The sequence below is a fragment of the Dama dama genome, chromosome 15 (assembly GCF_033118175.1).
Source record: "Dama dama isolate Ldn47 chromosome 15, ASM3311817v1, whole genome shotgun sequence".
Lineage (NCBI taxonomy): Eukaryota > Metazoa > Chordata > Mammalia > Artiodactyla > Cervidae > Dama > Dama dama.
The window spans coordinates 81259330-82201292 of record NC_083695.1 but is presented as its reverse complement, the minus strand read 5'-3'; the positions used below and the strand labels follow the sequence as shown (position 1 = coordinate 82201292).

At 38.0% G+C, this 941963-nt stretch overlaps 2 protein-coding genes and 1 pseudogene across 2 annotated transcripts; 2 read left to right on the top strand and 1 right to left on the bottom strand.

The window, feature by feature from the left end:
* Positions 1-103278: 103278 nt before the first annotated feature.
* Positions 103279-870217, bottom strand: ATRNL1 (attractin like 1). Its single transcript, XM_061162736.1, has 29 exons — positions 869931-870217; positions 836655-836738; positions 835422-835535; positions 830505-830633; positions 828964-829172; positions 815696-815870; positions 812313-812400; positions 808427-808682; positions 769705-769888; positions 746670-746824; positions 722983-723067; positions 721308-721516; positions 719949-720067; positions 715603-715735; positions 711833-712014; positions 699585-699798; positions 697744-697932; positions 686872-687090; positions 662593-662730; positions 639146-639239; positions 619802-619854; positions 597231-597325; positions 591158-591236; positions 589111-589268; positions 555767-555828; positions 529771-529849; positions 366890-366997; positions 230850-230964; positions 103279-107709 (listed from the first exon to the last, which is right to left on the bottom strand). The coding sequence occupies exons 1-29, from the start codon at positions 870215-870217 to the stop codon at positions 107585-107587; spliced, it is 4137 nt and encodes a 1378-aa protein (XP_061018719.1). The 3' UTR covers positions 103279-107584.
* LOC133070768 (transcription factor BTF3 homolog 4-like) lies at positions 644940-645907 on the top strand. Its single transcript, XM_061163166.1, has one exon. It carries the CDS (start codon positions 645013-645015, stop codon positions 645487-645489), a length of 477 nt encoding a protein of 158 aa, XP_061019149.1. The 5' UTR covers positions 644940-645012; the 3' UTR covers positions 645490-645907.
* On the top strand, positions 804688-805123 carry LOC133070767 (enhancer of rudimentary homolog; annotated as a pseudogene).
* Positions 870218-941963: the final 71746 nt, after the last annotated feature.

Genomic DNA, 941963 nt, shown 5'->3' with positions numbered 1-941963 from the left:
TCAGTGAAGAATGCGTGGATGTGCAACACATAAATTAAATTGTAAACAGCCTCATCTTTCACCAACATAGATCGCATTTTTCTTCATAGATAGAAGCACATGAGAGTTACCAAATCGTCAGTCTGAAAATAAATTACTGACAAAATAAACAGGGGGAAGGATGTTCCACGACAACTCATTAGAGAGATTCTTATAAAATCATGCCAGGATTTTCCTGGTGGTCCAATAGTTAGGACTCTACATTTCCTTTGCATAGAGTGTGGGTTTGATCCCTGGTCAGGAAACTAAGATCCTACTTGCTTCTCGGTGCGACCAAAACAAGAAAAATCTTGCCAAGCAAGTGTTTATACCATTTGGGGTGATTTCAGTTTAACATGGTGACCTAGAAACACGATCATTTGCCCCAGTACTGGAACAGGCCAAACCTTTTATCTTCTCTGGCTTCCTCTGGCAGCACTAAAAGCAAAAAATGATTCACTACTTCCTGTCCTTTATTGCCCTGCATTGAAGGTGCCACCAAAATCCAAGAACTGTTTGCTGAGGTTTGGGCTTGTTGCAGAAAGCATCTCATAGTTGATTTTGGCAAAACATAAAATAGTAACTTAAGTGCATGGAGACCCATGGCCCCCAAATCAAGTCTAGCCATGCCCCACTCGTTTCAGAGAGGAAAAAAAAAGCAAGATTGCAAAACCAGTTAGAAGCACATACAGTCCACTTGAGAATGTTGAGTATCTTTGACCAAGAGGTGTTGGAGGTGTTGGAGCGTTTAAAATAGAGCACATGAAGGAAGAAGGGCACAATAAAGAGAGGAAATTTAGAATGCCACCCGAATATTTATTTTTCCATATTTGATTTTTTCCAAGGCTCTAGTAGAAAAAGTGTAAGTTGAGAATGACACAGATTATTTTTCATTAAGTATAGCAAACTGTATCCAAAGTGTGATAGGAATGTGGTTTCCATTTAGGAAAAAAATTTTTTTTTTTTTTTTTAATTCTTAATCCTGTAGTAAGAAATGTTTTAGAAGCTGTGTCTTCAAGCTCATCAAATATAGGCCACGGCTCCTCAAGAGCTGCTGTGGCGTTTGATCTGGTCTATATTAAGATTGTTCCTATCCTGCACATGCTCCAAGGATGGGTTGTCTCCAGCTGTATCCCCATCCCCCACCTGCCCCTTTGTAGTCTAAATCAGACACTCCCAAACACTCCATCTGCTGAGCTAGGGAAGTGGGGGAGCGGAAGCATTTCTGAATCAGTGTTAAGTGCTTGGGAAAAGAGATGTAAGAGCAGTGGGAGTTTATATAATTAGCAAATTCTTTTCTTAGAATCCAGCTAACATGTATTTCTGTTGTTATTATTTACAAAATAGTGGCCTCCAAGGAGCTGTCTTTTGGAAAATAAGTTTTCATTCATGTAGTCAGGCATGCACGACTTTTACTTAAGTCAATAAACTGTGGGGCCAGAAAATGCCTGTTTAAATGAAAGCACAGTTTCTCATTCTCTTTCAAACTGTTCTTGATCTCTTGGATTCATACACCCCTGATATTTATTGCTCCTGCTCTTTGATTAAACAAATGAGACCATGTCAGACCCACCATTTCAAGAACAACCCCAAGGCAATGACAACACACAAGAGTGAATTATCAACAGCCCAAACATGATGTTGGCCAAAGGGCCTGCCTGTCTGCCCTGAGCTTGGAGAGTTTGAAGAGATGGAGCCAAGATCAAGGTGCCACAAGAGACCACGCGCTATGGCTGAATGGTGCGTGCTATCTGATCCAAATAGGAAACTTGTCCCAACCAAACAGCCAGAGTTCCCTGAATTAGATACCAGTCCCTTTGCAGAAAGCAAGCCAGAGCTAATATCTCAAGGACAGAGGAAGAAATTCCTTTTTCGAAATTCTGAAACAGCTGGGAATTTCATTAGACACCCTTTCCAGCTATGTTTCTCTCTCTTCCCTAAGATAAGCATCTAGTGTGTTTATCTGATACTTCTTGACTTTGACACAGCTTTTATTCTCAAGTAACCATTTGTTTGAAGTCTGTTGTCTAGGATTTTCAAGACAACTATACCTCTGAACTTCATTCTCATTGCAGAGGCCTTCAATCTGTGGATTTGGCCACTGCCTCCATCCTGGGATGTATTCAGTGAGGCAGCTCATTGCCCAAGGGTCATTAAGATACCAGCTGATTCCCTTTTTTTGCATCCTGATTATTGATAACCCCAGTCCCCGCCCTTGTTACTTATTGCCCAAGTAATTAACAGAGTCCCTTCCCATCAGTTCTTCATTGTAATCATTCTAAATTTAGTCCTACCCAAATTAATTCCTGTTCAGTCAGATGCTGGTTTGACACGTAACCCTGGCTTTTTGAAGCCAGAGAAGTCTCTCTGAGGAGCCAGGCGATTTGAAGATGATGCTAATCCCTGAGTAGAAAGTTCATCCAGCCAGCCCTCTCCCGAGCTCCCTCTTCTGAACTCCTATTGTCTTGTCTGCTGCATCCCTTTGTTGCTCCCAGAGCTCTTTGTCGAGCTTCTCCTCCCTCCCGGAGATAGCCCGGGTGGTTCAGCGGGTTGCACCACCTGCACTTCTGATTGCTCTGAGACCCAGCCCGGAGGGGTGGGGAGAGCACGCAAGCCCTGTTTCAATAAACAGCCTGCAGAGAAGGCAGCCTGCTCACAGCCATGGCGCTCCCAGCCCCCTGAGGGCTCCGGGCTCATTTGACCAGCACAGCTGCGACTTCGGCGATCTGCTGCTGGCAGGTGCCTGCTTCAGCATCTTGTCCCACTGCCACCGGGAGTTTATTTTTGCTCAAGGGCAGCTGCCAAACCCAGCACCAGCATCAATAGAAGGTTTTCTCTGATTTTCTTCTCTTCATCCCAGGCCCGGCTTTCTTACCCATCCCCGTTTTTCATTTTGCAGAAAATGCCAAGGGATTGGCCAGAGACCATCACCTCCTTCTTTCTAACATTTTTTTCTGCTCACTGTAGCAGCTTCCCTAGCAGAAACTATGACCCATAGCAGGAAGTTAAACACTGCTGGGTAAATGAAAAACTTCAGGACGTCAAAGGGTTTCCTCTGTAATACAGTAGTCAGGACTGGCCCATTTAACGTCCTCTTGCAGCCATGAAGATGCTGCAAGGTATCCTTCTGAAGCTATTGAGGGTGACCTGGGAGAAAGGGTGAAAAAAAGCATTAAAATCAAAGTGACTTTCAATCTGTCTGCTTCATTTTCTGCTGAGAGATGAAAACCTAGCACTTGTCCCCAGGAGGAGCTGAGCGTGATGGGACAGCATCACCAGAAAGGACAGGACTCCACATGGGGTGGACTTCGTGGGAAATTAGCCAGTGAGTCTGCTGATGTTTTAACCTTGCCTCAAGTGCAGGATGCTGGCAAGAATGATGGACCATTCCACCAGTCTTGACCCACCCCAGGGATGGAGCCTCTACCAGCATCCTGAGAATTGAACTCAGGTGCTGAACAATTCAGCATGTGTGTGGAACATCTACTGTGCTTGAATGAACCATCATTTGGAGCCAAAGCTGAGTAAATTGAGGATACAAGGCCCTGTGACTGCAGCTTAAGGGAAAAACCATCATTTCCAGATTGGCATAATCTTTCACTCTGATATCTTTTGGAGACTCTAAATTGTCTTTGCAGATAGTCCATAAAGCTGTTTTTCAGACTCAGTCTGTAAGAGGTAAGTCCCTTTCCACATGCCTACAACCCGCCCAGCCCACCCATCATGAATAAGGCAGATATATCCACTCTCAGCCTGCACCCAAAAGGCCACATGGAAAATCCAATGGGGTCACCCCTCTGAGCCTCCAGGGGCTGTGAGCACGGCCAAGTCCACAGGCCAGTGGAAGTCCCAGCTGCCAGGCATCAACCATGGTGCTGGTGGGAAAGGGAGACCCCAGAACTGTCCGCCAAGCACGGATCTTAGAACTAGCCAAGAATAGAATGAGAAATCGGAACACCCAGTGGATGCCCCGGGTGTAAGGCTGTTAGAAGTCAGTAAGAGCCTACCACCTGTCACCAGGCTGGCAGGATGTCTGCATGGGTCCAGGTGAAGGTACTCTGGGCTCTCTGAGCCAGCAGCACTTAAAGCTCCATCTATAAAGCTCCCATTCTCTTTCTGTGTCACAAGGGCTGCAGGGCTGGATGATCCAGCTTTATCTTCTTGGTCTGGAATTTGTTTTTATATTTTTTAGCTTTAGCTGAAGGCATTTCTGAAATGCGGGCGGTGGGGGGGGGGAGGGTGCGGGAGAAAAAGAGAATGGAAACGGTAGAACCAAATCACAGATTGCCTGCCTGATTTGGCTGTGGTCTTCTGGTAATCAGACATTCCTGATGTGTTTTTCTGGATTCAGAAAGAGCTGATTGTCCTCAGAGGGTTGAAGCAGTGGTTTCAGAAACCTGAAATCCAGGGCCTTAGAGTTCTCCTAATTATCTGTCTTTTCTCTTTTTCTCCCTTCTCTCCCCCAAGGGAAGTGGGCAAACACTTTTTAAACCGGAGTTTGCTTTAAAGAGTTTTCTCATCCTCTGTGCATTTCCCCTTGATATTGAAATTATTTTCTCTTGTTTAATCCAGCTCCTGCTGAGAAGCCCTGTGAGCTGTAGGAAGTGGGGCTGTTTCACTGTGTCTTTTGGATGGTGTTGCATTTTTACTCTTAACCGGAGGGTACATCTCAGTTATGTTCATTCTGTTTCATGCAAGTTAACAATACAGGTGGAAGAGAGGAAGGATTCTGGGTTTTAGGATCGTTTTAGAATTCTGTCCTGGGAGAGGGGTTCAGATACCCAGCCTCATCAGAGCTGGGGTGAGGGGTGGAGTGAGCCCTGCAGAAGCCCCCAATTAGAACAGAGTATGGATGAGCAGCTTTTCTTCTGGTCTCCTTTTCACATTGTCTGTTTCCTGAGTTTTTCACGTGTAGAAGATAACATGTTTATTTCATCATCTCATGTATCTGCTTCCTGAGGAACCTGGATGTTCTCCTGGGGTCCTTCCCACGCAGCTTCCTCACACAGCTGTTTTGCACCTTGCTTTATCACCACCACCCACGCAAGACCATCTCCATGCAGAAGTACACCTTTTGTTCTTTGGACTTTTGGAAGTAGCTTTGTGATGTTTGAATTTTCTGTTAGCATATTGCTCAAGCATTACAGAATGTATGTACGGAGTCCCTTCAACCATCTCCCCTGCCCCAGAATATCCTAATAAACATTGTTTTCTTTTTTTTTTTTTTTAAGTGATTATCGTGATGCCTTTTTCTTTTATTGTAATTCATTGGAAAGTGATACTGAAATCTCCAAACACTAGAAGTTCCCAGTGTCATGACATGGAGGGGGTTTCTGGTCCTATGCATTGTAAGATGTTTAGCAGCATCCCTGGTCTCTACCCACAGATACCAGAGGCAGCCTCTCCCCTCCGCCAAAGACACTGTCAAGTCCCGGGGAGGGGGTGGCAGCAAATCTCCAACGTCACCACCTGTTGAAGCCACAGTTTTAGACCCAGCCCAATAGCTCCTTTGTGCTGCTTTCCATGAGGAACCTGGCTCTGGTGTGAGGCCACATCTGATATTTATCTTGTGTCTTCAACGTGCAGTTTTATATTAAGAGGATAAGGTTGGTGGGTTCTCTGATTACTATCATACATGTATTAAATTATTTGTATTCAGTTACAAATTGTAAGTATTTTGATAAAAACTAAAGACAGAATTTCAGCAAATTCCAGGAGACAGTGGAGGACAGAAGAGCCTGGAGTGCTACAGTCACAAAGAGTTGCACACGACTTGGCGCTCAGCAACAACTGAGGCAGAGTAGACAGTTTTTGGCCTGTGGGGTCTTCGTTCCCTGACCAGGGATCGAATCCACATCCCCTTCAGTGAAGGCACAGAGTCTTAACCACAGGCCCACCGGGGAAATTCCTGGGGGCTGTTTTCTTATTTCCAGCTTCTAACTCAGTGCTGGGGCAAGGAGGAATCACTTTATACCACATAAGTCTGGATTTTTATCATGTTCATGGTTGCTCAAAATACGACTTCCTCACTTCCCTGGGAAAGTTATCATTTCTGGTACCAAATCACCACCTGGTTTTTTTAAGGTAAATTGTTAAAACCCAAATCATAGCAATTAACATCACCATTGTTACTTGCTTCAGTCTAAAAACTGCAGCACACTCAACACCAAGAAGACCTTGCTGTTTGTTAGGACAGAAAAGGCTGCATTTTGCTTGAGATTCTGTAGAACATATTTTTATTCTTTGTGAATTTTCATCCAGTTGCGTTTTCCTACTCCCTTTCTGAACTGCTTTCAAATGATCAAGTTTAGGGTGATTTCTGCCAGACTCAATAGTTTGGATTCAAAGTTTGTGAGCCTTTGGAGCTGAGCCTGGTATTTTAAAGATACAACAAAACCCTAGGCCCCAACATCTCATCAGGCTTGGGGCAGCCTGATCAAAACTCCAAGCTCAGTCCCAGACCAGCAGCAGCAGGCTGGCCCCCCAGGAAGGACAGAACTCTGACATCCCCAGAATCACCAAACAGAAAGGGGGAGGGAAACCTCGAGCTTCCTCCAGCAGTTCTTGGTATTCTAATCATCTCCCAAATACAACCAAATCCCCAGCATGCAGGTGATAGAAATTTTAGGAGCTGGAACAAGCAATGACTAATAAAACCCTGAGAGAAATGCCAAGAAAGTGAATAAAAGCAGTGACAGAAACAAGATACAAGACTGCTTGTGTTTGGTGAAATAAAGCATAAACGAAAACACAATGATGTGAAAGATACGAAAGGGGTATCCATAAAAGTCACATAAACTGGCCGTGCTGCTGCCCTGATGGGTTTTATCCTCGAGAAGGTTTCTCCCTTCCCAGCTAGTAGACAAAGACTTCACCATGTTTCAAAGATAAAGTGAGCGCCTGGCCTGAGAAAACCTTGGGTGGGTATATAAAAAGGGGCAATCTTTTTCTAGAAAACCGTTTGCCGATTCATATCATAATTTAAAATCCACATTCTCTTTGAGCCAACAATTCCACTGCAGGGAGTTTACCCTGTATTCTTACACAGAGTGCCAAGATACATGCAAAAGGATTTTCATGGCAGAATAATTTGCAATAGCAAAACACTTGAAACAATTTGATGTCTATGAACAGTGAACTGGTAAAAGAACTCATGGTGCATTTGGATAAGGGGATATTAGGGCACCTGATGCAAAGAGCCAACTCATTGGAAAAGACTGATGCTGGGAAAGATTGAGGGCAGGAGGAGAAGGGGACGACAGAGGATGAGATGGTTGGATGGCATCACTAACTTGTGGACATGAGTTTGAACAAACTCCAAGAGATAGTGAGGGACAGGGAAGCCTGGTGTGCTGCTGCTGTTCATGGGGTTGCAAAGAGTCGGACATGACTGAGTGACGCAACAACAACAATGCAACTACTTTAAAAATTAGATGTACATCCACTGAAAAGGAAAGTGGTCTATGGTATATGTTAAATAAAAAAGGTACAGAACAATGAAAATACAGTCCTATTTGTATACATTTAAAGACATGATAGATGATATATAGATAGATGATAGATGATATATAGATAAGACAGATGGTAGATAGAAGATGTAAATGGGTGGATAGATAAATAGATGATGAATAGATGGATGGATGGATAGATAAAATTACCTAGAGTCAGCATTTTTACCATGTCTGGATATTATTTTTACCAATAGTGTTAAAGAAGAAAAGAATACAGTAAACTGAGATGTGCAGTGGCTGGAATCCAGCTCAGAGTTTGACCCTGGCCCTTCGGAAGAAAGAGGCAGGTGCAGCCTTGGCTCAGCCCACACTCAGGACTGGAGTTTTCCCCCTGTGTCCAGCAAAGCCCCACAGAGCCCAAGAGGCAGTGAGCATCCGCCCCGCAGAACCTCTTTAGAGATGAATTGCCACAGTTTGGGGAAGAAGTGCCTCAGAGGTGCTGTGTACACTGTGTGCATAGGAGGATTTTTTAAATAATTCCTCACTGACATGGGATGAAGTCCTCTCTTTGCAGGGCCCATCCAGCCAAGGGGAGGCTGGATCGGCTCTTCTGGTGACAAGAGTGTCAAGGGTTTGCCCACCCTGCACTGTGGATAGTGCCCTCAGAATGCTCAGGACAATCAATTCAGTTCAGTCGCTCAGTCGTGCCGACTCTTTGCGACCCCATGAATCGCAGCACGCCAGGCCTCCCTGTCCATCACAAACTCCCAGAGTCTACCCAAACCCATGCCCATTGAGTCGGTGATGCCATCCAGCCATCTCATCCTCTGTCGTCCCCTTCTCCTCCTGCCCCCAACCCCTCCCAGCATCAGGGTCTTTTCCAGTGAGTCAACTCTTCGCATGAGGTGGCCAAAGTACTGGAGTTTCAGCTTCAGCATCAGTCCTTCCAATGAACACCCAGGACTGATCTCCTTCAGGATGGACTGTTTGGATCTCCTTGCAGTCCAAGGGACTCTCAAGAGTCTTCTCCAACAATAATGGCCTGGTAATAACAGCTGGTGGAACTGGATGCTCACCACATGCCCCCCAGGCCAGGATGGATGGGCTCTGTGCATGGGATCTCATTCAGTCCTCACAATAACTCCCAGATAGAAGTAATCTCATGTTGCAGCAAAAGCCACTGAGGCTCAAAGAGGGTGAGTGACTGATGCAAAGTCACACAGCTGAGGGAAGCAAAGCTGGACAGGAATTCAGATTTTTGAGGGCTGTGCCCATTCAAACTCTTCTCTGCCCTCCAGCCTGTTGGGGAAAAGTCTCCTGACTTCTGAGTAGGAAAGCTCACAGACCCACCTGCATTCCCACTTCATTTCCCTCCACCCACACTTGAGGCCATGTTATGAGAGCAGCCCAAGCTGACATATTGCAGCATGCATTTGTCTTCAAAAGATAATTACATTACCTCCCTCGCCTTAAGGAAAAGAACAGCAGATTAAAAAAGAAATGTGACAAGCCATCTGAGTGCCAGGACCGTTCCCTTAAGAGTCCCACTTCCATCTCGGTCCCTCACTCTAGACATAAAACCAATTAAAGTTGCTGCAACATACACAGTTTACACCAAGTGACAAAAGCCTGCCTAACTGCTTTCAAGATCTCATTTACCCACGGACTGTGCCCAGAAAAACATGGCTGGCCTGTTACTGTGAAGTTTGGGTGTACTTGACCCAGTATCAACTTCGAGGGGAGCCCAGTCTTCATCCTCAGAACACCCCCCCAACTCCCCCAGCTGTCACTGTCAAGGTGGCTGGCTCAGGAAAACTGCTTCATCCCTCATACCCATCTTGCCCTAAATTTGACCTCTCCCACTTCTGCCCCATGACTGGAAGATGTGCGGGGAGAGAGAGGGCCTGTGGCTTTAGCAGCTGTTTTTATCTTATCTCAGCCCTGGGGTATCTACTTTCGAAGTGGACAGACCAAGAGTGGTGATGGAAAGTGGGTTTTATTCCTTGACTTGCCAGGATTCCATTCCAACTCCAGGAAAGGATCTTCAGAAAATGTTACCCAAATTGAGAAGAAAATGGATAATAGGCAGAAAGGAAAGTGATTTCTGCAATGCATGAGCCTCATCTAGGTTTGCTTCCCTTGCAGTCAATTGAGAATGAATCCCCAAGCCCCTCCCACTAACTGTGGGAACGTGTATTGAAATAGGCAAGAAGCGACTGCGCTCTGATGCGACACGCCTTGGTTTTCATGCTTCCAGAACATTTCTGTCCCTGGGGGACCCTTAGGGCATTCAGATATTATCTCTTTTCCCTGCAAGTGCTTTGCAGTTTGCCAAGCTCCTTTACACACGTTCTCCTCCCGTTCCCCGACTCCATGTTATGGATGCGAAATAGAAGCCCAGAAAAGTCTTCATCCTGCAAGCGGTAGAGAAGCCCTGCCCCCAAGTCCTCACTCAGCCCCGCCTCCGACCACATGACCTTCTCCTTAGCTTCCCTTCTCCTTTGCTGGCATCTTCCCACTCACTGGGGAATTGCAAACTGTTTTGACTATCAGCTTTTGCCGAGCACATCTAGAGGTTTTTTTAATTCCACTGAGTTTTTCAAGGCAATTTTTAGAGGGTATTAAGTGTTCTTCTGTAATCTGTGCTGTGTGCTTAGTCGCTTACTCATGTCTGACTCTTTGGGACCCCATGGACTGTACCCACCAGGCTCCTCTGTCCATGGAATTCCCCAGGCAATAATACTAGAGGGGGTTGCCAGGCCCTCCTCCAGGGGATCTTCCCAACCCAGGGATCGAACCCAGGTCTCTGCCATAGCAGATGGATTCTTTACTGTCTGAGCCACCAGGAAAGCCCAAGAACACTGGAGTGGGTGGCCTATCCTTTCTCCATGGGATCTACCCAACCCAGGAATCGAACCGGGATCTCCTGCATTGTAGGCGGGTTCTTTGCCAACTGAGTTACCAGGGAAGGCCTCTTCTGTAATCCAGAACCTTCGCGCCCATCTGCTAGGCGATCTGTGCTCTTCCCTTACTCTGAGGTTTCGGCGTAGGTGAACCAACAGATGAAGCAGAGGCAGGGGAGGGGTGGCCTCCGTTCCGGGGATGGTGGCAACCTCAATAAAATGTCTCAAGGTTGCACACCAAGAGCAAGGTGTGGGGGCGGGGTGACAAGGGCTGTGCCGATGCTGCCCGCTGGTGGACCAGCAGTGCTGGTGAGCTGGCCTTGCCTCCCCCGGCAGGGAGCCCCCACGTCCAGCGTGGCCGCATCCTCAGAACTCAGCGCTTGCACAAAACCAGCAAAGCCCAGGCACGAGCTGGAAACTCCAGATCTGTCCCTGGCCCCCACTCCCAGCGCCTCCCGTATGGAGCCCATTTCTAGTCTGGTCCCTGCTTGCTCCTTGCCTTTTCCTATCTTCAGTAGAAGACTTGTGTTTCCGTGTGCCCTTCATTCACTGAGCACTTACTCATCTAAGTAATACTGACCCTCTTTTTGGATCTTTCCAGCAGCCCTGAAACGAGAGCTGCTGTCCCAGTTTTGCCGATGAAATCGCCTCAGGGGTTAGGTAATTTGGCCAGGAGACCCCAGCATTCAAACCCCAGCAGCTCAACTCGAGGGTCTGCCTGATACCAACTGGGTGTTTATCCTGCAACTGCTCGACTCCTGAAGCGGCTTCCTGCAAAATCACATCTTTTGTCAAAGCCACAGAGGGATTAGGTCTTTAAGGAAACCTGAGCTTTTAAATTGGTAATTCTCTTGTGATGTAAAAAAACCAAGGTATGTGTTTGGATTTTTTTTTTTCTTAATTTGGGATTTACTGACAGTGAAACAGAACTGTCCTTTAAGCAATGAACAAGCCTGTCATACAGAGTGAAGTCAGGAAGAGAAAACCAAATATATGTTAATGCATGTATGTGGAATCTAGAAAAATGGTACAGATGAATCCATTTGCAGGGCAGGAATAGAACTGCAGATGTAGGGAATGAATGTATGGACACGGTGGGGGTTGGGCTGAATTGGTAGATTGTGGTTGACATATAAACATCTATACCATGTATAAGACAGATAGCTAGTAGGAACCTACTGTCCCGCACAGGAAGTTCAGTTAGGAGCGCTGTGCTGACCCAGAAGGTTGGAATGGAGGGTGAGGGGAAGGTCCAGGAGGGGATATATCTACACATATAGCTGATTCACTTCGCTGTACAGCAGAAACACAACATTGTAAACCAACAAGCAACTATACCCCATTTCTTTTTAAAGGCAATGAATGAAATGGTGGCACTTTCATGAGTTCTGACTCTAAACTTTGCCTGTGTATCTACACAAGCAACTCCCCTGCCCGCAAAGGCTCAGTCTCTGTTCCTCTGTTCTTTCTTGCTGCCCTGCCCTCTTTGGCAATTTCATTCTTTGCCCCGGCTTGGCTTCAGTTGCCACCTGGAGTGAGGACCCAGGACAACATTCCCTATGTCCTCCCACCCCCGCAGTTTCCAGTATTTCCTGCCTTCTTGGAAGAATGAACCCTCCTCGAACGAGCCTGCCCACAGGGGAGGTTCTCCTCCTTCCAACTCTCGCGGCCCACTGGCTTTTTTGACTTCTGTCAGCCCTAGTCATTACCAGGCATCCTTCCCACAGGGGATGGGTTGGAGGATCTTTTTTGTGTTTGCTCAGTCGTGTCTGACTCTTTGCAGGCCTGTGAACTGTATCCACCAGGCTCTTCTGTCCAGGAGATTCTCTAGGCAAGAATACTGGAGTGGGTTGCCATTTCCTCCTCAAAGGGATTTTACCGACCCAAGGATCGAACCCAAGTCTCTTACATCTCCTACATTGGCAGGCAGGTTCTTTACCACTAGTGCCGTCTGGGAAGCTCAGGTTGGAGGATAGGAGAGGACAAACCTTTCTTCCCATTGGCGCTTACACAGGCAAGGGAAGAGCATTTATGATGGTAAACAAATAAACTGTGAGCTGGCCAGTTCTCTGATCTCCTCATCTGAAAAATAAGGATGATAATGCTTAAGGGAGATGCTGAGGATTACGTGAGCTTATTCAGGCAAGGTGCTTACAATATGGGCACACAGTAAAGCACTAAATACATGGGAAGTGCTATTGAGTTTGTGTGCTCAGTCGCTTCAGTCATCACCAACTCTTTTTGACCCAATGGACAGCAGCCCGCCAGGCTCCTATGTCCATGGGATTCTCCAGGCAAGATTTCTGGAGTGGGTAGCTATGCCCTCCTCCAGGAGATCTTCCTGACCAAACCTGCATCTCTTATGTCTCCTCAATTGGCTGGTGAGTTCTTCACCACTAGCGCCACCTGGGAAGCCCATGCTCAGATGTAAGTGAAGTGAAAGTCGCTCAGTTGTGTCCGACTCTTTGCGACCCCACGGACTCTACAGTCCATGGAATTCTCCAGGCCAGGATACTGGAGTGGGTAGCCTTTCCCTCTTCCAGGGGATCTTCCCAACCCAGGGATTGAACCCAGGTCTCCCACATTACAGGTGGATTCTTAACCAGCTGAGCCACCAGGGAAACCCCCTCAGATGTAAAGTCCAAACATTAAGAAGGCACCAGAAGTGGGGAAGGAGTGCTCCAGGCAGGTGAACGACAGTGTCAAGGTCAAGAGGTGGGAATGAATGTGGTCAGTCCAGGGAGGCTGGAGGCTGGCATGGAGGGACCAAGGAGAGAGATGGGGAAGCTGGAGAGGGGTAGGGACCCTGTGCACTGGGAGAGGGCACAGTGCTGTAGGCAGGAGGTCTCCCCATATCCATGAGGCCAGCAAAGGGCCAGAGAGAACAGTCAGGGCCAGCAAAGGGCCCGTGCAAAGGAGGGTGGGGCAGGTTCTGAGGGCAAGAGGAGTGGATGAAATGAGGAGGTAGAAGTACCTTACTACCATATGTTAGGGGCTTTCCAGGTGGCACTGACGGTAAAGAACCTGCCTGCCCATGCTGGAGATGTAAGAGACACAGGTTCGATCCCTGGGTCGGGAAGATCCCCTGGAGGAGGGCATGCATGGCAGCCCACTCTAGTATTCTTGCCTAGAGAATCCCATGGACAGAGGAGCCTGGCGGTCTAAAGTCCACAGGGTCCCGAAGGGTCAGACCCGACCGAAGTGACCTAGCATGCATGCACCATATGTTGAATTCTACCAAGACAGGCTCCTACCCCAGCGACAGGTCTGCTCAGTTGCCCAGCCAGCTGGGTGGTGTTGCTCCAGGACTTGACAGAAAAGAGCCACCTTTGCTTCTACTCACCTTTTCTCACTTTATCATCATTACATAGGAGCTCATTGATAGTCCCTCAATCTATTATGAAGAGTTAAAAGGGTTTCAAATCTAGTCAAACTCAAAACTGGTTTATTTGCCTTTTATGATGATCAAAATGATGCAAACTGTAAAAAACCTTATGTTCAACCCTCAGCGATATTAATTTCACTTGACTTTATGACTTAAGGTCAAATATGTTCATCAAAGCCGCCATCATTAGCACAGTTTCCTTTTCTATTAAGCGATTATGATCACTTACTATTAATGAGTCGTGAAGTTTTAATAAATTTTTGCTGGTGTGAAATTGCAAAACAGTAATTATGACACATACGGTATGGATGGCTTGTTCCACGACGTAAATTTGGTCTAATGTTGGTAAAAATGCAAAAGAACATTAGGTAATTAATTAGTTGCCTCTATGGAACCAAAATAAGCTTTCACTATGAAGGTAAATGAATGAAAAAATGGAAAACCTTTTGCTGTTAATTGTGAACTGTTAAACAGTGAGACCAAGCCATTTAAAAAGACCCAATCCGTTCCACCCCCAGATAATATCTTGACTTAAGCCAGAGGAGAAATAGCTTTGCAAGAATTTCTTGTATTGAATCAATATTTCTGGCATGGGGCTGATTATATGACAGTATGGGGCAGGATAGGATGGTATGGGGAGGCTTCCCCGGTGGCTCAGCTGGTAAAGAACCTGCCTGCCAATGCAGGAGACTCAAGAGATGTGGGTTCAATCCGTGGGTCAGGAAGATTCCCTGGAGAAGGAAATGGCAACCCACTCCAGTATTCCTGGAGAATTCCATGGACAGAGGAGCCTGTTGGGCTATATCTTGCAAACAGTTGGACTTGACTGAGTGCACATGCATCGTCATGGGGCAGGAAGAGGATTTTGAAATAAAATTAAATGTTGACACAAATGGATTGATGGGAATGGGACCGAAGAATCACCGTCTCAAAGCTGAGAGAGGTCCTCTGAGCCTAGGATAGAACCAGAGGCAAGGATCCAAAATGCACATCGGTTTATAGGGCACGTAAGAATCTCTAGATGTGGGACTTCCCTGGTGGTCCAGTGGCAATACAGAGGATGCAGGCTTGATCCCTGGTCAGAGAACTAAGACCCACATGCCTCTGAGCAATTAAGCACATGTGCCACAACTAGAGAGCCCACACGCCGCAAGTAGAGAATCTGTTCACCGCAATGGAAGATCCCTCATGTCGCAACAAAGATCCCGCATGCCACAACAAAGATCCCGAATGCCACAACTAAGACCCGATGCAGCCTAATTAATTAATTTTAAAAAGAATCCCTACATAAATATGTTGAAATGCAAATTCCTGGGCCCCCAGGAAGTCTGAAATAAGGTCTCGGCATTTCCACACACTCCGGATGATTCTGATACAGGTCATATATGACCCACACTTTGAGATAATGATCTAGAAATCCAAAGCCACAATTGTGAAAAACTATATAGAAAGTTAAAATTCTCACTGAGCAAAAATGTATATGTCAGGCCCCCTATGAAGCACTAAATTATAAGTTTTCTGGGTTAAATTCATAATTGAATAAGAAAAGCATGAGATGTCTTTAAATAATGATTAAATTGTCATCTAAGATTTCCTGAACACTTATTCATATTGTGCCAGCCATAGACCTGAGAATTTTTTATGCACAGTTGGATCTGACTTCACCACAATCCCATTTTACAGATGTGGAACCTGAGATGCAGAGAGACTGAGTTATTTACCCTGTGTCAGCAATACCAAGCTGTATTAGCAGTAGACAGTTCAGGCAGGGAAGGAACACAGCCGGAAGTTACCAAAGATACCCCTTATGACAGCAGCATGCAACAGGGGTTGGGGGCCCTTTAGAAGGCAGTCACAGTTGTCCAGGGCAGTGGCTTTCAAACTGTTCCCCAGAGCTTTGGGGTGAGCCCCAGGGTCAGGGCTGAAGGGGAGGGTTATGTGCGGGTGTTCATTCTATTGCCCTCCACTCCACACTCCCCATTTTAACTTATATATTGGCTCTTGGGGAATGCTGTCATATTGAAAGTCCCTGGCTTGGGAAATAAGGGAAAGAGGTAGAGGATGCAAGGAAGGTTCAGTGATGCTTCCAGGGACAGGATCACGGGAGGTGGGGGTAGGGGGATCACGTTGGATGTCGGGGCCAAGATATTTAACATGCTGGCTGAGAGTTGGTGGAAAAGTCTACAGGGAAGTCAGGTGATTGAGTTGGCAGTTAGGAGATGAAAGACTTGGTGAAAAGTGAAAAGTGTCAGTTGCTCGGTGTTGTCCAGTTCTTTGCAACCCCATGGACTGTAGTCCACCAGGCTCCTCTGTCCATGGAATTCTCCAGGCAAGAATACTGGAGTGGATTGCCATTTCCTTCTCCAGGGGAGACTTGGTACTTGTTTTTGAATCAGCTGTGGCCAGTGATACCTCCGGAAAGCAGTGTAGTCAACCAATTCAACTCAGATTGAAGCTGAGAAGGACCCCAGTGGCAGGGACATTCAACCCCCATCTCCCACCCTGGGAGCTCCTCACTGTCACCCTGCCCACTTGATAAGAGAAGACTCACTGAGTGCATTGACCACCATCAGCAGCTCAGCTACCCTCATGCAGCACCCACCATGTGTCAGGCACTGGCAAAGCACTTTACATTTCACCTCATTGACTCCTCGAGGCAGCCCGTAAGGAAGACATGATGATTTCTCCCATTTTACAGATGATGATTATAAATGCATCTCTCTCCTGACCTAGCATGTTGGGAAGTGAGATCCCCAAGCTCATGTTCTTTCTCTCCACCCATGATGACATGGATAAGACTCAAGCCATCTTAAGAAATCAAAAAAAAACAGAGCAGCATCGCTTTCACAGTGTAAACTGGGTAGATGGGCCCTGCCTGTTATAATAATTTACAACAACATAAAGGTCATTCAGGCACTTCCCAAAGCTCACCCCATCTTGACATCACCCTACCCACAAGAAGAGATAGGCTGTCTAAACACAAGAATAAGTTAAGGGTGTCTAGAGAACAGAAGTCCTGGAACTGGGATACACAATCTCGCAGAAAATGGACGAGATGTTTCCTGTTACCACCAAAGACTTTCCCTGGATCACTTCCCTAGGAACTGATTCTTTCCCTTTAAACATCCCATATGTCATTATGAACCCATGAGTCCTATAAGAACTTTCTGTTGAGTTCTTCACTAATAGGTCTCAGACCTCAGAACCTAAGCATGGAATCCCTGGCCTTCAGATGACTGTCATCCAGGTTTGCCAAGAGCAGTGTGAGAACCAGACCCCAGCCGGCACATTCTGCTTCCCATGTTCCTCCCAAATAGGGCCCCCTCTCTTATTCTTGGCAAGACTGTGTCATCTGACCTTCACTTCATTAAGTTTTTCTCAATCTTTACCCACCCAGAAGGCAAAACCAATAAATGAAGACAAGACTGTGCCAACACAGAAATCAAAATAATGAGTGGATAATCTGCAATTCAGCAGCTTACTCTAAGGTACTTCAGAACAGAAGAGCTGTTTGTAGCATCCCTGTCAAATTTTGGGGTAAGTTTGAGATTGTTTTACACAATCTGGTGTATAGAATGAATGGGCTGCATATCCAGATTCTGAATTAGAAGAGGAAGACACTCCATCTCCACTTGGCTGTGATGAAAGATACCCCTGCAGACAGACCCAAGATTTTCCATAGCACACACCCCAAAATATCTGTTATAGACAAATAGGGATTTGTGCCTAACATTTTCATGTCATATAACTGTAATAATTTTATCTCAAGATGTCTTTGCAATAGGAAAACTAGATATCTACCTCATCCATAAAAATGCACCATTGAAACATCTACGGGGTGCAATGCTGAGAGTTTTGCCCACCTACCCGAGCAAGTTGCCAAAATTTAATGGCAAGGTACGTGAATGAGGTGAATGGCTGAGGTGGTTTATTAGCCACCCAGCAGCTCTTGATTGGTTTTGATTCTGGCAATTATTAAACAGCATGGCCAGTTGTTCTTGAGGTTAATTAGATGAGATCACCTGGATTAATAAGTCTGGGTAAGTCGCAAGAAAGGTGAATTGTACAAAGTAAACCCCCCAATGTCATCCTCTTGCTCGTTATTGTTACTGGCCACTCCCAGGTGGTAACAGCAAACTATCTCCCTGGCATATTTTTCTATTCTTTATTGCATGTAGGCACTCTCCAAGCTCATTCAAAAAAGTGGCCTCACTTGATAATATACATGTTTCAATGCTGTTCTCTCAGATTGGATGCATGAGACAAGTGCTCGGGGCTGGTACACTGGGATAACCCAGAGGGATGGGATGGGGAGGGAGGTGGGAGGGGGGATCAGGATGGGGAACACATGTAAATCCATGGCTGATTCATGTCAGTGTATGGCAAAAACCACTACAATATTGTAAAGCAGTTAGCCTCCAACTAATAAAAATAAATGAAAAAAAGAAAGTGGCCTCAATCACTAAGGAACAAGTTAAAAAGATGCGGATGCCAGAAATTGTTTCCTTGGTGCTGGAAATTATTAACTGATCAGTCTGGCAACCATTTGGGGCTGTGACAGTGATATGCTCAGTGGTATCCCAGTGCGTGGTCTGGACAAGCCTCAGTAACAAGACTTTGTTAGGTTCACACACATTGGCCTATAATTGGCTGTAGCCAGGGAATCAAGAAGGAGAGAAAGGTCTGTGAAAACAGCCATCTAATAGTACTCCTGACTTACTTTTCCATCTGCACCTCCTATAAAACACCGACCTAAGAAATTCAGGCTGGCTGTGCACTGTGGGTAAAACATGTATAGTTATAAGTGTCATGCCCAATAAACTAATTGGTCTGTAACTAGGGAAAGAAAAAAAACAGGGAACTTGATATTCATTTCCAGCAAAATAACGAGGTACCTTGACCAATTTTCCCATTGAAAATAGTTCGAAATATTAGCAAAAAAGAAAAATTGTAAACACCTTCTGAAGTGCATGATGAGCTAGCAAGAAAATAAGGAGCCTGAAGACAAAAAAAAAACAAAAAACAAAAAAACAAGCAAAGGTATAAACCCAAGAGGTAAACAGAAAACCCAGCAGCTTTCATTCACCCTAGGGGCATTTGCAGAACTAAATATAGTGAGCTTAGATTTTTCACAGCTTCACAGGGTACAGAGGACAAGAGTGCAGGGTCCGCCTGGGAAGGAGTTGAATAGGAGACACTAACTAATAAACCTAGGATCCCAGGAACTGCAAGTTCCATGTAAGGCTGAATTAGAAGTAACTCTACTACCTCCCTACTACCAATGGCATTCCTGGAAATGTTACCTTGAACTTTGGAACAAAGAATTCCTGAGAACTGATACCTACAAGCAAGTCCACGCTCAGGTCTGCAGTCAGAATTCTTATGACCTGGATTCTGAAAATCCTCAACCCCACAATTTAAGTGACCCTATCTAGGGTAACTAGGGTAGTGATTCCATCTGGGGTAGTGATTCCAGGCATACAGCTGAAGCCAAATTAAGCCCTCACCAAAGGAAGCCACCTTTATTCCACAGATAAAAAATCCCCACGTATAGAGTCCCAAGGAAAATGAACTTTGCTCAGCATACACAGAAACGAGGAAGGAAAAGTGATTGGCAAAAACAAAAATCCGTATCAACTTTGAATACTAAAATTATCAGAGACAGAACCTAAGAGAATTATGTTTATAGAAATAAAATATAATATTGAGTATAAGCAGAGATAAGGAAACTATGGGGCTTCCCAGGTGGTTCAGTGGATAAAGAATCCACCTGCAATGCAGGAGATGCAGGCAGATGTGGTTCGACCCCTGAGTCAGGAAGATTACCTGGAGGAGGGCATGGCAAGCCCATGACAACTCACTCCAGTGTTCCTGCCTGGAGAATCCCATGGACAGAGGAGGCTGGTGGGCTACAGTCCAAGGATCAAAAAAAAGAGTCGGACATGACTGAAGCGACTGAACGCTATAAAAAATGACAATATAGCTTAAGAAAGTGGTAGTGAATTACCAAATTACTGTCAAGAAATAACAAAGATTTAGAATATATGAACAAGACATTAAGAAATAGGAAAGATAAATTAAAATGTTTAATATTAATATATAAGTCAGCAATTCTCAAACAGGGGTAGTTTGGGCTTCCAGAAGAAATTCTTAGTGTGACAACTGACAAAGGGTAGAGGGTATGAGTTATTAGTATCTAGTAGCTAGAGGTCATGGGTGCGGGTCCGTTCAGTTCAGTTCGGTTGCTCAGTTGTGTTCAACTCTTTTCAACCCCATGGACTGAACAAGCCAGGATTCCGTCTATCACCAATCCCAGAGCTTGTTCAAACTCATGTCCATCGAGTGGGTGCTGCCATCCAACCATCTCATCCTCTGTCACCTGCTTCTTCTCCCGCCTTCAGTCTTTCCCAGCATCAGGGTCTTTTCCAACGAGTCAGTTTTTTGCATCAGGTGAACAAAGTATTGGAGCTTCAGCTTTAGCATCAGTCCTTCCAATGAATATTCAGGACTGATTTCTTTCAGGATTGACTGGTTTGATCTCCTTGCAGTCCCAGGGACTCTCAAGAGTCTTATCCAAAGTTCAAAAGCATCAATTCTTCAGTGCTCAGCTTTCTTTATGGTCCAACTCTCACATCCATACATAACTACTGGAAAAACCATAGCTTTGATTAGATGGACCTTTGTCGGCAAATGTCTCTCCTTTGAAATACGCTGTCTAGATTTGTCAAAGCTTTCCTTCCAAGGAGCAAGCAGATCTTAATTGCATGGCTGCAGTCTTAGATAGCCTAAATATTTTAGATAGCCATGCACAACAAAGAATTGTGGCAATAGTGCTGAAGTTGAGAAATCTGGATCTATGTTAAGTTCCGGAATTGTAGTTAAAAGGAATGGAGCAAAAGTAATATTTGAAGAGGTAAAAAAATAAATCACAGTGATCCCCACAAATATATAAAAAGAAACACACACATATGAAACTTTAATACACCAAAGATAGAGAGTAAATATTTAAAAAGCCAGAGTACATTAGGCTTCATTATACGATTCTGTGTTCTTTGAAATTTTCCACATGGAAGATCTGAGAATAAAGAAGAAATAGAGGAAAGAATATGCTTAAATTGAAACATTGATTGTTCAGAATAATGATGACAATAATACTGTTAATGGTAGTGTCCTAAGGTTTAAATTTTAACCAAGTCTCTACTGGAAGAAAGTTGAGTGACTTCTCTGGTTGTCCAGTGGTTAAAAATCCACCTGTCAATGCAGGGGACAGGGGTTGGATCCCTGGTCCGGGAAGGTCCCACAGGACTTGGGGCAACAAAGCCTGGGCTCCATAACTGCTGAACCGGTGCTGTAGAGCCCACGAGCTGCTGAAGCCCTCGTGCCGTAGAGCTGGAGCTCTGCAACAAGAGAAGCCACTGCATTGAGAAGCCCACACACCACAACAGAGTAGCCCCCACCTCCGGCAACTAGAGAAAAGGCCGCAGCCAGCAGCAAACGCTCAGCACAGCCAAAAAATAAAGAAAGAAGTTTTAAAAGAAAATTGATGCAGTTGTGTTAATAGCAGATCGAGCATTTTGGATTTTGAGAAAAAATCGTTAGTGGAGGTTAAGGTCTTGAAAATGATAAAAATAAAACACAAAGGAACCTATACAGATTGTTTTAAAGATATACATCACATCTTCAAAAAGTGATACAAATACTGACATACTACAAGGATGACTAGATATATTTATAATCATTTGGAATATTTTGACACATCTTCCAGAAACTGAGAGCTTAAACAAGCAAAAATTCAGTAAAAATAAAGGACGTTTGAAAATAATCAAGTCTGGTCTAATGGACATGCAAAGAAGACTGAACTAAACAAATATTCTTCTCAAACTCTCATGAAACATTTAAAAATGTCATCACATACTCTGCTGTAAATAGGATAACACATTCTGGTTTCTAGGACAGTACCAGTTTATATATCTTGTCTTCCCATCTATTCAGTTTGGCAGTTACTCCAGATAAAATTGTCCCTGTGTGTACATTGCATTATATGATCATTCTAGCTATAAGATGAGTCTCAAAAAGTTCCATATAACTGTTATCATGCAAAGCATGTTTTCTCTATAATATGATTAGGTTGGAAATCAATAACTAATGTAACTAAGAAGTAGTGGCTTTATGCTTTCACCCAGCCGGCTCTCAAAGGATGGAATCTCTACCTTGATCAAGACACCAGTAAGAATACTGAGTCCTGGCCATCATCAAAAAATCTACAAACAATAAATACTGGAGAGAATGTGGAGAAAAGGGAACCCTCTTGCACTGTTGGTGGGAATGTAAATTGATACACCCTCTATGGAGAACAGTGAGGAGGCTTCTTAAAAAACTAAAAATAGAACTACTATGTGACCCAGCAGTCTCACTACTGAGCATAGATCCTGAAGTGAAAGTGGCTCAGTCTTGTCTGATTCTTGGCAACCCCAAGGACTATACAGTCCATGGAATTCTCCAGGCCACACTGGAGTGGGTAGCCTTTCCTTTCTCCAGGATATCTTCCCAACCCAGGGATTGAACCCAGGTCTCCCGCATTGCAGGTGGACTCTTTCCCAGCTGAGCCACAAGAGAAGCCCATATATACACTGAGAAAACCATAATTCAAAGGGACACATGTACCCCAGTGTTCATTGGAAAACTACTTACAGTGGCCAGGACAGGGAGACAGCCTAGATGTCCATCGACAGATGAGTGAATGAAAAAAATGTGGTGCATATATACAGTGAAGTGTTTACTCAGCCACAAAAATGAACAAAACTGGGTCATTTATAGTGATGTGGATGGACCTAGAGTCTATCATACAGAGTGTAATAAGTCAGAAAAAGAAAAATAAATATTAAAGTCCATACATATGCTTTAATATATATCTTGTCTTTAATATGCATATATCTTTAATATGCATATTAAAGCATATGTATGGACTCCAGAAAGACTGTAGAAATGAGGCTGTTTGCAGGGCAGAAACAGAGATGCAAGACGTAGAGAACAAACGTGTGGGCACGGTGTGGGGAGAGGAAAGATAGTGCTAAGCTGTGTCTGACTCTTGTGATGCCATGAACTGTAGCCTGCCAGGCACCTCCATCCATGGGATTCTCCAGGCAAGAATAGCATACTGGAGCGGGTTGCCATTTCCTTCTCCGGGGGTGGTGGGGGGAGGGGAGGGTGGGACAAACTGGGAGAGTAGGATTGCTAAAAATACAAGTGTAAAACAGAGAGCTAGTGGGAAGCTGCTGTGTGTAGCGCAGGGAGCCCAGCTCGGTGCTCTGTGATGACCTAGAGGAGTGGCTGGGCGGGGAGGGGGGCTCACGAGGGAGGGGATATGTGTATACTTACAGCTCATTGAGTTCATTGTACAGCAGAAACTAATAACATTGTAAAGCAATTATGCTCCAATGTTAAAAAAAGAAAAAAAAAAAGAATACTGAGTCCTAGTCGCCCTTGTCCTGGCTCACAAGGCCGCGGTGGGTGGCTCCATGTCAGGAGCAGCAAGTTGAGAAGCTCTGAATCTATTGCCTTCCCACCACGGCTGCCCACCAAGTCCTTGGCTCCTAAAAGAGGGTTGTCACTCAGATAGATCACACCTTTGTTCTTCCGCCCAGCTCCACAACTGTAGAGCAGAGACTTTGCTTGGGGGAAGGAATGGAGAAATCCTAATCTCTCCCCAAAGTAACTGACTTCGTCAGCAATGGAGTGTGGAGAAGTCTAAGAGCACTGTCAAAAACCGTGGAATTTGTGGTAAAAGGCATTTGAGAGGAGACTGGTGGATTCCTTGGAGATACAGGCTAAATTGTGGGCCAGTAAGTTTGCTGGAGAGACCCAAGGAAGAGCCCTCCAGGGTCAGAACAAATCTAAAACACCAACTCTGGGAATTATCCCTTCAGAGGAGCTTGGATTTGATTGAGTTCATCAGTTTATGCCCTCAGGGGCAATGTTGAAAAAGTAGAATAATCAGATGGCAATTAGTGTAATTTAACAGCTGAGTACGGCCAGGGAGAGAGACAGTCAAAAACTACCCTGTCAAAACTACTGTCATCCCTGGGTGATCGTGGGCTTACTCTAAGCCATGCCCTCTGACAAGTAATGTTGGCAGCTTCACATTTTGGGGAGGGGAGATGAAGTGAAAGTGAAGTTGCTCAGTCACGTCTAACTCTTTGTGACCCCACGGATGGTAGCCTGCCAGGCTCCTTCGTCTATGGAATTTTCCAGGCAAGGATACTGAAGTGGGTTGTCATTTCCTTCTCCAGGGGATCTTACCGACCCAGGGGTTGAACCCAGTTCTTCTGCATTACAGACAGACTCTTTACTGTCAGAGTTACTAAAATAATCCAGCCAATCACTCAACAATTAAAGAAGCAAATAAAAGCAACAAGTCCCAGGGAGGGGCCAGTAACCAGAGTAGCTGTGACATATTAAATAAAATGTCTTCTTTCCAACAAAATGTATGAGAGGAAAGAATACATACATACATAGAGGAAAGAATGGCCTGTACAATGAGTAAAAAATAATTAGGTGACCGAAAATACCTATGAAAGTGACTAGATGTCATATATCTATAAAAGAGAAAAGACTTCAAAATAGCCATTGTGAATGTGTTCACAAAAATAAATGAAACCATGCTTAAGGAAGAAGGATGGCAGTATTATATCAAATAGAGAGTATCAATAATGAAATAACAATTTATAAAAAAAAAAAAGGACCAAATGGAAATTCTGGAGTTGAAAATTCAATAACCAAAATTAGAAATTCATTAGAAAGACTCAACAGTAGAATGGAACCAAAAGAAAGAATCAGAAAATGAGAGAGACAAGAAGGTGGGTCACCTGTGAGGTTGGTAAAGTTTAACTTAGAAAGGTACAGTTTTTGATGAGGTCTAGAGACGAGAAATCTTACCCGGGCATTTATAAAACTTCAGCTTTTTGGCCAGTTACACAACAAAAGGCGACACTGTGTGGCTTTCACTAGTTCCACAGCAATAACTGAACTCTGGTTTGTAAAGCTGTGACTAAGCCTTTGAGGTATCATTCAGGATCTGGGTCAATATAGCCCTTGCAATGTGGTCACATCAGCTAGCTAAGTGAAAGTTCTCTCAGGACCAGATCTGACTGCCAAACTTAGCCTTCCACTGGAGGTTCATTTCAACTAGCTTCTTTGAGAGAATGAGAAATACTAGCTAAGCTTTCAATTTTAATGAGATCCTAATAGCCCCTTCTGATTTTTATTTCATTTGTCATAGCAAAATCTTGGCATGTATTTTGTATTTCATTTGTTTGTGATTATTTACTACTCAGAAGTTCTTATGAAAGCCTATACACGTAGAGGCAATGAAGTTTTTCTGGGAAACATAACAGAGAATTGGTTTTAGCTCATCCACAAGCCATTGAGAAGCTATGATAGAACAAACTTCAATTGCCAGAGATAGTTAATAAAAGATCCTATACTGGAAACGGCAACCATCAAGCGTGAAGGTGCGTGGTCAAGTCCTGTAAGTCTCTTAACTTCCTGGTATGCTCTGGATAAGCTATAGCAAGGAATAAAATGAGAAGAAAAGAAGTATTTCCAATCCATCCTTTACATATAGGATGGTAGATAACAAAGCAAGGCTGGTTAACAGTAACATAGAATAGCTCTTCCCCCAACAATCACCCTACTATATTTCACAGAGGTTAATTTCATAGGAGGCAGTAGTGTTAGCTAACACTATGACCCATCTCCCCCTTGTGTTTCAGATATTCTGGGACTAGGTGAGCTAAACCATCCACCTTCCTCCTGTGGACCAGGAAGAATTTAGGTGATGGTTCTAGAAAAGCAGTTTTCTACTCATATGCAATCCCGCTGCATATAATAAAATCCCATACCTCCTGTACCTGTGCCCTTTGTAAAGTAACTCTGCATCTCCGCCCTCAAGACCTGGCATCTATTTCTCCACCTGTGAATCGGGACTGGCCTTGTGACCTGCTCTGCCCGGCAGAGGACAGTGGGAGTAACTTGCCAGAGAGGGCAGTTCTGAGCCCAGGTTCCAAGAGCCTTGAGACCTTCTCCTGTCCCAGAGCATGTCATCGCCCTGTGAACAAGCTCAGCTGGCTTGATGGTGGGTGGGAGACTGTGTGAGCAGGGCCCAGCAGTCCTAGCTGAGTCCCTCTTAGATCAGTGAGGCCCCAGCTGACCCAGCAGCTCACTGCATGCATGAGCCCAGCTAAGACCAGAAGAATCATACGCTTCCAACCAGCCTAAATGACCTGCCTATGAGTTGTGACCCATATCTAGATGGCCCCAGACTTAACCACAGTTCAACTTGAGATTTTTCATCTTTATAATGGTGTGAAAGCCATTATAAAAAACCCCAAACTTCAAATTTTGAATTTTAATCTTTTCCTGGGCTAGCAATATTCCATGTGATACTGCCTCATGGTGCTGGGCAGATGTCTCACAATCACGAGGGTGAACAAACAGCCTACACGCTGACAAAGCCAGTCTGTTCCCAGACAACCATGCTGTTTTCCACTTTCAATACAGTATTTAAAGGGAGGGGGGTGCTTCCCTGGCGGCTCAGACAGTACAGGATCTGCCTGCAACCCAGGAGACCTGGATTCAATCCCTGGATCGGGAACATCCTGTGAAGAAGGGAATGGCTACTCACTCCAGTATTCTTGCCTGGAGAATTCCATGAACAAAGAAATCTGGCGGGCTACAGTTCATGGGGTCTCAAAGAGTCAGACACAACTGAATGAATTACCACATACACATACATTCAAAAAATTACATGAGATATTCAACACTTCATTACAAAATAGTTCTGCGTTAGATGATTTTGCCCAACTGCAGGCTCATGTGCATATTTACAGTGGGTGAAGCTTAGCAATGCAGTTTTGGGTAGGTTAAGTGCATTCAAGGCACTTTTGACATGATAATTTCAGCTTAGGATGGGCTTATACCCATCATAAGTCAAAGAAGATATGTAAATAGTGGTTGCACTCAGCTACAACTGTGGAGCAGGTTGTAACACAGGAAGAGTGGGTTCATACCGTTAGTGGAGATCAAAGCTGGGAGGTGGGTAAGTGCATCCGCAGCCAGGAAGCACAGGCCATGCAGCGGGCATGGGGACCTAGCCTTGGGGCTGAGGGCTCTGGCCAGGTGCAGGGAAGGGCAGCATTGGGAGCACTTTCCTTCCAACCAGGTGGACTTGGAGGACCTGATGGCCTCTCCAAGGTGCACAAACCCAGCCCTTGTGTTGGTCTGTAATGCCTGGGAGATAAGAGTACTAGGCACAGGAAACGGGAGGATGTGGACTGGGGTCCCCAGAGGGGAGTGGGCAGGCTTTGCACATGTTCCAGAGGCAGCCAACTCACACTTGACCCCCTGGCCACAGATGCAGGTCGGGTCCAAACCCTGGGAAGAGTCTGGGGAATGTCTTCACTAAGCGAAAGCGGCAGGGATCCGGAGACACCACTGGCCGCTCACTCAGGGACACTTTTCCTGCAGTTAGTGAAATGGAAATGTGCTACTAACAATCAGCGGGATCAAAAGAGAGGTCTGCCCTTTGCAGGTGCTCTTCTGAAGTGCCATCTGTTGCCACTAGCCTCTCTTCTCAGGGGCCCAGTGTTCCAGCAAAAAAGACGCCAAAAAAGAATTGGAATGGAGTTGAACTTGCACTGTGTTTATGATTTAACGCGAGCAGCAGGCCGGGTCAGTCAGGAGTTACCGAAGAGGTGGAGAACGGGTATAGCCCTGACGAGCAGGTGGAAAGACCTCCCCCACTGCCACCAGGTCCCTCCCTTGTCCCTGGCCAGTAGCTGGTGGGGCTGGGTGCACGGAGGGTGTGGTTAGTCAATCTTCCCTGGGTCCCAGCCTCAGTTTCCCAGCTCTCCAAATCATCTGGTGGACAGCCAGCCCCAGAGGGCTGCTCTCCACCATAATGCGACCCCACATCCAGACACCAGTAACCCCAAATCAGCCCAAGGTACTGGATGCCCACCCACCCACTGGGCAGAGTCAGACACCCTGGATTTGAATCCTGGCCCTGCCAGGCGTTAGCTGAGTGACACTGGGCAAGATAGTCCTCTGTCTTCCTCATCTGTCCCATAGACATGAACATGGCGCTCCCTTCACTTGCCGGGGCTGAGGCGAGGCGTGAATGGGGCGACTGAGGACACATGCTCAGCACAGGGCCAGGCACAGAGGGGAGTGAGTGCAGATGGCATTTTCAGCTCCTGTTTACCAAGGATCCACCGAGGGCCAGAGTCAGGGACATAGCAGATGTGGTTCCTGCTCCTGAAGGACCCCCCTGAACGAATGAATGAAAGATTTACAGAGCAGCTGATTTACAAAGCGCCATCCCCGTCCTGCGAGTACCAAGGGAGCCATTCTGTAAATCTAAGCTGGTGTTCCACAGCAAGAGAAGCCGCTGCAACAAGAAGTTCTCAGATGGCAACTAGAGATAGGCCCGGCTCGGCTGCACGGCAACAAAGATCCAGCCAAAAATAAATAAATTAAATGAAAAAAGAAGCCCCAGAAAAGTCCAGGACTGCCACTCTGTGGACCATGATTCAAGTGGCAAGTGCTTCTCAAATTCAGGTCATAGGAGAATCACCCTGGGTAACCTTTTAAACAGGTTAAGATATAATTCACACACTATAGAACTTACCCATTTAAAGCATACACTTCAGTGGTTTTGTTGTATTCACAGTGTCATGCAACCAACACATGACTTTAGAACATTGTATCACAGAAAAAGAACCCCTGTATCCATTAACAATCCAGTAAACTAGAATCCTCATTTCTCCCCAGCCTCTCCCCAGCTTTAGGGAATCATTAATCTGCTTTCTGTCTCCATAGGTTTTCCTCTTCTGGGCATTTCACATAAACCGAATCATATGTATGTCCTTTGTGTCTGTTTTTTTATGCTTAGCATAATGTTTTCAAAGGTCAACTATGTTGTAGCATGTATCAGTACTTCATTTCCTTTTGTTACCAAATATAGTCTATTGTATGGATATACCACATTTTATTTATTCCTTCAAGGGGCTTCCCCAACAGCTCAGTGTTAAAGAATCTGCCCATAGTGTAGGAGACATGGGTTCAATCCCTAGGTTGGGAAGATCCCCTGGAGTTGGAAATGGCAACCCATTCCAGTATTATTGCCTAAAAATTCCCATGGATAGAGGAGCCTGGCAGGCTACAGTCAATAGGGTTGCAGAGAGTCAGACACAACTGACTGACTGAATACACATTTATCCCTTCATCAGTTGATGAACATTTGTGTTGTTTCTGCATTTGTCTATTGTGTACAGTGCTGTTATGAATACCCATGCACAAATTTTTAAGTGAATGTGTGTTTTCATCTCTTTGGAGTTTATACTTAGCAGGGGAACTGCTAGGTCATATGGTAATTCTACAGTTAACATTTTTGAAACATTCAGGCTGTTTTTCAAGCTGGCTGCACATTTCACATTCCTACCAGCAATGGATGAGGGTTTCAATTTTTCCACATCTTTAACAATACTTGCTGTCATCTGTCTTTTATATTATAGCCATCCTAGAATCTCATTGATTTTCATTTCTCTGATTGCTACCTGGGGAGCTTTAAAAAAAAAAAAAAAAAACACTGATTTCCTATCTATACCCTGAGGATCCTGGTGGGTTACAGTCCATGGGGTCACAAAGAGTCAGACGCGACAGCAATATACTTTCTATCTATACCCTGACCAATTAAATCAGAATATCTGATTATGGGGCCCAGGAAATTAGTATTTGTTTCAAAATCCCTAGGGTGTCTCATGAAATTCATGTTTAAAGATCTGTTAGGTCTTGTATTAGTTAAGGTTCCCCAGAAAAATACAACCAATAGGAGATATAGAGATAGAGACAGAGACAAGAGGTAGAGATAGATAATAGATCTATGTGTGTGCTAAGTCACTTCAGTCGTGTTCACCTCTTTGCTATCCAATGGACCATAGCCTGTTCGGTTCCTCTGTCCATGGGATTCTCTAGGCAAGAATACTGGAGTGGGTTGCCATGTTCTTCTCCAGGGGATCTTCTCAACCCAGGAACTAAATCCGTGTCTCTTACATCTCCTGCATTGACAGACGTGTTCTTTACCACTAGCACCACCTGGGAAGATAGATGCCTATTTGTCTATCTATTTATCTATCTGAGAGATTTATTTTAAAGGATTGACTCCCATGATTGCAGAGTCTTGCCAAATCCAACATCTACAGGGTAGACCAGCAGGCTGGAGGCCAAGAGAAGCATTGCAGTTCTAGCTCAAAGGCAGTTTGTTGAAAGAATTTCTTTTGTTTGTTTGGAGAGAACAGGCTTTTTCTATTAAAGGGCTTCAACTGATTAGATGAGGCATGCCAATATTATGGAGGATAATCTGCTTTACTCAAAGTCTCCCAGTATAACTATTAATCTCATCCAAAATAAATACCTTCACAGAAACATCTAAGAATAATGTGTAATCAAATGTCTAAATACTGTGGCCTGGCCCAGGTGACACATAAAATTAACCATCACAGGTTTGTTATTCATTATTCAGCAACACTGACTAACCACCTATTATGAACTGCCCTACACACTGGGGACATGGAAATGAAGACATGGTCTCTGCCCTCAGAAAGGTCACAGTGTAAAACAGGGACATTCACATGCCTTCCTCATAGGAAGAACAGGAAGCTTAAGTGGAAAAATGGTAAGCGTGGCAACCAGCATCAAGCCTGGCAGCAGTGGGGGCCCAGGACGGTGTCTAAACATTAGAACCCAAAGAGCAACAGTTCTAAATAGTATTTTTCCAGATGATAAGAATAGTCTTATTTTCAGAGCAATTTCATACACTAAGCCACTTCCAGAGCTGTCCCCTGATACAATATAAGAAGCCCTCACCCGAGAGAGATTTACTGCTATAAAAATATTGCCCTGTTGGCCAGGAAGCCACAGTGCCTGCTGTGCCCAACGGTGGCCCGCTGCCCACAGCCACACACACCAATCTAAGCAGGATTATTAAAGCATAAATCCCCATCTCTTGTCTCCCTCTCATTGGGCAGAAGTATCACCATGTTCATTAGCGGGAAATGTGAGGTTATATAATCTAATTTTTATAACTCTCCAAGGATAACATGGGTCATACATTAGGCTGAGATTTCAACCTTTAAAGATAAGGGGAATGTCATTTTTATTAAAAAGGACCACAAAGCATAAGAAGAATTATTACCCCCAAATACACAAAATAGCCTAGGATCCACAGAAAAGCGTGTTTCTAATTCTAATACTCAGTCTCTGAAGCAGGAGTGCAAATTATGCAGCTCAAGGGCATTGCCAGAACTGTTCAGATGCACCAGGGCCTGGCACACAGGCTGAAGAGGGTGTGGGGCCCGGACTCCTGATGCCTGGACAGCGGGAGTCTTGCCCAGGTTCCATCTGCATTCCCTGCTTGAGCGTGTGGGGCTTTGAAAGGAAGTGGAGCCTGGAAAGCACAGGTCCCATGGCTACCACGAGCATCCCCCATTCTGGAAAACGTGGGCGGGCGGGCACCAAGGAACATGCATTATAAGAAGCCTATGTGGTCCATGAGAAGAGGACAAACCAATATGTCCACTCCAGATCTACAAATGCCAGTGCTGGCCATTCCCTCCTGGCCCTGGTGGCCCCTCTCAGGCCTCTGCAAGCTGCCAGGGCAGGGGGCTGTGCTCCCAGGATGAAAATGCTCTGGAGTCAGAAGTGACCCCATAGACATGGTCTCAGAGGCATCAACAAAAGACACCAGCATTTAGTTCTGTCTGTTCATATGTTCAAGGATCTCATGATAGATTTAATTAACTGTGTACAGAAGTGCAAACCCATTGGTGGTCAGCACGTTCTCAAATTTACAGTTTCAAGAGATTCAAGAAAACAAGATTCAAAAGCTTTGACATCAAATAGAATACAAATCATTGATTTCCCTGGTAGTCCCATGGATCTGCCATGCTAGCTGCATGTCCCACCAGGCTCCGGAGGTAAGATCTCAAACCTGGACTGCTTCCCTGTTTGACTTTTCCTGTCCCCACCCCACAGCTCTGCAGGCATGGATGGGGAACCCATTGATTCAAGTTTTTCTGTTTCCCCACCATTCCATTGCCCCAGTCTCTCCTCGGTCCTCTGCCTATCCATCTTTGAAACTGTCCCACTCAGTGAGTGAAGTCATTTCCTAAATGGCCCTCACTGCCTGCCCTTTCCACCCTCTCATTTTCCTGAAGCTCTGCCTATGGATGAGACTGTTGGGTGCTTATGGCTGCCTTGTTGGCCAGTTGATAAGATGTTGAGTGCAGCCACCCAGCAACCAGAACGGTGCCCAAGGTCATCATGCTGGTCCCAGTCCTCCTGCACTGGTTGACTCCATCAGAATCCTTTACAACTGCATACATGGGAAGTGAGAAAACAAGCTAAATTCCTTAAAATTCACTTTCCCATATTTCCAATTATGCTGGAGACACATCCTGTCTACTCTGCAGCTCAAGGAGAAGTTCACATTCCAACAAGGAGATGTGATGGAAGTCTGAGGACAGTAAGGCCCGTATAAGAGTCCTTCACTCTCATAACCCAGGTTGGTCAGGCAGGAAGTCCTACCTCAGCTAATCTACATCTTTCTTGTTGCTGTTTAAGCCGATTTCCTGGGCAGCATGATGCACTTTTCAACAAGGACACATGGCTGGCAATTAACTTTGAGAGTGGTTATTACGGGCAGGCTTAGCAGATGACAGCCTTTTAAGTTTTCAGAAGTGTATGTGTCTTTATTCCATGCCATATGGACTTCCTGCTCTGTTGCTCTGCATATTTAAAACCCCGTCTTCTAGCTTATCTATTTGAAATACATTTAATCCATTGGAACGGTCAGGACATCAAGTAAAACCATACATGCAGCTTCTGATCAATATCCCACCAAGGTAAGTGCTTAAGCCAAGACGACTTACCCATCAACCCAACTGAGACTCTCTCAGAAATGTTCCAGAACTTCACTTCTCCCCCAAACCCAAAACTCTAGAGGTTTCTGATGAAACACAGAGACAGATATTTATAACCAGGTTATCCTAACTTCAAGGTATATTTCCTTAGAAGATCAAGTGCTATTTTGCAAGTGTTTATTATCAGGTTATAGTAACTTTGAAAGTATGCTTCCATAAAGCACCCTGTGCAATTTTAAATAATAAACTTTTATGTATAATTTTTAAAGTCATCCAAAGGGAACATTGTAGCTAGGATTTTGGTAGCTCCTTTCCCATAAAAAGATCTAGACCCTGAACCCAGACTCTGTGGAAATAAATATTAATGGAGATTCTGGTGCTGGGCTAAACTTCATGTTATCTTTTCAAACTTCCAGAGTGAAACCAAACATTGCAAAAAAAAAATTTCTCCATGCTTCAACAAAGAGCTGGTTGAAGACTGAAGCTTTACTTAGAAAAGTCTCCTTCACCCCTCATTTTGTACAGGCGGCATGTTTTCTGTCCTGGTAGTCGGCTTTGGAATGTTATTAATTTTTCATGATATGTGCTTATAGGAACTTTGTCTCTTCCTATCAGCCTCTGCTTCTCATTGGTGCTGGGCATGAGGAGAATACTCAAGTTTTGAAATAGTCCCTGAGTCGCTGTGTGCTCCATCGTACAGTCGTGTCCAACTCTTTGTGGCCCCATGAACTGCAGCCCACCAGGCTCCTCTGTCCATGGGATTTCCCAGGCAAGAATACTGGAGTGGAGTGTGAGTTCCTTCTCCACAGGATCTTCCTGACCCAGGGATCAAACCTGTGTTCCTTGCATTGGCAAGCAGATTCTTTACCACTAGCGTTTAATGCAGGAGGGACAGACAGCTCTTTGCTGAACTGTAACAAATCTGTGCTTATGATTTAAAACAAGGGAAGTACTCATTATTTCAAAACAAGTTTTGGGGGTTCACCAAGGCAGGTTTTTGATTTCTAGATGTCAGACTCACTAGACCCTCAGGACAAGGTTTTCTCCTACAAAGGCTGGAGCCCCTACAGGGAAGATGGCTTTATTGTGATCCAGAGTAAGGGAAGATTTTTTGTAGGGTCAGGGTAAAATGACAGGGTGTTCTGGTGATAGGGTGGGGTTGGGAATGGCTTTTGGACCTCAGTTCTGGGACTTGTGGGTCATGGAATGCCTCTGGAATGAAAAGCCAAAAACACAGCTTCAGCTTCCATGAGTGACTGACCTGTTCCTCCCAATGGTTTCTTGGAACAAAATGCCAATGGAAGAGTGGCAGAAGGAAAATCAGTTCTGGACAGGAAATCAGAGGGATTCTCAAAGGGGATGGGAGAAAGAACAGAAAGTATTGTTCATCTAGTTACAATTGCTAAAACAAACATCCTAAGTGTTATAAATAATCAAAAGAGTCATTAGTCTCTTTGGAGACACCATTGTCAAGTTTCAGATCTGAACAAATCAACTTGGTCTTTGTCAGTTCAATAGAAATGTGTTTAATTTTAGTGACAATTTTTTAAAAGATATGAGTATTATATGGATTTTTTTCTAGTCTTCAATACTTTTTCTCTGTCTCGGATGAACAGGAAATCAAAAGACATTGAAATAAAAAATTCACTTCCAAACCCCTCAAAAAACTAAGTGCACTTTTGTGAAAAAATTCTAATAGCTAAGTCTATCTGTTAATACAGATAGAAAAATATTAAAATCAAAATCACTTTATACTAAAATATCCCATTATACCCTCTCAGCCTCCACCCCCTTTCACTTTACTTTATTGTCTTTATTATAATAAGCACAAGAAGAAATAAGATGCAAAAGCAAGAAATCCTGGCTCCAGAGAGGCAATTGCATTTCCAAGCACAAGAATTGATCATCTAGTCTTCCTCTTCATGCTGTTCAAACTCATATTGGTCTTTCTAATTTTAACACCAAAAGTCAGCCTAGAAAGAATGATTTTGTGCATATTTTCACAATATGTTAACAATTCCAACTGCAAGGAGTCAACCAGTTACAACATACATCATAATCATCGAGACTGCAGTAAGAAGAGATAATTATGAATGGAAAAAATATATATTATTTGTGTCTAATAGTAGCTCCGGATGATGAGACAAAGGCCTTGCTCATGAGAACACATGTTTGGTAATTGAGATCTCATTCTGAAGATTAATTGTTCAGTGACAGCTGTCTGAGACATATTCCCTTGTCACTGACAGAAAATGGCTCCTCTGTGTCTGCCCTTCTGGAGTCCTCAGCTTTGGGCTGACAGTCGAGCAAAACCATTGAGGGCCCAGGGCCACGGTTTTGAAGAGGCCTTTGGTTAAGGATCTGCCTCAAATCAATATTCCTTCCCACCAGACTCTTAGGGCCAGAGCCCCCCAAAGGATGCCCTGTGTTCTAAAGTTGGTGGACAAGCTCATTTTAGGTGAGACAGATGTAGACTTCATTTTAATCTCTATGGAGTTACTTTCCTGGGTATTATTGAAAGTACAATTAGAGCACCCAAATGTTCCAATAATTTTAGAGGTAGGATTACTTAGAATGAGGCAAAATAATAAAAGTCAGTATGTTTGAAGTGAAAGTGTTAGTTTCTCAGTTGTGTCTGGTTCTTTATGACCTCATGGACTATTGTAGCCCACCAGGCTCCTCTGTCCATGGGGTTTTTCAGGCAAGAATACTGAAGTGTGTAGCCATTTCTTTCTCCAGGGGATCTTCCCAACCCAATGTGTGTTCAGTAGCTCAGTTGTGTCTGACTCTGCGACCCCATGGACTGCAGCCTGCCAGGCTCCTCTGTCCATGGAAATTTCCTGGCAAGAATACTGAAGTGACTGCTATCCCAACCCAGTATGTTTGTACAAGTTAGTTGCTCAGTCATGTCTGATTCTTTGTAATCCATTGGGCTATAGCTCGTCAGGCTCCTCTGTCCATAGGATTCTCCAGGCAAGAATACTGGAGTAGGTTGCCATGCCCTCCTCCAGGGGATCTTCCTGACCCAGGAATCGAACCCACATCTCCTGTGTCTCCTGCATTGCAGGTGGATTCTTTACCTGCTGAACCATCAGGAAAACCCTCAGTATGTTTAGGTAAATGTAAGTCAATCATAGGACTGGTATGCTTCCCTGGCGACTCAGTGGTAAAGAATCCACCTGCAATGCAGGAGATGTGGGTTTAATCCCTGGGTCAGGAAGATCCCCTGAAGGAGGAAATGGCAACCCACTCCAGTATTCTTGCCTGGGAAATCCCATGGACAAAGAAACCTGGCAGGTTACATTCCATGGGGTTACAAAAGAGTTGGACAAGACTGAGTGACTAAACAACAGCTACATTACTTAGACATGGCAGGAGACGTGAAGACAGTTGGAGAATGACTGAGGTTTGGAAACCACTGCTGTGAAACTTTGTCTCTCCCCAGACAGATAAGACAGAAGTTCTGACTCCTCTTCCTGGGAAAGAAGGCTGGGATGTTGGGAGGGTATTTAGACTGCATGTGTCCAACACTCACACTGAATTCAGATATATCAGTGCTCTCTAGTGGGCTTAAAAACACCACCAATTAGCGTTCCCAGGACTGTCAACACATTGTCCTCAAAATTACAATCCAGACTTCGATTTTGGCATCAAAATGGGAACAGCAGAAGCAAAACAATGTGTGCCTCTTTGGGTTCTATGCCTTTAAGTCTCCCAAGCCCTGCTTCCAGGAATCTTACCCACCCAGAGCCAGAGACTCAACCAGTTATAGAAACGCTGAGACCTGCAGCAGCAGCAGCAATGCCTGAGCTGTGCAGGGGCGGCCCTGCTCTAGATCCTTAACCGGAAGTACCTCATCCCAGCCTCCGGCACTCCTGGGGCAGGATCATTAGTCCCGTTCTATGATTTTCATTATTCATTTGGCTGCATTGGGTCTTAGTTGTGGCATGTGGGATCTTTTGTTGTTGTGGGCAGGCCTCTCTGTAGCTGTGGCCTGCTGGCTCAGTAGTTATGGGGTCAGGGCTTAGTTGCTCCATGACATAAAGGATCTTAGTTCCCCAACTAGGGATACACATGTCCCCTGCATTGGAAGGCAGATTCTTAGCCAGTGGACCACAAGGGAAGCCCCAGTCCCATTTTAAAGATGCAGAAGCTGAGGCATAGAAAGTTTACCCCTTGTACATGGAAGAACCTAGATGTGAACCCAGATCCAGAACCTTTGCTGATAACCATCACAAGTGTTATAAACACCTCAAACTTCCGGTCACTCCATGCTTCCCCCTCATAAAGTGGTCTGAAATGTGAAATTCATAGTGAGGCCCAAGTCCAAACCTCCTGAGCCAGGCAAGAATGTGGAGGTTGTTGAAGCATCATGTATTTAAACAATTATCTGTCCCATTTTCTGAAGGCTATGTCCTTGACTGATCAGCCATTTTCAAGAAAAGAATGGAGGTGCTATCAGTAAAGGGTGATGCTTACAAGAAAGTGATAGGTAATTGTTTTCTTTCTTTTTATTTAAATTTCTGGTAAGTAAGAAATTTAATATTGTGGTAGCATGATAGAAAAATGTCTGACCACTGTCTCAACTTTATCAGGAAAATGAAACTAACTCCTTTAGTCATCCTTTTCTTTCTTTTATTTAAAAAAAAAAACAAAAAAAAACCTTGATCTTCTCTCCCAGACTCCATCACTTCAGGATCGGATATGCCTTTTGAGAAAACATGATTGAAGAGCATCTGCACCTCATTTCTCAGCTTTCCTTGGCTTTTCCCAAAGAGAGTGCCTGTTAGGAGGCACAGAGGTGATTTTTCAACTGTGCTGTCAAATTGCCTATGAAAACGACTCTTCTTCTCAAGGTCAAATTAGTCTTTGAAGAATATTTGGGATCACTGAAGGAAAATTATTCTTAGGCATCCTAATGATAGGTAATAAAAAGAGAACTCCAGTCCCCTTTTAGAGTTATGAGAATGAATCAAATGCTAAAATTAGGTAATAAGAAAAATATGCACTGTGTGGAGAGACACACAGTATTTGAAGTGGGTAGGGAGCAGGCTAGGAGTTAGTTCTACTGTGGCACTGATGCTGGTCAATGCCAAGTTTATGACATGTACCTGGGAAGCTGCTAGACCAAAGCCCTGGGTGTATTTGCAAGTTACAATAAACTTGTTACCTTAGGTTGCAAGAAACCAATTGTGCTTACCAGGGGAACAAGACAAAAAGCCATCTAGAAGCTCTTATCTCCTTCCCCCTGTGTGAACAAAGGCATGAAAGGAAAACTTAAAAAAAAAAAAGTCGAACTGTTTGTGTAGTTAAAACAAACAGCCTAGGAGAGAACTCCCTGAAGCCAATCAGTCAAGATTCACCTAGGTTTTGACATTGGAATTCTCTCCCATTTTCTTCTTTCTTTTCTTCCATTATCTCTATGTCAGATCAGCACCAGCCAATGGCAAAACCAGACCTACCACCCTCACTTGGAGCCTGGGTTTTGTGGGGCAATCAGATGACTGGGTTTCAGTGAGGGGCACAACCAAGTTCATGGCCCCCAATGCTTCTTATCAGGGCAGCTGACTGACACCCTATAGACCATTGAAAGCCCATTCCCAGGAGAAGGAAATGGCAACCCACTCCAGTATTCTTGTCTGGAAAATCCCATGGACAGAGAAGTCTGGCGGGCTACAGTCCCTGGGGTCACAAAGAGTCACACAGGACTTAGCAACTAAATAGCAACAACAACAAATTGAGTCTTATGATGCTTTGTGGCAGAATGATTGTCACTAATACATCTCTTTATGAATAATTGTAGAGAAAATCATAGGAAGAAGGGAGAAAATGTGGCAGAATTCTGTACATTAAGATGCTTTTTAAAATCCAAAGTTAGAGATTTCTTTTTATACCGAATTCCTGAAAATGTGACCCCCACCCTGTGAGCCCAATCTGACAAAGAAATAAAAGTATGGGAAGAAAAAAAAAAAAAGAAAAGTCCATTCCCCAAATTCCCTGACATCTGAATGGTTAGGACTCCGCACTTCCACTGCTGAGGATCCAGGTTCAATCCCTGGTTAGGGAACTAAGATCCCTACACCCACTGATATTTGCATTCTCAAGAATTCATGAATTAAAGACATTCGTGGAGTCCACACAAGCCCATTGTCTACACTGCCTTTCTCATGGCCAGCACCAAAAAGTCGACCAAAGCCATCCATCCAGTTCAGTAATAACTGACATTACCCAAGCTTTTACTGTGTGCCTGACACTGTGCTGCCAACTTTACTGAATTATGATTTTTCTTCTTTACAACAAGAAAAACTCTCATTTTGTAGGTAAAGAAACCAAGGAAGAGAGAAGTTGCCTTGCTATGAGGAATATGACTGGACCTGGCCTGAGACTCTGGCAGGGTAATAAAGCCCAGAGCACACACTGTCAATCGTGGTTAGTTCAAATCCCCCTGAAGGTGGGCTCCTGAGCATGATACTAATGCCCACTGCTGTGCTGTAGAAATCCTTCAGGAGGGACCCACCACAACGGCAGAGTTGCCTTGCAAAACACATTTTTCTATTCACGAACTCCATGCAGATATGAGTGCCTCCCATGATCCAGACCCTGCTCTGGATACTCATGATACAGCTTGGTTAAAAAAAAAAAAAAGGTCCATCAAGCCAAGAAGCTTCTGTTCTAGTGAAGGGTGAGAGACAGACCAATGAGCAAAGAAGACAGCCAGCGGTTAGTGATAAAGAAGAATGAAGGCCAGTAGGGAGTGGTGGTGTTTCATATCAAGTGGTCAGGAAGGTCCTCGTCGATGAGGAGACAGTGAGTAAAGACCTGAAGGAAGTGAGGGAGGAAGTTACACAGATAACTGAGACTGGAGTGTTCCAAAGAGCGGGAACAGTGAGCGTCAAGCCTCTGAGCAGCAGTGTGCTTGGAGGAGCCTCACGGAAGGACAGAACGGCTGGGGTTAGAGAAGGCGGGACAGTGGGACCCTGTGACCACTCACTCACTGAAACACATACTGAGCACCTCCTGTGAGCTATGAGGCCAAGGGAGGAACAAGGAGCAATCCAGCCTTGAAGCAGGAAATACACCCACTCGTGACTCAGGACACAGAATCCTGGAAGAATTACTGGGGGGAACAAGAGAGAATAGTGCAAAATGAGCTGAAGGAGAACACAAAGGAGTCAGCAGACATTCCTGTGGCCTGCGAGCAGTTGAAAAGGTATAGGAGGGAGTGGAAATGTTCTTTGACCTTGAAAGGTGGTAGGATTCCTATAGGCTGAGAATAAAAGGGGACCAGGTTTATTTAACACAAGCACAGTGCCTGACACATAGAAGATACTCCATGAACTGAATAAATTAATCAACAAACAGGGAAGCGATGGGAGATAAAATTGGAAGGCTAATTGGGGTCATCCTTTCAAGAGAGCTGAAAGCCACCCTACCACATTCCATAGAGAATTAGGGCCTTTCTGTTCATTTCAGCCTTAAGAACAATTATTAATGTACTTTTAAGATTGCCATCTTATTTTTCTTTCCACAGGCAAACATCTTGAATATATTGTCTAGGCTGCTAAAAAGGTATCAGCACATGAGTTTAAAGTTTTTCTTTCAGTGGCTTTGGTCCAACTGTCATTAACAAGACCAGTCTATAAAAACTTGTGATGAAGTTGTATGTTTCATAAAGAGATGGAAGGCCAGGCAGTGCCCAGATCTTGTGAAGGAGAAACTCAAAAATTCACAGATAATTGCTTCAGTAACTCCAGATTCTTGTTAATGTTAGAGTTGCATGCCACTGTAGATTTAAAGTGCCGATGGGCCTGTTTCTTGGGAAAAGGCAGCAGTATTTTACTGCGATCCCTTATTGCAGCAAAGCATTTGAAGGAGACTAGTAAATTACATCACACTGGTTGGGGGAAAACCTTTGTTTTATTGTGGACAAAATCTCAAGCTAGGTAGCTGTTCTATTTTCCCCTCCAGAATTAGGGCAGCATGTAAACTTCAGAAATGGATCATCCGCATCCAATTGTCAGGAGAATTGGTTTTGATGTGAAATTGCAATTTGGACTGAAGACCAATATCTTATATGCCATATTAAATAAAACATCACATAAAGCTTAGAAGCAGTAGGGGAGAGAGAGGGAAAAAAAGGTTTGAAAAAATTTAGCAGAGTCATAGATGCCAGTTAAACTTGAGACAGAAGCTGTCTTCCCAAGACACTGTACAATGGCCTATTGCTTCTAGGACAATGCAAAAATAACACAAGCAATTGAGCCACCATAGAGCTCAGAACCGTTATAGGAAAAAAGCGATTTGTTTATATGATCAGCAGAACTCTCCAAAAGCAGCAGCTGCGCTACCAGAGGTAATTCACAATCAACCATCACTTGGCACTGTTGTTGAATTTATTAAAAATTAAAATAAAAATCAACTCCTCCTTCTGTCAACTTCTGAGCAAACAAGGCCAAGGTTCAGCATTTCAAGTTGAAATGAGGGATGATGATGTTTCCTCAGAGAGGGGAAAGTAGACGGTACAGAACACCAACTCTCAACTTTATTCTTTCATTCCCCACTAGCTCCCTGCCCCTCCTGCTCTTCCTGGCAGTGTAAATGCACACCATACCAAAGGCTTTGGCGTGGGGTTGGATGCAAGTGAGGTGAGAAGGTTTTCTAGCCTCTAATTTCTACACACTCTTTCATCCTAGCAGCCAATAAAGGAGAAGGTACTTCTTTCACTGCATTCTGCTCTCACTTACCGGGCTTCCTTGGTGGCTCAGTAGTAAAGAATCTGCCTGCCAATGCAGGAGACTCAGGTTTGGGTTGGGAAGATCCCCTGGAGAAGGAAATGACAACCCACTCCAGCACTCCTGCCTGAAAAATCCCATGGACAGAGAAGCCAGGCAGGCTGTATTCCATGGGGTGACAAAAGAGTCGGCTATGATTTGCTGACTAAACAACAAGAAGCTCCTATTTCCACCATTGGCAAGAGGGCACTTAGAAGAAAAGATCTCAAACCCAAAAGAAAGTTCAGCCTGCCTGGGAAAGATGAAGTGGCTCCTGTTTCTTTTTTAAAAAACACACAAAGGCCAATAAATGAGCACCTTCCTGTACCTCCTCGGAGCAATGACTCAAGCCCCAAACCCAAGAGAGACAAGTTTGATGAATTTTCAGGAGATTAGGGCAGGGACTGCTGTGATCCATTCCCCAGAACCGCGCATCTTTAAGATGGAAAATAGGCGTGTTTCCTGTGCTCTGATGAGGACTTCATCTTCTCAAGTCCGGGAAGAGGAAGAAAAGCCTGACTGATCTTTCTGATGACGGCGTTATTAAAACTTCCTGTCTCTCATCATTCCATTCCTTTCTCATTGTCTAGTGACCTTTTTTATTGGATGGTGAAGACAGAGCCTTGTTGCCTGAAACTTATGATCCATTGCCTCGATTTAGTATTCTATTTACTCAAAAACATATCTATTGCTCAGAACCTCTGGCAATATGTTGGAAATACAGATGGGAAAAATATGACTCTTATCAGCTCAAGCGCTTGGCTTAAAAAATAGCCCAAAGTATTATCTAGCAGAAAATATCAGACAATGCATATAATATGTTGCATCCCAAGCAAAAAGGTCAAAAAAGTGGGAAGGTGGCCAGGTATGAGGCTGCTGGGCTTTTCAAGGACATTGGTAAGGTCCAAATCATTGGGTACCAAATTGAAGTTTCAAATCTGCTAAAAAAATATGGGTAAATCTTTATGTCCTAATTCTTCCCTCCTCAATGTAATTGTCCCATTTTTACATTTGCTTTGATGAATTACAGTAATGGTTCTGAATGGTACAAGAGTGCTTGCAACATATATTTATAGAAGGCTAATTTATTCATCAGATAATCTCCAGGGAAGAGGGTTTGACTGATGGTATAGGAACCTGTGTATGGGAGAAAACAGCTTTACAGCTTTTCTCCTTTCTTGTCATGGAAATAAACATGCATTTCCATTGCTGACATAGGGAGTTAGAAGTCCCAGATAGAGAAATGTAACTTAACAAGTCCAGCTCTTCATGACTGTCTGCCATAGAATCTAAAACTTGGAAATGTGTGGTTTTCTAGTTAGTTCAGTTGAACTTCTGGTGACCTCAGAGAGAAAGGCAGTGGGTCGAGATCATCACAACATCTGGGTCTGAGGAGACTGTGCTCTTCAGGGGCGGCCAATGAGGAAATGAAACCAAAGACTAAAACTCCTGGAGGTCGTCAAGCCTCTGTTTAACATCAGCTCTGACAAGCATGTCTCAAGTTCTCAAATGCCAGTGGTAGGAGGTACTACAGAAACAGAAATTCATGGCTTTTATTCCTGCCCTCCTGGTGATTATAGTGTTAGGGAAAAAAATCTACTCAGGTTTTCATTGAGGTTTTATTTTCCCCTGAATGAAAATTTGGCAATGAAGGAGGGAAGGTCTTTTCCCAAAACTCTTCCAACTCTACAAAACCTATATGCACCACATTTAAAAAATTTTGGTCAACTGTCCAAATCATGTTAGGATTTGAGAAGCAAATACCAGTTGAGAAAAAAAGAATAAAAAAGTCATTTTGGCAAAAATAAAAACTATTCCAGATCCAAGATCCAAAGTTCAAGAGCCAAATGAAATTTCTAGGAAGAAAGAAAGAAACTAGTTCTAACTATTACAAATTTAAAAAATAGTGGCAGGGAAAAAAATGGTGGCATGAAAAGTAATCAATCCAGGGTCTGCAGCAAATAGGCACTCCATTTAGAGACCAGGTGAGATCAGGACTGCCATGCTGACCTGGAACTCTGCATCTAGATCTGAAGCTATCCCTGAGGACACTCTGCCAGCAGGTAAGGACCCCAAATGAGAAATACCTGAGACCAGAGACCCTCCTCATCTTCCCACTGAGGCTGTAGCTAAATCTAAACCTGACAAGTCCTTCAGAGAAAAAGAGCATGTGAGCCCAGGACTTCTTCATGGAGTAGGTGCATTTAAACTGTTACATCAGAAGGTGAAGTTCAATTTCTCTGCCAGCATTGGGGCTGGTCCTGTGGCTTCTTTACCAGTGGAAGGCTCTGAAAGTGATGATGAGCAGTTTCTGAACCTAGGCTTTCAGGGGACTGGCAGCCTCAGATTCGTTCCTCTTGGTACATATGTGTCTCAGAGAGACTGAGCCCCCAAATCACAAAGTCTGGTTACCTTACTGGAACAAACATAGCAAGAGACTGTGCGCAGAAAGAGGTCTTGAGGCCAGGCGGAGAGAGAGAGGCCCAGTCATTCTAGCATCCCATCAGCCTTCATACAACTCCAGCCCCATTCTATTGCAGCCACCTGCGAGGCTCAAAACCAGCAAAAGAACTTCCAGTTTGAACCCACTCAACCTACAGAACTGTGAGATGTAATAAAATGGTTGTCATTTTAAACAACTAGGTTTAGGGGTTATTTGTTACACAACAAAGGAAAACTGAAACACAAGGACATCTAAGTGTCATTTTTTTTTCATTCATTCTTATATTTGTCTATCTGACAAATACTTGCTGAGTACCTGAAGCATACGAGGCACTCTTTTAGTTGCTGGGGAATCAGCGTATGTGAAAGTCGCTCAGTCGTATCCAACTCTTTGCAACCCCATGGACTGTAGTCCATGGAATTCTCCAGGCTAGAATACTGGAGTGGGTAGCCTTTCCATTTTCCAGGGGATCTTCCAACCCAGGGATCAAACCCAGGTCTCCCACACTGTGGGCAGATTCTTTACCAGCTGAACCACAAGGGATGCCCAAAAATACTGGAGTGGGTAGCCTATGCCTTCTCCAGCAGATCTTCCTGACCCAGAAATCAAACCGGGGTCTCCTGCATTGCAGGTGGATTCTTTACCAATTGATCTATCAGGGAAATCAGCAGGAACACAATATACCTGATTTCTGCTCCCTTGGAGCCCCCCAGCTCAGCATTGGAGCCCCCAGTTCAGCATCAGAGATAGCCATGGCCATCAACAAATAATTATTAATATAACCATGATGGGTGCCATAGAGCATAAAGACTAGGATTCTGTGGAAGGAGCACAAAATATCCAGTACCAAAAAAATGTAAAATTCATAATATTTGGCATCTAATAAAAATTATCAGGTGTGTAAAGAACCAGGAAGAAACAACCTATAAAGAGGAGGAAAATCAATAATAGAAATGGACCAAGAAATGACATAGATGCTAGAATTAGTAGGCAAGTACGTTAAAGCATTTATAACTATATTCCATGACAAGGAAAGACATGGTAGATATTTTAAAAACTCAAGTCACACTTCTAGGGGTGAAAATTACACGGAGATGGAAAACACACTGGATAGTATTAACAGCATCTAAGTAAAGAAAACTGAACCTATATGCAGAACAGAGAAAGAGACACAGAAATACAGAACAGACTTTTGAACTTTGTGGGAGAATGTGAGGGTGGGATATTTCAAAAGAACAGCATGTATACTATCTATGGTGAAACAGATCACCAGCCCAGGTGGGATGCACGAGACAAGTGCTCCGGCCTGGTGCACTGGGAAGACCCAGAGGAATCGGGTGGAGAGGGAGGTGGGAGGGGGGATTGGGATTGGGAATACATGTAAATCCATGGCTGATTCATATCAATGTATGACAAAACCCACTGGAAAAAAAAATAAAAATAATAAAAAAAAAAAAAAGAAAAAGAAAGAAAACTGAACTTGAAGACAAAGCAACTAAAAATGCCCAAAATAAAGCACAGAGAAGGAAAAGAAGACTAAAAAGCAAAGCAAACTACAAAGCAGTGATCTGTGAGGCAACATCAATTCCTCTGGATAAGGAGGAGGGGACAGATAAAATATTTTTAAAGTAATAGTTTTAAAAATATTTTCATCAGTTTTTTCCCCAAATTTGATGAAAACAATAAATTCACAGACCAAACACCCTCAAAGAACCTCAAGTACAAGAAACACATACATAAACTATACGAAGACATCTCATAATCAGGCTGTTTAAAACAAGTGGGCTTCCCTGGTGGCCTGAACAATAAAAAATCTGCCTGTAATGAGGGAGACCCGGGTTTGATCCCTGGGTTGGGAAGATCCCCTGGAGAAGGGAATGGCTACCCACTCCAGTATTCTTGCCTGGAGAATCCCATGGACAGAGAAGCGTGGCTGGCTACAGTCCATGGGGTTGCAAAGAGCTGAACATGACTGAGCACCTAACATTTAAAACAAGTGACAAAGACAAACTCTTACAATCAGGCAGAGGAAAAATAGTGCATTGTTTACAGAGTAATAAAGGTAAGAATAACAGAAAATACCTTCTCAGAAGTAATGCAAGTCCAAAGGTAGTGGTTAGATATTGTTAAAAGGCTTTTTGTCCGTTTGGTTTGGGGCTTCTTTTGTAGGGGAGGGTTTGGGCTCTCAACCTAGAATTCTACAGCCAGCAAATGTAGCTTCCAAAAATGAAGATGAGGAGTTAAGTCAGCTTGTCATCTCACATTTTCTGGTATCACAACTGTTTTCTACTTTTGAAGTTGAGGAAATAAGCTTGGAAAGGCAACTCTCAGTTCTCTTCAGGTTGATCTATAGGTTTGACACAACGTATTCCCAATAAAAATCTCAGCATTTATTTATTATTTTTTGGTCACGAATTGACCAGCTATTTCTAAAATTTATATGGAAGAGGAAAGAACCTAGAAAAGCCAAAGCAAATATGAGCAAAAGAACACATTTGGAGAGCTTGCACTAAATGGTTTCATGACCTTGTAAAGTTGCAGTTATTACAACAGAATGGCATTGGTCTGAGGTAAATATATAGATCATCATAACAGGTTAGCACCCACAAATAGGCCTCCTTTGGTCTTTTTGATTTTACAAAAGGTGTGAAAACAGTTCAATGAAAATTGTACAATATTTTTAAGCCAGTGGTGCTGGAATAGCTGATTAGCCAATAAATAATTAAATAAAGCCAAAAAGAGCAATTGGATTGAAAGAAGAAAAAGTCCCTCAACTCTTACCTCATATAATACACAAAAATTAACTCAATGGATCATACACCTAAATGTAAATGTTTAAACTATAAAATTTTTAGAGGAAAATATAGGGGAAAAATTCTAAGCAATCTTGTACTTCCCAAAGATTTTATTAAGCAGGACATATAAAGCATAAACTACAAAGGAAACAAACTCAATTAATTGGGATCACATCTAAGTTGTATTTAAAAGGCACTATTATGAATACAAAAATGCAAACCACAGCATGGGAAATAATATTTGTAAAACATATACCTTATAAAGGACTTATCATTAGATTACATAAAAAAAAAAAACTCTTACAACACAATAGTAAGAATACTAGCAAGTTACTTCATCAGTTACTTATACAGGTGGCAAATAAGATCATGAAGAAAGGCTCAACACTATTAGTTATTAGGAAACATAAATTAAAATCACACTGATATACCATTATACATTAACTGGAATAAATAAAATTACAAAACCTGACAAAAGCAAGTGCTGGCCAGGATGGGAAGCAACTGGGACTCTCGTATGCTGCTTTGGGAAATGTAAAATGGTACAACCACTTTGGGGAATAGTTTGACAGTTTCTTTAAAATTTATTCGTGCAGCTACCATGCGGCCCAGTCACTCCACACCTAGGTATTTATCCAAGAGAAATATAAGCATGTGTTTACATATGGACCTGTTTGAAATCAATGTTTATTGGAGCTTTATTTTAATAGCTCTAAACTGGAACTAAATCAAATGTCCATCAAACAGTGATATAGCTCTACTAATGAATACAATCATTAATAAAAACAAATAAACTATCGATGCACACAGGATAGATGAGTCTCAAAATAGTTATGCTGAGCAAAAAGAGACAGAAAATCAAGAGTGCATACTGTATGATTCTACTCATACTGAATTCTTGAGAATCCCCATATACCACTCTACATTCAGTCCATACCACCTCTTTGCACAACAACTTGCAATATGTAAAAAACATTCAAATGCACCTACCCCTTAATCTGGCAACTCTACAAATATGAATTTAACTTATAAACAGCCTCACTTAAAAATGAGAAAAGGTCTTGAATAGCTACTTATCCAAAAAGGCTATACAGACAGCCAATTTACAAACTAAAACAGACACAGAAAATAACAAGCGTTGGCAAGGATATGGAGAAATTAGAACCTTTGTTCATTGCTGATGAGAATGTAAAATGGAACAGTCACTGGAAAATAGTATGGCAGGTCCTCAGGAAACTAAACATAGAGTTACTGTATCATTCAGTAATTTCATTTCCGGGTAGATGCCTAAAAGAAAGAAAAGCAAGGACTCAAACAAGTATTTGCGTACTAATGTTCATGGCATCATTATTCACAATAGCCAAAAGGTAGGAACATTTATTGATAGATGAATGGATAAACAAATGTGGTATATACCTAATATGGAACACTGTTGTTGTTCAGTTGCCAAGTTGTGTCCGACTCTTCACAAAGCCATGGACTGCAGGACGCCAGGCTTCCCTGTCCCTCACCATCTCCCAGAGTCTGGAATATTATTCAGCCTTAAAAAGGAAGAGAATTCTGATGCATGTTATGATATAGATGAGCCTTGAGGACATTATGTTAAGTGACATGAGCCTGTCACAAAAAGGACAAATACTGTCAGATTCCACTTACATGAGGTATCGAGAGTAGCTAAATTCCTAGAGACAGAAAGTAGAATGGTGGCTGCCAGAGGATAGGAGAAGGTAGGGGGTGTGGGGTGGCAGGCCTGGGCCAGTGAATAAGAAATTATTGTTTAATGGGTGTAGAATTTTCATTTTACAAGATAAAAAGTTCTGGAGATGGATGGTGATGATATTTGCACAACAATGTGAATGTACTTAATACCACTGAATTGTACAAGATAACCAAGACAAGATTCCTGCCCGCAAGCAAAACCCAAGTCTATGGCAAGTGTTTGTCAGATACCCGCTTTGTGCCAGGCACTGCGCTGGCCAGGAGCAATACAAAAATAAATAAAATGTGCTCTCTAACATAAAAGAAAAAAAAATTTTATTTAATGCATATTTTATCACAATAAAAAAGAAAATATGTTAACATGAGATATTCCCTGCAATGCTGTGTGTAATAGCAAAATACCAGAAGCAACCTAAGTGTTGGTGAATTGGAAGCTGGTCCAAAAACAAAACAGCACATTTAAGAAAATGTAGCCATTAAAAATAATTAGCTAGCTCTCTATGTATCAATAGAAAATGATTTCCAAACCTTCCTTGTAAAAGGGAAAAAAGCAAGAAAATAGTATCTGCTCCCACCCAATTACATAAATTTAAAGGGGGGTACTTGGATTTTACACACAAATTCAGGCACATACCTAGTTGCATGTGGATACATTATCTAGAAGGATGCATAAGGAATTGGTGCCAGTTACATCTGGGAAGAGTGAGAGAGATGCTTTATCATTTTCTGAATTTTTACCATGAGCATGTGTAGTTTTTTCATTTAAAGAGAATTAATTAAAGAAATTGTCACCTGTGCACTAGATTTCATCCTCTCACAGCTCCTGAGAAATTTCCCTCCCACTCTTAGCACCTCCTTCTAGTAAATGCCCCAGCTTGCTCCCCACCAGCTTCTTGCCATCTGCCCTCAGAATAACATCATCCCTACAAAAAGCCTCTACTCAGACCTGCTGCCTCTTCTAGAGATGGGTTTTCTATCTTCCTCTCACTGATAAGCCTCCTGAAGTGGTGGTGACGGCAGCTGTCTCCACTTCCTTGCCTGCCAATCACTCCTCAGTCTTCTGCAATCTCCCTTCTGCTCTCTTGATCTCCCTTGGATTGCTGTCTCTTCTCAGTTCAGTTCAGTTCAGTTGCTCAGTTGTGTCCGACTCTTTTCGACTCCATGGACTGCAGCACGCCAGGCTTCCCTGTCCATCACCAACTCCCAGCGCTTGCTCAAACTCATGTCCATCGAGTCAGTGATGCCATCCAACCATCTCATCCTCTGTCATCCCCTTCTCCTCCTGCCTTCAATCTTTCCCAGCACCACGGTCTTTTCCAGAGAGTCAGCTTTACACATCAGATGGCCAAAGTATTGGAGCTTCAGCTTCAGCATCAGTCCTTCCAATGAATATTCAGGACTTATTTCCTTTAGGATTGACTGGTCTGATCTTCTTGAAGTCCAAGGGGCTCTCAAGAGTCTTCTCCAACACCACAGTTCAAAAGCATCAATTCTGCAGCTGTCCTTCCTAGCCTCTGGCAACAGCTGCCTTCTTGTCAAACCCAAAAGCTCTACTTGCTGCTCCCTTTCCTCATTGACTTCTTCGCAGCAATTGGCAAAGACCACTTCCCTGTTTCCAAATCTATCTTCTCTCGTTAAATCATACGTCCCATGAGTCTTGGAGCTGCTTGGGTTTTGAGCAGCATCGTCACCATTATGTCCCTAGGATCAGCAAGATACTTTGCACAATGTATCAGTGAATATCTGCTAAGTGAACCAAGCCCTCCTTCCCCGTCCTACTTAACCACCTGTTCCTTTTCTTCTGCAGAACGTCTCTCACTGTGGCTTTGCCCTTCTGCCCTTGTCTATGTCGAGACATCTGCACACCTTTCGCCTGATGCAACCAATGAAGTGCCAGGCCCACACGTTGGTCCCTCTACAACTCTACCTCCAATACTTTGAAGCCATTCCTTGGATGGATCTTCATCCATTTACAGGAAGAGCAGGTCTGAATTTATCTGTTCCTCCAGGCCAATAACTTCTCCACTTTTCATGAACTTTGCATTGCTAATTATCATCCATTTATCCAGCCAGCAATCTGACCAGCTCTGCCTGTAAATGTTGCTGCATTTCCTTACCCACTCACCTCATTTCTGCTTCCCTGGTACAAGCCTCAGAGGCTCCTGAGACCCAGAGCCCTGCCCAGACCTCCAACTGGCCTCCCTGTCTCCTATCTGTTTCCCTACCAGGACATCCTTCATACAGCCACCAGATTAATATTTTAAAAGTTTTTTTTTCCCCAACCACAATTAGATGTTAAGGTACTTACTTTAAAATGGTTCATTTTATGCTATTAATATGTGAATTTCATTTCAATTTTTAAAAATTCAATTACTGAAGCTGTTGTACCACTTTACTAGCTCCTTCATTAATTACTGAGTTAAATAAAATTTTCAACAAGTGTTTATTTTTTAAAAAATTCAGTGACTATGCCCTCAAGAATCTGCCTGCAATGTGGGAGACATAGGTTCGATCCCTGGGTGGGGAAGATCTCCTGGAGAAGGGAATGGCTACCCACTCCAGTATTCTTGCCTGGAGAATTCCATGGACAGAGCAGCCTGGCAGGCTAGGATCCATAGGGTTGCAAACAGTTAGACAGCACTGAGCAACTAGCACTTTTACTTTACTTCACCCTCATGTAACCTACTTAAATACCATAAATGATCCCTTGATGAAAAATCCATATTCTTCAGCATGGTGTTCGGTATCCTAGGATGTCCATTAGAACTTTCTGCAGTGATGGAAATGGATGTTCTATAATTGCACTGTCCAATACAGTAGCTACTAGACCTTTGTGACTATTGAGCACTTGCAATGTGACTAGTGTAAATATGGGACTTAATTTTTAATGTATTTCATTTAAATTAATTTAGACTTGAAAATAAATAGCCACACGTGGCTACTGACAAGCACAAGGGACAACACATTCCTAGACCATCTGTTGGACACTGGTTTTTCCATCCTACCATTTCTTCTGCATGTCCCCAGCATGAACCTTTTTTAACCAACTAGGCTGGTCTCTTTTGAATGGGTTATGTCACTGAAGATTTTCATCCTTTGCTCTGATTGCCCTTCCTATGCTCCTGTACTTATCAAGGCCAACCCATCAATCCAGCTCCATCCTCTGTCATTGCACTTTCTCCTAGAAGTTTTATTATTGGTCCAGTCAGCAGTGCTCTCCCCCTTGCTAAGTTCTCAGAAGATCAGCTGGAGTGCTCACTCTGGTGTTCAGTGAAACTCAGCTCTTGAAGAAGTGGTGTCCTCTGGGTTCATCTAGATTCCCTCTTCCCTTCTAGATTGTGAATTCCTGATTAAAACACTTTGTCCCACTGCCTTTTCCCCACCTCCAGTGCTTCCAATGCCTGACTCATAATCCACAATCAGAGTATGGTTTAGGGGACAGCTGTGCAGTGAACAGATGACCACAGTGAGAACATATGCTCACACTTTCATTCACACCAACCACGACGATGTGCAAATGAGTGTGAAATGTTAAGATGAGAAGACTCCCCTGAGCTTCTATATCTAGGAGGAAAAATGGTGAGTAGTGTCCCATATGGTCTTCATGGTTCTGTCTAACGGGAGATTTCCTTTTCAGTTTAACCCCCAAATATTGCTTAACATATCCCACCAATCATGGCCTTGAACCGCATGTAAAGAAAACTGTGACCCAAGAGGACTAAGATTTGTGCATTAAGCCAAGAAAGTGAGAAGCTGGACTTAGGCTACTGAGAAAAGCAGGCAGCAGCATTTGGGTGGATGTTTGGAAGGAAACACTGTCTCTTGTGCAATGGAATTGATAGGTCTGTGCTTAAATGTGAGCAAGTTCAAAGGTGCAGACTGAGAGACAGATCTTCCTCTGAGAGAGGAAGAAAAATCTGAGTGATAAGTAGGGAAACATAAGGAGAGGGTGACACAGAAAGAGAAAATCTGATAATTTGGACAATGCCTGAAAAGTCATATCAGTGTTTGACCATGAAGTCTCTCTTCTTTTTACCCACTTTTACTGAAAGATTCACTAGTTCTTTAGTTAAAAAAAAAAAAAAGAGAGAGAGAAAAGAACTGAATCAGAACCTCACTAAATAATAGCTACTACTATTACTACTCCTAGAATGGAGGAAGAGGAGAAACATTAAGAAGTAAATAGCCTATTTGACTGTGATAAAATGTATGCAGTTTTCCCTGCACACTGGGTTTTCAGCTGTTCTCAACTAATTTGTTGGCTGTCTTTATAAAGTTCCTGAGTGAAAGAACATTTTGACATGCCCTTACAGATAAGCATCTTAACTGAGCAGACCCTGCCTGACTTTGCAGTCAAAATTATAGTGCCCAGAGCAGATAAAAGCATGGAAGCAGTCAATTCCCGTGCAGAACTGTGTCTTAACAAAGCTTATTTCTCTCGGGGTCAGTGTAACTCAAAGGCTTAGAAGAGAGTGGCTCTGGAGGATAATGAGTTGGTCTTGTGTCTGAGATGTGGGTAAATGGCTGAGCTGTGGCCACTTTACACAACTGTTTCGAGGATTAGAGAAAATGCGTGTAACTACTTGGAGCGTAATAAAAGCTTAATAAATCGTGGAGATGACAATGACAATTCCTGGGACTCGGCAATGGAATGGAAAGGGTCTTTTTGGCCTACAGCTCTAGAGAAGTGGGCCCTGTCTTTGAGGGGTTTGCCAAGCCAGCCTCACGGACACTGGGCCATGGTCTTGGGGGTAGAGACCAAGCCATGGAGAGGAAATGCAGAGGAGACGGATCCTCTTCCCACCCAGGGACTGGGAGTAGGTGATGTTGCAGTTGGAGACATGAGGCCAGATGAGACTTGCAATGCAGTCACAGACCACACAAACAATGGAGAAGTTAATTCAAAGAAATACAGAAGAAATACAGGTATTGTGAAAAATATCATGACCCCTCAGGGTGGGCTCTTGTTTTAGAGACATAAACACACACGCACACGCTCACACACAAGCATGCACATGTACACTGATCATACCAGAATGATCATTCCCAACACCCCTTTCCACTTCCAAAAGATGGAATACATTTGCTCTTGTTGGGCTATCGATTTTGGAGGAGGACAGTGTGACAGGGACTTCCTGATTAGAACTTAAGAGATCCAAAATGTGGTATAAAATATTCAAGTTTGAAAGGAAGAATGTCAAGTCTCAGCTCAATGTACCAGGTTGGGAACTTGTAGATGCAAACAATCAGCGGGGAAGAACGGAGCCACCTGGAACCTAGCGGCCTCCTTCCCTTGGACCATTCGAGTCCTGAAAGCCCACGACCTGTGAGCTGACCCACATGGTACCTGCTGATGCTGTCTGTAACAAAAACCCACACTTGATCCTTTTTACCATACTGAAAAACACAGAAGAGCTACCATCGGGGTTACCAGCCTCTGAGCCAAGGACTCCATTTAATCCTGTCAATTACCCTATGAAGTAGGTGCTGCCATTGTCCTCATCTTCCACATGAGGGAAACGATCTCAGCCAGGATAAGCCATTTGCTCAAAGCCCACAGCTGCTAAATGGTAAAGCCAGGATGTCTGGCATGGAAGCGCCTCCTTGTCCCGCCATGCTGTGCTGTGTTCTGAATGTCTCTGAGAAATGTTGCCATATGACCTAGGTCCTCTGCATCACCCCAAATGGAAAGGCTGCCCCCTGACACTGACATGTCCCTGAGCTGCTGGGAAGTTGACTCAGGGAAGGGGGTTTGGGAGAGGGAAGGGAAATGTCCTGCCTCAGTTTCCCTGCCTCTGGAGATGTGGATGCTCCCAGCCCAGCTTACAGGTTCCTCTGTCCTTGACATTATGGCATCTGCTCTGTCCTGTCTCCTCTGGGAACCTTTCTTGGAAATTCCAGTCCCCATCCCCCATTCATTTCTTCCCAGCAATTCAGTACAGGGTCATAATGCCCACTTCCTAGGCTGACTTGGCACACTTCTCCTTAAACCATCACGTGGCCGTTCCCAGACAGCTGGAAGGCATGAGAGAGTGAGCACAGCTTGTTAACTTAGACCTGAGCTGCCCGTTACGGTACCACCAGCCACACACGGATATTGAACTTGAGATGCGGCCAGGCTGGAACTGAGATGTCAGGTACACAAGATTTCCCAGCCTTAGCACTGAAAACAATTCTTTTAATACTTTGTTTATATTTATTCCATGTTGAAATAACGTTTTGAATATCTTGAATTAAATAAAACATACTAAAATAATTTCACCTATTTCTCTTTTACTTGTTTCATGTAGCTATTAAAAAAATGTAGTATTTCATATGTAGCTCATGTTATTTTTCAGCTGGACAGCTCTGACTTAGGCCACCTCTTCTTTTGGGAGTTCAAGGGCACAGACTGCCAGATGACAGGTCCCTAGAACCAGGAAGATGTCCAAAAGTGCCCTCCAAGGACAGCCTCCAGGTACACTTGACTTAGCTATTTCCCAGTCAGCACACAGGAGCAGAGGGGAGCCACGGGCAGGGCAGCATTGAGTTAAAATCCAGAAAAATTCACAGGAGAGTCTCAAGATCTTTGCCTCTAAAGGAATTTTAAATAATGAACAGGGGAAATAAAAACTCAATTTGCAAAAATAAAAAAGAGAGAGAGAGAGAAAGACAAATTAAACTAAATTGGAAAAAATAACTTCACAGGGCCGTCAAACACCAGAAGAGAATTTGTGAAAACATATTATTTTAGTTTCAGCGGTTTACCAGATAGATTGATTTGGTGATCAGGGGCTCCGAAAGCTATTTTCTCAGCTTCAGCAGAAGTTAACCACCTCAGAATGCCTCAGTATTTAGCTCTGCAGCTGACAGCAAACATGTCGGGGAAAAAGCAAGATAAATGAATGAACACACTGGATCAGAGCCCCTAGCAATCTGTACCGCTTCATCCCCCATGGCCCTGATTAACACCGAGGCCAGTTTCGAAATCTCACATTGTTTTTCTGGGAGCAGGACGGCAGCCAAAGTTCAGTGTGGTGGAACCTGCTGTCAGCAGCCCCACAAACCAACAGGAAAGTTTTAATTGGGTTTTTAGCCAGGCAGACAAAAGGGGAAAGGGAGAGCTTCTTTTGCCTTTTTTTTTTTTTCTTCTCCTTAAGCTACTTCCAACCCCTAGGTTCCAACCCCCAAAACACACACGCTCACAACATTCCCTTGCTTTTGCTCTGGGCAGAAAGCATAGCAAAATTGTGTATTTGTGTTCCTCACCGTGAGACTCAGCAAATGACACAGTTATAAACATTTGTTCTTGCAGGGAAAAGGCGAAACCTAATTTCTTTTGTGACACTTGTACAACCCCACTGCGTTTGGATACTTTTTGAGATGAGAAATAAAAGCTCTGTCTTTAAAGAATGCTTTGTTCTTGCCTTTTCTTAAAATAAAGGTGTTCTTGAAAAACACATCTAGAAAACACTCACAGATTCCAGGTCCTGCTCTGGTTCTCCCACCCCTCCCCCCACCCAGCCTCTCTGGGTAAATTCTAATTTCCCGTCAGATCCCAAACCACAGATATATAATATTGCTCTTCTAGCCGTCAGGGAGAAGGAACTGCCTTTTATTAAAGGCTGATCAAGCAGAGTGACAGGTTGGAAGTTCTGGATGGGATTCACAAGTCGGAGAGTGTCTCGGGTTTTGCTGTTCTGTCCGCCCAGGACAGTTGTCGTTCTGACCTCTGTCTGACCTTAAGATTATATCCAATCAAAATTGTCTCCGCTTATTCCTCCATCAGTCAACAGACTCACATAGAGTGAGGACTGTATGCTATGCTCCTAAAAGACACTGAACAAGCCAGCCAAGTTCCTGAGGTCTGCCGGGGTATGAAGAGCATGCAGTGGTTGAACTTGAACTCCAAGGACTTCTAGCTTAGCACGGTGCAAAGAATGATGAGACTTTAATCATATGTGATGCTGGTGTGCAAAACACGTAAACGTTCCCTCTTCCATTAGCCCATGGGTGGGCTTTAAGCTCTTGTTGAGAATCAAAATACACTTAGGGAGTCATAAATTTGAGAGACAGGAAAATGAAATGGCCATGTATACAGTGTTTAGAACCAGACAGACCTGGGGTCAAATCCCAGCTCCTTCAATTACAGCCCATGTGACCCTGAGTCATTTATTAACCTTTCTGAGCCCTACTGTCCTTCCTATAAAATGAAAATAATAGCCCCTCTGACTGTGACTCTGAGGTAGTGATGTCCAGCAGAAATATACTGAGAGTCACAGACATAAGCCAATGACATAATTCAAAATTTTCTAGTAGCTACTTAAAAATAAATAAAAAGAAAACAGGTGGAATTAATTTTAACTAAAGAGTCAGACACGACTGAGCGACTGAACTGAACTGAACTGATATTTTATTTAGCCTAGTAGATCTGAAATAGTAGCTTTTCAACATATAATCAGTATGAAATAATGATGCGTTACTCTTTTTTTTTTTTGGCTGCTCTGAGTCTTAGTTGCATCATGGGGGATCCAGTTCCCTGAGCAGGGATTGAACCCAGGTCCCCTGTATGGGGAGCTCAGAGCCTTAAGCACTGGACTACCAGGGAAGTCCCAATATAAAATATTATTGATGTCATTAATGAGATGTTTTATAATCTTCTTGTCACACTATGTCTATTAAATTCAGTGTGCATTTTATACTTACAGCTCATTCAGCTCAGGCTGGTTATGGTTACTTTTCAAGAGCTCAGTAGTTATACATGCAGGACAGTGGGGCTCTGGGAATTAAATGAGACAAGTCAACCCAAGTCCAGACTTGTAGAGAGAAGTCAATAAATGCTGGTCCCTATGACTGGGCTTCCCAGGTGGCTCAGTGATAAAGAATCTGCCTGCCAATGGAGGAGATATTAGAAACGTGGGTTCAATCCCTGGGTCAGGAAGATCTCCTAGAGTAGGAAATAGCAACCCACTCCAATATTCTTACCTGGAAAATTCCAAAGACAGAGGAGGATAGCTGGAAGGCTATGGTCTATGGGGTCACAAAGAGTTGGAAGGACTGAGCACACATGAAAATGAATGTCATTAACATAACTACTCAGGGAAATGTGATCAGAGGAGTCAGAACTGTCTTCCTTTGTGATTCTGGCTGCACTGGGACAAGATGAAGCCCACCCACCCTCATGTCAACTCACAAGACTTACAAGGCTCCCCTAATGACTATAAAGAAAGCTGAGCAGCCAAGAATTGATGCTTTTGAACTGTGGTGTTGGAGAAGACTCTTGAGAGTCCCTTGGACTTCAAGAAGATCCAACAAGTCCATGTTAAAGGAGATCAGCCCTGGGTGTTCATTGGAAGGACTGATGTTGAAGCTGAAACTCCAATACTTTGGCCACCTGATGTGAAGAGTTGACTCATTTGAAACGACCCTGATGCTGGGAAAGATTGAGGGCAGGAAGAGAAGGGGACGACAGAGGATGAGATGGTTGGATGGCATCACCGATTCAATGGACATGAGTTTGGGTAAACTCCGGGAGTTGGTGATGGACAGGGAGGCCTGGCGTGCTGAGGTTCATGGGGTCGCAAAGAGTCGGACACGACTGAGCTACTAAACTGAATGTGCTTAGCCCCCAGCTGGGTCTTAGAGGGCAAAGCATATCCAGGCCAGGAAAATTTGCCATCCGTGCCTGAAAGAAACTTTCAGATTAATGGATGATAGAGTTAAAGAATCACGGAAATTTCTATTAAAGAAGAAAAAATAAAGCTGGACAAGGGAAGGGGCTTTTTTAAGAGAGGAAAGAGAGCTTAAGGCCAACAATCTTGACACGTAAAACAATCAACCTCTAATTAAGCACTTGGCTAAAAGCAGAGGGATGTGGCTTCCCATGTGGTCCAGGGGTTAAGACTCCATGCTACCAACGCAGGGGGACTGGGTTCAATCCCAGCTTAGGGAATTAAATTCCACTTGACACAACTAAAGATCCCGCATGCTACAACTAAGACTCAGTGCTTTCAAATAAATAAATATTTGGGGAAAAAAAAACAACAGAGGGCCATAGCCAGTAGAGGGTGGGTTCCGCTAAGACTGCAGGACTCCAGGCATGTTTAGCTCAGAGGCTTATGGGGAGAGGCTGGGAAAGGCTAGTAGTGTTGGGGGCCCCTGTCCATCCTCTCTTCTCACCACGACTCACCCATGGTAGGTTGTGTCCTTGACAGTGTCGTAAGAAGGACCATTGACTTCAGTAGCTACCCCAGATAAAAGAAAATATATTTCCCTTAGCAGGGTAAGCCCTCTAGACAAATGTGACAGCCCATTTGTTAACCCCAAAGCTCACCATGTCAACAGGAGTTCTGGCTTCAGCACAGATCTGTGGGCGAAATGTTTGGGGTCAGCGAGACCTTCCAATCCTGCTGCATGGTATGCTACCCTGAGCAGCCCTGGTAGGGCATTAGGCAGGGCATTCATCCGGCTCCATATCTGGCAGCTTAAGCTTCGCTTTCCTTCTTTTAGGGGGTGGGCAGTTTCTTGAATTTATTCAAGTTCTGAATGAACAGAGTGCCTCACCAGCAATCAGCTTCAAAGACCAGGAGAAGGTGAAGGAGCCAAATGCTCAAATCAAGCAAAGCAACCAAGTTAAACTCATTAAACAATGTGCATGGATGCCACGTGGTATCAAAGGACCACCTGCCCAGCCAGCAGCCCTGACAACCAGTCATCTCATCTGAGGGTGGGTGAATTGTTAAAGGCTGACTCTCTAGTCCATTCCCAGAGGCTCAGGGGGACCCAGATGCTTGGGGAGGGCTCTTCCAAAGGCCATTAGAGCCACCTGCCGCTTCAGAGCGGATGTCCAGCCTGCCCTGTTCAGCCGTCCTTGCCCCTTTGCCTTCCTGGTGGCTCAGTGGTAAAGAATCTGCCTGCCAAGCAGGAGACGTGGGTTCTATCCCTGGGTTGGGAAGATCCCCTGGAGAAGGAAATGGCAGCCCAGCCCAGTATTCTTACCTGGGAAATCGCAAGGACAGAGGAGCCTGGTGGGCTATCGTCCATAGGTTTGAAAAGAGTCGGACACGACTTACTGACTAAACTTCCTTCTCATTCTGTGGATTAAAGAGAAAAGACTAAGTCAGGAACAGGGTACTCAGAGCAGCAAGGTTTCCCTTTGACCAGGCCAACAGCCTAAGAGAAGCTGGCTTAAAAAAGCCTGATGAGCCCTGAGCAGAAGTCCTGTCTGGTCACTCTCCCATCTCCTCTCTGAGGGTGCAAGAAAAAGTTCATTGACTTCATTCTGGATGATAACACATGGCTCCAGAGAGCTCCCTGCTTGGAGTCCAATCACTTTTCTAGGCGATTTTGTGCTCTGAGCAAAAGTGGGCTTCAAGTGACTGGAGGTACCCCCACCCTGGCCTGGGGTGGGAGACTTGAGTTGCCTGGAATGTCTCCTCATGTCCTGGGGTGCTGCAGCTGTTAAATGACATTGCATAATGCCAACAGATAGATTCCCTAAAATACTTCTGTTTTGCCACCCAAGCTTCTTTCTAATAGCAGAATTCCCTTTATAAACATTTTCCTGTTGAATCCCAGCCTATGATGGAATTGGGCCCTGAAGCATCAGCTTTGTGTTTGTTGCTCAGAAGCTCCTCCTCAAGGGCTGACCCTCACTCCCCTTTAAGCCACAGGGGCTCAACTCCTGTGGGAGTGGTAGGTAATTCGCAGATTACCCACGACACATTCCGTCTTCTCCAGGAGCAGCCCTGGCCTGCTGTACAGTTTTCCAGAGCTGCCATAACAAGTACCACAAAGTGAGTGGCTTACATAATAGAAACGCATTCTCTCACAGCTCTGGAGGCAGTAAGTCTGAGGTCAAGGTCCTGCAAGGCCATGGTCCTTCTGCAGGCTCTTCGAGAATGCTCTGTTCCAGCCCTCTTTCCTAGTTTCCAGTAGTCCTCTGGCTTGTGGTGATGTAACAATCTTCATATGGCATTCTTCCTGTGTGGGTGCTTGTCTCTGTGACCATCATTTCTCTTTTTTATAAGGACATCAGTACGGTTATGAAACTTGGTCCATAAAGGAGGCTGAGGGCCAAAGAATTGATACTTTTGAACTGCTGTGCTGGAGAAGACTCTTGGGAGTCCCTTGGACAGCAAGAGATTAAATCAATCCTAAAGGAATGGCAACCCACTCCAGTGTTCTTGCCTAGAGAATCCTAGGGACGGGGGAGCCTGGTGGGCTGCTGTCTTTGGGGTCGCACAGAGTTGGACCACGACTGAAGCGACTTAGCAGCAGCAGCAGCAAAGGAAATCAACCCTGACTATTCGTTGAAAGGACTGATACTGAAGCCAAAGCTCCTTTGGCCACCTGATGTGAAGAGCCGACTCACTGGAAAAAGACCATGATGCTGGAAAAGAATGAAGGCGAAAGAGGAAGGGGGCGGCAGAGGATGAGATGGTTAGATAGCATCATGGACTCAATGGACATGAATTTGAGCAAACTCAGGGAGATAATGAAGGATAGGGAAGCCTGATGTGCTGCAGTCCATGGGGTCACAAAGAGTCAGACATGACTTAGTGACTAGACAACAACAGCAACAACCTCATCTGAACTTGATTTCCTCTGCCAAGACCCTATTTCCAAATTTAGGTCACATTCTGAATTACTGTAGGTTAAGAATCCAACGTGTGGCTTCCCTGGTAGCTCAGCTGGTAAAGAATCCACCTGCAAAGCAGGAGACCCTGTTTCAATTTCTGGGTCAAGATGATCCCCTGGAGAAAGGAGAGGCTACCCACTCCAGCGTTCTTGGGCTTCCCTGTTGGCTCAGATGGGAAAGAAGCCATTTGCAATGCAGGAGACCTGGGCTTGATTCCTGGGTTGGGAAGATTCCCTGGAGGGGGGCATAGCAATCCACTCCAGTACTCTTGCCTGGAGAATCCCCAAGGGCAGAGGAGCCTGGCGGGCTATAGCCCATGGGGTTGCAAAGGGTCGGACATGACTGAGCAACCAAGCACAGCTAAGAAGCACAAGAATCCAACATACCTTTCTGGCTGACACAATTCAACCCATCGCCTTTGCTTCTGTCCCTTAGCTAACTTCCTTCCCCATTCCCTTAGCAGCTTTTAGCTTCTTCAAGCAATGCCTTGCATCTCAAATATCTCTATTTCAGAGAAAAAGTTTTGTCTTTACATTTCCATAAAGACCCCAGTTGGATGTTTTTCTGAAAACAAAGAAACCTTTTGCCCCAAAGGAATTTTGACATTCCCACTTCTCACAAGATGATCAGTTTTGGTTTGTTAAAAGGCAGGTTGGATTTTCTTAGTTGCTTTTTTTAGCTCTGCTCAGTAAGATTTCAAAAAATCTTAGGGTCTACTTTTCTGCTTAGGTACTCTGCAACATTAATATAAATTTATTTCATAAGTCCAAATGATTAAACATTTGTGAATACAATGATGACAGTCGATGAGAATAATGAAGCTATTTTGAGGAACATAAAAATTTGAAATCTGTGTTTATGGAAGAAAATGGTAATCTTATATCAGCCTCAGCATGTAATTTATTTCTGTATGAGATTTAAGTTGCATAAAATGGAGAAAATCTTGATTCACGTCAGTAAAACTGACACCCTTTACAGCTTAATAGCACGTGTGGCAATCTCAGAATAGTCTTCAATTAAACAGTGATGCCCAGAGTTGTATTCAGAGAATTGATCAGGTAGTGTAAGTTAATTGACTGGAGGTCAACAACGTGTTAAAATTTAGTGTAAACCAAATTTGCATGTGCCGATGTAATCATATTACTGTTTAAAGTGTGTAATTTGGAAAATTAAATTTAAATTATTTTCAGAGCTCCAGGAGCACCTCTGCTGTGCCTTGGGGCTTCTCAAGAGAACATAATTAGAAAATCTTTGACCTGCTCAGGCAGGCCCAAGCTCTCGTGCATTTCACTTTCCCCTTTCGACCTCACGCCCTTCGCTCCCACAAAGGGCACCTCCATCCTGGGAGTGGGAAGTATGTGTGGGGGCGAGGGGGGCGTCACTTTCTCAGGGCCCCTGGTTAAGTCTTTCTCAGCATTGTGTGTGGATCAACCAACAATCCCCAGATTTTGAGCGCCACCCATTCTTCAGGTTCAAGTCCATCCACTCACCCCCACCCACCATTGCTTGCTGGGTATCAGAGATCCACTGGACACTGCCATGTACAGCCTGGCTATAAAGACAGCAGACCACTGTTGTGTCCCACGGGGCGCCCAAGGGCGGGGACAGGGGTCAGGTGTGAGTGGCCATTCGAATGCAGTAAGGTCCTACATAAGGAGGCAGGCACAGGGACCTGCAGAATCCCAAGGGAGCTAAGGATGTTATTCAGAAGCTGCTGGCATGTCCTCATTTCTGTAGTCTCTGAATTTCAGTTTGCTGCTGGCTTTTCACTTCGTTATTCATGAATGTGCTCACAGGTTCTGCCTCTCTTTTCACAGCCCCTCTTCCATCTTCATTTCTTTAGAGGCAGAGCCTCAAACACCTTTTCATGCCCCTCAGTGCCAGACACAGGAATAGGCTCATTAAGTGTTCAGGAAATGCATGTTGGTTGGTGTTACGCACCAGCAGGATAGACAAGAAGACAAACGTGGGTGGAGTCAGAGGAGAGGACCATTGTAGGCAGAAGGGTGTGGGGAAGGGATGCCCATAAATCTCTACAGTGTACCCCAGAGGGTCACATTGACCCTCCCAGGGTGGCATCCTGTAGGGACACATCTGGTTCTCATTCTGGCAAGTGTTCCTTCTTTCACATTCCCTTGAATGCAATAGTAAGATTCTGGACTTTCAGAGCAGATATGACTGGCCATCCCAGAGTCAGTGGGCTCCCTCTATGTTTAATTTCCAGCCAGCGATATGCTTTCTGAACAGGGGTTGGGAAGAGATGTGTACCATCGCCCAGGGCGAGCTGACCAGAGCACAGAACTGGTTGGAGTCAATGTTTCCTGCAGGGCATCACATTCAAGGAAGGCTTCTATAATCAAACAGGACGTCCTGTCTTTGATTAATTTCAATTGTAGTAAAAAAGATAGCATATAAAAGAGCTTATTCACAGTAAAGGACAGAGACAGCCTAATGCCTCCCTTCCTTCTCACTGTCTGTTTTGACAAGTAAATAATGACTGACTGGCTTATGGATGAGACAGATCAAAACCAAGAACAAGATGCTCTGCTTGCAGGACTCGGTGATGGTCCCTGCTCCCGAGTGATTCGTTACATTTGAATTCCAGAAGCCAAACGTGCTTTTCAAGATCCTAACACAATGCAGACCACCCCATGGCGCTTAGAACCACCCTCACATTCCAATCCAGTAGGGTGGCAGTAAGGTCCATGAAATGAGCACTGAGGTTTAAGACCCAGCCCTCCATGGAAAGATTTTTGGGGAGAGAAGAAAGAATGTTCATCAAACAACATACTATGGGCCATTCTCTGCTCTGGGTGCCAGGGACACAGCGATACACAAACCAGATGCAGAATTTAAGATTTACTGAAAGGTATTTTAAAGCCTAGCTGGTTTCCCCTTTCCAACTCACCCTCCTCCCACCCCCACCCCCAATGACTATCCCTCAGCCCATCTAGTCTTACTGTAGGATCTTCCTTCCCAGAAAAGGGCTGGATCTGCCTTCCTAGGGGCCAGAGGGCTGGACTTGGCTCAAATGGCCCATAGGAGCTACGCCCCTGACCCGGGCAGGGCAGGGGATGCACTCAGCCCTTTGGTCCCTCCATCATCTTGCTGTGGGACTCTGAGAGAAGAGGAACCTCTGACTCCACAATCCCAGTATTTTTAGAGGCAGATGCCTTGGAAAGGAGTAGGGCTTTGTCAACACACACCCATCTGTCAGGAAGGAAACTTCTCTCAGAAAGACACAGCCCTGCCACTGTCCCAACGCCCCACCATTGGTAAGTTCACTGCACATCTTTCACTGCATCATTTTCCCCATTCAAGGTCACCAGTTCCCACTCACTGAGAGTCGCTTAATGGGCTGAAGAGAATTCAAAGGGATTGGGGTCTCTTGGCTACACTTTCATATCAAATGTATGAAAGCTGCGTTGTCAGTAACAGTTGCTGCTTTGACTGATGAGCCAGCCTCCAAGAGCAATGATTAAAAGTGATTTCCTTGAGATAGTTATTCAAACTTCTCTTTCAGTCCCTGAGCCGTCATCTGCCTGTCCGCACTGGTTTTGAAATGCAGATGGTGGCCATTATTGTTCTGTATCCGGATACCCTCCTTAGAAAGCTTTGGCTTCCATGAAGGAAGAAACAATCCTCTGAAGTGCATGCATGTAAAGCCCATCTGTTCGAGTCCTCCTCTGACAGGCACCTCGGGTGTAGGCACACCTAATTTGTCTCTGTCTTGACTGCTGCACGGTCCCAAATTCCTGAATGGGAGTCTTTGCTCGCCTCCTGTAATTAATCTCTGTCTCATTGGGAGAAAACCCAGCTAGCAACGATGCAGCTTGTCTATCTGCAGGCAGCAGGCACCACACCTATTAGAAGTGCATGCACCAAGTTCATTTTCCCATCATGAGCTCCCTCAGGTTTCTAAACCGAGACAGCTGGGTGAGCAAACAAACGAGCCTATGTAACGGGGCCACCAGGGTCAGCAAGCAACGGACAAGGACCTTCAGGCCCGAGGACTTGATGCTTAATGCCCGCCCCAAGGAGCACATTCCTCCTCGGCACGTGTCTGTAGCTGAGTGGAGCAGGACGGACCAGAAGCAGCTTTCATTTAGTCAAGAGACCATGGGTCCCTTCTGCTGTGTAATGCCCACCACCCCTGAGCTGGCAATTAATGTAGATGCTGTTGTTCAGTTGCTCAGTTATGTCCAACTCTTTGTGACCCCATGGGCTGCAGCACGCCAGGCTTCCCTGTCCTTTACTATCTCCTGGAGTGTGTTCAAACTCATGTCCATTGAGGCAGTGATGCCATCCAACCATCTCATCCTGTGTTGCCACTTCTCCTGCCCTCAATCTTTCCCAGCATCAGGGTCTTTTTCAGTGAGTCAACTCTTCACATCAGGTGGCCAAAGTATTGGAGCTTCAGCTTCAGCGTCAGTCCTTCCAATGAGTATTCAAGGTTGGTTTCCTTGAGGATTGACTGGTTTGATCTCCTTGCAATCCAGGGACTCTCAGGAGTCTTCTCCAGCACCACAGTTCAAAAACATCAATTCTTTGGCACTCAGCCTTCTTAATGATCCAACTCTCACATCTGTACGTGACTACTGGAAAAACCATAGTTTGACTATATGGACCTTTGTCGACAAAACGTTATCCATGCTTTAGAATACACTGTCTAGGTTTGCCATAGTTTTTTTCCCAAGGAGCAAGTGTCTTTCAATTTCACAGCTGCAGTCACTGTCCATAGTGATTTTGGATGCTGTAGTGGCTTCTAAGAGGTGCCATTTTCCTTCAGTGGGCTCCATCTGTGAACTTGCTGAACTCTGGCTGCCTCTGAGTGTGGGGTGTGAGGAGTGATAGTGTGGCCTTGGCCATTAACTTCTCTGTTGGAAATTTTTATTTTCTCCTTTTCTGCAGAAGAATGATATGTGTGATGGGGTATGTGTGCACGTGCACACACACACACACACACACACACACACACACACACGCATACACAGATACACACCAAATCCTGCTTCAGGATACAGTCATCAGTCACTGGGACATTTGCTGCTCTGGGCCATGTGAGCTCCTCTCCCTTTTGACTATGCACTGAGTGGAATCTCCTGGCTTGTGGAATCTGTTAAAGTAGGACAGATAGGGCATAGGTGGGATGTTGGAGGTGAGAAGGGAAAGAGGGCTGATTAAAATATGGATGTTTATTACCTGAGGCCAACCAGGCTTCCCTCATAGCTTAGTTGGTAAAGAATCTGCCTGCAATGCAAGAGACCCTGGTTCTATTCCTGGGTCAGGAAGATCTGCTGGAGAAGGGATAGGCTACCTACTGCAGTATTCTTGGGCTTCCCTTGTGGCTCAGCTGGTAAAGAATCCGCCCACAATGCAGGAGACCCTAGTTGGATTCCTGGGTTGGGAAGATCCCCTGGAGAAGGGAACGACTACCCACTCCAGCATTCTGGCCTGGAAAATTTCATGGACTATATAGTCCATGGAGTCGCAAACAGTCAGACACAACTGAGTGACTTTCACTTTAAACACATGCAAACTGCCTTTTGAATGAAGGTTAAAATAGAGTCTTTAGAGAAAATGTTTACCATTCTAGAAAGTCCTCTGGACCTGATGTGTCTGATATCTTGGGTGCTTGTTTTCCTCCTATCTGTCTGGCTATTCCTGCTCAGTCTTTAGGTGGAGAATCTTCTATGAGTGCTCCATAGGACAACTTTCCTCAAACTGGCCGTACAAAAATAGTTCCATGTTTAAATCAGAGTGGGGAAGTCTGTGCCTTCTCAAGATCTACCAGCCCCTTTAGTGCTTACATGCTCTCTATGGATTGATTGACTTCCAGACAATTATTTCAGCCCCCCTCCCCATTCCCAATGATTGGTGCAAGACAGCTGGTCCAGTCCTCTTTCTGTTGACTGATACAGGCATAGGCTTGCAGTCCAATCCAAGCCAACACAATTTGAGGGAAAGAGAAACCTTAGGAAGAAGCACTTTCCTTCCCCTCTTCAGGAGATGTATCCAAGTCCTCACCCTGCTGAACCAAGACATGCCTGTTCCAGAATAGAATCCTGCATCTCCATTTTTCAGTCTCCACGTCTCTCTTAAGTGTCCCATCCCCCTTTCCGGCTGCTCATAAGAGTCCCGGCTTGTTGGTGCCCTGGGAAAAACTGTGGGCTGACATTCGGGAGAACTGTTGACTCCTAACCCTTCCAAAACTGTTCATCTATTGGGTTTGATCCACACGACTCATGTTAGATTCCATTTCTACAATAAAATTTGACTCCCACCTTCTGAGCCCCCGGCCCTGAGAGCAACTAGCTGATCCTCTGTCTTCTCTGTTGCTAATATCATCACTCTTTGTCCTGTCAGGGTTCTATAACTCCTTCTGTAAAGGTTTCCTTCCTTCCAGTTTGGAAACCGTGCATTCCCCTGAAAGTCTTCTTTCTTTTATTCTTTATTTTTCTTTTCCACACCCAACCAGTACCCTTCCTCATAATTCAGTCATGCTCCTGCCCCTCTTGTAGTTTTTCCCTTTAAAAATGAGGAGAAAAGTCATAATAGTCCCAGATTTAGGACACTTTACATCATCTCTTCCTTCTGAAATTATCTACTATGTGGATACTACACAGATTCTAAAGGCGGTGATCTGACCACCCTCTGTCTCCTGTTCAGAAATAGAAAAAGGCAATCCATTGCCTTTAGAATAATCTCAAACCTTTCTTTATCAATCTGCAATCTTCATCAATTTCAGTTTTTATCACTTGCTACTCTACCATTTCTTAATGTAGCCTTTACAGAATCTGAAAGCGAAAGTTGCTCAGTCATGTCCGACTCTTTGCGACCGCATGGACTATACAGTCCATGGAATTCTTTAGGCCAGATTACTGGAGTGGGTAGCCGTTCCCTTCTCCAGGGGATCTTTTCAACCCAGGGATCAAACCCAGGTGTCCCGCGTTGCAGGCAGATTCTTTACCAGCTGAGCCACCAGGGACTTGATGTATCCTTTACAGAGCCTGGGACCCCAACATTCACTTCTTCCCAGAACCTCAGATGTTATTTGGAAACAGAATTTCTGTAGATGTAGTTCTTTGAGATGAAGGCATACCTTATCCGATGACTGTGTTCTCATAAAAAAAGCCATGCGGAGACACAGATACATACAGAGGAACACCAGCCATGTGAAGGTGAAGGGAGAAATTGGGAACTGTGCTGCCACAAGCCAGGGAACACCAAAGATTGCTGGCAAGCACCGGCAGCTAGAATGGGCATGGAAGGACCCTCCCCTAGAGACTTCCGAGGGAGTATGACCCTGATGACACCTCCATTCCAGATTTCTGGTCTCCAGAACTGTGAGGGGCTAGTGTTCTGGGCCAAGAGTCTGTTTGTGGCCCCAGGAAAGCAACACAGACCCTCTCCCTGAGTGCTCCAGGTGGCCCCACCTGCAAGCTTTGGTCCCTATCTTTGAAAAGATGTTCCCTCACCTCTCATCATTCGACATCTGTACATTTCTCAAGATCCAACTGATATATGACTACAAACAGTCTTACCCTATTTCTCATGTGTGCCCCATAGGCTGATTTTCTGATTGTTTCCCCCTCAACAGGGAGCCAGACGCCCCTAACGGGATGCTCTTTTTCTCTGAGTGCCAGCACCTGATGCCATGGATGTGTGGTCTGTGGCAGGACCTCACACGTAAGAGAATGAATGAGTGAATAATTTACTCCTTGATAAAAGGCTGTGCCAGTCTTCTTTTTGTGGGAAAAAGAATGACAAGTATACAAGGCATAACAAGATAAAAAGAGATGTGCCTGTTTGTTTACTCCTGAAGGTGAACTTTAAGATAATTTTTCAAACACTTAAAAAAATACATGCAGACTTCATAAGAATCTACATCTTTACATTATGTACGCAATTCTTTGTATTAAATTTTCTAAACATCTTTTATTGAGATATATTTGTCATATAATAAAAGTGTCCGTGTTGAAAGTACACAATCTGATACTTTGACATTTGTATACACCCATGAAACCATCATCATAATCAAGATAAAGAACATACCTATGACTTCCATAAGTTTTTTTGTCTTTTAAAAAAATATGACAAAATACAGTAATATAAAATTTATCATTTTAAGCATATAGTTTAGGGGTTTTAAGAACATTCACATTGCTGTGCTAATGTTATCACGATCCACCTCCAGAAATTTTTTATCTTATAAAACTGAACTGTACCCATTACATACTGCGTCCCATTTCCCCACTTCTCCTGGCCCCTGGCAGCCACCATTCCACTTTCTGTTGCAAATTGCACTATTCTAGATACTTCATGTAAGTGGAATCACACAGTATTTGTCTTTTAGTGACTCACTTATTTCACTTAGCATAATGTCCATTGTATGTGTATATTGCATTGCATTGAATGTATATTCAATCTGGGGAGAACTGATATATTAATAATAATATCCAGTTTCCTGATCTTTTAACAAAGTATACCTCTCTGTTTACCTAGGATTTCTTTAATTTCTCTTAGCAATGACAGGAATTTTAGTTGTACATCTTTTTGTTAGATCAGTCCCTAGTTTCATTTTTTGATGATATTGTAAGTGATATCTTGTTTAAATTTTCATTTGTTTGTTTCTGATAATTAAAAATATAGTTGATTTTCTTGTTTTGATCTTGCCTCCTGAATAGTTAACTTATTAGTTCTTATAGATTTTTAGTTTTGTTTTTATTTTGGTAGATTTCTTATGCAGTCACGCTAACTGTGAATAAAGAGAGTTTCCTGTTTTATTTCCAATCTGGATGTCTTTTAAGCTTTTTTCTTGCATTGTTGCACTGGCTAGAATCTCCCAGTGAGTAGAAGGGATGAGAACAGATATCTTTGCCTTGCTCAGATGTTAGGTGCAAAGCAATCAGTCTGTCCTTGTTTTATATGATGTTAACTTGTGATATTGTGATGTATGAAAGTGAAAGTGTTAGTCACTCAGTTGTGCCTCACTCTTTGAGACCCCATGGACTGTAGCCTGCCAGGCTCCTCTGTCCATGGAGTTCTTCAAGCAAGAATAACTGGAGTGGGTAGCCATTCCCTTCTCCAGGGCATCTTCCCACTGCAAGGATTGAACCCTGGTGATGTATAATGATAACATATATTTGGTCTTCCTCCTCTTTTCTGATAGAGACTTACTAAAACACTTGGAATTTCTTTGATGAAGAGAGCAATAGAGGTGTCTTTTGTATGTTAATGAGGGAACTTTTGGAAAGCCAGGTTTAAGCAAAGGAAGAGGGCTGATTGTCAGAGGAGTCAATCATGTGATTAGAGGGTCAAAACTTCCAGCCCAACCCCAGACCTCTGGGGAAGGGGGAGGGGCTGGAGATTGAGTTCTATCACCAATGGCCAATGATTTAATCAATTGCGCCTGTGTAATGAGGCCTTGGGCTTCCCCAGCGGCTCAGCGGTAAAGAATCTGCCTGCAATGCAGGAGCCACAGGAGACTCCTGGGTTGGGAAGTTCCCCTGGAGCAGGGCAAGGCAACCCACTCCAGTATTCTTGCCTGGAGAATCCCATGGACAGATGAGCCTGGTGGGCTTTTGTCCATAGGGTTGCAAACAGTCGGGCACAACTGAAGCGACTTAGCACACATGCACGCACAATGAGGCTTCCATAAAGACCCCAAAGGAGAGGGTTCGAAGGACTTCCAGGTTGGTGATCACATGGAGATACTGGGAAAAGGATGCACCTGGAAAGGCACAGGTGCTCCAAGCCCCTCCCACATGCCTTTCCTGTGCAAATCTGCCATCAGGCTGCTCCTGAGTTATAGCCTTTTATAAGAAACTGGTGATCTAGTAAGTACGATATTTCTCTGAGTCTGAGCCTCTCTCACAAGGTAATCAGACCTGAGGAGGAGGTCATGGAAATCTCGGATTTATAGCCAGCTGGTCAGAAGCACAGATAACAGCCTGGGCTTTCTACTGGCATCTGAAGTGGGTGGGGTCTTGGAGGCAGCAGTCTTGTTGGACTTTATTCTTAACCTGTGGAATCTAATGTTGCTCCTGGTAGAGAGTGTCAGAATTTAGTTGAATTCTAGGATGCCCTACTAGTGTTTGAAAATTGTTTGTATGTTTAGGGAACCACCGCCCCCTCTCCCATCCCAAAGTTGAAACTGAGTCTCAGAACACCAAGAACTGTGTTTTTTATAGATGCCTTTCTCCACCTGGCTTGCCAACATCTACTAGGAATACATACTGGATTTTGTAAAATACTTTTTTCTTCCTTCCTTCCTTTTTCTTTTTTTTCTTTTTGCATCTATTAGAGGATTACCCTTTATCCTGTTAACATGAAATAAATTGATTGTTTTTTTTTTTTTAATGTTAAACAGTCTTCTTGTTCAGGTGCCCAGTCATGTCTGACTTTCTGTGACCCCATGGACTGCAGCATGCCAGGCTTCCTAGTCCCTCACCATCTCCCAAAGTTTGCCCAAGTTCATGTCCATTGCATCGGTGATGCCATCTAGCCATCTCATCCTCTGATGCCCTCTTCTCCTTCTGCCCTCAAACTTTCCCAGCAGTCTTGTATCCCTACTATAAATCTCACTTGTTATGGTGTACTTTTATTTAGATATACTGTTTAACTGTTGGATACTGTTGGATGGCATCACTGACTCAATGGACATGGATTTGAACTAACTCTGGGAGATCGTGAAGGACAGGGAAGCCTGGCATGCTACAGTCCATGGGCAAAGAGTTAGACACAACTTAGGGACTGAACAACAACGACAAATGCTGTTTAACTCTATTTGCTAAACTTTTGTTGAGAATGTTTACACATATATTCATGAGGGATATTGCCTGTAGTTTCCTTGTGATGTCTGTCTAGTTTTGGTATTAGAGTAATGTTGGTCTCACAGAAAGGTTTGGGAGATAATCCATTTCTATTATTTGGAAGAATTTTTATAGAATTGATATCATTTTTTTCCTTAAAATATTCAGTTGTAATTCACCAGTGAAGTCATCTGAGTCTGGAGTTTTATTCCATGGGAATATTTTGAATTTACTTAAAATGTAAAATAATTCAGTTTATTTAAAGCTATAGGGTTATGCAGGTTACCAATTTTTTCTTGAATGAACTTTTGTAGTTTGTCTTTCAAGATATTTGTCCATTTATCCAAGATTTTACATTTATTGGCATATTTGCTTGTATTATGCCCTGATTATTCTTTTGATATCTGTAGAATCTGTGGTAAAATTATCTCTCTCATTCCTGATATTAGCAATTTGTGTCTTTTCTCTCTCTCTTCCTCTTTTCCTGATTAATCTGGCTAGAAGCTTATTAATTTTACTGATGGTCTCAAAGAACTAGATTTTGGCTTCATTCCTGTCTATTTTGTTTTTTCCCTACATCATTGCTTTTTACTTTGGTCTTTATTTCATTTCTTTTGCTTATTTTTGGCTTAATTTGCCTTTACTTTTCTATTTTCTTAAGATGGAAACTAAGGTCACTTATTTTAGGTTTTTCTTCTTGTGTATAGGTGTTTCATACTATAAATGGCCTTTTAAATGCCACTTTAGCTGGCTTCCACAGATTTTTAAACAGTGTGTTTTCATTTTCATTCAATTCAAAATATTTTGTAATTTCCCTTTTGATTTCTTTGGTCATAGATGTGTATTATTTAGCTTTCAAGTATTTGGGAATTTTACAGATATCATTCTGTAATTGATTTCTAATTTAATTTTACTGTGGTCAGAGAAATATTTTGTGTGACTTGAATCCTTTTGCATTTGTTGGGGCTTGTTTTGTAACTCAGAATGTAGTCTGTCTTGGTAAATGCTCTGTGCACACTTGGAAAAAAAATGTGTATTTTCCTATTTGAAAGTAGAATGTTTCATAAAAGTCAACTAGGTCAAGTTGGGTGATATTGTTGTGCAGTCCTTTCTATCCTTATTGATTTTCTGTTTTTCCTTCTTCCTTCAGTTATGGAGAGATGACTGATGAAATCTCTGCCTGTAACTGGATGTGTCTATTTCTCTCTGTAGCTCTTTGGGGGAGGGGAATGTGGAGGTCAGAAAGTTGAGCACCATCCCCATTAGAAGCTGAGAATATTAATAAAACCCTATCGACGAATGACGGGGAAGAAGAGGAGGACAGGGTGCTAGGAGCGACCCCACCGCAGTGGCAAAGATGAAGGTCATGTCTCTTCTAGAAGGAAAGATGCTCCGTTGGGCTAAATTCTGGATTAAACGATTTACACTTCCTCTAGCATGGTGGTTTTCCGACTAGGATGTGGATCAGGTGACTTGGGAACTAGTTAAAATGGACTTCCGGGCCCGCCCCACTCGCAGAGTTTCTGATTCTGTAGGCCTGCAGTAGGGCCCAAGACTTTGCATTTCTAACAAATTCCCAGGTGATGCTAGTCCTGGACTGCTGCTCAAAGGCAGTCCCCCCTTCCACTTTGGGCCTTACCCCTGCTGTCCCTCTGCCCCCGCAGCCCTCCCACCCTCTGCCTCCCAGCTCTCCCACCTGGTTAATTTCAGTAGCTTCCCTGAGGCTCCGCGTCCAGATGAATTGCCTCCCTAGAAGTTCCTTGATCCCCCTAAGTCTCCATGTCACATTATGCAGTGACTGCCCGTTACCTGTCATCCTGTCCTCCCCCTGGACTGTCAGACCTTGAGAACAAAGGCCCTGTCTGTCTTGTTCACTGTCGTAGTCCCGGAGCAGAACGCACGCTCAGACATTCACTGCACAAATGATGCCTAATTCCTCAAAGTGTGAATGGCCACAAAAGCCTCACCTGAGTTTTCCATAACTTCTGTGAACTGAATATTAATCACAGTGACAATAAGACACCTGGAAATGGGACCAGAGTCTCCCAAGACCATCCTTTCCTTTTGGGGGCAAAAAACTCATGAAACAGGATTGGGGTTTTGGGGAGCAATAATTTCAAGCACACCCCCTCTCTTTGGAATTTCTTCCCCCAAAGCACACATCACAAGTCATGGGGTACTGTGGCTCCCTCTCAGATGAGCTGTTCCTGTCACTTCTTAGCTCTTCAGGGCAGCATCTGCTATGTGTCGACAGCAGCTGCCAGGTGTAAAGATGAATGACCCAGGTTCCGCCTTGATGGATAACTGCCCCCAACAAATTGGCACATGATCTACAGAGATCTTCTGTAGGAAATGTGACACAGAGTGACAGATGAGGAAGGAAAGCTGTACTACCGCTACCAGACACACCAGACCTGGAGACAATTTTCTGTGGCAATTGAAAAACAGTACACCCCACAGATCCCAAGGGACAAATCCCCAGTCATTCAAGTAGTGGAAATGAACACCACCATGCATTTGGATAATTTTGTACGTCTCACAGATTGCTTTCTCTCAGTTATTAAAAAGCAGAGACATCACTTTGCCGACAAAGGTCCCTACAGTCAAAGCTATGGTTTTTCCAGTAATCATGTATGGATGTGAGAGTTGGACCATAGAGAAGGCTAAAAGCCAAAGAATTGATGCTTTTGAACTGTGGTGTCGGAGAAGACTCTTGAGAGTCCCTTGGACTGCAAGGAGATCCAACCAGTCAATCCTAAAGGAAATCAACCTTGAATATTCATTGGAAGAACTGACGCTGAAGTTCTAATGCTTCAATCACCTGATGTGAAGAGCTGACTCATTGGAAAAGACTCTGATGCTGGGAAATACTGAAGCCAGGAGAAGAGGGCGACAGAGGATGAGTGGTTGGATGGCATCATCGACTCAATGGACATGAATTTGAGCAAAGTCCAGGAGATACGGAAGGACAGGGAAGTCTGGCATGCTGCTGTTCATGGGGTTGCAGTCTGACACGACTGAATGACTGAACAACAATTATTAAATTATCAGTGAGATAGACAGGATAGGTATCACTATTTCCATTTTCCCTATGGGTAAACTGAGGCTAGAAGAGGTTAAATGTCAACTCCAAGGTCCCAAGTACACTGGGGCAGAGCCAGGGCCATAGCCTGTCATCTGGTTCCCCACCCAGTGCTCCTTATACCCACTTTCTGGACAGCAGGGTGGGGAAAACACTGTCACTTGTTTTCCTACAAAGTAGTCAAGAAAGGGCTGACTGGTAAGAAATGTTTGTGTACACATGCTTTATTCTTTTTTTTTTTTTTTGGTCACTTTATTTATTTATTTTTATTTTTTTATTTTTTAAATTTTATTTATTTATTTATTTATTATTATTATTATTTTTTTTTTTATTAGTTGGAGGACATGCTTTATTCTTGAGGCTGATTTATGGGAGAAAAACATCATGGGAAAGCATTTGGTTGGAGCTCAGAATTAAAAAGAAAAGTGCTCTTCATCACCACAGGCGCACTGCATGCCACATTACTTAGCAAGCCGCAGGTGAGAGGGGCCAAAGCAGGCGGCAGAGACCATGTGGCAACAATGACCCAAGGCTTTATTCCTCTTGTACAAGGCCTTGGGGAAGCAGCTCATCCCCTCTTGACTACAGTGCCCTGTGCATTGCTTTAGGGGACAAAGCTGGGGTCCATGTACCAACCTTGGGCCAATTAAGCCTAAAACAAGTGCTTAGGCTGCCAACACACACTGATGACACTTGCAGTGCCAGGGGTCTCAACCCAGAGCAGAAAGCCTGCTGGACCCGCCCCAGTAATTGGGCTGATGCACCAGCTCAGCGTCCACGGCTTCCCTAATGACCAGCGCTACCGGCTGTTGGTTTAGGAGCATTTAAAATGGGAAAGCACTAGAAAACACAGGTGCAGTGAGCCCACAAGTCAGGCCCCTCTGGAGGCCACTTGCTAGACGCACGCTATAGATTTTTCTACTGCATCTAGGGGCATATGTAGGAAAACTGAGATGAAAGGTCAAAAGACCCAGAGTTATTTAAAAAAAAAAAAGGGTTGAGAAGTCTCCAAGTGTGAGAAGAACCTCAGATCAGGTGGGAAAAAAAACCCCATAGATTTTTTCATTGAGAGAACAAGCTTAATTTGGAAGAGGAAACAATTATTCATAAAACCCACACATTGTAAATGCATGACCTCTTGTCCCACTGGAGAGAGATTCCAAATGGCTAAGAACTTCAGGGTGATTAACTTGGGTTATATTAACTTTGTGTTATAAATGGATCAAATCCACACAGTTTAGGGGTTACACAATTGTCCATTCCCACTAATGTATTTTCATAAGCAGCAGAAATAAGAAAATGAGACATAAGAATATAACTCCATCTACTTGATTCCAGAAATGTTTCCTGATTGCCTACTATGTTTTGATGGGAAGGGTGTCATCCTCTGGGGAGAAAGAAACAGTCTCCTAGGAGTTTGCAGTCTCTGGCAGAAGGGGTTCACTGACTCAGCATCTGGATGGGAAGGGATCCTGACAGTCATCACTTTCACCAACTGGTCTCAGCCAAGGTGCATGCATGTCTGCTAAGCGCTTCAGTTGTGTACAACTCTTTGTGACCCTATGGACCGTACCCCGCCAAACTCCTTTGTCCATGGGATTCTCCAGGCACACATCCTGGAGTGTAAAGCCATGCCCTTCTCCGGCAGAATCTTCCCAACCCAGGGATCAAAACTTCGTCTCTTACATCTCCTCCATTGGCAGGCAAGTTCTTTACCACTAGTGCCACCTGGGAAGCCCCTCAACCAAGGAATGCACAACAAAATACACAAGCTGCCCCTTCTTCAGAGACCATCAAATAGGCCCAGACCGGGCAGGTGAAGTATTGGAAAGCTCTCCAGGTCATTCCACCTGACGATGATCTAGTCTAATTCTTTCACTGTCCGGAGGTGCAAACTGAGGCAGTACAAGGTCTTTACTCCTTCTTGCAACTTCTTTTCACTGTCACATTTTTCACTGCATCATTGACAGTCACCTCCAATGCTAGAGGGTTAAGACAGGGAGGGAAGGAAGAAAGTGAGTTCAGCTATTTGATGTGATGTAGCCGGCAATACAGGAGACTTAGGAAACATGGGTTCATTCCCTGGGCTGGGAAGATCCCCAGAAGGACGGCAGGCAACCCACTCCAGCATTGTTGCCTGGGAAATCCCATGGACGGAGGAGCCTGGTGAGCTACAGCCCAAGGGGTCGAAAAGTCAGGCACGACTGGGCACACACACCAGGCTCATGGTGAACTATGAGTAGTAGTAATAATAGCAGATGGGGAAGGACTGGGTTGACGGGACCACCAATTTCTGCGAACATCATCCTCCCCGCATTCGTGACATAGCATCAGAGAGTGGTCCCTGCTGTGGTGGCTCCCAGGACAGAACCGGAGACCACAGGCATATCAGGTGGCCTGCTGCCCGTCCAGCTCTTGACTAAGACATCAGGTGCCATTGATTTATTGCTCAGAATATTAGAATGCCTTTTACATCTTCATGCAGGCCTAGGTCATTTCTTCTTTCTTTTTCCCCTTTTCCTTTGATAGTTTAAATTGCTTTGGACACACCAGGAGCAAAAACCAGAAGGGGGCTAATGTAAGTCTTCCCCAGGACCTGAAACTGTTAGTCACGGTGCAGGCTCCTGGCTCTTGAGATCAGAGTGAACCTGGGAGTAGAGTCAGCTTTAAAAAAAAAAAAAAAAACCCAACTCAAGAAAAACCCCGAGTCAATAAAAAACTGCATTTGTTAGGAGAATTCATGGGGAAGGAAAAAAGCCTTCACAGGAATAAACACGATTTTTTATTAAAACTCAAAACTTGCCAAGTGTGCGCAGCTTGCTGTCTGATTATGGTCCACAGGGAATTTGAAAATCCGGGGGAAAATAATGCACCGAGGAAAAAGTGCTGGATCAGGGAAATAGCAGAGAAGCAGTGGAGGGCCCAGGAGGCCAGTCATTACCGATGCAGGAGATGTAGGGTGTCAGGGAGCAGAATATCATTTAAAGGTCCAGGGGGAAAAACTCAGATCAGGGAAAGATGGTGTGGGATCACTTCCTCTGCACGCACCTGTCCCCCTCTCCCCGGTTATACCCAGCTGTGCAAGGCTCCTTCTCCAGGATCAGGACAAGGGGAGGATGTGCATCACTGAGGCTCAGGATGAAGTCACTAGTTCTACCCAAATCCAGGCACTCACGACCCCAAGAGCTCTTTCAGCTGGGATCAGACTTCATCTTTGCCTCTCAGTAATCCTGAGTAGGCTTCCCTGGTGGCTCAGAAGGTAAAAAATCTGGCTGCAGTGCAGGAAACATGGGTTCGATCCCAGGTGGGGAAGATCCCCTGGAGGAGGGCAAGGCAACCCACTCCAGTATTCTTGGCTGGAGAATTCAATGGGCAGAGGAGCCTGGTGGACTACAGTCCATGGGGTCACAAAGAGTCAGACGTGACTGAGAGACTAAGACAATCCTGAGTAAGCCTGCATCCTGGTCTGTTAAGATATTTCACAAGAAGTCTTTGCTGGGCAGATGAAAAGAAAAGAGAAAATGTAAAATTCCTTGGCCCAACATCCGTGCCTTCCAGAAACTCATATTTTGTTGTTCAATCACCAAGTCAAGCCCGACTCTTTGCAATCCCATGGATAGGCCTCCCTGACCCTCAACATCTCCCAGAATTTGGCCAAGTTCTGTCCATTGAAATAGTGATGCCATCCAACCATCTCATCCTCTGTCAGCCTGTTCTCTTTCTGCCTTCAATCTTTTCCAGCATCAGTGTGTTTTCCATTGAGTGGGCTGTTCACATCAGGTGGCTAAATATTGGAGCTTCAACAACTCAGTGCCCATCAGTTCATCCATCCATTCATTCATTGTCAATAATTTGATGGTTCTGATTTCTCCCCTGGAAATGAACCTGAAGTGTGTCCTACACAGAATTGCCAGATTTAAAAAAAATTCATTAAATAGCAAAGTGATCCACGAGAAACAAAACAAACTCTCCCTCCTAGAACACAACCAAGAGTCTTAGGCAATAGGTGTACATACTTCAAACATCACAGTTCTGCCCAGTGCTCTCCTAACTTCAATCTGTTTTTGTGTATCTGAACTATCTGGGTTGGTATGTGTAGTAATAAAGGCTCCTGTTTGTCAAGTGTTGCTTGAGCTATGGAGCCCAAACCTCAAGAGTCATCCTGTGGTTGCCGACCAGACAAATGTGAAGATTTGCTGTCTCATCCACAGCTAGGGAGCCCAGAGCCCAAATTCACAGCCCTTCCACAGGTGTCCTGCACAAGTTTAGGTCTCCTCGCGCTGAGGCATCTTATGGGAACAAGGCTCAGGGTGAGGATGGAGGCCCCTGTCTCCCTGCATCACCCATTAACTCATTCTTAACAATTTCACCAAGTGGTTGGTTTTCCAACAAATAGCAGGTAAAATGGATCACATTACAGAAAAATCGGAGCCCTGTTGAGTAGCTTCAAGTCTTCCTTTGGAGATCATTAAATAATCTGAGATGAAACCTAAGTGTTTTAAACAACTGCTGATTAAGGAACAGTTAGACATATTTAAGAAAATAAATTCGACTGGTGGCTCAGATGGTGAAGATGGTAACAAATCTGCCTGTAATGTGGGAGACCCAGGTTCACTTCCTGGGTTGAGAAGATCCCCTGCATAAGGGAATGGCTAACCACTCTAGTATTCTCACCTGGAGAATTCCATGGACAGAGGAGCTTGGTGGGTTACAGTACATGGGGTCCCAAAAAAGAGTTGGACATGATTGGGTGACTAACATAGTGACAAAAAATATTAAAAATCCTCACATATGGAGATATAGTCTTGAAAGTTTTATTCTGCTGTTTGTTTTTATTGTTTGATTTAGTGGGTGCCTTCAGGGCTCTGAGATCCCCTATAGCACTGATGCCATCTCCTCATCAGCCTCAGGAGAGATGGGACCCATGGAGACCAGGGCTGAGCCCCATCCCACCCGGGGCTGGAGCATCTGTTTTTCTGCTGCTGCAAGTCCAATTTCCAAAGTTGACTTCCAGAAGGGACTCTAGAAAGTCCTTGAGCTGAGATGCACACAGAGCTGCTTCAAACTCAGGGTTTATAATTCCCTTTCCCCAGAGAGAGACATAGTCTGGAGAGCATTTCCAAAATTGTTGCAGTTTGGGACCACAAGATGTTTAGTCTAACAGGCCTCCCTTCCCACAAGGCAGTTTCCAAAAGTAGAGAAGATTCTGGCTGCCTTCGAAAGAGCCTCCTGTGGGCTTGCTTTCTTGGGGCTTTGCATTCTTCCACACCAGACAAGATGTTTAGAAAGAACTAGAAGGTCTTCTCCCCATATGCCCTGAGCTGGCCCAAACTGTCTGAGCCTCTCCTCAGGGATCAGAGGGAAGCTGCTCAGATGGGGCAGGAAAGCTACCAGTCAGGAGATGGGGTGGGACTGGAGAAGCAGCAGAGCTGGGCACACCTCCCGCCCCCATCCCAACCCCTGGGGGGTAGAGGACAGGGGATCTGCCAGAGCCTCAGGTGCTACTGCTCAGGGAAATTCCTGGGCTACAGTTTCTGCCTCCACTCAAAGGAAATGAGCCAAGGGCTCAAACTGAGTCCTAGAGATTCCTGAAGTCTGTCAACAGAATTTTTGGAGCATCTATTAGCATCTCTAGCCACTGTTCCTGGCAGTGAGGATCCAGAGGGACACGGAGACCCTCTCCTGATGGAAGAAAACAGTAAATACGCAGACTTGGGAAATAAATGAAGACCACTCAAAGGAGAACCAGGGATCGAAGATTCCTGATCCAAGGATTGAACCCAGGTCTCCTGCATTATAGGCAGATCTTTTACAGTCTGAGCCACCAGGGAAGCCCGAAGGAGAATAAGCAGAGGCTATTTATTGGGTGCTTCCTAGAGTGGGGAACCAGCTACCCTCACTCAAGTTAGGCAGAGTCAAAGGCAGGTAGGATGTGGGACAACTTTAGATGTAAATGGATGTAAAAGGAAGGCTTCAGGTGTGCCCTGACTGCAGGCTGGTGACCTCGGGAAGCTGGAGAGGGGTTAACAGAAGAAGAGCATCCTATGTGCTTGGTTAAGGGAGCATATTTGACTCTCTTGAGTAGGTCCCGAGTTGGAAGTGCATGGGGTGCAGACATTAGAGGGAGCTGGTACTCTCTGACTCAGGCTGGACCAGTGTGTGCTGGCTGCTACAGAGGTGGTGGGTTAGAGTTCTACTGTCATATGTGGTCTAGCCATTGTCCATTTGTATATTTACACTCTCACTAATCAACAGGTAATGACAGCGCCATGATGGGATACCACTGTATATATGGTTAGAATGGCAAAACAAAAAACAAAAACAAACCAAAAAACCCATAACACAAAGTGCTGGTGTGGATGCAGAGCAACTGCAGCTGTCATCTCTTGCTGGTGGAAATGTAAGATGGTACCACCACTCTAGAAAAGGGTTGCAGATTCTTGTAAAGTTAAACATGCAGTTACCATAGGGCCCAGCAATTCTTATTCCCACTTATTTCCCCAAGAAAAATGAGACCTCATGTATTTGCAATAACTTCATCACAAGTTGCTGTAGCAACTGTAATCATATTCACGCAAAACTAAAAACAACTCAAATATCCTCAGTAGGGAATAAACATTGTGCAGTCATCCACACAATGGAATACTACACAGCTACAAAAAAAGGAATGAACTACTGGATCCAACATCATGAATGAACACCAAACACATTACACTAAGAAAGGAAGACAGACACAAAGACACCACATATAATATGACTCCAACATTTATATGACGTTCTGGAAAAGGCAAAACTATAAGAACAGAAAACAGACTGCTGAGGACCAGGTGTGGAAGGATTGACTCCAAGGGGGCTTGAGTGAATTTGGGGAGTGATGGAGCTGTTTTAGATCTTGACTGTGGTGATGATTAAAGGACTGAAGTTTCTCTCAATGCTCAGAAAACTGTGCATGAAAAGGAGTGAATTTTACTGTATGTAGATTCTATCAGGAGAATGAAAAAATATAATGGGAAGTTATAACGAGTATGAAGAAAAACAAAGCAGGCTAAGGGGAGAGAAAGAGAGAGCTAAGGGGTTGCGTTTTAGATGGGTGGTCGGGGAGGCAGGGGAGTGACATTGGGGCAGAGAGCGAGTGGGTCTAGTGGGGCATGTGACTCTCTACGGGAGAATGTTCCAGACCACGGGACACAGTGCAGGGGCCCGAGGCTGGTGCTCCAGAGAGGGTTTCAGGAATAGTTGACTCGAGAGTGAGAGGGGGCACCAGAGCCACAGCCCTAAGCCCCAGCAAGAACTTTAGGTTGAAGCTGGCTGGTGGCCATCGAGTCAGAGAGTGACACGCTGTGACTCACACCTTAAAAGGCCCGCCCTGGGTCTGATGTGGAGGATGGAGCAGGGGGCACTGGTGAGGTGGTGATGGGTGGTGATGGCTCAGACCAGACAGGTGATGGTGGGGACGTGAGGGGTGGTCCTCTGATTTGGCTTTGGAACCCCTGCAGAGGTTGAGACAGGATTTGCTGATTGCTTCTCTGTGGGTGGTGAGAAAATAAGAGAGAAGAGAAGGGTCTGGCTTGAGATAGTAGTAAGCCAGCTAGGGTGGGCTGGGCCTTGGGCACAGCCAGAGCAAAGGCCAGGGAGGCCAGGGAGGAGGGGTGTAGGGTGCTGGGTGCAAGGTGGAGTGATCCATTTCCTGCAGGGATCTTGCTCTGGATCCCAGGCTCTGCCTTCACCGGTCGCAATCCTTGGAAAGCCCTGAAGGAAATCTCTGCTCCCACATCTTGCCACTGCTCTCTCGAGACACAGCCAGCAGCACCCAGCCCATGGCTCATGGACCACCCCTGCCTGCTGTCTGTTTCTGATTCTTGGGCTCCCCTTGTTCCCTCATTCTCCCTGACAGTGTTTCTCAGGCCTTGGCCTCTCCTCTCTCATTTCAGGTATCCCTTCCATTTCAACTCCGAATCTCCTTTGGCTACTCCTGAATCTACTTTCTAAATCTCACTCCTTTCCCATAGGTGGCCCCACCTTTCCTTCTGCCTGTAGGAAGCTCCTCGGCAACTCAAGTTCAAGATTTCGAAAAGCAGGTCTTTACTCTGTGCCCTCCGAGTGTGCCGGGGCGTCTCTAGCCGCCCACACTAGACCTGTCATCCGTCCGCGGTCTTCAATGACAAGTTCCAGAGTCGTGTCAATTAGCCTCTGGTCAAGAGGCTGTTCCCTTCCTGTCACTGTCACAGCCGCTGCCTGGGCTCAGGGCCACATTCTGGACCCCGGTCATGACCTCCTGAGGGGTCCCTCATTTTTCTCCAACCCCTCCCCCTTGCTATCAGGAAAACTTTTCCAAAACTTCCGTCTGCTTCCTTAGCAAGAATCTCCTCCTGGCTTCTCCGTCTGGCCCAAGGTAATGATGCACTTTACCATCCAGACCAGGACGTGAGTGCATGCTAAGTCACCTCAGTCATGTCCAACTCTTGGTGACCCCATGGACTATCGACCACCAGGCTCCTCTGTCCATGGGCTTCTCCAGGCAAGAATACTGGAGTGGGTTTCCATGCCCTCCTCCAGGGGATCTTCCCAACTCTGGGATTGAACCCAGGTCTCCTGCTTGCCAGGCAGATTCTTTACCACTAGTGCCACATGGGAAGCCCCCCACCTAGGACACTTCTGAACCAAGAAGGAGCTGTTAGAGGTCAGGCTGGGATGACAGCATTCACCAGAACACAAGGGCGTCTCATTCTGGCCTCATCTGCTAGCCTGTCTCCCACCCCTACCCCAGTCATGATCCCAATGGGGTTACAGGCATCAGATCAGCCTTATGTCTGTGGCCATGCTATTTTTTGATATTTGAAATGACTCTCCTCCTCCACAGCTAAATTTAACCCTACTTCTCCTTCAGACCTGGCTTTCCTCCGATATGTCTGCCAAAGTCAGCTAGAAAGTTGTCGGGGTGTCCTCAAAAATCCCCCGTGCTTCCTCCGGCTCTGTATCCATGATAGTTTTGGCCCTGGACTGCTGCAGACAAGGCTGCAACCTTGAACAATTCCTTAAAAGTAGACACCTCAGTCTCCACATCTCTAAAATGGGTGTAATAGCAAGTGCCTTCCAGGCCCTTGTGGGCACTGAATGCTGACGTAATGTTTGTGAATCACTCAGAGTGGTGGAGAGGAAGGGTACTCACATGTTTGCTCTGATTACTGTCTCACAGCACCTATCATACTGTGTCGCAGACAGGGATTCACCCCATAAAATCAAAAAGCTTAAAGCCAGTTTTCTTCTCTCTCCAACCCTGGGTACAGTCCTAACTTCCTGGTAGGTGCCAACACACACCTGAAAAATGGAAGACTCCAGGAGTGGGGGAGGCGACAGAAAAGGCTGGTGGTCTGGCTCACTGACTGTGGGCTCTTGAGGGTCAAGTAGAAGCATTAGCTGCTCCTTTGCAAGGGGTCCCAGGAGGAAGCCGAGTCCTAGGAAGGTCCGGAGAGAAGGGATGGTTTATCAGATGCAGACTTGAATAAAAAGTCCACCTGCAGGATAAAACCCCTGGGCTCCTCTTTGCATGGTTCCACTGGGTGTGCTGTGAGCTCATTAGTTCTAAGCCCATGTCACTGGTCTTGAATAACTGAATATTTCCCCATCTTTTGGCACATCTTATATGTGTGTTTAAATCCCATCAATGCTGCACTTCACTGCTGTTCAACAGCCTTTTGCCTTATTTCTGTTCTCAGCACAAGCTATGTGTGTTCCTACCACCTTGCAGCACCCCCAACCTGCCCTGGCCCACTGTGTTCTAACAGGTTCAAGGGGACCAGTGGAGGAGTCAGTTCAGAGGCCTTTCTTGAGGAATCCTGCATCACCACAGACTGTGTGACCCCTGATCCAAGGAGGGGAGAGAGAGAGCACACAGGACTTGAAACAGAGGCAATGACTATTCACTATTTTGCTAAAGGACAGGGGAGCCTGGCAGGCTGCAGTCTGTGGGGTTGCAAAGAGTCAGACACAACTTAAAGACTGAACAACAACAAAAGCTGGAACAAGGGGGATTCTTTCATGGAAGATAAAAGGCTAAAAATCAATGACAGGGTTGTCTGTAGGCTCAAGTTTCATCTTATCTCAAGAAAGAAAACACACACACACATGTAGGAATCAGTTACTCCAGCCTTCCTCTATTAGATTTAGTTCAAAGATGTCACTTGCATTGGCAGTCAAGTGGTATGGGCTATTTATTTGAAGGATACTTGATAATCCATTTGTTTATTGATCAAGCTAAGCAGGTGTCTGTAACCCTGTTTACTTGGAAGGAAAAGACAGTTTCTATTACATGAAAGAGAAATTCTTCTATGGGTTAAAAAAGAGTTCTGTTCACGTAGAAAAACAAATTTATTGGGGTAGAAAAATAAAATCAAGTGCTGTCTAAGCTCTGAATATGTTCAGAAGAACCCAGAAAGTTATGTGAAATTGAAGATCTGCAAAGAGGGGGGATATTTTCTCATTAAATCATAGTTGGAGAGAAATGAACCAGAGCCCAGGGAGTGGGTGGAGGGGTGGGGAGCTCCAGAAAGATTGTTCCCCAGTTTTGGAGCGTTAGATGCCCGCAGACACCATTTCTTGGGAGGAACATGAAGAGGGAGTTGGACATTCAACCGTAAAGATGGCAAAGTGAAGTGTTAGGCTATGTGAAAGAGGAAGTGTGCCAGAGGAAAATCAGAGGGTCAGGCGTTTTAGATAACGGTGAATTTTTGATTGCTTAAAAAATGTCCAAGCTATGCATGGACAGAGATGGAAGTTTGTTCTTTGTTCCTTTGCGGTAGGAACAAAGAATCTTATAAACAGATTTTTGTAACTTTGAATGGCAATCACATCACCAGGAGCAGTGGGCTCTCTGAGAGGAAAACCATTTCATGCACACTCTGGACAGATTGCAGTTACTTGAGGCTGAAGACAGGATTTTCTCCATCAGGTGCTCTTGTGTGCATACTTGTGCCCTCCCTGCCCACCCCCCCTCCACCCCCCACCATTCATATGTTGAAATCCCAACCCCAAAGGTGATGGTGGTAGTAGGTGTAGCCTCTGGGAGGTGATTAGGTATTAAGGGTTGAGCCTTCATGATAAGATTAGTGACCTAATAATAGACTCCAGAGAGCTGGCTAGTCCATTCTGCCCAGTGAAGACACAATGAAAAGATCACTGTCTGGGAAGCACTGAGTCTACTGAAACTGTGATCTTGGACTTTTCAGCCTCCAGCACCATGAGAAACAAATTTCAGCTGTGTATAAACCGCTCAATTGATGGGATTCTGTTATAGCAACCTGAATGGATGAAGACATTGGAGCTAAACCCACTTTACTATAATGAGAGAATCACAGTGTGGTGGAACTGGGAGTGGCCTCCATTATCCCCAACACTCTCATCATGCAGAGGAGAGTATAAGAGAAGAGGTAACTGATCCCTCATCACACAGCTACTTGCTCAGCAGAGGTAACTGATCCATGAGCACTGAGTTAGCTGCTGGCATCCTGAGGATGATGCCTGGGCTAGGTCTTGTGTGTAAACGCTGGCCACCAGGGGGAGGGAATGGTCATTTGAGGAGATGATGCCAGGCATTCTGGCACCTAAATACTCCTTTAAACTCCGAGCCCTCTTTGCTTCATTACTGAATAAGTTCTTCATTACTGAGTAGGTACATTGAAGCGACTCAATGTTGCTTCTCCTAGGAGAAGTGACATTTAGTGACACTTGGGCCATGCCTGGCTCTTTCCTTAACAGGTTTCTAGGTTCTGTGTTGGACGTCATGTTATTCTGCTATGCATGTTATTCCTTGACTGTCTGTGGGTTTATGATTTTTCCCTGTGACATCCATTTAATCAGATCCTTTGGTGTCCTGCAACTTGTTGCTTACCGATTAGGCCTCATCTCAAATTATTTCCTCAACTACCATCTATTGGACTGAACTCCAGCCTCTGGAGAGGCAGTCCCCCGGGTTGAGGCATCTCTAGTCCCCTAGAGGATCTGATTTCTTCAACGTTGGTATTTTCTACCTTCTACCTCTTAGGTCTCCTGTAGGTCTTATATTCAGTGTACTTCTGAATTTCCTCGGCAAGGCAGTACAGTGCGAATCATGCATTGTTGGGTAGACTGAGAATCTGCTTTTTCCTCTGCAGGTGGAGAGTTACAGCAACCACATCACAGGTCACTGGAGGGGACTGAATGGAGCAAGATATTTTCTGAGAACAATGGTGTCACAACAAGTATTAGTGTTAGTCCCCTTTGGATGGCTCTTTCTCTATATCATGGGTACTTTTAGTTCACATGTGAACCATGTTCAATGAGTTCACAGGGTGAATGAGACCATCCAGAGGACTCCACCATCTGTTCACATCAGCCCTGCTGGGAAGGCTAGAAAAGGCAGTTAAAGTAGATGAAACGTCCAACCAGACTCTCTCCAAACAGTGAGCTGAAATGGAGAGCTTAAAGGAAATTTTTTTTTCATGATGTGCTGTGTGTGTGTTAAGTCGCTTCAGGCATGTCGGACTCTTTGTGACCCTATGGACTGTAGCCCACCAGGCTTCTCTGTCTGTGGGATTCTCCAGGCAAGAATACTGGAGTGGGTTGCCGTGCCCTCCTCCAGGGGATCTTCCTGACCCAGGGATTGAACCTGTGTCTCTTATGTTTCCTGCATTGGCAGGCATGTTCTTTAGCACTAGCACCACCTGGGAAGCCCCATGGTAGTGAAATAAAATGGGCATATTGGCTATACTACTTCATAAGCCACTTAACTCAGGCATGTAAATAGTTTAACTATTCCCCACTACTCAAACCATTTATTTCCCCAAGCTTCCATTCCAACTGTGGCAGAATTTAAGGCAAGTTGAGGAAACTCAGCTACTTGAAGGTCTCTCCTAAGGTTTCCAGTTGTACCTCTCCTTTATGGCACATCTACCCTCTTGTGGGCAGAGTGATGGGAAGCAGGGGGTGTGCCCATGTCAATGCGGAAGATGGTCTTTGTCTCCTGCCACCTTCTATTCATGAAGACATCTCTGTGAAAGATTGTTGCTGAACCATGAAAGACGCTGGGATTCTTGGCCTCCGGAGAAGAATTCAATCCAGGGCCAGAGACGAGGCTTGACCGCTCAGAGCTTTTGTGTAATAAAGTTGTATTAAAGTATAAAAGAGATAGAGAAAGCTTCTGACATAGACATCAGAAGGGGGCAGAAAGACTGCCCCCTCACTAGTGTTAGCAATGGAGTTATATATTTTTAATTAGTTATTACAGTGAATCAAAAGAATGTCTGGAGGTTGTAAAGACCTTACTAGACCCACTCCCATAATTTACATTTTAAGATAACAGGATTAGCCAGAAGGTTTTTTCCAGAAACTGTCCTCAAGCAGAATACATTATTGTTATATAATCCTAAGGAATGTAGAGGGAAAAAAGTGTCCTTTTCTCCTCCTTGAGAATTCCAGACCCCTTTCTCCTTGGGGTGCCCCGGACTTCTTATCAACCTGCCTAGGAGTTGATTCATCTGGGGATGGCTATCACCCTGTTTTGCTCTGCCCAATTACATCCCCATTGGTATCTGCCGAGGTAGCTGGCTCTTCACTAATCTTGGACTTGCATGATCCACAGGCTGCTGTCAACAGCCATGACCTTATGGCCCTGACAGGCAAAGATGTGCACATGCACACTCCTTGACCTTTGGTCTTAGAGCAAAGGTGGGACAAGGCCTTCAGCTCTGTGTCCAGCTTTCTGGTCTTCTCTAGATTCTCCCTGTCATCAGTATAGGCATCTCTCATGGCCCCTTTCAATGGCCGAACATGGCTCAGGGCAGAGGCCCATTGGCTAAAAATTCTGTCAAACCTATCGTTCCTACTAAGCCTTGGACATTTGGAATCTTAAAACTCAGAACTGAATGTTAATGTATTTTCTTTCTATTTTGCTTGGTCCTTCTTTCTCTGGGAACAAGAAACCAGGTCTGCTCTGCTTGACTATCTGTTTTATTGGGGTGAGGTATACCACAAAGATGATGTAAACAAACAAACAAACAAAAAAGGGCAAAGTCCAAGAAACAAACATGAAACCAGAAACTCATCCAATAAACGTCACATGGCAAAGATGCTTGCTCCTTGGAAGAAAAGCTATGACAAACCTAGACAGAGTATTAAAAAGCAGAGACATCATTTTGCAGACAAAGGTCTGTATAGGCAAAGCTGTGGTTTTTCCAGTAGTCATTTACAGACGGATGTGCGAGTTGGACCATCGAGAAGGCTGAGCGCTGAAGAATTGATGCTTTCAAACTGCAGTGTTGGAGAAGACTCTTGAGAGTCCTTTGGTCAGGGAGGAGATCAAACCAGTCAATCCTAAAGGAAATCAGCCCTGAATATTCAATGGAAGGACTGATGCTGAAGCTGAAGCTCCGAATTGACTCATTGGAAAAGAACCTGATGCTGGGCAAGATTGAGGGGAGGAGGAGAAGGGGGCGATAGAGGATGAGAAGGTGGGATGGTATCACTGACTCAGTGGACATGAATTTGAGCAAACTCCAGGAGCTAGTGAAGGACAGGGAATCCTGGTGTGCTTCAGTGCAGGGGTCGCAAAGAGTTGGACTCAGCCACTGAACAACAGGCCCTCTCCACGGGCAGAGCACAGCAGTGGTGGAGAGAGCGCTGAGCGGTGAAAGGTAAGCTGGCTCTTCCCAAGCGAAGGAATCAGCACCAGGGGCGAGGCTCTGTGCTCCGCAGAACTGGAGGTGAGAAGCTGGCTCCCAAGCGCCTTGGCTCCCCGGCAGGCAGGGGGATGAGCAGTCACAGCATCGTTTAGCAGCACAGGGTGTTTAGGAGCAGACATCAAGGCTGAGAGCTCACTTCTGAGAAGAAGCTGTGCTTGCAAGATTGTGACAGCTCCTTCCCCCTCCTTCCCAGCAGTGCAAACAATGATTCTTCACATTAGTCTGCCTCCCTCCAGACCCTCATCCATCTCCATCCGAATGGTCTGAGATGAACACTGTCCAAAGAGTTCCTTTAAAAGCCTCCCTCAGCACAAACGTGCCGATGCCAGCCATGGCTCCTTCTCCCTGCTGGAGGTCAGGTCCCCCCACCCCGTCTGTAGAATTACCGCCTCCCCTGAGACCACTGGCGCTGTGACCTCTGCCCACCCAGCGGCAGACCCTGCTTTGCATGAGACCCTAGTGCCCCCACTAAGTCTTTTCCGGACCCATCTTATGTCTCTCCATGGCTGCTAATGACCACCCTTTATTCATTTCAGTGGCCTGTTGGGTCTCCTCAGAGCTTATGCTTTTGACCTTTCTCAGTCCTTATTGTCCCGTCAAATGGTTTTGGTGGAGAAAAGTGCAATTGACTCAACTCACTGTAAAATGGCAGCTGGCAGGCATAGGTGAAGCTGGTTTTCTAATTGTCCTTCTTCTCTGCGAGCTGCTAAAGTCAAGCTCAGCTTCTCCCTCTCTACCACCCGCCCCCTCCACTCCCAAATGTCCTTCCTCTTTCTGGGAGGGAAAAGATGGTAGTGGTGACCAGGGACAGTGGCCATCATGCACAGGTGACTGCCTCACTAGGCTCCCTAGGTCTAGTTTCTTATCCCAACCCAAAGAGGACCTTCTTTTGACCGTGTTTGAAGGTCTTGTAGAAATGAAACTATTATAATTCCATCTGCAAACTGTATTAAAATCATGAGAAGGTAACATTGCTGGATTACAAATTGCGCCATGGGGGACTGTGGGGACTGTAAAGCTGGTGTGTTAGCTCCCTATGGCTGCTGTAACAAATTGCCACAGACCTACTGGCTTAAAACAAGAGAAATGTATTTATTTCTTTATTTTTTTTACAGCTCTGGCGGCCAGTGGTCTGAAATGAGTCTTTGGGGACTAAAGGCAAGTGCTGCTTCTCTCTGAGGCTCGAAGGGAGAATCCCTCCCTTGCCCCTTCTGGCTTCTGGTGGCCAATGGCATTCCCCAGTGTGTCGCTCATCACTCCAACCTCAACTTCTGGTGTCACACTGTCTTCTCTTCATCTGAAATCAATCCTCGCTCTGCTTTATTCTTACAAGGACATTTAAGGCCTAACTGGATAATCCAGGATAATCTTTCCATCTCAAAATCCTTTGCTGTTGTTGTTTAATGGCTAAGTCTGTCAACACCTCAAGCAGGGCACAATGCCACCATCCATCTCTTGTAAAGGGACCAAACAGCCAACTGACTTGAGATTAAGCATTGCATGTGGCATTCTGGATCATTCATTCTGCCCCAGGCAATGAAACATTACCACCATTTAACCTTCTCAATCTAGCAGCTAGGAAATCCTGGTGATGGTGGTTTAGTCAAGTCTGGCTCTTGCAGTACCATGGACTGTGGCCCACCAGGCTCCTCTGTCCATGGGATTTCCCACACAAGAATACTGGAGAGGGTTGCCATTTCCTTCTCCAGGGGATCTTCCCAACTCAGAGATCGAACCTGCATCTCCTGTATTGGCAGGCAGATTTTTTACCTCTCCACCACCAGCGAAGCACCTCAAAATCCTTACTTCCATCATATTTGTAAAGTATCTTTTGCAGTAACTTGTACAGGTTTCAAGGATTGGGATATGGATATGTTTGGGAGTCATTATTCTGTCTACCAAAACAGGAAGACCATTTTCAGTTTGGGCCCTATGCAGGAAGGGATTCCTCTTGCCAAGGGGAGTGGGTGACACCCAGCACTCAGGAAGATCACTGGCACGATCCAAGTGCCAGCAGATGAGGGAGACTGCTGCAGGGTCACTCAAGTGGACCAAAAGTATTCCGAGGGTTAGCACATAACATAAGCAGATGACATTTTGCAGAGTTGTATGGAGAGAAAATCATAGTCACCAAAACAGGTGATGATTCCATGTGATTTGAGACTAGAAGATTGTGGCAGATACTGATGGCTGCCTACCCCCAATGCACTTCCCATCTTTACTGCTAGCATAATCCTGACTTTCCCTTGAACATGCCCAGCCCCAGAGGATGAATCATCATTGGTCTAAAGCTGGGATCATGATGCAGACTCAATAGGTCTGGGGTGGGTCTAAGACCCTGCAATTCTAACAGGCTCCCTGGTGAAGTTAATTATGCTTCTCCTTGGACCACACCTTGAGTAGACAGGGTCAGAGCCAATCACAGCAATCACATTACCCCTTGCTGGGGACTGGTCCAGGGTGAGCATGTGACTCAGTCTTGGCTAATGAAAGCTAAAAGAAGATGAGCTGAAGGTCAGGATGGACTTCCAAGAGAGATTTTATTCCTGATGAAAGACCAGAGAATTCTAAGGAGAAAACAAGATTGCCCTTTGTGTAATGTCACAGGAAGACTTGAAGCCTTGAATAATGGCAGCTATCTTGTGACCAAGAGAGACACACTTGAGAAAAGTCAATCCACTGAGGAGGAAAATGAGGGGAACATCTCTGAGCCATCAAAATCTCCAGACTCTTACTGCCAGACTTCTTTGTTAAGTAAAATATAAATTCCTTATGGTTTAATCCCTGTTTGCTCAGGTTGCTATTGTTTGTAGCTGCATATACCTGACCTCAGAAGAAACCTAATGAACAAGGAAAGGCATGGAGAATTGGAGTCCAGATACGACCACCAAAAGGAGACTAAAGGACTAAAGACTAAAAACCCACCAGTTCTTCACAGTGAGGAGCGGCATTAAATTCCTGTGTGAACATCCAATCACTCCTATGAGGCTTTACGCACTTACTATATGGTAAGTGTGCCTTTGGTTCTCATTCCAGAGTGTATAATAGAGTCTCAAGAATCCTTTAGTTATCTCTGTAAGTCACAGTTGGGAATATCCTACCTGTAATAATTAGGAATCTAATGTTGACACTGAGCTGCTAAACCCTTTAAGTCACTTCCCCTTTTATCTAAAATATCTAAACCCCCTCCATGTAAGATATTTCTTGCATGTCCCTTTCAGTATGTTTATTTCAGTCTGGGCACCACATCTCATGCAAACACTTCCCAAACCCTCCGAATGCTCCCTCAGCTCCACACATCACAGCAATCAGTCACAAGATTAATTAATCCTCAGTGTAACTTGAGCTACTTTAAAGAAAATCCCAGGCAAATAGACATAAATACCTATTTTTCTGGTAGAATTGTTTGTTCGAATTCCCTCACTGAGATCAGACTTAATTATGCAATATCATAGAAATATACAAACATCTGTGATTTTATTTCTAAGCACATTTGAATGACAAAGACTTCAATATCCTGTGTGGTTTCTGTAACATGATGGCCCTTCTTGAGGCTGGGGGTAGGGAGAGAAGGGAGTTAAAGAAAGAAGGAAAAAAATGACTTCCTTTATTCAGAGGCTATGGAATTCAAAAATATATCAAACAATCAAAAGAGAGAGACACGGGGCGTTTCATAGCACAGATTCTAGGTTCTATGCCAATTTTTTTTTTAAGAAGTAAATCTTAAGGATGTCACCATTGCCTCTGGGATGGCTATAGCATGCCTATAGCACTGATTAGCTACATAACTTCTAATCGAGAAGGTTACTAATTTGTCGACAACTCCCCTCCCATCCAGCACTGTCCTTCTGTTTTCTGAGTCAGCACACTTACTCAGACTGGAGCCTGCATCTTGCAGAGCTGTCACTTCTATCAAACACAATGCCCTCAGGTTTTATGCTCATCATTAAAGGGGGAAAAAAACTTGTTAGAGTATTAGCCGAGCCCAGTGCAGCACTGTTAAATTAATTTTTAGAGATGTATCTAGGTCAGACATCTGCATGTTGCATATAAACACACCAGCTAGTTACCTAGCATTGGCATGCTTCTAAAATGTTAGAGCCGTGCTTGTTGGAGACTCGCTGTTTATTCTGGCCCTGAATGGAGAAATGACTATTTCTCCCCGATATAATCTTAATGTAATTGGGATGTCTCTTCTGAAAGTTGGCTGCCACAAAGATATTTGCAAACATCTCTTTTGGAGACTAAAGGACATTAACATTCCTGTTCCTGTTAACTAGCAGTTCTTCATATACAATCTTTTAATGTCCAAATGATTGATTAATTCTCCTCATCTCATTTTATCTTCTGAGTAGAAAGAATGTCCCTTTAGAGGCGATGAAGGTTCGAAACACAGCTGAAACAATGAAGGCACAATATGTTTTCCTTTGGGTAGAAATTAAGCTTCACTGAGAAATGAAACAAGGATTGAGTATTCTGGTGGTGGTGAATAAAAGATATTTGAAGTATGTGTACCTCAAAGGCTCTCTTGTAAAATAAAATAAAGAAAATGTGTGAGAAGGCTATGATACCCATTTCTTTCAATGTGATATCATGCCAATCTGAAGTATAACCAAAGTGGGACAAAATCAGAATAAAAATTGTGACCTCGAAAATGCCACCCCTGTGAAGATTTCTGTGCTGTTTTAAGGACATGTATTTCTTGTGAAGGGCTTCCCAGATGTCTCTGTCAGTGGTAAAGCATCTGCCTGTCAATGGAAGAGCCTCAAGAATCTCAAGTTCAATCCCTGGGTCGGAAGATCCCCTGGAGAAGGAAGTGGCAACCCACTCCAGTATTCTTGCCTGGAGAATTCCATGGACAGAAGAGCCTTGTCAGCTATAGTCCATGGGGTTATACACTCACAAAGAGTGCCCACAACTGGGGGGGCTGAGCATGCACACGCGCATGCACTAACCTGATGGGTTCTAACGCAGCCTTCTTGGAGCTAATGCCATAAAAATCTAAGGCACAGTAATCCAGGCCAGCACAATAGCATTGTCACCTGGTAAGAAAGCAGAGAGAACCAGCCAGCATGCCCTGTCATGGGCCTTTATGAGATAGATGAGAAAACTAAGATTGAGGAAAAGTGAAGTAGCCAGACTAGTTCCACGAACACACTTTCATTGAAAAGCGTTGTGTGTCAATTCCGATTATTGTAGAACCTGTGTAAGGAAAGGAAGAAAAGGGACGGTTAGTCCCTCAGTCGTGTCCAACTCTGTGCAACCCCATGGGTTGTAGTCTGTCAGGCTCCTCTGTCCATGGGGATTCTCCAGCTAAGAACACTGGAGTGGGTTGCTATTTCCTCCTCCAGGGGATCTTCCTGACCCAGGGATCAAACCTGGGTCTCCTGCATTGCAGGCAGATTCCTTACCATCTGAGCCACCAACAAAGCCCAGATCTGTGTAAAGAAGTCTTCTGAACAGCTGGTATTTATGAGAATAATACAAGAGTTCTAGGAAAGAACTGGAATGCCTCTTATTGCAACTTGTAATGCAATTTGAACTGATACAAATACAGAGCACCCATTATAACCTGTGATTTATTCTCTGAGAGCTCTGAACCCTGCGAAGAGTTGGGTAAGCAACAGTGCAAGATGGAATCCAGCAAAGAGAGGTTTGTTCAGTATAGGGTGTGGAGAGAGTAAAAGAGGGCAGTGTGATAAATGCTATCCAAATGGAGTAGTAATGACGGACAAGTGAGTCTCTGTGAGGGCCCTGACCACCTTTCTGATGACCTTTTGCTCTGGACTTCGATGAACCGCCCAACCACAGAGATTTGTAAATCCCAACCAAGTGGAATGCTGACAATATGATCACATCAAGATGTAACTTGTAATTGCAAAGTCACATTCAATTAGATCACTGGCATTTTTTGTGACCCAATGATATGACATGATTAGGTCTGAAGCCAGCCCAGGAACATGCACGATGATTGTGTGATTAACTTAGTTGGTTCATGGGCATGGTGAGTCATGGGCATTTGAAAGCCTGAGACTGCCTAGAGCTGGGGAGACTTCCAGCTCATTTTTGTGATGGCTTGGAAAGCTCAGATTGCTCATTAGAAAGGGCAAAATATCCCTTCGATTAAAACTGTTTCAATCATTAGATATTAAAGTAAGGGTATGATGGCTGGAGTTTTTGACATCACTTTTCTTGCTGTTGTCTGAAAGCTGTGTGTTAATTAATCACCAGCAGGTTTCGGGGCACACTCTGGTAGATCTTTTCCCATATCTGCCACTTGAACTTGGGAAGGTTAATTTTCTCCTCTGTAAAATAGGGGATTCTAATCATCCTTTCTTATTGGTTGTAAGAGGATTAAATAACATGCATACTGCCTGGCACATAGTAGGAACTATTCACTATTTGAACTTTTAGGAGATATCTGTCAAAACAGAATCATCTTCGGGAAGCTTATTCCATACCTATTGACTGATTTTACGGGCAAATGTAAACAATGAAATGACCATTCTTGCCTCTACAGGAGAACCTAGTCTCCCCAACACCCAAACTGCCTTATGATACAAGAGGCAGCAGAATTGATGGAAGCAGAGCAAATCACAATTGAACTTATTACACAATGTGGCCTAATTATACAACTGAGAGATATACCAGGCCAATTCATGACCCACAAAAGTATGCCACATGTCAGGGAAAACTAAGCAAATGAGGTCAGTCTGCGCAGTGGGCAGGCACCTGGCCCAGATGGAGGATTTATGAATGGGCTTCCCTCTGAAGCTCTATATCAACAATTTCAGCACCACGATGAAAAACAAAAAAACTCTACTTAAGTCTAGATCTTCAAACTTGTCTTTGAGCTAACTGGAGCCCTTATTAAAAGCACAGATATCTGACAGAGCCCCAGATCATTCTTATCTACAGGACTGGAAAACATCACCCTGGTCTAGCTTTTACAAGCCAGTCTGGCTTCTGGCAAGGCCCACCAGTACAGGTGTGCTAGATTGTTATTTTTATTCAGAAGTTTGTTTTCAAATGTTTGCAACTCCAGTAAAGCCCTCAAGGGAGCTTCCATGAATTAAAATATAGGCACTAATGTCATCTCTCTGCCCAAGTTCACCACTTAGCCCCTACCCAACTGATCCAGAAATTCCCCAGAGTTCACCCCAGATACACAAGGTCCAGCTGCTTTCTGACAGAGAATCTGTGAAAAACACACTGGAATACATGAAGGACCTGGAATTTTTGTTGAGTGCTGCATTCAAACCATGGTCATCTCCTTCTGATTGATTTGTTTACAACAGGAGTTCTGAAAGTGGGGTCACCAGCTCCCACCTCAGCATCACTCGAGAACTTATTAGAAATAAAATTCTTGAGCTGCATCCCAGAAACTCTAGTATTGGGCACCAGAAATCTATTTTAATAAGCCCTCCAGGTGATCTTGATGTACTCTAAAAGTTTGAGAACCACTGGTTAAAAAATTTTTTTTTTCTTTCACACTTATTTAAATACAGGGAACCAGTAAGTATTTAACTAGTTAGGCCTCTCAAACATTTCTTTACATTTGTCTATATTTAGTTGGTTAGAAAAAGGAAAAAAGAAACCCACCTCATTTCACATGATTGACATTCCTGCAAAGTAGCCTTGACTTGACGATATCAAAATGAGATGATCAGAACCTTTTTATTAGAGAAAGCAGTATTTTAATTTAGTTACTTTGAATATTTATGTTCATAAACCAGTAGTCTCCTGCTGAAGTCATTTTTTATACAAACTACGATCTAGTCATAGTGTAATGCCCCTTCAAGGTGCAACTTCTTCATAGATTATGAGTATTTCCATGTACATAATGCAATGTGACTCAGCAGCTCAAGCTGTGAAGCCATTCAGGCCAGTTGTCCAAGGAGTGAAAAGAAAATTTTAAACCTAATGGTCCCTTATGACTCAACTTCTTTGATTCTTTTGCTACCTATATGTAAATTACTCTTACATAAGCATGTTCTATAAGTGTATATAATAAATAAGGGTGTGAGATGTATGTAGAAACACAACTATACAGAGAAATGAAGTTTGTAAATAAATAGGACTTAAATGGGAGAAGAGGTCCATGAAACACACACACATAAATGCATAAGGAAAAGCATATTATGTAACACAATATACTCTATTTAATAATTCTCACCCCACACACATAAATGCATAAGGAAAAGCATATTATGTAACACAATATACTCTATTTAATAATTCTCACCTTGGTGTCTAAAACTCAAAAGAGCAGACTTAAATGAACGGGAATTGAAAGTGCATGATAAATGTGTCCCTCATAGCATTTAAATCTCTTCCACTTGATTAAAAATTCCTAGTTCCTCTTCACTGAATTGTTTAGAGTTTTTGAGCAGCCTCTGCCCTGATTAAAACAAATTAGCATCAAAGATCCCCTGTTGAATGAGAAATCATTAATTGAGAAACATGCAATGCTCCTTAATTACCTTTAGAGCAGTGAGAGAACAAATAATCTCAGGTTCCAGAGGGGCCTCCTGCTCTGCACTGTGGACTCATTTCGTGTAGCTGCTGGAATAAAACTCTAGTTGCAAACACTATTGGGGAATATCAATGCAAGCTTCAGTAAACACACCGCTGATTGTTTATCTAAAAGAAAAATATCTAGATAAGGACTCAGAAGGAAAGAGGGGGAAATGTCTGAGTTTATTATCTTGTTGAGAGTTTTCAAAGTGTTTTACATGTGCCAATATTGGTTGAGAAATAATATAAGCTGTTCTTTCTGGTACAGATTTTAATGCTTTGTGTAAAATACTTCATTTATGTAATTACCTGCTAACACTTCAGATGCTTATATACAGATGAGTAACTTTATCATTTAACAGTAGGATAGAAAGCAGCAATGTTAAATTTCACAAAGTCCAGCTACAAATGGAAATTCAAATTTTGATGTTGCACCTGAGTCATTTATTTCTCTATCTATCGATACAATAGATTCAGGAGCTTCTGTGGGTCGGTGAGACATGACGTACCCTTCTGCCTTCTCAATCTAGAAAACACTGAATACTACCCAACAGGGGTAGCATTAGGAAATCAAATTATTGCAGGTGCTGTGACAATGTAAAGAATATCACCAAAGGCTCACACACACACACTGCCCTCTGGACAGCTTTCTGGTAACAACAGTCATATGGGACTGAACCTAAGTACCCAGGAAGGAGGAGGCATGGTAAGACTTGTTATTTAGCTGAGGATAGTAGCTTGGTTTTATTCTAGTTTTCTCCATTTTATCCACTAGCTCACGGGTCAACAGCCTTTGAAAAAAATGACAGAATTGATTCAGTCACCTCTGCTTCTTTGGATGTTTTTGGTTCATGTACAGTTTAAACTGGTTCATGTAATATAAAGCACAAATGACCCAAACAATGCTGCCATTTCAAAATTGCTATTAATGTGGTTAAGACCCAATTCTGGGAGTTTGCATTTAATTTTAGTAACATGAAGTGACTTGTTTTGCATGTGGAATCAAACTTTATGCCAATAGTCACAGTAGATTTCAAACTTTATAAAGATTTCTGATTATTATTCTTTATCTTCTATTCCACCAAGATAATAAATTTGACATTGTTATAATCTTTGAAACTATTGCAAATAAACCCTTGAAGACTACATTGCAGGGGCAATTACAAAGACTACCTTGAGACTATCTACACAAAGTAATTTGCATGAGTTGGGGGTGAGAGGGACAGAGAAAGGAGACTGTCATTAACTGAATCAATGTATTATGAGAGGATATAAGAATCTTATGATATATTGAAACAGTAGAAAAACTTATTTTTTCTCAAGGATTCCCATTAAGGTATATTCTTTATTTGGCCATTCTACTTTAGGACAAAATAAATCAATTCACTAATGTGCAAAAGGCTAGGTGGTTCATACATGCTACCAAAGTAAGAATTACTAATGAAAAGTCTATCCCATAACCGTCTTCTAAGTATGGTTTAGGAAAGGAAAATCTTGTCACTAAAACAGTGCCTATTATGTACAAAAACACAAAGCATCCTTATATATCTTTACAAACCACTAGTTTGTAAAGCTTCTGAGAGACATAGCCCCTTGAGAAACAAAATGATGCTATTTGGTATTTTTCCCTTACAGAAAGGTTGTTTCTTTTAACAGTCTACACATTGCATTTTTGCAGTGTTGAAGGTCAAATTGGAGTTGTCACTTCAGAAATCAGCAAGGGGTGGATGCTGTGTACTCAGAGTTTGTTTCCTCTTCCAACTAGTTCATCTGCACATAAATGTTCAGAAGACCGTATTCTTTATCCTCACAGGGCAATGAGCTTCAGATGAACCTGGAGTTCTAACTCTCCTCAGGGAATAGTCCTGATAAGTAGGATATCCCATTTGCCATTATCTATTTGTGCTGCAAGGTAATTCATTTTAGGCTGAAATCAAATTGTTTTAAGCTGAGCTGGGATTTTTATTGGTGTCCTTCCAGCTGGCCTTCCTTTTAAGTACCATCGTATTTCAAACAAGCTGATCTAAAGGAAAAGATTACCACTGCCAATGTGTATTGTCACAAGGGAACAAAGATGTTCAAGACCTATTTTATGTTATTTTTTTAAGCATTGATAGAGATATGAGAGTGCTAGTCTGCTACAGGGGGAAACAAGCTGACTTGTTGATGAAGGGTAAGAAAGATGTGTGATGATGGGAAAGAAAAACAATCTGTTGGTATTTGCTGTAAAATTACCCTCTAAAGCTGAGAAAATATTTGCAAAATGTAATAAACACTTAAAAAAATCCTGAAAAGCACAACTCTGAATTACCAGGTAATATATACCATTGGTTTCTATTGTAATTTGGTTATTTGGGAACTTTGGCACATATATGCCCTTTAGTGTTACCCATGGAGAAGGCAATGGCACCCCACTCCAGTACTCTTGCCTGGAAAATCCCATGGATGGAGGAGCCTGGTGGGCTGCAGTCCATGGGGTTGCTGAGTTGGACACGACTGAGTGACTTCACTTTCATTTTTCACTTTCATGCATTGGAGAAGGAAATGGCAACCCACTCCAGTGTTCTTGCCTGGAGAATCCCAGGGATGGGGGAGCCTGGTGGGCTGCCGTCTATGGGGTCGCACAGAGTCGGACACGACAGAAGAGACTTAGCAGCAGCAGCAGCAGCAGTATTACCCAAAATAATGAAAAGAATTGTTGCACATGATTCTCTGAATTTAACTTTGAATCTTCTCATAGTACAAGGATAAAACATCAAACTCTGATCTACTTCCTATTTCAACAACAACATAAACCCATCACAACACCTAGGTAAGATAGATGAGCACTTTTTATCCCCGGTTACTTAGGAATAGTTTAGACAATTGGTCCAAGCCACTAAAAGAGTTGGCATTTGAGCTCACACTAAAACTCAAATGTGTCCCACACAAGACCTATTCTAACACAACCTACACATCACTGAAAAGGCACAAGGTATCGGTCAGCAACAGGGGCTACAGAGGCACAAAGAATTGGTTCAAGAATTTGCTCAGTAATGCCATCTCCCAAGGTGGATTTTCTAGAGTGAGATCTCCTATCTGACCATGCTCATAGCTGGTTTAAAGAGGATGGTGCTTAAACAGCCGTCTTGCCTGAGTGAAAATTTCACTTCTGCCAAAAACAAAACTGGTCAAACCTGTGGATGGATGAGTAGAAAACAGCATATCTGGAGGGGTCTCCGAGGGGTTCAGTTTCTTGTTCACTCAGGGCTGCTGCAAAACCAGTCAAGCAGGGCAGAATTACTTCCTCATCAAAGGGTGGGATCCCTGGAAGGCAGACAGGTCAGAGTGGAGGCGGGGAGTGCGGGGGGGCGGGGTGCAGTTTCTAGAAGCTCATCCAAAATACAACGTAGTTTCATATTTAGGAAGCAAAATAATAATACTTGCTGTTTTCATTTGAGCACCTGGAGAAAGTAAAGGCCGACAATATTTCGGGGTGGTTGTAGCTGTGCCAGGCACCCTGATGCTAAACAAGGAGAAGAATCCATTAGAATTTGGAGACGGGGTTGCCTGTTCATCAGAAAGCACTGTGAGTTTGAGCTGAAGGAATGCCGGCCCCTCACTCCAGCCACTTACAGGTGACTTCTCAGAGGAAATCTCTTCAGGGCAGAGAAAAGTAAGTGTTGAATTGAAACCCCCAAATCCTCCGATAAGCACTGATCCACCATCAACCAGCTGAAGAGGAGGAGGCTCCAGGCTCAGACGTTCAGAGAAGTTGCTGCTTTTTATTGTAAGAGAAAGGGGCTCCAGGGTTCAACCCTGGTGCCATGTGCTTCAGACACATCTTCCTCTGAGGCCCGCCCCCAAACTCTCACCTTTCTGGGACATGTTAGCAGGCTGGGCATGTTTCTCAGGGCAGAGAGGTCCCCTTCCCTGACCTGACCTGTGGGAGATGTGCAGTTGGGTTTCCCCGGGAGAAAGGGTCTGCCATGTTATCCCCCAGAGCACTAGCAGGGCCCCGTCAGGGTTAGGCCTTATGTCAGGAGACAGACAGCCTGCCTGAGCCCCCGAGTGCAAGAACGGTCAGGGATACTTGGTCCTCCCGTGGGGTTGGAGAGAAGAGAGGCATTTGGATCTGTCTTGGCTACTCCCTTCTTAATAACGCCAGACTGAGGCCCACAAGAGAGGTGATGCAGACATGGGCCAGGACACAGAGGGCAATGTGGGGACGAAACCCAAAACTCACCAAGGAACAAGCAGACTTTTCTTAGAAAACTCCTCAGCTATGCCACGACTACACCAGAGTCAGAAAGAGGACTTTCACTGCCTCCTTGGTGGCTCAGTGATAAAGAACTCACCCGCCAATGCAGGAGACACAGGTTTCATCCCTGAGTCAGGGAAGATCCCCTGGAGAAGGAAACGGCCACCCGGGTGCGCCAGTATTCTTGCCTGGGAAATCCCATGGACAGAGGAGCCTGGCAAGCTACAGTCCATGGGGTCGCAAAAGAGTCAGGCACCAATAAGTGACTAAACAACAACAAGAACAACTTATGTAAACACAGAACACGTGGTTGGGACAGAGATCCTCAGTTTTGGCTGGAATCTTGGCCACTTAGGCGTCCATTCTCAGGAACAATCGAAGTGTTCAGCTTGCAATTCAAAGAGAACATGTAGGGAAACTTCCCTGGTGGTCCAGTGGATAAGACTTCACCTTCAAATGCAGGGTGTGCTGGTTTGACCCCTGGTCAGGGAGCTGAGATCCCATATGCCCCATGGCCAAAAAACCAAAATGTAAAACAGAGGTAGTATTGTAACAAATTCAGTAAAGACTTTAAAATGATCCACATCCAAAAACTCTTTTAAAAAACAAACCCAAAGAGAACATGTAGAAAAGGCCAACAAAAATCAGGTGAAGGAGAGAGAAATATATTTTGAATGTGGAATTCAATAATCGAATTTTATAACCAAGTCATAGATGGCAGATAAACTTATCCTTTGGTTAAGTGCTTTTTCCTAGATGATCTTGGGGAGGTAAAAAATATATATAACAAAACTGCATTGGCAATGGAGGTTGGAAGATCCAATGTTTTTATTTCAGCAATTAAATTTCTGATGAATAGCATACTATATCATAAAATGTTGGCTTTTTAAAGCAGGTTTGAACTTTTACACAATCTGTTTTAATACTGGCATGCATACCTGTATACATATATACTGAGATGGTTCTAGTTCTTAATTTAAAAAATTTGATACAACTAAAATGTTAAATGTACACTATAATGAAAACACTGCTGTAACACCAACCAGATGGCTTGTATTCCTTGAAAAATTATTTAAAGCATTTTGACTTAGAATGATGACTTCATTATTTAAAGAAATTCTAACTGTAAATAAAGGCAGCTCTTTGGCCTAGTGCAATGTATCCTTAATTTGCCTAATCCTAAGAACCACTGAGGTGCTTGCTTATTAAGCATATGAATCTCCAGGGTCCAATCCAGTCCTTCTGTATCTTAATCTCTACAGGCAAAGATAGGAATGTGCACTGACCCAGGCAGTTCACATGATCAAGTTCCAAACTCATCTAAGTAAACTCACACCTATTTTAGCAAAGAGGCTTTGGAAAGTTGATTTTTTTTTTTAAAGTATATGTGGGTAGAATTTGTTCATTTGATTAGTTTTAATTTTTTAAAACTTTTATATGAAACACTCTTCAAATCATAGTTTTATGTTCAATGCCACAAAGATGTATTGTGTATGACAACCAAATGTAAGGATCGATCCCTTCTTGCCAAATTTGAACATGAAAAGGACAATCGATGTTCCTGTCTAAATGTCACCAAGCAATCATTTAAAAAATGCTTTACTAAAACTATATATTTTGAAAGAGTCAAAGCTGCTATGGACCCAAATATCCAAGTGGATTTTTTTAGAAATCTGTATAGTCTAGAAATATAGGAACTGACTCAAGGTTTTCAAGAAATCTTCATTTGCAAAAACCTACATGGCTCTTACAGATGGTAAAAATATGAATGAAAAATTAATAGATGAATTGATAAAATGATTGGTAGAAAAAGAGTGGCCCGGTGGCCCCACAATTGTTAAAAACCAGCTACATATGCACTGAGGGCCCATCATGAAAGCTTTGTGTTTATGATGTCCACTATCTTCTAGGTTCACAACAGCTCTGCAAGGTGAGTACAGTAGCTTCCCCACACAGATGGTAAATCGGAGGCTTCGAAAGGGTAAAACTTGCCAGCACCACACAGCTCAAAGCTGGTTGCAACATCTGTCCTTGGGCCCAACCACCAGTCTGCACTCTAAGTGACCCTGCAGCAGGCACAAAGCCATGTAGTCACTGCTGTCTTCCTGTAACCCAAAGAAAATGAGATATTGGGAAGCACAGTAAGGATCGATTACAGGTTGAAATATATTCTATTTGCAGTTTTCCTACTGAACATAACACCATAGTATATGGCATACATTTTCCTTCTATGTGTCTCACTAAATAAATTTTCATTTAAAAGCAATTATGAAAACCTCAGTCCTCTTCAAATGTATTAAATTGATCTGTGAGCATGTGCATCCTCTTCAACAAGAAATCTCTAACTGTCCACTATTAAAATGATTAAAATTGTTTTTTTTTAACCAAAACTTTTCATTCTATTTAACCAAAGCTTTTCATCTTGGGTGGAGTAAGACATCCTAAAAGTTAAAGAATTTTTCAAAGTCATTCTAAACTGAAATGTACAGAGTTCCATTAAGGTAAGTTTTAAAGAGAATCAGTCATTTAATGCCTAACTTCTTGAACAGTATCTGTGTATACTTGTGGTTTCTTTTTTTTTTTAAAGGAAGCTTCCAGATTAAAAGTGTTTGGGATGTGGGGGAAAAAGAAAATCATACAGATTCAAAGCAATTATCCCCAAGGTCTTTTCAATCTACTTCACATAGGGTGAAGTATTTTCTTGCCAGTAAAAAGCTTTGGAAAATTGAGAAGATATTGCATAATTTAGTCACAGAGTTAGCCATATTTAGCCCAGAAACACAGAGTATATGACTTTAACTTAACATTGCATTATGTCCCATAATTGTCTAAAATTCAAATTTACAAATTTTAAGAACTCTATGAGATTTGATATGAATGAGGCTTGACAATTCTTTCACAGTAATTCCATTTGTTTAGCCTCTCTAAAAATACAGCTGAAATAGATTTTACATTCAACTCTGTATATTTCTGTCTTTTTGTTATACGTGCTTTCATGATAACTGTTACAGAGTATTAAGCAAACTGGGCAATCATTTTATTTTTACATGATTCTACTTTTGTATTCATCGGTTTTGTCAATCTATTTTTCCAGGAGAGAAAAATCAACATTTAAAGGGCTCCCCAAAAAGCTAATAAAATTGCTTGATTGTTTTCAGGAGACATTTACAAACGTTGCTAAATTTCTTTCTTTTTTTTTTTTGAAAGAAAATTTCATAGGGAGGTTAAAACAAACAGTTCCACTTCCTATCCCCACCAGAACCCCATAGGCTACAGATTAAATTGATCTAAGAATTAGTCTGACTTTTAACGCATGGAAAATAGCAAAATTATCATGCCAACATAATGAATGTATACTATAATTCATAAATGCCTAATCATCAAAACAATGACATAGTCATGGTTAGATGCAACCTAGCAATCTTATATATGATGCAACTACATATTTACGATCATTCCTGTTATACATCACATTCGATCCTCATCAAATTAAGCTGGCTATGTAAAAGTGGCATTGCGAAATAAACATTTAATATCACAATAGGGTCATATTCCACTACTGCACAACCATAGCATGCAAGTAACTATGCATTAGCTGTAAACAGTAAAGTGTCATTATCTTCCAGAAATCCAAAGAATGTGATAAGTACATAGAGAGTACTAAACATCAATTATATTTAAATGACTTTCATACTGAACAAAACTATACTGCACAAAGCAGCTTTGGATGTGTCTCTTGTCACTGCTCTCTTCATATATTCTGTAGTCACCTTGAAGTTAAGAAACTGCTGTTCCAAACAAGCTCTGTTCATCTACTGAGTTCTAGTGGACGGTTGTCAAAAATTAGGACACACATGATTCTACATTCCAATGTGAAAGCTGTCTTAAACCATCTTCCCTTTCTGCCATCATTCAGATGTTTGAATCATTAAGAATATGCTGAATGTGGGCAGTGACAAACTTACTTTATTTCTCAAATTGGAGACTTTCATGACACCAATGTGCTTGTGTTAGAAATAGAAATACTGTGTATGCTTGCCGGCAAATGCTCTTCTCTACTTGTATTCTAAGTGAAACAGTTGGCAGGAAGAAACCTGGGTCATATTATGACTTGGAGGGGGTTTTGACTCTAAAATGCTTTTCACAGCGTTTGTAAAAGGTAGATAAAATCTAGCAGCTAGGAGAGGAGGGCCAAAAGAACATGATCTGTTCTTATAAAAAATGCAGATGGATCATTGAGGTCTGATCCAATGATTCCGAGGCAATTAAAAAAATTACCATATTAGAGCAGAAGCTTGCATACTGTAAAATAACTATTTCAGCTCTCTTCAGGTTTGTGGCACTGGAGGCTGGTTTGGGAAGGAGGGGAAAAATTGATTGCTGGACAGGCTTTTCCATGCTCTATCAGCTCTGATAATGAGTTAGGCAGTTGGCATGGACGACAGCAATGTCCTCGTCACTCAGAATTCTAATAAACCTCCCGTGAAGTTGCACAATACCATCTAGCCAAATGGATTCATCTTGGTCTGCATTCCAGTTAGGTGGAAAAGAATCACATTTGAAAACTGAGTTTGGACATGATACGGTCCTGTGAAATATTTAAATACATTTACCTACATCCTACTAAATCAAAATCTTGCTTTTACATTTACAAGGAGATAAAATAGTATTTAAAGCCACTGCAGTTTGTTCATTTCCTGTTCATATACAAGTGACATAAGTTTGCTTAGGAGGCAAAAACTGTACATTTCTCATCACTCAGGCATTATAAAATGTCTTTCTTTAAAGCCCTGGGATATAAACAGTTTGGTTTATATGAATTACATATTTTTCATCTGCATTAAGAAACAATATACATCTTTTTTTTTCCAGAGTACTTTAATGTTATCTACGATAAGCCTAAGATAGCTGTAAAAACTAACTTTATCAACTGTGACCATCAATACTATTAATTTTATAAAACTCAGGAACATTCTTTGGCCACTCGGGTCATTCCCCTTTCAGAGGGAATTGTGTTTGGGCCCTGGGACCATACAGAGATTTGTCTCCGTGAAAACTGAGGCCTTGGACCAGCCTTTAATGGAAGCCATTTACAGAGTCAAATATGACAGAACCTACAAGAGCAGTTTCTATTTCTCAGACACAAGTTCCTTGACGTGTTGAGAGGTGGTGTTTTCGATTTCGGACTCCTGAAGTTTTGTCTTTACTGTCTGAAGGCTTCTGCTGTGAAATATCTATTAGGGCACTGGCAATTGCAATACCTGGAAGAAGAGGAAAGAGGCAGGTTAGACATTTTCGGGATGGCAACAGTGGTGGCCTCGTATTTTTTATACTCAGCAATCAAACATGTAGCTGTTTACTGGAAGTTGTCAAGTGGTTTACCCTTTACTTATAATATATCTTGTTTTACTTTTTTTCAAGTGAAACATAGTTGACTTACAAGACTGTAATAATTACTGCTATATAGCAGAGTGATTCAGTTATATGCATAAATACATTCTTTTTTACATTTTAAAATATTTCTAACCTTGGACATATGAACTGTATACATGAAGAAGAGCTAGGATCTAACAAAATCAACTGACTCTGACTTTGGACAATCAAATTGCTGTGTGACAAAACACCACAATCAGTGTGGATATGACTGCATACCTTTGTTTCTATGTCCAAACACAAGTGTGTTCTAAAAGTATAAGGAACGTGCAGTGTTACTATTGGTTGTGTGTGTGTGTGTAACAAAAGTCAGCATATTGTTTTTTTTTTTTAAATTAGAGTAGTTTTAGGTTTACAGAAATGTTGAACCAATATTGACACATGATTATTAGCTAAAGTCTATAGTTTACATTAGGGATCACACTTTGGGCTGTACACAAAGTTCTATCGGTTTTGATAAATGCATACTGTCATATACTCACTGTGAAAGCATCATCCAAAATAGTTTCATTGCCCTAAAAAGCTCCTGGGCTTTACCAGTTTATCCTTCCCCTTCCCCTGAGCTTATGGTAACCACTGATCTTTTTTCAAATATCTCTATAGCTTTGCATTTTCCAGAATGTCATACAGTTGGAATCACACAGTATGTAGCCTTTTCAGATTGTCTTGTTTCACTTAGCAATATTCCTTTAAGTTCCACCATATCTCTTTTTGGCTTGATGACCCATTTCTTTTTATTGCAAAATAATATTCCATTGTATTGATGTACTACAGTTTGTCCATAGGGTCACAAGAGTTGGAGACAACTTGGTGGCTAAACAGAAGCAGCAGCAATAACATATGATGTTGAGCATCTTTTCCTATACTAATTTGTCATATGTACATATTTCTTTAGTGAGGTATCCATTCAGAGCTTGTCTATTTTTAATTTTCTTGTTTGTGTTCTTATTGTTGAATTTTAAGAGATTTCTTTTACATTTTTGGATACCAGTTCTTTTTCAGATACAGGTTTAGCCAATATTGTCTACCAGACTGTTCTCTGTCTTTTCATTCTCTTACATTGCTCTTAAGAGGTAAGAAAGTAACCTAGGGATAGAGCTATGAAATGCACATAGAAGAAAGACAACTTGTAGAAATTTAGTGAATAAATGTCTTAAATATAAGAAAAAGATCATTATTATTATCAGTAGAATATCTACATGAAAGTAGATCTCTAGCTATCAAAGGTAATGAAGAATATTGTTTTGTCCTCTGATTGACAGGAACATGTGTTAATACGTACAGGAATAGTAAAGCCTTTCCTACATTTATACAAGCAATGGCTGAATCCAATACCCTGGTTTCAATTAAGTTCAGTTCAGTTCAGTCGCTCAGTCGTGTCTGACTCTTTGGGACCCCATGGACTGCATGGACCAGACTTCCCTGTCCATCACCAACTCCCGGAGCTTGCTCAAACTCATGTCTATCGAGTTGGTGATGCCATCCAACCATCTCATCCTCTGCCATTCCCTTCTCCTTCTACCTTCAAACTTTCCCAGCATCAGGGTCTTTTTCAATGAGTCAGTTCTTCACATCTGGTGGCCAAAGTATTGGAGTTTCAGCTTCAGCATCAGTTCATCAATGAATATTCAGGACTGATTTCCTTTAGGATGGACTGGTTGGATCTCCTTGCAGTCCAAGGGACTCTCAAGAGTCTTCTCCAACACCACAGTTCAAAGGCATCAATTCTTCAGTGCTCAGCTTTTTTTATAGTCCAACTCTCACATCCATACATGACCACTGGAAAAACCATAGCTTTGACTAGATGGACCTTTGTTGGCAAAATAATGCCTCTGCTTTCTAATATGTTGTCTAGGTTGGTCATAGTTTTTCTTCCAAGGAGCAAGCATCTTTTAATTTCATGGCTGCAGTCACCATCTGCAGTGATTTTGGAGCCCAAGAAAATAAAGTCTCTCACTGTTTCCATTGTATCCCCATCTACTTGACATAAAGTGATGGGACCAGATGCCAAGATCTTAGTTTTCTGAATGCTGAGTTTTAAGCCAACTTTTTCACTCTCCTCTTTCACTTTCATCAAGAGGCTCCTTAGTTCCTCTTCACTTTCTGCCATAAAGCATGGTATCATCTGCGTATCTGAGATTACTGATATTTCTCCCAGCAGTCTTGATTCCAGCTTGTGCTTCATCCAGCCTGGCATTTCTCATGATGTACTCTGCATATAAGTTAAATAAGCAGGGTGACAATATACAGCCTTGACGTACTCCTTTCCCAATTTGGAACCAGTCCATTGTTCCATGTCCAGTTCTAACTGTTGCTTCTTGACCTGCATACAGATTTCTCAGGAGGCAGGTAAGGTGGTCTAGTATTCCCATGTCTTGAAGATCATTTTCCACAGTTTGCTATGATCTACACAAAGGCTTTGGCATAATCAATAAAGCAGATGTTTTTCTGAAACTCTCTTGCCTTTTTGATGATCTAACGGATGTTGGCGATTTGACCTCTGGTTCCTCTACCTTTTCTAAATCCAGCTTGAACATCTGGAAGTTCACGGTTCACGTACTGTTGAAGCCTGACTTGAAGAATTTTGAGCATTACTTTGCTAGCATGTGAAATGATTGCAACTGTGCGGTAAAAAAACTGACCTTTTCCAGTCCTGTGGCCACTGCTGAGTTTTCCAAATTTGCTGGCATGTTGAGTGCAGCACTTCCACAGCATCATCTTTAGGATTTGAAGTAGCTCAACTGGAATTCCATCACCTCTACTAGCTTTGTTTAAAGTGACGCTTCCTAAGGTCCACTTGACTTTGCATTCCAGGATGTCTGGCTCTAGGTGAGCGATCACACCATCATGTTTATCTGGTTCATGAAGATCTTTCTTGTACAGTTCTTCTGTGTATTCTTGCTACCTCTTCTTAATACCTTCTACTTCTTTTAGGTCCATACCATTTCTGTCCTTTATTGTGCCCATCTTTACATGAAATGTTCCCTTGGTATGTCTAGTTTTCTTGAACAGATCTCTAGTCTTTCCCATTCTATTGTTTTCTCTGTTTCCTTGCACTGATCACTGAGGAAGGCTTTCTTATCTCTCCTTGCTAATCTTTGGAATTTGGGTTCAAATAGGGATATCTTTCCTTTCCTCCTTTGCCTTTCACTTCTCTTCTTTTCACAGCTATTTGTAAGGTCTCCTCAGACAACCATTTTGCCCTTTTGCATTTCTTTTTCTTGTGGATATCTTGATCACTACCTCCTGTACAATGTCAGGAACCTCCATCCATAGTTCTTCAGGCACTCTATCAGATCTAATCCCTTGAATCTATTTGTCACTTCCATTGTATCATTGTAAAGGATTTGATTTAGGTCATACCTGAATGGTCCAGTGGTTTTCCCTACTTTCTTCAATTTAAGTCTGAATTTTGCAGTAAGGAATTCATGATCTGAGCCATAGTCAGCTCCCAGTCTTATTTTTGCTGACTGTGTAGAGCTTCTCCATCTTTGGCTGCAAAGAATATAATCAATCTGATTTTGGTATTGACCATGTGGTGATGTCCATGTGTAGCGTCTTCTCTTGTGTTTCTGGAAGAGGGTGTTTGCTATGACCAGAGCATTCTCTTGGCAAAACTCTATTAGTTTTGCCCTGCTTCATTTTGTACTCTAAGGCCAAATTTGCCTGTTACTCCAGGTATCTCTTGACTTCCTATTTTTGCATTTCAGTTCCCTATAATGAAAAGGACATCTTTTTTGGGTATTTGTTCTACAAGGTCTTATAGGTCTTCATGGAACTGTTCAACTTCAGCTTCTTCAGCATTACTGGTTAGGGCACAGACTTGGATTACTGTGTTATTGAATGGTTTGCCTTGGAAATGAACAGAGATCATTCTGTCATTTTTGAGATTGCATCCAAGTACTGCATTTCAGACTCCTTTGTTGACAATGATGGCTACTCCATTTCTTCTAAGGGATTCTTGCCCACAGTAGTAGATGTAATGGTCATCTGATTTAAATTAGATCATTCCAGTCCATTTTAGTTCACTGATTCCTAAAACATCAACGTTCACTCTTGCCATCTCCTGTTTGACCACTTCTAATTTACTTGATTCATGGACCTAACATTCCAGGTTCCTACGCAATACTGCTCTTTACAGCATTGGACTTTACTTCCATCACCAGTCACATCCACAACTGGGCACTGTTTTTGCTTTCGCTCCGTCTCTTCATTCTTTCTGGAGTTATTTCTCCACTCTTCTCCAGTAGCATATTGGGCACCTACTGACCTGGGGAGTTCATATTTCAGTGTCATATCTTTTTGCTTTTTCATACTGTTCACGGGGTTCTCAACGCAAGAATACTGAAGTGGTTTGCCATTCCCTTCTCCAGTGGACCATGTTTTGTCAGAACTCTCTACCATCATCCATCTGTCTTGGGTCACCCTCATACCCTGGTTTATCACAGCAGTATAGGAACCATTTTAGTTTCTGTCGACTTCCAAAGAATTTTTGAATAACGTGAGATGTGCCAAATCCCCATACTAATCCATGAGACGAGACTGCTTGCTTCAAGAAGTCACCAATTTCCCTTTTGCAAGGTCTTGGAGACTTGACTCTGAATTGATTTGAACCAGTCCCTGAGCTCTCACAGACATCTTCTCAGTGTGCTGCTCTTACAGGAAGGCCTCACATTGGAATCTCATGCTATGCAAGGTGTTGTTGAATTATTTTATTCCTTTGGGTCAACGTATACTAGATAAGTCTCAAATATGATCTGACAAGAACAGAACTCCAGAGATTTATGACCAGAAAGGAATGCCAGTGAGGGGAAATGGGCAGTATAAGAAGGCCAGCTAGTGTCCTGCACAGTACTGTGCTGTAGAAATCAAGGGAAAGGGGGGTTCACGTCACCTGCATAAAGTACACAAGGGGCCAGCAGGTGAGGCTTGCCACAGAGGCCTTTGGATCCGCTCAAGGAAGATTCTGGTGATCCTGGAGTCACTTCCGTACTTAGCCAGACAATTCAGCAGGTAATGAGGTGAGAGGGAGTGTGGCCCACATATATTAGCTCTATGTTGACGACATTTGTCAATGGAAAGAGGTAAGTAAGCTGGTACACAGAGGAAGCAGCAGGGTCAGATGAGATCTAGGTGAATGCATGTGATGATCTGAGTACATATATTTTTTAAAGGAAAACAGGGTTTCAGGTACATTTGAAAACAGAAGAGAAGGTATTTATGCAGAAGGAGAAATTAATGGTGTTATGGAGGGAAGGGATTAAAAAATTAATCACTGGCTAGGCTGATAATCTTCCATATTTCCCTTTTAAGAGTTGCTGCTAAATAAACTACTCTTTCAGGATATTAAATAACTATCCTGAGTTTCTCAGAGATAACACAAGCTCACAGGTTCAAAATTTAAATAAAAACTGCTTTTGTGACCTATGAAGAGTCCACATGAACTTCTGAAGTGTAAAAAATGGACGTTTTAACCACTTACTCTGCTGTAAGAAAGAATTATTTTGTTATTTCTTTAAGGGAGGGAGTTGAAGCACTTTAAAAAAAAAAAAAAAACCACAGACCATGGTTTTGCTAAGTGACAGTTCTGTTCAGACAGGCATTACGTTTCCAAGGATCTCCTGGCACACTTACGTCAAAATTTACAACCTTCTGTTATTCTATCCTTGGCACCATCTTATCCAGAGACAGCCAAATATGAAAAATAATACATGTCTCTTTTAATGTGGACAGAGACCACTTACACTAATTCCGATGATCACAGCATCCAAATATGAAATCATGTTATTCATTAAACTACTGCATGACCTCGTCCAAAGAGCCCTGAGAAATAACACTTTCCCACTTACATGTGGCTGCAAACATTGTTTTCCATACAGAAGATACATGGCCAAGAGAGAAGTAAATAGCTTAAGTGGCCAAAACAGGAAATTTTATGCTAATCCTAAACTGTGACTGTATCTGTGTATTTTTGAGTATGAAGTCTGGGTTTACTAATGATTTGTAAGCTTAGAAACATTCAGTTGAAACTAATCAGTCACAAGACATATTTCAGTCCTTAATTTAAAACTAAAATTACAAATCATGCTTGTTTCTAATTTGACAGCTTTTTATCCTTTCTTATGAAAACTGAACAACCAATTGCATTTTCAGATTCTACATTAACAGCAATTTGTATTCAAGAAACTGTGCTTTCCTCCAGGCAGTGATGTTTGAGTGACCACCACATATACTCAGAGGGCCATTTGCCCAGGTCTTATCTTCTTAATGGGCTACATGACGCTTTTATTCAAATTTAAGCTTGAGTCCTTTCACTGGACCACACAACTGGTGGCACACCATGAGTTCTTCTGCATTTAAATCCTGTAACTTAATTACAAACAGCACAATCATCATAATAACTGCATGTATGTGTGTGTGCCTTGTGTTAAATTAAGTGTAAGTTTTTATTACTATGTTTGCATTTCTTCATATTTTCATATATGTGTGTATGTGTGCTAAGTTGCTTCAGTCCTGTTCGACTCTTTGCAACCCTTTGGACTGGAGCCTGCCAGGCTCCTCTGCCTGGAATTCTCTAGGGAAGAATACTGGAGTGGGTTGCCATGCTTCTTCCAAGGGATCTTCCCAACTCGGATTGAACTCAGGTCTCCTATGGTTCCTGCACTGCAGACCGGTTCATCACCACTCAGCCACTGGGAAGCCCACTCATATATGAAGAACTTTTAAAAACTGCAACAATAACCCGGAAACTGATAGGTCCTCCTTCAACCTGTAAGAGGCCCTGGACACAAAAGTAAGCTGGAGAGACAAAAATCCTATCTTCTTAAATTGTCTTAAATTTAATGAGTGTGTGAAGGACTCATCAAAAGAGAGAGAGAGAGAAATTAAAGTAATTTCTATCATTACCTTTCAGCATATTTATTGTAAGGAACTGACTTTTCTTAATTGAGAAAAGGACGTCAAATCAGTAGCTCTTTAAAGAAAGAAAATATTGCCTCCCTTCTCCCAGAAAATGTAACAGTTATATGCTGGTAAGAGACTGAAGATACAGATAATGGCCAGATGATATATGAAAACAGAACTCTGGCCCATAGGCTGTAGCAACCTGCACAGGAAACCAACCTCTTATCTACAATCACCAGCCCAAGAACCCCATCTGCTAGGGCAGGCTTACAGGAGTCAGACTGCTATCTTTAGTAACAATTCAGGATGTCAAACAATTACCCTTGTAACAAGGAGCCCTGAAAAGTCAGGACTTGGTTAATGACTGACAGCTTCCCTAATTTTTGTCCCTGTTTTCAACTTAGGACCTACTGGAGAAAGGTAAACATATATCCCTAACCAACCATATGGGCTTCCCTGGTTGCTCATATGGTGAAGAATCTGGCTGCAATGAAGAAAACCCGAGTTCCATCCCTGGTCGTGAAGATCCCCTGGAGAAGAGAATGGCAACCCACTCCAGTATCCTTGCTTGGGGAATTCCATGGACAGAGGAACCTGCAGTCCATGGGGTTGCAAAGAGTTGGACATGACTGAGTGGCTAAGCACACAACCAATCATATAGGATGTCCTGCTTCAGGTTAGCCTGCCTCTAGCCTTCCAGCTCTCTAGCGCCAGCAGTCTCCAAGAAGCACATACTTGAAGGCCTCTCTTTTTTTCCATTATAGAATGTTTCCACACATTTGCCTGTCTCTTAAGTCTTTGCCGGGCTTCCCCAGTAGCTCAGTGGTAAAGAATCTGCCTGCACTGCAGGAGATGCAGATTCGATCCCTGGGTCGGGAAGATTCCCTGGAGAAGGAAATGGCAACCCGTTCCAGTATTCTTGCCTGTGAAATCCAATGGACAGTGGAAGCCTGACACGCTACAGTCCATGGGGTCGCCAAAGAGTCAGACGTGATTTAACAACTGAACAACACGTCTCTGCCACAGTGCAAGCAAGCAATGATGGATGACTCCCTCACTGTGCAGCAAGTTCTGAATGAGCTGTCTTTGCTTCTAATTTGGTTGGTCTTGGCTTATTGTCACACTGGCAACGAGGAAATAAAGGCAGCTTGAGATCTTTGCCGGATTGTTAAGAAAATGTACATCAAGAAAATCAAAGCAACTTAGAAATGAGGTCTCCGTATTGGTCTTTGAAGCAAATGCTTTCTCCTGGTTTAGATTTCGCTAGGAACTTTTTCCCAGTGAGAGATTTTTCTGGTGATGATTCCGCACTCCGAGGGCCGCTGGAGAAAGTACTTCCTCCTGGCAGAAGGCTGCGCAGTGGCGCACGCCCCGTGTTCCATTAAAATCGGGTCACTCCTGAAGATCATTTTTCAAAAAGTCACACAAATCATCTGATGAAATCCACTTATTGTGTTCTCTAGGCCTAGCACAGTTTCTTGTTATCAAAGCAATACAATTAACCAGAGGAACAATTCATTATTTTAGACTGGTGGTCTAAAGGAATTTCATTTACCATGTCAAGATGATGCACAGACGCTGCAGGCTAGCAAAATTTACATCAAAATATGCCGGGAGATTCAATACATATGCTGGGGTTTAGGTATTTATTATAAGCTTTACCTTTTAGGACTTTTAGTTCTTCTATACCAGCTACTATAATATTTAGATTATTTAAAATATGAATTATCAACCTCATAAGGGAGAAGGTGCCATCTTCTATCTCCTGTTCCATTTTCCATGGCCTCTTGGCATTCTGAACTGGCGCTTGCTAATGGGGAGCGGCAGCAAGGCTGCCCTGGTTCATCCAGGGTGGAGCAAACTGGGAGAAAAGCAGGCTTCTTTGGGGCCATGCACATTTCTTTCAGAACACTGGCACCGTTTAGTAGTCACTGGTTCAGATGCCAAGAGCTACCAGAGATATTTAGAACATGTAGAAGATGCACCCAAATCAGGCCTTTACTCGGGACCTCAGATTAAAAAACGCTTTCCTCTTAAATTTAAGAACTTCATTTCTCAGTAAATATGTACAGACACATCTGAAAGAGAAAGCAATGCAAATGAGTACTAAATAATTTAAATGGTAAATATATCTTTCTAAGACCACTAAGTTTGAGATAAAAACCACCAAGGAGAAACATTAGGAATTTAGTTATCTTGAGTAAAACTTTAGCTTTTTCTAATGGAAGTGAAATGGTATTAGTAGGTGCCAGCAGTAACAATCTAATCATAAAATTACTGATGTGTGTTTGTTTTTTTTAACAATTATGCAGAACAATTAATAAGTACAGTAATAAAATACTGCACATCAAATGAAACTGCCTTGGAAAGAACACTCTCGCTTTATGTACAAACATTGCACTTCCATTTTACATTTGAACAGAGCCTCAGAAAAGTCATTCATTTCGAAATGTTCTCCTCCCAAGTCTGTGTAAGAGCAGGCACCACTATATATTTTAATTTTCCAAGAAAACAGCTTCATTAGGCGTGAAAGGTTAATTGCAGGTTTAAGTGGAGCTCAGGGAATGGTTCTGGGTCTGTAGTGAATTGCACAGCCTGCTTCAGGAAGACTTGAATGAGTGCTGTAAACTGTTTGCCCCGCTGGAATGTTTTACTATCTCATTTACTATCTGTCTTCTTTTACGGCTTGTATTTGTAGTTCTTCTAAACCTTTAATGGCTACAGTTTTATTTCACTGTAATCAGATTTAAATGGAAATACCATGCTGGGATGTTTAAATGCTTTCCCTCTGATTGTATACAGCTACATACTACTGATCGGAGTCTTGGCTATCCTTCACACGATTAAGAAAGTGACTTTGGGAAACTTCGGTGTGACATAGACTCGTGCTATTGTGCAGACTGAATTTAATATTCAGTGTGGCCACCCTTGCCAACAGGCAACTAAGGCTGGATGCATAATTAGAAAATATGCATTTCCATTTTAATTTATCTGTTGGAAGGCCAGCACCACTGAAGTCATTATTAGGCAAAACTCCAAAGGTTACATTGTTGAACAAAAATTGAAATACTTCAAGTGCTGAAGACACTGGAATGACAAATGGACTAGTCATATTTGTCTGAAACTTAAAGAGAGCTTTCCCTTCACCTACTAAAAACCAGTGATAACTACAGATGCCAGTGTTTAAATACAAATGATAATTGTCTTCTGGTTTATAAAATTTTGTTTGGCCTTTAACACATTATAATATTTTAAATTTTCATTTAATTACACACTATAAAATTCTACAAAATGTAATCTTGCTTGAGCACCACAGTGCTGAGCACTTCCTGAATTTTATATGAAATATTTCCTCATTGGTTAGAATGAGCTGAAAAGATCATGGACAGTACTGTCTCAAGTCATTGTTTAAGGCAAAATCCTCATGGTTTTTCACAAGCAAAGTTTCTCTTAGATCTTTTCAGTTCTGATTTTAATTACATACTAGGAAATTTTATTCAGTCATTTGAAATACTTTGTGACTCTTTTTTTAGAGCCAGGAACATTGTTAAGAACCAGCTTTGCAGCTGCCTCTTCATGCTTTTAAGCAAATTTGTAATTGAGAATTCCCTGTTTCTAAGCCAACAGGGAAAATATATCCTAGTATTTTCTTAATTCAATTAAAAAAAACTGTTATATGATAATCCCTTATTTTAAGCCCTAATTATCTTTAATTTAAGAGCATACTGTTTATTGAAGAAACTGAACTAGAGCAGTTTTATAAAAATTGCAATATTTATTTTCCATTATGTAGAGACACTGTATTTTAGCATTTCTAGTAGTATCATGTCATTGTTTGCTTTAGATTAAATGTGATTATATGTAAAAGTATTTTATAGAGTGTTATATAAAGTGAGCTAATTATTTCAATAATAGAATAATAAAGTTTTTTTTCTGTGTGTGTGAGTGTGTGCTCAGTCATAACCCACTAACCCTGTGGACTGCAGTCCGGCAGGCTCCTCTGTCCATGGAATTTTCTAGGCAAGAATACTAGAGTAAGTTGCTAATTCCTACTCCAGGATCTTCCTGACCCAGGACTGAACCTGTGTCTCCTACACTGATAGGTGGATTCTTTAGCCCTGAGCCATCTGGGACGCTCAGAATAATAAGATACTACCACCAATAATAAGAAATCACAATCAAATCATAAATGTTCAGAAAACTCTGAATTCCTAAGGATCAAAAAGTTATTTCAACAGCAGATCACTTCATTCAACTATTATTTCTTGAGTGCCTACTATATGCCAGGTCCATTATGGTTAAGCTCATAAGACAGATAAGACATAAAAGATTCTGTAGCTCCTGATGTTTACATTATAGTGAATCAAGCTCATGTATTCTTTTGACTAAGTTACTGTGAGGATTGAATGTGAAGGGCTTAGAGAAGTCCCCGGCATATAAAAGCTCAAACGTGTCCGTCACCATCATCATTATCAACAGTGGGAAATTTGAAGTCAAATAGGAAATCGGTAAAACATTGGGTGTTCAAGATTTTGTCTCTATCCTTTAGGATCATCCATTCAATAATTCACTCAAAAACCAGTATAGCTATCATGTGGAATGAGAAAAGAAGGGGAAAAATTGATAGAAAGACATCACAGATGGTATCACTTGAGAACAATACTGTCTGTGAGGTGATACTTTATTCAGAACTCAAGTCAATTATTTTAATACTCTGGATAATAAACATGAGAACTTGCTCATGAACATATGAATGACTTGGGTGTGTTGCCTGCTTATTAAGGAATGTAAAAATAATTGAAAGTGATAATGGCAAAATAGATGAATGACAATACTCAATAAAGAAAACATTTAATTAATACTGCTTGCACTATTAAAGATACCACTAATAATTAACTTGCATCCATTTTTTAGAATTAAAAATGCTTTTACATTAATTATCTAGGTTGTTCCTCAAGACTGTTCTGTTGAAGTAGGCCGGGAAGCTATTTTTATCCTTGCTTCACAGATGGCCAGAATGAGGCACAGACTGATTGAATGACTAGTTCAGGCTCACACAGCTGGTAGTCATGGCAGGACCTGAACCCAGGATTCTAGATCCTTTGACTCCCACTTTGCTCGCCTTATTCCCATTAGCAGGAAACTTCTGTGTTAGTACAAATGGCTAACACATGATTTTGAACCAAAAGAAAAGGAAAATAAACTGGTAGGGATTTAAAATCAGTTATGGTAAAAGGCATTAATTATTGCTAATAGTAATAAAGCATCATCAACTCAACAGACATGATGAATTGAAGTGAACTCTGGAAGACAGTGAAGGACACAGAAGCCTGGAGAGCTGCACTCCACTGGGTCACAGAGAATTGGACATGACTTAGTGACTGAACAACAACATAGTTATAAAAACAACAATAATAATATAAACAATAACTATTCTGTCAATACTATTGCCAGGCATTATATGCCAGGCATTGCCCGCTGCACTTTATATGCATTATTTTATCCATTTATGCAGATAGGAGTGGATGACAATACAGGTTAAACCCATCAACATGCATTGAGGGCATATTGCAGGCAGTGTGGTTGAGGTTGGTTGGTGTCAAAGTGTGAACAAGTGAAAGTGAAAATCGCTCAGTTATGTCTGACTCTTTGTGACCCCATGGACTGTAGCCTGCCAGGCTCCTCTGTCCATGGCACTCTCTAAGTCAGAGTACCGGAGTGGGTAGCCATTCCCTTCTCCAGGGGATCTTCCCAACCCAGGAATTGAACCGGGGTCTCCTGCATTGCGGGTGGATTCTTTGCCAGCTGAGCTAAAGAGTCACTACCAAATAGCATCAAGCGAGGACAATGATATTGTACAAAAGCTCCTAGATTTGCTAACAGTGGCACAGAGACAAATTCTATAAAGTAGGCATGAGGCAAGAGAGGAAGAAAGATACAGGTGAGAGCCGAGGGTGGGTATGGAGGTCGAAGATTCCCAGGGAAGATGATCTCTGAGCTGAGGTTGAATGAGGAGGAGAGTAGTCAGATGAAGACTATTGGCATGAGGAATGTGGTATGTTCTGGGTGAAGTGAAGTGAAGTGAAATCACTCAGTCGTGTCCGACTCTTTGCGACCCCATGGACTGTAGCCTGCCAGGCTTCTCCGTCCATGGAATTTCCTAGACAAGAATACTGGAGTGGGTTGCCATTTCCTTCTCCAGGAGATCTTCCTGACCCAGGATTTGAACCCGGGTCTCCTGCATTGTAAGCAGACGCTTTACCGTCTGAGCCACCAGGCCAGTCAGTCATGTTCTGGGTGGAGGGAACTAAAATGTGCACAGCATGGAGACAAAGGATGTCTGGGAAACCTCTGGACATTTGCTATGGGGGGAACATAGGTGTGAATGGAGAATGATGAGAGAGAAGAAAGATAGTTAAGCAGAAGTGGGTCCACAAACTGGCCTTAGGTGCCAAGGTAGGAAATAGACTTTTAACCTATAAGCCAGAAAGAGACATGGAATGGTTTTTAGGAGGGGAGAGGCATAATCAGACTTTTCAAAGACTCACCTTTGAAAAGCATTTCAAAGAGATACCTCTACTGGTAGCACTGACAGACTGGAGTGGTGGGTGAGTTTACAATTATCAAAACCAGATAAGAGAGAGACAGTAAGGAGACAGAAAATCGGGGGAGAATGGAGACATATACATGCATGACCGTGCACCTGAAACTATCACAACACTGTTAATTGGTTATCTTCCAATATAAAATTAATAGCGAACTGCCATATGACCTAGCAATCCCACTCCTGGGCATACACACTGAGGAAACCAGATCTGAAAGAGACACGTGCACCCCAATGTTCATCGCAGCACTGTTTATAATAGCCAGGACATGGAAGCAACCTAGATGCCCATCAGCAGACGAATGGATAAGGAAGCTGTGGTACATATACACCATGGAATATTACTCAGCCATTAAAAATAATTCATTTGAATCAGTTCAAATGAGATGGATGAAACTGAAGCCCAGCCAGAAGTGAAGTAAGCCAGAAAGATAAAGACCAATACAGTATACTAACACATATATATAGAATTTAGAAAGATGGTAATGATAATCCTATATGCAAAACAGAAAAAGAGACACAGATGTACAGAACAGACTTTTGGACTCTGTGGGAGAAGGTGAGGGTGGGATGTTTCAAGAGAACAGCATCAAAACATGTATATTATCTAGGGTGAAACAGATCACCAGCCCAGGCTGGATGCATGAGACAAGTGCTCGGGCCTGGTGCACTGGGAAGACCCAGAGGGAGCGGGTAGAGAGGGAGGTGGGAGCGGGGATGGGGATGGGGAATACATGTAAATCCATGGCTGATTCATGTCAATGTATGACAAAAACCACTACAATATTGTAATTAGCCTCCAACTGATAAAAATAAATGAAAATAAAAATAAGGGGGAAAAGGGATGAACAGGACAGATATTTAAGAAAGATTAATATGGGAGATTAAAAATAGGGAGGAGCCTTGTACGACTTCCAGCTTTCCAGTTTGGGTGGCTGAATGCATACAGATGCTATCTGCTACTATATGAAGGAGGACCAGGAACAATCAAGGTGTGCGGAAGCGGGTGGATCACTTGCTCAGTTCTAGACATCCTGAATTTGATGACCTGTGGAACATCAAGTGGAGATGTCTAGATGGAGATGCAGATGTGAAGCCTGGGAATAAGTCGAGCCCCGTGAGGCTGTTTGCATATATTGAATATGAAGACTTTGTAAACGTGTGGATGAGTAATGCTAGTTACAATAGCTAAATCCTGCAATCTCAATGGCTTAACAAATAGAGATTTATTTTTCACTATATAAAGACTGAGGTGGGAGCCCTGATTGGTGTCAGGATGTGTGAGGGGATGAAGAAAGCATCTATTCTATGTAGTTCCTCAGGGAGCCAGCCTGATGATGCATCACTCTGGGGTTTCCAGAGTGCCTTGAGCACTGAGATACTGGGGTGTAGTTTTTTTTTTTAAGATTTATTTATTTACTTTTGGCTTCACTGGGCTTCGTTCCTGCATGTGGGCTTTCTCTAGTTGCAGTGCACAGACTTCTCACTGCAGTGGCTTCTCTTGTTTTGGAGCATGGGCTCTAGGTGTGTGGGCTCAGCAGTTGCGGCTCACAGGCTTAGCTGCTTCATAACATGTGGGATCTTCCCGGACTAGGGACCGAGCCTGTGTCCTCATTGCAAGATGGATTCTTAACCTTTAGACTACCAGGGAAACCCCCTAACTTTTTGGCTAATTTTAAAAACAGTTTTATTTAAGACATTACATTTTTCACTTACAACACAGTGCTGGTAAATGCAATGTTACTTTCTCTCCCTGTGCACACATTCCACGTTCAATTATCAAGAATGCCCAGTTATTTACTACAGCAGTTCAACTTTAAAACTGCCATGAAATGGGGCCTTCAATGTTTTGTGTGGTGGCAGGTGGGAGAAGAGAAGGTGAAGAAGGTTCAACTCCTTCTAAACCACCTTGGACCAGAAAAGCTCAAGACTCTGTTTCAATGCCATCAGCTTCCCAGAAATAATTCTCCACCAGGGGAGGGAAGGAGAAATCTTGGCTGAAGGGCCAGCAGCCTCGCCACTGGAGTGGATAAAGCCTGGTAGAAAGAGAGTAAGAGGGAGAGAAGGACCAAGCAGAGGGCTGGTAATGGAGAAGGGGAGCCCATGAGAAGATCTGAACATACAAAAACATAGGAGAAAGACAGAACTGAGACAGTCCACAGACTCTTTAAGACTAGGCAGTGGCTAGTTACAACCTGTGGCTCCTGTTTCTGTTTGCAATAAATAGCCCCCAAATTCCATGACAACTGTAAGCCAGCTGAGTTTCTGGCTTCCAAGTTTTTCTTGGTTTGGAATTCAGAGTGTCCCCAGAGATTTCTCTTGGAAGGAAGTTGGAGAAGGTGGCTGCTAAGGTCACTTCTGGCTCCATGAATTTATGACTGCAGCTGCCTTTCTCCAGCAGGCCAGCAGCGGGGACCCAGCATCTCTGCTGACCTCCTCTCTCACATCATGTTCTCACGTGACTGCCACAGGTACCACTGTGAAGTCAGGGGACTAGCTGGGTTCAAGATATTCCTTGCTAGAAATCTGCACTTATTTTTGGTAGTTAAGGACTCGGGAAGGAATGGATATACTTCTACCTGAGTGAGAATCACAGTGGTAATATCAGGTATGTGTTGTTACTTATTCTTTGTCAGGTATGGTTTCTACTAATATGATGCCATTAAAGAAACTGGCTCTAAGTCTCACATCAGAGAAGTAAAGAGACTGGGCAGTGTCAAAGACCAGGCTGGGACTTGATCTTACACCTAGCAATCTATGCACAAGCTAATAGACATTTTTTTTTTTCAGTTTAAGTTTCTAATTCCTCACATTAAATTACAACTCTGTCTTTATAACTCTGCCTACCACTCATGACTGGGAGCACCTTGAAAGCAGGGGTTATGTTTTCATTACCTTTATATTCCAATGCTTCGTTTAAGATGGGTGGTCGATAAATATTACTTGCATGAGAAGTAAATGGTGTATCACAATTCTCGGTCATGTCCGACTCTTTGTGACACCATGGACTGTAGCCCGCCAGGCTCCTCTGTCCAAGGAATTCTCCAGGCAAGAATACTGGTGTGGGTAGCCATTCCCTTCTCCAGGGGATTTTCCCAACCCACGGGTTGAACCTAGGTCTCCTGCATTGGCAGGCAGATTCTTTAGCATCTGAGTCACCAGGGAAGTCCACTATTTTACCTTAAAGGTATTTGAAAATACAGGTTGGCCTCCTTCTTATGTTTCTCTGAAAGCAAAAATCGCTAAGCCGTGTCCAACTCTTTGCGATCCCATGGATCATACAGTCCATGGAATTCTCCAGGCCAGAGTGCAGAAGCCTACTGGAATGGGTAGCCTTTCCCTTCTCCAGGGGATCTTCCCAACCCAGGGATTGAATCCAGGTCTCCTGCATTGCAAGCAGATTCTTTACCAGCTGAGCCACCAGGAAAAGTCAAGAATACTGGAGTGGGTAGCCTATCCCTTCTCCAGCGGATCTTCCTGACCCAGGAATTGAACCAGGGTCTCTTGCATTGCAGGCGAATTCTTTACCAGCTAAGCTACCAGGGAAGCCCTATGTTTCTCTAATCTTTGTATTTAGTTGCAGAGAAGTTACTGAGAGGAAGGTGGGAATCAGGCCTGGCAGGGGAGGGACACCCCAGCACCAGCATGGCTACCATTAACCTATTGTCCAAGAAGGTGACCCAGGGGAAAGTTTCCTGCATGAAGCCTCTGTGCTGCAAAGTGTCCACACCCCTTCCTGAAGTCTGGGTGTGCTCATGCCACGAGAGTGAGAGCTACATTCGTGAGCATCGGGCTCACGGTATCTTGGTCAACATTGTCCCTAAATGGGTTTTAGTATGTGTGGCTGTGTGTACAATATTGAAACGCCTGCAACATTTGCTTGGCATCAAAGCATTAGCCATTTAATTCTCCCTGAATGTCTCTGCAAAGACTTTTAATATTTTAAATCAACTTTGGCAGTACAACCATAAGCTTCCTTTGGTTCCTGGATGGACCACTTCCCCAAAGGAAAAAAATCAGTTCACCTTTCATGTACTGAGGTCTTCCTGGAAATTGTGCAAACATAGCGCCAACACAAAAATACAAATGATTCTTTTTAAAGAAACTAGATTACAATTTTAAATCAAGGTTAAACAGTGCTGACTGGTGATGTGAATCACTGTTGCCCATAACACTTACAGGAGTGTATGGGAGATGGTTACAAGTAGGGGCTTCCCTGGTAGCTCAGACAGTAAAGCGTCTGCCTGCAATGCGGTGACCTGGGTTTAATCCCCAGGTAGGGACGATCCCTTGGAGAAGGAAATAGCAATCTACTCCATTACTCTTGCCTGGAAAATTCCATGGATGGAGGAGCCTGGTAGGCTACAGTTCATGGGATTGCAAAGAGTCGGACACGACTGAGCAACTTCACTGACACTTATATTCTCTACACAGATATTCACTGTTGTTTGGCCGTTAAGTCATATCTGATTCTTTGCAACCTCATGGAGTGCAGCATGCCAGGCTTTCCTGTCCTGCATTATCTCCCAGAGTTTGCTCAAGCTCACGTCCATTGAGTCAGTGATGCCACCCAACCATCTCATCCTCTGTCACCCCTTTCTCCCCCTGCCCTCAGTCTTTCCAGTATCAGGGTCTTTTCCAATGAGTCGGCTCTTTGCAACAGGTGGCCAAAGTACTGGAGCTTCAGCTTCAGCATCCGTCCTTCCAATGAATATTCAGGGTTGATTTTCTTTAGGACTGACCAGTTTGATCTCCTTGCTGTCTAAGGGACTCTCAAGAGTTTTCTCCAGCACCACAATTTGAAAGCATCAATTTTTTCAGTGCTCAGCCTTCTTTATGGTCCAACTCTCACATCCATACATGACTACTGGAAAAACCATAGCTTTGACTACATAGATAAACCTATGTTAAATATTAAAGGACAAGTTACCAACCAAAAATAAAAAAATTAAGTATTGTCCAAGGTGATATTTCTGCTCCTTTAAGTTCCTAACAGTCAATATTTTAAAAGAAATTTCAACATTAAAAGAAGTTGAAAACATGGAACTATATTTGCAAAGTCAAAATACTATTTTAACAAACTTCAATGACAAATGTATGCCTTCTATATAAAACTCAGATCCTGGCAAAAATGGAAGGGGCCAAAAAAAAAAAAAAACCAGATAAAATTATGCAAATCCTCACTTCTAGCCATTTAGATAAAATGGATGAGAAAAATGCTATACAGAATTATGATTTTTTCCATTAACACTATTACAAATTGGTTAGACCTTACCAAAAGTTATTAAGGATAACTTAATGGCCAAAGGCATTTTAACAAAAACAGATGTGTCTGTAGCCAAATTGATCCTTGATAAATCTCTTTCACTGAAGGAAAGGCAATATAGTTGGACAGTGTATTTCTCAAAACAGACTTTGAACCATTTCTCTGATATTTGCTAAGTGATCCAGGACCCCAGATAGTACACTTTCTCTCCAGTAATTCAAAGCAGGGACTTGGGGGAAGTAGTTTGTTAAAATGACCTCCTTTAATCTCACAGAGGATAGTATAAAAGAAACCTTCATTCTCTGATGCAATTTTGAGAATCTGACTGAGCACGTCCCATAAACGCTGACCCTTCTGAGTGAAAAAGGTATCAGTTTGCCCTACTTTGCCTTTGGGAGCAATGAAAGTGGCCTCTGAGCCACTATAAATTGAGAAGTGTCACAAAGAGTCAGCGCTAGTGGAAACCTTTCGAACTCTACAGGCAGGTGAATCACAGAGGGAGCAGCCTTCAGAGTCATCTGGAACTTTCTGATGTTATATCCAGGGGGATAAACATGGCCTTGCATTCACTCCAAGCTATCTCCAGACACAAAGAGAATTCTTACACGCTGTTCCACAAACCCTAACTACGGTTTCCGAAGTGATCTGCTAAGTGTATTTGTAGAAGGGACGTCTTGCTAACCATAGGTTCCCCAGAGGTGGCGGGAAATGGGTCAAGAGATGGGTGGAGATAGAAATTCTTAATAGCACGTCATTACAGAAGGTCCACTGGAGAATCAGAAGGTTATCTGGGAGAAATGGAAGACTCTGCCCTCTTTATCAGGCATATTCACTTTGGATATTATCTACCTACTTTCAGTAAGGTCCTCAGCTACCAGGAAGATGAAAAAACAGGCTTTCAGGTCAATAAAGGCAATCTCTTATGATCAATGGTTGATTAGAGCAGGATCTTCTAAGCAGGAGGCTCTGGGCTGCATTCTGTAAAGAGTTTGCAAATTAGTCTTACTCTGAGATCTGGGCAAAAGGCCAGTTCACCACCCAGCTGCCGATGACTTTCAACCCAATGGTCGATGAGTTCCCATAGTTAGAAGAAAAAAAGAATTCTTTTTAAATAATGAAAAGAAACTTACATTTTAAAGGCATTAAATTTAAGTAAAGTATAGAGAAGTACAGCAGAAGTATGGTACTATCAGGTTTTAGAAAGTACATATATTATATCAGATTTGTTTCATATTCCTTATGCTAAGCCCTCACATTAAACTTGGAGAAATGCTGATTGTAATTATTTGCAAAGGTATTTATGACTTGCCCAAAACAATGTAAAAGAGGATTTTGAAAGGACAAACTATAAATGGCTTATTTATAATTGACTAAATTGAGTCTTCCTTGTGTGTATAAAATTACCTTTTTAAAAGTATTTTGACAAACTGGAATCATAATAATCAAAACAAAAGCAAGTCCTTGATGAATAACTGCAGATTTTAATTAATTATATATCATTCTCATTTCACTTTCTAGAGCTGCAAATAGACAATCAGTTGTATTTCTTTGGTCAAGAGAGAATTGAGAGAAGAAAATAGAGAAGTAAAAATATTGATCTTGAGTTAATGAGCCATAATGGCAAAGGGCCACCCATTATTTCTACAGAGTTAGAATAATTTGCAAAGGATGGAAAGTCAACATTACAAAAATGCAGATCCTAATGCTCCTGACTTAGATGTCTACTGTCTATCAGCATGACTCTCAGTTGCATGTTTAGAACACTCTTTAAAGGGGATTATAAACAACATTATTCGTAAAAAGCGTTGGGTGACCTGCCTGAGACAGAGGACTGTCTTTGTTAAAAATGAACCTACTTGTTTGGCCAGAACTGACACTCAGCTGAATCAATAGCAAAACCAATTCTATTCAGAATTTAATTTTAATCTAAATAAAAGCAATTGAAGTGGAGGTGACTGAATTGCTTGGCTGTTTGAACTGCTCATATCAGTATCCACTTATGGTCCACTTCGTGTATTACTAGACCACTTTCTGAAGTTTATGATCCAACATGATGAGTTGTTACACTCCAATTCTGAGCATGGCCTTTATTTAGATGTGTAATTAAACATGGCAGAAGCAACATTGGAGCAAATGTCTAATAAATCTCTACTATTCCTGTGGGATGAAATAGATTATTTAGTAATTTTAAATGACTAAATTTTAATTTGGGGAAAAGCCTGTTTAGAAGAAGGAAACAGGCCACAGGAGGCCATGGGGAGATAATTTTAAAGTATGGAGCACTGGCATTAAAATGTGAATTCAACATAGTATATCAAATATAGTCACACCCCTTTAGGTCAGGTACATGAGGAATTTTTCCTAAGTGCCCCAAAATGTCCAATATTTTAATATGCAAGAATGCATAGCACAACCTATGAAAAAATTTTAGCAACTCTACCACCAAACTTCAAGAGGTGCTTCTATCACAGGTTATTTAACCTTTCTCAAACATTTATATTGGAATGATATTTGAAAAGAAAGGTGAACTGAAAAGAGAAAAAATATATTTTATATACATAAGCAATCTGTTCAACTTTCAGCCTTTAGTATACTGACATGTGTTTTGTTCTAGTATTGCTCAAAATTAGCTTTGGGATAAAAGTTCATGTTAATTATCCCATAATGTAATTTAATCACTGCTGACATTTTGAAAGAAGACATTAGGCAGCCAAGACAAACTAAAAAGTGGGTGAAAAATATTACACATGTTCATCATGGGAAGCCAATGGTACTCCTCCATGACTTCATTTTTTTCTTAAACTAAAACCCTGGAGGCAAGATAAACTGGACCCTGTGACATTCTCAAGCATGAGTTCCTTCATATTTGGCACTTCTCTCGTTCTTAAATGATGAGACAAAAAGATTTTTGGATGCATTTCAGCTTTAATTTCATCGTTTTATCGATTTTTTTTACTTTAAGTATGACATAAAACTAAGATAGGATGTGTCAACAATTTCCCTTTCTCAATTTAAATGATTAGCCCTAGAATTAAGTGAAGATTAAATCTAAGCTGGCACTACCTTTTGAATTTAGTGAATACTGCAAACTTTAATATAAAACAGTTACTTTTATTATTACACAAAAATTCCTAAATCCCAGTATGAAGTATGTGCAACCAAACTTAGCATCTGCAAATTTTTTTCTTTTAAAAAACATAAGCGTAAATGAGTTCCTCTAGTTTATATTTATTTAGTCAATACAAAAAAATTGAAATTTCTTCTCATTGAAATGAGTGAAAAAAAAAACAAGCATAAATGCAGTTATAATACAAATGCAAAAGAAAATACTAACTTAAAGAGTGTCTCATGTTCTTCAGGATAAGTACTTAGAAAATGAGGTTTGTGGGACTATGTGAGTTTGGAAATGCCTTTACTTATTACAATCCTATTGAAATGAATTTAACAATTTTAAAAGGATGAAAGAATTAAGTTCACAGGACAGGTTTCTAAAATCATCCTTAAAATTTTATCCTACTAATAAAGATGCTTTCCACACATATAAACACAGACATATATGCATGAAGTATTAGATTAAGTCCTAAGAACCAACAACTTGCAAAATATTCTATTAAATATATACTGGTTCTCTTTGTACTATCAATATGAACAGAAGCAAAATACTCTCTATGTAAAAAAAAGAAAAAGAAAAAACCTTTTATTTCTGATTTTGATAAAAAATATTCAAACAAGGAAAAACGTAAAACAGTGATCATTAAAAACTAAATCTGGGACCCTTGGTTTGAGATAATTAACTAATCAATAGACAATTCTTCAGGGACACACAGGACCAGACATTTATTAAGGAAATTCTCAGAGTTTCATACAAGGTAATTAATATAAGCTTCACTATAGAAAATTACATTTTAATGAATTTCTGTGCAAGTTACATGAATTTTATGTAAGGAAAAGCTTATAAAGTTTAAGATTTTCTTTCCACCCAAGTTATTAAAATTTATATTTGAATATAGTTCCTTTCATTACCATTAAATCAGTTAGCTCTAATTTATGAAAAAGGACTGCTAAATTTTACCACAATAGTTTGCATGGCTTTGATTTGCATTTGTGAAAAAAAAACACAATAAATTAATTTGCTGCTTGGAAAGAATTTGACAAATGCATTAGTCATGAAGAAACTGAATTCAGTTTTCTTTACTCTTTCTCATGAAGATAGATGTAAGATAAGAGACTACTGATTTAACACTCTTGAAGCAAAATGAGGTGTAATGATAATAGACATATTCATAGAACTAGGGAATTTTGGAGCTGGAAGGAATCTTAGAAATTCTCTGGTTTAACAAATGGGGAAAGAACAATTTCTTCTCCAAAACTGTTCATGGAGCAGGGTAGTGAAGAGGCTGTATTCTCATTTTCTCCACTGGAAACCGGCATAGAAGTTAGAATTATTCAAATGCTGACTAATTTGGCTTTTAAATGACTTCAGTTCCTCCTGAACCATGCTACTTCCCATCCCTAAGGTTTAAGAGTATAGTCTGAGCTGAGAGATCATGCTGAATCATAACTTGAAATATCTACTGCAGAATTTAGATTTTTAAAAACTAGCATGAAAACAGCACTAAAACTGTTCCTGGCATCTACATTGTGCACTGATTCCTTTGACAAGTTAATGAAATATTGTCAAATACATTTACAAGCTTGTATCACTGTGAAATGGTTTGGATGAAGAAACATTCAACAGCAGTCTTTACTTTTTGTAATGGTACTGCAAATATTTCTATAATTTTGCCATTTGTCTTTTAACATTGTTTTATTTATTTTCTCTTTTAGCATCAGACTTTTATTTTCAGATGTAGTTTCAAGTTACAAATCATCTTTCGAACTCCTATGCTTATGTGCTGTTTGAAAAAGTCTCTCCTACTTAGACTATCACAAGGTATTCCTATGTTGTTTTCTATTGCTTTTTTAAATTTAAATTTTGGTATTTTTTTTTTAAATACAAAGATTACTAAAAGCAACAGTAATCACAATATTCTAAGTAAATGTTCAAAATTTTTAAATGACTTTTAAATGAAATGTAATTATGCTTTTGATCCCCTACATATGTATTATATATGTGTATATATGTATATATACATGCATGCGTGCTAAGTCGTTTTAGTTGTGTCCGACTCTTTGCGACCTATGAACTGTAGCCCTCCAGGCTCCTCTGTCCATAGGATTCTCCAGGCAAGAATACTGGAGTGGGTTGCGATGCCCTCCTCCAGGGGATCTTCCTCATGGAGGGCTCAAACCCATGTCTCTTACGCCTTTGGAATTGGCAGGCAGGTTTTTTTACCGCTAGCACCAGCTGGGGAAGCCCATACATATACCTTAATTACTGAGTTGCATAAAGATGTTGTTATAAAGTTAAATCATGGAACCAATTCATCACAGTCACTTCATCACCATTAGAAACCTTTCAATCCTTAAGTAAAGACTTTGGACAAGAAAATACTGTAAGCGCCTACAGAATAATCTTAACAAAGAATTGAAAAGCTTTTTAAGATTCACACATTATGTTGAATTATGGAAATAATTTATATCCTCCTTTTACTGTGAGGGAAAGAAACACTACTATCTTAAGGAGAAAAGAAAAGAATCCATGTGCCCACTTATCACACATGAGTTGTGTTTTCCTTGTGCTAAATTATTTTTACTCCATCGGTTCTTTGTTTACACAGAAATAAATTTAATTTCTTCTTCTCTATGCCTACAATTATTTTGTCTATATGTTATTCTTCATATAAAAGAGCTTGCCTTACTTCTCATTAGTTTAAAAAAACTTTAATCTCTTCTTATACTACCACAGATGTCAATATGGAAAAAGAGTATTTTTTGCTAGAGATAATTGTACTGACTTTTCAGAAAGAATACTATCCTAGTTATTTATTTATGTACGTAGAAGGGTTGCTGCTGTTTAATCACTAAGTTATGTCCGACTTTTTGCAACCCTCTGGACCATAGCCTGCCAGGTTCCTCTGTCCATGGGATTTCCCAGGCCAGAATACTGGAGTGAGTTGCCATCTCCTCCTCCAGCGGATCTTCGGGCTCAGGGATTGAACCCAGGCCTCCCGCATTGCAGGTGGATTCTATACTATCTGAGCCACCAGGGAAGTCACTTTAGAAGGGTCACATTATCTTAAATTATAGTTAATTTTGATGGGCTATTTATCCTCTGAAATTTTTAATGACATCAATTCTAACTACATGATTACTGACAAACCACTCTTCATTCCATTTTCTTTAGTAAAATGTACAAATCCCAGTGGACAAAATGTACTGTTTTTCTAAAAGATAAGAATTAAAGTAAAAATATTCTCCCAAGCTCAGGCAATGCCAAACTGCCTACATACATCCACAAAATTTTTCACTTCAGGTAAACTTGGAGCCCAAAATGTCTAGTGGGGATGTGAGACTGGGTTCAGAGAAGTTTCAGGCCCAATCCAGCACTATGTCACCTACAGCCCTGGGTACTAAGGCTGACTAGCAGCCTCATTCAGCCAAGCAAAGCTTAGCCCTGATACTCCAGGTGGGTCCAAACCACTGAGACAGGGAGCGGACGAGTGTTTAAGAAATATTGGGTTGGCCAGAAAGTTCATCCAGATTTTCTCCCTGTAACATCTTACAGGAGAAAAAAAAAAAACCCTGAATGAACTTTTTTGCCAACCCAATACTTTCACTCATAGGTTTGAAAATAGAAAGTTTTGGTTAACCCTGAATTACCCACAATGTTCAGTTGATCTCTTTTTGACAATATTTGAAAATGCACTTATAAAGAGGTTATTAAGTTTAAGATAATTTCACTTTAATATGAGGGGATTCACTAATGTTTTATACTGACGTGCTTCTTAGAAGATCAACTTCTGCTTGAAGTGAGGCTTTGTTCACGTTATATTTCTTCTGGTATTGATGCTAGGCGTACATGCGCGTGGCACCTGCTGCTTGCTGTTTTCAACACCTGAGCAATCCCCTTAAGATTCAAGCCCTAACTATGAAGAGCAGCTGCAGCCAGAAGGTAAATGAGGACTGTATTCTTCAAACTGCAGCACAGAACAAGCTAGAACCGTGGAGGCAGAAGGTATACAAGAATGAAAGAACCTTAACGTTAAAAGATGTTGTAACTTGAGCCTCTTATTCATCTTTAAAAAAAAATGGTGCTAATTACTACAAATTTCTTTTTATCCTTTAATACATACTAGTTAGTATGTTGATATACTTTTGAGAATAATACTGCTTAGCTACACCCATAACTTTGAGACTGTATGCAATTATGTTTACTCTTCCTTTTGTCATTTATTCTCCTTTTAAAAACACTCTTTTCTGTTCCTGGTTTCCTTTACTTTAAAGAGCAGGTGGTTTAATGGCTGGTATTTGACATTCTTGATTAAATAATTGCATTATCTAAACCATCTTCTAGTTTTCAGGAACCTCCTTTTGTAAAACTACAATAATACCTATTAAAATTTCTCTAATACTCTCTTAGTCTGTGACCAATACTGTGAAACTTGGAGGAAATTTCAAATGGTTTCAATCATCATTTCTGTTCTTGTGCTATTCTGATCTCATTTTGGTTAACAGGTGATTTATATGTCAGTATCTTCCACATATACATCAGTTATAGAAAAAAGTAGTGATGTTTTGATTATTCTTAACATCTTCATTTTTCTCTTAAATTCTGGTGTTTTTTTTTTTTTTGCAATTTCAGTAGTAATATCTATAAAACATTGAGTTTATATGACTTTGTTTTATGTATACTGATTAGAAAAGCTCGCTCTTTTATAAATGCTTCCATCTAGGGTTACAAAGGTGATTTTTTTCAAAAAGCACAGTGGAAATTAATCCAGATTTTGGTTAACAGTGGACGGTGACTTTAAGGGACAGTTTAAAGCCACACCGTGCACTTTGGGGCTGGTCTGTCCCTTGTAAGTGCTCCTCCTGAGCATCTCTAGCACATGAGTTTCATGCCAGATCTGACTACCTGGGCTCTTGTGCCCTCCTCAGCCTCTGAGTTCTAATGCAGATAAACAATCAGAGTCTTCCCCAGCAGGGATGTGTGAGTCTCAGAATGACCGTCTTACTATCACCCCTTCCTGCCCATAATCTGGCTTTTGCCATTTCTTCGGAGGGGCTTGTGATAACTTTAGGTTTTGCTGGTCTTGAGTTACATCGGTAGTGGCAACGGTGACCTGGATGAGGACAAAATACATTTTAGCACAACTCCTCAGGTATGCTAGTGTCAGAATGAGGTTCTGTTCACCAATGAGCCCAGAGGAGAGATCAGAGAACAGCTTATGTCAGAACACAACTCTGAATACCGATCTCCAGATCATCGCGTCCTCGTGAGAGGAGAGATGTGGCTGGTGGGGGTCTATGGTGACTATGGGAGAAGCACAGATCTCAAATTCACTGTGCTTTGTTGTAGCTTTGGTGCAACATTTTGTATGGCATGAAAGTGAAAGCGAAATCGCTCAGTCGTGTCTGACTCTTTGCGATCCCATGGACTGTAGCCTGTGAGGCTCCTCCATCCGTGGGATTTTCCAGGGAAAAGTACTAGAGTGGGTTTCCACTTCCTTCTCCAGGGGATCTTCCCAACCCAGGGATTGTACTGAGGTCTTCTGCATGGCAGGCAGACTCTTTACCATCTGAGACACAAAGGAAGCTCATCATTTTCACTTTGTACGGCATGGGTGACAGCTATTCTCTGCATCAGAAATATAACTGAAAATGTTACTGCATATTAAAAAAAAACAGAGATCCCTTAGCTTGCTAATAATTTTAGTGCATTACTTTCAAGCACTCCATTGACTTAAAGCTTTGTCTCTTTACTCTCCAGTTGAATGATACCTTATATTTCATTGGGTTTTTCAATTGCTATTTTTAGGAAAAACTATTTTTAGTTTTCAGAATCAAGCTGGCATCCTAGCTAGCATACCTGGGAGGAATGAGCACTGATTTGCCCATTATTGAATGGGTCAAAATATGTACTATTATGTACCAAGATATGTATCACTCTTACAAACTGACAGTGGCCCAGGCACCACCCTGAACACTTGAAAACATTAACTCTAACCCTCCCAAAACTCTGCAAGGTAGTTGTTATTAATATTATTTTACAAACAATATTTCTTAATAAACAATTCCTATTTCACAAACAAGAAACCTTAATCCTGAAAGAGGTAAAAGTTACTAACTCACAGTAAATGGCAGAACCAGGACTTGAATCTGGGTCTGACTGTCCCTCTACCTTGCCTCTCAACACATCTGCAATGATTGAGACAAATGGTTCTCAATATGCAATGCCTGATTACAGCTATGAGTAGTCATATAATTTCACTTATTAAAGACTCCCCAAGAATTTCAGGTACAAATGCAGATTGCTATCAGTGTCTTTTTGATGAGGTTTTGAACAACTGTGGAAAGATGATAAGCCAATAAAAGTATAATCTGCTATCAACTTACCTACTGGTTCTATTTCTGGAAAAATTCAGTATAGAGTAAAAACCATTTAAAATTGAATTTAATATAAAACAGAAGTTCTAAGTTCAGACAATTTAAAACAGTTTTTGTTTTTACCTTCATGAATGTCTAGCAGGGCCCTCTAAACTGGTGAGGGAGTTAGGATGATTCTTTGCTGTGTGGCACTGTCCATGTTCTACAGGGCATCTAGGCCCTCTGTATCCTGCTGCTATCTGCCTTTCTAGTGGTCTCAATCATTATGAAAATCCATTGTGCTACAGATGTCTGGAAAAATCCTAGGGGGCAGTATTGCCCACACTGAGAATCATTGTTGTCAATGTGTTCCTTTGGTCCAGATGTGAAAAATAATAGTGGTGGACCAAGGCTTAGTCTCTCTTTTTAAGGCCTAACAAAATAAATGACAAATTCTCATCTAACTCCTTAAATGTTTGTTTGTTTGTTTTCTAACTTCAGGATAACACTTTACACCCGACCAGTAATGCTGAAGAAGCTGAAGTTGAACGGTTCCATGAAGACCTACAAGATCTTCTAGAACTAACACCCAAAAACGATGTCCTTTTCATTATAGGGGACTGGAATGGAAAAGTAGGAAGTCAAAAAATACTGGGAGTAACAGGCAAATTTCGCCTTGGAGTACAGAATTAACCAGGGCAAAAGCTAGTAGAGTTTTGCCAAGAGAATGAACTGGTCATAGCAAACACCCTCTTCCAGCAACACAAAAGAAGACTCTACACATGGATATCACCAGATGGTCAGTCAGACTGATTATATTATTTGCTGCCAAAGATGGAGAAGCTCAATACAGTCAGCAAAAACAAGACTGAGAGCTGACTGTGGCTCAGATCATGAACTCCTTACTGCCAAATTCAGACTTAAATTGAAGAAAGTAGGGAAAACCACTAGACCATTCAGGTATGACCTAAATCAAATCCTTTACAATTATACAGTGGAAGTGACAAATAGATTCAAGGGATTAGATCTGATAGACAGAGTACCTGAAGAATTATGAATGGAGCTTCATGACATTGTACAGGAGGCAGTGATAAAAAGAAATGCAAAAAGGCAAAATGGTTGCCTGAGGAGGCCTTACAAATAGCTGTGAAAAGAAGAGAAGTGAAAGGCAAAAGAGAAAAGAAAAGATTTACCCATTTGAATGCAGAGTTCCAAAGAATAGCAAGGAGAGATAAGAAAGCCTTCCCCAGTGATCAGTGCAAGGAAACAGAAAACAGTAGAATGGGAAAGACTAGAGATCTCTTAAAAAAAAAATTAGAGATACCAAGAGAACAATTCATGCAAAGATGGGCAGAATAAAGGACAGAAACGGCATGGACATAAAAGAAGTAGAGGTATTAAGATGAGGTGGCAAGAATACACAGAACTGTACAAGAAAGATCTTCATGAACCAGATAAGTATGATGGTGTGATCACTCACCTAGAGTCAGACATCCTGGAATGCGAAGTCAAGTGGGCCTTAGAAAGCATCACTTTAAACAAAGATAGGGAAGGTGATGGAATTCCAGTTGAGCTACTTCAAATCCTAAAAGATGATGCTGTGGAAGTGCTGCACTCAATATGCCAGCAAATTTGGAAAACTCAGCAGTGGCCACAGGACTGGAAAACGTCAGTTTTCATTCCAATCCTAAAGAAAGGCAATGCCAAAGAATGCTCAAACTACTGTACAATTGCACCCATCTCACACATTTGCAAAGTAATGCTCAAAATTTTCCAAACCAGGCTTCAGAAGTATGTCAACTGTGAACTTCCAGATGTTCAAGCTGGATTTAGAAAAGGTAGAGGAACCAGAGATCAAATTGCCAACATGTGTTTGATCATTGGAAAAGCAAGAGAGTTTCAGAAAAACATCTACTTCTGCTTTACTGATTAGGCCAAAGCCTTGGACTGTGTGGATCACAACAAACTGTGGAAACTTCTTCAAGAGATGGGAATAAGAGACCACCTAACCTGCCTCCTGAGAAATCTGTATGCAGGTCAGAAAGCAACAGTTAGAACTGAACATGTAACAATAGCTGGTTCCAAATAGGCAAAGGAGTACATCAAGGCTGTATATTGTCACCCTACTTATTTAACTTATATGCACAGTACATCATGAGAAATGCCGGCCTGGATGAACCACAAGCTGGAATCAAGATTTCCAGGAGAAATATCAATAACCTCAGATAGGTAGATGACATCACACTTATGGCAGAAAGCAAAGAAGAACTAAAGAGCCTCTTGATGAAAGTGAGAGAGTGAAAAAGTTGACTTAAAACTCAACATTCAGAAAACTTAGGTCATGGCAACTGGTCCCATCACTTCATGGCAAATAGATGGGGAAACAGTGACAGACTTTACTTTCTTGAGCTCCAAAATCCCTGCAGATGGTGACTGCAGCCATGAAATTAAAAGATACTTGCTCCTTGGAAGAAAAGCTATGACCAACCTAGACAGCATATTAAAAAGCAGGGACATTACTTTGCCAACAAAGATCCATCTAGTGAAAGCTATGGTTTTACCATTAGTCATGTATGGATGTGAGAGTTGGACCATAAAGAAAGCTGAGCACTGAAGAATTAGTGCTTTTGAACTGTGGTGTTGGAGAAGACTCTTGAGAGTCCCTTGGATGGCAAGGAGATCCAACCAGTCCACACTAAAGGAAATCAGTCCTGAATATTCACTGGAAGGACTGATGTTGAAGCTGAAACTCCAATACTTTGGCCACCAGATGTGAAGAAGTGACTCATTGGAAAAGACCCTGATGTTGGGAAAGATTGAAGGCAGGAGGAGAAGGGGACGACAGAAGATGAGATGGTCGGATGGTATCACTGACTGGATGGAGTTTGAGTAAACTCCCAGTGTTGGTGATGAACTGGCATGCTGCAGTCCTTGGGGTTGCAAAGAGTTGGACACGACTGAGTGACTGAACTGAACTGACTGAACACATTATATTAAGTAACTGTATGCAGTATCAATAATATATATAAAGTATAAGAAAATGAAGTGAATGGGTTAGTCACTCATTCGTGTCTGACTCTTTGTGACCCCATGGACTATAGCCCGCCAGGCTCCTCTGTGCATGGAATTCTCCAGGTAACAACACTGGAGTGTGTGGCCATTTCCTTCTCCAGGGGATCTACTATCTGAGCCATCAGAGAAATCCTAATAATAATATAACAAATACCCTCAAAAGTAGATGTTTAGAATAATAAGCATTTATTAATCTCAATGTTTCTGTGAGTCAAAATTTGGGCAGGCTAAGTGAACAGTTCTGGTTCAAGGCTTCTCATGAGGTTGTATTAAGATGCTGGCCATGGCTACAGTCATCTGAATGAAGGCTTGATCAGGATCCGAGGATCCACTTGGAAGCTCACTTGCATGGCTGTCAGCAGAAGGCCTCAATTCCCTCCTGGCTGCTGAACAAAGACCTCAGTTCCTCACCATAGGGACTTCTCGGTAGTTTGTGTCCTCAAGACCCGGCAGCTGATGTTTCTCAGAACAAGTGATCCAGGAGAGAGAATGAGGGGGAAGCTGAAATGCCTTTTATAACTCAGCATCAAAAGTTGCACACTGTCACCTTTATCTTGTTCTTTTTGATAGAAGGGAATCACTGAGTCTAGCCTACATCCAGGAGGAGGGGAATTAGGCCCCATCTTTTGAAGGAGGCAGTATCAAAGAATTTGTGGACATATTTAAAAACCACCACAGCCATCAAAGCTTGGAACAAGATGCCCCTGTGTGGAACATGAAAGACCTAGAGAATTAATAGGATTCCCACAAATGTAACACAACTTGGGCATGGAGTCTTGGGAAAGACTGGGAAAAGAATGGCTGTCTGTGGCTCCAGGTTCTGAGATGAGTGAGGAAGGATGGGATTTTGTAGAGAGACGAGAAGAGGGTACAAGGAAGCCACATGGGCAGGTGAGCAGACTCTTAAGGCAACTATGAGTGTTAATTTATGTATCACCCGTATGTCTATCTGTGGGCTTCCATGCTGGCTCAGCGGTAAAGAATCCATCTGCCAATGCAGGGGACTCAGGTTCCATCCTTGGGTGGGAAAGATCCCTTGAAGAAGGAAATGGCAAGTCACTCCAGTGTTCTTGACTAGGATATACCACAGACAGAGAAGCCTGGTGGGCTACAGCAGTCCACGGGGTCACAAAGAGTCAGACACGACAGAACAACTAAACAACAACAACATATATATATATCTGGAACTAAATACTTACACTTGTATATTTATATATATCATCTATAGCACAGAATTCTAAAACTTTCATCATTTTATCTGAAGGTAAAATTCACTGTGATTCTTAAATGTCTGCACTTTTGGATGACAGACTTAGCAGGAAATAATTAGACATGTGGAGAGCTCCCCGTGTGCCTTCTGTGCCTATCACTGGGGAACTCTGAGCTGGGATCGTAATGAGCAGAGCTGTGTTAGAAAACAGTCTCCATTCTGCTGCACTTCCTCCAGGCTGAGAGAACCCATCATTTCTTATCAAGTATGTTCCATTTAGCATTTCAGCCAGCTTTCCAATTTAGCTAACTTTCAAGTTCTCTTGTTTCCTATTTGCTTGTGCTCCCAAGTAGAATTCGAATATCTCATTTGCATAAACACAATCTGTTGACCCCTTATCCTTTGAAGATCTGCCTGGAAAAACTCAGGGCAATACTGCATGCCAACTGGAAAGGTGGGGCTCAGTGGGAGTATTCCCTCTTCCCAAGGGGTCAGCTCTCCGAAGTTTTACTGCTGAGTTAAAGGCCAGTCACTTTAGCCATTCATAGTCAAGTTCTTATGTTTGCTAATTATCTAGAAATGTTTTATACTCTTATAAGGTGAAAGAGTTCACAGATTCCCATTGCAGACCAGAGGTGCAAAACACTTAAGGAGTATTTCATCTGCCTATCCAAATTCTGTTCCTCTGTTTCTCAGGATCCAGCCTAAGACCTGACTTCTCCACAAGCTTTTCTGATTACCAAAGACTGCACTAAAATTTCTCTCCTGAGCTTATTAGCACCTGAAACCTGGATTACATAACTCGACTCCTGGTGGTTTTTATTGTTTAATGTTCTATCTGTAAGACTGAAGAGGATCCTCAAATCCCTAACCCCACTACACCCCTACTATAGAAACACTCACTTGTAATATTTTTTTAAAAAAGCTAATTATTTCCTAAAATTTACTAAACTAGTAGCCCTACATTTTTTAAAACTTTTCCTGAGAGTTTCTTAATCCTATATTCTACGAGTCATGTAAGCTATTACTACTTATTCATCTATAACTACTCAGAAGGCAAAAAGAAGATACTGGAAAATAAACTGCTGTAAGCTAGAACACATATCACTCAAATTTCAGATGCTTTATTTATAGCAAGGCACGAAACACCTTTAAAAAGATTTTAAAATGATAGTAATCATTATTTCTGGGACCTATTATTTACTATTTTAACAATTATTAGAAATAGGATTTCATATAAGGAAAGCCAACCTATCAAAGAATACCTGTGTGTCATAATTATAATAGCAGGGGTTTCTGTTGCTCCTGCTTATTTTGTGGTTGCTTGTTTACAGGGAGAATACCAGGTAAGTAAGCACTGAGCTGACCTCATGTACTAATATTCAACCCCTGCAGGAAGTTTTCATTCAAGCACTATTATGAACAGAATATAGTTATCATAACTATTTGGTGAGCTTATTTCACAGGGTCTCTGTTTTCCTTTTATGAAATAGCACTTGAGAAAAATAAACAAGCATTTTTTAAAAAATATTAACCACATAAGGATTTTTTACACCATAGAAAGTCTATAATATTTAAGTAACCCTTCTCATTCAAAACAAAACCAATCAAACAGAAAACCACTACCTATTGAGCAGGCTTTTGGCATACTTATCACGTGTAGTTCACACAATCACTCCAGAAGGTGAATATTATGGCCTCATGGCCTCCTCTTATAGAGGTCATAGATGGATTGCCCACGATCTCACAGCTACTAAACTTGAAGGCAGAATGAGAATCCATCCCCAAACCACTACAACATTCCCTCTACTGTGCTGCAAGATGATGGCATTTGCACTGTTGCCGTACATGGGGTGGGCTGGGCAACCTACATGGCTGTATATGGCTTATCCTCTTCATTTGCATCACAAAAGGAAAAGCTCTGGACTCAATTTTTGTGCCCTACTTAGAGAGGACTTCTGATGAAGACCAATCCTAAGCCTGGTCCTACTGAACATTTTAAATACTGGGAAAAAAGAAAAGAAGGAGTGTTGGTACACGAAGTCAAGCGAGGTATCTTAAAGTAGAAGAAATAATTTTCTAAGGGTCAGAGAAAGAGTGCCCAGCAAAGAGAGAGTCTGAGCTCCCAGGATGGCAGTTGGTCCCAGCGTGGAGAGGTGCCTCACAGACACTGGATAGCTGGGAGCTGGGGTGTCTGGCAGTTAACCTCATCTGGATCTCTCCCCATTGACATTTTCAAAGAAGACTTCTGTGAATTCTAATGCGTGTGGAATTACAGAATGGAAGTCAGTAGAAAATTAGGATTTGCTTTACAGATATTAACTGAACAGCCACATGCTGTAACACATAGACCATAAGGTGAGGGAGAGCCGAAATCACCAGGCTGTGCAAGTTCATGTGGCTCTAAATGTTATATTTACAGCCCTTTTCCCTCTTTGCAGTTTATTGCCGTGGGACTGATGGACGGAGACTATTTTAAACAAAAAATGTCTCTGAGGGTCAAGACTAGGTCGACTTAATGTGCCCTGTGGAATAGCGGTCTGAGCTCGACAGGCATTTTAGGAATTTGTAATGTTATTTGGGGTTGGTAATTATGATTAGGCTAAAGCTTCAATCTGAAACAATTCAGCAGTAAAATGGAGACTAAAATGTAAAGTCATTGCCTCCCAGCAGTCACAATCAGATTACTGATGCGTGAGTATGACACGAGATGTTGGGGAAGGAAGCTGCCCTTTAAAACGCTCCATTCAAGCTGGAAAGCCTTCTGGACAAACGAGTGAGGAGTGACTTACTAATGTGCCTGAAAACACTTTAAAACTGTGCTTTAAATGATGCTTTGCTTTGAACAGATAATTGGCCCAATTCTTCCCTTTCTCTGAGTCTGTAACTCCCATTGAAATCAATGAGAATTGCATATTCAAAAGGATAAGAGAACAAAGTTGCAGGTTGAATTAATGGGATAAAGGACTGCAGATCTCTTAAAGCTTGTGCAATTAAATTGTGGCCTCACACAATTCTCTAGGGTCACCGGCAATTTGCTGGCCTAGGAAAGCTAGCTGACTTCGTTTTCAGAGGTGTCACAATTTATAGAATGCACGCTTTTAGACATAAACACGTGAGCCTTCTCAGCTCAAAATCTACCTCCTCACTCTAATCTCTTTAGGATCTGCTACCTTGGAGTCTGGGATTTTATTCACGTGTTCTTATCACCAGCTAAGATCATCAATCAATCAGCAAAATCTCCATTTAAAAGTCATGCAAACTAAGCACGTGTGAATATCTTATTTTTTCTATGAAAAGCTTTCTTTTATGCATCATTTGTATACATATTAATTATCTGCTGTCTTTCCCAACAGCTTTCTAGGAAGCTCCAACTGGCAAAAACTTTGTCTTACTTATTGTTATATCCTTAGCACTTGACCTGTTTGTAATTGTCAAATATTTTTAATCTTCAAAACACTTACTAGCATGTTTGATTAGATATTCCCAAAGCCACAAGAACAATGCTGATTTTTAACACCGCAAATGCATAAAATGCAATCTTTGCATTAAACATTTCTCTACTGAAGAGAAAGAAGGGATTCACTGGTTAATATATGCTTGCTTCTCTACAAGTATTTATTTTTTACCGAATTCTCGCAAGAGTGGGGTGGGATATAGTATTTTTATACTTATGTTACAAATAGGAAATGGAGGCTTCGAGAAATTAAATAGCTTTCCCAAGGGCTCTAAGGAAGTAGCAAAGCTGAGGTTTTAATCTTCGGTCTCTAAAGCTTGTATTTCAGTGCAGTTCAGTTCAGTCGCTCAGTCCTGTCCAGCTCTTTGCAACCCCATGGATGGCAGCACGCCAGGCTTCCCTATCCATCACCAACTCCCAGAGCTTGCTCAGACTCATGTCCATCGAGTCGGTGATGCCATCCAGCCGTCTCATCCTCTCTTGTCCCCTTCCCCTTCTCCTCCTGCCCCCAATCCCTCCCAGCATCAGGGTCTTTTCCAATGAGTCAACTCTTCGCATCAGGTGGCCAAAGTATTGGAGTTTCAGCTTCAGCATCAGTCCTTGCAATGAACACCCAGGACTGATCTCCTTTAGGATGGACTGGTTGGATCTCCCTGCAGTCCAAGGGACTCTCAAGAGTCTTCTCCAACACCACAGTTCAAAAGCATCAATTTTTCGGCGCTCAGCTTTCTTCACAGTCCAACTCTCACATCCATACATGACCATGGGAAAAACTATAGCCTTGACTAGACGGACTTTTGTTGGCAAAGTAATGTCTCTGCTTTTTAATATGCTGTTTAGGTTGGTCATAACTTTCCTTCCAAGGAGTAAGCTCTCTTTTAATTTCATGGCTGCAATCACCATCTGCAGTGATTTTGGAGCCCCCAAAAATAAAGTCTGACACTGTTTCCACTGTTTTCCCATCTATTTCCCATGAAGTGATGGGACCAGATGCCATGATCCTAGTTTTCTGAATGTGAGCTTTAAGCCAACTTTTTCACTATCCTCTTTCACTTTTTATCTTTGCATTGATCACTGAGGAAGGCTTTCTTATCTCTCCTTGCTATTCTTTGGAACTCTGCATTCAGATGGATATATCTTTATTATAAAGCCCATATTTATCTCCCATTATTTCACTGCTTAACATTTGAAAAATAAGGAAACACGTTCATAAATTGGAGAGGAGTTCAACGTGTGCCTCATTTTCCATCTACTTTGACTCATTTGTGACTTATTTCTCACCCCCAAATGCCTGCTTTCTGGTTACAGGACCTTAGGATTCCATCACTTCCACATGCTTTATAGATCACACCACATTTCTTCTTCTCAATGCATATCCTTTCCCAGCGTTCAGTTTCCCCCACACACGATCCCTCCCAATTTCTCCATGAAGTGTTTTCAAATGTTAACCATTCCCAGTTTCCACTTATACTCAAAACCTACATGAAAGTAGGGATCCACAGCTTGGAGTCCACAGTCTGGGGATCCACAAGCAGTCTGGATGTCCACTGGGATTTCTACCAAGTTCTGTACCATCACCTATGTTTCCTGACTCTTTAACTAGACCCTGTTATAAGCACTGCTCTGTAACTGGAAACTGAAAGTCATGCAGGAGTTTGGGGCAGTAGTAATGATAATAACAAATCCCATATCATTTATTGTTGACTCTGTGCCAGGTGTTGCACTAGCCAAGCCCTTACCTGGACCATTTCATTTAATCTTCCCATGGTCCCAATGGGGTTGAGGTTCTTATCTCCAACATCCCCACAGTAGAAGGAACTGTGGACTTAAAGCGGTGTAAGTACGCTGACTTAGGTTTTACAACAGGTACTGTGACTGGGGTTTGAACCGGGTGTTCTGACCCTAGAGCTGGTCTTCTTAACCACAATTCTACTCTGCAAGGCTCCATGTGAGGCCAGAACCATCTCTGGGAGCTGGGGTAGCTGGGTGTGATCAAAGGACTCAGAACTCTTTGCGTGAAAGGGGCTTCCCTGGTGACTCAGATGGTAAAAAATCTGCCTGCAATGCAGGAGACCTGGGTTCGGTTCCTGGGTTGGGAAGATCTCCTGGAGAAGGGAATGGCTACGCACTCCAGTATTCTTGCCTGCAGAGTTCCAATTCCACAGACAGAGGAGCCTGGTGGGCTACAGTCCGTGGGGTCACAAAGAGTTAGACACAACTGAACATCTAACACTTTCACTTTCTTTTTTTTAAGATGCTGATGACAGCTGGGAAGATGCATGCTCTCTATGTGGAAAAAAATGAAAATTAGGAGTGAATTAAAATATTAAACGTAAACTGAAAATTAGTTTATAAAGTGCTTTTACAGCTTACTATCCCTCCTACTAATAATTCTCCCTCTTGAGCACCTGTACTCTATACTAAGAGCAGCCAGCTTCACCACCACAAGGCAGCTTTCATATACATCATCTCACAGTTCTCACTCTGAGGCAGAAGCAGAGGGCACTGGGAGGAACTGGGAGATCTGGGTAGTCTAGAGACTTTGCCAAGGCCACCTGGATAGTTAGTGGTGGCAGCCAGGGCATCTGGTCCTCAGCCCAGTGTCCCCTTACTGCCTCACGTGCCCTCTTAGATATGGAGAAGGTCTCTTCTTACTTTACCATTCCCACCATGTGAAGAGCCATGACATTCTTCCAGGATTTAGGTGAATGAATTTTGACACTTAACGAATTGACATTTCCCCTTGTCATTAAATATTCTTTGCATGATTATTATATAACACATGGCTACATGATAATTTGGGTACATTTTCCCTGCTATTATGTATCTAAGCTTTTGACTTTATACTATTAAAAATAACGCTGGGTTGACTATCTCTGCTTTTGATTATTTGACCAGACTTCTGATTGTTTCCTTCAAGTAGATTCCTAAAAATGAAATTACTATGTGCAAGAATGAAAAGTGAAAAATGAAATGACTAAGGGCTTCCCTGATGGCTCAGCTGGTAAAGAATCCACCTGCAATGTGGGAGACCTCGGTTCGATCCCTGGGTTGGGAAGATCCCCCGGAGGAGGGCATGGCAACCCACTCCAGAATTCTTGCCTGGAGAACCCCCATGGACAAAATCTGGCACGCTACAGTCCGTGGGGTTGCAAAGAGTTGGACGCAACTGAGCAACTAAGCATAGCACAAGTGCAAGAATATGAACCATGCTGAAGCTCTTGATACATGGTCCCAATTTTATTTTGCAGAGACTTATACCTCTACCCATGATGTTTAAAGTATGCCTATTTCATTGTATAGACATATAATATGTATTTAATTTTTCTTTAATTTGACACTGTTTTAATATCTATTTTATTGACTACTAGTCAGATTATAAGCTTTTAATATTTTTTATTGGTCATCAGTCTATTTATCAATTGCTTCTTTGTGTACTTTGTCTCTTTCTGTATTGATGTGTTAGGTCTCCCTTATTTGGATGAGCATTCCCTATAATAAAACAGTCAACACTTTATTGTATTTGTTGGTAATAGTTCCCTAGATTGCCCCTCCCCTTGCTGTGGTTGTCATTTCATACCTTCATTACCAATTAAAAAACCTTCAGGACTGGGATGCCACTGCCTCCTGCAGTTCTTCCAACCAAGTTCTTCCTGTCACCCCAATGGATGGGAAGCTGTTTAAGTCAGAAGATGACTATTAAATCATTTAATAGTCTGATGTTAGCACATGGTGTGGTGGCAAGAAAAACTGCATAAAGGAAGCACATCATACGGAGCTCTTTTAAGGTATGCAGACATAGGAAATGAATCACAAGTTACGACCTTCCAGATTTCAAACTTTCCAACTGAGCATGGAACAAGTTACTCAAATAATAGGTGGCTCAAATAAGCAGTAAGGGGGAGAAACACAGGATGGGGCATGGGCCCCTTGAGGGGCGAAAGCAGAGCTTGTGTTTTCTTGTGCTGTTATTAGTGCCCAGGACATGCCAGCTATTGCCGTCTGCCATGGACAGAGAAACCTGGTGGGCTACAGTATATAGAGTTGCAAGAGTAGGACACAATTGAATGATAAACCACCATCACCTCTTTGGGGCTTCCCTGGTGGCTCAGACGGTAAAGAATCTCCTGCAGTGCAGGAGACCCGGGTTTGAGCCTTGTATCAGGAAGATCCTTAGAGAAGGGAATGGCTACTCACTCCAGTATTCTTGCCTGGAGAATTCCATGGACAGAAGAGCTGAGCGAGCTATAGTCCTTGGGGTTGTAAAGAGCCAGACACCACTGAGCAACTAACACATTTCACTTTTCACTTTCAAAGGATTGTTGGAGAACGTTAGATGGATGACCACACCCTCCTGCCCCAACTGTCATCCAATGACTGTTACTTTAAATGGTTGCTCTGCTGGGCCTTGATTTCTCCATCTGTAAAATGCACTGAACAGGGTTGTTGTCAAGATCCAGTGAGATAACGAATATGAAAACAACCTGTGAGCTGTAAGGCAAAAGGAAAATATATCATACATTCCCATGGAAGTTTTGCTGTTGTTATTTAGTGTCTTAAAGGAAAAGTTCGTTGTCAAGTAGGGTAAGAAGGTTAGGGGTTTTCTCAGATGATTAATCTGGTTTCTTTTTATTCCCTCTCCCTCTTGCCTCTGCCTCATGATATACATCTAAATGTCCCTGAAACACAGACATCATAGCCATTTAACTTTACTTCTGCGGTGGTCAGTTTAGCCTGCTGGACAAAATGTTTTATGAAAATTCTGCAGGGAAATTCTGTTATATACATATACGTTCTGTATAACACATTAAAGGTTAGCATACAATATTAATTAATGACCTTTCCTGACTGTGTCTGATGGGTTGCACCGGTCATTAGGAAGAGCTTCACAGATCTGATGCTGGGTATAGACAATGAGCAGGAATGGCCTGGTGTGCTGGTGCAGGTGGGTAAAAGGCTGATTCGGCTGCTGGAACAGCATTTACAAAAGTCTCGGGGTATGAAAGGGCGCGACGTGCGTCCTGGGTGGCTTCTCTGGGAGGTGGAGATGGGTGTTGGGGAAAACAATCTATCAAAAATTCATCCACCAGAACAATCGGATTGAGCACGCTTAACACAGCTCTTAAAAAGTAAATGAGGTCTGCATAAAGGGCAGAAGGATGAAGAATGAAGCTGAGAACGAATGCACGATGCCCCTTTCCTCTGTTACCACAGCCCTGATCCCTTAGCACAACATTCTCGTGGTTTAGGCATCCTTCCTCATAGGAAAGTGACCTGAGGAGAATGTGATGCTAATGACCCTTGAATTGTTGCTTTTCACCAGGTAACTGGTGTTAAGACATCAGGTGACTCAAAAGGGGGACCTTTAGAGATGAGAGGGACCCTTCCTGGTCTCCATGCTCAACCCTCCCCAAATCAGGCTGTGACATCCCAAGAAGAAGCTAATTTTCCACTATTTGCTTACTCTTAATGTCCACTGAGTGAAGTAGGAACTCAGTTATTCTTGGCTTGTCCATCTGCTTTGTTTAGGGAAGATAAGGCTTGATGGAGCATGTGTGCATGCTCAGTCATGTCCAACCATAGTCCACCAGGCTCCTGTGTCCATGAAATTCTTCAGGCAAGAACACTGGAGTGGGTTGCCATTTCCTACCCAAGGGGAATCCTCCTGATCCAGGGATTCAACCTACGTCTCTTGCGTCTCCTGCCTTGGCAGGTGAATTCTTTACCACTAGTGCCACCTAGGAAGCTCAAGATAAGGCTTAATAATGCTTAAAACTTCCTTCTGGCCAGGTATCACTCGCCACTACAATGTTATGTCTGATGAGCTCTATATTCTAAACTGAAGCATACATTTTTATCTGAATTTAAACACACTCTATTTCCTCTCCTTTTCCAAGGCAAGATAATCATTCTAATATTTTAGAAAATCTCGCAAATAACAGGTGATACTTGCTCTTCCCCAGCCCCAGGTTTTCCTATTCATCAAAGAAGGAAAAAACCCACATGGAGGAAACTTTATCATCTCCTCTCTTCAGCATGTTTGGGGCCAGGCAAGAAGGGTTTTGCTGGAGGGCTGTGTGCAGTGGAAGCAATGAAAGATGAAGCTGGAAAGTTCGGGTAGGATCAGACTTTGAAGAGCCTCTGTGCTGAGGAGTTTGTCCTCTATCCTGCAGGCAGTCTTGAGGGCTGTTCTGGAAATCAAATGGGTTTCAATAAAAGACAAAACTGAAACACTGGTTCCTTAGCACAGTATGAAGCAGAAAATTGACTGCCATTTCCTTTTCTGTATGAGAAAACTGAGGCACGGAGAGAATCAGAAATTCCCTGAGGACTCACAGCTACATGGCAGATCTGACTCTGATAGCTTTACTCCCCTGCTGCCTCTGATTCCTTTAAATGATGGGGGACAAGGAAGAAGAGATGTGGGGAGCAAGGGAACAGGGTCATTATTAGCCACATCCATTAGTAACTCACACGGCATCTTGAAAGGATTCTTTGCATGTGGCAATTTTCTTAAAAAAATTTTTCCAACTAAAAAGTAGAGAAAACAGAGATAAATACGGGATGGAAAAATGTCAGTATGGATATGCAGACATCTCACACACGTATCTGCAAACACAGCTCCCGTTCCCATCAAGGGTCTCTCATAGGGTATTATTATCAAGGGAATAAAAGGAAGATAGTGAATCATACAACTTCCCTATCATTAGGTTTAAGGGTAAAGTAATGAGTAGGAAGAGATGCAGCAGCAACTTGAGAGGAAGAACGTAAGGTGCATTAGGGGAGCCATACAAGAAACACAGCAAGATGAGCTGAACACGCTTTGGAAATTACTCAGAGCCCTGAGGAGTCTACTTACGTAGAGTCTGCCAAGTGCCTCTATGGTGGGCAGAATAACACCACCCATAAAGATGCCCACGTCAAGTCCTAATTCCAGGAATCTATTGTACGTGGCAAAAGGGACTTTACAGATGTGATCAAACTAAAGATTTTGAGATGGGAAAGACAATCCTAGATTGTTGGGGATCTGGGAGGGCCCAATACAATCGAGGTGGCATGAGTGGTAAAGAACACACCTGCCAATGCAGGAGACCCGGGTTGGATCCCTGGGTCAGGAAGATCCCCTGGAGAAGGGCATGGCAATCCGCTCCAGTATTCTTGCCTGGGGAATCCCATGGACAATGGAGCCTAGTGCGCTACAGTCCAGAGGGTCGCAAAGAGTCGGACACGACTGAAGTGACTTAGCAGGCATGTCATACAATCACAGGGTGGAAGTGGTGGGCAGGGTCAGTCAGAGTGATGCAATTGAGAATGACTCTACCAGATAGTTGCTGGCTTTGAAGATGGATGGAAGCAGGGGATGGGGAGGTGGGGTGGAGGGCAGGGAGGGTTGGGAACTGCCAATATCCTCTAGAAGCTAGAAGAGGTGAGGAAACACGTTCTCCCCTTAGAACCTCCAGAAGAAATGCAGCTCTTCAGGCCGGTTTTAGATTTCTGATTTCCAGAACCGAAAGATGATAAATTTGCCTTGCAAGCCACCAGGCTTGTGGTGGTTTGTTACAATAGCATTATGAAACTAAAAAGCCTCCAAACTGCTGAGGACTGCACTGGGTGCTGAGAGGGAGTCATGGGATATTCAAAATAATGCAAATGGGCTAAGGGCCCTGGTTTTATGTATTCACAGAATCTGAGTTTTTTTGGTCGCAGGTGTGTCATCAGCCTCAGGAGTTTATGATGTGGGTGGTCAGCTGGTTCACCTGTGACTCCCAGCCCTTCCCTCTCAAGCTTCCCTCCCCCTGCCTTCCTGATACTGCTGTTTACTGCTGCTTCTTCCAGGGGGCATTTCTTAGAATTACAAAATCAGAAGACAGGGGAGGCATAATTCAAACATTTGCATGGTAGTATTCAAGAAAAATACCTATTAGCTTTTACAAATTGATTACATATGAAGCTTATAAATAAGACAATGTACACTTTCTTCTTGACTTCATTCAGCCTAGCTGCTGTGTACAAGTAGAGAAGCGGGCCACGTGCTATGGAGTTTGTGAAGGACTGAAGTGAAACAAGTCATTACAAGGTTACTTGAAGACCTTCATAGATCCCTCTACACATTATACTAAACACAGTCAAATATACTGACATGAAATATTTTTTATACAGGATTTGAAAAGTTTTTACAATTTTTATTTAAAAATATTTACTATAATATCTCATGGAACACATGATTGATTATGATTATTCAGTGATGATCCTGCTTACTCAGGGATTCTAATGAAGTAAGCAAACCTAGACTGTTTGCAAGTGTACTGAAATGTTTATGAGTGCAAAACTGAATAATTAATAGAGTTGGCATTCTACTACATTTTCTAGATATTCCTTAATTTAAGTTTTGTAGTTCTCTTATTTTACAGTAGAATTTTTGTTTCCATTCTTAAACACTTTCATATGCCTGAGGCACTGTGCTCACAGTACTGATAGATAAGATGGTTCCATATATCAAGACCACACCCACAACACACAGAGCTCAACTAGACAAATGCTTCTTTTATAACACACATATCCAATTTTCTTGGGCTCCAAAATCACTGTGGACAGTGACTGCAGCCACAAAATTAAAAGACGCTTGCTCCTTGGAAGAAAAGCTATGACAAACCTAGACAGTGTATTAAAAAGCAGAGACATCACTTTGCTAACAAAGGTCCATGTAGTCAAAGCTATGGTTTTTCCAGTAGTCATGGATGTGAGAGGTGGACCATAAAGAAGGCTAAGTGCTGAAGAACTGATGCTTTCAAACTTTGGTGTTGGAGAAGACTCTTGGGAGTCCCTTGGACAGCAAGGGGATTAAACCAGTCAATCCTAAAGGACATCAACTCTGAATGTTCATTAGAAGGACTGATACTGAAGCTCCAATACTTTGGCTACCTGATGTGAAGAGGCGACTGATTGGAAAAGACCCTGATGCTGGGAAAGACTGAAGGCAGGAGGAGAAGGGAGTGACAGAGGATGACATGGTTGGATGGCATCTTCGACTCAATGGACATGAGTTTGAACACACTCCAGGAGATAATGAACGACAGGGAAGCCTGGCATGCTGTCGTCCATGAGGTCATAAAGAGCTGGACAGGACTCAGCAACTGAACAACTACATCCCAAGAGCGAAGAGTTAAGATTACTATGAAAACCACAATTCAAGTCTAGTACTGAATGATTGATAATTCAATCAGCTTGCTATTGCAACTCCCTTTTGGGTGATATGATCTTCACTTTCATCAAGAGGAGGCAGCACTGTGTAAGGATTAAGAGAATAGACTTTGAAGCCAGGCAACATTGAGCTCCATCTGACTCTACCACTTACTCAACCCTATGATTCTGGTTACGTCACTTAAGCTGTCTGTGCCTGAGTCCCCATCTATAACCTGGGCAAGATGAGAGTAGCTATCTCAGAGGATCATGCCGATGAAGTGAGTTAATATTTACAAAGCACTCATAGCAGAGACAGATACATATAAGGGTTATTCATGTGTTTCCTGAATTAAAAAACAGCATTCAGAAGTTTACTGAGTATGATTATATGGCCCCGATTCTGACAGTGAAGACTAGGACACAATCCTTAACCTTAAGGCACTGAAAGTCTAGTGCGAGGTATGTGCTGGAGCAGAGGTATAAAAAATGAAAAATAGAGAACTTTGGAAAGTGGTTAATTTTAATGATGAAAATTGTTTTACCCAGTTATAGTTAAAATTATTTAAAATAAGTAAAATATCTCCAAATACTGAAAATAAAATTAAAATAAGTGTCTATTTTGTTTTCCATCCTGTATTGTCCATTGTATAAAGGCACATAGAGAGCTGCTCTGTGTCAGGGGCTTTGAAGCCTTTACTTAGCTCTCTCAATTTTTGCAACAAACTTTGAGTTATAATCACTTCCACTTTACAAAAGAGTTACCTGACTCTCAAATATGTTGTGACAGAGAATTTGAGTCCAGATAAAACTCTCTGGCTCAAAGCCAACTTTACTGTTGCTAAATCAGTGATTTTCAAACTTCATTAGCAGAAAACTAGCTTTAAAAAGATCACATTTTGTTAAATGATTTTTTTACTTGTATAAATATGCTTTGTTTATAACCATTTAAACAGTTATAACAGTAAACATTTGTCATAAAATGAATCAATGAAAATGGCTATAGTGATGAATTTTAAATCAGAGGTTATAGATGACAGTCAGAGTAATATTGGTCTCAGAGCCTGACTTATTTCTACTTTTCCTTTTTTGCATAGTGTTTAGAAATTCCTACATCACATAGTTGTAAATTATAATAGATATTTTAACGGGTCACCTTGTAAACTAGGCTATTTTTCAAGTAAGGTCATATAGAAGCTTGAATGACATGAGTGGGAATTATATTCTATTACATTCTATTTTATTACAACAATTTTTTATCAAGCCCATTCTTTATGTTAGGCATAGTTCTGGGTGCCAGAAATTCCATGGTGCACATGACAGACATAGTTCTTGGCCTCAAGATAAGTGTTTGAAAGGAGAAGTCCTGGGTCAAGAACATTCACTGGAGTGGAACATTTAAACAGATGGATTTTTTGCCCCATAGATATAAATGTATAAGGCCTAATTAACCTCTTATGGAAAGATTTTTCCCAGTTGAATTTATTCTCACAGGTCATGGATTCTGGGCATTAGGCATAAACGGCCTGGAATTCTTGGGAGACTAGAACCAAGATTTTCTCCATCTACCCTTCACTAATTTACCACTGAATCTCTGCTGCGGTTTGGGGGATAATTACATTAGGGGCTGGGGACCAGCTCAATGTCTAGTATGGATAAGTAAGAGGTCAGGGTTGAAATAATCTCAAGGTTTGTATGAACTTCATGGACTCTTTCAAAATTATCCAGCAATTTATGAAGCACTGAAGTAACTACATCTATCCTAATTCTGGACAGTCCACGACGAAGCTGTTAAAGAAACTCTAACTCCCGTAGGTATCAAGAACCCCAGTAGTTGGCCCTGAACAACATAAAATATTGGAGAGAGTGAACTCTTTATTTTTTTTTTTGGATTTTTTTTTTTTTATAGTAGGGCAAGAGAACCTGATTGCAGACTTCATTTACTTTGAATTTCAATTTGTAAAGTTATTAAATATTTGGATTTAAATGTCTCTGCAGGAATTTGAAAAATGGGAGTGGGTTTCTATTCAAACTTAGGGCGTCTTCATATTGGCAGTCTTATTAAAGAGTCTTAATGGTGTTTGATCTCTACAACCTGTTATGTGCTCTATTAGAAACATGGCTATACATAATTTGAAATGGGGAACAGGAAATGGATTTTCAGCCTTGACTACAGCATTGCCTTGGAGCTAATTTAATTGATGTATGGTTTTCATCAATTTCCGAGCTTTCGGTGGGGGAAAGATCTGCACTGCCCATCAGGGATCCCATGATGATTCTCAAAAGAACAATGGCTGGTACTGGGAGATTGGCCAGAAGGAACTGACTGCTCGGATTGTTTGCTGGTATCTTACCCTAAGGGCAGCAACTACACTGCAAGTGGGAAAACAAACAGCGGGGTGTGGTGGCCTAAAAAGGTGCTGGTTTGATCTCCTATACAGTTGCCTGCCAGCCCCAACTGCTACCTCTTGGGTCCATCACCATGTTCAGGACGCCAGGGTCCTCCCAGGTTGCCCCCTGCCACTGCTGAGATGGTGAGGGTACTAGTGCAGCTCCATTCCAGCCTGATGAGGGACTTCTCCAGCAGGTGACTGGCTTGAGGACTTCCCCATTGGCCTTCCAAAGCTTTCTGAGAATGGTGCCGGGCCTACCCAATCATCCTTTCCTCCCCCGTCACAGGAGTCACGTACATCCAGGTCTCAGTGTCTCCTTACTCAGCCACACTTCCTCTACGCACCTTTACAGGCACTTCCCCCAGCGAAGCTCTTGTACATCCATTCTCATACTGGTGTCAGTCTTAGGAGACCCGAACTAACACAATGGGAAACACTGTTGTTGTTTTAGTCTCTAAATTCTGTCCGACTCTTTTTGGAATCCCATGGACTGGAGCCTGCCAGGCTCTGCTGTCCATGGGATTTTCCAGGCAAGAAAACTGGAGTGGGTTGCCATTTCCTTCTCCAGGGGATCTTACTGACCCAGGGATCAAACCCAAGTCTCCTGCATTGGCAGGTAGATTCTTTACCACTGATCCACCAGGGAAGCCCTACTGGGGGACATTGCTGCTGCTGCTGCTAAGTCACTTCAGTCGTGTCCGACCCTGTGCTACCCCGTAGACGGCAGCCCACCAGGCTGGGCTCCCCCATCCCTGGGATTCTCCAGGCAAGAACACTGGAGTGGGTTGCCACTTCCTTCTCCAATGCATGAAAGGGAAAAGTGAAAGTGAAGTCGCTCAGTCCTGTAGCCAACTCTTAGCAACCCCACTGACTGTAGCCTACCAGGCTCCTCCGTCCATGGGATTTTCCAGGCAAAAGTACTGGAGTGGGTTGCCACTGCCTTCTACTGGGGGACATTAGGGGGAAATAAAAGTACTTTAAAAACATTAAGTTAAAATAAAATGCCTATGGGGCCTCCTTACTGTCCTCCCTACTTCCTCCAACATTAGTTTTCCTTGGATACATTTCTCAAACCACTTCACAATACTGAGGATGAAAAAAACAGGGCTTTGTTATGAGTGGGGGATAAACAGGATGATTCTTTAGGGAATTCTGACAACAGTAGATCAAGGTTGAATTGGATCGCAAGACAAGGGAGAGGATATTAAAAGTGATTAATAAAGGCCTGGGATATGGTCACATCTTAAACTAAAAAAAGAACGCTGGCTACAGGAGCTGAATCTCTTCTGGCTCCAAAGAAAGCGGAAGGTAATGCGCAGAAGCACGGAATCTGTTACAGTGGAGAAAGGAAGCAATCAAAGCAGGAAATACCTCAGAAGCATTTTCCAGGTCAGTATGAATAGTAACAAGAAAGGAGGCAGAAAATGATACTACGGAGCCTGGATTTTGTAGTCAAAGTCCAGGCTAAGGAGAAGGAGGACAAGACCGAAAGATACCAAGGAGAGGGCTGTTACTCAGAAGGGCTGCTTTCATCTTTGAAGGTTAAAATCTAATGTAAACTCAACATCTGCCAGATGCAAAATGAATGTCTCAATATTTTTAAAGAAAAGATGATGGTATGGGGACCTAGTCACACTTTAAATAATTTGCCTCCCAGGCAATTAACTTGAAAATAAAATGATGAAAGAGAAGCTTGCCCAATTTGTGTCAGGTTATATAAGTCTAACATTTAAAGGTTTCATAAGGCACACAAGAGGACCAAGAGGATCACTGATTCAGAGGCTACACTGAGAAGTCAGAAGCAGTTTCCAGATTTTGATAGGTTTCAGGTAAGATGTGTCAAAGGAGAAGCCTGACATGGACAGCCTGGCTCCCCTGAAAATTCAGCTTCTGTGTACAGAGTTCTTCAGGTAACCAATTTCTACTTTCACCTCTGCCTCCCAAAGCAGGTCTCACAGGACTCTGCTTCAGCAACAACCTGTCAAGTCCCCCAACTGCTTTTCATTGCCGAATTCCTCCTGTAAGTTGTGTCATTTGTGCTAAAATAACAAATTCACATCCAATTGATTTGTGGAGGATGGAACTGCCTTGAAATTATTCACTGATTTTCTTTAATATACAACAAGCAGAAAGCGTAGGGGGAAAACACATTTGTGAACTGAGCTGTTTGCTTTTTGTGCAGCTTCTCTAGAGAAAAACATGGAGACGTTCATGCCAGACTCTGCTTTTTTTTTCACTTTCTAATATGATGGCTCCACTCATCTCCATGCAAGTGTTTCCCTTCCATTAATGTTAATGGAAGTCACTCTTGTGTATCAAGGGGAGAATAGACCCCTTTGTCTTTTTAATTGGCCCTATAAAACAATAAATGAATGCACTACGTGAGTTCTATCTAGAAATAATTTCTGGCCATCCCTACTACCGTACTAGGCTGCTTTAAAAAAAAAGACAAAAACAACATTTTTTTTTTCAAAAGAAGATAATATGTAGCTTCCTGGTTGGACACTAGCTAGAAACCAAATACATAAAAAAGTACATCAAAATTAAAGGGATAATAGGTAATTTCGTTCTTTAGGAAGATGATGTTAGTAAGTGTGTCTGCAGAGCATGGGGCAGAATACAAAGCACAAATCGCCTGTTAAGTTGAAGCAATTGCAACCGCAATTTAATGGAGGACAAGAAAGCAATTAACAGTGTAAAGTCATTGATGCGAAGGATAGACCTCGAGATTAGAATCTTATTAAAACAAAGGCTGGTACAACTTGATTATAATGAGCAAAGTTGAAAGATCTCCAAAACAATCTCAGCGTGCAGATGTGGAAAAGAAAACATAATCTACCCTATTATTATACTTTGGGCCCCATGAGCTGCTGAGAGCATCCAGATGCTTCACAGATCAATATCTCAAACAAACTGGACAGGGACCGCCTCTCAGACTTAATTCTTACAGGACTGGACTAAAGGATGGAGGGGAGGCTTTTGTTTCTGTTTTTAATCACTATGACCATGATAGTTTAAACATGATGATTTTTAGCACTGATGTTAGGGACCTTTCTAGAACAAGAAGCCTCTTTTTTTTCTTAAAATCTTTCTTCTCTGGTCTTCTTATAGTAACATCACTGAGACTGTTTTGCAGGCCAGTGGTAAAGATACACGTTGGTTTGAGATGAACTGAGCTGTAATCTTCTGACACTCTCTTACTGATTCAATATTTTAAGATAAATATAATACAAGGAACAGTGAGAAATGATGCAAAGGGCACCAGATTAAATGATTAATAAAACAGAGCCTAAAACCCTGCAATCAATTAACAGTTATTATTTTGGTTTGTCAACCCCTCCAAATCAGTACAAAAATCCTTCTTAAATAGACTCAAGAAAAATATACTCCTAAGTATTTTATTCTTTTTGTTGCAATGGTGAATGGTATTGTTTCCTTAATTTCTCTTTCTGTTTTTCATTGTTAGTATATAGGAATGCAAGGGATTTCTGTGTGTTAATTTTATATCCTGCAACTTTACTATATTCATTGATTAGCTCTAGTAATTTTCTGGTAGAGTCTTTAGGGTTTTCTATGTAGAGGATCATGTCATCTGCAAACAGTGAGAGTTTCACTTAAGTTAAATACCTTTTTCACTCAAATATGTTCCCTCTATTTAACGAAAATAGACTTGAATGAGGCTCAATTTTTCCATCAAGTTTTAAAGACTAATTTTATATTTTACAAGCCATTTAATAAAGTTTATAAGCATATTTTATAAATTGAAACATATCTGCTTCCATTTTTAATGGGACTATTTCATGTGTCCATGTTAGATAAAGAAAAATGTGGCCTAAAGAGAGCTAGGATTTTTTTTTTTAAACAAAGTCTTTAGATAGTACAACCAAAATACCAATTAATTAACTCTTATAAGGATGACTTTAATATATTGATATTATATAATATTATATATTATATAATATATAATATATATAATATATATTAATATATTGATCAATTTACTGTCCCTGATGTTACAATATTTGGCAAACTTTCTGACCCTGGCCAATCAGGTGAATGTGCAATTACAGCTCTTTGTAGCTCTAATTTACATTTCATTGATGGCTAATGAAATTGAGCATTAGTCACATGACTACTGACCACTGATATTTCCTATTCAGTGATGTGAATGTTAAATCTTTTGCCCATTTTTTATTGTAGTTAGTCTTTTTGTTATTGATTGGTAGGTGGTCTTTATATACTTTGGATCATCATGCTTTATTTACTGTAGCTGAGGAAGCATAACACAGTGTTCAAGTGGCTAAAAGAACAAACTTTGCAGCAAGTCTGCCTAGGTTCACATCCCAAATTACCACCTACAGTGTGGACTTGAGCAAGTTTCCTAATCTCTCTGTGCTTCAGTGATATCCATAAAGCAGGGATGACAATGTGACTTGTCTCACAGGGTACTGTGAAAATGAAGTTCATTAATATAGGCAAAATTCTGAGTACAGTATCTATCACACAGTAAGCACTCAAAGATTACTAAATAAAAATATTTGCCAGTTGCAGATTTTTAATAGCTCCTATGTTTTAAATTAACTTTTAATTTTTTAGTGAAGTCTTTTCATGAACAGAAGTTGTATAATGTAGTTGAATTAATCATTTTTTCATGGCTTGAGCTTTATATGAAATAAATCCCTCCCTTCTTCCAAAGTCATTAAAGTCTTTTGTAGACTGTCTTCTAAGAAATGTTTTATATTACCTTTCCTATTAAAGCTTTAAAGCCTTGTGACATTAATTTTGAGTTACTATGTGAAGCAGGGGTCCAGTTTCATTTTTAAAATTTGGATAGCCAATTTTCCAACACCACTTGTTGGAACACCCATTTCTTTCACACTTGCTAGCTTTGTATCATGAATCAAGTTTCTGGATATGTATACATGTTGAACATTTCATTATTGGTTCATATACCTGTATTGTGCCAGTACCACACTGTCTTAAAGTTATTAGAGCTTTATAATAATTATTAAAATCCTGATAAGCAAAGCTCTGCATTTTGATTATTTTAGGGGGACTGCCCTGGCTAGTTTTGGCTCTACAATCAAGTTTCTAGGAGAAGACAGATATTTACTTTTTTTGAGGGGGAGAAATCTTCTAATGGGATGATTTTATTATCTTCTACGTGGCTCCTGAACTTCTTTCAACCATCAATCTTGTAAGGATAGTAATTATTTTCTTTCTGCAAAGATGATTTGTTATAGACAATAAAAAAATACAGAAAAATACAAAAACAAAAGTAAAAACTGTCCTAAGTGCCACATCTCAAGAAAATCACCATCAACAATTTTTATATATCCTCCAGAATTTTCTTTAATACATATACCTGTGGTTGTTTAGTTGCTAAGTCTTGACTCTTTGCAACCCTATGGACCACCAGGCCCCTCTGTTAATAGTAGTCTCCAGGCAAGAACATCAGTGGGTTGCCATGCCCTCCTCCAGGGGATCTTCTTGAGCCAGGGATTGAATCCGTATCTCTGGCTTCTCCTGCCTTGCAGGAGGATTCTTTACCACTGAGCCACCTGGGAAGCTCTAGAGGGTGGGGTACATAAACTCATTTTATGGAAGAGAAAGCCAATGGGGGCCAGTACACCCGTCTGCCACAATGATGGCTATACAGTATTTCATCGTATAAATTAGGTGGCACAAACTGGTGTTTTGTAAGTCAAATTTGATGTATATGTGTAAATAAAACCCACACAGTGTTTTCTTTTATCATTAAGCTTCAGAATCCAATTTCCAGCTTCTTTTATGGAAAACTGGAAAACCTGGCAGCCCAGCTCAGTTCTGCAATTTCACAGCAACAAGCAGCTGGAGCTGAGAGGCGGTCCTCTTGAGAAAGGAACTGCCTTCCTGTTCTCTAGAGTCCCCACATCTCCCTACAGTCTCACGTCTGACCCACTTCCCTCAGTTCACTCTCAGCGCAAGAGATTTCTGTATCTCCTGAGAGAAACTGTATTTCCTTCCAATAAACATTTAGGGCATTTCCTAATTTTTCATGGTACAAAATGCTGAAGTCAACAGTGTTGAGTCTACCCTTAAATACTGGTTTGGGTATTGTTAATTTCTAGATCACTTCATGGCAAATAGACGGGAAAACAATGGAAACAGTGAGAGACTTTTTTGGGGGGGGGCTCCAAAATCACCGCAGATGGTGACTGCAGCCATGAAATTAAAAGACACTTGCTCCTTAGAAGAAAACCTATGACCAGTATAGACAGCATTCTAAAAAGCAGAGACATTACGTTGCCAGAAAAGGTCCATCTAGACAAAGCTATGATTTTTCTAGTAGTCATACACAGATGTGAGAGATGGACTATAAAGAATTATGAACCGAGGTTGGTGACATTGTACAGGAGGCAGTGATCAAATAATTTCCAAGAAAAAGAAATGCAAAAAGGCAAAATGGCTGTCTGAGGAGGCTTTACAAATAGCTGAGAAAAGAAGAGATGCACAAGGCAAAGGAGAAAAGGAAAGATATACCAATTTGAATGCAGAGTTTTAAAGAATAGCAAGGAGAGATAAGAAAGCCTTCCTCAGTGATCAGTGCAAGGAAATAGAGAAAACAATAGAATGGGAAAGGCTAGAGATCTCTTCATGAAAATCAGAGATACCAAGGGAACATTTCATGCAAAGATGGGTACAATAAAGGACAGAAATTGTATGGACCTTAAAGAAGTAGAAGGTATTAAGAAGAGGTGGCAAGAATACACAGAAGAATTGTACAAGAAGGATCTTCATGAACCAGATAACCATGATGGTGTGATCACTCACCTAGAGCCAGATATCCTGGAATGTGAAGTCAAGTGGGCCTTAGGAAGTGTCACTTTAAACAAAGCTAGCGGAGGTGATGGAAATTCAGTTGAGCTATTTCAAATCCTAAAAGATGATGCTGTGGAAGTGCTGCACTCAATATGCCAGCAAATTTGGAAAACTCAACAGTGGCTACAGGACTGGAAAAGGTCAGTTTTCACTCCAATCCTAAAGAAAGGCAATGCCAAAGAATGCTCAAACTGCTGCACAACTGCCCTAATCTCACATGCTAGCAAGGTAATGCTCAAAATTTTCCAAGCCAGGCTTCAACAGTACATGAAATGTGAACTTCCAGATGTTCAAGCTGAATTTAGAAAAGGCAGAGGAACCAGAGATCAAATTGCCAACATCCGTTGGATCATCGAAAAAGCAAGAGAGTTCCAGAAAAACACCTATTTCTGCTTTATTGACTACGCCAAAGCCTTTGACCGTGTGTGGATCACAACAAACTGTGGAAAATTCTTCAAGAGATGGGAATAGCAGACCACCAGATCTGCCTCCTGAGAAATCTGTAGGTAGGTCAAGAAGCAACAGTTAGAACCAGACGTGGAACAACAGACTGGTTCCAAATAGGGAAAGGAGTACATCAAGGCTGTATTTTGTCACCCTGCTTATTTAATTTATATGCAGAGTACATCATGAGAAATGCTGGGCTGGATGAAGCACAAGCTGGAATCAAGATTGCTAGGAGAAATATCAATAACCTCAGATATGCAGATGACACCACCTTTATGGCAGAAAGCAAAGCAAAACTGAAGAGCCTCTTGATGAAAGAGTAGAGTGAGAAAGTTGGCTTAAAACTCAACATTCAGAAAACTAAGATCATGGCATCTTGTCCCATCACTTCATGGCAAATAGATAGGGAAACAATGGAAATAGTGACAGACTTTATTTTCTTGGGCTCCAAAATCACTGCAGATGGTGACTGCAGCCATGAAATTAAAAGATGCTTGCTTCTTGGGAGAAAAGTTATGACCAACCTAGACAACATATTAAAAAGCAGAGACACTGCTTTGCCAACAAAGGTCCATCTAGTCAAAGTTATGGTTTTTCCAGTAGTCATGTATGGATGTGAGAGTTGGCCTATAAAGAAAGCTGAGCACCGAAGAATTTATGCTTTTGAACTTTGGTGTTGGAGAAGACTCTTGAGAGTCCCTTGGACAGCAAGGAGATCCAACCGGTGCATCCTAAAGGAAATCAGTCCTGAATACTCATTGGAAGGACTGACGCTGAAGCTGAAACTCCAATACTTTGGCCACCTGATGCAAAGAACTGACACCTTAGAAAAGACCCTAGTGCTGGGAAAGATCGAAGGCTGGAAGATAAGGGGATGACAAAGGATGAGATGGTTGGATGGCATCACTGACTCGATGGACAGGAAGCTCCAGGAGTTGGTGATGGACAGGGAAGCCTTGTGTGCTGCAGTCCATGGAGTCATAAAGAGGCGGACTGAGTGACTGAACTGAACTGAAGAGAGGCTGATAGAGTGCACTCCACATTTGATAAATGTTGCCTCCAAAACTGTGTCCCTTCAACAATTTATGAGCATGGCCCTCTCTTCAAACACTGTTAACAGTGGATAGTACAGAACTGTTTCACCTTTGCTTCTCTTTGTTGATGCTTATTTGCTAAGTTTTGTCCAACTCTTTGAGACCCCACATACACAGCACAGCAGGCTCTGCTGTCCTTCACCATCTTCTGGAGTTTGCTCAGATTCATGTCCATTGAGTTGGTGATGCTATCTCACCATCTCTTCCTCTGCTGACCCCTTTTCCTTTTCCTTTCAATCTTTCCCAGCATCTGGGTCTTTTCCAATGAGCCGGCTCTTAGCATGAGGTGGCCAAAGTATTGGAGCTTGAGCTTCAGCATCAGGTCTTCTCTAACGGATCATAAAAAATTATTTACTATAGTCACAACTTTGCATTTCCTTCAGTTCAGCTGCTCAGTCGTGTACGATTCTTTGTGACCTCATGACCTGCGGCACACCAGGCTTCCCTGTCCATCACCAACTCCTGGAGCTTGCTCAAACTCATGTCCATCGAGTCAGTGATGCCATCCATTCCTTAAGTATTAGCAAAGTTTAATACCTTTTGTATTATTATAGGCCATTTCTCTTTCTTTCTTTGGTAAGCAGGTTTGTCAGTTCCTGTTTACTTCCTTTGCCTGTTTCCTATTGGCACATCTGTTTTCAAACATTAATTAATCAGGACACTTTCATCAGGAATATTGAATCCATTATAAATGCTGTAACTAGTTTGTCAGTTGGGTTTTAATCTTTCACTGTGGCTTTGGTTATAGAATTTATGTGTCAGTACAGCAATCATGGCCATTAGTCTTTCTCTTTGTGAGTCTTTCCAATTAAAAGTTATAAAACTGTTTACTCACATTTTGACTTAATATATTTAACGTGTGTCTTTTTATAGTATGTTATTTTATCCATCTAGACCTTACTTGAAAGTAAGGATAAATGAATTCATATTTTTAATAATATGAGGTGACTGTCCCAATACTATTACTGAAAAGTTATCCTTCTTCTACATATTTGATGTTCTTTATTATCGCACTGAATTACCACATATATTAGTGCATATTTCTGTACTCTTTATTTTTTATTTTATTGATTTGTGATTTAGTCCAAGCCCTGCAGTGCTTTAATTTCTATAGCTTTATGTTTTAGTATCTAGAATAATTATTCTTTTCTCATTATTATTTTTCCAGGCTTTTACTAGATATTTTTATACCTTTATTGTTTTAAATAAATTATATAACCATTTTGTCAAGATATCTTTTTACTGTGATTTCTTTGTCAGGTTTTGGACTATAGTTATACTTGTTTCAGAAAAAGTTGACTTAGATCTCTATGCTCTGAAATAGTTTAATTAGCATTTGAATTATTTATTCTGAAAGGTTTAAAACAATTTGCCTATAAAATCATGTGGATCTAGCACTTTTTAGAGCATACGTTTAAAATACCTTTCTAATATTAACTATTTTGTGATTATTGGCCAATTTAAGCTTTCTGATGTGTGGGTCATGAGTTTCTTTATAACTTAATAGTACAGCACAGGAAGAAAAATAATCCAAGAGAACATATGACACATGAGGAAGACAACATTTCACTGAATCCACTCAGGTTGGGCAATGTGGCTTTTTTTATCAACCTGCTGACTATATTAGGGGAATGGATATGGGAAATATAGTTTGAGGAGGACATGATGACAGTAACAATGACAATAACATAGAGGAATCTAACCGGGGTTCCAGCATGCATCCCATTTTCTCGTTTTATGGTCTCTTTATTGGTTGATGGCATCCTTATCCACGTGGTCAATCAAGATAGCAAATATAGAACCACCCTTTCCGCCTTCATTAAAGCTCTCTCCTCTATCTGGTAACATCTCTGTTCTCTACATGGTCAACCTGACAAATTCCTCACAACTTTCTAGACCCAGTTCAAGCACCAGCTCCAGTGAGAAGACTTCTAGGAATCCTCTTTTGCACATTCCCTTTGGATGATACCCACAGAACAAAATGCCATGAACAAAAAGGAGGGGGAACACCCACTGCTCTAAAATCTATTTCCTTCATAGGATATTAACATCTTAGAGTACCAGGCTGGTTTTTATTTACTTTGTCTGGTGTTTAGTGTTATCTTGTATAGTGTATATGCTCACTAGGTATTTGCACAAAGCAGGGGTGCTGGCTCTCCTGAGTAGGGGAGACAGAAGATGTTTCACTCTCAGATACAAGATTCACAGGCAAGACTGGGGAGGAAGTGACCATAAGCCCCTGCTGGAGTGTCCCAGAGCCGGAAGTAACACATTCACATTAGAATAACATGATGTACCGAGACTATGGAAAAACATAGCACTGGAGGGATAACTTTTTGGCAGCTGGGAATGTACTGTTGCGTGTGTGTGTACTGAGTAGCTTCAGTCATGTCTGAAGGGTCTTTGTGACCCTATGGACTGCAGTCCGCCAGGCTCCTTTGTCCATGGGATTCTCCAGGCATGAATTATTGGAGTGGGTTGCCATGCCCTTCTTCAGGGGATCTTCCCAATCCAGCATCTCTTAACTTCTACCTGCACTGGTAGGAGGGTTCTTTACCCCTAGTGCTGCCTGGGAAGCCCTTGTACTGGATGAAAGACTGAATTACAACAAATACCTCTGATAGATTCAGCTGTGTCCCCCAAGGGCCAGAGTGGATTTGTTCCTTCAATACACACAACCACCACGGACTTATACCTCTGGTGTCATTTCAGATCACGCAAATCTTTGAATACTTGTGCTAAAGTTATGAAAGTAAATTCCTCCTTTTATTTTATTGTGTTTTTAGAAATGATCTTTGGAGAAACCAAGAGGACATTAACAGTATAACAGCGATTTAAAATAAGAAGCTTTTGATGAAATTGCTTTAATTATATAGCCCACTTTGGCCTACTTCAGTTTTCATCATTATTCTGGATCTCAAGCACACGGTAATTTGAGTTTTACTTAAGAAAACAAGTAAACTAGAATTACCACACACAGCTTGTGAGTGAAACCACAGTTACAGCTGAGTGATTAGGAGCCATTTAATTGACCTAGAGGTATAGTAATTAACTACCAGGGGATAAACTAAAAGCTCATTCTGTAGACTCCAAGTGTTTCTACACAGGCCCCCATGTTATTTCAGTCTGCCAGAAGCAAAAGCCATTATGATTGCCTTTGTATAAACAGAAGGAGGTAGATATTTGTGGTAGTTTTGGAAGGAATTTCATTGCCACTCACTGTCCAGCAGTATCAGGTGGTAGCATCCCAGACACAACATGACTTTGCTGTTGTCGTAAACAAGTATTAATAGGATAAAGATTTCTTTTATAAGAACATAGTCTTGACCATGGTAACAATTCAACAGTGGTTAAAATCTTGGTAGTTACTTCAAAAACTAGCTTTCCTTGGTAGTTTTTGGAGATTACCAGAACATTTATATTGCAACTCTAGTATTTTGCAGAGGCCTGGTAAATGCCCTTGCAATTATAGACAAGGAATAAAATTCCCTTACATACATTGCACCTGTCTATAGCCAATTTCAAAGCTCTTAGATTTTTGAGGAAGTGAGTCTAAAGTATTGTCTACTGGATGAATAGTGACAAGGCCAGCAAGTTCCTGAACAAAGCTCAATGTGACTTCCTAAAGGACAGCAAAATTAAGGAAAAGCAACACGATGCCAAAGTTCTGTTCTAGTCATTAATTTCATGGCCTATAAAGCAGAGAAATATAACCATCATCTCAGGCCCATTCCTCCAACCACTTGGTGGATAGTGGGCCATCAACAATCCCCTCTGGTGCATCTTCAGTCAAGTTATGCTAATTAGCATCACTGATTCAATATTAATTATGTTTAAGACACTAGGCTTTATATGCAGCCTAGGAGTTAGTGCAGGGCTTCCTTGTCCCGCAAAGTCTCATTGAAATTCCCCTTTATTCCTCCTACCTCTTTCTTCATCCTGTGGAAGCATGAAGTACTTCCAAAGATTTCTGTTCCTTCTTGAAGGTGAGGTTATGGTGATCTTTTAAGTTTCCTTGAATTTTGGCTTCCTCGGGAAACTTTCCTCTGTCATGTTGACTCAGGTATGTAATAAAGATCCCTGTCTGCTTCACATCATTAGAATATCCGTACTCAGCATTTGTGAGTGCAGTAGGCATTAGAAAAATTATTTTTGGAGGGAGTTCCTCAGAGTCACATTTCATGCCCTGTCAGCTGTCTTCCCCCCTTGTTGGCCTTCCACTCCCACTGCCATCTCTGCTGCCAGCCCCTGGCCCCCAGGTCCCCTCTGGGGGCAATCAGATCTCTGTGTTCTGAATGTAGAGCAACTCAGCCGCCCTCAGGCTTGCTTCCAAAGTGCAACTGGCTAGTCCAGCAGCATGCTCAGCAGAACCCAACGTCTTCCAGTTGGACAGGATGCACCCTTCTTATAAGAAAGGTGAGATATAAAGAAGAGAAACATTCTGTTAGATATATGACAACGAGCTCAATTTTGTTTATTTTTAGATTCCAGACATAAGCAAGATTACATACACAGTGTTTTTTGGTATGACTTATCTCACTTAAGCATAATTCCCTCGGGATCCTTCCAGTTTGTCACAAATGGCAAGATTTCCTTTTTTTTAATGGCTGAATAATATATATATATATGTGTGTGTGTATATATATATGTGTGTGTGTGTATATATATATATATATATATATACCTCACATCATTTTATCTATTCATCTGTTGATGGAACACTTAGGATGTTTACATATCTTGGCTATTATAAATAATACTGCAAAGAAAATTGAAGTGTATATATTTTTTCAAATGAACATTTTTTGTTTCTTTAGATAAATATCCAGAAATAAAACTGCTGAAACATATGGTAACTATTTTTAATTTTTTTTGATGACCTTCCATACTGTTTTCCATAATGTCTGTACCAGTTTACATTTCCTCTAAAAATGTACAAGGGTTTTCTCTTCTCCACATCCTTGCCAACATTTGTTATCTCTTGTCTTTTTGAAAGAAGTCATTCTAACAGGTGTGAGGTGATATCTCATTGTAGTTTTGATTTACATTTCCTTGATGATAAGTGATGTTGAGCATCTTTCTATGAACATATTGGCTATGCCTTCTTTGGGAAAATGTCTACATATAATATTTTATAATTGATCATGCAGTATGCTCCTTTTAATGTATTGCTGAATTCAGTTTGCTAATGAATGATTGAAGATTTTTGCATCCATGTTCATCAGAGATATTGGCCTATAATTTTCTTGTGGTGTCTGTGGTTTTGATATCAGAATAATGCTGGCCTTTTAAGATGAGTTTGGCAGTTTTCTCTTCTTTTTTAGTTTTTGGAAGTTTGAGAAGAATTGATTTTACTTCTTTGAATATTTGATAGAATCCACCAATGTAGCTCCCTGTTGGGAGGCTGCTGATTATTGATTCAATCGCCTTTATAGTAATTAGTGTGTTCAGATTTTCTGTTTCTTCATGATTTAGTCTTGATAGGTTGCACATTTCTAGAAATTTATCCATTTCCTCTAGGTTTTCCAAACTATTACTGTGTAATTGTTTATAGTAGTCTTTTATGATCATTTCTATTTCTTTGGTGTTAGTTGTAATGTCCCCTCTTTTACTTCTGATTTTATTTATTAATATTTGAGTCCTTGTTCTTTTTTTTTTTTTTCTCGTCCATACCCTTGAGGTGACTCTTATAGGGAGCATATAGCTGGTATTTTTTTAAAAACCCATTCAACCACTCCATGCCTTTTGATTGGAGAATTTAGTCCATTTATATTTAAAGTAATTATTGATAGGTAGGTACTTTGTGGCATTTTGTTAATTGCTTCGGGGCTGTTTTGCAATTCCTCTGCTATTTTTCTCTTCTCTTGCTCTCTTCCTTTGTTGTTTGATGACTTTCTTTAGTGGTATGCTTAGATTCCTTTCTCATTAACTTTTTTGTGTATACTATAGGTTTCTACTTTGTGGGGTATGAGGGGTACACATAACAATTTATATTTATAAAAGTTTATTTTAAGTTGTTAACATCTGAACTTTTAACAACACATTCCAAAGCTCTACATTTTTACTCTCCCCACCACAAAGTTTTATGTTTCTGATGTTACATTTACCCAACAATCTTTTGGTTTAGGTATTATTATTTCAACTTTATAGAAGCAATGGATAGATGCTCAAGAAGTTAAATACATTGCCAAAAGTATACAGTTTGCAAATCTGAAGCCTTGTTCTTTTGCTCTGTATCATACCCTTTAATAATTAAAAAGTCCTTCCCAGATACAGACTGTCATTCTTTTCTATAGCTTCTTTCTCATCACTTCACCTGGCTGATGAATGATACACACAGTCAAGGTCTCCATATCCTACACCCATCTCCCTCCACCTCGTGCTTAGTATCTTGGATTCAGCTTTTTCTCTCACACATGTAATGAAACTTCAACCTGGACAGTCAGCAGTGGCTTCTGAGTTGACAACCCATGGTGTGTTCATATTCTTTATTCTCCTCCTATTCTTGAGGCATTTGACACAAGAATTTCCCTCGTTCTTGAAACCCTTTCCCCTCTAGGTTTCCATGACATGCATGTCCACATATGTCAACAGCAATTTTTTTTTTAAAAGCAACTTGTCTTGATTAAGCATTTCTAAAGCATTAATTCTAATTGAAACAATTTTTTGAGCTATCATTTTACTGGTTTACAGAATATATAATTAGATCACTTAATTGTAATACAGTACAAATATAACTAAAGTTAAAATTACAAACACAGGGGCATAAACAGGCTTGTGAAAGAACTCAGTCGCTCTTCTTCACCCAGTTGCCTGAATATCCTGTTTCTAAATACTCTCTGACCATGAAAGATTTCTATCAGAATTCAAATCCATTCTGCAGTATACAGTGTTATGACATTTAATATGAGTGACTTAAGGGGGCTTTTGGTCTTCTGTAATCTCAATTTGCATCTTCCCCAAATAAACATGCAGTATGTTATAAATTATATACTTGCTATGTCTGCTTTCAAAGAGTTCATAGTCTTACAAAATACATTTCAGCATGAAACACTGCTGCCCTAGAATCCACTATTTTTATTAAAATACAATAAGAAAATTTGCATCACTTTGAATGATGCTGTGTCATATACAAGTTTTTAAGATTTACTGTACATACTGAAATTACTGATGGCTAAATAGGGCAGAAAATGCATTACCAGAAATATAAACTACAAAGAAAAAACTGGATAGTTTTTACTTTATACTTTTGGAAACTGTAAATTCACCTTTATTGAGTAAATGGTCTCTTACACAAAACTTTACTGTACTCCTTGAACAGGGATTAGTAACTGGTTGTGTTTGTAAATTTGGAAAGTTTCTGAAACTAAAGCCATCAAATTTTGCTTTAATGAAAACTGCCTTTGTAATGTCATGAGATTTCAGAAATATCCTTGTGGGGTCGGGGGGGGGGCACCCAAAACTATTTGATAGGGTTTCAGCAGACTTAGTAGACTCTTATCCCTATTCAAATTCTGAATCTTAGTTCACAAATTTTACTCTCACCCATATAAGGATGAAGTTTTTTTTTTTTTTTAAGAAGGTTATCACTATTTATTAGGAACAGGTATCTTAGTTAATGGAGTTCATGCTTTTATAAGTAAATCCAATAAAGTAAATCTAAGTAAATTCTTGGGAAAATCCAAGAACTGCGGGTTCATAAAATTTTCTCCTTAAAATATACTGAGTCAGTTTTCACAGAGCTCAAAATGCCTCATTCTGATCTTCACCCTGAATTCCTTTCAGGGTGTATTGTAGGTTAGTGACTGTGTAGTTACTGACTTGCTTCTTCCAGTATTAGAAAATAGGCAACACATTTTATTTTACAATTCTCTCCCTTTTGATTTTAATTTCAAAGAAAGTTTGGAAGGCATTTCATGACCAATTTGTCCCACAGTGTTAGGAATGCTCATCCCTAGGTTAGACAAGGATTTCATTGATAAACCACTGAATGTACTATTACTGGACCAGGTCCTGTTACGTTGTTGTTGTTCAGTCACTAAGTTGGGTCTGACTCTTTGTGACCCCATAGACTGCAGCACACCAGGCTTCTCTGTCTTCGTAGATGCAGTGATTGTCTACAGTGATTTTGGAGCCCAAGAAAATAGTCTGTCACTGCTTCCACTTTTTCCCCTTCTATTTGCCATAAAGTAATGGGACTGAATGCTATAATCTTCATCTTTTGAATGCTGAGTACCAGCCTTTTCACTCTCCTCTTTGACTCTCACCAAGAGGTGGTGCTGGTGATAAAGAATCTGCCTGCCAATGCGAGAGACAGGAGACACAGGTTGGATCCTTGGGTTGGGAAGATCCCATGGAGGAGGAAATATCAACCTAATTCTAGTATTCTTCCCTGGGAAATCACATGGACAAAGGAGCCTGGTGGGCTACAGTCCATGGGATCACAAAGAGTCAGACATGACTAAGTATGCACACCTTAAAGAGAGTTTTAGTTCCTCTTCACTTTCTGCCATTAGAGTGATATCATATGCATATCTGAGGTTGTTGATATTTCCCCCAACAATCTTGACTCCAGCTTGTGATTCATCCAGACTGGCATTTGCTTGATGTACTCTGCATAGATATTAAATAAGCAGGGTGAACACTATACAGTTTTCTCATGCTCCTTTCCTAATTTTGAACCAGTCTGTTGTTCCATCTCCAGTTACAACAGCTGCTTCTTGACTCATGTACAGGTTTCTCAGGAGATAGATAAGATAGTCTGGTATTCTCATCTCTTTAAGAATTTTCCACAGTTTGTTGTGATCCACATAGTCAAAGGCTTTATGGAGTCAATGAAGCAGAAGTAGATGTATTTTTGGAATTTCCTTGCTTTCTCTATGATCCAACAAATGGTTTGGTGGTTTGATCTCTTGCTCCTCTGCCTTTTTTAAACCTACCTTATACATCTGGAAGTTCTTGGTTCATGCACTGCTAAAACCTAGCTTGAAAGATTTTGAGCATTATCTTGCTAGCATGTAAAATGAGCACAATTGTATAGTAGTTTGAACATTCTTTGGTATTGCCCTTCTTTGGGATTGGAATAAAAACTGACCTTTTCCAGTCCTGTGGCCACTACAGAGTTTTCCAAATTTGTTGATATATTGAGTACAACATTTTAACAGCATCATCTTACAGGATTTGAAATCGCTCTCCTGGGATTCCATCATGTCCACTAGCTTTGTTCATAGTAATGCTTCCTAAAGCATTACTAGACTTCGCATTTCAGGATGCCTAGCTCTAGGTGAGTAACCACACCATTATGGTTGCTGCTGCTGTTGCTAAGTCACTTCAGTCGTGTCCGACTCTGTGTGACCCCATAGACGTCAGCCCACCAGGCTCCCCCGTCTCTGGGATTCTCCAGGCAAGAGCACTGGAGTGGGTTGCCATTTCCTTCTCCAGTGAGTGAAAGTGAAAGTGAAGTTGCTTAGTCGTGTCCAACTCTTAGCGACCCCATGGACTGCAGCCTACCAGGCTCTGCCATCCACGGGATTTTCCAGGCAAGAGTACTGGAGTGGGGTGCCATTGCCTTCTCCAGGATGAAGTTTTTTCTTACGCTGCATCCTATCACTCCGTAAGTAAATGAGTAAGCATTTGCACCACACATTTCTAATGAACTGAACTGATGAGTTGAATTAGTAATGTCCTATTTAAAGTGTAGGATATTTCACTTATGTAAAATTATCTGATCAGTGTAACAAAACAATGTAAGTTTTATTAATAAAAGAAAAACAAGCTTTTATTAGTTTACCAGACTAAGTTAAATGAATCTCAGCCAGATAACCTAATTGCCAAAACAAACAAATAAAAACTAAAGCTATCATTTCTTGTGACATTTGAAAGTTCTTCTCCATTTTGAGGAGACAAATTCTTTACAGTGAAGAACTAAATGATCTTATAATACAGTATTTGGAGACAATCCATTTGGAAACAGAAGAAATTAAGGAATATATTTCCAATGAATGGATCCAAGGATAGGGAAATAACTGATAGGAAGTCTATGATAATTTACCCTGAAACTAAGTCATTGCTCCAAATGTGTCATATTCTATATACAATTTAATTTTATATGTTGTCCTTATGACCTTTTCGTATGAAAACAGTTAAGTATTCCCTCATTTATCAATATGTGGCAAACTGCATTTCAAAAGAGAAAGGCAAAGGCAACAAATTCACTCCCAAGTGTGTTTCTGGATCAGGTTTACAGGCTTAGGCAGTTTAGGGCTAAAATTTGGCTTTCCCTCTTCCTCAAGACTTCCAGGATTCTATATCTTACATTTGCTGCTTCCTGATCTGAATTTCTCCTTCCATAAATGCCCTCACTGTCCATTTTCTTCTTTGGCTACTCATGCTTTTAATATAACAATTGATTCTATTTTATATATTGCAGGCTTTCATTTACCATTTAAAGAATATGTCTAACGCCAAGATGAATGTATGATTTTAATAATAATGTATCCAGGGAAGATAGAACACATTTTTAAAAAGTTCCCATTAATGCTGGAGGTGCCCTTTCATGCCCCACACTTGGACTTGCTCCTTTAAAATCAACCATAAGTTTCTTTGGCATTTCACAATTCCCTAGTCTGCATCAGCAGTAAAAGGTACCATTTGAGATAAACCAGAGTGACCATGTCCAACTTGATGACCATAACTCTAACATTCAAATTGAATATTCTTCTTATCAGAAACCTCCCTCAACACTAATTTGGCACAGAGGCAAACAGGTCATTGAGCAAACCTGTAAACCAAAGGTGTCAGATACTAAAAGATACCATTAAATTGATAAAATACTTTTGCATATGAGTAGGCATCATTACGGGGCTGTATTTCTTAGTACCTATAGTTTATTGGCTCCTTCTTCAAACCTGACAGCGTCCTTCATGAACTATCAAACATATCATAACACACGCTATCAAAGGAAATAGAAAGTATACATTTCTCTAAGTAATCTTTTCCTGTAGCAGGTAAACCTAGTGCAGTTGGAAAGAAAGAATGTGAAATAACAAGAAATGACAATTTTCACAAGATGAGCGGAGAAAAAAAATCTTATTTTATAGGCACAGTGAGCCTTTTATAAGTACCATTATTACAAATCTTAACAAAGATACAATGAAAACAGGTGATGAATGAGAGTGGTAGAGAAAGATTCATAGTGCCAAGTGCTCAATCAAAGGTCTTTACGTTAAATAAATAGCTTTAAAAATTAACCTTATTAGAGCTTGTGAGAAAAATGGGCTCCTTCAGCCTCTCAGCCTGTGCTAATAGATTCCACATTCTTCACACCACAAAGGCTCCCACTCTTCCCAGTGAGTGGGTTTATCTCTTACCCACCGCCACTGCCCCTAGCAGGGTGTGTGCAGAGACAATGAAGAAAGGGCTTACAAGGGCTTCTTTGGCTTTCTTGTGATAAACAGTTTCACAATTTAGTGTTTTGACTGCACATAAAGCTAAACATAAAGCTAAAGCTGGTCTGACTTATGCAAGTGTAGATGAGTATATATATCAAAGGAAAAAGGAACAAGGCACTTTGTGGCTATTTTATCAGTTGGAAATCTCCCTCCCCTAAGAGAAACACATCCAAAACAACAGTAACCAATCGTGGGGATACCACCTTGGCTTTAGAGTTATTATTTAGTTGCTAAATCGTGTCTGACTCTTTGTGATCCCCTCGACTGTGGCCCTTCAGGTTCCTCTGTCCATGGGATTTCCCAGGCAAGAATACTGGAGTGGGTTATCATTTCCTTCTCCAGGAGGTCTTCCTGACCTAGGAATCAAACACATATCTCTTGCACTGACAGGTAGATTCTTTACCACTGAGCCATCAGGGAAACTCTGGCTTTAGAATACAAAACTCAGCTAAACACAGATACTTAGATTCTTTGAAACTTGCCTACAGTCTTGGCAAAATTCTAAAAGTGATCCCTAGGGGTCTGTTACCCAAGTTAGGTCATGAGGATTATGATGGGCAGATTAATTACACTACCTGCATACACTTGTTCTTAAGGTAGATAAATATTCAGATGTTTAACAAACTCTTCAGGGTGGTATCATGGCTAAATACATAGGTTTTAGAGTCAGGCAGATCTGAGCCCACCTCCTGACGTAGCTAATTGTGAGCTGTGTGGTCTAAAACAAGACACATAAGCTCTGAGATAAGAATGACTATATCGGAGAAGTACTGAAAAAATGACTGCATGGCAGAACATATAGACTGCCTGGTATGCTATCCAGCATATAAACATTACATGCATATCTTGTTCTTGTTTTATTGTGCTTCAGTTTATTGTACTTTGCAGGCACTGCATTTTTTTTGTTTGTTTGTTTTTACAATTAAAAATTTGTGGCAACCCTGTGCTGTTATGATGGCCAGCATTCTTAGCAATTCAGTATTTTTCAACTGAAGCATGCACATTGTGTTTGGGGGCATAATGCTATACTATTTCACACTTAACAGATTACAGTATAGCAGAAAATAACTTTTACATGCACTGGGAAATAAAAAAAAATCCATGTGACTTGCTTTACTGAGATATTCACTGTATTGAGTGGTCTGGACTCAACTTGCAGTATCTCTGAGATATGTCTGTATTGTGAAAATTTTCATTAGTATCATCACAGAATAGGAAGCCATAATATTGCAACAAAACCTGACTTTTTTGAAGGGAGGGAGGCTCAGGCTGGTGACCAGGTTAATCTGCATTACTGAAACCTGTGTGAGTACACGAAACAGCAGTAGGTTTTAAAAGAAATATCTGCCAATCTTGTTCTGTACCTGCCTTTCTCTCTGGTTTTGTCTCCTCTCAGTTTTTATCAAACCTGAATATTCATTGGAAGGACTGATGTTGAAGCTGAAGCTCCAATACTTCGGCCATATGATGTGAAGAACCGACTCATTGGAAGAGATCCAGACGCTGGGAAAGATTGAAAAGAGAGGGGGGTGGCAGAGGATGAGATGCTTGGATGGCATCACCGACTTAATGGACATGAATTTGAGCAAACTCCTGGGAGACAGTGGAGGACAGAGGAGCCTGGTGAGTCCATAGGTCACAAAAAGTTGGACATGACTTAGCCACTGAACAGCAAGAACACGACAACAGATTTTATCTTCTGAAAACTTAGGTAATTCATTGAATTATTCTATATTAATTACCAAACAGGTAAAAGATCAAATAGTTCAGTGTTCTTGTAATGATGACTCAGACTTTGACCTTGTCTTCTTTCAGAGTTTATGGTTCATAGATAACTGGTTCTCATTTGTATTTGGTTCTATGCACATTCTGAGGCATATGGAAAGATTATACTCCACTGTCTCATCCGTTTAGGATGGATCAGATTATTAGTGCAGTAGAAATAACGTGTCTCTTCTGGGCTAGGTCATTTAAGAGACTATGAGGCATCTCCATGCCCTGTGATACCCTTGAGAGCCACATGCTAGGAAAACAGCAGGCTGAGATGAAGGGAACATAACCTCTGAGTCACTGGATGGAGGACCTGCTTCACTCAGCCCACTGGACTGACTGTCATGAAAATTAAACTTCTGTTTAACTTTTTAGCAACTAGGGGCTATTTATGCCAATTAACACAGAGAGAGAAAAAGTTATAAAGAAATTATTGTGGAAGGTAATAAGTACCATATAAAAGGTTTTGAAGAGCAATTTAGCTGGGAAGACCACAGGCAGGAGCTCAATCTTTAAAGACAGGTATCATTTGCTATCTGACAGTGGGGAGAAAAGAATCTCTCACGGAATTCACAAACAAAGGTAAGAACCTGCAGGACTTTGCTTATCATCCTTCAGGCCCTGAGCTAGGTTACAATAGTGGGAAAAATCATGCATGGTGCCTTAACAGACCTTGCAGTCTCATGGGAATGTTAAGTCTTAACCAAAGGTTCATCAAAGATATTAACCAAAAAAAAAAAAAAAAAAAAAAGAATGTTGAGTCACAACTGACAAGAATGTAGGAGAATAAACGAAATGGGTGAGATCACAAAATAAGAGGAAGAGATGTAATTACAGAAGCCAAAGAAGATTCTCTATGGAAGGAATGATTGAGCTAAAGTCTAGGGAAGAATGGGAATCTACCAGCTAAATTGTCTGGTGGTAAGAGAGTAAGGTGTGAGATGACTGAAATCTTAAAGGACATGGTGAGTTTGGAGAGGCAGGTAGGAGGTAGATCTCCCAGGACAGATTTTCATCTTTATCATAAGAGCACTGGAAGGTCACTGGAATGTTCTAAGCAGTGTGGAAAATGAAAATAAGTTGGAGTGGGTAAGGATCGAAGCAGGGAACCATTTGGGAAGATACTGCAAAATGTCCAGGTAACAGACAATGATAGCTCAGACAAGGATGGTGACAGTGAAGAGGGTGACAGACAGCACAGAGCGGAAGTGAGAGATCGTGAACCTGGTGATAAATTATATACGGAAGATAAAAGAGCAAGGTTTCCATGTGCGTGACTGAGTGGATGACTACTCCACTCACTGAGATGAGGTAACCTAGAAAAAGAACTAGATATGGTGGAAAAAATATATAAGTTCTACTCTGAACATGCTGATTTTGAGATTCCTTTGAGACTGCCAAGAAGAAATGCTAGGGAAGCAGTTCTACCTTTGGGTCTGGTTCTTAGAACAGTGCACCTTAAACTTGAATATGACCAGAAATAGACCACACTGGGTGATCTTGTTAAAATGCAGATTCTGATTCAATAGACCTGGGGTGGGTCCATGGTTCACAGGTGATGCCAGTGATGCTGGCCTATGGACCTAAGCAGCAAAGGTTTGGAGGACAAGTTTGATTGGAGCCAAAATTGATGAGAAACCATAATGAAAGCCTTGGGTGTGTGTGGGAGTGCTTTAGAGGGAGTGCAGAGTGGTAAGATGATGGTCTAGAAGTAGTACTAGCTTTTGTTGTGGCTGGATAGAGGCATGGAAGACTGCAAGACAGCAGAAAAGAGACAGACAGAAAGATAGGAGGAAAACCAGAAGACTATTGTGCAAGTCAGGTCAAGGCAGGGGAGTATTTTAAGAAAGAAAAAGCAAGGTGGTTTGGGTACATGAGAAGGCCAGAATGTAGGCTGGAGTGGAAATGAGAAGATGGAGGCTGTGCACTTCACTTCAAATCAGTGCGATGTGAAGATTAGAGAGATGAAGTAGTAAATGTGGGGTTCTGGACTTCTTCTTTTATCGATATGTTCTTAAGCAAATTCCCTAATCTTTGAGTTTCAGTTTAATCATCACTTAGCTTAGCTATGAACCCCTCTCCTGAATTCCACTGAGACTGAGGCTCTCTTTCTCTTATGCGGCCACGGTACACAGTGCATCCATCCATCATATAGTAATCACACTTCATAGCAGTGGTCCTCCAAATGTGGTCTCCAGACCCTTACGGGTCCTTGAGGCCCTTTAGGAGAGTCATTAAGTCAAACCATTTTCATAGTACAAAGACATCATCTACGAACATAATGCTGTTAGTTACTAAATTGTGTCCAACTCTTTTTTGCGATCCCATGGATCGTAGCCTGCCGGGCTCTTCTGTCCAAGGGATTTCTGAGACAAGAATACAGAAGTGAGTTGCCATTCTCTTCTCCAGGGGATCTTCTCAGCCCAGGGATTGAACCCATGTCTCCTGCATTGGGAGGTGGATGCTTTACTACCGAGCCACCAGGGAAGCCCTATCAACACTAAGATATTACTGCCCTTTTCGCTGGGTAGACATTTACACTGACAGTGCAAGTGACACGGTGGGTAAAATTGCTAGAGCTGTATCGTGTGAATCAGGACAGGGGCACCACGCTGAGGTGTTACTCATCCTCTACACACTCGTGGGAAAAAAACAACAGCAATTATGCACAAAGCACTTCTGCTGCATACCAAAGTAAGATGGCTGTCTCAAGGAAAGCACTTACGTGATGGCTTGAATTGCCACATGAACTAGCTGTATTCTTTCTTCTTTTACAGGACACCATTTCTTTCTTAAATGGATGGCTGACAAATTGTGGTTACTCAGACTTGAGTATATGGAAAAATCTTTCTCAAAAATGAACAAAGTAAGCCTGTCATTTCAGGGAAAATGAGTAACAGTACATCTGGCCAACGATAAAACATAAGCTTTAAAGTGAAAATAAGAATCATGGCATTTAAAAAATTTATCCATTTTCTAATAGAATACCTATCAATTGACATAACTCATCTCCCAAAAAGCTATTTGGAGTCCACAATCATTTCTAAATGTGAAAACAATTGTTTAAGAATCACTGTCTTATCCCATCACCTCCCTGTGAGTTGGGGGGCTCTGGGGCACAGACTGAGTTCTTCTGTCTTTGAAGGCCCAGTGAGAAGCATGATGTGTATGCATGATAAACTCTCAATAAATATTTGCAAATTGAAGTAAGTGAATTACTGAGGAAAACATTAAAATGAAGACAAAACTAAAGGAAGAAAAAGTAACTTGAAGACTCTGAACTCAAATTTGAGTTCAAAACATCAAAAACCATAGAATGTTTACAACATTTGACAGTAATTTTATGTCTAAGAAATTTCCCCAAGGAAACAATTTATTCTAAGAATATGCATAAGAATGTAGCTGCGAGAACAGTGCAACCCAAATTGAGAAAATGTATAGATCCATTTTAAAAGAAAACTTCTTACAGCTCCCTCAGTGTTAGACTAAATTATTTTCACTGTGTTACTTAAATGTGTAAAAATATGAAATTACATAGTAACTATTTATGACTACAGTTCTTATACAACCCAAACATTTTAAAAACAAATCTATAAATTAAATAAAATATTTAAAAACAAATACCATTCAAATCAACAGCGTTAATTTAGAGTGACTGATATTTATTTGAACCTTGATTACTATCTGCTATGTGAATATGGTATCAAGTTCTTTGGATTTTATATCTGTGCTACTGCTATGTGATGGCAAAATCCTACAACCACTTTTATTTATTCTAACTTCCATTTGTCATACACCCTATGAAGTTTTTGGTTTTGTTTGGTGGTATCAAGTATACAAATAATTGCCTAAGTCAACCTCCACCCTTTCTCATTAGTCCATGACAATGAAAGTGAATCACCAGGGCTTCAGTACAGTGTGAATACAGATGTAAACTCTTAAATTGTCACAAGGTAACTATTTAAAATGGAGAACCTAGAATATGCTTTCATGAAAACATAATACTTAAAATTTCTCTTAGGGAATTCTCACACAGTGAAGAGCAAAATTGATAATTAAATGGTAGCATGCATATGTGCTTAGTCACGCCCAACTCTTTGTGCTCCCATGGACTGTGGCCTCCCAGGCCCCACTGTCCATGGAATTCTCCAGGCAAAAATATTGGAGTGGGTTGTATATTACATGAAATGACAGACTAGATGAATCACAAGCTGGAATCAAGACTGCAGGGAGAAATATCAACAACCTCAGATATGCAAATGATACTACTCTAGTGGCAGAAAGAAAAGAGGAACTAAAGAGCCTCTTCATGAGGGTGAAAGAGGAGAGTGAAAAAGCTGGCTTAAAACTCAATGTTCAAAAAACTAACATCATGGTATCTGGTCCCACCACTTCATGGCAAATAGATGGAGAAAAAGCAGAAACAGCAGTGACAGATTTAATCTTCTTGGGCTCCAAAATAACTGTGGATGGGGGCTGTAGCCACAAAATCAAAAGAGCTCCCTGGAAGGAAAGCTATGACAAACCTAGACAGCATAATCAAAAGGATAGATATCACTTTGCTGACAAAGGTCTATATGGTTTTTCCAGTAGTCATGTATGGATGTGAGAGTTGGACCATAAAGAAGGCTGAGTGCTGAAGAATTGATACTTTGAAACTGTAGCACTGGGGAGGACTCATGAGAGACCCTTGGACTGAAAGGAGATCAAACCAGTCAATCCTAAAGGAAATCAGTCCTGAATATTCATTCAAGGACTGATGCTCAAGGTGAACTGTCAATATTTTGGCCACCTTATGTGAAGAGCCAGTTCAGTTCAGTTCAGTTCAGTTCAGTTCAGTTTCTCAGTCGTGTCCGATTCTTTGCAACCCCAAGGACCACAGCACACCAGGCTTTCCTGTCTATCACCAACTGCCGAAGTCCACCCAAACCCTTGTCCATTGAGTTGGTGATGCCATCCAACCATCTGATCCTCTGTTGTCCCCTTCTTCTCCTGCCCCCAATCCCTCCCAGCATCAGGGTCTTTCCCAATAAGTCAGCTCTTCGCATCAGGTGGCCAAAGTATTGGAGTTTCAGTTTCAACATCAGTCCTTCCAATGAACACCTAGGACTGATCTCCTTTAAGATGGACTGGTTGGACTTCCTTGCAGCCCAAGGGACTCTCAAGAGTCGTCTCCAACATCACAGTTCAAAAGCATCAATTCTTCAGGGCTCAGCTTTCTTTATAGTCCAACTCTCACATCCATACATGACTACTGGAAAAACCATAGTCTTGACTAGACAGACCTTTGTTGGCAAAGTAATGTCTTTGCTTTTTAATATGCTGTCTAGATTGGTCATAACTTTCCTTCCAAGGAGTATACATCTTTTAATTTCATGGCTGCAGTCACCATCTGCAGTGATTTTGGAGCCTCCCAAAATAAAGTCAGCCACTGTTTCCCCATCTATTTGTCATGAAGTGATGGGACCGGATACCATGATCTTAGTTTTCTGAATGTTGAACTTTAAGCCAACTTTTTCACTCTCCTGTGAAGAGAGTGAAGAGCCAACTCACTGGAAAAGACTCTGATGCTGGGAAAGATTGAGGACAGGAGGAAAAGGAGGCAACAGAGGATGAGATGGTTGTATTGCATCACTGACTCAATGAACATGAGTTTGAGCAAACTGTGGGAGACAGTGAAGGATGGTAAGCCTGACGAACTGCAGGGTCACAAAGAGTCGGACACAACTTGGTGACTTAACCACAAAATTGTGAAAAACTGGAAATAAATGTCCATTGAAAATAATTTAGGAATTATCAGTATTACATAATATTATGGGATCATGGGAAATATGATGACAAATAATACTTCATTAGAGGGTTCAGAATATACTGCTTTAAAAAGCAGGTTGCAATGTTTTATGTATATGTATACATATACTTATATATGTGTACACATATACACATACACAGAGAGAGACTGATTCATTTGGAAAAGAGACTCAAATTCTCCAGCAAGTCGCATTGGGAAAACTGGACACCCATATGGAAATCAATGACGCTGAAGTGAATAAATCCTCACACCATACACAAAAATAAACTCAAAATGGCTTAAATACTGAAATATAAGACATGACACCATAAAACTCTTAGGAGAGTAGTACATAGGCAAAAGATTCTGTGACACAAATCATACCAAATTGTCTTTAGGTTAGTCTCCCAAAGCAATAGAAAAAAAAGCAAAGTAAAAAAAAAAAACAACCCAAAAACCACAAACAAATGGGCCCCCATTAAACATACAAGCTTTCGTACAGCAAAGGAAACCATAAACAAAATGAAAAGACAACCTATGGATTGGGGGAAAATATTTGCAAATGATGCATCTGACAAGGGTTTAATTTCCCAAGTATACAAACAGCTCATACAATTTAATAACAAACAAACAAACAACCCAATCAAAAAATGTACAGAAGACCTAAACAGGACTTTCTCAAAAAACGACATACAGATGGCCAAAAGATAAATGAAAAGATGCTCAATATTGTTAATTATTAGAGAGCTTCAAATCAAAACTACAATGAGGTGCCACTTCACACTAGTCAGAAAGGCCATCATTAAAAAGTCTACAAATAAAAAGTTCTGGAGAGGGTGTGGGGAAAAGGAAACCCTCCTACACTGTTGGTGGGAGTGTAAAATGGTGCAGCCACTATGGAAAAAAGTATGGAGATTCCTCAAAACAGTAAAATAGAGTTGCTATATGATCGAGAAATCCCTTTCCTGGGCATATATCCAGATAAAAACATATTTCAAAAAGACACATCACCCCTATGTTCACAGCAACACTATTAACAATAGTGAAGATGTGGAAACAACCTAAATCAACCTAAATGTCCATTAACAGATTAATGAATAAAGAAGATGTGAGAAATATACATATATATAGTGGAATACTACTCATTCATAAAAAGGAATAAAATAATAGCATTTGTGGCAACATGGATGGACCTAGAGGTTGCTATAGTAAGTCAAGTCAGAAAGAGAAAAACAAATACTATATGATATCACTTATATGTGGAATCTAAAACATGACACAAAAAATTTATCTACAAAACACAAACAGACTCACAGACATACAGAACAGACTTGTGGTTGCCAAGGAGGAGGCAGGGGTGGAGGAGGGAAGAATTAGGAGCTTAGGATTAGCAGATGCAAACTATTATATATAGAATAGACAAAAAACAAGGTCCTACTGTGTAGCATAGGGAACTATATTTACTGTCCTATGGTAAAGCATAATGGAAAAGAACATGAGAAATTATATACATATAGTTAAATATATATACAACTGAACTGCTCTGCTATACAAAAGAAATGAACACAATATCCTAAGTCAACTACATTTCCTTAAAATAATTTTTTTAGAAAAGAGACGAAGCATATAAAACAAAAAGTTAACACAATACAGTATTATAATTTCTATTTTCTTCTGTGTTTTTCAACATTTTATGAATTTTCTACAATGAATATGTATTAGCATTATAATAAGATAAAAATGTTATTTTTGAAAAGAATTATTATAAAAAGCACCCAACAGAAAACTATAGGGCTTAATAGCTTAGACACAGGCCACATTCACTATGACAACTTCTAAGCATTTGTGTTTTGACGTACACCCAGAGAAAACAGTGAGAACTGCTGGATGGAACTCATCCCTCGTGGTGAGATGAACTACGATGGACATCTTCTTGTCTGTGGGGCAGTACTATCATCTTTCCACCTCCAAGGAATAACAGTATTATTATTAATTCTTGACATGCTATCCAATCTCCCTGAGAACAATGGCATTTACAATGAGATGTGATTCTTTGAAATTGTTTATTTTTTATTTTTTGTATAAGACACACATTTTACATAAGTACTCTCTACTTATATAGTCACTGTTCATCATTTAATTATATAGTTAACGCTGTGGATTACAATAGCAAGTGCACAAAGATGTAATTATGGGATAAGTACCTAGTAATTTCTATTCTCTAAAGTGAAGATTGAATGTTAATTAGCTTTAAGCATATTACAGTAGGTGCAATTATCAGGTAATCTTTGGGAATGTGTACTTTTTGGATCAGCCTTTATTAAGGTGATCCCATGTAGTTACTGAGGAATGTCATAAAAATCTGCAGACCTTTGTGTATTGATAAAAAGGAAGAATAATTACAGAAGCTAATTCCACTGTCACCTTATTGGTATAACTATATTCCCACTGCTTCCTTGTAATTCTGTCCCTCTAAATGCTCAATCATTCAATATTTCCAGCTACCTGGGAAGCTTGGAAAAGCTGTACATGTGATGCATATCTACAAAATGCTAAAGAAGCCAAGTCCATCGAGTAGAATCGCTCTTCGGCAGTTTTTGCATTTCAATATGAAATCGTAATGAACTGTCCAGGTGGCAAAATTTTTTGCTCCAGCAGCTGCAGCACCAACTCAGGAATTCAAAAGCAGAAGCCCAACAGATTAACGATTCCCCATAATATTATCTCTGTAACATGCAATTTGTTCTCAATGATAATTAGATATTTAGAGAAAGACATAATTAGGAAGAAGAGGCTTAATGCTTTTTGTTGTTGTTGTTTACTGAGAATCTCCTAACAGCCAAGGGATCTACTCTGGGAGTAATATGATTCTGGTATCAGAGTGTGCAATAGCTGGCTATGTTGAGAAACGACTGAAACATTCTGCACGATGAAATAAAACCATTCCAAATCCAAACCTTTCTACAGTTAATTGGTGTGTCATCGCTCCCATCCTTGAAAATAGGCCAGAATTCTGTTTATAGGTGCTTTGTAAGCGTGGATTACCAAAAGAAATATTGGACCAGATAGAAAGAGTAATGAGATAAGATACAATTTCAAATCCATTTTGGAATGATGATGGCTAAAATAGCCATGGAAAGGTAAGGTCCAGATGGAAATTGCTATTTTCTTTTGCCTTTTTATGACAGCCGGTTTCCCTTTCTCCTCAGCTTTAGTGCTGCTGCTACCAGACCCTGTATCTAAATGCACACTGTTTTCCCTGGAATTTTGTCTACAGTGTCAACCATCAGATTTCTTTCTATAAGCAGAGTGGATATCAAGCTACTGAAAAATGTCACTCCCCTGCATCGACCGCAAATGCCCCACCATAGGCTGAAAGTAAAGAGTACAAAAAGACTGCATCTGCATTCAGATCCAGGAGACTTCTGAATGAGTCTATATGCCAGTACAAGATCCAGACTTAACCAGAACATTTACTCCTCAAAGTCAGTTCTCTCTATACCAAAATCCTAGAAGACTCCTTCTGCTCTCTCTTCTTCAAGGGTAGTTACTAAACTGACTCCTATTATCATGGATAATTGTCATTAAAAAAACTTAATTAATACAACATTGTATATCAACTATACCTTAAATAAATTAAAAAAAAAAACCACTATATAAAAGGGATCATACCATAGGTACCATAGGCTTGCCAGGTGGCATTAGTGGTAAAGAATCCACCCACCAATTCAGGAGACAAAGGAGACATGGGTTCGATCCCTGGGTCTGGAATATCTCCTGGAGTAGGAAATGGCAACCCACTCCAGTATTCTTGCCTGGAAAATTCCACAGACAGAGTAGCCTGGCAGGTTATATAGTCCATGGGGTTACAGAGTTGGACACGACTGAGTATGCACACATGTAGGGTAGGTACACTTTTGTGGCTGGTTTCTTTTGCTTAACCTTACGTGCATCTGCATTGCTGCCTGCAGCCATAGTTTATTATTCCATTGTTATATACTATTCCTGTATATAAATATACCTACACTTTACTTGTCCATTCTACTGCTGATGGCTGTTTGGCTTGTTTCCAAACTTTAGCTATTCAGTAATACTGCCATGAACATTCCTGTTCAGGCCATTTTGTATATATTTCTACCCATTTCTGTTGGGCTTGTAACTAAGGATACAATTGCCCTGGTGACTCCTAACAGCTGGTAACTCATTAGCTAATCTGTAACAGAGAGTTTTGATGAAGAATGGGTCTGAGATGGAGGGAGACATATGGAAAGAAACGGCATCTATTTTCCCACTGGGTCTTGTCAACTGGATGGGAGTTCCCTGTGAAGGAGGCGTAGTAAGGTGCCTACAGGTTGGGATGGGTATGAGGAGAGGTATGCAGGTGCCAGATGATTCACTCCCACTGTCCTGTCTGGGATTATAACGAGGACACAACCTTGGACTGCTACTTGCGTCTGTTCCCCTGATAGGTGAAGGAAGAGTGGAGGCATCTAAGGGCTTTGTGGGCAGGGGACATGGACAAGAGACAGCTGGAGCCAGAGGGTTCAAGCAGAGTTGAAGGCTCATGGCAACTGTGGCTCATCCTTTTGGAGACTTCCAGAAATAACTAGTAGCCTACTGAGAAGCAGAGAGCACTGAAGGCTCTGCTGTTTGGCCAGGGTTGAGGTATTTGCAGTTATCCAGCTAATTATAAAAATGGCCAATATACACAGTGGTTGATGCTACAGCAGTAAGATAAGCAAACTCTCACTTACCCAAGAGTCAGAAAGGAAAGAAGAGATGCCATTCTCTTCCCTCCTGTCTTCTCACTCTTCAACTCAGTCCCCTTCCTCCTCAAACTTTCTGTCTATTCCTCTGTCACAAAATCACAGAGAACAGCTTTTAACACTGCCCTGGAAAGAGTCTGGGAGGCTTCAAAAGGAGACAATGACGTGTGACCCCAGGAAGTGACCAAATTTTTCCAGGTGACAAACTGCCTTTATAGGCTGAAGGGATATCATGGGGTAAGGGAATGGATGTACAAACATATAAGGCACTTTCAGGAAACTATGAATGGTTCAGTATGATTAGAAAGAAGGATGTGGGCATCAGAGCCCGAGTGGTGCTTTTAAGGCCACTTATTTAAGGTAGTTCAATAAAAATTGCCCCAACAATGCTAGATGACGTGAAGCTGGCTGCTAGTTTTCGCCCCACAAAATCCAGTCATCACACATCCAGTCATCTGGGCACTCTGCGGGCATCCCAGTGTCTGTGACTCCTTGCGCATATCTCAGTTTTTATTTAAGACCTTCTGTGTCTCAGCTTCCCCACCCCCCAATCCCTCCCCCAGAGACAACGCCTGTGTGTGAAGGCTCATGGTTGAGTGTATAGCATCTCCCAGTTACCATTCATGCTCAGCAGCTTGGCTGTGCTGGTCTCAATCTAGCAGTGTTGGAAATGAGACCTGAGTGTTAGAAAATCCGCTTGGAATAGAAATGTGCGCTGCCACGTTGAAGTGGTTGAACTTTCCTTTGCAGAATCAGCTGGCCCTGCGCAACCTTTAGGAGCATAGGCTGAATGTGCCTGAGGTCCTTACCTCTAGGCCCCAGGAGGGTGGGGAGGTGAGAGTGAAGTAGGGAAGCCATTGAGAGGCCCTGGAGCAACTGACAAGCACCGGGCAATGTGCTCATCAAAAACACACAGGACTTGGAGTCACGCAGGTTCATTTGGGATCAAAACACTTAAATTGTCTAATCAGAAGTTTCTGCATTTATAAAATGGACATAATGCATGAGAAAGATAACCTATTGTGAGTAAAAAAGATTCACAGTTCCTAGCTTTTTGAACTATAGAAATAATATTTCAGAACTCAGAACTGGGATCAGACTAGTGTTCCATTGCATGTGGAGGCTGAGTAAGGAGTCAAAAATTTTCATATTTTAGTTAGGCAAGCAAGTGAGAACCAGAGAAATAAGGAGTTGTGGGAGAAAGCTGCTGGATTCAGTCATGGCTCCAGTGCATCTGAGTTGCCTGTACACATCACCATCAAGGCAGAAATGGAAGCAATCCTCAGGGTGCTCTGTGTGGCTGTGTGAGCTCACCACTGAGCAGGAACCCTAGGGAAGGGGCGAGTGTGGGCTGACATGCAGCTCACACTCTGGGTGCCAATCCATGATGGGTGGAACTGCATTTGCTCAAAAGCAATACGTGAGCTAGCAGTGGCCCTGGCAATTCAAGACCCCCATCTATAACTGATAAGTGAGCAGGGTCGGTAGCCTGGCCCCTAGAGGAGTACTCAGAGATGGGAAAGTGTCCGCTCACACCACCCAGTCACTGGCCCAAGCACAAAACTGAGGAAGCCCTTGGTAGAGGGGGCCCCTGCCCTTGAAAGGACAGTTCAGGCTCCGAGGTCACAGGTACAAGTGCAGCTCCACAAACAGATGCATGCCCCCTGTTGCTGTTCAGTTGCTAAGTCATGTCTGACTCTTTGTGACCCCATGCACCGCAGCACTCCAGGCCTCCCTGTCCTTCACTATCTCCCGGAATATACTCAAACTCAAGTCCATTGAGTCAGTGATGCCATCCAACCATCATATCCTCTGTTGCACCCTTCTCCTCCTGCCTTCAATCTTTCCCAGCATCAGAGTTCTTTCCAATGAGTTGGCTCTTCCCATCACATGGCCAAAGTATTGGAGCTTCAGCTTCAGCATCAGTCCTTCCAATGAGTAGTCAGGGTTGATTCCCCTGGGTAATTTCCACTTGATGGGCATCACGTGATTCAGACTTAAGATACGTCCAAGTAAGAAGGGGGTCTCCTAACTACCCACCCAAAGCGTGTTTATTTTGGTTTCTCAAGGGAACAAATCCTTTATCTTGCGATCCACTGCCTCCCCCTGTCTCTTCTAAGGCAGTCCCTTCGCCCTTATTTGCATTGTAAACACTTAAGAGTACAAATGCCTTAATTACACTGAAGTGTACAAGAGAGTCAGGATAAAAATTCAATACCAATTAGTCAAATGATGGGGACACGGATGGTCCAGGTGTTTCACAGCATTAATTACATTCTTCCAGGCCCTTTCAGTTTCACTCATTTCCAATGATCACAGGTCTTCTTCTCTAGCCAGAATCCAGGATTCTCTTGCTTTTCTCCTAAATCCACCCTCTACCACGGCCAGGTTCAGGTTGAACTCCCTGTCTCAGATCCAGGGATCCTTCAGAAAGTGAGCTTTTCCATCTGAGCTACAGATCTACCTCCTGGGCTGGCAGTACCTGCCAGTCTTGGTAAAGCACTCTACTTGAAGGCTGGAGCAAGATGACTTTATCCTGAAATAATTCCTGTCCAGCATATAAGATACTTCATGTCTGAGGCAATCTTTGCCTCATTTCCGGATACTTTTTGGCATCAACTTTGCTGTGTCGGCTTTTACCATCTGGTGAATTTTGATTTCTAGCTTCCAAAAATTGTCCTGGCTCTTAAATTCAGCTTTTACTGCTCCACTGTGACTCTAGGCTTCTTCATACTGTTATTTCATCTAGCTCCCATCCATCATCCATAGCTTCATTTTGGCTTTGATTTACTGGTGCTGAGTGCAACCCCAGTTTCAGGTTGAAAATGCTTTCCTTGCAGACATAATTTGAATTTCCTTGCAGCTACTTGAACACAATTGGACCAGAACCTCTCATCATTTCTTCTAAAAAAAAAACTTATGGTGAGGATTATTTATAATTTATCCACTATTTCCTAAAAAGAATTTAAAGTAGCTAAGTGACTATTAATTTAATTTGCAAGTTTAATCATCATAGTCAGGGTCTTCCCCGTCAACCTTTGTCTTGATTCCTTTCAAAGGTCCTAATTTATAGGGTAAACAATTTTGTTTGCCCAATTAAACAGCCTCATTGAGTTCACACCCTCCTTTTACTTTAAAAAGAAATCTTTGCCTTCTACCTTCACGTCCAGCAGAGGGCTCTCCCAAGCACCGTGGCTGCATAGCACAGAGCTGAAAGCACTGACTAGACAGCTGGACTGTCTGGGTTCAAATCCTGACACTTGTTAGCTGTGTAATCCTGGGCAAGATGTTTTACCTTGGCTTCCAGATCAATGAAATTTCAAAAGTGAGTATGTCGATCTATGGGGCTTTTGTAACGATTGTAAGAATGCATGCACATATACTATTTTAAGAGGATCTGGCATAGAATATGCAACATATATGCAATAGCCATTATAATTTTTCTGTTATACTATTAGTATATGTAAAAATCCCACATTTCACTTTTTCTCATCCTTTCCACCGGAATCATCCAATCCTTCAATCAAACAATATTTGAGGGCTTAGGAGATAAATTCTTCTACATGTACAGGCTGTGTCACTGCTGGCCCAAGAAGCTACTTGCACTGCCCTGTACGCAGAGTATCAGGGGCACTGGCATTAAACCCTAAGGGTAGGAACAGAACATGCACCTTATACAGCAAAGAGCACAGAACCTTGAAACTATAAGGTCATAATATGGTGTCAAGTTGAATCTTCTTATTCTGATTATAATTGAAGCCCATTTCCAGATCCCTCTTGGGGCTTCCGCGGGTGGCTCAGTGGTAAGGAACCTGCCTGCAATGCAGGAGCCACAGGAGACGTGGCTTCAATCCCTGGGTCGGGAGGATACCCTGGACGAGGGCATGGCAACCCACTCCGGTATTCTTGCCTGAAGAATCCCATGGACAGAGAAGCCTGGTGAGCTACAGTCCATGGGGTCTCAGAGAGTTGGACACAACTAAAGGGACTGAGTACACACATACACACACTTGAATAGGAAAAGAAAACATATCCTGGAGGATATATGGCTCCTGCCCCAGATTAATCTACCAAGACTAGAGACACAGATATCTACTTATATGATACTCCTCAAGTTTACACACCTGTGGGGCAGGTTCAAAGCATTTGGCTGACATGCATGTGTGTGTGTGTGTGTGTGTGTGTGTGTGTGTGTGTGTGTGTTCAGGTATACTGAAGCTCCTTTCAACTTTTCCATACCTATTCTGTCTCACAGCTATCCATTTCCTTGGAGGAGAGTCTTCCTAGTGGTATTCTCTCCTGCTTAAACCATTTGCTCTTCTCAACCCCTCACTGAGAAGAGCAAATTGTAAAGCTTCAGCATGGTTAAAAGACACTTGCTCCTTGGAAGAAAAGCTGTGACAAACCTGGACAGTGTATTAAAATGCAGAGACATTACTTTGCCAACAAAGGTCCATCTAGTCAAAGCTATGGTTTTTCCAGTAGTCATGTATGGGTGTGAGAGTTGGATAATAAAGAAGGCTAGCACCAAAGAATTGATGTTTTTGAACTGTGGTGCTGGAAAAGACTCTTGAGAATCCCTTGGACTGCAAGGAGATCAAACCAGCCAATTCTAAAGGAAATAAACCCTGAATATTCATTGGAGGGACTGATGCTGAAGCTCCAATACTTTGGCCAGCTATTGCAAATAGCCAGCTTACTGGGAAAGACCTTGATGCCGAAAAGACTGAAGGCAGGAGGATAAGATGGGTGGATGACATCATTGACTCAATGGATATGAGTTTCAGCATGTTTGAAGGACAGGGAAACCTGGTGTGCTGCCATCCTTGGGGTCGGAAAGAGTCAGACACAACTGAGTGACTGAACAAGGATGGTTGGAATGAAGTTCTGTGTCCTTGGTGTGTGACCAGGGTGGTAGCCTGGTGCTCAAGATCTGAAATCGATTTAGCCAGGACGGTGTCCTGCAGAGCAGAAAGAAGCACCCATCTGCATGTCAGATCACATGTAAAGTGGTTTCAAACTGGGTCCTCAGAGCCCTACAGAGGTTTGCCCAGAGGGCAGTGAGGGCAAGAAGAATGGCAGGTTTCATTGCCATTTCATTCATTCGTTCCATTTCAACAGGAATGCCCTGTTCCATTTCTGGCAGAGCTGCTCCATTTTTATCTCCTGGGATTCCTCCAAAGTTGTCATTTGCAGAAAGGATCCCATGGTATCACTTGATTCCTGTCTATCTCTTGCATAGACCATAAGGGTTCAGAAGGGCAAGAGTCAGTTCACCATACACCGACTTCTTAGGATTTTGCCTGTACTCAGTAAATATTTGTGAAAACATGAGTAAATATAAGTCAAATCTACATGTTAAGGAAAATGTACTGCCAAGTCCCTAATGAGTTTAAGCCAACATATTTATGGAGATGTATGGTTAGCTGAAATATTTAAGTCTGTATTGTTTGTTGTTTGTATTTATTAGGATTTTCATATTCTCAAGTCATGCTTTTGTCCCCAAAACCCAAATAAAATAATCTCATCCAGGTATTATCACAGGAGAAATATTTGAATGTGAGTGTACCTTACTGGGCTTCTCAGGTGGCGCTAGTGGTAAAGAATCCGTCTGCCAACACAGAAGAGGTAAGGGACGGGTTGGATTCCTGGGTTGAGAAGATCCCCTGGAGGAGGAAATGGCAACTCACTCCAAAATTCTTGCCTGGAGAATCCCATGGACAGAGGAACCTGGTAGGCTATAGTCCACAGGGTTGCAAAGAGTCGGACATGACTGAGCGACTTAGCACACACACATGTATCTTACTGACTTGTCACTAACCTATATCTGATCCAACTGTTAATACTAATAGGGCCTACCTACACCCCGATATTCTGGAGGAAGAGTTAAGGGGAGATTTCAGTCTAAACTCCCAACAGACATTCTTCATTTGAGTAAATTTGGAACAGTTTTCGCAATGTGATTGCTGCAACTATCTCAGGTCTGACTGAACTCGGGGACTTTTGGTCTACACAGGCAGCTTCATTTCTAACCATGTGTACTGGCTACAGATCTTTTTTGCAGACTGCATTCTGAAAAGGAGTGATCTCTCTATTCACATTAATAGCAAATAAAATGACTGCCATTCTGCCTAAAGTGAAGTACAATGCAAGTAGCTTCCTAGCATCAATCAGATAGATGCCTTCTTCTCAATTTTGTTCTCATGCTTCTAAGAAAGCCGGAAAAGTATTCTATGGTAATAGCAGCTCAAAGCAGCTCTATTACAATATACAGGCTACTCATTTTAGTTTGCAATTGCTTATAAAGCATAAAAGTTATATGGTTCTTGGCTGGGATCCATAAAGCAGAAAATTTACTGTACTATACTTCTAATTGTCTACTACAAAGGGAAAAATCATCGTAGATAAATCGTTTAGCTGAAATGCTAGAAATGTTTTAACAGAAAAAAATGTTTTCTTTCCTGGAACTGACAGAACAGTTCTCTAATTAAGACATGGTAGGCTTATAACTAAGAGAATATTCAGAGAGCAAGAGGTTAGAATCCAGTTTACCAATCACTTAAAAACACAAAATACATAAAGATGCTTTGAAACCATTCTTTAATATACACTATCTTAGCAATTAATTAGCTATGCTTATCACTGTCAAATCTCTATACTTATGCAGTAATCATTCATTCATCAAATCTTTAATTGAGCACACACTGAATCCTATGTCTCAGTTTGAGTAAATTTACATGCTAATCCCTTCATCTTCCCTGGATCTGGAGATTTCATTTCAGAGAGCCTCAAAAGTAGGAAACACAATTACAATTTGAGAAAAAGGTGGAAAGGACTCAGAGAAGCTTCTGAGAAACAAAGAAAATGTCAGTTATAAAGTTCATGCATTTTACTGTGTGTGTAGATAGCTTCACATTATTACCCAAACAAACATGAACCAAATAGAACAGCAAAAGTATTGGTGACATGAAGAAACAGCGTATCTGTTAGACTGAATTGAGCACATTACAGGCATCATCTCTTTTGAGCCTTATGCTACTCTTTAGAGAAAGGTAGTATTTTCCCTGTTTAATAGAAGAAAATCTAAAGATAAGAAAGACTAGAGACATGTGCACCCCAGTGTTCATCACAGCACTGTTTATAATAGCCAGGACATGGAAGCAACCTAGATGCCCATCAGCAGACGAATGGATAAGGAAGCTATGGTACATATACACCATGGAATATTACTCAGCCATTAAAAATAATTCATTTGAATCAGTTCTAATGAGATGGATGAAACTGGAGCCCATTATACAGAGTGAAGTAAGCCAGAAAGATAAAGACCAATATAGTATACTAATGCATATATATGGAATTTAAAAAGATGGTAATGATAACCCTATATGCAAAACAGAAAAAGAGACACAGAAATACAGAACAGACTTTGGGACGCTGTGGGAGAAGGCGAGGGTGGGATGTTCTGAGAGAACAGCACTGAACAAGTGTACTATCAAGGGTGAAACAGATCACCAGCCCAGGTTGGATGCATGAGACAAGTGCTCAGGGCTGGTGCACTGGGATGACCCAGAGGGATGGGGTGGGGAGGGAGGTGGGAGGGGGTTCAGGATGGGGAACACATGTAAATCCATGGCTGATTCATGTCAATGTATGGCAAAAACCACTACAATACTGTAAAGTAATTAGCCTCCAACTAATTAAAATAAATGAAAAACAAACAAACAAACAAAAAGAACAGTTTATTTCCAAAATGAAACACTAATAGTATTCCACATGTTATATACACTTTAGATTTTATGATTATAAAACTATAGTAATAGGGATAAAAAATGAATGTGATTTGAAAAATAAGACATAATTGTTGACTCAATTTATCTGATTTAAATTAAAATTTAATACACCCATTATCGCAATGTTATGCATCCAATAAAATGCTTAGTTGGTATTCTTAAAATAAATAAATAAATAAATAAAAGTCCTGAGGATTCAAAAAAATGAAAGACCACATGTCTTCCCAGAAAAAAACACCTAGGAAGTGGTCCACATGTGTCTGACTGCAAATCTGACATTCTGACCATTAAGCCACACCGCTTTTTCCATCTAGCTTGTGCCTATAGGTTCTGGGCATGATAACATGGGGATCTACACCAGGTAGCAGTTCACCTACTTATACTCAAATGTGTCCCACTGTCACTTTGTCTTCAAAGTTCTCAGTATTTGGTTTCCTAATTTGTCTTTCAAAGTCCCTATGACTGAATGTTGCCTTAAACTCAGTTCTGGTATTTGTTGGTTTGCCTCAGGGATTAAGTTCCCTGCACATGAACTCAAATCTCCTGATGACTAGATCTCTGCCCTGCTGCCACACCTTTGGCATGCCAGGAGCCAGCCCTCTGGCTCCCTGCGAATCACTGGCTTCACTCGTGCCCCCCAAATCTCTTTCTCCTAGTCTTTGCCTGACTAATTCCTGGTTATCCTTCAAAGCTTCCACTGCACTGTCATTCATTCAGGCTTCCCAGATAGCTCAGGGATAGAGAACCCGCCTGCCAATACAGGAGATGCAGGAGACATGGCTTCAGTTTCTGGGTTGGGAAGAACCCCTGGAAAAGGAAATGGCAAGCCATTCCAGTATTTTTGCCTGGGAAATCCCATGAACAGAGTCATTTGCTCAGGGAGATCATTTCTGCCTGGCAAATTCAAATGAGGAAACCTTGCTAGACTCTCATAACTCTCCGTATTTTCCTTCCTGCAATGACCACAGCTCACAATTAGATATGTATTCGTGTGATGCCTGTTTGATGCCTGTATCCCACACCAGAAAGTCAACTCCGTTTAAGAGCAGGGGTCATTTTGACTTTGTTCACCCTGAGCTTACATCTACTAGGTGTCAACGCACATAAATGAAAGAGTCTACGCAAAGCTCTGAGCACATAATAGATGCTCAACAGGCATTAGGATTATTATTTCAATTTTTAACATTGGGTTATCCCTGGTGGCTCAGTAGGCTTTCCTTGTGGCTCAGCTGGTAAAGAATCTGCCTGTAATGTGGAAGAGCTGGGTTCGATCCCTGGGTTGGGAAGATCCCCCCGAGAAGGAAAAGGCTACCCACTCTAGTATTCTGGCCTAGAGAATTCCATGAACCGTATAGTCCATGGGGTTGCAAAGAGTCAGACATGACTGAGTAACTTTCATTTCGCTTCACTTGGTGGCTCAGTTGGTAAAGAATCTGCCTGTGATGCAGGAGACCCAGGTTCAATTCTTGGGTCAGGAAGATCCCCTGGAGAAGGAAATGGCAACCCACTCTACTAAGCTTGCTTGGGAAACCTCATGGACAGAGGAGCCTGGCAGGCTACAGTCCATGGGATTGCAAGAGTCGGACACGACTGAGCAACTAAACCACCACCAATAGTTGCTTTATAATGTTGCGTGTGTGTTTTAAAATATTTACTTATTTGGCTGCACTGAGTCTTTTGCAGCATGTGGGATCCAATTTCCCAACCAGGGATCAAACCTAGGTCCCCTCTGTTGGGAACATGGAGTCTTAGCCACTGGACCACCAGATAAGTCCCTACAGTGTTGTTGTTAGTTTCTGCTGTACAGTGAATGAGAAACTGCCATATAGCACAGGGAACTGTACTTAATGCTCTGCAATGATCTAAATGGAAGGAAATCCAAGAAAGGGGATATATGTACATGTGGGCTTTCCAGGTGGCTCAGTGGTGAAGAATCTGCCTGCCAATGCAGGAGATTCAAAAGACTTGGGTTCAATCCCTGGGTCAGGAAGATCCCCTGGAGGAGGAAATGGCAACCCGAGCCAGTATTCTTGCCTGGAAAATCCCATGGACAAAGGAGCCTGGCAGGCCCAAGTCCACGAGGCCTCAACGAGTCAGACATGACTGAATGACTGAGCATGCACACATATGTATATAATAGCTGACTCACTTCACTGTACAGGAATATTATTTCATGAACAAATAAGCTCTAGTTAGATCCTTGCATCTTTAATCTCATTCCATGTTCCATTTTGTTTCAGGGACTGATACCCTGGTTTAGAGGGATTTGTTTTGGGGTCCTTTTCCTGGCTATTCTTAGGGAAATCAACCCTGAGCTTTTTCTTTCATTTGTACATCAGGATATCTAACCTCAAAGTACCTTCTGACTGGCTAGCTACTGTCCCCTCAAAACTGGGTAATGACATTAAGTTTTAATTAGCTCAATGTTTTATTTATATAGATTACCTGATTTTTAATGACGTCTTGCTTACTAAGATCTTTAGGGTAATTCCAATACTGTAACAACTTCATTCAACTGAAAAAGAGCTTTCAAACCAACTTATATTAAAACTTTGATGTTAACATGAAATTATCTTTAACATATAAAGGCAAGATGCACAAAAGAATAAATGATATATTAGTGAATTTAATTCAATTTTGTTCCTGGCAGGCTCAGTCATTCCAGTCATGTCTGACTCTCTGGACCCTATGGACCATAGCCCACCAGGCTCCTCTGTCCATGGGATTCTCTAGGCAAGAACATTGGAGTAGGTTGCCATGCCTTCCTCCAGGGGATCTTCCCAACCCAGGGTTCGAACTTGCATCTCCCACAGCTTCTGCATTGCAGGTGGGCTCTTAACCGCTGAGCCACCAGAGACACCAAATTCTATCAATTCCTACTTTGCAATAATTTTCAAATCCATCAGATACTCTCCTTTCCTATCATCATCTGGACTCCAACCTGTCTGGATTACTGTAATTTTTTCCCTAAGTAGTCTTCTACTTCTGCCTAATCTTGTACAACTGAGTTTGTGTACTGCAGCACAGCTAATTTTCTTAAACCCCGTGTTTTTAGGTCATTCTCTGTTCAACAACCCATCATGGTTTCCTAATTCCCACCAGATCAAATTCAAATGCATCTTGGGAGTAAAGGCCTTCCTGCCATCTTCCATCTGCCTTAGCAACTCCCCACTTACAAGTCACTATGATTTCTGACTCTTCTTTGCTCCTGAGTCCCTTGGTTTGGATTGACCTTTTCCTTCTATACTGTCTGCCTGCATCCTGCCCATCACTTGAAAATCTCAAGTTCTACTGACTCCATTTAACTTTTAATGCATTAGTCTGCCAGGGCTGCCATGAAAAAATATCACGAGTGGCTTGAACAACAGAATGCAGCTGTGAAGACTGGAATCCAAGATGGAGGTGCTCGAAGGCTTAGCTTCTCCTGAGGCTTGCAGAGGATTGCCTTCTCTCTGCATCTTCACAAGGCCTTTTCTCTATGTGCACACACGCCTGGCGACTCTCCCTCTTCTTATAGGGACCCCAGTCCAATAGAATTCAGGCCCCACACTGTGACATCGTTTACCCTTTTTAAGGTCCTATCTCCAAATATAGCCACATTGTGGGTTAGCACAGCAATGTATGAATTCAGACAAATATGGTTCAGTTCATAATGTGTAGAAAGTGTTTTTTTTCCTTCTCATTTTAATCTTTTGTAGAAATGTTGTGTTTCACATATTTATTGTCTGTCTGAAATTACAGTCTCCTTCAGAAAAGTAATTATCCAAATTTTCTTTTCTGTTCCTGAAGTTTGTGCATAATTAACATGATTTTCTTTCTTTAATAATGCCCAGTACTTGAGACACAGACTCTCAAGAAACACCTCTAAAAGGAAACAACATCTTATCCCAAGCTAGAAGTGGAGGGCAGCCTACAAAAAGGCATGGACCTGATTCCAGCAGGTAATGCCATCTGCTTCAGTTTGTACTGGTCACTGCGAGAATGGAAACTTCAGTTGAGAGGTAGAGCAACGAGAGAGGTGATCTTCAAGTGGGAGGAGCTCAACCCAGGAAATACAAGGCACCTCTGGCCTCAGACTCTGTGTCCTAAGGAAGCCATAGGGTGGAGCCAAGATGAGGAGGCAGATGTCAGCAATAGGCAGAAAAGGCAAAAGATCTTCTCCAGCAGGCCATCAGAGAGAGATCTCTGCCCCCAAGCTGAGAAGCATGGAGAGCTGTGCAGGAAATAAGGGAATGGGCAAGACGAAAGAGAGGAGAGTGGTGGTCCTACTGCTGGGCAGTACTGTGCTGTCTCATTTCGGTTCTACCAGATCTATTATCCCTAGCAATTCCTACTACATCTTCAGAACCTTACCTTTAACCATTCCAGCAGTTATCCGTATCTGGGTTAATATCCTTACCTGACCAATCAATAGAATTACTTAAAAGCTTTTTAAAGAATATATACTGCCTCAAAAAAAAAAAAAAACCAAAAAATAAAACTATTCTGTGTGTGTGTGTGTGTGTTTGTGCGTGCGCACTCAGTCATGTCTGACTCTTTTGCGACCCCATGGACTGTAGACTGCCAGGCTCTACTGTCCATGGGATTTTCCCTGCAAGATTATGGGAGTGGGTTTCCATTTCCTCCTCCAGGGGATCTTCCTGGCCCAGGGATCCAATCTTTATCTCCAGCATCTCCTGCATTGGCAGGAGTATTCCTTAACCACTGAGTCACCTGGGAAGCCCATATAATCCAGCAATTCCACTCCTGGGTATATAGCCAAAAAAAAATGAAAGCACTAATTCAAAAAGATGCATGCCCCCAATGTTCACAGCAGCATATTTATAATACCATAGCCATATGGAAGCAACCTAAGTATAGCTCAACAGATGAATGGATAAAGAAGATGCATGTGTGCGTGTGTTTGTAATGGAATACTACTCAGTCATAAAAAGAATGACATTTTACCATCTGCAGCAACATAGATGGACCTGTAGGGTATTATGCTTAGTGAAACAAGTTAGACAAAGACAAATACTGTATGTTATCACTTATACGTAGAATCTAAAGAATAAAAAAATTTCAAAAGAACAGCATGTATACTATCTATGGTGAAACAGATCACCAGCCCAGGTGGGATGCATGAGACAAGTGCTCCGGCCTGGTGCACTGGGAAGTGACTGTAACAAAAAGAGACTCACAGATACAGAGACCAAACTAGTGGTTACCAGTGGGGAGGGGGAAAAGGGGATGAGGCAGATAGAGCTAGGGAGCTAAGAGTCACAGACTAATACGTATAAAATAAAGAAGCTACAAGAATATATTATACAGCACAGGGAATATTACCAACATTTTATACTAGCTTTTAATGTATGTAATCTGTAAAAATTTTGAATTACTATGTTGTACACCTGAAAGTAATATAATATTGTAAATCAACTATACCTCAATTTAAAACAGATGGAAAAAAAGAATTCTCAATATGATTTTTCTTACTTGCACACTAAAATTAATTAAGTTACTAATTAAAATGTGAAATAGTACATAGGTATTCTGAAATTAGTCTTTGAATTTCTAATGAATTCATGAATATTGAATAATGAATGAAAAGTTGCCAGTTTATTTTTCTTTGTCATTTTGATTGAAAGTAAAAATGTTTACCCAACAGACAATCAAACAGAGTAGATCCCAGAAAAAACTTCGGGTGCAACAAAGTGCTTTCTCCTTCTGGCTCAAAAGGCACTCACTCCTCCCTTTCCAGGCAAATATTTCTTTAAGGCACAGAATTTCAGACCTGAGCAAGTTAGGGAGAAGTATTTTATGGATGGACTGGAGTGTTCAAGAGAGAAAGGCCACAGTTCTTAAAATCATAAAGTATACAACTTCTCACTCTGAACAAGGGCTTTTTCAATCCTTACTCAGATTCACCTTTTGGATGAATTTTAGTAGGAAGTGAAATATACACAGAAGGCTGACTTCATATTTGCACCTCTGGTTTTCTACGTCCTAGCTTCTGGTCATCTTTACTGTGACATCTTTACAGTTGCTCTCTCTCTCATTGTAGCATCTCTACTGACTCACAAAAACAGCTTCTCTGCTGACAGCACAGACAGAACTGGATGAAGGTCACAGACAAGCAAACAGGTAGACAGACAAAGGTACAGTTTTCTGAGGCCAGCCATATCCGGCATGAGGGTCTCAATTGATTACGCTCGGCTGTTATATAGCTATTGTCTCTCATTTCAGGGTACTTATCTCACAAAGAGGAAAACAATGAAAGAACACGGTGAAATATTATCAGAAGGATCTCCTTAAATGGCCAATAAATAGTGTGTATGGCTTGATTTTAAGGAATGGCAGCTATGCTGTAATCTTTGAAGATTCCCAGAAAATCTAGGCTTCCCAGAATTCTGGCTTGATTTACATAAACAAATCAAGAAAATGTTTTACTCGTGGATTCTTCATTATTTCTCTGACAAACGCTAGAAAAAACTGGCAAACTGAAGCATCTGCCTGATTTACAGTTGCTCTTTCTCTGGCTCTCCTGCAGTTAGGATGTAACAGTATCTCCAAGAAACTGCAAATATTCACTTTATTTCAATTAGTTTTCTCCAGCCAGTCCGCTGCCTCTTCAGCCAGCTCAGAAAACTCGCCTTTTAGTTTTGCTTAAGCTGCTTGACTTGTGAGATAAGCACTGAACTCCTACCTCGTCATTCCCTAGGAAGATTGGGTCCTTTGTGTCTTATCAGTTTACCTGCTGGTATTTATTTAACATCATTTATGATGAGTTCTCACCTTCTCTTTGCCTATTTGAATTCTGGCTTGATATTAATTTATCTTTATCTTCTGATTAACACAGTTCTACTTTTGTGACCTAGAGTCAAATTTTTCTTTGAATAGGCTCGTCTAAATACAAACCGCAGAGTAGAACAGTACCCGCTTCTGAATAAGAGTTTTAAGCTGGCACAGTCCCTATTAGGCTTTTGAACTTTTAACAAGGGAAAGCACTGACATCTCTCTGTCAACATTTTCCTGAACTACAAATTGCTCATGCATTAGAAATTCTCTAGAAATGACATAAAAAAGGCTATGAAGCAAATGTATTCTTGTAGTGCAGGTCTGCAAGTCAGGGTAATTTCAGAATATACCACATAAGCTGAAAAGATGGCAGATGCAAGAATTGGATTTAACCATAGATGATAACCCAATTTTCTCCGTAGCACTGTAACTCAATAAGTCTTTAATGGCTTCTTAGATAAACAGATGGATGTCATCAAAAGGCACAGGATGATAAATCTGATTGGTGTCTGAATAATTTGCACTGCTTTATCCCCAAAACAAGTAGCAAGAGCAAAATGGGAGAACCCACCATGAAGCCCCAGCACAGGAGTTTAGATTATTCGATTAGAAATAGCTGTATTTTCCCAGGGGCATGATACTGAAAACAACCAGAATGGCCAAGTTCAGGAAGTATAATATATCTTTTTAATTAAGGCTATTCTTTTGAAGATTTATGCTGTTCAGTATAGCCATGTTTATTTTTATTTGGTTGACTCCCATTTATTTTCATACAGACTTCCAAATATTCAAATAAAACCCTTTGGGAGATTATGACTTTCAATGATCTGTGACGGCCCAGAGTTTACAGGCTCTCAAGTCCATGGCCTAGTTTCTGCTGGTCAAGCAGTTCCTGATTTTTTGAACAGTTCCTTTACTGGGATGCTTTCTCATTTAGCTCACTTGTTCACCAGAATCATTCAGTGGAACTAAATTTCAAACAGTTTATTGATGGAAGTCCAATATATACACACGAAAAATCTGACCAAGCCTTTCTAGAGATGGAACTGTCAAACTTTAAACACATGCTAATACCCTTAGATTGATCCACGTGAAGCCAAGTAAAAGGAAATGGCTAAAACAGTTCTGAAAGGAAATAGGTTGTTTCTACTCACTGCCATTGTTATGTGTGGGTTGTTGTGAGATTGTGGGACAGTTTCACGGTTTTTAAGTGTTAATTTAGTAAATTCCTTGCTTTCAACAAGATAGAGGGCTAGATGTTTTGAAAGATGTCTAATGATAAAGTATATATGTTTTTATATTAGAGGGAAAAGTATCAAATGGGATGGGAATGCTATTGGTTTATGTTTCTCATAAAAGATGGTTTTCAAATATTTCTGAGAGATGCAAAAATTAACTAAGTATCGGTTCAGTTCAGTTCAGTTGCTCAATCGTGTCTGACTCTTTGTGACCCCATGAATCGCAGCACACCAGGCCTCCCTGTCCATCACCAACTGCCAGAGTTTACTCAAACTCACGTCCATAGAGTCAGTGATGCCATCCAGCCATCTCATCCTATGTTTTCCCCTTCTCCTTCTGCCCCCAATCCCTCCCAGCATCAGGGTCTTTTCCAATGAGTCAACTCTTCGCATCAGGTGGCCAAAGTATTGGAGTTTCAGCTTCAACATCAGTCCTTCCAATGAACACCCAGGACTGGTCTCCTTTAGGATGGACTGGTCGGATCTCCTTGCAGTTCAAGGGACTCTCAAGAGTCGTCTCCACCACAGTTCAAAATCATCAATTCTTCGGCGCTCAGCTTTCTTCACAGTTCAACTCTCACATTCATACATGACCACTGGAAAAACTATAGTCTTGATTAGACGGAACTTGGTTGGCAAAGTAACGTCTCTGCTTTTTAATATGCTCTCTAGGTTGGTCATAACTTTCCTTCCAAGGAGTAAGTGTCTTTCAATTTCATGGCTGCAATCACCATCTCCAGTGATTTTGGAGCCCCCAAAAATAAAGTCTGACACTGTTTCCACTGTTTCCCCATCTATTTCCTATGAAGTGATGGGACCAGATGCCATGATCTTAGTTTCCTGAATGTTGAGCTTTAAGCCAACTTTTCTACTCTCCTCTTTCACTTTCATCAAGAGGCTTTTTAGTTCCTCTTCACTTTCTGCCAAAAGGGTGGTGTCATCTGCATATCTGAGGTTATTGCTATTTCTCCTGGCAATCTTGATTCCAGCTTGTGCTTCTTCCAGCCCAGCGTTTCTCATGATGTACTCTGTGTAGAAGTTAAATAAGCAGGGTGACAATATACAGCCTTGATGTACTCCTATTTGGAACCAGTCTGTTGTTCCATGTCCAGTTCTAACTGTTGCTTCCTGACCTACATACAAGTTTCTCAAGAGGCAGGTCAGGTGGTCTGGTATTCCCATCTCTTTCAGAATTTTCCACAGTTTATTGTGATCCACATAGTCAAAGGCTTTGGCATAGTCAATAAAGCAGAAATAGATGTTATTTTTGGAACTCTTGCTTTTTTGATGATCCAGCGAATGTTGGCAATTTGATGTCTGGTTCCTCTGCCTTTTCTAAAACCAGCTTGAACATCTGGAAGTTCATGGTTCACATACTGCTGAAGCCTTGCTTGGAGAATTTTGAGCATTACTTTACTAGCATGTGAGATGAGTGCAATTGTGCGGTAGTTTGAGCAGTCTTTGGCATTGCCTTTCTTTGGGGCTGGAATGAAAACTGACCTTTTCCAGTCCTGTGGCCACTGCTGAGTTTTCCAAATTTGCTGGCATATTGAGTGCAGCACTTTCACAGCATCATCTTTCAGGATTTGAAATAGCACAGCTGGAATTCCATCACTGTCACTAGCTTTGTTCATGAAACTAAGTATAGCTGCAATTAAAACCTAGCTTGCTTCCTTCCTTTCTTTCTCTCTTTTTCTTTCTTCCTATCTTTATCTCTCTCTCTCTCTCTCCCTACTTACCTATATATCCTTTTCAAGGACAGAACCAGAATATTCTGGGAATCTACTTGAAAAATAGGCTTTGTTTTATTCACAGAATCCAAACAATTGCTTTAAAATATTTTTATTATCTAATATTGTCTGTGGAAGTTAATTCTTAGGAATTTGAAATAATAGAAGATTCATCTATAGTGTTACTATGGGCGTGAGTATTAGTATTTTAGGTATATTAAGCCATTTATCCTTCATGGCAATTCTAAAGGAAAGAAGTACTATTATCCTCAATTTATAGATGAGAAAACTAAGGCACAGATATATTGAATAACAGGCCAAGATCACACAACTATTAAATGGGAGGGCTAGGAATTAAATCTCAGGCAGTCTGGCTCCAGAGTCTATGCCCTTAACCATTTACATATTTTACTGTCTCTTGATTGATGTATGAAGATATTCATGATATTATCAGTAATAAAGTAGAGATGGATTGGTTAGGTCCCACTGAATATAGGGATAATAATATCTGCTTTGGAATCTGGTTACTCAGTTATCCGGTGGGGAGCTCAGAGAACACTGCAGGAGAAAGTCTCAGATGACCAGAGCTCACCTCAAATGTCTTTAGGTGGCGTATATGGACTGCAGCCTGCCAGGCTCCTCTGCCCATGGAATTCTCCAGGCAAGAATACTGGAGTGGGTTGCCATTTCCTTCTCCAGGGGATCTTCCCAACCCAGGCACTGAATCTGGGTTTCTTGCACTGCAGGAGGATTCTTTACCATCTTAGCCACCAGGGAAGCCCAAATGATAAAGTACATCCTGGTGGCTCGGACATTAAAGAGTCTACCTGCAGTGCAGGAGACCTGGGTTTGATCCCTGGGTTGGGAAGATCCCCTGGACAAGGAAATCGCAACCCACTCCAGTATTCTTGCCTGGAGAATTCCATGGACAGAGGAGCCTGGCGGGCTACTGTCCATGGGGGTCGCATAGAGTTGGACTTGATCAAGCAATTATGCATGTACACACACAGAGCATATGTATAGATATATATATTGATAAACTTTTCTTCCAGCTTCTTCATATGCTAATGAGTGACCTTGTCTTAATTTCAGACGACTTCTACTGTACTCCTCCTCTACTGGCCTCTGCAGAGACTATGGTTTACTGAATGCAGGGGTCTGTCACTAGTCTATTGCAACTAACCTTTAGATTGTGGAATCTGACTGTCTCCCTATCTCCCATGCCACGCTAAGTTGCTTCAGTCGTGTCTGACTCTATGCAACCCTATGGACTGTAGCCCACCAGGCTCCTCTGTCCATGGGAATCTTTAGGCAAGAATACTGGAATGGGTTGCCCGTGCCCTCTTCCAGGAGATCTTCCTGACCCAGGGATCATATCCACATCTCTTATGTCTTCTGCATTGGCAGGTGAATTCTTTATCAGTAGCGCCACTTGGGCACTTTCATTAGGGAAGGGATGTGGTCATAATTCAAAACAATGTTTTTCACGACATTCAAAATGCCTCAATTTGCTCGTAAAGCTTTTCTGAAAAGCAACTTAACAATATTTGTTGGAAACTTTAAAAAAGGTTCATACCTACCAGTTTCAGAACTAGTACTGTATCCTTAGGAAGTAATCAGAGATTTGGAAAAAAATTTTACATAAGAATCTTTATCATGGCATTATTTACAATACTCTACCCTCCCCCAACCCCTGCCAAAGAGCAGAAGCAGCTGCCTGGGGACAACATAAATAGCCAAGAAGAGGAGAATAATTAAGATGTTTATGATACATCCATAAAATCCCATATTATACAGTCATTAAAATTGTTTTTGAAGAATTTTTAATGACACAGAGAAATACTCATTATATAACATTCAGTAAAAAGGCAGAATATGGGACTTCATGAGAAATGATACCACTTATGTAAAATGAAAAGAAATCTAAATATGTCTCAAGTCCTCAGAGGAAATATATCTTTTGTTGGTTGTCTCTGAGTTGTAAAATCTTGGTTTCTCTTTTCCAAATTTTCTAAAATGAAAAGATATTAATTTTATAATCAGAAAACCAACCAATAAAACGTAAGTACCCATGAGCTACAGGGCGAACTGGTGAGATGCTGCTGGTGGTGGTGGTGGTGGTAATGGTGGTGGTGGTGATTGTGGTGGTGATTGTGGTGGTGGTGGTGGTGATGGTGGTGGTGGTGGTGATGGTGGTGGTGGTGGTGGTGGTGGTGATGGTGATGGTGGTGATGGTGGTGGTGGTGGTGGTGGTGGTGGTTGTGGTGGTGGTGGTGATGGTGATGGTGGTGATGGTGGTGGTGGTGGTGGTGGTGGTGGTGGTGATGGTGGTGGTGGTGATTGTGGTGGTGATGGTGGTGGTGGTGATGGTGGTGGTGGTGATTGTGGTGATGATGGTGGTGGTGGTGATGGTGGTGGGGTGGTGGTGGTGATGGTGGTGGTGGTGATGGTGGTGGTGGTGGTGATGGTGGTGGTGGTGGTGGTGATGGTGGTTGTGGTGGTGGTGGTGATGGTGGTGGTGGTTGTGGTGGTGGTGGTGGTGGTGATGGTGGTTGTGGTGGTGGTGGTGATGGTGGTGGTGGTGATTGTGGTGGTGGTGGTGGTGGTGATGGTGGTGGTGGTGGTGGTGGTAGTGGTGATGGTGGTGGTGATGGTGATTGTGGTGGTGGTGGTGGTGGTGATTGTGGTGGTGGTGATTGTGGTGATGGTGGTCGTGGTGATTGTGGTGGTGATGGTGCTGGTGATGGTGGTGGTGGTGATTGTGGTGGTGGTGGTGGTGGTGGTGATGGTGGTGGTGATGGTGGTGGTGGTGGTGGTGATGGTGGTGGTGGTGGTGGTGGTTGTGGTGGTGGTGGTGATTGTGGTGATGGTGGTCGTGGTGATTGTGGTGGTGATGGTGCTGGTGATGGTGGTGGTGGTGATTGTGGTGGTGGTGATGGTGGTGGTGATGGTGGTGGTGATGGTGGTTGTGGTGGTGGTTGTGGTGGTGGTGGTGATGGTGGTGATGGTGGTGGTGGTGGTGATGGTGGTTGTGGTGGTGGTGATGGTGGTTGTGGTGGTGGTGGTGGTGATGGTGGTTGTGGTGGTGGTGGTGGTGGTGATGGTGGTGGTGGTGGTGATGGTGGTTGTGGTGGTGGTGGTGGTGATGGTGGTTGTGGTGGTGGTGATGGTGGTTGTGGTGGTGGTGGTGGTGATGGTGGTGGTGGTGGTGGGCAGCAGTGGAGGTGAGCTGCAAAAGAGAAATGAGGCCTCCTTTTTTTTTTTTGAGGCCTCCTTTTTCAGAAGAAACATCACAGTGCCCCTTCGCCCACTTCCACTTGCTCAGTCCTTAGCAGCTGTGTGTGTGGTCATGTGTTCATATGTATACACACATGTACAGACATCTGATCACCAATCTTGTGTAGCTTTTTCCTAAAATGGTACAAGAGACATGAAAACTCTAGCTCAATCAGTGCTCCTCATTTCCTTCCCCCCTCTGTCTTTACAAGTTAAATCCTTGTTTTGGAAAGAAAATGAACCAAGATGAGTAGGATTTGGGCACTGGAGGAGTGAGAAAGGAAAGACATTCCTGGAAGAAGGAACATCATAAGTGCAGGCTGAGAGTTGGGGCCACCAGGCTCTGCATGAGAAACTGAGGATTCTGTTTCTGCAGAGTGAGGGATCTGCAGGTGGGAGTGGTGGAGAAAGGTGATCACAGAGACTTCTGGTAACCTTAGGATGATTCCAAATATAAAACCCACCAATCAAGAGAATATAAAGACTCAAGAGACTATACCACAGGCTTTAAAAGCACTTCAAAAGAGGAAGCCAAAACTTATTTTGAGCATTGGCAGTATGGTATGAATACAATGGGCTTGGGGGTTAGAAGACGTAGGGTCATAATGCTATTTCTGCCAATAAAAAGCTGTACTGCCTTGGGCAACCTGTGGGCCTTCTTTAGGGCTTCTGTCTTTGTATGTAAAATTAGAGGGACAGAATTTATGAATGCATTCATTAATTCTTTCAATCAGCTAAAGTGTTGAGGGCCTGTGGTGTCAGGTGCTGTGCTGGACATCCAGGACACGATGATACAGGTAGATGGTCTTTGCTTGCACGGAGCTCAGTCTGGGTAAGACAGCTTTCAGCATAATGAGTGGGTCACAGAAAGCGCTAGTTCACCAAACTGTCCCCATTAAGAGAGATGGGGGTCACTGGTGACCTCAGTAGGACAGATTTAATCAACCACTACTTGCTGAACAGTGGGCTGGGGAGTGGATGAAGATGTGATAATAGAGACCAAGTGTGAAGCTCGGCTGAGAAGATGAAGAAGGGAGGGCAAGAGCCTGAGTGAGCCTCAGTCTCACAGTGGTGGTGGTGGTAGTGGTAGTAATAGTAGTTGTAGTGAAAGCTGCTCAGTCACGTCCGACTCTGTGACCCCATGGACTGTGTAGTCCATGGAATTCTCCAGGTCAGAATCCTGGAGTGGGTAGCCTTTTCCTTCTCCAGGGGATCTTCCCAACTCAGGGATTCGAACCCAGGTCTCCCGCATTGCAGGTGGATTCTTTACCAGCTGAGCCACCAGGGAAGCCCTTCAGTCTTATAGTCCTCTCCATTTCTAAAATACCAAGATTCATATCACTCAAGTAGGTATATTTAACCTTCCAAGGTAACAGCCTTGAAGGGAGCAGCAACCAATTCAATGCATCAGCTCTAGTATGTTTGTAGGAAAATCAATCATGCAGTGGCTACGTTCCAAATACTAAAAGGAAATTAAGATCTGGAAATTATTGCAGTGAAAACCTGGATAGTCTCAATGGGTGGATATATTTAAAAATATGAGACGGGCTCTGCACAAGAAAGAGGGCTGAACAAAATGAACTCAAGTTGTCTGATCCTGTTATGCTAATGATACTGAGCCAGGAAGGGAGGAAAGAGGGCCAGTTCAGGGAGGAACAAGCATATCAGGAGCCCTAAGCTGCCTGCCAGCCTCCTGTTTCCAGTAAGCAGGCTTTGACCTTGTCTCTACCATTCTTTTGCTACTAATGATGGTGCAAATAAATGGAAGTTTCCTCTGATTATATGACATTAGAGAGATGTTACTGCTTATGCAGTTGGTTGCTTAAAATTCCTGGATGTATAATCAAGATGACATTAAAGCCAACAAGTGACAACATGGAATTCTATTGTTCTAAGAAAATGCAACAGTGGAACTGAATTTTCTAAAACAGTTAACATTTGCCATGAGAATTTCTGGTAATCCTTACATTACCAGTTTAATGTTAATAATTTTTTAAAACACAAATGTCTTTATTTTTTAAGGGAATTTTTTTTTCTGTATGAAAATATAGGGATTTCATTAAGGCAATTACATTAATCTTTGTGGTCAGAATTCAGAGGTACTACGGTAAAGGTTTGGGTGTACTTTTTCATTAGCATTTTATCGATAGCACCAATTAGTCTGAGCAGGCCTGAAACTCCCAGGATTTCCTGAAACTGACATCTGTGCCTTTCTTAAGCTGGTGGTGACACACATGATGTAAATTTACCAATTACAAGACAGAGATGGGTGTGCACCAGCAGAGGTGGAAGCTTGGGTTTGAATCTTAAGCACTCTGGGACAAAAGATAAAGTAATGTTTGATCTCTGAAACCCTCTTTAAAATTTCTCCTTTCTTTCGGCTCTTTTTTTTTTTTCTTAAAAAGTGATAAACTAGAGCAAATTAAATGTAAGCTTAATATATATCATGTAAGTGCCTTTTTCCTGTCTTAGTTCTCTAGACTGTTATTTAATATTTCCCTGTCAGGGACGCATTAGAGTATAGGGATTAAAGGTATAAACCTTAGAGTCAGAAAAAAATTAGCTTGAAATCTTGATTCTGTCAGTTATTAGCTCTATAGACAATGGGCAAGAATGGGAACCTCAATTTTCCTAACTTAAAAATACACACACACACACACACACACACACACACACACAGCATCTAAGTAATCAGACTGTTACAAGATTAAATGAGAAAATATAAAACAATAATTATTACAGCAACTACACACACACAGGGGCTTCGCTGGTGGCTCAGACAGTAAAGAATCTGCCTGCAATGTGGGAAACCTGGGTGAGACCTGTGGGTTGGGAAGATCCCCCGGAGGAGGGCATGGCAGCCCACTCCAATATTCTTGCCTGGAGAATCCCCGGGGACAGAGGAGCTTGGTGGGCTACAGTCCACAGGGTTGCAGAGTCAGACACGACTCAGAGACAAGGTACAGCCCAGCACAGACACATAGTAAGTACCCAATAAATGATAGATTTTCTCACTTTTGTGTTTGTGTGTCTGCTCACTTCATACAGCCTACCGAAAATATTTTTAAATTGAGAAGAATCAATAATAGTAACGACATTTGCATTAGAAGCTTCACCCTCTATAATTGTTGATTACAACATGTCTGTGTCAACATAATTTAAGAATGTTTTTAATAGAAAGAGTTTCTTAGTCTCAACATGGTCTTGAGCTGTTTAATTATTTCAAACATTTTCAAAATTTTCACCAAAGATACGATAATGTGTGTTAAGTACAAATAATTCAGTAAATGAATACCATCTTGCTCTAAGCTTTCATTAACTTTGCTCCTCCTGTTGCAGAAGCAGTTCTACACTTTCTAACTTACCCATTAAATGATTTGAAGATGGAAGGCAGAATTAGAGAAAAACAATCCATGAGTTACTTAAAAGCTAGTATTTTAAGAGTAAGGCATTCTGATGGACAAAATAAAAGATGAACGTGCATGAAGTTTTCAATGTGTCCAATATGTGAGCAAGTGGACGGGCGGATGGGACCTCAGAGACTGCAACAGTGCGGCAACTCCCATACAGGTCACACAGATCCGGCTCTAAAATCAGCTCTACGACTTGCTTGCTCTAAAATCTCTGGCAAATAAAACATTTCTGGCAAGTATAAAGCCTTTCTGAAGCCTGGCTTCTTTAGCTGTAACATAGGCAAGATTCCCCTATGGGTTGTAGTAAGAAAATGAAATACACAAACATACCCCTGAGATAGTGACTGTACATGGCAGGTACTCAGTAAATTTAATCCTGTTATTTATGTACCATAAATTGAGTTTTCAGTTATATGTTAACATATCATGCAATGGCTAGATATACTTTCACTAAATTTGGAGGTATGTTTGGGATGGCCTGACTTAAGATACACTGTGGAATCTATACAAGATTCACTTTGGAAACTGAGGAGATGCTTCAAAGACTGTGATACCCATTTTCTTGAAAGGCTGAAACTGAGGCACACAAAGTTTGTGTGGCTGTTGACTGGGAGAGGTCATGTGCACACACAGAACTGCTTTCAAAATCTGAGCCCCAAACTAGAAGTCACAGATACTCCCAACTGAGTTGCGAGAGGAGATTTGTGATTGTGTGAGTGGATCTTCAGTCACTCAGTTGCCTCTGACCCTCTGTGACTCCATGGACTGTAGCCTGCCAGGCTCCTCTGTCCATGGGATTTCCCAGGCAAGAACACTGGGGTGGGTTGCAATACCCTCCTCCAGGGGATCTTCCCGACCCAGGGGTTGAACGTGCATCTCCTGTACTGCAGGCAGATTCTTAACCCATTGAGCCACATGGGAAGCTCCAGGTTTGTGATTAAGCTGTTCCTTATCTGGGCAACTCTGTGTAGCATTCTCTAGGATGAGAAGCAGCAATGCTCCTGATGATGATCAATCATTTTTTCAAGGAGCGGCCATGAAAACGATCACGGTGACCATTTCTTCTCTCCTGCCAGAGCTTCTTGGCATGCTAGCACGTTGGCCAAAAAGTTTGTTCAGGTTTTTCTGTATGATCTTTTGCAAAATTTACTAGCTACCTGGCTATTTGCTTAAATTTCTTTATTTCTTACATTAAGGACAGCATACTCTAGGTATTCTCTTGCAGTTTACATTTTTCACTTAATAATATATCCTGGAAACAATCTCACATCAGTTTATAGCGATCTTCCTCATTCTTTTTTTACTTATGCATTATACTCCATTTGTGGATGTATCATAATTTATTTTACTACTTCCCTAATATGGTCATTTAACTTGAATGAACTTTTTTGGCCAACCCAATATTTTTTTTCCCTTCTGCCACCAGTCCCTACTTTGCTAGATTCTGTGCAGGACCATTTTCAGAATTTATAATTAGAGAAATCTGAGTCCCCAGTGTTCATGAGTGTGTGTGTGAGTATGTGTGTGTGCGTATGTATGTGCATGTACATCTGTGTGTGTGCATGTGTGTGTATGTGTGAACTCACATGCATAAGGACCATCAATATGTATTATCTATTCTTAATCCACTGTTTCTCTGGTTAAAACTCCAAGAAACACAGTCAGAGTAAACAGTTTACATTCCATAACACATTGAGGATAGTTTATAAGTAAATGGAGACACACATACATTTTAGGTTAAATAAGCTATTGGGTGCTAACCCAGAAACCATATAGCCAGGTAAATATAATTTCTATGAGAAAATATAGCCTGTCATCTATAGGTTAACTTTTGGAAGGGGGCTATGCTCACCACTATACCACCAACACGGACTATGGATTAATTTTTGGAATGTGACCCATTTTAAGAAGAGGCCTGAAAATTGCTTTTTACTAACATTTCACTTTGAAATAATTTTAAACTTACAGAAAAGTTCCAAAGAATTAGAGTTCTCATTTGCCCTTCATTTAGCTTCTCTAATGATAACATTTTACATAATTACAGTATAATTGTCAGAACCAGAAAATGAACATTGACATAATACTGTTGAGCAATCTGCAGACCTTATTCAAATTTTACCAGTTTTCCTGCTAACATTTTATTTCTGTCTCAGGATTTAGTTCAAGATCTCACTGCATGTAATGTCATTAGTCTCTAATCAGTGTTAATTCCTCAGTCTTTCTTTGTCTTTCATGATCTTGACACTTTTGAAGAGTTCCGGTCAGTTTGTTTTATAGGCTGTTCCTCAATTTGAATTTGTCTGATCTTTTCTCATGATTACACTGGTGTTACACATTTAACAAGAACACTTTGGAAGTGACGTTTTGCTCTTTTCAGTGCAACATATCAGGAGTTATATGATTTCTATGCTTTATTACCGGTGATCTTAACCTTGATCATTTGGATAAGATCATGTCTTCTACAGTTCTCTACTATAAATGTATTATTTTCCCATTTGTAATTAATAAATGCCTTGTGGGACTATGTAATATCGATACTTTGAGGCTATGTAAGTGTACAGTTTATATTATATATTCTCCCACTAATTTTAATTCCATCAGTGGTTCTTGCCTGCAATAATTACTATTCTAGTATTTATCTAATGATCATTTTCATATTTTCCTTATTTTCTATATACTCATTAACTGAAATTCCACTGTAAGGAAAAGCTCCCCTTCTCTCTCATTTATTTATTCAATTATGAATAAATAACTATTCAATAGTCTACACAACTATGTTAATGTAGACTTACAGATATTTAATTTATTCTTTGAGTTATAATCCAATAGTATACTTAGTTATTTTTTTGTTCAAGTTGTTCTAGCTTTGGCAATAGGGTGCTCCTGCATGTGGGCTTCTGTATCTTTTCAACATGTCGTTATAATTTTTTGAACACTTACTTTCTGGGATCAGATGTTCTATTTCAACCTGCATTTTCCCTCCCTAGCCTTTGAGTCAATCATTTCTTCAAAAAGCCCCAGTTCCTTTTATTGAAAAATGGTGTTAAGAAACCAAGATATGGGTGCTAGGAGTGTTTGCTGCTACTGAAATATCACTGCTTCCAGGCCCTCTCAGCAGACACAATTAGGAAACATACATATGTATACTAACCACACATCTCTGTTTCTATTTTAATCTACCTGTATGTGAATGAGTCTATACAGATCCCTCAAATACCAATACCATAGGATTCATTCTACCCTTCTTACTTTCCTCCTAAGTATCTGTTTTTCTCTGACATTGAGAAAATTAGCTCTCATTATCCACACCATATTTTCTTCTTTGTTCAATCCTTGCACAGACATAAAGTCATGTCAGAATTGCTAACTCAGGTCCCTGTTTCCAGAAGAAACAGATGTACTAATCATAGTACAATGTGTATTTTTCTCTTTGCATTTAGCCTCACTCTATACAGTCAAAATATTATTTTCCAAAATCACTTAGGTTGTTCTTTTCTTCCCTATCCCCTCAGTGTAGTTATGTTATTCATTTGGAAGGCATTTAAGTTCATTTTCCACCATTGTATACCATTTTGGGCTCTCCACCTCCCAATTTGATTTATTTATTAGATATGTGAAACATTAGAGTGTTTCCAAGAGTCAGAGATTTGTAAAAAGGTTCCCTCAAAGAAATATCTCTTTGTCCTCATCCCTGTTCCTCTGTCTCTCACTCCCCCACTTCATACCCGATTCTCACTTTACTTTCTGTAGGTAACCAGTCTCATTAGTATCCTTCTTGTAATCTTTTGCAAAATTCGGATTTTTATATATGTGATCAAATGTATGCATTTCTATAAAGGATAGCATACTCTAGGTATCATTTTGCAGTTTACATTTTCCACTTAATAATATACCCTGGAAATAATCTCATATTAGTTCATAGAAAACTTCCTTATTCTTCTTCACTGATGCATTATACTCCATTTGTGGATGTATCATAATTTATTTTACTACTTCCCTACACATGGTCATTTAGGCTGTTCTTAATATTATGTGACTGCAAACAATGCTGAAATAATCAATGGGTATGCATTTTCACGTTGCTGGAGGTTTATTTTAGGGTACATTCTTAGACATGGGTCTGCTGGATCAAAAGAGTACAAGGGTAGCTTTCTTAGGTATCGTCAAATTTTCCCTCAATAGGGTTATACCAGTTTGCATTCTCATCAGCAATGTATTGTCATACTTATAAATTTTCACCAGCATGATAGGTGAGAAATGATATCTCAGGATAGTTTTAATTTGAATTTCTTAGAAATATTTTTAATGCAGATGGACAAAGGACATTAAGGGGAAGCTCAGATGGACAGACAAGACCTTCACAAAGAGATAAAATGGAACTTAGGAATGTCCTAACAAGGGATATATGTGTACCTATGGCTGATTCATGTTGAGGTTTGACAGAAAACAGCAAACTTCTGTAAAGCAATTATCCTTCAATAAAAAATAAATAAATAAAAAGTTAAACAAACAAAAGACTAAAAGTCACTTATGGAGCCTAGGAAAAGATGATGTTTCTGAAGCATTGGAGAAAGTAAAGAAAAGTTGTTTCTGAAGTGTTAAAGAAAGTGAAAAGCACTAATGCAAAGATTGAAGTGACCCAATGGAGATATAAAGGGAAACAGAACATTATCTGTAGTGCATAAGATAGGTTTAAAAAGACTGACTTATTTCTACATGAAAGATAAAAGGCTAAAAAATTATGCTCTGAGACTTCCTTGGTGTCCATTGGTTAAGACTCTGCTTTTCCAGTTCAGGGGGGTGGATTCAATCCTTGGTCAGGGAAACAACATCCCATAGGCTGTGGGGTACAGCCAAAAAAAAAAAAAAAAATGTAATACATATTAAAATTAAAAAAAAAAAAAAAACTATGCTTAAAGCAGACTTGAAGTCTTAGAAAAATCTCAGTTTTAACAATAACCGTGATCTAAAAACCAGCAACAAGGGATGTAAAAGCCATGTAGCTCAGCAAGATTAGAAGAGACTGACTATGGATGGTTGGGACAGCAAAAGCAGAGTCTGGTGACCCACCTAGGCCATGAAGTCCCTGGCAGGGTCTCTGATCTACTTACAGCACCAAGAATGAAGAAGAGCTTATGAAACATTCATTTTTAAGAATAGGGAAAAAGGATGGCTTTAGAAATGATCAAACAATGATTATATGAATGATCAAACCATCTAAGTGAGATTTTTATATGTGTGAAAAAAATAACAAAACACCCAAAGAAATCTGTCAAATGTAGAAGAAATCATATTGCAAAATGAGTAACATAATCTATGACAAACAGGCCTCCAGAATGAGGCTAAAATGATAGTCCTGGTCAGCAGTGAGGAATCAGTCATATTAATTTCAGTAAATTTTTCAACTCTATTTTATTAGCTAAAATTTAGACCAGAGACTAAGGAGGTTTTTTGTTTTTTTTTTTTTTACCTAAGACGTCTTTAGAATTAATTTATATTAAGGTATAAATAACAAGTACCTGCAATCAGAAGTATGAATTCATAGGTAGCTTAAGAGCTGGACTCTGGGAAGTTAGCACCGATAAGGATGAGTAAGTAGGAGAAAGAAGGAAAATAATTAGGCAAATATTAATATATTGTGTTTCTTTTATGCTCTAAGCATCACTTAGCCCCTGGAGATATAACGGTAAATAAAGGGGAAATCCCTGCCTTTAAGCTAAAGGACACTGTCTGGGAAGAACAGTGACAGTGTAATGAAATTTTTATAGTAGTACATTAAAAAAAAACAATAAAGTAGTGGACTGTAAATGGGCAGAGATGGGGACAAGTCTCACAGAGGAGGTGACCACTGAAAAAGAAAGTCTGCTGGTGGAAAGGGTAGGTGTGTGTCTTAGAGGACAGTTCAGGCAGAAGGACCAGTACTTGCAAAGGGACAGAGGTATGGTGGATCCATAACAAGTGGTATTTTAAAAGTCATGTTGGACTCCAGTGAGGCACTTAACATCTCCCTAAAATCATATTTGCAAATAACACAAATGGGGGCCGCGTATGAGAATGGTGTTTGAAATGATATGATGAAGCTTCCAAAATAACCCTGAAACCTCAGAGAAATGAACTGAAACTCACTGCTCCCTTTTCTTGTGCAAGAAAAGTAGCAGGCATAAACACAAAATGCAGAATGGCAGACAAGGTTAGGAGCAGGCAGAGAAGTTCCACTGAACTGTAAAGTGGGGAAGTAACCAGTGAACAGGGCAGTTCATTTCACAAGAGAGGTCAGGCCCTGAAAAACAAACAAGAGTCAAGCCAGAGAAGCTTTCTGGATTCTAGTATTGGTTTGCTGTGTAATAAAATACTGGATTCCAAGGAAGTCTGTTCAGGTAAACCTCAGTATCCTCATCTGTCAAAGGGAAAGAATTACCTCTGTGTGTGTACTCAGTCATGTCTGACTCTTTGTGATCCCATGGACTGTAGCCCACCAGGCTCCTCTGTCCATGAGATTTTTCAGGCAAGAATACTTGAGTGGGTTGCCATTTCCTCCTCCAGGGGATCTTCCTGAACCAGTCACCAAACCCATGTCTCCTGTGTCTCCTGCACTGCAGATGGATTCTTTACCTGCTGAGCCATTGGGGTGGTTCTTAAGCCAGTGATATTTGGGAAGGTTGAAGAGCATTCTAAGAGTCATGAGGTGACTAAGCTGGAAGTCCTAAGGCAGGGTGTCCTATATTGAACCTGAACTGAAGGCTGCGAGGTGATCTCCAAACTGCTTTCTACCACCCACGTGATAGATGATTATAAGGAAAACAATCAGCTGTTCTCTATTTCTGGGAAAATGAGAGCAAGAAGAAAAAGAACAAAAGAAAATGGGATCAAATTGCAGTGTGAAGACTGTTAAATAACAGAATGAATTTGTCCCGGAAGTTATGGGTATGCCTTTTGGGAAAGTCTTTAGAAAAAAATCTGTCTGTCCAAGATGGTTCTGGGCAGGGTCACCAGCTGTGGCTGCAAGTAGTTGGATGAGCCAGATGTCATTTCAGCGCCCTTCCTATCTCTGGTTTCTGCAGTTCTATAATCGTGTGCATCAATGGAGTAATACCTAATTACCCCATTTATACACTTTATGTGTCTATTAATATGGACAACAGTTTCCTTTCTATTTTACTAGTAAAGTTTTGAATACAAATGTGACTCGGCCTCTCCCCATTACAGCTCTGCATTCAGAGCTAATTGCCTCACAGAACACTTAAGGAGTCATTTTTCATTATGATGGTGAGCAAGGGAAGGCAGATGGCAGAGTCATGTTATTGATTAGATGATCCTTCCCTGGCTCTTTGAATAAATGGAACTGAATGTGTGGTCATTGTATCCAGACTTTTAGGGCCTTCAAGGTTCAGTTCAAATTATGTCAGACAGAAGGTTCATGGGGCAAAAATCCATTTATTCCTCCAAGGCTTCTAAATGATGATCCCAGGGACCACGTAGACCCCAAACCACCTCCTGGGAGCCTGGTGGACCAGTTTAGCCTCTCAGGTCTTAAGGAAAAGGATGAGCTCTCTCTTAAGTTTTGTCGGTGCTTTAGCTGAACTTGCTGCCCATCAGTTAGGGATGTTGGCCCAATTCAGATGGGTTCTGCTGATTTGCAAATAAGGTGGGCATGGGATGAACTGGGAGACTGAGATATACACACTGCTACATATAAAACAGATAACACTAATGAGAACCTACTTTATAGTTCAGGGAACTCAGTGTTTTGTGGTGACCTAAATGGGAAGGAAATCCAAAATAGAGGGGATATTCCCTCTGATGTACAGTAGAAACTAACATAATCTTGTAAAGTAACTCTATTCCAATAAAAAATAATTTAAAAAACTAAAGTGAATGAAAGGCGGTAAATCATTTACTTTTCAGAAGGCTACTCTTTCCCCGAGAGCACTTAGAGAAAGATGCTCTGGTGCTTTAAGGTATTAATTAATTATAATCAGCATTTACCTTTTTTAGAATCACATTACTACTGCTGCTGCCTGTTCTTCCACCGTTCATTAAAAACTAAGGCATAGCAAACTCACAAATACCTTTGGTCGATAGTAAAAGGTAGGATCTGGGACTAAATCAGCTAACAATATAACATAGAATTTTGATGAAAATGTGAGTGTACTCCCACTGGATTTATTACGGGACCACTGGTCCTCTGAAGTGGTCCTAAGAAAAACATTTACATGAGAAGACAGAATTCCCAGGACCCTTGAGCCACGTTTTCTTAGCACGTTGTCAGTTTGCTGGTAAGGAGACATATTTCCTCAAGTTACTTAATTCTCCTTTTTGGATCTAGGGAGTTCCTTTCTGTCTGCCTTCTGGTAAGTGGATTGTTATTATTATTTTTTTTCAGGTTATATTTTTCAACCTGACTTAATGAACACAAGGAAGAGGCAAAGTCCCTTCCTGCATGACGGATACAGAGACTCTGGTTGTAGTTCCTGTTCAATGTTAACCTGAAACAAGTCTTGCCCCAAATCTGGCTCTCCAAGTTTCCTCTGCAAAATGTGGGATAAAACTAAGTGATTTCTAAGGCCATTTCCAAAGTTCCAAAAATTCTAAAATTCTCCGATACTCAGGCCACCCATCTACCCTTGTTAAATGCAGGAAGCAGCCTTCTGCTAAATTCCCCTAAACCTATGTAATGCAGGACTATTTAATTAATAATCAGCTAAAAGTAAAATGTCTTATTATTGGCAGTTTTTTATATACATCATGGTGTTAGCTATCAAAAGAAATACCTATGAGGTTAGGGGTACTGGTTTAGCTTTTGCAACTTATTCATGCCCACAAAATTCTTATTTTGTTGTTTTTTTTGCTTCAAAGGCAGCTTGCTTATTCCAAACAAATCTTGATTTTCCCCTTTGACTTTGTAAGTTGATTTGCTGAGTTGATATTTTTTCCTATTTTTCTCTTTGACCACAGTAATTATTTACCAGTCATTTCTGGAAATACCTGAAAGGGTGGGGAGAAAAAAAAAAAAAGGAAAATGTGTTGACCATGCTTTCAGAGCTGATGGTCTCATTTTTCATGTCCATAAATTCTGACTTTTTATGTGAGTTTGTTTCTAATTACTCTATCTTGAAAGTATTTGAATCAGTTAATGTTTAGGGTGTTTTACTCACTTCTGCAGTATGTTTAATTAGCCATGTTCACTATTCTTCAAGTTTGTTGTCTTTATTTTCTTCTCTCTTTCATTTATACGTTATCAATTTATCTCAACTGACAATAGTACAAAAATAAACTCTAACATCTCAAATGGGAGAATGAAGGCGATGTCATTTCACAGGGATCCTGGTCAGTAAAAGAAAAAGCTTGCCAGCTTGTACTATCCTAAAAAAGCACACGGCTAACCCCCAAATCCCCCCATCCCCCTGCACCAATCCCGCAAAAAAAAAAAAAAGATTTGGAAAGAGCACAATGGTGTGAAGTTTTCTGGTTTTAAATTCTGGCTCCATCACTTAATTACCATGTAGGTAAGTAACAGGGTTTTCCTGATGGCTCAGCAGGTAAAGAATTCTCCTGCAATGCAGGAGGCACAGGAGACACAGATTCAATTCCTGGGTCAGGAAGATCCCCTGGAGGAGGGCACAGCAACCCACTCCAGTATTCTTGCCTGGAGAATCCCATGGACTAAGGAACCCAGCAGACTACAGTCCAAAGGGTCTCAAAGAGTCAGACACGGCTGAGAGACAAAGCATGTGTGCACATGCAGAAGCAAAAAAGCCCCATGAATTAATTTTCCTCATCTGTGAAATAAAAGTGATAATATATATACTATAGGGCGATGCCAATTCAACAAACATAAAGAACACAGAGTAGATTGTGCTAATGGTGTGGGTTAATGGTAAAAACTACACCAGACACTGATACTTTTTATTTGCTAGATATATTCTCTGAGGTTATTCGTCCTGTGTATAAGTAATATGTGGACATTTATTTCACAAGGTTCAGTATATTTTTTTGGTCATAAATGGTGGAACTGAGTTGTGCTCTTTCAAACTTAAATAAAATGGTTTTGCAAAAAGTTATTATCCAAGAAAGAAATCACAGTCTAGAATTACAAAAATAAAACAACTTTATGATAGGTTTAGTACATGTTACATTGAAAATATAATTTGTTTTATTATTTTGTGTCATCTTTCACTAATATTCTGATTTTTCTTGAACCTTAAATTTAAGCAAGTAAGTTTTATAGATATTTTTAAATCAAAGGTACAGTGTTGGGCTTGATTTTAGTCCCTAAGAATACAGCTTGACTCCTACATGAATCATAAAAACATAAGGTCCATTCTATCAAAGATTATGGGCTTGCAATTATACTCTAATTAAAAATAAATAAAAATTAAAAAATGATTATAGGCCTGAAGTGAAATTTTACCTAGTAAAGTTTACAATTGTATAGTATATATCTAATTATTTTCTATATATGTTTTGGTGAAGAAGTTCTACCATTTAAGGATAACTAATTTTATTCATTCACTGATACTTATCAAGCAACTCCTAAGTACAAAGAATTTGTTAGCTACAAGGGATTCAAAGATAAACTGAGATATAACCACTGTCCTCAGAGAGCTTACTACCTGGAAGGAAAGTTTAAAAAAGTATACAGTGACTTTGATACAAGTCACAAAGCAGTAAAGAAGTGACCCAGCAAATTGTATACGATTTCATAAGCACAGGGTCACGTTTGTATGGAGGAAACTGAAAAGGCTCCATGGAAGAAGTGGTATCTGAACTGGGCTTTGAACACGGGCAGCTGAGAGGGAGAGGGCATTTCAGAAACAAGGGACAATAGTGAGCATGACAGATGACATATACACACTCATGGAATCACAGGAAGAAATACACAGGTGGAATTTCAATCATAAAGACATTCTACCCAGTCATCGTTCTTATCTCCTAGATGAGGAAACAGGGCTCAGGTGGTTAAAATCATTGCACACGGGTCCCAAACTAGCCAGAGGTGCTGTGCTGGTGGGTACTGGCAAGGATTCCATGCCTGCTAACCCTGAAAGACGGCTGGACAGAGGTCAAGGAGGACCTTACATCCCAGAGTGAATGTCTGGACTCACTTCAACAGGCAATGAAAAGTTAGCAAAGGTCTACGAGAAAGGGAGTGATAGAACTGTGCCTTCCTTTGGCAGATGTCCAGGTGGGAGGCAAACAGGGCCTGAGCAAAACAAAACTGGAGGGAGTGAAAACGGCAGAAGGAAGTCTGCTCTATCTGCCTCAGGGGTAAAACCTAAAGAGCTTTGTGGCTACAGGGATGTTGAAGGGGAGAAAGAGAAGGGAGGAAGCTAACTCCAAAGTTTCAAACTTGAGCCACTCGGAAACGGACTTTACAAAAACAGTAAACTCAGGGGACTCCCCTGCTGGTCTGTTGGCTGAGACTCCATGCTCCCAATGCAGGAAACCCGGGTTTGATCCTAGGTCAGGGAACTAGATTTCACAGAGCACAACAAAAGATTCTGTATATCCCTGGCACAACCAAATAAATAAATTTAATTTAAAAAAAAAAACAGTAAATTCAGAGGAGAAGAGCTCTTCTGGGGAGCAGGGAGCAGTAACTGGGGAGAGGGGGAAGGAAGAGTGACTTTACACCAAAACTGGAGAAAATCCAGTGATGGCTGAAAATCCATGGGGTTGAGAGTAAGCATCTGAAAAGTTCCTGCAATGTGCAAAGAGAGCATCATCCTAAAGGGAGAGGGTGGAGAAGGATGAGAAATTGGCTCAGGACCAATCCTTAGGGAATGCCCACCTGTACTTAGAGGGCAGATGAAGTAGGCAATGAACACACGGGAGGTGCTCTACATCCATTATCTCCAAGTAAATTCTCAGTAGGCACCTGTGATAGATCAAGGCAAAGAACACCAGAGACAGTTTCCAGAAGTTGGAGAGGCGAGATGGGGCATAGTCAACAGTCAAACACCACAGAGACACAATGACAAGTGAGAACTGAGGAAAGGGTATTTTAATGACTATGTTTACTGTTTTGCTACTACTGCTGAAAGATATTCAAGCTTAGCAATTGTACATAAGTTTTATTTCACCTCTTTCTCATAACATTGTCTACTCTTTATTCACAAAACTTAACCTGTTTCACAATTGTGGGTTTATTTGCATGGTTATTTGTTTCTGTGCATCTCCACACAGGAACTAACATCTATGGGGGCAGGGACTCTGTTTTGTTCACTACCATATAATACACTGCTTGACCTGTAGCAGGGATTTTTACATATTTTTGAATAAATAAATGTAACAAATGAAGATGCATAATAACTATATTTTGGAAAGAAGATAAAATCAGTTTCTCCTGTAGATTTTGCTTATGTTGAATATCAGAGTTTTTTTGACACAAAGTCATATTATTCACAATAGTCCGAGACATTTGTTCTTATCTCTATTGTACCCTGGGCTCTCTTTCCTCATTTTGAAGTTTATTTTGCCACGAGTGCCCACTGTTTCTCTCTTCTTTATGAAGACACATATGCTGGATGTGACACTAGTGGTCAAGAATCCTCCTGCCAATGCAGGACATGCCAGAGATGTGGGTTTGATCCCTGGGTTAGGAAGACCCCCTGAGCAGGAAATGGCAACTCACTCCAGTATTCTTGCCTGGAAGATTCAATGGACAGAGGACCCCGGAGGGCTACAAGCCTGGTGGGGTGACAAAGAGTCAGACACATGACTGATCACACACGCACATTGCATATGCTGGAAGTAAACAATGTCTGAATTTAAGGTTAAAAGGTAACCTATGTGACAGATTGTTCTAATAAGTTGTGATACAATTCAGCGGTTTTATTTCTTCTTCCAGCTACCTCGAACAAAAAGAGTGCTAAGATCAGATCAACAGGTGTGTTTCTGTAATTTGAAGATACTGTGGCAGAGTTATGGAAGGAAAACAGAGAGTCCTAAGGGACAGGAAACTAGAAGTTTCTGGAAAATGTAAATTAGTTAAAAAAAAAAAAAAAAAAGGCTTCAGAGGCCTGAGTGCTGCACTGAGAGTCAGCAGACCTGGAGTCTGTTTCCAGTCCACCTCAGAGACCCTCACTGTCTGACTGGTGCTATGAGAGTCCTTTACTCACTGAAGTAGGGCAACATGAATGATCCACATTATCCAAACATGCTGGGAAGACTGGGAACTAGCCTTTTTAAAGTAAAATTATTTAAGAACTTTTAAAACTTTTTAATTGGAGGCTACTTTACAATATTGTGTTGGTTTCTGCCATACATCCGCATAGATCAGTCATAGGTAAACGTATGTCTCCTCCCTCTTGAACCTCCCTCCCACCTTATCCCACTCCTCTAGGTTGTCACAGAGCACCAGGCTTGAGCTCCATGCATCACACAGCAAATTCCCACTGGCTAGTTGACCTCTCTAGTGGCTCAGCTGGTAAAGAATCCACCTGCAATGCAGGAGACCTGGGTTCGATCTCTGGGTTGAAAAGATCCCCTGGAGAAATGAAAGGCTACCCACACCAGTATTCTGGCCTGGAGAATTCCATGGACTGTATAGTCCATAGGGTCACAAAGAGTTGGACACGACTGAGCGACCTTCACTAGTAATCTTGCCTGGAGAATCCCACGGACAGAGGAGCCTGGTGGGCTACGTCCATGGGGCTGCAAAGAGCCAAAGATGACTGAAGTGACTAACAATTTTACTTCACAATATATATGTCATATTTTTAGTTCAACAGTTGGTACGAGTTACTTTTATTCCTTAATATGCAATATATGGAATACAGTTTCTTAACTGGTCTTGAGCATCTGAAAAGGCAAGTTAAGCTACTCCTCAGAAACAATTTATTGCTCTTCCTACCCCAAACTGGCATGACTTAGCATAATGGATAGTAGAACTGTACAAGAGTGGAGTGAAACCCATCCTAGGAAACAAGTCCAATCCAGTCATTTCATACACGTAAAAATACGACCCAGAGATGAAAAGACGTGGCCACCCAGTTAGCTGGTGGCAGAGCTGGATCTGGACCTTGGGTGGGACTTGTGGCTCCAAGTCCATTAACTCACACATATGAGCCAAAGTTGTGGTCCTAATACTGCAGGTCCCATGTCGTTACTACAGAATGGAGTCATATTTTCATTAGCAGATTATGTTGTAGCATGTACATATTTGCATTTTATCAAATTCCTATAGTTAAAAACACCAGGAAGGAGGAATCTACCTTTCTTGGCCTTAAACCTAATGCTTAGTAGAACCCTCTAGGTCCTTCCTCCTTCATCTGGATATAAAGCTTTTTCCAGAAGAGGAGCGATTGAGAATCCCACTGTATCTTTATCCAGAGAAGCACAGGGATAAGGGAGAGTCTTGCCTGCTGAAGATCTAGGTGGCCTGAATTTGACTTCGGGTTTACTCACTCACTGGCAGTATTGGCCCTTGGATGAATCACTGAATCTCTCTTGAGTTTAAGGATTTTTTTTTTTTTAATTTGTAAAAGTGGGATAATAATAGCTTCTTTTTAGGTTCATTAAGAGGATTAAATGAATTAGTGTATATAAAGAACCTGCTTCAGTGCTCTCTTCCCTCTTGTTCTGCGTTTTGTTATCCTTTCTTTTCATTTGGTCAAACCAAAGGTCTCTTCTTGTCATTATTACCCATGTACTGTTGGCAGACTGTCATTTTAAATATCATACAATATTTCTAGATTTTTCAAAATAATCTGGTCAGCCTGCCAAAACTTCAAAGCCCAAAGAAAAAAGAATTTCAAAACCTTAGAACTTCCAGTAGCCTTCATTTTGTTTGTTTTGCCAAACACGAAGCCAGATCAGGGCAAAATTCTACATTTAAGTTAAGCACCTAACTCCTTTCAGGCAGTGGATATTTGGGCCACCAGATTTTTAATCCAGTGATAAAAGTTAATCTGCTTCATATTAGTAAGAATCCACAAACTATGAAATCCATCATCTCCATCACAAAGTGACAGAAATCATAATCATTTTCAATTTATGCTTCTGAAGAGCTCTATTTACTTTGTCCACATTTCATCTTACTGTGACTCTAAAATGCTTGGGGGCCTTGCTCTCCAAGGTGACGGGTGATATGCTTGGTTGTTCAGTGCTAGGCAGCAGGGTACTTGATACGCCCTGCTTCCATGGGGATGTCAGCCTTTTAGCCACTCTGAGGTCAAGAGAAAGTGGCTATGTACATATGTCCACAGCAGAAATCCTACTTTAGCCCAAGCGAGTCTGGCATGGTTGGCAGTGGTTGTTCATAGGAGATACAAGGATGAAGCAGCAGGATTACAGAGCCAGGGAGCAGGGAACCTAATTAGCCCAGCACCAGGAGTGCCAAAGAGCCTATTTAGTAATTTTTGTTTTTCTTCTTCTAAGCTACCTAGAGGGAGAACTGCTCATAAACATCTAAATTCATTATATGGGGAAAAAAAAAGACTACTGAATGGAGTAATATAAAGGATGAATCTGCAGTTTCTCTTCTGACCTCTGTTAAGAAGAGAGTCATAGAAGAGACTCCATGCATTTTAGACAGATGTTAAAAGGGCCATGTCTAATTATTACTTGCTAAATATTACTGGAATATTTGCTGGTAGGAAGAGAATAAAGTCCAAAGACAAGGACATGTTTTGAATTAAAAAAAAACAAAAAAACAAAACACTAGTTGCTACTTAAAAGAGATGGCCAGAACCAACCCTTGCTTTTTTTCTGAATCATTTATTTGTTAGTGCTGACATGCAGGCTCTGAGAGAAAGCCACCATGCTCACAGGATGCTTCCGCCTTCTCCATATCCTCAAACTCATCCTTCTCTTAAATGCTTTTATTCATGGTAATGAAGAGTGCATTATGAAAAGCATCATTTGACATTTAGGAAGCTATGTTTCAGAAAAGGGCCTGATTAAAAAATTAAAAATTGTACAAAGAACTGCAAGAGGACTTTTAATCTAATAATTAATGTTTATTCATCATTGAATAGATATGTTCACATTAGGAGACATAAACAGCCTAAGAGCCAAGAGAAGACTCTGGGCACCCTGTCTTTTACACAGTGGGAATGGGGTTTGTCCACGAGGCTCCTCCTCCGCTTTCTTCATAACTCCCTCTGACCTCTAACCCTGCACCAATGCTGGAGAAGGCTCTTCAGAACATAAGACTCCTGGTGGTACAATTAGAGAACCAATGAATGGATTCTAGTCCAACTGCTCATTTTATTATTGCTCACTGAGTCTCATAGATAGAAGCGGGTGCTCAAGGTCACGTTTCCCAGGTCTCCTATCATTATCATCAAAAATATTTATGAACTGCTTTCTATACACTGTGATAAGCAGAGGCACACATCTTTATCTTCCTGTCAAGATATGAGATGAACCAAACATTAGCAATGAGATAACCAATGTCAACATTTCCCTCTGAAGAGCCAATATGGTGCCCAAACTATCAATGGAATGCATTTCCTCTCAAATACTGGATGATACTATGATAAGTTTTCATTGACAAGGTACACACCAAATTATCTTGATGAAAAGGGAAAACATAAGTCATTTAGTTTGCATACTGGTGTCAACATTTGCCTTGATTAGAGAAAACACATATGTGAACATTACAAAATTTCTATTGGCACTGTCTTTCTTACCCCTGGAAAGTCAAGGGTTTTTCTTAAAAAACATATTGTTTTCCACATATTACCATAAAAAATTTCAAACACACAGAACAGTGGAAAGAATTTTACAGTGGACTTCAGGAGTCACATCACCTAGATTCTACAATTAACATTTCTTTACTTGCTTTACATCTGTCCATCTGCTCATCCTACTATCCATCCATCAGTAATATTATGTCTTTTATGCATTTCAAAATAGACTGCAGACAGAAGATAACATTTTATTTTGAAGGAGTAGAATCAATGAGTTTTCCTACTCCTGTAGAGTTAGCTAAAAAAATTATTAGTTTTTTTTTTAAAGGAAGAACAAACTTATCCTCAATTGTGCACACAGATATTCAACATAGTTCAATGTATAGTCACTGTAAACAGTGTGGTAAATTAACTCAAGGTTTTGTCTACTTTTATTAACCCTGTAGACATTTTCAGTACTCCTCCAAATGTTTGGCTTTGTGAGGACATGGGCTGTAGATTACAGAAAAGTAAGCTCTCTGCTATAGATCACAGGAGAAAATTACCTGGAAATTTAGTAGTAAGTATTTTTGTTGCTGTTTTGCTCTGTACTCTAATACTTCCAATTATTCCTTTAAGTATAGGAATACAGAGACTTATATACATAAATTCTTTTCATTTATAAAGTGAGTTTTATGATACCTATGGCTCACGCTTGTCATAAGGATCAACTGTGAAAAGTAGGAAAATACTTTGTAAAGAGTACAACACTACACGCATCTAATATAGCATTACCATTAGTAACTGTAATGCATCTGTAATATAACACAGCTGAGTTAATGGTCCCCACTGCTGTTTGACTTTTTCAAATCAGTCAAAAAGATTTCAAAGGTTAAAGGGACAGAGTATTGGCAGTTGCCTTCACTTTGCCCGTCAGTACGTCATCTTGTCAAGGATCTAGAAGAACCCTGGTGTATATGGCATAGACTTGTTTTCATTAGTGAAGTGTTTGTTTTGGACATCATCCCATCCTTGAAACAATACTTCCATTAGCTGGGCACACTACCTATAATTATCCATCTTATCTGACCAATGCCAAGCTATTCTATTTACTGCATCCCATTTACCTTGGTGGTTCTGAAAGGAGAAAGGGGAGGCACTCAACTCAACACATGAGAAGGTTTATTTCATTGAATAAAACAACTACAAATGAACTGTGGGTAGAAATTCCTACAAGATATCATCAGGTACCATAACCGACAAGTTTGGAGGTGATGGCGATCCTCTGTTGCCATACAAAAAAAATTCTAATACATGAATATCTTAAAATGTATAAGCTATAAAGTACGTAGCTTTCATTTTTGTATCTTGTTGGGTACAAACTGAGAAAGTAAGGAGCAAGGTCAGAGCTAACTAGGGAGTTAAGGAAAGAAAAATAAGCAGGGAGATGAGTTCATCATCAATTTCCATTACTGAGAACCTGCCCACATCTCTTGCACTTTATTTTACCCTTAAGGGAAATTGAAGAGAAATATAGATTTGAAATCACCCTTACCCTCAAAAAGCATCCATTTCACTAAGAGTTGTTTAGAGAAAACAATTGGGAGAAAGAACAATTAGAAACTGTGATCAGAAAGAAGAGGATATGTACAAAGAGAGAAACAGACACACTTTATGATCTAGTAACAAGTTATACTCAACATTGGGCATGTTTACAATATAGACAATGGTCAAAACAATGAGAAGATCTCTAAGAGGATACATGGAGTTACTTCAAATTTAAAATATGCTTTTTATGCAGGAAAATGAATATCAGAGGAAAAGAATGGCTGTGCTCAACTAAAGGAGAGGTCTATGAACCACCTGGCTGGTGCTGACAGCAAGAACATATCTTACATGTTCCAGGAGGGATGCATCAAGCTCTTATCCTCTGATGCCACAAAACATTCCAAATGTGCAAGTGAGTTCCTTAATTAGATTCCATATTTATGAAGCAAGCTTCTAATCATATTTATAATTTGGCAATCTATATGATACACATACTGGGAGAAAAGTAGCTACCCAAAATGGTCAAGAACTTGCTTGTCCTGCTAGCGAAAGTACTCATTGTAATTACAATGACTAACTGAAGTGTGTGTGCACATACATACGTACATGTGTATATTATATACAAATATATTAAACATGCATTTCTAAGGGAAAAACTGGCAAATCTGAATTTATAGCAAGGCAGATAGCTAGATATTTGGATAGAAGTTGTATTCTAATAAAATTTAACCATACTCTGAATTAGAACCTTGCAAATATCTTTATTGTGCTATCTGGTAGTAATGTTTATTTCTTCTGTTCCATCTACATGTTCAGCTTAACTGCTGATGGTGCCTCTTTCATCTTACCTGACTGCCCAGGCGGAGGGGCACCTGATGGCCCTCGTGGTAGACAGAGAAACACGGTCAGAACTGCAGCTCTGTTCCCAGCACAGGGTTCAATGGCTATTGGTTTGGGTGCTCCCTGAAAAAGAAAACCCATTCTAAATTTGCATTGTTTACATGATACTGTTACTCTACTTTTCTCTTACGCTTCAGGCAGCTAAAATGTACATTCCTAGTAGTTGAAGAGACACCACCTTTCAATTTTTAATAGTTTAATTGAGTATTTTATTGCAGTACTATTTTTTTTTTGGTAGTAGTGGTCATTTACATTTAGAAAACATTTTTCTTGGGACATGTTAGCATGTGTTTTTGTAATTTTTGAAAAGGACCCATTGTTTTGCTCTATTTTCATCTTTTTTTCTCTAACAGGGTTTATTTTTTAGTGAAGTAAGGTTTACAGAAAATTAAGAGGAAGCTATATTTCCATAAACCCACTGCCCCCATGCACAGCCTCCCTGATTATTAACAACCCCACTAGAGTAGCACATTTGTAAAAACTGATGAACCTAGAATGACACATCTCTAGCAACCAGAGTCCACAGTTGATGTTAGAGTTCACTCTCGGTGTTGTGTATTCCATGGGCTTGGACAGACATATGATGACATGTAATCATCACTACAGTATCATGTAGAATAGTTTTGTGTGCTCAGTCACTTCAGTCTTGTCTGGCTCTTTGAGATCCCATGGACTGTAGCCCATTAGGCTCCTCTGTCCATGGAATGCATCAGGTAAGAATACTTGCTTGAGTGGGGTGCCATGCCCTCCTCCAGGGGATCTTCCCAACTCAGGGATCAAACCTGTGTCTCCTGTGACTCCTGCATTGCAGGCAGATTCTTTACTGCTAAGCCACCAGGGACGCCCAAAGAGTAGTTTAACTGCCTTTAAAATCCTTCGTGCTCTGCCTGCAGCTCCAGGAAATTACTGATCTTTTTATTGTCTCCATAGGTTTGCATTTTCCAAAATGTCATATCATATAGTTGAAATCATACAGTATTTAGTTCTTTCACATTGACTTATTTCACTTAAAAATACACATTTAATGTTTGTGTCTTTTCAATGTTTAGTGCTCCATAATATTCCATTGTCTTGATGTATTATACTTTATTTATCTATTCAATTCCTGAAGGACATCGTGATTGCTTCCAAACTTTGGCAATGCTGAATAAAGCTGCCAAAAACATCCGTGAACAAGCTTTTGTGTGGACATAAATTCTCAACTCCTGTGGGTAAATATTAAGAAGCATGATTGCTGGATCACACAGGACCTTGTGTCATTTAACACTAAATCCTGGCACACTGTAGATGTCAACAGGCTTACATCTGAATAAATAAATGTATTTCAATATATTTGATATTTGATATGTAATCTGTGAGCCACAAAGTTGTATAACTTCTGTTGCTTTTTCACAATTGCTTCTTCTCACCAATGATAAAATAGTTTATCTAATCAAATCCAAAATATTATATCTTTAAAAATGTTTTCCCAGTTTTATTCAGACATAATTGACATAGAGCAAGACACATCTTTAATATCATTTCAGTGAAATACATATGTAATAATCACCCATCAATAGATTTTTTAATTAATTAATTAACTGTAATTTGGGCTACCCTGGGTCTTCATTGCTGCTCATGGGCTTCCTCTAATTGTGGCAAGTGGGGGCTACTCTAGTTGTAGAGTGAGGGCTTCTCATTGTGGTGGCTTCTCATTGCAGAGCACCAGCTCTAGGGCACTGGCTCAGTGTTGGCCCATGGTAAGTGGAATCTTCCTGGACCAGGGATGGAATTCATGTTCCCTGCAGGTGGACTGTAAACCACTAGACCACCAGGGAGGTCCCCACCAATGCATTTCTATTAAATAATACAACTTTCAGTTCAGTTCAGTCACTCAGTCTTTGCAACCCCAGGGACTGCAGCATGCCAGGCCTCCCTGTCCATCACCAACTCCTGGAATTTACTCAAACTCATGTCCATTGAGTCAGTGATGCCATCCAACCATCTCATCCTCTGTTGTCCCCTTCTCCTCCCGCCTTCAATCTTTCCCAGCATCAGGGTCTTTTAAAATGAGTCAGTTCTTTGCATCAGGTGGCCGAAGCATTGGAGTTTCAGCTTCAGCGTCAGTCCTTCCAATGAGTATTCAGGACTGATTTCCTTTAGGATGGACTGGTTGGATCTCCCTGCAGTCCAAGGGACTCTCAAGAGTCTTCTCCAACACCAAAGTTCAAAAGCATCAATTCTTTGGCGCTCAGCTTTCTTTACAGTCCAACTCTTATGTCCATAAATGACTATTAGAAAAACCATAGCTTTGACTAGATGGACCTTTGTTGGCGAAGTAATGTCTCTGCTTTTTAATATGCTATAACTTTAGAAATAAATGAACACAGGAAAATGATTACATGTGATGCTAGTACTTTATTAAGTACTTACTATGGATTAGGTGTTCGAAGTGCTCTATATATATTAATTTATTTAAATCTTACAACTGGATAAGATGAGAACACTGAAGCAAGAAATTAAAAAAACTTGCTCAAATTTACACAGCCAGAAAGTAGCAGGGGTGAGATTTAAACTCAGGTAGGTTGCCTCCTGAGTCAATGTTCTTAGCAACATAATGCAGTTTATCATATTGTGAATGTAGGAAAATTCATGCACCCACATACATACACACAAACACATGTGTAAGTGCACATGTGTGAACACATACAATCCATGCACACAGGTGTGAACAAAAGCACACACAGAATTTAAGTTTAAATACGATGTACTTCTGAAACAACAGAAATGTCATTTTACCTGAGGAATGCTGATTTTGGCTATTTCCCTCAAAAAGTGCAGGTGGGACATGCTTGACTTATCAAAGAAACATCTACTTATAAAGGCAAAATTAAATAGAAGATCAATGTATGGCAAAAACCACTACAATATTGTACCGTAATTAGCCTCCAACTAATTAAAAGAAAAAAAGAAAAAATACCACTACTTTAATTTTTAGAATAAATGATTTGTTTAGTCTTGGCTATTTCACTTTAAAAGTGCAGGTAAGACATGGTTGACTTATCAAAGTAACATCTATACATGAAGGCAAAATTAAATAGAAGAAAAAATACCACTGCTTTAGTTTTTAGAACAAATACCTCGTTTAGTCTTTTATTTTAAGCTGATATTTGAATTGCTCAGAAGAAATACAGACATATGTATTCATCCACCTAGAATATTTTAGAATACTGTCAGTTCCAGAAAGTTTAACGAGGCATTAAAGATAAAATATGTCCCTTTTCATGTAAAACTTAGACTGAAATTTCTGGTGACAACGGTTTTATGTGGTTATAAAGGATTTCTCCTTTATAGTGATATAAATCTCATGTTTTAAAATTATCCTCATATAGACACATTTTGGGAATTTTCGATATAAAGGTGAAAGTGGCCATGGTAATAGAAGAAAAGGGCATAAAAATCTTCCAAGAAAATGCTGTAAGCCATGTTGCAATACCTATATCAAGTTACATGGTCTATGGTTTTCCCCTTTAAAGCTTACATTTAATTTAACAGACTTATTTTTGAAAATGTTAAGCCAAAATCAGCATAAGTACATAGATATTCTTCGATGATGCAAATATTTATAGAATAGGCTTGTCATATTCCAAGAATAACAGAAAAATACTATGAATGTTTCGAACCGTGTTTCTAGGCTCCTGAAATTTATCCTAATTTAATAAATGCAAGGTATATGTAAAGGTCAATTGGTTAAAATAAACTAAGAGAAGATAGAATGAATTCATGTTTAAATGACGGTGATAAATTAGAAATACTCAAGTCCCTTTTAATACGCCTAAGAAATAATTCATCATTTCTTCCATCAGGCAAGGTTTTCTTTGCTATTTTGTTCTTAGGCACTCAATGAAAGTGAAAAAGTGAAAGTGTTAGTCAGTAAGTCGTGTCCAACTCTTTGCAACCTCATGGACTGTAGCCTGCCAGGCTCTCTCCAGGGAATTCCACAAGTAAGAATACTGGAGTGGGTTGCCATTCCCTCCTCCAGGGGATCTTCCTGATCCAGGGATCGAATTCGGGTCTCCCACACTGCAGGTGGATTCTTTACCATCTGAGCCACCAGGGAAGCCCTAAGCACTCAATAGCACTACTACTCAAAATATGCAAAGCCACGCTAAAACACTTGATTATAAAACTAAGAACGATTTCACAATTATAACACACACACACAAAACAACCACCAGTTGAGAAACAGTGCTTCTTGGTTTACAAGATTTATCAAAACAAGAAACAATTTGAGAGTACATCAGCTGATAAATAGCCCACATTTATTAAGTGCTTACAATATGCCTTGTGCATATTATGTGTTGTCAGGCTACATTTCTGCTGCTTTAAGCACTAGAAGAAAAGGTTTTAAACATCAGACGCCAAGGCCAAAAGCACCAACTGAGAGAAAAATTAGTTAAAAAAAAACAACAACGATAAATTTCAAATAGAAAATGGCTTAAATATTTAATACTTTAACACTTCAGAGTCGGCAACAGATAAAAGACAGTGTAATAAAATATCTTGACCATGGGAAAGAAATTATTTGCATAGAGGCCACTTTTGTGGAATCTTCCTTAAAATAATTCTCTCACTCTTAATTTTACTGCTATTGCACAGAAAACATTCAGAAATTTCATTATATTGATAGGCTATATGAAAGGAGATTATAATCCTATTTTAAAATCAAATTGGCTTACAACTTTATTTTTAGCTATAAAATTTTCATAAAAGGATATTAGCAAAAATATGAATTATTCATTATGTTTAAAATATTAGTGACTAGCACAGCTCCTTGACACGTCTGGCAGGAATTCGTATAATTAAAAAAATTATTTCCAAAGACTCTGTGGCAAATAATACTTTCATAAAGTATTTTAAGCAAAAAAGAAAAACACGTTATAGCACTTGAGTTTTGCAACAGAAAATAGCAAAACCCCCTGAATGATATTTCTGATACCTTGAGGTTTGTCAGTTGTTTAGCAATAAATACATAGCCATGAATCAAAATCACTTCACAATGACTAACATGTTCACTGAACTGTGCAATTTATCATACATTTTCCATGGCTGCCTTTGAAAGAGATAAGGCATGAGTTTGTTTGCCCACAGCACCCAGCAACTGTGATTTACTTCTAGGCATTTTCATATTTGTTGTACCGGAAGAACCAGGCATTAGACCGTGCCAGAAAACATCACTGACAGTTATGTAATTAGCAGTCCTTGTTTATTAAGCACGCGGAGCTTTTACAAAAGACTTGTTTTGTTCACAGCAGTTATTTCTGAAACTATTGTACTCATATCTTCAAGTTCTTGCTTTTTTTTGGAGCAATTCTAAAACTCTTTCCGTTTTTGAGCTATCAAAGACCAGCAAGTTACCAGGGAAGCTTCTGAAATCATAAGAATTTTCAAGATTACAGTCCTTAAAACTTCCAGTAACATATTCTGAAACAGAAACCACCTTGGGAACCCGGGGTCTGTCCTGGAAAACTGCTGCTACAAGAACCCCTGGGCGTTTAAGAAGACTTGAGTGGGCAAAGAGTGAGTGAAGGGGGACGTGGTGACTTATAGAAATCACACTGAAGCCCATCACTGGAAACTAACCCCAGAAGCTGAGATTTTGAGAGAATTATATGTAACTGATGGAATAGGAAGTGGCTACCCACTCCAGTATTCTTGCCTGGAAAATCCCATGGACAGAGGAACCTGGCGGACTACAGTCCATGGAGTTGCAAAGAGTCAGACGTGATTGAGCATGCACGCATACATAACTCAATCACTTTCCTATACACCTGAAGCACTGTAAATCAACTATGCTTCATTAAAAAAATAAAATAGAAAACAAAAACAAAACTTTCAATACTGCCAAAGCAGGGCTTGCCAACTCAAATTACTTCAAGGAACAGCTCACATTTATTAAGTGCTTATAATATGCCTTAAGCTATGCCAAATGTTTACATGGGTTTAATCCTACCCCAAGAGGTAGGGGCTATTCCCATTTGATAAATTGTGACACTGAAGCTGAAAGAGTTTACATAACATAACTAAGGTTGCAGACCTAACAGTGAACAAGCCAGGATTTGGAAAAATGTAGTCTATCTTCCGACCTTGTATGCCTAACCATTATGCACACTGCCTGTAATAGGTAAGAAGACTGTCTTAACGTGTAGAGTAAGACAGTTAAAAGTGATGGGCACTGCAGTGAACTGGAAAGTACAAGATTTATTTAAAACATTCACCCTCAAAAACTTTGCTGCCAAAAAAAATAGTCTATGTGTTAAAATGGGCTGAGAGCCACCACTTTGTAAAATGGAATTCAAGATGTCACTTCAGAGTTGCCAAGCTCTTGTGTCTACCCACTCACCAAATTTCATCTTTTATTCTGCACAAGCACCGTGTTTTCGTCAATGTAAGTGCTTACTCTTTAATATTCACACCCAGCGTTTCCAGAATCTGTTCCTTCTTCATTCATAATATTCCTACTGTCCAGGAGATCCTTCCTATAGATCTCTAACTTTCCTAAAATTATACATCCCTCAGAGACAACTCATGCATGAAGTTTCCTCTGGTCTGAGGTATGTAGTCTCTCCCTCCTTAGTTCTTTAATTGTTATGGCCCTTTTCATTTTTCGAATGACACTTAGGCAAGTGTATTGTCTTCCCACTGGAACAAGCTCCTTGAGGGCAGGTCCAATTTCTTATTCATGTCTATTGACCTTGTACTCACTTCCTCTCTTTGAAAAGCATAAGCACAGTGCCTGTGTTACCTTTTGGGGATAGTTGCTTACCAATATTATAGTAAAAGATTGATCCCAATCTTAGAAGATTTATAAGATAAATAAGATTTATAATCTTATAATAATCATAACATTTTTTCCCAATCTTTTAGTAAAAGTATAGGTATTGATGTACATGTTGCATATCTCTATTAGGTTCCTGCTCTTCCAAGGCAGATATCAAGTTAGACTCTTTTCTTTGCCTTACCTAAAATATCCAATGGGGTGGTGGTGGTGGAGTGGGGGTGGGGGGAGGTTTCCCCATGGCACAGTTGTAAAGAATCCACCTGCCAATGCAGGAGATGTAGGTTAGACCCCTGGGTCAGGAAGATTCCTTGGAGTAGGAAGTGGCCACCCATTCCAGTATTCTTGCCTGGGAAATCATATGGACAGAGGAGCCTGGCGGGCTACAGTCCATGGGCTCACAAAGAATTGGACATTACCGAGTGACTCGGCACACACACAGCATCTAATGGAATGCATTTTTACAAATGGTAAGTGAGTCAATAAATGAAAGAATACATGGAATCTTCACACGGTGAGATAACTGGTGGGCGTGACTCAGTTTCTATCCAAATTATGAAATATTAAAGGGATAAAATAAAACACTGAAAAAGAATATTAGCTAACATTTACTGAGTACTTACTAGGAGCCAAGAGCTGTGCTAAGCACTATGTTTGATTATTGTCTTATTTCCTACTTTATACAGATGAATGAATTGAAATTCAGAGAAGTCAGATAATATTCTCAGGGTGACATAGCTAGAGAGTGGCAGGTTCAGGATTGGAACCCAGGTCTCTTTAATTATAGTATCTTGACTCTTCACCTCTGTATGATACTGTTAAAAAATATAGCTCAGGAAGTCAAGAAGTTTCTCATTCTCTCAGCTTGACTATTAATAGGAGGAATCAACTTAAGATATCATATATAAAAATTATATGTGTATATCTGCCCCATTTCTGAGCAGGGCTCAGAACACTTGAGTTCTAGAACCAGTTCTGCCAGTATCTAGTTGTGTGATCCTGGGCTTATTACTGAGTCCAATTTTCCCAAGTGGAAAATGAACAAGTAGGCTGGATGATTTTAGGATCTCTTTAACATTCTGTGACTATGATTTATGGACAACCTTCAGAATGTGTGACATAACAATATCTAACACTTACTCTAAGTACAGTGAAATTTGAAATTTCCAATCTTTAGTAATATTTTTTCCTGTTCAGGTACTTTAAATGACACATCTAATTTTTAAAGCACATTATTATACATATGATGAATACATCATATATTACTAAATGGCCACCATCACATGCCAGAAAAGCAATTAGAAAATTGAATCAAGGAATTAAGGATTAATGTGGATATGTTATACCTGTCAGCAGTAATAAGTGTTTTGACAAGGGCAGAATAAAGTCTGACAGTATGCACAAATACTAATCTGATATATGAGTGAAATATTAAAAATGCAAACAACTGCACATTAATCACTCTAACATTTCCCTATTAGAACACTTTTAATGCTATTCTTATCCAAATCTATTTATAAATAAAAATGAGCCTTTCTCAACAGCTTGCACAAGTTGGTATTTGCAGTTTAATGAGTATTTATATTGATATAAAATTTAGTTTTTAGTCACATTAGTAGAATTAATTTAATGAACATACAATTAAGTCAGCCTGATGGTCTGGCTCACAGCTGATCAACTGTGTTGATTCTATAGGATTAACAAATGCCAAGATTCCAGATCTCAGAAACAGATTCTCTGATTTTGTTGTTTAGACTTGAGAGAAAACCAAAAGTAAAAATCATATTCTCTCCTTATTTACCATTTGCATGAAATGATAAAGGAAAAAAACACATTAGCTAGCTTTACTTGCTAGGAGAATAATTCACATTAATAAAAGAAATTAAGCTAATGGACACTCTCAAAACCAGGCTTAAACTGCATTAGAAGAAAATTCAAAGAGAATAAGGTATTACATGTGGGAATAGGTGAAGGAATAAAATATAATTCACAGAATCAGTATGCTGCTCATGCAGTTCCAAAGATATTCCTATCATAAGCTTAATTTTCATATCATACCAAATATTTTGTCCTTTGTTAAAATGTCTCTATGTTCAATCTCTGTTCATAATCTCACTACACACACATATGCACACACACACTTATACACACATTTTAAGGTTTATATCTAACGTAAAATATAGAGTTTAACTGAGGTTTACTGTTATTTTAATTGTGTGGCACTGATTTGGGGAGCAAATAGGCTAGATTATGATAGCGGTTATTTTGTTACTTGTTTTTTCACAGGTATTTAGGTCCCCCAAAGTCAAGATATTATCTCTTTTTGAAATATGATAAAGTCATGCTTTGCCCCTGAGTTGGTCAATACACAGGCATGTAAATAGGGGGTGATTTTGAACAGATTATCTTTAAAAGTTGATTCCTGGTAGTAGTTTTTAAAAATTTTAAATATATTATCTATTAAATAATTGCCATAATTAGATTTTTTACAGCCTGTACTTTTCTTCATAGCTCTGTGCATAAAGTAACCTAACCATTATACTTCATGTATTAATTTCAAAACTGGGACCATCCTTTCTGACCTCAGAAAGTACTGCTAAGTATGAGACAAATGTGTCTGCCAAATCAACTGGCCTCCCAACTTGTTTCAGCCCACCCTGTGCTCCTGTTTAGGCTATTTCATCCACCCAGACTGCTTGCCAACATCCATTATTTGCACATGATTCAGCTCAAAACTCTCAATCTCCAAGAAGCCATCCCGGGTCATTTCAGGCCATTCTGGCACCTTCTCACTCTACTCTATCTCAATAATTAGAAGTTATTTTTCCTATTGTAACCACAGACAGCAAGTGAAATGTAGTGGTTAAGAGAACAACTGTTAGCAACCACTGCCTGGGTTCAAGTCACTGAACCTCTGTGCCTCAAGTTTCTCAGCTATAAAATGGAGCTAACTATCCTTCCGCATGGGGCTTCCCAGGTGGCTCAGTGGTAAAGAACTTGCCTGCCAATGCAGGAGACATAACAGACGTGGGTTTGATCCCTGGGTTGGGAAGATACCCTAGAGGAGGCAATGGCAACCCACTCCAGTATTCTTGTCTGGAGAATTCCATGGACAGAGGAGCCTGGGGGGTTACAGTCCATGGGGCTGCAAAGAGTCAGACATGACTGAGCGCACACACATACCTTCCTCATAGTGTTGTTATGAGGATTAAAGGTTATATATTATATACATATAGAATGTATATTATATACAGATAAGATATATGAATTTTGTGTGTATACACACACACACACACACACACACACACACACATACACTGGAGAAGGGAATGGCAACCCACTCCAGTACTCTTGCTTGGAGAATTCCATGGATGGAGGAGGCTGGTGGGCTGTAGTCCACGGGGTTGCAAAGAGTCAGAATGACTGAGTGACACACACACACACACACACACACACGTATCTCACAGTACTTGATAAAAGTCAGCTATTATTATTATGATGCCATTCTGCCCACTTCCCATTTTGCTTTATTATTATTTTCTGTCCCATTAAAGAATATGCTCAACTCAAAAGTAAACTCTCTAGAGGCAGATACCATATTTTTAAAAGCTCTGTTAATGGCTTGAAATTAATTAATTAAGACATTAAGTCTCCAAGACAATTCTATTGTGGACTTCTAGGGTGGGAAAAATCTGATCTCAGTGCCCAATTTCCCACCTGTGTCATATCAACACTGTTTCTGTATACCTGCCCATTTTTTTCATTTTAGTTCTCTGCTTTTATTGCGGACTCCGATCTGACTGTGAGCATTATGTGCTACATAGAGTAAACTTGTCCTTGGCATCTAAGACTGTGTGTTCAATAAATATTTCATGGATAAATGAGTATTTGATTTTTCTTTTCCAAATTGAGTACAAGCTAAATCTCTAAAAGTTGTGACAAAAAAGTTATAAAGAGAAGCTTAGTCTACAGCAAATAGATATAAAATCAGGAGGAACTTAGAAAATCAAGATTTTGGTATTACCCTCTGTGTGTTTTGATCCTTTCCAAAACACATTATATCATAAATGCAAGATGTGACCTCGGTCATGCAGCAGATAGATCAATTTAATTTAAAAGGTAAGTGTGTGGGACTTCTCTAGTGGTCCAGTGGTTAAGACTCTGCACTCCCAATGCAGGGGCCGGGGTTCAATCCCTGGTCAGGGAGCTAGGAGCCCACATGCTTCACCGTGAGCAAAACAAAAGAAAACCAAAGGTAAATGTGTTACGATCCCTACTGGCACATGGGGGTATAGCAAGGCACAGGCAGGGTGCCTGCCCTGGCAAAGTTTTCTTCCGGACAGTGGGACTGGGGGCATCTAAGACTATGTCAGAGCTAAATGCATTCACAGAGTTATGGGGGTAGGAGTGGAGGGAGAAGGAGGATTTGAGTAATTCTCTGGGGAAGGACCTGACCTTGCAGAGGATGACTTTGAAGGATGGAGCATTCTGATAGAAGGAAAAGCATGAATGCAGAGGCATAAAGGCACATAACTTGTTTGGGAAACTACTAGAAATTCATGGTGGGTTCAGCCTCGGAAGTGCTGAGTAGATCAGGACAAGAGGAGATCAGAGAGGAAAGCAGGGTCCTCAGTGAAACAGGATTCTCATCAGCCCCTTCACATCCTTCCTGGTCAAGACTGAGATTATCAACAGCTGCTTACAAAGTTATACCTAGATGCTCAGATTGAAAGTGACGAGTGCAGAACACAGTGGGCCTCTGTGCAGCCTTCACCAAGACCTGCTGCAAATCGTCCCCAGTGGACACCCACAAACTTCTCTTTCTCAGGAACTCACAATGCTTTTTTTATTAAACTATTGTTCACATCTGTGATATCAATTAATTAAACTATTGTTCACATCTGTGATACCATGTGAACATGAAAACATTTATTTCTGAAACTTCAATCATAAGACTAAATCAAGAAGCTCTGCAAAAACTAGCCGTCAGCAGAAAAAATAAAAGTGCAGACATGGCAATATTCTTAGTGAGGAATCAAATGTTAATAGATCCAGCATAATAAATGAATTTCTAGTATGATGATTATTATACCAATCACAGCCTATTATAAGTAAGGAAAGCATGGACAAAAGTCTGAATGAAAGATCTTACCTCACTGGTTATGAAAACATGTATGTAATTAAAATACAGCAAAACCTACCTAAATCTGTAAGGGAATGAGTCATTCTGGATGACAGATTTTTTTCCAAAAAGTTGAACATTAGCCCTATAAAGACTTTGTTATTTTAGGGTTTTTTTTTTTAAGTAAGGGTGAAGTCTCTTAAAATAAATATCCATTTCTCTGCTTCTCAATCAGACTATAATATACTATAGGGAATTTAACACTATCTCCATGTCCCATGGTCACTATTATGAGTATAAATTTCCATAATACACCGAGGATACATGGAGTTGCAAATATATGTACGAATATGTACGTTTAATGAATTGAGGCCCGAAACCACAAATCTCCTGAAAGAGAATAGGTAGAACATTCTTTCACATAAATCATAGCAGTATTTTTTGGAATCTGTCTCCTAAAGCAAAAGTAAACAAATGAAACCTAATTAAACTTAAAAGCTAGGAAACCACTGACAAAAATGAAAAGACAGTCTACTGAATGGGAGAAAATATTTGCAAATGATGACCAATGATGCTGAAGCTCCAACAGTTTGGCCAAAGGATACGAAGAGCCGACTCACTGGAAAATACCCTGATGCTGGGAAAGACAGAATAGGAAGAGAAGGGGATGACAGAGGATGAGATGGTTGAATGGCATTACTGGCTCAGTGAACATGAGTTTGAGCAAACTCCAGGGGATAGTAAAGGACAGGGAAGCCTGGTGTGCTGTATTCCATGGGGTCACAAACAGCTGGACAGGACTTAGCACCTAAATAATAAACAAATTGGGGTTAATTGTCCAAAATATGTAAATATCTCATACAATTCAATATAAAAAACCATCTGATTAAAAAATGAACAGACCTGAATAGAAATTTTTTCAAAGAAGTTATACAGATGGCCAGTAGGCATTTAAAAAAAAATGCTCAGTGCTAAACATCAGAGAAATGCAAATCAAAGCCACGATGAGATATCACTTCACACCTGTCAAAATAACTATCATCAGAAAGTCTACAAATAACAAATGTTGGCAATAATGTGGCGAAAGGGAACCATAATACACTGTTAGTACAACTGTAAATTGGTGCAGCCACCATGGAAAACAGTATGAAGATTACTTAAAAAGCTAAAAATAAAACTACTATGCTGCTGCTGCTGCTGCTAAGTCACCTCAGTCGTGTCCAACTCTGTGCAACCCCATAGACGGCAGCCCACCAGGCTCCCCCATCCCTGGGATTCTCCAGGCAAGAACACTGGAGTGGGTTGCCATTTCCTTCTCCAATGTATGAAAGTAAAAAGTGAAAGTGAGGTCACTCAGTCGTGTCCGACTCTTAGCGACCCCATGGACTGCAGGCTACTAGGCTCCTCCATCCACGGGATTTTCCAGGCAAGAGTACTGGAGTGGGGTGCCATTGCCTTCTCCAAAAACTACTATATGATCCAGCAATTCTTTATCAGCTGAGCTACCAGGGAAGCCCCCAGCAATTTCAATGTTGGGTATATATGAAGAAGGCAAACACTACACTGAAAAGATACATTCACCCAATGTTCATTGCAGTATAATTTATAATAGCCAACATATGGAAGCAACCTAAGTATCCACCAACAGATGAAGAGATAAAGAAGATGTGATATTTATATAATATGTACATATATACATACACATAGACAACAATGGAATATTACTTAGCCATAAAAAAGAGTAAATTCCGCCATTTGCAACAACATAGATAGATGTAGAAGATATTAGGCTTAGTGAAATAAGTCAGACAAGGACATACTGTACAGCACAGGGAAATACAGCCACTATTTTTTTAATAACTTTAAATGGAATATAATTTATAAAAATATTAAATCAATGTGCATTTGAAACTAAAATTGTTTCAATATGTACATTATAGGGCTTCCCAAGTGACACTTGTGGTAAAGAACATGCCTGCCAATACAGGAGACATAAGAGACGTGGGTTCAATCCCTGGGTCGGGAAGATCCCCTGGAGGAGGGCATGGCAAGCCACTCCTGTATTATTGGCTGGAGAATCTTATGGACAGAGGAGCCTGGCAGGCTACAGTCCATAGGGTCGTAAAGAGTAGGACATGACTGAAGTGACTTAGCACACACACACACATGCACATTACAACTATAGTCCTAGGAATTTCTTTTCTTTCTAAGAAGCTACTAATGCAGAGCTTGCTGTTTATTTCGGAGAAGGCAATGGCAACCCACTCCAGTACTCTTGCCTGGAAAATCCCAGGGATGGAGGAGCCTGGTGGGCTGCAGTTCATGGGGTCGCTAAGAGTCGGACACGACTGAGCGACTTCACTTTCACTTTTCACTTTCATGCATTGGAGAAGGAGATGGCAACCCACTCCAGTGTTCTTGCCTGGAGAATCCCAGGGACGGCGGAGCCTGGCGGCGGAGCCTGGTGGGCTGCCGTCTATGCGGTTGCACAGAGTCGGACACGACTGAAGCGACTTAGCAGCAGCAGCAGCTGTTTATTTGTCCCCTTATATTAACATAAAGGCAACCTAAAGACCACACAGCTACCAGTGAGTAACATGGCCACTTTTCTATAAAACCTATCAATAATGTGAACATTAAAGTGATCTTCTTCTCAAGGGGTTTTCTCATCCTCCCCAACATCTTTCTACCTGCTGCTATCCATGTGCTGGGACCTGTCAGCACCTTTCAAAGCACTGCCTACATCACCGATCCCAAGATCACAGACATCTTGACAGTTCGTAAAAATCCTTGTATGTCACTTGAAGTTTGCGGGCACAGTAGTCTTTCTAATTTTGAGAATTCTGACAATAGTGTTTGGGAATAATCTTATCATAGAGTCTTGAAGGATTTCTTCAGGCCCAAATGACTACCAAATAAGAAACAGGCTTGAATCCAAATCTTATGGGACCTTGGGCAAGTTATTTAACTTTGCCTCAGCTTTGTCAACAGAAATTAGAATTTATAAACATCAATCCTGTAAGGTTACTTTGAGGATTATAAAAGATAATATATGAATAAGGGCTTTTAACACAGTGCCCGACAAAACACTAGATGTTTAAATTTTTATATTAAGTCACATCACTTGAGATGTAACTTTTGTTCATCAAAACCAATTGAATATCTGCCATTTTTATCTGGTCCCACCTTAATCCTTCCCTTCCCCTTCATTTCCGTGATACATGGTAGGGCAGTGTGTGCATGCATGTTAGGCTGCTTCAGTTGTGTCTGACTCTTTGCCACCCTGTGGACCACAGCCTGCCAGGCTCCTCTGTCCATGGGATTCTCCAGGCAAGAGTAATGGATTGGGTTGTCATTTCCTCCTCCAGGGGATCTTCCTGACTCAGGATCAAACCCGCATCTCTTGTATCTCCTGCATTGGCAGCTAGATTCTTTACCACTGGAGCATCTGGGAAGCCCCAGTAGGGCAATAAGGGAGGTTTATTATCCAGATTTTTTTTTTAATCTTTTCCTCCTGAGACTTTCATTTGCTCAAACTTGGTTCCAAGTATGGGGCCAGTGTTATAGGTATCTGTGCATTAAAGGTGGAACCAAGCTCCAAGTTTTTTTTAGAGAAGATGATAATTCATTGAGGCAAGTGGTGAAAAGTTCAGAGGGAAAAAGCACACACAAAAGATAAAGATTCCCTGAAAACTTTCTTAAACAGCAAAAAGAAAACTATCTTATAATGGACATATGTAGAAATGATTCCTAAGTGTGCTTTTATATGTCTGTGTAGCCTGAGAAGCTTCTTCACCCATCATTATTTACTGGATTAAAACTTCTTTAATTTTATAATCAAGAGGGCTGAGAAGAAAAATGAGAGGAAAGTGGGTGCTTTTAGGCAGAAGATGCTTTTAGCAGGACCATGGGGCCCTCAAGCAGACATCCTGGTCATTCCCAGGCTCTCTGGAACTCACAGGATAGGCCTGCAGCTCCATCTGTGACCTGAGATATATGGACTCCTTGTGGGACCATACTAAATATATCTGCATTCTTTTTGGCTTTTTCCTCTAATGATTTGATTGTGTGAACTCAACAACCTCATCAGAGCTTGCTTTGGAAAATGAAGTATGTAAAAGTGAATAAAATCTCTCTCCAAATCTATTCCGCCCCCCAAAGCTCCTTTCTCAGTACAACTAAAAGTTAATGGTCAGAATCTGTGTAATGATCCTTCCTCTAGTTTTACTTACGCTGCTCTACCAATTCCCTCTTGGTCTTTCTAATTATCTAATTGATTAAGCCTTTGAGAAGCCTTCTGTCACTGGGTGTGGCCCACTGCACACAACTGTCTCACTGTATTTTCTTCAAAATGAAGAGCAGGCTAATTAAAACACTCACAGCACAAATAAAGGTACCAACAAAGAGGCAAACCTTGTCTCCGTCCTCACTTGGTCTTTGTAGTGGCCTGAAGAGTATCCTCTCTCATAGTCCATGCCTGCCTGGAACCTCAGGGTATGTGTGTGTGTGTGCGTGCTCAGTCGTGTCTGACTCTTTGTGACCCCATGGAATGTGGCCCACCAGGCTCCTCTGTTCATGGGATTTTCCAGGCAAGAATACTGCAGTGGGTGGTCATTTCCTACTGCAGGAGATCTTCCCAACCCAGGGATTGAACTTGTGCCTCTTGTGTACCCTGCGTTATCAGGTGGGTTCTTTACCACTGAGCCACCTGGGGAGTCACAGAATGTGACTTTATTTGGAAATAGGGCCTTTGTACATGTAGTGAGTTAAGATGAAGTCAAGCTGGATTAGGATGGACCTGGTGTCCTTATAAAAAAAAGAAGAGGCCATACGGAGGCTACATAGAGAAGAAAACTCCATGTGGATCCAGTGGCAGAGACTGGGGTGATGTATCTACAAGCCAAGAAATGACAAGGCTTGTCAGTAACTACCAAAAAGACTAGGAGAAAGGCAGGGAACAAACCCTCCCTCAGGGCCTCCTTAAGGAATCAACCCTGTCAAAAGCTTAATTTTAGACTTCTGGCCTCCACAGCCATGAGAGGAAATATTCCTGTTGTCTGAAGTCACCATGTCTCTGGTAATTTCTTATGGTAGCTCCAGGAAACAAACATAATTTCTGCAGTCACAATCTGAACCCTGACTGGATGGTCAGAGACTAGTCATGGGTTGCTACCTTTTCCCTTTGTTTTGGAAGTGATTATGGGGTATAACACTGGAACTCTGACAAATACTGATCCCTCAGGGCATTTCCGCTATTTAGAGGTCGTTCAAGCTACTTTCATTTGAGGAAGAAGGTACATATCACACGGTGTGGCAAATGTCAATGGGAAAATTCATTAGGTTATGGGAGTTTGGTGATCATCATAAAATTGATGACATTCATAAAATTGGAAACAGTCATAATAATTGTTCCTCAGAATGTAGACAGAGTATATGTTGTATGTCAAGGTTTCCTAGGAAACAGATTCTGAAACTCCAAGAGTTGTGCGCATGAAGTTTCCTGGAAAGAACCCTCGGGAACAACATCTGTGTGGGATGATGGAGGCAGAAATGGGCAGAAGGAAAGGTTCATCTGTGATGTATTTGCAACAGAGGCCTCTCTGCAACAGAGGGGTGGTCCTTTAAAGCTGTATCAAATTGAGGCAAGAGGCCAAGCCTCTGAACCTCCCAATGGATACAGGTTGTCCCCAGGGAGGTGGCATAACATTGGGCAAGGCAGCCTGTTTCAGCAGAGGGTGACTCAGCTGTGAGTTGTGAAAACAGGAGGCTCAGTCCTGAAGTGTGTCCCAGCCCCAACACTGTATTCATACTTCAAATAAAAAATGGCCTTGTTAGCTCAGAAAGTGACTTTGGCCAGACCCATCCATGATACATTATGGCACAGATAAGATTATTGGATGTGCACACTTTTGCTTCTTCTGGGGTGGAGCTGCTTTATTATTGCCATCACTAATCTTCCTATAAGGATGCTCATTCCTCAGAGCCATGATTTCCCTCTTTAATTTTCCTACCTTGGCCAGCAACTCTGATAGTTATTTTTCTCTTCAAGAAAAAGGGCAAAAATTATGATCTCAGCGCTAAGTCTATGGCTAGGTCAATAGTCTAAAGAACTGAGTAAGCATGGCTTACAGCGCTAAGTCTATGGCTAGGTCAATAGTCTAAAGAACTGAGTAAGCATGGCTTACCCTTCACATTTATTCTGCAAATGACTCAACGCATCTTAGATTTTGTGAAGTCATGAAGCTTCCAGAGAAAGAGGTCATCTTTATTTTGCATGCAGGCACAGTGGAAGATGAGATAATTAATCAATAAAACTGAAATTTTATAAGTCATCAAAAGGAATGGCAGAGAAGATACCAATTTCTTCTTTTTGCACTGCTAAGTCATATTCTCTTCTGGTAAACTGCAAATTTATATGGCTTTTCTCTAATAACAATAATGGCAACTATTATTCACTGAGTCCTTATTATTTATTGAGCACTCCCTAAGGCAGAGGGAGTAAGTGGGAATAAAAAGCAATTACTGGACACTCTGCTAAATACTAATATACACAGTAGCAAGATTTACAAACTTTTTGAACCCAGAGTATATGCAAGTGATACTTGGTTGTTAAAAAAATATTTCTATAAACAAACTAAATCCTTTGGGGAGAATGCTTCTATCAGTATCTTTAAGATAAAGATTAGCTCCTATCATAGTAAGGCAAGATGATACACACCAAGGTAGACAACATAAACTTGAGGATGAACAGAAGGTACTAGGGTGAGGTATCAGGTCACAAAACTGTAGGACTACAATGCAGACATCCAACTAGAGAAATAACAAGGATGATGCTTGCTTAATACCCATTTCAAACCTAACACTAGCTCCATATCTCCTGGCAGTCTCTTTCTGTTCAATGCTTCATTCTGTTCAATGCAAGCAGAAACTGATCATATGACCTAATTTAACTGATGACAGTTTCATTTCTCAGGCTAAGAATAAAGAAGCTGATATTCTGGTCTGGTTCTGAACAACAGAGACTTAAACAGGAATGACAAGAACTTTCAAAAGCATGATAGCACTCTTTGAGATGTAAATATTGAGCAAAAGCAATTCATTCATCTTACAGGTACTTTTTAAACACACACTTGAAGTAGGACTGTTCCAGGTATGAGGCATAGAACACTGAACAAGACAGGTAGGATATTCCCCTTCATAGAAGAATCTAAAATATGGCTCAAGGGATAGGAAGGTTTAAAATCTGTCATTTAAAATACAACAAATGACAGTGTAAATACAATTTAAAATACAATAAATGAAAGGATTAAAAAAGGACTTTTGTGTTTCTCATGGATGACGATAAGATACGCAATAGCACATATCCACAGACTCAACAGACCTCCTGGGGGAGCAAGCAAAGATGTAGGAATGGAGGGACGTGACAAGAGAGCTGGCTCCTGGGAATCTGAAAGGGAAAGTGAAAGCCCGTCAGTTGCGTCCTACTCTTTGTGACCTGCAAGGCTCCTCTGTCCATGGAATTCTCCAGGCAAGAACGTTGGAGTGGGTAGCCTATCCCTTCTCCAGGGGAATCTTCCTGACCCAGTAATCAAACTGGGGTCTCCTGCACTGCAGGCTGATTCTTTACCAGCTGAGCTACCAGGGAAGCCCGAGAGCAAATGTTTTAACTCTAGGTAGAAAAACGGTTAGTTACAGGCAAGTCCATTTCAGTGTAAGAATGAAGAGCCCCGGAGATTGGGCAGGGCACAGCTGCGGGGAATCACTCCATGAGATATAGTTGCTCCCCAGCATGCCTCACTCAGAACCAGACAGTGCAAGTACAAGTGGCTCAGTCGTGTCGGACTCTTTGTGATCACATGGGCTATACAGTCTATGGAATTCTCCAGGCCAGGCCAGAATACTAGAGTGGGTAACCTTTCCCTTCTCTAGGGGATCTTCCCAGCCCAGGGATCGAACCCAGGTCTTCCATATTGCAGGAGGATTCTTTACCAGCTGAGCCACAAGGGAAGCCCAAGAATACTGGAGTGGGCAGCCTATCCCTTTTCCAGCGGATCTTCCCGACCCAGGAACTGAACCAGGGTCTCTTGCATTGCAGGCAATTTCTTTATCAACTGCTGAAGGGCAGGTTATTGCTGCTTATTAGGGAGACCTTGCCACTACAGTTTTCAAAGAAAATACATTTTTTAAAAGAAATTCAAAGGAATGAAATTAAAGAAGCAAAATTAAGTATGCAGTTGATACAGGACGGAGGTTACAAATATAGTTTCTGATACAATGCTACCTGGATTCAATTCTTAACTCTACCACTTACTATGTGAACCTGGAGACATTTCTTAATTCTCTGGGCTCGGGTTCCTCATCTGTAAAACAGCAGTAATTACAATACTACTTCATATGATTGTTGTGAGGATAAAATAAGTTGACACTTTCAAAGCCCACTCAGGATACTGCCTGGCATAAGCCAAGTGGTCAATAAATGTTAGCTATTGTTATTTTGTTTTGCTATTCTTAAATGGTCGGTTAAACACACCTTGCATTTTTACTATAAGAACAACTTGTAGCTTAGCTTAAATTTTCTAATTTATGATGAACCATCCTAGGAGCTTATATGTGGCTCAGGTATGACAACAGACTGTGAGGAGCCTCTTATAGGCAGGTCCTACACGCCTATATACTATGAAAAGCAAAACTGAGTTTGAATCCTGGCTCTACCACTTACATAGCATGTAACTTTACGCAGCGAGACTGTTATTTCTAGGCCCACGTCTCCTCAGCTGCAAAAAGGGGAAAAAGTCCTTTCAGAAAGGGCTTTGTGATGAATAAATCAGATCAAGTATGTAAAGTACTTGATACATTGTGTAACATTCAATAAAGGGCTATATAATTATTTAGCCCTTTTTTTTCTCCTTAATTTGAGATATCTTTAACATGCCTGCTTATTATAATTAAACACTATAATTTTTTAGTTTGCTATCTCAATTTCTTTTTTTCCCCTTTCTTACATGTCCTGAAAAAATTAAAAAAAGGAAAACTCACTAAAATGAAATATTGTGCCATTAAAATACTTGTGATGGTCATTTTCCATTTAGAAGGGAATTACCTTGCTACTTTAGAAGGGAATTACCTTGCTACCCTGCATCTCTTAACCATGGATCTTTGTACATTGAAACTATAATTCATGTTATTGTCAGAGCTGGGCAGGGCCAGCCAGGGGTCAGTGGCCAGAAGAGAGACAGAGATGAAGTATCAAGAAGGGGTACATCTGAAGCAAGCAAGGGCAGCAAAAGAGAAAGAATGGATAAAACCAGGTGTGGGTTTACAAGTAATATGCATAATAATAATAACAGACATTTCCCTTGCCTGTGCAAGGTTAGTGCAAGAGTCAGGAATTGAACCCCAGCTTGACTCTTTCCCTCTCTTGAGACTAGCATCTGGAAGGTATGAGATGTTACAGGAGACAGGCAGACACAAGGCCATTCATGCATGGTTCATGGCTCAGAGACTTCCCTGGTGGTCCAGTGGTTAAGATTTTGCCTTCCAATGCAAGGGATGTGGGTTTGATTCCTGGTTGGGGAGATAAGATCCCACATGTCTCTCCACCAAAACACCAAAAGATAAAACAGAAGCAATATTGTGATGAATTCAATAAAGTCTTTAAAAATGGTCCACATCAAAAAAAGTCTCTAGAGTTCTCCAAAGAAGACATACAGATGGCCAATTCACACATGAAAAGATGCTCAACATCCCTAATCATTAGAGAAATGCAAATCAAAACTATAACGAGGTATCACTTCACACCAGCCAGAATGGCCATCATCAAAAAAATCTATAAACAATAAATGCTGGAGTGGATGTGGAGAAAATGGAACCCTCTTGAACTATTGGTGGAAATGTAAGTGGATACAGCCACTATGGAGACTAGTATTCGTCGTTGTTCATTCGCTCAGTCGTGTCTGACTCTTTGCAACCCCATGGACTGCAGCAAGTCAGGCTTCCCTGTCCTTCACCATCTCCCTGTGTTTGCTCAAACTCATGTTCATTGAGTCAATGATGCCACCCAACCATGTCATCCTCTGTCATCCTCTCATCTTCCTGCCTTCAATCCTTCCTAGCATCAGGGCCTTTTCTAACAAGTCAGGTCTTCGCATCAGGTGGGCAAACTATTGGAGCTTCAGCTTCTGCATCAGTTCTTCCAGTGAATGTTCAGGATTGATTTCCTTTAGGATTGACTGGATTGATTTCTGCAGTCCAAGGGGCTCTCAGTATAGAGATTCCTTAAAAAAAACTAGGCATAAAACTACCATGTTTAACGTTATGTTAGTTGCTCAGTCATGTCCGACTCTGCGAGCCCACCAGGCTCCTCTGTCCATGGGGATTCTCCAGGCAAGAATACTCGAGTGGGTTGCAATGCCCTCCTCCAAGGGATCTTGGCAACCCAGGGATTGAACCCAAGTCTCTTGCACTGTAGGTGTACTCCTTACTGTCTGAGCCACCAGGGAAGTCCCTGAGTCACTATACGACCCACCAATCCCACTACTGAGCATAAACCTTGAGAAAGCCGCACTTCTAAAAGACACACGTACCCCAAAGTTCACTGTAGCACTATTTACAATAGCTAGGAGATGGAAGCAACCCAGATGTCCATCTACAGATGAATGGATAAAGACGTGGTACATAATATACAATGGATATTACTCAGCCATAAAAAAGAATGAATTTGAGTCAGCTCTAGTGAGGTGGATGAATCTAGAGCCTGTTATACAGAGTGAAGTAAGTCAGAAAGAGAAAAACAAATATAATATATTGGTGCATATATACAGAATCTATAAAAATGGTATAGATAAACCTATTTCCAGGGAAAGAATGGTGACGCAGATGTAGAGAACGGACTTGTGGACACAGTGGGGGGAGAAGAGAGAGGGATGAATGGAGAAAGTAGTATCAACATGTATACACCTCCATGTGTAAAACACATAGCTGGTAACAAGTTGCTATATAATGCAGGGAGCCAAGCTTGGCGCTCTGTGTTGACTTAGAGGGGTGAGATGGGGGAGGAAGAGGAGGCTCAAGAGGGAGGTGATATAAATATGAGTGATTTGCATTGTTGTATGGCAGACACCTAAACAACATCGTAAAGCATTTTTCCTCCAATTAAAAAATAAACTTAAAAGAATCTTTAAAATGAGAGAGGGGAAATTTTATTTTCTTTAAAATGTAATTTTCTTTTAACACCAAAAACATTTTGTATTGGGGTATAGCCGATTAACAATGTTGTGGCAGTTTCAGGTTAAGAGCAAAGGGATTCAGCTATACATATACATGTATCCATTCACCCCAAAACCCCAAGTGAGGAAAAAAATTAAAAAAACAAAAACAAGAAAGAAAGTTCAAGGCTCAGAACTAGGAGATTCTGTGAGATTTGAAGGAATGAGACAAGAGCAAAAAAAATATTGAGTTGCAAGTAAATGCAGATGGACCCTCCAAACTTCTATCCCTCCCTAAGCACTGTCCTCTGGTTCTTGATGAAAGGAACCAATATCCCAATGGGGTTGGTGGAAGCAAGAGATGACCAGAAGCTCCTGACCAAGACAAGGCTCACAGGAAAGATGCCAGCAGAACCAGACCATTGTGAGGAAATCCTATATTCTTCCCTATTTTACTCTGGCTCCCAGACAACTATCTGACCTAGGCAATAGTTTTATTTTTCAAAGGATCACGCCCCCTACTCGGGTTTCCCCGGTGGTTCAGTGGTAAACAATCTGTCTGCCAATACAGGAGATACAAGAGACACAGGTTTGATCCCTGGGTTGGGAATATCCCCTGGAGAAGAAAATGACCACCCACTCCAGTATTCTTGCCTGGAAAATTCCATGGACAGAGGAGCCTGGCGGGCTACAGTCTATGAAGTTGCAAAGAGTCAAGACACAACTGAGCACGCACGCATGACTCCTATTCACAGAACCCAGGCATTTTAAAAATAGGAATACAAACTATTTTCCCCAATTCTAGCAAACACGAGGCCTCAAATTTTTCATGACCTTAGGTTTTTTCCTTTATTTACCTCATAAAAAGGAAGTTAGGACATATTAATCTCTGTAAATGGCTGTATATTTTCTGAGATCTCCTCAGAAGAAGACTATTTGAAAAAGATGAAATTACTATTTGTCAGAGAATTTAATATTGTTTTTCTTCTTGGTTGTAAAAGTTACTTATTGCTGTTGGCTAATAGCAGCTATAGTAGTTTCAAAGTCTCTTTCAATGACAGCAATCTCTACCAACTTTTTTTTGGGAGGGGGCACTAAAGAGTTGACAAAATTCTTCAAAACATCACTTGGAAAAAAATTCTCCCGTGACTATCACAGCTACTATGAGTGGGTGGTTAAAGTAGTAATTACTATCTAAACTTTACAGTCAAAGCTGGGGCTCTGGGTGTTGAGTCTTGAAAACATGAAATTGCTGTATTATGTTGCAAGAGGTGCAAGAGGATTGACTCTGGGGCTCTTCATAGTACAGATTTACAGCTTCTGGTTTGCTTTCCACACTCTACTCCACCCTTACCCCAATACCTTTGCCACTGGAGAACTTTCTTAAGAGATTCCACGGGCTCTAGGCTTTATCAAGCCCATCCATTTGTACTCAAGACTCTTGAGTGTCCCTTGGACAGCAAGGAGATTAAACCAGTCAATCCTAAAGGAGATCAACCCTAAATATTCCTTGCAAGGACTGATGCTGAAGCTGAAGCCCAATACTCTGGCCACACGATGGGAAGAGCCAACTCACTGGAAAAGCCCGATGCTGGGGAAGATTGAGGGAAGGAGGAGAAGGGGATAATAGATGAGATGGTTGGATGGCATCATTGACTCAATGGACATGAATGTGAGCAAACTCTGGGAGCAGTGAAGGACAGGGAAGCCTGGCATGCTGCAGTCCATGGGGTCACAAAAGTTGGATATGACTGAGTGACTGGACAACAACAATGAGACAACAAATAAGATGTTTATTCCTATTTATTCAGGAAATGTAATTTGTCACACACACAAAAAATCTTCTAGATTTCCAGTTCTCTCTCCTCTGACAATTCCATACATTATTGCAAACATCAAGACTAAGACTAAAAGGCTGAAGGGAGACACACAAAAAGGAGGAGGACAAGAAGTGCCAGGAAAGGAGAGGACCACAGACCAGCACCCTTTGGTCTTTTGTCTCCACTCTCGTCTCTCTCAGCTGCAAACAGTCGGTAATGGCAGCTAGGGATACTTCTCCTGGGGCTACCGAACCGCAAAGAAAAGGAAAACAAGCAAATGTCAACAACCACAACAAAAAAAACACAAAGCCTGGTGTGCTTTTTGGTGAATAAGGGGGGAGGTGAGGTTATTATTCAAGAAAATAGCTTTTCTTAATATTTTTCACAAAAAAATGCGGGCAGGACATTTGTGAAGGAATATGAAGAGAAGGAAGCAATAGCCAGAAAGGTGTATGTGGGGTTAGCCCACAGAGAGGCAACAAGCTTGAATCCTGAACTATGTTTCAGTTTTTCCCACTGCATAGTTTCATATGAATTAGAGAGAAGTCACTCAGGCAGTCACCGTGAGGACGGATGCACAGAATTTAGCTGACACTGGAAGGGCTATCAAGAAGCCATCTTAGCACCACTGACCAAAGGCATCTCATTTTCCATGAAAAATGACCAGGCAGCTTTGGCCGGGTTTCCCCAGAGAGCAAAATTCAATTGTAAAGCTTCTTCAATACGTTTCCTAGTGCTTCTGCTCCCATCTATGGCCATCAGTGTAAAACAGTCCCACCTCTGTGCCTTTTATTTGAAAAGCAATAGATTTCCAGATACTGCAATATTTTCTGACAGAGGATCTGCATCTATCTCACTCGAATTTTAGGAATTTGTGAACACAAACCCAATTGGAACGATCATCATCGCAACTCATCCCACTCAAGCAGATGGTCAGACTAAAACCTCTAAAGCTTATTGCTGCAAAGTCTTGGTAACAAGACAGTCATTCAATAAATGTTTATTGAGCATAGCCTATGTGCAAGATACTGTAGCCATGCCAGATTTCTTATTACTCAGGGCACTGCTTCACATAATGAGACGGCTCGTCTTGCTGAATTCCAAATGAGAGATACCGTGAATCTTACCTCAACCACTTCCAACAGCATAAGGATACAAGAATTTATTCTGCTTGTAACTCTGTGTCTACATAGTCTTAGTTCAATTGGCCAGATTCATTTCTTTTTACTAAAAAAAAAACCCCAAAAAACCCTTTAGTTTGTTCATTTGTACATCCACACATCAAGTATTTATTGAGAACCTACAATGCACCAGGCACCGCCCACACGCAGCTAGAGTTGTAGGCTTTTGGAAGTTGTGTGCAGAATTTTCCAGCAATAAAGGATGCTCCTTGCAGGTCTAGGGATTAAGTCAGACTAGCTAACTCGTAGAACACACTTCTGTAGAACAGGGTGAGCCGTTATGTGAATATTTCACACAGCATAGACCAAGATGAGTTCCTATCACATAACTAGCCTGGCTTTCCTGGCTTCCCAGGTGGTTCAGTGGTAAAGAATCTGCCTGCCACTGCAGGAGACGCAGGTTTGATCTCTGGGTCAGGAAGATTCCCTGGAGAAGGAAATGGCAACCCTCTCTAGTATTCTTGCTTGGAAAATCCCGTGGACAGAGGAGCCTGGCAGGCTGTAGTCCATGTGGTCACAAGAGAGTCAGACATGACTTAGCAAATAACCACCACCAACAACATTAAAACCTCCAGCTGGCTGTCTTCTCTCCACACTCTGCTCCTCTTCCTGACATGGCTGATGCCCTCAACTCTGGTCTGCCAACGTGTTTCCTTTTTATCCTACAGTAGGAAACATCTGTAGGGATGAAGGACCATCCTGCTATAGGTCTGGTCATTCTTCGCATTTTTTCCCTCAAATGCTATGTGGGACATCAACCTCATATTCAAAATAATTCATAAACTATTACCTATTTGCTTCTGGTTCTCCAGTGATATTTATGGAGGGAAATTCTACAGAACTGAAGATTAGGGCAGGGGCGGGGGAAAGGGATGATGTAAAATAATGCCCATCCATAGAAGTTAGAACTGTTTATCTTTAATCCAAGCCCTCACCCCTCAAAATGCTGCCAACATACATAGATCTTGGGGTTTCTAATAATATTAGGAATTTGGAGAGGGCTAATAAAGTGTCATTGCATTTTTTAAAATAGGAATTTAGTAACACTCTTTCAAATTTATTTGAAAACTCTTAAATGTGTCCTACAGAGGCTGATAAATGCATACATATTTCACTATTTGCACAGCCTAGACTGAAGAGAAACTTGGCCACGATTTAATAGACTACTGTGAAGGTTAGATTAGCAAATAACTCCCCCACCAACGGACTGGTGAAATAGTAATAAAATTTAGGGAGGTAACTATAATGACTATCATTTGAGCTTGTCTAAAGAATACAAAAATGTAAAACATTAGTAAAACCCGGAGAAATCAGACACCACCACCAGCAAGATAAACAGGTAGACAGCTGCCACCACGTGACATGTCTCAGGGAGAAGTGAACTCTGAAACTGCAGCTATCTGACTATCCCAACCTTCCCCTGCAATTGAAACGTCCTGTAGGGTGAAATAATTGACAAGCCATGAAGAATCTGTGCTTTATTTCCTTGATTTTCATTTTCCACACAGCCTTAACAGCTGCACACAGTCTGCTGTCCCGAGCCTGGTGCCAGACGTGGTGTTTCCCGAGGCATTCGTGCCAGTCCGCGTGTGTGCGGGCCCTTGTTGAGCCTCTGTCCCCCGTCCCCATCTGGGCTGCCGCAGTTCTCTGAGGTCCACCTCCCTCGGGTGCTGAATGAGGATCAGCTCTACTGGCAGCGCCCTCAGAGGCAGCTCCCCTGGGAACATTCTTTAGCCATGACTTCATTGTGACCGCAGCTTGAGGGCAGTCTGGGTTTTGCATCTGACCACCTGCACGCTCACTGAGTCCAGGGTTCGTTCCCTTGTGTCATATTTGACAACTGTCTTTGCTCTTATGTCATCTCTTACCTATGCCAACATGTGGCACATGGAAGCCATCCTGTTGACAAGGGAGCTCTCATTCCTCCTCTGGTTTAAAATCTCTCCTAGGCAGCGGGTTGTACAGCTGTTAGGATGTTGTCAGAATTCTGTCCATAAGAAAAGTGAGCCCCACACCACATTTCGCAATAGGTTCACGATGTGGTCATTCCCCTGGAGAATCATCAACATGTTGTTGTTGTTATTGACTTGCTAAGTCGTGTCTGACTCTGCGACCCCATGGACTGTAGCCTGCCAGGTTCCTCTGTCCATGGGATTTTCCAGGCAAGAATACTGGAGTGGGTTGCCATTTCCTTCTCCAGGGGATCTTTCCAATCCAGGGATTGAACCCACGTCTCCTGCATTGGCAGGAGGATTCTTTATCACTGAGCCACCAGAGAAGCCCATAATCATCAACAGGAATGTCAGCTAATACCCAGCTTCTGACTTCAGAGGGCTTCAGACTGATGCAACAAAACATGGGAAATACAACCTCTGAGACAGCTTGAAGCCTGCCAGCATTCTGTGCTCAAATGGCATATGAATGCTTAGATAGCACATTAATTGCAGGCATGAATCAAGCATATTTTAAATTGTGAAATCCCAGAGCATGGGCCAATGTTATGATTTTTCTATCCTGAAACAGTTTGCAGGAATGTAAGCCTATAAAATTTGCAGGCTGAGTTGCAATGCTTTGGCTCTTCCCTCGTGGGTTTAGTTGTTTACACCTTTAATAAGGCAGTGACTTGGAGTCACGATGCTATTAGATTTCAGACTTTGGGGGACCCTCTCAGGCAGGGACATTATCTCCTGGAGCTCTGACTTTGGGCATATTAATATTCTATCACACATCATAAGAGCAGGGCAGCAAGGATGCTCACCCCCACCCAGTTTCACAAATGAATCTCTCTGTGGGGTTGTCCACTTCAATAAATGCAGTTCCTTGATGTGTGATACCTGAACAAAAGATGCCAGCAACTCTAAAGAAATTGAGGCAAACCGATCTAAAGAAATGGGATAGTATTTCAGTTGATTTATTTCTGAAAGCACAGTCAGGCTATGATCATTGCTAGCATGACCATCTATGGTTTTTCCCAGGAGATAGCTCTCCAAGACACTAGCTTTTATTACATGTGTATATTTCATGTGAGTTCAGCCTTACAAAAGGTTTCAAGATGTTTAACAAAAAATATTTTTAGTCACTAAGTTGTGTCTGACTCTTTTGTGACCCTCTGGACTGTAGCCTACCAGGTTCCTTGGTCCATGGGATTTCCCAGGCAAGAATACTGGAGAGGGTTGCCATTTCCTTCTCCAAGGGATCTTCCTGACCCAGGGATCAAACCTGTGTCTCCTGCATTGCAGGTGGATTCTTTATCACTGAGCCACCAGGGAAGCCCAACAATAAAAGACCAAAAGCTAAATCAATAGAAGTTAAAATCTCATGTGCATATATACTAATTTCTGTTGACAGCAGTTATTCAGCAAATATACTGAGCACCATTTCTGTGCTAGGCACTGACACTACATTCAACCAGGTGGAGAACGTATAGTGGGAAAGACACCTAAGGAAGCAAAAAGTTGTGACACTGCAAACATGGGCTGTGCAAGCTTATACAACTTGACTGCCTGTTTAAGGACCAACGACTGGGCCAGAGACCTTCTTGGAGAAGCCAGTGTTTGGTTAGAGAGCTAGTCTTAAAGGAGTGGTGTTTATTAGCATGTGTGTGAGGTCCTGAGAGAGCTTGGTATGCAGTTTGACATGATTAAGAACAGGGGTTACAAATAGGAAAGTGACAAAGAACCCATCTGTCAGTGCAGGAGACGTAAGAGACACGGGTTTGATCCCTGGGTCAGGAAGGTCCCCTGGAGGAGGGCATGGCAACCCACTCCAGCATTCTTGCCTGGAGAATCCCATGGACAGAGAAGCCTGGTGGGCTCCAGTCCATAGGGTCATAAAGAGTCAGACACGAGTGAAGCGACTTAGCACACACACATAAATAGAGGAAAGGCTAGAGAGAAGGCTAGAAGGACAGACAAGTCTTAAAGGACATCTGTGCCATTTGTAGGCCAAGGTTTTAAAACTTCCGAAATCTGCTTGGTAATAGGAAGTCATAGGGCTTCTCTGATGGCTCAGCAGGTAAAGAATCTGCCTGCAACTGAAGGAGACACAAGAGATAGGGGTTCAATCCCTGGGTGGGGAAGATCCCCTGGAAGGGGGAATGGCAACCCACTTCAGTATATTTGCCTGGAAAATCCCATGGCCAAGAGGAGGCTGGTAAGCTATAGTCTAATGGGTCACAAAGAGTCGGACATGGCTGAGTGACTCAGCACAGAAGAGGGAGCCACAGCTGGGGCGGTGGAAGGGGCAGAAAGGTTTTAAGGGTGTAACATATTAATAATGCCAAACATATATAGGAAGTTTACTACATGCTAGATATTCTTCTCAGTACGTCACATACATAAACATATTTAATCTTTATATTTACCTACAAGGTAGGTGCTTTTATCATTTCTTCAGAAAAGGAAGAAATTAGGGCAGAGAGTGGGTGAGACAGAGGGGATAGAGCTAATATATAATGCTGTTAGAACAGTTAACTGCAGAATGCACACTCTTGACAGCTCGGACCTGCCTCTAGGAGGTCTGGGGACTGTGAAGAGTGGGCTGGATACAGAAAACACAGGAGTCAGAACCCTTTGACTCTGACTGTAGTAACTTGGTGTGATATAGCTCAGGCCCATCTATCTCCAATAGGAAAAAAAGTTTCAGAGGTCAGTTGTTAATTCATGAAAATCCAAGGCCTTGACATGTATTGCACAAAGCAGTTAGTGATTTTTTTCCCCCCAAATGGCTCTATCTCCTTTTTGGATCCTGATGAAGGAAGCACTACAGTTCTGTGGCACTTTAGCCAGACGTTAAGATTTCTTAAAAAGTGTATTTCCTGGAAATGGAATTCTACCTTGCAAATGAAAGAAGAAGGAGAGAGGGATTTTCCTAGTGGTCCAGTGGCTAAGAATCTGCGCTCCCAATACAGCAGGCCGGGGTTCAACTCCTAGTCAGGGAACTAGATCCCACACGTGGCAACTAAGAGTTTGCATGCTGCAACTGAAGATCTTGTATGCCACAATGATTCCATGTGCTGAAAGTAAGACCCGGCACAGCCAATAAATATTTTAAAATTAAAAAAAAGGAGGAGAAAGAGAACTGCTTATGAGATAAAGCAATGGTCAGTGTTTAACTTGGTGTTCAGTGGCAAGGGCCAGTGACTTGGGGTAAAGCACATAACAGACTGCATAACTCAAGCAATTGCATCTGCACTAGGTATTTTATCAAATAAAATTTAATGGGAGTGTGGGGTTCCATTGAGAGACATCGTGATAGAGACAGAGATACAGAGACAAAAAGAGCGTCTCTGTAAAATTATAAAAGAATTTAAACTAGATAGAATATTGTAATGATAATGACAAGGGGATGAATTCCAGAGTAATATGTATTTTAATATTTAATATGGAGTAATATGGTAATATGATTTTCAGGACTAAAGAACCACTTGAACCAATCTTACTAATGATGTAGGAGACATAAGATTGAAGAAAACTTCTAATTTACTCAACACATACTTTCAGTGCCTTGATTTATTAAGAACTAGAGATGGAGACCTGGTCAGGGCAGTCTTCTGTGTTCATAGAAAACTGTAGTGAAAATATTCTAGGTAGACAGTGATACCATTAGCTAAGAAAAAAGAGTATAAGTGGAAGGGGGAAATAAAAGTCTGAAGAATAGATATTAAAACTAATGAGTTCAACTTTGAACATGCTGAGTTTGAAGAGTCAAAGGGACCCTCAGGTGGAAATGTCTAGCAAGCTCCTGGCTAATGGGTTTTCAGATCAAGAGAATTGTCATCACAGGCACGTCAAAGGTGGATGAGTCACCTACAGGGAACAGGTAGAGCAGAAAGAGGGCCTAGATAGGAAGCCCGAGGAACAGCAATATTTAACACAAAGAGCATCCAGCAAAAGATATTGTGATGGAAATGACTCAGAAAGAAAATAAACTCTTGCTTGAACAAAGTCACAAAATGAAAGGGGACAGAGTTTTGTTTTCTGTAATTGTCTGTTTTCTTTTGAATTCTTCACTGGGCAATAATCTCTGTTTGGGAAGTGACCGTGGTTACCTTGTTCACTTTGTCTTCCCAATGACTAGAATGGTATTTAAGATGTACTTTTGAAAGACTTAAGAGAGGATTAACCAATAGCAAAACACGCTTCAGTCAAGTCCAGTAGGACAAGGACTGGAAAGCATCTCCCAGGTTCACCAAACAGGGAATTAGGCCATGTGAGGGAAATGCCATTTAAGTACTGGATGGAAAGACACTTAATACATATCACTGGCTTTTAAACTATTAGACGTATAAAGAACTATTAGGGAGAGAAGCATAAACACACAGTTCCTAGACAATAAGCCTTTGAGAACAGTTTCTTTTAACTAAAATGGGGTTTTATTATATTAAACTCCATTATTATTATTATATTAAACACTTGCTGATTGCTAGCCTGATATGAAAATATAATGCAGAATATGATAGTTATAATGACAGTATTAAAATTTTTTTAAATGGCCTTATTCCATCAATATAATGCTGAATTCTTTCAAAATCTTGAATTGTCATTTGAAAATTCTGAAGCAAAAAATAATGCTGCCCAAGCAGAAACAGTTTAGGAAAAGTTTGACCAGCTTATGATGTGACTTCATGAACCAAATAGACTCCAACTCCTTAAAGCTTCAGCAGTTCCATGTTCTGGTTCTTATTGACAGAAACTGAAATTACTGAGCAAAGGACTGGCTGATTGTCAAACAATTACATCAAATAGATCCTGGACTTCAGCTTGGACTTAAGAACACTTGTTTCTAAACAAGCACTTAGAAGCCCTGGAAAGCAATAAAGTGAAATGCAATTTGCATCAACTAATGGAGCAGCTAAAAGAAAGGGAGTGGAGAATGGGTACTAGTAAGAGGGAAAGCTTTGTTTGGGAATTTTGTTGTAAAATAGTCTTTCCCTGATGATGAAACACTGGCTAATGGCATCTAGAATTTTCAGTTAAAGCCATAATAGCTTCAAGTTTGGGTGGCTGCACATTAAAACGAAAAACAACACAACATAAAGTCAAAGCCATATACTAAAATTTTGTATTTGGGGAAGTAGCCTATTTTATAGGGCTAAGTATCTCTCAATTAAAAAGCAAAACAAAACCAAAAATCCCCACTTTTATGGTGTAGCTTAGACATTTAATGCTAAGTGCTAATTCAGCTCATGAAACAGCTTGACAGTTGTTTCCTTCTTGTATAGGAGGTGCTTTTATTTTCCTAAACACAAAAGGTATAAGAAAGAAAACTAATATATTAATAAGGTCTACTTCAACACATTCACTTGTAAGAATTTATGATTAGGTGTACACATGTGGCTCACTCTTTTTTTATATTCTTCGATCTTACATGTACATGTCTGTCTTTATTAGATCATATATAACTTTAAGGTCAAAAGCCGTGTCTCACTGGATTTTTGCCTGAGCATTATATTTTATACTTAATGCTCAATAAACGCTGCTTAAACAAACAAATGATGATGTTTCAGGTGCTTCAGGCCCTCAGATAATTAAGTCTCATGAAATCCACACTAAGAATCTAAATCACATTTATTATTGCCTCATAAATAATTTCATAATTTTTTCTGAGATTTTAAAAATAATAGTAGTCCAGCATAATCAAATTTACTCTCAAATTTGAAGGTCAAGGAAAAAAACCTTATGTTCTTTGTTATTTAAAGTAGACCAGGAGGTAGAGCTTGAATTCTTGGCTTTAAATAAAGATGTCCTTAGAGGCCTTCTGTGCTCCATTGACTCTGGGGCCAAATTTGTAGAAGTAAACATGCAGATGCCTGTTTCTGATTCTGAAGGGGAAGTGGGATGATACATAATACCTAAAAATGGACTCCGAGCTCTTTATTTCCAATCTGGCCTGGGATTTGTGTTTAGAGAAGCAATTTCCTTGCAAATTAACCAGCAGCGCAGTAAGAAAACGAAAAGTTACGTAAAGGAAAACAGTTTCTCTTTGAAAAAACAGACAAATATGATTTGGAGAATACCTACTATAACCCACGGGCAAATCTAGACATGATTTTATTCCAATTGCTGAGAGAGACTTGAGAGGTATGTTATGGATCAGAGTTACAAATTTTCTTCCCCCATGGTGAGGGTATATTACACAGATGAAAGGGAACAGGCATTATAGGCATTACACCAGAAATATCTGGACTTGAAATATTCATTTATTTGCTTGTTTATTTTAAATAAAACTGTATATATTTAAGGTGTACAGCATGATGTTTTGATGAACTTTAACACAATGAAATGATTACTAGTGGTGCTGGTGGTTTAGTCGCTAAGTCATGCCCGACTCTTGGGACCCCATGGACATAGCCTGCGACGCTCTTCTGTCCATGGGATTCTCCAGGCAAGAATACAGGAGTGGGTTGCCATTGCCTTCTCCAGGGGATCTTCCTGAACCAGGGACAGAACCCGGGTCTCCTACATTGCAGGTTGTCTCCTGCATTTCAGGATTCTTTACTGACTGAGCCATTAGGGAAGTGAAATGATTACTGGGGTCAAGTTAATCATCTCCACACAGTTATTTTTTGTGTGTGGTAAGAGCACCTGAAATCTGGTCTCTTAGCAAACTTCCAGTTTTCAATACAATGTTATTAACTGTATTCATCAGGTTGTATATTAGGTCTCTAGGCTTATCGATGCTACGTAACTGCAACTTTGTACCTCTGACCACCATCCCCACCCCTAATTGTCCCTATCTCACCATTCCTGATAACCAGCATCCAACTCTCTGCTTCTATGTACTTTACCTTTTTAGATTTCAAGTAAAAATTCTTACAGTGTGTGCCTAAGTGTCTGGTACACAGTAGCTGTTCACTAAGTATGTGTTGAATGAATGAATGAATTATAATACATCTCACTCTTTTTTTGTTGTTGTTTACCACTACATGTTTATTATGAGAGATTCAAAACAAATATTAACCATGCAGTCTGCTGGCAAAGATGTGAAGCAAACTGAACTCTCCTACATGGCTGGTGACTGTATAAAATGGCACAGCCACTATGGAAGATACTTGGTCAACTTTTTAAAAAGTTTAACATATGCTTAACTTGTGTGTGTGTGCACACCCACGTGCGCTCAGTTGCTCAGCCGTGTCCAACTCTGCAACCTCATGGACTGTAGTCTGCCAGGTTGCCATCTCCTGCTCCAGGGTATTTTCCCAACCCTTGTGGTGCAATAGGAAAGAATCCGCCTGCCAATGTCAGACACACAAGAGACACGGGTTCGACCCCTGGGTTGGGAAGATCCCCTGGAGGAGGAAATGGCAACACACTCCAGTATTCTTGCCTGAAGAATCCCATGGATAGACAGGGTTGCAAAAAGTCAGACACGACTGAGCAACTGAACATACACACACATACTTAATTTAGGATTCAGCAATTCCTCTGTTGGGATTTATCCTCGAGAATGAAAACTTATATTCACACAAACTGGTATATAAATTTTCAAAGTATCTGTTGTAACATCCCCAAACTGGATGCATCCCAAGTGAATAGATGAACAAATCTATAGTATATTCATACAGGGGAACTGCACTCAGGAATGAAAAGACATGGAACATTGTAAGTAGGTACATCTCATCCTTAACCTTTCACCGTGGTCAACTGGGCTTCCCATTGTTCAGTGTCACTCATGCTGGGCAAGAGCCCAAAGAGCTTGGTGATGCACAGTAGCCAGGGGTCCCTTAAAGAACAGACTGGCAGATTGTGAGAAGCTGCAGTTGGCAGATCATACCCTGTGACAGCAGACACAAAGAATTCCAGCAATTTGGCAGGTAGACAGAGCTAGATGTGAAGTGATTAAAGTTTTGTGCTCAGTGGAGTTTAGTGATAATGTGAATGTTTCTTATTTTCTACTGTCACATTGAAGAGGGATTTCGTTTTGCTTAAAATTATCTTGTTTAGCCCCAAGACTGTAATTCACTGAACCCATTTCTAGAGTGTTCCCGGAGAACATAATTAGCCACACACTGCATGCTTACGTGGAACAGTACTGAAGGTTCATGGAATCAGCTTGGCTTCCTATTTTTTCTCCCTCTTACCCAGCAATTTGAGATTGAAAAATAATTTTTTAAAAGAATTACAAGGCAGGAAATCACTGAGAAGATAAAATGTACATCTATTCAGAGTCCCTCCACGTTCTCATTTTCTAGCCTTTACAGATTTGACTCTAGAGGCTCCTCTTGCTACTTCCACTGATTCTGTGCACACATTTGTACTTATTTCTATTGTTTTGTTTTGTTAAATCCTGCTTGATAAGGAGACGAAGGGAAAAAATCTCCATTCTTAAATCAACCTCCACTTAAAGACAGGCCACTAACACTGATCTAAAGATGGGAGGCTAATTTACAATGAAGTTAGTCTTTTTGGATATTGGTGAAGCTTCACTTAATCTGTGATTTAAGAGAAGCACTGAAGAAAACATAATTTAAAAAAACAACTGGACGTGTGGTGGTGAAACTCAATAGCAACTTCATTTTCAGGTACTTGAAATAAAATTCAAATTCATGAACAGACTAATTTTATTACTTTCAAATAATAAAACTGTATTTTTCTACAGTGCAGGGTTCTCACAATTTAGAGCACATTCTCAGCAACCATTCTCAGCTTATGAGTCTTTATTATATTATACTCAAGTTAGAGTGTGAATAAGATAAGTCTGAGAGAAGTCTTGAAATGGACTGGATTTCAGGAACTACAACAGGAATGAGCTAGGGTCTGAATTTTTAATGTTTGTGTGCTCATCTGCTGAATGGCTACCACCTATTCATACATGCATTATGGAGGCATGCATGTGCCTCTGCAGATGTGCCTCTCAGATTTCCTTCTACCCTGATTGTGTGTGTGAGCAGTAACTGATATATGTATCATGCTTTGCTATGTGAGAAAGATTTTTCCCATGTACCTACAGACAGAATTTAGATAATACAATAATTCTGTGAGATCGATATTACTATCATTTTTAATAGATGAAGAAACTGAGGTCCACAGAGGCTGTCTATGGACAACGTGTCTCAGATTTTATATCTAATAGGCATATAGAGGTTCCAAGGCTACACTCAGGTCTCATGGTTACTTCCTATGTCCTTTATCAAGAGCTAGACCATAAGAGAGGGACTGTGAAAATTGAGTGCTTTCTCCCATAATCATACCAGAGCTGCCTCAATCTCTTCTTTCTTCTGCCTGACTCTCTTGGCTAAGGCCCTTTCCGAGCCCTGAGGGTTAATGTCCGGTAGCAATTCAAAGGCACATCACAGAACACGACATAATCACAATGAAGGAAGACAACATTCAGACTGCCGAGTCCAGCTGGGCACTTCTTCTTTTTAACACTTCTCTCTCTCTCTCTCTACATGGCCGATAGCTCACTGTTACCTATGTCTTTGTACCTGGAATGCTTCCTGCAAATTAGGAATTTATTTTGATTACACTCCATTTTTTTATTTTAACAAGATCTACTGGGTAGACTGAGCTTCCCAGATGTCTCACTGGGTAAAGAATCTGCCTGCAATGCAGGAGATGCAGAAGTTGTGCGTTCTATCCCTGGGTCAGGAAGATTCCCTGGAGGAGGGCATGGCGACCCACTCTAATATTCTTGCCTGGAAAATCTCATGGACAGAAGAGTCTGGTGGGCTATGGTCCACACAGTTACAGAGTCGGACATGACTGAAGCAAGTAAGCACTCATGCACTGGGAAGATTCAGTTCAGTTCAGTCGCTCAGTCGTGTCCGACTCTTTGCAACCCCATGAACCGCAGTACGCCAGGCCTCCCTGCCCATCACCAACTCCCGGAGTCCACCCAAACCCATGTCCATTGTGTCGGTGATGCCATCCAACCATCTCATCCTCTGTCGTCCCCTTCTCCTCCTGCCCTCAATCTGGGAAGATTAAAACAATCAAAATGATTAAAATAAGCATATCATATTTTTCATTAAAAAAGGAACCGCTATAATATTCTGATCTTCAGTCAATGATAAGCTCTGAGAAATCTCTTTAGAAGTAATTTTTAAATTCAAAATATATATTTGGAAGAAGATAAGCTACCACTGCTGACCAAATCAACATCAAGATATTTTCTCAATGTGACTGATGACTCAAATAGGATCTTTGAAAATATTAACTGATTTAATAGTTATACTTTCATATTTGCTCCCTCAATTAAGGCACAGGAATATTTAGAAGGCTGAATTAGTTCACCCACTTACCTGATCTTACCTTTATGTGATATTCAGAGACTGAACTGGGTTTTGACCTATCTTATTAAGGTTTATTTTTTTAAAAATCAGGTATCATTTTCTCATCTTTCCAAAAAACAATACATACTGTAGTTTCCTACTACTAGGATAACGAAAATGATATTCACCACTATGGTTCAAATGAAAAAGAACTCTAATAAGATTCTCCTTTTCAGACTGTAGTTGGTTGTCAAAGAACATATTTTGTAGGTACAAGATGTTCTAAGAATGTCTGAGTAAAGTTAATTAAGGGAGTAAGAAAAAATATACTTGAAAATGTCTGCTATAATTATGTTTTCTATAAATAGATAAACCACATTTCTCATCAAGACCTATTACTGTAATTTGTCTTATAAGGATTTTAAGAAACTAGATATTGTTACTTAGACATCTATTTATTATTTAGTACCATTTACAGTTGCTGATATTTGGATATCCTAATGATGATGATGAATTTTGTTGTGGAAACTTTAAAAAGCAATTTATAAAAGGTTATTTAAAATTTTTGTGATAATCTCATGCAGAAAGAATCCTGTTCCATAAGGGTACCAAGCACAATCAGCAGCCATCCTATTGCAATAGCATAAAATCAGATTTTGATACTCTGCCAGTGATACAATTCATATTACTATTACTGAAAAACAATAGCACTGAATTTTCAACAACTCCGCTTTACTTTTTTAAACATAAACATGTGATATTTTTAGTTTGATAAAAATAGAAATTATCTGAGAGAGAACTTCTTTTGGGTCTCACTCTCTGAAAAATCACAAGACAAAAATGCCAAACTATATTGTGGTTAAACAGACTATGTTAAAGAGCTAGCCGCTCAGTCTGTAGTCTGCCAGGCTCCTCTATCCATGGAGTTCTCCAGGTAAGAATACTACAATGGGTAGCCATTCCCTTCTCCAAGGGCATCTTTCTGACCCAGCGATCGAACTCAGCTGACCTATGTTGCAGGCAGATTTTTACATTCTGAGCCACCAGGAAATATGTAGGGAAAACATGTCCCTGCAGAGATGTCAGGGGTCTCTCATTATTTTTACTGAGATGATCTCAGGGAGGATGGGTAAAAGAATGTGTAGTGGCACTTCAAAAAGAGATTCCAGGAGTGACACAGTATCATGGCAATTGTCTGAAGGGTTCTCCTTTTGAAGAGAAAGACATCTTTATTGATCCTCTAGTCTATTCCTTCTACACAGAGCTTTAATTAAACAATTAGTGCTATTCATGTCTGTTGTGAAGGTAAAATATAGCATTTAATATGTGTTGCAGTTGGATGAGCCATTTTTGATGGTTTAGACTGCTGTTGCTATTGGTGTGGATGGCAAAATCTAAAGACCTAGCTAGCACTGTTATAAATTTAGGCAACTAGGCAGCTAGTCAGTGTAGGCTAAGGTTTTTCACCACTATGGTTGCAATTTTTAAATAGATAGTCTGAGATAAACAAAGATGCGGCCATCTTCACTTGTAGGATAAATAATTCTAGGAAGAGTGAACAGAAAAAGTTCTGAAATGACTATAGTTATCAAAACTGTAGTTAGATAAGGGACAAACTTACATGAATACAGAAGTCATGGAAGTTTATGTAAAAGGAATCTTAAGAAAAGTTTTATGCATGGTCAGGATTGAATAAGATTAGATTGAAGTTAGTAAAATAAATGAATTTTATTATCAAAAGTAAACTAAAAAAAAAAAAAAACTGTAGTTAGTATTTCTCAGGATTGCTAATGAGAGTCAATGGGCTGTTTTTGATGACTAAAAGCGGTTTCTCTTTTGTCTAGAGTGATTTATTGTTGTTTGGTCGCTAAGTCTTCTGATTCTGCGACCCCATGAACTGCAGCACGCCAGTTTTCCCTGCTCATCACTATCTAATGGAGTTGCTCAGATTCATATCGATTGAGTCAGTGATGCCATTCAACTAACTCATCCTCTGCTGCCCCCTTCTCTTTCCTTCAATCTTTCCCAGCACCATGGTCTTTTCTAATGAGTTGGCTTTTCACATCAGGTGGCCAAAGGATTGGAGTTTCAGCTTCAGCACGAATCCTTCCAATGAATATTCAGAGTTGATTATCTTTAGGATTGACTGGTTAGATCTCCTTGCAGTCCAAGGGACTCTCAAGGGTTTTTTTCATCACACCACAATTCAAAAGCATCAATTCTTTGGCACTCAGCCTTCTTTATGGTCCAATTCTCAAATCCATACATGACTACTGAAAACACCACAGCTTTAACTATATGGATCTTCGTTGGCAAAGTGATGTCTCTGCTTTTAAGTATGCTGTCTAAGTTTGTCATAGCTTTCCTTTCAAGGAGCAAGAGTCTTTTAATTTCATGGCTGCAATCACCATCTACAGTGATTCTGGAGCTCAAGAAAAGAGTGATATGGGAAGGAATTAAAGGAGGATGTTAAAAAGGGCTGAAATAATGCCTTAAGGTACTGTATGAAGAATAAGCTATCAGAGCACAACTGTATGGTCAGGAAGACCATATGGTAGGACACAGTCTCAATTCAGATGACAGAAAATGTCAGTTTCTTGGAATATGGTGGCAGCAATGGAGTGTATAAGAGAGTTATAGTTTTAAATATATTTTGAAGATAAAAATGACAGGATTTGCTGGTGGATTAAATACTGAGATATGGTCTAGGTGTATGAAGGTTGACATCCTCACAGTGGCCTCCAGTAGTGGGAAAAGCTCTCTACTCTCTAAGCCCTGATCCCTAGGGCAAAGCTGAGAATGTCTTGAGAAAGAGAAATGTCTTGAGAAATTTTTCCTAATTTTCTCAGAGGCCTCATTGCCTGCCAAACCCTCAGACTGAGTTTTATAAGTATTAAACAATTTGCCTAAGGTTATAGTATTTAAGTCAGAGCAGCATATTAAAAAGCAGAGACATTACTTTGCCAACAAAGGTCCGTCTAGTCAAGGCTATAGTTTTTCCAGTGGTCATGTATGGATGTGAGAGTTGGACTATGAATAAAGCTGAGTGCCGAAAAATTGATGCTTTTGAACTATGGTGTTGGAGAAGACTCTTGAGAGTCCCCTGGACTGCAAGGAGATCCAACCAGTCCATCCTAAAGGAGATCAGTCCTGGGTGTTCATTGGAAGGACTGATGCAGGAGCTGAAACTCCAATACTTTGGCCACCTCATGCGAAGAGTTGACTCATTGGAAAAGACCCTGATGCTGGGAGGGATTGAGGGCAGGAGGAGAAGGGGACGACAGAGGATGAGATGGCTGGATGGCATCACTGACTTGATGGACATGAGTTTGAGTAAACTCTGGGAGCTGGTGATGGACAGGGAGGCCTGGTGTGCTGTGATTCATGGGGTCGCAAAGAGTTGGACACGACTGAGCGACTGAACTGAACTGAACTGAGAAAGTGAACTCTAGGCTGTTCTGAATTAGCATCCTCATGGTTATGAAAAACCTGCTAGTAAACTTCTGTCTCTTTACTATTAGAGCTTCCCTGTTAGTTGACACATTAGATTTGCCTTCCACCTTGAAACAATGTCCATTCCATCACCATATAAATAGGAAATAGAAATAAAATATTCTAAAACTGCTTAAAAAAAAAAAAAAAAACAATCAGTGCTAATAAGACAAAATAGTGTAGGTGAAACAAAGGTAAGGCAAGGAACCTGATCTGTAAGAAAAGCTCCTTAGTGGAATATAATCATTACTGTGGCATCAAGGATGAGCAAGAATTAGTCAGGTGAGACTGAGAAACAGAGGAAGGCAGAGCAGAGAGAATAAGGCAGAGAGAGGAGTTTGTGAAAACATCAGGAGGCTGTGAAAAGGTGCCCCATTGAAGGAATTAGAATAGGCTTATAATGTCCACATGTAGAGGAGAAGAAATGTTATGAAACAAGTATGATACTACTAAGGTAGTTCAGCTCAGTTCAGTGGCTTAGTTGTGTCCAACCCTCTGCGACCCCATGAACCGCAGCACTCCAGGCCTCCCTGTCCATCACCAACTCCCGGAGTCCACCCAAACCCATGTCCACTGAGTCAGTGATGCCATCCACCCATCTCATCCTCTGTCGTCCCCTTCTCCTCCTGCCCTCAATCTTTCCCAGCATCAGGGTCTTTTCAAATGAGTTAGCTCTTTGCATTAGGTGGCCAAAGTATGTTGGAGTTTCAGCTTCAACATCAGTCCTTCCATGAACAACCAGGACTGATCTCCTTCTGGATGGACTGGTTGGATCTCCTTGCAGTCCAGGGGACTCTCAGGACTTCTCCAACACCACAGTTCAAAAGCATCAATTCTTCGGTGCTCAGCTTTCTTTATAGTCCAACTCTCACATCCATACATGACCACTGGAAAAACCATAGCCTTGACTAGACAGACCTTTGTTGACAAAGTAATGTTTCTGCTTTTTAATATGCTGTCTAGGTTGGTCATAAGTTTCCTTCCAAGGAATAAGCGTCTTTTAATTTCATGGCTGTAATCACCATCTGCAGTGATTTTGGAGCCCAGAAAAATAAAGTCAGCCACTGTTTCCACTGTTTCCCCATCTATTTGCCTCAAAAGTAGGGTAAGGCCCATAAAAGGACCTTGTAAACAAACAATATAATAAGATTTTAATCCAACCATATTGATTATTACATCAAACGTAAGTGGTCTAAATATACAAATTAAAAGATAGAATTGTCATATTCCAAACACCAGTTAAAAGGAAGCTGGAGTGGATATATAGATAGCAGAAAAAGTAAATATCAAATAAAAAAAATTACCAGGAAAAAGGAAGGACATTATAAAATGATAAATAAGTCAATTCATCAGCACAACAAAATAATCCTAAATGTGTACACAAGTAACAAAACAGTTTTAAAATACATGAAGTATAAACTGATAGAACTTAAAAAAGGATTCCACAAGACCACAATTATAGCTGAATATATAAACACTTCTCTTTCAATAAGATTGTAAAACTAAGGCCAGATCAGTAAGAATACAGAACTAAGGATGTAGAAGACTTGAATAATATTATCAATAAAACTGACTTCACTGGCAATTCTAGAACTCTACAAAAGAAAAGAATATACATTCTATTTAAGTGTACATGAATCATTCACCAAAACAGATAAAAATATCTGAGCCTTAAAAGATACCCAAAAAAATTTTAAAGGATGGAAAACATATAAAAATATTATCTGGATATAACAGTGTTAAACTAGAAATAAATCACAGAAAATTATCTGGAAAATTCTCAAATATTTAGAAATTCAACAGCATGCTTTTAAATAACCCAAGAATCAAAGAGGAATTCAACAATGAAAACCGGAAAATGTTTTGAACTGAATGAAAATACAACATATCAAAATTTGTGCAGTGTAGCTAAAGGAATATAAGGGGAACTTTATACTTTTATACCCTTATACTAAGAAAAGAGAAAAGTTCAATAATCCAAGCTCCCCTTTTAAGACACTAGGAAATAAACAGTAAATTAACTCAAAGAAATAACAAAGATATGAGTATCAATTACATAAAAATAAAAAAGATGTGTAAAACCAAAAGCTGTTTCTTCAAAAATATCAATAAATTCGATAAATCTCTAGCCAGACTGATTGAGAAAAAGACATAGATCATAAATGAAAGAGAAAACATCACTGAAGATACTACAAACATTAAAAAATAATAAGGGAATATTGAAAAGATAATAAAAGCATCCCAACTGATTTGACAACTTAGATAAAATGACTAATTCCTCAGAAAACACAAATACTAAAATGTACTCAAAAGGAACTGTCTTTAAAGAAATATAATCTACTAAAGTGTGTTAGTGCTCAGCTGTGTCCGACTTTTTGCGATCCCTTGGACTATAGCCTGCCAGGCTCTTCTGTCCATGGAATTCTCCAGGCAAGAATACTGGAGTGGGTTACCATTTCCTTCTCCAATAATCTGCTAAATGATTTCTTAAACATTCTCCCCTACCTTACCTGCGCCCTCCCACAAACCCAGAGACTAGACAGCTTTACTTCTTTACTTAGTAACTTCTATTAATAGCAAACATTGAGCATTATATTATACCAATTCTATATTAACTCTTCAAGAAAACAGATGTGAAGGGAACATGTTCCCACCTATTTTATGAAGGCAGCATTACTTAGTTATCAAAGTTGCACGACTGGCAAATAATCAAAATTACAAACCAGTGTAACCTAATGAACATAGAGGTAAAATAAAAACCTTTAAAACCAGCAAGTTGAATTCAGCTATATGTGAAAAAAGGATAAAAATGACATTATCAAGTGAAATTAATTTGCAAAAGACAATTATCAGTTTGACACTGGAAAATCAATCAACTTAATTTACCATATCAACAAACTAAAAAGGTAAAACCATGAGATGACCTTTGAAAGTGTAGAAAAACATTGTCAAAAGTCAGCATCCAGTCCTGACAAAAACTCTTAGCGACCTTAGAAGGAAATTTCTTATATCCAATAAAGAACATTTTAGAAAAACCTAAATTTAACATTATTTTTAATGATAAAAGACCAAATTTTTCTTCTTAATATAGCAATAAAGCAATAATGCTAGTTGACAACATTTTAATACAATAGTGTATTAGAAGTCCTAGCCAGTGTAACAATGTAAGTAAAAGAATTAACAGACATACAAATGGGAAAAGAAGAATTAAAATCGTTCATTTGAAGATGACAAGATTTTCTACACAGAAAATCTTAAAGAATCCACAAAAATTCTATTCAAATAAATAACTTGAGTTTAGAGAGATCACTTATAGGCAAAAATTGACTATATTTAAGTATTCAATGGCCAGAAACAATTGGAAATTAAAATGAAAAAGTACCATTCACAATAGCATAAAAAGTGAAAAATACAAATTTAACAAACTATTTCACTACAAAGCATTGCTGAGAGGAGTTAAAGAGAACCTAAATAGAGAGATCCTATTATATATATAGATTAGAAGAAACAAGACTGTTAAGATAGCAGTTTTTCCCATATCGATCCATAGATTCAACCCAACTCCAATCAATACTTAGCTAGGGTTTTTTGTTTATTTTTTCTTTCTTTTTTTTTTTTTTTTTTTATTAGTTGGAGGCTAATTACTTCACAACATTTCAGTGGGTTTTGTCATACATTGATATGAATCAGCCAAAATGAAAAGTTGATTCTAAAATTTACATGGAATTTCAAAAAAACCAAAAATAGCCAAAACATATTTAAAAAGAAGATTCACCATTGTAAGATTCACACTATTTTAAGTCTTGCTATAAAACCACGATTGTGGGATTGGTATAAGGATAGACATATACATCAATAGAACTGAATAGAGCCCAACATCACTCATTATTAGAGAAATGCAAATCAAAACCACAATGAGGTACCATTACATGCCAGTCAGGATGGCTGCTATCCAAAAGTCTACAAGCAATAAATGCTGGAGAGGGTGTGGAGAAAAGGGAACCCTCTTACACTGTTGGTGGGAATGCAAACTAGTACAGCCACTATGGAAAACAGTGTGGAGATTTCTTAAAAAACTGGAAATAGAACTGCCATATGACCCAGCAATACCACTCTTGGGCATACACACTGAGGAAACCAGATCTGAAAGAGACACGTGCACCCCAATGTTCATCGCAGCACTGTTTATAATAGCCAGGACATGGAAGCAACCTAGATGCCCATCAGCAGATGAATGGATAAGGAAGCTGTGGTACATATACACCATGGAATATTACTCAGCTGTTAAAAAGAATTCATTTGAATCAGTTCTGATGAGATGGATGAAACTGGAGCCCATTATACAGAGTGAAGCAAGCCAGAAAGTTAAAGTTAAAGAACATTACAGCATACTAACACATATATATGGAATTTAGAAAGATGGTAATGATAACCCTATATGCAAAACAGAAAAAGAGACACAGAAGTACAGAACAGACTTTTGAACTCTGTGGGAGAAGGTGAGGGTGGGATGTTTCGAAAGAACAGCATGTATATTATCTATGGTGAAACAGATCACCAGCCCAGGTGGGATGCATGAGACAAGTGCTCGGGCCTGGTGCACTGGGAAGACCCAGAGGAATCGGGTGGAGAGGGAGGTGGGAGGGGGGATCGGGATGGGGAATACGTGTAACTCTATGGCTGATTCATATCAATGTATGACAAAACCCACTGAAATGTTGTGAAGTAATTAGCCTCCAACTAATAAAAAAAAAAATAAGATAAAAAAAAAAAAAAAAAGAACCGAATAGAGCCAATAAATAGAAACACACATATATGGTCAATTGATTTGCAACAAAACAGCTGAGGTAATACAAATAGGGCAAGGAAAGTGCTAGAGCAAATTAGAGATCCATATTAATATAAAGAACTTAAGCCCACACCTCACAGTATATCAGGCAAAAAAAAAGAAGAAAAACTAACAAAACAAAACCTCAAAGTGTAGTATAGAGTTGAATGTAAGAGCTAAAGCATAAAACTTTTGCATGAAAACTTTTGTGATGTTGACTTATGCAGACATTTCTTAAATTTGAAACCAAAAGCATAATCCATAAAAGAAAATAATTAAATAAATTGAGCATTATCTAAAGGACATTTGTTTTTCAAAAGACACCTTTAAGAAAAGCAAAGGGCAAGCTGGGAGGAAATATTGGCAGAACACATACAGGACAAAATACTTGTGTCCAAAATGTATTTTTAATCTTACAATTCTTGCAACTTAATAGCAAGAAAACAACCCAATTAAAATTGGGCAAAAAAACTGGAGCAGACACTTCACCACAGAAGTTATATAAATGGTCAATAAACAAATGAAAAGGTGCTCAACATCAGGGAACTACAAAATGAACCTATGATAAGATAACCAATAGAATTTCTAAAATTAAAAATGTTACTATACCCAGTGTTGGATGTGGAGCAACTGTAACTTACAAAAACTTCTGATGAGAATGTGTAGCAGTGTAGCCTCTTCGAAGACAGTTTGACAATTCTTCACAAAGACATCTATTTATCACACAATCTACTCCTAGGCATTTACCAAGAGAAATAAAAATACGTGTCCACAAAAAATATCTTTACATAAGTGTTCATAGGAGCTTTACTCATGATAGCTTTGAACTGGAAACAAGACAAAAGTTCATAAACTGATGAATAGATAAATTATTAAATGCTATACTAAAGAATTCTATTTACTTACCATGATAAAAGTTTCTTCCTAGCACTGGTTTAAATGTGCTACACTGAAAAAGATACCATTTTGAAAATGTTGCAAATGTCATCTTAAGCATGAAAAACAACAAATTAGCAACATTTTCCATACAATAACCTTCTCCAGTGTAGTCCACTTAAACTAGTGCTAGGGGAAAAAAAAACACAAGGATGAAAGTATTAGCATATATATTTTAGCCATTTTATTAACATTCGCTTGTCACTCATTATTATTAGTTAATAAAATGTAATAGTCATATAGCAAAGATATAGTAAGTCATATAGCAAAGATAAATTATAAAAGGTACTATTCCTTCAACTTTCCTCCATCCTAGGAAAAAACCTCTCAAAACTAGGGAGCCCTTAATTAACTTGAGAAATGAAAAGCAACTCGAAGAGGCAATCCCAGTAACCAGACACACCCAGCTGAGCACATAAGCACATGCCAAAGAAGAACAAGAAGCTATCTCGGGTATGTCATTGCCTACGCATTTCCACACAGTACAAACAAGTGAAGTGAAAGTGGCTCAGTCGTGTCCAACTCTTTGCGACCCCATGGACTAGACAGTCCACAGAATTCTCCAGGCCAGAATACTGGAGTGGGTAGCCTGTCCCTTCTCCAGGGGATCTTCCCAACCCAGGGATCGAACCCAGGTCTCCTGTATTGCAGGTGGATTCTTTACCAGCTGAGCCACAAGGGAAGCCCGCAGTACAAACAAAGCCACAACTAAAATTTGTTAGTGCTATTAACTAGAAAAACAATACAGTCAAAGCAGCATACGTCTTAATTCTACATTTTACAATGTCTTTATTTAAATTGCAAGACATGTTGATTGTAGGATGAGGATAGCCACAAGTATGAAAAGGCAACCACACTCTGAAAAGCCTGCTGCCCTTATCAGGGTGGTTGAGTTGCAGATCTATGAGTTCAATCAGTTGTACCCTGCCAGGCCCCTCTGTCCGTGGGAGTCTCCAGGCAAGAATACTGGAGTGGGTTGCCATGCCCTGCTCTAGGGGATCTTCTAGATCCAGGGATTGAATTCGGGTGTCTTGAGTCTTCTGCTTTGTAGGCAGATTCTCTACCGCTCAGCCACCAGGGAAGCCCGAGTTGCAAGATCTAAACGTTGGTAATTAAAGGTCCCAGCCGCTGTGTTTTGTTGGGTATCCTGATCAACTGTTTGTATTCTTCTAAATGTTTTTTCAAAAATTTTCTGGACTCTTAGCAAGAGGGATCTTTTTACTCCCCCAAATTATGAGACACTTGGATTTAGTACTCATTGCACTGACTTAAAAGTATGTAAAAAAAAAGTACAACCAGGGGTTCCAATTGGATTCCCAGGCAAACTGCTTAAAAACTAAGCTAATTAATGTGAAAGACTCAAAAACTAAATAAAATTTGGGAGTTTATTTTATAAACTTAAATTTCTCTTCCAAAGATTTGGCTTCAATGGTTATGGGAAGAGATAGCTTAATGAAAAGATATTCAACAAAATAATATTGAAGAAAACACAAGTGCAGTCTAATGTGGCACTTCCTGTGTACCAGGTACTATACATATTAACTCTTTTAATTTTCATATCAACCATATGAGATAGGTTTTATCCGGGTCCTGATTTTAAAAAGAGATATAAAAGATTAAGTAAATTGCCTAAATTCCCACTGCTAATAAATAGCAGATGGAGAATTCAAACTCAGACAGTGTATTTCTAGAATCTATTTTCTTAAACAATGAGCCACACTGCTTAGCAAATTTCTGTATCTTAACCAATTAATTAAATAATCTATTTTATATTAAATTTGACTACTTTCAGATTTTTGCCACTTTTGTTTCTTTGTCAAATTTGCTTAAGAATTAGGAAACTTCAGAGAATTTAAAAAAAAACAACTGTGCACCTTAATTTATTCTGATGAATTTTAGTGACTTGCAACTGTAGCATGTATTTACTCTTGCTGGCCACCTCCCTCTTTCACTTTATTAATTTCCTACAGGAAATTGCAAGTTAATAGAAAAAGCAGTACTGGAACTGCCTCACATCCTATAGTTATTAATTAAAGCAAAGTCTGGTTCAGTAACTTTGGATACTAAAAATATAGAGTTAAACAAAGCTGACTGCCTCTTGAAATGAAATTTCAACTTCAATAGTCTGTCTAAAAAATTTATGCATTAAAATCCACATCTTCCCTTAAAGAAAGTCTCCAGAAAATTTTTAGTGAATAAAGCAACTCAATATCTGACTGCTGCTCTCTAAGACTTCAGAATTGAAAAGAATATGAGAGACATTGAAAAAAAAAATGACTCAAGTTTAAATACGTTTCTTTTAAACGCAGTTAGTCACATCATTCTACTATATTCCCTTCTACAGGTTATTACTCACAATCAATAAAGCAAGGAACTGTATAAACTATCTTATTAATTTTATATAATGGTTAGTAAACTTTAAAATACTGTACTATAAAACTTTTAAATGTTTCTGATGGTTTTAGATCACACTGGATAATTTATCGTTTTATGTGGCATAAAGTGTTAGGTAAGTGGATATCATGCTGGGAAAATGCACATAATTTCTGAATGTAAAAATCCATTCCATTGTAGATTTTTCTTACATAATATAAGGTTATTATTGGGATGATTTTTAGAATCTAGGTCTGTAAAAGTCACTAACGGACAAACATGCTGGCTATGTCTTCAAGCCACAGGCTATCTGTGTGTCCAAGTACCCTCCCCATCCTGCGGCTGGAGAAAACAGGATCCTGTCAAGTTAAAGTTGTTTTTTGGTTCTGTTCTAGTACATAGAACTCAACTCCCTGGCAGTCTCTCAACACCTCTAGCAAAGCAGAGGCAAGTAGGTGGCGTAGCAGTGGAGTGAAATAGCTGGAAAGAAATCGTGAATGGTAAATGTTTGGTGTAGAAGAGCTAAAACATGAGTTGTAGGAATTTCTGAGTGATCTAACCATTGTTTCATGTATTCATGAAAATGATTTTACAGAATCATAAGTGGTGAAAAGAGACAAAATGGACCTGTGGAAGTAGACAGTTGCAAGATGTAAATGGAAGAGAGAATCATGACACTGTTAAAAAAAAACAAGGCGGCACCTTGAAACCAACACAATTTGCTTTCACGGGAGAGTGAGACATTCAAGAACAACCTTATAACGTCCTCTTCTGGGATGGGCAGGATTTCCGATAGTTGGGAACAGGACAGACTAAGGAATGTAAAAGAGGCCATGTTGGACTTTTAGGCTACTAAACAAAGGAGCACTCTCTTTTACTGTTCTTGGGGAGATGGGGAATATTTGGGCACTGGGTGTGCAGCCTTTTGAAAAATACCTCCACATTTTCACATATTCTCCTAGTGGGCATACTGCTTTGAACTCCATCTTTGCCCATCTAACATACACATATATAACAAATACACAATTTGCAAATTATTCTTTTGATTTAATCTATGCTTTATTAGACAAGCCTATAAACTACACTACAGTTGCACTAATCTTAAAATAAACAAATATATGTTTATTATATATATATATCTATATATATCTCTCTCTCCAAGGAGTCTTAAAGAAGACTGAGTGCCAAAAAATTGATTCTCTTGAATACTGGTGCTGGAGAAGACTCCTGAGGGTCCCTTAGACAGCAAGGAAATCAAACAAATCATACCTAAAGGAAATCAACCCTGAATATTCATTGAAAGGACTGATTAGATGCTGAAGCTCTAATCCTTTGGCCACCTGATGCGAAGAGCTGACTCATTGGAAAAGACCTTGATGGTGGGAAAGATTGAAGGGAAGGAGGAGAAGAGGGCAGCAGAGGACGAGATGGTTGGATGACATCATTAACTCAATGGACATGAGTTTGAACAAACTTTGAGGGATAATGAAGGACAGGGAAGCCTGGCATGCTGCGGTTCATGGAGTCTCAAAGAGTCGGACACAACTTAGTGACTGAACAATAACAACAAAGGAGTCTCAGAAAATACTTTGCCTATTTAATAATATTTTCAAGTTGACTGTCCTATAATCTAATGCATTCCCACTTGGGTGACGTATAGGAGGGAGGAAAACCACCTCTGCTTCATGGTGTCACAACAAGAAGTCATGGCTCTCATTTTAAGGTTCTGTGCCTTTGGTGTTTGTGGTCTGCACGGATTCAGGCACTGTGTGTGTCCTGGGAAGATGCTAGTCAAATGATCAATCAAGACAAGTAAGTTTGAAAGATAGTGCATGAAAGTAATTAAGAATTCTATCTAAGAAGTGTAGACAAATGCATATTCAAATCTTGGGCAACTTTTAGTTACTGTGCATTTTGGATGAGCTCTTTAACCTCTACAATCTGAGTTTTGTTCCTTTCTAAAGTAATGCTACCCTAGTTCCTGTAAGAATTTTAGAAGACAATTAAGTGATGTACCACCTTAGTTATTTCAGGTTGCTATCACAGAATACCATAGACAGGATGGCTGAAACAACAGACACTGGTTTCTCTCCATTCTGGAGGCTGGAAGTCTGAGATCAGGATCCAGCATGCTCAGGTTCTTGGTGAGGACCCTCTTTCTGGTGCAGAGAGTCAGTTTCTTCCTGGGGTTCATGGGGCGGAGAGAGAGGTCTCTTTCTTATCTCTTCTTTTAAGGACACTAATCCCATTCACTCCACCCACACAACTGAATTAGCTTCCAAAGTTTCCACTTTCAAATACCATCACACAGGGGATTTGGGTTTCAACATCTCACTTCAGAACCTGGCACATGGTAAAAATGAATTAAATGCAGCTATATGAACCTGATCGCTGTTTAGTCACCAAGTCGTGTCCAACTCTTTGCAACTCCATGGACGGTAGCCCTCCAGGCTACTCTGTTCATGGGATTTCCCAGGCAAGAATACTGGAGTGGGTTGCCATTTCCTTCTCCAGGGGATTGTCCCATGCATTCATTTAAAAGGTATATCAATTATTAGTTATCAAAAATATATTTCATAGTTCATACATATCTCAAGATATTTATACTTATTGGCAAGGCCATGAGCCTAAGGACCAAGGAGATGTTCATAACTGGAGAAAAACACATGATATAAAACTGGAATAAGTGAATGTTTATATAAGAAAGTACACCTGTTCCAATTTTGCTCTTGGAACAGTCTATTTATATATTAGTAATTATGGTTACCAGCTACAAAAAAGGGAAACGAATATATAAAAATGCTCTGTACTGAGAATCTCATTAGTATTCATCCTGTAATAAAGATTGTGCTTAATAAGAAAAGTACACAGAAAGCCCATTCATTTAAAATGTAAAAAAAAAAAACCCACTGTAACAAAAAATTATGCCAGAGTAAAGCCTGTTCCATATTTCTAGGGGAAAGTATCCATGAGGGGAAACTAGAAATAAAATGTGATTCTATTTGTTCTCATTAACAGTTTACATAGTGATGTTTTATCTGCAAGGTCATATAAAATCAAAAATATAGTCTATGTAAAATGTAGTCCTTGCTCCTATTTCAGCAATGGGTTAATTTACTTCTTTCTTTAATGACTGCTGGTAGATTCGTGTCAGTGCAATATATTATATCCTTCAAGAAAAGAATGATGCACCATTTAAAGATATTAACATCTAAATTTCATTGTAAAAGGATTAGGACCAAAGTAATCCTGCCAAATTAATTTAGGTAAGTATACTAGGTAAATAAATCAGCATCCTTTTACTTCCAGAAAGCACTCCAAGCAATTTCAAGTCATTAAAAATACTCTTAGCCACAAGATTTTGCCTTTTAGTGCAGTCTTAATGGTTATATGACAGCGTTTCGACTGCTGGCTGTGTGACTTCTACGTCCTGGTTGCAGTAGCATTTTAGAAAACTCCAAAGAAAGCTAAAATCAGGAGTAATCTTTGAACAAGTCTTCCAAAATTGTTAAATCAAAAATGACACAAATGCTGTAAGCTCTTGTAAACTCTAATTGCATGCATTCCTTTTGCCAAGCATTCAGTGGGAGAGGAACCCTTCCTAAAAGGACGTATCAAAAACAGGTAACGAATTGCAGAGGAATAAGGAGTCCCTAGAGAGTGTTCTGGAAAAGTTTTATCAATTTCCTGATTGGCTGACTTATGAACTAGTCTTACAGGTTTGTAACTTAATTTCTCTTATGTCTACAAATGTCTCATATAGATGAATGTCATTAGGTTTCATATCTATTTAGATTAAAAGCCAAGTCCCACACAGCAATAGACAGTCAATTATTTTCATTTTATACTGTTATTATGAAATACTACCATTTTACAAATGTACTTCTGGAGAATGAGAATTGTTCACCAACATATTTTAAAGTGAATTTCAGGTGTCTGAACGCCAGGGAGAAAATAAATCTCAAAATATAACTTCCAATGAATTGTTTTTATAGCGGTTTTGTATTTTTTTCCACTTAGTTTCCTCTGACAAAAATGATTAATTTTTTTTCCATTTCTATGCTTACTATACTAAGCTTTTGACAGTGGGAATACTTTTTCCTCAAGGAAAAATATGATGAGCTTACAGATTCTACAGGATAAAGATGAGCAGCTTCTCTTTTCTGGGCAGAATTAGATCTTTAATTTCCTAAGCCTGACAGGAAATGGTTTCAATCACCTTCATGTTCTGTGTTGGCTCCCTCAAAATACCAACAAAATAAAACTTTTTCAAGCCCATTGCTTGAGTTCATTGCTTACAGTCATGAGGGAGGCAGTTTCCTTGTACAGTTTTAGAGATCTTTCAGAAGCAGGAGGGCAAAGTGGGATTATTTAAGGAATTCAGTGGTAAAGAATCTGCCTGTACTCTAGGAGACTTGCAGGAGAATTAACTTTGATCCCTGGGTTGGGAAGATTCCCTGGAGAAGGAAATGGCAACCCGCTCCAGTATTCTTGCCTGGAAAATCTCCATGGACAAAGGAGTCTGGCTGGCTACAGTCCACGGGGTTGCAAAGAGTTGGACACTACTGAGCATAACAACAACGACAACAAAAGAATTTTCAATTTTTGTCTTCCTGAAGAAGACTTTCTTAGAATGGTAAAAATCATGTTGATGAGGCTGGTGGAACAGTAAAGTCAGATTAATGAAGATGACTGAAAAGTCAAGTCACACTAATGTAGACATTAAACTGTGTGGGTGCAGATCATTTGGGTGTAGTCCATAAACAATATCTTCTCTCCACAAGTTAAATGATCAAAGGGTTTAGAAAGTGAACAATGGTTAACCGCATAATTTGAATTTCAAAGATAATATTCCAACACCCTTATTGCAAATACAGGGGGAAATGATTTATTAAACACAACTGGAAGCATAACAATTCACTGAAATTTCAGAACCTTCTGCTTCAAAGTCTTATTTCTCTTTTTCTCGTAATGATCTTTGCTCTTTCTCTTTTCTTTGTTTCCTCCACAGTAATGTACCCTATCCTACTTTAAGGTATTCCAAGTGGCCATAAAGATTATAGTTCCTAGAAGACTCATTTCCTCAAAGTCAAAAGAGGCCATCATTTAAAATCAGACAAGACAGAGAGTTAACTAGCCATCATACCAGAGGTTTGAGTCCCCAGATACAGGGCATTAAATCAAGAGAGGAAGGGATAAACACCAGAGATAAAGACCAAACTAGGTCTAGATGGCTGGGGAAACCGTGGGTTCAAGTGCAAAAAATGACGAGAAAGACAGAAAGTCTGACATCTCCATCAAGAGCTGGAAAATGGGGATGTGAACCTACCTCTGAGATGGGTCTGGCTGACGGAAGGCCTTTCACTTGAATATTTAAAGAAAATGAAAAGTCATTGTTTCAGTAAGCTCAGCTGCTACAACAAAGTACCAAGTATGAAGTGGCTTTAACAGGCATTTACTTCTCCCAGTTATGGAGGCTGGGCAGTCTGAGATCAGAGAGACATTATGGTTGGGTTCTGATGAGGACCCTCTTCTGGGCTTACAGGAATCCTCACATGGGTTGTGAGCTGGGTACTGTGGATGGTGACTGCAGCCATAAAATTAAAAGATGTTTGCTCCTTGGAAGGAAAGCTGTGACAAATCTAGACAGGGTATTAAAGAGCAGAGACATCACTTTGCCAACAAAGGTTCCTATAGTCAAAGCTATGGCTTTTTGCAGTAGTCATGCATGGATGTGAGAATTGGAATGTGAAGAGCTCTCAGCTCTCTTCTAGTAAGAGCATTAATACCATCCTGAGGACCTCAACTTCATGACCTCATCTAAACCAAATTACCTCCCAAAGACCATACCTACCACCCCATTAGGAGTTACAGCTTCAAGGCCCTCAGGAAACATGAAAATTCATAAGAGTCTTGGTGGGAGTCTATGGTGTGGGAGATAAGTAGGAAAGGAATAAAAACAATGGATAATGTTAAAAGCTTCTTTTTTCCTGGGCAGAACTGACCTCTGGGGCTAAGAAAACAGAGATGCTAACATATTTCATTTACTTTTCTCCTGTTTCAAAAATTCCTTTCTCCACCTTTCTGTCTCTTTCTCAACAGTTTTTCCCCCTCTTATTTCCCTTCCTTTATGAGTGAGTATAATTATGGAGAGTATGACATGAGAGTCAGGCTTGAATCCAATTCTAACTTTGGACCCCCAGTTATTTAGCTGTACAATTTTAGGCCAGGGATTTTCCTTCTCTCAGCATCAGATTTTTTGAATCAACAGAATAAACATATCACTACCTATCACCTTGTAGGCTACTATAAAGATTAGAGATAAAGCATGTAAACTGGCTGGCATAGTATTGGTATATAGTAAGATCTTAGAAAATGGTATAAAAGTAGAATCTTGCCTAATGCAAATAGTGATGTCTGTTACAGACTGAATAGATGCTTGTATCCCCCTGCAATTCATACGCTGAAATCTTAACTCCCAGTGTGATGGTACTAGGTGTCAGAAGGCAGGAGCTTTGGTTGGCGGTTAGGACAAGAGGGTGGATCCCTCATGAATGGGATTTGTACCCTTATACAAGAGGCCCCAGTGAGCTGGCGACTCTCAATGAACCTGGAAGCAGGTCCTCACCATACACTGAACCTACCCACACCTTGTTCTTGGACTCTGTAGTCACCGGAACTGTAAGATATAAGTTTATGATATTTATAAATTACTCAATCTATGACATTCTGTTAGATCAGTTGGACTAAGACTGTGTTCAAAAACTTCAGCTGTGTGAAATGTGAAGTTGTGATATTACAAAATTTACAAAGTGATCAAGCAGAGCCTGTGCAGCAGGCCACTTGGGAGTGTTAAGGTCCATCTGACCCAAACTCCACCTACTCTGGTCTGAAGTTTGGCACAACCTAGATTCTAATCCCAAAGAAGGGCGATGTCAAAGAATGTTCAAACTACCACACAATTGCACACATTTAACATGCTAGCAAGGTTATGCTAAAAATCCTTCATGGTAGGCTTCAGCAGTACATGAACCCAGAATTTCCAGATATATCAGCTAGGTTACAAAGAGGCAGAGGAACCAGAAATCAAATTGCCAACATCCATTGGATCACGGGAGAAAGAAAGGGAATTCCAGAAAAACATCTACTTATGCTTCATTGACTATGCTAAGGCCTCTGACTGTGTGGATCACAACAAACTGTGGAAAAATCCTTAAAAAGAGGAAGTACCAGACCACCTTATGTGTCTCCTGAGAAACCTCTATGCAGGTCAAGAAGCAACAGTTAGAACCAGACATGGAACAGCTGACTTGATCAAAATTGGGAAAGGATTACGTTTAGGCTGTATATTGTCACCCTGCTTTTTTTAACTTATATGCAGAATACATCACGAGAAATACTGAGCTGGATGAATTCCAAACTGGAATCAAGATTGCCAGGAGAAATATCAACAACCTCAGATACACAGATGATACCACTTTAATGACATAAAGCAAAGAGGAACTAAAGAGCCTTCTGATGAAAGTGAAAGAGGAGAGTTTTCTTGACATTCAAAAAACGAAGATCATGGCATCCAGTTCCCATCACTTCACAGCAAACAGAAGTGGAAAAAGTGCAAGCAGTGATAGACTTTATTTTCCTGGGCTCCAAAATCACACTGGATGGTGACTGCAGCCATGACATTAAAAGATACTTGCTCCTTGAAAGGAAAGCTGCTACAAAACTAGACAGTGCATTAAAAAGCAGAGACATCACTTTGCTGACAAAGTTCTATATAGTCGAAACTATGGTTTTTCCAGTAGTCATGTACAGATGTGAGAGTTGGACCATAAAGAAGGCTGAATGCCAAAGAATAAGTACTTTCAAATTGTGGTGCGGGAGAAGACTCATGAGAGTTCCATGGGAGATCGAACCAATCAATTTTAAAGGAAATCAATCCCTGAATATTCTTTAGAAGGACTGATGCTGAAGCTCCAACGCTTTGGTCAATTGATGTGAAGAGCCGATTCACTGGAAAAGACTCTGATTCTGGGAAAGACTGAAGGCAAAAGGAGAAGGGAGTGGTAGAGGATGAGATGCTTAGATACCATTACCGATACAATGGACATGAGTTTGAGCAAACTCTGGGAGATAGTGAAGGACAGAAGAGCCTGGAATGCTGCAGTCCATTGGGGCTGCAAACAGCTGGACATGACTTAGAGACTGAACAACATGAAGTAATGATCACTCTAGCTTAAAATTGATGGGGACAATTCTGGGACATCTTGCAGCTGTGATTCTAGGAATCTCCTGGTTAGTTGACAGACATTTTATTGGCCTGATACAGAAAGACTGAGTTGGGTGATTACTGGGGATCTACTTTTCACCTCACTGCTTCCTGAGATAAGACTGCTTAAATTTTCTCTGCCCCGTACTACCCTAGCCTCCAATGTTTCCCTCTTTTTTTTCCTGAGGAACTTTAAGAGATCAGGTAGAGGACAGGAGTCACTTGCCAGCTGTATTCTATGTAAATAATAAATTGAAATTTGATGGAGGATGTGAAATTTCTGTAGTTCCAACATAGCTTCCAGACAATATTGGGTTGGCCAAAAAGTTTGTCTGGGTTTTTTTTTGTGTGTGTGATGTTATGGAAAAACCTGAATGCACTTCTTGTCAACGCAATAGTTATTAATTATGAAAAGAAGAAGAGTAACATTATATCGGAGAAGCCCCACAGATACCACTTTAATCAAATGATTGAAGTGAACATCATCAGTAATAAGACAGACTGAAATTGCGCACATCTTAGTAGGATGCAATGAGAGGAACATAGGATCACTTCTGTAAAACTGCTGCTGAAGATTATATTATCTGAATGTAATCATGAAGAAACATGGGAAAACACAAACCGAGGAACATTCTAAATCCATTATGAAATAATTCTTCTAAAGTGTCAAGCTCATAAAAGTCAAGGAAAAACTGAGAAACTATTCTAGACAAAAAAAGACTAAATTCAATGCCTGGGTCTCAACTGGATTGTTTTGCTGTAATCTGGCTATAAATGACTGAGCCAACTGATGAAACTTGAACGAGGCTTGAGGATTATATGGCAGTATATATTGTAGTTATGGAGAAGAATGTTTTTATTTTTAGGAAACATATAAAGTATTGGGAGATAAGGGGGTTTCAGGCAGCAATTTACTCTGGAATGATAAAGGAAAAAAAGTTGACACAAATTATCTATAAATTTGTGGTTGTTTAAAAAAAAAAAAGCATAATGTATTGCAAGGCCTGAGTCTCCTTGTACATGTGAAGTAGAACAACCACTAATCCTAAACTCAAGTGGTCTACCTTCTTCAGAACTGCCTAATAAATTGCTTGATGCACACTTGCCTAGTTGATCAACACTGGCTTGAAGCCAATATTATAATCTCATTATGATGTTTTTGTCTTCCACCAATAAAGCTTTGTTTCTAAATAGCTTTATTGAAATCTAATTCACATTCCATAACATCCACCCATTTAAACCTCATATTTGGACTTCCCTGGTGGTCCAGTGGTTAAGAGTTTGCCTTCCAGTGCAAGAGGACATGGATTCCATTCCTGGCCAGGGAACTAAAATCCCATAACCCTCCAGCTGCAACAAAGAGCTTGTACTCTGCAACTAAGACCCAACGCAGCCAAAAACAAAAATATTTTTAAAAGTAAACTGCATTGAATAGTTCAGTTTTTAATCATATTCAAAGGTGTGCAACCAATATTGCAATCTAATTTGAGCACATTTTTATCACCTCAGCCCCAAATCTCACACCCGTTAGCAGTCATTCTTCATTTCTATCCTTATTAATTGTATTTTTAAAACATTTAATTTTCTACTGTTTCAGGATGTGGTGGCAAACAGAAAGTAGTCAATAAATATTTGATGAATGAGTGAATTAATTGCCAACTGACTGATACTACAGCTATTTATGACTGGCATCTTTATGGGTAATTCCTATCTGCTAGTTTCTATATTTTTGTTTTTAAAAAATGTGGTCTTTTGAACTTTGTGGGAGAATGTGAGGGTGGGATATTTCAAAAGAACAGCATGTATACTATCTATGGTGAAACAGATCACCAGCCCAGGTGGGATGCACGAGACAAGTGCTCCGGCCTGGTGCACTGGGAAGACCCAGAGGAATCGGGTGGAGAGGGAGGTGGGAGGGGGGATCGGGATTGGGAATACATGTAAATCCATGGCTGATTCATATCAATGTATGACAAAACCCACTGAGAAAAAAAAAAAAAAATTAAAAAAAAAAAAAATGTGGTCGATCCTCAAGTATCTTGTATTAAATGAAATTTTCAGTCTCTTGAAAGTTATTTTATAAAATCCATGGTGGTAGTATTATCTTTATTGTGGTCTAATAAAATGTGGATGATGAGCTACTATTATACCAATATGTTTTGGAAAGTGTTGAGGTCACTTCAACACAGATGATAATAATCAGTATATTTGAACTTATAACCTTTGCCACATTGGCAACCTAGCATCAATTTTCATGACAGACTAAACAAAATTCTTCAAATGCAGGATAACTTTATTATATTATTGAGCTGGAGACATATAAAAGAAAATATTTCTTCCAATATGACCTTATGCTAAAAAGTGGAATGAGCACAGACTATGCATAACCACAAATTACCTTTTTTATAAACCATATTTTATTTTTATTTAAGATTGTCAGCAAGATCTTCTTTTCAATAGCAATTCAACGCACAACCCTCAAAAGTGATCAAATTATTATTTGTGGTAATGGTGAAAAAATGTTTAAGCCTCCACTTTAAAATATATCCTTAAAATTTTAGTTCTTATATGGATACAATCACTTATATAATTGCATTCTTCCAGATACCAGTTATTTTTAAATGTTTGGAATAATAAATCTCTCAAAGAACTGGTTTAATTTGCCACAGAAAATAGGTACTATCTCTAGAAAGAATGACTGTTATAAAATAAATTTCTCAAGCTGAAAATAGATACTTCAATTATATTTTTTGAGGTACAGTCTTTTTGTGTGTGTTTTAGTCTATTTAAGCTTCAGTTTATTAAACAGAGGATATAATCATCTCAACCATCACTTGAAAATCTATTCTTTGAATGAAGAAAGAAATGCAAAAACACTAACACTATTGAAGAAAAGAATTAAGCCAAAAAATTAATTTTTTTCCTTACAGAACTTTCAATATTTCTCCTTTACCAAAGGAATTCCTAGACTATGTATGGATAATCTATTGCTCCACAACTTTTGTTTCTGGTAAAATGCAGCCAATGCAGAGAAAAGGTAAAACACTGATAAATGCTACAAGGAAAGTTAATTGAGATTTTTTTGTTGTTCTTTAGTTGGTAAGTCATGTCCAATTCTTTTGCTATCCCATGAACTGTAGCCGCCAGGCTCCTCTGTCCATGGGATTCCCAGGCAAGACTACTTGGACTGGGTTGCCATTTCCTTCTCCAGGGGATCTTCCTGACCCAGGGATCGAACCCAGGTCTCCTGCACTGGCAGGCAGATTCTTTACCACTGAGCCCCTTAAGAAGCACAATTTAGATATATACTACTACTCTTACTGCATAATGCTATGGATAGTTAAAATGGCAATATTCTAAACAGAAGATTTAGATGCTACACCTAACATATGTTGACAGTGCAGTGATTGCTGAATCTAAAAATTCATTTCAGAGGACAGTGACACAGTGATTACAGCTATTGTAGAACTCAGATTGTGGATGAATGATACATTTAATTCTAACAACATAAAAAGAAAATGAGCAGTTCTCTGGACTCCACTGTGTACAAAAGAAAGGTGGACACTGTTCAAATGAAACTCTGTGGAAGAGAATAAGAGCTAACTTCAACTAGATGAGGATGAAGGACACTTGCAAATAGGCAGAGGTCCCAATGATGAAAAGTTTCATTTGCATAACCTCTGCTTACAGATTTTGATTGTATATGAAATGATTGGGCACACTATCAAAACAAAATGAGATCATCTGTGAAGCAGTATGCTTGTTAGGATCTTTGGAATAAATCGAAATGAAAATGGTGATCTGTGCATGAGATAACCCTCAGCAAAGAAAAGTCACTCTGAGGACTGGACCAGAGAACAGAGAATTTGGCTGTCAACACAAGACTGAGCTTCCTTTCCTGCTACTAGAATGGGTAACAAATATCAGAAACTCTACAACCACTGAAGTTTGTTTCAGGAATGAAAGAAATACCTGCCATTTGCCCACTAGGTACTTTGGATTCTGAAGGGTGAATAATTTTCAGTAAAATTAAATTACTTTGGTCAGTTGATTCTGACCTAAGTCAAAAGAGAAGACTGTCCATTAAGAGAACTGGGAAAGAACCTGAAAATCCAGAAAGGGTAAATATCAGAAACTGAATAAATGCCAAGCAAGGGGAAAAACTTGTGGGGTGAGGTGAGAGATTGGTATAGAATAGATGTAGCTGAGATAGCTGATTAAGGAAGAGGCAAGTTGGATTACAAATGGGTTTTGGGGTGCTAAGAGGAGGTGGCAAGAATACACAGAAGAACTATACAAAAAAGATCTTCATGACCCAGATAATCACCATGGTGTGATCACTCATCTAGAGCCAGATATCCTGGAATGTGAAGTCAAGTGGGCCTTAGGAAGCATCACTATGAACAAAGCTAGTGGAGGTGATGGAATTCCAGTTGAGCTATTTCAAATCCTGAAAGATGATGCTGTGAAAGTGCTGCACTCAGTATGCCAGCAAATTTGGAACACTCAGCAGTGGCCACAGGTGTGCAAAAGGTAAGTTTTCATTCCAATCCCAAAGAAAGGCGATCCCAAAGAATGCTCAAACTACTGCACAATTGAACTCATTTCACATGCTAGTAAAGTAATGCTCAAAATTCTCCAAGCCAGGCTTCAGCAATACATGAACCGTGAACTTCCAGATGTCCAAGCTGGTTTTAGAAAAGGCAGAGGAACCAGAAATCGAATTGCTAACATCCGCTGGATCATCGAAAAAGCAAGAGAGTTCCAGAAAAACATCTATTTCTGCTTTATTGACTATGCCAAAGCCTTTGACTGTGTGGATCACAATAAACTGTGGAAAATTCTGAAAGAGATGGGAATACCAGACCACCTGACCTGCCTCTTGAGAAACCTGTATGCAGGTCAGGAAGCAAGTTAGAACTGGACATGGAACAACAAACTGGTTCCAAATAGGAAAAGGAGTGCATCAAGGCTGTATATTGTCACCCTGCTTATTCAACTTATATGCAGAGTACATCATGAGAAACGCTGGGCTCGATAAAGCACAAGCTGGAATCAAGCTTGCTGGGAGAAATATCAATAACCTCAGATATGCAGATGACACCATCCTTATGGCAGAACGTGAAGAACCAAAGAGCCTCTTGATGAAAGTGAAAGATGAGAGTGAAAACGTTGGCTTAAAGCTCAACATTCAGAAAACTAAGATCATGGCATCTGGTCCCATCACTTCATGGGAAATAGCTGGGGAAACAGAGGAAACAGTGACAGACTTTATTTTTCTGGGCTCCAAAATCACAGGAGATGGTGATTGCAGCCATGAAATTAAAAGAGAGCTTACTCCTTGGAAGGAAAGTTATGACTAACCTAGATAGCATATTAAAAAGCAGAGACATTACTTTGCCAACAAAGGTCTGTCTAGTCAAGGCTATTGTTTTTCCAGTGTCATGTATGGATGTGAGAGTTGGACTATAAAGAAAGCTGAGCACTGAAGAATTGATTATTTTGAACTGTGGTGCTGGAGAGGACTCTTTAGAGTCCCTTGGACTGCAAGGAGATCCAATCAGTCCATCCTGAAGGAGATCAGTCCTGGGTGTTCATTGGAAGGATTGATGTTGAAGCTGAAACTCCAATACTTTGGTCACCTGATGCAAAGAGTTGACTCATTTGAAAAGACCCTGATGCTGGGCAAGATTGAGGGCAGGAGGAGAAGGGGACGACAGAGGATGAGATGGTTGGATGGCATCACTGACCCAGTGGACATGGGTTTGGGTTGACCGCGGGAATTGGTGATAGACAGGGAGGCCTGGTGTGCTGCGGTTCATGGGCTCGCAAAGAGTCGGACACGAGTGAGCAACTGAACTGAACTGAGAGTAGGTCTAGAAATTCATTTGCACAATGAATGCCAGTTACCTTGATCTATTATTCTGACTATACTAAATAAGGAAACTATGTACTATTATAAATATATGCTATACTCAGATGATAAAACAAGAAAGAAATGTAAAGGAATGGTTATCAAAAATGTTAAGATAGTGGTTACCTATGGGAAGAACACAGGGGAAGATTTGTATTTCTTATCCTGGAGTGTGGCTACACAAGTATTTGCTCTCAACTGTACACACGTTTTTTGTACTGCCCTGTATGAATGATAGCTGTTACATATAAAATGAGGAAAAGCACATGTAAGATGCTGATGGTGTTATGGAGAAATTAACGCAGGTAAGAGAGGTGACCCAGGGTGTATGGACATGTGGACAGGGAAATACAATTTTAAGTAGGTAGACTTGGCAGGGCCTCACTGATAGGGTGACATCTGAGCCAAGACTGGGATGAGGTGAGGGATTAAGTTATGTTGATCTCCAAGGAGAACAGGTTCACAGGAAGAAGTAAAAGGAAGTTAAGAGGCCTTGAGACAGGAAAATGTCATAATATATTTTTCTTAAAATTACCATGGTTACTAGTAGTTGCCTGAAAGATTCTCAGCTTCCATCCATGTCTCTAAGTCATTTGGGTTGCTTCACATAAAACACATAGAAACTTCGTTCAGTTGGGAGATGGCAGAATCAGAGAAAATGTGCTCACTCAAAACTTCCTGACATCTTTAATACTAATGACATTTCTACACAAATCATGAAACGTGAGGTGAGAAACTCAGAGTAAAGAAAATAGGTGGTTTTTAATTTTCTTCTAGTTTTAGCTTATTAAAATAGAGTAGCCAAAGACAGAGAATATAGTTAGAACAGTAAATGAAATTTTACCTTTAAGCATGGCGGTGGTGGTTTTAGCCACTATGTCGTGTCCCACTCCTGCAATCCCATGGACAGTAGCCTGCCAGGTTCCTCTGTCCACGGGATTCTCCAGGCAAGAATACTGGAGTGGGTTGCCATTTCCCTCTCCAGGAGATTTTCCTGATCCAGGAATTGAACCCAAGTCCCCTGCATTGCAGGCAGATTCTTTACTGACTGAGCTATGATGGAAGCCCCAAAAGCATGGACATTCTAAAAACATATCCAGGCTAGGTCTCTCTGAAACCACCATATTCAACTGCATTTTTTTTTTTTAAATCAAGTTACAAGTTTTTACAGCTAAATGAATTAGAGTACTGAATGTCCCCTCTCTCTTTCTACCCTCACCTCAATTTGACTAGTGTACCTCTGGTTGAATATAGGTTTAATTTAGCTATTGTTTTGACACTCTTTAACAGAACAGACAGCTAAAGATAAAATAGGAAGAGGAAGGCCTGCAGAGGGACCGGGGATCAGGAAGAAAGATTTAGCACATGCGCCTTTTGATATCTGAAAGGCTGTCATTTTATTAGGGCCAGATCCTTTTTGTGGCAGCTTTGGGGACCAGAAATAGGACAGCACTAGTGGGTAGAAGTTACAATGAGGGAGTCAATTCAAATAAGGAAACTCCCTCAAACAATAAGAGAATATATATATAGAGAGAGAGACTAACAAGGCTCTTTGGGAGTCCCCGGGTTCATCATTAGGTAGAGGCTGGGTAACTACTGTCAGATTATCCTGCTCTTTAGTATTTGACATCTCAGACCACATATTCTATGGTCCCAAAATTGACTTAGAAAACATGCAATTACATGCAAACACACAAAATGTGTTTTGGGAAAACTGAAAGCAAAAAAAAAAAAAAAAACAAAAACAAAAGAACACCAATGGTTAAAGGCATTAAAATGTCTTTATTCTCTGGCTAATAATACTGTTTGAAATTACATTTTAAGCAAAATCTACGTATTCTTTATTTGTCATGTAATTAATGTTTTTAACCCTGCTTCTGTAGTATATCCTTCAATCATTGGTAATTAAAAAAAAAATAACCTCTTGATTGTGCATTTATTTTAAATATATTTTCCAGATTTTGATCCTCAATTGTGCTGCAGCATTTAAACTGCTCAGCCTGTAACAGCAGATTTGCATTTGTTTTGACTTTCGCTTCCAGGTAAAACTTTTCCACAGTCTAGACACTTTGCCCTGGTTTGCAAGGAAGGAAGTCCTGATGGAGGTAACTGACTCAGAGGGGATGAGAAGCATGATGGGAAAACAGAACACAGGCGAAAGAAATTTAAAAATAGGGAGAAAAAAAAAATAGGGAGAAAAATGACAAAGGCATTTTTCCCAGTTAAATCATTAATTCTTCTGGCATACTTGTTCTATTTCTGGAGACTCTGACCTTATCCTCCTTAGCTCTTGGGCAACTCTCTGCCCAACCCACACACCTGGACCCTTTTAGCACTGACAACTGGGTGTTGTTGCAGAGCTGTCTGGTGCCAGCACCACCAACACCACCAGGCACATTGTAATTTGTGTTGTGTGCCCACCCTACTGAAGTGTGCCAGGAGAGGGAGTGATTCAGGCTTTTGCATTTCTCTTGACAGTAGATGCAATGTTTTCGGGTATTTCGAGTACCAAATATTTCAACGAGTTTTATTTTCTTGTTACTTGAGAGAGAAACTGTTTGACTTGCTGTCAGATGAAAACACGTTTCCCTATTTCTAACCCTTCTCATTTACATGACTAGTTTATGATTGAGTAACAAAGAACAAAAAGCACAATTGGAAGCTTAATCGGGCTGAAAACCTGCCAGGATTTCAACAACAAAATCTGCTAACCACAGGAAGCTTTCTGCTCAAGGTGAAACATTTGACTGAAATTCTGTTAGTTGGAAGAGCTCGTCTGGTACCATTGAAAACCAACCCAAACCAAAATGATGTTCCTCGCAGGACACTTTCTTTCACAACATGTGAAAAATGGATGCTGATAACAAACCACCACCCAAAATCACTACAGAAGAATGGATTTCACGATCTATTAGTCCCAGAATGAAAGAATTTTGAAGACTGTAGTGATCCTGACATGGATCTAGGTTTAGGTGCAAGTTTTCTGGTAGGTTATTATCATCAGTAGAGAAACTGCCCCAACTGCAGTCTTTTGCCAGAGGTAGCGAGACTCTGACAGCCCCTTCAGAGGTTACATATAGATGCAGGTAGGTCTAGTTTGTGGTTTGTTTTACAGCATCTCATTATGATATTGCCAGATGCATTAAGTCTCCTATCACTTTCCAGAGACTGGTTTTTCCTGCCCAGGAGACACTGGTACCATTTTGGTGGGTACAGTTTTCATTCTTGTAATTAGGTATGGGCACTACTAATTGCTTTTCTAATTACCTGCTTGAGAATGCCAATTATCTCCTTGCTTCAACATAAGCATATGCAATTGGCTAATTAGACCTTCAAGTAGGCAACTAGAAATATAATTAGCCATTTGAGAGAACAATTTGTTGTACCATCAATTTTGCACCCATAAAGAAAGGAAGCTTTGGTTTAATTTGTAATTTATAAAGTGGAATGAAAACTGAATTGAACTTGAGCCTTTATAAAGGAATATAAGTGTTAACAAGAGGAGGAAATCTGAAATACACTACTCAAGTGGAGATGTACCTATTTTTTAAATGACATCACTGAAATAGTTTCCAAGTTCTGTAGGAAAGTTCAGAGTTAATTCTGATTACCAGATTAGGTACTACTCCTAACATCAAAGGGCAGATAGGTTACTCAAAACTCAGGAGATGCTTACTCCAAAGAACTACTAAGAAACAAAGTTATTATATATAAATCTAGATGCATGGGAAACAACAAGAGAATGTTATGCCAGTAGAAATGCTGCCAGCTTGGACCAAGAGGGACAGAGATGGGAGGAAATGAAGGAAGAAAGACTCTGAGGGCAGAGCCCCAGATGCAGAGGCCAGAGAGGACAACTGTGGGTCCAGAAGAGGGAGCATTGGTGGGGTATTGTTTTGGGTAGGATATGGTATATCTCACATCTTCTAAGAGAAAATGTTAGCTGCTGTAACAACCCACATTTGATGACTTAAAGCAACAGAAATTTACTCTCTCATAGGTCTGGAGGCCAGAATTTCAAAATCAGTTTCACTGGACCAAAATCAAGGTGTTGGAAGGGCTGTGTCCCCCTCAGAGGCTTTGGCAGGGGGGCATTTGTGCCTTGATTCTTCCATTTCTGGCCTTTCTTGGCTTGTGTCTGTATTACTCCAGTCTCTGCCTCTGTGGTCACATTACCTTTTCTGTGGTCAAATCTTCTTCCTCTGTCTTATAAGAAAACTGGTGACTATATTTAGGGCTGACTTGGATAACCCAGAATAATCTCTGGACCTGGATAATCCAGAATAACCTAGATCCTTAACCTAATCACGTGAAAGGCCCCTTTCCCAAATAAGGTATCATTTATGAGTTTCAGGGGAAAAAGTATTGTTTTTTTTTGTGGGTTTTTCTTTTATTTTTTTTGGAGTGGAGGAGGGTTTTAGCTTACAATAATATCTACATGAGCATGTTCTCCTCAAGAACTTCAACAAATAACACCCCAGCTTATAACTAGTATGATGTATAATTTCTAAATATAATATCCCTACTACAAGGATTGAGCTTCCTAGGTGGCTAGTGGTAAAGAATCCACATCCTAAGCAGGAGATGCGAGTTCCATCCCTGGGTTGGGAAGATCCCTGGAGGAGGAAATGGCAACCCACTCCAGTATTCTTGCTTGGGAAAGCCCATGGACAGAGGAGCCTGGCAGACTACAGTTTATGGGGTTGCAAAGGGGCGGATATAACTTAGTGACTAAAGAGCAGCACCAGTACAAGGATTGCTCTGAAGATAACACAAGTAAAACCTAGTCAGTGTATTGGTGAGAAAAGGGGCTTCCCTAAAACAGAAAAGCATATTGTTTCATAGGTTTCAAATGATAACATAGATATTCATTTTCTAAGAGCTAATCAAGTAAAGTATAATATTATTGGAATTATCTGCATCATGTGAAAAGAACTGAAGTTGTGAGCATCAGCCTGATGAGCTGGAGTAGAAGTTCAACCACACATTGATGTTGCAAATCTCTATTCTCAAGAGCTTAGAAAGTGCAGTGAATTCATGGTCTTGGCTATCATTCTTTTCTTAAAGAACGACCTTCAATTACAAACAAGCTAAAAGACTATTGAATACAAAGATGCTTTCAAAATCACTAGCAACTTACACATTGACTTTGCCATTGATTGATATGTTAAAATAACAAATCTCAGGCTGGGTAGACAGGGCAGACCATGTATTACATGTCAATTCAGGGATTCATTTAAAGAACCCTTGATATTTTCAGCTTGAGCAAGTAATTAACTATGAACAAAAACAAAGATTATTATTTAACCACAGTCAGCAGCAGGCAGACATATTAATCCAATGAACTAAAAATAATGTTTTACTGTTTCTGACCTCACCTTGGCAAAATTCCCATCTCCAAAGAAACATCATGTTCAGATTTCTCAAGGCATTGCCATCAATCAGTCCATCTGTCAGTTTAAAGGTTTAAATATTTAAGAAACACAGTTTGAAAAGAAACAGGGGATTAGAATGCAGACAGTAGGTCAAATGAGTAAACTGTCATCACAGCAACTTCATATTAGTATTTTCAATCAAAACAGAGGATGTTGGATAATCAGGGATCTATAAGAAACCATACTGAGTTGAACTGTCGTTGTTTAGTCGCTAAGTTGTGTCTGACTTTTTGTGACCCCATGGACTGTAGCCTTCCAGGCTCCTCTGTTCATAGGATTTCCCAGGCAGGAATACTGGAGTGGGTTGCCATTTCCTTCTCCAGGGGATCTTCTCAACCTAGGGATTGAAGTCATGTCTCCTGTATCTCCTGCACTAGTAGGTGAGTTCTTTACTACTGAGCCACCAGGAAAGCCCACAAAGTTGAATAGTGTCCATTTAAAACTCACATTCACCTGGAACCTCTGAACGCTATCCTTTTTGGGAAGAGGATCTTTGCAGATGTAGTTAGTTAAGATGAGGTCACATTGGATTAGGGTGGTCCTTCTAAGAAGGCCTTATAAAGACATACAGGGAAGAAGTTCATTTGATGACAAAGGCAGAAATGAGATTGACAAATAATGCTGACGACTGCCAGAAGCCACCAGAGCTAGAAGAGGGGAAAGATTCCTCCCCAGATTCTTCAGAGGAAGCATGGCGCTGTTGACATCTTGATTTCAGACTTCTGGCCTCCAGGACTCTAGAGAATAAATTCCTTTTGTTTCAAGCCATCCAGTCTAGGATAATTTGTTATGTCAGCCCTAGGAAACTGATATAGATTTGGGCACCAGCAAGTGAGGTGCTGCTGTAACATACGCCTAAAGGCCTGCAAGTGACTCTGGTATTGGGTAATGGGTATAGGCTGGAATTATTTTTAGTCACATGATAGAAAAAAGTCTATATTTCCTTGAAAAGTCTATTGGTATAAATATGAATGTTAAAGGTGATTCTGGTAAGAGCTCAGAAAAAAGTTAGGAAAGCTGTAGAGAAAGAATGTATTGTCTTAGAGAATAACATATACTGTCATTAACAGCGTTGATAGAAATGTGAACAATTAAAGCTGCTTCTATAGTGAGCATGTTAATGGAAACTGGAAGAAAGGCAGTGTCTTCATGACAGTTCTGACTCCAAATCACTTTGTACCTCTTCCTCACCACTATCCAAGCTAAGGAGTTCCAGCCTACACCTGTAAGTAATTCACTTATAAGAATTATGTAAAGAGTTACAACTCTATGAGCCTATACAAAATTGTGTTTAATTGTTAAAGCTCACGGATAACCCAGAGGTTATTTTAATAATATCTACATTTGCAGATACTTTGCAATTTATGCATATTTTAACATTAATTATCATATCCAATAGTCAGAACAAACTTGGGAATTATTGACCTCTTTTTCAAAATGAGTCTGCTTGGGTGAATGGAGGTTAAATAACATTTCTATGGTTATTTAGCTAGTGAGTCTACAGAAGTGACACCTGTACTCTCTCTAAATATGAACTCTTTATGAGATCATGATTGATGTTTATATCCCTATGGACATTTATCAGTCCAATTTAGAAATTTAAAAACATTTGTTTTTTTATATGCCTTCCACACACATTAGTGTGTGTGTCTGCACACATGTGTCTACTTAACATCCTACAGGCAATGGGAATTCACAACCTCCAACAGTTCATCATCACCTCTATGGAGCCATCAGACTGAAGATATGCACAATGAATTATATTCATTGTTCATTTTTAGGAGAAGTGTGAACTCATGCTGAATAACACCAACCAGATCACCAAGTACTTTGATGTCCTCAAATGCTGTATCTAAGATTTGGAGACTCTTTTTTTGTAAGAGGACAAGTCTTGTGTACTGATTAATAAAACTGCCTCCAACAAATGCATTGGATCAATTAACATGCCAACACTCTCGAGAACTTACCAACACTATCCTGTTTATTTTTAAAAATAATGTCACAAAAAGATCTGCTCCAATTGTAACATCCTGGAAACCCTTTTATAGAGTTACAATCTTTTATTTTTATGACTGCTGTTATGTTTAAAGTCACCACTCAAGACATTTCATTCCCAAGGGTTATTATTAGCTTATAGATTGAAAATAGGAGGGTCAGAGAGGTAAAATGATTTTCCTAAAAGGTCTAATAGGATAACCAGTGGAATCAAGAATACGACAGACTTCCAACTTCAACTTCACAGCCCTTTGCAATCTTTCCCAAGCACTGAAGAGTCATTCTGTAGGATAAGCACAAACATTTTACAGTTGGTATTCTACAAGGTAAATAGATTTAGGTACTTAATGTACAGGCGAGTGGAGTCAGATGCTGTGACAAGGTGACTTCCATAATTAACAAAATGATAAATTGTGATTATATCAACATTTCTTCTTTTCACCATTATTCTCTAAACTGGAACAACAGCAAATGCCAGGGTTAAAATAATGTTAATTGGACCTTGTGTGTGTGTGCATGCATGCTTGGTCATGAACTCTCTAGGACCCTTTGGACTGTAGCCCACCAGGCTCCTTTGTCCATGGGATTTTCTAGGCAAGAATACTGGAGTGGGTTGCAATTTCCTCCTCCAGGGGATCTTCCTGACCGAGGGACTGAACGCATGTCTCCTGCATCTTCTGCATTGCAAGGCAGATTCTTTACCACTGTTGCCTCCTGGGAAGCCTTAAGGAGTGATAATTTTCCTGTTCAATCCCTTGATCCAAAGTTTAATATGGGTACATTAAAAACATTTTTTGATGTACTTACTATAATTTTCTACAGAGCTTGGTTAAATAAACCATGAAGTTGAGATGTATATCCAGGTTCTGTAGTACATGGCTTACTTATATACCATGCTATGTGTGTTAAATTAGTATGAAGGCATGTAAACCCACTTACAGACCTTCCATTTTTAAAAGCAAAGGTATATTGACTCTTATACTGAGCCCTTTCTTGGGTTCATGGATCATCGTTTGGCATAAAACCCTAAATTATCTAAATATATCTAAGGATCTACAGGAATTGTCATTTAGGGCAGAAAAGCAACAGGAAAAAAAATGTGGATGAAAAGAGTTGTTAATAACTGACGATACTAGCTCAACATAGATTTGAACCAATGATGAAAAACTATTACTTTTTTTTGAGGGAGAGAAACTATTATTGAAATGTAACATACATATACAAAACTACAAAAATCTGAAACTGGCAGCTTTTCATGAAGTGAACAGACAGACCCATGTAACAGTCTCCCATATTAAGAAAAAAAAAAAACACACACACACACTCCAACCATCTCAGGATTTTGCCTTAATTTCTTTCTACTCTCAAAATGGGTAACCACTACGTTGACTTACATTACCATAGATTAGTTTTGCCTGTTACTAAACTTTATATAAGTAGGATACACTCTTTTAGTCTGACTTCTTTGCTCAACATATGTTTGTGAGACTTATCCATATGGTTACATCTAGTTGTAACTTGTTCACTCTGGAATCCCATTATGTGAATATACTACAATTTATCTATTTTTATCTCTTTTTTGGATGAGAATATTTAAATTCTACTCTCTTAGCATATTTCAATTATACAGTACAGTGTTATCAAGTATAACCACCATGTTTAACATTAGATTCTCAGAACTTATTTTATAGCTGAAAAGTTAGTATCCTTTTACCAGCCTCTATTTCCTTTACCCCTCAGTCCCTTGCAATCACTCTTTTTATGAGTTTGCCTTTTTGATTTCACATATAAATGATACCACATAGTATTTGTCTTTCTCTGTCCTAATAATATACCATTGTGTGTGTATAGATATCTATATAAACAGATATATGTATCTCATGTATTCTTTTTAAACATTCATCCACTGAAGCACACTTTGGTTGTTTCTTGGTTACTGAGAATAATACTTCAATAAATATGCAGTTGTACATACATTTTTTCTTAAACATTTATTTGCTTATTTATTTGGCTGCACTGGGTCTTAGGTGTGGCATGTGGGATCCAGTTCCCTGACCAGGGGTTGAACCCAGGCCCCTGCACTGGGGTGCAGAGTCCCAGCTGCTGGACTACAAGCGAAATCCCTATACATCTCTTTCTGAGTTGGTATCTCATTTCCTTTTGATAAATATCCAGAAGTGAAATTACTGGAACATATGGTAGTTCTATTTCTAATTTTGTGAGGAGTTTTCATACTGTGTTTGAAAGTGGTTGCCTCAAACACATTCCTACCATCAGTGTACAAGAATTCCCCCTTTTCCACATCCTCATCAACCCTAGTTCTTGTCTTTTTGAGGACAGCCATTCCAAGAGGTGCCAGCTGATGTCTCACTGTAGTTGTGATTTGTGTTTCCCTGATGATTAGTGAAGAGAAGCAAAAAGCAAAGGAGAAAAGGAAAGATATTCCCATTTGAATGCAGAGTTCCAAAGAATAGCAAGGAAAGATAAGAAAGCCTTCCTCAGTGATCAGTGCAAAGAAATAGAGGAAAACAACAGAAGGGGAAAGACTAGAGATATCTTCAAGAAAATTAGAGATACCAAGGGAACATTTCATGCAAAAATGGGCTCAATAAAGGACAGAAATGGTAGGGACCTAACAGAAGCAGAAGATATTAAGAAGAGGTGGCAAGAATACACAGAAGAACTGTGCAAAAAAGATCTTCACGACCCAGATAATCACAATGGTGTGATAACTCACCTAGAGTCAGACATCCTGGAATGTGAAGTCAAGTGGGTCTTAGAAAGCATCACTACAAACAAAGGTAGTGGATGTGATGGAATTCCAGTTGATCTATTTCAAATCCTGAAAGATGATGCTGTGAAAGTGCTGCACTCAATATGCCAGCAAGTTTGGAAAACTCAGCAGTGGCCAGAGGACTGCAAAAGGTCCGTTTTCATTCCAATCCCTAAGAAAGGCAATCCCGAAGAATGCTCAAACTACCGCACAATTGCACTCATCTCACACGTTAGTAAAGTAATGCTCAAAATTCTCCAAGCCAGGATTCAGCAATACGTGAACCGTGAACTTCCAGATGTCCAACCTGGTTTTAGAAAAGGCAGAGGAACCAGAAATCGAATTGCCAATATCCGCTGGATCATCAAAAAAGCAAGAGAGTTCCAGAAAAACATCTATTTCTGCTTTATTGACTACGCCAAAGCCTTCAACTGTGTGGATCACAATAAACTGTGGAAAATTCTGAAAGAGATGGGAATACCAGATCACCTGACCTGCCTCTTGAGAAACCTGTATGCAGGTCAGGAAGCAACAGTTAGAACTGGACATGGAACAACAGACTGGTTCCAAATAGGAAAAGGAGTGCATCAAGGCTGTATACTGTCACCCTGCTTATTCAACTTATATGCAGAGTACATCATGAGAAACGCTGGGCTGGAAGAAGCACAAGCTGGAATCAATATTGCCGGGAGGAATATCAATAACCTCAGATATGCAGATGACACCACCCTTATGACAGAAAGTGGAGAACTAAAAAGCCTCTTGATGAAAGTGAAAGAGGAGAGTGAAAACGTTGGCTTAAAGCTCAACATTCAGAAAACTAAGATCATGGCATCTGGTCCCATCACCTCATGGGAAATAGATGGGGAGACAGTGGAAACAGTGTCAAGACTTTATTTTTATTTTTTTGGGCTCCAAAATCACTGCAGATGGTGACTGCAGCCATAAAATAAAAAGACACTTACTCCTTGGAAGGAAAGTCATGACCAACCTAGATAGCATATTAAAAAGCAGAGACATTACTTTGCCAACAAAGGTCTGTCTTGTCAAAGCTATGTTTTTTCCAGTGGTCATGTATGGATGTGAGAGTTGGACTGTGAAGAAAGCTGAGCACTGAAAAATTGATGCTTTTGAACTATGGTGTTGGAGAAGACTCTTGAGAGTCCCTTGGACTGCAAGGAGATCCAACCAGTCCACCTTAAAGGAGATCAGTCCTGGGTGTTCATTGGAAGGACTGATGCTGAAGTTGAAACTCCAATACTTTAGCCACCTCATGCTAAGAGTTGACTCATTGGAAAAGACCCTGATGCTTGGAGTGGTTGGGGGCAGGAGGAGAAGGGGACGACAGAGGATGAGATGGCTGGATGGCATCACCGACTCGATGGGCATGAGTTTGAGTAAACTCTGGGAGTTGGTGATGGACAGGGAGGCCTAGAGTGCTGCAATTCATGGGGCTGCAAACAGTCGGACATGACTGAGCGATTGAACTGAACTGAACTGATGATTAGTGACGTTGAGTACCTGTTGGCTATTTTTAATGAGATTCTTGTGAGGGGAGGTCATTTTGCTGTGTGAGTACTTTACATAATTTGGATGTATGCTTAGTCACTCAGTTGTGTCTGACTCTTTGCAATCCAATGGACTATAGACTATAGCCCACCAGGCTCCTCTGTCCATGGGGATTCTCCAGGCAAGAATACTGGAGTGGGGTGGCCATGCTCCCCTCCAGGGGATCTTCCCAACTCAAGGATCGAACCCAGGTCTCCCACATTGTAGGCAGATTTTTTATCATCTGAACCACCATGGAAGCCCATAAACACTGGAGTGGGTAGCCTATCCTTTCTCCAGGGGATCTTCCAACCCAGGAATCTAACTGGGGTCTCCTGCATTGTAGGCAGATACTTTACCAGCTAAGCTACCAGGGAGGCCCATATAATTTGGATTATTAACCTCTTATTAGATATATGACTTGCAAATATTTTCTCCCATTTGATAGGCTGCCTTTTCATTTTATGGTTTCCCTTGCTATTCAGAGCATTTTAGCTTAATGTTTGTTTATTTTTCCTTTGTTGTCTTTGGTTTTGGTGTCAAATCCAAAAAATTCATTGCCAAAACTGAAAGAGGACATTATCCTCTATGTTTTCTTCTAGTTTCATGATTTTAGATCTTACATTTAAGTCTTCAATCCATTTTTAGTTGATTTTTGTGTATGGTATAAGATAGGGATCCAATTTCATTCTTTTTCATGGGGCTGTCCACTTGTCTCAATATCATGTATTGAAGAGACTGTACTTTAACAACTTGTTTACAATTACACAAAAACAGGAAAAAAAAAAATACCAGTGAATAAATTTAACCAAAGAGGGGAACTGTACACTGAAAACTATGACACTGATGACAGAAACTGAAGAAGACACAGATAAATGGAAAGATACTCTGTGCTCATTGATTGGAAGATTTAATATTGTTACAGTGTCCATAACACCCAAAGCAATCTATGGATGCAACACAATCCTTATCAAAATTTCAGTGGTATTTTGAACAGAAATAGAAAAAAATTTCTAAAATTTGTATGGAACCACAAAAGACCCTGAAGAGCCAAAGCAATCTTGAGAAAGAACAAAGTTTGAGGCATCACATTTCCTGGTTTCAAACCTATCACAAACCTATAATAATCAAAATAGTATGATACTGGCATAAAAACTAACATGTACACGTATTCCCCATCCCGATCCCCCCTCCCACCTCCCTCTCCACCCGATTCCTCTGGGTCTTCCCAGTGCACCAGGCCCGAGCACTTGTCTCACGTGTAAATCTATGGCTGATTCATATCAATGTATGACAAAACCCACTGCAATGTTGTGAAGTAATTAGCCTCCAACTAATAAATAAAATTAAAAAAATAAATAAATAAAAAAAATAAATAAATAAAATAAAATAGATAACCAACAATGAAAAAAAAAAAACTAACATGTAGATCAACAAAACGGAATAGTGAGCACAGAAACAAACTCATGTGTGTATATGGTCAATTAATTTACAAAAAGGAGCCCTGCTTACCATTCTAATATTGACTGACATATGGCTATAATGAATAATACTTGCTCAAGTGCTTTGTTCTTTTTCTCTATTGCTTAGATTACATGTTTTCTTATAATTTGAAGGAGTTCTTTATATATAATGAGACAAGAGTCTTTTGTTATCCTTTTAAGTAGCAAACACATTGTCCCATTCTGCAAGCTACATATTCACTCTGTTAATGGTATCTTTTGCTAAAAAAGGGCCTCAGTATAGTTTAATATATCACATTATTCATTATGGCTACCACTTTTGCATCATGCTTAAGAAATCATTAAATATTGCCATAAAATACTGTTTTCCTTTTAAAAACTTTCTCTATTTTTTCACACTTTATGTCTGTGATCTATTTGAATTTTGTATACAGTGAAAAATGGGAATCCCCAATTTTTTTTTCCTATATCTATATCCAATTAACCAATCATGATTTATTGAAAAGGTGATTCTTTCTCTACTACAAGGCAATTTCACCTCTGTCATATTCATACTACACTATCCATTGGTCGACCTGGCTATCCTTAAATCAACTCCAAATAGTCGTAATTTAATAGAGCTTTATCATAGGTCTTGATATCTAGTAGCATATAGTTTGAAGAAGGCAATGGCATCCTACTCCACTACTCTTGCCTGGAAAATCCCATGGACGAAGGAGCCTGGTAGGCTCTGGTCCCTGGGGTCTCTAAGAGTTGGACACAACTGAGCGACTTCACTTTCACTTTCACTTTCATGCATTGGAGAAGGAAGTGGCAACCCACTCCAGTGTTCTTGTCTGGAGAATCCCAGGGACGGGGGATCCTGATGGGCTGCCGTCTATGGGGTCACACAGAGTCAGACATGACTGAAGTGACTTAGCAGCAGCAGCAGCATATAGTTTATTCCACCCCCACTTCCCACCCCGGATATTCTTTGCCATTCAATTTCCATAAATATTTTACAATCAGTTTGTCAATTAAAAAAAAAAAAAAAAAGTCTAGGATTTTGATTGGGATAACACTGAGTCTATTTTCAGTTTGGGGAGAATTGACATCATTATATTATTGAGGCTTCTGATTCTTGAACATGATGTATCCCTCCATTTACTATGTTTTCAGTTTTTAGTATAGAGGCTTTACACATTTCTTGTGTTATATTTACTCCCAAGTATTTAATAATTTTGATATTTCCTGCCTGTACTGCTGCTGCTAAGTCGCTTCAGTCATGTCCAACTCTGTGCGACCCCATAGACGGCAGCCCACCAGGCTCCCCCATCCTTGGGATTCTCCAGGCAAGAACATTAGAGTCGGTTGCCATTTCATTCTCTAATGCATGAAAGTGAAAAATGAAAGTGAGGTCGCTCAGTCATGTCTGACTCTTCGTGACCCCATGGACTGCAGCCTACCAGGCTCCTCTGTCCATCGGATTTTCCATGCAAGAGTACTGGAGTGGGGTGCCATTGCCTTCTCTGGATGCTATCCTAAGTAGTACAAATTTTAAATTTTGTACTGTGTTGGTTGTCTGCTATCTCAATTTCATTCTAAAATCAGAAGATTAACCTTAAAATGTCCCTTACAGACCCAGAAACAATAGCCAGCAAATAACAGAAACATACTTTGGATATACAGTCTAGAGCCTTGATGAATGGATAAAATACATGCAATGGAAGTTAGTGAGATCTTTGTTCAGTCTCCATGAGAAAAAGTCACTGGCTCTCTGAGCCTTAACCTTCTCCCCTATAACATGGGAACACTCTGGCTGTGTTAGTTGCTCAGTTGGGTCCAACTCGTTGAAACTCCAAGGACTATAGCCCACCAGGCTCCTCTGTTCATGGAATTCTCCAGGCAATAATACTGGAGTGGATTGCCATTCCCTTCTCCAATACTGTGGTTATGAGATATAATAATGTAAACTACCTAACACCATATATGCATAAAAATGGCAGTTGTTATTCTTATTTGAAATACAGAGACAGTCCTTTTTCCCCCAATATACTGTGCTATTCTTTCTGGTTCTTCCTTTTTGGCTACCTCCTTAGCCAAACATTTAAAAAAAATACCATTCAGCATCACACGTTCAACTATTTATTATTATTATGCATAATTTATAACCTGACTTATTCTCTAAAATATTTGAAATAGCTAACAATGAAATTCACATGTATACCAGGGCAACTAAGAATAAAGTCTAAAGAGAAGTCCATACCCATATAGATTAACTAGGGAGATTGTTCTGCTAGCTGTTGAAGATAAAATGGCTAATGCACTCTATCATTAAATATAGTTCTAAAATTCCTAACAACCAAGATCAAAAGGGATCTTTACTGCCAGACAAAAGGACGCATGACAATCTTTGGGAAAAGAGAATCATTTTCCAGGAACTAAATTATAAAAGGGACAAGTCTAGAGTGTGTAACAGACAATGTGCTTAATGCTAGCTTTGCAGACTACTTTGACATTTTCTTTATGTTTTTCACCAACCCTGGAGGAATGCCAAGGCAGACTATTACCCTGTAAATCACTGAGAGTATTTCTTTAGGCTGTTTAGTTCTAATGCAGTCACTGTAAACTAAATTCTATAAATTTTTAAATTTATTTAGGTATAAATAATTAGCTAATTAGTTAAGCTGCAGTGACAGATCTTAGGGGAAAAAAGGAATCCACTTAAAATCCTTCATATACTTAGCCTTCAAGTATCAATGATTTCAACTGTAGTACTGGCTGGAACTGAAAGGAAGGCAATTCAAGATGGAGCTTGCTGGCAAGTGGCCCAGATTGTACATATCTTGGGTATTATTTGGCTTATGATCCATATGCTTTAGAGACCAGATACGTGAGTAAATTATAAACATCTAAGCCCTCAAAGCTGGAGACATCCTACCTGCCTTAGTTGCACCACCTCTGAATAGATGACTCCCAAACCACAATCTCTGCTCTAACTTCTCAGCTGAGACACACCCATTCTCACATTTCCAGTGAAGGGTATTATCACTTGGTCATCCCATCAGCAACTCATATTGAACACGCACAAAACTGAACTCACTTTCATATCTGTTGTTTTATCTTTTTTTTTTCCTTTTTCTATTAAGAGCGCCCTCAAACCCCCAGGTGTTAAACTTAAATCTGAGAGACTTCTTTAATTGCTTCTACTCCCATGCATACAAAGGTGGGAGGCAGTGGCGACAATCTTCCCTGGGTGCAGGCAATAAAGCAAGCTCTGTCCCTAGAGAATGCAAAAATAATAAAAGTGACTAAAAACTGGCTATATTTTATCATCACTATGTACTGGCAATTCTAAACAATGTCAATCTCCCACCCTATTTACTTTGGTCCGCTCTGTTGCCTCCCTTGCCCTGGATGTTGAACTAGGTTATGTCCTTTTCCTCTGAAATAGCTCCTTCTGTGTCCCTGGTTCAGGCTCTCATTGCCTTATGGTCATTTCGCAGATTTTTCTTCTTTTAATTCATCCAACAAACCTACCAGATTAGAAACAGATAGCAAAAAAGTTCTAAATATTTCATTCTTCAGTTCAAGAGAATAAATTTCAAAGTATTTAGCTTGGTATTCAAAGCCCTGGTGGCCTGGCTTAATCTCCTTTGCAACAATTCTTCTCTCCCTATTGTCTCCAGAAAGAACCATGTACTCGATTTCATATGTATGTTTTGCTTCTATGTCTTGGTTCATTTTTATCCTTTACCTTATGTATCTCTGCCCACATTGTACTCATTTCTCTTCAAAGACCAACTCGGTGTTATCTCCTGCCTGAGTATCTCCCGTATATGTTAACTGTAAGAAAACTCTCTTCTTTAAATTCACCTAGCATTTTATCGAATCTTTTTTTTATGGCACTTGCTCTTTTATACTCTGTATATTACAGAATTTTTTTTCCTTGGCTCTTCTAATAGACTGTAAACTTCGACAAGCCTGCCATATACTTGGCATTTAATAGATAGTGCTGTTTAATGTCACTCATAAACTCCTTGAAGCCAGGGACAAATCTCACTCATGTTAGCCCTCGGCACCCATCCCAATTCTTTACATGAAGCAGACAGTAAATAAACGCCTCTTGAAATGAAGGGAGGATATAACATTCAGCTACTAATCTTGTGATTGTTGTTACATATTCTGTTCTCATTCTTCCCTTCTGTTCATAATTCTCAAGGAAAGGCCTGCCCAGAATATTACTATCTCTTCAATTGTGTTCTGTGTTCCACCAAAACCACATCTTCTCAATAAGTTTCTTTCATATTTCAAAGGGCTGAAATTGGCATGGAAGCCCCAAAACTTCCACTTCAAGGCCATAATGATTTTTTCCTCTACTGAACCCTCAGCACATATTATCTATATTATTCATTTGGTTCTTAATCATATACTTCTTTGTTACTTGTCTTATATTTTTAACTCATGCATTGTTCTTTTCTCCCAGGGGCTGGATAATTCCTCCTAACCACACTGAGAGTCTTTTGTGGATGAAGGTCTTGTATCAAGGCTCCATTTTCTCTCCCCAGTTTCAAACACTGGGCTCTTTTTTGTTGAATGAGTTGTTTTGCTGAAAACAATGCATTGGTTAGAATTTTATACTAAGTATCTCCTTTCTTGTTAGTAAACTAGAGTTAAATTTAAATTTGGTAAAACTAATCTTAAAATACATCACATATCATGGAATTTATGTCAGTTAATTTTCCTTAGTACTATAAATTATTGCTCAATTTTGATATTATAGGAAATATATTAATTCCTTAGCAAGAACTTTACATTTCTTGACATAACAAAGTCGCAATTCCAGTAATGAAATTAATCTTCTAAATCTAGAAACTTTTTAAAGGAAATTAAGATGTATACATACTTTTATTTTATTCAGTTTCTAGTAGACAAAAAATAGTAAAATCTGTAAAAACAGTAACTTCTTTTTAAATGTTACTCGCATATATTTAATTCTTACATCTACACTATACGGCAGGTATTATTACACTCTTTTTATAGATGATAAAATAAGAGGTTAGTGATTAAATTTACTTGGCCAGGGTCACACAGACACTATGTGGAAGAATAAGGATTTTCATCTTGGTCTATCTGACTATAAATTTTGTGTTCAAATGTGTAGGTAGGTTGTCTGCCTTCCCAACCAGAAAAATGATTGCTCCCCTTCTCTACTGATAAATGCATTTCCCAACAACATGTCATTATGAAAATGTTCAAGCATGCAGAAAAGTTAGAAGAATTGTATAGTAACTACCATATACCTGTCACCCAAATCTATAAATCTTAACATTTTGCTATATTTGCCTTCATCACAGCTTTATCACAGATCTGTCCATTTGTCCATTTCATCAATCCATCTTTTTTGAGACGTTTCAAAATAAGTTGCAGACATCACTATATTTCATTGCTAAAGCTTTCAGTATATATTCCTAATCAATGTTCAAGCTTATTTGTTCTAGGGAGAATTTTAATTTGGGTAGCACTTTATCTGGTGCAGAGACTTTCAAAGATTCTTTACAAATATTTTTCTATATGTGGCAATGCAAATCTTCAAACTTTCTCTACCATATCTTTCAAAGTATATACCTGTGTCATATGGAATGTGATATGAAAGTGCTGGTTCTTGTATTTCTATAAATTGGGGGAGCATTCTACTCTCAATGTCAATGTCAAGCTGGTAGCCCAAGTCTGAAAACAGCAGCCCCTTTATGTTGTCTTTGTCTAGTTTCTAGATACACATACATAGAAGAGAAAAGCCAATGATATCATGATATGTTCTGTGACACTTATAATCTAAGAGCCCCAATAATAAACAATTCATATGCTCTAAAGATTTCCTATCTCTCTGACAATTATGCACACAGGTACCTTACCCCTTGTACCCACTCCACGTTACTGTGATAACTTGTTTGCTGCATGATAACTGCCAGGGAATCATATCAAAGCTGCTACTGGTCTTCTAAGGCCTTCTGAGAGGTGTCTTCGAGTTTTGTGAAGGTGCTGAGATAACAAAAGTGATCCACCCATTCATACAGTTCCTCCTCAGTGCAAATTCCTACCAGGATCTGGGTTTTGGTAATGGACTCACTGGGAAAGACCCTGATGCCGGTAATGATTGCAGGCAAAGATGGGGGCAGCAGAGGATGAGATGGTTAGATAACATCACCGACTCAGTGGATATGAATTTGAGCCAAACTCTGGGAGACAGGGAAGGACAGGGAGCCTGGAGTGCTGACAGTCCATGGGATTGCAAAGAGTCAGACATGACTTAGCAACTGAACAACAATCAGATCATGAAAATAATTGTGAAAGTAGTTGGCAGAGACTGGTATTTTTCTAAAATGCTGCCGTTGGTTTTACTCATCAGAATTCCCTGGGAATTGACCTGTTTTAGAGTTCCTGCTCCAACCCTTATGCCTGCTTGGATGGGGCATTTTCCAGTAGTTATGCTCACCAATTGGTTACAGTGGGCAAGTCCTTAATTAAGTCTTCCACAAGATATGGTCGACAGAGGACAATCTCATCAGTAGTAGCTAAGTAGCTCAGGTTAGAACATCCTGAGGCTCATCCATTTTCCATCCTCAATCTCCCTCTTTTATACTCTTGCCATTTTAGCAGAAGATACAGAAAACAAAAAGCATCATTTAGAGTATTAGCTCTCAGTGACTAGAGACTCTATCACATTAGACACTCACAAGACTCTACAGCGATGCTTACAAAATGAAGAATTCAGGACCCTACTGAGATCACCTAAGTGAGAATGTCAGAGGGGATGGGCCTGAGAATCTTCATTTTAACAGCATTTCCCTGGTGATTCTGATGCACACCAAAATTTGAGAACCACTATTTAGAATAGTTCAGCAGTTAAAGAATATGCCGGCCAATGCAGAAGACACAGGAGATGCTGGTTTGATCCTTAGGTTGGGCAGATTCTCTGGAGGAGGAAATGGCAACCCACTCCAGTATTCTTGTCTGAAAAATCACATGGACAGAGGAGCCTGGAAGGCTATAGTCCAAAGGGTCGCAAAGAGTCAGGCACACGACTGAGTGACCAAATACACCCATCTGGAGGAAAAAGAGACTTAAATTCCCATTAAGATATAATAAAAATACAACCAACCTAATGACTTGCAGGTCAAATCTCGTTTAATAAAATTCAGAGGATAGCCAAACTGTTTGGAAGAGTTTAAACTTCGTTCTTAACAAAATTTTCAACTTTACAGAAAATGACCTTAACACTACAGAGTAAATTTTTTTACATAATCTGAACGTGCTCTGTACTCAACAGGAGAAACATGACACACTTTCAAAGCCATTTAATTTCTATAAAATGCTTAGATATTTGCTTGAGTTGTATAGTCATATTGTCTTTTGCTTTTTGTTTATCTGATAAATGCCAGAGGAGCTTCATTGAACATTTCTGGCAAAAGTGCCCATGAGGTGAAAAGAACTAGAGTCCTATAAACAGTAATTTCTGTTTGATGGTAAAAGAAAAGGAGTAATGTAATCTTTTTACTATCTGTAATGTAAACAGCATCTACTCCGGTGCTTTCATTAAGAGTGAATAGTCAATCAACGGACAAATTCAACGGCACTGCTAGACTCCATGAAGGCTTCTAGAGAAATATAGATTTGTTACCAGCCTTTCAGAATATTATGGTCTATTGAGAGAAGTGAGACATGGATAGGAAGAACTATAAAATAAAGAAGTCCATATATTCTACAAGTGGTAGTCAGAAGTATAGGAAAGGAGATGGTAATACCAGGCACCATCATGAAAAATTGTTTCACAAAAATATGAACTCAGTCTTTAGTGATAAGTTGGATCTTTAGGAGATTAAGCAAAAATTCAAGGCTGAGAGGTGAGCAAGGGTGTGGCACAGAGGCATACACACAGATATTTTAAGAACAGAGGTTTGGCCTGGAATCATGGAGGGAGAAGAGGTCAGAAAATGTGATTGGTATTTGATCTCAGAGGCACTTTAATGCCAGGCTGAGGAACCTTACTAGTAGGTGGTAGAGTGGCACTTCTCTACCACCTTTGGATTAACAGAATGATTGAATGACTGAACAGCATGACAAAAACTAGTGTTTTATATCTTTAGAAAGTTGTAACTGGGAAAAATAAATCTCTATTCAGAGAAGCTATTCTACTTAAAACTTCACAAAAGTATCCTTAATTTAATAAAAGTAAACTTCATTAAGTATCCTTACTTAACCAGTCCATTGGTTCAATCCAATAATTATAGGTTCAGCATGGTTCTTGATGTGGGGCAAGGCCTGTTTTGAATACATAGTGCACATGCACAAGCTTACCACCATCAACCATTCTAAGGGCCAACAATGTCACATTCATCCTGCCTTGTGAAAAGGGATATTATCCTGTTTCCCAACAGAAAGAAATATTGGAGGAAATGTCTAAAGAAAAGATACAAGAAGATACAAGCCAAGGATATACTTTGTCTTTTCAAATCCTCTATTCTTTGATATTTGATTCCTTACCTCCCATGTAATCTTATAAAGCTAACTACTGCTGCAAATAATTCTAACAGTAGAATTCCCTAATGCATCTGAATCTGTAATTTGGGCAGGACTTGGAAGGGGTAGCTTATCTCTTGAGGATCTCTTCCAGGGTGACTCACATGCCTAGAAAAGTGGTTCTGGCATTCAGTTGTCAACTCAGCAAGGATAATCAATGAGGCCTTAGTTCCTTCCCATATGGCTGACAGCATACATTGGAATGTATGTGCTACCATACAGCATGACAGCTTGTTTTCAAGAGTGAATATTCCAAGATACAGGATGTAGAAGCTTCCAGCCTCTAAAAAGTATGAATCCCCAAACTGGAAAGCTTCATTTCTACTATATCTATTGGTCCAATAGTCACAGGACACACCCAGATTCAAGAGGAGGAAACCTAGGTCTAGATCCCACCTTTTGATAAAATGAGTGTCAGAGAATCTGAAGCCATTGTTAATCTACTTAAAATACAAGATTGTTTAGCAACTGCTCATTATTATCAAATGGTCAACTCCGATCAAGGGCAGGATTTATCATTATATTCTAAGTGTAACATTAAAAATTAACAGTTGACTGTTCAAAAACTCAATGCTATTCATTTCTTAGCTAATGTCTTATGACTATTCATCAGCATTATAAAAAAAAATGCCATTATTTCATTTAACTTTTCTTGATGTCTGGGGGATAGAGCTGGGAGAAAGAAAAGATAGCCTCAAATCAAAAGAATGACCTTATTCACTCTGAACAGAACTGTATGAAAGATCAGAAGGTCAGATGTGTTATCAGCCTTTTTTTTTTTTTTTCTTTTTAAGGGAGTTCCCTGGCAGTCCAGTGGTTACCAGTCTGTACTTCCACCTCAGGGGGCACGGGTTTGATCCTTGGTCAGGGCTAAGATCCTGCATTCTGTGCCCAGATGCTCCCCTCCCCACCACCTAATCTTTAAAAATAAGAAAGTCCCAGGGCATTCTGTCAGTTGTGGGATTAATATAGTATTAATTATAGTGACATATAAATCAAAGATGAATTGAGAATTTAATAGAGGAATCAAAAAGCATGCTACCGTCAGACTAAACTAAAGTAGGCTAGAAAGGAAATGGGTATCGGCTTACACAGCAGTTAACTCAATTTTAAACAGGAATGTGAAACCTATTCTACCCAGAGGTGCTTTTTATAGCTCAGGTGACCAAGACTCTTGTAGGCTTAATTTTCCTATTTACTGGGATCTCAGAGAGCCTCACCCTAGGAACTCCTAGCTCTTGTTAATTTAATTCAAGGATTTGGCATGGCTACGTATGATCCACATACATGCTAACCTCAAACCTGGGGCTGGGAAAATGGCTGATTATTCTAGGATGAGTCTCAGCTTAAGGAGGCTAGAGGGAGCAATTCTTAGCTTTTTGCACCTGACTGGCTTAAGAGTTAGGAATGACAAATGGGGACAGGGATTTTGAGCGTCAGGTTTAACGATGACAAGAGGTCCAAACCTGCAATACTAAGATAGGAACTCATGAATCCTGTGTATTCCCACAGGTCATGCAGATAAGGAAAGATGGATAGGCTGATAAGATAGATCATTTGGATGGAAAAATATTAGATTTAGTGATTTCTAAAGTCCCACATTAACCTATAAAGACTTTGGGTTTGAATTTTTGGTGTCAGTGTTGAGAATTCACAAGTCAAAATGTTTCGATATCTTTAATGAAATACTTCAATCAACCCAGGAAGTGTGTCTCCCACTTAAATGACTAAAATGAAGGCTGACTTCATGGGCGTGGGACCTGTGTAGCCGCACAAAACCCTGTGCTTAGAAGGGCCCCAAGCTTGCATAAGTGCTCTGCTGAAATTCTTAAAATTCTCCACCTTGAAATTTTTAATAATTTTTGAACAAAATGATTATTTGTATTTTGCATTGTAGATTATATATTAGGTTGGCCAAAAAGTTCACTCGGGCTTTTCCATAACATCTTAGGGACCAACAACAGGTGGTCCAGAATGTGATCCACTATGACTAGGTTATGTACTAATTGTGAGAGAAAATAAAGCAAATAATTAAGAAAAAAAGGAGGCCCTGGGTAAGACTGTCATCTAGTAATCTTCCTAAAACACCCCACTCTTCTGAAACCTAATCCTCCCAAAGCAATTTTCTTGTGTTCTCCTTGAACAAGCCCTACTTGATGCAGGAAGAAATTAACCTCTTCTGGGAATATGAGTTTTCAAAGGAACTGACGAACAAACCTGATGAGGAAATCTAAAAGAAATGAATTGCTAATGATGGGCATGTAGGGTAAATGTTCTGGTGATGGCTTTTTCTCCACCTTTCCTTTTGTAGAAAATACACACTTGATTTACTTTCAATGCCTGAGCTGAAAACTTTTTAAATAGAGCTATTGACCCTGCTCTTGCTCCCCTACTTTGATGTCACTTTTCACAGACAAGGAGGGTCCCTCTTTCCCTGCTTCTAGGCAATAGTTTTCTTTACTAAATCTTCCCAAATGTTCTTTGCTGGTTCTTTGTATAAAGGGGATGGCAGGAAAATGCTGTGTCCCCAATCAAATACCAGTTTAAACTGTCTATTGGCTGTGGTTAATTTTTATCTAGTTACAATTTCCAAAACAATTTCCCTTTATGCTCATTTACACCACCTCCAAATCTCTCCCCTCCTGGCATAATGAATCTCGATGCAGCTGAATCATGCAGGTCTGATTTAGCCTGCAAAAATGTCAGTCAAAGCAAGCAAGATGTACTCTTTGGCCTTGAGTGCTCTAAGCTGCTATGAATCACAGGTTTAGTTTTTGCCAAATGAAAAGCAATTTCACTTGCAAAAAAATATCTGTGGGGTTACTTATGGCTTTTAGCTCATAGGAAAAATGTATGAAAACTGTCCAGGGAAAAGGACATTGTGCATGTGTATATCAATCTTTCATGAAACCAGGAAAAAAAAAAGCCCGAATATACTGTATTTCGCTTTCAATTAAAACCTTTTCGTTTCTCAGCTTCATCTAACAGGTATTAACCATTAGACTAATAAATTGCTTCTTCAAATGGACCATGTCAAGGAGTTAAAATACTTTAAAATGTTCAGATTTTTGTAGGGGAGCAATTTAGTTAGACTTGGTTAGGGAGACTTTTGTAATTAGTTGGCAAAATGTTGAACAATATGATATTTCTTTAATTCCTACTTATAAGCACCAGGTATACAGTAAAACTGTCTCTACAAATATTGCATTCAGTAATTTTGTAATTTCTGTTCTTAGGAAAGAAGAATTTTTACAAAAAAAAATTCTAACCTTCTTTTTCACCTTGAAATCCAATTTCATAAATTACAAGCTCTGTTCTGTTTGTATGGCACTTCATCTCTAGCCACAGAACACCTATAATGGTCAAAGGAGCTTTCATTTCTTATGAGGACTGTCTATCCTGACTCTTAAGGTGCAACTTAAGACATTGTTCAATATGTTCAGTCTATACTAGCCTTCAGCTAATCCAAGACTCCTCTAAACAATGGTTATCTAGTACAGTGGCAGCCCCATTAAGCTGTCTGAAACATTTCATCTAATTTTTTTTTTCTCCAAGATTGTTCTTGTTATGAACAATTTTTGTAGTGTAGAAAAGAATTGTGAAGGAGTAAGCATTTCAGATAACATTTCAGATTAGGCTATTATAGTAAAATTGAGCATCCCAATCAAGTCATCGAGCTTCTAAACTGATTTACTACATCTATGATCTTTTATATTTTTAACGATTTGGATGAGATGGAAAACTATAACTGAGTTCTTTCTTGAAACTGTTCTCAAGGAAGGAAAGCATAGAAAAGAGGAAAACTGGTATATTAGATTCACAATCTGCTGAAAACATAATAAAAAAGGGCATTTTCTAAAAATGCTGAGAGATGATGTGAACTAACAAGATTAAGAAACAGACTGGAAGCAAGAATCTGAAGAATGCTTGTTCTGGTTGCAACAATAACCTTGGGGAAATTATTTAATCCTGGTTCTTTTTACAGTTCTTTCTTTTTAAAATGGGAACAACTTCTCATATCACAATGTTAGGATAACATATTTGATAGATAATAATAATCTTTTCTGTTACTAAATGTGCTTCAATTTCTGTAAGATCTGGCTTCCTAAAAATTACTATCACCTATTCATTAAGATTAAAATTTTGTATTTTTTAGGTCAAACATTTTTAATATATTTTATTTACCTTGAAGTAGTTATGCTCTTTTTAATTTTGGTGGTAAACATTTTTTAAAAACCTGACTTATAAATCAAGAGTATTTTTCTGAACTGCTTTACATTGTATTTTTCATATGTTATACCTATTAAACATGTAGGTATATTAAGAAAGTCTATCAATAAATTCTTTTAAAGACCAAGATTAACAATATATATCATAAGGCATTTACAGTAATTTTATTAAGACTTTATTCAAACTGATATCACCAGAAAAACTTCAAAGCAATATTTTCCCCAGTTTTGAAGCTAACTATCTAAAAAAAGAATATACTTTCTGTGGACTGCAGCTTATTTTTGTAATACCAGAGTTTGTTTCATTGATTTCAAATATATGATTTTCTCAGCTTCAATTACTGCATGTGTGAGTAACAGACATTTAATTTATAATCTGTTGGAAGATCTGTGCCTCAGTATGCTTTTGATACATTCTAAGTTGAAGAGAGATGGTTTTGAATAAGTTTAATCAGTTAACTTCCTCATTGATCTATTAAAACTATTTTCCTTTCTTTAAGGAAAAACAGCTTAGGAAACATCAAGTATAGAAAATTAGACAGGGACTTCCCTTTTGGGAAGTGGATAGGAATCCGCCTTCCAAGGCAGGGGACGTGGGTTTGAATCCTGGTCCAGGAAGATCCCATATGCTGTGGAGCGACTAAGCCTGTGTACCAGAACTACTGAGCCCTCATTCTAGATTCTGTGAGCTGCAACTACAGAGCCCTCAACTACTGAGTCTAGAGCCTGTGCTCTGCAACAAGAGAAGCTACTGCAATGAGAAGCCCAAACACTGTAGCGAAGAGTACCCCTACTCACTGCAACTAGAGAAAGCCCACACAAAGTAACAAAGACCTGGAAGAGCAAAAAGATAAAACAAAAACTTTAAAAGGGCACGTGTTTTGCACGTGTGTCTAAAAACACACATAGCACAGATTAAAAAAAAAAAACACAAAACCAAAAACAAGACTATTCCATACCACAGATGACATTTCTTTTGAGTTTTACTGCCAACTCAAGTTACCTCTAATTTCCACTGCTTACCATGTCATTTTTACTTGCAGCATCATTTTGAAGTTGAATGTACAACACAAAATTTACGGTATTTGGGTTTAAAATAGGAACTTAATATCAATCAAGGTGTTCATTAGATGGGATCAACTTTTGGACTTCCTTAGAAAGAATTTCCTTCAAATGTTTCAGTTACAAAGCAAGAACAACAAAAAAACCTTCAGGGTAGCAAAACCGAGATCCAGGTTTCACTGGAGCCTTGGCATTTAGGAGGCATTCTTTAAGAAAAAGAATATAAAATTGAGAAGACAGCAGTAAGCATGAATCTCTGGAAGAGGCCTGTGCAAAAAAAGGAGCCTTTAGGCTTAATGTTCATCAGTGTCAAAGTAAATCCACTCTGGGCAATAGGTGTTTGACTTTTTCATATTGTTTAAAGACATGCAGACACTGTATTTAGTAGCAAGAATATGAGTAGTAAGAACTACTACTTATTGGATCTAATAATTTGTACCAGGCACTAGAAAGCCCTTTATGTGGCTAGTCTCATTAAATCCTCAGGACCACCCTATGAGACTACTATTTATTTTTATTTTATTAACAAGGAAACTGAGTTCAGAGAAGTTTAAGTAATTTGGCCCCAGTTGGCCAGTTATCAGGTGATAGAGCTGGAATATAAAACCGGATGTGGCCAACTTTGAAGTCGGCAATATACAAGACTGATCTAGCCAAGGAACTCTTTTTTCCCCCCTTGAATCTCACTCGAAGCCCACAATAACACACAAGTAGAATAATAAAACCTCTTGAGAATGACTGCAGTCAGGGCCACTCCTCTCACCACTGCATCTTCTCAAAATAGCACATTCCATTACTATAGTGACCTAACTATGTGGCCGGTCTCATGCTAATTCAATCCTTCCAGCAATTTGATGACATGAGTACCAATGTATTCATATAACAGAGGAGATGAGAATCAAACATACATTTGATGTATAAATCTACTGTAAGAAGGGTCACTCACAAAACTTTTCAAGCACTTTCATTTTAATTCTGAGCCCTCAGTCTTGCCGACATCTGTGTAAATTTCAGCTACAAATATTTTGGGAACTGAAAATGTGCAATATTTAGTCGTGCTGTTTCTTTAGGTTTTACTATTTCTGTGAATAGCCCAGCATGATTAACAGGCATTCCAAAGTCACCTGTACAGTTTCTAGCTCTAGTGTGGAAGCAGATGGCCTCCATATATTACTTCTAAAACTTTGAACCTGAAAAACCAGTGTAAATATCCATGGCTGAAGAAATGATATCCTTCATTTAGTTGCTCTGAACAGTTTTTCCTATCTTATGGTTGACAGTGTGCTACTTTGGTTAATTCTTTTGTTACTATTTTCATCTAATTTATCAGAGAAAAGTCACTAACTAATATCACTTTGCCTTATGTCTACACTTTGTATTTAAAAATAAGATTTTCATTTTTTCATTAGTAAGCAAAGAAAAATATGAAAAAACTCATTTAAGGTAGAACTTAATTAGCAAATGTAATTTAAGTAGCAACTTTTTTTCCCCTGTGGGAAACAAAGTGCTTTATATTTTCTTGCAACTCTCACAAGAATAAAATAAATACTATGAGTCTAAATTTAATAGAATAAATTATTATTCTCTTAATTTAAAAATTAAATGGAATACCTATAAACTATAAAATAAAAGTGAGCTAAATTAACAAATAAAAGTCTTCTTTTGAAGTGCAGTTAGAAGGAAGAAACGGCCACTGGACAGTGTTAGGAGAAGAGACTAGGAGGCGTCAGTTTACAGTATTCAGGGCTCAGAATTGCTGCTGGCAAGAAAAGTCTATAATGTTGCATATTTTCTTATAGCAAGGCAATAGTCAATGAACGGATGGTCAGAAATGGGACACACATGTGCTTCTTAAAGTAAGAAAATGTAATTAGATTTAAGAGATATAAAAATTGCAGTGATATGATAGGGCCTTGATCTTCAGTCTTTTTCAGTTCAGTCAGTTCAGTCACTCTATCACGTCCAACCCTTTGCGACCCCATGAACCGCAGCACGCCAGGCCTCCCTGTCCATCACCAACTCTCGGAGTCCACCCAAACCCATGTCCATCGAGTTGGTGATGCCATCCAACCATCTCATCCTGTCGTTCCCTTCTCCTCCTGCCCTCAATCCTTCCCAGCATCAGGCTCTTTTCAAGTGAGTCAGCTCTTCACATCAGGTGGTCAAAGTATTGGAGTTTCAGCTCCAACATCAGTCCTTCCAATGAACACCCAGGACTGATCTCCTTTAGGATGGACTGGTTGGATCTCCTTGCAGTCCAAGGGACTCTCGAGTCTTCTCCAACACCACAGTTCAAAAGGATCAATTCTTTGGCTCTCAGCCCTCTTTACAGTCCAACTCTCACATCCATATGTGACCACTGGAAAAACCATAGCCTTGACTAGACGGACCTTTGTTGGCAAAGTAATGTCGCTGCTTTTTAATATGCTGTCTAGGTTGGTCATAACTTTCCTTCCAAGGAGTAAGCATCTTTTAATTTCATTGCTACAATTACCATCTGCAGTTTTCTTAATTCCAAGCAAATCTACTATGTCAGAAACTAATGACTCCTAAAGCAAGAAGGAAAAGGGGATCCCAGCATCTCCAGAAGAGCAGAGAGGATATACAATATTAATAGAAGCATTTACTATTTATCAACTGTTTAGCTGTGATAGATGATTTATATATCTTAGTTCTACCTCTTATCACATTTATAAATACAGATGTTATCATTCTTATTATACCTATGGAGATATATGAGGCTAACAGACAATAGGTAATTTCAAAAAGTCATGGAGCCAGAAATTGGGAGAGGTAGGATGCAAAAAAAAATAAAAGGCTTTGCAGAAAATAAATATGAAATGAGAAAGAAAATAAATAAGAAACTAAAAACTGAATAAGAAAAAAGAATATTCAAACTATCAGTCAAATGATCAATTATTGACCATAAGAAGTTATCGTTTTCAACACCAAGGTTGGTGTTCCTAACTTAGTTAGGAAAGAAAAATGAAATGCTTAATATATCCATGAGAATGTTCAAACCACTGTGTCAAAACTATAATCACTAAGCTCCACCCAGAACTAGACTCTTTTACAAGAGTGGTCCTGCGGATGGATTAGGTATCACAATAACAAACAGAACCTTCCTGAGGTGATTCTGATGTGTAGCCAGGACTCAAATCCTTTATGATACATTAAGGGAAACTGGTCAAGAAGAAGGAGTTCAGAGATAAAGAGATTAGATAAGCAGAACTGTAGAGAAAAGAACACAGAGCAGTGGGAATGACATAGGTCTTGAAAGATGGTGCTGGTTGATAGGTGAAAGAACAGAGAAAATTCTAGGGCAGAGAATATTGTGAACAAAACCCCACAGATGCAGGAGTGAGCTTGGCACAAAGAAAGGAAAAGTAGTTAGAATACTGAATTGGTGAGGGTAATGACTAGTGTTAGTAGAAATAGTTTGGATTTAAGGTGGCAGCCAACAGGAATTTACAGTTAGAGGGAGGTAACTCAAAAAGGTGGCTTTCTGTTTTTGTTGTTTTTAGTCACTATGTCTCGTCCAACTCTTTTTGTGACCCCATGGACCATACCCTCTAGGCTCCTATGTCCATGGGATTTCGCAGGCATACTGGAGTAGGTTGCTATTTCCTTCTCCAAGGGATCTTCCCAACCCAGGGATCAAATTCACATGTCCTGCATTTGCAGGAGGAATCTTTACCACTAAGACACCAGGAAAGCCTGAAAAATGTGGTACTCTATCTAAGTCTGGTCAAGGCACACAGGATCTACAGGAGAGGGAGGGCAAGCAAGTCGATGACTGCAAAGTTCCTACTCTCAAGCCTAGATTAACAAGGGCATAAATAAAAATGGAGCTGTTGGAAAGGAAAGCCAGTTTAGGGAAAGATAATTGTGTTTAGTGTATCAAAACATTAAATGAATGAATGAATGAGTCTATAAGATATTTGCTCAGTTAGGAGGAAAACTGAATTGCAATGATTTAAAGATTACAGAGTTAGAGCAAAGGAATGGTAAGGGTACAAAACCTCAATGTTGAATAAATAAATGAGAACAGTTTGAAGGGATTACTAAAGTACTGAGAAGAGATAAACTCTTGGGACACTATGAGTCATAAGATTAAGCAGGGGTCATAAAACCTTCATATAATTATCCTAAGCTCTTGCAATTGTGAAAGGCTTCACACTTTGAAAAATGAATTCTTACAATAACTCAGTGATGTAAAGAGAGCAAATGTTATTATCCACCAATTTTATATGACTAAATTGGATTTCAGAGTTTATGTGACTTCCCGAAGACAGCACAACAAGCAATTAGGAAGATCTGCATTCAAATCTTAGTCTTTTGAATTTAAAATTTGCTCATTAATTAAGACCTACTCTCAAATGAATCAAATGAATTAACGAGTCTATCAGAGACTTGCTCAGTTAGGACAAGTGTACTGCAAACCTCTATCATTCTAGAGAAGATTCAGTCCATGAAGTCGTAACAGTATGCAGGTAAGAAAGGATTTGTAAAACCTAGATGTTTAACAAAGGCACATAGCATTTTTTTCCAGATGATTCCAGATTTCACACAGTCACTTTATCCTTTTACCTCTACAATGGAAAAACAACCTTAGTTTCATCACTGCAGAGTACAATGCCAGGGATCATTATACCAAAGTTTTATTAAAATGCTTTTAATAAAATTTATATATGACTTCATATGTAAATTAAAACCATGAGATAATAGTTTTCATCATTAGATTTCCAAGAGCTAAATGTCTGCTAAAACTTGATACAGTATTGACAAGGCTGTGGCAAACAGGAATTGTCACGATTTGGGGTGGGAATCTAAGATAGCATAACATCTATAGAAGTACTTCTTAACAGGGGAACACTTGTGAAGTTTGGAGACATTACAATTCATTACCACATGGGAATATTAGTAGCATCTAGTGGTTAGAGGACAGCGATGTTGATAAATAGTGTACAACACACAGTACTCCAGAGTAAAGAATTATCAGGTTGAAAATGACTATAGCACCAAGGTTAAGATATCTTGCTCTATAAAGGTCAGTTTGGCAATATTTGTCAAATTACAAATGCATGGTCCTCTTGAACTAGTAATTCTACTTCTACCATATCTTCCTAGACACACTCATACATGTACAAAATTCATTTCTGCAACAAATATTAAATTGAGCTAGGAAAACAGCAAAGAGATCAAACCAGTCAACCCTAAAGGAAATCAACCCTGAATGTTCATTGAAAGGACTGATGCTGAAGCTGAAGCTTCAGTACTCTGACCACCTGATGTGAAGAGCCAAGACCCTGATGCTGGGAAAGACTGATGGCAAAAGAAGGAGGCAGCAGAGGACGAAATGATTAGATAGCATCACCATCTCAACAGACATGAATTTGAGCAAACTATGGGATATAGTGGAGGAGGACAGAGGAGCCTGATGTGCTACAGTTTATGGGGTCGCAAACAGTCAGACAGAACTTAGCAACTGAACAGAAACAACAGGAGCAAGCACAAGAGAGAAAAAAATCAAAGAAACACCTCTGCCTTTCGGAGCTAACATGCTACTGTGGGGTTGGAGTAGGGACTGACAGTAAAACAAGGGAATGAAAGAATTGGATGATGCTTTAGGATCCAGGCTGGGGTAAGTGAGGGAAAGTTAATAAGAAGAGATGGACAAGAATATTCACTGTAAGACTGCTGGAAAGAGCTAAAGGTTAAAAAAAGTCTAACTGTACATTAGAGGTTGAATAGTTAAATTATAGTCAAAGTGGAAGAGTGGTTTAAATTTCATTTTCACTGTACCTTCTTTAGTACCTTTTGAATTTTGAATGAAAAGTGATGATGTTAGTTGCTCAGCCATGTCCACCTCTTTGAGACCCCATGGAGCCTTCCAGGCTCCTCTGTCCATGGAATTCTCCAGGCAAGAATACTGGAGTGGGTAGCCATTCCCTACTGCAGGGGATTTTCCTGACCCAGGAATTGAACCCAGGTCTCCTGCATTGAAGGCAGATTCTTTACCATCTGACCCACTAGGGAAGCCCTGAATTTTGAGTATGAATGTTATAGAACAGGCATTTAATACCTGTTAAAACAATATTTAATGCAATATTTTCTAAAAGTATCTTCATGCTATACAAGATTTTTAAAATATACATACTTACGTATACATGTATATATACATATATGGATGTGTATATATGCATGCATATATTATCTACATATACATATAACACATACACCAAACATGCACACACTTGCTAAATTTATTAAACCCACAACACAAAACAAAGGTCTACCTAGAAATCATCCTTGTCCTGGATGAGCAACTCAGTTGGGAAAGGATGTCTGAAACTTTTCCTGCATAGGAATTTCGTGGGTTTTTTTCAATGCTGAATCACTATTGCCTAAAACAGTACCTGATATACAGTGGGAAATCAGATATTTGTTAAATAAATGAATGAATTGAATAGCCCTATTTTACTCTTGGCTTCCCAAGTGGTGCTAGTGGTAAAGAGTCTGCCTGCCAATGCAAGAGAGACATAAGAGGCACTGGTTTGATCTCTGGGTTGGGAAGATACCCTGGAAGAGGAAATGACAACCCACTCTAGTATTCTTTTTTTTTTTTTTCAATTATTTTTATTAGTTGGAGGCTAATTACTTCACAACATTGCAGTGTGTTTTGTCACACACTGACATGAATCAGCCATGGAGTTACACATATTCCCCATCCCAATCCCCCCTCCCACCTCCCCCCGACCCGATTCCCCTGGGTCCTCCCAGTGCACCTGGCCCGAGCACCTGTCTCATGCATCCCACCTGGGCTGGTGGTCTGTTTCACCATAGATAATATACATGCTGTTCTCTCGAAACATCCCACCCTCGCCTTCTCCCACAGAGTCCAAAATTCTGTTCTGTACATCTGTGTCTCTTTTTCTGTTTTGCATATAGGGTTATCATTACCATCTTTCTAAATTCCATATATATGTGTTAGTATGCTGTAATGATCTTTATCTTTCTGGCTTACTTCACTCTGTATAATGGGCTCCAGTTTCATCCATCTCATTAGAACTGATTCAAATGAATTCTTTTTAATGGCTGAGTAATATTCCATGGTGTATATGTACCACAGCTTCCTTATCCGTTCGTCTGCTGATGGGCATCTAGGTTGCTTCCATGTCCTGGCTATTATAAATAGTGCTGCGATGAACACTGGGGTGCACATGTCTCTTTCAGATCTGGTTTCCTCAGTGTGTATGCCCAAGAGTGGTATTGCTGGGTCATATGGCAGTTCTATTTCCAGTTTTTTAAGAAATCTCCACACTGTTTTCCATAGCGGCTGTACTAGTTTGCATTCCCACCAACAGTGTAAGAGGGTTCCCTTTTCTCCACACCCTCTCCAGCATTTATTGCTTGTAGACTTTTGGATAGCAGCCATCCTGACTGGTGTGTAATGGTACCTCATTGTAGTTTTGATTTGCATTTCTCTAATAATGAGTGATGTTGAGCATCTTTTCATGTGTTTGTTAGCCATCTGTATGTCTTCTTTGGAGAAATGTCTGTTTAGTTCTTTGGCCCATTTTTTTGATTGGGTCATTTATTTTTCTGGAATTGAGCTGCAGGAGTTGCTTGTATATTTTTGAGATTAATCCTTTGTCTGTTGCTTCATTTGCTATTATTTTCTCCCAATCTGAGGGCTGTCTTTTCACCTTGCTTATAGTTTCCTTTGTAGTGCAAAAGCTTTTAAGTTTCATTAGGTCCCATTTGTTTAGTTTTGCTTTTATTTCCAATATTCTGGGAGGTGGGTCATAGAGGATCCTGCTGTGATTCATGTCGGAGAGTGTTTTGCCTATGTTCTCCTCTAGGAGTTTTATAGTTTCTGGTCTTACATTTAGATCTTTAATTCATTTTGAGTTTATTTTTGTGTATGGTGTTAGAAAGTGTTCTAGTTTCATTCTTTTACAAGTGGTTGACCAGTTTTCCCAACACCACTTGTTGAAGAGGTTGTCTTTTTTCCATTGTATATCCTTGCCTCCTTTGTCAAAGATAAGGTGTCCATAGGTTCGTGGATTTATCTCTGGGCTTTCTATTCTGTTCCATTGGTCTATATTTCTGTCTTTGTGCCAGTACCATACTGTCTTGATGACTGTGGCTTTGTAGTATAGTCTGAAGTCAGGGAGGTTGATTCCTCCAGTTCCATTCTTCTTTCTCAAGATTACTTTGGCTACTTGAGGCTTTTTGTATTTCCATACAAATTGTGAAATTATTTGTTCTAGTTCTGTGAAAAATACCGTTGGTAGCTTGATAGGGATTGCATTGAATCTATAGATTGCTTTGGGTAGAATAGCCATTTTGACAATATTGATTCTTCCAATCCATGAACACGGTATGTTTCTCCATCTGTTTGTGTCCTCTTTGATTTCTTTCATCAGTGTTTTATAGTTTTCTATGTATAGGTCTTTTGTTTCTTTAGGTAGATATACTCCTAAGTATTTTATTCTTTTTGTTGCAATGGTGAATGGTAGTTTCCTTAATTTCTCTTTCTGTTTTCTCACTGTTAGTGTATAGGAATGCAAGGGATCTCTGTGTGTTAATTTTATATCCTGCAACTTTACTATATTCACTGATTAGCTCTAGTAATTTTCTGGTAGAGTCTTTAGGGTTTTCTATGTAGAGGATCATGTCATCTGCAAACAGTGAGAGTTTCACTTCTTCTTTTCCTATCTGGATTCCTTTTACTTCTTTTTCTGCTCTGATTGCTGTGGCCCAAACTTCCAACACTATATTGAATAGAAGTGGTGAGAGTGGGCACCCTTGTCTTGTTCCTGATTTCAGGGGAAATGCTTTCAATTTTTCACCATTGAGGGTAATGCTTGCTGTGGGTTTGTCATATATAGCTTTTATTATGTTGAGGTATGTTCCTTCTATTCCTGCTTTCTGGAGAGTTTTAATCATAAATGCCACTCCAGTATTCTTGCCTGGAGAATCCCATGGACAGAGGAGCCTGGTGGGTTACAGTCCATGGGGTCGCAAACAGTTGGACACAACTGAAGTGACTTAGCATGCACACATTCCTATTTCTTTTCTGACTTAGTAGCTGCCTAATATCTTTCTCTGTCTTCCATCTTTTTCTTCTAATTTATTTCCCATAAACCACCAGGAGGATTTATCCAGAATACCGATGGACTGTGCTTTAAAATCTTCTCCAGTTCTCCGGGACCTACAGAATTCAGACCCTGACCATCCACTGCTCTCCTCTTTTGGCTCTCACACATTTCTCTTGGACCACGTTGCTGCTTGGCCAACCATACTGTGCTCCCTCTTGACCAGGTTTTGGTAAGGCCCTCTCTTCTTTAGGGGAACACTTACTTGACCCCTCTCCCCTGCCACCAAGATCCTGCTCAAATATTGCCCCTTTATTGAAATAATTACTCTACTTCCTCTCTGATCATATCTGTTCCTCCTTTCTCTCTCTTCCTAGAGAATATGTACATTTTATTGTTATTTCACAAGTCAAGCTTCTTGTTTCTCCCTCAACACTCTGAGTGTCTCCGGGCCAAGGCCCAAGTTTCACTAATCTTTTCGTATACAGCCTTAGCAAAATGCCACACCTATGATAGTTCCTCAATAACTATTCTTGAGTGATAAATAAATGCATTAGTAAATAAATTAATAACTCCTAGACTTTGATACAAATTATATACAGTAATAGGATTAAAATGTATATGTGAAACATAAGAAAACCTCATTGATAAGAATTTCACATATATACTCAACTATATGCAAAATAGATAGCTAGTGGGAACCTGCAGGGAGCTCAGTTCAGTGTTCTGAGGTGACCTTGATGGGTGGGATGGGGGGATGGGTGAAAGGAGGTCCAAGAGGAAGGGATATACATATAGTCAATTCACTTCTTTGTGTAGTAGAAACTAACACAACATTGTAGAGCAACTATACCCTAATTAAAAATAAAGAATCAGTACATTATTTTTATTGCATTATAATTTTTATGATAACCTGTATGGATTATTCACTGAAACTTACACAGTTTGAGATCTTATTCATACTATACCTATACTATGAAAAGAAGCAAAGAGTATATTTTAATATTTTCATATTTTAAGTATTAATGTTTCTACAGACCTAATTTTTAAGTTGAAAAGGGATATTTCAATAATTTAAACAAAAGTAGGTAAAGATATTTAAGCACAATTTAAAAATTATAATCTGTCATTTTCTAAGCCATTGAAGAAATTAAAAAGGAAGCCTGTTAGAGAATATTTTAACCTTTAACTATTTGTAGTTAATTCTTTTCCATAGTTAGAATTTGTCAATATAAAGTATTATTGTTTTTATTTAAGTATGGAGCAAATTTTAATTATTGCATTTTTATAAGAGTATTTATATAGTATTTTTTGAGAGGCTTTAGCTTCAGATGGGATGTAAAGTACCCTTTCTCTCCAACTCATGGTATAATCAAGAGAAATTACATACAGGAATCAATTCCCTAAGTCTTGACTTTTTTTTTTTCCAGTTATCAAGTTCTATACCAGTGCATTGTTTCTTCTCATATTAAGTGCCCATCTTATCAATGAAACCTTAATATTGAACTTTTCATTATTACTTAGGAACTACCAGATTTTATGCATTCAATAAATCTGTCTCCTCTATACATTTCCAACCACGGTGGATGAGGTAATACAAATCCTGGTTAATCTGCCAAATTGAACAGGTCATATCACTGCAGTGTGAGTCAGGAGGAATATAGCTCCCAGGCTTAATGACACATCTACTAAGAGTTTTCAAGACAGGAAGCAAGAAGGAAATTGAGGTTTCTTTTCATTTCTTTTTCCAAGGAGCATGAAGGTCCTTCCTGTTAGGACTGGGGCATTTCCACAGCTCCACGTGCTGTCCTCAACGGTTCTTACTCAGGTGTGTTATATGGAGTAGATGTTCAAAAAAAAAAGTCTGATGAGTAACTGAATGCTGCCAATGGACAATTTCTTCCATGTGTAACTTGGATACTCTTTCATTATTGTGATCTTGGATTCTTAAAAAATAATAAAAGTAATACTTTGAGCCTATAATAGAAGAGTATCTGAAAAGGACTATATATATATAAATGTATATATATATCTCTGAATTACTCTGCTGTGTACCTGAAACTAACACAACATTGTATACGTCAATTAAAAAAAATGCTTTGATAAAAGAGGAAGAAAAAAGTGTTTCTGGGCAAGCTTCCTTGAAACTTCTATTCTTAGGGAAGGGAAAAGTTGAGGGAAAGACATGTTCATTAGTGAGCCCCATTTTGATCCAGGCATTATACTATATATTTTACTTGTCTTAGTTCCTTTAATATTTGCAACAATCCTGCTGTGGCTCTGTTGGTAAGTTGTGTCCGACTCTTTGCGACCCCGTGGACTGCATGCAGCACACCATGCTTTCCTATCCTTCACTATCTCCCAGAGTTGCTGAAAAAAAAAAAATCCTAATGCTGTCAACAGGGACATTGCTCTTCAATATCATTTGCCCAAATGGGGACTTTAATTGTAAGCAATATATAATGGGGGAAAATTATTTATGGCTTCTGTGTCTTATTAGCACAGATATGGATCATGAGATGCTGCAAACTTGTTTTGAAATCAGGTCACAAACTATTAACAAATAAGGGATTTTGCTCATCTCACCCAAGTATGTGTGCCTTTCCCACCTCTCAAACTGTTCTACTAGGAAACAACAAAGCATATCTACAAAGAGACACACTTACAAAGGTAATTATTGTCTTCTTTAATACATGTTAATATTATTTGAGGCCAATTTCAAGCACTTCAAATAATGTGTTATTATAATAGAAGAAAAGTTTTTCTAATAAAAACAGCTTTTTACGATCATTTCCAGTTTTCTTTTGATAATGCGCATTGATTTTTGTAAAAAGAGCTCCAACCGCACAGTCTTTGAAAAGCTACCTCAAATAGGTCAGAGTCTTACTTACTTCCCTGGTTGTGCCGTTCAGCATGAAAGGCTGCCTGCGTTTTCTCATGACTTTACTCCTCTGGGGACTTCCCGTGGATCATTTCTCTTAGTAAAAAAGAATTCATTGACTGAGCCTATCCTAAAGCTAACAAACTGAGCTTTCCACTGGGAAACAACGGCAAATTGAGTACAGTTATTGACCAATCTTCTGTAGTTAAAAATACAACAAACTCCACTGTGTCCGATCTATTCTTGAATTATTGGTCATTTTCATGTACTGCTGGCATTACTTACTACTTGATAACCTTTCAGACAAGTAGAACAAAAATTTGGCCACTATTTTCTTTCTGTTTTTCTAATCTGTGCCTGCATGCTAAGTTGCTTCAGTTGTGTCCGACTCTGTGCGACTCTATGGACTGTAGTCTGCCAGGCTCCTCTGTCCATGGGATTCTCTAGGCAAGAATACTGGAATGAGTTGCCATGCCCTTCTCCAGGGGATCTTCCAGACCCAGGGATCGAACCCAGGTCTCCTGCATTGCAGTTGGATTCTCTACTGTTTGACCCACCAGGGAAGCCCTTTCTTTACTCATAGCTAATCCCAAAGAAAGGCAATGCCAAAGAAATGTTCAAACTAATGGACAATTTTGCTCATTTCACATGTTAGCACAGTAATGCTCAAAATCCTTCAAGCTGCCTTCAACAGTATGCAAACCAAGTACTTCCAGATATACAAGCTGGATTTAGAAAAGGCAGAGGAGCCAGAGATCAAATTGCCAACATTCATCAGATCACAGAGAAAGCAAGAGAATTCTAACAAAACATCTATTTCTGCTTCATTGACCATGCTAAAGCCTTTGACTGTGTGGATCACAACAAACTGTGGAAAAGTCTTAAAGAGATGGGAATACCAGAATACCTTAACTGTCTCCTGACAGTATGCAGGTCAAGAAGCAACAGTTAGAACCACACATGGAACAACAGACTGGTTCAAAACTGGGAAAGGATTATATCGAGGCTGTATATTGTCACCCTGCTTATTTAACTCCTATGCAGAGAACATCATGCAAAATGCCAGGCTGGATGAAGCACAGGATGGAATCAAGATTGCCAGGAGAAACATCAACAATCTCAGATATGCAGACGATACCACTCTAATGGCAGAAAGTGAAGAGGAACTGAAGAGCCTCTTGAAGGTGAAAGAGGGAAGTGAAAACGCTGGCTTAAAACTCAACATTCCAAAAACTAAGGTCATGGTATCTGGTCCCATCACTTAATGGCAAATCGATGGGGAAAAAGTAGAAACAGTGACAGATTTTACCTTTCTTCTTCGACTCCAAAATCACTGTGAGTGGTAACTGCAGCCATGAAATTAAAAGATGTTTGCTCCTTGGAAGAAGAGCTATGACAAACCCAGACAGTGTATTAAAAACAGAGACGTCATTTTGCCAACAAAGGTCCATATAGTCAAAGCTATGGTTTTTTCAGTAATCATGAAAGGATGTGAGAGATGGACCGTAAAGAAGACTGAGTGCCAAAAGAACTGATGCTTTTAAACTGTGGTGTTGGAGAAGACTCTTCAGAGTCCCTTGGACAGCAAGGAGACCAAACCAGTCAATCCTAAAGAAAATCAACCCTGAATATTCCTTGGAAGAGCTGATGCTGAAGCTAAAGCTCCAGTCCTTTGGCCACCTGATACAAAGATCCGACTCACTGAAAAAGACCTTCATGCTGGGAAAGATTGAGAGCAGGAGGAGAAGGAGATGATAGATGATGAGATGGCTGGATGGCATCACTGATTCTAGGAACATGAGTTTGAGTAAACTCGGAAATACTGAAAGACAGAGAAGCCTGGTATGCTGCAGTCCATGGGGTCACAAAGAGCAGGACTTGACTTAGCGACTGAACAACAACAATAAAAAATTGTCATGCTACATATATTATACACACGTTTTGTTTCAAAGTAATGGTACTTAAAACCCAATGCCTTAATTATACTAATGATAATCCAACATTTATATTTTTCTTTATTTTACTCAAGGATAATAGGATAGTAAGAAATGATATACCCTGATAAGTAATCTAATTACACTACAAATTGTTTTATTCAACATTTTTTAAAGACTTCTAGACATATTATTTAGGAGTGTTTAAAATTATTTATGAATAATTTTAATTACAAATTCAATAACAGTTTAATATATTAAAATATATTTTTCATTTTATACTTTTTTGTTTTTTATATTCAATATCTTTATTTATTTTTAAAATTTATTTATTTTAATTGGAGGCTAATTACTTTACAATATTGTAGTGGTTTTTGCCATACATTGATATGAATCAGCCTTGGGTGTACATGTGTTCCCCATCCTAAACTGCCCCCCACCTCTCTCCCCATCCCATCCCTCTGGGTCATCCCAGTGCAGCAGCCCTGAGCGCCGTCTCATGCATCGAACCTGGACTGGGGATCTGTTTCACATATGATAATATACATGTTTCAATGCTATTCTCTCAGATCATTCCACCCTCGCCTTCTCCCACAGAGTCCAAAAGACTGTTCTATACATCTGTGTCTCTTTTGCTGTCTCACATATAGGGTTATCGTTACCATCTTTCTAAATTCCATACATATGCGTTAGTATACTGTATTGGTGTTTTTCTTTCTGTATTACTTCACTCTGTAATAATAGGCTACTTGCACTTATAGAAAAAAATCTTTGTGACGATATGGCATGTACTAGAGCAAAAATGAATAAACAAACTTCTTCCCTCTTTAAATTTAATTCGTATTTGTAAAGTCAAATACAAAATCAATGAAAACCAACAACACAAATATATTTAGTACAAATTTAGCAATTTTTTGGTAAGAAGCATAGGGTAATGAGCTATGTTTTGTGGGAAGTATTAACTGAGTAAATCGTATATAATGAGGTATATAGAAAGAAATATATATATATATTCATAAATATGTATACACACATGTCATTTCCCTTTGACTAAAATTCATTTTTATTTATGTAAATTTTTGTCAGAATAATTTCATAGGTTCACAATTATAAAGTTTTATTTACTTAAATATTTAGTGATTATCTTATAAAATACCTTAAAAACCATTACCTTTACTTTCTACTAAAAGCAAAATGCATTAGTCAGAACTCGGCTAATTAAACTTTCTGTGCTGATGCTGCAGCAGTAATTCTCTGTTTCTCATCTGCTCTCACTTCTCTGTTCTCACAAATGTTCCCAGGTTCCCTCCAAGGGGACATGTGACAATGCTGGGGGATGCTTTTGGTGGCCATGCCTTCAACAGGGGTGCTACTGGCACCGAGAGGGTAGAATGGTGCACGTGTGCATGCTAAGTCACTTCAGTCATGTCCAACTCTATGTGACCCTATGGATTGTAGGCAACCCAGCTTCTCTGCACTGGAGTGGACTGCCATGCCTTTCTCCAGGAGATCTTTCCAACCCAGGGATCGAACCCATGTCTCATGTCTCCTGCATTGGCAGGCAGGTTCTTTACCACTAGAGCCACCTGGAAGCCCCAGGTGGATGCTGCTAAACATCCTACCATGCTCAAAAAAAAAAAAAAAAAAGAATCACCAGTCCAATATGTTGAGAGCACCAAGTCGAGAAATCCTGGTTTAAAGATAAAGGTTAAGTCAGAACAACAACAAAAAATTATTTAAAATATCTATCTCCCTAAGACAGGACACATTTCAGTTTAACTACTCAAAACTTTAGCACTTGCATAAACAGTACAGAATAATGAGGGCTAACGTCCAAAATGGTGTGCCTGAGCTCATTTTTTAAATTTCTGAGATGGGAAGAGTAGAAATGTTAACTCAGCGGGCTGCTGTGAAGACTGCATAAAAGCATTTTTAAACTGTAATGCAAATAGTTTATTTATATTGATACAACAAAAAAGATTCTCATAAAGTAATTGATTCTGTTACATGTATTCTACTTAAAAAGGTAGGGAAACAATTTATTTTATAGTATATTTATATTTAACCTATGAGAATTGAAATATAAAAGGGTTGATAATCAAGCTAACTTCAAATTTTTTATTACTGATTATAATATGCCACTGAATATATCAAGAAGCACCATCAGTCTATCTCATTTCACACTCACAACATCATGAAGGCAGGCATTAGTATCCCCATTTTCTAGATGAAGAAATGGAGCCATTGGTAAGCTAACTCACCTAGGATCACACTACATTAAGAGGAAGGAGGGAGTTGCCTAGATTTGTCTCTAGTCCTTGACCAAACTTATATATAACAGTTCTCTCTCTGAACCTTTCAGTTTAGCAAGGTTCTGGAAATACTTTGCTTCTGTGGGATTTCTTTAGTAAAGGAAATGTAATGAAAAAAATAATCACCATACATTTTGTGATTTTGTAGTAAGGAGCTCATGATCTGAGCCACAGTCAGCTCCAGGTAGAGCTTCTCCACCTTCAGCTAGAAAGAACATAATCAATCTGATTTCGGTATTGACCATCTGGTGATGTCCAAGTGTAGAGCTGTCTCTTGGGCTGTTGGAAAAGGGTGTTTGCTATGACCAGCGTGTTCTCTTGACAAAACTCTGTTAGCCTTTCCCCTGCTTCATTTTGCACTCCAAAGCCAAACTTGCCTAATGTGCCAGGTATCTCTTGGCTTTCTGCTTTTGCATTACAGTACCCTATGATAAAAAGGACATCTTTTTTTTTTTTTTTTTAATGTTAGTTCTAAAAGGTATTGCAGTTCTCCATAGAACTGGTCAGCTTCAGCTTCTTCAATATCAGTGATTGGGGCATAGATTTGGATTACTGAGATGTTGAATGGTTTGCCTTGAAAATGAACCAAGATTATTCTGTTGTTTTTTTTTTTTGAAGTTTCATTCAAGTACTGCATTTCAGATTCTTTTGTTGACTATGAGAGCTACTCCATTTCTTCTAAGGGATTCTTACCCACAGTAGTAGATATAATGGTCATCTAAATTAAATTTGCCCATTCTGGTCCGTTTTAGTTCACTGATTCCTAAGTTGTCAGTCTTCAATCTTCTCATCTACTGCTTGACCACATTCAATTTACCTTGATTCATGAAGCTAATATTCCAGGTTCCTATGCAATATTGTTCTTTACAGCATCAGACACATCCACAGACACCAGACACATCCACAACTGAGTGTCATTTCTGCTTTGGCCCAGCCGCGTCATTCTTTCCAGAGCTATCAGTAATTACCCTCTGCTCTTCCCCAGTAGCATACTGGACACCTACCAACCTGTGGAGCTCATCTTCTGGTATCAAATCTTTTTGTCTTTTCATACTGTTCTTGGGGTTCTCCAGGCAAGAATACTGGAGTGGTTTGCCATTTCCTTCTGCAGTGGACCACATTTTATCAGAACTCTTCATTATGACCCGTCTGTCTTGAGTGGACTTGCATGGCACAGCCCATAGCTTCATTGAGTTAGGCAAGCCCCTTCACCACAACAAGGCTGTGATCCATGAAGGGGAAATGAATAACATATCTTGCTTATACATGTATTATTGCTTTTCAAATGTATGTACTTATAGTGGGACAAGTAAAAAGCAAATTAACTTCTAGAAATATTGCTAATATTATTCTAGTTTTTAATAATTCTTAGTTCAATATCTTAATTTTTTCCTTTTATTATCATTAATAAAGTAATGCTACTATGTAGTTAAAAAAAAATCTCCAGAGGAGAAAAACAAATTGAATTTTTTTCTTTTTACAGTAAAATCTTGAGCTATAAATCTGAATGGTACATGTGGCAGAATACTTATTCACACATATCACTTACATAATTAAATGTTATTGATATACTTAAAATTTATGATTAAAGTTATTTTTAAGGTTATAAAATCTATGATTGAAATGATTTTAAGGTTATAAAATGTAGATGTGCTCTTTGATAGCTAGATAAGTTGTAATTTATGCATCTTTTCAGAAAAATGCTTCCTTATCTAATGATATGTCAAATAGTATTTAAGTTTGTCTGTCTTCAGTAAGCTCTACCTACTTAGGGTAATCATCCTAGATATAAATATTTCAGAAGTTGGGTAGTATGATTGAGTACAAAATAACTGCAACATTAATATTAATATACTTTTTGTCTGTTTACAGATAAAGGAAACATTCATTTAGTACTATCTATTAAGTGCCTACTATAATGCAAGCTCTATGAAGGCTTCTTAAAAAGTAGGTAGGATATATCACACTACATAGCACTTGGTTATGAAATTTCTCTTTCCATCTATGCAGACCATGAGTGTCTTGGTGATAGGAATGTGTTTGCTCTTGTCACGGTCAACAATGCTAAATTTAATGATTAATTTTCAGTTTTTATCTTTTACTTATTGTCTGCCATTTTTATCTCCACTAGAATGTAAGTTGTGTGAGGGCAAGAGTTTTGAATGTTTTAATAACTGCTGAATCACCATGAGTACAATAAGGTTTAGCACATAGTAGGTGCTCAGTAAGTGTCTATTGAATATATAACCAACTAAATGAACACAAAGTTTTACTAGTCTCCTGGTGGGATGGGGTGGGAGATGGGAGAGGGATTCAGGAGGGAGGGGACATATGTATACCTGTGGCTGATTCGTGTTGATGTGTGGCAGAGGCAACACAATATTGTAGAGTAACTGTCCTCCGATAATTGTATTTTGTTCTATACTTCTAATGTTATACAATTACAATCTTTGATAATTAAAAAATCTTGATACCTAACAATATTGATTCTTGCTTTTATACTATAATACAATTTAACATAAAATTACATATTATATCTAATAATATAATTAATAAAAGTAGATTTATTTGTAGTTTCAATGTCAGTCAAGTCAATGAAGTTGCTCAGTCTTCCCTGGTGAGCCCAAGGGAGGACTGAGTGACTTTCACTTTCAATGTCCACTTTACCACTTTCACTTAACAATATTACCTGAAATCATTCCATAGCAAAATATAGAAATTTAATAAAATAACTACATGATACAACATTTGACCACTCTTCATTCAACCAATCTACTATTGATAGATATCTGAGTTGTTGTCATTCATTTTACTATTAAAAGTAGTACTGCAATAGCCTTCTGCATATCTTTTCATATTTTTCACCATGGTAGAGATGGTCTGCAGGATCCAAGAGTAAGCATATATGTAAAGAAAGTGAAAGTGTGATTCATGTCCAACTCTTTGCGACCCCAGGGACTGTAGGCCACCAGGTTCTTCTGTCCATGAGATTTTCCAGGCAAAAATACTGAAGTGGGCTGTCATTTTCTTCTCCAGTGGATCTTCCCAACTCAGGGATTGAACTTGGGTCTTCAGCATTCAGTCATTCTTTACCATCTGAGCCACCAGGGAAGCCCCAAGTGTATATGTAAACATAGTTAAATTTTTCTTCATAACAGTTATACAATTTGCATTCACAACAAGATATGAGAGTGCCTGCTTTCCAAAACCTTTCTCTTAGAGGACAACTATTTGACTACTGCTATGGTGACAAATTACTGCAAATTTAGTAGATTAAAGCAATACAAATTCATTACTTTATAGTTCTAGAAATCAAAAGTCAAAAAATCATTCTCCCTGGGCTAAGAACGTGTCAGCAAGTGTTTTCCTTCCAGAGGCTCTAGAGGAGAAATGTGTTTCCTCTTACTAGAGGCAACCCACATTCCTTTGTTTGTGGCCCCCTCCTGTTTTCAAAGCCAAGGATCACAGAACTCTGACCTCTGCCCTGATTATTACATCTTCTCCTGGGACTGACTCTCCTGCCTCCTCTTCATTGGTAAAGACCTTAGTAATTACACTAAGTCTAACAGGATAATCCAGGATACTCTCCAGGTCTCACAATACTTAATTTAATCACATCTGCAAAGTACCTTTTCCCATGCAAAGTTCTGGGGATTAGGATGTAGACATCTTTGAGGGCTAATATTCTGCCTACTACAAATATGTTGCTAACCTTTTGGATTTTTGGCAGTCTTATTGATAATGAAAGTATTCTCAATGAATTTTAATTAACTTTAATAATTATGAGTGAATTTGAACATAGTTTTCTATATCCTATGTTCTTTGCATTTCTTTTCCTATGATCTGTTTATATCTCTTGCCCATTTTTACAGTTGGTCTCTTTGTTTCCATTTAAAAATTTTTTGGGTCTTTGTTGAATTTAATTCTATTAAATTTGGAACAGATTCTGTTTTCCCTTCTTCTATAAAGCTCTTCAGTTATCCCAGGGCCACTTACTGAGAAGCCTATCTTTTCCCTGCTGATGCATTTGCCACTTTTTTCATATACTAAATTTCCACATATAATTTTATCTATATCTAGTTTTAAAATTCTGTTTCATTTTAGATCTTTTCTTTTAAACTTTCATAATATATCTTATTAATATAAAGATTACTTGTTCTTAGGAAACATTCAGCAATCAACAGTAAAGCCAATGTCTGAAATGCAAGTATTATATTTATTATGCATTCTGATGTTTTTCCCACTAGAATTTGAAGTGGTTGGGTATTATATTATCTACTTTTATTTCTCTGGTCTCTAGCAGTGTTCCTTGTACATTAAGGATAATCAATAAATCATTATTAAAAATGTATAAATGAAAATGTTGGACAGTAAATCTCTGCTAGAATACTTTATGTTTAGCTAGCAATGTTGTGTTTGCTATCTAAATGTAGCAGACCTTATTTAATCCAATGAGGACTCTGAGTTCTAGGCAGCAAGGTATTTCTTACCTCTGGCTTTATAAATGAGGAATGTGAAGCTGAGAAATGCTTAAACTACTATCTCAAGGTCACTAATCAGATGGCTCTGGAATTAAGTCTTCTGACTTCAAATTTAATGCTCTTTGTATTGGAGACTACATTCTTGCCCTTGAGTTCATTTCTCTTTATTTCTCTTACAATTCTAAAACAATATTCATCCACAAGATGTACACATTACTAAGGTCTAAACCTGATCACAATGAAATGAACAAACTATTCTTCATCAAAAGGAGTGCATGAGAGCCAAAATAACATTTTCAAACGATCAGTTGTAAACATTATTTTGAGTGTGGTAATATTAATTATTATACCAAAGCCTTTGACTACACCAAAACCTTTGACTGTGGAACAACAAACTGTGGAAGATTCTTAAAAGAGATGGGAATACCAGACCACCTGACCTGCCTCCTGAGAAATCCATATGCAGGTCAAGAAGCAACAGTTGGAATTGGACATGGAACAACAGACTGGTTTCAAATTGGGAAAGGAGTACGTCAAGGCTGCATATTGCCACCCTGCTTATTTAACTTATAAACAAAGTACATCATGAGACATGCTGGGCTGGATGAAGCACAAGTTGGAATCAAGATTGCCGGGAGAAATATCAATAACCTCAGATATGCAGATGACACCACCTTTATGGCAGAAAGTGAAGAAGAACTAAACAGCCTTTTGATGAAAATGAAAGAGAAGAGTGGAAAAGTTGGCTTAAAGCTCAACATTCAGAAAATTAAGATCATGGCATCTGGTCCCATCACTTCATGGCAAATACATGGGGAAACAATGGAAACAGTGACAATTTTTATGGGCTCCAAAATCACTGCAGATGGTGACTGCAGCCATGAAATTAAAAGACACTTGCTCCTTGGAGGAAAAGGTATTACCAACCTAGATAGCAAATTAAAAAGCAGAGCCATTACTTTACCAACAAAGGTCTGTCTAGTCAAAGCTATAGCTTTTCCAGTAGTCATGTATGGATGTGAGAGTTGGACTATAAAGAAAGCTGAGCACTGAAGTATTAATGCTTTTGAACTGTGGTGTTGGAGGAGACTCTTGAGACTCCCTTGGACTGCAAGGAGATCCAACCAGTCCATCCTAAAGGAAATCAGTCCTGAATATTTCATTGGAAGTACTGATGCTGAAGCTGAAATTTCAACACTTTGGCCACCTGATGCAAAGAACCAACTTGTTGGAAAAGTCCCTGATGCTGGGGAAGATTGAAGGCGGGTGAAGAAGGGGATGACAGAGGATGAGATGGTTGGATGGTATCACCAACACAATGGACATGAGTTTGAGTAGGCTCTGGGAGTTGGTGATTCACAGAGAAGTCTGGTCTGCTGCGGGTCCATGGGGTCTCAAAGAGTCAGACATGACTGAGTGACTGAACTGACTGAATATTAATTACATGTTTAAAGGTGATATTAAATAATAAAGTAGTTTTGCTCAACATTTTTAATGTTTATAAGTCTTTTACTGCTTTTATACTTTTTTACCAAAAGATTAAGAAGACTAATTTTTATTAATTTTTAAAATTTATATATAAATCTATATGTTCAGACACCACCACAAGGCTGCACACAAAAGAAGCTGAGGAAATGACAATGGTGTATTTCTAGGCACAACTAACAGGATAGAAAGGAAATGAATGAGAAGAAAAATAAGAAGTTTTCCTTATTTTGAGATGCTTGGTTCATTGTTTCCAGTGATAAATGAGGAAAGAAACTAAAACAGAGTAAAAAAAACCCAGATACTAAGTTATTATAATAATGTCGCTGAAATCCACTATGTTCTCATATGTTAAAAGTATAAGATGTGTTCAGCAAAGTTGCTTCAATAATATGGTATTATATTTTAGATTTTTAGACAATATATTAACTAATTGATTAAGAACATCAGTTCTGCATCTGAACTCTGGTTCTTCATGAATGATTTACTGTAATATCTGTAGTTTAAATCAGTTTCATTGTGATTATATTTAAAATCACCATAGACACTAATAAATTGCCATATACATTTTACTGTTACTCTATAGATCTATCTTTTAAATATGCATTATGCAAGCTAAAATATATTTACATTTAATAAATGAACATTCCAAATCTAGATGGAATGCCTATTTCCAGAATTAAGGCTCCTAAGGGAGAAAACAAAATTTCTGCTTGTGGAAGCTAAACATAATGTTGTGTAATCGATTGGTTCACTTAAAGGCATCAGCCATGCTCCCTTTGAAGATAGATTAAGTAAATATGAGAGTAGACAGCACAAACATTATGGGTATTATACAGCATATTGTAGTAAAGACTATCAAAATTGGTCATGCTCTAGAGCAAGCAATATGGATGAAAGTGCTTTATGATAAATGTATTTATAAAGAAACAGAGAGAAATGATTATATTAATTATATAAGTGGTGAATAAATAGTGACACACAGGGTAAATGAAAACCAAAATAGTCTTTAGGCTTTTCCAGAGCAGAAAAGAGCTCCAGACTTAAAAACAGCCAAAAACATCAAGCATCATATAGGTTTATTCATTATATAAAGAAAAATCTCCATTTACACATGCTAGGAAAAATCCAAAGTAACAAGAAGAAACTACAAGCCTAACAGTTTGCAACTGAGAGATAAAAATGATATAGCTGGTCACTAACACTAAGCAAATGATTTCTAGATTAGATGAGCAGGACAGACTTTTGAGCAGGATGGGCTTTTAGCCTTCCTTAATTGTATAAAACAGCACTGAAACTTAAGGATCCACAGAAGTGTGCTTCCACATTGCCAGCTGCCTTAGGGGTAGATTTCTGTGCTAAACCACACCAGGAGAATAATGACCGAACACATTCACCAGCTTGACTCACAAAGCTAGTAGGGAAAGCCACTGCAGAAGTGGCTGGCTACAAACAATAGATTGCTAACAATAGTGGACCTTTTCTCCTCTGATCTTACTTAACCTCACCAGTTATCTTCACTATTCCTTCTCTCCCTATCGCTGTAAAGTAAAAAAACAAGGACATGTCTAACACCACACACAAAAAAACTGTACTTCGGTCATATTCATTACACATGCCTTGGTTAAAATCAGTATCCCCTTAATAAGTACTTGGTGATCATCATCCTGGGGCCAGTCTGCAAGAATGAACAGACCTGAATTTGAACCCAAAGCTCATTTCAACAGCAGGTGACATGACACAATATGAAAGGCTTGAAGGTTGTATTTTTTTTCCTTTCTATCTATGATAAGCATGTTCCTTATCAAAGTGAATACCAACTTCTATTGCTCATTAAGGCTGTCATGTTTTCCACAGTCTCATCTGCCTTATAATTGAAATTCTTATTTTAACAGCATTATCTTAATGTTATTGCTAGCTACAGAACATCTTGCGAAGACTGCAACATTAAAGTTAATTTGGCCCTACATCTTTGGGTAATGGACTGTCTGGAATATAACAAACTATGGATACTCATACTTGGACTGAAATATGTCAAGGTTACTTCCCCCATTATTGCAGTTTGTCATAGGTGGCTCTTAAAATGGTTGGTTATAATTTCTCCCATCTGACTAATCTCATGCTGCTTATGGTCTTTTTCGTTAGAGTGGCAAAAATCAGAATTCCTAATAATGCAAAGTTTCTTTTTCTTTCATTCTTAATTAAAACTGGTTATGCACTTCAGCTGAGATTCCCGGTGAGAAGAATTAGATCAGTATTATAAAAAGAATTAAGAAAGTACTCCTAGGATTATAGTCAATGTGTAATTTAAAAATTATAATACTGAAAATAAAAATATGGATCAAATGACCTATATTGTTAACTTAAGTAGCACCTTCCATTAAGCAAAGCTGCAATTATTATAATTTAATGTCTATACAGTACTACCAAAGAAACAATATACACGATATGCTAATAAAGTAAAACAATCTCACTTAATGAGTTTTTATTTCCCATTCAGGTATGATGATTTCCCACAGCTTACTGAATAACACTTGGAATAACATAACTAGCAAATACTTTACACTTTACATATAAATAGGTCTAACCAGAAGACTGATAAAACCTTAGAGATAAATACTAGAAATTAATTTTTAAAATTTAAACATTTAAAAATAGTTATGTTCAATACTAATAAGATAAATCAAGAGCTCTGAGATTCAATTAAAATTTAATCTTTGATGCCTGGGATTTGCTTCAAAATAACCACCTGTGGAGCTGGGGAAAAACAGGGCAGAGATGAAATATGATTGGCCATGAGCCACCAACTGCTAAAGCTGGGGAATATAACTGATCTATTTCTATCTAGCTTAAATTTTTTTATTATAAAATTTAAAAATTAATCTGTGATATTAATATTTCATTTCTTATTTAATGATGTTATTTCACTAAAGAGGGCCTCATAGGAAGCTGGAAAAATACAGCTGTATCATGAAGATATTTTTCCAAAGTTACATGAAGATATTTTTACGAAGTTACATTTCTGAATTCTTATTTTATTGGAATATATTAGATATCCCCTGTTCCCAGTCTTTATTTTAGAATATTTCTTAGTTGATGTCTATGCATATTATGTTTGTGGAAAAAATTAATATTTGAAGATATGGATAGCTATAAATGGATAGGCAGGGGCTCCATCTACCTTGAAAAGATGTTTAGGTCTCCTCAAAATCAAATACGACAATGATATACCATCATACACATATCAGAGAAACAAAAGAAAACCCAAAGTCAACAATAACTTTTATACGTTGCCAATGGGAATACAAAATGGTACAGCCACCTTGTTGTCCAGTCACTAAGTCCTGTCCAACTCTTTGTGACCCCATGGAGTGCAGCATTTCAGGCTCTCCTGTCCTCCATTTCCCGGAGTTTGTATAAATTCATGTCTATTGAGCTGATGATGCTATCTAACCATCTCATCTTTCGCCATCCCCTTTTCCTTTTGCCTTCAATCTTTCCCAGCATCAGTCTTTTCCAATGAATCATCTCTTCACAACAGGTGGCCAAAGTACTGGAGCTTCAGCCACTTTGGGAAATAGCTAAATATAATTTTACCATATGACCCAACAATCTCACTGATAGATATTTCCTCAAGAGAAATGAAAACATATTTCCATATAAAGACCTATGAGTGAGTGAGTGAAAGTCACACAGTCGTGTCTGACTCTTTGCAACCCTAGGACTGTAGATCACCAGTCTCCTCTGTCCATGGAATTGTCCAGGCAACAGAGGCCTCCAGGCATGGAGCGGGTTGCCATGCCTTTTCCAGGGGATCTTCCCTACCCAGGGATTGAACCCAGGTCTCCTGCATTGCAGGCAGAATTTTCACTGTCTGAGTCGCCAGGGAAGACTTATATGAAACTGTTAATGCCAGTTTTATTTCCAATAGTTCCAGACTGGAAATAATCCAAATGCCCATCACCTGGTGACTGGATAAATAAATTGTGTGCATCCATACAATGGAATGCTCTTCAGTAACAGAATAAACTACTGACACCTATAATGACATGGATGGATCCTGAAAACATTATGCCAAGTGAAAGACGTCAGACGTCAAAGGCTACATACTATGTGCTTCCATTTATTGTCCTCCCAGTAAAGGCAAAATTATAAGGAAATAATCAGATCAGTTGTTGCCAGGGGTTTAGGGCAGAGAGATGGAACTGACCCAGAAGGGAATGAGGGCACTGATTGAGTATGGATGAGGCGCCTTATGTTTATAATATACTTTTCTGTATTTTCCAAAGTTTCTACAATTAGAATGTTTTAATTTTCTAATCAGTGGGATAAACTAACATAAAATTAATAACTGATGTTATGGCATCTATATTACCTTGATAATTCATGAATACATGGAAAAACAGTCCAGTAACATGTCATTAATAAGTCAACCATATATTCTCTCAGTATGTGACAAAAACTGTGCATATGCATTTATACAGGCATTTATGTACTTACACATTTACACTTCATTCACAGTGGGAGACTGGAGGTATTTAGTTAATTAAATGTTATGATGGAAAGAGTGATCTTATGTTAATCTCACTATAATAAAATATTACTAATTATACCAAAATTAAACTTTCTTTAATGAACCAAAAGTATTCTGGGATCTCATGGTGCTTCAGGTTTATTATCACGTGCGTGAGTTACTATAACGTCTGAGTGTGAGGAGCAACAGGACAAATCTGGGAAGAAAGGAAGGAGCAACAGAGGCAGAGGAGAAGGAGATACTGATGTCATTCTCCACAGACAATAGACGGTCTGAAGCACTGACAATACCACAGACACCTGTGTGCTGTCTGGAGCACCTAGTGCATGGCACATTTTCTTGCTACTTTTTCCTCAAATAAATGGAAGCATCAAAAGCTGATGTACTTTTAATAAAATGTTCTCTGGGACTTCTTGAAATGTAATTTATATAAGGTTAAATTATTCTATTTTGAGAATGTACTGCTTAAAATTTCCCCAAAACATACACACAGAGGTCATAATGCATCATTTCAAAGAGAGATTCAAGGGTCACATATACCATATATACTTCAAAAATTCATACAGTTTTGAAAGTGAATGTTCTAACAAGAAGTCATAAGCAAAAAACTCATGTAAGGTATGTGTGAGGGCAGTGGATAGGCATATGAGAAATCTCTGTACTTGCTTCTTAATAAAGCTGCTCTAAAAAAGTAAAATATGTTCAAAAAGTACATAGGTTTAATAAGACTCAGTAATTACTCATTTGGAGTACATAACTCATTTATACTTGCTTTCCCCCTGTATGAAGATACATGTGTGCATGCGGACAACATGGTGTTTATATAACATTTTCCAATTTGTTTACCAAAAGACTTTGTTCACTCAAAATCACCATCTTCTCTAAAGAAAGCTTTTTTTCTGCTTTTATTTTGTTTGTTTTTTAAATTCTGGGACATTGTGTGTTTGTGTGTTAGAGTATATTAAAGTGAGGTATGGAAGTTGTAATATTTGATGACTAGAACACATATCGGGCTTCCCCAGCGGCTCAACAGTGAAGAATCTACCCCCAGTGCACAAAAGGCAGGAGACCTGGGTTCAATCCTTGGGTTGGGAAGACCCCTTCAAGAAGGAAATGGCAACCTATTCCAGTATTCGTGCCTGGGAAATTCTATGGACAGAGGAGCCTGGTGGGCTGCAGTCTATAGGGTCGCAAAAGAGTTGGACACAACTGAGAGACTGAACAATAATAACTCTATCTCTTGAGCATCCATATTGTCAGCCACAGACGTTTGCATTCCCTACTACACTCCTTGTCCACTCCCCTCAGCAATTTTAAAAGAGGCTCTCATACCAGCATCTCCCATTAACTTGATTATCTGTATTCAGCTCTCCAGTATCTAACCCTGAGTCAACCCTACAAGGTGTTATCCTCACTTCTGATTCCACCGTTAAGACAAAGTCATTGTTGATGCTAAAACTCTTGCTAAGTTCCTTTGGGTTTTCTTTGCTGCTTAGCAATCCTTTTGTCACCTTAAGATAATGCTTTTTATTCACTTCTTCTTTTATTCAAACACTCTATTTTTTTTTTTTTTCTTTTCAGAGTAGAAGAATTAGTTGAATTCTACTACCAGATAGGCAAATTCTTCTAGGACAAGTGAACAGCAGAGACAAAGATAGAGGCAAGGGATACTGAGCAGGGATCTGGTCATTGGCGTAAGAAGACATAGTAAGAATAAACAACGGACTGCAGGATACAGTACATTATGCAGAGGAATTTGAATTTTCACTGTAGGAGATGAGAATCCAATGGGGAATTTTGAGAAGGGTGATATGAATATTTGCACCCTACGAAGAAGACTTTCGTAGCAATGTGACAAAAAGTCTGGAAGAGGGAAGTAGGTTGAGGGAGGGAGACCAGGAAGGAGGGTAACAGAATGGGATAAGGAGAAAGATCTTGAGGCTTGAAACTTGAAAATCGGTAGTGGGGATGAAATGATGAATTTAAGATATGTTTACACTGAAGAACTGACAGAGCTCAATGACTGATAGAAAATAGAGACCAGATTAGGAGGAGGAATATTGGATAACTCCTGTTTTTGCTCTTAACCAATTATCATAGCCTTTCAAACAAGTGTTATTCTTAAGGCTCAACCTTACACCCCCAGCTCACTCTAAGCAGGGGACCTTACTTCTAAAAGTACGATTAAAAAATATGGTCATAAAAGGTAAACTATCAGATGGAACTGCTCAAAGTTAATTAATTCATCTTTACTCATCATTTGCTTATCCTGCCTTATCTTTACAAAATTAATCCTTACACCCGTCTGCTTGATTCTCTTTCTGCTTTCCCTTCTCCTCGACCCTAACAAGTATTATGTCTACTTCAAATTTTTTCTCCCAGAGTAACTTTCTCTTGAAACCACCAATTTCTTAACTAACTGTCTCATTTCCTTCCTTCCTTACAACATTATAGATGTCAAAACTGTAGTCTATCTTGCTGTATCCACGTTCTCATCTTCAATCCAGTTCTGACCATCTGTTTCTGCCCTTCAATAGAAACTACTTTCACAAAATTCATTACACAGAAACTTACATTACCATAGGTAAAATAGATAGCCAACAGGAACTTGCTATATGACTCAGGGGCTCTGTGTCAACTTAGAAGGGTGGGATGGGGAGGGAGATGGGAGGGAGGTTCATAAGGGACGGGACATATGTATACCTATCACTGATTCAGGTTGAGGTTTCACAGAAAACAACAAAATTCTGTAAAGCAATTATCCTTCAATTAAAAAAATAAATTTATAAAAAAAGGAAAAGGTGAAAAAAAAAAAGTCATCAAGGACTACACAGTTACCAAATTCCATCTCTCTGTAGTTCTCAGCTTCACTGACTGATTATGAAATGGAGGCATTTTTTATCACTTAATCCTTTTTGGCATGGCTTCTTTTTCTTAACTATAATGGTCCAAAACTTTTCAATTTGATTCCTTCCCAGTCTGTCATTTAAGACTTTCTTTCCTTCTGTATGCCTCTAATATTTTAATTGTAACAATTTCCCGATATTCTGTCTTTGATTCTCTTTTCTCAAGTCCATGACTTCCAGTATGTATGAGGAACTCCCAGGATTCTGTCCTTCCATCTCTTTGCCCTAGACATGCTCAAATTACTGCACAATTGCATTCAGCTCACATGCTAGTAAAGTAATGCTCAAAATTCTCCAAGTCAGGCTTCAACAATACATGAACCATGAACTTCCAGATATTCAAGCTGGTTTTAGAAAAGGCAGAGGAACCAGAGATGAAATTGCCAACATCCGCTGGATCGTCGAAAAAGCAAGAGAGTTCCAGGAAAACATCTACTTCTGCTTTATTGACTATGCCAAAGCCTTTGACTATGTGGATCACAATAAACTCTGGAAAATTCTGAAAGAGATGGGAATACCAGACCACCTGACCTGCCTCTTGAGAAACCTGTATGCAGGTCAGGAAGCAACAGTTAGAACTGGACATGAACAACAGAATGGTTCCAAATCGGGAAAGGACTACATCAAGGCTGTATATTGTCACCCTGCTTATTTAATTAATATGCTGAGTACTAAACACTGGGCTGGATGAAGCACAAGCTGGAATCAAGATTGCTGGGAGAAATATCAATAACCTCAGATATGCAGGTGACACCACCCTTATGGCAGAAAGCAAAGAACTAAAGAGCCTCTTGATGAAAGTGAAAGAGGAGAGTGAAAAAGTTAGCTTAAAACTCAACATTCAGAAAACTAAGATCATGGCATCTGGTCCCATCACTTCATGGGAAATAGATGGGGAAACGGTGGAAACAGTGGCTGACTTTATTTTTAGGAGCTCCAAAATCACTGCAGATGGTGATTGCAGCCATGAAATTAAAAGACGCTTACTCCTTGGAAGGAAACTTCTGACCAACCTAGACAGCATATTAAAAGGCAGAGACATTACTTTGTCAACAAAGGTCCACCTAGTCAAGACTATGATTTCTCCAGTGGTCATGTATGGATGTGAGAGTTGGACTATAAAGAAAGCTGAGCGCTGAAGAATTGATGCTTTTGAACTGTGGTGCTGGAGAAGGCTCTTGAGAGTCCCTTGGACTGCAAGGAGATCCAACCAGTCCATCCTGAAGGAGATCAGTCCTGGGTGTTCATTGGAAGGGCTGCTGTTGAAGCTGAAACTCCAATACTTTGGCCACCTGTTGCGAGGAGCTGACTCATTTGAAAAGACCCTGATGCTGGGAAAGGTTGAGGGCAGGAGCAGAAGAGGACGACAGAGGATGAGATGGTTGGATGGCATCACCAACTCAATGGACATGAGACTGGGTAAACTCTGGGAGTTGGTGATGGACAGGGAGGCCTGGCGTGTTGCGGTTCATGGGGTCGCAAAAGTCAGACACAGCTGAGTGACTGAACTAAAATATTTCTATATTTAATCAGCTATTCAGTTCTGTAAATTCTACCTCTTCATAGCTTTCAATATGTTTGCTCCTTTACATTTTGATAGACACTAGTTAAGGGCTTAACTTGTCAACTTGTTTCTCCATCTCAACTACTCTTCAAAACAATTAATGCTATAGAATGCTGCCAAGGATAAACTTTCTAAAATCAATCACAAAATTCTGCTTTGAAAAACTTCTGTGTGATCTTTAGCATCTTGTTAAAACTGACTTCTATAATATGTTCCAAGATCTTCTATCTTGAACCCTACAGTTTTTTCCTCATTCAGCTAATTCTACAACACTCTTTTCTGTCTCTTGTCTTTTACTCATATTGTTCTCTCAGCTTCACAGGTCTCTTTACTCTTCTATCATCTTAGTTCTACTCCTTCCTCTACCTACTGACATCTCATGTATCTTTAAAAGCCAAGAACAACTACTATAATTTTTCATGAAACATTCAACAATACCCTGAGTTTTAATTTTTTTCCTCTTCTTTGTGTTTTTTGTCCTTTTAGCATTAATCACTTTGCATATACATATATATACATATGATATACATTTATGGTATTTTTATGTCTTATACACTGATGGGAAATCTTTCCCATCAATGTATAAATTCCTAGAAGGTTGAGAAAGTATCTTTTCTATATTCATCTGTATTGATTTGCATATAGCAAGTTTAGTAAATATTTGCTGAATCAATTTATTATACTATAGAATTTCGACGATTGACTTTCCATTATGAGATATGGAAAAATAAATTTAGGTATTGCTTTTGTTTCCTAAAATCTGCTGGAGAAAGTCCTAAGTAATAATGACCCCTTCTCCATGAAAAATTGCATATAAACTACTTATTTGATAGTCTTCTCTATTTTTATATTTCATCAATGGTTAATCCAGTGCCTTTTTCTGTGAACCAAAAATTAAAAGAGGCCTAAAATAAATATGAACAAAATTATAAAGTATAAATATGAATCAAAGTCTCTGCTATGAAAGGGTAAAACTGTAATCCTTGATTAAAACGGAAATGTATATTAAGATTTAAGGTAAATTTTCAGATTTCATACCCTAAATTTTGACCTGGGTGCTATTTTATTTTCTAAGAAAGAAAAGTATGAGAACATATGAAAATGTTTGCTTAGCTAAAGTATAACATTATTGGTTTCTTAGATTTCTACATATAAAATATCTAGCACTACATTTCCAATATCTGGGATTATACTTTATAAGATTTCTATTTGATTTACCAGCATTTTACAGAATTTTTTCAGTCAGTTATTCCACTGAGGATATGAACTTGATCAGATTATCTACTAATGCATGTAATGGAAAGAAGGAAGAAATACAGGTTAAATTAGTAAGTGATTTTACATGAAAGATAAGCAAAAAGTTTATTAAACAAAGGTATAAATTTAGTGTAATAACATCTGCTATAGGGAACTATAGCCTAATAAAATATTTAAGCAGGTAATCTGTTTAATAAAAATCAGAAAACAAATGCTGCACACTATCAGATATATAACAAATGCTTCAAGACAATCTAAAATGTTAGAAAAACAAGATAAAAAGATACCTAGCTTTGTTACTATTACTGAGTAATATGTATTAATTGACATTAATATTGGTTTTATGTTAATATATTAAATATCATTATTTTAGCATATATACAAGGAGTGAGTGTTGGAAACATTTGACATTATCCAAAGATACCCATGAATACTGTGTGTTCTTGGTTGCAGCAAATTTAATCTGGCCATAATTTTTTTTGGATGGATCCAATATACTGTCTGTTTTATCTGAGAGTAGGTGAAAGATAAGGATGTTGGAAATTTAATCTTTTTTGTCAGAGCTGGAACACTGTCCTCAAGTATTGCTAAACTGTATTTATGATTTCCCAATAAATGATACTGTAGCCTACTTTACATAGCCACTTTTTATTTGCAAAACTGCAACCATGATATGACAGTATCCTTAAGTAATGTATTATTCTGCTGAATGACAGCCAATATGGATATAGGCAGTCAGGGTTATAAGCCTTTTGTATTTGTAAATGTTTCTGTTTATCATATCAAACACTGTGAGGTGAAACTGGGCTTGTCTTTTTGTTGTTATCCTCATCTTTATATTCTTCTCTATCATAGTTTATATTCATTTTAAGTGATTTAAGGCAAGATAATCTCAATATTTTAATAGCACAATGAAAACTTCCATTTATAAAATTTTAATTTTGAAAGTGCATAAAAATATAAATATATATTCTTAGCTTTGAACTCCGTGAATTCTGGATGATGCTAGCAGTATTTTACTTACAAGTACAGTTAATCGTTAATCTAAAGCATTTATAAAGCTATGTATTAAAAATATAAACAGATGACTTTTCTCAGGCCTAAACATATTATGACTTCTGATTATATTAATTTAGGGGCAAGCAGATTTCAGTAATTTAAGTATTGTATTATATTCATCCCATGTTAATGGGTTCTATCCTTATCATGTTAATTCTGAAGACTCAGTCATCTTTAATTCTTATCTCATGCTTCGTTCAATCATGAAATCCATTATAATTCTGTTATAATTCCAAATCTTACAAATTCTAAAATTTTTTTGGAAAATATTTTCTGCTAAATGATCGTGGTGAAGCATGACAATTTTAAAAGAAAGACAACGAAAAAACTAAATGCAACTAGGGAAACCTGTTACTTCAAGTACTGTTTGTAATGCTTTGTACTGTTTTATATTAATCCTTTTTCTATAGTGTTGGCAATTGATGCCCATGGGATATCAAGTTAATAAAATATTTAGTATACTTTGCTTTACCTGAGTATATATTCAAAGATCTTTATTTTGAAAAATGAGAGCTGTAACTGAGGAATACCTAAATGGACATGGGCAATAGTAGGAAATAAAAAAAAAAAAAGTACAGGAAAGTACAAAAGCATTACTACCAGTTACTTCCTTACTTCAAGATCAAAGATGTGCATATAAAAATCTATTTTTTCTAAATAATTTTCTTAAAATGAGAAAGTCTTCTAAAGCATTTGTTATGAAGAATGTGAGAAGATGTGACCTTAGCAGTTTCTTTCTCTCTACTACTAATTAAAAATCATCTTCTTTGAGGCAAACAGCCCCTGTAGCCTATGAGTATTTGTATGCAAATAGGGCTTGGGTCCTGTGACAATTCTAATTGAGGGAACTCCTGTTGAATAGCTACCCTCTTTGAACTGGGAAAGTGTATAGAAACCAGCATCAAGACCCAGGGCAGGGATATTACAGAGACTTGGTCTAGAGAGCTCTGTAAACACCAAGAAGGTCAATATAATCCCTGACAGAGCATCCTAGGACTCTCTGGGCCCCAAGAGGCTAAGAAAAAGCGTAATATGTGTTCTGAGTCTTTCTTGTTCTTATTAGGGAGTTAAAAAAGATCAGTAGGAAGTTGGTGGCTTGACTGTTTCTATACCACTAATCCATTTACAAGTAGGGAGACCCTCCCTACCCTATTGCCTGTTATCCCCTCAGAGGTAGTCAATACTGGTATCTCAGTAGTGAAAATGAATATAATTAAGCTAATGCCAAGAGAACAGCAATCCAAAGAGAAGCGAACCTGCACCCAGGGAAACTGAGCTCCTACTGAAGACAAAGCTATTAATAATATTTAAGCTATTAATAATATTTAAGGCTATTAATAATATTTGGTTACAAAATAACCGAATTCTAAGCATTGTAGTTAGGGAATGCTCCAAGCTGCTGCTGATGGTAAGTCGCTTCAGTTGTGTCCAACTCTTCACGACCCCATGGACTGCAGCCTATCAGGCTCCTCCATCCATGGGATTTTCCAGGCAAGAGTACTGGAGTGGGTTGCCATTGCCTTCTCCGGAGTGCTCCAAGACAAATGGCTAAAACTGGAAAGGGGAGCAGGGAGCGGCAAGCAAACATAAAAGCAGAGCTTCCCTGAGGATAGAAGCTGATATAAGTAATTTACAAGATAAGAAAGCTGAGTTTGAGATCCCTGTGCCATGAGAGAGACCCTGGAAAAAATGGCTGGAGGAAAGCATTCTTTACTTAGGCCTCCAGGAAACCACAGATTAAGATCAAACAAGAGTTTACAAGGATCATCGAACTCACAAGGAAATAAGCTACAGTAAATGAGAGCCCATAGAAAGAAACTGATAGATTTAGATTTCCAAGGATTTCAGATATTAAAATGATCTTTTTAAATATCTACTTAATAAATGATCTATTTAATAAAATGATTTCAGATATTTAAATATTTTTATTATGTTTGGAATGAAATGTGAGGCAATAAAAACTAGCAAGCAAGAAGAGACTTTTGAAAAGTGCTAAGTGGATTTGAAGAAAAACCAAATTGAACTTTTAAAAATGAAAAAAAAAAAAAAAGTCTGTTTAAAGATATCCAGTGGCTAGGGTAGAGAGCAGTTTATATACTACTGAACAAGAATTAGTGAGCTGTAACAAGGCTCTGAAGAAACAAGCCAGAAGAAATACAGAGAGAGGAGATGGAAAACACTAGTCTGAGAGATTAAGAGATTCTGAAGGTAGAATGAGATGATCTGATATCCAACTCATCAGTATCTCAGGAGAATAGAGAAAATGAAGGAGAGAAAAACTCAAAGGGATAACTGAGAAATTTTAGAAGAAAACAGAAATAAATTTTAAAAGGTCTGAATCCTTAGATCTAGAAAGCACAAAATAAGCCAAAGAGGATAAATACAAATAAATTTATGCTTAGGAAAATCACCATAAAACTGCAGAACACCAAAGACAAAGGGATTTTAAAAACGATCGGTAAAAAAAAAAAGCTAGATTAGCTCTAAAAGGATGACAACTATACTATCAGAAGATTTCTCAGTTGCAATAATAGAAGCCAAAAGCCAGAAAAATTTTCATGTAAGCAAAGTGTTTGAGTAAGGCACTCCTATTGCAAAGTAACTAGATGCTTGATAATGTGTATTTCCAAAACATTTTTTAGATTGTAAGCAATGGTGATGCTCTAAGGCCTTACCTGAAACTAAAAAGGGGGGCAATGGGCAGCAAGCTAAGAGTTTATCATCAGAATTCATATGCTAAAGGAATTTTAAAGAAAAATAATAGGCAGATGGAAACATTTCAGAGGGAAGCTCTGAATGCAAAGAAGAGTGAGCAAAGAAAATAGTGACTATATAGGGAAATTTGAATAAATATTGATCACGTAAAACAGCAACAATGATAACAATGTTTAATTTCAGGGGTGACAAAACTCACAAAACCACAAATAAGATAATTACGATACATAAGATGAAAACAAGGTTTAAATTGTTCGAGGACGTTTCATTTATATTAGGGAAGAGCTCATTATATTCAGACTGAAACTACGCCTGCTAAAATTTTAAGAGTAATGGCCAAAAGAGGAGAAAGAGTGTGTAATGTGCATATTAGGGGAGGAGAAAAGGAAATAATTATTTGAAAAAATCTTCAATTCAAGAGAAGGCCATCAAAGAAGCAAAGATCATTTAAAAAGTTAGGATAAATATAAAGCAAGAGTAATATCTGAAAATATTACTAAACCAGTTTGATTAGTAGAAAAAAATAGAGAAAATATAATATTTTAATAGCAATATCCAGAAGGGAAATATTTGTAACAAAAAATTACAAACATTTAATAAGAGACTTAAGCAAAAAAGTTCCAACAGAAGGATGAAGAAAGATAATAAGTTAAGAAACATTTTCAAATTTTCTGTAATAAAAAATTTCTTAAGTAAACCAATTACTATCAGTAGATGATATTAAACGGAAGAGGACATGGGAATAACAGTTAATAAAATGAGCTAGGAGAAATACAAGTGGTTAAAAACAGTATGAAAACATTTGATTTTACTATTAATACTAATAAGAAGTCTGATGGAGAATATAACATTTCATGTATCAAATTACCAAAATTGTTTTAAAATTGCTTTTAAAATAATTTTTGACAAAAATGTAGGAAAACAGGAATTCTCATTCTTGTTAAAGGTAGTTTGAAAAAGGACATTTCTGGAAAGTAAGTAAGCAATATATCAAGATGTAGAAAAGGTCACAATTTTTAACCTAGCAGTTTAAATCTTTTTGCAGATTAGGATCAAGAGTTATGTACAAACATTAACTATAAGCCCTATTTATAATAGTGTGAAATTAGAATCAAGCTATTTAAAAATAAAAGAGTCATATAAATTATGTTATACTATAGAACAACTGACAGGACATTTTAAAATCAAACTCAGAAGTACAAATTTTTCTTATTATAATGAGAAAAACAGGATGCAAAATCACATATAGACTATACTTTGAATTTTGTAAACATACATATATGCAAAAGGAAAATGCTGGAAAGATACAAAAGTTTCAGCAATGGATACTTATGGGTGAAATATTTTAATTTTGATTATTTCTGCATTTTTTTCTACAAAGAGTATTTATTATTTTTATAATCAGAACACTAAGAATAAGTTTTAATAAAATAATTAAAATATGAAGTACTGCAAGACAGCTGTACAATCTGAAAAAAATCAGAGACCCAGGAAATGCTCAGGTCAGCCATTGGAACTACTGCCCATGAAGATGCCAGACCAGGAATGAAATGCTCGAGAGGCCACTGGCTGCGCCCATCAGCAGAGAACTGGGTTCACGCTGCTCTGGGAGCAAAGCCAGCAATGCTCTTAACATGAGAGACGCTCACTGTGTCTGGCCTTGATTTAAACAATGTGTCTGTCACCTTTTTTCTTATGTAGTGTAATAGGTTGAACTGTCTCCATTACTCATAAGCACCAGGAATCAAAGAATATTACAAAATACTAGGTAACTCTGCTCATAAACAGCCTTACAACAAAAAGTACTCCAAAGACATGTTGGGGCCTAAAATGTATTCTCAATTTGAACTAAAATCAGCATATTTGAGAATGCTGTGAAAGAGAAATTCCAGGGCCAATCTGAGATTCAAACTCTGTTCCTGCTCTGTTGTTGTGGTTTAGTTGCTAAGTTGTATCTGGCTTTTTTGCCATCCCATTCTCTACTGGTGACTAAATTGTGATCTTGACCAAAGATCTTAAGCTCAGAGAGTCTCCGTTTCTTCAATAAGAAACAGAACAAACAAAATCTGCTTTGTATTTTGTAAGATTGACATAAGGCTCAAATGAGATTGAGATAGTGTATGTAAATAAGTTTTGAAAAACAGTATCTTAAACTCAATTTAAACATTTTACTTGTTCTCATGACCTAGGAAGCTCAGGTTTAAGTTCCTTACTTTGACTTATAATCTTTACCTGTATTGTTTGGAAAGCACTCTCTAGTGTAATGCTTGGTGAACACCTAAGTACTAACCTTGTAGAATAAAACCCAATGGTCACCTACATTTTCAAAAATTAAAATGTGGATGAATTAATCATGATGGGTAGAAACGTTAACAGGGCAGCCCAGAATATGTATAATATGTATAAGAGTTTCTGTTCCCTAATACAGAAATGATAATTGAAAATGTTTATTTTGAATAACTGGCAAAATTTCAAGCTCCAATATGCAGTCAATACAAGGGTCTAAAACTTAAGGGAAAAACTTAATATTTTACATTTTTGCTTTGTTGTTGCTTTTAATTTTTCTTTGTTAAAAAGAGCCATGCATACTGTAATAGAAAGGATAACACAGACATGCAACAAGAATAACCCATATATGCCACCCACCTATACAACATTTATTATTAAGAATTTATTAGACCAGACTTTTTTCAATGTTTATCAAAAATTAGATCACAATTTATACACCATTTTGTAAAATATAATAAACTAACTAACAAATGCTTTACTTTTGGCCATTAAAATGGTTTCTAGTTTTTCAGTATTAGAGGTAGGAAGCAAAAAATAACTGGATAAAATAATTCAAAATAAAAATAGAAACAAAGAATAATATCCCAGCAAAAACTGTCAGTGACATTGGAGGACTCATCTAAGTTTATAAAACTTCCAACTCCTGCCCTCCTTCCTTCCTAACACTACTTTCCCCACAAAAAACCATGAACAAGGAAAGTAAATTTTTAACATCAAACTAAAGGACTATCAATTAACTTGTTTGTGATCAAACTGTATACTTTTCATGTGACACCAGATCTAGGAAGCCTAGTCAACCTAAGTCACTTAATGGCCTCCGGTTCTTTTACCTCAGTTTCTCGTGGTTTCTGTCATTATCGAGGAAAAGCATGAATTTTGTTGTTTGAGAGGGTATACCGAGAGACTGTGACTATTCCTCTTAATAAGTACAACAGCATCAGAAGGTCTAGATCTATTGCAGTACCAGTTAAGGAGAGAAAATCCTGTCTTCTTTTCATTTTGGATCTTACACACACAAAGTCTCTAGAAAGACTTTCAAAGTGAGAACACATCATGACTTAAAAACAAAGTCCAGAATCAGACACTTCACTGCTAACATCCTGGTTTCGCCACCATTACCTCTTGCCTGGATTCCCACAGAAGCTTTGTGACAAGCTTCTCTCCCTCTATACTTGCCCCTCATAGGAGAAACTTCGGGGGTTGATTTCCAGCCTCTAAGTTACCATGTCAGTTTTCTGCTAATTTCCAAAGCCAAAGCCTTCATTTCTTTGCCTGAAGGCTTTCTCTGACTTCCTGCGAAACGGCCCTCAACCAGTGATTGGAGGGAGTTGAGGAATAAACATTCAGCTCAGTTGCCCTGCTGTCTGTAGGGTGACATGCATTTTACCCTGACTCTCAGAGTGTCTCCATGGAAATCAAGCCCTAGTTTACCATAGTGGTATTAGCTTCTCTCCTTTCCCACTCTCATGGCTCCATTTCCCTACCAGCATATTCTTCAAATGAACCGTCTTGATGTCTGCTTGTCAGGAAACCATCTGATGATATCACATGTCAAACTATTCTCAACCCCAAAGGCAGAATGATCTTTTAGAAACAGATTATGTCAGTCAGTCCTGCAACTGACTCTCCTCTTCGCTTAGGATTGAACATCAAAGTTTTCACAAAAGGTCCACAAGACCCTATATCTTCTGCCTCGTCCTGTACCTGCCCCTGCCCCAAGCCTGCTATTTCATGCACTTGCCCGGCACGCCCACCTTAGCCCTCTGCTTTAGCCAGTCTCTTTGCTGGGAACACTCTCCCTTGAGAATCTGCCCCCTGGTTAAGTCCTTTACCTCTTTCAAGCCTTGTTCAACTTTCACCGTCTCAATGAGGTCACCCTGACCACCACCCGATTCAATATGCACGCTCTCCCCCACCTCCACAAAGCTCTCTCCAAACCTTATCCTGTTTTATTTTTTCCCTGTTCCATGGCACTTACCACCTCCTAACATATTAAATAACCTATTTTCCCTGTTAGAATATGAACTCCACGAAGACAGGGCTCTTTGTTGTGTTCCCTGATGCTTCTAAAGTGATAAGAAGAGTGCTTGACGTACATGCGGCATGCCATAAACATCTGTTAAGCAATTACTATAAATTATCATGCTATTCCTTAGTGGAAGAAAATTGATAAATATACACTATATGGGTCACAAGGTCATCAAAAAAATAACCCTATTTTTTTTACAATAAATTTAAAACCAACTGACAAATTGAGTTTATAAATTTATATATATATACAAATTTATATTCTAAGTGTATTTATTAAATTTTTATAAGTTCTTAATTTTTCACTATAATTTAGAAAAACATAATGATTCAAACTTGCTTACAGATAATTTAAGGGGTGATTATTCACACCATAATCTTTTTTTCACTCACAAAGAGTTTTTACACTTAGGGTTTACTACACACATTTCCTATGAAGACTGAATATTCTTCATCCATTAAAAAACATAACCAACTCACACAAACTTTTAGGAACACGTCTACTTCATAGAATAGGACATTTTGGTGTACAGAACCATTACTACAGACGCATCAAGTATAAGCAATTCTATATTATACCTATGTTCTCCCCCTGACAATATAGATGTGGAACTCAGAGTGGCACATGAGAATCCAATTTAAATTGAAAGAAATCTATTTCTTAAATTACCACATTATGAAGACTCAATGAATATTTACAAAATAGTAATAGCCAGCTAACCTATGGCTTTGGGTTGAATTTAATCTCTGAATTTTAAGAAAAACCCAGCAAAGGAATTTTAAAATTACTTTTATTTTCTAGGTTTAAATAAAGTCCTTAATGTTATTTCAGAATAGGCCTAAGCTTCATATTTTGCTGTGTAAGCAAATCAAGGCCACATCATACTAGGTTATGTATATAAAAAGAGATTTGGAGTGGATCTAGAGTACTGTGACAATGCAAAGTAAATCTCACATACAACACACAAATGTATATGTATACACATATATGTGTATATACAGCAGATAGATAACTTCCACTTAGTAGTAATTACAAAATGCAAAGGAAAAAACAAAATATGATTTTAAACCTTATGCTTCCACTTCTATTATTTTCCAAAGAATATTAAATAAATTAGCAGTTAGAAGCCATTATTTATTTCTGATATTAAATTCATATAAGAAAACAATTTAAGCTCTAAAAATTACTGAAGGACAATATTTTCAACTTAAAAAAATTAAGTTGTCAATTTACTTGAGATCAGAAATATATGGATATAGGGAATTTTAAATATCAGAAATCATACTTGTTTATCAAGATGAAGAAAATCTGATATTGAATTTAGAATCTTAAATTTATTTGAAGCATGGATAAAGGTACTCAATTAACAAAGCTACCACCTTAATAAGGTGCATGTTAAGATACTGTAAATTCTCCCAAATTGATTTACAGATTTTATACAATCCCTACTAAAGTACTAGTGAGCTTCTTTGCAGAAATTGACAAACTAATCCTAAAATTCCTGTCAAAATTCAAAGAACCCAGAAAAGCCAAACAATGTTCAAAATGAATAAAGCTGGAGGACTCATATTTTCTAATCCTAAAACTTACTACAAAACTATAGTAATCAAAATAGAGTTGTACTGTCATATGATAGATCTATAGATTAATGGAATGGTATTGAGATGATAAAAATAAATTCTCACACTTATGGTCAATTGATTTGAAACAGGAGTCCCAAGATCATTCAGTGGAGATAGAAAGTCTTTTCGACAAGTAGTAAAAAATTACCATATTACCCAGAAATTCAACTCTTATTTACATATTCCAATGAAAGGGAAACAAAATTTGTAGACAAATATTCACAGTAGCATTTTTCAAAATATTCAAAAAGCAGAAACAGCACAGATGTTCATCAACTCACGAGTGCAAAAACAAACTGTGCTGTATCAATAATGTGTGTGTGCGTGCTCAGTTGCTTAGTCGTGTCCAACTCTTTGTGACCCCATGGACTGTAGCAAGCCAGGATCTTCTGTCCCTGGAATGTTCCAGGCAAGAATACTGGAGTGGGTTGCCATTTCCCACTCCAGGGCATCTTCCTGACCCAGGGGTTGAACCCATATCTCTTCATTGGCAGGCATATTCTTTATCATTGACCCACCTGAGACACCCCTCTTATGTCAATAATATCAAATATTACTTGGCAATAGAAAGAAATTAAATATTCATCCACAATGTGGAATGAAACTTGAAAACATTAAGGCTAAGTAAAAGAAGCTAGTCATGAAAGACCACATACTGTATGACTCCATTTATATGAAATGGAATGAAAATATACTAGAGGAAACTCATATAAGGACAAAAAGTAGATTAGGGCTTGTCTACAGTTGAGAATGAGGCTTGGGGAAAAAGAGAGGGAGTGAGAATGGAGTTTCTTTAGGGGAAGATGAAAACGTTCTATAATTGATTTTTGGTGATGGTTACACGATTCTGGATATACTAAAAACCCTAAATTTCACAGTTTAAATGGGTAAATTTTATGGCATATGAACTACAATTTAATAAAGCCATTTACAAAAAGCCAACAAAACTACACATTGGTAAGTAGAACCAGATCTCCAGAAAACTTTCTAAATGGGAGTAGGTAGGTAGGTTTTATTCTTCTGTGACACTCTGAATTTAAATTTTAGAAAACAAGTGATACAAAAGAAATAGAGACATACCAGTTATTCATATAACTAGTAATAACAAAAGGATACAGAGAAGTCAGAAATAAATGAATAAACGGACTACCAAGTAAATAAGAGCAAAAAGAAAGTAGCGGTAGAAGTTTTTAAACTCTACAAAATAAATTATTTATTATGTATATTTATTACATTTGTTCCTTAAGTTTCTGAGTGTTTTATCTCAACTTACATCTGTATCATTTACATTTGTTTTTCTCTTGTGAGTTGAGTTTTAACAGCATTCAAGAATGCTTTAAATAGATGAGGAGAAAAAGGAAGTTAGATTCAGATAGTTATAGAGTTTTCAATTTGTTAAAAGTTCTGTACTAAAGTTATTTGAAATTAAAGGTCATAATGAAATTAGAGCACTTACTGCAAAGTTAGAAATTAGAGCACTTCTCCCTAAGCAATAGAAGATATACCCACACATTATCTAATGTTCTAAGCTTCTGTGACAGCCTTTGATCTAGAGTAGTAAAAAATCAAGGACATAAATGCTAAAAAAAAAAAAAATTTACTTAGAGAAATGTCTCTAAACACTGGTCCTTTGTATAGCATCATAAGGTCTGATTTAGTTCTTTTTTTTTTTTTTCAGAATAACCAAAAATTTTATGGACAAAATCAATTATATTTGTGCCTAGGTATTTGGAGGAGCCTATTTTTATATCCCTTGCTTTCCTCAAAGAAAAGCAAAGTCTAAATATAGCAACATGAAGTCAGTCACATAAGATCACTTTTTAAAAGGTGAATAAAAATGGTATTTTTAAATCTTCCTGTTTAAACATCTTGCCATGTATAACACAAAAAACTTGGAAATTAAGCCTAGAATAAAATTACCATGCCTCAGAATGCTGTCATGAGTTGTTAATTACAATCTGTGGATTTTTGCTCTTTGGGAACCCCCATTATTTTCAGAAACCATGTCATGCACTATTTCAAGATCCGAATACCACATTTACTTGCACATAATCATTTCTCTTTCACGATACTCCATTTCCCCATTTGCAATATAATCCTGTACTAATACAGCCATAAAATAAAAATATTCACTATATTCTACAAACTTGAACATTCAAAAAGTGAAACTATGCAATTAAAATGCAACTCATCTCCACCCACCTTTTACAGTCAACTTTGTTAATAGAGATAGATGTGACCTGTTAACTGAGGGGTGTCGGGCACTCCCAGGACTAAATACAGATGCTTTGTTTCTACCATCGTACCTGTATCTTAAATTCCTTCCGTTCCTATCTGTCAGGGAAAGGGTGCCAGGTGAGCAGTCGGTCACTGTTGCCTAGACTAACAGACTCTCCAGCGGCGTTTGTTACAGCTCATGTCATACTATTAAAACCATGTGCCTTGAAAATGGCATAACATATGTAGCTGAATCTTGTCAACTCTAGATAATCAGACTCTGTTTGGCTTCACAAGGAGATGCAGATTAGAGAAGTAATATAAATATGCAAATCACAGCGGTCCCCTTTGCCCACCACTGTTCCTACCTCTAATGCCCCTCGCAGAAAGTCTGTGTGTTCAGCTCCCACTTCCAGCGCTACATCAACAGACGCAAAGGGTCGGCTGGCCATCTGCTGTCGTTCCCGAAGCAGTTGCTGGGGGGTTAAAAAGCACTCATTTTAAGACAGGTTTTAGGACACGTTAAATTCAACAATATCTAGTCCTGTTTGGAAAAACTGGCATCTAAAATTTAGAGGTTGTAATACACATATTCATATCTAGATCATTAAAAAGGAAAATTCTTTTCTCCTCATGGCCTGGGTTATATTTCCTTATAGGCTTTAAATGTTTGATGCCTCCTGACTGCCATCTCATAGGCCTAGTGAAAAGCACTTTGAAAACTTCAGGTGAGGGGTAGTACTTAAGTAAAAACTGCTATTATGATGACAGGTATGCCAAGTCTTTCCACTCAAAATAACTCATGCCTTTGTCTTAGCTGAAAGCAAACAGCAGTACAAATGATTGAGAAAAGAGAATGAAAAGTTGTCAAAATGCATTAATAGCCAAGACCCAGTCTTGTAAGTCATCAAGATCCCCCCTGTCAATTGCTATAGCACCAGCAGGAATTTTTATTGTCAATGTTTTTAACTTTATTCAAAGCCATGGTGTTTATTATTTAAATGAAAATGATTAGTAGGTTACAAAAACGTGTGCCAGGACTTCTAAAACACTCTCAGATATTTGTTTCTTCTCTTTGCATCTCTTCTTGGCTTTGCCCAGACAAAAACGAATAAACCAGCAACTCCCAACCAAGTACCCAGCTAATTTATATTTCTGTCTCCTCTTGTAATTATAATATTCATTAAGTCATGATAAGAAAAAATTGATGACCAGTACTAGATATTGCAAATCTTGCCCTCCTCATTTGACACTGCTAATAAAATTATTATTAAATATTAAAAGTAGATGAGCAATGCAATTAAACACTCTTTCAAATGAGAAGAAAATCGTATCACTGAAGAAAGACAAAATCCTTGAACACAATGAATGGCTTCATTGTTCACAGAGATTTCTTAAGATTCACTGGCAGTAACTTAAAACATTAACAACTGGTCTTTGAATGTAAATGTACAGAGCACTGTGATGCATCACTCATAAAGTTCCCTTTCTCATGATGAAGGAACAAAAACCAACAACTGATGGAACTTGATTATTTAATATTTTTATTTTAACACTTGTGACACTGCAGTGACAGTGTTCATGTAATGAGCATCTCAAACATAATTTAAGGCCTTGCTTTTATTATTGAAGAGAGAACATTCACTTGCAAATATGAGACAGAAATAATGCAACTATTACCTAGCTAGAGTTCAAGGTCTTAAATTGTATGTATTTTTAGAAGAAGATACATAATGAAGACATATTAATAACATATTCAGAGTAAAAAGCAAATGTGATCTAAATCACCCAAATTATTCACTTTAATATAAACTCAGACTTGCACTATTAAAAATACAGCTGCTGGCCAAGAGAATCTTATTTGTGTCTCTTTTGATAGGAGTGGCCAATTGATTTGAATACTGTGTGTATGCAAAATGCAAACATAATGTTACTTCAAATACCTATGGCTGCTAAGTGTAGAAGACAACACACTCTTTTTATACGGTCAAACATAAATGCACACACAGATATACACACAGGAATACACAAACTGCCTCTGTTACAGTTAATATAATAATTCTCATGAGAAATCTATAAATTCTAGTTTGGATTAATGCAATTTTCTAACATCTGTATTAAAGTTTCTTCAGTTTTACTAGTTTCCCTTAGCTTATAAATGGCATCTCTTATAACTGATTCTTTAAAAAAATAAACAATTTCTGTGTCTTCACCTTGCCTTTTTGCTACATCTAAAAGTAAAAGCTCTACAAAATATATTTAATGAGAACTCAATCCCACAGATTGTAATGTAAATCTATGATTACTCTAAATTCACTATCTTTAACAAAGAATAGATTTCTCTGAAAAATAATGTATTATTGTGACCACCTCCTACACTCATAATAAAGAAAAACTAGTGATTGATAGTTTTATTCATTTAAAAACGTGGACTAGTAGGACAAAAAGGTATTTTAAAAGATTCCAGTTTGTCTTCTAAGCATTGAGTTTTCATGTTTTTAAGAATTGAATGTTATTACAGTACTCTTTGCAAAGAGGAAAGACTGTTCTTGCCCAGGACCATAACACTGAAGTTTGTAAAACAAGATACGGTGAAATGAAAATAATTAGAGCACAAGACAGTGTAGAGTAAAGGTTACAAACAGGGAATTAGCCAAATTAATTCACCCTGGGCCACATAACAGAGACGAGTTCGAGGACTTTGACTAGGGCACCAAGTTTCTGACTTTGGGAAACCTAATCCAATGGTTCTGACCAGGGAAACAGAGGGAGTAAAAAATTTTATCCTAAAACACTCTGGCTTTGATAGCATGGTCCTAAAATAATAATATGGAACAATGTGGGATTCGTCACGCTACTAAATTCCTGGCTCTCAGCCGTGTCCTTAACAATTGTCCTTTCTTTCGCCAGTTAACATCTATAGGCATTACTTCTTGAATTTTGCCCCTTCTGTGTCAGAATAAAAGAGACATAAACAATTCAAACTTTATTCTTACAACTCAAATTTCCTGGAAATTTAATGATGATATTGACAGGCAATTTAGTTAGACTCTCGAGTTAGAAGAATCTGTGTTTGAATACCTGGTTTTTTACTTAGTAGCTGTGTAAGGTACTATTTAGACCTCTCTGAATTATTTAGACCTCTGTAAACCTCACACTTTCTCATAGCAAAATTGGGCTATCAATAGTGTCTACATCTACAACTAGCCCTGAGAGAACTTGTTTTGATTCCCAGTTTCTCCACCCATTACCTATTGCACCATCATATTACATAGACCTTTCTAAGGCTTATTCTCTCTATTAAATAGGAAGAGGAATACTATTAGAAGTTTTGCTAATACTTAATGCATTTGCACTGCTCAACATAGAATCTGGCACATTGTGAGAACTCAGTAACAGTTCATTGGTACAATTATTATGTTAAAATTTCAAGCCCTAATTTTGTCTTTAAAGATGGCATTCTAATTACCACAAGCCCGTTTCTTCGGCACTAGTGACACATTTTGCTCTATTAGTCTCCCTTTTAACAAATGTTGCAAATTTATGAGACAGTTGGAAAATGTCATGATTGTGGTAAAAATGAATTTAATTTGGAACCGCTTCCTGCCATTTGTGACTAAGAATGATAAAAACTCAACCTAAAAATTGCGAGGAAATAGAGTACTTCCATAAGAACTTTCAAAAATTATTTGGTGGTTGTGATTTTTATATAAAATGAAGTTTGACATTTTGTATATAGATAAGAAGCCATATAACAGATGATCTATTTTATAACAAATCTGCAGTTGCCAATTATTCAGCAGAAAGAAAAGGCCAAAAGAACTGATCATAATGCAATAGATTATTATCATGTTGCCGTAAACACTATGGTGAAGGACATTTTAAAATTATGGATCATGCTCATAACACGATGTTTGTTATGTATAATAGTTGCTTTATTATTCAAAATCTCTTACAAAACAAACCATGAAATTAAAAATAATATGAAAATCCATGCTTAAAGATGGCAACTGAGAACAGTCATTGGTTCTATCAAATGTATATATGAAATGCTTCCACATAGAAATACTACTACAAATATCATATCAATCCCCAAAGCTCATGTTAATGACTTTTCCAATCACCCCTAAAGCTAAAACTCTAATGGATTTAGGATAATAATCTTTAAAAACACACACACTAAAAAAAAAAACAAAACAGTAACCAACTCGTTTCCAGTTGTCTTCCTATTGCCTGCCTCCTGTATTCAGGTTCCATGTAGCCTCCCCCCATACCTCCAAATGCCCTTCCACTCCATCCCAGGTGTGAAGTAATCATCTTCCCTATAAGTTATTTATGATATTAGTGTGGCACTATCTCCTCAAACCTTCATGCTTTCCTGAAATCTTTAAGGCAAAAATTTATTTCTGTTTTTTATTTCACTCAGCACTTAGTTTGTAGTCAACAGTATTTGATGAATGGACAATGAATGAGTGACTTACACTATAAAAATCTGTATCATCTGAATGTGACTGAAGGCAAGTTTTGATTAAACTCATTTTAATCATTTGAAAAGACTCTGATGCTGGGAAAGATTGAGGGCAGGAGGAGAAGGGGACGACAGAGGATGAGACAGCTGGATGACATCACCAACTCAATGGACATGAGTTTGGGTAAACTCCGGGAGTTGGGGACGGACAAGGAGGCCTGGCGTGCTATGGTTCATGGGGTCGCAAAAAGTCGAACATGACTGAGCGACTGAACTGAATTGAACTGAACTGAATTATGAAGAAGCTTTTAAAAGTATATGTCCTCTGATATTCTGCTTTCCTGGTGGCTCAGTCAGTCAAGAATCTGTCTGCAATGCGGGAAGACTTGGGTTTGATTTCTGGTTGAGAAGATCCCCTGGAGAAGGGAATGGCAATCCACTCCAGTATTCTTGCCTGGAAAATTCCACGGACAGAGGAGCTTGGTGGGCTACAGTCCATGGGATCATAAAGAGTCAGACACGACTGAGCAACTAACACAATCACACTGAATTCTGATATTCTACAATGTATGCCTTATGCTCAAAAGTAAGTGGATATTCATTTTTGTAGAATGGGTCAATTCTGTGGACCCAACAAATCACCACTAGGTTTCTTATCTTTCTTCATTCACTTTGTTACCATACTGTAAATATTATAAGGAAAACTGCCATAAAGTCATCATGATGCATTCATGTTTTAATAGAAATTATTTCAGACATTTGGAAAGATATAAAAGGAGCAATCAAAATTCTTTAGTCATTATTTTTGAGCTTACATACTAAAATGAACAATGAGCTTGAATTAGACATAAAGCAACATTTCATGAAAAAGAATTTCTATTATTAACACAAACACAACATAAAGTATAATAAGCAAAAGATCATTTTTTTTAGTGGAAGGATAGTACATCAATGAATTAGGAAAGCATGATAATTCTATCATTTTTATATCTAAATCTGCAAGCTACAAGTTTACCCAGTTTTTCTTCATTATTTTAAAGTAAAATGTCCTCAACTGTCAAATGGTCATAGCAGACATTCAAGGTAGGTTGTTCAGGTATGCAGGTTTGTTTTTTGAGCAGTAATGTGCCAGAAACAAAACCGACCTTTACTGTCATCAAGCCTACTACCAGAGAGAGGAAGAGAGGAGAAATGGAAAATTCTTCTAAATCTTCCAAAATATAAAGTTCAATATTTCCTCTAAAATGCCAAGAGATTATATCAGTATAAAACATACTCATGTCAATATATGTGTGAAAGTGTATGTGTGACTATTCCTAAAATTATATATATAATTCAAAGTAACTGAAACTCAAATTAAAACTAAAACTCTTATATAAAATGTCTAAGTGTTAGTTGCTCAGTTGTGTCCAACTCTTTGCAACTACATGGTCTGTCCATGGAATTCTCCAGGCAAGAATACTGGAGTGAGTTGCCATTCCCTTCTCCAGGGGATCTTCCTGACCCAGGGATCGAACCTGGGTCTTCTGCATGGCAGGCAGATTCTTTACTGAGTTAACAGGGAAGCCCTTAAAATAAAATAAAATGTCAAGATAAAGATTAAATAATGCCCTCAAATGAAGGTCTTTGTTGTCATCTGAATAATATTGAGCATTTCACTGATATGAATAAAAGATACCCATCACAGAGTTTAGACTTAAAAGGGACCTATAAATCCTCTGGTCCAGAGATTTTTTTAACCTACAGACTATATAGACCTATAATGGGTAAATAGATGAGCACTAGAAAAATCTATGAATCTAAGAATCTTGCACTAAAAGTGACACTTTTATTAATTATTTTCCAATTTCACCAGATTCAATAATTTAACTTACTACTGTCTTTAGAAACTAATTGGCCCTCTATTAGAATCAAAACGTAACTCCACTGTTTTCTTAAATTCTTTTAACAAACAAATCTATCAATATATATTCATGCTTAAAAATCAAACAGGATGGAGTAAATTATAAAAGCAAGCAAGACAACTTTAAAATTCCCTATACATCCCTATTTGCTAAATAAGAACTTCTTCAGTGCAGAATGGGTTTGAAGTTCAAACATATGTTTCTAAAGTTTCCTTTTATTTCTTCCCTTCGTCTAGCTCAGTGTTTTCAACCTTTGGGGTTTATGCAGTTGCATATGCAATGTCACCTATACTCTGTAGTGAATCATCTTGACTCTAAAGGTATCATCTATTCATACTGATTTTATGATATCATAACTTCCATGTGAAATAAATCTCACAGAACTCTAAAAATTTTCAATATTATCAAGGAGAGGCACAAACTATGTGGTTGGTAGCATTACCATTATTTGCATACAATAAGGTCTTAAAGGGCTTCCCTGGTCGTTCAGATGGTAAAGAATCCACCTGCAATGCAGGAGACCTAGGTTCAATCCCTGGGTTGGGAAGATCCCCTGGGGAAGGGAACAGCTGGCTACCCACTACAGTATTCTTGCCTGGAGAATTCCAGGGACAGAGGAGCCTGGCAGGCTATAGTTCATGGGGTTGCAAAGAGTCAGCTTTCTACTGACAGGAATTACAGATATTCAAAAAAAGATACTCAACTTTTGTGAGTATGGGCATTTTAAGTCTGAGATGGCTTTGTTTAGGTTAATTTAGGCAATGTCAAAGGAAAGAGAGTATGACAGATTTTCCTTATCCTCATGTACTCATGGTTATACATTATTAATTAAACATCATGGAAACCAAAACCATATTTCTTAGATGGCACAATTCTTCCCAACTGAAGTTTGAAGCCAAGAAAGTGGAAAGAACATCCGACAACCATCTGCACACGTCAATCACTTCAGGTCCTCATGGAAAGTAGGTTTAATATTAAAAGAATGGAACGTTTCTTAATATAAAAGCTGTATCTTCCAGCACCCTACAAAGTTGCTTATCAAATAAGTTAAGCTTCATATCATTGGATAGATTTTGGTCAAACCCTTTGTTTAGAGAGGTCAAGCTGGTTTGTGATGTATAGCAAACAGAGAAAAGTAAAACTCACTAGCCCCACCATCCCTACCAAACTACCACACCCACTCCAGAAACTGCTAGCATTTGCCAACAATTCTCTTAATATTTTTAAGTAAATTAGGAAAGAATGAGTAGGTTCATCATTTCTCTATAGTCTAAATGAAATACTTACACATGTTCCAGCATTGTCAATCGCTGGTTTTCATCAACTGTGTGTCTGTTGACTACACTAATGGAGAAGTCCATCTTGTGAACACTTTTTCAGAAGAAAATCATCTGTAACTTAGTATATAGCTGATATTCCATGCAAAATTTTGATTATGCAGATGATATACTTGTGTATACTTGCTTTTATCTTACACATGGCAACATGTCTTATATAATTCACTGATGAGAAAACAAGCATGGCTGTTACATCATGCGGCACATCTCTTCATGCAGTAGCAATAAGAGAACAATTCTCAGGGACTTCCGTGGTGGTCCAGTGGTAAAGAATCTGCCTTCCAATGCAAGGGATGCAGATTCCATCCCTGATTGGGGAACTAAGATCCCCCATGCCATGGGCAACTAAGCTCACCCACCACAACTGAGCCTGTACCCTCTGGAGCCCATGAACCACAACTAAGACCTGACACAGCCAAAAAATAAAACAAATAAATATCTCTTTAAAAAGAAAACAATTGTCAGTCAACTGTTACTGTCGTGTCAAGGAATTTCTTAAGGAACAGAAGCAGATGCTGAAATTCTTCTTTACTTGGTGTTCCAAAGGCTGAATCTTGAAGAGTTTAGAGTTAGATTTTAGGCAGATTTTTCATTCCTTCCCTCCCGTCTCTCCATCTAAATAAATAAATGCCTAGTCTTAGAACAATTTGATAGGAAGTTCTTGATTTACTCGGTGACTACATTTGGCTGTGATCTTCATTCAGTGAAAAAACTTTTACTGAGCTCCTACTGTGTTCCAGACACTTATCTAGGAACAGATAGGTGAGTCTTTTGTTTCTATGTAGCAAGTCTTTCCATGCTACTAAAAAAACATCAGTTTCCCTGGTAGCTCAGATGGTAAGGAATCCACCTGCAATGCAGGAGACTCTGATTCAACCCCTGGGTTGGCAAGATCCCCCCAGAAGGGAATGGCTACCCACTCCAGTATTCTTGCCCAGGAAATCTCATGGACAGAGGAACCTGGTGGGCTACAGTCCATGGGGTCACAAAGAGTTGGACACAACCGAGCAAATAAATATAATGCAAAATATAATGCAAAAAAATATCAGGGATCCCTCTAGATCATCTACTGGGAGAATGGAAGGTGACAACTAGGGGAACCTTGTGATCTGGAGGAATTATTCAAGTAGCCTGGATTTGAAAGCAACAGATAATTATCTGTTTCTTAGTGGGTTAAAGCCTGAAGGTATGTAAAGCTACTGAAAAAATTTTTGAAGGTTACTTTGGAGGAGTTTAAAATTAAAATATGGATACTTAATCCTACATTGACAGAGATGGCATCACTGATTTTGACTTTGCCAAAGATGATCTCATGTCCAGATGAAAGAAATCATGCAGAATGGATTCATCTAGAAGAGCCAACTACTCAGGTACTGCTTGATACAAGACCATCTTTTCTAATGAGCAACAGAAAATTTAACAGTTTTGTAAGGCAGTATTTTGTTCTGTCTGTACTTTTTGATAATTAAAACAAGAAGTCAAAAACTTACATGCTTATTGACAATTTTGAAGATTACTCTGGACACTTAAAAGCATAGTTAACAGCAAATAACAGTCTTATTTGTTCAACATATATATATATATATAAACAAATAATGAAAATATTAAAGAAAAAAATCACTACAGAAAATATACAAGGGTTGGGAGAAAGACAGAGGAGAGAGAAGGTGCTTCAGACCAGGAGGATTACAGAAGGTCTCTACAGAAACCACATTTGACCTGAAACCTTGAATACTCAGTCAGAATAGGTGTGCATTCTCAAAACTTAGTTTAACACCAAAAGTGTATTTCTGGCTCACATAAACTTTCTATAGCTCCAGGTAAATTCACATCTGGTAACTTAGCAATACAGATGCTCCAGTGCTAAGACTCTACCATTTCAACCCAGGGATTCCTTAAGTGTAAAGGCAGAAAAGAGACCAGTGAATCCTGCATGGACTTTTCAATGTCTCAGACCAGACATAAAATGTTTCCATAGCCATAGAGCTCACCTTAACTAAACAGAGACCACAAAATGCAGGGGAACAAGTGTAATATTACATGAGTGGAACAAGAACAAATAAAGCCAAAAAGAACATTTCAGGCAGAGGTAAGAGCAAACGCAAAGTTCCAGAGTTCCTCAGGCTTTAAGTGTGAGCTTAAAGTGTTCAACAAAAAGAAAGAAGTCTGAGTTTTATTAAGCAAGCTGGCAAGGAGCAGATGGCCAAAGGATAATTTTGGTTTTATCAAGGTTAAGAGAAATTGAAATAACATATACATATCATCAGGCATCACAGGATTCAAAAAAATTGGATTATTTTTTTTAAACATAATTCCTTTTTGTATTGCACAGACAGCCCATTCTTCTGGTGTCAGAAGTAGTTTGGAACAAACAGGCAAAAGAAATAGGCTTTACCTCCTCAAATAAAGTTATTCAAGACATAACCAGAAAACAGCAACAGCAGTTAATCTCAAATACAATGAACCTAGCTCTCCCAGTAAGAATCGAAAGGTCAATTTTGTATGTAACCTTCTTTAATACAAAAGGCCAGGTGGTTGTAATTTATCTGAGCAAATCAAAATGAACAAAGGATGAGTACTGAAAAGGTCATTTAAAAGCTAGATCACTAGAATGGATGTTTAATACATATTACTCCTCAAAGAGCAAAAATGAGAAGCTAAATAATTTCAAATTGTGAAACCTGCACTTGAAAAAATTTTTTTACCCACATAGAATACCCCTATAGTCACACTGTAGAATATATTACTTCCCCAAGTTAGAGGCCTCAGTTGCAAGAGAAGAAATAGTGGTGCTGCTCTCAAGAAGAGCAAATGAATGACTTTCACATCCAAGCGGCACTCAGTATGATCTAGTCAACCTTGACGCCTGGAAATATAAAGGCAGCTGATTACAATAGAAATGACACATCGACTCCTGCTTGTGTGCCAGTCATTCATGACTAGAGGCTCTTGTTACAATAAAACTCAGATCAATCCTTCAGTAGCTTTTTTCCCCCCTTAAGAATTAATTTACTAAAGAAAGATTTTTTTTTCTCCCTGATTCTGGGAATCAATACAAAGCTCAAGTTTCAATTCTGAACCACAACAAGCTCGCTTCTAGGTTAAGAAATTCTAAATGCTACATAATCTGGTTAGCTTTTTCATTTAGTGTATGAGGAGTTCATGTTGAACATTTAAGTAGCTTGTGACAATAATTTTGAAGTTTTTCAAGAGGTACTTAAATCTTCCTGGAGATATAAATGATTCAAACATTGGCATTTTCCCCTTAAACAATGTTTTAAAAATATTTTTTCCTTTAAGGAAAATGTTATTATTTTGCTATTAGCTAATGGAGTCATTTTCAGTTCATTAATGAGAAACTCTAAAAATTGTTCTTTTGTAAAATATTTTTTGTAAAATAAGACATCTACTTACTATAATGTATTTAATTCTCCATTGGAAGGTACTTATGATGCTCAGACTAATCACTGTGACAGATTAATATGCAGTATTATTTGTTTTCAATCTTTTCTGAACGTAGGTATGATAGAAATATTTTAAAAAGCTAATTTCAATCACTTGGATTTTTAAAATGTAAAGGGCAGTTTGATGCAGCATAGATGACTCATGACTGGTATAAACTGGCTTTCCTACGCCCTTGGAATGGTGTGTTAAACCACAAAAATCAGAATGTGGGAAAATCAATGATCATAGCAGATTCATTGAAATAACTCTTTATCAGAGCTGAAAGGAATCCTAAATGTTACCTGGTCCAAATTTCCCTTTAAAGTGGGATCAAAAGTACTATTACTTTTCTGACAGATGGTTATCTAGTATCCTTGAATATATCTAGCAGAAGAACCACTTTTTTTTAAGATGGTGTTTTCCCCCAAAGGTTAATAACATTGTTAGACAGTTCATTATTCTTGGGACATTTGTAGACCATTAAAATTAAATATGATACTTCTAATATCACTAAAACTGCTTTAAATTTATGTGTTTGAAACTTTTCTAATATATTCAAATAAAGAATTCTAATATTCAAATTTTTCATTCATTATTTTGCACCAGACATTTATGGAATATACCAATGTTCTGGGAAGAGGGTCAGGTTCTCGAGTTTAAGAGATACGAAACACAATCCTATCCTCAAGGAGCTTACTCAGTCTCCTAAGGAGGGCAAAACTTTCTCATGTAACATGGTTTTCAGCCTTTGGTTTTTCAATGCCCTTCATAAAATGTAAAGTGAACACAATATTCTAGATGTGATCTGATTACTGTGGAATATGGTAGAAATTTCCCTCTTAAGTCTTCTAAATTAACATCCCTTTTTTCTCTTTCTTTAAAAATAGCTTCTTGTTCCAACTAATAAAAAAAAAATAAGATAATAAAAAAAAAAAAAAAAAAGAAACATGCTATTGTTAGAACCAATCCGCTCAAAGCAAGTGTTCCCTACCTAACACTTCTATACGTAAATTTTTTAATCTAAATTCAAAACTTCATAGTACATTTAAGTTTTCATATTTTATTGTTACTGTTGTTTTAACATATTTTTCCATGAGTGCAGAATTCTCTTTGATCCTTTCAACTTCCAACTAACACGACGAATAGTTATCTTTCCCAAAACTGTCATTTGTGTCAAGCCCCTATTCTATTCCCTTGACCAGGTCAACAGCATTTGATGGCAAAGAGAACAGTGAGACAGTGAGTAGCCTTGTCGGTGAGTGCGAAGTTGCTTCAGTCATGTCCAACTTTGCGCCACTCTATGGACTGTAGACATGCAGATGACATCACCCTCACGGCAGAAAGTGAAGAAGAACTATAGAGCCTCTTGATGAAAGTAAAAGAGGAGAACGAAAAAGTTGGCTTAAAGCTCAACATTCAGAAAACTAAGATCATGGCATCCGGTCCCATCACTTCATGGCAAATAGATAGGGAACAGTGGCTGACTTTATTTTTCTGGGCTCCAAAATCACTGCAGATGGTGACTGCAGCCATGAAATTAAAAGACACTTACTCCTTGGAAGGAAAGTTATGACCAACCTAGACAGCATATTAAAAAGCAGAGACATTACTTTGCCAACAAAGGTCCATCTAGTCAAGGCTATGGTTTTTCCAGCAGTCATGTATGGATGTGAGAGTTGGACTATAAGAAAGCTGAGCGCAGAAATGCTTTTGAACTGTGGTGTTGGAGAATGCTCTTGAGAGTCACTTGGACTTCAAGGAGATCCAACCAGCCTCCATCCTAAAGGAGATCAGTCCTGGGTGTTCATTGGTAGGACTGATGTTGAAGCTGAACTCCAATACTTTGGCCACCTGATGCGAAGAGCTGACTCATTTGAAAAGACCCTGATGCTGGGAAAGATTGAGGGCAGGAGGAGAAGGGGATAACAGAGGATGAGATGGTTAGATGGCATCACTGACTCAATGGACATGGGTTTGGGTGGACTCTGGGAGTTGGTGAGGGACAGGGAAGCCTGGCATGCTGCAGTTCATGGGGTCACAAAGAGTTGGACATGACTGAGCGACTGAACTGAACTGAACTGATGGACTGTAGCCTGCCAGGCTCCTCTGGTGGATGGAGTCCATTGGATTCTTCAGGCAAGAATATTGGAGTGGGTTGCCATGCCCCCCTGCAGGGGATCTTCCTGACCCGGGGATCAAACCTATGTCTCCTATGTCTCCTGCAATGGCAGGTGGGTTCTTTACCTTAGCTCCCCCTGGGAAGCCTAGTGAGTTGCCTTAATTGCTATTAATTCTAGGTAAATCAAGAGAATGACCAAGAGAATCAATCATGAGAATGACTTTTGCTTTTTATACTCGAGTTTCCACCATAAAATGATGTATAAAGACACAACAGATGAAAAATCTTTGGTTTATTTTTACAGGCTGTATCCACATATCCAGACTGGGAGAAAATAGATCAAGAATACCTAAGAAATTCCTAGGTAGCAGACTAGGAACAATCTCTTTTATTTTCAAAGGGTGTGAAATCACCCTTTGTCTGCTCTAAGTCTTTCCAAAACATATCCTCCCCAGACCTTCTCCTGAAGTATAGCTTTTTGGATCATATGCAGTTAAACTGCGATTTCTATACTTTGTATCAATACTGTATGAGGAGTAGGTCCCAAACTTGGGGCAACTCAGACAGATCCTGGCACACTTCAGTCTTAGCCAGTGCCCCACCAATGATGACTAAGCAGCTTTCCTTGCTCACTCATTATGCTGATCCAAGAATGCTCCTAAGAACTTTATATTTCTTCCTATGTATCTTATCTGCTACATCTACGGACTGGAACATGTTCTCTTGAATTTATTGGCTTATAGTATATTCATATTAACAAAATATATCTAACTATATAATTATTTCCCTATACCAAATATATTTTAAGTAAATAGAATATTTTAAGCATATAGAATATATGCTGCTGCTGCTAAGTTGCGTCAGTCGTGTCCGACTGTGCGACCCCATAGACGGCAGCCCACCAGGCTCCCCCATCCCTGGGATTTTCAGGCAAGAACACTGGAGTGGGTTGCCATTTCCTTCTCCAATTATTCTATATACTTAGCATTTAAAAATTTAATGTATAAATTCCATTTAGTCTAACACAACATATGTCCCTTCTACCAGTTTGCCCATAAATATCAAAATTTCATAATCAAGCCATTTATTTCCTGGTTGATAAAAATTTTAAATGGACTAAGGAAAAAAATGAACCCTTTATTACCTTCTTAGAGTCCTTTCTCTAGAAATGGACGCTTATGTAGCAATCAACAATAAATCTTTTTGAATTGCTGGGGTCTCTTAGGTTTCTAGTAAGCCCTTTCTTATCTACTTGGGATTCTGAACAACATGGGAAATAAAAGGTGAAGATAAAGGATATAATATTCTCTTTATTAATGATGCTGTATATGTCAAATAAATTTACAAATTAACTAAGTCCCTCCACTTCCTTAAGGCTAAAACAATCAATGGGGCAACCCAACAAACAAGGTTGCAGATGACTGTGCTTCAGTTAGGGTCAAGGACTTAAGATGCAACTTACAATGCAGATGCAACTTTTCTTAAGCAGGTCAGCTGAGGCAGTGAGTTAATTCTACCAAAAAGAAAAAATCTTTATATATTGTGGGGCAGAATATTACTATCTCTTATTAAACAACAAGTAAAGTTTAACTTTACTTTACTTGTATGTATACATACATATATGTATGTATATATATATAAAATAGACCTCGAGTAAGCCTTAAATAGTTAGTGTTAGCCCTAGGTAGCCAGTGCTAGCTGCTGCTGCTACTGCTGAGTCACTTCAGTTGTGTCCGACCCTGTGTGACTCTATGAACTGCAGCTCGCCAGGCTCTGCTGTCCATGGGATGTCTAGGCAAAAATACTGGAGTGGGTTGCCATGCCCTCCTCCAGGCGAATCTTCCCAACCCAGCAATCGAACCCAGGTCTCCTGCATTGCAGGCAGAGTCTTTACTGCTAAGCCACCAGGGAAGCCCAGTGCTAGCTATTTTGCCTAAAATCCCATCATGCACTTCTTTCCTAACCATCTCAATGAAACGTCAATCAATATCTCACCTCTGCACAGACACACACCAGCACACACTGCCACTACCCCTCTTCTCTGTGTTATTTTTTCCACAGTATTCTTAACCATTTGTCATGCTATACATTTTGTTTATTGTTTGTTTATAGTCTTTCTCTCCATTGAGAATACAACATATTTTTATCTGTGTTAAAATCTCAGCATTTAGAAAGTGTCTAGTACATGACAGATGATCAATAAATGTTTGTGGAATTAAAGAATTAATTTAGGAGTGAGAAGGGACCCATGGATGAATTTAGCATCGTGAGGTTTGAATGCAGGCTCAAGGTCATTCTCCACTATGTGGTTTCAGGTTCTTTCTGAATCGGCTATAAACACAGGAGAGACAAATTTTTCCTAAGAAGCTATGCCATAAAGCTACGTGGTGACAACAACTGCAGCAGAATAAGATGGAAAGGCCTGCTCATGTCCGTTAGGCATGTGGGGTACTTGCTGAATACAGTTGCTCTGAATTTAGTACTTAGGTGAGTGGAAACAAAGAGGCTATGAGTATAGATAAGGCCAGGGAATGACAGAAAGTGAAGAAGAACTAAAGAGCCTCTCGATGAGAACTGATGCCTTTGAACTGATGCCTGTGGTGCTGGAGAAGACTCCTGAGAGCCCCTTGGACAGCAAGATCAATCCAGTCAATCTTAAGGGAGATCAACCCTGAATATTCACTGGAAGGGTGAAGGAGGAGAATGAAAGAGGCAGATTAAGACTAAATATTCTGGAAATAGAACTGCCATATGACCCAGCAATCCCACTTCTGGGCATACACACTGAGGAAACCAGATCTGAAAGAGACACGTGCACCCCAATGTTCATCGCAGCACTGTTTATAATAGCCAGGACATGGAAGCAACCTAGATGCCCATCAGCAGATGAATGGATAAGGAAGCTATGGTACATATACACCATGGAATATTACTCAGCCATTAAAAAGAATTCATTTGAACCAGTCCTAATGAGATGGATGAAGCTGGAGCCCATTATACAGAGTGAAGTAAGCCAGAAAGATAAAGAACATTACAGCATACTGACACATGTATATGGAATTTAGAAAGGTGATAACGATAACCCTATATGCAGAACAGAAAAAGAGACACAGAAATACAGAACAGACTTTTGAACTTTGTGGGAGAATGTGAGGGTGGGATATTTCAAAAGAACAGCATGTATGCTATCTATGGTGAAACAGATCACCAGCCCAGGTGGGATGCACGAGACAAGTGCTCCGGCCTGGTGCACTGGGAAGACCCAGAGGAATCGGGTGGAGAGGGAGGTGGGAGGGGGGATCGGGATTGGGAATACATGTAAATCCATGGCTGATTCATATCAATGTATGACAAAACCCACTGGAAAAAAAAAAAAAAGACTAAATATTAAAAAAACTAAGATCACGGCATCTGGCCCCATTCTTGTATGGGGAAAGAAGGGGAAAAGATGGACGCAGAGACAGATTTCTTCTTCTTGTGCTGCAGACGGTGACTGCAGCCATGAAATCAGAAGACGACTGCTTCTTGGAAGGAAAGCAGTGACAAACTTAGACAGCGTGTTGAAAAGTAGAGACATTATTCTGCTGACAAAGGTCCGTATAGTCAAGGCTATGGTCTTCACAGCAGTCATGTAGAGCTGTGAGAGGTGGACCATAAACAAGGCCGAACACCAAAGAACTGATGCCTTTGAACTGATGCCTGTGGTGCTGGAGAAGACTCCTGAGAGCCCCTTGGACAGCAAGATCAATCCAGTCAATCTTAAGGGAGATCAACCCTGAATATTCACTGGAAGGATTGATGCTAAAGCTGAAGCTCCACTATTTGGTCATCTGATGTGAACAGACAACTCACTGAAAAGGTCCCTGATGCTGGGAAAGATTGAAGGCAGAAGGAGAAGAGGGTGTCAGAAGATGAGATGGCTGGACGGCATCACCGATGTAATGAACATGAACTTGGGCAAACTCCAAGAGGTGATGAGGGACAGGCCGGCCTGGTGTGCTGCAGTCCATGGGGTTGCAAAAAGTCAGACACGACTGGGCAACTGATCAACAACAACAACAACAAGGTCAGGGGAGAAAAAGGCATCTGAGTAAGAAAGGCATCTCAGTAAACTGTGCTTCTGGCTGATACCATTTCTAAAATTTGCAAGGGCAACACTGTCTCTCTTAGAGATAAGTTATGCATAATACCAAAATTAATTATTTACTTAGAGATTTCTAGCACTTGGACTTCAACTCCTAGGTCATGGATTTTGGACAATGTGTATAGACTGATTTACTTCAGATACCACTGAGACTCTGCTATTAATATAATGACCTAGGTTTAGGGAACATTATTTTGTTGGAGATAACTGTTATAGAAGCTTAGGATTGGACTATTTTCTAAACTTGGTGATTGTAGGGACAGTGTTGTAAAAATGTTCTGTGCATTGATAATGATTTGCACTCTTTAAAAATAATACCTATGAAAGGCTTGACGCTGAACTACTGTGTTGATCCTAAAGGAATGTTCATGCAGGTGAGAAACAGACAATCCCAACTCTATCTGTGAATGGAGAATGCTTCTGGTTGAAACGAAATAGAATACGAAATATGAAAGGGTGTTTTCCAGAAATTATTTGAAGAACTGTTAACTCACAAAGGCAAAATAATTCTATTTTGCACTTAATGATTTTCAGTTGAAAACAAATATAATATTTTAAACTTGAATATTTTTTCCTGGAAATTGACAGAGTGAGGATACAGTTTAGGGCATTTCTACATTGTTGAAGTTTTATTATTGATATGTACTGATGAGTTTTCATATTTAATCCAGTTTAGTTTGGTGTTTAATATGGGTTTCCCTGTTAGCTCAGATGGTAAAGGATTCACCTGCAATGCAGGAGATCCAGGTTCAATCCCTGGGTTGAGAACTTATTATTTAATTAATAATTTAATGTGGTCATGTAAATAGACATAACTGGAGACTGCCGGGAGAAATATCAATAACCTCAGATATGCAGATGACACCACCTTTATGGCAGAAATTGAAAAAGAACTAGAGACTCTTGATGAAAGTAAAAGAGGAGAGTGAAAAAGTTGGCTTAAAGCTCAACATTCAGAAAACTAAGATCATGGCATCCGGTCCCATTACTTCATGGCAAATAGATGGGGAAACAGTGGAAACAGTGGCTGACTTTGTTTTTTTGGACTCCAAAATCACTGGAGATGGTGATTGCGGCCATGGAATTAAAAGACACTTGTTCCTTGGAAGAAAAGCTATGACCAACATAGACATAATATTAAAAAGCAGAGACATTATTTTGCCAAAAAAGTTCCATCTAGTCAACAGTATGGTTTTTCCAGTAGTCATGTATGGATGTGAGAGTTGGACTGTGAAGAAAGCTGAGTGCTGAAGAATTGATGCTTTTGAACTGTGGTGTTGGAGAAGACTATTGAGAGTCCCTTGGACTGCAAGGAGATCCAACCAGGCCATCCTAAAGGAGATCAGTCCTGAGTGTTCATTGGAAGGGCTGATGTTAAAGCTGAAACTCCAATATTTTGGCCACCTGATGTGAAGAGCTGACTCATTTGAAAAGACCCTGATACTGGGCAAGATTGAGGGCAGGAGGAGCAGGGGATGACAGAGATGGTTGGATGGCATCACCGACTCAATGGACATGAGTTTGGGTGAACTCCAGGAGTTGGTGATGGACAGGGAGGCCTGCCATGCTGCGGTTCATGGGGTCACAAAGGGTCAGACATGACTGAGCGACTGAACTGAACTGAACGGGAGATAGGGGATAGATTGCGGATAAAGTCCCAGCTTTAGGTACGGAGTGTCATTGAAGTTGATTTGATATATGTACTGTTCTAACCCATTTCAGGGCTCTCTGAATATAAAATAAAAACTGACTGCTACAGGTGCCAGGGCTTCCCTGGTGACTCAGATGGTAAAGAATCTGCCTGCAATGCAGAAAATCCAGGTTGGATCCCTAGGTTGGGAAGATCCCCTTGAGAAGGAAATAGCTAACCATTCCAGTATTCTTGCCTGGAGAATTCCATGGACAGAGGAGCTCAGTGGGCTACAGTCCATGGGGTCACAGAGTCGGACATGAATGAGTAACTAACACACACACACACACACACACACACACACACACACACACACACACACAGCGACCAAGAGAATATCCAGAGAAGCAGTGATTGGTCTTGGCGCCCTCTGTCCTGAAGCTGAGAATTATCTCGAAAAATTGTTGATCTATTTCCTCAGGGTATATAATCAATGCCATAGTTGATAATGGGAGGAGGAGTGATTTACTCTATTGATGAATTGGGATTGTTCAACTCAGGTCTGCCTCTCTTATTTTTATGAAAAACCTGTCAGTTCTACTCTGATCATTCATCTCAAAATTTCTTATCTGGAATGATCCCTACATGCAAATTATGCTCTATTCTAGCATTATCTACCGCAGGTAACTAGGCTTAATTCTGGAGTTCATTATGTTTAGATACAACCATTTAATTGTTTAGTTCACGTTTACTTAGAAGATAAGTGGAGAAGAGACTGCTAGTTATTGCCCCCTCCTCAGAAACCATCAACAATAACTATAGTATTACCACTTCTCTGTTTTGATTTCAAGAGAATATCAGATATTGTTAAATACCTTGCTGAAGTCAAGACGCATTGATACAGTGTATCTGTAGCATATCATAGATGTATCAGTCAAGTTAACCTAACAAAAAAGCAAGAAGTGCAGTTCAGTTCAGTCACTCAATCATGTCCGACTTTGCGACTCCATGAATCGCAGCATGCCAGGCCTCCCTGTCCATCACCAACTCCCGGAGTCTACCCAAACCCATGTCCATTGAGTCAGTGATGCCATCCAGCCATCTCATCCTCTGTCCTCCTCTATATGCTTGGCACATGTATTCATTTTCCTCACTTTTATATACTCTAAAATGATATAATCGGTTTCCCCTCTCTCTCAGGACTTATACTCTCTCAGCCTGGACCTCCACTATTCCCTCAGCCTTCTGAGAGTTGAAGTTGTCAGCAAACCAAGTCAAGAACTGATCCTATATTCCGCTTTCAGCAGAACGTGCCTTCGTGCAGATATCCAGACGGGTTTCTGTTCCCCAACAATTACTCTCTCTTGACTCAGTGCCAGTTTTGTAATCTGTCTCGGGGCAAAGACAATTTATCATAAGTCCTGCAATTATGACTGCACACACTTTCAGCTCAAGGGATACACTTTGGAATTAATTCCAGTTCAGTACTCATTAGAACCACCATCTCTAAAATGTAAATAATCTGATTCATGTACCCCTTTTCCATTTATCACACCCTTTATATTGATACTATCTTGACTCACAAGCACCTGTCCTCCATCTCAGGATTATCATATGACCAAAATAAAGAACTTACTCATGAACTACATGTTTCAAAGCTTCTAAATTTCACCCAAGTCTGCAGGCTCTTTCAATGCTATTTTAGCTTTTAATATAGGATGAGTTAGTTTATTTGGTGAACAGTGGTATAATATTACACTCAATAAATCACTAGATAATTGAGAATCTTCCATAATGCAAGATGCGTGGCTAAGGCTGTAGAGTTTAACAAGAATTAGGGCAGAGTGCTTATCTTCCAGATTTATATTCTACTTAGAAAATTGAGATTTAAGGTATGAACTGCTAACTGACAATAGAATACTTTAATGGCAAAACAAGTCAGAAATGCAAATGTGTGAAGAGTTGTCAAGTGAGTGACATAAACAGTTGTTAAGATATCAGAAAAAGATCATATTTCCATAGGCTGGACTGGTACTAAAGGCCTTAAGAAGACACTTAAAGTATGTGTAGAATTCAAATGAGCCACATCATGACAATTAAATAATTTGGATCAGAATGATTATTTTATCTCACAATTCTGCTTTTTTGAGAATAGAGTCCTTTATCCTTCTTCTACATACTACAAAATCCCGTATATTATTCCTTTCCTTTCATGCCTTTTTTCTCTCAGAATCTTTCAAACTATCTCATTTCTGAATCCCACAAATCTTTTTTCACCCTGCCTTTTCTATTTCTTTTTTAGTTAGAGTAATCACAGGAAATAAGATTTTACTTTTCAGAGACATTGGAATTAGTTTGTGATCCAGGATTTGAAAAACATAACTACATTTGTATCAATCAGTCCTTTGACACAAGCTTTAATTACCAAACACTGCAATATGTAGGAGGTGGACATGCATGGTATTAGAATGGGTGACATGCCAACAAATAGCAAATGAATTCTGCCACGGTATTGGATGTTTTAAGCTTTGTTAACTAAGAGACCATCATATATCCATCAGCAACTGGAAAGCCAAGTAGATAAAATTTCAAAAAAATCCTACAGACTATAGGAAAATGAAAGAGTAAACACTATTAAAGTAGGCATGAAAATTTAATTGCCTCTGCTACTTTTCATACAGTTCTTCTCTACATCAGTAATAAAAGACTATAGCATAAATTATTACTCAATCCACTGAATGCCATAGTTTTCAACAAAACACATGCATGTTTCCTTTCTAAGACTCCTAAGTAAACAATTATAATTTATTTTCCCAAATTATTGCTTACGTGATACAAAAAGTGAAATGACTAAGCAAAGGATCCTCTAGTTTAAATGTTGTATTGACCACAAAATTAAAAAAAGAGAAAGAGACCAAAGTCATATTTTAATTCAAGTTAGAAGCTATTGTAAGCTCATCAGTCTAAGGGATATATATCACAGACATTAGCAAATACACAAAGCAAATAAATGAGTTAAATGCTACCCTATAGCAATTCTGCTGCTAACATTCCAGTTTGAACTTAAAATAACATTTATGATAATTCACTATATTCTGCTGACTTAAAACACTTAACTGGAAATGATGCAAAACATACCTTTCAGAGAAAAATGTATCAAATCTGGCTAGATTTTTGTTAGTGCAAACAAAAGGGCAGAAAGACAGGGCATGATGTTGGAAACAGTACTCCCTTCTTATGAAAAGATCTCTTAACCCTTTCAAATAAACAATATTAAAAAGAGATCAAGAGTTTGTGAATTTTCAAATGTCATTTTAAGTATTATCTACTGATACACCTTTTTCATTGATACAATGAGTCCTTTAGGAATACCACACTTTGAAAGTGATTATATCTTCACAATAACTTTGTGAGGTCAGGCTCCAAGTTTCTCAAGGAACAGTAACTCACAAAGTATATATGGGAGTAGCTAAAGTCTAGTCCCATATACACTAGTCTAGTCCCCAAATAAGACGCTAGAAAACACTAGGCTAACTAGGTAAAGAGCATTTATTCTCTGTTCCAGCATCTAATTCTTGTCATCTTTAGAAATTATACTTGTCCTCCAACATTAGTACAGTAGGTTGGATAATGATGATTTTTATATCAACTTTATTATGTATGCAATATCAATAATTTAAAAGGAAAGAGACTCATAAGATAAATTTGTAACAAAAAAAATCAAAGAGTATTTTAATTTAATTAGGAAAAATTAATGAGGAGCTTCAGTAATTGTATTAAGAGAATCCACATGGTTTGGCCTTTCTGGAAAGCTATTTGCTAATAGATATCAAGAACATCATTAGTGCATATATCCTTTGACTCAGTAATTCCACTTTATGACTCTATATTAATGAAGCAATCAGAGACACAAGCAAGACTTATAAATTTCTGCCAAAGCATAGCTTATGCTAGTGAAAAGGTGAGGACAATTCGGCCATACAAATTGGAGTACCAAAAAGATTAATTATTTGTGACCATTAAAATTATGTTTTCAAAAAAATTTTAATAACATTGAAATATGTCAAGGATAGAACTTTACATGAAAAGTAAGGGTAATATACAAAAAAAATAAATCACAAAAAATTATATATATATATGTATGTATATGTGTATATATATAAAACATGAAACTCCAATACTTTGGCCACCTCTTGCGAAGAGTTGACTCATTGGAAAAGACCCTGATGCTGGGAGGGATTGGGGACGGGAGGAGAAGGGGATGACAGAGGATGAGATGGCTGGATGGCATCACCGACTCGATGGACATGAGTTTGAGTAAACTCCAGGAGTTGGTGATGGACAGGGAAGCCTGGTATACTGAGATTCATGGGGTCGCAAAGAATCAGACATGACTGAGCGACTGAACTGAACTGAGCAACTAACACACACACAGATTGTATAACTAATATAATATTTTGCATGAAGTATAAAATAAAAAAGATCACTGTAAAGAATTATTCCAATTATATATCTATATTTATATCATTTATGGGCTTCCCTTGTGGCTCAGCTGGTAAAGAATTTGCCTGCAATGTGGGAGACCCCGGTTCAATTCCTGGGTCAGGAAGATCCCCTGGAGAAGGGAATGCTACCCACTCCAGTATTCTGGCCTGGAGAATTCCATGGACTGTGTAGTCCATGGGGTTGCAGACTTGGACACGACTGAGTGACTTTCACTTATAGCATCTATATCTAGACTATACCTATATCTTTATGCCTGGGAGGAAAGGGAAGAAAGTTTTATTTTAGAACATGAGTTTTAAATCATTTAAGTTTATATTTTCCCCAACTTTTATACAGAAGTTTCTGTAACAGTGACAGAAGGGGAGTATTTGTCATTATTTCTATGCCTCTGAATTTCTGAAGTGTTATCATGAGAATGTATGACCTGGAAAACAAAAACACTAGAGAAATAATATAATAACTTTTCATATGATAAACAGTTGGCATGTTTTGCATATTATTTATATATTATGTGATATTACAGGATAAAAGTGGCAAGGATTAGTACTTGCCTGAGATAAAAGTATTAATAAAACAAAGTTTAGAAGAAATCCTGTACATAAATAATTACAATTAAAATAAATAATAATCAGTTATGATTAAATAAATATTAGTCAATAGTCAATTATTTATCTTAACTCTAATTATTTATATATAGTCAATAAAATTTAGGAAATGTACAAGTAGTTTTTGGAAAAATAAGTGAATACCATACTGGGAGAATCTTTTTTTGATGTTAGATGTTACCTGAAGAACCTCTTACTGATGTTAGAACCAGATTAAGTAATCTGTTTCAGAGGCATTAAGGTGGCTCAGAGGACAATGTAAAAAAAAAAACTGATTGTGTAGTTAATCTCATCAGAAATGATCTAGTATGATAAAAATTCAGTTGATCCCAAACTGGGTGGCTTTTAACTGACTTTAAATTGGCATATTTAGACTGTGGAACTACTTTAAGAATAGGATTAAGAAAAAAAAAAAAGAATAGGATTAAGAATACAGTGATTCTGTATAAGAATATAGTGATTATGCCATCTGGTGGTCAGTGTGATACAAATCAGATGTCTTCACGTATTATGTTTTTATGTCCGAATTTTGAATTGGGCCTAAAATTGTGAAGCAATGTTGATACTAAATAAATCCATGGATAAAATGAAATTTATGGCAAAGAAAAGTATATTGTGTGATTTGGTCAGATAACAGCTGTGGGGGGCTGAATAATGGCCCCCAACAACAAACAACCACAACCAGAAAAGCATTCAGGTTCTCATCCATGGAGCCTGTGAAAATTATTTTATTTGGCAAGAGAGATTTTGCATGTGAGATTAAATTAAGGATTTTGAGATAGGGAGATTATCCTGGATTAGCCAGAAGGACCCTAAATGTAATCATGGTGTCTTTATAATGGTAGGCAGAGGAAGTCCTGACTACAAAAGAAGAAGGCCAGGGCAATGTGACTGCTATAGTAAGGTGTGATATTACAGGCTTTGAAAGTGGAGAAAGGGGCCAGGAGCCAAGGAATGCAAGTAAATGCAAGGAATGTAACTTCAGAAACTGGAAAAGGCAAGAAAATGGATTCTAGAATTTCTGGAGGGGATGTGCCCTAACACCTTGATGAGAGCTCAGTAAAACTGACTTCAGGCTTCTGACCTCTAGACTGTAAGAGGGTAAGCAGATGTGGTTTTAAGTGTACTTTTCTTAAAAAAGTATTACTTCCCAGGTGACTCAGTGGTCAAGAATTCGCCTGCCAATGCAGGAGATGTGGATTGGATTCCTGCTGCTGGAAGATCCCCTGGAGGAGGAAATGGCAACCCACTCCAGTCTTTTTGCCTGGGAAATCCCATGGACAGAGGAGCCTGGTGGGCTGACAGCCATATCTGTCAGTAAGTAATGTATGCCACCTAATTTTTTCGAGGCTGAAAAAGTCATCAAATTCTTCAGAAAGCAACCAAACGGAAAGCACAAGCAAACTCTTTTCTGTCATAATCCCTGTGATCTGAGGAGGTAATTTAGAGAAATAGAATAGTGAATACATTTCACTCAACTATTTAGGGGCTCTTCCTAAAAGCATAGCAGACATCTTAAAAGTATATTCATACGTCACTCACCAATGTACTGTGAATGTTAAATATTAACCAAAGTAGAGAGCTAGTCTGTGGTGGAGCACAGATTTAGAGTAAAATGAGGCTTGAGATAAAATTCAATAAGTTCAACAAAATGAAAAGATATCACCGGTGTGACAAGTATTGTGCAGCATATTCCTTCCCTGTATTATCTTTACCAATACCTCTGTGATTTTAACCAATCCTATTTAAAACTCTGGGAAATGAAGAAGAACATTTTTCCACACGTAATGCTAAAAATTTGTATTAGTATTTGAATCACTGTAATGTGTACTTACACTTGAAAAACAGAAACGGAGTTTTTAGTTTTCAGAATTCAGAGGGAAATTGGTAGTCTGATGATCAAGGTCAGGGTCAGCTACATAGGAAACATAAACATAAACTGATTTATGCAGTTATTTAAGATCCATGTCTTAGTGAAACAAACCTTTACTGAGTACAGATCAGATTGTGGCCCTGTACTAAACACTGAGAACAGAAAGACGTGACACATTTAAATATTCCACGAAAGAGAAACCCACACCAGCTGCAGGGACAAAAAGGAAGGGTCATTAATACAAACTGGGTGGGCTAGGCGAACTAAAATGACTGGAATGGGTGAATTTAACTCAGATGACCGTTACATCTGCTACTGTGGGCAAGAATACCTTAGAAGAAATGGAGTAGGCATCATAGTCAACAAAAGAGTCTGAAATGCAGTACTTGGATGCAATCTCAAAAATGGCATGCTTTCAGATGAATGTGTAGAGAAGGAAAAAAGTAATGTGAAGAGACAGAGACATAAGGAGATTTCCATCTGAAAATGATCGGGATGATGTATCTAGAAACCAAGGAATGCTGAAGGTTGACAGCAAACAACCAGAAGCTAGGAGTGATGTGTGGAACAGACTCTCCTTTATGGCCTTAGAAGGAACCAGCCTTGTCAACATATTCATCTTGGACTTACAGACTCTAGAGCTAGGAGAAAATAAATTTTTATTTCAAACCACCTAATCTGTGGTACTTTATTGTAGCAGTCCACTTACTCACAGATGCTTAAGGAAAGGAGAGATCAGTATCTTTTAAGCTCCTCTGTTCCTTTCTCATTGTGTCTCTCTCCATCCAGAGACCTATATCCTGAATATTGTGTTAACTGGTCTCTTTATTTTAAATAGTTTTCATATATGTTTGGCCTCAGGTCAAATAACAGGGAGGGTACACAGCTGCACTCATCAATGGAAAATTGGATTAAAGATTTACTGAGCATGGCCCCATACATCAGAACAAGACCCAGTTTCCCCTTCAGCCAGTCTCTCCCACCAGGAAGCTTCCATAAGCCTCTTATCCTTCTCCATCAGAGGGAAGACAGAATAAAAACCACAATCACAGAAACCTAACCAATCTGATCACATGGACCACAGCCATGTCTAACTCAATGAAACTGAGCCATGCTCTGTAAGGCCACCCAAGACAGAAAGGTCATGGTGAAGAGTTCTGACAAAACATGGTCCACTGGAGAAGGGAATGGCAAACCACTTCAGTATGCTTGCCTTGAGAACCCCAACAGTATGAAAAGGCAAAAATAGGACACTGAAAGATGAACTCCCCAGGTCGGTAGGTGCCCAATACGCTACTGTAAGATCAGTGGAGAAATAACTCCAGAAAGAATGAAGAGACGGAGCCAAAGCAAAAACAACACCCAGTTGTGGATGTGACTGGTGATGGAAGTAAAGTCCAGTGCTATAAAGAGCAAGACTGAACAGGAACCTGGAATGTTAGGTCCATGCTGCTGCTGCTGCTAAGTCGCTGAATCGAGGTAAATTGGAAGTGGTCAAACAGGACACAGAACACTGACATTTTAGGAATCAGCAAACTAAAATGACTCGAATGGGTGAATCTAACTTAGATGACCATTACATATACTACTGTGGGCAAGAATACCTTAGAAGAAATGGAGTAGCCATCATAGTCAACAAAAGAGTCTGAAATGCAGTACTTGGATGCAATCTCAAAAACGACAGAATGATCTCTTTTCCAAGGCAAACCATTCAATATCACAGTAATCCAAGTCTATGCCCGGACCAGTAATGCTGAAAAAGCTGAAATTGAACAGTAATGCTCAAAACTCTCCAAGCCAGGCTTCAACAATATGTGAATTGTGAATTTCCAGATGTTCAAGCCGGATTTAGAAAAGGCAGAGGAACCAGAGATCAAATTGCCAACATCAGTTGGATCATCCAAAAAGCAAGAGAATTCCCGAAAAATATCTATTTCTGCTTTATTGACTATGCCAAAGCCTTTGACTGTGTGGATCACCACAAACTGTGGACAATTCTTCAAGAGATGGGGATACCAGACGACCTGACCTGCCTCCTGAGAAATCTGTATGCAGTTTAGGAAGCAACAGTTAGAACTGGACATGCAACAACAGACTGGTTCCAAATAGGAAAAAGAGTACGTCAAGGCTGTACATTGTCACCCTGTTTAATTAACTTATATTCAGAGTACATCATTAGAAATGCTGGCTGGATGAAGCACAAGTTGGAATTAAGATTGCCAGGAGAAATATCAATAACCTCAGATATGTGGACACACCATGCTGACAGCAGAAAGTAAAGAAGAACTAAAGAGCCTCTTGATGTAAGTGAAAGAGGAGAGTGAAAACGTTGGCTTAAAGCTCAACATTCAGAAAACTAAGATCATGGCATCTGGTCCCATCACTTCATGGTAAGTTGATGAGGAAACAATGGAAACAGTGACAGACTTTATTTTTGGGCTCCAAAATCACTGCAGATGGTGACTGAAGCCATGAAATTAAAAGACGCTTGCTCCTTAGAAGAAGAGTTATGACCAACCTAGACAGCATATTAAAAAGCAAAAACATTACTTTGCCAACAAAGGTCCGTCTAGTCAAAGCTATGGTTTTTCCAGAAGTCATGTATGGATGTGAGAGTTGGACTATAAAAAAGCTGAGAGCCAAAGAATTGATGCTTTTGAACTGTGGTGTTGGAGAAGACTATTGAGAGTCCCTTGGACTGCAAGGAGATCCAACCAGTCAATCCTAAAGGAGATCAGTCCTGAATATTCATTGGAAGGACTGAGGCTGAAGCTGAAACTCCCAATACTTTGGTCACCTGATGCGAAGTACTGACTCATTTGAAAAGACTCTGATGCTGGGAATAATTGAAGGTGGGAGGAGAAGAGGTTGACAGAGGATGAGATGGTTGGATTGCATCACTGACTCGATGGATGTGAGTTTGAGTAAGCTCCGGGAGTTGGTGATGGACAGGGAGGCCTGGCGTGCTGCAGTCCATGGGGTCGAAAAGAGCTGCACATGACTGAGCGACTGAACTGAACTGACGCACTGCTAAGCAATATGGCTCAGATAGGCACCCTTCATTCATTACATGCTGTATATTTCCTGCAATTTGCTCTTCCTATACATTAGTTTCATGATTTTAAGATTTACTCATGTTGATGCCTATGTAGGTAATTCTTTTCTTCCTCTCATAATGTTTCACTAGATGAACACAGCACAATTTATTTATGAATGGACATCTGTTTTAGCTTCAGTTTTTGCTGTCACAAATGTACTGCCTAGAAAATTTTGTACATGTCTCCTGGCACACATATGCAAGCTTCTTTTTGCTATTTACCCAGAAATTCATGTGTATCTTAATCTTACTAAGATCCTGTCCTGTAATTTGTTTTTCAGTTGAAAACTTTAACTTTTGTTTTAAATGAAATTTATTACTTTTAATCTGAGTTCATTTTTTGTGCAAGTTGAGAGCCTATTTCATTTCTCAATTTTTTTTTCAGTTTTTCAATATGGAAAATCAAATATCCCACCATGGTTTATTAAATAGCTTATCCTTTCCCCACTAATATGCAAATAAAGTCATAGATCAAATTCCCACAGGTTTTTATATATTCATGTGGTGTCTATATCTGGACTTTTCTTTTTAAAGACTTATTTATTTGGCTGTGTGGTCTTGGTTGCAGCACACAGGATCTCAGTTGTGTCATGCGGTATCTCATTGTGGCATGTGGGCTTAGTTGCTTCACAACCTGGGATCTAGCTCCCTGACCAGGGATTGAACCCACCTCCCCTGCAATGCAAGGCAGATTCTTAAGCACTGGATCATCAGGGAAGTCCATATTTCTGGACGTTTTATTCAATTCCAAGAGTGATCTATCGTTATGCAAGCACTACATTAAATTTTGATATCAGAAAAGGCAAAAATCTTTTCATCTATGTCTAAAGTATCCTGGTTTTCTTTCTTCTATTTATTTAATATCAGTCTACTTCAAAATATTTAGACATACACAAAGGGTATATTTTAATGTATATAAATATACATGAATTTATGCATATGTTGCATGTATTCAATTAAAAGCATAATAAAATGAACATCAGAATCATCACCCTACTAAAGAATTAGAATGTGACTAAAATTTCCACCCACCTATGTGCTCCTTTCCTATTTCATTCCCCCACTTTCCCACTCCAAAGGTAACCACTATTGTCAATAGTTCTGCTGCTTTCTGATGTTTATACAAATGTTCTCTAGCTGTGAACAAGCCTTTACAACTTGCTCTTTTCATTTAAGCTTATGTTTCTAACAATTATCCATGTTGTTGTATGAGGTTATAACATTTATTTTATCCCCAACAATTATCACTGATGTATATCAAGTTTCCAAACATATGTGGGATTTTGCTGGCCTCTGTATTCTCTTCTCTTAATCTCTCTACCCCTGTGCAAAATATGCACTTTCTCCATTACTCTAGCTACATATTAAACCTGGATATCGTGAAAGGCAAGTCATTTACTCTTATTCTTCTTTGTCAGGAATGTCCTGGATATTCTCAGTACTTTGCTTTTCTATGTAAATCTTAAAATTATCTTTTATATTCTATACAACCCTGTTGCAATGGCAATTTCATTAATTTTACAAATCAATTTGAGTAGAATTCTTATCTTAACTACAGTAAATCTTCCCAGCCATGAAGCTATCTTTCTCTATTTAGTTGGATCTTTATTAATATTTCTCAATAAAGCTTTATAAAACTTTATAACTTATACATAAAAATGTTGCACATCTGTTAGAAATATTCCTAAGCAGCTTATATTTTTGTTGTTACTATAATTTTTAAAAATTATTCTTTTTGCTTGTGTATATAAATACAAAATTTTCTTTTGTATATTTAGCTTATTTGGGGTTACTTTCTAACTTTTTAAATATTTCTAAAAATTTTTTCATAGATTCATTCAAATTTTCTTTGTAGATGATTACATAATCTGTAATCAATGAAAAATTCATTTATTTGTTATCCTGCATACTTTTAATTTCTTCTTGACTTACTGAACTGTCTACATGCACCAGTACATTTTACACAGAAATAGGATAGATGGTATCTTTCCACTGTTTGCAATTTTAAAAGATGTCCTTTGTACATTTCTCCACTGAGTTCCATGTCTGCTGTATGTTGGACTTCTACAGATACTTTTTATCAATTAAGGGAAATTTCTTTGTATTCATAGTTTTCTAAGTTTTTAAAATCATGAGTAATGCTGAATTTTTTGTTTTAATATCTACTGAGATGACCATATGATTTTTTCTATAAATACGATAAACACCAGTATTCAGAAATTAGAAATTAGACAAATAATGAGAAGGAATAATCATAGACGTCCTTAAATAACTAAACCTGCATAAAGTTACAGATGCTAAAGGAAGACAGAGAGTCAGACAATAAGAGTGTTCTAAGGTAGCAGACATACCCTACTTCTGATTTTTGCCTCTGACCTCTAACAGCCTGTGTGGCTCAATCAGTGCTTCTTAATTCCTCTTGATAGTGTTCTGACCTGGTATTAGCAACACTGAAAAAAAAATTCATCTGCTTTATTGAGCTCATGCACCAGTGTTTTTGAACTTAATTTGGCAACAGGTTTCTGTTTCTAAAGGATTTACTTTCCTCCATAATTCAGTTTAATTTTATTGGTTATTTCATTTTCTTGGCCCTAAACTGTTCTTATGCTTCTCATCACTTGGAAGTTTAATAGGAAGTCCTTGGCTCTCTTCTCCTGATAATAATTTTTAACAGACACAAAACTAAAATTTCAGTAGGTCGTAGCTGGCCACTGATTACAAGATGTACTTTGCAGCCTATCAACAGTCCTAGATGGTCTTTACTCTAAAGGACTCCCCTTGTTGCCCATTAGACTTAGTACTATTGTAACTCCTCAAAACAAATCAAAACAAGCAAACCACAACACCCCTCTCCCCCACCAAAAAATCAATCACTGCATGGATGAGACTGCGGTTTGGATTTGCAGTTCTGTTCACATTGGGCAGCTGGGTCAAGTTTTTGTTTTCAATGAAAAAATTTTAACTTGGCACTTTCTGAGTGTGGTTCGGTCTATTTGTATTATAAGAATGTCAAAAATTAATCCTAAGAGTAAAGAAGAGCTCCAACAGCTCAATTCAGTAGCTAGAAGTACCAAATTTACATGACTAGCAACTTTACTGTGGGGAAGGCAACGGCACCCCACCCCAGTGCTCTTGCCTGGAAAATCCCATGAACGGAGGAGCCTGGTAGGCTGCAGTCCATGGGGTCCCGAAGAGTCGGACACGACTGAGCGCCTTCACTTTCACTTTTCACTTTCATGCACTGGAGAAGGAAATGGCAACCCACTCCAGTGTTCTTGCCTGGAGAATCCCAGGGACGGGGGAGCCTGGTGGGCTGCCGTCTATGGGGTCGCGCAGAGTCGGACACGACTGAAGTGACTTAGCAGCAGCAGCAACTTTACTGTACAGCCCCTAACACTTCTGCCAAATAGTAAAAGGTGTGAGAATATTATTCAAAAAAGTCTTGATTTTCTTTTTGTTCCTTCATGTTAGCTATTCTGTGTGAGCAGAAAGCACAACTGTTCATGTGCATGTACTGTGGATGGTGTTTTTGACATAACCTAATGGAAAAAGCACTGAACAGAATAGTGCTAGTAATGGTAATTTCTGGATAGCTGCTTTCTTACATTGCTTCTGGATACTAGTAACAACTATAGCATCTTTTGAATTCTACTGAACTTTAACAGTGTACCATATGCAAGGCAGTTCCATCATGCAGGGATGCCTATTGTATCTCTCCTCTTGTAAATTCAGGTTCAAGGGCATTCAGATTCATCAAAATTCACCAAAATCATGGTGACACATGTCACCATGTTTGTTTGTTGGTTTTTTTTTTACTTGATTTCCCCCCCTCTTTTAGAATAGTGTGCCTCTCAGCATTTAACTAATTGCACTAACTTGGTAATCTCTGTATGACCCTGTCCCCTTTCTCAGATAGCATTCCTTTTTTAAAAAATGGTTACTCTGGTAGTATATTTAAGCTGGGCCCATTTCTCTGACTGTTTTACTGTCAAATAAACAGAAACTATGTAAGTATTTATAAATAGTTAATTCCTGTTTCTCTGTCTACAATGAGTTGCTCAATATCCACATGACAAAAAGCATAAATCAAAACACTCTGTCTGGAATTTTAAGCTCTATTCAGTGTGTTTCAAAAAGGAAAAGTGGGACAATTTAGAGTTCATCAATTACTTCACATTAAATTAGCCTCCATCATTGGCTTGGCTCAACAGCCTTCATCTATTTTAATTTACAACAAAAAGGACAGCCAAGTACAGGATAGTAGCAATGACAGGGTCAAGGGAGACTCTGCCTTTTTAGTTATAAAAAGTGCTTTACTTGGGTACCAGTAAGATGTCATTAAAGTAAAGATCTCGAACTCAAAGGAAGTTTCAAAATAGCATAAAATATGATATAGCCCACAATATTAGCATTCATAAAAGTTGATTATAATGGTATTCTAGGACACACTAAATTTTCTCATTAAGTAAAACAAACAGATAATATGCTTGTATTGTAAGTTATAAATTTCAACTGTATTAATTTGTTAGAATAGAACCAATTCTTTACACTATTTACCATTCTGTTCCTTCAGATGTACATATTTCTCATATAATTAAAACAATATTTTACAAACATTACTGGGTGAAGTATCAGCCTACCCATGACACCAAGCAAGAAGAGTAAAACATCTTTAATTCAGTTAACTGAAATCAAAACAAATGTAAACAGCCAAGGAAAGTTATGTGATGTGTAATGGAGTTCTAGGCTTTGAAGTTGAATAATACAGGCAGATTAACGGGGAGGACTTGATCGTGTTAACTGATAATTCCAAGACAGAAAGAAACAGAATACAGATATAGAAAGACAAACCTTTATACTTCACTTAGTAGAAAACAAGAACATTCATGGCAAAGAAAGACTGTAAGATAAGCCTTTGCATATTTAAAAATAATATACTGATTTAATAAACATTAATTGATGTAATAACACTTGCTTATTTTTGCTTTTTGCTATCTATGCTTTTGGTATTAACTCCCAAAAAAAAAAAAAGAAATCATTGCTGAGGCCAATGTCAAGGAGCTCTGCTGGTTTTAGAATGACATTATGCTAGATTCAAACTTTTGAGAGCCTGGATTGTATGCTGATAGATTCAAATACTCACTTTTCAACAATTTAATCTTCCATACTTTTAAAGAGATGATATTTAAATACCATATGTATTTATAAATATTTCACACTTTTTAAAATTAAACTGTCACAGAAATAAACTATATTTTCACAGTACTGAAATTCAGGTGCAGATTAACATCTTGTTTTTTATTTTTTGCACATTTTATTTTGTATTACGATATAGCCGATTAACAATGTTGTGATAATTTCAGGTGAACCGCGAACGGATCCAGCCAACCATATACATGGACCCATTCTCCTCCAGTAACTTCTCACTTGTGATAATGGTCCCTTGAGATTAAACCTAACAATTATAGAAAATTCTACTTCAGAATAGCAATGCTAAAGTCAAATTTGGAAGATGTCAACCTGCTGACACCTGTCCTTTCTAGACTAAGAGAGTGTTTGGGATTTTTCTTTTTAAATTTTTTTTTAAAGTTCTCTTTGTCAGTTATTTGATCTTTCCCAAAGCTTACTTTTGAAAGCATCACATTTATTTAATCAAAATCAGTATGCTTTTGCTACCTAGGACATATTAGCTAAATCTAAACCATGTTTCACAAGCTCATTTTTCTCCCCAGACTCTTAAAAATAAATAGATGGAGATCTTTAGTGTTTGTGTGTGTGTGCATGTGTGTATGGTATTTTATAACATTTGTAGATGACTGGAAAAACAGAATTCAGTCCCTTGAAACTGCATTTCTACTATCCTCTGCTCTCCCAAATAAAGCAAGGAAAAGTCAATCTAATATTTAGTCTAATCATAACATACGCTTTATTCCCATCTTGGGAAATTCTTTTCCAAATGTTGCCTCTTTTACGGTATTTTTGTGTTCCACTCACAACTTTGTTGTGCTGAAAAGTCATGTTTAAATAAATTTTACTACTCCCTCAAATATTATTTATTTACTATCAAGAGCCTAAAAAGAACATCAGAAATGGTGTTAAGTGCATAGAAAATATATATAACAGTATCACTTTTTTTGGAAATGCATTTTATAGGTAAATTTGAGTCATGCTTCTTCATATAACACTGTTACCTGCATTCTACTTTAAGCAAGATATTTGTCTAATATTTCCTTTATAAGAACTTATCCAAATTAGTTCTGTAAGTTTAGAACACATGAAGTCATATATATGCACATATTTTCAGTAGTGAATGATATGTACATAGTCATATACAAAATACTTTTATTACTATAAATATATACATATTTATGAACATAACCAATCATAAGACAAGTCTGATTTAATATCTTTATACAGAATAAAGAGCGCTTGACAACTGTCAGAAGACAGGATTCAAGTTTACTGTTGTCTAGATATGACACATCACTAACCCTTTCAGCCTTGGTTTCATTAGCTATAAATGGGGACAGAATAGCTGCATCACCCACCCAAAAGTTTTTTATGAAGAACAAGTGAGCTAGTGCAGCTTATCAAGTTTAAATAATTTCAGAACTGCCTTAGTAAATTTGTCATTTTCCCCTGCACTGTTAGTTATATAACCTTTTGATTTAAATCCACTCACCTTTTATAATTTATTTCAAAATAAAACTAGTGACATTCTGTTTGGGATTTCAAAAGATAAAAAGACAATTTACAAATGAACATATATTTCGATGCTTCTTAATTCCAAATGTTTACCTATCACCCAAAGCTGCCTTACACATTCCACATCACCCAAAGCTGCCTTATACATTCCACATTCCATCAGTAGACTGGTCCTCTGCATAAGTTAGTATGCAGCTAACTTACTTCAAGAAATGAGATTATAAGCACTACAAAAACCTAAGGCAGTATCACTATTAATATACAAATCTAAAATATTATCATAATTAGGTAGTCATCCAAATGTATGATATTCATGAAAGTATTTAATGAGTCCTACTACTGGGTAAAACTTAAGTCTTTGTATTCTGCAACTGAATATAATGATTGGGGTGTTAAATATGATGAGGGAGGGGAGACTAACTCATTTTGTATTACTAATATTAACATATTAGCTACATGTGTAAAGGGTGTATGTCAATTACCAGGGCTTTGAGAGAATGAATTCGAGCCTAGAATAGATTTGTTTTGGTAGAAAGCAAACAACTGAGTGGTGCTGGAGAAGACTCTTGAGAGTTTCTTGGATGCAAGGAGATCAAACCAGTCAATCCTAAAGGAAATCAACCCTGAATATCTACTGAAAGGACTGATGCTGAAGCTGAAGTTCCAATACTTTGGCCATCTGATGTGAAGAACCAACTCACTGGAAAAGACCCTGATGCTGCAAAAGATTGAGGGCAAAAGAAGAGGGAGGCAGAGGATGAGATGGTTAGAGAGCATCACCAACTAAATGGACATGAATTTGAGCAAACTCCAGGAGATAGTGAAGGACAGGGAGGTCTGGCGTGCTGCAGTCCATTGGGTTTTAAAGCATTGGACACAAAGTGCTGACTGAACAGTACCAACATCAAACAACTAAGAAAGTTGAATGAATAGGTGCTCCCCAGGAGAGTGGTAATGGCTAGGTTCTGTTAGTGAAGGATTACCGAGAGAGGAAAGATTAGTGAATGAATGAGCAATTTCTTTACCATCTACTTCAAAATTTTGCTTCTGATCTGATCTCTAGCCACCATAGTGGTGGTAGTTGTGGCTGAGTCATGGCTAAGCCATGCCCAAATCTTGCAATCTCATAGACTGAGTCCACCTGGCTCCTCCATCCATGAGATTTCATAGGCAAGAATACTGAAGTGGGTAACCATTTCCTTCTCTAGGGGATCTTCCTGACCGAGGGATTGAACCTGTGTCTTCTGCATTGCATGTACATTATTTACCAACTGAGTCACCAGGGAAGCTCTTTAGCTACCATAGGGTATACTTAAGAAGCTGACAGTGATCAAGAGTGGGCTCCGTGTGTATGTATGTGTCTGTGTGTGTGTTTCTTTGTAGACTGTGGGAGAGGGGGCGGACACAGGGGTGGAAGTGAGAAATAGGAAAGTGGTGTCTGGAATAACAAAACTGGCAAATACAATATAGAGGTTATATCAGAAAACAGTGTGATGGTTGATGTAGGAGTCGTAATTAGTTTATCAGAAATACTGACAGTCATTTAATTTACATGTTATTTGATTTTCCACTCAAATATACTTTTTTGAAATGTACTTTAGTGGGCTTCCCAGGTGATGCTGGTGGTAAAGAACTCGCTTGACAACACAGCAAAGGTAAGAGGCACAGATTTGATCCCTGGGTCAGGAAGATCCCCTGGAGAAGGGCATGGCAATTCACTCTAGCATTCTTGCCTGGTGAATCCCACGGTCAGAGGAGCCTGGCGGGCTACATGGGGTTGCAAAGAGTTGGACATGACTGAAACAACTTAGCATAGGGGAACATAACACTAGTGGTAGAGATATGGGGCTGGGGACATAGGAGGATAAAAGCTGGCAAGGCTCTGGCCCCTCCTGTCTTCTACCACTGTCAAAAAAGCTTGTATTTATTTTACATTTAGCATCATGAGCAATTTGATTCAGATAAAGGGTACTGAAGTTAACCAAAAATGTGGAGACCAATGTTCTGTTGAAAAACTATAAACCAGTCATTGGATAAATAGATTTTTCTGGTCCAGTAGATTCGCTAAACCTCAGCCCATGTTTGCTCACATGAAATAGTGATGCATTTATAGCTATTAGAGTAATGGTAATAACCTGAACTTAAGTATAGTTTCATTTCTGCCCACAATAGGATATTAAAAAAGAAACGAGTGCAAAAACATTTTGAAATAAGTTCTGCTATATAAGTACAGCAATACCAAAGTACTGCTATATATATAAAAAAAAAAGGTTGTGATATACCCTTATTTGAATAAAATCACCCCTTTTTATTCTATTACATATTAAAAAAATTCAACTAATTTAAGAAAGAACTTTCTACAGAAATTGCTCCTCAGCACATAAATGTATCAAATTTCAATGGTTTTGCTAAGTGCCTTTTTAAGAATGTGGTAACTCGGAAGCAATCACACCTATATATAAAGAGGTATATTGCATTTAAAAGAGACTATGGAAAAACAAAGATCCTGCCTGACTCGTAGATTATATCTATAGTCAAATAATAATGGCTAAAGGCATACACTTTACAATGAGGCAACGTATTTTCTAAAATGTCAACATTTCCTACAACTAGTATTTGGTTTTACAATTATTTTCTAAATATTATTTATGTTGGATCTCAGCAGGTTAAAACATGCATTCTATAAACTTCTTATAAGGCTATTTTTAAAAAATACTTTAACAAGCTAACATCTGTTGTCTAGTAAAGCCTTCCAGGACCCATTGGCTCATAAATGTAACAGAGAGGCCTTCACCTGTACCATATCTAGTACATGAGCTTAGGGTTCAGGGTTCTTGACTGCAACTTTGCACACTGGCAGTGCCATATGGCAATTTATTCTACAAGTCCCTGCACTGTTTTGCTTACTGACAATCATACCTGAACTCTCGCCTCAAGTATAGTAATGGAAAAACAATTCTGGCTGCAATGACGTCCTTTAAAGTAATGAGGTTCCATCAGATACCTATCAGCTTCATACATTATTGACTAGAGTTCGGTTATCTGTTAATAGCCAAAACTTTAATTTACTGTAGTTGAGGGGAATACCACTTTCTTTCATTGTTCAGGAGTCAGGAATTTAGATTATTTTATTCCACTCTAGAGAAGAATCTCAGAACATTACTGATTAAAAGTGCTTCATTGGTGAAGTTCATAATATCTCACTCATCACTCACTCCTTTTTTTTGAGTTTTTTTCCATTTATTTTTATTAGTTGGAGGCTAATTACTTTACAATACTGTAGTGGTTTTTGTCATATATTGACATGAATTAGCCATGGATTTACATGTATTTCCCATCCCGATCCCCTCTCCCACCTCCCTCTCTACCCGATCCCTCTGGGTCTTCCCAGTGCACCAGGCCCGAGCACTTGTCTCATGCATCCCACCTGGGCTGGTGGTCTGTTTCACCCTAGATGATATACATGTTTCGATGCTGTTCTCTTGAAACGTCCCACCCTCGCCTTCTCCCACAGAGTCCAAAAGTCTGTTCCATACATCTGTGTCTCTTTTTCTGTTCTGCATATAGGGTTCTCATTACCATCTTTCTAAATTCCATATATATGTGTTAGTATACTGTAATGGTCTTTATCTTTCTGGCTTACTTCACTCTGTATAATGGGCTCCAGCTTCATCCATCTCATTAGGACTGATTCAAATGAATTCTTTTTATTGGCTGAGTAATATTCCATGGTGTATATGTACCACAGCTTCCTTATCCATTCGTCTGTTGATGGGCATCTAGGTTGCTTCCATGTCCTGGCTGTTATAAACAGTGCTGCGATGAACATTGGGGTGCATGTGTCTCTTTCAGATCTGGTTTCCTCGGTGTGTATGTCCAGAAGTGGTATTGCTGGGTCATATGGCAGTTCTATTTCCAGTTTTTTAAGAAATCTCCACACTGTTTTCCATAGCGACTGTACTAGTTTGCATTCCCACCAACAGTGTAAGAGGGTTCCCTTTTCTCCACACCCTCTCCAGCATTTATTGCTTGTAGACTTTTGGATAGCAGCCATCCTGACTGGTGTGTAATGGTACCTCACTGTGGTTTTGATTTGCATTTCTCTGATAATGAGTGATGTTGAGCATCTTTTCATGCATCACTCACTTCTTATACACATTACTCAATGCAGTACTTAGCCAACATGTGTTCCAAATGTAGTCATGGTTTCTATCACTTCTTAACAAACAAGTCCAGAGAAAACTGGAAGATAATAATTTGGATGGCAAGCCAGGAATGCAAAACTTGAATTAAATGACTTATTTAAAAGTGACTTTAAAAATTTAATCATAAAAAAAAATTTTTTTAATAAAAATTTAATCATACATCTGACAAGTGCAGGTCGACTGGCTTGAAATCTATTCATTTTCTAAATGCCCACTGAATCCCAGCCAAAGTGCCAAAAGTGTCACACTACATACTAGAGACAAAAAGTAAGACAGTACCCCTGTCACTCCACCTTACTTTCCAGGAACAGAATTTTGTTGTGCCCCCAAAACATAGATGAGTGAGGGTGTAGGGCAGCTTCTACCAAACCTTCCCATTCTCTTGTCTTCAGGACAAAGGGCAACATTACATATTTAGGAAAAACATGACTGAAGCTTCTAAATGAACATGTTTCAAGGAAGAGTCAGACTAGAATGCTCTAAAAAAAGTCTGCAAGGGAGCAATGCCTTTTGTTATAAAGGAAGTATTTTCAATACTGCATTATTTTCTCCCTTAAAAGGTGATGCTTGAAAGGAAAGACAATGGAAAAAAAAAAAAAAGGTGATGCTTTCTCTTTAACCACTGAAATATGTGGTTGTAGGTTTTTTCCCCCATGGTGTGGCATGCCATTAATAATTCAAAATTAACACAATAGCACTTCCTCCTGAGAAAAACAGAACAAATGCTATTCAAATTAATGGAAATGCTAAGCTTTGTATTAGAAAGTTATCTAATAATTGTTTTTTCACCTTGTGATGCCTTACAAGAAGAGAAGAAAGAATAAATTACAAACACCACTCTAATTTTCCTAATTTCAAGAAATAAACTATACAAGAAACTCAAAGAAAAAAATTAAAAATTAGATCACATATTTGGCAATTATTTATTTTTATTTATAATAAAACAATGCAGGCCTCCATCACTGTGCAGTTGGTATGTAGAAGAAGACTTGCTTCAAGAAATTAATGAGAAAAAAGGAAGAGAGGAAAATTTTAATAATTAATTTAGATGTAAAATACATAATGTAGTCATAAATTCTTTTCTTGGGCTTAACAAAAGCATCAAAGCATAATCTAATAAAAAAAAACAAAGACAGGGCTTTAAAAATCACCAAATAATGTATGAACGATGTTCAATGACAATATTCAATTTATTACAGAAAATAGGGATACTTTGTAAAATGCTTTCATTTTTAAAATTTTTTTATACTCAATCACAAAGTCAACAAAGACAAATTTCTGACTTTAAGGTATTATGTTACCTGCAAATATAAGATTCCCTTACTTTAGAGGTAATTTTGGCATAAGAGGAATTAATAAATGCATGACTGTCAGCATTTTAGATTCATAGACAAGTGATGATGACAATAAATTTAGCAATTCATGGAACCCTTCTTATGTTTCAGAATTCTCCTAAGAATTTTGATGTATTATCTAATTTTATTTTAACACAATTAGTTGTGGGCTTCCCTGCTGGCTCAGCAGTAAAGAATCCATCTGCAAGGGAGGAAATGCAGGTTGGATTCCTGAGTCCAGAAGGTCCCCTGGAGAAGGAAATGGCAACCCACTCCACTATTCTTGCCTGGGAAATCTCATGGACAGAGAAGCCTGGCAGACTACTGTCCATGGGGTCGCAAGAGCTGAGCATGACTTAGTGACTAAACCACAACAGTTAGTTACTTTTGGTATTTCCATTCTACAGATGAGAAAATAATGCAAGGAGAAGCTAAATAATTTTTGCCTTAGGTCACACAGTAAGTGGCAAAGCTGATATTTAAAATAAATTTTAAAAGAAATTTGAGTCCCAACTTCTTTCTTTTGCTATGAAAAGATATTTTAAGACCCTAAACTTTACTATTTTTACTTTAGTATCATTGAAGATACTTGAATTACAACACAATTAGGAATAATATTTCAATGAAATTAATTTAGCTTAATGAAAAATTTATTATCCTGATTTTTTTTAGTTGTACACTGAACATGTGGTCATAGATAGCCCCCATCCACTGACTCATGATTGGAAATCGCTGATGTACTTTAAGTAATTAGTTTTGCTGATAACTATAGATAACTATTGCGTTTCATTTTTCGCATTTTAAAGTTACCGTAAAAGAAACATTGATGTAGAATGCTCAGTATTCTACAGTAATAGCCACAAACCAATTAAATTACTAGGAAAAGATGTGGAAGAAGACCAACATTTTTTAAGCAACGCTACGTACTAGCCTCTTATACATCCAGTTTCTTCTTTAGGTTACCCGCAACTCTGTAACGAACATATTGTTATTTCAGTTTATAGAGGAGGAAACTGAGATTCAGAGAGGTTAGATAACTAATCCAAGATCACTGATATAGTACACAGTGGAATTTTTCTCAGGGAAGTTTTACTCAGAAACCATTATTTTATTTTAATTTAAACTATACTTTACAATGAACAACATTCAACTTCTTTTTTGAATGAAGGCTTCCCAGGTAGCTCAAAGGTAAAGAATCTGCCTGCAATGCTGGAGACCTGGGTTTGATCCCTGGGTCAGGAAGCTCCCCTGGAGAAGGGCATGTCAACCCACTCTAGTATTCTTGAGTGGAGAACTCCATGGACAGAGGAGCCTGGCAGGCTATAGTTCGTGGACTCGCCAAGAGTCAGACACAACTGACTAACACTAGTAATGTTATTTTTTCATACACACGTCTTATTCCCAAAGAATTTTAAAAACCTAGAGTAAATCAACTATACTCCAATAAAATTTTTAAAAATTACAGACAAAAGACCTTAAAGATATAAAACCATTTAGGGGGACATCGAAACATAAGATGTATAGCTTTTAAAATGTTTGCTTGCAGTAACATTATACATACACAAAGACAACACAAAATCTTCACAGTGAGTCATTAGAAAATCAGAAAAATGTTCCCCATCATGCTTCATATTAAAGTTTTAATACATCTTTCAAATGCACTGAATTCGGAGGGCTCACGAAAAATTATTTTATTAGAAATATCTTATTAAGTACATAAATATCATGTAAAAGAGACACAACTGAACGACTAAGCACATACTTAGCAAATAATACATTGCCAAGTAGCAGCAAGTTTAATTCACTGGAAGGACTGATGCTGAAGCTGAAACTCCAATACTTTGGCCACCTGATGCAAAGAGCTGACTCATTTAAAAAGACCCTGATGCTGGGAAAGATTGAAGGCAGGAGGAGAAAGGGAAGATAGAAAATAAGATGGTTGGGTGGCATCGCCGACTTGATGGATATGTGTTTGAGCAAGCTCCAGGAGTTGGTGATGGACAAGGAAGCCTGGCATGCTGTAGTCCATGGGGTCACAAAGAGTCAGACATGACTGAGCAACTGAAGTGGCTGAGCAAGTTTAAATTAAAAACCTTCAGATAATAGAAATACATTTTAAAGACATTACTAGGTTTCTTAAAAACTCTCCTTTCTATTAAACAACTATTTAATCATTAATATAGGCTAACAATAATAAAGGAATATGGAGACAGTTATCACGAACTGTCTACTGATACTGGAACTCATGACACATTATTAGACAAAATTGTATACATCAAAAGTCTAGATTACTAGCCTAGAATTTAACTAGGCTAAAACACTTAGAGTCAATGAAAATCTTCTTGGGAGGATTATTTATCTATGTTTGTAGGCTTTATCAATGGTTACGAAACATAGTAAACTTTTAACAAATATTGATATTTCTACAAATTTCAACCCAGAAATTTGGTGACAAAGTTCTACCACTTCTGGGCCAAAGCAGAGATGCAAATTCTCCATGAACTCTCTGTGGCTGCGTTGGTTGACCAATAAGAATTGTGCGTGTTAAGTCACTTCAATTGTGTTCAACTCTTTGCGACCCTTTGGACTGTAACCCACCAGGCTCCTCTGTCCATGGAATTCTCTAGGCAAGAATACTGGAGTGGGTTGCCATGCCTTTCTCCAGGGGATCTTCCTGACCCAGGGATTGAACCTGTGTCTCTTATGTCTCCTGCATTGCCAGGCAGTGTCTTTACCACTAGCTCCACCTGGGAAGCCCGTAGTAAGAACTGACAGTAAGAATTTAGATGTTGCTTTTATGTTACTCTAAGTCCTTGAGTGCTATGTAGAAGAGAAGTCCCTGACTGATCTTCTTTAGACATGTTCCTGGAGTAAGAAATCAGCCACTGTTGTATAAAGCTTGCGATTTCAATGTTAATTCATTGTCACAGCATTACAAAGCATATCTTGACTAATCCACGATTGAAAGTTGGCATAAGGCACTGCTGTAACAAAAACCTAAGCCATGTGGCATTGATTTAGTAGCTAGGTTATGAGAAAATTCATACTGGTAGTTGACTAGATAGCAATCCATGTTATCCAGTGGAAAGATATCTGGTTAAATGCTGCCTCTGATAACTTGGGAAACAAGCCATGTACCAAGTACATTCAAATTTGGGGGTGGGGTGGGGCGGGGAAGATTTTGGAAAACAGAGCATTAGTGGAGTATGTTAGGTTGCATTTGTCAAGGTATTAAGGAAAGGTCTTTGATCATGAGAGAATTAGTTTCCAAAGAGACACGAAGGAGATGAGAGAGTCCAAAAATTCGAGGTCTTGCAATATTGAGAAATCTAACTGCTATAGACCCTAAACAGTCAAAAATACAGCTGAGAAAGACTGAGTGACAAAGGCTCATTAAAATTCAACACTGTGTCAAAGATCAAATTAAAGTTATAGCCTTCTGCCCAGTTTGAAAATTGCTGAGCTGATTATGATGCCACAGGGCAAATATGACACAGTGATGATGCACCCTAAAAATATTTCAATTGGATAAAATAACTTAGAACAAAGATCAGATTAAAAGCTCAGCCTCTGCACAGAAGTCAGATAGCTCAATGCAGCCCCCACTATGTCTAAAGAGTGAGATAAGGGAAGAGAAAGTAAAGAAAGCAGCAGATCTGAGAATCATGTCTCTAAAAGAACCGTTGACAGAGTTACTGGTACATGGAACTTACTGCAATCAAATAGAGAAGAAGCCCTATGAGTTTCTGAGAGAAACCACAAATCTGCAATAAAGAAAATAATGGCATCATTGAAGACATACAATTTCCCTTAAGCTACCAACTTTCTTTAAGCAAAAAGTGCGAAGAGAAAGCTTCACAGCCCCCATGTAAGGTATATTCTACAACACCTACTTCAGATGTGGCCAAGGAGGATAATAGAAGGGAAGTTCCTTCCTGAGAGTACACCCAGGGACTATAAGACACAACAGATGGTTGAGATTCCTCACCCTCACAATCACCACACAGTGAGTTTTCAAAGTGCTTGGAGACCAAGTGCTTGCTGCCTATCTTCCATTCCTCATATATCTGAATACAAGTGTTTGCTGTGTTTATCCGGTTCCTTGTCTACCACTGTCCACTGAGTATAGAGTGAACAGAGACATTATCCTTGCAGTTCATGAGTCTCAGGACTAAGAAAGCCAGGTCCAGATGCAATGATTGGATAGGACTTTTGGGTTGTCTCCCTCGCTGGCATTTATGACTCACAACATCTTTAGTGATGTCTGTGAAAAACATGCATACTAAGCATTTGACTTAAGATACAAGTTCCTCTCAGTAGGAGATGTGCTGTGCTAAGATGCTTTAGTCATGTCTGACTCTGTGTGACTCTTTGGACTCCGATAGATGATACAATAAAAGGTTAACTCAAATAATATATTACAGGTATTCAAATGACATTAAACAGTTACAAACAAACAAAAAAACAATTACAAACAATCTCTCTCTTAAAAGAGAAGCTAGAGTAAGATTTCCTAATACATAGTGGAACAGTAATAAAAGTACAATTATGATTCATTTTTCTTCAGGGGTTTAATTCATTCTCCCATAATGAATTCTCCATATAATATTCCTTTTTTTTATATTAATAAAAGTGAAAGTTTATTTCATAATCAATTTTCATAAAAACATTCATAGCTTATTTCTTAATCTATGGAGATTGGTATTTATTGTTCAGTTGTGGTTTCAATGAAACTCAAATCATAGAAATGATCATTAATTTGAGTATGTGTACACTGGTATAAATTTGTTCCTTACCATGATCTAATCTTTCAGCTTGATGTGCTTGAAAAAATTAAGTATATGAAATAATGCTGGGTAAAAGCCAATAAAATCACTTCTTCTCTTTCTTGAACTATTATCTTTTATATCCTGTTTACTTACTGTTATACAAATGAGCCAAACATCATGTCTGTACATTGGCACTTAGGTTGTTTATTTATTCACAGAAGGATGAGACCCATTAGCTCAACAGCCTATTAGCACCAGACTCAAATTTTTACACAACCTATGGCCCAGACAGTAAAGAATCTGCCTGCAGTGCAATACGTGGGTTTGATCCCTGGGTTGGAAGATCCCCTGGAGAAGGGAATGACTTACCCATTCCAGTATTCTTGCCTGAGAAGTCCTATGGATGGAGAAGCCTGACAGGCTACAGTCCATGGGGTTGCAGAGTTGGACATGACTAATGACTAACTATAACTCTGTTGTCTAAAACATAGCCCAGACAAGCAGATTTTTAGTCAGCTAGAGCATTCCAATCTCCAAAGAAGGCAATGCCAAAGAAGGTTCAAACTACTGTACAATTGTATTCATTTCACTTGCTAGCAAGGTAAGGCTCAAAATCCTTCAAGTGCATGAACTGAGACCTTCCAGATGTACAAGCTGGATTTAGAAAAGGCAGGGGAACCAGAGATCAAGTTCCCAACATCTGCTAGATCACAAAATAAAAAGAAACGACTTCTACCTCACTGACTACACTAAAGCCTTTGACTGTGTGGATCACAACAAAGTGTGGAGAAATCTTACAGAGATGGAAATACCAAACCACCTTATCTGCCTCCTGAGAAACCTGTATGCAGGTCAAGAAGCAACAGTTAGAATCCAACATGGAACAATGGACTGGTTCAAAGTTGGGAAAGGAGTACGTCAAGGCTATATATTGTCACCCCGCTTATTTAACTTATATGCAGAGTACATCATACAAAATGCTGGGCTGGATGAATCACAAGCTGAAATCAAGATTGCCAGGAGAAATGTCAACAGGCTCACTTATGCAGATGATACCAGTCTAATGGCAGAAAGTGAAGAGGAACTAAAGAGCCTCTTGATGACAGTGAAAGAGGAGAGTGAAAAATCTGGCTTGAAACTTCACATTCAGAAAACTAAGATTATGGCATCCAGTCCCATCACATCATGGCAAACAGATGGGGAAAAAGTGGAAATAATGGCAGGTTTTATTTTCTTGGGCTACAAAAGCACTGTGGACGTTGAACACAGCCACAAAATTAAGATGCTTGCTCCTTGAAAGAAAAGTCACAATCAACCATACTGAATATTAAAAAGCAGATACATTACTTTGCCAACAAAGGTTCATACAGTCAAATATATGTTTTTTTTTTTTAATTTAAACTTTATTTTTCTAGAGAACAATTTTTTGGTTCTTAAGCTTTTTAAGGTTCACAATAAAGTTCAGGGAAAGACACAGAGATTTCCCATACACTTCCTGTCTCAACATATGCATAGCTTTCCTCATCGTCAACACTCCCTACAGTGTGGTACATTTGTTAAAACTAATGAACCTGCATGGAAAACTGGGTTTTCCAGTAGTCATATAATGATGTGAGAATTGGACCATAAAGAAGGCTGAGTGTAGCAGTGCTGGAGAAGCAAGGATATCAAACTAGTCAATCCTAAAAGAAATCAACCCTGAATATTCACTGAAAGGACTGATGTTGAAGCTGAAGCTCCAATACTTTGGCCACCTGATGCAAAGAGCCGACTCACTGGAAAAGCCTCTGATGCTAGGAAAGATTGAAGGCAGGTGGGTAAGGGTGTGACAGAGAATGAGATGGTTGGATGGCATCACTGACTCAATGGACATGAGTCTGAGCAAGTTCTGGGAGATAGTGAAGGACAGGGAAGCCTGGTGTGCTACAGTTCATGGGGTAGCAAAGAGTTGAATGTGACTTAGCGACTGAACAACAAGAGCCTGTCTGCTTTGTACACCCCAGATAACTGCCCTGCATCTGCTAGCCCCAGGCTACAGAGAAAAAAAAGTGAAGTCGCTCAGTTGTGTCTGACTGTTTGCAACCCCACTGACTGTAGCCTACCAGGCTCCTCCATCCATGGAATTTTCCAGGCAAGAGCACTGTAGTGGATTGCCATTTCGTTCTCCAGAGAATCTTACCGACCAGGGATGGAACCTGGGTCTCCTGCACCGCAGGCAGACTCTCTACCATCTGAGCCACCAGGAAAGCCCTAAAGGCAGATAATAATAAGTACTGGTGAGGATGTGAAGAGACTGGAAACCTCACACACTGCTCGTGGGATCACACAACAGTGCAGCTGCTTTACACAGCAATCTGGCAGTCCTTCAGAGAGTTAAATATAGAATTAACACATGTTCCAGCAATTCCACTCCCTGGTACACACCCAAGAGAGATGAGCACATACAACCACACACACAAAAACTGGCAGACAAATGTTCACAGCAGCATATTCATAACAGCCAAAGATGGAAACAGCCCCCAAACCCATCACCCTAGGCAGAGGTAAACCAAACGTAGTCTATCCATGCCATGGAATATCATACCACCATAAAAAGGAATGAAGAACCACGCACTATGACATGGAAGAAATGTTATACCACACAAAAGAAGCCAGACACAAAGGTGTATGAATCCATTAATATGAAATGTCCTCACAGGCGAATCCATAGAGACCTAAAGTAGATCAGTGTTTGCCAGGGGCTGGGGAAATGCCCTGGGCTCTCCTGGGGAAGACTAGGCTGTACTGGGGAAGACTGCCTCAATGTATATAAATTTGAGCAAACTCTGGGAGATAATGAAGGACAGGGAAGCCTGGCGTGTCACAGTTCATGGGGTCGCAGAGTCAGATGTGATTTAGCAACTGAATAGCAACAAAAACATAAAGACTCAAATGCCCTTTGGAGCTCTCCAACCTGACCAGACGCTCCAAGTGCAGCTGAACCACATCATCTAAACAAGTAAGCACCCCCTCTTTACCACTTCTCCCCTGGAAGCTTCCTTTTCATCTTCCCCTTTTGAGTGGTGGCCCTTCATGGTAGATTCTAGATAGTTTCCTGCTGTAAAGGAGTTGTCAGAGTGTCACCCAAATAAAATGTGTGTGCTGTGGCCACCTGTGGTCATACATTTTTCATTAAAGAGCCACCAAATCACTCAAAGATTCCCCTATGCTTACTTTGATAGCATTTATGCCAGGAGAGTAATTATGCATATCCACGACCCTTTATCAGCTTACTTTCTTCTGTCCATTCACGCACACATGCATTTATCAAATAGATATTAACCAAATGCTTACCACATGTAAGACACTATGCTAGGCGCTGAGAAAATGAAGATAAATAGAGCTAAATAGAGCATAATCAATTTTCATGGAGGCTTATATATGCTAACAAGCAACCAGAATACAAAAGAAGCAATTATAGAAGAGAAATAAGTACTGTAGAAAAGATATGTAACAGGAACTGTAATGATTCAGCTATCTTTTGTTTCTACTTTAACTGAAATGTAGTCAGGATTTTCATAGAAAAATCAGGAACCCAGCTGACTCAATGAACACGAGTTTAAGCAAACTCCAGGAGATACTGATGGACAGGGAAGCCTGGCACGCTGCAGTCCTTGGGGTCACAAAGTGCTGGGCACAACTTACAGACTAAACAACAACAAACATTTCTGTACCACATTTTCTTCATCTTTAAGATGGGACTAGTAATAAACCACATTATAAAGTTGTTAAGAGAATTAGATTGAATAATATATGTAAAGCATTCATAAGACGAGCTGGCACTTCGTGAGCCCTCAATAAAGTTAGCTATGACAGTGCTATTAATGACATCAGCCAGGTGTACAACCACAGTAGGTACACTGTCCTTTGATCTTATGTACTTTCTTATTTTTATTTGCTGTAATAAAAATAGCTATGATGAACAAAATGAACAGTGAACCTTGGAATTTAATATGTCTAGAGGAACATCTGTTAAAGGACCTTCATTACTATGTACTTCCAGGGGAACGGGAACATAAGGCAAGACAGAAGCTCCTAAAGAGTCTGTTTGGCTTAAGCAAATAAATAATGTGGCCTAGGACAGAAAATGAGATTTTCAGTCTGAAACTAATGAATGTTACATTGTCTTTGGTTCACTCCAAATGTTAATATACTTTAATTTCTGAGTTTTATTGGATTTTGAAGTCAGAATTGATCATTCATGTAGTTTAGGGCATCTTCCTCTTTACTCTTAAAAATCTATACCTAGAGGTGAAATTTGTTGATTTAAAAGCATTCATTACTATCAAATAATTTAAAAATGATCAACTTTATACAGCAAATTTAGATTCATGGGTGTTATATGTTATAAGACTGTTGTATTCATATTTCAGCTGTTTATTCTCTTTCTCAACAGTTTTGACACACTAATCTTCATTTTGTAATAATAATGTCAAGGGATAGTAACTGGAACCCCATTTCCATATATTCACACTATTCAAATTTTGTCTTATACTTTTAAAATCCACGATGCATTCTTGAACAAATGATGCAGCTGCAGTTCAAGGTACTGTGTTCAACTCAGTTCAACTCAGTAAATATTTGTTGAATGCTTCCTGTGTGGAATATTTCAATCTAGGTGGTACATAGGATATAGATAAAAATAAGTAGCCTTTGTTTGCAAGGAACTTACAGTCTAGTGGGAAGGAAATATAAAGAGATGGCACAAATTATTATTGAGGTTTCAGTAGAAAAATGTATCATATTTGGAAAGGTAGTCAGGAAATAGTTCATGGAGAAGTAGTATTTAAATTGGGTTATAAAGAGTGAGTTGAATTTTGAATAACAGAGATAATTTAGGTCATTTTGCAGCCATGAAATTAAAAGACGCTTACTCCTTGGAAGAAAAACTATGACCAACCTAGACAGCATATTAAAAAGCAGAGGCATTACTTTGGCGACCAAGGTTCGACTAGTCAAAGCTATGGTTTTCCCAGTAGTCATGTATGGATGTGAGAGTTGGACTATAAAGAAAGCTGAGCACCGAAGAACTGATGCTTTTGAATTGTGGTGTTGGAGAAAACTCTTGAGAGCAAACCAGTCAATCCTAAAGGAAATCAGTCCTGAATATTCATTGCAAGGACTGATGCTGAAGCTGAAACTCTAACACTTCCCCATGTGATGCAAAGAACTGACTCCTTGGAAAAGACCTGATGCTGGGAAAGATTGAAGGAAGGAGGAGAAGGGGATGACAGAGGAAGAGATGGTTGGATGGCATCACCAACTCTATGGACATGAGTTTGAGCAAGTTCCAGGAATTGGTGATGGACAGGGAAGCCTGGCATGCTGCAGTCCATGGGGTCACAAAGAGTTGGACGGGACTTAACAACTGAACTGAACTGAACTGAGAAATATAGACCAATTTTTTTTTTTAAGGGAAACCAGATTTCTGGTTGGAATGTGCTACAGAAAATAATAAACGTATGAGAAGTTAAGGTCATATTTGAAAGGCATTGCATTCTAGCCTAAACCATTTAGACTTTCAAAGATCTCTTTTGGACAAAGTCTGTAAGGGGAAAGTAAACAATTAAGTACTTAGAAAAGTTTACCCTAAGACTCTGACTCCTTGAGATCTAAGATTATGTCTTGTGTGTATGTGTTTAGTCACGTCCATCTCTTTGCAACCCCATGGACTATAGCCAATCAGGCTCCTCTGTCCACGGGATTCTCCAGGCAAGAATACTGGAGTGGATTGTCATTTCCTTCCCAGGAGATTTTTCCAACCCAGGGATCAAATCTCCTGCAATGCAGGTGGATTCTATACCATTGAGCCACCAGGGAAGCCCTCTTTCCCTGATACCTCCCACCAAATATCTCTTTGCTTTCCTCTTCGCACATACAGAACTTCACTCACAGGTCTGAGACCTGGGTTGAGTGACTTGGAGGCTTGACCTAGCTGGGTGTGTCAACTGAATGCCTGCATGTGTCTTCCTCATGTGGCCTGGACTTTTAACATCATGGTAGCTCCCTAGAGGAAGCACGCTGAAAGGAAGCATCCAGATAGCAAGTGTTCCAAGACACCAGAACAGCAAGAAGCCTTGCAGCTTCTTCCATCCCCAATTAGAAGGAATACACTTCACCTCTGTTGTAAGTGAGTTGCTTCCAGTCCACAATTTAAGGGAGAAGAGTAAGATTTTACCTAATGATAAGGGAGTAACAATAGTATTCTAGTTCTCACTATTCATTCCATAAGAAGATAAATGTCATATGCATTTCAATTTGAATCTTGGCATATATTTTTCCAGTAGTTATTGTACTGGAAACCAGAAGTTCTTCTATAGTAGCCCTATAAAAAAATTGTAGTGCTAATGACTCCATGTAATCATTAGCACTATAATTTTTACTTAATATACATTATTTAAAGATGTTCTTACAAACATAATTCTATTTATAAGTATCTTACAAAAATTAAGTTAATGAACACTTGGCATCTTCCGTATACTTCTATCATCCACTAGAATATAACTTCTATGAGAACAAGAAATCTTTCTACTCTTCATTACTATAGTACTAGGACCTAGCTCAAAGCTTGGTATACACTAGTTCTCAACAGGTACTTTTAGAGAAAATAAATTAATTATTGCACTTATTATATGCAATGTTCTGCATCTGCAGTGGGTTTTCAATGATTTGAGGGAAACTTTCAATCTCTTAATTTTCTTTATGCCTAAGAACAGTGGTGTCTTCTGTTTTATTTTTTATTAATTAAAATTATAAAGTATCTCATATGAGAACACACAGTTATAAATTTACATGAAGAAAGAACAAAAATTAATCCCTAGGTTACTGTAAGAGAAATTTAAGTCAACGGCATCAGTGGAGAGGTGAAAGTGGAGATGGAAATAAGGGATAAGGCATCTGACAGTTCAAAAAGAGCTCATTCTGCAAATGTATTAAGCTCTCTCACAAAAAGGTTTCTATCCAAAAAAAAAAAAAATTTTCTATCCATAGAACCAAAAGCTGAAATCTAAGTTGGGTGGGGAGAAAGAGAAAAGCATGAGATATATGATGTTTTCTACTAAGGGTTTTGCATCCCTTAATTTTAAGTGCCTGATGCTGAATGCTTAATTTACTTGGGCTTCCCTGGTGGCTCAGAGGTTAAAGTGTCTGACTATAATGCAGGAGACCTGGGTTCAATCCCTTGGTTGGGAAGACCCCCTGGAGAAAGAAATGGCAACCCACTCCAGTATTCTTGCCTGGTTAATTTACTTAGGCTTATGTAAATTAGGGATTCTCTGGTGGCTCAGAAGGTAAAGACTCTGCCTGCAATGTGGGAGACTGGGGTTTGATCCCTGGGTCAGGAAGATTCACTGGAGAAGGAAATGGCAACCCACTCCAGTATTCTTGCCTGGAAAATCCCATGGATGAAAGAACCCAGCAGGCCAGTCGAAAAGAGTCAGGACATGACTGAGCGACTTCACTTTCTTTCTTTCATTCTTTATGTAATTTAAGCTTCCGTGATGGCTCAGGAGGTAAAGAATTTGCATGCAATGCAGGAGACACAGGAGATGCCAGTTTGAAACCTGGGTTGGGAAGATCCCCTAGAGGAGAAAAATGGCAACCCACTCCAGTATTCTTGCTTGGGAATTCCATGGACAGAGGAACCTGGTGGGCTATAATCCAAAGGGTTGTGAAGAGTTGGACACGACTGAGTGACTAAGCACACACACACGTATGCAAGTTAGAAAGGAAACTGAAAACATCACTATTGTTAATTTTCATCAGTGAATTGGCTCTACCCTGGGCTCTATCGTAAAGTACTCCAATTGTTGACTCATTCGTCTTTCTAAGAGATCTAAGCCTTTTTAGTACAGAAATTGCATTTAATTATGTTTTTCCAAACATCATCCAATGCCTGGCATGCAATCAGACCTCCAAAAGCATTGGTGGAATGATAATAACCATGCAAACATACAGATATATTCTTAGACACACAGCCTTATAAAATAACACATGAGGTTATTTATTCAACAAATACTTATGTGAAAGATACTAATCTACACAAATGTATATAAAAATAGAATGAGGTTACAAGACATCCATAATTGCATAATTGTTAAAATAGAGAGCTTAGGATTCACTTATAATTGCATTTAGTCATAAAACTCATATTTGAATAATACTTAATTATATGAGTAAATACTCCTGATATAATGAAAGTAAAAATAGCACAATACTAAATCATACAGATAGCATAATTGTAATATTCTTTATTTAAAAAGCCTGGTATATAGGAACATCACCAAAAGCACTGGTTGAATGGATAAAAACAATACATATACAAACACATACATATTCTTACACATTTACCCTTTAAAATAACTATGCATTAATTCATTTCTGTGATGATTAGTATAACGGAATGGAGAGATATACTCTGAAATTTCAGTAGTGGCTATCTCTGGAGCTATGGGTGATTAAAATTTCCTCTTTAAAAAGTTCTATTTTCTAAATTCTCAAAAATGAATATGTATTATTTTTATAATCAGCAATAAGTAACTATGTGCAAAATATACCATTCAAAGCTTATGGTGTGCAGAGATAAATAAGATATGGTTCTTGTTCCCAGTAACACTGCTGTATGATGTATAGGAAAGGTTGTTGTTAACAGAGTAGATTCTGTACATTCTCAACACAGGAAGAAATATTTTTATTGTATTTATATGAGATGATAAAGTTAAATCTATTGTGGCAATCACTTCATAATATATCTAAATCAAACCATCATACTGAACCATTTAAACACATACAGTACGTATGTCAAATATTTCTCAAAAAACTGGAAAAGAAAAGAAAACATTATTCTTTTCCTCTCCCTCTTAAAGTAACATCTTTTTAGTCAAAAGAATGTCTTAATCTTTAATCAAGGTGAGAAACCAAAAACTACCAACCATTAACTGTTTAAAGAGTAACATGTATACGTTACTCCCAAAATAAGATGATTTTAAAGAGACTACTTATTTAGTAGGTAATATAATAATTTGTTTTCCCTAGTTAGAATGGTGCTAGTGTCTCTGGGAATGGAGACAACCCATATATTATTAAATTCTCAATATCTAATATCTTGTGAAATATATATGTAAATTCTCAATATCTAATAATATGTGCTATATCATACATAAATATTAAATACAACACTTAAAATATCAAATAATGATGAAGGAATGCACTGCCTTCTTTCTCACTGTTGTTGGTTAGTTGCTAAGTCATGTCCAACACTTTTGTCCAACCCCATGGACTACAGCCTGCCAGGCTCCTCTGTCCATGGGACTTCCCAGGTAGGCACACTGGAGTAGGTTGCCATTTCCTCCTTCAGAGGATCTTCCCCACGCAGGGACAAATCAGCATCTCCTGCACTGCAGGTAGATTCTTTTTGGGTTTTTTTTCATTTATTTTTATTAGTTGGAGGCTAATTACTTTACAATATTGTAGTGGGTTTTGTCATACATTGACATGAATCAGCCATGGATTTACATGTATTCCCCATCCCGATCCCCCCTCCCACCTCCCTCTCTACCTGATCCCTCTGGGTCTTCCCAGTGCACCAGGCCTGAGCACTTGTCTGATGCATCCAACCTGGGCTGGATGCATCACCCTAGATGATATACATGTTTCGATGCTGTTCTCTTGAAACATCCCACCCTCGCCTTCTCCCACAGAGTCCAAAAGTCTGTTCCATACATCTGTGTCTCTTTTTCTGTTCTGCATATAGGGTTCTCATTACCATCTTTCTAAATTCCATATATATGTGTTAGTATGCTATATTGGTCTTTATCTTTCTGGCTTACTTCACTCTGTATAATGGGCTCCAGCTTCATCCATCTCATTAGAACTGATTCAAATGAATTCTTTTTATTGGCTGAGTAATATTCCATGGTGTATATGTACCACAGCTTCCTTATCCATTCATCTGCTGATGGACATCTAGGTTGCTTCCATGTCCTGGCTGTTATAAACAGTGCTGCGATGAACATTGGGGTGCATGTGTCTCTTTCAGATCTGGTTTCCTTGGTGTGTATGCCCAAAAGTGGGATTGCTGGGTCATATGGCAGTTCTATTTCCAGTTTTTTAAGAAATCTCCACACTGTTTTCCATAGCGGCTGTACTAGTTTGCATTCCCACCAACAGTGTAAAAGGGTTCCCTTTTCTCCACACCCTCTCCAGCATTTATTGCTTGTAGACTTTTGGATAGCAGCCATCCTGACTGGCATGTAATGGCACCTCATTGTGGTTTTGATTTTCATTTCTCTGATAATGAGTGATGTTGAGCATCTTTTCATGTGTTTGTTAGCCATCTGTATGTCTTCTTTGGAGAAATGTTTGTTTAGTTCTTTGGCCCATTTTTTTGATTGGGTCATTTATTTTTCTGGAATTGAGCTGCAGAAGTTGCTTGTATATTTTTGAGATTAATTCTTTGTCTGTTGCTTCATTTGCTATTATTTTCTCCCAATCTGAGGGCTGTCTTTTCACCTTGCTTATAGTTTCCTTTGTTGTGCAAAAGCTTTTAACATTTGTTTATTTTTGCTTTTATTTCCAATATTCTGGGAGGTGGGTCATAGAGGATCCTGCTGTGATTTATGTCAGAGAGTGTTTTAATACCATTCACCATTGCAAGAAAAAGAATAAAATACTTAGGAGTATATCTACCTAAAGAAACAAAAGACCTATACATAGAAAACTATAAAACACTGATGAAAGAAATCAAAGAGGACACAAACAGATGGAGAAACATACCGCATTCATGGATTGGAAGAATCAATATTGTCAAAATGACTATTCTACCCAAAGCAATCTATAAATTCAATGCAATCCCTATCAAGCTACCAACAGCATTTTTCACAGAACTAGAACAAATAATTTCACAATTTGTATGGAAATAGAAAAAACCTCGAATAGCCAAAGTAATCTTGAGAAAGAAGAATGGAACTGGAGGAATCAACCTCCCTGACTTCAGACTCTACTACAAAGCCACAGTCATCAAGACAGTATGGTACTGGCACAAAGACAGAAATATGGATCAATGGAACAGAATAGAAAGCCCAGAGATAAATCTACGAATCTATGGACACCTTATCTTCGACAAAGGAGGCAAGAATATACAATGGAAAAAAGACAACCTCTTTAACAAGTGGTGCTGGGAAAACTGGCCAACCACTTGTAAAAGAATGAAACTAGAACACTTACTAACACCATACACAAAAATAAACTCAAAATGGATTAAAGATCTAAATGTAAGACCAGAAACTATAAAACTCCTACAGGTAGATTCTTTATCACTGAGCACCTGAGAAGCCCTTCTTCACTGTAGGACACTTGAAATAAAATAAATTAACAGCAATGATTGGAACTAAATATGTTCAATATTTGGAGCAAAGGTATTTTCATTTTCCTTCAAAAGAAATAATGATAGCAAACAGAGAATGTCCTATATGATGCTCACAATATTAGAAACTTAAAGTGTTAGTTGCTCACTCATGTCTGACTCTTTGTGACCCCTGGATTGTAGCCTGCCAGGATCCTCTGTCCATGGAATTCTCCAGGCAAGAATACTGGAGTGGGTTGCTCAGAGCTATTGCTCCCATTTAGATGAATACTATTTGCAGTTTTGAAGAAGAGGCTGAAGTATTAAGAAAGTATTGTGCACGAAGTTAAAAACAAGTGAAGAGGCAGAGCTGATATTAAAAACTCAAAATGTCTGGCTTTAGAATAGAGCTCTTAACCACTATGCTAGTATGTGCTAAGTCACTTCAGTCATGTCAGACTCTGTGACACCACAGACTATAGCCCGGCAGTCTCTTCTGTCCATAGGATTCTCCAGGCAAGAATACTGGAGTGGCTTGCCAACTGCTTCTCCAGGAGATCTTCCTGACCCAGGAATCAAACCTGTGTCTCTTACGTCTCCTGCATTGGCAGGCAGGTTCCTTATCACTAGTTCCGCTGCTAGAAAATCCCTCACAAATTATTCTTATTTTTTTTTTTTTGAATGTATATCCAATATGAAACCTTGCAGGAGTGTAACATATTTCTAAATCAAAGTAGAAGGAAACAACAAGTTATGAAATGGAAGAACTGTTTAAAAAACACCTCTAAGTAATAACACCTCTTCTTGTTCTCAGTTTTTCTATTCAGCTGGGAATTCAGTTGAAAAATATAACAATGTACATATGAAGTTCAGCAACATAATTATACACAATAATTAAATACCTTAAATTTTACCAAAACTGCATAAGAAATTGCATTTGATTGAAATCTCCCTACTAGAATGTCAATTTTACCTGGCATATCACTGAAATATTTTTGTGCTCCAGTGAATATATTGATGACTTATTGCTTGGCAGAGTGTTTCTGGCCTATTGTTACAAAGTGATGCTTTGCTGGAAAGCTTTTGCACTTGTATTATGTCAATAAAAAAGTCACTGTAGTTCACAAGGAAGAGATTCTCTCATGAAAGGAAATGATGGGAATATGTCAGAAACACAATGAACCTGAACATAGAATGTCAGCTACAAAAGTGATACATGTTGCAAAGTTAGCATTTACCTTCTGAAATACCACCTTGCGGTGAACTCAATAAGGAAAGCCAGCGCTTCTACATCTAGACACACTCCAATTCTTGTGTGTATCTGCTACATCCCCATTTATAGACATTTTATATTCTTCAGAAAACTATTACATTCTGCTGGCAGTATGAACAAGAAACAAACAAAATTCAGGCTTTCGGTGATATAGAATGAATGTACTTTAACATAATAAGGGTGGCATATAACAGACCCACAGCTACCATCCTACTTAGCAGTGAAAAGATGAAAGCTTTTCCTTCGAGACCAGGACCGAGATATGGGTACCCATTTTTGCCACTTCTATTCAATAAAGTACTGGAACAGCCAGAACTATTAGGTTAGAAAAATAAATAAAAGGCATACATATGGATAGGAAGAAATAAATCGTTTGCAGTTGGCATACGCTTACATAGAGAAAACCCTAAAGACTCTACCAAAATACTGTTAAAAGTCAACGATAACTTTTTTTTTACAGTGACTCTTAATTTAGACGTCCACTGACGGGTAAATGAAAAAGAAAATGTAATGTGCATATACAAAATTTAATAGCATTCATTCATAAAAAGGAAGGAAATCCTGCCGTTAGCTACATGGATGTACCTAGATGGCTTTACGCTAAGTTAAATAAACCAGACAGAGAAAAAACAAATACTATATGACCTCTCTTATATGCAGAATCTAAAAGAAAATAAGTTGAACTCACAAAAGCGAAGAGTAGAATGGTCATTGCCAGGGGCTGGGAGGGTGAGGGAAACAGGAAAGTGTTGGTCAACGGGTATAAACATGTAGTTTAAGATGAATCAGTTCTGAGGATCCAGTATACACCATGGTGAATGTAGTTATAGTAGTGTACTGTATACTTAGAATTTGCTAAGACAGTAGATCTCAAGTGTTCTTACCACACACACACATACAAAACAAGGTAACTACGCAATATGATACATTTGCAACTAACGATTATGGTAATAATTTCACTACATATGAAGTCATCACGTTATGCACTTTAAATATATACAATTTTATTTGCTATCATACCTCAATAAAATTGGTGGGGGAGGAGAAACTACTCAGACACAATAAATCAAGGAGAGGAACTACCTTAAAAAAAGCTCTTTTGGGTTGGAATTATTAAGACCAACTCTCTCTACTGATACAGCTCAATTTTCAACTTGACTGATTCAATGAAAGTCAAAGCATTGTTTAAACATCAAAATGTGTGAAGACTAATGAAAAATAAAAATAAAACTTTATAATATATATATGTGTTTATATATGATGTGTCCAAACAATTATACTCTCAGGTATTTACTGAGTGATTTAAAAGCATGCATTCATACTAAAGCCTATACACAAATGTTTATAGCAGCTTTATCCATAATAAATAAAAACTGGAAGTTTCCAAATGTGGTTAAATAAGGGAGTGAATAAGAAACTGTGGTATATCCATACAGTAGAATATTATTCAGTGATAAAAGAACAAGATTTTGTTTTGCACAACACCGTGAATAAAACTTAAGTGCATTTAAAGAAACTGGACCCAAAAGTTATGCAACATATGATTCTATTAAGATAACATTCTTGGAAAGATAAAAATGTAGAAATGGAAATCAGACTAAAGGTTGTTAGAGGCTGAGGGGCTGAACAGTGACTACTAAGGAGCCACAGAAGGAATTCTGAGGAAGGAACCGTTTTCTGCATTATGTGGGTGGTATATATATGAAACTATGCACTGGTCAAAACTCAGAGAACTGGACATCAGGAAGAACTTTTATGTATGCAGTATCACAGGTAAGAAGGGGCTGAGGAGACATGACAACCATGTGGTGCCTTGGACTGGATCTTGGAATACAAAGAGAAGATTAGTGGAAAAACTGGGGAAACCCAAATGCAGCTGGGAATTCAGTTAACGGTAACGCGCCAATGTCAGTTTCTTACTTTTGACAAAGGTAACATGGCCACAGACAATATTAACAATAAACGAATGGTCTGGCGTGTATATGTGAACTCTGCACTATCTTTGTAGCTTTTTATAAATATAAAATTATTCTAAAGCTAAAAGCTTATTAAAATTAATATTATTACTTTTTCTGTGATGTCAAGTTGACATGCTCACTATTTTAGCTTTCATTTTCCACTTTTAAGATGAAGGGAGGTGTTATTATTTTGTTAGTCTAAAAACTCTTAAGGTTGCTAAAAAGAGATGGGTTACTGTGACAGTCAGCGTTATCTTAACTCAATATCTATCAAGCACTGGAATGCTTTTAGAATGCCATGCACTGTGTTATGCATTTCCTGATTCCTATCTCACTATTGTTCCATCAAGGAGTTAATACACCTAGTGCTTGGTTTCTCAACCTTAATGCTATTGACATCACAGGCCTGATGTTGCTTCCTCTCTGTGGGAGCCATCTCAGTCTGTTCAGGCTGTTAGCACTAAATACCATTAACTGGGTGACTTATAAACAACGAACATTTGTACTTCACAGTCCTGGAGGTTGGGAATTTCAAGAACAAGGCATCTGGCAGATTTGGAGTACTGTGAAGGCTTGCTTCCTAGATAAATGTCTGCTTCTTAGATGAATGTCTTTTCCCTGTAACCTCACATGGGAAAGGGGCAAGGAAGCTCTCTGGGGCCTCTTTGTAAGAGTTCCACCTTCATGGCCTAAGTACTTCCCCTATCTCCTAACACATCACATTAGGTATTAAGTTTCAACATACAAATTTTAGGGGGCACAGACATTTGGTCTCTAGGGAGGGCAGGGCGATGGTCTTGTTCCTTGTAGGATATTTAGCATAATTTCCAGCCTCTATTCAATAGGTGCCCACAGCATATGTTATGACAACAAAACCAGTAGCCAGATGTTACCAAACATCCTCGAGAAATGTCAAAATCACAGCCCATTCATGAGAATAATTTCTATAAGGTAAGATATTATATATAATGACATTGCTGGTTCACAAAATATTGCTGATTTCCAATCAGTAAGGTATCAGGAGGTAATTACTGCTATAGAGGACAACAGTTTTATGAGTTGCTCAAAAAGTATCTAACATTCAGAGAACAGCCAAACAGTACAATAGAATTGACTCAGTATCCTTCCATTCCTGGGATAAAGCCCACTTGGTCATGGTGTATGATTTTTTTAATATGTTGTTGGATTCTGTTTGCTAGAATTTTGTTAAGGATTTTTGCATCTATGTTCATCAGTGATATTGGCCTGTAGTTTTCTTTTTTTGTGGCATCTTTGTCTGGTTTTGGAATTAGGGTGATGGTGGCCTCATTTCTTTAATATCCGCAAATCAATCAATGTAATACACCACATTAACAAATTGAAAGATAAAAACCATATGATTATCTCAATAGATGCAGAGAAAGCCTTTGACAAAATTCAACACTCATTTATGATTAAAACTCTCCAAAAAGCAGGAATAGAAGGAACATACCTCAACATAATAAAAGCTATATATGACAAACCCACAGCAAGCATCACCCTCAATGGTGAAAAATTGAAGGCATTTCCCCTGAAATCAGGAACAAGACAAGGGTGCCCACTCTCACCACTACTATTCAACATAGTGTTGGAAGTTCTGGCCACAGCAATCAGAGCAGAAAAAGAAGTAAAAGGAATCCAGATAGGAAAAGAAGAAGTAAAACTCTCACTGTTTGCAGATGACATGATCCTCTACATAGAAAACCCTAAAGACTCTACCAGAAAATTACTAGAGCTAATCAATGAATATAGTAAAGTTGCAGGATATAAAATTAACACACAGAAATCCCTTGCATTCCTATATACTAACAATGAAAAACAGACAGAGAAATTAAGGAAACAATACCATTCACCATTGCAACAAAAAGAATAAAATACTTAGGAGTATATCTACCTAAAGAAACAAAGGACCTATACATAGAAAACTATAAAACACTGATGAAAGAAATCAAAGAGGACACAAACAGATGGAGAAACATACCGTGTTCATGGATTGGAAGAATCAATATTGTCAAAATGGCTATTCTACCCAAAGCAATCTATAGATTCAATGCAATCCCTATCAAGCTACCAACGGTATTTTTCACAGAACTAGACCAAAGAATTTCACAATTTGTATGGAAATACAAAAAACCTCGAATAGCCAAAGTAATCTTGAGAAAGAAGAATGGAACTGGAGGAATCAACCTCCCTGACTTCAGACTATACTACAAAGCCACAGTCATCAAGACAGTATGGTACTGGCACAAAGACAGAAATATAGATCAATGGAACAGAATAGAAAGCCCAGAGATAAATCCACGAACCTATGGACACCTTATCTTTGACAAAGGAGGCAAGGATATACAATGGAAAAAAGACAACCTCTTTAACAAGTGGTGCTGGGAAAACTGGTCAACCACTTGTAAAAGAATGAAACTAGAACACTTTCTAACACCATACACAAAAATAAACTCAAAATGGATTAAAGATCTAAATGTAAGACCAGAAACTATAAAACTCCTAGAGGAGAACATAGGCAAAACACTCTCCAACATAAATCAAAGCAAGATCCTCTATGACCCACCTCCCAGAATATTGGAAATAAAAGCAAAACTAAACAAATGGGACCTAATGAAACTTAAAAGCTTTTGCACTACAAAGAAAACTATAAGTAAGGTGAAAAGACAGCCCTCAGATTGGGAGAAAATAATAGCAAATGAAGAAACAGACAAAGGATTAATCTCAAAAATATACAAGCAACTCCTGCAGCTCAATTCCAGAAAAATAAATGACCCAATCAAAAAATGGGCCAAAGAACTAAACAGACATTTCTCCAAAGAAGACATACAGATGGCTAACAAACACATGAAAAGATGCTCAACATCACTCATTATTAGAGAAATGCAAATCAAAACCACAATGAGGTACCATTACACGCCAGTCAGGATGGCTGCTATCCAAAAGTCTACAAGCAATAAATGCTGGAGAGGGTGTGGAGAAAAGGGAACCCTCTTAACACTGTTGGTGGGAATGCAAACTAGTACAGCCGCTATGGAAAACAGTGTGGAGATTTCTTAAAAAACTGGAAATAGAACTGCCATATGACCCAGCAATACCACTTCTGGGCATACACACTGAGGAAACCAGATCTGAAAGAGACACGTGCACCCCAATGTTCATCGCAGCACTGTTTATAATAGCCAGGACATGGAAGCAACCTAGATGCCCATCAGCAGATGAATGGATAAGGAAGCTGTGGTACATATACACCATGGAATATTACTCAGCCATTAAAAAGAATTCATTTGAACCAGTCCTAATGAGATGGATGAAGCTGGAGCCCATTATACAGAGTGAAGTAAGCCAGAAAGATAAAGAACATTACAGCATACTGACACATGTATATGGAATTTAGAAAGGTGATAACGATAACCCTATATGCAGAACAGAAAAAGAGACACAGAAATACAGAACAGACTTTTGAACTTTGTGGGAGAATGTGAGGGTGGGATATTTCAAAAGAACTGCATGTATACTATCTATGGTGAAACAGATCACCAGCCCAGGTGGGATGCACGAGACAAGTGCTCTGGCCTGGTGCACTGGGAAGACCCAGAGGAATCGGGTGGAGAGGGAGGTGGGAGGGGGGATCGGGATTGGGAATACATGTAAATCCATGGCTGATTCATATCAATGTATGACAAAACCCACTGGAAAAAAATAATAATAATAATAAAAAAAAAGAATTGATTCAGTATTCCCAACTCAAATCTTAATGTGAGAAATGAAAATGGTGAATCTAAATATCCTAGTTATATATGCTGAGGTTTTATTTATTCATTTGAAATTATAAATTTGGCCAACATATAAAATGAACTCATCTTTTTTCACCAAAGGTAACAATATTAAGAGTTTCTTGTACATTTCCTGCCAAATGTTGGTGCCTATAACACAACAGTGTGTTTAAATTTCTTTTTTAAAGGACACAAGAGTACTGGCTGAGATTAATAAGATGGAGTTCCAGTCTTGGTTAATATTAAATGCCTGGGTGCACTTGGGTAGGTCACTTATTTCCTCTGTGCCTTAGTTTCCTCCGGGAAAATGAGAAATTTTTACTAGAAGATTTTTAAGGAATTTCCATTTTAATAATCCACGGCTCTGCAATATAGTTATAATAAAAAATAATGCCTCAGTCCCTCTCTTCAACTCCTGTCTCCCACTCCACAACAGTCTTTAGTGTCTTAATAATTTTTATTTTAATGTTGACTTCCACAACGAATATATTGTTTCTTACACAGCTGCATTTTCTATATAAATGGGAAATCATTAGATGTTTCCCCTTGTGGCTTTCACTTTCAGTAGCCAAAGGACCAAGTACACTTAAAAACATTTCCAGGATAATGTTCCTAAGCCAAACCAATTTAGCTGTGGCTTTAAAATTAAATCAACAAAAATAGAGAATTTACTGTCTAATAACACATTTTAAAATACAGAAACAGTGAAGAACTGGAGTAGCTTGACACAGAGCAAGGTGACCTTGATCCTGTGCAGTTCACTACTGGATACAGTCATAGTGAGGTAGGTTAAGAAGTACACAGTAAGAGAAAATATCTATGAGTGGTTTGGATTCTGATTATAGGAGTGGATGGAAGTAGGGGGGGAAGCTGATTTTTTTTCTATGTCTAAAAATAAGCCTTGAAATGTGAAGAGGACAAATTTTATATCAAATTATTCATAATGTAATTTTCATGTATTGGAAAGTGACTGTAAACCTTGAAGATAAAAATAGATTAACATGAAAAATGCACAACTATTTTATGTCTGAATCTGTTTTTACTGCAAAACATTAAATTGTTTCAAAGCTGTATGCTTATTCATACATAATGGCAGGACATAAAAAGTTAATAAGCAAAATAATGACTCACTATCTTGAACAAAACTATTTTCTTTCTATATATGCCCTCTCATAGAAAATTAGAAATAGAAATGATCAAAAACCTACATATTATCCTCATAAATCATCATTGTTCATATCTAAAAGCACAGCAAGGAAAACGACATTTGGGATTTAAAATGGTGTGATGATTCACTGATTCTCTTTGTCATGCCTTTGTCATGGTGAAGCTGTTCTCTGCTACTAAAACCAAGTTCAGGACATTTGACTCCGCCATGGAGACCACAGCATGTGATTAACTGCGAGGCTTGTTATACATTAGTACAGGGAGTCAGCAAGTTGCTGAGACCATTAGCCACAGAAGCTGGCAAATATTTATACTTAGCCATCCCTTTAGCGGGGAGCTTTGATTAAGGGATCAGGAAGGAAAGCTCAATGAGACCAGAAACCAGGGAAAGAAGCTACATTAAGAAGGTTGCCTTTAAGTAAGAATAAGGTGGAGCACATCCTCCAGAATGAAACTTAGGCATTATGATGAAAACAGTATGGACCAAGCAGAGACATGTCTCAATCAGCCAAGTGGGGTGCCAGAATTCCAAGTAAAACACCTTGGCTACATCACAGTAATATAGCTGCTGTACTGTAAGTAGCTTCAGAACAAGAAAATGAATGGGACTGTTCAGTTTTATAGGAACCTTAATTCTAAAGTGGATGGATCTCAGCAAGTCCATTCTCTGTGTCTAAATCAATTCAAGTGTCTTATATCCATTAGTGATTGCTCTCATCTCTTCCAAAAAACTCTTCTAAATGACACATGCCCCCCAAAATGGGATATGTCATCAAATTCTCTTTTAAAACTCCTATAGAATTTTATTTTAAAACTTCTATATAGTTTACAAACATTTTTGCATATTATACAGTTGTATGGTACTATAAAGCATACAATTTGGCCTATACACTAATTATTTTATTTGTATATGTTATCCTTTTTAGCTTGATTGAATATTCCTTGAGAGTAGACAGCTTATTATGCATTTTGAAACCCAAAAAGCCTAGTGCTATCCTATGCATAATAATAGGTACTACATAAATATTCCTTAAATATATTTAAATACATAAACAATAATAGCCAATTACATTATGACTGTATAAGTATAATAAAGTATAAATCAAATTTTACAGGTTGCCAAGATTATAATATATATATGTAGACAGTACACCACAGAGATCAAAAGTATTGGTTTCCAATTCAGACTAACTCAGATTTGACTCCTTTTGCCTACTTACGAGCTTATAGTCATATCAAGTCAATCTAAACTCTTTGAACCTCAGTTTATTCATTGGTAAATGGCAATAATAATAATAGCTCATAGAACTGTTAAGTAGATTAAATAAGATAATATAAAATAATATTTCTACTTTATTTATATTATATTTATTACTAAATAAGATAATTATATTTATAATACCTATTATTATATTGTTTACAATAATAAAGCACTTGGTACAAACCCTGATACATACTAACAAAGCAACACAGAGGCAGCCAGTTTAAAAAACTGCACTAAATTTTAATTTGTATGGTAAGAAAAATTTGAGTCACTTTTCAGAAGAGACAACAGTATATATTTTTCACTTAATAGTTTCCATGTTTTATTATTTACTTTATATATTAACACAAATTAATTTTCATCAGCTAATGTTAAGAATATGTCAACTAATTTCTTTCACCCTTAAACTAATAAGATTTTCAGTAAAATTATTTTTGTCTTACGTGGAACACTATTTTTTGTGGCATAAGGAAATCAAGTTACCATCAAGCTAATAATTCTGCTTTTGAGATGGCCAGTTGTTGGGATTTAGCTTCTCCTATCATTTAAAAAACAACTATTTTTTTGGGTTTTGAAATTGTATTATGAGGGATAGCATAAAAATCCACAAAGTCCTCCAAATATAAGTGTATTTTTAAGAATACGTGATTATTCGATATGCTTCAGAAAGAATGACAATGGGATGCAGGGAACACACATCACACTCCCACCAAAATAACATTCTACTACCACTAGGATAACCAGATGAAATTTCATTTTAATTGAGTTGTAACCAAGATCCATGAACTACGTTGTGATTTATTATTACTGAATCCAGATAACTCCTGATCATTTATTAAATTTTAAAGTTTAGCATGACAGAGAACCATGTGGCTGGTATGCAGTCTTAATCTAATGTAAACAGACTGGAGTCTCTTGAAACTGAATCAATCAATAAAAAAGAACAGGTGAGATGTGGGACCGAGAAAACAAAAGCTGTCTACCCATAATCATCTTACACATACTGCTGGAACCTATATATTGGGTAAGGTTTGTCAGATATCTCGCTGATATTACTGTGGAAAAAATGTCGGTTCTTCAATCTGTATTTTATTAAATTTAACCATATTGGTTTTACTTGTTTCTCACATTTATCACTTTTTTTTCATTTAGTGCATATTAGAAAGGCCCTGAAATTATACACTTAATACCAATTCAAAATTATTAAAACTGTTATCTAATGTCTGAGGTGGATAATTTTAAAATGTTTCTGTAGATAAAATACATAAAAAATGCATGTTTGACAATTTTTAAAGATGGGATATAATGAAAGTATTGGCCCAGGATTTCGGGAGAGTTTTGAGGGAAATTATTTTAGCAGGCTGTTGTTCCCACTTTCCTTCAACTAAATTACAGAAGATCCTACTACTATTCCCTAGTTAACATTTTACGTGCTGAGGAAACAAAGAAACTTAAATATTCTGCCTTTTCAGTGCCCAAGCTATCAGGAAAGAACAATGTAAACTGATAATAACAATATGGTTCCTTTCCTATCTTCTCATGAATGCAAATTTGTCAATTATTATTCTACTGAACCTTTAATCTACTACCTATTGCCTGTTTTTATTAGCATCTAAACATCCTTAATCAGTTCAGTTCAGTCACTCAGTCGTGTCCGACTCTTTGCGACCCCATGGACTGCAGCACGCCAGGCTTCCCTGTCCATTACCAACTCCCGGAGCTTGCTCAAACTCATGTCGATCGAGTCAGTGATGCCATCCAACTCTCTCATCCTCTGTTGTCCCCTTCTCCTCCTGCCTTCAATCTTTCCCAGCATCAGGGTCTTTTCCAATGAGTCAGTTCTTCGCATCAGGTGGCCAAAGTACTGGAGCTTCAGCTTCAGCATCATTCCTTCCTTAATACACCTCCATTAATGTACATGAATGAATGTACATTTCTACATGTCCTTACATTTGTACATACATGTATCCCATCCATGCCTCTGAGTCACCACCATTTCCACCAAAACTGCAGCCCTATCTTATCCCCTTGGAGAAATAAAAGACAATCCACTCCAGTATTCTTGCCTAGGATATCCCACAGACAGGAGAGTTTGGCCAGACTTCAGTCCATGGGGTTGTCAAAGAGTCAGGCATGACTTAGTAACCAAACAACAATAAAACAATCTTCTCCCTTGCAGAGAAAAAAATCTCTGAAAGGGTTGTCTATGCTCATTCTCTTTGCTCTCTCACTTCTCTAATCTGGTTCAAGATTAGATCCATACTCACCTCTCCATCAAAACTGGAGGAAGGCGTGGCAACCCACTCCAGTATTCTTGTCTGGAAAATCCCATGGACAAGGGAGCCTTGTGTGCTACAGTCCATGGGACTGCAAAGAGCTGAACACAACTGAGCCCAAATACACCTCATCATTTTCGGTTGTAAACATCAATATATGGAAAGACCTCAAGCAGATTCACATTACTAGTAACTTGTAGTAGTTTATTACCCTTATCTTGCTGCCATCTAAGTGGGTTGGACTTGCCAAAAAAGTGCAAAATTAAGCCTCAAAACATGCAAGTCAGAGAAAAGTATTTACAAAATTCAGAAGAGACAGTTATTACAGGATGAGATTTTACTCTATCCCCTAAAATTTACTCTTTTAAACCCTGCAAACTTTTTTCATGACAGTATTTAAATAATGAAGGCATAAATTGAGTAATTTATTAATAAATATACAAAATTATGATAACATGAGACAGCTGCCAAGGATGATGAAGATACAACTCATAATCCACTATTTTTTAAGCTGTATAATGAAGACATTTTCAATGTCTCTTAACAGCTTTCAAATAAAATATAATAATTGCTTTGAAAAATAATGTATTTTTGTACTTATTATTCATGAAGCAGAGACTAAACTATGGCAAGCTTCCATGTATTGCCTTTGTTCTGATTATGTATTGTGGTTTAACAAACCATACAAATGCCTAATTCACAGTTCTGTGAGTAAGGAATTCTGGAAGAACATGGGATACTTGGTTCATCTCTGACTCATATTGTATGAGGGTACTGGGAATGAAAAATCCACTTCTGAGATGGCTTTGTCAGTCATATATCTGGTATCTAGATGCTTCTTTGTATCTCTCTTGCTCCCTCTATCCGAATTTCATTCCACTCCCTTCTACCCACAACATTGTGGTCTCAAAGAAGACAGACTTTCCCACATGACAGCTGGCTTACCCTGAGTAAATATTCTAAGATCAAGTATTCTAAAAGAAGAGAAGTAGAAGGCTCCAATCTTATAAGGTCTGGGCCTGTAAACTAGCACAGTGACATTTCCACAGTGTACAACAGGACAGAGCCATCACAGAGATCACCTCGATTCAACGGGAGGTGACAGAATATCACCTATGTATTAGTGGAATGCCACAGGATTTGTGGTTGTCTTAAATCCAACACATCTTATTTGAAGCAATAATGAAAATTATTCATTTTCCTGTCTAATTCTCACACTTAGCTAAGTGAAAGTGACAGTTGTTCAGTCGTGTCCCACTCTTTGAGACCCCGTGGACTGTACAGTCCATGGAATTCTCCAGGCCAGAATACTGGAGTGGGTAGCTGTTCCCTTCTCCAGGGGATCTTCCCAACCCAGGGATGGAACCCAGGTCTCCCACACTGCAGGTGGATTCTTTACCAGTTGAGCCACCAGGGAAGCCCAAGAACAGCCTTTGTACCTTTCCTGAACCAGGAATCGAACCTGGGTCTCCTGCATTGCAGGACGATTCTTTACCAGCTGAGCTAGGAAGCTGTGCTATCTAAACATGAACACCAAGTACATATAAAACATCATGCTAAGTGCTATACAAAACAGTGTCTTACTATGAGGAATTAAACTTTTCACTCGAAAAATGAAAATGCAACTATAAACAGTTAACAATATTTAAAACTACTCAAGGAGAAAATGAGTAAGAGTGAGAAACGAATTTATTAGAAATCCTCAGATTTCCATTTTTCTACAATAACAATGCCAACCTCTTTCATGAGGAAAAGACTAAAAACCACCCCTATTTTAATAAAATGTCAATGATGAATAGAATGATTCAGATTGCATATACTGCATTCAGTTCTTAGGATAAACACATATCAGAGACAAGTATGGAGAGCTATTTTGCTGTCTCACAAGAGAAACCAAAGATAATCATATTTATTAGCAGCATTCAAGATGCATTATCTAAATTTAGAAACGATGCATAAAAAGATGTGAACATGGGCACATTTAATATTGCATGTGTAGGTGGGCCTCATGAATAATTTTGTTTTATAAACATTAATGAAACAAACATTAATTTAGTACTAGCTCTGTGCCAGGGTGTTGTGCTATGTTGTTTTGGAGATATAAAATGAAAAAAGACACCATTTTTGCAAACGAGGAACTCAGAAAGTTGGGGAGAGAAATGAGTAAACAGGGAATTCTAAAACAACATGATAAGTCCCACAATATGGGACGTGCAGTCTGGGGTAGGAGGACTTAAAGGAAATGTCAGCTGAAGGTCCATTACAAGGATATTGTCATTGTTTGGCAATGGAGACCAGTTTGGAGTAATGGAGGCATTTGTAAACATTCTAAACAGAGGCACCAAGGCTATGAACAGATTTGGAAAAAGAGAAATCATGGCGGATTCAGAACAAGCCAGTGTAGCCTGACGAGATCTGAGGCAGAAAGACATCTTGAAACACATCCCTGGAGGAGATAACTACAGTCTTATTGCTTAGTGCCTTTTATTTGATGCAGCTGAGTACGATTTTCACACTGAAAGCCACGAGGAGGCACTAATAGACAAAGTAAATGAACACGATCATTTCAGATGAATACTTACATATGCACAGCCACATATATAAAAGCATACTAGCAATCAACCAGTATAACATTTTTGAAAAGTCACATATCAGAGTTCAAAAATAAAAGCACATGAAAGGTTTTAAATTTAAAGTCATAAATCTGAAGGGTTTTATTTATGAGCTAAATGTGTTTTTTTGGTTGCTGGCATTTATTAGAGTACCTATTGATTTAGTGTTTATAGTTTTACTGTAATAATTATTTTATGCAGTGACAAGTATAAACTATTATTTAAAAAGTGACTATTAAAAAAACTTCAGTTCTATATTTTTAACTAGAAACTATATAAGTATAATATTTAAATTGGCAGTAATAGACTTTCCATTTCACTACATTGAAGGGAGATCTATATTCACTATAAACTTCTTATAATAATTCATCTATACTAAATAACCAATAATGATTTATAAAATTCAGAAAAAAGTCCATTTTGTCAAAATAAAATTCAAGATAAATAGCAAACATTTTGTATCTAATATTTTGGCTTAATAAAATGTAGTGAACTAGTCAGTTACAATACAACAATGTAACCATTAAAAACAATATTTAATCTTTATATGAATTATTTTCTAGGAATTGAATGATGAATGACTTTCTTATCTCAAATATACAATAAGAAAAACATGAAAGAGAAAAATCTCTAACTCTCTTTAGACTTAATGTTAATCTAAACGTAACACAAAAACAATGATTTTTGGAAAATATTTTTGAAAAGAGAAATGGTATCCTTAAATATGAATGAAAATATGAAAAATATATATAAAAGGCTAAGCAAAGAATAATTCTCTAACAATTTTTAAGATTCTACTGTATAGCATGAAGTTATTAAAATTTATAATAAATGGGTTCACACAATGGTCACTGAGTATACAGAAATAACAAATTCCTATAACCTGACTTTACAGAAAGTTTTAATCAAGAAAACTACAGTGGTCTTTATGATCACAATGGTAGGTAACTAAAGAGTTCATCCTAGTGTATAATTTGGTTGCCTAATTTTACGTTTCATATACAATATTTAGACACTGTTGCTATAGAGAAGAGAGATCAACTCAGCACTGAACAACCACTGAGAAACGACAAACAGCTATAAAAGTCAGCTTCAAAGTAAGTAAAAGAAGTGAGTTGAAGGTAACATCTTTCATCTTCTTATGAATCCCCGTTGTTGTTTAGTCACTAAGTCATGTCCAACTCTTTGTGACCCCACAGACTGTAGCCCACCAGGCTTCTCCGTCCATGGAATTTCTCAGGCAAAAATACTGTGTCAGGGTGCTATCTCCTCCTCCAGGAGATCCTCCCCACCCAGGGATCGAACCATGTCTCCCACACTGCAGGTGCATTCTTTACTGCTGAGCCATCTGGGGAGCCTTATGAATCCCAACAGAAATACATTTATTTATACAAATAATTCCTAGCAAGATGCTAATTTCTTCTTTCTCTCTAATTTTTCATAATCTGTATGACTGTCATGAAAAGTTTGGTTACCTTTTCAAAGATAACTCTTCTTTTAATTCATGTCGACTTAGGAACATTGATCTTACCCCTTATAAACTAAGAAAGTGAAAGTATTAGTCATTCAGTCAAGTCCAACTCTTTGTGACCCCATCAGTTGTAACAGCCCACTAGGCTCCTCTGTCCATGTGATTTTCCAGGCAAGCATGCTGAAGTTGGTTGCCATTTCCTTCTCCAGGGAATCTTCCTGACCCAGGGATCAAACCTAGGTCTCCTGCATTGCAGGCAGATTCTTTACCATCTGAGTTACCAGAGAAGCCATGTAATCTAGGTGGTGGCCAAAAGGTGAAATAAGGGCTGTGGTTAAGTATTTCTCAATGGCAAGCCAAGAGCACACTCAAACTGGCTCCTGTTCTGCCTATAACAAAGTACATTTAAGCAGCATATGTGGATATTTCTTAGAACATGTCCCACATGGTCAAATCTAAACATGTTCAGTGTTAAATAAATTAGGAGACTTCAGTCACTGGTACCAAAAGAGTACTGCAGAGAGAAATTATCCAGGTTGGGATAATCAACTAACTGAATGAAAGAAATGGGAACATATTAATAATAATAAACACACTATTAAACTTTTCCTCTTATAAAGCAGCATTTAGTACTTTTAAGATGGCTGACTTTAAGTATGCCATTTAACTTTTATTGACATAAAAGAGCGAAATGATAGACGAAATTACAACAGAAGGCAAAGCAGTAACACAATCCTCTTATAGTTTATTTTCCACTTTGGTTTCTTGAAAAATCTTTTTAAATCCACATGGTCAGTTTTCCTATTCAAGTGAATCTATGTGTGTGTGCATGTAGATATATTCTATTGAGAGTAATTTGTTTTGCTTCACCTATATCATGAAATATCAAATTATCTCCCTGATTTGATACCTCTTTAATAATTAACAACAAATATCTATTAATTTTATTATATTCAAGCTTCCCAGGTGGTGGTAATGGTAAAGAACCTGCCTGCCAATGAAGGAGACAGAAGAGACAGGGGTTCGATCCCTGGGTTGGGAAGATCTCCTGGAGGAGGCAATGGCAACCCACTCCAGTATTCTTGCCTTGAGAATTCCATGGACAGGGGAGCCTGGTGGGCTACATTCCATGGGGTCGCAAAGAGTCGGATACGACTTAGCGACTAGCACACACACATTCAAGCAATAACTTGATTTAAAGCAAATAGTTTTCTGACCAATACAATTTTATTTCTATATGAATCATGATAAGCAAAGTCACAGACAAGCAGAGCTTCTATGATATGAACAAACAGCATACAGACTGAATTACCAGCATGTTGGAAAATAATGCTAATTACAATTACAACCACTGTGCATACACTAAGGCCTCAAAGTCTTTGAACACATTGGGATGAAGGTCACTGAACTGATTTATTCTGCATGGCACAGCTTAAGTACTGTAATAATGAAATCACGTTCTCTTGGAAGAAAATTGTCCAGTGTTAAGTTGCCAATGGCCATGTTAATAAGGCTTCCTACCTAACTTGGCTGATAGAAGCTTCCAGCTCAAATGCTATTAATTTATTTAGTAATTCTAAAACTCACAAGTGAAAGAAGGAGAGGAGATATTTTCTAAAGAAACACAGATAATTCAGGAGGTCTATTGTTGTTCTTTATAACAATGGAGCTTTTAGCTCTATTCTCTAATTTACTGTCACTTTATCACTTTTATCTTCCATTTTAAGTCTGTTTCTTTTATTGGACTATCTATTCAGCTGATAATTCATTTAGACTTTTGAAGTTCTATGCCATAAAAATTCCATTTAACTGCTTCCTAAATGGTGGTTAATCTGCACAAATTTTGAATTTGACCTTAATGGAACAGCTTATTCCTGAAGTTACTAGGACATTGGAAAACAGATCATGTCCTTAAAAGTGCACTTATTAGAAAGGTTTTTTTTTTTTTCATCATCCACAAAATGAATTTTTCACAGAGAGATGTTTGCAAAGTGTATCCTTTTTACAATAAATGCAGAGTCATTTTCCCATCTGAATTCCTTCTGCACAGTTCAGAATCCCACTCAAGCATCAGATGAGGTGTCAAAGTGCTTTGTTAACAAACTTATTTCCCAGATGTGGCTAAAACAGGGACAGAAGGCGTGAATGCTCGAACATACCTAACAATTCAATTACAGTTATCTTATGGTGCCATCACATATTTTTCTTCAACAATCAAACAACCTCAGCTGGAAACCTCTAGCAATAACATAAATAAAGGACCATCTGGCTAGAATAATTAAGGAAGGCTGGAAATAAAACATTAATTAGTGCAGTATTTCAAACGACCTTCAGAGGCCTTATTATGAAATTATATCCAAACAGGTAATCATTTATTTCATGTTGCTGTTAAATTTAACTAAGCATGAATAAATACAAATATCAAAACTTTACTCTTTCAGTAGGACTACTGACTTAAAATGACCATGACATTATATCAAAGTGACAAGTGAAAAAAATCACACTACAAACTTTAAAAAAAAACTGCATAACTTAAATGTCATAGAATTTAAACACTGAAAGGACTTTTGGAGATCACAACAGCCCCTCAATTTATGGATGAGGAAACACAGGCTCAGGGAGATTAAATGATTTTCCCAAGGTCGCACCCTTAGAGAGAGGAGAGATGAGCAGCAAACAGAGACCTGATTCTCACGCTGGAAATATTCTTTGCAGTGACTATGAGAACTTGCGTGTAAATGTTCTGTACAAAGTGTGGTGCTTGCTATTTTGCTGCTCCATTGAATTAAAACAAAATTTTGCAAAACAGGGCCACATAATGAGACAATAACTAAAGTAATAAATACCTTAAAGAGTCTGTGCCAGAGATGACTAGCTATCCATCAATGGATAAAACTACTCTTCTTAGGTAGCCTATGACTATTTCACAACAATGCAATGCAGCAGATCTGGATTTGTATCATTTCAAGGTTCTGGTTTTTAAGAAGCAGGTGTGCCTTCTGCACTAAATATTCACTGTTCTGCTCACTGGAAGAATTTTCCCTAGGGAATGAGGGAGCCACAGATGGAAGGGAAAGGGCTCCTTGACATACTATATGAAGGAAAACAGACTACTGGCAGGAACAGCTATATTAAACTGGTCCACGAGAGAGAAATAAATTCCTTTGGCTACTGAAATGAGCATTTCTATATTATCTAATTAATAAAGGGTTCAAAGCAGATCTGATGTAGACTAATTTTCATGCTACAGCAGTCAATATTATAAGGTATCAATATATAGTTTTAAAGGAGTATTATAGTATTTTTCCCTACTACTTTAAATCAATAACCTTGAAGACCCTTTCAAAGAAAATCATCTCTTTTATATGTCCTCCATAACTTCTGCTGTTCCCTTGGCTTAAGTGTGTGTATCACACAGATTAAAAGTTAAAACATACAAAAGAGAATACATGGGCTGGAGCACAGTACCACAAAAGAACATGTGATCAGAAGGCAGAAGCCTGGTTTCTAGCATCAGTTTTGCCTTGAGATGTCAAAGACTAAGACGCGTCTGTGTTCATCTTCACCATCTTCACTCTTCAGATTCTACTTCAAACACAATAGTGTGGGGGTGGTGTGAAATGAATGGGACTTCAAGGTCAGTTCAATAACAACTTCAGGCTAACTCTAAACTGGATCACTGCCAGAAACAAACAAGAAATCACACCACGAGATAAACATTCAAAGTATGTTTCTAATGTCTACTTTGTCAAGTCTCTCAGCAGGCACTCTACAGATCCACATGGTCTGGCACAGATCTTTTCTTCTGAATGTTTGTGGTAAGAACCCAGTTTGGTGACAAGCTAAAATTCTTAGCAAACCCTGTGGTGCTTGTATATGCATAAAAAGGAAAAATATTGCTGAAAAATATATATGGAACTCAGTGGAAACCACTAAGAGTGGGTTGGGAACTGTGCAGGATGAGGAATGAAAGATGAAGAAAATGTTTCACTGTATTACTTTTTTGATAATTTTTCCCTAAGAGGGACAGTGTATTTAAGCCGAAAACACATTTATCTTTCTCATGAGTAAGTTAGAGGTTTAAATAGAAAAGTTATATAGTTTCTCATCTATGTTATAAAGTCTCATGTAAGTATGCACTGACAAGCTAGATATACACCCTCCTACCACTGAACATGGAAAACACAAGCAGTGCAAATCTTATTAAGTGTTTTACCTGGTGGCTCAGAGGTTGAAGCGCCTGCCTGCAATGCGGGAGACCCGAGTTCAGTCCCTGGGTTGAGAAGATCCCCTGGAGAAGGAAATGGCAACCCACTCCAGTATTCTAGCCTGGAGAATCCCATGGAGGGAGGAGCCTGGTAGGCTACAGTCCATGGGGTCGCAAAGAGTTGGACACGACTGAGCTACTTTACTTCACTTCACTTTGGAAGAATATTCAGCCTTACATTAGGCTTGAGTGATGAGGTAAAATCTTGGTATCTTAGATTAACGTCCTTCACCCTATATTCTTTAAACTCAACTGAGAAATAACATGAAGTGAAAATGTCTGATTTTGTCTTACAAATAAGTAGTTTAGAGCTGAGTGTTTCACTAGAAATTTTAGATAAAATGTTGGGCACTTAAAAGGATTTTAAGAGTGAGCCTGCTGGAACAAAGGTTTCCTCAAATACTCATGCACAACAAAGGCAGGAATGATAACTGGTACCACTTATTGTTTGCTAACAACATGCCAGAAACATTGCCTCTAAGCACCTTCCAGGTAGTTTTCTAATTACCATGAAATCTCCATTACTCCAAAATGGGGAAAGGCAGTGAGGCATAATAATAGTTATAATGTATTTAGTATTTACCTGAGACTAAATTTTATATCCATTCATTTTTAAAAAATTCAAACAGCACTGCAAAATAGGTACTATTCAAGTTTCATTTAATAGCCATCAACTCTTAAGTGCAGTAAATGCTTAAACAAGGATATGAACGCAGGTCTGTCTGTCTCCAAGCCTGCATACTATGTGATGAAGTTATACTGGTTTTGAAATAAAGCCTGAATAAGAAAATGTTTGGCTGTATGACTTTGATCAAAGATAATTCCTCTTTTTGAGACTTGGTTTCTTCATGTGTAAAATGTGTTCAAAATGCCTACATGCATTATTGTTTTCAGAAGGAAACCTGAGAATGTAGCAGTGTTTGGGATAAACAGCAGGGTTTGGTGGTTCATGGTTGTTACATTAGTTAAGGTAAGGTTGGCTGTTATAAGGAAGAAATCCATCAACAGACTGACTGAAGAGCAAGGAATTTACTTCTGTACCAAAAAAGACCTTAATGTAACTGGTTCACAGTGGTTAGCAGCTCTGCTCCTGTGGTCACTCTGGACACCTGTTTCCTTCCAAATTGGTCTTTTGCTTTCTCAAGCAACAGTTCTCAAAGTTTTTTGTCTAAGGACCACTTTATCCTCTTAAAATATACTAAAGATCCCTGCAAACTTTTGTTTTTGAAATTACTGCTATTGGGGCAGGAGGAGAAGGGGACGACAGAGGATGAGATGGCTGGATGGCATCACCGACTCGATGGGCATGAGTTTGAGTAAACTCCGGGAGTTGGTGATGGACAGGGAGGCCTGGCATGCTGTGATTCACGGGGTCGCAAAGAGTCAGACACGACTGAGCGACTGAACTGAACTGAACTTTACCATTAGAAATAAAAATATTTGAAAACAATAATATTGATTGATTCATAACACCAAAATAATTCATTTTTTTGAAAATTAAACTAAAAATTTATAAATAGAATGGCATTTTTCATATGTTTGCCAATCTCTTTAATGTCTAGCTTAATAGAAGATGAGTAAATTATCATGTATACTTCTGTTTTCAATGTGTTAGGAATCTTGTTTTGACTGAAATATATGAATAAAACCCAGATGTACAGATCGGTAGTTGAAAAGAAGGGCAGGTATATTAATTATTTATGTATTTATATTTTATTTTTATGAAACAGAAAACTTTAGGCTTTATTTGCTGTCATATCTTAAAATTTTGAGGTCAGATTTTTTGAGGTATGACTTACATATTGTAAAGGTCACCCTTTAAATTACAGTTTTATGAGTTTTTTTTTTTTCAGTTTTATGAGTTTTAACAAGTGCATACAACTGTGCAACAACCACCATAATCAAAAAATCTTAACAGTTTTATCCCATCAAATCTTCTCTTTGCCCTTTTTCATACTTAATCCCTCCCCATATGATGAGACAATCACCTATTTTTTGCCCTATAATTTTGTGTTTTCCAGATTTTATACAAATACAAATGGGATCTTTTCAGTTTATTGACTTTTACTTCTTTCACTTACCATAATGCATTTGATATTCATCCATGCCATTGTATCACTAGTTTTGTTTTCTCTCAGTACTTAGTTATCATTCAATTATATGGCTATACCACTTTGGTTACCACGTGAACAAAACATATGGATTCCTTCCAAGGCTTGGCATTTTAAAGTTACCATAAATGTTCATGTATAGTTTTCCTGTACACTTAGGTTTTTCTTCCATGGGGTAAATATGAAGGAATAGGATTTGTTAAGACACATGGCATATACATGTTTACGTATATTAAAAACTTTTTCTAAAAATAAACATGATAATGCATTCCTAAAAGCAGTCTTTGGGAGTTCTAGTTCCTCTACATTATTCTCTGGTACTGTAAGGTTTTTGTTTACATTTTTGTTTTGTGCATGTAGAAGTAATACTACTAGCAGTAATAATGATATAGTGACAGTAATATACTAATATAATAGTAAAATAGTAATATAGTAAAGCGCTAGAAGTAGAAGTAGTAATATATTATTGTCAATTTATATTAAGCAAAACTAATGATATTGAGTATATTTTCATATGCTAATTGGACACGTATTTTTCGTTTAACTGTATGCTCAAGTCTTCCATTTATCTTAAACACTGCACTGTTTGTTTTCTTGCTTTTTGAGAATTCTTTGCACACATCAGATATAAATTGACAGATACGAGATTTGCAAATTTTTTTGTCAGTCTATGGTTTGTTTTTCTATTTACTTAGTAAGTCTAATTTACCATGATTTTGATTTTGATATGAAGCACATACTGAAATCAAGATTGCCGGGAGAAATATCAGTAACCTCAGATACGCATGTGACACCACCGTTATGGCAGAAAGTGAAGAGAAACTAAACAGCCTCTTGATGAAAGTGAAAGAGGAGAGTGAGAAAGTTGGCTTAAAACTCAACATTCAGAAAACTAAGATGATGGTTCCGGTTCCATCACTTCATGGCGAATAGATGGGGAAACAATGGAAACAGTGATAGAATTTATTTTCTTAGGCTCCAAAATCACTGCAGATGGTGACTGCTGCCACGAAATTAAAAGACGCTTGCTGCTTGGAAGAAAAGCTATGATCAACCTAGACAACAACAAAGGTCTGTGTAGTCAAAGCTATGGTTTTTCCAGTAGTCATGTATGGATGTGAAAGTTGGACTATAAAGAAAGCTGAGGATCGAAGAATTGATGCTTTTGAACCGTGGTGTTGGAAAAGACTCTTGAGAGTCCCGTGGACTGCAGGGAGATCAAACCAGTCAATCCTAAAGGAAATCAGTCCTGAATATTCACTGGAAGGACTGATGTTGAAGCTGAAACTCCAATATTTGGCCACCTGATATTGAAGAAGAACCGAATCCTTGGAAAAGACCCTGATGCTGGGAAAGACTGAAGGCAGAAGGAGAAGCAGACGACAGAGGATGAGATGGTTGGATGGCATCACCGACTCAATGGACATGAGTTTGAGTAAGCTCTGGGAGTTGGTGATGGACAGGGAAGCCTGGCATGCTGCAGTCCATGGGGTCTCAAAGAGTCAGACACGACTGAGTGACTGAACTGATATATCTTAAATTGGAAGACTGGGATTGACATATACACACTACTATATAAAATAGAACTATTGGGCACCTAACAGAAGGGTTTCACTGATGGTAAAGAAACTGACTGCAGTGCAGGAGACCTGGGTTTGATCCCTGGGTCAAAAAGTCGCCTGGTGAAGGGAATGGCAATGCACTCCAGTATACTTGCCTGGAGAATTCTATAGACAGAGGAGACTGGCAAGCTACAGTATATGGGGTTGCAAAGAGTTGAACACAACTTCCAGATGTTCAAGTTACATTTAAAAAAGGAAGAGGAACCAGATCAAATTTCCAACATCCATTGGATCATCAAAAAAGCAAGACAATTCCAGAAAAACATCTACTTCTGCTTTATTGATTACACCAAAGCCTTTGTGTGAATCACAACAAACTGGAAAATTCTTAAAGAGATGGGAATACCAGACCACCTTACCTGCTTCCTGGACTTCCCTGGTTGCTCAGATGGTAAAGCGTCTTCCTACAATGCAGGAGACCCATGTTCAATCTCTGGGTCGGGAAGATCTCCTAGAGAAGGAAATGGCAACCCACTCCAGTATTCTTGCCTGGAAAATCCCATGGACGAGGAGCCTGGAAGGCCACAATATATGCTGTCGCAAAGAGTTGGATGCGACTGAGTGACTTCACTTTCTTTACCTGCTTCCTGAAAAGTCTGTATGCAGGTCAAGAAACAACAGATAGAACCAGACATGAAAGAAGAGACTGATTTCAAATTGGGAAAGGAGTACATCAAGGCTGTATATTGTCACCCTACTTATTTAACTTCTATGCAGAGTACATCATGTGAAATGCCAGGCTGGATGAAGCACAAGCTGGAATCAAGTTTGCCGGGAGAAATATCAATAACCTCAGATATGCAGACACCATCCTTATGGGAGAAAGTGAAGAGGAACTAAAGAGCCTTTTGATGAGAGTAAAAGAGGAGAGTGAAAAAGCTGGCTTAAAACTCAACATTCAAAAAACTAAGATCATGGAATGCAGTCCCATCACTTTATGGCAAATAGATTGGGAAACAATGGAAACAGTGCCAGACTTTCTTTTCATGGGTTCCAAAATCACTGCAGATGATGACTGCAGCCATGAAATTAAAAGAGGCTTGCTCCTTGGAAGAAAAGCTATGACAACCCTAGACAACATGTTAAAAAGCAGAAACATTAATTACTTTGCCATCAAAGGTTTGTCTTGTCATATCTATGCTGTTTTCTGTAGTCAGGTATCGATGTGAGAGACATATCGAAATGAAGCTGAGTGCTGAAGAATTGATGCTTTTGAACTATGGTGTTAGAGAAGTCTTTTGAGAGCCCCTTGGACTGCAAGAAGTTCAAACCAGTCCATCCTAAAGGAAATTATTCCTGAATATTCATTGGAAGGACTGATGCTGAAGCTGAAGCTCCAATACTATGGCCATCTGACGTGAAGAGTTGACTCATTAGAAAAGACCCTGATGCTGGGAAAGATTGAAAGCAGGAGGAGAAGGGGATGAGAAGATGAGATGGTTGGATGGCATCACCGACTCGATGGACATGAGTTTGGGCAAGCTCCGAAAGCTGGTGATAGACAGGTAAGCCTGGAGTGCTGCAGTTTATGAGGTCGCAAAGAGTTGGACGTGACTGAGCAACTAAACTGAACTGAACTGAATTCTTTGCTTGGAACTTTTATAAAGAGTCATTGTAAATGTTTAACATTATCTCTAGCCTTTACCAGTAGCAAGCTCCCAAATATGAGAACCAAAATGTTCTTGGGCATTGCCAAATGTTTCCTCTCCCTGGGAGTGCAACACAGTGCCTTGTTGAGAATAATTACTTTAGAATATTTTGAAATTAAGTGTTGTGAATCCTCCAGTTTGGCACTTTCTCAAAATTGTTTTGGCTACTCTAATTCCTTCATATTCTCATATGCATTTTAGAGTAATCTTACTGATTTGTATTAAAATATATACTGGAATACTGATCTGGGTTATACGAAATCTATAGATCAATTAGTGAACTACTGAAATGTTAACAATAGTGATTCTTCTGATTAATGAGAAAAGTAGATTTCTCCACCGAGGGCTTTGATATTTTTTTCATCAGTCTTTTGTAATTTCAGCATGTAATTCCTTAAATATTACCTAAATATTTCATGTTTCTCAGAGATATTCTAAGTATCACCTTTTAAATTTATTTCAACTTCTCATTGTTCACTGAGTATGTATAAAAATCCCTCAATTTTATGTATTGGCCTTGTAAACTCTGACCATGCTAAACTCACTGATTTTTGAAACACTTTGATATTATACATAATGCACTTGTTTTAGTTTTATTGAGTTATAATTGATAAGAAACGAACTGGACACAGTTAATGTCTGTATTTTGATGAGTTCGAACATATATCCAAGATACCATCATCACAACCAAGGTACTAAACACATCCGTCATTTCTAAAATCTTCCTTGTGTTTGTGCGTGTGTGTGTTTGTGTGTGTTTTGGTAAGGAGAATTAAGTTAGGATCTTTCCTCCTAATAATTTTTAAGTATAAAATATTGCATTTTAAAATATAGATACTATGTTGTACAGTACATCTCTGGAAATTATTTTATCTTACAAAAAAGAAACTATATACTCTTTGAAAGGGCTTCTCTGGTAGTTCAGCTGGTAAAGAATTCTCCTGCAATGCAGGAGACCCCGGTTTGATTCCTAGGTCAGGAAGTTCCCCTTGAGAAGGGATAGGCTAACCACTACAGTATTCTTGGGCTTCCGTGCTGGCTCAGATGGTAAAGAATCTTTCTGCAATGTGGGAGACCTGGGTTGGGAAAATCCCCTGGAGAAGGAAATGGCAACCCACTCCAGTGTTCTTGCCTGGAGAATCCCCATGGACAGAGGAGCCAGGAAGGCTGCAGTCCAGGGGGTTGCAAAGTTGTGAGCAACTAAGCAAAGCACACAGTACTCTTTGAAAAACAACTTTCCATTTCTTCCTCCCCATAGGCTCCAGCAAACACCAGTCTCTGCTTCTAAGCAGCACTGTATTAGGTTGGTGCAAAAGTAATTGCAGTTTTGCACTGTTGAGCTTTGCTGGTTGATACTGAAATACACTCTTAAATGCAGTTATTATACATAATCTTGATGCACATTTCCTGCTTTTTATGTTTTTGCCAATGAATTATTACTTGCTGCTTATTGTATATTTATTTTAGACTATGGAAACGATGTTAGACAATAGGCAAAGTCAAGTGATTTTCTTCTTCAAGTACAAAATGGGTCATAAAGCAGCAGAGACAAACTTGTCACATCAACAATGCATTTGGCCCCGCAACTGCTAATGAATGTACAGCACAGTGGTGGTTCAAGAAGTTTTAAAAAGGAGACAAACACCTTGAAGATCAGGAGCACAGTGTCCGTCCATCAGAAGTTGACAATGAGCAAGTGAGAAGATCACTGAAGCTGATCCTCTTACACCTGCAGGAAAAGTTGCCCAAGAACGTCAACCATTCTATGCTTGTTTGGCATTTGAAGCAAATTGGAGAGGTGAGAAAGCTTGATAAGTACTTGTGTCACAAACTGACCGAAAATTAAAAAAAAAACAAACAAACAAAAACCTGTCATTTTGAAGAGTTATCTTCTTATTCTATGCAATGACAACAAACCATTTCTCGACTGGATTGTGGTGTGTGACAAAATGTGGATTTTATACAACAACCAGTGATGACCAGCTCAGTAATTAGACCAAGAAGCTCCAAAGCACTTCCCAAAGCCAAACTTGCAGTAATAAAAGGGTCATGGCCACTGTTTTGTCTGCTGTCTGTCTGATCCACTGAAGCTTTCTGAATCCTGGTGAAACCATTACATCCGAGAATTACGATCAGCAAATCGATGAAATGCACCAAAAACTGCAATGTCTTCAGCGAGCATTAGTCAACAGAAAGGGCCCAATTTTTCTCCATGACAATGTCCGACTGCATGTTGCATAACCAATGCTTCAAAAGTGGAACAAATTGGGCTGTGAAGTTTTGCCTCATCAGCCATATTCACCTGACTTCTCGCCAACTGACTACCATTTCTTCAAGGATCTCAACAACTTTTTGCAGGGAAAATGCTTCCACAACCAGCAAGAGGCAGAAAATGCTTTCTAAGAGTTCGTCAAATACTGAAGCATGGATTTTTATGCAACAGGAATAAAATAACATTTATAATCAGCAAAAATGTGTTCATTGTAATGGTTACTATTTTCGTTAATAAAGAAATGCTTGAACCTAGGTATAATGATTTAAAATTCAGGGTCTGTCTGAAGCCATAATTATTTTTGCACCAACCTAGTAAGTGGAATCATATAGTATTTGTCCTTCTGTGACTATTTTATTTCACTTAGGATAATGCCTTCCTGTTGACGTAAATAGCAATTTCTTCTTCCTTTTTAAGAATAAATTGATATTTCATTGATATTTCAGTGTATATACCATATTCTCTTTACCCATTCATTCATCAGTGCACATTGGATTGCTTTCATATCATGGATATTGTGAATAATGTTGCAATATACATGGAGGTGCACATGTCTCTTTGATAAGTTGATTTCATTTCCTTCAGATAGATAGATAGATAGATAGATAGATAGATAGATAGATAGATATATGCCCAGAAGTGGGATTACTAGATCATATAGTAGCTCTATTTTTATTTTTTGAGGAACTTCCATGTATATGTGCTTAGTCACTCAGTCGCACCCGATTCTCTGTGGCCCCATGGACTATACAGCCTGCCAGGATCCTCTGTTTGTGGAATTCTCCAGGCAAGAATACTGGAATAGGTTGCCATTTCCTCCTCCAGGGGATATTCCAGACCCAGGGACTGAATTCACATTCCCAGCATTGGCAGGCGGTTCTTTACCACTGAGCCACCTGGGAAGCCCATGCCCCTCTATTCCTCAATTGTTGATTCTTTTGTTTTTAATAATCATGGATCTGTGTTGAATTTTGTGAAATGCTTTGTCTGCATCAATTTATATGACTATTTATGATCCAAGTTTCATTTGCTACACATCATGGACAAATTCAGCATTGTCTTGTCTTTTCATTTGTCTGTCATTTGATAGATGTGTAATCTTCTCATTGTAGTTTTATTTTGCATTTTTGTAATGGTTAATGAAACTAACATCTTTTACATAAGTTTATTGGGTATTTGGATATTCTCTTTTGTGAAATGCCTGTTCAATTATTTTCAAATTTATTTTTATTATTTATATATTTATTTTTAATTTTGGCTGTGCCGGGTTTGTTACTGAGCGCAGGTTTTTCTCTAGTTGAGACGAGTGGGGCCTATTCTTTAGGTATGCAGGCTTCTCATTGCAGTGAGTCTCTTGTTTCAGAGCACACGCTCTAAGGCATGCGGGCTTCAGCAGACGCAGTACATGGGCACAGCAGTTGCAGCCTGCAGGCTCCAGAGTGCAGGTTCAGTAGTTGTGGCACATGGGCTTAGTTCTCCCGCAACATGTGGGATCTTCCCAGATCAGGGATGGAACCCCTACATTGCAAGTCAGATTCTTAACCACTGGACCACCAGGGAAGACCTGTCTGTTCAAATGTTTATCCCCTTTTCTGTTGGGTTATCCATCCCTTTTTATTTGTAAAAAGTTCTTTATATATTCTAAATATGCTTCATTTGCCAGATTTAAGCATTGAAAATACTTATTCCCACTCTGTAGCTTATTTTCACTATCTTAATCATGTACTTTAATGAAGATAAATTATTAATCTTAATATAATCTAATTCATTAATTTTTCTCTTATGGTTAAGATTTTTATGTCCTATTTAAGAAATCTTTGCCTACTGTAAGGTTATTAAAATATGTTTTAATAAGTAACACATATTTTGTTTCCACAAATTTTGTAATGTGTATTTAAAAATACATCTAAAATATTTAGAAGTATAATCTATCTAGAATTGATCAATTGCATCTACTTTTTAAATTCCTGAGCATAATGCTTACTACTAGGTGGTAAAAAAATTAAATAGCTTAAAATCTTTCAGATTAAGCATTTTCCTAAATTTCATTCAAATAGTAAAGAATAGTGATGATTTTCCAAAATACAGTTTTACTCAAATCCATTGGCTTATATAGGATATGGCTATACCAGGCTTAGTGGACTACTAAATTACATGAATTTTTGACATCTTATTTGCTTACTGTCTGGTGGTAAATTAAACTCACTGTTCCAGTATGAATTTTATCAGCCATAAAATATGTTACCTTTTACCCGAATCTAAGACTCTCAAAATCCAAATATACATATTACTATTCTTCAAACTATTCTGGCAATAGGTCAGTGTTTAATATGGTTGACTGAATTCAAGTGCCATTATAGACACTAATGAATTGCTACTGTGTAGCATGAAATAAAAAAATCGGTTTCACTGCAGTGACTTAGAAAATAGCAAGAATAATTTAGCAAGATAATAAAATTACATAGTAATAATGGCACCCTATGTATATAAAAACTTGAAGTGATCTAAGTTGTTTTATTGGATAAGATTAGTGTGGTTGATTTTTTTCATTGATACTAATTTTAATTTTCAGATCTTGGTATCATTAGTATTATATTATTAAGATATATAAAACACTTGGTTCCCCTTCCCCTTTTCTCTATTATAGTAGAGATTTTGAGGATAATAAAAAGTAAGTATAAAAAAGGTAATTTTCTCTTATAATAAGAAAAACTTTACCCACAGCCAATGCCAAATACAGGCCTTCTCTCATTTCTACCATGGGAAACAGGAAAAGGCTCACTTTCTAAGACATCCTTGATGTCCAAGTATTTCAGGATTTCCGTATTTGATTACTTCTAAAGAATCTGTTGCCAGAAATATTAATGTGAAGAAACACATTTGTTCATGCTTACAGTATTTGCAACTTATAAAATCCCTATGTCACATACACAGCATTAATAGTAAGCTGCCACACATTCTATTTATGGTGGAAACAATTAGAAACAAATGCAAGTAATCATTTATTAGCATTACTGACTGGGGTTTATTTTTAAATCAGAGTGCATGGCTATATGTCTGCTACCAAAACATTTCAACTCATGCTTTTGAAATGACTCTAAACATTATAGGAGAAAAGAATGTTTGTTTCCTTACAGTGTACACCTATAGACTAAACTCAACACATTGAAAGAAACTGTCCAAGACGAGTCCCAAAACAACCCAACCTGCAAACTTAATAGTGATAAAAATACTTACATTAGCATAAACAGAACTAAGACTCAAAGATCTTCTGTACTTCATGATAGAAGTGGTTTCCCCATTAGAGATACATGCATTTTTGCAATGAATAATGGACAAGAATACTGTCTCTTGAAATTTTAGCTTTAGGGCCTAGAGTTTGTATTTACAATACTGACTCAGGATTTTAAAACTTAGTTTTATATTATTCATGTACTGTGGTTTACCAAAAAACTGTATGTGTAGGTGATAATCTCAGTATACCTACTAGGATTTCCTAGTGTGATAAAAAAACAAATAAATAATGGAGCATATTCTATCACTAGATGCATATTCCTTTTATTATTTATGGTTTTTGAGAACTCTAAAGAAATATCCAAAAGATCACAACATGTAAAATTAGGTAGCTTGCTAAGATAAATAAAATCAGCTAACATTTGAGTGAAATGAGAAACAACAGACAGTTAACGTCTATTAACTGTCAAATAAATTCTACGTCAAATAAATTCTTAAAGAAGTATAAAATGCTCATTTAAGAAACATTCTACTTCTCATCTCTATCTTTACTTTGAATACAAAAGATAAGGAGTTCTTCTTTACAGTCAACTTGCTTATTCACTGAAGACCATAGAAAAATAATCAAGCATTGAGTTTTTCCTTTCTTTCTTTATCCCAGCCATAAAGACACAGTGCTCCATTCCCAGTATCACTGATTGGATTTATACATTTCCAACCTCATAAGCATGTAATAAGCAATTCCTTCACATCCAGATAACTGGACTACCTGCTTATATAATCTCCTTGCCTTTGCCGAGTCACTAGAAGTCACTTATCCCACCCTTTGGATTTATGTAACACTATTCTCCAGAGTTAATTCTTCCCCTCTTCCTTTTAGTACCAAAACACCCTGCAGGAATAGAGCTACAGAGCCCACATTTTCCACAGTGCTTCGAAACTAGTATAGGAATTTTGAGCACTGAAATGTGAACCAAGTGATGCATATCAATACTGAAGAATACTCTTTAAAAATTATTTAGAAAAAGTTCTGATTTCTCATGGTCACACGGGCTGGAATGTAGGGACGTGGTACTTGAGAGTGAGCTGCAGCATGTAAATGAGGAAACATCTGGAGCACAGAAGAAAAAAAGAGAATGGACCTCGGGTCCTGGATGAGCATGTGGAACACAGCTGCCTGCCTGCCCTGAACCATTCTCCAGCCCTGGAATACCAGAGCAGACAAACACATTTCTATCATATTGCTTTCTGAAGGGTCTCCATTACAGTATTCAGTCTGTCTGCTAAATAATATGAATAAGAGAAACTAAATGTATACATGCTATGAGAGATTAAGATGTGTTTACTATATTTTTGTTGCTTCTCAGATGGTTCAGTAGTAAAGAATCCTCCTGTCAATGCAGAAGATGTGGGTTGGATCCCTGGGTTGGGAAGACCCCTGGAGAAGCAAACAGAAACCCAATCCAGTATTCTTGCTTGAGAAATCCTAAGGACAGAGGAGCCTGAAGGGCTACAGTCCAGGGGGTGTAAAGAGTTGAACACGACTTAACGAGTAAGCAGGCAGTGTAGTTCTGTTACACAATTATACAATACACGATGCTTACGTCTATGAGTGGAATTAAAAACTTTTTCTTGAGGAGACTAATGCACCATTACCTAAATGCTATGTTTTCCCAAAGATCTTCCCACATAATCTTTTAGCAGAATGTACTCTAGAATGAAAAGCATCTACACAGCAAGGGGTATGAGATTTCAAGGAAAGGCCCTGCTTTAACCAGTAGAACCTCTTTGTAGAACATCAAACTGTACATGCTTATATGAATCCTGCTAATCTGAGAACAAGAGAAGCAGAAGAGGACTAGAAAATCTTATATTTTCACTATACAATGAAACAACTACAGGATTATTGAGTCAGATGACCAGAGGTCAGGCCCCAAGCCCAATGGTCACTTGCTCTGCAACAATGGGAAGATCACTTTCCCTCTAGGAGTCTATTTCCTGATCAGCTGGCTATCTCACTTACTCTACTGTGGCATGAAATGGTACCACGTTTACAATGGATGGAAGGTGACAAATGGAGTCCAGGGATACTGGCTAGTCGATCAAGTATATCTTTTAGCATGGATATTTCAACTGGCCTAAGAGAGAACAACTTCTGGTTTTTGGCCTCATCAACCCAGAAATTTGATTTTATCAATGTTTTAGAAGTAGACTAACTGTATAGCAATAAAATACCTATTAGAATAACATTTTTTGACTACAAACTTTATGCCAAGTACTGTTCTAGACAACTCAACGTGGACAACATTTAATTCTCACAACTAAGTAAGAAAGGTTCTATAATTATTACCTTTCATTCTTTCTTAGAGGCAAAGAACTTAAGTGGCTGTTGGTTACATAGCTAGTATGTGACCAAGCTAGTATCCAAACCCAAACAGGAAGGCTGGTTCTAGAGTGAGCAGTCTTAACCAATACACTATACAGCTTTATCAGAATCATGACTCAGAAAACACTGAAAATTAAAATAACACACAAATTCATTAATTTATATTGGGGAAAAAAATGTCAGGAATAATCAGCAGTTTGCCAGTCTGAAAACAGCATTCTTTTGTTAAATCCAGGCAATCTGGGAAATTAAATCACAATGAAAACATAGTGTGGTAAGCATTATTAGTCCATGGAGTTTTCCAGGCCAGAATACTGGAGTGGGTAGCCATTTCCTTCTCTGGGGGATTCTTCCAACCCAGGGATCAAACCCAGGTCTCCCACATTGGAGGCAGATTCTTCACCAGCTAAGCCACCAGGGAAGCCCAATTTGGGAAATTAAATCACAATGAAAATAATAGTGTAGTAAGTATTATCATCTGAAGAAGCAGAGTTTCTGACACAACTGGAGGCACTCCACCCTGCTGCCAGCAGACTAGATGATCTTCTGTCAGTATATTAATAACCAATACTCAGTTCTAGAAACTCAATAGAAATGGTCTCATGATGTTTCTCCTCCTTTCACAATATGATCTTTTTTTTTTTTTTTCTTTTTTTTTTTTATTATTATTTTTTTTTTCCAGTGGGTTTTGTCATACATTGATATGAATCAGCCATGGATTTACATGTATTCCCAATCCCGATCCCCCCTCCCACCTCCCTCTCCACCCGATTCCTCTGGGTCTTCCCAGTGCACCAGGCCGGAGCACTTGTCTCGTGCATCCCACCTGGGCTGGTGATCTGTTTCACCATAGATAGTATACATGCTGTTCTTTTGAAATATCCCACCCTCACATTCTCCCACAAAGTTCTTCTCTAGACAGGAAATGCAGAAAGGTTGTATAAACGTGAACCCAAAACAACAAAGTAAATGGCAACGGGACCACACCTATCAATAATTACCCTAAATGTAAATGGGTTGAATGCCCCAACCAAAAGACAAAGATTGGCTGAATGGATACAAAAACAAGACCCCTATATATGCTGTCTACAAGAGACCCACCTCAAAACAAGAGACACATACAGACTAAAAGTGAAGGGCTGGAAAAAAATATTTCATGCAAACGGAGACCAAAAGAAAGCAGGAGTCACAATACTCATATCAGATAAAATAGACTTTCAAATAAAGGAAGTGAAAAGAGACAAAGAAGGACACTACATAATAATCAAAGGATCAATCAAAAAAGAAGATATAACAATTATAAATATATATGCACCCAACATAGGAGCACCACAATATGTACGGCAAACGCTAACGAGTATGAAAGAGGAAATTAATAGTAACACAATAATAGTGGGAGACTTTAATACCCCACTCACAACTATGGATAGATCAACTAAACAGAAAATTAACAAGGAAACACAAACCTTAAATGACACAATGGACCAGCTAGACCTAATTGATATCTATAGGACATTTCACCCCAAAACAATCAACTTCACCTTTTTCTCAAGTGCACACGGAACATTCTCCAGAATAGATCACATCCTGGGCCATAAATCTGGTCTTGGAAAATTCAAAAAAATTGAAATCATTCCAGTCATCTTTTCTGACCACAGTGCAGTAAGATTAGATCTCAATTACAGGGAAAAAATTGTTAAAACTTCAAACATATGGAGGCTAAATAACACGCTTCTGAATAACCAACAAATCATAGAAGAAATCAAAAAAGAAATCAAAATATGTATAGAAATGAATGAAAATGAAAACACAACAACCCAAAACCTATGGGACACTGTAAAAGCAGTGCTAAGGGGAAGGTTCATAGCATTACAGGCTTACATCAAGAAACAGGAAAAAAACCAATTAAATAACCTAACTCTACACCTAAGGCAATTAGAGAAGGAAGAAATGAAGAACCCCAGAGTTAGCAGAAGGAAAGAAATCTTAAAAATCAGGGCAGAAATAAATGCAAAAGAAACTAAAGAGACCATAGCAAAAATCAACAAAGCTAAAAGCTGGTTTTTTGAAAAAATAAACAAAATTGACAAACCATTAGCAAGACTCATTAAGAAACAAAGAGAGAAAAACCAAATTGACAAAATTAGAAATGAAAATGGAGAGATCACAACAGACAACACTGAAATACAAAGGATCATAAGAGACTACAACCAGCAGCTCTATGCCAATAAAATGGACAACTTGGATGAAATGGACAAATTCTTAGAAAAGTATAACTTTCCAAAACTGAACCAGGAAGAAATAGAAGATCTTAACAGACCCATCACAAGCAAGGAAATCGAAACTGTCATCAAAAATCTTCCAGCAAACAAAAGCCCAGGACCAGATGGCTTCACAGCTGAATTCTACCAAAAATTTAGAGAAGAGCTAACACCTATCTTACTCAAACTCTTCCAGAAAATTGCAGAAGAAGGTAAGCTTCCAAACTCATTCTATGAGGCCACCATCACCCTAATTCCAAAACCAGACAAAGATGCCACAAAAAAAGAAAACTACAGGCCAATATCACTGATGAACATAGATGCAAAAATCCTTAACAAAATTCTAGCAAACAGAATCCAACAACATATTAAAAAAATCATACACCATGACCAAGTGGGCTTTATCCCAGGAATGCAAGGATTCTTTAATATCCGCAAATCAATCAATGTAATACACCACATTAACAAATTGAAAGATAAAAACCATATGATTCTCTCAATAGATGCAGAGAAAGCCTTTGACAAAATTCAACACTCATTTATGATTAAAACTCTCCAAAAAGCAGGAATAGAAGGAACATACCTCAACATAATAAAAGCTATATATGACAAACCCACAGCAAGCATCACCCTCAATGGTGAAAAATTGAAGGCATTTCCCCTGAAATCAGGAACAAGACAAGGGTGCCCACTCTCACCACTACTATTCAACATAGTGTTGGAAGTTCTGGCCACAGCAATCAGAGCAGAAAAAGAAGTAAAAGGAATCCAGATAGGAAAAGAAGAAGTAAAACTCTCACTGTTTGCAGATGACATGATCCTCTACACAATATGATCTTGATCATATCAAGGTGTCACCACCTTACTTTTGGTAACAAGACTCTTAGGAGTCCTTTGGACAGCAAGGAGATCAAACCAGTCAATCCTAAAAGAAATCAACTCTGAATAATCATTGGAAGGACTGATGCTGAAACTGAAGCTCCAATACTTTTTGACCACCTGATGTGAAAAGCCTGTGATGCTGGGAAAGACTGAGGGCAGGAGGAGAATGGGGCGGCAGAGGATGAGATGGTTGGATGGCATCACCAACTCAATGGTCATGAGTTTAAGCAAACTCTTGGAGATAGTGAAGGACAGGGAAGCCTGGCGTGCTGCAGTCCATGGGGTCGCAAAGAGTTGGATGTAACTTAGCAACTGAGCAACAACAAGTGTACGCCACAGATTTAATATACTATTAACAGACATTAACTAGAACACACCAGGATCTTTTGATTATGACTTTGATGTTCTGAAAGTTCCTCAAATGAGTTATCACTTCAGTGTGGTACCAGCACCTCTGGCTTCAACAATTATTTGTTTATTTAAGTATGTCACTGTTAACTCTGGAATTTCTCAATGTCTCTCCTACTTATTCCCTTACACTCACTAATATCCCTAAGTGGGTTGACCTGAAAAGTAAGAAGCACAATACATGTGAGAATACACATTGTCTTTGTATATCTATATTCCATTATCCTAAGTTTACTATAAAAAAATCTTTGTTAGCAGAGCTTGTGTTTTATTCTTTGTAATCACCAGTTCGTGTTCCTTCTTGCAATACCACTTTCCTTCTTCTTTGCTTAGGTAAGTGCTATCTGTTCTTTAACATTCAAGTCAAACATCTTTATTTCTGGGAAGCTGTATCTGATCTTTAGTCATACTTAGACGTACCTCTGGCACTATGCCCCCCTCATAATAAGAATGTTTCAAGTTCAAGAAACATAATTCCATGTTCAGGCTGCCACAAATAGTAAAGAAATTTATGAGCTCACATAAAGGTAGTTCAGTCCTCAGGGCTGGTTGAGCCAACAGTTCAATGATGCCATTAAGGACTCAGCTCAGTTTGGACTCTCTGCTCTGCAGTCTCCACTGCAGCTTCGCGGAAGACCGTTGATACCATTCGGGGAACACATTTCCTAATTCATTTCCATTGGAAAGAGATCAACTTTCTATGGCTTTCTCTTCAGAGTAATAAAACTCCATTTCCGGAACCCTTTAGAAACCTCTCCTGAGATTTCTCCTAGCCTAAAGTGACTTAGGCATACACGGTCTTGAAAAAAAAATTCCTGGCAAAGGACATAAGGTCCCATGGTTGATTTAGACTAAGCATCTGCAGTTGGCACAGCATCCTGAGCCCACCTCAATATTAACATTTATCAGACTGAACTGAAGTTGCTGATTTACTTATGGTGACCCCACGCTAAACATGAAGCTTTTCCTGGGGAGGAGGGACAGTGTCACATTCGACTTTACATTCCGTTCTGCCTAGCACAGTGCTACAACACGGTATCTACATCAATGTGACAATGAAAATTATAGATGAGTAAATTTAAAAGTGTAGATAACAAAATTTCTATGAAATTTAGCCTATGTAAGGATAAACATATAAGCCAATTGAATATAATTGAGAGTCTAGATAAACACATACATCTATGGCAAATTGATTTGGGGGACCAAGACAAGGTGGCCAAAATCATTCAGTGGGGGAAAATAGTGTCTTTAAGAAATGGTCCCGAGACAACTGGAAAACTGCTGAATGAGTCAAGGAACTCAAACTGGGGCTCTCTAATGACCTAGAGGGATAGGAAAGGGTATGAGGTCGGGGGGAAGGTGCAAGAGGGAAGAAACATATGTATACCTATGGCTAATTCACTTTGATGTATGGCAGAAACAAAATCAATATTATTAAGCAATTATCCCTCAATTAAAAATATAAAAAGAAATAGTACTAGGACAACTGGATATCCATATGCAAAAATAAATAAATAAGACAAAGAAAAACATGTCAAATTCCTTTCTCACATGAAATACAAAAACTAACTTAAAGTGGATCAATGACCTGAATATAAGAGGTAAGACTCAGAAAAACTCATAAAAAAGAACTCAGAAAAAAACATAGGGGTTAATCTTCATGACCTTAGATTTGTCAGTGAGTTCTTAGCTAGGATATCAAAAGCACAAATAACAAAAGAGTAAACATATAAATTAGACTTCAACAAAATTTAAAACATTAGTGCATCAAGCAAGATTTGCAAGAAAGTGAATAAAAAAATAACCTACAGAATGGTACTGTTTGCAAATAATATATCTTATAAGGGCTGAGTATCCAGAATATATTACAACAACTGAAAGACAAACAATTCACTTAAAAAATGGGCAAAGGACTTAAACATTTCTCCCAAAAAGATTCACAAATGGCTGAAAAGATGCTCAGAATAGTCATTTGGGATGCAAACCCAAACCACGAGATACCACTTCACACCCACTAGGATAGCTATAATATTTAAAACGGAAAATAACAAAAAGTTGGCAAAAATGTGGAGAAATTGGAACCTTTGTACATGGCTGAAGCGGATTAAAAGGGTTCAGTCTGTATTGTGGAAAACATTTTGGTGAGTCCTCAAAGGTTAAAGATAGAACAAACATATTGACCATAAATTCCACTCCTAGGAATATACCCTCAAAGTGGAAACTGGTACTCAAATACAAGTACAGTCATGCTCCTAACAGCAGTATTCATAGCAGCCAAAAGTTGGAAACAATATGTATGTCCATCAATGGAAAAAAGAAAAAATCATAGTATACACATACAATGAAGGACTGATACGTGTTGCAACATGAACTTTGAAAACACTGCTAAGTGAAGGAAGCCAGACACAAAAGGCCCTGTGTGTGACTCCATTTATATGAATTATTCATGATAGGTAAATCCATAGAGCTGACTCAGGTTGGTGGAGGTCAGGGATCTGACCCGTGCAGGGTTGGGGGGACAAGGTGCCCACTTAATGGGCACAGGGTTTTATTTTGTGCTGATGAGAAAGTTTTGAAACTAGATGGAGGGGGTGGCTGCATATCATTGTGAATGTTTGAAAACACACTGAATTGTTTACTTTAAAATGGCTAATTTTAAGTTTTGTGAATTAATTTTTTAATTGACTCATTTATCTGCCTAATTATACTTCGATCATCAAAGCATGAAATATGGAGATTTTAAGGAGGCAAGAAACATGTTAAACATAAGAACTGAGAAATACATATGTGCCAAGGATTTTCAAGAGTGCCTAATCAAGAGCATGCCACATTTACTGATTATTTCTACATGTGGGAATGACTCTTAAATGGGTGCTAGAAGATAGATTCCCTCTTACATGTAAGCTCAAAATAATTTCATAACTTGAGTTAGGAAAAACATACTTTTATTTTTTTTCTATCAACCAGTGATAAAAATCTTCCTTTGTGACATTTTCACTTATTTTGTTTCAAATTAGCCCCCATTTAGTTTGTGTACTCTGAGAAGCTGATTTGCAAGTTAATCACTAATATAAAATACAAATAAGATGAAAAGCAGATTTATTAAGAACTTAAAATAATTTAATTTACTGCCTGTGTAAGGGAACTTGGTAAATATTTTCCAAGGGCTATCAGAAAGTCTATGGCTTTATCTAATTATTATAACAGAACAAAATATGCCAAACACGAACCAGAACATATTGAAACATTACAAAAACTAATTCATGGACAGATGCTTAAGCAATATAGAGACCAAAAATAAATTGTTTGAGCCAAATCACTGTTAACTCCAAGTATAATTACCAGGACAGCTGATGCTTCAAATAAACCTCTGCTGCTTTGTCTACTGGATAATTTGTAAAATATAATTATTTCTAATCCTTCCCCAAAACAATTGCTATAGGAAAACAAACTATTTATCCCACGATTTATAGGTTATGTATTGAAAGAAAAGTGAAAGTGTTAGTAACACAGTTATGTCCAACTCTTTGCGACCCATGGACTTTAGCCTGCCAAGTTACTCTGTCCATGGGATTCTCCAGGCAAGAATACTGGAGTGGGTAGCCAATCCCTTCTATAGGAGATCTTCCTGACCCAGGGATCGAACCTGGGTAGCCTGCATTTCAGGCAGATTCTTCACCACTGAGTCACTGTTATGTATGGGTTGACCAAAAAGTTCGTTTGGGTTTTCCATAATACATAAACCCAAACAAATTTTTGACCAACCCAACATGTCATCTTGTTTATTTCTTTTACTAAAATCAATGTATTCTTTGTTCAAACATTACACTTTTTATTTTGTATTGGGGGTATAGTCAAATAACAATATTGTGCTGGTTTCATGTGAACAACAAAGGGACTCAGCCATACATATACATGTATCCATTCTCCCCCAAGTCCCTCTCCCATCCAGGTTGGTACATAACATTGGGCAGAGTTGCAGGTCTTTGCTGGTTATCCATTTTAAATATATATATATTCTTAGCAAAAGTAGTATATGTGTGGATGTGTGTGTGTGTGTAAATGATGATTGATATATTAATATAGCCAATCTACTTAAGAAGGACTTATTACTGTTGAGTATCTTGTTTCAGGTCAGTACCAGTCTCAAGTGGCACAAAGATACACCACACACTAGGAATTATTATTAACAAGATATTTTCCCTGCAGGGCAGGGAAAATTTAGGAGGTGAGAGAGAACGTGTGCAATCAGTAAAGTAAGGGTGCTTAGTCAAGGATATACTAACAGAGGGCAAGTTGGGATACCAGAGGGATTTTGATTTAGGGGCATTGAAGTGTACTCTGGAGAGAGAAGTTGTTCATTGAAAGAAAATCTGTAAGAATGCAGGGTCATCCCTCATCCTCAGCATTCAAATCCTGGGTTCTCCCTGATCAAACTGCTCTAAGAAGCAAGAACAATATTCAGCAAACTCAGGGACAGCAAGTATCTTCTAGCATCAATTGTGGTAACACAGATTGGAAAGTGCCACAAACAGTAGGATGAATGATGATTGTTGGAACGTCAGCTCAATAGGGAAAACTTCTGTCAAACACTAAATGCATATACAGTGATATTAGTTAAAGACACATCACACAGATGACTGCTTAAAGTAGTACCCAATTTAAATACTAGATTGTGTGACATTCCTTTCAATAAAGTCATATCTTTGTGCTGAACTTTCAGTACTTGCTATGATAAAAGGCAAGAAACACATGAAAATCAATATAGAATAGGATATTTACATAGCACAAATGGATTCTAAGGCTTTGGAAGCCATGCAGTGTCCAGCAGACATACATATACCATTAGTAATTGACGGGGGTAAATCAGAATGAAATAAAATATTAATTTTTTTTAATTTGTAGGCATTTTAAAAATAGTTGTTAAGTCTTTAGACTATAAAAACTTGTTAAGCTGTCTGTATGTACCTATTTACTAAACAAAACAGGTACTTCTTTTGGCTTCAGAGCACGGAGACAAGTGACAGAGACGTTAAAGGTACTAGAACAGAAAATGTTTTGGAAACGTCTTTGGAAAATATATCTCACATAACACGAAAGTTCCTTAACACAAATATAAAAAATAAGAAACAACTGACAGTGAATCTCAGTCAACTAAGATATAAACCAAAATAAATGAGTTAGCTATGGTAAAAGGACTGGTGTGCTCAGTTGCTCACTCATGACTGACTCTTTGTGACCCTCCGAACTGTAGCCCACCAGGCTCCTCTGTCCAAGGGATTTTCCAGGCAAGAATACTGGACTGGGTAACCATTCCCTTCTCCAGTAAAAGGGCTAGTAACATATATCAAACCATCATAAAACATCACCAATACTACCCAACCACAGGAATTCATAGACTAGGAGGCGACCTTACAAGTCAGCACAATATAGAGAATACACAAATAACAAAATTGGGAGGATGGTCAGGGGAGATGTGAAGTTCTGATGAAAACACTTTTCTTCTCTTTTATCAAAGCAGCTGACCAAATGATATAAGAATACACAGAAGAACTATACAAAAAAAGATCTTCATGACCCAAATAGACATGATGGTATGATCGCTCACCTAGAACCAGATATCCTGGAATGAGAAGTCAAGTGGGCCTTAGGAAGCATCATTATGAACAAAGCTAGTGGAGGTGATGGAATTCCAGTTGAGCTACTTCAAATCCTAAAAGACGATGTTGTCAAAGTGCTACACTCAGTACACCAGCAAATTTGGAAAACTCAGCAGTGGCCACAGGACTGGAAAAGGTCAGTTTTCATTCCAACCCCAAAGAAAGCCAATGCCAAAGAATGCTGAAACTACCGCACAATTGCACTCATCTTACACGCTAGTAAAGTAATGCTCAAAATTCTCCAAGTCAGGCTTCAACAGTATGTGAACCATGAACTTTCAGATGTTCAAGCTGGATTTAGAAAAGGCAGAGATACCAGAGATCAAATTGCAAACATCTGCTGGATCATCAAAAAAGCAAGAGAGTTCCAGAAAAATATCTACTTCGGCTTTATCTATGTCAAAGCATTTGATTGTGTGTACCACAACAAACTCTGGAAAATTCTGAAAGAGATGGGAATACCAGATCACGTGATCTGCCTCCTAAGAAATCTGGAAGCAGGTCAGGAAGCAACAGTTAGAACTGGACATGGAACAAAAGACTGGTTCCAAATAGGGAAAAGAGTATGTCAAGGCTATATATTGTCACCCTGCTTATTTAAGTTATACGCAGAGTACATCATTAGAAACCCTGGACTGGATGAAGCACAACCTGGAATCAAGATTGCTGGGAGAAATATCAATAACCTCAGATATGCAGATGACACGACTCTTATGGCAGAAAGCTAGGAAGAACCAAAGAGCCTCTTGATGAAAGTGAGAGAGGAGAGTGAAAAAGTTGGCTTAAACTCAACATTCAGAAAACTAAGATCATGGCATCTGGTCCCATCACTTCATGGCAAATAGATGGGGAAACAGTGGAAACAGTGACAGCCTTTCTTTTTGTGGGCTCCAAAATCACTGCAGACGATGACTGCAGCCATGAAATTAAAAGACACTTACTCCTTGGGAGAAAAGTTATGACCAACCTAGACAGCACATTAAAAAGCAGAGACATTACTTTACTAACAAAGGTCCATCTACTCAAAGCTATGGTTTTTCCAGTAGTCATGTATGGATGTGAGAACTGGAGTGTAAAGAAAGCTGAGGGCTGAAGAATTGATGCTTTTGAACTGTGGTGTTGGAGAAGACTCTTGAGAGTCCCTTGGACTGCAAGGAGATCCAAGCAGTCCACCTTAAAGGAGATCAGTCCTGGGTGTTCACTGGAAGGACTGATGCTGAAGCTGAAACTCCATTACTTTGGCCACCTCTTGCAAAGTACTGTCTCATTTAAAAAGACCCTGATGCTGGGGAAGATTAAAGGCAGGATGAGAAGGGGATGACAGAGGATGAGATGGTTGGATGGCATCAGTGACTCAATGGACTTGAGTCTGAGGAAACTCCACGAGTTGGTGATGGACAGGGAGGCCTGGCGTGCTGCAGTTCATGGAGTTGCAAAGAGTCGGACATGACTGATTGAACTGAAGTGAATCAAAAGATTCTCTAACAGAAAGTTAAGAAATTAGATTCTGTAATCTTAAAATTTTTCATACTTTCTTATTGCAACCTTAGAGGAATATTTTAGAAATTACTATCTTTTATGTAATAAAATTTTTGAGTTTCAAGAATTATTTTACTTTCAGTTATGTTTCCCTTTCTTCTGTTGAATTAAAGTAAAATGAAATATAATTATTTTCATGAAAGTAACACCCATGTTTACCATGAATCTTTCTGTCTGTTTGTCTTCATTGCTTTCATCCCTCATTCTTCTACATTTATGGATGGAAAAATGGCAGGGAAGATATTCAGGATGTTATGTGTGATAATTACTAGACAGAGATATTTTGATTCTTTCTTTTGTTAATGTAAACATATAAGCCTATATCTTTCTCTCTCAGTACTGCTTTTGCTGGCTTCCCAGGCTCCTTAGTGGTAAAGAATCCCCTGCCACTGCAGGAAACTCAGGAGACCCACGTTGGATCCCTGGGTCAGAAAGGTTCATCCCTGGAGAAGGAAATGGCCACCCACTCCAATATTCTTGCCTGGAAAGTCCCATGGACAGAGAAGCCAGCAGGATAAAGTTCACGGGGTGACAAAAGAGTCAGACATGACTGAGGATGCATGAACTGCTATTGCTGTGTCTTACAAGTTTTCATAAGTAACATCTTCAGCATCATTCAACTTCACATATTTTCTGATTTTTACATCAATTCATCCTTGGTCCCATTAGCATTTGCTTTTTAAAATTTTTCTAATTACTGGAATTTTCATGTTAAATTTTTAATATTAATTTCCTTTTAAATTAAATGAATTTAATATTAATTAACTTTTCTGCATTAGAGAAACACAATGTGATTTGTATGAAGCTGATTATTTAAAACATTCTTGACATTTTATCAAATTTCCCTTTATGAACAAATGCCAACAGGGCAAAACTTTCTTGGTGTTTTTTTCTAAATTCTTCTTTGCCCTAGTGTTTTGCCTCATAACTACCATCTTGTCAACTTAACTCATTTATGTTTTTGAGAAAATTTTAAAAAATTATTTAGTACTTTAAAATCCAGTGGAAAGACTGATCTGATTAATTCTGTAAATATGAGTCTCTAAATTACTGGCACTTATTTTTTCTGTATAACATTATTCCAAGCCACAAAGTATGATTCAAATAATATTAATCAAACTAATATTCAACAAAAGCTCTTTATGTCTGTGCACATTACATGAGAACTGATGCATTTAATTAAATATATCACACCATTTTGGGCTTCCCTGTGGCTCAGATGGTAAAGAATCTGCCTGTAATATGGGAGACCTGGGTTTGATCCCTGGGTCAGGGAGATCTCATGGAGACAGGGAATGGCGACCCACTCCAGTGTTCTATCACACCATTAAGCTACTTAAAAATTATTCTTTTCAAAATCAATAAAAAGTATGCTATAAATACAATAATTCTTCTATCATTACATAAAAGTTTCCATTAGAACATAAACACATAAAAGACAGTAGACTGAGATGCTTCATGAATATACTAAATCCATAAACTAAATTAATTAAACATAAACCAAATCCATTGAATTATATAATCCTAAAGTACCCATACTATTAATTTATATTTTCTAATGTGTCTACCTCTGTTTAACTTTAAATGTTTCATTTTGATAGTATCCAACAAATGCTATATGAAATAAAATCTAAGCAACTTGATATAAATGAAATTTGTCTCCATATGAAATGTACCCCTTTTATAAGTTCAAAATGCAATCTATAATTAATAATTGTACATTAGAAATAAATTTATGTTTCCAACATTCTTATTATTTTCTTTCTTTATGTTACTTACATTAATCTCCTTATTTAACAACACTATCACATGGACAATTAAACAATACCCACAGAGGTATACAAACATCCAATCCAATCAGTTCCACCTTGTTAAGTTGTTCTCTCACGATTTCATTGGATTATGCAGTATATAGTAAAAAGGAAAAGAAGCAAAATCCTTTGAAACAGACTGTTGGTTGGGGAGGATTTGTATTTTGAAACTCTACATTTGTGTATTACATCATCTATATATTCAGCTGAAGCTGAAACTCCAATACTTTGGACACCTGACGTGAAGAACTGACTCATTAGAAAAGACCCTGATGCTGGGAAAGATTGAAGGTGGGAGGAGAAGGGGACAACAGAGGATGAGATGGTTGGATGGCATCACCAACTCAGTGGACACGAGTTTGAGTAAACTCTGGGAGTTGGTGATGGACAGGGAGGCCTGACATGCTGCAGTCCATGAGGTCAAAAAGAATCAGAAATGACTGAGTGACTCAACTGAACTGAACTGAAAAATTCAAAATTTTAAAACAAAGGTATGTGATTACGTTTGTTATTTTATTTTAATGATACTTTTTATTAACTCAAAATGTTACAATAAAAACGGTCTTTTTTCTGCCATTTTGAATGCTGCTTAAGTATATCATCCAAAAAATGAAAAACTCTTGATGAGGTTTTGGCTCATTATTGCTACAGAAATAAAGCTACCAAGAGAATATGAAAGTCTTTTGTAGACAGATTTTTCTAGTTCTAAATCATTTTCATAGAATTCAATTGCTTTCCTTAATTTATTAAATTTATTCTATTAGCTAATCAAATCTGGTTTTACAGCAAGTTTGGAAAGATGATACAGTGTACCATAAAGAGCAGTTAAGAGCATAGTTTCTGGAATAATGATGCCCAGGTTCGCATTCTGGTTTCTGCCTTACTATTTGCGTTATGTTGGGTAGTGACATGGGCTTTAAAAGCTTGGTTTATCAAACAGGGATAATAACATTATCTACTTCACAAAAGTAAAGGAAAACAGTGAAATACATTTTGAAGGAGGCACTTAGCGTGTTTAACATAATTTTATAACTTTTGTAAATTATCTTAAGTCTTCCCGATTAGACTCAATATCTCTTGATATCAGCATACTTATGTCCTATCGCCCCACCCTGTGGATGCAACTTCTTGCAGGTTAGAGAAGAGTTCCTTTCCTTGGATTTCACTGCAGTCTGACCCAGTGTTCTCACGAAACATATCCTGGCTACTCCTTTGTCAGACACTCAGGGTACTCTGTATCATATCAACAGAGAGCAGTGAAACTGAAGTAGTGATGCTTGTGGAGAAAGCTGTATAATTTTGGCAGAGTGAAGCCTAATAGCCCTACCAAAGTTATATACCTTTTTAAAAAATTTCATTATTTCCACCAAACATTATTCATAGTAATTAGTGTTATTCCATTCTAATAACATTAAAATAAACACTTCAACTTAATTTTTATTTTTGAATGTATCTGTTAGTTATAAAGTATTTATATTAATAGTATAAGTATTTATATATCTGTAATTCATGTCATCCAATTAGAAATTTAAAAACAATCTCCAGTAAATATTACCATTTATATGCAGCAAATCAGGCAAAAGTTTAAAGAAATTTTTTCAATTATGTCTCCTGAAATTTTAAACTATTAAGGAATTCATTACTTCCAATCAAAACTTTAAACCATACATTTTTAAAAATAAAGCTAAGAAAACTAAAGTGTGCAGCTTTATTTAAACTGTGGGCACTCCAATCCTTTTAAGAACTTATGTTTCCATAAAAAAACAAAAAAACACTTCAAATTTCCAACAATGGAAATTCTTCTATTTAGTAACAGTAAAATATATTATTGGTATGAAAGTGAAAGTTGCTCAGTCATGTCCAACTATTTGCAACCCCATGGACTATAGAGTCCATGGAATTCTCCAGGCCAGAATACCAGAGAAGGTAGCCTTTTCCTTCTCCAGGGGATCTTCCCAATGCACTTTTACCTTATGGATCTTTAATTAAGAAAAAATCTAGTTATTGTCTATATAACACAATTTAAATAGCTGAAAGTATGAATACATATTTTTAGTAATAATTTTGAATTAACTATCAGATATATGAGCTATTATGATACATGATTATAAAATTTTGTTTAAAAGTATCTGCATGCAATGCAATGCTCATGATCCCTGATTTTTGACCTATGGGGAATTTTTCAAACAAAACTTCTGACACAGAACTCAACAGTTCAGATATAGATATATACCTCTTGGTATAAATTTATTGATCTTGAGGATTTTTGAAATCCAGAGTTCAGGTTTTCAAATTATACATTTTTCTCTTTTAGACGCTTCATTGTAGAAGAGTGGTTATAATGAATTAATTTATGCATATAACGTTGCTAATAATACAGAGTTTAAAAATTTACAGAGCCTACTTTGAATAAAACTGTTGGACAGCATAACTTTGAGTGAAAATTGTGTCCCTAAAAAGTCTAAAGTGCTATGGGGAAATTAAAGACCAAATATCACAGACAGGTAGATTGTAACTGGAAAGACAGCTGCCATTATCCAATAGCATATATTCCTGCATGCTAAGCCACTTAAGTCATGTCCAACCCTTTGCGACCCTATGGCCCATAGCTCGCCAGGCTCCTCTGCCCATGGAGTTCTTCAGGCAAGAACACTGGAGAGGGTTGCCAAGCCCTCCTCCAGGGGATCTTCCCAACCCAGGGACTGAACTTGCATCTCTTATATCTCCTGCACTGGCAGGTGGGTTCTTTACCACTAGCACCATCTAGGAAGCCCGAATAGAGTATGTTGGTTCTTATTAAATCAATAAAATGAAATTATCCCATGCCAACACTTGTAATCAATAGGTACTCGGTGAAATAAAATCAACTATAGTGAATGAAAATCTGCACAATGGTATTTCTTATCTGTGTAAATATTTCTCATGGAAAATGACTATATGATACACAGAGGAAAAATAGGGTAGGTAAGGAGCCACTGAAGGTTCATGAGCAATGAGGTGACATCATTTAGAGTGATAATTTAGAAAAATTAATACAGAAGCAATGAATAATTAATTCAGGTATAGATAAGACTCTATACATGGACATTACCAGATGGTCAATAGCGAAATCTAACTGATTATATTCTTTGCAGCCAAAGATGGAGAAGCTCTATACAGTCAGCAAAAACAAGACCGGGAGCTGACTGTGGCTCAGATCATGAACTCCTTATTGCAAAATTCAGACTGAAATTGAAGAAAGTTCGGAAAACCACTAGACCATTCAGGTATGACCTAAATCAAATCCTTTACGATTATACAGTGGATGTGAGAAACAGATTCAAGGAATTAGACCTGATAGACAGAGTGCCTGAAGAACTATGGATGGAGATTCATGATATTGTACAGGAGGCAGGGATCAAGACCATCCCCAAGAAAAAGAAATGTAAAAAGGCAAAATGGTTGTCTGACGAGGCCTTACAAACAGCTGAGAGAAGAAGAGAAGCTAAAGGCAAAGGAGAAAAGGAAAGATATATCCATTTGAATGCAGAGTTCCAAAGAATAGCAAGGAGAGATAAAAAGCCTTCCTCACTGATCAGTGCAAAGAAATAGAGGAAAACAATAGAATGGGAAAGACGAGAGATCTCTTCAAGAAAATTAGAGATACCAAGGGAACATTTCATGCAAAGATGGGCTCAATAAAGGACAGAAGTGGTATGGACCTAACAGAAGCAGAAGATATTGAAAAGAGGTGGCAAGAATACACAGAAGAACTATACAAAAAAGATCTTCATGACCCAGATAACCACAATGGTGTGATCGCTCACCTAGAACCAGACATCCTGGAATGTGAAGTCAAGTGGGCGTTAGAGAGCATCACTGTGAACAAAATTACTGGAGGTGATGGAATTCCAATTGAGCTATTTCAAATCCTAAAAGATGATGCTGTGAAAGTGCTGCACTCAATTTGCCAGCAAATTTGGGAAACACAGCAGTGGCCACAGGACTGGAAATGATCAGTTTTCATTCCAATCCCAAAGCTAGCAAAGGAATGCTCAAAATTCTCTAAGCCAGGGTTCAACAGTACGTGAACAGTGAACTTTCAGATGGGCAAGTTGGATTTAAAAAAGGCACTGGAACTAGAGATCAGATTCCCAACACCTGTTAGATCATTGATAAAGCAAGAGAGTTCCAGAAAAACATCTACTTTTGCTTAGTAGTAACAGCAGTATAACTTAGTAGTAGAAAAACATATACTTGTGCAAAGTCTTTGACTGTGTTAACCACAACAAACTGTGGAAAATTCTTAAAGAAATGGAAATACCAGACCACCTGACCTGCCTCCTGAGAAATCTGTATACAGGTCATGTAGCAACAGTTAGAACTGGACATGGAACAACAGACTGGTTCCAAATTGGGAAAGGAGTACATCAAGGCTATATATTGTCACTCTGCTTATTTAACTTATATGCAGACTACATCATGAGAAGTGCTGGGCTGGATGAAGCACAAGCTGGAATAAAGACTGCCAGGAGAAATGTCAATAACCTCAGATATGCAGATGACACCACCCTTATGGCAGAAAGTGAAGAAGAACTAAAGAGCCTCTTGATGAAAGAGGAGAGTGAAAAAGTTGGCTTAAAACTCAATATTCAGAAAACTAAGATCATGGCATCTGGTCCCATCACTTCATGGCAAATAGATGGGGAAACAGTGGAAACAGTGACAGACTTTATTTTTTTGGGCTCCAAAATCACTGCAGATGGTGACTGCAGCCATGAAATTAAAAGAAGCTTGCTCCTTGGAAGAAAAGTTATGACCAACCCAGACAGCACATTAAAAAGCAGGACATTACCAACAAAGGCCCATCTAGTCAAAGCTATGGTTTTTCCAGTAGTCATGTATGGATGTGAAAATTGGAGTATAAAGAAAGCTGAGGGCTGAAGAATTGATGCTTTTGAACCGTGGTGTTGGAGAAGACTCTTGAGAGTCCCTTGGACTGTAAGGAGATCCAACCAGTCCATCCTAAAGGAAATCAGTCCTGAATATTCATTGGAAGAACTGATACTGAAGCTGAAACTCCATACTTTGGCCACCTGATGTGAACAACAGACTCACTGGAAAAGACCCTGATTCTGGGAAAGAATGAATTGCCAGTGCTATGCAATCTTCAAATTCTCAATAAATATAAACAAATACAAATGGAATAGAAGGAAAGGTATTGGATTTGAGGCCAAAAAGCCTAGCTTTAAGTACACACTGTTTGAGATTAGGACCATCCCTGGGTTCACTGTCCTCACCTGTAAAATGGGGGTAACATTTTCTGAAATACCTACCAAAGAATTGCGATCAGAATGAAAATAAATATTGCGTGTGAAAGCAAGTTATAAACTTCAAAGTACTATATGAGTAAGAAATGATTACTGAACAAGTAGAATTAATGACTGGCTATCATATAATAGTAACTGTTTTACAAAACACTTTTCCTATTAACTGAAGTCACAAACAGGAAGAAAATGTAAATGGATTAGAGAAATCTACAATCCTTCCTCTGTTATATTTCATAAGAAACAACAAAAAGAAAATCAAAATGTGGTTTTATATATTTAAAAAAATAGAGAAATCATAGTTGATTATTTAAAATAAAGTTAAAGGTTAAAAATGACAGGTTCTTTAAATTGCCATATATATTTGCCTTAAAATTTAGCAAGGACCTAACAAACTTAAGGAAACAGATTAAGATAAAAAATATGTTGATTAATAAACAAAGTGCTGAAAAAATACAGATGAATCTCATTATTTTGACCTTGAGTAAGAAGACTTTGGGAAATATCCTGCATTAATACATTTAGCAGTGCAGGAAGACAATGTCCCTCACACTTTATCATGCATCACTGAACTGAAACAAATGCTGACAGTTAGAGAGCATATCTCTAAACATTATGACACCATCTTAGTGACAGCTAAAGAAGAAAGCTGAGTACAATCACTGTTTCACATTTACTGCCACAGGCCTAGCTTGAAAATATAAAAATAAATTGATTTAAAGCATTTGGATAAACATCTTTAATTCTGACATTCTAGGGGGGGGGAATGGGTTCATTTGTTTAGTCTTTTACCAGCATCAGTTTATCTTCAGGTCTTATATATAATACTATCACAGATACATTTATTTTAAAAAGAGTATTCAATAACCTTGCTCTATTACAAAGTAATTCATGACAAAGGTCTTTTGCAATAGCAATAATATTTGCATAATAACTTCAAGCACAGGAAAAAAAAATTGAAATGCTACAATCATATTCCAGGAGTTTTCTTCTTCATAAATTAAATTTTCACAAAAAGCACTTTCAAAAGTCAATATTTTATTTCTGAAATTTGTTACTTAAACATTAATTTTTAATGGAATATAACATTCTTTTGTTGTGTCTTGAAAATGAAATGTAGACAAGAACACTTCTTATTGAATTTTTTTGATTGAAAATATTGAGCAGGAAGTGATATATTTTCCATGTAGAACTAAATTAAGCATGCAGTTCTCATTAACAGTTTTGGCAGCTGTGCATTTAATTCTATGAGTGCCATGCTGAATATGTACATTCCAAAATCAAATATGCAAAGCCTAATCTGTATAACTGCTATCTGAACTTTTGCCTCTCAATTAAATGGTCTGTGTGAAAAATATTTTTGAAAAACACAACATTGTACATTTGCAAAATGACAATCCAAGTCATGTCTAATACATCTTAATTTATTTCAGAACAAGCAATGTCAGGGAATGGATCTTGGACTTTTAACACATGATTATATGATATACTCATCAAAATACTCTAGTTTATTTTTTCCCTAGCATTTTTTTCAAATCATTATGTATGTTATTACTTGATAGCATGATAAGGACCATGACCCTCAAATTCTTATTTAGAAAAAATAAGTTTTCTACAACTCAATCTGTAGAAATTAAGATAAAATAATTCAGAAACAGCAAAATGTAAAGGAATTAAATACTTTGATGAATGAGGTCCATTGATATTTTGCCCATGGATTTTTGTATAACATACTGAAAGACACTGCTCTACCGTAAAAGATGTTTGAAATGTAAAGATGAGAGTAAATGTATTTAATCTACGAAAAGCATAAAGGTGTTTGATTAAAATATTCTCTCTCTTCATATATACATATACATACAGACACACTTAAATATATATGAATGCTAAGTGTAGCTACTGGACATTCTCTTATTAGCAATTATGTTTGCACATTCCTCTAGAGGTAAGTTTAATCCATCATCAGGATCTAGCATATTATTTGCAAGTAAGCAAGGCAAATTACTGCCTTCAAATGAAGGAAACTAACAATCCTGTTGTACTTCCAACAATCAGAGTTATTTTTCCTGGTGAACACAATAAAAGCAACATCGAATGTAGAAACTCTGCAATCCAAGGCATTATAAGGAAATAATTGTCATAAATGAACTAATACCAAAAAAGTAAACATTCGAGTCTTTCTGCACAGAGCTCACAATTTAAGAGAAAAATCTTTGATAATATGTATTTTAGATACCAATTTTAGAAACCTAGTTGGAAATACATGTTTTTAATTAAAAAGCAAATTAAGATGCCCACATCTGGCTATAGGATTGAGTTACAGAGATTAGACTTATCCTCCTGTCAGAAACAATTAAAGAGTGGAAAGAGTGTATGAAAGAATTGCTTCCAGATATTGGACAACAGGCAGAATAGCACTGCAATTCCTGAGAGAAGAGAAACAAATGAAGTGAGCCAACAATAGCCCTGGTTTTCTGGTGGGATATCACAGCCTGGAGAGCAGGAAGTACATCCAAAAGGGGTGGTGACTTGAGTTAAAAAACCTAAGCTCAGGGAGGCTGAGGTACAGGCCAGCTATAGGGCTCCATCCTGGAGAGGAGGGGTACCTGCAGAAAAAGAACTTCAAATATATTTAAATTTCCACTGTCTCCTCCAAGGAATAAGGCCAGGCAAAGAATGGCCAAAGAATGGTGAGTTTCATAGTTTTCTGAGCTCAGAAATGGCTGGAAGACACTTCAGCGCCAATCAGCCAGGGTGTTGAGTCTTTGTTATTCATTATGAGTACTCAGTAGGGTACCCAGAAAGCCTGTATCTTGGTGGTTTGAATCTTAGAGAAAAGGATAGTCTGAATTGCTCAAATAAAGCTCAAAATAAGCCTCAAAAGAATTATGTTCAAGTATAAATTACTTATACTGCCTGCCAAAATAAAATTCATTTAGTTAACATTTATTTTTTAAATGTTTATTTAAAAAACCCAGATAGTCAAAAATGTAAAATATATTGTTTTGAACCCAATACAAACTTACTAGACATGCCAAGAAGCAGGAAAATGAGCACAATGAGAGACAAATAAATCAGTGAATAAAAACAGACCCAATATAAACACCCCCCAAAAAAATGACATATTATGCCCAGATGAACAAAGACTAAAGTAGACTTAATCTTCCTCACCAGAGGCTGTGCAATTTCAGCCCTTTAAAAACATCTTTCCTTTTTCCTCCTTGCATAGTCAAACCATATTCCAAAATTAGCCTGAACTGATCACAGTCAAACATAAAACCTAAAACCATAAACTAGAAAAAACCCACAGAAGATATATTTTTGTGACTTTTAAATAAACATGATATTCTTAAATAGTTCACACAAAAAGCAGAAGTAATAAAAGAAAAAAATTGTGAAATTCATCAAAATTAAAAAACTCCACATATTTGAAAGACACTAAGAAAATTAAAAAGCAAGCTTTTAGGTTTGAAAGAAATGACATGCGTTGCATAAACCTAATACAGACTTGCCCAGGATATATTAAGAACTCTTCCATCTCAGTAAGATTAAAAAATAATTTAATGAGAAGATTAAAGACATACTTAGCCAAAAAGATACACAACTGGTAAACAGACACATGAGAAGATCTTCAATATAATTAGCAACAAAAATGAAAATTTATTTATTTTTTTTTATAGAAACACAAAGACTTGCAAAGTGATTTTTAACAGGAAACATCAACTATGAATTACATATATGAGATGCAAACTACATACGTGAGTTATATATATGAGATGAAATAATCACATATATGACTTGAAAAAGCTGAGATGTAGAACAGTTAATTGACAATATTCCAGAGGATATAATAGGATTTTTTTCATTTATTTTACCTATCATTCATTTGTTCAAATATACTTAAAATTTTGTACTAGAATTAAAGGCTGAGCAGACACAAATAATGGACAGTTCCTGGAAACAACTTATAACACTGTGGTTAGTGTTCATGTTGTTTTACCCTTTTCCAGAACTCTGCATCTCTTTGCATAGATCCAGATTACTATCCAATGTCAGTTTCATGTTCTTTCTATCTGAAGAAGTTCCTTTACCATTTCTTATAGTTAAAGTCTGAAAAAGTTTGGAAATGTCTTTCTTTCTCTTTCATTTTTGTTTTTTGTTTTTTTTGTTTTTTTTTTTTCCCAGTGGGTTTTGTCATACATTGATATGAATCAGCCATGGATTTACATGTATTCCCAATCCCGATCCCCCCTCCCACCTCCCTCTCCACCCGATTCCTCTGGGTCTTCCCAGTGCACCAGGCCTGAGCACTTGTCTCGTGCATCCCACCTGGGCTGGTGATCTGTTTCACCATAGATAGTATACATGCTGTTCTTTTGAAATATCCCACCCTCACATTCTCCCACAAAGTTCAAAATCTGTTCTGTATTTCTGTGTCTCTTTTTCTGTTCTGCATATAGGGTTATCGTTATCACCTTTCTAAATTCCATATACATGTGTCAGTATGCTGTAATGTTCTTTATCTTTCTGGCTTACTTCACTCTGTATAATGGGCTCCAGCTTCATCCATCTCATTAGGACTGGTTCAAATGAATTCTTTTTAATGGCTGAGTAATATTCCATGGTGTATATGTACCACAGCTTCCTTATCCATTCATCTGCTGATGGGCATCTAGGTTGCTTCCATGTCCTGGCTATTATAAACAGTGCTGCGATGAACATTGGGGTGCACGTGTCTCTTTCAGATCTGGTTTCCTCAGTGTGTATGCCCAGAAGTGGGATTGCTGGGTCATATGGCAGTTCTATTTCCAGTTTTTTAAGAAATCTCCACACTGTTTTCCATAGCGGCTGTACTAGTTTGCATTCCCACCAACAGTGTAAGAGGGTTCCCTTTTCTCCACACCCTCTCCAGCATTTATTGCTTGTAGACTTTTGGATAGCAGCCATCCTGACTGGCGTGTAATGGTACCTCATTGTGGTTTTGATTTGCATTTCTCTAATAATGAGTGATGTTGAGCATCTTTTCATGTGTTTGTTAGCCATCTGTATGTCTTCTTTGGAGAAATGTCTGTTTAGTTCTTTGGCCCATTTTTTGATTGGGTCATTTTATTTTTCTGGAATTGAGCTGCAGGAGTTGCTTGTATATTTTTGAGATTAATCCTTTGTCTGTTTCTTCATTTGCTATTATTTTCTCCCAATCTGAGGGCTGTCTTTTCACCTTACTTATAGTTTCCTTTGTAGTGCAAAAGCTTTTAAGTTTCATTAGGTCCCATTTGTTTAGTTTTGCTTTTATTTCCAATATTCTGGGAGGTGGGTCATAGAGGATCTTGCTTTGATTTATGTTGGAGAGTGTTTTGCCTATGTTCTCCTCTAGGAGTTTTATAGTTTCTGGTCTTACATTTAGATCTTTAATCCATTTTGAGTTTATTTTGGTGTATGGTGTTAGAAAGTGTTCTAGTTTCATTCTTTTACAAGTGGTTGACCAGTTTTCCCAGCACCACTTGTTAAAGAGGTTGTCTTTTTTCCATTGTATATCCTTGCCTCCTTTGTCAAAGATAAGGTGTCCATAGGTTCGTGGATTTATCTCTGGGCTCTACTACAAAGCCACAGTCATCAAGACAGTATGGTACTGGCACAAAGACAGAAATATAGATCAATGGAACAGAATAGAAAATTTAAACCACTATAAAATCACTAGAATGACTAAAACAACTGGAATTCTCATATATTGTTGGTGGAACATAAAATTGTTCAACCATTTTGGAAGAGAGTTTGACATTTTCTGATAAAGTTAAAACAGACTTTCAGAGTAATATCCAAATATTTTACTCCTCAGCATTTACACAAGAGAAGTAAAAGCAAATGGATACTAAAAAAATGTAAACAAATATTTGCAACAGCCTTGATAAACAACTGAGCAGTAGAAATTATTGAACCGGTTGTTGTTCCAGTTGCTAAGCTGTGTCCAACTCTTTGCCACCCCATGGGCTGCAGCAAGCCAGGGTTCCCTATCCTTCACCATCTTCCAGAGTTTGTTCAAACTCACGTCCATCGAGTCAGTGATGCCATCCAACCATTTCATCCTCTGTCTACCCCTTCTCCTTTTGCCTTCAATCCTTCCTATCATCAGGGTCTTTTCCAATGAGTTGGCTCTTCACATCAGGTGGCCAAAGGACTGGAGCTTCAGCTTCAGCATCAGTCCTTCCAATGAATATTCAGGGTTGATTTCCTTTAGGACTGACTGGTTTGATCTCCTTGTTGTCCAAAGGACTCATGAGTCTTTTCCAGCACCACAGTTCAAAAGCATCAGTTCTTCGGTGTTCAGTCTTCCTAATGGTCCAACACTCACATCATAAAGAAGGCTAATTGCCAAAGAACTGAACTGGTGTCAGACACAAAAATACTTACATATTTCAAGATTGTTATGCTGGGTGAAAGAAGCCCTACATACAGTATATGTATTTATTGAAACTGGAGGAAAGAGAAATAAAATCTATAGTGATAGAAAGCACTTCATGGGCTTCCCTGGTGACTCAGTGGTAAAGAATCCACTTGCCAAAACAGGAGACATGGGTTCGATCCCTGGTTCGGGAAGATCCCACATGCTGCAGGGCAACTAAGCCATTGTGGCACAACTAATAGCTTCTGCTCCATAGCCCGGAAACTGTGACTGCTGAGCCCACGTGCCACAGCTACTGAAGGCTGAGCATGCTGGAGTCTGTGCTCCACAACAAGAGAAGCCACCACAATGAGCAGCCCAAGTGCTGCAACGAGAGAGGAGCCCTATCTTGCTGCAACTAAAGAAAAACCCAGACAGCAACAAACACCCAGTACAGCCAAAAATAAATAAATTAATTAATTTAAAGAAATAAAGAAAGCACATCAATGGTGCTTTAAAGTGGACATGGAAATGGGGAATGACTATGAAGAGGCACAAGGGAATCTTTGGAGGTTATGAAAATATTATTTATCTTCACTGTAGTGGTAGATAAATGACTGCATACTTCTCTCAAAATTCATTAAAGTATACAGTTAAAATGGTGTTCTTTATTGAATATAAATTTCATTTTAATTAAACTTATTTTTTAAAATTAGCAAATTGATATACTGATGCTGAGAAAGATTGAGGGCAGGAGGAGAAGGGGATGACAGAGGATGAAATGGTTGGATGGCATCACTGACTCATTGGACATGGGCTTGCGTGGACTGCAGGAGTTGTGATGGACAGAGAGGCCTGGCGTGCTGTGGTTCATGGAGTCACAAAGAGTCAGACATGACTGAGCAACTGAACTGAACTGAACTGACTAGTAGTGTGAATTATAGATTCTGGGAAGCTCTACAGGATGCATCTGGGTGTCTATTCACATTTTAACATGAACTCTAGGATGTCATTTGCCTTTCACACTTTGTGGACATTTACACAGACGGTGCAAGAGCAAAACTGCTGGGACTTCAGTGCAAATCACAGTGGCTCCAATCTCCCAGTCATCATGGAATTTCACTGCCAAGCTCTTATAGAAAAATGACAAAAACAAACAAAAAACAAATTCACTTAACCTTTTCCTTGATAAATCAGTAGAAATTATTGGTTTTTAAAAATTGCAACTCTTGAGTGCATAAAATGGGAAGGATACACACAGCATTTCTGCTGCATAATGAAAGGTGTCTCAGAAATGCATTTGTGTGATTGAGTTGCCACTGATCCAGCTGCCTTTTTTGTGGAGCACTATTTATCTCACACGCTAGTAAAGTAATGCGCAAAATTCTCCAAACCAGGCTTCAGCAATACGTGAACCGTGAACTTCCAGATGTTCAAGCTGGTTTTAGAAAAGGGAGAGGAACTAGGGATCAAATTGCCAACATCCGCTGCATCATCGAAAAAGCAAGAGAGTTCCAGAAAAACATCTATTTCTGTTTTATTGACTATGACAAAGCCTTTGACTATGTGGATCACAATAAACTGTGGAAAATTCTGAAAGAGCTGGGAATACCAGAACACCTGACCCACCTCTTGAGAAACCTGAATGCAGGTCAGGAAGCAACAGTTAGAACTGGACATGGACCAACAGACTGGTTCCAAATCAAGAAAGGAGTACGTCAAGGCTGTATACTGTCACCCTGCTTATTTAACTTATATGCAGAGTACATCATGAGAAATGCTGGGCTGGAAGAAGCACAAGCTGGAATCAAGATGGCTGGGAGAAATATCAATAACCTTAGATATGCAGGTGACACCACCCTTATGGCAGAAAGTGAAGAGGAACTAAAAAGTCTCTTGAAGAAGGTCAAAGAGGAGAGTGAAAAAGTTGGCTGAAAGCTCAACATTCAGAAAACTAAGATCATGGCATCCGGTTCCAGCACTTCATGGCAGATAGATGGGGAAACAGTTGAAACAGTGTCAGACTTTATTTTTCTGGGCTCCAAAATCACTCAAGTGGTGATTGCAGCCATGAAATTAAAAGATGCTTGCTCCTTGGAAGGAAAGTTATGACCAACCTAGATAGCATATTAAAAAGCAGAGACATCACTTTGCCAACAAAAGTCCGTCTAGTCAAGGCTATGGTTTTTCCAGTGGTCATGTACGGATGTGAGAGTTGGACTGTGAAGAAAGCTGAGCGCCGAAGAATTGATGCTTTTGAACTGTGGTATTGGAGAAGACTCTTGAGAGTCCCTTGGACTGCAAGGAGATCCAACCAGTTGATCCTCAAGGAGATCAGTCCTGGGTGTTCATTGGAAGGACTGATGCTGAAGCTGAAACTCCAGTAGTACTTTGGCCACCTCATGTGGAGAGTTGACTCATTGGAAAAGATCCTGATGCTGGGAGGGATTGGGGGCAGGAGGAGAAGGGGACGACAGAGGATGAGATGGCTGGATGGCATCACCGACTCGAAGGACATGAGTTTGATTAAACTCTGGGAGTTGGTGATGGACAGGGAAGCCTGGCGTGCTGCGATTCATGGGGTCACAAAGAGTTGGACACGACTGAGCAACTGAACTGAACTGATTTATCCTTGAGGGGCTTCCCAGGTGGCCCAAGTGGTAAAGAACCTGTCTGCCAATGCAGGAGACACAAGAGATGCAAATTTGATCCTTGAGGTGGGAAGATTCCCTGGAGGATGGCATGAAAACCCACTTCAAAATATTCTTGGCTGGAGAATTCCTATGGACAGAGGAGCCTGGCAGGCAACAGTCCAGGGGATCTCAAGAGTCCAACACAACTGAAGTGACTTATCATGCATTTCTCCTTGAAGAACGACTTACAGACAAAGGTATTAAGACTGGGTATTTTGCAGACATTTTCTCAAACATTAACAAAGGAAAATAACTGATGGTCTTGTCGGCAATGATAAAATAGGAGACTTAAGAAAAGTGTATAATTTGGGGAAAATTATATTATACAGTGATTTTGACAGCTTCCCAACACTTAAAGACTATTTTTATTCTTTGATGGTTATATACTTTCATACTATAATATGAAATAGGGCAATATTTAGAAGACCTGAATTATTCAATGAATCAGTATTCTCCAAGTGACCAGGGCATGATGCTATACAATCATGCATGGGTACAAAAATTATACTATTTTCAGATTACATATTGAAACTAACTTTAAGAAATTATCACTTGTCAGGTTTTGATGAAGTATCAAAACAAATATCCTCATAATCTGAAAAGACTTTAAAAACACTCATTTTTTTTTTCCAACTAGCTGTCTGTGTGGTCAGACTGTCTTCCTGTACTTGCCAATAAACATATCTCAACACAATAAATGTGAGAAACAGGTTTGAGAATTCAGTTATCTTCTACTGAGCAAGATATTAAAGAGATTTATAAAAAGTGAAACAATGCTACTCTTCTCACTGATTTCTTAAAAAATACTTTTCTTAAAGAATATGTTATTTATTATAGCAGATATGAGTTTTAGGTTGTTTCTTCAGTAAATTTTGTTACATTTAAAATTTTGTCAATTTTAATTTGCAAAATGATAAACATATATAGCTAGATCCCAGAGAAATAAAACCTCTCTGGAGGCTTCAATAATTTTTAAGCATATAAAATGGTCTTGAGACCAAAACGTCTGAGAGCTGCTTTATTGAATGGAATTATATTGTTGCAGTCAATGCGACAATATTCCTGATTGCCTGAAATTGTTCTCAGCCTGTTTCCTCCCCATTTCTTTTCTCCTCATGGCCCCTGCAACAGTTAAGAAACGTTATATTGACCCTTGCGTCCCAGGTAGCTCAGTGGTAAAGAATCCACCTGCCAAGCGAAAGATATAGGTTAAATCCCTGGGTTGGGAAGGTCCCCTGCAAGAGGAAATGGCAACCCACTCTAGTATTTTGACTGGGAAATCACATGGACAGAGGAGTGTGGTGGGCTACAGCCCATGCGGTGGCAAAGAATCGGACACAACTTAATGACTAAACCATAGCAAATTCTAAGCCTCATTGCTCCCTGACACACACATCCAGTAGGAAAATGTTTTCGCCACATGAATACTTCAACCTCAACCCTTAACAAAGCAGGGCATTCCCTGTTGTAAAGAGGTAGAACAAAAATGAAAGACATTGTTATTTTACTTTAAAAGTGAGAAAACAGGGAAACACAGCTAGCAAATATCAATGCTAAGAGTGATCAACATCAGAAGTGGCTATAAGCAGGTAACACCATTGAGTGATGCAAACTCAAAGTCGGAAAGCAACAGAAAGTGGTGAGACCTGGAGTGAACTAGAATACCGTGCAGCCTGTTTAAGTGGAGTAGGCACTATTCACTCCTAGATAATTTGTCATTTTGAATTAAGTCTATTGCTCCTATGTCTTGCAATTTTTTAACAGAAGCTGAAAATCTGAAGTTTTATGTGAAATATCTTAACTTTTAAAATCCTGTTTAGACCAAAAGAAATGTTGGTAGGCTTAATGAAATGTATCTACCTCTAGGCAACATGTTCAGTTATTTGACTATAATTCTCGCTACTATTGAAACTGAACAATAATGTTGAGGATATCTTGGTTTAAAGAGTCTGCATCAATGAAGTGTTCAGCATATGTTTTCAAATATTATTAAATAATGTTATCAAATAATATTCAAAATATTATCCAATACTTGTAATAAAAATTTTAACATAATTAGAACATATTTGTATATAATTACTATTTTAATTCACATAATAGGCAAGTATTTAGTAAAACTAAAATATATTTTTCTAAAATTTTATCATAAAATAGACAGTGAATAAATAGAAAGATATGATTCTACTTTTTTTTTTTTTTTTTTTTTCCAGTGGGTTTTGTCATACATTGATATGAATCAGCCATGGATTTACATGCATTCATGTCACCTTATTTTTCAACCACTCCAAGAGAAAGCTAGAGTAGCAATGGTTTTATCACACAAAATAGACTAGAATTTTCAATAATTATAACTAGATTACTATTTTAACTAGTTTTGAAATTTATTTTTGAAAATATTTATCTTTTAGAACTTGGTATGATTCACTAGCTGAAATGATGAGCCTCAAATCATTTTGGTAAAACAATGAAAATAAAAAATTAATTTCATCTTTTCTATTGAGAAAAAAATCTTCCCGCAAACACAGGGAAAATACTGTCTTACTGCTAAAATAATTTACTTATCTATCTTTTGCGGTAAATACAATCAAAATACTAGACTGTTTAAGATAAATTTATTTAGCGCTGAAATATGAGATGTGAGTAATAATACCAAAAGAAATTACCATTACAGTGAAAGGTATTTTTTTCAAGCTTGTTGTTCATGTTTATTGTTAACTAACCAGATAAATAAGAAATAAATGTAATGCAAGTTAGTTACGGTATGCAACTTGTAAGTTTAACCTGATTTCAGTATAACAATATCTGGTTTTTATGACAAAGAAATGTTGATCTCAGATGTATTTTTAACATTACATATTAGAACCCATCACTCAGTCGTATCCGACTCTTTGCAACCCCATGGACTGTAGCCTACCAGGCTCCTCCGTCCATGGGATTTTCCAGGCAAGCATAGAGAGTGGGTTGCCATTTCCTTCTCCAATTACATATTAAGAATAATGATATTTAAAGTAACATTGTAAAAATAAATGGATTAATCATTTCAAACTAATTTAAAGCTTGACAAAGTGAATTTTTGCATAAATATTACTTCCTATTGCCTATCATGTAAACATCAATACATATGAAATAACAGGCATGCAGTATTATCCTAGCACTTTTCCCCAATTCACATAAATCTGTACACTCACTGAACATGACTGTTCCTTCTACTCCTTTATATTAGCCCATTTTCTCTACTATAAAATGTTAGAAAAAAGCATAAAGACCTTTGATCTGTTACTCCTTTTGTTTATTTATGAATGTCTTTGTGTTTACCATGAGTTGAAAATGGTATTTGAACATATATTTAAATGATAACCTATGCCTATTAACTCAAATGAGAAGAACAGGTAAATTTGTGTGACTCATTTCCAAGTACAAGCACAACATATACTGTTAACACCGAATAGTACTTTTCTAATTATAAGATCACAGAGAGAAGAAAAACTGAAAGACAACTGAAAGACAGTGCTGTCTGCAGAATCCTGCTGGAGTATTCATGATCACTAATGGACAGATGAAACAGACAGACTAGTGAAATTCTCACCTCATTCAAGTAGCTCCACAGTAAATATACTGACATTTTGATTTCAACTTCTAATTATCAATCCTTAATGCTTCATTATAATTAAATCTAACCTTGAGAGCAAATTGTAACATTTTGAGTTAATAATAAAACAATTCATAAAATGCTGAGTCATAAATATAAAAGTCAACAGCCATATTGCTATTTTTAAGGTAGAAATTGCTAGGCAATCAGTGTAAGACTCTGAGACCTAGATCTTGTTTTCAATACACATCCATTGGCCTGATAAATTATCACACTCAGATCCAGGGAAGGGCAGTAATTAACTTATGTTCCACATGCCTGAGGGAAGAACAACTGATGATCATTAATCTTTAGCCCAAACATCTGGTTCACTATAAACTGGCCAGGGAGGATGAGAAACGGTGGTGACTTAACCCAGATCAAGAGAAGCCATAAAGATGTTAAGCATCTTGATCTTTAAAATGATTAAAAATGATGCATTTTAAGGACAGGAGCCAACCAAAAATGTAGATATTCAGGCTATTAAAACTGCTGTCCCACCTTTGGGGGAATGTTTAACCTCTTTCAGAGTCTATGCTGAGAGTTTTGTACTTTCCTTCTCTTTAATAAATTCTATTTGCTTGCGACCGTGACTGCCTGTGTGTTTGTGAAATTCATTCTTCAGCTCTGCAAACAAGAACTCAGATTCGCATTTCATTTCATGTCTAAAAACATTCAAACGCATCATATGTTGTGATAGTTGAAACTGGAGAAAAATAAAAAATTAACTCTGCCCACTAAATAAAATAAGTGGGAATAGAATATATGTGTTCAAAGAAATGAAAAAAAATATATTTTTACATGATAATAGAGCTCTTAAAAAATAGAGCTTTTCACTCTTTTTTAATAATTTTCTTAACATGTTAACCAAACAATAAGTTAAATCTAAAAATGAATAAAGTACCAAGTAAAAGGTGTTACTGCAGCTTTTAATAGCTATTTTTACTAGATAAAATATAACATTACAAATCTCATGGTGGTCTCTATTTAAACAAAGTAAAAACATTTCATTCATGCTTGAGATTTTCCATTTGGAAATGGACGACATCACATAGATTTTATGGGTGTCTTGTATTAGACCCCACGTAAATTAAAAAAAAAAAAAAAAAAAGAGTGAAGGAAGGAAGGAAGGGAACTTTTTTTACAAATGCCCAAAGTGGCCAGAGATGATTGTAATTAAGATATTGGAACAGTATTATTTTAAAAAGGGCTGTGCTTGGGCAGGGGCTAAGTAGACCTTCTGTAGTGCAATTCTTTATATAAACATATGTGCATGATGGTTACACAGGAGTTCTCATTCTGTGAAGATGCTAAGGTAAATACATTTATCTTGATGCATTTCTGAGTTACTTACTGATTCATATGCAGCATACAGATTAAACCTCAACAGGTACAGTACTACACATAATAATTAATGAAAAGATTTTTTTTTTTTTTATCAAAGAAAGAATTGCTAAGCATCCATTACTAGAGACTTGAAAAGGGAAGATGACGCAAGAAGGATGACAAGCAAATTCTGAGAAATCTACTTTGATTTGGAGCCATCAATCACCTGGTGACTTCTTTGGAGAAATAGAGTATTTCAGGAAAATAAGATTACGGGAGAATTACTTTCTTACCCTTGAGTCCCTGGTGAGGAAATGAAAATGGAGACACATCCAAGTTCACACTAGGTAAGACTCTTCGTTTAAGTCAAATTTTCAGTGTCTTCAAGCAAAGTTTATGGAAGCAAAATGAAATTCCCCCAGGAAAAAACAAGAAAAGAGCCTAAAAATCAGCTTACACTTCAGTTCAGTTCAGTTGCTCAGTCGTGTCTGACTCTTTGAGACCCCATGAACCGCAGCACGCCTGGCCTCCCTGTTCATCACCAAATCCCGGAGTCCACCCAGACCCATGTCCATTGAGTCGGTGATGCCATCCAACCATCTCATCCTCTGTCGTCCCCTTCTCCTCCTGCCCTCAATCTTTCCCAGCATTAGGGTCCTTGCCAATGACAGCTCTTCGCATGAGGTGGCCAAAGTACTGGAGTTTCAGCTTCAACATCAGCCATTCCAATGAACACCCAGGACTGATTTCCTTTAGGATGGACAGGTTGGATCTCCTTGCAGTCCAAGGGACTCTCAAGAGTCTTCTCCAACACCATAGTCCAAAAGCATCAACTATTCAGCCCTCAGCTTTCTTTACAGTCCAACTCTCACATCCACACATGACCACTGGAAAAACCATAGCTTTGACTAGACGGACTTTTGTTGGCAAAGTAATGTCTCTGCTTTTTTAATATGCTGTCTAGGTTGGTCATAACTTTCCTTCCGGGGGCAAGCGTCTTTTAATTTCATGGCTGCAATCACCACTTGAGTGATTTTAGAGCCCAGAAAAATAAAGTCTGACACTGTTTCAACTGTTTCCCCATCTATCTGCCACGAAGTGATGGAACCGGATGCCATGATCTTAGTTTTCTGAATGTTCAGCTTTAAGCCAACTTTTCCACTCTCCTCTTTCACTTTCATCAAGAGGCTTTTTAGTTCCTCTTCACTTTCTGCCATAAGGGTGGTGTCATCTGCATATCTGAGGTTACTGATATTTCTCCCAGCCATCTTGATTCCAGCTTGTGCTTCTTCCAGCCCAGCATTTCTCATGATGTACTCTGCATATAAGTTAAATAAGCAGGGTAACAGTATACAGCCCTGACGTACTCCTTTCTTGATTTGGAACCAGTCTGTTGGTCCATGTCCAGTTCTAACTGTTGCTTCCTGACCTGCATACAGGTTTCTGGAAAGGCAGGTCAGGTGGTCTGATATGACCATCTCTTCCAGAATTTTCCACAGTTTATTGTGATCCACACAGTCAAAGGTTTGGCATAGTCAATAAAGCAGAAATAGATGTTTTTCTGGAACTCTCTATCTTTTTCGATGATCCATCAAATGTTGGCAATTTGATCTCTGGCTCCTCTACCTTTTCTAAAACCAGCTTGGACATCTGGACATCACGGTTCACGTATTGCTGAAGCCTGACTTGGAGAATTTTAAGCATTACTTTACTAGCATGTGAGATGAGTGCAATTGTGCGGTAGGTTGAGCCTTCTTTGGCATTGGCTTTCTTTGGGATTGGAATGAAAACTGACCTTTTCCAGTCCTGTGGCCACTGCTGAGTTTTCCAAATTTACTGGCATATTGAGTGCAGCACTTTCATAGCATCATCTTTTAGGATTTGAAATAGCTCAACTGGAATTCCATCACCTCCACTAGCTTTGTTCATAGTGATGCTTCCTAAGGCCCACTTGACCTCACATTCCAGGATGTCTGGCTCTAGGTGAGTGATCACACCATCGTGATTATATGGGTCATGAAGATCGTTTTTGTACAGTTCTTCTGTGTATTCTTACTACCTCTTCTCAATATCTTCTGCTTCTGTTAGGTCCCTACCATTTCTGTCCGTTATTGAGCCCATCTTTGCATGAAATGTTCCCTTGGTATCTCTAATTTTCTTGAAGATATCTCTAGACTTTCCCATTCTATTGTTTTCCTCTATTTCTTTGCACTGATCACTGGGGAAGGCTTTCTTATCTCTCCTTGCTATTCTTTGGAACTCTGCATTCAAATGGGTATATCTTTCCTTTTCTCCTTTGCTTTTTGCTTCCCTTGTTTTCACAGCTATTTGTAAGGCTTCCTCAGACAGCCATTTTGCTTTTTTGCATTCTTTTTCTTGGGGATGGTCTTGATTCCTGTCTCCTGTACAATGTGATGAACCTCCATCTATTGTTCATCAGGCACTCTGTCTATCAGATCTAGTCCCTTAAATCTATTTGTCACTTCCACTGTATAATCATAAGATATTTGATTTAGGTCATACCTGAATGGTCTAGTGGTCTTCTCCACTTTCTTCAATTTCAGTCTGAATTTGGCAATCAGGAGTTCATGATGAGCCACAGTCAGCTGCCGGTCTTGTTTTTGCTGACTGTATAGAGCTTCTCCATCTTTGGCTGCAAAGAATATAATCAATCTGATTTTGGTATCGACCATCTGGTGATGTCCATGTGTAGAGTCTTCTCTTGTGTTGTTGGAAGAGGGTGTTTGCTATGACCAGTGCGTTCTCTTGGTAGAATGCTATTAGCCTTTCCCCTGCTTCATTCTGTACTCGAAGGCCAAATTTGCCTGTTACTCCAGGTGTTTCTTGACTTTCTACGTTTGCATTCTAGTCCCCTATAATCAAAAGGACATCTTTTTTGGGTGTTAGTTCTAGGTCTTGTAGGTCTTCATAGAACTGTTCAGCTTCAGCTTCTTCAGGATTACTGGTTAGGGCATGGACTTGAATTACCATGATATTGAATGGTTTGCCTTGGAAACGAACAGAGACCATTCTGTCATTTTTGAGACTGCATCCAAGTACTGCATTTTGGACTCTTTTGTTGACTATGATGGCTACTCCATTTTTTCTAAGGCATTTCTGCCCACAGTAGTAGATATAATGGTCATCTGAGTTAAATTCACCCATTCCAGTCCGTCTTAGTTCACTGATTCCTAGAATGTCGATGTCCACTATTGTCATCTCCTGTTTGACCATTTCCAATTTGCCTTGATTCATGGACCTAACATTCCAGGTTCCTGTGCAATATTGCTCTTTACAGCAGCAAATCTTGCTTCTATCACCAGTCCTATTCACAACTGGGTACTGTTTTTGCTTTGGCTCCATCCCTTCATTCTTTCTGAACTTAGCATATATTTATAATAAAAGCAAATCAGTTATATGTGATGTTTAAGGGGGATATGAAATAGGCAACATTTTATTTATGATCTATAATTCATGTATGACTACATATATAGATAGATAGCATTTCAAACCTTGAGGAATTTATTGCATTCAGATATGAAAGATGGGCTAAATGCTCCTTCCTCTTCTAGGAAGAATCATTAAATTATAGTCATAAGAAAGTATAGTTATATTCTTTCTAAACCAATAAAAGTAAATATGAATTGTGTTACAGCTGATTTGCTGTTGTTGTCAATTTGCTAAGTCATGTGACTCTTTGTGACCCCATGGACTGCAGCCCGCCAGGCTCCTCTGTCCATGAAATTTCCCAGGCAAGCATACTAGAGTGGGTTGCCATTTCCTTCTCCAGCAGATCTTCCTGACCCAGAGATCAAACCATGTCTCCTGCATTGCAGGTGGATTCTTTACTACTGAGCAACCTGAGCTTCCCACATTTGATATAAATAGATAAAAAACAAAGATATCTGAAATCTTACAGACCAAATTATACATTTCAGAGTTTATTTCATAGTGCAATATGAAAATCAATTTCTCATAGGTTATTTAAATGGAATAACACACACACACACACACACACACACACACACACATATATATACAAGTATATATTGAACAAAATAATCATACACTACCTGGGGGAAACGATAAGACAAGTAAATCTTTGTTGTAGAACAAGATAATGAGAATACGTATGAGCAAAATATCTATCTTTTTAAAAGATTTTTTGATGTGGACCATTTTTAAAGTCTTTACGCAGTTTGTTACAATATTGCTTCAGCTTTATGTTTTGTTTCCTTGGTCCTGAGACATGTGGGATTCTGTCTCCCGGACCAAGAGAACTACACATTCTCTGCATTGGAAGGTAAAGCCTTAACCACTGGACCTCCTGAGAATCCCAAAAATATCTATATTAAAAGAAAAACTACCCATTTAACTATCATCTCAGAATGATTACAAAGAAGAGCTGATACTAATTTTCTTACAATGTAAATTTTAGAGATAATTGTTAAAACTCTGTCATTAAAGCAGAGATGTGTCGGAAATCTTTATGATATGATGTTCATTAAAAATAATATAAATTTCCATATATACATGATCATAAGAACATATTATGTGCAAATGTAAATAGACATTTGTAGGAAAGTGATGCGATAATTATGATTTGTTTCTGTTCTTTTCAAATATCACTTTAATGACATATTAGTTTTCAATAAAAATGAAAACAGAAGAACTATACAAAAAATGATCTTAATGACCCAAATAATCATGGCAGTGTGAAAACTCACCTACGGTCAGACATCCTATAGTGCAAAGTCAAGTGCACCTTAGGAAGCATCACTTTAAACAAAGTGAGTGGAGGTGATGGAAGTCCAGTTGAGCTATTTCAAATCCTAAAAGATGATGCTGTGAAAGTGCTGAGCTGAATATTGAGCAAATTTGGAAAACTCAGTAGTGACCACAGGACTGGAAAAGGTCAGTTTTCATTCTCATCCCAAAGAAAGGCAACGCCAAAGAATGTTCAAATTACTGCACTATTGCACTCATCTCACAGGCTAGCAAAATCATGCTCAAAATTCTGCAAGTTAGGCTTCAACAGTACATGAACCGAGAACTTCCAGAGCTTCAAACTGGATTTAGAAAAGTTAGAGGAACCAGAGATTAAACTGTTAACATATGCTGGATCATAGAAAAAGCAAAATCATTCCAGAAAAACACATACTTCTGCTTCATTGAATATGCTAAAGCCTTTGACTGTGTGGATCATAACAAACTGTGGAAAAATCCTTTACTAGATAAGAGTACCAGGCCACCTTACTTGCCTCTTGAGAAATCTGCATGCAAGTCAAGAAGCAACAGTTAGCATCAGACATAGAACAACGGACTGGTTCTTAATTGGGATAGGAATACGTCAGGGCTGTATATTGTCACCTTGTTTATTTAACGTCTATGCAGATAACATCATGTGAAATGTCGGGCTGGATGAAGGACAAGCTGGAATCAAGATTGCCGGGAGAAATATCAGTCACCTCAGACATGCAGATGACACCACCCTTATGGCAGAAAGCAAAGAACTAAAGAGCCTCTCGATGAAAGTGAAAGACAAGAGTCAAAACGTTGGCTTAAAGCTCAATATTCAAAAACTAAGATCACGGCATCCGATCCCATCACTTCATGGCAAATAGATGGAGAAACAATGGAAATAGTGACAGAATTTATTTTCTTGGGCTCCCAGAATCACTGCAAATGGTGACTCTAGCCATGAAATTAAAAGATGCTTGTTCCTTGGAAAAAAAGCTATGACAAACCTAAACAACATGTTGAAAAGCAGAGACATCACTTTGCCAAAAAAGGCCCACATAGTCAAAGCTATAGTTTTCCCACTAGTCATGTACAGATGTGAGAAATGGACCATAAAGAAGGCTGAGCACTTAAGAATTGATGCTTTTGAACTGTGGTGTTGAAGAAGACTCTTGAGGGCCCCTTGGACTGCAAGGAGATCAAACCAGTCACTCCAATAGGAAATCAGTCTTAAATGTTCATTGGAAGGACTGATGCTGAAGCTGAAGCACCAACACTTTGGCCACCTGATACGAAGAACTGACTCACTGGAAAAGACTCTGATGCTGGGAAAGACTGAAGGCAGGAGAAGAAGGGGACAACAGTGGATGAGATGACTGGATGGCATCACCGACTCCATGGACATGAATTTGCGCAAGCTCTGGGAGTTGGTGATGGACAGGGTAGCCTTGTATGCTGCAGTCCATGGGGTCACAAAGGGTCAGACATGACTGAGTAATTGAACCAAACTGAACTGAACTGATGAAATAAAACTTAAAAAATTAGAACACTGATACAGTTAGAGATGTATTACTAACTGTATTGCCAGTTAGAGATGTATTACTAAAATAAACCTGCTAGTAATCTGTCATTTGATTTGCTGATAAACTGTGGAATAAAAATGGAATTCAAATAAATTGTGTCCCCAAACCAAACTCTTTGACCAATGAAATGTACAGACTGGCACATATTCAAGCATTTGAAATATTCTAAAATGGCAAATTAGTTAATGTTTTTTAATAGAACTCAGACAAACTATGAAAGAGAATCATTCTGTGTTTGATTTCAAAAATCCTGTTTTTCCAGACTCTCACAATCAATTTTCAGTGTTGCATCATCAAAATATAAGCTCATATTTGAAATAAAACTTTATTTCCATGATAGAAATGGAATTATTTTTCTTGTAAGATTCTCAAATACAACAAAAAACCACACAGAATATTCTGAAACAGTGAACAAACTATTTAGATGCTAATCACTTCATTCATTTTCTTACAAACTGAGATCTGCTCACTGATACAAAGGAAAAAGTCACATATTTCCTTTGTTTCACAGAAGCTATCACAAATACTCCTCTTGCCACCCATTTTTCCTCATGTGTCCTGCAAGGATTCTTCACAACCTATTGATTTTGGACTTGATCGTGTTCCTTGCTTTGGTCAATGAAATGTGTGGAGACATGATATATGCCATGTTCTAAAAGAGCTTTAAATGCAATTACACCATTTGGCTTGACAGCTCTGTTACTCCTGGTCTCTGTCATAAGAACAGCATGTCTTCTCAGATGGGTGTTGCTCATGCAATTAAAGTCTTAGGATAAGAAGAACATGGAACAGACTCACAGTCAATCTGCTGCTTGGAGGAGAGCCACCGTGAAGTGTCCCCACCATCATACGGTAGGAGTAATTTCATTACCTACTACGATTTAGGGGTTACTACAAAAAATGCTGATTATCAAAAACAAAAACACACAAAACAAATGAACCTAAAAGTTTGGTTGTTACAGTAAACTAAAATACACAGCATTGGCTTCAAAACCAGGAGATAGACAGGAAGACATTATATGTGGAGGCTGGATAGAGGTAACCCATGTTATATAGTGACAAAATAGTTGGGAAATCTATAACACTTTAAGGTATAACAAATCATTTTGTATATAATCAACATATGATTGTAGACAATAAGTTCTCAAAGAACAATGATTACAATGTGAATTAGCTATTACTGCTAAAAATAATGAGCTACATTAAATACATTAAAGAAACACCCTCAGAAACGAACTGTCACATGTTCAGGAAGAGATGAACCTGAAAACAGACAGGTCAGAAATTCCATGACATGTATGCCTTTTGTTGAAGTCTGTGGTTAGATTAAGTCGATCCCTAGTAGATCTATTAAGTTGAACAAAATGTCTCAGGGAACATAAGTAAAAAATATATATACCAAAATGCCTGATAAGCTCAAAGTACCTATAATTAGTTAAAGGGAAGAGAGTGATCAGTCAAATGCCAGCATTTCCTGTAAAGAACTGTGAGTAGGCACATGTTGCTGACTGCAATCAAATGGAGAGTAACAACAACAAAAACAACTGCGTTTTCCAGGGCTTCATTCGGTCAAAAATGCCGCCATCCTAGATGAAAAGAGACAATGACTGCTGGCAAAATAAAACATTATATTTAATATTTTTCAACAATAAACAGGAATGAAGTACATGATACATCATGGATGAACGTCAAAAATACAATGCTAAGTGAAAGACAACAGAACTGATTTGGTACAATATGATTTCATTTACAGAACTGTCCAGAATAAGTAAATCCACAGGGACAGAAAATACAGATGACTGCCAAGGGCTTGGTGGGAGAAGGAGATGGGAGAAAATGGGAGAGTGACTTTCAATGGATGGGTTTCTTATTAGAGTGATAAAAATATTCCAGAATTGTGGCGACAGTTATTCAATTTTGTGAATACATAAAAACCACTGAAGGGTACACTTTCAACAGTGAACTGCATGTGTACGAATTATGTTTAAAGAAAGTAGTTATTTTAAAAAGGGCCATCTTTAAACACTCAAACTTCCAGGTAGAAAATGTCTGAATGCAATGGGTATTTTCCAAGCACATTCAAGACTTTATGGGGACTCCCCTGGTGGTCCAGTGGCTAAGACTCTGTGCTCCCAACGCAGGAGTCTGGCGTTCAATCCCTGGTTAGGGAACTAGATCCCACATGCTGCAACTAAAAGATCTGGCATGCTGTAACAAAGACTGGAGATCTCGTGTGCTGTAACTAAGATCCAGCGCAGCCAAATTAAACAAACAAAAAAAGACTTTATGAAAAAAGTATTACTGGCAAATTTCATTAAAGTATAATTAAAGAGCAAACAAATCTTGGAAGGTAAAAATGAGGACTTCCCAGAAGATTGAGGAGCATCTCCCCCAGAAATATCTGTTCACATTCCAGAGCAAAGGTCCCTCTCTCCATATCCAGATCTGGAAGGACAAGGCACAACTACCAGCTGCCTTATAGAAACTCCAAGATTCATAATTTCTCCTGTGGTACAAACCTCCCTGCATGTGCAGAATAAATCTGGTTCTCACGGGGTCAACCTGCAGGAAAACGAGGCACAGTGCAGTGAAACAAGCTACAGTGTGGCCAAACAGTGTGTCTCTGAACCAGAGTTTTCAAACTCTGTTAATATAATGTGTGTGTATGTGTGTATGTGTGCAAGGCCTGTGTATACACATGCATGTATATACATACATATGTATGTGTGCATGCATATATGCATATTGTAAATAACTATATATGTTTGTATATATGTGTATCTGTACCAAACCCTTCATGGTTTCAGACTCAACACTCAAACTCCAAAGAAGATAGATTCTGCAAAGCCCTCTTCATACATGACCAAGCAAGATCATGGTAACAGAAGGATTTCCCAGAGGGCAGAATCAAGACCCGTGAGCAACAGACTAAGGAGTTGCTACCAGAAAGCCTAAGCAAAGACTTCTGACTCATAGTGAAGAAGATGATAACATATATGACTAGCAGGAGTGCAAAATGCTGTGTGCTATTATTTCTTCCATTCTTCCCTTTCCAATGGAAGTGTCTACTATGGTTATCCTGTCTCATTTCACCACTGAGTGTTGAATCTGGAGGGAGATGGGGCTGGACACCTTATACTTTTACCTCAAGGTTTGTAAACAATTAGATGAGACTTCTGAGCTTCCTGCTGGATAAGGGAGCTGGGCAATGAGTGTACATTTGATATAAATGGAAGGGAAGGTCTTATGTGTGAGAAAATGGACCGGAGCAGATTTCACTATTGTTTACAAATATCCCTCCTCTCCTTTCCCCATGACACGGAAAGAGTGTATTTTCCTTTTATATTTACTTACTTACTGGGCAAGCAATGGATTTATCACAAATAATGTACAACACAAATGAAAAATATTAAATATCTACCCAAAAACAATAATTAGGAAATTAAAGGTTAATATATACATTTTATCAAATGCATATACTTCCAGCAAAGTGCTAAGGCAAATAACATAACTTAAGATCATAACGAAAATAAGATGCCACTGAAGTAGTTACAAGCCTCTTTCCTCATGATGAACAAAGTATAATTTAAAGGCCAGAATAAGCCTAGTAATCTTGTTAGAACATGAATTCATGTAAAATTAGTTTCCGCGTTTCTGTCTAAAAGAAGCACTTAGACCTTTTTAAGTTTTGTGGCCTATGACAGTAAACGACTCCAGTCATTGAACAATCAGACTCTTTACAATTCAGATTTATTTATTCTTAAGGCTACTACAGTCCATACTTCTGATTTAAGTAACACAACAATGAACTCATTTATTTTGCTACAATATATTCTACACTGTGAATTTCACATTGCTAGAGTAAGCTGCTATATTAGAGGTTATTTTTTTTTTAACAGAGAATCAACACAAAGCTATGTCAGCTATAATTTAGTTTCACACAGAAAACGATAAACAGCAGCAAAGGAGATGGCCTATTGCCAAATGGAGTTGTCTGATAAGACTATTACTGGCCATGGACACCTAACCTTTCTATTGGAAGGTTAACAGCCTCATCGCTCATCAATAAACATTCTGACATTTTGGATTCAAAAGACTTTGGGAAAAAATGATGTGTTACATAAACAAATTTAATTCTAAAGAATGTCATTCAAAGTTAAAACCAAAATTGATGACAGATGTTAAATCTCTGTCAAAACTTATTGCCAAAAAGATAGCCACAAGTGGGTATAGATGGTCTAGGCCCATCTTTATACAGTGAGAATTTCAGAGTATCTGTGTGAGGTCCGGAGCTCTTACACAATTACTGTCAAAGGGCCAGATAGTAAAATACAGTCCCTATGACAATACAATGTGTTTTGGTCATTAAGTAAATGACAATCCAGTGACAAAGCCATAATAAAATTATAAAAGTCTGTGAGTAAATATGATAATCCCCATACTGATCTAGGTGGCTCTTTTGAAAGATAACTTTCTGCCCAAGAGAGGTGCTCAAAGGGTACTTGAGTTTTAAATAGATCATTTAAATATTCCTCAAGCTTCACATAACTAATAACAATGGCAAGCATTTCCTTGACATTATTGACAAAATTTACCTTATGCTCTATAGATCGTAAGTATGTTTTTCATCTTTAAAGTCATTTTAATGTATTATGTTATAGTCATGGCATAGTTTTATCCTAAAAAATATTCATTTTTCCCAGTATCCGCCATCACAATTCATAGATATATGTACCTCCCTTATATTTCGTATTTTGCTTGCTATTTCTCTACTGTTCAATTTATTGTCAGGTGGAAGGATCAGGTTGTAACTTCTTTAGTACTCGATATTAATGGTGTAATCATCTGTAAAAATGCTCAACATGGAAAGAAATGCTACACATGTAAAGAAATCACCTGTAGTTATTTTAAGTGTGCCTGAATTCTACATCTAGGATGTTTGCAAAAAATAGATGTGGAAAGTAGATGCCATTAACATGCAGAAAGGAAAAAGGTCTCTCTAACACTTGGAAAACATCAGCGGGAATGGAAATGGCTATGTGATCAACAATAAAAAGAGAGTAAAAACACATTATAAAAATGTTGAAAAACACTCCAGATGTCAACAACATTAAACCTTCAGACATTCAGAGAAAAATAAATGCAATAATGTTCACAGAGTTTGCTTCTCATCTTGATCCTAGTTAGGGCAAAATTCTGACACCATTCTCTGCTTCACTGCAGATGAACATGAGCATTCTTTAATGCACTGCATTTCTGTTTTAAAGGTTTTACTACACACATAATTGCTCAGATCTCAGTTCTAGCTTAGCAAACAAAATGACTTGAAAGTGGATGGCCCATTAACAACATACAATTTCTAAGCTCAACATTAAGTAGAAAAAGATGAATATGTATTATATGCTCTACCTAAATCACTTTCTGAAATCTGATGCTCTGAAATAGTGCAGCTTATAAATTCTGGAGATAAAGAGTATTTAAAGACTTTCCATTAAAACAATGAGTTTAACAGGTTCAAGGAAAAGCTAGCAATGTTTATTACAATTCTATTTTTATTTATTTATTTTTAAATGATTCAAAGATGAATATTTTTAATGATAAAAGGTACAATTCACAAAGAGGATAGGCATCATAAACCATTAGATACCTAACAACAAAGAAACAAAGATACATAAAGCAAAAATCAGAAGAAATAGAGGGGAAAAGAAAAAATATATAATCATAGTGAGACATGTTAACATTTCTCTGAGAATATTTTATCAAGTGCAGAAAAAATATGGATAGGAGCATCTTGAATGGTGTCATTAATAGTGTAAATATAATACTTATATTTGTATTAATTTATATTAATCTTATACCCAACACAAATTTAACTTTGTAACTCATACATTGTTATTAGATATCTATAGGACACTCAGAAAAGCTGGTAAAAAGATAAACATTACTAAATTACAAAAAGTAGAATTTTTCTTTTGATTCAGGTATACACATACACATGTATTATTTTTGAAATTATTTTCCATTATAAGTTATTATAAGATATTGACTATAGCTTCCTGTGCTATACAGTAAACTTCTGTTGCTTTTGCATATCTATTTTTTTTAATTAGAAATCTAGCATATTCATACTAATTCAAACAAGTGGGATCAAAATATCATAAAATTTTTAGTCAGGCAAAAATTGAGTGTTATCTGTATGTTACACTGAATTATGTTCTTTTTTAATTAAGAGCCAAACCTAAAGTACTGTATACTGTTTTGAAATACTATGCCAGTAATCTTCCACAATTTATAGCCATTTCAAAATAGTTTATAACCGCTTTTTTTAAGCAATTTTGTTTAATTAAGAGATATATCTAAGTGTACACAAAGAGGCAGGCTATGTTTGAAGTGAATCTGCATGGAAAGAAATGGGGAAGTTTTGTCTTAGCATCCTGTTATGAAGTAGAAATAGCAATAGTCAAGAACAGAATTGAGCCAGCTCTAACTGGCTTTCATGCTAGCAATGACTAGGGGACTTCTGGGAATACTGGAAATCTACATATGGAAATCAACTAAGAAACCTCTGGCATCTGAGGAACAGAGAGTTTAAATGTGATCAGGATAAAAGAAAATGGTAGACTTCATTTAGGAAGGAGTTTCGACCAGATGCTCCATATAGGTTGCAGAAAAATTATAAAAAATATAAAAGGTGGGTTTGTCATTAAAGAACTCTAGATAGTTAATGACATACCAGTTATGATCTTTTGATTTAAGTACATAAAAACAGGAAAAATAAATTTAAAGAATGTGTTTCAATGGAATAACATTAAAAACTACAGGCATCTTTTTTGAAAATGAAAACATGCATGCTAATGGTTCATATATCCATAGTATATATGGATATTTTGCTCTAGTTCACTTGATTCTTATACAAAGTAGGAGAAATGACATGATTTCATAAGGAATAACTGAGATAACCATTTTTCCAAAGACTATACTGCTTTAAATGATTTATTCAATTCTGTTTCCATTTTTTTCCTGCTTTTTGTAACTTCTATAGTCAGACACAGAAGTATCTTTTCACTTCATCTTTCAACTCACACATCCACACTGGATGGATCAATGTTTTTAAAACAAAGTGTATATCCATTTCACACCTATGAGGCACCTATAACTTAACAAATCCAAATAACATTTTGATTGCTGCCTAACTACCCTCCCTGCATTTTTTCTATCCTAGTTCTTATCATTTCAGGTTATGGTAAAACCCAATATTTAGTCATTGAAGATGAACTGTTAATGGTATAGTGAGATTCAGACTTTCTCTCTCCCTCACCCATTACATTCAATCTCTCAGCAAGAACTATACACTCCTCCTCTAAAACAAATCCTTAATTTACCTGTCTCTCCATCACTACTACCACCTACATAGTCCAAACCACTAACATCTCTCATATGGAATATCAGCTAGTCTTACAAGGAATATAAATTAGTCTCCCTACTTTTGCTTTTATTATCCTATAATCAATTCTCCACTTGGTACCTAGAGCTTTCTGATTTTCTTTTTACAATTTTACTGTAATATAATATATATACCATAAAATTCACCATAATGTATAATCCAATGAATTTTAATATATTTAGGGAGTTGTGAAAACCATCTCCACAATATTTAATTAAAAGAACATTTCCATCACCCAAAAAGAAACCTCTTCCCCATTTCTAGTCATTCTTCATTCTCACACTTAGCTCTAGGTAGTCTCTACATATCTGCCTTTTCTGCACATTTCATGTAAACATAAGCATACAATATTTATTTTGTGTCTGAAGCATACAATATATATTTCATGTAGGAGGCTTCATTTTTATTTTGTTTCCTCTTTAACTAATAGATAATTAAATTTGTTTTGACTTTCCTGGCTGTTATGAAAATTGACATACACATCTTGGTGTGGATCATTTTTTTTTTCATTTCCCTAGATAACTAGGAGTAGAACTAATGAGTCACACAGTAATTCTAGGTTTACCATTCTGAGAAACTTACAACTGCTTTCCAAAATAGTTGTACCACCTTAAATTCCCATCAACAATGTATGAAGGCTCCAATTTCTCCTCCTTTGCCAAAATGTCACATTTACACAGATCTTAAAGACACTGGATACTGTTGACTAAGAAAATTAGCCACAACGTGAAAGTACAGAGTTATTTTATTTGGTGGGAATGTTAGGACTCTGAGCCTGTGAGACAGCATTTCACATTTCACGTAGCCCTGAGAGACTGTTCCTAGGAGGCAAAAGGAACCAGACTATGTACAAGTTTGCAACGAAGAGGGCAGGGCAGGCAGTCTGAACCGAAGATTATTGCTAAGTAAGGAAAACCAGATATCAAGTTAAGGAATTTAGTGCTTTTCAATTTATGGGAAGATGCAGGAGTCTTGGATTATTGAAGTCATTTCTTTCATATGCATCTCAGATATCTGTGGCCAGCATCCTGTCCTTCTGATTTCTCACAACCCCCCTGCCCCCAGCTCATCAGCAATTACCTCGGGGGGTGGGGGCATCTGCTGGGTCACAGGCAATGGGTGCCCTTTTGGGGAGCCCTCATTCACCTCTGGAGGCCTGAAATCCCTGAGGGCTGTTAGATCCTTGTTTATTGATATGGCAGGAGCTATTTCACGTCACAATACAAATTCAACACAAATTCTTAAGAAAAATACTCAATAAAATAGAATTATAATTTCATATAATTTCATGGATAGATAGATTAATCAATCAGCCCTAAACTCCAAAACATCTTAATGCAAAATCATTGGAGAGGTTTCCACCAAAGTCAGGAACAAGACAAGGACATCCACCATCCCCACCATCACTAAGAACACTGTACTGTAGACATCAGCCAGAATAATGAGACAAAAGAAATAAATCTAAGGTATAAACGTTAAAAAAGGAAAAATAAACCTGTTTTCAGCTGATGTGATGGGAACCCATAAGCATGGACCAAAAAACTATTACCGATGTTCAGAAAATTCAATACATCATAAAGATGTTAAATTAAAAATATGAATTTAGAGTATTTATATTTGCACACATCTCTGTGTGTCTGTGTTTATAAACTTAAAATATGCAAAATCTACTTGAAGAAAGCTTTAAAACATTCCTTAAGGACACAAAAGTAGAACGGGAAGACAAAAAACAAAACCCTAAATTTATAATTTTAATTCAATCTCAATAAGCATACCAATAGTCTTTTTTCTCCATAATGTGACAAACTGACTCTAAAATGTATTTATAAAACCAATTATGTAAGAATGCACAATAAAATTATGAAAGCAAAAGAATGAGAGGCAACTAGCCTTCCAGAGAGAAACTGTAGTATAAGGCCTCAGTGTGGTGGTGGTGGATGAACAGACAAGCCAATGGAAGCAAACAACACAGAAATCATTGGAATTTATAATGTGGTAATAAAAGCATCTCAAAATATTTAGAGAAAGGAATTTACCCATACACAGTTATGGAATAATCTAAGAGCCATCTAGTAAAAGATAAAATTGGATCAACTATTTAAATACGTGGTGTATTAAAAATAGTCAAATAATTTTCAACACTTCTTCCATGAAGAAGACAATCTACTTCTCCATACCTGGAATCTGAGCTAGTCCTGTAACTCCTACTGCCTGCATAGTATAGTGGAGGTGACATTGTGAAAATTATAGGCCAAGCCTATAATTGCAGCTGCCACTCTCTCTCAAAACTAAGCTACCATGCTATCAGAAAAACTAGCAGTCACATGGACAGACTCACCTGCAGGAAAAGTGAGCCCTTGGCCAACAACCCCACTGAGCTCTTAGCCAATGGCCAGCTTGTCACTGGCAGAGATTCTCCAGTCCCAGTGGAGCTGCCAAAGCTGAGGCCATGTCGTGAAGAGACATGCCACTTCTGCTGAGTCCTGCCTAAATGCTTAGCAAACAAATGGTTTTTCTTATTTTGAGCACTGAGTTTGGAGGTGGTATGTAACAACTGAGTGGCTTAAAGCAACAACGAATTATTTCTCACAATTCAGTGGGTTATCCAGAATGTTCTGCCCCACTTGAAGTTGGCTGTGTGCTGGGATGGCTGCAATCAGCCAGAGGCTCAAGTGAGAGTTAGCCTGGGTTAGACGGTCTAGCACATCTGAATATTCCGCCTCATCTGGAGATGACCGGAAACTCAGTTGAAGCCACTGTCTGGTGGTGCTGGTCCTCCCTGATACGGGCTCTCAGCTGGGGCTGCCTTAATATATGGTGGCTGGGTTCCAAGGAGTGTTTCATCAGTAAGCTTCCAAGATGGAAGAACAACTGTCAGCTTAATGAAGGACTGGGCCTCAAGCTAGCAAAGCATCACACCTATTGTGTTTGATAAGACAAAATACTCAGAGCCCCACTGAAGAGTCAGTATAGAAAGGGTGTACTATATATAGGGTGTAAATATCTGGATATATGGGCCATTGGGGGTCAGCAAAGTAAAAGTCTACACAAAATGTAAAAACTGAAGCTCTAACATTTCCAGATAAAAACATGGGAAATTTCCTTATAATCTTAGAGAGGGAAATCTTTCTAACTCTGGCTCAAATTCCAGAAACCAGAAAAGAGAATTTTGAGAGATTTGACTGCATTAAACATAAACAACAACTCCATGTTAAAAGAAAAATAGGTGAAGAATCAATAGCAAGCTGAGAGACATACTTACAACTCACACCAGAAAAAAAAAGGTTAGCCTCCTTAAGTATAAAGAGTGCCAGAAATAAAGATGAAAAAATCAACAACCTCATAGAAGAGTGGACAAAGAACATGAAGAATGCAGGAAAAGAAAAACAAATGACCCTTAAACATTGTCAACTACTCTTGACTTTACTCTTATTCAAGAAATACAGATTAGAACCACTTTGAAATACCATTCCTTGATTGGCAAAAATACAAAGCTTGACAACATACTCTTCATAAAGCTGGTGGAGAAACAGTGGTAAAACTATACTTCCATTATAAGCTATAAAAATTACAATGTCATTACTATTAAGCCAGTAACCCCATTTAGAATTTATACTGTAGTTATATCTGTAACACATAAAAAATAATCTATATACAAAGTTTCAAAAACTAAAAACTAGCAAGCGTCATTTATAGGGTCTAAGCAAACTAAAGTGACAGTGACTCAGTTGTGTCCGACTCTTTGTGACCTCATTGACTATACAGTCCATGGAATTCTCCAGGTCAGAAAACTGGAGTGGGTAGCCTTTCCCTTCTCCAGGGGATCTTCCCAACCCATGGATCAAACCCAGGTCTCCCACATTGCAGGTGGATTCTTTACCAGCTGAGACACAAGGGAAGCCCAATATAGCTAAGGCACAGTCATTCTATAAAATACAATGTACCTGTAAAAAAAGGAATGAAGAAGGTCTGCAATGCAAAGATATTCAGGTTATATTATTAAATGACAGAAGTTATGTGTAGCAGAGGATACATACCATCTTCATTCTAAGATGTGACTTTTTCACATTTTAATATTTCTGACATTGCAATGTACTTTATAATCAATGCCACGTCACAGTCTAATTGCCAGCATTTTTCTTTTTTGGTGATACATGGAAATGTTGTGCATTATATTGTATGCTGTCAGGTTTGAAGAAATAAGAAAATATATTACTTTGTATAAGAAATGAGTCCAAAATGTTATATATTTGCCTTTGTTGATATTTGTATCAATAAACCTGGAAGGACATGTAAGAAATAGTACTCTATGTAAAGGAGTAGACAAGGTTACATCAAGATGTGAAACTTCTCAATGTATAAAGGTTTATTTTCTTATAATTTTAAACTATGTAAATATATTACTTATCTAAAATTATACTTTATTAAAATAAAAACATATACACTGAAATATCAATTTTAAAATAATGTTCAAAAGAATCTACCTTTGCTTTTTACTCACTGCATGATTTTCTTGCTAAGATAACATCTGAGTTTTTGCCAAACATTAAGAACCTGCTAAGAACTTTTCATTAAGAATATAAATTCTTGTAAAACAATAAAATTGGAGGTAACATCCAGTCCCTGTAGACATTATCATTATGGACAATACTAACTGAAACTAAAGGTATAGAAGTATTATTGCTGTAATTTAAAAGCTTTAATACAACAAAAAGCTAAAACATAATTTTAGAAATTGATATACTATCTTCAATGAATATGCTTTATTCTGATTAATGCTCCTGTACTCAGGTTATTACGATCACTTTCAATATTAAATTTTTGGCATAAAAAAGATGAAGTCAATTAGAATTTGTTTCATTTCTTGTGAACTTCAATATTGACAAAGGACTTACCATAATATCCTTTTTCCTCTAGCTGAAATAACACATATCACCAAGATTTAATAGCCTGCACAGAGTGTGCTGGCCACTTACTATGTATGACAATAACCTCTGCCAGACGTGATTCTATGCACCCACACTCATAAAAAGTTATTCTACTGTTATCATTAACTGCCAGCTTTCAGCGTCAAAGTCACCTTCATTTGAAGTCCAACAAACATTTATCTTAAGAAAAATAAAAAGTAATTCTAAGAACAATAATGAGGCATATTAAGTAGAGTAACAACTAGATAAAGAATGATAGTACTCAAGCTGCCACCAAATATTTCACTCATCAAGAAGCAAGACTGTAAAGGTTTTATAAAGGTTAAACAAAAAGGAAACACAGACAGTGTGATTACTTATTATGCATTATTCTCCTTGCAAGTGCTTTCTAGAGAATTTATTTGGTTTTCACCATCCTAATTAAACTTACTGTTATTAAAATGCCTCCTAGTTGTTCACTAATGAGCAGATAATTTGCTAATTATGAGATATAAAAAATGAGTAAGTCTTAACAAAATAAGGAAAAAATATGTCCTTGCATTAATCTAAAATTACACCTTAACAAAGACTTAAGAGTAAGTACATGATTTTACTTTTCAATTAAAAATAGAATAAAACTATCAACAGAGACATCCAAGTGGAATGAATCTTTACAATTCTTGATTTTAGTAGGTTGTTGGCTGTACAGTATCCCTGACCAATTCTTCTGACATGTACTATTAATTAATATATATTTTTCATGATAAAATAGATCCATCAAAATTATATGAAAAACAAATTTAATTAGGCAAATCCTAATTTTTAATTAACTTCTGGAACAAAATGAGATGTTTCTGTGGGAAAAAAACTTAATCACATACATTTCAAAAAATTATTAAATACAGTAGTCCATTTTACCACAAAACCATAGAAAACAAAAGAACAGCAATCTAAAAGAGCACTAACTCTATCTTGGTAAAAATTTAAGATTACTAAGCTATTACCTAAGACATTAAAATTCTGAGAACTAATTATCTAGCGACATAAGTTTCCACTCAGAGCAAGATCCTACTCTCAATCCACTCTCTTTAAAAGCCTAATAATTTTACAGACTTTTAAAATGAAAAGCAACCATTGTACCCAATATTGAGGAGATGCTAAACAATATATATTAAGCAAATAAATTCTTGACAAACACTTTTTGCATGACCTAGGAGACAGACAGGTACATTACTTACTTTGTTTTCTCCAAAACTGGATTTCAGCTGCCAGTAATTGATGTCTGGTTCACCAACCAGTGTGCAAGTACTTGGCTATTAATGTGTTGATATGAGAGTTGGACCATAAAGAATGCTGGGCACCAGAGAATTGATGCTTTTGAATTGTGGTGCTGGAGGACACTTAAAAGAGTCCCTTGGACTAGAAGAGAGCAAATCAGTCAATCCTACAAGAAATCAACCCTGAATATTCACTGGAAGGACTGATGCTGATGCTGAAGCTTCAATACTTTGGCCACATAAGGCAAAGAAACAACTCATTGGAAAAGATCCTGATGCTGGGAAAGGCTGAAGGCAAAAGGAGAAGGCGGCAGCAGAGGATGAGATGGTTAGATAGCATCACTGACTTAATGGACATGAATAAGAACAAACTCTGGGAGATAGTGAAGAACAGGGAAGGCTGGCATGCTGCAGTCCATGAGGTTGCAGAGAATCGAACAGGACTTGGCGAACAACAACGTGCTGATGTTCTCACATTAGGGCAGCCTCCAGGGGTCTGTGTCACAGCTCGTGGGCAGGACACCTGCGTTCACAGTGTCTTCCCTCTTACCTGGTGTATCTTACAAACATATCCTTTAAATGAGTACCTGACTTGAAATATGGAGAAGGCAATGGCACCCTACTCCAGTACTCTTGCCTGAAAAATCCCATGGACGGAGGAGCCTGGTACGCTGCAGTCCGTGGGGTCGCTATGAGTTGGACACGACTGAGCGACTTCACTTTCACTTTTCACTTTCATGCATTGGAGAAGGAAATGGCAACCCACTCCAGTGTTCTTGCCTGGAGAATCCCAGGGACGGCGGAGCCTGGTGGGCTGCTGGCTATGGGGTCGCACAGAGTCGGACATGACTGAAGCGACTTAGCAGCAGCAGCAGACTTGAAATAGGCTGCTGTGCTGATGCGCTCAGTCGTGGCCGACTCTTTGCAACCCCATGGACTATAGCCTGCCAGGTTCCTCTGTCTATGGAATTTTCCAGGCAAGAATACTGGAGTGGGTTGCCCTTTCCTTCTCCATGAAATAGGCTAGACAGCATAATATGGAAACAATAACACAATTTCTAGTGCTATTTTTGTAGTAGACAAAGAAACTGCAACACTTGAAACACTCTGACAGTTTCACTTGTTTGAACTGATGGAGAAAAAACCTACAGTAGTACATAGAGATTACAATTTAGCTTGCATACACACTTGGTTCATACTCCTCAAATATTCAATAGTCTCTATAGAATCATGTAGCAACACAATTGTCCTAAAATAATAGTGCATTTTAATTAGATTTTGCATTTCAAAGCATTTTCCATATAGAAAATAATTTTATGCAACTTATATCAATATCCCAAGATAAAAGAATAGCCAAAGGTTATATGTAAATTACTAATTATCTAAAGGAAGTAAAACTGATTTACAGCTTAATTCATGTTAGCTCATCTGTTAGGCAAATAACTATTCTGAAAGTAACAATAAATCGTCCACAGCTATTTGAGATAAATGTTTTATATTCAATGATATAATATAAAACCAGCCTAAGAAAATCGTGCATTTCTCTCCTTTTGATTAGTAACTACATGCTTTATGTAGAATTGTTTAAACAGTTATGAATGGTTTTTGAAAGTCAAATATAATGTTTCAATTATAAACCTCACTGGAGTCCACAATGTCAGTACTTCAGGAAGTAGTAAATTAATGCTTTGTAGTGAAGCAATGTAAAAGGAATAGACTAAACAGGATTGTGTCAACTTGTATTTCACAGAAATAATTTGGACTTTTTTAAGAAAAATACACTTTTATGCTAGTAGAAATATTTGATAGAGAGCAATATATAAAGGTAGACCATTAAAGATGAAGGCAGAGTAATTTCTCTCCAAGAAAACATAGTCAAAAGGGAAATTTATGCTAACCATATGTAGATTTTAAATTTGGGTGTTACTATAGTTCAAATTACTAGAAGTTGGAGAGACTATACTTGGGAAGCCCATTTCAAAATCACTGTAAGTCAATTTTCAAAGCAAAACATTAGGGCCAAGGTAAATAAATACGAACTGCTCTAAATGAAATAGGTGGAAGATCAGTAGTTGAGTGCTGATTTATGAATCTGTACAACCCTTAAAAACAATGCTATCATACAAACTTATAACTACATGACATAATGACTATATAATTACATAGCCTTACCATACAATTTCATAGCCTTCCTATACCAACACAAAACTATTTACACATAAATATTTTTTAAATTTAAATGAAGCAAAAACAGCATAAGCCAAATGTTATTATTTTCCATTTAGTCACATTTCAGAGTTTGCAATATAATATAAAGCAGTTTTACAATATTTTAATTCTCAAAGATTATAATTTAGTTTGTTGTGCCTTAAATTTCTTACTGAAATCCTTAGGAATTTACTTATATGATTATTATAAACATTATTATAAATATTGTTACTTACTTATTATTATAAGAGCAATGAATTTTTGAGAGGTACTCCACTAGGAGTGTGGTTTTAAGAATGATTTCTCAGTAACAGAAAGGGAATGTAAACAAACAATCCCTTGTAAGGTTAAATCAAAAAATAAGAAAATCTGAGGAACAAACTTCACCAAGGAGGTGAAAGATTTACAGAACACTAATAAAGGAAACTGAAGGTGACTCAAAGAAATGGAAAGATAGCCAATATTCTTGGATTGGAAGAATTAATATTGTTAACATGGTAATACAAGCCAAAGCAATCTAAAGAATTAATGTGATCCCTATCAAGTACCAATGACATTTTCCAGAGAACTAGAACAAATAATCCTAAAATTTATATGGAACCATAAAGTTCACATAATTGTGACAGCAATCCTGAGGAAAAAGAACAAAGCAGGAAGCATAATCCCCCCCATGCATCAAATTGATATTACAAGGTAGGAGTAATCAAAATAGTATAGTATTTGCACAAAATCAAAAATATGGATCAATGGAAGAGAACAAGAGCCCAGGAATAATCCCACACACTTATGGACAAAGGAAAGAATATACAATGGAGAAAAGATATATCTTCAGCAAATGGTAATGGGAAATTGGAAACCACATGTAAATCAATGAAATTAGAACACACTCTCACATCATGCACAAAAATAAATTTAAAAATGGCTTCAAGATTTAAATATCAGACGAGACACTATAAAACTCCTAAAAGAGAACCTAAACAAAACATTCTCTGACATAAATGGTACCAACATTTCCTTAGGTCACTCTCCCAAGACAAGAGAAGCAAAAGCAAAAATAAACAAATGAGATCTAATCAAGTTTATAAGTTTCCACAAAGCAAACAGAACCATAAATAAAATGAAAAGACAACCTCACAAACTGGGGGAAAATATTTGTAAATGATGCAACCAATGAGGGCTTAATTTGACAAATACACAAATACCTCATACAGTTCAATAATAAAAAAAAAAAAGAAAAACCCAATTTAAAAGTGAGGAGAAAATTGAAAAAGATATTTCTCCAAAGAAGACATCGAGATGACCAATAACCACATGAAAAGATGCTCATCATTGCTAATTATTAGATAAATGCAAATCAAAACTACAACGAGGTACCCTCTCATACCAGTCAGACTGACCATCACTAAAAACTACAAATGATAAATGCTGGAGAAGGTGTGCAGAAAAGGGCATGATTCTACACATGGGCTACAGTCCACGGGGTTGCAAAGTGTTGGACACTAGTAAGCTACTAACACTTTTACTTTCCTACACTGTTAGTGGTAATGTAAACCGGTGCAGCTGCTATGGAAAACAGTATGGAGGTTCCTCGAAGTACTAAAAACAGAGTTGCCATATGATCCTGCTTCCCTGGTGGCTCAGATGGTAAAGAGTCTACCTGCAATGCAGGAGACCTGGGTTCCATCCCTGGGTCGGGAAGATCCCCTGGAGAAGGAAATGGCAACCCACTCCAATATTTTTGCCTAGAGAATTCCACCGACAGAGGAGCCTGGTGGGCTATAGTCCATGGGGTTGCAAAGAGTCGGACATGACTGAGCAACTAACACACACATATGATCCAGCAATCTCACTCCTGGGCATATATCCAGACAAAACCATAAATTCAAAAAGATAGATGCACAGTTATGGTCATGGCAGCACCATTCACAATAGCCAAAAAATAAAAACAACCTAAATGTTTAATGACTGGGGAAAAAGTATACACAGTGGAATATTACTCAACCATTTAAAAGAATGAAGTTATACCATTTGCAGCAACATGAGATTATCATATTAAGTGAAGTCAGGAGAAAGACAAATATCATATGATATTGCTTGTATATGGGATCTAAAACATGACACAGATGAACATATCTATGGAACAGAAACAGACTCACAGACATACAGAACAGACTTGTGGCTGCCAAGGGGGAATGAGGGTGGGTAAGGGAAGTAATGAGAGTTTGGGAATAGCAGATGTGAACCAGTCCATATAAGATGCATAAATAAGGTCCTACTGTATAGCACAGTGAACTACATTTGATATTTGTGATAAACAATAATGGAAAAGAATATCAAATATATATGTGTATAACTGCGTCACCCTGCTGCATAGCAGAAATTAACACAACACTGTAATACCTTAATAAAAAGTTTTAGAAAAGAATTATTTTTCAGAATTAATAGTTAAGCTGGTATCCTGGAATTCTTACAAAAGTCTCTTTGAAAGAATAGTCTAAGTTCATGACTTCACTGCAGAAATAAATAGTAAAGAGGGAAAAAATTTTAAATGGTCAAAATGTGATATATCATGAAAATATCAGTTTACACACTTTTGACTCCTCACTATTAGGTATGAGATATTATTTTAAATAATAACTAAGAATTACAAGAATTTATCAGAATTTTAAAGTTAAATGCTAAAATCTTCCAAACAGGGTGTATGTATTATCTATCATTAGAGTAAACATAAGGGGGCGATGTATGTGCACAGTTACTTGTATATGCATTGAATAATTTCAAAAGAATAAAAAACAAAAATGCCCTGGTAACATGGATTGGCTCTAGGAAGGAGAGAATTGAGTGATTAGGGAATAAGGGTGCAAATGCTGAATTTGAAACAGATACATCACTTATTAAAAATAGATATTAAAAAACAAGTAAAGGTAACAAAAACAATGTTTCATATGATAACAATGTGCCCATGTTTACTTGCAATAGAGAGGAGAGTGACTGTTAATATTCTCTTCCACTATTAGAATATAATTTTATATAATATATATTACCAAAGAATTAATATAAATTAATACAAATTACCAAAGAAATGAAAAACATGTGTCTAGGAAAAAAAAAGGGAGGGGAAAAATTCATGCTTGTCCTTAGCTAATCAAAGGATTTTGAGATTGCATGTGCTAGGGAATAAAGAATCTAGCTGTGATTGTCTGCCCTTGATTAAGGTACTGGTTATACTGTAACAGTGATTTCAGACTCAAATTAATTAATATACTAAAATAGCTAACTACTTCAATATTAGATTCATTCAAGTTCTACAAATACCATGTTCATTAAATATACTATTCTAATAGTGTTTTACCTAAATATCACAATTAAAGTATATGAATATTTCAGTGAATGGCAAGCCAAATTAGACCATAATTACAGATATTAAAATAATTTTAAAATAAATAAATGTAATATACTACATAGCAAGAATATCAGATAATTTCTTGATAAAGACAGTATATGTCATTAAATGCCAATTTAGCATTATTTCCAGTACAACTCTGACTCTTGGGGATGAGAAAGAACTGCCTCTCTAAAGGGGACATCAAAATCAACCAAGGTAGACATTTTCAAATCACACTATTTTGAAATGTCCTCTTTGATTGAGAATCCCTAATACAGTAAACTTTATATATGCACATGATACTACTCTAATGGCACAAAGAGAAGAGGAACAAAAGAGCCTCTTGATGAGGGTGAAAGAGCACAGTGAAAAAGCTGGCTTGAAACTTAACATTCTAAAAAACTAAGATCATATTACCTGGTCATGGCAAAAAGATGGGGAAAAGGTGGAAGCAGTGATAGATTTTATCTTATTTTCCTGCAGATGGTCATTACAGCAATTATATTTCCTTACAGCTTACTCCTTGGAAGGAAAGCTATGACAAACCTAGACAGTGTATTCAAAAGCAGAGACATCACTTTGCAAATAAAGATCCATATAGTCAAAGCTATGGTTTTCCCAGGAGCCAAGTACAGATGTGAGAGTTGGTCCAAAAGGAAGGCTGAGTGCCGAAGAATTGATGCTTTTGAATTGTGGTGCTGAAGAAGACTCTTAAAAGAGTCCTTTGGACAGCAAGATCAAATCGGTCAATTCAAAAGGAAATCAGCCCTGAATATTCACTGGAAGGGCTGATGCTGAAGCTGAAGCTCCAATATTTTGGCAACCAGATGAGAAGAGCCCACTCATTGGAAAAGACCCTAATGATGGGAAAGACTGAAGGCAAAAGGGGAAGGGAGCAGCAGAAGATGAGACAGATAGCATCAGTGACTCAAGACATGAGTTTGAGCAAACTCTGGGAGATGGCGAAGGACAGGAAGCCTAGCATGCTACAATATATGGGGGTGCAAAGAGTTAAATACAACTTAGTGACTGAATAGCAACAACAATTTACAGTAAACCATTACTGTAAATGGAGGATGTGAAATATCAATTGTTTCAATTTATTGTTTTCATGTTCCTTTTAACATAGTTGAATTATTAGAAAAAAACAATTCTTCAGGGTGCTGATATTATTAATAAAAGCACTTTCATTTTGAAATAAAAATACTAAACACATGACAGAGATAACTATATGCTGTTAGGTAACTAAACTAATTTTGGACAAGCTATAAGTAATGCATTACAGTAACTATGTATACAATGCATTACAGTAACTATATTCAGTCAGAACATAAATGTTTTGCTGAAAGCAGATTCTAATTAGAATCAGTAAAATATATTTTTAAAGTTCACAAAGAGAAGAAATTTTAGCTCATAAAATTATACAAACTGCTTAATTATGTATTAGGCTTAAATGTATATATAAATGCCCAAGTATTAATAGTAAACAGCTATCAAAAAGGTGTACAGTGGCAAGGGGGAGGGTGTAGCAAAGAAGTAGGAGGTGGGTATGCATGCAGGGTAAGTCACTTCAGTCACATTTGACTCTTTGCGACCCTATAGACTGAAGTCCACCAGGCTCCTCTGTCCATGGTATTCTCCATGCAAGAATACTGGAGTGGGCTGCTGTGCCCTCCTCCAGGGGACCTTCCTGACCCAGGGATCAACCCGCCTCCTGCATTGGCAGGAGGGTTCTTTACCACTAGTGCCTCCTGAGAAGCCCCAGGAGCCAGGCAGAGGGATTCTCAAACACAGACATGAAAATTATGGAATACTCTTATATGGAACAATTCCTTATTTTAAGGAATCTTAAAAATATGAATGATGATAATATGGAAAGATGGCAACATTATCTCCTACACACTCAACTTTTAATACAATGCAGAAAAAGTCTATGTCCATCATTCCACAATAATTTATGGAAAACAAAGGATCATAAACTGCTGCTTTGCAAAATATATTATTTTAGCAAGGGCAATGCAAATTCTAATAAAAGAAAAATTCTTCTAGTAACCAGGTATTTTTATGTAAGAGGGAACATACGAGTCCCTAGTCACCTTTCCCTTCTCCAGGGGATCTTCCCAAACCAGGGATCAAACTCAGGTCTCCCGCATTGCAGGCAGATTCTTTACCAGCTGAGCCACAAGGGAACCCCAAGTATACTGGAGTGGCTAGCCTATCCCTTCTCCAGGAAATCTTCCCAACCTAGGAATTGAACTAGGGTCTCCTGCATTGCAGGCCAATTCTTTACTAACTGAGCTATCAGGGAAGCCCATCCTAGTCACCTGAAAGTGCAAGTGCAAGTCACTCAGTTGTGTCTGACTCTTTGTGACCCCATGGACTTTACAGTCCATGGAATTCAGTCATGGAACACAGTCCATGGAATTCTCCAGGCCAGAATATTGGAGTGGGTAGCCTTTCCCTTCTCCAGGTGATTTTCCCAACCCAGGGATCAAACCCAGGTCTCCAACACTGCAGGTAGATTCTTTACCAGCTGAGCCACAAGGGAAGCCTAAGAATACTGGAACAAATCTTCCTGACCCAGGAATCGAACCAGGGTCTCCTGCATTGCAGACGGATTCTTTGCCAACTGAGCTATTAGGGAATCCTAGTCACCTAGTAGGTGTAAATACAAAACAAAAGTGGATTTCTATTTTAGTTTGTTCCCTCTAATACTGACCCAAGTATATGATAGTAAATAAGAAGCATCCATCTTGGATTTCAAATATAAAATGTAATTTACTTACTTTGCTCTACTTATTATATTAATAAAGACTCCATTTACATTGTTGTTGTGTTCATTGTTAAATCCTGTCAGACTCTGTGTAACTCCATGCTATGCAGCAGGCAGCAAATCATTTATGTTATACAATACCAAAATTAAACAACCAGTTTAAATATGTGGCTTTTTTTTATAAGTTCAATTAAGTTCAATCAACTATATGGTTACCTTATCTGTGTGATTTAATGACGATCATAGAGTGTACAAGTAGAAAGATTAGCTTTAGCCTGATGCACTGAACGTAAATTCCCCCAGAATAAAAATCACGAGTGTAAAATATATACACTTTACAGGCACAAAAGTCCAACTGAAGCCAAAGCCCTCTTCATGTACACACTGCTATATTTAAAATGAATAACCAACAAAGACCTACTGTATATCACAATGAACTCTGCTCAATATTATATGGCACCCTGGATGGGAGTGGGGTTGGGGGAGAATGGATACATGTATATGTGTGGCTGAGTCTATTAACCTGAAACTATCACAACATTGTAAATCGGCTATCAGTTCAGTTCAGTTCAGCCACTCAGTCGTGTCCAACTCTTTGCAACCCCATGAATCGCAGCACGCCAGGCCTCCCTGTCCATCACCAACTCCTGGAGTTTACCCAAACTCATGTCCATCGAGTTGGTGATGCCATCCAGCCATTTCATCCTCTGTCGTCCCCTTCTCCTCCTGCCCCCAATCCCTCCCAGCATCAGGGTCTTTTCCAATGAGTCAAGTCTTTGCATGAGGTGGCCAAAATATTGGAGTTTCAGCTTCAGCATCAGTCCTTGCAATGAACACCCAGGACTGATCTCCTTTAGGATGGATTGCTTGGATCTCCTTGCAGTCCAAGTGACTCTCAAGAGTCTTCTCCAACACCACAGTTCAAAAGCATCAATTCTTCAGCGCTCAGCTTTCTTCACAGTCCAACTCTCACATCCATACATGACCACTGGAAAAACCATAGCCTTGACACGACAGACCTTTGTTGGCAAAGTAATGTCTCTGCTTTTTAATATGCTATCTAGGTTGGTCATAACTTTCCTTCCAAGGAGTAAGCGTCTTTTAATTTCATGGCTGCAATCACTATCTGCAGTGATTTTGGGTACTCCAATACAAAATAAACAGTTTTTTAAAAAATAATTAGCTACACTTTGTATTTTAAGTTCTCGCTTCCTTCTCCTATCACACCTCCTCCTTTGCTAACAGCTATTTTGAGATATTCATATACAATACAATTAACCCATTTAAAGTATAAATTAAATGGTACTTAGTATAGCCACAGAGCTGTGCAACAACCAACATCAATCTAATTTTAAATATTTCCAATGACACAAAAAGAAACTCTATACCTATTAGTAATCACTTGCTATTCAGCTGCCACTCCTGCTCCTCAAAAACCAGTGACCTCACAGCCCAAGGCAACCATGAAATTATTTTCTGTCTCTACAGATTTGCCTAATGCTATCAAGGTTCATCTACTGCTGTAGCATCTATCACTACTTCATTTTTTTCTAATATAGGGTTTGGCTTTTTTGACCCTCTACTGAAATTCTCATGTGATCAATGTCCTTAATTTTCTTTACTTGGTGTATTATATTGACTGATTTTCAGATGCCGAACCAGTCTTGCATCCATGCGATAAGTCCCCCGTAGCCATAGAATATAATTCTTTGTGTTGTTGGTATCGGTTTGTTAGCATGATCTTGAGGATCACAATGGATATTAGTCTGTGCTTGTCCTGTGATGCTGTAGTCTGCATCCGTGTATTAGGATAATATTGGTCTCACAAACTGAGTTAGGAAGTGTTCCTTCCCATTCTGGTTTTTGGAAGAGTTTGTAAAGGATCGGTACTAGTTCTTTAAATGTTTTATAGGATTCACCAGGTAAGCCATCTGAACCTAGATTTTTGTGAAATTTGTGAAAATTTTTAAAAAATAAACTTCATTTTGTAATAGTTTTAGATTTATAGAAAAATTGCAACGATTTTTTTCCAGAGAGTTTCAGTATGTCCCATACCCAGTTTCTCTCATTAGCATCAGTTTGCATTAGTATGGTATATTTGTGACAATTAATGAACCAATATTTATTTAGTTAATAATTACTAGCTAAAGTCCATTAAGTAAATATTTAGTTAATAATTATTATTAGTCATTATTATTTAGTTAATACTTAGTTATTTAGTTAATAATTATTAGCTAAAGTCCATTAAATAAAGAGACCATTCAGGTCTCTTCCTTTCTATACCAGTATCTCTTTTGATGTTTCAAGATCCTTTCTAGGAGATCACATTACATTTAATAGTTGTGTCTCCTAAGGGTTTGATGAGTACTAATTAAGTTATTTTTTTAGAATCAAGTATTGTTCCTCAACTAGGACTGACCTAATGTTTGACTCATGACCAGATTAGAGATATAGGTTAAAGAACCTTTCTTGCCATATCATATCAGAGTTACATACTGACAGGAGGGCTACAGTCCAGAGGGTCGCAAAGAGTCAGACACAACCAAAGTGACTTAGCACGTAGCACACATCACCATGACAAATCTTTGCTGATGTTGACCTTGACCACCTGGTTAGGGAGTGTCTGCCAGAATTCTCTGCTGTAATGTGATTCAGTTCTACCTTTTTTACCCTATTCTTTAATGTGTTCTTTGCAAGGAGTCACTATGTTTATCTCACACTTAAGGAGTATGCAGTTAAGCTCCACTTAGGGGCAAAGTACCTACATAAAATTATTTTTCATTCTTCTTAAAGGGACAACATCAGTTCTGCCCCATTTATTAATTTATTTAATAACTTTTTATCAGTGTGGACTCATTAATATTTATTTTATATACCTGGTTATAATGAAACATTACTGTTCAAATTGTTCTTGTATGATCATGGGAATTGTTGCTGGTGGCTCTACTGTCCCTTTGTCCCTTTGACTCACATCATTGTATTGTTTCTGTGGGTGTGTGTTTGTGTGTTTGAACAATTCCTAACATTTTGGCACTACAAAAAACTCCAAACTCAATTTTTATATTCCCTGTCCCAGTCCTACAATTGCCCAATTCTCGAAAACACCCGGGTTTCTTTCATCTGAAAATTGTGTTAGAAAGAAAGGCCTGGGCACTATATGTGCTGGTTGCAGACAGGACATTGATCTATCTAGTGGGAAATTTTTAATTTACTATTGCAATCCTTCTGTTTGTTACATGATTCAGATTTTATACGTCTTCAATGAATTAGTTTTGACAGTTTTTCCATGTCTAGGAGTTTTCCATTTCAGCAAAATTATCCAGTTTGTTGGCATACAGACGTTCACAATGGACCTTTGGATGCCTTTTTATTTCTAGGAGGTCAGTAATAATATTGCCTCTTTCATGTCCAATTTTAGTGACTTGAATCTTCTTTTATTCTTGGTTAGTGAGCTTTATTGTCAATTTTGCTGATCCTCCAAAGAACCAATTTTTGTTTTCACTGATTTTCTATTTCTTTTTTTGTTCTCGATTTCATTAACTTTTCCTCTAGTTTTTATTACTTCCTTTTCTGCTACTTATATATTTAGTTTGTTCTTCTTTTCTAAGTACTTTAACGTGGAATGTTAGGCTACTGATTCAATTTTTTCTCTTTTTAACATTTGCATGTGCAGCTATATATTTTCCACTGAGCACTGCTTCAGCTTTGTCCCATAAGTTTCAGAATATCATGTTTTCATTTTCATTCCTCTCAAGATGTTTTGCTTGTTTTGCTTCATATTCTTTTCTATTATGGCTTATTGCAGGATACTGAATATACTTCCCTGTGCTATACAGTAAGACCTTATTGTTTATCTATTTTATATTAATATGTAGTAGTTTGTATCTATGAATCTCAAATTCCTAATTTATCCCTCCCCCAAACCCTCTGGTAACTACAAGTTTGTTTTCTATGTCTGTGAGTCTGTTTCTGTTTCATAAATAAGCTCACTTGTGTCATATTTTGGATTCCACATATAATTGACTTACCTCACTGAGTATGAAAATCTGTAGGTCCATCTATGTTGCTGCAAAGGGCATTATTTCATTCCTTTTTATGCTGAGTAATATTACACTGTGTATGTATACCATATTGTCTATAACCACTCATCTGTCGATGGATATTAAGGTTGTCTGACTATTGTAAAAATTGCTGCTATGAACACAGGGACACGTGTATATTTTTGAATTATAGTTTTCTTCAGATACATGCATAGGAGTGGGACTGCTGGATCATATGGTAGCTCTATTTTTAGATTTTTAAGGAACCTCCATACTGTTCTCCATAATGGTTGCACCAATTTACATTCCAATCCACAGTGTAGGAGGGTTCCCTTTTACCTACAGTCTCTCCAGCATTTGCTATTTATATATTTTTTAAATAATGGCCATTCTGACTGGTGTGAGGTAGTACCTCATTGTAGTTTTGATTTTCATTTCCTTAATAATTAGTGATGTTGAACATGTTTTCATGTGTCTTTTGGTCATCTATATGTCTTCTTTGGAGAAATGTCTGTTTAAGTCTTTTGCTCACTTTTTGATTGGGCTGTTTTATTTGTTATTGTTATTGAGCTGCATGGACTACTTATATATTTTGGAAATTAAGCCTTTGTGGTTCATATTATTTGCATATATTTCCCCCTAATCTGTAGAACAGTTTTTTTGTTTGTTTTGTTTATGGTTTTCTTTTCAGAGCAAAAGCTTATAATTTTGCACAGGTCCAATCAGTATTTTTCAATTCTGATTTTCCATTAGGTTCTCTTTATTTTTATAACTATGTCTTGTTATTGGTATTCTCTATTCAGTGAGGTATTTTCATCCTCCTTTCCTATCCTTCTTTAATCACCATTTCCCTGGTTCTGTGGACATATTTACATTGGCTGCTCTGAAGTCTTTGTCAGTGAAATTTACATTTAGCTGCAGAGTTCTCTCACAAGCAGGTTCTGTTGCCTGCTATTTGTCCTGTGTATGCACTGCAGAGCCATCTTTCTTTGCACGGCTGATAATTTTTTGTTGAAAAACACTGACATTTTAGGTAATAGATTGCAGCAACTCTGGACAGTGAATCTCTTCCCACCCACCCCCCCCACCACCCAACATACCCAACACTTGATGTTTTTACATGCTTGTTTGTGCAGTAACAATGTTGGGCTATTTCAATGAAGTCTGTTTTCTCTGCAGTGCAACCTGTGACCTTGCTCCAAAGAGACTGGAGCTTTGGGCCTGTGCACAGTCACCTGAGATGACAGTGGTTTGATCAGGGCTCTCTTTGACTGCTTCTTTCTAGATCTTTCTGTTTAGCTACCTACTGTGTCTTTGATATTACACTCAGCTGTGAGCCTCATGAATTAATGCCGGATTATTGCTTCTGATAATGCTCTAGGGCTTAAATTGCTTTGTAATCTCATCCACTTAATTTGGGGCCCACTGTAGGGAAAACGGGTTCCCTGGTGGCTCAGTGGGTAAAGAATCAGCCTGCAGTACAGGAGCCATGGGTTCTATCCCTGGGTTGGGAAGACCCCTGGAGGAGGGCATGGAAACCCACTCTAGTATTCTTGCCTGGAGAAGCCCATGGACAGAGGAGCCTGGTGGGCTACAGTTCATAGGGCTGAAAAGAGTCGAACATGACTGAAGTGACTGAGCATGCATGCAGGGATAATATTTGAGACCAGTGCTTTGATGTTTTTTACAACCCGAGGAGGGATATTTGTCATGTTATATAGCCCTGGATCTTTCTAGTAAACTTCTAGCTGATTTATGATTTAGCTTGTTGGTCTCATGGAGAAACTAGTCTCCTCTATTGATTACCACCACAATCTCCATTGTTTTCAAGAGAAGCTTTAGGGTTGAATTTACCTATAATTTGTTCCAAATAAATTCAGTTCACTTAAAGGGACACTTTTAAGGTCTCCGTTCTTACAACCACTTCTCATCCTAGGCAAAATTTCTATGCTACTGCTCCAGAGCTGCTGGTAGGAAGAGTGGCTCATATCTCTCTTGATTAACTCATCTATTTCGTGAAGAGGGTGCTAGAAAGGTATAACAGACTTTTTGTACTAGCAGGAAGATAGTGCTCTTGTGTCTCTTTCTTTTTCATAAGGGCACTAATCCCATCACAACTGTACCACCCTCATCTTCCAAAGACCTACCCTCCAAATACCATCATGTTGGGGTTCAGGGCCTCATATATGAATCTGTGAGTGAACACAGTCAGTTTATAACAATATATTTGTATGACTCAGGGCTTAAACTCCCCTCTCTCGGTGATATCATCCAGTCTCATGGTTTTAAATGTTCTCTGTATCTATATTCTGAGATTCCCAAATTTATCTCTCCTGTCCAGATCTACTTCCTCATCCAGAATCAACTTCTGCTTCCTTGACTTGTCTAATTATATATCCAATGTAACATGTAAAACTGAACTGTCAAACTTAACACGAAAAAATAAACTCATATCATCAAACCAATTTTACTTGCAATCAACTCCATCTCAGTTGATGGCAACTTTATCTTTACAGTTGCTCATACAAAAACCTTGAAGTCACACTTGTTTTTATAATCTTTTGAAGTCATGGTTGGTTTATTTCATTCTCACACCACCCCATTCATCTAATCCAGTTATTACCTTCAAGAAGTACTCATAATCCAATCACTTCTTGTCACATACTCTGCCACCTCTTGATCTGAGCCATCATCATCTCTCACAAGGTATGGTAATAACCTACTTACCAGTCTCCCTGTGTCTGAAGGGTCTGTCTATAATTTAGTCTCAACACAGCAGTGGTACTATCAGTTTAAAAGCACATCCTGTTAACTCAAATCACTTAACTCCTCTGTGGAAAACCCTTCAATGTTTTTCTCTCTCTCTAAGAGGAGAAGTCAAAGCAGTTTCAGTGCTAATGGTGCATATTATAATCAATTATGGGCTTAACAATGGATACATCAAGCTGAGACTCAAAGAAATTTTGATTTATGAATCAGGTGGCGGTGGAGTACTGGAGTGACACTCAGGGATACATAAATATATTTTTTAAGATCTACAGGTGATTCCAAAGTACCTGCTAGATTGAGAACCCCTGTGTCAAAGTGGATATGGAAGAGGAAAATAATCCTAGATATACAGGAGCTGCTGTTACTAATACAAATGCATAACATAACACTAGTCATTATTTATTTTACATATCAACAACCATAGCTAACTTTTGCTGTAGTCTGGTAAGTAACAGGCAGTGAGGTATTCAGCACATATTAACTTGTTTAGTACTGTAAACCTTATAAAGTAGGCCCTACCATATTCTATTGACTCTAAGACATTGTTTTCACATTTTAATATCTCTCAACTCTGATGTGTCTTACAATCAATGAAACTGAACAACCAATACTGGCCAGATGGCAGTTATGATACAGTTGTCATTGCTTGTGCAGACACAAACTTGATTATTCTAGTCAATTATATTATGTGAAATAAACAAAATGTTTTTCCTTAAGTTAAAAAGTGATTTATGAAAAACTGAACTATGAATGTGAACAAGTTTTGGTAATAGCTTAACCACTTTATTTTGCTTCTATTTTCCGTTCAATGTATATATGTGATGATATATAATGAAATCTATATCTAAGTAATTATTTAAGAGTCCTTTGAATAAAGTATAAAACAAATACTCTTAGTGGCAAGAGAACCATAATTAGTTGGCAATGGTCTTTCTTTCTCTTACCTCAAATAATGATTGAATTGTATCATAGTGTTAGAGTAAATGTTAAGCAAATATAAGGTAATACTAAGGCCATTAACTGCAGGGATAGACATTACATGAGCTCATAATCATAATAATGATTTTAAAACTTCTTGCTTTTTTGACAAAGGAACATGTTTCACGGAAAGCTTTATCTAGATACTGGAATCTTTGACTATTAAAAGTAAAATGCAAATTCTTAAAATACCAAGAAATTCTATAAGAAGCTTTGTATAGTACCTAACTAATTAATTTTAAATTTCTCACCCAAAATAATATTTTCTCACTACTTTCTTCACTCTACGTCCACTCTCCTCTCTCTAAATAAATTCGGTGTATTTCCAAAGAGGTAGAGCAACTTACTTTGTAAACATTGATTCATTGCATTAGTAATATTGAGATGAGAACACATTTACTGCAAATTTACCCTCTCAGAGATGATTTTATCATAAATTATTTACTCATGACATGTCTTTAGTAAAGTAACAATGATATTAATTCTTCTCTGGGTAATGTGCTTGCCTCAAGAAAAGTAGTTTGTTACTCAGAGCTACTAGATTCTATTTATGAGTTTTAGTTTATTATTTCTAACTCAAATTTCAGATAGATTATGTTAAATTCTAATTTAGGCTCTATGCTGTGCAATTGTGAAATGTGTAGGAAAATAGAGCAACATGAACACAAGATTAGTTACTCAGTGGACACTGTCTTATCCCCAATATTGTTCTTATTGATTTTCAAGCATTAGAGATGCATTACCATGCTATAAAAGATAAGAAAATAATGTGATAATGATCTATAATAATATGTTTTTATTCTTTAAAGAACAGTAAAGATAATTGAAGAAATAAAAGTTCCTGGTATAAGAAATGCAATCATTCAAACACACAAACCCACTAGAAATATGAAGTTGATTAAACATAACCTTACCTTTGCTTATGGGATCTATTATTCCATAGATATTTCAGTTAGCTTTTAATGGAGGCATAATACAGTTAAACCACCCAAAATAAATGGGAATAAATGTGTCAACTGAAAAAATTAACTTCTTCTAACTATTAAGATATGCACGATAGTTTCACTTATGTTAGTCAAATATAAGAGTAGATTTCTTTATTGCAAGGAGTAATCATAACATTTTAATGAGTATGTGCCTTTTGATGCCTACTCAAATCTCAAATTTCAGTTGAAGCATGAAAATTATTAAGTATGGCAATGCTATTTTAAAAGTCTCCTTTTAACATATACTTGGTCCTAACAAATGTTTTTGTAATGTAATGACTATCTAAAATTAAATATGCCGCTGAAAATGAAGATTTCAAAACCTATGTAACAAGCATAAGCCATAAAAATGAACTAATTCTTCTCATATAATAGTAGTTCCACTGATCAATATCCACTTACTGTATCCATTCATTAGCATAGCACCCCCACATACACATACACACAAAAGTTTCATGTTTTTAATGGAGTTGTCACAGAAATTAGTTTTGAGCTCTTATATGAACAGGTAACATTAAAATTAAAGTCCTTTATAGTTCCATTTCTGTGTTTTTAAGAGCCCCTGAATTCCAAGAGGTATTATTTGAAGGCAGGAAATTATCAATGGGCTTCTGATATTAAAATTATAACACAAAATTCTATGTGTGTGTTTATGAGACCCAAAGTTTCAAAGAGCTAAAAATAAACCAGGAGTATGTCTGGTTTAATGAACACAATATATTTCTAAAATATTCAAAGATAATGCTCATTTTAAAACAGTCCTTATATTCAGACAATCAAATAACACAATTTCTGTAACAAAATTATAGAAATACTAAAAAGGAAGAATCTTTTAAATGACCTTCATTTACTGTTACAGATAAATTGTCATTCTACTGTTCACAGGGATCTTTGCCATTTATAATAATGTCTTAATGCTTTAGAGAAAGCAACATCTCCATGTAAAGAAAAAATATTGAGGTCTTTTCCTTTTGGGAATGTTAGTGTTAATCTATTAGGTATGACTGAATAGACAGATAAAAATACATTTTAACCTCCATTTACAGAAAGTCTATAAATGGAATTATCACATTTGTTACCACTATGTAGTTAAAAGTCTTTGGGTCTCCAAAATCAAAATGACAATCTTTTAATAATTAAAAAATTACTAATTAAATAGATGTCTGGTAGTCATCAAAATAATGTCATCTTAACTTTGGACATCAGCATATGAGTGGTTTCTAAGACATTTGGGATTTTATATTTAAAAGACTTAATAAAATTATAAATGATAAAATTCCTCATAATATTTCATAACATATGATATTGTAACATAACATGACCCTTCAATAGGACAGATTTTTAAATTTTCGTAGAGGTAGCAAGTTAAATGCAAATATTATTATACTCTAAAAAGACTCATCACCTAGAAGATTTGGAAAGAAGGACATTAAATTGCGGATTATCAAGAGGACACAATAACATTTAAAACCACAGATCAGAACAGGTCCAGAGGTCCCTAACCTAGTTCATCCTTCCTAGTTTTCCTTCATTCTCAAATGTGCAACACATACTTTCAAAGATTCTGACTGCCAGTCAAAAATTAAATATATTCATATTTTTTATTTAAAATTTAAAAAATCTTTATATATCTGTATTTTAAAAATTACAGCAATTTCAGTTTGCTGGAGCATCCGATAATATGCAGTAAACATTACTATACTGAGGTCATAGCTTAACCAAAAATAATTTGTCGTTTTGAAAAGTGTGAAAGTTTCATAATTAAATGAACAATTCCCATCATTTTTCTCAAATATTTAATAGCTTATAAACTTTAGTCATTAAATATAAACATTCCTACAGTTCTAGGAACCTCTAACTGAGATTAAGCTATCTAGTGCAATACAACCTCTTGAGAGGAAAGCAAATTCAATTAGACCACTTACACAGCTAGTTATTGGCAGAGTTGTACACTGATCTTTCCACAATGCTATATTTATATAGTTATATTTTATAAACTGTAGAAATCAGATATTTAAACTAACCATAATGAAGTATGAACCCAGTTTCCCTGATTGCTCCTGACCTCTTTTTTAATGAATAGAGGCGTAAAATGACACTTGTTCTCTTCCATTATGGAAAGTCTTCAAACTGCTTCACTTTTCATTTGTTTTACCCTTCCTGAACCTCTATACTTTTACCTTAACAAACTGCCTAGCATGTATAGATTTCTGATTTCTACACAGAACTCTTTTTGCAAAATATTTATATATTTACATTTTAAAAACGCCTTTCAAATTGGATTACTTTTTATCATAGCATCATACCAAGTAAATTCTCACTGACACTGCACTGACCATATGCAGAAAATCAGAAAGGTGGAGGGAATTAGGATCAGAAATTTATATGCAGGGAAGTGGTTTCAAGTTTGCAAACACAGGTAGGCACTGGATATTTGAAAACAGAATAATTAAGAAGAACTCATATTATTTACTAATTCTATAATTTGGAATATTCTGGATTGTTTTTAAACATAATCTTTCAATATGTGAAAATAAGTAGGTAAGCAATTATATCTTTGCTATATACATCACTGCACAAAATTAAACATATAAAAATATACTGGGCAATGCAACAGCAAATAGAAAGCTAATAATACTAATATTAATAGTAATAGACTAAAATAATATTAATAAAAACAGTAACTTGTTTTTCCATTATATAAAGCATAGAACAATAAATCTACTGTACACATAGGGTCCTCATATTATTACATTTCTTTGCTCTTTCAATTAACTAATATATACAAAGTTAAGAAACTATATTTGTATAATATATTTATATCATCAGCTATTGTTCCATAGGACTATTACATTTTTTATCAATTTTAAGATTATAACAGATACACATGATTAATTCTGCTATAGTAATGTATCATGTTAAGGGGCAAGACAGACATACTTGGATTATCAGATACCCATGAAATGGAAAAAATTTGATTATCAAAAAGTTCTATGAGATACAAACCAAAAAATTAATATTTATTGCCCAGAATATTCCTTTAAATTGTAAGAGTTATAAAAATAATTTACGTTTTTATAATGTGATTACCTAAATTATAGTGATTGAAGGTTATTTAATCAACAAAACTAATATTTGTGTTCTCTATAAATTCTAACACTATTTAAAAAAAACTGCTTTCAACTAAACAATGCTTCTACAGATATGGATTTAAAATGACAGTGGCAAATTTTGCTCTAAAGCTTAAAAAATGCTACATTGACTTGTTCAATCTTAATAAATGAAATTGATTTGAAAAATTCTATTTGAAAGGAGCATGTCAATTAAGCACTAGAGATCCGTATGTTTGTCTGAATCTTTAAATAAAACATTAAGTAATATTACTATTACCTCTCTCCGCCGAGAAGCCCAACATGTTTGCTTGATCTTCCATACCACAGCAGCCACCAATAATAAAGATAAAAAACAACTAGAAAATAAAACACAAATAAATTTAGCTTTAAACACTTGCAATATATCATGAAATAATAAAAGAATATACAGAATATTTTAAAATATATTTAAGTAATCACTTTGCCTTGGTATAAATTCAAGAAAAAAGGGGCAAATTAGAAATTTTTAAAACATTCTCAAGTAAAATCAAAGTATATGGGTGGAAAAAATTATTTATACTCCTTCAGATACAGTATGGTCTATCTCTCAGATTTTCTCTGTCAGAAGGAATGTAACTTTACAATTCTGTTGGTTTTACATAGCAATAAATCTATCTAGAACTGCTACTGAGTTATAAATTTTGAAAATTTTATAAATTTAAAGATCACACATTTATTCATTTTAAATTACCAGCAACTATCTTATATCTGAGAATATTCCTATAGTTCTGAACTGAAGGCGATCTAGCTCTTTCCCCTCTGCACCTGCCCCGGACCTGGGACATTTAAAAACATCTAGATACGTATTGCTTTTGAACTGCAGTTTTGGAGAAGACTCTGACAGCAAGATCAAACCAGTCAATCCGAAAGGAAATCCGTCCTGAATATTCATTGAAAGGGCTGATGCTGAAGCTGAAGCTCCAATTTTGTGGTCACCTGATGTGAAGAACTGACTCACTGGAAAAGATCCTGCTACTGGAAAAGACTGCGGGCAGGATGATAAGGGGATGGCAGAAGATGAGATGGTTGGATGGCATCACTGACTCAATGGACACGAGTTTGAGCAAACTCCAGGAGATGGTGAAGGACAGGGAAGCCTCGTGTGCTATAGTCCATGGGATTGCAAAGAGTTGGACATGACTTAGAAGCTGAACAACAAGATATATGTCTGATTATCACACTGGGAAAGAAGTACAATCATACTCTAGTGAGTACAGCCAGGGATGCTACTAAGTATCCTGAAATGCACAGGACTGCCCCCAGTGACAAAGAATTATTCAATCCAAAACATCAGTTGTACTGAAGTTGAGAATCCCTATATATGCCAATGTGTAAATTAAGAAATAATTCAATTACAATGTATATACATGGGGTCAATATGTATGAAGTACAATATGCCATAGACTATGATAATGGAGAATATACATTTTTAGCACTAATTTCAGACTGATAAATCTCAAAATAACAGATTTATGTGAACACCATTAATCAACCCCAGCCATACATTACTGCTTTTTTTCTCTTCCTTTGCTCTGTGGTCAAAGATTATGCTATGAAAAGACCCAGAAGTGAGTGGAACAGGGCCACCACAAATTCAGTGGCCACTGGTCATTACAAAAAAAACCTGGTCTTCACTCCTAAATGATAATCGTTGTATTCATCAATTGATTCACTCATGAGCAGTGTAAATGTTGACACTTGCTTCTCTTGTCAAATCCTTAAATATATTTTTTTCTCCTTGCCTCACTTAGAAATCTTAGAATATCTTTGAATGATGATGACAAAGACAACTCTAACACCGACAGACTGAATAGGAACACATTCCAGATAAGTGCTAGGTATGTCACACTACTCTAAGTACATTTCTAGATAGAATATACTATTCTCATTTTAGAAAAGAACAATCCAATGCTCAGAGGAGTTCAAAGTAAGTTGCTTACAGTCATACAGAGAGTTTAAGTGATAGAGTAAAAATGCAAAATGAGCCATGGAAGCCTCAAACTCTTTCCTCCCCACCTGTTGGGAACTCTGAGCTTGCACACTATCTCACAACCAGTTGTTTTACATATTCCCCAGGATCAACCACCAAGGTGCCTTTCTGGTTTTTACATAATTGTCTTTCTCCCAGATATTTATAAACTCATTTTCTTCATCTAAATTCAATTTTTCAGAAGTGCTCAAGCCCCACATCTCCTAAAAAATAAAAAGCAATAATCCTATTTTATTAATCCTGAAGCTTTCTCTAGTTGACTGAGCAAGTGGTCCACATAGCCACTACCATGTCAATCTTCTCATAACCTACTCTGATTCAGCATCTTATAATTTGGTATCTAATTTTTATACTAATAAAACTGTTAGTATTGATAATTAATGTTTACATAGCATGCAACATTTTAGTGACTACTTTCCTCACTTTTTAAAAATTAAATAAACTAGTCTTTTCTTTAACAACTGACTTTTACTTCTCAATTGACAATACCAACCATCCATTATTTTCCTTCTGAACACTTTATTTTCTCGGCTTTCTTTCATCCTTCTTGACACACTGTGGGGTTAACAAAGGTAGACTGCACTCCAGATTCCTTGCTTTAAACTATGGACATCCCTAAAATTTCATTCACAAAACCATGTTGCTATCTATTCTTGCTCTCAGAGAAAGAGGTCAGTTACTCTCATGGCTTCAACCGAGACCTCAATCGGAGTCATTTCCAAATAAAAGTCATTAAACCTGCCAAAATGAGAGCATCTTATCATTAGAAGAGACCTATGAGATTATTTAGTTCAGACTCCCTCCCAGGAAAGAAACTCCCAGCAGAACACTGAGAGTGAGCCAGAGCCTAATTAAATATTCATGGTAGCTAAGAAGATGCTGACTCATGTTAGTACATTTTATTTTCAAGAGATTAGCTCAAACTATGAAATTTTCTATTAACCTGTCTTTCTAACATTAATTAATTAATCAGTGCTGCTTCTGTCTCTGGGTTACACTGAATCAGTCATTTCCTTCTTCTTCTATATGCTATTACTTCTTTATATAGTTGAAGACACACATGATTCCTCTAGCCCAGTGGTTATCAATCAGGAGAGTATTGCCTTCCAGGGCACATGTGGCAGTGGCTGGAGACCTTTTTGGTTATCAACACTTGGTGGAAACAAGTGGATGCTGGTAAATAAGCTACAATAGAGAGGCCAGTCCACCTCCCAATCACAAAGATTTTCCCCAGCCCAACTTGCCAATAGTGTTGAAACCCTGTTCTAGTCTGAATTGCTGGCACAGAAGTTATACTTCCCATGTTATTTCCAGGTTAACTGAAACTGCTGAAATATGGTACTGAGAATTGATCATTTACATATAATCTAAGGATCCATTTAATCTGAATTTAAGTCCTACCATATAAGAATTTTAACATAAGAGATAAATCTGCCATATACAAACTGAACTCAAGAATAACATTCATAGTAAAAGGAACTAACATCTACTGAGTAATATGTACGAAGCACTGCATGCCGTGTTTCACATGCATTAATTCTTTCATTACCACAATCACACATGATATATATTCATTCTAAAGATGAGAAAGTTGAGGTCATGAAGTGTTTACGTAAATTGCCAAAGTTACCAAAGTCTTAAATTGCAAGTCCTCCCCTTTATGTTGCCTTGTCTATTATTTTCCAGCTAAAATGTCAAAATACATTCAATTTTATCATCCCTTATATTCAATTGGACATCACATCTTGCCAACTATTTCTCTCACAATGTCTGCAGTAGTAGGCAACAATATAAGCACCAAAATCCATTCACATTTAATGATTAAACACAACCTAAATACCAATAAAAAGTATTCATATTTGATAATCAGTAACTTCTGCTTTATTGACTATGCCAAAGCCTTTGACTGTGTGTATCACAATAAACTGTGGAAAATTCTGAAAGAGATGGGAATACCAGACCACCTGACCTGCCACTTGAGAAACCTATAGGCAGATCAGAAAGCAACAGTTAGAACTTGACATGGAACAACAGACTGGTTCCAAATAGGAAAAGGAGTACATCAAGGATGTATATTGTCACCCAGCTTATTTAACTTAAATGCAGAGTACATCATGAGAAACGCTGGGCTGGAAGAAGCACAAGCTGGAATCAAGATTGCTGGGAGATATCAATAACCTCAGCTATGCAGATGACACCACCCTTATCACAGAAAGTGAAGAGTAACTAAAAAGCCTCTTGATGAAAGTGAAAGAAGACAGCGAAAAAGTTGGCTTAAAGCTCAACATTCAGAAAACTAAGATCACGGCATCTGGTCTCATCACTTCATGGGAAAAAGATGGGGAGACAGTGGAAACAGTGTCAGAATATTTTTGAGGGCTCCAAAATCACTGCAGATGGTGATTGCAGCCATGAAATTAAAAGACGCTTACTCCTTGGAAAGAAAGTTTTCACCTACCTAGACAGCATATTAAAAAGCAGAGACATTACTTTGCCAACTAAGGTCCATCTAGTCAAGGCTATGGTTTTTCCAGTGGTCATGTGTGGATGTGAGAGTTGGACTGTGAAGAAAGCTGAGCGCCGAAAAATTGGTGCTTCTGAACTGTGGTGTTGGAGAAGACTCCTGAGAGTCCCTTGGACTGCAAGGAGATCCAACCAGTCCATCCTAAAGGAGATCAGTCCAGGGTGTTCCCTGGAAGGACTGATGCTGAAGCTGAAACTCCAATACTTTGGCCACCTCATGCGAGGAGTTGACTCATTGGAAAAGACCCTGATGCCGGGAGGGATTGGAGGCAGGAGGAGAAGGGGACGACAGAGGATGAGACGGCTGGATGGTGTCACTGACTCAATGGACATGAGTTTGAGTAAACTCCAGGCGTTGGTGATGGACAGGGAGGCCTGGCGTGCTGCGATTCATGGGGTCGCGAAGAGTTGGACAGGACTGAGCGACTAAACTGAACTGAACTGAATTCACAATATCCTCCCCTCCAAAAGAGTTACATGATCAAGGTTCAGTTTAGGACAGTAAAGACTTATTTCTCCATTTGGAACTTAATCTTTCTGATGTAAATTTCATGACACAGGTAAAAAGTGTCACTTTTATAATGACACAGAAAGCCAGTATAAAATTTTTCAGTTTTAATGATTTTTCCTCCTTGAGAACAGAGATATACACTTTAGGATTCTGTATGTTTTCTATGTTAATTTATTCTAGGTTGATAATAAAATGTAAACAGAGATTATGCTGATGAGAAATTGGTAAAATCAATAAATAGTTTAAGCAAATTTTCTAATATGCTAATAACCTCCAGTATATATTAAAAATTCAATAAAAATATATCTCAATTCCTGGCATATAGTAGTTGTCATTAAACCTTTATTAACTGAATAAAATTGGTTAATTGATTTGAATATCTTATCATTTTTTCTCAAACTGAATGCCTTTTTTGGCATTATTATCCTTATGGCAAAGTAAATATTTTATAAAGCTTTTTTATTTCTACTAAACTATACAGCAAATAAAACTTATAGTTCTTATTAAAAATCTACATAAAATAAAATCCAATTAATTAAGGACTTTCACTTTATTAAAAGGCAAACAAATAAATGAAGACACTTAACTTATACAGCAATATTGAACTGTTACACTCATCTTTTTGCGACTGTACCTACTGACAATCCTGGAAGTGTGAAGAATGACATTTTCGTTAGTCTAATTTCACTGGTGACACAGCGCCCTATGTACCCCTCTGCCCCTTCCACCTGTTCCCTTTTGCACGCTGAACTTTTTAAGTGAGTGATAAATGAACTCTGAACTATTATTACCTAAAGTGACCAAGATTCTGGGTCTATCTGCTCCAATTAGCTTTTCCCTAGTATATTTTCTTAGGTCAAAGGTCCTAATGGGCAACATCAAACATCCTTAAATCTGATATTGCAGCAAGTTTGTCAGGGAAACATTAGTTTGGTTGCTGTCTTTCATATCTCTTTTTCTACTGCATTTTACAATAGCTTGGATTATTCCTTGGTATAGGTATCGCGGAGGGTGTTGGGGGTATAGGAGGTAACTGAGCTGCCTTTTTTTTTTTTTAAGTCTGCTATATAATAGTCTAGAAGATGGGAACTATTAAATACCCTTCAAAAAATCCTCCCAATGGAAACAGGAAAAACAGAAAAGAAAAGAAACTCTTTAAAGCAAATATATAAGCTACAGGGGTTTAAAAAAAAAAAAAAAAAGGAAACATAGGAACTCAGGGAGAGATATTTCAATAATTTGATTTGAACCTTCATAAAATGGTCATTATGGAAAACATTCTTAATGTGAAAAAATAAGGAAGTCATTAGGTACTCTCATTTAGGGAAAATTAAAAATAACTGAAGAAAAGTAACACAGTGTGGTGTAAGGTTATATTGTAAAGCAGGGTTTTAGTGACAAAGAAATACTCTCTAGTGGTAATCTAGTCAACCAAATGCAAAAAGAGATAATATTGTCAAGATTTTATAGAAATTTAGGTTAAGTGATCATAAAATTTGTTTTAAATACATTTTTTAAAAGATGCTTTTATTTCTCCAAAAAAATGTACAAACTAGGGAATTGTTTTGAAATACAGAAACATAATATTATAAAAACTAATTTACTTCTTAATTACTACTATTGCAGAAAATATATTTTAAAGCTTTTAAAAACACCTTCCTAACACTTGAAGGATATTTTTTGTCTTAACCAACTAAAATGTTCACAAAGTAAATTATCAACTTAGAATACAATAATCTGAATATTAAGAAAAAATTACTTGTTTCCATCATCATATTCGCAAAGATGAAAACCCAGCAAAGCCTAGGGGGTGGAACTGGAGAACCAATATGTTCACCGCATAAATTGCTACAAACTTTTTTGAGGGTTGATAAGCTAGAGTTAACTACACCTTAGAAGGCACTGTCAGTTAAGATGATTTCAAATACAAGTAACACAAACTAACACAAAATGGGATAAACGGTCTTGGAATTAAACAGATTTTACACTGCCTCCTATGAACTGAACTGTGTTCTCCCAAAATTCACATTTTTGAAGCCCTAACACCCAAAGTGATTATATCTGGAGACAGGGGACTCAGGAGCTAATTAAGTTAAATAGTCATAAGCGAGGGAACCAGATGCAACAGGATTAGTGTTCCTATAAGAAGAGACTCTAGAGAGTGTTTTCACTCCCATACTTTCTCTCTCCCTTGACTGCCCCCTGCCCATCTCTCCCTCTTCCCATGGGTAGACGCTGAGCAAAGGCTAGGGGAGCATACAGGGAGAAAGTGGCCATCTGAAAGCCAATAAGTGGCCCACATCAGAATCCAACCATGCCGGCAACCTGATCTGGGACTTGCCGGCTTCCAGAACTCTGAGACATCAGACTTCTGTTGTTTGTGTTCAGTTTCATGTTTGTTACAGCAGCATGAGCTAAGACAGATTTTGGGATCAAATATCCACAAATACAGAAACAGCTTTGGAAGTGGGTAATGGGTAGAAGCTGGGGGGATTTTTGAGGTGTATTCTGGAAAAAGCTTTGTTTGCTATGAAAGAACTATTGATAGAAACAGACATTAAAGCCAAGTATGATGTGAGCTCAAAAAAAACCCAAACAAACAAATAGGAAAGCTACAAAAAAGCTTCCATTTCTTAGAGAATACATAACTAATCAAGACCAGAATGCTGATATTCATCAGGACACTGAAGGCCATTCTGGTAAAGTTTCAGATGCAAACAAGCAATAGGTTATTGGAAAATGGAGAAAAGGCCATCTTTGTTATAAAACGGCAAAGAATTTGGCTGAACTTTGTTCTAGTGTTCTGTGGAAGGTAGAACTTGAAAGCATTAAAATTGAGTATTTAGCATAGGAGGTTCCAAAGTATTGAAGATGTAGCTTTGGTCCTCCTTATTGCTCATAGATAAACTCAAGAGGAGAGAGATGAATTGAAGTAGGAATTAATAAGCAAAAGAGAACCAGAATTTGGAGATTTTGAAAATTCTCAGTCTATCCATATTGCAAAAAAAGGGATGAAAGCTTGTTCTGAAAAGAACACTAAGAGTGTGGCTGAAGAACCATTTTATAAAAACATCATGGGTGTTACTCATGGAATTAATGAGTCATTTCAGCGTAAACCAGGAAAAGAGAAGTGATAATACCAAGGGAGATACTGTGAGTTCAAAGGAAACAGAGAAAACAAGATGGAATGAAAGAAGGTGGTAAGGTTTCTTTGATTCTGTAGGATGGGAACATAAGGCTATTCAGCTGGGAACATGCTTTATCCTTTAAGAAAAGGGAAGAATGGCTCCAAAGGTGAATCAGAGATCTTTAGGGCTCCTAGTCACACCACAGGCCCAGGGGACTAGAATGGTTGCTCCTCAGTTTCAGAGTGTGGAGTCTGGTTTTGCAGGCCCAGGATGCCACCACCAAGGGCCTGGGCCAAGGCTGCAGGCACTGCTGCAGCATCAGGGTCACCTCGTCAGGCTAGAGCAGCAGGGCCACTCCACAGAGCTATGGGGGTGACACTGCCACCTCAGAGGACCTGGAGGTGGAACACTGAACCAAAGAGGATTATTCGCAAATCTTTAAGGTCTGATGGAGCTAGTCTTGCTAGGTTTTAGACTCACTTGGGACCCATCATGCCTTTCTTCCTTTACTTCTCTCCCTGTTGAAATGGGATTATCTATTCCGTGCCTATCCCATCATAGTATTTTGGAATAACATAACTGGCCTGGTATCACACGCTCATGACTAGAGAGGAATTTTGCCCGAGGTTAAATGACACCCCCCAATCTCACCCACGTTTTATTTAGATGATATTTCAATGAGACTTTAGACTTCAGTGTTGATTCTGGAATGAGTGAAGCATTTGCGGGTTGTTGGGATTGAATAAGTGTACTTTGCATGCAAAAAGAACATGATCTAGGGGGCTAGAGGCAGAATGCTACAAATGCTCCTCCCAAATCTGTATGTTGAAGCCCTAAACCCCAATGTGATTATATTTAGAAGGGAGAACTTTTGGATGTAACTAAGGCTATGCATGCACACTAAGTCTCTTCAGTCATGTGCGACTCTTTGTGACCCTGTGGGCTGTAGCTCGTCAGGCTCCTTTGTCCATGGGATTCTCCAGGCAAGAATACGGGAGTGGGTTGCCATGCCCTGCTCCAGGGAATCTTCCCGACCCAGGGACTGAACCGGCTTCTCTTATGCCTCCTGCATTGGCAGGTCGGTACTTTCACCATGAGGGCCACCTGGGAAGCCCCAAGTAACTAAGGTTAAATGCAGTCATAATGGTGGAGCCCTGAGACACCAGAATTAGTGCCCTTATAGAAAAAGACACCAGAGAGCTTGTGCTCTCTCTCCAAGTACTCGTACCAAGAAAAACGCCAGAAAAACACACAACCAAGAAGGCAGTCATCTGCAGGCCAAGAAGAAAGCTCTCACCAGAAGTCAGCTATGCTGGCACTCAGATCTCAGACTTCCCAGTCTCCAAAACTGTGAGATTATAAAATTTCTGTTGTTAAAGTCACTCAGTCTGTGTTAGTTGCTTACGGGAGCCTGAACAGACCCTCTTTGAAGTAAAAAAAAAGAAGAATAACTTGCAGGTTTGTTCTGGTCAAGGCTTTGGCTACATTTCTCTCTGTTTTCTGAACTATAACACTTTGTTGTGCATCAGCTTTATTCTCAGGCTTGTTTTCCTTTTTCCTCTTAGATACAAAAATGAATGTAGCAGTTCCAGGTTTACATCACACACAACCATGCACACCCACTGTTCCCCAATCATTTGGTGAATTGAAAGCTATGAACTTATTGGAGTTGGTGGGAGATCAATTCCTCCCAAACTGAATCATCACTACATAGCCATGTGGAAGGAATTAAATGAAGGTGGGAAAGAATCCATAATATCTATTAGAGATATCATTTATGGAAAAATTTGTAGAAAAATATCAAAATGAACCCCCCAAAATTGCTAACAGACTTAAAAATCTACAGAGCACATTTGTCAACTATACATTCCTTTCTTGAAATGTTTTACAGAAAATAGAGTGCTCTAAAACCTCACTGGCAAACTATTAAAAAGGCAAGCAATGTATCGTAAGGGAGACCTTTCTGGTTAACTCCTCCTATTACAAATCATGTATGTGGATAACACCTTAATCTTACAAACTTACACAAAAATTATAAAGGTCAATGTATAAAGGTCAAGTATTCTTTTCTACACTCAACTTTTATTTAAAGCACACCTTTTGAAACCACGTAGATAGGATAAAAAGTTTCAAATACAAAATGTTCTAAATACTTTAAAAGAAGTAAACACTGTTTTTAAAACAGTTTTCCTAAAACATTAATGCACAGCACACATAGAGAAATGATCAATCTATGGCTCAATGAATTATCCCAAAGAAAATATACCCATGTAACCACCACCTGAGGCTTCCCAAGTGGCGCTAGTGGTAAAAAGAACCCACCTGTCAATGCAGAGGACATAAGAGACATGGGTTCTATCTCTGGGCAGGGAAGTTCCCCTGGAGGATGGCAAGGCAACTCACTCTAGTACTCTTGCCTGGAGAATCCCAAGGACAGAGGAACCTGGCAGGCTACAGTCCACAGCCTTGCAAAGAGTCGGACACGACTGAAGTGACTTAGCACATATGCAAGCAACCAGCCCAATAAATAAACAGTACTTTACCCATCCCCTCTTCCTCATAGGTCACTATCATAAAAATTTTTAACACCACAGTTTGTTTCTGCCTATTTCTGAACTTTATACAAATGTAACCTTAAAACAGTATTTTATTTCTAGCTTCTTTTGTTCAATACTTTGTTGATGAATGCCATCCATATTGTTCTTTGAGGACTAATCTGTTCTTTTTCATTATTCCATATTCTATTAGTTTTAGATATTTGGGTATTTGAGTTATGCAAGGTTTTAGCTATTTGAAATGCCCTACTATAAATCTGTTTAACGTGACCTTTGATGGAATGGAATAGCTGGATCAACAGAGGATGTTAAACTCAACTTTACAATATAGTTAAATTATTTTCAAAGTTGCTGCACCAACTTCTAGACTACCAGAAGTGTTTACAGTTCCACGACCACTCCAACACTTGATCTATATAGTCAACAAAGGTCCATATAGTCAAAGTCATGGTTTTTCCAGTAGTCATGTATGGATATGACAGCTGGCCCATAAAAAAAGGCTGAGCGCTGAAGAATTGATGCCTTTGAACTGTGGTGCTGGAGAAGAAACTTAAAAGTCCCTTAACAGCAAGGAGATCAAACCAGTCAATCCTAAAGGAAATCAACACTGAATATTCATTGGAAGGACTGATGCTGAAGCTGAAGCTTCAATACTTTGGCCACCTGATAAAAAGAGCAGACTCTTTGGAAAAGACCCTGATGTCGGGAAAGACTGAGGACAGGAGGAGAAGCGGGCGATACAGATGAGATGGTTGGATGACATCATCAACTCGACGGACATGAGTGTGAGCAAACTCCGGGAGATGATGAAGGACAGGGAAGTCTGGTGTGCTGCAATCCATGGGGTCGCAAAAATTTGGACACGACTGAGTGGCTAACAGCAAAATTTTTTTCTTTTCAGCCACTATGACAGGTGTACAGTAAACAGTATAACATTGTGGCTTTAATTTGCATTCCCTGATAAAAACTAAATGGAGTGCATTTTTATAGTTTGTTAGCAACTTTTATATCCTTTTTCGTGAGGTGCTTGTTCAAGTCTATTGCCATTTTGGAGGGCAGGTAATGAGATTTAAGACTGTTTTTTATTGATTTATATGTTACACATTGTGACTATAAGGCCTTTGTCCTTTATATAGGATGTGAGTATTTTATACTATGGATGTCCTGATTTTGCATGATGCTAAAGACATCTTCTGATGACAAAAATTGTTAGTTTTACTGTAATTTTATTGAAGTGCTTTGTGTGTTCTGTTTATTTCTAAGGATGTGAAGAATTCGCATATTGCTCTCTAGATACCTCATTGTTCTCCCTTTCTTCCTGGAATTCATTTTTATTATTAGTATGAGATAGAAGTCAAATGTTACTTTTCTCAATATGGATAGTTAACAGATCTAATACATAATAAAGTTTTTTTGAAGATATGAATAAATATTGACAAACACTCCCTGACTTGCTAACCAAACTGAAGAAAGGCCCACTTCCATCACAGCTCTCTCTGATGTATCAAATTTACAGTGGGACGGAGGTCTTATTTTATCCTATAGAGATGTTGGTATTATTATAGAGGTATTTTATTTTAGATATCTGTAGACTGTGCTTACAATGTACCCAAAGCTTTTTCAGTTCCATTTGAGTCTTTCCTGTGGGTTCTGTCTAAGGCCTGGGCAGAGTTTTAACCATTAGCCTCTTCTTAAAATTTTTGGTATGCTAATTAGGAAAAGAGCCTCACATGGAAGATTGTAAAAGTTCAACCTTCAGTTCAGTTCAGTGCAGTCACTCTGTCGTGTCCAACTCTTTCCAACAGACCCCAAGGGCTGCATGCAGCATGCCAGGCTTCCCTGTCCATCACCAACTCCTAGACCTTGCTCAAACTTATGTTATGGAGTCAGTGATGCCATCCAACCATCTCATCCTCTGCTGTCCCCTTCTCCTCCTGCCCTCAATCCTTCCCATCATCAGAGTCTTTTCTAATGAATCAATTTTTCGCATCAGGTAGCCAAAATATTGGAGCTTCAGCTTCAGCATCAGTCCTACCAATGAATACTCAGAACTGATTTCCTTTAGGATTGACTGGTTTGATCTTTTTGCTGTTCAAGAGATTCTCAGGAGTCTTCACCCACATCACCGTTCAAGAGCATCAATTCTTTCAGTTCAGTTCAGTTCAGTCGCTCAGTCATGTCCAACTCTTTGTGACCCCATGGACTGCAGCACGCCAGGCCTTCCTGCCCATCACCAACTTCTGGAGTCCACCCAAACCCATGTCCATTGGGTCAGTGATGCCATCCACCTATCTCATCCTCTGTCGTCCCCAATCTCGCCTTCAATCTTTCCCAGCATCAGTGTCTTTTAAAATGAGTCAGTTCTTCGCATCAGGTGGCCAAAGTATTGGAGTTTCAGCTTCTGGGTGCTCAGCATTTTTTATGGTCCAACTTTCACATCCATACATGACTACCAGAAAAACCATAACTTTGACTATAGAGACCATTGTCATATAAAGTTCAACTGCAGATGGTTTTTCTCTCTCTGATATTTCCTAAACTTTTTCTGGACTTCACTTTTCCTTTCTCTGGCATATAACTACCCACATCTGTGACTGGGCCACATTCTGTGTTGGGAGGAAGAGAAGAGGGAAAAGCAATGGACTTGTATAGACTCTTATGATCACAGTTCCACCTTATCTAAATGACTCACAACCCTTGGAGATCTTGCACTAGCACCTTTCCACTCCCAGGCATTCTGGCTGCAGCTAATGTCACTGCCTCAAGGCTGCTTGGACTTGAGGATGAGTAAATTTTTAAAAGAGAGGAAAATTGGGGGGTGGATCTCCCCTACTCTCTTTGTAGCTTTAAGAATTTCCTTTTCCACAGCATAAGTCAGAAATAGAGGATTTGGGGACTTCTGCAGCAGTCCAGTGGTTAAGACTCTGCCTTCCATTGCAGGTGGGTGCAGGTTTGATCCCTGGTCAGGGAAACGGGTGGTTTCCAGTTTTCATATCCCACAAGATGTGGACAAAAATTTAAAAAAGGAAAGAAAAAAGAACTGGAAGATATTTCCAGGATGTTTTCTGTCTAGACCACAATAGTCACTTTAAGTTTTCAGACCACACTGAGGCTCAAGTCAGGGGAGACTGGAGGGAAAAATTCTGAATTTTGGTGTTCTTCCCTGATCTGTCCAGTGAAACTACCCAAGCACATCATCCAGGTTTTATAGTTGAGACCAGTGGGACATAAAGAGATATGTATGGTTACGGAGTGTTTCCTGGAACTGGAAACTAGATGATGAATTGATTTTTGACAGAGTTGCAAAGGCATTTCAAAAGGAAAGACCAGTCTTTTAAAGATATTCAATGTCCGCCATTAGAGAAACGCAGATTAAAATGATAAGATACTACCACAGGCTTCCCTGGTGGTTCAAGTGGTAAACAATGTGCCTGCAATGCAGGAGACCAGAGTTCAATCCCTGGGTCAGGAAGATCCCCTGGAGAAGGGCATGGCAACCCACTCCAGTATTCTTGCCTGGGAAATCCCATAAACAGAGGAACCTGGTGGGCTACAGTCCATGGGGTCACAATAAGTCGGAAAAAGACTGAGCAACTAACAAGATACTACCACATCTGAATGGCTAAAATAAAAAATCCTGACAGTACTAAGTATTGAGGATTTGAAACAGCCAAAACCCTCATACTTTGTTGATGGCAAGGCAAAATGATACAGTCACTCTGACAATAGCTGCAGTTATTATAAAGATAAATATACATTTACCAAATGATTTAGCAATCTCACTTCCAGCTATTTATCCTAAAGAAACAAAAATTTATGTGTGCACAATCCCTATACAAGTTATGTGTCTTGTCCATGGCAGCATTGTTCATAGTTGCCAAAAAGAGTAACAAGTCATATTTATCCAAGGGTGGATGAATAAACAAAACTGGAGTCTATTCATTCAATGGAATACCACTTAACAACACATGTAAATCCATGGCTGATTCATGTCAATGTATGGCAAAAATCACTACAATATTGTAAAGTAATTAGCCTCCAACTAATAAAAATAAATGAAAAAAAAAATGAAATGAACTACTGATGTGAAAAAAAATCAACTTGGATAAATCTTGAAGTATGCCAATGGAAAGTAATCAGTCTCAGGAGATAACATACTGTATGTTTCCATGAACATGACATTCTGGAAAAGGCAAAACTCTAGAGACAGGGTACCAGCCAATAGGTGCCAGGACTTATGGATGAAGAAAAAGCATTAGTGTAAAGGAAGCCCTATGAAGGATTCTTTGACATTCTGGAACTGGTCTATGGTAGAGCTGATGATTACAAGAAACTATACATATTTTAGAATTCATATGGCTGTATCCCACCAAGTGGAATTTTACTGCACATAAATTTTAAAAGACTTTATAAAGGAATGAAAAACAAAACAGACAAGAAATAAACCAGATACCTCCAAAGAAAAACAGACTGTAATATAGCAAATTTGTGGAGAATATGAGAGGAGGCATATAATTAGGCCTGGTTTCAGAGGAACTTGTAAGTCTAGTTTGAACTATAAATGTGAAGGGAAGCTTTTAAACAACAGATTCTCGTAATTCATGTTAAAAATCATTTTTGTTGTTTTGAATACAACAGATTGATAGAATGAAGGAAGAATCAGGTTTTATTAATGGGATTAAGAGAAATGTATTGACATTGGGGAAGTAGCAGTACCCGTAACTGAGCTAGAAAATACTATTAATAGAAAAAAGAGCTGTTTGCCAAGACAGAAAGTTTAGGACATGTTGATTTTGAATTGTTAGTCAACATTCTGGTGAGAATGTGATGTTACTGACATCACTCTTATAGAAGTATGTTTCAGTCTATAGTGTTCTAAATCTCAGCACTGAAAATGAGACATGGAGCACTGGTTTAGCTAAGTTGCAATAAACTTGGCACATTTTTACTCAAGCCATATTTGATATTTTGGTTTAAAAGAACAGTTGGGACCTATATGTCTGTTTTCTTCTATAGCAAAGCCAGAGAAAGAATTCCTGAAGAAACCTCCAATATAATAAGATGTAATTTATGGTTTCTACTTGGAGAAATCTGTATCTTCAGGCCTCATTTCCATTAACATATCCATTATCATAATTTTACTTTGGAAGAGGAGGACTTCTATTTTTCATTCTACCAGCGTTCTTTGTTCTTATAGCATAAAAAAAAAAAAAAGGAATCTTTACACCACATAGCCCTGGGGGCTGTGCCTTTTTGATACTAATGGCTTAGGTTTACCTCTCTCTCTGTTACATCCCTCCTTTTTGTCTTTTGAAATATCTTCGTAGACAACATGACTGCTTCATTTTCCTAAATCTTGATCACTGTATTAATTTTAAATTGGTCTTCCCACTCACATTCTTACTTCTATAAGGTCATCTTTCATTATTCTTGTTTTTAATTGCTTAACTCCTACTTTTTCTTTCTTTTTCTATTCTTTAGATTCCTAAACCTTTCCTTTCTGAATCCTCCAAAATAGTATCACCATTTCTTTTGGCACTTTATACCCACTAAGATGGCTATAACCAAAAAAAGAGAGATAAAAAAAAGAAGTGTTACTGAGAATATGGTGAAACTGGAACTGTCACACATTCCTGGTGAGAATGTAAAATGGTGCAATTCATTTGGAAAATAGTTTGCCAGTTTCTCACAATGCTAAATCCAGAGTTACCATATCATTGCCCCTCCCAGATACATACTCGGGAGAAACAAAACATATCACCACACAAAAACTTGAACACAAATGTTCACAGTGGCATAATTCACAAGAACCAAAAAGAGGTAAAAATTCAAATGCCCATCAACCAAAAAAGGATAAATGAAATGTGTCTTATCCATACAACGGAATATTACTTAGCAATAAAAAGCAATGATGCACTGACACACACAACATCATGGACAAATCTTGTAAACACTGTCGTAAGTGATGGCAGTCGGTCACAAAAGAACACATACTGTATGATTCCATTTATATGACAATTTCAGAACAGGATAATCTATAGACAGGAACTAGATTAGTGACTGTTTACAACTTAGGATGTCTGAGAGGGATGGGAAATGACTACAAACGTGTATACAGTTTATTTGGGGGGTGATGAAAATGTTCTAAAATTACTATGAAGATGGCTGCAGAGCCATTGAATTGTACAATTTAAATGGATGAGTTACACTTTAAATATCTCAATATGGCTATTTTAAAACATAAATTAGAAATCAGAAAATGAATTGAAAATTAGACAGTTGTACGTAAAATTGGAAGTTTCAAATTTTCTAGCATTCCTATATGATTTAGGAGTAGGAAAAAAGACACCAACTAACATTAATGCTGGTTAGAAAAAATATCTATGCTAAAATTTAGGGGAAGTCATTAAAGAAAAAATACAAAATGTATAATTCCTAAACTGACAAAAGGAAAAAAATTAAGGATATTAAAAGGACATTCAATTTCTTAGAAAGCAGGGGAGAAGAAAGAAAAATGACTTGAGAAAGAATTTTAAAAAGTGAAAAGACAAAGAAAAAACTAAAATACATCAATAATCACAATAAATAGAAATTCATTAAACCTGTCACTTTAAAAGTCAGAGATTTTTCAGATTATTAAAACAGAATAAACAATGTCCAGATATTTGTGGTGTACAAGAAACATTTAAAATCTAATAAGATAAAAAATGCTGAAAGTAATGAAAATAGATTTACGAGGGAAATTCTAACAAAATGATACTAAGTTTACATAAAACAAGATATAAATTAAGACAGAAATTTCACTAGAGACAAAGTGAATTCAAAATTGTTAAAAGAACAATTCAAACTCCTGTTTATATAAGGGATAGGAACATCAGGTAAACAGAAGAAAGGGAACAGAATTAGAACAACACAATAAACCAACTAGTTAACAGACATATATAAAACACATTCCCAACAACAGGATACACATTCTTTTCAATGCACATGAGATATTGTCCAGGCTATACCATATTTTAGGTCACATATTGTCTCAATAAATTAAAAATAATAGCTATCATGAAAAGTATCTCCTTCAACCACAGCAAAATAAAGCTAGAAATAAATTAACAGAAAAAAACCTGGAAAATTCACAAATTTGGGGAAATGAAACACCAGACTCTTGAACAACCAACAGCTCATAGAAGAAATCACAAGGGAAATCAGAAACTACTTAGAGACAAATGAAAATGAAAACAGAACATATTAAAACTGATGGGATTCAGTGCAAGCAGTGCTAAGGAAGAAATGTTTAACTATAAATGTTCCCATGGAAAAACAAGAAAGCTCTCAAATCAACAACCTAACTTTAAACTTAAGGAATGAGAAAAAGAACTAAACCCAAAGTTAGCAAAAGGAAGGAGACAATAAAGATTAAAACAGAGATAAATGACATACAAATAATAGAGAAAAATCAACATAACCAGCAATTGGTTCTTCAAAGAGAAAAACGAAACTGACAAACTTTTGGCCAGATTTACTAAGGCAAATAAAAAGGCAAGAAGATTCGACTTACTAAAAATAAATTAAAAATAAATATAGTATAGATAATACTATTCATCCTATAATGATAAAAAGGATTTATTAGAGTGTACTATGAACAAATGCACACCAACAAATTGTATAACCTAGATGAAATGGACAATTTAGGAATTTGTGATTTTAGGAAAACACAAAAGTTACCAAGTTTGAATCATGAAAAAATTGACTGATTGTCTAGAACTATGACTAGTAAAGAGACTGAATCAGTAATCAAAAATCTCCTGTCGAAGAAAAGCCTGGGGCCTGATGGCCTCACTGATGAATTCCACCAAACATTTCAAAAAGAACTAATACCAATCCTCAAATTGTTCCAGACATTAAAGAAAAGGAAATAATTCCTAACTCATTCTACGTGACCAGCATTATCCTGATACCAAAGTCAGACAAAGACACAAGAAAACTACTAATGTTCTTTATGAACAATGACGCAGAAAAAGGGAAATTATTATTATTGAAAGAATTATAAAGGTGATCAAGAAGGATTTATTCCTGAAATACGAGGATGGTCTAACATATAAAAAGCATCAATATTAGCAAATAAATATTAGCAAAAGCACCATATTAGCAAAAAGGGGAAAAGCTCACATAATTATCTAGATACCCATATCCGTTGAATTTTGGGACCCAAGTAGCCCAAGCAAATCTTGAAAAAGAACAAAGATGGAGGATCCACACTTCCAGATTTCAAAATTTACTACAAACCTACAGTAATCAAGACAGTGATACTGGCATGCTGCTGCTGCTGCTAAGTCGACTCAGTCGTGTCCGACTCTGTGCGACCCCATAGACGGCAGCCCACCAGGCTCCCCCGTCCCTGGGATTCTCCAGGCAAGACCACTGGAGTGAGTTGCCATTTCCTTCTCCAGATACTGGCATAAAAAATGGGCAAAAGAATAGACCAAAAAAAGACATATGAATGGCAAATAAGCACATGAAAAAGTTCTTATCAGCACTAATCATTAAAGAAATGCAAATCCAAACCACAAACAGATACCAAGTTGCACCCACTGGGATGGCTACTATCAAAAAGAAGGAAGGAAGGAAGGGAAAGAATGAAAATTGCATGTGTTTGGTGAGAACAGGGAAAAATTGGAACCCATGGGCACTGCTGGCAAGAATGTGGATGGTACAATTAAACAGTATAGAGGCTCTTCAAAAAATTAAAAATAGAATTACCATATGACCCAGCAATTTCACTTCTAGGAATATACCCAAAAGAACTGAATCAGATCTTGAATACATACTTCTATATTCATGTTCACAGAAGTATTATTCACTACAGCTAACACAGAGAAGCAACTCAAGGGTCCATCAGCAGAAGAATGGATAATCAAAATGTGGTATATATAATACATAAAATGGAATATAATTCAGCCTTAAAAGAAGGGAAATTCTTACATATATCACAACATGAACGAGCCTTGAGAACATTATGCTAAGTGAAACAAGCCAGTTACAGAAGGACAAATATTATATGGTATTACTTACATCAAATAACTCGATTAGTAAAGATTATAGAGACAGAAAGTAATCACAGAGGCCACACTTTCTGAGCATGGCGGTAACAGCAAGAAAGGCCTGATCCTGAGAGATGAGTAACTCGTCTGTACATGCATTTTGACTTGAGGACTCACCATTAACCTGGTCAGACTTTCAAACTGCAATGTAATCTAAATCACACTGCACTGTAATTAGGCTCTTTCATTCAACTTTCCTTTCTTCCTGCTCTGCTTCACGAATGTCAGATTGGCACTGTGGTCTAAAAGATTTCCCACTTTCTCTGCTGATCTTTCCGTCACAAGAGTTCCCCCCAATACATTTACTGCATGGCTAATGCCATTCTGGTCTCCACTTCTCTGAAGACTCATGGTCTAAGACATCAGGAGGTAAAATGGAGATTTGTAATTGGGTCACTCACTACTTGGCAGGCTAGACGAAACCATCCATGTTGCTTGATTCATCCCTGGAAGAAGACTTCAACTGCTAAAGATTTCACCACTGATAATTTGAGAAAAATGTTTTCAAAAGATAGTAGAGTTTGACAATTACTGAATGTTTCCATTAACCCTGCGAAGGGCTAATGAGAGACTGTAGGCCATTAACAAATATTACAGGCTAAATATAAGAGCCAGAGGGTCTGTTTTATATCTTTAATTCAGACCCTCATCCCTGACAGTGGAAGAGCCAATATGAATGAGCAACAGACAAATGATCCAAGGGTGAGAGTTGCAGAGTTCCAGAGATGATAGACTGCTCAGCTAGAGCAGCCCTCTTATGTAAAGGCAATGGCCATGGTTGGGAAAACTGGTGCTCCTGAAATATGGGATAGGAATATCTAAAAGGAAATATCTAGACGGATGTTTTTGAGGAAGTCCGTTCTACAACTATAGGAACAATAGGGTCGTTCCCTCAACAAGCTGTCAATGTCTCCTCTCTTGGTTGCTAGACTGATAACTAGGGTTTAATGACAGCATAATGCATCTTGGCGGGATAAGAAAGGAAGATTATATACTTGGAAGAGTTGCAAGAATTGGCTAGCAGGTAATGGCAACAGCCAGGGGAGTATAACAGGAATTAGAAATCAGTGGTATCTGATCATGGGGGATGGAATGTAAGTAGGCCTGGATCAGCAAGAATTCATGAATCTTGGTGCACAGTCTCAGGACCAGGAAATGCAATACCCCATGAAAGACTCCAGGGGATGATGCAAAGTTGATGAAGAAGTGACTCTGAGAAGTCTGGATAAAGCAATGGCCAATGCAAAGTGAAATGAAAATGCCTGAGTTTCCTGAGAAGATAGAAGAGAAAGAGAATAAAGAAGCTGACAGGAAGAAATGTGCCAGAAAGAATGCATTCTGTAAGGTCAGAAGAACTACTAGAAGATTGCTTTCCATGGGATGCATCATTCACCGAGGCCATGAGGAATCTGCTGATGAAAGGGTACTAAGAAGTTCAGTGGTGGCTTTCTTCTGAAGATCAAAGCTGACAACAGGAGAGGCAGTGACAGAGCGAGGTGTTAAGTGATGGGGTCCCAAAGTGAAAAAGACCAAGGGTCACTGTTTAACAGTCAGAATCCAGGAGTCACAATTGGGATAATGACCAACAAGCCTGGAGAAGCAGGCAAGGGTGCTGCCCAACAAAGAACTGTGGGGTGACTAATAACGGATGGTATTTATACAAGGGGCAAAGTAGGTGGGCAGCTAGCAAGGGTGCTACTTAACATTACTTGAAGTAGGAATGGAGGAGTAAAGGTGGAGGGTTGTTGACCCAAGAGATGACTGTGATCCTCTGCTCAGCTCCAAGATGAGTTCATCTACAAATCCAGAATCTACTGACTGAACAGGTAGCTGAGTTAACAGAAGAAAGGTTGTCTTGAAACATCTTAGAAAGTGTATAAAATGATTCCCAAAGGAACATGTGTATGACTACTTTATAAAGAGATTTATGTTCACTTGGGTATATACACAAGTATATTTATGGGTATATACTCAGTGCAAGACAAATTAATAGATATTTTCATCACTATAAGACACAGGGTTAGCGATGACACAGATAGTCAATGACTAGAACACCACCACGGCCCCTTATTAGAGTTGGGGTGTCTCCAGGGTCCAGATAACAAATTCTGGCTAAATCCTGGCTCATACTGGGCAAACTGTGTCTATACATCCACCCTGTGATAATGGCATCTGGTCCTATTCTATCATGGCAACCAGATGGGGAAAATGTAGAAACAGAGTCAGACTTCATTTCCTTGGGCTCCAAAATCAATGTGGATGATAACTGCAGCCATGAAATTAAAAGATGCTTGCTCCTTGGAAGAATAGCTATGACAAACCTAAACAGTGTATTAAAAAGCAGATATATCACTTGCTGACACATGTCCATGTAGTCAAAGCTATGGCTTTTCCAGTAGTCATGTATGGATGTGAGAGTTGAACCATGAAGAAGGCTGAATGCTGAAGAATTGATGCTTTTGAACTGTGGTGCTGGAGAAGACTCTTGAGAGTCCCTTGGACTGCAAGGAGATCAAACCAGTCAGTCCTAAAGGAAGTCAACCCTGAACATTCATTGGAAGGACTGATGCTGATGTTGAAGATCTAACAATTTGGCCATCTGACGTGAAGAACTGACTGACTCACTGGAAAAGACCCTGATGCTGGGAAAAATTGAGGGCAAGAGGAGGGGGCAACAGAGGAAGAGATGGTTGGATGGCATCACTGACTCAATGGATACAAGTTTGAGCAAACTCAGGGAGACAGTAATGGACAGAGAAGCCTGGCTGCAGTTCATGGGGTCACAAAGAGTCAGACACAACTTAGTGACTGAACAACAACAACAACAACAAGTGATAATTTCCTTACTTTTCAAGTGTATAATTAGAGTTTATGTACAAAGTGGTTAGAGTAAAGCCCTACATTGTGTCTCTGGCCTGTGAGGTAAGATCAATCACAGTAGGAAAAACCAGGTGGCAACCTCTGAAAACACCCTCCATTTGGTCAAGATGGTAAATCAAAAACATTATGTAATCCTTATAGGACAGTGAAAATTAGAACCACCATTAAAAATCTAAATGGTACAGGGTCCTTGCTATATCTCCATTTAATTTACCAGGCTGAACTTCTTTAAAAATTCAGACTTTTCAGATTCACACAGACTTGCTTTTCCATTTTACATACCAGAAAAGTCTTTATTTCTTAAATGATTTCTTTCAATTTTTTAATTACTCATTATTCTCCAGGATTCTTGCCTGGAGAATGCTATGGATGGAGGAGCCTGGTAGGCTACAGTCCACAGGGTCACAAAGAGTCAGACATGACTGAGCGACTTCACTTTCACTTTCATATATTACTGTACACTATAGACTCAACAACACCTTTTAATTCTATTATGATAAAGGACATATGTATGTGTATATGTTTATATATGTCTGAATACCTTTGCTGCTCACCTGAAACTATCACAACATTGTTAATTGGCTATACTCCAATATAAAATAAAAACCTAAAAGGACTGAGATTTAGAGGTACTAGGTAATCTGTTTAGATGGCGCAGAAAGCTAAGATCAGAGACAGGCTATGACTATAAATGATCTAACCAGTACTGACTGAATTATGTTTACCACCAGAACTATTCCCAATATAAAAGTAAAAAACTGACACTGGCCTCCTTTAAACCTTGGCTAAATGAAAGGCTGACACTTCATCTATACTGCTTCAGTTATACAGAGAAGCAACTGCAGTAATAGTGGCCTGACTGAAGGATGTCCATAAATGCTGAACTGTCTAAAACTCTCTTTTAAAATTTAACAGTAAGTCTACTTAATATAAAAATAAACTTAAAAGTATTCTGTCCATGACTTTCCTTAACAATGAGACAATTTTAAAATCATCTAATTTACATTTCACTACTGAAAAAATTTAAATGATAAAAAACCTATCAAATACATTTTATCTCACACAATAACTAGAGTATATTACTTTGTCTATGATGCCGACATAATAAATAGGATCATCTCTAAGACATGGTACACATTAACACTTGCTTTATTTTACTTAATAAAAGAGCTATTGAACTTAAACATGCATACAAATTCAAAAGCTTAAAATAAAACCCTTAACATTTAAATAATTTATAAATTCAGCTTTGTGAATTTTTATACAAAATAAAGTTTTCAGTATATTAACATCTACATTATCCTGTCAAAAACTTTTATTTTTATGCATTAAATAAAGCTCATTTGATTATAACTTCTAACACTTTTCAAAAACATTGTAACGTCATTAAGTTTTAATATCCCTTAATATTCACAAGTATAAAATCAGAAAATGTTTAAATATATTTAAGACGTTTCCTCAAATTTCATCTTTAAGGGAAAAATTTAAATATGAATGACCTTTGCAGTGTTAGTAAGAAATATGTTTTCAGCATTAAATTTTGGAAATTAATGTTTTCAAGGGACAGAAAAACCTGATTGTTTTCAGAGCAAAGTGACTAACATGGCAAGGATTCTGACAAGAAGCAAATAACTGAACAGATAATGTGTGAATTGGAGAAAAGAGTTTAGAAAACTGGAAGGCCATAATGGAGATGAGGGAATTAGACTTGCTATGTATGGGCCCATATGGGTAAATTAGAAAAGCTATCACAGGGAGGCAGATTTCATCTCAATTATAAAGAACAACTAATTATCTGAAGACAGAAAATGCTATCACAAGAGATGTTCTGTTTCCTGCTATTAAAGGCATTCAGGCATAAGTTAGATCAGTGGTTGGGCAAATTGTGTCCACAGGCAGAATTCAGCCTGTGTGCACGCTAAGTCACTTTAGTAATGTCCACCAGCATCCTCTGTCCATGGGATCTCCAGGCAAGAATACTGGAGTGGGTAGCCATGACCTCCTCCAGGGGATCTCCCCCACCCATGGATGGAACCCAGGTCTCTCACATCTCCTGCATTGGCAGGAAGGTTGTTTACTACTAGCACCAACTGGGAAGCCCAGAATCCAGGCTACCAGCTATTTACACTCTAGTAAAGGTTTATTGGAACATAGTCACTCCCATTTGTTTCTAAACTGACTCAGGCTGCTTTAGCACCACAGACACCTTATAGCCCACAAATCTTGAAATTATTTACTAATCAACCCTTTATAGAAAAACATTTGCTCACTCCTGTGGATAAGGGATTAGGAATTCAAGTACTGTATGGTATCTTGATAAGATAACCAGTACTTAGCAGTTACTTAGGTGCAGAGGAAGTAAGGGGCATACCACGTGTGTCAAGGACTGGGTTTAACAGGTTTTTTACTGTACAAAGCAGCCCAGACAACTAGATGAGTGAAGGTCAAAATCATCTGCATCTTTGTGGTGTCATGTGGGGCTATGTCTACCAGAAGGAGGAGACACAATTGTCTAATTCACACAAAGGCACCCTGTGGACCAGTATAAGCTGTACACATCATAATCATGTTAATAAAGATAATATTCTTTCTTTTTTTAAGTACTGTATTGACCAACTAGGTCTTTTTATTTTATTGGAGTATAACTGCTTTATAATGTTATGTTAGTCCCTGCTGTACAATGCAGTGAATCATCTGCATGTATACACATGTCCCCTCCCTCGATAATTTCTCTCCCCACCCACCCCATCCCACCCAACTAGATGCCATGTCTCAGATATTCTATCACTGAAACTCAGCTTCTCCTCACCCATTGTTGATTTGCATCCCATGGAAATGAATATAAAAGTTCTATGAAAAGAACTTTTAGGTTTTGAGAAATGCTACAAACTCTATCGTCTCTTTTAGAACAATACACTGCATATTAACACATTAAAAACTGTGAGAAAAAAAAATCTGAGGAAGTCAGTTAAAAACAAACCAAAAGAGACCTATTTAACTTTAGTATACATAGTACTTTCCAAACATATTTAATTATGGAATCCTTTTTAGTGAACCTACTGTTAACATCTCAAATAACTAAAGTTCTCGGAAATTATGGTATATTCTAGGTCACATTTAGTACTTCCAGATTACATGCTCTTTGAGGGCAAAAAAATACATCCTTTTTCTTATCCCCTATTGATTTTATCACATTGCTAAATACATACAATAATAACCTAAGAAATCCAAGAAATTGATTTTAATGCTAGGAAACGTACCTAATCAATATGATGAAAATGCTTTAATCACTTATGTGACAGTAGAATACAGGGTTCTCATCTTCTTTCCACCAAATTAACTAGCTATTAAATAGTAGTACAGCAAAATAATCCTGCAATAGTACACGTAAAATATGTTTCTTTGGTTCTGTGGTATATATTAAAGTACATAAAACTATACAAGACACACTGTATCATATTCAAGGTTAAAGAACTGATATTACCTAACAGATTGACAGGACATCAGAATACAGGTTTAACACATTCAAAGTCAATAAAAGCAAATTACCTGAAAAAGGTGACAAAAAACTGCACAAGATCCATGATTGTGTTATGTTGTGAGAATGCAATCTGAAAAACCAAAATAAAAGGAAGTTTGAAACTTACTGAATCTATGTTCTTCTTCAAAGTAGTGACATTTCATGGCATTTGTAAATACAATATTTTTAAATCATCAAGAGATTTGGATTACCATATTATAAATCATATGTGCTAGAACCAATTTTCCATTGACAACACCTCATATATCCAACAACTGAAGACAACCTTTACACTGGCTATAACACTAAATGTTTTAAGAAAACTATTATAAAATTACTTCAGTAATATATGCTAAGACTGTCACTTGAAATCCTATGAAATATGCCTAACTAAAACATGCAAATGCACATCTAATAATGATCATATTTTTCTATCAACACAATTGACAATTGCTTATGAGATAAAAAACTTAATTTCAACTCTACGAAGGAAATAGAGGGAACTGGTTTTTCTTGTGTATTATTGTCTAATGAAGCTGCAATTATTTTGTTATAAACCCCTGAAAGAATAAAATATATCAAAAGTTTATATTTTCATGTTAATGATTTCAGAAGAGAAGTCAATAATCTAAAGTTGTTCTCCACTTTTGTTAACATTATAGAGATCATATTGTAAAACATTTCTTGAAGAAGAATTATTATACATTGTACTAGTCAATAATGCAGCATCTGAATAGAGAATACTTGATATGAAAATCCAATTTTTCACTTATTAGGTGTAAATATTCTGGAAATCTATTTAACCTATTTTTGTCCCATGTGTGAACAGTAATAATAAAAGCATCTACTTCACTGTGTTAGAGGAAAGACTAACTCAATTAATAGAAATAAAATTATTACCATAATAACTGGTATATAGTAGGCATAATATAATAAATATCATGCTTTTATATCATGTATAAAGGAGCTGGTCAACATTAGTGAATTTTTCCAGGTAGCTGGAGGTGAACAATTAAGTTCTTGAAATCTCCTTCTCCTTTAATAATCTTTTATGAAAATCTTTCAAAAATATGTAATACAATTTCCACTTCCAGTGAAAACAGACTAACAAAGATGAGATTTCTCTCATCTTAAAAAACTAAAAACTATACAAAATATACAGAGAAACCATTTTCAGACATTAAACAAAAGGCAGACGGAGATATAATCCACGAGTGAAGGAAAACAAAGGAAATGAATTTCACAATTGTACCAGTTTTCAGGGCAAGGAATTGAAATGGCATTCTAAAATAAGAAATATTGTTTCTTGTATAAAACAAAGAATTATAGCCAGTCGAGAAGATAGTTAAATTTTTGTATATACATGAAAGCTTAAATATAATAGCATTCATTTCCAAAATGCTTCTAAGCATTTGAAGAATTACAAAGCATTTACACAGAGACTGAGGAAAGATAATTGCTGTAGGAGATTGGTTCTAGGTGAAAACATTTTAAAAAGTTTAAGAACAAACATCTTTTAAAATGGAAATGATACAGATGAATCATCTCCCCAGGTACTGTCCATGAGAGTATCTTACAACAGAGCTTATCAAATAATACTGTCAACAATAACTTAAAACCATAGAAGATGATTCAGAATACAGCAATCGAGAACTAACTGGATACTCTTCTAAAGGATAATTATTTTGAAATCCTAATAAATGAAATTGGTTTAAAGTAAATTGGATGAGGAAGGTAAAATTAGACAGTATTGAGAAATATCTAAATAATAAAGAAAAAGCTTGAATAAAGACTTGAATAAATTAGCAAATATAGAGAAAGAAGAAACAAAATAAATAATACATAAGTTCAAAAATAAAATAAAAAGATGAAGTATAGAAGCAGTTGCATTAAACGTGAACAGACTGAATCCTCATCAAAAGAAAGAGATTTCCATAGCATGTTAAAAGGCATAATTTACTTTATGTTTTCTATAGACAGCACATCCACAACAGGGACACATCTTTAGCCAAAATATAAAGGACTGTGATTAAAAAAAAAAAAAAATTGGCTCTTAAAAACAACAACAACAAAGCCACGAAGGATAATATAAATAGCAAAGTGAAATTCAAAATCAAAACCTGGTCTAATAAAACATACAAGGCACAAATAATTCATAAAAATAATAAACCTATATGCACCAAAATACAGGCCAAATAAGTGAAAACAGAAGGTTGGACTTCAAGGAGAATTAAGTAACATAATTAAATAGTAAAATTTTAATATGTGTATCTTTTTCATAACTGATCTGAACAAGCAGACAAAAAACTAATTTATTCAGTTGTTCAAATCATGAAGAAACGTTCAAAGAAATACTGCTTAAACAAGCTCTGTTCTAGGAGCTGGTGACAATCTGTAAATAAGACAAAGTCCCTTGTCTCTTGGAATTTGCATCCCAATAGCACGAGACAGAAAATAACCAGGTAGACTCAGAAGTGGATATCATAATCTTTGATAATGGCAAATGTTCTGAAGAAAAATAAGGTGATATGATGAAGTAGAAGGCTACATAGCTAGTTTAGATCAGGCAGTTACGGCCAGCCTTACTGAAGCCATATGTAAGCTGACATACAAAAATAAGAAGGGTAAAGCCACACAAAGATCTGTTAGAAGAGATTTCGAGGCTTAGAGAACAGCATGCTTAGGCTCGAGATGTTTAAAAAACTGAAGTCACAACAGCTGCAGTATTGTGAGCTACAGAAAGAATACTTAAAAATGAGTACAGTGTGACAAGTTGGGGTTAATTCACCTAGGTCCTTGGCATGATAAAGAGTTTGGAATGTTTTATAAGAGCTGAGTCATATAATAACATGATCTTACTCTCAAGAAAAATATTCTGGCTGCTGGGTGAGGAAGAGATGATTAAGAAAAGCAGGGACATTAACAAGAAGGACATTGGATTTTTCTAGCTATGACAGTAGCTTGTACAAGGGTAACAGCCTTGCAGACAAAACCAAGTTGATGGGCACATAATTTGGAGTGAAAGGTGAGAGGGCCTGGAAAAGATTGGATACGAGTCTTTTAAAACTAAAAGGAAGTTTAGGGCCACCCCATTACCAGAACTAACCAAAAACTGAACAATTAAGTAGGAGGAAACCAGGAGAGCATTGTGTCAAGGATGTCAAGGAAAAGGAATGCTGCAAGAAGAAGGTCCTGGTTGGTTTTGTTGGTTGAGTAAGATGAAGATGGGAATATGACTATTAATATTAAATTTGACATCAACCTCGCACATGGGTAACAAACAAATGCACTTTCAATGAAGGGGTGGGAATGTTCATTTAAACAGAGAACGCAAGGCGAACATGTAATGTGAGGAAGTAGAGACAGCACGAACTTTCAAAAAAATCTGTTAGGAAACAGCAGACAGAATCAGGAGCATATAAAATAGGAAAACAAATCTTTTCCTAAATCCATAGCGCATTTAGAAAAGCAGACAGTGTACATTATGCAGAGAAACTACTTAAAAATTCCAAATGGTAGGGGTTTTATGTACTATATTACCAGATTAAAACAAAATTAAAACTATAAGTTTAAACATAAACAAAAAAAGCTTAACTACTCAGAAATTGAGAAATATAATCGGTGAGGTCAAGTTCCAGGTGGAGAGTGACAGAGGTAGCACAGTTTTTTTTTTAATATCCCTTAGTTTCTACATTAAAAGAAAAAACTCAGTATCTATCTATCTGCCCATTACCTATCTATATCAAGTAAATTACAAAATAAAGAAAATAATTTCAACACAGTTAAATGAAAAATTCTCATCCTCTTGATTGCTGAAACATGAACAGGTACTGATAAGTCACACACAAGGCACATATGGTACCAGAGGCCACGTGGGAGGAAGAAGAGAATCAACAGAATAATCCAAAAGACATTCACTGGAACCAGGCAGGCCAATTTGAATACAGGAGGTAAAAACTGAAGCGGTTTTGCCTCATCCAAGAGCATATGAGTGCAAAGGGTCTTTGAGAAGTTCCAAAAGAGGCTAGAACAGCTTGGGACACATGAATTTTCAGAAGCAACCACTCAAATCTCTATTCCAAGACAGACCCCATATTGAGGAAAAACTGTTAGAAGTGAAATCAAAATTGAGCAGAGCAGGGAAAATGGAAACAAAGGGGAAAAGGTCCAACTCTGGGAGAGGAACAGAGCCTGGAAATCTTTAAAAATCAAGTGACACATATTGGGGGGAGGGAAAAAAGACACACACCCCCCCCTACACACACACACACACACACACACACACACACACACACGGGCTTCCCTCATCGCTCAGAAGGTAAGGAATCTGCCTGCAATGCGGTAAGGAATCCACCTGCAACACAGGAGGCCTGGGTTCGATCCCTGGGTTGGAAAGATCCTCTGGAGAAGGGAATGTCTACCCACTTCAGTATTCTTGCCTGGAGAATTCCATGGACAGAGGAGCCTGGTGGCCTACAGAAAATAGGCCTATAGAGTGGCAAAGAGTTGGACATGACTGAACAACTAACACACACTACATATTTACATATGTAGTGTTAGCTATCATCACTCTGACTCTTTAATCTACAAAGGGTTTTGTATTTCTTCCAGATAAGTAATGCATAAACACTGGTTATAGCCAACAGTGTTAAAATAAATTTAGGATGGTAAAGCACGTGACTCGGGCTGGTACTGCAGAATTTTATTTTATTATTGCTTTTTGCCCTTTCTAGGTCCATGTAGCTAAGTAACTTGGAAAAAAAAGAAAGTCATGTTTTGAGGCAAGTAAGCAAAACACAGACACACATGACAATACCTTCCTGAATTTTCCCAAAGAATATTTGCTAAAAGAAAACAGACAAGGGAAGCATCTACAAGCTACAATAATGAACTAAACCACTAAAACATTCGGAAACTTGTATTATCTATCTGTAACTAATCTGTTAACATAATTGTGCTGAAGAAAAAGTGTGGATGGCACAAGAAGTCTCTATACTTAGCATGCCATCTGGGTTCTAGGGACTCAAGCTGAACAGCGTTTGATATTGGTTGTTCAAACAGAAAGTCAGTATTACAATGGGTGTTGCAAATCTCGTTCATTGTTCCTCCACCTGGGATTTTCTAAGAAGTTCCACAGGAGATAGCCTTTGAAAGATACTGTGTCAGCGAGTTCAGCATCAGGCACAGGTATAAAAATGGAAGGCAGATACAAGGAGATTTGGTTGCACTGGTGAAAAAGGCCAAGCAACTACTAACTCAGATTCCCTCTCAAGATTCCCTCTCCGGAGAGTTAATGTATTCATCTGTCAAATATTTCACTGAAAATCTATTATAATCTGGGCACCATGTCAGATTCTTGGATATATCAGTGAAAAAAAAGATTCTTAGTGGTTGTAGCAGAGGTAGACAAAAACAGTAATAACAATTGTAAATAATATACTGTGTTAGAATTTAGTGATTCTAATGGTGTAAAAAAAACTAAACGTATCCTATTTTCTATATAAATGTACATGGTTATCTAAAAATAGGCAGGAATACTGAGAACAGATAGGAGAAAAAGGCAGGAGTAGCAGAAAGAAATGACACGAGCTTAGTTGCAAATGTATCTGACTATTCTCCGTATTTCTATATCTAGGAAGAGTATCCAGCAACTCCAGGTCCCTTCCAATGAAATCGGAAGACCTACAGAAAAAGAACTAAGTAGAGATAAAAGAAGAACCATTCTAAGTGACACTGGCAACTGGTCTTCAGGTGGCTAGATCCTTATCATCGAAATTTCCCCTCAAACACACTGCCCTAAGACACTTAGATAAAGGAGCTGCCCTCTCCCTTATTCTATACTGTTATGTGAACCTACTTCTTTTATAAATATTTCATTCTGAAATTATCTGATTTATTGGTTGATGGTTGATTATTAGTTAAACTATCTTTCCCCACTAAAATGTAAACTCCTTGAGAACACTAGCCTTGCTTGTATTATCTGTAGCACTGTTCTACTATCTAGAACACTATTTGGTACACAGTACATAGTAAGCGTTTAATTTTAAAAAATCTGCTAAATAAATAAATAACAACATCAAAATTTAGCACATCATATATCCTTATTAACAACCATGAAAGGAAGGAAGAACAGATGTTATTCTGCAAAACATTAAAGAGTTATTTATTTGATCTTCCTTTATAAATCAATAAGCAATAGACTATAAGTACCTTCTAATTTCAGATCATAAAATACTATTCAACCTTAAAAGTCTACAAGCAATAAATGCTGGAGAGGGTGTGGAGAAAAGGGAACCCTCTTACTCTGTTGGTGGGAATGCAAACTAGTACAGCCGCTATGGAAAACAGTGTGGAGATTTCTTAAAAAACTGGACATAGAACTGCCATATGACCCAGCAATCCCACTTCTGGGCATACACACTGAGGAAACCAGATCTGAAAGAGACACGTGCACCCCAATGTTCATCGCAGCACTGTTTATAATAGCCAGGACATGGAAGCAACCTAGATGCCCATCAGCAGATGAATGGATAAGGAAGCTGTGGTACATATACACCATGGAATATTATTCAGCCATTAAAAAGAATTCATTTGAACCAGTCCTAATGAGATGGATGAAGCTGGAGCCCCTTATACAGAGTGAAGTAAGCCAGAAAGATAAAGAACATTACAGCATACTGACACATGTATATGGAATTTAGAAAGGTGATAACGATAACCCTATATGCAGAACAGAAAAAGAGACACAGAAATACAGAACAGACTTTTGAACTTTGTGGGAGAATGTGAGGGTGGGATATTTCAAAAGAACAGCATGTATACTATCTATGGTGAAACAGATCACCAGCCCAGGTGGGATGCACGAGACAAGTGCTCCGGCCTGGTGCACTGGGAAGACCCAGAGGAATCGGGTGGAGAGGGAGGTGGGAGGGGGGATCGGGATTGGGAATACATGTAAATCCATGGCTGATTCATATCAATGTATGACAAAACCCACTGGAAAAAAAAAAAAAAAAGAATCCACAAGAAAAAAAAAAAAAAAAACAATAAAGTGATAGCACCATCATCAAAAAAAAAAAAAAAAAAAAAAATACTATTCAACCTTAGAAAATTTATACATATATAGTAGAGTTCAGATGTTCTAAAAAATTTGCATCTGAATAAAATGTTTGTATTTATAATCAAAGAAAAAAATCCATATCTACCATTTATAATTTTGCCTACATATAAATAAAATATTCTGAAACCAAGATATCAGCAATAGTTTCTTAATATGCATTTTACCTCAATCCTTAATTTCAACAATAAACATTTTCAACTAGACCTGTCTTCCAAGAATTTCTTTCAGAAAGTGACTTAGTTCAGACTACAGTCTTCTCATCTAAACCATATGGTACTGCCTGAAACATTACTTTTTAACCAATGAAAAAAATGACACTGTTTTCAAGTGATCTTTCAGAGTGATCTTTAACTAATTTTATTCAGACAACAGTAAGACAAATTAATAACAAAAGCAACGGTGTATTCATAGTTTCCCTGAAAGTGTATCTCTAGAGGATATGGGACACATCTGACTCTAAACTCTCTGTCTAATAAGAAAGACTTGGCTATAACATGGCTCTTTATAGATAATCAATATGTTCCAATTTGGCTTTGTGGTCATTACTATGAAAAATATGAAAAGTTTACTTAAGTTGAATCTAAACCAAAATTTTAAAACTTTGACCAACAGAATGTACCTCTATCTCTAAAATTCTCTTTTCTTTAATGATTTTATTCAAGTTATCTAATAATTATTCAAAGAAATTTTTTAAAATCAGGAAACCAATCAAAGTTTCACAATATTCTCATTTTCTTCATGCTTTTAAAGTACCCCAAGTGACTGATAAACTGGAATGCTAAATATCAGAGTTAGCTGAAACTACAGCAACAAAGATAATACATTTTGTCCATTTCATCTTAAATGCAAATTCATATTGAAAACATGTCCAAAATCTAATACCTGATTTAAAATATGCTGTATTTTTTATTAATAACAATAATGAACAACATTTTGAATATATGATTTGATGAAAAAGTTGCATTAAGTGTGCTTAGGATAGAGAAGTAGATTAATAGTTTGATATTTACCACAAAATGTCAGATTTTGTAACACAGAAAAACTGTTCTTATTATGAAGGACAAATTGGTGTGTTTGTGTGAAATGTCAGCTTGCCATAAATTCTGATATAATATTGAGATATTTAAAAAAATGAAAATGTGAAGAGATGTGTTAAAATGATTGAATTCATCTAACGAACTAAAAGTAAAAGAGAGGTTCTTCAAACCACTGTTGGATTATAGTCCTTCAAAATGATGACATAAAAGCAGAGTTAAGTAATCCAAGTTAGTCATAGAGTCATATCTCAAAGAAAACTGGGCTTGTTCCAGGCAAGCAATTCAAAATTGTATTAGGTCTATCTCTGCATTTTTAAAAATAAAGCAGACTGGTGCTTAAATTAACTATTACTGGATAAGCTCAACTAAGATAATCTATTCAAGATATTAATAAGCATACATTTCCTAAAGATAACGAATATACTGCTAATTGATAATATAAATTTATATCATTCCTGATAAAGTAATATTTTTTTAAAAATGCAGTTAAATAAAAAATGGATGATTTTTAAAAGAGAATAAAATGTATGATGAACAAACATACTGGCCAATTCTGTATAAATACTATACAAATTACTCTGATTACAAAACCCTGAATGTTGTCTATAAAAATTTAATGAGGTTAATTCTTCTTAGAGAAAATACGTGGCTTAGTGAAGGCACTCATAACTTTCCTCCTGGTTTAATGTAAAAACCTAACTATCTTCAACCTCATAAGTTTCTGGTCATTCTTTACCCAGCCTACAAAATGTTCTTTATTTGAAACTGAAGGATTTTCCCATAACTCTACTCCTCAGAATCCTTCACTCCCCCCACTTAAATATCCTCACTGTTTTTCCACCACTTTTAGCTTGAACCCCAACTTCCCTGACATAGAAGCCATGATCCTCCAATTCTGGCCCTTGCTTCTCTCTCCGCAGAGCACTGACAGGTCAGTGATCACACTGCATACATCACCAACCTCTGTGCTTTGTTTGCCATGAAATGTTTCCTCCTGCCCTGACACCGTCTTCTCTTGAGTAACTCCTATCCAAATGGTCCACTTCCTGGCACATCCAGATCTTGTATAGCGGCCCTCAATTGTACACCTGTTGTCCCTATCATACACCTTTACTGCAGTACTGCTAAAATACTAACATTTGTTAACGTGCTTACCATTGCCCAGGCACTATGCAGAGTGTTTTTTACACACTAATTTATTTAATCCTCAGAATAAGCCAATAAAGTAGGTAATGTTATTAAATTCATCTTATAGATAAGGAAATAAAGGTTTATAGATTACTCAGGCAACAAGCAGTGGAGGTAAAACGGAAACCAATGCACTGTGAAGCTAGTTCTTAAGTTCCATACTTTCCTACCACAAATTAATCAGAGTGTGCGGCAATAATTAGCATAGCTGTCTTCTCTTTCCATTCAACTTCAAGATATTTGAAGTCAGGTATTACAATGTTGAGCTAAACACTTCTAGTAACCAGCAAAGAGCCTAGTGTTTTTACTTTTATGCCTTTGTGTACTTAGTCACTTAGTCATGTCTGACTCTTTGCAATCCCATGAACTGTAGGCCACCAGGCTCCTCTGTCCATGGGATTCTGCAGGCAAGAATGCTGGAGTGGGCTGCCATTTCCTTCTCCAGGGCATCTTAGCAACCCAGGGATGGAACTCAGGTTTCCTGTGTTGCAGGTGGATTCTTTACCATCTGATGCACCAGGGGGTGAATGAATTGCAGTAACTTCTAGAGATTTGCAACTTAATGCTCTAAATAGAAAGTTTCAAAACAGTTTCATTTTACTAAAGGTCAAGCTGTTCAGGAAAATGATTAATTTTAAATCAAGAGTAGTCAGTAAAAACACAAAGAGGTTTAAATCTACATATTCAGACAGTAAATTTTCTGTAAGTTAAAGGATATTATCGTTTCAAAAACAGTATTGTTTTAAGTGTTAAAAAATGAAACCAAACCATTACAATGAAAAGATAAAGCCTTGTATTTGTAATGCTACCTGTTCCTGATTATCGCATTAGCATATTTATGAGGTATTCTTCAAGTATCAGGTTTTAATTCAAAGATATAAAACTGCAAGAGTAATGGCTAATATAGAAGTCTATATGCAGTTTATGCTTGTAACACTACCTTCTATAAATTATCTTTTTTTTTTCCCACAACCTAGCTTCTCCCCTATAATTTAAGTGGTGAAAAGGGACCTTCCTTTTATAGAGTGATGTTCACTAACCCTTCATCATTCAGTTCTACCTCTTCAAAAACAGGTTTACATCTAAACCCCAAAGAAGCAAATGTAGCCAGTCTTACTAAAGCATGCGGTACTTGCCAAATGTCGTTTTTTCCATACATATATACTCCTACTAAATAAGTGATTGAACCATCTGCATTCAAAAAGGCATTAATAGTTGCTAAAGAAACAATGAAAATTATAAAATTTGAAAGAAAAAATATTTTCTATACACACCTAATTTTGAAACTTTGAAGGTTAATTCTTATTCTCTTCTCTCCATTAAATCTAGACTAATGGACAAGAATGCAGTGAATAAGGTGCTTTCCATAAGAAAGTGTTTTTAAAACCAATTTAGTAGGTCCCCACAACTGTTCTATTCTGTTGCATTGTTCATTTAAGAATGTCTTATCATTCCTTGCTAGTCTCTGGAACTCTACATTCAGTTGATTATATCCTTCCCTTTCTCCCTTGCCTTTTCCTTCTCTTCCTCTTAGATTAACAATACAAAGAAAGAGAGGAAAACAACAGGATGGAAACAGACCAGAGATTTATTCAAGAAAATCAGAGATATCAATGGAACATTTCATGCAAAGATGCATATGATAAAGGACAGAAACAGTAAGGACCTAATAAAAGCAGAAGAGATTAAGAAGAGGTGCCAAGAATACACAGAACTAAAGGTCTTAATAACTCAGATAATCATGATGATATGGTCACTCACCTAGAGCCAGACATACTGGAACATGAAGTCAAGTGGGAAAGCATTGAAAGTGAAAAGTGAAAGTGAAGTTGCTCAGTTGTGTCTGACTCTTTGCAACCGTATGGACTATAGCCTACCAGGCTCCTCTGTCCATGGGATTTTCCAGCCAAGCATACTGGAGTGGGGATCTTCCTTCTCCAGGGATCTTCCCAACCCAGGGATCGAACCTGGATGTCCCACATTGTGGGCAGATGCTTTACCATCTAAGCTACCAGGGAAAGCATTACTATGAAGAAAACTAGTGGAGGTGACAGAATTCCAGCTGAGCTATTTAAAATCCTACAAGATGATGCTCTTCAAGTGCTGCACTCAATATGCCAGCAAATACGAAAAACTCAGCAGTGGTCATATGACTAGAAATGGTCAGTTTTCATCCCAGCTCCAAAGAAGGGCAATGCCAAAGAATGTACAAACTACTGTACAATTGCACTCATTTCGCATGCTAGCAAGGTAATGCTCAAAATAGTTCAAGCTAGGCTTCAGCAGTAGATGAACCAAGCACTTCCAGATGTACAAGCTGGGTTTAAAAAAGGCAGAGGCACCAAAGATCAAATGACCAACATTGGATCATAGAGAAAGCAAAGAAATTTCAGAAAAAACAACTACTTCTGCTTCACTGACTACACTAAAACCTTTGACTGTGTGGATTACAATTCTTAAAGACATGAAATTACCAGACCACCTTAACCTGTCTCCTGAGAAACCTCTATTGAGGTCAAGAAGCAATAGTTAGGACTGCACATGAAACAACTGTCTGGTTCAAAATTGGGAAAGGAGTACATCAAGGTTGTATATCCTCACCCGATACACATGATGTACCCTGTTTATTTAACTAACACACAGAGTACATCATGTGAAATGCCAGGGTAAAAGACAAAGAAGGGTGAATGCAGAAGAATTGATGTTTTTGAACTGCAGTGCTGCAAAAGACTCTTGAGAGTCCCTTGGACTGCAGGGAGATCAAACCAGTCAATCACAAAGGAAATCAATCCTGAATATTCATTGGAAGGACTGATGCTAAAGTTAAAGCTCCAGTATTTTGGCCACCTGATGTGAAGAGTCAACCCACTGGAAAAAGACCCTGATGCTGGGAAAGATTGAGGCAGGAGAAGAAGGGGTGCCAAAGGATGATATGCTTGGATGACATCACCGACTCAATGCACAGGAGCTTGAGCAGGCTCTGGGAGATAGTAAAAGACAGGAAGCCTGGCGTGCTACAGTGCATGGGGTCATAAAGGGTCAGAGACGACTCAGTGACTGAACTACAACAATAACTTTTTTAAAATTTCAGCTATGTACAATGAAAGATGTATGATAGAATAAAAATTATTTTAGTTTTAAAATTCATAATGGAGATTACATAGAAACAAAATTTTTCTGTTTTATATAAAAATGTTGCAGTCTATAAGATCAAATTATGACTGCAAGTATCTAAAAATATTTATTAGGTTATGTGAATATTTAGCTTATATGCAGAGTACATCATGTGAAACGCCAGGCTGGATGAAGCACAAGCTGGAATCAAGATTGCCGAGAAAAATATCAATAACCTCAGATATGCTGATAACACCACCCTTACGGCAGAAAGAGAGGAGGAATTAAACTAAACTTTAATATCTTCATGAAGGTGAAAGAGGAGAGTGAAAAAGTTGGTGTAAAACTCAACATTCAAAAAACAAAAATCACGGCATCTGGTCCCATCACTTCATGACAAATAGATGGGGCAGCAATGGAAACAGTAACAGGCCTTATTTTGGGGGGCTCCAAAATCACTGCAGATGGGGAGTATAGACATGAAATTAAAAGTCACTTGCTCCTTGGAAGAAAAGCTATAAGAAACCTAGACAGCAGAGAGACTGCTTTGCCTAAAAGGGCCCGTATAGTTAAAGCTATGGCTTTTCCAGTAGTCATGTATGTAGGTGAATGTTGGACCATAAAGAAGGCTGAACACCAAAGAATTGATGCTTTTGAACCGTGGTTTTGGAGAAGACTCTTGAGAGTCCCTTGGACTGAAAAGAGATCAAATCAGTCAATCCTAAAGGAAATCAATCTTGAACATTCACCAGAAGGACTGATGCTCAAGTTGAAGTTCCAATAATTTGGCCACCTGATGCAAAGAACTGACTCATTGGAAAAGACCCTCATGCTGGGAAAGATTGAAGGCAGGTGGAGAAGGGGATTACAGAGGGCGAAATGGTTGGGTGGCACCACTGACTCGATGGACATGAGTTTGAGCATGCTCCGGGAGATGGGGAAGGACAGGTAAGGCTGGCATGCTGCAGTCCATGGGGTCTCATAGGGTCAGACATGACTGAGCAACTGAACAACAATGAATATTTAAACAGAATGCATTAAAAATCTTAAGAGATTAATTAGACATCAAAGGAAAATTAATGACTTTTAAAAATACTACTGTAAAGAAGCTGGACCATTTCTTAGAAATATTTTACAAATGAAAAGATTGAAAATGTTCTTTATAAGCCATATTCTTAGAAAAATATTTTACACTTATGCTATCTTATCTAATTCAAACTATTTTGTTGGTTATAAACAACAGCATTGGTAGTAATATTTCATATAAAGTCTCACCAAACTTCTGCAAAGAACAACATATTACATATTTTGTGATTTCTGAGCAATATGGTCTCATTTTTACTACTCTGACATTATAGCATAAACTTGATATATCTTCCTTCTCTGAATCTCTAGAGCATTTGTACCTATCATAACCAATCTTATTTTGTCACTGTCATAAAAACTTTCCATTCCCCTCCATAAGAATATATTCCTTAAATATTATTATAGTCCTCCCATAGACATTTTCTGATTATCAGAACTGATAAATAAGTTAAGTAACTGATAAAATTAACAATTTCTAATGCTATTTCTTGAACCTGTGCTAACAGTTTTAATGAAAAAAGAATCTTAAAAGAAAAGGTGCATTTGAAAATATATATAACAAATTCCTCAATCCTTTAACCATTTGGAAGACAATAATAACAACATCAGATAATCGTGATAATAATGCTATTATTATAATATGTCCTTTGAATTAATTTGGGAAAAAATTATACAGGGACATCTTTATTATTTGAGTTTCCCTAGTAGCTCAGCTAGTAAAGAATCCACCTGCAATGGCAGGAGACCCCAGTTTAATGCCTGGGTCAGAAGATCCCCTGGACAAGGGATAGGCTAACCACTCCAGTATTCTTGGGATTCCCCGGTGGCTTACCCGGTAAAGAATCTGTTTACAATTCAGGAGACCTGGGTTCGATCCCTGGGTTGGGAAGATCCCCTGGAGGAGGACATGAAAACCCACTCTAGGATTCTTGCCTGGAGAATCCCCAAGGACAGAGGTGGCTGTCCATGGGGTCACAAAGAGTTAGATACGACTGAACAACTAAGCACGTCTTTATTAATACACATCTGTTATAACTTTTACTTTCAAACCCTATACACAAGATAAAACATCCGGTAAACTCCAATCCCTGTTTGTCAAGTAGCTTAGCATCTTTCTGTGCTCAAATGACTCATGTCTATGTTCAAAATACTAACACACTTGTGATAAAAATTTACAAACATCAACACTAGGATTCTGTTATTTCTCTCTTTGGTTCTATATAACTTAACCATTATTAGTAAGAGGATATCACCTAGTGTACTATGGAAATTAGATTTGCAAATTGAAGAATGATTCCTAGCATCATTCTCATTAAAAAAATCAAATCTAAATTATGACATCAGTTTGCAGATTGACTTAATAGTGAATTGCCAAATTCCATTTACTCAGAAACAGGTAATTTAGATTAAATCTAGTTTAATTTAATTTAAACAGTGATGTGTAAGTGTTGATGAGCAGCATTATTGCAGGAGAATACAAAGTACTTAAGTTCAATGCACTCTTTCTGTTTTTAAGGTATTAGCATTGCAGTTATAGTAGTAATTTTTTTCTCTTTTTATTGTCAAGATTCAATTTCATGGCATTACAAGTCATAAACAATAAGGGTTACAAAATAAAATCTCCCCCAAGAAGCTGATGCAAATCAACTGAACAGCATGATTCCTAACATTACCAAAGAAAAAATTTTCCTGTTTAATTACTACATCATTGGTATATTTATCACATAACACTGCTAGGCATGTTACAGTCACAATTAGGAGTTTTAAAGATGTCTGAATGCTAGTGCTTGGCAATCTAAAACATAAAATACTCTATTGAAGACAATAAAGAAAATTGTTTAAAAATTAGAATGATTTGCTTTAAATGGAAATGGCTTTCTTAAATATATAAATTGATCAAATAATATGTTAAATGGCAGAGATTCCCCCTACAATGGCCACATTACAGTCTGATTAATGTGTACAAGTGGCTACCTACTTAAAAATGTCTTACTCTGGTAGACACATTACGTATCTGGCAAAACAAAACAATCATCGTGATTTCCAAAATTCTATCAGTAAGAATATTATTTATGATACAATTAGACTTAAACCTTTACAATCCATATAACTCAGTAACAAGACAAAAAAAATGGTATAGCACAAAAAAATAACCTTAGTAAAGATATTTATTTCTCAAACATGTTCATGAATATTAAAAAAATCATGGAGCCAGTGGATTTTGGTGGAAATAATACTTTTACAATGAGAAGCCATAATTTACCTTTTAACAAATATTATATTATTTACCCATATGTAGTCTTTACAAGAATTGTAGGTCATATAATTCATATTAAAAGGTTCTATTGAATAATAAATGAATAAAAAATTTTAAATTTAATGGGATTATTGAGTAAAGGGACAAGCCATAGGCAAAAACAAAAACATATTTGATATACAGCTTATAATAAAATATACATTATTATCAAAGGAAACTAGATATTTCAATTAAAATATAATACAAAAACTAATATTATTTCAGTCAAGATTTTATAAAAACATCCAGTTTAAAAAACTTTCCATTTAATTTTACTTTTACCTCAGGTCTAAACAGATGATAGACAGATATGTACAGATTTATAATGTATTTTATATGATATATATAATATCTCACATTCACTAATTTATGTATATTCATAAAAGTTCACTAGTTAACAAAAAACTTTAAAAGAGTTTGTATTTACCTACTCAAATTGCATTTAAATCTGTATTTCATCAGCTCTGACTTTTCCAGAAAATCTTCTGCCTATCTAAAATATACAAGTGACAGTAACCTTAAAGCGTCTAGTGAGAAACTTTTCATTAATCTAAAAAATACCAATTACCAGAAGCATTCTAATAATTAAGTGGTATAAACATTTTCTCATCTGTTTAAAATATAAAATCTTACAGTGTGATTAAAATGATAGAATCATGAAACACTATAGCTAGAAAGCCACTTATATTTTCCCTACAATATTTATGACTGTAATAAACCTCTACTTAATTTTGTTAAGTGGAGTGCTCACTATAAAGGCTGGAAGACCATTCTTTTGGACAATTCTATTCATCAGAAATTTTGTTTTAACTTGCACTATCTTTCTCTATCCTGGAGAAGGAAATGGCCACCAACTCCGGTATCCTCACGTGGACAATCCCACGGACAGGGGAGCCTGGCAGGCTACAGTCCATGGGGTCGCAAAGAGTCAGACACGACTTAGCAATTACACACCACAGATCTCTCTCTATAATATCAACTGACTGATTTTAATTCACCTGTTTAGTGTTCCAGGTGTATGTGTGCTTAGTCATTCAGTCGTGTCTGACTCTTTGCGACCCCCTAGACTGTAATCTGCCAGGGTCCTCTGTCCATGGGATTTTTTAGGCAAGAATACTTGAGTGGGTTGCCATTTCTTACTCCAGGGGATCTTCCTGACCCAAGGATCCAAGCTGCATCTCTTGAGTGTCCTGCATTGGCAAGCAGATTCTTTACCACTGCACCAACTGGGAAGCCCACACACATACATATGTATTTCTCTATAATATCTATCAACTGATTTTAATTCCACTCTCTAATGTTCTACAGAAATAATTAAGTCCACATAGAAGTTTCAAATTATTAAACCCTTATTCATATAATTCCCACATACAGTTTACTTCTGTATGTATCCCAGTTTGTCAATGATCCTGTTAATAGGCAGCAACTGTTACTGGATATCCTCTTCAGTTCAACTCAGTTCAGTCGGTCAGTCGTCTCTGACTCTTTGTGACCCCATGGACAGCAGCACTCCAGGCTTCCCTGTCCATCACCAACTCACAGAGCTTACTCAAACTCAGGTCCATCGAGTTGGTGGCCATCCAACCATCTCAAGCCTTGTCGTCCTCTTCTCTTCATGTCTTCCATCTTTCCCAGCATCAGGGTCTTTTCAAATGAGTCAGTTTTTTGCATCAGGTAGCCAAAGTATTGCAGTTTCAGCTTCAGCATCAGTCCTTCCAATGAATATTCAGGACTGATTTAACTTAGGATTGACTGATTTGACCTCCTTACAGTCCAAGGGACTCTCAAGAGTCTTCTCCAACACCATCTTTCAAAAGCATCAATTCTTCAGCATTCAGCTTTCTCACATCCATACTTGACTACTGGAAAAACCATAGCTTTGACTAGATGGACCTTTGTTGGCAAAGTAATGTCTCTGCTTTTTAATATGCTGTCTAGGTTGGTCATAGCTTTTCTTCCAAGGAGCAAGCATCTTTTAATTTCATGGCTGCAGTCACCATCTGCAGTGATTTTTAAACCCAAAAACATAAAATCTCTCACCATTTCCCCATCTATTTGCCATGAAGTGATGGGACCAGATGCCATGATCTTAGTTTTCTGAATATTGAGTTTTAAGCCAACTTTTTCATTTTCTTCTTTCACTTTCATCAAGAGGTTCTTTAGTTCTTCCTAGCTTTCTGCCATAAGAGTGGTGTCAAAAAAAAAAAAAAAGAGTGGTGTCATGTGCATATCTGAGGTTATTGATACTTCTCCCAGCAATGTTGATTCCAGCATGTGCTTCTTCCAGCCCAACGTTTCTCATGACATACTCTGCGTATAAGTTAAATAAGCAAGGTGACAATATACAGCCTTGACATACTCCTTTCCTGATTTGGAACCAGTCTGTTGTTCCATGTCCAGTTCTAACTGTTGCTTCCTGACCTGCATACAGATTTCTAAGGAAGCAGGTCAGTTGGTCTGGTATTCCCATCTCTTGCAGAATTTTCCAGTTTATGGTGATCCACACAGTCAAAGGCTTTGGTATAGTCAATAAAGCAGAAGTAGATGTTTTTCTGGAATTCTCTTGCTTTTTCAATGATCCAACGTATGTTGGCAATTTGATCTCTGGTTTCTCTGCATTTTCTAAATCCAGCTTGAACATCTGGATGTTTACAGTTCACATACTGTCGAAGCCTGGCTTGGAGAATTTTGAGCATTCCTTTGCTAGTATGTGAGATGAGTGCAATTGTGTGGTAGTTTGAACATTCTTTGGCATTGCCTTTCTTTAGGGTTGGAAATAAAACTTACCTTTTCCAGTCCTGTGGCCTGGATATCCTTTATATATTTATAATACAAAGGAATAAAGTTGGATTTTTTTTTGAGAAAAGAGTACAGACAATATATTTGGACATGTTAGTCTGAAATGGCTTTTATACATCAAGTGGACATATCAAGAAGGTAGCTGGATATACAAGTCTAGTGTTGATAAAATAAGACTGGGTTGAGGTATCAGTTCATTTCAGTCTCTCAGTCATGTCCCACTCTTTGCAACCCATGGCCTGCAGCACACCAGGCTTCAGGGTTGAGTAATAAATTTCTAAATAACAAATTAATGTGCCCTGGAGATTTTCAACATCCCTTCTACCACTTATAGTTATTAGGTCTGACACAGACTGGGGTCTACCACACCTTCCCATATGCAGTACTTTTCAGAGCAGTCAACTTCCCTAGGCCCCCAAATTTCAGATTATCCCCATAAGCATATTAAAACTTAAGGGAAAATATGAACACTTTGTAAAAGGAGAATCAGGAAACATTTAAAAAAATAAAATAAGTGAAAAAAAGCAGAATGGATATATGAAAACAATAAAATATTATGCTAGAAGAATAGATTGAGAAGCAAGAAGAAGGAGAGGAAAAAGGAAAATTTGAAATAAAAGCTAAATGGTTTGGAAGATAGAAACACAAATGTGATAGGACAAATAACGAGAACCTGAAAATAGGAAAGAATAATGAACTTAAAGAAGTATTTGAAGATAAGGTAGATATAATTCCTTGAATTAAAAAAACAAGATGATAAAAATCCTTCACCTGTACACATTAGAGTAAAATTAAATAAAATCAAGTATAAAGCAAAATTCTTAAGAGAAAATATGAAGTTTTAGAGAGAGTATATCACATAAATAACAAGAATTAGAACGATGTGGCATTAATTTTTATAATTTAAATCTAAGTTGATATTTTATCAATAAAAGATATATCTAGTTTATAAACCAGCTGAGCATTACTTTACAAAATCTGAAGGTCATTTTAGTTTCACATGACAACTTTTAGTGACAATCAAGAATTTTGCATTTAAATAATATTAATTACAGCTAACACTGATTAAGTCCTAACTAGAGATTTTGACATGTATTTTTTTTTAACCCGCAAAACTACCCTAAAACACAGTGGTAGACAAAATTCTAATATGGCCTCCAAGATTCCAGTCCTTGGTGTACACACCCTATATATCCTTTCTCATGAATGTATGAAAATGATAGTAGCCACACCATTAATCAGGTTACATTTTATGGCAAAGGTGATGGAACAGTCACTCTCATGATTGTTACATTACATCAGACTCCACTTTAATAGACTAAAGAGAAAGATTTTAAAGAAAAGAGATTATTCAGCTGATACTGAAGAGGCACCACCCATGATTCTTAGAGGGTCAGAAGGCAGGGAATGGCAGTCAGCTTCTAGGGGTTGAGAACATACAATGACTGAAAGCAGCAAAAAAGTGGGACCTCAGTCCTACAACTCCAAGCAATCGAATTCTGGCAAAACATTTGGGCACACATAAGAGCCTGATAGACACCGTGACTGCAGCCTGGGGAAACATGGAGCAGAGGAACGAGCCTGGCCCGCTAACACTGATGTTCTACATGGGTGTCGTTTCCAGCTGATAAACTTGTGGGTAAATGCTATTTAGCCAGAAAGCTAATAAAGGCAGAGCCTATTAACATTTCCAGTTTTGAAAATGAAGAAACTGAAGTAATGACACTTAAAAAAGACTCCTTCCCAATCATTCAGCTCAAAAATGGAAAATATAAAGCTGTAGTCTGATTTAGGATCTGTGTTCTCAGTACCTACTCTTTAGTGCCATGAAGAAAGTAAGCAGCTGTCACCTGGAGAGGTAGATAAAAATATTCACAGAAGACTGGCAGTGATTAAAAATATATATATATATAATTTACTTTGCACCAGGTTAATTAACTGTGTATTTTAAAAATACAGGAAGTCTCCCTTCTCACTTCAATAACAACTGTATGATTTCCTCAGTGAAATCTGTAATATTTTCCTAGTATAGGCAAATATCAATTTCAGAAAGATACTTTTATTCCCTAGATAATTATATATTTTGGACAAGGTCACCTATGATAGTATATATTTGCTGATTTCTGGTCACTAGAAAAAACCTCCTGCCCCAACAAGGATTTTTTTATTCAAACATTTGTTTTCTTATTGAGGTAGTGCATGCTAGTCTCATATATTCCAGTATGGAAGCTAAAAAAGCTCGTTTTGGGAGATATTTCTTCTTCCACCCTCCAGTACAACAATGGAATAGACAGGTGACCTAAATTTGCCAGGCTCATTCACCTATGATTCTCAGATCTTGACTGAGTAATATGGAAGAATTGAAAAATCCATGAGATTTCACTCACTACAGTAGCCATGATTAGGCAAGAATGTAAAGCACTTTACAGAACTGAAAACTTCTGGGACTAAGAGCTTTCTGTCTACTGTAAACTGGATTACTTATGCCCTGCTTCACACTGAAAGTAGCATGTTATACTAATAATATATTTTCCATCTGCTTGTTATCAGAGACAGTTCCTACTCCTTACAAAAATTTTTATCTAATAAAACTGCTATACAATTTCATTTTTGGAGAAAAAAAAAAAGGTTTGGTTTTGTTTTATAAGAACCACATGTGCTCACTTCATTCCCAGCTTTTTAAGGAATCGCCATGCTATTCTCCATGGTGGTAGTATCAGTTTGCATTCCCACCAACAGTGTAAGAGGATTCCATCTTCTCCAAACCCTCTCTATGTAGACTTGCTGTGATTTCTCCCTCGGGAGAAATAGATTACTCATCTCTTAATTTAAAAACCATTCATTGAATTACTTCACCTAAGCAATGAGGACAGTTTCTATTGTAACAGAGTTCTGATGCTAATGGGGATAAATAAGTGAAACAATAATTACAACAAAATGTGATATGCTAAAGAATCTGCCAGTTTAAGAGAAGAGTCGTGTATAAGAGTCGTTATATTTGCACTGGGACAAAGGCTAAGCAATAGTTAGCAAGTTAAGACAAGAAAAGTCATCAACAGAAACAAACAAACAAAAAAAGAGAGTAGACAGATGTTAGGGGAACTGCAGGTTAATTTGGTACGGCAAGAATTAGAGATAATAAAATAAAAGAGATGTTACAAAAATAAATGGGTCAATACAGCAGGAATATTAGCCAAAGTAAATATCTGTAGAAAAGAGTGCAATTGCAAAGAATAAAATCGGAGAGTATTGAAACAAGGAACTGAAAAAATCACCAAATATAGTTGGCAATTCCAGAAACATTCTCAATAATTGACAGAAAAGGGTGAAAGAAAATAAGGGTACAGAATACTGAACAATACTATCCACCAAATACTCAACTAACATTTAAAGAATAACAAAAAATTGCAAAATGCACTTGTTTCTCTAAATAGATATGGATTTTCAGCAAAAGCAACCATATTCTGGGTAAAAGGTAAACAAGCAAAACTCCAAGCCAATAAATATAAAATATTAAAATCATACATAGTTCCCCACCTCATACATAGGTCCCAAATTTGGACTGGTAGTCAGCAAGCGCCTAGCCTCACTAGGAATTGAAAATTCGGAAGTTAGATGGAGCTCTAGCTACAAGAGCATCTCTGAGGTTAAAGGATTACTCAGATTGGAACTACAATGAATTTTGTTTTCTTCCTTTGGTAACGCTGGCTCTTAGTGGACCAGAGGAGACTCTTATTCTGGTGTGGTGATGCTTGGAAGAAACATCTCAGTTTCATGTTCCTATCGGTCTTATTGTGGTCAGGAATATACTCAGGGTCCTGCACAGGCACTCAGGTGAGGAATGCTTCCCCCAGCGGTTTAGCCTGGGAGGCATTCCGGAAGGTTACTCTGATTGCACCCCAGGTGGCATCAGAGGCAAGCAAGGTTTTAATGGTGAGGAGCTGGACGCCATTCAGGGATGCCATCAGGTCTACCTCTGGTGCATCTCCACCCCATCTCGGTGGAAGAAAAGGGAGGGACGAGTAGGTCGCCTGCGTCGGTAAGCGACAGACTAAGTCCAACCAGGGAAGGAAAGCTTTGGTGTAAAGTCTGTCTACACCCCCATCTAGAGCAGGGAGGGACGCCTCCGGTAGAAAAATGGCGCTGGTTGCTTTTTTTCTCTCTTACAGATGGGAGCTAACAATTCCAGCCTCACTCCTTTGAACTGTATCCTGAAAAACTGGGATAGATTTGATCCCCAGGGACACACCTGATCTTCCTATGTGATACTGCATGGCCGCAGTACCCACTGGAGGATGGCGAACGGTGGCCAGTTGGAGGGTCCTGTCCTCCTACTTTGCTAGATGAGATGGAGGACAGGAGACAAAGAGATAAAGAAAAGCAGGTTTCTCCAATCTATCCCTGGGATCATATGCGCAGAGCAGCCAGAGAGACTGAGGAACAGCCCCACAAGCTGTTGCCTCTTCATGAAGCACCCACCGGGAGAAATAATCAGTCTATCAGAGTTAATAAGCCTTTTTCTTATCGAGAAATGCAAAGAATCAAGGAGGATCTGGGAGACTACTTAGAGGACCCAGGGAAATATATTAGAGCTTTTAAAGGTATTACTCTGCTTTATGACCTTACTTGGAAGGATGTGATGTATATCTTGGGACAAACGCTGACTCCCGACTCAAAAAGTAGAGTTTTGGGAAAAGTGGTTGCTTCTGGACGTGAATGGTTTGGTAATGAATCAGTAGCGAAGAGGGAAGACGAGATAACCGCCCTCCCCACTGGGAATCAGGTGGTCCCAATTACTGAACCAGACTGGGACTACAACACAGCTAAAGGAAGATGGGATCAGAGTCATTTTGTCAGATGTATTCTTGAAGGACTCAGGCAGGCACAGGACTCAGGCAGGCACTTGCTAAGCCTTTAAACTATGGGAAATTAGCAAACATAGAACAGGAGGAGAAGGAAGCTCCTGGTAAATTCCTAGATAGACTGAGAGAAGCCCTTCTCAGATTCACTGAGATTGATCCCGAAAGTGAAGAGGGAAAAGTGATCTTAAAGGACAGATTCCTCACTCAGTAGGCTCCAGATATCTGCTGTAAGCTACTGAAACAGGCATATGGACCAAACCAGTCTCTAGATAATCTGTTACAACTGGCTCAGACAGTCTATTAAGGTAGGGAATATGAGAAAAAGAAAGAAAGGCAGAAAAAGACAAAGGAACAGGCGGAAGCCCTCGCAATGGCTATGAAAACCTTCTTAAACAGCCTGAGAAAAATGCCCAGAGGGACCCAGGTGAAAAGGGATGGGCTTGCTATTACTGTGGAAAGGAGGGGCATCTCCAGTGGGATTGCCCTCAGGCATCTAAGCCGCCCCCAGCTCCAAGTCCGGTCTGGAAAGGACCACACTGGAGGAGAGACTGCCCCCAGAGGCGTAGGTTTCAGGGGTCAGACTCTTAAGACAATCAGGACTGAAGGTGCCCAGGGGTCCCCACACAAGCTCCCATCCTATTACACCCAAGAAACCCCGGGTATTAATAACCGTGGGGGTTATTACCAATCCATCAATTTCCTTTTAGATACTGGGGCAACTTACTCCACGCTGAAGCCCTTGGCCCACTTTTTTCCCGATCCGGAGACGAGCCAAAAGGTATTACTTCAGTGTTTCTGTAAGTTGTGACTGCGATTTGGTGCTATTTTCACACAAGTTTCTCATTGTGCCAGTCTCCCTCACCCCTTTTGGGGAGGGATATACTTAGCAAGGTCCATGCCTCTGTTTTCATGAATATGGAGCTTTCCCTTTTTTTCCCTTTAATTGAACAAAATGTAAATCCTAGAGTATGGGCTGATGGAAAATCCATTGGGCAAGCACAAAATGCTATTCCTGTAGTTGTCAAGCTCAAAGACCCGCACTTATTTCCACATAAGAAGCAGTATCCACTGAAACCTGAGGTTAAGGAAGGGTTAAAACCCATCATCAAGAATTTAAAGGAGCATAGATGATTAATTCCTTGTAACAGTCCCTGCAACACTCCTATTTTGGGTATAAAGAAATCAAACGGTAAATGGAGACTAGTTCAAATTTACAAATAATAAATGAGTCTGTATTTCCTTTACATCCGTGCTGCCTAATCCTTACAGTTTATTGTCTGAAATTCCTGAAAGAGCCAAATATTTCTCAGAAATTGACTTGAAAGATGCCTTCTATTCAGTGCCTTTGGCGGAGGAAAGTCAATTTCTATTTGCCTTAGAAGACCCTCCACAGCCAGCTTCTCAGTTAACCTGGACAGTTTTGCCCCAGGGATTTCGTGACAGTCCTCACTTTGTCATTTAGACAAAGTTTGTCACGGGATCTACAAAACTTTAATAGCTCCGAATTAGTGGTGTTACAATATGTAGATGATATTTTGCTCTGTGCTGAGACAGAGGAAGCTTGTTCACGAGCCTCAGAAGATTTCTTAAACTTTCTGGCAGGCTACGGTTACAGGGCATCAAGAGAAAAGGCTCAGCTTTGTCAACAATCTGTTAGACATCTGGGCCTAATCATATCAGAAGGGACTAGGGTCATAGGCCCTATACTAAATCATCCCCTACCTATGACTTTAAGACAATTGAGAGGATTTTTGGGAATCACAGGCTACTGTCCAATTTGGATTCCGGGTTATGGGGAACTTGCCCGACCTTTATATAAACTTATAGCTGAAACTCAGCAGGCCTGAACAGACAAGCCGGTTTGGTCTCCAGATACTCAGAAGGCTTTTAAGTTTCTTCAGACTGCCCTCCTGCAAGCTCCCGCTCTGAGCTTGCCCACAGGGTCAGAATTTAATTTGTTTGTCACTGAAAGAAAAGGTATGGCCTTGGGAGTTTTGACACAACCCTGAGGGCCTCACCAGCAACCTATTGCTTATCTAAGCAGAGAATTAGATGTAATTTCACGTGGGTGGCCCCACTGCCGAAGAGTAATTGGGGCAGCGGCTTTATTAGCACCTGATCACGATTGTTCCCAACTCCTAACTTTAAACTATGCAGCCCGGGAAGATCTAATGGCTACCGCATTAGACAATCCTGACATGGAAATATTTACTTCTGCTGACTCCAGAAACCCTGAGTCTGCCATTAGAGCCTCAAGACAATGCCTTCCTGTCCTGGGCTCACTCCTACTCTGCATTCCACAATCAGTCTAACTGCTGGGCCTGTGGAGTGCTCCCCTAGCCATCAGTGAAAGGCTTCCCGTGGTGAACATCTCCACTTCAAGGAAAAGACTTTCTCCACGTCTGCAAATACCTTCAACAACAATTGCATGTGATGCTTCTTCTTAAACTGATGACATCTAACAACCTTAAGATGGACTGATGTAACTATGGACATAATGTGACTTTTCATTTTGATTTTAACTTGGTTTAATGACTATTTTGCCTAACGTCTATCACTGTATAATGGGGTTTTCTAACCGTCTGAAAACTTTTAACTTACAAATGGTTGTCCAAGCTCCTACGAGTGCCACAGCCTCCTCCAACTATTACTTGGGGCCCTTGGATCAGAGACCCTCAATATGAGGGTTAGGAGAATATGTTGCCTCAACAAATTAGAGACCACACCCCTAAACAGCAGGAAGTAGTTATGGAATGAAAATGACACCCCTTTCCCTTGGCAACATAATTCTCCTAAAAGAAAAGGGGGGGAATGAGAGAGTCATTTCCTAGGAAGGTTGATAAGAAGTCTAGGGGTCCCCAAGGAGAGAGGGTTCTGGAATTCTCAAGGAGGAAGAAAGGACAAACTTTTTTTTTCCTCTACATTCCTTAGGATTATATAACAATAATGTATCCTGCCTGAGGACAGTCTCTGGATTAAACCTTCTGGCTAATCCTGTTACCTTAAAATGTAAATTATGGGAGTAGGTCTGGTGAGGTCTTTACAACCTCCAGATATTCTTTGGATTCATTAGAGAGTATAACTCCATTGCTAACACTAGCAAGGGGGTACTCTTTCTGCCTCCTTCTGATGTCTATGTCAGAAGCTTTCTCTATCTCCTTTATACTTTAATAAAACTTTATTACACACACACACACAAAGAATAAAAAAAAATTGCAAAATGCACTTGTTTCTCTAAATAGATATGGATTTTCAGCAAAAGCAACCATATTCTGGGCAAAAGGTAAACAAGCAAAACTCAAAGCCAATAAATATAAAATATTAAAATCATACATAGTTTTCTCTGGCCACAGAGAAAATTAAATTAGGAAATAATAAGAGGAACACACCTGGAAAAAACAGAAGTATTTGAGAATTAAGACAACTTTAAATGACTCAGGAGTCAAAGAGTATATCATAAGGGAAATTAAGAAATATTTGGGGGTGAATGAAAATGAAGATAAAACTTTTCAAAATTTGTGGAATGTGCCTAAAGCAATGCATTGAGATTAATTTATAGCATCAGAGGCATATAAAAGAAGAAAATTCAAAAATCAGTGATCTAAACTCTAACCTTAAGAAGCTAAAAAAAAGTGAATTAAACTAAATTATTTAAAATAAACGATTTCATTTTCAACTGTTATATAAGCAGGCATAATTGTTGTACTACTTTTTGTTGTAAGATATCAACCTACTATAGACAAGTAAAATAAATACCATTTATCTTAAATGGTATGAGAAATTGTAGAAGAATTTAAATAGGTGAGATATATGATAAGAAGATTAAAAACACTCTTACATACCAATGATGATGGTGGTGCTGAGGAGGGAGAAAATGATGACCACCTATCTACTGCTTACTGCAATTATTTACTATAGTACAGGTAGGGTTCTATTTTACAAAATTATGTCATTTAATTATCATGATAACCTTATGATGTAGGCACTACTGTCTTTATTGTATAGATGAGGTAACTGAAGTTGAGGCAAAGGAATAACTTAACTGAGATCACAAATGGGGGATGGACAGATTTAACAGAAATCAGAGAAAAAAGTAGTTCAGAATGAAAAAAAAGAAATCAGTGAGAAACGCCACAGAGACCTGAATAGCATAAGGACTAAGCAGGATCCACTGGCATGGTAACTAGGACATTATTACTGACAAACTGACTGGTATGGCTTAAAGCTGTTTGCTACATACTAGCTGTCTGATTTTCAAAATACATGACATAATACACATAAATCGTAGCAGCTTATCATTACAGCGATCGAGAAAGGTGACAATTTTCTGGAATTTTAGAATTGATTTCTAATCGCACTTATAGTCTGTTTTCTGCTCTTTTTAACTATAAATATGTATATCTAAAGGAATTTGTGCTCCAGTAAGTGGCAAAGATGTCATCAATTTCTGCTTAAAATTATCCTTTAAAAGAGAATATTAAAAATAATACTACAATATTCCAATCCAAACAACCACTTTAAAATTTTCTCATCAGTTCATAAAGAATCCTCCTGCCAATGCAGGAGACGCGGGTTCAACTCCTGAGTCGGGAAGATCCCCTGGAAGAGGAAATGGCGACCCGCTCCAGTATTCTTTTTTTTTTTTTTTTTAATGGATTCATCTGTTTAATACAGGGATATGACATTTGTCAGTACTAGGCACCATAAAATGTAAACACAATCACTGTCATAAACCTGGATACACCTTCAAGGACTGAGTGGCTTGTTTAGTTACCCTGTTTGCATCTAGCGTGGAGGAAGGTCTCTTGCTAGCACTATGTATACATAGGAAAAGATCCCAATTCCAAGGAAGGCAGGTAAAATCTGACTTCTTCAAACACGTATTCAACTAAGTTGTGTCGTAACATCCAGGTTTATCTTCCTTTCACTAACCACGTTCCCTGTTAAGCACATCATAACAACAGCACAGTGAGGTGAATGTGACATAAAAGAGTCTGGGTACACTAGAAAACAGTGCTCGGAGATACATGGACATTCTATTTATATGATTAAACATTTGATCATACAGTACCTTCCTACAGGATTACTGGCTAATCTGGGGGTGGGGCTCATACTGTTAGAGGTATTACTAACATGATAACTACTTCCCTTACATGCAAACATGAGAGCTATAATTTCATCGAGAGGGAAACTGATTATGCACGTTGACTGAGCAGCTTCCCAGAGACTGTGTCTGCGAAATCCTGGGAACTGTGAGCAAAGCTGCCCTCGACAGGGACGGTTTCTCAACCTGCTTTTCACCACAGCACATTCAGTCAGCACAGACCAACACGGTCAATCAGATCTTCATATGAACCAAGGGGGGAAAAGAAAAAACAGGTATGTACATGAACGGACAGGGGAGGCAGGTGCGTCTGAGCGGGAAGGCTGGTGGGGGCTCACTTCCACAGCTGCGTGCTGAGCGTCTGCCCTGATGAGCTCCCGGACCACCCCGCGGCCCCCGCCGAAGTGCTGGGCGGTGGCCCGAAGCCCGCTGCCGACGCCACGCCACCCAGGCTCAGGCCAGCCATCTGCTGGTTCACCTGCGGGAGGTTCCATGGGCTCTGCAGAGCTGGCTGCAGGCCAAATTTCCCCTGGGCTGCGCCCATGTGCGGGACCATCCCTGGGGGCCCGACCACGCCCTGCGCGAGCGGCATCACAGCAGTCTGCGCGCTGCCCATGAATCCGTTGGGCACCGGCACGCCCACCATCATGCCCGCGCTCGGCCCCAGCACCGCTCCAGTGTTCTTGCCTGAAAAATTCCATGGACAGAGGAGCCTGGCCAGCTACAATCCATGCGGTCGCAAAGAGTGAAACATGACATAGAGACTAAACAACAACAATTAAGTACTACTTCACTGGACTGTTAAATAGCAATCTGTTTTCATTAATTTCATACATTCTGAAGCTACATTTTAGGCACATACAGATTCAGGATTGTGCCATCTTTCCAGTGGGTCTGTTACCTCTTCATCTTGGTGAAACATACCCTAGCAATGAATCTTTGCTTTAAAGTGTACTTTGTATGATTCAGTTTTCTTTTAGTCTACCATAATTTTGGTATAATTTTACTTCCAATCATTTTGAATCATTATATCTAAAGTGTGTCTCCTTTAAAAATCGTCAGTATTTTTTCAACCCTGTATGACACATTTAGGCTTCTACCTGGTGTATTTAGTCTACTGACGTTTAATATAGTTACTGATATAGCTAGGCTTGTATTTATCATTTTACTATTTAATTTTTATTTGGACCCTTTGTTATGTACCTTTTTTCTCTTTTCACACATTCCTGTGAGCTCATAAAACATTTCTATTCATCAACTCTTCTCAATCAACTTGTCATTTCATTCTTTCCTTTATTCTTCTTTAGATTTACCCTAGAAGTCATAACAATAAGAGGCTTAAGATTTGTTACATTTGCTATGTCATTGATATGCTGACACCTTAGACTACTTTAGGGTTATTTACTCCCTCACTCTTCACATTACTTTCACCATCTATTTGTTTTTCTACACATATTTTAAACTCCATGAGCTATTTTTTAATCCAATTTTCATTTAAGTTTACCTTTTCTGTTACTTTTCTTTGCTCTCAGGTTTCATTGCTTATACCTGAGATCGCTTTAACTCCTGCTTTATGTTCTCCCTGTTGTATTTCTTTTGACTCCAAACTAATATCAGTAAAATCCTTCAGATTTTGTTGGAAAATGTACCTCTTTGACCAGACCAATCATCCTATGTCAACACTTTTCTATCCTACAAGCTGTTTTTCGGTAACAAAAAAAAAAAAAAGTTATTTGCTCTTCAATGAAAATTCTTTAGTTAAACTTTGAAAATCTATCTTTCTTGCCTAGAATTCCTTGCCATGCATCAGGTCCTGAATTCCTATTTTTCCTTAAGTATTTTGCTTCAATATAACTCTCTTCAAGAAGATTTCCTGCTTCAAAACCACCTCTGTAACAATAACAAAGGTAGGATATACAATTTAGACACCTCAACTCACAAATAACATTCACACTGATGTTAACCAAAGTGGATAGCTCAGAAAATATTTCATAACATAAACAAAACTAAAATAATGTCCCTGAAACTTCATATCAATATAGGAGAAAGTCTTTCCCCGTTTCTGTCTGAGATAGCTAAATCAGAATTCTATAAATCCAACTAGAATAGAATTCAGTCTATATACTTTGTAAAATAGAACCTAGAGACTGAAAGGGAATAAACCAATTCAATAATTAGTTATATAACATGGTATAAAGAATGTCAAGGGAAGCATCTTTAATTTAAGATGGTCATAGAAGGAGACACTGAGTTCTTGAGTTTCCCAAAGACAACTCCATTGGATGCCTTGCTTTTTAAGTCTATAACATCTTGTGTTACTTCAAAGCTAATTTAAAGTTGAATTTCTTTACCTATAACTGAGACAATGATGATTAAGATTTTTCAAGCTACTTGACAGTGGAGAATACTTTCAGTACTATTTCATTCCCTAGCAAAATATCCTGTTTGTGACTGAAACTTAAGAAACATTTGCTGGATAGTATAGCCAAAAACTTATATAAGTGTACAATCTGCCATTACCATAGGAAGCACTACTTTTTATTAGCCTTTGACTGATTAAATACAGAAGATACTGAAGAAATAACAATCATTATCAATTCTCTTTATTTTCTTAATTTTTCAGAAATATACGAAATTCTATCATCACGCTACTAAGATTCTTCTCATTAATAGCAAAATTAGATCCAAATTGGATCAAACCAGATGAAGTACTTTTCTACTTTCTTACATATCAATTAAAATGTCTCCTTATTCATGTAATACTTTTAAAATTGTGATCTGTTAAATCTGTTTAAATACACATAGAAACATTATAACTGAAAGTACTCAAAAGAACTGTGATATAAAAAAGAACACGTCCCAATTTATTTTGTAAGGCCAGTAGTACCATCCTACAAAGTTAGTAAGACTGCATGAATAGAAACCCACAGACTGATTTGCCCCAAAAACATAGGCATAAAAATTTGTAAAATTTCAATAAGTTGAATCCAGCAATATATTAAAGTTGTAATACAAAATGACTAAGTGGAGTTTACCCTTCATTACCAAGACTGGCTGGTCATTCAAAAATAAATCAATGTACTCAATTCTATTAGCAAACAGATCTCAATTAAAATAATTTTACTATTTTACACTTAAAAACAGAAAGCTTATTATAGTTGTATAAACAAACACACATACTCGTAAGCCTTAATAGTAACATAACATATTCCACAGGATTGATATAATGATTTTACTCAAAGAGCAGGAATTAGGATGTACCTATCTTGACCATCATAGTTATTTTCAACATTTTATTACTTTGGGAAAGTGGGATATTTTAATTTCATTATAGAAATTCTAGATTGGCTTCTAGAACACACTACTAGTATGATCTCAAAGGAAAATCCAATTTCAAAAGTTAATATCTAATCATTAAATATTCATGAACATTCTAAAGTGTGTAATTTGCTTAAAAATAAAATATAATTAGATAGCCATGAAATAAAGGGCAGGAAACAATCAGAAATATAGCAATTCTTTCAATTTTAATTACTATTTAATAAGCTCATGGATGAGACTTTTGTCACCTTCAGTCATAATCTGAATAAAACAAATGAAATCTGATTAATATTTCTATATAAATCATAAAAAATAAAAAGATGCCTCTAGCATCCTAAAGGTCAAAATTCTAAAAACCTATAAGAAAACACTTCTGACATATTTTTACTATATTAACATCTAATTCAATCACAATAAAGAAGTAAATTTATCAAATTAATTATCATTACTACTTACTGAGTAGTAATTTATACTAATATTTCTTGAACAAGTAAGTAATTTCCTTAATTTAGACATGAAATCAACCTTACAAATCAAAATTTTTCAAGCAAATATACAATTTTTAAAAGTCACTGTCTTCCCACAAATCACACATAAACTGATAAAGCATGCAAAATTTTCTAGTCACAAATCAAAAATGGTCATTTATTAATAAAAAAGAATAAATTATCGGTAATTTTTTTAAAGATCACAAAACATAACGGCTCAACATAGGGTTTGGCACACATGAGCTATTTAATAAACTAATGTGAACTCAATCTAATCAAATAATCATAAAAGAATGAATAAATAAACCTAAACATTTTAACACATAGATATTTCCTTCATAAAAGAATAAGTTAAGAATACACACCTGGACTATTTTAAGATAGTAAGAATATCCTAAATGTCCCTAGCAATAAATCAGAAGCCTTTAGCAGTCTATCACTAAACACAATAGAAATAAAATATACAACATATACAGAGCATACAAAGAAATCAGTAGTGAGAAGTAGTGAGCCTTAAAGAATTAACTGTAAGGTACTGCTAGTTCTAAATTTTTCACGATGATTTGAATTATGTTCAATTATATAATAAAGATTGCTAAAAAAAGTCAATGATTTCAAAAGGAATTGTAAGAAAATAATATCTATTTAACCCTCAAAGAATGAAATCAGTCGGAAATATAAATGTCATAGTTATTTCAAGTTCTGATACATTTTTTAATAATATAATCACACTGAAAAATTAGTACATACTTATTAGTACATATTCAGTATTATTTGTTCAAACATTTTTTACGAAGACATTAATCATCACAGGCACCCACTGTATCCTTTCTATGAAGGATCAATACATGCGTCACATTGTGCAAAATATAGAAACCTTTATCACCTCTTTGAACAAAAACAGCATTCTTTTTCATATGAAAATATTCAGTGGTCATTAAATACTATTAACACTTACCTGTATTTTAATAGGCCATGAAAAGTTGCTGACGTATACATAGAATGTAATGTTTGGATTGCTTCTAAAGTTAAATTTTTCGTAGGAAAAACTATCTCTGTATTCTTTTATATTAGTCTTGGAAACTATAGGAGTCTCCTCTCCAGATATTGTTCCAGCTAAAATGTAAATAATAACAAATTTAAATAATTCATATTAAGGAAGCATATCTTTATTAAAGTAACATTTACATATATATGATATTTACTTAATTTTTCTAACTGTACTTATAAGGACATAACTATGCAAATAAACTCATGTTTATAATGTAGAATGACAAGGAAGAAATAAGATTTGTCATAAATATAATGGAAACAGATTTAGTATAAAAACTATTTTTTAAAATAATACCAATTATTTTAAGTGCTACATACTAGGCACTGACTTAGAGACTTTATATCCTATTCTAATAAAAACTTTATCCCATAGGTATTCCATCTCTGTTTTTCAAATTGGAAGCTGAGCCTCAGAAAGATTAAGACATTTGCCTCAAGTTTATAGCTACTGAACAGTAAAGTCCTCTTTGGAACTCAAGTAATACATAGCTTCAGGAACTGATGTTTTGCTACTTATTTCTCCACAGAGCCTTTCAAAACAAAATATTTCTCAATCCAATTAAAAAACAGAAAAGAAATCAATTTTTTTTTGTTTACCACGTATTGAACCATCACTATTTTGAGTAAAGTGGGAGGAAGATATAATTTAAAACATGAGCTAAAAATTCAATTAGTTAAACACATATTGGTTACTCAATAAATATTTAGTGAAATAAACCAAATGGAAGAAAGCCCTTTGCCTTAAAGATAAGAACAGTTAGGATACTGAGCAACTGAATTATTTTCTAACCGATCATCTGTTCCAAAATTACCATGAATGCTTTTTTAAAATGCAGGTTTCCTGGTGACATCTTCCAAACTAATAAATCAAAATATTGAAGATTTGGTTTTGAGAATCTGAAAATTACAAGTAATCTCTTGCATATTGAAGGCACTGTTCTAAAGTGATTACTGAGGTTTTATATATTTTTGTTGCCAAATTTTAAAACTCTTGTAGGGTCAATTTGTTATGCAGAATTTCACATTAACAGTACAAGTTATCATGAACTCGTAGTTAATGAAACTTACAATGTCAAGATTTCAGTATATGTTTACACTATTGTAACAAAATATGTACATATGTATCTAAAGTTTTTAATTCTTATATATGTAAAATAAAAACTGGAATTGCAAAGACCCCTTCTCATCTGAATTATGTTTCTATAATTCTATTCATACTTATTAAAATAGCACATGATTTAATTTTAAGAAATCAAATATGGATTTCTAAGGATTCCTATATTTTCTTTAAAAGTTTCCAGTACTTTTATGCAACAGTATATCCTTTCTTTAAAACAGCAAGCATACTTTTTCATAATCCAACATACAGATTTGTACTTTTTGTATTTCTTAAAAGTGAGCAATTTCAATTTATAAACCTTATTATGGAAGAGATACTAAGTGTAGGGTTTTTTAACCCTCTCTCAGAACCAAATCCAACAATGATAGGGGGTACAAATCCAAGCTTAAAGGTAATAGGTAAGTTGGTAATTTACCAGCATACACAGAAATAATTTGTTGTTGTTTTTTTTAATTTGTTGTTTTATATCAATATTAAAGTTATTAAATTTATAGCTTCAATGATGAGTCAAATAATTGAAATCTCAGTCTCTTTAGTCATTAACAAAGTAATCTGTCTTAATTAAAATCACAGGAATTCATAACACTGCCATATGAAAAAATAAGTAGTGTAAAATATCTGTTATCTAATATTAACTGAATTAGGGAGAAAGTTAACAGAATAATGACACTTTATTAATAATGCTACTTAATATTTTTACCTAAAACAGCACAAATATTCTGGCATAGAATATTTTTATTTCAATTATTTAAATTAACAGTAGAAAGGTCTTATCAGAAACCTTACACATAAGAACAGAAGTAAAAGACACATGACCACAAAGTTCTCTTACCTGTTGAACCAACCGACCATGTAATGTTGAGATTAAAGTTGTTTGATGCATTAATTGAAATATCCAAATTTTTGTTTGACTACCAAGAAAGAAAATATGAAGATTAAAAAACCAGAATAATACTAGATGTTATCTTTAATGTTTCAATTATGCCAATGCTGTTTCTCTAACTGTGAACATTAAGTCATTAGTTAAGTGAGAAACTGTAGACACCAATTACACGTTTTTAATGAAAAAAAAAAAGCTAATAAATTCAAAGGTATATTTAAAGTTCCCATTTATCTTTCCTACTATAACTTGGTCTTCTACATGTAGCCAGAGGCTGCTATAATTCAATACTTGTATTTTGATTTTCTTGGCTTACCTGTAGTTAATATTTAAATGATATGGGTTTGGTTAGTCCAAAGTTATTTCACAGCAATGGATGATTGTTTTGTTGAAAGATTTCTTGTTAGCTGCATATGGTATTAGTATATACACATTTTTCGGTTAAAAAATTACTTGAAACGTAAAACTTAGAGGTAAAAGTTATAAACCTACTTGGGGAAAAAGAAGGATCAAGTCATATAAACATGTGTAGAGAGGAACACTGAAGAATTTGATATTGATCAACCTGCATCTTTTCATTAATTTAATTGCACAGAGGCAAATGCCCAAGAGATTTCTTTAAATGTTATTTGCTATTATCCTACTCCAAGAGATGAGGAACAAAAATTACGTATGATTATAACTATCAACACTTGCAGAAAGGCATAGAAAGATAGTCATACTGAATAGCTTTAGCTGCAGATATTGAGTGTGCTTTGCTGTGTTTTAAATATACAAAGACTCTTAGAAAAAGCTGTGTTGCTAAGTAATACCTGGCTACTAAAATAATTAAAATTAATTCCTTGATATTACAACTTTTTCTAAATAAGACAGAATAAGAAAGCCAATAGAAAACGTATTGCCAATTTTCTGAGTGGCTCTTAGAGAAAGTAAGTCTATAAGCAATTAAGTTTCCCATCTGATAGAAATAGTGTTAGGAAGAAACGGACAGAAGAACATGGTTCTTCCCTGCTATGGGAGAAAAAAGAAGCAGAATGATAAAAGGCAAAGGCTGCTGGGTGATGTGTGACAGTCATTTCATGTAAATGATACACTAAGACCCAACTATTTAACTTCAAATAAAAACTACTCTAAATGATTGCCATAGAGACGGGGACAGATGGGCCTCTATTAAGAACTACTAACAATGCTCCATAATCATTGAAAGATACTCTTTTCAAAGTTTCCAGGAAGCAAATATAAACTCAACAAGAATGGTCATCTTGAAAGAGTATACAAAATAAAATGTGTGGTAGTAAAGCTGAACAATTTTGCCACATAGATTTTTCAGGGTAGTGCTCATTACTACTAAAGAGATAACATAGGAGAATTTGAAGTGATCAAAGAAAAACAAGGCTTGGAGTTTAAAAATATACAGTATTTCAGAAGGGCACTATATTATCCACCAGAGTCATATTTGTTACTGGCCACAAATGTAAGAAGGAAGTTAACTTACTGAGTTCTATTGGTAAGCTATTAAAATATTCTCTCATATGTACCACAAAACTTTCAACCTTCTTAAGACCCTTCCACTTTTTAAAGATACGAAAACAGATGACGCTGATTCAAAAATAATGCCAATATTAATGACTCAAGTAATAAATGCAAAAAGCTTTTGTCAGCATGCAAACAGTCTGTCCAACAGACTGCATTACTCAGGTGTGGTAGTAACATCTATTTCATCATACTATAATGCTGCATTAAGGAGAACACAGATGTGAAAAGAAGAAATTTCTCTGGTAACAAATACTGATTTACTCCATCAATAATGAACTAACCAGACCCGAAAACCAATCACTGCTTCATATTAATTAAATCATGTTCATGAGGCAATGAAGTGAATCTGCAGAGTATTCATTGTTGAATCGGATGATCTTGGGTTCAAATCTTAGACCTTTAATGTACATGTGTATTGATTTAGAGAGAGCTACCCTTATACTTTCTGAAAATCAGCTTTCTTATCTCTAAAATGGGCTTCTCTGGTAGCTCAGCGGTAAAGAATCTGACTGCCAATGCAGGGGATGGAGGTTCGATCCCTGGGTCGAGAAGATCCCCTGGAGAAGAAAATGGCAATCCCCTTCAGTATTCCTGCCTGGGAAATCCCATAAACAGAGGAGTCTGGCAGGCCCCAGTGCATGGGGTCACAAAAATATTGGACACAACTTGGCAACTAAACAACAACAATCTCTAAAATGGGCATATCATGACTTCCCTAAAGACATTTTTGGGAAAATTGAACAAGATAATTTCTCAAAAAACTTTCATGGTTTCAGGCCATCATGCTGATAATGGTCGTGTTGTTGATATTATTAGGTCTGGGGACACAGGATTTCTTCTTTTCCTTCTCCTTTTTCATCTTCCCTTTTACTAAAGGACTCAGAAAGAAGGCATGACTGTTGACCTCTGAGAAAGGTTGACTTTCTTTATTATTAATGCAATAGTTAAAAAAAAAAAAGAGTTGTTTTCTATGAAAACAAAACATGGTAGAAACAGTGCACCCCTAAGAAAGCTTAAATCATTATTTTTATCATGACGTTGCATTTTAATAATTGTGTGTGCCTTATTTTGCATCAGGGAAATTTGAGAATAACTGCTATTACTACTAAAAAAGGTCATACACAATTTCCAACTGATACAGAAAACTATAAAACTTTCCTTGAAATTTTACTTCATCCTCTCAAGTTCAGGCATTAATGAAATATATGGCACTATAACTAAAGTCTTATAAAATATATTTAAGGTCAAGGAAAATATGCTGGACTCCAAGAAGTAATACTGTGACTACCACAGTAACTGACAAAATTAGTCATTTAGAACATTATTGTTAGACATGGTTAAGTTCAGCAAGATCATATTATACAAGAAACTACTCCAGAAATTGTTAACATAAAAGCACTGGTTGAGATGATGTATAGTAGGTTAGAATTAAATTTGTTTTCAAAATGTAATAAATGCATAAAAATGAAAGTACTTCTTCTTTGTAGAAGAGGCCCAGACTAACAATACATGTTAATTTCAGAAATTGTTGTAAGTTGCATTTTTCTTTAATTATAAATTGTATGTATAGATATATATGTAGTTATGAATTACTTATAATGATGTTACAAGCATTCTTAGTGGTACTAAGATATGATAGTTTAGTGTCCATCAGTTTCCCAAAACATGTGTCTGGGCTCTTGGTTTCAACTGAACAAAACAGCAAAAATTAAAACTGAAAGCTGTGATAATGTAAGAACTTAAGGATTTCTGGGAATTGAAAGAGGAGAGGATAGTCAAGAGAGAAACAAACTAGAATTATGGCTAATCTGAGCTTATTTGTATGACACCATGGATAATATTGGAGAGAAGTACTGTTCACACCTACATTGTGAGCCAGACATCCCACTTATATTAAATTTCTTATGTCCTCAATGAACTCCACAAGTTTGGAATTACTATTTATGAATAAAATTCTGATTCATGTGACAACATGGATGAACATTCGAAACACTGAAACATTAAGCTAAGTGAAATAAATCAGAAATAGATGTAAAAATGTTACATGATTACACACATGAGGTACCTGGAATACAGAGACAGAAAGTAGAATAAAGGCTTCCCAATGATGGAAGTAGAGGAGGAATAGAGAGTTATTGCTTAATAGAAACAGAGATCCTACTTGGACTGATGAAACATCTTGATAATGGACTGTGGTGATGGTTGTATAGCATTGTAAATTTACTTAAATGCCATGAAACCATACACTTAAAAATGGTTAATATATAAATATTACTTCATGTATGCTTTACTACAACATTGTAAACAGTGTTTACAATGCATTTATTAAAACACTCTTATACTAAAACTGTAGTTTCTGACATATTATTAATGTCTTCATAAAAATACACACCATCAGTGAAGAGAGCATTATCATGTAAAGAAAATATCTTCTAAAATCTTTATTTAAAAATCAAAACTTTCTACAAAGTTTTTTTTTAATAATAAAATATTTTGTTTTTAAAAATACATAGTGTGAAAAAATAACTATAAAATGCAACTTGATGTTATACTGGACTGTGTTGCCATTTCCTTCTCCAGGAAAAGTCAAAACATTAAATATAATCCCCAAAATGTAGGCATTCCTTAAAACCTAAGGACTAAGGAGTAACATAAAATGAACTTCTCTATTTTGGGGAAAGAGAGATCTAATTTACTGAAAAATGAAAATTTAAGAAATTACACTATTAGCTGGCAAGTTCAGTAAAACAATTTAGAGGAAAGAAGTTTGCAAATGTCAGAATACATTTTGAGGTTTTCACCTATTTGAAAAACTATTAAAAAAACATGACATGGGCTTAATAAGCTGAATTAATGTATAGTTAGAATGAAGCACTACAGAAAGAGGGACATCAGCAAAACAGTGTAATAGGAAGTCCTAGCCCTTATCCCTGACAAAAACACCAATTTAACAATGATCTATGGACCAAATTACTGCTTTGAGCAGACCAAAATCCAGTTAAGAAGTTGCAGTACAAAAATTAAATGCAAAACTGAGACTAGCTACAATATAATGCATAAAAAGAACAATTTCACTCTACCAAGGTCAGCAGCTCACCCAAGACAGCACAGCTCAATATCAGAAAGACCAACGTGGCCAATGACTGCTTCCTTAAGGGAAAGAAAGTATAACATGCATCCAATGTACTTGATCTTTATTTAATGTTACTGCCCAAATGACCTGTTCCTGTCTTGACTAGACAGAAAGCACTAAAAAATCAAGCATAGTGTGGACATCTGACATCAGTTAAACAAACAAAAAGTGTGTGGCTGACTACAGCCAACATGACTCAGAGAGACTGGTAGAAGGGGCACAACTCTTGAGACTTCTCCCCCAGAAGAAAGTGTTAAGAGATACAAGCTTGCAAACAGTGTATGCTGAGTTGCTTCAGTTGTGTCTGACTCTGCAATGCTATGGACTGGAGCCCACCAGGCTCCTCTGTCCTAGGGATTTTCCAGGCAAGAATACTGGAGTGGATCGCCATTTCCTTCTCCAGGGGATCTTCCTGACCAAGAGATCCAACCTGCTTCTCTTTATGTCTCCTGCATTGACAGGCGGGTTCTTGACAACTAGCGCCACCTGGTAAGACCTAAAGATCTAATGCTCTACATAGTGATTATGTTGTTGCTGTCGTTGTTCAGTCGCTAAGTTGTCACCTACTCTTTGGAACCCCACGGACTGCAGCATGCCAGGTTTGTCTATCCTCCACTAACTCACGGAGTTTGTTCAAGTTCATGTCCATGAGGACATGAGGATGAGCTGGTTGTATAGCATCACTGACTCAATGAACATGTATAACAATACTGTATCATAAATTTCAAAGTTCTAAGGGACTTTAATTATCATTAACTCCCAAAAATTACAATTAGGTGACATGATTGCAGTGGTAGATCATGCTATGGTTGTAATCATATTGCAATATATACATATATTAAATTAGCATATTATACACTTTTAACTTATACTGTAAGATGTCAATTATATCTCAGTAAAAATGTTTTTTAAAACCTAGCATTCACATAACTCATAAACCAAAGGGTTTATAAAAAAAAAGACAATGAAAACCTACTATTATGTAACAGTATATTAAAAAAAGAAAATATATATAATATGGCTTGTGTTATGAACTAATAGGTTTTATTTTCAAAGACGACTACTACCAGTGTGAAAACATAATTAAAAACAGAAACACTGCTGTAAGCCTGAAAAAAATAACAGAAATAATGTATACACTGTAGGACTATTTGCAAAATCTGAAATATCAAGGTAAAAAATTCTCTGACTACAAAGATGCTTAGGTTTTATGAAAAGAAAAACCTAATAGGATTTGTTTTTCTACAAAAGTCCTACAGTGTGATAATTCTGAGAAGAGACACAATTACAATGAAACATAGAAAACATTGCATCCATTGATAAAACTACACTATAAAAGTTAAATGATCTTCTCACCTGTTCTGGGTTTGCTATGAAGTTTATGGCAGTATGGTGGCGATCATCTTCCTGTAATAAGCTGAATGTAAACTGATAATCAATCAAAAGGCTGTCTGTAGGGGAACAAAATACAATCCCGATAGGTACTTTTAAAACTTGCTTGAAAAACAAGTTAGGTGAAAACATTGAATATCTGCATTGAAAATTATTGTCATTAAATCACTAGTGGTGTATTCAAGACTGGCAAAATATAAATCATTGTTATCAAGCAACAAAAAGCAAAATGCACATATAAAAGCATTTAACACTTCAAAATTCTATTTATTACTTCCGTTACCATTATAAAATTTCTACAAACTACAGTTTTTTCTGGAAAACTACAAAAGAGAATAAAATAAAGTCATCCAAAATCTTACAATCAGACAAAATTAGAGGTAATATTTTGGTGCATTACATTCAAGTTAAAATTGTATAAATAGAAAAATAACAGGGAGACACTTTGATGTTCTAGTTTTATAAATTCAAAATGCTTTGAAAACATGAATTTTAATAGCTAAGTAATTCTGGTTTAGGAAAGGCAGAGGAACCAGAAATCAAATTGCCAACATTCACTGGAACATTGAAAAAGCAAGACAGTTCCAGAAAAACATCTATTTTTGCTTTATTGACTATGCCAAAGCCTTTGACTGTGTGGATCACAATAAACTGTGGAAAATTCTGAAAGAGATGGGAATACCAGACCACCTGACCTGCCTCTTGAGAAACCTGTATGCAGGTCAGGAAGCAACAGTGGACATGGAACAACAGACTGGTTCCAAACAGGAAAAGGAATACGTCAAGGCTGTATATTGTTACCCTACTTATTTAACTTAAATGCAGAGTACATCATGAGAAACGCTGGGCTGGAAGAAGCACAAGCTGGAATCAAGGTTGCTGGGAGAAATATCAGTAACCTCAGATACGCAGATGACACCACCCTTATGGCAGAAAGTGAAGAGGAATTACAAAGGCTCTTGATGAAGGTGAAAGAGGAGAGTGGAAAAATTGGCTTAAAGCTCAACATTCAGAAAACTAAGATCATGGCATCTGGTCCCATCACTTCATGGCAAATAGAATGGGAAACAGTGGAAACAGTGGCTGACTTTCTTTTGGGGGGCTCCAAAATCACTGCAGATGGTGATTGCAGCCATGAAATCAAAATATGCTAGACAGCATATTAAAAAACAGAGACACTACCTTGTCAACAAAGGTCCATCTAGTCAAGGCTATGGTTTTTCCAGTAGTCATGTATGGATGTGAGAGTTGGAATAGAAAGAAAGCTGACCGCCAAAGAATTGATGCTTTGGAACTGTGGTGTTGGAGAAGACTCTTGAGAGTCCCTTGGACTGCAAGGAGATCCAACCAGTCCATCCTAAAGGAGATCAGTCCTGGGTGTTCATTGGAAGGACTGATGCTGAAGCTGAAACTCCAATACTTTGGCCACCTCATGTGAAGAGTTGACTCATTGGAAAAGACCCTGATGCTGGGAGGGATTGGGGGCAGGAGGAGAAGGGGACGACAGAGGATGAGATGAGTGGATGGCATCACCGACTCAGTGGACATAAGTTGGGTGAACTCCAGGAGTTGGTGATGGACAGGGCAGCCTGGCGTGCTGCGGTTCATGGGGTTACAGAGTTGGACATGTCTGAGTGACCGAACTGACAGTGAATATTTCATCACAAGCCATAAAGCATTTACTTGTCCCTATTATTATGGTAATTTTTACTTTGTGAAATCTTTTAAATATTTCAAATTATTTAAATAGGAAAGAATTCTATTTTTTGGAAACATAACTTTCATGTTATGCCCTCAACCGTTAAGTATGATTACAGTTAAAAGTAAAGATAGGAACAATATCACTGGATTTATTGTCAGAGCATCATTCTTCATGTTGCTTCCTTTATACCTTGTAAGATCCACTCTATATATTTCTTATGTAATTTAATGCAAGGCAATACTTTGTTTTTCCAAGATTTTATTACAGGCACCATTATCCATGATAATGAGGATTATATAATAGGTCATATTTCTGCTTTTCATATGACTGCCAGAAAATGCAGGGAAAATTCAATGGCCCAGTGTTGTTCCAGACACTGGAAATATAAAATAATAAAAAGTAGAGATTTCTGTCCCATGCAACTTATATCAAATGGACTTTGAAAATTAATAAGTAATTTAAGCATATGGTATAATAATAAGTGTAACAGTCATAATCCAGTGAAAAGGAGAGAAATTTCTGTCCAGGTAGGAGTGCTTGCAATTTTGAAAAGGAAAATTTAAAGATAATGAGGCTGAAGCTGAAGCTCTAGTATTTTGGCCACGTAATGCAAAGAGCTGACTCATTGGAAATGATCCTGATGCTGGGAAAGACTGAAGGTAGAAGAAGGGAGTGACAGAGGATGAAATGGTTAAATACCATCACTGACTCAATGGACATGAATCTGAGCAAACTCCAGGAGATAGTGAAGGACAGAGAAGCCTGGTGTTGCAAAGAGTTGGACACGACTTAGCGACTGAACAACAACCACCGTTTAAAGATCAAAGGTAGTTAAGAGAAAAAGTCATGGAGGTTACAACAGAAAGTGTAATCCAGGCAGAGGAAATAAGCACAAAAACCTCAACAAAAGAACAAGTCTTAACTGTGATTCCTATAAAGAGACTGTGGCAGGAATGCTACAAAAAGTGATGGTAGAGATAGGAATAGCAAGGAAGGTAACGGGAAGGGGTCACACACAGTGAATGAATTTGGAAGGTGTACCAAAAAGAATTAACTAAATAAACATGCAGCATTTTAAAGAAAGAAAAGTAACAGGTTTTACTTTTTGGCCCAAGACCAGGTAAAATGTCAGCATTAACTGAGATGGGTGAGAACCGGTTTTATTTGTTGCCAGTGTGGAATAATTGGAAGCTTAGTTTTGAAGATGTTAAGTTTGTTACTTATTGAGTATCTACATGATACGCTGAGCTCAGGAGCCTAGTGGATAACAATCTGGAAATCATCTGCATTGTAATGGCCTCTAAAGCTGTGAAGCCAAGAAATCACCAGTCATAAATAGAGTAGAGAGGCCAGGGATGAGCCCTGAGGTAAAACAATGTTAAATAATCAGATCCTCTGAGGAAGCCCACGAAGGAGACTGACAGGACAGCCCATGAGATAGAGGCACAATCAGAATTCAGTGTCTAGGGAGTCAAGTGAATGAAGTGCTTAGAAAAGAGAACAGTGATCACCTTGGTCAACTGCCGCTGAGGAGGTTTTAGAAGTATAGACAGCTACAATACTGAGGAAAGATACCATCAACTCAGAATAAAGAGAAAATACTAAACTCAACAGACAGGAGTCTGAGCAAACTCTGGGAGATACTGAAGGACGGGGAAGCCTGGCGTGCTGCAGTTCATGGGGTCGCAAAGAGTTGGTCACAACTGAGTGACAGAACCACCATCACCACTGAGGAAAAATAAACATTTCAAATCTATTTTCAAGTGCTTATCTGAATAATTATCTTCCTGTTTTTCTAGCTTGAAACTTAGCATTAAAGAAGTCAGGAACAGATGGCTTTGAGGAGGAAGGGGCTGGGAGACTTGGGACACTTGAGCAGCTCTGGGTAGACGCTCCAGTGCCCCGGGACTATGAACATGCTTCTGCTCCAGGGACTCCAGTCCTCAGCCACTGTCACCAAACTCCTGCCCAGACATTCAAGTTTGATTTCTCTATTGCTATTTATTCTAGTTGGAAGCACAAGATCAGTACAATGTATATTAAGCATAGTAATGATCGATCCTAACATCATCTGGGCTAGAAAGTAAATCTGAATCCTGGAGCAAAATTAGTAGGAGCATTACTGAACTCAAGTGACTAATCAAGTACTACTCAGTGAATGTGAATTTTTATAAATTGAAGAAAGTTCAGAATTCTACACAAAATGGGTCCTTTTAAGGTTGCTTAAAGTATTCCAGAAACCAATGGTACAATTCTCCACTTAACCAGAAGTTCTTTTTCACTCCCTAATTTCAAATACTATCATGCTGGTATATTTTAAAGGGGTTGCAAATGAAAAAATTACCTGGCACAAAACATATACCTTAATGCTGTAATTTACTCTGAACTTCTTAGCTAAGTAGGGTACAGAACATAAAACATTAAAATCCTCAAGTTTATGCAAATGTGCATAATTTGAAAATAAGTTTTTATACTGCTTTAATGAAGCAATTTATTATGGTATAAAAAAGGAAATCATGTTTGACTATAAATCTATTTAAATAACATTGAATTACTGACGAATACAAAGAAATGACAGAATTGAAGGAGTAAGTGTGAACAGTGAGCTGAGAGAGCTTCTTTTTTAAACTGGGAGAAAGAGCAGGTTTTCTTAATAATCGGCATAAATAAAATTTAGTGGAATAGAAAAAGTTGATGATAAAGGAGAGAGAGAAGAAATTTTAGAACAATGCCCTGGGGGTAGGTAAAAGGCAGTGACCTCCTAACTCAAAAGATGACCCAGATGTGAGTCCCCTGGGTTTGTGGAGGTTTTGTTTATTTCGTTGGTTTTTCTTTCCTCTATATCTATCCCCACTTGTGTGCTAAAGTAGCTGTAATCTAGAAATACCAACAAATTCACAACAAAGGGAAAAAAGAAAGCCTTAAGAAAATCCTGCTGCTGAGATTGTAGGCTGAAGCCCTGTCCGCATCCCATCCTGTACTAAGGTGAGCAGAGGTGGAGCCCGTGCCACTGCAGGAAACAGGGCAAAGTGTGAAGTTTTGTTAAACTCAGTGATAGGTCCACAATTTTAAAATCATGTTATTGTTCAGTCACTCAGCCACGTCCAACTCTTTGTGACCCCACAGACTGCAGCACACCAGGCTTCCCTGTCCTTCTACCATCTACTGGAGTTTGCTCAAACTCATGTCCATTGAGTCGGTGATGGCATCCAGCCATCTCATCCTCTGTTGTCCCCTTCTCCTCCTGCCTTCAATCTTTCCCATTATCAGGGTCTTTGCTAATGCGTCAGTTCTTCGCATCAGATGGCCAAAGTATTAGTTTCAGCTTCAGTATCAGTCCTTCCAATGAATATTCAGGATTGATTTCCTCTGTGATCGACTGGTTTGATCTCCTTGCAGTCCAAGGGACTCTCAAGAGTCTTCTCCAACACTACAGCTCAAAAGCATAATTTCTTCAGTGCTCAACTTTATGGTCCAACATTCTTTATTGTCCAACATTCACATCCATACATGATTACTAAAAAACAATAGCTTTGAATAGAGGGACCTTTGTCAGCATAGTAATGCCTCTGCTTTTTAATATGCTGTATAGGTTGGTCATAGCTTTTCTTCCAAGGAGCAAGGGTCTTTTCATTTGACGGCTGCAGTCACCATCTGCAGTGGTTCTGAAGCCAAAGAAAATAAAGTCTGCTACTTGATCATACAGGAGGTCCTTTAAAATCATATGTACAACAAAACTATATGTACTATACATATGAAAATAATATACTATACTTTTCAGCATATTTTAATCTTTCAAAATTAAAAAGGAAAACCTGCATTCTGTAGGTCTAAATGTAGTACTGGAGCAACAAAGGATGAGATGGTTGGATGGCATCACTGACTCAACAGACATGAGTTTGAGCAAACTCAGAGACATAGTGAAGGACAGGGAAGCCTGGTGTGCTGCAGTTCATGGAGTCACAAAGAGTCGGACACGACTTAGTGACTGAACAACAACAAATATAGTACTAACTAGAGACAACTATTTGAAAACTTTGTGAATAGGAAAAATACCAAAGATACATTTTAAAGCTTGAAGAAAACTATAAACACTACATAAATCAATCTTCTGATTTTGTAGGCTGAGCCTGAAGGTTAGAACAGCTATACTAAATATTCCAGCTAACAATTAGCAAACTATTTTTGATAATTCCAGGAAATCTAGATGCTGGTCATTAATTTCCTAATTAGATCTAAAAGTGACATGGGTAAGTGGGATGTACAAACATGGTAGATCTTAAGCTGGCATGAGGTTGCTCATATGTCTAGCCTCAAATTTTGGTATAAATGAAAAAAATTATGAAAATAAAGAGAAAAGAAAAGTTGACATCTTTTGTATTATTAATCTGACTTGCATAGTAAGGACAGAAAAGAGAAAAATAACAGTTTGTCAACAACAGAGTAAGTATACATAATTGTTTGATATGAGTATGGTGTTAGGTCATTTAAAATATCTATGCAGTATGCATGAAAGGAAAAAGAAAATCTAAAAAATCCCCCACAATTAAGATAAAAGACAAGATATTAACACTGAAAACTACAGTAAAAGAGAGTTAGTTAAAGTTAAAACTGTAAGAAACAAAACAGAAACAATATGCAATTATATAATGGCAAAATGAAAAATAATAGATCAGAAAATAAAGGAATTAAAACATAATTCTGCATCAGTGCTATGTAGGTCAAATCTGAAAAAGCCTCCGAGAATAGAACAGAGATGAAAATCACTCAAGAGGAAAATTAGACACAGAAATTTTCAATATATGCATGGAAAATATTGTTAAAGCTGACATCAAAACAAATTGAAAAGAAACATTTCTATGTTAAATATATGATAAAAATCTGTTGAAGATTCAAACCTAAATATTAAAAGGAAATAACCTGCATAAAAGATTAAAAAAATCCAGCGTTATTCATAGTAGCCCCAAAGTAAAAACAACTCAAATGTCCATCAGCTGATGAATGGAAAACAAATATGATATGTCCATACATTTGAATATTGTTTGGCCATAAAGAGGAATGAAATACTGATACCTGCTATCACCTTGGATGATATGGATGATATGATATGGATGAACCTTGAAAACATCATGATAAATAAAAGAAGCCATCACAAAAGACCACATATTCCAAAATGTCACTTATACAATATTTCAAGTGGACAAATCCATAAAGATAGGAAAAAAGGTGTCAAAAGCTAGGGGAAAGGAGAAGGAGTGAGTGATAATGTCTTCAGGATTTCTCTTAGAAGAAAAATGTTGTAAAATTAGATAATGATGATGTTTTCACAACCTTGTGAATATACTGAAAATCACTGAATTCTACACTTTAAAAGGGTGATATTTTAGGTATTAGATTATATCTTAATTAAGTTGTTATTGAAAAAATACTATTGATATCCAGTCATGTGCATATGAGCATGTGCACACATGCACACGCACACATTCACACAAAGGAAATATTTAGAAAGTAAGATTAGGCAAGATGTTAGGTGGTCTTGTGTAACAATATAAGTCAAAAGACAAGAAACTGGAGCAATGTTTTATGAAATATATGTACTCAACCATCCCCAATAGAAAAATAACATCATCATATTTCAGGTAAGCAAAATGCCATAAAATATAAGATCTACATAGTCATACTGAAAAAATTATTTATACACATGCTACAACCAAGAGAAAATACAGGTATGAAAATAACTTAGTAAAAAGATCTGGCAGTGAATAGATGACAGAATTCAAGTTAGAGAAGAAAACACAGTTCTCTTTTCTATCTAAAATCAGATTGTTTAGAAAGAAATATAAAATGATTAAAAAGCTACTAAAATAATAAAAATTTCAGCATGCGGTTATAAAACATAAACACCTACAGTTCTTATTTAGGGACTATTTTAATTTGTTGGAGATTATGCCTATCTCTACACCAAAAAAGTCACACCATCTTAATTACTATAACTGTATCGTTAACCCTAATATCTAAGATCTCCAGGCCCCTTTCAATGCATATCCTCTGCTTATAATAAAGCTACCCTGGGAGTACAGAGTGTTCAAGTCCTACAGGCCTTCACGAAAACTAAACACAATATACTTAAAGCATATTTAAAACACATGTGGAAACGAATCAAGAATAATATCAAGAGACGTAACAGGCAGGGGACAAAGTTTTAAATAGATAAAAGATTAATTGGAGCGGACAGGATTTCAGAGCAAGACACCAACAAAGAGAGGCAAAGTATTGCTTCAAAGGAGACAAAAATTTTGAATGAGTAAAGAAAAACAGTTATTTGTCAAACTCAAAGGAAGCAAGGCCAATACTATTTCTATGTCTAGATTCTAAGGTATGGACATCAGGAAAGGAATAAAAAAAAAAAAGTTAACACTTTCCTTAGAGAACAGTCAGGTTTCCAGATACAAGTTTCTGTTAAATCAAAATAGCAGAGTTTCAAAACCAGAGTAACAACATATTTGGTGATTTAATTTCAAAAATAACATTTTTAAAGTAAAGAAAGACTAATATCCCAGAACCAATGGGCGTATGTAGCTTTCACATTCTTGTTTCTAAATACCATTATCTAATATAAGGAACCGAGGTTTCTTGGAAAATGGCTGATTATAGTGCTAGGGAGAGAAAGAACAAAGTGACTTTAAAATACCTTGTAGTCTAAAAAATAAGAAGTACTTAGAAAATGATACAGTATTGTCAAAAGGACAGAGGAGACAATTTGAGGGAGTTCCCAACTCTAGAGCAATTTCAACTATAAAATAAAGAATAATAGCTATTATAAGCCACAAATGTGTGTATGTGTGTGTGTATCTCCATGGGTCCATACTGATAAGTACAAGTAAGTGAATAAATAAATGAAGGAGAAGGGACTGCTCATCCTTAAAGTAATAAATGGAGAAAAAAACAGAAGCAATAATGGAATAGAAAGTTACCATCTGGCAAACACATCAATGTCTGGTGAAATATTAGGTGAAAGTACAGTGAGAAATGGGACATTTACATACTTTAAAAGAACTTCCCTGTAATACAGTCATTAAACATAATAAAACGAAATAACTTCAGAGTGGAGAAACTGGCGGACATTGAGCAGTAACAATGATCTAAGACAATACCACCAATAATGGAACAAATTGACATCATATGCTTCCCGATAGGATGCACTGAGAAAAACACCACTTCTGCAGTATCCTTACTAAATATGCATGATCTGATGATCTGAACTTAATCACAAAAAAAAAACACTGGATAAATCCAGATTGAGGGATGGTCTATAAAATAATTGTCTGATATTTTACAAGGGTCAAAGTCATTTAAGAAATTTGCACTTTTTTTTGCAATTCTGAAATTATTTCACATGGAAAATTTTAAAAGAACTTTCTGTAAAGTTGCCTAGATGTCCTCAAGTTTCATTCAAGTCTTACATTACAGGACTTCCATTTATCTGTCAATGAATACTTAAGCTATTTCTACATTTTGGCTGTATTAAATAGCACTGCAATAACACTGGAATGCTATTATCTCTTTGAGATCCTGACTTCAACTCTCTTGGATAAACACCTAGAATGATACTGCAGAAGCTAAGTGAAATAAAACAGTTACAAAAGCACAAATACTGCATGATTCTACTTATACGAGGAATCTAAATCAGTCACGCCCATCAAATTAGAGAGGAGCAAGAGGGTTACCATGGGCCAACAAGAGGGGGAAAATAGGAGTTGACAGTCAGCAGACATAAAGTCTCAATTAGCAAGGTGAATAAAAATTTGTTGAGCATAGATTTCATGTTAAAGATGAAATATAATTTTCAATTTAATTCAATTTAAAAACTGATAAAATGCAAAAACAATGAATAAACATAATTTAAAGCTATGATATGCTGATAGAAACAAGAGAACAGATGACATACCTAAAGGTATTAAGAACAAATTAAAGAATAATAACTTTGTGAAATACTTCATTTGTAATGCTATGCTTGGAAAAGAAATGAATACACAAAAAGTGCATATATTTTTTTACTGCTGCTGTTACAAATAACAAGAAACTTAGTGGCTGAAAACAACACAAATTTATTCACTTATAGTTCTGGAAGTCTGAAGTTCAAATGATTCTTACAAGGTAAAACCAGAGTGTGATGGTGGTTCCTTCTGGGGGTGCTCAAAAAAATCCATTTCCTGACTCTTTCAGCTTCTGAACACCTCTCACTCTTTAGCTAATGAACCCTACCTCTGTCTTTCCAATCTTTTGCTTATGTGATTACAGTTCCCATCACTGTAGTCAAACCTTCCCCTACCCTCTTTCAGAAGAACACACGTAACTACACTGGGTCCACCAGAAATGCTTAACTGAATTCTATCTACAAATGCCATTTTAGCATTTGTGGTAATATATTCACAAGTCAAGGGTTAGAATGCGGGCTTCTATGGAGAGTGAGGCATTTATTCAGCATAAAACAGTGTTCAGTTCAGTTCAGTCGCTCAGTCGTGTCCAACTCTTTGCGACCCCATGAATCGCAGCATGCCAGGCCTCCATCACCAACTCCCAGAGTTTACTCAAACTCATGTCCATTGAGTCGGTGATGCCATCCATCCATTTCATCTTCTGTTGTCCCCTTCTCCTCCCGCCCCCAATCCCTCCCAGCATCAGGGTCTTTTCCAATGAGTCAACTCTTCACACATAAACAAAAGACTGGGAAAGTATCTGATACAATGTTACCAACAATTTTCTCTGGATACAATTATCACTGCTTTGTAATTTGTCTTTTTTGTCTATCTCTTTTCTAGAATGAAACATACATAACTTTCATAACTGGGCCAAAAGGGGGACATTTTTTTTTTAAGTGTGCAGAGAAATTTTTTCTTTTGATCCTTGATCTTTAATGTGCTTTCCACATGACTTACACTTCCATGTTAAGAAATTAGATATATATGGCTGCATATCTTTCCAAAAATGGCATATCTAATTCCAAATTCACTTACTTCTTAGGTACAGATGATTGAAAACATGTAAAATAATCAGACTGTCTTCTGTAGCTAGAAAAAACCAAGGGTGAAGTTCCAACATGCAACAAATTTTTTTAGGTAGTTCAGTCAATACAGGACTAGTAGTTTTCGAGCAAAAAAAAAAAGTGGCTGCTATTTACTACAAAGAATTAATAACAAGTTACATATAAAAATCAAGCTCATGAGTAAAACTCAAACAGTATGCTAAAAGGAGTTTAAGCAAATAATATATCAAGAGAACAGATTTAAAAGATATTCCACCAAACTAAAGACTAATTGTAAACAGATGACTAAAAATTTACACATAGAAAAATACATGTTCAAAGAGAACTTGAACTGTGAGGGAAGTTTTTGAGTACATGCTATATTGCAGGTGATGAAGAGCAAAAGGTGAATATTTGTTTTACTCTTTTAGCAAAAGCTATATAAAATAATGTATTTTTAAGAAAATAGTAACCAGTGATAAAAACCAGCAAAGATACTGGAAATATCTGATCTGGAAATATCTATATATCTGAGGTCTAAAGGAAAACATGTCAGGATCACAAATGAAATCAACTAATTTGCATATGATATATCAATGCACTGTTCATACAAATTTCAGAAATTCTTAATTTGAATATTTTGAGAAAGGAACTAAGGTTTAATGATTTTCTTTTTTACCAGTGAATACTGCATTTTACTTTTAACTTAGCATTATGCACAGTATTTAAGAAGATCTTAATTGTAATCTCCCATTTACCAACTGTGTCATAGTATGATGGTTAATTTTCTCAGTGAGATTCAGTGGTACAATGAAGATAATACCACCTACTTCATAAGACTGCTCTGTGGGTTAAACATAATTATGTTAGTATGTATTAGTGCCACTGCCTCATAAAATCAAGGCATTCAATAAGTATTATTTAACTTTCAATATTCATTGTACTGCGGCTGAATGAATTCTACAAGATTTCAAAAATCAATTTCAGTTCAGTTCAGTCGTTCAGTCATGTCCGACTCTTTACAACCCCATGAACCACAGCATGCCAGGCCTCCCTGTCCATCACCAACTCCCGGAGTCCACCCAAAACCATGTCCATTGAGTCGATGATACCATCCAACCATCTCATCCTCTGTCGTCCCCTTCTCCTCCTGCTCTCAATCTTACCCAGCATCACGGTCTTTTCCAATGACTCAGCTCTTCGCATCAGGTGGCCAAAGTATTGGAGTTTCAGCTTCAGCATCAGTCCTTCCAATGAACACCCAGGACTGATCTCCTTTAGGATGGACTGGTTGGATCTCCTTGCAGTCCAAGGGACTCTCAAGAGTCTTCTCCAACACCACAGTTCAAAAGCATCAATTCTTCAGCCCTCAGCTTTCTTTCTATTCCAACTCTCACATCCATACATGACCACTGGAAAAACCATAGCCTTGACCAGACGGACCTTTGTTGGCAAAGTAATGTCTCTGCTTTTTAATATGCTGTCTAGGTTGGTCATAACTTTCCTTCCAAGGAGTAAGCGTCTTTTAATTTCATGGCTGCAATCACCATCTGCAGTGATTTTGGAGCCCAAAAAAATAAATGGAGTCACTGTCGCCACTGTTTCCCCATCTATCTGGCATGAAGTGATGGGACCGGATGCCATGATCAGAGTTGTTCAATCGTGTCTGACTCTTTGCAACCTCATGTACTATAGCCCGCCAGACTCCTCCGTCCATGGGATTCTCCAGGCAAGAATACTGAAGTGACTAGCCACTCCCTCTCTAGGTGATCTTCCCTACCCAGAGATGGAACCTGGGTCTCCTGCACTGCAGGCAATTTCTTTACCATTTGAGAAACAAGGGTAGCTGATATATTTATATATTTGTTTTTAAACATATGAATTCATGTTATGTATTTAGCCATCCTGATGAGTGTGAAGAGGATACATATAGACTTTGACAACAACAACATTGAGAATCCTAGTATTTTTTTTTTCTCACTTTATTTTTTTTTATTTTTTCAGTGGGTTTTGTCATACATTCCTAGTATGTTTTAAACAATGGCATATGTATAAGTACATATCACTGATGTGTAAACACATACATAAGTACATGTATATGTACAAAATCACTGCAGATGGTGACTGCAGCCATGAAATTAAAAGACACTTGCTCCTTGGAAGAAAAGCTATGGCCAACCTAGACAGCATATTAAAAAGCAGAGACATTACTTTGCCAACAAAGGTCCGTCTAGTCAAAGCTATGGCTTTTCCAATAGTTGTGTATGGATGTGAGAAAGGGACTATAAAGAAAGCTGAGTGCTGAAGAATTGATGCTTTTGAACTGTGGTGTTGGAGAAGACTCTTGAGAATCCCTTGGACTGCAAGGAGATCCAACCAGTCAATCCTAAAGGAAATCAGTCCTGAATATTCATTGGAAGGACTGATGCTAAAGCAGAAACTCCAATACTTTGGCCACCTGATGCGAAGAGCTGAGTCATTGGAAAAGACCGTGATGCTGGGAAAGATTGAAGGCAGGAGAAGGAGACGACAGAGCATGAGATGGTTGGACAGCATCACCCACTTGATCGATGTGAGTTTGAATAAGCTCTGGGAGTTGGTGATGGACAGGGAAGCCTGGCGAGTTGCAGTCCATGGGGTTGCAAAGAGTCAGACACAACTGAGTGACTGAACTGAACTACGTATAAGTACATGTTCCAACTTAGACAACTGTTTAGTAAATGATAAAACTCAAGTAAATGTAAGGTCAGGTATACTTATAGTCTAAATGTATCACAGCCATAATTTAAAAGTAACTATGGGAATAATGCCTCAGAAAATGAACTAAAATTATGTCTCATGCTCTATCGCCCTCACCAAGCTATTTGACACACTGCAAGCAGCCTGATTATATTAAAATTAAAATTTAACATTTTACTCTCCTCTTAATATCCTTCAATGGCTTCTCATTTTTCCTAAGATAAAGACTAAACGCTCTATAAAGCTTGCATGATCTATAAAGCACTGCATGATTTGATCCTGTATATCTCACATACCTCATCCCCTGATTCCTTCTCCTCCTTCTCTGTGTTAACGTGGTAGCATCTCATGTGCCACGACCTTTCCAAGCCACTGACCTTTGCGGATGCTGCCGCCACTGATTCTACTTCTTCCCATCCTCACACCATCACCACTCCACTACCAAGTCATCGTTCACATCACAGCTTCCTCATTCTCTTGCTTCACCTACTTCTACTCCCTGGTCCACAAATTAGGTCAGGTTCTCTTGTAATCTATTCCCAAAGCATCCATAATTATTATTCAGAGGTCTTATGATCATCATATCTAGGTAATTGTATGACAAGTTTAATATATATCTTTCCTACTGCTTTATCAGCTTCAATGGAGCAGAACACGAGTAGTTAGTCAATCCCCAGAGTAGTTAGTCAATAAATATATGTTGAATGAATAAAGAAAAGTGAGTTAATTCCAATAACTGACAGTCTCTCCAAGCTCTATTAGTGTAGCTCTTGAGTAAGTAAAAATTAAGGAGAAAAAAGATGTCATCCTTGTGCATATTAAATGAAATAATAATAAATTGTCTTCCGTGTAATAAATACTCAATAAATACTAACATTTCCTTGCATGCTGAACAGTACTATCCATGCTTTTATTAATTATTGCAATTATTAATTGCAATTATTAATTAAGAATTTCTACTAAGCTTGAAAGATTTAGAATAACTGCAAAGGCAAAATCTGTTGTTTAGGGACTTTACAAGCTGAACACTTGCTAGGTACAGTATCAGAAATAAGTACAGAACCCTTGCTATTACCCACACACTGACTCATTGTGAGGCCTAAGATACATACTTCAACCCACTGAGTCTTACTTTTTTCTCAATGAATAACAGATGAACCATGATCACCAATGTCTACATGTCAATGATTCTAATTTACACGTTTTCATATAATATACCATGATCTCTTCAGGAGCCACCTCCCTTTGCTTCATACTATCTCCAAGTAGCTAAGCTTTCTGCAATGATACTTGGAAAACTGCTCAAACTTCACTGGCTGCAAATGTTCCATAGGCTAAATAGAAAAACAAAGATTGAAACTCATTTTTATTTAAATGAATGGCTGGTGCTTAAAGCTTTTCAATGATGAACTGTACTCCTTTACATAAATTAATTTAAAAATTAATGTAAAGCAACTTTTACTTGATAATCTATAACATGATTTCCAAAAATTTTGGTCAAACACCCCACCAGTTAAAATACTTGTCCACACAGCAACAATATATGTGTATTCATTTATTTATTAATAGCGTACATGTGTACTTCTAGTATATTTACTGAAAGCTGGCCTAGGAGCCACAGGCGTTTCTATTATAAGAATGGTTCCAACAAGAGAAAGTCCTGGGCTCACAGATTTTCTTTCTAGTGAGTAAAGAAAACCCATATTCAAGTAAATAAATAAGTGAGATATAACTTCATTTTAGTGTAAGTGTTAGGATGGAAAAAAAAAGTCATAATCCCTAAGCAAGTCTATTTTAGGTAAGAGTAGAGTAATAGAGATGGAGTATTTGAGGCAGAAAAGTAGTAAATCCAAAAGCAATGATCTAAGGTAAAGTGTGGGACATTTTAGAACAAGCAGATTAAGTCATTAAGAACTTCTATAAAAATAAATTGACTGCCACAGAAATTTCCAAATGTTCAGAAATCTAATCCTGAACTCTGTCTTATTAATTTGATTCCTATACCAAATAGGAACCAGTACAATTAGAGTTACCATATGTCTGGATATCTACCAGGTGGGAATTTCTCACTATTTTTCATTTTTATAATTTTACTAAATATTCTAAAAGTGTGTCATTTAAAATAAATTTTATGATAATTTACTCCAATGCATACATTTCAAAAAATTAAACTGGATGAATTCTAATTAAAACTATATAAAATTTATATATCATTTTGGGTAAGCATATTTTCATATGAAGACATCATTAGAGACAACAGTTTAAACTTTTTAAATTATTTAGGTCCTGTTTTCATTGTCTTTAACATGACATTTTTATTTTATTTATATATATACAAATATATTTATATAAAAACAACTCAGGTTAAATATATTGTGAATTTTAGTAGAAAGAGTTTTACCACCTGTAGTTGAGAGGGGGTGGTATAGACCCAGAAGTGGCTATAGACCCAGGCTGCCTGGATTAAAACTAGATTTGACATTTCCTCGCCCTGTGATATTATACAAATGAATCAACCTTTCTCTGCCTATGTTTCTACAAATGGAAAAAAAAAAAAAAAAAGGGTGATAATAAGCATACCATTCTCATTTGAGGATTTAATAAGCTAATAAATGGAAAAAGCTTAGAATAACCTGGAACAATAAGTGCTCAATAAAGTTTAACTAGTATTATCATTATTTTACAATCAGATGGTTTTCCAGTTTTATTTAATAAATGATCCAAAATAATGAGTTATATATCTGTGAAAAATAGTTGTTCACAATAGGAATATGAGATATGCTATTACCTCTTTTATGTGAAATCATTCTCAGGACATAATCTATTTAGAAAGGCATGCATTCAGCATCAGAAAAGCACATTCAGCATCTTCATACAAATAAGGAGCTATCAAGCATTGCTGAAGACTTATAAACCCCGCACCACATTTCATGGCTTAGCAAGAAAAGTCAGTCCAGGCAATCAGCCGTTGCGCTCCCTCGCAGCCGGGCGCCTTGACAGGGGACACACACAGCACAGATCCACTCGGGAGCCCTGGTGGGAGGTTTTCAGACATCTCTGCTTCCCTCCTTAAACTTTTTTTTTTTTAACTATTTTTACGATGTTATTTACATATCCAGAATAACAAAACACATCCTTGTAAATATACAATCACATAAATTTTCATCTCTTTTCTAAGTTAATAGCAACTTTTTTCTCTCAGCTATTTTTCACTTTCTCATAATTGTGCTGTGTCGTCCTTCATTTTGAAATACGCTAAGATATTCAATAATTCTAAAATACATATTTAAAAACACTAGCGTATAAGCTTCAGGAAATTTAATAAAAACACATGAATCAAAGAATAAGATTAAAATGTCAACCATGTGGCTCATTTATGTTTTCCCAGACAATCTTCAATCCATCATTCTTCAATTTGTGAAATATAAAAATTTAGATTCTTTGTGTCGATCAAGGTCACTTCTGCTCTATTTGCAAATGTACCGGGCAGATCATTTTAAAAGTCACATAAACCATTAAAGTACAATATATTTCATTTAAAAGAGGAGAAATTTTTTATTCTATTTTAAAACAAAACACAGAATAGATACACTAAATGTAAGGTTAATTCAAGTTTTAATTGTTTCACTATTTTACACGATATAAAATTTTAAGTAATTAAATTGAGGCTGATATTTGTTAATTTATAGCTATAACAACACACACTAGAAACATTATCTCACATTTATGAAACAAAAGAAAAAATCAAATCCAATAAAACAAAAATAATTTATAAGTATAAATGTCTTTCAGTCAAGACATAAACATCTATTAAATAAATCAATAATAATGAGGGGTTTTACAGGGAGATAAATGGATAAATATTTTAATTTTTAGTAATATGAACAAAGGCAAGATGTGATCAGTGGCAGAGGTGAGAACGGAATATAAAAATACTAACTAAAATTCTTACTCTTAGAAGAGGGAAGTGTATTATTTTCATAACAAAACTGTACACTGAACTCTAAAAAGCAATAGGAGAAAATCAAAGCAAAACAGCTATTTTTTCAGAGAAAAAGGTGACAAAAGTATATTAGATTACTTGGAGATATACTGAAATTCAATCAGCAGTTTGAACATTACATATAGTAGAAGCATAAAGTAGATGATTTCAGTAAGCGGCTTTTCGTACTCTGATTCTACTCATAGAAACATACCCTCTATAACATTTTCATAGTCCAGTCTTTCATCTTGTGTTTATGGTTTTCTTCACCATAATTGCTACTATAGTTTTTCAAAATGCATTTAGGAAAAAAAGAAATTATACTACTTTGTAGCTATTCCTTTTCATATTTGCCAAGAATAATTAAGTCCTTCAATGTTTACAGGGGTCAATCAAGTTTGATATCATTGATAGAAACTTTTTTCCCATGTAATACATGATACCTATCAAAGACATTTGATTTGGGAGTTTAAACTGACTTCTAAATAACTACTAAGACTGTCTATAGGATACAAGTGCTGTAGTATTAGTTTCAATTAAATTAACACCAAATCACACTCAATTGCTTCAAGTTACAGTGTGGACCTGCATTTTAAATTTCACTCTTTAAAATCAGGATAGTTTCCGTTAACACTATTACAAGAACCACTGACCTTTTTTCTATTTTTTAAAAAACACCATTTCTTTTAAATATTATTACTCTTTTAAGGTCTCATAACAAGTGACAAGACTGCCATCTAGTGCTTTATGACTATTCCTATAACGTTTTAAAGAGACAGTGAGAGTCCTATGTAATAGATGAGCTTCCAATATGGTAGTCACTAGTCATATGTGTCTTGAGTAATTAAAATGTGACTGATTTGAATTGAGATTGCCATTAGTATAGTATACAAGCTGTATTCAAACACTTGGAAAAAATAAAAAATAAAAATAGGCCATTGATGATTTTTTATACTATGAAAGGTTTTAGATATTTTGAATTAAATAGAATATATTATCAAAATTAACTTCACCTGTTTAATATTTGAGATTATAGCTAGTAGAAAAATTTTAATTCCACATATGGCTTACACTAGTTTAATTTGGATAGCACTGATGTAAAGAATAATCATCTTAGCCTTAAATATAAAAGGCTAAAATATTAGTGCATTCATTATTTCTAAAAATGGAATGTAATTTATTTGTGTCCATAATTGTAACTATATTACTCTTTGGGGATATAATAAACACTAAAAATTTAAGAAGAATCGAACAGGAATGTCTAATTTTAAAAAGTCAGACAAAAATATGTACTCATTAAATCCAGGATGTTTGAGAAAAGTAAATAAAATTTATGTGGAAAATATAGAGAATGAGGATATATTGAAACAAATAGAAAATAGACAACGTGAACCATCATTAAGGACAATAATCGCAAGTGGACTGAAACATATGAAATATGCATGTGTCCATAAGTTTATGAAACAAATAGCAAACCGAGTTGTAACCTTACTAAGCAAAGTATTCTTTATTTTGGAAACTGATATATTTTTTTAAAAATATATTAAAAATTTACCATGCCTTTCCTATGTGCCTGTAGCAATGATTAAGGAAATGCCTCACTCAAGGAAATTTGTTTCCACAAAAGTTTTCCAATCAAGAAATAAAGGAGTAAGAATACCACAGTTTATAACCCCCAAATCAGTTGCAATCTAACACTGAGCATCAGTGTCTGCTAAGAACAAAAAAGAGACGTGCTGGCATTATGTGCTTCAGTTACATGAAGAACACAAAACCACCTGTCAAAGTATTTCCTCCAAAATCATATCTGAATTTGATTAAACCTCTAAATCAGGGTTTCTCAACCCTCGTGGTGTTGAAATTTGAGTCAGATGATTCTTGGTTCTAAGAAGCTCTCATGTGTATGTAAGACATGTATCAATAGCAACCTCTACCCATTAGAAGTCCACAGGATCCACCCCCCATGCCTACTTGTGATACATAAAAAGCTCTACGAACACTGTCAAATGTCCCATAGACTACAAAAATATCTTACTAAGTTTGGGGAGTTTTATGCTACATTCTCAATAAAATTATAAAAAATAATTATAACATACGTTTTAGTAAGACTTACTTAATTGAAATTAAGAAAATTCTTAAAAAATTCAAAAAGAAGTTAAAATTGAACCACAAACTATATAGAAAATAATATTAAAAAAAGCAAACAAATCAAATGGAGGCAAAAACAACAATTACAAACTATAAAAGAGAAGGACATCACTAAGGACAAAACCTAAAGCAGAAGAACTAGAAAACAAAATCAGTGGAAACAATGAATAAACTCAAAAGCCCACATTTATATATGGAGGAAAAGAAGATGAACAACAACAAAGAATCTACCAATTAAAAAATGCCAGATCCAGAAATCTCAGTTAAATTCAGTTAATCTTTGAAGTTCACTTCATATTGTTTAACTATTCTTGTTTTAAAACACAATCTTTGTCAAAGATAAGGTGTCCATAGGTTCGTGGATTTATCTCTGGGCTTTCTATTCTGTTCCATTGATCTATATTTCTGTCTTTGTGCCAGTACCATACTGTCTTGATGACTGTGGCTTTGGAGTAGAGTCTGAAGTCAGGCAGGTTGATTCCTCCAGTTCCATTCTTCTTTCTCAAGATTACTTTGGCTATTCGAGGTTTTTTGTATTTCCATACAAATTGTGAAATTCTTTGGTCTAGTTCTGTGAAAAATACTGTTGGTAGCTTGATAGGGATTGCGTTGAATCTATAGATTGCTTTGGGTAGAATAGCCATTTTGACAATATTGATTCTTCCAATCCATGAACACGGTATGTTTCTCCATCTGTTTGTGTCCTCTTTGATTTCTTTCATCAGTATTTTATAGTTTTCTATGTATAGGTCTTTTGTTTCTTTAGGTAGATATACTCCTAAGTATTTTATTCTTTTTGTTGCAATGGTGAATGGTATTGTTTCCTTAATTTCTCTTTCTGTTTTTTCATTGTTAGTATATAGGAATGCAAGGGATTTCTGTGTGTTAATTTTATATCCTGCAAATTTACTATATTCATTGATTAGCTCTAGTAATTTTCTGGTAGACTCTTTAGGGTTTTCTATGTAGAGGATCATGTCATTTGCAAACAGTGAGAGTTTCACTTCTTCTTTTCCTATCTGGATTCCTTTTACTTCTTTTTCTGCTCTGATTGCTTATCTTTGACAAAGGAGGCAAGGATATACAATGGAAAAAAGACAACCTCTTTAACAAGTGGTGCTGGGAAAACTGGTCAACCACTTGTAAAAGAATGAAACTAGAACACTTTCTAACACCATACACAAAAATAAACTCAAAATGGATTAAAGATCTAAATGTAAGACCAGAAACTATAAAACTCCTAGAGGAGAACATAGGCAAAACACTCTCCGACATGAATCACAGCAAGATCCTCTATGACCCACCTCCCAGAATATTGGAAATAAAAGCAAAACTAAACAAATGGGACCTAATGAAACTTAAAAGCTTTTGCACTACAAAGGAAACTATAAGTAAGGTGAAAGGACAGCCCTCAGATTGGGAGAAAATAATAGCAAATGAAGAAACGGACAAAGGATTAATCTCAAAAATATACAAGCAACTCCTGAAGCTCAATTCCAGAAAAATAAATGACCCAATCAAAAAGTGGGCCAAAGAACTAAACAGACATTTCTCCAAAGAAGACATACAGATGGCTAATAAACACATGAAAAGATGCTCAACATCACTCATTATTAGAGAAATGCAAATCAAAACCACAATGAGGTACCATTACACGCCAGTCAGGATGGCTGCTATCCAAAAGTCTACAAGCAATGAATGCTGGAGAGGGTGTGGAGAAAAGGGAACCCTCTTACACTGTTGGTGGGAATGCAAACTAGTACAGCCGCTATGGAAAACAGTGTGGAGATTTCTTAAAAAACTGGAAATAGAACTGCCATATGACCCAGCAATCCCACTTCTGGGCATACACACTGAGGAAACCAGATCTGAAAGAGACACGTGCACCCCAATGTTCATCGCAGCACTGTTTATAATAGCCAGGACATGGAAGCAACCTAGATGCCCATCAGCAGATGAATGGATAAGGAAGCTGTGGTACATATACACCATGGAATATTACTCAGCTGTTAAAAAGAATTCATTTGAACCAGTCCTAATGAGATGGATGAAACTGGAGCCCCTTATACAGAGTGAAGTAAGCCAGAAAGATAAAGAACATTACAGCATACTAACACATATATATGGAATTTAGAAAGATGGTAACGATAACCCTATATGCAAAACAGAAAAAAAAAACACAGAAATACAGAACAGACTTTTGAACTCTGTGGGAGAATGTGAGGGTGGGATATTTCAAAAGAATAGCATGTATAAAAAAATAAATAAATAAAATAAAATAAAACACAATCTTGTCAAATTCATTTTTGAAAGTTATTACCATAGTTACACAAAGTGAAGTTAGAAAAGAAAAAACACACTTAGAATGGCTAAAATGTAAAAGACTATATGAAGTACTGAGAGATTTTGAAGAACTGAAATTCTCATACACTCCTGGTGGAAATGGAAAATAGTGCAACCATTTGAGAAATGGTTTGATTGTTTCTTGAAAGTTAAACATATTATTTGTCATATGATCACTACCCAATAACAGGATCTTTCAGTACAAAATCAGTACTGTTTTTTAGTAAAACCAAAATTGCCTCCCAGAAAAATCTATCACAAAATTCTATTTGTTCAAAATTTAATCATAATGAAAAAGATTACATTAGAATCCAGCTGAGTTACTCAAGTTCTGTTTTTTGTTGCATGTTCAAAATAAGATCTACTGCTGTTTTACTCCTCAGAGTGGAAAAAAATGTACCAAATATTAATATAATTAGAGAATATAGCAAAGAGACACTGACTTCCCTAGCAAAATATATGGAGCTGTAAGATTCAAAAATAGAAAAAATAAACTATTAATGACATTAGTTATTCAAAATGAATTTCATTACCTAAAATCACCTGAAACTAATAAAACAAACCAATTATCTAAAATAAAAAACACAAATACTTACAATAACATGTTCCTCTAAGTGGATTACCAACATAGCGATTTTCAGAGTCACATCTGTAGAAACACGAAGAACTCATTTACTATTAAATAACAAAATTCAAAAGCTTCATGTTTTTCCTTCAAGCAAACAAGTAATTAAACTCTACACTAAAACATATTTTAAAAGCTATACTATTAATTAAAGTTTTAAAAGCAAATATTCAAAAGAATTAATGTAGAAAGCCTATATGCAGACATGAGTGAGACAATAAGTGGAAAAAAAACACACAATAGGAATATAAAGGATGGGATAAAATTATGAATTTAGGGGATAATATTCTTCCTTAACAACATGAGGAAGAATTTCCAAGTCTGGATAAAGATTAAAAGACATTTTTTTAGGTATGGGAAATGCAGGAATTCATAAATCATATCATTTTCTTACTTCTGGTAATTGAAATTAATATATTTTCCCCAGTTTCTAAACCAATTAATCTGTATTTTTAAAAGACATCCTCAATTGTATCATGGAGAAAAGCTTTCTTTAAATCATTCAAGATTAAATTCAGGAGTTCAAACTTTGAAGTCTTGTAAGCAGATTATTACGAAATGGAAGAGCACGTGAGCATTCAGGCTCAAGAATTCTAAGTTAAATTCTTCAAAAATATGGTTAACTATATAGAGAAGTAGGAGAAAATTGTAAGTATTCTGAAAATTTCTGAAGTTTGTAGTTTTCCAATCCCTGTTCCCAGAATTCAGTTAAAATGACAATTAATGCCTAAAAGAGATATAGCTTGGTTTTGCATAATGCTACTTCTTGGAATGTCCTCCAAATTTAATTATTACAAAATATATACACACATGGGTAACTGAATAAAGTGCCTCAATATTAAATTATAAGTAGAATTTTAAAAAGCAAGAAGGTTCTTCCAAAAACATCTTTAGCTTTAGTAGAGTCAATTAGAACCGAGGAATACATATGTATTTTAATTAATGAAGGTCCAAACAGTTCAGAATAATAAAGTAAATAATCAGTTACATTCTGAATGCATTTTTCAGTCATGTGCTTGCTAATATTTTGTATCCATGAAAAAAAAAAAGAGGTGAAAACTAAATATTTTTCTACATTAACTACAAAATCATTATAGAATAGCCCTTTATACCACTAACTTTATCCTCTGGAAAAAAGAAACTTTGGGGTACAGGTTTTCTTCAGGATATAGGTACCTCCAAAAGGTACTTTTAAAATCTGTGATATATAGTAGTTTTCTAGCTTTAGAAAAGGATGAAAGCCATTACTGCTGGGTTAAGCACTTCAGAATCCATACTATTCCTATATTATTGTTCCTTCCTTTAGACTTAGCTCCTTAAATCCTACCACTTTATACCAAATATATACATATGCTAAAGGACTGATTTACAATACTGCTATAATTCCTTTTCTCTCACAAAAAGTAAACTTGACTTGTTGCAAATGGATAACTCAATATTGTGCTTCCCTGGTGGCTCAGATGGTAAAGAATTTGCCTGCAATGCTCGAGGACCAGGGTTTGATCCCTGAGTTGGGAAGATCCCCTGGAGAAGGGAATGGCAACCCACTCCAGTATTCTTGCCGGGAAAATTCCATGGACAGAGGAGCTTGGCGGGCTACAGTTCATAGGGTCGCATTTTCAGAATAGGAAAACATTCAACATAATAATCCCTGCATTTTTATGCATGATATTCTTGGCATATCTTATTGCCTAAATATTGAGTAGAGGACTTTCAAGTTCCCATAGCAATTTAACCTGACAAACTTTGACAAACAACAAGAGATTTCAAATACTTTTTCATTTATCAATGAGTTAACTTTAAAAGCTCCAACCCAAATCTATTTTCCAATATGGAAGTTATTAAGTTTTCATTCTTGTTATTAATAATTCATTTTTTCAAATAATCAATATAATTATAACATGTATACCTTCAACATAATTTTTACAAGGAATACTTAAAATTGTATTTTCTTTAAACCACAAGTTTTCTCAGAAGGATGAAAAATATGCTTCTGTTTAGGAAATAACTTCTGTTGGCTTTCATTACTCAAACTTAAAATTTTAAGAGAAATAAGAAATTAACACGTCCTTGATAAGAATAAAACTCAAAGGCTTTACAGAGTTCTTGAAGGTATCCAACATAAAAATGACATTTCTCTTTTACATTTTCAAACTCAAAAAAATAAATTAGAAACATTGTCTAAATTATTTTATATTAATCATTATTGAAAAATGTTGAACGTATTAAAAGTACTTTCAAAATATGAGCTGAGTTTAAACACCAGTTTTTGGCATTTTAATTTCAGATCTCATTTAAAGAAACACCAGTGTTTACAAACATTTGAGGAAATAAATAGTTGCAAAGGAAACATAATGAAATTTCAGACATAAAATTCACCTGGAAAAACACGAAAGTAGATACAAATAAACTGAAAGACGTTTCTTGTTTTTCATTAGGCTATCTCAAGATCATCAAGTTGGCAGTTAATTTCAAAGATAGTGGTTAATTTGACCTAAGAAAAATTCTAATGAGCTTTAAAGGAGCTAGAAAAGTTGATCTTAAGGTTCACATGCAGGAATAAACATACAAGAATAGCTAGAAGCAACAATGAAAGGAAGGGCTTTGAGGGGACCTAGACTGAAAAGACATTAAAACATACTCAACATGTATATAATTAAAATTAAAACAACATGGTAGTTGTATATCAATAAAAAGATAAATGGTACTGAACAGAAGTTCCAGAAATAGGTACAGCTACTATTTACTAAAATTCTAGTGTATGATAAAAGCAGTGTTTTAAATGACTGGGGTAAAAAGATAGTCATCCTCTTACATAGTACTTGAGACAACTGGATAACCATTTGGAAAAATGTAAGATTAGATACAATCATCACACCACACACACACACAAAACACTAAACATAATTATAGAAGTGCTATCCATTATCTTTGCTAAATTTTCTGGTTTGGAAGTAAGTCACATGCCCTGCCCATACTCAAGGAAAGGGGATTATACAATAGTGTGTGAAGACCAGGAGGCAGAAATTATCAGTAATTACCTAATGATCTGTCCACAATAATATTTTTGTTATACATAAAGTTTTTATTATAAGATATTTTGATACAATTATTTGAGATATGAGTATGTATAATTTAATTCACATAATAAATAATTCGAGAAGCTAAAAGTATTTGACTGAGGTCAAACTCAGATTATAAGGGGTAAAGAGGATACGAATGGAAAAGTATACATAAAAATAATTCTTCGAACCAATTAGTATGGTACTATATAGATTACATTAATAATAATTCTGTTATGTAAGCTAAGCAATGTTTTTAAAATTCAGAATCTTTCCGTATAAAGATTAGAAACAAACATTAAAGCCTTCAGAAGTCTTCTGCATGGCTTAATTAAAAACATAACTTCAAAGTATTTCTGTGTCTAAGCAAAGAGATAATCATCCTCTATTCCCACTAAGCAAACAGCCAGACCTTTTTATAAAACAGACTTAGGCTGAAATATTCATTAGGGACTTTGAAAGGGTAAATATTATCATTACTTGGCACCTAAATAATGGTTACCATTTATTTATGTGATCATATTAAATCATAAATATCATTTTGAAAAAACAAAATATAAAATAATCCCCTATTTCTAAGTGTTAAAATATCACCTTTCATTTTGTTCCTACTGATGTAAATACTTATATATATTTATATATATATATATCTTACTGTAAAATATAATTTTTCTACTCAGAAGCTAAAGAAGGGTTAAATCTAATTGCTATAATTTGAAATATCATAACATGATATTTAAAACAACTGAGAATCTGATAAATTTGTGTTTTTATAAAAATTATAAAACTTATACAAAGTAAGACACGCTTGCTTTTGTTTTGCTTTTCCTCTAAAGGGACTCATAAAAATCATATATAAACAAAAAGATCATATTAAGTAATATCACAGTATCAATATTGATATCATACTTCTAAGACAATGTATCATAAAAATACAGACATGAATGTATGGTAAATCCTGAAATAGTAGAAGAGGTACACATTCTAAAACTGTAATGCTATTTACGGACTTGAGTCCAGTCATAATAAATAGAACTAGCGAGGTAATTAAAAACTACTAAAAAGAGTAGGGGATTTTTTTTTTAATACTTAAAAATATTGGAGAGCAAAGGGGTGAAAAATTACCAGGCCAAGATGCAGAGAAGGATAGAATCCGAGGATGCTGAACCATTTCAGGGGTCCCTTTATCTCCAATTATGAATGGGAACAGCATATCACAAAAAAGGATTGGAGTCCAGGCACACCAAAGACTGGTAAGCTTAGTCTCAAAGTGTAATCTTAGGATTAAAGGCATTAAAAGGCCTTCCAGAGACTGCAAATCTACTTTGCATACTAAATCGCTTCAGTGGTTTCCAACTCTTTGTGACCCTATGGACTGGAGTCTGCCAGGCTCCTTTGTCCATGGGATTCTCCAGGCAAGAATACTGGAGAGGGTTGCCATTACCTCCTCCAGGGGATGTTCCCAACACAAGGTTCAAACTCACGTCTATTATGTCTCCTGTATTGACAGTATTCTTTACCACTAGTACCACCTATGAAGCCCAAATCTACTTTGAACCATCCTTATCCCAGAAAATCATGAAGATATTACTATTCTCAGGCAAATAGCAGAATTAAATTCTCTTATGATTTAAGCAATGGTCTCAAATTTTCTACAAACATATTTTGTCAATATGGCATCAATAAAAAATAACCAGGCACAGACAGAAATAGACAAGAAAACAAGAACAAGAACCAGCAGAAACCAAGGATAATGGAAACAGAGCCATGGGAATTTAGATATTACCTAGAAAAAGCCACTGGCTTTAAAATAACTATTAAATTGGAGAAGACAACAGGCAAGAATAAAAATCTGTCTAAATTTTGGAAACTAAAAAAGGCAACTAGAAACTATAATAGATGAAGAATAAGAATTCAGTCTGAAAAATTAGAAAATAAAAACAAGAAAATGAAAATACGATAACCAAAATTAAGAACTGGATGGATGAGATTAACAGCAAACTATACACAGTGGGGAAAAAACAGTAAACTGATAAGAGGTCAGGAGAGAGTGGAAAAATATGAAAAAGAAATAAAAGCTATGGTGTTACTGGCTCCAAAAGCAGAAGGCAGAGAGAATGGAGAAGAAGCCACATTTGAAGAGTATTGGAAATTTCTGAAAGGCCCAACATAATAAATGAAAAATAATAACTCCAGCAATCACTGTAAAATTGGTAAAATAAAGAAAAAACTTAAAGTCAGAGAGTAAAAGAGACCTAGGAAGAAACTAAAAATCTGAATAGCTTATTACTCTTAAATAAATTCAATAGTTTATATCTCATTTTAAAGACATAATTAAAACCTTTCAACAAAGAAAAATCTAAAACTATCCAGTCACCTTTTTGATATTACCTAATACAGGGAAAGATAAGGAAATTGCAAACAGAAGCCCCCAAAAGCACTAACCATATGGAAAAGATTGATATATTGGATTACATTAAAATTAAGAACTTCTCTTCATTAATGACATACAAAACAATGCAAAAACCTAAACCACACAGTGGCATTTATGACACATATCATCAATAGAAGATACGCGTCTAGAATATATAAAACATTACTACAAAAAGTTGAAAAAAAGAGAACAGAATAGGAAAAAAAAAATCACAAGAAATTTGAAAGAGTACTATTTCAGAAAAGAGAACTTCAATTGATGATTAAACATATAAAATTTTTTAAATATTAAGCATACTAAATCTTAGAGAACTAAAGAAGCACTTCAGTTCTTAAGAAAATGTAAATTCAAAAGGCAACCTATCAATTATACATTCATCAGAATCCTTAAATTTAAAATGTCTTATAACACCAAGTATTGTCAAGAGAGTAGAATATTAAGTAAATTCATACAGCCCTGGAAAGCATATAATTCCAGATAACAATTTTATAAGAGCTATCCTCTAAAATTGAAAAAATGGGTGCCCAACACAGACTATCAAAAATGTCTGCACTTGTGAATCAGGAGACACATATGAGAATCCTCTAAGCCCACCAATTTTAATGGTTAAAAACAAAACAAAACTAGAATTATCAATAGAAAAATAGAAGAATGATTAAATGAAGTGTGGTATAATCATATCAATATATTCAAATACTCTATGGCATTGAAAACATCAAATTATAGTTACATGGATGCAGTTATTTATTCTTTCAGGCTCTACAGTTTTCACAGTTCTGTCTATAATACAATGGCATCTTCCAAGGTAAAATCCTTCCAGACTTTCAGGATGTTCGCCTTATCAGAGTTCCCTTCCATAGCACTGACAATCCTTTTTATTGAGTCCTGTGTGTAATGAGCCTTAAAGGTTCTTATGAGGCCCTGATTTAGAGGCTGATTTAGGGATATTGTGGGAGGGGGTGAGTAGAGCATTTGGATCTGGGTGGCCAGGGGGCACTGCCCAATATCGAAAAGAACTTTAAAAGGCAGTTCCTTATGGGCAAGGTACTTCCTGACTTTAGGAGCAAAGCATCAATGAGACCAATTAAAAAAAAAAAAGTTCTTGTCCAGGCCTTCTTGTACAACCAAAGACAATCTTTTCCTTTCTAGGTTCCTTGATTAGCAGCTACATAGATAATGGCAGTCCTGATCACAAACCTGATTTCATTTACACAAAAGAGTAGAGTTAGCCCATCCCTTCCTGATTTAATCCTGGTGTGTGCTTCTCTTCCTTGCTCACAGAAGTCCTTCATGGCTTTTTTTTATTTTTTTTTTTTAAAGAATAGAGCATTTTTATCTGCATTAAAAATCTGCTCAAGCAGATATCCTTTCTCATCAATGAATTTCTTAATGGCATCTGGGAAGTCATTTGCTCTCTCGCAGTCAGCAGAAGCTGCTTCTCCTGTCATCTTGACATCTTTAAGCCAAACCTCTTTTTAAAATTGTCAAACCATTCTTTGCTGGCATTAAATTCTCCAGCTGTAGACCTTCCGTTTGCATTAAGTTGACATGTAATGACTTCACTTATCCTTGAATAAGAGGTGGCTATAGGTGTACATTTCTTAAAGAAATTGTAAAAAAAAAAAAAAAACCTAAATAAACTGCATTTTCAATATTAGATTAAAGCTATTATGCAATGAGTACAAGGGCTGAGCACCTTCTGGGATAGCAGAAGTGACAGGTTCACAAATTTCCTATTCTTTTTTTACAGTGGTCCTTATGCTGGATTCATTTATCTTAAAATGGCAGGTAACCACAGCTACAGACCTTAATCTATAGGACATATCAAGCAATTAGACTTTTTCCTATAGTATCATGACTTTGCTTCTCAGGAGCACTTCCACTATCACAGGTGGCAGTTCATATGGGTCCCCTGGTTTCAAGATTTACAACACTGCACTAAACACGATGAAAAATACACAAGAACCATGAAAGATCACTTTTTACTGTGATGTATAATTTACTGGAGAGAAGAACTGCTCATGAAGATATGATTAGAGTCACAAGGCATTTTAAGCGGATACTCAGGGCACTTGAGCTCACCGCAATAGCAACACAAGTGGCTATAAGATTATTACAGTAGTAAACTATGTACTATTGCCAATTTCATGCAGTTATAATTTAGTACTGCATCTTTACATTTATTTACATTAACTCCAACTGCAAATGGGACCTTGTAAGGTCTTGTAAGTGCATGCATAACTTTTCACTAATTTTACCTGTTTATAATAAATTTTTAAAGGCTTCCCAGGTGGCATTAGTGGTAAAGAAGCCGCCTGCCAATTCAGGAGACATAAGAGAGGCCAGCTCAATCCTCCAGATCCCCTAGAGAAGGGCAAGTCAAACCACTCTAGTATTCTTGCCTGGAAAATCCCATGGACAGAGGAGCCTGGCAGGCTACAGTCCATTGGGTCACAAAGAGTCAGACACGACTGAAGCAACTTAGCATGTAATAAATTTTAAAAATAAACTTTTGTTTATTTTATGGTAGTAAATGATAAATTAGTATCAACATATATTTTATACATTCATGACATTTTTCTTAATTTTTTCAATGCTTCTAGATTATAGGGTTTGTCTGTGATTTTTTTCCAAATTGTCCCAAATACTCAAACATTTTTCCAATATATAATTGAAAAAATTTCATGTTTAAGAGGACCCATCCAGTTGAAACACATGTCATTCACAGGCTACTTGTAGCTAATTTCTAGTCTCATACCACTGTAGTTGGAAAAGATGTTTGATACAATTTCAAATTTCTTTTAATCCATTGCCTCCATATTTAATGTTTTTAATGTCATATTATCTTTTTGTTCTGTATATCTCTTAACTACTTATTGTGAATATGGAAGATTTTACTATGTTTGTCTTTTAACCTGGCTACTAGCTTCAAAAGTAGCTGGTCTATTATGTTTTATTTTATGTTTGACTTTACCAATGAGATTTTCCTTTTGATAGTTTTCACATTTCTATGTGGCCTCTTCTTTTCCGCTTAGAGAAGTCCTGTTAACACTTCTGGCCTTTAAGACCAGTTTTGCAGTGCTGACTCTTTCAGCTTTTGCTTGTCTGTGAGTTCTTCATCTACCCCTTAAAATCTGACTAACTTTACCTGGTAAAATATTCTTGGTTATAGGTATTTTCTTCTTCTCACTCTGAATGTACTGTGCCTTTCCTTTCTAGTTTGCAAAGTTTCTACTGAAAAGTTAGTTTATAGTCTTGGATTCCCATGTATGTAATCAGTTGCTTTTCTCTTGATGTTTATGAAATTCTCTTTTACTTTAATTTTTGCCATTTTAAATATAATGTGTTTTGATGTGGACCTCTTTGGATTCATCTTCTTTTGGACTCTGTGTTTCCTGGGCCTGGATGTCCGTCTGTTTCCTTCCCCAGGTTGGTAAAGTTTTCAGGTATTATTTCTTCAAATAAATTCTCTGCCCTTTTCTCTCCCTTCTCCATTTGCAATCCGTATAGTGAAAATGTCAGTGCATTTTATGCTATCTCAGAGGTCTCTTAAACTATCCTTATTTCTTTTCTTTTTTTCATTTTTCTGTTCAGCTTGGGTTTTTTCACATACTCTGTCTTCCAGATGGCTGGTCCTGTCCCCCTATCTCATTTAAGCTACTGTTGATTCCTTTCAGTGTTTTTTTTTTTGTTTTTTTTTTTTTCATTTCAGTTATGGTACTGTTCAGATTCTCACTGTGTTCATCCATTCTTCTCCAAAGTTTAGTGAGCATCTTTATGATCATTACTTTGAATTTTTTACTGGGGAAATTGCTTATCTCCAATTCGTTTAGTTCTATTTCAGAGGTTGTGTCACATTCCCTTATTTGGACATATTCCTCCCTCTTCTTATTTTGCTTAATTCTCTTGAGTTTATTTCTATTTCTTAGGTAGGTGGATTGTTTCCCAACCTTCAAGAAGTGACCTTCTGTAGGAGATTGTCCTATGGGGCCCAGAAGTATGCTCACCTCTGGTAACTGGAACTATATGGTGAAGGGGTACCCCCTATATGAACGGTGTGTACACTTCTCTATGACACAATATACTCCTATGGGTATGCTGGAAGGCAGACCTGGCCTCTGGGCTGGTGAGCTATGAGACCATGCTTTACATAATAGCTGCAGGCCCACTAGAATGTGGGGTAGGCTTCCCGTATAGTTGGCTGAATAGCCCAGGGAAAGCGGATGGCAGGCTCAAGGCTGCTACCAGCTCACTGATGGTCAGGGCCAGGACCTCACAAGACTGTCTGCATTCCCCTGCAGGGCTTGGGGCTTGTGCCAGCTCACTGATGGGTGGGTGAGCCCCTAGTGGAAAGAGGCTAAAGGGAGAATTCCAAAATGACACTTGCCAGTGCCAGTGTTATCACTATCACAGTAGAACAAGATCTCAAAAATGTATGCCACCAGTATCTCCATCCCAGGCAGAGATCCAGCTGCTTCCTGCCGCACTGGGAAGCTCTCCAAAATGAGCACATGGGTCTCACCTAGGCTCCTTTCAAACTACTGCCTCAGCACTGGAAGTCAAAGGGTTCGAGATTCTGTGCACATCCTTTAAGAGGGGAGTCTTGGTTTCCAATAGCTCTCTGGCTCTCATGAATGTAAGCCCTGCGGCTTTTCAAAGCCAGACATTCTGAGAGCTTGTCTTTCTGGTACAGGATCTATGGGCTGAGAAGCCCAAAGTGAGGCTCAGACCCACTACTCCTTCATGACTGTAATATTCCTACCATTTGTTAATCACCAGCCAAGTGGTGTGGGTCCTGAATATACTGTGTCGCCACCTCGCTTACTCATCTCATTGTGGTTCCTTCATGTCTTTATTTGCAAAATGTCCTTTCTGCTAGTCTTCAGGTCAATGTCATAGATAGTTTTTCTATAATTAGTTGTAATTTTGATGTGTGCATGGGAGGAAATCAGTTTAGGTTCTTCCTACTCTGTCCTTTTGGTCACTATATTTTACACTCATTTTATTCTAACAATCCAAACAATTCTGTATGTATTGAGACCTACTCTGACATTCTAGAGTTAAAATCATTTAACTTTGCACATGAATTTGAGCTAACTCAGGAAGACAGTGAAGGACAGGGAAGTCTGGTGTGCTGCAGTCCATGGGGGTCACAAAGAATCGGACACAACTTAGCGACTGAAGAATAACATCTTTGTATGTCTGATGTCAATGTAATAATAAAACTGGAGATCAAGGACAATGCAAAGTCTCCTGAGAGACAGCCTCCAATGACAATAGCTCTGAGAAAAGAAATGGAGAAGTCTGCAAAGGTTCTAAGAGATGAATGGGGATCAAAGGACAATTTGACTCTAAATCTCAGACATTTCACTAATCTAAACCTAGAAGTCACTAACCAAAACCTAGAAGTCACACTTAAAAAATAGGTCATTTAAGGTTATTCAAATGAAAGTGCAATAGTTAAGGATGTCAAGCAAGGTGCCAAGTGAACAGTAACTACTTGTGGAAGGGTGTGTGACTCCTGCAACAATCTTAAAACCTAGTCTTTTACAATAAAGGTTTGTAGCTTAAGGCACAATCCAGTGTAGAGGGGTGGAATGGAGGAAGAGTTATTCCATGCAATTTTCCAGGACTTGGGCTGTTCCTAAGTCCTGCAATCTTCTAGGTCCTCATCTCTATCTCCACTGAAGCACTGTATAGGGAAAGAGAGCTTATATAACACAAGAGCTTTTAAGGGGCCGGGTGTGAAGTGGTGGACATAATCCAATTGCATAACCTCCAACCTAACTCTGATAGAAAATGGGAAACAATGTCCAACTGTGTTCAGTAAGTTTTCATAATTGACAACTAAATGAAATTCAATCTACTAGAGTTCTGGAGAATGATGTGTTGGCTTAGAAACACTGATGGCAGAACTAACATTTAAATTTGAAAGTTCCTAATAATCCAAGAGTTTTAAACTCAAAAAGACATACTCAACAATTCAAATATTTACCTGACATGAGAGGTGTTATATTAATATTCAAGTTGATCTTCCTACCAGGATAAGTACTGTTTTTCCCCCTTCCCAAAAAGAAATTCAGCAAGGTGGGGAGCAGGGTGTGGAAATAATTGGGGAAAACGAAATCCTAAAATACACTAATTTACATTTGTTTTATAAAACCCTTGTGGGCTGTGCTGTGCTTAGTCGTTTCAGTCGTGTCCGACTCTTTGCGACTCCAGGGACTGTAGCCCACCAGGCTCCTCTGTCTGTGAGGATTCTCCAGGCAAGAACACTGGAGTGGGTTGCCATGCCCTCCTCCAGGGGATCTTCCCAACCCAGGGATCAAAGCCAGGTCTCCCACATTGCAGGTGGATTCTTTACCATCTGAGACACCAGGGAAGCCTAAAAACCCTTCCTATGTCCCAAAAACTAGTCTAAAGAGGAAGGCACAAATTTGATCGTCCAAAAATGGAAAAGGCACTGACATCACCCTCCGCCTCCCAACATCAAAACAACATAGATTAAAATGGGTAATAATCTTAAATACGGCTGGTCTAAAGGTAAACTAGAGAGGAAAAATTGTTCAGGAAGAAGATTCTCTTATGGCAATATTTCTTGAAGTGTGGTGAGAACTGTTAATGTTGCAATGCTTATAATAAAGCAAAATTTTGATCCCATCATAGAGTTTAAGTCACCATTTTCCAGGAGATTCTTCTTCACCCTACTTTTGAGAGCCAGAGTCTTAATCCTACCATAAGTAGCTGCAAGAAGTTATGACCACTAAAGAGGAAAGATGTAAGGAAGAGAAAGGGGGGACTCAGTTATGAATTAAACTACTAAACTTAAAATATCCTGCTTACTAATAGTGCCATATATCTCAGGTAATTATATTTATAATTCCAAATGCCTTTGAGAAATTTTATCTTCAATTTACTACTGATAAAAAGTAAAGCATGATTCTGGGTCAACCCACAAATTTTTATTAAATTACCAACATATCTAATAACATCATGAATGTATATACTTGTCTTCAGAAGGAAATAAATTACTCTAAGATCTTATATACAATAAATAAAACAACAAAAGAAACCACTAATTAACTAAATCAGTGGTTCTCAATGGGGATAAATGTGGGGTTAACAATTATCTTCATAATTATGGAGTTCTAATGGATCATATTAAAATAACTAAAAAAGAGGCAGAGTATGAGAGAAAACCTGAATGCCCAAGGCAACTCCACATGATAAGAAAAGTCAATCCAAATCCCACACTTTTGGAAAACAGAAAATAAGTTTTGTCCATAATTATTTGACAGTAGAACCTAACCATTTTATCTATAAATAAAAATTAGTTTTGCATGTTTATAATATATAGTGAATTTTCTAGGAATGCAATTACCACATACATTGAAAATAGACCATATATAATTTTATTCAGACTTTAACATTAAAGATGTATTCAACATTTCAGAAAACCTCATCAACAAATACTTATGCTATTCAAGGTATATACAGCACACAGTTTGGAATATGCCATGTGTCTAGAGAAAGTTTGAGACTTCTTTTAAGAAAATAAGAACAAATTATGTTATTTTAATCCTATACCATATATTTTGAAAAAACTGTATTCCTATGATATAAAATCTATGTGGTAAAAATTACATATTAAAACTATTTATTTAACTATTGCCAATTGTTTTTCAGCTGGGAACTCTGACAACATTCCCAGAAGCCCAAAACACAACTCTACTGGCTCCGTATTACTGTGTGTTTTTCCAAATTATCCTCTATTTCCTATTGTCTAAGAAATGATATAGTTTCCAAGGTCTTTTTAAGTTCCAGAAATAGAATGTGTGCCTCAACATGTGGTAGGACAGAATGAATGTTTTCTGTGACATTTTACCTAAATCTTACCCATATTTTAATCTAGGGAATTATTTTGGCAAGGAGTCACACATGACTGAGCGACTGAACTGAACATTCACAAGTAAGTTCCAGCTAATATTTGAGAATGTAATACTTCCTTACTTTCACATTTCAACAGCCTGTTACTTATCTTGGTATAAGATCTCTAATTTCTAATTTAACCATCTTCACTGGGCAGAGTGGATGGAAGGAGTCTCAGCGACTCCTTCCACTTGACCCTTTCTACCTAGTGGCTCTTTTCCCAAAGTCAGAAGACCAACATAAGGTGTCTGCCAGCTGCTACATATATCCATTTCAATCAGGCACATAGGGACAGCAAAACGACCACAGAGTGAGTTTATAGACCAACGTAGAGGGCTTCCCTGGTGGCTCAGACTGTAAAGAATCTGCCTGCAATTCAGGAGACTTGGGTTTGATCCCTGAATCTGGAAGATCCTCTGGAGAAGGGAATGGCTACCCACTCCAGTATTCTTGCCTGGAGAAATCCATGGACAGAGGAGCTGGCAGGCTACAGACTATAGGTGGCAAAGAATTGGATGCAACCGAGGGACTATTGCTATCACACTTAATTAAACAGATTTGGACCAAAATTCCATTTATAACCTCGTCCCTATAAGTTCCCATGCTAACAAAGGGCCTATGATTTACCTCTAAAGGCCAGCAGCACTATCAAATTTCTCAAATAATTGATTATGAAAGTTCATAAAGTTCTAGAGGTGCTATTCCATCATCACTGAGAACCACCAACCTAATAAACTGATGTTTCCTTTGTCCAATCAAAATATTTTGAGCTTCATACTTACTGGGTACAGTATATAACATATTATTGACTTACACTTGCTGTTTGTACCTGAGTAGAAATGAGTAGCTTTGCAACTAAAAAAGAAACACAGATCTTCATTCTTTATGCAAAATATTGAAAAGTACAGGAAACTAACTACCGCAGTCATGGTGAAACCATAAAAGCCATGGGAGTTGGCCAGACGATATCATAAGTATCTACCATAATATTTTATCAAAACTTCTTCCACCTATTTTCATCTGAAATCTTTTATTTCCCAACAAGAAACATCAGTATCTATCAGAAATGCTGTCAGAAGGTTAAAATAGAAAAAAATGAACCACTACTGACATTCTTCAAACATACACTGAAAATGACAGACACTGTATTTTACATGATGCAAACAAGCATCACTTTCACGTGGTTAATTGAGAAATTTTACAGAAACAACATGTGTGTTTTCCTTAAAGTCTGCATGTTGATCTTCAAAACAAAAAAATTTTTCAGAGAAACAATTTTCACTCATTTTATACTAGCTTATATTCTCATTAAATTCATTTTTTTTTAACTTACCAATTTTGAGTTCCAACTGTGTTCAAACCAGTGCCAGAATGAGAACTTTACCATGGCAAGATTAATAATTTGGTGTTCCTTTAAATGAATATTTTGACCCCATATTGAAGGCCTGCCCACTGTGTCTGCTATTATCCTCCCCAAGCTAACACCACAGGAAATGCATTGTTAAAAGTTTCTCCAATTTTTTTCCATGGGGCTCACAGAAAAAGACTAAAAAGGGTAGGGACCCACAACTCCACATTCCCAGGACCCTCACACTACTGACAGTGAGCACTTGAGCACTAATTTATCAGCTGGACACTTAGGCTTCCTGCTGGCTTCACGCCATCTTAGTCAGTATTTCTTTATCATCTCTCCCTGAAAGCTCTTGCTTCTCTTTAGCGTTCTGGCCATTTGGTCATGCTATAATCTCAGGACTCCAACGCTTTCAAGAAAACTCATGAATCTTTATTTGCCCAGCTTTATTTCTTTCATTGTAAAGGTGGGAACAATGCTTTTTCCAGCTCTCCACATCCTTGAGCAAAAACTAGAAATGTGATGATCATGTTCATTTTTACTCCTTTGCTTTATTAATGCTGTTTCCCCTTCTGTTTGGGTGCTTCCCTGGTGGCTCAGACGGTAAAGCATCTGCCTGCAATGCAGGAGACCTGGGTTCAATCCCTGGGTCAGGAAGATCCCCTGGAGAAGGAAATGGCAACCCACTCCAGTACTCTTGCCTGGAAAATTCCATGGATGGAGGAGCCTGGTAGGCTACAGTTCATGCGGTCTCAAAGAGTCAGACACAACTGAACGACTTCACTTTCACTTTCCCCTTCTGTTTACTATATTCTGTTCTCAGAAAACTTGAACTCTCTTCAACTTTCATCTTAAATATGCCCTGTTCTAATTATCCTTATTCTTCCATGATAAATCAATCATTCCTTTGTCCTCATTCAATATTTTCTACATTCTATTCCATTAAATAAAGTTATTGAACATTTACACTGTGGTATTTATGCAATGGTCCCCAAAGAGGGGGACCATTCACTTAATAAAGGATATAAGCAAGTACACAGATAACACATTGGAAAAATCCATAAATAGGAAGAGACTCAATTTCAGTTTGGAGAGGTTATGAAAAATCTACCAGAAGGCGTGATGTCTAACCACATGTGCATGCTGTGCCAAGTCGCTTCAGTCATGTCCGACTCTCTGCAACCCTATGGACTGTAGCCCGCCAGGCTCCTCTGTCCATGGAATTCTACAGGCAAGATATTGGAGTGGGTTGTCATGCCCTTCTCCGGGGGATCTTCCTGACCCAGGGATCGAACCTGTTTTTACATCTCCAGCATTGGCAGGCAGGTTCTTTACCACTAGTGCCACCTGGAAAGCCCCCTTCTAACTACATTTGTTGTTGTTCTGTTGCTCAGTGGTGTCTGAGTGTTTGCAACTCCTTACTTAAAACCAAACAGAAATTATCCTGGGAAAAAGGAAGGGCTCATTCATAAGCATCTCAACGCACTAATATAAGAAAGTAGTGTAGTAGATTTTGCCTAGTGTCTCCACTGCAAGCCTGATACTTTAAGTAAAAGCCATGTGTTATTCATCTTCATTAATAGTACGAAGTACTCATTTAATGATTGTCTACCGACATGAGTGATTAGCTTTGCTTCCTAACAAGAGCATTTTTTCCAGTATAAGCACATGGCAGGAAATTATTGCTTTAAGTTATTGCTTTAAGAATGAGGATCCTGGACTTCCCTGGCAGTCCAGTGGTTAAGAATCCACCTGCCAATGCAGGTGACATGGGTTCAATCCCTGGTCTGGGACGATTCCACATACCGCATGGCAACTAAGCCCTGGTGCCACAACTACTGAGTTCACACGTGGCAACTAATGAGCCCAAGCAACCCTAGAGTCCGAGGTCTGCACCAAGAGATGCACCAATGAGAAGAGCATGCATCGCAATGAAGAGTAGCCCTCACTCACCGCAACTAGAGAAGACCCAGTGCAACCAAAGGAAAAAAACATTAATTACCAAAAAATTTGTGAGGACACTAATGTCACCACTGCCCCACACTAAAATAAATGAATTAAATAAATAAAACAAATATTCATACAGAAATAAATATATATATTTAATACAAATAGGTAATATAAAAATTTCTATTTTATAAATATATTGTATATATTATGTAAATAATTACAAATATAAATAAATAAAACAAGTAAAATGAAAAAACAATGAGAGTAATTCTATCTATAAAAACTTAGACAGAGTGAAGTAAATCAAAAAGAAAAACACCAATACAGTATATTAGTGCATATATATGGAATTTAGAAAGATGGTAACAATGACCCTATATGCGAGACAGCAAAAGAGACACAGATGTAAAGAACAGACTTTTGGACTCTGTGGAAGAAGGCAAGGGTGGGCTGATTTGAGAGAATAGCATTGAAACATGTATATCACCATATGTGAAACAGATCGCCAGTCCAGGTTTGATGCATGAGACATGGCGCTCAGGGCTGGTGCACTGGGATGACCCTGAGGGATGGGATTGCGGGGGGAGGTGGGAGGGGGGTCCAGGATGGGGAACACATGTACACCCATGGCTGATTCATGTCAATGTATGGCAAAAACCACTACAATATTGCAAAGTAATTAGCCTCCAATTAAAATAAATTAATTAATTTTTTAAAAAAGAAAACAAAAAAAACTATCTACAAAATATGCCCACAAGTTAGTATTCCAATTTCCCCCATACTTGTAAAAAATTTCCCCTAATTATAGTAACTAGCAGTAAAATGTACTTTCATCATTCAGAACTACATAAATTATTTTTCTAATATTTCATGCATGTGTCAAATCTTCTAGCTCTGTATATCTAAGCTTACAAACCCATGAGTTCAGTGAATTAAAATACTGTCTCTTTCACCTGGAATCAAAAGTGTGTTACTAAAGTACTACATCACATAAGAGATAATTATTATGGATGGCTATGCCATTTATGAAAAAATAAAGTACAAATTTAAACTGTCAGTGTTTAAAATGATATTAGAAGCTCAACAAAAATATTCATTGCTTAAGACCAAGATCTACTACATAAATCACTAGGAAAAGGGGAAGCAAGGAACAGGGGAAAATGAAAATGAAGGGCTCTTGTTAAGAATCTATTAAAATTTTAATATGGCAACAGCAGAACATTCAATCAGTCAAGAAGCTCTTCTGAGCATGAGGCCCTATGTAAATGCACATGTCACATGACCACAAAGTTGGCCCTGCTTATAACAACCAGTATATGGCACTGCAAAATACTGGTGGCATCTCTGACTTAAAGCATAGGACTCAGCTTAATTGAATTGGTACTGAGAACAAAATAGCCTTCTTAACAGGAATTTCCCTATGAGCTTATGCTTTGACTTTAAAGTTTAGAGACTATGGAGAAGGAATAAAAACTTAGGGAATACATGTAAGTCCATGGCTGATTCATGTCAATGTATGACAAAACCCACTACAATACTATAAAGTAATTAGCCTCCAACTAATAAAAATAAATGAAAAAAAAAAAAAAAAACAACAACAACAAACTTGCTCTGCTCACCTTCTCTTGAAAACCTATGACACTTCAGAGACTAGCCAAAGACATGTTTATCTAACATGAGAAGTGCAGGATAATTCTACAGCAAATAATGTATTTGTTCTAAGTAAAAACAAGCAGAAAGATCATTTTCCAAGGCTAGCAGATTTCTTTAGATATAAACTTTTATTTATATATAGATAGATACAGTTTTGGAGAATGCTTTATTAATTTTTAAAATAATTATGTAATTATTATAGCTGGAATTTATGGTTTATGTCAAATGCAGTGTATTATATCTAATACAAAGATAAGTGCATGCAGATAAATAATTCAAAACTAGCAAAATGATTTTAACATATAAAGAATATAAGTAAGATAAAGCATTTAAATAACCTGAAAAAACTACTTTCTAAAGTTACTTCTTTTAGAGGTAGGTGAGAATCAATCTTCAGATTAACAACTAAATTATAAAAAGACAAAAACCACTCATAGAACTACTAAAAGCAGAGTAACAAGAGTAGGTTCATGTCTAATGAAATAACACAGAAAAAAAAGAAAATGAGTATAGAAACCAACTGAAAGGCTTAATGAGATTTTGATGGTCAGGATTAACAATAAAAGATTTAAAACAAAGAAATGCATAGAAACATTGAATTTCAGTTCTTTAACAAGATGTAGAGGAAAATTATAAAGAGAGCCACCCAGATTTGAGATTGGATATATAAGATGTTCTAGAAAAAATAAAAATATTTCTTTTTATCAGAAAGGTAAAAAAGACAAATATTCTATGGGCTCTGTTTTAAAGCTTCCATAAAACTGTCATTTAAAGGCTTAACTTCTCTGAAGATTGATAAAATGCAAATCAGCATAGTTGATAATAATATTGGTTACTTAACTAATACAACACTAAACTTCAAAGGGAAACCTGTAGCAATTAGTTCAACAGCACAAATTTAACCCACAAAAGTTCTATAAAGTAATTTTTACTTACAATTGGCATTGATCACCTTTTATTCCTTTAGTTGTGCAGAAACATTTTCCTGTGTGCATATGACAAATATTTGCATGGCCACTGCATGTACAAGCTGTAAGTCAAAACCAAAATGATATTGAATATTCCCCATCACAAACATGTACATCACATTTCAGGGAAGATTTTATTTTCTTATTTTTAAAATCATCGATTATCCTCTTGCCATCCAAAAACTAGGGTTATGACATGGGTTATTTCTAATTAAAGGGAAATTAATTTACTCATTTAAAATTTTTTGTGAAATGCTTCAAAGTCTTTGGAGTATCCTTAAGTCTAGTGTGGATCCGAGTATTTATCTCACCCTTCTATGGACGTTTTTCCATTTCTATTAAGTACATATACTTAATAAAATGAGTTTCAAAGAGCACAAGATCTTTAGAGTCAAACAGCTTAGCTACAAAATGCACATCTATTATCACTAGTATGTTGACTTTGAGAAATTTATATAACCTCTCTAGTTTTTGTTCTCTGTCTTCAAAAGCAGGGAGACACTCTTGGGACTTTTGCGAGAATTAAATGAGATAATGTATTTTAAATTCTGAACATATATCAAGCACTTAATAAATTTAACTATTACCTCCACTACTGTTACCACTGCCAACAATAAAATAATATAGTTTTCATGTATTGTATAAAAAGTCTATTTGCCCAAATATCATTCTTTTACATTTCTGAAGTCATTCTCAGTTGTAGTATTCCAGAATACTACCTGAAACATGACAGAGTATAATAGTTATACCCAGTGAATTTGGTTCATATGAACTCATTTCATTTTCTTACTCCACATTCCTTTGTTAAAGATCAGTGTTCCAAATATTTAGGACACAAACCTCATACTTCATTGTGCCCAATGTCTAATCAGCCAGTAGGTTCTAGATTCTACAAGGAAGCATCTTTCTTGTATCTGACCTTTCCTTTCCACTGTGATAGCCATCATTCGAAGTCTTGTCACTCACACTCTCTGACTGATACCAATACAATTCAGTAACTGATCATTCCACCTTCGGTTCAGCTACAATTTCATTCCTCAACCTTCAGACATGTTTGAAGAAGATAGGGCTGATCATGCCATTAGGGCTTTCAAAAACTTTGAATGAGAACTATTGTGTTTCTGCACACAATCAGCTAGTTAAACAATCGACTGATAAAAATGAAATTATTTGGCTTTTTCCTGATTTTCATACACGTTTAAAAATGAGATAATGAGTCACTACTTTGATCAAAATATAAAACACTGTCATGTGGAGTTTGCTTGTGCATTCAGGATACCTATCATCTTCTGCCTCTTTTTTAATTATTTTAATAGGATCCATTAGAACTTTATAATTATGAAGATAATTGTCATCCCCACATTTATCCCCACTGAGAACCACTGATCTAATTAATTTGTATTCCTAGGATATTAAATCTATGTGGCAAAATATTGCAGAAACTAAGCTTCTCATTGCTTATGATTACATGCTTTGAAAAAACACATAATGTACAGTAAAAACATACAATCCTGCATACACACACACAAAAATTTTGGTAGTAGGTAGATTTTTATGAACCTCGGTTTGCTTTCTTTAAGAGATGCGATTTTCTTTCAAGATTTTCTTTCTTCAAGAGATAGGAATACCAGACCACCTTACCTGCCTCCTAAGAAATCTGTATGCAGGTCAAAAAGCAACAGTTAGAACTGGACATGGAACAACAGACTGGTTCCAAATTGGGAAAGGAGTACGTCAAGGCTGTATATTGTCACCCTTCTTATTTAACTTATATGCAGAGTACATCATGGGAAATGCCGGACTGGATGAAGAACAAGCTGGAATCAAGATTGCCAGGAGAAATATCAATAACCTCAGATGACACCACCCTTATGGCAGAAAGCTAAGAAGAACTAAATAGCCTTTTAATGAAAGTGAAAGAGGAGAGCGAAAAAGTTGGCTTAAAACTCAACATTCAGAAAACTAAGACCATGGTATCTGGTCCTATCATTTCATGGCAAATAGACGGGGAAACAATGGAAATAGAGACTTTATTTTGGGGGGCTCCAAAATCACTGCAGATGGTGACTGCAACCATGAAATTAAAAGATACTTGCTCCTTGGAAGAAAAGCTATAACCAACCTAGGCAGCATATTAAAAGGCAGAGACATTACTTTGCCAACAAATGTCCATCTAGTCAAAGCTATGGTTTTTCCAGTAGTCATGTATGGACATGAGAGTTGGATTAGAAAGAAAGCTGAGCGCCGAAGAATTGATGCTTCTGAACTGTGGTGTTGGAGAAGACTCTTGAGAGTCCCTTGGCCTGCAAGGAGATCCAACCAGTCCATCCTAAAGGAAATCAATCGTGAATATTCCCTGGCAGGACTGATGCTGAAGCTGAAATTCCAATACTTTGGCCACCTCATGCAAAGAACTGACTCATTTGAAAAGACCCTGATGCTGGGAAAGATTGAAAGCGGGAGGAGAAGGGGATGACAGAGGATGAGAAGGCTAGATGACATCACTGACTTGATGGACATGAGTTTGAGTAAGCTCTGGGAGTTGGTGAAGGACAGGGAAGCCTGGCGTGCTGCAGTCCATGGGGTCACAAAGAGTCGGACACAACTGAGCTACTGAAGTGAACTGAGGTTTTATTAGAAAAGATTTCTACATAACAGTGTTTTTCCTTCATAAAGAATATGTAAATAGATCAGATTTACATCTGTGAATAAACTCTGGAAACACAATATGTGAGAATTACAGAAATGAATGACAAGGTACAGAAATGCAAGGAAAAGGAAATTATCCTGAGCAAAAAAGGAACTCAGATGTACTGATGACAGGTAACATCATAAATAGTAAATGAATATAACATGATATCTTTTAATATTAACTTTAGTTTCATAGTAATGCTATTTGTATTCAGAGCTACACTAAAAAACAAATGATATACATTAATATTTTAAAACTTGGGTAAACATTTTATTTATCCTTATGGCAGAGCTAAATAATGTCATATTTGCAGTGTTTCTTTAAAGAATTATCATTGAATAGTAACTTTAATAATTTCTGAGACAGAAAAAAATTGTGTTAAAACACTTTTCAATGTAAACTCATTTTGAGAGAATTCCCTTGAGGTGCTATACTTTGGGCTAAAATGGCACAAATGTATTTTAAATTCAATTGTTTAAAATGTATATTTTATGACATGACAATGTTGAAATTATTCTGTTGTTGTCAGCATTTGAGGTTATTTTTTTATGCTGAATAAGCACCTATAAAATCATCATACTGTGGCCTTTTGTTTGGTAAATTTTATATGATGATAATTTTACAGCTTAGATATACACTAGAGGAACATTATGTGGTCACATGGTATTTCTGTTTCCCTATAATATAAATTTTCAATATCAACTTATAACCAAAACTAAAAAATAAGGATAGGAAAACAAACGCTATAAAAGTTATTCAAACAAATTGTATATAAAGAACATACTTTAGAAAACAAATCAAACAGTAGTCATTGGCAGTATTTGTTTCAAAGTCAGTTTACGTGCTTAGAGCTTTAATTTCTATGTCATTGCTATTTCTCACAAACACATATAACTTCTGGGAGTTGGGAAATCATGCCCATTTAATTTCCTTTCTATGTTTCTAGCATAATTATACTTGATATTTAGTAGATATACATCAGGTTTCACATATAGTAAGAATTCTGGCAAAGACAAATGTTCAAACAGCCACATGACTTAAAATTATATTTTTCTTCTTATATTTTTATTTACAGTTCTAAGTCCAAATATTCACCATCTGTGGCTTATGCAAATGAGAAAAAAACATAGATGCTTCTCTCTGATATAAATCAATATGAAATGTTGATATCAATATCTTAGCAATCTGATTTTTCTCACTAAAAATTCAAAAATTACAACTATTATCACATATTAACCTGTTGCTCAGAGTATGACTTTGTTTTCTTCTGGAAAGTTAAGTGTCATAATTTAAAATATGTCATTTCATTTATGAGATTACTTTGTTTACTTGGGATATTGGGCACCTGTATTTGCCTAAATACAGAGTAAATGGGAATTGAAGAAATGATTCTTTCCCCAACAAGTAAAGTACAGTGAAACTCAGTTATTCTGTCCTTGTTCCAGTTGTTGGATGCTACTGGGTGAAAGGCAGTACTCTAGAGCTACTCTGAGAATATGATGGTGAACAATAATCTACAACTTAAGGACTGGAACTGCCAAGTAAACGGCACTGTTTTGAGGATTTAAATTACAGACTGAAAAGCCTTAAAGTGCGAAGAGGGCTATAAGTTTCATATTTTACATTTCAAAGCCATCTAACATATTGAAAAATGAAAAGATACTCTTAGCCATCTGTTTAAGAATTAGTAAACTATATCTGTGAGGCCAAGTCCTCATTTCCTATTTTTAAATGGCCCATAACTTGAGAACCATTTCTACATGTTGAAACAACTGTGAAGGAGGAGGAGGAGTTGAAGCTGGAGGGAAAGAGGAAGAAGAGGAGGCAGCAGTAAAGCAACAATAACACCTGGGTCAAAAAAATAATTATTTGCTCTCTGATCCTTTAGAGAAAAAAAAAAATTGCCAACTCCAGAAATATAATCAGAAAGCCTGGAGTCACATAACTTGTCAGTTTTACATTCTGAATGAATGCTAAAAACTAAGATCTCATTTAAAACCATCAAGGGGGCTTCCCTGGTGGCTCAGTGGTAAAGAATTCATATACCAAGGTAGGAGACTCAGGTTCAATCCCTGATCTGGGAAGATCCCAGATAGTGGCAATTAAGCTCAAGTGCCACGACCACTGAACCTAAGCTCCAGAGCATGGAAGCCACAACGACTAAGACCACACACCACAACCAATGAAGCCGGTGTGTCCCAGAGCCCATGTTCTGCAACAAGAGAAGCCACTGCAAAGAGAAGCCTGCGCGCCACAACTAGAGAAAGGCCCACACAGCAACAAAGATCCAACACAGCTGTAAATAAACAAATGAAATTTATTAAAAAAACAAAACAAGGTTTTCGTTTTCCTTTTTGACAGAAGAGGGTTAGGCATAAACATTGAAAAATTTTGACCAAAATTAATTTCAACCCAACCATTCTGGAATTGTACTTTTAATATCTTGTATTTAGCTTGGATAAATGAGTAACTTTAGTCATATTTCATTTTCTAACACTAGCAAGATAAATTTATTGAACACCCCTAATCACCACCATTAGTTTTAGATCTCTTCAACTTTGACTTCTTATATTTTATTTCTTTAATCTGTAGCTTTCATTCAGCTAAAAAAGTAGGGCAAAATGTTAATACCCTGGGCTAGAGAAGAGGCAAGAATGCCACATACTATTAGAATCTATTCACAAACCAAACGTCAATAATAAGTGAAATACCACGCGTTTTTTCCCATATTCAGCTCTACCACCAAAAATTACTGCTTGGCTCAAGTTCAAATTCTAAATTCCAAATTATTGAATTTTTATCATGCCTCTTTTCAAAGCTGCATTGCTTTCAATGGGATTATTTTTTAAAGTTGCACTGAATTGCAAAAACAGATACACAGATAAATACATAGATGCACAGATATATACACAGATAAAATTCACAGACAGACAAAATAGAGAAGAGAAAGCTTTTCATTGTAGAAAAAAATCTAACTGATATTGTAGAAAGGATGACAGAATTAGAAAATCTCCATTTGGAAAAAAAAAATCATAAAAATAGTGGATAAAAGTTTGAAAAGTAGGTCTCGACTGAGGCAGCCATCTTGCTCTTGCAGCGTGCTGGTGTTGGAGGACCCTCCTTGCTTCAGATTTACCAACAGCATGAATCAAGAAAAGTTAGCCAAACTTCAGGCTCAGGTCCGGATAGGGGGCAAGGGTACAGCCCGCAGAAAGAAGAAGGTGGTACATAGAACAGCTACAGCTGATGACAAAAAACTTCAGAGTTCTCTAAAAAAACTGGCTGTGAATAATATAGCTGGTACTGAAGAGGTGAACATGATTAAAGATGATGGGACAGTTATTCATTTCAACAATCCCAAAGTCCAAGCTTTCCTTTCTGCCAACACCTTTGCAATTACCGGCCATGCAGAAGCCAAACCAATCACAGAAATGCCTCCTGGAATATTAAGTCAGCTTGGTGCTGACAGCTTAACAAGTCTTAGGAAGTTAGCTGAACAGTTCCCTCGGCAAGTGCTGGATAGCAAAACCCCAAAACCAGAAGACATTGATGAGGAGGAGGATGATGTTCCAGATCTCGTAGAAAATTTTGATGAGGCATCAAAGAATGAAGCTAACTAAGATCTTTTCTGATTTTTGGAAGCTGGCATGGACTAGATTTAACAAATCAGCTATGTGGTTCCAAAGTTTTACAGACACGGAGAACATCAACTGTTACTAGTTCAGTAATATAAATATTTTGTATATTAATAATGCTGTTTATTCAGCAATTTTTGGTCATTTAATTTTGCATTTTGCACTTCCTCCCAGGATCTATTCTTTTGGTCAAAATATGAAGTGTTGGTGCAGTTTGAGGGTCTTTTGGTTTTTGATTCATGGTTTTTTGTTTTTTGTTGGGGTATTTTAGGTGTGTGTATGTGTGTATGTGTGTGTGTGGATATGTGTGTATACAGTGGAGAGCAAATTGGAAAACAGTTTTATTTATCCTCTTCCTTACCCCAGTAGAAATAAAACAAATCTTTACATTAAAAAAAAAAAAGTTTGAAAAGTAATATCATATTCACATGGTCTCAAAGTATCTCCTACAAGACATTTTTCCATTAAAGGAGAAAACAGTAACTTCATAGTGAAGAAATCTGGCAGCCACCACTTTAACCAAATGTTCACAGTGAACACTACCACTTAACTGAATGACGACAGCATGTAACTCCTGATATGGTGAGAAGAATTTAGCATAACTACACGGGGATTTCTGCCAAAAGTGTGTAATCAAATGTTATGATGAAGAAATGTCACACAAAGCCAAACTGTAGTATATTCCATGTTGCTGTTGTTCAGTTACTGGTAAACTGTAGTATATTCAATGTTGTTGTTCAGTTACTAAGTCATGTCCAATTCTTTGTGATCTCACAGACTGTAGAGACATACAAAAATAGGCCATACAGGTTTCCTGCTGCTGCTAAGTCGCTTCAGTCGTGTCCGACTCTGTGCGACCCCATAGATGGCAGCCCACCAGGCTCCCCCGTCCCTGGGATTCTCCAGGCAAGAACACTGGAGTGGGTTGCCATTTCCTTCTCCAGTGCATGATTCCTAGGACACCCTAAAGCAGAGAATTGTATGAAACCTTTTCTAAATTGAAATGGTATAAAACAAAGGGGATATTAGCATAGGACACATCTTGCTAAGAGTGTACAAAATAAATCAAGACAAAGCACAGATGCTCACAGAAACAATTCTAAGCTACAGCAGCTTGATGCTGAGATGATGAGTGTAATTCCCAGGGAAGGAGTTTGGTGGTGCCACTCATAGCTTGGGGGGTTTGCTGTTTCTGTAATTGTTCAGTCAGTCAGTCATGTCTGACTCTTTGCGACCCATGGACTGCAGCACACCAGGCAACTGTGTCCTTCACCATCTCCCACAGCCTACTACTCAAACTCATGTCCGTTGAGTTGGTAACGCCATCAACCATCTCGTCCCATGTTGCCCCCTTCTTCTCCTGGCTTCACTCTTTCCCAGCATCAGGGTCTTTTCTAATAAATCAGCTCTACACATCAGGTGGCCAAAGTATTGGGAGCTTCAGCTTCAGCAGCAGCTCTTCCAGTGAATATTTAATGTTGATTTTCTTTAGGGTTGCCTGGTTTGATCTCCTTGCAGTCTAAGCGACTCTCAAGAGTCTTCTCCAGCATCACAGTTCAAAAGAATCAACTATTCAGTGCCCAACGTTCTTTATGGTCCAACTCTCACTTCCATACACGACTACTGGAAAAACTACAGTTTTGACTATACGGACCTTTGTCCACAAAGTAATGTCTCTGCTTTATGACAGCTGTCTAGGTTGGTCATAGCTTTTCTTTCAAGGAGCAAATGTCTTTTAAGTTCATGGCTGCAGTCATTGTCTGCAGTGATTTTGGAGCACAAGAAAATAAAGTCTGTCACAGTTTCCATTGCTTCCCCATCTATTTGCCATGAAGTGATGGGACCGGAAGCCATGATCTTCATTTTTTGAATGCTGAGTTTGAAGTCAGCTTTTCACTCTCCTCTTTCAACCTTCATTAAAAGGCTCTTTAGTTCCTCTTCACTTTCTTCCATAAGGGTGGTGTCAGCTGTGTATGTGGTTATTGATAGTTCTCCCTGCAAATTTGATTCCAGCTTGTGCTTCTTCCATTCCAGCATTTCTCATGATGTACTCTGCATGTAAGTTAAATAAACAGAGTGACAATATACAGCCTTGACGTACTCCTTTCCCAATTTGGAACCAGTCTATTGTTCCACGTCTGGTTCTAACTGTTGTTTCTTGACCTGCATACAGGTTTCAGGAGAGAGGTAAGGTGGTTTTGTGTTCCCATCTCTTTAAGAATTTTCCATAGTTTGTTGTGATCTACACATTCAAAAGCTTAATATAGTCAGTGAAGCAGAAGTAGATGTTTTTTTTTTTTTGGAGTTCCCTTGCTTTTCCTATGATCCAACAGTTGTTGGAAATTTGATCTCTGGTTCCTCTGCCTTTTCTAAATCCAGCTTATACATCTGAAGTTCTCAGTTTACCTACTGTTGAAACCTAGCTTGAAGGATTTTAAGCATTACATTGCCAGCATGTGAAATGAGCAAAATTGTCCAACATTCTCTGGCATTGCCTTTCTTTGGAATTAGAATTAAAACTGACCTTTCCCAGTCCTGTAGCCAGGGCTGGGTTTTCCAAATGTGTTGACATACTGTGTGCAGTATTTTTATAGCATTATCGTTTAGGTTTTTAAACAGCTCAGCTGGAATTCCATCACCTCAACTAGCTCTGTTCATAGTGATGCTTCCTAAGGCCTACTTCACTTACACATCAGGATGTCTGGCTCTAAGTGAGTGACCAGACCGCCATGGTTATCTGGATCATTAAGACCTTTTTGTACAGTTCTTCTGTGTATTCTTGCCACCGCTTCTTAATCTCTTCTGCTTCTGTTAGGTACTTGCCATTTCTGTCCTTTACTGTGCCCATCTTTGCATGAAATGTTCCCTTGTTATCTCCAATTTTCTTGAAGAAATCTCTAGTCTTTCCCATTATATTGTTTCCCTCTATTTCTTTGCATTGTTCGCTTAAGGCTTTCTTATCTCTCCTTGCTATTCTCTGGAATTCTGCATTCAGTTGGGTATATCATTTCCTTTCTCCTTTGCCTTTTGCTTCTCTTATCAGTTATTTGTAAAGTCTTCTAAGATAAAAACTTTGCTCTCTTGCATTTCTTTTTCTTGGGGATGGTTATGATCACCATGTCCTGTACAATGTTACAAAATTCCATTCATAGTTCTTCAGACACTCTATCTACCAAATCTAGTCCCTTGAATCTATTTGTCACCTCCACTGTATAATCATAAGGGGTTTGTTTTAGGTCATACCTGAATGGTCTAGTGGTTTTCCCTCTTGTTGTTCAGTTGCTCAGTGGTGTCTGACTTTGTGACCCCCATGGACCACAGCACGCCAGCCTTCCCTGTCTTTCATTATCTCCCAGAGTTTGTTCAAACTCATGTCCATTGAGTCAATGATGCCATCCAACCATCTCATCCTCCGTCACCTCCTTCTCTGCCTAACCTCAATCTTTACCAGTGTTGGGGTCTTTTCCAACGAACTGGCTCTTTGCTTCAGGTGGTCAAAGTAAAGGAGTTTCAGCTTCAGCATCAGTCCTTCCAGTGAACATTCAGGGTTGATTTTCTTTAGGATTGATAAGCTTGATCTCCTGTCCAAGGGACTCTCAAGACTCTCAAGAGTCCCTTTCTTCAATTTAAGCCTGAATTTTGCAATAAGGAGCTCGTGATCTGAGCCACAGTCAGCACCAGGTCTTGTTCTTGCTGATGTATAGAGCTTCTGCATCTTTGGCTGCAAAAAATATAATCAATCTGATTTTGGTGTTGACCATCTGGTGATACTCACTGTAGAGTTGTATCTTGTATGTGGTAAGTTCTATGTTTGATAACAATAAGCATCAATGTTACTGGCCTGATTCCTATAACTATAATGTTATAACTATAAGAGAATTCCCAGCTTTTAAAAAATAAATCCAAAAATGTTTAAGGAGAAGAGGGACATCAAGCCTATGATATTTAATTGAGAGATAAGAAGAGAAAAAACAAACTTGAAAGAATATCCTAAACAACTTTTCTGTGTAAAATTATGCTCCCCAAAATTAATAGACCTTTTTGACTTTGAAAAGATTAAATATATCTACACTTAAAAACAGATAATAAAATACACTTTTATGCATTCTACTTGTAAGTCAGTAAAAACATGCTAACTGTATGTGAAGAGTTCCTTGTTTTTCTTGTATGTTACTAATGGTTTGCTTTTATACTTTTGATTGAAGGGATGTGGTTAACAATATATAAAATAAAAAATGATTTTATTTCTCAAGAAAAGATTAGTCCCTATTTTTAAAAAAAAGTCACCCCATGTGAAGAAATATCCAAATGCCTTCTATTAGCAACAATAAAATTCATAATCACAATATAGCTTTGAACTTGAAAGAGTTAAGTGCTGGCAGATAGAAGAATAAACAAAATATACTCTTAAAATCATTAAATATATAAATCATATAGTATAGGGAAATAAATGTTTTTGATCTCAGCTGAAAACATTTATAGGATGATACATTCATTAAAATGACCCCCAAATTAATAGGTTAGTGAAATGAAATGTAGATGGTAAGCTTAGGGAAGTCAGACACCAAGATTCTATTCTATTATCTGAAAAACTAGAAACTGAAAAGAATTATATAAATTCCATTTTCTTCCTTATCCAAACTTTATATAACTCCTTTTATCATTACTTAATGAAAAATTTATATACAAAATATCAGATTATTACTCAATAAGTTATTAGTACAGACTGAAACACCATTTATAATTATTAAAACTAATCCTCATTTAGAGAAAAACAATATATATACTTTGAGTCAATATTGCTCCTTGCCTCTATTACTGAAAAATAAAAGAAAACTGAAAAATTAACATGCCAAAAATCATAACCTGCTTTTTACCTCTGGCTCTAAAGTGAAACAATTGGTTGAAATGTGAAAGCTATCTAGCCAGAAAGTCTGAATTCCACTTTCTCTTGCATTATACGAAAATGAGTAAAATGTATCACACAAACATTATATTTTCTTAGCAACTAATTCAGCAATGGACTAACTGTATACTAAGCACAGTACTACTACCTATGTAATAGGGACACAGAGACAATATAAAATGATTTTTAAAAAAGTAAGGCAAAACTTTTCTCATCAAGAAGTTCACATTCTACTTAGAAAGACAAGAGAACAATAACTTACAAAAACACTGACGGCTATCACCCTGAAGGTACACATCACTGCCTGAAGTCAGGATGGAAAGTACAAGTTTTCAAGCTGAAATGTCCCCTCAGCTGAGATTTGAAAAATGCGTGATGGAGTCCAGAGGCATAGTAATATCCAGGAAAGTAAAGATCAGAAAAATGGGTGAAGAGTTGGGGTAATATAAAGAAGCGATTGAAAATGAGGTGAAAAGAAACACAATATTGTGAATATCATAGAGAAGAACAAATGATCAAGTAAAAAAAAAAGAGAGAGAGAAGATGATCTATTTAGGAATTATTACAATGGGTTAAGCTAAAGTAAAGATAAACACAACCAGACAATGGCAGTTCAATTATGGCTTTGAAATGCGTAAGAGTTGACCACTGTTTATATCTGGGATTCAACAGAAGTAAGTACATACTTGTTTTGAAGCACAAGAATCTGGGAGTCCACATTTGAATTCTGGTCCCATCACTTACTGGCTTAACCTCTTACATGACTCTTTGGACCTATGTCTTTGGTTTACTCCTCTGTAAAATGGATGCAATAGTACATACTTGAAAGAATGCTTAGGTGAGGATGAAAAACATTAGGGAAATTTCTTAGCAATATTCCCGATATAAATAAACTATTGAACATTAGTTATATATATTTTTTAATATAATGCTTGGAGCTTGGCTGACTAGGAAAATGTCAGAATCTTAAATGTGGTCACAGAGAAAAAGAGAAGTAAAGATGTGGGAGAATATGAGAACCATGGTAGGATATTAAACCAGAAATATCACTCAGGGTCAGAGCATAAAAGGCCTTGAATGTCTTGTCAAGGAGTTTTTATTTCACAGATACTTTGGAAGCAATGAAAAATTTTGGAAATGGTCATAAAAATCACTGATTTTTGAGGGAAGAAAATGTGTCCTTGTCTTCCAATAAAGGAGGTATAAAGGTGGATTACAAATGGAGAGACTGCATATAAAGAGGGTAATCGTTCACTAACTCAACAAATATTTAGTAAGAATCCATTCCATTTTAGGGCTTCACAGGTGGCTCACGGGTGAAGAATCTGCTTGCCAATGTAGGAGAAATTAGCTTGATTCTTAGGTCAGGAAAATCTCCTAAAGAAGGAAATGGCAAGACCTCAGTTTTCTTGCTGGGGAAATCCTATGGACAGAGGAGCCTGGTAGGTTACAGTCCATGGAATCTCAAAAGAGATACAACTTAGCAACTAAAAGACAAAGAAAAGACCATGATGACCTAAACTAATAACGGCAATGGAATATAGAGAAGGGTACAGATACCAGACACAATGTGGAGTCTGTTTGGAACAGGAAGAAATCAAAGGTACCATAGAAATCAAGCCTAAAGATGCAAGTGAAGGGAGAACATTCTTTTAAATAATAGTTACTGAATGTAGTTTATGAACATTAATTTAAATAATAGTGGCCTTCTACAGAAATGTTTAATAAGTCAAAAATAAGTTAAAATTGCTTAATAAAGTAGGCTGTTAAACATACAATTTATGCTAAACATACAACTGTATGCTAAATATACAATTAAATGTTTATATAGTTGCTTTAAAGCTTAAAAGCATAGACCATGGTTATTGTAAAATTAGTAAATTTTATTTACTAAAATTTGAAAGAAAAGCAATATAAAAGGTATAGATAAAATTATATGTGATTAATAAAAAAGCAAACACTTACATTCAGATCTTATGATATATAAAAATGGACCTTTGAAGAAAAGGCATTTCTTCCTAAATAATATGTTAAGACAGATTTTAATATGTTTATGAACTATTTACAGAGAGTATTTATGCTGGTGCTTTCTTGCACCTGCTCTAGGCATTTCTAATATATAATTAACTTTGCCACCATCACTAAGTAGTTTTTGAGAAATGAAAAAGTGTGTATGTAAATTGGTATTTAGCTTGATTTTGCTTTCAAAAAAATCTGTATCAGAAAAAGCTAAATACATACTGAGAGTTTCTTAGTTAACCTCTAATTTTCTGTAGCATACCAAATAAATGTTTTATGTGTTTTAGAATATGACTAGTACCCCCAATTTAAATTCACCTCTTCATTTTCATCCTACGCCTGTCATTCAAAGCTAATAGGAGTTCCTCAACATTTGTAGGTTTAGGGTTAGAGTCTTTTTTGTCTTTAAATTATAATACCTTATCTTACTTTTTAAAAAACAAATTGTGCCAGATCCTTGCAACATAAAACCTAAAGTAAAACATGATGAGGAAGTTAAGCACTACATCAAGCAAAACTAAAGGGAAACCTTGAACACTTAGATGGTTTCCATCTTGCCCCCAGTAGGTTAAGTATTGTTATCTGGTCCCATCATTTCATGGCAAATAGATTGGGGAAACAGTGGAAACAGTGGCTGACTTTATTTTTCTGGGCTCAAAAATCACTGCAGATGGTGATTGCAGCCATAAAATTAAAAGACACTTACTTCTTGGAAGGAAAGTTATGACAATCCTAGATAGCATATTAAAAAGCAGAGACATTACTTTGTCAACAAAGGTCCGTCTACTCAAGGCTATGGTTTTTCCAGTGGTCATGTATGGATGTGAGATTTGGACTGTGAAGAAGGCTGAGCACCAAAGAATTGATGCTTTTGAACTGTGGTGTTGGAGAAGACTCTTGAGAGTCCCTTGGACTGCAAGGAGATCCAACCAGTCCATCCTAAAGGAGATCAGTCCTGGGTGTTCATTGGAAGGACTGATGCTGAAGCTGAAACTCCAATATTTGGCCAACTTGATGCGAAGAGCTGACTCACTAGAAAAGACCCTGATGCTGGGAAAGATTGAAGGCAGGAGGAGAAGGGGACGACAGAAGATGAGATGGTTGGATGGCATCACCGACTCAATGGATATGAGTTTGGGTAAACTCCAGGAGTTGGTGATGGAAAGAGAGGCCTGGCGTGCTGTGGTCCATGGAGTCACAAAGAGTCGGACACGACTGAGCAACTGAACTAAACTGAAAACCATCGAATAGGTTTTCTTTCTTTTTTTAATTCCATGAGAGAGATATAGTGAACTTGCTAATGAAGAGAAAGCATTCATGTGACACACTTCTTGGTCAAAAACTTACAAATCAGGGGTGGAGATATTCTACATTATGTCTAGGAGCCTAAAAACCATTAACCAAAGGCAAAAAATCCAAGAAAAAATTTTAGTTGGTAAACTCTGCAATAAAAAGTAAAAAGGGAGATCATAAGGAAGGTGCCAAAGTAAGCCATGCATGGAAAAGTTCCCAGCTCTTAAAAATTCACTGACTAATACCTCTAGCGGTTTCATGAGACAGCCCACAGACAGTTCTTGCAAAAGCAATCTGAGAGAAAAGAGGAGTAAACTGCATCTTCTAATAATCCACAAAGATCATTCTAAAATACCTGACGATGTCAGGGCCAAACAGTTTTCATAAACTCTTCTTGTCCTTAAAATTCCTTTTATGAGGACAAAAAGGATGAAAAGAGCTTGAAAGATGGAGTAGAAAAAGAAAACAGGGCTACTGAGCATTTGATGTAAAGGAACACCTTTACAAGATAAACAAAGGATATCAAAAAATTCGTATACGGACTTCCCTGGTGCCCAGTAGTTAGGACTCCATGCTCCCAATGCAGAGGCCGGGGTTCAATCCCTGGTCAGGGGACCAGATCCCACAGGCCACAACGAAGACTGAAGATCCCACATGCTGCACCTAAGACCCAACCCAGTCAAATTTTTTTTTTAATATTTAGTATAAAAAGAAGAGAAACTAGCTAAAAATACTACAGAAACTGTGCACTGACCGTCTTTTTAATCAGGCAGTTGAAATGAGCAGCTCTATATTATTTTAAAAGGCTCTCTCATTTTCTTAAATTTATATAAAAATGTCATTCAAGAGAATCTTAGGTCAAAGTATAACTTCATGACTAGACCCTATGCTAAATATCACCACATAGTTATGCAATTATTCATTTAGTGTCCTCGCTTTGAAATATTTAAAATCTCATATTGGTATTTCTTGGCCACACAGGATGATAATGTATACTCAGAAAATAAACATGCTTAACTTTGTTATGTCAAAATAATCAACAGAAACAAGATTTCCATATCCAGTGATTTTTGTTATCTGCATTTTTAGAGTATTCAGGCCAATGCTCCCATTTTGAGAGAATTAAACTCTTACATTTAAGAAATGCTCAAGTTCATTTGGCTATAAATTTTCAACTTCTATCTGCAATATGTAAGAAAGGTTTAAAATGAAAAAAAATCTCTTATTCCAGCAGAGAGAAGGAAGAGTTCATTCATCTTCTTTATTATCCTCAAGTCTCAGAGAATAGCCCACTGTGTTTATTAAAGTTTTAACTGTTTCTGTAAAAGCCTGCTATGGACAGATATTAATAGCATGCCAAAAAGAAAAACATAAGTTTTGCTAATAAGAAACAGAGGTAAAAATAGAACTGTCACTATGTTGAAAGAACTCTTTATATCCCATAATGAAAAATAATTTTCTTTAACACTATTAAAAGTAAAAATATACAGAAAGAAAATCATATACGTATACTATTTAAGAACCTAGAAAAAGAATAATAAAATGAACTAAAAGACATAAGCAAATACAAAATCAGATTTACTAAAACAAGTTATGAATGCAATGTTAGAGGAAAAGAATTTATTCATAACATCAACAAAACCGTTTAGACATCTTGCAGTAAACTAAAAAAAAGTAAGACCTAGATGAAGCAAATTATTCATACAAGATTGCATTTTATAAGCTTTTCTTAATGTGGATCATTTTTAAAGCCTTTACTGAATCTGTTACAATATTAATTCTGCTTTATGATCTGTTTTTCTGGCCACAAGGCATGTGGGATCTTAGTTCCCTGACTAGGGATCGAACCCACACCCCTTGACTGGCAGGTGAAGTCTTAACCACTGGACCACCAGGGAGGTCCCAAGACTGCATTTTTTAAAATGTCTGTATATTTCAGTATGGAGAGCTTTTTTCCTATAGCACATTTTATGAATAATGAAACCAAAAAATACATGTAAATATATTAAAATATTTTTAAGATTAATAACATTATAGCTCAGTTTCTTATATTCAGAGACAGTTGTGAAAACATGCAACTAATGACAATCACATAAAATTGAAGCTTGTAAACTACCCTCAATTTCAAGGGCCTACCCAGATACTCTCATTAAAATGAATCTCTTAGTCCCTGATTCTGTCATTCAGCTTCTACATAACACTATTAAAGCACCTACACAATGTTCAGTTGATCCTAGAACAACAAGGGTTTTGCTGATGCCAACCTTCTGTGCAACAGAAAAATCCTACATAATTTGTAGCCGGGCACTCCATATATGCAGTTCCTCCAGATACCAGGTTCCTCCTACACACGGCTGTATATCCTCTATACACAAGACTCAACAAACTGCAGACAATGTAGTACTACAGTATTTACTGTTTTAAAAATTCGTGTGTAAGTGGACCTGTGCAGCTCAAATCTCTGTTAAGTTAACTGCATATAAATTTAAGTCCTAACACACTACTTTGCATATAGGAAGTGGTCAATAATTGGGGAATTGAAGAATAATCCTTCATCACAAAGTAATATAGTATATTGAGTGTTGAATTGTTGTAGCACATTGAGCTGTTACTCTTACTCAATGAAATTTTCACTTATTTTCCTACTAAAACATATCAGTCATATTGGAGATAATATAGCAAAAGTAATACTGTCCCACAAATATGATTCATACACTTATATTAAAATACTTAACCCTAATGATGTTATAAATAATAATAATAATAACATGCCACAACAGCTTGCATTATAAAGCTAACATTTCCTAGAAACACGTATTATTTCCTGTTTATTCAAGGCTCACAATAAATTAAATTCAGCTGCACTCACCCAAGGAGACAGTGACAGTGCCAGTATATGAGCCCAATCAATGTGATTTCGAAGCCCAAACACTTAACAATGTTATGTTCTTTTATAAGCTACAAATACAGATAGACATATAGACAGACAGACAGACAGATGTGTGTGTGCATGCTCAGTCATGTCCAACTCTTTGCGACCCCATGGACTGTAGCCCATCAGACTTCTCTGTCCATGGAATTTGCTGGGCTAGAATACTAGAGTGGGTTGCCATTCCCTTCTCCAGGGGTCTTCCTGACCCAGGGACTGAATCTATATCTCTTGTGTCTCCTGCACTGGCAGGTGGATTCTTTACAACTAGCGTCACCTGGGAAGATAAATAATTACCAACACCAGTATAAGTATGCTATCAAGGACTCTGACTGAACATTAATAAGAAATAAAATAGCTTAATAATAAAGCACTTTCAAAGTTAATTGCACTAATAGAATAGCCATAAATATACCATAGTTTAAAAACAATTAATAAAAGTATGTAAGTACATTTATGTATTTACAACAATGTTAAAGGGCTTTAGTAGGCTGAATTTTTAAAAGAATATCTAAAGCTACAGTACATTTAAGCCTTACCATTTAAATATAAGTCTATTTCCTCACTTCCCTTAATATCACTATGGACTTTGAATTTTAATAAATGCAAATACTAAGGGAAAAATGAACTTTTCTCAATGAGGTGAATGAAAAAATGAAGAAATAAACTTTGCCTCTCATTTTTTTATAAATTGATTTTAGCCTTTACCACATTAAATATAATTCACTGCATGTGGCATATTTTTTATTTAGTTAGATAACTAATGTGGCTATAAGAAATAAAAATGAATTTCATATATCACATCACCATAGAAAAGTCACAGACAGCAAAATATTATTTTGCCAAATTTGGGAAACAAGGAAACTATAAGGAATTATTTAAAGCTTCATAAACTACCAGAGAATGTGCAACAGTAAAAAAAGAAAGGTATTTATCTTTCATTCTCTTTAATTTTCTATTGCATTGTACCTCAGCTCTACAGATGATAATGTCAGCAACAAAAATAATATGAAATAACTGAATTAATCTTAAACCTAGCAGAGAAGTATGACTCCCAAAGGGAAACATATTTCTAAAAGCACTCTGCCTGTCGGAATAATAATAACTTATTTTAATTGAAAACAGCTTTTAGCTAATAGAGTTATTTGAAGGTTCCTTTTGCCTATGTCAGCAAAAAAATTAAAATAATACTTTGCATAATCTGCATGACATTATATTCTTGGATTATTAGATATGCACCAAAGCATAAGCAATAACAGAAAAAAAGAGATAAACTGGACTTCATCAAAACTGAAAATTTTTGTGCCTTTAAGAACACTGTCTAGACAGTGAAAAGATAGCCTATACAACGGGAGAGAATATTTGCAAATCATATGTCTGATAAGGGCCTCCTAACTAGAATAAGGGCTTCCCTGGTAGCTCAGTGGTAAAGAATATGCCTGCCAATGCAGGAGACGCAGGTTCGATCCCTGGGTTGGAAAGATCCCCTGGAGAAGGAAATGGCAACCTGCTCCAGTATTCTTGCTTGGGAAATTGCATGGACAAAGAAGCCTGATGGGCTACAGTCCAGAGGTCACAAAAGAGTTAGACAGGACTTAGCAATTAATAACAATGACTAGAATATATGAAGAACTCAGAATTCAACAACAAAACCAAATAATCCAAATAAAAAGTGAACAAAAGTCTTGAATAGACATTTATCCAAAGACATACAAGTGTGAAATAGGCACATGAAGAGACCAAAAAAAAAAAAATTGAACAAATATTTGTACACCCATATCATTCATCGCAATATTACTTACAATAGTGAAAAGATGTAAGCAACTCAAGTATTCATCAACAGATGAACAGATCAAGAAAATGTAGTATACATATATAACAGAATATTATTCAGCAATAAAAAGGAAGGATATTCTGACACATGCTAAACCATGAGAGAACCATAAAGACATCATGATAACTGAAAAAAGCCAATCACTCAAGGACAAATTATGAAAATTCCACTTATCTAAGGTATCTAGAGTAATCATATTCAAAATGACACAAAGTATAAGAGTGGCTTCCAGGGGCTGGTGTTGAGGAATGAAGATTTATTATTTAATGGTTATATAGTTTTAGCTTTGAAAGATGAAAAAACTTTCAAGATGAATGGTAATGATGAATGCACAATGTGAATGCACTTAATGCAACTAAACTACATACTCTTTTAAGGAAAATTTTATGTTACGTACATACCACAATTTTTTAAATTCTTTTTTAAATGGTCAAGAACTTGAATAGACATTTCTCCAAAGACTATATTCAATGGCCAACAACTTCATCACTAGTCATGAGGAAAATACAAATCAAAATGACAATGAGAAATATTTCTACACCTATCACCACAGCTAGAAGCTTTTAAAAAATGTAAAATAATAAGTGTTGGCAAGAACATAGAGAAATTGGAATCATCCACAGTACTGATGGGAATGTGAAATCATGCAGCCCCCATGGAAAACAATTTGAACAACTTGGCAGCTCCCCAAAAGGTTAAACATAAAATTACCAAATGGCCCAGCAGTTCCTCTTCTAGTTGATACATAAAACAGCCAAAAACTTGAAATCCCTCCGAGAAAACATGTGCAATAATGTTCACAGTAGCAGTATTCACAACAGCCAAAAGTTGGAAAAAAAGCAATGTGTATCAATAAATAAATGGGTAAAACTATTGTGATATATGTGTACAATGGAATAATATTCATCAGTAAAAAGGAATGAAGTATTGATAGATACTAAAAGAAAGAATATTAAAAATATTATAGCTAAGTAAAAGAAGCCAGTCACAAAGTCACACATTTTATAATATCATTTATATGAAATATTCAGAATAAGTAAATACATAAAGAAAGCAGATTAGTGATTGCCAAGAACTTGGGATAACTGCTTAATAAGTATGATATTTTCTTTTGGAGTGATGAAAATTTTTTGGAACTTGATGGAGTTGATGGTCTCACAATATTGTGAGGGTACTAAACGCCACTGAACTGTGTACCTAAAATGGTTAATGTTATGCTTTGTGAATTTGACCCCAATTTAAGAAAAACCCTCTAAAAATGGGGTTATGGATGGAAGCAACATATAAATAACAGAAAAATATTAAGCAAATTACTTCACAAAATCCCCATGCACTATTATACAGACATTAAAATTATTTGGAGAGCATAAATAAAATAACTTTTATAAAAGTAAATTAAAACAATTCTATATAAATATTTGAAAGGTTGTAAACACATATAAATTGCAATGTAAAAAAAAAAACAAAAAAAAGCAGAAATTTTTTTTTCCCTTAAAGTCACGGAAACAAAGCATTTATGTGTGCGTGTGCGTGTGTGTATGTGTCTGCGCTCAGTAGCTCAGTCATGTCTGACTCTTTGCTATCCACAGAGTTTTCCAGGCAAGAATACTAGAGTGGGTTTCCCTTTCTTACTCCTGGGATCTTCCCAAACAAGGGATCAAACCTGTGTTTCTGGCATTGGCAGGCAGAATCTTTATAACCTGTACCACCTGGGAAGCCCTATTTTTAATCATAAATAATCATCTATCTAATCTATCTGAAATACATTTTATTTCCAATGAAATTCTTGACTAAAGAAAATTCAGTAGTAAAAAGCTTTGAAAACAGGATGGTTCTTTTTACTCAACAAACATAAAATAACAAAATATAATACTATGATTATAATAGACAAGCTCTGAATTTTTTGGATTCCATTGTACAGATATCTCCTGCAGCTTCTTTACACATTGAACACACCACTAAGCTGTGGCTTTTGGCGAAGGGTTCCTGGATCCTCCCTGTTCACATTAACACTACTTCTGCATTGATAGTCAAGAGTTAGGTCTAAGAATCAGATATTTCTTGCCTGTTAGTAGTAGTATAATCTTGAGCATTTTACTTAACTTCTTTGTATGTTGGCTGTACCTAAAATGGAAGCAATTGTGATTCCTCCCTTACAGTTGTCTTGAAATGAGACAATGAATATAAGCTATGAGTACAGTACCTCAAACACAGAAAATGCAAGTGTCAACCAATTCATGTGTTAGAGCCTCAATCAGGGCAGAGCAAAATTTCCACTCACCAGCAATGAATGGAAACCTGCTATCGCCAGAGCAATTTCGTTGACTCTAAGGCATAAGCTCATCATCCTGTCTTCTCGACTCTGAGTGTAAATTTGAGTCATCTGGGAAGACTTAAAGAACCAAGAATCACCCTAGGACCTAAACTAAGAGACTGATTTAATTATTTTAGGGAGTGGCCTAGACATCCATATTTTTTATTTTTTTTATTTCTCAGAAATAATGTTTAAAACCTCTGTGAGGCTCACTTTAAGGAGCAGATTTTCTTTCTTTTTTTTTTTTTTCATTAGTTGGAGGCTAATTACTTCACAACATTTCAGTGGGTTTTGTCATACATTGATGTGAATCAGCCATAGATTTACACGTATTCCCCATCCCGATCCCCCCTCCCACCTCCCTCTCCACCCGATTCCTCTGGGTCTTCCCAGTGCACCAGGCCCGAGCACTTGTCTCATGCATCCCACCTGGGCTGGTGATCTGTTTCACCATAGATAATATACATGCTGTTCTTTCGAAACATCCCACCCTCACCTTCTCCCACAGAGTTCAAAAGTCTGTTCTGTACTTCTGTGTCTCTTTTTCTGTTTTGCATATAGGGTTATCATTACCATCTTTCTAAATTCCATATATATGTGTTAGTATGCTGTAATGTTCTTTAACTTTAACTTTCTGGCTTACTTCACTCTGTATAATGGGCTCCAGTTTCATCCATCTCATCAGAACTGATTCAAATGAATTCTTTTTAATGGCTGAGTAATATTCCATGGTGTATATGTACCACAGCTTCCTTATCCATTATTATATCCTTATCCATATTTTTTAAAAAGCTCTCCAGGTGGTTTTAAAATGCAGGTAGTGTTAAAATTTTTGTCTAGATCGGCCCTAGGCCCAACTCTCTCTAAAGATTCCTCATCTTACCAACCACAGCTTTTCTGTGAGTGCTATTCAGACACTCTCCATTTAGAAAAAGTAGATTGAAGATTTAAGGAACAAGGACCAACATAGAAATGAAGAAGGATTATTGAAAAATTACAATTTGAAAGAAATTTTTTTAAAGAAAGACCAAAATTTCTTTTTAAAAAAATAGGAAGAAAAAAGTGGCAAGACAGAGAAAGAAAATAAATAAAAGGATTTCAGGATCAAAAAAATGAGATGGTAATAGTTAGCACTTACAATGCTCTTTTAATGTGCTTTAATTCCTATTACACATGCCTCCACTACACATGATCTCATTTGATCTTTACAACAATCCAATGAAGCATTATCATTTCACTTTTACATAAGAGAAAAACGAAGCACTCTCTAAGGTTAAGTGAATTAACCAAAGCCATACATTTAAACAGTGGCAGAATTGGAATTTCAGCCAACGACTGATTCCAAACCCATTCTCTTAAACCTTATGCTATATCAAAAACAAACAAACAAAACAAAAACTTACCGGATATAAGGCATACACAAAATCTTTGTTTTTTATTTCTAAATTAAAATGTAAGTGATCACTATTATTAAAAATAAGCTATAAGCAATGATTTTTTTCAGAATACTGAAATTACACATAATTTCTAAATTTAATTTGTCTGCATTTGCTAAGTTTCCTACAGTAAATCTGTATTCATTTTTAAATAAGAAAAAGTATGGGTTTCTTAAAGCAAGTATATCACAGAATTTTTATAGTTCATAGTCCTCAATAAATACAAATTATCTTCCAAAAATACTCAGACAATGGAAAAAAACTTCCTTAATAAAATATATTTCCACAAGAGGTACATTTTTCTTAATTTTCTTTCCTATAGTAAAAATACACTGAAGTGAAAGAAAAAATAATTACCTGTACACTGTCCTCCATTGGTTGGATCTCCATAATAACCTGGCATGCAGTCTTGACACTGCTTTCCTGTGGTAAGATTTTTACACTGTTCGCACACATTATTATTGATGCAAGTGCTATGTCCATTACACTGGCAAGCTAAAGAAAATAGTAAAAAAAAAAAAAAAAAGAGGTTGATAATATCTACATATCAATATCAAGTATAACTGCCATAAAGACAAAGAATTTATTTTACAAATCTGAATGACAGCAAAGTACAAATGGCATTTCCCAAGTGTTTTTTCTTTTTTTTTTTAACATGTCTCAAAATATTAACATGGGACAAATTTTGCCTATGATTTATAAAACATAATGCTAAAAATTAAAGTGAAACATAAATGTTATAGCTAAGGATAGAATGAAAGGTCAAAGCATCAGTCCCTCAGTCATTCGACTCTTTTCAACCCCAGGGACTGTAGCCCACCAGGCTCCTCTGTCCATGGAATTCTCTAGGCAAGAATAATGGAGTGGGTAGCCATTCCCTTCTCCAGGAGATCTTCCCAAACAGGGATCAAACCTGGGTCTCCCAAACTGCAGGCTCATTCTTTACCATCTGAGGCACCAGAGAAGCCCAAGGAAGGAATACATTTTAACATATTCCTTAAAGATGCATGTGACTATTATGTCTATTAAGTTAACACAAGAATAAATAACACAGCTCTGATAAAGATGCCAAAATGTATCAATTATCTTTTGGTATAATAAAAAAGGATCAATAAATACAGAAAACTGTGTGATGCTAAGGCCTTACTTCAAGAAAATACATTAGTGTAAAATTTAACATAATTTATGTTAACATAAAAGTTAACATAATTTAACTTTTAAATTAATTTGTATAAATGTTTATCTCTTTGGGCAAGAAAAGCTTCAAGGCTTACTAGAAATTTTACTTGAAATGTGAACTAAAACAAAGAAATTTGAAGCATGAGATATTTTATATCTTCATATGAGATCTAATATATTTTTATATTAATATTACAATAGAATTTTAAAATTTTAGGTGAGAAGTAAAGTTTATATATGAAAGCTCCTGTTTATTGTCTATTGGGGGCATAATATTAACTTATTTTGGTAACTTCTTGTCGAAACATCATCATCATTTTCATCATTATTACAACTATGCATTTAATTAGCGCCCTCACCTCAAACCAGGAAAGCCACTGTTAAATCGATTGCAATAGTCTGTGCTGTTATCTATTCTGCTTTGTCAGTTCACATACTGCATCAGGTTTCTTAAATATTGTAACTACTACCCCACTGCAAGATAGAGTACCAAGTGGTATACATGAATTACATAATTTAATCCTCACAACAATTTTGTATGGAAGGTACTATTCTCAGGGTTGTTTCCAAGATCAGGAAGCTGGGATTAAGTAACACATCTCATCAATAGCACCAATAAATGAACAATCAGGATGTATAAAAGATCAGATATTAAACTTCATACATACTCTATGTAGAAAATTTGAAAGTAAGAGGGAAATCCCAAGAGACTAGCTCATCAACATGAGTTAACATCAAAGGGTAAAGAAAAAGAGTAAAGAAATAAATACCTATATCTTACAGAAATTTTCAGAGGCATAATTCTACTGTAACATAGTATAAAAATGACATGCAGCCATCAGGGGAAAATGTACAATAATCTTACTCCTAATAACACTGAGAGAATTGAAATATAGTTTTCAAACTTTATATTATAAAACAGCTAGGAGAAAATTTAATAACAGAAAAACATTCATAATAAATTAAGTAAAATAAGAACTCAAATATTATATCTAAGTGAAGTGAAGTGAAAGTTGCTCAGTTATGTCTGACTCTTTGTGACCCCATGGACTATACAGTCCATTGAATTTTCCAGGCAAGAATACTGGAGTGGGTAGCCTTTCCCTTCTCCAGGGGATCTTCCCAACCCAGGGACCAAACCCAGGTTTCCCGCATTGGAGGCGGATTCTGTACCAGCTGAGCCACAAGGGAAGCCCAAGAATACTGGATTCAGTGGCCAACCCTTCTTCAGGGAATCTTTCCGACCCATATCTAGAATGACCACAAATTATGTTTTGAAATGTATAAATATGCCCATGGAAAATGGTAGTTATCTTTGTAAGATTTTTCTACATTATCAATTTTCTTTATGGAGAACTTTAGTAAAGATTTTTCTACATCATCAGTTTTCTACTATCAACTTGTATTACTATTATAATAAGAAAAAATAATGCTAAGAATTTTAATTTTCTTAAATTGTGCTTTAAACTTTAAGTCATTTTTTTATAGAAAATTTTATGTAAGGCCACTAGGGTTGGTTCACTCGGCTTAAGTACTTAAAAAAGTGTTATCTGAAAAAGTCAGAATAAGAGATAGGTTACTAGAAGTATTTTTATGAAACCCCTGGCTACATTTTTTTCATCAGAAACATAAATGTCTTAACTTCTGAAAAATTATGAAATTTAGTAATCTCATCTAATATCCTCCTCAAAGATTACCAATGAAATAATAAGAAAGTTTGCCAGCAACAACAGGAATTGGAGTGTGATGTTATTGCTGTAGTTATTCAGTCTCTCAGTCACACCCTACTCTATGTGGCACCACGGACTGTAGCACGCCAGGCTTCCCTGTTCTTCATCATCTCCGGGAGCTTGCTCAAACTCATGCCCATTGACTTGGTGATACCATCCAACCATCTCGTCTTCTGTCATCCCCTTCTTCTCCTGCCTTCAGTCTTTCCCAGCATCAGGGTCTTTTCTAATGAGTTGGCTCTTTATATCAGGTGGCCAAAGTATTGGAGCTTCCGCTTCAGTATCAGTCCTTCCAATGAATATTCAGGACTGATTTCCTTCAGGATTAACTGATTGGATCTCCTTGTAGTCCAAGGGACTTTCAAGAGTCTTCTCCAACACCACAGTTCAAAAGCATCAGTTCTTCAGCTCTCAGCTTTCTTCGTGGTCCATACATGACTACTGGAAAAACCATCCATACATGACTACTGGAAAAACCATAGGTTTGACTAGATGGACCTTTATTGGCAAAGTGATGTCTCTCCTTTTTAATTCATTGTCTGGGTTTGTCATAGCTTTTCTCACAAAGAGTAAGCATCTTTTAATTTCATAGCTATAGTCACCATCTTCAGTGATTTTGGAGCCCAAGAAAATAAAAGTTTGTCACTGTTTTCACTGTTTATTCATCTATTTGCCATGAAGTAATGAGACCAAATGCCATGATCTTAGTTTTTTGAATGTTGAATTTTAAGCCAGTTATTTCACTCTCCTCTTTCACTTTCTTCAAGAGGTTCTTTTGTTCCTCTTGGCTTTCTGCTATAAGGGTGCTGACATCTACATATTACCTGAGGTTATTAAAATTACTCCCAGCAATCTTGATTTCAGCTTGTGCTTCATCCAGTATGGCATTTCACAATAACAAGTTAAATAAGCAGGGTGACAATATACAGCCTTGATGTAATCCTTTCCCAGTTTGGAACCAGTTCATTGTTCTATGTCCAGTTCTAACTGTTCCTTCTTGACTGGCATACGTGGTTCTAGGAGGCAGGTAAGGTGGTCTGATATTCCCATCGCTTTAAGAATTTTCCACAGTTTGTTGTGATACACACAGTCAAAGGCTTTAGTGTAGTCAATGAAGCAGAAGTAGATGTTTCCCTGGAATACTCTTGCTTTTTCTATGATCCAACAGATGTTGGGATGACAACTACATAAATATAACTAGAAAGTGGCAACCTACTATGTCTCTGGGAATCAAAGGAGGACTTCTAGCATAATGCTACTCAACTGTAACCTTCCTAAAAGTGAGAAGTTCTGAAGGCAGCTCTCGGTTATCGTGCAATCAAGAAGCATATCACTGGTATGCCTCCATACTGCTGATAGAATGTGATATAGGAAAGTCTAAGGTTCCAAGTAATGAATATACCATACAGAAGGCTGATATAATTTAGACCTAACTGCTGGAAAATTTTCCAGAAAAAAAAAATATATGGTCATCCTTGCAGTTTGTAACTAGTATGGCAGCAATGGCAAAGGAGAAGGCATGTTATAGACAGCAGGGCCCAGGAGTAATGACTGTATCAAACATACAGGAAAAGGATACACCATGAAGCCGAGGACGATGCTCTATTCTCCACTACCATCAGCTTGTTGGGTCAAAAGGTAATGTAAGCTTGTACCTAACAGTTCTTCCAGGATTCACTGTTACTTGAAAGGTTCTAATAACAATTTGGTTCTGTAACATGAGTAAAACTAAAGAAAAGTCATCCATACCATTTTGTTTAAATTTTAAAACTAGTCCAGATGGCTCTTCATTTATATACATACAAAGAGAAAAAAACTGAAAACAGAACATAATGAAAAATACAGCATTTGATATGCAAATAAAATACATAGTTTTGAAAAATATGTGTGCTCTAAAACAGATGTAAGACATTAAAAAATATATGCTTGGCATTCTCAATAAAATTCAAAAAAAACCACATAGAAAGTTAAGACTAAAATTTACTCAAAACTTTTTTTTCAAAACATAGCCCTTTAAAAGAAAAGGGAATTATCATTGCTAAAAATAAAACTGGGATTCAAAAGAAGAATGTTAAAGAGAAGCTTGAGGTAGTGACAAAAGTTTACTATACATGGGAATAGACAAGCAAGAGCTAGTGGGTTTGGGTTTCAAAACCCAGAGGACCAGGAGACATAATCTCTGGCATACTTAAGAGATAACTTGAACCATATTTATAATGCTTAAAGCCCTCAAGTGTAGCCTCTTTCTGTGTAAAAGGTACTAAAATACATCTAAGCCCAAAGAAGCAGAAAAGAACATTAAGTCCACTGGCATATTGTATGGAAGACAAAAGTCACTTATGAGAGCCTGTGCCAATCAGATGGGTTGGGTTGAAATTCACATTGTCTATATGGTAGAGAAACCCCAATATTAAACAACAGTATTAAAACCTGCTCTGTAAATAAGAAAAGCCTCATGCATCTTGCAAAAGCAGATTTAAATGGCCTCCTGAAATATTTCTTCAACTCAGGTCACACAAGTATGTCAGGCTCTGCAGACCATAGAATCTCTTCACAACTATCATCGCTGCCTTTGTAGTGCAAAAGTAACCATATACAACATACAGACAATTGATAATAGCTATAATCCAGTAAAACTGTATTCATAAAAATAGGCAATCAACAGGTTTGGCCATCAGACCTTGGTTTCGAAACCTTTGATACAGAAAAAAAACCAACACTTACTGAATTAAACCTCAAAATGAAAAATTATAAGCCACATAAAGGAGAGTCAGGAAAAAGAGAGGGAGATAATCAAAATGAGAACTGACACCCTAAGAATTTGAGTAAAAGGACAGCTACAAGACAATAAAAATATTCAAAGCAAAAGCAAAAAAATGGAGAAAACCATGTTTAAGGAAGTAAAGGTAGATATTACTAGATTACAGTCTCATCAAAAAGAAAATATCAAAAAAATATAAAAATTGTAAAAAAGAACAAAAGGAAATGATAAAAATAGAACAATAGCTGAAATGAAGGACTTCCAGATGGTCCAGTGGTTAAGACCCCATACTTCCACTGCAGGGGGCACAGGTTCAGTCCCTGGTTGGGGAACTAAGATTCTGCATGCCATGCAGTGTGGCTAAAAAAAAACAAAAAGTAAACAGAATTCTACAAATACTGGGGGCGGGGGGGGAAAGCACTACAAAAACTGAAATGAAAATATACTACAGAGAGAGATTCAACAGTAAATCTGAACTGTCAGAAGAATTAGAAAATGTGAAGAGAGATCAACAGAAACCATGTCAACTGAAGGACAGAGAAAACAAAATGAAGAAAAATGAACAAAGCTTCAGTTAAATGACAAGCGCCATATCTATATGTAATGGGAATCTATATGTATATGGGAATCTATATGTAATGGGAATGTTGGGGGGATAGGAAACAGACAAAGAAGGCTAAAATTTACTTGAAGAAATAATTCCTTAAAAGTCCCCAAATTTGATAAAAATATTAATCTACACACCCAAGAAGACTGATTATTCATTGGAAGGACTGATGCTGAAGCTGAAACTCCAATACTTTGGCCACATGATGTGAAGAACTGACTCATTTGAAAAGACCCTGATTCTGAGAAAGACTGAAGGCAGGAGGAGGAGAGGATGATATGGTTGGGTGGTATTACCAACTCAATGGACAAGAGTTTGAGTAAACGCTGGGAGTTGGTGGTGGACAGGGAAGCCTGGTGTGCTGCAGTCTATGGGGTCACAGAGAGTTGTACACAACAAAGCAAAAGAACTGAACCAAGAAGCCTAATGAACTTTAACTACAATACATATGAACAGATTGAAAATACATGATAATAAAAGTGATGAAAGCCAAAGAGAAGCAGAAAATCTTGAAAGCAGCAGGAGAAAATATTACTTATCACTTACAAAAATCCCAATAAGATTAACAACTAACTTTTAATCAAGAAAAATGGACATCAGTAGGCATTGGAATAATATATCCAAAGTTCTCAAAAAAAAAAAACATGGTCAATCAAAAATTTTCTTTTTCTTTTTTTTATTTTTATTTTTTTTATTATTATTATTTTTTTTTTTTGTCATACATTGATATGAATCAGCCATAGATTTACACGTATTCCCCATCCCGATCCCCCCTCCCACCTCCCTCTCCACCCGATTCCTCTGGGTCTTCCCAGTGCACCAGGTCCGAGCACTTGTCTCATGCATCCCACCTGGGCTGGTGATCTGTTTCACCATAGATAGTATACATGCTGTTCTTTTGAAATATCCCACCCTCACATTCTCCCACAGAGTTCAAAAGTCTGTTCTGTATTTCTGTGCCTCTTTTTCTGTTTTGCATATAGGGTTATCGTTACCATCTTTCTAAATTCCATATACATGTATTAGTATGCTGTAATGTTCTTTATCTTTCTGGCTTACTTCACTCTGTATAAGGGGCTCCAGTTTCATCCATCTCATCAGAACTGATTCAAATGAATTCTTTTTAATGGCTGAGTAATATTCCATGGTGTATATGTACCACAGCTTCCTTATCCATTCGTCTGCTATGGGCATCTAGGTTGCTTCCATGTCCTGGCTATTATAAACAGTGCTGCGATGAACATTGGGGTGCACGTGTCTCTTTCAGATCTGGTTTCCTCAGTGTGTATGCCCAGAAGTGGGATTGCTGGGTCATATGGCAGTTCTATTTCCAGTTTTTTAAGAAATCTCCACACTGTTTTCCATAGTGGCTGTACTAGTTTGCATTCCCACCAACAGTGTAAGAGGGTTCCCTTTTCTCCACACCCTCTCCAGCATTTATTGCTTGTAGACTTTTGGATAGCAGCCATCCTGACTGGCGTGTAATGGTACCTCATTGTGGTTTTGATTTGCATTTCTCTAATAATGAGTGATGTTGAGCATCTTTTCATGTGTTTGTTAGCCATCTGTATGTCTTCTTTGGAGAAATGTCTGTTTAGTTCTTTGGCCCACTTTTTGATTGGGTCATTTATTTTTCTGGAATTGAGCTGAAGGAGTTGCTTGTATATTTTTGAGATTAATCCTTTGTCTGTTTCTTCCTTTGCTATTATTTTCTCCCAATCTGAGGGCTGTCTTTTCACCTTACTTATAGTTTCCTTTGTAGTGCAAAAGCTTTTAAGTTTCATTAGGTCCCATTTGTTTATTTTTGCTTTTATTTCCAGTATTCTGTGAGGTGGGTCATAGAGGATCTTGCTGTGATTTATGTCGGAGAGTGTTTTGCCTATGTTCTCCTCTAGGAGTTTCTGGTCTTACATTTAGATCTTTAATCCATTTTGAGTTTATTTTTGTGTATGGTGTTAGAAAGTGTTCTAGTTTCATTCTTTTACAAGTGGTTGACCAGTTATCCCAGCACCACTTGTTAAAGAGGTTGTCTTTTTTCCATTGTATATCCTTGCCTCCTTTGTCAAAGATAAGGTGTCCATAAGTTCGTGGATTTATCTCTGGGCTTTCTATTCTGTTCCATTGATCTATATTTCTGTCTTTGTGCCAGTACCATACTGTCTTGATGACTGTGGCTTTGGAGTAGAGTCTGAAGTCAGGCAGGTTGATTCCTCCAGTTCCATTCTTCTTTCTCAATATTACTTTGGCTATTCGAGGTTTTTTGTATTTCCATACAAATTGTGAAATTCTTTGGTCTAGTTCTGTGAAAAATACCGTTGGTAACTTGATAGGGATTGCGTTGAATCTATAGATTGCTTTGGGTAGAATAGCCATTTTGACAATATTGATTCTTCCAATCCATGAACACGGTATGTTTCTCCATCTGTTTGTGTCCTCTTTGATTTCTTTCATCAGTGTTTTATAGTTTTCTATGTATAGGTCTTTTGTTTCTTTAGGTAGATATACTCCTAAGTATTTTATTCTTTTTGTTGCAATGGTGAATGGTATTGTTTTTTTTTTTTTTTTTTTTTCCCATTTTATTTTATTTTTTTTTTAATTTTTATTATTATTATTATTTTTTTTTCCAGTGGGTTTTGTCATACATTGATATGAATCAGCCATGGATTTACATGTATTCCCAATCCCGATCCCCCCTCCCACCTCCCTCTCCACCCGATTCCTCTGGGTCTTCCCAGTACACCAGGCCGGAGCACTTGTCTCGTGCATCCCACCTGGGCTGGTGATCTGTTTCACCATAGATAGTATACATGCTGTTCTTTTGAAATATCCCACCCTCACATTCTCCCACAAAGTTCAAAAGTCTGTTCTGTATTTCTGTGTCTCTTTTTCTGTTCTGCATATAGGGTTATCGTTATCACCTTTCTAAATTCCATATACATGTGTCAGTATGCTGTAATGTTCTTTATCTTTCTGGCTTACTTCACTCTGTATAATGGGCTCCAGCTTCATCCATCTCATTAGGACTGGTTCGAATGAATTCTTTTTAATGGCTGAGTAATATTCCATGGTGTATATGTACCACAGCTTCCTTATCCATTCATCTGCTGATGGGCATCTAGGTTGCTTCCATGTCCTGGCTATTATAAACAGTGCTGCGATGAACATTGGGGTGCATGTGTCTCTTTCAGATCTGGTTTCCTCAGTGTGTATGCCCAGAAGTGGGATTGCTGGGTCATATGGCAGTTCTATTTCCAGTTTTTTAAGAAATCTCCACACTGTTTTCCATAGCGGCTGTACTAGTTTGCATTCCCACCAACAGTGTAAGAGGGTTCCCTTTTCTCCACACCCTCTCCAGCATTTATTGCTTGTAGACTTTTGGATAGCGGCCATCCTGACTGGCGTGTAATGGTACCTCATTGTGGTTTTGATTTGCATTTCTCTAATAATGAGTGATGTTGAGCATCTTTTCATGTGTTTGTTAGCCATCTGTATGTCTTCTTTGGAGAAATGTCTGTTTAGTTCTTTGGCCCATTTTTTGATTGGGTCATTTATTTTTCTGGAATTGAGCTGCAGGAGTTGCTTGTATATTTTTGAGATTAATCCTTTGTCTGTTTCTTCATTTGCTATTATTTTCTCCCAATCTGAGGGCTGTCTTTTCACCTTACTTATAGTTTCCTTTGTAGTGCAAAAGCTTTTAAGTTTCATTAGGTCCCATTTGTTTATTTTTGCTTTTATTTCCAGTATTCTGTGAGGTGGGTCATAGAGGATCTTGCTGTGATTTATGTCGGAGAGTGTTTTGCCTATGTTCTCCTCTAGGAGTTTCTGGTCTTACATTTAGATCTTTAATCCATTTTGAGTTTATTTTTGTGTATGGTGTTAGAAAGTGTTCTAGTTTCATTCTTTTACAAGTGGTTGACCAGTTATCCCAGCACCACTTGTTAAAGAGGTTGTCTTTTTTCCATTGTATATCCTTGCCTCCTTTGTCAAAGATAAGGTGTCCATAAGTTCGTGGATTTATCTCTGGGCTTTCTATTCTGTTCCATTGATCTATATTTCTGTCTTTGTGCCAGTACCATACTGTCTTGATGACTGTGGCTTTGGAGTAGAGTCTGAAGTCAGGCAGGTTGATTCCTCCAGTTCCATTCTTCTTTCTCAATATTACTTTGGCTATTCGAGGTTTTTTGTATTTCCATACAAATTGTGAAATTCTTTGGTCTAGTTCTGTGAAAAATACCGTTGGTAACTTGATAGGGATTGCGTTGAATCTATAGATTGCTTTGGGTAGAATAGCCATTTTGACAATATTGATTCTTCCAATCCATGAACACGGTATGTTTCTCCATCTGTTTGTGTCCTCTTTGATTTCTTTCATCAGTGTTTTATAGTTTTCTATGTATAGGTCTTTTGTTTCTTTAGGTAGATATACTCCTAAGTATTTTATTCTTTTTGTTGCAATGGTGAATGGTATTGTTTCTTTAATTTCTCTTTCTGTTTTTTCATTGTTAGTATATAGGAATGCAAGGGATTTCTGTGTGTTAATTTTATATCCTGCAACTTTACTATATTCATTGATCAGCTCTAGTAATTTTCTGGTAGAGTCTTTAGGGTTTTCTATGTAGAGGATCATGTCATCTGCAAACAGTGAGAGTTTCACTTCTTCTTTTCCTATCTGGATTCCTTTTACTTCTTTTTCTGCTCTGATTGCTGTGGCCAGAACTTCCAACACTATGTTGAATAGCAGTGGTGAGAGTGGGCACCCTTGTCTTGTTCCTGATTTCAGGGCAAATGCTTTCAATTTTTCACCATTGAGGGTGATGCTTGCTGTGGGTTTGTCATATATAGCTTTTATTATGTTGAGGTATGTTCCTTCTATTCCTGCTTTTTGGAGAGTTTTAATCATAAATGAGTGTTGAATTTTGTCAAAGGCTTTCTCTGCATCTATTGAGATAATCATATGGTTTTTATCTTTCAATTTGTTAATGTGGTGTATTACATTGATTGATTTGCGGATATTAAAGAATCCTTGCATTCCTGGGATAAAGCCCACTTGGTCATGGTGTATGATTTTTTTAATATGTTGTTGGATTCTGTTTGCTAGAATTTTGTTAAGGATTTTTGCATCTATGTTCATCAGTGATATTGGCCTGTAGTTTTCTTTTTTTGTGACATCTTTGTCTGGTTTTGGAATTAGGGTGATGGTGGCCTCATAGAATGAGTTTGGAAGCTTACCTTCCTCTGCAATTTTCTGGAAGAGTTTGAGTAAGATAGGCGTTAGCTCTTGTCTAAATTTTTGGTAGAATTCAGCTGTGAAGCCATCTGGTCCTGGGCTTTTGTTTGCTGGAAGATTTTTTATTACAGTTTTGATTTCCTTGCCTGTGATGGGTCTGTTAAGATCTTCTATTTCTTCCTGGTTCAGTTTTGGAAAGTTATACTTTTCTAAGAATTTGTCCATTTCTTCCAAGTTGTCCATTTTATTGGCATAGAGCTGCTGGTAGTAGTCTCTTATGATCCTTTGTATTTCAGTGTTGTCTGTTGTGATCTCTCCATTTTCATTTCTAATTTTGTCAATTTGGTTCTTCTCTCTTTGTTTCTTAATGAGTCTTGCTAATGGCTTGTCAATTTTGTTTATTTTTTCAAAAAACCAGCTTTTAGCTTTGTTGATTTTTGCTATGGTCTCTTTAGTTTCTTTTGCATTTATTTCTGCCCTGATTTTTAAGATTTCTTTCCTTCTGCTAACCCTGGGGTTCTTCATTTCTTCCTTCTCTAGTTGCTTTAGGTGTAGAGTTAGGTTATTTATTTGGTTTTTTTCTTGTTTCTTGATGTAAGCCTGTAATGCTATGAACCTTCCCCTTAGCACTGCTTTTACAGTGTCCCATAGGTTTTGGGTTGTTGTGTTTTCATTTTCATTCATTTCTATACATATTTTGATTTCTTTTTTGATTTCTTCTATGATTTGTTGGTTATTCAGAAGCGTGTTATTTATCCTCCATATGTTTGAATTTTTAACAATTTTTTTCCTGTAATTGAGATCTAATCTTACTGCACTGTGGTCAGAAAAGATGACTGGAATGATTTCAATTTTTTTGAATTTTCCAAGACCAGATTTATGGCCCAGCATGTGATCTATTCTGGAGAAGGTTCCGTGTGCACTTGAGAAAAAGGTGAAGTTGATTGTTTTGGGGTGAAATGTCCTATAGATATCAATTAGGTCTAGCTGGTCCACTGTGTCATTTAAGGTTTGTGTTTTCTTATTAATTTTCTGTTTAGTTGATCTATCCATAGTTGTGAGTGGGGTATTAAAGTCTCCCACTATTATTGTGTTACTATTAATTTCCTCTTTCATACTTGTTAGTGTTTGCCGCACATATTGCGGTGCTCCTATGTTGGGTGCATATATGTTTATAATTGTTATATCTTCTTCTTGGATTGATCCTTTGATCATTATATAGTGTCCTTCTTTGTCTCTTTTCACATCCTTTATTTGAAAGTCTATTTTATCTGATATGAGTATTGCAACTCCTGCTTTCTTTTGGTCTCCGTTTGCATGAAATGAGGACAACCTCAGGGACCTCTGGGACAATGTGAAACGCCCCAACATTCGAATCATAGGAATTCCAGAAGAAGAAGACAAAAAGAAAGGCCATGAGAAAATACTCGAGGAGATAATAGCTGAAAACTTCCCTAAAATGGGGAAGGAAATAGCCACCCAAGTCCAAGAAGCCCAGAGAGTCCCAAACAGGATAAACCCAAGGCGAAACACCCCAAGACACATATTAATCAAATTAACAAAGATCAAACACAAAGAACAAATATTAAAAGCAACAAGGGAGAAACAACAAATAACACACAAAGGGGTCCCCATAAGGATAACAGCTGATCTATCAATAGAAACCCTCCAGGCCAGAAGGGAATGGCAGGACGTACTGAAAGCAATGAAAGAGAATAACCTACAACCTAGATTACTGTATCCAGCAAGGATCTCATTCAGATATGAAGGAGAATTCAAAAGCTTTACAGATAAGCAAAAGCTGAGAGAATTCAGCACCACCAAACCAGCTCTTCAACAAATGCTAAAGGATCTTCTCTAGACAGGAAATGCAGAAAGGTTGTATAAACGTGAACCCAAAACAACAAAGTAAATGGCAACAGGACCACACCTATCAATAATTACCCTAAATGTAAATGGGTTGAATGCCCCAACCAAAAGACAAAGATTGGCTGAATGGATACAAAAACAAGACCCCTATATATGCTGTCTACAAGAGACCCACCTCAAAGCAAGAGACACATACAGACTAAAAGTGAAGGGCTGGAAAAAATTTTCTATCCAACAAAACCACTTTTCAAAAATTAAAGTGGAACATTCACAGATAAACAAAAATTGAGGGAATTCACTGCCAGGAGATATACCTTACAAGAAATACTAAATCAAGCTCTTTAAGGATAAAGCATGTGACACCAGACAGTAATTTAACTCCACAATATAAAACAAAGAGCACCAATAACATAACTGTCATTTATAAAAGACAGTAAAAGTATCTATTTTGTCTCCTTTCTTCTTTTTCCTGATTTTTACAGGTTGCATTTTAAATGATATAAGGGTATTGTTGGGCCTATAAAACGTAAAATGTAAAGTACTTCCCAATAACAGCATAGAGGAAGTGCATGGGAAAAAAGCTATATTGATCTAAGGATATAAAGTGGTATTACTAGATGGTAACACAGATTCACAGGAACAAATGAAGAAAACTAGAAACGGTAAATACAAAGATTAATGAAAACTAAAAGCATATACTCATCCTCCTTTTTTTCCCTCAGATTCTTTAAAAGACATGAAATTATATAAAGTGATAACTGTAAAATGTACTTCTTTGGTTTGTAATATATATCGATGTAATATATATGAAGATACCACAAAAAAAGAAGAAAGAAATTAGACCTATAAAAGTAACATCATTTTATCTCATTGGAACTAAGTTAGCATAAATGAAACATATTTTAATAAGTTAAGACATATAAAGTAAACCCTAGAGTAACCACTAAGAATATACCTCATAAAATGTAATGAAAAAGTTATTAAAAATTAAAATGTTATTATTATAAAATATTTACTTACTGCAAAATAAATAAATAAATGAAAAGTGGAAGAACCAAATTCATCATATACAGGGGGAAAATAACATAAATCCAATTACATCAAAAATAACATTAAATGTGAATAGATCAAATGATTCAATCAAAAGGCAGAAAAGACAGACTAGATGAAAGACAAAGAGCTAACTATGTATCATTTATAGGAGACACATGTAAATCTTCATGACTTTGGATTAGGTGACAGTTTCTTAGATATGACATCAAAAGCTTAAGTAACTAACAGAAAAAGATATACCAGACACCATCAAAATAAAAAATTTTTTAAAAACTGTCTCAAATGACATCATCAAGAAAGTGAAGACACAACCCACAGAATAGGGGAAAATATCTGAGAATCATATGTCTTATAAGGATATCATACTCAGAACATATAAATAACTCTTAGAATTCTACAATTTAAAAAACAACTTAGCCAGGACATGGAAGCAACCTAGATGCCCATCAGCAGATGAATGGATAAGGAAGCTGTGGTACATATACACCATGGAATATTACTCAGCCATGAAAAAGAATTCATTTGAACCAGTCCTAATGAGATGGATGAAGCTGGAGCCCATTATACAGAGTGAAGTAAGCCAGAAAGATAAAGAACATTACAGCATACTGACACATGTATATGGAATTTAGAAAGGTGATAACGATAACCCTATATGCAGAACAGAAAAAGAGACACAGAAATACAGAACAGACTTTTGAACTTTGTGGGAGAATGTGAGGGTGGGATATTTCAAAAGAACAGCATGTATACTATCTATGGTGAAACAGATCACCAGCCCAGGTGGGATGCACGAGACAAGTGCTCCGGCCTGGTGCACTGGGAAGACCCAGAGGGATCGGGTGGAGAGGGAGGTGGGAGGGGGGATCGGGATTGGGAATACATGTAAATCCATGGCTGATTCATATCAATGTATGACAAAACCCACTGGGAAAAAAAAAAATAATAATAAAAAAATAAATAAATAAATAAAAAACAACTTAATTTTTTAAGCAGGCAAATGATTTAAACAGATAGTTCCCATAGAAAGAACATGAGTAGCCATTAAGCAAATGAAAAGAACATCATAAGTCATAAGGGAAATGTGAAACAAAACCACAATGAGCTACCACTTCATATCAAGTAGGAGGATAATAAAGAAAATGACAAATAACCAGTATAGGTGAAGAGAGTTATTAAATCCAATATACATTGTTAGCAGTAATATAAAATGATGCAGTAGCTCTGGAAAAAGTCTGGCAATTCCTTAAAAGGTTAAACATACATGTACCATTTACCAAAAACATCAACTTGTAGATAAATACCAAAGAGAAAACATGTTCACACAAAAACTTACATACAAACGTTCATAGCAGCAATATTCATAACAGCAGAAGAGTGGAAATAAGCTGAAGATCCATAAACCGATGAGATATAAATATGTGGTATGCAATTTACTATTGAAAGTGAAGTGAAAGTGTCAGACGCTCAGTCATATCCAACTCTTTGAGACCCCATGGACTGTATCCCACCAGGCTCCTTTGTTCATGTGATTTGCCAGGTAAGACTACTGGAGTGGATTGCCATTTTCTTCTCCAGAATTTAATATTACTCAATCATAAAAAAGATGCGAAGGACTGATAAATGCCACAGTATGCATAAACCTCAAAAATGTATGCTAAGTGACAGAGGTCAGACCCTGAAAGACACATTATATGACTGTGTTTAAATGAAATGTCCAGAATAGACATATACACAGAGAAAAGAAAGTAGATTAGATGTTTTCAGGTATTAGAGGGAAGAATGAATAGACAGTGACTGGTAAAGGGTATGGAATTTTGTTTGGGGGTAATTGAAGTGCTCTGGAATTATATGATGGTGACAGTTGCACACCCACTAACCATACTAAAATCCATGGAATTGTACACTTTAAAATGAAAGATTATATGTATGTGTCAATATACAAAACAGTTAGAACTAATTAGATGAGATGAGAAATAATTCACCCTAATTCTTGCCATCTCTGTATGTACAATGTCGATAATATTACTTTATCCTTGCTCTCACTGAAAAAGTACAATTTCTTCCCATTTTCTGAACATGGATTGGCATCAAGATTTTTTCAGAACAGTAGAATGTAGAAGTGATGGTATGGAAATTTTGAGCTTAGGCTTCAAGAGGAAAATATACTCTGTTCTCTCTCTCTCAGAGTTCTATTTTAAAAATACCATGTAGAGCAGCCCAGTCTACACTTCTGGAGGATAACAGACCAAATACAGCAGAGAACAATCATTTGTAGCCGAGGACCCCGAGATCAACCATTCAGTTCAGACTACCAGACATGTGAGTGAAGAATTCTGAGATCACCCAAAATCAGTCAAGCAGCCAGATAACTTGAACCACAGAGAAAAATCAGGATAGTCTGGCAGAAGAATTGCCTAGCAGAATTCAGGAAAACAGATGATATAGAATCATGAATAAAACTGTATTAATACAGATATCCTGAAGTGTTATGCTAAATAATGATAATTAAAACACAGTTCTAAGAGAAAACTGGAAAAATGTGCAGAATCAGTGAATTGAAACACCGATCAAGGGAGATACAAGGATGTAAAATACAGACAAGACAGTAAGAAAAGATGGGGAGATGGTGAAAAAGCCTAACATAAGTGAAGCCAAGCCTTCAAATAGGATAGATGCAACATCTGAAGAGATAATGGCAGAAAAGTTTACAAACATGATGAGAGACATCTACAGAGCAAATAGTCTATACAGTTCAGTCATAATTTAAAAAAGGAAACTAATACTTAGGTACATCATACTAAAATTACTGACATCTAAAAACTAAGGAAAAACATGTATTTTTAAAAGTCAGAGGGAAGAAAAAGACATGCTGCTTTCAAAAGAGAAACAAAAAAACTGACAAAGGATTCTTAAGAAAAAGTAGAAGCCAGAAGAATAAGAAATTAAATCTTCTAATTACTTAAAAAAAAAAATCCATCAACATAGAATGCTATTACCAGTAAAAATATCCTTCAAATATGAAGACACACAATAAAAAATTTTTCAGATGTATAAAAGCCAACTTATAGCCACAATTTAGAAACATACCATTTAAAAATGTTACATAAAATTCATCAAGCTAAAGAGATGTTACAGCAAAAAAAAAAAAATTTCAGGTCAATATGAAACAGTGAAGTTCACAGAAAATGGTCAATACATGGGTAAACAAAAAGATTTTTTATTACTATGATTTCCTTATGAGAAAATTATCCTTATTAAAGTAAAAAAATAATGAATTATGTGGTTAATAACATATACAGGAGTAAAATATATGGCAATAATTACACAAAGAACAGGAAAAGAGCAAATGGATTACACTTTTGTAATATTCTTACCTTATACATGGAGTAGTATAATATTGATTCAAGGTAGACTGTGATAAGATAAAGATGACTATTACAATCACTACAGCAGTCACTAAAAAAAACACAAAAGAGGTATAGCTAAAAATCCAATAAAAGTGATAAAAGTGGACTTTAAAAACACTCAATTAATCTAAAAAAGGCAAAAGGAAGAACACAGAGAAAAATAAAGGAAATTTTAAAAATCAATACTGTGAGGGTAGAACTAAACTCAATAATACCAATATTATATTAAATCTAAAGACTACACAATTTGATAAAAGAGACTATCAGGATAGATTTTAAAAATAAAAAAGCAAGTAGTATATGCTATTTACAAGAAATTCATTGTAAATAAAAACACTAGAAGATTTCCACTTCTTCCCATGAAGGATTAATCACTGTGAGAATTGACCTCTAGTGTAAATCATAAGGAAACTAAACAAAATATATGAAATGACTACTTTCAAATATAATAGGCAGTTCAGGAATGGCATCCTTGAGGAAAAAGAAAACAAAATATGGCTGCCCTGACTTGCTACCTGGAGGCAGATTTGAGGCTACAGTCCAGGGAAGGAACCCCAAACCCTCACATAGTTGAGGATAAAGATCAAAGTTCAGGGAGGCCATGGTTCCAGACCTCGTGAGGCAAAGACTAGAGAACAGAGAGCTGCACTCAGCACTCTGCAAACGGGTGCCCTTGAATCTTTGGTTGAACAATGAACATAATGTGAAATTCTGTGAAGCTGGAGAAAGAACCATCAGAAAACAGTATGTTAAAACAATGCCAAGAACTCACATAGGATTGGAAATAGCTTGTATTCCCACTAGTCAGAGTGAAGAGACTCTTAATACAAAGGGCATCAGATAGGGACCGCAGAAGGCCCTGTCTTAGCAATGGAAATAAATTAGCACTGAACTCAGGGCTGCTATGATGTACAGGCCTTGACAAATCTTAAAAACAATCTTTGAAGTAACATAACTTCATGGCAGAGTAAAGTTCAACATACTAAAAGAAATAAAGCTGAATAACCTACAAAAAAATCACAATGTCCAGAAAATACCATCAAAAATAATCATCCTGGAAATTTTGATCCATGACCAGTAAATACACACACACACACACACACACACACACACACACACACACACACACACCACCCCCCAATAGAAACAGAGAAAACGGCATACCAGTTGGGATGAGTAGAAAAGGATTTTTAAAACAGCTATTTAAAGTATGCTTCATATACTCAAGAAAATAAAGTAAAATATAAAAATAAGGAGGAGAGAAATGGAAAATATAAAAATGACTAAAATTCAATTTATAAAGATTAAAAATATATACCAAATTAAAAATAAAGGGAGTAAGACAAGAAGAGTCTTTCCAACAAATGGTGCTGGGACACCCAGATAGTCATGTACAAAAGAATTGAATTGGGTCCCTATCTTATCCCACAGTTAACTCAAAACAGATCAAAAACCTAAATGTAAGAGATAAAACTACATGTCTAAAAAGAAAATATAGATGAAAATCTTTGGGATCTTTTATTACACATGATTTCACAGGCATGAAAGCAACAGCACAAGAAAGAAAAGAAAAAACAGAAAACACATCATTAAAATTTAAAACTTGTGCTTCAAGGATACTATCAAGAAAGTGAAAGACAACCCACAGAATGGGAGAAGATACTTGCAAATCAATCTTTGGTGAGGGACTTATTGTATTCAGAACATATAAAGAAGCTTTACAGTCCAATAATAAAAAGACAAATACCCCAATTAAACAATGGGCAAAGAATCTGACAGACATGTCTCAAAAGAAGAAATATTGGTAGCTAATAAACATATGAAAAGATGTTCAACATCACTAGTCACCAAATAACTGCAAATCAAAACCACAGTGAGATACCACTTCACACCCACAACAATGACTATAATCGAAACTATGAAATAAGCAGTGTGTGCAAGGATGTAGAATAACTGCAACCCTCATGCCCTGCTGGCGGAAATGTAAAATAATATAGCAGCTTTTAGTCAAGGTGGTTCCTCCAAAGGTTAAACACAGTTACCATTTGACCCAGATATCCCATTCCCAGTGTGATGAAAATATGTCCACACATAAACTTGTACATAGTATTCAAGAAGTGCATTTTAAAAACCAAAAACCAGAAACACTCAAATATCCACACAATAATGAATGAATGAATAAAACATGGCATATTCACATGATGGACTATTATTTGGTAATAAAGAGAAGTGAAGTACTGCTATAGGCCACAACACAGACAAACCTTGAAAACACCATGCCAGTGTGAAAGAAGCCAGTCAAAAAAACTACAACTGTAGGACTCAATTTATTAAGATGATCAGAATAGGCAATCCACAGCTGGCAAGGGCAGGCAGGGTGAACAGGTAGGGACTGCTAGGAAGTACAAGATTTCTCTGGGAGATGATAAAATGTTTTTAAACTGAGTGTAGTGATGGTTGCAAAAGTCTGTGAATATGCTAAAATCCATCGAGTTCTACACTATAAATGGGTCAACTGCAGTATGGTATGCTGGTTAGTCTTACGCATCAATGGACGTAGCGGGTAATACCTCAGTTATTTAATCAAATGGTAATGGCCTCGTCCTGAGTGTGGTAGCACGTGCTCAGTCACCGTCTGACTCTCTGAGACCCCATGGACTGTAGCCTGCCAGGCTTCTCTGTCCATGGAGTTTTTCAGGCAAGAATACTAGAGTGGGTTGCCATTTCCTACTCCAGGGGATCTTCCCAACCCAGGGATCGAACTTGCATCTCCTGCGCTGGCAGGCGGATTCTGTACCACTGTGCCACCTGGGAAGTCCTGAGTGTGGCAGGGACCTGCTCATATGATGGGACAGTCACTGACTGATGACTAATTATGGCACCCGGCACAGCTGGCTTTGAGAAAGGGAGATCATCCTGAATGGACTCGGTCAGATAATCCCTCAAAAGGCACTGGTCTTGAAAAAGGAGATACAAGATGTGGGTATTTGCATTTTAATTGTGGAGACTCTACACTGCTAGTTCTGAAGATGGAAGGGGGATGGGGAAGAGAACATGATCACTCTCTAAGAGCCCAAGTGGTCTCTGGGGCTCTTAGAAACAGTCACCTCAGTCCTACAACCACAAGGCACTGAATCGTACAAACACGTGAATGAGCCTGGAAGCAGATTCTTTCCTAGAATGCTGGTCAGGTATGCTGAAAAACGTCCTTCAATCTGGGTTAGTCTGATGTTTGCTCATGACTAAACTGGGTTACAGATTTGGGGGAAGAATATTACAAAGTGAAGTGTCCCTCTTACCACACAAGGATACATGATATTAACATGACTTATCACCGGTGGTGTTAATCTTGAACACTTGTTCAAGGTGATGTCCCCTTATGTTCTCTACTGTAAAGTTACTATATTTCCCCTTCCACACACTCTTCATTAAAAGTGAGTCATCATGTCCAATTCACACATGGGGGTAAAGAAATTAAGCTCCACTTCCTAGAGGAAGAAGAAGAAAATGGCAACCCACTACAGTACTCTTGCCTGGAAAATTCTATAGACTGAGGAGCCTGGTAGTCTACAGTCCATGGGGTTGCAAAGAGTCGGATATGACTGAGCAACTTCAGTTCAGTTCCTAGAGGAACAAGTGTCAAGGATCTGTGGACATACGTTCGAACTATCAGAGCAGTTAATAAATACTTTTGAAGAAGATACTTGGAAGCTACACAAATATCTTGTTTTTCCTCAAAGTTTCACTCACTAATTTGAACATTCTTAAGCAGATTCTTCTTACAGCACTTAACTACTATGGGATTCTAACAGAAATTTTTTATTTCCTTCGGTCATTCTTCATTTATTTATTTGCCCACATCATGCAACCTGCAGGATCTTAATTCCCCAACCAGGGATCAAACCCGGGTCCCCGCACTGGGACCGCAGAGCTCTAACCACTGGACCACCAGGGAAGTCCTTCATTCTACATTTATTATTCAGAATTTTCTGTAAGAAATATTTATCCATTCTCACTTGTGTATTATTTATTCCATCATTAAATCAGTAAAGAATCATGGATATGTATTCTGTTCTTTGGGTTACAATCCAATATAGTCGTTATTTTTTTGCCAGATTTGACCCACTGAGAACTCTTTCAGGTTGACTACGCCCGTTTGACATGCTCCCACTCTCCTTTGTTTTGTTTTGAGCACTCTCTTACTTTCTGGCCTAGACAATACTTCAGGCTAATCTTGTATTCTCCCTGCCTCAGTTGTAGAATCAGTCATTTCTCCAAACAGTCCTGGTTCGTTTCATTGGAAACAGTATTTTGAAAACACGATGTGGGCACAGAAGATGCTCATTGCTACTGGGGCACTGTGGCTTCTTGGCCTTCTTGAAGAACTAAATTAGAAAATATATGTATATATACATCACACACCTACATATATATAAATATTAAAATAAACTTGAATTTATGCTTATATGTGAAACCAATACCACAAGGTTCTGTTCTGTTTTGCTTTTTTTTTCAGCTGTGCCAGAGGGCATGAGGGAATCTTAGTTTCCTGACCAGGGATTAATCCTGTGCCTCCTGCAGTGGAACCATAGAGTCCTAACCACTGGAGGGCCAGGGAATTCCCCACAGGGTTCTTTACAGTCTTCACTCTTTGCATATTTTTAACTTTTTTCTCTGAAAGAAACCTGGCTCACATGAAACACAATTAATTTATATATTTATCCAAACCTAGTAAACATATAAAGTATTGTTAGAATTGTTAGTCTGTACTATGTGAGAAACAAATTTACCAATCAGAACATAATGTTTATATAATTTTTTGCTTTAGTTTCACAGTACCCAAACAAAACACTATTTTCCAAGGTTACTTAGATCAGCTCACTTTTTTATGAAGTTATGGCATTTGCAATACAGTTACATTTACTTGTCACAGTTTGCATCCTCTGACATCCTGGCTGATTGACTTTTTTTTTTAATTTGCAGTCAGGAAAGTTTATTTTCTGTCATATTCAGTATGGCTTGACAAATGTATAGAATCATTATCAACCACCACAGTATTAAGAAGAACATTTTCATAACCCCAAAAGTTTCACTGTGAAGCCCTCTTGGAGGCAATCTCTGCCTTTACTACTTCTGGCAAATAACTCATCTCTTTTCCATCCCCATAGTACAACACGTGGCCTTTTGGCCTGGCTTCTTTCACTAGGCAAAATGTATTTAAGATTCAGCCATGCTGTTGTATGAATCAGCAGTTAGTCCCTCGTCTTAGTTTTCACACCTTCCGAAGTTTATGAAGAAGTGTCACATTTCCTCAGCCTAACTGGTTTCAGTGCAGCACACTGTCAACGCCTCACCTAACTCAAGTCCACAGTATCTTCTGCCTGTTTGCCTCAGGATGTTTACTGGTATCAGGACAAGCTATTAATCAGATGTGCTGGCACAGCGCAGAAGTTCAACACCCTCAAAGGCATCGCTCAACTCTCAGTGGAGGAGAGATAAGGATCAATACCCCACTCTCCTAGTCCTTCAGTGGTTTAACCCTGAGGAGCATTCTACATATTTCTTCAAAGGTCCCAGGGGGTCTGAGTTCATATTTCTCAGTATAGTATCCAGCTTCATAATGCACATATTATTGGTTTTCCTCTCTTCTCTGAAACTCTCTATTGCTTCAATTATGCTTCCCAGGTTCATCTCGTAAATAAACTATCTCACCCAGTCCTTGTGTCTTCTGGAACATTCTTTCCCCAGACAGCCCCATGGTTCACTCCCTCAACTACTTGAGATGTTTAATAACCATTACTCCTGAGAGAGATCTTCTCTTACCACTCTATTTTAAATCTCAAGCCTTATCTCCCTTCCCTGATTTATTTAATAGGACTTAGGACCATCTAACTTATAACCACATACACAGTGTGTGTGTGTGATTAATTTCAATTAGAATACAATTAGGCTCAACTAAGTGTTTACCTGGTGGCTCAGCTGGTAAAGAATCTGCCTGCAGTGCAGGAGACCTGGGTTCGATCCCTGGGTTGGGAAGATCTCCTGGAGAAGGGAAAGGCTACCCACTCCAGTATTCTGGTCTGGAGAATTCCATGGACTGTATAGTCCATGGCGTCGCAAAGAGCTGGACAGGACTGAGCGACTTTCACTTTCACTTTAGGCTCAATTAATGCAGTGGTTTTAGTCAACTTTTTAAATTGTTATGTCCCTAGAATGTAAAACACTCTTTGCACATAGTAGGCACTCAATAGAAATACACTGAATAAATTAATTTTTCAAGAGGTTGATTTTTTTTTTAAGAGGTTGATTTTATTCCAGATAAGAACCAACTTCCTATTTTGAAAACTCCAAAAACTTTACTGACCTTCAAAATTGAATGACACCAAACACCAAAGGTCAAATGACTCTATCAAGCATATTACACAAAATATTTCCATACTTAGCATGAAGCTTGACTGAATCCTCTGAGTTGCCTTTGAAGTCTAAGATATTATATTACAAACAATAAAAGACTATACTATAGTATAGAAATTTGGTATGGAACCAATGTTATTTTTCCTTGTAATAATTCACATGAAACCAAATCTGACAATTATATATCATGCATCTGGTTAGCCTATTTAATGATTCCAAGCATAATATCACCTATACAACAAACATGGATATAGGAAAGAATTTTTTTAATCCTTTCAGTCTCATTTCCATTATTATTTTTTTCCTAAATCTTTTTATAAGAAAAGAAAGTAATTCTTGGTGTCCTTGAGCAGAAATTAAAATTTCTTTCAGAATATTTTTATTACCTGGACACTGGATAAAGGACCACTCATAGTTCTTCTCTTTAGGGCAAAGACTTGTATCAAGAAGCATCTCATTATTAACCATTCCAACAAGCTTCATTGGTCCCCGGGAAGACCCTTCAATGCAGTGTCCTCGTCCAGTATTACTAGGATCATTGCACCAGCCACACCCAGGTTGTTCCAAACATTGTCCACAGGTCCTCAATCCAGAACAATTTTGGGCTGCATGGCAGAAACATTATTAATAAACATGTTACACAACTTTATATTCAAATGGAATTGCAAGCTAATGGAAAAATAAATACGATCTGGAAAAAAGACAGTAAAGGGTCATCTATGGTTAATGTAAACATTTTTTGTAATAATAAGAAACAGCAATTACTTCAAGAGCAAATAAAGCATACATTATGAATAAAGAAGAGATGAATGGACTGGCATGGAGAAAAATGAAGTCAGCATTCACACACTTCTGAGAACTGTGCCAGTACTAGGACCTTTTGAGAACTGATGCAGGCGCCCACAGACCATACTTACCATCGTCTGTGATATAGAGCAATGTTAGCTCTTCTTGTGCCCAGGAAACGCCTCGAAGGAAAAACTCTGCATCTGCCTGTGAATGTCCACTCTAAGTCATGCTTACCCACTCCCTGAGATAGCTGACCCCAGCATGGACAATGCTCTCCTCAAGGGTCCAAGATATTAGCATTTGCCTGATATGCGATGTTTAAAAGTAATCTCACTCAAAGAGCCAAACTGAACAGGAATATGGAAACTGGATACTCTACCTCAGCAGGCAACCAGCAGGACAGGTTCTCTCTGACTTCCAGAGCTGCAGAATATCATCTCACTGAAGCTCAACCTTTTTCTGTTTAACAGATATATAGACTATGAGCCTCAACAAAGCCCATGAACACCGTAATGCCTTTCCCAAGGATGAACCTGCCATCATATTCATAATAGTTGCTATGTGATGTTTTGAATTTTTACTTCAAAGTCATAATACCCTGTATCAGGCTGAGGTTTCCTGAAACTAGCCTGATTTTTTTTGTGTGCTAGAAAAGGCACATATTGTCTTGGGAATTGTTGATCCATAGAAGATAGTACATAAGCACAAAGTATCATGTATGGTTTTCTAGTCACATGCTAGAAGAACCTCAGAGAGAAGGAAGAAACAAGTCAGACTTTTGGCCATCTCAATTTCATTTTTGTTGTGGTAATAACTTAATTGTTACTCAGTTGTTTAATATTACTGGAAAGAGGAATGCTCCTCAGAAAGCTGCAAATAACAGCATAAGCTTCTCAGCAAACAAAACAGGAACTCAATACTGTAGACCATGCAGGGATAATAGAATATTGGATTAAAGAATTCATCAATTACAGTGTGATTTGTTGTTGTGAATTTTCTCAGTGCTGAGCATTTCAGGGACTAGATGTAAGAAAGTGAAGAATGACTACCATCTCCCATATTTCCTTAATAATAAATTTAAAAGGAAGAGTATTCTTTGAGTCATTGAACACAAGTGATTAATGTTAACCCTGTAGATAAATAATTCAATGACATGAACATACTTCTTTCTGAAAATTTTTTCAGCAGTACACAGCGTTAAACGGCACTTCATTTAAAATGTCCTTAGATAACTGAACCTTTTATATATTACCATACTCCTCCTTAGACTTTTTACTGTGAAATATTTCTCTTTTATCTGTGATTGTAGCTAGCCCACGGTACCATTGACTAGATTATTCTAATTGTCTTCAAACCTATATTGGGTTGGTATGAAACCAATGGGAAATAATGTTAAACATCAAATTAGCTATGCTAGCTTAACATTCTGATTATTTACTGTCACATGATAAACTGAAGTAAATCTTTACTAGGTCTCATCCAGAATAAATCTAGACTTTATATTTATAATCTATAGATATCTCTGAGGAAAATAAAATTAATTTTAGGATTATCTTTTTAAGTAAAATAACCAATCAAATTTCTTAAAGAAGTGTAATGTACAATATCCGCCTGCAACTGGGGAGACCTGGGTTCGATCCCTGGGTTGGGAAGATCACCTGGAGAAGGGCATGGCAACCCTCTCCAGTATTCTTGCCTGGGGAATCCCCATGAACAGAGGAGCCTGGTGGGTCTAGTCCATGGGGTCGCAGAGTCGGACACGACTAAGAGACTAAGCATCTCAAGTGCATTCTCAAACACAGCAAACCCACTCTGCTGCTTTTCTTTTTTTTTTGAATACTTTATTTTTTTCCATTTACTTTGATTTGTTGGAGGCTAATTACTTTACAATATTTTAGTGGTTTTTGCCATACATTGACATGAATCAGCCATGGGAAATCCTAGACTGAGGAATCCTGCCTTTCTCTCATTGACTGAATGACAAGCTAATAATGGTCTGTTTATTAGGATTTATGCTTTAAAAATGAGCTACAAAATGTCATATTTAGAGCAACATTCTACTTTCCTATTTTTTTTTTAGATGTGATATTTTTACAAAGGTTAATATTGGTTTAGTTCTTGCTCAAGAGTGGAGAGCAATGTGCACGCTAAAAAATTAGCAGAATATTCATTCCTTGTAGTGGTAACTAAAAAACTGAAAGACTCTAATGATTTTTATTTTCTTACAGGAAACAATAATATAGGAAAGTTTTTGTAGGCTGTGCTATTTTGACTAAATTATGGCTAGAATGGAGCTATATGTATGAGCTATAAGAATGTATGAGCTATAAGTAATCAAAGAAATCATTTTTTACTTTATTTATTTTTGGCTTTTTGAAAAAATAACTTTTATAATATTCAATATGGTTTATGAGATCTGTAAGAATTTGAAAAATCAATCTGTAACAAATTATATCACCAAATGATGATTGCAGACTTCTGGTTTCCAGTCCAGCATGGAAGGAGTTTAGAAGTCACCACTCCATCTTAACAAAAAGAAAAATCAGCCACAAATTGAAAAATCAACAACTCTTCTTAGATCCATCAGACAAGTAAGGTCACAGGGCAAACAATAGCATCCATAATTGGAGAGAGAGCAGGATACAGAAAATCATGACTTAGTGGCATGGAAACCTCTTCAGGACCCAGCGCCGGGGTAAGATCACCTGAACTGTTAACTACTGAATTGCCGGAATCTCAGTGTGGACAACTCTAAGGGTTCATATCTCCAGGGGGACCCAGTTACAGGAGGAACCCCAACATTTTTGTAAGTGTGACCTTCAGGAGCCCTAACAGGTCCTCACAGTTAATATTGAAGGAAAACCCCTTGGTGCTTCTGGCAATGGGAGGGGAAAAGGGACTTTTCTGAAATATGCCAGAGCACTGTTCTTAATAAGTCTGGAGAAACAGTTTAACAGAGACTAAACTGCTGGGGTTTTATCAGAGCATAACTGAACCAGATAAACGGAAATAACCAACTCTAGCTTATTCTAGTCTTTCACGTGGGGAAAGAGAAATGTACAACTCCAGCTCCCTCCAGCTATCCTGTACCACCTGAGAGAGGGAAAAAAGAAAAAAACAAAAACAAAAAACTGGGAAGTACTAGTGAAGTGAAGTTCACAGAACAGTACAGAGCACAGACTCACCAAAAGACTGGGACCTAATCACAGGACTGCAGAATACTTCCCCTCCCCCAAATCCTACTACTGCATTACTAAAAGCCTACTTACAACAGTTTCTGTTGCCCATATTTTGTATCTGACTATCAAGAAAAAAACTGCAAGGAATACCAAAAGGCAGAAAACACAGAAGAGAAAGAGTAATAAGCATCAGACCAGACATGGAAGGGATGTTGGAATTATCAGATCAGGAATTTAGAACAATTATGATTAATATGCTGAAGGTTCAAAAAATATGCTAAACGCTCTAACAGAAAAAAGTAGACAGCATGCAAGAAGAGATGGGTGATATAAGCACAACTATATAACTCTTAGAATACAACAGATAAGAAGATCTAAATGACCTTGGGTCTGGTGATGATGTTTCAGTCTAATACCAAACGCACAATTGAAAGAAAAAATTGATGAACTTGACTTCACCAAATTTTAAATCTCTGCACTGCAAAAAATACTGTCAAAAGAATGTAAAGACAAGCCATACAGTGGAAGAAAATATTTGCAAAAAACACATCTGATAAAGGATTGGATTTCAAAATATATAAAGAACATTCAAAATGATAATAAGAAAACAAACAACTCAATTTTTTAAAATAGACAAGGAAGTAGGGAGGGACAAGATGGATACATGAGATTAAGGGATACAAACTACACTGAAAAAATAGATAAGAAATAAGAACATACTTATTCTTGTATAAGTATATACAAGAAATATAGTCAGCACAGGGAAATGCAGTCATTATTTCATAATAACTTTAAATGGAGTGTAAACAATAAAAACACTGAATCACTATGCTGTCCACTTGAAATGAACATAAAACAGTAATCAACTATACTTCAATAAAAGAAAATTTTTCATAGTCAAAAGACCTGAACAGACACCTCACCAAACAAGATATATACAGATGGCAAATATGAAAAGATGGTCCACATCATTTATGATTAGAGAACTGAATACTAAAACAAGGAGATATCATTATAAACCTAAAGCTGTTTTTGTTGTTTAGTCGCTAAGTCATGACCGACTATGACATCCTCTGTATTCCACTCCCCTTATTACTTTAGGTCTTCTTAATTCCTCTTTTCTTCTACTGCTGATGGATGTTACAGATTACCTAAAATGGAATGTGTTGTTGTTTGTTGTTTAGTCACTAAGTCGTGTCTGACTCTTTTGCAATCTCATGGACTGTAGCCTGCCAGACTCCTCTGTCCATGGGGTTTCCCAGGCAAGAAAATTGGAGGGATTTCCTTCTCCAGGGGATCTTCCCAATCTAGTGATGAAACCTGCATCTCCTGCATTGGCAGATGGATTCTTTACCACTGATGCATCAGGGAAGCCCCTATAAGCCTACTGGAATGGCCAAAATCCAAAACACTGGCACCTCCAAATGCTCACAAGTATGCAAAATGTGAAGAAAGGAACTCTTGTTCATCCTGGTGGGATTACAAAACACAGCTACTTTGAAAGATAGTTTGGTGGTTTGTTTCTCATTTACAAAGAAAAATTTCCTTCAAGTTTCATTTACTAAGAAAAAAACTTCAAATGATCACTGAAGACAACTTTCTTTAAAAGCAATATAAAGCTTAGACCATTTCTAATACTGTTCTATTTATAACTGTAAAAATGGTTTTAAAGACTTACTAATGTCAAAGGTTTGGTGAATAACTAGAAACATACAGCACAAAAAGATAATATAAATCCATTACATATAATTCATAATAACAAAATATAATATTAAAGGCAAAGCATGACAAAACCATTGCTCAGCAGATGATATTTTGAAATCGTAACACTACTGCTAAAAGCACTTGAATTTTGAGCAAGGATGTCATCTTCATTCCTAGTCTCTGTTTTATTTTCTGGCATTTCCTCACTGCTCAGTAAACGTCTGTTAGTTAAAAACATGGGAAAGAATTAAATGTAACACAGAAGGAGTTTGTGTTTCATAAGGAGTGGGTCACTGCCAGGTAAATGCTACTTCCAAGGAACACAAGCGCTCCTGGAGGCAAGGAAAATGCCCCTCTTTCCCATGAGGATACAGAGGATGTACAATTTTACAAGTTATGGAACAAAAACAACTGTGATTAGACATCATCAGCTCAAATGAGCTATACACAGCCACAGGGAAGGCAAATGTGACAACAGACAGAACGGTGAAAGAAAAGACCTGTAGAAACAGAAATTCCAGCAGACTAGACTAACTGTTCAAGGAACAAATGGCAGAAGTAGAAAATAAGCCTCTGCAACAATCGACAAAACAAAAGAAGCAAAACATCAAAAATCAAGAGTGCCAAAGCAGGACTAAAGAATTGATTCATGCATGCCTAGCTGGCAATCTCACCAACAGTAGTTATCATCATGTGGTTCATCTGTGGTCAAACTGAAGTTCTTATCTGTGTTAAAATGGTTAATCATTTCTAATTTACCTTTCAAAAAATGTAGTTTCAATCTTTACAGTGGGATTACAAGGTTCTCAAAAATTCACTTTAAATAGATAAAAAGCTCAAGATTTTAAAAAACATAAGGAAAAATATCTGAACCTCACTTAACAAACAAAAACATGCAAAGTACAAATGAATTTAACACATACTAAACATTTTAAGGATCAACATGGTAGAATGGAGCACACCTCTGCCCAAAAACAAAACAGAAATACACCTACGAGTGGAACAATTTTCACAGAAAACCAACTGGAAGCTGGCAAGAGGTCTCTTATTCAACCAAAGCTGTAAGAAAAGATAAAAACACTAATTTGAAAAGATAAATGCACCCCAGTGTTTACAGCAGCACTATTTACAATAGCCAATAAATGAAAACAATCAATTCAAGTGCCCATCAACAGATGACTGGCTTAAAAAGATGTTGTGTGCAAAAATAAACTCAGAATGGATTACAGACTTAAATGTAAGGCCAGAAACTATAAATCCCTTAGAGGAAAACATAAGCACTACACTCTGTGACATAAATCACAGCAAGATCCTCTTTGACCCACCTTCTAGTGTAGTGAAAATAAAATCAAAAATAAACAAATGAGACCTAATTAAACATAAAAGCTTTTGCACAGCAAAGGAAACAATAAACAAGATTAAAAGACAACCCTTAGAATGGGAGAAAACAATTGCAACTGACAAAGAATTAATCTCCAAAATATATAAGCAACTCATATAGATCAATATCAGAAAAACTAACTGCCCAGTCAAAAAATGGGTAGAAGACCTGAAATTTCTCCAAAGAAGACATACAGATGACCAATAAACATATGAAAAGAAGCTCAACATCACTAATTATTAGAGAAATGCAAATCAAAACTACAGTGAGGTATCACCTCATATCAGTCAGAATAGTCATCATTAAAAAAAATCTACAAACAACAAGTAATGGAGTGGATATGGAGAAAAGGGAATCCTCCTATACTGTTGGTGGGAATGGAAATTAATGAAGCCATTATGGAGAACAGTGTGGAGATTTCTTTAAAAAGTAAGAATAAAATCTACCATATGAAACAGCAATCCCGCTACTGGACATATACCCTGAGAAAGCCACAATTCCAAAAGACACATATATCTCAATGTTTATTGCAGCACTATTTACAATAGCCAGAACACTGACGCGACCTAGATGTCCATCTCCAGATGACTGGATAAAGAAGATGTGGTACATATATACAGTGGAGTATTACTCAGCCACAAAAAAGAATGAATTTGAATCAGTTCTAGTGAGGCAGATGAACCTAGAGTCTGTTATACAGAGTGAAGTAAGTTAGAAAGAGGAAAACAAATATCATGTATTAACACACATATGTGGAATCTAGAGAAATGGTACTGATGAACCTATTTGCTGGGCAAGAATGAAGACAAAGATGTGGAATACAGACTTGCAGACACAGTGGGGGAAGGAAAGAGTGGGACGAATGGAGAAGACAGCATCAACATATATACACTATAATGTGTAAAACAGATAGCTGTTGAGAAGTTACTATAAAACACAGGAAGCTCAGCCTGGTGCTCTGTGATGCTAGAAGGGAGGGATGGGGGAAGGGGCAAGAGACTCGAGAAGGAGCTATATATGCATGATTATGTCTAATGCACGTTGTTGTACACAGAAACCAATATACAACACTGTAAAGCAATTTTCCTCCAATTAAAAAATAAATTTAAAAAAAAGGTGTGTGTATAGAATGGAATACTACTTGTCCATAAAAAAGAATGAAATAATTGCCATTTGCAGTAACATAATGGACATAGAGATTATCATAGTAAGTGAAGGAAGTTAGAGAAAGACAAATATTATATATCACATATACATACAATCTTAAAATAATTAATTTATACACAAAACAGAAACAGAATCAGATTTATAAAATGAACTTATGATCACTGAAGAGCAATGGGAGGGTAGTGATGGGGGACTAAATGAAGAGTACGGGATTAACAGATAAAAATTACTATATGTAAAATAAATAAGCAACAGGATTTACTATACAGCACAGGAAACTATATTCAATTATTTTTTAATAACCTAAAATGGAATATAATCTGAAAAAGGAATATATATACACATATGTATATGTGTGTGTATCTGAATCACTTTTCTATACACTGGAAACTAATACAATATTGTTAAGTAAACTATATTACAATAAAAATGCAAAAACAAGAGATGTTAAGATATACCCAGAAATTCAAACAACTGTTTTAAGATTTCCAATAAGAGTAAAGAGAAGAAAACAATCTATGACATTAAGGAATATTCTCAGCAAATGAAGAAAGAAAATACTCTTCAGATTAAAAGAGCCAATGAGAATCCACTTTTGAAATCCACATCAGTTACTGAAAACTGAATGAAGGATAAATTGCAAAATTCTGAATGCCAGGGATAAACAGAAAAGTTTTTAAAGCTCTCCAAAAAAGGGGGAAAAAAGATGTCTTATAAAGGAAAGAATATTTGATTGGCATGAAAATTCTAACCCACAACATCAAATGCTAGATATTCTAAGGAAGGAAATATTCAGAACTCTACACCCAGGTATTTTTATCATTCAAGTGAATAAGAAAAAATGCAAAGATTCAAAAGGTTTAGTGCATGCTAAGTCACTTCAGACATGTCCGACTCTTTGCAAACCTATGGACTACAGCCTGCCAGGCTCCTCTGTCCGCAGGATTCTCCAGGCAAGAAAACTGAAGTGGGTTGCATGCCCTCCTCCAGGGGATCTTCTTGACCCAGGGATCAAACCTGTGTTTCTCACATCTAACCTGCAATGGCAGGAGGGTTCCTTACCACTAGAGCCACCCGGGAAGCCCAAAAGGCTTACTAACTAACAATTTATTTGGAAAGAATTACTGAAGACTATTTTCCAGAAGACGAACAAATGAAAAGGAAAGAATGGAATATAAGAAAGATTTGTGAACAGAGAACTCTAAATAATTATACAACTCTAAATAATTTTTAGAAAGTTCTAAAAATTTTAAGAGCTTGGAGACTTTCCAAGTACCTTTCCCCATACCTTTTAGAAACTTCTTTTCACTGTGAAATATAACACACATACAGAGAGCTACATAAAGAATAAACGTGAGATTAGTAAATTATTGTAAATGAATATTCTGTGCCTGCATTCAGTCTAGAAGCAGAACATTGCCTCCCTGCCCTTTTCCTAATCAACACCTCCAATCTTTCCTAGCAGCATCCACTAGCAAACATTTATAAAAACCTTGCCCAACAGGTCTACCTAAAAAATTCATTCCTAAATGATAGAGCATAGCTTTGCCTATTTTTAAACTTTATCTAAATGGGTAATATATATATAATCTTTTGTGTCGGGCATCTTTCACTAAACATTGATGTTTGTGGAGACACAAAAGCAGCAATTGAGGCAGGAGAGGCTGAGCAATGTCTCAACTCCCCACAAGTACCAGGGCTGGTATTCAACTCTCCTGGGCAGCTGGTTCCTAGTTGTAAGACGTCTTCTGTGCTAGCAAGACTATTTTATGTCTGCAACAAAACCACTGCTACAATCTTGATCAAGTATTTTCCTGTTCTTTATCAAAATTCCTAAAAAGTGAGAGCAACAGGGAGCTCAACACAGACATGCCCAGCCATCCCATCCCAGGAACACCACTCTACTTGATACCAAGAGCCTGGGAGGATAAATGCACCCAACAGCTGCAGCCTGCAAGTTCTAGCCTACATGGTAGCAATTACCACTTTGTTTCAACTCTTTAAGCAACAGTGGTGCCCAATATGGAACAAATATGGATTTGGCTAGGTCCCAAAGAGAAGAAAGAGTGTCCCAAGTGGCACTAATGGTAAAGAATCCACCCGCCAATGCAGGAAACGCAAGAGACTCAGGTTCAATCCCTGGGTCAGGAAGATCCCTTGGAGGAGAAAATGGCAACCCACTCCAGGATTCTTGCCTGGGAAATCCCATGGACAAAGGAGTCAAGAGGGCTACACCATGGGATAGCAATAGAGTTGGACATGACTTAGCGACTAACCAACAACACAACATACCACCATTGTGATGATATCCTCATCAAAAAATGCCTAACTTAAATCTAACCATAAGGAAATAATAAGGCAAATCCAAATTAGGAAACCTGCAAAGCAACTGGTGTAAATTCTTTAAAAAATCACACTTGTGAAAAAAAAAGAAGACACAGGAAGTGTACTAGATTAGAGGATACTAAAGAAACACAATGAAGTAATATATGATCCTTCTGAAGGAGCACTTTCATGAAGTATTCCACTGTCTTCAACATACACTCAGAGTTTGGGGGAGCACAAACATAGCAAAATGTTAAAGGCTAAGAAAATTACTGGAATTCAAAATGACAGTATAAGGTAAATCAGGAGCTTGTAGCATTAAGAGGCTTTAAAACTAGTTTTTAATTGTAAATAGCAATTTTTAATGGTAACTAGTATAGTGTTAATCGCTCGGTCATGTCCAATGCTTTGCAACCCCACAAACTGTAGCCCGTCAGGCCCCTCTGTCCATGGGATTCTCCAGGCAAGAATACTGGAGTGGGCTGCCGCTCCCTTCTCCAGAGGATCCTCCCGACCCAGGGATCGAACCTGTGTCTCCTGCACTGAAGGCAGATGCTCTACCTTCTGAGCTAAAAGGAAGGTCTAATGGTAACCAGTGACAGCATTTTTTCTCATTTTTTATGAAACCTCCTCAAACATTCAATTTCTCGGCCCATCACAGAAAGGGGATTTATGCTGCAGTTAAACAAAACGCGACTCCAGAGGACACTTACGAGAGCAGGTGGCAGTCTGCCACTCCAGACACTGCCCGTAGGGAAAGGAGATGATGTAGGCGTTGGAGTCCACGCACCGCCTCGTGCTGCTGCACCACATGCACTCCATGCCGTTGCTCGTGCAGTTGGGACACGACGTCCTCAGAGAGCAGGGCTTTTTGCACGGCCTCGCGTTTTGGTTTGGACTAACTGGAATAAATCAACAAAAGATAAGTATTTTATTTCTTAGCTGCTTTTTTGACATACAAGGATGTGAGTTTTGTTCATTCTGTTGTTTAGGGAATGTTTCAATGAAGCCAAGTGGGGGATTAAAAATTAGAGTCAAAATTATATAAGGTACAATGAGAATGAAGATGGCATGTCAATACTTCTTAAATTTATTATCTAATTTGAAACTTATAATACCCTGGAAAATTTTAATCCTTTACAAAGTACATAAAATTGTGTAACTTAATTTTTTTTAATAGAAATGTAATACATGACTTAGGCTTTTGTTTCTATTGACTAGATAATATGTATGCTTACCATTATTTACTTTTCAAGCTAGCCATACTTCTATTAATATAAACATTCCACACCGTATAAAAGCAACAAACTATACAATTTACTATAAAATCTTAACATAAAACATAATCTTTATCACACCTATTTGGATTGCTATGTTTTAAATGTTAGTAAGGATGTGGAAAAATTGTACCCTGTACACCACTTCTAGGAATGGTAAAATGGTGAAGCTTCCATAGCAAACAGTATGGCAAGTCCTCAAAAAATTAAACACAGAATTACCATATGATATAGCAATTCCACTTCTGGCTACATACACAAAGACATGAAAGCAGGAACTGAAACAGTTATCTGTACACCCATGTTCATAGCATCATTATTCACTACAGTCACCAGGTAGAAGTAACAAGTATCCACCAATGTAGGAAGAGGGAAAGAAAATGTGGACTATAAACACAATGGATAAACATTCAGGTTTAAAGAGGAATGATATTCTGACACATACTACAAGATGGGTGAACTCTGAAAACATTATTCTGAAAGGAAATAAGCCAGTCACAAATGGACAAATACCTCATGATTCCACTGACATGAGATAACTTAGCAGTGGGGTTGGGGAGCGGTGAATGGGGAGTTACTGTGTAATGGATATGGAGATATAGTTTGGGAAGATGAAAAAGTTCCGGAGGTGGACAGTGTTGGTAGATTAACAACAATGTGGATGTACTTAATGACACTGAACTCGACACTTAAAAATGATTTAGAAATCTCAATCATATCTCCAAACCACTGAACGAAAAAATGGCTAAAATTGTAAGTTTGACATTATGTATATTTCACTGCATGACAAAATATAATATTTGAAAAAAGAAAACAATTCAGTACTCCTTTCTCACTTAAAAAACTCCATTTCAAAGGATGTAACAGGAATGTTTCTTTTCACTTGCCAACTGAAATAGATCTATAGGATTAAAATGATTCTAAATTAGTTGTTAATCTTAACGATTAATCTTTCCTACAAAAACTATTATTATAAAAGCAAAACAGTAAAAAATTAAGAACAGATTATTACTATAACATCACTATATTAACCAAGAAATAAAGATTGTATCAAAAAACTACAATTCTATTACTTTTACAAGTTAATGCTGAGGTCACTAACAGTAAATCGGGAAAGTGGACAAAGATAAAATTTACACAGATATCAGCATCATTAAAAGATGGTGAAAGTTACTTCAGGCCTATGTAGGATCACAGGCTGGAAGGGGGTTGTGGGAAGAAGAGTTGGAAATACAAATTACATCTTTAAAGAAACATTAGTTTATAGGACTACTTACCAACAGGTTTTTCGCAGACAAGGCCATCTGCCATAGATGTGCAAGGATTAGCTTTTAAGCCTGCCACTGCAGCCCTTTCTAGATACGCACAGAACCCAGAATCATTAGGTTCACCAGGAAGCCACTGTAGTGTTGTATTTGTAAATGGAGACATGTCTTCCCATCCCCAGTAGGATATATTGATCTTGCGTAAGCCTACCCAAGGTGATACTTTCTGTAAACAACAGCAAAAGCGACATTTTTTAAAAACTGAGACATAAAAATCCTGTGTCACATTCCTGAGCAAACAGTTCGTTATCTTTAAAAATTACATTTTAAAATATATCGAAGTACCTTTCTAATAACATCTAATACCAAGGAAAATTAACAATCCTAGGACATCTTGGAAAATGATGCATAATAGAACACTATGTTTAAACTGTACATTTAGCGACATGACTCAGGTCATTTATTTAGTCTTTGTGAACCTCAGTTTCCTATTCTATAAAATGGGGGTATCTGATATACATACCTATCTTATGAGAATGCATGCATGCATGCTAAGTCGCTTCAGTCGAGTCTGACTCTGTGCGACCCTATGGACAACAGCCCACCAGGCTCGTCTGTCCACAGGATTCTCCAGGCAAGAATTTTGGAGTGGGCTGCCATTTCCTTCTCCACTTATGATAATAGATCATTTTTAAAGACAACATATTGTATTGCTACTGATGTTCCTGATATTTCTGCTGCAGCTGCTATTACTACTGCTACTATCAATCTAATGAGTTATGGAGTTAAGAATCTAAAGCTCAAGTGCCATTATGTGCACTGTGGAAAAATAGAAAACAAAATGAACAGGATATGAAGACTGAGTGAAGACTTCACAGTAGGTTTACAAAAAGACAAAGAAGAGTCTCTCTCCTAGTTCAGACCTCTACCAGTACAGTAGGACTTCAGTGCAGTTTTAGATAAAATTAGTCACCTACCTTCATTATTAAAGAGATCAAGAAATAAATAATAAAAATCTTTGACCCTGTTGCCTAAAATTTAATTAACAGAGGTTGATAAATGCCACCAAAGTAAACATTCTTAACGCTCTCAGCAATACTTCAAAAGTAGCTTAAAGACAAAATATATTCTGTATTTATATACCTTATTTTAATCATTCCTAAATTTTAAAAGGCTGTTCTAATGAGATTGACAAAATAATGATATATTCTTGGGCCAAGCTATTCTCCTTACAAATTCTCCTTACAAATCTTTTTAGATTGCAAACATCTCTTTTTCTTGTCTTGTTTCTGCTTAGAGTTATACATCTCTTTTTGAGATTTTAATTTTCATTTTTTGTAGCTTAACTGAGGTATAATTGACAAAAGAAAATTATACATATATAAGGTGTATGGCATATTTGTTTGGTATATGTGTTTCACACTGTAAATGATCACATCAAGGTAATTAACATTACCCATCACCTCATATAACTGTGTGTGTGTGGTAAGAACATATAAGATCTACTCTCTTAACAAATTTCAAGTATACAATATAGTATTATTAACTACAGTCAACTGTCCTATACACTAGATCTCCAGAACTTATTGTCCTGCATAACTGAAACTTTGTATCCTCTGATCTACATCTAAACATTTCTCCTATACCCAGCCCCTGGCAACCATTATTCTACTATCTGCTTTTATCAGCTCAACCATTTTAGATTCCACATATAAATGAGAACACCCAGTATTTGTCCAAGTCTGGCTTATTTTACATAGCATAAATGTGTCTCCAGGTCCATCCATGTTGTTAAAAACAGAAATTGCTGATTTTTTCAAGTGTGAATAAAATTATACATGTGTGTGTATATATATGTACATATATATTTATGTTTGTATATTTTCTTTATCCATCCATGTATCCATTCATGAACACTTAAGCTGCGTCCATAACTAGGCTATTTGGAAGTGCACACATCTCTTCAAGATAGTGACTTAATTTCCTTAGGATGTAGAACTGGACTTCCCTGGTGGCTCAGATGGTAAAGAATCCACCTGCATTGTGGGAGAGCTGGGTTCGATCTCTGGGTTGGGAAGATCTCCTGGAGGAGGGCATGGCAACCCACTCCAGTATTCTTGCCTGGAGAATCCCCATGAACAGAGGAGTCTGGAGGGCTATAGTCCATGGAGTCACAAAGAGTCGGACATGACTGACCCACTAAGCACAGCATAGGATGTATAACTAGGTGTGGCACTGTTGGATCGTATGATATTTTTAATTTTGGGGGGGAAACTCCATACTGTTTTCCAAATTGACTATACCAGTGGTATTCCCACCAACAGTATATAAGGATTCCTTTTCTCCACACTGTTGCCAATATTTGTTATCTCTTGTCTTTTGGACAACAGCCTTTATAACAAATGTGAGATGATATCTCAATTGGTTTCGATTCACACTTCCCTGATGTTTAGTGATGTTGAACTTTTTATAATATACCTGATGGCTATTTGTATGTCTTCTTTGAAAAGTATCTACTTATGTCCTTTGCCTGTTTTTTAACTGGGTATATTGTGTGTGTGTGTGTGTGTGTGTGTGTGTGTGTGTGTGTGTGTGTGTGTGTGTGTGTGTGTGTGTGTGTGTTGAGATGGTTGAGTGCCTTATCTATTTTGGACAATAACTCTTTATTAGATACATGTTTTACAAACATTTTCTCCCATTCCTCAGGTTGTCTCTTTAGTCTGCTGATTATTTCCTTTGCTATATAGATGCTTATTAGCTTGACACAATCTCATTTGCTCTTGTCTGTGCTTTTGTGCTCACATTCAAAAAATCACTGCCCTGACTAATGTCAACAAGACTTTTCTGCATGTTTGCCTCCTGAAATTTTACAGTTTCAAGTCTTAAAGTCTTTAATTTATTTTGAATTGATTTTTGTATATGGTATGAGAAAAAGAATCCACTTTCATTCTTCTGCATAAGAATATCCAAAATCATTTATTGAAGAGATTGTCCTTTCCCTATCCTGTATTCTTGACACCTCTGGCAAACATCAACTGATCATAAATACATGGATTTATTTAGGGCTTTCTATTATAATATGTCTTGGTGAAGATCTCTTTATGTTCAATCTGCTTGAGGTTCTTTGGGATTAATGGCTCTGGATGTTCATTTCCTCCTCCATTTAGGGAAGTTTCCTGTCATTATATCTTTAAATGAGTTTTCTGTGCCTTCTGGAACTCACATAAAGCATACATTGATTCCTTATGGTCTACAATAAGTTCCCTAGGCTTTCTTCACTTTTTTTCATTCTCTTTTTTTTGAACTCTAGGTAATTTCAAATGACTCGTATTTGAGCTTTCCAACTCTTTATTCTGCCTGATAAGAGTCTGCTATTGAAGTTCTATGTGGAATTATCTAGTTCAGTCATTACATTCTTCAGCTCCATTAATTACTCTTGGGTTCTTTTTTATAGTCTGTATGTCTTTTTTGAACCACTCAATTAACTCTTCTTTCATATGCTGTTTTCCTAATATTGTTAGGCTGTGTATCTGTGTTTTCTTATAATTCACTGAGCTGCTTTCATTGGTTATTTTGAATTCTTTGTCAGGCAGTTTGTAGATCTCCATTTCTTTTGAGTCAGTTGTTATTATTTAGTTGCTAAGTCATGTCCAACTCTTTGCAACCCCAGGGACTGTAGCCCTCCAGTCTCCTCCTATCCATGGGATTTTCTAGGCAAGAACAGTGGAGTGGGTTGCCATTTCCTTCTCCAGGGCATCTTCTCAACCCAGGGATCAAATCCGCGTCTCCTGCATTGGCAGGCAGATTCTTTACCGCTGAGCCACTAGAGAAGCCCTTGCCTGTGCTTTACTTTGTTCTTTGGTAACATCCTGTTTCCCTGATTTCTCGTGATTCCTATGGCCTTGCACTGGCATCTGCACATGTGAAGAAGTAATCACCTCTTCCAGTCTTTACAGACTGGCTTCAGTAGGGAAAGCCTTTCTTCAGTCAGCCTATCCAGAGATTCTGGAAGACTGTGTGGTGAGGTCTACGGGCAAGCTTACTGCTGAAGTCCTCAAGTGGGCTGCCCTGGGGCCTAGACCAAGGGTAAGCAGGCCTAGAATCTGGGTCCAGAGGACCTGTCTGGAGCCTGGGTTCAGAGGGACAAGCCTGGTCCTGGCTCCACTGGAGTGGGTCTGGAGTTTAGGTCTGCATGGACAGACTCAGAACCAAGGGCTCCACAAGGGCAGGCCTTGATCTGAGGGCTGAAGGGATCACTATGGCTGGACAGGGCTGGTGGTGACTGAGTACCAAGTGGTGGGCCCGGAACCTGGTCCACAGTGCCAAGCGAGCAAATCTGGTCCACAGGGGCCAGTCTGGAGCCTGGATCTGCGGGAGCCACCCAGAAGCATGCATCCATAGGGCTCAACTGGCACTGAAGCAGGCCTTGAGCCTAAACCCACTGAGGCCAGTCTGGTGCTGGGGCAAGCTGGGCACCTGGGCCCACAGGTATAGTCCTAAGGCTGCAAGGGCTAGCCTGGGGCCAGGGTCCACTGCAGCAGGCCTGGTCCTGAGTCCATGAGATAGGTATGATACCTGCGTCCAAGGAGATGGGCCTGGTACCTGGGATCACAGGGGAGGGCCTAAAGCCTGAGTCCACTGGAATGAGCCTGACCCTTGGTCGGCAGAGGCCAGCCCAAGAGAGGATGTGGATCTCAGGCTTCCTAGAGCCCAGGAATATATGAGGGCTGGCCTGGAGGCTGGGTCTGTGGGCACCAGTCTGCAGCCTGAGGCCACAGGAGCCAGTCTGGCCCTGGGGTGTGCCTGGCACCTGGGTTGACAGGGAAAACCCAGGCACTGGGGTTCATTAGAGCAGCCCTGGGGGGTGGGGACCACAGCAAAACCAGTGCTCATTTTGTCCTCTTTCCCCTTTGCTTCACTGCACTGTGTAGGCTTAGGAGAAGGATGATGCAGGTAATGTGCAACTATCCTTTCTACCATCTTTAATCAATCATTTCTTATTTCTGTGTTCCCTCTGCCATCCCTGATGCTATAACCTCTCACCTGGACTCCTTAGCCTTCAGAAAGGTATTTTGTGTATGGGTAATTTGTTAAATCAGCGTTTCTGGGAGGGAATCAGTGCCAGAGATTTCCATTCTATCATCTTGCTAACATCATTCCAAAACATTCCCACTTAAATACACATAATAACATATTTATGCTCGAAGTTATCAAGTTAATAATATTATATTATAATGGGAAGTGGTTTCAAAACTCCACATCGTCTTTTTTTTTTACATTACCGACTGTCAGGGTAGAGAAAAATATGGTCCTCCACCTGGGTCTTTGACAATATAGAAGATACATTAATTCATTATTTATCCTAAATATGTTGTACAAATGGTCCTTGAGAGCTTCTAAAGAACTTGTAGACCTTGAAATTTATACAGTGTACAAGTATAATGATTTACACATAAATACTCAAAAACTATTTCTTAAATAAAATTAAAGTATTATTAACATTCATTAGGGGCTTCCCAGGCGGTCGATGATAAAGAATCCACCTGCCAAGCAGGAGACGCAAGTTCAGTCCCTGGGTCAGGAAGATCCCCTGGATAAGGAAAGAGCAACCCACTCCATTATTCCTGCCTGGGAAATCCCATGGACAGAGAGGCCTGGTGGGCTACAATCTATAGGGTCACAAGAGTCAGACACAACTTAGTGACTAAAGAACAACAAACATTCATTAGAACAGATCTCATATCACCCAACAGAGTACTGTACATAGCATAGGCAGTCAATAAATTTTGCTAAACAAGGCCAGTAGAACAGAGATAGTTATTTTCTAGCATTCAGTTTTTGACACAGAGATAGTGCTTAATAAATAATGTTTTCTAATTATAAAAACACACATGCTGCTTTGTCTTCTGACCATTATATATTTCATACATTATTCTCAATATATTTTGATAACAAAAAAGCTATAATATTTTTATAGTTCTTGATAGTTCAGGAATCAATAAACATAGATATTTCAGATTAATGACTGTGCTTTACATTATAGCAACTCTGCCTATATTTCCAAACTATCTATAGTAAAAACAAGTCATTTAAAATGAACCATTTTTCTCTAAATCGTCATGATAAGAATCTGCAAGGAAGAAGAGAAGAGCAGGAAAATAAGCAGTTGATAAAACATTTAAAGTAACTATTACCCAGTAAATGAGCTGGACAGGCAGTTGAGAAACAAAAGATAAATTACTATATTATGAAAATTTACTGCAGCACACCATAAATCACCGCAACATTTCATTAGCCATTGCCAATAAGTAAATGATCATTTGACCCAGAGTATCTCTTTAAAGTGCATGAATTTGTCAATCTCTATTTATGATGGAAGGCTTATCTTAAGTTTATACAACTGCAATGACTCAGGGTATAATTCACTTTCTATAATGCTATGTTTAATGGAATGTCACCTTGCAGAAAATTCCACCTTTGAAATTTTGCTAAACTTCATATTTCTAATGCAACAAAACATTTATTTACAGAGAAGGATAGTCCACAAACTATTGAGTCTAAGTTCATCATACATTCAAATTAATTGTTGCTCTAGTCTTTATGATTTATAAACATAAGCAAGAAAAAATAAGCAACTTAAAGAAGAAATCTTGAAATATGAAGCTTCTAAAGTAGCGCATTTTGAGATTATAATGTAAAAATGAAAAATAACACAAAGGAAAAAGCAGTTGAGTGCTAACGCCAAACACTGTGTGTATCTGTGCTTGGGCTCAGAAGCTCAGTTGCGTCCGACGCTGCGACCCCATAAACCGCAGCCGGCCAAGTTTCCCTGTCCATGGGATTATCCCAGCAAGAATACTACAGTGGGCTGCCATTTCCTTCTCCAGGGGAACCTTCTGATCCAGGGACTGAACTCATGGTCTTCTGCAGCTCCTTCACTGGCAGGCAGATTCTTTATCACTGAGCCACCTGGGAAGCCCAAAGCCAAACACAAGTACTTTTCTAAAATTCAAAGAATGTGGCTCTACCAATAAGAAGCTCTTTGTAAGTTAAATATATTCAGGAGAACTAATGTCCAAATATTCACTGATAACTACCCCTCAATTTTGTAATGAAAACAATGAAGCTCTTGCTAGTACAAAAATGTAAATAGATCTTAAATTATGTTGTATGCTCCATATGACTAAAAACAAAACTTTACAAATACTACTTTGTTACATTTTTCTAAAATATTTTTAAAAATCAACAGATCTCTCCTAGATGATACCACGTGCATCTTATCCTCAACTATAGGCTAGTAGCTCTCAAACAAGATAAATTGAGAGAAAAACAAAACCAGAGGTATTTCCCTGAATCCTTACAAATACCTTTATGTACTGGCCAACTCCAAGTCTTGCAACAAGTAACTTGGGTATTACTCTAGGAAATTCCTTAAGTTGACATTACATGTCAGATATCTGTCTTCTATCTGCACATATCTGCAGATATCTATCCTCTATGTGTCCTGTGCATTTACCACTGCAATTATCACACTTTGATATAATTGGGTTTGTCTTTCTCCTCCGAAAGCTCTTTGACAACACTGATTGTTTTTAATATTTATATTCTCAACAAGCAGTAGACTGCCAAGTACACTGAGGGTGCACAATAGATACATACTAAATGAATGAAGATTGGCCCATCCTTTCCAGAAAAATAGCTTCAGTTCACACAAAAATGGTTCTATAATACAAACTGAATTATTATAGTTTTTCTTTACCCTATTAATATCAAGCACTTAATATATTTGTTTGGCAGCCAAGTATCATATTATAATGTCCATGTAAAATTTTTGAATATTTACAAAAACTAGGGATACATTACTTTGCCGACAAAGGTCCATCTAGTCAAAGCTATGGTTTTTACAGTAGTCATGTATGGATGTGAGAGTTGGCCCATAAAGAAAGCTGAGCACCAAAGAATTGATGCTTTTGAACTGTAGTGTTGGAGAAGACTCTTGAGAGTCCCTTGGACTGCAAGGAGATCCAACCATTCCATTCCTAAAGGAATCAGTCCTGAATATTTATTGAAAGGACTGATGCTGAAGTTGAAGCTCCAATACTTTGGCCAACTGATGCGAAGAGCTGACTCTTTAGAAAAGACCCTGATATTGAGAAAGATTGAAGGCAGGAGAAAGGGATGACAGAGGATGAGATGATTGGATGGCATCACTGACTCGGTGGACATGAGTCTGAGCAGGCTTTGGGAGTTGGTGATGGACAGGAAAGCCTGGCATGTCCATGGGGTTGCAAAGAGTCAGACACGACTAAGTGACTGAACTGAACTGAACTCAAGGACATAAATTATCAATTTCACTAATGAAGGGGGAGACTTTTGACTTTGTACAGATATAAAATGTTATTAGAAATTAAATAATCCATATCAATACTCATGAGAAACACACACACTTTAAATGCCACCATAAAAATTGTGGTAGGCAATTACAGTGAATTGAATAGTCATATAAACATTTCAAAAGGGTATATGCTTAAGTCCCTCTAATTTTTTCATATTTATACAAAACTGTTCTTAAGTCACTTTTTATTTATTTATTTTTTTTTGCTAAGTCATGTCTGACTTTTTTGTGACCCCATGGACTGTAGCCCACTATGCTCCTCTGTCAATGGGATTTTTTAAGCAAGAATACTGGAGTGGGTTGCTGTTTCCTTCTCCTTAAGTCACTTTTTAAAACTCAGACACTTATTCCCCTGTTACTAGCAAAAGGAAAATCCATAAGATATACTCATATTCTTTATCAGGAATGTTCTTAAGAGGAAAAAGATCCTAGTATAATTAGTGGAGATGGGGGGAAGGCTTTGTAAAGTGGGAAAAATTAAAACATCAGTTTGGGGTAAGTATTTTTCTACAGACAATATCAACTATTCACTGAATAAATTCACTTAGTTACCTAAAAATTCATTATCTAATTAATGATTCCTAGAAATAGTAGTAATAGCAATAGTGGAAACATACAAAAATAACAATCTTAAAAATGCAAGCAATAATAATTATAACTTTAGTAAACAGTTAAATAAAATTTATATTCTTCACATACAATATCTCACTTATTTCTCACAATAAACATTAGTTCAGTTCAGTTGCTCAATCGTGTCCGACTCTTTGTGACCCCATTGACTGCAGCACGCCAGGCCTTCCTGTCCATCACCAACTTCCAGAATTTACTCAAACTCACGTCCATTGAATCGGTGATGCCATCCAACCATCTCATCCTCTGTTGTCCCCTTCTCCTCCTCCCTTCAATCTTTCCTAGCATCAGGGTCTTTTCAAATGAGTCAGTTCTTCACATAAGGTGGCCAAAGTATTGCAGTCAGCTTCAGCATCAGTCCTTCCAATGAACATTCAGGAAGGTAGCAAATAACTATCCCAGGTTACAGATGAGGAACATAGGGCTGTGGAAGTTAACTTGCTACTAAATTGTAGAGATAAGCAGTATTTCCAGATTGCCTGCTCTCCATCAGTTTGATACCTAATGCATCATTTGCCTTCAATGTTGTTTAAAAATCAGCTATATCAAAAACATATCACTTAACTGTTTCAACGGCAAGCAATTGGTAATATATGTTCTGAAAAGTTTTCAAGCCAAAACCATCTCCACTGCACTGTACCAAAAGACTCCTTGCCCAAATAAAAGTCATAACCTAAAGGTCGAAAAAAGTCACTGAAATCTAATACCATTTTCAAAGCAATACTTGAATTACTGCCATACCTCCATTAGTGAAAGTTGCTCAGTCATGTCTCAGTCTTTGTGACCCCATGGACTATATACAATCCATGGAATTCTGCAGGCCAGAATACTGGAGTGGGTAGCCTTTCCCTTCTCCAGGGGAATCTTCCCAACCCAGGGATCGAACCCATGTCTCCCACATTGCAGGTGGATTCTTTACCAGCTGAGCCACCAGGGAAGCCCCAAACTACTGGAGTGGGTAGCCTATCCCTTCTCCAGGGGATCCTCCCAACCCAGGAATCCAACTGCACTCTTCTTCTGCATTACAGGCGGATTCTTTACCAGCTGAGCTATCAGGAAGCGCTGTGTAGAAATCATGTCACTTTGTGGATTATTAGGCCACGGGGTCTATATGTGTGTGTACATTTTAAACACTGGGCAAAATTGTACATACCTCAGATACGAGGTATTTATTATCGTTTAGCTTTATCACTTAACTAATCTATACTGAACTCTAATTTTACTTTTGACACAAAATACAAAAATCTTATAGATGCTATGACAGTTTACATTAGTATATTTCAAGTATATATTTGAACTAAATAAGGTATTTCAAAACTAGACTTAGTAAACTATTTCTAAATCTCCTACTTAAGCTATTCTTAAGTGTTGACTATACTTTTTCTTTTAATTGATGTATGTGAAGTGAAAGACACTCAGTCGTGTCCAACTCTTTGTGACTCCACGGACTGTAGTCCACCAGGCTCCTCTGTCCATGGGATTCTCCAGGCAAGAATACTAGAGTGGGTAGCTGTTCCCTTCTCCAGGAGATCTTTCTGACCCAGGAATCGAACCTGGGTCTCTTGCACTGCAGGCAGATTCTTTACCATCTGAGCCTCCAGGAAAGCCCCGTTAATTGACGCATGACTGACATATAATATTATTTTAATTTCCAGAATTCAAAATAATGATTCAATATTTGTATACATTGTAGAATGATAAGTCTAGTCAACGTATGTCACCATACACAGTTTTTTGTGAAGATTTTTAAGATCTACTCTCTCAGCACATTTCAAATACGTAATACAGTATTATTCATTATAGTCATCACATCATGTATTATAGCCTCAAGGCTTATTTATTTTATAACTGTAAGTCTGTACCTTTTGACTGCTTTCATCCATTTTGCCCACCCTCCATCCTTACCTCTGGCAAATAACAAACTGTTCTCTGCCTCTGTGAGCTTGGTTTTTTAGTTTTTAGGATGTTTATTTGTTTGTTTTAAATTCACCATATATGTGAGATCACGGAGTACTGAAAGCTTGCCATTTGCAAGAACATGGATAGATCTAATTGAAATAAGTCAGGATAAGAAAAATACCATATCACCTCACTTATATGTGGAATCTAAAAAAAAATCCAAGAACATGTATCACAATAAATACAAATATCAAATCATTATGTTGTACACCTAAAACAATACAATGCATAATATAATCTATTCAATTTTTTCAAATGTCTTCAAGACACTTCAACTAAGTATACGAACTAAGATATTTCAAAACTACATTTAGTAAATTATTTCCAAATCTCCAACTTAATCTGTTCTTAAGAGTTGACTATATTTTAACATCCCAAGAACAGTAAATAAGTACTATGGATTCCTATTAGAAGTTTATTGTAAAATGATATTTGATACCATTTCCAAGCAAACAGTCCATTTCTATGGAAATATTTTCCATAAAACAGCTTTCAAAGAAATTAAAACCGCTTCCAAGTGTTGTATGTTCCAAATCTTCTATTATTTAATGATCAGTTTAAGTCCAGCTAACTATTGGTATATTATTTCATGCATATCTATACAAAGAGGATTATTCAAAATTTTAACCCTCAGAACATACACATAAACACACATACACACAAATGCAGATATACAAATATAGCCAATATGCTGGTCTAGTGTTCTGATTATAAGAGACATCCTAAGTTACAAGAATAATAACACTTCAAAGAAACTATTAAATTGTACACACAATTTTTAAAGTATATTTATTCATATGAGATGACTTCTTGCTAAGGTAATGCAATGGTTTACTGAGCAAAACATGAGATAAGCAATTCAGAAAATTACTAAACTACCAAATGCTGTGCTGTTCTCAGTCATGTCCAAATCTTTGCAACCCCATGGATTGTAACCTGCCAGGTTACTCTGTCCATGGGATACTCGAGGCAAGAATACCGGAGTGAGTTGCCATTTCTTTCTCCAGGGGATTTTCCTGACCCAGGGATCAAACCCACATCTCTTGCGTCTCCTGCATTGGCAGGTGGATTCTTTACCACTGCCATCTGGGGCGAGGGGCATATTACCAAATACAAGTACGGAATGAGTCCCCTGACTATTCACTGTTGAAATGAGTTCTACTTTCACTTTCAAGGTTTATTAAAAATAATGTATTTAAAAACAAGAAGAATGACTCATTGCCAATAGCTGTATGATTATAGCATATTCCCATATAAAAACAAATATAGTTGTTACCTGTTGTGTATACTTCTGTATTTCATCCAGTACAAATTCTACTTCTTTTGAAGTTGTTAATGAAGCAAGATTTCCACTAAGATTATAGCAGTAAAGTTTTGCATTGTCATAGTTTTCTCTACTGGAATTAATTCTAAGACAAGCATCCCCGACGTGAATCCATCCTTCTCCACAAAGATGAGCTAGTCAAAAAAAAAAAATTCATGTCTTATGTTTTGATTATCCAAACACATGCGTATTTTTCAATTATTTCAGAATGCTAAATGAATACAACTAGATTTGCTTAAATAATTTTTATGATAAAATTTAAATAGATCCTTGTATCACACTAAACAAAATTTGACTAATATTTTGGTGAAGAATAAGAACAGAAGATCCTAATTTTTTCTCTAATTATTTAACATAAGAAAAGCTACGGCTCTGTAACATCAGTCAAAATCTGTTGACTGTTAGGTCTTCCGTGTAAATCTAGTGTATTGATATATGGTTTTGCAGCAAGTGAAATCACTACTACATTTATATGTCGCAAGGTCCACTTTATACAAGATCACTTTAGTAGAAAAATAACCAGCACACAACAAAAGCAAAGTTATTCCTACAAGTGTAGCTATTAATAACTGTCCTCTGGGCTATGGAATTAGATTAACTAATCTCCTTAGCCCAGGTGTACTATTTGATATAAGCTGGGTTCTTTGATTCTCTAATTATAATTATGGGGCAAGAAGTTGCATTTCATTTACACTTCGTAAAGAAACTAGAAACTTTGCTTTCAAATATTTATTTTTACACAACCTTTCAGGTCTTTTGAAAGTTTAAACATACTATTCAGTAACAGTGGTTTAACCTTAGGCTCCAAATTGAACTTAAAACAGTGTCTATTTTCTAAAACACGGACTTCTAAATTCAATATAAAGTTATGCTCTAGGATACATTAACACTGAGGTGTTTTATTGACACACCAATCTGTGAAGCTTGACTTGACGATCCGTCAGTTTCATATCACTAAACATATCAGTGCCTCTTGCCCTTTCAGGTTGGATGCAACAGTTCAGTCTTTATGGAATTATTATAAAGCAGCAGTTCTCAAACATTTTGGTCTCAAGACCCCTTTAAACTCTTAAAAATTATTGAGAATGCCACAGAATTTTCCTTATACATTTTATATCTATGGAGCTTGACCATATTAAAAATTAAAACTAATCTTTTAAAAATACATGTATTTATTCATTTAAAATTTTATTACAAACCTACTCTTCCAGTTTCTGGGATGTCTTGCCCCTTAATGCTATTATTACACACCCAAAGAAGATGTATTAATATCATCACATTTTCTCCTTGAGAAAGTAAAGCTGGTGGTTTAAATTAGGCGTTGGCATCAAAAATTGAGATGGGTTGATAAATGAATAGGGGATGGATAGGCAGAGAAATCAGAGATAAAGCAGAGTAAACTGTGCATTGCAGAATCTAGGGCGTGGGACTAAGTGTCCTCACTACAATTCTATTTTTCATTAAAAAATTCATAAAAAAATGTTTGAAATTTTTCATTAAAAAATGTTGGGGAAATACGTAACAACTTAAAATAAATAGCATATTTAATTTCTCTTAATTAGAGTCTCCAAAAAGCAAAAGAGTTAAGAGGGTGGCTTTGTTCTATATTTTTGTAAATTCCTTTAATGGTGGTTTAATATAACATTCAATCTATTAGAATCATATACTATGTAGCCTTTGGAAAACTATTAATACAGAGTAAACCTATAACAGAATGAGAATTACAGAAGCACACAATATCTTAGTATTACAGGGCCCCTTGCATCTTGAATAACTACTGTCCTATTAAACCAGGTAATGAGAATAACACATAGTGCTTCGAACAGAGTAAGCACCCGATACACCAGTCATTTAATAAGACTTCAAATGCCTCTGCTTTCATTTTCAAGCTGTACATATAACAATCTTCCTTGTCTTCTGAAATCTAAACTACCAAATTACTTCAAGGAAAACAGTACAGAAGTTTTTGTTTAATTTCAGCTTTTTCTTTCCTTACTGAATCAAGGAAGGATTTACAATAGTTTTGGTTATCTTTTGTTTTATAAGATCAAAAATACTTGGTTAATGAATCATACAAATGCAAACAACGCATGGGCCTTTGAGGCTAATCTAAATCAAAGCACTAAACTAAATGTTTTGATGTCTTAAGTTTCTGTAGTTTTGAGCATCACCTCAACTTTAGGATAGTAGTTAATTTTTAAAATAGGTTAAGCTTGATAAACTCAAATTGCCAATTTTACATGAGATCAATAGAAAAAATGCAATTCACAAATTTTCATGGAAAAAGGCAATTACTACAAACTGAGTTCTGTATTTAAAGCATTCACTTCTTTGAGACAAGCTGAACAGAAACCAAGCTACATATAACACCAAGCTGGTTCTTAGTAAATATGAATACAGAACAAGGGGAATTACTGTATAATAAAATAGCTTATTATATTTCTTATTTTCCAAAGTAATAACCTGGTCAAGTATGACCCTTAGACCAAACCAAAATATTTTCCCAGGCAAGAGTAGATGAGTATTATTAAATATAACTTCACTATTATTTTCCCAAATTTCCACTGGTAATCAAATTCTCTTCTTATTGAATAATATTCCTGTACATATATATTCCTTCAGTCACTTCTTATTTTAGTCCAGGATTTACTCTGTCTTTTTAAAGAAACTTTATAAGTAATTTTATAGATCTACATGTAGCTTTTAGACTTTAACACTTAGAAATTATTACTTTCAAGTTTTGAGATTGCTTCTCAAATCTTGCCTACTGCATTAATATTCTCTAAATTACTCAAAATGAACACACATGCATACATCGCTATTTAAAAGCTTAAAAGCTCAGTACATAAACAAAATTCCAAAATCTCAATGGCATTTTTAAAGGCAATCTAATTTTTATTTTATTACATGAGCTTATAAGAAACACTTAAATCCTATGATGGGATTAAATTACATAGCTTCAGATATTTTTCAATGAAAAAATGAAAAAAACATAAAATCATGAGATAAAATCAGGCAAAAAGCTGAACAGAGATAAACACCCAGTTACTAGTCCCCTCTGCCATTTATAAGCCATGCACTTTTTTAGGCAGGATATGTAACCAGTCTCAGCTTATCTATATAACAAGAAGATGGAACTGGTTAACTATATATACAAGTTTTTTATTTTCTGATTTTCTCTTTCATATTCAAAGGAAAGAATACTTTGGGGTCTACTAAGAAGAATGCTAACTGTAAGAACTAAATTGAAATTTCTTTTTCAAATGAGTTTTGTTCTGGTTTACAGAACTTAAGCATCTCATTGAATCTTATAATAACTATTATAAATGTTACCATTTCTAATAAAAAAAAGAACAGTCAGTAAAAAACTGCTCCTGGAATTTAAAAAATAAAGCGCACTTAAATCCAATATGCTAAAATGTTAACATTGTTAGATTTGGATATTAGTCTGAGTACTTAATATTTTCTATGTTTTTAAGATATAATTTTTTAATTGAAAAGTATTCAAATCAAATCAACAGTAATAAACAGAAGATACCTTGAAAGTCTTAATCGGAAATGAATGTATAAATCTTTCTTGTAGAAACACTGCTATCTTTACTCCAATACTGTTGTTTATTTGCTACTAATTTTAGAAAATGGAATATTCTTACTAAATGTTCTTTACAAAAATAGCATTCATCTGTGGACTAAAAACTGATGTACCAAATACAAATCTTTACCTGGTAGAGCCTGGCACTCCTGCTGTCGCTGATCCCACTGGCAATTCAAGTTCAGTGAACAGCTCTTACAGCTAGTAAGTTTGTTACAGATCTGCTCATTCCTCACATGGCATTTGGTATAGTTTTTCACAGACTACAAAGTTAAAGATAAAGCATGTTACCCTTCGCCTTTGTAGAGTAATGACTCATGAAGTTTAGCGTATACATAAATCACGTGGTGAACTTTACAACACAGACTTCTAACACCAAATCCAGTTCTACTGAATCAGAATTTTTTATTTGTTTATTTATTTAAGCAAAGTTCTTAGAATTAGAATGTATGCTTATTGAAAAAACATGCAAATTAACACAATCTGAAACAGAAATCAATAATGAAAACGTATTCTATTGAATCTGATAACAGGCTTCTAATTCAATAAACAAAGCCAATGAACAAAGTCATTCATTTCTCTCAATGATCAGAATTCTAGTCATGAATAAAACTATCATGCAGACTCCTGGGAATGAAGTGGAAATAATGAGTAGCAAAAGTTAAAGAGATGCTTTATCAAAATCCAATACAATCTAAAATGATAAATTATCTTCTCAATAACTCAAACTAAGTTTACTTCCACATACATTAAATAACGGTTTTGGTTACTTCTAGAGACATTAAATAATGATTTTGGTTAACTGATGTTTCTCCTATGTGTATCTATCACATTTCTTCAATAAAGGTTGAAAAGAACCTGCAAAAGTTACATTTTGATCAGTCCTATTACACAACTACTCATATTTCAACTAATTGCAGGTCCAAGAGGTTGAAGGTTAAAGGTCAAAAAAGAAAACAAAAGGCAATATGGGAACTTTGGTGTGAGTTCCCTACTTATATCAAGGTTTGATATTTCACATGATATTATCAATACCTGTGATAACGAAAATCAGATTCTTTGGGCTCAACTCTTCTTGTAACTCGTTATTGAGGAAAAAAAAAAGACACACAAAGGAAAAAAGCACATACTGCATCATAAGCTCCCTCTCCTTTCCACAGGTAGACAGGCTTTCTCATGTAAGGGTGACAAATATTTCTTTCTTTTCAAACAAAAAACTTGACAATCAAAATTTACTTATAATTTCCCATATATAAAAATGGTTGAAGAAATTTGTATCTTATTCTTCCTTTTAAAAAATCACATAAGATACATTTTTTAAAGCCCAAATTGTACTGCAAGTCTTATTCAACCATCATTTTCACTAGGAACATGCAAATTTTCTTAATGCCATGTTTCTGATTCACAGCTTTTTTTTTCTCATATAGCATATAAATCTTAGTATTATTCTATAGGATTACTATACTTCGAAACGTTTGTCACATAACTAAAAACAAATCAATTTACTTGAATCATCTGATAAATAAAATAGCCTATAAGACAGACAAGAGAATGGCTACACAACGTATTAGAATAAGAGAAAGAATGAGAACTTAATGCCAAACTTTAGAACAACAATGGTAGAGTCACCATCAAATTAACTCGACTGCTCTTCATAAGAACAGTATAATCATTTATTGATACTGAGCCAGTACAATAGACGAAATTGTATTTCCATCACAAACAGGGCCAATTTATTCAATGATAGAAGAAAGCTGACTGCTACTCTGAAACATGGCTGACATTTTTTGGCCTAATGAACCAGATGCACATTCATAAACAGACTATGAAGAATAACCAGTACTCCACTCATCTTCACCCTAATATATCTCGATGTAAATTTAAAATGAAAATCTGCAAGAAGAAAGCAGTTATTTGGGCTATTAGAGCACGAAATATGCAACATGCAGTAAAAATGACTAAATAATGAAAGAGAATACCAATGGACATCATTTATGCTAAAATCTCATAGACCCTTCTGTATCTATTAGCATTTGGTTTATTTTAATCACCAGACATTCTGATAAAACTGTCCAAAAGACACATTACATCAAAGTCTAAATTATAAGAGACTTCCATCTGTTCACTTGTACTATCTCACCCAGTGCTTTCCTTTTTAACACATTATCAACACTAAACTCTAAAGGAAAAGGTCACTTTATAAAATAAATACTTTATAGTAATTTGTATAATTCAATTTTTGAGACGTGTATTTTCACATAGTGTAAGTGTCTAAATACAAATTAACTCAGAGTCATCGAACAAAGTTTTAAATAAAATCTGCTTGCAATTCTTATCTAATGACATTCTCCATTTTAGTCCCTTATTCCCATGTTTTATTTTACTTTGCTACCATGTCCACATTATTCACTAATATAAACTCCCATTAGATGAATATTATGCAAATATAAAAAAGTAATTCAAACTTTCAAAGTGAGTCATGTTCTATTAACATTCAAACTCAAATAAAATTGAAGTATCTATTACTATTAAAGCAACACATCACTGCAAAGTATACACCAATACAGTAAGTATAAAAGCAAAAGGGTTCAATCCGATGAGTCAATAATTCAAAGTTTTCCTTCATTTTAAGTTTTTAGTATTATTTTAGAACAGAATCATAAAGCTTTAAGTATTTCAAAATATGACTGGCTACTGGAGAAAAATCCTAGATAACATAATAAAAACTTTTTACTTAGTTTTCAAATTCCCTTTTCTTTACCTTTTACTTCTGCCTGGTATCTTGAAAAACAAGTGGATACTTTTCTTGCTTAATAAAAATTCAAAAAAAGAAAAAATTAACATATATTTAGTTTAAAATCTCTATGGAAACTTTTTAGTTATTTAAGCTACACTCCAATAAGAGAATCTTTAACCCTACTGAATACAATCCTTAATAATTTAAAAAAATTTTCCTTCAATTTGTTGACATCTAAAAAACATGGAATATTTTGATGTTATCCATTAAAAGGTTAGTTTTTACTCCTCTTGATCTATTTTAATCTATCAATATTAATTTTATAATATTTTCAATAGTCTGCCTAAAATAGGTTCTTGACTTCATCACTAGTGAAACTTTGAGCCAGGTGATGATTTTTTGCGTCAGCGCTATTCATTCATTGTAGGATGTTTACCTGTGTCCCTGGCTTCTCTATGTTAGATCCTGGTAGCAGTCCCACAGTTGTGAAAACAACCAAAAAATACACATTGCCAGATGTCCCAGTGGGGGACAGAATTGACTCAGAGAACCATAGATCTAAAGACAAATTTTTAAATTTAAAATACAGACCTATAGATGATTTTAAAGATAAAATGAAAACTACTACTATCAACACTTCAGATTAAGCTTGCACACAAAGTATATAAATAAAACCTAAGTCACAACACTTTTAATACATGTCTGACAAGATTCTCATAGAAATGACTTCAATATTTACTTATACATTCCTATTTCTATCAGCAAAGAAGACAATGTTTATAGTTACAGTCTTTTTTTAAATTAAGTTTTGAAAGAATTTTCCCAATCTTATCCATGAAAAGTAAAGGTTATTGGATTCAACATGGAATCTAGACTGATCAACAACATATCAAGAAGTAAGTGATGCCGTACATATTTTCTAAATGTCTTTTTTTATAGTTGGCTTACAATTTGGGGGCTTCCCTCATAGCTCAATTGGTAAAGAATCTGCCTGCAATGCAGAAGACCCCGGTTTGATTCCTGGGTCAAGACGATCCACTGGAGAAGGAACAGGCTACCCATCCCAGTATTCTTGGGCTTCCCTGCTGGCTCAGCGGGTAAAGAATACGCCTGCAATGCGGGAGACCTGGGTTCAATCCCTGGGTTGGGAAGATGCCCTCAAGAAGGGAAAGGCTACCCACTCCAGTATTCTAGCCTGGAAAACTCCATGGACTATACAGCCCAAAAGGTTGCAAACAAAATTTTATAGGGCTTTCCTGGTGGCTCAGATGGTAAAGTGTCTGCCTGCAATGTGAGAGACCAGGGTTTGACCCCTGTGTCAGGAAGATCCCCTGGAGAAGGAAACAGCAACCTACTCCAGTATTCTTGCCTGGGAAATTCCATGGACTGAGGAGCCTTGTAGGCTTCAGTCCATGGGTTTGTAAAGAGTCAGACACAACTGAGCGACTTCACTTACTTACTACAATACTGAATTCGTTTCAGGTGTACAACATGATTCAACATTTTTTAAAGATTATATATTCCATTTAACATTATTACAAAACAGTGGCTAAAAACTCCTGTGCTGTACAATATATTTTTCTTGCTTATCTATTTTATACATAGTAGTTTATATCTCTTAATACCATAACTCTATTTTGCCTCTCCCCTTTCCCTTTTCTAAATGCCTTGATACAGGTAAGCTAATAATTATAAAGTGGCAGTGTTAGCTACATCATCATCTACCTGTAAATACTAACCATGCTGCAGTTACTGGTTGATGAAATGCATTTCTTGTCATCACACCACTGGCACCCATTCGTATTGGCGGTGCAGCTGGCACAATCTGCATATCTGTAACATCTGTCATCAGAAGCAGCTGTGATACAAATGGGAGAGAAAACACATTAGGATGAAAAGAAAATGTCACACTTCTTCATTCACTTATTTTTAACATCTGCTGAGAATCACGAGGACATTTTTAAACCATAAATGTAATCATCAATATCAAAATAAGTTCTCCAATATGAAGTCAGTTTTGTAATGTAATTGGATTTACAGGGATTTAAATACCTCCTGCCCTCATCTTGATCATTCACTCTTTCAGGATCCTACAATCATTTGACATGTACACATTATGGAGGAAGGAAAAGATTTAGAGGTATTTTATTAAACAAGATGTATTACTATACATTTAAAAGAAAAGACTATAACAAATGCTCATTGTTTATCATTCTTCATAAAGCTATCTAGAAACATCTGACTGATTTTAGATTAGCAAAACCTGATCTGTTCATTGTAGCACCAAAAATGTATAAAAGCCCCATTCACTTAAAGAAAACTGAAAATTTATATCCAAATCATTCTTTATAAATATTTACTATTAATTCTTCATAAATCAGGGCATCCCAGGTGGCACTAATTGTAAAGAACCTGCCTGCCAAAAGAGGAGACATAAGAGATGCGGGTTCGAGCCCTCGGTCAGGAAGATCCCCTAGAGGAGGGCATGGCAGCCCGCTCTGTTATTCCTGTCTGGAGAATCCTCAAGGACAAAGGAGCCTGGAGGAGTACAGTCCACAGGGGTGCAAAGAGCTGGACACGACTGAAGCAACTTGGCATGCACATTCATAAGTTTGAATTATTTATTCAATATTTTATAAGAAATATTGAGTTATAACAGGACATCAAAATTCTAGAAGCTTTTTAGCTTTATGGGATGGTTTGACAATAATTCAGGAAGAAAAAAAGTACCATATGCAGAATAAATTACTTCATTTTATTTCTTTGAAGCATACAATATATCTAAGAAAGGATGTATTTGAGAGAATTTTATACTTACATACAAAAATAATTCATATATATATATGGCCATGTTACATGTCAAAATTGATATATTACTATTACACAGAGATATAGTACTATTACACATTCAAAAAGGAAAACTAAAGATAGGTAAGAAAGATATTTAATTATTAATCACTGCCAAATTATGAGTTTATGGATTATGAGTTTTTAATTTTTGAAAACTATTAAGGTAATTCTTATGAGCAGGAATTCACTTCCATTTCAAGCCAAGTAGAGATGCTTTATGTCAAAAAAGAAGTAAAAAAATATTTCACCTGTTTTCGGAGGGCACTTTGCTCTAAGAATATTATTAGTATTCCCAGAGTCCCAAGATTCACAGTGATTTTTGTTCCAAATACATTTTATTCCTGGACCAGCATTTTTACAAAGTTCTTCATCTCTGAAAGCCTTGCAATTTGGAGGCTTGTATACAAGTATATCATGAAGGAGTACACTAGAAAATCCTCCAAATATATACATGGACCTATTAAAAACAAAACAAGAATCTTAAAAAAAAGTATACAATGAGTTTTAAAAATAAATTTAAATATGTATTTTACATGTTTTATCTAAGTAGGAAACAGTTTTAGAAATATATAGTAGCTATATGGATATAACAAGATATACTTTAGAATTGTTATATAGAATTAAATTTTTTGAATACAAAGAATTTAGAAACTGAATATAGAATTCTTTGTATACTGTTACTATCCTTTTATAAAATAAAATGACCAAGAGTAAAATAATCAAAAAGATTTTCAAAGTTTCAATTTGAAAAGAAAAGCTCAGATGATTACTGAATTAATACTACCAGCACCAAGGAAATTTGCAATGGCCTCAAAACAGCCTAATTTTCATTTCTAAAAATATTATTGATATAAGAAATGGAAAAGATGAGAAAATACTTCAAGAATATTTTTTATTATTTAAAAAGTAAAATAAAAATCAATGAAATGCAATTTTCAACAGAGAAGCTTAGAGTCTTTATGTTTACAACTCTGGATTTCACTTATTTCCATTTCAAAAGCCAACTGATACCACTCACACAGTTTTATTTTTAGTATCGTATTGGACAATTTTTACATAATTAGAATAAGGTAGTAATAAAATGACCTTATAAAAATGTCATTATGAATCACAAATTTTAAGCTAATTGATGATCCAGCATGTTGTTTACTGTCGTGAGTCCACATTAATGAATTTTTGCTATAGAAATAGCAAAATCACACTACCTTACAGGAGGAAAGTAACTTAATGATCATCGAGTCCAAATTCCCAGTGAATATAAGGGCACTAATGGCCAGATGGTGCTAATGGTAAAGAACCCGCCTGCAAATGCAGGAGACGTAAGAGATGCAAGTTGATCCCTGGGTTGGGAAGATCACCTGGAGGGGGACATGGCCACCCACTCTAGTACTTTTGCCTGCAGAATCCATTGGACAGAGGAGCCTGGCAGGCTATGGTCCATAACGTCACAAAGAATAGGACAGGACTAAAGCAACTGAGCACGCATGCATGAAAAAGCCATAGAGGGTAAGGGGCTTGTCAAAATCACACATTCAGTTATGACAGAACCAAAATGAGAACCTAATTATTCTCACTCCCCTTGCTCTCCTCAATAGAAATATGTGGCTAGCCTCTCTACAACTTCAGGCTGATTTTTTAGGGAAATCATTCATGATCTGATTTCTGGAAAAAGAAATTAAGGCAGGATGAAAAGTTCACAGAGTTATCTGAAGCTCTATCTCAGCACCCTTCCTCTGATACGCCCCTGCCCCTTAAATAAATTTAAATAGAAAAGCAAGAAGGATAATGGTTAATGAACCAAAATTTATTCCCATGGTATTAAAGCGATACATAAAACTACAATGCCATTGATTACAAACAATCATTTGCTTAAAGAATAACAAAATATGTAGGTAGTATGACTGGTAAACATGCTTCTTTTACCCATTAATGACAACTGCAGAGTGACCAAATCTGTTGACATCTCTATGAAGATTTGGTTTCGGAAGTATTTTCCATTCATCACAAGCTAGAAAAATGAAAACAGTAAAACAAAACATGAAATAAAAGAACAATTTAAGACATATACTACAAAATAATCACTGGACAAATAAAGATAAAATACTTCAAATTAGGAGGCCTTTCATTAATTTCCCATGACCTACAATTTAACGTCATTACTCAACTAGCATTATTCCTTAAATAAAAATAACTTCTGTCTAAAATTCCCACAAATAATTTTATATGTATGAGAATAAATGAAAAAAGGAAACAAATTAGGTGTACTTTATTTTGGAGGGTAATTTCAATGACATATTTTATTAAATAAAACAAGGTTCATATGGCAAAATTCATGAACATCAATATTGGAAAAATGTATTATAAAGTTAAATCATTAAATCAAATTTTACATGTATGCATGCAAAATTAAATAGAATATAAGTGAGAGAAAGCCTAAAATGGAATCATCAAAATAAAATGTTTAAATCAGTTTAATAATATGATATTTCAAAAGAAAAGTTTTCATTTTATGCAAAGAAGAGCTTTAGTTGCAAAAAATAGGACAAATGAAAAAAATCTAAACAGTTCATTAGCTACATAAAGATTATGGAAAGAAAATCGATTAAAGAAAACTTTTTCATTTAAATATAACCTCAGAATCCACACATATATTATTAGAGATTTTGAGATATCAAATAATTCAGTATTCAGTGACTAGAAACATTCTCAAGACAGTGTTCTAGATTTTATCCTCTTAGGTGTAACCTATTTCAAAGCAGATCCAGGTATTTAATATAACTACATAGGTATAACAAGCTTTAAAAACATTTTTATTTTGGCAACTTAGAAGCCCTTCTAAAACAGAAAAAAAATCTGAAATACAATTAGTTGTAATTGTTTAAATTACGTGTTTTCCTATATAAACAGCCATATATATTACACCAGAAGTAAAATAAATTTGGTTTCATTTCAATATTATTACTAGTAAAGATCAAGGGAATTACAAAAACCAAAATCATAGCTTAGAAAATTAAACTGGGTCATAGAGGATCTTGCTGTGATTTATGTCGGAGAGTGTTTTGCCTATGTTCTCCTCTAGGAGTTTTATAGTTTCTGGTCTTACATTTAGATCTTTAATCCATTTTGAGTTTATTTTTGTGTATGGTGTTAGAAAGTGTTCTAGTTTCATTCTTTTACAAGTGGTTGACCAGTTTTCCCAGCACCACTTGTTAAAGAGGTTGTCTTTTTTCCATTGTATATCCTAGCAAAACTAAACAAATGGGACCTAATGAAACTTAAAAGCTTTTGCACTACAAAGGAAACTATAAGTAAGGTGAAAAGACAGCCCTCAGATTGGGAGAAAATAATAGCAAAGGAAGAAACAGACAAAGGATTAATCTCAAAAATATACAAGCAACTCCTGCAGCTCAATTCCAGAAAAATAAATGACCCAATCAAAAAATGGGCCAAAGAACTAAACAGACATTTCTCCAAAGAAGACATACAGATGGCTAACAAACACATGAAAAGATGCTCAACATCACTCATTATTAGAGAAATGCAAATCAAAACCACAATGAGGTACCATTACACGCCAGTCAGGATGGCTGCTATCCAAAAGTCTACAAGCAATGAATGCTGGAGAGGGTGTGGAGAAAAGGGAACCCTCTTACACTGTTGGTGGGAATGCAAACTAGTACAGCCGCTATGGAAAACAGTGTGGAGATTTCTTAAAAAACTGGAAATAGAACTGCCATATGACCCAGCAATCCCACTTCTGGGCATACACACTGAGGAAACCAGATCTGAAAGAGACACGTGCACCCCAATGTTCATCGCAGCACTGTTTATAATAGCCAGGACATGGAAGCAACCTAGATGCCCATCAGCAGATGAATGGATAAGGAAGCTGTGGTACATATACACCATGGAATATTACTCAGCCATTAAAAAGAATTCATTTGAACCAGTCCTAATGAGATGGATGAAGCTGGAGCCCATTATACAGAGTGAAGTAAGCCAGAAAGATAAAGAACATTACAGCATACTGACACATGTATATGGAATTTAGAAAGGTGATAACGATAACCCTATATGCAGAACAGAAAAAGAGACACAGAAATACAGAACAGACTTTTGAACTCTGTGGGAGAATGTGAGGGTGGGATATTTCAAAAGAACAGCATGTATACTATCTATGGTGAAACAGATCACCAGCCCAGGTGGGATGCACGAGACAAGTGCTCCGGCCTGGTGCACTGGGAGGACCCAGAGGAATCGGGTGGAGAGGGAGGTGGGAGGGGGGATCGGGATTGGGAATACATGTAAATCCATGGCTGATTCATATCAATGTATGACAAAACCCACTGGAAAAAAAAATAATAATAATAAAAATTAAAAATAAAATAAAATAAAATAAAAATCTGTAAAATGAAAAAAAAAAAAGAATATTAAACTGGAAGAGTAATAAAATATATCTTGGGTTGTATCTCCCACAATACCTAAATACCCTCCACCAAAGGGGTATTTTTAAGTTGATATAATCTTTTTAGTTCACAAAGTACATGAACTTACTAAATATTCTGAATAAAGAGAGCACAAAGGCACAGAAGCCTAACTTTACTAAACCCAGTGTTTTCCAATGTTTTATCCATAGCACTATTTACATTGCACCTATTTACATTCCCAGGAGACAATGCTCTGAAGATCACATTTTGAGAACTATTATAAAGGCCTACATGTAACATTCATAGTCTATCATTTTTTTACATGCTAAAGTTCACTTAAGAAATGTGCATTAATATGCACATAGTAATATTAAAAATTTCCAAGTGCTTTCATCTGCATAATTTAAATAGTCTTTGTTAAGAATCCAGTGAGGCTGACTGAGCAGGTATCACCATATGCTAGAAATGAAGAATGAGACCCAGGAGAAGTTAAGTAATGTCCTTAAGGCCCATTAGATTACCTTTGTTTTGCTATAAATTATGTTTATGAATGCCTGATTTATGAAAGTATATTGATGGGATTCTGAAAGATTATTCCCATTTGGAGAGAAGGGGTGACTTGTAAAGGGTAAAGACTTTGAAAAAGAAAAGAGATGAAAATGTTAGAGACAGCCAATGAGTTAGCATAGACAGATTTTAATCACGCCACCAAAACCCAAGACATACACACACACACACACACACACACACCCCTCACATGGCCAATAATTCATAAATTGTGTGTTGAATATAGCATTCCAGCAACAGAGTTAGAAACGTGAATACGCTTCAAGGAAAGGAAACAGAGTCAAATGAAAGAGTAGGACTTCTGGAAACCAGTTTATCATAAAAACCTCCAAAGAAGAATCATCTCCAGCATCATTTTTGGGACATCTGGTGTCCAGAAAAGAAAGTGACCCAATAATATGAGCCTACCCAGAACTGAAGAATAAGAAATTTGGCCCATCATCCAAAACAACTCAGCAGGAAGGAGAAAAGCAGATTTCAGAGATGAGAACCAGGAAAAATGCCCAGAGAAACTGTTTAAGAAGTGAGTCAGGAAAAAGAGCTGAGAGAATAAAGGTCATTTTCTAAAAATTAGGCTTTTATAAGAACTCTTTCAGTTCTACAAGCTACTGTCTTCAGGAAAGAAGAAATATTTTTAAGCATACAGAGTAGTAAAAACAATGCCATTATAAATACATACACACCAATACCCAGACTTGTCAAACCCAGTATTTTACCATGTCTACGGTAGAGTTTTAAAGAAAGCATTACATATACGATGGCGGCTCCCTGGATACTCCCTCTCAAATTTGATTGCTTTATGTCTTCTGTGTTTGGATGCGATCACTATCCTGTATTTGCTTATCAAGTTCATATTTATGATCTGTATAGAGTATCTTTGTAGGTTATATAACTTTATATTAGTACAACTGGTATGAAACTATGCAAACTATGTGGATTTTTCTCCACCTTGCTTACTCTGTTCAACCTGTTGTTTTTTGTTTTTTTCACCATTTTAACCATTTTTAAAGAGAACAGATCAGTGACATTAAGTACATTCACACTATTTAGAATTCATCATCATCATCCATCTCCAGGGCTTTCTCCATCTCACAAACTGTAACTGTGTACTGACTAATACCTACCCATTCCTCTCTACCCCAGCCCCGGGTAAGCATTATTTGACTTTTTTGCCTAGAAGTTTGACTGCTCTAGCACCTCAAATTAATAAAATCATGAAGTATCTGTCCTTTTACGACTGGTTTATTTCCCTCAGCATGTATTCAAAGTACATCTGTGCTGCAGAATGTTTCAGAGTTTCCTTCCTTTTTAACCCAGAACATTAATAATATATACATTGTATGCATATATGAAACTTTTGTATATACAATGAAATATTATTATATTATTAAATTGATTTTATTCTGTTAATATTATAATATTATATTTATATTATTAACATATTACTATTATATTATTGTATTATTAATGTTTGACTGCTAGAGCAGTCAAATTTGTTCTAATTTATTCTTTGACTGTGTGGATCACAACAAACTATGAAAAATTCTTAAGGAGATGGGAATACCAGATCACCTGAGCTGCATCCTAAGAAATCTTTATGCAGGTCAAGAAGCAACAGTTAGAATTGGACATGGAACAATAAACTGGTTCCAAATCAGGAAAGGAATATGTCAAGGCTGTATATTGTCACCCTGCTTATTTAATTTATATGCAGAGTACATCATGAGAAACGCTGGGCTGGAGGAAGCACAAGGTGGAATCAAGATTGCCAGGAGAAATACCAATAACCTCAGATACGCAGATGATACCACCCTTATGGCAGAAAGCAAAGAAGAACTGAAGAGTCTCTTGATGAAAATGAAACAAGAGAGTGAAAAAGTCGGCTTAAAGCTAAACATTCAGAAAACTAGGATCATGGCATCTGATCCCATCACTTCATGGCAAATAGATGGGGAAATAATGGAAACAGTGACAGACTTTATTTTTTGGGCTCCAAAATCACTGCAGTTATAACTACAGCCATGACATTAAAAGACGCTGCTCCTTGGAAAAAAAGCTATGACCAACCTAGGCAGCATATTAAAAAGCAGAGACATTACTTTGCCAACAAAGGTCCATCTAGTCAAAGCTATGGTTTTTCCAGTAGTCATGTATGGACATGAGATTCGGACTGCAAAGAAAGCTGAGTGCTGAAGAATTGATGCTTTTGAATTGTGGTATTAGAGAAGACTCTTGAGGGTCCCTTGGACTGCAAGGAGATCCAACCAGTCCATCCTGAAGGAGTTCAGTCCTGAGTGTTCCTTGGAAGGACTGATGTTGAAGCTGAAACCACAATCCTTTGGCCACCTGATGCAAAGAGCTGACTCACTGGAAAAGACCCTGATGCTGGCAAAGATTGAAGGCAGGAGAAGAAGGGGATGACAGAGGATGAGATGGTTGGATGGCATCACCAACTCAATGGCCATGAGTTTGAGTAAGCTCTGGGAATTGGTGATGGACAGGGAATCCTGGCATGCTGCAGTCCATGGGGTCACAAAGAGTCGGACATGACTGAGAGACTGAACTACACAACACTTTCTTTGTTTATTCACCCATAGATTGATATGTAGGTTATTACCAGATTTAGGCTACTGTGAGTAATGCTGCTAGAAAAATGGATGTACAGATATCTGTTCCTTCCCTGTCATCAATTTTTTGTGTGTATATTCCCAGAAGTACAATTGCTAGATCATTATGTTTAAGTTTTTGAGGCACTTCTATCCCTTTCCTATAGTGGCCACACCATTTACAATCCCCTCAGCATTGCACAAGGGTTCCAATTTCTCCACATCTTCGCCAAAAACTGCTATTTTCTATTTCTTGATATTATTTTACACCCATCCTAATGGGTGTAAAGTAGTATCTCACTGTGGTTTTAATTTGTATTTCTCTAATGATTAGTGACGTTGGATGTTTTTAATTTCCTTATTGGGCCACCTGTATATCTTCTTTGGAGCACTATTGAACAGAAAGCTTGTACATTAACTTGGTCAAACTTACTGTTTTCTTTGTGATTTTCACTTTTTACTCTTACCTCAAGATTTTAAAGATAATCTCTAATTTTCTTCAAAAATGTACAGTTTGGCTTTTACTATTTTTATCTTCAATCCATTTGGAACTTATTTTGCATTTGTTGCATTGATCTAACTTAATTTTTCCCATATACCACATTTCCCAGATACTTCTCAGTATATTTCAATATACCAAAAGCCTAGAACCATTTTTTGAGCATTTATCCCTGACTCACTATTTGTCTCATTTCATTTCTACACTGCCATGGTTTATTTTTACTCCAGTTGCATATACATACACACACACGCACACACACACACACACGCAAAGTTTAAAAGTCAAATAATCCCACCAGGCTCACCACAAAAAACATCTCCTGATCCCTTACTACAGGCTATGTGCTGTGTGCTGTGCGAAGCCATTTCAGTCATGTCCGACTCTTTGTGATCCCATGGACTTAAGCTCCCCAGGTTCCTCTGCCCATGGGATGCTCCAGGCAAGAATACTGGAGTGGGCTGCCATTTCCTTCTCCATTCTACAGGCTATGGAAGCCCAAAATAGAAAAGCAAATAGCTGTTTCTAAGTTAAAAAACACTTTTAATTACTATAATAATACTGTATAAAATTAACTGAAGAATTCACCAAACCTTGTATAGTCTGTTTAGATGGGCGGTGGTGGTGGTGGTGGTGTTTAGGCACCAAGTCGTATCCAGCTCTTTTGCAACCCCATGGACCGTAGCCCACCAGGCTCCCCTGTCCATGCGATTTCCCAGACAAGCATACTGGATTAGGTTGCCATTTCCTTCTCCGGGGGATTTTCCTGACTCAGGGGATGAACCCAGGTCTCCTGCACTGCAAGAGGATTCTTTACCACTGAACCACAGGGAAAGCCCTTTTAGACAGGTAGAGATTCCTAAAGTAAGTGGTAGCCATGACCTTTCACCTAGTAAAAATAATATGCTAATTGCTTACCAGTGCTATAAAATATTTACTTCTCAGAACAACTCTGAGGAGTAAATATTTTTGTCACTGTTAAAAACAGGGAAAGAGTCTTTAGAGGTTAGTTAACTTCCTTGAAGTCATTAAATATTAAAGTCAAAACAAAACCAGATCTCTAACTTCTTTATGCTATACTGCCTCAGCACATCATCAAAAGATCCTTTTTGATATAAACATTAACTTCATGAAAATAAAAATATTCTTTTTAAGTACTCAAATCCCTTCAAAAGAAAAGCATTCAGTACAGTATTTAATTACACATGAGAGCAATTAATTCTGACAAATAATAATACAACACAATTCTACTTCTAAAATTCTTTGCCTTTTAACATATGCAGTAGTAGGAGGTAAAGGTTTTATAACTATCTCTAGGACATCACCTTCAATTATACTAAATGTTCAAAAATAATTATAAACAATATTTGTGGTAGACATTGGTGCTGCTCAACAAATATTCCAGTTCTCTTCCTTAAGACCTATGGCAAAATGATACTCCCATACTCCTGAGAACCTGGATGTGACAGTATGACTTGTTCTAGTCAAGGAAATGCAAGCTAAAGTGATAATGCCATTTCTGGATGGAGCCATTTAATTGCCAATAAAAGAAAATGTAATGTAGCCTTAACCTCCAAGTGATAGAGTAAGCAAATATGTCCTCCCCACCATCACTAGACATGAATCAGGAGTGAAAAATAAACTTTTATTGGTGTTAATCTTCTGAATTTTGGAAATTTATAATGGACATTGATATGAGCTGCCTAGACCATCATTCAAGGCAGAAACTGTGTCACTAAGAATGCTGTCAGTGAACAGTCATCTGCTTAAGCTCAGGAACTGTCTCAGTAGCAGAGAGTCATTTCATTCAAGGACACATCTTTCCAAGGATGACCTATACGCAATGGTTGATCAAAGGAGGGTTTTGAATATCCCGCCATGTCAGCCCAATATAAAACAACTCTGAGCAACAATTTTATCTCTGGAGATCCTTGTAGGGCTGATTGAGGTTATCCTTCCAGCATCACATTCCCTTTGTCCAACCCTGTTTCCTCCTCTGCCTCTTTGGAGACATTGATCTTAAGGATACTCCCAATGGAAATCATGAATACTAAACTCTATTGTAACAGTCTGTTTCCCAGAGAACTGAAATTACGGCATTTGGTGCCAAGAGTGGTACAAGAATACAGGAAATAAAATGGAGTTTGGGAGCTGAAGCACAGACTGCAAGGCTAATAAAGAAGAACCCATCACTGGTGGTAGGTGGGGCACAGACAGCAGTCAGCACGAAGTGGCCATCCAACTGTTAAAACTTAAACCAGTGGTATATTAGGAAGGTATGTCCATGGAACATAATCCTCTACAGGTGTGAAGTATTAGATGTTTGAGAATCATTAATATTAAAAGTATTACTATACCAGAACTCACATCTACTGCTTAGTCATACTGAGCTCTAGAAAAAGAAAATGAAAGGTTGGGAAAGCAGGCCTCCTTAGTGCCTTATAAATAGGCTCCCAAATATAGAGATTCTGCTAGTTAGAGAAAGTCCACTATTCCAAAGATGAGATCCTGATAGGAAGAGAATAAGACCCTGGCACAAGGGATGGGGACATCTGAGTTGATGCCCCTGAAAATCTCCCCAAGTTTTGCATTCTCAAATTCTCCTCTATCAGCTGAGACTGCAGAAGTGGTCTACCCTACCCCACTGAGAGACAGTACTCTACCCTTGTTTGAACACAATGCAGAGGCCTCCCTCAAGCAAGACCTATACCTTAGTTCAGAACCTGCACACACTGTTCATAATGGCCACTAGGCCTGTAACGTGGCTCAGTATAACCTTACCACATACAGGCTGGGACTTCTAAGAAAAGAAAGAGGCTACATCCCAAATGATCTGTAAGACCCAGACAGCACACATTGGCAATAGTTGGGGGAGTACACAAGGTATGAATTGTCCAAGGGAGTTTGATCAAAAGGGTCAGAACCTTATAATGGATTAGGAAGAATTTATTTATATGAAAGCACTCTCCAAGATGCAAGATTTAGGATTCATTTCCTTACAAGAACCCTGGAAGATAGTATGAACTCACTACTAAGATAACCCCTATTGACAGCAAAATAAACCATCGACAAAATGAAAAAGTAATTTATTATTGAGTGGAATAACATGTTTTAAATCATATATCTCATAGGGGTTAATATTCAAAATATATAAGGAATTCACACAACTCAATAGCAAAAAAAAAGAAAGCCCAAACAATATGATTAAAAAATAGGCAGAGGAAATGAAAAGATATTTTTCCAAGAAAGACACACAAATGGTCAACATGTACATGAAAAGGTGCTCAACGTTCCTAGTCATCAGGAAAACGCATATCAAAACCACAAAGAGACATCACCTTACACATGACAGAATGGATATCACCAAAAAGATAAGAGATGACAAGTGTTGGCAAAGATGTGGATAAAAGGAAACCCAGGTGCCTTGTCAGTAGGAATATAAACTGGTGCAGCCACTATGGAAAACAATATGGACGTTCCACAAAAAAACTCAAAATAGAACTGTCATATGATGCGCCAATCCCACTTCTGGGTATATATCCAAAGGAAATGTAAGCAAGATCTCAAAGAGACATCTGCACTCTCTTTCACTGCAGCATTATTCTATAGCCAAGTTACGGAAACAACCTAAGGGTCCGTCAATAAATCAATGGCTAAAGAATGCGGTATATACCTACGATGGAGCGTTATTCAGCCATGAGAAGAAAGGAAATTCTGCTGTTTGTGACAGGTATGGGAGCTTGAAGGTATTATGCTAAGAGAAATAAGCCCGACAGAAAAAGACAAATAATGAGCCTGGCATGCAGCAGTCCACGAGGCTGCAAAGAGTTGGACACAACCTGACAACTGAAAAACAACAAATCATTTATATGTGAAATCTTAAAAAAAAGAAGTCAAACTCAAAGAAACAGCGAGTAGAAAAGTGGTTTCCAGGGGTGGGAGAAATAGGGAGAGGCTGATGAAAAGGTGCATACGTTCAGTTATAAGACAATATGGTCTAGGATCTAATGTATAACTTGGTGACAACAGTTGCTAACCCAGCACTGCACACTGAGATTTGCTAAGTGAGTAGGATTTAAATGTTCTCACACATAAAAAAAGAAAATCTGCGAGGAGATGATGGGTGTACTAATTAACTAGATGGGGGGGAGAATCCTTTCACAATGTGAATTTATATCAAATCATCAAAATGTACACTTTAAATATGTTACAGTTTTATCAACTACACCTCAATAAAACCGGGGGGAAAAGGATCACTTCTAAAAACGTGGAAAATTAGGCTATGCTAAGTAAAGTCAAAATGTCATAACAAACATGAAAAGCAGAGATTAAAAGTCTAGGAATAAGACAGTGTCACTGTTGGGAAAAGTAGCATGTGGAATATACAGAAAGTCCCTGTGAAAGAATCCCAATGCAGATTCTACAAACATGTCAAACACCATGCCATCTGCAGTGGAAATCCTTACACCTCTATTCCTGTCATGTTATTCAGCCATGGTAGAGATGGAGTGCTTGACATGGACAACTAAGTGACCACGGGCTCAAAGTTTTCTATCATGATATTCTGTGTAACACCAGACAACCCACCAGTTCATTACACAACAGAACAGACCAGAAGGTATGCTATTTACTGAAGCCCTGACGTGATGCTGAGAGGGATACTGACATCACTAAGAAAGTGGTGGCTTTCCTCCACGGGCCTAAGGTGATGGTATAGAAAACCGTAACAGAACTGTGCTCAGTGATGGAGACAACAGGAAAACTGGGGCCAGCTGGTGACACTTAACTGGTGCAATTATTGTAATAAGTAGTAAGGTTGGAGTATCAGTCAAGGGGACTGACCTGTTGAGAATTACAGAGACATTTAACAGAACACAGCATCCCTAGAAGCAAAATAGATGGGTAGCCAGCGAGGGGGCTACCTAACGTGTCATCGGAAGAAATCAAGGATAAATGATCAGAATTTGGATGGCAGATGGTGCAACGAAACGTCATAATTCACCACTCAATTTCTGGACTTGAGTCACTTTTTAAATCCAGAGTTGATGCATTTAAAATTCTGGAGCCCAGGAAGAAGGACCCTGCAATACCACAGCAAGTGTATATGCTAAGAGAGTCTCTAGTTCTTCCTCAAAGGTACCAATGGTCATTTTATTGGGTAACCCCAGCCTAGAGAAAGAAAGAACCACAAACATGTCAGGTACTGCTGGACACAGGGTCTGAGTTGACACTAGCACATCACGGCCTCTCTGTATAGTAGGGACAACATGGGGATGACGAGACTAAAGGCATCCTGGCCAAGGGATGAGCCACTGGCTCTGCAGGCCTATGGAGTGGTCATAACCTAAGTCTGTAGATTAATAACTGGAATAGACATTCTTGGCAAATGGCATCATCCCCACCTTGGGTCCTTGGCTGTTACACTGAAAAAGAACTGTTACCCATTGGTTATAAAATAAGTTTTAAAATACTGTTACATTTCAGAGGGAGAGATTGGGACACATTAGTATTATTTTAAATAACCTACAGAATGCTGGATAAATGTGTTCTTTTCTAGCCCTATCAGAAAAGAGGACCTTGAGCAGTATGCATTCATATGGACTAGAAGAGCATACATTCAAAATTTTGCTTCAGGTTTATGTTAACTTTTATTAGAATACACTTGGTCCAACTGAACATCTTGCAGAACATTTTATTTTTCTGCTACATCAATGACATCATTCTAATAGTGCCAGATGAATAAGAGCTGGTAATGCAATGGAGGCCTTGTCAAGACATAGATACTTCAAAGGGTGGAAGATAAAACCTACAAAGATTCAGAGACCTTCCATGTTACTAAGTTATTTAGGAGTCTGGAGGTTGAGAACATTCTGAGATAGCTTATCTGAACTGAAACACCAATTATTTCACTTTTCAACTCCCACTGCAAGGAAGAAAGCAAACACCCATTAGGTCTTTGGGGGTTCTGAAGGCAGTATATTCCATTCCTGGGAATAGTGTTCAAACTGTATACTGTAAAATGTCAAAGGCCGCCAGCCCTTGAGTACACATCACAGCGGAAAACAGTTCTGCTATAGACCCAGGACACAGTGCAAACAGTCCTGCAGCTAGGGCCACATGACCCAGTAGATACTATAGCTACTGGTGGAGTCACTGTTGGAAAAAAGTATCATGTGGAATTATCTGGAAAGCTTTTGTGAATGACTCCCAAAGAAAACCCAACACACAGGTCAAAGGCCCTGCCATCTGCAGTGGAAAATTTTACATCTCTAGTCCCACCACACTATTGATCCCTGGCAGAGATGGAGAGCTTGACATGGGTTATTAAGTGACCATGTTTTCAGAGTTTCCTGAAGTTGTCTCTGTCATCAATAATCACAGGAACATAGAATGGAAGCTGATCCAAGACCAAGCATGAGCAAGAGTGCAGTGCACAAGCAATCTGCATGAGCTGGGAGCTCAGGCCTCAGGTCCTCTACCGAGCTGCCTCGGCACTCATCCTGCATCTCACAGCCTCAGGTCCTCTACCGAGCTGCCTCGGCACTCATCCTGCATCTCACAGCCTCAGGTCCTCTACCGAGCTGCCTCGGCACTCATCCTGCATCTCACAGCCTCAGGTCCTCTACCGAGCTGCCTCGGCACTCATCCTGCATCTCACATCCTCAGGGCCTCTACCGAGCTGTCTCAGCACTCATCCTGCATCTTACAGCCGTGGCCATTAAGGAATCCCGGATGCCCAGACAACAAGAAGAGACAAAGGCAAACATGGAAGCTTCGTGTGCGGGCACAATTCAAAAATGGTTATCACTACAGGACAGCTTCACTCTGGGGTGGCCTGGAAGAACAGCAGAAAAGGAAAAAGCTTCCCAATTAGGGCAGGCCTTTGAGAAACATGCTCATGTACATTGTGTGGAAAGCGAAATGGCCCAAGAGCAGTAGTTAATGACCTAGCAGGCTGGTGAGGGGACTAGAAGAATAAACACTGGAGATCAGAGACAAGGAGGCTCTGGAGTAGAGACATGTGGATGGATGTATCTGGATAAGCGTGAAATGTCAGTCTTTGTGATGCAGGTAGAAGGCTATCAGAGAGCAAGCAACATGGAAGAGACATTAAACAACTAATAAACAAACAACTGAGGTAGCTAACACCAGTCTGTCTCTATCACAGAATGCCTCAGTGCCAACGAAATGAGCACATGAACTATGTAGCCATACAGCAGAGATGGAAGTCATCCAGGAACTGGGGCTCCTTCTGAGAAAAGTTGATGGAGCTACTCTTACCACTAAGTGTCCAGCCTCATAACGGGATATCACTTTCTGACCCCCTGATAGGGCCAATCCCCAAGAACACCAACTGGCCATTCGGGGCAAGTTGACTATGCTGGGCCCTTTCCACTCTGGATGGGCTGATAATTCATTATGACAAGAACATGTATTTTGAATACATGTTTGCTTTTTCTGCCCATAGGGTCTTAATCAGCATGATCATCATAGAAATGGTGAAGTGTCTGATCAACCAGCATGGGATCTCATGTATTAGGAGACACACTTCACAGGAAAGAAGGTACAGAAATAGGCCCATTGCCTTAAAACCCACTGGATCACAAACCACACAACTTGCTAGAGATTTCCATAGGCACAACTAAAGAACCAGGATGTAGTCGAAGTGAAAGTCGCTCAGTCAAGTCCAACTCTTTGCAATCCCATGGACTATACAGTCCATGAAATTCTCCAGGCCAGAATACTGGAGTGGGTAGCCTTTCCCTTCTCCAGGATATCTTCTCAACCCAGGGATTGAACCCAGGTCTTCTGCATTGGAGGAGGATTCTTTACCAGCTGAGCCACAAGGAAAGCCCACCAGGATGTATGATATACCTCAACTTAAGACCTTTAAATGGTGCTACATAACCAACAGGAAGAACACACAGTAGCCCCAAAAATCCAGGAGTAAAAGCCACTTCTCGTGGCCTCATTTTGGACTTCAAGACTTGGAATACTGTTCTCCAAGGGGAAAAATATTCTGGCAGAAGAAATAGCAATGTCCCATTTAACTGTGAGCTATAATTGCCATTCGGGCACTTCAGGCTCCTTGTTTCAAGGGACCAGCAACCAGGCAAAAAAGGAGCTGATCATCACAGCGGGGGCAGGGGTGGAGGGGGCCAGGGAACTGGTGTTACAAATGAGGGAAGGGAATACATCTGTTACACAGACAATACACTTAGGAGTCTCTTGGTGTCCCTTTGCCAAGTGTGATGATAAACGGGCGGGTACAGTAATCCAGGCTAGAAGGTACATGGTCATCAGGAGCTCATATACTTAAGGGCAAGGTGCTGGGTCATGCTACTAGGTAAGACAACAGCGCCCAGAAGAGGGGCCAGCTGAGAGGAAGGGACTTGAAAGAATAATGGACAAGGCACAACCCTGAGACCTTACATAAGCCAGCGCGATAATCTAGGCTCCCCCCACTGGAGCTGTTTAACAAATAGATTAGAAGTGGGTTGAGTGGTCCAAAGAATGAATTGTGATGACCATGGAAATGCACTGCCTGAATATCCGTTCAGGGAAGGACTTAGTACTGGTAGACATCACTCAGCTGCCAGCCCCTGCAGAGATGGCCTTAGCTATGGATAGCTTCTGCACCCAAGGTCCTGCTTTCCTGGGAGCGACCCTCGTACACTGACCCATCAAGGTCCATTTCACCCTAACGAGGAATGCCTCTGATAGGCATTTCAACCCGAATTGCCCTGGGGTTGCTAGCTGTTATTTAAGTCTGCCTGACTTGTACTTTCTGCCCAATCCTGCATCTTCCCCTTCTCTTTCACAGCTGCTCAATCCAAGGACCTAATTAGCATCCTGAACACTAAACTCTGTCTCAGAGTCTGTTTATCAGAGGATCCAAACTGACAGGATTGTTTGTTACCTCAGTCTAACTTAACCTGTACTGATGGATACACTGTAATAACTGCAAATTTCCCTCTAGTATCTTAAAATAGTAAATTGTTTTTGCTCCCAAAATTGTTTAGGAAGAAGAAAATTTAACTTGCAAGCTTATAAAAAGCTAGTTGAGGTAAGTAATCTTGCAGCTATAGAGACATTTCATGCTTGCTGGTTATCTGCCCACTTGTCAGGATTTGTCAACAGAATGAGAAGAGAAAAACATAGGTATGGTTGTAGCAAATACACTTTCCATGTATCCCTTCCAACTTTTTCAATAACAAATAAAGAGGATGCTGGGCTAGATAAATTGTGTTGCTAATTCTCTGTAAAATCTAGAAATTATCAAATGCCTTTAAAGCTCAATATTAAATTAATATAACTTGTTTACATGTAGTCTCTTTCCATTCTTACAAAATAAAGTCTCTTACATTATTAATGTCTGACTGCAAGATCTATAATCATATTTTTTGCCAAGAAGAAAATATATTTTCAGAGCACTCAGGTCATTATCACTTCATAAACAGTTCAAGGATAGACAGACTAAAGCAAATTCCACACAGCTATTGACATCATGAAAACTGACAGAAATACCATCCCATACCAACAGAAAAGTCACACAGCAATAAAGGCCAAAAAGTAAAATATACTCTCTGGAATACAGACTTTTTAAAAATCTATGCTACAAGGTACTAAATATTTATTTATAAACCATACTTTCAATAAACACAATCAAGAAATCAGAGTTACTATTCTCTCAAACACAAATTTCAGCAATGAGAATACTGTGCTGCCAGGACTATTTACATATGAGGGACCATATAGTTATATTAAAAACAAAGGCTGAAATTTAGAGACAGATTTATTTTACCACTTATGCATAAAACAATACAGGTGGAAAAAATGCACATTCATTGGCTAATTTTTCTACTCACATTCTTCCTTGAAAATATACATCTCTAATACTCTAAGGACACATTTTACAAATTCATTTAATACTCCATCTCAAATGCCAGTTCATAATTCAGTCTTAATTGCACACTCAAAATACACTAAAAAGAGCACATGTCACAGGTATAAGACTCAACACTAGATGAATACAGAGAAAAACTTGTATTAACCATTTGGATACTTATGTACCAAAAAACCACATTTCTGAATGTTGCCAAAAATCTTTTCCCCCCTAACCCTGAAATGCTGATGCTTCACTGGCCCCCACGTCCCCAGGTAAAAAATTTATCTTAAATATTTTAAAAGGTGCACAGTTAAAAAAATAAAAATAATAAAATGTGCACACTTAATGTACCCACAGTTTCAACTCCACAGTTTCCCTCAGGATTTTTATCCTCTGGCATTCATCCCACAAATATTTATTTAGTTTCTCATTCTCTATCAGCAAAGTGGGCATCACTATTTGACACTTCCCACTGACATGACTTTATCATGTTTTAATACACAGTGTGGATTTCCTGTTGGCTTCAGTAAATAGTCTCGAGGTAATAAATTATATTTACTGATTCCCTGATAATGAATCATACTTGGAATCCTAGAATAATTCCTGTTGGGTAAAGTTCATTATAACTTTGAAACACTACTGAATTCTATTTGCTAATATTTTACTTTATGATTTTCTGTTCATGACTGTGTTCCTTGCCTTCCTCCACACTTAAATACTTTTCTTTCAGTGTACATTTCCTTTCAAGAATCTTTATTCATCAAATTTTGCATTCAAGACAATCTCTCAAAATGCTTATAGATCTGTTAAGAAAGAGATGTACTGCTGATTACTCTTCTTGATTTTCTAACTTAAAGGTCACTGATTAAATGTATCAATAAAACTAATTTTCTTGAGTGTCACATCACATTAACAAATATATGCCTTTTCCCAAATTAAAGATCATTCAAACTTTTTCCTGTTACATCAGGAAAATATCAATATGTAGTACAGTGGTAGAATCAAAAGAACTTTGAACTTAGACCTAGGTTCAAATTCTGAATATACCATCCTACAACCTATGTGAATTTGGATTTAACCAGACTAAAACACAGTTTCTGCCTTTATAAATGAATATAATAATACACTTTACATAGGCGTTATGAGATGCTATGAGAATTACCTTATAAATGAATGCAAAGTACAAAACACTACAGGAAGCCTTCAGGGAATATTAGTTCTCTCTTTTCTCAAAATGAAAGGTCACTTACTCCCTTACTTACTGGCCTCTTTTTTAAAGAGAAGAAACTGTTATTTTTTCTATGCAACAGTTTATTATGAAAAGAAAAAGAGAGCCTTGGACAAAGGATGTAGGAAAGCTTAAAACAGTCAACAGTTGGCAACATTCATTGAAAAAATTACTTGATGGTTTTAAAGTTTTTCTGACAAAGAAACAAACTGGGTCTTTCAGGACAAACAGTTCACCTGGACAAGGGGTGCTGCTTTTGTCGAGGAATAGCCCTACCTAAGAATTTAACAAAGTGCATAGAGAAATTCTGATTAATAAAGAGACAAATAAAATAACCTTCAAAAAATAAAAATAATTAAAAACATGAAAAGTAGCAAATGTGAATTTTTATAGTTTTATTGGAGAGTTCCAAAAAATTGAAAGGCACATGATTCCTTATATTGTATGTATCTATGTGTGTGTATACATATGTATCACTTTACAGTGTTGTACAAAAACGTGTATGCTAGGTTTCATAAACTAGTTAAGTGATTTTAAGTGTATATATAACTGTAACTTCACTGTGTTTAAGATGATTATTATACATTACCAATTAAAATAAGATTACTTCTTCAAATATAGAGTTAAGTATTTTGCAGGGTTTTTTAAACTATGTTTTTAAATTATTGCCTACCAATAAGTATGGAAAATTCTTAAAGAGATGGGACTACCAGACCACCTGACCTGCATCCTGAGAAATTTGTATGCAGGTCAAGAAGCAAAAGTTAGAACTGGAAATGGAACAACAAACTGGTTCCAAATTGGGAAAGGAGTACATGAAGGCTGTATATTGTCACCCGGCTTATTTAATTTATATGCAGAGCACATCATGCGAAATACAAGGCTGGATAAAGCACAAGCTGGAATCAAGATTGTCAGGAGAAATATCAATAACCTCAGCTATGCAGATGATACCACCCTTATGGCAGAAAGTGAAGATCTAAAGAGCCTCTTGATGAAAGTGAAAGAGGAGAGTGAACAGGTTGGCTAAAAACTCAACATTCAGAAAACTAAGATCATGGCATTCAGTTCCATCACTTCATGGCAAATAGATGGGGAAACAGCGGAAACAGTGGCAGACTTTATTTTGGGGGGCTCCAAAATCACTGCAGATGGTGACTGCAGCCATGAAATTAAAAGACGCTTACTCCTTGGAAGAAAAACTATGACCAAACTAGACAGCATATTACAACGCAGAGACATTACTTTGCAAACAAAGATCCATCTAATCAAGGCTATGGTTTTTCCAGTAGTCATGCATGGACGTAAGAGTTGGACTACAGAGAAAGCTGAGCACCAAAGAATTGATGCTTTTTTTTTTTTTTTTCCATTTATTTTTATTAGTTGAAGGCTAATTACTTTACAATATTGTAGTGGTTTTTGTCATACATTGACATGAATCATTTTGAACTGTGGTGTCAGAGAAGACTCTTGAGAGTCCCTTGGACTGCAAGGAGAACCAACCAGTCAATCCTAAAGGAAATCAGTCCTGAATATTCACTGGAAGGACTGATGCTAAAGCTGAAACTCTAATACTTTGGCCACCTGATGTGAAGAACTGACTCATTTTAAAAGACACTGTTGCTGGGAAAGATTGAAGGCGAGACTGGGGACAACAGAGGATGAGATGGCTGGATAGCATCATTGACTCAATGAACATGAGTTTGAGTAACCTCTGGGAGTTGGTGATGGACAGGGAAGCCTGGCGTGCTGCAGTCCATGGGGTCACAAAGAGTTGGACGCAACTGAGCAACTGAACTGAACTGAACTGAATAAGTTAAATGGCATAAGTAAAACTGCAATATGCAGGAAATTTATTTTTTAAATTGTGCTATTGTTTTGGTTTGATTTGAAGTTTAGGTAATTCACTTTACACGATGTATTTCTGATGTAAATCTGACACCCTACTCTGAAATAACCTACTCAACAAATTAATCAATGTATTTCTGAGTTATCTTTCATCTTGTTTCAGAATTCTATGCATTCTCCTAACTCTTAGATAAGTTTTCTAACTGAAAAATAATAACCACCATTTGTGATTAAAACCATCATAATTATGTTAGGCCTACTGAAAATCCTATAATAGATATTTTTTGATAATTCTGAAATAATGTCCCAAGATTCAATTCAACTTTAAGGTATGTTTAAATTCAGGAAAATCTCTCATTTGCAAATGTTGAAATCTTCAGTCAAACCCCTCAAAAGACTGGTGGTTTACTTAAAAAAAAAGAAAAATTTACAAACTACTTGATTCCTTTTATCCCATGGACCAATAAAACTAACTTTTATGACACAATTTACTTTCTACAGACAAACAGCTTAAAAGCATAAATGCTGCTGTTGTAATTTAGCCTCTAAGTTGTGACCACCTCTTTGTGACCCTGTGGACTGCATCCCACCAGGCTCCTCTGTCCATGGGACTTCCCAGGCAAGAATACTGGAAAGGGTCACCATTCCCTTCTCCAGGGGATGCTCCCAACTCAGGGATCAAACTCATGTCTCCTGCTTGGCAAGAAGGTTTTCTAACACTGAGCCACCTGGGAAGCCCCGAAAACCAAAACTATGTCTCGGTAATTCCCTGGCAGTCCAGGGGTCAGGACTCTGTGCTTCTACTGCAGGGGGCAGAGGTTTGCTCCCTGGTCTGGGAACCAAGGTCCTGTAAGCCGCACAGCACTGCCAAAAATAAATTATTATTTTTTTAAAGTATAAATGTAACTAATAACCTCAGATAAGCTCAGTAAGACAAGTTCTTCCATTGCATCTTTAGCCTCAATAGTACTACAAGGCTGTATCTTTACTAGATACAGATTTATTTTAATCTTGAATTAGGTGCAATAATGAACCACTAACAATGACAAAAAAAATTAATAAAGTTTTCAGATGTAAAATGTGTCCAAGTTAGATTTACAAGCTAGAAAATTTAGTAACATATCATTTTATCTGTTAGAGTCCACTGAGTCTTATTCACCAGGCTGGTTCTATGATCACTTGTGCCTGAGTCATTTTTTGAAAAAATATAAATATGCAGTGCCTAATCTAAGAGAATCAGACTATTGAGGTCTGATTTTTCTCCCTTCAACCTTCAAAGGGAATGCCAAGGTAAGTCATGCTTGAAAATCACCATCATATGCGTTCTACATCCATCATGTATAGTATAATGAGAACTGGAAAGGCAAGGTTATGTCCTCAAAGATTAATGATACTGGCTATATAAAATTTACTACAGCAGTACGGTTGAAATAGTACATTTTAGAGCAATGAAAAATTAGTATTACCATACATATTTTTATTATCTAAACATCACAGAACACAAAGCAATCAACTAAATCTTAAGGTGCATTCCAATTAAATATGCCATAAACTCTGAGTGTACTGTACAAAAGAGAAAAACTAGCAACATGAATTTTTTCCCAAAAAGGATCTATTTCCTAGTTGGTTCATTATGCAATGGTTGTATTTTATTTCCACAAAATTATACTTCATAAGGAAAACAATTATTCTGGAAGACATTTTCTGAAATGTGAAAAGCACTTTCCCAAGAAAATATTTCAATATTTGATGATACAAACCCAGGAGAATAAATACAGATTGGGCAGGGGAGGAAGACTTTATTGGGAACTGCAGAGAAATAATCAAATAAGGCAAAACAAAATACTTTCATCCTGTATTGATTGTAAGGCTGTTTTACGTTTTTGTTGTTATTTATTAGCACAGGGCAAACAAAAACCTATGTTAAGAAACAATACTGTTAAAATGTGCTATTATTCCTCCAATTTTAACAATTTCCTTGAAAAATGAAACTAATATTTGCTTCTATCTTTCCATACCATTGGGCTTCCCTGATAGCTCAGCTGGTAAAGAATCTGTCTGCAATACAGAAGGCCCTAGGTCGATTCCTGGGTCAGGAAGATCCCCTGGAGAAGGAAAAGGCTACCCACTCCAGTATTCTTGGACTTTCCTTGTAGCTCAGCTGGTAAAGAATCTGCCCACAGTGCGGGAGACCTGGGTTTGATCCTTGTGCTGGGAAGATCCCCTGAAGATGGGAAAGACTACCCACTCCAGTATTCTGCCCTGGAGAACTCCATGGACTGCACAGTCCATAGGGTTGCAGAGTGTTGGACACAACTGAGCAACTTTTACTTTTTCCATAGCATTAAGAAACATTACTAAAAATTACTAAATATTAATAAAAATTAAGTGTCTCTTAATTTATTGTCAAAATTAAGAACATGGAGTCAACTAACCACCACAGTGTAGTCAAGTGGAAAGCCTATCAATTTAGGAGTTTTTAAAAAACCTGGATTTACCACCTGCAGGGTTTTGGACAAATTCCTTTTAGTCTTGTGCTTAATGATCTAAAATTGAGTTTACTAACATCTTGTTTACAAGGTTATTAGAGAGGTTACAGACATTGTAAATAAAGCTCTTATTGTAGGGATTCCCTGGTGACTCAGCAGTAAAGAATATCCCTGCAATACAAGAGACATTAGGTTCAATCCCTGGGTCAGGAAGATCTCCTGGAGGAGGAAATAGCAACCCACTCCAGTACTCTTTTGCCTGGGAAATCCCATGGACAGAGGAGCCTGGCAGGGGTCACAAAAGAGTCAGATATGACTTAGCAACTAAACAGTAACAATATTACCTAGCTCTTGGAACTGACTTAATAAAGAGTAGCTATTAGAATAAGGATAATCTGAGCCCTTTCTTTCTCTGAAAAACTTATATTTCTAATGTTTTTCACCTTGGTATATTTTAAATGCATAAAACCTAAAATATGGTCATCTTGAACAACATGGAAGAAATTAAAATAAATTCCCTATATGTCAGCTACAAAATAGATCAACATTAATTTTCTCATTAAAATATAGAAATTGAGTAGAAGCTGCTTGAAGAATCTTTTTCAAAAGTTCAACATCTCACTTTATGGATTTTTAGCCGTAACAACAAAATTCTACACTTTTCCTAGGATTTTTATCCCTAGAAGAAAGACACATAAAATGTTCATCCACCTCCAGAGAAATAAGCTTGCTGCCTCATCACCATAGGCAAAATAATATATTGATAGCACCAGCTTGGCAATGACAGATCATAATAAGCCAGCCTAGCTTCTGTATTTCATTTAACTGATTTTCTGGATCTGGGGCACTGATTTTTAAGCCTTATAAAAGCCAAGACAATCAATCCCATTTCATCATGAATCATGACTTCAAATTATTATTTCAAAAAGGCAGATATTTAACTATTTAGGCTCTAAAAGACAGTGAATTCTTTTCAATGATGACTCACATACAAATACAGAGTTTTAAAACTATGCCTAACTTTATTACTAGGAATTTTTTTCCAAAAGTGCTTACAATAGTATACAAATCAAAGTGCTCATTAATAGTTCATAATTTTCTTTATATGCTGACACTTGAAATAATTTTCCAAAGTAGATTATGTACCATTATGATGTTTAAGAGCAAAAGTATACTTCTTATATCTATTAAATGTGTTATTCTTTGGTCTCTTTTATTTTTATTTATCAAAATGTTCCTTAATAGCTTAAAATTGGTATATTACTTCATATAATCAGTAAAAGGTGCTCTTAAGCACTGCTAAAGATTTAAAGTATCAGCTATAATATATAGAGAGAAGAAAATTTTTCACTACAGTGGTCTAATAGGTAGCTAAATTTAGTATTTCAATAAATACATTATTTAACATTCAGAAATTGATAGGACTATAGATAAGATAATTAAAATCAATTAAAATCATAGACGTGTTGTATTTCTAGAGTCCCTGGTAAAAACTTATTTAGTTACTTCCATTCTTAGATATGTTCTGGGTTTCCATTTTGTCCCAAAATATTATTTCATTAGCTTTTCTATCTTTATATTTCTTTCTCTCATTCTATTGGCTTCCTATACCATGAAAGTATATCTTGTGAGTTTAATTTAAATTTTTCTGTGCTCATCCCCGCTAAATCTAAAATGCTTGTATTCCTACTCACTGTAATGTAAATTTGATAGTGCTTCATATCTATCCATTATCAAAACTAACACAGTAATAGTCAAACAAAACAGACTAGTAAAGTGCTCATGTAGGAGTACAAAACATAAAAGTCTTCGAATAGGACATTCACACCCAGACTTCTCAATTCCCCTGCCTCCACCACTAATTCACCTCACTTCATTTGTTCCCTTCCCCTATACTCTATTTATGCTGAAATTAGAGAGAATTCCTTTCAAAATCTGTCACTGAATTTCTCTGTCTAAAATGACATATACACATGCTGTCTAGTAATGTATTTGAGAACCTCTACATGAAAAATTTCTGGTATTTCCTACTTCGTACAGTCCTAACAGATACATACCTATGTCATATGCCAGGAAATCGGCAGAAAAACATTTTGCACCGTTACTCAGGGAAGTGTCATTATGGGTATTTCCTCCAAAAATAAGCATAGCTCCATTGATAAGAACAGCTGAATGAAGGTATCTGGCAAACCCACTTTCTTTCAAAATAGTCCTACAGGATAAAATTTAAAAATGTATTACAAAAGATAAAAAGACCTCCCTGATCTTATATCAAGTACAGAAAGGATCTAATTTGAATACAGAATTTTCCTTGGAATTGTGAAAGTAACACGCTTTATTATTTTTAACAAATGGCCTCTAAACTTCAATATTTTTAGAAAATACTTTGAGATTCAGAGTACCTTAAAATGCTTTGAGGAAACACAATATTAAACATAATCATTAATGATTTCATAATAATTTATATTTTGCATTTTGTTTTTATTTATAAAAGTAGGAAACAAATTTCCTTTAAACTATAGGACAGACTTATCATCAGTTTTAAATACTAAAGTAAATAAATAGTTAAATGTAATAAATTTAAACAGTATGCAGTTAAAACTATATGACTCATATGGATCCAATAAAATGTTTTTAACTCATAAATATATACATAAAAGTGCACATATCATAAGTCTAAAACCCAATGAATTTCCACAAGACAAACACAACTAAGTAACCAGTACTAAGACCAAAAAATAAAAAATTACCACTGTTCTGAATCTAATAGCAAAATTTAGATGGCTGTCTTTGTATTTTACAAAGTGGAAAGACATAGTTGGTATTCATTTGTATTCATGTTCTCTTGCTTAAGATTATTTTTGAGGTATATCTATATTGTGTATAATTGAAAATCTCAGTGCATTTTTGAGAAACAATAAAATTAATATAAATATTCTTTTAATTAATTACAGTGTAATTCTGAGAGAAAAACTATAAATATATGTTCACAAGTATATTTTACCTGAATGAACTAATATATATTAACGGTTCAGGGCAATATGAGTCAATACTTTATAAATAAATCCCTAGTGCAAACAAAGAATCATAATATAAACACAGTTAACATGTATGGTACAGTTAGCAAGGCAAATATAGTATTTTAAAAGCCATAGATTTAATACCACTCAATGGACATGTGTTTGAGCAAACTCCAGGAAATGGTGAAGGACAGGGAAGCCTGGTGTGCTGCAGTCCACGGGGTTGCAAAGAGTTGGACACAACTAAACGACTGAACAACAACAAATGCTTACTGGAACTGACCTCCAGAATGGCAATATAAGGAGATCCATAAACAATCTCCCCGGGGAAAGAACTAGAAAGAAAGACTTTTTTTAAAAAGTCTTTTTTGGATCTCAAAAAATTTTGCTAAGAGCAACAACAAATAAAGAAATAATTACCCAGGAACATCAACTAAATTTCATCAAGAACACCAACAGTCCATGATACCTGACTCATTACCAACTCTCATTCCTCCCATTACCACCACCTCCCCACACTTACACAACCTGTCCCGCAAGACTGCCCAACACCAGGCTGGTACGGTTGAGAACAGCACACTCCTGTACCCCTCAGTTCCTAGTTCAGGAGCAACAGATTGCCAGTACTTCTCACGCCCCCAGCTCTTGGTGGCAGAAGCTCTATTCAAGGAGAAAGCACGAGAGGTCTGAGTGCTCATTCTCTACCTTGCTCCCACTCACACGATGGAAGCTATACACCAGGCCTCACACACATGTTAAGAACGTGAGGCCCCAAAAATCTTCACCCCTAATTCACAGGGCAACAGTTCCAAGATAAAAGAGGAAGGCTGAGAAGAGCAAAGGCTACCATCAATATCCAATGCACAGAACACAGGGGTGTCACTGAAAGAACAAGCTACGAACCCCCACCTACATTTCCAAAGCAATCACAAAGAGGTTATCCCCCCACAAGGAGAGGCAGCCTACGAAAAGGAAAGGTCCAAACCTCTCCCAAGGGAACCTGACCTCATTTGGTACAGGGCAGCAAGCTTCAAGCTTTAAAGGCACTCTTAGAAACAATGGAGGTTGTTTATCATGTATCTACCTGAGAACAGTAAGCTAAAACATAGACCAACCAGAAGTTTATCAGAGAGAAACAGGGGGAAAGACAGCTAAGAAGAGCCTTACTGGGGTCAGAACATCAATGACTGGCCTCAAAGACTACCCCTGTAAAAGGTATAAAATGCAATTTAGACCATGAAGCAATTCATGCCCACAGAGCTTTGCTGAAAATAACAGAGCTATCAGTTGGCAATTAGTGGAGGCGAGGGCGTGAGGGTGATACAAACAGGGGCAGAGAGCTTAACAAAGCGCTCAGAGGAAAAAGTCAAAGAACTGCTAAAATCCCGATCATCCCAAGGTGACTATGTGCCTCCCCAGCCTGTACCATCTGAAGAGGAACATCAGAGGACGCATGTGGAGAAAGAAAGAGACTTCACTAAAAGAATTCAGCCAAGTCCCTAAACAAATGAAATTACAGCAGCCTCAGGGAGGAGGAAAAGTCAGGACCCAGAGTTGCTACAATGTATTGCCTAAAATGCCTGGCTTTCAGGGAAAATTACCATGTGCAGTGAAATAGGTAAGTGTGACCCATACCATACACAGAAAGAAAAGCAAGCAACAGAACTACCTTTGAGAGAACTCAGATGCCAGATGAAACAAAAAAAGACTCTAAAGCAGCTATTAAAAAGACTTGAAAACAAAATTTAAAGAAGTATAACAATGTCTTATTAAATATAAAGCATCAACAAAGAAAAATAACCAGGAAAAGAAACATTTGGAGTGAAAAGTATAAAATTGAAATTTTAAAACTAAGCAGAGAGGCTCAATAGCATATTTCAGTAGGTAAAAGAAAAAAATCAGTGAACCAGTAGATAAATCAGTAGAGATTCTGCAATTCCAAAAACAGAGAGGAAAATGAACAGTCTATGAGAAATATACACCACCATTAACAGCAAGAGCTTGCATTTACTGGGAATTCTAAGGTAGAGGGGGAAGAGGTAAAAAATTGTTTGAGAAATAATGACTGACAACTTCCTAAATTTGATGAAAAACATTAGCATACATATCAAAGCAGCTCAACAAACTGCAAGTAAGAAAAAAGTACAGAAAGAACCACATTGAGATCTACAATAGTAAAAATATTGAAAGTCTAAGATAAAATCCTTCAAATAGCAAGAGAAAGAAGGTTCTTTGCACACAAGAGAACCCAATAAGATAAATATCTGACTTCTCATCAGAAACAATAAAGGCCAAAAGGCAATGGGATGGCATATGAAAATGTTGAATTTTTTAAATAAGCCAGAATAAGAAGACACAGGGGAGAGTCATTATCAAGGTGCTGGAGTAAGACTTTCCTGCTGAGAAAAAAAATATTGCCTGTCATATCAGTAAAAAAAAAAAAAAAAAAAAATGCCGCAGCCATCAAGCAATCACACTGCAACCCTGATGGTGAGCCCTGAGGAAACTCAGAATGGAAACAGAACGCCCACCAGCGAGGCCACCCTGGACAGAGCACCCTGAGCAGATTCAGGATGAGAAGCACAAGAGACTGGCCCCAGATAGGTGAGGTGCATCTCAAAGGAATGATTTCTGTGAGCCTAGATTTTGTATCTTTTCATACATAGAAAAAACTGCTAAATTCCTTAACTTGAGATGTCTGGTTTTCCTTAAGTAACAGTAATCTTCTGATGTTCTGACTACATGGACTTTGCTGCAAAAACGCCTATAAACCTGGCTTCTCTCTTGCCTTTCTGGAGCAGTCTCTCAGAGTTATCTGAGATGCTGTGTCTTGGGCCTAAGTCCTTAGATTTGTCCACCAAACAAAACATAATTCTCAACTTTTAGGTTGTGCGTTATTTTTTCAGTCAACACCGCCGTGGTGCTCCCACAGAAGCAGTGACTTTGTCAGCTACTTAGCGACAGGAGGACATCTGTGAGAGCCCAGCAGTCCAGCAGAGAAGTCCTAGCCTGACTTAGAGCAAAAATTCCAAGAACAGGACTGAAGTGATTAGTAACAGTAACGTTATCACTTCACCTGCCCCAAGGCAACAGCTCATTGCCAAGAGAAACTTCTTCAAGCTGCTGTTTCACCCATGAGCAAAGAGAGAGCCTAGTGGGTGACTAGTGTCCACCCAAGCAGGGGCCCAAGAAGCCCACTTCTTTTTCTCGCCATCCAAAACAATAATGGGATCGGCAGGGGAGAGAAAACACAGCTCTCAGCAACCAGGGTACAAAACCCAAGAAGGGCAAAGGTTTCCACTAACTACCTCAGGAACTTCACCAAGAAGCCCACCCATAAACTTGACAGGATGAAGTAGATTCACCCAAGCTAGCATACAGCATGCTGTCAACAATTCATAAATCCCTCTCCCACATAGCCAATACCCCAAACACACCCCTGCAGACAGTACACTTGAGTTTCTACAGGTCTTGCACAAGCACACATGTATAATTGGCTCCACTCTATTGAGTGGCAAAATATGCATAACCTTGAACACTTAGGCACTTGCACACTTCAGGCAACGCCCTGGAGAAAATAAATAACAGGTTCTCTGTAGCATGCCTGGCTTTGTGGAGTTGAGAAAATGCAATCTCTAAAATGTATAAAAACTCACGTAACTCAATAGAAAAAAAAAAAAAAGAATAATTAAAAATGAGCAGAGGATCTGCATAGACATTTTTCCAAAGAAGACATACGAAGAATCAACAGATACATGAAAATCACTCAACAAGGAAATGCAAATAAAAACCACAATGAGATATTACCTCACACACACACATACTTGTTGGAATGGTATTATCGAAAAAACAGAAAATAACAAGTGTTGGTGAGGATGTGGAGAAAAGGGAACACCTGTGCACTGTTGATGGGACCATAAATTGGTTCAGTCACTGTGGAAAACAGTATGGAAGTTTCTCAAAAAATAGAACTACCAAATTATCCACCAATTCCACCCTATTTATCCAAATGAAATTAAATAACTATTTCAAAAAGATATCTGCATCCCCATACTCACTGGGGCATTATTTATAATAACTTAAGGCATGGACACAACCTGAGTGCCCAGCAACTGCTGACCAGAAAAAGCTAGAGGAATATTATACAGCCAGAAAAAAGGAGATCTTGCCATTTGCAACGACACAGATGGACCTTGAGGGCATTACACTAAGGGAAATAAGTCAGACAGAGAAAGGCAAATACATTATGATCTCACTCATATGTGGAATCTAAAAAAATCCTTTAATGAACTTATAGATATGGAGGGTAGATTGGTAGGCACAAAAGGCAGGTGGTAAAAGGCAGGTGAAATGAGTCAAGGTGGTCAAAGGGCATAATTCTCCAGTTACAAGACAAATAACCCCTGAGAATATAATACTCAGCATGGTGATTGTGGTTAAAAATACTTTATTATATTAGAAAGTTGCTAAGAATTTAAAAGTTCTCATCACAAGAAAAAAATTTATAACTATATGTGTAAGTTAACTAAACTTACTGTTGTAATCATTTTACAACACAAATGCATCAATTCACTAAGTTGTACACCTAAAACTAATATAATGTTACATGTCAATTATATTTTAATTTAAAACAATTAACAAGTTTAAAAAGCTAAGTGTTGGCAAGGATGTGAAGAAAAGATGTGGAAGTACTACTGATGGGAATGGAAATTGGTATAGTCAATTTGGAAAACAGTATGGACATTCCTGAAAAAAATAAAAATAAAAACTGAACTACCAAGAGCTGTCATATGATCAACCAATTCCACTTCTGAATATATATATATATATATCTCCCCAATAGATACAGCAAAAGCCTTGAAAAATTCCAACACCCTTTCCTGATTTTTAAAAAAAAAAAAAACACCTAACAAAAGAGAGATAGAAGGTAAATTCCTCAACCTGTTATAACTGAATGGTGCCCAGCCCCAAGAGTTGTATCCATGTCCTAATCTGCAGAACCTGGGAATGTTATCTCATTTGGAAAAAGTATTTTTTTCAGATACAATTAAATCAAGGATTTAAAGATGAGGAACTCATCCTGGATTATCCAGTGGACTTAATCCAACGACAAGTGTCCATTTAAGAGACACACAGAAAAGAGGAAGAGGTAAGGTAAGCAGCCTAACACTAAATATTTAAAAAACTAAGGTCATGGCATCCGGTCCCATTACTTCATGGCAAATAGGGAGGGAAAAGTGAAAGCAGTGACAGATTTCCTCTTCTTGGAATCTAAGATCACTGCAGATGGTGACTGCAGCCGTGAAATCAGAAGGCGAGTGCTTCTTGGCAGGAAGCTTTTATGACAAACCTAGACAGTGTGGTGAAAAGCAGAAACATTACTCTGTCAACAAAGGTCCCTATAGTCAAGGCTATGATATTCCCAGTGGTCATGTATGGTTGTGAGAGCTGGACCATAAAGAACGCAGAATGCCAAAGAACTGATACCTTCAAACTGTGGTGCTGGGGAAGACTCCTGAAAGTCCCTTGGACAGCAAGGAGATCAAATCAGTCAATCTTAAGGGAAATCAACCCTGAATATTCACTGGAAGGACGGGTGCTGAAGCTGAAACACCAATATTTTGGTCATCTGATGCAAACAGTGGACTCATTGGAAAAGTCCCTGATGCTGGGAAAGACTGAGGGCAGAAGGAGAAGGGGGCATCAGAAGATGAGATGGGTGGATGGCATCATCGATGCAATGGACACGAACTTGGGCAACTTCGGGAGATGGTGAGGGGCAGGGAGGCCTGGCACGCTGCAGTCCATGGAGTCACAAAGAGCCAGACACAACTGGGCAACTGAACAAGGACAAAAATAAGAATGTAACAATGGCATCAACTGGAGTGATGCAACAACTTCAGGAACACTAACAGGCAAAGCTAGAAGAGGCCAAGAAAGGCCTTTTCCCAGCACTTCTGGAGGAGGCATGGCCATGGTTAGACTGATTTTGCATTCCTGGCCTCCAGACCTGTGACAGAATATTGTTTTATTGTTTTAAGCTACATAGTTTGTGGTAATTTGTTACAGCAGCCTAATACAAAGGATATCTACAAAACTAACAGACAAAAAACACAGCTAACATCATACTTAAAGGTGAAAGACAAAATGTTATCCCTAAGATCAGGAATAAGCAGGAATTTTACTCTTGTCACTTCTATTCAACTTTGTATTTCAGATTATAGAAAGGAAAATGGGCAAGAAAATAAAATGCATCTAGATTGGAAAGGAAGAAGTAAAACTCTACTTGTGAATGACATGATCTTGCATACAGAAATTCAAATAAACCTATAAAAAACTGCTATAGCTTAATAAATCAGTTTAGCAAGTTTGGGGATAAAAGAATAATATGCAAAAAATAAATTGCACTTGTATTACAAGAAATGAAAAATGTTAAGATAAAACTAATAATTCAATTTTCAATAGGATCAAAACAATAAAGCATTTAGAAATAAATTTAATGAAACACATACAATTTATATCAGGAAGACAAGAAAATATTGAGAGAAATTAAAGACAACCTGAAAAACTGAAAAGATACCTTTTTACCTAGATTGGAAAACAGAATATTGTTAAGATGGTCATACTCTCCAAATTGATCTACAGATTCAACTTACTCTATAAAATCCCAGTTGGATGTTTTTTAACGGACAAACTCCTTGGAAGTAAAGCTATGACAAACATAGATGGCATAGTAAAAAGCAGAACCACTGTTTTGCGAACAAAGGTCCATATAATCAAAGCTATAGTTCTTCCAGTAGCCACATACAGATGTGAAAGTTGGACCATAAAGAAGGCTAAGCACCAAAGAATTTTTTCTTTGAAACTGTGATGCTGGAAAAGACTCTAGAGAGACCCTGGGACTGCAAGGAAATCAAACCAGTCTATCCTAAATGAAATCAATCCTGAATATTCACTGCTAGGACTGCTGAAGCTGAAGCTTCAATACTTTGGCCACATGATGCAAGACTCATTGGAAAAGACTCTGATGCTAGGAAAGATTGAGGGTAGGCGGAGAAGGGGATGACAGAGAATGGGATGGTTGGATGGCATCACCAACTCGATGGGCACTAATTTGAGCAAACTCCGGGAGATAGTGAAGGATAGAGGAGCCTTTGGTACTGAGATCACACGTAACAACTGAACAATAAAAACAACCCTATGATTCATGTGGAAATTCAAGGGCCCAAAAGAGCCAATGCAAAGAAAGGAAAGAATACTCTTTTCAACAAATGATGCTAGGGCCACTGGATATCGAAAAGAAAGAAACTGAACCATTCCCTTACAATATATACAAAAATCAACTAAAAATTGAATAAAATGCCTAAATTTAAGAGCTACAAGGGATAAAACTCCTAGAAGAAACTATAGAAGCAAATATTCCTTGCCTTACAATAGACAATGGATGCTTAACATGACACCACAAGTGTGACAAAATGTGTAACAGATGAAACGGTCTTAAAAATTAAAAAATCTTGAGCTTCAAAGGACATTAAAAATAACATGAAAAATAACATACAGCGTGGAAGACATTATTTGTAAATCATGTATCTGATAAAAAATTTATATCTAGAACATATAAAGTACTCTAACAACTCTAAGAATAATAACTCTAGGAATAGAGGAGAATTTCCTCATCTTGATAAAAAAAATTATCCAAAATTTACGCTTAATGGCAAGAAAACATATGCTTTCCTTCTAAGAAAAAAACAAGATATATTCTGTACCACTCCTATTCAACATTTTACTTAAAGTCCTAATTAGTGCAATAAGCCTAAAGAAAAAAAAGGGAATAAAGATTTACAAAATGGGAAGGAACAAATAAAACTGTCTTTTTTTTCACACATAACATGATCATCTATGTACAAAATACCAAACAATCAACAACAACAACCATTTTAAAACTCCTGGAACTAATAAGTAATTATAGGGAAGTTTCAGAATACAAGGTTAATATATGAAAGTCAATCGCTTTCTCACATACCAACAATAAACAATGGATACTTGAAATAAAGACCCACCACCATTTATATACCATCCACGCAAATTGAAACAGGTATAAATCTAATAAAATGTGAATAAGATCTATATTCGGAAAATTACAAAACTCTGATGAAAGAAATCAAAGAAGTAAATAAAGGGATAGTCCATATATATGGACAGGAAGATTTACTATTATCAAGACATCACTTCTTCCCAGCTTAGTCTACATATTCACTGCAATCCCAGTCAAAATTCTAGAAAGAATAGTCATTACAATATTGTGGGAGAAGACCGAACTCAGAAAACTGACATTACTTGACTTAAGACTTATCATAGAGATACAACCAAAACAGCAGGGTACTAGGGAAAGAACAGACACACAGATGAATGGAACAGAACAGTGAGCCCAGAAACAGACCCACATATAGTCAGCTTTATCATTATGCCAAAGCCTTTGGCTGTGTGGATCACAATAAACGGTGGAAAATTCTGAAGGAGATGGGAATACCAGACCACCTGACCTGCCTCTTGAGAAACCTGTATGCAGGTCAGGAAGCAACAGTTAGAACTGGACATGGAACAACAGACTGGTTCCAAATAGGAAAAGGAATACGTCAAGGCTGCATACTGTCACTCTGCTTATTTAACTTATATGCAGAGTACATCATGAGAAATGCTGGGCTGGAGGAAGCACAAGCTAGAATCAAGATTGCCAGGAGAAATATCAATAACCTCAGATATGCGGATGACACCACCCTTATGGCAGAAAGTGAAGAAGAACTAAAAAGCCTCTTGATGAAAGTGAAAGAGGACAGTAAAAAAGTTGGCTTAAAGTTCAACATTCAGAAAAACTAAGATCATGGCATCCAGTCCCATCACTTCATGGCAAATAGATGGGGAAACAGTGGAAACAGTGTCAGACTTTATTTTTCTGGGCTCCAAAATCACTCAAGTGGTGATTGCAGCCATGAAATTAAAAGATGCTTGCTCCTTGGAAGGAAAGTTATGATCAACCTAGACAGCATATTAAAAAGCAGAGACATTACTTTGTCAACAAAGGTCCGTCTAGTCAAGGCTATGGTTTTTCCAGTAGTCATGTATGGACGTGAGAGTTGGACTAGAAAGAAAGCTGAGTGCTGAAGAATTGATGCTTTTGAACTATGGTGTTGGAGAAGGCTCTTGAGAGTCCCCTGGACTGCAAGGAGATCCAACCAGTCCATCCTAAGGGAGATCAGTCCTGGATGTTCATTGGAAGGACTGATGTTGAAGCTGAAACTCCCAATACTTTGGCCACCTGATGCGAAGAGCTGACTCATTTGAAAAGACCCTGATGCTGGGAAAGATTGAGGGAAGGAGGAGAAAGGGACAACAGAGGATGAGATGGTTGGATGGCATCACCGACTCAATGGACATGGGTTTGGGTAGACTCCAGCAGTTGGTGATGGACAGGGAGGCCTGGCGTGCTGCAGTTTATGGGGTCTCAAAGAGTCAGACAAGACTGAGTGACTGAACTGAACTGAATAGTCAACTAGCTTCTAACAAAAGAACAAAAACAACTCAACAGAGAAAGACAGTCATATCAATAAATGGTGCTGAAACAACAGGACACCCAAAAGCAAAAAAGAAAAGAAAGCCTGACAGATTTTATACATTTTACAAAGATTAACACAAGATGATTCATAAGACTAACTTTAAAATACAAAACCATAAAACTCCTAGAAGATAACATAGGACAACCACAGGGTGGCCAGGAGTTTGCTGACTTTTTAGATACAGCAACAAAAGAACAATTTATAAAAGAAAAATGCTTCTTCATTTGCTATTATTTTCTCCCAATCTGAGGCCTGTCAAATGAAGAAACAGACAAAGGATTAATCTCAAAAATATACAAGCAACTCCTGCAGCTCAATTCCAGAAAAATAAATGACCCAATCAAAAAATGGGCCAAAGAACTAAACAGACACTTCTCCAAAGAAGACATACAGATGGCTAACAAACACATGAAAAGATGCTCAACATCACTCATTATTAGAGAAATGCAAATCAAAACCACAATGAGGTACCATTACACGCCAGCCAGGATGGCTGCTATCCAAAAGTCTACAAGCAATAAATGCTGGAGAGGGTGTGGAGAAAAGGGAACCCTCTTACACTGTTGGTGGGAATGCAAACTAGTACAGCCGCTATGGAAAACAGTGTGGAGATTTCTTAAAAAACTGGACATAGAACTGCCATATGACCCAGCAATCCCACTTCTGGGCATACACACTGAGGAAACCAGATCTGAAAGAGACACGTGCACCCCAATGTTCATCGCAGCACTGTTTATAATAGCCAGGACATGGAAGCAACCTAGATGCCCATCAGCAGATGAATGGATAAGGAAGCTGTGGTACATATACACCATGGAATATTACTCAGCCATTAAAAAGAATTCATTTGAACCAGTCCTAATGAGATGGATGAAGCTGGAGCCCATTATACAGAGTGAAGTAAGCCAGAAAGATAAAGAACATTACAGCATACTGACACATGTATATGGAATTTAGAAAGGTGATAACGATAACCCTATATGCAGAACAGAAAAAGAGACACAGAAATACAGAACAGACTTTTGAACTTTGTGGGAGAATGTGAGGGTGGGATATTTCAAAAGAACAGCATGTATACTATCTATGGTGAAACAGATCACCAGCCCAGGAGGGATGCACGAGACAAGTGCTCCGGCCTGGTGCACTGGGAAGACCCAGAGGAATCGGGTGGAGAGGGAGGTGGGAGGGGGGATCGGGATTGGGAATACATGTAAATCCATGGCTGATTCATATCAATGTATGACAAAACCCACTGGAAAAAAATAATAATAATAATTAAAAAATAAATAAATAAAATAAAATAAAATAAAAAAAAAAGAAAGAAAAATGCTAAGTTCGACTTCATTAAAATTAAAAACTTAAGTTCTGTTAAAGACATCATTCAGAGAATGAAACATTTAGCCACAGACTTGGAGAAAATACTTGCAACAAATATCTGATAAAGGACCTGAATCTAAAACATACAAAGAACTCTTAAAACTAGACAATTAGAAAACAACTCAATTAAAAATTGGCAGAAGATCTGAAAATACAGCTTTTCAAAGAAGACATAAAGATGGCAAAATAAGTATATGAATAAATCCTCAACATCATAGGGCATTAGGTAATTAAAAATTAAAATAATGACTCACCACTACCTATTAGAATGGCTAAAATTCAAAACACTAACACCAAACGCTAGCAAGGATGCAGAGCACCATTCATGACTGGTAGGAATGAAAAACTGTACAATCACTCTTACAGAACCAAACACGCTCATACAAAACGAAACACACTTACCACACATTCCAACAACTGTGCTCACTGGTTGAAAATTTATGTTGATGCATAAAATGTTTATAACAGCTTTATTAATAATTGTCAAAACGTGGAAATAACCAAGATGTCCTTCAGTGGGTGAATGGATAAACAACTGTCCCTCATCCATACAACAGAATATTATTCAGTGATAAAATAGGCTATTAAGCCATGAAGAGACTTCAAGGAACCATAAAAGCATATTGCCAAGAGAAAGAAGACAATCTAAAAAAGGATATATACTGTATGATTCCAACTAAATAACGTTCTGGAAAAGGCAAAGCAATGGAGACAGCAAAAATATCAACAGCTGCCAGGGGTTGGGCAGGGAGAACAGGAGGTGAGCACAAATTATTTCAAGGGCAACTATTCTGTATGATACAGCAGCAATGGAACATGTCATTATACATGGTGTAAACCCACTAGACCTGTAACACGAAAGTAAATCCTAATGTAAACTATGGACTTTAGTTAATAATAATGTATCAATATTGACATCAACTGTAACAAACTTACCACACTAATGCAAAATGTTAATAAAAGACCGGGGATGGGGAACATATGGGGGTCTTTGGGAATGCTTGCTCCCTACCTTTTGCTCATTTTTCTTTAAACCTAAAACTGTTTTAAAATATAAAGCCTATTAATCAAAAGACAACAAGAAAATAAAGTGATGGCGATAAAAATTGCAGCTGCTTTTCCAGATATGATACCTCTATTTACTACAATATAGAAACCAACCTCCAGTACCTAATAAGCAGATAATTTTTTTAAAATACATGAATTGTAAAATGGGATCTGGATTTCTCACATTCAAAAGGGACTTCGGATTTACAAATACAAAGGAGAGGAAGTCTAAAATAAATCCTATCATGTTGTATTACATTATTATGCAGCTTAGACAGACAGATATACAGTAATAAAGATATACACCCATTTCTATAAATAGATATAGATGTACGTTTGTACATCTTCTGGCTCTATCTTCTGGGAGGGTCTGTAAACACATCAAAAAAGTAATAAACATACCTAGTCCCCTAATCTCATTTTTAAATACAATTATGTACTAGATGCAATCGAGGTTCCTTGAGGAAGTAAATGACTTACTCAGGCAGGGAAACTACAAGATGTAAAAAGAATTTTATTTATTTGATGTCTGTGCCAAACAGTATAGGAAGGCCCAAGAATGACTGGGGACGTGTCCAAAGAACACAGAACACTTACTGAGAAAGTTCACAGAGGCCAAATCTGGGACACTCTGGGCACCAAAAGAAAGAATAGTAATAGATTATAAAACATTGAATAAAATAAAAATCTATCAATTCATACTGATATAAGTGAACATACAACTTGAGATATTTATGTGGAAAAACATTAGCAAACCACCATATGGTAATCATCATAGTAATAACTGTTTCTCACAAGAATTATTAATGGATGCTAAAACTAGTGTAAAATATATGGAGTCTGAAAGTGCTACTGATGAACCTATCTGGCAGGGCAGCACTGGAGATGCAGACAGGGAGAAGAGACTTATGGAGATGAGGGAGGGAGAAAGTGGGATGAATGGAGAGAGTTGCATGGAAACATATGCAATTACCACCTGTAAAATAGTTAGCCAATGGGAATTTGCTGTATGTCTCAGGGAGCTCAAGCAGGGGCAACCTAGAGGACCACAATGGAGTGGGAAGTGGGAGGGAGGTTCAAGAGTGTGGGGACATATATCTACCTATGGCTGATTCATGTTGATGTATGGCAGAAACCAACACAATATTGTAAAGCAATTATCTTTCAGTTAAAAATAATTTTTTTTAAAAATTTAATGAGAAACTATGTTTACATAAGCTAAAAGTATCCCCCACAAGGTTATTATTTAAAAAAGAAAAATTGTATCTTTACAGAGGAGAAACCTGAAAACACTTCAACCATTACTTTAACCAAAATATAAAGTTAAACTCTACAGAATGTTCACAGCAGCCTCACTCACAATAGCCCAAAGTGAAAACAACCCAACAACTGTCCATCAACTGATGAGTGCATTAACAATATGTGGTATATTCATACAATGGAATATTATCCAGCCATTACAAAGAATCAAGTACAGAAACATACTATAGCATGGACAAACCCTGAAAAAATTATCCTAAGAAGTCAGATGCAAAAGGTCACATACTGTGTATTTCATTTACATGAAATACTGAGAATAGATAAAACTATAGAGACAGAAACTCAATTAGTGGTTTCCAAGAGATGGAGGGAAAGGGTAGAGGAATGTACAGTTCTTTTAGGGGAGAAGGAAATATTCTGAGATTAGAGATGGCAGCATAACATTATCAATAAACAAAAACCACTGAATTATAAACTTTAAATGGTTAAAATGGAGAATTTTATGTCACAAGACTATTATTTTTTCAAAAAAAAAAGTGATAGGAGAACACATTTTACTGTTCTGCCAAAATGTGAACTCTGAATATAATCATGAGGAAACATAAGACACACTACTTTTTTAGTATTTCTAAGTATAATTGAAATCTTTTTTTAAGTTGAAAGAATTGGAAAAAAAAATACCAAATTTATAATTACAGCTGTAAGTTGTAAATGATAATGTTTTGTATGTCCCTTATGTGTTAAAACATACTGTGCTTTTATTATTGCGTTTTAAAGGAACACAGTAATAGAGAAAACAACTTCAACAACAGGACAAAAAAATCTGAGGTCTCTACTGTTATAGAAAAGCCTTGACACAGACGAAAAATGAAGATGTGAGCTCCTGCTACAAGCTCTACAAACATGTACATGCAAAAAACATTATGAGACATCTCATTTAATGAGGCTAAAAAATGGAGACCCTAATGGCCCTGGTACCCAAAATCATTACAGCAAATTTAAAGTCTCTTAGCAAAGGATAATACCAATGAATAAAACATCCTAAAATACAAAAGGAATCATTTTTGAGAAATGAGAATTTCTACAAATACAGGATGTTTTCAATAATGCTTCTGTGGTACTATATTAAAATCTCAAAAAAATCTCTGAAATCACATATGCTTGAAATATGTTTTCATAATGATGTTAATCTGGTTACATGAAATGCTTTCCTATAGCTTCTTAAGTTTGATATGAGAGCTATTTTTACATTAGATATTCGAAGCTGACTCAATGGACATGAGTTTGAGAAAACTCTGGGAGACCATGATGGAAAGGGAAGTTTGGCAGGCTGCAGTCCATAGGGTCACAAAGAGTCAGACACGACAGAGCGACTGAACAACAACAATTCAAAGCTACTTTATTGAACTGTCAAGATTTTGTGATTTCTCTAAAAATGTACCTGTCAGAGGTTTTGGAAAAGTGATACAAGACAATTTCACAAATATGTTATTAGTTAGTTAATAGTATTCTGCTAAATACTGATGAACGTGTTATTGGTGCTGTTTATCCTTGACAATTTCTCTGCAAAATGAGTGTCTGAAATATAGTATATTTGTATACTATTTTTATATTATATTTATATATATTGTATTTATGAAAAAGTGAGGGTCACTCAGTTGTGTCCAACTGTTTGCAACCCCGTGGACTGCAGCCTGCCAGGCTCCTCTGTCCATGGAATTTTCCAGGCCAGAATACTGGAGTGGATAGCTGTTCCCTTCTCCAAGGGGATCTTCCCAACCCAGGGATCAAACCCAGGTCTCCCATATCGCAGGCGGACTCTTTACGCTCTGAGCCACCAGGAAGCCCACTATATTTATAGTATATATAAATATACTATAGTATATACTATATACCATACTATAAATATATACACATATGTGTATTCATACACATATGTGATATATGTATCCTATGAAATAGTTTTCTAGCTATATATTCAACAAATGCATTATGCATGCAAATATAGTATACAAATATACTATATACCATACTATAAATATACTATAGTTATATATAGTTTTATATATATATATAGTTATATATAGTATATTTATAGTATGGTATATAGTATATACTATATACTTTATATATATATTTATATATAGTATATATTTATATATATATATTGTATACTATATATAGTATATACTATATACTTTATATATATTTATATATACAAGTATATATTTATATATACTATATACCATACTATAAATATACTATATATAACTATATATATATAACTATATAGTATATTTATAGTATGGTATATAGTATATTTGTATACTATATTTGCATGCATGATGCATTTGTTGAATATATAGCTAGAAAACTATTTCATAGGATACATATATCACATATGTGTATGAATGTATTCAAATTTAGCAGAAACTGTCAACAGGTTTTTCAGAATGCTTCTACCAAGTATACACACTTGGATAAACAACCTTTTAAATTTTAACCATTTTAGGTGGATGTGTGGAGAAGACTTTCAGGTGTGTTCTTCTAAATGCTAGTTTTAGCTATGATTGGCCCTTTGAATTTTCATATAAATTTTAAAATAGGCATGTCAATTTCTAAAAGAAAATATTACTTTCTGCAATTGTGTTTTGGGATTACATTAAATCTAAAGGTCAATTAGGACAGAATAGATATCTCTATAATACTGAGTATTTCAATTAATTATCATAATACATTGGGTTGACCAAAAAGTTCACTGGGGTTTTTCTGTAGCATCTTATGGAAAAGCCCAAACGAACTTTTTGACCAACCCTTTATCTTCCATTTACTTAGGCCTTCAATTTCTCATAAGGTTTTTGAGTTTTTTATGTAAAAATCCTGCATATATTTCATGACATTAACTTCTCAGGTTTCTGACATCCTGATCTTATATTAATTTTAAATTATCATTTTTCAATTGTTCCTGGTATATAGAATTACATTTTCCTTATATTGACCTTATATCAAGCAAACTATTACCCATGTATCTTTTGTATTTTGTTATTCCCTTTTACTTTAATTGTATTATTGCACTGTGTGGATATTCCAATACAATGGTGAATAGAAACAGTGACAGTAACCACTCTTATTCATTCCTAACTTTAAAGAGAAATATTTCAACATTACACTCTAATGTTTGCAATAAAGTTTTTCTTTTACTGCATGAATAGTTTACTTCTATTCCTACTGCATTAGAGGTTTTTCATGAATAGAAGTTAAATTTCATCTAAACATCCTATGCATTGTTTGAGAAAAATACATGCCTTTATTTCTTTATTCTTTTAATGTGTTAATTATTATTTTATGAAACTTTATCTAATCTTTTATTCTTAAAGTGAACCCAAATAATGTATTATTTTTTCCATAAATTGCTGGATTCACTTAATTTTTTTATCTATTTTAATGAAAAAGACAACACTATTATTTCCTTAGCTGTAATATCTTTTTCATATTTTTGTCTCAAGGTTTTGCTACCCCATAAAATTGCAAAATAATTATTTCTGTTCTCTGAAAGTTTGTGAATGACTGGTGTTATTACTTAAATACATACTTCTTAAATGTCTGGGCACAATCATGAATAAAGTTATCTGGGCCTGGAGAGTTTTGGGTTTTATTTTGTCTTGCTTTGTGTTTGTTTCTTTAAGGGAAGAGGATTTCAAGCATAGACTCTATTTCTTTGTTATAAGATTATTCCAATTTTCTGTCTCTTCATGAGTCAATTCTAGTAAATTTCATTTTTCTAGATATTTGACATGGCTCATTTAATTTTTTAAAAGTTACTCTCATACAGTTGCTTAACATGTTCATTTATTATCATTTAATGTCTATAATGTCCATAATGTCCATTTTCGTTCTGAAAATTGGTTATTTGAGTACACAGCCATCCCTCAGTATCTGTGGGAAATTGGTTCCAGAAGCCTCGCCAATACCAAAACCCAGAGATACTCAAGACCTTACATAAAATGGCATATAATCTATACACATCTTCCTGTATAATCTAAGTCATTTCTAGATTACTTATAACACCTAATACAATGTAAACACTATGTAAACTGCTGTAAGCACAATGTAAATGCTATGCAAGTAGCTGCTGGTGCGTGACAAATTCAAGTTTGTTTGCTTTCTTGAACTTTTTTTAAATAACTTCAATCCATGATTGGTTGAATCCACACATAGAAAGCCAACTGTGATCTCTATTTCTAAATCTGGGTGGGGATCTATCTCCACAAACAACCACCTTTGCTGAATTTTGGTGGCTGTATCTCTATCACATGTTTGTTTTCTATTGCACACTAATTTGTGCTCTATCTCCTATTGTCTTTCCTCTAGCTTTATTCATTTTATTCTTCCTTTGAAATTAATCTGCTGCTTATTTTCTGGCTTCTTGAGGTTAAGCTTAGACCAACTGATTTTCAGGCTTTTTAAAATATTTTCTAATAAATGCATTTAAAGTTATAAATGTCTTCATTGGCAGCATCATAATCTTGTGCTATTACTCAGCACAAATGTTTTCTAATTTTCTGCACAATTTAGTTAACCAATTTTAAGGAGTTTATTAATTACAGACATCCTGGAGTTTTTTTCTAGTTACTTTTTATTTATTTCACTGTGGTTAATTACTTCATATGATTTCACTCTTTTTAAATTTCTTTAGACTTGCATTAAAACCCAGTGTATGGTAAATTTTAGAAAAATGTTCCCTATGTACTTAAGAACAACATATATTCTGCAGTCATAAGATAATACGTGCTCATATACCAAAAAACCCCAAAATTATAAATTGAGCTTTTCAAATCTTTTCTTTCTTTACTGGGTTTTAGTCTTCAAGTACTATCAGTTACCAAAATAACTGGGTTTAAAACATCATACTATGATTTGTCCCATCTTCTGTCAGTTTTGCTTTACTTAACATAGAGTTATAAGGTACATTTAAATTCAGAACTATTATATTTTTCAGGCATATGCCTGACTTAAATTCTTATTTGTCTGATAGTAGTATAATTATACCAACATTCTTTCGTTTCGTGATTGCATAATATGTACCTTTCTTCCACCCTTTACTTTCAATTGCTCTAAATACCTTTATACTCTGTGTATATTTTCTAAGAAGCATATGGCTAGGCTTTAATTTTTATACCCAGTCTAAAAATCTTTAGCTTTTGATTGGAATATTTAGTCTCTTACATTTAGTGTAACTGGAATATTTACTTCCTCACTTTTAGTGCAATTATGACATATTTGGAGTTAATTAAACCATTTTCCTTTATATTTGTCCCAATTTTATTTTGTTCCCTTTCCATTCCTTTCTTGTTTTCTTCCAAATGCATTAAGTAGTCTTCTTATTTTTCCCTCTATTCACTTGTTGAACATAGAGTGTTTTTTTGTTACCTAATGATTACAATATAAATTCTTAACTATTTATGTCCAATTTAAATTAGTTTTCTAATTAATTCCCATATAATCCGAAGACCTTAGAAACACTGAACAACATTTACCCTTCTTCCTGAGTTATGTGCTGCTATTAATAAGCATTTAAATTTTGATATATTTAAGCCTCTATTACCATTATGAAAGTGAAAGTGAAGTAGCTCAGTCATGTCCAACTCTCTGCAACCCCATGGACTGTAGCCTACCAGGCTCCTCTGTCCTTGGAATTTTCCAGGCAAGAGTACTGGAGTGGGTTGCCATTTCCTTCTCCAGGGGATCTTCCTGACCCAGGGATTGAACCTGAGTCTCTGAGCCACCAGGGAAGCAATTACCATGAAACCATCTTCCTTTATATTTGTCCCAATTTTACTTTGCTCCCTTTCCATTCCTTTCTTGTTTTCTTCCAAATGCATTAAGTGGTCTTCTCATTTTTCCCTCTATTCACTTGTTGGACATAGAGGGCTTTTTTATAATTACCATTATACTATTTCACAATAAATAATCACTTAGATTTACCCTTCCAATTTCTCTATTCCCTCCAGTATCCAAGATTATTTTTCTTCTACTTCAATAGAATTTTCTTTATTTATTCAGTACTTTCTGTATTACAGATCTGCTATTGTCAAATTCAATTCTTGCTTTTCTGAAAAGTCTATTCTTTGTTTTGTTTTTTTAAGGGTTTTTCACTGGGTAATTTTGGACAGATGATTATTTTCCTTCAGCCATTTGAAGACACCATGTCGTCTAGATTTCATTTTTCCAGTTAAAAAAATATCAGTTGTCAGTCTTAGTGTTGTTCCTTTAAAGAGAATGTGTCTTTTCCCTCTCTGGTGGCTTTTGTCACTCTCTTTTGGTTTCTAAGTGTATGTTTCTTTGTACTCACCCCTTCATACTCATGGAATTTCCTCAACTTGTAGGTGGACATCTTTTGACACTTTTGAAAATTCTCAGGCATTTGAGACTTCAAATAGTGCTCTACACTATTTTCTCAATCCTCTTTGGACTTCAAGCACATGCATGTTACAATATTTCCACATGTCCCTCATATTTCTTTCCCTCTTTTATTTTTCATTCTTTGTCTTTCTTCATTTCAATATGACCCATCTTCTGTTTCACTAACCTCCCCCTCAGCTATGTCTAACCTGCTGTTAAACATATCCAAAGAAATTGTAAATAATCAATTTTCCAATTCTATAATTTCTACTCGATTATTTAGTAATCAAGTTAGTATAAGTTTCCAGTTGTCTGCCAATATTTTCCTACCTTTAATTCCTCGATCATAAAATCCTAATTATTTTATAGTTTCTTTATGAAACCACCATTATCCTATTGGTATATTTCAAATGGCTGGGTTCTTTTTCATGGTTTTTCTTTTTCTAAGACTTCTTATTTTTTGTTCTGCAACATATATTGTAAATGAACTAATTTGAGCCTCTGTATGATACTATTTTACTCAAGAGAAGATTTACTTTTGCTGTCACCAATTTAGGCCATGGGCAGATCACCATAATCCAAAGACCATGATGTTTCAAAGATAAGCTTATCCTCACTCTTAGGTTTAGAACCTCAGGGACCAGAGTACATCATTAAGTATGTAATAAGATCTCTCTTCCTTGGCACACCTAGAAATACAATCTGGTCCTCCATATTGATTGACAAAAGTTCTGCTCAGTTTCTCAGGAAGTTTTCAGGATTCACAATTGTCTCAAGAACAACAGTTGAACAAAATGCCAGTCATACTTCCTTTGTCATTCACCTCTCCTAAATCTTGACCAGTATATTCTTACTGCCTTTATAGTCCTCTCATGCCTTAAAAAGAGGTAATTTCTAAATTTTTTAAGTGGAAATTATAGTCCAGAATAATCAACTTCACCACTGAAAAATAATGTCTACAAATACACATTTTCTAAAAGTTCAGCAAAGTAGCCTATCTACTAAAATATAATACTGCATTTTATTTAAACTAAAAACAAAAAATTTAAATTAGCAAAACTACTCAAAGGAAAAGTCTTCATTTTCTTTAGTTCTTTCTTTTTTTTCAAGTAAAGTGAAAATTAGAATATATGTGTGAAAGTGAAGGGGACAGAACAAATCACAATTCAGTGGAAAACTGTATTTCATTTAAAAATATAGTTAAATTCATTTAAGTTTAAAAGAATGTTAAGTATCTCAGAACAAAAAACTGGTCACTTTCCAGATCTTAGAAAAGAAAATGAGTACAACAAAAAGAATCTAAAAAAAGAGTGAATATATGCTTCACTTTGCTGTACACTTAAAACTAATACGCCACTGTAAATCAACTATACTTCAACAAAAACTTTTAAAAAGAAATAACTGCCAAAAAAATATAATAAAAACTTTATATAAAAAATAGCATATTGGTCAATAAAACTCATATACATAGAAAAATCAATAAATGAAAAATTAATATTTGAAACATAAAGAAAAAATTATGGCTGTGAATAAGCAATTCACTAAACAGAAAACACAAGTGCAAATGAACACATAAACATATGCTTATTCACTATATCAATCAGGATATGCACATTAAAATATCAGTAGAATACCATTCACATTCATTGCACTGGCGAAAGGAAAATATCCTCATAATTATCAAGCATTGGTGGGACCATGAAGAAACAAGAACAGTGATACCCTGCTGGAGGAAGTGGTACGTTACCACAGTGACCCAGAAAGCAATCAGGCTTGCTAAATGTGTCCTAAAGATGAGGATGTGAACATCCTCAGATACAGCAATTTCACTTTTAGATATGCACCCTAGAGAAGCTCTTGCTTATGTAAAATGACTGGCTCAAGATGTACATTGTAGTATTATTTATAACAACAATAAAAGAAAATTTGCCTAAATGTCACAGCTTTGTATTTCACAGGAAACTAGATGATGAAACTGAAGAAATGCTTTTACAATTTACAACTGACTATAAAATATGACTGTAAAGATGAACAAATCTCAGTACAGATAATGTCAAAACTCAAAGATACATTGGTAAGAAAACTGCTCCTCTGAACTGCACACAGTATCAGCACTTATGAGTGATTTATACAGAACATGACTATCTACAGGACTGGAAAATACTGTAAGTCAGTCATTTACTATAAAGATGGCTACACAGAAAATGTATTACGTAGTGCCTTTGCTACATGATAGAATATCATTAGTTGAAAAAAGATGGAATAAAGTCAAGAATACCTCCTTGAAAATATTTAATAAACACCACTATTATACAAATATAAAATAGAACAGTGCCCAATTTTCCCATCATACTTCAGCCCAATCTACTCACCAAGTCTTTGGGTTGACTTCATACTTGTAAAGGTCATCTACCAATCCATATTTGTTGCCTGGTAATGCTTTATAGCCTCCATGAACATAAATGGACTTTGTTATTTCATCATACACACTGGTATGGCCATATCCCCCTTGAACAATAGCTCCTTTAGTTTCCGGAACAAGCCAAGTGTTTGATGCTATAAGAGAAAGAAGATAAAATGTGAACTTAAATAGTATTTTTAAAAAACTAATATACCACCAAACTACCAACTAGTTCATTCTAATACCACATTTTATGAGTAAAGCATATCTAATAATAATTTAATTTTTTAAAGTATTAAATATGTGCTAGTTACTATGTTGGGTGCTAAAGACCGAAGGTGAGTAAAACTGGTCTCTTTGTAGATTTTAATTAAACGTTGAAATATTGATAATATCAAAGTTTTTGTATGTGCAATAAAAAACTAAACCTTACTCTCACACCTATTTCTGTATCTGTAAATAACCCTGAAAAAAGAAAGATTTAATAAAAGTTCATGAGAGGTTGTTCTGTTACAGGCTGAGTCAGTCACCGACATTATAAAGACTAAAAAGATAAGACTCTTGTCTTCACTTTTTAGCACTGAGCTAGTCTTTTCTCTCTTGGTTATGAGTCTCACTATCCCGTCTATGAGTCCTTTGTATTACTGATAAAAACCTAAAATTAAATTCCCAAGACTCATTTGACAGCTCTGTTACCATCAGTTTCCAGTAATGAAAGTACTTGGGAGAGGCCAGAAGGCAAAGGGAAGACAGACATTCTACTTTCTTTCTTCTCTAGCAGCAGGAGCAGGTAGGGGGCTACGGGGCCCTGGCAGTGGTGGTTTTACAGCTGGAGAAGCAGGCACGTCACCTGCTCAGGGGCAGAAGCGGCACCTACTGTAAGCAGCTCACTTACAAACGTGGTCCTAAGTTCCAGCCTGGGTATGCAGCAGCTCCAGATTCCTGACTAATTCCCTCATTTTGGTGTCTCTAGTACTACTGTAATTAACTCCCTATTTTAAGTCCCATTCTACTTGATACATCTAGAAGGGACTCTCATTTCTATAGCAAATTCACTGACACAAGTTCTAATCATATGCAAGGCATGCTTTTGCGAATATGCAAATAAAAAAATACATATCTTTTGGCCTTAAAGGAATTTATAAAGAGCAACCATACAGAAATCTGTTATTAGTCTTTAAATATCCAATCATATCACACTTGCATCTTCCCTCTAACTTTGTCACCTAAACTTTGGCATCCTAGACAGCTCATTGAAATACTCAAAGTAACAGAAAATAAAGATGATGCTTAAAAATTCTTTACATTCACACAATTTTAAGGTAGTAAAGAATATGATACTTCATCAATCATAAAAGTAGTCATAAAGGAAGTATCAGAAAAGATTTGTTAAAGTCAATTTTACTCAGAGAAAACGAAACATATTTAAAGAAATTTCAGAGTATTCTTGTAACGAATAGGCATTCCTTTAATATTCTTAAACCACTTATTAAAGCTATATACAGCCAAACTGCAAGTTTTCATGTTTTTATAATTCTCTTTTAATAAAAAAAAGATAAAACTACTTCTTACTAAAAAATATTGTGGCAATAAAGAGGTATATAATGCAACAGTTAATGTTACCTTCTCCTCTACCCCACTATCTAGAGCTATTTTTCACAAATTGTTATGTTCAGGTTATTTTGAAGCTACAGTTCTGAATATTGTATTACAACAGACAGGACAAATTTATATGACTTACATGTACATACATATCTATAAATATTTGTACCAAAAAACCATGCCATTTTACAACTATATTTTCACTTAACAAAACATCTGGGCATCTTTTCACATCTCATTTATTGCTTTCACTTTCATTAGCTAAATTCTATTGCATTGATGATAACTTAAACAATCCTACATCGTGACTCATTCGAGGTTCAGTTTGTTCTTAAAAACAAGGATGTAATAAGCAACCTGGCAATCAGCTATAGCATCATTATCTACAGAGTAGATATTATGTCTCAGGGAGTATCTCACTAGTTCATTTGATAATATGAAACCTTTGAAAGTTTACTATTGCTATCCTTTCTTTACAACTAAGGAAATTTAGAGTTAAAAAAATTAACACACCAAATGTTTAAAAGTTGGCATAGACTAATTTCTCCCTCTCCTTCCCACTAACAAACCCAGTGAAGTGAGTGAGTGAAATCGCTCAGTCGTGTCTGACTCTTCGCGACCCCATGGACTGTAGCCCACCAGGCTCCTCCATCCGTGGGATTCTCCAGGCAAGAATACTGGAGTGGGTTGCCATTTCCTTCTCCAGGGGATCTTCCCGACCCAGGGATCGAACCCAGGTCTCCCACGTTGCAGGCAGATGCTTTAACCTCTGAGCCACCAGGAAAGCCCAAAGGCTCCCTTAACAAATCCAGTAAACAGTCCCAAAGACAACCACAGGAGAAATATGAAAGGTGTAAGGAGGAATGCTGATTCTTAGGGCCTCCAAGACCATCAGATGGATATCTCATTACCACTGACCCAACAAAAGAAGGCTAGTCAGCCCAGCATTTCTCAACTCATAACCCAGCAATAAAAAGCAACTCAGGTAGGCTTATTCCTCCCGCCAATTGAAGAGGAACCCCCATGGATAACCCCAAATGACACTAGGAGCACCAGCAAGAGGGATTCACCAAACACTGCTTACAACAAGTAGACAGGGGAAGAGTTCCACTTTCCCTAAAGGCCTGAGATTGGAAAGGAGATCCCACCACAAGGTCTTAATGCTAAACCTAAACAGAGTGACTAACCTGCTAAAATAGAAGATTTAAGTAAGACTCAAAGATTCCCAATATAAAAGCCAAAATGTCCAAGATACTAAAAAAAAAAAAAAAATCACTTGTCATGTTGAGAACCAGATCAGTCAAGCGACACTAACTCTTACAACAAACTACAAGTTCTCTTGAAACAACAAATCTCAGCAAAAAAAAAAAAAAAAGGCGGGGCGGGGTGGGGGGTGTTGAGGAGACAAAGGAAGGAAAGAAGGAAGAGAAGGAGGGAAGGAATGAGGAGGGAAGAAAGGAAAATACTGGCACAAATATGAGTTAACTGGACAGACTCAATAGTAGAGATGACAGAGGATAGAATCAGTAGACTTGAGGATATAGCAGTAAAATTTACCCAATCTGAACACCAGAGAAACTAAACTAAAAAAAAAAAAACCAGTCTAAGAAACCTTTGGGACAAGAACAATTGGTCCAACATTTGTACCACTGGAATCCCACAAGAAGAGAAGAAAGAGAACGGAGCTGAAAGAGCTATTTTTAAAAATGGTGGCTGAAAACATTCAAATTGTGTATAAGACATAAACATACAGACTTCCCTAGCAGTTGAGTAGTTAAGACTCAGCACTTCAATGTTTCCACTGCAGGTGGTGCAGGTTCAATTTCTGGTCGGGGAACTAAGATCACACATGCCATATGGCACAGTAAAAAATTTTTTTACTTAAAAATAAAAAGCTAAACTAAACTAAAAGACTTTGAAATCTGTGGCCCTCTCCTTAAAGGATGGCTTAAGAAAATTCTTCAGACAAATGAAATGATAAAAGAATATTGGAACATCAGGAAAGAACAAATAAAGCAGATATGTGAGTACACACAATAAACTCTCCTCCTCTTTGAGGCTTACAACTAATGTATGATGAAGGAAACAAAAACTATAACATCATCTGACACTCACAACAATGATATTTAGAAGTGGGGAAAGTGAGGGATGTAAATCAAAGCAAAGTTTCCATGTTTCATTTGATGTGGTAAAATGTTGATACTAGTAGACAGACAACTCACTTATGTATATTTTAATACCCAAAACAATCTCGAAGAAAACTATACAGAGAAATACACTCACAAACACTATAAATAAATCAAGACTGAATTCTAAAACTTGTTAAGTTCACCCATGAGAAACAAGTGAAGAGAAACAGAGGCACAAGAAACAGGAAACAAACAAAAATAATAAAATAGCAGACTTAGGCACTAACATATCAAAGTTACCTTAAATTAAATGATCCATTTATGACATTCTTAAAACTGTAAGATTACATAAAGAACAGATCGGTGACTGTCAAGGGTTAGGACGGGATGGGAAAGGAATAAGGGCATTCGGGAGATGCTGCTGCTGTTGTCGTTGTTTAGTCACTGAGTTGTATCTCACTCTTTTGCGACCCCAAGGACTGCAGCCTACCAGGTTCCTCTGTCCATGGGATTTTCCAGACAAGAATACTGGAGTGGGTTGCCATTTCCTTCTCCAGGGGATCTTCCCGACCCAGGGATCAAACCCACCTTTCCTGGGCTGCAGGAGGTTTCTTTACCACTGAACCATAAAGGAAGTAGGTATGGTCTAAAAAAGATACTGTGAGGGATTCTTGTGTTGACAGACACTACAGTGGTAGATACATGAGACAACATGCAATAAAACTGCCCAGAACTAAATATACACACACATCTACACATGCTACATACACACACATGCAAATGAGTTCTAATGAAACTGGAGAAATCTGAACAACATCAGTGGATTGTATCAATGTTAATACCCAGGTTGTGATTCTGTACTATATTTTTGCAAGATGTTTACCACCAAGGAAAACAGCATAAAGGATACACAGGATCACTCTGTTACTTCTTACAAGTGTATGTGAATTTACAATTTTCTCAAATTAAAATTTAAATGGAAAAAAATATATCACCCTACTAGCAATGGAAAGTTCATCATGAAATACACTATTGCACTCAACTACTCATTAAATATTTTAAAAAACTAAAAGTGTAAGAGCTATGACACAAGTCTGACACCAAAGTGAGTTACTAAATACCCCTGCAGAATCTCTCAAGGTTTAGTCACCAGCAGTTCAAATAAGAAAGAGTCATATGGTAGTTTCAGATGAAAAATTAAGAAAACAATTTTGTTCAGATATAGGTGATAAACTTGAAATGTAAAATTAATTATGATTACGTTCTCATTTTATTCTTACTACTTTTGCATTTGGAAAAGTGCACATAGTACAAGGCTTCATTTTGTCTCAATAAACATTTAAAGTAACAAAATATTAGTCATTTCAGAAAAAGTATTTAAGATTGATACGTTATTTGCATATGCATGAATTTTGTTTTTAATTCTGTAATATGCGCTACCACAGTCCCAATTTATTAAAAATGAAACACCGATTCATTAAAGAGAAGAGAGAGACAATAAATACACAAATACCTGAAACAACAGAATAATTCTGCAAAAGTAAAAAGCAAAAATGACTTATATATACCAGGAGTTCTTTATCAGGCTATGAAGGAAATATTTAGATAGCATTTAACAACCTGGCATAAACAACTTAAAAAGCAGAAGAAAATATTAAAAATGATACTGGATAACAAGCAGCACAGAATTATCATTTTAAAGAAAAGAGAAACAGGGTGAGCCCTGTGATTGCTCAAACATATGCTGAGGAGAAATTTCTCACCACTGAGCAAAAAGGGGGATTTGACTGCAAACAGATTCTGGTGATCTTACCAGGTTGAGAAAACAAAGATCAGCATTTGAAAAGAACAGTCCTACAAGCTAGAATTCATAGGAAATAATACCAGATATGTGGTTTCTACAGAGTGCATGCTCAAGAGATCGGGGTTGGGGCAGGGGGAATGTTCCAAGTTTTTGCTGAGTACTGATTTGCATATGCATAAGAGAAAACTACTTAAAACCATGGAAAGAACCACCAGAAACTAATAGACTGAACAACTCCTGGATCTCAAACAGGGCTGGGAACAATCTGAGCTCCCAGCAGCCACAGAAGATAGACCGCATACTATAGGAGGCATTAGGTAGAGTCCTGAAAAGGAAATGTAATATTGGATGTAAAGGAATGAAATACTGCATTACATTAGCCATAAACTAAAAGTTACTCTGGATCCACTGTAACAGACCTCAGAAGCAATCTCCCAAAATATTTACACTTGAAGTTTAACCCCATGTTAGTACAAAGTCAAACATTCTTTAAAGGAATACAGCAAAGTTCCCAGCAGTCAACAGAGTAAAAACATACAATATTCAAAATGCATTAAAAAATTAACAAGCATAGAGGCCAAAGAAAACATGATCCATAACAAGAAGAAAAATCAATCGTGACACAGGAATAACAAAGATAGAATTAAAAGAAGAGAATGCTTCAAAAGCTACTGTAAATCCACTCAAATACGTTCAATAGTGTTAGAGAAAATATGAACATGAGATTTTAAAAAAGGCTCAAAAAGAATCCCTGGAAATAAAAAATACATTGAATAGAATTAACACAAGAGTAAACACTATGGGAAAAAAGAACAATGAAATTTAAAATACTAAAATAGAAACTATTCAAAATGAAGCACACAAACCAAAACAATGAAAAACAATTAACAGAATATCAGGGACCTGTATAACAATATCAAAAAGCCTAACCTAATATGATACGATTTTCAGAAGTATGCCAGTGGCAGACAGAAATAGTGTTGGAAAAAACAGTTTCTCAGAAATAATGACCTCTGTAAATCCATAAAACCAAGAAGATCAATGATATAAAATAGGACAAAATAAAGAAATAAACCCATGTCAAGGAATAGCATGAAGTGATAAAGAGGAATAAGCAGAAAAATAAGAATGCCAGTTGACTCTCAACAGAAACCAAGGAAGGAGGAAGACAAGGAAGTGACACTCTTAAATTAATGGGAAGGGGGGAAAACCATTCACCCAGCACTCTCTACTAAAAAGTAACTATCAAAGTAGAAATCTATATCCCACAAAATATTTTCCAAAAGTGAAAGTGAGTAAAACCTTTTTTATACAAAGTAAAAAAAAGAAGAGAGGATATATCATTGAAGACTTGCCCTATAAAAAATAACCCCAAAAATTCTTTAAACTGAATAAAAATTACACTTGAAACTAGACAGAATCTGGATTTGTATAGATGAATGAGGAGTATAAGAAATGGTTGATATATGAGTAAATACTCAAAGTGTCATTTCTCCTTTTCCCTCCCAGTAAATGATGATTAACTGTCCAAACTAAGAACTGTAACAATGTATTATGCTCTTCATAACATACGAGATATGATACAAGCACAAGGGAAAAAAGAGGGAAATGCAGGAATACTATTCTGAGTTTCTGACACTATATGTAAAGTGATAGAACACTACATAAAAGTAGAATCTGATAAGCTAATATACATATTATCAACCCTAGAGTAACCTTTATAAAAATAAAATTTTAAAGTATAGTTAACAAATTAATAGTCCTACAGATTCAAGGAGCTGAGAAAACCACAAACAGGATAAATTTCATGAAATCCACACCACAATGCAACTGCTGAAAACTAAAAGCACAGAAAACATTTCAGAAGCAGCTACAGAAAAATTGAAAAAAACAAAAAACAAAAACCTATAGCGGAACAACAGCTCAAATGATACAGACTTTATCCTAAGAAACTATGAAAGACAGAAGGAAGCAGCCTTGTTGTTCAATCACCAAGTCCTTTTCGATTCGGTGACCCCATGAACTGCAGCATGTCAAGTTTTCCTATCCTTCACTATCTCCGTGAGTTTGCTCAAACTCATGTCCACTGTCAGTGATACCGTCCATCTTATCCTCTGTCACCCCCTTCTCCTCCTGCCCTCAATCATTCCTAGCATCAGGGTCTTTTCCAGTATTGGAGCTTCAGCTTCAGCATCAGTCCTTCCAAAGAATATTCTGGATTGATTTCCTTTAGGATTGACTGGTTTGATTTCCTTGCTGTCCAAGGGGTTCCCAAGAGTCTTCTCCTGCACCACAATTTGAAAGCATCAATTCTTCAAGGCTCAGCCTTCTTTATGGGTCAACCCTCACATCCATACACGACTACAGGAAAAACCATAGCTTTAACTATCTGGACCTTAGTCAGTGAAGTGATGTCTCTTGCTTTCTAACATGCTACCTAGGTTTGTCATAGCTTTTCTTCCAAGGAGCAAGCAGGTTTTAATTTCATGGCTGAGTCACTGTCTGCAGTGATTTTGGAGCCCAGGAAAATAAAATCTGTCACTGTTAATTTTTCATCTATTTGCCATGAAGTGATGGGACCAAATGCCATGATCTTCATTTTTTGAAATGTTGTGTTTTAAGCCAGCTTTTTCATTCTCCACTTTCACCTTTATCAAGAAGCTCTTTAGTTCCTCTTTGCTTCCTGCCATAAGGGTAGTATCATCTACATATCTGAGGTTATTGATATTTCTCCCAGCAACCCTATTCCAGCTTGTGATTGTCTAGCCTGGCATTTTTCGTGATGTTCTCTGCATATAAGTTTAAAAAGCAGGGTGACAATATCTCCTTTGATGTACTCCTTTCCCAATTTGGAACCAGTCCACTGTTCCATGTCCAGTACTAACAGCTGCTTCTTGTCCTGCATACAGGTTTCTCAGGAGGCACATAAGGTCATTGGGTATGTCCATCTCTTTAATAATTTTCCATAGTTTGCTGTGATCCATACAATCAACGGCTTTAGCGTAGTCAATGAAGCAAAAGTAGATGCTTTTTTGGAATTGTCTTGCTTTTTCTATGATCCAGCATATGCCATTTCTATGATCAGCATATGTTGGCAATTTGATCTCTAGTTCCTCTGCTTTTTCGAAATCCAGCTTGAACATCTGGAAGGTCTTGGTTCACGAACTGCTGAAGACTAGCTTGAAGGATTTTGAACATTACCTTGCTGGCATGTGAAATGAATGCAATTGTGTGGTAGTTTGAATATTCTTTGGCATTGTCCTTTCTTGGGATGGGAATGAAAAATGACCTTTTCCAGTCCTGTGGCCACTGCTGAGTTTTCCAGATTTGCTGACATACTGAGTGCAGCACTTTAACAGCATCATCTTTTAGGATTTGAAATAGTTCAGCTGGAATTCCATAACCTAAGTTAATTCCATCAACTAAGCCCGTGTACTACAACTACTAAATTTGTGTGCTCTAGAGCCTAGGCACTGCAACAAGAGAGGCCACCACGTTGAGAAGCCTACACGCCACAGCTAGCAAAGTGGTCCCTGCTTTTCACAACTAGAGAAAGCCTGGGTGCAGCAATGAAGACCCAGCACAACCAAAAACAAATCAATAAATGAAGAAATAAACAAATTAAATTTTTAACTTAAGAAAATTAACTAATTTTTTAAAAATTAAAAATAAAAAAGTAAAGCAAAAACCAATAGAAGTTAAAAATGAAATAGATACATCCACAATCATAACTGGAAATTTCTACACTGTTCTTTCAAGAACTAAGGAAAGTAAACAGAATACCTGTAAAGATACAGAAGACTTGAATCATTTTATCAACCATACTGTAACTGGCACTTAAAGAACACCCCAACCAACAACAGCAGAAGATGTATCTTTTCAAATTCACATTTAACATTCACCAAGGTAGACCATATTCTGGGTCAGAAAATAAGACTCAAGAAAAAATTTAACTGTAAAATATATCGTCTCTACAACAGCAGAATTAAACCAGAAATAAAGGCAAGAAAGATATCAGAAAAATCTTCATACACATATGAATCAAACAAAATACCACTTAACAACCCGGGAGCCAAAGAAAAGAACCACAAAAAAAAGCAGAAAACATTTTGAACTAAATAGAAACAAGAAAGAAGAAGCCTTTTTCAAAACGTATGTGATATAGCTAAAGCAGTACTTACAGCGGTCATTTTCAACAGTGGTTCCCTGAAGCATCAGCTGGCATTACCTGGAAACTTTTTAAAAATGCAAATTCCCTGGCAACAATCCTAACATAATGAATAAGAAAATCAGAGTTTAGGGCATAGTGATCTATTTTAACAACCCGCCAGGTGGTTCCTAGGTATTAAGTTTGAGAACTACTGACTTGGAAATTCTTAACAATACTTTTTTAAAAAGAAGAAGAAAGGTCTCAATCTCAATTCAATGATTTGTTCTTTCACCTTAAGAAATCAGAAAAACAAGAGAAATAAAACTCAAAGAAGACAATAAATGTAATAAATAAAGCATTAATATGATAGAAAACAGGAAACAAAAGCTGATTATTTGAAAAAGTCAATAAACTGATTAACCTATTAATCTCTAGTCAGACAGACCAGAAAAATAAAACACAGATATGCATATCAGACATAAGAGGAAACATCACTACAGATTTTACAAGTATTAAAAAGAATAATAGGGAATATAATGAACAGTTTCATGCCAATAAGTTTAACATCTTAAATGACACAGACAAATTCCTTAATAACCCAGACTACCAAATGTCATTCAAAAAGAAATTAATCATTTGAATATGGCTAACATTTATTAAAGAAAATTAAATCCCACAGTCAAAATCTTTCCTACAAAGAAAGTTTCTGGGCCAAATAGTTGCACTGGTGAACTCAACATTTAAGAAAGAAGTAATACCAATGCCACACAAACTCTTACAGAAAATAGAATAGGACAAAACATTTCTCAAATCATTTTACCATTACCCAGATTATAAAAGCAGACAAAGACATTACAAGAAACAAAAACGACAGTCCAAGATCTCTTGTGGGCATAAACATAAAAATCCTTAACAACATTTTTGCAAATCAATTATGGTGATGTATGAAAGGAATAATACATTGTGGCCAAGCAGAGTTTATCCAAAATGCAATAGTAGCTTAATATCTAAAAATCAGTGTCATTCACCACACTGAGAAATCAAAAAAAGAAATAAAAGAAATAAAAAAACAAATGATCTTCTCAATAGATACAGAAAATTAATTGACAAAATTTAACATTATTCATGAAAAAGACTCAGCAAACCAGGAATAAAAGTGAATTTCCTTTATAGCTTATGGGAACACACCTGTATCCCAACTAGTGTGTGAAAATTGTATAAATCTTAATTATGTTGAATTGGTTCCTAGTGCTTTTCAGGTCTACTATATCCTTCTACTTCTCTGTATATTCATTCTATAATTTGTGAAAGTTTGGTATTTAAACTCCAACTAAAAATCTTAATTTATCTACTTTAAAAAAGTGAACTTCCTCTACCTGATAAAAGCATCCCCCAAAAAACACATCGCTAATATAGTAACAGTAATTAAAAGACTGGAGCTTAAAAAAGGCAGAAATGTCTGCTAGCACTACCTTACTCAGTATTGTACCAGAGATGCCAGCAGGACAAAGAAAATAATAAAACATATATAGAGTGAAAAGGAAGATGAATATTTATTAGCCTGAGCATAATACATGATCATCTGTGTACAAAACAAGAAAGAATCTACCTGAAAACTACAAGGAATAATAAGTGTTTTTAGCAAAGTTGCAGGGTGCCAAATGCTGAAGTGTCCATAAGTTAGAAAACTCAATATTGTTAAAGGCTCAATTTTCCCCAATATAGGTGAAATGTACCTCCAATTAAAATTCCTACATGCTTTTCCTTATGAAACTGACCAACTGATTCTAAATTTTAAATGAAAATGTGAAGGACCTAGAGTAGTCCAAAATTTTTTAAAACAAAACAAACAAAAAATGACGGGAAGACAGACACTGCCTGATTTTAAAGCTATAGTCATCAGTAGAGTGTGATGTTAAACATAATATACATCAAAGAACCAGAATAGAATCCAAAGGTTGACTCACACATATACTGTCTATTGACTCTTCAATATATCTACCAAGGTAATTCAATAGGGAAAGAAAAATCTTTTCAACCAGAGAACAATTGTATATTCTTTAAAAACCGCAGCCCTTACTTCACGCCACATATGAAATTTAACTCAAATAGAAGACAGATCTGAGGATGAGAGCCAAAACTAAATATCTAGTAAAACACATGAGAGAAAAACTTTTATGACCTTGGGCTTGACAAAAGATTTCTTAGGTGGAACACATTGACAAGCTGTATGTCATCCAAATTTAAAAGCTCTGCTTTTTAAAAGGCATTGTAAAAAAAAATAAAAAAATAAAAAAAAATAAAAGGCATTGTAAAAATGAAAAGGTATGCCACAACTGAAAGAAACAATCTGCAAAATATACATCAGAGAAAGGACTAATGTCCATAACATATTTTTTTAAAATCTCCTAAAACTCCATAATAAGGAGTCAAACAATAAGTTTGACTTATTTTGTCCAGTTTTTAAGATGGACAAAAACGATGTACAGACATTTTACCAAGGAATATATAAATGGTAAACATTGAAATAAAAAGACATTCAGTAACATTAATCATTAGGGAAATGCAAATAAAAAACTATAAGATATCCCTACAATTCCAGAATAGCTAGAATTAAAAAAAAACTAACACTGCCAAGTGTTGGTGGGGATGAGAAGTTACTGGAACTCTTGCTGGTAGGTTGCAGATGGTAGTATCACTTTGGTAAATACTATGGAAGTTTCTTATAGAGTTAAACACATAACTGCAAATAAGCCAGCAAGAATCATGAGAGACTGATTGTACAGGGGCATTTTTGGAGTAATGGAAATGCGTTATATCTTGATTCAGGTGGCGCTTACACAACTATAAATCTCATCAAATTGCTCTCTGAAAACTAGTATTTTTATGCACACACACACGCACGCACAACACACACACATATGTACTGGTGACAAGTAAACCCGCTTTTCTCAGGCTCCCTCAACTTAGTATAGTGCCTGGCCAAACATCTTAGAACTATCCTTGACTCCTTTTCCTCACATTTTACATAATTTCTCAGTGATTCCTAAGTAGTGATCTAAGATAAAGATCAAGAATCTTAAAAGATCAATATACAATAATAAAGCTTCAAAATATGTAAAGTAAAAACTGAAAGAATCATACAGAGAAATCTACAAAATCAACAGCATCATGGAAAATTTAATGTACCCTTCCCAGTGACTGACAGCACAGTTAAAATGTCAGTAAAGATCTAGAAGATTTAAACAACACAAGGAATTAAATTTAATAAACAACTGCATTAAGCCATTTTGGAAAAAAGTTCTGAAACTTTCTTAAAAAAATTAAAGATATATTTTCCTCCCGACCCAGCATCCTTAGTTATTCAAAAAAGAGAAATAAAACCATGCCTACAAGTTGATTTGTATATTATGTGCATTGCAATTGTATTCACAAAAGTCCAAAACTGGAAATAGCCCAGGCCCTGGAGAAGGGAAAGGCTACCCATTCCAATAATCTGGCCTGGAGAATTCCATGGACTGTATAGTCCATCAGGTCACAAAGAGTTGGACACGACTGAGCAACTTTCACTTTTGCTTTCATTCATCAGTAGGAGAATGAACAAAGAAAATGCCATGTATTCATACACTGGAAAAGCACTCAACAATAAAAAGGAACAAATTACTAATAAATACAACATGTATAAATCTCAAAAGCATCATGCTGAGTGGAAGAAGCCTTATTTTAAAAGAGATGCATAATGTGTGATTCCATTTATACAGAATTCCACAACAAACAAAACTATTTGATGATGAAAAAAATCAGGAAGCAGGACAGGTGTCAACTGCGAAGGATCATGAGAGAACTTTCACAAGTAATGGTCAATGTCCTCTATCTTGATAAAAGTTTGGGTTACAGATGTATGTTTTGTCAAAACTCAATGAATTGTGCACAGAATTTATGCATTTCACTATATGTAACTTTTGAAGTTAAAAGACGCTTTCTCCTTGGAAGAAAAGCTATGACCACCTAGACAGCATATTAAAAAGCAAAGACATTACTAGGCCAACAAAGGTCCGTCTAGTCAAGGCTATGGTTTTTCCAGTAGTCATGTATGGATGTGAGAGTTGGACTAGAAAGCAAGCTGAGCGCAGAAGAATTGATGCTTTTGAACTGTGGTGTTGGAGAAGACTCTTGAGAGTCCCTTGGACTGCAAGGAGATCCAACCAGTCCATCCTAAAGGAGATCAGTCCTGGGTGTTCATTGGAAGGACTGATGTTGAAGCTGAAGCTCCAATACGTTGGCCACCTGATGTGAAGAACTGACTCATTTGAAAAGACCCTGATGCTGGGAAAGACTGAAGGCAGGAGAAGGAGCTGACAGAAAATCAGATGGTTGGATGGCATCACCAACTCAATTGAACAAGAGTTTGAGTAAGCTCTGGGAGTTGGTGATGGACAGGGAAGCCTGGCACGCTGCAGTCCATGGGGTCACAAAGAGTCAGACACACCTGAGTAACTGAACTGAACGGATATGTAACTTTTACATTAAAAATGTAAGTACAGAACTCAAGTTAACAGACATGGTATTATCTTTAGAGTGTACTAATGTTTCCAACAGTCTTTAAAATGCAACAACTACAACAACAAAAACTGACGGATGAGAGATACATTGGTAACTGAAAAAGCAAAAGATTAACTGTAGAATGTAGGTAGCCTGTCTATGAGAATTCAACGCACAATTCTTTCAATTTATATGTATTTCTGAAATATTTCATAATAATTTTGAGGGGAATTCTATAGGATATGTTCTGTGATCATAATATAACTACCTAGATATTAGTAATAAAATATAAATAACTAGAAAACCTGTGTTTGAAATTTTTAAACTGCCCTACTAAATAACCCATGAGTGAAGAACAAATGACTATGGAATTTTAAACACACTTTGAGCTAAAAAATAATTAAAATACTACATACCAAATCATGCAGGATACAACTATAGCCATGTTTACATTGTTTATGTTACAGCTTTAAAGGCATATATTTTTAAAAATTCAATGAATAAAACCTGAAAATAATGAACTAAGCAACAATATAAAATGGAAAAAAGCATAACAAATCAAAATATATTAAAAGGAGATCATAATAAAAATAATTAATGAAATTGATGAATATATTAAAAATCAATAACTCCAAAAATTAGTACTCTGAAAAATATTAAATTTATAATCTTGTGGAGAATCTGATCAAGACAAAGTAAGAAGACCCAGGCAGCCAATATTAGGCATATAAAAGGGGATATGGCCATTAAGTAGGGTTTTTCTAGGTGGCTCAGTAGTCAAAGAATCCACCTGCCAATACAGGAGACACAGGAGACGTGGGTTCAATCCCTGGGTTGGGAAAGATCCCCTGGAAGAGGATATGGCAACCCAGTCCAGTATTCTTGCCTGAAAAAAAATGCCATGAACAGAGAAGCCTGGGGGCTACATTCATGGGGTCACAAAGAGTCGGACACGACTGAGAACATGTACTTACAGCTATAACTATTCTAGACTTCACTAAAAGCATATTATGAAAAACTTTAGATCAATACATTGGAAATTTTTAACTAAAATAAATAAATTCTGAAAATAAAATCAAATTACCAAATCTGACAAGGAGAGAGAAAAAACTTGAGTAGTCTTACTACCAGATAACTTGAATCTGCCATTTTAAAATCTTTTCAGAAAGAGAACTCCAGAACCAGATGACTTACACCAAGCATTTCCAGGAAAAGTAGTAACTGAAAAGACTTGCAGACAATGGAAAAAAGAATTATATTGCCTAGCAAAACAGAAACTGTTTCTCAAAAAGTTATCTGTAGAAGAGATTATGGCTTTACTCCAAAACCCCTAAAGGTTTGCATTGTGATGCTCAAAAAAAAAAGAGTTAATTTTTAAAACCAGTAAGTATCCAGTTTGTATTCAGATTTCTAATTATCTTATAAGTTTCTTTTCTCTTTTTTGGAAGTTTGTTGGAATCTGGATTTAATGAGACCCACACATTGCAGCTGCCTGATGTGACTTTCGAACCTCTTTAAATCTATATATTCTCCATCCCCTTGTTTTTATTGCCAATAGTCTGTTCCTCAACATTTTTTGTCAGTGCCTAGGATGAAGGCATAGAAGTTGTAATTATTAAATGACCACTGACTCAGTAAAAGGAGGAATTAATTAAATCTTTAGATACAAGAATTATGAATCAAAAGCAATGATGAGCTGAAACTATTTTAACAATGTATTAATAGGTCAAGCCCTTCACTGAGAGTACAACGTTCAACGGATAACTACAGGATAAAGTACCTTACTTCCCACAAGTTACATAAAAAACAAAAATCAAACTACAGTAAAGAATCTGTCTGCAATGCAGGAGCCGCAGGAGATGCAGGTTCGATCCCTGGGTTGGAAAGTTCCCTTGGAGGAGGAAGTGGCAACCCACTTCAGTATTTTTGCCTGGAGAGTCTCATGGACAGAGGAACCCGGTGGGCTACAGTCCATGGGGTCACAAAGAGTTTGATACAACGGAAGCAACTTTGTACACACAAAGTTTTCTTCTTTGTAGGCTAGCTGCAAAATCAATATAATAACATTAATATAAAATATAAATTTAGGTTGCAATAAAAATATTAATAAAATATGTCCAGAACAAGTGAAAGCAATGGTCTCACATTAGGAACACATGGTCTCACATTAGGGAACACATCGTTAAGCTTGAATAGGTAAAAACAGTAGTTTGTCCAGAGAGTATGATAAAGACAACAAAGGGTCAACTAAGATCATGTGTATCTTATATTTATATAATCCTGATTTTGCCATTTAGTAGCTGTGTGATCACTGGCCAGTTAGGTGAGACATTTGAGCCTCAGTTTCCTTATCTGAAAAATGGGTAAAAAGAGCACAAATTTGCATGTTCACGTTGAGGACTAAATGAGTCAATATTTGTAAAGTGTTAATACTACCACCGAGCACAGAGTAACACTAGCTGTTATTATTATTGGAAAATATTCTTTAAATCATTAATATGTGTTAATGTAAGACTATCAAGAAGATGTAAGTGGAAAGATTGTTATGTGAAGACTGAAGGAATGAAGGATGTTTACCGAAAGCATGGAAAATAGTAAGTTGAAACTAAGATATCCTGAAATATTTGTAGAGCCAATATGTGGAAGAGTGATTACCTTGCACAGATACAGTTCTATACAGTTATGAAAATCCAAGTATGAATTATAAGAAATGCGTATTTCTTCTAAATAAAAAATTTCAATACATAAAATAGTAGGATAGCTGTCTTTTAAGGGACTGATACTTCCATCAATGAAAGACTGTCAAGCAGAGACAAAAAGACCAGAGTCTTCTGAATCCTGAATGCACATCTATTAAAACATTTCAATATAACCAATGCATATTTTCAAATTTGTGTATAATATTTATATGGCTTATAAACAGTTTTAAAAGAATATGGTTTAATAATTCCACTTATCAAAACTAAAGGGCTTTTTACTGTGGTACTTTTGGAAACATTTAGTAAATATAAAAACATATACCATCTTAACAGCAGTCTTTGTCACACAAACCTAGCAATTTATTAAATATTTTATTTCATTGCAACTATTTCATTTTATCTAATTAGTTCTCCAAGTTCTTCACAACTGAAATTACACATCAAAGTGAGTGAGTGAAAGTCACTTAGTAGTGTCCAACTTTTTGTGACCCCATGGACCGCAGCCCATCAGGCTCCTCTGTCCCTGAGATTCTCCAGGCAAGGATACTGGAGTAGGTTGCCATTTCCTTCTCCAGGGGATCTTCCCAACCCAAGGATCAAGTCCAGGTCTCCTGAATTGCAGGCAGATTCTTTATTGTCTGAGTCACCAGGAAAGCCCCACACAGCAAATGCCAAACCTAATTTATGCACCATTAAAATTTGTCTTCTATGATTCCTATGACTGGATTATTTTTAAAGGGAGATTACATATATTAAAAATTTCTAATTCTTACCACCTAATGTTGTGTTCTGTAGGTCTGTATTTCCAGGTAACCAGTGTGCTGAAAGCAATGTTCAATCTACACTTGAAATTCACCACAGAATTTTGGGAAAAAAAAATGTGATGTTAAAAATGAAGAGAAGAGAAAGCCATATAGCATCACAATTCCTATAGAGAAAAAAATTACCTTGCTAAGAACACCATATCTAATGGTCTTTAAATCAAAAGAAAAAATGCAAAGTAAAACGACATTAATGATGGCTTCCCGACTATACCTCCAAATCCTAATGGCATGTAATACAGTACAGCAAAACATTAATATTATACTAACGTTGAGACTCACATTGAGAGTCTTAGAAAGTGTATAATGTACTGCTAACCTAAAATGAAATAAATTTCCCTCAGGACTAACCCAGAAGAGCTTTATGACCCAACTGAGTAAAACCATGCACATAATTCTCCTTTGAGATTTACAGATTCCCTAAAATTCCTATAATTCTAAGTGCAGCAAAAAGGACAAACTGACGTTTCCTTTACTGCCAGAGCAAGTTCACAAGTATTCCTATTCTCCACAGTTCAAATATATATCCTATATAACCCAAATGAAAAAAAAATCTATTTCCTCTCATCTATTCAGCACTTTATTTAGATACAATTTCAAAGATACAAACAAGTTATAAGAACAGTCAAAGGAATTTCATATACTCATTACTCAGATTCACTAATGGCTAACATTCTGCCCATTTGTTTTATCATTAGTTCCCTCTCTCCATCTCTCACGTGAACATGTGAGCATGTGTGTGCGCATGGGTGTAGACACACTCTCACACACACACACACACACACACACACAAAACAGGCATGATCATTTCTATTACACTTAAATATCTGGTGTATGTCTTAAGAACGAAGTTTTTTTTTACAAAACAATATTATAGTTATCCACATAAAGGAGGTTAACATGTATATACTGTTTAATAAACACATATATTTCAATCTATAAATGCAAATTCTCCCAGTGTACAATTCAGTCTTTTATCAGTTAACTGCATTCAGTTGTCATGTTTCTTTAGCCTTCTTTAATTCTTTAATCTGGAACAATTTCCAGCCTTATCTTCTCTCATGACATTGCCACTCTTGAGGAATAACTATTCCTCATTTGAAGTTTATACAATATGGCTTCATGACGGGATTCAGGTATTAATTCTTAGAATACTGTAAGCCAAAGGTCAGCAACTTATGTTCCATGGGCCAAAGCTAGCCAGCCACTCATTTTCATACACAAAATGTACTGACACACAGATATATCCATTCATTTACATACCATCCATGGCTTGCTTTCAAACTTCAATGGAAGAATTGAATAAATCAGAGACTGTATGATCAACAAAGCCTAAAATATTTACTATGTAAGTCTTTACAGAAAAAGTTTACAGAACTCCGTAATGTTTCTTTTAGCAGGTACCATATCCAGAGGCACATAATGTCCAATTTCCCATGGCTTCCAATGTTAATTTTCATTGCCTGACAAGGTTCTAATGGATTTTTACAGTACATAGTTACTATTTTTCCCCTGAACCCAATGAACAATCTGTGGGAAAGACATCTAAATATCATGCACATCACATTAAAAATTTGTTCCCACCCCCAAAGATTTGGCATTCATTGCTGATTCTTTCCTAAATAAATTTTTACTGTGATTGTCACCAAAAAAAATGATTTTTCAACTTTAGCAATGTCAGTCAGCATTCCATGTAGGAAAGAGGCATCCCTTCTCCTCTATTTAAGTCTGTCAGTTTGTGTAGGTTCATGAATTCCTGTGTTTTCAATGGTTCATAAATTATTCTAATTACTCTAAATTATTCTGATGGGCTTCCCTAGTAGCTCAGCTGGTAAAGAATCCGCCTGCGATGCAGGAAACCCCTCGTTCAATTCCTGGATTGGCAAGATCCACCAGAGAAGGGATAGGCTACCCACTCCAGTATTCTTGTGTTTCGCTGGTGGCTCAGTTGGCAAAGAATTCACCCGCAGTGCAGGAGACCTGGGTTCGATCCCTGGGTTGGGAAGATCCCCTGGAGAAGTGGTTGGCTACACACTCCAGTATTCTGGCCTGGAGAATTCCATGGACTGTATAGTCCCTGGGGTTGCAAAGAGTTGGACACAACTCAGTGACTTTCACTTCACTTTTCTTTCTGATGCTCAAATTATCCTGGATATATCCAGGGAACCCCTTCAAGCTGATCTCTATGTTCTTTTGACATATTTTTTTTTACTTAACATAACAAGATATAACAGGCTTATCTTTATATTTCCCTACCACAGCCCTGAAATCAGCCATTTCTCCAAGAAGCCCTGCTTCTTTTGGTAAAAATGTTATTACAAACTCCATCTGGGAATATGGGTGACCAATGTGTTCACGATTACTGGGGTGTCTTCACATCTAGACCCTTTCTGAAGAATTAATAAGTACCTATAACTATCTACCTTCTAATCACAAACTCACGCCAATACCTCCAATTTCAATCCATCTTGGCATCCTTCCTTGCCTTCCACATTTCTTATTTGTATCTCCTGTCTTCCATATCAGGAACTCTAGCTCCCAATAATATCAACACATTTACTCATTCTTTCAATCTAACCATACATCTAAAATAATTTTAGAACTGCTTTACCAAGCCCTTCAAAAAACAAACCTACAAGACTTGTTAGCAGTTCTTCCTCACATTCACAAATATACTAAAGGCAAACAAATATCACTTTAAAAAGTCTCTTGGATTAGTTCATTTCTCCCCTTTCAGCGTTTAACTATACTATTCATTTGAAATACAGATGGGCTCATTAGTTTCAGTTTGCATACTCTAGAGTTTTGTTTTCTTTTCTTCTTTTCCTTGTTTACTTAATTTTTATATATAGATCATATATGTTTCTAATGACAATATGCTTTTAAAACTCCAAACTATTTTTTAAAAAATACGAATTAAGGGAAATATATTTTCATTTCCTATCCTTTCCACTGCATTCTCTGCTGCCCCTTGTAAGTAATCAACATCACTGTTTTCTGGTCTATCCTTCTGGTGGTTTTTGCTCCTATAAACAGGCATAAGTATGTTTTCTGATTTCCCTTACTTCACTAATACACCAAAAGTAGTAATTATATATATTATAGATCTTAGCGATGCTTTACTGTGACTGTGCTACTAAGTATGGTTATCATCTTGATTTTACACACTTTCATCAGCCTTTTTGGAGAAGGAAATGGCAAGCCACTTCAGTATTCTTGCCTGGAGAATCATATAAACAAAGGAGCCTGGTGGGCTACAGTCCATGGAGTCGCACAGGGTCAGACACGACTGAGTGACTAACACACATACATATATATTATATACTTAGTCACAATATATCTGTAAATCACTCCATTTGATTTCAAAGAGTTCATCATTATTTTCTACAAGTGCATGACCACTAATGTGGATGTACTAGTTTATCCATCACTTTCTTAGTTTTATCATTGAAGGAGTCTCCAAATAATGTTACCGTGAGTAACCGTGTACATACCAAAAAAAAAAAATCTGCAGGATAAATTCCTTGGAATGAAATTGATATGTATTTTTATTGGAGACTTAAGGGATTTTAAAACACAGCCCAAATTCTCTTCAATGCTTACCACTAAGAAGGAGAATCTATGAGCCCTCCCTCTGAATCAAAAGTCTATGACTGCTTCAGTTGAGAGAATACGGACGTGATGTTATGGGACTTTTAAGGCTCTGCGTTAAAAGATATGCAGTTTTTGCCTGATTTTTGTGGATGCTTGATCTTCTGATGTTCCCTCTCAGGACACTTCTTTTCAAACTCAGCTGGCATGCTGAGAAGTCCAAACTATATGCAGACTGTGTAAGTAACCTAAGAACTGTCCCATTTGAGCTTAGCTTTCAATCATCTCAACTGCAGCACAATATATATGAGTGAAAAGGCCACAGATGATACCAGCACCGCCCCCAATCAAGTCACCCCAGCTGTCTGGGCCCACCCAGCCGAGGTCTCAGATATCACAGAAATGGGGATATGGTTCATTTATTTTCATTCATATTAATACAGCTGATTAGTGCTAAAAATATTCCTCTGAAGACTGCTTTTAAAAGTATCTCACAGATTATCATACATGTTGCTTTTACTGTCATTATTTTTCAGTAATTTTATAATTTAAATTTGCATTTATTTCTTCTTTCATCCAACAGGAAGGCTTTATTTAATATGCAGGTATTTAATTTCAACATTTGTACCTTTTGGAAACTACTGTTTTCTTTATACCCTAATATATGGTCAACTCACTTTTTGCAAGTTTTCTGTGTTTAGCTGGAGAGATAACATTGTCTGTAATCAGGCTGTATTGCTTGACATTTATTTGTGTGTGTGTGTGTCTGTGTGTGTATTTTTTTGTCCTCTTAAGTACTGAAAGTAATGCCTGACTTGTTTGCTAATGACAGTGATGCTATCTATTTCTTTGCATCACCTGTAATTTCAGTTTTGTATAGGTGGTTGCTGGGTTATTTGGTGTACTGATATTCTTGTCATATATTATATCATTATGGTGAATTGTGGGTTTTTTATCTTAAGGTGTTCTTATGTAATGTTTTGGTGATCTGATTTCTACTTTCTCTGATTGAGGATCACAGCCCCTCTTTCTCACTGTATCCATTTTCCCTAGTAAATCTTCCTTTGTCCCTTCATTTTAGTCTTTCTGAATCAACATGTTTCAAGTGCATCTTCTATGACCAGCATAGAGTTGAATTTTGCTTTATGCACCAATGTGAATATGTTTTCTTTGAAGAGGCAACTTAATCTCATCCATATTTATTGATAATATTATGTTGGAGCTCAACTCTGTCATACTAGTTTATAATTACTGTGTGATTTAGGATGTGTTTTTCTGAGGTTTTTTTCTATCTGCTATTTTCTTTTATTGGTATTTAAGAAAATTTCTGTTTTTGCTCTAGTGGTTTCCTCTATGTTCATACCTTCACAGTGGCCTTAATTCTCTCCTTTCCTACTTAACTTTTAACATTTGCATCTCAGTTTTAATCTTAAGTATCCCAGGAACAACAGTAATCAAAAGTAGAAAAATAAGAAACAATAATTTATAGAAAACTAATTTATATTCACTAAGTAGTGAAAAACTACTTCTTGAAAATATCAGTAAGAACTTAAATATAGAAAAAAAAAAAAGTGAAACTGTGAGTTGCTCAATCATCTGACTCTTTGAAATTCCATGGACTGTAGCCCACCAGTTTCCTCTGTCCATGGAATTCTCCTGACAAGAATACTAGAGTGGGCAGCAATTCCCTTCTCCAGGGGAGACCCAGCTATTGAACCTAGGTCTCCTGCACTGAAGGCAGATTCTTTACCTTCTGAGCCACCAGGGAAATGAAAGTGAAAGTGAAAGTGAAAGTCGCTCAGTCATGTCCAACTCTTTGCGACCCCATGGACTATACAGTCCATGGAATTTTCCAGGCCAGAATACTGGAGTGGGTAGGCTTTCCCTTCTCCAGGGGATCTTCCCAACCCAGGGATCAGACCCAGGTCTCCCACATTGCAGGTGGATTCTTTACCAAATGAGCTATCAGGGAAGCCCAAGCCATCAGCAAAGCCAATATCAAATAAATGTTGGGTCATAAATACACTAAAAGATTAAAATACATTGCTCACTCATTAATCTTTGAGCTTGAAAAAATTATTTAGGGCATTAACAGTCATATATGAAGAGTCATCATGTGAAGAGTCATAGTCTGAGACAAAAGTAGATGATCTATTCCATTATCATTACAGGCATAAATGAAAAAAACTACATTCCCAGCTGTGTTCAATAAAAGCTAAAAACAGGCTACTATGATGCTGCTTCCAGTCTTATCTTATGTTTCCTTTAAATGTGATAAAATAATTTGGGCACTACCATAAGAATACAGAAAGATGACAATATATTTCACTGTAGCACCATCCTTCTAAAAAACTTATTTTCTTGGTAATTTAATTTTTTTAGCACAGCTGGGAATAACTGATGAGCAATGAATTCCTAGAATAAAGTAACAAAATATTTCAAAATATAGGAAAAATAAGAACACTAAGATCCCACATGTATCTAGATTTGTAGAAGGGTCCAACAGATCCATCTAGGTAATTACAATAGAATATTTTACTTCACATTTTTAAAATAAGTGGAAGTTCTCTTTGTTCTCTGGAAGCCTTCTAAGAAAGAATGAAATTTATGAAACAACTTCATAGATAACTGTGTGTATGCTTAGTCGCTCAGTCATGTCCGACTCTTGCGACACCATAGACTATAGCCTGCCAGGTCCCTCTGTCCATGGGATTCTCTAGGCAAGAATACTGGAGTGGGTTGCCATTTTCTTCTCCAGGGGATCTTCCCAACCCAGGAATTGAACCCAGGTCTCCTGCACTGCAGAAAAACTCTTTACCAACTGAGCTACAAGGGAAGCCCCATCATAGATAGTTGAAGTGAAGTGAAGTGAAAGTCGCTCAGTTGTGTCCGACTCTTTGTGACCCAATGGACTTGAGCCCTCCAGGCTTCTCCCTGGAATTCTCCAGGCAAGAATACTGGAGTGGGTTGCCATGCCCTTCTCCCCATAGATAGTTAGGTCTGCTCAAAAAAGAAACTAAAAAACTAAAACTGGGTCCAACTGACCCATACAGTATACCAAGCATTAAACATTATCGCGTCTATTATCCTACCTATTATCTACACAACAGTCCAGTTTCTTTTTCTGCTTTCCCCTTTCTCTTTCTTCTCCTCTCACTTTTAGTTGCATTCTTTCTACTTAGAACATAGTAACAACATTTGCATACTATTCATCTACTGACATCCCCACCACTCTTGTTTTACTCTTAGCTCTAAAATTAAATACATGAAATGTTCTCTATCCGTTTTTTATCTGAAGTGTTCCCATTCACCTCCTCATTAAATATCAGTAAAACCTATACACACACTTAAATTTTACTGATACCTACATATATATATATATGGTACCTATATACATATATCTTTCATATATATAATATATTTACATCAGTTCGGTTCAGTTCAGTCGTTCAGTCATGTCCGACTCTTTGCGACCCCATGAATCGCAGCACGCCAGGCCTCCCTGTCCATCACCAACTCCCGGAGTTTACTCAAACTCATGCCCACCGAGTCAGTGATGCCATCCAGCCATCTCATCCTCTGTCGTCCCCTTCTCCTCCTGCCCCCAACCCCTCCCAGCATCAGGGTCTTTTCCAATGAGTCAACTCTTCGCATGAGGTGGCCAAAGTATTGGAAGTTTCAGCTTCAGCATCAGTCCGTACAATGAACACCCAGGACTGATATCCTTTAGGATGGACTGGTGGATCTCCTTGCAGTCCAAGGGACTCTCAAGAGTCTTCTTCAACACCATAGTTCAAAAGCATCAATTTTTCAGCACTCAGCTTTCTTCACAGTCCAACTCTCACATCCATACATGACCACTAGAAAAACCATAGCCTTGACCAGACGGACCTTTGTTGGCAAAGTAATGTCTCTGCTTTTTAATATGCTATCTAGGTTGGTCATAACTTCCCTTCCAAGGAGTAAGCGTCTTTTAATTTCATGGTTGCAGTCACCATCTGCAGTGATTTTGGAGCCCCAAAAAATAAAGTCTGACACTGTTTCCACTGTCTCCCCATCTATTTCCCATGAGGTGATGGGACCAGATGCCATGGTCTTAGTTTTCTGAATGTTGAGCTTTAAGCCAACTTTTTTACTGTCCTCTTTCAGTTTCATCACGAGGCTTTTCAGCTCCTCTTCACTCTCTGCCATAAGGGTGGTGTCATCTGCATATCTGAGATTATTGATATTTCTCCCAGAAATCTTGATTCCAGCTTATGCTTCTCCCAGCCCAGCATTTCTCATGATGTACTCTGAATATAAGTTAAATAAGCAGGGTGACAATATACAGCCTTGACGTACTCCTTTCCCTATTTGGAACCAGTCTGTTGTTCCATGTCCAGTTCTAACTGTTGCTTCCTGACTTGCATACAGGTTTCTCAAGAGGCAGGTCAGGTGGTCTGGTATTCCCATCTCCTTCAGAATTTTCCACAGTTTATTGCGATCCACACAGTTGAAGGCTTTGGCGTAGTCAATAAAGCAGAAATAGATGTTTTTCTGGAACTCTCTTGCTTTTTCGATGATCCAGCAGATATTGGCAATTTGATCTCTGGTTCCTCTGCCGTTTCTAAAACCAGCTTGAACATCTGGAAGTTAACGGGTCACTTATTGCTGAAGCCTGGCTTGGAGAATTTTGAGCATTACTTTACTAGCGTGTGAGATGAGTGCAATTGTGGGATAGTTTGAGCATTCTTTGGGATTGCCTTTCTTTGGGACTGGAAATGAAAACTGACCTTTTCCAGTCCTGTGGCCACTGCTGAGTTTTCCAAATTTGCTGGCATATTGAGTGCAGCACTTTCACAGCATCATCTTTTAGGATCTGAAATAGCTCAACTGGAATTCCATCACATCCACTAGCTTTGTTCGTAGTGATGCTTTCTACGACCCACTTGACTTCACATTCCAGGATGTCTGGCTCTAGGTGAGTGATCACACCATCGTGATTATCTGGGTCATGAAGATCTTTTTTGTACAGTTCTTCTGTGTATTCTTGCCACCTCTTCTTAATATCTTCTGCTTCTGTTAGGTGGACATCACCAAATGGTCAACACCGAAATCAGACTGATTATATTCTTTGCAGCCAAAGATGGAGAAGCTCTATAAAGTCAGCAAAAACAAGACCAGGAGCTGACTGTGGCTCAGATCATGAACTCCTTATTGCCAAATTCAGACTTAAACTGAAAAAAGTAGGGGAAACCACTAGACCATTCAGGTATGACCTAAATCAAATCCCTTGTGACTATACAGTGGAAGTGAGAAATAGATTTAAGGGACTAGATCTGATAGACAGAGAGCCTGATGAACTATGGACAGAGGTTCATGACATTGTACAGCAGACAGGGATCAAGACCATCCCCATGGAAAAGAAATGCAAAAAGGCAAAATGGTTGTCTGAGGAGGCCTTACAAATAGCTGTGAAAATAGGTATCAGTAAAAGTTAAATATGCATGTGTATATCTTACTGATATTTAATATCTATACAAAAAACTGCAATATCATAAATATATTACCACTTCATTAGATGGAGCTATTCTCTAGGATGAATTGAGTGGTGACAACATAGACTATGGCCTACCAAGCCTAAACTACTTTCTAGCTAAACCTATAAAAAAAAAAAATCCACAATTTCTATTTTAATAAAAATGGTAATGGCCCACATGTACAGAATTACCTGAGTTTGGCCATGTTCAAAATGTTTTTTCTATAGGTTTGACACATGAAAAACTATTTGGCAAAACATAAAAACCTTTAAAACTCAACATTCAGAAAACTAAGACCATGGCATTTGGTCCCATCACTTCATGGCAAACAGATGGGGAAACAATGGAAACAGTGACAGACTTTATTTGGGGGGGCTCCAAAATCACTGCAGATGGTGACTGCAGCCATGAAATTAAAAGACGCTTATTCCTTGGAAGAAAAGCTATGACCAACCTAGACAGCATATTAAAAAGCAGAGACATTACTTTGCCAGCAAAGAGCCATTGAGTCAAGGATATGGTTTTTCCAGTAGTCATGTATGGACGTGAGAGTTGTACTAGAAAGAAAGTGGAGCACCAAAGAATTGATGCTTTTCAACTGTGGTATTGGAGAAGACTCTTGAGAGTCCCTTGGAGGGCAAGGAGATCCAACCAGTCCATCCTAAAGGAAATCAGTCCTGAATATTCATTGGAAGGACTCATGCTGAAGCTGAAACTCCAATACTTTGGCCACCTGATACAAAGAACTGACTCATTGGAAAAGACCCTGATGCTGGGAAAGATTGAAGGAAGGAGGAGATGGGGATGACAGAGGATGAGATGGCTGGATAGCATCACTGACTCAATGAACATGAGTCTGAATAAACTCTGGGAGTTGGTGATGGACAGGGATGCCTGGTGTGCTGCAGTCCATGGGGTCGCAGAGTCGGACACAACTGAGCGACTGAACTGACTGAACTGAAAAACCTTTAGCTTATATTTTCTTTCCTTAAATTTCTTGAAATATTTGTTCCATGGCTGCCATAAGTTTCAAGCTGTTAATCTAATCTCTTGCCCTTGTACGATAGTTCATCTTTCTGCCTAAAGAGCCTAGGAATTTTCTTTCATTATCTTTAAAAATATAGTATTTTTACCAAAATGTCTCAAAATTGCTGCTGTGGGTAAATTTTACTGGACACCCAATCCAAAAGTTTATAAACAGGAGAATGGATAGGCAAATCACAGAAGAGTCAGACAATGAAAGACATCAAAAAAGTTAACTATAGGAATACAAAACAACATGAATTAATCCTGGGAATACACTGGTGAAAGAAATAAAATAAAACCACAGAAAACTGCGTAAAATATTATTTCTGCTTTATAAAAATTAAAATATAAATAAGCAAAATGATATCCCATATAAGCATACATGTATATGTGATAAAGCTCTCTTTTTAAAATAAAAAAAAGTGCATTTTAAGAAATTCTGGATTTCACTAATGGAAAGCAGAAAACTTGTTTTTAAATAAAAAAAATATGAACATGAACTATTATAAATAGAAAACTTAAAAGAACACAACAAATTGTTATTTAAAAAAAAAATAAATATCCTCTTATCAGGTATGTACTTTTAAGGGTGATTTTGCTAGCAAGACATGACTACTTACTTGTATTTTGATGACATAATAACCAAATAAAGTTGAGTCAGAGTAAACATAAGAAGAAAACTTAAAAGAATATTCAACAAATGTTTGTTTTTCAGTAATTAAAAAGTAATAAATTGGCAGCTAAGAATGCTGCTTATTTTAAAAGTTAGAATAGTTAATGCTCTTGAAAACTGTTAAGCAAATATATCAATCTTTAACAATAAGAGAAACTAAAATGCCACAGATAGCCACACTAAAATTTAAAAATTCAAGAACAGTAGTAGTAGAAATGGACTAAAGGACCTAGCTCCACCCTCTTTCAAAAGTTTATATTTCTTTTGACATTTTTCTCCATTAACCAAGTGTGAAGTCCTCTCACAAAACACTTCATTCTCCCAACTTCCAGGATCCTAATACCTCAGTACACACCAAGTTCCATTTAGGTTAAAAGTTACATTTGAATCTCTAAGAATGAACAGTAGGTGCAGTCAGTCAGCGGCTGGACAGAAAACACAACATGCTCAAAATGACTAACTGTGAAGAGTCTAATAGGGCTTCCCCAGAGGCTCAGTGGTAAAGAGTCCATCTGCAATGCAGGAGACACAGGAAACATGGGTTCAATCCCTGGGTGGGGAAGATCCCCTGGAGGAGGGCATGGCAACCCACTCCAGTATTCTTGCCTAGAGAATCCCAGGGACACAGGAGCCTGGCGGGCAACAGTCCACAGGGTCACAGAATTGGACATGATTGAAGAGACTGAGTGTGCGCGCGTGTTCAGACACACACATAGAGTCTAATAAAAAGATTATTTACAGAAGTATGTGAAAGTGACAGAGTTGGTCGCACAGTCGTGCCCAACTCTTTGTGACCCTATGGACAGTAGCCCACCAGGCTCCTCTGTCCACGGGATTCTCTAGGCAAGAATATGGGAGTGGGTAGCCATTCCCTTCTCCAGAGGATCTTCCTGACCCTGTCTGAGCCACCAGGAAAGCCCTGCAGAAGTACAACCAGGGTAAAATTCTATCACAGCAGCAAGCCTTTACTCTCCTGTCACATGAAAAAAGCAAGAGGAAGAACATTCTAGAACTCAAAAGAGCAATTGCTATGGGGAAGAACATCTGACAGTGCAGGCTTCAGCAGGACAACACAATTAAACCAGGAAGATCCAGCAGGGAGGGAGGGAGAGGAGAAAAACACCTTAACCTCACCCATCTCCTACCTTCTGATCCCAACTGAAAGCTGGAGGGCACGGGAGCAGAATGAAATGATGAGGATCGATCTGGAGTGACAAATGGAGAACATCAAATCCAGTACAATATGAATCACCATAAAAAAAGAATAAAGTTCATAACTGAAATAATTTGGCTAATACACTTTTTAAAACATTCAGGAAAAGTATAGATTCACTTTTAAGGAATATTCCTGAAAACATTGCACTTTACTAGAAGTACATATACCAAGAGGTATACAGCAGGATTCTACTCCAAAATTAACTTCTTACAATAAGAATACCTTTTTAAAAAAGCAGTATATGTATCATATTCATTTATAAACAAAGAGATGCACAAATTTAGAGGATAATTAAACCATTTCCAGAAAATGAAAAAGGCAGAAGTACAACTGTGGAACACAGAGAGTCTTTCATCATTATGCAATTATAAAGGCCACCTCCACTTTGTTACTTAAACCAAAGTTTATGGAGCGTTTACTGCAAGCTAATTTTCTCATTATACATACTCCTGTTAATTTCTAATAATTTTTTGCATGAAGCTTATTGGTTACTGTCACTCCCAACCCCTTGATAACCAATTATTTTTAGAAGTTTTACTCTAGGGTATTCTGATAAAAAATTTCTCCACCAGATCTATTCACGTGTGCTCCACACACACTATTACCGTATTAAGAATTCTGTTGTTACATTCTGTTATGTTATCTGCACACATTTTAATATAAATCAAGCCACACTCAACGAAACAAATCCTCGGATAAAGAATCGATTGACTTTATAGAGATAGCCCATAGAATTCAAATAGTATATGCTGATTTAAAAGCCTGGGCAACTAAGCTCCATCGCCACTGGTACATGCCTTACTAACAGACCCTTTAATGGGGGCCTTCTCACACCTGCATCACTTCTCAAATCCCTTGAGTGATACCTGCACCTTCCAAGTAAAATTCACCTGAATTCTTATTTCATGGTCTGCTTCTGTGAAAACCCAGTTTTTAAAGCATCCTACATTTCCTGCCGCTAAATTTCTTTGCTCTTCTTCACAAGCAAATTTCCTTGAAAGAGCTGGCTTTGCCCACTGTATCAGATTCCACTCCTCTCATTCAGTTTTAAATCCAATTCAGCCAGGCTTTTAACCCCACCACTACACTAAAACTGCTCTTGTCAAGATCACCAAAGATTTGCACAGTACTAAGTTTACTGGTCAGGCCTTTGTAATTATTCTACCTGACCCATCAGCAGAGCAGCATTTGGCACAGTTGATTACTCTCCTGTTTAATAATCTTTCATCACTTAGCTTTTAGCTCACTGTACTCTTTCTTGCTTATTTCCTTCTTCTCCCTTACCTCTTATTATTGGAACAACCTAAGGCTCAATCATTTTCTCCTTTCTATCTAAACCCACTTCCTTAGTGATCTGATCCAGTTTCATGGCTTTACATGCCATTCAAATGCCAAGAACTCTCAGATTTACATCTCCAGCCCAGATCTCTCTCTGGAACTCCAAATAGCCAACTGACTACTTGAAGATTTCACTTTAACGTCTAATGGATATCTCACATAAAACATGTCCACGCTGAACTCCTGACATTCAAACCACCTTCACCTCAAACCTGCTTCAGAGACTCCTACATGTCAGTCAATGGCAACTTCACCTTTCCAGCGGCTCATGCCGAAAACTCTAGAATCATCCCTGACTCACCATTTTTCCTCAGACTCTACATCCAAACTCTAAGAATAACTACTTTGTAATACATCATAAGGGGCTACCCTGGTGGTTCAGTAGTAAAAAAAACCTGCCTGCCAATTGCAGAAGATGTAAGAGATGCGGTTCAATCCCTGGGTCCGGAAGATTCCCTGGAGAAGGAAATGGCAATCCATTCTAGTATTCTTGTTGGGGAAATTCCATGGACTGAGGAGCCTGGTGGGCTCATATATAAGCCTACCTATTATGTTTATGTTTTACTGTCTGTATATTCCTGTTAGAAATAAGTTCTACAAAGAGAAGGACAAACACCTGGTGTATCCTTTGCTGAGAAGCCTTACTGCATATCTCTGGAACCAAGTGGAACAAAAATTGAGCTTCAATAAGCTACAAAGTTGACACAATATTTGAAGGTGCTCCAGCAGAGCAGATACTCTAAAACTCAGAAATACCAATGACTGTACCTAAGACTTTTAACTACAGTCTCAAGAACTAAAAGATATTCTGCAGTCTTTCAGATATTTTTCAAAAGTAATGTTCAAATTAAGATAATTAGAGGTAAGTTAACCAGATAGTTCCTTTGTTCTAAATCATATTACAAAAATCTCAGAGAAGATGCATAGTACTAATCACAGAGCCAAAGATACTTCAGAATTATCTGCAGTATTATTAGAAATTGAGTAAGTGGTCACTTGGAGTATGCTAATTGAAAGTTTTTGATCTTTTTTTTAAATTTCTACATAATGGTTAAGACCATCCTTTGAGTATATTTCAGAGTAAATTTTTATCTAGTAAAATGCCCTGTTTTCGTGGATGACTATGCTGTAACTTCAGCTTTCTTTTCAGCTACCCTCACTGCAATGCTGGCTGAAGAGATATCCCCTATTTAATTTTTTAAAAAAACACTTTTTTTCTTTGTTATCTAGAAGCTTTAAAAAAGTAAGGATAATCAAAGTAAACCCAATCTACATTTGGGTAGCTAATGCCATCAAAAACTGCCAAGAAAAGACAGCCTAAGTCACATCACAGTATAGTAATTACCACTAAGAATAGAGGGGAAAATGTTTTTAACTCTGCCCATAGAGATAAGCATTCATTTATAACTAAGATAATAAATTATCTCTTTACTTATGTTCAGAGCAACCTTACTTAACTTCATATCATTACCTGAAGTAGAACTTGTCTATGGTATACACAAGCTATGTCTATGGTATCTGTTAGCTATTCTGACAGTCTTTAAACTATATACACCTATTGTTTTGTATTCTTTTCTAAGCATTTTTAAAAGTGGAAGTACTTACAGATTATTTTTTTGACATCACATCTTTTAACAATAAGCTACAAATTCAAAATGTTTTAGGAGTAAAGTAATATTAATATTGAGAGTCCCTTGGACTGCAAGGAGATCCAACCAATCCATCCTAAAGGTAATCAGTCCTGGTGTTCATTGGAAGGACTGATGTTGAAGCTGAAACTCCAATACTTTGGCCACCTGATGCGAAGAGCTGACTCATCTGAAAAGACCCTGATGCTGGGAAAGATTGAGGGCAGGAGGAGAAGGGGACAATAGGGGAGAAGATGGTTGGGTGGCATCACCGACTCAATGGACATGGGTTTGGGTGGACTCCAGGAGTTGGTGATTGACAGGGAGGCCTGGCATGCTGTGGTTCATGGGGTCGCAAAGAGTCAGACACGACTGAGCAACTGAATTGAACTGAACTGAACATTAATATGCTAATTTTATTATTAAGATATAATTTTAGAAAACGATGAACTTTACTTTGTACCTAAATAATTTACAGAATTTTAAAACTACTCAAAATTAGTTTACTATCCCTATAAAACTCATAAATCATGTATTCTTCCCATTTTTATCTTATACTACATTCATAAAGGTGCCTGACAAATAATACAAATAATAGGACAAAAATCAAATAAAAAATTTATCCTTTTGATAAATTTACTCATTGACAGAAATAATATTCTGACTATAGAATAAGCCAAAAAAAACCCTCAATACTTTTAAATTTACCAAAACTACAACTGACCTTCTATAATCAAATTATTCCAAATAAAAACAAATAACAATCTATATTAATATTTGAGATTAGAACAAATTTGTTGTGCCTTCCTAACGTCTGTGGAAGTATAGCCAACACCATGTCTCAGGCCTATCCTTCAATAAAGGGAAATATGTAAAAAGCAAAATGCATTCTGTGAATTGTGAACTATATTCAGATGGCAGATGGGGTGGGGAAGGCATGTGCCAAGCAGGTGGCCTACAGAATTGGTTTTACTGGTCAATACTACAGGTAAATTCACCCTGGAGAAGGAATGGCAACCCACTCCGGTATTCTTGCCTAGAGAATCCCATGGACAGAGGAGCCTGGTGGGCTACAGTCCATGGGGTCGCAAAGAGTCAGACATGACTGAGCAACTAACAGACACACAGGTAAACACATGCAGTTATTGCATCACAGAACTTCTATATAAAGTTAGGATCCATAAAGGGTTTTAACTATTAATGAAAGGTGAGGTTTTAAAATCTTTTCTGCAGAGGCAAACAGAAAAAAAATCTATTTCAGTTTAGGCTCTACACAGAAGAAAAAACTAGTTTGGTTATAGACTAGATATCATGTCACTTTGGGGCATAAATTCATCCTGCAAACAAACTCAAGAAAAAAAAAAACCCACGGGCCAAAACTTTAATTTACTTTGGACCTGGGTTGCTAGGCCCCTAGAAGTCCACACACTCTCTCTCTAGAGCAGGGGTAGGCAGGCTAAGACCCAAGGCTAAGTCTAGAACAAAGCCTCGCCCATCTGTTGATGTCTATCGCTCCTTTTCATGTTATAACAGCAGAGTTGATTGGTTTTGACAAAGACCATGTGGGCCACAAAGCCTAAAATGGTTACTACCTGTCCCTTTATGGAAAAGATTGTGACCCCTTGCATTAAATACTTATAATAATGTCAAATGTGTTCAAAACAAAACAAAACCAATTAAATTAGCAGAAAACAGTAGCCTGTAAATTGGAAGTTGACCAAAGAGTAAAAGTTCTGGTTAACAGTCAACTTAATTAAGTATTCATCTTAAAATTTCAAAAGTCATCACATTATGGTTCAAATTCAAAAGCATGATGATGGTTTAATCCTGAATCTTCCTGTTCTCCCCAAGACATACAAAATAAGGAAAACATGAAGTGGGGGAAGTGAAAGAAAAGGAAATTAAATTTCCAGAGAAACTGGGAATGAAAATAAACTCAACAACTCTAAATCAGATGTGAATGTACAAAAAGTCAATGAAACTAAGAGAACCAGATAGAGAAACCTGCAAGAATGCAGAAAGGAAGACAAGGAACAAGGAACATGGGAGAAACCTAATGGCAGATCTCAAAAATTACCCCTCTCATTCCCACAAAAAATGGGCCCACTCTCCCTCAACATGAGAAAAGCTATAATAAAAAAAAAGACAACAGGTTGCGGATAAGCTCGTGTGCGGTGGCGGAATCAGCTTTGGCTGCAGGGGGAGACTTTGGCGTGATGTCTCACACCATCTTGCTGGTATAGCCTACCAAGAGGCCAGAAGGCAGAACTTACGCTGACTGTGAATCTGTGAATGAGTGCAAGGAAGGTGTTTGTAAAATGTATGAAGACCATCTGAAGAGAATGAGTCCCAATAGCCCCTCTATCACATATGATATCAGTCAGTTATTTGATTTTATTGACGACCTGGCAGACCTCAGCTGCCTTGTTTCCCAAGCTGATACCCAGACATACCAGCCTCATAACAAAGATTGGATTAAAGAGAAGATCTACATGCTCCTTCGTCGACAGGCCCAACAGGCTGGGAAATAGTTGAGTTTGGAAGCATTAGGGGAACGGGGGTGGGCTTGGAACACAGATGTGTGCAGTGTGCTGTAGTGGAAGTTTTGTATTATAGTTATCCTGTTTCCATTTTGGTATACCCTAGCCAGAATTGAATATAGATAAAATGTGATGATCTTGTTCAATCTGAAAACCCCTTTGCCCCCCTACCTCCCCCCTTTTATTTTTACTGAAACATTTTTATGATGATTTAGATGGAAGTTGGTTTTTGTCAGTTAACGTTGGTTCCAGTCCCTCAAACTGTTCATACCTGCTTTATAACATCCACTGTACTAATCCTTCTTCGAAATGGGGTGGGGAGTGGAGGCGCAGTTTAGTTACGTCCTCAAGATAAAAGTCTTGGTGAAAAACAAATAAATGTTCTTTAGTTATTAAAAAAAAAAAAAAGGACAACAAAACACAAAAAATGTACAAAAACCAGATGGGATCACAAGACAAAATCCAACTTTCTCTTGTATACAAGAGATACATTTAAAACAAAGTGATTCTGAATGGTTAACAATAAAGAAATGGGCAAAAATACACCAAGAAAAGACCAACTTGCCGTCCCCCAAAATTCAAGAGCCATAATATTAATAATAGACAAGGTAGAAATCAGATCAGAAAACAATAAACAAACAAAGCACCTTATACTATTAAAAGACACAATTCACAATAAAGATTTAGTAGTTATGAATATCCATGATAGCAAATCCTACAAAGCATAAATTCAAGAATATATAAGAAGATAAAAGCAAAAATAAACTAGTATTTTTATACTTTTATTAACTTTCAGAGCATGATAGATCAAGTTAATATAAAAAATCATAAGTAAGGAAGAGAAGACCTAACCAGGAGCAGTAAAGTAGATTTTAGACAGACTTTATTTTCTTGGGCTCCAAAATCACTGTGAATGGTGACTGCAGCCACGAAATTAAAAGATGCTTGCTCCTTGGAAGAAAAGTTCTGACAAACCTAGACAGCATATTCAAAAGCAAAGACATAACTTTGCCAACAAAGGTCCGTATAGTCAAAGCTATGGTTTTTCTAGTAGTCATGTACAGATGTGAGAGTTGGACCATCAAGAAGGCTGAGCACTAAAGAATTGATGATTTGAACTGTGGAGCTGGAGAATCCTCTTGAGAGTCCCTTGGACTGCAAGGAGAACAAACCAGTTAATCCTAAAGGAAGTCAATCCCGAATATTCATTGGAAGGACTTATGCTGAGGCTGAAGTTCTAAAACTCTGGCTACCTGATGCAAATAGCCAATTCATTAGAAAAGACCCTGAAACTGGGAAAGATTGAAGGCAGGAGGAGAAGGGGACGACAGAGGATGAGATGGTTGGACGGCCTCATTCACTCAATGGACGTGAATCTGACCAAAATTCTGGGAGATAATGAAAGACAAGGAAGCCTGGTGTGCTGCAGTCCATGGGGCTGCAAAAAGTCGAAAACAACTGAGTGACTGAACAACAAAAACAACCTATGTTATATCTTGATATAATAGGATTTACCTCCTTTTCAACTATCTGTGGAACAATTATGAAAACTGGATTCCAAAGAAAATGTGAATAAATTACAAAAAGGAGAAATAATACCCACAATATTCCCTGAACACTATAAAAAAAACAAAAATTCAAAACAAAATTTAAAAAACAACTTTTTTTACATAGAAAATCTGTAACTCTTGCTTAAACAACTCTGGGGCCCATGTGAAAAATGAGCATGACTCACCCACATCTGCTTCATCGCGGGCATGAGTGTTTCTGACAATAAGGCATGTACACAGGCTTTTTTAATGTAGCATTTCTTATTAACGATTACATCCAAAATGTTCCTCTCACCAGAAGTCTCTTTAGAGTTCCTCTATTTTCTCAGTAAAATAAAGTCGTCAACTGAGAGTAATGATGAGGAGTGAACTGTTGGAAGTTTTAAAGGAGAGGAAAATGTATGAAACAGAGCTGTAGAGAGAGTGGGGATTATGAACTTAAAACCTGGTAAGTGAGAAGTACAAAGAGGGCAGCGGGGAGACTGAAAACTTGCCAGGAGGCTCAATGGACTACGGAGGTAAGGGTGAAGAACTGCCAGTCTGGATCCTCTTTGGAAGTAAGCTGGAAACATCAGTAGCACTTGAAGAGTAAGATATCTGAAGTGGAAATTACAGGATTCACTGCAGGTACACAGAGTCAAGGGTACCACAGAATGGAAGGCAAGATCTTTGGAAGAGAGATCAAAAAAGTTGAGAGGCCAGTAGTATTTAATTGGATGTTAATACACCTGACTAACGTATGTGGGACACAGACAGTGAGCCAGAGGCTATATTCTTCCAGGAATTAAGCGCAGTGACCAAAGGAACGACAGAGGAGTGGAAGAAGAAGTAATAGTGTGGTACAGTCTGATGACATAAGATTCAAAGCTGAGTGATTTCAGGGAGGATGGAGTAAAAACAGGAAATGGCAATAAGAGGTAAAGAGGATATTTATATCAATTCTAGCCCAGCTGTACTTTGAGATGAAAAAGAAGGGATCACTAAAAAGGACTGCAGGGGAAACTGGAGTATTCAGGAGGGAGTCCTCTCCTGCACACACAAGCTCTCTCCTGTTGCTGCTAACAGTGATCTGCAAATGAGTCTTCTCACTGAGACTGCACAAGGACTCTAAATAATTGAATACAGTTATCTACACACAAAAGGGCCAGAACCTTGAGTTCATAATTCTGGTCAGAACTAGAAATGGAGTATGTTCTTGAATCTAAATAGCAACCATAGTATATACATAATTGTAGACAAATTAAGGGGGGGAAAAAAGCTTACAACTCTTTGAAAAGTCATAAAGAATTCAAAGAAAGAAAGTACCAGGAAAATAAATTAGAATATTTAACAGTATAGTAGAGAAAGTCATATATGATTGTCCCAGTCACCTTCACACACCAGATATCATCTTTCACAGAAGCCAAAAGACGATCCTTGGGAAGCTTACTTTAGAAGAGTAATACATACACAGAGATACTGCAATAAGATTAGGAACAAAGCCCTGAAAAATGAAAAATCCTGAAGTCATGGAATGCATAGTAAAGATAACTGGGTTAATTTTAGCTCTCAATTCATAAGTAAAATCCAAAGAAATAGCACCATCTATTGGAACTTCTCATATTTAAAAATACACATTCTCAATCCTTAGAAAATGTGTCTATAATGTAACATTTCCACACATTTAGCTAAGAAGATACATATTATAGTGCAATATCTAACACAAAATTTACAAGTTTATATTAAAAAAATACTAATTATTGGATTGTAATTCTAATTTCAAATAACTAATCATTTTGATAAATTCAAATTAATATCTATTAAAGATAAAAATATTCTCAACCAATAAAAAAATAGAGTATAGCTAGATGTTCAAAGTAACTCACAGATATGGTATTCCTGAATGCTGCTTGTATAACCATATATTGCAGAATATCCAAATATTATGATCATGACAACATCTCTACTATCCAACTCCATAATGTGTGCAGAATGTCCCTCCACAGCATACTGCTGACCGTGTCCAAGCACAGTGGGAGTTTTTGTACTCCACGACTGACTGTGTATGTTAAACACCCACAATTCATCCGTGACATTGCCATCACTTGTTTCAATTCTGCCTCCATACATAAAGATGTTTTCCTGTAAATTAAAAAACATATGTTAATACACAACATATTTATATCTTATCAAGATACATGAATTAAAGACTATGTTTAAACATTAAATTTTAGTAATTGCTCACAACATGCATAAGACATAGTTCTTATGTGTAAAAAGTCAAATGGGAACACATGAGCAATGATGATTAATTCTTTTAATTACAAGAAGGGGGGAAAGCCATACTTTCAAAAAGTTACTTTAAGGTGTTTTAATACATATTATATGGCTAATTAACCATCCTAGTTGTTAAGTCCCTAGTTGTTACATCTGAATTTTACCATCTATTTGTACCGCCTTGTGCTAGTCTCATTCACCATTTCCATCAAGCATTGTTCACCAGAAAAGTAGACACTTTTGTGTATATTATGTGGAGTACATTTTTATTACCACTTCTCATGGCTTTAGAGAATACTTTACAGCACTTATAAATTATAAAAATCATATGTGATTAAATCATATGTGATTGAAATGAATGATATATAAATCATTACTATTTCAATAACCTAGAACGAGAAAAGAATTTCTTCAACCTAATAAAGAGCACCTAAGAAAAACGCAAAGCTAATATTGTATTTAACGATAAAAGGCTGGATGTTTCACCACGGTCAGTTATAAAGATGCCTGCTTTTTGCCACTTATATTCAACACTGTACTCAAGATTTTTAGTCTGAGCAAAAATGCAACAACTGAATAAAGGCATCCAGATTGGAAAAGAAGAGTAAAATATTTCTATTTGTAGATGATAGGAATTTGTATATAGAGAATCTTAAGAAATAAAAAATTAGAGTTACTGACTTCAGCAACACTGCAGAATAAAAGATCAATGTCCAAAAAATCAATTTATATTTCTATACACTTGCAGTGAACAATCTAAAAATGAAACTTAAGTAAACAATTCAATTTACAAAGCATCAAAAAGAATAAAATAACTAGGAATAATTTAACAAAGGAAACTCCAAATTTATACTGTGAAAGCTACAAACAACTGAAAAATCTAAATTAATACAAAGACATCCTGTGTTCCTGGATCAGAAGACTTAATATTGTTGAGATTGCAGTATTCTCCAAACTGATCTACAGATTCAATGCAATCTCAGTTCAAATTTCAGATCTGTAGAAACTGACAAGTTGATTCCAAAAAATCATACAGAATTGCAAGAGATACAGAATATTTAAACAACCTTGAAAAAGAAGAATAAAATTGGAGGATTAACACTTTTCAACATTAAAACTTTCTACAAAGCAAAAGTAATCAAGATAGCAAACTACTGGAAAAAAAATAAACACATAAATCAACATAACTGAGAGTCCAGGAAAAAAATCCATATCCTTACAGCTAACTGATATTTGACAAAAGTGCCAAGCCCATTCGATGAGGAAAGACTAGTCCCCTCAACAAATGATGCTAAGAAAAGAAGATAGTTACATGCAGAAAACTGAACCTAAATCCTTACTGCACAGAACATCCAAAACAACTCAAAATGGATCAAAGACCTAAAAGTAAAAGCTGAAAAAACTATAGAACATTTAGAGAAAACACAAGCTAAATATGCATGACCTAGGATTTGACAACATATTCTTAGATATGACACAAAAATCACAAGCAACAAAGAAAAAGTATATATATTGGATTTCATCAAAGTTCAAAACTTCTCTGCTTCAAAAGACACCACCAAGAAAGTAAGAGTTCACAGAACGGGAAGAAATATTTGCAAATCATGTACCTGATAAGGGACCTGTATCTAGAACATATAAAGAACTCTGACACCTCAATGATGTTAAAATGGGCAAAGAACTTAAACAGATATTTCTTCAAAAAAAATACAAATACCCAAAAAAATCACATGACTACTAACATTTGTAGTCAACAGCAAAAGGCAAATCAAACATAAAATACCACTTCATACCCATTAGGATGACTATAATCAAAAAGACAGTAACTAGTGTTGGCAAAGATGTGTAGACATTGGAACCTTCATACAAAACTGGAAATGATACCAAAAGCACAGACAAGAAAAGAAAAAACATATAAATTGGACTATTTCAAAATTAATAACCTGCCCATTAAAGGACACTATCAACAAAGTAAAAAGACAGCCCACAGGATGACAGAAAATATATGCAAATCATAAATCCAGTTAGGAGATAAAATCCAGAATATATAAAGAACTCCTACAACTCAACACCAAAAAAAGAAAAAAAAACTTAAAAACAGGCAAAAGACTTAATATATGTTTCTTCAGAGAAAGCATACAAATAGCCAATAAGCACTTGAAAAGATGTTCAACATCACAAATCATTAGGGAAATACAAATCAAAACTACAATGAGATAGTGCTTTACACGTGCTAGAAATTTTATTATTTAAAAAAGAAAGAAAGAAAGAAAAATAGAAAATAGTAAGTATTAACAAGGATATGGAGGAACTGGAATCCTTGTGCACTGTTGGAAGGAACAGAAAATGGTCAGAGTTTCAGTTTTGCAAGATGAAAAGAGGTCTGGAAATAATGGAAATGACTGTATAACAAGTTGAATGTACTTAATGCCACTAGATGGACGGTACTGTTAAAAATGGTAAAATGGTAAACTTTTGTGATGTGTATTTTATCAAAATTTTTTAAGTGACTGATTTGATGACAAGGTATAAAGTCATGGACAAAAACTCAATCTTCTTTTCTCCCCATGTTCAATGGAGGAAAACAATATGGCAGTTCTTAAAAAAAAAAATTAAAAATAGAATTACCATTAAATCTAGGAATTTCCCTTCTGACTATCTATTCAAAAGAACAGAAATCAGGGACTTGAGCAGACAGTTGCATACTCATGTTCACAGTAGCACTATTGATACTAGACAGAAAGGTGAAAGCAACCCAAGTATATACTGATGGATGAATGGATAAACAAAATGTAGTGTATACATACAGTGGAATATTATTCAGCCTTTAAAAAAAAGAAGTGAAAAAAATTTTAAAAAGAAGGAAATTCTGACACGTGCTATAAGACAGATGTATCTTGAGGACATTGTGCCAAGTAAAATAAGCTGGTCATTATATAAGCCAGTCATTTATTAATCATTAAATACTGTATGATTCCATTTATATAAGGTACCTAGAACAGTCCAACTCACAGAGACAGAAAGCAGAAGGGTGGTTTGCCAGGGGCTGGGGAAGGGGGGAAATGTGGAGTTACTATGTGGGTACAGAGTTTTAGTTCTGCAAGATGAAAAGAAGTCTGGAAATAATGGAAATGACTGTACAATAATTTGAATGTACTTAATGCCACCGGATGGACTGTATTGTTAAAAATGGTTAAAATGGTAAACTTCTGCTATGTGTATTTTATCAAAAATTTTTAAGTGATTGATCTGATGACAAGGTATAAAGTCATGGACAAAAACTCAATCTTCTTCTCTCCCCATGTTCGATGAAGGATAGCATTAAAATCTATTTTTTTACTAAAATAGTATAAAAAAATCTATGACACTTCAAATTATTGTGATTCATCTGATCTCTTGTTTTCATTAAGTATTTGAAATAAATCTGAGATTTAGTATTTTTTTCTCTAAGGCTAATTTTAAAAAAAAGATTAATATTTAAAGCAGGATCCATACCTGATACAAAGCAAGAGAATGCCCATATCTCTGGAGAGGTCCCCTTGATACAGCTCCTACATTCCATATACTGCTTTCTAAATTGTAACTAAAAACAAGAAGAAAATAAATATAACTTCATAAGCTAAGATTCATTTTAGGGTTTTTAATTTGCATATGCTTTATTTGTATTTAAATATTCATTAAGTTCAAAAACAATTACAAATAAACTCATAATTTCATATACCATATTAGAAATTTTTAATAAAGACTCATTCAACATATACCTACTCTAAATTAGGATTCAATCATCTGAATATGTAATATGCATTAACTCGACTAGGCTATTTATTACTGGAATTATTCTGTTCAGCTTAATCATTTGAACCAGTTGATTAACCTAAACAATAGTGAGCTCTTCTACACTTTTAAAGTCACATGGGCCTCTTTGTTGCCTCTTGAAATCTCCAAGCAGCATCTACCTTAAGGCTTTTGTCTGGCTCTTTTCTCTGCCTCCAGATAACTGCACCACCAACATCTGACCTCCTTCAAATCTGCTTAGTTCTCATCTTTCTCATGAAGTCTACCTTAACCACTGCGTTTATAACTGCAACTCCCTCCCCTTCAGCATTCCTAATTTCTTACCCCTGCTACCTATTTTCGGAGAAGGCAATGGCACCCCACTCCAGGACTCTTGCCTGGAAATGCCATGGGCAGAGGAGCCTGGTGGGCTGCAGTCCATGGGGTCGCTAAGAGTCGGACACGACTGAGCGACTTCACTTTCACTTTTCCCTTTCATGCATTGGAGAAGGAGATGGCAACCCACTCCAGTGTTCCTGCCTGGAGAATCCCAGGGACGGCGGAGCCTGGTGGGCTGCCGTCTATGGGGTCGCACAGAGTCGGACAGGACTGAAGCGACTTAGCAGCAGCAGCTATCTATTTTGCTGTCTATCTATATCCGTCTGTGTATACATGCGCATATACATAATTCACTTTGTTGCTGTTGTTCAGCAGGTAAGTCACGTCCGACTCTTTGCAACCCTACGGACCGTAGCCCGCCAGCCTCCTCTGTCCATGGGATTCTCCAGGCAAGAATACTGGAGTGGGTTGCCATGCCCTTCTCCAGGGGATCTTCCTGACCCAGGGATCAAACCCAAGTCTCCTGCTTGCCAGGCAGATTCTTTACCACTGAGCCACTTGGGAAGTCCTGTATACTTGTCTATCACGTTACTTACATTTTTTTTCTAATTGTCTATCTTTACTCACTACCTTCACAAAGACAGGACATTCATCATATCCACTGATATATCCCAAGCTGTTATTGTTCAGTCACTAAGTTATGTTTGACAATTTTGCAACCCTGTGGACTATAGCCTATCAGGCTCCTCTGTCCATGGGATTTCCCAGGCAAAAATACTGGAGTAGATTGCCATTTCCTTTCTCTAGGCAATCTTCATGACCCAGGGATCGAACCCACATCTCCTGCATTGCACATGGTTTCTTTATCACTGAACCACCTGAGATGTTCCATATCCCAAGTACTAAGCACATAATGTGTTCAAAACAATTTGCTATGCCCATGATGACAAGTTAATTTTCACTAATGTCAATGAATAAATATTCTGTAAAATACTCTCTAATAGACACTAATACAGAACGTTTACATCATTTACTGAATAATTTGTCTTAAATGTAACATGTACACCTCAATTAAATTCTATTATAGAAGATTAATCAACTTATTACTGACACCATCACTTCTAAAAAGCTTTTTAAACATCCTTACCTACAACTAAACCGCCTTCAGAATAATGAAAAAACATTCTCTAACCTGTGAAAACAGCAACAAAGTTACTTCTAATCTTATACCTCTAGTTTACTACAAAACTAAATAAACACTGTAACCAAAAGAAACAGGTTTCAGACAAAAAAATTATAAACTATCTGGTTCAAATAGAAAATATATATTTAGGAGAATATAAGCAAAATTCGTCACTTAATTTAAAATGTGCTATTTAACTTGTACACAAACTTTTAAGATTTCCAAGTTTCCTTGACAACTATACTGTCTTCACAACTCTACTTTGCAAATACCACAATTTAATACAAAATTGACTCTATTTTCACAAACTTTTCATTTTCATGAATCATGGTTAACTTCCTTTTCTTTTCCACATTTAAATCTCAGTTCCTCAAGTTCTTTGCATATCTTAATAATCCTATCAATTCTCTTTCAGTTCTTTCTACTATATTTTCTTTCATTGCTACAGGATATTGAAGGAAATTGTTATCCTTCACTTATTAAATGTTTACTTAAAATTCTTCCTCCCTCTCTTCAGAATTTATTTTACACTTTGATTCTGGTCATACTCAATCATAGTTTTAAAGCAATCTCCTCTTAAATACAGAATTTTTTAATCTCCTAAATTAATAGGGCTAATATATTCACAAATAGGGTTTATAGATACAGAATGCCCAGTTAAAACTGAATTTCAAATAAACCACAAATTTTTAGTATAAGTATGATCCATGCAACACTCGAGAAAAAACTGAAAAATAAAATAAAATTACAAAAGTCCTATTCATACTAAAAAATTATTCACTATTGATCTGAAATTCAAATTTAACTGCGTGTCCTGTATATTTATCTGCTAAATATAGCAACCCTTTTGGGGCATACACCATATGGTACACTGTCCAAGGACATTTCCAACTGCTTGATGCCCAAGTTGCACCAGTCGTTACATATTATGAATATGACCCCTGAAAACAACACTGATAATCAAATTATTCTTATTCCCTCTTTTATTCTGTTATTGAATAGTTCATAAAATACAATCACCAGATGAAAAAAATCAGATAAAGCTGGCATCCATGCAACCCTCCTTATCATCCAATTATGCAAAGGACAATCTTCACTGAGTCCACAGTAAATCAATAACCTATCTTACAACACTGGTACCGCTCTACCAATAAAAGTTTGCAAAGTAAATGCAGAGTAAAAGTTTAGGCAAATTAAAATTTGAGGAAAAAACTGAAAGTATTCTTATAAGTAATTATACTTCATTCTGAAAAAATAAAAGGTGACCAGGATTCACAAAGGCCAATATAGGCCTGGCCTGGCCTTATTTAAAGCTAACACTTTCTTATTCAGAATTTAATAAAAGCACTCTAGAAAGTTAATGAAATGTCTACATAGAACAAACATATATGCACAGTGACAAATAACTTTTGGATATACTGAGTTTATATATTCTTGAATCAGTCCCATGTGGAAAACAGATACTATTACAAAGAAAACCATTCATAAATCGGCATAGCAATAAGACATTTAGGATAGTCTTCATCATCCAAAAATACCCAGCTTAAAAAATAGATTGCAAAAATATGGGGAAAAAACTTACTTCAAGACCATTTGAAAAGAACTGTAGTTAAAAGTATATCCACCGATCACCCACATAAATTTCCCATGTAAAACAGCTTTATGGGAAGCCCGACCTACGGAAGGACTGAAGGGTTTAACATTTGGCAGAATCCAGTAAGACTCAGTGGAAGGAACATTCAAAGAACAATCAGGACCTATTTAAAAGAAAAATCAAACAATGCAGTGCATTAAACAAAGACCTTCGACTACAGAAATAGAACATATGGGTTAAGAGAATTTAAGAATTCAATGCTCATCATATTAATAAATATAATATATATAATAAATAGTCTGAAATATAACTTACAGGAAAAACTCTAACAGCAATGTAATGCTTACAGGAGGAAAAAAAAATCATATACTCAAATTAGGCTTGAATATGTTCAAATATATATCACAATTTGAAAGAATTATTTTAATAATATAAATTTCAGATTTATTTTAGTATGCTAATATTCTACTTGAATATTAGAATGGAAAATGGAAAACAAAGTACTCAAAACCCAGTTCTGTCACTAAAAGTGTGACCTTGGGAAAGTCTGTTTCCCTCTGCCACCATCAAGCCTTCATTTATAAGAAAGAAATATCTCCTCAGGCTTATTATAAATATTCAATTTTTTTAAAAAACAGAAATTAAAGCCTTTTTAAATTGTAGCACTTTCTGTTTACAACTGTATTAAAGAAACCACAAAAATAAAAATTACATTTTTTCTTAGCAGCATTCTTATTAAGAACAACCAAAATTGGCATTGGTAGGGAGGCTTACTGTCCATAAACTGAAAAAATTATTATGCATAATAAAAAATATTAATGAGTACAGGATAACTTAAATACTGCAAGTTGAAAACACTGTCTTTTCCTATCCACATTCACTATGTCGCTCATGAGTCTTGGTTCATCATCTGTAAAATGTAGCCAACTAGACTAGATCAGTGTTTCTCAAACTTCAGTTATGGAAGGAATGCTCCTAACGGAAACATATTTATTTTCATCAAATTTAAGGGCTCATAAACTATTTTAATTCTAATGAAACTAATAGAAATATATTATGTTCAAAGTTATTTTATAAATATAAAACCAACATAAGCTTATAAATTATATTCATAAAGAAGCTTATAAAATCAGTAAAATTAATATTTGCTTAAAATGATGGATGATGTTGTTCTGCTCAAAGTTAATTCATTAGACTCCAGTTGAAAATGATATTAATACTATAGCACCTTTTCTACACAACTTTAAGATACTGTATTATTTTCACAAAACAATTCTCACAGCACTTTTCTTTCATCTACCATTTATTTATAAACCTTTCTAATTTATAAAATAGCCAATAACATCATTTGACCTCAACTTATCACAAAAGTAACAGTACATTTTATTATACCTTTTAGCCTATAATAAGACTATTATTTGGTCCTAACTCAACAGTCAACACAAATGCTGGCACTGAGATCAAGTAGCATTTTTACACAATTATGAAAGCAATGATTTCTTATCAAAAAAGTTTTAGATCACTGAATCACAAAATTTTACAACATTCAAACAGACCCTAATTTCAGAAATATTAACCTTTACAGTTTTTATTTGCTTATTTATTCACTCACCCATGCATTCATTCATTCATCTTCAAAGTCCTTTTCAAGGTTTACATTCTATGAGTCTGTATTTTTCAGGTAAAAATTAGGTAGATCACCTCTTTGATAACAAAAAAATCTTTTAAATCAGATACAGAAAATTTTACCGTTTCTAAGTGAAAAGTCAATGAACTACACCTTAGTAAACAAAGAAATTAAAGGAACATGTTGATTTTTTTTAAGTTAAAACTACAATTCTAAACCACTGAGACCTCATTTAACTCAGGTTGGCAAACAACAGTCCATGAGCAAAATCCAACCCAATACATGTTTTTGTAAATGAAGTTTTGTAAGAACACAGTAAGCTCACTCAGTTAAGTATTACTGAAGGCTGCGTTTGCCATACTTGGCAGAGTTGAGCAGTTTTAAGAGAGACCATACAATTCACAAAGTCAAAAATACTTCCTATATGGTCTGTTACAGAAAAGTTTGCCAACCTCCTAATTTAACTGAAAAGAAATAAGATCATATGGGCATTATACATAAGTGTTATACCTACTGGTTTGAATGCTAAATGCTATTTTCTTTAAAAGAAAAATGTAGATTTAAGTCAGGAATAATAAACTAAAAAGTATAAAATGTTAATAATAGGTTAATCTGGGTAAAGGGCATATTCTTTGTACAATCCTTGTTCTTTCAATATTACTATAAATTTGAAACTCTTTCTAAAGAAAAAGTTAAAAACAAGTCTACCACCTAAAGGCACAGAGTTGGAAACAGTCAAATAATACGTAGTTTTGCCTGGCAGAGGTTGATAGAGAATAATGGCATGTAAACTTCTTAAGATATTTAAATCAATAATACATATATGAAGTCCACACTAAAACAAAATAGTTCAGAGCAAGCTTGTGGTAGGCTAAATAATGAGCCTCAAAGATAAAGCAGGTTCTAATCACTAGAACCTATGACTCTTACCTTACCTGGCAAAAGGGACTCTGTAGATATAATTAAGGATCTTGAGCTGGGGAGTTATCTTGGACGAACCAAGTGGGCTCCTCATGTAATCACACATGCCTTTCTAAGAGAGATTTGACTACAGAAGGAGAAATCAACAGGACCACTGAAGCAAGATGCTGTGCTGCATGCTTTGGAGATGGAAGAAGGGGAAAAAGCCAAGGAAAGCAGGCATTGCAACTCTATTGCTAGAAAAGTCAAAGATGCAGATTCTTTCTTAAGAGCCTCCAGAAGGAGTGTGGTCCTGCCAACACCTTGCTTTTGGCTCAGTGAAACCAATTTCAGACTTCTCACCTCCAGAATGTTAAGAGATTAATAAGTATATGTTAAGACACCAAAGTGAAAGTGAAAGTCACTCAGTCGTGTCTGGCTCTTTGCGACTCCATGGGCTGTCCATGGAATTCTCCAGGCCAGGATACTGGAGTGGGTAGCCTCTCACTTCTCCAGGGGATCTTCCCAACCCAGGGATCAATCCCAGGTCTCCCACATCGCAGGCGGATTCTTTACCAGCTGAGCCACAAGGGAAGCCCAAAATCACTGGAATAGGTAGCCAATCCCTTCTCCAGGGGATCTTCCCGACCCAGGAATCAAACCGGGGTCTCCTGCATTGCAGGTGAATTCTTTACCAACTGAGCTATGGGGGAAGCCCCCGTTAAGACACCAAGTTTGTGGTAATTTGTTACAGCAACTGTAGGAAACTATTGGAAGGACTGATGCTAAAGCTGAAACTCCAGTACTTTGGCCACTTCATGCGAGCAGTTGATTCACTGGAAAAGACCCTGATGCTGGGAGGGATTGGTGGCAGGAGAAGAAGGGGGCGACAGAGGATGAGATGGCTGGATGGCATCACTGACTCAATGGACATGGGTTTGGGTAAACTCCGGGAGTTGGTGATGGACAGGGAGGCCTGGCGTGCTGCGATTCATGGGGTCACAAAGAGTCGGACACGACTGAGTGACTGAACTGAACTGAACTGAATGCTAATGACTAAAATTTTTGATTTAACTTATGTAAGATAAATACTGTTATTTAGTACAAGAAATTGGATTTTAGAGATTTTACAAATTTTACTCTGCAATCTGGAATATCTACTTTTCTATGTAAAACAGCAACTTTTTCCTCTCTTTGTTACTACCATATTTTCTATAACTTCTAGAAGGAATGGTTAACAGCCAAACTCTACAGATTGTCATTATTTTACTCTAAATTAATAAGCTTATATACAGAATGAAAGATTTATGAATATGACTTAAAAGTTTAAGGAAAATTAGATGTCTTAATTTGTAGCTTTCTGTACTCTACAACTAAAATGATTAAAAGAGTGAATTTATGTACTGAATGTTAGTTAAAAACACAAATAGCTATAAAGAATGCATTATACACACAAAGGCTCCACCACCCATTAAATATCATTTAAGGCCACCCAAGACTCCCATTTCATAAAAATACACCCATGAAAAATCCACCACTTTATTATCTGGACACTTATGGAATATCTCTGCATAATTCTCCCTGTATAACTTTCATCCATCAACATGGGAATCTCCTCAAGGTAAGCAGATTACAGCTCTCTTGAAAAAGATGTACTAAACTAATTCAAGTTACAGTGTGTTTTCATATTTAACATGCTACCTTTTCCACAGGTTAATCCAAAGAGCAAAAATGAATTTCTAATGATGTAACTTTTGGCACTAGTGACAGGCTACTGAGAAACAAATTTTTGAGGCTATTCTATAACCCAAAGTAGAATTATACTCTGCTGCTGCTGCTGCTGCTAAGTCTCTTCAGTGGTGTCCGATTCTGTGTGACCCCATAGACGGCAGCCCACCAGGCTCCCCTGTCCCTGGGATTCTCCAGGCAAGAACACTGGAGTGGGTTGCCATTTCCTTCTCCAATGCAGGAAAATGAAAAGTGAAAGTGAAGTCGCTCAGTCGTGTCTGACTCTTAGCAACCCCATGGACTGCACCCTACCAGGCTCCTCCATCCATGGGATTTCCCAGGCAAGAATACTGGAGTGGGTTGCCATTGCCTTCTCCAGAATTATACTCTGATCCCTCTCAAATGTATATCTCCATCCTTACAATTTCTCTTGAATTCTAGACTCAAAATTAAACTACCTACGTATATTATCACCTTGCTTATTTAACTTATATGCAGAGTACATCAAGTGAAATGCCAGGCTGGATGAAGCACAAGCTGGAATCAAGACTGCTGGTAGAAATATCAATAACCTTGGATATGCAGATGACACCACTCTTATGGCAGAAAGCAAAGAAGAACTAAAGAGCCTCTTGATGAAAGTGAAAGAGCAGAGTGAAAACGTTGGCTTAAAACTCAACATTCAGAAAACTAAGATCATGGCATCTGGTCCCATCACTTCATGGCAAACAGATGGGAAAACAATGGAAACAGTGACAGACTTTATTTTTTGGGCTCTAAAAATCACTGCAGATGGTGACTGCAGCCATGAAATTAAAAGACGCTTTCTCCTTGGAAGAAAAGCTATAAACAACCTAGACAGCACATTAAAAAGCAGAGACATTACTTTACCAACAATGGCCAGTCTAGTCAAAGCTATGGTTTTTCCAGTAGTCATGTGAGTATTGGACTATGAAGAAAGCTGAGCACCAAAGAACTGATGCTATCAAACTGGAGTGTTGGAGAAGACTCTTGAGAGTCCCCTTGAACTACAAGGAGATCCAACCAGTCCATCCTAAAGGAAATCAGTTCTGAATATTCATTAGAAGGACTGATGCTGAAGCTGAAACTCCAACACTTTGGCCACCTGATGCAAAGAACTGACTCATTTGAAAAGACCCTGATGCTGGGAAAGATTGATGGCAGGAGGAGAAGGGGACAACAGAGGATGAGATGGTTGGATGGCATCACTGACTCAACGGACATGAGTTTGAGTAAACTCCGGGAGTTGGTGATGGACAGGAAAGCCTGGCGTGTGGCAGTCCATGAGGTCGCAAAGAGTTGGACTTGACTGAGGAACTGAACTGAATTGAACTGACGTGACATTTCCACTGGGATGTCTCATAATCATCTCAAACATGTCCAAACCTAAAATCTTGATGCCTCCCTCTCAAATCTGCTCCTTCACCTGTGTTTACCATCTCAGTAAACAGTACTCCCATTCACCCAGTTGTTCAGGACACAGATCTTAGAGCGACTGAGTTCTCTTTTTCTCCCATATCCATATCCAACAAATCCTGGACTGACATTCCTTAGGAATGTAGGAATACAGCCTTTCCAACTGTTAAAATATAGAAATACTTCACTAAGTAGATGCTGCTGGTACCAGGCTTTCCCCTTCCAAGTTCCCCTGGCCCCTCTCTGCAATAATCCAGACTCTTCACAAAAGACAACTAAAGGGGTAATGCCTGACACAGTATGGCTTATCCAGGATCCTGTTGATTGGTTGGTGTCTCAGTATCTGTAATTTACCAATTATAAACATCTACCAGACTCTACACACAGATCCTTTCCTTTAAAACTACCATCCTTGTCCAAGCCACCATCCAGTCTCACCCGGATTACTGAAATAGTCTCCAAACTGGTCTTCTTATTTCTATTCTTCTTCTCTACCTATCACGTTCAACTTCACAATACAACCAGATGATTAAAAACATAAATCTACTCTTATCAATTCCCTCAAAATCTTTCAGTGACTTCCTATCACACTAAAAATAAAAATCCTAAAGATGGCCTACAACTCCTACATGACTGGCCTCAGTATTCACTTATTGAACGGATGAATGAAAATATCCTTAGGATCACAGAAGATTAAAATGAAGTCAAACCTCGCTTTCCCACTTATTAGCCATGAAATCTTGGACAAATTATTTAACTTCTCTAAACTTCATTTTAATCATGGAGATTTTACCTAAAGAACATAGAATCCTGTGTAAATAAAGTAAGGTTGAATGAAACTGTACTTAATATTGAATACTACTATGAAAGCTTCATAATAGTAAACATATTATTGTTATGAAGTTTATTCTCTCATTTCAGTATACAAGGAAACTAAGTATAATTAAGTCTACAGGCAAAATATGCTAATGAAGCCTAGCATTACTAGGTATTATAAATATACATGCCAAAAGAAAACAGTAAAATTGCAACTAAAACATGTCTATAATCACAGGTAAATCCAATTAAGAAATAATTGCAAAGGACAAAACCCAGAATAAAATACTACAAAGTTTTGAAAGTTTTTCCAAAGCAATTCCAGAATTACTGAATTACATTCTTCCTTCCTTCTCTCTTTTGCACTGGAACAGTTTTTCTAAGGGAATCTATCTCTGATATGATCATGGAAATCAGTACAAAAATTTTATGTGCCTTAGAAAAATTTTATAAAATAATTTTTTTTCCATAAAGAATGATATAAATGTAGTCTTTAATTGAGAGAAGCAGCAATTCCTGGAAGGTCCCCTAACTTTATGAATAGATTTATAAACTAACTTCCGGTGTTACTAGAAAAACTGTGAGGCTATATACAAAGATGCAGGATGGAAAATCAAGCAGTAAAATTTTTTCTCTCCTAACAAGTGACAGGCATTTTAACAACATGCTTTGATTTCTCAGGAAAAAAAAAATTAGTCTGAATAGAGTTCCTTTATATCATTTAAAGCAGGTGAAAGAAACTGAAAAGTAACCCAGTCAAACAAGAGTTTGAGGGAAAAAAATCATGCTCCAGAGGTTTAGACTTATTTTTGATACAGTTTTGGCTCATACATTTAATTCAAATTTAATCTATGACATCATGAAAAAAAATATATATCTTACTACTAAGGTGAAACATATTAAGGACAAATTTTTTATTTATTCTTTTTGTAGTTTTTCAACAGGAAATATTAAATAAACATTGCTAACTTTGAGCTATATCATAAGCTGCATTTCTATAAACAACTCTATATTGAACTTTTTGTATTTTAAATAAATCTAGTAACAGAAAATACATATTGTCCTCTAATACTATCTCTGGTATTGTATATCAGATTTCTTTGGTTGTAAGCCACAGAAACCAGTTTCGGGGAAATCAAGGAAAAATGGGAATTTGTTGAAAAAATATGGGGAAATTCAAAGAATTTTTAAAAGAGGCTGAAAAGTTACACTTAAAATAGATAAGTATATGGATTTATCATCCCATCAAGATTACTTACAATGAGTGAAAGGCAATCGCCCAAGAAGAAACTGAATTGCTAATAGGAAAGGAAAAAAATATGCTGAGAAGGGAGATGTGAAGAGCGGTACATGTAACTTACTGTAATCACTCCAGAAATAGTCCTGTGATCTAATATGTGCACTGCATCTGAAATTCTCTACAATAAAAGGCAAAATGAGATAACACTGCTGCAAGCGTCCTAGCTTCTAACATCATTAGAAAAATCTGATTTGGGTTCTGTATCCAAAGTATTCTAAACATTTTCTAGGCCCATAAAACCAATCTCCAAAGGACGGTTATCAATTTTAGTGCAGTTTAAATGTCCACAGCTGTTCTGACAATATCTGAATTTTATAAAACAATGAATTGTATGAGTGGTAATCACTACAGTAGATCTGTTCCAAGAATACATGGTTCTCACAGTTTAGGTCAATGATGCTATAACAGTATGAAAAGGAACTGTCCTTCTTTTAGGAAAGATCAGTGCTCTCCAATTACTGTTTTTGTGTTGTGAAAGGCCTGAAACAAAGCTTTACAGACTGGTTCTGATTAGTTGAAAATCATAAATACAGAGTGAGCTGGGATTGAGGACAGGATCTGTCTATCCTACCTGTCTAAGCCAGAGGCAATAAAATAACTGGTTTTAAGTTTCTCTACATTAGGTAAGTTTCTATAAGGAGCCTCTGTCTAGCACAGAATAGTCTGTGAATTTTGTTGTAAGCCACAACTCAGTCCTTTGTTCCATTCTCTCTCTCTATTCCCTTCCTTCATGATCTCAGCTGAACTCATGGCTTTCAGTATCATCAACTATTTCCAATTTAATATTTTTAAGCCAGTCAGCCCCAAACAGTACAGACCTCTCTCCACTAAACTCCAACTATCTTTTCAACATCTCCTCTAAGACGTCTAAAAGATATCTCAAACATAACATACCAAATCCAAACTGATCTTCCTCCTAAAGTCTCCCTCATATCAATTGATGACAACCTGATCTTAACCTAAGGTCAAAAAATTTTAAAGTCAATTTTAGTGTAGTTTAAATGTCTCTTTTCTTTCTCCCTTTATTAAATTTCTAAAGGAAAATGTAAGTTATGCTGTGTACTTATACACACTATCCTAAAGTAACTATGCCCAAATATGTTACATGAATAACCCTGAAAGAAAATTTATGATAAAATATTCATGGATCTGAGATAAAAGATTTCATATTTTTCTAAAACAAAATCATCAAGTTTTTACAACTTGAAAAATGCCATGGAGTCTTAAGTGCATGCTTTGGTAGTCAATACTGCCACCCGATGGCAAATATTAAAATCTAAAACCAAAGGACAGAAAGAAAATACCTGACCAGACTGCTCAAATTCAAATGTTCACCTCAATATTTAAAATTGTTTTATCAAGTAAATTTCATAATTTATTAGAGTACTAGTCTACTAAAACATCTGTACTTGAATATCCACATATCACTAAACAAGCAAACTAAACATTTCTAATTCAATCATGTAAGAAAAAGAGAAAACAAGTAATTTGAGTGCCTACTATACAACAGACACTATAGAAGATGCTGAGGATATAAAGATGATCAAAACATAATTATTCTTTACTTCATGGAGTTTACATTCCAGTAGGAAAGATAATCAAAGAATCACACAAACATAAATGTGGTAGGTGCTACAAATTTAAAAGATACAGCGCTATGAAAGCATCTAATGGAAGTATCTGACCCGAGAATGTTAAGGGTGTGAAGGAGGAAGTGCAGAAATAAGAAAGGCCTTGAAATACTTAGGGACAAAGAACATGCAAGGAACTGAAATAAATCCAAACAAAGTGCAACTTTAAAGAATCAGAGACACTATAGAAAATATCAAATTACCTGACTTACACATTAAGATACCATCTTTTAATCAATAATCTAAAAGGCTGAAAACATCCAACTTCAATCCTTACCTGAGAACTATGACTGAACTAGACTGAAAAGGAATACTGAATATTCATAAAGAACAGGATTAGAAGGACTAAATGACAGAATTGAACAGGATATTCTGGAATAGGAAAGGACCGGGGATGATTTTTCAATGTCCAAGTAATGACCTTTTATATAAAACCTGGTAATCTGTTTTTCAACTCCATAGAATTGGGGGAGGGAATGTTTTGTGGTAATAAACTAAGAATTGTACCCCGAAGCCTGCTGGTTTATCTTTTCTACCTGTTGACTACTACCATCTATTCCACATCGCATAGTTTTTCTGAGCAGACATGAGAGAACTGTTCAATACATTCCTCGCCAATTATGGCAACAGTCTATACTTTAAAATATTTTACTTGTATTTTTTCTTTATTTAGAAGATTCTAATCATCTGAACCCCCTTCCTCATTTAGGAAAATCTCTAACAGTGTGAAGTTTGTTCAGAAACAAAATCTATTCCCACACAATTCAGAAGGTAGGGGTAAGACCTAAATTTAGTCAAGTAGATATTACTAAGCAGGCCTTCAAATCTTCATAAGTGATAACAAAGAATTGGGGAGGGTTTAGAACTTCTCTACACAAGCCTGTAGCATGCAGTATCCACAGTAAGGACACCAGGGGTGGTACCCCAGGATCCAGTGGTGGAGACAGGAATATCCTAATCAAACTTTTCTGTGGCTACATCTTTGCTGGGAACCAACCCACTAGCGTTCTGTTACACCTACCCCTTTCCAACCAAGGTTGTTACAGCCTTCCCATCTCCTTTGTGAGCTACCCAATATCCTTTTATATTAGAGTACAGGTTGAGACAACCAAAAGTAAGTTGCTTAAATAAGCTAAAGTTAATTCTTTTCTCGTAAAACACATTCTACAGACAAATATGCAAGCGCTACTAGTTAACCACAGTTACTGCCACTTACCAGCCATTGTAAAAGATCTCAGTGATGTAAAATTCCCACACAGCAATTCTACTCATATCCTACTGACCTAACAGTATAGTAACCATGCTAGATGCAAAGAAGGCTGAGGAATATGGTATGCAGCTGAAGACCATGTGCTGAGAGCTACAAACTCAGTGAATTCTATCACCAAAAAGAAGGCAAGAATAAATCCTGGGAGGCACAGGTCCCTGACATACTTCCCAATAACTGCCTTTTCTGCTCAGGGAAACCAGAACTGTTTCTGTTGCTTACAATCAAACCAAAGACTTCCAGGGGTTCTGATTTTTTAAAGTTATGTAAGACAGCAACCTTGAGGCACTCTGATTAGGGAGCTGACTGGGGGCAGGGGCAGGGGAGAACACATAGCTACTTGAAGCTCTGCTTCCTTAAATACAAAATTATGGATCAGGTCTGAGGCTCAAAGAAACCAGACTATATATCATCTGTTTTGAAAGAAGCAAAATATCCATTTCACCAAGCACTACCCATAAAATATTCATCAGAGATAAACTAATTACTAAGAAGCAGTAACGGTATACAAATGTCTGGTTTCTATATAATATTTTATAAGTTATAAAGCACTTTCACATTATTCTCATTTAAAAAATATATGTATACATGTGTATGTGTTAATACGTATATATATATATATATATATATACACTTCATATTATTTCTTTGCTTTAAAAGTAAACATACCCAGGATTTGCTCCCCCATTTCCACTTGCTTTTAGACATTTAAGAGTCAAGAAATTTTATGATTTCAGGCCCTCCTGACAAGAATAATAAAATGTGAAATGCCAATAAACAGAGCCAGAAAAACAACATTTTCAACCAGATTTATGTTACAGAATACCCAGAAAATAAAGTATTTTAATGATGGAAGAAAAGAACAAAGGACAGAGATGTTCATAGAGAATATTTTACAAATATATTTCTCGTTTGCTTTTAAGACTGTTGAGATGAGCTGGGGACTAATAGCAGATGAAGACAAGTTAGAAAAAAACCTTGCATATAAGCTATACTTCTATTTCTCAGGCCTTAGCTTAAATATATTCTTGATGTACTTACTAGTCTCTCCAGGGAAAAGGACATTATTTAAGAAATGGAAAGAAAAAAAAAGATACCTCAAGGCACTTTTTAAGGGAAAGGCCATGAATTATTAAAATAACCACTCAACAAAATACATGCCTCTATAATTAAAAACACTGAGAAATTTGTATCTGTCATAATCATAATAGGGAATCAAATGCAACTCAACAATCACTGATATTTCATATGGTTGGAGTAACTAATTTTTTAATGAAATAACATGTGTTAAAGATGGGCATAATTTATGGAAAGCCTAAAATAATTCCTCCAAATAACTACTCAGCAGACTCAGCAACATTTTTTTAATTTGTCTGAGGAAAGTTAAATATAAGAGCACATTCTCTTTGATTTTTACTTGGGTCTGATAGGAACTACTGCTACTACTGCTACACATGACCATGTAACTTTACATTATGTATTTCTTGAGTCAGAGTTCCCCCATCAACAGGATTAATACACAGGATTCTTAACGTGTAAATATAAGTTGCACAAAGCAAGCTCTCAGTAGGTAAGTACTGGAGGTGGCCAAAGAGTTCGCTGGGATTTTTCTATAACATCATAAGGGAAAAACCCAAACGAATGCTTTGGCCAGCCCAATGTATAAATATATTTTATATAGGCCAGCCCTATAGAAAATAGGACCTATCTCTTCACTTAATTCCACAATGGTAAGATTTATGATTTTATACCCAAATACTTAGAGCTACAACTTGTCAATGTACTCTAAATTTAATGTTTAATAATACATGTTGATAAAAATTATTTAGAAATTCTTCCCTAATTCTTCTTACTTCTTTTGCCACAGCAACTGAAAAACTTTTTAAAATATTCTATGTTCTTTTAAAAATAGCCACAAGGGGTCAGTCTTTCCTAAGAAAGAAGTTTAATATAGTCCAGTACCTTCCAAGATAAGCATCTATTTTTGCAATATGCTATTCATGTTACCCATTATAAATCAAATTTCGATGTACCAGGTGTTAATTTTAACCAAGCCACCAAATCTTTTGAACCCATCAAAAAATTAAAGAAGATCAATAATCACACATCTACAATTTAAAGACCTTCATTTATAACTTTACTTGATTCTCATAATAGCACGTAGACAAAATCTTTACTGATTTTGTGAAAAAAGTGAACGTCGTTCAGTCATGTCCAACTCTTTACAACCCCATGGACCACAGACCACCAGGCTCCTCTGTCCATGAGATTTCCCAGGCAAGAATACTGAAATGGATAACCATTCCCTTCGCCAAGGGATCTTCCCCACCCTGGGATGGAACCTGGGTCTCTTGCATTGCGGGTAGATTCTTTACCATCTGAGTCACCAGGGAAGCCTTATGAAGAAGCAAATTATTAAGAAGTTGACTATTACTGAAATTCTAAAAACAAATATATGAGATTTGGGTGTGCAAACTACAGCAAATGAGTGTAGGTATTATTTGTATTAATATATTAGATACGTGACTATATGTTCCAAAAGCCACTTACCTTGCCAACTGTCATTGCAGACACACAGCTTTTCTCCTGTCAGGTCACAGTAACCGTGATCTGGACTGCCGCAATTGGCTTTACAGTAGGGGATATCACAAGCTTCACCTTTCCAGTATTTATCACACTCACAATACACTTGGCTTGAAACAGAGACACTAGTAGTACACTTCCCGTGACCAGAGCAATTATTAGGACAAGAATTGATTCTGTAAAATATAATTCATATATATTCAAATTTAAGATGACTGGAAAAATAATCTGGGCTGGTATTTTGTTAACTTTATAAATGTTATATGTGTCCATGTGCTTCATTTGACACAGTTTTACAACGTGACTCCAATTCTTTACTCTGTACCTTTTCACCCCTAAGGTGATTCAGGTATACATATCTTCAACTGGCCTCAGTTCATTCAATGAGCTTACTCTGCTACCAAGACTACAGCACAATGTCTGGTAAATATTCAAGTACTCAAATGCTTTATAGGGCATGAGTACACTTTATAGGAAAAAAATAAGGTCATGAATACATGAAACAGCAAGAGAAGCCAAGACATAAACTGCTTACATGATACTTAAATAGCCTGCTATCACCTAAACACTGTGGTGGACGTTAAAAGGTGTTTATCAGATTTTATTTTAAGCCTCCCTAACTGATTATATTTTACTGTATATTTATTCTCCCTTGTGTACATGCTTGATATAAACAAATTCTATAACAAACTGCTGATTCAAGGATATTTAGGATGTTTTATTCCTCATGAAAAATGCTCGGTTATCATTTTCTACATTCCTGAAGAAAACAAACAAATAAAAAACTGTATCAAATTCTTCTGTGGTCATTCCTAATGAAAACAACCAAAAGCATCTCTGGCTAATTCACTTCGCCCTTGGACTTCTATAAAAATTTGCATAGAGAGTTAGACATAAGAGACACTCAGAAATATTATTTTTCTAATTTTAAAGAGACAGTGGTATATAGCCACTTACCTTATCTCCTAAGCCTCAATTTTCTCATGTGTAAAATGGGGGAAATACTCACTTGACAGAACTGATGTGAAGAGAATTAAAGAATCTTATTGTACATAAAGCATTCAGCACAGTTTCTGCAATAAGACGGACTATGAAAATGTAGCTCTCTTCATTCTTCAGATTAGGTATAAAATATCTTGGAGCACAGAGGGGCAAATGACGGCTCCCTGAAATCCTGAACATTTGTGACTTAAAGTTACACTAAGTATGTATTTCTTTACTTAATCACTGCCCAACAATTTTTAATTTTGTAATTATTTCAGCCAAACCTAACTTGTTACCATGGTGCCCTGAGGCTTACAAATTATCCTAATACAAGCTGACAGTATTTGGGGGATCATATTATTAAAAATCTTATGTAACTTAGGAAGAGATGCTGTATATTTTGGAATTTAACACCCTAGCCGACTCCTGGTACCTAAGACATTTACACAAACAGACAATAAACTCTTTTATGTCAAATTATAACAATCATTATTACAATATCAATTAAAAAAAAAAATACTTACGAGTAAAAAATGTTGAAACCAGTTAGATTATACGCAGCATCACTAAAAAAATGTAACAGTGCATAACCAGATGTTGTAACAACTTCAGGCACAGTTTCATTTCCCCGTATTTCAGGAACTATCAAACCACTGAAAGACAGCAAAGTTGCACACTGTGTATATTAATGTACACATGACTATTAATCACACAAGACTCCTTCAAAATATTCCTGTCATAATCATTAACTATCTATTATATATTACAATGGGCAACAAGAAGAATAAATCTAAAATGAGTTCCTAGTCATTTCTTACCGGTGAGCTCTGCTGCTTCTGCTGACAGACTACCATCTACTCTCAGGCCACCACACTCCTTTCTCTCTTCTCAACACGAGACTGTAATGTCCCATTTCTCCCCTTTGCCCTCTTGTCCATCCTCTCAAAAGACCATAGGGTACTCTTTTACTTAAGTTATAAGCAAACCTTCATTTAAAGACACCTTGGGAAAGAACTGTTGTTGCTTAGCTGCTAAGTCGTGTCTGACTCTTTGGAACCCATAGACTGTAGCCCGCCAGGCCCCCTTGTCCGTGGGATATCCCAGGCAAGAATACTAGAGCAGTTGCCATTTCCTTCTCCAGGGGATCTTTCCGATCCAGATATCAATCTGCATCTACTGCACAGAAAGGCAGATTCTTCACCACTGAGGCACCTGGGAAGAACTAATATGGTTAAAATGTCCATACTACCCAAAGCAATACTACTTTTATTTTTTGGGCTCCAAAATCACTGCAGATGGTGACTGCAGCCATGAAGTTAAAAGATGCTTGCTCCTTGGAAGAAAAGCTATGACAAACCTAGATAGCATATTAAAAAGCAGAGACATTACTGTGCCAACAAAGGTCAGTCTAGTCAAACTATGTTTTTTTCAGTAGTCGTGTATGGATGTGAAACTTGGACCATAAAGAAAACTGAGCACTAAAGAATTGATGCTTTTCAACTGTGGTGTTGAAGAAGACTCTTGAGAGTCCCTTGGACTGCAAGGAGATCCAACCAGTCCATCCTAAGGGAGATCAGTCCTGAATATTCATTGGAAGGACTGATGTTGAAGCTGAAACTCCAATACTTTGGCCACCTGATGAGAAGAACTGACTCATTGAAAAAGACCCTGATGCCGGAAAAGATTAAAGGCAGGAAGGGGACAACACAGGATGAGATGGTTGGATGGCATCACCGACTCAATGGACAAGAGTTTGAGCAAGCTCCAGGAGTTGGTGATGGACAGGGAAGTCTGGCATCCTGCAGTCCATGGGGTCACAAAGAGTCGGACACGACTGAGCGACTGAACTGAACTGTATCCTTTTCTCCATCTAGAATGTCCTATCTAATCCCCACACTTTGTCTTCACTCTTCTACTGACAATGAAAGACACCATGAAGAATTAGCTACTTCTGAAATCATGCAGCACTCTTTTTATAATCTGATTGTAACACTTGTTATGTTTAAAAAGTCTGTTTACATGTCATTCACAGGGCACAGCAGTGATGCAGCCTCCAAAACCTTGGCATTTCCCAACTGACAAGAATGTCTCTGTTATCCACTGTGGGCTCACAGTTATGCTAGAGGTGACTCAGGATGGGAGCTGCCCACACCAGAAAGACCAACCATGTGACTGATTAACGTGTCGGAGCTTTAAGCCACAAGAAATCCACCTGACTTCCAGAGTCAGAATGGGGCTAGAGACTGAGTTTGACCATGTGGCCAATGATTTAATCAAGCGTACGAAACGCAATTCCCAATTAACTCTGGAAACCTGTAACTCAGGAGAGCATCCTAATACACACTGACACATTGGGAGGATAACATCTGTCCTAAGGACACAGAGAGTTTCCCTGGTAGCTCAGCTGGTAAAGAATCTGCCTGCAATGCAGGAGACCCTGGTTAGATTCCTGGGTCGGAAAGTTCCCCTGAAGAAGGTACAGGCTACCTAACTCCAGTATTCTTGGGCTTCCCTGGTTGTTCAGATAGTAAAGAATCTGTCTGTAACGTAGCAGACCTGGGTTCAATCCCTGAGTTGGGAAGGCCCCCCGGAGGAGAAAATGGCAACCCAGTCCAGTGATCTTGCCTGGAGAATCCCATGGACAGAGAAGCCTGGTGGGCTACAACCCATGGGGTCGAAAAGAGTCGGACACGACTGAGTAAGGACACAGAAGCTTTGTCTGTGATGCTCCCAGACTCACCCTATGTGTCTCATCATCTGACTGGTCCTGATTTTTATAATTTGGAATAAAACTATAATCATAAGTACAGTGCTTTCCTGAGTTCTGTGAGTTATCTAGTTAATGACTGAACCTGAGAGGTTACGGCACCTCTCAACTTATAACCAGCTGGTCCAGAAGTGCTGGTGGTCTGGGCACCCCTGAACTTGCAGCTGGTGTCTGAAGTGAGGGCAGTTTGGGGGAGGGCTGGGCACTTAACCTATGAAGTCTGACCCAGCTTCAGGTAGCTGGTGTCTGCAGTGGCCTGTGCCTTACTTCATCCTCTAGGCTTACGGTAGTCTCTGGAACTGGGTAGGTTATCAAACGTTTGTTGAACAATAAATACTCATACAACTGGAATAATTCAAACGTTTAGATTCTGAATTCTTACTAAAGTGAAGTACAAACAGTATAGGCTTTAAGTCAGGAGACTAGCAAGTCCTGATCCTGGCTCTACCGTCTATTAGAAGTAAGACTTGATTTCTCTGGGGCTCAATTCTCTCAACAATAAACAGGGGCTAACAGCACTTCTACAGTGTCCTTATGAGGACGGGATGACATTTAAACTGTCTGGTACAATGCTGAGAATCAAGTGGATATTTAATAAACATGAACTTTCCATCTCCCTCAGGATAGCTAATAGAAACACTTGCTAATGAAAACTCACTGGTTCCACCTTCATGGTCATACTAAATCCCATCCTGCTAATTATCTAACAAAAGTTTCCTTTAGTATCAAAGAAATGGTTGGTAAGAGCATTAATGAATCACTGTTAATTAACAGAAAGTCATCACAACTACTAGAAACACAAATAAAAAGTCACACATCTAAATGATAGCAAATGTAGACAAAGATAGAGGAATGAAAACAGTTATATCTAAATTGCTAAAAATAAATGTATGAACCTAGGATCTTATCTAACTGTTGCAAAAAAATATATCTTACAGTGTAATTATTCACAAAGCTCTGCTCCACTTTCTATCTACTGCTCTTAGATTAAGGGTTACTCAAGAATACCCTTTAAATAATTTTCAAACAACTCAAAAATTAAGTTCTAAAAGTGTCTTGAGCAATAGCAATGTCACGGAGTAAGTGTCTAAGGTCCGAGAGAGTCACTTTAAAACAGTCATTCCAAAATACAATTTCTTACTTGTTTGTCCAAAAAAAAATAATAATTTGCATTCCTGTTAAAACAGAATAACTACAACATAAATAGTAAAAAGAAAAGTAAAATAAAAAGTTAAAGGGAATAGCAAGTTTTTACCCATATTTAAATTTGTAACAATGACAGAACATATAAGAGACACTGGGTAGGGCATCCCTAGCAGCTCAGTGGTAAAGAATCTGCCTGCCCATGCAGGAGACTTGGGTTCGATGCCTGGTCAGGGAAGATCCCACATGCCCTGGGGCAACTAAGCTCATGCGTCACAACTACTGAGTTTGTGCTTGGGAGCCAGGAGCCCAGGTACTGAGCGCATGAGCCCCAGCTACTGAAGGCTGTGCCTCCTAGCGCCCATGCTCTGCAACATGAGACACCACAATGAGAAGCCCATGCACACAGCTAGAGAGCAGCTTCTACAGCAATGAAGACCCCACACAGACAAAAGAATAAATAAATAAACTTATTTGTTAAAAAAAGAGACACTGCGTAAACAACAGAAGTAAGGAATAGCATAATGAATATCTCAACAATCATGCTAGTTAAATTGTACACAAAGCCTATCCTGTATGCTCAAAATTTTTTCTAATATATTTTCTTCTGTTCATAAAACATTTCATAATAATGTACATACACATTAAACATAAAAAAGATTTTTAAATTGATCCTGAAAATGCTGTGATTTTAAACATTTTTAAATTAAGTCTGACTATCTAACAATAATATATTTTGAAGCAACCAAAATTTCCAAACTGTGAGAACTAATACAAACACCTTTATTAAACCACTACATAAAATATAACTTAATCTTTTTTTTAATAGAATTTAAAATTTATAATTTCTCTAAAATAAAAAACAACTATAAAATATATGTCTAAAAAAATAAAATAAAATATATGTCTATTCCCAGAGAAGGAAATGGCAACTCACTCCAGTATTCTTGCCTGGAAAATTCCATGGACAGAGGAGCCTGGCAGGCTACGGTCCATGGGGTCACAAAAAGATAAGACGGAGCAACTGAGCACACACACCATATAAATGTGTGTTCATATATATATATATATATAATCATGTTATAAAATTTAAACTAATACAATATGTCAATTATATCTCAATAAAGCCAGAAAAAATAAATTTTCATTTTCTTAAAAAAAAAACACATCTATTAATTTCTTTCTCAGTTAGAACTCACATTAATCTATCCATATAGGCAGTTTTGAAAACATATACAATTCATTTTAAAAATATGAACTATGTATAGAAAGAATAAAAGATATTTATAAATAAATCTATATTTCTGAGACAGTACTTATTTATCTTTGTTATATCAATGTTTACATTATTATACATACACCTAAGTTGACATAGTATCAACAGTCTTATACCAGCTTTGAAATTTAGCCACCAATATCTATGTTAAATTTATTTTTGAAGTACAGATGAGTATATATTTAAAATTAATAAACTACACAGTTACTTTTCTACAACTGACTATAAGTTCACCAATTAAACAAAACTACTCACCTAAGTACAGCTATTAAAGGTGCATATATTGAATCTCCATCATAAACATACATATGATCCCAGCTACATTCTGTAGCAAAATGATTGAATCTTAATCTTAACACTGCATTTGGACTGAAAAAAATTTAAAAATTTTAAAATTAATATGTAATAGTAAAGCATGATCTGAAGAAATCTTACAATATTTTATTAAAAATCTATTTACATAAATTTAGCTATAAATCCCTAAGTCATCAGTATAAAAGATTGATAAGCAGTCATATACAATTTGTAAAAAAGACATACAACTTCAAAATCTATTAACCAGCCATAGGTATGCATCATCCTTTTCTAAAAATTTAATCAACAAGAAATGTACTATGTCTTAATTAAGGTAAAGATACATAAACTGTAAACTTCATTGAAACTTTATTGACCTGTACACTTAATACGGATGTATTTCATTATATGCAAATTGTACTTAAATAAAGTTGATTTTTAAATTCAGCACTCAAGACTATTCTTATTTCTATCAACCTTTAACTACAGGTACTAATAAGGTCTTCAAATTTAATCAAAACATCTCAGTATGATACACTGCCATTTGTTAACAAATAAAGGAGACCATAGGTACAAAGGTAATTAATAACTCTAAAGTTTTAAAAAATCTTTTAAAGTAACAACAACAACAAAAAAATACTCAGTTTTCCAGACTCTTTAAAAATCATAAAACAGTTCAAAAACAACTAATATCAATTCATCTATGATTCATTCATGTGTTTAAATAGATAAATTCAGTCACAACTCTAATTACTGAAAAATGCCTCTAAAAGGACAATTAACTCTTTTAGAAAATGTTCTTTTTTTAACACCTTTAGAACTAAAACGATGAACACTATGAACAAATGGCATAATTCAGCATGGAATATTTTTATACTTTCTATGGAGTCTTCAAATTCTATAACAAGCTATTTAAAATAAGCCAAAAATGCATACTTTATTTAATGCCATAGTGACAGAACTTAAAAATAAAATATATGCAAAAATTAAACTACTGTCACAAGGGTATTGTAATTTATATTAAATATGATATCTAAAATTTATAAATCCCATTTTAAAATATAATGAATAATATTTTCCAACAATAAGCAACAGAATATGTAACTTTGAAGCTGTTATACCTTTATAATGTTTTATACTGGTAAGCATTTATCACTGCAGAATAAATAAATTTAACCCAAATTGTATACTTACTAGCCTTCAATTAGCCATGTACATTTAGTTTTATATTTATAGTTAATTGGACCATCTGTTAAATATCCAGAAGGTTCTGTTAACCTAGAAAACAAAATTACAAAAATGATTACCTATAATAGCATAAAACATTTAAAAATACTAATCCAAGCTTCCAAAAAGGAGAATTTGTTTACAACTTAAGAAAATTTTCAAATTGCCATTTATCTCTCTAAGTCTCAAAAAAACTTGTTTTTAAATTTCTTTAAGTTTTTATATGATTGTTTCATTTTACAAACTGGAGAAACACATTGAAAGACTGAACATTATACAGATGGGTTCCATGCTGATGCAAAATGAATTCAGTAACACTTCCTCTGCACAAAAATCAGATGGAGGCAAAAAAAAGATAAAATGCACTTTGAAAGATGCAGATCTACGGAGCAGAGAAATAGTCGTATATGTACCTAGTACTTTGGGGGGAGTTTACACTGTTAGCTCTATTTGTTTTTCATGCAGCAAGGTTGCAAAGTAGCTATCACCAGACTTTACTGAATTCTGCTACCTGTTTTAATTATTTTCTTTTACCTATTTTATACCTAGTCCAAGAATTCAATTTTAAAAATAGGGTAAATCAAGGGTTTTTTTAAATTATCCTCTATTTTAAACACAAAAAAGAAAATGAGAAAAGCTTCAGATTTTTAGACTTTTAAAATATTTAAAGAATAACCCAATTCTACTTCATGTTGTTCTCCTTAGCTCCAGCCCACTTATTTTATCAAGAAAAGACAATGTTTTAAATAAAGATATCTTTCCATTTAGCCTTTATATATTTATATAGGCATATAGATACACACGGGCTTCCCACATGGCACTAGTGGTAAAGAATCTGCCTGCCAGTGCAAGAGACATAAGAGACGCAGGTTTGATTCCTGGGTAGGGAAGATCCCCTGGAGGAAGGCATGGCAACCCACTCTAGTATTCTTGCCTTGAGAATCCCATGGACAGAGGAGCCTGGCGGGCTACAGTCCACAGGGTGGCAAAGAGTTGGACGTGACTGAATCAAATTAGCTCACACACACACATACACAGAAACACACCCTGGGGCTCATCAGTCTTTATACATTCACATATAGATACACACACACACACACATATATATACATGTACACAAAGTTATCAGGGTCATTATCTAGTTTAAGACAATATTAAATTCTCCTTATAGCAGTGAGTATTAAAAACATTAGGGGGGAGAAAGCTTCATTTACCTAAACCAGCATTGACATAAAGGTCAATAAATATAAATGTTACTTATAAATCTTTCATAATCCCTGCAAATTACTTTGGGCAAAAAAAGGGGCTAATTCATGCTTGGAAAACTCCAGTGTTCTCAAATTAATCTAACACTAAATTTCCTATGTATCAGGTGTTAGTGTAAGCTCACAATGTTACCTCACTTAAAAATCTCAAAAACACCAAGAAATAGTAAACATTATTAATCCCATACTACAGATAAGAAAACTGAAGTACATTTTTAACAGGTTAAATAACTTGTCCTGATTTGTCACTTCCAATAATAGCTCCAAATGAAGTAATTCAAACTTCCACTGAAGATAACTTAAAAAGATAAAAGAACAATTGTTAAATCTTATAAGTAACAGAATGGTAAGATCTACTAAGCCAAGGTCCAGAAGTTGCAAATTCTTTAAGAACTGGGCATGCAGAGTGACTTTTGTTATGGAGAATTTCATCTATTTATTAGAGACTGCCAAAAGGCAGAGAGTGCTTTTAGTAGCCTCAAGGAGAGAGGGGGACAAACGTCAGAAGCAATAACCTACAAAAGTAAGGGCTCAAATAAACAATATGGCACTCTGATCTAGGACATGATGATTTGCTAGTAGGGTGAAGATGTACCAGAAACGAAATCTGCATGGACTGTAACCCAACTACAAGTCATCAGGATGGCAGAAAACTCCAAGACCTACCACTGGCTTAAGGTGAGACTAGAACTACTATTTGGAGAAGGAAATAGCAACCCATTCCAGTATTCTTACCTGGAAAACCCTGTGGACAGAGGAGCCTGGTGGGCTATAGGCCATCGAGTATCAGGCCAAGTCTCCTAACAGAAGATACAAAAACGTTCTCTATAAAAAGATAACATGATCCCAGCCCTCAACTTATTTCTAGCAGCAATTTTTCAAATAAGATGTCTACTATAATCAAAGATAATCAGGTATATGAAGATAGAAGACAACAAAATAACAACCAACAGAACAGCTTCAGAAAGAGATCTGAAGAATTCCCAAAATGTGGAGAACATCAGAATGTGCCCTACATAATAAACATGATTTACTAACTTCAAAAAGACAACAGACAAGAGTTAAAATTTTGGCATTTAATTGAAACCATAAAAAGTAACCGTATGTTTGAAAAATAATGGAAATTCTAATTATGAAAACTATATTAATCAAAATTAAGAATCTGATGGACTAAACAACACATTGTTGTCGTTGCTGCTGTTGTTGTTCAGTCGTCCAGTCGTGTCCGACTCTTTGTGACCCCACGGGCTGCAGCACGCCAGGCCTTCCTGTCCCGCACCATCTCCCGGAGTTTGCCCAAGTTCTTGTTCATTGCATTAAACATATTAAACACAGCTAAAACAGGATGAGCAATCCAGAAGACAGGTCCATAAGAAAACATCCAGACTACAGCAGGATGATTGAGGGTTCAACCCATTAAGTGTGGATCACTCCACCAAGTAAAACTCCAAGGAGATAAGATCCTAGCTAAGGGCAGGAGAAATATGGAATGGGGACAGGAAAAACAAAATCACAGACATCAACTATGGTCTTTTAACACATTAAATAACACATTAAGCCCAGATAACCATGAGGGTATGATCACTCACCTAAAGCCAGACATCCTGGAATGCAAAGTCAAGTGGGCCTTAGAAAGCATCACTACGAACAAAGCTAGTGGAGGTGACAGAATTCCAGTTGAGCTATTTCAAATCCTAAAAGATGATGCTGTGAAAGTGCTGCACTCATATGCCAGCGAATTTGGAAAACTCAGCAGTGGCCACAGGACTAGAAAAGGTCAATTTTCATTCCAACTCCAAAGAAAGGCAATGCCAAAGAATGCTCAAACTACTGCACAATGGCACTCATCTCACACACTAGCAAAGTAATGCTCAAAATTCTCCAAGCCAGGCTTCAACAGTACATGAATCGTGAACTTCCAGATGTTCAAACTGGGTTTAAAAAAGGCAGAGGAACCAGAAATCAAACTGCAAACATCTGTTGGATCACAGAAAAAGCAAGAGAGTTCCAGAAAAACATCTACTTCTGCTTTATTGACTATGCCAAAGTGTTTGACTATGTGGATCACAACAAACTGTGGAAAATTCTTGAAGAGATGGGAATATCAGACCACCTGACCTGCGTCCTGAGAAATCTCTACGCAGGTAAAGAAGCAACAGTTAGAACTGGACATGGAACAACAAACTGGTTCCAAATTGGGAAAGGAGTACATTAAGGCTGTACGTTGTCACCCTGCTTATTTAACTTATATGTGGAGTACATCATGAGAAATGCTGAACTGGATGAAGCACAAGCTGGAATCAAGATTGCTGGGAGAAATATTAATAACCTCAGATATGCAGATGACACTGCTCTTATGGCAGAAAGTTAAGAAGAACTAAACAGCTTCTTGATGGAAGTAAAAGAGGAGAATGAAAAAGTTGGCTTAAAACTCAATATTCAGAAAACTAAGATCATGGCATCTGGTCCCATCACCTCATGGCAAATAGATGGGGAAATAATGGAAACATTGACAGACTTTATTTTGGGGGGCTCCAAAATCACTGCACATGGTGAAAGAAGCCATGAAATTAAAAGGTGCTTGCTTCTTAGAAGAAAAGCTACGACCAACCTAGACAGCATACTAAAAAGCAGAGACATTACTTTGCCAACAAAGTTCCGTCTAGTCAAAGCTATAGTTTTTCCAGTAGTCATGTATGGATGTGAGAGTTGGACCATAAAGAAAGCTGAGTACCAAAGAACTGATGCTTTTGAACTGTGGTGTTGGAGAAGACTCTTGAGAGTCCCTTGGGCTGCAAAGAGATGGAACCATCCTAAAGGTTCGATCCTAAAGGAAATCAGTCCTGAATATTCACTGGAAAGATTGATGCTGAAGCTGAAACTCCCTCCAATACTTTGGCCACCTGATGCGAAGAACTGACTCACTGAAACTTTCCTGATGCTGGGAAAGACTGAAGGCAGGAGGAGAAAGGGATGACAGATGATGAGATGGTTGGATGGTATCACTGAATCTATGGACATAAGTTTGAGCAAGCTCCAGGAGTTGGTGATGGACAGGGAAGCCTAGTGTGCTGCAGTTCATGGGGTCACAAAGAGTCAGACATGACTAAGTGACTGAACTGAACTGAACACATTAAATAAGTATCCTAACAGCTTTGAATAGAGTCTATTTGATACACACACACACCCACATCTTCTCTCTCCTCCACATTTTTATTTACAAGTTGTTGTAAGTTAATTTTACAATTTAGACTTTAGTTAATGTATGCCTATGTCTGAATATGAAGAGCAAGTAACACAACCAGTGATGGATACAATGATTCTGGAAGCTGTTTCCTTGTTTTGGACAAAAGATGAGAACTTCTTCACTTAGAAAAAGTATATATTCTTAGGAAGAAACACAGCTTTGTTGGTTGTTGGGGAGTTCATATGTGTTTAGAAGGATGCATACAGAAGAAGCTGACTAATTAAAAGGCAGACTGTATCAGTTATCCATTGACTCCCACTTCAAAATTTTGCCTACTCTGTGAAAATGGATCTAGGCCCTTTGAACAATTTTTTTTTTTCCAGATGGCAGGATACTAAGCCTGCAGGCTTTCTCAACAGAGCACACTGGAGACTGCAGGAGGAAAGAGATCTGCCTCCTTGGTTCCAATGTACTCACTCAACAAGCTTCTGCACCTTGCTGGCTTCTGCAGCACTAGACTCCTCCAGTGCCTGATGGCCACCAGCACCCAGCCACCAACAGCCGCCCCCAGCACTTCCCCTCAGGTAGTTCTGCAGAGGAGTACCTCCAGGGAGACACCCCTCCGTGAACAGCTTTCCCCGGAATCCTGTAAGGAACCACAGTAAATTTCACAGGTAGAGCTTTCCAGTGACTCTTCTGCCAAACAAGCCAAGTTCACTCTCCCAACAAGGTCTGGATCTCAGGCCAGGTTCCAGGGACTCTCACTTATGTGCTCCATCTCAGACATAACGTGGTAGGCATTGATCCTCGTATCTACAATTTCCATATCCTGCAGAGTTCTCTTTATTTCTTGGAAAAGACCTTGTTACTGGGAAAGATTGAGGGCAAGAGGAGAAGGGGATGACAGAGGATGAGATAGGTGGATGACTTCATCGACTCAATGGACATGAGTTTGAGCAAACTCCAAGAGATAGTGAAGGACAGAGAAGCCTGGTGTGCTACAGGCCACGGGATCACAAAGAGTCAGACACGACTGAGTCACTGAACAGCAACAGCCAATTTCTCATTGCTCCAATCCCCGTTACAGTCTCTAATCCTTTACATTAAGCTTCCTCTGTGATTCTCTTTCCTGATTGGACCCAAGTTAGTGTCAGTCGCTCAGTCGTGTCTGACTCTTTGCAACCCATGGACTGAAGCCCTCCAGGCTCCTCTGTCCATGGGATTTTTCAGGCAAGAATACTGGAGTGGGTTGCCATTTCCTCCTCCAGGGGATCTTCCCAACCCACGGAATGACCCACGTTTCCTGTGTCTCCTGCACTGCAGGCGGATTCTTTACCCACTGAGCCATCGGGACCCAAACCAACCAATAATGATAAAGGGTATGCAAATTTAAATCACAATAGCATACCACTATGAAGCCAACAGGATGGCTAAAATTAGAAAGATTAATAATACCAAATACTGGCAAGGATGTGGATATAAAGAATTCTCACAGGATAAATCAGTACAATAACTTTACAAAGTGATCTGAAATGATCTTGCATAGCTGAAAATGGACATATCTTACATAGTGGCCAACAGTGTCAGCATATTCTCTTATCATTTCCATACATTCCAGTCTGGCCTTTCCAGGCCCACACCTGCATCTATGTTGAAGGGCTCCCTCTATCTACTAGAATCCACTCTTCCTGTGTCTGTGGTGGGCTGAAAGTTCCTGTGAATCAACATCCTCCCAGAGTGGGCCTTGGCCAATGAACGACCTGGAAAAACTCCAAGCTTCCTTACCACTTTGCTGGGATAATAATGAAGAGCACTTCCTTGTGGGATTTAGTTCCAGTCACCCAATGTGGCACCTGATTTGCTAACATACCTTTTTTTAGTAGCTTCTTCTCTTGTCTTGTATCACTTTTATCAGTGTCCCTGAATCTCCCAAATATACCACACGTGCTCAATTTTGGTTTTGGAAACCAAAAAATTCATGTGACTTGCTTTACTGCAATATTGGCTTTATTGTGGTGGTCTGGAACAGAGCCCACAATATCTCTGAGGTATGCCTGTACTTGTTCTTAAGTCACGACAGGTAACAGCAGAAATGATTAAATCAATGACAGCTGGCTACAGGAACCATGCATTCAAAAGCCATGTAATTACTGGCAGCCCTATATATATAATGACCAAAAATAAATAAATTTAAAATCCCCAAATGTTTGGCAGCTAAACAGACTAGTAAGTCTCAAGGACAATACGTGTAAATCTATGGCTGATTCATATCAATGTATGACAAAACCCACTGAAATGTTGTGAAGTAATTAGCCTCCAACTAATAAAAAAATAAATAAATAAAAATAAAAATTGTTAATACTAAAACCACATCATATCAAAATTTATAAGACGAAGCTCAACCACTGTTCAGAAAGAAATTTATAGCTCTAAACATATATATCAAAAATTTCAAAATCAATTATTTTGACTTAGGAATGTGGGAAGCCACATCATGCTCAGGGAGACTTTTTTTACACTGCACGCTCAGAAAAGACCTGAAAAGACTCTACACTTCCACCTCTGGGAGATTTTTAGACTCAGAGCAAGAAGGAAGTGAAGGCTAAGGCAGAGTCATAAACCACCTGGCCAAGCACTGCAGGAGTGTCCCAGCAGAGTTCATCTGCACACACTGAGAGAGTTCTTTATTTTTTCTTGATGCCACACACTTGAGGAAATCTATGTCAAAACACTAGCTTACCATAAACTAAGGAACAGAGATTTTAGAAACCATACACAATGAAGAATACAGTCATTAGAAAAAATAGTTTAGAAAAGTCATTGAACAAATACACATCTACAACCACATAAAACGAACCCTGAAAGGGGGGAAGAACTCAATTTCTAGAGTTATCACGTTAAAATAATCAAATACCCAGTCTCAACATAAATCATGAAGCATATAAAGAAACACCAAAGTACAGCCACTCACAGGAGAAATTAACAGATACTGTCCTTGAGCAAACACAGATATTGTATTTGTTAGGCAAATACTTTAAATCAAGTATTCTAAATATACTCAAAAATGCTAAAGGAAATCAAGACAAACAACTGATGAAAGATGGAAACAGAAAAATGATGTCTTGACAAATAGAGAATATCAATAAATATTTAGAAATTTTACTATCACAAATTCAAAGTCATATATTATTTCCATTCTCTCAAAAATCAAGGGAAAAAAAGAGGAAATTCTCTATAAAAATTTCCTCTGGATTTAAACAAGGCTTAGATCCATCAGTGGGTTCCATTAAGAAATCCTTCTCCTAGTTTCTGATAGTGTAACAAACCCTTAAAATCAAAATATTGCTACAATTTAAACTGCAAAATCTCAAACCGGGGCTGAACCTAATGATACAAATTATCAGACATAAATTACACCTGTTTGATAACAGTTTAGAGCCTCAGAGAGTTAATTTTAAAGAAATCCTAATTTGTTCCATGACCCTCCACAACCACTCTTTCCATTTTTTCTCTAATGGAAGAAGAGAAGTATAACATGTTCAAAAAATACCTTAATAGTCAAGAAATGTGCAGCTCTTTTATTAATAGGAAGAAAATAAACCTGGAAATTTAAGAACAGGCAACCTTGCAACTGCTGTCGTTGTTGTTGTTATTCAGTCGTTAAGCCACGTCCAACTCTTTGCAACCCCATGGACCATAGCATCCCATGCTCCTTGGTCCTCCACTATCTCCCAGAGTTGTCTCAAATTCATGTCCATTGAGTCAGTGATGCTATCTAACCATCTCATTCCTCTGCTACCCTCTTCTCCTTTCACCTTCAATCCTTCCCAGCATCAGGGTCTCTTCCAATGAGTCAGCTCTTCAAGTCAGGTGGCCAAGGTATTGGAGTTTCAGCTTCAGCAACAGTCCTTTGTTACTATTATCTACAGTATAATCTATCTTCTGCAAAGAGTTGGACACAACTTAGCAACTAAGCATGCACACAATCTATCTTCCTAGTTAGGAATACCCCTCCCAAACTGAGGAAATCTACTGCTACTGGGGACTTCTTTCCCCAAAACCTGTCTATTTCTCTATCACCCACCCACTCAAACTAACCCAGTCCTGTGCTATGTTTGGAAACTTCTTACCCTTAGTTTAAAATATATTTTCCCTCCTCTAAAGAAACATATACTGTAGGAGTTACCACTATGACCCTTATCTACCACCCGTAAAAGGTCATGCAAAAGAACTGTTATGTTCCCCCACCCCAGCTGCACAACAAGAGCACATGAAGCCTACCCACTCTGTCCCACCCTCTTCATCTTCAGAGACACAATTACAGACTTAAGAGAAAACTCTACTCACCATGGCACCTGAAATTCTTCTCTACCTTCATCCCCATCCCTAACAAAAGTACCTACCAAGAGCTTTTACCTCTACTTACTGCAAAGAGGTTTCCTTTTTTGCCATTTTCACTCTGTTAGAAATAAGTGGGTTGCTGACACAAACCAAGACAAAAGGGATGGCAAATCCTTTCTCGCCATCAAGAGTTAGGAGTAAAAGGGGGAAAACTACTACCACTTCCACAATAATGAAGGAGCTCCTGATCTCTTCTCCAGATGAAAGGATCTTCATCTTTATGCCACCTGAACAAAGCATTCCCATTACACACTTTGGACATCTTCACAACCTGGAACTGTTCTAAAATTCATAAGTCTTGCACTCCAAGATCACGCTCTGACCACAAACACCTAGTTTCCAATCTATTTCTTCACCTCTTACTCTTAACATCTATACATTCCAGATGGGTAGAGATTTTTAAAAATTAGGTAACATACAGTACAGGACCAAAGGTCCACAGCACAAACATTATTTTGCTGACAAATGTCAGTATAGTCAAAGCTATGGTTTCTCCAGTAGTCATTTATGGATGTGAGAGTTGAACCATAAAGAAAGCTGAGCGCCAAAGAATTGATGCTTTTGAACTGTGGTGTTGGAAAAGACTCTTGAGAGTCCCTTGAACTGAAAGAAGATCAAACCAGTCCATCCTGAAGGAAATCAATCCTGAATATTCACTGGAAGTACTGATGCTAAAGCAGAAGCTCCAATACTCTGGCCACCTGATGTGAAGAGATGACTCATTAGGAAAGACCCTGATGCTGGGCAAGACTGAAGGCAGGAGGAGAAGGGGATGACAGAGGACAAGATAATTGGATGGCATCACAATGGACATGAGTTTGAGCGAGCTCCAGGAGACGGTGACGGACAGGGAAGCCTGGTGCACTGCAGTCCATGGTGTCGCAGAGTTGGACACGACGGAGCGACCGCACAGCAACAGTTCAGCTACATCAAAGGCAAGACAGGCTGCTGCTGTTTCTCATGTTGTCTCTACAATGCATTCTGAGTTTCAAGCAGTTAACTTCTCTCTTAATTTGTAGCAATTGTGTTCTTGAATTGAGAACCACACTGACATGGTTAATCTAGATCAGGGCTCCATAAACCTATAGCCTATTGTGTGTTTGTGTAAATGAAGTTTTATTGGAACACAGCGACACCCATTTGTTTACATATATCTAAGACTGCTTCCATGCTACGAGAACACAGTAGAGTAGTGGCAACCATATGGCCTACAAAGCCTAAAATATCTACTATCTGGCCCTTCACAGAAAAAGTTTGCCAGTCTCTGTCTAGATGCCTGCATATGCCCATATGCCTTGCCAATGTCTCACCAACTGAAATGCTTCAATGCTTCAATCCAGAGTCCTTAATCAAATAAGCATGCTAAGATGTTTATAACACAGGAATGGCCACTACGAAATGCAGGAAAACCAGCAGAAACATTAAACAGAACTAACATTAAATCCATTAAAGTGTTATTCTCTACCCTGGACATGAATACAAAATCTGATTAAGACATTTTAAAAATAAGAAAAATGCAATCGTTTTAATATCATAAAGTATTACAGGAAACAATAAGTCCTGCTTATCAAAGTATATGGGTTTAGTGCTAACACAACTACTCTAGAGAGAAAACAATCAGATCCACCCAGGGATAGTCTTTACCCAGAGTTGCCTTTGGAAGTCAACTTCACAAGCAAGTCTTTTATTAAATAGTGTTTTTAATTAAAATATCACTAATATTTAGTGACCTATTTTTAAATAAAATGAAGAGAACCTCTAGATTATATTCATTGGTGTTTTTTTCCCCTCTGCACTCTGACACTTTATTGTATTACACCGTGCTGAGCCAGCGCTTCTTGTTTTCTGTACAGTGCACTATGCATCCTCACTCCCAAGTCTGCACTCTCTGTCCACCTGATGATCCCTAATAAAAGTGGAGGTGAGGGGACTTTCTCCCCTACAGTGGAAGTCTCCAAACTTTAATTATCATGTTCTCTCATCAGGAATATTTTTTACTACATAAATCTAATATATGTATGTGTGTGCTTATCATGTCCGACTCTGTGTGACCCCATGAACAGTAGCCCACCAGGCTCCTCTGTCCATGGGACTCTCCAGGCAAGAATACTGGAGTGGGTTGCCTTTCTTTCTATTATATGTATATTTACATGTTAATAAACATAGACCTGGAGAAGGCAATGGCACCCCACTCCAGTATTCTTGCCTGGAAAATCCCATGGATGGAGGAGCCTGGTAGGCTGCAGTCCATGGGGTCGCTACGAGTCGGACATGACTGAGCAACTTCACTTTCACTTTTCACTTTCATGCATTGGAGAGGGAAATGGCAACCCACTCCAATGTTCTTGCCTGGAGAATCCCAGGGACGAGGGAGCCTTGTGGGCTGCATCTATGGGGTCACACAGAGTCAGACACAACTGAAATGACTTAGCAATAGCAGCAAACATAGACTATTTAAATATTATGTACTATGAAGCATAAACTTAAGAGATCAAAATTAAAAATAATAGTAACAGAAGTCCTAGTATTTTCTTCCCACATTCCAGTAAGTCACCATGGGTATCAGCCCACTTTGGAGATCACTAATTTGTATAAATCATATCCTGGCCACAGCAGTACCAACTTATTTAGCTAATATTTTCCCCCATATAAGTACACTAACCAAGCTGCAGATACCAACTGGACTGGCCGCCAGCACACACCAACTAAAATGTCTATACACTGACCTCAGTGATAGCGAACAGTATATGCTTGGTTAGCTATCAAGCCTAGTATTGAAGAAAGGAGCTCTTTATTCCTCACTTTCCCAAGATCTAGGGTGGAAAATCACTGACTTCTCGTTAAATGACACTAGAAGGACCATCACCATCTCCCTCCAGCAAATAAAGAGAACTCTTTCCTATGATCCTTCAAAATACTGTATTCCCATTGCTGAGGGAGAGTTAGTCGCTCAGTTATGTCTGACTCTCTGCAGCCGTATGGACTATAGCCCACCAGGCCCCTCTGTCTAAGGGATTCTCTAGGTCAGAATACTGTGAGTGGGTAGCCATTCCATTCTCAAGGGGATCTCCTCAACCCAGGGACAGAACCCAGGTCTCCTGCATTGCAGGCAGATTCTTTACCACTGAGCCACCAGGGAAGCCCCATTCCCACTGTTAGTATTTCCCAATTTCATCTTCAACCAGACTTCAACCAGGACAAAACAGTGTCTTCAGGCAGAATGTTACTAAGATCAGTCTCAAAAAGATTTCATCATTTCAATCCGTCTGTTATTGTATGTCAATACTTATCAATGGATAAGTTAGACTGGACTTGACAACAGTTATTCTGGGTACTCAGAGGCCTTTTATTCAAGTATTTGAGCATCTGTGGGCCAAATATAATTAAGCATTTATTTTACTTTCAGGCTTCTGGCCATGTTAAATATGGCTAATGTCAAGTTGAGTTCCACATCAAGCAAAGAAACTGCAAAGATAGGAAGAAAATTTTCAATTTTGAAGAGGCTGTTTTCAGTCATCCTCTTTTTTTTTTTTTTTTTAATGACGGTAAGAAAGCATATATTGTCCACTCTTCGTGTTTCCATGTGGAAGGATTTTGATGAGACTGACACTCCTGGCCTCTCTTCCCACATCTCACTCCCTCCTTCTTCCCGAGTGGAGAAGGGGTGACTTCTGATTGGTAAGTTAAGAAGAGAAACCTGGGCAAGTGACGCTCAGCCAACTCAGAGGTGATGCATTCTGCCTACCTTCCTCTACACAGTAAGGGCTCTGCTTGGAACTATGGACCATCAATTGCCTAGCACTGCCTATGGATAAATTATATAATTCAAGTATTTTTTTAGTTACATAGTCCCTTCCACATGCTAATCATTCTTTTCAAACACATCTACTATCAAATAACACAGACAATCTCTTCCCCTTTGGCCTAACTGACATCACATCTACTAATCATTTCAGAACCTTTATGTGTCTATAACAAAATTTTCTGATTCATTTTTGGTAGCATATAGTTTAGGTACCTACAGGGTAAAACAGGTATCTTTGGCTCAAGCAGTGTTTCAGAAAAACACTGAGGCCAAAGTGATGAGACCACCAAAATCCCACAGCATCTTTCTTATCTATTAGTAAACTTATACCAATCATTTAGAGTAAGAATTCCTCTAAAATCATTCCTCTAAATCATTTAGAGTGTGAATAACCATTTAAATAATTCCTCTAAAAATCATTTAGAGTGTGAATAATCAAGGTAGATCAAAGAAAGTCAAGGAAGGTATACAAAGCATTGTAAGAAACTAAACCCACAAATTATCCTATATTATTGTTGTTAGAAATAACAAAACTCAATTGACCACCATGCTTAAAGAATTGATTTAATTTTCTGGTTAACTGAATAATATGATTAACTAACTCAACCAGAATACCTTCTTTCAATGATTTGTTGCTATATGTACTCCTGAATTTGTTTTATTTTTATTGCTGTGTTAACAAACTACCATAAACTTAGAAATCCCAAACAGTATGCTTTTCAACATGATTTTCTCACAGTCCTATAGGTCGGAGTCCCTGTGGACTCAGATGAGTTAGCTGAGCTGAGCTCTTATCTGGAGGCTTCTGAAAAGAGTCCACTTGCAGACTCATTCAGCTTGTTGACAGAGTTCAATTCTTTGAGTCTGCGGGACTGAGATCCCTGTTTTCTTGATAGCTGCTGTGGAGGGGCTGCTCTCAGCTCCCAGAGGTCACTCTAGAGTCCTTTTCCACATGGCTCCTTCATCTTAACCCTTCCAGCAACAGTATGTTCAATCCTTCTTGCCCCTCCAATCTTTGGCTTCCTCTCCTTCCAGCAATCCTGAGCCACTTTTAAATGGCCTATGTGACTACTGGGAAAATCTCCCTTTGGCCATACAACATAAAATCATTAGAGCAACACCAGGGAGCAAAGGTCATGAGAGCCATCTTAAATGCCAAGCAATATTCTTGGCATGGGGGATAAGATTTTGAAACGTCTTTAGAAAGCAGATTAGTATTCACCTGGGGAGTAGGGAAAGAAGGGAGAGTGAATGTTCTTGAATACAAGGTTGACTCTATGGAATAATGTTCTAAAATTACAGTTACAAATGCACAACTCTCTAAGTATATATTAAAAACCATTAAATTGTATTCTTTAAACTGGTGAGATTTATGTTATGTAAATTACATCTCAATAAAGCTGTTAAAATAGAAAACAAAAAAAAAAACAAAGTAAAAAAAGTTTTTGCGCTCTTGGACCCTACATTCTAGAACAATGCTGTCCAACAGAACTTCCTGAAATGATAGAAATGTTTTATATATGTGCAATATGGTAATCACTAGGCACATGTGCCTCCTGAGCACTTGAACTGTGGCCAGTGCGAAAAGTGAACTGAACCTCTAAGCGTTTATTTCAATTAACTTTAATAGCCACACGTGGATAGTGATTGAGACATTGGACAACTTAGGTCTAGAAAGAGGGGAGACAATATTCAAATAGCAAATAAATGTAGAACATATAAAGTAATGATATGTATCATATAGATGGAGTGATGGAACACTCCTCATCACAAAGATGGAGATCTATAGAAATATGTCAGGGATGTGTATCTATATATATACACATACAAATATACCTACACCACACACACACACATATATATAGAGAGAGAGATTCATTCTATCTATAAGTATCTACATATAATATAGATATTCAGGTAATACAAATACTGAACACTATAATTCAATCAATAATAAGAAAATTTTTTATCCTCATTGTACAATCTTCCCAAAATTTTTTGAAAAATTAAATTTAAAAACTACTTTTGAAATCATTCCATCTGCCAAAACTATTTTTAATTGTACATACACAGTCACCATTATTATACTTCCTTTCCTACAATGATTCTTACCATTTTGAGATCTGAAATCACTTTTAAGACTCTTGTAAAAGCTATTACCTCCTGCCTAGAAAAATTCATACAAATAATATTTTATATACAAATCTGAGGGCTTCCCTGGTAGCTCAGGTGGTAATGAATCCGCCTGCAATGCAGGAGACCCAGGTTCAATTCCTGGGTCAGAAAGATCCCCTGGAGAAGGGATAGTCTACCCAGTCCATTATACTTGGGCTTCCCTAGTGGCTCAGATGGTAAAGAATCAGTCTGCAACGTGGGAGACCTGGGTTTGATCCCTGGGTTGGGAAGATCCCTGGGAGAAATATCAATAACCTCAGATACACAGATGATACCACCCTTATTGCAGAAAGCAAAGATGAATTAAATAGCCTCTTGATGAAGGTGAAAGAGGAGAGTGAAAACCCTGGCTTAAAACTCAACAGTCAAAAACACTAAGATCATGGCATCCAGTCCCATCACTTCACAGCAAATAGATGGGGGAAACAATGGGAACAGTGACAGACTTTATTTTCTTGGAGCTCCAAAATCACTACAGATGGTGACTATAGCCATGAAATTAAAAGACGCTTGCTCCTTGGAAGAAAAGCTATGACCAACCTAGATAGCATATTAAAAAGGAGAGACATTCCTTTGCTGACAAAGGTCCATCTAATCGAAGCTATGGTTTCTCCAGTAGCCATGTACGGATGTGAGAGTTGGACCATAAAGAAGGCCAAGTGTCACAGAACTGATGCTTTTGAACTGTGGTATTGGAGAAGACAAGATCTTGAAAATAACCTGGATTGCAAGGAAATCAAACCAGTCAATCCTAAAGGAAATCAATCCTGAATATTCACCAGAGGAATTGATACTGACAGTAAAGTGTCTGCCTACAATGCGGGAGACCCGGTTTCAATTCCTGGGTCAGGAAGATCCCCTGGAAAAGAAAATGGCAACCCACTCCAGCATTCTTGCCTGGAAAATCCCATGGACGGAGGAGGCTGGTAGGCTCCAGTCCATGGGGTCGCAAAGAGTCGTACATGACTTGAGCGACTTCACTTTCACTTTCTGAAGTTCCAATACTTTGGCCACCTGATGTGAAGAGCCAACTCATTGTAAAAGACCCTGATATTGGGAAAGATTGAAGTCAGGAGGAGAAGGGGACGACAGAGGACAAGATGGTTGGATGGCGTCACTGACTCAATGGACATGGCTTGAGCAAGCTCCAGGAGATGGTGAGGGACAGCGAAGCCTGGCTTGTTGCAGTTCATGGGGTCACAAAGGATTGGACACAACTGAGCAACTGAACAACAACATACAAATCTGAGGATTCACGAACCACTTACAGCCCATCCAGGAACCTGATATTAAAAGTTCTGCTATAACATATATTCAAATAATCACCAAGCTTGGAGACACATAAAATACTGCTGTATCACAGAAAATTATTTAATGAGCTTAAATGTTTCTTTTGGTATCTCTGTGTGCTGTAAAATGCACTCATTCATGTTAACTTCATAAAGGACATGTAAGAACTCTGTAGAATATTCTCTTTTCACTCAAGAATAGACATGACTAAGAAGCTAGAAGAAACATGAAAAACTTCCGAAGAGCTACAGGGATCTCAACCTGGTCACCTGCCAGATATGTCACGCAAACTCCCTAAGCCACGGTTTCATTGTGTGTAAAACAGTTATAATAATGACACTTACTTCACAAGATTGTTTTAAAACTATAATGACATAAAACTTAACAGTGTTCAGTAAAGCAACAAAGTAAATCCAAGCAACATTCACGGCACAGCAGCAGAAACAGATCTTAAACCTGTGTCAGTTTGGTGCCAAAACTCATGATCCTAAGTACCCCTATGCTATCCAGAAATCCAGAAGATTAGAAATTTATACCTAAGGAGAAACTTCGTATTGAAGAGAAGAAGATGGCTTGCTATGGAAAAAAGAGCCAAAAAGACCTGTTTGGCAACCCAGCTATCAATTTAGTAGCTATCAGACTTTGCAAAAATAACTGTTTCAGGTTCATTCTCTACTGCAATTGTAAAATGAGAATAACAACAGGATTTTTATCAGCAATGAAAATGGCAATACAGGTAAAAGCTTTTCTCACCACATATTATCATTTCTCCTCCAAACTCATAATTTAACTTGGGAAATGTTAGTTTCAACGCCATTAATATTAGTCTTACATGAGATAGCTGGAATAATAAGCTTTATTTTCTAGAAAAAAATTCATTATCAGCATAATTATAGTGTCATAAAAGTACAAATGAAGTTTGGCATAAAACTTAATACATCAAAATGTGAAAAATGCTCTTAATCTTCTATATTTTATAAGAGACAGAGAATCAACTTGGAAGTTCCTAATTTACACAGTGGCTTTATTTTTTAAATGCTTACATTCCCCACATTCTATGGGGAAAAATAGTATCTCTCCCTCCCCATGGGGATGGAGGAGGGGGGAAGTGGGAGTGGAGTCACTTCAACCATCCCCACCTGTACTAAGCAAATACCAGCAAAGAGGCAGCACTATTGCCTCTCACCCCTGAGGGTGCAGCAGCTACAGAGACTGCGGGTGGACCATCTCTGCCCCGCTCTCAGCGAATGACAGCAGAATTCGCACCAAGGGAATGGCAATCCACTCCATTGTTCTTGCCTGGAGAATTCCACAGATAGAAGCCAGGCAAGCTACAATCCATGGGGTCGCTAAATGGAACGAAATGACAGAGATGAGAAAGGTGAAAGGGGATTCCTTACATCCGGTATGAAGTCCTGGACACGCCCACATACAGTTTCACATGTATGCGAAACTAATCAGAATCAACACAGCAAAAACTTACAGAACTGAACGATGGTATGGAATGCCATCTGTGTTTCAGAATGGCCTCTGGGTGGTAGACAAGCAAGGCAGACGAGAACAGCACTGCGAAAGCCAACTAAACTGTAACTGAATGGGTCTTCAAATCTCAGCACGATGGAGAGCCAGCACACTCCAAGGATACACCCAAAAGAAATTAAAACGTGTCCAAAACCTGTACACAAAGATGCATAGCAGCATTATTCATAGTAGCCAAAAAGGAGAAATAAGCCAAATGTCCACCAGCTGATAAACAGAAAAACAAATGTGGAATACCGATACAATGAAATTTGACAACATGCTAAGGAAGAGAAGTCAAGGACAAAAAATGATAGGATTACACGATTCCACTTATATGAAATGTCCATAAGAAGCAATCTCATAGAGAAAGTAGATTAGCAGCTGCCTAAATTAATGGAATTGGTGGGTAGGAAGATGGAGAGTAACTACAAGAATCTTAAAGCAGCTATCAGGAAAATGGCCCAACAACAGATACAAACATTTCTGAAACAAATATAAAAATAAAAGTTTCAGCAAAGAAACAGAAGACAAAAAAGAACAAAATATAAAAATATAATAAATAAAACTTCTCATAAAAACTCACAAGATGAGCCCAAGAGCAGAATAGAGAAGACAGAGGAAAGAATTAGTAAACATAAAGATACATAAATAAAAATCATCTAATCTGAATAGATAGAAGAGACTGAAGGAAATGAACAGAGCTGTACTGACCTAAAAGTTAATAACAAAACATTTCACATTTGTCTCGTTGGCATCACAGGAGAATTAAAAACTGGAGAGCTGAAAAAAATTTCTGAAGAAATGAAATTTTTGCAAATTTTGAAAAAGATACAAACTTACAAGAAGCTGAGCAAATAATAAAGGAAACTCAAAGAATTGCACATCACAACCAAATTTCTGAAAATCTAAGAGGAAAAAAAAAAAGACAAAGGAAGATGATGTATTACCTAGAAGAGAATCACAATTTGAATGACAACAGATCCTTCATCAGAAACCTTGGCATCACTCACTACCTTAAGTACTCCAGTTCTTTGGCAAAAGAGTGCTCAGTCACTCAGTCGTGTCCAACTCTTTGAGACCCCATGAACTGCAGCCCTCCAGGCACCTCTGCCCGTGGGATTTTCCAGGCAAGAATACTGGAGTGGGTTGCCATTTCCTTCTCCAAGGCAAAAGAGAGATATGATCAAATTTTTCTTCTATCAAACAAACTCTGGCAGCAGTACAGGATAGATTAGCAAGAAGAAAAAAAAAAAAAAAAGAATCAGAGAGATTAATCAAAGGGCTACTGCAACAACTCAAGAAAGAAAACTTTAGGCCCTGACAAAAATGGCCACGGAGACGGCAAGGATGGCCATACCTGGAGAGAACGGAAGCAGTACATGCAAGTGTAGATCAAATCTTAAGAGAAATTCTGTCTTTTCAACAGCAAGAATAACTGGCTAAAAGTGCCCTTTCAAGATGAAGAGTGTGGGAGGAATCATAAGAAAGAGGAGCTGAAGATGGAGATATTCCAATTCTGTATATGAACCCACAGAAGACTCAGGCTCAATCTGAACTGCTCATATGTGGGACAGACCCAAAAGCAGCTTAACAGAGGCTTTGAGAACTGAAATAAAATTTAAAACATTGCAAAGTTTCAGACTAATCCCTGAGTCGCATGTGTGCATTCAGATCCAAAGGCTTTGAAAACGGAACCAAGATTAGAACCACTGGCCTCGGAAAGCAAGACAGAGAATTTGCTACTTGTATCTAACTGGTGGGTTGCCTACTATATAAGAATAAATAAATAGACAGGGCTTTACAGGTGGCTCAGTGGTAAAGATTCTGCCTACCAATGCAAGAGATGCAGGTTTCATCCCTGGGTCGGGAAGATCCCCTGGAGGAGGAAATGGTAACCCACTTCAGTATTCTTGCTTGGGACATCCCATGGACAGAGGAGCCTGGCGGGCCACCATCCACAGTGTTGCAAAGAGTTGGACATGACTGAGCACCATGACCACCATCATCAGATAGCTAAATAAATCAATATTCTCCAGGACCCAAAACCTACATAACATCCAGAACATACAGAACACATCCAAAACCACTCACTATCCAAAGAACTAGGACTATGTAACAAATTCTCAATGGAAAAGAAAATCAACAGATATCAATCCTAAGAAAATCCAGAAATTGGAATCATCAAAGATGTTAGCTATTATAACTGGACTCCATGAGGTAAAGGTAAAGGCACTTAAATGAAATGGGAAGAAAAGTTTTTACAGAGAAAAAGAATTCATAAAAAAGAACACAATAGAAATGTTGTGACTGGAAAATATATCTTAAATTTTAAAATGACTAGATGGGTTCAAAAGCATAGTGACTACAGAGGCAACAGTCAGTGAAGCTGATGATAGTTCAACACAAATTATACAATCTAAAGAAAGAAAAAATAAAAAAAGAACAGAGCCTCAAGGATTTGTGGTACTAAACAAAAGTCTAACATTAGTATCACTTAAGTCCCAGAAAGAGAAGGGCAAAAGACTGGTGCAGAAAAATATCTTTCAAGAAATAATGTTTTTTTTAAAAAAAAATCCCTATATTTGGTGAAAGAGAAATATAAATTCAAGATGCTCAGCACACCCTAACCAGGGTACATTCAAAGAAAGCTACACCCAGATACATCAGAATCTGAACTGCTAAAAATAAAAGATGTATAAAAAGCTTAAAAGTAAGTAGGAAAAATTAAATTGGACATACAGGGGAAAAACAATTAGAATAGAATGACGGCTGACTTCCCATCAGAAACCATGAAAGCTAGAAGAGAGTCAAGCAACATCTTTAAAATACTGAGAGAAAAGAACTGTCAGCCCAGAATTCTGTACTTGGGAAAATATCCTTCAGTAAAGAAGGCAAAATAAAGTTATTCTCAGAACAGACAACCCACTCCAGTATTCTTGGGCTTCCCTTGTGGCTCAGCTGGTAAAGAATCTGCCTGCAATGCGGGAGACCTGGGTTCGACCCCTGGGTTGGGAAGATCCCCTGGAGAAGGGAAAGGCTACCCACTCCAATATTCTCACCTGGAGAATTCCAAGGGGTCACAAAGAGTCGGACACTATTGAGCAACTTTCACTTTCAGAACAAGGAAAACTAACATAATCCATCAGCAGTAGTTATGCTCAAAAGAAAAGCAAAAGGAAGCAATTCAAACAAAAGGGAAATGATCCTGGCAAGAAATTTATATCTTGAGAAATAAAGAGCAAAAGAAAGAGCAGATAGCCGAGAAAATGTAAAAAGACTGTTTTCCTCTTCTTGGATTCTTTAAAATATGTATGACTTTCGAAAGCAAAATTTATACCTTTATCTGATTGGATTTGCCATACATGTAGACTTGAGATATATATATGTATATATACACCCACTTCAGAATTCTTGGCTGGGACATCCCATGGACAGAGGAGCCTGGCAGGCCACAGTCCACAGGGTTGCAAAGAGTAGGACATGACTGAGCATATATATACATATGACAATTGTAACAAAGGTCAGTGGATGAGGATAAATGGACCTATGTGATTCTAAAATTTCTTAATTTTCCTAAAGTAATATAAATATTAACTCTGAATAGACTATAAAAAGCTACCTATGCCTACTGCAATCACTAACACACTAGCATAACCACTAAAAAATAATACAAAGACAAACACCCAAAGGGACAATGGAAAATTTAAATGGAATGCTAAAAGATATCTGGATACATTAAACGTAAACAGCCACAACAGACCAATATAAAGACAGAGAGTATCAGACTGGGTTTTACATATATATATTTTTACATATGCATACATACATATGCTTAGGTCAGGAAGATCCCCTGGAAAAGGAAATGGCAACCCACCCCATTATTCTTGCCTGGAAAAGCCCATGGACAGAAGGAGCCTGGTGGGCTACAGTCGATGGGGGTCACAAAGAGTTGGCAACAACTTAACAACTGAACAACACAACCACATACATAAAAACACACATTATTCTTTCCAAATCAAAAAAGATACATAAAGCAAACAATAAGCAAAACTACTGTGGCTCTTAATGTCAAAGTAGACTTCAAAGTAAAAACAATTACCAAAGAAAACAGGAAATTATATAATGATGAATGGGTCAGTTCACCAAAAAGACAGAACAATTCTAATTGTGAATGTGTCTACCAAAAAAGCTTCAAAATACAAGAAGCAAAGTGGACAGAAACGAAAGGAAACAAACAGATAAATCCATAAATAAAGTTGGAAACTTCAACACTCCTCTTTAAGTAATCAACAGAAGAAGTAGATAAGAGTATCATTAGGGATATAAAAGATCTGAACAATTTAAACAACCAACTTGACCATCTTGACTTTTCTGTAAAACACTCCAGTTAACAACAAAATGTACATTGTTTCAACTGCACATGCAACATTCACAACAGACCATATTAAGTCCAAAAAACAAGTCTTAAAAAATTTACAAAAACTGGAATCATACGAGGTACATTTTTTTTAACATAGTGGAATTAAACTAGAAATAAATGAAAAAGATTTTGTAAATTCCCAAATATTTGGAAATTAAACAAAACACTTCTACATAAGCCAAACAGAATGTCTCAAGGTAAAGTATAATTTACTTTAATTACACTGAATAAAATCAAAGTACTGCATATCACAATATGTGAGACTCAGCTAAAGCAGTGCTCAGAAGAACATGTATAGCATTCAAATACTCTCATTGAAAGGAAGAAATATCTCAAATTAATGATCAAAGCTTTTCATCTTAAGAAAAGAGGATAAGAAAAGCAAATTAAAACCAAAGGAAGCAGGGAATTCCCTGGTAATCCGGAGGTTAAGATTTGGGGTTTTCACTGTTGTGGGCCCAGGTCTAAAATTACAAAAAAAAAAAAAAAAGGAGGCAGCAAGCAATGAAGCTGAAAACAACAAAAGAAAAACAAACATCAGGAATCAATGAAACCAAACACATATTCTTTGAAAAGATTGATAACATTAATAAATGGCCAGCAAGACTAAGCAGGAAAAAAGAAGGAAAAAATACATAAACTACCAATATCAAAAACTGAAGAAGAAATATTAAAAACCCCACAGACTTTAAAAGGATAAGGAAATATTATGAACAACTTAATGTCCATAAATTTGAAAACTTAGATGAAATGGACTCATTTTTGTTAAGGTACAATCTGCCAAAACTCATTCAAGAAATAGATAAAATGAATATCCCTGCACCTATTAAAGAAATTGAGTTCACAGCTGCAAGTCTTCCACAAAGAAATTCCAAGCCCAGATGGCATCACTGATGAATTTGTCAAACATTAACGAAAACAGTAATACCAATTCTACATAAATTCTTCCAGAAAACATAAGAAAAGGGAGCAATTTCTAACTCACTTTATAAGGTTAGCATTATACCATGATAAGGAAACCAAAGACATTACAAGAAAATTACAGAGCAATCTCTCTCATCAACACATAAACAAAAATCCTCAACAAAATATTATTAAATTAAATCCAGCAATATATAAAAAGTGTAATACACTGCAAACCAAGGAGTTTACCCCAGGAATGCAAGGTTGATTAAACATTTGAAAATCAATTTAATTCACCAATATTAACACACAAAAGAAGAAAAATCAAATGACTATCTCAACAGATGTAGAAAAAGTCACCCAGGAATGCAAGGTTGATTAGACATTTGAAAATCAATCAATTTAATTCACCAGTATTAACACACAAAAGAAGAAAAATCAAATGACTATCTCAATAGACGTAGAAAAAAATCATGTGACAAATTTCAACACCCATACGGTTTTTCCAGTGGTCATGTATGGATGTGAGAGTTGGACCGTGAGGAAAGCTGAGCGCTGAAAAACTGATGCTTTTGAGCTGTGGTGTTGGAGAAGACTCTTGAGAGTCCCTTGGACTGCAAGGAGATCCAACCAGTCCATCCTAAAGGAGATCAGTCCTGGGTGTTCACTGGAAGGACTGATGCTGAAGCTGAAACTCCAGTACTTTGGCCACCTTATGAGAAGAGTTGACTCACTGGAAAAGACCCTGATGCTGGGAGGGATTGGGGGCGGGTGGAGAAGGGGTTGACAGAGGATGAGATGGCTGGATGGCATCACCGACTCGATGGGCATGAGTTTGATTAAACTCCAGGAGTTGGTGATGGACAGGGAGGCCTGGCATCCTGCGATTCATGGGGTTGCAAACAGTTGGACACGACTGAGTGACTGAACTGAACCGAACTGATACATGACTATAAATGGAAAAACTCTCAGTTCCTACCCTCCTGTGTAGAAAAAAATCCAGTTCCTCCCCACCGTGTATTGTTCCCCATAAGTCTCCTTTTCTACTCATACCACCTTCACTTTGGTGACCAAATGTATGGAGGTTTCCCCCCCATTACCAAGGAATTCGGCTGAAGCTCCAATACTTTCGCCACCTAATGCAGACAGCCAACTCGTTGGAAAAGACCCTGATGCTGGAAAAGATGGAAGGCAGAAGGAGAAGAGGGCGACAGAGGATGAGATGATGGGATGACATCACCGATGCAATGGACATGAACTTGGACAAACTCTGGGAGATGGTGAGGGACAGGGAAGCCTGGGGTGCTGCAGTCCACGAGGTTGTGAAGAGTCAGACACAACTTGGCAACTGAACAAGAACAACCATCAAGGAACTCGCAGACACCAGAAGGGTGTCCAAGAATTCAACTCAATTCTGGAGTTGAACAGGAGACAGCATCAGATTCCACAGGTTAAGGGTTCAGTCCTATAAAACTCCCCCCTCAACTCTGACACCAACTGCAATCCCATTTAACACCTAAGATTCTGACTAGGTGTTAGCCATAGACTAACTAGCCATAGACTGGGGGATCCAAACACCCACTCCTTGTATTCGATCAGCTTGCTACAGAGGCTCACAGAACTCAGACATTTTATTTACTAGATCACTGGTTTATTATAAAAGTATATAATTCAGGAACAGCCAGATGGAAGAACTACATAGAATAATGTATGGGTGAAGGGGTTCAGAATTTCCCTGTCCTGCCCAAGTACATCACTCTCCCAGCACCTCCAAGTGTTCATCAACCAAGAAGCTCTCCAAACCCCAAACTTTGGGGATTTATGGAGGGTTGACCATGTAGATATCGTAGATCATTATCTCTATTTTCAGCCATTCTCCCTTCTCAAGAGAATGGGGGACAAGGCTGAAGAGTCCAAGTTTCAAACCATGACTTGGTCTTTCTGGTAACTAGCCCGTATCCAGGAGCCCGCCCTGAGTCACCTCACTGAACAAAACATAGTATGATCAGCAGGGAAATTACAAGGGTTTCAGGAGCCCTGTGTTAGGAACAAAGGTTAAAAAACAGCGTTAGAACACGAGATGCTTCTAGTACTCTTATCACTTAGGAAATTATAAGGGTTCTAAGAACTCTATGCCAGGAACCAGGGGCAGATCAATATACATTTCCTGTTATCGCATGATGATCAACTCTCAAAATCAGGAACAGCAGAGAGCTTCTTTAACCTAATAAAGGGCATTTATTAAAAAAAAAAAAAAAAGCCTGCAGCTAACATGATACTTCATGTTTAAAGATGTTTAAAGACTGAATGTTTTCCACCGAAGATTGGAAACAAGGCAAGGATATCCACTCTTCTACTCTTATTCCACATCAGGTTGAAGGTCCTAGCTAGTGCAACAGAAGAAGAAAAACAAGGGGATATAATGGGAAAGGAAGAAGTAAAACAGGTATGACTGTCTATGCAGAAAACCCCGGAGAATCTACAAAACCAGCTACTGAAACTGAGTTTGGCAACATTGCAGAAAACTAGGTCAACATACAAAAATCAATTGTTATTTATACATAATGAAAAAGAACAACTGGAAACTGAAATTAAAAGAAACAATATCAATTATAATAGCATCAAAGAATACAAACTACCTTGGTACAAATCTAACAAAGTATGTTCAGGATCTGCATCTGAAAAGAAATCAATGAAAATCTAAATAAATGAAGAAATATATCTGTTGGAGGACTGGAAAACTCAATATTGTCTAGATGTCAATACTACCCAAAATGATCTCTTGAATCAACACAATCTCAATTAAAATTCCAGTTTTGTTTTTTTTTTTAAGAAATTGACAAACTGACTCTAAAATTTATACGAAAAAAGCATATGAACTAGAATAAACAAATGAATATTCAAAAATAAAAATAGTTGAAGAAATCTCACTATCTAATTTCAAGACTTACTTGAATAGATCTTGAATCTATTGAAATGAATCTTGAAAGATTCAATAGACAAAAAAAGGCATCCCCAGAAGGACAGATACATGGATCAATGGAACAGAACAGAATCAAGAAACAGATATAGAGATGACCAACTAACTTTCAACAAAGAAGCAAAACATCAATGAAAACAGGATAGCCTCTTCAACAAATGTTCACTCCATAATGAAAAGGGGATCAACTGACCAATAGGGTATAATACAAAATTTCATGCACCTAAAAACACAGGCTCAAAATACATGAAACAAAAATAGATATGACTACAGAGAAATAGATAATTACAAAGTTATAATTAAAGATTTCAATATGCCCTCTCAATAACTGACAGAAACAGACAGAAAATCAGAGAAGTTTTAGAAATCTTGAACAAAATTATCAACCAACTTGACCTAACTGAAATTTACAGAACTCTCCCCCATCAATAGCACAACACACTCTTTTCACATGCACAAGGAATATCTACCAAAGTGGACAATACTCTAGCCAATAAAGTTTAAGTCCTAGTCATACAGCCTTACACATATTAAATAAATTGAACTTCTAGCTATAACTATTAAATGAACTGAGTTTATATTAAATAAATTAAATTCAAACTTAAAGAATTAACTCCAAGTTTTGAGGGCTTCACTGGTGAATCCTACCAAACATGTAATGAAGAAATTATGTCAGTTCACACACACTTCCCTAGCATATTGAACAGGAAGGTCCCAGCTCACTCTATGAGGCCAGCATTACCCTGACTCTGAAACCAGACAAAGTTACTACAAGAAAAGAACAAAACAATATCCTTCCTGAACATATACACAAAAATTCTTTTAAAATTTTTAATAAATCAAACCCAAAGAATACATAAAAAGAAAAATATATCACTTCAGATGAGGTTCATCCCAGGAATGTAAGGCTGGTTTAATATTCAAAACTTAAGCAATATAATTCATATTAAGCTTAAAATGAAAAATTATCATCTCAACAGATGCAGATTCCAATCTCAACTCAATTCCAATAAAAACTCTCAGAAAACTAAGAACAGAAGGGAACTTCCTCAATGTGACAAAGGGGATTTACAAGAAACTTACACATACTATCATATTTAATGGTTAAAGACTGAATATTTTCCCCATAAATCAGGAACAAGACACAGTCAACTACTCCTTATCACCTGTATATATCACTATAATGGAGGTTCTAGCCAGGGAAATAAGGCAAGGAAAAGAAATGAAAGGCATCTAGATTGCAGAAAAAGGGCTTAAAGTATCTTCATTTGCAGACAACATAATCAAGTATGTAGAAAATCATTAGGAATCTACAAAAACTACTACTACTACAAACAAGTAATTTTAGGAAGATTTAAGGATACAAAATCAAAATACAAAAATGGAGTGGGGGTAAAATGAATTGGGAGATTAGGATTGACACATATGTACTTTGAGGAGAAGGAAATGGCACCCCACTCCAGTACTCTTGCCTGGAAAATCCTATGGACAGAGGAGTCCATGGGGTTGTGAAGAGTCAGACACGACTGAGCAACTTCCCTTTCACTTTTCACTTTCATGCACTGGAGAAGGAAATCACAACCCACTCCAGTGTTCTTGCCTGGAGAATCCCAGGGACAGGGGAGCCTGGTGGGCTGCCATCTATGGGGTCGCACAGAGTCGGACAAGACTGAAGTGACTTAGCGGCAGCAGCAGCATATACACTTTGATACTGTGTATAAAATAGACAGCTAATGAGAACCTACTATAGAGCCCAGGGAACTCTACTCAGTGCTCTGTGGTTGTCTAAATGGGAGGAAATCAGAAAAAGAGGGGATATATGTATACATATAGCTGATTCATTTTACTGTACAGCAGAAACTAAATGCATGAGTAAATCAAAATGGACTCAACCTAAATGCAAAGTGTAAACCTACAAAAAGTCTAAAAAAAAAAAAAAAGAATTAAAGAAAATTTTTCATTGAGGCAAAGATTTCTTAGATAATAACACCAAAAAAAAAAAAAAAATCCATAAAAGGAACTGTAAGAAGTTGCAATTCATTAAATTTAAAACTTCCGTCCATTGAAAACTGTTAAGAGAATGAAAAGACAAGCCCCAACATGCAAGAAAATATTTGAAAATGACACATCTTATAAGGAAATAGTAGGCATAATACGTAAAGAATTTATAAAAATCAATAAGAAACAATTTTAAAAATGTGCAAAAGTTCTGAACAGACATCTCACCAAATGAAATTTACAGATGGCATGTAAACACATGACAAGATATTCAACATCATTATCATTAGTCATTGAAAGTTAAAGGAAAGTTGCTCAATCGTGTCTGACTCTTTGCAACCCTATGGCCTATATAGTTCATAGAATTCCCCAGGCCAGAATACTGGAGTGGGTAGCCTTTCCCTTCTCCAAGGGATCTTCCCAATCCAGGTATCAAACCCAGGTCTCCCGCATTGCAGGCGGATTCTGAGCACAAAAGAACTGATGCCTTCAAGCCATGGTGCTGGACAAGACTCTTTAAAAAGAGTCCCTGGGACAGCAAGGAGATGAAATCAAGTCAATCCGAAAGGAAATCAACTCTGAATATTCACTGGAAGGACTGATGCTGAAGCTGAAGCTCCAATACTTTGGCCACCTGATTCGAAGAGCCGACTCATTGGAAAAGACCCTGATGCTGGGAAAGATTGGAGGTAGGAGGAGAAATGGACGGCAGAGGATGAGATGGTTGGATGACATCACCAACTCAATGGACACGAATTTGAGCAAACTCCAGGAGATTGAAAGACAGGGAAGCCTGGCATGCTGCAGTCCATGAGCTGCAAAGAGTTGGACGCAACTAAACAACAATAAGGAACTTTTGAGAGTGACTAATATTTTTAGGATCTTGACTGTGATGATAGTTTAAGAGGCGCATACATACATCAAAACTTTTTCAACTGTAGTTTACTGCATGTCAAATATACCTCAATTAAGCTCTTAAAAATAATTTTTTAGAAAAAAATTTCAACTCTAATTATTCATTTTCAAAGTGCTACAAAGGAAAAACAGTGCTATAAGAGTATATAATGAGGGGTCATGTAGTCTGAAGAATTAGAAAAGCTTCCTTCAGACACTAGCATATGCTAAAAAATGAAGGATGCTTAGTAATCAGTCAAGCAAAGACCACAGAGGAAAGAGGGCTCAGAGAGATATGACAGTATGTGTGAAATGCCCTGAGTCCAAAAGCAATGTGGCACTTTGAAGGCACTTTAAAAGGCAGGAAAGCTGGAAGAGTGAGTCAGTCATCTGCTAAAGGAACCAAATTATGCAGACACATGGTCTTCAAAACCATGCTACTTCAAGTAACTTATCAGTTGGGGATCTCAGAAACACTCAATTTAAATTATTATAAAATTCCACTGTGTGATTTTCATGTTTAATAACATGAAAAGAACCCATGCATATAAATTACATATTAGAATCTGAGTTTGAAATAAAGACTTGGGGACATGGAGCATTCAATTTAAACATTATAGTTACTGAGAGCTTCCCTATTATTATTAAAAAGGATTCCAAATGAAATACGTGTATATGTGTATATACACACATATGTTGGGGGGTTTTAGTAGTAACTTAGGAAAAATATTTACACATTTAACCCTACTGCTTTCTATTTACAACAGCAACCTCACTCCTGGTAGTATATCTTCATTTTGCTGTTAAAATAGAAATAGATTACTTCTATTATAAACATGTGAAATTCATCATCCATATTTGGCTGATCAAAGAGGTTTAAAAAAATCTGCATACATTAAACATACAGCAAGATTTAATAGATGATTAGAGGAATACTCAATAAATGTACTTTAATAATAAATTTAAATTTATAAAATATTTAGAAAATAATGAGGTATTTTCCAATCTCAGAACATTAATCTCAGCTATTTTCTTTACCTAAGAGAAATGAGAAGTCTTAGGTTCCTAAGTCATATAAGCAAAAAATATCCAAGTATGAATGCAAATTATAAGTTTATATAAACATAAATCTCAACTACTCTACAAAAAGAATTCTAAAGACCTAGCTTATAACAGTGTTATTCATTCAAATAGAGTTTGTAGCAAAATGCTTTCCAGCCTAATGTTATACCATGCTGCCCAAGTAAATATAAATCTGCATATATTTCATATATCATATCCTTGATTATTATATTTCAAATTGGCACTGTCCTTTCTGATTCTCAGTCCTAAGTCTTTCAGTCTAACTTTGGCTAAAGATTGGTGTTCATTCTGTTTTACCTAGGTGAAGAATGGCCTATAATCTGAGAGTTTTATTCTCTTCAAATGGAAGCAGAAGGCTGAAATCAATCCTAAGAGAACTGAAGCACCACTTTTGATACCATATTTGCTGCTGCATTTCTCCCCCCAACTATCAATCTTCCTTCTAAAAAAGCATTTGAAGAATACTCATTCCCTAGTGAAATCCCTTCACTAGAAAAAAAGAGCTAAGTTACCATGGAACCAGCCAATTAATTTTGACACCTGCTTACGAAGATTGATCATTTTTTATGTCTGTGTGTAAGGTTGCTATCCTTTAGTTGAGTAAAAGATTTTCAAGATAATTAACGACGTGAGAACTTCCAGTTAAAAGTCTTTCCCACTGTGTTATTATTTCAAATATTAGATAAAACAAGCCAACACTCTGAAAGAAACCTTTCTTAGCTTAGCAGGCACTTTACCTGGAAGAAATCTTTTCTTCTAAACTGATTCATCCCTTTAACATTAAATACTTCTTTACCCTAAGAGTATATATAACAAAACACAAAGAGTTGTACCAGTTATATTTACTCTAATTAATAGCTGGTACTCCACAGAGAATGAAAAAGTACTTACTAATAGAGTACAGTGAATCATAGGAAATAGGTTCCAAGGAAATGAATATTCAATGATTAGTCCAGGGTTTATTGTTATTTAACTACATCTATATTTTAAAAAACTATTCCTATTTTACTCACTAATGTATTGTTTATGAACAGCAACCATCTCTCTATATTATTTAAGCCGGTTTTAACTTGATCTGTGACCTTTCCTACTAACTAGGACAACATCTGCTAGTGAGGTTACAGGCTGCTGATCTAGCTGATTAACAATTCCACTTCTATACAATGTAGACAGAGGCTTCTCAGGACTGCAGCAATTTTTGTCCTCTTTAGACAAACAGAGCAATTCCAACCAAACGCCAATGTCCCTAAATTACATATGAATCAGGCAATCTTTCTCTTTATATAAAAACAGATATAAAAAATGTATGTGGCTTTTTTTATTACTGACTACCAGTTTCTATGTTCAAAATCCTCTCTTGCCAGGTGAAGAGGCTGGGCTGGCTGTTTCGATCAAAGCAAAAGTTTAAGAACACTTAAGTAAAAAAGACTACTAATAAGCACAGTTCAAAACAGTATCTTTGTGGGTCTTGAAACATTTTTTAAAACTTTTAATTAGTAACTCTACAAAATTTTTTAAAGTATTTTAAAAAACAAGAGTATTACACTAATTTGTGAAATTACAAAGCTAGGAAACATTTCAACTTACTCCTACAAAAGAATTTCATAAAACTTCATTCTGAGATTTCACTTCCAAAATCTTGCTGTAAATTAAACTTGCTGTAAGATCTACTTAAATTAAAAAGTCCCCTTTTAAAAAACACATTTTTTTATATATTTAAAAATATACATTTTTACAATAAGGTTTTACAATAAGGTTTACAATAAGGTTTTTTACAATAAGGTTTCAGGGACTTGTCTTAACCGGCAAGTTTAAAAAAAGGAAAATATTTTGTTTAAAACTCCCAGGAAATTTTCTTTTGATACATAAGTAAGGTGAACCATAGGCTTCTCTTGTGGCTCAGTGGTAAAGAACACATCTGCCAATGCAGGAGGCACAGGTTTGATCCCTGGATCGGAAGGATCCCCTGGAGAAGGAAATGGCAACCCAATCTAGTATTCCTGCCTGGGAAATCTCATGGAAAGAGGAGCCTGGTGGAATATATAGTTCATGGGTTTGCAAAGAGTCTGGTCATGACTTGGCAACTAAACAACAACAAAGATGAACCATATTCTCATCTTTGCCTTAGAACCCAAGAAACACTCCACTTAGATTTGGCTATCACTGTGACAATAAGTAACCCATAGAATGCAATTTCTGAGCCACTAACCCAGCCAGCAAACTTGATCTGAACTATCTGGATGACACAGAAGTTGACTTACTTAAGGACTGTTCTGCACAAGTTGTCTGATGGACACCCTATTGGTCTCAAGTATTTTATTTGCTGCTGCCCCACACTCATCCATTTCTTTTCATATCAGGCAGCGACGCAATACACATGAACCAATAGGAGACAAGCATTTTTACTGCTGTAAAGCAAGCTCCTTAGGGCCTTAAGCTTCTGAAAAACCCAAGTGATGCTTCCACACAATAGCTGATAGTCAAATAACCAGTTAGGAATATATATTATCTCCACCACATTATAAGGTACAGGTATTTCATCGCTTTATCTAACTCAAAGTCACTCTGTATTTCTCAATTCAAGATTCTCTTCGCACAATTCAGCACAGTAATACTGGCTAAAAGTAAACGTTCTAGAGTTAGGCTGGCTGATTTGGATCACAACTCTGCCATCAGTACTGTGTAATCTTGGGCAAATTACTTAAACTCATTACCACGATTTCTCTCTGTAAAACCAGTATAGGAATCCTAGTAACTCAGAGTTACTAGGAATTCTTTGAGGAACAAATGAGGCACTCAGAACAGGGTCTGGCACATAGTAAGGTCATCATAATTCTACTTATGATCACTGTTACTAAATACACTAACAAGTTATCAGCGGTTACCTCTAGAGAAGGAAGTAGGCTGGGGAAGACGGAGATACCGGCAGACCAGAACTTTTAACCTTTACACTTCTGCACTGTTTGAACGCTTCACAATGCGCAAGTATTTCATGACTTACGTGCCTCATTTTTTCATTAAAAAATAGTGTCCGCTAACAAAATGGTGTTTGGCACCGTAACTGAGTGCGGAATTTTTGACGATCAGGGAAAAAAGACGGGCAGCGGACAGGTGGACCACCCGGAGAGGCTTCGCGTCCACGGCGGTCGGTGCCGGGCGCTGGGCGCAGGGTCGGGATCTCCGAGGCGCGGGGCCCAGACGGAGGCAGCGCTGGGGACCGCTCCCAGCCCGGGGACCCCGGACCAAGAAGGGACGGGGGTGGGGCCAGGCCGCGACGCTGCGGGGCAAGGCTGAGGTTCGGGGTCCGGCGCAGGCACTTACTTGAACCTGCCCTGGCAGTGCTGGCACTGGTCGCCCACCCAACCCGGGTCGCAGAGGCAGGTGGAGTTGACACAGCGGCCCGAGAAGCAGGAGCCGGTCCTCTCGCAGGGTTTGGACTGGGACACCTGCGCGTAGAGCGCCAGGTAGAGAAGGCCATAGCACAGCAGCCCGCTGTTCCCGTCCAGCAGCCAGGAGGCGCCGCCGCCGCCGCCTGCCGGCCGAGCCCTCCACGACCCCGGGGCCGCCGGCTGCGGGGGGCCAGTGCGGGCCCGGCCCCCCGGCTCCATCTTCCCCAGCACCCCGGGCCGGCGGGGCTGCGCTCGCGGGCGCCGACAGGGATGCTCCAGAGGGGAAACCCGGCCGGAGAGGAAAACACCGCGCCGCCGCCGCCGCTCCTCCTCCCTCTCACCGGCGCCTGCCCCAGTCCCGCTCCCCGGTCCGGACGGGCAGATCCCAGCCGCGCTCGCGTCCGCTCGGCTCCCTGCAGGCGCGCTCGGGCATCGCCTCTCTGTCCGCTGACCTTGTCCGCTGCAGGCCGAGCCCACCGCCGCGGCGCCCCGGACCGGGCCGGAGGCGGGGACCTGCGGGAGGGGGAGGGGACCCCGCGCGCGGCCCCGCCTCGCCCGCCGCACGGGCCAACAGCCTGGGCGCCCCGCGGCGCGCGCCCGGGAGGGCGGGGGGCCACGGGAGCCCCCCCGAGGTGGGCGCGCCCACCGCGGGAGGGGGGTACTCGGGAAGCGGGGCTTCAGCCTCGTCCCGCCCGGCCAGCCTCCGGCGGCCCCCCAGCAGCCATCTGCTCTCCGGTGCCGCGTTAGCCAGACGCCGGGGCTGCCTCTAGGGCCCGCGGGGTGCGGGGCCGCCTCCCGCTCGCGCGCGGGCCTCCGCTCCTCCCCGCCGGGCCCTGCGCGTGGTCTCGCCCCGCCCCTACAGGGACCGGGGACTCCCCCCCGGCGAGCGCGCGCGCGCCCACCCCGCCCGGCCCGCCGCGGGAGGGGAGACCGGCCCCCCAGGTGTGGCCCCCAGCGCCCGCGGTGCCCTCCCCCTCGGGGCCCCGGGGAACCCGGCCCCCGCGCCTCCGGATCTCCCCCCGCACCACCCCCGCGACACCTCCCCCCAAGCGAAAGATCAGAGCGGGACCGGCTTCGCAGCTTCAGCAGAAAAGAAGCCCTTCCCGGCCACTGTCTACAGCGGTAAAAGTGCAGCGTTTTTCCCCTAGCGCTCCCCCCGCCCCTCCCTCCGTCCCATCCTCCAGCCTATTTCTTCTTTTTTTCTTAAAAGAGAAAAACTCCAGCAACACACAAAGAGCTGAGCATGTGCAGCCGCAAAAGTCTTAAAGGCACCGCAGTCCGACCACGTTGAGGGGTCCGCAAGAACTGGGAGGGGCGAGGGCGAGGGACGGCGCGGGTCGCGGAGTCGGATCCGCAGCCGAGGGACCTCTCGGGGCGGTGTGTGTGGGGGGTGTCATTTCTTCCGCGGAAATAATGACTCCCCCGCCCCCAACAAAGAGCGGCGAGGTTCTGCGCCCCGCCGGCGCGCCGCCCCCCTCCGACGCTGCCTCAGAACCCCAGGTTATCTCCCTTTATGCTCTCAATGTTTCCTTCTCCATCTGGGACAATATTCTGCCATGAAATATATTGCAACATTGGGGCTTTTTTTTTTTTTTCAGAAGGGCAGAAATGATGCCCAGAAAAGAGCCTTTTTTTTTTTTTTTTTTTTTTACTTCCTCGGTGGCAGGCTTTCCTCCTTTAGATGACTTTCCAAGATTTGATGGCATATGCTGAAATTTTTGCTTTGTACCTTCATACCTTCTCTGAACAGGCCATTTGAACCCTTGAGAAAGGAAGCTGGAGATGAAATGCAGCCATGGACACTCGAGTTACAGCAATGTTATTGGATCCCCACCAAAGAGCAGGCAGTATGGAAAAGAATCTGAAATCTACCAAAGACATTGCTGGCAGCAAAAGCAGAAAAAGTTTTTATTGTAACCACACAGCCATAATATTATTGTTAAGATTGAACTCGTGTTTATTTGGGGCATAATGTACCCACGTCATCTCTTTTAATCGGTTACCCCCACTTTGTAGATAAAATCCTCCATTAACCCCATTTTGCAGATGAGAATAGAAAGACTCAAAAAGGTCCAAAGATTTGTCAATGACAGATTAGAAGTAAGCAATGAACCATGCTTTAAACACAAGTCTTCTGACTTCTGTGCTTTTTCAGCTGTTTACCAGGCTGTTTCTATTAGCAGATGCTTTGTTCTAGTTTGGTGAATAAAATGTAAGTGTTGGCTCGGTTTGCAAATACCTCAGCAATGACTTAAGGAGGGGAAAAAAGGTCCAGAAAGAGGTAACTCCTTCGGAAGTAAAAAAAAAAAAAATGGAAAACCATGATTTTCATTTATATAACAAATCACAATTCCCCCAAAGTAGCAGGACCAGAAATGTCCTCCTCAAACCTAAAAATTAGGACAGGTCTTTCAACTCACAACTTTTCCATATTGGTTTGTCCCTTAGAGATTAGTTGAAATGAGGAGAGGAGAACATTTTGGGAAAAAATTTAAAAAGAGGATCGTTCTAGATCACACATTTTAATTTCCATGAAGGCAAAATCAGAAGTCTCTAGGATTAGCCATGCATGAACAATCCCTTGTGGCTTTCTCCATTCCTCTCATGCCAGCCAAAGTTTAAAGTCAACCACATCCTTCTCATGTCTAATGTAGAGGTGCTTTCAGACACATGGAAAGTGGCCAAACTCTTAAAACCATCACTGAGTGCAGAGGTAGCTCAAAGGGTACACAGGAGCCGCTTTAACAAGAGAGCACTGCTCAGCCACTTACTGACTGTAGGCTATATTTAAGCAAAGGGTTTGCCCATTAAAAATATACATCTTTTAATCTTCTAACCACTATAATCAGTTCAGTAGTTTATGTTACACTGAAGAACATGCAGCCTTACAGGCCTTCCTCTCAACACTGCCTTTAGAATCAAGCTGAATATATTAAATTTATATAAAATTGTTCTCAGAAGGATCTCACAGGATTTTCACTTGCCCTATATCCTGTTTTTCTTTCAAACTCTTTCAGTCAGCATTTACTGAGTAACTATTATGAATTTAAGCAAGAGAAAACAAAGATGAATAAAACATGATTTCTACTCCTGAATAAGCTTATCTTTTATAAGGCTCACTAGATTGGGAGTTCCTAATACAGTTGAATGTAGACACAGAAAACTTAAATGATTTACAGTGGTCTCACAAAATAGTGATAAAACTTGCCCAGAATCTTGACAAATGGTTTAGTATCTTCTTTGATCAAGAAATTTTAAAACTCCAACATGATGCTATCTCTTTTTTCCAAAGAAGGAGAGTCAGCATCCTAGCTGTGCTACATGACACTACAATAATTCATAGTATTGGTAATAGCAGTCATAAATTCAGCAGAAAGGTGAAAATTTACTCCAAAGAGATAGTGGGGGAAAAGTCACTTTTACTGAAGTAGAATGAAACTGTTAAGATTTTGAAAGTGTCTATTAAATTTGCTCCAAGGGGAAAGATAAGAAAGTATATTTGCTCAACAATTAGCCTTATATCAGGACCTTTAAATATTAGGGGGAGTGTGTTCCATTTCCATTCATACCACCTAACAATGGGTCTATAATATAAAAGGCAAAAGTCTGAGACTTCATGTAGCCAAATTGAAGGAAATGCAAATGACTTTGCTTTTAAAGAACAAGAGAAATTATAGATCCATTGCTCTGTTGATTGCTATTCAAAATAAAGTAAAAGATCCTATTTGAACTAATGAACCAAAGCAGCCCCTTCTCAGTTGCTTGATTGAAGAGTTATCTCTACTCTGGTTATTGTGCATCATTCGGCTCATGGGAGGCTTCTGAAAGCAGCCAAGGTAATGAGAGGCTGTAGCTAGCGTGGCCCCAAGAGCCAGAAATGCATTAATTCAAAGGGACTCTTAGTGCAAATGGGACAGTATTTTAAGACACTGATAGAGTATGAATGGTCTGTGAGTTTTGAGCGTAGGGGGAAAAAAATCACCTTGAAGTACTCATTAAAGTATATTGATCATACTGAAAATATTGATATGGCTCTGACCTGAAACCCCACCTCCCCTCCACAACCAAAATCAAACACGCTGCTTTCTCTTGGATTCATTCTTTCCTTCTAGCAGTTTCTCCTGCTGTCACACTTGCAAACACACACATACAGACTGATCCTGCCAATTTTTCAACTTAACACATTTCAAACATATTGTTATAAGTAAATCCAAGGAAATAAGTCCAATGATTCTAAATATACTCTGCTGGACTAATACATTTTTGTTTAAAACTGGGAAATAAAATGAGCATGTTTAAACTTTTTATCCTAAATATTCAGACTAGTTACCCATAAAAGTTGATTGCCAGCACTCAATTGCAAAAATGTGTCTTTTGTGAAACAATTCAATAAAAATATGGGCTAGGACGTCTTGTTAAACATAGTGGACTTAAGTATATGCATTTACTCCTACTTTGAACTTTACCAACATGGGAGGAAAAAAGAATTTTTTTTTTTTTAATTTTTAAAAGTATAAAGTCACAATCACAAAATGAGAATAGAACCAAGTAGTAGATGACAGGTATCCATACGTTTGGAAGAGTCAATTCATTGGAAGGAGGAAAGTGAATGGAGAAATATATTCCTGCAAAGATAAATGACAATAAGAAGCCTGTTTCTCCTGAAGACCCCAGGAAAGTCTCAGGATTCAGAGGCAAGAGTTGCCATAGAAAGTAAAGATGGGGCTTTAGGATGAAAACGGGGTAAATGGTTGAGGCCAACATAAGGACCCACGGTACCCTACCTCACCCCAAGCAGCTAAAACTAACCCAGGCCCAAATGACAGGAGGTTAAAACTCTTAAGAAATTAAATCAAAGAGGTTTCAGATTTGGGGCACCAGAGATGATGGAAGGAGGCAGTGAGGTACATAGTTGAAAATGGAGAGATTAGGTGAAAATCTGTATGTTGAATGATACCATTACCTTGCCTCCTTTGCCTCCCTATTCCCAGAACACCTATAGCCAACTGAATAACCTCCAGGCAGAAACCTGAAGGACATTCATCTGAAAAATGGAATGGTCCAAGAGAAAAGATACTGTCATTTGGGGTCTCCCAACCAGATGGCAAACCTACAATGAATGAAGCCCAATGGATAACCCTACAATGAAGCCTGCTAGTCAGTAAGCCCAATTCAATCCTTTTTCTTATGACTCTTTCTTAAATATAGACAGCAAAAGTTCATCTGACGTAAAATACAGAAACCAAAACAAAGAAAAAGAAATTAGAGACAACACAGTCAAAGCAATAAAAGAAAGTTTTGCAACCATGAAATAAGTACTGGAGATTCTTAAAAACATAAAAGGACACTCAGAGAACATTAAAAAACAAAAACAAAAAAAACCAGGATAGTCAAAATTAAAATGCAATAGAAACTTGCATTTTAAATAAATGCAGATAAATGTAGGTAATCATCTAGAAATTAGAATAAAAGACAAAGAAGGCATCTCCTCTTATGGATAAAGGGAAAACTACAACGATTAGAAGCTTCATTAATGATGATGTATGATTATAAATTAAGCATTTATCATGTGAGTACATTTATTAATGTGGTGGTTCATTAATGCACAACTCCAATGTAGGAGCAGAAAAAATCATCTAGATTAATTTATTGAACATAAGAAAATTTCCCAGAACTAGACTGAGCCTCCAGATTCCTAAAACAGTGAGATTAACAGACTCACATATTAGGGGGGAGTGGAGAAGAGAGAGAGGAAGGAGACAGGCAAATGCAATGGTGTCCACAAGTATGAGAATAAAGACATTTTCAGACACACAAACCTCCATAAATTGTATCTCCTAAGGGGCCCTTCTTTAGGAAACTCCTGAAGAATGAAACAAAGGGACAAGAGGCTGGACATAAGAGAACTGTGAAAGGATATCCTAGGATGATGCACAGCAGTGCCCCAGCAGAGGCTGGGGAGGGAGGTATCTAGGAAAGTAACGGAAATGAGTGCTTGAAACTGTGGGAGCTTTTGGAAAAAAATATTAACAATATGTGACAGATCTTGGAGTATTTGGGTAGAAGATGGAATAAGCCAACAGAGACCTAAGTAAATGAACAAAATGAACCGATTATTGGCTAGAGAAAAAAAAGAAAGAATGAGAAAAAGGAAACCTACGTGAGATGGTTCAGCAGGAAATGATACTTACATAGTCATAATAATGCAAACTCTATTGATTTGGGGACTTCCTCCATGGCTTCCCCTGTGTCTCAGATGGTAAAGAATCTACCTGAAGTGTGAGAAACCTGACTTAGATCCCTGGCTCCAGAAGATCCCCTAAAGAAGGAAATGGCAACACACTCCAGTATTCATGCGGGGAAATCCCGTGTACAGAGGAGCCTGGTGGGCTACAGTCCATAGGGTAGGACATGCCTGAGTGACTAAGACTTTCTTTTCTTTCCCATAGCTCAGCAGGAAAAGAATCTGCCTGCAATACAGGAGACACAGGAGACATGAGTTTGATTCCTGGGTCAGGAAGATCCCCTGGAGGAGGAAGGGTTCTTGCCTGAAAAATCTCATGAACAGAAGAGCCTGGCAGGCTACAGCCCAAAATGTCACAAAGAGTCAGACATGACTGAGTGACTAAGCACCCACACTACTGATTTAACCAAAAATCTATAAAGTGTCTATATTAAAAAGATGGGAGCAGAGTAAAGAAGGACAGTGCTAAATCTTAATTCTTTAATAAGAAATGATTACAAGTTCAAAGCTGATAAATACAGAAGTAGGAGAATAAGTACATGACACTGAAGAAAAAAGTTGAAAGCTACTTTCTCTTAGGGAATAGGGAAGAGGAGCAGGAGATGCAACATTTTATTATAAAACTTTCAGTACTCCTTGATTAAAATTTTTAAATTACTTATAAAATATACAGAAATAATAAATAAAAATATAGGTCCCTAAGAAAATAAAGGTAGCATGGGACCTAAGACTCACAGACTATTGAGTCTGATTTAGAATTCTGCCACCTATACATTAGTTACCTTTGTGTGACATTAACCTCTGTGACTCAGTTTTGTCACCTGTAAGATAGGAATAATCAAACTACTCGTCAATGCCCATTTCAGAGCTGAGATGACAGTCCAAACGGAATAATATATGAACACACCTAGTAAATGGTAAAGTACTATACAGTGTTATACTATATACTATATTGTAAATTATAATATATTAATATATATTAATAGTATTGATATTTAATGTTCAAAAATTACTTTTAGGAACAGAATTCATTCTAATCCCATGTGAGGGAAAGAATTATTGAGAGATTTGGTCAATACAAAAACACAAAGAAAGACGCAGGGCTATAAGAAAACTGCATTATTTTAAAGATGAATCTAGTCCAAGTTCTTCATTGTGCAGATGAGATCCTGGCACCCAGAAAAGTGAAGTTTTATGCAAATTTGCACAGTGATGGAGCTTAGTCTAAACCTAGTTTACTTGAAAAGCAGCCCAGTTTTCTTTGTCTTATACCTTAAAAGTTCAGGCTAATAGGAGAAATTTACAGGTCATCCATACCTAGCTCCATAAAGGCCTTCCAAGGCTTTAATGAAGTTAACTGATTTGCCCAACATCACATAAATTAGTGACATCAGAGGCAAAACGAAACCAAGGGGCAGACAAAGAATGAACCTTGTGTGAAACACATAGAACCTAATGAAAAGTTGCCAGCAGAGCTAAAGGCAGACCTTGAAAGCCCAGCTCAGACTCTGCAACATACAGATGATCAATTAGTATCAATTAACTGGCTGAATAAAGGTCCTGCCAAAGTATGAAGAGAAAAGCCAGAAAGGAAACAGGCACACTAAAAAAAAAAAAAAGCTGCAATTAACATAAGCCCAGTCAGCAACAAAATTTCTCTTGAAAATGGAAATGTAAGAATTTGACTTACTGAATGAGAGAAGGATGTGAGAAAGATGGTGGAAAACAAAGGAAGAAAGGGCATGGCCCATCGTAGACAAAAAATGTCAAGACAGGGTACCTAAATGTAGGATTCTTCAAAATATTCCAAGATAACTCATAGGTCTCCCTATCTTCTCCTTTTTGAGACTGTGTTGAAGGAATGAAGGCAGAGGAAAGTTTCTCTATTGCATACTCAGCATCTCATTTGCTGGTACTTTCCTTCATGCAAAAGAACAAAACCCCCTTTCAACAAAACCATACTGTTTTATTAATAGAAATATTAAAAACTTCAATTTGAATGAGGTAACATAAAAGGAAATATTATAGTCTTTTATTTTCAAAAGTCATAATTTTTCTCCAGTAGATAATTCTGATTTCTCCAGATGACTCTTATTAGTAATCACTGCTTTATGCTCTATCACCTTATTTCCAAATGAACCAACTTTAAAAAAGGTCATACACTGAAAAAACAGTGTCATTGAATACAAATGACTTTGAGTAATAGAGAGCACTGCTCTAGTTGTGAGAAAAATCCAACAACTGCTACACACTCCTAAGCCACTGTCTACATGTAGCTAAACTAGGTAGAATTTCTATAAACCTTAGTTAAGTTGGGATTTGCTTCATGTTCTCTCTGTTTTAAGAAAAAGTGAGTCACTGTAAGAAAAACAGGAAGTACTTCAAAAACAAAAGCTTCCAAGCAAAATAAACAATTCATATGAACAGTAACATACTAGCTTTAGAAAGCTGGGGTCCTGACATCAAAAAATATGTTTATGTTTACCAGGAAAAGAACATGAAAGAGAATTATGGACACTCTGATCAGCAGAGACCAAGCCATCAGGATGCAGCGAGGTTTCCTCAAACAGAGCTCAGACACACAGAAGAACCGCAAAACAGTACACATTAAAAAAAGAAAAATATCTGACAAATGATAGCCAGGCCCCACAACTCCCGATAACACGACATTCTACTTATTAAAAACATCAGTCTTGGAAGACTCCAGGCACAGTAATTTTGAAAATGTACACAAGTAAATTAAAACCAGCCTTATGATTCTTCCTATTGTAAGGCCCTCACCCATATCCCTCTGCAAAGCTGATGTGAAATTTAAAATGCAATGAAAAAAAATCAGCTTGAACATTGCTGATTTTAAACAAGAACCCCAAGTTTTCTATTTTTAAATGAGAATGTAGTTGGAGAGAGTTTCTGCACGTGAAGAGGATATACATGTTTCTAGGAAAATTCCTTCTACAGTAAACAGATAAAATGTTATATCCACAACGAGGAAGTATGTGCAAGAGTTGTATTTATTAAATTATCTAATCCACTTGACAGCAGATGTTTTTGGACAAGCTTTATGGCCATGCTCTTCCTTACTGGACACGGTCCTTTAGTTTTTGGAGGTAGCACACAGTAGTGCCAAGAGGATGGAGTAATGAGCCAGGAGACCCAGACTCTAAAACTAAACAGTATGTGCCTCACTTGCTCTCAGTTCTTTCATTTGTAAAACAGCAAAAAATATTAGCCATCCCTGAATGTTAATGGGAGACTCAAAATTCCAAATGAGATAAACTGCCAAAGTTTTTTAAAAACTGTAAAGCCCTACTTGTGCCTCCTTTTATTCTTTCTGGGCAAACACTCTGTGGTGGGACCCATAGGGGCCACGTGACCCTGCAGAGTCACAGAGCAAACTCAGTAACTCCTCAGTATCTTCATTCCCCACTGCAGTCACCTAGCCCACTGCCTTATGCCGGGGTGAAGGAAATGACCACTGGTGTACAGTGACCACTGGAAAGGCCCAGAGAACAAGACATACTGCCCCCACACTCCAGTTAAAACCTGGAACTCAAGCTCAGTGCTTTTGTCTTTCAACTTAAGGTTTTGTTTCTTGGGCACTTGCACCTACGCAAATGCCTTTGACAGGTTAAGGTTATTTAGTTTGTACCAACCAATAACATCTTCGTATGAATGACTTTGTACCTATTCCTGAGTCTAGTTTTGATAATAACTATAAGAAAAGTCTAAAGATGTATCATCTCCCCAACCACCCCTCCCTGCTACTCAGGACACATGGCACACAGGGCTACTTCCCAGTCTGTTCTTAAGAAAATGAATGTAAGAAAATAGTAACACTCTTTAGCAACTTAGTATAACATGGTATCCGTGGGCTGGTGGGGAGGGTGGGGAGGGCTGGAGGATTGTTCTCCTGTCTCCTCTCTCTTCTAAACTCTCTCTTCGCTGCAGACCTCAGCGTTTCAGTGGAGGTGGGGTGGGAATACATATATATATATATATATATGTCCATGGAGAGAATGTTTATGTGTTTTAAAAGAAGTCCAAGGAATTCCCCAGCAGTCCCGTGGTTAGGACTCCATGCTTCCATTGCAGGGGTCATGGATCTGATCCCTTGTCAGGGAACTAAGATCCTGCACTGTGTGGCATGGCCAATAATTTTTTAAAAATTAACAAAGTCCAACGAGAGAACAAACAGAAATGAATTAAATGCTAATGGCAGGATTTTAGGCTGTGGCTCTGGATGAAAAATTTGACACAGGCTGTATGGTGGGCAGCTACCCTACTTCTAAATGGAAATTGGACTTAGCACTAGGATTTTGGCATCTCTGACTACACAATGAATGAATTTAAGGGAAGAATTAGAATGAAAGGTTGGGTGTTCACTTGGAAGCACCCTCCCTAGACTCGATTCTGGTAGGAATCATCGGCAAAAATCCTGATTATTTTTAACGGCTAGGAGGATGCTTAAGGAAATGTCAGTCTCTAAGATTACCCCAAGTCTCCTCTGCATAAATAATAACATCACTGCCGACAGATTCTTGGCTCAACCGGTCTTCTTTTAAACATGCAGACTAGTCAAAATGAAATACTTATTAGAGAAAGATTGGAAAGGATGAAACTGGAAATGATCACTCAAAAATAAAGAAAAAAATCAGCCTCATTAATAAGGGGGAAAATCTGGGCATTCTGAGCTAGCCAGACACCAAAAATACGTAGGAATAAACAGCAAAGCAGCAGTACTGTTGGTGTGATGTCTTTGAGTGTGGAGTAACTCAAGGAAACCACTGAAAAACCTGATGCCAGCACCCAAGCACATGCTCAGGAGGCTTGAAGGTACCGGACAGTCCCACTGGGTGAACAGTGTTGCATCAAGTGGAAACATTTCCTCTGGCTTCTGATCAGTGTATGCCCTGAAGCCCCAGGACTTGCTGGTGCTCATTATTTTTATTCTAACTCTGTTGCTGCAAACACTATCCTCATTCACATGAAAGCTTGATCTTGCTAAATCATCCTAAGCTATCTGCAGCAATTATCCCATGATTAAATTTCTAAAGTTAATTGTTAAGTTTAAAAAAACAGCCTCTTTTATTAGTTTAAAATTTTTCTGCTTTTTCATTTTACCAAGTGTCCTTTTAGTCCTTAATTATTAGAAATCGTAAATAAAAGTGTCCAATTATCCTTCTCTTTAACCTTTATCATTTTATAGCTCTTATCAGATTTCTGCATTCTTTTCTCCCGACTAGAAATTCCTCACCATTCATCTCTAGGTTCTATCTTCCTGTATGAGCTGTAATTATGTTATTTGAACTTGTCTAATTTATTTCTGATCTGGCTCAGTCATTTTTGAGATAAAGAAAAACGGAAAGAAGCCATTCAAAATTAGGACATGCCCTTTGTAAAAATGAACATAAATTTACTACAATATTTTCTATAACCCTTTTAACCAGAATAGTTTCTTATTACTTATTTGGCTACCACTACTCTTTAAGATGTGCTCTTTGAACAGTTCTTGATGGTGTCTACATGCTTTTCCAATATGGTTTAGAAAAAATTCAATACCCATGGGGATATTATTGAAATTATTTCTTTCTGAGACTCATTAGAATCAAAGAATCTCAAGATAAATCTCTATCTTTGGTGTGATCCTCTATTTAGTTAAGTAAAATGTGTAGGTACTTCTAGATTTCCACAATTGTGGGTTTTGAGTAATCCACTATTTCTTTCCCATCTGCACTAGATAATTATAATTAGAGACAAAGCCCTCGACTTCTTTTGAAAAAAAGAAGCGACTTAGCATGCATGCATCCTTTCCCAGGTGGCCTTAATGGTAAAGAATCTGCCTGCCAACGCAGGAGACATTGGGTTCAATCGCTGCGTTGGGAAGGTCCCCTGGAGGAGGTCATGGCAACCCACTTCAATATTCCTGCCTGAGAAATGCCATGGACAGAGGAGCCTGACAGGCTATGGCCCACAGCATCGTGCGGAGTTGGACGTGACTGAAGCAACTTAGCACGTGCATCCTTCGTATGTTCTCCTCCACTGCTAAAGCCTACTTAAGCAGCCCTGTTTTGCACACATGATTGAATGACTGAATGAGCTAGTCGCTCAGTCGTGTCCTATTCTTTGCGACCCCATGGACTGTAGCCCACCAGGCTCCTCTGTCCACAGAATGCTCCAGGCAAGCATACCGGAATGGGTTGCCATTTCCTTCTCCAGGGGATCTTCCTGACCGAGGGACTGAACCTGGGTTTCCTGCACTGCAGGCAGATTCTTTACTGTCTCTGCCACCAGAGGAGCAGCTCTGCTTAACTACTAAAGGCACGTCTCAGATGGCTCAGATGTAAAGAATTTGCCTGCAACGCGGGAGGCCCAGGTTTAATCCCTGGGTCGGGAAGATCCCCTGCAGAAGGGAATGGCAGCCCACTTCAGTATTCTTGCCTGGAGAATTTCGGACAGAGGAGCCTGGTGGGCTACAGTCCATAGGGTATCGAAGAGCTGGACACAACTGAGTGAGTAACACTAACTACTGGTAATTAGCACAGACACATGCGCCAACCTAGGGGCAGCCAATCCTTAGGCTCACCAGTGCTAATCAAACAGAGGTGAACTAGGGCAATCAAATTCTCACATTTGGGCATTTGAATTAGGAAATATAAAAAGGATTAAGCAATTAAGACCAGCAACTAAAGTTGAAAATTTGTGCAGAAAAAGAGAAACCGTTGGGTAGAGGAGGAGCCAAAAAGATATAACTCAAATTACGAAAAGGTCAGAGTTATGAAGAAGAAAAAATTGTAGATAAGTAGCAACTCTGACATAGAGAAATGATAAAGTAGGAGATTTTCTCTCTAGTAATTAGACAAAGAAACAAACCCATGGACAGTTGTTGAATCATATTGCCAGCAGTAGAGTGATGAGCCATGAACTCCTGTGGCTGAGGATTCTAGAGCTGCCTTGAAATGACTACTGAATTCCTATCTCCATGACTTCCTGTCATAGATTTTCATGAGAGTCAAACTTGTACTGGTATTTATCCAATAACTCCATTACTTGAGCTGGCTTGAGTGAATCTCATCCTAGAAACTCTGAAAGCCTAACCATAAGCATGATTCTCATCCATATGTTAGCTCAGATCATCTTCCATTGGGCTTCCCTGATAACTCAGTTCATCGCCTGCAATGCAGGAGACCCTGGTTCGATTCCTGGGTCAGGCAGATCCGCTGGAGAAGGCATAGGCTACCCACTCCAGTATTCTTGGGCTTCCCTGTTGGCTCAGCTGGTAAAGAATCCACGTGCAATGTGGGAGACCTGGGTTCGATCCCTGGCTTGGGAAGATCCCCTGGAGAAGGGAAAGGCTACCCACTCCAGTATTCTGGCCTGGAGAATTCCACGGACTGTATAGTCCATGGAGTCGCAAAGGGTCGGACACAACTGAGCGACTTTCACTTTCACATCTTCCATTACAAGCATTTTCTCCAGTTTATGTCACCTGTCCTTGCCTTGTACTCCCACCCTGAAATCCCATGATGTCTTCTACATACCTCTCTGATGACATCTACATCATTGCATGTTACACAGTCTCCTTTCCTAGACAATGAGCCTATCGGAGGCAGAGACTGCCTTGGTCCAGTGGAAAGAAATAGTTGGTACTTGATAAACATCTGTTAAGCTAAATGAATAAGTGAATGACTCTGTAATCTATACTATAATATTTATTCTCTCAAGGTCATTAATGAATATATTAAACTTGGAAGTGAACATTGGAGACATAAACAATCCAATTGAAAATGGGCTTGAATAGGTATTTCATAAATGAAAACATCCAAATGGCCAGTAAGGACATGAAAAGGTGCCTAACATCAATAGTGATGAGGGAAATGCTAACTGAAACCACAATAAAATACCACAATGAAGTGATCAAAATAGCCAAAATTAAAAAGATCAATGACATCAAACATTTCCAAGGATGCTGAACAACCAGAATTTTCATACCTTGTTGATTAGAGTATAAGTTGGTACAAGAGTAGTTTAAATACCTACCTACATACATACATACATATACATATACACATATATATTTATTAATCATGGTATACTCATGTCACAGAACATTATAAAGCAATAAAAAAAGGAACTACAGATATAAGCAATACCATGGCTGACTCTCACAGATACAATATTGAGCAAAAGAAGCCAGGCACAGCCAACTTTTTCATATATTATTCCTTTTAAATAAAGTTAAAGAATGGGCAAAACTGATATGTGTATAGATATCAAAATCATGGCAACCTCAAGGTAGGGGAAAGTGCTGAAAATGTTCTATAACTTGGTCTGAGCAGGGGTTACAAGGAAGCATACAAATATAAAAATTCATTGAGCTATATATATTTAATATTTGAGCACTAAACTGTATGTATATTATAACTCAGTAAAGAAAAAAAAGGAGAAAAGTGAGCAATGGGAAGCAGAAAGTACACTTTCCTAGAAATGGACTCTTTGCTGGTTTGCTTTGTAGATTTACTACATATGTTAATATTTAAGCCTTGTATAGTATGTTTTGCTCAATAATAGCAAATCCTTATAGCCAATAGCATGGTGTATTCGAGAGATTTGGGGTTAGAAGACTGGGTTCCCCTAGATACATAAACTGACCAAGTTAATGAATCCAAACATCAGTTTTTTCTGCTGTTACTTCTCTGCTGTAATGAGATGAGGTGACAAAGAAGAAAGATATACAGAGTGCTAATGAGAAAAGGAAGTCAGGAAAGGCCAACGGAGAGTGCATGAGGGAATCGTGATTTTAAAAAGAGTCGTCTTGGATGTGCCCACTGACTTTTGAACAGGGGTGACAGAAGCAGAGAGTTAGAAGAGGGTCCCAGGTGGAAAAAAAATACACAACAAGTGCCAAGACTCTGAGGCAGGAATGTTGGTGGCATGTTTGGAGAGAAGGCCAGAGTCCCTGGATCAGATTGAATTGAGGGATAGACTGAATTGAGGGGATGAGATCAGAAGGGTGGAGGGTATGGGCAGATGACACAGGGTCTTACAGACCAAATGCAGGGACTTTGACATTCATGAGAAGCGACATAGAGGTTTTAATAAACCTATAACATGATCTGGTTTAGGATTTTAAAGCTTTTTAGGCAGTCCTTCTACCTGTTTCATTAAGATTAGTCTGTAGTAGGCACAAGGATAGAAGAATGAAGATAAATTAAGGAGGCTATTACAATAATCCAGTTAAGAGAAAATGGACCAAAATTATAACTGCAGAGGTGGAGAAAAGAGGTCACATTCTGGCTATGTTTTGAAATTAAAGGCTTCAGAATATTCTAGTTGATTGAATGTGGGGTTTGAGAAAGAAAGTAGTCAGCAATAACGTCCAGGTTTTTTAGTAATCCTGGGAGGATGGAATTTCTATTTACTGGGATGAGGAAAACTGTGGGAAAGGCAGGTTTAGGAGGGAAGATTAGAACTTCACTTCTGGACATGTCAAGTTTCAGATGCCTATCACAGATCCAAGTGAAGATTTTGAATAGGAAGCTGGATATTTGAGGCTGATCTTAGGAGAACGATCAGGAATGAAAGTATATGTTTGAGAATTGTATACAATTGAGAAGTATATAAATACAGCATATATCCATTACACAATACAGAGTAGGATATATAGATTAGCATTTACATTTAAAATTTTTTAAAAGATAGCACTGGATGAGGTCACTCAAGAGTGAAAAATAGAGAAGTTTTCCGAAGATTATGGAAAATAGTATGCTTAAAATATCAATACGGTAAGTGTAGACTTCTGGGGACTTGACAAACTTTCCAACACCCTTTAAAAAATCAGGAATTGTAATCTGATGGATCAGGTTCCAGGACACTGATGGATTATTTATACCAGTGTTCAAGATCACTGTGTGTAAAACATCACTGCAGTGTAAAACACTGCATGCATGGAGGTGACAGGTTTTTTTTTTCCCCGCTGCTTCATCTGATCAAGTAGCGAGAGCAGCAAGAGGACAGCCCGCTTGAGGTCATCATCTCCCTCTCCTCTCTGACCAAGTGTGCTTGGAGTCTCTTGTCATTCTTTATCTCAATGGAGTGGCTGTAAGATTTAGATCTGGGCTTAGAGGGAAAGAGAGATTTCCTTCTCTACCTCCCATACTAGCCCCTTGGGTCTTTTCTCTAAATCCCTAAATCCAATCCATTTTAACAGCAAGTTGACATAGAATTTTGGGAGCAGACCCAGATAATAATAAAGTGGCACTTTGATTTTCTAGACTTTCCATTAGTCCTTATACATATATCCATCCCACTTTAGGGACTTCAAGGGGAGGGGTGGATGTCGGTTAAGGTAGGATTTTAGCATTCCTGGATCCCAGGCCATAATGTCATCAAACCAGTAGTAACCCCTATCAATAGGCATTTAATATCTATTCATTCTTTTCCTTTAACATTTCAGTAATTCCTATTACCTAGACATTGACCTACACATCAAAGAGAAAGCTTGCTCATAAATGGAAAACTTACTATTCCTTTAGTCCTTCATTATTAGAGCAACCCCATTTCCAACTACCTCCAGGGTCACACACCAGAAACAAGAGGGAGGGAGCAGAGTGATGGACACAAGTGAAAAAATTATAGGAAAAAAAGGGAGGTGAATAGAGACAGGCTGCCAGCTTGTCTGATAAATACTTCTAGTTACTTACACCCATGTGCATATGTGCTAAGTTGGTCCAGGCAAGAATACTGGAGTGGGTTGCTGTGTCTTCTTCCAGGGAATCTTCCGGACCCAGGGATCAAACTCGCGTCTCTCATGTCTCCTGCATTGGCAGGTGGGTTCTTTACCACCAGTGCCATCTGGAACGTGATCAAATCTAGAAAAATAGGTGCAATAATTGGGGGAGGAGGGTGTAAGGAAGACTCTGAGGCACGCTTCTTTTAGGAAAAGGTTCCCACCATGTGCCATGATGGTGTGGGCATGGACAGTGAGCAGAGGGAGGGCAAACCCTTACTGTTCTTGCTTTCAGGCTGCAACTCCCAGCACAGGTATCACGCCACCTTCTGAGGTTGTCTCACCAAACACTGAACTGTCTTCAGTCTGTGCAAGCAGAATACATCAAGATCCCCGCTAGGGTGCCCAGCATTGCTGCAGAGCTACCTGGGCCATTTTCAGAACTGGTTCAATTTTCTATTGTTTTGTAAATTCATCAAGTCTACATTTTTATCCTCAGTGGGCTACCAGAAAGCAAACTAGTTTAATATGTCCTTCCTAAAAAGGCGAATAAAAATCTGCTATATGCTGAGAATAAGAAATAATGAAGATATGATCCTGCAATCCCACTCCTGGGCATATAACCGGAGAAAATGTTCATTTGAAAAGATACATGCACTCCAATGTTCACTGCAGCACTATTTACAATAGCCAGGACACACAAGCAACCTAAATGTTCATTGACAGAAGAACATTTAGAAGAAGAAATAGTACATTTATATACGGAACACTGCTCAGTCATAAAAAATAATAAAATTACGCCATTTGCAGCAGCATGGATAAATTTAAGAGATTAGTCTACTAAGTGAAATAAGTCAAAAAGAGAAAGACAAATGCCCCAACTGCCACATGATAGCAGTCATACATGAAATCCAAAATATGACACAAGTGAATTTATCTGCGTAACAGAAACAGACTTGCAGACATAGAGAACAGTCTTGTGGTTGCCAAGGGGAAACGGAGATTGTGGAGAGATGGATTGGGAATTTGGGATTAGTGGCTGCAAACTAGTATATACAGGGTAGCTAAACAAAGTCCTACTGTGTAGCACAGGGAACTATATTCAATATCCTGTGATAAACCATAGTGGAAAAGAATATTTTCCTGTACAGCAGAAATTAAGATGACATTGTAAATCAGCTATACTTCAATAAAAATAAATTTAAATAAGAAAAAGATAATGAATCCAAGTTTTTCTTTTTATGAAAAAATTTGAATGTTTTCCATGTTGGTCAAAATGTCAATATTTTTCATCTAAGATTTAGGGAGCTGGATGAAGATGTTTCCTTGTCTTTTTTATAAAAAAAGAAAAAAGTGTTTACTTGTGAAATAATGGAGTTTTAAGTCAGATTTATTAATTTTAAAAACTAAAAATTTAGCATGTGGAAACCCCTATATGACCAAAAGTTATCTTGCAATTAGAAAGAACATTTCAATTATTTAAACTTAGAATTTTGCACAGATGAGTATTCAGTTGTTCCAGGGTCCTTTTACATAAATTCTACTTAGATTTCTATCATCAGATGCCATAGTTAAAAACATCTTAGGCAAAAATTTCCAGTATAAGTAGCATTTTTTAAATGCAACTTAAGATAGTGTATTTGAAAAGCATTAATAAACACAGTGCGCTCACAAAGAATTCTTTAATTTTACTACTTGCTGTCAGCTCTTTGCTTGTTGATCAGACCCATGGTGAAAGGCCTTAGACACAGTTTACAAAGAATGTTTAAGAGTGTCCAGCTGATTGATGATCCATTTTGCCTTTGATATTTAAGACCTTTGCTTCTTTGTCAACACAGAGAACATTTTCCAGTCATGGTAGAATGTGTCAGGACTCAGCTAAAAGTAACATTTTAGATCAAATTCAACAAAAAATAAGAATCTTTTGTTTTGCTAAAAATAGAGGTACCCAGAACTGTTCCAGTAAATTTTATAAAAATCTTCAGATGTAAACTTGACTTCAGAATACAGTCTGTTCCTAAGCTTAAGGATTTGATTTGTTTTGCTTGTTCTACTGCAGAAACAAATTTCCCCTGGCAGTCAGCGTTGATACCTTCCTAAATTATTTTTTTTCTTAATTTTTCCTGTGAAGGGAAACTATTTTAATTGACATTTATCACAAAACAGAATAAGAATCATTTCAGTTCTAAAAATTTGGAAGAAACATTTCCCATCTGTTTCAATAACCCAACTGGCTAATTACATTGCCAAGAATAATTTGCCAGAAACAGAAAGACCATTCTTTGTAGAAAAATGCTTACTGCTTTATCTTACATTATATACTGATTGATGAGCAATTTATAGAAAATACATGATTCTAACTTATGCTGTGAGTTTATCTCATGAATTAGAGTCCAAAAAGAATCTCAGAATTCTGGTCAATAATTGACATTGCTTTAAAAACAGGGGATGGAGTCTCTTGGTTAGATTACATTATAGCAGAGAAGTTGCATATATTAATATTAGCCACATTCTGCTTTTAAAGTGTAGCGCACTGGAGTATGAATGGATAGGCCTAAAAAGGAGGAGATAAAATGCCAGAGGTGTGTCTAATAAGATGACCATACTCCATAGTAAAGTATAAGCACTGATGCTAGACAGTGTTTGGATCCCAGCTTGAGTACTCACTTACTTGGCAAGTTATTTAAATTCTGGGTGTTGTTGATTCCTCATCTGTAAAATGGGTATATTTCTAAAATTTTATTTTATTTATTTATTTTTTATTGGAGTATAATTGCTTTATATTGTTGTGTTTGTTTCTACCGTACAACAGCGTGAACTGGCCATATGTATACATATATCCCTTCCCTCCGAAAACTCTCTCCACTCCCCTGTACCCGTCTAGGTCACCACAGAGCACAAAGATGAGCTCCCCGTGCCACACAGCAGCTTCCTATTAGCTATCTATTTTACACACAGTGGTGTGTATATATGTTCATCCTACCCTCCCAATTCATCTCACCCTCCCCTTCCCCTTGCTGTGTCCATTTGTTCGTTCTCTACATCTGCATCTCTGTTCTTCCCTGCAAATAGGTTCATCGGAACCATTTTTTCTAGATTCCATATATATATGTTAATATACAGTATGTGTTTTTCTCTTTCTGACTCACTTCACTCTATACGACAGACTCTAGGTCCATCCGTATCACTACAGATGACCCCAATTTCATTTCCTTTTATGGCTGAGTCATATTAAAATGGGCACATTAACAATAATAGTAACTATCTCACAGAGTTGTTGAAAATTAAAGTGGCTAACACATTTAAAGCTCAGTGAATATCAAGTATTTATATTAATAATATTATTACTATTATCACTGCTATTGTTCATATTGTTTTTATATTCTTTCGAGTGTTAACAGCTTTCTGGTCTCCCAAATCCCCAAGAAAAGCAAATTCTCCCTGGAAAGGGTCACCTCTTAAGCTTTAATTGTTGGTGTGGTTCTCAACTTTGGCTACACATTCAGTTCAGTTCAGTTCAGTCACTCAGTCATGTCCGACTCTTTGCGACCCCATGAATCGCAGCATGCCAGGCCTCCCTGTCCATCACCAACTCCCGGAGTTTACTCAAACTCATGCCCATCGAGTCCGTGATGCCATCCAGCCATCTCATCCTCTGTCCCCTTTTCCTCCTGCCCCCAGTCCCTCCCAGCATCAGGGTCTTTTCCAATGAGTCAACTCTTTGCATGAGGTAGCCAAAGTATTGGAGTTTCAGCCTCAGTATCACCTAAAAAGTGGCAAGGGGTGGAAGAGGGAGGGAGGAGAAGGGATACCCAGGATCTGCAGGAAGAGATTCTAAATTAAACAGGCTTGGATAGGGCCCGGGCACTCATTTAAAAAAATTTTCCCAGGAGTTTCCTCTGTACAATCAGAGTTGAGAGCCACTGACTGCTGGATCTTAGCAGGGAAGCTGAATGTGCGCAAGGGACAAACCTTAGGAAGAAGCACACTAACACCAGTAAGGCAGACAGAAAAAAAGTGCTCAAGTCCAGGAGAGTAAAAGAAGACGCAGGGAGGACTTTTTGCCCAGGAAGAGTTATGCTGTTTGCATAGCTATGCTGTTTGCATTGCTTATATCTCAGAGCTTGTTCTGTATAATTATTTCTTTTAAAAAAAATTACTAATTTATTTATTTGACTGTGTTGAGTCTTAGTTGTGGCACAGGGGCATCTCTCTGGCGGGATCTTAGTTCCCCAATTAGGGATGGAACTGTGTTCCCTGCATTGGAAGGTGGATTCTTAATCACTGGACCACCAAGGAAGTCCCCATAATTATTTCTTGATATGGCCCTAAGATTAAACTTAATAACCAAGTCTCCTGGTGACCTCTGCCTTTTCCTTTCCTTCCAACCAAGCATCTTGCTGTTATCTTTTTGTGCCCCCATTTAAAAAGCACCAGAATCATTCTTGGGATATTTGATTTATAAATTCCAAAAAGGAGCCTCATTTCTTTAGTGATAACTTAAATTTCAGACAGATGGAGTATAGTTACAATGATGAATAGTTTCGGCTCAAGGGACTTTTAGCTACTAAATGGATGTGCTTGTTCTTTCAAAGGAAATGAGAGGCTCAAAGCCTTGAGGATGAACTAGGTTATTGTTCTTGTTTTGTAATAGCTTCAATAGCTCACTTTACTCAAATGAAAAGAGAGACAGGAGGGAGAGGTGATAAGCATTGATATTCACATTCAAAGAGTCAGAGAAATGGGCCAAGTGGAAGAAGCAGAAAAATAGCCTTGTATTTATGAAGTTCTAAAAACCTGAAATTTTGAGTGACCTTATCATTTCATTTTTGTCTCTACTCCACAACATTCATTTTAGAAAAATTTCAAAAAGTAATGAAAGGCACAAAAAAGACGTTAAAAATGACTTAAAATTCCAATACCTTTTTCCTTGCTTTATTTTTAGAATAATAATACCCTCCTCCATTTCTCCAAAAGTAAACCCTTCCCCAAATGTTTTATATTTATGTGTTTCATAAAGACATCTTAGCACGCTTATGTTTCAGAAACGTGATAAGCTCTTTAAGGGAATTAGCTCAGTTAGTCCTCATGATAACCCTCAAAGGTGGATATTATTATCTCCATCCCCTAACATCCATTTTAAGGGTGAGGAAACAGAGCCTTGGAGAAGTCACCTTACTGAAATTCATTTCTCATTTATTAATTCACTCAGTAAATATTTATTGAGTCCCTACTATGTGCCAAGTACTATATGCCACATACCCTAGACATAAGGGGTGTAAGAGTGAATCAGCTAGCTAGCCATGTCCATCATTCAACTCCTACCTCCGTTACTCCTATCATCCAACCTAAACAACCATCACCTCTCACCTGGATTGTTAGAATAGCTGCTAGCTGGTTTTCCCACTTCCACTCTTGTTCCCCTGCAGTCTCCTCTAAACACAAGGAAACCCAGGTTCAGAACCGTAAATGTTTGTGCTTGATGCCCAACATAAAAAGTACAGCATTAGGTCTCAATAGTTGACTTTTCAATGAAGTTAAAAGCACTGTTTAATGACATGGAGCAGGAACAGAAGATTAAATTTAATGCCCAAGAACTGAGTGAATGTTACAATGATGGTACAGATAGTTCTGAGAACTTTCTACTGCAACGACTTGACACTGTGGAAGGGATGCAGGTTGAACCACAGTTTGCTTCTAGTATTTTGAGATAAGCCAAGGCTGATGAGCATACAGAGAAGGTTTAGCTCCGTCGGCTGTGAAGTCTTTTAACTCTGATACCTTTCTTTTACTGTTTTCTTTCTATAGAGGATTTTCATTTGCTGACTATAATAAAAATACTTTTAAGAAATATACTGCAAATAGACAGCACGAGAGAAATTGGATATTCTACTTTTCTGCAGAATTTTTATTTCTTCTAGAAACCAGATTAACATATGTAGAAACAAGCTGTTCAAATTTTTAAAAAAATTACTATCCCTACTTCCCTACTGTACTACCAAAGCACAATATTTCTCATTTTTCTCTATACCTGTCTAGATTTTTAAATGTATTTTTAATTGGAAGATAATTGCTTTACAATATTGTGTTGGTTTCTGCCCTATGAATCAGCCATAGATATATATATATGTCCCGTCCCTCTTGAACCTCCCTCCCACCACCCACCCCAACCCACCCCTCTAGATTGTCACAGAGCACTGGGTTTGGTGCCTTAGAGCAGATTCCCACTGGCTCTCTGTTTTACATATGGTAATGCATATGCTTGAATGCTACTCTCTCAACTCCTCCCACCCTCTCCTTCCCCTACTGCATCCACAAGTCTGGTCTCTATGTCTGCAGGGCAGCAATGTACCTGTCTAGTTTTCGTCTATAGGCTCACTCTTAAAACTACACAAATTCTGTTTAAAGAAGAATTAGGTCACTCATATAGTTGAGCTAAGTTGCTGCCACATTCTGTCTAGGAATCTCTCTAAATAGAAACTACCGGATATGCTGAAATAACAGCTTCATAGGGCTGGAAGGGACCTTAGAGATTATCTGGTTCAGCCTCTGCGTCTCAGTGGTGGCTACATTGTCCAAATGGTTGGCCTTAGTAGTTAGTTTTAAGAGCTGCTGCCATTCATTCTTCAGAATTATGTGTTGGATACTTCCACTGTATTACCTCTAATTTACCTGACAATTCTGGAAAGAAGGAGTGAATACAAATGACCTGGCTTTGAGTCCTATAACATGGGGACAAGACTAGCACAACTTCCTAGGTTTATAGGAAGGATTAACTGAAGTGATGTATGTAAATTGCTCAGCATCATGCCTAGCTATTTTCATCATTATTATCCGCGTTTCAGTTAAAGAAACTAAGGCTCAAAAAGGTTAAATAACTTTGTCACATCATTTGTGTGCTTCAGTTTCTTACACATCCACCTCAGCTAGGGCCTAGGACAGTGTTTCACAAGTATATTTGGTGGTTTAAAATCACCTAGGATGCAGGACAAAACTCAAGTGTCCAGGTCCTTCCCAATCAGTCACTCAATCACACACTCTGGAAGTCAAGAACAGGAACATCCATTTTAGAAGTTTGGCAGGTGCCAAACTTAGAGTTAAGAGCTAGCTAATGCTCTGCTTTCCAAACTCACCAGCCAAGGGCTCTAGTCGAAGTTTCTCCCTCTGTGAAATGGGAATATGATTACTGCTCCTCAAACTGGTTGAGAGGATTAAACTAGGAAAATGCTTTGTGGACTACACAAGTGTGATTGTTTCTCTCTCAACCAGGCCCTTGCCAGGAAAGGACAGTGTCCAATATCTTCAGGTCAACAGCACCATCACAGACACAGCCCATGCTGGGCCCAATCAAACAGCCAGTAAAACTGTGCTTCATTTGTTTTTCTCTCATTATTTAACCTCTGCTCTATATCTATAAACACTGTTCTGGAGACTTGATGTCAGGGACTTCCTTGGCGGTCCAGTGGTTAAGACTCTGAATTTCCAATGCAGTGGTGCAGGTTTGATCCCACATGCAATGCAGCCAAAAAAAAGATGATGTTGTTTCTTTCTTTCCCCCATTACCGTGGTCTTCCCAGATAAAATCAGACATTGCTACAACTGGCATTGTCACCCTCCTTATTTAACTTATACACAGAGTACATCATGTGAAATCCTGGGCTGGATGAATCACAAGCTGGAGTCAAGATTGCCGAGGGAAATATAAACAACCTCTTGATGAGGGTGGAATGGGGAGAGTGGAAAACTGGCTTAAAACTCAACACTAAAAAAAACTAAGATCATGGCATCCAATCCCATCACTTCATGGCAAATATAAGGGGAAAAATGGAAACAGTGGCAGATTTTGTTTTCTTGGGCTCCAAAATCACTGTGGATGGTGACTGCAGTCACAAAATTAAAAGATGCTGGCTCCTTGGAAGGAAAGCTATGACAAACCTAGACAGTGTATTCTAAAGCAGACAGCACTTTGCCAACAAAGGTCCATATAGTCAAAGCTATGGTTTTTCCAGTAGTCAAGCACAGATGTGAGAGTTGGACATAAAGGAGGCTGAGCACCAAAGAACTGATGCTTTTGAATTGTGATGCTAGAGAAGACTCTCAAGGGTCCTTTTGATTGCAAGGAGATAGAACCAGTCAATTCTAAAGGAAATCAACCCTGATTTCCTTTGGAAGGATTGATGCTGAAGCTGAAGCTCCAATACTTTGACCACCTGATGTGAAGACTCAATTCACTGGAAAAGACCCTGATGCTGGGAAAGATCGAGGGCAGGAGAAGAGGGTGACGGAGGGTGAGATGGTTGGATAGCACCACCGACTCAATAGACATGAATTTCAGCAAATTGTGAGAGAGAGTGAAGGACAGAGGAGCCTGGACAGTCCATGTTGTCACAAAGAGTTGGACACAAACTAACGACTGAACAACAACGGCAGTTGCTGTAAAGTACTAGCCTTCAGCATGTTCTTTCCTTGCCGGGTCCATTAGTCTGTGGGCAATGAGAAAGCCTGCAGTTTGCTTTGTCCTCCATGTTTTATATCTTGAACTATTAAAGTGTCTGACATTTTCTTTTCCAGGTTTATGATTATGAGGATCCTCAAACCAGCCCACTTGACTAATCTCCCTCTCGATAGAGTCACTTTTAGAGAAGGGAACATAAGCAGTAGGCAAAGAGAAGAGAAAAAGTTCAGAAGCCACAAGGGTAAGGAATGACATGTGGACTGGGGGAAGGACAGGACTAGACTGGCAGGAGGAGGTAGGTGCTCCCAAAGAGAAACAGCTTGAGTTGCCTTCTCCCTTCTCTCCCACGAAGCTTGCCTCTCCATGGAAACTACTCACAAAGAATATGGAAATATTTTTAGCTGGAAGAATGTGGATTTTCATCTGCCTAAAAGAAGATGTGTAGGCCACATCGGCTCTGGATATCTGCTCTCCTAGACCCACATACTATAAACTCTGGGGAGGTTTGCTGTTTTCTGTTTAACTAGCTCCTACTTTGCTCTGTTCTTGTGAGTCTTGTGGAACTACCAATGCTGGTTGAATTCTCCCTTTCAGAAGCCAGGATGGGACATGTACAGGCTGAGTCAATGTAAGTTCTGGCCTGGGATTCTCTTGAAAATTTGAAGCCAGGAGGAAAACAGTCTTGTGCTTTTGGTCACAGATCTGGAAAGATATATTGTTGGTTGTCATCACCATCATGGATAAAAGCCTGTTTACAGAAAGAGAGAATATAAAGCCTTGTGGAATTCAAGAGAATTGGAAGTGAGAGGAGATACCTGCTTCCCCGCAGCGACCCTTCTGATAAGCTTTCTTTGACTTGAACTAGCCTGAATTAGTCAAAGGGTTCTCACTCCCCCTGCCTGCGTCTCTCCTGTCTCCTCACACTGCACCTGAAATACCCAACATTCCTCATTTCCAGACTCCAGATTTATAGTAAGTCTTTTCTGTCTGTTTCTCATCTTGATGAACCATCCATTGGTTCATCTTAATGAACCAACCATGGCATGAAAAGGCTAGTAAATTCATCCCCGCTAGGTAGCTCATGGATAATCCTGGCTTAATGTGCTGCTTTTCCCAGGTTATGACACTACTGGGCAATTGAAAATAGTGGGCTTCCTGGGTGGTTCACACAGTAAGGAATCTACCTGCAATGCAAGAGACCCAGGTTTGATCCCTGGGTCAGGAAGATCTGTTGGTGAAGGGAATGTCTACCCACTCCAGTGTGCTTTCCTGAAGAATTCCGTGGAGAGGAACCTGGTGAGCTATAGTCCATGGTGTTGCAAAGACTCAGATACCACTGAGCGACTAACACTCACACACATTGGTTATAATAACAACTGCACCAACAACAGTAATTACTATTTATTGAGTGGAGGTACTGTGCTAGGCACATATATGAATTAAAACATTTAAAACTTATCACGACCTCACTATCTGTATTAGGGATGTAAGGAGGTAGGAGGGGAGAGAGAGGAGACTCTTAAACCAAAGCAATAATTTCCAACAATGTAATTTCAGGGATTGTAGCTACTCCTTGTGTGCCTGCATACTTCAGTCTTGTCCACCTCTTTGTGGCCCTGTGGACTGTAGCCCGCCAGGCTCCTCTGTCCGTTTGATTCTCCAGGCAAGAATACTGCAGTGAGTTGCCATGCCTTCCTCCAGTGAATCTTCTTGACCCAGGGATCAAACCCACGTCTCTTACATCTCCTGCATTGGCAAGCAGGTTCTTTACCACCTGGGAAGCCTGTACCTACTGCTCACTCATCCTTAAAACTATGTCACCACCCATATTCTACAGCCCCCATGGACAACTGGTCAGGGGTACAGGGTAGGCAGGCCTAAGCAGGGAATCCCATCTTTTTCTTTTGATTTGGAGACTTGGTGGCTAAGAGAGGCCAAATTTCAGCATTTGCCAGCAGAAAGGAAGGCCATGTACTATCTGTTTAAAGCAAGCAGGGTGCAGGCTGGAAGCCAAGGAACCCTGGCCAAAGAGACCAGGGCACGAGAATATTTATTATCAACTATCACCCACACAGTGAACACATGATTGAAAACTCCCCAGAGGAAAGGGATCAATGACATTGGGAATGTGGTTCAGAGAGATGAGCCAGGGTTTTCTAGCCAAGCCCCTTGCAAGACTGAATCTTGCCAAGTTTAGTAACAGGACAAGCTCTGCCCCAAAGTTTCTTCTCCCCTAGTTACTTCTCTCTCTCCCTTCCTACATGAGACAGGCAATTTATCTTTCCATTCTTTAATAGGTTTCTAGTGAGCCTCTACCACATATTAAGACAAGATTCCTCCCCCTGAGGAAGTTATAATTCATAGGAAAATCAGGCAAGAAAGCTAGCAATAACAATAGAGTATGAAGTGTGTGGTGATAGAGTATAAAGAACACAGGTTTAAGAAATTCTGAGCCAAATAGATTTAGTTCAGAATCATCATTCTGCCCCCTACTGATATGATCGTGGACAAGTTATTTACCTGCATGTGCCTGCATCTCCTCATTTGTGAAAGAAGGATAATCATCATTTCTATTGGATAGGGTTTTTGGAATGATTAAATGAGGTCTATAATCCATGTAGGGTTTCCCTGGTGATTCAGACAGTAAAGAACCTGCCTGTAGTGCAGGAGATCCAGGTTTGATCCCTGGGTCAGGAAGATCCCCTGGAGAAGGAAATGGCTACTCATGCCAGTATTCTTGCCTGGAGAATTCCATGGACAGAGGAGCCTGGCAGGCTACAGTCTATGGGGTCACAAAGAGTTGGACACAACTGAACAACTAAACACTTCACATAATCCATGTGAGACACTTGGCATGGTATCTGACAAGTACTGAGTGTTCAATAAATGCTTCTACCACTTCTCTACAGGTGTTGGTCCTGAAGAGGCAAGCTGGTAAAGCAGTCCTTCGTTGCTTTTGATTCTATTTAACAAGCATTATGAAGAGTATGGCATCTGCTAGGTTGTTGTTCAGTCACTCAGTCATGTCCGACTCTTTGAGACCCCACGGACTGCAGCACACCAGACTTCTGTGTCCCTCACCATCTCCCAGAGCTTGCTCAAACTCATGTCCACTGTGTCAGTGATGCCATCCAACCATCTCATCCTCTGTAGGTAATTTAGGAAAAATCAAACAATATAAGACTCAGTCCCTATCATCAAACACTTTGCAAACTAGCAAATGAACAGTTTGGATACATAAGAAACCGTGCATTTAAGTACTAAGCAGTGTGATTCTACTAACAAATGTCCCTGGAGAAATAGAGTGGTCAGAAAATGTTTCATGGAAGAGGTGGGCCTGGAAATGGGCTTTGAATGAGAGAGAAGATGTGATCAGCAGAGGAAGATATTCAAGGCGGGGAAATTGCTTAAGTACTATTGGGAATCAGTAGGTCAGAAGCTCAGAAAGGTCCCCTAGGTCCTGTTTACCATATTGGGGAGTGGAACTTGGTCCTGAATTCAATGAGTAGCCATGAAAGCCTGTATATTGGGAGAAAGGCACAATTTGAGTGCAGGTTGAGGAATATGAATTGCTCCATGCAAATAGGATAGATTGCTAGGGATCAGCTTTAAGGGGGTGGAGGAGGGGAGACTAATTTGGTAATGACAATTGTCCATACTTGGGGCAACAGAACCTGAATAAGACTGTAGTAGTGAGGAAGACAAGGAACCTGACTATAACATATTTTTAAACTGTTTTTTTTTTAAATTGTGAAAAAAATATATGTAACATAAAATTTACCTTCCTAATCATTTTCATGTATACAGTTCAGTAGTCTTAAATACTTTCCCATTGCTGTGCAACCTATCTCCAACTTTATCAACTTGCAAAAATTGAAACTATACCCATCAACTTCCCATTTTCCCCTCCTCACAGCCTCTAGTTACCACCATTCTACTTTCTGCATGACAGATATTTTTATATCATTTAGAATTGTTGGTTTCAAGAGCAAATGAACTTAAACTAACAGGCAAAGGGGGTGGAAAGAGATGTATTAAAGATTTATACAAGCAGATCATGATGCTCCCAGAGGCAAAGCATCTGGGCCTCTGAACTGGCTAGAATCTAACCAGAAAGGTATCAGGCTTCTCTGAAGTCATATCTGCTTCTTTGCTACTTCACTGTCTATGCAGGCTGACTTCCTCGCCATCTCTCTCCACTTCTTAGCATCTCCTGTTCCTCCAGCTCTTAGTTTATGTTTCAGTTCTACCCTCATGCAGAGACTAAATGGCTGTTTCTGAATCTCAATTCAAAATCCAAGAGAGAGAATTTGATTGGTTCAGTTAGTGGCCATTGTCCATCAGTGTTCCAATCAGTTACCGCCTCCAAATGTGTCACATGGTACAAATACGGCTGATAAGGCTGATTTCAAGAGACAACAGTGGTCTTTGGAAACTGGCAGATATTCAAAAAGGAATTTCAGAGAAAGGATTAAGATGGCTTGGTGACAGATGGCTGGAATCTTGTGGCACGGAAGTGGCTGAGGCGATCAGGGAGGAGTAGGAGATGGGGGGCTTGACTTAAGGAGCTCACAACCTAATTGGGAAGGTGAGTTATTCAAGGAGTCTTCAGCTCAGAGTGGACTGCAAAGAATTCTGCTGTTTTCTACAGTAGCCTCTGTGGTAGCCACCTTCCAGAAAAGCTGCCGTAATCTCATGAATTTAAAAAGATACCATAGGAAAGGAGGCTATTAATATCATTTACATTCTGTGGTGAGAAATGGAAGGGAGACCTTTTCCTCTAGGGTCATTCATTGCAGAGGAGAGCTGACAGACCTCACGTTATAGCCTATGTGTGTTAGTTGCTCAGATGTGCCTGACTCTTTGCGACTCCACGGACTGCTGCCCACCAGGCTCCTCTGTCCCTGGGATTTTCCAGGCAAGGATACTGGAGTGTGTTGCCATTTCCTTCTCCAGGGGATCTTCATGACCCAGGGATCGAATCTGGGTCTCCTGCACTGCAGGCAGATTCTTTACTGACTGAGGTTCCAGGGAAGCCCATGAGAGTTATTTGTCCTGATTTATGAAACCATCTCCAAGGTCAGGGTAGTTCCAGTTGGTTTTTTTTTTTTTGTAGCCAAGCTCCCAGGATATTTCTGCAAAGATGGTTTGTTTCTACTACTGAGGATTAAAAAGACAAAAAATAGAAAGCATCGTTCAGAGAGAGCTCAAAATTTAAAATAAAATTCAAATCAAATCAGAAACATCCTGAGAACCTCCCACCAATGATTCCAGACTTTGTTATCAGCAGATCAGTGACTCCAGCTGTACACAAAATGCAATAAGCAATTAAATACAGGATGCCAAAGGAAAAAATGATACAGTCACGAAGCTACTGGAGCCTTCCTTTCTTCAAAATATTTAAGCTCTAGCTTCTTTAAATTTAATTTCACTTAAAAATTTCAAGAGACTAGTTGACTCCTCTGAGATTATATATTCTGTTTTAGATGAAAGCTGAGCAGTTCAGTGAATTGTATTTCAACTCATTTCTCTAGACGTCAGTTACCAGAAACCTTTTTAATGAAAGCTTTGAGGACTGTCTGTCCATTATGCTGCTAAGGAGCCTGAGTCAGCAAGCTCATTCAGATTTAAAAATTTAACTGGCCCTCTTCCAGTCTTTAATCAAAAACTAATGTACTTTTCCAACCTAAGTCTTTTGCCTTCACTGTCTATGGAGGATACTGGATAAAACATTCTTGGGAAACAGCTGGTTCAGTCTGTAAATTGCCATCACCATTATTTTGCAGAAATATTGTGTGTGTGTGTGCGCGCTTAAGGAAATAACCTATAGAAGGTCCTTAATGTCATCCAGCATTAATGAACCTTTGTAAAGTCAGTTTTGCCACAAACACATTTTCCAGTACAGAAAATGGAGTAGGAGCATTTTCTTCTTGCCTGTCTTCCAGAACGTGGGGACAGAATAAGCAATTGAATGAATCTGAGTGATGGAAGAGATGATAGAGATTCTGCAGAAATTTAAGTTCCTTCCCTAGATCTTTGCCATAAGGCTGAGTATATCCTGGAAGGCAAGCTGAACTTTTGTTTACAAATTTTGAACTGTTTTGCCATATACCTGAAACGCAAATAATGAAAAAATAAAAAGAAGTTGAACACTTAATTCCATGTATTTAAGTTGATCCCAAATGAGAGAAAAATGAGCAGTGTCAGGGTCTGGGAAAACATGTAATGAATTAGAAAAGGTAACAACACTATTAATAGATAGAACTCTGGCAGAATGACTTCCCCAAGGATGGAAGGGGTATTCTCACAGAGGGATTTGTTTATTCTCTTTCATTCACTGACAGATTAAAATATAATCCAGAGTGCTTTTAAAAGCAAGCCAGGGCACTTATTTCAGTGCTCACGCTAGATGAGATTTTATGGCAAAGCCACCATTCTATGTAAATACAACAGGTCAGAGAGACTATCACTGACCACTGGAATCAAGATAGTTCTCATCATAAATATATATATATATATATATAGAGAGAGAGAGAGAGACTCTCAATAACCTGATTAAAGAAATACTTTCTTTCATACAGTTTCTTTTGTCTTATTTTTGTATTAGGGAAAGTCAGTCTGTTCGTTTAACTGTATGGATTTTATTTTTGTTTCCTGAGCTGATGATGCCTTTGTTACATGTGAGCATAGAAATGGATAAATCAGTCTATCTCAGCAATCCCATGAATTCTTGACATGTGTAGAGAAAAGATCTTGGTATCACAGTACTCAATAGCCTTTGCATGTCAGCCAAGAGCCATAACACATATAAAACATTTACACTTGAGAAACACAGCTATCATTAATACATATGTATTAGCAAAGCCAAGTGCTGCATGAGATAGAATTGTGCGTGAATGACTTACAAGAAAATTGTAAAAATTATCAGTGGATTCAGAATAACTATGCAATAAAATGAGGGAACTTGTAAAAACAAGGTTGATCTGAAGAGCTCAGCTTTCTCATTTCACTCCCATAATCTATCACAGGTCTTGCAGCTCGAACACTGAATGCTTTCTGGGACTGTCAGGATTACTTACTACTCCAAGTGATGGTTTTGAGGATCCAGGCACTGCTTTTCCTGTGGAGAGTCAGCAGATACCACAGTTGACTTCTGAAGGGAGGAAGGCTGGCCAAACAGAAGAGATTGGTTTCACTTCTGAAGCTGTGTTGCATGAGACCAACCCCATGGATATGACAGACATAGGAGTGTTAATTTCCAGTGCTGTGCCCTAAGCAAACCTTTTGGAGAATACACTATGTGTCCAAAATACTGCTCTCCAGAACATTCCATATTTAGCCCTCCCTACAGTTCAGGGGCAGATGGTAAAGAATCCACCTGCAATGCAGGAGCCCCGGGTTCAGTCCCTGGGTTGGGAAGATCCTCTGAAGAAGGGAATGGCTACCCACTCCAGTATTCTTGCCTGGGGAATTCCATGAAAAGAGGAGCCTGGCAGGCTACAGTTCATGGGGTCGCAAAGAGTTGGACACGACTGAATGAAAAACACTTCAGGGGCAATCTGGCTGGTGTTGCTTTTAGTGGGGTCATGTTTTAGTTTCAAAGTGTGAATAACTTTTACTACGTATCAAGGATAATCAGATTTTAGAATGTCTACAATGAACTAGGTTTTTCCCTATCCAGGAATGCTTGACTTAAGCTAGACCTAAGCATGCTCCCCAAGTGGGAGCATGGCCCAGTTGGAGCAGGGGAGACTAGCCCCGTTTGCTACAATTCATTTGGTTTAAGGTAATCTGAAGACTGCCCCCCAGGATTAAAACAAAAGCAAAGTTAGGCAGTTCATGCCAACAAGTCATCAGCCCCAGGGGTCAGGAAATGAGGGAGCTCAGTAGTATAAAGCTACAGGGAAAGGGCAGAACCATATGAGGAACCCAGCATGGGAACCACTTTGTAGAAGCTTTTTACAGGCAACATGTCAGCCCACTCCAGGATTCCTGCCTGGAGAATCCCATGGACAGAGAAGCCTGGTGGGCTACAGTCCATAGGGTCACAAAGAGTTGGACGCGACTGAAGTGACTTAGCATGCACACAGGCATAGCCTCAAGCAAGGCAGTGACTGAGCTGTTCAAGGCCATCACAGGGCTCAAGATACAAGAACAGCAACCACAAGTATAGTCCCCGTGTTCTTTCCCCGTGTGCTGCTTGTTGGAAGTATTTGCACAATTTAAGAAGACACCAAAAGTACCATTTTAAAAATGGTATTGGTGGCCCTTACCCTTGTCTGCCCATCTCCACCCTAGCATACACCCCTTCCTTTAAGAAGCCTCCACTATCACGCTACCTGCTCTGGAGCAGGTGGGCAATCCACCCTGGATTAATCCTAGTATCCCAGTCTTTTTTGTCCCTGAGGCCTGATCCACCCTGGCCTCTCTGTGATAACGTTATGTGAGCCAATATATTTTCCTTTATGACTCGGGTTGGTTTGAACTAAGTATCTGTCACTTGCAACCAGAGAGTTCTGAATAATATACATGATAGTCTAGTTTTCACTTTTTCTTTATCTCTCACACCAAGAAAGATGGGCTTACCATAAACACACACCAGAGTACTCAATATTTATATTGCTATGAGTAAAATAATAATTTTGCCTACATCTGGCTCCTAAACTCTAGCAATTTACTCCCTGCATAGAGTCCAGAGTGGGTCCACAGTGTGCACTGAAGAGAAGATGATCAAAAATAGACCCCACAGTTCAGTTTAGTTCGGTTCAGTCACTCAGTTGTGTCCAACTCTTTGTGACCCCATGGACTGCAGCATGCCAGGCCTCCCTGTCCATCACCAACTCCCAGAGCTTGCTCAAACTCATATCCATTGAGTCAGTGATGCCATCCAGCCATCTCATCCTCTGTCATCCCGTTCTCCTCCTGCCCTTAGTCTTTACCAGCATCAGGGTCTTTTTGAACAAGTCAGTTCTTCACATCAGGTGGCCAAAGTGTTAGAGTTTCAGCTTCAGCATCAGTCCTTCCACTGAATATTCAGGACTGATTTCCTTTAGGATGGACTGGTCGGATCTCCTTTCAGTCCAAGGGATTCTCAAGAGTCTTCTCCAACACCACAGTTCAAAAGCATCAATTCTTTGGTACTCAGCTTTCTTTATCATCCAACTCTCACATACATACATGACTACTGGAAAAACCATAGCTTTGACTAGACAGACCTTTGTTGGTAAAGTAATGTCTCTGCTTTCTATTATGCTGTCTAGGTTTGTCATAGCTTTTCTTCCAAGGAGTAAGTATCTTTTAATTTCATGGCCTCAGTCACCATCTGCAGTGATTTTGGAGCCCCCAAGAAATAGTCTCTCAGTGTTTCCATTGTTTCCCCATCTATTTGCCATGAAGGGATGGGACCAGATACCATGTAGTCTGAATGTTGAGTTTTAAGCCAACTTTTTCACTCTCCTCTTTCACTTTCATCAAGAGGCTCTTTAGTTCTTCTTCACTTTCTGCCATAAGGGTGGTGTCATCTGCTTATCTAAGGTATTGATATTTCTCCTGGCATTCTTGATTCCAGCTTGTGCTTCATACAGTCTGGCATTTCACATGATGTACTCTGCATATAAGTTAAATAAGCAGTGTGACAATATACAGCCTCGATGTACTCCTTTCCTGATTTGGAACCAGTCTGTTTTTCCATGTCCAGTTCTAACTGTTGCTTCTTGCCTGCGTACAGATTTCTCAGGAGGCAAGTTCTGCTACTTGCCAGGGGGCCTCAGAAAACCGAGGGCCTGATACCATGGCAGGATTACATTTTCCTCTCTGGGTTCTCCTTTAGCTGCTGCAGGGATGGAACCAGAGCTTCAGGTGAAGCTAATTATTTCTCTGGTACTCTGTGGAGATGTTTGATGTGAGTGGGGAGTAGCTGGAGATAAGGAAGGAGAAAATGGAACAAGCAAATCAATGTCTATTGTACACTTTGTTTGTCAAAGGCACTGCCAGGGGCCATGCAACATCTCCGGATGGATGGAACATGGCCCAACATCCTTGAGAAGACCACTTTCTACCTGGGGAGAAAAGACATGCACACAGACATACACTCAACAAGAAAAGCTGCATAAATTCAGCAGCAACATAGATTGCTACAGACTGGTGTTTTATTAGTCTTTTGGTTGCAAGAAGACTCTGGTTAACTTAAGCCAAAATAGGAATATGGTGGAAGGGCAGGTCATAGAACTGGAGAAAAGGTTGAACAACAGATCTCTGGATGGACAGGAACTAGGGTGGCCCTAGAAGACCTCCTTAGTGGCCATCGAGGTGGTGAAGGTGAAGAGAAGGGTCTTACTGGTAGGGAGGCAGTAAGAAAGAAAAGGGAGCCAGGAGAGAGACATGTAGAAGCTCTCTTGTCCTCTAAACCTGGTAGAATACGTACATGTCACTCTTGGAGACTTGAAAGAGACAGTTGATCAGATATAATTGACTCAGGGAGCTAAGACTCGGGGGGAAGAAGATTTGTGTATATTAAGGGCAAAAATGTCATAGCAGCATCTCAGCCATAACTAAGATTTCTCTGGACCCAGATAAGAGACCAGCTGGGGATTTTAACCACTTAAGAACCAAGACTAACATTCTAAAACTGACTGCCTGAAAAGTACTTCTGTACTGAGAAATCTGATCCAGCCACTAGTATGCAGAAGGGAACGCTTGGCCTGGTGGCTTTATTGAGCACTATTGACAGGACCAGGGATCCATGACACCGAACCACAAAACCCCAATCAGCTCCTGTGTCCTCGTGCCCCTTCCACGGGCTTCTGCTGCCCAGAGGAGGCTGGCACAAGTTTGGACCTGAAGGGGACCCCACAGAGAAAGCAGGAGGCCCAAATGCCGTCCGGGAGTTACATCAGAGAGTGAACAACGCAAGCATCCTGACAATGGTCTGTATTTCATAGGAAAAGGAACACATTTTATTTTTTAAAGGAACAATTTGAAGGCCACATGGTGGGGAGTTAGGGAGTGGGTGTGGAATTATAAAGTTGACAAAACCATATGCAGCCACCACAGATGGCTCCCATCAGCTCAGCCACGTGGGAGGCAGAAAGAGTTGAGGAAAGATACCCTCTGATCCTTGTTTTCCTATTACTAATAAGGATGTGATTCTTCACTGTTAAGAGGGAAACTTTCTTCTCCCAAACCTCGGATTTCCGTATTCCCATAAAGACACCCAGGAGGTAAAATGGGGAGGAACTCTTGCCCCTTCTGTCTCCATGCCCACCCACTGACTTTGTCCAGACTGAGCGATGTGATTGTTGACTCAGTAAGGAGGACCTGCCCAGCTGTGGCTCAGGGCCATCCACACTCTGCTCTTTGGGGTAGCCCGTCTTTGGCCAGTTTTCTCCTCCATCACCAAGCAGGAAGAGGCTGCCCTGTGAGAGAGACACAAAGTGTCCAGATCTGTCAATGACAGGTCAGTAGGTCTGTCTCCTTATTCAGTTATGAAGTGTTAGGAAGCCTACTGTGGTCACACTTACACCATCTCCCAATCCAGATGATAGCTCATTTTCATCTATTAGACTTGTGTAGGTATCGCAACTGCTTCAAAATACGAGGCAGAAAAAGAGGAGTGGGTATCCCAAGGCCCCAGTTACTCTTCATGATCTCCTGCTAAGGTCTGAGAGATTTCTCCATGATGCTCACTGCTCTAAGCAATCGTGCTAATATTTTACACTTGCAGAGCACTTTCCCACATAATCTCTATGTGTTTCACAAAATCCTATGAGGTAAGTAGAGAAGGTATGACTCTTTCAGCTGTATAGATTAGAAAACTAAGATTCACAGAAGTTGAGTGAATTCCCCAAGGCTATCCAATTACTATGTGGTAGAATCAGGAGTCCAACCTGGTTTTCTGACCCAGGTTCTATAGGAAAAGATGATTGAGATTCAGTTTTATAGTGGGGTTAAAAGTCACATGGATTTGGATTCTGGCCCTAGTACAACCTGTGGGAAAGTTAATCAGTTCTCTAAGTCTTTCTTTCCTTATCTATAAGATAGGGATAGTAGTAATGTCATTTTGAGAAGTACATGGAATAATGCAAAGCCATTTGCAAAGTGTATATCAAACGTTCAGTAAGTGTCCATCTTTTTAACAGATTTAAGTTCATTTAAAAGGCAATCTGTTTACTATCCTATGTTTGGTTCAGATCAACCTATAAATGCCTGTTTTGCCATAATGCTTTACAATCTCATAAACAACTTAATAAAATTGTTTAAAAGTTAAACTGAAAGCACTCGATGGTCCTACATTGAGTGCTTTCAACATATTATCTATTACAAGGTCCTTCTGAACAGAGAAACAGATTATTGTAGTGTCTTTCAGTAGTACTTTCAGTAACATATACAAAATGTAAATTGGCATAATCCTCTTAAGAAACATTTAAGTAATTCATATTAAGAATCAGAAAAATGTTCATATCTTTTGACTAAGTAATTCCACCTCTAGGAGATTACTTAGAATATGTAAAAAGCCATTAGATAGACATACAAGCTTGCATACAAAGAATGTTTATCAGAGAAGTATTCGAAATAGTAAAAATAACTAAAGATGCCTAGCAACAAGTTTACCATTTGGAATTCCTTGGTTGCAAGAACAGAAAACAACTCTAACAATCTTAACAAAAAAGAATATTGAGAAGTTTGGGTAGTTTCTCAAATCAATGGCATCAGGAAGGATAGGAACCAGGGTAACTCCAGGGATCTAAGTTAGCAGATGATGTTTCTCAGGGATGCTGTGATTAGGATGACCTAACTTCAACCGACTGTACAGCATAGGGAACTCTACTCAGGGCTCCGAGGTGACCTAAATAAGAAGGAAATCCAAAAGAGAGGGGATGTATGTAAACATATAGCTGATTCATTTTCCTCTGCAGCAGAAGCTAACATGACATTGTAAAGCAACTATGTAAATGTAAATGTGTAGGTCACTCAGTCATGTCTGACTCTTCATGATCCCATGGACTGTAGCCTGCCAGGCTCCTCTGTCCATGGAATTCTCCAGGCAAGAATACTGGAGTGGGTTGCCATTTCCTTCTCCAGGGGATCTTCCTGTCCCAGGGACTGAACCCAGACCTCCTGCATTGCAGGTAGATTCTTTACTGTCTGAGCCACCAAGGAAGCCCTATACTCCAATATAAAGCAACTATACTCCAATAAAAATTAATTTTAAGAGATATGCAACACCTCCTCAAAAAGTAAGTCCTAAAACATGAAAAGAAAAAGAGAATGACCCAATGTCAGTCACAGTTTTTAATTTAAAAATTAAAAGTTTATGTAAATAAGGAGAATAACAAAAATACATTTTAAGTTGTTGGCTCATCAACCAAACTTTGAATGGGGTGATATTTTGCTCAATACTATCTGGAAAACATATCTAACTGGCCTGGCTTGGGTTATTTGTTTATCTCTTAGTGAGGCAAATGAGGAATGAAAATATTGTGGTCAACAAAATCTTATCCATGGGCTTCCCTGGTGGCTCAGTGGTAAAGAATCTGCCTGCCAATGCAGGAGACTTGGGTTCAATCCCTGTTCTGGGAAGATCCCACAGGCCCCGGAGCAACTAAGCCTGTGTCCCACAACTACTGAGCCTGTGCTCTAGAGCCCGAGAGCTGTAACTATTGAGCCCATAAACTGCAACTAAGTCCGCAAGTCCTAGAGCCCATACTCCACAGCAAGATAGGCCACTTCAATGTGAAGCCTGCATACCACACCTAGAGAGCAGCCCCTGCTCTCCACAACTAAGGAAAAGCCCGCATAGCAACGAAGACCCAGCACAGAAAATAGAAATAAATAAATAAATAAAATTAAGAAAAAAAATCTTAGCCAGAGGGGGAGTGGCATTTCCAGAGAGGAAAGAGAGATGCTGAGAAGAAAGAACAGATATTCACTCTTGTGGCAGAATGACCCCATAAATTGTTATATACCATTTGGAGAGTATTTTCTCACATTAAAAATGATGTTTATAGAGATGATATTAAATGCTTATAATGTAACTTTAAAGAAAAAGACAGGCTATTCAAATGTGTGGGAGTGTCCTGTGACTATGAAGGAAAAAAGATACTAGAAAAGGACTGGAAGGAAACTCATACAGATCCTTGGGTTTCCGAGGGATTTAGGCCCACCCGGTAGGACTGCCTGCCTTATGGACTGAAGCCAGAGGGAGGTCTAGGTCTTAGAGTCCGTTTGGTTCTGAACAAGGGGTCTGGACGTAGTAGAAGGGGGCTAGAACAACCAGAGGGAAAGGAGGCTCTTTACCCATCAATAAGTCAATCAGGCCCTAGGGATTGAACTGAAACAATTACCAAAAGTCAAGAGCTGAGACCAGGTTGGAGGAGAGAGAGTGGGAGGGTCAATGGCTTTGGTCTGATCAGGACCAGGTTACCCAGACCCTGCACTTGTGAGACAGGGGCTGAATGCTAAGCAACCCCTATGCCTGAGGAAAGGGGCTTCCCTCGTAGCGCAGTTGGTAAAGAGTCTGCCTGCAATGCAGGAGACCCGGGTTCAATTCCTGGGTTGGGAAGACCCCCTGGAGAAGGAAATAGCAACCCGCTCCAGTATTCTTGCATGGAGAATCCCATGGACAGAGGAACCTGGCAGGTTACACTCTATAGGCTCCCAAGAGTTAGACACGACTGAGCAACTAAAGCGCACACACCCACATACACACATATGCCTGAGGAAAAGGCATAGATTTGAAGGAGATGGTTGGGAAGAGAGAAAGTGAGTGATCTTTTGCTCCCTCCTTCTTTCAAACCTTTTGTGAGGACTTAAAAATTTCATATAAAGACTTCCTTCGTGGTCCAGTGGCTAAGACTCTGTGTTCCCAATGCAGGGGACCCAGGTTCAATCCTTGACCAGGGAACTAGATCCTGCAAGCCACAAATAAGACCCGACCTGGCACAGTCCAGTAAATAAATGTAAATATTTTAAAAATTAAAAATTAATGTAAATAAAGAGAATAAAAAAACACATTATAATTTTAAATTGTTAGTTCATTCTATTTATTTTCTTCTTAAAGTTAGGACCTCTATTAGCCCAGTAAAGGAAGTTTTAAATTTGGAATGGGAGAAGTCTATTAAACTAAACTGCTGTTAATACCCTTGAATTGTAATATTTTACTTGTTTGACTTAAAGTTATCTAGCTTTATCTGAATTTCAAAAGGCAATCTTTCTCTTCTTCTATAACTTAATGATCCAAGAGGAAATTTTGCTTATAGTTAAATGTAATGACTTCACGATTGTTTCTCCTGTAGGTTCAGTAATCTATTTGCTTTTATAACTCTCCAAAGATTCAGGAATGAAAACATTGCCTAGAGCTTTCTTTAAAATTTCTACAATTTGTCCCTTGATAATATGAGGACAAGGAAACTGTGAATAACAAATTGCCTTTCCTGAAAGGAAGGGCCTTTTTGCAAAACAAAGTGAAAAAAGAGGGGCCTTCAGAATTTTGTATGCCTGGTTGGGGATATGGCCCTCTCTTTTTCATCTCTACATAATAACAATAAAAAAAAGACATTGGTCCTGGTGTCATGCAAAGAAACATCTAAGCTTCTGGAAGGGGAAAAAAAAAATCTGTGGAGAAAAATATATTTATGATTAGGAACAGTTTTCGAGGACATTGAAAAAGAAGTAAATATATATATATGGTTTTATAACTGCTGATATGAACATTTTGAAATACATATTCTTTAGAGCAGGAAGAAAAACAGCTGTATTTTACAGAAAGACTGTCAGCCTTATTGAACAGCGCTATTTAATGCTTCCTTGAGGAAAGATGGGCCACAAGTCAAATGAGCTTTTAAAGCCATATCATGAAACTTCTTTTGATTTAAAACTGTATCTTCTCTTCTTTGACATGTCCTTCAACCACAGAAGTCTTTTTCTTTTAAAAAAATCTTACAGAATATAAAGAGCATATTGAGAAATACAGGTGATGAGAGAGGAAAGAAACCTGAATATGCACAGAATCGTTTGCAGGGCTGAGAACATCTTGAGAAGAATCACACACTTTAATCTCCCATGCTGTCATCTTTTCATGATGAAAGCTTAAAACCTTAAAACCTGAACCAAAGTTTCTAAGGCAAATTAATTTGTTATATTAGAAGGAAAAAAAACCCACAGCTTGTCATTTGAAGTGATGAATGCCATAATTCAGTTGCTTACATGATTATGCCTTAGACCTAAATATGCAAATATACCCATGGGGTTTTGAATTGGGCTTTTATGCTAGTTGAGCTTTCTTCTGTAAAAAAGGATAGGAAAGATAGAAAAAAAATATTTTTGTGGTCTGTAAGTCCGCATAGGTAAGAATTACATTATCAAGTTTAAAAAAGTTCTCGCTGCCCTTTGTTTGTTTTTAATTTTTTTAAGATTTCTTTTTTTATATGGACCATTTTTAAAGTCCATATTGAATCTGTTACAATATTCCCCCCAAAAAATTTTATATTTTGGCTTTTGGGGATATGGGATCTTAGCTCTCTGACTAGTGATTGAACCCATAACCCCTGCATAGAAAGGGGAAGTCTTAACCACTGGACAACCAGGGAAGTCCCTCTTTCTACCCTTTAAATCTGTTCTAGGACCTCATTCTTCCCCTGCCCCAGCATCAACACTCTGTCAGGCCCCTCAAATTTTCTATATGCTCTTATGTAATAAAAAGAATTCTTTTATCACTTCAAGCTTCAAAACATGGTCTTGTTTTAATAATTAAAATACTCAGTCCCACTATCATCAAGATATAAAATGCTTTTGAATTAAATAATAACACCAAGTTTTTCATTTTCAACCGAACGTTTCTTTCCCTCCCCCAAAGGAGGAGGAGGCAAAGGAGAAACTGTGGCAAAGGAGAAACTTGCAGTTGAGGGAGGAGGGAAAACTGCCTGTCTGCTTTCCCACCCTGGGTTTCTACCCCTCTTCTCCTCTTCTTATGAACCCTAAGATTAGAGAGAACAGAAAATGGAGGAGGAAAAGGTAAGCGGAGGGGCAACGTTCTTACTGACAGGTATCCTGGTAGTGATTTAGTATCTGAGTTTTTAAAGGCTTGGCATGTGTTTACAGCTGAATGGTTATCTAGTTTCGTGTGTCTGTGTGCGTGTGCCTGGGGGGGCATGTAATTGTTAGGGGTATTCCCATTTCCCATGACTAGGAGGCTTATCTTTCCCAAGCCACTCGTTACACGGGATGAATGAATCCAGTCCCCACCGATTACTTCAGCCCCAAAGGTACTTCTGGCCTCTGCTGCTGTGTGTTGCTTCCTCCAAGGACATCTCTTGGCCAAGACCCAAGGAAACTTTTGTTTTAATGAAAAGAATAAATGATTAAAAAAAAATTCTTATTGGTGTATAATTGCTTTACAACATTATGTTAGTTTCTGCTGTAAAATGAAGTGAATCAGTCATATATATATATATATATATATATATACACACACATATATCCTCTCCCTCTTGAAACTCCCCCTTACACCCCACTCCCGCCTCCCCACCCCCCCCCCCCCCCCACTTCTCTCGATCATGACAGAGCACTGCGCTGATCTGCCTGAGCCATACAGTAGGCCCCAGGGTAACATTTAAGAGGCACTCCAGTGCAGTTGATCTTCACTCCATCATCAAAGCAGCCAACCAGTCAGTGTCTCTCCCTTTCCTTGAGAGTCAGCAACCAGAGCCCTTTGTTTCCTGAAGCAGTTTTCCCACAGTAGGCTCTTGAAAGTCCTGTTGAAGGCCCGTTCCAAGCATGTTGGAAGGGAAGGACAGGCTTCCCCATCCTATCTCCATGGGGGGTTCTAGAAGGGGTGGGATTCATTCACAGCAAATAAACACCTCTTCCAAAAACGCTCTCTTCCTGATTTCCAAATTCCACACTTGCATCCTCTTATCAAGGATGAAATATTTAGAAGTTGTAAGACTGATATTTCTCTCATCTCTCTCCACCACACTCCACCAACACACTTAAAAAAAAAAACCTGTACGGTGGTCTGATGTTCATTTTGGAATCTGGTATTTTTATTGTGTTTATGTGTGCATGCTACATCACTTCAATCGTGTCTAATTCTTTGCAACACCATGGACTATAGACTGCCAGGCTCCTCTGTCCACGGGATTCTCCAGGCAAGAATACTGGAGTGGGTTGCCATTTCTTCCTCCAGGGGATCTTCCCAACCCAGGGATCGAACCTGTGTCTCCTGCATTACAGGTGGAATTTTTACTGCTGAGCCACCAGGTAAGAATTAGATAAAACTTCCATTTTTATATTTGATATTGATGTTTACCAGGTGGTGCAGTGGTAAAACTTCTGACTGCCAATGCCAGAGATGCAAGAGATCTGGGTTCAATCCCTGGGTCGGGAAGATCCCCTGGAGAAGAAAACGGCAACCCACTCCAGTATTCTTGTTTGGAAAATTCCGTGGACAGAGGAGCCTGGCAGGCTATAGTCCATGCAGTTGCAAATAGCCGGACATGCCTGAGTGACTGAATACGTTGATGTTCACAAGAATGTTCTAGTTCAGTCTTCAGACTTCAGAAACTGCAGATATATGTCAGCTATTAGATGCTCCAGATTATTATAAAAAGTTACAGATCCTCAGTGCCACCCAAATGTAAATAAAAATATGAGTGATTATAATTTCAATAATGCAAAATAAAAATATCAGAAAGGCAATGCCTACAAGCTACCTATGGTTCTGCTATTGTCTTGGTAAGCAACTCAGTATCAAAGAAAATAAGTCGAGAACATGTTAGCTGCAGAAATTATTTACTTTTATCAAAGAGCCATTGTTTTCATGCCTGTTCATCTTCTTAACACTGTATTTGCTGCCTCCCCAGTGACAGCCTGGTCAATTACATGGTCTTCCTTTCACACTTACATCAAGGCCAAGAGTAAACTGTTCCAAGCACAATGCAACAGCCTGTTTCTTTTGAAGCAGATGAAATAGGGCCATCGTTTTCAATCTTTTTTTTCTTCTGAAAAGTGACAGGATAAGAATTAGTCTAAAGAGAAGCACGAAGAAACATTTTCTTCCAGTAGGCTGGACAGCACTCACTATATTCACAATACACTTCCTGACGGGAAAGCAGTGAATTCTTTTGTTTACTAAAAATACCTCAATCAATTTTTCTTTTAATGACTTTCATCACCACTACCTACATAGTGCTGAAGGACATCTCAGTCCCAACTCTTATCTTTCCTCCTGTTCTTTATTGTTCAGAACAAGCACATACACTGTGGTCATGTGATATACCTTATTAGCTGTAACTGAAGCTTAACGGATATAATTAATGGATTATTCCAACCCTCTCTTTAGTTCCTTGGTTCCTTTTATTCTTAAAGAGATGAATTCTAATAGTGGCATTATCAGATTCTACATATAGTAGAGACATATTAGAGGAATAAAATGCCCCTTAGGACTTACCATGTGGCTTATTGTAGTTAATAGAATAAATGTCCATCCAGAGAGAGACTGTTAGCTTTTTAGTGCTTCTCTCTTAACCATTTCCTGGAGACTAGAAATCTGTATTCCAATATCCTTTCCAACCCCTTATTAGCATGAGATTGGCAAGTCACTTACCTTCTCAGTTATATCATCTGCAAAACAACCCCAGCAAGGAGATACCTAGCCTAGATAATTTCTTAAGTCAAATATGCTTCTCCATACTGTAACCTTCAATGCTATACTGAATTCCTAGCATTTGTTATTGTTTAGTCACTAAGTCGTATCCAACTCTTTTGGGGACCCCATGGACTGTAGCCCGCCAGGCTCCTCTGTCCATGGGATTTCCCAGGCAAGAATACTGGAGTAGGTTGCTACTTCTTTCTCCAGGGGAATCTCCCTGATCCAGAAATCAAAGCCATGTCTCCTGCATTGACAGGCAGATTCTTTACCACTGAGCCACCAGGGAAGTTCATTCCTAGTGTTTACTTAAGGATTAATAAAATCAGAATGCATGGTACAATTATGGCTGGACCCAAGACTGACAAGAGAAATATCAATAACCTCAGATATGCAGATGACACCATCCTTATGGCAGAAAAGTTAAGAACTGAAGAGTCTCTTGATGAAGTGTAAGAGTAGAGTGAAAAAGCTGGCTTATAACTTAACATTCAAAAAATGAAGATCATGGCATCCAGTTCTATCATTTCATGGCAAATAGATGGGGAAAAGATGGAAACAGTGAAAGACTTTATTTTGGGGGGCACCAAAATCACTGCAGATGGTGACTGCAGCCATAAAATTAAAAGACACTTGCTCCTTGGAAGAAAAGCTATGACCAACCTAGACAGCATATTAAAAAGCAGAGACATTACTTTGCCAACAAAGGTCCGTCGAGTCAAAGATATGGTTTTTCCAATAGTCATGTATGGATGTGAGAGTTGGACTATAAAGAAAGCTGAGTGCCAAAGAATTGATGCTTCTGAACTGTGGTGTTGGAGAAGATTCTTGTGAGTCCTTTGGACTGCAAGGAGATCCAACCAGTCCATCCTAAAGTAAATCAATCCTGAATATTCATTGGAAGGCCTGATGCTGAAGCTGAAACTCCAATACTTTGGCCACCTGATGTGAAGAACTGACTCATTGGAAAAGACCCTTATGCTGGAAAGATTGAAGGCCAAAGAAGGGGACAACAGAGGATGAGATGGTTGGATGGCATCACCGACTTAATGGACAAGAGTTTGAGCAAGCTCCGGGAGTTGGTGATGGACAGGGAAGCCTGGCATGTTGCAGTCCATGGGGTTGCAAAGAGTTGGACATGACTGAGCAACTAAACTAATGTATTTTATTCCTTTACTATGTTTAACGTTTCCACAATGAACATGCATTATTTTAATAATAAGATAAAAGTCATCTAAAAAGAACAAAAAGAAAATAAAAATTAACAAAAATATGTTTTGGTGTTTAACACATCTCCAGACCTCACCCAGTTGCATTATAAAATGCAAAACAACTTGATGTGTAAAGATCACTGTGACACGTTTAAGAAATCTAGTCAGATGAGTTTAAATGTAGCATTGTATCAGATTTGAATAACATTTGTAGAACATCACATGGAAAAAGCATATACCAAAAAAAGCAAAAAAAGCTTAAGGGCAAATGACATGTGATCCTAGTTTCCAGTGCACCAGACTATGATTGGGAAACCTGTGCTCAACTCAGATTGGTTCAATCAGCATTTATTGAGTCCAAGACACTGGAGAATAAAGATGAATGAGGGGATTATGATACAGTCGAAGGGACAGATATTTAAACAACTCCCAAACCAGTCAGACTGGCAACTATTCTGAGAAAGGCAGAAAGGAGACTGTCAAGTCTGAGTTCGTGCTGACTGAGGGACACCAGAAATCTTGCACGTTTATGTTAATTAAGGAGTTTGCATTGTAGGGTGGCGAGCTGTGCTCTGCGTTCTCAGGCCAGTTATTCAGCCTCTCGGACCATCTGTTTTCCCAGCTGAAACCTAAAGAAATGGGATTTTTAAAAATTTCTAATCATATCTGTTTTTCTAAGGGTCCATGATTTTATGTTAAGACAACGATGAATGAGCCTCCTTATTAGTGCTTCTCTTGACTTTTTTCTGTCGTCCACCTAATCACAGCTGTTGTCACTCTCTATAATTAAATCCAGTTTGGGGTTATTCCTCTCCCACTATTCCCATTTCTCTATGATGGCAAAACTACGGAAACACCCAATTTGCCGATGGAAAACTCAACTGTTTGACCTGAGGGTACACAATAAAGAGAATTTGGTTCACAGCTTCCCATTCTACATTATTTCTCTTTATGGTTTATTGATTAAATGCAAGGTAGGGCAGAAGGCAAATATGAAAACCTGTTAAATTAGCTGTTTTTATAATTAACTGGCTTGGGGTGTCATTCTGATTTAAAGGCATGCAGAGAGCTCATACTTTTTTTTTGTCATAGTGATATTTTTCAGTTTCTGTGAATCTTACACATTAACCTTGAAGCCACATGACATTCTTTGAATTCTTTAAATAGATCTGGGGGTTGGATTCAGGGCTGGCTTTTATTAGCATTACACTCAGCAAATAATAGCTACTTTGCTTTCTCTTTTAAAGAGCATTATTCTTGGATCCATTCACAGGGAACTGCATGTAGCCTGCGTTTAATGATTCACTCAAGACAAATAGAAGTTCTATGTCTAAGTAGCCATTTTCCTGTTATTTATTAAAATCTGTATGAAAGCAATATTTTAATCTGTTCATCCATTTAATTAAAAAATATTTATTGAGCTTCTGCTATGTGAAAGGCAAAGACATCATTAAGTGAAATGATCCATCCTTTCTGTGAATTTATTCTTTTATGTGAATTTATTCTTTTCTTGTGATATTAAAATGATTCAACCCTTTAAAAATTCTCCAGAAACTGCTGGGGCAATTGATTGTGGGATGAATCCAAAATGCTGAAACAATTGACTAGAATGTAAAAGGGAAAAGGAAAACAGGGTTTCTTAACTTTGGACCGATTGACATTTGGGGCTTCGTGGATCCTTGTGGGGAGACTGTCCTGTGCTTTGCAGGACGCTTAACAGCATCCCTGGTCTCTACCCACTGGAGGCCACCCCCTCCCCCCAACTGGAGTGACGACCATAAATGTCCCCAAACATTGCCATCGAGTCCCTGGAGTCACATTCACCTCTAGTGAAGAACCAATGAGCTAGAACGACTTTCCCTCCGATAGACTGCCAGTCTCTACTCATGAAAGTTTATTCTTTTTTTCTTAGAGATGATATCTAAACGTATGCACTTCAAACTGTGTGCCTTGAGATTGCACATAATGCAAATTCCATTCCTATGTCTCTCCCTCTGTCACCAAGGGTAATAATAATAGATGGTCCCTTCTTGGAAATGACTGAAAAGATGACTACTGGCCTAAAGTCAGGGTTAGAACTTTGTTTTCCTAAATTGGGGTAAATTTTTACTAATATATGTATTCTTGTAATGGGGGAAACCTTTGTATCCTATCATAAGTTAATCACTAAATTTGTGTTGGCAAATTTTAAGAGATAGCACTCCAGGAAAAAAAAAAAAAGCACCAATCACCATGGTACAAATATTCACACTTGTACTGGGGTCAATTTCCAGCTACTAGCCCAATGTTAGTTTATATGGAGTTACGGAGAGAATCCCATTATAAAATATTGTAGCCATATGTGTACAACAAATGCAAAGAATCTTCAGGAATAGACAGCAAAATAATTATGAAGGGAAGAGTATGGAGTAACCACTGCTTTGGTTTTTATTTTATTTAATAAATGTATTTATATAAGTTAATTTAATAGTAACTGTTCTGGGCCTTCCCTGGCAGTCCAGTGGTTAAGACTCTGCTTCCAATGCAGGGGGCACAGTTTCAATCCCTGATTGAGGAACTAAGATCCCACATGCTACATGGCCAAAAGAAAAACAAAGCAAGCAAAGAATCCCATTTTTACCAACCAGTTTACAAAATTCCTAAAAATTTAACAACTGGCTCTCACGAGCTTCTACAAGCTGGCTCCAGCACACCACTGAAGGATTAACTTTCATGGACTAGATATGTGAGCAATATCACCTACCCCAAATGGTCCCTCTATTTCAAACGTGCGTATTTCTTAGAGTTTCTATGTGGACACAGAACAGGGTCAATCTTACTACCCACTTGAGCTAATAAATCACCAACCCAGTCTCATTAATCTCATCTTTTAGACTGTACAAAGAGCCGTCGTGCATATAATTTCAACTGATTTTTTTAATCATTTTATGCATGTAATATAACAGATATTTCCCTCATTTTACAGGTGGAGAAACTAAACTGAGAACAGCTAACTTACTTGCTCACATTTAACCAGCTACGATATGGCAGAGCAGAGAAACAAGGAAACTACCATTTGTTGAATGTCAACCATAGACTAAACACGGACATTGTGGCTAATCCTCAAAGCAATCCTATGAAATAAATAGAATTGGGCCTATTTTAAATATGAGGAAACTGAACTCGGGCGATTATGTAACTTTTTCAAAGATCATCTCTCTAGTGTGTCTAGAAAGTGAAGTCGCTAAGTCGTGTCCGACTCTTTGCGACCCCCAGGGACTGTAGCCTATGAGGCTTCTCCATCCATGGGATTTTCCAGGCAAGAGTACTGGAGTGGGGTGCCATTGCCTTCTCCAGGGGATCTTCCCGACCCAGGGATCGAACCTGGGTGTCCCGCATTGTAGGCAGACGCTTTTACTGTCTGAGTCACTAGTGTGTCTAAGTTAGGATCAACTACACAGTGCTTCTCAAACTCTAATGCACATCAGAAGCACAGGAGAGCCTATGAAAACACAGATTTCAGAGCTCACACCTACCGATTCTGATTCACTGGGGTTAGGATCAGACCCAAGAGTTTGTATTTCTAACAGGTTTCCTGGGGAGACCCTGATGATGGTCTGGGCACCCACTTTGAATACCCCTGAGTGTACCATGCAGCCTATTAATTCCTGGGAGCCCAAGGGTCCTGACTTCTAGCTCGACACTCTGTCTACTTCAGCAGTGTTCCCCACATATTATGAGTTTATTTCGACTTCTAAACTAACCAAGCAAAAGGTGATATTGTGTATATACATATAAATGTTTATTACACATACTAAATTAATGTTCTCATTAATAATATATACATACATTTTAAAAAATAATATATACATACATTTAATCTATAAGTTTGTGGTGGTTCTGAGCTTTTGTGTGAACTGACATTACATAGAAAAAAATAGTTAATTGTCATGAAAATCATTAGGTAAACACTTAATGACTAATTTTAAAAACCTCTCATTGGGGTTTATTATTAAGGTTCTGAACATTCCTGGGAACAAAGTTTTTAAGTCAAATTTTGTTGTCAATAGTCCACGTAGGAAAAAATTACATATGTGTTGCACAAACTTTGGGATCATATAAGGCAAAACAAGCCACCAAACTTGAATTTTCAAGTTTCATTTTTGTTTCAGGGAAAATTGACTTCTTACTCAGCTGATATTTATACTTAGAAGATCTGCATTGAAGCAACACTTAAGGATAACATATATTATAATATTTATAAGACATCTTTCCACCAGGCTCTCAAGTAACTATATACAATCATGTAATCTTTTTCCCAGTGTGGGCTTAGGATAGAGAGAGAATTATCAACTCCATCTTAAAGATGACAAGCCTGCAGTTCTGTACACACCTCAGGTATCTTGCTGAAGGTCATTTGCAGACTTAACAGTAAAGAGAGAATCAGAACCCAGGCTTTGGAAATCCTGGCTTGGGAGAGCCCTAGTTACATAATTATTCTTTAATTTAATAGGTGAAAAGCCTCCTTGCAGGAGGGTCAGGGCAACGGTGAACACAACAGTGAGACTCAAGCCAACCTGTGTGGTTATTGGGTAATGACCTAGGCAAGAGGAAAGGGGAGGAGGAGAGTCAAGCTACGGCTAAAAGTAAACCATTAGTCTGAATTACTCATTTCTCTTTATTTCCCATTATCACCGGAAAAAATATGAGTTGACATTGTTCTTTATGGCTTATCAAATGTGACCTGGGAGAACCTCCTAGGGCTTCTGAAAATTGATGCTTTATTCAAACAGCTTTAGTTTAATGTATTGGATTTGCACATAAACAGTTAGGAGGCAATTCATTTTCAAATAATAAGGGCTCCAAGAGTACTTAATTAAAATTATAATTTGATTGTTGTATTGCAGTATATGATTGGGGGAAACGTATTTGAAGCATCTGCCCCGCCCCCAGTCTTCTGCCCTTTGCCATCCTTGGAAAATGCCATGTATGCCTGGCAAGCACTCATTTTGTCCTGCTCCAGGTACAGCAACTTACTGTACCTCCCAGAATGTTCATTTCACGGATGACTGAAAATAGCGCTCTTCATTGCATTGCGGGTGCTTTACCCCTTCCAAATGATGAGTGGCTTTATGAGTTGAGGAACTTGGATTGTTTTCATGGGCAACATCCAGGGAGTTCCAGGGCCCAGGCTTTACACTGCTGGGAAAGCTCCCCAGGTATTAGGACCTCGGGCCAGTCCCTGGAGGCCCAGGAGGAGCCTGGAAGCACGTCCACAGGTGCCGCACTGAGTGTGAATTTGGAAGGAGGCTGAGTTGTCAGGATTTGGTGAAATGTCTCTCTCCATTCCAGCCTCTCCTTTCACTCCATAGACACTGAACTAGTTCAGGCTTCCACCCCGTCTGACCCCTTACTCATTCCCTGGCCCAGCACAAGTGCTCATATAACTGTTGTTGCTATTGTTTTGCAGACTTTTAAGACCACCCAGTTTCTCCCACATCTTATCAAATTTCCTCTGCTGCAACATAGATGTCCTCCGGTTTCCACTCTGCTTATGTGTACGCTAAGTCGCTTCAGTCGTGTCTGATTCTTTGCGACCCCCTGGATTGTAGCCTGGGCTTCTTTACTGGTTCAGCAGTGAAGAATCCGCCTGCAATGCAGGAGTCACAGGAGATGCAGGTTTGATCCCTGGGTTGGGACGATCCCCTGGAGGAGGAAAGGGCAGCTCCTGCCAGTACTATTGCCTGGAGACTCTCATGGACAGAGGAGCCTGGTAAGCTACAGTCCATGGAATTCTCAGTCAGACAACCTAAGTGACTTAGCACACAGGGACTGTAGCCTGCCGAGCTCCTCTGGGTTGCCATAACTTCCTTCAGGGGAGCTTTCCAATCCAGGAGCCGAACCCATGCCTCTTGTGTCCTCTGCATTGGCAGGAGAGTTCTTTACCACTAGTGCCTCCTGGGAAGCCCCCACCCCGCTTAAAAACCTTCAATGTCCCTCTATTAATTTCTCCTGTATGTCTCAAAATACATCAGAATCACTTTGGGTTGCTTTTTATACAATTGCAGGCTTGCAGGTTTCCCCTATAGTGTACTGTATCAGACCCTTTTGGAGTCAAGCCTGGGAATGAATTTATAACAAGCTCTACAAATGTTCCTTATACACTCTATTAATAATTAGAGACTCACTGACCTGTAAGATAGTGTCCACAAACTTTTGTGTGGCTCTTTCTTCCTAAAGCTTGGTCCAACTCTTTCCCCAGTCTCACTTCCTGCCACATAAAATCAATAATACAACTGAAAAATTGTGAAAGAATTTGAAATGAGAAAAAAAAATCCTGGGTGTCCTGTCTAGCACACTCTTCTGTGTTATCTCTACCTTTCATTGTTTTTGAGCTATTGCACAACTCCGTTAGTTGTATAAAATTGATAATGATGGAAATAATCCCTGACTGTAGAAATGTAACAGAATCATGTCTCATGGAATGTGATTGGTTATTGTTCTACGGATAAACCAGCTATGCATCTATTTGCAAATTCATTTCAGCATTCCTCATTGCCTGTATTTGAATAGTTCTTGAATTCTCCTTTGAACTGGTTATGACTTGAACCATTTGAACTAGTTGAATCTTACTGGGGTTCCTCATTAATAAATTAATAAATAAAATCTTTGGCAAGTGTTCATTTTATATTTGTATGAGGTCATGATTTGACCTTTAAAAATTATCCTTTAACATCATGAACATGCTCTAGCATCTTCAGTTTCTCCATTGTAGGATGCTTTCTTGCGCCTCCTTGCCTCCTCCACTCCTCTGCCCTACCCACCAGTTTCTGTGAAGTCCCTCATACTTTTCAAGGCTCCACAAAAGTTGTAAAGCATCAGCTTCTCCATCAAACTTTAAGTCCAATCCATCTGTCCATCCAAACATCCATCCATCCATCCCCAAGTGCCCAACTTAGTCTCAGGGCCCTTGCTCACACCTTATTAGAGTATTTTGCACACCACATTCCAGGTGATATTGTAGCAACTGCTCAAAAACTGAGGGTACAAATATGGCCCCTTCTCTGCTAAACCTCTTTGCATTTCAGTTTCCTCATCTATAAAATAGGGATTATGACAGCACTGACTTCATAGGGCTGTTGTAAGCATTAAATGACTTAATCCACATCTGTTACAGATGACTCTGAACAACATGGAGGTGAGGGGCCCAGACCCTCCTCACAGTCGAAAATCTGCCTATAATTTATAGTCTACTGGCCCAGTTCTCCTGTATCTGAGTTTCCTCTGTATCCATGGTTCTGAATTCACATCAGAATTTACATAGTTTGGATTCAACCAACCTTGAATCATGTAGTACTATAACATTTACTACTGGAAAAATCTACCTATAGGTAGACCTGCACAGTTCAAACCCATGTTGTTCAAAAGGGTCAACTATATAAAGTTCTGAATAAATGTTAGCTATCACCATTTTTCATCATATTTTTCTCACTAGCTTCTTGAGATTCCCCATGTCCTAGGTAGCAGAAACTACTGTCCACAAAATCCATCTTCCTTAGATTACATTTCCTAGCCTCCCTCCAGCTAGGTATGATCAGAAATGGAATGGATACACATTTCAGGTCTGGCCCATAAAAATTCCCACACATACTCCTCCAAGCTACCTTCTCTTTCATCAGGGCCACAGTAGAGATGTCAATGACCAGAGTCACCTTGGAAACCAGATGTCAAATGGCAGCTTTGCTTTCAGCCTGGGTTCCTGAATGACCTCCTGACGCAGTACTCACCCTTCCTCTCCCCGACCCAACATCCCAGAGGGTGCAGTATACTCCTCATTAGACTGCCTTCTCCCAGGAGTTACTGGGGTTTGCTGAACACAAAGATCGATCAGTCTTCTTCCAACATGAAAAGGAGATGGAAACTCTTTGGGGCACCACTTTTACAAGGCGTGACAGTCCCTCTCATAATGTCCTTTTACTAGTCCGATCATGCCCTTTCTGGCTTAGATGGAAGCACACAGGAAATGATTCTTTACAAAAGTATAGCCCTCTCTGCTGGAGCTCACCTTAGCCAATGATGAGTACAGTTGCTCTGAAAGTTACAGCTGCAAGTTCTTACAGCTCAAAGTCACGGGCATATGGGGTCCAAGTGTCAATCTCATGTCAGTGTCTGCCACCTCCCAGAACCAGATGAAACAGGTCCCCTTTACCTGGACAGTTGTTATTTGGCGATCCTTTACCCAAAGAGTGAGGCTGGTTTTTGAGGGCCAGAAAACACAAAGATCTCTTTACACTTTTCTTGAAGCCTGCTCATCCAACCTTCATATAACACAGAGTAGCCATTTGCCTGGCTTTTCCTTGAGCCACGCCATCTACACTCTGGGATGCTGGAGAAGCTGGAATTTTTAGCCCAGGCTTCACCAAGCACCACATTTGATCATTCAATCACTGTCTTGACTAGCACCCTGATACACAATCACTTTCTAAATCTCCATTCTATAATGAATATCTCAGACATGGAAGCAACAGGTGGGGTTTGGAGTCAAGAACACACACTCTTATGTTTGCAGGGATCCAAAGAGGGTACCTCTCCTGTTGTTATTGTTTAATTGTTAAGTCATGTCCAACTCTATGATACTCCACAGACTGTAGCCCACCAGGCTCCTCTGTCCACGGGATTTCCCAGACAATAATACTGGAGTGGGTTGCCATTTCCTTCTTTCCAATGGAGTGGGAAACTTCCTGACTCAGGGATTGAACCTGCGTCTCTTGCGTCTCCTGCATTGACAGGAGGATTCTTTCCCACTAGCCACCAGGGAAACCAGGGCTACCTCTTCTAGGTTGTCCTTATTGCTTTTGCTCCATGCCTACTCCCTTCTGATAACCATGAGGGCTAGATGTGATTATACAGCAGAGCACTAGCACAGCAGTTGGCACACAGCGAACGCCCGGAGATGTAGCCTTCCATTATAATTCTGGGAGGACAGCCATGTCCTCCAGTCCTTCCCTTCACCATTGTCAGAGCAAGAATGCTGAGCAATACACAAAGTACTATCCATGTGTCTATGCAGGAATAAATATACCTCAGTATTAAGAAGTTCCTCTAATACTTACAATAGGTCCTTGTGGATTTTGCCAAGTTATTTCAGAGCAGTTACCAAAGTGACCAAGCAGTTACTAGAGGGGTAGACCCTTTATTTCATGGTCAGCACCATAGCCTGACCTCCACACATATTTCATCACCCATCACATCTCCAAGTGGCCCTGCCCATGAGTGACCCTCACCCAAACTCCCTTTCTGCTTCAGAATCTGTGGGGTGGGGTTGGCGGCAGGGTAGGGAGAGAAGCCCGCAGCATTGCCAACTCTTAGCAGGAATCCTACTATTTTATTTCATTTGGAGGACTGCTTCTAGAGATCTTTCAGCTGTGCAAAGATAAAGGTATAAAGCATTGTCGTCATCATTAAGAGCAAGGTTAGTCGGCATGGTTTTCATCAGAATGAGGTTTCTTTCCGAGAGAAAGAAGCAACTCTATTGCTCTTGGCAGTGAATAAGTGTGTGTGTGTGTGTGCATGTCAGGGACAGAGACAAAGGCAGGCAGGTGGGAGGGGGATGGAGGGTGAAGTGTGTTTCCTGCAATGCCTATAGAAGATGTGAACCTCTTTTCACAATGCAGTTCTGCACTGAAATACCGTGTTAGAAGTCAGACCTTCTGTGCTTTTCTCCTCTGTGAACATTTCGTTTCCTCAGTCTGCTGGGCAGTTACTTGAAGAGCATTTTCCAGAGAGGATGATGCAGCATAGTGAGAGGCCCTGGGGACTGCTCTGTTCAAACCTAAATCAAAAGTTGCTAACAGTGTCTGATGGCTACTTGGCAGTCCTTGTGAAAGGCGCTCACAGCAGCAGCTCCGCACCCCGTGGGCTTCTGAGAGCTCCAGCCAACTGACCAATCAGGACTGAGCTGGCTGTTGTGCCAGGACCGTTAAAGGCGGCCAGGTGAATCCTGATCTACATGGCAACCCTGCGGAGGGTGGGGGTCACAGCTTCAGAAACCACACACTCTGAACAGGACCCGTGACCCGACGTGGCCAGGCTGGAGTGTGTGTGCCAGAGAGCTGGGTGTGTCGGAACAGCAGCCTGCCCAGTCATCACAGACATCAGGCCTCCCAGAGTGTCTGTTTTGAATCATTTGAAAGTGAAAGTGAAAGTCACTCAGTCGTGTCTGACTCTGGGACCCCAAGGACTATACAGTCCAGGGAATTCTCCAGGCCAGAATACTGGAGTGGGTAGCCTTTCCTTTCTCCAGGGAATCTTCCCAACCCAGGGATCAAACCCAGGTCTCCCACATTGCAGGTGGATTCCAGCTGAGCCACAGAGGAAGCCCTTGAATCATTTAGTACATCAATAGGTAAGAATAGATGAACAGATGCTCTTGTTCTTTTCATACCATAATATAATTAAAATAAATTCATCAACTCAGGATGAACCAAAATTATGTACAGTTATTTACAGCAGCATGTCAGATAAATATTAACTGACTTTAAGGACTTCCCTGGCCAATCAGTGGTTAAGACTCTGCCTTCCAATGCAAGAGGTACAGGTTCAATCCCTGGTGGGAAAGCCAAGGTCCCACATGCCTCGCAGCCAAAAACTCAAACCCTAAAACAGAAACAATATTGTAACAAACTAAAAAAAAACAAACTTTAAAAATGGTCCACTTATAAAAATCTTAAAAAAAAAATTAACTGAATTTAAATTACTGGCTTGTGAAGGCATACAGAGACAAGGGAGACACGGGAGAGAGAATCCATGTACAAGTAACAAATGTAATTTAAAAATTAAAATAAATATAAGTTACGGTGAGTGCTAGAAGGAAATTTACAGGGTAAAAAGAGTGAAAGTGAAGGGGTCACTTGAGGCAGGGTGAAAAGACAGCTGAGCTGAGTCCCACAGGATGAGAAGGAGGCGGCTTTGGGAGGAGGTGGGAGAGCTGGGTCAGGGCTTGGAGACAGGAAGTGGTTTGGTTTGTTAAGGACCAGAGAAGAGGCTCCAGTGTGGCTGGGATGCAGTGATCAAGGGGAAGGAGGTTAAGCCATGAAGGTAACACATACTAAGACACAGAGGGAGAGGTAGGAGGAATAGGGCACACGAGCCTTCTAGGCCACAGCAAGAATGGATGGCAGGTGAGCACTTCCAGCTGTCCAAATGGAATGGGCTGCTTTGCCCGGAAGAGGAATTCTCATCAACCAAAGCTTAACTCTGCTGCTCTCAAAACTATGATGCAAGACTCTTTGGGTCTAGAGTCTGGTTACACAATTATCCTCATCAGGTATCATATTACTGGATTCATTTCTTCCTTGCCTGAGAAGCTCTTTTCAGATAACTATGCCTCCAATGTTCTCATCTGAAAGCCATAGATAAAAACTGATGAGGGTAAGACAGGACACGGCCACCACCAGCTGGCAGCTAAACCTGCCTGCCAACAGGGGCTAGAAGCCATTCTTAGGGATTTCATGTAGGGAATACCCCTTAGATGGGGAGAAGATGACCTTTACTATCTCTGCCATTCCTGAGAGTTAATGAGATCTGTGTGGATACATTATAAAGCATAGCATACTTCCTGGTGTTAGTGGATATTTAGGGGAATATTGGCTTCATGAAAATTTAAGATGTAGATCTGCAGAAAGCAAATCTTTTATTTTTTTATTTTTTGGTAGTATATAATGAAGACAATTTTTATTATAACTGATAAACATTTCTTTTTATGCCAATAAAATGCCTCTGTCAAATATGCAAGGTATCTTTTCAGCAGTTGCTTCATCACTTGGACCCTGGGAGATATTTTGAAATACATAGGCCATCCATCATTTTCATGATCTAAGGAGAAAGTTATGTGACAATCATTGTGCACTGGGTCCGTTTTTAACCTCAGTCAGTATTACTCGTTCAGTCTTTGTGACCCCATGGACTGTAGCCCACCAGGCTCCTCTGTCCATGGAATTCTCCAGGCAAGAATACTGGAGTAGGTTGCCTTCCCTTCTCCAACTTTTTGACTTAGATGCAGTTTTTTATTTTTGACACAATTAGAATGTTCCTACTTAAGGAAGCTAGGCTAAAAGATCTAACCTTTTGAAGAACCACTTACCTTAAGCACTGAAGAACAGCAGGCAGAACCAATTCTTTTTGGAAAATGCAGAGCATCCCACAACCAATTGATATTTTTGCCCTGTGATCACAATCCACCTCCATCTCCACTGCTGTGAATCACTTGGAGCTGAGAACTTTCAGCTTTGGTAACTTGTTCCTCTAAGTGCAGTGTTTAGAATTTTCCCTTATTTTCAGAATTAGTGAGATGGGATTCATCTCATAATAAAAACGTTCATGTTAAAAAAAATCATCTCCTGAAACTACTGAAGAGTTTGAGAGGGAACGTGCTAAGTGTTCCCAACAAGAGCCTCATTTGCCCATGGCAGGGACATAGTCCTGCCTCTGAGGAGACTGCCGTGCTTCTCAGGGTTCTCGCTGGCTGCCGCAGAGGAGGCCCAAATCCCAGGAATCCCAGAAAAACACCTGCCACCAAAGGCCTTCGTACCTTCTTCTCTGCTGTTGATATACCAGGTAAAACGTGGGATGCTTCCTTGTGACTGTTCCTCAAAGCCTGGTCCTTGGAATCACATGGGGTGGGGGTGGGGAGATGCTTGTTTAGAGTGATGAATCCTGGGCTCTGAAAGTGAAAGTTCCTCAGTTGTGTCTGACTCTTTGTGACCCCTTGGGCTATACAGAACCTTCCAGGCCAGAATACTGGAGTGGGTACCTATTACCTTCTCCAGGGGATCTTCCCAACCCAGGGATCGAACCCAGGTCTCCCACATTGTGGGCGGATTCTTTACCAGCTGAACCACCAGGGAAGCCCAAGGATACTGGAGTGGGTAGCCTATCCCTTCTCCAGCAGATCTTCCCAAACCAGGAATCGAACCGGGGTCTCCTGCATTGCAGGCAGATTCTTTACCAGCTGAGCCACCAGGGAAGCCCCCCCTGGACTTTAGTCCAACCTAGTAAATGCAAATCTCTCAGGATGAAACCCAGGACTTTGCTTTATTTGAGATGTTACCCTTGTGACTGTCAAGTTTGGGAACCCCAGGTACTGCTTTACTTGGATAGACATTTTGTCCATTTTTTGTCAAGTAGTAACAATAATGGCAATCAGTGCTTAGTCACCATCCTAAATACTTCCATTTATATATCTACTAATTTGACACTTATAACGACTTTGTGGCAGTGTTATTTACAATCTCCATTTTATAGAAGAGTGGATAAAAGCACACTGTTAAGAGAGGTAAGAAACTTGCCCAATATCACACAGCCAGGATTCAAATCCAGACAGAGTCTGGTTTCAGAGTCTACACTGTTAATCCTAAATGAATCTGTTTTCATACCTTGGCTTTTTATAATGTGAGCACAGCCCCCATATCCCATTCATCTGGCCAACACCTCTTCTTACAAGACTAACTTGGCACTTCTGTCTCTGTGAACCCTTTTCTTAACCCCTGTGAAGTAGAATACCTCTTTTCACTTGAGTGAGAGGAGAGAGGAGGGCGCAGGCAAGGGGCAAAGCTGCCATCTTGCTTCTCCCCCTCCCAACAACACTGTTGTTAGGGAACCATTGACCACAATTGCCCACCCTGGCCAGGCAAATTAATGATTACTTGCCTGAGTGGTCTCACAACAGGAGATCCCAATAAGGAACACAGTGCGGCCACTGCAAAAAAAAAAAAAAAAAAAAAAACAACTAAGTGGGAGAATTTGGGAGAGGTCAAAAGGAGGGAGGAGACTCCAGCTCAAACTATGTCCTGCCAACCTCCCAGAAACCCTCACGCTGGAATCCATCCTGGCTGAGAGATGATGTGCCACCAGGAGGGGCCTGAATTGGACCAAAGAGGGGCACAAAGAAGATGACTGTCCAGAGACGACCTGGAAACTAGCCCCATTGCCATAAAACCTGAGACCGTAAGCCACATGGCGGAGCAGTCCCCCTGGTTTCCTAACCTGACTGCTCTCTACCTGGGTGCCCCTTCCCAGGAAAGTCTTCTGCTGTGTCAGCACATGTGTCTCCGTGGACAGTTCATTTCTGAGTGTTAGACAAGGCCCTGGAAGGGGTCCTCCTTCCAGTATCTCTGTGACATCTACCACTTGGCAGCGTCGGAATGAAAACCACAGTTCTTAGGTTAATAAAAGTAACCACATCCAGCAATTCACTGGCATTGAATTTACCTAACAACTGAACCTTGCAAACCCATGTCAGATTTCCATATGTGAGGTGAAAGTTCTCATTGACGAATCAGAGCAGGTCCCCGTAAATGGCTGACCCAGGCCAAGGTACCAGTGACCTCCTAAGGCAAGACAAATGTTTCTAAATGCCCAGGAGAGAGCAGGAGTTCTACAGGAGTTTGTGGAATGAATGAACGAATTCAGTGTGACTATATGCCACGTTGTGTTTTCTCATCCATGGAAACACCAGGGCCCAGGGTCTTCTCAGACCTCTCCAGCCTCCAAGCCAGGGATCCTGCTTTGCTGTGAGGATGCTAACCTTTCCTTACCAACTGGAAATGAGCTGATGGACATGTAAATGCTTCATATTTATGTAGTGCATTTATCCCAAAATAGACTGCAAATCCTCTTGAATTGTCTGATGCGCCCTACAACAGTGTGAGGAATCGGGCTTTGTTATCATCCTCTTCGGGAGCGCAGAAGGAGTAAAACTGGAGGAAGGTTAAGGACTAGCACAGGGTCAGCACAAGTGAGAAGCTCAGCCATCTTTAGAATCAGGTTCCCTAGCTCACAGGCTGGCCTGTGAGTTCCTTCCTGGAGTCCTTCCTGCTCTTTGACGCCTAATGACACTTGCTTCACTGCATTTCTGCAAACTCTGGTCACATACATGTTTCCTGGTGTCTGACGTTCTCTCATTCTCCACCAAGAATATTTCCAGTGTGACCATTACCCCATCAGCCACTCCAAGCAGGAGGATTTGAAAGGAGGGCCGCTATTTTCCATGAGCACAATTATTTATGTGCACAAATGATTGTGCACATAATTGGCTAATGGAGAGTGCAATCGGCCACATGTGGGCATAATTAGCCACTTGCCCCTCATTTGGAGGGTGTAATTATCAAAGCTGGCAATTTTATATCTGCAGATAATTGTACGTGCAGAAGAGAATGATGGGTAGGAAATCCGGTCCTTAATTACTTTTCACATCGTTATTTCCAGAAAAGCATTTAGAGGTAAAGGTAACTTTCTGTTTTCAATTTCTTGTTTGGATCCACGGATCTAGTTGTGGGGGTGAGAGCAAGGTGTAAGGAAGAATGAGCCAGGATCTGTGTCCCAAGCTGAAGTCTGAATGGTCCTCGCCAAAAAACCCCAGCAGCCAATTACCCTGGACATTACACCGAGGCCCACCTAGTGGTCAGCCATCTGCCTCTGCAGACAATAGAACTCAATTTTTTATCCTTCTTCACTACTGTGTATCATTTTTGCTTTAGCAGTTTTAATGTTTTCCTCACTTTGTGGTTTTATAATCTCAGATACACCAGTTGGCTTGGCACAGTGATTTTGTTCGCTGCTGGAAATGGGTCATTTAAAATGCTTTAACAATACCTTTAGCTAGTCATTCATCTGGGGATGAACGTAGAATAATAAATTGAGAGCACGTCTCTCTGTGGTTTTTCCGAGACCTTAGATGGTAGTGATTTTACATTCTCTGCTGTGCCCCCTGAATTCTGGCTTAAACAGCTCTGCAAAACTTTTCCCACTCTCCCACTCAATCACACAAAAATACACTTGCTAACAGCAGATCCTAAAAATACATGTCACATGCGAGCACAAGGGAAATTATTTCTTCACATGAATTGACTCTTTAGGAATATGCCAACTGAGTAATTTTTCAAAAAGAAACTCCAAATCTCCTATTACACCATCCTGCACCTCCACCAGAGTATTATCTATATGGGTGGGGAGGGCAGTATGCACAGTGGTTAGGGGACAGGCTTTTGGACATTAGAAAGACCTGTGTTCCAGGCTTGGTTCTGCCACTTGCTGAGTATGTGACCTTGGACTCAATTTCCTCATCTATGAGTTGGGCTGGTCTAAAGATTAAATGGAATGCAGGGAAAGTGCTTAACACAATGTCAGGCACATTCTAAGTACTCTAATAAATGGCATTTATCATTAATATTTGGGCTTCCCTGGTAGCTCAGACGGTGAAGCGTCTGCCTACAATGCAAGAGACCTAGGTTTGATCCCTGAGTTGGGAAGATCCCCTGGAGAAGGAAACGGCAACCCACTCCAGTATTCTTGCCTGGGAAATCCCATGGACTGAGGATCCTGGTAGGCTACAGTAATACTAAGAGCCTCATCTTTTAATCCATAGTATACCTTATCTGTGGGCTTCCCAAGTGGCATTAGTGGTAAAGAACCCACCTGCCAGTGCAGGAGATGGAGAGACGTGGGTTCAATCCCTGGGTTGGGAAGATTCCCTGGAGGAGGGCATGCAACCCACTCCAGTATTCTTCCCTGGAGAATCTCATGGACAGAGGAACCTGGTGGGCTACAGTCCATAGGGTCACAAAGAGTCAGATATGACTGGAGTGACTTAGCATGCACATCTTGTCTGTAGCAGTCACATGACACTCCATATGACCAGTGCACTGGCCTCATTCCCTCTAATTGGATAGGAATGTCTTCTGCATCTTTATAATCCACACAGTGTCAGACCCATAGAAGAGGCTCAATAACAGGTGATGAATAATGGTGACATCACAAGAGGTCTGTCTCCAACATCCACTGGTCTCAAGCACCATGTCACATGTCCTTCATGGCTTCTCGACCTGGAAGCCATAGAAGGCTTCTACAAACTCCATCTATGCTCATCCCCATAGATTTAGGGATCTTCCTAACCTCTGTTTCCACCTCATCAGCTTCATAGCCTCTGCAATCACTCCTACACCCACCCTTAGCACAGCCATCCTGTAGTGGTTCATCATCCCTCAGACCTGAGGCACCTCAAGATCTGGAATTTTCTTTGACCTTATTGATTTCACCTTCCTTACCTTCCTCCTTGGCTGGGAACCAGTCATGTGCAATCTCTTCCCAGCTCTGCTTTTAGGGTGATGGCTTAAAACCAGTCATAGTGGGAACACTTATACCACAAAGATAAAAAATGCTGCAGGTCAGGATTTCCCTCCACACCTAGGAAAGCCAGGTGCTAGTCATTTTCCAATGTTGCACGGTGTGTGTTTACATATAACATCATAAGAATACCTTCACACCTAACTGTTCCCCATCATCCCCTACTGGCATCATTTACTTTCCTATTTGGTACCCCAAAGTCAGCTCTCACAACAATACATGTAGCACAAGACTTCAACTCCAAGCCCTTTGATGCTCTGCTGATTCTACTGTCCTATCTCTGTTTATGGGTCTCTGGACCCAGTCTCTTCCTCTGATTCCTTTCATTCTTCCTGTTACCCATCTCTTACTGACTCCTAACGTGCTCCCACAACGGATATTCTTAAACTTCACCTCCTGTGCATACTACATTGCCATGTCCAACTTTATGCAACCCCATGGACTGCAGCCTGCCAGGCTCCTCTGTTCATGGGATTCTCCAGGCAAGAATACAGAGTGGGTTGCCAGGCCCTCCTCTGGTGGATCTTCCTGACCCAGGGATTGAACGCGCATCTCTTGCATCTCCTATATTGGCAGGCGGGTTCTTTACCATTAGTACCACCTAGGAAGCCCTTAGCTCCTGATACGTGTATAATTTTAAATAGACAGACAATTGTCTGTCTGCACTCTTACTCATCATTCTGGTAGTCTCATCTTTTTGAGAAACAGCAGGGTAGGGAGAGAGAGAAAAGAGGTCACATGCCGGTCTTTTCATGGCTGGCCCCTAAGTCCCTTTAGAATTTTTTTAAACCCAGTTTTGATACTAATGTAACCCTTCAGGCAGTGACTTTCATGTGGCATTTGATTTTTTTTTTTTTTTCATTCATTTCAAAATGGAATTTGTTACTGTGCATCCTTGCACAACTCTCTCAGTGCATCTCAGCCTCGAAGTGTTTATCAAAACTGATAGAGCTCTTCCTTGAAAGAAACAAATCATAAATATTGCCTTTTATAAAATTAAAAATCTACAGTGTGGTGCTTACCATAAGTCATGCATCTCAATGTTGTTTACACTGTTACCGCAAATAACACCCAGTGTTTCTCTCCGGAATGCTTGCTGGACAGGAGCCCTCAGGGGGCTGGAGGGAGAAAAAGGTTACAGGGAGGCAGGAGGGAGAAAGGAAAGGGAATGCTTACAAGGGCTTTGTGCACTGCTCTCTGACCGTCCTGCAAGCGGCTAAGTGAGAGCCTGAAGATGGAGCGGGGTACATTTGGCCTGCACGGTCCTTTTGGAAATTTAAGAGATTTTACACACAGATCAAGATTTCTGGCTTTTCTTGAGAAATCGTCGGTATTGGCCATCCCCAGCCAGCATTTCTACAGGGGAAGACAATTGGCTGGAAAATGAGAAGCAGCTGCCCCTTTAAAGCAGGCTTGCTCTCCAGCTGGAATCAGCCCTCACGCCCCACCCACTGGCCTATAATTGTTTTACATCCAGCCCAAATCACTAGTTTCTGTTGTCAGCTGGGCCTCTGCAGGCTTGTGAGTTGGTGACTTCTAGCTTAAAAAAAGCCCTGGAGCTTATGCACATTTTACAAACTTCCCAACATGCTGGTTTATAGGATATGGTTTATAGGATACGGTGGAATCTCAGGACTCCATTCATCTCTGATGAATCTTTGTACATCTCTGTGAAAGTGAAAGTTGCTCACTTGTGTCTGACTCTTTGCGACTCCATGGGCTCTACAGTCCATGGAATTCTGCAGGCCAGAATACTGGAGTGGGTAGCCTTTCCCTTCTCCAGGGGATCTTCCCAACCCTGGCATCGAAGCCAGGTCTCCCACATTGCAGGTGGATTCTTTACCAGCTGAACCACAAGGGAAGCATGGCAGCTTATAGATAAAGCAGGTGTTCAGTTAACGAGAATGAAGTACTCAATGAATGAGAGGGATGGAACATCTGAGCAAGACAGGCCCCAGGTGGCCTTGCTGAAGCTCAGTTACATGAGTACACCTGGGACAAAAGCCACATGTCACCCATAATGTGGTAGGCTTTGCTGTTTTGGCAGCTGTTAAATTATGGTGCTAGAGAAGACTCTTAAGAGTTCCTTGAACTTCAAGATCAAACCAGTCAATCTTAAAGGAAATCAACCCTGAATATTCACTGGAAGGACTGATGCTGAAGCTGAAGCTCCAATACTTTGGCCACCTGATGCGAAGAGCCCACTCACCAGAAAAGACTGCTGCTGGGAAAGATTGAAGGCAAGATGATAAAGAGGCAACAGAAGATGAGATGCTTGAATGGCATCACCGACTCAACGGACATGAATTGGAGCAAACTCTGGGAGATAGGGGACCCTGATGTGCTGCAATCCATGGGGTCACAAAGAGCCGGACACAACTTATAGACTGAACAACTACAACTCTGAGCAGTGGAGGTGAAATCCCCTCCAGATGTGTGCACAGAATGTGTAAGCCCTTGGGAGAACACCAGTTAGAATCAATAGGTTAGGGGAGCTTCTTTCAGTAAACAAATTTATTACCGAGTCAAGACTTCTGTGCTTGATAAAAGGACCAGAGCTCTACCTAGTCATTTAATCCACAGTTCACCACTGTGAGCCTTGGCCTCTGTTTCCTCATTAGAGAAGCAAGCATTTGATGGTGGAGTGAACTTCTACCTGATTCCATTTCTGGCTTCCTCCAGAAGAGTGACTGGTGAACTAGTTACTCTAGTGCCTTCACAGTAAACGTCTTGATAATTAAGCTTGTTACTGATGTTAAGTGCGTCCCTAGTGGCTCAGACAGTAAAGAATCCACCTGCAATTCGGGAGACCTGGGTTCGATCCCTGGGTTGGGAAGATCCTCTGGGGAAGGGAACGGCTAGCCATTCCAGTATTCTGACCTGGAGAATCCCCATGGACAAAGGAGCCCGACAGGCTACAGTCCGTTTGGTCTCAAGTAATTGGAGACGACTGAAGTGACTAAACACACACTGACTTTAAAATGAATTTTTTAAAATTTCTGAATTCCAATTAAAATCATCAGCGTTGTTTTTCTGATGTATAAGGAAGTGGGAGATGGTGAGAATGCTATTTTCTAACCATCTTGACTTGTTCTTTTTAAACCCTGGGTTGGGTTGGTGGGAGTCTTGAGATTGCTTGTCTTCCTGAGAGTTGCTACCTCCAGCCTAAAAGTTTAGAAGCAAAAATCCTGCATGGAGATTAATGAAGACCTGTGTCACACTGCCTTCAAAGCATCTGCCGGCTCTCAAAAAAGTCATGCACTGGCTCTCATTCTAGTTAGAGCGGAACAAAATGGGTGCCTTTCCTTCTTGGTTGAAAATTAAAAACCAAGAAACTGTTCCCCCCTGTTTTGATGTAATCTGACACCATTGTGCATGTGAAGCATCTCTGGTATTGAAATGAAGGATAAAGAAAACACCAAGGTGCTAATTGAATTCATATCTCCTCGTCTCCCAGATGCTAGAAAAACAGAACTCACAAAGCACTTTCAGTTCTGAGAATCTAAATAGCCCAAATGGACCCCTTCACAAGTTAAAATCCTTTTAAAGCATCTGAAACTGTTGCCAATCAGATTTGATGCTTAATATTGCTGTATACAAACTATCTCAGTGGAGGACATTCCCCAAAAGGAGGCAAGAATGTTATTTCACCAAATAATGTGTTTATCACATAAACAATGATATAAAATCTGTGGGGGCTTAATTAAGAACTGCCAGAGCACTCATATCAAGTCAAAATAAATGAACAAAGATGAATTTCTTAGATGAAGACCGAGATGTACATTTAGATCAATGCAAAGCTTTTGAATCATTAACAATATTTACGGGTTTTAGTTTTTAAATATTTAATAATTTGTAGTACAAAGCAACAACTCTTAAATAAACCTTCAATAGCAGCTGTTATTTGTTAAGTACCTATTTCATATTAGACTCTATCTTGACACTTCATAAGTTTGTTCCTCAATGCAAACCAGTACTATTCTATCTTACATATGGAGAAACAGATGCTGAGAGAGGCAAAGTCATTTGAGGTCATTTAGCAAGTGGCTTTATTAGGATTTGAATCCAGGTCTAACTAATCCTAATGCCTATGCTTTAAATTATAAAAGCATATAAGACTATGAGTTTGACAATAAGCACAGCTTTGACCACATCCAGTAAGCTAAACATTCACTGTTCTTATTATTTTCTAAATTGTTTACTATAGTTTTTATTTTTTCCTTTTCAGACACATCTCTTGAAGTCATAAAATGTTTTTACATGTATGGCTGGGAGTTGTCACACTATAAAATTATTAGCTTTTTATTGTTCACCATATCTGTCTTAACTATTTCCTTCTACCTCTAAATACTGTCTATCAAAAATCTACTCTCCGTAGTTAGACATTCTGCTATTTCGGTTTCATTCTGGTCAGGAGAATTAATGGATAGGAATGAATAATTAAGAGATGATGGAAGGATGTGAGGTTTAAAAAAACTAAGCAGTGAAGAAAACAACAGTGTTTGTGTGGGTAAAGAAATGTGCTAAATAAAATAAAAGGTTTTAAAAGAAGTAGTGAGGCAGAATTCTAAGAGTTTCTGGGTTTCTAGTAGCTCTTAACAGCTATTTATAAAAATACCAGACATTTAATTTATTTATTCATGTGTTTGTGAAAAGCAATAACACTTCTCCAATAAAATATCTAGTAAGTCCCATATCAAACCTTTGAAAGAACATCTGATTTTTAAAAGTTAATAATGTTGACTTCCATGGCTGGTGACATAAACACCATTGCTGCATTGCATTTTTCTGTATATATTTTTTGCATTTTTCTGTTCACTTTTCCATCTCTTTATTTTCCCTGTCAGGAACTTTAGGAAAGCTACTGAGTTTATTTCTTCTAGCATCCCCTGTGCCTAGCACAATGCCTAACATGGAATTGACATGTGGTAAATTCTCATTGAACGAATAGAGGTATTGCCTGGAATTGCCTACTGGACATTGACTGGATTGGACCCCTAGAATGAGTATTGGCCCTGGTCCAGCACAAGTTTTCCAAGACCTTTTGAATACAAAGTGTTAAGCTGCCAAGTCCCCAACCTGGGAGATGAGTCAATTTTCCTAGCTTTGGTTTGACCAACTTCAGCTTCCTCTTCTCCATCAATGTCTTAGCAAGCCCATATACAAGAATACATGAATTATGATAACTAAATGTCCAACTAATCTGAAGACATCTTAGATGAAGGGATTCCTGAGCACTGATAAGAGTGCAAAGTGAAAAGCATGGCATAAAAACTGGGATCAGGGAGGGGGGATCGGGATGGGGAATACATGTAACTCCATGGCTGATTCATGTCAATGTATGACAAAACCCACTGAAATGCTGTGATGTAATTAGCCTCCAACTAATAAATAAATAAATAAATAAACTCAAAAAACAACAACAACAACAACTGGGAACATAGACTGGAGACAATCAGTTAAAAAGAAAACTTGAAAAATTCCTTTAAATTTGCCAGTGAGATTGGAGGTCATTGGCAAATCTTTGTCCTATAATTTTGGACATGAGAAAATGGAGACAGAGTGTGCACAGACTTGCTAAAAATCTTTAGTGCCAAGGAAAAGAGAAATAGTATGGTAGCTAGTGGGGAAATTAGCATGGAGGATTTGGTTTGCTTTCGGCTTTTGTTTTTACTGCTTGGTGACAATGCAATAGACAAAATCTGAAACAAAGGGAAGACAGAGCCCTCACCTTAGAACTCACATTGAAAGGAGGTCACTATAATTTAAAAAGGGATCTAAGTCAGCTATGACATAACCTTCAAAGATTACAAGAAATCAGGAGGAGAAGCGAAGGCCTTAGAGAATGTGACTGTACAAGTAAATGTCATTTTGACAGTTTCTTTCTTGGAGGTACATTTAAGATTATTCGAGTTGTCATTTTCTCTAAGAAGACTTAACTTTAATTATACAAATATTGAATATTTTTCAAGATAAAAAATGGTAAAGAATTTGCTTTGAAGTCCTTAGCCTTCAAACGCTATTATGTGAAATCCTCATTGGAGAAACAGTGAAGAATAAGTGCAATCTGGCCTCATAAATGAGGAACGGTGAATGTTAATGGTGCCGTTTTACCACGAACCTTTTAAAGGGCCAACGGAGAGGCTTTATTATTTCAAATATCACAGATCTGAGGGCTCCCTGAGGGAAATCATGATAAATATTGGTAAAATGCCTATAAAGACAGCAAGGCAAAAAATTAGCCAAAAGTTTGAGTTGACCATTTAAAAAGCCACCTAACCTTTCATTTAATTGCCTTTTTGCAGCAAACCAGACATCAGATTCAAACACAATGTGTTCTGGTTGCCCTGAATATGCTCTGAAATACCTGCTATAAGAGGATTGAAAGTGCAATTGCTTTGCTCTCAGCTTGAGTGCAACCAACTGGGGACAAATTGAAATTTGGTGGTGGACTGTGGACATGTTTGTCTCCTGCAGGGGTCGGGGGTAGAGGGTGAAGAGGAATCCAAAGAGATGCTGTTGAGTGATGGGCAGCCTGAAACAGTGGAAAGAGCCAGACATCATTTGAATGCCAGCTTTTTGTAGCTGAGTGATCCTGCCAAATTTACCAAGCCTTTCTGAACTTCATATTGCTCATCTGTAAAATGGTTGCATTAACATCTAATTTGGAGACCTATCGTTAGGGTTGGTAGACATCAATTTATTCATTTGATAAGCACTTACTGAATACTGTGTGCCAGGCACTGTTCTTAGAGCTCCGGGATTAGAGCTCTGAACAAAACAGGCTGGCATTTTAGTGTAGAAAGACAGGCAGCGTAGAAGACAAATAAGTCAATTAAGTAGCATGCTAAGTGAGAAAGAAAAAGCAAAGGAGAGGTGGCCCGTTGAATTGTTGATAGGCGGCGTCAACAATATCTCCCATCCCACAGGCTCTTATTCAATGTCACTCAGATTCTTATCCAATAAAGTGATGGCTTCTTTGTTTTCTCCCCTTGAAACTGGATGGGAGTTTCTGTCTTTTCAACCAATAGAATAGAAGATGTGGCAGCGATGCTATGTGAATTCCAAGGCTAGAGGCTAGATCATAAAAGACAATGCAGCTCCCACCTCACTTGCTGGAATACTCACCTACAAAGCCTCAGACACCATATAAACAGCCTACTGCCCTGAGACCACCATGAGGCAAGGTAGTTAAAACTAGCCCACATGGAAAAACCCCGTGCGAGGGCCCTGAGACTGTATGGAGAGAGAGACAGAGACAGAGATAGGCAGATGTCCCCTGCTACTTGCACCCTGCTTTGTTCCAGTTCTAACCACCATTTGTGGGTGCTTTGTCGCTCAGTTGTGTCTGACTCTTTGCACCCCTTTGGGATGTAGCCCACCAGGCTCCTCTGTCTGTGGGATTCTCCAGGCAAGACTATCAGAGTGGGTTGCCATTTTCCTCCTCCAGGGGACCTTCCGGGAATTGAACCTGTGTCTCTTGTGTCTCCTGCACTGTAGGCAGATTCTTTACCCACTGAGCCATCGGGGAAGCCCCAACCACCATCTGACTACAACCATATAAGGGATTCCCAAACCAGAACCTACAGCTGAGCCCTTCCAGAATTCCTGATGCTCAGAAACCATGAGAGTGAAATGTTTGTTGACATTTTAGCCCACTGAATGTGGGGGAAGACTTGTTACAAGGCAAAAAGAACTAGAGTGGTGGATAAAAGACCAGAGTACAATTTCACGTAGGGGGGAGAGAGAGACTTCACTGAGGCACTCAATCAATGAATTGGGGAGTGAGGGAATGAACTAAGATATCTGAGGGAAAGTGTCCCAGGCAAAGACAATGCCTGGTGTCTTCAGGGAACAGCGAGAGACCCAAATGTGACTGGAACAAGTAATGGAGAGAACTAGAAACAGCAGGTGAGTTCAAAGACCAGAGAGTCTAGGGTCTTGCTGGCCATGGCAAAGATCCGTTTTCACTCTGAGTTCAGAAGCTGCTGGATGGTTTCGAGCAGAGTAATGCCAGGATGTGATTTACGTCTTAATAGAAACACTCCAGGTGCTCTGCTGAAACTGGTACCTTGATTAGTACCTTCATTACAGCATCTCTGCAGAAAGCAAAGGTCAGTTCGGTAAGGTTAAAAAATTTATGCTGTCACTAAAGTACTAATAGCAGAGATGGGAGGTAAACCCTTATTATCTTTTCAAGTCTTAAGGAGTCAGTTTCACAGACACTAACCCACGACCATAACTTTCAGGCTGGTCACTGCCATCACCTCAGTTCCTCTTGGGTTGACCCTTTTGGTAGAGGATATAAAGCATAGAGTCACAAGCTTGGACTCCAGAGTCAGATGGGGTTCAAATCCTGGCTATGCCACTTACCAGCTCTACAATATTGAGTCAGTTATTTAACCTCTCTGTGCCTCTATTTCTTCATCTGAAAAATGAGGATAACTGTACTGGCTTCAGAGGGACCTGGTGAGGGGGAAGAGACAAGCCTCTCAGGCACTTGGCCCAGTAACCGGCACATAGT

Excerpts from the sequence above, each read along its gene's own strand:
- LOC133070768 (XM_061163166.1), top strand. The coding sequence starts at position 645,013 with ATGAATCAAGAAAAGTTAGCCAAACTTCAGGCTCAGGTCCGGATAGGG.
- ATRNL1 (XM_061162736.1), bottom strand. The coding sequence starts at position 870,217 with ATGGAGCCGGGGGGCCGGGCCCGCACTGGCCCCCCGCAGCCGGCGGCC. Across the intron at positions 662,731-686,871 it reads GTCCTTTATCCAGTGTCCAG|CTTGCCAGTGTAATGGACAT; the intron begins GTAATAAAAATA and ends TATTTTCTTTAG. Across the intron at positions 591,237-597,230 it reads TCATAGCAAACCCAGAACAG|TCAAACAAAAATTTGGATAT; the intron begins GTGAGAAGATCA and ends CTTTCTTGGTAG.